The sequence below is a fragment of the Scyliorhinus torazame genome, chromosome 6, assembly GCF_047496885.1.
Source record: "Scyliorhinus torazame isolate Kashiwa2021f chromosome 6, sScyTor2.1, whole genome shotgun sequence".
Lineage (NCBI taxonomy): Eukaryota > Metazoa > Chordata > Chondrichthyes > Carcharhiniformes > Scyliorhinidae > Scyliorhinus > Scyliorhinus torazame.
Window position 1 is genome coordinate 183408166 of NC_092712.1, and position 992437 is coordinate 184400602.

The following is a 992437-nucleotide window of genomic DNA, read 5'->3' on the forward strand; positions in this document are numbered from 1 at the left end:
CACCAGCCAGCCTACCAGCCAAGTCCCGCTGTGTGGGACCATGTCCAATCCACGCCGGCGGGACTTTCCAGAAACCGACGGCTGCTCGGTCCATCGGGGCCCAGAGAATTGCTGGGGGGGGGGGGGGGGGCGCTGCCAACAGCCCCGGACCGGCGCGGCGTGATCCCCGCCCCCGCCCGAAAACCAGAGAATACGGCAGCTGCCGTCGGAGCGACGGGGCGGGATTCACGCCGCCCCTGGGTATTCTGACCCGGCGGGAGGTCAGAGAATCCCGCCCGCAGAAGAGTCCATAGATCATTTCATCACAGATTTGAAGTTAAAAGCTAAAACCTGTAATTTTGTCTGCTGTGGAACCTTACATAATTCTGGACCAGATTGTATTCGGTGTGAATGAAAATAAGCTGAGGGAATGGTTGCTGAGGGAATCGGAGCTGTCTTTGGAACAAACAGTTCAGATTTGTCAGGCTCACAAGCCAGCAGCACACATTCTAAGATGGTTCTCAGTAATTGCGGCATCTTCTTGGAGGAAAGCACTTCGGGTGCCGCTCTTTTTCCAAAAAGGTGGAAACCTTAAAAAAAAAAGGCGGGAAAGTTCCTGCAGCTCCTCGCACACCAACAAACAGGATAAAGACCAGGACAAAGTATTTCTGTGTAAAAGATGTGGTCAAATTAAGGCAGTGTCCAGCGTTTCATAGAATCATAGAATTTACAGTGCAGAAGAAGGCCATTCGGCGAATCAAATCTGCACTGGCCCTTGGAAAGAGCGCCCTACCTAAGCCCACGCCTCCACCCCATCCCCGTAACCCCACCTAAACTTTTTTGGACACTAGGGACAATTTTAGCTTCGTCAATCCACCTAACCTGCACATCTTTGGACTGTGAGAAGGAACCGGAGCACCTGGAGGAAACCCACGCAGACACGGGGAGAACGTGCAGATGCCACACAGACAGTGACCCAAGCCAGGAATCGAACCTGGAACCCTGGAGCTTTGAAGCAACTGTGCTAACCACTGTGCCATCGTGCTGCCCTGTTTGGCAAGTCTTGTTCCAGATGCAAAGGAAAATATCACTTTGCTCAGAATTGTTACTCTAAGCTCAACCCCAGATCAATCAGCACAGTGGAAGACACAGTCTCCAGTGATGAAACTTCATTGTTTGTTGGAGTAATAACAAAGAAGAAGAATTTTTTGGAGACATCGAAAAATTCTCCAGCACTTAAAAAAATGCAAACTGATGCTCCATTTAAAATAAATGCGGTTGATGAGGACAAATGGCTGCTACCACTTGAAGTGAATGGTACAGTGGTCCAATTGAAGTTAGACACTGGTGCCAAAGCCAATTCAATCAGCATGACTGGTTTTAAAAATCTAAAAATTCAGCCTGTTAGAAGAAATCACTAAATATCTCTGAGAGATTATAATGGTCAGACATTAAATGTTATGGTGCTTGTGACCTGAGTCTGGAGGTGATGAACACAGTTTATTCTGTCCCATTCTGTATTGTATCTGAGGGCTTGGATTCATTATCAGGTGATCAGTCCTGTGAAGAATTAGGTCAAGTGCAGTTGGTTTATAGCATTCGCAAAGGATTGGATCAGCATTGCAATGATTCTGAGACCATTATCAGCAAATTCAGCGATATGGTCATTGATTTTAGTGCACTACCATTCACCACATTACCAGGTAGATGCCAGTGTGTAGCTGTACTGGAATAGCTTGGCTAGAAGTGAAGCTAGTTTTGGAGTACTTCAGTACTGTTGGCAGGATCTTGTCAAACCACATTGGGTGGGATTCTCTGTCCAGCGACACCGGAAGTATGAGGCACGATCAGGCAGAGACGCTTGTCAGCTGAAAATCGAGGCTAGCGCCAGACACCCGACGGAATACCATTCTCCGGTGTCTCGACAGCAGTGGGATGCATTCTATGCCACATGTACAGTAATCACCATTGGAATATCATTCATGGGCCTGTCCCTGTATTTTCCCAGGCTCCCACAATGCACCACTTCTGCCAGTCCAAATTACTGACCGCAAATTCCAGATGGGGATATCTCTTCTGATGGGACTTCCTGACAGGGATTTATTTTCTGGGGGGCTTCCTGACAGGGGTCACTATTATGGGAGGTCTCCTTATTTAGCAAATCTCTGGGGAAGTCCCTTATTTAGGGGTTTCTGGTGGAGGTCTCTTTATTTAGGGTGTTTTTGTGCGGGTCTCTTTATTTAGGGGATCTCTGCGGCATCTCTTTATTTAGGGGTCTCTGAGGGGGGACGGTGGGGGGAGTTCTGATGGGGGGTTCGACAGGTCTTGCATTGCGGTGAGGAGAGTGGCCCTCGGATGGACTTTGGGGAGAAACTACCTTAAAATGCTCCCCTCATGGTCCACTGCGAGCTCCACCGTGTCAGGGCCACGTTTGTCAGGACCAGTAGCAATTCTTGCCCACAATTCCTGGCCCAAAGGGTTGGAGAATCACACGGGCCTGGAGAATATGGTGCCCGGATCGCTAAGTGTATGCAAACAGGTCGCAAATCTTGATCCCAATGCCAGCGGGGGTGGAGCACCAGAAATGCCAATCCCGTTTTCTTCACAACCGCTGGATTCTCCGCCTTGTCGATAACTCCACGAGCGGCGGCGTGAGGCGGATAATTTTGCTCATTGTTCATCCTCATTGAATGCGGTACGCAGAATCATCAACAAGGTAGAGAAGATGTTAGCTCTGAGGTTACTGATGGGTCAATGATTTGGGAGAATCATAGCACTATTCAGTTTCACTATTCCCTCTTTGATATTAAACGCTTATAGGATATGTTTCTGTCTTCTTTATGTTAAAATGTCCAGATACTAAAATGTGTTGCTGCTACCCTCACTTCAAATTCCAAATACTCCTTTGGATGTGATTTGATCTGTCAATAATACTGGCACCATTGGCAATTGCAAGGATGCATCATCCATCTCATAAACACCTCAGGGCCAATTTCCAACTTCACCACCACGGTGCTAACTCGGCAGGGCAGATCACCTGACCATTGCAGAATTGGTCTGTTTTAATCCCATATGGAATTTAAGTGGATGAATGTCAGGAAATTTCTACAACAGGTTGGCAATTGGCTTTGCAGATTTACTGCCCAGATAGTGAAGTTGAAAATTCCTACATTACAGATAAAGATGCATTAAGACATTAAGAATAGACATAATGGCCCAGAGTTTGCTGTGGGCAGTGGGGGGAAAAAGGCACTTACTTCAAGTCACTGACTGCTGCCCATGGTTTCTGTGGGTTTCACAATGTAGGTTTCCTCTAATCCAGCATCGTTTCCTGTACGGGACCATGTACAGAGGATACTTGATGTATGTTTGTAAGCAGGGCAAGAAACAATGAGGCTCTTCAGCAATCAGATGGGAGAATCTTCATTGCGACATCCAGATCCAAACCAGGGAGCATGAGGCAGGAAATACATTTAAATTATGTACAGAAGACTTCTGGTGACATCATGAAGGTGGCAGTGGGTGGCTCCTGCTCGCGGCTCTGTTTCTTGGAATTTAATGCCCGGTCCCAGGGGCAGTTTTTGGATGAGCTGGTGCAGGAAGACAGAAGGAATGAGGGGAATGTCAAAGAATCAGGAAAAAGCTATCGGAAAGAAGGGGTTTAGCGGAAGTTCGCTGTCGAGTGAATGGGTCAGCCCAGCTGCAGCAAAGATGGTGGAGGCTGGATTGCTGGGTGGGGCGGCACCCTTCGCAGTAGAGATTTTGACCGAGGTGATGGCTGGAAAGTTTGAAAAGCAGTTTGCCAAGCATATGGAGGTGATGATGGCTGCGATGAAGGAGCTGGTGGAGGAGGGGATGCCCCTGGTGAAGGCGGCGGTGTTGAAGACATCGGCCGAGGCATGGGAGCAGGGAGAGAAGCTGAAGGGGGCGGAGGAAGCTCTGTCGCAACACAGTGACCAGTTCACTTCGATGGGTGAGGAGCTACAGAGGGTGACGGAGGCCAACAAAGGACTGAGAGCCAAGGTGGAGAACCTGGTGAACAGATCGAGGTGGAGGACCCGAGGCCGACTGAGTACTTCGCGAGGATGTTGGCGGAGTTGCTGGGGGAGAGGGAGGAACCCTCCCAGTATGAACTGGACAGGGCTCATTGGTCACTCAGGCCCAAGCCGAAGACAAATGAACCACCAAGGGCAGTCATAGTTTGTTTTCATAAATACCACGTTAAGGAGAAGGTCCTGAGTTGGGCGAAACAAAGGCATCAGGTGAGGTAAGAAGGAGTTGATATTCATATATACCAGGACTTAACCATGGAGCTAGTAAGAAAGCGGGCCGCCTTTGGTCGGGTGAAGGCGGCGCTTCAGCAATTGTGTGAGGTTCAGCGTGGTCTATTCATTGAAGCTGAGGGTGACAAACAAGTCGAAGGACTTCTACTTGGAGATGGTGGCGGCGCGGAGGCGTTCGCAAAGGCTGAAGGACTGAAATGAGAGATGGGAGTGGGGTTTGTCTTTGGACTACAAAAAAAAAAGAACAAAGTAAAGTACAGCACAGGAACAGGCCCTTCGGCCCTCCAAGCCCGCGCCGACCATGCTGCCCGACTAAACTACAATCTTCTACACTTCCTGGGTCCGTATCTCTCTATTCCCATCCTATTCATGTATTTGTCAAGATGTCCCTTAAATGTCACTATCGTCCCTGCTTCCACCATCTCCTCCGGCAGCGAGTTCCAGGCACCCACTACCCTCTGTGTAAAAAACTTGCCTCGTACATCTACTCTAAACCTTGTCCCTCGCACCTTAAACCTATGCCCCCTAGTAATTGACCCCTCTACCCTGGGGAAAAGCCTCTGACTATCCAGTCTGTCTATGTCCCTCATAATTTTGTAGACCTCTATCAGGTCGCCCCTCAACCTCTGCCGTTCCAGTGAGAACAAACTGAGTTTATTCAACCGCTCCTCCTAGCTAATGCCCTCCAGACCAGGCAACATTCTGGTAAATCTCTTCTGCACCCTCTCTAAAGCCTCCACATCCTTCTGGTAGTGTGGCGACCAGAATTGAACACTATACTTCAAGTGTGGCCTAACTAAGGTTCTATACAGCTGCAACATGATTTGCCAATTCTTATACTCAATGTCCCGGCCAATGAAGGCAAGCATGCCATATGCCTTCTTGACTACCTTCTCCACCTGTGTTGCCCCTTTCAGTGACCTGTGGACCTGTACACCTAGATCTCTCTGACTTTCAATACTCTTGAGGGTTCTACCATTCACTGTATATTCCCTACCTGCATTAGACCTTCCAAAATGCATTACCTCACATTTGTCCGGATTAAACTCCATCTGCCATCTCTCCGGCCAAGTCTCCAAACGATCTAAATCATGCTATGTCCTCTGACAGTCCTCATCGCTATCCTCAATTCCACCAACCTTTGTGTCGTCTGCACACTGACTAATCAGACCAGTTACATTTTCCTCCAAATCATTTATATATACTACAAACAGCAAAGGTCCCAGCACTGATCCCTGACGTAAGGCTCAGACTGAGGGAAGGGGGTTGAAATGCAGTATATAGTTGCATTTCTTGCTTATTGTTTAAGGATGTTTACTTGTTTTGCATGAGGGAGGTGAACTGTTGGGAGTTTGTTTTCTGGGCTGGTTGTTGGGGAAGGGAAGTGTACATTGCAGTATGGGGTCCAGCGGGTCGGAGATTAGTGAACTTTGGGGCTATGGCGGTTTTCTGGGGCGTGACATTTTGCAATGGTTAAGATTGTTTGTCTTTTGTTTTTCGGGACTGGGCATGGGGGAGGCGATGGGGAGGAGGAGGGCCTGGGCAGGGGCCTCCACATTAGCAAGCATAAGTTGGCTAGTGAATGGGAGTGTGGTGGGGAAGGGCGCCGCGGTCATTGGAATCTGGTTGAACAGGTTTTGATGGGCCTGGGTGGTGTGAAAGGTGGATGGGATTGATACTGGGAGAATTGTTTCCAAGAGGAAGTGGATGGGGGGGACAGCGTGTGTGAGGGGAGGGGGTGGTTGACGTCAACAATCGGATGGGGCGGATCAGACCCTGTGGGTAGGGCTGGGGTCATGAAGATGGTGGATAGGAAGGGCGGGGGGGGGGGGGGGGGGTTGGTGAGAGACCCCCGGTCAGAATAGTAACATAGAAACATAGAACGTGAAGGGATTGGGGGGACCGGTGAAGAGATCGAGGGTGTTTGTGCATTTCAAGAGCCTAAAGGCCGATGTGGTGATGCTGCAGGAGACCCACCTGAGGGTGAAGGACCAGGTGAGGCTCAGGAAGGGGCTGGGTGAATCAGGTGTTCCATTCTGGGTTTGATTGTAGGGTTCAGGGGGTAGCGATGTTGATGGGCAAGACGGTGAGGTTTCAGATGGAGATGGTGGACCGGGGGGCAGGTATGTGATTGTAATGGGAGCGTTAGAGGGGAGGTTGGTGGCACTGGCGAGTGTATATGGTCCCACTGAGATGAAGAGGACGTTGAATGTCATCCTGGACTTGGACACTCATCAGTTAATAGTAGGCGGGGACTGGAATGTGATGCAAGAGCCGAGAATGGACAATTTGCAGGCATGCTCGCCGGCCCAGTCAGGGCGGGAGGGTGGGTGGCGGGGGAGGGTGTTGGCGAAGGCATTGACTGGGCTCATGAGAGAGATGGGAGGAGTGGACTCATGGAGGTTCCTTCACCCGGGGGAGTGGAGCCGTTTTTCTCCCCGGTACATAAAGTGTATTTGAGAATAGACTTTTCCGTGGTGGGGAAGGCATTATTGGCTGAGGTCAAAGGGTTGGAGTATTCAACGATAGTGATTTCGGACCACGCACCGCATTGGGTGGATGTGGTTTTGGAGAAGGAGGTGGCCCAGAGGCTGAGGTGGAGAATGGATGTAGGGTTGTTGGGGGAACAGAGTTTATGTGATAAGATTGGAAAGGTGATTAAGGAATATGTGGGTTTGAACTGCACAGGGGAAGTTTTGCAGACAGTGGTTTGGGTGGCTCTGAAGGCAGTAGTGAGGGATAGGTGATCTCGTTTAAGACTAAGGTGGACAAGGAGGAGAGGGAAGTGCACCAAAAGTTGATAGAGGAGATGTTGGAGGTGGATAGGAGGTATGCGGGGGACCTGAACCTGGCCCTCTTGAACAGGAGGAAAGAGCTTCAGGCAAAGTTTGATCAGTTGTCCACAGGGAAGGCGGTACGCCAATTGAAACAGGTGAGGGGGGCAGTCTACGAGCATGGGAAAAGGCAGGACGTATGTTGGCTGGCCAGCTCCGGAGGGAGGCGGCGGCAAGGGAGATAGTTCAGGTACGGGATAAGAAGGGGAAACAAGCAGCAGATTAATCAGGTTTTTGAGGAGTTTTATGAGAAGTTGTACAGGTCGGAACTGCTGGAAGAGGAGCGAGAGATGAGGGAGTTCCTGGACGGGTTGGAGTATCCAAGGTTGGGGGAGAAAGATAGGGCAGGCTGGAGGGCCTGGTGAGGGAACAGGAGGGAAAAGAGGCAATCAGGAGGATTCAAATGGGGATAAAGACCCGTTGGAGTGTGGGTTGTACAGACCCATATCTCTATTAAATGTGGATGCCAGGATACTGGCAAAGGTGCTGGAGGCAAGGTTGGAGGGGTGCCTCTTGAAGCTGATTGGAGAAGACCAGCCAGTGTTCGTGAAGGGAAGGCAACTGTTCTCAAATGTTCAATGGTTAAATGTGATCATGTCACCCACGGATGGGAAGGAGAAGGAGGTGGTGATGGCACTGGATGCGGAGAAGGTGTTTGATCGGGTAGAGTGGCGTTATTTGATGGCAGTCTTGGAAAGATTTGGGATCAGGCCGAGGTTTACGGCGTGGGTACGACTGCTGCACAGGGAGCAGCACTAATAGTATGAGTTTGGGATATTTTGCACTGCACCAGGGTACAAGGCAGGGGTGCCCTATTTCCTTCCTGCTGTTTGCATTGGCTATAGAGCCTCTGGCCATTGCTGTAAGGTGCTCGGGGTTGTGGAGAGGTATAATGAGGGGGGTGGTTAAAATAGGGTATCCTTGAATGCTGACGATTTACTACTGTGCATCTCAGAGTGTAGCACATCGGTGGGGAATATAATGGGCCTGCATCAAAGGTTTGGGTCATTCTTGGGTATAAATTGAATCTCAGCAAGAGTGAGTATTTTATGGTGCCCCAACTGGGAGGGGGTGGGAGGGGAGGGCTGTGATATCTTAGGGCAGCAATCCAGTTTAGGTACTTGGGGGTGCAGGTCACATGGCTGGGGTGGGCTCCAAAGGTATAATTTTACAAGTTTGGTGGGGAGGGTGAAGGCCGATTTGGCATGGTGGGACAATTAGCTCTGTTATTGGTGGGCCAGGTGCAGGCAGCTAAAATTAATGTGTTCCCGCGATTTCTGTTCCAATTTCAGTGCCTGCTGGTCTTTCTACAGGGAAAGGGTCGGCCCACTGAAGGACAGGGGAGGGAATATATGTGTGGAGCCAGAGGAAATGGGCGAGGTACTAAATGAATACTTTGCATCAGTATAAGAGAAGGAATTAGTGGATGTTGAGTCTGGCGAAGGGTGTGTAGATAGCCTTGGTCACATTGAGATCCAAAAAGACGAGATGTTGGGCTTCTTGAAAAATATTAAGGTGGATAAATCCCCAGGGCCTGATGGGATCTACTCCAGAATACTGAAGGAGGCAAGAGAGGAAATTGCTGAGACCTTGACAGAAATCTTTGGATCCTCACTGTCTTCAGGTGATGTCCCGGAGGACTGGAGAATAGCCAATGTTGTTCCTTTGTTTAAGAAGGATAGCAAGGATAATCCAGGGAACTACAGGCCGGTGAGCCTTACGTCAGTGATAGGGAAATTACTGGAGAGAATTATTCGAGACAGGATCTACTCACATTTGGAAGCAAGGGGTCGTATTAGCGAGAGGCAGCACGGTTTTGTGAAGGGGCAGTCGTGTCTCACTAACTTGATAGAGTTTTAGAGGAGGTCACAAAGATGATTGATGCAGGTAGGGCAGTGGATGTTGTCTATATGGACTTCAGTAAGGCCTTTGACAAGGTCCCTCATGGCAGACTGGTACAAGATGAAGTCACACGGGATCAGAGGTGAGCTGGCAAGATGGATAGAGAACTGGCTAGGTCATAGAAGGCAGAGAGTAGCAATGGAAGGGTGCTTTTCTGATTGGAGGGCTGTGACTAGTGGTGTTCCGCAGGGTTCAGTGCTGGGACCTTTGCTGTTCGTAGTTTATATAAATGATTTGGAGGCAAATGTAACTGGTCTGATTAGAAAGTTTGCGGACGACACAAAGGTTGGTGGAATTGCGGATAGCGATGAGGACTGTCAGAGGATGCAGCAGGATTTAGATCATTTGGAGACTTGGGCGGTGAGATGGCAGATGGAGTTTAATTCGGACAAATGTGAGGTGATGCATTTTGGAAGGTCTAATACAGGTAGGGAATATACAGTGAATGGTAGAACCCTCAAGAGTATTGACAGAGAGATCTTGGTGTACAGGTCCACAGGTCACTGAAAAGGGCAACACAGGTGAAGAAGGGAGTCAAGAAGGCATATGGCATGCTTGCCTTCATTGGCCGGGACATTGAGTATAAGAATTGGCAAATCATGTTGCAGCTGTATAGAACCTTAGTTATGCCACATTTGGAGTATAGTGTTCAATTCTGCTCGCCTCGCTACCAGAAGGATGTGGAGGCTTTAAAGAGGGTGCAGAAGAGATTTACCAGGATGTTGCCTGGTGTGGAGGGCATTAGCTATGAGGAGCGGTTGAATAAATTTGGTTTGTTCTCACTGGAACGAAGAAGTTGGAGGGGCGACCTGATAGAGGTCTACAAAATTATGATGGGCATAGACAGACTGGATAGTCAGAGGCTTTTTCCCAGGGTAGAGGGGTCCATTACTAGGGGGCTTTTGTGAGGGCCACGAAGATTCCAGCACGAGTTTTAAGGATACAAAGTAATAACATTTATTTACAATAACATATATATATAACAGCAGCAGCAACTTCCCTTGCTGCACACTCCTTCCTGCTGGTTCCAAATTGGCCAGCTTTATTTATACTTGGAGTTTACTAATGGTTTCTCCGCCCCCCTCATTGGGGAAGCTCATACTCCCACAGGATTGTGGGATTGTCATTAGTCCCCAGCCAATGGTAAGCAGGCAGGTTATAACATCCCTCCCCCCCAAAGTCCAAGGAATCCACCGAAGACCCTGGCGAAGGAGGGCGTCGGACTCGTTTTGCCACAGGCTGGACACCATTTGCACGCCGCACTGGATCAGGCGGCGTGTAACGAGACGGAGACCGGCGCTTCCGTGATGAACGGCGCAATGGTTGTACATCCACGGCCCGTGGACCCGAGGATTCCCCCTCTGATGCATCCTGTGTCTCCACCTCGGAGTCAGAGTCTGCTGCCTCCGTCATGTCAGCGTCTCTATCTCCATTCGGTCCTGTAACGACCTGCGCAGGCTTCGAGTGGCACCAGTGGAAGATTGTGAGGACTACCTTCCCTTGTCTCTGGTCTCTGCGGCTGTAGAAATGAGCTCCAGGTGTGGGGAATCTTTTGAGGGGATACTCTTCTGGACCGAACGTGGTCTACATGTTTGCGCTGGAGACGACCCTGGGCTTGCACCTGGTAAGATATAGGGCCCGTTTGGCGAAAGATTATGCCAGAAAGCCACTGGGCACCACCAGCAAAATTCCGAACGAACACTGGGTCACCGGGCGCAAACTGCCGAATCGGCCGATGCCGAGAAAATGCCTGTCCCTGCCGTTCTTGTGTGCGGGGCTCTTTTGCGCCAATGTCCGGGAAAACCATACTAAGGCGGGTGCGAAGTCTCCAGCCCATTAGGAGTTCTGCGGGAGCTACCCCAGTCACCACATGGGGGGTTGTCCTATACGTAAACAAAAAGCGAGCCAGTCTCGTGTCCATTGATCCGGAAGACTGCTTCTTTAGGCCTCTTTTGAATGTCTGCACTGCGCGCTCTGCCAACCCATTTGAAGCCGGGTGGTAAGGGGCAGTGCGGATATGGCGTATGCCGCTCATCTTCGTGAACCTCGCAAACTCCTCACTCGTGAATGGAGTGCCGTTATCTGTGACCAGCACCTCGGGGAGGCCATGCGTACTAAAAGTCAAACGCATCTTTTCAATTGTTGCGCAGGACGTTGTCCCCTGCATCTTAATCACCTCTAGCCATTTAGACTGGGTGTCAATTAATAGAAGGAACATGGATCCTTGAAAAGGGCCTGCGAAATCTGCATGCAAGCGTGCACAAGGCCGCCCTGGCCATTCCCAGTGATGTAGGGGCGCGGCCGGCGGAAGCTTCTGATGCTCCTGGCAAATGGAGCAGTTTTGGGCCACCTTCTCAATGTCAGTGTCGAGGCCTGGCCACCAGACATAACTCCGGGCCAACATTTTCATCTTGGTCACGCCCGGATGCCCATTGTGCAAGTCTGTCAGTATCAGCTCCTGGCCTTTTTCCGGGACAATCACACGCGTCCCCCACAAGAGGATGCCGTCTTCCACATTGAATTCTGACAGCTTGGAGGAAAATGCCCGCAACTCGCCTGGGAGCTGTCTATGCTGCCCACCATACATGACTATGTGCCGAACCTTTGACAGGACTAGCTCCGTCTGGGACCACTCACGGATCTGTGATGCCGTGACAGGCAAGGTGTCCATCGGTCGTGGGGGTCGACATGGGGCCGGTCGATAAAGGCAATCGGCTCAGTGCGTCGGCATTTACTATCTGCGTTCCTGGTTTGTGCTCCAGAGAATACGCGTATGCAGCAAGCAACAAAGCCCAGCGCTGGATCCGTGCGGAAGCAATGGGCGGTATTGGCTTATCCTCTCTGAAAAGTCCCAGCAGAGGCTTATGATCAGTCACGATAGTGAAATGGCGGCCATACACGTACTGATGGAAGCGTTTCACAGCAAAAACCACTGCCAGGCCCTCCTTCTCGATCTGCGCGTACTTTTTCTCCGCTGCAGTCAATGTGCGGGAGGCGAAAGCTATCGGTCGCTCGGCCCCGTTCTCCATCTTGTGGGACAGGACGGCCCCAATACTATACGGGGATGCATCACATGTGACGAGCAAAGGCTTTCCAGGATCATAGTGGGTTAGTAACCCAGATGGCGACAATTGTTGCTTTACCCGCCGGAAAACGGTTTCTTGCGGCTGACCCCAAACCCAGGTGTGATTTTTCTTTAGCAGAAAGTGCAAAGGGGCCAGCGTAGTTGCCAGATTGGGGAGGAACTTCCCGTAATAGTTTACGAGACCGAGAAAAGAACGAAGATGCGAAGTGTCAGTCGGGGCGGGGGCCTGTTGAATCGCACGCACCTTCTCTGCGACGGGGTGTAAACCTTCGCGGTCCACCCGATAACGTAGGTAGACTACTTCCTTTGCCTGAAATACGCACTTTGTGCGACGTAAACGGACTCCAGCCTCCGAAAAGCGTCTAAGGACAGCCTCCAGATTTTCCAAATGTTCCTGCTCCGACGTCCCTGTAATCAAAACGTCATCTATGTAGACAGCAACATGTGGTAAACCTCTCAAAATGCCTTCCATAACACGTTGAAAAATTGCGCAGGCAGAGGATACTCCAAAGGGCAACTGTGTATATTCATACAGGCCCCGGTGTCTATTAATCGTTACATATTGTCGGGAGGCAGGGTCCAGCTCCAACTGCAGGTAGGCGTGACTCATATCTAATTTTGTGAACGAGAGTCCACCTGCAAGCTTCCCGTAGAGATCCTCTATGTGAGGCATTGGATATCGGTCAAGTCGGGAAGCTGTATTCACTGTAAGTTTATAGTCGCCACACAAGCGAACTGTGGCATCTGGCTTCATTACAGGTACAATGGTGCTGCCCAGTCAGCAAAACGGACAGGCCTGATAATACCCAAACTCTCCAAACGTGAACTCCCCTTCTACCTTCTCGAGCAAGGTGTAAGGCACCAGACGCGCCCAGAAATAGCGCAGCGTGGCTCCTGGTTCGACTTGGATACGGGCTACGGCCCCTTTCATTTTCCCCAAACCAGGCTGGAATACATCTGGGTATCGTCCTAGCACCTCAGTCAACCCTTCAGAAACTGTTTGGAGGATGTGCTGCCATTGCAACCGCAAATGGCGCAACCAGTACCGACCCAACAGGCTGGGCCCATGGCCGTGCACCACGATAAGTAGGAAATGCCCCTCCTGGCGTCCATAAACAACAGGGGTCATTGTAGTTTCTGCAATGTCCAGTGGTTCCCCCGTGTAGGTGGCCAACCTGGCCTGTGAGTCGGTTAATGTAAGGGTCTGTATGCCCTGCTTGATGCGGTCGAATGTCCTCTGGGCGATCACGGAGACCGCTGCACCAGTGTCCAACTCCATCTCAAATGGGTGGCCGTACTGTCACCTTAATGGGGGCCACACGGGGAGCTGCCACACAATGCAGCTGCAGGCAGTCGTCCTCCGTCTCCACGTCCTCAGGAGTAGTCGCCACAGTTTCATCCACATGGAAGGTACGGCCCCTGGGCTGGTCCCAGTTACGGCCCCTGGGCTGGTCCCAGTTTCGGTCGGAACGACAGCGCCTCTGCCGCCCCCAGGACCGCCATCCGCGACGGGGTCGGCGCCTACAAGTCTGACACGGACATGGCTCCTCATCCATTGGTTCTGGAGAAGGCTCCCTTCGGGGAGGAATGTCCGACGGCCACTGGCGTCGGTCTGGGCGTTGCCTCGCCCAAGGTACCGCAGGAGTGCGAGGGGACGTTTTCGGATGGAAGGGGTTGCGCCCCAAGGCATGCACTTCCATTCCCTGTAGCTCCTGCACTCCTCGTTCTGCGCTCTCTCGGGACAATACTATTTGAATGGCCTGTTGAAAAGTCAATGTTGGCTCAGCTAACAACTTTCTCTGGGTGGCCGCATTGTTAATACCGCAAACCAGACGGTCGCATAACATTTCTGACAAGGTCTCACCATAGTCACAGCACTCCGCAATCCTGCGTAGCCTGGATAGAAAATCGGCAAGGGATTCTCCAGGGGTCCTCTCAGCGGTATTAAACCGGTAACGCTGGACTATCGTTGACGGGGTTGGGTTAAAATGTTGCCCCACTATATTCACAAGTTCATCAAACGTTTTGCTGTCCAGCACAGCTGGGTACGTAAGGCTCCTAATCACCCCAAACGTATGCGGGCCGCAGGCGGTGAGCAATATGACCACCTGGTGCTCGTTTTCGGTGATATTGTTTGCCTGGAAATAGTAACGCATCCGTTGTGTGTACTGGTTCCAGCTCTCCAGCGCAGCATCAAAAACATCCAAACGTCCATACAGAGGCATGGTATAATAGAAAACAACTTCCAACCTGTATCCAACAAAAATCCAGGGTGGTGGCTTCAGCAATGTAGACAGCTATTCACTTTAACCCTCGTTGCCAGTTTTGTGCGGGCCACGATGGATCCAGCACGAGTTTTAAGGATACAAAGTAATCACATTTATTTACAATAACATATATATATAACAGCAGTAGCAGCAACTTCCCTTGCTGCACACTCCTTCCTGCTGGTTCCCAATTGGCCAGCTTTATTTATACTTGGAGTTTACTAATGGTTTCTCCACCCCCCTCATTGGGGAAGCTCATACTCCCACAGGATTGTGGGATTGTCATTAGTCCCCAGCCAATGGTAAGCAGGCAGGTTATAACAGGGGCTTAGGTTTAAGATGCGAGGGGCAAGGTTCAGAGGAGATGTGCAAGGCAAGTTTTTAACATGGAGGGTAGTGGGTGTCTGGTACTCGCTGCTGGAGGAGGTGGTGGAAGCAGGGACGATAGTGACGTTTAAGGGGCATCTTGGCAAATACATAAATAGGATGAGAATAGAGAGATACGGACCCCGGAAGTGTAGAAGATTTTAGTTTAGACGGGCAGCATGGTCGGCGCAAGCTTGGAGGGCCGAAGGGCCTGTTCTTGTGCTGTACTTTTCTTTGTTCTTTGTTCTAAAGTGATAGCTTTCTGAGTGCAAGTAAAATGTGGACGTACCTTCACACAATCAAATCATTAGGATTAATAATCCTACTGAAGAAACATGAACTCTGTAGGTACTGCAGCATCGTTACAACTGAAGGTTAATTGTGAGTGAGATTGAACCAAGCTATTTCCTCTAAATGGAATATTTTGGAGTTGACATTCCAGTTCACATAATGAACACTGAAAAAGATGTGCCCAGTTTTTAAATTGATGAATATTGATTTTCACAGTAACTTCATTGCAGTGTTAATATAAGCCTACTTATCATAGATTATCATAGAATTTACAGTGCAGAAGGAGGCCATTCAGCCCATCGAGTCTGCACTGGCTCTTGGAAAGAGCACCCTACCCAATGTCAACACCTCCACCCTATCCCCATAACGCAGTAACCCCACCCAACACTAAGGGCAATTTTGGACACTAAGGGCAGTTTATCATGGCCAATCCACCTAACCTGCACATCTTTGGACTGTGGGAGGAAACCGGAGCACCCGGAGGAAACCCACGCACACACGGGGAGGATGTGCAGACTCCGCACAGACAGTGACCCAAGCCGGAATCGAACCTGGGACCCTGGAGCTGTGAAGCAATTGTGCTATCCACAATGCTACCGTGCTGCCCAATAAAGATTATTATTATTGTCATAGAATTTGATCATCACAATACTGATTGTTTATTTCAGCAGTTGAACAGTGTTCAGGATACTGAGTAAATTAGCCCCTCGCAGTTACAGGTATCGCACCAAGTCAACACCTAGAAGCTGGAAGTTCAGAACTCTGATACGCCTTCTTATATTTTACATAAACCAGGCTGCTGGTTAAAATGTCTTCACTCATGACAATAACAATGAAGGCTTTTTTTTGTAATGAAGGGTCTCTTCTTGAGAGTCCTTAGAGGTTTTTGACACTGCGTAAACATTAATCATTTGTGCATGTGTTTTGTTTTCTGAAAGGTGATGGGAAAATAGTGCTAAATTATATAAAACAGATGGAACATAATGCATTGTTTTTATGCTCTTCTTTGTACACTTTATTCAAAATCCAACAAAATTGAGACAGTGAAATGCAATTTATGTGGTTCTGTATCTTAACTTGTCCAAATGAAATTGATAGCAGTTGTGAAAAAGGCATATGGGACACTTGCCTTTATCAATCGAGGCGTAGATTACAAAAGCAGGGAGGTCACGTTGGAGTTGTATAGAATTTTGTGGAGGCCACAGCTGGAGTACTGTGTGAATTCTGGTCACTACATTATAGGAAAGATGTGATTGCACTGGCGGAGACGATTCACCAGGATGTTGCAAGGGATGGAGCATTTAAGTTATGAAGAGAGGTTGGATAGGCTTGGGTTGTTTTCACTGGAGCAAAGAAGATTGAAGGGCGACTTGATCGAGGTGTATAAGATTATATGGGGCATGGACAGGGTGGATAGGGAGCAGCTGCTCCCCTTTGGTGAAGGGTCAGTTACCAGGGAACACAAGTTTAACGTCAGGACTAGGAGGTTTAGGGGGATTTGTGGAAAATCCTTTTTACCCAGAGGGTGGTGGTGGTCTGGAATGCACTGCCTGGGAGGGTGGTAGAGGCAGGTTGCCTCACATCCTTTAAAAAGTACCTGGATGAGCACTTGGCACATCATGACATTCAAGGCTATGGGCCAGCTGGTATTAGATAGGCAGGTCAGGTGTTTTTAATGCGTTGGTGCAGACTCGATGGGCCGAAAGGCCTCTTCTATGCTGTTTTATTCTGTGATTCTTTTATGGGAGAAAAATCCACATTAGAATTCTTAAACTAATACATTCCCTGATGATGATTTCAATATGAATTGTTTAGGAGCACTTTCAAAGATGTTTAAAAATCATTTCATTAAACATAGAAACACATGCAAGAAATAATATTTCTTTTACAAAACATTAAGATGCTTCTATGTTGTGTATGAGTTTTGTATAAAGGTAAAAGCAGTGGAGCATCATAAATGATATGCTGTCAACCGTTTGGCTATTTCATTGTTCTACTGCACTATCAGGAAGCCATAGTTTCTTAGAGTTACTGTCAATACATTGTATTTAAGCCCACTTGAAGTTCATTAAGCAAATTGCGTAATTATTAGTCCCAGGTGGTAACTAATTGAACTGATTCACTTTTATGCCATGAGGAGTTGTCTATTACTTCAGAAACCATTTGAAATCTGCCATTAACTCTTAATTTAGGAACAGTTATACAAGCAGAGTTATCTGAGAGACCCTACAAAAAGTTTGAGTATTTTTGCGGTAAGGGGCAACATCTTTATGAAAAAGTTTTTGACAACCTTTTTTCCATTTCTTCATGAACATATTATGTCAGGATATACATTGTGTTAAAAATTGTAATTACGTCACTTGTGTCAGGAAACAGAGGTCGTTTTAAATAACCTATATTTACATTTGCGGGCATTAGAAATAATGTACAGCTTTAAGTAAGTTTAATTTTGTGTTTTTGTGCAAAAAAAGAGTTGAAAATTTAATTAGCTTCATTTTAAGAAAAGGTTTCTAAGCAAACCTTCATGTCTGTGGGTTTTGTCACATTAAATTGCGCCTGCCTTGTAATTAAAGGATTTGCAACATGAAAATAAACAGGGTTTTAAAGAAAGACTAGGCTGTTGCTTAGCAACCAGGAGCAACTCTAGGTTAGAAAGAATTTTTGAGTCTAGAGCTAAGCTGGGCCCGGGAGGAGCTGGACTGGACCAGAAAGCTGCAAAAAGCAGACTTCCCAAAAGAACCAAATCCGGAAACCAAAGAGTTGGGACAAAACGTCTGCCTCACAAAGACAGTTAAGTTAAAGGAACAAAGAACAAGAAGATGAGCAGTTGGCTGAAGTTTAAGTAAAAAGCAGAGAAAATGCTCTGAGTTAAAGAAACAATTGCAAGAACCAGATTTAAGGTAAGAAGCCGGGGCAGCACGGTAGCATTGTGGATAGCACAATTGCTTCACAGCTCCAGGGTCCCACGTTCGATTCCGGTTTAGGTCACTGTCTGTGCGGAGTCTGCACATCCTCCCCGTGTGTGCGTGGGTTTCCTCCGGGTGCTCCGGTTTCCTCCCACAGTCCAAAGATGTGCAGGTTAGGTGGATTGGCTATGATAAGTTGCCCTTAGTGTCCAAAATTGCCCTTAGTGTTGGGTGGGGTTACTGGGTTATGGGGATAGGGTGGAGGTGTTGACCTTGGGTAGGATGCTCTTTCCAAGAGCCGGTGCAGACTCGATGGGCCGAATGGCCTCCTTCTGCACTGTAAATTCTATGATAATCTATGATAATCTGATGTAAAGCAAACGTTTGGTGACATCTTAATACAACCTGTGAAGCAGTAGTGTTCTATGGGCATGTTTGGGTACCTGAGAGATAGTGTGGAAGCTTGAATGTACATGGTAATCCAAGACAGCAGAATACTGAAAGGAGAGATTGAAATCCTGGAAGTGAATCCTCGGGGAGGGCATCCAAGAGAAAATTTTGTTTGGGGGAATTGCCAAGGCATATGTTTCCAAGAGTAGAGTTTGGAAACACTCTTGTGCAAGTCAGGTTCCAGTGAGACCAGTAGTCCCATGGTATGATAAGCTTCTGGGGGGGGGGGGGGGGGGGGGGGGGGGGGATTTAATGAAAAATCCACAGCAGCGGTGTTCGGTGGCATTTGCCACTTAGTTTCAGGGTGTGGTGTGTCTGACCACAGTTGGCCTGTTGGTTTACATGGACTGTGTATTTACCACGAACATTGGCGTACAGAATAGATTTTGTAACTTGTGTTATCCTTAAAAATCTGTGTACATCTGTGAAGATGTAGGTGGGGTGAAGGAGTATTGTATTATAGTCAATCTTTTCATGTCTAATAAACCTTTTACTCTTTTTTTAAAAGGGAATTGGCAGGCCTGTAACTCTGTCCATGAAATGAAAAAATGAAATGCAAATCGCTTATTGTCACCAGTAGGCTTCAAATGAAGTTAGTGAAAAGCCTCTAGTTGCCACATTCCGGCGCCTGTTTGGGGAGGTCGGTACAGGAATTGAACCGTGCTGCTGGCCTGCCTTGGTCTGCTTTCAATGGCAACGATTTAGCCCTGTGCTAAACCAGCTCCTATATCATCTAACATCTCTGTGCTAAATCGTCCACATCTCTGAACAAAAAATAAAAGTTACAGTCTTTTGAGCCAAGGTTCCATTCTGGGACCTGACTGCTCAGTAGTAACATCAGCTGTGCTCGTAACACTTGTATATAATATCAGTGTGTCAAACTCTTTTATTTTCTGAAGCCAGTCCAATTTATTACATTCCTACAATTCTTACGCAGAAGTTTTGAACATAAAACAAAATATGTTTTTTATACCAGCGATGTTTGCACTCTTTCTCTGGTCATCTTTTATTTAAATACCACAGGCTGCTGAGGTAAAATTGTTACTCAGGATTACATATCAAGATTTATGAAAGCATATTTCCTTCACTGTCAAAAGTTCTATTTTAGATGACGAAAATGCAGTATTACTACAATGCTGAGCTCACTGTGAATCAAACCTTCTCATTGTTTAGACATGATCATTTACTCAGAACATTAAGAGTCATATTTACCAAGTAATTAATGAAACTCTAAGTTTAAAACATTATTTACAACTACTTATATGTTTTGATTGATGTGTGAAGCACATTGGCACTTATGGATACTATAATATTATATATTGTGTATGAAATTTTCCTGTAATTCATTGTAAGTTATTCACCTGTAAACCTGTGAAGGAATGCATAACCACATTAGGAACACACTCAGAATGTCAATTTGACAACTTTAAACAAAAAAAAATCATACAGTAAATATAAGAAAACATATCGGCAGGGGTGAGGTAAGAGCTGTAATCTCTGAATCAGACAGCATTTGTAAACCTTTCTGGTGTTACTTTTATGGTTTATATATAATATAGGAATGAAAACATTCAGCCACCTTGTCCACCCTGTCATGAAGCATTACATACAAAACCCACTGCCCAGTTGTAACTCAACCCTATTCTGGCACCACGCTCATATCTCTCTAATTCCTGGTAGATCAGGAATTATATCCTCAATTTGAGGTATAATCTTGTATTTCACTCCTGAGTACCCATTATTCTACATTAAATATCGTAGAGAAGATATTGATCGAAATTTGGTTGGGTTGGATGTGCACATTATTCAACTGTTTATTACATCTCAATAAAATATGTAGGATTTGCTGAATAAATCTATCATTTGTATTGAAAGTTCTTCTCAAACAGAAATACTATGCATGAGAGGGCCAAAACGAATGCTAGGATGCTGCTAGACATTCATGTTTTATGTCACCTAACCCTGACATGCATTAAACATGAGTGCATAAAATTGCATTATTAACAGTATACCTTTTAGAAATTCTCAAAAACCGCCTCAAATGTTGGGGCAATGTCAATAGGTTATTTTAATTATACTGGATGAAACTGTTTTTATCGTCACTTGGCTAAGACTGAGAACTAATTAGTTAAATTCATTATCTTGGTTGTACAATGTCAAATTTCCGATTACACTTTTGTTTTTCATTACATTTGTTTGACTGTTATTAAAGCTTGAAGTAAAAATAATTTGGCAAAAACAGAATGGAGACAGGAATTTCTATTTGCCCTTGGAATAAGAAAATGAAAACCAAAAGAACAGTTCAACTCTGCTGCACTGAATGTTTCAATGTTTGCTTAATGTTTTGCTAATAACTAGTTACATATTATTTTCATTTACTTGATAGAATTTGGTAATACTTCACCTTGGAGTTAACATTAATATTTCCAATACTCAGTTGATTGTTGATTGATATCTCTGATGTGCATCAAATCACAATTAACAGGGCAGCAAATTGAGTCTTTATTATTACTGCATGGCTTTGGTATCATTCACTCGGGTAGCAGTCTATAGAGGTTGCAAGCTTTTGTTGATCTGACTGAATATTTGTTAACTTCACCAGGTTTTAAAGTACATGACATGGCAACCCTATAAATAGCAATGCCTTTTGTGTTGCTTCTGCCTAAAAAGTTATTTTTCTATTTGAATAAGTATTGCACTGATGTTTAATAATACTGGTGAAGGTGACTGAATTTTCTAGCTGTCTCTTTCAGAGCACTATTTTAAAATTTCAATTACATTGAATTGCTACATTTCCTATTATTGGGTGAAGATTTCTTCTGGTAAGATTGAATACTTATTCTTTATAAATGTGTTTATTATTTTGCTTTGCCGACTACACAGAAGAAATCTACCCTTTTGTTCTCTCTTGAATTTCTGGTAATACTTTCTTTTGCTTTTTTGCATTAATTCCTGGTCTTATTTACAGTGGAAGTCAAGGCATAAACATGCAAACTATCCGATTGTCATATGCAAATATGGAATGTTCAAAGGCTCTGATGTTCACTCCATGTCCACAAGGAGTCATTCACACAGAGGCTGTAAGACAATGTTGTTTGCGTTTTCCTCATGCCATTTCTTTCCTGAGAATCTGTCGAGACGTTCTTTTTCTTTGTGCATCACAAGTGGCCGAGTTCAGTGCTGTGATCACTATCTTGGCTTTCATCATTTGATAGAATGTCTCCAGCATGATGAGCTCCTGACGTGGAGATGCCAGAGAGCTCAGAGGGCAGTAATGTCCCTTTCTTCACATTGACCAGTTCTTTTTCCCTTGCGACAGCTCCTTGTTGGCCTCCTTTAACACGTTTCCATTTCATCCTCCGGTTCTGGAACCAGACCTTGACCTAAAACAATTCAGAGCTGATTATCATGTGATTATCATATCAATTCTGCCTGTATATTACAATGATCACAAGTAAATATGGCATCATCTTAATGATGACCTTTTTATAGTTCTGTATTAACACAGTGACATGAATAGCATTAGGTTCCTTATTATCAGTTATCAAACTGATTAAAAAAATAACTCGTGGTCTTCTGGCTTTTGACTGTCCCCCAAACAAAAGCATCACAATTTGACAAGCATTTCCATGAAGATAGTTATCATTTTAAGATGAGCACGTCCAAGTTATTTGTTCATAAATAAATAAGGTAAATGGTGTTGTGTTCATTAATGTGCGCTCTGAAGGCAAGTCCTTTACTCTTTATCTGCTGCTGCTCCATTCTGAGCTGTTTGTCTTGGCAGTTTTGTTATCCGAGGAGGCTTACCATTCATTGCCTTTCACTCTCAGGGGCAGAGTGAAGCAACAGTCCACAAGACGACCGTGGCTGCAATTGAAATTGGGCACATGCTGTTGCTATTATTTCGAACCATATAATAATAGCTTATTGTCACAAGAGCGCTTCAATGAAGTTACTGTGAAAAGCCCCTAGTCGCCACATTCCAGCGCTTATATGGGGAGGCCAGTACAGGAATTGAACACGCACTGCTGCCTTGTTCTGCATTACAAGCCAGCTATTTAGCCCAGTGTGCTAAACCAGCCCCATACGCTAACTACCCCGCAACTGAGCTAATCAGCTTCCACTGTGTGGTGGCCCGGGTTAGAAATTGTCATTTCATCTTTTAGACCTGTGTTCATACCAAGCCTGGGTTGATAGACTGAAAGGCTCCAGCGCAAATAATCCACAGGAAGCCAGGTTGTGTAGCCTCAGCCCAGAATTTTCATGAAGTTGGGACTGAGTCACATTGTTGGGGCAGAATCATCGCATTTAGTAATACTACACCAATTTGAGAATGTTTAATACTGGGTGCCAAAAGTGGAAAATGTTCCAATACTAGTCTAAATCAACTTGATCAGAAGGATGACACATAATAATTGAAAAAAGTAACGAAAGTTACAACAAAGGTACAAAACAAAGTAGGCAGGCTATCTGAATCCTTTACAAAAGGACTAGTTAATTCACTCTGAAGAAATATCATTTTGAATTCGAAGCATTCACTCAGTCTCCTCCACAGATGGGGTTAGTATGTCCAGCACTTGCTGTTTTTATTTGTATTGGAGAAGCTAGGATTGTTCTTCTTCAAGAAGAGAAGGATGAAGGGAGTTTTCACAGAGGCGTCAAAATGATAAAAAGATTTGATAGAGTAAATAAGGAGACGTTGTTTCCACTGGCTGGTAGGTCAGTAACTCTAGGACATAAATCTAAGATAATTGACAAAAGAACCAGTGTGGAGATGACGAGAATTTATTTAATGTAGCAAATTGTTAATGCACTCGAATGCACTGCTTGAAAAGAAGGTGAAAGAAGGCTCAATTATAAGTTTCAAGATGAAACTGGATGTAAACTTAAAAAGAAAACGTTTTTAGGCTTGGTAGGAAAGAGCGAAAGAGCAATATTAACAAACAAGTTCTATCAAAGAGCCAGAACAGTATGGTGGGCTGAATGGCCTCCTTAGGTCGGGATTCGCTGTCCTCCCCCCGGCGTGTTCTCGGCAGAGGGAGGAGATCCACTGTTGGCCGGCAGCGGGATCTTTTGTTCCCGTCGCTGTCAATAGGATTTCCCATTGAATCCACCCCACACCACTGGGAAACCTGTGGCAAGGGTGTGTCGTGGGCGGGACTGGAAAATCCAGCATGAACAGCCAGAAGATCTCACTCTAGAATTCTTTGAACACTGAACAATGTAAGTAAACTTGCATTACATAGAACATACAGTGCAGAAGGAGGCCATTCGGCCCATCGAGTCTGCACCGACCCACTTAAGCCCTCACTTCCACCCTACCCCCGTAACCCAATAACCCCTCCTCATCTTTTTGGCCACTAAGGGCAATTTATCACAGCCAATCCACCTAACCTGCACATCTTTGGACTGTGGGAGGAAACCGGAGCACCCGGAGGAAACCCACGCAGACACGGGGAGAACATGCAGACTCCGCACAGACAGTGACCCAGCGGGGAATCGAACCTGGGACCCTGGCGCTGTGAAGCCACAGTGCTAGCCACTTGTCCTGCCCGTGCATTAGTGTAGTAATTACTTGCAGTTAATTTTCCCTCTCAGAGAAACATTCCACTCGTGTTGAATGCCTGTTCTCCATCATTAGTGATACCATTTTCAACAATATATTATGTGACTGTTAACAAGAGTCTGCACAAACAAAAAATAGCTCTTCAATATGTCTGCAGTGTTTGCCTTCAGAAGTAAAAGTAGGAAGGGCATCTTATAATGAAAGAATACATTAATATTAAGTTAAAAGAATATGAATTAAACTGCTTCTTATTGCAATATATTGCCTTCTTGTTTATTCTTGAACTTTATTTCTTAGATAAATATGATCCACTTAGATACTAATAGAAATGTTTTGTTAGAAAATCCTGAAAGATTACATGAGCTAACAAAATGTAGTTGTCGGGTATTCCCAGGCTGCAAGCCAAGAATTCCTGATGTAAAATAAACTGCCTGCGAGGCATTATCCAACATGGCACCGGGCTAGACATCTGCTGTGATCATCAGTTTCAGACATTTTTACTGTCGCAGAGAAAGAGATACGTCTTCACGCAACTACCAGATCACTGAGGTCAGTTAGTTCTGAAGAAGGTTTCATCTGAAGATATTGTGATCACGCTTCAAAAATACAGTAATCGTTCTGCTTATTTTCCTATTAATTTCTGGATAGGGCGATTAAACTAATATAACAAGTTGAAATAATCACTTATTTCATCAGCCTGATGGGATGGGTAGAAATGCCCCGAAGTATACTCACTGTAGGGAAGGTGCTGACATATTAACATGCACATGACCACACAGCCGGGCTGGCTGTAGTTTCAAACTTGCTCACTTAATTCTCAATCTCAGCCACAATGTACAGGGCCAAATAGCATGGAAGCCAACAAAGAGTTTACAATGGCCACAAGAATAGGATGCTTTTCTCCATATTCAACGCAATTATATTATTTTCTCTTCTAGTTTAGCTGCTCTTCCTTAACAATCAATCCTTTGCAGAGCCATCCTTCCCTGAGATCTCCTCCAATGTCACTCTTGGCCCACCAGCTAAGTATATTTTCAAAAATGGCCACAATTAATTTGTTCTTTGATGATTGTCCTTATGAGGAACTGTTGAGATTATGCAGAGCAACTACCCTTAAATTGCATAGTTAAGATTGGGAAACCTTTGTGTTAGAATGAGTATGATCAGTATTGCGAGAAGGAGTGGCATAGAACATCTTTCTGTCACAGACTGGGTTTCACAAGTTTATCTTGGTGCAAGTAGAGATAAATGGGCTCAATCAAATAGTTCTTATGCGATGTGTGTGCCTAGAGAGCAAGGTTGTGATCTAAATATTCCAGAGTATTTGACATTTTGAAAAGACAGATAAAACAAAAAAGAGGGGAGAGGATAGCCTGAGTGATAAAGGATGACCTAGGCAGTAATGAGGATGGATACTGGCTCAAAATAGCAGGAAGTGCAATAAACATGAGTGGAGATAAGAAATAAAAAGGAACAGAAAACAGTGGTGAATTTAGATTACAGGACCCTTGGCAGTAGCTATACTCTTGGACTTGATATTAATCTAGAAATGAAAAGAGTTTGTAACAAATGTAATGCAGTAATTATGGTGATGGGGTGGGATGGGGGGTGTTGTGCTCATGGTCTCTTCAATCTTCATATAGACCAGACAAATCAAAGTGGCAGAAATGATTCGGAAGACGAGTGCATGGACCGCATGTGAGAAATTTACCAAGAACAATATGTCAAGGAAGAGGTTATTTTAGATCTTGCCTTGGATAATGAGAAAAAGTTAATGAGTAATCTTATAGTAAGGGATTCTATGGGAAAGAGTGCTCATAATATAGTAATAATCACTTATTGTCACAAGTAGGCTTCAATGAAGTTACTGTGAAAAGCCTCTTGTCGCCATATTCCAGCACCTGTTCAGGGAGGGCGGTACAGGAATTGAACCCACGCTGCTGCCTTGATCTGCATTACAAGCCAGCTATTTAGCCCACTGTGCTAAACTAGCCTCTGATAGTATTTTAGGTTTAAGTGTGACATATTTAAGTCCAAAAGTAGCATATTAAACTTCAATAAAGTGAATTACATAGGTAATTCAAGACAAGTTGGCTAAGATAGATTGGGAAATCAGCTCAAGATGTAGGATGGCAGAGGAACAATGACAAACATTTGAAGAAGTGCTTCATAATTCTAATAAATAAACAATGAATATATAATGAATATATTGAGAAATAAAAAACACCATGGGAAAGGTGATTAAAATGAAAGAGGTTAAGGATGGCATTAAATTAAAAAAGGTTTATGAGGGGAAAAGTTTAGTTGTGGGGCCATGATTTACAATTAGCCCACACCCAATCCCATTGAGATGGACAGCACTTAAATATGGTGCCCACTCCTCACTTCATTAAATGTAGCATTCAGCCATCCTCAGCCCACTATCAGCAGAGAGTCCAGCAGCATGCTTGAAAGCGTCTGTTTCAGCTACCCTTCATGTCTTAAAGACAGTCTATCTCTCTTAAAGGGGAGCAGCACTTGTTATATGTAAGTTGCTGTTTACTCTGTTTGCCCTAGAAGAACCAGCCAAAATGGAGTAACAGCTGAGAGAGAGGGGGTTATCAGGTTTTCTCATCCTGCACTGAAAGTATTTTGTATGAGGTCGAAAGGAGGACAAAAGCAATGTTTCCACAGAAGCCTGGAGGCTCCCAAGGCACACCCTGAGAAGTGAGTGGGAGCAGGTGCCCAGGAACGCCAATTTCCTAGTCTTGCCCTGAGGACCTGGCTGCAGTGCTGCAGGAAGTTTCATTCTCTCAAAGAGATCTCTTACCTATTACACCACCAACCTCTCACGATGCACACGGCTCTCAAGGCATCACAACCCCATCACTCACTCATTGGCAATCACAAGCAGTCAAGTCTCAGGACTAACATTGAGCTTTTCCACCCTCACACACTTTCCAATGCTGCCAGCCTCACTTAGCACTTCTACATACCTCCAGCTATTCAACTGCGGTAGGGACATCACCAAAATATGCTCAGTGACATCCTTCATTTCCTCTTGCAGGAAGAGGCAAACAGGAGGAGGACAGGTCTACCTCCTTCACCTGTGATCTCTGGAGGAGGCAGTGTTCCTCATGTGGCCAGCAGTTGCTGAGATTCTGTATCCAGTGTTGCCAAGAACAGCCAGGTGAACAGTATGCCTCTTCTCACCACCCACCACCCAGCCATCCTGCAGTCTGGCATGATGGTGTGACCATCTTGCTTGCCATCCTTCTCACCTTCCCTCATTCCAATCCTCCCCTTCTGCATTTATGTTTCCAATTACCCAAGAACAGCTGCCTGACCAGCCATGGGAGTCTCATGAGAAAAGGCGGGAGCTAATATAGTCAGCTGAGAAAGAAACACTGTCATTCTATCTGGCAATCACAGCCACAAGCTCAGATACTAGCACGAGGTGTACCTTAACATGTCCTATAATGGTGGCATGGGGTGAGACACATTGGATACAGGTGGATTGAAGCCAGACCATGGGTACAAGACAGCACATGACCCAGCTCAATGAAGGGAAATGGGAGCATACATGAGAATGCAGATGATGATGCACAGCAAATGCTTCGTGCATTGGCTGGCCTGCTACAGAGCATATTACTGTCAAGGGACATAGAGGGGTCCAGCTCCAACATGGCAAAGGGCATCGCACAGAATTTGGAGCCCAGCCTTTCCAGCATGGAAATAATGGCCAGCTCCATGGCAATATTTGCGACACTGTTAAGGTCCAGACAGCCAGCCTCTGGTTTGTTGTGATGGCCTACCTGCTTCAGGATGAAGGATTCATGGCTGCTGTCGGGGAAAATATCTCACAGTCAGTCAGCAATAGATCATCACTCAATGCTAGCTTGCGATGTCAAGTGATAATCTGCACAATGAAGACTTGGTTCTAATTCATATCTTTCATCTCCCAGAGATCCTGCAAGCATCCCTCAGGAACTGGGATTGGAGGAGCTCAAAGACTGCTTACATTTTGTTGCATACTCTGATGAAGCAACATCACATGACTCATGCACACCCTCCTCCAGCTCAGATACACACACAATGATGGAGCTTCTAAGATAGGTAGCTGGGTTGTCAAATAATGAGACACGCAGCAAAAGTAAGCAGAAACAAACTATTGAGACAGGGACATTGGGGGAGAGTGGCACAGGAGGCGCCATACTCACCAGCTGGACGCAGATGCTAAGCTTCAGGAATCATCGACAATCATCGAGGACTATTCTGAAAAAGCAGCAGAAAATGTCTGAAGTTTTGTCAACATTTTCTGACACAGTGTACAATTTGAGAGAGACTGGAGGAGTCCATCTCCTACATGACTGCTATGGGCCGGGATTCTTCAATAATGGGGCTATGTCCCCACGTCCGCCAGAAAACGGGCGCGAATCACGGGCGTGATTCTCCGAATTTAAGGACGGCTTAGTCAAAGGGAGGTCGTGTCTGACAAATCTGTTAGAGTTCTTTGAGGAGGTAACAAGGAAGTTAGACAAAGGAGAACCAGTGGACCTGATTTATTTAGATTTCCAGAAGGCTTTTGACAAGGTGCCGCATAGGAGACTGTTAAATAAGTTAAAAGTCCATGGTGTTAAGGGTAAGATCCTGGCATGGATAGAAGATTGGCTGACTGGCAGAAGGCAGAGAATGGGGATAAAGGGGTCTTTTTCAGGAAAGCAGCCGGTGACTAGTGGTGTGCTTTAAGGGTCTATGCTGGGACCACAACTTTTCACAATATACATTAATGATCTGGAAGAAGGAACTGAAAGCACTGTTGCTAAGTTTGCTGATGATACAAAGATCTGGGGCGTCATTCTCCGACCCCCCGCCGGGTCGGAGAATGGCCGTTGGCCGCCGTGGATCCCGCCCCCGCCCCCGCCGAAGTCTCCGCTCCCGGAGATTGGGCGGGGGCGGGAATCCGGCCGCGCCGGTTGGCGGGACCCCCCGCTGGATTCTCCGGCCCGGATGGGCCGAAGTCCCGCCCAGGAATTGCCTGTCCCGCCGACGTAAATCAAACCTGGTATTTACCGGCGGGACCAGGCGGCGTGGGCGGGCTCCGGGGTCCTGGGGGGGGCGCGGGGCGATCTGACCCCGGGGGTGCCCCCACGGTGGCCTGGCCCGCGATCGGGGCCCACCGATCCGCGGGCGGGCCTGTGCCGTGGGGGCACTCTTTCCCTTCCGCCTCCGCTACGGCCTCCACCATGGCGGAGACGGAAGAGACTCTCCCCACTGCGCATGCGCGGGAAACTGACAGCGGCCGCTGACGCTCCCGCGCATGCGCTGGGAAACTGAGAGCGGCCGCTGACGCTCCCGCGCATGCGCCGCATTTTCGCGCCAGCTGGCGGGGCTACAAACGCCATTTCCGCCAGCTGGCGGGGCGGAAATCCCTCCGGCGTCGGCCTAGCCCCTCAATGTTGGGGCTAGGCCGCCAAAGATGCGGAGACTTCCGCACCTTTTTGCCAGCGCGATGCCCGTCTGATTGGCGCCGGCTTTGGCGCCAGTCGGCGGGCATCCCGCCGTTGGGGGAGAATTTCGCCCCTGAAGAGGGACAGGTAGTATTGAGGAAGCAAGGGGGTTGTAGAAGGATTTGGACAAGCTAGGAGAGTGGGCAATGAAGTGACAAGTGAAATACAATGTGGAAAAGTGTAAGATTATGGACTTTGGAAGGAGGAATTTAGGCATAGGCTATTTTCTAAATAGGGAAATGCTTAGGAAATCAGAAGCACAAAGGGACTTGGGAGTCCTTGTTCATGATTCTCTTAAGGTTAATGTGCAGGTTCAGTCGGCAGTTAAGAAGGCAAATGCAATGTTAGCATTCATGTCAAGAGGGCTAGAATACAAGACCAGGGATGTACTTCTGAGGCTGTTTAAGATTCTGGTCAGACCCCATTTTGAGTATTGTGAGCAGTTTTGGGCCCCGTATCTAAGGAAGGATGTGCTGTCCTTGGAAAGGGTCCAGAGGAGATTCACAAGAATGAGCCCTGGAATGAATAACTTGTCATATGAGGAATGGTTGAGGACTCTGGGTCAGTATTCGTTACCGTTTAGAAGGATGAGGGGGTATCTTATTGAAACTTACAGGATACTGCGCGGCCTGGATAGAGTGGACGTGGAGAGGATGTTTCCACTTGTAGGAAATCTGGAACTAGAGGACACCATCTCAGACTAAAGGGACGATCCATTAAAACTGAGATGAGGAGGAATTTCTTCAGCCAGAGGGTGTTGAATCTGTGGAACTCTTTACCGCAGAATGCTGTGGAGGCCAAATCATTGAGTGTCTTTAAGACAGAGTTAGATAGGTTCTTCATTAATAAGGGGATCAGGGCTTATGGGGAGAAGACAGGAGAATGGGGATGAGAAAACATCAGCCATGATTGAATGCGGAGCAGACTCGATGGGCCGAGTAGCCTAATTCTGCTCCTATGTCTTATGGTCTAAGGGGGCCAGCTGGGCCCCGGCGTGTGCTATGCAGCTCCTGCTGCTGATACGGGACCCTGCACTTCCGGCCGCGGGTCCGTACTTCCGCATGACATGGCGGACCCACACAGCGGGCTGGCGCGGAAGAAGGTAGGCCCCCCAGATCGCGGGCGCCTGCCGATCGGGGGCCCCTGATCGCGAGCCTGGCCGTTGTGGAGGCACCACACGGAGAATTACGCGAATGCGACTGCGGCGCGGGGGCTCGGAGAATCCTGGCCAGGATCTCTCAGATCTTTGTGCTGATGATTAGCTCCACAGAAGGAGTGTTCACCTGCATGGAGAATAAGAGATGATAGGTGACCGAGTGCATGCTGACAATGACCAATGGCCTGCACATTCTGTCTGCCGCTTTAAAGGCAATGGGAGAAAACCTCACTTTAGCCTTTTTTAGCACATCACTGACGTACATCAAAATACGCTGCAGGTCTTGACTAGGAGGGAAATGCAGGTGATCCATGAGAGGGAGATTGGAGAAAGCAGGGACTCTGCTCAAAGCCACTCCCATTCCTCCCCCCTCCACCCATCGACCGCCAATCGCAGCCCCCTGATGGTCAGTCTGCCCCTGCACAGATGCAGGTGTGTAGAGTCAACTGTCCAACTTGTGTTCATGAATGTGCCTGGGTTAAGTACAGAAGTTGATGGATCCCTGGCTGTTTCCCAACATGCTGGGATTTCTTTGATGTTTTAACCTCCCACACACACTGATATGCACTGATATGCGCACCCCCCCCCCCCCCACCCCCCCCAGCAATCCAATATTCCTCACAAAGAGCCTAAGAGCCTACCAAGTGACAGTGACAGGTTAAATGATTGGACAAGAAGGTAGTAGATAGAATATTATATGGGAAAATGTGAGGTTATTCCCTTTGGTAGGAATAATTGGAAAATAACATTTTTAAATGGTGACAAACTGTGTGCATAGGGATTTGGGTGCCCTTATACAGCATGTCAGCATGCAAGTACAGAAAGCAATTCAGAAGGTAAATTATCATAGAATCATAGAATCTATAGTGTAGAAGGAGGCCATTCGGCCCATCGAGTCTGCACTGGCCCCTGGAAAGAGCATCCTACCCAAGGTCAACACCTCCACCCTATCCCTCTAACCCAGCAACCCCACCCAACACAATTATATGTTCATAGCAGCAGATTTGCAAAACTAGAACTAGGAAGCCTTACTATAAACATATAAGGCTTTGGTGAGATCACATCTGGAGTATTGTGTATGATAAGGTAAAGTCACCATAGTCCCAGATGATGTTTCCCCTTTGAGGGGAGAGCTGACGGTGGTGATTTAACCTGAGGCAGCAGGCAACATTGAGAAGCAGGGCCTTCATGAATAACCTCAGCCTGTATGGGAATTGAACCCATGCTGCTGGTCTCGCATGATGAACCAGCTGCCTAGTCAACAGAGCTAAACTAGGTTGCTTTGGTTTCCATACTTAAGGAAGGATATACTTGCCTTAGAGGAAATGCAACCAAGGTTCATTCGATTGATTCCTGGGATGGGAGGGCTGAGCTGAGTGGAATATGTTCCCGACATTTAGAAGAATAAGAGGTGATATCAGTGAAATATATAAAATGCGTAAGGGGCTTGGCAGGGTAGACAGCAGTTGCTTCCCTGGTTGGAGAATCCAGGAGGTAAAAGGTTGACCATTTGGGACAAGAAATTCATTTTTTAAATATAATCTTTATTGTCACAAGTAAACTTACATTAACACTGCAATTAAGTTTTTGTGAAATGCCCCCAGTCGCCACATTCAGGCGCCCCTTTGGGTACACTGAGGGAGAATTCCAAATGTCCAATTCACCTAGTAGGCACGTCATTCGGGACTTGTGGGAGGAAACCGGAGCACCCGGAGGAAACCCACACAGACACGGGGAGAACGTGCAAACTCCGCACAGACAGTGACCCAAGCCGGGAATCAAACCTGCGATCCTGGCGCTGTGAAACCACAGTGCTAACCACTATGCTACCGTGCTGCTATACTCAAAAGGTTGTGAATCTATGGAATTTTCTACCCTAGGAGGTTGTGGATACTCAGTTATTGAGTATATTCAAGATTGAAGTTTATTTTTGTACTGTAAGAGAATGAAGGCGTATGGAAATCAGACAGGAAAGTGGAGTTAATGTCAAAGATCAGCCATGATGCATTTGAATTACAGAGCAGGCTTGAGGGGCCAAATGGCCTGATCCTGTTCCTATTTCTTATCTTTTTATGTCAAACAGAAAATGAACCAAATGCCAAATACACAGGCTGGGAAGTTCCTTGGCTATTCTTCCAATTGACGATTGTATCTTCAGCGAGAGATTGGTGGAAATTGCGGATACAGCATAAACAACATTTCTGTCCATCGTCTATAAAGTTATGCCAGCTAATCAGGACAATCCCCAAGGAAGTTCCCAGTGGTGGTATGTGTCAGATGTTAGAGATTACATCCAATGTGGACACAGGTTTTATTTAAGAATCTTCTGGCATTTGGCTAAAAACATAATTTTATGTTTTTTGAGTGAAATTTATTCTGAATCCAATGCACCCAAATAAAGCAAAACTGGTAGTCAGTACCTCTCAGGATATTGCAGCTCCACGGCCTGTGATCCTTTTGTCCATTAATTTTTGCTGGATAGAAAAACATGAACTGTGCATGCCTGATTTCCCTTGATGCACCTCCTGCCAGCACCTTCACTGCTGCAGATTCACTCCCAAGTTGTAAATTACAAGTGCATTTGAGACAAACATGATCACAATTTCTCTGCATGTAAAATACAGACAAAATGAATTCCAACTAGCTGAACTGAATGCAATCCTAATAAGATGATTGCCGCTTCCTAATGAGATATATGGTTTAAACCCTAACAGCAGTGGGGGGATAAGTTTCCGCTTCAGGCAGAATAAGATAGCTGAAGGTAAATGGCAATCAGTTTTACAACACCAGGTTAAAGTCCAACAGGTTTGTTTCAAACACTAGCTTTCGCAGCACTGCTCCTTCCTCAGGTGAGTGCCCCGAAGGAGCAGTGCTCCGAAAGCCAGTGTTTGAAACAAACCTGTTGGACTTTAACCTGGTGTTGTAAGACTTCTTACTGTGCTCACCCCAGTCCAACGCCGGCATCTCCATATCATGGATCCAAATCAGAGTTTGACCACTACTCATTGACTACTCTCAGCCGGATGAACATGCCAAATGAAGTAAGGATCCAAAGTCTGACATTTAGAGGGTGAATGCTGGGTGAGATACCAGCATCAACTGCTAGTAAGGTCAACCGCTAATCAATTGTTTACCATGCAGAGGATATTGGAGTCGAGTTGTCACCAGTTTGTGAATGGGTGCCCAAGAAAATTAATGCAATTTGAAAACTTTCCTCAAAAAGCAGCAAACAGTGCAATTAGCAAAAACATGCCATCCCCATTATTTCAATCTGGCCTGTTTGGTGGGAAGGATCTGCTTTTGGTAAAATTATCTTTAAAGGAGTGTTAGAGATTTCAGAAAGTCAGTTTATGCTTTATGTAGCTTACATTTACAATTTGCCATTCTTTGCGTTGGTTCAGTTAATTTCAACTGGATTGCACTGGAAGAAAAATCACAAATTACAAACTTCTACCCCAGCATCACTGCCTGGTGAACAGTCGCAGCCAGAAGGTTGGGTCTTACAAACAGTTGGTTCTGGCAGCTCACCCAGCTCCCAACTCTGGGACTTTGCCTTATTTGCATGCTAACCCTACTGAGAGTAGTAAATGAGTAATGGTTAAACTCTTGTTTAATTATAAACCTCTGAAACCAAATATAATGTAAGAACACTATTTGGATAATAAACAGAGTTCAAACAAAAGTTCTAAGAAAGATTATCTGTGATAGTTCAAACATGTTTCAAAACAGCTGGAATACATGGCTGCATGGAACAAAACGTCAAGGAAGACCAAGGAAGCACTGGATAGACAATATGAAATGACTTAAAATAGAGAAGGTTACAGCTGACTGAAGAGGCCAGGCTGGTTTGTTTGGGACCAACTACAGAGGAGTGAATTCATTCAACCCCGTCATTGCCAGAATTGCTCAACATCATTTTCTTTAAAAAAACAAAAAATTTAGGGTACCCAATTCATTTTTCCAATTATGGGGCAATTTAGCATGGCCAATCCACCTAGCCTGCACCTCTTTGGGTTGTGGGGGTGAAACCCACACAAACACAGAGAGAATGTGCAAACTCCACATGGACAGTGATGCAGAGCTGGGATTGAACCTGGGACCTTGGCGCCGTGGGGCAACAGGGCTAACCCACTGCGCCACCGTGCTGCCCCCTCAACATCATTTTCAAGCTACAATATTTAATCCTTTGGATTGATTGCTGAAATAAAATGTAAAACCAATTTACAGACAAATTCCCCATCCATAAGTTAATCAAAAAGAAAAACAATGATAACACTTCTATAACCTTTGCACAGTTTTCTTATGGTGCAATTTAATGGAGTGTTCTGGATTAGCTACTATTTCTATACCAGTATAATATGAAAGATTGATGTATTAATGCACCTGTTGCCGAATGTCAAAAGCTTCTTCTGTTTCCTTAGTCGACAAGTTTCTTCGTATTTATGTCATACAGAATGATGAATAAGCTGTTACTTTAAAAGGTCACCAAATAAATAGCCACAAGCTGAGTCTTCTGCTGTCCATGTGGGACCAGACTTTGACGACTTAATTTGTATTTTCAAATGCATATCGACAGTATGGATTATGGGTTGAGGATTAGCTCGACAATCATTTGTGTCATTCAACCATTCCAATGTAAATGTTCCGATTGCACCACATTTTGTTTCAATAACCCTGCCCAACTGTTCTATTTTTATTTCATTTCTCACAACTCTTTCTCATTTGCTGACACCATGGGTAAGTAAGATAAATTGGACAATACTTGAATGATGCAAAGCTACATTTTACGAAGCTCATATTTCACCTGAATATGGTCCCATTTAAAAGCTTTCTTCTTAAGATGGCACATTTAAAATGTATCACTGGGGCAGATTTTCCTCTTTCTTTCTTTAATGTTGTAGGTTTCATGATTTTGGGACAGTCATTTTCAAAAAAAAGATTTGACAATGAATTACATCTGCTTTGAGTTTTAAAAGAAAGTAATTTTGTACAGATTTTAAAATCGGAAAAGGAAGAGTGATTGGCTGGCATGGTGAGTAGGTGGGTGGGTGCCATTTGGGAGAGGGGTGATAAAGTTGTGGTTACTTGGGACGTGGGGAAGATCAAATTGGGATGTGGGACAATAGGAACATTGGGGCGGGTTTGAGGTGGTAACCTGGTGAACGTGGTTTTGGTGTTTTCAGGTAGTGACTCAGGAGGAAGTGATATCTGGTGGTGCCCTATAATTTTAATGTGAAATTAGAGGGAATCCTCCCACATGTCTTGGTTTCATGTTCAGTGAGGTATATTTTTAAAAGAGTTCCCTTTGCTAGCAGTCTGCATTGTTCCCTTCAAGGACTGCTGGTTAGGCAGGGAGCAGACCTTGTTTTGCTGAATGCAACCCTCCCAGTCATAGCTACATCGAGGACAACTCAGTTGTGTCCAGGGAGGCTCAAATGAGCACTAGGTTCTTCATTTCCATACACAAAAGATCAAAGCAAGTTTCATTCACGGGCCCTGGAAGCCTTTTTTGCCTTCATCCAAATGATGGACAGTGCACTCCTGGGGCGAGATTCTCCGACCCCCCCCGCCGGGTCGGAGAATCGCCGGGGGCTGACGTGAATCCCGCCCCCGCCTTTGCCGAATTCTCCGGCACCGGATATTTGGCGGGGGCGGGAATCGCTCCGCGCCGGTTGGCGGCCCCCCCCTGCGATTCTCCGGCCCGAATGGGCCGAAGTCCCGCTGCTAGAATGCGTGTCCCACCGGCGTAGATTAAACCACCGACCTTACCGGCAGGACAAGGCGGCGCGGGCGGGCTCCGGGGTCCTGGGGAGGGCGGGGGCGCAGGGCGATCTGGCACCGGGGGGTGCCCCCACGGTGGCCTGGCCCGCGATCGGGGCCCACCGATCCGCGGGCGGGCCTGTGCCGTGGGGGCACACTTTTCCTTCCGCCTTCGCCACGGTCTCCACCATGGCGGAGGCGGAAGAAACTCCCTCCACAGCGCATGCGTGGGGATGCCGTGAGCGGCCGCTGCCGCTCCCGCGCATGCGCCGCCCGGAGATGTAATTTCCCACCAGCTGGTGGGGCACCAAAGGCCTTTTCCGCCAGCTAGCGGGTCGGGAATTAGTCGGGCGCGGGACTAGCCCCTTAATGTTGGGGCTCGGCCCCCCAAGATGCGGAGGATTCCGTACTTTGGGGCGGCGCGATGCCCGACTGATTTGCGCCGTTTTGGGCGCCGGTCGGCGGACATCGCGCCGCTACCGAAGAATTTTGCCCCTGGTTTGCAATGAACACACAATTTATGCCCACCATTAGTGGAGGTACAAGAGCAGGGATGCCTTGATGTAATTATACAGGGCCTTGGTGATGGCACACCTGGAATATTGTGCAGTTTTAGTCTTCTTATCTGAGGAAGAATGTTCTTGCTATAGAGGGAGTGCAACAAAGGTTTACCAGACGTATTCCTGGGATCGCTCAACTGACATATGAGGAGAGATTGAGTCATTTAGGATTGTTTTTGATGGAGTTCAGAAGAATGAGGGGAGATCTCAAACCTATAAAACTCTAACAGAACTAGATAGGGTAGAAGCAGGAGGGATGTTTCCGATGGAAGGGGAATGCAAAATCGAGTCACAGTCGAAAGATACAGGGTAGACCATTTAGCGCTGAGATGAGGAGAGGTTTCTTCACCCAAAGAGTGGTGAGCCTGTGGAATTCACTGCCACAGAAAGCAGTTGAGGCCAAAACAGTATGTTTTCAAGAAGGAGTTAGATGTGGCTCTTGGGGCTAAAAGGATGAAAGGGTATGGGGGGAAAGGGGGAACAGGTTACTGAGTTGGATGATTAGCCATGATCATAATGAATGGCGGAGCAGGCACTGAGGACCTTCTCCTGCTCCTATTTTCTCTATTTCTATGAATGTTTACACTCAAATGCAAAAATGGAAAAATTCCCTCACTTCTACAAATCATGCTCACAAAGAAGACCAATTCCAGATTCCACCCATTGACTTTGTTCAATTAAAGTATTCCAGCTGGTATTTGGGACATTCCAGTGCCTTGGTTATAACCAGTAAAGTTGGCCAGGGCTCTCACTTCTTGACTGCTATGGACCAACCCCATTTGAAAACTTGGCTATAAGGCATTCTGTAGTCAGATGGCTTGCTAATGCTCATTTCCAAGGCTGGTACATGAATAATGGTCACTAGGTTGAGGTATCTTATTTCCTGCCAGGCATGGAGCTTTATCTTAGTAAGGGTGCTAATGCCCTTGAGACAAATAAAACAATTAAAACATTCTGCACTGTAGGGGTAATTGTGTCCCGTGTTTCATAGTGTGCTACATAACAGGTTTGTCAGCAACGTTGGTGGAATAAAAAGGACAATGGCAGCATGGGTAGGAAGTTGGCTGGATGACAGGAAACAGAAAATAGTGGTGAACAGTTGATTTTCAGATGCTACGACAACCTGGGCTAGTGTGCGGTCAATCCTAGCCCCACTTGCACGGTAGCACAAGGGGCAGCATGATAGCACAAGTGGATATTACTGTGGCTTCACAGCGCCAGGGTTGTGGTAAACTACTGTGTTCTTATATTAAGCGTTGTCTGGTAGAACCTGCACTACAGGTTCACCTGGGCCCCTGCATGCTAGCTCCGCCCAGGAGGCGGGTTATAAATATGCATGGCCTTCAGCTCGCAGCCATTTCGTCAGCTGCTGTAGGAGGCCACACATCAGATACCAATAAAGCCTCAGTTTGAATTCAACTTTGTCTCCGGTCAAATTGATCGTGCCTCAATTTATTAGTATCAGATTCAGAAGATGGATCTCCGGATTAAACCAGATCGACTGCAGCTGGATCCACACACAAGCGACGCCAGAAAGGACTTCCAGCACTGGCTAGCTTGTTTCGAAGCGTAGATCAACACGGCGCCGACCCCTGTTCCAGAAGCTCAGAATATCCAGCTATTGTACTCCAGACTCAGCTCTGAAATCTTCCCGCTGAACCAGGATGCGCTCAATTACGCTGATGCTATGACTCGACTCAAAGAAAATTATGAGCAGAAGACGAACACGCTCTTCGTCAGACACGCGCTCGCAACGCGTACTCAACTACCTGGGGAGTCAATCGGGGACCTCTGCAGGGCCCTGATCCCACTAGTTCGGGACTGTGACTGCCAGGACGTTACAGCTAAGGAGCACTCAGATCTCCTTATGAGGGACGCTTTTGTAACTGGGATTGGGTCCGATATTATCAGGCAGCAGATCCTAGAAGGGGCCACGCGCGACCTCGCAGAGACTAAAACACTAGCACTTTCCATGACGGTCGCCCTGCGCAATGTACAGTCCTATGCCCCCAACCGCGCGGCCCACTTATCCTACACTTCATGGGCCCCACAGGCAGCTGCCCCAGCGGGGGCACTACCCACCCAATACACCTGCGCTACGCGCCAGCCAGTGATCTCCAGGGGACCCCGATGCTATTTTTGCGGCCAACAAAGACACCCTCGCCAACGCTGCCCGGCCCGCGCTGCCCTTTGTAAGGCCTGCGGGAAGAAGGGCCACTACGCAGCGGTGTGCCAGGTCCGCTCAGCGGCAGCGGTCGCCCCCACACCCCCGGTCACAGACAATGGGCGCCACTATCTTTCCCTCCTCCCCAGGCCATTTGCGAGCAATGGGCGCCGCCATCTTCTCCCCCGCACAACACGTGCGTTTCATGGGTGCCGCCATCTTGCTCCACCCCAGCAACGTGCGTTCCATGGGCGCCGCCATTTTGTGACCCCCCCCCCCCCAGGACCTCCGGGCGCCACCACCTTGTCCACCCCATAGCACATGGAGACCAACGGCGTTTCAGGACCCCGACTCAACGGCTGCCTCACTACCCGACGATCAACCACGACTCACATCCTTGGTAATCGACCAGTCCCGACCACACACTCTGACCAACGCATCCACCAGCGTGAAAGTCAACGGCCACGTGACCGCCTGCCTACTGGACTCCGGGAGCACCGAGAGCTTTGTACATCCAAATACGGTAAGGCGCTGCTCCCTTACGGTACACCCTACCAATCAAAGTATCTCCCTGGCCTCCGGATCCCATCGCTTGGCGATCCGGGGGTACTGCACGGTCACGCTCACAGTCCAAGGCGTACAGTTCCACAGTTTTAGCCTCTACATCCTCCCTAACCTCTGCACTGCACTTATCCTTGGCCTGGATTTTCAGTGCAACCTCCAGAGACTGACCCTTAAATTCGGCGGACCATTACCACCCCTCATTGTGTGCGGTCTCGCGACCCTAAAGGTCGATCCTCCTTCCCTCTTTGCCAATCTAACTCCAGATTGCAAACCCATCACCACCAGGAGAAGACGGTTCAGCACCCAGGATAAGGCCTTCATCAGGTTCGAGGTCCAGCGGTTGCTTCGGGAGGGAGTCATCGAGGTCAGCAACTGCCCCTGGAGAACTCAAGTGGTAGTGGTTGAGTCTGGGGAGAAAAACCGAATGGTCGTGGACTACAGCCTGACCATCAACAGGTACACGCAGCTCGACGCGTACCCCTTCCCACGCATATCTGACATTGTTAACCAGATTGCACAGTACCGGGTCTTCTCAACGGTGGACCTGAAATCCGCTTACCACCAGCTTCCCATCTGTAAATCAGACTGGCCATACACCGCCTTCGAGGCAGACGGCCGTCTATATCACTTCCTTAGGGTCCCCATCGGCGTCACCAATGGGGTTCGGTCTTCCAAAGGGAGATGGACCGAATGGTCGACCAGTACGGTTTGCGGGCCACGTTTCCGTATCTAGACAATGTAACCATCTGCGGCCATGATCAGCAGGACCACGACGCCAACCTCGCTAAATTTCTCCGCACCGCCACTCTCCTCAACCTCACGTATAACAAGGAGAAGTGTGTGTTCCGTACAAACCGCTTAGCCATCCTCGGCTACGTGGTCCAGAACGGAGTTCTGGGGCCCGATCCCGACCGCATGCGCCCCCTCATGGAGCTTCTCCTCCCCCATTACCCCAAGGCCCTCAAACGCTGCCTGGGGTTCTTCTCGTATTACGCTCAGTGGGTCCCAAACGATGCGGACAAGGCCCGCCCACTTATACAGTCCACTCATTTCCCTCTGACGGCCGAGGCCCAGCAGGCTTTCGCCCGGATCAGAGCTGATATTGCCAAAGCTGGAATGCACGCTGTAGACAAAACATTTCCTTTCCAAGTAGAAAGCGACGCATCGGACGTCGCCCTTGCTGCCACCCTCAACCAGGCAAGCAGGCCCGTGGCATTCTTTTCCCGCACCCTCCATGCCTCCGAAATTCATCACTCATCCGTCGAAAAGGAGGCCCAAGCTATCGTTGAGGCTGTGTGACATTGGAGGCGTTACCTGGCCGGCAGGAGATTCATTCTCCTCACTGACCAACGGTCAGTTTCCTTCATGTTCAACAACACACAGTGGGGCAAGATCAAAAATGACAAAATCTTGCGGTGGAGAATCGAGCTCTCAACCTATAACTACGAGATTAAGTATCGCCCTGGCAAACGCAACGAGCCCCCAGACACCCTATCCCGAGGTACATGTGCCAGCGCACAGGTAGACCGACTCCGGGCCCTGCACAACAGTCTTTGTCACCCAGGGGTCACTCGGTTGACCCCCTTCATTAAGGCACAAAATTTGCCCTACTCCGTCGAGGAAGTAAGGACGATCACCAAGGACTGCCAGGTCTGTGCGGAGTGCAAACCGCACTTCACCGGCCAGACCGCGTGCACCTGGTGAAGGCGTCCCGCCCCTTTGAACGCCTCAGCGTGGATTTCAAAGGCCCCCTCCCTCCTCCGACCGACACATGTATTTCCTCAGTGTGATCGATGAATACTCCCGTTTTCCCTTCGCCATCCCATGCCCCGACATGACGTCTGCCACCGTCATTAAAGCCCTTAATTCTATCTTCACCCTGTTTGGCTTCCCCGCCTACATCCACAGAGACAGGGAATCCTCATTCATGAGTGATGAGCTACGTCAGTTCCTGCTCAGCAGGGGTATCACCTCCAGCAGAACGATGAGCTACAACCCCCGGGGAAACGGACTGGTCGAAAGGGAGAATGGGACGGTATGGAGGGTCGTCCAGCTGGCCCTACGGTCCAAAAATCTCCCGGCCTCCCGCTGACAAGAGGTCCTCCCTGATGCACTACATTCCATTCGCTCATTACTTTGCACTGGCACTAACAGTACACCGCACAAACGTCTTTTTGCCTTCCCCAGGAAGTCCACATCTGGGGTATCACTCCCAACTTGGCTCACAGCTCCGGGAACCGTGCTTCTCCGTAAACATGTGCGGCTCCACAAGGTGGATCCGTTGGTGGAAATGGTGTACCTGCTCCACGCAAACCCACTGTATGCCTACATGGCATTCCCCGATGGCGGCCAGGATACCGTCTCCCTCAGGTACCTGGCACCATCAGGCTCCACCCCCGCACCAACCCCGGCGCCTCCGGCGCCACCCTCCCCTCCCCCCCCGCCCCCAACCCCCACCCCCACCCCCCCCCAGGACTGTCCATCCTCCTCCTGCCCACCCCTGTTGATGAAGAGGATTTCGGCACGCTCCCGGAGTCAACTTCGAGCACGACAGCACCAACATCACCGGCTCCACTTCGTCGATCCCAGAGGACGATCAAGGCGCCGGACCTTAGAACCTCTGACCAGCCCACCGGATGACCAGAGACATTTTTTTACCGATCTGTAAATATTAAAGATTGCGAATTGTATATAGTTATCCACCACCCCGCCAGACTCAATTTTAACAGGGGGTGAATGTGGTAAATCACTGTGTTCTTATACTAAGGGTTGTACGGTGGAACCTGCACTACAGGTTCACCTGGGCCCCTGCATGCTAGCTCCGCCCAGGAGCCGGGTTATAAATATGCGTGGCCTTCAGCTCGCAGCCATTTCATCAGCTGCTGTAGGAGGCCACACATCAGATACTAATAAAGCCTCAGTTTGAATTCAACTTCGTCTCCAGCCAAATCGATCATGCCTCAAGGGTCACAGGTTCGATTCCCGCTGGGTCACTGTCTGTGCGGAGTCTGCACCTTCTCCCCGTGTCTGCGTGGGTTTCCTCTGGGTGCTCCGGTTTCCTCCCACAGTCTAAAGACGTGCAGGTTAGGTGGATTGGCCATGATAAATGCACTTAATGACCAAAATGGTTAGGAGGGATTATTGGGTTAAGGGGATAGGGTGGAAATGAGGGCTTAAGTGGGTCGGCGCAGACTCGATGGGCCGAATGGCCTCCTTCTGCACTGTATGGTCTATGTTCACTTGACCCAAAGTCATAACACAAGTGAATTAACCAATGATTCTTGGAAAAATACCCAAAATATTTGCACCTTGGCTGCCTGACAATTACAGTCACCAGGTTTGTAAGTTTAAACAAAATTACTGTTTATTTATGACAAAAAGTTTAATGAAATATGCAGAAAATACAACTGGTTAACTATTATCTAATTCATAATTCCCCACTTTAACCTGTCTCCACCTCTACACACATGCACAACAGACAAATATAGAGGGGAAGAATGGTGTAAAATAAAACGTAAGTGAAAGGAAAAATGAGTATTTGTTTCAGATGGTTTCTTCCAGCACCTTATTGCTCTTCAAACTTTGCTTTCAGTCTAAGGCTTTACTGTAGATTCATTCAGGTTTCTGTGGTTTGAGAAATACAGCACTCACAGCCTTTCTGGAGAAAGAGAGTGAGAGAGAGAGGGTCCTAGTCTCTGTTTGCAGCCTATAATGGTTTTCCTATAGATACATTTATCCACGCTCTCTGCAGTTCCAGAAATACAACACTCAGCCTTTCTGGAGAAAATCCAGAGGAGAGAGAGAGAATCCTTGTCCCTTTTCTTCCAGGAGTCAAACTGGGTTCTTTGGGACTCAGAAAATTATTCCACTGGGACAGGATCCAATCACCATTGAATACCAGACAGAGTACAGCCTTTTCAGCCAATTCATTGGAGCCCAACCAATCAATCAAATCGAGTCCCATCCCTTCTCTCTCTCTGGTGCTGAAAAGTCCGAAGCTCCGGTTCAAACTAGCAGAGACTAGCAGAGTGTTCGCTCCTGTGACTTCTAAATTCCTCATACTTTCTTCTGCTTGACTTAAAGATACATGTCCATTAATCACCCATTGATCAAAATTGATAACAGAAAGATAAAAGAAAGGGGAAATAAGGGAATAAACAGGAAGGGCAAGGAATAAACAGGAAGGGCAGTATGCTAGCATAGTGGCTAGCACAGTTGCTTCACAGCTCCAGGGTCCCAGGTTCGATTCCTGGCTTGGGTCACTGCCTGTGCGGAGTCTGCACTTTCTCCCCGTGTCTGCGTGGGTTTCCTCCGGGTGCTCCGGTTTCCTCCCACAAGTACTGAAAGACGTGCTGTTAGGTGGATTGGCTATGCTAAATTGCCCTTTGTGTCCAGAAAAGGTTAAATTGGGTTGTGGAGATAGGGTGGAGGTGTGGGCTTGGGTAGGGTGCTCTTTCTAAGGGTCGGTGCAGACTTGATGGGCCGAATGGCCTCTTTCAGCACTGTAAATTCTATGATAGGCTATGATTACACAGACTGGTGGAAGGTATATCCAGATCAGTATTGAGCCTATTGCTTTTCCTGAGTGATATTAATGACTAAGGATTGGGTGGGCTGGGCTCAATTTCAAAACTTGCTTTGGCACAAACTTAGAATTATTATGAACTGTGAGGAGGTTAGTGATAGACATGAACAAGCTGGTGGAATTGGCAGACATGTGTCAGATGAAATTTAATTGTGAAGTGATACATTTGATAGGAAGAATAAGGAAAAGCAATATAAAAATCAATTTTAAAGGGGCTTTAAACATCGAAGCATAAGGTATAAAAGCAAGGAAGCTATAATGAAGCTTTGTAAAGTATGGTTCATCCACAACTGCTATATTCTGTCTAATTCTTTGGGAAGGATGTGAAGGCTTTAGAGAGGGTGCAGAAAACACTTCAGAGATTTTTTCCGGGGATGAGAGACTTCAGTTAGGAGGGTAGATTGGAGAAGCTTGGTTTGTTCCCTTTAGAGAACAGAATGTTGAGAGGAAATTTGATAGAGATGTTCAAAATCATGAGGGATCTGGACAAAGAGAGAAACTGCTCCCTTTGGCAGCAGGGTCAAAAACCAAAGGATACTGATTTATGGTGATTGGCAAAAGAAGCAACAGCCACATGAAGACAAACTTTTCAATGCAGTGAATAGTGAGGATCTGGATTGCACTAGTTGGCTGAGAATGGAAATGGAGTCAGAATCAATCATGGCTTTGAAAACAAATTTGTATAATTAGCTGAAGAGAGAAAGAATGCAGGGCTATGGCGAAAAGGAAGGGAGTGGAATGAGCTGAGCAGCTCTTACAGAGAAGCACATGGACATGACAGGACGAAAGGCCTCCTTCTGCGCTGTGACCAAACCATGATTTTATGATTCTACCCATCTCAAATTATGGGGAGTGAGGGCCCAAATTTCGTATATCCACTCCTGTTGCGCAAAGGCCTATCATATGACAGGAAATCTATAAAATTGCACATATTGGTTTGGACCTTCCAGTCCTGCCTGCAGCGGAAACCATCGCGGGCGGGAACAGAAACTTTAGACAGGCAACCGAATGTCCACTGACTTCTGGCGCGACCAAAAAATCACAGCCAAGGGCAGTACTGGAGAATCCCCCCATTGTCCAGTGAACCATTTAGCAGGGAGGCAAGCGGGTGGTGCAGATCAAGGAGAATTGGGAAGCGGCGTTGAGAATGGAGATCAATTGGGGAGTATGGAGTGAGGCACTGCGAAGCGTAAACGGGACCTCCTCTTGTGCAAGGATGAGCCTGATACAGTTTAAGGTGGTGCACAGGGTGCATATGACTCGGACGAGAATGAGTGGGTTCTTTCAGGGGGTGGCAGATGAGTTTGAGAGGTGTGGGCGGGGGCCAGCAAATCATGCGCACATGTTTTGGGGTTGTGAAAAATTGAGAAGATTCTGGGCGGGCGTGTTCGCGGTCTTAGCCAGGGCAGTGGAGGAGGAGGTGGACCCCGGACCCTTTGGTGGTGATATTTGGGGTTTCAGAGAAGCCGGCGCTCATGGAGAGGAGGGAGGCTGATGTCTTGGCCTTCGCCTCTCTGATTGCACGGCGACAAATTTTACTGGAGTGGCGGTCGGCATCGCCATCGGGGGTAGCAGCATGGTTGGGTGACCTGTACAACTTCCTGCGGTTAGAGAAGATAAAGTATGAGTTAAGGGGCTCAGCAGGGGAGTTTGAGAAAAGGTGGCCGATGTTTGTGACCGTGTTTGAGGAGCTATTCGTCGCAGGGGGGAGGGGGGGATGATGGGGAGCGGGGGTGAAAAAGGAAGAAAATCTGTACAAGCTGTATAGTTGATTGTTGGGAAGAATGTTTCCCGGGGTGTTTATTTGCTGCAACTAATTTGATACAAGTTTGAATAAAATGCGTTTTTTTTTTTTTAAAGTCCATCGATTTGCTGGAAATTTTTGAATTTAATCCCAGCAACATTATTATTGACCTGCTGTGGTTGGAGTTAACTTTTGAATTACTGGTAACAATCCCTTGTACTCAGAAGTTACATGGTTTGAAACCTGCTCCAGACACTCCAGCGAGTGGAGGCTGGCGACTGGATCTGAATACTGGGTCGATACCCTTTGAGATGCTCAAATTCCATGGGAGACCCACGCAATCCCAACTCCCCCTTACTGTATATGTTGTGAAAATACATAAAACCTACCTGCTGTACAAAGACTAATATGTTTAGTACCATGGAAAAAAATGTTAATCTGCCAATTTGTCTGTGCATTAGGCCACTAATTCACATAATTCTTTGACTTGCATTGAAATGTTGCATTTATGTAGCATTTTGAAAGCAAAACTTCCCAATTTATCAAGCAAAATGTGACTGTCACGTAAGCAGCAATAAAGTCAGGTGACAAAAACACTTGGTCAAATAAGCTGGTTTCAAGAAGTGTCAAAAAGAAAGATGTAGAGAAGCTGAGAGGTTAAGGCCTTGGCAGGGGAAAGCATGGCTGCCATGGGTGGTACAATTAAAATCAAGGATGTGCAATAGGCGGCACAGTAGCAATGGGTGGCACGGTAGCACGTGGTTAGCACAGTTGCTTCACAGCTCCAGGGTCCCAGTTTCGATTCCCAGCTTGGATCACTGTCTGTGCGGAGACTGCACGTTCTCCCCGTGTCTGCGTGGGTTTCCTCCGGGTGCTCCGGTTTCCTCCCACAGTCCAAAGATGTGCGGGTTAGGTGGCTTGGCCATGCAAAATGCCCTCAGTGTCCACAAAAGGTTGGGTGGGGTTACTGCATTACGGGGATAGGGTGGAGGTGTGGGCTTGGATAGGGTGCTCCTTCCAAGGATCGGTGCAGACTCGTTGGGCCGAATGGCCTCCTTCTGCACTGTAAATTCTATGATTCTATGAATTGAAACACCACAGATACTTTGGAGGGTTGCAAGGTTGTAGGGGAGGTTACAGAGCTACGGAGGGATGAGGCTCAAGTGGAATTTGCAAAAAGGATACAAATTTTAAAATTGAGGTTTTGCCAGAACAATTGACAATGTAGGCCAATGAGCATGGAGGGGATGGATGAGGAGCATCGTAGCCAAGGCTGATCCTGTGTTCACTGGATGTATTTTCTCAGAGCGATCAGTGGAACGTTGATATGCATAAAAGCACTCTGGTTGATCGTTAGCCAAGTAACTGAGGCTAATCGTACCTGCCAGTCCAGCCGAGGTGAGCGAACTAACCAAGAGCAGAGACGAAGCCTGGTTACTTACCAGCACAGCATGCAAGATTCATTCTTTCTGCAGCTCTCCTTATACTCTGTTACTGATATATCTTCACTGAGCTTGGGAATTTCCAGAATGAATACAGTCATTAGACAGAAATCTACCAAAGGATTAAGACTTGGCACATGATAAGCCATAATTATTTACTAATACTGCTTCCTGTAAAAAGATTAAAGGGGCAATTCTATTTTACTGAGCAACAGCTTCAGAAAATGATACAGCAAAGGAGGAGGCCATTTGGCCCAATGTGCCCATGTCAGCTTTATGATGCAGCTATCCAATTAACCCCACTGCCTTGTTCTTTCCACTTAGATGTGCAGATTTTCTTCATGTATTTATCCAATTCCAGTTAAAAGTTACTTTTGAACATGCTTTCACCACCCTTTCAGACAGCGCATTCCAGATCCCAACATTTCGCTCTGTAAAAAAAGGTTTCCTCATGTCACCTCTGATTCTTCTGCCAGTTATCTTAAATCATTGTCCTCTGGTTATTGACCTTTCGGCCACTGGAAACTGATCCTTTTTATTTTCTCCAACAAAACCTTTGAAGATGTTGAACACGTCTATCAAATTTCCCCTTCATCTTCTCTGCCGTATGAAAGACAACCCAAGTTTTTCCAGTCTCTGCACATAAGGGGCTGATTTAGCACACTGGGCTAAATCGCTGGCTTTTAAAGCAGACCAAGGCAGGCCAGCAGCACGGTTCAATTCCCGTACCAGCCTCCCCGAACAGGCGCCGGAATGTGGCAACTAGGGGCTTTTCACAGTAACCTCATTTGAAGCCTACTTGTGACAATAAGTGATTTTCATAAGCCAAGTGGCTTCAGCACAGAATTCAAGGCTGGTGCTTCCATGCCAAACTGAGGAGTGCTGTACTGCTGGAGGTATTAAACTGAGGCGCCAGACACCTGCTTGAGAGAATGTAAAAGAACTTATGGTAATATCTTGAAGATGAACAGGGAGGTTATCCTGAGCCATACTTATCCCTCAATCCACATCACAAAAGCAATCTGGTGGTTACCACATTGATGTTGGTGGGAGCTTGTTGTACACAAATCAGCTGCCATGTTTCCTACATTACAACAATGACTCCTCTTCAAAAGCACATTATTGGATCTAAAGCACCTGAGACTTCTGGTGGTAATGAAAGGCGCTCTATAAATGCAAATCCTTTTCTATTTTTCGTGAAATCAAAGAATTGTTTGATTACCAATGGAGATTTTGAGATATTGGGCGTAATTTTCCCATAATCTGTCAGAGTGTCAAGCTTTGACTGAAAACTGCTGTGTATGTCTCCAGATGCACAGCCGAGTTTTCAGATCACATCTTGAGCTACTCTGACAAAAGAAATCAGGTGGCAAGGTTAACGTGGTCAGTTTGAAAGGACGGGACAATGCTGGTTGCCCAGAGGTCAGGGCACCAACTTTAAAGGTTGCCCTGATCAGAACTGAGGTGAAATCCTTTTCTCCAGCACCACCACTCTCCCATCACGAAGGCAGAGGTTGTCAAACCCCTCCCCTCCCACCCACGCAACAGCACAATTGTCGGGGGTACTTTCCACCCCTTCCACGCAACCACTGCAGCAGTATTGCTGCTGCTCCTACACTCAGTGCCAGGTCCTCCCCTCAGTGCCAGGTTCCCCCCTCAGTGCCAGGCCCCCTTTTTCAAAGGCCTCGGCCCTCAACCCCCTACATCACACTTAAGGGAACCCCTCCGTCTGATTGGGCTCTCCAGAGGGCTCGCCCCTGGCACTGCCCCCGGCATAGGTTAGCAGTGTCATTTTCCCTCTCTCCCAGGAGACTACAGTGACCTTGGGACCACCGGAGGGATCCCCTCGACTGTTTCCCATCTTTAAAAAGCTGTCATGAACCTCGTTAATGTTGAATATTCAGGATGGGCAGATCAGTGGACAGCATAAGCAAAGACCCCTCCCACATGGGTTATTCTCTCTTCCAACTTCTTCCATTGGGCAGGAGATGCAGAAGTTTGAGAACACACACTAGCAGTTTCAAACAGCTTCTTCTCTACTGTTCTCAGACTCCTGAATGGCCCTCTTATGGACTGAGCTAATCTCTCCACGCATCTTCTCTACTGAGTAGCACTACACTCTGTATGCTTCACCTGATGCCTGTGTCTATGTACTTGCATTGTGTATATATTGTATGTCCTATGTTTTTTCATGTATAGAACGATCTGTCTGGACTGTACGCAGAACAATACTTTTCACTGTACCTCGGTACCCAGGACAATAAATCAAATCCAATCCAATCATGAGGCGTGTAGGCCCTTTAAACTCATTGAAATGTATTTAAATTAGGTTCCAGCTATGTCACTGGTGCGAGGCAGAGAAAATCAGGAAACAAGTTCTCACCGCCAAAAATCTGGTATCCTTACTCTTGTGAGATTTTGCACCCGCATCGCCATTTACACTCGTGGCGAACACGGGTGCAAAATCGCCCCTGTTATCGATGCAAATTGATAAATCGATTAATTTTATCTCTTGTACGGCTGAAGTATTAAGGGAAACATTTGGAGGAAGTGACCGAGTTGGACCTGCACATTTCTTAACAAATGGCATCAAAACTGAACAGTTTAGCTGCTCATTCATCGAACATCTGTTTGTCCGCTCTTGCGCCATGCAAATTGCTGCTATGGTTACTTACACAACAGCAGTTACTCGGCTTAAGTAATTAATTGCATAATATTGTGACCATTCATTCAGCTGCTTCTTCCCTCTTTTTCTTCAGCACACTGGGTCAAACTTTCTCTAGTTTTCATCTGCTCAAGCCCTAAATTTGCCAGCTCATTTGGTTTCTCGCCAATGGCCCAACATACCCTTTCCGGCCTCATCTGTCCAAGACCCACCTCCTGCTTCCTTGATTCTACTGAGGAGCAAAGTTGAGACTGGGGACTCATCTAGATGGTTGGGTTGGGGGGGGGGGGGGGGGGGAGGGAGGGGTGGGGGGGGGGGAGAGAGAGTTGGGGGGGGGGGGTGCAAAGAGGGCATCGTTACAAGTGGGCAACCCGCAGGGTGACTGGGTGATAGATCACCTTGGGGGTATGCTGGGTGGGTGAGGGAGTGCATTGAGAGACTGGAATTGGCAAACTTACCCTGGCTGCATGAAGAAGGTTATTCATTTTTTTCATGGTACTGCTGACACTTACTAATGGTGCAATACCCTCGCAGGCAGGGATGGTCACCTTACTGGGCCGCTTCCTAGAGTACAGTTACAGGACATCCCACCTCTGCTGGACACCATCCAGCAGTCTGGTCAGTGCTCCCTTGGAAAATCTTGGAGCAGGCTTCCTGGCTGCTATCTCACTTCCAATTGATCTGGTACTAGTGCTGGGGAAGCGTTTATATGGAACTCCCCAGTGATTGCAGTGATTAAGTTTCCCCGGGGTGAGTGGATTAGCAGGAGGCTGCCAAGAGCGTGGCGTGATTCACAGGGAGAAAAAAACTTCTGTTTAAGAGTCTCAAAATTCTGTGAGAAATCCCATCAATGCCTTTGGTGGATTTTGCTCTGTTTTTCTTACACTGCTGTTTTCTGGTAAGATTCTGCCCATTGTCTTCAGCCCCAGCCACCACTGATCTGATCCCTTCACACATCTTCTCCACTGAGTAATACTGCACTCCGTATGCTTCACCTGATGCCTGTATCTATGTATTTACATTGTGTATTTGTGTATGTCCTTTGTTTTGACTCATGTATGGAATGATCTCTCTGGACTGTACGCAGAACAATACTGTTCACTGTACCTCGGTACATGTGACAATAAAAGAAATCCAATGCAACTATAAACCACTTCCTGTCCACTTATGTGATTGAATTTGAGCATTCTCAGTTTTGCATCCTATTTGATCCTGAGATGAGTTTATGACCCCATATTCACTTCGGCACCAAGACTACTTACTTCCATCTCCATATTGTTTCCTGATTTCACCTCTGCCTCGGTTCACCTGCTGCTGCAAATCTCATCCAAGCTTTTGTTACCTCTAGTCTCGACAACACCAATCCTCTCATGGTCAGCCTCCCAACTTCCCTGCCATTGTTTTCCCTCAGCTATCTACCACAATGCCAGAACCACCAACACTTGCAGGAACCACTAAAGCTCCATATACTTCAGTTCATCCAAAGCACTATTTTCATAGTGCACCATATGCACTATTTCCCACCTTGCACCAAGTTACATGTTTGCTAACCTACAATGGCTCCAGGTCTGGTGATGTTCATAGAATCATAGAATTTACAGTGCAGAAGGAGGCCATTCCGCCCATTGAGTCAGCACCAGCTCTTGGAAAGAGCACTCCACCTAAGCCCACACCTCTACCCTATCCCCGTAACCCAGTAACCATACCTAACCTTTTGGACACTAAGGGCCATTTATCATGGCCAATCCACCTAACCTGCACATCTTTGGACTGGGGGAGGAAACCGGAGCACCCGGAGGAAACCTACGCAGCCACAAGGAGATCAAGCAGACTCTGCACAGACAGTGACCCAGCCGGGAATCGAACTGGGGATCCTGGAGCTGTGAAACAACTATGCTAACCACTGTGCTACCGTGCTGCCCAGTTTATCTGACTGCTCATCAAAATTATAGTTTTAATCTTCTCTTTGAGACGCTTTGTGTTTGAAAAGATCAAATGTTAAAACCTCAGGAGGGGAAACTTCAGAATGTCACATGCGTGACCTGTCCAATTAATCCCATTCACGGGCGGGATTCTCCCACAATTGGCGGGATGGCCCGACTCCGGCGCCAAGAACGGCACGAACCACTCCGGCGTCGGGCCAACCGGAAGTTGCGGAATCTTCCGCACTACCGGAGGCTAGGCCGGCGCCAGAGGGGTTGGCGCCATGCCAACCGGCACCAAAGGGCCAGCGCGAGTTGCAGCATACGCAGAACCGCTGGGTGGTTCCGTGCATGCACAGACCAGCCAACGTGTTCCTGCGTATGCGCAGAGGAGTTCTTCTCCATGCCGGCCATGGCGGAGCCCTACAGAGGCCAGCGTGGAAGGAAAGAGTGCCCCCACGATGCAGGCCCACCCGCAGATTGGTGGGCCCCAATCATGGGCCAGGCCACCGTGGGGGCCCCCCTCGGGGCCGGATCCCCCCGTGCCCCCCCTGAGGACTCCACTAGACGGCCTACCAGCCACATCCCGCCGTGTGGGGCCATGTCCATTTCACGCCGGCGGGACTGGCCAGGAACTGATGGCCACTCGGCCCATCGGGGCCGGGAGAATTGCCGGGGGGGGCCGCTGCCAACGGCCCCTGACCGACGTGGCGTAAGCCCCGGCCCCACCCAAAAAGTTGCGCTGGAGAATACGGCAGCGGCATCGGAGCAACAGGGCGGTATTCACGCCACCACCCAGGGATTCTCCGACCCGGTGGGTGGGGGGCGGGGGGGGGGGGCGGGGGGGGGGTCGGTGAATCCTGCCCATAACTCTGCGAATTTACCCTCTGCAAGTGTTTATCCAATTCCCTTTGAAAGTTAATGTTAAATCTGCTTCCAGCAGATTTCTGTTCTCAACCTTCTTTTTAAATCCCCCTGAGGCCTCACACCTCTCTATCTCTGCAACGTTGTCAAGTGCGACAAACATCTGACTTCTGTGCACTCCACTAATTTTTGCCTCCTAAACATTCCCGAATTTCATCAGTGGCCATCGTTCAGCTGGTGAGGCCTCAAATCCTGGAATTCCCTCTTTAAACCACTCCTCTCTCAAAGGATGTTCCTTTAAACCAACGTTGTTTGATAAAAATCCTGTGAAGTATCTTAGGATACTTACTACATTAAAGGCACCATATAATTGCAAGTTGTTTTTGTTGAAATTGCTAGAGATGTGTGGCACAGTGGCACAGTGGTTAGCACTGCTACCTCACGGCGCCAGGGACTCACATTCGATTCCGGCCTTGGGTGATTGTGTGGCGTTTGCACATTTTCCCGTGTCGGCTTGGTGTAATGAAATGCAATAACAGTGTATATAACAAGTGTATATAGCCTCCGACCACTAGTTGTCATGCAAGAGGAACAGGACACTGAAATGGACAAAACCAGTCTTGGTCAAAGTTACAGGAGCTGTTAATAACATGGTTAGAAGCTCCACAATTTAATTAGCAATCGTTTAGTCTACCCATAGTTTATTCAACATTAAATAACTAGTCTTGAACTAGATGTTCTGTCCTACACTGATTCATTTATTATCATAGTACACAAACATAACACTTGGGTTTCCTCAAGGAGCTCCAGTTCCCTCCACACTCCAAAGATGTGCAGGTTAGGTGGATTGGGCGGGGTTATGGGGATAGGGCAGGGCAGTGGGCCTAGGTAGGGTAGTCTTTTGGAGGTTTGGTGCAGACTCGATGGGCCAAATGACCTCCTTCTACACTGTAGGGATTCTATGGATTCTATAGATGTTTCAAGGTCTATGATGTACTTTCTTTCTCTCCCTCCATTGCTTTCTCACTTTTTATCAGTCTCCAATAAATGTCCCATATTGTTTTTCAATCCAGTCCATCACAAGATTTGATCGTTCCATTTCTTACTAATGCCGCAGTCATAGCAGTGACTGATTATTCATTTGGCTGTTATTTGTGAGACCTTGGCTGTTAAATACAAATTAGCTGATATGTTTGGCCACAAAACAAAACATGAAATGCTTTAAGAGAACATGACAACACTAATAAATGCACATTCTCTTCCTCAAATAATAGTTTGCCCCTTCTCCCTTTTCGCCTTCTCTATCATTTTGGAATATTTTACAGCCAACGATTTTTAGCTTCCAGTTCTGCATGGCTGAAGTCAAGGTTCTGTTAAAGCTGTGACAGTATAGCTCTCCATACTAATTAGGTGTTTCTATTTTGCTAATACTTTTTCTGTTTTTGTACATTTTATCCTCGGAATTCAGTTAAAGTGAAATCTTGCATCATTTCAGAGCAGTGCATTGCAGAAGGGAATTTTTTCCAGTTATATTTCTTAGAAAGGAACTGAAAAAAGTTTGAGATGCTGCTTATACGTCTCATTGTAGACTTGAATGTTATGGTTAATTTGGGCTGTGTTATACAGATTCTTAAATCCTGAATCAGTAAACTCACTGAATGATATATTTAACAATGGTGAGACAACACAAAGGCTCCTTCCTTCTTGCCATACCACCTCAAGAATTCCAAACTGTGCAGTCCTGGAGGATGGCAAGATGACAGCATACTACTTTCAGAATTTAAGTCAAAGTTTCAAACTGACTAAGAATATTGCCAAAGAATCATTCCAAGTTTGGAACGTCAGTGGTTGCATTTTTAAAGCATTATCCATGAAATCGTAGTCGGTGCAATCCTTATGAACAGTTTGCAAAGAAAGATTTTGCTGGTGTCTGGATTTTTAAAAGGTGCAGATAAAATGACCAATTTCCAAGCTATTACAGTGAAACCTATGTAATCATTAAAATAAAAATATAAACAAAATAGCACAGAATGTTCAATAAATGTACATTTCCGAAAGGTTTCAATTGCTTACAGCATCGGTGGCACGGTGGCGCAGTGGTTAGCACTGCTGCCTCGCAGTACCAAGGACCCGGGTTCAATTCCGGCTCCGGGTCACTGTCCGTGTGGACATTCTCCCCATGTCCACGTGGGTCTCACCCCCACAACCCAAAGGTGTGCAGGGCAGGTGGATTGGCCATGCTAAATTGCCCCTTAATTGGAAAAAAATAATTGGATACTCTAAAAAAAAATTTTAATGCTTACCGCAGCAGCAGTCAACCGTTTGACTATCTTTAATAGGTTAAATGGCAACGGTTGAATTTTACGCTGGGGGCAGTGTCCCAATCCCCCAGTGTAAAAGTCGGGGGCAATCCTGCTTCTGATTGGTCAGCTCAGCTCACAGCCATTTAACAATCATCAGGCCATTAAGAAGCTTGAGATGAGACTTCTCCCTGCCTCCGCCAATCGGGAAAGAAGTCCCACCCCCAGAATCGAATGGCTGGCAGTTCTCTGTGCCAAGCAGCGCGACCAGGAGCAGCGGCTGCTGCTGGGACTATAGCAGGTCCCTAAGGGAAGTTAGCTGTGCCGGACCTGGATTTAATAGTCTGGGGGACATGCCAGATTCAGACTGTCAGGCTCCAGTGAGGTGGGGAGCTAGGGTGGGCTGAGCAAGGGGCAGGGGAAATATGGTCGGAAGAAAATGTGTGGGGGGGTTCTGATTGGCAGAGGGAGCCGCAAAGGAAGATACCCTATGCCTGTCCGGGCACCACGGTAGCACAGTGGTTAGCTTCACAGTGCCAGGATCCAATTTCAGGATTGTAGTCTGGGGGTTACAATCCCGCAAGGAGGTTCTGTGATGTTCTGTAACAGAAGGATAAAATGAGGAAGAGTTCAGCAACGGGGATCTGAGGAGTTTTTAAAGTGGTACCAGAACTTGAGAGAATGCATGTTCCAGCTGCCTCCTCCCATCCCTCTCCCCCTCCAGCATAGTGCTGGATACATGTGGCTGGATTTCAGAGGAAAGCTTTTAGCTATGTATAGAGCAGCCATCCCCTGATCTGACACGGTGACTTAAAGTAGGCTGGAACTTTGAACTCATGCTGGAGGAGGCACTCTGCCTGTTGCCAGGATAGTCAGCATTCACCAGCATGATGTTCTGGATTTGGTCATGCATCAGCTGCACATTCAGCAAGCAGCTTTGTGGTTTCAGTATATCTCCCTGTAGAGCCAAAGCCACATGTGTGCAGTTGAAGGTTCCTGCATGATAGGGAAGGCCACTAACCTGGCAAAGCCACATTCCTTTCCTGTTCTTTTCTCTGCTTAGAGAGAAGACAATGGAATGCCCTCTCCTGGTGAATTGGGGTTCTGGAGCCTCCTGGCTGCTGAGATGGATGGCAAAATGTGATACTTTGCTGATGTCGCCTGCTCCAGCCTGGAAAGTTCTGATGGTGTAATAATTGAGGGCCATGATTACTTTGATGGCCTTGCTCAGCTGTGCATGTTTAAGAGAGGGTGTTAACAGAATCTATGATGGCCAAAATGGCAGGTCGGGTTGGGTGCCAAACCAGCATTAGACTCTGACAGATGTTACCATTTGCCCGCTCAGCTTACTGCTGCCGGATATACATGATGCCTATACTGTCACCCTCCATAGCAAAACAATCCACATGGGCCGCATTGGAAGTGATTGGGAGCAGACCCTAACCATTTTATTCTTCCACCGGCTCACATTGTGCCACAACCAGCAGGACATGTGGGAACCACTCCAGCTTTACTCTAAACTTTCCACAAGATTTTTGCTCACCAAACATTATTATGTTTGGATTATAAATTAAAATTCCCTGGGAACAATTAGCAGAAGTTGGCTCCATTAACATTATCTTTGATGTCATCATTGATGGCTCCCAGCTTACTGCCAGTTCTAGTGCAGTTTCTGCGAACCTTGCCATTAAACAGCATGGGAAAATCAGATGAATTTCCATAAGGTAGAATGATATCATTGAGGACCTCGGAAAAAGGACATTCTCTTTGAAATTTATAGGGAATAATATAGCATTATAGAGGGAGGCTTTTTGGGTCTGCACCCAGCTGCATTGGCGAACATCAAAAGGTTAGGCAGGTCAAAGATCATGCCTGTAAATGTATCCAACCCAAGGAAAATTGAACGCTCCTCCTCACCTGCTTGACTTTCTGTTACTAGCTGCTCTCAGGTGCGGGCTTCGGACCATTTCTTCTAATAAGTTCCAAAATGGTTATGAATCTACTGAGTAGAATTTAGACAAAAAAACTAGCAGAAAGTACTAAAGAGTTGGTTTTCTTAACTTATTTCGATTGGATTGTCATTATGTTAATTTTGGTAATCAATAAATGCAGAGTAGATGAGATGGTAGAATTCACATCTGCGCAGAGGTCAATGGGTTCAAAACCCTCAGTAGTATGCATACATATGAATTACACAATTACTGAGGGGTTGTTACACTGTTGGAGGTGCTGCCTGCCCTTCAAAGGAGATTGTTAAACCAAGATCACGACTGCATGCACCAGTGGTTCAAGTGGTTGTTATAGATCTCATGATACTATTTGAAGAAGAGGCTTCTCCTCATATCATGGGCAGTATTCTGCTCTTAAGTAGTATTGATTAACAAAAAACTGGCTAGCTTGTTACTTATCCCATTGCTTCTCATGGAGCATCACTGCCTGCCGTGCAGGAGTCGAAAACTGGGTTCTAAAAACATCAGTTCACAGTGTGATGTGCTTTAAGACATTTCCATAGTGTGGATGGCTATTAAATTATTTATTTTACTTGTAAGCAAATATTTTGCTTTAAAGCTCATTTCCATTGTGGAATGTAGCAAAATAAGTTCTACAGTGGACATGGAATCGCACTCACTGCTCAAATGCTGATCTATTACTTTTGAAGTAGGTCCCAAGGAAAGAAAGTATTAAATAAACAAATTCTATTTGATAAGTCATACATATAGTACACATATTTACATATATAAATATGTATACACTGATGCTTTTGCATAAAGTATCAAAATCAATTTGATTAAAGCAGTGAAACAGTAAGTCACCTCAGGGATTTTCTCAAATATTTACCCAGAGTTGAGGCTCATGGCTTTCTGCCTCCCACTTTCACTTATAAAGTTAGTTTTATGGAATTCTGTACACCAATCATTGATCATTAATTTTTTTTTTTGAGATGTATAGTGTGAACGAGATGTGATTTGAAATCTCTAAAGGGTTACTTTGTGAAGTAGTGGTATTATTATACAACTTTATATATTCTTCCATTAACAAACAAGACGATTGAGGAAGGACTTTTTAAAAAGCCTATCTATCCAAAAAAGAAAAATGGAATCTGTGAAAAATCACAGTTGCTTACGAATACAAAACATTAGCAAATTTTGACTTTGTAGGACAAGTTTTCCAAATTAATCTTGTACACAGATCTATGCCCTCATGTGGACAAGTTATACCATATCTGAGGGGCTAAGACCTCACCCTGTACCTTTTTTTTACAAATAAATATAGAAAAATGCTCATTGCTAGTTCTAAAAATGTCAAACTGGACAAAGATCCAAAATGGCTGAATTGATCTCAACCTATGACCTTGAACAAAAGAAGCTACCATGCAGTATTGGAGAAGCTCATACGTCGTTATCCCTGAAGAGCCACTAACAAACCCCTGTGGGTTGCACAGACCAATTTCAAAGAGAGTTATACAAAGCCCATCTGCTTTTCATTACCAAGGCTGGCCAACTGGAATCTACTCATCTGCTAAGACAAAGGGTCCCGCAAATTCCCTTTCAATTCTTGATGGTTGAGATATTTAACTATCTTGGGGACGCAGACAAGGGAATCATGCCCGTTGTCAAAGACAGTGTGGAGAGGTGGATGTCATGTGACCTGAGCCTTTGGTAGTAATATTGCCTTGCTGTACTGAAAAGTCTTTGTTTATCTTTTTGCCATCTGACTAGGAGCATCACAGGCAAGGAATTCTGGCCCAAATAGGACGCCTGGCCCCATCTATACTGCTTCTGCTATACCATTGCATACAAGACTAATTAATCTCCACATGCCTATCTCATCATGTAAAGTTAACAACACATGAAAAGTTAATCATTCAACATCCGTTTTCAGCTCGCCAGCTCTGTGGGGGAATATCTCATTGGGCTTTGAATTGGACTTTGGAACACACATGAAACAATATTTCTTTCCCCTGTGGTCTCTGTACTGTAAATCTTTCATTTCTTATTCCATCTTTTACTGTACGAATGTAAAGGAGGCAACATTGTTGCCATCCTTCCATGTCTTAAGTGTGCGTAAATAAACTAACCCTTTGAATTCATCCTATCTCGGGTTTGTTGTGGGTTGGTAATAGAAAACTGGATCAAACCAAAACTGCGGGGTTGGGAAATATGGCACTGCTGATAAAGGGGGAAGCAAAACAAAAACTTTCCTATTCACAGATTGGTGGTGAGAGGGCAAATTAGTGCTGTTCAAATTAACACCCCCTCCTGTCTGTAAGATTTATTTTAAGCCAGGCGCATAATACCTGATTATTTCTGTACAATTTGAAATAGCAGAATATTAGTTGAACTCTCAAAAGCTTTATTCCAAGAACTGATTGCCCTTCAACTGCAAAGTAATGACCTCAGAGATTATCCTCATTGTGGTTTTCGGAGTATTCATCCAATTTAATTGTTGGAGACTTGTATTTATTGGAATTAACCCCGAGCGCACTGGTTGTATTTTAAGGACATTTGGAGAACTGAGAGCAGAAACTGGACAGGCATAAAGAAGAAGAAAACAGGTGACATGGTGGCGCAGTGGTTAGCACTGCTGCCTACAGCACTGAGGACCCGGGTTCGAATTCCGGCTGTGGGTCACTGCCCATGTGGAGTTTGCACATTCTCCCCGTGGCTGCGTGGAGTTCACCCCTACAACCCAAAGATGTGCAGGTTAGGTGGATTGGCCATGCTAAATTGTCCCTTAAGTGGAAAAAAATAATTGGGTACTCTAAATTTATAGAAAAAAAGGAAGAGGAAAACACTCTGTATGAATATTGAAGACTCCATCTGTACTCTAAACATGGTTATATTTTAAGGACTTTCACTGGCCGGACACATTTGATAAAAAATGTTTAAAGTTCTTTGTTAAAAATGTCCTGTTAGTTCCCATTGCTGTTTTGCCTTAGGTGAGATAAAATAATGCAGAAAATGTTGCAACTCAAAAAATGGAAGAATATGAATCACTGTTAAAAAATTGAAAATCAAGCTTCTGGTGGCGAAGTGAATAAATTGTTGAAGGCCAACGTAAATTATTTCGAGAATCGGTCCAGGAGGCAAAGCGTTTCAACTGCGGGGCTGCCAGAGGGAATGGAAGGCCCAACGCCCATGGAGTACTATGCAGATATGTTCAGTAAGATAGTGGGGGAGGGTGGATTCATGTCCACTCCTGAGCTGGACCGATCCCACCGTACATGGCAGCAGAGGCCTAGTCCTGAGGATCCACCATGTGCGGTAATAGTGAAGTTCCATAGCTTCATAGAGAAACAGCAGGTTCTGAGTTGGACAAAGGACACCGAGACTTCAAATGATGGCCACGCCATCAGGTTTTACCAAGACATGGAAGCGTAGCTGGTAAAGAAGAGGGTTGTGTTCAACAAAGCCAAGGCCACCCTGGACAAAAGTGGTGTCAGATTTGGTGTGGTACCCAGCGCAGCTCAGAGTGACTTTCAATGGAAAGGACTATTTATTTGATGTGCCGGGAGAGGCAGATTCCTTTGTTAGAAACATCGGTGGGGGGGGGGGGGGGGTGATTGAATTTTTAGCTGTTGAGAACGGGCATGTTGAATTGTTGCATTGTTGGGATTCCATGTTTATTTTTGCATTTTCCTGTTCTTGTTGGGGTTGAATGTTTACAATTGGGCTTAGGTTTGGGGTTTAGTTTCATAAGGGGTTCTTTTCTGTTTGTTATAAAAATAAATAGCTCGCTGTCGAAGCAAATTGGTTTATGGGATTTTAGTATTTTGTTGTTGGTAAACATTTTTCTTAACTAGTTGGGAGCCTCCCTGCTAACCTAAGAATTAGCTAATGAGAGTGGTGTTGAAGTGTTGGCTGCAGCTCATTATAGTAGTTTTTTAGATAATGAGCTCAGAGTTCTCATTTTGTTTAGGTTTAGGTTTGTTAGTAGATTTTAGTTGTTTGTATTCCCCTTGCTTCTATTTGTATGCATATTTGGATGTGGTAGTTTTCAAGAGTAAGGGCAAGAGGGGGTGGGATTCTGGGGGTAGTTGTTGATAGTGCATGCAGATTTTTCTTTGTTTAGTCTTGTGATTTGGCTTGGTGGCCATCTTGGGTGGACCTGGTTGCTGTACCATTTATGTGTCTGAGCCCTGCCTCTCAGAGATTATCTCGGAGGATCAGACAGGATTCATTAAGAGCCAACAATTGTCGGCCAATCTGCGTCACCTGCTAAACGTTGCCCATTCCCCCTCCTCGGTGCCCAAACCAAAGGTGGTTGTTTCCCTAGATGCTGAAAAGGCATTTGATAGAGTGGAGTGGGAATATCTGTTTGAGCTCCTTGGGAAGTTCGGATTTGGCCACAAGTTTACCTCCTGTATTCGACTACTGAATATGGCCCCCACTGCTCGTGTTCGTATGAATGCCCTGAGCTGTGGTAACTTTGCACTGAATACGGACATGAGACAGGCGTATCCACTGTCTATGCTACTGTTTGCTTTGGCAATAGAACTCCTCGCAATAGCACTGAGGTTCTCTATTAAGTGGAGGGGGATAAATTGGGTAAGGGGAGACCATCTGGTGTTCTTTAAGCGGATGACCTACTTCTCTGTATTACGGACACCGTACCCTCTATAGATGAGATAATGAAGCTGCTTAGGAGTTCTGGCTCCTTCTCTGGGTACAAGTTGGACTTGGACAGGAGTGACTGCTTCCAGATCAACCCCTCAGGGAGGAGAGCCCAACTGGGGACACTCGCATTTTGCCTTGCCAAGATTAGCTTTTGTTGTCTGGGGATCAGGGTGGCCCACAAATGGGCCTCTCTTCAGAAAATAAATTACACCAATCTGGTTGATAGTGTCAAGTCAGATTTACAGAGGTGCAATAACCTCCCCCTGTCCTTGGCGGGCAGGGTTCAGGCTATTAAAATGAACATCTTCCCGAGGTTTTTTATTATTTGTCAATGTCTCCCCATTTTTCTCCCCAAGTCCTAAGATTCCAAGGATCCGTGGGGCCCAAAGGAGATAGACAGTCAGGGGTCTTGGTTCTAGTCAATTTATTGCTTTATTTGATTTGATTTATTGTCACAAGTACCGAAGTACAGTGAAAAGTATTTTTCTGCGGCCGAGGAACGTACACAGTACGTACGTGGTAGACACAAGAATAATCAACAGGGAACATTGACAAATGGTACATCGACAAAACAGTGATTGGCTGCAGTGTGGAACAAGGGGCCAAACAAAGCAAATACAGGAGTAGGAGCAGCATAGGGCATCGTGAATAGCGAGCGCGATTCTCCGAAATGGAGACAAAGTCCCGACGCCGGAATGAAAACCGGAGTGTTTCACTCCGGCGTCAGAGCCCGCTACCAACCCCCTATTCTCCCGCCCCCTGGGGGTTAGGAGCGGCGTCGCGTATTTTACGCGTGCTGGGCCTTGGCGCCGCATAAAAAGCAGCGCCACGTCAATGACGCGGCCGGCATCACGTAAATGACGACACCCACGCATGCGCGGCTGCCGCCCTCCCCAAGGCCGCCCCGCAAGAAGATGGCGGATGGATCTTGCGGGGCGGCGGAGGAAAGGAGGTCCTCCTTTAGAGAGGTCGGCCCGCCGATCGGTGGGCACCGATCGTGGGCCAGACCCCATCGGAGCCCCCCCCCCCCCCCCCCCCCCCCGGTGCAGGAACCCCCCTCCCTCCCCAACAGGCCGCCCCCCCAGCGTTCCCGCGCAGTTAATGCCGGCAGCGACCAGGTGTGGACAGCGCCAGCGGGAACCTGTCGTGTTGGGGCAGCCGTTCGGCCCATCCGGGCTGGAAAATCGGCGCTCACCGTTTGCGGCCAAGCGTGATTCTCACGCCGCTGGTTTGGGGGGGGTGGGAGAATCGCGTGCGGGTGTCGTGGCAACGCGGCGGGACTCGCGCAGCGCCCCGGCGATTCTCCCACCCGGCATGGTGGGGGGGAATTCCGCCCAGTGTTCTTACAGGGAACAGATCAATCCAAGGGGGAGTTGTTGAGGAGTCTTGTAGCTGTGGAGAAGAAGCTGTTCCTATGTCTGGATGTGCGAGTTTTCAGACTTCTGTACCTTCTGCCTGATGGAAGGGTGTGGAAGAAGGCAATGCCTGGGAGGGGTCTCTGATAATGCTGTCTGCCTTCCTGAGGCAGCGGGAGGTGTATACAGAATCAATGTGGGGGTGGCAAGCTTGTGTGATGCATTGGGCTGACTTCACCACACTGCAGTTTCTTGTGATCTTGGACTGAGCAGTTGCCATACCAGGCTGTGATGCATTCGGATAGGATGCTCTCTATCGCACATTTGTAGAAGTTTGTGAGAGTTGATGCAGACATGCCAAATTTATTTAGCTTCCACAGGCAGTAGAGACGTTGTTGGGCTTTCTTGACTGTTGCAACAACGTGAGTAGACCAGGATGTTGGTGATGGTGACCCCCAGGAACTTAAAGCTATCGATCATCTCCACTTCGGAGCCATTGATGCAGATTGGAGTGTGTATCGTGCTGCGCTTCCTGAAGTCGATGATCAGTTCCTTGGTCTTTCCAACATTTAGTGAGAGGTTGTTTCCGGTGCACCATGCAACCAAGTGATTTATCTTCCTCCTGTAGTCTGATTCGTCATTGTTTGAGACGTTGTTTACTTTTGGGCAGCCAATATTTGAAAAATATTGTTGTGGTTCAGTGATCCTGGTTCCATATTGGGTACTGTTACTAGCCTTGGTGCAATAGTTATTGCATCGTTGCCTTTCTCTCTGGCGAGATTTTTCTTGAATCCAGTGGTGGTGTCCACCCTGAGAATTTGGAAGAAGTTCAGGCAGCATTTTAAGCTCTGTACCTGTCTTCACAAGCCCCCATTTGAAACAACCATCTTTTACTGCCATTGGGTTTGGACTTAATGTTTAAGTGTTGGGAGGGGAAGAGTTTGGAGAGGTATGAAGATCTGTTTGTGAAGGGGAGATTTGCCAATTTTAAAGATTTGGTGGAGAAATTCCAACTGCCAGGTTGCAGTCTTTTCAGGTACTTTCAGATTCATGGGGCGGAATTCTCTGATAATGGTGCTACGTCCCCACACCAGCAGGAAAACCGGCGCGTATCACTCTGGACTTTCCTGGAAAAAGACCGGCTGCCGATACGGGGCCCTGCACTTCTGGCTGCGGGTCCGCGCAACATGGCAGCCCCGCGCTGTGGGCCAGCCCCAACAATATTGGCCCTCCTGAGATCGCGCGCGCCCACCGATTGATGGCCCCTGAACACGGGCCTGGCTGTCCTGGGGGCCCCCTTCCCCCCCACCCACGGTGACGGATCCCCCCATCCCACCACCAGGGTGACCAGGGACTGAGTCCGGTCCCCGGAGAACCGCAGGAGCGACGTCGGACCCGATCGGGGAGCGCCGTTGGACCCGATCGCAGGTCTGACGCCCATTCTCCATCCCCGAGCGCGATTGCAGCGTGGAGGCTCAGAGAATCCCGGCCGTGATTTTTCATGCAAGGCTTTCCCCTCCTTGCCCTTGGCACCACCCTCTTCCCTGTTGAAGAGAATTCTGGTTTTGGCCGGGTCTGATGGGGGAACTATTTCAGGCACAGAGGGCCATCTCCTCTCAGTGAAGTCAGTTCCTTTGAGTGAGGTGAGGATGAAATGGGATGGTGAATTGGGCCCCATTTTGGATGGTGAGGTGTGGAGTGAGGCCCTTCACAGGGTCTTCATGTGCTTGGCTGAGTTTGGTTCAATTCAAGGTGGTGCATAGAGCGCATCTGACTAAAGCAAGGATGAGTGGATTTTTCTCTGGGGTGGAGGACAAGTATGGGCGCTGCTCCCAGGAGTCGGCTAACCATACTCGTATGTTCCAGTCATTTCCCGAGTTGGCAAGCTTTTGAGTGACAAAGTTAATTGATGAGGGAAGGGCTGTAGATGTCACATACATGGACTTCAGTAAGGCGTTTAATAACGTTTCCCATGGCAGGTTGATGGAAAAAGTGAAGTCGTATGGGGTTCAGGGTGTACTAGCTAGATGGATAAAGAACTGGCTGGGCAACAGGTGACAGAGAGTAGTGGTGGAAGGGAGTGTCTCAAAATGGAGTAAGGTGACTAGTGGTGTTCCACAGGGATCCGTGCTTGGACCACTGTTGTTTGTGATATACATAAATGATCTGGACAAAGGCATAGGTGGTCTGATTAGCAAGTTTGCAGATGATACTATGATTGGTGGACTTGCACATAGTGAGTAGGACTGTCAGAGAATACAGCAAAATATAGATAGATTGGAGAGTTGGGCAGAGAAATGGCAGATGGAGTTCAATCCAGGCAAATGCGAGGTAAGAGTCGGCAGGTCATGTTACAGTTGTATAGGACTTTGGTTAGGCCACATTTGGAATACTGCATGCAGTTCTGGTCGCCACATTATCAGAAGGATGTGGATGCTTTAGAGAGGGTGCAGAGGAGGTTCACCAGGATGTTGCCTGGTATGGAGGGTGCTAGCTATGAAGAAAGGTTGAGTAGATTAGGATTGTTTTTGTTGGAAAGACGGAGGTTGAGGGGGAACCTGATTGAGGTCTGCAAAATTATGAGAGGTATGGACAGTTTGGATAGCAACAAGCTTTTTCCAAGAGTGGGGGTGTCAATTACAAGGGGTCACGATTTCAAGGTGAGAGGGGGAAAGTTTCAGGGAGATGTGCGTAGAAAGTTTTTTACGCAGAGGGTGGTGGGTGCCTGGAACGCTTTGCCAGCGGAGGTGGTAGAGGCGGGCACAATAGCATCATTTAAGATGCATCTAGACAGATATCTGAATGGGCGAGGAACAGAGGGAAGGAGATCCTTGGAAAATAGGCGACAGGTTTAGATAAAGGATCTGGATCGGCGCAGGCTGAGAGGGCTGAAGGGTTGTAATTTTCTTTGTTCTTTGTTCTCTTTCTTGTCGGAGATATTCCATCTAAATTTGGATCCATGTCTGCTGGTGGCCATATTTGGGGTATCAGACTCATCGATACTCCAGTCGGGAGTGAAGGTGGATGTTCTCACCTTCGCCTTGTTAACAGCCCTAAGAAGAGGTATGCTTGGGTAGAGGTCTCCTACTCTGCCTCGTGCCTCGGCTTGGTTCAGTGACCTCATGTCTTTTCTATATTTGGAGAAGGCTGAGTACACCATTAGAGTGTCAGTGAAGGGGTGCTGTCTAAGATGGCAGCCATTCATCTCTTTTTTTAAGGGGTGAGTCACTGACAGCTGTTAGGGAGTTCAGGTTAGTTTTTGGGGTTAAAGATAATATGTGCTCTTGCTTTTTAGTCTCTTTCTTCTATTGTGTAATTTTGGTTTATTGTATAGTTTTGTTTATTATGGAAAATCTTTAATAAACATTTTTTTAAAAATGCAAAATCAGATAATCAATGTAAAAACCTGGATTAGAAATGTATGTTACAGATCGAAATATAATTATTGGACATTATCTATGGTTACAGTCTCCAAAATAAACAGCATTAACAATTACAATTATTCAAGGTGCTGTCAGCCATAAATGTGATCCCACTGAGGATTCCAACTGAAAGAGCACTGGAATATTTATCCTTTGCATATTTCCAGCAGCAGGATTTATTTACTTCTCAGTAACTTTACAAATGAAGAAAAACACAGGTTACTGTAATGTGGCTATTGAATCCAGATAAACTAGGAAACTGCAGCTTATGGTATTTCAACTATTGTTCAAAGGTGTGTAGGAAGAATGTGAGCATCAAATCAGTGTTCTTTGTGATTTTAATAACATCCTACAACTCCATTTAGTGCAATATTAAACTAACAAGATTGTAGAAATGCCTTATGTTGTTCAACATCAATATTCTGAATGCTTAATGATGTTCTATGTTATTGAGGCATCCCGTTTTCAAAAGATTATTTAATGTGACACTGGGATCACTGGCAAGTCGAGCATTTGTTGTCCATTCCTAATTACCCTTGAACTGAATGGCATACTAGGCCATTTCAGAGGACATAGATTACATAGAACATACAGTGCAGAAGGAGGCCATTCGGCCCATCGAGTCTGCACCGACCCACATTAATCCCTCACTTCCACCTTATCCCCGCAACCCAATAACCCCTCCCAACCCTTATGGACACTACGGGTAATTTATCATGGCCAATCCACCTAACCTGCACGTCTTTGGACTGTGGGAGGAAACCGGAGCACCCGGAGGAAACCCACGCGGACACGGGGAGAACGTGCAAACTCCGCACAGACAGTGACCCAGTGGGGAATCGAACCTGGGACCCTGGCGCTGTGAAGCCACAGTGCTAATCACTTGTGCTACCGTGCTGTTGACAGTTGAGGACAGTTGAGAGTCAACCATGTTGTTGATGATCTGAAGGCACATGTAGGCCAGACCAGGTAAGGATGGCAGATTTCCTTCCCTGAAGGGCCAGATAGGTTTTTACAATAATTGATGATAATTTCATGGTAACCATAACTGAGACTGACAATTCCAAATGTATTAATTGAACTGAATTTCCACTGGCTACCACAGTGGGATTTCAACCCACGTCCCCAGAGCATTAGTTGGATCTCTGGATTACTTGTCTAGTGACATTACCATGAAGTCACCGTATCCCCTGTTATGTCTTTCTGAAATAATCAACAACAAAGAACAAACAAAAGTACAGCACAGGAACAGGCCCTTCGGCCCTCCAAGCCCGACCATGCTGCCCGACTAAACTACAATCTTCTACACTTCCTGCGTCCGTATCCCTCGATTCCCATCCTATTCATGTATTTGTCAAGATGCCCCTTAAATGTCACTATCGTCCCTACTTCCACCACCTCCTCCGGTAGCGCGTTCCAGGCACCCACTACCCTCTGTGTAAAAAACTTGCCTCGTACATCTACTCTAAACCTTGCCCCTCGCACCTTAAACCTATGCCCCCTAGTAATTGACCCCTCTACCCTGGAGAAAAGCCTCTGATTATCCACTCCGCCTATGCCCCTCATAATTTTGTAGACCTCTATCAGATCGCCCCTCAACCTCCGTCGTTCCAGTGAGAACAAACCGAGTTTATTCAACCGCTCCTCATAGCTAATGCACTCCATACCAGGCAACATCCTGGTAAATCTCTTCTGCACCCTCTCTAAAGCCTCCACATCCTTCTGGTAGTGTGGCGACCAGAATTGAACACTATACTCCAAGTGTGGCCTAACTAAGGTTCTGTACAGCTGCAACATGACTTGCCAATTCTTATACTCAATGCCCCAGCCAATGAAGGTAAGCATGCCATATGCCTTCTTGACTACCTGAGAACATAGAACATAGAAAAATACAGCACAGAACAGGCCCTTCGGCCCACGATGTTGTGCCGAACCTTTGTCCTAGATTAATCATAGATTATCATTGAATTTACAGTGCAGAAGGAGGCCACCCGGCCCATCGAGTCTGCACCGGCTCTAGGAAAGAGCACCCTACACAAGGTCAACACCTTGACCCTATCCCCACAACCCAGCAACCCCACCCAACACTAAGGGCAATTTTGGACACTAAAGGCAATTTATCACGGCCAATCCACCTAACCTGCACATCTTTGGACTGTGGGAGGAAACCAGAGCACCCGGAGGAAACCCACGCACACACGGGGAGGACGTGCAGACTCCGCACAGACAGTGGCCCAAGCCGGGAATCGAACTTGGGACCCTGGAGCTGTGATGCATTTGTGCTATCCACAATGCTACCGTGCTGCCCTTAAGAACAAATTAATTTACACTATATCATTCTACAGTAATCCATGTACCTATCCAATAGCCGCTTGAAGGTCCCTAATGTTTCCGACTCAACTACTTCCACAGGCAGTGCATTCCATGCCCCCACTACTCCCTGGATAAAGAACCTACCTCTGACATCCCCCCTATATCTTCCACCATTCACCTTAAATTTATGTCCCCCTGTAATGGTTTGTTCCACCCGGGGAAAAAGTCTCTGACTGTCTACTCTATCTATTCTCCTGATCATCTTATAAACCTCTATCAAGTCGCCCCTCATCCTTCTCCGTTCTAATGAGAAAAGGCCTAGCACCCTCAACCTTTCCTCGTAAGACCTGCTCTCCATTCCAGGCAACATCCTGGTAAACCTCCTTTGCACCTTTTCCAAAGCTTCCACATCCTTCCTAAAATGAGGCGACCAGAACTGTACACAGTACTTCAGATGTGGCCTTACCAAAGTTTTGTACAGCTGCATCATCACCTCACGGCTCTTAAATTCAATCCCTCTGTTAATGAACGCTAGCACACCATAGGCCTTCTTCAGAGCTCTATCCACTTGAGTGGCAACTTTCAAAGATGTATGAACATAGACCCCAAGATCTCTCTGCTCCTCCACATTGCCAAGAACTCCACCGTTAACCCTGTATTCCGCATTCATATTTGTCCTTCCAAAATGGACAGCCTCACACTTTTCAGGGTTAAACTCCATCTGCCACTTCTCAGCCCAGCTCTGCATCCTATCTATGTCTCCTTGCAGCCGACAACAGCCCTGCTCACTATCCACAACTCCACCAATCTTCGTATCGTCTGCAAATTTACTGACCCACCCTTCTACTCCCTCATCCAAATCATTAATGAAAATCACAGACAGCAGAGGACCCAGAATTGATCCCTGCGGTACACCACTGATAACTGGGCTCCAGGCTGAATATTTGCCATCCACCACCACTCTCTGACTTCTATCGGTAGCCAGTTCGTTATCCAACTGGCCAAATTTCCCACTCTCCCATGCCTCCTTACTTTCTGCATAAGCCTACCATGGGGAACCTTATCAAATGCCTTACTAAAATCCATGTACACTACATCCACTGCTTTACCTTCATCCACATGCTTGGTCACCTCCTCAAAGAATTCAATAAGACTTGTAAGGCAAGACCTACCCCTCACAAATCCGTGCTGACTATCCCTAATCAAGCAGTGTCTTTCCTTCTCCCCCTGTGTTGCCCCTTTCAGTGACCTGTGGACTTGTACACCTAGATCATTCTGACTTTCAATACTCTTGAGGGTTCTACCATTCACTGTATATTCCCAACCTGCATTAGACCTTCCAAAATGTCACATTTGTCCAGATTAAACTCCATCTGCCATCTCTTCGCCCAAGTCTCCAAACAATCTAAATCCTGCTGTATCCTCTGACAGTCCTCATCGCTATCCGCAATTCCACTAACCTTTGTGTCGTCTGCAAACTTACTAATCAGACCAGTTACATTTTCCTCCAAATCATTTATATATACTACAAACAGCAAAGGTCACAGCACTGATCCCTGCGGAACACCACTGGTCACAGCCCTCCAATTAGAAAAGCATCCTTCCATTGCTACTCTCTGCCTTCTATAACCTAGCCAGTTCTGTATCCACCTTGCCAGCTCACCCCTGATCCCGTGTGACTTCACCTTTTGTACTAGTCTACCATGAGGGACATTGTCAAAGGCCTTACTGAAGTCCATATAGACAACATCCACTGCCCTACCTGCATCAATCATCTTTGTGACCTCCTCAAAGAACTCGATCAAGTTAGTGAGACACAACCTCCCCTTCAAAAACCATGCTGCCTCTCACTAATACGTCCATTTGCTTCCAAATGGGAGTAGATCCTGTCTCGAAGAATTCTCTCCAGTAATTTCACTACCACTGACGTAAGGCTCACCGGCCTGTAGTTCCCTTTTAACAAAGTGCAGCAATGACTAACCTAAGTGCGATTGAGATCATTGCTTTCATCTTCGATTCACCACTACAGCTTGACATTGACCCTGTGGTTTTATTTTTAAAACTACTGTTTACCTACTCTGTTCCAAATATTCTGCTTTAAGAAGCATGTGGATCATTGGCACAGAATAACAGCAAAATTTCCAAAGCAGTCCTCAATTTTATTTTATTTTCCAACACTGAATAATTGAACATCTAAGCTCATTCCAATTCTCTCGCTCACTGGGAGCAACAATTCCTATACCCATGATGCTATATTTCAGCATCAGTTGCTGTGAGGTTTAGATTCAACACACCACCCTAGGGCATTGCTTGGTTATTGATGTTATTAGATGAGGTTATCAGTATATATTTTTTAATAATCCATAAAATGCACTAAGTGCACGGATGCAATCTGTCACAGCTGCATGTATACATTAGTTATATGTTTCTGTATTTAATTTGAGATTACTTTAAATACTTTTTTTGTGCACCTCATGTATTCTAATGAGTAATTGAAGATCATCTGGATAACGTCGAATGCTACCCAACACACCTTTACATTTCTTTTTATATATTCACATTTTCACCTGCATTGCCGAACCACGGAATCAGGCATGAGGAATGGTGTGCTCTGTGTCTGTTGATCCTGTACAGGATTTCTTCAGTATGTATGTGTGTATGTGTGGGAAGGGCTGGGTGAAGGAGGAGGATTGAAGGGGCGTAGAAGGGTTATATAGAATAAATATAGAGTAAATATAAACATAGATTGTCTGTCCATCTCAGTTCTGCCCATCCAGCATTTTGATGGGGCTCTGCTGGATAAGTAGGACATGAGAAGGTATAAGCAGTCAGGTAAATAGCTCAGCATCTAGCCAAACAGAATACAAGATTCTCAGAATGCATGTCCCAATATTTAATCATTATACTTAAATATAGGTAAATGATAACAGCCACACATGCAATGTTAATCAGGCTACTTTACTGGGATTTAGTATGTATTTATAGTTCTTATTAAGAAAGCAAATTGGATTTTTCTAACAAATAAGATAAATTTACTCAGAGCAAGCCCTCATAGACTGGAGTGCTTTTTTTCAGGGTGTTAGTGCTTGTTTAGATTATTTGTGTTAATACTGGCCTTCTTTGATCAAAATTAATTTCCCTGATTGAAAGGCAAGAAATACTCTTTTTTTTAAGTACAGTGTTACTCTTCCAGTGCAAGCTGCTCAAACTCACAGCCTCGAGACACAGGCCAAACTGTAGGCTCTCTGTTCTCGCCTATAGTTTGGATTCTGTGGAGAAATATTGAGAAAGTCTGTGATTTAGAAATACTCACTTGGAAAGACCTAATACTTAAGATTTTAAATTAAGAATGTTGTAAAAAAAAATTTAATGCAACATTGAGATTTCAATTAATTAGTGCGTAGAAAGGCAGGATGTCATGCTGGAAGTTTGGGGAAATGTCACTGATAGTGTAAAAGAGGGCACTGAACATTTAATTTAAAATACAATTTACTGTTTTGTTCACACTCATATAGCTGTTAACTGAGTATACTTTTATGGTAATGGTGCATGAATCTGAGGTTGTTTTTGAACAGCATCTGAAAAACTAGAAGATATTGTACAACAATTCTTAAAATCTCCAGATTCTTGTTTGCACTGTTTATGTGGCATTTTCGTCCTCATCAGGCTTCCACACTTTACAAAACTGATTTATTTTCTCTGTTTGGTTTAGTTATACTTATTTGTCATCAAGATGTGAGGATAGAGGTACCTTTATTCAAACTTCAGAAAAAAGACAAAAAGGTAAAGAACAACGAACAGTACAGCACAGGAACAGGCCTTTTAGCCCTCCAAGCCTGTGCCGGTCATGATGCCAGTCGAAACTAAAATCTTCTGCACATCCAGGGTCCATCTCCCTCTACTCCCACCCTATTCATACATTTAACAAGACGCCACGATCGTATCTGCATCCACCACCTCCCACGGCAGCGCATTCCAGGCACTCACCACCCTCATCGCACATCACTTCTAAACTTTCCCTCTCACACTTAAACCTATGTCTCCTAGTAATTGTCTTTTCCACCCTGGGAAATAGCATCTGACTATCCATGTCACTCATAATTTTGTAAACTTTTAATAATATTTTGGTAACTTCAATTAACATTCAATGATTTTGTAGAATTAGTTGTGTTATGGTTCAATGTTTAGCACGGAGAAAAGTGAAGTCACAGAGTTGGCAAAACATTGTTTGACCACCGACTTGTTACTAGTCAAAATACTACTGAATGTTTGTAACCCTCATAAAGTACTCCACCCATAGCTACTTAGTTAAAATTCCAGATGGAATTTCCATTGAAATTGTTTTCATCGGACCCAACCCGGTTTTGAACAAAAGAGGATAATGTTGTTGGAAGCTTTCCTGAAACATTTGAAGCTATTTTCTGTGAGTTTTCTTCTGTCTTGCTGGCAGTAATTGCCAGCTGCCAAAGGAAAAATACTAACAAAAAAATGAAATGAAACCCATACATATTAACTACATATCCAAGAGAACAACTAGTATTTCGAAGTAGTTGGTGAAATTATTACCAAGAGAGAAATTGATTCTGTGGTTTATGAGAGTTTGTTGAACTATGCCTTTAAGGGAGAGCAGCAAGACATCACTAGAAGGGAAAGATGTCATGCAATCCAGTTTTAGTTTTACTGTGCTTTTGAGCAGAGCACACACATACAGCTCTGCTGGAGATTTCTTCTATGTATGAATGTTCCCATGTGCGTGGTCTTAATAAATAAACCCCCAATGTATTTGCCAATTGGTGCCATTATATCATTATAATAGCACAGCACTGTTAAGCAGGCCTGTCTCAGTCATGCAGTAAAGGCACCTTCAACCCCAAAACATTAACTATTCAGTATATTTTTGCATTTCTTCTTCCAAACTTTGTAAATTTGATTTGTTTTCATCACACATTTGTTGTGATCATTTTATAATAATTTGTGGACAGTCTCAAACCGCTGACGGTGCTGAGGACCCCGGTTCGATCCCGGCCCCGGGTAACTGTCTGTGTGGAGTTTGCACATTCTCCCCATGTCTGTGTGGGTCTCACCCACACAACCCAAAGATGTGCAGGATAGGTTGATTGGTCATGCTAAATTGGCCCTTAATTAGAAAAAAATAATTGGATACTCTAAATTATTATTTTTTTAAATTTGTGGACAGTACAAAGTAAAGGTTGCACAGTAAACGGTACACAAGCAGCAATTATGAAGACACTGCGTGGATTGCTCACAAGCAGTCTCTTTAAGATATCACACTTGCACTGCATTAAAAAAATACAACCATGTATTCAAAAAATCAGGGCATGCACAAGAAAATCTAGAAGTATCTTTGGTTGGCCAGTTGAATTATTGTGCAGACAGTAGTCATGCTTTTAAGAGCTGTAAACTGGGCAACTTTATGAAAGAACTGACTTGAAGAATTAGTTGTGAAAGCATTTGAATGATATTGGCACATTATGAGCATGTGCTACAAAGACGAGGCGTCACCCTCCAATGACCACCTTAAGCATCCATGTCCTCTACCAGTGTCCATGATTGCATTGTGTACCATTTATAAAATACACTTCAGAAAATCCCCAAGGTATCCTCAGTGGCGTCTTACAAGCCTACCGACGTGGATAAAAAAAAGGCAATCTGTGCATGGGAATGCCTATGGGTACCACTCCAAGTCACACACCACCTTGATTTGGAAATATACAATTGTTCCTACATCATTGCTGTGCCCAGATCCTGGAACTCCTCTGCCTCACGCCCTTCACACCCATAACAGTCAGTGAGCTGACACAACACACAGTCCAGCAGTTCAAGACGGCAACTCACTGCCACCTTTCAAAGGTACACAGGGTGGGCAATAAGTGACACATGATTCCTTGAGTGAATAAAAACAAACGTACAGTATCACCATCATTTTTGTTTTTTAAGGTCTGTGTCTTCTATAATTCAATTTGAACTTTTTATCACATTCTATACATTGTTATGTAAATTAAAATATTTTACCAAGGTCCTGTTGGCAAAGTAAATAGTTCACATTGATTAAAACTACACTGCTGCAGTAAAACATGTTCATCATTTGGGAAATAGTTGCTGGTTTAATTTAAACTGTGTAGTTTTGTAGCTTTTAGGAGTCACGATGGATAAAATGTTGCCCATAACCTAATTTCGAAGAGTAGAATGCTTTGATAATTCTAAACAGCAAGTAGTTAAAACTGGGTTTATAATAAATCATATAATTCAGGATGTTGTTGGGACTTTGTTTAAAGAAGTCAGATTACAAGAGAATACAATTGTGCGTACTTTAAAATAGCATTTTTTTGTAAACTGTATTAGTCTTTGAAACCCTAATCTCTTTGAAATTACCGAAATTCAATTCTCAAAGATTCGACAATAGCCAAAAGTAAACATTCGGTCAAATCTTCCGGCCTCCAGATCGTCGGGACATGGGAATTGCTGGGGAGATTTGAACCTCGGATGGGCAATCCCTCTGCTGTGCGGAATCCTCTGCCAATGTCTCAAACTCTGAGTTACCTGGATAGCTATCCGGGGAATTGTTAAATTAAAACCTAGTTTAACTCCTGGGTAACTCCAGAACTGACCGCACCCCTGCACCCCCCTCCGTCATTTACACGGACCACACACCCCCCCCCCTCCCCCCCCCAAAAAAATATACCCTCCAACAGTTCAATTACTCCCCCGACCACCCTCTGACTCGACTAGACCTAACTGGTCCCCATCACCCGCCTACCCCATCGACTAGACCTGACTCCACCCGTCAGGACGACCCCTCCCAACCCGAACCAACTACCCGACCCACCGACCCCTTCACTCGATCATCCACTATTCAAAGAGCGGACAATTAAACTTGCCAGATGGAAGCTGGTGCTGTAAAAGCGGGGGGGGGGGGGGGCTGTATTTCCCCCAGCTCTGCTCCGCTTCCACACACTTCCCCAGCTAACCCTGCACTGCTCAATACCTGTCAGGGAAGGTTTTGGAAGAAATGTGCAGAGGGATCACGTCAGGGGAATCTTTGAGCAGAAGAACAGCAGTCCAACCGTGGTTGCCGTTCCTTGGTCATAAAAATCCATAAAGTCATCACCTCTTGAAATTGCTTACATTTAATTCACTAAGATTTAATAATAAATAACAGTATTTATTTTAAAACTATTGATCAATTACAAAAATAGATTAAATTGTATTCCGTGTTACATTTAATATTGTAGCGTGACTTTTTAAAATATATATATTCCTATAAAGTTGCATGTTCATGGACTTTGTAAATTTGTGCCTTTTGCTCAAAATATGAAACTGATCGTAAACATTTTAACCAAAATGGCAGTAAGAAGCTGTTATTTTGTGTTTATTTTGTGAGAAGCATGTTTGGTTTACACAGATGCTGTATGCGCAGGAGCCTAATAGCTCCCCTGAATTGCCTCCAAACTTTTCTAAAATTGTAACAAAATCAGTGGTACAATCTCATTATTTTAAAGTCACCCATTCCTGATTTTATTTTTTTGTTGTTTTCAACGTATCTGACCATTACCCAAGTAAAGATCTGGAAATCCATTTGATACTTCGACAATATTTTTCAGTAGGTTGCAAATGGGCAGTTAAATTCATTCGAACTGTTTGTAATTTTGTGAGGTTGAAAGGCCCTCCACTGCCTTCACTGCAGTAAAATGGCCAAAAATCTGTGGAAATCATTTTTAAAAACAAAGGTCAAGGCACCTTACATTTTAAAAAGTCTTTGAGGGACTGTTGCGGGAGATTCACAGCTTTTCGCTTATCAATGTTCATCTATGCCGATAAGACTGCGTTGGTGTCACTGATGCATATTCGTATATCATATAACTCCCAGCATGCATTTTATATTTACTTCTTTATTTACTAATGGTCAATGATAACACATTGAAATAAAACTCCAAACCTGTCTTCTCCAATTTTTCACAGTTTTCATTGCTTCCCAGCACTGCATATGTCTGCTCTATCCACATATGCATTGCACTCATTATGGATTTACAGCACAATCAATTAAACAAGGCAGGTCTCAAAAGTGGGGAGTTGATTTCTAAGATTAAATTTCATAGCAAATAATGTTCGCCTCCTGCTCAAAGCCCTGTGCGCAGCTACAAATTGGAGCATTCACATCAGGTTGGTCTAAGTGTGCTGTAAATCTCCTGTGCGTTTCAATTGAAATTCAACATTTGGTTCGATCGTGAACTTCTTAACAAATAGAAACATTTGACTCAATTTTTAAAGGCTGTGTCTGTTATTTTGGTAAAGGAAAGCTGGAAAAGTCACAAGGATAAACTTACCACGTTAGATGACACTAAAGTATTGCGTTCTGACAACAGCCATTGTATCTTTTCACAGTTGAAGATGCAAAGAACATATTGGAAAGTGTGGGGAACCAAAGATCTATGGTTGGATATTTTGGACCTGGCATCAGCAGTGGGAGAAATAAACCTATTAGGAGGGATGTAATATTAGAGCATTTGGAAAATCAAAATATGATTAAGCACTGATTTATGAAAGGGAAATTGTGCTTAACATATCAATTAGTTTTCAAAGGCTGTAACTAACATTGTACATAAAAAGGAACCAGTGTATTTAGTATATTTGGATTTTCAGAAAACAATTGATAAAGTGCCAGAGAAGTTTGTTGCACAAGGTTAGTGTTCATGTGTTTAGAGATAAAAATAAGAGTTGGAATAAATGGGTAATTTTTACATGGCAGGTAGAGTGATAGAATGATCATGGTTTGGGCATCAACTCTTTAAAATCCATATCAGTGACTAAGATGAGAAGACAGAGTAACAAATCCAGAGTTGATGATGATACACAGCTAGGTGGGAAGGTGAGGTGGATGCAAAGAGAGTGTAAATGAATATAAACAGATGAACTGATTGAGCATGAGGGTGACAGATGAAATATAACGTAGATAAGTGTGAAATTGTCAATTTGTTTGGACGAATGGAAAAGCAGAATTAAAAACAAAGGTGAGAAGCTATCAAATGTTGGCATTGAAAGGGATTTAGAAGTCCTTATGCATGAATCACAAAAAGTTAACATACAAGCAATTAGATAGGCAAATTGTATGTTAGCCATTATTGCAAGTGGGTTGGGGTACATTGAAATCTAAAATAGATGGATTTGGGGGCATTGAGGAAATCATGGGTTATTGTGATAATGTAGAAAAGTGGAATTGATGTGGAAGTTCAGTCATGGGCCAAAATCTTCTGTCCTCATTCGCAGCTGGGTTTTATGGTGCCGCTGAGAGTGAATGGAGTTTTGGCTGGAACACAAAATTCTCTGTTCTCACTCGCAATGGGTCCCAACCTTGATCTTAATGAATGTCAGAACAGACTCAACAGGCTGGATTACCTGTGCTCCTATTTCTTGTGTTGTTAAGAATAACATTATCCCAACACCACCCCCCCACCCCCCAAGTATAAAATCGCACTTTTGAATGGGTAGAAAGGTTGTCTAACAATGTCATGGGAAATGTAATATCCATTTAAAGATTTCCAATTCATCCCTTTGCACATGCTCAATTGATAATTAGATTTCATATTGTTTATTAACACAGGCCTATTACAATGACACTTGGGCATACTAGCAAATAGAAATGGCTGATGGGAGCAGCAATCAATTAACCTTCATTGAAAATAGTAACCAAGTCAATGGAATCCATAAAAGCTTTAAGTAACAAGAAGAGAAACAGTAAGAAAAAAAGGCCACATGTTTTAGAAGGAGGAAATATTATGAAGGTATTTGAGAAATGGGAAAAGAAATGCAATGGTAAAAGGATCAAGAGATGGAAAAAGGCACCCAAGTAATTCAATCTGGTGTCACCCTTTTCTCTGTCACATGCATGAATCTGAAACTACTCAGTGCTCACAAATTTTAAGATGGTGTGTCTAATTCATTTTCAATACAATATCTAATCTTACATGGATGAGTAGTGATAATCAAGACCTAGGTTAACAGTTGTATCACACTTTTAAAATCTGCTCATAAATTTTCAGGAAAGATTGATTGCTGAACTCAGATTTGCCAGAATGCATTGGTATTTGTTGGCTGGACAAGTGGTCTGTGATGCAGAACGAGGCCAACAGCATGGGTTTGATTCCTGTACTGGCTGAGGTTATTCATGAAGACCTGCCTTCTCAACCTTGCCCCTCGTCTGAGGTGTGGTGATCTCAGGTTAAATCACCACCAGTCAGCTCTCCCCCTCAAAATGGAAAGCAACCTATCATCATCTGGGACTATGGCGATTTTACTTAAAACAAATACCTATGCAGCATTGTCCTCTGTCTCAGTTGAAGTCCCAGGTGACAGTTTTCTCATTGTCAAACATGATTAAAATTGGAGGTTGTGTGTGCAGTGGTAGCGTCCCCATCTCTGGGCCGGAAGCTCCAGGTTCAAGTCCCACTGCAGGACTTGGTGGGCATGCAAGGTGCTTTCATAAAGCAGCCAGAGAGGTTGGTTATCAGCCTGTAAATCCTATCAATATGCCTTATGGTAGGTGGTCAACCACACTGCAGAAGGTACTAGCAGACCATTATAGTCAAGCATAATCATGGACCAATCTAATAGAAGTCCATGACGACCAGTGCCCACTTAGGGCCTGGTACCTGAAGGAGGAGAAGGAGGATCATAGAATCATAGAATTTACAGTGCAGAAGGAGGCCATTCGGCCCATCAGGTCTGCATCATCCCGTGGGCAGCACGGTGGTGCAGTGGGTTAGCCCTGCTGCCTCACGGTGCCGAGGTCCCAGGTTCGATCCCGGCTCTGGGTCACTCTCTGTGTGGAGTTTGCACATTCTTCCCGTGTTTGCGTGGGTTTCGCCCCACAACCCAAAAGTGTGCAGGCTAGGTGGATTGGCCACTCTAAAATGCCCCTTAATTGGAAAAAATGAATTGGCTACTCTAAATTTTTTTTTTTTAAGTCTGCACCGACCCTTGGAAAGAGCACCCCACCTAAGCCCATGCCTCCACCCTATCCCCATAACCCCCCATAACCTTTATGAACACTAATAGGCAATTTACCATGGCCAATCCACCTAACCTGCACATCTTTGGACTGTGGGAGGAAACCGGAGCATCCAGAGGAAACCCACACAGACATGGGAGAACGTGCAGACTCTACACAGACAGTGACCCAAGCTGGGAATCAAACCTGGGACCCTGGAGCTGTGAAGCAACTGTGCTAACCACTGTGCTACCATGCAGGATGTAAAATCATCAGCCATGAAATTGAATAGGAACCAAATGGCAGACTCACAATGCACATTTAACCTGTGCCTGTTGTTCCTGCTGCAAGTGTCATGTGAGAGTACCTTTAAGAAATGGGTGTTTATCAGTGATGCCAGAGTGTGGGTGGAGCTGGGCTGTCTGTCAGCTTTTTACTATTGTTTTAGGCTGTTTGCTGCAGGGTGTGTTTTAGTTTCGTTTTCTGAGCTGGATAGCTGCAGTCACAGCCAGAAGGGGTATTAGTCTCTCTCTCTGTAATCTAAAGAATGTAAATCAATCCTTTGGTGATTTAAAACGAAGAACTGCTCTCAGTAGTGACTTTAACATGATGTGCTTTGGTTAAAAGTTATTTTTTAAGTCTTATGGATGTCAAAAGGACAGCTTAAGGATTACTTAGTGTTGTATTCTTTGGGGGTTGTATTTGAATTGATGGTTGCTAAGATGTTCACTGTATGTTTTAAAAAGGTTAACTTGAGTTCATAAAATAAACATTGTTTTGCTTTAAAAAATGTTTTTGATTTCTGCTGTACCACATGGTTGAGTGGGCCGTGTGCTCCCCATACCACAATCTATTAAAACTTGTGGGTCAGGTGAACTCCATGATACACTTTGGGGTTCTCTAAACCCTGGCCCATAACACAGGTAGTAGGCACATTTTCATGATTGTAGTATGTTGCGTAGCTGCATACGTGATCACAGCGTAGAAAATTGTGACACGTTAGATGCTTGCAGAGGAGATTTGGGTTGGCAAAGGTACATGGAAGACAGGCACAAAATTGATGCACAAGAGTGAATATGGCAAATTTTGTCCTATAAATATGGTTTGGAGTGTTTGTTTTGGAGTACTTTTTATTTGAGGATTATGGCCAAGCTGGTCAGTAGCAGAGGGAAGGTAAGGAGGAAGACCCTTGTTGGATGGCGATTTGGGCTTTTATTCACTTCAACTGGAATCAGATGAGTCAATCACTCAGCCAGCCTCGTCAGAAAGGGAATATATTGGTTGACTCCTCCCTTCCCCCTCCACTTCCTCTTGCTGCTTCTCTGCCCCTCATCCTCCTTATGTGGCAACATGACTTTCATTATTTAGATGCTGCTTATGTATGCATAGTTTTCATTCCAGAGGCTTGAGCCTTATTGCCGTTGTCACCTAGTAGTCACCCTTTGATTTGTCTTGGTATCTCAAATGCAGCTGGCACAGAGGACTGCCGCAGAAGGAAGCCATCATGACTCCAGCCAGGATAGCGGGCAAAGCCTGAATGATTTTCTTCCTATGGTCATATACCAGTTGGACGTTGAGGAAGTGGAATCCATTTTGGCTGAAGTACATCTCCGAATTGGCATGGGGTGCCGACAAAGCGATATAAATGCGGGCATTTAGCTGCACCATGTACCATGGAGAATCTTGCAATTCCAGTGAGCCAAGTGCTTACTCCTCCTGTTTCTCTCAAACAGAGAGAATGAATTGTCTTCACTCTCTTGGAATACAGGGTTTAGTGACCTCCCTTAGGCAACAGTGGATGGCAAAATGGGAAATGTTTCTCATAATCCTTATTCCAGCCTGGAAGTGATGATGCACATCAGTTCTCATGGCCACAATCACCTTCACAGCTACTGGCAACACTTTCCTGAGGCTTTAGTTGTAGCTGCAGCAAGTAACTGATCAGAGTGACAACCTCCTTTGTGAATTAGAGGCATCAGACACACTGTTAACTTGCTGATTTCCAGGGAGGAAAATTGCTCCCTAAACATGGGAAGGTATGGTCTCCTATTGCGAGCCCTTCACTCTCCCCTTGCTCACCCCCTTTCTCCTGTCATACCTCTTCTAGCAGTCCTGCTCTGTGTAGCTTCTGTTCATTCTTTGTAGTCACCCTTTGATTTGTCTTGGTATCTCAAATGCAGCTGGCACAGAGGGCTGCTGCAGAAGGAACAATATACTGTACTGGAGGATAATAGGGTTGCAACCCACTGTACCCAAATCTGTGTTCTGTGTGGAATCTTTGAAATCAGGACAAAGTCTTTCAATACGGACCACTCTGCTCCCTGTCAACTTCAACAATTTTAAACAACTCTGAAAAGCATCAAACCCTTCTACAATCTCAGCAAGGCCCAGAAGAACTCAATGAGAAACTAATCTAAAAGTATTTGATGATACCTTTAAAAATCACTGGTTAGGGGATCCTTTTAAGGAAAGCATCAAACTTATGGAAAAATCATACAACTGCGCAAAGATGAGTGGCAGCTCAGATAATTGGTCTGAATATAAAGAATGACAGAGGATTAAAAGGTTGATCAGGCAAAAGAAATTAGAGTATGAGAGGAAGCTAGCTAGGAATGTGAAAACAGATAGGAAGGGTCTCAACAGATATATAAACAGGAGTAGAGTAAATAAAGTTACTGTTGGTCCTCTGGACAGCGAGGATGGGGAGTTAATAGTCGATACAAGGAGAGGGAGGATTAAGTTAACAGATATTTAGTTTCTGTATTCACAAGCAAGGATACAAGAAATATTCCAGTAATGGCTGTAAATCGAGAAGTGGAGGAGAGAGAGGAAATTGGTGAAATTACATTCACTAGGGAAGCAGTACTGAACAAATTGATGGAGCTGCAGGCTGACAAGTCTTTGTGTCCTTATGGATTTCATCCAAGGATCTTAAAAAGGTGGCTAATAAGATGGTAGATGCATGGTGTTAATTCTTCAAAATGCGTTAGATTTCAGAAAGGTTCCATCAGACAGGAAAGTAAAAAATATAACCTCTCTATTCAAGGAGGGAAGAATGCAGAAAGCAGGAAACTATAAGCCAATTAACTTGACATCTGTCATGGGCAAGTTAAAATCGATCATTAAAGAGGTTATAGCTGGGCAGGCTGAAGGTATTTAGGAAGGGTCAGCATGGTTTTATTTAAGGGAAATCATGTTTAACCAATTTACTAGAGTTCCTTGAAGGAGCAACAAGTTCTGTGGATAGAGAGGAGTATATTGACATACTGTACTTGGATATCCAGAAAGCATTTGATAAGGTGCTACATCAAAGGTTATTGTAAAAACGAAATGCTCATGGTATAGGGGATAACATATTAACGTGGATAGGGCGGCATGGTAGCATAGTGGTTAGCACTGTTGCTTCACAGCTCCAGGGTTCAGGTTCAATTCCCAGCTTGGGTCACTCTCTGTGCGGAGTCTGCACATTCTCCCCGTGTCTGCGTGGGTTTCCTCTGGGTGTTCCGGTTTCCTCCCACAGTCTAAAGATGTGCAGGCTAGGTGGATTGGCCATGCTAAAATTGCTCTTAGTGTCCAAAAAGGTTGGTGGCGTTACTGGGTTATGTGGCTAGGGTGGAGGTGTGGGCTTAAGTAGGGTGCTCTTTCCAAGGGACGGTGCAGACTTGATGGAAAAATGGTCTCCTTCTGCACTGTGAATTCTATGATCTAAGATTGACTGGCTGGCAGAAACAGAAAGTATGCATAAATGGTTCTGTGTTTGGTTGGCAGGATGTGATGAGTAGAATCCCGCAGGGGTTTAAGCTGGGGCCTCAACATTTTACAATTTACATCAATGACTTAGATGAGGGGAGTGAAATTTGCAGAAGACACGAAGATAGGTAGGAAAGTATGTTGTGAAGAAGAAATACGTTTTGCAGATGGATATAGGTGGGTTGAGTGAGTGGGCAAAAATCCGGCATATAATGTGGGAAAATGTGAAGTTGTCTACTCTGGCAGGAAGAATAGAAAATTAAAGTATTACTTAAATGGAGAACAACTGCAGAATGTGAAGGTGGAGGAGGATTTAGCTGCCCTCACGAATGAGTCACAGAACAATACTGTGCAGGTGCAGCATGTAATCAAATTGTTTAATGGAATGCTATTCTTTATTACGAGTGGTATTGAACATAAAAGTAAGGATGTTATGCTTCATTTACACAGGGCATTGGTGAGACAATATCTCAAATACTCTGTGCAGTTTTGGTCTCCTTATTTAAGGAAGGATGTAAATGCATTGGAGGGGATTCAAAGGAGACTTACTAGATTGATACCTGGAATACGGATAGGTTGGAAAGACTGGGATTGTTCCCAATGTAGTTTAGAAGAGTGAAGGGTAACTTGACTGAAGTATGTAAGATCCTGAATTGTATTAACAAGGTAAACATTGAAAGGATGTTTCCTCTTCTGTGTGAGTCCAGAAATAGTGGAAATGGGATCACTGAATATTTTTAAGGCAGCACAGTGTTAGCACTGTTGCTTCACAATGCCAGGAACCCAGGTTCGAGTCCCGGCTTTGGTCACTGTCTGTGCGGAGTCTGCACGTTCCCCCTGCGTCTGCGTGGGTTTCCTCCAGGTGCTCCGGTTTCCTCCTACAAGTCCCGAAAGACACGCGGTTAGGTGAATTGGACATTCTGAATTCTCCCTCAGTGTACCCGAACAGGCGCCGTACTATGGCGACCAGTGAATTTTCACAATAACTTCATTGCAGTGTTAATGTAAGCCTACCCGTTACACTAATAAAGATTATTATTATTAGATTCTTGTTGGTCAAGGAAATCAAAGGTAATCGGGGGTAGATGGGGAATGTGGAATTCGACACAAACAGATCAGCCATGATCTTATTGAATGGCTGAGCTGTCCCAAGGGGCCAACTGGTCTACTTTTCGTCCTTTTTATATGTCTGTATGTTCCAGTCATTGAACATGTGTTCAGGTGTGTGCGGTTAAGAGAGGGCTTTAGCTGTAGTATTGAGTTCCAAAGTGGCAGTGCTGGCATCAAATTACTGTTACATACTGACTGGCACTATTTGCTTACTCTGCATACTTCCAGGACACATCATTAGTACCCTCACCAAAATGGTATCTAATGTGCGCATCCTGGATACCATTTTGGAGGATAAACAACTCCCAAAGTGCCGAAAAAGAGGCACTGTGTATTGAAGATTTTATGCCAATATATTTCATTGTATCCTACCTGTCTCTCAGTGAGATCCAGATTTACTGCTATCTCATATCTCCTCAGTCTGGTCAGGTAGTTGTGATGAGCAAATTCAGCTTCCAATTCCCGAATTTGTTCTTTGGTGAAGGCTGTTCTTTCCTTTCTGGGTTTGCTGTTCATCTCTCCCTTGTAGCTGCATTCTTGTGTCTCTATAACCAGGATCACAATAATTTCAGTTTAAATTAAACACCAAAAAAATGTACTTGTAATTTTAAGATATAACTTGCATTGATATAATACCTTTCAAAATCTCAAGACATTGTAAGTGCTTTACAACGAATGAATTATTTTGAAGTGTATTCACTGTTCCAACTTGGGAAACACAGCAGCCACTTTGCACACAGCAGTGTCCCCACAACCAGCAATGCTTTAATGATCAGATTATGTTTTATTTTATTATGTTGTTTGAGGCAGAAATATTGCCCAGGAAATGATAGAGACCTCACCTGCTCATCTCCAAAATAGTGCCCTGGGGCCTTCTACATTCATGTGAGAAGAGACCAGGGCCTCAATTTAATGTATATGTGCTGCTATACTTTTGAACAATATACACTGAACATGACAGAGTTATATTTCTGTAAGGCAACACTAAGATTTCAAATCTTGTGTTCCACCTGTATACATTTAATGAAATATGTATCGAGAACCCTTTATATTTGTAATGTCACAAGGTGTACGCATTATGTTCATACCTGATTGTAAATTATCACAATTTCCCTTTTTCAGTGAGCTTGTCAGCCAAACCATATATTGTGATTTATTGGGGGAGATATTGAAATATTAATGGCAGGGGACTCCCTTCAGTTCACTGTAATTATTGTCATTAAATCATTGACACATCCATGGATTGTTAATATTTCATGAATAATAATCAAAATGTTTTTATTTTGGGAAATGACCATATGCAGGACGAACGAGGTTGCAAATCACTGTTTGAGCTGTATTTAGACTTATTGGCAATACCAGCTTCAACATTCTTACAGACATATGGTTAAAAATAATCCTTATGAGGTAATTAAAGTTACATTATGGAAACTAACCATATACAAATCTAAAATTGTGAAGCTGAAATTGGTATTTTCTCAACAGTGTCAAAATATTTTTAAGTTAATGCGGCATTATACAAATTAATTAATGATTAATGAATATACTCCCTTAAAAACACAATTCATTCCTTATGTATGTTCTAAATGCAGATTGATTATTTCTATTATCCTCCTTTGAAGCAATTTATTTTTGTTTTCAAATATGTTAATTGCTCTCTCCATATATATATTTTTTAAAGGATCCAAAAACGATCCATATTTCATTCTTTGCTCACCATTCAACGTGACAGTTAATTAATTGACTGATTCCAAAATCTCTAAACTTCTGTTTCTAAATTGCTACAAATAACTAAGAAAAAAATTAGGATTAAGAAGATGAATTGTAACACTCATTGAAAACAGTTCTTGCTAAAAAGACAAATGATATTGAAGATAGCCTTATATAATATTAAGTTCATTATTATCTGGTTTGTATTCACTCCAGTAATATTAAGTAAATGTTATTATTGGGATAGATCGTATAAAAAGGGTTACCCATACTTAACAGATAGATTTCAGTATTAAAGAACATGTATTTACGTAAATTATAGCTTGAGGAAGAAATATTTTAGCTGAGACATTTCGAAATGGATTTTTGAAAACAGAGTTGCCTTTTGTATTTTATGTCTGTTCCACACCACATTAATCTATTATTTGCATGTTTCAGAGTTCATTAAGATTGTGATTTTATTTACTTTATATGGCGATCGCTGAGTGGTTTTCTGGAACGGGTTTTCCAGGGTGTGAGGCGGTTACGGTGACTAGAAGCAATTTCCAAGGGTAAGGAGTATTCTGTGTGACTCATTGAAGACTTGCATCTTTGTTTACATCACGAATGAATACAAATAATTCGAGGACCGAAATGGTGCTGGCAGCAGGTGTAAAAACAGTAATATGGAGTCTGACCCTTTGCAGTTTAAATGCCCAGACTTTGTAGTGTCACTGAAAAGGACTTTTATATTTCCTGCCTATGCTTTATTTTTGTAAGGTTTGGTGATGAATGTGTGAATCAGAGGAAATGCAGCCCATTAACCGACGATGGATTTATTGTTACAAAGTAAATTGTGGCATAAATCTTGGGAGAAAGATGATTGCTTTCATGGAGTTGAAACATCGTGCAGCGTCTGTTGAATCAAAGTCACAGCACGGAAAGAGGCCCTTCGGTCCATCGCGTCCGCGCCGACCATCAAGCACCTAACGATTCTAATCTCATTTTCCAGCACATGTGGTATCTGTGTTATCTCTTATCTGTCTCTTTAAATCATGTTTAAAAAACGGGTTTTCCGTTGAAGTTACAGAAGTTTGTACGAGACGTTTCAACGAGAATATAGAAAGACTTTCCATTTTAGAATTCTTGAAATTATTTGCTTCAAATAGGATAGCAATGTTGTTATTTCACCGAATTGTTATTATATCGAACTATTATTTCAGCGAATGCTTGTTTTGATTGACACAAGGTCGCCTGTTCGGTGGTATCGTTCATTAAATTAAACAATTACATTCATTCACGATTTTGAACAATCTATTGTTTTCACTACTTAGGAAAGTTAACTTCAGCAGAAACTGCACAAAACATATTTTAAGACTTCTGGAAATAGATTTTGCACAAACATTGCGGTGATCAAATTCAATATCAGGCCGGGCCATTGATAAAAACAAATGTTGGCATCTTCAATGTGAGTCATGGTTGTTTGAGAAATTATCTTTGCTGTTTCCCATGATTTCTTTCAGGTTTAAAGTTGTGTCGTTGAATTAACACACCGAAACACACACCCAGTGTGTAATTAGAACTGGATTAAAAATGGAAATATGGGGAAAGATCAGATACATTTCCAATGATTAGTTTTCTTGTTCAGCAACTGTTCAAATATTCTAGACATTCACAAAGCGTCACATGAATGGAAACAATGGTCGCAATTCTTTAAATTAAGCATTGTATTTAACTTGTTATCCCCAGTTGGTATCGTCTGGTCACTGACTGAAATTAACTCATACTGTTCTATGCGTGACCTGAGGACGTTTCAATATTTAATGTGGTGTCCGGCCATGAATCATATTAAATCATTGCTTTCTTTCAAAAAAAAGTGTTCCGGGGCGCACATCAGCTCAAAGCAGCTGGGTTAAAAAAATACAGATGCCTGATTTTTGAAGACGCATGTTAACTGGTGGGACCAACCGAATGAATGAGATCTATGTTATGCCAGTAAAGGTAAACTGATTTTAAACAATTTAATTACAACGTGCGTCTGTAGCATGGAATAAAATGTTCGCTTTAAATAGTTTGAAACAGAAATAGTTGCCGTCTCTCCACTGTGCATTCATAGCGACTGATTGAATGCGTGCCCCCAGGGCCGCCCCCAGTTGCTGGCCGCTTACCTGAGCCGTCACCTTTCCTCTTGGAGTGTCTTTTCTCTGTCTCCACAGGAGTGACCGCCAACCTCCCGTAATCTCCAGAAACACAGGACGCCACATTGGGGTTGTTGGGGGCCAAGGTCGGGTTGCTGTCCACCAGGCTTGAGGGGTTCGAGCCCAGTTCTGGGGGTCCTGATTCCGACTGGATACAGAGTGTGTGCCTGGCCAGAGGAGGGGGCGAGGAAATCTGGGGGATGTGCCAGGTAGCCTGGGCAGCCGCTTGCTGTTGTTGCTGCTGTTGTTGCTGCTGGGGATGGCCTCGGTGGTGATGATGTAGGTGATGATGATGACGCTGGGCTGTGAACATGTTTTCTTCATTAGGAAATCCAGTTATGATACAAGAAGGAGACAGGTCTGGAAAAGCCACATGGTCTGATCTTCCATGAAGAGTTAGTGGAGACTGAGAGAAGTGGTGCAGGCTCTGGGCTGGGGCATGTGAGCTACGCAGGCAGCTAAATATTGTATGATCCATGGTAGCGGGGTTTCAGATTCCAAGAGGCTGGAATTGTATCCAAAGCACCTTCGATTTCAAAGTAAACAGCTTTCAAAAAAGCAAGGCTCTTTAAAAGCGGTCTGGATCAATCGCTCCGAAACAGCCGGGGGCTCTTTGAATAAACACACACACGCACATCAGCGAACGCTGATTCTCGAATGACAAGTGAAGCCAATCGCACGTTATGCTGAAGAGCTGCTTTAAGGGGAAAATCGTGGAAGATATATAAATAGTTTGTAATGTGAGAGGGGGGCTGGATCTAAGGCAAGGTCCCAGCCACATGTGAAGCTACCTCCAAAAAAACATCAGCCCTATAAATCAAGGCAATTAATGACCGGAAATTGGCAGGCACAGTGAAAGAGAAACAGCGTTTCTCCAAGTTAAGGAGAGGCTTTATTCTATTGTATTGCTCCAGATTGTCGATTTGCTACTGTCGATCTTCCAGTTTGCAATTAACGGGCGGTGTGGAAGCAGACAAGGGGAGGGGGGGGGGGGGGGAAGCATTATTTCCCCCTTCAAATTTCTTGTACCTCCGGGGTGTCAGATGTCCATAACGTACCTCAGCGGGTGGGAGGGTGGGGGAGGGGGGGAACCTGTGGTTGTCAATCAGGGCCGCGAGAGCCAGGGGAAAGTCTGTCCGCAACTTCCTTGCAAGAAGTCTTGGAGAAAAGCAGCAAAGAATGAGAGAGAGCGAAAGCAAAGATTGACCCTGTCATCGGAGTCCTTAAAGCAAACAGAAAAGTATATCTTCAGATGACAGAGTAAATTCCGAACTGATGAAATCATGAGAATGGAAAGCAGTTGATTTTCGAATTTGGGGATTAGGCACTTTTTAAAAAAAAACTGGGAGATTTATTTCCCTGCCCCGACCCGCCTTCCTCAGTCGGTTGGCCCGTCCCCATTACTGATGTGCATTTTATTTTCCAATCGGGTGTTTTCATTTGCAAAAAAAAAAGAGGGTTTATCATGAAAAGGTTTCTGTTTAATGATCACTTTTCATTGCCGCTGATTATATTTTCGTTGATCTCTGATTAATTCCCCTTTCCGGAAGAAAACACGTCTTTAGCAGGGAGTAGTCGGAGAGGGAATAAATACAGAAAGTGTCACCCAATGGGACTGATTTGCCCAGAGCCTGATATGAGGATGACATTGAAAGCTGATAGTTCTGAATGAACCACGCAATGCGCACTGCCCCACCCAACACCACCCCGCCAAGGCAAGGGGTCCATTAAAATATTGAAACCACCATGGGAAAAGACAACTGCCTGGGATAAATTCAAAAGTTACCCGTTTCCTGCGTAAAAAATATAATCTGCCTTTGTATTTCTGTATTCCAATCTCAGAGCAGAACTGTCCACTTAATCTGGTCTTGGAATCACATCGCTTTGCCCAAGTTGTTTCCACGTGTTTTTTGAAACGTGGAACAATGTTTTCGTTCATTGACGAAAATGACGATAGTCATTATCGTGAATCTGAAAAATTAAAAGGAATCTCAATTGTAAAAATGATTTGAACCGCACTTGTATCAAATGCAAAATACAGCAATTGAAACAAAGATTAGTGGCATCTCATGCGAAATGAATGCCCGAAAATAATATCCACAGTAAGTACAGGTTGTGTATATTATATATAGTATAATAGTGATGCTGGCTGTCGGTCCAGTCTCCATTCAGGTCGCGGTTACATTGTCACCTTAATCATACATTTGTACAAGTGGAGGGGAGATTTGGAATGGATTGTGCCAGTGGAATAGTTGACCATCCACCCGGCCTGATTCAGTGCGTGGTGAGTTGCAAGGATTTATTCGCTCTGCAGATGTCTGCAGGAATTTCGCCCGAAGTTTCACTCACATCAGTCCGACTCAGGGGCTCAATTAATATGGAAAACAGAAAGTGCCAAAGGACCGTATTCCAGATGTCCATCTCCTATGAAAGGATATCCATTGATAATTAGAGCTGCGCAAATACACAGTAGATCATGAATTACTGAAGATAATATTCACAGTGACAATTATAGAATAATGACATTCATAGATATATATATATTGCAATCAACTATATCACAATATTTTTAATGCAGCCGGCATCACAGAATTCCTATCTCCTTTACCATTTCAGAATATAGTTTACATGTCGTGGAAGTGCAGTATTCAGAATCAGTTATCCTTTAAATAACGAAATTGAAACAATTTACAAGCCGCTTTCCTGATCTCCGTTTGATGACACCGACATTTACTCTGGGAATTTTATTGAACAAAATTAAGCTGTTGGAAATGCCGCCAGCCCCGCTGTGAAATTGTTCAATCGGAGCTGAGGTGCGTCGATCTGTTGAAATGTTTCTCTTTCACTTTTCTGTCAGATTATTATTATTATTAAATGGTGTCAAGCGTGCTGAGCGATGGCTTTGTTCCCAGCGGTATAATGTCCTGACAGCGGGCGCTACAAACGGGGTGAGCTTCATTTTCAGGGTGGGTTTTGGAGGTTGAATCGAAAACATTTTTACCACAGTAATTTTTCCTGAGGTAAATTCCCTCTTGTTTGGAAGTCATTCGTTGTCAAAGGGGCGAAGCTTTCCGCCCGCGGAAGGAATGTTTTGACAGCGTTTAACAACGTTCAGACAAAATCATATATGTTACCTGGAACTGGGAGGGTGATGAGTGTAAGAAAAAAACTGCCATTCAGTAACTGCCAATCTTTTCCCTTCGATGTTGTCTAATGTGGTTAACCTGTTGGAGTGGCTGACCGCGGGAAAGAAATTGAACCCAATACAAAAGTGAAGCACCGCCGATGCTGAAAATCTGAATTACAAACAGCAATGCAATGTTAATGTCAGCCTACTTATAACAATAATAAAGATTACTATTATTAAAATGCTGCAAATGCGCGGCAAGTCCGGCAGCATCCAGAGAGGGGTGAACTCCAGTTTCAATTCTGACGGAAAGCCAGCGACCTGAAACATCAACTGTTTCCCTCTCCATACCTACAGTGCTGCCTGCCCTGTTGAGTGCGCCTCTCCTGCTTTATTTTAATGAACCTGTGTGATAGGAATTGTTTCCCCCGTTCTCTCTTTAGGAGGCAAAGATCGAACAGGTACATTTTGGGAATTTCACCTCAACGATTGGAAGATCACGCGACCAGCAAACATTACCCCCCAAATTTCCAAGGTGGGATCACTTGTTTTTTTACATTTCCATTTTATGATCTAGGTGCTTGCCATTATGATTCTTCTTTTAAAATGAAACAAATCGTGACAGCAAACATATAACTAGATTTTATTTTGAAACAAAAAGCTTATTTATCTTAACTTTAGATAACAATAGAAGAAGGAAAGCCAAGCAATTTGTGCATTTAGTTTGATTGCGGGCTGATCGCTACCATCCGGCTTCGAGGATTAAACAAGGGGGCAAGTGATGGCAGACTGTTAAACACGATTATCTAGATTCTAGACGAGATCGCAATTCAAGTAACGCGAACCAGGCAACACCAGAACCCTGAACACGTCCTCACTCGCAACCGGGAGATTTCACATAGTCTTCATCTACCAGCTTGGCAGAGAAAACCGGGGGTATAGAGAGTCTGAAAGGGAGCCTGATGCTTGCATCTTGTGACGGGGGAAGCAAATAGTCAATCACCCGAGTTACTGAATTTTCACAGCTCTGATTTATAGAACTTGAAATGTTTTCAGTATGACGATTCATTAGAACACCATTAAACCTTGAAACCTCCCAATTTCTAATAGATTCCCACAACAGAACCGACTAGTGAAACGAGACATACAATGGCAATCAAAGTGCACTGGCAATTCTCAGATTAGTTCAAGCGAGCTGGCTGCAACGAAAGAGTTAATGTAAGGGGTTATCAAGAAGGGTGTGCACTGAAACATTAACTCGGTCGCTCTGTTCAAAAACGCTACCTGCTGAGTGTATCCAGCATTTACTCTGGAAGATAGAACCACAGAAAGATTACGGTGCAGAAGGGGGCCATTCAGCCCATCGAGTCTGCACTGCCAGGCGCCCCCCCCCAAAAAAAAATAGAGCCGCTCATTTTAATCCCGCTTTCCAGCATCTGGTCCAGCAGGTTACAGCATTTCAGATGCAAATCCAGCTATCTTTCAAACGAGTTCAGCGTTTTAGCCTCCACCGCCAACTCAGGCAGTGCATTCCAGACTCCCACCACCCTCTGAGTAAAAAAGGTTCCCCTCATGTCCCCTCTTATAATGTTAAGCTGTGATTGCTTAAGACGTCATATGTTCTATACTCATCTCCTGTTCTTCTTGGCATGTGGGTGTTGCTGGCAAGGGAATATTTGTTGTCCATCCGAGTTGCCCTTGAGAAGCTGGTGGCAAGCTGCCTTCTTGAATCACCGCAGCCCATGAGGTATAGATACATCCACATTGCTGTTAGGGAGAGAGTTCCAGGATATTGACCCGGTGATAGAGAAGGAATGGCAATATATTTTCGAGTCAGGATGGTGAGTAACTTGGAGAGGAGCTTGGGGGTGGCGCTGTTCCCATGTATCTGCTGAGCTTATCTTTCTAAATGATAGAGGCTGGAGGTTTGCCAAGTGCTGTTGAAGGAGCCTTGGTGAGTTGCTGCTGTGCGTTTTGTGTGTCAGTGGTGGAAGAAGTGAATGTTTAGGTGCTGGCTGGGGTGTTTATCAAGCGGGCTACTTTGTCTTTGATGGTATTGAGCTTCTTGAGTATCATTGGAGCTGTACTCATGCTGGTAAATGGAGAACATTCCATCACACTCGTGACTTGTGCTTGTAGGTGGTGGATATGATTTTTGAAGTCAGGAAGTGAGGTACACATCGCAGAATTCACAGCCTCTGATCTGCTTTTATGTCATGGAGTTAAAAAGCTATTACAGAACAGCAGGAGACTACTTGGCCCATTGAGTCCATATCAGCTCTCTGTAGAGCAATCCAATCAGTCCCAATCCCCCATTCTATCCCCATGACATTGTAAGTTTATTTCCTTCAAGTGCCCATCCAATTTTCATCACAAATCACTCATCATCTCTCCTTCTACCACTCCCATAAGGTCATTACCATTGTGGCCATCGAAAATGGCTGCCTGCAAAGGATGATGGGAATCATGGTCAGGTTGGGACACAGACAAGACACAGCTTGTGTGTATTTGCAAACAACAACCCAGACCTATACAGAAACTCACACCTGCTAGAGGCCACTCACAGGTCCGCCCAGAGCAATGGGCTTCATATTGAAACTTAACATTAGTAACAGACCCGGGGGTGCCTCTTCACCTTATTTGGAAGTGCTTACGTGCCTTGAACAATAACAACTAGGACCCACCCGGCCATCAAGGTACCCGCCCCTGATTGCCCAGAATTGATTAGGGCGATTGAAATCCTATCGATCCCTTGGACCCCTACCTGGGACCGCCCAAAAGAGCGCAAAAGATCAGAGGATAAGAAGAAATGCGTGACCAACATTCTGTCTCTTTTGGGACACAGGCTTCTGTCATCCAACTGCAGCACATCGACCAGCCAAGTTCAAGGACCCGCGATCTCCATCTGAAAGACGACACTCAGCTTAGACGTCCCAGACGACCTCCAGCCACCACACATGGGGAACCAGATAAAAGCCTTATCTAACCTGCACAGAGCCGGTCACTTGGAAGTAAAAGTAAAGGTCATTTAAACTGCTAGATATAGTCTAATGTGTAGTAGCGTGTAAGTTATTAAGTATAGAACCAACCCTATGTTTGATAATAAACTATAATTGTACTAAATACTGGTTGTGTGGTAATTTGTCCAATACACGGAACACACTCGCATATTGTGGTTATTATTAATAGATATAGAAGTCAGCAATACCATCCACTGTGTAGAAACATTTTTCCTCATAGCTTCCAACATCTATTACCCAAAACCTTAAACCTGTCTCCCCTAGTCTTTGTATCATCAACTAATGTGGACAGCATTTTTTGTTTACTCCATCTAAATCTGGGTCGTAATTTTGTATAACTCTACATTCAATCTCTTTTGCTCCAAGGAGAAGAATCCAAGCTTCTCCAACCTCACCTTGGAGCAAAAATCCCTCTTCATTAGAACCGTTCAAATAAACCTCCACATCCTCTCAAGGACTCACACATCCTAGAGTGTAGTAACTACACAATTATAGCCACAGTATTGACGTGGCTGATTCAATTAAGTTTCAGTTCCACAGAATCCATAGAATCACAACAGTGCAGAGGGAGGCCATTCGGCCTATCAAGTCTGTACCAACCCTCTGAAAGAACAGCCTACCTAGGCTCAATCCCACGTCTAACCTGGATTGTGGGGGGAAACTGGAGCACCTGAAGGAAGAAATCCACGCAGACATGGGGTGAATGTGCAAACTCCACACAGACAGCCACCCAAGGGCTGAATCAAATCCGGCTCCCTGGTGCTGTGAGGCAGCACTGTTAATCACTGCACCACCCTGCCACCCTGGGTGACTCCTGCACATGCCCCCCCCCCCCCCACCCCTCCCCTCCCGGATGTTAATAGTAATACTGTTGAATGCCAAGGAAGGTGATTTGATTTTTTTTCTTGTTGGAAATGGTCATTGCCTGGCAGTTAGGGGGAACAGATGTTACTTGGCACTTAACAGAGAAGTCTGAATGTTCTCCCGGTATCGCTATTTGTGGAGATTGCTTCATTGTCTTGGGAATTGCAAATGGAACTGAACATTACACAATCATCAGAGAATGTCCTCACCTTTTGATGGTGGAAAAGTCATTGCCAAAACAGTTGAAGTTTGTTGGGTAGGCCACTAGCCTGTGGAGAGTCCCCCCCCCACCCTCCCAATTCCCTTCAATGACTTCCCCAATGACTTCAATTTTGATTTTTTAAAATCTATAAATTAGATTGGGCTGAACTTCCATGGTCCAAAAATGCCAGACACAGAGGGGTCCTGAAAGAACTAGCATCAGCGGCACATCAATTTCAAGTCTACAACCCCTCCCATCACTAGCAAAAATCACCAGTGCAGAGGTGGGTGGGTGAGGTAAGGCACTAGTGGTGCAGTGGGACAGGAACCTCACTCTCCCTCCAAGTCAGGCCAATTAAAATAGATTAGAAGCTTATAAAGAGTTTTTCAAGGGTTGCAGTTTTGACTTTTAAAAGGCCGTCAGAAACAGACCAGCTGAAGTCAGGCAAGTATAGAGTGGAAAGCTAGTTGTGGCTGCATCATCCCGGCCCCATAAAAGGGTCATCAAGGAAAAGGAGGCTAGTCATTTGTTAAGGGGGTGCCCTGGATGCTGCATAGGTGGCAGGGAGAGTGTGAACTCAGTGCTGGTCTTTGAACGGGATCAGCATGGCATTACTTTGGCAGAAGTGCATGTGGTAAGGCTGCTAAGGACAACCAGGCAACCAGCTACTCAGAAGGAAAGCTCCAGGTGGCAATGGAGACACATCTGTTAGGTTTTGAGACCCATGATGATACATATATACATAGATACATAGCAGATAGGAGCAGAAGGAGGCCTTTTGGCTCTTCGAGCCTGCTCCGCCATTCATCACGATCATGGCTGATCATCCAACTCAATAGCCTAATCCTGCTTTCTCCCCATAGCCTTTGATCCCATTCTCCCCAAGTGCTACATCCAGCCACCTCTTGAATATATTCAAAGTTTTCCTGTGGTAATGAATTCCACAGGCTCACCACTCTTTGTGTGAAGAAATGTCTCCTTATCTCTGTCCGAAATGGTTTACCCTGAATCCTCAAGGTCTTGGACACACCCATGATTGGTAACATCTTCCCTGCATCTACCCTGTCTAATCCTGTTATAATTTTATAAGTCTCTATGAGATCTCCCCTCATTCTTCTGAACTCCAGCGAGAACAATCCCAACCTAGTCAATCTCGCCTCATACGACAGTCCTGCCATCCCTGGAATCAGTCTGGTATACCTTCGCTGCACTCCCCCGAGAGCAAGAACATCCTTCCTCAGAGAAGGAGACTAAAACTACACACAATACTCCAAGTCTGGCCTCACCAAGGCCCTGTACAATTGCAGCAACACATCCCTGCTTCTATACTTGAAACCGCTCGCAATGAAGGCCAACCTACCATTAGCCTTCTTCAACGCCTGCTGCACCTGCATGCTTACCTTCAGCGAATGGTGCACAAGGACACACAGGTCCTGCTGCACACTCCCCTCTCCCAATTTACAACCATTCAGGTTGTCATCTACCTTCCTGTTTTTGCTTCCAAATGAATAACCTTACACTTATTCAAATTATACTGCATCTGCCATTGGTTAACCCACTCACCCAACCTGTCCAGCCCCCCCCCCCCCTTTGGAAGCCACGGATTGACCTCCTTACCCCCTTTGCTTTTGTGTCAGACAGGAATGAACAGTTGCTGTAGTTCCTCCATGCTTTCCTTGAATGTCTGCCATTGTCTATCCACTGTCATCCCTTTAAGTAACTCTCCCCTTCAGAGGGAGGATAGAACCTTAGGCATGAGGAGGGGATGAAAGATGGGACAGGAAAAAAGGAAAGGAAGGTAATGAACATCAAACCTCATCACTAAATATGGAGCTACCTGTAGATGACCAAAAACCAGTGCTGCAGGGACTGTGACACTCCACGCAGATAGACACAGACATCTGTGATCCTGTTGCTGGAGACTACTGTTAAGTTGTCCCTAAGTTTAAAAATAATTTCTAACTTCCAGTTAATAGTTGAAAGAATGACATACTAAGATTTTACTTTTTTTAAACTTTTACTGTAACAAATGACTAAAAGTACCTTTAACAAAACACTATTTTCTCTTTGCAGGCAACTTATACTTTAAACTCTAGAATGAAATACTCCACTTTTATGTTCATCACACATCACACTCTTCACATAATTACAGTCGTTTCAGCAAACAGCCCGTGGTTGCTGCCAGCATGCAATGGACTCCCTATCCAGGTTTTGCCAAATAATAACATTGAGTGACCATCTCCAGGTGTTTTCCTCAGTTTTTGAAGAATTCCTTAAATCCACCATCAGCAGTTTAGCCTGTTCTGTTTATCTTTTTTTCCCCTGGCCATGCCAATATGAATCTCTGAAAATGGCTTCAGGATGTGTCTTTTTGACTGGAGACCATCTCGTTCCCACATCTGGAAGTGGTAGCTTGCAGTGTCCAACATTCTTTTTCCTCTATTAACAACACAGAACTGATTTGTAAGGAGGCCTGTCACCTGATCTTAAAAATAACTTCCCCTATCTTCTTCTCCATTGAAACAAGAAACACAGTAGACTTGCATCCTGGCAGAAATGCTAATAAGCCATCCTTGATCTCAACTTCCTTTCATCTTAGAAGTAAATAGACATATTTTAGCACAACTGTTTATAATGTGACCTTCATTGCCTATTTGGGACTTTGGCAATGCAGGGTCGACTCATTGCAAACTCCGAGATTGCTGCCAGATCCCCCAGCATATATGCCTTGCACATCACTGAGGATTGCACAATGTTTAGCACCATTCATGTCCCCTCAGATGCTGAAGCAGTCCATGTCGAAATGCAGGAAGATCTGGACAATATCCAGGTTTGGACTGACAAGTGGAAAGTCACATTTGTACCACATAATGGCCAGGCAATAACCATCTCCAATAAGAGAGGATCTAACCATCTCTTCTTGACAGTCAATGGAATTACCATTGCTGAATCCCCCACTATCAATATCCTGGGGGTTACTGCTGACCATAAACTAATGAGACTAGCCATGTTCTTAATATTAATTTATGGGATGTGGCTTTGCAGGCTACATCAGCATTTATTACCCATCCCTAATTTCTCTTGCGAAGATGGTGATGGGCTTAATACTGCAGCTGCAAGAGCATGTCAGAGGCTAGGAATCATGTGGTGAGTAACTCATCTCCTGACTCTTCAAAGCCTGTCCACTATCTATAAGACACACGTCAGCAGTTGATGCAATACTCTCCACTTGCCTGGGTGAGTGCAACGTCAACAACACTCAAGAAGCACAACACCATCCAGGTCAAAGCAGCCAGCTTGATTGGCTCTCCTTCCACTAACATTCACCCCCTCCACCACCAATGGACAGTGGCAGCAGTGTGTATCATCTACAAGGTGCACTGCAGGAACTCACCAACAGCACCTTTGTGGTAAACCACTGTTACACCTGTATTAGGTGATGTAAGGTAGGACCTGTACTACAGGTTCGCCGGTAGCCCCTGCCTACTGGCTCCGCCCAGTAGGAGAAGTATAAATATGCGTGTCCTCTATTCAGCAGCCATTTCACCAGCTGCTGTGGGAGGCCACACATCTTACTGCAATAAAGCCACAGTTATATCCAACCTGAGTCTTTGTACAATTGATTGTGCATCAATTTATTGCAGTAAGATTTTCTAGAAGATCATAGAATCATAGAATTTACAGTGCAGAAGGAGGCCGTTCGTCCCATCGAGTCTGCACCGGCTCTTTGAAAGAGCACCCTACCCAAGCCCACACCTCCACCCTATCCCCATAACCCAGTAACCCCACCCAACACTAAGGGCAATTTTGGACACTAAGGGCAATTTAGCATGGCCAATCCACCTAACCTGCACATCTTTGGACTATCTAAGATGGACCGCCGAATCAAACCAGATCATCTGCAGCTGGATCCGCAGTCTAGCGATGCCAGAAAAGACTTTAATCACTGGCTAGCCTGCTTCGAGACCTATATCAACTCAGCGACCACCCCTCTGACGGAGGCTCAGAAGATACAGATTCTGTATTCAAGGTTGAGCTCCAGCATGTTTCCGCTGATCCAGGACGCCATGAACAACGCGGACGCCATGGCGCACCTCAAAGAAAACTACGCACAGAAAGCGAACACACTCTTCGTCAGGCACGTACTCACCACTCGCTCTGAACTCCCTGGTGAGTCCATAGAAGAATTCTGGCGGGCCCTAATCCCACTCGTCCGGGACCGTGACTGTCAGGCCGTTACGCCCACCGAACATTCTAACCTGCTTATGCGCGATGCTTTTGTAACGGGGATTGGGTCGGACCTTATTCGCCAAAGGCTGCTTGAAGGGCCACACTCGACCGAGCGGGGACTAAGAAGCGAGCACTCTCCATGACAGTCGCCTAATGTAATGCTCAGGCCTACCCCTCCGGCTGCGCGACCCACCCCTCCTATCACTCGTGGACCCCACAAAAGGCAGTCCCAGCCGGGGCTTTACCCAGCCAATACGCCTGCACCACATGCCAATCCGCGGACCCCGGGGGTTCCCGATGTTACTTCTGTGGCCAGCAGAAACACCCACGCAAATGCTGCCCGGCCACGCTGCCATTTGCAAGGCTTGCAACAAAAAGGGCCATTCCGCCGCGGTGTGCCAGGCCTGCGCAGTCGCTGCTATCGCCCCCTCCCCCCTGACCCACACACAATGGGCGCTGCCATCTTCATCCCGGACCACGCGCGGCCAGTGGGCGCCGCCATCTTCACCTCGCGGGGCCACGTGCGGCCAGTGGGCGCCGCCATCTTCACCTCCCGGGGCCACGAGCGGCCAGTGGGCACCGCCATCTTCCCCCCCCCGCAGTCCACGTGTGGCACATGAGCGCCGCCATCTTGTCCAGCTCCCGCAACGTGCGGCCCATGGGCACCGCCATTTTGTCCCCTGCAGGATCTTCAGGTGCCGCCATCTTTTCGTCCCCACGGGGCATGGACGCCGACAACATTCCACGACCTGGGCCCCCCACGCTCTCCATCATCAGTCGCCAGCGACGACCAACCGCAGCTCACCTCAATGACGCTCGACCAGTCTCGTCCACACAACCTGGCCACCGCCTCAACTACGGTGAAAATCAACGGCCACGTGACCTCTTGCCTGCTGGTCTCCGGGGGCACCGAAAGCTTCATCCACCCGGATATGGTAAGGCGCTGCTCCCTCGTGGTCCACCCCGCCAATCAAAGAATCTCCCTGGCCTCCGGATCCCATTCCGTCCTGATCCGGGGGTTCTGCACGGTCAATCTCATGGTCCAGGGCCTTGAATTCAGCGGCTTCCGCCTCTACATCCTTCCTAATCTCTGCGCTGCACTACTACTAGGCTTGGACTTCCAGTGCAATCTCCAGAGCCTCACCCTCAAATTCGGCGGGCTCCTACCACGCCTCACTATGTGCGGCCTCGCGACCCTAAAGGTCGACCCATCCTCCCTCTTTGCCAATCTAACTTCGGATTGCAAACCCATTGCCACCAGGAGCAGATGGTACAGCACCCAGGATTAGACCTCCATCAGGTCCGAGGTCCAGCGGCTGCTTCGGGAGGGCATCATCGAGGCCAGCAACAGCCCCTGGAGAGCTCAAGTGGTAGTCGTTAAAACTGGGGAGATGCACAGAATGGTCGTGGACTACAGCCAGACCATCAATCGGTACACGCAGCTTGACGCGTAACCCCTCCCACGCATATCTGATATGGTCAACATGATTGCGCAGTACCGGGTCTTCTCAACGGTAAACCTAAAATCCGCCTACCACCAGCTCCCCATTTGTAAATCGGACTGTCCATACACTGCTTTCGAGGCGGACGGTCGTCTCTATCACTTCCTGAGGGTTCCCTTCGGCATCACTAACGGGGTCTCGGTCTTCCAAAGGGAGGTGGACCGATTGGTCGACTGGTACAGTTTGCTGGCCACCTTTCCGTACCTAGACGACATAGGGGCTGGTTTAGCACACTGGGCTAAATCACTGGCTTTTAAAGCAGACCAAGGCAGGCCAGCAGCACGGTTCAATTCACGTACCAGCCTCCCCGAACAGGCGCCGGAATGTGGCGACTAGGGGCATTTCACAGTAACTTCATTGAAGTCTACTTGTGAGAATAACCGATTAGGGGCTGTTTAGCACTGGGCTAAATCACTGGCTTTGAAAGCAGACCAAGGCAGGCCAGCAGCACGGTTCAATTCCCATAACAGCCTCCCCGAACAGGCGCTGGAATGTGATGACTCGGGGCTTTTCACAGTAACTTCATTTGAAGCCTACTTGTGACAATAAGCGATTTTCATTTCATTTTTTTTCACCATCTGCGGCCATGATCAGCAGGACCACAATGCCAACCTTGCTAAATTCCTCTGCACCGCCACTCTTCTCAACCTCACCGACAAGAAGGAGAAGTGCGTGTTCAGCACAACCCACCTAGCCATCCTCAGCTAAGTGGTCCAGAACGGAGTTCTGGGGCCCGATCCCAACTGCATGCGCCCTCTCATGGAGCTTCCCCTCCTCCATCGTCAGATGCAAGACCCTCAAACGCTGCCTGGGGTTCTTCTCCTACTACGCCCAGTGGGTCCCAAACTATGCGGACAAGGCCCGCCCACTCATTCAGCCCACCCACTTTCCCCTTACGGCCGAGACACAACAGGCCTTCGCCCGTATCAGAGCCGATATAGCCAAGGCCGGGATGCACGCAGTAGACGAGACACTGCCCTTCCAAGTAGAAAGCGACGCATCAGACGTCGCACTGTAGCCATCTGGGATGACCACGTCCCGATTACATAATGGACACTTGCAAAGAATGCAGGGAAAATTGGACAATATTGAGAAACAAGCAGGTGCAAGGTACATCTGTTGATTAGACCCTTAACCCTCAGACAGGACAGAAACTGCTAAGCCATCTACATACTAATGGGCCATCTCCGGGGACAAAAGGGAAACATTTAGATAAACAATGTTAAGGCAGACACCCCGGCGCCAGAGGAGACTCAAACTAGGCAGACCAACGGTCACCTAGGACATGCCCAGCAATCAGGGAATCCATCCCTCTATTGGAGGAAGATCGATAAGAATGATTGGAAAAGGCCCAATTAATTGAGGCCAAGTTCAAGGCCCACCCAAAAGCACAGTAAGTCCTTTTGTGTACAAAAGCACTCACCAAAGAGAGAATCTTTCTTCTCTGGCCTTGGCTCTCAGCGAAGAGAGAAACCAGCCGAGCAGCTACACCAGATCAAGTAAGTTCCAAGTCAACGCACGCTACGAGATAGACGCTCCTAGTTGCTATCCTGTAAACAGCTCAATCCAGCAGCCTCAGCACCGAGCAACGGCCATTGTTCCTCTGACTGAATGGGCACCCGAACTTAAGTATAGGCTTTAGCAATAGTGATAGTTTAATTTGTAGAGTTTATGCATGAGTAGATTTGACTATGTGTAAATAAATGAGCATTGCTTTTGAACTTACTAACTGGTGTATCGAGTTTTTGATCAGTATTCGGTTCTGAACCTTGTGGCGGTGTCAAAAGATACCTGCCGACTCTTGAGCAAACATAATTAAATAGAGCCAAATTAAGAGACAACACCAAAGAGAGCAACATTTACTGGTGACTCTGCCGGGACTTGATTTAGCAGTGGCGGAACCACTCCGCGAGAACCCAAAATTTGAATTGGAATCCAATTGGAAACAGAAAAACCACAAGCGTAAGAACAGTACTGATCAAGCCTCTGAGATTCGGAAGTGTATTAATGCATGCGTACGAACAGGGATATAAGGTAAACCTGAGAGATTTTGTTGCGTAAAACTGTCGGGAGTTTTATAGGCTGGAAATTAGCGTAAGCCGTACCCATGTTTACATCACCACTTTGTCACCCCCTGTTCCAAATTCAGTAGAGAATCTAGATAGAGAAAATGGCAATGAAGACAATGGAACGCCTTATGAACCCCCAGGAATTCGAGGTCGCAGCGACCAGTAGAGTAGGACAGTGTCCCATTTGGGAAGATGAGATCAGGAAATATCTCAAATGGAAAAGATGGCCCCTTTGGAGTGAATTCTGCGATAATGAGGAAACAGGTCCCGGGAGTATAGGACAGACTTGGTGGGAGAACCTGTCAGAGATCCACAAGAAGAGCTTAGGGAAAGCTCGCAAGCCAATGGCAATCGTGTCCTGTTTGGCACAATTGCGAGGCACAGAGGAGGTCATTAGGATGCTCCGTAGAGAGATAGAGGAGAGAGACAGAAGTAGTGAGGTAGATGTGAGCGAGGTAGAGAAGCAGAATCGAGATTTTAAAGAGCAGTTAGCAGCAAGGGACAGAGAGGTGGATGATGCCAAGTGGGCACATCAGTCTTGTCTCACGCATTTGAACAGTTTTCAGATGCAATATGGACTACCAGGACACGCAACGTGCGGTCTTGAAAGCAGACCTACGAGCACTCCATACTTCCACAACGGAACAAAGGCAGAGCTCCGTAGACCACGCAAAGTGCTGGAAGCAAATTGCAGAACTGCAATCTCTGCTTTCCGTTCAAAATGGATTTCAAAGTACATTCGGACCACAATTAGGTCAAGCAAACTGCCCCGACTAGCAGGAATTGAACGAGACTGCCCATAGATACGTACATGGGACATGTATGTAGGAAAAACCCCCGAAAAAGAGAGAGCCCCAACCGAACAGGCAGAACACACCCCCATGAACCCTGTAACCACACACCACAGGGCCGCAGGAGAAGGAGAAGCAGATTTCCTTTACACAACCCCGTTAACCGTGACCCAATTACGGGACGAGTGTGGAAAAATTACACCGTTCCTTCCCACTTCAGACCCCCACCAATTTTTCGCGAAATTCGAACAACATGCTACCATGTACGGCCTGGACGAAAAGGAGCAAGTGAAGTTCACAGTTCTAAGCCTCGACCCTTCAGTCGCAGCAGCCCTTCCTGACCCACAGAATGTAGGAGGAGGCACACTCCAAGAGATGCACACAGCGATCCTTGATGCAATCGGCTACAACAGAGGAGACCCCATAGAAAGCCTAAATAGTGTAGGCAAAAGAAGACAGAGCACCCCACAACGTTTGCTGGACGTTTGTGGATTCACTTCACTGCAGTTTTTGGCGAGTTAGCCCGCGCCCATTTGTCCCCAGATAATATGGCCAAATGGACCCGAATTCTAGTCTCCCATGCCACAGACGCAGAACGAAAAGCTTGCGCAAATTATGACCCCTCAGATGAGGCCCACAATGAAAAATGGGTTTTGAAGAGATTGTCCCGCGCTTGGGAGCAATCAATTGCAGGCAACACCGCATTTATAACACCCGATGAAGAGCAGGCAGAAATGAACCCAGTTAAAGCGCACCAGAACCACGCATGGGTAAATGAGGGCAGGAACAGCCCACCCCAGCCCAAAGCTCAGGAATGTTACAATTGTGGACAGCCAGGACACTTTGCACGAGAGTGCAACGCGCCCCAAAAGCAGCAGAGAAGCCAACACACAGGCACCCTAAACAGGAACAGGGCAAAGCTGATCTATAGCGTTAGCGCCCGTTCAGAGAACACATACATGAACGGCACCGACTGACGGTGTTCGGGCACCCCAACTTGGATCTGCGACACTCTTTGGGACAAGTCCGGTAGTAGCGGGCAAAGTCCGGGGACAACCCGTAGAATTTGTTTGGGACACAGGAGGGTCCCGCACCACACTCAATTCCTCCACGATGTTCCAGCGAGACACGTGGCCCGCAACAGACACCATCACACTCAGCGGTTTTACAGCCCATTCACAACAGGGACACATCACAGCCCCTGTAGCAATAGAAAAAGGGAACATCACAACTAAGCACCCCGTAGTTTTGGTTGATCTGCCCCAGACAGCAGAACATATCCTTGGGATCGATTTCATGAGCTCCCATAACCTTTTTTTTGACCCAGTCAACAAGTGTGTTTGGAAAATGGCAATGGCAGCACAAGTCCCCGCCACGCTCACAGTAGGAGAGTACATAAACAGGATTAGCTCAGTAGGAGACTTCTGGTTCGACCCTCGAGCCATTAGCGCAGACAAACAAGTTAGGGCAGTCCTGCAGGAACATAAAGCAGCATTTTCACAGTACAAGCACGACTGTGGCAATTTGGCTGGCTTTGTGAACATTACAGGTCCCGCCCCTAAACCCCAGAAGCAGTACAGAGTTTTTTTTTTGGTTTTGGACATTAGTAATGGCTTTTGGTCCATTCCATTGGCTAAAGCGTGCCAGGACAAATTCGCCTTTACATTCCAAGGGCAACAGTACATGTGGATGTGCCTTCCACAACTCCCCCTCCATTTTCGACCAACAGCTGGCTAATGGATGAGCAAAATCTTCCCGCCCCGATTGTCTGGTCCAGTACGTAGACGGCTTGTTCCTACAGACAGACACAAAGGGAGAGCACATATCGCTTCTCGCCAAACTTAGGACTCCTCAAAGAAATTGGTTGTAAAGTCAACCCCAGGAAGGCCCAGATTTTGAAAGAAAAAGTGATTTACTTGGGAACAGTGATCACTCATGGTAAACGTGAGATCGAGCAAATGAGAATTGACTCGATCGTCAAATTACCACTTCCCCACAATGTCTCAGCCCTCCGGACATTTTTACGACTGGTTGGCTACTGCCGAAACCATATTGACGGTTTCGCCACAAAGCAGCGCCCCTTTCCGAACTTCTCAAGAAGCAGGCACCTTGGGAATGGCTTCCACAGCATACAGATGCCGTGGATGCTTTAAAAAGAGCCCTCAGCACAACCCCCACACTACAGGTCCCACATCCACTTTCCCCATACGCAATCGAAGTTGCAAGCACCGACCGAACCCTTTCGGCCATGCTCCTCCAGGAACACCATGACCAAATACGCCTCACGCGTATTAGACCCCGTACAGCAAGGATTTGCTGCCTGTGAAAGGCATCTGCTCACAGTTTTTTGGGCAGTACAGTACTTCGCCTACATTACAGGACTCAACCTCATCCCCATCCTCACAGAACACACCCCAACACAGCTGTTGTTAGACGGCTGACTTAAAGATGGCACAGTCAGCCAAATCTGCGCAGCCCATTGGACCCTTCTTTTACAGGGACGGGACATCACAGTAAAATGAACCAAGACCCACACCTTCCTTGCCAATAATTTGCAGTATGCAGGCACCCCTCATGAATGTGAGATCATCACCACGAAACAGAACAAGGTCCATTTATTCCCAAAACACCCTCCAGGAAAACAGATAGTACACCCCAGAGGCCCCAGCCCACAGACACGTGCGCACCCCTGAAGATTTATGTGGATGGCTCCTCCACAGTGTTAAATGGAAAGAGAATAACCGGTAGCAGTATATATGTAGTGGACGCACAGGGACGCGCCCTAGATGAAATTTCATTAAAGTTGCCAGGACACTTAGGCTCTCAGGCAGCAGAACTGGCAGCGATTGCATACATTGTAGACCACCCCAACTCGTTCCCGATCCCAGCAGACATCTATTCGGACAGCTTGTACATGTGTAATAGTTTGACAGAGTTCCTACCACTCTGGGAAACAAGAGGATTTGTTTCCGCGGACGGTAAACCCCTACCCTCAGCCCCATTACTCCGCCATATCGACATCAGTTTCAGCCGGTGAGGGATAGAAACTGGGGACATGAGAAATACTCAAGTGGTAAAGGTAAAGGTGATCTGATGGGAGATAATAAAGAGAGTGTACCTCAGATTAAAAAAGAAATCCAGGAGGGTGGATGAGAAATGAAAAGTTTCAAATGTTTTCACTGTAATAAACTAGGCCATGTCAAGTCACAGTGTTGGTGGTTGAAGAAAAGCATTGGGAAGGCTGATGTGGTAAAACAGGATAAGAAAGTGGGGTTTGTTAGAGTGGTAAAGGAAAGCCCAAGGGAAGCGAAGGAGGTGCAAACGATTGTACAGCCCGTTCAAGAAGTAATTGTTAAGAAGGTGCCAGATGTATTTAAATAATTTACTTGTGTGGGTAAAGTTTACTCATGTGTATCAGGAGGAGCAGGTAAAGAAGTCACAATTTTAAGAGATACAGGGGCTAGTCAATCTTTAATGGTAAGAGATGAGGAATTATGTAGTTTGGGAAGAATGTTGCCAGAAAAGGTGGTGATATGTGGAATTCAGGGTGAGAGGTGCAGTGTTCCATTATATAAGCTAAGGTTGGAAAGTCCAGTGAAGAGTGGTGAAGTGGTAGTAGGAGTAATAGATAAACTATCTTGTCCAGGAATACAGTTTATCTTGGGTAATGATATAGCTGGATCGCAGGTGGGAGTGATGCCTACTGTGGTTGATAAGCCAGTGGAAAATCAGACAACTGAAGGGTTGAAGGACGCATATCCTGGGTTTTTTCCGGATTGTGTAGTAACAAGATCACAAAGTCACAGGTTAAGACAAGAGGAGAAATCAAAGAGTGAAGATGAAGTTGATGTGCAATTATCAGATACAAATTGTTGTGATCATAGAATCTACAGTGCAGCAGGATTTTTGCAGATACGATTTTTGATCAGATCGTTGAAAAAGAACAAGAACAGGTGGAGGATGAGGCGGATATTTTTAGTTCAGGAAAAGTGGCGGAGTTACAACTGAAAGATGTAGAAATAAAACGGATATATCAGAAAGCATATACGGAAGAGGAATCTGAGAGTATACCAGAGTGTTAATACCGTAAAAATGATATCTTGATGAGAAAATGGAGACCTGTACATATGCTGGCGGATGAAAAGTGGGCAGAAGTTCATCAAGTAGTATTGCCGGTAGGGTATAGAAAGGAGGTGTTGCGAGTTGCACATGAGGTACCAGTGGGAGGTCATTTGGGAATAAGGAAAACTCAAGCTAAAATCCAGAAACATTTTTATTGGCCTGGACTACATAAAGATGCTGTTAAATTTTGTCAATCATGTCACACATGTCAAGTGATAGGGAAACCTCAAGCAGTGGTAAAACCAGCACCCTTAATACCCATTCCAGCATTTGAGGAACCTTTTACGAGGGTCATAATTGATTGTGTAGGACCGCTTCCTAAAACAAAAAGTGGGAATCAATATCTTTTGACTATAATGGATGTGTCTACGAGGGTTCCAGAGGCCATTCCAGTACATAATATTATAGCTAATAGGATTGTGGAGGAGTTACTTAAATTCTTTACTAGATATGGACTACCCACAGATATTCAGTCGGATCAAGGATCAAATTTTACTTCAAAGTTATTCAAAGAAGTTATGGATAGCTTAGGAATAAAACAATTTAAATCAACTGCGTGCCATCCAACGGTTGTGTGTAGTCTATCGAAAGGTGAATGCAGTTACAAGAATGGACTCTTACCCTATCCCACGTTTGAAGGATTGCATTGAGAAAGTGGGACAATCTGCTTTTATTTTCAACTTCCAGACATGGAAAGAACATTTCAAATATCGTATGGAGTTTTTCGATCGACTTCAGGCGGCGGGTTTGGTGATGAACCTAGCCAAAAGTGAATTTGGAGAAGCCCGAATCACTTTCCTTGCGGAGTTTCCGTTATCCTCAAGACGAAGGGAAATAATGCGATCTCTTAGCATGAGTGGATTTGTTCGAACATTTGTGCAAAAGCTTTGTTGCGTGATGAATCCACTGATGGACTTGCTAATGAAACGTCAAAAATTTCAATGGACAGCGGACTTTCAACAGGCATTTGACTGCCTGAAAGCTGTGGTAACCAATGTTCCTGTATTGGAGAATTGCAAGGGACTCTGTGGTCAGGTTGAACTGAATTATCTGATTCTGAAGAGAAATGCCAAGGAGTAGAGGAATGGATGGATCGTGCAGAGACTTTGGTCAAAAAGACTGTCAATCGAGAAGGATTTCGGTTGGAGGAAGAAGAACAAAGAAAAATGGACTATATTATTATACCTGTTTGCCTGTGTTTTTTTTTAAACGAAAAGGTATATTTACTGGGTACATTTCTTAGTGGATGGTGCAAAAGTGAAAAATGAAACCATCTTGAAGCTGATGGTTTATTTTTTTTTTCTTGGGGGATGGTGTCATGTGAGAGTACCTTTAAGACATGGATGTTTAAGCAATGTACCTTTAAGAAAACAGTGATGTCAGAGAGTGGGTGGAGCTGAGCAGTTCAGCCATTTTGAAGTTTCAATTTGGAGGAAAATAGCTTTGGGAGTGTCTGTGTTTTGCAGTGAGCTGGATTTCATGTGATCTCTGCCCTGAAAGACTATCTCTGGATCATTTGGGTGATTTAAACTCATAATAGTAAAGCCTTTAACCTGATGTGATTCTGTTTAAAGGTGTTATGTCTCTTGGAAGTTTGAAGGAACATTTTGAGGAATTATTTACTGTTGTGATATTTTCAGAGTTATCTTTGAAATAAGGGGTGTTAAGAGATCCAATGTTTATTTAAGATGTTAAGTTGAGTTCATGGAATAAACATTGTTTTGTGTTTACAAACCCACGTGTCCATAATTGTAATCCCACACCTAGGGAACACGCCGTGTGCTAGGAAAAGCAACAAATACATTAAAAGGAGAGGTTGGTTGAACTCCATGATACATTTTGGGGTTCTGAAAACGCCTTGCCCATAACAGTAGCGACAGTGATAGTGATCCTGATGACGATAGCCACAGCACGCCAGGTTACGACTATCCCCCTGAACTAGGCTCCACTCCCAGATAATCCGAGCATGATTCTACTGACCCATTTGAAATTACTTATATCAAAGCCCCTGACCCAGACCCACCACCCGACGATTACGGATTGAAGCATAGTAGCTCCAACCTCGACACACGATTCTGGCACCGACACAATTCGTTCAGGCTCATCCGGAATGATGAGATGGACACCAATTCGCCCCAAGAAGCTTTAGCATAGTTACTACAGTCAAGAGTTTGGCAGCCGGGAGAAGATGATGACTTAGAGTCTGACTCCCACCAACCGAATCCCTTTGCGACCCTGTTCGCTATTGACCAGTGAGGTGTCCAGATGATGGAGAAAAAAGGAACCGATGGAGAGATACGGTGTCCTTTCTGATGGAACCTGCACCATTTTCGCTGTATGTTTGTTCGTTAGTGTTAACGTTAAATGTTGTTCGTCAACTGGAAAGTTTTCACGGCCATATGTCACCATTCCTTTGACGCCCAATGCCTGTTAGAGGAACACGTTTGTCCCCAGTCAACAGTTCAGAGGAACTAGTTTGTCATTAGAAACCAGTTTAAAGATACAAGTTTGTCACCAAACAACCGTTCAGAGGAACTAGTTTGTCGACAGAACAGGACTCATAGCTACTCTCCTGATTCGAGAGGAAGCCCTCACGACGACCACATTCTTACCCGTTCTTGCCGGTTGCTTAGGCAGTGGAGAAATGGCATTGGTCCCTGCCCTGCTTGAGGACCCCAAACTGGTCAGCTACGCTCGGGTAGAGCATATATGGCATTGATCACTGTCCTAGTGGGGATTCCACCCATTTCTTACCTGCCGCGGCCCATATGCACCCCATTTTGGCTCGTTATGTTCAAAATTATTTTGTTTGGTTTTGGCAACCCTTAGGTTGCTTCCGTATGATATTTACATCCTCAAACACTGGGATGGTAAATCACACAGGCTGCGAGACGGCTCGCAGTATGGCTGTGTTTTTCTTAGATGTCTTGGCCAAACATTCGGTTCTAAAAAAAAAAACCAGAGGGAGTCACAGATGATGACCAATTATAAAGGGAAATTGGCAATAAAGGACAGACAGACAGACATACGAGATCTTAAGCAAGATAATAACAGAAATTATGCTTGTGTTCACAGAACTCTGAAACCCAGGAACCCCAGAGGAAGAGAAAGAAGAAGACCGACAAAGATGAAGACAGCCTTCGTGTTCACATGGATCTTAGCTGGATCCCTTCAGCTGCGCACGGACGCTACCCCCCTGACCCCTACCACACAAGCAGTGAATGATTCCCACTCCTGCAATACACGGAACCCCGAGATAACTAGCCTCACGACAGCTAGCATTACCCCGACCTGGGTGTGATAAGTTTATCACCTGGTACTCACTCTCATATGTAGTCGAAGCACTCTTAGTGCTGGCGATACTTTGCAGTGTTGTGTAAACATTTAGAGTTAGGAAATGGCCAAAGAGAGCATATCCCTCTCGCACCCCAGTATATAGGTTTAGGTCCCCCATTTTTGGATTTCACCAGACCCCCCAAACCCCTTTGGGACGGATTAAAGTGCATCCATTTTTCTTTATGTAGTCTGTGGAATAAAGAGAGATACATCTCTGTGTCTGACTGCCAGGCCAGTGAAATTTGTGTGCTGCTATTTTGTACAGGTTAAGATGTATAGATTATTTTTGAACTGTTTGAATAAGGATAGTTTATTGAGAATAGTTAGAGGTTCCAGTTTTTTTATTTTTCTGCAATGCATGTATTAATGTCATTGCGCCCTGTAGACTTTTATGATAATGAATGTATTTAAAATGGTTTAGGTAAAATTGTGTTGCATAGGATAGGACAGTGTAGAGCCTAAGTATGGATGCCCCGACTGGTCAGAGGATGAAGACAATGCAGTAGTGTGATCCTTCACGCTTCGCGTTGAGGATCACAAGGTAGGAGTGTAGCCATCTGGGATGGTCACGTCCCGATTACAGAATGGACACTTGCAAAGAATGCAGGGAAAATTGGACAATACTGAGAAACAAGCAGGTGCAAGGTCTGTCTGTTGGTTAGAGCCTTAGCCCTCAGACAGGACAGAAACTGATAAGCCATCTACATACTAATGAGCCATCTCCGGGGACAAAAGGGAAACATTTAGGTAAACAATGTTAAGGCAGACATCCCGGCGCCAGAGGAGACTCAAACAAAGCAGACCAATGGCCACCTAGGACACGCCCAGCAATCAGGGAACCCACCTGTTATAACCTGCCTACTTACCATTGGCTGGGGACTAATGACAATCCCACAATCCTGTGGGAGTATGAGCTTCCCCAATGAGGGGGGCGGAGAAACCATTAGTAAACTCCAAGTATAAATAAAGCTGGCCAGTTTGGAAACAGCAGGAAGGAGTGTGCAGCAAGGGAAATTGCTGCTGCTGTTATATATATATGTTATTGTAAATAAATGTTATTACTTTGTATCCTTAAAACTCGTGCTGGATTCTTCGTGGCCCTCACAAAACCACCCCTCTATTGGAGGAAGATTGATAAGAATGATTGGGAAAGGCCCAATTAATTGAGGCCAAGTTCAAGGTCCACCCAAAAGCGCGGGAAGCCCTTCTGGGTACAAAAGCACGCACCAAAGAGAGAATCTTTCTTCTTTGGCCTTGGCTCTCAGCGAAGAGAGAGACCACCGAGCAGCTACACCAGACCAAGTAAGTGCCAAGTCAATGCACACTACGAGATAGACGCTCCTAGTTGCTATCCTGTAACCAGCTCAACCCAGCAGCCTCAGAACCGAGCAACAGCCATTGTTCCTCTGACTGAGTGGGCACCCGAAGCTAAGTATAGGCTTTAGTAATAGTGATAGTTTAATTTGTAGATTTTATGCATGAGTAGATTTGACTGTGTGTAAATAAATGAGCATTGCTTTTGAACTTACTAACTGGTGTATCGAGTCTTTGATCAGTATTCGGTTCTGAACCTGTGGCGGTGTTGAAAGATACCTGGCGACTCTTGAGCAAATGTAATTAAACAGAGCCAAATTAAGAGACAACACCAAAGAGAGCAACAGCATTTGCCACCACCCTCAACCAGGCAGGCAGACCCGTGGCATTCTTTTCCTGCACCCTTCATGCCTCAGAAATTCGGCAATCGTCCATCGAAAAAGAGGCCCAAACTATCGTTGAAGCTGTGCGGCATAGGAGGCATTACCTGGCCGGCAGGAGATTCACTCTCCTCACTGAACAACGGTCAGTAGCCTTCATGTTCAACAATACGCAGCGGGGCAAGATCAAAAACGATAAAATCTTGCGGTGGAGGATCGAGCTCTCCACCTATAATTACGAGATTCTGTATCGCCCCGGCAAACTCAATGAGCCCCCAGATGCCCTATCCCGAGGTACATGTGCCAGTGCACAAGTAGACCGACTCCGGGCCCTACACGACAGCCTTTGTCACCCGGGTTGGTCACGTGGTTGTACCATCTTGTCAAGGCTCGCAATCTGCCCTACTCCGTCGAGGAAGTACGGACAGTCACCAGGGACTGCCAGGTCTGTGCGGAGTGCAAGCCGCACTTCTACCGGCCGGACCGTGCGTGCTTGGTAAAAGCCACCCACCCCTTTGAACGCCTCAGCGTGGATTTCAAAGGGCCCCTCCCCTCGACCGACCGTAACACGTATATTCTCAGTGTGGGCGATGAGTACTCCAGGTTCCCCTTCGCCATCCCCTGCCCGATATGACGTCTACCACTGTCATCAAGGCCTTCAACACAATCGTCGCTCTGTTCGGCTTCCCCGCCTACATCCACAGTGACAGGGGATCCTCATTCATGAGTGATGAGCTGCGTCAGTTCCTGCTCAGCAGGGGTATCGCCTCCAGCAGGACGACCAGCTATAACCCCTGGGGAAACGGGCAGGTAGAGAGGGAGAACGGGACGGTTTGGACGGCCGGCCAACTGGCCCTATGGTCCAGGAACCTCCCAGCCTCTCGCTGGCAGGAGGTCCTCCCTGATGCACTATACTCCATCCGGTAACTACTGTGCACCGCTACGAATAACACACCCCATGAACGTCTTTTTGCCTTTCCCAGGAAGTCCACTTCCGGGGTGTCGCTCCCGACTTGGCTCGCTGCTCCTGACCCGTCCTGCTCCGTAGGCACGTCCGACTCCACAAGGCGGACCCATTGGTGGATTTGGCACTTGCTCCATGCCAACCCCCAGTATACCTATGTGGCGTACCCCGATGGCCGGCAAGATACTGTCTCCCTCAGGGACCTGGCAACAGTAGGTTCCACTCATTCACACTTCCCCAGCCCGGCGCCACCCTCCCCTCCCCCGGCGCCCCCAACATTAACCGACCAGGACCATCCCTCCTTCCCCTGCCCACACAAGAAGATGAAGAGGATTTTGGCATGCTCCCGGGGTAACCCGACATCAGGCCAGCACCGACGTCACCAGCATCGACATCGCCGCCACCATTATGTCGCTCCCAGCGGAACGTCAAGGCACCAGACTGGTTGAATCTGTAACTGCACCGGGCTTTCAAAAGACATTTTTTTTCTCTCTTAATAAAACACTGTACATAAATTCACCACTGTATATAGTTCTCCACCACCCCCGCCAGACTCATTTTTAACAGGGGGTGAATGTGGTAAACCACTGTTACACCTGTATTAAGTCATGTAAGGTAGGACCTGTACTATAGGTTCGCCGGTAGCCCCTGCCTGCTGGCTCCGCCCAGTAGGAGGAGTATAAAATATGCGTGTCCTCTATTCTACAGCCATTTCGCCAGCTGCTGTGGGAGGCCACACATCTTACTGCAATGAAGCCACAGTTGTATGCAACCTGAGTTTTTGTGCAATTGATCATGCATCAACCTTCCAAACTCACAATTGCTACCACCTAGAGATTCTAGAAGGACAAGAGCAGTCGACACATGGGACACCATCATCTGGAATTTTCCCTCCAAGACACTGAACATCCGGACTTGGAAATATATCGCCGTTCCTTCTCTGTCACTCGGGTGAAAATTCTGGAACACGCCCCCCTTAACATCACTGTGTATGTACCTACATCACAGGGACTGCAATGATTCAAAAAGCAGCTCACCACCACCTTCTCAAGAGCAAATAGGGATGGGCAGTAAATTGCAGCTTAGTCAGTGACACCCACGTACCATAAATGAATGAAAAAAAATCTTCTCAGTAAAACAATCTAAACCTTTCTTTGATCCCTAACAAGTAAGCCATCCAGGCTTACTGCTAGGCAGACTGGAGATCTGGTCACATGATGCCCATTTAATATGATCATGGCTGATCTGATTCCGACATTAACTCAATTTTTCTGTCTGGTCCCCCATAACTCTTGACTCCTTTGTGGACCAAAGATTTGTCAAAAAGCCTTGGATATCTTCAATGATGCATCCTCCACTGCTCCCAGGAGGATAATTCCAAAGATTAGCAAGTCTCTGAGAGAAGAAATTCCTTCTCAACTCAATTTTAAATGGGTTGAAACCGTGCCCCTTAGTTCCAGATTCTCCCAAGAAGGGAAACATCCTTACAGCTTCTACCCCATCAAGCCCCCTCAGAATCTTACATATTTTGACAAGATCACCCCTCATTCTTCTGCACTCCAACGAGTGTAGGCCCAACCTGCTCAACCTTTCATCATAAGACAACCCCTTTGTCCCAGAAATCTACCTAGTGAACCTTCTCTGAATTGCCGCCAGTGCAATTATATTTCTCCTTCAATAATATCCACCTATCTTCCTCATGATATTGACTTGTCCAGACTCAGAACATATCCAACTCTCAAATTTCAAATGCTTTCAATGAATTCACGCTCACTTCCTTTAAAAAATATATTGTGGATTCTGCTTCCAACAATTCTTTGGATGTTCCAACAACAGTAAGCGCAACATTTAGTGGTGCCCGTTCTTCTGTTGCTACAGGTGCCATTTGGTGTCACTCTATTTTGAAGTCAGTGATTTTGGAACTCTGTGCTCTCCATCTAACATCCCCTCTTAACCTGGCACAACTGAACACACACTGTGGGAAGGAACCTCCTTTATTTAAAGGAAAAATCAACTCCTGACAGGTTCGTTGCTGCTTGATTTATTCTAGTTGTTTCGGTCTTATAGGGGGTAATGTTAGATCCCCTCCCGCCAACAGAATCTTCCAGTCCTGTTGAAGTCAATGGACATTTGAAAGGGACATCGCATTTTCCACCTGTATATTTGACACTTTCTAAATTTGTTTAAATTTTCCAAAATCTATTGGTAGTGTTATGGCAGATGCTTAAAGGGTATTTTGATTATTTTTAGGGTTCTACGTAACCAATTGCTCCCAGACATGGGTTCATTGGTAACCATTGTCCTTGGATTTCAGAATCTTTTGCAGAATGAATAGGGAACAGGCAGAGTGAGACAGGCTTCTGGAGGAGGGAGGAGGAGAAGAGGAGATGGGCTCTCAGCAGCAGGCCTTATCCATCCAACATGTTCAGGAAACTAACCTTTGATCTCAATCGCTGTGAGGAAAAATGGTGGAATTTGGTTGAGGTGGCAGAAGGCCTCTTGCTTGTGATGAAAGCGGGGTGGGGGGATTTACCCAGCTGTGGCAGCAGAACCTGGGACCACAGTTTTTTCAGCAGCAAGTAATGAATTGGGTGCCTGCAGAGCTGCTGTCCCTATGAAAGACAAAGTGCCCACCTTCAAAAGCTGTCAGCCCAATCAGAGGGCCAACTGCTCAGCAGCCTCAACAGTGTCATTGGTTGAAATGTCTACTTCTGGGCTGCAGAATGAAGGTCCTTCAATGGCCATGCAACCTCAAAGGTAGGTAAATAGAGTCTGGGGTCACTGGGCCCAAGCAGGTAGGATCCGATGAGGGGGATGTGTACTGCTCAGGACAGGTGGCACCATTGCTGTCGGTGAGACCATCTGTAGGTCAAAGAGTGTCCAAAAAAGCGGGTCCACTCTTTAAGTCTTATGTAAGGCCACCACGTTTCACTGTGTGGTCTACCCACATGGCAAAGGCTACCCTGATGGAGGCAACATGACCAGAGGGATGGGAAGGGGCCCTTAATTGGCAACTAATGTGACCCAATTGGGCTCCGGGAGGATAGCTGATCTTCCACCTTTTCTGCTGCTGGCAAATGGCATGCTGGTTGGAAAGCAATGATCATGCCGCTGGATGCCTTCCCATGGTACTTTTTCAACTTTCCTGCCTCACAGCCTGAGCATGAAAATACCACTTAATATGTGCAAAGCTTCTGGGCTGGATTCTTCGCTGTCGGGATTCTCCGTTATACCGGCAGCGCACCCACGCCCGGGGATTTCCCGACAGCGTGGGGCTGCCCACAATTGGAAATCCCATTGGCAGGCTGGCGGGATGGAGAATCTCACCCTAGATTCCTGTAAGATGTAATAATAATAACCTTTTATTGTCACAAGTATGAAGTTACTGTGAAAAGCCACTAGTGGCCACATTCCGGCGCCTGTTCAGGTAAGCTGGTACGGGAATTGAACCCGCGCTGCTGGCCTTGTTCTGCATCAGAAACCAGCTGTCTAGCCCACTGAGCTAAACCAGCCTATAATAATAATCTTTTATTGTCGCAAGTATGAAGTTACTGTGAAAAGCCTCTAGTCGCCACATTCCGGCACCTGTTCGTGTAAGCCGGTACAGGAATTGAATCCATGCTGCTGGCCTTGTTCTGCATTACAAACAAGCTGTCTAGCCCACTGAGCTAAACCGGCCCCTTTATCTTTTATTGTCACAAGAATGAAGTTACTGTGAAAAGCCCCTAGTCGCCACATTCCGGCACCTGTTCGGGTAAACCGGTACAGGAATTGCACCTGCGCTGCTGGCCTTGCTCTGCATTACAAACCAGCTGTCTAGCCCACTGAGCTAAACTGGCTTATTGTTCAATGAAATCTGAAATTTCCTGCAACCCAAACTTCCATCACAGAGCAGAGCAAAGACCACGTTCAGAATTTGTGGTTTACAAGGGGCATCTTCTCAAATTCTATACAGATTTCAGCATTCTCACTATCTCTTCGAATAGCCTCGGAAATTCTTCATCAACTGCACTTGGATCTTTTAGCAGGATTCTTAACATTTGACAAGTTGGGTGACCACATTTTCCATATAACTTGTAGATCCTTCGGGCTGGATTTAATCCAGCCAGTGAAGATGGGAAACATGGAGGATAGGCCCACTTAATCGCAGGAGAGGCCCCTTGTCAGTTTCCCGACAACAGCAACACCTCTCTCGATTAAGTCGATGGGTGGAATGCACTGATGTCGAATTCTTGGCCACCACCGGCAGGATGCCAATTGGCCTCATTAATGAACCAATTTTCACCCATTACGTATGAGTTTGAAGCAATTTAGTGGTGGGTCAGGGATTAATTAGGGACTGCATGACTTTCCCACATCCGTGGATGGCTACCCAGCAAACTGTCAGGTTTGTCAGCGGCCTCTTGGGGGACGTCCCTCGATACCTAGAACTCTGAGCAAAATTGAAGCACCCAGAATTGGAAAGTGGGTTGGCCACTGAAATCCACCTCCCTACCTTAACCTCCAACTCCTGTGGACCCCCCTCCTGCAACTCTTCGATTCCCATCCCATCTGTACATACTTGTGGAGAATGATGTATCTGCTGCTCATTTTTAAGTTGCTGCCCGTGTCCCTATGGTCACTGATCTGCAAGACCCCCACACCTCCACCTCAGTGGCCCAGCCAACTTCAGAATATGTGGACCCCATGTCCTTGTGCAAGTAAACAGCAAACGTCAATAGCCGCTTAGAGGTCTCCAAATCGCTTCGAGGAAATGTCACCAAATTGCTTTCTCCCCCCACACACACAGATTTCTAAGGCACTGCTCCAGTGCAAGCCTTTCACTATGGCTGGCCTCAATTATCACTTTCCCCTTTGTAATGGGCCATAGATTATCATAGAATTTACAGTGCAGAAGGAGGCCATTCGGCCCATCGAGTCTGCACCGGCTCTTGGAAAGAGCACCCTACCCAAGGTCAACACCTCCACCCTATCCCCATAACCCAGTAACCCCACCCAACACTAAGGACAATTTTGGACACTAAGGACAATTTGTCATGACCAATCCACCTAACCAGCACATCTTTGGACTGTGGGAGGAAACCGGAGCACCCGGAGGAAACCCACGCACACACGGGGAGGATGTGCAGACTCCACACAGACAGTGACCCAAGCCGGAATCGAACCTGGGACCCTGGAGCTGTGAAGCAATTGTGCTATCCACAATGCTACCGTGCTGGCCAGGGTTTAGAGAACCCCAAAGTGTATCATGAAGTTCACCTGACCCACAACTTTCAATAGATTGTGGTATGGGTAGTGTTATGGGCCAGGGTAAAATATCCACCTCATCCTCCACCTGCTCTTGTTATTTTTCAACCATCTGATCAAAAATTGTTTCTGATAATTGCACTTAAATGTCATCGTCACTCTTTGATTTCTCCTCTTGTCTTAACCTGTGACTTTGCGACCTTGTTACAACACAATCCGGAAAAATCCCAGGATATTCATCCTTTAACACTTCAGTTGTCTGATTTTTCACTGGCTTATCAACCACAGGCGGCATCACTCCCACCTGCGATCCAGCTATATCAGATAAACTGTATTCCTGGACAAGATAGTTTCTTTATTACTCCTACTACCACTTCACCACTCTTCACTGGACTTTCCAACCTTACCTTATATAATAAACACTACTCCTCTCACCCTGAATTCCACATATTACCACCTTTTCTGGCAATATTCTTCCCAGACTACATAACTCCTCATACCCTACCATTAAAGATTGACTAGCTCCCGTATCTCTTAAAATTATGACTTCTTTACCTACTCCTCCTGATACACATGAGTTAACTTTACCCATGCAAGTACATTCTTTAAAGAGATTTGCCACCTTCTTATCAATCACCTCTTGATCAGGCTGTACAATCTTTTGCACCTCCTTCGCTTCACTTGGGCTTTCCTTTCCCACTTTAACAAACCCCACTGCATTATCCTGTTTTACCACATCAGTCTTCCCAGTGCTTTTCTTCAACCACCAACATTGTGAATTTACATGGCCTAGTTTATTACAGTGAAAACATTTGGAATTTTTCATCTCTTTTCCACCTTCCTGGATTTCATCTTTAATCTGAGGTACACTCTCCTTTTTATCTCCCATCAGATCACCTTTACCTTTACCACTTGAGTATTTCTCATGTCCCCAGTTTCTATCCCTCACAGGCTGAAACTGAAGTTGGAAGCCAAGCTTTGATTTATGATCTAATTCACAATCATCTGCCATTTCTGCTGCTAACCTCGCAGTTTTAACCCTCTGTTCTTCCACATGAGTTCTGACGACATCAGGAATTAAATTTTTAAACTCCTCCAAAAGCATAATTTCTCTGAGAGCTTCATACGTTGGGTCTATTTTCAAAGCCCTTATCCACCTATCAAAATGACTCTGTTTGAGCCTTTTAAACTCCATGTATGTTTGACTAAATTCTTTCCTTAAATGTCTAAACCTTTGTCTATAAGCTTCAGGCACTAGTTCATATGCACCTAAGATGGATTTTTTCACTCCCTCATATGACCCAGATACCTCCTCCGGTAGTGATGCAAACACTTCACTAGCTCTACATACCAGTCTTGTTTGAATCAGTAATACCCACATGTCCTGTGGCCATTTCATTTGTTTAGCTACCTTCTCAAATGAAATGAAAAAGGCTTCTACCTCCTTCTCGTCAAACCTTGGCAATGCTTGGACATATTTAAATAGATTCCCACCAAGCCTTCGACTTTGACGCTCTTTCTCACTATCCTCCTCACTATCATCCAACTGTATGTTTCCCTTTACACCTGCCAATTTTAACTGACTGTCATGTTTCATCGCTATTTTCTGAAGTTCAAACTCTCTCTCTTTATCTTTTTCCCTGATTTGTATCTCCCTTTCTCTTTCTTTTTGTTCTGCTAGGGCTATTCTTTCTGTTTTCCTTTCTTATCTCTCTTTTTCCTCTCTCTCTCTTTCTCTTTCTTTTTCCACTCTCTCTCTTTCACATTCAAGCTGCTTTAATTCTTTCTCATGTTCCATTTGTTTAATTTGTAACTGAATTTTTGCCATTTCCAATGAGTCAAACTTTATCTCAGGCAACTTTAAATGCTGAGCCACCGACATAATTACCTCATCTTTTTGCATTTTGTCACGTAATGTTAACTGCAATGCTTTTGCCAAATCTAACAGTCTGCTTTTAGTCTCTGTCCATAAGGTACTGCGTGTGACTGACTCCACCCCAAAAACTTCAGAGCTTTCTGAAAGAGCCACTGTCCAGAACACACTTCCTACTTAAACTAAAATACCACACCTGGTAAGCAACCACAATATGCTCACCCATCACTGTCTTTAAGTTCACAAAGCCAATCCAATAGATAGACTTTTATCCCGGACGAGCCCCCAATTTGTATTGGGCAGGGTTTAGAGAACCCCAAAGTGTATCATGGAGTTCACCTGACCCACAGCTTTTAATAGATTTTGGTATGGGGAGCACATGGCCCACTCTGCAGGTGTAGTACAGCAGAAATGGAAAAGTATTTTTTAAAGCAAAACCATGTTTATTCTATGAACTCAAGTTAACCTTTTTAAAACATACAGTGAACATCTTAGCAACCATCAATTCAAATATAACCCCCAAAGTATACAATACTAAGTAATCCTTAAGCTGTCCTTTTAACATCCATAAGGGTTAAGAAAAACCTTTAAACAGAAACACATCAGGATAAAGTCACTACTGACAGCAGTTATTAGTTTTAAATCACCAAAGGATTGATTTATAGTCTTTAGATTACAGAGAGAGAGACTCATACACCTTCTGGCTGTGACTGCAGCTATCAGTCTCTGAAAACAAAACTAAAACACGCCCTGCAGCAAACAGCCTAAAACAAAAGTAAAAAGCTGACAGGCAGCCCAGCTCCACCCACACTCTGACATTACTGCCAAACACCCATTTCGTAAAGGTACATTTCTTAAACACTCATTTCTTAAAAGTACTCTCACATGACACCTTTTATACTTCTAATACCATATCAATTTCAGGTCTCAATGCCCTCTTGCTGTGCACTTCCCTTCACTAAGCTGCTGAGTTGCAGACACAGCATGTTCATGATGGCAACTTGTAACTGTTGGATGGGAAGCAAGTGATGAAGATGATACAAAGAGTCTACAGGGAGACATAAACAGGTTAAGTGCATGGGAAAAAACTTGGCAGATGGAATATAATGTCGGAAAATGTGAAGTAATTCATTTCTTCAGAAAGAATAAAAGAGTTAAATATTATTTAAATGGAGCAAGTCTGTGGAAAACTGCAGCACAGAGGGATTTGGGGGTCTTTGGACATGAATCACAAAAAGCTAGCATGCAAGTTCAGCAGGTAATTTGGAAGGCAAATGGAATGTTGGCCTGTATTTCAAATGGAATGGAGTATAAAAATAGGGAAGTCTTGCTAAAATTATACAAGGCACTAGTTAGATCACACCTGAACAGTTTTGGTCCCCTTATCTGAGGAAAGATATACTGGAATGAAGGCAGCCCAGAGAAGGTTCACTAAGTTGACCCCGGGTACGGATGGATTTTCTTATGAGGATAGGTTGAATAGGTTGGGCCTGACATTCATTGGGTGCGATCCACTGGTCGCATTGTGCTCTCGTTTCAGCACAGTGCGACTGGTGAATGCCAGGAGAGCCCTCTTGTGGGATGCCTGGAAATTTTCATGCCTCCCGGAATTCACCAAGTCCAGCGAGGTGTCAGAGTCAGAATCCTGCCCACAAGGGTGGGACCAAACGGTGCACACTGAAGCCGGTTTTAAACAACTAACCCAGTATCCACCAGCATCGCGGGATCCACCGGCCTCCCCAGGAAGGCTGCAGCCGGATGCCATTAAGCACTGGTCCACAGAAAGATGACCAGGTGGAATGGCACTCCAGATGGTCTCCCATGCCATCGGAGATCCCTGGGTGGTCAGGGTCAGTGCAGGGTGGTTCCCTGGCCCTTCCGCTGGAATGTGGCACCTTGGCACTGCCACCCTGGCAGGTGCACTTCCCAAGTGCCAGGGTGGCAGTGCAAAGGTGCTGAGTGCAAGGGTGGCACTGCCAAGGTTCAGGGGCAGAGGGGGGGCTATGCTGATGAAATGAGGGTGGAGGTGGGTTTGAAGGATAGGGTGTGCAGGGCAGGTAAGTAGGGATGTCCGGGAGGTTGGGGGCTGATGGGTGGGGGTCCTGGAAGGGAGGGGGTGCTGTAAGGAGGTTTTGGGGGCCTGAAGAGGTGGGCCCCAGGGACCCCATAGTGGGGTGTCCTCACTTGGGGGGTGTGGGGTAGTGTCCGTGTGTGTAGGGGGGTGACATTGCCCATGGGTAGGGGTTGTGGGGACCCACAAGCTCACTTAGAGATCAGGGCACACTTTCAAAATGGTGGCCCGAGGTCTGAGTTCAGGTCCCCAGTGCTAAAAGAAATTATGGGCTGGATTATCCGATTCTGAGGCTAGTTCAGTGGAAGTAATAATAAGAATAATAATCTTTATTGTCACAAGTAGGCTTACATTAACACTGCAATGAAGTTGCTGTAAAAAGCTTCTCGTTGCCACATTCCGGCGCCTGTTCGGGTACACAGAGGGATAATCCAGAATATCCAATTCACCTAACAGCAAGTCATTTGGGACTTCTGGGGGGAAACCGGAGCACCCGGAGGAAACCCACGCAGACACAAACTCTGCACAGACAGTGACCCAAGCCGGGAATCGAACCTGGGACCCTGGAGCTGTGAAGCAACTGTGCTAACCACTGTGCTACCATGCTGTCTAGTTTTGCAATGAAAAAGTCGGCCCCGTCCCCGCCACCCCTGGACCACCCCCCACCAGTCCTCCCAGCCCCTGCTGAAGCCTCCCCAGCCAGTGGAACAGCTCCCCACTCTGACTGTGGCAGCACTGGACACAGTCTGCAGCCGCCACGCAAGGTTGACGAAAACTCAGAGCACACGTGTCCCAGACCATTGGGAAGTTGGCCCATCGGGGGCGGAGCTTCGGGGGTGGGCCTTCAGGTGACCTCCTGAGACCGTCCCGATGACGTGAAGCATACTCACCAATGACGCTGTATTGGAGGGGGGGGAGCATCCGAAAACAAGTGCCGCCCCTGATTTCGCCGTCAAAAGGGATTCTCCGCCCGATTTTGGCATCGTCAAGCAGAGAATCCCGCCCTATAAGTGTGGGCTAAACCAGTGAGAAACTCCCCAGGGCCCAAGAAAGTGACTGAGGACGCGATTCTCCAGAAAAATATCAAAATGCGGTAGCGAGCGGGAATTGACGCGAGATCCCAGCACTTGGCCCAGCGAGGCCGCCAACGCAATTTAACATTAATTGGTCCACTTAACAAGGCCTCAAGGGCTTCTTGCTGCAAATGAAGGCTCGCCAGCCGATTTGCTGGGACTGCACTCACCAGCCCCCCGCTAACAAGGTGGAGCAGCACTTAAGCTGCACTTGTTCAGCCAACCCCAGCCAGCTCGCAACATTGGCACCCAGAGTATCGGCCCCAAGATTCAGGGATGCGGACCTGGCGAGGCTCCTAGAAGCGATGGAGGCCATAAGGGATGTCCAGTTGCCCCGAGGTTCCCAGAGGGTGAGTCAAATGGCAGCCTGTGCTGCCTGGGACAAGGTGGCGGCAGCTGTGAGCTCGGGGAGCATGACCGGGAGGACTGACCTCCAGTGCCGAAAAAGAAGGTCAATGACCTACACCAGGCAGCACAAATGAGTAGGCACCAACACTCCCCACACCCCCAAAGGAGCATCCACTACCCCAAGGGAGCATCCACCCCCCAAATCCCCTTGCGACCCCCAATTCTCCCTCCACCCTCCTCCCCGTTCAACCCCCTCATTCCAACCCTCCCTTCACACCCCCTCCCACCATTGTGAATCACACATGTAGCTAATAGTGCCCTCTCTGTGTCTCCTCAGGAAAAGCTCTCCCATAATCGTCAGGAGAGGGCCCAGTCTGCCGGTGGGGTGCCAGACTTGAAAATCTTCGCCTCCTTCGATTAACAGGCCCTGGAGGTGATCGCGGTGACTCAGGACAGGTGTCCACCCACGAGGAGGCTGGCAGACGCTGCAGAGGTGGGGACCCACCCCACCAGATGGGGTTACTGGGTTATGGGAACAAAGGGGATAGGGTGGAGGTGTGGGGCTTAAGGGGGGTGCTCTTCCAAAGGGCTAGTGCAGACACAATGGGCCGAATGGCCTCCTTCTGCACTGTAAATTCTATGATTCTATGACTCTCAAACATGTGTTGTTATTGCCTTACTGACTGACTGGCCCATCCCTCCCACTGACCACATGACCATTCTCCCGCAGGTCCTCCAGCCGACGGCGCCGGCCCATCCCGGGCGGCCCCCTCTTCTGCCCACCATGAGACCACCTCAGAGGAGAGCTCCAAGGATGCAACTATTATAGTTGCGGCACAGCTGTCAGCCCCACCCTCCACCAATACAGATACACATACCTCGATGGGACATGTTCATGGGCAGACTTCGGGGGCAAAATCTGGTGAGCACTGTTTTGTTATGTTTCCTTTGTAACATAAGCGGCTTCCTTGTGTTGCATTTGTCAAGGAAGGTCCAGACGTGTAAATAACTTCAACTCATTTATTTACATGATGTACACTTTTATAACTTGAGTTCGACACTACTGCTAATCCTATTGTAGCTACCTAATTGACTAACCAGCTGCTGTCTTCCACGTGGTGGGTGTAATCTTGAATCAACCCTGTGCCTCTCCTCACTGACTGTCTCCACTGGCCAAAGGGGCTGATCATGTGTGTGGTGTCCTTTATGTATGGGTTGGTGTAATGCCCCCCTGTGGTCGTGTCACCTCCTTGTGTATCGTGAATGTCCATTGGTCGCCTCCCATCTAACTTATCTATTGGTTGAGTGTGTGTGTGTGATGTTTCTGGTGCTCCCTCTAGTGTCTGTCTAGCTTACATGTATTTACAGTGATGCACATCACCACATCCTCCCCTTTTTATATGTTCATATTTTCTGTACACTTTAAGAAAAACTGAACAAAGAACAGGTAGAGAAGGTAAGGTATATACAAGTCATGGGAACGGTGATTAAACAATATGTCCAAATCATTCATGTGAGTCCATAAACCATCAATCATCATGGTCAAAAGTCTCTCTTGGTTATGAACGCCATCAACAGGAACCAAGAAGTGGTTGAATCACTGCGCTGTCCGCTTTGGAGTCTTTTTCTTTTTATGTTTGTGGTGGTGCTGTCGGATGGCATCTTGTAGTTGATAGGTCGTTGACATTGAAGAGGTACCATCAACAGTATCATTCGAGGTCATGGATGTGCCAGATGTTGAAGTCCGATGAGACTGTGCATACTGGTTCTGGCCACATGCTGTGCTGGAAGGGTGATTCTGCGAGAAGCATTGAAGCAGGTCGATTTGGAGACAGAATTGCTGCTCGCATCAATGTCTGGTGATGGTGTGAAACTAGAACCTTGCATCTGATAGGAATATGCTGTCTGGCCAGGCTGTGGTGCAGCAAATCCTGGGCAGTAACTAAAGCATCCAGTCTGTAGTGCAGATTGCGCTGGCGGTAGTCCTCCTTCGGTCTTGATTCCATTAGTGGGCAATCCACAGTGCTGGCTTGTTTGAGAATATGCTGCATAGACTGCTGGCTGCTGCAGGCTTGAATACTGGGTTTGTCCAGCATGAGCTGTCATTGGCCGCACTGTGGAACAAATGTGTGGACATAGCTGTGGTGAAAATTGGTGTATTCCTCTTGGACTGTAGCTGCTGCTTGTTATTGCTGACCCAGTGTGATTGTCACGTGATCCATCTCCTGTCGTTGTGGCATCTGCTGCCACCCTGAGCGTGCCATCACTGAGGTTGCGACACTGCCTGTCTGGAGTAAAGTCTGGCTTACGTGAATCAGAGTCGGCGTTTGGTTGCTCCCCATCTGGAGTCTGGTCTGATTTTTGTTGATGCTCCCTGTCCGGAGTCTTAGCAGGTTCACTGGAGTCAGCTGAGATTTCTTGAAGCTGCACGTCTGGAGTCGGAACATGCAGGAATGCATTGACTAGTGGAGAGGTTTGAGCAATTGAGGGTGGAAGTAGTGTGGTGTCACCGGAGTCACCAGTGGTCTCACAGTGATCGTCGAGTGCCTCTGTACGCACTAGCTGAGGTCTGTCACTTTTGCATGGGAAGTGGGATGCTGTCGTCACTCATTTCACATACCGTGGGTAGATCCTCAGTAGCTGCTTGCTGTTCACTAGGGTTGGGTAAATTGTCAGAGTTTTCATCTGGTGGTGCAAACAATGTGGGTGGACTGTCACTGTCTTGCCGTTGTCCTTCATTTGGGCTTTTCTTCTTTGGAATTTTAAATCTTCCCCCCAACATTACAGAACCTTGTTCATTTCCCTCAATTTCTCCCATATGTAGGGCATCAAATGTTAGATCCAATGTTTCTTTCGTCATTGTACTAGTTTCCAAAGAACAGTCGTTTCAATTTTCTTCTCAGTTACTTCATATGCATCCTTTTCTAATGTACATGCCTTCATAGTCTCTGACTCTGATTTTGCTGGGACTGGCACAGTCACAGTCTCTCTTTTACTGTTCTCAATTTCCCACATTCTACTCCCCAGACATAAATGCTTAATCTCTGGAGTTAATGTGGTACAATGGATAATCGGGTCGACCTTATGTGCATCTTCACCATCACTGGAAAGCACAATTGGTTCACTTGAAACTGCTACGGGTTTTAAGTGCTTTATCTGTCTACTCAATAACGGTGTCCTCAGGATTCTTGCTCCAATGTTCTGCTCATTTATCAGTGGAGTGTGCAGAGGTTCAATGCGATTAATATTCCCATCAGGGGGTGAAGAGTCATTACTGACTAACTGCTGGTCTCTGTAGTTGGGACTTTGCGGTTTTGTGTTGAAGGGAGACAGTTGTCCCTGCTGTAGCTATGATTCAGGTTGTGTTATTTCCATTAAATGAGGATCAATGTCTTGTCCATTTTTTCGATCCGTACTAAAGCAATGGCAATTTTCAGTCTGCTCCTTGCAAGTTAGACATACAAGCAAATTCTTTAGCAAGTCCTCAGCATCCTTCTGTGACTGTGCAGCATTATTAATATCTCTTCGGCTAGAATGATCCTGAAGGTCAGCGCATAATCCTTTTTTCTTCGGGCTTGGAAGAGGCGATTCCTTTGGCTTGTCTTCATTTGGGCTTGAACAGTCATCAGCACTGTGCTCTTCACTGTAGCATGATAGACCGTCATGGTTGTCCTGCTGTGTAGTGGAGCATGGTAGGCTGTTATAGCCTTCTTGCTGTTTACGTGAGCATGGCAGACTTGCATCGTCTACCGCTAGTTGGTCAGAGGAGGTTGCTAGACCCTCATGGTCTTGTTCCTGCAAGGACTGAGCATCGGAGTCATGCGTTTCTGCAATTGTGGAGTCTGTCCATGAGCTTGCTGTGGAGTCTTGTGACACTAGAGTCACGTCTTGTTCCTGCAAGGACTGCGGTGTGGAGTCTTGCATGTCTTCTTTCGTAGAGTTGGGAACCCTGAGCGGGGCGTGGACCACGCTCTGTGTGGCAGCAGGCCGCTCTCTGTGGGCTAGTACCGCTTTCTGTCTCTTAATTTCAGGCTGCAGCATCATCCTGCACTGATGAGTTGGGACGTCATATCTGCTGGGTTGAAGATCCTCAAATCAGAAAAATGAATCCGCATCTGCGTCGGATTCAATGCGGGGGTCGCCAATGTGCAACACGAAAGGTTCGTCCAGGTTGTAGTCGTCTAGGACCATGGAGCTGTCATTGGGCTCGTGAGGTACAGAAAAAATGTAATGATCGGTATCGAAGTATTCGAGGTCGGAATCATCGGTTTGTGCATAGGTAACTGCTTGTTGCAGGGTTCTTCAGAGGTTAAATTTATTTCCTGGTTCAATTTGAGGCATTGTGCTGTCACTCCAGGTGAAGGAAGGTTGTTTTACAGCTTTAAAAGATTTTTTCTTTGATTTGGGACGTTTCCCGTTAAATTGGATTTGGGACGTTTCCCCTTTAAATTGGTGCGGTCTGGGGCCTCTGATGTCCTGACGCGCGTGACGTAGCACGTCGGAAGCGATTGCGCATGCGCAGATCGCTGTTCCTTTACCGATGGCCGTTTTCTTGATTGCGCATGCAAGGCGTCTCACGCATGCACAAAACAACCTTCCGGTTCTGCGCACTTCTCGCGCAACTGCGCTAGTGTAATCCCTTCAGCAAGATGGCCGCCGACCTCGACCCAACAAATCGCTCTCTGGTCCTGGATTTCGGCCTCGAGGTGAGTACTGGCGCTTCTCTTACCTGTCCTTGCCGATTGGAGTGTGTTTTCCTCACAGTATTTGCCGAATTTGTCCAGGACTGCCTGGAAGTCGTACATGTTTTGCCCCTTGGAGAACTTGAATTTTTAAAAGATTTCTTCTGCTCTTGCACTGGCGATGGCGAGGAGAAACTCTATTTTTTCATCATCGGCCAGGTCTTTAAGTTCGGCTGCCACCAGGAAGAGTTCAAACGTTTGCCGGAATCGCTGCCAGTTTTTGCGGAGATCGCCGTGGCACTGGAGCGGCTGCGGAACCAGGAGGTCATACATCTTGCCTGGGTATTGCTGGTTGTCACTGTACGCTGAGGTATGGCTATCTGGATTTAAGCAGTTCACTACTTGTACCATGTTTTGTTATGTTTCCTTTGTAACATCAGCGGCTTCCTTGTGTTGCATTTGTCAAGGAAGGTCCAGACGTGTAAATAACTCCAACTCATTTATTTACACTATGTACACTTTTATAACTTGAGTTCGACACTACTGCTAATCCTATTGTAGCTACCTAATTGACTAACCAGCTGCTGTCTTCCACGTGGTGGGTGTAATCTTGAATCAACCCTGTGCCTCTCCTCACTGACTGTCTCCATGGCCAAAGGGGCTGATCATGTGTGTGGTGTCCTTTATGTATGGGTTGGTGTAATGCCCCCCTGTGGTCGTGTCACCTCCTTGTGTATCGTGAATGTCCATTGGTCGCCTCCCATCTAACTTATCTATTGGTTGAGTGTGTGTGTGTGATGTTTCTGGTGCTCCCTCTAGTGTCTGTCTAGCTTACATGTATTTACAGTGATGCACATCACCACATGCACCACACTGCTGCTGATGTACATCGGGTTGTGGTAGGAACCCTCAGGTGAGACAGCAGTCGGAGGTCTGCTGAATCCCAGGGCCCAGCGAGGTCCCAGTCTGATGCTGAGCCAGTGGTACAGATTTACCAGGAGCTGACGGAGACGATAGGGAGCAACCTGGACATTCACAGGGTGATGTCAGTGACACTCCCTAGCAGCTTGGAGGAGTCCCAGAGGCTGCTGGTGCAGGAGACGTCACCGGCAATGCATGGCACTGAGGCCAAAACTGCTAGGGTGGCGATCGCAGTGGAAAGCCTGGTGCATGACGTCGGCATTAGTGAAGGTGTCCAAGGCATCACACAGTCGATGACAGCCTTGGCTCAGGGTCTCGGCAGAATGTCTGACTCACTGGGAGATGTGACCCAGTACCAGGCTGACCTTGATGATGTTCTGGGGGACATGTCCTGCTCTTAGATGGACATTGCCGAAGTGCTGCGGAGTTTATCCCAGTCGCAGGTGGGTATTGCTGAGTCACTGCAGAGCATGGACCATTCACTGAGGGGCATCGCCGAGGGCGTCGACACCATGGTGCAGACATAATGGAGCTGCCAGGGCTGGCAGAGCCAGATGATGCAGGGACAGCCAGGGTCCGAACCTGCTGCCCCTCTGTCCTGTCCCAAGATGAACCCCAGGGCCCTATGGGCACCGACCAGGAGGAGGGGGCACTGGATGCCAACCCCGACCCTTCCCATGGAATGGCGACAGTGGCATCCAGCTCCCCCGAGTCAACACACGGGACAGGGTGGCACGGGTGTTTATGTGCCGGCGACAAGTGCACCGCGGCGCTCCGGCCCAGAGCCCCCAGAGGATGCCCGCCAGGGGCATCGAAGGCCATGGGACAAGGTAGGCAGCTGGCAGCCTCCACCTCAAATGTGCAACCTGGAGACACACCTAGATGTAGTGGTAGAGCTAGGAGGGCAAAGCACATCGAGGATCACTGAGGGCACCGGGGAAGGGGGGAGGGGGTAGGCTGGTGGTGGGGAGGAGGGGTGGGGGTTGGGGGTGGGGGCAGCACCATCGGGAGAATGGTGAATTGTATTACACATTAAACACCCGTGTGCACAACCATTATGATGTCTCTGTCACTTCCTTCCGTAATTTGTGCTGATCGCCGATCCTTTGACCCATTTCTCCAGGCATCTCCGCCTCCCCATGGCACCCACCTACCCTCATGCCGTGGACATGTCCACCGAGCTGTGTCCCATCCCCTGGGTGTTTGGATGTTGTGAGTGTGGTGTTGCCTCCCGCAGTGTTCACGCACAGTGTCTAGACATTGCGGTTTGATTGGGCTACAAGGCAATGACTCCCACATGCTACATGGCCTGCCCACCAACAGGAATCCCTTGCGTTGTGTGGAGTTCTCACTTAACCACGATTGCCAATTCCCTATCAGCAATAGCCCTCAGCTGCACGGCCAGAGGCCTCGGCAGTCGGTGGGTGTTCTGGGTGGTCGTTGGGGCAATCGAGCAGGGACAAAGCTTGCCCCCAGAACAAGCACACATGGTCTCGGGATTGGCATGGTGGTGCCGGGTGCGGTTTCCCCCCCACCCCGTGCCTCCTCCTCACCACCCTCCTTAGGCGGACTGTCCCTGCGGAGGGTCCCCCACCTGCAGCCGAGGGTCCTCCACCCCCCGCTGAGCACAGGGGCATCAGGCCTAAGGGTCTTTGCCTCAGAAAAGATTGCTACTCACCTCCTCGGCTCCTCACAGAAGCCCTTCTGCAAGGTTCACGTTTCTATAGAGGAGAACTAATAAGCACCAGTGTGACCACCCGCTGGGGAGGCCGCTGGATAAGGAGTAGCTCTCGTTAATTGTATGGAAATGGGGCTTAAGTGGTGCTAATTGGTTTCTTGCCTCGCTACAGTGGGATCCCAATTTCGCCTGTGGGAGCGGGCCGGTTGCATCGCAAACTATTTGGTGCCTGCCGCGGTTCTCGGTTTTGGCCTCTCCCGCTATTCACCGGCCTCACTTCGCTTAAGTGAGAGCGTAACGATGCCGGAGAATCGCACCCTAAGTCTGAGATAAGCTGGTAAGAAACTCCCCAGGGCCCAAAAAGATGACTGAATGTCACTGGATAGCAGTGGGGAACTCGCCGGCTGAACCAGTGGGAAACTCCCTGAAAAACCAACCACAAGTGAACTTAGAAATGTTTCGTTGAATCGCACCCTCTGAAATCAAGTGACAGATGCCGCCCCAAATAGCTGCTATGGATCCTGTAATGCGGATGTTGAATCTTGATATTGTATTGTGAACAAAGAACATTACTTAAAAACAAAATTATTTATTACTAACACTACACGAACGAATTTCTAAAATGTCTAAGAGCAATACAGTTGGAAATAATGGTCTAGCACTAACTTACACTAAGATACTACAGAGCTACTCTAATATGGGACTGTTGCAAACTCCTTACCAACACCTTCTCCTGGAACACGTGGTGTGTCCGGGTCATGTGTCTGCATACTCCAAATTACCTGGTGGTCGGATGCCGGAGTTACAACAGTTATACATATATTATTATTTACAAACAGATGATAATACAGATGACAATCTATTTATCATCACAGATTCCTCATCAACTACCCCCAGACATTTGTCACACTGTGAGCCAACTGGTCTCACCGGGCTCTGTCTTAGACATTTGTTTTTAAATTTAGAGTATCCAATTATTTTCTTTTTCCAATTAAGGGGCAATTTAGCGTGGCCAATCCACCTAACCAGCACATCTTTGGGTTCTGGGGGTGAAACCCACGCACGCACACGGGAAGAATGTGCAAACTCCACACGGACAGTGACCCAGGGTCATGATTTGAACCCGGGTCCTCAGCGCCATAGTCCCAGTGCTAACCTCTGTGCCACTTGCCGCCCCGGCTATGTCGTAGGCATAAGGGTTTCAGATCTCCATTGTTGAGGATTATCATATCAGATCAGTATGGTTTCTGTGGTGAACGTATTGCTGCTACAATTCACCACTGTATTATATTGTATTATGTTGATGCCCTTGTGGGCTCCGCCTGTGGCTCCACCCCCTCAGGGGTGGTATATAGATCTGCAGCCTGTAGGCGGCACTCAGTACAGAGCAGTCGCAGGCAGGCACAGATCTAGCATATTAAAACCACTGTTCACTTTTACTAATCATATCGTGTGAATTGATGGTCGCATCAATTTCATCGAATGGCAGAGTAGACCTGATGGGCCCAATGACCTACTTCCGTTGCTACATCTTTTGGTCATATGGTGACCTCTGCGCTTTTGGGAAAAAGACTTTGCAAGCAAAAACAACTTTTAATTGCCTCAGTTGACTTCCTGCATCAGACCCGATGGGGATTCCAACTTTATTCCCAGTGCACTCTGAAAAAACAGAAGGAGGTGGGAAGAATTCAAGATCCCAATGGCATTTTCTGCAATTTTTCCAACCCTCCTGGTCCACCTTACCCCATCCAACCCCAGATCATGACGTCATCCCTGGCTTGGAAAAATTCCACCCCCTGTGTTCATGGTAAGCAGTTGATGAAGTCAAAATCCCGAACATATACATTTTTATTCTGAAGTCAAAATTTCACCTTAGCCCTTCAAAAGTTAGGAATATGGAAACCATCTTAGTTACAAAGACAATAAATCTAATTTTCGACGGATTCTAACATAGCTCTTCTGGGAGAAAGAGAATTCTGTTTTGGAAACAGTATATTGTGTATGTGACAGTTTGAGGGTCAAATACACTGCATACTGTTTTTAAAAATATTAAGTTGTTGAATGTCCATCTATCAGGAGCAACACCGAGCTGGAATGAGCCTCACATGTATCTTTGCCAGCTTCTCATTCACATTAGCAATTTTGTGTGAGTATATTTCGCAAAGGTATGTGTCTCATTTAATATAAAAGATGTGCATAACCCTCAGATGTATACATATTAGAATAGATGCGAAAGATTGCTTTGAAACAGTTCAGCGAAAACTAATTTAATATTTCTCTGTTATTTTACCAACTAGGAAACAAGGGGAGAATATTAGTGATCAGATGACTGGATCCTTCTGGACAGTCTTCTGCCACCCCATAAATAATGGATGTTCATTCACTCCTTCTGTTTTATATCAACATTCACTACCTATCTATCTTCAATAAATTTTCATGTTGGATTCCGTACCTAAGGTGCTTTTAAGTATATAACACTTTTTCACTGATTTCTTCATTGTTGTTAATGATCATCACTGATTTGCAGCCCAAAGTTGACGATTTTCGGTCACATGGGGCGGGATTCTCTCAGACCAGGCAGGGCCGGAGTATCGCTGGGATCGGCACGAATCACGTGACGATGCCCTGACACCGGTCCACCAATTCTCCGGAGAGCGGAGAATCGGTGCCATTGTCGCCGGCGCGGTCAGCGCGGTGCAGGTCGGGTGCCGCGTAAGCGATTCTCCGCCCGGGGTGGGCCGAGTAGCCGCGCAAAAAATTCGAGTCCCGCCAACGCCATCCACGTGTGGTCTTACCCAGCGGGACCTCGGCGTGCATGCATCCGGGGGCGGCCTGGTGGGTGTGGGGTGAGGGGGGGGTCGAACCCGGGGAGGGGGCCTCCACTGTGGCCTGGCCCGCAATCGGGGCCTACCGATTGGTGAGCCAGCCTCTTGAGCTGGGGCCTCTTTTGCTCCACACCTGCACCGGTAGCCCTACGCCATGTTGCGTCGGGGCCGGTGCGGAGAAGGGAGCCACTGTGCTTGCCCGCATTGGCGCCGGTCCCATTGCACTTGTGCGCATTGGCGCCAGTCCCACTGCGCATGCACAGACCCGCGCCGCCCATCTGACACCAGCATCAGCAGCTGGAGCGGTGTGGGTCACTCCAGTGCCGTGCTGGCCCCCTGTAGGGGTCAGAATTGCTGCTCCTGAGGGCATGTTGATGCCGTCATGAAATGCAACGGACTTTACGACAGCGTCAACACTTAGCCTCAGGATCAGAGAATCCCACCCCCGATATTTGTAAATCGTCTAAACAGCACCAATTTCCAAAAGGGTGGTGTGGTGTCTACTTCAAAGGTAGGAGGCGGCAAGGTGGCAAAGTGGTTAGCACTACTGCCTCACAGCGATAAGACCTGGATTTGATTCTGACCTCGGGTGACTGTCTGTGTGGACAGTAAGAAGTCTTACAACACCAGGTTAAAGTCCAACAGATTTGTTTCAAATCACTAGCTTTCGGAGCACTGCTCCTTCCTCAGGTGAATGAAGAGGTGGTTTCCAGAAACATATATAGACAAAGTTAATGATGCAAGACAATGCTTTGAATGTGAGCATTTGCAGGTAATTAAGTCTTTACAGATCCATACATAGGGTAACCCCAGGTTAAAAAGGTGTGAATTGTCTCAAGCCAGGACAGTTGGTAGGATTTCGCAGGCTTGATGGTGGGGGATGAATGTAATGCAACATGAATCCAAGGTCCCGGTTGAGGCCATACTCATGTATGCGGAACTTGACTATAAGTTTCTGCTCAGCGATTTTGCGTTGTTGGGCGTCCAGGAGGTTGCCTTGGAGAACGCTTACCCGGAGATCAGAGGCTGAATGCCCTTGACTGCTGAAGTGTTCCCCGACTGGAAGGGAACATTCCTGCCTGGCGATTGCCGCGCGATGTCCGTTCATCCGTTGTTGAAGCGTCTGCATGGTGACAATCGCCAGGGGCAGGGGATTGGGCCTAGGTCTATCAGAGCAGGGACCGGTGCAGATTCGATGGGCCAAATGGCCTCCTTCTGCACTGTGGGGATTCTATGATTCAACAACACATGGGGATGATATTCGGTGTGGTTCGCATTGAATCCTCAGAAGTGCTCTTCAGTTGATCATCAAATACTGTTTCTGAAATGGCAACATTCAGGTTTGGATTGATAAGTAACATTCAACCACACAAGTACCACGTAGGTTATTGAATCAACGCATCAATGCTCTTTCAACAACAACTACCAAACCTGCAACCTCTACCACCTTGAAGGACAAGGGCAGCATACGCATGGGAACACTGGCACCTGTGCATTTCCTCCAAGCCACGCACCATCCTGACTTGGAACCACATCATTACTCTTTCACTGTCCCTGGGTCAAAACCCTGGCACTCCCTTCCAGTGGATGCTCTTACACCACATGGATGGAATGGTTCATGAAGACGGATCATGACCATTTCTCAAGGGCAATTCAGGATGGGCAACAAATGCTGGCTGTATCAGTGATGCTCATATCCTGTGAAAGAATAATAAAACGCACAAAGTAAATAAAGTTAAGTTAGATTTTAATGAAGATTACATAACCAGTAAAAGCCTCTATTCAATGAAGCAGCATGGAAACTTTCTCCTGCTGTTTTTGTAGTTCTTATTTTAGTCCATAATATGGAACTCCTTTTGACCTTGATTTTTAAAAATCAATTGAAAATAAATAAAATTAAAAAAGAGGAACAAATGTATAAAATTTCCTCAGTTTTTAAGTTTGTTTTGTTCCAGCGTAAAAATATTTACTTTTGTTTGCATTTAACTGCAGTTGGCAAACATATAAGTAAATGATTTTGTTGTGCTGAGAAAATAATGCTCAGATTACTGGAACCTACAGTATTACATCCTATAGAAATCATCCAATGATTCAAGTTTTAACAATTGGAGGATATTGAGCAAAGATGTACTCATAACCTCTCTGCAAATTAATGAATAGAGGCAAGGATGCAGTTTAACAATACTGGTTTCCCTCACCTTTCCCAATCAATGCATAGAAAAGGGATAAGACACTTTAATAATCAATTAAAATTTTGCGACTTTGTTTCCAAAAGTATTGCCACAGAAACGTTTAGAGATGTGTAGATGATTTATTTTCCTCTCTCAGCAGGAGTTTGGGTGGAGGTTGGAAGGGAAGGATAGGATTTTATGCCAGGATCCTCTACGTTCCCCAGAGCTCCATTAAGGAAGGGGGAAGGGCTTCCTGCCAAGGCAGACATCTGCAGCCCTTAGTAAGCAACAGGATCTTCATACAACTCCTATCTATAGTGCTTGGATGTTAACAGTCTCTGATTTCAAAGAGATGCTATCCCTGAAATCTCTCCCCGAACTGTGCACATTATGATGGAGTGAGGTGATTATTAATTTATTAATTTTGCACTGTCTAATAACTTGGAAATGCTGCATTTGGTGTAAACAACCCCATTGTTCTCGATATAATAAAATACTTGTCCATATATGGTTCTGTACAATGTTTCTTCGTTACATTGATGATTGTAATACATGTTACCTTATTTGTGTCACATTCAAAGAGCTGATCTCACATTGTACATAATGTTAATCATGTCAGATTGCATTATTTGTACAAAGAATGGATAAGAGTCCTTAGTTATCAAATGTGACTCAACAATTCTGTAGGGAATATTGTGGCAACAAGAGCAGGTCAGAGGTTGGGAAACCTATGATGAGTAACCTGACCCCCCCAAAGCCTGTCCACCACCTACAAGGCTCAAGTCAGGAGTGTAATGGAATACTCCCCACTTGCCTGGATGAGTGCTGCTCCAACTGGGCTAGGAGCGGGGTTCACCGCCTTGGTGAGGCTCCTGTACAACGCTCCCAAAGCAAGTGTCCAAACTAACACCACCAGCTCTGAACACTACAGAGAGGAACAAGACAGGGCTGCCCCCCCGTCCCCACTCTTTTTCGCGCTAGCGATCGAACCCCTGGCAATAGCCTTGCGGGATGCGAAAAGCTGGAAGGGAATCCGGAGAGGAGCCAGAGAGCACAGAGTCTCACTCTATGCAGATGACCTGCTCCTCTATGTCTTGAAGCCACAGGAGGGACTGAAGGCAATACTGCAAATACTGAAAGAGTTTGGAACCTTCTCAGGCTACAAACTTAACCTGGGCAAAAGCGAAGCATTCCCAGTCAACCCAAACGGGGGAGGGACAAAGCTGGAGGGGCTCCTGTTCAAACGGCCCAGAACAGATTCTGTTACCTGGGGATCCAGAGAGCCAGAGACTGGACACCGATTCACAAGTGGAACCTGACAAGCCTGGTGGAGGAAGTAAGAAACGACCTTCAACGGTGAGGCTCACTCCCACTCTCCCTGGCGGGGAGAGTGCAGACGATCAAGATGAACGTACTGCCAAGGTTCCTCTTCCTTTTTAGATCCATACCAATCTTCATCCCCAAGGCCTTTTTCCAAAACATGGACAGTCTAATCATGGCGTTTGTGTGTGTGTGTGTGTGGGGGGGGGGGGGGGGGGGGGGGGTTAAGAACTCGAGAATTCCCAAACAGACACTGCACAGAAGGAAAATCAAAGAGGGGGGGGGGGGGGTAAGAACTCGAGAATTCCCAAACAGACACTGCACAGAAGGAAAATCAAAGGGGGCTAGGCCTTCCCAAATCTACAATACTACCACAGGGCAGCAACGGCAGAAAGAGTGAGGGAATGGGTACAAGAACCTGACACAGATTGAGTACAAATGGAGGCGGCATCCTGTAAAGGAATGACCTTCCGGGCCCTTGCTACAGCAGCACTCCCATCCTCCTCAGCAAGATACGCAACAAGCCCAGTGATAACGGCCACACTGAGAACGTGGACCCTGTTGAGACAGCACTTAGGGATAACTAAAATGTCCCCCATGGCCCCCATCTGCGGCAATCACAGATTCCCCTCAGCCATGCTAGATACCACCTTCAGACGGGGACTTCTACGTAGGGCGCAGACTGGCAACACTAGACGAACTGACGAGGAAGTGGAGGCTAGCAAAAGGACAGAAATTGAGACACCTCCAAATAAAACACTTCCTCCGTAAAGAGACAGTAGGGTACCCGGCGGGCCCCATAAAACACACTACTGGAGGACCTGATAGGCACAAGCAGCGAGAAGGGGGGGCTATTTGGGAAGATTTATGGACAACTATTGGACAGAGCTCGAATACGACTGGACGAGACCAGACAAAAATAGGAGGATGAACTAGGGACAGAGGTAGGGTGGGTGGGGACTCTGGAGCGAAGCACTGAGCAGGGCGAACTCCACCTCCCCTGCTCAAGGCTAAGCCTAATGCAGCTCAAAGTGGTGCACAGAGTGCACCTGACCAGAACCCGAATGAGCAGGTTCTTCCCCGAGGTGGAGGACAAATGTGAGCGGTGCCAGAGGGGCCCGGCCAACCACACCCACATGTTTTGGGCTTGTCACAAACTTGCTGGGTTCTGGACAGCCTTCTCCGAGGCAATGTCCAAGGTTGTGGGGGTGAGGGTGAAGCCATGCCCGATAGTGGCAATCTTCGGGGTATCGGAGCAGCCAGAGTTACACATGGGGAAGGGGGCCAACGCCCTTGCTTTCGCTTCCCTAATCGCACGCTGGAGAATCCTGCTTGGCTGGCGATCGGCAGCATCACCCACAGCTGCAGGCTGGTTCGCTGACCTCTCAGAGTTTCTCCACCTGGAGAAGATTAAGTACGCCACCCGAGGGTCAGAGGAAGGCTTCCTGGATACTTGGGGGCAGTTTGCCGGCCTGTTCCAAAACCTGTTTGGGGCAACGAGGAGTAAGCTAAGAATAAAAAAAAGATAGATGAGGAACTAAATGATTGCGCAATGCGGGGAGTGGGGGGGGGGGGGGGGGGGGGGGGGAGGCGTCGGAAGGAAGGTGGGGAAACCACAAGAGAAGAGGAAGGGTGCTGAGGCCAGGTTGGGGGGGAATTATAGACCGATGCAGAGGGCAACAAAATGTACATAGAGTTAGTTAAATGAAGGACGAAATAAATCTCTCTGTAAAATAAAGTAAATTACCACGGGCAAGAAAAATGTAATGTGTATACATAACAGCTGTTTATAAATGTGAGAAAAGCCAATAAAAAGATTTTCAAACAAAAAATGAGTGCTGTTCCAACAACACTCAAGAAGCTCGACACCATCCAGAATAAAGCAACCCGCTTGATTGTTATTGCATTCACAAACATTCACTTTCTCTACTACCACCAACGTACAGTAGGAGAAGTATGTACCATCTACAAGGTGCACTGTAGGAACTCACCACGGCTCCTTCGGCAGCACCTTCCAAATCCACGATCAGCACCAATAGAAGGACAAGGGTAACAGATACATGGTCATGGTAACACCACCACCTGCAGGTTCCTCTCCAAGGTGCATACTATCAGGACTTGGAAATATACCGCCATTCCATCACTATTGCTGGGTTAAAATCCTGGAATTCCCTCCCAAACAGGTATACCTTCACTACATGGACTGCAGCGGTTCAAGAAGGCAGGCATCACCACCTTTTCAAAGGGAATTTTTGATGGGCAATTTATGCTCGCCTAGCCAACTATGCCCACATCTGTTCAATTAATTAAAAAACAAGGCTGGCTCGTCACAGTTCCTGTGTTGTGAGCCCCCACCCACCATTGGGTTAATAGCAGCAATGATGGGCTGAAACCCTGAAGTAGGCATTAATTGCCCACTTAAGGATCTTAATTGGGAAGAAAGGCCATCCACAGGCCTTTCCAACATGGGTTAATAGCAGCAATGATGGGCTGAAACATTAAGCAGTATTGCCAATTAAGGGCCTTAATTGAGAGGAAAGGCCATCCACAGACCTTTCCACCATGGACTTAATCGAGATGGAAAAGGGAAACTGTCACCCTCATGTCCAATTAAATGTCTTCTTACTATCAAAACTGCCACAGGGAAGGTGATTCTCAATGGTTTCTTCTTCTTGCTTTGGGAAAAAGTGGCTCTCCATATCGGGAGCACAACAATCAAACGGATGCGAGCTTGTTTGCAGGCTCCCGGGGTGGAAGGCCTTGTTCAATGGCACTTAGTGCCTGATTCAGAGACCTGGCATCAGGAAGTAGGTGTACGTCCAATGAAAGCCCCCCCCTTTGCCGTGAACCTCCACCTCCTCATGTCATAACTCACCTGTGACCTGGGATTCAGCATCGCTACTAGACCTCGGGCTGTTGTTGTACCTGCAGCTGTCACAAAGTGTCACCCAGCAGCGTGGCCGTTCAATTGAGCTGCTAGCCTCTGACTGCTCATCAGCTTTTGGCAGGTGAGATTTCCATGCTTGGCTGATTTTATCCAAGGGAAGTCCTGAGGCTGTCCTGTCAAATGCCTTGGTAGTGCTTAATTCAACGGGCCTTCTTTACAAGAGGAAATGCGCGGCTTCAACTGGTTCTCCGGCTGCCAGGTGAAAGCCTAATCACCTCCATTAAATCCAGACCATTAACTGCTTCAACTGGTGGGGAATAGATAGAAATCTGTCTTGGGTACAGGATACAGAAAAGGTGGCTTGATGTGGAAAGAAGATTCCAACCTCGAAATGCACGGATTATTCAATCAGCTCTTACTGGTCCTCACATGATCATTCTTCCTCTGCCATTTCCACCTTCTGCCCATTTCTTTTTCTCTTGTGTCGGCAAAGATGCAGTCTTGCTTTGCAAACCTCTTGGTGAAATAAAATTCCTCTCTTCTAATGAAAAAATGGTGCCAAACTCAAGAGGTATAAATAATTTTCAAAACTTTCTCAATCCCATCCATGATTCACCTGAGGAAGGAGCAGTGCACCGAAAGCTAGTGTTTGAAACAAACCTGTTGGACTTTAACCTGGTGTTGTAAGACTTCTTACTGTGCTCACCCCAGTCCAACGCTGGCATCTCCACACCATCTGATCTGGTCAGACATCAGAAGGGTTACTTCAACATCCGAGTGGTTTGTTGAACAATAATTCAGGTGAAGACATGTGGGGTGGGATTCTCAGTTCAGTGAGTAAGTGCTGATGTTGGGACTGAATCGCAAGAGTTCTACGACCCTGAGAGGCGCCGGTCCCAGAGCCATTCAGGACATCCTAATGGGCTAGCATCGACACTATGTGGAACTCGTGCAATTCTAATGTCCGCTGGCATGTGATTAGTTGGGATCGGGTTTGCTACAGGAGAGTCTGACAAGCTGCAGCTGTATATAATCACTCCACTCCCCCCTCACTCTCATTCCAACCAAGAAGATGCTACCCCAAAGAGCGGCACTGAGGTTTACTGATGTCGAGCTGGTGACCCTGTTGGATGTCATGGTGGAGAGGCGGGTACCCTGGGGTGGGAAAGAGGCTGTCACCCATGGATGTCAGATGGGTCTGGACACAGGTGGCAGAGGCCATGTGTGCCATGGGCCCCTCCGCCAGGACCAGCCAGCAATGTAGGAAGAAGTTGCACGACCTCCTCAGGGAGGTCAGGGTGAGTCACCACACACGTGCCCCTGGCATCACACCCCTCCCACACACTCCAAGCCATCAACCCCCACCCCCCCTGCACTTGGCCCCACACCAGGTGGACCAGTAGGGTGCTGGGAGAGGGAGAACAACTCCCCAGGCCAACTAGGGCATGCCACCTCCACCACTGTGCCCCTGGCACCAATACCCATCCCACTGACCCGCAGCACCTCCTTCTCAACCTAAAGGGCGATCGAATCCCAACCGCCGGCAGTCCGTGCGCACCACACCCTGCACCACCTGCCAACACCCATGCTTCACGCCATGGCCAGGTGCCCTGCAGGGTGAACCCCTTAGCACCTCTGAATCCCGGTCCACCTGTCCGTGGTGCATCCAATGGGCAGCGGGCAGAACACGGTGACACCACGTCACCTTTGACACCTGGTGGACTATTCGGGCCCGGTCATTCCAGAGGACGTCCACCAAAGGGGGCCCAGGTGACAAGGCCGGGATCGCAGCAGGCTGCATCCACTTCGGATCTCCGCCTGGGGACTCAACTATACGTAGCGTTAGGGCACGTAAGGCTAGAAAGTTAGACACCAGTTGGTAGGGGTGAAACACATAGGTTAGCAGTAGGGCTCGGGCACAATACTGTATATATCTCAATAAACACCTGTTCACCAACGTTCCAACCTGTCCCAGTGCTCTGTAAGACGTGTGTGAGGAATGGGCTGGGCTGGACTGGGTGCAGAGGGTGTGCTAGGTCAGGGCTAGGGCCTCCAGGGCAATTGAAGGCCACCACTGGTGTCGCCCTCGGAGGCAGCAAAGAATGGGGCTAGATATGTGGGGATGCCATGTGGTAGAGCACACCCAGTGCATGACCTCTCCCCACTCTGACTCCATTCCCACTCCCGCTACCCCAAGGGTTCGATGGGACCGTGAGATAGAATGGCCAGGCATGCAGGCATCACCTGGGTAGACAGTGGAAAGTGCTAGTGAGGGCAGAAGTGAGACGTTGTCAAATGATGCAGAGCACCAGAACTCATCGCGGAGTGGGTGGTCATCATCCTCGCTCCCATGGACCTGGCCCACTGATACTGCCAACCCAGGGCCAGCACCCTGCAGCAAAGCAGGTAGGAAGCACGGAGGGAGGTGCAGGTGCGTTGGGGAGAGGTGCGGTCTCGGGGCGGGTGGATAGGGGAGGGGTTGACTGGCCGGGGTGGGTGGTGGATTGGGACATTAGACCTGCCACCGGCCAGGCCCCATAGTTAGCAAACCTGGTGGTGCTTAGATTGTCCAGCTGCACACATTGTACAGCCTCCTGTGGCTGGCCGGGACGCATTGAGGAAGCAGAGCATCACAGGAGGCCTGGAGAATGCTGGGTTGGGCCAATTAATGCCAAAGGCCTTTACTGTACAATTTGCATGCTGATGCCGGCGTGTGGCGTGGAAAGCATTCATGCCACTGTTGAGGCACCGGAGCATTGCATCCCGTTGGGCACCCGATGACGGCCTCGAATTTCGGCTGACGTGCGATTCTCCCAGCTCTACAAAATGAAAATACAGCTGCTTTAATGTACAAGATTCAGTTTTGTCAAATTAAAAGTAGCAATCAGAATGCAATTCTCAACAGTTTGGTGACCACGGTTCAAGTGATAATGTTCGTTCATGGGCAATTTGCAGGCCTCTCACAGCCTGTTTCATACAGGCGCTCAGCAAATCTATGCTGCAAAGTAATATTCAGAATGCAGAGGGGTATTAATTTACATTCATTTACATAAATTGCCATGAGAAATGAGGCCAGTAAATGCAGCATGTGGCTTTTTAAATGTCTGTCAAACACACCTCCGGAACGCATTGGCGCTGCTGTCGAGGTGACGGAGAATTCCGATTTGGTGTCAAATCGGTACCAGCTGCGATTTTGACATCGGAATGTATTCTCCGCCCAAAAATCCCGCAGTAACGGCTGGATTCTCCCAAAATGAAACGATGTCTTCACGCCGGTGTAAAAATAGTGGTTTTACTCCTGAAATTCCTATAAAAAAGTTGGACTAATTAATTGCCCTGCAGGGGGCTAGCAGGGACCCGGAGTAAATCTTGCAGCTTTAGCTGAGGATACGGGCCACCGCACTTCCGGCTCGGAGTCCGCGCATGCGCACGGTAGCGACCTCCAGCAGCCGGCCCGAGCTCCATTGTGAACCTGGACCGCGGAACCACACAGAGAAAAGAGACCCCCCGATCGGCCACACGCCCAAGCAGGAAGCCGCGCAGATCTAATCCCCGGCTGCCTATAAGGACCCCCCTGGCCTCCGATCCCCCTGCCTCCGACCAGGGTGGCCACGGACTGAGTCCGCAGTCGCCACGCCAGCATCCCGACCAGCAATAGATGGTTACTTCCATGCTGTCGGGAACTCGGCCGATCGGCAGCGGAGGATTGCTGGGCGGACCTCTGTCAATGGGCTGCAGGCCGTGTGGCGTACTCCACGGTCACGCTGATTTTCGGGCTCGGAGAATCGCCGGATTGGCTCCGGGCCCGATTACGGTGTGAAAATGGATTCTCCGTCACCGGGCTGGCCGCGATTTCGACGCTGGGCTGCGGAGAATCCAGGTCAGATCCTCAAAGAATTTCAAGAATTAAATGTTGGTCAAGTACTGGTGAAATTTTGGCAAAATATCTCAGAAAGTCTCCTGATGTGTTTCCAAAGTTCTCTTTAAACCTCTTAATCTTTCTGTCTCAGGAGATGATGTACTGCTCCCAGGATGTACGTCATTTCTGTATCGAATATCATCTGTGGCAGCCAACTCCAGAGTAGTAATTCCTTCTGCAGCTGGCATAGATGAATTGCATTGGCCTGAGATTGACTGATGCTTTTTTCCTTCCAGTGGCCTCACTTTGCTTACATCTGGCCATATCTTTTTCCCTCCGCTTACTCCATACCCTTCCTGACTTCTCGCCTCCAGGCACTCCACTCAACAGCGAGGTTTTCCCATGCATCAACTCTGATTCCCGTCAATGTAAAGACTTGTTTGCAGATATCTTTGTTTCACAGTTGTTGGTCTCATGCCAATGGCAAATTCACCATCAAGCATCTCTTTGGAGATGCAACCTTCTTTTATTCGGCTCACATGGCCCAGCAAACTGCTGACTCAAGAAGGAAAACATACTGGGAATCCCTGCACACTTGGGTACTTCCATATTTGACACTATGTCAGTCAAGAAATGCCCAATATTCCTCTGAGGCAGCAGAGGTGGAAGGTGTACAACCACTTTTCTTGACTGGCATAAGATATCCTTGCCTCATTGCTGTAAAGAAGGTTGCTGAGAATACAAGCCAGAATCAAATGGACATTTGCATTTTCAGTTAGTTTTCTATTGGTCCACACTCGCTTTCGCAACTTTGACATGACAGCTCCGGCATTGGCGATCTTGGTACTGATTACAGCATCAAGGGATAGCTTGCTTTTAATTGTTGACCCAAGTTCTGTGAAGCTGTCAACAACCTTCTGGTTAAGATTGTCAATGTGTATGAAGTGGTGACTCTATCTCCAGCAGTAAGTAAAAGATAAGTGGTGCTCGGAATCCTCTGCAATGACTTCTTCTTATCAGCTGATTTTTGTTGGGGGAGAGTTAGGCCAAGTGTCATCTTTCACCAAAATATTGTGCAAACTTATTTATGAATGTTGCATAAGTGGTAATCATCAACTTAAAAATCCTCCAGGTGGCTTCTCCCTGGATAGACTTCAAAATCCTTAACAAAGATGATTTAGTGGAAACATTTCTAAGTGTCATTTTGGGTGTGATTGTTGGGGTGTTTCTTGACGGCCGCGTTGGCGAGATCGTGGCCTGTATTTAACGACACTTAGTGCCGAAATGAGCCCCCACGTGCTTCTTGCCATTGCTGGCTGTCTCACCTCTGATTCCCCTGACTCTTGCCCCAGCATCTCGCCGCGAACAAGAGGCAGCTGTTTTTAAACAGTTCCTCACCACTCACTCCCAGTCAACACACAAGCATGGCAGCGTGCAGACCTGCTCCTCGCTTTAGTGATGCTGGCCTGACCAGGCTTCTCAATACTGTCGATGCGGGTCAGGACATCCTGTTCCCCCGAGGGGGTCAGAGGAACAGCAGCAAGGTCACCAACACCGCCTGGGAGACAGTGGTATCGGCTGTCAGTTCAGGCAGCATGACCAGGAGGACCAGCGTCCAATGTCGGAAGCAGACCAACAACCTCTAAGCTGCAAGAGGTTACCACCTCTCTCCTGGCAAGTGCTTCGCCTGCCACCCCTCAAATTCCCTGCACCATCGCCCATCCCACAAATCACTGGCTGACACAATGCACCCTCCCCACATTTGATCTTCATGCTTCCTCTTCGAACCTACTGGCACCCACCAGCACAACCCCTTCATGCCTGTATAATGTTCTGGTCAGACACCATTTAGAGTATTTTGAGCAGTTTTGGGCCCTGCATCTGAGGAAGGATGTGCTGAAAAATGTCCAGAGGAGGTTTTAGAAGAATCATCCCTGGAATGAAGAACTTGTCACATGAGGGGCGGTTGAGGACTCTGGGTCTGTACTCGTTGGAGTTTAGAAGGTTGAGGGGGGATTTTATTGAAACTTACAGAATACTGAGAAGCCTAGGTGGAGTGGACGTGGAGAGGATGTTTCCACTCGTAGGAAAAACTAAAGGCCACAGCCTCAGACTGAAGGGATGATCCTTTAAAACTGAGGTGAAGAGGAATTTCTTCAGCCAGAGGCTGATGTATCTGTGGAACTCTTTGCCACAGAAGGCTGCGGAGGCCAAATCACTGAGTGTCTTTAAGACAGAGTTAGATAGGTTCTTAATTCATAAGGGGATCAGGGGTTGTGGGGAGAAGGCAGGAAAATAGGGCCGACAAAAATATTAACCATGATTGAATGGTTGAGCAGACTCAATGGGCTGAATGGCCTAATTCTGCTACTATGTCGTATGGTCTTATGTTCAGGTGCGGTGCCCACACATGCGACCTGTTATAGACCCACCTGACCAATGATGTGGGACACACAATGGCCTCTCTTTGTTCCCGCAGGAGAAGGTAGCCCTTATTAGTGGGAAAGGGCTCAGATGGGGGGCAGAGTACCAGAGATTCAAGACCTCATCCCCAATCAGGAAGATAAATCGCAATGTTTACCGAGGAAAGACCATCACCAACAGCGAGGTTGGCCTGCCCCACAGAGTTGAGGATCAACTGCCTTTTCACCCAGATGACCTGTCTCAAGGGAGTTGCTCATGTCAGACAAAATGACCCTTTCCTATCACAGACCACATGTCTATTGTCCTGGGCAGTCGACCATGAAAGATCAAGACGAGAGAGGATCACTGAGTGGGCACAGTGGTGGTGGGGGGGTGGGCACTGTCTGTAGATATGGAAATGTCAAATGTTCACTGGTAAAGCATTTACACCCGATACACTTGAAGCCTCTGTTATGTTAATCTTCACATTGGGCCTGCCTGCACCCCCGAACACTGTTGCTCTCCACTCCCCCCACCCCAGGCCTCCCACAGTAGTCCAAGAGCAAATGCTCCGATGCAGACCCCGTTCAGAGGATGGGTGTGAGCGTGCTGCCAACAGAGAGACAGGAGTCAGACTTTGGCTTAAACTGAGGAGCACCAGAGCTTTCCTCACAGCAAGTTATCATCTCTCTCCTGCCTTGTATATTGTCCCGCTGACAATGCTGACACAGGTCCTTCACCCCCGGGTGATGTTACACAGACCTTTGGAGTGTGGAACAGTGTGGTCAGCCAGGGGTTGTGTGGGAGGGACAGTGAATTGAGGGGGGGGGAGGAAAGATTGGGGGGATTTGTGGGGGGAAGGAAGGAAATGAGTGGGAAGGAGGGGAATGGGGTGAGGAGGGTTTGGGGGAAGGAGGTATTGCGGGGAGAGGAGGTGAGCTGATGGACAAAGCCTCATACTATGAGAATCAGATGAGGGTGAGGGCCTCCCTCGTCCTCCTGGCATGCAACACTGTTGCCGCCGCCTGTCCTCCATTTTCTGGCTCCTCCTGCGGGTCCTCCCCGGTCTCATCCTCCATCCCCTCCTGTCCGCCTCCTTCTCCTCAGACAAGGCCGCATGGCCCACACTCCTCCTACTCCAGCACATCATCCTGCTGCTGTTCCAGGTTGTGGAGGGTACAGCCGACCACCACAAAGTGGGAAACCCTCTGCGGGATGTACCGCAGTGCACCACCAGGGCGATCCCAGCGTCAGAATCACATTTTGAGCAGTCCGTGCACCGCTCAGTGACAGCATCGTGGTGGTTAAATCATGCTTGATAGTAATGGTACTAAACACCAAAATGAGCCATCTCACAAAACCCCTTTCACTTTAACAGCTTCATATCTTCACATGCTCCCCCATGCTACTTCGTGAAAACTCCTTAACCGTTCATCTTAGGAACTTAAGACATTAGAATAATACACACTCCTGAATTTATCTCTCAATTTGTCAACAGAATATTGTTAGAGTCCATCAATGACGGTGAGCAACTAAATAACTATAAACGTGCATTTGTCTTAAATCAGGTACTCTGAATTCAGTAAAAAGTATGTCAGTGAATTAAAAGATTGTTGCTGGCCAGATTATCATCCTGAGATAGATATATACATTTTTGTTGGAAATTTCCTCAGGGGGTCTTTGGCCCTGCCACTGAAAATTTGGTGGAAGATGGACAGTCACCTTCTTTATACAATGTAGCCAACCTGCAAATATCTTATGGAGTGGGAACAATTAACTTCTCCATGAACCTTGCAGAATTCAAGCTCCCCAGTTAAGGGGACGGGGACCTCTACACAATGTATAGTCGTATGGTATATAAAGCCGGCCAGTTAGGCACCAGCAAGGCAAACCCAGCTGGGATCTACTGTGTGATATACAAACGTTATTGTAAATAAACTAAGTTTCTTTAAACTGCTCAGTGTGGACTCCTTCGTGGCATTATAAAACCAGAGTTTCCTCCGATCTTCCACTGATCGATTGAGAAACATCCCCAAAGGAAATTCCCAGAGGATGATGTTTGTTCCCTAATACAATAGACATTAAAGACCTTTACTGACTCATTTTGATGAAAGAAATAAGGGTACCACTATTCCTCTGGACATAAGAAAGTAAATGGGATAGCCGAACACAGTGACCTTGAAATGTAGATTCAAAAATATTAAAAAGTAGCACTGTCTGTTAGTAAGGCCATGGAAATTATACAGTGCTGCGGTTCAAAGCTAGAGGGATAGAATACAAAGCAGGGAAGTCAAAGCATACTTGGATCTGTGAGCAGTTCTTGTTTTCAAAACAAATTGAAGGAATGGAGAAGGTTCAGAAATAATTTCCAAGAATTGAACAGAGTTGAGAGAATGCAATCTGATAGCAGTCTTTAAAATTACAAAGGGGTTTGATAGAGTGGATGCAGAATTTGCAGCATCTGCAGTATTTTGCTTTTGAAATACATTCCATTCTCGCTGACTTTTTACTTAAACAAAAACTTCCAGATGTCAGTTCTAAATTTATCTTTAACTAGTTTGAACCTGTGTCATTTGGACTTATTGGGCAATGTAATTTAAAGCGAATCTCGGCTTAACCTTTTCAATTCCCTTATCTAGCTTGCACATCCTATAGAATTAACTCCTGAATCCCATCTTGCTCAGTGGAAAAGCACAAATAGTTGGATTTGACTTTAAGTGATTGTGTGAAACGGGTGATAGCAGCAGCCATTCTACACTCGAACAGCCACGTTGCGTCTGAAAAGCAACATGTCCTGCCGATAGAAGCCGGAAGACCCCGCTCCCTGGATCTATCTGGCTCGCAATGCCTCATGAGACATAATGCGATCTCGTGAGACATGTGATGTGAATCCCACCCATTGTGGGCGGGATCACTTTTGGGCAAATCGGCATATTTAAGCGAGACCACTAGTCTCACTCGAATGTGCAGATTTACGATGCACCCGAGGCGTTTGGATCTATCCCCTTCGCCTAGGAGACTTTGGATGATTGCCATTCAGTGCTGGTGTTCACAAACGGGGATTGATATGTTAGGCAGGTAGGTTCGATGTGGACTGCACTCGATGCAGGGAAGCTAGAAGCAGGCGTCTAACACTGGAGAATATCCAACACTGTTTTATTCAATGATAGAACTGATATACATATTCAGCTGTGGGTCGACACTATACTGAACTGACTGGAGACCTTGTAGTAGCCTGACCAGACTTACTAGCTACCGCATGGTGTTTGCACTTGCTAGCTCGTGGACTCTGACTGTCTCAGTGGCTGGGTCCCGAGAGAGTGGGAAACCTAGTGCCCTCAGGCTTTATAGTGGTAGTGTCCTGTCTGGTGATTGGCTGCACTGTGATGTATGCTTACTGGTCATCCTGTGTGTCAATCACTGCCTGTCTGCATCTCATTATATACATGAGTGGATATTAGGACAGGGACCAAACAGAATCTTGTGGAGATCGCCTGGGGGATTGGAGGTCCCCAGGTGCATGCTCTCTGGGCAGTGTGGCACCCTAGTGCTGCTCATGCCACCTGGGCACCCTGACACTGCCAGCCTGGCACCCTGGAAGTCCCAGTCTGGCACTCTGACAGTGTCACCTGGGTGCCAGTCTGGCACTACCAAATTGCCCAGGTGGCACTGGCAGCTGGCAGAGGCAATGCCAGGCTACCAGGTTGACACTGCCAAGATGGCATTTTTGTGTGGTGGTGATCGGGCCAGGGGTGCCCTTGCATGGGTGTTGGGAGGGTGCGGGGGGTCCGGGGACCCACTCATAGTGTGTTGGGGCTTGGGGGTGGTGGTGTCAGGGGCCGCGTTGGGAACTCCAGATAAAATGGTGTCCCGATCTCTTGCAATACTGCGGCGTTCTGCTGAATGGAGCTCCTCAGTGCAGAGAACGGGGCGATGTGCGGCCTTGGCTGCACATTCCCTGCTGAGGCCACCTGTCTAACTGAGGGTGCATTAAATAGCGGAGCTAAATGCACTCACTATGGGATTGCTTCCCATTTGGTTAAATTGCAGCCTACATTTTTCCTGGTTTTTATTTCCTTCAGCAGTGGTTGTCACAGAAAGGTGAATTTTTTAAAAATGTTGTTTAAAATAAATTGTACTTGTCATCTTGTTCAGTCTTGAGGACCAATGCCATCTCAGAATCAGACTCTCCAGCTACAACCTCCACACCCAATCTCCCCCCCGCAACCCCACCCCACTGTCGTGTTAGGTGCACTGGTCTAACATTGGCTGCAACTGGATGCAGCTTAGATCAGAAAGATACCCCAGACCTTGAAGTTAGTTCAATCAGGTTTATTGAACTAATAGCACAGTTAGCACAGTTCTCTGTGAGATCGACTCTCTGCTAACTTTAGTGTGGTTACGCTGTCTGACTGAACCAGACTAACTCTTAGCCACGTGGTGGAGGTGTGAGATTGTAACAACACCCTTGACTGACTCTCCAGATGTTCATCAGTGGAAAGAGGTGGAGTGTGAGTGCCTCGTGTCTTTTATAGTCAGATCCCACCCCTGAGTGTCCTGCCTGCTTATTGGTCATGTCCTGTTCTCTGTGTCCATTAGCTGCTTGTCTGTATATCATTATGTGTGTGTGTGTATGTGTGTGTGTCTGCATATCATGACATTTCCCCTTTTTTTTATGTTTGGATGACATATGTGAGCGTATTTACAAGAATACGCCAATATTAACATATATACATGCAGTGGATGTGAACATATGTACATGTGAAAACAGCTGTCTAATATGAGAACACAGAACATAACAAACAGAACAGATGTTCATAAGTCCAGTCTCTGTGGATTGCGTCTGATCCTGGTCGACCGCCGGAGAGGTGGTGGTGGGGACGACAGCGCCCAAATGGGCGGGATTGAAGCCTGACTGGTGGCCTCGTGAGACGAGGTATCAGGAGGTGGCAAAACAACAGAAGGAAACGGAGAAGAATATGGTTGCGGTCAGGCAACTTTGCACAGTGCCCGCCTGTTTCATCGTACAACAGAACCATCAGCCAGACGCACAACATACGAGTGGGGGGCAGCCTGTCGCAAGCAGCGCAAGGTGAATGTCAGACGCAGAATCCACAGCCTTGCAGATGAGTTGCTTCACTATGTGCACCCCTTTCTCAACTTTTCCGTTTGAGTGCGGATAGTGTGGGCTGGAAATGTTGTGTATGAACTGATAGAACTGGGCAAACAGAGACCATTCATGGCTGCTGAAGTGCGGGCCATTGTCACTCATGGCAGTGAGTGGGATACCATGCCTGGAGAATGTCTCCTTACAGGCCTTGATGACGGTCCGCAATGTGAGGTCTGAGAGCTTCACGACTTCAGGGTAATTGGAAAAATAATCAATGATTAACACGTAATCACGACCATTTGCATGAAAGAGGTCGATGCCTACCTTGGACCACGGAGAAGTTTTGATTTCATGCTGCTGAAGTGTCTCCTTACTCTGCGCTGGCTGGAAGCATTGACAGGTCGCACAGTTAAGGAGCATGTTCGCGATGTCCTGGCTGATCCCGGGCCTGCCTGGCTCTGCGTCTGCACTTTTCCACACCCAGGTGTCCCTCATGGATTTGACGGAGCACCAAGCTCTGCAGACTGTGTGGAAATACAATCGGTCCAGTTTGAGGAGGGTACCGTCAACCACCGTCAGGTCGTCCTTTACATTGAAAAATTGAGGGCACTGCCCTTTTTGCCAGCTATTGGCGAGGTGTTGCATAACACGTCGCAAGAAGGGGTCTTTGGCTGTCTCCGCACGGATACGAATCATCTCCTCATCAGATGCCCGGAGGGTGCCAGCACACAGCTGCACCTGTGACCTCACCTGTGACTCAATTTGCCGGATGACGCTCGGTGGTTCACTAGGCACGGTGATGGAGCGGGACAATGTATCAGCAATGATGAGCTCCTTGCCAGCCGTGTAGACCAGGTCAAAGTCGTACCTTCTGAGTTCGAGGAGGATGCGCAGAAACCAAGGCGTCATGTCATTAAGGTCCTTGTGGATAATGTGGACAAGGGACCTGTGATCCATCTCGACTGTGAATGTCGGCAGGCCGTAGACATAGTCATGAAACTTGAGAATGCCAGTGAGAAGGCCCAGGCATTCCTCCTCGATTTGTGCGTACCTTTGTTCGGTGGGCATCATTGATGCGTAGGAAACCGGTGCCCAGGATGAAGTGTCATCGCGTTGCAGCAGGGCCGCACCAATGCCATCCTGGCTCGCATCTGTTGAGATTTTCGTTTCCCTGTCTAGATTGAAAAATGCCAATACGGGTGCAGTGGTGAGCTTGGCTTTCAGCTCCAACCACTCTGCCTGATGGGCCGCCTGCCACTCGAAAGCAGTGGACTTCTTTACTAGGTTTCGTAGGCCCGTTGTGTGTGAGGCCATGTTTGGGATGAACTTGTCCAGAAAATTGACCATGCCCAGGAAGCGCAATACTGCCTTCTTATCCTCCGGGACCATCAGGGCTGCGATGGCCTTGACCTTGTCTGTGTCGGGGCACATGCCCCGCTGAGAGATCTGGTCTCCTAAGAACTTGAGTGTCGACATGTCAAAGCAACATTTGGCCCTGTTCAGCTTCAGGCCATTGGCGTGGACACGGCGGAATACCTGCTGGAGACGGGAAACATGCTCCTCAGGCGTCGCAGACCATATGATGACGTCGTCCACGTACACACAAACTCCTTCGATGCCCTCCATCATCTGCTCCATAATGCAATGAACTATCTCCAATGCCGAACGGCATACGGTTATAGCAGTACCTGCCAAACGGTGTTTTGAAGGTGCAGAGCCTTCTGCTGGACTCATCCAGCTGGATTTGCCAGAATCCATGTGACGCATCTAACTTCGTGAAAATTTGTGCATGTGCCATCTCACTGGTGAGTTCCTCCCGCTTCGGGATGGGGTAGTGTTCACGCATTATATTCTGGTTGAGATCCTTGGGATCAATGCAGATGCGCAGATCTCCAGAGGGTTTTTAACCACCACCATCGAGCTGACCCAGTCAGCCGGTTCGGTTACTCTGGAAATGATCCCCTGCTACTGCAGCTCCTTGAACTGTTCCTTCAGGCGCTCCTTCAGCGGAGCCAGGACCCGGTGTGGTGCACGGACCACTGGCTTGGCATCAGGTCACAGCAGGATCTTGTACTGATATGGCAAAGTGCCCATCCCGTCAAACACACCTGGATACTGAGCGAGGATGTCGTCAATGCCAGCTTGAAGATCCACGTTGGAGGATGTCGTTGAATAAACCCGCTGCACCAGGTTTAGCTTTTTGCAGGCATGCGTGCCCAGTAGGGATGCCCTGTCCGGCTTGACAATTTCAAGCCTTAGCCATGCATGGGTACTCCGGTTGGAGACGAGTAGATGGCAGGATCCCAGTGCCGTGATGGCATTATCGTTATAGTCCAGGAGCTGGCAGGCTGCCTGTGAGAGGAGGTTGGCAGAAGCACTTGTGTCCAGCTTGAACTGGATGGAGCAGCGGTTGACATGCATCACCGCACGCCATTCGTCCTCTGAATCGACAGTGAGGATGGACTGAATGCGAGATGAGTTAGGTGTGGCATGTTCACGAGTGGTAATGATGCCCACTCGGTAGGCGGACTCCAGGCACTCATCCTCTGGATCCGTTGTACTGCCAGGATCAGAATCCTGTAATTGTCATTGCACATTCTGGACGTACCGTCGTCGGAATTGGGAGCGCTGGCCTCTGACTGGTGGTGCAGACCTGGTGGTGTCCAGGCTTCCTGCAGTTTAAACATCGCCTGCTTCTTGCAGGGCAGTGCCCCTTTACGTGAGCGTTGCCACAGTTCAGGCACGTCATGATGTTGGCGTTGTGACGCAGTGTACATCGTCGCACATGCGCAGTGCGGTCAGCAGACGTCTGCACCTGCGCAGTGTGGGTGTCGGCCACTTCGTTATCCCGTTCACAAAGCGCATGCGTGGGGATCCGCGAAAAGCGCGAGAGATGGCCGCTGTCTTCAATGCTGAGGCGCTGCATCCGGGAGATGGCCTGTACACTCACTGCCTCGTGGGAAGCAAGTTTCTCATTTTCAACCGATTTGTATTAGGAATACCAACGTTTTGCATGCTCATGCGCTGTACATGTTTCAATCGCGACTGGCAGGGTCATATGATTGATTTTTAAGAGCTGCTCTCTCAGAGGATCAGAGTGAACTCCAAACACGATTTGGTCTCTGATCATGGAGTCAGCAATATCACCAAAGTTGCAGGACAGCGCTAGCAGGCGGAGGCTAGTTAAGAAGGCACTGAAAGATTCATCTTTACCTTGATGACGTTGTTTGAATATGTAGCGCTCGAAGATTTCATTGGTGTCCACTTCACAGTGACTATCGAACTTGCCCAGGACGGCTGAAACTTTGTCTTGTCCTGGCCTTTGGTGAAGTTAAACAAGTGGAAGAGTTCGATGGCTTGATCACCCGCTGTTGAGAGGAGAAGCTCGATCTTTCTTGCATCAGACGCACCCGCAGGGTCTGAGACTTCGATGTACAGCAGAAACTTTTGCTTGAATATCCGCCAGTTGGCACTGAGATTGCCGGAGGTCCTGAGCTGGTGAGGAGCCTGAATCTTCTCCATGGTGCCAGGATACATTTGTTGGTCATCACGGAACGGACTGAGGTAAGCCATCTTAAATTAGTAGTCTCCTGGTATCATGTCGTGTTAGGTGCACTGGTCTAACACAGGCTGCAACTGGATGCAGATTAGATCAGAAAGATACTCCAGACCTTGAAGTTAGTTTATTTGGTTTATAGAACTAATAGCACAGTTAGCACAGTTCTCTGTGAGTTCGACTCTCTGCTAACTTCAGTGTGGTTACTCTGTCTGACTGAACCAGACTAGCTCTTAGCCACGTGGTGGAGGTGTGAGATTGTAACAACACCCTTGACTGACTCTCTGGGTGTTCATCAGTGGAAAGAGGTGAAGTGTGAGTGCCTCGTGTCTTTTATAGTCAGATCCCACCCCTGAGTGTCCTGCCTGCTTATTGGTCATGTCCTATTCTCTGTGTCCATTAGCTGCTTGTCTGTATATCATTATGTGAGTGTGTGTGCCTGCATATCATGACACCCACCTCTTATCTTACTTATGCAATCTCTTACTTGTGAATGTCTGTCAATGAAGCAGGCAGTGTGAAGTTCATTTGGGAATGCTGTATCTGGAGCACAGCAAGTACTGGCAGCTCCACTACATTTTAAAATATTCTTTCACAGGATGTGGTATTGCTGGCTTGGCCAACATTTATTGCTCATCCCTAACAGCCCTTGAGAAGGTGTTGGTCAGCCATTCTTGAAATGCTGCAGTCCATAAGGTGTAGCTGCACCCACAGTGCTGTTAGAAAGGGAGCTTCAGGAGACTGACCCATCAACAGTGAAGGAACGGCAAAATCGTTCCAAGTCAGTGCCAAGGACAGATAATTTCAAGTACACGTATGAGTCTCAGTTTTGTCTCACTTTATGGGGTATGTGGAACATTCCCTATTCCAGTCCTACTACAGCCCCTCTCAAAACTCTTTTATCGGTACATTGACAACTGTTTTGGTGCCGCTTCATGTTCTCATCTGGACCTGGAAAACGTAATCAATTTTGTTTCCAATTTACACCCCTCTATCATCTTCACATGGTCTATCTCCAACACTTCCCTTGCCTTCCTTAACCTCTCTATCTCCATTTCCGGGAATAGACTGTCCATGTGTATCCATTACAAGCCCACTGACTCCCACAGTTACCTCAACTACAGCTCTTCACACCCCACATCCTGAAAGGACTCCATCTCGTTCTCCCAGTTCCTTCGCCTCCGTCACATATGTTCCGTTGATGCCCATTTCCAAAATAGCGCTGCCGACTTATCTTCCTTCTTTATTAATCGTGGTTTCTCACCAACTGTGGTTGACAAGGCTCTTAACCATGTCCAACCCATCTCCCATTCCTCTGCTCTTACCCCTTTCCCTGTCTCCCAGAAACAGGATCGGGTCCCCCTTGTCTTCACTTTTCACCCATCAGCCTCTGCATTCAAAGAAGCATCCTCCGCCAGTTCCGCCAACTCCAGATGATGCCACCACCAAACACATCTTCCCTTCACTCCCGCTGTCAGCATTCCGCAGAGACCGTTCCCTCCGGGATACCCTGGTCCACTCCTCCATCACCCCCAACACTTCACCCTCTTCCCACGGCACCTTCCCATGCAATCGCAGAAGGTGCAACACCAAGTCAGAATGGTGAATAGTTTGGAGGGAAATTTCAGGTGGTGGTGTTCCCAACATCTGCTGGCATTATCCTTCTAGGTGGTAGACATCATGGGTTTGGAAGGTGCTATCGAAGGAGCCTTTATGAGTTATTCTAGTGCATCTTGTAGATAGATACTACTGCCATTGTGCAATGGTGATGGAGAGAATGAATGTCTACTGAGGTGGATGGGGTGCCAATCAAGCAGGCATCTTTATCCTGGATGGTGTCAAGCTTCTTGGAGCTACTCTCATCTAGGCCAGTGGAAAATATTCCATTATTCTCCCGACTTATTCTTTGTAGATGGTGACAGGCTTTGGTAAACCAGGAGCCAAGGTACATGCCAAAGAACACCCTATCTCTGACTGCCCCTTATAGCCACAACATGTTTTTGACTGGTTCAGTTCAGTTTCTGAATGTCAAGGGGCAATGATTGGATTCTCTCTTGCTGGAGATAATCATTGCCTGGCACTTGTTTTATTCAAATGTCATAGAATTCCTACAGTGCAGAAGGAGGCCATTTGGCCCATCGAGTCTGCACTGACCTTCCGGAAGAGCACTCTACCCAAATGCACTCCCCTATCCACCCCACCCTATCCCAGTAACCCCACCTAACCTGCACATCCCTAGGCACTAAGGGACCATATTAGCATGGCCAATTCATCTAACCTGCATATCTTTGAGCTGTGGGAGGAAACATGAGCACTCGGAGGAAACCCTTGCAGAGCGTGCAAACTCCACACAATCTTCTGAGGTCAGAATCGAACCCCGGGTCCCTGGCGCTGTGAGGCAGCAGTGCTAACCACAGTGCCACCTTGCTGCCCCAAAGGACTTTTGTGAGGGCCACGAAGAATCCAGCACAAGTTTCAAGGATACAAAGAAATAACATTTATTTACAATAACATATATATACAACAGCAGCAGCAACTTCGCTTGCTGCTTACTCCTTCCTGCTGGTTCCAAACTGGCCAGCTTTATTTATACAGGGAGTCTGCTAATGATTTCGCTGCCCCCCTCATTGGGGAAGCTCATACTCCCACAGGATTGTGGGATTGTCTTTAGTCCTCAGCCAATGGTAAGCAGGCAGGTTATAACAAGGACATTAGTGAGCCAGATGCGTTTTTCTTTTACAACAATAGTCATCATTAGACTTTTAATTTCAGATTTTTTTTCTTGAATTCAAATTTCACCCTCTGCCAAAGTGGGATTAGAACCCAGGTCCCCAGAATATTACCCTGGGTTTCTGGATTACTGGTCCAGTTACATTCCCTCTATGCCATTGCGGGTCTTAATCTGATCTGATCTGTTGATTGTGGAATCGCATAGCTCTGTCTATCGCATGCTGCCTCTGCTGTTTGGCATCAAGTAGTCCTGTTTATAGCTTCACCAGGTTGACACCTCATTCTTAGGTATTCTTGATGACTTCCTGCATTCTTCATTGAACCAGTGTTGATCTCTTGCCTTGATGATAATTGTAGAGTGGTAGATATACCTGGCCATGAGATTATAGATTGTAGTTACAGATTCAGGCTGCTGATGGCGCTTCAAAATGTTCTTGTTTTCATCGCTAGATCTGATCTGAATCTTTCCCACTGAGCAAAGTGGCCACACAACATGATCGAGAATATGTTTATCTTCACAAGGACTGTGGCTTGGTCTGACACCTTCATGGACAGGTGCATTTTTGACAGATAGACTGGTGAAGACCAGGTCTAGTATTTAGATAAGGCCCACATTCCAATTCTGGATAGGTTTCACCAATCCTGCTTTGGACACACTACATGGTCTCTGTGTCCAGAGTTGGGCACCAAGGAATTCTACATCACTGAATACAAAATCCCTAAGGTACAACAAAGAACAAAGAACAAAGAAATGTACAGCACAGGAACAGGCCCTTCGGCCCTCCAAGCCCGTGCCGACCATTCTGCCCGACTAAACTACAATGTTCTACACTTCCTGGGTCCGTATCCCTCTATTCCCATCCTATTCATGTATTTGTCAAGATGCCCCTTAAATGTCACTATCGTCCCTTCTTCCACCACCTCCTCCGGTAGAGTGTTCCAATCACCCACTACCCTCTGTGTAAAAAACTTGCCTCGTACATCTACTCTAAACCTTGCCCCTCTCACCTTAAACCTATGCCCCCTAGTAATTGACCCCTCTACCCTGAGGAAAAGCCTCTGACTATTAAACCTGTTAAACCTGCACAAGGTTTGACTAAAGTTGAATAATGTGTGCCACATTATACAAAAGGTTTGAAAGTAATGGAAAGGCTTCGAACAGGTGCAGTTGGATTTTAACATTATACTGATGAAGAAAGATGTGATAATTTTGATGATTATTCCAATGGTAGTGTTTTTCCCGGCATTAATTTTTTACCCTCTCCTATAAAATGGGGCATTTGAAAGCAATCTTCATATCTTGGCAGAAATAAACATTACAACAAAGCCAATAATCTTGCTTATCTTGAGTGACTATTTTAAATGGGTAACCTTCGGGAGGCAGAGGACTAGAGAAAAGAGAAATTTGTGGGCATCCTCCTTTCCAACCCTTTGAAAGCCAGATCATTGGGATCTCTTCTTTTGCTTGCAGGGAAGGGAGAACCAAAATGAAAGGCTTGATTGGTTTTCAAATACTGATCAAATGCACAATTTATTTGAATGCACTTTTGCTTGTGGCTGCGGGTGCACTAAGTTTTGTCCCATAGAATGATGCTAAATCTGTAATCTAAAAACTCCACAGTTTCTATCCTACATTACACCATCCTAAATATTACAAAAGTCTTGCATATACTGTATACACAGTAAAGTCTGCCTGAGACATATTCCTTGCATCTGTAGTGATGATAAACATAGTTTTGTGATCAAAGCTAAAAGGGTGTTTATTTGTCTTCCTAACATATTCTTCAGAGTATCTGTGGCAAAGGAACAGATTTGTCATAAAGCCAGAAAAGTCACAGAAGTGGCATTTATTGATCAGATTAAATTCTATTGACTCTATCTAGTGTGTTTAATTCTAAGGAACAAGTAATTCATAACTATTTTAATGATTTAGTATGCAGGATTGAAGTTTATTTCATGTAGCTGCAGCAAAGGTCATAAGCAGAGAAATAAGGAAAACAGGGAACAGGGAGAGAATATTTATGAGCAGGCAAGATTTACAGGCAATTTGTTTTCAAAGTTAAGAAGTGTTGCTCTGTTTGCATGGGTCACAGAATAATGATAATGCTGCCAATACAAACACAAACATTCGGAAATGTGGCTGTGTTAATATTACATGATCTGTGCCAAATTGTCAGCCATTATGAATGTGATAATATTCAGGTTACATGCTGTTAGGAAGAAGGGATTGTATGTGTAGAGATATATACTACAAATTAAAATGTTTACACCCTTCTCTTCCCTGAATAGCCAGAACAAACATGCAGCAGTGAATCAACCAGAAATGCTAGTTTGAGGAAAGAGTGAAGTGAGGTGTATGCAAACGAATTTCGGATTCAACTGAATACAAATCAAAGAAGAACTGCCACCATTTGTCCAGGTGTTCGGTTATGATTTGGGAGCATGCCCTCTGTGATTGGTCCTGATGTGTTGCAGATTTACAGAGATAAGTTGGATTGTGATTGCTTCGGTTTAAGCACCTGGGGAATGGTCTCCAACTGACAGGATCAAATAGAACTATGCTGACAAATTTAAATTACTTCCCATTAGGATTAAACTCAATGTCACAATTTATTTTAGCTCAGGGAGGACCCTACACAACACCCATGAGGCGCACCTCCCACACCACCCATCACCCTGAGCTCCCACACTACCTCAACACTACACCCCTCCATTACACATCCACCTGCGGCACAACGGGCTGGGCTCACACGGTTGCTTGTGGAAGCGGGTGTGGTCGATGCCATGGAGGATGCTGATAACCCGCTCTGCGATGAGCTGTCTGCTCCAAATCGTTAGACAATGTCTGATTCATGGCCACATTTAGGCCCTCCATCTGGGTGGACCCTGTCTGCGTGTTGGACAATCCATTGCATGGCCCTGTCGAATCGCTGGGGCAGGGTGGCGTGGACGTCTGGGGGGATACGATGCACATTACACCCACCGGGGCTCATGTTCGTTCACCCCTCGACCACAGTGGCACTCAGTCGCCGACCTGACCCCGCAGGGATTGGACATTTCAGAGAGGCAGCTTCCATTGGTGTAACAGTGAGTTTAATTAGAAAGGTTATATACACGTGCCCTATCCCCTATAACTAAACTGTGCCCTGCACCCATGCCAACTTACGGGGTGTCTAACTTTCTGGCCTTACGGGCCCTACCACTACATCTCTGTGCTTCCCCTGATGGCACAGCAGGAGTGGTGAGACCCCTGTCCTGCGACTTGGCTCCCCGTCAGCGCTCGTTTCCCGGGGCGGCCCAGCTTGGATGGGCTAGGCTGCTCCTTGGGCTTCCTAGATGGCGTGGTGCCAGCGTGTTATGCCGCTGCCCACCAGATGCACCAGGGATGGATCGGGGGAGTCCGAGGTGCTCCGATGCTCCGGGACCTCCCCTGCAGCGTTACCGGCACAGGCCCCAGCCCCTCCTCCTCCCTCGGGTGCCCAGTGGCCCCCGGGCCTCTCTATGGGATGGGGGTGCAAGCGGGGACAAGCCCCGAGGTACCACCGACACCTGGCGCTGCCAGTCCTGGAGGCCCGCTCGGGTATTGGCTAGGGTCTGAATGTTAGCAGAGATGGAGCTCAGGGAGTGAGCCATCCCTGTCTAGGACTACACCACCTCCCTCTGGGCTTGTGCGACACCACCCAGCATCTGGGCAATGCCGCGATGATCTCAGCGATGGCCTGCTGAGACTGGGACATCATCTGGGCAAAGCCACTGATGCTCTCAGCGATGGCCTGTTGAGACTCGGCCAGACTGCGAAGCGTGGCTGCAATGTCCAGCTGGCTCTGGCACGTGGCTGCCTGTGTGAGGGCAGCCCTGTCCTGGGCCACGGATGACGCAGACACATGAAGCCCCATGCCTTGCATAAGCTGACCCATGGCCAACACTGTTGCCCTCATTGCCTCCACCGCGGACGCCACCCGTGCGGTGTCGGCCTGGGTGACAGCCATGACCAGCAGCACTCCATGCTCCTGGATGTGGATGGACTCCTCCACCTGCGTCTGCAGCTGCTGGAAGCCGGCGGTCATCCTGTTGTCTAGTCCCTGGGTGTCCAAATGCATCAGGTGTATGGGTGAGTCTGGTAAGTCCAGGAACCCGGGAACCGTCTGGGTGGCAGCTGGTTGCTGGGGCTGGGCTGCCCTCCGACCATCCGGCCCCTCAACTGCTCCGACCTCCACCTGCTTTACCGGTACGGCTTTATGGTATGCACCAGTCAGTGTCCCAGAAGCCTCATCACTAAAATGCTCAACCGAGGTGATAGTGTCTGCGATGGTGGAGGGTGTGGGTGACAGCAGTGCCAAGAAGTCAAGGTCGGCTTCGGAGCCAAAGTCCGGGGTCTCCTGCGTTGACCCCTGGCCTGAAGAGCCCCGAGTCACCCCCATCTGTGTGTCACTGTCCGGTCTGTCAGTCCTCTGTGTGTCAGTCCTCTGGGTTGACGTCATCTGTGTGTCAGTCTTCTGTGAGTCAGTGTCCTGGGTTTCAGTCCTCTGTGTGCCAGTGTGCTCCATGTCGTGTGCATCTGGGTACAGGGTGTCCGTGTCCTGGCATTCGGTGTCCTGCGTGTCCGTCCTCTGTGTCTCTGTATCCTGGGTCTCCGTGTCAGTGGACGGGCTTCCATGGCATCAGGCCTCCCCGCCGTGGCCTGCGTCCCTGGGGGCCACTGGGCCTGGCACTGGCCGTGGGCGTGCAACGCCAGACGGGCAGGGACCACCGGCGGCTGGTCCTGTAAGACACAAGACAGCATGTATCATTAGACAGGCGGACGGCGGTGAGGGGGTGCAGTGCGGCATGGGGTGAGGAGGGCGCAGAGGGGCATGCGGTGAGGGGGGTTGCAGTGGGGCATGGGGTGAGGAGGGTGCAGTGGGGCATGGGGTGAGGGGGGTGCAGTGGGGCATGGGGGATGGGGTGCATTGGGGTGATGGGGTGAGGGGTGGAGTGGAGGATGGGGGTATGGGGTGAGGGGGTGGAGTGGGAGGCTGGGGTGAGCGGGTGGAGTTAGGCGGGGGGGTCACTTGCGGGTTCGCCTCCGACTTGACAGCTGGCAACCTCCTGGTCCTCGGCTCCGCCTGCGAGGTCCAATGCCCTCTGCTCGTGGGCAGTGAGTGGGTGCAGTACAGATGGCCCCCCTTCAGTTCTCTCCCACTCCCTGTGGTTGTGCGCAGTCTTGTCCTGGGGGGGGGGGGGGAAACAAACATCAGTGTTAGGCGGTCCGACGCAGGCAGCACAGTTGTTGGGTATACGATGGCATGGCAGCATGGGGCACCCGGCCAAAGCGTCTGGCATGGGTGGGTGCAGCCCATGTGTATCAGGTAGGGGTTTGCACCGTCCACCTTGGAGTTGGGGGGGGGGCCCTTTCACATGTGTGGGTGGTATGCGGGGGCCGTGCCAGGAGCAGGTCACTGTGTACTCACCCTGCCTGCCCTTGTAAGGTCGTGCATCTTGCGGCACTGGTCGCCGGTACGTGGGGTGTGCTCCACGGCGCTGACGGCATTGCCCACCTCCCTCCACAAACGGCGGACGGTGCTGCGTGGGTGGTGGTGTGCACGTCTGGGGCACAGGACTGCCCTCCTCTCCTCCATGCAGCAGCATGTCCTTAGAGGGATCTAGGTGTCCATGTACATAGATCCCTGAAAGTTGCCACCCAGGTTGATAGGGTTGTGAAGAAGGCCTATGGAGTGTTGGCCTTTATTGGTAGAGGGATTGAGTTCCGGAGTCGGGAGGTCATGTTGCAGCTGTACAGAACTCTGGTCCGGCCGCATTTGGAGTATTGCGTACAGTTCTGGTCACCGCATTATAGGAAGGACGTGGAGGCTTTGGAGCGGGTGCAGAGGAGATTTACCAGGATGTTGCCTGGTATGGAGGGAAAATCTTATGAGGAAAGGCTGACGGACTTGAGGTTGTTTTCGTTGGAGAGAAGAAGGTTAAGAGGAGACTTAATAGAGGCATACAAAATGATCAGGGGGTTGGATAGGGTGGACAGTGAGAGCCTTCTCCCGCGGATGGATATGGCTGGCACGAGGGGACATAACTTTAAACTGAGGGGTAATAGATATAGGACAGAGGTCAGAGGTAGGTTCTTTACGCAAAGAGTAGTGAGGCCGTGGAATGCCGTACCTGCTACAGTAGTGAACTCGCCAACATTGAGGGCATTTAGAAGTTTATTGGATAAACATATGGATGATAATGGCATAGTGTAGGTTAGATGGCTTTTGTTTCGGTGCAACATCGTGGGCCGAAGGGCCTGTACTGCGCTGTATTGTTCTATGTTCTATGTCTATGTCCAGGTCGTGGTCCCTGAACCTCGGGGCGGCATGGCGGACGGCGGCCATCTTGCAGGGCTCGGGCCACAGTGCCGCTCGCGCACCCTAAACGATGCGGGCCAGCGTCACTGACGCATTGCGCCTATCCGCGCTGGTCTGGGGCCGCTCCCCCCCCTGCTTCTCGCGGCGCCCGTCCTAGCCCATTTTGCGGGCCAGAATCGCTATTGACAGCGGTCCATTCACGCCACTGGATCTGAGAATCCCGCCCAGGGTTTTTGACTTATGGATGCTGTTAGGAAAGTTATTCAGGGTTATCTATAGAATACTGTACTTGTGGGGATTATCAGTGTTGATAGTTGATAAAATGTTTACTGTGTGTTTATAAAATGTTAACTGGATTCATAGAATAAACATTGTTTTTGCTTAAACATACTGTAGTTCTCTGTTGCATCACACCTGTAAAGTGGGCTCTTGTGCTCCCCATAACCAAAATCTATTAAAAATTGTGGGTCAGGTGAACTCCATGATATACTTTGGTGTTCTCTAAACCCTGGCCCATAATAAGGTTGATACACAATTAAAGAATCAAAATTCTAACAATGGTAACATTTCAACAAAAATATAATTTAAAACCTGAACACAGGCAAGAATACATGTTTGCCACATTTCCTCATTGCCATCACTCACATTCACCACCCTGTACCTTCATCATTTATCCTTCCCCTAACCGGTAATATTCAATTTTCCTTTCCTCATTCACAATTGAGACAAGCGGCTAATGCATCAACAGCCCCTGCTCATCATCTTCATTCACTGGTACAGACCCAATTCCCTCGCCTAAATACTGGAGTTAGGCACCCGTATCCTTGTGAGAGTTCCTCCCTCCAATGCCCAAAGATAGTAGGCGATCGGATGCATAAGCATGTAAATATGAGGAGCGATGTTTTCCCAGTAAATTAGCCATTGATTGCTGATGCACTATCAATTACGAAGAGACGAGAGTAGAGAGTAATCAATGCTTTATTGCACAGAGATGTGTGGACTCCTACAGCTGCTGCCGAAATTGCTGCAGTTCGGAGAGCGCACACATTTATACTCCGCCTACTGGGCGGAGCTAGCAGGCAGGGATCTACCCCCGTACCTGTAGTACAGGGGCCTTACCGTAATACTCTCGTATGCAGTGCAGTATATACAATATAATACAACAGTGGTGACTACCACATTCACCCCCTGTTAAAAATGAGTCCAGCGGGGGTGGTGGAAAACTATTTACATACAGGTTGTCATTAAAATTTCAGAGAAGGTTACAAAGTTAGACGGTCGGCCGCCTTGATCCGTCGTTGAGAGCGCCGCATGTGCTGGTGTCGAGTCAGGCGTCGGCTCGGCCGTCGGTGACTCCGGGAGCGTGTCGACATCCTCTTCATTCCCGGGTGGGACCAAGGGGAGTGTGGTGATACACATCACTGTAAGTACACAAAGGGTTAATGTACATACACTACACCTAACTAGACACTAGAGGGAACACCAGAGACATGACACACAGACAGTCAACCAATAGGTCAGTAAGATAGAACATGACTAATGGGCATTCACGATACACATAGAGGTGACACTACCACAGGAGGGCATTACCCCAACCCCTGTAAAAGGACACATCACACATGCTCAGTCTCTTTCCATTGGAGACACTCAGTGTGTACGCAGGATTGATTTGAAACACATCACACCCACCACGTGGATTGTAGCAGACTGGTTCGTCAGTCTGAGTAGCAATAGCAGGATTAACAGCAGCGTCGAATCCAAGTAGGAGAATTGTTAATAGTTTAATAAACGTGTTAAAGCTATCTCCAAGTCTGAACCTTCCTTTGTCAGAGTGTACATCAAGGAAGCAGCTTATGCTACGTCAAGAGCATAACAAAACAGGGAGGACGGATTGTCCTGGAGCGGGGGCTGTGGTGGGGTGCGCTGGGGGAAGGGAGGGTGGTCCGGGGCAGAGGGGGGGTGGTGTGTGGGGACTCAGCTGGTGCCAGTTCCCTGAGGGAGACTGTGTCTTGGCGGCCGTCGGGGTACGCTACATAGGTGTACTGCGGGTTTGCGTGGAGGAGCTGTACCCTCTCAACCAAAGGGTCCGCCTTGTGGAACCGCACGTGCTTGCGGAGGAGAATGGGTCCTGGAGCTGCCAGCCACGTTGGGAGCGAAACCCCGCAGGTGGACTTCCTGGGGAAGGCAAAGAGACGTTCATGGGGGGTTTCGTTAGTCGCCGTGCACAGGAGCGACCAAATGGAGTGAGGTGCATCGGGGAGGACCTCCTGCCAGCGGGAGGCCGGGAGATTTCTGGACCGTAGGGCCAGCTGGACGGCCTTCCACACCGTCACATTCTCCCGCTCCACCTGCCCGCTTCCCCGGGGGTTGTAGCTGGTCGCCCTGCTCGAGACCATGCCCCTGTTGAGCAGGTACTGGCGCAGCTCATCGCTCAGAAATGAGGATCCCCGGTCGCTGTGGACGTAGGCGGGGAAACCGAACAGAGCGAAGATGGTAGGGGAGGGGCCCTTTGAAGTCCACACTGAGGTATTCAAAGGGGCAGGAGGCCTTCACCAGGCGCGTACGGTCTGGCCGGTAGAAGTGCGGTTTACACTCCGCACAGACCTGGCAGTCTCTGGTGATAGCCCTGACTTCCTCGATGGAGTAGGGCAGATTGTGGGCCTTAATGAAGTGATAAAAGCGGGTGACCCCTGGGTGACAGAGAACGTCGTGCAGGGTCCGGAGTCGGTCCACTTGTGCGCTTGCACATGTACCTCGGGACAGGGCATCGGGGGGCTCGTTGAGCTTACCGGGGCGATACAGAATCCTGTAATTAAAGGTGGAGAGCTCGATCCTCCACCGCAAGATCTTATCATTTTTGATCTTACCCCGCTGTGTGTTGTTAAACATGAAGGCAACCGACCATTGGTCTGTGAGGAGAGTGAATCTCCTGCCGGCCAGATAATGCCTCCAGTGCCGCACAGCTTCAACGATACCTTGGGCCTCCTTTTCGACGGAGGAGTACCGAATATCGGAGGCATGGAGGGTGCGGGAAACGAATGCCACGGGCCAGCCTGCCTGGTTGAGGGTGGCGGCCAGAGCGACGTCTGATGCATCGCTCTCAACTTGGAAGAGGAGCGTCTCGTCGACCGCGAGCATCGCGGCCTTGGCGATGTCGGCCTTGATACGGTTGAAGGCCTGGTGAGCCCCGGCCGTCAGTGGGAAACCGGTGGGGTGGATGAGTGGGCGGGCCTTGTCTGCATAGTTAAGGACCCACTGGGCGTAGTACGAAAAGAACCCCAGGCATCGTTTGAGGGCCTTGGGACAGGGGGGAAGGGGGAGATCCATGAGGGGGCGCATGCGATCGGGGTCGGGCCCTAGAACTCCGTTCTGAACCACATAGCCGAGGATGGCTAATCGGTTCGTGCTGAACACACACTTCTCCTTGTTGTAGGTTAGATTGAGGAGTTTGGCGGTGTGGGGGTTAGAGTCGTTGACCTGCTGGTCCTGGCCGCAGATGGTGACGTTATCCGGGTACGGGAAAGTGGCCCGCAGTCCATACCGGTCAACCATTCGGTCCATCTCCCGTTGGAAGACCGAGACCCCGTTAGTGACACTGAAGGAACCCTTAGGAAATGGTAAAGGCAGCCGTCCACTTCAAACACGGTATACGGGCGGTCCGCCTTGCGAATGGGGAGCTGGTGGTAGGCAGATCTCAGGTCCACTGTCGAGAAGACCCGGTACTGTGCAATCTGATTGACCATATCAGATATGCGTGGGAGGGGTTACGCGTCGAGCTGTGTGTACCAATTGATGGTCTGACTGTAGTCAACGATCATCCTGTTTTTCTCCCCCGTTTTCACCATTACCACTTGGGCTCTCCAGGGGCTGTTGCTGGCCTCGATGATACCTTCCCGCAGCAGCCGCTGGACCTCAGACCTGATGAAGGTCCTGTCCTGGGTGCTGTACCGTCTGCTCCTGGTGGTGACGGGTTTGCAATCCAGGGTGAGGTTTGCAAACAGAGAAGGCGGGTCGACCTTAAGGGTCGTGAGGCCGCATACAATAAGGGGTGGTAGGGGCCCGCCAAATTTCAGGGTTAGGCTTGGAGGTTGCACTGGAAGTCCAGGCCGAGTAGCAAGGCAGCGCAGAGGTTGGGGAGGACGTAGAGCCGGAAGCCGCTGAACTCTACGCCCTGGATGGTGAGGGTGGCGATGCAGTACCCCCGGATCGCCACGGAGTGGGATCCGGAGGCCAGGGAGATTCTTTGGTTAATGAGGTGTACCGCGAGGGAGCAGCGCCTTACCGTATCGGGGTGGATGAAGCTCTCAGTGCTCCTGGAGTCCAGAATGCAGGATATCTCATGCCCTTCGACCTTCACCTTTGTTGACGCGGTCGCGAGGTTGTGAGGTCGGGACTGGTCGATCGTGACGGAGGCCAGACGCGGCTGGTCGTCGGTGGTTGCAGGCGGTGAGCAGCCCGATGAGGCACCGGTCCTGAGGCGGGGAAGATGGCGGCGCCCACGGGCCGCACGTGTCCTGAGGGAGGCAAGATAGTGGCGCCCCCGGGCCGCACGTGGTCTGAGGCGAGGAAGATGGCGGCACCCACTGGCCACAGGTGGGGGGTGCAGGGACAATAGCGCCGATTGAGCGGGCTTGGCACACTGCAGCGAAATGTCCTTTCATGCCGCAGGCCTTGCAGAGCGCGCTCCGCACCGGGCAGCGCTGCCGGGGGTGTTTTGTCTGTCCGCAGAAGTAGCACTTGGGTCCCCCGGGGTTGGTTGGCTGCCACGCGGCGCAGGCGTGGGATTGGCTGGGGACGGTCTCTGATGCGGTCCACGATGGGGTGGCCGCTGGTGGGGTCCACGATGCCCAGGAGGGGTGGGCTCTCCGGTCGGGGGCATACGCCTGTACGTTGCGTGAGGCGACTGTGAGCAAGAGCGCTAGTTTCTTGGTCGCCGCAAGGTCAAGCGTAGCCCCTTCTAAGAGGCGCTGGCGGATGTAGGCCAACCCTATGCCCATAATGAACGTGTCTCTCATTAGCAGGTTAGAATGTTCAGCGGCCGAAATGGCCTGGCAATCACAGTCTCTCATCAGGGCGAGCAGGGCACGCCAGAAACCTTCCACAGACTGACCGGGAAGTTGGTGCCACGTGGACAAGAGGTACCTGGCGTAGATCTTGTTGGTCTGCTGAGCGTAGTTCTTCTTCAGTAGCGCCATGTCCTCTGTGTAGGTAGGCGCGTCCTGGATGAGGGGAAAGACATCGCAGCTCAGCTGTGTGTACAGAATCTGGAGCTTCTGTGCTTCTGAGATTGGGTTTGTCGCAGATCCGATGTACGCTTCAAAGCAAGCTAGCCAATGTGCAAAGTCCTTTTTGGCGTTGTCTGCTTGAGGATGCAGCTGCAGGCGATCCGGCTTGATGCGGAGATCCATCTTTGTAAAATCTCTGTGTAATAAATTGGTGCACTATCAATTACGACGAGACGAAAGTCGAGAGTAATCGAGGCTTTATTACACAGAGATGTGTGGCCTCCTACAACTGCTGCCGAAATGGCTGCAGTTCGGAGAGCACACACATGTATACTCCGCCTATTGGGTGGAGCCAGCAGGCAGGGATCTACCCCCGTACCTGTCGTACAGGGGCCTTACCGTAATACCCTCGTATGCAGTGCAGTATATACAATATAATACAACAGTGGTGACTACCACAATTGCCTTGGCCCTGAATCAACAATTGGCCAGGTGTGGCATCAAGAAGCCCTTGCAATGGGAATCAGAGATAGCTCTCCAATGGTTGGAGTTATGCCAGCACAGAGGGAGATGATGGTGGCTTTTGCAGGTCAATTATCAGGACATCACTGCTGAAGATGCTCAGTGTGGTGCTCAGGCACAATACCCCTCATAAATTATCTATTCACCAGGGGTCCTTCAAATGTAAACCGTGTTTCATTAGGTATGTATCTGTAAACAAGTAAATGGTTCTCAAGATCTATTAGCAGAACACTTCACCTGGAAATTAATGATTACCTCATTTTTATGATGTGGAGATGCTGGTGTTGGACTGGGGTGAGCACAGTAAGAAGTCTTACAACACCAGGTTAAAGCCCAACAGGTTTGTTACGAATCACTAGCTTTCGGAGCACTGCTCCTTCCTCAATCACAGCTCGAGCAGTCATACTGCTTGCATGCATCTAAAAGCTGGTTTTAAAAACATTACTGCAAAAAGTATAAAACATAAAACATGCCAATTTCTTACATTGACCACAGATTCATAATGGAATGTATCAAACCGCATCAGCCTGTTAATAGGAAACAGGACTTTACTGTTTAAAAGTCTGATTACCAGAACACTGTACCTAGTCCCAGCACAAAAACACTATTCAAACAATATGGCTTATTTATTCCTAAATTATCTCCTTCATTGCTAATGATACCCATATATTACAGATAGAAATAGTTTCTTGACATCAGGCCATTATAAAACTATAATGATGAACTGTTCCATAGACAAACAATTATGCCAAATTTCCTGGTGCTGCACATCTGGAGACACAACATATAATTGGCAAGTGGGTGAGTTGGCACAGAATTAGGGCATTGGCCCTGAATCAATCTCATTCTGACCTACAATTCACCATTCTACTATGTTTAGCAGGCTCAGTTGATTGCATTCATTTCCTGTGTGAGTCAATTGAAACAGGAACGCCTGGGGCGGGATTCTCCATTTCTGAGACTAAATGCTGACGCCGACGCAGGATTTGCGGACTTCCATGACAGCAAAACTGGTCCTACACCTGGACCAATTCAGCACCTGTGGAGGGACTGGTACCGGTGCCACATGGAACACAATCGATTCCAATGAGAAACGGTGCCGGATTCACCGGGTCCGTGATTGACACTCAGGAGGCTGACCAGCTGCAGCCGCATATACACATTAAAATCTACACACACTCATTGCAGCCAACAAGATGGCACTGGTTGTGCTAGAGTGTGCCCGTACTGCTGGGGCCAGAGAGCACCTGGGGGGGGGCTTGGGGGAACACCTATACGACCCATGGCCCTAAGTTCACAGTGGGCTGTCAGCAGCGTGCGCAGCTGCATGGCTGCCGTTCCAGCTGCGGCAATGGTGTTCCGTACCCATCCACCCCAGACCCCACAGCCCACCTCCTGGCCACCCTCTACTACTCCCCCCAGCCGTGCCATAAGCCCCCCTGTCCAGCAGCACAACTGACAACAAACTATGGCAATGTTCCGTACCCCCTCTCTCTCCCTCAGCAGCCACGATGGCAGTTTCACGATTTTTAAAAGCAGAAGTGAACCGTGCCGTTGGGAATTCGGCCCATCCGAGGTGGAGAATTGCAGAGGCCCCGGAGAATACCAGGTCGGGCCCTCTAATGATATGCAAACGCCGTTTACTGTACGTGTGTTCCGGGCTGCATTAACGCCGCTGTTGAGGTGACGGAGAATTTGGCATCAAATTGGCGCCTGCCACGATTTTGGCATCGGAACCTATTCTCCGCCCAATCGGGTTTCCCGATTTCAGCGTCAGCCAATGGAGAATCCCGCCCCTGGTATTTGGAAAAGTATTTTTGTGATGTTCTTGGTGGCTTTTTGGTAAATTAATTTTGTTTTGCTTTCTTTCTCTTTTTTATAATTTCTAGAAATAATTTGGCAACCACTTTTTAAAATATGTTTATAAATATATTTACACATGCCATTACGATTTGGTTAGGAACTGTTAACATTTAAAGAAAAATCTAAACACCCCATTTGAACCAATATATCAATGCCACAAGATTTCATCTTTTTTACACAAAACAAAATTTATTGTATAGAAATAACTTAAACAAAACAAATGCTATTAACTTAACAAGATGGTTACAACTTTTTACGTCATGCTGTCAGGTTTACTTATTATTTCATCCAATAATTCTCTTAAAGGCCACATCCATCTTAAAATTATTTACTGGGGACTGCACACTCCAGTTTAAAGAGAACTATACAAAGGTCATTGCTATTTGGTACCCCAGGCTTGGCACAGGAGACAGGGCATCTGCTAAGATAAAAGCCCCTCAAACATTGCTTTCAACTCATAATGGCTGGGACACTTAGCAGTCTTTGAGAACCAAGTGAAGGATGCACATCCTTTACAGAAGATCTGGTGGAGATGTGGGGCGCATGTGACCTAGGTCTCTGGCTTGTTGAACAAGTTAATATTGCCTCGGTGAGCGGAATAGCTCAATCTGCTGCTTTAACATCTGACTAGCTTGCCACATGGAAGGGGCTCTGCTCAAGTTGATCACCTGGCCCCATCCACCCTCCTTCTGTTGGAAGTTCTGCGCCATCATGTACGAGACTGATTCATCTCTGCATGTTTATCTCATCTTGTGAAGTTAACGCCACCAGAGGTGGGAATTCTACAATATTGGTTTTCAACCCACCGACCTCTGTAAAGAAATATCTCATTGGACTTAGATTTTGTAACTCTGGAACTCATGTGAACCAATCCTTATTTTCTCTGTGGTCTCTGCAAAACCTTATTTTCCCTTTGCCTCCCTTTACTATCTGAATGCAGAGGGGATATTTTGAACCTGTCTTCCTGCATTTTGACTGTGTGCAAATAAACTAACCCTTTGAGTTCATTCTATCTCATGTTTACTCAGGGGTTATTCATAGAACAAGGATCGCACAAAAGCCGAGTGGTTGGGAAACATGCCACTGCTTTGAAAGAGGGAAACAAATCAAAACGCCTTCCTGTTTATGGTTGGGTAGTGAGAGGAGAAAGTATTACTGTTTAAATTAGCCATTCCTCAGGCAGCACAATGGCACAGTGGTTAGCATTGCTGCCTCACAGAACCGAGGTCTCAGATTCGATCCCAGCTCTGGGTCACTGTCCGTGTGGAGTTTGCACATTCTCCCCGTGTTTCCATGGGTTTTGCCCCCACAACCCAAAGATGTACAGGGTAGGTGGATTGGCCACGCTAAATTTCCCCTTAATTGGAAAAAAATGAATTGGGTACACTAAATTTATAAAAATGAAAAATAATAAAACAATTAAAGAAAGAAAGAAATTAGCCAATTTCTACTGTCCATAACATGCTGCAACTGCTTGACTGGTGCTTTGAAGCAGTCATCATTCGATTTCTTTTTGTGGTTTTCTGCCAATGGGATCAAATTGTTGTTAGACTGATGTCACCACTGCTGCTCCCATGGTTGGTGATTTGGTTTCCACCTTAAATATTATTTGGATCTTTCTTTGGGTAACTTGTGGCCTCATCTGGACTGGGAAGGCTTCCTACTACTTATAAATGACTTGGGACTAACTCCAGTTGGTTTCTTCGTAAACTCCTTGATTTATACGATAGTACAATAAGATTCCCAGTAAGTACACCTCACTCTTGTACAGACTATTCCATCTTGGTCTCATGAACATGGCTGCTGATTTTGCTAGTTCATGATGGTCCCCATCACTACCTCGTGACCCAATATTCTACAATCTCTGAAGCCCAGAATATTAATTATTTTACCTTAACACTTGGACCTTTCAAGAATTTAAAATTACCTCTAAAATATAAACATGAACTTTGAACTAGTATATATTGAAATGTATTTTTCATGGTGGAGTGGAACTAGATGAGAGAAGGCATGTCAAGGAGGTTAGCAGGCTCCAAATCATTCTGCAGCCCTCCATGTACAAAGAACCCAAGATCAAGTACCTCAGCACAGAACTTCATCATCTTATAATAATAATAATATTTATTGTCACAAGTAAGTTTACATTGAGCGTCATTCTTCGACCCCCCAGCGGGTCGGAGAATGGCCGTTGGCCGCCGTGAATCCCGCCCCTGCCGGTTGCCGAAGTCTCCGGTACCGGAGATTGGGCGGGGGCGGGAATCGGGCCGCGCCGGTTGGCGGGCCCCCCCGCTGGATTCTCCGGCCCGGATGGGCCGAAGTCCCGCCGATAAATTGCCTGTCCCGCCGGCATAAATTAGAGTACCTATTTACCGGCGGGACAAGGCAGCGTGGGCGGGCTCCGGGGTCCTGGGGGGGGGGGGGGGCGCAGGGCGATCTGACCCCGGGGGGTGCCCCCACAGTGGCCTGGCCCGCGATCGGGGCCCAACAATCCGCGGGCGGGCCTGTGCCGTGTGGGTACTCTTTCACTTCCGCCTCTGCAACGGTCTCCACCATGGCGAAGGCGGAAGAGACTCGCCCCACTGCGCATGCACGGGAAACTGTCAGCGGCCGCTGACGCTCCCGCGCATGCGCCACCCCGACATGTCATTTCCGCGCCAGCTGGCGGGGCAACAAAGGCTGTTTCCGCCAGCTGGCGGGGCGGAAATCCCTCCGGCGCCGGCCTAGCCCCTCAATGTTGGGGCTTGGCCCCCAAAGATGCGGAGCACTCCGCACCTTTGGGGCGGCGCGATGCCCGTCTGATTGGCGCCGTTTTGGGCGCCAGTCGGCGGACATCGCGCCGTTTGTGGAGAATTTCGCCCATTAACACTGCAATAAAATTACTGTGAAAAGCCCCTAGTCGCCACATTCCAGCGCCTGTTCGGGTACACCAAGGGAGAATTCAGAATGTCGAAATGTTACCGTGCAGCAGGAACACCTGTAGAATGTTTACAACATAAAGATAACAGGACTTGACAACCCTAATTGTTATGCTTATGGATCATTTTCAGCAAATAAGATAATACTAGCTACTGTGCTCCACACAAACACATCAAAAAGACGGCCAGTGCATTCGAACACATGGTCAACTATTTTATCTCCATTGCCATTGAACACTATGCCACCCATGCTCAATGTCACAAATCATGCTGCTGTGAACTCCCTGAAGCATTTGAATATTGTAAGTAATAAAAACTTTTCAATTGTACATTTCATCTTCACTGTGCTCCCTACTCATGAATGGATATGTTAAGATGCAAAGGCTGAACTGTTGAAGGTCCACTAAAATTCCATCAATTAGAAATCACTGAACTGACAAGAACTTCTCTTTTTATACTGTTGCATTGCTGTTTAAAACCACGGACAAAGTTATGCCACGATCATGGGGTGTAACTAGGATGTCAACAATGTATTATGTCACAACTACTACAACAACTTCTTTGGCCCTGGAAATCTAATTTCATATTTATGTAATGTCAGATCTTTCTGATAAATGTTCCAGGTTTATGAATATATTGAGCAGGATTATCCATTTCTGAGACTAAGGGCTGGATTCTCCGATCGCCGACGTCAAAATCACATTCGGTGATCGGCTGCAGAATCCTTTTTTATGCTGGAATCGGGGGAGCCGCCGTTTTTCCAATGCTCCGCCCCCTCAAAAACAGCGTCACTTGAGACCCTACCCCATGCTTCGCCCCCGATGGGTATGGGCGCGTGTCCTTACAACTTTTAGCGACCTCACGTGGCAGCTGCGGACTGTGTCCAGCGCCACTGCAGTCAGGGGGACATCGGCGGAGCCTGGGGGGGGCTGGTGGGGGGTAGTCCGGGGGTGGCGAGGGGGGTTACAGGGGGGCAGTTTTTGGCAGGCCGGCGCCATGCTGTACGGTGCGGCCGCCGTAGGCCGCCGCCTTGCGCATGCACGGCCACGGACCCGGCCATTCTGCGGCCGTATCCACAGGTGAAGCCAGGGACTTTATACGGTGAGGCTGCTAGCCCCCAACCGGGTGGAGGATCGGTGCGGGGGCGCCGCCGACATTTTGGTCACAAGACCAGACCGATCCTGCGGACATAGCCGCAGAATCGGAGAATCCAGTCCTATGTGTTGACGCCAATGGAGGATCCGTGGACTTTCACAATAGAAAAACAGGCACCGCACCTGGACCCATTCCGCTACCGTTGAGGGGCTAGCATAGGTACCGCATGGAACACACTTGATTCCACTGAAAAACGGTGCAGGGTACCCCGGTCCGGGATCGACACTCAGGAGGATGACATGCTGCAGTCGCACATATACATCACACTCCCCACACTACCTAATCCTCAAATTAATATTTGCTGTTATGTCCCTGGAAGACTTTGGTATTATTATTGGTAGGGATATGCTGAAAAACGTCAAGAAATCCATTGATAGAAGGGGGCAGTCGGATTCAGCAGAGGTTGAGCCGCCCTTTCAGTATGGCTCTGGAGGTTTCCGACCCACACTCTCCAGGGTTCTCTCAGAAGTGGTGAAAATGATGCCTGCTAACATTATTCAATTGATTGACCAAAGGTTTTAGTGTGTTGACCCAAAATGTATGTGTTCATGAGGCCAAGTTGCAAAGCACCATTATAAGTTTTGGTGATACAGTGGAGAGAATCCTGCATATGGAACAAGATGCTTCCCCAGCGGAGGCAAGAATTCAATCCTTGGAAAATTGGTTGAATGGTACGGCGGAGATCCAGGAAAACCTGAGGAATCGAGGTCTGAGAAAGAATATCCGAATGGTCAGTCTGCCAGAAGGTGTGGAGGGTAAGATACTTGTTAAGTTCTTCAAGGACTGGTTGCCATGTTTTCTCAAGCTGGATATCAAATTAGAAAGGGGCACTGTACCCTTTGTTTGAGGCCAAGTATTGGTTTTCTGATCATTCACTTCCACAACCTTAAAGACTGCCAGAAGTTCCTGGAAATGGCACGGCGAGCTCGGACCTGGCTCCATGAGGCAATGAGGATTTCTATCTTCCAGGATTTCTCAGTGGCCACGCAGGCCAAGCATTGGAACTTTGATGAAGTTCAAAGGCAACTCATGCTGTTGGAGTGAATTATGCCATGCTTTATCCAGCGACCCTGAAGGTTGTATCTTACAACTTTGTGGTTCGATAATTGACTACTGCCTTGGCCATCATTCATTCCATGAGGGGCAAGGACATGGGTTGATGGTTTGCTGTTCAGACTAACTCAAGCTGTAACCTGGACTCTTTCCCTCCCCTGCTGTTGTTGTCTGATTTTATTATCCTATTATCTGTGCTATGATTCATTGTCTTCTGCTCCTCCTGGACTGTTTCAGGGACTCATATTATTTGTGTTACTACTATTGTGTTACCTTAGTCATGGTAGATATGCCGTATACTTATTATCCATCGTTTTTAGTCTGATAGCCAAGTGTTACAATCATAGAATCCCTACAATGTAGAAGGAGGCCATTCAGCCTGTTGAGTCTGCACCAATCCCCTGAAAGAGCACCCTACCTAGACCCACTTCCCTGCAAACCGACCTAACATTTGGACAATTTAGCTGGCCAATCCATCCAACCTGCACATCTTTGGACAGTGGGAGTAAACTGGAGCATCCGGAAGAAACCCACGCAAACATGGGGAGAATGTGCAAACTCCACGTGGACAGTCACCCAAGGTTGGAATTGAACCCGGGTCCCTGTTGCTGCGAGGCAGCAGTGCTAACCACTGTCCGCCATGCTGCGCTAAATCATGGTAGAACTGGGTGGCGCCATTGCCACCGAAGGGTGGATGGTAGTGGGTAGAGGTCTCCGTGAGTGGGTCTAAAATGTGGGAGGGCAGTGTGTCAAAGCCCTCTGCCGAACCCCTCAGCTCAAATTTGATCTTTTCCAACCGAAGAAAGTCATTCAGGTTCCCCAGCCAGGCCGCCACCCCCAGCTGTGTATCCAACCTCCAAATTCACAAGATTCTTCACCGGGCAATTAGAGAAATGAAGGCCACAACATCGACACCCTTCTTCCCCAGCAGCTCCGGCATTTCCGGCATCTCAAAGATCGCCACCATTGGGTCCGGCCTGACCTTCAACCCCACAATTTTAGATAATGTCCCAAACACGACTTCCCAGTACCTCTCCAGCCTCCTCCTCCATTTTGACCCACTCCGCCCCCTAGGCACTGCCCCCCCCCCCCAATTGCTTCACCTTCTCCACATTCACTATTAAAAAAATAATCTTTATAGTCACAAGTAGGCTTACATTAATACAGCAATGAAGTTACTGTGAAAAGCTCCTGGTCACCACACTCCTGCACCTGTTCGGGTACACAGAGGGAGAATTCAGGATGTCCAAATGACCTAACAGCAGAGCCGGGATTCTCCGACCCCGCGCCGGGTCGGAGAATCCCCGGGGGGACGCGAGAATCGTGCCCCGCCGCCATGCTCCGGGATTGCTGGCACACCGATTGGGAGCCGTTGAAAGCCCCCCCCCCCCCGGCGATTCTCCGGGCCCCGACGGTCCGTGTGGCCGTTGAGTTCGGCCGAGTCCCGCCGGCGTGGGTTACTCAGGTCCCCACACGGCGGGACCTGGAAGGTGTGTCTGCAGGGGCCGTCCTGGAGGGGGGGGTGGCTGGCCCGCAATCAGGGCCTACTGATCGGTGGGTGGCCTGTTTCCGTGGGGGCCTATGTTCCTCCGCGTCGGGCCGCTGTAGGGCCTACCATATTGCCCAAGAGCCGGCGCAGGGATGGGAACCCCCCCCCCCATGCGCAGCATCACGCCGGCCGGGGATTGAATCGGTAAGTCGATTCATTTTCAATTTATATAAGTTTAGTTATCCAGTTAAATGATTAATAAGGGTTGATAAGGAACTGCCCCAAATGCCTGAGTGGCAGTTTTCTGTCAATTTCCTGAAACCTGATTAGCAGACAAAAGGTGTTGATTACATAATTTTAAGCTTAACTGGTGTGTGAGTCATCTCAGACAGAGGAAATGGGGAGGGTACAGGCTCAACATGTTCCCTCTAGGGTAATAGGAAGGAGTAACAAGATCAGAGAACCATGGATGACCAGAGATGTTCAGGATACAATGATAAGTACAAGGTGAGCAAATCAACAGAGGTGTTAGTGGAGCACTGAAAGTGCAGGATGGAGCTTAAGAAAGCAATTAGGAGAGCAAAGAGGGGATATGAGAAATCTCTAACTGGTAAAAGTAGGGAAAATCCCAAAATATTCAACAAGTATATCAATGGGAAGAGGATAACTAGGGAAAAATTAGGGCCCATTGGGGAGTAAGGGGGGAATCTGTGGGTGGAGCCAGAGGACATTGGTAGGATGTTAAATGAATATTTCACATCTGTCTTAACCCAAGAGAATGAGGAGGCAGATATGGAACTTGGGGAGAGAGACTGTGAAGTAACTGAGCAAGTTATCATCGGGAGGGACAAGGTATTGGCGGTGTTGGCAGGCTTAAAAGTGGAGAAATCTCCAGTGCGGGCGAATTGTGTCCCAGGTTGCTGTGGGAGACGAGGAAGGAAGTTGCAGGGGCCGTGATCCAAATTTTTAATTCTCCTCTGGCCACGGGAGAGGTGCTAGAGGACTGGAGAACCGCAAATGTGGTCCCACTATTTAAGAAAGGCTGTAGGGATAAGCCAGGGAACTACAGGCCAGTGAGTCTCACGTCAGTCCCACATGGGAGACTTATAAAGAAGGCAAATGCACATGGGATACAGGGGAACTTGATAAGGTGGACTCCAAGCTGGCTGATCTGTGGGAAACAGAGGGTGATAACAGGCGGCGGCTTTAGTGACTGGAAGCTAGTGTCCAGTTGTGTACCACAGGGATCTGTGCTGGGTCCCCTATTATTTGTCATTCATATAAATAACGTGGATGACTATGTGGGGGGTAGGATCACTAACTTTGTAGATGACACAAAGAAAGGCCGGGTGGTTAATGTTGTGTTTGGTCCTTTGTACTTGACGAAGGAACTCACCAAACACTACGACTTGTCCAACCCAGAATCTTTTATTAAGTCTCATGTGGTGAGATAGCAATCTGATACAGAGCATGTTATCATGGAGTCTGCTTATTACTCCTCTGGAATCTGCACCCAGGACCCATAATTCATTTGTATGTCTTAGTACCCTTTCAATCTTCTCCTGAAGATGGCCGGATATATCTCCCTTTTAATCGGAGTTACAGCTCACATGACCTTAGTCCAGAGAACGCATAGTGCGTCTGTACCGCCACCTGCTGGTTGGAGGTCACACACCTTCCAACTGTGATATAGCCGAAAGGCATATCACCACAGTTAACAGTGAGGCTGAGAGTCTTGTGTTACAGGAAGATATAGACGGGATGGTCAAACGGGCAGAAAAGTGGCAGATGGAATTTAATCCTGAAAATTGTGAGGTGTTGCACTTTGGAAGGAGTAATTTGACAAGGAAATATTCAATGAATGGTACCACACTGGGAAGTCCTGAGGAACAAAGAGACCTTGGCGTGTTTGTAAATATATCTCTGAAGGAGAATGGTAGGTTAATAGGGTAGTGGAAAAGGCATATGGTACACTTGCCTTTATCAATCGTGGCATGGATTACAAAAGCAAGGAAGTCATGTTGGAGTTATATAGTAAGAAGTCTTACAGCACCAGGTTAAAGTCCAACAGGTTTATTTGGAATCAATAGCTTTCGGAGCACAGCTCCTTCATCAGGCTCCGATTGCTAGTGATTCCAAATAAACCTTATCATAGATTATAGATTATAATCCAACACCTGTTGGACTTTAACCTGGTGTTGTAAGACCTCTTACTGTGCCCACCCCAGTCCAATGCCGGCATCTCCACATCAGAGTTATATAGAACATTGGTGAGGCCACAGCTGGAGTAATGAGTGCAGTACTGGTCGCCACATTACAGGAAGGATGTGATTGCACTGGAGCTGGTACAGAGGCGTTTCACCAGGATGTTAGTTGGGATGGAACATTTAAGTTATGAAGAGAGGTTGGATAGGCTTGGGTTGTTTTCGATGAAGCAGAGAAGACTGAGGGACAACCTGATTGAGGTGTATAAGGTTATGAGGGGCATGGACAGACTGGATAGGGAACAGCTATTCCCCTTAGTTGAAGGATCGGTTACGAGGGGACACAAGTTCAATTTGAGGGGTGGGAGGTTCAGGGGAGATTGAGGAAAAACCTTTTTACCCAGAGGTTGGTAACGGTCTGGACCACAGTACCTGGGAGGGTGATAGAGGTAGGTTGCCTCTCATTCTTTAAAAAGTACCTGGATGCGCACTTGGCACATCTTGACATTCGAGGGTATCGGCCAAGTGCTGGCAAATGGGATTAGGATTGGCAGACGGTGCAAACTCAATGGCTGAAGGGCCTTTTCTACACTGTATTTTTCTGTATTTCTATGATTATTATTTTCATAAAGCCTGTCCATCCAAACTTGGCATGAATGAAGAAATATATATATATATTGTTATTGATGTACCTCAGAACAACCCAACCCCAAATAGTGCACAATATCACTGAGAATTAGCAGAGAGGAGAGGTGAAATAAATCAAAAAGTAAAATTAACTGATGATAAGGATGAGTTTCTGAGGTTGGACAGTATATGAAGAAGGAAAGCCTGAAGGAGGTATAGAAGTGGTACAGTTTTGTATCCCAGAATAAAAATTAGTTTGGACATGGTGCGAAAATTTCTTGCTTCAATGTACATTTGTATATCGGCCTTTTATTTTAGATTGGTGTTTCATTAAACATTAAGCTTTTGCCTTTTATGTGGTGGAATAGCCCCACAGAAATGTAAGTGCCTGTGCACAAAGTACATTGAGGATGTCGAAAAAGAAGTAGCTGCAGCTTGAAGAAGGAACAATGATATCAACAAAATCGAACGGGTATGATGGAGAGAGAAGTTTGGGGCTTGAGCTGAGTTGGTAAACCTAACAGACAAACCTTTTTTTGTACTCTAGTAATTAAAGTGGCCCAAACTAAAAATATTGATAACTGTAGAATCATAGAATCTACAGTGCAGAAGGAGGCCATTCAGCCCATCAATTCTGCACCGGCACTTGGAAAGAGCACCCTAATTAAGCCCACATCTCCACCCTATCCCCATAACCCAGCAGCCCCACCTAACCTTTCGGACACTAAGGGGAAATTTATCATGGCCAATTCACCTAACCTGTACACTTTTGGACTTTGGGAGGAAACTGGAGCACCCGGAAGAAACTCACGCAGACACGGGGAGAACGTTCAAACTCCACACAGTCGGGGCAGCATGGTGGCGCAGTGGTAGCAACTGCAGTCTCACGGCGCCGAGGTCCCAGGTTCGATCCCGGCTCTGGGTCACTGTCCGTGTGGAGTTTGCACATTCTCCCCGTGTTTGCGTGGGTTTCGCCCCCACAACCCAAAGATGTGCAAGGTAGGTGGATTGAACACGCTAAATTGCCCCTTAATTGGAAAAAAAATGAATTGAGTACTCTAAATTTATTTAAAAAACATTTTTAAAAATCTTTTTTAAAACTCCACACAGTCACCCGAGGCCGGAGTTGAACCCGGGTCCCTGGAGCTGTGAGGCAGCAATGCTAACCACTGTGCTACCGTGCCACCCAATAATCTAGAACATGTGGCAAATGTACAGTAGTAATATAATGATAAGCTGCAGTTAATTTTACAGATTTATTAAGGTGTGCTTTTATGTTGTGGATTAACATTTTAACCCATCCATTGAATTATACAGTTAAAAATCACTCATGATGCTGATGCAGCTACATTATAATCTTGAACTCACATTAACGTACCCATATCCACTGCTTACTCAGTTCACCCTACACTTTGGCATCAAATCTCTGTGATGAAAATAGAATGTGAACCTGAATGACAAATTTGTAGTTGAAGAAGAATGAGTAATGAGCAATGAAACTCATTGTATGCCGGGGAAGGCATGGGCCCAGACAACAAAACACATTTCGCGCAAAAGAAATATGTGCAAGATGGAAGATGAGACAGCAAATAGGTTTCATAAAGCACAGCTATTTGAGCATGTTACCATAAGACATAAGAGCAGAATTAGGCCAATCGGCCCATTGAGTCGCTCTCTCGTTCAATCATGTCTGATATGTTTCTCATCCCCATTCTCCTGCCTTCTCTTCGTCACCCGTGATCCACTTATTAATCAAGAACCTATCTATCTCTGTCTTAAAGACACACAGTGATTTGGCCTCCACAGACTTCTGCAGCAAAGAGTTCCACAGATTCACCACCCTCTGGTTGAAGAAATTCCTCCTAATCTCTGTTTTAAAGATCATCCCTTCAGTCTGAGGCTGTGCCCTCGAGTTCTAGTTTCTCCTATTAGTGGAACTATCCTCTCCACATCCACTCTATCTAGGCCTCTCAGCATCCTGTAAGTTTCAATGAGATCTCCCCCCCATCCTTCTAAACTCCATCGAATACAGACCCAGAGTCCTTAACTGCTCCTCATAAGACAAGTCCTTAATTCCGGGAATCATTCTTGTGAACCTCCTCTGGACCCTCTCCAAGGCCAGCACACCCTTCCTTAGATACAGGGCTCAAAACTGCTCACAATATTCCAAATGACCAGAGCCTTATACAGCCTCACAAGTCTGTCCCTGCTCTTGTGTTCTAGCCCTCTCGACATGAATGCTACCATTGCATTTGCCTTCCTAAGGGCAGCACGGTCGCACAGTGGTTAACGCAGTTGTTTCATAGCTCCAGGGTCCCAGGTTCGATTCCTGGCTTGGGTCACTGTCTGTGCGGAGACTGCACATTCTTCCCGTGTTTGAGTGGGTTTCCTCCGGGTGCTCCAGTTTCCTCCCACAGTCCAAGATGTGGAGGTTAGGTGGATTGGCTGTGCTAAATTGCCCTTGGTATCCAAAAATGGTTAGGTGGGGTTACGGGTAGGGTGGAGATGTGGGGATAGGGTGGAGGTGTGGGCTTCGGTAGGGTGCTCTTCCCAAGAGCCGGTGCAGACCCGATGGCCTCTTTCTGCACTGTAAATTCTATGATTCAAACTGCCGACTTAGTCTGCGCATTAATATTAAGAGAATCTTGAACTAGGAGTCCTAAGTCCCTTTCTGCTTCTGGTTTCTGAAGCTTTTTCCAATTTAGAAAATAGCCTGTGCCTCTATTTTTCCTACCAAAGTGCACAAAGTGTTACAGCTGTAAACCAACAGCTGTGTTTTAATGACTCGTAAACCACTTAAGGTTTACTCTTGTTTTAATTGGAAAAATAAATATTAATGGATCAAGCTGTAAGATGGTTATACATTTCAAATTATGGGCCAAACGTTGAGGGAACAGGAACAATATTAACAAGTATGAAGCAAAAGTAAGCAATAGAAGATGTTCCTTACCAAAGATAAATTTCTCTATCATATTTTGTATGATTGTGAGTAAAAGTATTACTGACTCAATTAAAACAGTCAAAGAGAGAATATTGATGCATGCATGTTCATATGATAACATCATACAATAACTTCTAGCTTGAAATCTCTTTCTCGCAGTAATGTAAAATAATTGTTAATATGGCCTAGCAGATCAACAGGGTGCTTCACTAAAGCAGAATATTGAAAAACCTATAGCACAGAGACATTTAAATTCCTGTGGGGTCATTCCACCAAATAAGAAGCAAAACCTCAACTTGTTCAATGAAACATCAAACTAAAAAAGGCATACTCGCAAATGCAAGAAAACGTGAGATCTTAAATTATGCTCAGAAAGTAATGAAGTGCAAAAAAGTAGATTTGAAAAAGAATTACCAAGGAAATTTGCTATTGCAAAGTCTCTGAAATTGCTGTGGAGTGCTAATGGAGGTGTTGTGGCGAGTTCCTGGATTTGGCAGGGAGTGATGCTGCATCCTCACAGGGAGGGCAGAGGACTAGGTGACTTGTCCTCACAAGGGTATGGTGACTGCAGTTGCATTGGGCTGGTTTAGCACAGGGCTAAAGAGCTGGCTTTTAAAGCAAACCAAGGCAGGCCAGCAGCACGGTTCAATTCCAGTATCAGCCTCCCCGAACAGGCGCCGGAATGTGGCGACTAGGGGCTTTTCACAGTAACTTCATTTGAAGCCTACTTGTGACAATAAGCGATTTTCATTTCATTTCATTGCACCTGGGTTGGCAAGGAAGCTCCAGTAGAGGCTGCAGAGAGGGGAAAATCTGCATGTTGCCCACAGCCAAGTTGGAGTTGGATTTCTCCATGTTCTTTGACAGTGACAGGAGGCTGTCAAATGCTCCCAGCATCCCAATGTGAATGTCCATCAGCTTTCTCCTGTATGCTGCCCCATAAAGTCCTTACCTGAGTCCACAGCAGAACTACACACATGCGTCCCAGCCCTCCGATGATCTGACATGTGAACCATCTATTCCTCAGGTATAACTTAGGATTGAGATGAGGAGAAGTTTCTTTACACAGAGGGTTGGAATTCTCCACCCCAAAGCGCTGTGGAAGCTCAGTCATTGAGTATTTTTAAGGTAGAGATTGATAGACTTCTGATTAACAATAATGTAAAGGGTTATGGGAATAGTGCGTGGAAAAGACATTGATGTCCTATCAGCCCTGATCATATTGAATGGTAAGACGTCTTACAACACCAGGTTAAAGTCCAACAGGTTTGTTTCAATGTCACTAGCTTTTGGAGTGCTGCTCCTTCTTCAGGTGAATGAAGAGGTCTGTTCCAGAAACACATATATCGACAAATTCAAAGATGCCAAACAATGCTAGGAATGCGAGCATTAGCAGGTGATTAAATCTTTACAGATCCAGAGATGGGGTAACTCCATTGAATGGCGGAGCAGGCTCGTTGGGCTGAATGGCCTACTCCTGTCCCTCTGCAGCTGAATTCATGCCTGATGGCACAATAACTTATCTAACTCCTAACTCTATGCCACTTGTTAAGCTGTGTGTTTGCTAACAATGAATGTAAGTGTCAGGTCAAGTGACAGGATTTCTTCATCATTGTTGAGCTATTTTTCTCTTTCTCCTCCTTTTTGGCCAAATTGGCTGTGTCTGCAGTAGTTCTTGGCTGTCTGAAAGCAGAAAATCTGAAGGGGAAGTTCGGATGAAGTCAAAGGGATGGTGTATAAAGAAAGAGGTCATTGTCACACCATTTGCAACTTGCTCATTGTACTAGATAGAAGGATAAGGGTGGGTTGAGAGTTGAACAGTAGCATTAGGCTGGAAGATCCACATCCTGAATTCTCCTAACTCCCTCATCAAAATGGTGTCCAGTGTGTCCAACACATGGGCCAATTTTGTACCAAAATAGCAGACGCGGTGTCAAAACGCTATAACGCTGAATGTTGTGGCCTATAGCTCCTTCACTGATGTTCAGAAAGTCACAATGCACTATTCAATAGTTGCTGACCTACCTTTATGTTTAGAACTGTTTCATTGATTACTTAAAATACTTGAATACAAGCTTCTATTTATCTGAATCTTCTGTATGTTCACCATTTCCTGTGCGTTCACAACTTAAAAATCTTTATCACACAATAAAGAAACGTGTCAGTGCCTGTAGAAATACCGTCATTCATGTTGGGGTCACCAAAGCAGAGTAAGAGTAACACTCAAAAGAACGATGGAATCAGCCGATAAAATATTGTAAGATAATACAGGGCTGCAAAAAAGCAAGATAGAATGAAAGGTGCACCAGGATAGCAAAAAAAGCACATTGCTTCTGCACAAGGTCACATCTGTAACATCCGATTGAAGAAGTGAATCTGGGGAGATCAATGAAACTCAGTGAAGCAATGCAATAGTTTATGGTTAGTTAATCCACAGGAAACAGCTTCTGGCCCTTTCTCTAGTGTGTATTTTTCTTTCTTTAGCAAAGGAGCATAACCATCCTTCAACAAACATTTTGTTACCATAAGTTCTGAGCATTGGTTGATGTGTTACACCATTTTGTAGATTACACTATTTATATTTGTAGAGGATGCTCATGGTTGATATTGGAGTTTTTTCATTGTTGAGAGTGATCACTTAACTCTTTAAGTCTCTTGTGTGTGTACAGTCGAGAACATATGTGAAACAAATGTTATATTGAATGGATTACAATCTAATATTCAGTTTATACCGCAACATTGATTGTAAATATATCAAAATCAATTTAATTTTAGTTTTATTTCTATTTTAATTGAAGAGTTATATTACTTTCAAATGTGAAGAGAGTTCTGCCACATTTTGACAGTATTAGAATTGTACTCACCTTTGCACAGGCATTAATTCCCAATACCTCAAGAATCCTTACATTCCCAAATCTTTAATTACTCCTACTGTGTTCAGACTTTTAAAACTCAAGCTTAGCCTCACTCAATCCCTATGGCTTTGCAATCTTTTTAACCTGTTGTGTCGCACAATATTGACCTTGTTCCTTACCTTGGTAGCGCAAAAAAGAAAATTACATTTCACCATCACATCAATTCATTTGTTGACTTGTCAAATGGAGCGGTAGCCTCCTGCTTGATCTTTTTTGCAATAGAGTTTGGGAACACAAGTTATTTTTAAGTACTATAGCTTGACTTTCATTCACTTGAGCCAATGTTTATGCTTCCACTTTACTTTCAAATATGAGAAAGGTGAAAGTTAGTTTATTATTATAGGGTGGAATTTTTCCATCCCACCCATAGTGGGATTCATGGCGGGTGAGAGCAGAGAATCTAGTGGCAGACAAAAAGCCGGATATTCGCCAGCATAAAAACAGTGCGCATTTCTCCTGATGGCGGGTTAGTGGCAGGTTGGTAATCCGGCTGAGTGGTGTGAATGCCCTTTGCATTCAATAACATCTCATGAATGCTCTTTTAAGCAGCAGCCTGCCAGATCTCGTCACGCCTTCCAATCTTGTGATACACCAGTGGGAAATTACATCAGCCTCAAACTCATTTCAAATGTGCACTCATTGGGCCTCAGTTAGCGCCTGACTTTGTGGTGAGCGAAACATACATAACCTACCTGCCATAGCCCTACGCCACTGTGTTGGAATGGATGCCACACTGCTGGAGATGGACGGGTAGTCTCCTCCCGCTCCTTGACTATGTCAACCAGAAGGACACCAGCATGATGCGGAACCGTACAAGCCTCTATATTCAGACACTGATCAGTACTGCAGCTAAGGTTGGCGAATGCAGGGCCCTCCTGCTCCCACGAGCTCACACCTTTGCACACAAGGACACCACTGGGCAGTGGTACTCAGGCAGAACTCCACTTTCATCAACAAGCATTTGAACTGGGAGTGGGATGTAAGGGGAGGGGGGAGACGATGAACACAAGGAGGAAGGAAGCTGGGGCAATGACTGGAAAGGGGGAAAGAGGAACACAAGGGGGAAATGGGAAAGAAAGGCTTTGAAAGGGCTGTGAGGAGGGAAAGGGGAACAATAGAAGGCAGAAGGAAAAGGAGGTGGAGGAGCAGAAGGAACAATGGAAGGCAAAGGGTAGACCGAGGGTTGGGAAGCTGGAAACCAACAAGGGTACATGAAACGCTGAAGAACAAGGGGGTCAAAGGGATACCACATTTTTAATTGGAAGGGGATGCACATCAACTCCGGAAAGGAAGGTTTGTTAGTGTGGCACAAGAGGGAAGGGTTTCATGGAAACCCAGAAGGTGGCAGGGTGATTTAGGAGGGGCACTGTCATCCTTAGTCTTCATGAAAATGAGGAATTCTGTGAAAGTCCAATTCCTTGCTCTGGGACTTGTAGTCAGGAGGGATGGGTTTCACGGAAACTCAGAAGGTGGCAGGGTGATTTGGGAGGGGACACCGTCATCCTTAGTCTTCGTGAAAATGAGGAATTCTGTGAAAGTCTAAGTCCTTGCTCTGGGACTTGTAGTCAGGAGTCACAGAGTAAAGTCACACCATTGGCAATGTGGAAAGGAATCACAAAGTAGAGACAGTCCAGGGACAATGTGGGCCTCATAGTCAGAAGTTGGAGATAGGAAGCAGTCCAGAGATGCAGAGATCCTGCAGCAGGAAGAATCGTCGGGAACATGGTGTAATCTAACTGCATGGAGGGGCAAGGACTGTGTGTTCCACAGGATAAAAGCACAGCGTGCTGTGCAGGGCTGTCTCCCAGTCGCTGTCTTTCTGGTTGGCTGTCTCTGTATTGGTCTGGTAACTGGAAATATCTGCACACTGTTATAAAAAGAGGGGGGCAGAGGTATGTGAAGCTCTCCTGGGGAGGGTTCACCTCAGTAGATGATCGTGCACACAGCTTCTAGTCAGGGTGGGTGGAGGTCCACATGGGGCATGGGCACATCACAGGTGATGTCACATCAGAGCATAGAGCTACTTTGGGTCACTCATCTCATTTACACATTATCATCCTACGCAGAGCTCGAGATGTCACATTTCTGGGATTTCATTTTGTCACCTCCAATGTGTGTGCTCACATCTCAAGGACAAAGGCGCATCTGCTACCATGCAAGTAGAGCAGGAAAAGCAGTAGGCCCTTACATCTACCATCGGTTTCATATTCAGAACTTCACTTTCTTAAGTCTTTAGTGATTCTTGGCTTCAATGTTTCATTTCAAAGAGAAGGCAAAAGGACAAATTGATTAAAGGCTCAATTCTGCCTTTGTATAAGTCCTAATGCAATGGAGAAAGAGGCAACATTGAGTGCAGCTCCAGCAGGAGGCCCTGCTTGAGGAACCTGGGCACGGAGAACAAGAGCATGAGCAGGAGGGTCAGGAGGAGAGACCCAGAAACAGAGGTGACTCACCAGATCTCCGGTTTATCGTAGAAGAATATTCTATTTACAAGTGAGTGAGAGGCAATGCTGGGCATGTCTGCACTTGCCCTGAAGTCTGATATATCACATTTGCCACATTTTTTGTGAAGACCTTGTGATGCCCAATTGCCTGACTATGATATCTGCCTCATACAGGGATCTCATCACTAGCAGTGAGCAGGGTGGCATTGGTCTTATCAGCACACACATGCACGATTAAGTATCGTCAGTCAACTCTTCATGGGAATGCAGATGGACTCTCCTGACTACCCTTACCAAATAGTTCATCGATAAGCAGATCCTGCGGAAAAATTTCCTTTTTGAGCAAATAGATAACACACAGGACAGGTGAAGAAGCATACTATAAGATATCCTGTCCTGTCGGATGTTATAGACGAGAGGCAGGATTCTATGCCGCCGGGATGCTCTGTTTTGCCGGCAGCCCAGGGGTTTCCCAACGGCGTGGGGCTGCCCCACAATGGGAAACCCCATTGACCGACCAGTGTAACGGAACATCCCGCCGGCGGGTTGAGGCAGAAATGTGGCGTGGAGGGGCGGAGCATCCTGCCGATAGTGCTTCGAAGCAAGACTTCAGGAGAAAACCATGAGTTAAAGCCATATTCCATCCGGCGACTTGAGTTATCCATACAGCAGGTTGGCTCCTCTAGCGAATGAGAGTCATCATTCCACCATTATTAAGGAAACGAGTATTAAATAAATTACACAAAGGCCACTGTGGTATTATAAGGATGAAGGAGATAGCCAGGAGCTATTTTTGGCAGCTGGGGCTAGATGCTGAAATAAAGGAGAAGGGGGGAATGTATTTATCTTGTGCAAAAGTGTGGAACCTGCCCAGTTGCACCCATGCGACTGGCCAGAAGAGGCCGGGCAATGGGTACATGTTGATTACGCTGGACCATTTGAAGGGTGCGTGTTTCTCATTCCAGTCGATGCTCACTCAAAATGGCCTGATGTTGCCATCGTTAAGTCAATGGCATCAGAGAAAAACATGATGTGGCGATGCCAGCGTTGGACTGGGGTGAACACAGTAAGAAGTCTTACAACACCAGGTTAAAGTCCAACAGGTTTGTTTCGAATCACTAGCTTTCGGAGAACTGCTCCTTCCTCAGGTGAATGAAGAGGTGGGTTCCATAAACACATATATAGACAAAGTCAAAGATGCAGAATGATACTTTGAATGTGAGCATTTGCAGGTAATTAAGTCTACAGGTCCAGACGGAGCAACTGGAGAGAGGGATAATCACAGGTTAAAGAGGTGTGAATTGTCTCAAGCCGGGACAGTTGGTAGGAGTTTGCAAAGCCAGGCCAGATGGTGGGAGTGAATGTAATGCAATATGAATCTAAGGTCCCGGTTGAGGCCATACTCATGTGTGCGGAACGTGGTTCCCTTGGAACTTCGCCGAGCAGAAACTTATAGCCGTAGTGGGCCTAAAACTGCTGCTGCCTAGAATATAGAGTGAGGAGTTTCAGTTGATGATCATGAGCAACATGAGATTGAATGTGACTCACATGATTATCAGGATTTGATGAAGTGATGGAGCTGTGATCTATACTAGGTTGCTGGGAGAAGAAAATCGCCCCCTTTCCACTGGAAAAATCCAGGTCCTCCCCAGCCAGCTTAGATACGACCCCCTCGAACTCAGTGAGGGCAATGATGTTGGGCATCTCTTGTGCCATCTGCGATTTTTCATGCCTATGTGCTTGGCCTATATGCAGACAAAAGAAAGACATGTGATGAGAAGGGATGGAGCAGAGGGTTGGGTAAGATGCATGTCCAATGTGTGTGGTGAGCCCTCCTCAGAAGGGCTATCAAATGGAGTGTGAGCAACATGATAGATGGTGGCAATGCAAAAGCCTCCATAAGAGAATGAGGGTTGACATGTGTCCCCTGCTAATGATTGTGTGAGATCCCTGAAGTAAGTAGCCATTTGAATGCATGATGCCATGATGAGAGTTTGATACTGGAGGGAGTTGAAGAACAACTTACACTAGCAGAGCGGATGAGAGCATTCATCCTCTTCCTGCACCCGATGCCATTTTGGGCTTTGTTCCTAGCCATGCTGACTTCCCAGGCCAGAGACTCGAGACTGGTGTGCTTCCTGGAGCCACCCTTGGGATCCAGATCATACTTGTGCACCTGCACTCGCCTGATCAAGACCTTGAGGGCCTGGTGGATAAAGTGAGGTGCTGCCTTCTTCTTGAGGCTTTCGGCCTTTTTCTTATGGGTGGCAGACATCTCTGCACGTGACCTGAAGACAGGTGGGTTGGAGAGAGTGAAAATTATGTGTTGGACTGGAATTTTAATATGGCTTCCGAACCTTCAACCCCGCCAGCTGGTGGCAGGTGAAAGAATCAGTTCCTGCCCAGACAGGTGATTCATCCAGATACTCACCTGTGCATAATTAATGAGCTTTCAAGGGCAAAATCGGGCACCAGTTCCCGCCATTCTGGCCAGTGGGGTGGGTACCGCCAATACTGCCTGTCACTGCACTTAGACTCATAAATGAAAACGTCTACCCATAGTTTCTTATACGTGCTGGAACTCACTACCGGAGGAGGTGGTGGAAGCAGGAACGATAGTGACATTTAAGGGGCATCTTGACAAATACATGAATCGGATGGGAATAGAGGGATACGGACCCAGGAAGTGTAGAAGATTGTAGTTTAGTCGGGCAGCATGGTCGGCACGGGCTTGGTGGGCCAAAGGGCCTGTTCCTGTGCTGTACATTTCTTTGTTCTTTGTTCTTTGTGCTGGATAGAGGAAATCTGCTCAACTCAGAAACCTCATCTATTGAACACTCTTTCCCTCAAGTACAGAATTTCCCATCAGATTTATTTGCGTTCCATAATTCTGGAGCTCAGAACTCAAAGTTGTCATACATTGTGCTATTTTTGGGATGTAATATTGTGCAATTGTAAAAAATGTAGCAGTGGGACTGTTAAACTAATGTGTGAATTTGACCCACTGCTAATCTTGTTGAGTCTATTTTTTAGGTATCCCAGGTGACAATCTTAAAATAGGTGTTAGGCTCCTTGCGCAAGTTAACAGTGGGCCTAATACCTGTTAATGGATCCTTCTGGATTTCCAATGAGTGGAGCAGGAGCTGAGCCTGCTTGGCTCAAGATTATTCAAAGACTGCAAACTGCTAAGAAGTGGCCATTACCAACAGGTAAGTCTTAAAAAAGGATCTTAAGCAGTTTTGTGAAGCTCGAAAGATCGGGAATGTTCTATATATATCTTTCAACACAGTTTTCAGGATAAACAAAGTTGCTATGATTATAGTGAAAGGTTAGTTACCAAAAATGGAAGCCTAACTTAGTAGCCATCATGTGGAGATGCTGGCGTTGGACTGGGGTGAACACAGTAAGAAGTCTTACAACACCAGGTTAAAGTCCAACAGGTTTGTTTCAAATCGCTAGCTTTCTGAGCACTGCTCCTTCCTCACTTAGTAATGTCAGTCTTGACTCAATGGTAACACTCCCCCCTCTAAGTCAGAATGTTATAATATTAAGACATACTGCAGATACTTTAGTACTTCTTCTAGGTTGGGATTTTTTAGTGCAGGACTGAAAGAGTGTCAATGATACTAGCCAAAATTTTCCAGGTGTTCCCACCGCAGGATCTTCCGGTCCTGGCAACCCCTGCCATGGGTTCCCCAGCAGTGGAGGGTGCAGACAACGGGAAAGCCCAATGACAGCGGCGAGACCGGAAGATCCTGCCACTGGCCAATGGCAGGCTGCCAAGTCTGCCGCAAAGCATGTCATGGGGACACACAGAAAATTCCAACCACTGTCTGTCAGATGAGATGTTAAGTCAAGGTCCCATTAATTACCTTGGGTAGACATTAAAGATCCCATGGCTAAGAAGAGAAGGGGAGTTCTTAATGCCAAATATTTATCCCTCAAACAATGTCACCGAAACAACTAACCTGGTAATTTATCTCATTGCTGTTTACAGGACCTTGCATTTGCCTATTTATAACAATGATTACATTTCAAAACTACTTAATTGGCTTGAAGTGCTTTGAGATGTGCCCATGAAATGTGAAATATCAATGCGAAGTTCTTTCTTCATCACATCATCTTGCAATAAATGATAAAAGCGCTCATAATTAATGTCAACCTTAAGAAGTTAGATGATAAAATAAATTTACAAAGATAACCCAAAATCCATTTGAAAAGGTTTTGCTCGCGAGATACATTAACCTTGTGTGATCAACAAGACAACATCAATCTCAGCCCTCTGTTGAGACAATGCAGTTTAGTTGTTTTTTTAATCCAGGATGCGATATGACATTAACTTCCCTGGCACATGTGTGTGGTGGAGGAAATCAAAATGTAATTACTGTGTTCGCAAATACCCAAGGGAAACATTCCAGTCTCACTCACAGCTTTCCTTAGCTCAGCACAAACAAAACGAGTGCAGTAAAGTCTAATGGCAGTGACCCAGCACTTGTCCACTCTTTATAATACAGTTGTCCCTTGGTTTTGAAAAAAAACCCAGATTGGTTGTAGCGTGGGTTTCCAGTTTCCACATTGTTCCTTCACCTCTGGGACCCACATTAAAAGCCAGCACAGACTGATTGGGTGAGAATCTCTTCCATCTATGCAACTTAGAATTGGGCAATCTCTATTCCGCTTGTGGAAGATGAACACCACTCAAATGGTGCAATTCAGTGGGGTATGACATTTTTAAAAATATATCTTTGTGGAGGTGGGGGATTAACCTGATCACTGCATATAAATAACATTGTAAATGTGGTCAAGAAGAACAAACCGAAACATTTGGTACAGAAGCTAACAAGGTCAATTTGGGAGTGCTGAACTGACATTGAAGTAAAAACCTATGTTTGCGGAAGAGTTCAGTGAGCTTTCCATGCATGTAACCTGTATGCAACAATGTTCAAAAATTGGAAAGTTATCATTAGTCTGCGCTTGCACCCTCTGCTTTTATTAAATACAGAAAAAATACAGTGTAACAACTTGTCCCAATATCAGCAAATTTAAAAGGATTATGCTATCTGATAAAGTTTTTGCAATTCTGCTGCGGAAGGTGTTTCTGCAAAATGTACTTGGAGATGGAAATAAATAAACAGAAATATCTCATTGTATGAATTTCCTTCGCAATAGTTATAAGCAGCAAATTTGTGGCTTTAATGCAACCAGAAACTTTGGCAACGTGCAGCATCTGTGGATAAAGTTGGTTACCACTGTCACAAAATCAGAACATTGTCACTTAAGCATTTGCTGCAGCACAAGCTAGTCTCTCGTGCTGTTTAATGCACCACACTTTCATCACTCCCCCAGCAGCAGGCCATGGCACTCAGGACTCCAACTCAGCCTTACACTTACAAATATTACCAGTCACACACTCAACGCACACTGCCTGCACATACTTCCAGCTATTCAGCTCTGGAAGGTATATCACCCAAGTAAAGTGCAACACAATCACTGACATTCTTCCCTCCCTCTTGCAGGACAACGTGGTCCACAATAGAAGGGAGCACAGCAGAACCAGGCCGAGACCAGAATGTCTGCACTTCCTGAGCTCATTAGGAGATTGTTCTCCCTAACATGAGCTAGTTGTCACAGAGACCATGGCATCTCATATTGCTCAGAACATTCAGACATCTTCCTGCAATACATCCCTTCCCTTCTCAACTCCCAGCTCACATTCATCCTGCTACCCAGTGCAATGAGCAAGCTGTAGATGGTGTGATCATGGACCTCCTGATTTCCTCTCCAATTATCTTCCCTCACCTTCACCTTATCGTTCTGATTTTCTGCAAATTGGGTGGCCTACAATTGCTGCCTTCCTGGCCACAGCACCGCAAGGAGGAAAAGGGATAGAGCAACAGCATAGCACTGATGAAGGAGCCCTGTGATTTGATTTGTCACTCACAGCACAAACTCAAATACTGGTACTGGGCATAACTTTAAGGCTAGTACATGGGATACATTGGGATCAGCACATGGTGAGCCTCTGGGCACAAATTGGTTGCAGCCAATCCAGGAATAGAGGATGATTCATTTGTCAGTTCACCAGAGGGTCATAAATGACTTCAGCCACAGTGGATGCAGATGAAGAACTCAATGGGGCAGCATACCAGAGACAGCTGATGAGCATATACTGAGGTGCCAGGTGTTTTGACTGGCCTGCTAGACTGCCTCCTGTTATTGTCAAGGAGCATGGAGGAATCTGGCTGCAGTTTGGCAGTAGGTATTACCGTCTCTGTAGTCTCTGCTCCATCTCCCTTTTGTGCTGCACAAAGAGGCACTGTAAATACTGCCCCCATATCTGTTGCAGACTTTGTGTCACCTCTTTATTTGTCCTCTCTGTGAGGAGGCACCAATGCTCCCTGTAAATCCAGAAACACACAACGACACCTCCACAGTACATTCAAAGACCTTGCAAGAGTAAAGGTTCTTCTAAATTGCTTTACCTATAAATTGGTTGCCTTGTCCTTTAAGTAATGGTATTGAAGGCCCTTCTTGTAGCACTAGATCTTTTGTGAGTGATTTGCAAATTCACTGAATGGCTCCAAATGGTCCAAATTTTGTGAATGGGTGTCACATCAGCCAGCTGAGCTGTATGATATTCTGATTGGATATATTCACTTGCTTCTGGCATTTACAGGGAATGCCCATGCAAGGGGCTGGTTTAGCACACTGGGCTAAATCGCTGGCTTTTAAAGCAGGCCAAGGCAGGCCAGCAGCACGGTTCAATTCCCGTAACAGCCTCCCCGAACAGGTGCCGGAATGTGGCGACTAGGGGCTTTTCACAGTAACTTCATTTGAAGCCTACTTGTGATAATAAGCGATTTTCATTTTCAAGTGCCCTTCTGGGTGGTGTACTATCTGGGATACATTGGAAGTCAGGGCAGTCTGGACCCTCAGGAGGATTATTGTCTTCTATATAAGATAATTTATATCTATATGCAGAGCGCTGCCTCCAACTGATTAGAATTTCACACCCTCTATCTCTCGATATAAATCAAAAATATTTTTGGTGCATTTCTACGGTGCAATTGTATAGTTATCTTTATAACTTTATAGAAAATAATTTCTACAATTTTCTATAGAATTAAAAATGGTTCTTATTTTGCAAAGTGAAAAGGGTATTTGTGTTCACATTCTGTACCAAATTATGTTAGAACTGCAGGGGCAACAAGATCAGACTTCTTTATTCCTAATCCTGTAACATAGTAAGCATCAGTTTTTTCTGAAATGTTTCATAATAAGGAATGCTTTGCTGCCCAAGATTGTAAAAGTGTCTAGTACAAATATGGAAAATACAACTGCCAAACGTATTTTAGTAGACAAGTTAAGAAGTGGGTTTTTTTTATCATTCATCTGCCAGATGTTGAAGAATTTAATGTAAATATGCCCAATCTCAGTTCCGCAGATTTCCTTGATCAATTAATTAAATAACCTAGAGCAGAGCCCATGAATGATGGATTGTTGCAGGAAGACTGGTCTCTTATTTAGACTTCAGTGAGTGATGTACCATAAAGCAAGTTGAGAGATTGACCTTTTGCACATTGCGACTCCTTCAACCTTCAAAGTATAGGGGCTGGAATTTCCTCTGTCCGCTCTAAACACGATAAAGTTGGACTTCCACCCATCCACATGACAGGCACTGCAAGAAACTGCCTCCTTCGCCTTGGGGTTGGTCCTCATTTTACATGCAGGCGTGTTTTCAGTGGTCTTTTCACTCCTGACAGGTTTACCATTGCTGGAAGGGAACAAAATAAGGGATGGTGCAGCAAATAAAAGACTGCAACATTTAAAGGATCCAAAGCACAGGAAGTCTGCTGCTACAACAGTCCCTCGATTAGTTCAAAGATAAACTGACTCCTCTGCTCCAATGGACTGGGAGCCACTGAAGAAATGTGGATGACTTTATGGACAGATAGTGAGTGCCACCTATAACACTGTGGTTGCTGTCAGATAGTAAGGGAACTTAAGGTTGGGATATGTTCAGGAAAGACTGAATAATCATGTACATCTTGGAACACTGTTGGAAGCAAATTCAGGTTAAAATGGTTTCTTTCTTATATCTGTAAGATCTGAATGGGCAGAAATATTGGCTGGGGAGCCACCCAGCCAGCTCCTCACTAACTCTCTGACGTTCTCAAAGAAGTGATATGTACAGATGAATATTATAGTAAGACACAAATAATTGGATGGAGTTCCCATCATTATCACTGTAGAAATGCTGGACATAAGGAACAGGCAGGCTTTCCAACATGTAACTTTTAAAGGACCATGACGTTAAGGACCATTATGACAAAATCCCGATTTAGTCAAAGTGACAAATTCAGAGTACAGGAACAAAAAAATGTTTCTGGAACTACAGTTCCTCCCACTATAGGGATTTCAGTATCATCATTTGGTCCAATAATTCAAATTATTCTGACCTGGAAAAATTGGTCACGCTCAGGAAGCAGCCATTTGGTTGGGTAAAACTTCTTTCCAAATGAAGGTTCCTCCACAATTGCAGCAAATTGGAAAATATGTTCAATATGTCTTGTGGAAATGGAGCAAAACTTCAAATTATAAGGGAGCAATTCTGTTAGGGCTCCTATTCAATTACCATTGCAACTGCCACGTAAAATATCATTTATACAAGCAAACCTGATTCTCTCCAACCTCCGCCAAAGAACAGGAAACACCCTAAGGAAATTCATTGTGTTATTGCATCAACCACAAAGTAAGATGGTTGTGGTTGTTGGAGGTCCATCATCTAATTCCAAGGACTTTGCTGCAGTTCCTCAGGGTGGTGTCCTAGGCGCAGTTATCTTCAAATGTTTTATCAATGTAGGTTAGATGTGGGGTGTTCACTGATGATAGCTCAATGTTCAGTATCATTCGCTACTCCTCATATCCCAAAGCAGTCTGTGTCCATATGCAGCAGGACCTGGACAACATTTCATTCTTGGGCTGATGAATGGCAAGAAACATTCATGACACACAAATATCAAAAAATGACTGTCTCTAACAGGAGAGAATCTAATCATTTCTCCTTGGAATTCAATGGCATTACCATCACTGTATCCCACATTTTCAATATTCTGGGGGTTACGAATGGTGTGAATTCTTCTGCAAACACCTCCTGAATCCCCAAAGCATGTCCACCATCTAGAAGGCGCAAGCCAGGGAGTGTGACAGAATACTTCCTGGATGAGTGTAGCTTCAACAATACCCAAGAAACTTGACATTATCTAGGATAAACTAGCCCGCTTGTTTGACACCCCATCTATCAACATCCTCGCTGTGCACCATCTACAAGACATGCTCCAGCAATTCACCTGGGCATGAACTTATAAACATCGACAATATGCTGACAGGCTTTCAAAGTGAAGTGTGAGTCATCAAGTGACAAATCCAATGATCTGTTTTCTGATCCCACCAGAGGGCGAGAATCAGAGCTGTTTGTGATCTGAATGAATCTTTCAGAAGGACACCAATCCACTGGGGACTCCATGCCTGCCACGTTCACCAATTCCTGCTGCACACACCATGACCCTGTGGGAGTTACAAGTTGTGGCAAGAAATTATCATGGTGGAGATGATCATATTTTACAGAGACTGAAGGAGTCCACTTCAAACATGAGGGGGAATAATATCATCGGACATTGAGACCGAGCGCGATTCAGCAGACGGAAGTTAAAGTCCTCTGTCGGGCGTGTTCAGCAGGGTGTTTCTTGGTGGCTGCAGCGCCGAGAACCATCCCACTATCCAATGACACTTTGCTATTTATCTTGGCCTTGGGAGTTTCTCCTCACCAAAACTGCACTTGGAGGGATTTGTTGCTGGTGAGCTTCAGCTCCCCAGCAGGAATGGCTCCCCGCAGATCGGGGTGACATTTTGTCCGGCAGCCCCAATCTTTACCCCACCACCTTCAGGCCCTGCCTGCTCTATTGACACCACCCATCCCTTTCCCAGAACCTTGGGGAGGCTCCCAGGAATCTCCCCTCACCCCATCTACTTGTCAAGGCCCCCCCCAGGCCTAACCCCCTGACAGTGCCAACCTGGCACCTGGGTGCCTGGCACTGCCAGCCTGGCACTCTGGCAGTGCCCCTGGCACTCTGGCAGTGCCAGGTTGCACACAAGCCAGGGGAGTGCCAGGGGGAATGATAGGGTGCCACCCTGCTCTATCCGCAACCACCCAGGCATCTCCAATGGCCTGGGAGACCCCCCAGTTGCCATTACTCCTGGTTTACACTTGTGTGGACCAGAACTAAATGGTGCCCTGGCAAGGTCTTGCATGTGCGGCTGTTTACTCCCGGGTGCTGGGTGCATCCAGCATCCAGGTATTTAAATGAACCGTTGGGCTCATTTAAATATTGAGATCTGGATGTCATCTGTTGCTCTCTTTGATTGGCTCTGAATATGGCGGTCAATATGATTGCCTTCCTTAATCCTAATTATGTTTGCTCTAGAGTCGGCAGGTATCTTTCGATACCGCCACAAGGTTCAAACCCGAATACTGATCAAAGAGTCGGTACACCAGTTAGTTAGTTCAAAGTCAATACTATTTATTTACACACACAGTAATATCTACTCATGCACGAAATACTACAGACTAAACTATCACTACTGCTAAAGCCTATACTTAGCTTCGGGCGCCCACTCAGTCAGAGGAACAATGGCAGTTGTTCGGACCTGAGGCTGTTGGGGTCGAAGTGGTAGAGGGGAAACAGCTAAGGTCGTCCGTCTGGTAGCGAGCGTTGACCTTGGACTTACTTGCTTCTGGTGCAGCTGGTGGACGGGTCTCTCCGCTGTGAGAGCCGAGTCCAAGAGAGCGATTCTCTCTTGGGGCCTTCTTCTTATACCTGAAAGGGGCTTTGCGCGCTTTTGGGCCGGTCTTGAACTTGGCCCCAATCAATTGGGCCGTATCTTGATCACTCGTATTGATCTTGACCAATAAAGGGGTGGGTGCCCTGATGGCTGCGTGTGTCCTAGGTGGCCGTTGGCCTGCTTTGGTTTCTGCTTTCGGTTTGGGGAACAGGTGCCGTGAGGTCTGGCGCCAGATCGGTTACTTAAGTATCTTCCTTTGTTCCCTGGAGATGGGCCATCCATATGCTAATGGGCCTACAGTTTCAGTCTTGTCTGGGAGCTGTTTCTCCAATATGCAGACAGGCTCTGTGCCTGCTTGCTTTCTTAACATTGTCCATTTTTCCCTGCAATCTTTGCAAAAGTCCATTTTGTATTCTGGAAGTGGCCATCCTAGATGGCTACACACCCAGCGAGGGTGTGATCCAGATTGTGACCAGTGGAGCAAGTCGGGTGACTCGCGATTAGCCTGGTGCCCGGCGTAGAACCCAGATTTGGGCTCACACGCAATTCACCCATTGCATCCAGATCCGCCGAGCACAACGGGGTCACCTGAATCATGCCCAAGATCTCCTTCCATGGATAGAGTGACCAGCAGGCTCTGGAAGCCAACATGGCTGCCACCTTAAAGAGGTTGATATTAGCCTTGGCCGTACAGGACTGCATTGACTTGCACCAAAATGTTCTCTGGTGGTAGTAGTAAAGTATGGCTGGTCCACTGAAGGATTGATGACAAAAGGGGTGCTGGAAGTGGTGGCTCCACTCAAAGTGCTTCCACCTTTCAGTCAGTGGCCCACATCATTGTAGCCTTATCTTGCAAATGTGAAGTGTGCACCTGCACGGATGCAGGTGAAGTGATCTTTGGTGGGGGCCCTCATGGGCTCTAATACCAGAGGATGTCGGCCAAGAGCACCTCAGCTGTCAAAGCAGGGATCTGAGCAGTGTGCCTCCACCTCTGCTGTAGATGCACAGGTTGCATCACGTATGAGGAGCAGAAAAAGGGAGCATAAAGATTTGGAGTTGCGAATTGGTATAGACGTTGATGTCTGAGTAAATGTTGTTTAGATAATGTTGTGGTCCTTATTCATATTGCCCAAATACTATTCTTTTTCACCACTTTTCTATATTGCCAGTTCTTGTGTGCTGGGTGCTAAGTGATCTTCCAAGGTTTAGATGATGCATGTGAGGATACACATTGACAAGGACTGATGTTGAAATGCTCCAGGGTGGTGGATTGAATACAGGGTTATTTTGCACAAATGGCATTGGTGGTATTGAGGGGAGCAGGAAGAATGGCATTTGCATTTCCTTGCCCATTGGTGTAGTTGAGGTGAACATTGAGGATGATGATGACATTGACCACCATTGGTAACGCATGGTTGCCAGACCCAGCAGCACAGAGGTCTTCTTCTAGAAAGTTACAAATATCTGCCATCACCTGATGTGATGTCCTGAACCATCTGAGACAATGATGTTCAGACATTTAAAGGAGATTCAACCCTTTTTGTGGGTATTTCCTCCTGTGAGCTGTACCTCTCAGCTGGCTTCCTCCCTTTGGCTTCCCTCTCTGCTGTGGAGCTACAGGTCTGTGAGCAGTAGGTTGCTAAGTGTGCTGCTGCTGGTGCTATTGTTGATCACTTAGTCCTCATGTGAGGTCCAATCTAAGGCATCATATGGGGCATCCATCCTGTTGTCTTGTCCTTGCAATGATTCATACTGAACTGCTGCTGACTTACTTAGAATGATGATTCATTTAACACGTGGAAGGATAACATGCAGAATGTTATATAAACAAGGTTACTCTGGAACTACCCAATGTGCGACTGCCCTTGTGTACGCCTTACTACCAACTGACAATAGCCGGATCTCACATAACTGATGCCTGACGCCACCTTCTGGTGGCAGGTCGCATTATAGAATCATAGAATCATAGAAGTTTACAGCATGGAAACAGGCCCTTCGGCCCAACCAGTCCATGCCGCCCAGTTTTTACCATTAAGCTAGTCCCAGTTGCCCGCACTTGGCCCATAACCCTCTATACCCATCTTACCCATGTAACTATCTAAATGCTTTTTGAAAGACACAATTGTACCCGCCTCTACTACTACCTCTGGCAGCCCATTCCAGACACTCACTACCCTCTGAGTGAAGAAATTGCCCCTCTGGGCCCTTCTGAATCTCTCCCCTCTCACCTTAAACCTATGCCCTCTAGTTTTAGACTCCCCTACCTTTGGGAAAAGATGTTGACTATTGTTGACTCAGCATTGCTGAGTGTATGCAATATTATTCACAGGCATATCACCACATCCCCCTTCCTTTGAAGGTGTTGGGCAGCATTCTCCGTTGCCCGAAATGGTAATCGGCGATCGGGCAGAGAATTGATTCCGACTCCAGAATCGGTGTCAGTGCCAGTTTGACGCTGCTTTTTGATTCCTTACCCCCTCCAAACCGGCATCATCATGACACGCGCCGCGCGCAGTCACAATGCCGTTGACACCTCATCGGCCGGCCCACTCGCGAAGCTCCGCCCCCAGTGGGCTGAGTTCCCAATGGCGTGGGGCACGTGTTGTCTGAGCCGGCGTGCCAGCTGCGGACTGTGTCCAGCGCCGCCACAGTCGACCAGGATTCATGTCGCTGGCCGGGGGGGGGGTCTGTCAGGGCTGGGGGGGCTGGCGGTGGGTGGCCGGGAGGGTGGCCAGGGGTTTGGCTGTGGGGTCACGGTCAGCGGTTTAGATTTAGCGTGCGGCCGACGCCATGTTGTACGCCACGACCGTTGCAGGTCATCAGCTGAGCGCATGCGCGGCCTTGGACCCGGCCATTCACCAGCCGTTTTTGGCGTGGGCGGCAGGTGATTCAGTCAGGGCCGGTGCTAGCACCTCACCGGTACTGGAATCGGTAAGGGGTCGGCGCCGAATTTCCTGTCGTGAAAGTCGACAAATTCTACGCTGGCGTCAGCACTTAGGCGCCAGAATGGAGAATCCAGCCCATTGATCTTTATATACAAACATGATTAATATCTTTACTTTACATATGTGGTTTATTTATAAACAGATTTAACTAATGTATCCATAGACATGATATGCCTGCGAGGAGTGTGTTCCTTGTGCACAGCTCATTGTGCCTCCCTCACGGAATCACCCCGCCGGTCGTCTGGGCTCTTGTCATCTTTTTTGAAGGCTGGTGTCTGTGCCGGTCTTTTTTGTTTTAGCCATTTTACGTGATGCGCCTTGCCACCTGTAGACCTGTATTCTTGTAGACCATCTTGGTGTCTTCAGCTCCTTCGCTCGATGCTGTTGGCTGCCGCGTTGCTGTGTGCTCTCGCGATGCTCTCTGCTGCTGTTCTGTTGTGCAGTCTCCAGCCTGTCAGTCACATTGTCGATTTCTCCTTTCTTGGCTCACAGTATGCCCCACTTTTTTGTTTTTAGTGCCAATTTGCGACTGCTCCTTTTACCTTTTTTGCGATCTATCTTTTGAGTGTTTTTCATCTTTTGTTTGGCTCACGTAGCACCCATCTTGTCGCTGGCCTGCGCCATGGAATCAGTGTATTGTGGGTTATCTGCAGAGACATCTCGTGTCGGCATGCTTCCAAGGAACTGTGCGGTGGTAGTTAAGTCAGCAGCTTCAGCGACCAGCTGCAGAGCCTCATCCTCTGGTATTTGGGATGGATTACCCTCTGGTGTCTGGATTGCCTCACATTCTGGAATCTGGATAGGATTAGTATCATCAGTCTGGGCGCTGTGCCTTCATCTTGTGCTTGAGCCCCATGTGATGGCTCCTCGTCACTCAATATCAGTATGCGCACCTTATCATTTTCAGATATCCCAGATGGGCAGTCATCCTCATTGTGTGATAGTACATACGTGTCATCCAACGCTGTGGAACTACATCCAGATTCAGTATCAACATTGTCGTGGCGCTACATACTGATGTAGGTCATGGTTCATCCCTGTCACGGATTATGATGTATGTATCACACGTCGCATACAGATGCCTTCATTTGCTCTTCAAACTTCCCCTGTGATGGAATGGCCTCATGTCTCGGGGAGTCCACTGCCAGAACTTCTTTATGGGGCATTGATGGTTCCCCGTATGCTTCTGGAGCTAGTTTCTCCAGAATTGGAACAATATTTTCTGTGTTCAGTTTGTTCGGGACTACATCAGCTTCATCTGAGGTGTCTCTGCTGCAATCTTGCTGTCCATTTCTACGTGCGCCATCTCAGAGTATTCACACTGCTCGGGGTCCTGCACAGGCTGGGCGTCCCTTGTGGTAACCTCGTCATTCCTGAAAACCACTGACGTAGCGCTGCACAAGCTCCCTCACTGAGTGTGCCATCTCTCCCGCGAAAGGGCTTTACCAGCGTTTCATATTCGTCCAGCTCCGGCTCATCATCCAGACCTCTGCTTACTTCATCGTTTGCATTGTCTTCATATGATTTATCAGTGTACTCATCTTTGGGGTCTGTGTCATCAGCAAAGACTTCTCCTGTAAAATATGACATTGCACAAGGAATTATGTGTTCACACAGGTTCGACCAATTTCAAAGTCAGCAGCATGTCTTGCTGCAGAACTTTTATTTCGCATTCCATGCTGTGGAGCATCTGGAGCAGTGAAGAAATTGAAGAATGAGTCATTCGGTTCAGTTTTCGTAACAGTTTTGCAAGTGCTCCGACCGTTCTGCTTCGGCTTTATTTCAATGGTTTACACTGTGACATTTTTTTCTTTTCTTCCAGCCGATCTGGCACCCGGTGCATCCCGTGATCTCTGGTTTGTCACAGAATGAGAATTCCCACTCGTCAGGCCGTGATTCCAGCTGGCACACTTTCGTAATGACCTCATTTGTAAAATACTCATTTGGCTCAAGCGTAAACTCCAGTGAAGTTCATCGGCTATGTACTCTCTGAACATTTAACGTTCACATCTAGTAGATGCTTTAATATGTGCTCATCATGCTCCTGTATCATGCCACTGGGTATGTACGCCTTCTTGAAGACTGTTAACCAGAAGACTGGAATTTCCTTTGGCTCTACCAGTGTCTCATTGGATTTGTTGTCTTTCGCCTGGACCTTCGCTTGCTTCCATCGAGTGAGTGTACCAGCATATCTCGTTGCAAATCGCAGTAACCGTGTGGCCACTCACTGTCTGGACCATACAGCCACTCAAGGCTATGCAGAAGGATTTATTCACTCGTTTCGGTTGGACCGCTCTGGACCTTTTCTGAAATTTGATCAAAAAAGAACTGCTCTTCCAGAGGCATCTCCTCCACTGCATTAACTGCTCTAATTTGGTCCATTGAAGGACGCAAAAAATATTGTTTCGCGAAATGATTTGTTCAACTGCACCTGGAGCATACCTTTCCATATGCTGAACATTGCCGTGGGCCATGTTGGCTGCCACATTTCTGGCACAAGATGGGCAGCTCCTGTCGTCATCTTAAAATGGCTGCCCACACTGAGACCACGTTTCTTATTGAACTGCGTCCCAGTGCTGATGGCACTGGCGTCTTCATGTTGGCGCCAAAATGTTTCGAACTGTGTGTACTGATTTGCTATGCAGCCAATTCACTCACATGGAAAATCTTAATTGCTTTTTCCAATATCAAATCTTCTTCCTGCAGTGATCTTTCATGGAGTTTGTAATTTGATATGCCACATACTATTTGGTCGCGGAGCATTGAAGATTTCAGATTACTGAAATTGCAGGACTGGGTCTTCAGCCTCAAGTCATTAACAAAACTGTTAAAAGATTCACCAGCTTTCTGGTTACATGTACTGAAAATATGGGCGCAATTCTCCCATCGGGAGACTAAGTCCTGACACCGGAGTGAAAACCGGAGTGTTTCACTCTGGCGTCGGAGGCCGCTCCCAGCCCCATATTCTCCTGCCCCTGGGGGGCTAGGAACAGCACCACGTCATTTACGCGTGCCGGGCCTTGGCACCGCGTAAAAGCGGCCGGCGCCACGTAAATGATGTCACCCGTGCATGCGCAGATGCCGTCCTCCCGGCGGCCGCCCTGCAAGAAGATGGTGGATCGATCTTGTGGGGCGGCGGAGGAAAGGAGGTCCTCCTTCAGAGAGGCCGGCCCGCCGATCGGTGGGCACCGATCGCGGGCTAGACCCCTTTTGAGGCCCCCCCCAGTGCAGGACCCCCTCCCCCCCCCCCACAGGCCGCCCCCCTCCAGCGTTCCCGTGCTGTTCGCGCCGGCAGTGACCAGGTGTGGACAGCGCCGGCGGGACCCTGTCGTGTTGGGTAGGCCGCTCGGCCCATCCGGGCCGGCGAATCGCCGCTCGCCCATTACAAACGGCGAGTGGCGATTCTCCCAGCGGCCAGCCGGGATTCTCGCCGCGCCGGTTTGGGGGGGGGGGTGGAAGAATCGCATGCGGGTGCCGGGGCGGCGTGGTGGGACTCGTGCGGCGCCCCGGCAATTCTCCCACCCGGCGTGGGGGGGAGAATTCCGCCCTATATCTTTCAAATTTCTCATTCATTTTGGCAGAGCAATGCCAATCAAAGTACTCTATCACTTGATTTTTACTCATGCTTTCCTCTTCGCTATCAAAAGCAAATGTGTTGTAGATTTCAATTGCTTGTGGACCTGCCACCATGAGCAGCAACGCAATGCGCCTCACATCAGGCTGTGTCTGCAGGCCAAGGGCTGAAACATAGAGCTTGAACAGCTGTTTGAAAACCGCCAGTTTTCGTCTACGTTACCCGATACATTGAAGCTGGTGGGGTGCCTTTAAACTCTCCATCTTGAGTTTCACCATCTTTTCTTGTGTTGAGTCATCACAGACCGTAGTTTACCAGGTCGGTTGAAGAATCTTCTTTTTTTTGTTTTGTTCTTTGGCCAGTTTTCCTTTGTCTTTTCTGCTGTTTCCTTAAATGTTCAACACACCTGGTACCATGTTGTGTTATGTTGTCTTATCCTTGCAATGATTCATGAAGAACTGCTGTTGATTTACTCAGAATGATGAATTATTAGTTAACACATAGAATGATAACATATAGAATGTTATACAGACTACGTTGCTCTAGACCTACCCGATGTTCTCACTACCAACTGACGATAGCCGGATGTCACATGACTGATATCTGATACCACCTGCTGGTGGGAGGTCGCATTGCTGAGTGTATGCAATATTATTCACAGGCATATCACCACATATCCTGAATTGATAGCTGGGCAAACCTCTAAAGTGCAGAAAATAAATTTTCAGCAAAAATACTCTGAACAAACCCTTTCCCACTTACAGGTAAGAAAGCAGCTACTGGGCGTCATGGTGGCACAGTGGTTAGCACTGCTGCCTCATGGCGCCGAGGACTGGGGTTCGATCCTGGCCCCAGATCACTGTCTATGCGGGGTTTTCACAATCTCTCCCTGTCTGCGTGGGTCTCACCCCACAACCTAAAGATGTGCAAGATAGGTGGACTGGCCATGCTAAAATTCCCCTTAATGAAGAAAAAAACATTTTGAAGAAAGCAGCTGCCAGTACTGACCATTTGCTGACATACATTCCTGAGATTGATTTAGTCCCCTTAATTACCGCTGTGTACTTGACATGCATTCAAGGGCGAGTTTCAGGAAGCCTAGGAGATCTGTGGAACTGAAGTTAAAACTGAAAAGTGTGTATAAGATCACTCCAATTGACCAATTAACATATGTTAATTAGCAACCTGCCTTTCCCGAGAGGGTTGTGGGCATTCAGCCTTACAGGCTCGAGCTACATAGTGAAACTGGCAGGTTGGAGCCAGCTACCTAACGCAATTTTTCTCAGTTTTGTGCCCTTGCTGGCACCCATGCTCTTTCAGGTTAAAGCTAAGTTGGAAGTTTAGTTACCAGTTTATCAAATAGAAGAGAATATAATGATATAATCTGAGAAGCAATACATATTTATGGCATCGAGAAGGATGTGCTTCCCCTTTAATTAGACCGAGCCTCATTTTCCACTTATACAATTAGGGCCGCAATGATTTAATTATGCTCCCATTGAGTCTGCTGCTTCAAATGTATTATGTTTCTCATAAATTTAATAACTAAGATAAAAACACAAGCACCGTGCTGTAAAAAGGCCTGCCCTGCAGCAAATATACCATCTGCTGAGAGGCAGAAAGTTTTCCCAGTCACTTCAGAAGTGCAGCATTACAGTTCTCCAAGAGATTGTATTTGGCTGGTCCAGAAGTAAATCTTTTCCATTGAAGCATTAAAGTACCTGCTTCATATCATTTCCATTGTTAGTTAACTTAAGAAAATAAATGTGGGCAACTGGTTAATTCTTTATTTTTATTATGATATTCATTGAGTTGGCCATGTTGGTGAAACACTTGACTTTCAATTAATTTATGAAATAGAATAGAGCAAATTTAATGTAATGCCAGGAAAGAGATACTTTGTTTGGCCGAGGCTCATCAGAAAATGTAGCTTGAGACATCATTCCAAATTAGCAAAGGAAAATAATTGGTCTAGATGAAAATTTATTCTTAGAACACAATGTGAGCGTAGAAAAATAATTTTCAATACAAGGAAAGGAGACTAGCTCTGAACAGAGTGTGTATGTGGATGTGTAGGAGGGGTTAGTGCGGGTGTCTTGGGGGTGCGGAGGTGTGTCTGGGGGGCTAGTATGGATGTGTGTGTGTGTTTGGGGGTGTGAGGATGTGAGTGTGTGTGGATGTGGGTGCGTTTGGGGGTGTTGCTGTGTGTGTGCATGTTGGAGTGTGTGGATGTCTGTGTGTATGTAGGTGTGAGTAAGTGTGTGTTGGATGGGGTTGTGTGAATGTACGCGTGTCTGGTGGTCTGGAAGTTGGTGTGTCTTGGGGGCTAGATTGGATGCGTGTGTTTGGGGGTTTGTGGATTTGTGGATGTGTGTGGGGGTGAGAGTGCGTTTGAGGGTGTGTGCTGAAGAAGGAGAGTCTGTGTATGTGGGGATGGTGCGGATGTGTGTCGGGGGTGCGGTATGGATGTTGGTGTGTGGGAAGTGGTCTGGATATATGTGCGTGGGGGAGTGGTGTGGATGTGTGTGGATGTGGGTATGTGTGTCTGAGTGTGGAAGTGTTTTGTGGGGTGGTTTGGATATGTGTGGGTGGGGGAGTAGTCTGAATGCAGGTACGTGAGTGTGGAAGTATTTTGGGGGTGGTTTGAATATATGTGTGCCGGGGGTGCGATGTGGATGTGGGTATGTATGTGTGAGTGCGTAAGTGTTTTGGGGGGTGGTTTGAATATGTGTGTGTCGGGGGTGCGATGTGGATGTGGGTATGTGTGTGTGAGTGCGAAAGTGTTTTGGGGGGTGGTTTGAATATGTGTGTGGCGGGGGATGCGATGTGGATGTGGGTATGTGTGTGTGAGTGCGAAAGTGTTTTGGGGGTGGTTTGAATATGTGTGTGTCGGGGGTGCGATGTGGATGTGGGTATGTGTGTGTGAGTGCGAAAGTGTTTTGGGGGTGGTTTGAATATGTGTGTGGCGGGGGGTGCGATGTGGATGTGGGTATGTGTGTGTGAGTGCGAAAGTGTTTTGGGGGGTGGGTTGAATATGTGTGTGCAAGGGGTGCGGTGTGGATGTGGGTATGTGTGTGGAGTGGGTACAGTGTGGATCTGGGTGTGTATGGGGAGGGTGTATGTGTGGGTATGTGTGAATGCAAGAGCAAGTGCATATGTTCTCCAGTACAAGGATTTTGCTGATGAATGTCAGACTCATTGGTGAGGGTTCAAGTTTCCCGGAGGTGTTGGAATGTCTATAAAAATCACCTGCACGTTGTAATTCCTTAGACTTATTTGTTCCTTTTCTTTTCACCCTCTTTCTAATTGCAGTTTGTTGGCGCAGGGGTAAATCCCAGACGTGCTGAATGAACTGGTTCAAACACATGTGGCGGCGAGCTGCACCCCTCTCATAAATGGCATATCTGGCTGCACCATCACAATCTGGTCAACTACCTTTGTACTCCTTCCAGTAAGGAAGCCAAAAAATATGTGCAGCAAGTCAGTGCCATTAATCATTTTAACAACATACACGAAGGGGCAGTGGGACCTCGTGTCAAATGTGAAAAAGCTGGAGGCAACTTGCTTATGTCAAGTTATTTTTTTCACCAAAATGCTTCATTTATTATTGCTCAATATCCAGCAGAAGTTTCTTTTAATTACTGATGTTTTCCCCCCACCCACCCACCCACCCTTTCAAACAGAAGCAAAATTACCTCATAATGGAATGAAAAGTTCTGAAAGCAAATTAATCATTTCAAACACTTCCTTCAGAAGGTAATGATGTCATCAGGTGTGTGGTATTCATACTGACACCGCACTGAACCAGAAACATAAACGTTGTTTGACTTCCCCATTAATTCTACGCCTCCGTAAGTATACAAATGGCTTTAGAAAAGCTCTTGTCCATCTTCCACTTAGGCAAGCATATTTTTGCTCAGATGAATGCACCTGATCTTCAATATGTTCTGCTCAGTGTTTATAAACACCAAGTCACTGCATGACTTAATTGCAACCAAATTACAATGGATAATTGGACCTCCTACCAGCTGTGAGGCCCAGCCCACCACGAATGTTGGCCACAAACACTGAGTTTAAAAGCTTTGGCTTGTCACGATAGCCCACTCTGCTGGCTGCCTTGGGGGAACTTGTCAAGCCTGAGTCCCTGCTGCTTCGCTTCTGAGATTATTTTATTTTTTAAAAAGCCTCACAAGTGGAATTCTAACTGTCTGGTTCCTGAAAATGTGGAAAGGATTAATGTGGAATGCCAAACAAATCACTCCTGAAATCAACTGAAAGAAAAACAGCTAATATTAAACATCACAAACAGGGTTTTTGTGAAAGAACTAAGGTTCGTTACAAAGGTTTCATTTGCCCAATTCTTAAATCCATCGGGTGTTTGGAAATGGAAATTGTCCATGGGAATGCTGAATGCTTTCAAGACTCCTCATCAGAACAGATGTTATACAAGCTAGTTCTTTCTGCAAATGAGCTTCTGCTTCTTGCTAGCAGAAGTCAAAGGTGACCCAATTGAAGTTTAATCAATCCTTTACAAAGTGTTCATTTAAATTATAAAAATACAGAGCATGAAAAATATGTTCTGAATTGCACCATTACAGAATGCTCATACATGGTATGAATTAAAGTATAGTGAACTTAACTAGCATACTGACTAAAGTGCTCGTCTCACGCTGTGATGGACCAAACAGAGGCTAATACTGAAATATACCAACAACCTGTGGACAGTTGTTCATTTTTCATGCAGGTTATTGCACATAGTAATGTATGAAAATGGAGTGCATAATCTTCTCAACAATGTTGGGACCAACAGAGGAAGCAGAGTTGAGTGATTTTAAAAAGAACTTCTTAGTGATTTCTGCTGCACTTTTCACAGCTACATTCCTCAAATATCCCAGACAATTTTCATACTAATCTCTGACTGTTTCTGAAAGAAGAGCCATGCTGCCGAAGCCTTTCATCTTGCACTCATCAGGACAGATGCAAGAATACCAAATTTCATATGGAACAACAATTTATACTGCTCAAGAAAAAGGATGCTGATTGGTTAACAAGTGGAGTCTGATTGGTCAAGGTGCTGCCATGGGGAATGCACAAGGGAACAGTTATCCCCCAAGTTTTTGTTTAAATTAAAAAAAGGCTAATAGATGTTGATCAGTCAAGACATTGCCATGGGGGATGAACCAGGGAACAAGATGCAATGCTTGGAAATATTCTTTCTATTTTCAGAGGACAGGGTCTGCATATGAATAAATGTAGCTTTTAGGAAGCATAAGTGAACCACAGTGTGAGCTCAACTAACAATGGACACTATGTACTGATTTTTACAAAAACAGACTGGTTGAAAATAGTTAGTACTCTGTTCTGAACAGCTGGAGGGATGTGCTGTTTGATATGATCCACCGGTCTTTGGAACATGACAGGCTGGATTCTCCGCTGGCGGGATCCTCCATTTCGCTGGCAGCGTACTCATGCCTGGGGATTTTCCGACGGTGCAGGGGTACCCACAATGGTAAACCCCACTGGCCTTCTGCTGGGACTGAGGATCCTGCTGCCGGTGGGGGCATGCCACACCAGAAAACGGGTGCAGCGGGATGGAGAATCCCGCCCATGGTCTACATGCCTAGCATCACACTGGTACTGAAATTCACAGGCCACTTCACCTCGTGTGATAGGCAGAATGGGATTTTTGCCTGACGGCAGAATCTTGTTAGTGGAGAATGCCACTTGTGTTGCTGTTGTATATTATCGATGTGAAATGGCTATCTTCACCTGTTGCTCAAATGTTTGAGACACTTTGTCCTCCAAGGGTAACCTGAGATAGACTAGGCACTTTTCCAGACTGAATGTGGCCTTAGGCCCATCATTCATGAGTTTGCATGATATACAGCAAACAATGATGTGATCAGGGTAGCCATTATTCCGCAGGATAGTTTTGATCCCATTTCAGCATCAAGCTTGCATGTTGAGCAAGTGGCTTGTGCCTTTACGAAGTTGTCAATAAGGCTAATCTTTAATAAGGCTATTCTTCCAGTGTGTGGAGCTGTAGGAATGTCAACACATTTACTGGGTGGTGAAGATTGCAGTGGACACTAGTAAAAACCCATTTGCAAGTTTTTCAGCGAGCACAATAAGGAAAGGGAGCTTGTTGGACTGCTCCATTTAAAAGGAGAATTTGAGCGTGCGATGGAGTCCATTAAGGTATGCAAGGACATTAAGGCATGTTCCTTTTATTTAGGTTTTCTCTATTTGCCTTGCAGCATTGTCTCTTTGTGTATATTTTGATCAGTGTGTCAATTTCATCAGAGAGCAGTCCTCTGAACTTTTTTCCTCTTCCTATTCCAGAGGTCCTGATTAAGTTTAGATTTGATTACTACCTTGTAAAGCAGAAAACATATTTTAACTTTGCATAACCAGGTGGAAAACAAGTGGAAGTGAATCAAGAGACCATTTGACAACTCACCATTCTTATCACTCAGGCAATGGAAGTTAAAATTATCTCCAAGGTGCGATTGGCCAGTATAAAGAGTGATAAATGAGAAATGTAGCAAAACCACATCACTCATATTCAATATTTCTGCAAAGTTCTATTCAAATTCACAATTTTAAATTTGCAAAATGAACAGTAGTGTGCATTTAAAACATTGATGGTTCCTGCTGGTGACTGCGGTTTACAGCTATGAAAAGTCATTGTGCTTAGCCGTGTGCTCAGCTTGAACATCCTGTTACTACGCCTATTTGTCAAATGCATGTTAAAATTCATTTGCTAACCTTTGCTGCAATAATGAAAGAAATATTTTTTTCCACAGTTAGGTCCTTCCGCACAGTTGCTCATTATCTTGTTAACAGTAGCTCGTTATCTGCTTTCAGGCTTGTAGCGGTGATGAATTATAGTAGAGATTGAATAAATGGGTAAATTCCATAATAGAGTATATTACACACTGTGTGGAGATTTGATAAGTGTACTCACCTGCTCCTGTAGAGGTCCAGGTTAGCTAACTTGTTAATTTTTTCCCCCCTTTTCCTCTGCTTACCAAAGTCTAAGTGACACAACTGGGTTTTGGAATGCACCAAATTAGGAAACATTAATGTAAATTACCTATCACCTTCTTAAACTAATGAATCACCTTATTAATGGCCTGGACTGTAAAATATTCATGAACTTTGTCTGTTTATAATGTGCAGTATTGATCATTTTATTGTAATTGTTGCTAATAGGCAGCACGGTGGCACAGTGGTTAGCACTGCTACCTCATGGCACCGGGTCCCAGGTTCGATCCCGGCTCTGGGTCACTGTCCGTGTGGAGTTTGCACATTCCACCAGTTTTTGTGTGGGTTTCACCCCCACAACCCAAAAGATGTGCAGGCTAGATGGATTGACCACGTTAAAATGCCCCTTAATTGGAAAAAATGAATTGGGTACTCTAAATTTAAAAAAAAAAGTATTGTTGCTAATTATATATATATACTAAAACCCAGTCTAAAGAATTGCTAAAGGTATGTGGCCTGATATCAATTCCTTCACCTGTTTCTCCCTCCTTGTTTGTACTGAACTTTCACTTACATTTTTCATTCTCAGTGTGTTTGTCACTTAATTTTTAAAAAATAAGCAAGCTATACATGCTAAAGAAGAATAAATATTTATCATAATCTTGACCGCATCTATCAACTCATTTATTAATCTTCAGCTCTAGTCATAAAAGGTTTTTCTTCATAATGGTGATCACACATCCTTCACATAATCATAGTAGATATATATTACACCTTTTGCATTTCTTTTATAACCTTCCTCTACACAAAAATGCATCCAACACACTAACTGCAAACAAAGACCATCCCCATGATGATACCAGGGATGGAAAAGTATAATTTATGAGCAGAAACTGGAGATATGTGGATTCTTTACCATATAAAAGAGAAGACTAAAATAAGATTTAATAAAGGTTTTCAAAATTATGAAAGGCTTTAATAAAGTGAATAAGGATTGTCTCTGGATTGGCAGTCACTGATAGAGGGTCAGGAATTGGAATAATGTTGAGTTTCCAGAGTGTTGTTGGAGTTGCATTTATTCAGGCAAGTGGAGAGTCTGCTAACCACTCCCAACTGTGCCCTGCAGATAGTGGACAGGCTTTGGGGAACCAGGAGATGAGTTATACACCACAAATTCCCAGCCTCTGAAAAGCTCTTGTAGGGAAAGTATTTATATAGCTGACCTGAAGTTACTGATCAATGGTAATGACTGGATGTTGATGGTGGAAGATTCAACAGCAATGGTAATCTTTTTGAATAACAAGACTAGATGGTTAGATTCCCTCCTATTGGAGATGGTTACTGCCTGACACTTTTGTGAACTGAATGCTATTTGCCATTAATTAACCCAATTGTCCTGGGCGGGATTCTCTGATCCAGCGGCAGAGTGTTGACGCCGTCGTAAAGGCTGACGCGTTTTCTGACGGCGTGAATGGGCCGCTGTGAGTAGCAATTCTGGCCCACAAAAGGGGCCAGCACGGGTGCCGTGAGATGCGCGGGGGGAGCGGCCCCAGACCAGCGTCGGATACGCAGGACGCGTCAATGACACGGGTGGGCGAGCGGTTCTCAGTCCCGAGACCCGCACAATGGCCACCGCCCGCCGTGCCGCCCCGAGGTTCAGGGATCACGATCTAGATACGCTGCTGTGGGGCACACCACACGCGCTGGCAATCAGTGCCGCAAAAAGATGCACAACCTAACGAGGGCAGCCAGGATGAGTGCACAGTGACGTGCCCCTGGCACCACACCCCCCATACCACCCACACTTGTGAAAGGCACCCCCCCCAGGAGGACGACACATCCCCCTAACTAACCCACATGGGCTGCACCCACCCATGCCAGCCGCTTTGGCTGGGTGCCCCGTGCTGCCATGCCATCATATACCCAACATCTGCGCGTAAGACCAGCCACAACCACAGGGAGCGTGAAAGAATCGGAGGGGGTCCACCCGTACTGCACCCCCTCACCGTCCATGGGCAGAGGGCACTGGACCTCGCAGGCAGAGCCGAGGACCGGAAGGTTGCCGGTTGCCAGGTCGGAGGCGCACCAGCAAGTGAGACTCCCCTGCCTGACTCCACCCCCTCACCCCATCCCCCCCACTGCAGCCCATAACCCCACTCCACCTCCTTACCCCATCTCCCCCATCCCCCCACTCCACCCCCAAACCCCATTCCCCCATTCCCCATCCCCCACTCCACCCCCTCACCCCATCCTCCCACTCCAACCCCTCATCCCATCCCCCCCACTCCACCCCCTCACCCTCCGTCCGCCTGTCTAACAATACATGCTGTCTTGTGTCTTCCAGGACCAGCCGCCGGTGGTCCCGGCCTGTCTGCCGTAGCACGCCCACGGCCAGTGCCAGGCCCAGTGGCCCCCAGGGATGCAGGCCACGGCGGGGAGGGCAGCCGTCACAGAAGCCCTGCCACCGACACAGAGACCCAGGACACGGACACCCAGGACACGGACAGCCAGGACACAGAAACCCAAGACACTGATGCACACGACACCCCCAGGACAGTGACTCACAGAGGACGGGCACCCAGAGGACAGCAACCCAGAGGACTGAAACCCAGAGAGCGGATAGACCGGACAGTGACACACAGACTGGGGGGGGGGGGCGACACAAGGACCACCCGGCCACGGGTCGACGCAGGAGACCCCAGACATTGGCTCCGATGACGACCTTGACTTCTCGTCACTGCTATCTCCCACACCCTTCACCATCGCACAGACTCTCACCTCGGTTGGGCACTTTAGTGATGAGGCTTCTGGGAAACTGACTGGTGCACACCACACAGCCATCCCGGTACAGCAGGTGGAGGTAGGAGCAGCCGAGGGGCCGGACGGTCGGAGGGCAGCCCAGCCCCAGCAACCAGCTGCCGCCCAGACGTTCCCGGGTTCCTGGAGTTACCAGACCCACCCCGAGACACGATGTAATTAGACACCCAGGGACTAGACAATGGGATGACGGCCGGCTTCCAGGAGCTGCAGCCACATGTGGAGGGGTCCATCTGCGTCCAGGAGCAGGGAGTGGTGCCGGTCATGGCTGCCACCCAGGCCGACACCACATGGGTGGCGTCCGCGGTGGAGGTAATGAGGCCGACACCACACGGTGTCGGCCATGGGTCAGGTCATGCAAGGCATGGGGCTTCATGTGCATGTGTCATCCGTGGCCCTGGACAGGGCTGCCCTCTCACAGAGCCAGCTGGACATTTCAGCCATGCTCCGCAGTCTGGCCGTGTCTCAGCAGGCCATCGCTGAGAGCATCGGCGGCATTGCCCAGATGATGGCCCAGTCTCAGCAGGCCATCGCCCAATCTCAACAGGCCATCGCTGAGAGCATGGGCGCCATTGCCTGGGTGCTGGATGGCGTTGCACAAGGTCAGAGGGAGGTGGCGCAGTCCCAGACAGGGATGGCCCACTCCCTGGGCTCCATCGCAGCTGACGTATGGACCCTGGTCGATACCACAGTGGGCCTCCAGGACTGGCAGCGCCAGGCGTCGGTGGTGCCTTGGGGCGCGTCTCTACTCGCACCCCGTCCCATAGAGAGGCCCGGGGGCCACCGGACACCCCGAGGGAGGAGGAGGTACTGGGGCACATTCCGGTGACTCCTGCAGGAGTCTTCCTCGGACTCCCCCCGTTCCATCCCTGGTGCATCTGGTGAGCAGCGGGCAGAACAGGGTGGCACCATGCCACCCAGGACGCCCGGAGAGCAGCCTGGTCCATCCAAGATGGGCCGCCCCAGCAAACGAGCGCCGACGGGGAGCCAAGTCGCAGGTCAGTCCGCCTCCACTCCTGCTGTACCGTCTGGGGAGGCACAGAGACGTAGTGGTAGCGCACATAAGGTCAGGAAGTTAGACACCTAGTAAGTTGGCATGGGTGCAGGCCACAGTTTAGTTATAGAGGCTAGGGCACGTGCATGTAACCTTTCTAATTAAACACATTGTTATACCAATGCAAGCTGCCTCCGTGCTATGTCCGTGCCTGAGGGGTCGGGTAGGGGACTGAGTGCCACTGTGGTTGAGGGGTGATGGAACGCTGAGCCCCGATGGGTGTAATGTATGCCTCCCCCCACCCCCCGGACGTCCATGCCACCCCGCCCCCAGCGATTCAACAGGGCCATGTGATGGAGTGTCCGGGCCGCATACAGGGACCACCCAAATGGAGGGCGTAAATGTGGCCATGAGTCAGACATTGTCTAACGATTTTGATCTTACAGCTCATCGCAGAGTGGATTGTCATCATCCTCCATGTCATGGACCAGACACGCTTCTACAAGCAACCGTGTGAGCCCAGCCCGTTGTGCCGCAGGTGGATGTGTAATGAAGGGGCGTTGTGCATGCAGTCGTGCGGGAGTTAAGGGTTGTGGGTGGTGTGGGAGGTGCGCCTCATGGGTGTTGCAGGAGGTGGGGGTGTGGGGTGGTGAGGTGGTGCCGTTCAGTGGAGTCAGTGCCCGTGCTCAGCGAGCCCCTACCCTCCTAGCTGGTGAACGTGCGGCAATCAGCGCCTCCCGTGCTCGCTGGCCCTGCTGGTGGTGTCGTGCAGCCTCCCCTCCAGAGCTGTCCAGGCACCTGAAGCGCATCTTCAGCAGCCCAAAGCACCGCTCGACCACACTCCTGGTCATTGTGGTAGCAGGTCTCCGCGTCGGTCTGTGGCCTCCGTTTAGGCGTCATTAGCCACAAGTGCAATGGGTAACCCCTGTCGCCCAGCAACCAGCCCCTCAGCCGGGGGGGGTGTCCCTCGAACATGGTGGGGATGAGCGATTGTGCCAGGATAAATGAGTCATGCACACTGCCCGGGTAACGGGCGCAGACATGCAAGATCTTCATCTGGTGGCCCTGTTATCCGCTGGTGGCCACATGGCGACGTGCACACCACCGATCGCCCCCTGTACCATGGGTATCCTGGCCACGGCAATAAAGCCCGCTGCCCGGGAATTCTGATGTGTGCGGACCACAGGAAACTGGATGTAGCGCTCCGAGATGTCGTACAGGCGTCCACCACTGCACGGATGCGCCGGTGCACCGATGCCTGGGAGATTCCAGACAGGTCCCCACTCGGCGACCCCGTGGCATAAAAGTTCAGGGTCACCGTCACCTTGGCGGCCAGCGGGAGAGCATATCCTCCCCTAGTTCCACGCGGTGCCAGGTGTGTCAGCAGGTGGCAGATATGGGCGACGGTTTCCCGGCTCATCCGTAATCTCTTCCTGCACGCCCTGTCCGAGATGTCCTGGAAGGACATGCGGCACCGGTAGACACGAGGCATCATCGGGCGCCTCCGGCGCCGTGACACCACCACTACCTCCTCCTCCTCCTCCCCCTCATCCCCTCCTCCTCATCGGTATCGTCATCCTGTGCCTCGCCCACATCGTTGTCCTCCTCCTCCTCCTGCGCCTGTCGGGTGGGCGGCCCTCCAGCCTGAGTGGCTGCCACCTGGCCCTCTGCAGCCCATCCCCCTGCTGCAGCCTCCGCCGCCTTTCTGAGCCGCCTGCGCCGACGCTGCCACAGGCCTGCATGCAGGGCAGCGACCCCCGCCACGGCGGCCAACATCGCTGGCTGGTGGCCAAACATTATGATCTGCAGGGTGTGGGGGGGGGGGGGGGGGGGTGGACAACAGGGTTAACCGTGCCGCATGACCCCCTCCACAACCAGGTGCCATGGGCTACATGGCCACCGTGGTTTGCAGCTTGCGCCCCAGCCACGCATGCCCCCCCCACCCCACCGCCCGCTCGTTGCCCCGACTCCTGTTGCCCGTCCCTCCTGCTAACGCCACCATTGGATGGCACTGCCCTCACTGGGGGCTGCCGTGGGTGGGGCCCTGGACCTACCCTCTGGTGGGTGCCGCCGGCTGGGAGGCCGCCCCGTGGGGAGTCTGGCTCCCATCCGCACGGCCGCCATCTTGCGCTCAGCCAGTGCTCGGGGTCGGTGCCCATCAGCCTGGCCGCCGTAATGGCGTCCGTGGCTTAGGCACCTCCCTGCCGTAGTGGGCCGTTTCCGGCCGGCAGTGCTGTCCTCCCCACGCACCCGCCCCCCCCCCGTAAATCTGGAGGGGCCCCCCCCCCCTCGCCGCCCCGCCCCACAGTCACGGCCGTGGTTAAGTCAAACCACGTGGGCAGGGAGCCAATTGAAGTCTGTCGTCTTCCTGACCAGGTTCCTGAGAGCCGTGGTATGAGAGGCAAGGTTAGGGATGAACTTCCCTAAAAAGTTGACCATGCCCAGAAATCGGAGGACTGCCTTCTTGTCCTCTGGCGTTTTCATGGCTGTGATAGCAGCCACCTTGTCCGCATCCGGCCGCACACCCAACTGGGAGATGTGGTCCCCGAGGAACTTGAGTTCCGTCTGACCAAAAGAGCATTTGGCCCTGTTGAGGCGGAGGCCCTGCTCCCGTATGTGTTTGAACATGTGCTGGAGGCGACTGACATACTCCTGCGGGGTGGTGGAGCAAATGATTATGTCGTCAACATAGAGACGAACACCTTCAATGCCTTCTATCATTTGTTCCATGATCCTGTGGAACACTTCGGAAGCAGATATGATCACAAACAGCATCCTGTTGTAACAATATCTGCCAAAAGGGGTATTTAATGTACACAGTTTCCTGCTGGATTTGTCGAGCTGGATTTGCCAGAATCCTTTCAAGGCATCGAGTTTGGTGAAGAGCTTGGCGCGAGCCATCTCGCATGTGATCGCTTCGCGCTTGGGAATTGGATAATGCTCCCTCATGATATTGCGATTCAGGGGCGAAATTCTCCCCCAACGGCGCGATGTCCGCCGACTGGTGCCCAAAACAGCGCCAATCAGACAGACATTGCGCCGCCCCAAAGGTGCGGAATGCTTTGTGGGCGGAGCCCCAACATTGAGGGGCTAGGCCGACGCCGGAGGGATTTCCCCCCCCGCCAGCTGGCGGAAACGGCCTTTGTTGTCCCGCCAGCTGGCGCGGAAATGACATCTCCGGGCAACGCATGCGCGGGAGTGTCAGCGGCCGCTGACAGTTTCCCGCGCATGGGCAGTGGGGAGAGTCACTTCTGCCTCCGCCATGGTGGAGGCCGTGGCGGAGGCGGAAGGGAAAGAGTGCCCCCCCGGCACAGGCCTGCCCGCGGATCGGTGGGCCCCGATCGTGGGCCAAGCCACCGTGGGGGCACCCCCCGGGGTCAGATCGCCCCGCGCCCCCCCAGGACCCCGGAGCCCACCCACGCCGCCTTGTCCTGCCGGTAAATACCTACTTTAATTTACGCCGGCGGGACAGGCAATTTCTCGGCGGGACTTCGGCCCATCCGGGCCGGAGAATTGAGCGGGGGGGCCCGCCAACCGGCGCGGCCCAGTTCCCGCCCCTGCCCAATCTCCGGTACCGGAGACTTCGGCGGGGGCGGGGGCGGGATTCATGGCGGCCAACGGCCATTCTCAGACCCGGTGGGGGGTCGGAGAATGACGCCCCAGATTCTTTGGATCAATGCAAATTCTCAGCTCGCCGCAAGGCTTTTTTTACACATACCATGGAACTGACCCAGTCGGTTGGTTCCGTAACTCTGGAGATCACTCCTTGATCCTGGAGGTCCTGCAGCTGCTTCTTGAAGCAGTCCTTAAGGGGTGTTGGGACCCTACGAAGTGCGTGCACCACAGGCGTGGCGTTCTGTTTTAGTAGGATCTTGTAGGTATATGGGAGCATGCCCATGCCTTCGAAGATGTTGTGGTGCTGGTCGATGATGGCGTTGAGTTTCGCCCAGAAGTCAACGTCCTGAAAGGCAGACGTGTCATCAGGAGAGAGAGAGTGAACTCTCTGAACTAGGTTCAACAGCTTGCATGCCTGTGCACCAAGCAGGGAGTCTTTCAAGGAGCCCAAATCTCAAAAGGAAGGATGGCTTTGCGTGACCTGTGCGTCACTTCAAGTTGGCACGAGCCGCGAGCAGGAATGACATTGCCATTATAATCCAATAGCTGGCAGGCTGATGGGAGGATGGCTGGTTTGACACGAAGGCTTAGGAAGTCAGACCACGTCATGGGATTGGTGGAGGCACCAGTGTCCAGGCGGAATCATATTTGGGACCGGTTGACCGTCAGGGTGGCACACCACTCATCGTCTGGATCGATGCTGTATACCGACAGCGGCTGGTGTCTTTGCTTCGGGGACAGCCTGTTTTTTGTCACGATACCGACTCGAAAAGGCGCCTTCGGCTCCTCGGTGTCACTGCTGTGTGGGAGGTCCGCATCGGACTCGGTGACCGTGGGTTGAATTGCCCGGACATTCCTGCGAGGCTGGCTGAAGCGATATGAATTGGCAGGCTGAGCTGCTCGGCAGAAGGCAGCATAGTGGCGAAGTCTGCCACATCGTAGGCATTGTCGAGATTTGGCAGGGCATTGCCGTTTTAAATGGGCGGAGAACGTCGCAGCGTCAGCACGTTCGCTGCGCCACCGCACATGCGCGGTGCGATCGTGCGTGGTGCGCGCCTGCGCATTGCGTTCTTCGACATCGCCGTCCCCTCGTTTGGTGCGTACAAGCGCGGGAGTCTGCGAAAAGCGCTCAAAATGGCCGCCCTCATTCGGCTGAGGCCCTGGAGGTGCTCAATCACTTTGACCCGTTCCGCCTCGTGGGCACCTTGCCGCGCCGTTTCAGCCGCTTGGATGTGGGAATGCCGACTCGTGGCGTTTTCATGTAAGGCACAGGTCTCAATGGCGGTCGCTAGGGTGAGCTGCTTTACTTTGAGGAGCTGCTGTCGTAGGGGGTCCGACTGAACGCCGAAAACGATCTAGTCGCGTATCATGGTGTCGGAGGTGGGCCCATAGCTGCAAGACTGCGCAAGGATGCGGAGGTGCGTGAGAAAGGATTGCAAAGTTTCTTCCTTACCCTGTAAACGCTGTTGGAACACGTAGCGCTCCAAACCTTCATTCACCTCTACGCTGCAGTGAGTGTCAAACTTGAGGAGGACCGTCTTGAACTTTGTTTTATCTTCATCATCCGCAAAGGTGAGGGAATTGAAAATGTGGATGGCATGATCTCTGGCCGTGGAGAGGAGAAGAGCAATCTTTCTGGTATCCGAGGCGCCCTCCCTGTCTGTGGCTTCGAGGAAGAGCTGGAAGCGCTGTTTGAAAATCTTCCAGTTGGCCCCTAGATTGCCGACAATGCGGAGCGGTGCCGGCAGGCTGATGTTGTCCATTTTGCAGGATGACGGTGCTGGTGGAAGGCAGGTCACTTGCAGGTAGGTATAAGAAGTGCTAATATCCCACCACTCCTGGTATCATGATGTGTTGGGTGTTCTGGATCCGTGGAACACATACAGGTCGCCAACACTTGAAATAGTGCAACACTATTTTATTGAATCATTAACTGTTTAACATACTCAGACTGTGGGTTTATACGATATACTAGCTTTAACTAAAGACATTTGGCTGGTCCTAACCAGTCGATGCACTCAGCACATGGTGAATGTCTGTGTTACAGGCTGTGAGCTCTGTCCTACTAGCTAGCTGCAACTCGAATGAGAAGGAACTCTGATGCCCCCTGTCGTTATAGTGCGTGTGCTCTAACTGGTGATTGGCGGCGGTGTTGTGTGTGTTGATTGGTCCCACTGTGTGTCCATCAGTGTGTGTCTGCACCATGGTATACTGGTGTATATTATGACAGGGAGGAGGGGTGGGGGAGTGGGTGGACTGGCCATGGGCGCGGTCACCACATCCCACCCCCACATGCCCCCCAACCTGCAACTTCCTCGGTGAATCATACCTCCTGCACTACAGGGTGGTGTGGGTCCTGGGTTTTCAGTAACAGCTGGTTTGGTCCATGGGATGGAGGATGATGATAGCCCGCTGTGCGATGAGTTCTGGTTCTCCACATTGTATGCCAACGTCTGATTCCTGCTCACGGTAGCACTTTCCACGTGGGTGATCCCTGCATGCGAGCTGGCCATTCCATCACATGGTGCCATCGAATCCCGCCACCCCCCCCCCCCCCACCCCCCCTCTGACCAGCCCAGACCGGCCCACCCCTGACAACCAGCTGACAGATTGTAACAGTGGTACCAGGTGTTCAATGTGGACAAATATATACAGATTTGTGTCCTAGCCCCTATAACTAAACTGTGCCCTGCATCCATGCCAAATTAACTGGTGTCTAACTTTCTGGCCTTACAGTCCCTAACGCTACGTCTAAGTGGATCCCCAGATGGGACATCAGGAGTGGAGGCAGCCTGCTGTGATTCCTGCCCTGCGTCGTGCGTCCCGGTGGCGTCCATCTCCTGGGGCGACCGGGCCTAGATGGGCCTAGTGGCATGTCCCAGGTGGCGTAGTGCCACCCTGTTCTGCCTGCTGTCCACCAGATGCGCCAGTGATAGGAATCCGAGGTGTTCCATCACTTCCCCTGCGGAAGTCACCGGCACGGGCCCCATCACCTCCTCCTCCCACAGGGTGCCCGATGGCCCCTGGGCTACTCCATGGGATGGGGATGTGAGGGGTGCTATGCCCTGAGGCTCCCCCGCTACCTGCCGCTGCCAGTCCTGGAGGCCCGCTCTGATCTCGACCAAGGTCTGCATGCTCGTAGCCATGGAGCACAGGGAGTGGACCGTCTCTAACTGGGACTGTCCGCCACATCACGCTGTGACTGTGCCATCACCTTCTGGGTTTCTGTCACATCAGCCAGTGACTGTACCATCTCCCACTGTGCCATCCCCCTCTGAGTCTGTGCCATGTCGGCCAGCACCTGGGCAATTCCGCCGATGTTCCCAGCCATAGCCTGCTGTGACTGGCTCAGGAGCATCGCTGTGATTTCCAGATGGCTCTGGTGACCTCCATCCTGGTGTCTGCCCTTTCCTCGGGCCGGCTGACAATGTCTAGGGCGCTTTGCACTGCTGCGGTGAGGGTCCGCAGGTCCACGGTCTCCCTCCAGTCTTCTCCCACTCCCAGTGTTTCTCGACGGTTTCCTCCTGGGCAGGGGGAGAACAGAAAATGCACAGTGTTAGACAATCTGGCGCACGCAGACCAGGAGATGGGTAGCTGGTGGCTTCAGTGGCCAGGGCACCTGGTCATGGTGGCCGGAATGAGCGCCAGCATGTGGCCGTCCTCAGGGTGGTTGGGGGAGTAGATGGTAGAGGGGTAGGGTTATGGGCATGTGGGATGCGTGTGGTGTCAGTGACACAGTGCTGCCTACTCACCCTGGCCGCCCTGAGAAGATTGAGCAGTTTCATTCAACCGGTCTGGACAGCGTTGCTCACGGCGCTGATGACCTCTGCCATCTGCGCCCAGGCCCGGTGAATGGCGGTGGCTGACAGCCTCCTTCCCAGCCTGGGGTACAGGCTCACCTCCCAGTCCTCCACGGCATTTACGGGGCGGTGGTGGCGCAGTGGTATAGTCACTGGACTAGTTAACCAGGGACCTAGAGTAATGCTCTGGGGACTGTCATGTAAGAGTACCTTTAAGAAATGGGTGTTTATTACTGCAGTGATGTCAGAGAGTGAGTGGAGCTGGTCTGTCTGTCAGCTTTTTACTTTCATTTTTGAGCAGGCTGCTATAGAGTGAGTTTTTTAGTTTTGTTTTCAGAGAGAAGAGCTGCAGTGAAAGCCAGCAGATGTGCATGGATCTAAGCTAAAGAGTGTGCATTTGGGTGATTTCAAAGGGATAACTGCTCTCATTAGAGAATTTAAACCTGATCTCTGTGTTAAAGGGGTCTTTTGTCTTCTGGATGTTGATTGGGAATTTATTAAGGATTACTTAGTGTTGTATTCTTTGGGGGTTTTATTTGAATTGATGGTTGCTAAGATGTTCACTGTATGTTTTAAAAAGGTTAACTTGAGTTCATAGAATAAACATTGTTTTGCTTTAAAAAATACTTTTCCATTTCTGCTGTACCACGCCTGTAGAGTGGGCCGTGTGCTCCCCATACCACAATCTATTAAAAGTTGTGGGTCAGGTGAACTCCATGATACGCTTTGGGGTTCTCTAAACCCTGGCTCATAACAGGACCAAGGTTCAAATCCCGCCACTGCAGATGGTGAAATTTGAATTCAATAAAAATCTGGAATTAAAAGTCAAATGATGCCCGTGAAACCATTTTGATTGTGGTTAAAAACCCATCTGGTTCACTGATGTCCATTGGGGAAGGAAATCTGCTGTCCTTACCTGGTCTGGCTTGCATGCGACTGCAGACCCAGAGCAATGTGATTGACTCTTAACTGCCCCCTCAAGGGCAATTAAGGATAAGCAATAAATACTGGCACAGCATATGAACAAATTTTTAAAAAGGGTCTCGAGCTTGGCGTCCGTGAAACGGGGCGCTACTCTCTTAGCTGCCACCTTGTTGTCTGGGATCGTGTATGTGGGGAGCGAAGTGTGTATATGCGGCTGCAGCTTGTCAGCCTCCTGAGTGTCAATCACGAATCCGGCGAATCCCGCACCCTTTCCCATTGGAATCGATTGTGTTCCACGTGACGCCGGTGCTAGCCTCTTAACGGTCATTGATTCTGTCTGGTGCGGCTCCAGTTTTGCTGTCATAGAATTGCACAATTCCTGCCCCGGTCAACACTTAGTCTCAGGATTGGGGAATTCCGCCTGGTATTCTTGTCTCTGTCCTGATGACTGAAGGTCAAAAAGCTTTGACACCAAACTCAAGTTCTGTATCACCAAATAATTTTGAAAATTGCAAAAGTGTTCACCTTGCAAAATGGTAGAAAATAACAAAATAATTTGTAACATTACTTAGAGAACATTCAAGACAGAGCTCATTACATTTTTAGGTCCTAAGAGAATCGAAGGATAGCGCATTAAGGTGGAGTTGAGGTTAAAGGTCAGCCATGATCTCACTGAATAACAGAGGAGGTTTGAACAGCTGATTGGTTTACTCCTTCTCCTATTACTTATCATAGAATTCCTACAGTGCAGAAGGAGGCTGTTCTGCCCATCGAGTCTGCACCAACATGGGCGACACAGTGGCGTAGTGGTTAGCACTGCTGCCTCACGGCGCTGAGGACCCTCGTTCGATCCCGGCCCCGGGTCACTCTCTGTGTGGAGTTTGCACATTACATAGATACATAGAAGATAGGAGCAGGAGGAGGCCTTTTGGCTCTTCGAGCCTGCTCCGCCATTCATCACGATCATGGCTGATCATCCAACTCAATTGCCTAATCCTGCTTTTTCCCCATAGCCTTTGACCCCATTCTCTCCAAGTGCTGTATCCAGCCGCCTCTTGAATATATTCAAAGTTTTAGCATCAACTACTTCCTGTGGTAATGAATTCCACAGGCTCACCACTATTTGTGTGAAGAAATGTCTCCTTATCTCTGTCCGAAATGGTTTACCCTGAATCCTCAGGCTGTGACCCCTGGTTCTGGACATGTTGAATCCCAGGTTTCTTTACCCGTCAGTCTGGCCTCAATAAAAGTCGAGATGGATTTGCAGGTATAACATTAGTTATTTTATTTAGCTTGCAAGCTTTATTCCTCTCACAGAAACATAGGACACATCCAGTCTCCTACATCCAGGAAAGCGAATGAACAAAAAGACAAAGGGATCTCTGCAAATCAATTCAAATGGTATCAGGTTTCACATACTCGACGCCCATAGGTCACCCTATATCCCTCCTGACCTGTTTGATCTATTCTGATTGGCTCACTTCCAATCCCTTCCTCTGGCCCTTATTATCCAGCATCACTCTCGTAGACACACCTCTTCCTGCTTTTTCCATGCGGTCTGAAATCCTTTGTCTATGAACTAACCAGAATCAAAGTGGCCTATTTCTACATTACATTAACTAATATCTCTAAAGTAACTATTTTATATCACATTCGTCATTCCCTCCTTTTATCATTCCATGATAACCGGACTATCCAATCCAGAGCTACGGTTCCTCATCTAAAAAGATCCATTTCCAATTCCTGGCTTAGCCCCCCCCTCATCTGCTTCACCCTCATGGATTTTAACAGTTAAGTTTTTAGGGGCGTTGATCTGATCCAGTGCACCCCGCATTCTGCCCATCACACATTTAAGGATGGCCAGGCCCACAAAGATGCAGCCGATAGCTACCACTAAATACATGGCCATATTTATCAACCAGTCCTTCCAACCTCCAAATCCCCAGTTACCCCAAGAGCCAGGATCCTGCATCCCGTCCAGGTGATCCCGTATGCGATCCATAAATTTAGTGATGTTAGCGGTCAAGTCTTGAACTCCCATGATACACTTGCCCTGCACTATGGCGCATACCCCACCCTCACGGGCCAGAAGATAGTCAAGAGCATACCGGTTCTGCATTGCAAACAACCGTAGCTGAGACAATTCCTTGGTTATTGCCCTGAAGGCTCCCAAGGTTTCATTTCCCAAGATGGTAAGGCCACAAATAAAATAATTCCTATCACTGACAGCCAAGGAACCCCCCACACCTCCCAGTGTCAATACGCTCAGAATCCCCCACCCGGCTGAGTGGCCCCGGTTGGGTGCAAGAACCTGAGGTTTTTTCCAGTTCTCGCAAAATTCAGCAGAGACTGCCCGGCGTGCTAACTGATTATGCAGCTTCCACGCCCAAGGGCAGGGGACTGTGGTACGGACTAGAGTCCCGATAGCAATTCGGCGGGGAAATGGGGGTGACAAAACGTTGGTCGCTGTACCATTAAATAAAAAGTAGTATCCTTGCTCCGTGTGCAGGCTAGCATCACAATCAGCATATCGGTTGCGTAAGGACCCGCCAGTAGCCCAGTTTATCCAACTTTGAAACGCCCATTCGGGCCGCCTAGCAATGCGGAAAGCCCTAGTCCCAACAGTGATATGAGAGACATTCGCCCAGCCACAAAGGAGCTGGAGGCCGGCGTTCAATGGAACGCAAGTGGTGTTGTAACAAACGCATTGGCCAGACGCCTGGGTGATATGGCACCTCCTGTCCGTACAGGTGGGGAACAGACATGTTATATTCGTGTCCACCTCTACCAGCAAACAGCCGTATCCTTCACTGCTGAAACAATTCTCGTACGACCGGGAATCCCTATTGGGAGTGAAGTGGCTAGGTATGTACGCCCTCCACCGTTGCAGCCTATCGTACTGTGAATGGGAATTATCCCGAGGAAGGGGAAGACAAATAGCCGGTGGTGCTGAACCCGGATCGTAAGGAAGAGTGACCTGCTCGGGCAGTGGCTCGGAATGCTGACAATGAACCACCGTTTGGGGAGTTCCCCAAAGCGGTGAAAGAGAAAATAACCTAGACACCGCTGCGGGGTACTCCCCAAACGATGGTTCATTGTCAGCATTCCGAGCCACTGCCCGAGCAGGTCACTCTTCCTTACGATCCGGCACCAAATGTTGAATCCCAGGTTTCTTTACCCGTCAGTCTGGCCTCAATAAAAGTCGAGATGGATTTGCAGGTATAACATTAGTTATTTTATTTAGCTTGCAAGCTTTATTCCTCTCACAGAAACATAGGACACATCCAGTCTCCTACATCCAGGAAAGCGAATGAACAAAAAGACAAAGGGATCTCTGCAAATCAATTCAAATAGTATCAGGTTTCACATACTCGACGCCCATAGGTCATCCTATATCCCTCCTGACCTGTTTGATCTATTCTGATTGGCTCACTTCCAATCCCTTCCTCTGGCCCCTATTATCCAGCATCACTCTCGTAGACACACCTCTTCCTGCTTTTTCCATGCGGTCTGAAATCCTTTGTCTATGAACTAACCAGAATCAAAGTGGCCTATTTCTACATTACATTAACTAATATCTCTAAAGTAACTATTTCATATCACATTCGTCAGACACACCCATCATTGGTAACATCTTCCCTGTATCTACCCTGTCTAGTCCTGTTAGCATTTTATAAGTCTCTATGAGATCCCCCCTCATTCTTCTGAACTCCAGCGAGAACAATCCCAACATAGTCAATCTTTCCTCATATGACAGTCCTGCCATCCCTGGAATCAGTCTGGTAAACCTTCTCTGCACTCCCTCGAGAGCAAGAACATCCTTCCTCAGGGAAGGAGACCAAAACTGCACACAATACTCCAAGTCTGGCCTCACCAAGGCCCTGTGTAATTGCAGCAACACATCCCTGCTTCTATACTCAAAACCTCTTGCAATGAATGCCCGTGTCTGTGTGGGTCTCACCCCCACAAACCAAAGATATGCAGGTTAGGTGGATCGGCCATGCTAAATTGCCCCTTAATTGGAAAAAAAACAATTGGATGCTCTAAATTTATTTTAGAGGCCATACGGCCCATCCGGTCTGCACCAACCCTCCGTAAGAGCACACTACTAGGCCCTATTCCCGCAACCACGTAACCTAACCTGAACATCTTTGGACACTAAGGGTAAATTTAGCATGGTCAATCCACCTAACCTGCACATTTTCGGACTGTGAGAGGAAACTGGAGTACCAAGAGTAAACCCATGCAGACACGGGGAGAACGTACCAACTTCGCACAGACAGTGACCCAAGGCCAGAATCGACCCTCGTCCCTGGCACTGAGAGGCAGCAGTGCTAACCACAATGCTTTGTTGAAGTCAAGACTTTTGTTATCTCTGTATGGAAATAGTATCAGGCAGCTCAGAAAAGAAAGTGTCATCAAATCTATTTAATAAGTCACCCATTCATGTTATTAAATTATGGTTTTATTTTGCTGTGAATTTTCACTTATTTTTATCATTTTTTACACTAATTCCTTTAGCCTATCTTCTGTAGTGTGGGCACACATGTAGTTGGGAAAAACATTTGACAAATTGGCCAATGAACACACTACCATTTCCAGCTCAAAGCCAGAAAATGAATTTAAGAACGAGATTGTATACCAGATTATCTCCCTCAGTTTGCTCGCACTTATTTATTAATTTATTGCTAAGCAATTGTCAATTCTAAGCCCTTCTTGGACATGCCAGTTACAATTATCCTCAATTCAGTTAGTGAAGCGTTCAAAAGCCTGGGGTTGCTGACTTAGTTTCAAATCAATAAAATTCAGACCTCAACTGAATACACCTGTATCATTCAAATGTTTGCCCACCACCACGTTCGTTAAGATTTTCCAGCAAGATCCTTTCCTTTTTGCATGAATTTAATTAGCAGTAGCAGAAATGATTGAGTGTAAATAACAAACCAAGGCCAATGTTTGGCTTTAATCATTGTACAAGGCTAGGAAAATACTTTGGTTAATATGATTGGCTTCAAAACAGCTGCATAGCTCATTCCTGAGCCAAGGAAATTGCATGCCTGCGACCAGTCACAAGCCTTTTTATGATTGCTGTGAAATATATTGTGTTGGAAGGTATCAAGTTATTTTTTAAAAATTGCTTACCAAGTAAAAAAAAAGGAATAAATGAACGTATCTACATTTTAACAACTCCAGTAGTTATCAGTATTTTAAAAGATATTTTCCACCAATTCTTGTCGCCACACTACCAGAAGGGTGTGGAGGCTTTAGAGAGGGCGCAGAAGAGATTTACCCGGATGTTGCCTGGTATGGAGGGTATTAGCTGTGAGGAGAGGTTAAATAAACTCGGTTTGGTCTCACTGGAACGACGGAGGTTGAGGGGCGACCTGATAGAGGTCTACAAAATTATGAGGGGCATAGACAAAGTGGATAGTCAGAGACATTTTCCCAGGGTAGAGGGGTAAATTACTAGGGGGCATTGGTTTAAGGTGCGAGGGGCAAGGTTTAGAGGAGATGTACGAGGCAAGTTTTTTTACACAGTGGGTAGTGGGTGCCTGGAACCTGCTGCTGGAGGAGGTGGTGGAAGCAGGGACGATAGTGACGTTTAAGGGGCATCTTGACAAATACATGAATAGGTTGGGAATAGAGGGATACAGACCCCGGAACTGTCGAAGATTTTAGTTCAGACGGGTGCCATGGTCAGCGCAGGCTTGGAGGGCCGAAGGGCCTGTTCCTGTGCTGTACCTTTCTTTGTTCTTTGTTCTTTGTTCAATTTGGCCATTACGTTCTTTGCAGGGATATTCCAGCAAAGCAGGAAAATACATTTTTCAGTGACTTTGGACGATGAATTGTCTGACACTGGCTTTCAACAGAACAGTTATGAGGAATAGAAATTCGCTCTTAGGATGTTATGTCAGTGCTTTTGGGGAAACCTTACTTCGGAGTTGAAGGAGATCTGGGTAATATATGCTCAGTTTTCAGTTTTGATGATTGGTCTTCTGCCTGATGTTTAATGTTTGATATTCCTCCTTCAGCTAACATCACCAAAACCTGGAAGTAAAATTTGTACCCTACATTGTAATCCTCTCTTGTAACATTTAAATAAAATTTCCCGGGGCTGGATTCTCCATTTCTGAGACTAAGGACGTGATTCTCCAGAAAAATTTCCAAGTGCTGTAGCGAACGGGAATTGCCTTGAGCTTCCCGGCGTTCGACCCGGCGAGGCAGGCAACACTATTCACCATTAATTGGTCCACTTAACGAGGCCTCACGGGCTTCCCACCCGGAATGCCGGTTCACCAGCTGATTCGCTGGGACCACGCTCGCCAAACCCCCCCCACCCCGCCACCGCCCCCTGCTAACAAGGTCGAGGAGCACTTAGGCTGCACTTGCTCAGTCAACCCCAACCAGCTCACAACAATGATGCTGAGGAGACCGGCCCCAAGATTCGGGACTGCTGACCTGGGGAAGCTCCTGGGCACGGTGGAGGCCAGGTGGAATGTTCTGTTCCTCCGAGAGGTGCCTGGGACGAGGTGGGGCAGCAGTCAGCTCGTGCAGTGTGACCAGGAGGACTGGCCTCCAATGTGGGAAGAAAGTCAACAATCTACGCCAGGCAGCCAGAGTGAGTGGACACCAAAGTCCCACCCCCCAAACCTCCAAGGAAGCATCCCCCCAGGCGACCCCCAACTCTCGCTCCACCCCCTCCCCATCAGCACTCCGTCCAACCACCCCTTCAACCCTCCCTTAACTCCAACCCTTCCTTCACACAACTGTGAACCATGCGTGTGGCTAACGATGCTCTCTTTGTGTCCCCTCAGGAAAAGCTCTCCCAAAATCGGCGGGAGAGGGCCCAGACTGGTGGTGGGGTGCCGGACTTGAGAATCCTCCCCTCATTCGAGAAGCGTACCCTGGAGGTGACCGGCGAGGCTGAGGACAGGGCGGCCACCCATGCGGAGTCTGGCGGACGCCGCAGATGTGAGGAACCACCGGGTCCCACCGGAGGACCTGTCAAACTTGAGCAGTGATTGCCTTACAAAATGACCCATCCCTCCCACTGACCACATGTCCATTCTTCTGCAGGTCCTCCAGCCGATGGTGCCGGCACATCCCAGGCGGCCCCCTCTCCTGACTCCGAGGAGAACACCTCGGAAGAGAGCTCCGAGGATGCAACTCCACCAGCGCAGATACACACACCTTGGTGGGAAATGTCAGTGAGCACCACACTGCTGATGATGTAGGTCAGGTGGAAGCAGGAACCCCCAGGCAAGACAGCAGTCGGAGGGCTGCTGGATCCCTGGATCCAGCTGGGTCTCAGCCTGATGCTGCGCCCCGGCACAGAGTTTCCTGGAGCTGATAGAGATGGTAGGGAGCGGCCAGGACGTTCAACGGGAGATGTCAGCGTCACTCCAGCAGATCCATAGCCAATTGGAGGAGTCCAAGTGGCTGCGGGTGCAGGACATGGCGCCGGCAAGAGTGGCACCGAGGCCAACACTGCTAGGGTGGCGACTGCCGTCGAGCGCCTGTGCAAGGCGACTGCACCATTAGTGAAGGTGTCCAAGGCGTTGCGTAGTCAGTGACGGCCATGGCAGAGGGTCTCGGCAGTATGTCTGCCTCACTGGGGGATGTCACCCAGTACCAGGCCGACCTTGATGGGGTTCTGCAGGACATTTCCTCCTCTTAGATAGGAATTGCCGAGGCGCTGCGGAGCCGGTCCCAGTCGCAGGTGGGCGTGGCTGAGGCACTGCAGAGTATGGCCCGGTCACTGGGGGATGTTTCCCAGTCACTGAGGAGCTTCGCCGAGGGCGTCGACAGGATGATGCAGACCATGGGGAACAACCAGGGTTGGCAGAGCCAGACGATGCAGGGACAGCTGGGGCTTGAACCAGCTGCCCCTCCATCCCCAGGTGAACCCCAGGGCTCTATGGGCACTGACAAGGAGGAGGGGGTGCTAACTGCCAACCCTCACCTATCCAGTGGGGTGGCAACGGTGGCCACCAGCTCCCCCGAGTTCCATCCCTTTGATGAGGCTGTGTTTCGGGGTCAGGCCACGGGACGAGGTAAACAGCTGGCTGCCCCTACCTCAGATGTGTATCCTGGGGAAACACCAAGACGTAGTGGTAGAGCTGGGAAGGCCAGGCACATTGAGCATCACTGAGGACACTGGGGCAGGGGGAGGAATTTTTAAAGGGAGTGGGGAGGGGGTGGGGTTGGGGGCCAGGAGGGTTTGCAGGGGGGGGCAGCACTATCGGAAATGGGGTATTGTCCAGCACGTCAAACAACTTTTTGCACAACCATTATGATGCCTCTGGCACTTTCTTCCACAATGCAGGATGATCCCCGGACCCTTTGCCTATCTCTCCAGGCAACCCCCTCCCCGTGGCACCCACCCACCCTTCAGCCATGGTAATGTCCCGGGTGCTGTGTCCCATCCCCTGGGTGTTTGGATGTTGGGTCCAGCATGTGTGGTGCTGACTCCCACACAGTGTCCAGGCATCAAGGTTTGATTGGAATGCTAGGCAATGACTCCTACATGCTGCATGGCCCGCCCACCCACGGGAACACATTTGGCATGTGTCAAGTGCTCACTTAACCACGATTGACAATTCCCTATTAGCGATAGTCCCTCAAGACTATGGCGGGATTCAGAATTCGCCTACGGGAGCAGGACGGTTGCATCGCACACTGTTTGGCGCCTGGCGCGGTTCCTGTTCTTGGCCTCCCCTGCTATTTACCGGCCTTGTTACGATTCAGCGCGAGTGTAATGAGGCCGGAAGATTGCGCACTAAGTGTTGACGCGGCACAGAATTAGTGGAGCCCACGACAACAAGGGGTGGAGTTCGGCCACGGGCAAGGAAGCCTTGTGTCTTACAGGACCTGCCGGAGATGGGGCGGGCCCATCTGGTGTCTCCCGCCCCCAGCCATGCCACAGTCGGAGCCCCCCCCCCCCCGCTCCCGGCTGTGAGCTGAGCAGCGACGCTGAGAGCAGCTCGGACTCCAGCCTTCCATCTGAGACACAAGGCAGCCCTGAGCTCAAGTCTGGGAATGCCATTGACTTCCTGTCACAGCTGTCTCCGACACCCTCCACCATTCCAGAGCCACTCACCTCAGTTGGCCACTTTAGTGAAGAGGCTCCTGGGACACTATCTGGGGAACACTACACAGCTGCTCCGGTACAGCAGGAGGAGGCAGGAACATCCGAGGGGGCGGGCGGTCGGAGGGCAGACCAACCCCAGTGACTAGCTGCCGTTCAGATGGGCATGAGGCTTCTGAACAGACAGTCTCATCAATTTGGAGAGCCAGGGACTACATGAGGGATTGTTGGCGAACATTCAACACTTGCAGGCGCAGATGGAGGAGTCCAACCATGTGCCGCAGCAGGAGGTAGTGCTGACCATGCGTGCCACCCAGGCCAACACTGCACACGTAGCATCCGCGGTGGAGGCATTGTGCGAGGCACTCTGCAGAACAAGGGGCCAAGGTGGGTGGTCAGTGGGGTGCACAGCAAGATGGCTGCCTTGCAGGCCACGGCAATGGTCCATGCTTCGGTACCGACCCAGTCCCGTGGGGGGTCAGTCATGCCCGAAGGCCCGTACCCCAGTCACATCCCCCCCAGAATCAGGGAGGCCCCGCAGAGTACCGGGTCAGACCTGCTAGTGACATGCAGACAGCGTTTACTGTATGTGCTGAGTAGAATGCATTGACGCCGCTAACGAGGCACTGGAGAATTGCGATTTGGCGTGAGCCCAGCGACTATCATGATTTTGGCGTCAAAACCAATTCTCCGGCCAACCGCCTTTCGCAATTTTGGCGTAGGCTGTCAGAGCATCCCACCCACCAAAGTACAAACGAATCAGCAATTTGATCTTTATGGCAGTGCCATGACCAAACAAAGTCCACTTGCCAACCAATCGGGCACTCTTTTTTCTCATGCAGTATAAATTGTTGTTCCCATTGAAATTTGGTGTTCTTGTGTTTGTCCTGATGAGTGCAAGATGCAAAGCTTCAATACTCGACCTTTTTTCAGTAATCCTCAATTTTCTCAGTGTTATCATCCGTGTTACGAGAACCCTTGCCATATTGTTATAGAATATTAATAGTCTTGAAACTAAAAAAAAACACAATTGCAGTAGAGATTATTGTTGGTTAGACGGTTGAAGGCTGCTGTTTTGGTTCAAGAGCCAGCGACCATTACTGCAGCAAGCCTAAACAGCCAGCAACAACAGTTGTCTTTCCATCATGTTTCAATGTGCAAAGCCAAGAGCAGGAAGAAGAAAAGAGAAACAACTAAACTTTAGACAGATGGTAGATGGGCAATGCTTGTTCGACAATGTCTGCATCAACTTCATATACATCAGCCACAGTATATATGTATAACCAATGCATCTCATTAGGCACAGTAAGAAATCTTACAGCACCAGGTTAAAGTCCAACACGTTTGTTTCAAATCACTAGCTTTCGGAGCACTGCTCCTTCATCAGGCGAATGAAGAGGTGGGGTCCACAAACACATATATAGACAAATTCAATGATGCAAGATGATACTTTGAATGTGAGTCTTTGCAGGTAATTAAGTCTTTGCAGGTCCAGATGATGCGACTGGTGAGAGGGATAATCACAGGTTAAAGAGGTGTGAATTGTCTCAAGCCAGGACAGTTGGTAGGATTTCGCAAGCACAGCCAGATGGTGGGCGTGACTGTGATGAGATATGAATCCAAGGTCCTGGTTGAGGCGGAACTTGACTATCAGTTTCTGCTCGGCGATTCTGTGGAGGGGCGCGTCCTGAAGGCCGCCTTGGAGAACGCTTACCCGAAGATCAGAGGCTGAATGCCCTCAACTGCTGAAGTGTTCCCTGACTGGAAGGGAACATTCCTGCCTGGCGATTATCGCGTGATGTCCTCATCCGTTGTCACAGCGTCTGCATGGTCTCGCCAATGTACCACACTTCGGGACATCCTTTCCAGCAGCATATGAGGTAGACAATGTTGACCAAGTCGCATGAGTATGTACCGCGTACCTGGTGGGTGGTGTTCTCACGTGTAATGGTGGTACCCATGTCGATGATCTGGCACGTCTTGCAGAGATTGCCATGGCAGGGTTGTGTGGTGTTGTGGTCCCTGTTCTCCTGAAGGCTGGGTAGTTTGCTGCAGACAGTGGTCTGTTTGAGGTTGCACGATTATTTGAAGGCAAGTAGTGGGGGTGTGGGGATGGCCTTGGCAAGATGTTCATCTTCATCGATGATGTGTTGAAGGTTGCAAAGAAGATGTTGTAGTTTCTCTGCTCCAGGGACGTACTGGACGACGAAGGGTACTCTGTCGTTTGTGTCCAGTGTTTGTCTTCTGAGGAGGTCGGTACGTTTTTTAGCTGTGGCACGTTGGAACTGTAGATCGATGAGTCGAGAGCCATATCCCGTTCGTACGAGGGCATCTTTCAGCGTCTGTACATCTCTGTTACATTCCTCTTCATCTGAGCAGATCCTGTGTATACGGAGGGCTTGTCCATAGGGGATGGCTTCTTTAATGTGTTTAGGGTGGAAGCTGGAGAAGTGGAGCATCGTGAGGTTATCCGTGGGCTTGCGGTAAAGCGAAGTGCTGAGGTGACCGTCCTTGATGGAGATGAGTGTGTCCAAGAATGCACCGATTCTGGAGAGTAGTCCGTGGTGAGTCTGATGATGGGATGGAACTTATTGATGTTATCGTGTAGTAATTTCAGTGATTCTTGGCCTGGGTCCAAGGAAAAAAAATATCATCCATGTATCTGGTTCAGTACCTACCTCATTAGATAGGTATTCCACAATGGCAAAATTCGACTCTCAGCAAATTCAATATTATATAGTGAAGAAGTATTGTTTTAATGATATTTAGCTGCAAAATATGGCTCCTCAGCATGCATTTTTTCGCATTTTCAAGTGAGTGCCTTTGTGACTCCAAAGTTGTGTCCATGGTGTGCACACACATATATGTTGTGCTAGCCACACAAGATAACAATTTGGTGCAAGGAAATGTCCTCTAGAAGCATCAGAGTAAGCAAATTGTAAGGTGTAAGGATGATATGGCACCAGCACTGCCATTTTGAAGCTCAACATTCCAACTAATGGCCTCTCTTAACCTTGCATAGCCAAACAGATATTCAGCTGTATTCTGGCCTGAAGGTGACAGCCAGAAGATCTAAACCAGCTGGTGGTTTCAACACTCGCATCCCGAGGAGATAGCCGACTACAGAGCCTACAACCTCAGCAATGAAGATACTCATCTCTCATTTCTATTTTAATCCCGTTATTTTGATCCTTCCCTTCCCCACTGAGTGTCCATCCTGGTGCGTGCGAGTAGAGGGTGGGACGGTGAAGGGGGAATAATTAGATTAGCAGACCGTTTTCTATTATCACTGTTTCATGTTTATCTCTTTTCTTGTTATCAATAAACAGGTTTTCATGGTTTTACTTACTAACCTTGTGCCTGGAAGCCATTGGAGCAGTCAAGGGCTGAAGATCTTTATACAAATTATTGGTTAATTCACTTATATTGATGGGGCGGCATGGTGGGGCAGTAGTTAGCACAGCTGGCTCACGCCGCCAAGGACCCGGGTTCGATCCCAACCCCAGGTCACTGTCGGTGCGGAGTTTTCACATTCTCCCCGTGTCTGCTTGGGTCTCACCCCCATGACCCAAAGATGTACGGGTCGGTGGATTGGCCATGCTAACTTGTTGCTTAATTGGAAAATAAATTAATTGGGTATTTTACATTTTTTAAAAATGAAATAAAATAATAAAACAATTCACTTACGTTGGGACCTCAGGAGCTGTGCGGCTGGAATTGACCGTGCACTTGCCCAGGATGTTGTAACTCAGTGACTGTTAGAAGAAATGATGGTAGTTTTAAGAATATGATGGAAATTGCTCTCTATCTCTTATGAAAGGAGCTTCCAAAGCAGCTAGTTAGCTACTGGCCCTGGAATAAGGCATTTCTGAGAGATTGGGGCCGTGATTCAACTGATTTAAAACAAAGTGTTACCGGCAGGAGGAAAATGGATGTGATTCCCACTGGCGCTGACAGCACTGCTGAGGTGGGATTCAACGGCACTTTGAAAGTTTTTTTGGAGGGGAGCGGGCCTTGAGAGGAGCAGGACCCTCTCTGATGGGTCTGCTCGTCAGAGCATGGCACCGTTTTTTAAGTGTGCCATGATCTTAGAATAACACTGCAGTACCACCCTCCAATTGCTGACAACGGTCCCACCACCACTGAATCGCTGGCAAGGACCCCCAAGTGAGTAACACCTCATTATGGTCTCACCAAATAAACCTCTTCAGGCCCCCCTTTAGTCCTTACTGCTTCAGCCTCCCCCCCCCCCCCCCCACCCCCACCCCCCCCCCCCCACCCCCACACCCCTCAGACCACCCTTCAGGCTCTATCCATTGTCAGAGTCAACCTGGCACCGTGGAGTCCAACGTTGGAAAACAGGGTGTGTTCCCTCTCTACACTTCCCCCTAGAATGTTGAGAAGGGTCTTTCAGGGGAGGTGGGAGTCAGGGGGGTGCTTGCGCTGGGTTCGTGGGGCTCAGGTCAGGAATGTTTCTGGTTGGAGATTGTGTGATAGGTCTTCCTTCTGTAGCTTTATGAGAACATAAGAACTAGGAGCAGGAGTAGGCCATCTGGCCCCTCGAGCCTGCTCCACCATTTAATGAGATCATGGCTGACTCAGCTCCACTTTCCCGCCCAAATACCATAACCCTTAATCCCTTTATTCTTCAAAAAACGATCTATCTTGATCTTAAAAACATTTAATGAAGGAGCCTCTACTGCTTCACTGGGCAAGGAATTCCATAGATTCACAACCCTTTGGGTGAAGAAGTTCCTCCTAAACTCCGTCCTAAATCTACTTCCCCTTATTTTGAGGCTATGCCCCCTAGTTCTGCTTTCACCCGCCAGTGGAAACAACCTGCCCGCATCTATCCTATCAATTCCCTTCATAATTTTATATGTTTCTATAAGATCCCCCCTCATCCTTCTAAATTCCAATGAGTACAGTCCCAGTCTACTCAACCTCTCCTCGTAATCCAACCCCTTCAGCTCTGGGATTAACCTAGTGAATCTCTTCTGCACACCCTCCAGTGCCAGTACATCCTTTCTCAAGTAAGGAGACCATGCTACTACTTTGAAAATCATTAAACTGTCCTTCAGCATGACTTTAGTAAAATGTCTTCCCTCAGTAGCCTTGAAACCCTTTGATGTCTCTCCCAGCATGTCAAGTTCAAAGATTTGTCAGATGAAGATGCAAGTCTCCCCTTTGATGTTTTGGAAACCTTTGAAGTGCTTTTTCTACAGTCAACGTCATTATATTTAACCTTTTCAAGCCTCTGGGCATGCTGAGAATCCTAAAAGCTTTGAACTCCATTGTTTACATTCAATTTCATGGTCCATTACCATTCAGAAGCCTCTAAATTGACAGCTCAAAGATATTTCAAAGGAGGGTTTGACTTTGTTTTTATAGCTATTCACCAGCCATTAGCTCTGAAGTGCTTCCTCTTTCCAACAGGTGTTATTTCTAACCTCAGTTTTTTCACAGAAGTGTTTTCTTTGTTCTGAAGAGCTTTCTAGAAAAAACAGGTGTGGGGTTCGGGAGAAACATCAAACAATTCCAACACTAAAGAGGGAATCCTATTAACTACAAATTGACATGCCGAAAGACAGTTTAATGATTTTCAAAGGGAAAATCTGCTGCATGACCCCCCATCCCAGGAAAGACCCCCCAACCTTAATCCCACCAGCCCAGCCCGAGGTTCCCCTCCGACCCAGAAGGGTATACACCATCTTGCCCCCCCCCCACACTTTGGGGTCCACGGTGCCCAGATTGCACTTGTCAGGGCCAGGAGAGGTTGGCGCCCACATTCCCTTCAGCTGGAGGGGGGAGGGGTGGGTAAGGGGGAAAGTGGCAGTATACCAGAAGGCCCTCATTCAGGCCTCCAGCCCACCAATCACATTCAAATGTATGGAAATCAGTTAGAATCAGGTTATTTCCCGGTCTGGCAGAAAACCTGATTTGGCCAGGCACATTGCGCTGAGAGACTCACGAGTTTGATGCCTGGTGAGAATCCCATTTTTGTCCCCATGCCTGATTTGATGGGCCATTAAAAATCCTGCCTGGGGCTAGCAGCCCCGGAGAAGCTGGTATGGACACAAAGGGAGAAGAACCTACTGCAATTCTCTACCCTGTTTTACAATTCGAAAAGTGGGAGGTGCATGCTTACACCCATCTGCAGCTTGTAAATCAGAAGAGATTGTTGAGTGAGGGGAAAATGTGAAATGAGATGGCCCTGGCTTCAGAAATCAGCATTCCAATGAAGGCAAGCACCTTTTTTTTCCTACAGCTGTGTCTGTCCCCTGCCTATTGCATGCTCCTGCCTCTTGTCTTGCAAGAAAGAGTTAAGTATATTAGTGAGTGTGGTGTGTAATGTATTTTGGTAATGTGGTTGTATTGGCTGAACAGCTCCCACTTTGTACAAGCTGTGAGAGGTGACTATTATAAGGTGTTGGATGTAGTTTGATAGGTCCTTTAAAGCATTTGTAGTCTTCATCAGATCAACAGTAAGTATGTATTAACTGCTAGAAACTATATGCATAGTTACAGTTAAGGTCCAAGCTGGAAGCTCTCTCCATGCTTGCATCAACACACAGTTCTGTCCAACACTACATTGAACCTTTTGAAGCACTGTATCTATTTCTTTGGTGCTAGACTCCTGGCATTGGCATTAACTAGCCCCACTGCCTTCACACATTTTGTCTGGAGAGCCTCCTGGCCCCATTGGATGGATCAAATCACTCCTGTCCAACTCCTGCATAAAGATTTTCATTGCAATTTTGTTAAATCTTGGAGTCTATTCCTGACCACATGGTTGTTCCTCGGGTCAAAATCATATTTAGAAAGACTTACATCACTGGCTCCAGGCACAATTCTGATTCAGTGGAAATTGAGAGTTCCCTTTAAGCAGTGAAGTTAACTCATTATTATTTTGCTTCCCAATATTTCCATAGACTTTCAGACTTTTCTGTGGTAGCTTGCATTTTTAAAGTTGTCCTTTTTGATCCTGGAGCTATATGGATGACATGGATCAAAATGGCAGTGAGTTGTTACACTGTCTGGCAGACAGAGCCTAATGTATAAAGATGCAGATCAGGATCGCCGACAAAATCTTTGCATCCAAGTGATCACAAACTCACTGAGTGTTCTGGTCAACTATTGCAGTGGAAATATTTTGACATCCTGCAGCTCCTTGGTTATGTTTCCATGGGATACAAAGTTGCACTCAAAAGGCACCTTCGATCATGCATCCTGAGAGGAAGATCCCTTCGGATGCCAAAGATATCAACTTTTCTTTGCTGCACTTCTTCTACCAACACCTCCAAAAATGCATCTGTAAATGGATGTCTGATTTTTCCTACAACCATTTCTCCATCTTAGCCTGGCAGCAATTCATGTGCCCTTTCAAATGACAGCTGCGGCCTTTAGTAGTTCCAGCTGCACACAATTTTTCCTCTATCTGTCGGTAAACTCCTGCCGACTAAATTAGTGCATATATAACTATAATGATGTACTTCCACAGACTCCATTTGTGAACACAAAAAAGAATTTATTAATAAGAAAACAGCAACCTCATGGCTGGACCTAGCTCCCTACACGTCTCTTGCCTATGAGGGGACCCCCACCACTGGGGTGATTACCCAACTTGAGTCCCAATCGGGTCCCGCAAGACAGGTGACCCTTACTCTGCTGTGTAGCCCTGAAAGGAGCAATCACCACAAATCACCAGTATAATCTTCAGAAATTCCTGGCAGCTTGTTTGAAGGTGGGCATAAATCACACCATTCTGTTACAGAACCAGTTTTGCTCTCATGATGGAACATTGGCCCCGTTGTGTATATTGATTGAAATCCATCATTGGATAATCATGGAAAGTGTTACCGTCTATGAACAATGGGGCCTATGAAAGAATCAGTCATTAATATTTATTTAAAATAATGGATGGGAAACCTTGCACAGTGTTTGACCAAATTTCCAATGTGCAGTACTGGCAACAAACCTCTTGAATGGCAGCACAATCCCGAAAATTACCCATTAGGAGTGAGCTTCCGGAGAGGATAAATTCTTGGAGCAATGTCAACGATAAGCTTGCTACTCTTGTTCAGGAAAGAAAAAAAGGCAGTCTCTTAATTAATTGCCACATACTTTTATATATATAAAAAAAGACATTTGATTGTTTAAACACAGAAAGGAAGTCATTTGTCTAATGAGTGACAGATTTAGACAAAGCCTTTGTTGTATGTTTGTTTATGCAGAGCATTTTTGGATTGCAATTTGATCCATTTGTTACAATCATCTATCACGTAAAGCATAGATTGATCAAAGAATTATTTCAGCTGTAGTGCAAGTCCCTTTAGCCAGAAATAAATAACTATGAATCGGCATCTGTTTATTAGGTTTCAAAGGTAACCATAAAATGAGTGTAATCTAAATTTATGTGCACAAAATGAAATCAATTTCCCTTTGTGTCACGATGAACCCCACATTATCCTTGAATAAAATTACAGATAATAGCAACATTTATTTCCAAATAAAAATATATATTAAGATGTGATTTTAAAAATGTCACTGTGCAAGTAGAGTGGCCTTATAAGATGAACTCCTGGATGATAATGACAATCTGACCAAGGGATTGGCTGACAGCTGAAGTTGGCATGCAGCAATCCAGCCAAAATAATTTTCCATTCTAAAGTAGTTTATGAGACTTTTCCACATATACATTTACACAGTACGTTGGAAATTAAATGGAATTAAAGAGTAAAAAAATAAGCGATTAAAGGAACGATTTATGGGGTATATTTTCCAACAGCATATTGGTTAACCTGTCTAGTTACTGCGATCCTGATTACATAAGGTATATTGTATAGTCGCTGTGGCCTGTTATAAAGGAGAATGGGTGTGAGGGTTTCATGCAGCTAATCTAAAATTCTTCTCACAAAAACAAGTTGCAATGCCTTTATTTAACACATTGCAATTAAAATCTAGACCGATTTTCCATTACTTATGAAAATATCCCACTGGGGACATTTGGTAGGGACATGTTGAGAGCACTCACACATGAGGTGACTCCCCCCCCCCCCCCCCCCAGTGTACCTTGATTTTGGCCCCTTTCGCCCAGTTTTTGGGGGTGATTTGGAGAGGAATTTCGATAGTTTGATGGGATAAGAGTCCTGCATAAAAGAAATGCCCAAAGGCAGAACTTGAGAATTGTAGGGCTGCCAGAGGACATGGAGGTTCGAACCCAACTAAATGTGTTCCAACTGTTTGGGAAGATGGTGGTGGGGTGGACTGGGGATGGCATCTTCGCCCCAGTTGGATCTGGCCCACAGGTCACTAAGGCAGAAGCCCCATTATGGAGAACCACCTCGTGCGATCATCGTGTAATTTCAGTTACCAACAAAAGGAAAGTGTCCTTCGGCAGGCAAAGGACCATCAGGACTATAAATGGGAGAGCCATGCCAATGGGCTTTACAAAGATGTGGGAGCGGAGCTGGCTAAGAGGCTTGTAGCATTTAACAAAGCCAAGGCTGCGTTTTACAGGATTAATGTTCAATTTGGTGTGGTGTACCCTTTGCGCCTCCAAGTAACTTGCGAATTGAAAGATTACTATTTTGATGCACCAGAGGATGCAGAGGCATTTGTGCAGAAGCATGGATTGGGGTCGAGCTAACAGTGAACTGTATCTGTTGTGAGCTGTCTGTTTGGGGGGTATTTGGGATTTGTTGGGGTGCCTATTGGGAATTTTATGTTTGCACTTGTATTTGTATTGTTGGTTGTGAGATGGACATTGGGCTGGATTCTCTGACTTTGAGACTGTGTCCTCAGGCCGGCGTGGGAACGGTGGTGTTTTACGGCCGAACATTCGGCCACCGATCCTCCGTTTGGCTGGGGGCTAGCAGGCAGGCAGCGTACAGCACCCGGGTCCATGGCCACACATGTGCACAGCGACGGCCTGCAGCGGCCATGCCATGCAACTTGCCGCCGGCCGCACATGGATGGACCCAGCCTGCAAAATAGTGCCGGAAGGCAAGCCCCGCACCACCCCCCAAGAGTGCCCGCAGCCCCTGACAGAGTCCCCCCTGCCCGCAGATCGGCTCTCCCCCAACTGTGGCACCGCTGGGCTGAGTCCGCAGCCGCCATGCCAAGTTCCCGAGACCATGAGAGACCCACGCCGTCGTGAACTCGGCCGGTCGGGGGCGGAGCATCGGAGGGTGGGCCTGAGACAATATCCTGAGGGTGTCGATACGGCACACACAAGTACGCCACTTTGGAGGGGGCAGAGCATTGTGAAAGCAGCAGCGCCCCAGATTTGGTCAGAAGCAGGAATTCTCCGGCCGATCGACGAACGTGATTTCGCTGTCGGTGACCGGAGAATTCCGCCCGTTGTGTTTTTTTGTTTTTCTTAACGATTAAAGTTAGATATGGGTTGGGGACTGGTTGGCGATATGGTTATTTGTTTTGTTTTTACTCTGAGTGGGGACCGTCCTGCTCGCTGTATAGTTAATGGGAGGGGAGTGGTGGAGGTAACTGCAGCTCATACTGTGGGGAGTTTTAAAGATGAGTTTAGGCTTTTAGGTTTTGATTTGTTTGGGGTTAGGGATGAAAGCGGGTAGGGGTTTTGGTTGCCTTGTTGTTGTTTGCTGGTTGATTTGGGTGTGATACTGATGGGTGGCGGGTTGAGTGGGGGTGGGGGAGAGTTAGTACTCTGATGGTGGCTATGAATTTTTCTTTGTTCTGTTTTGATGGGGGATTTGGTGGCCATCTTGGGTGGACCTTGTGTTGACTCTCTGAGTAGTTGCTGACTGCCTCACATGGTGGGAATGGTTGACTCTGGGTCGGGGAAGGGGCGGGGATGGTGGTGGTTGGCGCCCAGTTCGGCTGGTCACCTGGGAGTTGGACGGCTCAGTAAAAAGACCTTGGGTGTTTGTGCACCTTAAGAGTTTGAATGCTGATTTGCTGTTTTTGCAGGAAACCTATTTGCGGATCAAGGATCAGACAAGGTTACAAAAGGGATGGGTGGGGCAAGTATTCCATTCAGGATTTAATAGTACGCCCAGAGTGCCTGTGGTTTTGGTCAATCATAAAGTGTCTTTATCGGCGGCTAAAATTTTGGTGGATCCAAATGGAAGATATGTGATTGTTAGTGGGTCATTGGTGGGTATATTAGTGGTTCTAGTTAATTTGTATGCACCAAACTGGGATGATGCAGCCTTTGTCAACAAGTTGTTGACATCTATTCCGATCTGGACTCACACCTGTTGATTCTGAGGGGGAGCTTTAATTGTGTACTGGACACTCGACTGGAGAAATTGAGACCTAAGTCCTTGAATCCTTCAGGGATGACAAAGGCATTATTAGCCTTTAAGGAACACATGCTGGGGTGGGGGGAGAGACATGTGGCAGTTTTTACATCTAAGTGTGCTAATGATGCCCTCTCTGTGTCTCCTCAGGGAAAGATCTCCCATAATCAGCAGGAGAGGGCCGAGAACTGCTGACAGGTGCCAGACATAAGAATCCTCGCCTCCTTCGAGGAGTGGGCCTTGGAGGTGACCGGTGAGGCCGAGGGCTGATTGGTCAGCCACGCGGAGACTGGCGGACGCCATTGAGGTGAGGAACCACCAGGCTCTACCCGGAGGACCTGTCAAACATGAGTTGTTATTCCTTACTGACTGACCCATCCTCCTATTGACCACATGTGCATTCTTCTGCAGATCCTCCAGCCAAAGTAGCCAGTCCACCTCGGGTGGCACTCTCTCCTGACTCTGAGGAGATCACCACGGAGGAGAGCTCCGAGGATGCAACAGTGGTCATGGCACAGCTGTCATACCCACCCCCCACCAGAGCAGATACACGCACCTCAGTGGGAAATGTTAACGGACAGGCTTCTGGGGCACATTCTGGTGAGAACCACACTACTGATGATGCACATCAGGTGGAGGCAGGAACCCCCAGGTGAGACAGTAGTCAGAGATCTGCTGGATCCCAGGACCCAGCTGGGTCCCAGCCTGATACTGAGCCTCTGGAACAGAGTTACCTGGAGCTGATGGAGACGAGAGGGCAGTAGAGCGGAGCTGCTGATTGGCTGTTGCAGGGGAAATTTGCATACGTCCGTGTGTTCACCCTAACTTGGAGGTGGTTTGTGGAGGAGCTCTTGTCAAGTGACACTTAAACCCGAAACACTTCTTCAGTGTTTCCCTCCCTACCCCCTCCTCTAACCAAAAAATAAACAACCACAGTAAAGATCAAGAGGAAGGCTCGAGGGCAGGTAGAAGTGGAAAGTTGAACCATGAAGTCACAGCCTGCAGGTAAGGGATTGGCTGGTGACTGGTAAGTAGTTTTTATTTATTTTCCCTCAGGTGTTATCGTGGGGGGCGCAGAGGTTGCTGAGTGAGTTGCTGAGAAGGGGAGTGAATAACAGGTAAGCTCTTTCTTTCTTTTTCTAGAGGGGATGACAGGGAAGGTAGTGCAATGTTCCTCATGCAGAATGTTTGAGGTGATGGATGCTGTCAGTGTCCCTGCTGATTTCATCTGTGGGAAGTGCACCCATCTCCAGCTCCTCAGAAACCACGTTAGGGAACTGGAGCTGCAGTTGGATGAACTTTGGATCATTCGGGAGGCATAGGTGGTCATAGGTGGAAGCTTCAGGGATGTAGTTACTCCGAAGAATAAAGATAGATGGGTGATGGTGAGAGGGGCTGGGAGGAAGCAGTCAGTACATCCCCTGTGGCCGTTCCCCTTAGTAACAAGTATACCGCTTTGGATACTGTTGGGGGGGGGGGGGGACTTACCAGGGTTAAGCCATGGGGTACAGGTCTCTGGCACAGAGTCTGTCCCTGTTGCTCAGAAGGGAAGGGGGGAGAGGAGTAGAGCATTAGTCATTGGAGACTCCATAGTTAGGGGGATAGATAGGAGATTCTGTGGGAACGAGAGAGACTCACGGTTGGTGTGTTGCCTCCCAGGTGCCAGGGTGCGTGATGTCTCGGATCGTGTTTTCGGGATCTTTAAGGGGGAGGATGAGCAGCCCCAAGTCGTGGTCCACATAGGTACCAACGACATAGGTAGGAAAAGGGATGGTGATGTAAGGCAGGAATTCAGGGAGCTAGGGTGGAAACTTAGATCTAGGACAAACAGAGTCATTATCTCTGAGTTGTTACCCGTGCCACGTGATAGCGAGACGAGGAATAGGGAGAGAGAGGAGTTGAACATGTGGCTACAGGGATGGTGCAGGAGGGAGGGTTTCAGATTTCTGGATAATTGGGGCTCATTCTGGGGTCGGTGGGACCTCTACAAACGGGATGGTCTGCACCTGGACCAGAGGGGTACCAATATTCTGGGGGGGAAATTTGCTAATGCTCTTCGGAAGGATTTAAACTAGTTCAGCAGGGGCTTGGGAACCTGAATTGTAGCTCCAGGAGACAGGAGGTTGAGAGTAGTGAGGTCATGAGTAAGGTTTCAAAGTTGCAGGAGTGTACCGGCAGGCAGGAAGGTGGTTTAAAGTGTGTCTTCTTCAATGCCAGGAGCATCCGGAATAAGGTGGGTGAACTTGCGGCATGGGTTGGTACCTGGGACTTCGATGTTGTGGCCAGTTCGGAGACATGGATAGAGCAGGGACAGGAATGGTTGTTGCAGGTGCCGGGATTTAGATATTTCAGTAAGCTCAGGGAAGGTAGTAAAAGAGGGGGAGGGGTGGCATTGTTAGTCAAGGACAGTATTACAGTGGCAGAAAGGACGTTTGACGAGGACTCGTCTACTGAGGTAGTATGGGCTGAGGTTAGAAACAGGAAAGGCGAGGTCACCCTGTTAGAGGTTTTCTGTAGGCCTCCGAAATGTTCCAGAGATGTAAAGGAAAGGATTGCAAAGATGATTCTGGATAGGAGCGAAAGCAACAGGGTAGTTGTTATGGGGGACTTTAATTTTCCAAATATTGACTGGAAACTCTATAGTTCGAGTACATTAGATGGGTCCGTTTTTGTCCAATGTGTGCAGGAGGGTTTCCTGACACAGTATGTAGATAGGCCAACGAGAGGCGAGGCCATATTGAATTTGGTACTGGGTAATGAACCAGGACAGGTGTTAGATTTGGTGGTAGGTGAGCACTTTGGTGATAGTGACCACAATTCGATTACGTTTACTTTAGTGATGGAAAGGGATAGGTATATACTGCAGGGCAAGAGTTATATATGGGGGAAAAGGCAATTATGATGTGATGAGGCAAGACTTAGGATACATCGGATGGAGAGGAAAACTGCAGGGGATGGGCACAATGGAAATGTGGAGCTTGTTCAAGGAACAGCTACTGCGTGTCCTTGATAAGTATGTACCTGTCAGGCAGGGAGGAAGTGGTCGAGTGAGGGGACCGTGGTTTAGTAAAGCAGTCGAAACACTTGTCGAGAGGAAGAAGGAGACTTATGTAAAGATGAGACATGAAGGTTCAGTTAGGGCGCTCGAGAGTTACAAGTTAGCTAGGAAGGACCTAAAGAGAGAGCTAAGAAGAGCCAGGAGGGGACATGAGAAGTTTTTGGCAGGTAGGATCAAGGATAACCATAAAGCTTTTTATAGATATGTCAGGAATAAAAGAATGACTAGGGTAAGAGTAGGGCCAGTCAAGGACAGTAGTGGGAAGTTGTGCTTGGAGTCCGAGGAGATAGGAGAGGTGCTAAATGAATATTTTTCGTCAGTATTCAAACAAAGAACAAAGAACAAAGAAATGTGCAGCACAGGAACAGGCCCTTCGGCCCTCCAAGCCCGTGCCGACCATGCTGCCCGACTAAACTACAATCTTCTACACTTCCTGGGTCCGTATCCCTCTATTCCCATCCTATTCATGTATTTGTCAAGATGCCCCTTAAATGTCACTATCGTCCCTGCTTCCACCACCTCCTCCGGTAGCGAGTTCCAGGCACCCACTACCCTCTGTGTAAAAAACTTGCCTCGTACATCTACTCTAAACCTTGCCCCTCTCACCTTAAACCTATGCCCCCTAGTAATTGACCCCTCTACCCCGGGGAAAAGCCTCTGATTATCCAGTCTGTCTATGCCCCTCATAATTTTGTAGACCTCTATCAGGTCGCCCCTCAACCTCCTTTGTTCCAGTGAGAACAAACCGAGTTTATTCAACCGCTCCTCATAGCTAATGCCCTCCATACCAGGCAACATTCTGGTAAATCTCTTCTGCACCCTCTCTAAAGCCTCCACATCCTTCTGGTAGTGTGGCGACCAGAATTGAACACTATACTCCAAGTGTGGCCTAACTAAGGTTCTTTACAGCTGCAACATGACTTGCCAATTCTTATACTCAATGCCCCGGCCAATGAAGGCAAGCATGCCGTATGCCTTCTTGACTACCTTCTCCACCTGTGTTGCCCCTTTCAGTGACCTGTGGACCTGTACTCCTAGATCTCTCTGACTTTAATACTCTTGAGGGTTCTACCATTCACTGTATATTCCCTACCTGCATTAGACCTTCCAAAATGCATAACCTCACATTTGTCCGGATTAAACTCCATCTGTCATCTCTCCGCCCAAGTCTCCAAACAATCTAAATCCTGCTGTATCCTCTGACAGTCCTCATCGCTATCCGCAATTCCACCAACCTTTGTGTCGTCTTACTAATCAGACCAGTTACATTTTCCTCCAAATCATTTATATATACTACAAACAGCAAAGGTCCCAGCATTGATCCCTGGGGGACACCACTGGTCACAGCCCTCCAATTAGAAAAGCATCCTTCCATTGCTACTCTCTGCCTTCTATGACCTAGCCAGTTCTGTATCCACCCTGCCAGCTCACCCCTGATCCCGTGTGTCTTCACCTTTTGTACTAGTCTACCATGAGGGACCTTGTCAAAGGCCTTACTGAAGTCCATAGAGACAACATCCACTGCCCTACCTGCATCAATCAACTTAGTGACCTCCTTGAAAAACTCTATCAAGTTAGTGAGACACGACCTCCCCTTCACAAAACCATGCTGCCTCTCACTAATACGTCCATTTGCTTCCAAATGGGAGTAGATCCTGTCTCAAAGAATTCTCTCCAGTAATTTCCCTACCACTGAAGTGAGGCTCACCGGCCTGTAGTTCCCTGGATTATCCTTGGTACCCTTCTTAAACAGACGAACAACATTGGCTATTCTCCAGTCCGCCGGGACATCACCTGAAGACAGTGAGGATCCAAAGATTTCTGTCAAGGCCTCAGCAATTTCCTCTCCAGCCTCCTTCAGTATTCTGGGGTAGATCCCATCAGGCCCTGGGGACTTATCTACCTTAATATTTTTTAAGACACCCAACACCACGTCTTTTTGGATCTCAATGTGACCCAGGCTATCTACACACCCTTCTCCAGACTCAACATCAACCAATTCCTTCTCTTTGGTGAATACTGATGCAAAGTATTCATTTAGTACCTCGCCCATTTCCACTGGCTCCACACATAGATTCCCTTGCCTATCCTTCAGTGGGCCAACCCTTCCCCTGGCTACCCTCTTGCTTTTTATGTACGTGTAAAAAGTCTTGGGATTTTCCTTAACCCTATTTGCCAATGACTTTTCGTGACCCCTTCTAGCCCTCCTGACTCCTTGCTTAAGTTCCTTCCTACTTTCCTTATATTCCACACAGGCTTCGTCTGTTCCCAGCCTTTTAGCCCTGACAAATGCCTCCTTTTTCTATTTGACGAGGCCTATAATATCTCTCGTTATCCAAGGTTCCCGAAAATTGCCGTATTTATCCTTCTTCCTCACAGGAACATGCCGGTCCTGAATTCCTTTCAACTGACACTTGAAAGCCTCCCACATGTCAGATGTTGATTTGCCCTCAAACATCCGCCCCCAATTTATGTTCTTCAGATTCCGCCTAATATTGTTATAATTAACCTTCCCCCAATTTAGCACATTCATCCTAGGACCACTCTTATCCTTGTCCACCAGCACTTTAAAACTTACTGAATTGTGGTCACTGTTCCCGAAATGCTCCCCCACTGAAACTTCTACCACCTGGCCGGGCTCATTCCCCAATACCAGGTCCAGTACCGCCCCTTCCCTTGTTGGACTGTCTACATATTGTTTTAAGAAGCCCTCCTGGATGCTCCTTACAAACTCTGCCCCCTCTAAGCCCCTGGCACTAAGTGAGTCCCAGTCAATATTGGGGAAGTTGAAGTCTCCGATCACCACAACCCTGTTGTTTTTACTCTTTTCCAAAATCTGTCGACCTATCTGCTCCTCTATCACCTGCTGGCTGTTGGGAGGCCTGTTGCAAACCCCCAACATTGTGACTGCACCCTTCTTATTCCTGATCTCTACCCATATAGCCTCACTGCCCTCTGAGGTGTCCTCCCGTAGTACAGCTGTGATATTCTCCCTAACCAGTAGCGCAACTCCGCCACCCCTTTTACATCCCCCTCTATCCCGCCTGAAACATCTAAATCCTGGAACGTTTGGCTGCCAATCCTGCCCTTCCCTCAACCAGGTCTCTGTAATGCAACAACCTCATAGTTCCAAGTACTAATCCAAGCTCTAAGTTCATCTGCCTTACCCGTAATACTTCTTGCATTAAAACATATGCACTTCAGGCCACCAGACCCGCTGTGTCCAGCAACTTCTCCCTATCTGCTCTGCCTCAGAGCCACACTGTCCCTATTCCCTAGTTCTCCCTCAATGCTCTCACCTTCTGACCTATTGCTCCCGTGCCCAACCCCCTGCCATACTAGTTTAAACCCTCCCGTGTGACACTAGCAAACCTTGCGGCCAGGATATTTATGCCTCTCCAGTTTAGATGCAACCCCTCCTTCTTATATAGGTCACACCTGCCCCGGAAGATCTCCCAGTGGTCCAGATAACGGAAACCCTCCCTCCTACGCCAGCTGTTTAGCCACGTGTTTAGCTGCTCTATCTTCCTATTTCTAGCCTCACTGACACGTGGCACAGGGAGTAATCCCGAGATTACAACCCTAGAGGTCCTGTCTTTTAACTTTCTGCCTAGCTCCCTGAACTCCTGCTGCAGGACCTCATGCCCCTTCCTGCCTATGTCGTTAGTACCAATATGTACAACGACCTTTGCCTGTTTGCCCTCCCCCTTCAGGATGCCCTCTACCCGTTCGGAGACATCCTGGACCCTGGCACCAGGGAGGCAACATATCATCCTGGAGTCTCTTTTACATCCACAGAAGCGCCTATCTGTGCCCCTGACTATAGAGTCCCCTATTACTATTGCTCTTCTGCGCTTTGACCCTCCCTTCTGAACATCAGAGCCAGCCGTGGTGCCACTGCTCTGGCTGCTGCTGTTTTCCCCTGATAGTCTATCCCCCCCGACAGTATCCAAAGGGATATACCTGTTCGAGAGGGGGACAACCACAGGGGATTCCTGCACTGACTGCCTGCCCTTTCTGCTGGTCACCCATTTCTCTGCCTGCACCTTGGGTGTGACCACATTTATATAACTGCGATCTATGACGCTTTCCGCCACCTGCATGCTCCTAAGTGCATCCACTTGCTGCTCCAACCGAACCATGCGGTCTGTGAGGAGCTCCAGTTGGGTGCACTTTCTGCAGATGAAGCCATCCGGGACGCTGGAAGCCTCCCGGACCTGACACAGGAAAAAGACAATGTTGTCGAGGAGAATACTGAGATTCAGGCTACTAGACTAGACGGGCTTGAGGTTCATAAGGAGGAGGTGTTAGCAATTCTGGAAAGTGTGAAAATAGATAAGTCACCTGAGCCGGATGGGATTTATCCTAGGATTCTCTGGGAAGCTAGGGAGGAGATTGCTGAGCCTTTGGCCTTGATCTTTAAGTCATCTTTGTCTACAGGAATAGTGCCAGAAGACTGGAGGATAGCAAATGTTGTCCCCTTGTTCAAGAAGGGGAGTAGAGATAACACCGGTAACTATAGACCAGTGAACCTTACTTCTGTTGTGGGCAAAATCTTGGAAAGGTTTATAAGAGATAGGATGTATAATCATCTGGAAAGGAATAATTTGATTAGAAATAGTCAACACGGTTTTGTGAAGGGTAGGTCGTGCCTCACAAACCTTATAGAGTTCTTTGAGAAGGTGACCAAACAGGTGGATGAGGGTAAAGCAGTTGATGTGGTGTATATGGATTTCAGTAAAGCATTTGATATCGTTTCCCACGGTAGGCTACTGCAGAAAATACAGAAGCATGGGATTCAGGGTGATTTAGCAGTTTGGATCAGAAATTGGCTAGCTGGAAGAAGACAAAGGGTGGTGATTGATGGGAAATGTTCAGTCTGGAGTCCAGTTACTAGTGGTGTACCACAAGGATCTGTTTTGGGGCCACTGCTGTTTGTCATTTTTATAAATGACCTGGAGGAGGGCGTAGAAGGATGGGCGAGTAAATTTGCAGATGACACTAAAGTCGGTGGAGTTGTGGACAGTGCGGAAGGATGTTACAAGTTACAGAGGGACATAGATAAGCTGCAGCGCTGGGCTGAGAGGTGTCAAATGTAGTTTAATGCAGAAAAGTGTGAGGTGATTCATTTTGGAAGGAATAACAGGAAGAGAGAGTACTGGGCTAATGGTAAGATTCTTGGCAATGTGGATGAGCAGAGAGATCTCGGTGTCCATGTACATAGATCCCTGAAAGTTGCCACCCAGGTTGAGAGGGTTGTTAAGAAGGCGTACGGTGTGTTAGCTTTTATTGGTAGAGGGATTGAGTTTAGGAGCCATGAGGTCATGTTGCAGCTATACAACACTCTGGTGCGGCCGCATTTGGAGTATTGCGTGCAATTCTGGTCGCCGCATTCTAGGAAGGATGTGGAAGCATTGGAAAGGGTGCAGAGGAGATTTACCAGAATGTTGCCTGGTATGGAGGAAAGATCTTATGAGGAAAGGACTTGAGGCTATTTTCGTTAGAGAGAAGAAGGTTAAGAGGTGACTTAATTGAGGCATACAGGATGATCAGAGGATTGGATAGGGTGGACAGTGAGAGCCCTTTTCCTCGGATGGTGATGTTTAGCACGAGGGGACATACCTTTAAATTGAGGGGAGATAGATATAAGACAGATGTCAGAGGTAGGTTCTTTACTCAGAGAGTAGTAAGGGCGTGGAATGCCCTGCCTGCAACAGTAGTGGACATGCCAACACTAAGGACATTCAAATGGTCATTGGATAGACATATGGACAATAAGGGAATAGTGTAGATGGGCATTAGATTGGTTTCACAGGTCGGCGCAACATCGAGGGCCGAAGGGCCTGTACTGCGCTGTAATGTTCCATGTTCTATGTTCTAACCTGGGCATCCAGAGGGAGATGTCAAAGTCACTCCAGCAGATCCAGAGCCATTTGGGGGAGTCCCAGAGGGTAGGAGTGTAGGAGATGGCGCTGCCAATGCATGGCACCGAGGCCAATACTGCGAGGATGGCAACCACAGTGGAGAGTCTGGTGCACGGCATTGGCACCATGAATGAAGGTGTTCAAGGCATCGCGCAATTGGTGATGGCCATGGCTGAGGATCTCAGCAAAATGTCGGACTCACTGGGGATGTCACCTAGTACCAGGCCAACCTCGATGAACTTCTGCGGGACATGTCCCGCTCTCAGATGGCCATGACTGAGGCACTGCAGAGCTTGTCCCACTCGCAGGTGGGCATGGCTGAGGCGCTGCAGATTATGGCACATTAAACACCTTGGACGGGATTCTCCGCAATCGGCGCGATGTCCGCCGACCGGTGCCAAAAACGTCGTGAATCAGTCCGGCATCGTGCCGCCCCAAAGGTGTGGAATTCCCCGCAGCTTGAGGGGCTAGGCCCTCGCCGGACTGATTTCCGCCCCGCCAGCTGGCGGGAAAGGCCTTTGGTGCCCCGCCAGCTGGCGCGGAAATGACTTTGCCGTGCGGCGCATGTGCGGGAGCGTCAGAGGCCGCTCACGGCATCCCCGTGCATGCGCAGTGGAGGGGGTCTCTTCCGCCTCCGCCATAGTGGAGACCATGGCAAAGGCGGAAGGAAAAGAGTGCCCCCACGGCATAGGCCCGCCCGTGGATCGGTGGGCCCCGATCGCGGGCCAGGCCACCATGGGGGCACCCTCCAGGGCCCGATCGCCCCGCGCCCCCCCCAGGACCCCGGAGCCCGCCCGCGCCACCTTGTCCCACCGTTCAAAAGGTGGTTTAATCCACGCCGGCGGGACAGGCATTCCAGCAGCGGGACTTCGGCCTATTGCGGGCCGGAGAATCGCCGGGGGGGGGCCCGCCAACCGGTGAGGCGCGATTCCCACCCCCGCCGAATATCCGGTGCCAGAGAATTCGGCAACCGGCGGGGGCGGGATTCATGCCAGCCCCTGGCGATTCTCCGACCCGGCAGGGGGTTGGAGAATCCCGCCCCTTATCGCAAAACTATTATGATGCCTCTGTCACTTCCTTCTGCAATGTGCGATGACCCACGGATCCTTTGCCCATCTCTCCAGCGCAACCCCCCATGGCAGCCCCACTTCAATGGGGGTGGGGCCCCACCCCCATTGAAGTGGGGCAAGCCCAGCGCCCCCAGGCTTTTTGCCTTTGAGCAAAGATGGCTACTCACCTCCTCAGCTCCCCACAGAAGCTCTTCAGCCAGGTTCACGTTTTTCAAAAGGAGGACTAAACGGCACTAACGTCACCACTTGCTGGGGAGGCCGCTGTATGACGGGAGGCCATTGAATATGGGATCGTTCTCGTTAATTGTGTGGAATTTGGGCTCAAATGGTGATAATTCGTTTCTCGCCAAGCTATGGCGAGATTCCGATTTCGCCTCGGGGAGCGGGCCGGTTGCATCACAAACTGTTTGGTACCTTGGGTGGATCTCGTTTTTGGCCTCTCCTGCTATTCATCGGCTTTGTTAGGCTTGAGCAAGAGCATAACGAGCCCAGAGAATCGCGCCCTATGTGTGCAATAGACTGTGTCTCACCAGGGAGACAATGGAATACCTGTGCCACATTCTAGTGGACCTGTCACCACATGGAAGAGGAGAAGGTCACCTGCTCACGGTGGCTATGACAGTCAAGGCTGCCTTCACTGGGCCAGTCCAGGGCTTGAGCAGGGACCTGTGTGGCATCTCGTAGTCGTCAGCCCGCAGGTGCATCCAGGAGGTGATAGATGCTCTGCATGCCCGGGCATCTGACTACACCAACTTTGACCTGGACTCGGCCCACCAAGATGCCAGGGCTGCAGGATTTGGTGGGATGCTTCAGGTCTAATTCTGCACGACCACTGCCTCAGAATCATGCATGTGTGCTTCTTGGAAGTGTACATGATAGCTACACCCTGGGGCACATGGAAATCACCGGTGTCTTTGAGGACAACCCCAGTCTGGTTCATGGTGGTCAAGGGATGCCCGCTGAGTTCATGGCTGATGACGCCGGTGCAGCGGCCTGAGACCGAGGTGGAGACCAGTAACAATGAGGCCCCTGCTGCCACTTGTATTGTTATTGAACGGTGCATTGGACTGCTAAAAATGCAGTTCTGCTATCTGGACCTCTCTGGTGGTGCATTGCAGTACATCTCCCAGAGGGTATCCTGCTTTGTTGTGGTCTGTTGTGCCCTCCACAGACTGGCACAGCAGTGATGCAAGGAGGAGGAGGAACATGCAGCCTCATCTGAGGATGACCAGGATGGGACCGAGGATGAGCTCGAAGAGGGCCTGGAAAATGGAGGACAGATAGCGGCAAGGGTCTGACATGCCAGGAAGACCAAGGAGGCCCTCAAGGACTACAGATTCGTTTGAGAGAAAGCTCTGTGTCCGTCGGTTCAATAACCCCTCCATCACACCCCTTCTTCCCCAATTACCCTGTTGCCCCTCCCCTCCTCCATAGATCTACGTGACATCACACCAGGGTGATGGGCCTGCATTGGCACTGAAAGCGGTCCACCTATATTATATTTTAAATAATGACTTATCTAAAATATATATATTACTCTTGAATCCACCAGGATGATAAAATTACCAATAGTCTTCTTGTTGAAAGATGAACTATTTAATAAGTAATAAAATAATAAACTGAGTCCTTTTACTCAATACTAAACTAACAATAAAGAATTAAAGTACAATACAGATAACTATATAACTATACACTATTATAATAAACTAGTTCTAACTTCTCTCACTCTAGCTATTTTATGTCTTGCTTGTTCATTGTTCTAAATCACTTCTCATCATCATCTGAATCATCTGACTTAGAAAAGGCAGGAAATCAGTTCTTATAGTACCTGATTGTGAGCCATCTAGTGTTGAAATGACTGTACTACACTTACATACATTGATCATGTATATTGATACCTGAATATCACTACAACCTACAAGGCAGGAGAGCGATGGCTGCTCACTGTGAGGAAAGCTGAGCTGCTCCTTAGGTTCTGATTAAATCTGACTCTTGTCTTTCTGCTGACAGCACGCTGATTTCCATCCTCTTGCCTGAGTGTGCGTCGGAGGCACTTTATTTTCGACCACAGTTGGAAGGGTGGGGAGGGGAACGACGGTGTTCAGTGAGTGATGGGAATTGCATTCTAGGATGTTGTGACTATTATCATGATATTCAAACACACACATCATGATAGACAGACCAACAGACAAATTAGCACACATAACGCGACAGCCAATCACAGACAAGGACAGAGACAGTATAAGACAAGAAACACGACACCTGGTGGCCAGTCCATCTAGAGGCCAGGACAAGGACAGGACCTGATTAGCAACACACTCAGGGGGTCACCACGTGCAGAGTATCAAGACAGATCTGTAAATAGCAAGTTGGAATAAAACAGCATTGTACCAAATACAACCGTGTTGGTTCATCTGTACCTCAGAGCACCCAACACCACATGGTACCAAGTGAGTGGGTCGATACCTGCCGGAAAATCTGTCATCCTGAGCCATGGACATCACCAACAAACCGCAGCCGTTGCAAGTCGCTGCGCTGGGAACCTGGGCACCAATTGGAAGCTCTTCAAGCAGCGATTTGAACTGTACATGCGAGCCAACGAAAAACAGGGTGCCTCGGACGAAACAAAGATTGCGATGCTCCTCACTACCGCAGGTCAGCACGCCATCGATGTATACAACTCCTTGGTGTTCGCGGAAGGCGAGAACCAATCCAAATATGACACGGTCCTCCTCAAGCTCGACCAGCACTTCAACGTTGAGGTAAATGAAAGCTTTGAGAGGTATATCTTTCAGCAACGCCTGCAAGGTAAGGATGAGCTCTTTCAACCCTTTCTGACGCACCTCCGCATACTCGCGCAGTCCTGCGGTTACGGCAACACCTCAGAGTCCATGATCCGGGACCAGATTGTTTTTGGCGTTGCCTCCAGTGGCCTACGCCAGCAGCTTCTTAAAATTAAAGGCCTGACCTTAGCGTCTGCGGTGGAAGCTTGTGTCCTCCATGAAAATGTGACCAGCCGCTTTGCCCAATTTCAGGCGACCGAATCGGCACGGAGGGGGTCCCTAGCGATCGAATCGGCAAGCCAGGCCGCCCACGAGGCCGAACGCATCCAGGCAATCGAGTATCTCCCGGCCCGCGGCCCGGACGAGGGCGGCCGTTTTGCGCGCTTTTCAAGGTCTCCCGCGCTTGTGCGCGCCAAAACCAACGGCAACATTGAGGGACGCACTGCGCAGGCGCGCCCGATGCAAGACCGAACTGCGCATGCGCAGTGGCGTAACAAACGCCGTGACGTCATGACGTGCGGCAACTGTGGAGCTGCACATTTAAAAGGGCAATGTCCTGCAAAAAACCGACAATGCCTACGCTGTGGCAAGATGGGCCACTACGCTGCCTACTGTCGAGCGGTTCAACCGATGGATCCTACACATCTCCGACAACCTCGCAGACACGTGAGGACCGTCCAGCCCACACATCAGGACATCCAACCCAACGACACAGGTGACCAAGATGCCTTCCGGGTTGCGGTCATTGATGTGAACCGGGTCAACACCATCAATCCGGCCGATGAATGGAGTGCCACCCTGACGGTCAACCGATCGCAGATCACTTTCTGCCTGGGCACTGGCGCATCCGCCAACCTCATAGCATATTCAGCATTCCATGCCATGAAGGTCAAACCACCTATCCAGCCATCCCGGTGCAAGATGGTCGACTACAACGGGAACGTTATCCCGGCCATGGGATCCTGCCAGCTCCAGGTGACACACAAAACGCACGCGGCCACACTCTCGTTTGAAATAGTTGGCTCATCGAAGGATTCCTTGCTGGGCACACAGGCATGTAAGGCTCCCCATCTTGTACAGCGAATTCTGTCTCTCTCTCCAGACGACACATCTGACTTCCCGGATGCTGAGTTCAACGCAAATCTCCAATCGCTCCTCGCTCACAACCAGGAGACATTTGAAGGCATGGGAACACTGCCATACACATACAAAATTTGCCTCAAAACGGACGCCATCCCGGTCGTTCACGCACCTCGCAGGATTCCTGCGCCACTTAAAGACCGCCTCAAGCTGCAGCTGCAGGATCTTCAGGACCAAGGGGTCCTATCCAGGGTCACGGAGCCCACGCCATGGGTCAGCTCCATGGTGTGTGTCAAGAAGCCCTCTGGCGAGCTCCGCATCTGTATAGACCCTAAAGACCTAAATAATAACATTATGCGGGAACATTATCCCATACCTAAACTGGAGGGAATCACCAGTGAAATGGCCCAAGCCAAGATATTCACCAAACTGGATGCTTCTAAAGGATTTTGGCAGATCCAACTGGACCCGTCCAGCCGAAAGCTATGCACCTTTAACACCCCTTTCGGCAGATTCTGCTACAACCGGATGCCATTTGGCATCATCTCGGCATCCGAGGTCTTCCACAGAATCATGGAGCAGATGATGGAAGGCATCGAAGGGGTGCGCGTATATGTGGACGCTGTCATCATCTGGTCCACCACATCGCAGGAGCACATACATCGTCTCCAACGTGTTTTTGCCCGCATGCGGGAAAATGGCCTGCGCCTCAACCGAGCCAAGTGTGCCTTTGGCCAGACCGAATTGAAGTTCCTGGGGGACCACATCTCCCGGTCAGGGGTCCGTCCGGATGCAGACAAAGTGAGCGCCATCACAGCCATGCCGCGGCCAGCCGACAAGAAGGCTGTACTACGATTCCTGGGCATGGTCAACTTCCTCGGGAAATTCATTCCCAACCTTGCCTCCCACACAACAGCTCTGCGCCATCTCGTAAAAAAATCTTCCAGTGGCAACATACACACCAGCTGAAATGGGAGAAGCTCAAACACAAACTCACCACGGCACCAGTGTTGGCGTTCTTCGACACCTCTCGTCCCACCAAAATCTCAACTGATGCCAGCCAATCCGGCATTGGAGCAGTGCTCCTGCAGAGGCATGATACGTCGTCATGGGCCCCGGTTGCCTATGCATCACGGGCCATGACCCCCACAGAGCAGCGCTACGCGCAAATCGAAAAAGAATGCATGGGCTTGCTAACTGGTTTGGACAAGTTCCACGATTATGTATATGGTCTTCCATGATTCACGGTTGAAACTGACCACCGCCCCCGGTCAACATAATAAACAAGGACCTGAACGACATGACCCCTCGCCTCCAGCGCATCCTACTTAAACTCAGGAGGTATGATTTCCAACTGATCTACACTCCAGGAAGGACCTCATCGTGGCGGATACCCTATCCTAAGCAGTGAGTACACCACCAGATGCGGAGGGGTTCGTATGTCAAGTCGAGGCACAAGTGGCCTTGACAGCGGCAAATCTGCCGGCTAACGACTCCAGTCTGGCCCACATACGCAGAGAGACAGCGGCCGACCCCCTTTTACAGCGAGTGATGCGCCACATGACGGGAGGTTGGCTCAAAGGGCAGTGCCCGCAGTTCTATAATGTACGAGACGACCTAGCCATCATTGATGGGATCCTTCTGAAGCTGGACCGGATTGTGATTCCGCACAGTATGCGCCAGCTGGTTCTCAATCAAATACACGAAGGCCACTTTGGGGTCGAGAAGTGCAGACGGAGGGCCCGAGAGGCGGTATACTGGCCGGGCATCAGTGACGATATTGCCAACATGGTGCTCAACTGCACAACCTGCAAAAGGTTTCAGCCGGAGCAACCTCCTGAGACGCTTCTGCCCCATGAGCTGGTGACGTCCCCCTGGGCGAAGGTGGGTGTGGACCTCTTTCACGCGCTTGGCATGGACTATGTTATCATCATGGACTACATCTCCAATTACCCAGAAGTCATACGCCTACACGATCTGACGTCGTCTATGGTCATCAGGGCCTGCAAAGATACCTTTGCTCGCCACAGCATTCCGATGACTGTCATGTCGGACAATGGGCCCTGTTTTGCCAGCCATGAGTGTTCGTCCTTTGCCGCCTCATATGGCTTCACACACATAACGTCCAGCCCTCTGCATCCACAGTCAAATGGAAAGGCGGAGAAGAGCGTTCACATTGCCAAGCGACTCCTCTGCAAGGCTGCTGCTGCCGGATCAGACTTTCACCTCTCCCTGCTGGCCTATCGCTCGGCCCCGCTAGCCACGGGTCTCTCGCCAGCGCAGCTGCTGATGGGTCGCACCCTCAGAACAACAGTGCCTTCCATCCTGGCACCAACAACGGACCATGCTACGGTACTGCATAAGACACAACTGCAGCGTGATCGCCAGAAGAGTTCGTACGACACAAGGGCAACTGATCTTCCCCCCTGGCCTCTGGAGACAAAGTCCGCATTCATCTATCAGATGATGGCTGGTCAGCACCTGCCGAAGTTCTCCGACGCGTGGCTCCCCGCTCGTTCGTAGTACGCATGCTGGATGGATCCGTGCGTAGGCGCAATCGGCGAGCCCTTCGCCCCCTTCCACGCTCGCAACGGAACCGTACACAGACGCCGGGTCCTCCACTGGTTCCTGATAGTGACTTCGTGGAGCTGTCACAGACCATGCCCCTTCCATCGCCACCCGTGGCCAGGCTCGCACCTCAGCCGATGGTTCTCGACCCACCCTTGAGGCGGTCAACCCGAATTCGTCGCACACCTACTAGACTGGACTTATGAGACTGTTCACACGTCAAAGTTTAGCAACTATTGTATTGTAACATGTTACTGTTTTATCATTCCAGATCTCGTTTGACCGGACCACACTTCAAAGTTTTTTCTTGTTTTGTTATGGTACAACCTCGTTAGCATGACACACCCAACATCGCCCCATGTATATAGTTACGCCACATGTACATGCTGTAAATATCACACACACACACTTTTAGCTGCACTCAGGACACATTCATATTTATAACCACGTAGGCACATAATCTTGTAAAAAAGGAGGGATGTCATGATATTCAAACACACACATCATGATAGACAGACCAACAGACAAATTAGCACACATAACACGACAGCCAATCACAGACAAGGACAGAGACAGTATAAGACAAGAAACACGACACCTGGTGGCCAGTCCATCTAGAGACCAGACAAGGACAGGCCCTGATTAACAACACACTCAGGGAGTCACCAAGTGCAGAGTATCAAGACAAATCTGTAAATAGCAAGTTGGAATAAATCAGCGTTGTACCAATTGCAACCGTGTTGGTTCATCTGTACCTCAGAGCACCCAACACCACAACTATGGGTTTCATGGGCCCTCATTGGTGGCATCTCATGTGGGGCCTGTAGCAAGAGGCGAGTTCAAATGGGAAGAGAGATCCACCCTGTTGTAAAGCTTTAAATGACATGTAGCAGTTGCAAAATTTTTAATGGTGAACATTTCATGTGACAATTATATGTTCGCTAACTACAATTATTAGCTCACCAGTGCCCACTCAGCCCTTAATCTTCGAAGGTCTAATGCAGAGGTTCCCAACTGGTGTGCCGGACCATGGCAGCTCCATAAGTGTGTCGCAAAGTAAGATGCAAAATGATGATACATCAACGTACATAAACTAATGTAATCTTCGTTTTCAGTTCCGTGGTCGACATCTCCAAATCCCGATAAACCTTGGGCCTCCCACGTGGGCACCGGCTGGGAATGGGCCTCACGTGAACAGTTAGAACTTTTAAACATTGGTCAGGCTCATGCGCATGGGCCTAACTGATGTAAAGAAAAATCAGAACTGCGCATGCGTGGCCCTTTCCAGCCGGCCCATGCACAGTTCAGAAACCAACATCAAACATTCCGAACCGCACGTGCGCCTGCACAGGAGGTGCCAGGTTTTTGGGGAATTGACGATGAAGACAAAGGTCACATGCACCAGCGCAAAAAGCAACAACGCAAAGAGGGTCAAAGCCTGGGCGAAGCGAGGGAGACAGGGAGAGGTCGGAAAAAAAACACGTGAGACGACAGGGAGAATTAAAATATAAAACGTTTCCAGTCAGGTTAGAGGACAGAGTTAAGAAATAGCAACCAATAAAGTTAAGAAAAGAAGAAACAGGCTCCAATATTGTATCTGACATGCAAATGGCTCCAAGACTTTCATTGTAAACTTCTTAAATGATTGAAAATTGTATTAAATGGTGGCTTGACATGTTTTTGTGAGGATTTAGAGATATAAAGGGCAGGATTCTCCATTGGCCGACACCAAAATCGGAAACACGATTGGGCAGAGAACAGGTTCCAACCCCAAAATCGCAGCAGGTGCCGATTTGACGCCAAATTGCAATTCTCCGTCATCTCAACTGCGGGGTCAATGCGTACCGGAACGCACATACAGTAAACACTGCATATCATTAGCCAGTCTGGCCCTATATTCTCTGGGGCCTCCACAATTCTCCTCCTCCGCTGGGCCGAGTTCCCGAAGGCGCAGCTCGCTTGTGCTTTTAAAAATCGTGAAACCGGTGTTGTGGCTGATGAGGGAGAGACAGGAGGTAGGACACAGAGAGGAGTGACTGGGCTGCTGGGCCGGACACTGGCCAGGCTGGCCGGGGTGGGGAAGGCCCTGCCAGGGCCGGGAATGGCTGGGGTGACTGGGGAGACCCTGCACCGGACTGGGGCGGGGCCCAGGCATGGACCGTCATTACCGGGGCCTGCAAGCAACCATCTTGCTGCGCACCCACTGACCACCCACCCTGGTTCGGCAGGGTGACAACGGCCGTATGTGTGCCCCCCCCCCCCCCCGTACCCAGCCACCACACTCCAGTGACCCATCCAGGGCAATGCCCACTGTAGCCCCTAAGGGGGCACAGGACAGGGGTGCGGAGCATACCCCTGGCAAGGGCAGTGCCAGCCAATGGAACCCCTGGAATCAGGGGCAGGACCCCATGGTTCTGGCGACCGGCAGGGCCAGGGGAGCGGGAATGTGGGGGGCAACATGCTGGGGCAGAGCCCGCTGAGCTAGCCGGAGCCACCATGTAGCCTGTTGGACCCGGTTTGCCATGGGGGTACACACAATGCAAACATGTCAGCCTTTCACCCCCTGCAGGAAATGGATATTGGAATTCAACTAGCAGTGGTGGCCTTCCTGCTAGTTGCTGCAGCCCCATGGCAGCTGTACGAGCTGGCGCTGCAGGAGGAGGAAGCTGCAGCAGGAGAGCGTGCCACAGAGGGACAGGTGGCAGCTGCCTGGGATGGAGAGCCAGCCGCCCAACAGGCCAAGCAGGTGGAGATGCCAAGAAGGTTCCTCACGACACCTCGTGTGTCCAGGCACCACCCGTCATTCGAGGACCTGCTGGAGCAGGCGTGCCGTCGAAGACTCCGGTGGAGCAGAGAGACAGTGCGGCATATCTGCCAGATGATGGCACACCTGGCACCCGCTCCCGGTGGCCGTCAAGGTGACGGTTGCCCTGAACGTTTATGCCACGAGATCCTATCTGGCGGCGAGTGGAGAGCTATATGGAATCTCACAGACCTCGGTGCACAAGTGCATCTGTACCTATATGCCCAGGTGGCTCAATACATCCACTTCAATATGGAATGAGCCCACCGGGATGCCCGGGCAGCTGGATCCACCGTCATCGACGGGATGCCCTGGGACCAGGAGGTGATCGACAGAATGTATGTTGCCCTATAAGCACCTGCAGATGTCAGGCCGCTCTACGCTAACCAAAAGGAGTTCTACTCGATGAACCTGCAGCTGGTATGTGACCATCAGCTGCGCATCATTCATCTCTACGCCCGATACACGGGCAGTATGCATGATGCCAGCATAATCAAGTGGTAGTTTGGACTCCTAAAGATGCGGTTTAGGTACCTGGTCAGCTCTGGAGAGGCCCTCCAGTATGACGCTGAAAGGGCCGCCCGTATCATGGCAGACTGCAGTGTCCTCCACAACATCGCGCAGGCGAGGGGCGACGTGCTGGAGGAGGAGGATAAACACCAGTCTTCGTCCGACGGGGAGGATGCAGAGGAGGGGGAGGATGGGCAGGACACGGGACCCAGACAGGCACAGAAGGTCGTACGACATGTAAGCCAGGGCCAACGCGCACGAGAGGCTCTGATCACCTCCAGGTTCACCGATGAAGTGGGAGAACTGGCCAGGGGCACGGACACCGCATCCCACCCCCCACATCCCCCCCTCCCAGCCACCTCCCCAACTTGCCAGCAACCCCCTCTGTGACACATACCTGCCTCACTACAGAGTGTGGGCCTTGGGTCAGCAGCAACAATGGGTCTGGTCCATGGGATGGAGGATGATGACAGTCCACTCTGCAATGATCTCTGGTGCTCCAAATCATTTGACAACATCTGACTCCTGCCCACGGAAGCACTTTCCACCGTCCACCTGGGAGATCCCTGCATGCGAGCTGGCCATTCCATCCCACCGTCCCATTGGGTCTCTGGGGTGACAGTGGTGAGGACGGCCGGGAGGTACGGTGAGCAGCCCAACCCACCCACATTGTCAGCCCATTTCCACATGTACCACCCACCTCTGGCCAGCCCTGAACTGCCCACCACTCACACTCATCTGACAAAGCAACGAGGCAGTTTGTGACAGTGTTAATGTGCACAAATATTTACACATACGTGCCCTAGCCCCTATCGTTAAACTGTGCCCTGCATCTGTGCCAACATAACTGGCTCTAACTCCCTGACCCTTACAGGTCCTATGCCACGTCTAGGTGGATCCCCAGATGGTACATCAGGAGTGGAGGCGGCCTGCTGTGAATCCTGCTCTGCGACCTGCGTGCTCGTTGACGGCTATCATCTGGGGCAACCGGGCACTGCTGCTCGGGTGTCTCAGGTGGCATGGTGCCACCCTGTTCTGCTCACTTCCCAACGGACGCACCAGGGACGGGGGGGGGGGGGGGGGGGTCTGAGGTGCTGCAATGTTCAAGCACCTCCCCATCACCTCCTCTTCCCTCGGGGTGCCCGATGGCCCCTGGGATACTCCATGGGCAGGAGTGCAAGCGGAGCTACCCCTGAGGCTCCCCCGCCACCTGCCACTGCTAGTCCTGGAGACCCGCTGTGGTCTTGACCAGAGTCTGCATGCTCGCGGCCATGGAAGACAGGGCGTGGACCATCTCCATCTGGGACTGCATCACCCATTGACTGTGCCATCACCTTCTGGGTCTGTGACACATCAGCAAGTGACTGCACCAACTTCCTCTGGGACTATACCATCACACTGTGTCTGAGCCACATCGGCCAGTGACTGGCAATGCTGCCGACGTTCTCAGCCATGGCCTGCTGTGACGGGGCCACGCTCAGAAGCGCCGTTGCAATTTCCAGGTGGCTCTGGCACATGGCTGCCTGTGAGGTGACAACCCTGTTCTGGGCCGTCAGCCAGCACCTGCACAGAGTGCCCCAGACCTTGGACATGCTGATCCGTAGCCGCAACCCACGACCCCAATGCCTCCACCGAAGATGCCAGCCATGCGGTGTTGGCCTGGGTGGCACGCACTGTCGGCACTACCTACTTCTCCTGCATGCGGTTGGTCTCCTCCACCTGCACCTGCAGGTACTGGATGATCACTGACAACCCCTCATGTAGTCCCTGGTTCTGCGACTGCATCTCCACAATCGCTGGGACTGTCCGTTTTTAAGAAGCCCGAAACCCGTCTGCACGGCAGCTGGTTCTGGAGTCGACACGCCCTCTGACCGTCTGTATCCTCTGTTCCTACCTCCACCTGCTGTACTGGAGCAGCTGTGTGGTGCGCAGCAGATAGTGTCCCAGGAGCCTCTTCACTAAAGTGCCCAACCGAGGTGAGTGTCTCTGGGAGGGTGGAGGGTGTTGGAGACAGGGAAACCTGTGTCATCCTCGGACTCGAGCTCCAGGGTGTCTTGTGTCTCAGGTCCATGGCTCACGTTTGTACTGCTCTCCTCATCACTGCTCGGCACCCGGGGATCCGGCTGTGGCACTGGCTGGGGGTGGGCGACACCAGGTGGACCGACCCATCGCCAGCATGCCCTGCAAGACATATGACAACACGCATAATTAGACCGCGGGCCGGGGGGGGGGGGGGGGGGGGGGGGGGTTGAGAGTGGTGGGGGTGAAGGTGGTGTGGGGTGAGGGTGTGGTTGTGGGGTGAGAATGGGGTGAGGGTGGGGTGATGCTGACGGTGGTGTGGGGGTGAGGGTGGTGTGGGGGTGAGTGTGGTGTGGGGTGAGGGTGTGTTTGTGCGGTGAGGATGGGGTGAGGGTGGGGTGATGCTGAGGGTGGTGTGGGGGTGAGGGTGGTGTGGGGGTGAGAGTGGTGTTGGGTGAGGATGTGGTTGTGGGGTGAGGATTGGGGTGAGGGTGGGGTGATGCTGAGGGTGGGGTGGGGTGAGGGTGTGGTTGTGGGGTGAGTATTGGGGTGAGGGTGGGGTGATGCTGAGGGTGGGGTGAGGGTGGTGTGGGTGTGGTGTTGGAGGAGCGGGGTTGACACACGTGACATGGGGAACCGCAACTCAGCGGGGTCTTACTTCCTCGCCCACGGCTGATCTTCATCGCAGTGACCTCCCTTTCCTAAAGGCCGTCGACCACATCTAGGGCCCTCTGCTCTGCCATGGTGAGGGGCTGTAGATCCGACAGTTCCAGTTTTCTCCCGCTGCCGGCAGTTATGGGCAGCCTTTTCTTGCGGGGTGGCTGGGGGGGCGGGGTGGGAGGGGGGGCGACAGAAAATGACAGTGTTAGACAGTCCAACGCATGCAGCCCAGGGGGTGGGTAGCTGGTGGCCTCAGTGACCAGGGCACCCGGCCATGGCGGCCGGTATGAGTGCCGGCATGTGATGCAGGGTGGGGGTTTGGCCACCGTCTGGGTTGGGGGTGTTCTGGATGTGTGGTGTGGGAAGGGGTTGGCGCCAGGGGCACAGTGCTGCCTACTCACCCTGGCCGCCCTGAGGAGGTTGTGCAGTTTTATATGGCTGGTCCGGTCCATTGCTCACGGCGCTCACCGCCTCTGCCACCTGCGCCCAGACACGACGAATGGCAGTGGGTGGCAGCCTCCATCCTGGGTCGGGGTACCGCGTTAACCGCCTCTCCCCCACCGCGTCCAGGAGGGTCTCCAGTTAACCATCCGTGAATCTTGGGGCTGCTCCCTGCTGCCATCTTGTCGACAGAGATGGTGTGTGTGGGGAGTGCAGTGTGTGTCTGCGGCTGCAGCTTGTCAGCCTCCCGAGTGTCAATAGCCAAACCGACAAATCGGCACCATTTCTCACTGGAATCAATTGTGTTCCACGTGGTGCCGGTACTAGCCCCTAAACAGTAACAGAATCAGTCCAGGTGCGCCGCCAGTTTTGCTCTCGCTGAACTCCACGAATCCTGCCCCAGGGCCAACACTTAGTCTGAGGAACAGAGAATCCAGCCCTTTGTATTTGGTGTATCCTGAGGATCAATTCTCCCTTCAAACCAGGAAGTCAAAGCCACCTGACTGACTAAAAATGGTAGTGGCTGCTGCAATTCCTGCTAACTCTGAAATTGTGTGAAAGGAGAGGGGAAAGGTGAAACTGGTTGCTCAGAGAAAGGCAGAAATAATTGCCCAGAGAACGACAGAGTTTAATGGATTGAATATTATTTTAGAATTATTGCCGTGGGAGAATTAACAAATTGGAGCAAAATAGGAGTAGCAGAAATCAGGTGAAATGACGTGGAAGACAAAAGAAAAGCTCGAAGGAAATAAAATATACAACTTTAACAGCAAAAAAAATAAAATTGAAACTTTACATGAAAAATTATTTTGGTAAAATGGATTATATTATTCAAAATAAATGTGATGAATCTAATGTGGTTCTCCAATTAACATGATATTCTATACTAAAGAAACCCACAGATAATCAGTGGAGATAGATGCGTTTAATTGCATGGGAACAATAATGAGCAAAAGAGTTTAAAATAACTCTAAGAGTTTATAAATAACCAACCAGTTTTGATATTGACGCTTCCGGAATTGTCGTGGGTGGGATGGAAAATTTGACGGACAGCCAAAACTTCGGGTGGGAATTTCCAGTCCTGCCCGCAGCAGGACTGGCAAATCTCTTAACTTACATCAAGTCCAACACTGTCAGGTACAGTATCAAATGAGATTGCTGGCCTACATAAAAAGGATTAGGATCTGAATCCCCGGCTGATATATTTTAGCCTTGTTGAGTGCATTTAAGCCATTCTCAGACTAACCTGCCACAAGATGGGAACCTCCTCAGCCTCGGTGATATGTCCCCTTTGAATGAAAAAAGAAAATGCGATTGTGATCAATTAAAAAGGGCAAGAAGACAAAATAAGTAGCACAGAATGATGTCATGTATTAAACATGTGTACCAGATGTTTCTTGATATAAACCAGGAGAGCCCAGTAAACATTGAGATTCTCCTAGTATGGTTTAGATTCCAAGTTTAGTGAACTCTATGATGAGCTGGGAAACAGAACTGCACTATGCATCCAGACGGCCTTAGAAAAAATGAAAGTGGCATTTGCCAATAAGATATCAAATTAGTTTCTTTGCCTGATGTCTTTAAAATTTACAGTAAGGTGATACAGGGTTTATGTAGCCCACGTTAACTTTAGTTAATCCAGGATATTTATTTACATACTTGCACAGAATTGGCATATCTCTTTTAATATTGCTTATGATGAGTCTGAGGATATGTTGTGTTAGGATACATTGTGTTATAACAAATGAAGCTGTTATACCACGTTGAGCATAACACCAAGGCTACAGAATAAGCCAAGTTCTGTTTTTATCACATAGAGTACTGGAATTTTTACTGGTGCTTTAGGAATCAAATTCTTTGACTCTGTCCATTATTCTCTGAAACCAGAAACAAGCGTGTGTATGTCTGTAATATGTGTATAATTTATAAACATTTTTTTGGAAAAAACAATGTTATATACTTTACCTGTGTGTTTCATTTTTACTCATTGACATTTGAAAGAGTACCAATGGCATGTAGCTGGTGGATATTTCGCAATACTGTAAACGGAATGGGGTTCAGCATAGCAGGAGGCCATTTGGCCCATCATGATCCAATGGTCAACAAAGATCTGACTACACTAATCCCCCTTTCCAGCACTTGGCCCATAGCCCTGGAGATTACGGCAGAGCAAGTGATTATCTAAATACTTCTTAAATGTTACGTGAGTTTCTGATGAACCACCTTTTCAGGGAGTGGGTTCCAGACTACTGTGAGAAACATTTCTCCTCAACTCCTCTCTTAGCCTTCTACCATTACTTGAAGTCAATGCCTCCTGGTTACTGACCCCTCCATTAATGGAAAAAGTGCCTTCCTCGCCACCCTATCTCTGCCACTCATTACCTTATACACCTCTATCAATTCCCCTCTCAACCTTCACTGCTCCAAGCAAAACAGCCCCAGCCTATTTAATATTTCCTCATAGCTCATACCCTCCAGCCCAGGCAGCATCCTGGTGAATTTCCTCTGCACCCACCCCAGTGCAATCACATCCTTCCGAGTGTGTGGTGACCAAAACAGCACAGTACTCCAGTTGTGGCCTAACCAGCATTTTATACAGTTCCAGCATGACCTCCTATGCCTTGGCTAATAATTGCAATAATCCTACATGCCTTCTTAACCACCTTATTTACCTGCTCTGCCACCTTCAGGGGTCAGTGGATATGCACTCCAAGTTCCCTCTGATCTTCAGTACTTTCCAGGGTTCTACCATTCATAGTGTAATCCTTTGCCTTGTTTGCCTTCCCAAGTGCATTGCCTCACACTTTTCTGGGTTGAATACCATTTGCCACCTCTGTACCACCTGTCCAATCCATTGATATCCTCCTGCAGTCTACGGCTATCCTCCTCACTATTTACCAGCAATGGGAGATTAGTTGTGGATTTTTAAAAATTATACATTTTTACAAAATGTGGGCCTCGTTGACCAGGCCAACATTTATTGCCCTTGAGAAGCTGCCTTCTTGAACCGCTGCAGTGCATATTGTGTAGGTACACCCAGTGTGCTATTAGAGAGGGAGTTCGAGGTTGCTGACCAAGCAACAGTGAAGGAACGGCGATATGTTTCCAAATCAGGGTGGTAAGTGACTTGGAGGGGAACTTCCAGATGGTGGTGTTCCCAGGTATCTGCTGCTCTTGTCCTTCTAGATGGTAGTGGTCCTGGGTTTGGAAGGTGCTGCCGAGGGCCTTCAACACTTCCTTGAGGAATTCCTGTAGTGATGTACCGGGACTGAGATGACTGACCTCCAACAACCACAACCATCTTCCTTAGAATCACTACAGTGGAGAAGGAGGCCATTTGGTCCATCAAGTCTGCACCAACCCTCCGAAAGAGCACCCCACCTAAGCCCACAAGCTCACCCCATCCCTGTAACCCAGTAACCCCACCTAACATTTTGGACACTGAGGGGCAATTTAAAATGGCCAATCCACCTAACCTGCACATCGTTGGGATGGTGGGACGAAATCGGAGCACCCGGAGGAAACATACGCAGGCACGGGGAGAAAGTGCAAACTCCACACAGTCACCCAAGACTGGATTCAAACTCTGGTCCCTGGCACTGCGAAGCAGCAGTGCCAACTACTGCGCCTCTGTACCTTTGTGCTAAGTGCGACTCAAACCAGCAGTGAGTTTTCCTCCGATTCCCATTGATTCCAGTTTTGTTAGGGCTCCTTAATGCCATACTTGATCAAATGCTGCCTGTAGCCATTGGGATGGCCACTTACAACCAGGAACAGAGAAGCTCGCAAAGCCTAGCGGGTAAAATGGACAAAGCAAGATTCAGGCAGGCTCAGAGCCTGAAATGTATATTTGCAAGCAAGGGGTCCAGACGGTATCGAAACTCCGACCAATTAGCATATTGATGGGCCGATTAGCATTTGATGGCCCATCTCCACCAAGACAAAGGACTGGTACTCGAGCGACCAGCACAGTCCCAGACATTTCGGCGCCACTCCCTGTTCAAGGGAAGCGTAAACAACGGGATCAGTGACCGCTTGGGACACACCAGCCATCCAGGCCCCCGCCCATTTATTGGTTAGGAATCGAACTGAGTGATCAGGGATCACCCAATTAGCGGGGTCCAAACTGAAGGACCGCCCAAAAGAGTGTGAAAACCCCCAAACATAAGAAGAGAGTCCGCCATATGTTCATCCTCTTTTGGACCCGGCGCCCCGGCTACGTCCGTTTCCAAGTGCAGCAACATCAGAAGCAAGTCCAAGTTCAACGCTCGCTACCAAACGGATGAGCCCAGCTGAGCAGCAGTTAATTCTCCAGACTGATAGATCCAGAATTGAACAACAGCCACTGTTCCTCTGACCTAAACCGGGTGCCTGAAGTTAAGTACAGATTGTCTTAGTCGATAGGTGTAGTTAACTAGTAGTGTTTATGTTGCATGACTAATTGTGTGTAAATAAAGTACCCTTGACCTTGAACTAACTAACTGGTGTTTGGCTCTTTGATCGATAGCCGGTTGAACGTTCTGGTGGTATCATTTGATACCCGGCGACTCTGAGCACTCGAACATAGATACCCAAAAGAAATAAGGGCAAACCCACTGATTGCCATAGTTACAGCAGAGCCACACAGGAGAAAAGGCACCATGCCTTGATGTCAAGGGCAGTCAATCTCACCCCACCTCTGGGTTATCTTTCGTCCATGTTTGAACCAAGGCTGGAATGAGGTCAGGAATTGAGTGACCCTGGCGGAACCCAAACTGAACGTCAGTGAGCAGGTTATTGCTGAGTAAGTGCCACCTGATAATACTGTTAATGACCCCTTCCATCACTTAAATTATGATTGAGAGCAGACCGATAGAGTAGCAATCGGCGGGGTTGAATTTGTTCTTTTTATGTACAGGACATAACTAGGCAGTTTTCCACATTGTCGGGTATATACCAGTGCTGTAGCTATTCTGGATCAGTTTGGCTAGGGGAGCGGCAAGTGCTGGAACACAAGTCTGCAGTACTATTGCCGGAATAGCCTTTGCAGTATGGGCGGCATGGCAGCACATGGGCACAGTGGTTAGCACTATTTTAAAAAAAAAGAATTTAGAGTACCCAATTCATTTTTTCAGTTAAGGGGCAATTTTAGTGTGGTTAATCTACCTAGCCTCCACATCTTTGGGTTGTGGGGGCGAAACCCACAAAAACACGGGGAGAATGTGCAAACTCCACACGGACAGTGACCCAGAGCTGGGATCGAACATGGGACCTCGGCGCTGTGAGGCAGCAATGCTAACCACTGTGCCACAGTGCTGCCCTGTGGTTAGCACTGTTGCTTCACTGCGCCAAGGACCCTGGTTCGATTCCCGACTTGTGTCACTGTCTGGGCGGAGTCTGCACATTCTCCCTGTGTCTGCGTAGGTTTCCTCTGGGCACTCCAGTTTCCTCCCACAAATCCCAAAAGACATGCTTATTAGGTGAATTGGACATTCTAAATTCTCCCACAGTGTGCCCGAACAGGCGCCGGAGGAGATTTTCACAGTAACTTCATTGCAGCGTTAATGTAAGCCTACTTGTGACACTAATAAAGGTTATTATTATTCAGTGCCTTCATCAATTTCTTGATATCATGTGGGATGAATCGAATTGGCTGAAGACGGGGTGGCACAGTGGTTAGCACTGCTGCCTATGGCACTGAGGACCTGGGTTTGATCAAAGCCACTATCTGTGTGGAGTTTGCACATTTTGCCCATGTCTGCATGGGTTTCATCCCCACAACACGAAGATGTGCAGGTTAGGTGGATTGGACATGCTAAATTGCCCCTTAATTGGAAAAAATAATTGGGTATTTTAAATTCATTTAAAAAAAGAATTGGCTGAAGACTGGCATCTGTGATGCTGGGAACCTCTGGAGGAGACGGAGATGAATCATCCACTCGGCACTTCTGGCTGAAGATTATTGCGAATGCTTCAGCCTTGTCTTCTGTGCTGGGCTCCTTCATCATTGGGAATGGAGAATGGAATGAACAGGTGCCGGAATGTGGCGACTAGGGGTTTTTCACAGTAACTTCATTGAAGCCTATTTGTGACAATAATTACTATTATTTGTGGTGCTTCTTCCTCCAGTGAGCTGTTTAATAGTCCACCACCATTCACAACTGGATGTGGCAGGACTGCAAAGGTTAGATTTGATCTGCTGGTTGCGGAATTGCTTACCTCTGTCTATCACTTGCTGCTTTTGTGTTCGGCATGCAAATAGTCATGTGTTGTAGCTTCACCGGGTTAACACATCATTTTTCGATATGCCTGCTGCTGCTCCTGCCTTGTCCAGTTTGTTTCTGGTAACAACCCTAATGGCTGGGAAAACCAGGGCGTGGAATCTGGAATTTGGCTCACTGAAGTTTTCCTCGAGTCTGTAAATACGGAAGGGGATTTCAGAGGGAATCTGCCAGAATAATTGGAAGTTAACTTGGTACTCAGATATGTCTGGTCCGAGGGCGGCACGGTGGTGCAAGTGCTGCCTCACGTTGCTGAGGATCCGGGTTCGATCCCGGCCCCGGGTCACTGTCCGCGTGGAGTTTCCACATTCTCCCTGTGTCTGCGTGGGTCTCACCCTACAACCCAAAAATTTGTGCATGGGTAGATGAGTTGGCCACTCTAAATTGCCCCTCAATTGAAAAAAAACAATTGTATACTCGAACTTTATTTAAAAAAGATATGTCTGATCCATGTAGGAGCTGTTTAGCACAGGGCTACATCGCTGGCTTTGAAAGCAGACCAAGGCAGGCCAGCAGCACGGTTCAATTCCCGTAACAGCCTCCCCGAACAGGTGCCGGAATGTGACGACTAGGGGCTTTTCACAGTAACTTCATTTGAAGCCTACTTGTGACAATAAGCGGTTTTCATTTTTCATTTCATGTATAGCGACAAAATTCCTGAATTGGTTTTATGAGAGCAACAGCTCCATATACCTGTTATCTATATAACTGAGGTAGGGCTGAGGATTGAGGGATTGAATATTAAAGTCCTTCTGCCCTGTGCTTTCATTCTTTGGGACTTGGTTTGTGGTGGTGCACATCCACCTTGTCAGCAGATGTGGAACCCACCTAAGGTTTCCAATTGAGATCAGTTTCTATGAAGTGATATATACTAGCCTTGGAATTCCACCAATTGTTCTCCGAATCTCTAGCTATCATTCTTAGCCAGGTGATTGACAGACTGCATCATTAGAACTCAACAGAAATAAAAAATCGAAAGAGATGTAAAACAGGCGACCAATTTGATTTTTCACGATTGCACAATGTCAATATCTATCCAAAAGAATGATCAATGTGTGAATGTACCACAATGAGTAGGATGGTGGAGGTAAAACCCTTGGAATAATTTGCAACACATCTGGAAACTATGATGGGAACTGAATATTATTTCTGCATAGATCAGCAAAGAGGGGCCTTATGGTTTTCCTCAATTTTATCTATTTCATGATCTGGCTGACTGCCAGATTTCACATGTTGCCAGCTGTTTCATGGATCACTAATACAATTATCACTTTACTCGACTTACAAAGGTGTTTCCATAGTCTAGTCAAGTGTTAAAACAACCAAATGCTTCCTCGAAACCCACAAATCCAGAGAAGGTTGTTCTCTCACATTCCATTTATTTTTCTTTTAATTTGGTTTACAATCGGTCAGCTGATTATGATTAAAGTATGAAACAGCACACAGAGGTTGATCGACACGATCATGTTAGTTTATGGCTGAAGGGAATAAAGAAATTTTGCTAATACCATGAAAAGTGACTGAGAAGCTCAGGGACATCTGGCTCAGCGTTTGTGAGTTTGTTGTCCATCTTTGCATCTTCTTCTACTGCCTCACATTTACAAATTTAGATTCTACTCAAATTCAGATAGAGTGGTTGGGAGAGGGAAGTAACACTCTCTCACACGGTGTTCCTTTTTGAACATCATTATACTATAAAATCTGGTCCACGTAGTGATCTCTGTATGTGCATGTACACAAGGGGTTAATGAGTAATCAGTAGCACCACATGATCACTAGAAGGCCGGACCAATGGGGGTATAAAAGGCAGCCACATTGGGTCTTGGCGTCTCTCTCTCTCTCGGGTGCACTGTGATCAGGGCAATATCAGAATAGTTCAGATAGTTAGTGGAGTTACGTATAGTCACTATTGTTAGATCTTGTTAACCTTATCACTCGTATCAAAGTTAAAGTAAAGAACTCATGTACTTGTTGTTATAGTTACTCAATAAACCTTTGTTGTTACTGGACGAGTTTGAGTCTTCTTCATCGAGATTCAGAAGATCTCATTATCAACCTTGGATTGAGTAGCACGAGTTACCTACCACACAGGTAACAAGACATGGTACCAGGTATGTTGGCTTTAAAAGAACTAGTTAGATAGGGTTACACAACAAGAGAAGAAAAAATTTGGATAGATATTCGACCAAAGAAGTCTTTGCAGCTCTCGGACCTCTCGGGCAAGAAAAAAAACTGGTAAGATGGACTCACTTCCAGCACCACAGCAAATCAGAACCTCTGGTAATCTCCAGTATAATTGGAAAATATTCCTTAAACAATTTAATCTATTTATGGAAATTAAGGACATGACCACTGCGCCAGATTCTAAAAAGGTTGCCTACCTCTTATCTGCGGCAGGGAAACAGGCCATTGATATATATAATTCATTTACTTACACGGAAGGGGAGGACAAGGACAAACCGGACATAATTACAAAAAAATTCGACAACCACTGCAAATCTGAGGTTAATGAGACATTTGAATGCTTTAAATTCACCAGGCGGCTACAAAAACAAGGAGAATCATTCAGCAGTTTTGTCACTACTTAAAGCTGATGGCCCAATCCTGCAATTATGACAACCTCCGTGAATCCCTCATCAGAGACAAAATTGTCAGTGGCATCTCTGATGAGGGACTCAGAAAGTCTCTCCTGAAACACAGAAACCTAACACTTGAAATGGCCTTTCAAAAATGCTCTGCTCATGAAATTACTGAAGCACAGTATAAACAATTTACTCACCGGGACCAAGGCTTCCGCCATGAGGTTGGATCCATCAAAATGGTGGCCCAGGCATCTAGAAGGCATTACTCCACCGGCAATCCCGCGCGCGCGAACCTAGAAATGTCCCACACACATGCGCAGTTTGCCCGAAGATTGGAACCGGATGACAACACTACTGCGCATGCGCAAGAGTGGCAGGACAGCATGATGACGTGTCTTAACTGCAGACACGCCCATTTAAAAAGGCAATATCCGGGTTTCGGCAAACAGTGCCTGAGGTGTGGAAGATACAACCACTATGCCTCTAAATGTAGAGCTGTCCTACACATGACTTCCACAGGACAAAATCTGAGGCCCTGCGACGTTAGAAACATTGCATCAATGGAACACAAACCAACCTACGGTGATTCCTTATCAGAAAATGAAGACTTAGCCTGTGACTACTCATACGGCGTGGACACGGTTGAATCAACTGAGGAACCTTACATAACAGTCACCACGCCTCATCCAAAATGCTCGAAAGTAAACAACAAGAGTTTTAAAGTTACAAAACACAAAGATTTTTCCTCCAACGACAGAATGAAGCCTGAGCCTCCACCCACAGTTAAACATTACCGCTGCACCACCCTGGAACAAGCAGTTTGCAACACCCAAAGGGGAGAGCACAATGACAAATCCAGAGCAAAAGATTTGTTAATTGACGATGACTACTCAGGAGGTGCGTTCCTCATTGGACAAATAGAGCACCATGACACATCCTCAACAAGAAGAGATGATTTGCTCACTGATGAATGCTACTTAGCCATGGGTGAGTTCGCCGGATCTGATGATCATTGCAGCAGCAACATGGGTGCCAAGTTCAATATGAGCCTCATGGTAGAGGAATCTAGTACCATGACGACATGGCAGATCGTCGATACAATGGATGACAGCCACATGTCAAATATCCAAGAAGAAGGCGGTGCCACGCAAAGAGCACAGATCGACTCCACAGAGGAAGTGATATCAGCCTCCACACCGAGCTCATTGACAGACTCCAGAATGGACGCAATTAAAGACTCAGGAGCGACAACCGTGCACGAGGAAGACTATGAAAGTCTATCCGCCTTTTCTGAGCAACCAGCAGCAGACTATGAAAGTCTACCCAACTCATGTAACCAGCAAGAAGACATTGAATGTCTACCCACTGTATGTAAAAACTGTGACAAAGTGATCACACTAGACATACAGAGTGTGCAGGATCACAGCAAGACTGACAGATCTCAGCTTGTCTGTACAGAAGCATAGAGTAGGTCTGCTCTTGGGTCCAGTGAGACCCCGTCATTTGAAATCTTGAAGATTTTGACTCCAAAAGAGGAGCATAAAGAGATCACAGATGATTCACATATACCGGAAATGTCTCCAGAAGAGGAGCACCAAGGAAGCAGAGAAGAGCAATCAAATCCACCACAAATGACTGATGTCACCAATATCAATGCAACATCAGATCATTCTCACAATTCTCAAGAAAAAATGCTCAACGAAACATCGGCTACCAAAAAGGGGACTGGGACAAACACCTTTGAGTATGACTCGAATAATACACATGGTACAGCCAGTGAGCAAAACTGTAACAACAACAACAACAAGACCAACAACGGTATCAACAAAGACGGAAGCCACAAAAACAACAATGAAACAACGACCTGTACATCATATCACAACTCCACACATAAAGGACAATGTACTACCAATGTTCAAAACGGTGGTAAGACTACAAACATTCCATTACATGACAACAAATCTCTCAATTTCATATCTGCACCACAGCCAGCAACTAACCCAGCTTTCAAGAACGAGGACATAGGGAATCAATGCCGCAAGCACAAAAAAAAGAGTCCGGGGCTGACAACAAGCTGCTTCGACCATTCGAACACCTCATGATGACTTGCTGGTCACTTACACACATGAAGACTGACTATGTTCACAACAAAATGACGTCATCAACATTGCCACCTCGACGACAGAAGAAGAAAGCAACCCAACTGATCAAATTTTCTTGTTAAGATTGGACTCTTTAAACATTGATTGGCTTTGTACAGTCATCACTACCATCACAGATTGTACGCAGCTTTATTTGTCTTACCTGTCTCCAGTTAACTGCATTCATTATGTTTGTTCAATTTTCTTTACAACATACAGAAAATATGTAACACATGAAAGAGGGGGGGATGTAGTGATCGCTGTATGTGCATGTACACAAGGGGTTAATGAGTAATCAGTAGCACCACATGGTCACTAGAGGGCCGGACCAACGGGGGTATAAAAGGCAGCCACATTGGGTCTTGGCGTCTCTCTCTCTCTCTCGGGTGCACTGTGATCGGGGAAATATCAGAATAGTTCAGATAGTAAGTGGAGTTACATATAGTCACTATTGTTAGATCTTGTTAACCTTATCACTAGCATCAAAGTTAAAGTAAAGAACTCGTTGTTATAGTTATTCAACAAACCTTTGTTGTTGCTGGACAAGTTCGAGTCTTCTTCATCGAGATTCAGAGACCTCACCATCAACCAAGGATTGAGTAGCACGATTTACCTACCACACAGGTACCAAGACAGTCCAAAAACAGTAAATCCTGGGAAATACTCAGCAGGTCAGGCAGCAGCTATGCTCCATCATCCCCTCCTCCTCGTCGGAAGATGCCTGGCGTTGTTCGTCCCCCTCCTCCAGCATCTCCTCCTCCGCTGTGCGATTTGGGATGCAGCAGGCCACCACGATGTGCGATACCGTCCAGGGGCTACAATGGAGAGCCCTACCAGAGCGGTCCAAGCAACTGAACCTCACCTTGAGGTCCCCGATGCACCACTCAGTTACACTCCTGTTTGCGGCATGGGCATCGTTATAGAGGTTCTCCGGTTCAGTCTGGGGCCTCTTGACAGGCGTCATTAAGAAAGGCGTCCGTGGATAATCCTTGTCGCCCTAGTGCGAACCCCTCACCTAAGGCAGTGCCTCGAAGGTGCTGGGAACTGTCAAGTGCATCAGGATGTACGCGCTGTGCGCACTACACGTGTATACAGCTCAGATGTGCATGATGTACAGGTCGTAGTCACACACTAACTGCACGTTCAGGGAGAGGAAGCTCTTCCTGTTGATGTAGGGCACCCCTTCATGGGCGATGCCCTCAAGGGGATATGTGCCCCATCTATCACCCCCAGGACCTGTGGCATGCCAGCGATGGCGTCGAAACACATTGGCCAGGCATCCTGGTGGGCTTGATGTCGATTGAGGTTTGTGTAGTCCGCTGCCTGGGCATATAGAGCATCAGTAATGGCACGGATGCATCTGTGTGCCTATGTCTGAGATATCCCAGAAAGGTCGCCGCTCGGCGCCAGTAAAGACCACGAGGCAAAAATGTTCAGGGCGACCGTCACCTTGTCCTCTGTCACATCCCCACAGTTCCAGGTGCGGCATCATCTAGCCAGGATCTCCCTGGTGAGCCGAAGTCTGCAGCGGCAGGCTCGGTCCGGTCACGCTATAATGTGGCCTGATGTGGCGCCTCCTTTGTGTCCAGAAAGACGGCGCCGCCTCCGCACCGATACTCTGCCTGGTGGAGGGCGAGAAGCCGCACAACATAAAGCCCCTGGTTTTACCTGCGAATACGGCAGCAGAATGGCCGAGTCCGTGTCCACGCCTGCGCACGGTGACGGCCTGCGGCGGCTGCACCGTGCAACTTGGCGCCGGCCAGGTGCAGACCTGGCATGCCAAAAGCTGCCCCCCTGGAACCCCACTGCCACCCCCGACCTCCCCCCACTAGTGCCCCCAGCTCCCGCCGAAGCCCCCCAGGGCAGCGGAACGGCTCCCCCCCCCCACCCCCCGACTGCGGTGGTGCTGGACACAGTCAGCAGCTGCCACGCAAGGTCCCCGAAAACTGTGAGCACATGCGCCCCATGCCGTCAGAGATTGGTCCATCGGGGCCGGAGCATCGGGGGGGGGGGGCCTCAGGTGACTTCCTGAGGCCGTTCATACGACATGCGGCATATTCCCCGAGTATGCCGTTTTTGCGGGGGCGGAGCATCGGAAAAACGGCGCCTCCCCGATTCCAGCGTAAAAGTGGATTTGCCGGCTGATCGCCGAACGCGATTTCGGGGTCGGCGATCGGAGATTCCCGCTCCATAGATTAGTTTGTATCTTCAGGAGAGGAGAGGGAAAAATGGTGTGAAAACACTAACATGAGCAATTTGTGAATGTACCTCTGGGAAGGCTTGGCGGAGGTAACATTCCTGGAATAATTTACAACACATCTGGAAACTACGATGGGAACTGAATGTTATTTCTGTATAGATCAGCAAAGAGGAGCCTTATGGCTTTCATCAACTTTATCTATTTCATGATCTGGCTTACTGCCAGATTTCACACGTAGCCAGCTATTTCATGGATCACTAATACAATTGTCTCTTCACTAGAGTTCTTTTTTCCAACTAGGAGCTGCTTCCACAATCTAATCAAATGTTACAACAACCAAGGGCAGGATTCTCTGTTTCTGAGACTAAGTGCTGACGCCGGAGCGGAAACAGTGGTGTTTTACGACAGAAAAAACAGCGCAACAGTTGAACCGATTCAGCTACTTTAAATGGGCTAGCACCGGTGCCACGTGGAACATAACCAATTCCATGTCAAAACGGTGCCGGATTCGCCGGGTCCGTGATTGGCGCACATGGGGCTCACACGCCACAGCCGCACTTAAACGATCCTCCCCCCCCACACACACTGTCCTAGCCAACAAGATGGCTGCAAGGACAGCAGTGCAACGGTTCAGGGACGCTGAGCTGCAGACCCTCATGGACGCAGTGGAGGAGAGAAGGATGACCCTGTATCCCTGCCCGGGAGGAACTCCGGGAGGCGCCGCCGTTCACCGTGCCTGGGCGCAGGTGGCAGAGGCGGTCAGCGCTGTGGGCAATGTCACCCGGGCTGGCATGCCATGCAGGAATAAACTCCACAACCTCCTCAGGGTGGCCAAGGTGAGTAGGCAGTGCCGTGCCCCAGCACTAAATCCACCCCCACCCCCACACACACCCGCAACCCGGTTTCCCCTCCCCCTCCATGGACGGCTGAATGCCCATCCTGCCCCACATGCCAGCACCCAAGCCAACCGCCATGGCTGGGTGTCCTGGCCACTGAGGCCACCATCTACCCAACCCCTGGGCTGCTTGCGTCGGAACATCTAACGGTTGTGCTGTTTATGTTCCCCCACCCCCAGGAGAAGTCCGCGCACATACGCTGGGAGCAGGAGAAGACCGGAGGGGGACCACCAGAACTGCGGCCCTTCACCATGTCCGAGCCGAGGGCACTGAAGAAAGGGAGGACAGAGCTGCCCTCTCACAGGCAGCCATGTGCCAGAGCCACCTGGACATTGCAGTGGCGCTCCTCAGCATGGCCCAGTCACAGTAGACCATGGCTGGGGACATCGGCAGCATTGCCCAGGTGCTGGCTAGCTTGGTGCAGACATTGGGTGGGGTGGCCCAGTCCCAGAGGAAGGTGGCCCAGTCCCAGAGGGTGGTAGCCCAGTCACTGGCTGATGTGGCACAAACCCATAGGGCTCCGTGGCCGCAAGCGTGCAGACCCTGGTCGAGACCAGAGTGGGCCTCCAGCACTGGCAGCGCCAGGTGGCCGGCAGGCCTCAGTGGATGGCTCTGCTCACACCATTGTCCCATGGAGTAGACCGGGAGTCATCTGGCACCCCGAGGGAGGAGGAGGTGATGGGGCCTGTGCCAGTAACTCCCGCAGGCGAAGTGCCGGAAGAGCGCAGCACCTTGGACTCCCCACCAGCCCTCCTCCTGGTGCATCTGGTGGGCAGTGGGCAGAACAGGGCAGCACCACGCCATCCAGGATACCCGAGCAGCGGCCGGGCCCATCTAGGCCAGGTCGCCCCAGGAGTCGCAGGGCAGGAGTCACAGCAGGTGGGGAACCACCTAGACATAGTGTTAGGGCCCGTAAGGGCTTTCCATTAGTGCTGCAAGAAGCACAATGAACTTCACCGGCCCACACTGGTGAGTTGGCATCGGCCCCCTGGCACCGGTCCTGGCTGCTACCCCAATGACCATGCGCCTGCACCACCCACCCCCACCCCAATACCACCACGTGCCCCAGCACATCTTGGCATCCACCAGCATACTCACCCATGTCCAGCGTCGGTGCCCAGGCCTGGCCACCACCATGCCCCACCTCCGTCTACAATGCATGAAATGTCTAGCTTACAATGCCCTCTCTCTGTTTCTGCAGGAGAAGTTAGCCCCAAAAAGATGGGAGAGGACCCAGATGGGTGGTGCCAAGGTGCCCACGTTCCATGGGGAGGGCAGGGGATCCATCCTGCAATATCCCTGACTAACAAGGGACCTTAAATGGCCCGGAGACCTGCAAGGTGCCGTTCTGCCTGGTTCACATTTGCGTGGACCAGTATTGAATGGTACCCGGCTGGGGTCTCAGATCAAAGGTGAACTCACCTAATAGGTGTAAAACCTACTTGGATGGATTTGTTTATTGTCACGTGTAGCGAGTGAAAAGTATTGTTCTGGGTACAGTTCAGACAGATCATTCCATACATGGAAAAAATATATATAATAGGGCAAACATAAATTCACAATGTAAATACATAGACATAGGCACCGGGTGAAGCATACAGGAGGGTAGTAATACTCAGTAGACAAGGTGTGTGAAGAGGTCAGATCAGTCCATAAGTGGGTTGTTTAGGAGTCTGGTAACAGTGGGTAAGAAGCTGTTTTTGAATCTATTAGTGCATGTTCTCAGACTTTTGTATCTCCAGCCCGATGGAAGAAGTTGGAAGAGTGAGTTAGCCGGGTGGGAGGCGTCTTTGATTGTGCTGCCCGCTTTCCCAAGGCAGCGGGAGGTGTAGACAGAGTCAATGGATGGGAGGCGGGTTTGCGGGATGGACTGGGCTGTGATCACGACTCTCTGTAGGTTCTTATGGCCTTGGGCCATGCAGTTGCCATACATGTGATGCAGCCAGATAGGATGCTTTCTATGGTGCATCTGTAAAGGTTGGTAAGAGTCAATGTGGACATGCCGAATTTCCTTAGTTTCCTGAGCAAGTATAGGCGCTGTTGTGCTTTCTTGGTGGTAGCGTCGACGTGGGTGGACCAGGACACCCCTACGAATTTGAAGCTATCAATTAGCTGTACCTCGGCCCCATTGATGCAGTCAGGGGTGTGTACGATACTTTATTTCCTGAAGTCAATGACCAGCTCTTTAGTTTTGCTGACGTTGAGAGAGATTGTTGTCGTTACACACCACTAGGTTCTATATCTCCCTCCTGTATTCTGATTTATCATTGTTCGAGGTCCGACCCACTACAGTCATATCATCAGCAAACTTGTAAAGGAGTTGTAGCCAAATTTTGCCACACAGTCGTGTGTGTATAGGGAGTATAGTAGAGGGCTAAGAATGCAGCCTTGCAGGGCCTGATTATTGAGGACTATCTTGGAGGAGGTGTTGTTGTTTATCCTTACTGATTATGGTCTATGGGTCAGGAAGTCGAGGATCCAGTTGCAGAGGACGGAGCCAAGTCCTAGGTTTTGGAGTTTTGATATGAGCTTGGCTGGATTATGGTGTTGAAGGCAGAGCTGTAGTCAATGAATAGGAGCCTGGCGTAAGAATCCTTGTTGTCGAGATGCTCCAGGGATGAGTGTAGGGTCAGGGAGATGGCGCCTGCTGTGGACCGGTTGTGGTGGTATGCAAATTGCAGTGGATCTAGGCGTTCTGGGAGTGTGGAGTTGATGTGCCTCATGACCAACCTCTCGAAGCACTTCATTATGATCGATATCAAGGCCACCAGACGATAGTTGTTGAGGCACATTGCCTGGTATTTCTTTGGCACCGGTACGCTGGTGGTCTTCTTGAAGTATGTGGGGATCTCAGAACAGAGTAGGAAGAGGTTGAAGATGTCTGTGAACACATCTGCCAGCTGGTTCATGCATGATGAGTGCACGTCCAGGGCTCCTGTCATGACCCATCGCTTTCCAAAGGTTCACTTTGAAGAAGGCCGATCTGACTTCGGAAGTTGTGATGGTGTGTATGGGTGTCCGAAACTGCTGGGGCAGTTGACAGTGGTTTGATGGTTTCCGGCTCGAACCTTTCATAATATCCACTCATGTATATAATGCGATGCAGACAGGCAGTGATTGACACACAGGATAACCAATGAACACACACAACACATAAGAACCAATCACCAAACAGGACACCATCACTATAAAGCACACAGGGCATTAAGACTCTCCCTCTCTCTACAGGACACAGCTACTGAGATAGTAAGAGTACACAAGCCAGTGAGCACTATCACCATGAGGTAGAGAGTTAGTCTGGTCAAGCCAGTCGGAGGTTATCAGTTGGATTGATAGAGTGTCAACTCACAGCAGATTATGTACAGCAATCAGGAAGTTCAATAAAACAGTGTAGGGCCATCTCCTGTGTCAGAAGCCTGTTTCTAGTTTCACTGCATCCAGTGCAGTCAACGTTGAACCAACTTACTTAACACATCATGGTACCAGAGTGCTATTAATCTTAACGAACCCATCTTGAGAGCATCTGCAATGACCAGCAAGCAGCCATCCAGCGGCATGGAAAGGATCCAGCCTCCTTCGCAACTCCGGATCTGCGGCAACCTCGGCCCCAACTGGAAAGTCTTCAAACAAAAGTTCCTCCTGTACATCGAGGCCTCCGACCTCGAGGCAGCATCGGATGCCAGAAAGATCGCACTGTTCCTTTCGACTGCGGGGGATCACACCATCCACATCTATAACTTGCGTTTGCCGATGGCGAAGACAGGACAAAGTTCAGGACGGTTCTGCTGAAGTTCGACAGCCACTACGACATTGAGGTGAATGAGAGCTTTGAATGGTGCATCTTCCAACAGAGGCTTCAGGGTAAGGATGAACCTTTTCAGTCCTCTTGACCCATCTCCGCATCCTAGCGCAGTCATGTAATTATGACTCAACGGCTGATTCCATGATGAGGGATCAGATCGTTTTCGGGGTCCAGTCGGACTCCCTGCAGGAGCAGCTCCTCAAAATCAAACAGTTGACCCCCTCCGTCACCATCGAAACATTTGTTGTCCATGCGCATGCCAGAAATCGCTACTCCCGCATCAGGGCGGCAGAAACTGCAAAACTGGCCTCCCACGAGGCAGAAAGGGTGCAGGCCATAGCGAAAATGCAAGGCCTGAGCATCGAGGAGAGTGGCTGTTTTGCGCACTTTTCTCGGGTCCCCACGCATGTGCGCCACGACCGGGTGGACGACGAGGCCGAAGACCCTGAGGCGCATGTGCGAACGTCGGCCGACCGCACTGCGCATGCGCGATGGCGCACAGAATGTGCTGACGTCAGCGTCATGACATGTCCGAATTGTGGCTCCTCCCATTTAAAGCAGCAATGTCCAACCAAAGGCAGGCGATGTCTACAGTGTGGAAAGCCTGGCCACTACGCGACCTTCTGCAGGTCCGCTCCACTGAACAACAGCCAGCGATCCCAGCTGCAGCGCAGATGTGTCCGCTGCGTACAACAGGGCATGCAGGATTCTGATCGAGACAGCCCAACGGACCCCGATGCTGACTGCCTCGATCTCCATATCGGGTGGGCATTATCATCACACGCGAGTTGGTCTCTACCGTGTCTGCCAACCGCCTTTCGATCCTCAGTGTGGATCCTGACGATGAATGGTGTGCCGTCATCACGGTCAACCAGTCTCGCATCCGATTTAAATTGAACACTGGCGCGTCTGCGAACCTCATATCACAGTCGGACTTCGACAGCATCCGACACCAACCTAGCATTCTTCCACCAGCCTGCCAGCTCCTTGACTACAATGGTAATGCCATAGCTGCCAGTGGGTCGTGGCAGCTAGGTGTCTCTCACAAGGCAATCAAGGTGACATTGAGATTCAAGATCGTCCGGCCTGACAAGGCATCCCTGCTCGGTGCTCGTGCATGCAAACTCCTAAATCTGGTCCAGCGAGTTCATGTCCTGTTCTCGACACCGGCGACGGCCTCGCCCAATGCGAATCTCCAGGCTGAGATAGACAACGTTCTCACACAATACCACAGTGTGTATGATGGGATGGACACACTCCCATATTGCTACAAGATATTGCTCAAGCCGAATGCCACCCCAGTCATCCATGCACCTCGCCGGATGCCGGCTTCTCTCAAGGGTAGTCTGAAAACGCAGCTACGAGAGCTCCAACAGGGCATCATCTCAAAGGTCACGGTACCTACAGGTTGGGTCAGCTCCATGGTCTGCGTCAAGAAACCCTCTGGCGAACTCCGCATTTGCATTGATCCCAAAGACCTGAATCGCAACATCATGCGAGAGCATTACCCGATCCCGAAGCATGAAGAATTGACCTGAGACGGCTCACGGCAAATTCTTTACCAAGCTGGACGCCTCCCGTGGCTTCTGGCAAATTCAGCTGGACGAGTCCAGTCGGAAGCTGTGCACTTTAAATACTCCGTTCGGCAGGTTCTGCTACAACCGCATGCCTTTTGGTATCATATCAGCTTCCGAAGTATTTCATCGCATAATGGAGCAAATGATGGAGGGCATCGAGGGGGTGCGAGTCTATGTGGACGACGTGATCATTTGGTCCACGCGCCCGAGGACCACATTGCTCACCTTAAACAGGTTTTCCAGAGGATTCATGAAAATGGCCTCCAGCTCAACAGGGCCAAATGCTCGTTTGGGCGGTCCGCTATCAAGTTTTTAGGTGACCACATTTCACAGCAAGGTGTGCAACCTGACGCCGACAAGGTGCTGGCAATCAATGCCATGAAGACACCAGAGGACAAAAAGGCGGTCCTCCGCTTCCTCAGGATGGTAAATTTCTCGGAAAACTCATTCCAAACATGGCATCCCACACCACGGCCCTCCGGCATCTCGTTAAAAAGTCAACAGTGTTCCAGTGGCTTCCCACGCATCTTGAGCTGAAGGTGAAGCTCACCACAGCCCCAGTACTGGCGTTCTTTGACCCAACCAAGGATACCAAGATATCCACAGACGCAAGCCAGGATGGCATTGGGGCGGTGCTCCTCCAGCGAGACGACTCCTCGTCCTGGGCTCCAGTGGCATATGCCTCCAGGGCCATGACTCCGACCAAACAACGGTATGCCCAGATCGAAAAGGAGTGTCTGGGTCTCCTGACAGGAATAGTCAAGTTTCATGACTACGTATACGGTCTGCCGAAGTTCCCGGTGGAAACAGATCACAGGCCTTTAGTCCACATAATCCAGAAGGATTTAAATGACATGACACCTCGGCTGCAGCGAATTCTTCTTCGTCTCTGCCGATATGACTTTGAACTCATCTATACACCGGGCAAGGAGCTGATCGTCGCGGATGCCCTATCCCGATCCATCACCATGTCGTGTGAACCGGGTGACTTCATTCGCCATATCGAGGCACAGGTGCAGTTGTGTGCCAGCAACCTCCCAGCCACTGATGAACGAGTTGTCCAGATAGGCGAAGAAACTGCCAAAGATCCTCTACTGCAGCGCGTGATGCAACACTTTGCCCATGGCTGGCAAAAGGGGCAGTGCCCCCAGTTCTTCAACGTTAAGGACGAGTTAACGGTTGTCGAGGGGATCCTTCTTAAACTAGATAGAATCGTCATTCCCCAAAGCATGCAAGCCATGGTGCTCAGACAGATCCATGAGGGTCACCTTCGGGTCGAAAAATGTCAACGCAGAGCTCGACAGGCAGTCTACTGGCCTGGTATCAGCCAGGACATTGCCAACACGGTCCTCAACTGCACAACATGCCAGAAGTTTCAACCAGCTCAGCCCAAGGAAACACTGCAACAGCAAGAGATCGTGACTTCTCCGTGGTCCAAGGTGGGGATAGCCCTCTCACGCAAATGGGCGTGATTACGTGCTCTTGGTCAACTACTTCTCCAGCTACCCGGAAGTGGTGAAACTGTCGGACCTCACGTCCAAATCAGTGATAAAAGCCTGCAAAGAGTTATTTGCTAGGCAGGGCATACCACTCACAGTAATGAGTGACAACGGCCCATGTTTCTACAGCCAAGAGTGGTTCGCCTTTGCACGATCCTATCACTTCAGTCACATCACATCCAGTCCCCATTACTCGCAATCAAACGGCAAGGCCGAAAAAAGGGTCCATATTGTCAAGCGGTTGCTGTGCAAGGCTGCAGTCTCAGCCTCGGACTTCAACCTGGCGCTGTTGGCATACAGAGCAACACCTCTGTCGACTGGTTTGTCTCCGGCGCAGCTGCTCATGAACCGCAACCTGAGGACGACTGTTCTCGCCAACCATGTTCCAGATCTTGACCGCCTCACGGTGCTGCAGAAAGTGCAGCAATCCAGGGGCCAGCAGAACATCACGGATGATGCTCATGCCAAGGATCTACCTGCGCTGGCTCCAGAAGATGTTGTTCGCGTCCAGTTGCCTGAGGGAGGTTGGTCACCCCCAGCTATTGTCGTCAGGCAGGCTGCCCCCAGGTCCTTTGTTGTCCAAATGGCTGATGGCTCCATTCTACGGCGCAACAGGAGGGCACTACGAAACATTCCCTGCCCACCGCCTGGCCGCACTTCTCCGCATGTCATCATGCCTCCTCCGGACATCTCACACCACGAGGCCACCGACCTGGCAGCGATCCCGCCTCTCCATGAGGCCACCGACATGGCAGCAATCCCACCTGTCCAAGTACCGGCGTCCCCCCCTCCACCTCTGAGGCGATCAACAAGAATTCATCGCCCGCCACAAAGACTGAATCTATAGACTTAAATCTTGTAAATTTTGTTCAGTTTGCTCTGTGAAAATGAAATTAAATGAAAATCGCTTATTGTCACAAGTAGACTTCAAATTAAGTTACTGTGGACTTCTGGGTGCGGCGATGACCAGCTGAGTCGCACGTTTCGGCAGCTCCCGGTGGAACGGACTTTTGGGCTCTTGATAGGAGCCCCAACGGCAATTTTAACGGCTAAAAACACCGTGCGGTAAACCAGAAGGGGGTTCCCCCTGGACACGGATGGAAAAAGGAGAGGAAAGTGGCCGGATTGCAGCGGATCCTTTGGAACAACGGCAAGGAAGGCAAGCAGAAACCAAGATGGCGTCGGAAGGTGGCAGTTTCATATGGGGCCCTGAACAACAAGAGTTCTTGAAACGCTGCGTGGAGGAGATAAAAAAGGAAATGAAGAAAGAGTTGTTGGCCCCGATATTACAGGCGATTGAAGGGCTGAAAGAGGAACAAAAGACCCAGGAGCAGGAGCTTCGGGTCGTGAAGGCGAAAGCAGCAGAGAATGAGAACGATATACAGGGCCTGGTGGTGAAGTCGGAGATACAGGAGGCACACCAGAAACGATCTGTGGAGAGGTTGGAGGCACTGGAAAACAACGCAAGGAGGAACAACTTGAGGATTCTTGGCCTTCCTGAAGGTGTGGAGGGGGCGGACGTCGGGGCATATGTGAGCACGATGCTGCACTCGTTAATGGGAGCGGAGGCCCCGACGGGTCCGTTGGAGGTGGAGGGAGCATACCGAGTTATGGTGCGAGGATCGAGAGCAGGAGAAACTCCCAGAGCCATAGTGGTGAGATTCCTCCGTTTTAAGGATAGAGAAATGGTCCTTAGATGGGCGAAGAAAACTCGGTGTAGTAAATGGGAGAACGCGGTGATCCGCGTTTATCAAGATTGGAGTACGGAGGTGGCGAGAAGGAGGGCGAGCTTTAATCGGGCCTAAGCGGTACTTCACAAAAAGAAGATAAAATTTGGAATGCTGCAACCGGCAAGACTGTGGGTCACATATCAAGGGAGGCACCACTACTTTGAAACGGCGGATGAAGCGTGGACTTTTATTGTAGAAGAAAAATTGGAATGATTGGATTATGAAAATGAACGTTTGGACAAAGTGGTGGGGCGAATGGGGGGGGCGAAGAGGGGTTTTATGTTTTAATCCTGCGGTATGGTAACTTTTCTTTCTCCCACAGGTGGTGATGGGGGGAGGTGGGGAGGGAGAGGAGATGGGGCGTTGGCCATGGGAGGCGGGGCCGAGGGAGAGGCGCGGGCTTGGTTCCCGCGCTATGATAATTATGGCGGGAATAGAGAAGCAGGAAGGAGGGGGCGTCGCACGGTGCGAGCCGTGATCACGGGGGGAAGCCGAGGTCAGCCAGAGTTTGCTGACTTCTGGGAGCAACATGGGGGGAGTAATTACGCTAGCGGGGGGTCTAGCAGGGGGGGGGGAGGGGGGAATTACTGGGTTGCTGCTGCTGGGGAAAGGGGGGAGTGGGTACGGGAAAAGGATGGGCGGGGGGGCACCGTCTGGGAGAGATACAGCTGCGTGGGAACTGGGTGAGAAGCTGGAAAAAGATGATGGCTAACCGGCAAGGGGGGGGGGGGTGGGAAGCCCCCCAACTCGGCTGATCACGTGGAACGTGAGGGGGCTTAACGGGCCGATAAAGAGGGCACGAGTACTCGCACACCTTAAGAAACTTAAAGCAGATGTGGTTATGCTACAGGAAACGCACCTGAAACTGATAGATCAGGTTAGGTTGGGTGGGGCAGGTGTTCCATTCGGGGCTGGATGCGAAAAACAGGGGGGTGGCTATATTAGTGGGGAAGCGGGTAATGTTCGAGGCGAAGACTATAGTGGCGGATAACGGGGGCAGATACGTGATGGTGAGTGGCAAATTACAGGGAGAGATGGTGGTTTTGGTAAACGTGTATGCCCCGAACTGGGACGATGCCAACTTTATGAGGCGAATGCTAGGACGCATCCCAGACCTAGAGACCGGAAAGCTGATAATGGGGGGAGACTTTAACACGGTGTTGGAACCAAGGCTCGATAGGTCGAAGTCCAGGACTGGTAGGAGGCCGGCAGCAGCCAAGGTGCTTAAGGATTTTATGGAGCAGATGGGAGGGGTGGACCCGTGGAGATTCAGTAGACCTAGGAGGAAGGAGTTCTCGTTTTTCTCCTATGTCCATAAAGTCTATTCACGCATAGACTTTTTTGTGTTGGGTAGGGCATTGATCCCGAGGGTGAGGGGAACGGAATATACGGCTATAGCCATTTCGGATCATGCCCCACACTGGGTAGACTTGGAGATAGGGGAGGAAACAAGAGGGCGCCCACCCTGGAGAATGGACATGGGACTAATGGCGGATGAGGGGGTGTGCCTAAGGGTGAGGGGATGCATTGAAAAGTACTTGGAACTCAATGACAATGGGGAGGTTCAGGTGGGAGTGGTCTGGGAGGCGTTGAAGGCGGTGGTTAGGGGGGAGCTGATATCAATAAGGACACATAAAGGGAAGCAGGAGAGTAAGGAACGGGAGCGGTTGCTGCAAGAACTTTTGAGGGTGGATAGACAATATGCGGAAGCACCGGAGGAGGGACTGTACAGGGAAAGGCAAAGGCTGCATGTGGAATTTGACTTGCTGACTACAGGCACTGCAGAGGCACAATGGAGGAAGGCGCAGGGTGTACAGTATGAATATGGAGAGAAGGCGAGCAGATTGCTGGCACACCAATTGAGGAAAAGGGGAGCAGCGAGGGAAATAGGGGGGGTGAGGGACGGGGAAGGAGAGACGGAGCGGGGAGCGGAGAGAGTGAACGAAGTGTTCAAGACATTTTATAAAAAATTGTATGAAGCTCAACCCCCGGATGGGAGGGAGAGAATGTTGGATTTTTTGGATCGGCTGGAAATTCCCAAGGTGGAAGAGCAGGAAAGGGTAGGACTGGGAGCACAGATCACGGTAGAAGAAGTGGTGAAAGGAATTAGGAACATGCAGACGGGAAAGGCCCCGGGACCGGACGGATTCCCAGTTGAATTTTACAGAAAATATTTGGACTTGCTCGCCCCGCTACTGACGAGGACCTTTAACGAGGCAAAGGAAAGGGGACAACTGCCCCCGACTATGTCAGAAGCAACGATATCGCTTCTCTTAAAGAAGGAAAAGGATCCGCTACAATGCGGGTCCTACAGACCAATTTCCCTCCTCAATGTGGATGCCAAGGTCCTGGCCAAGGTAATGGCAATGAGAATAGAGGAATGTGTCCCGGGGGTGGTTCATGAGGACCAAACTGGGTTTGTGAAGGGGAGACAGATGAACACGAATATACGGAGGCTGTTAGGGGTAATGATGATGGCCCCACCAGAGGGTGAAACGGAGATAGTAGTGGCGATGGATGCCGAGAAAGCATTTGATAGAGTTGAATGGGATTATCTGTGGGAGGTGTTGAGGAGATTTGGGTTTGGAGAGGGGTATGTTAGATGGGTGCAGCTGTTGTATAGGGCCCCAGTGGCGAGTGTAGTCACGAATGGACGGGGATCGGCATATTTTCGGCTCCATAGAGGGACAAGGCAGGGATGTCCTCTGTCCCCATTACTGTTTGCACTGGCGATTGAGCCCCTGCCGATAGCGCTGAGAGGTTCCAAGAGATGGAGGGGAATACTTAGGGGAGGAGAAGAACACCGGGTATCTTTATATGCGGATGATCTGCTACTATATGTTGCGGATCCAGCGGAGGGGATGCCAGAAATAATGCGGATACTTGGGGAGTTTGGGGATTTTTCAGGGTATAAATTGAACATGGGGAAGAGTGAGCTGTTTGTGGTGCATCCAGGGGAGCAGAGTAGAGAAATAGAAGACCTACCGTTGAGGAAGGTAACAAGAGACTTTCGTTACCTGGGGATCCAGATAGCTAAGAATTGGGGCACATTGCACAGGCTAAATTTGACGCGGTTGGTGGAACAGATGGAGGAAGATTTCAAGAGATGGGATATGGTAGCATTGTCAATGGCAGGGAGGGTGCAGGCGGTTAAGATGGTGGTCCTCCCGAGATTCCTCTTTGTGTTTCAGTGCCTCCCGGTGGTGATCACGAAGGCTTTTTTCAAAAGGATAGAAAAGAGTATCATGGGTTTTGTTTGGGCCGGGAAGACTCCGAGAGTGAGGAAGGGATTCTTACAGCGTAGTAGGGATAGGGGGGGGCTGGCACTACCGAGCCTAAGTGAGTATTATTGGGCCGCTAATATTTCAATGGTGAGTAAGTGGATGGGAGAGGAGGAAGGAGCGGCGTGGAAGAGATTAGAGAGGGCGTCCTGTAGGGGGACCAGCCTGCAGGCTATGGTGACAGCCCCATTGCCGTTCTCACCAAGGAACTATACCACGAGTCCGGTGGTGGTAGCTGCACTGAAGATTTGGGGACAGTGGAGACGACATAGGGGAAAGACCGGAGCATTGGGGGGGTCCCCGATAAGAAACAACCATAGGTTTGCCCCGGGGGGAATGGATGGGGGATATGGAATGTGGCAAAGAGCAGGTATAACGCAATTGAAAGATCTATTTGTGGATGGGAAGTTTGCGAGTCTGGGAGCGCTGACTGAGAAATATGGGTTGCCCCAAGGGAATGCATTCAGGTACATGCAATTGAGGGCTTTTGCGAGGCAACAGGTGAGGGAATTCCCGCAGCTCCCGACACAAGAGGTGCAGGACAGAGTCATCTCGAAGAAATGGGTGGGGGACGGTAAGGTGTCGGATATATATAGGGAAATGAGGGATGAAGGGGAGACTATGGTGGACGAACTAAAAGGGAAATGGGAAGAAGAGCTAGGGGAGGAGATCGAGGAGGGGCTGTGGGCAGATGCCCTAAACAGGGTAAACTCGTCGTCCTCGTGCGCCAGGCTAAGCCTGATTCAGTTTAAGGTATTACACAGGGCACATATGACTGGAACACGGCTCAGTAAATTTTTTGGGGTGGAGGATAGGTGTGCGAGGTGCTCGAGAAGCCCAGCGAATCATACCCATATGTTTTGGTCATGCCCGGCACTACAGGGGTTTTGGATGGGGGTGACAAAGGTGCTTTCGAAAGTAGTAGGAGTCCGGGTCGAACCAAGCTGGGGGTTGGCTATATTTGGGGTTGCACAAGAGCCGGGAGTGCAGGAGGCGAGAGAGGCCGATGTTTTGGCCTTTGCGTCCCTAGTAGCCCGGCGCAGGATATTGCTAATGTGGAAAGAAGCCAAGCCCCCGGGGGTGGAGACCTGGATAAATGATATGGCGGGGTTCATAAAGTTAGAGCGGATTAAGTTCGTCCTAAGGGGGTCGGCTCAAGGGTTTACCAGGCGGTGGCAACCGTTCGTCGAATATCTTGCGGAAAGATAGATGGGGGAAAAAAGAAGGCAGCAGCAGCAGCCCAGGACTTGGGGGGGGGGGGGGGGGGGGTGTGGCCTGAGACAAGGCAGTTGCCAATTAGGGCTAGTTTTTATTTTTGTTATTTAATATTTATTTATTTGTTGTTGTTTTCTTTTGTTCTTGTTTAAATAAAAAAGGTCATTATTATCTGTATTGTTATAATGTTGTGTAAAGGATGCACAATGTACTGTGTTGGTTGACCAAAAATTTTCAATAAAATATTATTTTTTAAAAAAAAATTAAGTTACTGTGAAAAGCCCCTAGTCACCACATTCCAGCACCTGTTCGGGGAGGCTGTTACGGGAATTGAACCATGCTGCTGGCCTGCCTTAGTCTGCTTTCAAAGCCAGCGATTTAGCCCTGTGCTAAACAGCTGTATCTGCACAACAGACACCTTCCCATGTACAAATGTTCATTCACTCACCACTTGTATATAATCATGCATATATATCTATATCGCCACGTTCCAAAATTTACTTAACAAAGGGGGGCTGTCATAATATCCACTCATGTATATAATGAGATGCAGACAGGCAGTGATTGACGCACAGGATAACCAATGAACACACACGACACATAAGAGCCAATCACCAGACAGGACACCATCACTATAAAGCACACAGGGCACTGAGACTCTTCCTCTCTCTACAGGACACAGCTACTGAGATAGTGAGAGTGCACAAGCCAGTGAGCACTATCACCATGAGGTAGAGAGTTAGTCTGGTCAAGCCAGTAGGAGGTTATCAGTTGGATTGATAGAGTGTCAACTCACAGCAGACTATGTACAGCAATCAGGAAGTTGAATTTTTGTGAGGGCCACGAAGAATCCAGCATGAGTTTCAAGGATAAAGAAATAACATTTATTTACAATAACATATATATACACAACAGCAGCAACCTCACTTGCTGCTTACTCCTTCCTGCTGCTTCCAAACTGGCCAGCTTTATTTATACAGGGAGTCTGCTAATGATTTCTCCGCCCCCCTCATTGGGGAAGCTCATACTCCCACAGGATTGTGAGATTGTCATTAGTTCCCAGCCAATGGTAAGCAGGCAGGTTATAACATCCCTCCCCCCCAAAGTCCAAGGAATCCACCGAAGACCCCGGCGAAGGAGGGCGTTGGACTCGTTTTGCCGCAGGCCGGACACAATTTGCACGAGGCGCTGGATCGGTCAGCGTGTAACGAGACGGAGACCGGCGCTTCCGTGATGAACGGCGTAACGGTTGTACATCCACGGCCCGTGGGCCCGAGGATTCCCTCTCTGATGCGTCCTGTGTCTCCATCTCGGAGTCAGAGTCTGCTGCCTCTGTCATCTCGGCGTCTCTATCTCCGCGCGGTTCTGTAACGACCTCCGCAGGCTTTGAGTGAGGCACCAGAGGAAGATTGTGAGGACTACTTTCCATTGTCTCTGGTCTCTGCGGCTGTAGAAATGAGCTCCGGGGGCGATGAATCTTTGGAAGGGATAGTCTTCTGGACCGAATGTGGTCTACATGTTTGCGCTGGAGACGACCCTGGCCTTGCACCTGGGAAGATATAGGGCCCATTTGGCGAAAGATTACGCCAGGGACCCACTGGGCACCACCAGCAAACTTGCGAACGAACACTGGGTCACCGGGCGCAAACTGCCGAATCGGCCAATGCCGAGAAAAACCCTGTCCCTGCCGTTCTTGCATGCGGCAAACTTTTGCACCAATGTCCGGGAAACCATACAAAGGCGGGTGTGAAGTCTCCAGCCCATTAGGAGTTCTGCGGGAGCTACCCCAGTCACCGCATGGGGGGTGGTCCTATACGTAAACAAAAAGCGAGCCAGTCTCGTGTCCATTGACCCGGAAGACTGCTTCTTTAGGCCTCGTTTGAATGTCTGCACTCTGCACTCCGCCAACCCATTTGAAGCCGGGTGGTAAGGGGCAGTGCAGATTTGGCATATGCCGTTCATCTTCATGAACCTCGCGAACTCATCACTGGTGAATGGAGTGCCGTTATCCGTGACCAGCACCTAGGGGAGGCCATGTGTACTAAAAGACAAACGCATCTTCTCAATTGTTGCGCAGGACGTTGTGCCTAGCATCTTATGCACCTCTAGCCATTTAGACTGAGCGTCGATTAATAAAAGGAACATAGATCCTTGAAAAGGGCCGGCGAAATCCGCATGCAAGCGCGCCCTAGGCCGCCCTGGCCATTCCCAGTGATGTAGGGGCGCAGCTGGCAGAAGCTTCTGATGCTCCTGACAAATGGAGCAGTTTTGGGCCACCTTCCCAATGTCGGCGTCGAGGCCTGACCACCAAACATAACTCCGGGCCAACATTTTCATTTTGGTCACACCTGGATGCCCATTGTGCAAGTCCCTTAGTATCAGCACCTGTCCTTTTTCGGGATAAACACACCCGTCCCCCCAAGAGGATGCCGTCTTCCACGCTGAATTCTGACAGCTTGGAGGAAAATGCCCGCAACTCGCCTGGGAGCTGTCTATGCTGCCCACCATACAGGACTATGTGTCGAACCTTTGACAGGACTGGCTCCGTTTGGGTCCACTTATGGATCTGTGATGCCGTGACAGGCAAGGTGTCCATAAAATTTAGGGTTGCAACAACCTCACCGGTCGTGGGGGTCGACATGGGGCCGGTCGATAAAGGCAATCGACTCAGTGCGTCAGCATTCGCTATCTGCGTACCTGGTTTGTGCTCCAGAGAATACTCGTATGCAGCGAGCAACAAAGCCCAGCGCTGGATCCATGAGGAAGCAATGGGCGGTATTGGCTTATCCTCTCTGAAAAGTCCCAGCAGGGGCTTATGATCAGCCACGATAGTGAAGTGGTGCCATACACGTACTGGTGGAAACGTTTCACCGCAAAGACCACTGCCAGGCCCTCCTTCTCGGTCTGCGCGTACTTTTTTTCTGCTGCAGTCAATGTGCGGGAGGCGAAAGCTATCGGCCGCTCGGCCCCGTTCTCCATCTTGTGGGACAGGACAGCCCCAATACCATACGGGGATGCATCACATGTGACGAGCAAAGGCTTTCCAGGATCATAGTGGGTTAGTAACCCAGACGATGACAATTGTTGTTTTACCCACTGGAAAGCGGTTTCTTGCGGCTGATCCCAAACCCAGGTGTGATTTTTCTTTAGCAGAAGATGCAACGGGGCCAAAGTAGTTGCCAGATTGGGGAGGAACTTCCCGTAATAGTTTACGAGGCCGAGAAAAGAACAAAGATGCGAAGTGTCAGTCGGGGCGGGGGCTTGTTGAATCGCGCGCACCTTCTCTGCGGCGGGGTGCAAACCTTCGCGGTCCACCCGATAACCCAGGTAGACTACTTCCTTCGCCTGAAAGACGCATTTTGTGTGACGTAAACGGACTCCAGCCTCCGAAAAGAGTCTAAGGACAGCCTCCAGATTTTCCAAATGTTCCTGCTCCGACGTCCCTGTGATCAAAACGTCATCTAAGTAGACAGCGACACGCAGTAAACCTCTCAAAATGCCCTCCATAACGCGTTGAAAAATAGCGCATGCAGAGGATACTCCAAAGGGGAAACGTGTATATTCATACAGGCCCCGGGGTGTATTAATCGTTACATATGGTCGGGTGGCAAGGTCCAGCTCCAACTGCAGGTAGGTGTGACGCATATCTAATTTTGTGATCGAGAGTCCACCTGCAAGCTTTGCGTAGAGATCCTCTATGCGAGGCATTGGATATCGGTCGAGTCGGGAAGCCGTATTCACTGTAGGTTTATAGTCGCCGCACAAGCGAACTGTGGCATCTGGTTCATTACAGGTACAATTGATGCTCCCCAGTCAGCGAAACGGACGGGCCTGATAATACCCAAAGTTTCCAAATGAGTGAGCTCCCCTTCTACCTTCTCGAGCAAGGCGTAAGGCACCGGGCGTGCCCGGAAATAGCGCGGCGTGGCTCCTGGTTCGACTTGGATACGGGCTACGGCCCCTTTTATTTTCCCCAAACCGGCCTGGAATACACCTGGGTATCATCCTAAAACCTCAGTCAACCCTCCAGAAACTGTTTGGAGGATGTGCTGCCACTGCAACCCCAAATGGCGCATCAGTCCCGACCCAACAGGCTAGGCCCACGCCACGATAAGTGGGAAACGCCCCTCCTGGCGTCCGTAAACAACAGGGGTCATCATAGTTCCTGCAATGTCCAATGGTTCCCCCGTGTAGGTGGCCAACCTGGCCTGTGTGTCGGTTAATGTAAGGGTCTGTATACCCTGCTTGATGCGGTCGAATGTCCTCTGAGCGATCACGAAGACTGCTGCGCCAGTGTCCAACTCCATCTCAAGCGGGTGACCATTGACCCGTACTGTCACCTTAATGGGGGCCACACGGGGAGCTGCCACACAATGCAGCTGCAGGCAGTTGTCCTCCGTCTCCACGTCCTCAGGAGTAGTCGCCGCAGGTTCATCCACATGGAAGGTACGGCCCCTGGGCTGGTCCCAGTTTCGGTCGGAACGACGCGCCTCTGGCACCCCCAGGACCGGCGTCCGCGACGGGGTCGGTGCCTACAAGTTTGACACGGACATGGCTCTTCATCCATTGGTTCTGGAGAAGGCTCCCTTTGGGGAGGGATGTCCGACAACCACTGGCGTTGATCCGGATGTCGTCTCGCCCAAGGTACCGCAGGAGTGCGGGGGGAAGTTTTCGGATGGAAGGGGTTGCGCCCCAAGGCATGCACTTCCATTCCCTGTATCTCCTGCACTCCTCGTTCTGCGCTCTCTCGGGACAATACTATTTGAATGGCCTGTTTAAAAGTCAATGTTGGCTGAGCTAACAACTTTCTCTGGGTGGCCGCATTGCAAATACCGCAAACCAAACGGTCGCGTAACATTTCTTACAAGGTCTCACCATAGTCACAGTACTCCGCAATCCTGCGTAGCCTGGAGAGAAAGTCGGCAAGGGATTCTCCTGTGGTCTTCTCAGCGGCATTAAACCGGTAACGTTGGAGTATCGTGGACAGGGTTGGGTTAAAATGCTGCCCCACTAAATTCACAAGTTCATCAAACGTTTTGGTGTCTGGCGCAGCTGGGTACGTAAGGCTTCTAATCACCCCAAACGTATGTGGGCCGCAGGCGGTGAGCAATATGACCACCTGGCGCTCGTTTTCGGTGATATTGTTGCCCGGAAATAGTAACGCATCCGTTGTGCATACTGGTTCCAGCTTTCCAGCGCAGCATCAAAAACATCCAAACGTCCATACAGAGGCATGGTGTAATAGAAAACAACTTCCAACCTGTATCCAACAAAAATCCAGGGAGGTGGCTTCAGCAGTGTAGACAGCTATTCACTTTAACCCTCGTCGCCAATTTTGTGAGGGCTATGAAGAATCCAGCACGGGTTTCAAGGATACAAAGAAATAACATTTATTTACAATAACATATATATACACAACAGCAGCAACCTCACTTGCTGCTTACTCCTTCCTGCTGCTTCCAAACTGGCAAGCTTTATTTATACAGGGAGTCTGCTAATGATTTCTCTGCCCCCCCCCCCCCTCATTGGGGAAGCTCATACTCCCACAGGATTGTGGGATTGTCATTAGTCCCCAGCCAATGGTAAGCAGGCAGTTTATAACATCAATAAAACAGTGTTGGACCATCTCCTGTGTCAGAAGCCTGTTTCTAGTTTCACTGCATCCAGTTGCAGTCAACTGTCATGCAAGAGTGCCTTTAAGAAATGGATGTGTAAGCAATGTACCTTTAAGAAAACAGTGATGTCAGAGAGTGGGTGGAGCTCAGCTCAGTTCAGCCATTTTGAAGTTTCAGTTTTAAAAAGTGCCTGGCTGGTTTTGCTGAGAGCAGCTAAAAAGTACCTGGCTGGTTTTGCTGAGAGCAGTTTAAAAGTAGAAAGCCAGTTTGAGACAGCAGCTTGAGAAGTTCTGGTTAGCTGTGATCTGCTTGAAGGGAGAAAGCCAGGTTTGAGAAAGCAGCGTGGGTGTGCCTGTGGGTTTCCAGAGAGCTGCATGAAGAAAGCAAGGTGCTGGAGCTGAAGTCGCCCAAGCTAATATATCTCTGCCATTCTACAGAAAATATATATATCCTTTAACCTGATATGACACTGTTTAAAGGTGTTAAGTCCCTTGGAAGTTTGAAGGAACATTTTAAGGAATTATTTACTGTTGCAATTTTCTGAGTTATCTTTGAAGTGAGGGGTGTTGAGAGATCCAATGTTTATTTAAGATGTTAAGTTGAGTTCATTGAATAAACAGTATTTTGTGTTTAAAAACCCACATGTCCATTATTGTAATCCCACACCGTGGGAAAAAGCCGCGTGCTCGGAAAAGCAACAAATCCATTAAAGGGTGAGGTTGGTTGAACTCCATGATACATTTTGGGGTTCTGAAAACGCCTCGCCCATAACAATTGGGGGCTCGAAGGGGATCAAAGTCTATCTATTGGATTGGCTTTTGTGAACTTAAAGGCAGTGAAGGATTGTTGCTTTTCCGGTGTGGTATTTTAGTTTAAGTGGGGAGAGTGTTGTGGACAATGGCTATTTCAGAGGCTCAGAAGTTTTTGGGGGTGGAGAATGTCACACATAGTACTTTACGGACAGAAACAAAACGCAGACTGTGAGATTTGGCAAGAACATTGCAGTTAACATTACCTGACAAAATGCGAAAAGGTGAGGTAATTATGGCGGTGGTTAAGCATTTAAGGTTGCCTGAGATAGAGTTTGGCTCATTGGAAATGGCAAAAATTCAGTTGCAAATTAAACAAATGGAACATGAGAAAGAATTAAAGCGGCTGGCATGTGAGTGTGAGAGAGAGGAAAAAGAAAGAGAAAGAGAGAGAGAGGAAAAAGAAAAGGAGAGAGAAGAAAGGAGAAAAGAAAGAATAGCCCTAGCAAAACAAAAAGAAAAAGAAAGGGAGATACAGATCAGGGAAAAAGATAAAGAGAAGGAGTTTGAACTTTAAAAAATGGCCATGAAACATGACAATCAGTTAAAATTGGCAGACGTAAAGGGAAACGTACAGTTGGAGGAGCTGGATGAGGATAATGAGACAGAGCGTCATAGTTGAAGACGTGGTGAGGATCTATTTAAATATGTCCAAGCATTGCCAAGGTTTGACGAGAAGGAAGTGGAAGCCTTTTTCATTTCATTTGAGAAGGTAGCTCAACAAATGAAATGGCCACAGGACATGTGGGTGTTACTGATTCAAACAAAGCTGGTAGGTAGAGCTAGTGAAGTGTTGGCATCACTACCAGAGGAGGTATCTGGAACGTATGAGGAGGTGAAGAAATCCATCTTAAGTGCATATGAGCTAGTGCCTGAGGCTTACAGACAAAGGTTTAGAAATTTAAGGAAAGAATTTGGTCAAACATAGATGGAATTTGAAAGTAATTTTGATAGGTGGATAAGGACTTTGAAAATAGACCAAATGTATGAAGCTCTCAGAGAAATTATACTTTTGGAGGAGTTTAAAAATCAATTCCTGATGTAGTGAGAACTCATGTGGAAGAACAGAGGGTTAAAACTGCGAGATTAGCAGCGGAAATGGCAGATGATTATGAATTAGTTCATAAATCAAAGATTGGTTTCCGACATCAGTTTCAGCCAGTGAGGGATAGAAACTGGGGACATGAGAAATACTCAAGTGGTAAAGATAAAGGTGATCTGATGGGAGACAATAAAGAGAGTGTACCTCAGTTTAAAAAAGAAATCCAGGAGGGTGGAAAAGAAATGAAAAGTTTCAAATGTTTTCACTGTAATAAACTAGGCCATGTAAAGTCACAGTGTTGGTGGTTGAAGAAAAGCACTGGAAAGGCTGATGTGGTAAAACAGGATAAGACAGTGGGGTTTGTTAGAGTGGTAAAGGAAAGCCCAAGGGAAACGGAGGAGGTGCAAACGATTGTACAGCCTGTTCAAGAAGTAATTGTTAAGAAGGTGCCAGATGTATTTAAAGAATTTACTTGTGTGGGTAAAGTTTACTCATGTGTATCAGGAGGAGCAGGTAAAGAAGTCACAATTTTAAGAGATACAGGGGCTAGTCAATCTTTCATGGTAAGAGATGAGGAATTATGTAGTTTGGGAAGAATGTTGCCAGAAAAGGTGGTGATATGTGGAATTCAGGGTGAGAGGAGTAGCGTTCCATTATATAAGGAAAGGTTAGAAAGTCCAGTGAAGAGTGGTGAAGTGGTAGTAGGAGTAATAGATAAACTATCTTGTCCAGGAATACAGTTTATCTTGGGTAATGATATAGCTGGATCACAGGTGGGAGTGATGCCTACTGTGGTTGATAAGCCAGTGGAAAATCAGTCAACTGAAGTGTTGAAGGACAAATATCCTGGGATTTTTCCGGATTGTGTAGTAACAAGGTTGCAAAGTCACCTTAAGACAAGAGGAGAAATCAAAGAGTGAAGATGAAGTTGAAGTGCAATTATCAGAAACAATTTTTGATCAGATGGTTGGAAAAGAACAAGAACAGGTGGAGGATGTGGCAGATATTTTTAGTTCAGTAAAATTGGCAGAGTTACAACAGAAAGATGTAGAAATAAAATGGATATATCAGAAAGCAAATACGGAAGAGGAATCTGAGAGTATGCCAGAGTGTTATTACCGTAAAAATGATGTCTTGATGAGAAAATGGAGACCTGTACATATGCAGGCAGATGAAAAGTGGGCAGAAGTTCATCAAGTAGTATTGCCGGTAGGGTATAGAAAGGAGATGTTGCGAGTTGCACATGAGGTACCAGTGGGAGGTCATTTATGAATAAGGAAAACTCAAGCTAAAATCCAGAAACATTTTTATTGGCCTGGACTACATAAAGATGTAGTTAAATTTTGTCAATCATGTCACACATGTCAAATGATAGGGAAACCTCAAGCAATGATAAAACCTGTGCCCTTAATACCTATTCCAGCATTTGAGGAACCTTTTACAAGGGTCCTAATCGATTGTGTAGGACCGCTTCCTAAAACAAAAAGTGGGAATCAATATGTTTTGACTATAGTGGATGTGTCTACAAGGTTTCCAGAGGCCATTCCAGTACGTAATATTACAGCTAAAAAGATTGTGGAGGAGTTACTTAAATTCTTTACTCGATATGGACTACCCACAGAAATTCAATCGGATCAACGAACGAATTTTACTTCAAAGTTATTCAAAGAAGTTATGGATAGCTTAGGAATAAAACAATTTAAATCAACTGCATACCATCCAGAATCGCAGGGAGCATTAGAAAGGTGGCATCAGACATTAAAGACAATGTTGAGGGCGTATTGTCAAGATTATCCACAGGATTGGGATAAAGGAATCCCATTCGTATTGTTTGCAATTAGGGATGCACCGAATGAGTCTACCAAATTTAATCCTTTTGAACTAATTTTTGGTCATGAGGTAAGAGGACCACTTAAATTGATTAAGGAAAAATTGGTGGGTGAGAAATCGGAAATTACACTATTGGATTACGTGTCAAATTTTAGGGAACGATTAAATAGAGCAGGTGAATTGGCTGGACAACATTTGAAAGTTGCACATAATGTGATGAAACGGGTAGCGGACAAAAATCCAAAGTTCGTAGTTTTGCCAGTGGAGATAAAGTTTTACTGTTGTTACCAGTGGAAGGGGAGCCTTTAAAACCTCGGTTTTGTGGACCATATAAGACTGAAAGGGAATTAAATGAGGTGAATTATGTGGTAAAAACACCAGATAGAAGGAGGATTCACCGAGTGTGTCATGTGAATATGCTTAAAAGGTACTTTGAAAGGGAAGGAGAGAAAAAGGAGGTTTTAATGATTCTAGCTCAAAGTGACAAACCAAATCCAGATGACTATGAATTTGACATACCTCAAATTAAATTGGAAAATGAGGATCTTCTTAAAAATTGGGATGAATTGTTAAGTTACCTTCCAGAGGAAAAATGAACTGACCTGAAAGAGTTATTGATATCACATGGGCAAGTTTGTGGAGATAAATTGGGAAGTACTAAAATGGCTATATCTGATGTAGATGTGGGAAATGCTGTTCCTATCAAACAACATCGATATAGACTTGATCCTTTAAAATTGGCACAGGTTAACAAAGAGATTGAGAGTATGCTTAAAAATGACATAATTAAAGTGGGTTGCAGCCAATGGAGCTCACCCATGGTGATGGTACCCAACTGTTGTGTGTGGACTATAGAAAGGTGAATGCAGTGACAAGAACGGACTCTTATACTGTCCCACCATTGAAGGATTGCATGGAGAAAGTGGGACAATCTGCTCTTACTTCCAACTTCCAGACATGGAAAGAGCATTTCAAACATCGTATGGAGTTCTTTGATCGACTTCAGGAGGCGGGTTTGGTGATGAACCTAGCCGAAAGTGAATTTGGAGAAGCCCGAATCACTTTCCTTGCGGAGTTTCCGATACCCTCAAGGTGAAGGGAAATAATGTGATTTCTTAGCATGAGTGTATTTGATCGAACCTTTGTGCAAAAGATTTGTGGCGAGATTACTCCACTGTTGGACTTGCTAAAGAAACCTAAAAAAAATCAATGGACAGCGGACTTTCAACAGGCATTTGACTGCCTGAAAGCTGTGGTAATCAATGTTCCTGTATTGGAGAATTGCAAGGGACTCTGTGGTCAGATTGAACTGAATTATCTGATTCTGAAGAGAAATGCCGAGGAGTAGAGGAATGGATGGATCGTGCAGAGACTTTGTTCAAAGAAACTGTCAATCGAGAAGGATTTCGGTTGGAGGAAGAAGAACAAAGAAAAATGGTCTATATATTTTTATACCTGTTTGCATGTGTTGTTTTTTTTTAAAACGAAAAGGTATATTTACTGTGTACATTTCTTAGTGGATGGTGCAAAAGTGAAAAATGAAACCATCTTGAAGTTGATGTTTTTTTTCCTTTGGTGGAGGTGTCATGCAAGAGTGCCTTTAAGAAATGGATGTGTAAACAATGTACCTTTAAGAAAACAGTGATGTCAGAGAGTGGGTGGAGCTCAGCTCAGTTCAGCCATTTTGAAGTTTCAGTTTTAAAAAGTGCCTGGCTGGTTTTGCTGAGAGCAGTTTAAGATGTTAAGTTGAGTTCATGGAATAAACAGTGTTTTGTGTTTAAAAACCCACGTGTCCATAATTGTAATCCCACACCTAGGGGAAAAGCCGTGTGCTAGGAAAAGCAACAAATCCATTAAAGGGAGAGGTTGGTTGAACTCCATGATACACCTCGCCCATAACACAACGTTGAACCAACTTACTTAACACATCAGAACCGAGCATAGAATGCATTGAGTTCATCGGGAGGGGTGCGTTGCTGCCAGAGATTCTACTCGGCTTCGCTTTCTACACCATTATGTTGTTTAAGTCTTGCCATAACAGACGAGAGTCTGTAATGTTAGTCTGTGTCTCTAGCTTGATCTGATATTGTCTCTTGGCATCCCTGATGACTTTGCGGAAGTCATACCTGGATTTCTTGTATAGGTCAGGGTCGCCTGACTTGAATGCCTCAGCCCTGGCCTTCAATAGGGAGTCAATCCGGTTGGGGACTGTACATATTACTTTCTTTGGCATGCAGCGAGCGCGGTTTGGTCACGCCCATCTGGTAAGATCTCGCGAGGTGTACTGGCTATCCAGAAGCCCGTGGGAGGCTTCACCCTGCATTAACTGGTGCACCACACTTTTGGTCGAGCGCGACGGGACCAGTAGATCACCCCTATAAGTAGAACCATACTATTCAGGTATGCCAACTGTGGGGAGGAGTCGAGTAGTACTAGTCTCAAAGGAATGCCCACTTAACCCATTTATCACCTTGAGTGTTTTGGCAAAATGTTTGGATAGTGGATCTCTTGCTCAAATGATGAAAGAGGGAACGGTTGGACCATTGGGTGGCAGGACGTGGGATGGCAGGGGAAGCCCCACATTGGGTGGCAGGACGTGGGATGACAGGAGAAGCCCCACATTGGGTGGAAGGACGTGGGATGGTAGGGGAAGCCCCACAAAAGGGTGGAACAATACCAGAGTTTCAGTGGGCATGTGTTTCGGATCTGAAGTGAAATTTGTACCTACTTGTCTCATTCTAATGAGGTGATCACCTACTGACCTGAAAACTCCAGCAGGGGTGATGGTGGAGGGTACAGTCAGGTTCAATTTCAGTTTAATGGTCAGGATCATGATCCAAGAAATTTTGAGGTGAACACATTCAATTGGAACTTCTAATGCTAAATTATGGCCTGGATACCCCACTGCCTGACGCCGGTAGCAGAGTTCCTGATGCGATGGAGAATCTGATGTAAAAACAGGATTGGCACCCATTTGCGATGCCCCAGCCCCCCATTGGCAGCGGGATCGGGGTTTGCACACATGCGTCAGCGGGACGATGCAAATAGTTCTAAATGGGTCCTAATGACCCATTTGCACTCACTTAGTGGGCCAGGCATCAGATTCTCTGGACCCTCATGGGTCTCTGGTTCTCTGGGAATCAAATGGGTGAGGATCACTACTGGTATTTACCAGCGTGGTCCTGACATGTTAGGCCTTGTCGTGGGCCAAGAGGGTAACCCCTGAAGGGAGTTGCCACCAATATCCACCTGAGGGCCACCCATCCCTTCCACAATGCAAGATCAGCTCACCCTACCCTCACCTGACGCCGCCCCAGAGACCCCCCTAAATAAAGTGACCTCCACAGAGACCCTCTCAATAGGTAGACCGCCTCAGAGACTCCCTAAATAGGGGATCCCCACAGAGACCCCCTGAATAAAGTGGCTCCCTACAGAGACCTCCAAAATAGGTGACCCAGCACAGGGACCCCCTAATTAAGGAGAACTCCCAAAGACCCCATAACTAAAGGGACCCCGCGACCCCCTAAATAAACCACTTCAAAGCGAGTTTGTGCTGTCAATTTCCAGCTTAGCACTTCAAAATCTCTCAAGTGTGATGGGGGGCTGTTTGGAATGCACCTAACTCTCTTGAAGTGGTTGATGTTTGTAAACATTGTGGTTACAGCACTTCAGAGTTACTGAACCATGAAGAATATGAATGAAGCAAGGCTCACAACTGGGTTTGTGGAAGTTGTTAATCACAGCTCACAAAGGGAAATGAATGAATGGCTTTCGTCTTAAGGATGCGAGGGGTTTAAACACAGGTCACTGGTTTACTCTTGAAGGAAAAAGCATACAAAGTAACAAAGATTAGTGGGAGACGAGAGGACTGGGAAATCTTTAGGGGGCAACAGAAAGCTACTAAAAAAGCTATAAAGAAGAGTACGATAGATAATGAGAGTAAACTTGCTCAGAATATAAAAACAGATAGTAAAAGTTTCTACAAATATATAAAACAAAAAAGAGTGGCTAAGGTAAATATTGGTCCTTTCGAGGATGAGAAGGGAGATTTAATAATGGGAGATGAGGAAATGGCTGAGGAACTGAACAGGTTTTTTGGGTCGGTCTTCACAGTGGAAGACACAAATAACATGCCAGTGACTGATGGAAATGAGGCTATGACAGGTGAGGACCTTGAGAGGATTGTCATCACCAAGGAGGTAGTGATGGGCAAGCTAATGGGGCTAAAGGTAGACAAGTCTCCTGGCCCTGATGGAATGCATCCCAGAGTGCTAAAAGAGATGGCTAGGGAAATTGTAAATGCACTAGTGATAATTTACCAAAGTTCACTAGACTCTGGGGTGGTCCTGGCGGATTGGAAATTAGCAAACGTGACACCACTGTTTAAAAAAGGAGGTAGGCAGAAAGCGGGTAATTATAGGCCAGTGAGCTTAACTTCGGTAGTAGGGGAGATGCTGGAATCTATCAAGGAAGAAATAGCGAGGCATCTGGATGGAAATTGTCCCATTGGGCAGACACAGCATGGGTTCATAAAGGGCAGGTCGTGCCTAACTAATTTAGTGGAATCTTTTGAGGACATTAACAGTGCGGTAGATAACTGGGAGCCAATGGATGTGGTTTCTCTGGATTTCCAGAAAGCTTTTGACAAGGTGCCACACAAAAGGTTGTTGCATAAGATAAAGATGCATGGCATTAAGGGGAAAGTAGTAGCATGGATAGAGGATTGGTTAATTAATAGAAAGCAAAGAGTTGGGATTAATGGGTGTTTCTCTGGTTGGCAATCAGTAGCTAGTGGTGTCCCTCAGGGATCAGTGTTGGGCCCACAACTGTTCACAATTTACAGAGATGATTTGGAGTTGGGGACCAAGGGCAATGTATCCAAGTTTGCAGACAGCACTAAGATAAGTGGTAAAGCAAAAAGTGCAGAGGATACTGGAAGCCTGCAGAGGGATTTGAATAGGCTAAGTGAATGGGCTAGGGTCTGACAGATGGAATACAATGGTGACAAATGTGAGGTTATCCATTTTGGTAGGAATAACAGCAAAAGGGATTATTATTTAAATGATAAAATATTAAAACATGCTGCTGTGCAGAGAGACCTGGGTGTGCTAGTGCATGAGTCGCAAAAAGTTGGTTTACAGGTGCAACAGGTGATTAAGGAGGCAAATGGAATTTTGTCCTTCATTGCTAGAGGGATGGAGTGTAAGACGAGGGAGGTTATGCTGCAATTGTATAAGGCGTTAGTGAGGCCACACCTGGAGTATTGTGTTCAGTTTTGGTCTCCTTACTTGAGAAAGGACGTACTGGCACTGGAGGGTGTGCAGAGGAGGTTCACTAGGTTAATCCCAGAGCTGAAGGGGTTGGATTACGAGGCGAGGTTGAGTAGACTGGGACTGTACTCATTGGAATTTAGAAGGACGAGGGGGGATCTTATAGAAACATATAAAATTCTGAAGGGAATAAATAGGATAGATGTGGGCAGGTTGTTTCCACTGGCGGGTGAAAGCAGAACTAGGGGGCATAGCCTCAAAATAAGGGGAAGTAGATTTAGGACTGTGTTTAGGAGGAACGTCTTCACCCAAAGGGTTGTGAATCTATGGAATTCCTTGCCCAGTGAAGCAGTAGAGGCTCCTTCATTAAATGTTTTTAAGATAAAGATAGATAGTTTTTTGAAGAATAAAGGGATTAAGGGTTATGGTGTTCGGGCCGGAAAGTGGAGCTGAGTACACAAAAGATCAGCCATGATCTCATTGAATGGTGGAGCAGGCTCGAGGGGCCAGATGACCTACTCCTCTTCTAGTTCTTATGTTCTTTCCGGGAGTTGACAAGTGGTGCTTCCTCTGGCTGATCCAGCAGGTGTATGCCCAGGTGAGCGTTACAACCTACCCGTGTCTGGACTGCTCTGTAGCTTCCAAGCAGAAGTCTCTTTACTGAGGGATCTGTGGCGGGATTCCTTTATTTTGGGGGTCTCTGGGGGGACCGTTTAGTTCTGGGGTCTCTGTGGGGTTTCCACCTATATTGGGGATCTCTGGGGGAAGTGTCCCCCTATTCAGTGGGTCTCTAGGGGTCCCCATAATCAGGGGGTCTCTAGAGGCAGGTATTCCTATTCAGGGGGTCTCTGGGGGGGGTCCCTTTATTCAGGGTGTCTCTGGAGAGAGGGGTGGCCTGGTCACTCCCGTAATGGGGAAGGGACCCAGACAATCGTGGGGTGGGGGCTGATTTGCGATGCGATTTGGGTGGGTGGGGTGGGGGAGGGGGGTCAGCGTTGTGATGAGGGGATGTGGGCTGCTTTGCGATTTGTGTGGCATAGCCAGCTGCAAGACCTTGCTCTGGCAGCCCGGTATTCCTCACCAGGCATAAATTTACATGCCGAGTGAGGGATACCGAATTGCTTTCTGATTTGGGAGCAGTTCCAATTCGCCTCCGGCGGGGGAACATAGGCCGGAATTCTCCAGTCGTTGCGATTCAATTTTCCCACCGGCAACGCTGTCCCGCCAGCGGGATTCACGACGACATGGGGTGGGCACAATGGGAAATCCCATTGACATTCGGCGGGAAGTTAGAATTTCACCGCTGGTGAATGGTGCGTGGCCGAGAAACACGCGACTGGCGGACTGGAGAATCCTGCCCATCGTCTTCCAAAGGGAGAATCCTGGCCTATGTCGTGTAGATATTGGGGTGAAATCTCTGCCACCCCAGTCACAGGTTTCTCGGCAGCGTGATTCTCCGTTCCAGTGGCCGGCCAATGGGATTTCCTCCTCCCTCCTCACCTCGCTCTTCATCAGGTAACAAATGACATTTATAAGACCAAGTGCCATGTTAAATAGATGATATATGCTTCTCTATTGCAGGGTAATTTTTCCATCAATTCTCCCCTTGCTACCAGATTATAGAACAATTCAGTAAAATACATTTTCCCTTCAGTCATGCATTATCCACATACGTATTCAATTATTAAATCAAACCAGATGATGAGCAGCAATTTGAACCGTTTTCCCTCTGGTTGGTATTCTTACTCCCCCTGCTGGACAAAGACAGTATAAACACATTGAAACCTTTTGGACGGAATTTCCATAAAGGTAGTTTGGCTGGAATCATAATCATAATCTTTATTATTGTCACAAATAGGCTTATATTAACACTTCAATGAAGTTACTGAGAAAATCCACTCGTCACCACACTCTGACGCCTGTTTGGGTACACTGAGGGAGAATTCAGAAAGTCCAATTCACCGAACAAGCACGTCTTTTGGGACTTGTGGGAGGAAACCGGAGCACCCGAAGGAAACCCACAGAGACACGGGGAGTTCATGACGACTCTGCTCAGACAGTGATCCAAGCAGGAATCGCACCTGGGATCCTGGCACTGAAGCAACAGTGCTAACCACTGTGCTACCGGCCTATTCCCGTCCCTAGCTCTTCCTCCCATTTTTCCCGAATTTAGTCCAGCGGGGAACGAGACCATTCTAAAAGTCATCCATACAAGTCCCCGTAGTTTCCCCTCCTCGGACTGCCCATGTCCAGTAGCTCCTTTAAAATTGGGCGGGATTCCCTGGCCGCGCCCACCCATGGACCGGAGATTCCTGCCCGAGGTTAATGAACTTTTCCATTGTCCGCGGCTCGCCAGTGGCCTTCTTGCAGCGGGCGGAGCGGAGGAATCCAGCCCACTGTATTTCTCGGGGTCAGTGGGTATGCTGTCGTCTCCTTGCGGAAAAGTTCTTAACCTGTAGGTGTCGAGTTCATTTCCGTTAGGTAGCTCCAGTCTCTCCTTCATTTCCTCTAGGGTCGCAGGTATGTCTCCTGTGTAAAAGTCTTTAACCGCCAGTGCCCCCCTGTCCTCTCACCACCTCTTAAAAGTGGCGTCAAGCATGACTGGTGCAAACCTATGGCTGCCGCAGGTGGCCACCATGGTGGACATTTCGGTCAAACCGAAGTGCTGCCTCATCTGGATCCAGGTTCTGAGGGTGGCTACTCCCACTGGGTTTTGTTGGCGGGGAAGGAAGTGCTGCCATGGAGAGGGCCCAGAGGGTAATTCCTGTACAGAAGGTCTCTTCCATCCTCACCTATCCCGTGTCTGGTTTTTTCACTCATCCTCTCACTCTTTCCGCCGTGGTTGCCCAGTGGTAGTGCTGTAGGTTTAGGAGGACCAGTACCCATGTTTCTTCTTCTTTGCAGGACTTTTTTGGGGCATTGTTAGTGGCAGCCATTCGGTGGCAATGATGGAGCATTGGGAATGATTGGAGGGTGAAGGAGATGTCAGGGCTGAGGGCCTTGTCATAATATACACCAGTATATCATGGTGCAGATACACACACACTGATGGACACACAGCAAGACCAATCAACACACACAACACCGCAGCCAATCACCAGTTAGAGCACACACACTATAAAGACAGGGGGCATCAGAGTTCCCGCTCATTCGGGATGCAGCCTCCTACAAGGACAGAGCTTACAGCACAGATCCTCACCATGTGCTGAGCGCATAGACTGGTTCGGACAAGCATAGGTCTTTAGTTTAATCTAACATCATGTTAACCCACAGTGAAAGTATGTTCAACAGTTTCTAACTTAATAAAATAGTGTTGCACTATTTTAAGTGTTGGTGGCCTGTATGTGTTCCACGGATCCAGAACACCTAACACATCAGGCCTCTTATGTTTTCCACTATGACGAAGTCCCCAGGCACTGATGTGGTTCTTTAAACAGCCTTCCTCAGTCCCTAGCAGCCCTTGGCTGCCTCTGCACCTCTTCCCAGGTCAGCTGGGAATTCCCCACACGTAGTTAGGAACATTATCGCCACACATTATTTATTGCCACACACATACATTCTTTTATAAAAGGGGGGATGTCATAATATACACCAGTATATCATGGTACAGATAGACACACACTGATGGACACACAGCAAGACCAATCAACACACACAACACCGCAGCCAATCACCAGTTAGAGCACACTCACTATGAAGATAGGGGGCATCAGAGTTCCCGCTCATTCAGGATACAGCCTCCTACAAGGACAGAGCTTACAGCTTACAGCGCAGATCCTCACCATGTGCTGAGTGCATAGACTGGTTCGGACAAGCATAGATCTTTAGTTTAATCTAACATCGCGTTAACCCACAGTGAAAGTATGTTCAACAGTTTCTAACGTAATAAAATAGTGTTGCACTATTTTAAGTGTTGGTGGCCTGTATGTGTTCCACGGATCCAGAGCACCCAACACATCAGGCCTCTTATGTTTTCCACTATGACGAAGTCCCCAGGCAACAGCCTGCCTCAGCCCCCAGCAGCCCTTGGCTGCCTCTGCACTTCTTCCCAGGTCAGCTGGGAATTCCGTGGGAGGAGATTGTTTGACTATCATTGCGGGGGGTGGGGGGGGGGGGGGGGGGGGGGGTGGAGGGGAAATCCCGTGGGGGGAGGAATCCCATAGTTGGGGCCGGGGGTAGGGTGGGGGAAGAGTTCCACGGGTGGGTAGGAGTTCCCTGAGGGCGAGTAATCACATGGGGGGGGGGGGATTCCCAGGTGGGGCGTGTCATTGTGGGAAGGAGATTCTTTGTGAGACTGTGCCGAGGGATGCTGATGTGGGTCTGTCCAATAGTTACCCAGAAATCAGAAGCAGTTTTAATTCTTCTAATCTGTTCTGAGGAACGATTGGTGTATCCCAGTCAGAAACATTTGAAGTTTGAAATTCGAATGCATTTTCAGATGGCTCCGAGTGCTGGGCAATTGCGCTTCCCTTCAAATTGTTGTGCACACCTCAACTGTAAACTTTTGGGGAGGTGGGAGGGGGTGGTGGTGAGGTTCTCCTGTGCAACTTTGGGGTATTCCCCAGTTTCACTGCCATTGAGCTCAGATGTTCCAGCCCCATTTCTTAATGGGTTTTAAAGTGTAGATATTGAGAGTCTGTTTCCCCTGACTGGCAAGTCTCGAACTTCAGGATAAGGGAAAAGGGAAATGAAGAGAAGTTCCTCAATTCAGAGAATTGTGAATGTTTTTACTTTGCTACTGCAGTGGGCTGGATTGACTAATATATTCAAAGTTGAGATTGATAGAATTTTGGATATTGAGGAAATGAAAGGATATGGCGATAGAGTGAGAATGTGGAGTTGAGGTAGAAACTCGGCCTTGTTTGGATCAGCCATATTGCCTACTCCTGCTTTGATTTTTATATGTCCTTATGAATGGAGGCAGAACTAAAGGTATATTTTTGATTACTCTTGCACACCTTTTAGTGACTTGCCTGAGAAAGTTATGGGTAAAGGATTGGTGATTAGATAAGAAATGATGTGTGAATCTGGGATGTGAGCTTCAGTAGGAGGGTGATATCATAGGCAGACAAACAGGAATTCTCCAATCAGTGGGATTATATGCGAGCCTCAAGAAATTACACCAAAAATCTCTGACCAGAAAATGCCCCTTCTGATATTGGTCCCACCCAACATCCACAGCTCCTTTGTCCTGGTTGGAATTCATAGGCAATCACTTCCATCAGGAAATCTGATTGACACTGGCAGCTAAACAAATCGATCAATTGTAGTGTCACACCACTGCCCTCGTTGAGAGCAGCTCCTCAAGCACAGACTCTCAAATCTGGAGCTTTCCTGCTCCATACAGCTCAGCCTCACACTGTTAACTGGGATGCAACAGAGACCTGTTAAATCAAACAAACCCTTTGGCAGGTTTTAAAGCTCATTTATTGAGAAAAACAGTAATTTCAGTTCAATGACTGTAGATATTGCCTGGGTTGGGAAAAGTCACATTTGAATAGCTTTGATGCCAAGGTCAATTCCAGGCATTTGCTTTCTAAATTATAGCTCAGTCCAGTTTTATTCAAAAACAGAAAATACTGGACAATCTCAGGAGGTCTGACAGCATCTGTGGAGCGAAAAGCTTTGACATCAATAATGACAATCTTTATTATTGTCACAAGTAGGCTAACATTAACACTGCAATGAAGTTACTGTGAAAAGCCCCTAGTCGCCATATTCAGGCACCTGTTCAGGTACCTGGAGGGAGAATTCAGAATGTCCAATTCACCCCTCACAAGCACATCTTTTGGGACTTGGGGGTCGGGGGGGGGGGGGGGGGGGGGACCGGAGGATCCGGAGGAAACCCACGCAGGCACGGGGAGAATGTGCAGACTCCATACAGACAGTGACCCAAGTCGGGAATTGTCCCTGTGTCCCTGGCACTGTGAAGCAACAGGGCTAATGACTATGTCATCCAGACTTGAAACGTTAGCTCCCTTTTCTCTCCACAGATGCTGTCAGACCTGCTGAGATTGTTCAGTATTTTCTGTTTTTGTTTCAAATTCCAGTATCCGCAGTAAGTTGCTGTTATCCCAGTTTTGTTTATCTCCTTTGAATCCAAAACTGTCATTTGTTTGACTCTTTGGCTATAGGACCTGTGTGTGAATACATTCCCCCTTGGGGATCAAGGAGAGAAAACCTCCCTGTGAGGAATTGATGGGATACGTCACAAAGACTTCCCACTCTACAATTTTGTGAAATGGGCCTGATTTTGGCCCTCGGCTTGTGTTTGAGCCACATAACTAAATCCAGTAGGTGGCACTACAGTCCAGGAATCAGAGCCTGTTCCAATTGTTTTGAGTCTGAGGGCTCAATTGTCTCACAAAATATCTTGCCACTGGGAGTAAACGTGGGAGCCAGCCCTACCCTGGCGGGTGGCAAGGCTCTGGGTGGACTTTGCCAGCAATGTCCAATTGAGGACAGTGACTCACGTCATAGGACTGCCAGTCCAATCAGCAGTGACCACTGGTGAAACTACAGGGTCATGAAGAGGATGGGTCCACGCCCTTGAAGTTAAGGTGCATTTCTTTCAGTGAGCCTGGGCCAGCTGGGCAGGTATTAGCGATTGGGATGGGGAGTTGTATTCATGCTGTGGGGCTTTAGCTGTGGGGGCACCTATTTGCAGACCACTCCGTGGACTATGGACTGACTATTAAAGAGGATACACCATTTTCACCCCCCCACCATTTTCCAACCTCTCCCCCACCCCACCCCCATCCCCACTCCCAGAAGCTGCTTACTCGAGGGAGGCTGCCAGAGTTTACCTTACTGTCTCCCCACAAGACTCCCTCCCGACACCTTCCCCCATCATATTACCAGCCCTCCCACCTCCTCTCCTGTCCCCAGAGTGCTGATAAAATTTGACCAGCAGAGTACCTAACACACGTGGAAACCTGAAATTTAGTGTTTTCAAACCCTGCACCTGATAAGATCACGAAGGTGGAGGTTACGCAATAGATAGTGCACAAACTGTCTCCGCACTTTCCCCATTTTGGTGTACACTTGTATGGCTTGAAAAAATGGTACATGTTGGCAGGAGCAAGACTTGTGTAGAATGCTTGTGAACGACTCCTGCTATCATTTAAGCAACGAGTAATACAGCCAGAACTTACCTATTTTGGGTGGAAACAGAAAGGAAAAATAGTAAATCTTGGAAAGCGAAAATGAAAACAGGAAATGTAGGAAATATACAGCTCCTCACTTAGTCGCTAGAAAGAGAAAAGACAGGAGGCTGGATTCTCCGGTCGCTGAAGCCGAAATCGTGTTCGGTAATCGGCCGGAGAATCAAACTTCCCGACCAAATCGGGGGGCGGCGCTGCGTTCACGATGCTCCGCCCCCTCCAAAGCAGCGTACTTGGAGAGTACACCACGCAACATACTGCCGACCTCCGGGCATTGCCTGAGGTCCGCCTCCCAATGCTCCGCCCCTGACTGGCCAATTTCCCAACAGCATCGGTCGCTTGTGGTCCCAGCCGTCGGAAACTCGGCGTGGCGGCTGCAGACTTAATCCAGCGCCGCCACAGCTGGGGGGGGTGTCAATCCGTGGGGCAGGGGGGACTTTATCACGGGCTGGGGGCAATGTATGGGGGTGGTCCGGGGCGTGTGAGCTGGCCAAAGGGGGGGGGCACTATTTTGCGGGCTGGGTCCGCGAGCGGCCTCCGCCATGCAGCATGACATGGCCGCTGCAGGCGGACCCGGCAATTCTCCGGGCCGTATAGACAGCTAGAGCCGGGTGCTCTACGCTGCCGGCATGCTAGCCCCCAGCCAAACGGTCGCCGGTTTACACCAGTTTTTCTGTTGTAAAACCCCCCGTTCCCACGCTGGTGGGGACATAGCCTCAGAATCGGAGAATCCAGCCCAGGGTTTGATGCTTGGACATCAATCCTCATTCCCCTTGTGATTCCCCTTGCAGCATGATTTAGATGAGAGTACTAAATGTAATACCTCCAAATTGCAGATGACACAAAGTTGGGTGAGAGGGTGAGATAAAAAGAGAATGCAAAGATCCTTTCGTGTGATTTGGACAAGTTGAGTGAGTGGGCAAATGAATGGAAGTGCAGTATAATTTGGCTAAATGTGATGTTAATAATAATCGTTATTAGTGTCACAAGTAGGCTTACAGTAACACTGCAATGAAGTTACTGTGAAAATCCCCCAGTTGCCACACTCCGGCCCCCTGTTCGAGTACACTGAGGGAGAATTCAGAGTGTCCAATTCACCTAACAAGCATGTCTTTCGGGACTATCCACTTCGGTAGCAAAAACAAGAAGGCAGATTATTATCTAAATGGCCATAAATTAGGAGAGGAAAATGTGCAACAAGACTTGGGTAGCCTCATAAGCCAGTCACTGAAGGTAAGCATGCAGGTCAGCAGGAGGTAAAGAAGACAAATGGTATGTTGGCCTTCATAGTGAGAGGATTCAAGTACAGACATCTGAAAACCAAAGAGAAAATGGTGGAAAACCTCAGCAGGTCTGTCTGCATCTGTAGGGAGAGAACAGAGCTACCGTTTCGTGTCCAGGTGACCCTTTGTCAAAGCTAGCAGACAGAGAAAGTGGGAAATATTTATATTGTGGGGTGAGAGAATGAAAGATGAGTCATACCCACAGAAACCAAGGGAACATGGTGCTAATGGCAGTCCCCAGAGAGGACAATAGGTGTGAAAGGTCAAACAGCAGAGAAACCAATATCAGAGGGTTAACTATGACAGATGCAGATGTCACATGGAATGTCACATAGGAGCAGGGATGTTTTGCTGTAATTATACAGGGCCCTGGTGAGGCCACACCTGGAATATTGTGTGCAGTTTTTGTCTCCTTATCTGAGGAAATATGGGCGGAATTCTCCGACCCCCCGCCGGGTTGGAGAATCGGTGCAGCGCTGCGCAAATCGCGCCACGCCGCCCTGACGCTGGGACGCAATTCTCCACCGTGCAGAGAATCGATGCTATCACCGCCGGTGTGGTTGGCACGGCGCCGGTCGGGGTATGCGCCGACTCTCCGGCCCGGGCCAGCGCGCCGATTCCAGCGCCGTGCTAGCCCCCTGTGGGCCGGAGAATGGGGTCCCGGAACAGGCGCCGACGCCGGAGTAAAACACTCCCGTTTTTATGCCGGCATTGACTCTTAGCCACCCGATGGGAGAATCACGCCCTATATTCTTGCTCAAGTCGGAGTGCAGAGGTTCACCAGGCTCATTCCTGGGATGGCAGGACTTACGTATGAGCAGAGATTGAATCGGTTAGGATTGTATTCCCTGGAGTTCAGAAGAATGAGGGAAAATATCATAGAAACCTACAAAATTCTAACAGGACTGGACTACAAGAAGGATGTTCCCGATGGTGCACAGAACCAGGGGTCACAGTCTGAGGATACAGGGGAGACTAAAACAGAGATGACAGGAAAAAAATGTCACCCAGACTGTGTTGAGCCAGTAGAATTTGCTACCGTAGAAAGTACTTGAGGCCAAAACATTGTGGACGGGGTTCTCCATTGGCCGCCGCCAGAATCGGGAAACATGATTGGGTAGAGAATCGTGCGTCAGCCAAATATTGTGGCCGGCGCCGGGTGCCAAACGGAATGCCATGCTCTGGCCCTCACCAGCAGCGTGAATGAGTTCTACGCCGCATTTTGGCAAGGTCACGCTAATTGTACGGTAAACACGGTTATCACTAATGGGGCTGCCCGATATTTTCCGTTCTGGAATCCTGCCTCTGCCAGGAGGAATTACTGACGGTGAGATTCACTTGTGGTAAATAAAATCCGGAAGCAGGCATCATGGCTGCTGAGGAAGTGGGAGGTTGGACATGTTCCCAAATGCGTAACTGTGGGCTGCCGTAGCTACCACTGGCTGGGGGGTGTATTATTCCTTGTGTCTGAATAAAGCTCGTAGTTTTACAGATGAAGTAGAAGCTTTATTTCTATGAGTTCATTCTCTCTCCAGTGCTTATACTGGGTTACATCTGAGCTGCCTGTCTGTGTCCTGCTCACCAGCTGCCGTTCCTGTGAAGAGTCCTGACTTCCTGTTTGTCTATGTATATATACATCTCTGGTGCTCCCTCTAGTGCTTATTTAGCTGTAGTGTATTTACATTAACCCCTTGTGTATAGAGTGATGCATATCACTACATCCCCCTTTTTTTCTTTTTACATATTTTTTGTACTCTGTTAAAGAAAATTGTACAAAACAGGTAGATAAATGATGATATGTACAAGTTGTGATGATATTGATGATTATACAATGCCAATTAATATTTATGAGTCCATTCTTAATTTTTAAAAAATTTATGAGTCCAAACTTTCTGAATTTGTTCGGTTGAGTTGCTTTCTTCTTCTGTTGTTGAAGTGGTGATGTTCATGTTGCCATTTCCTTGTGAACGTCGTCAGTGTTCTTGTGTTTAAGTAACCAAGAAGTCATCATGAGGTGTTTGAATGGTCGAATCATTGTGTTGTCTGATTTAGACTTTTTTTTCTATGCTTGTGGTAGCGATTCTGTATGTCACATTTGTTGTCTGATCTGGATTTTTCCTGTACTTGCGATATCGATTCTGGATATCATCTTTGTTGGCCGATCTGGAATTTTCCCTATGCTTGCGGTATAGATTCTGTATGTCATCTTTGTTGTCTGACCTGGACTTTTTTCTATGTTTGCGGTATTGATTATGTATGTCATCTGCCTTGAAAGCTGGTTTGCTTGTTTGTAGTTGAGCAAATGTGAATGTGAGATTCGTTGTCATGCTATGGTATGTTTGTTCTCTTGCCATTGTTTTGAGCTGTGTTATTACATTGTCCTTCATGTGCAGAGTTGTATCATGTCATACAAGTTGTTGTTTCATTGTTGTTGCTTTTGTCGTTTCTATCTTTGTTGTTTCCGTTGTTGTTTTTGACGTGCTTTTTACATAGATTTACATAGAATTTGTTGCTGTTGTTGCCTTTGTTATGCTTCTTGTTGTTGTTTTTGTTGTCGTGCTTGTAGTTTTTGGTGTGCTTGTAGTTTTTGTTGTTGTTCTTGTTGTGCTTCTTGTTGTTTTAGTTGATGCTGTTGTTGTTCTTGTTTCTGTGTTTCTGTTGTGCTTCTTGTAGTTTTTGTTGTTCTTGTTGCGCTCAATGACTGTTCCGTGTGGATAATTTGAGTCATTCTCAAAGTTATTTGTGTCAGTGCCCTTTGTCGTATCTGATGTTTCATTGAGCGTTTCTTCTTGAGGATTGTGAGAATGATCTGATGTTACATTGATCTTGGTGACATCACTCCTTTGTGGTTGATGTGATTCCTCTTTGATTGCTTGGTGCTCCTCATCTGGAGTCATTTCTGGTTGACTTGAATTGTCATTGATTTATTGGTGCTCCTCTTTTGGAGTCATTTCAGTTTCATTTGAATCATCATTAGTTTCTTGGTGCTCCTCTTTTGGAGTCATTTCAGGTTCACTTGAATTGTCATTGATTTATTGGTGCTCCTCTTTTGAAGTCATTTCAGTTTAATTTGAATCATCATTAGTTTCTTGGTGCTCCTCTTCTGGAGTCAAAATCTTCAAGATTTATTTTTCTTGTGGGTAGTTAAGAGTAGATGAGGTTTTAATTGACGTGGTCTCACTGGACTCTAGAGTAGTTTCACTTTGATTGTTGAGTGCTTCTGTACATACGAGCTGAGATCTGTCAGTCTAGCTGTGATCTTGCACATCTTGTATGTCGATCGCGATCACATTGTCACTATTCTCACATACAGTGGGTAGACATTCAGTGTCTTCTTGTTGGTTAAATGAGCTGGGTAGACTTTCATAGTCTTCTTCTGGGGGCTCAAATAAGTTGGGTAGATTTTCATAGTCTTTTTGTTGTTCACGTGAGCTTGGTAGTCTTTCATAGTCTGCTGCTGGTTGCTCAGATAAGGTTGATAGACCTTCATGGTCTTGTTCATGCATGGAGTTCGCTCTGGAGTCTTTAGTTGCTTCCATTTTGGAGTCAGTCAACGAGCTCTCTGTGGAGGCTTTTGTCGTTCTATCTGTGGAGTCTTTCATCGATCTCTGTGTGGAGTCGCGCAGTGTTTTCTCTGTGGAGTCGATCTGTGCTATCTCAATGGAGTTGTTCAGTACTCGCTGTGTGGCATCGTTTTCTTCTTGGGTACTTGACAGGTTGCTGTCATCCAATGTATCGACGATCTGCCATTGCATCATGGCATTGGATTCATCTACCATGAGTAGAGTCGTGTTGAGCTTTTCAACCGTGTTGCAGATGCTTTTATGATCATCATATCCGAATAACTCAGCCATGTCTGAGTAGTATTCTTCAATATACAAATCATCTTGTTGTGTTTTGGATTTGTTATTGTCCTCTTCATGTTCAATGAACAAATCATCTTCTTTGGTTTCGGATTTGTCATTGTGCTCTTCACTTTGGGTGGTGCAAATTGCTAAATTGCTTGTTCCAGGGTGCCGCGAAAGTTATGTTCAATTGTTGGTAGAAGTTCAGGCATTGTTGTGCCTTTTGAGGTTAAATTTGTTGCTTTTGTGCTTTTAAGAGTCTTGTTTGTGATTTTCGGGCATTTCCCCTTTAAGTGGGTGTGGTCTGAGTTGTCCGCTGTCATGACGCTCGTGACTTAAAACGTAGGAATGCATGCGCAGATCCCTCTTCGAGCTGTGCGCTCTTTTTGTTCAACTGCGTATGTGCGGCTTGCACATGCGCAGAACGATCTGCGCCCAAAGCTTCTGATTTCAATTGCGCATGCGCGGCTGCAGTTTCCTGCACATGCGCAGATCCAGATTTGCGTCTTTTGTTCTCCGGGCAGTTTAAAATGTGCTCAGGCAGCATTTTAACTTCTTCAGACCCGTGGAAAAGAAATTTTTCGCCGTTTTTTTCTTGTTAAAAACGTAAAGTTATTTTTTTCTTGCGATCTGCACTTGTCAATCGCATTTTCCAGCATTAAACCTTTCTGTTCTGGTGATTGTTTGAGTTTCGCAACATTCATTCCCTGTACAATTTGGTCTCTGAGCATTGAATGTCTTAAAGCAGCATTGTTACTGGTGTTACAGTAATCTTCAAATGTTTTAGGTATTACTTCTAATTTGGTATTGTCTTCACCTTTCCAGTAATTAAAGCAGTTATAGATTTCTCTAGCTTCATGTCCTGCTAGTAGAAGTGCTATTTTCATTTCTTCTGAGGCCGCGCTCAACTCATTAGCTACGATATACAGTTCGAATGTTTGTTTAAAGATTTTCTATCTATGACTTAAATTACCGGTTGTTTTCAGCTGCGGTGGAGTTCCAATGAGTTTTATCGACTCAGCAAGTCTCCCCACGAATGAGTTTTCTTCTGTTTTTGATCTTGCTTTGTCTGCATCTTGTGTAATCTTCTAGTAAGCATTCTCAAGTCACCTGGTACCATGTATTATTCCTTGTGTCTGAATAAAGCTCGTACTCTTACAGTTGAAGTAGAAGCTTTATTTCTATGAGTTTGTTCTCTCTCCAGCGCTTACACTATGTTACATCTGAGCTGCCTGTCTGTGTCCTGCTCACCAGCTGCCGTACCTGAGAAGAGTCCTGACTTCCTGTTTGTCTATGTCTATATACATCTCTGGTGCTCGCTCTAGTGGTTACTTAGTTGTAGTGTATTTACATTAACCCCTTGTATATACACAGTGATGCATATCACTACAGAGGAGGGGGGGGGGGCATCTGCCAGGGCCGTGGGGTCGGGGTGACCCCCGGGACCGGAGTGTCCAGGCACAGGCCGACATTGCCGCAGCCTGCAAGTCAGTCATCTTGACCTGCTCCAGTGGCCCGTGGTTGCACAAAACGACACTAACCCTATGGGTGACCCCCAACCCCCACCCTCTCCCCCCAGCCCCACCCACTCCCGACCCCATCCTGCTGGCGGGGCATCACACGGCCCACCCAAGGAGGATGCCCGCAGTAGATCACACAGAAGGGCACCGGAGAGGGGCCGCAGAGTGAACGGATAGCATGTGCAGGGCCACCCACTGGAACCCCTGCCGGCAGGGTCAGATGCCAGGGCCAGAGGTCCAGCAGTGCCAGGCACCGACAGGTCCACAGGTGCCATGCGGAGGGCAGAGTGCCGAGGGACTGGCAGGCATGGGTGTGAGGATGGGATAGGAGGGGAAGGTGGGAGGGGGACATGAGGGAGCAGGGGCTGCAAGCAGGCCAGGGCATTATCGGGCACGGGGGTACCAACCATGCATGGATGCCATTATCCTAGCTGCAGCCCTAGTGGACTCACTGAGGCTGTACGTGCAGGAGCTGTTCGGGGAGTACCGTGTCCCAGATGAACAGGGGCCAGCTGGTGAAGTGAAGTGAGTTGGTAACCCAACAGGCCGAGGAGGAGGTGGGAAAGAGGCGCCCGCATCACACCTCGTGTATACTGGCAGCGCCTGTCATTCGAGGACGTGACGGACCGAGTGTGTTGCCGAAGACTCCGGCTGAGCGGGGGAACCGTGCGATATTACTGTCAGGTCATGGCGCATCTGGCACATCGGGAATATGGGGTGGACACCTGCTCCTGGTGGTCATCAAGGTGATGGTCGCCCTGAACCTTTACACCTTCCAGGCGCCAAGTGGGGATATGTCTGGGATTTTGCAGACTTCGATGCAGCGGTGCATCCATGTTGTAACGGAGGCCCGAATGTACAGTCGACACAATACATTACCTGCAACATGGACCGAACCCACGAGGTTGCCGGGTAGCGGGATTCGCCGCCATCACCGTGATGCCCCAGGTTCAGGGGGTGATCAGTGGGCCGCATATCCCCCTATGAGCACTGGTGCATGAGGAGGTGGTCTTCACGAACAGAAAGGGGTTCCATTTCTTGAACGTGCAGCTGATGTGTGACCATGAGATGCACATTGTGCACGTCTGCACCCGGTAACCGGGCAGTGTGCACGACTCCTTCATCCTGGCACACACAACAGTTCCCGCCACCTTTGAGGCGCACCCCCGGTTAAGGGATTGGTTCCTCGGTGACAGGGATTATCCACTATGGTCATGGCTGACGACGCTTATCTGGAGGCTACGGACTAATGCAGAGATTTGCTACAATGACGCCCATACAGCGAGTAGGGCCATGGTCGAGTGTGCATCAGCGTGCTTAAGATGCGTTTGAGGTGCCTTGACTGCTCTGAAGGGGCCTTCCAGGGCCCTGGCCACTGGCAGCCCTATCATTCCCCCTCCCCCACCCCACCACCTCCAAACACCTCTCCCCTGTCCACCCTTCTGCACCCCCCTGCCCCATCACTGCCGCAGCTTTCTACACTCCCTGCACACTCCACGCCTAAGCCCCTCCCCTCTGTGCTCCATACCTGTCTCACTACATGGTGCTGGCCCTGGTTTGGCAGAATCAGCGGGTTTGGTCCATGGGATGGAGGATGATGATAACCTTCTCCGCAACGGGCTCTGGTGCTTCACATCATTGGATGGAGTCTGACTCCTTCCCTGGGTAGCACATTCAACCATTCATCTGGGTGACCCTGCATGCGAGCTGGCCATTCCGCCACACGGTCCCATTGAACCCTTGGGATGGTGGAGGAGGGGACGGGCTCCGGGGGTGCAGTTGGAGGGTGGGGAGTTGGACGGGGTGGGGCTGGGACCAGGACGGTGTCCGGTGGCTGCCCTGGAGGTCCTGGCCCATGCCCATCTCTGACGCCCGTGTCCCCAGTCGCCCTCCCACACCCCCCACCTGCCACACCCTCTGCTCCCAGCTCAGCCCACCCCTCACATCTTGCAGACAGAGCACCAAGGCAGGTCGGAACATTAGTGTACAGAGGTGTATTATAAAAATGTGCCCTAGTCCCTAACACTATCCTATCTGCTGCACCTGTGCCAACTTAAATGGTATCTATCTTTCTGGCCTTGCGGGCCCTAATGTTTGGTCGAGGTGGTTCCCCAGGCTGTACATCTGGAGTGGAGGTGGCCTTCTGTGAATCCCACCGTGACCTGGGTCCCCCTTGGCGCCCGTCCTCTGGAGCGACTGGGCATGGACAGGACCTGCAGTCATTCGTGTGTCCCAGGTGGCCGCCTGCTGCCCATCAGATGCACTAGGGACAGGAGTGGGGTCGGATGAGATTCAGAGGCGCTGTGGTATTCTGACATCTCCCCTGTGGGAGTCACCAGCACGGGCCCAAGAACCTACTCCTCCCTGTGGGTGCTCGATGGCCCCTGGGATACTCATGGGGACATGGATGTGGCCTGAGCGAGCTCCGGGGCTCCCCTGCCATCTGGCGCTCCCAGTCCTGGAGGCCTGCTCACGTTTCGATCAGAGTCAAAATGCTCGTGGCCCTGGAGAACAGAGACCGTGCCAGTCCCTCTGGGGCTGGGCAACATCCCTCTAGGGCTGTGCCACGTCACAGTGATCGTGCCAGGTCCCTTTGTGACTGTCTCAGGTCATTCCAGCAGCAGGCCAATGCTGTTGACTCCCGCAGCCATGGCCCAATATGATAGGCCAAGCCCTGGAGCGCCGCAGCAATGCTCATGTGGCCCTGTACATGGCTGCCTGAGGTAAGAGATGGGAGGTGTAGTGGGGTGTGGGGTTGATGGTGGGGGAGAGGGGTTGCCACACATGCCATGTGGACATCGCAATCTATCGGGGCTTAGTTGCTTCCCCAATGCGGGGTTGAAGAGTCGCAGGTCATAGTTTAAACCAATAGTGAGATTAGCTGTAGATGAGCGTAGTTTAAATGTTATTAATCTACTGTGTATTCTTTAGGAGTACGCATCGAATCTAAGTTAGTAGTGTTAATAAATTTATAGCTTTGTTTAAGTTCAAGCTATTTTGTGGTCTTTGTGATCACTATGCCAACCATCCTGAAACAAGCAACATAAAGAACACCACAAGGGGAAGGCAGCATCAGAGGACTGAGTTGGATGATCAACCATGATCATTATGAGTGGTGGAACAGGCTTGAATAACTGACTGGCCTCCTCCTCCTGCTGTTATTTGCTATGTTTCTATAATGCAAAGTTAATTGGGAAGAAGCCCAGCTTCCCCATGATAAATCTTTAACGTCTCTCACTTGTGCCTTGACAGTTAGTAAAAACTGTCACACCACCACCTTGTCTCCTGCTACCATCTGTTCTAACAAGTTTGCATATTTACAGCTATGTAACACATTGATTAAATCACTGGCTCCGAGAAGAAGTTTGAGGTGTGAACAGAGTGGGGTGTGGGGGAGGATACAGGAATGGGAAAAACAGGAAAGTGTTGGTTTGGCAAGGCCCATTGTAAATATTTTCATAGGTTTCCTACCCAAAAGCTTGAAATGCTGATTCCTTATTAGGCAGGGAGCAGACTGAGGTATTTGGGCCTAGGATTGGGAGCATTAAGCTGTGACCACAGGGCGGGATTCTTCACTCCCACGCCGAAGTGGCCGCGCCGTCGTGAATGCCGTCAAGGTTCACGACGGCGCGAAACGGCCCCGATCCCGACCGATTCAGGTCCTGACAATGGGCCAGGATCGGGGCCGCGTCATCTACACGCGCCAGGCCTTGTCGCCCGCCTAAAGGCGGCGCATGCGTGGTTGCCGCCCTCTCTAAGTCCGCCCCGCAAGAAGATGTCAGACGGATCTTGCGGGGCCGCGGAAGGAAGGAGGTCCTCCTTCAGAGAGGACGGCCCGAGGATCGGTGGACCATGCCACATTTGAGGTACCCCCCGGTGCAGGATTCCCCTCCCCCCCTGCAGGCCGCCCCCCCAGCATTCTCGCGCCGTTCACGACGGCAGCAACCAGGTGTGGACGGCGCCGGGGGGAACCCGCCATTTTGGCCTGGCCGCTCGGCCCATCCGGGCCTGAGAATAGCGGGGGGTGCCGGAGAATCACCATTTTGGGTGTCTCCACCGATTCTCCGGCCTGCGGCCCGCAGAACTCGACGGGGCCGTTCCCGCCGCTTGGGAAAATCGCGGGAGGGCGTCGGACCGGCGTCGCGGGAAATTTTGGCGGCCCAGGCGATTCTCCCAACCGGTGCGGGAGTGGAGAATCTCGCCCCTTATTTCATTGCTGAAGAATATCAGAAATGAAGGTGACCTATGTCATAGTGAACAATCCACCTCCTCAGAATGGGTTGGTTACCCCCACCTTTCCTCCCTTCACCTCCCTTAAAATCAGAAGTGGGCTGATTGGAGGAGTGCTGGGATCGAAATTTCCATTTTAAAATTTTAAACTCACTGAGGAATCTGCAACTTCGCTTTCCCGCTGCACTCTCAGATGAATTCCTCCTCATCATAATACCCATACTTAAGATTGTTTGTGGTCTGTTGGCCTTTTGTTGTGAGCAGGTGGGGGAGGGCCAGACATGGCGGTGTTTCCACAAGTGTCATAAAGTGTTGTCAGTTTTCTAGCTTGGCAAGGATCAAAGGTATTAGAAAAGAATGTTGATAATATATAGGTTTTTAAATCTATTGGATGTTGCGTAAAAGTGAAAGCTTGGAGATGAAATAAGGAAGGAAATGGATAGGGGTTATGTTGCTTAGAGTGCCCTGTGATTATTGTTATTGGATTTCTCTTCGCTGATACCATCTTTACTATAATGCTGTAATTCTGTAAAATATCATAAGTGATTGAATTCTGGTATTTTCTTTGATCGACCTGTATCAAATAAGACAGTAAATCAAAGAAATAAATTGCATCCAAACACTTAAATGTTTACAATCCAGATGAAGCGATAAAATTGCAGCAGAAATGATAATTACATTAATTTCAGATCTTTACCTTCTTGTTGGATCACTTCAAAACTCTTTTTTGCCTTTGCTCTTCCCATCTTCTTGGGACATTTCTCATGCTTTCCCATTGCCAGTGCTGCCTCATTGCATCTCTTCTTACCTATTTTGTCTGGACCTTTCGTTGATTTTCTTTCATTAGTTTTGTCCAATTTCTGTATTTCTTGCTAAATTCTCCTCTTGCTTTCTGGATCTCCTATTTTTTCAGTTTATACCCCCTTTTCTTTTTATCTCTTTCTGACCCTCTACCCAGTCCTTCTTTTACTTTCCATATCTCTTGGTTGCTATTTGGCTACTCACTCTTGTCCGTTTTGTTATTGGCATGCAAAAAAAGACAAATTACATTTTTTAAAATCGAGCCGGCCTTTGCGTATATATATCGTGTGCGAATGATTTCAGCAGTGGCGCAAAGGGCAGTATCATAGCATCCCTACAGTGGAAAATGAGGTCTTGAGGCCGATAAAGTGTGCTCCAACCCTCTGAAAGAGCACCTTAACTAGGCCTTGCCCTCACCCTATCCCTGAAACCCCACCCAACCTTTGGGACACTAATGGGCAATTTAGCACGGTCAATCCACCTAACCTGCATATCGTTGGACTGTGGGAGCATCTGGAGGAAACCCACACACACAGGGTGAGAATGTGCAAACTCCACACAGGGCAGTCACCCGTGGCTGAGAACTGAACCCTGCTCCCTGGCGCTATGAGGCAGCAATGCTAACCAGTGTGCCACAGTGCCACCCAGTAGTGTAGTGAAAAAGTTCAGGGAGGACAGCATTTTGGGTAAGTGAGCGATAATTACTTTGTGTTCTGGAGCAGCTTCCCAGGAATACAAACAGGGGAGTTGCACAATCTAAAAGGCACCAATTTTATTGCAGTCACCAAAAGACAGTTTAAATGCTTGCTCTAAATGTGACACTTGAGACTAATCTTCACCATTAAATTGAGAGGTACTGAAATGTAAATATTGTTAATGTGGTAGGAATCGGTACCGAGAAACCTTGAATTTGTAACTTACTGTAATTTTATTTTCCCACGGGCAGCACGGTGGCGCAGTGGATAGCACTGCAGTCTCACGGCATCGAGGCCCCAGGTTCGACCCCAGCTCTGGGTCACTGTCCCATGTGGAGTTTGCACATTCTCCCCGTGTTGGCGTGGATTTTGCCCCACGACCCAAAGATGTGCAGGGATTGGTCACTCTAAATTGCCCCTTAATTGGAAAAAAATAATTGGGTACTCTAAATTTATTTTTAACATTTTTTATTTTCCCACTGCTTTTAATTCTGATTAGAACAGCAATTTTATTTAAAAAATCCAGCTCCTGGTAAGTATCTTTAAAACATTGTACTGTAATCTTGTGGAAATGTGGTTACAAGACATTTATTTAAAAACAAACTCGACATTTAAATCACAATGACAGCTCGCCTGCATGAGCGTCTCCTCAGGTTTTTGTACCTCCATTAATATATTGTATTGTCTGGCTGTATTCCAAGTAATTTTATATCGCTGGTGGGAAGAGGCCTCTTTTTTGAAGTTATGGAGTGGCATTTCTTTTGTAAGTATTGCTCTCATAAAGATGGGTTAATCTAATCAGGGTCAGGAGAATCACAACTGATTCTCACATGGGCCATCAATGAACAGAGCCTGCAGAGATCTGAGTAACTCCGGATCCTAAATTTCGAGAGCACCGTGTCGCTCTAAACTAGATTTCTAGTCCTGTTTATAGCTTCCTGAGACAAAGTTGACAATGGATGCTTGCAGTTTTTCACAGCCACCATCAGAGGGCAGTATGTTCCTTCACCCAGTATTCAGACATCACAACATCTGCGATTGAAGAAATCCAGTTAGTGACTGCAGTCAAACCACAAGGAGCTGTCCAATTAGAGCCAGGCTTCGCTGCTTTGTTAATGAATCGATGATTGAAGCTCCTTGTTTCGCAGATTCTTGAACTTTGTCCATGTCCTGTACAAAAATGAAAGATTGTAACAAATCATCGGCTTTACCAAGTTAAGCAGATGTAGAGAATTCCAATTTTGATCTAAACTATTCCTTTCTTTTGGTGACTGCCCTAATGTGGAACACCAAAATCTACCACAATTTATATATTTTTTCTAAATCCATCTGACACTTTATACTTTCACAAGAACAAAAGCAGTCAAAATATGCAACAAGTCTACCAACATTTTATTAATGCCAACCAGAACACTGAGATAATCTCACTGCTAATATTTAATTTCAAAACCACAGTTGCACAGAATTGTGATTAGCGGTAACATTTTTCTGCCTCTTTACAATTGTCTTTTTTCCTTGCTTTTTTTGGTATCTCACCATCTATTCAATTAGCTATATCTGCTCCAGATCCCCCAGTACCAGTGGAAAGCAGCTTATGGCAGTATGTGTGAAATGCCTTTTCTTCATGTTTTTCTGCATTGCATTTCCATTTGGTACTTTATTACGTGATAAGATTCTCCGAGCTCAGTAAATGAGGGACTGACAGCCCAAAGATGCATCCCAAACCATTTAGCTGCTTCAGCAAAATGCATCGTCACAATGATCTTTATTTCTGATGATTCCAGTGCCAATAACATTGCTGATATCAAACAGGCAGAATGGTGAAATATTGCCGCAGCACTGGCTACATTACCGAAATGCCAGCTGATCTCACTAAGCCATCCAAGTGAATTCTTCTGAATGTGTTATATTTTCCACTGAACATATCTTTGGAAAACATCAGTCAAAACACACGGAACAAAAATACATAAAAGTTAATCAGATACTTTGTGTGGTTTGATTCTTATGGAGTGCTAATTGGGAAAAGGTTCTCCCTTGAATGAATAAATTCAATTTAACAGAAAGTTCAATCCATACAGAGGTTTTCATTCCTGTCTGCTGTTGTTACACTTGTATTTACTAGTTGTTTGGTAGTACAAAACTTGAGTATTGCTGGCAAAAGTGCCATGCTGTCGAGGCGTTTCAATTTTGCACTCATCAGAGCAGATGCAAAAATACCAAATTTCATTGGGAACAACAATTTATACTGTACGAGAAAAGGGTGCTGATTGGTTGGTAAGTGAACTCTGGTTGGTAGAGATGTTGCCATGGAGAATACACCAGGGAACAGTTAATCCCCCAAGCTTTTGTTTAAATTCAAACCGGACAAGTCAACTCTAATTGGCCAAAGCATTGCACAGGGGATGTCCCCCAAGCTTCTGTTTAGTTGAAAAATGTGCAATGCCTGGATATATGTCAGGGGTCAGATTGGCTACATTAATTCCTGAGGTTTCAGCACCCACAGAATGGAATAGAAGAACCTTGCGGCGGCTACCTTACCCCACCTATGTCTCAGACCCTTATCTAGAGGCTTCCCAATAGGATCTGAGGAACTGAAACAAGGTGAGGTTTTCCTAGGATAGGAGGAAGAAGCCAGCCTCAAAATCCAAGCAGACATGCATGGAAATGGCTGGGGGGCAGCAGGAGTATGGCCCTTCCAAACTGGAGACAGTACACTCAGACGATCAATATCCTCAGGAGGGTGGAAAAATGATTGGCTTAACACTTTCAGCTGCCAAGCACCCAGACTCTTGCCCCCACTTGTCCAGCATTCTCCAGCACAGCATTCCTCACACTTTGCAGTTCTACTTATTTCTCTCTCTTCTGCCATCGCCTCACATCCATATCTGAACGGCAGCACATTCTTCTTTCTGCTCTCTCACACCCACCGTCCACAAATGTTGCCCGTCCTTCCTGCAGGAGAGAAAGCACAGAACTCCAGAGAGAGGCAATGAACCCAGACAGGATTGGGCGGCCTCTAATTAGAGGTCAAGCCTTCACCTTGGTGGTCACTGGCAATATGTGCCCATTGGGAAGAAGGTGCCTTTGAGGAGACTGCAGGTGTCAGCTATAATGTGCTGTGAAAGCTTGAGCCTCCTGAGGCACTGGTGCTCAGACATGTTGAGAGCAGACCTGCCTGCCGACCCTGTGATGGGGGAATTCCTTTGAACTGGATTGCTGCACGCACGCTTTCTATCCTGTGGAATGACATGTGGCTGAGATAAAGGCAGCTGGTGTTGCTGCTGGTGCACCTCTTGTTCCTCATCAGAGGTGCAATATAGAGCTGCATAAACTGCTCCCATACTGTCATGAAGGGGGGAAGTGCATATTAAGGTGAATGAAGTCTAAGACAAGGTGAACTGACTTTCTAGAGGTTACAACCACCTATCAAGCGGTGAGAGTACTCTCTCGGAGGAAGTGCGGTGAGTCTTTCACCTCGGCAGGGCCGGGGCTGGTCAGTTTCACTATTTGAAGACTTCCCAACCTGCCAGTTTCACTGCAGCCTTCCCGGCCTGTCAGTTTAACTGCCGTAGCACACGTTATGCTCTCGGCTCATTGTCCATGGCTACATACCTCCGGAAACCCATGCTCTGGCTGTTAAAGCCAGAATGCTATATTAAATTCAGTTCATTGTCTCTTTGTGTATTTGAATTACTTACCCAGTAGACACAGGGGTTCCCCCTCTCACCAGCAAACACACTCAGGTTAAACTTGGAATTGGACGGGGTTGTAAAAGGTTCCTGACCTGATACCATTTTTTAGCTTTTAAACCTCCCGCCTGCACGCAAACCTGCCCCCCTTTAAGCAGTTACAATTGTGCCTTATAGAACAGTTTTACAAAGTAGTGCATCTGGTGGGGGCCTCAACTGCTGGGATTGAGACTTCATAAAATTAGCTTATATATTTGATGCTGAACGACTTGCTGATCTAACAGTGGAAAGTATTTGTTAATGACAGGTGAGGATAGCTAAACTGAAAACTCCCATTCCCTTCCCTTCTCTCCATAATCAGTGTGGCACTTTCTTTGAAAAGGTAGATGTGTGTATTTCCAAGCCCCTGTTAGCAAGTGGTCAATTTAAAATAACAGCAGCAGACTTTTGTGGGTTTTAAATAAAGAGGATTATCTCTTCACACACTCAACCAGAAAAATCTAAATGCTATGGGACTCACACCACATATTCCAGAAAGATACAGTTAAAGAAGATAGTGCACTTCTACAAATACTAAACCAAAGACATCATTAACAATTCACATGTCGAGCTCAGAATAGTCTTTTTGGATTCTATGATAAAAGGAGATCCTTTCTGCTCCTAAATTGTAGTTTTGCGGAGTTCAAATAGTTGGAGTCGGTTATTCGAATTATTGAAACATTATTTCAAAGAGACAAATGTTCAGAGGCTCATGAAGTTAGAGACTCATAGCTTTCTTATCAGGAGGCCAAATTTCTTTATGGGTGGACTTCTAGGAACTAGACTGGGAAACTTTGAAGATGGAGTCGCCAGTTTTAAGGCAGATATATAATTGCCTTTCTCTGCAGCTGGTATCCTGCAACAGGTGTTCTTCTGTAGAATGCCTCCGATCTGTTATGAACATATGAATTAGGAATAGGATTAGGCCACTCAGCCCTTTGAGCCTGCTCCCCCATTCAATTAAATCATGGCTGATCTGAATGTACCCTGATCAACCCCGAAAAAACCGTGTAAGAAACAATCTACCCTGGCCTTGAAAACATTCAAAGACTCTGGGCGGGACGGGGTCGGGGAATCGCCGGGGATCGGCGTGAATCCCGCCCCGCCGCTCCGACGCCGGCTGCCGAATTCTCCGCCGCCGGTGATGCACGATCAATGACCACTAAAGCAAGGTTGTAGTCCAACTGAAGGCTTTAATAAGCTAGATGTTTCCCCCAGCAGCTCAGGTACAGAAAGAAGGCTGCTGGGACGGCATGGGCTCTTATACCCCGCCTTGCAGGGTGGAGCTACCATACAGCTTGACCAATAGGAAACATACAATATCTACCAATGGCGTTCCAGCATTACCAGGTACCGTAATACCTCTACACAGACTACCACATTCACCCCCTGTTAAAAAGAGTCTGGCACGACTTCCGGGTGCGGCGATGACCAGCTGAGTCGCACGTTTCGGCAGCTCCCTGTGAAACGGACTTTTGGGCTCTTGATAGGAGCCCCAACGGCAATTTTGACGGCTAAAAACACTGTGCGGTAAACCAGAAGGGAATCCCCCCTGGATACGGATGGAAAAAGGAGGAGAGAGTGGCCAGATTGCAGTGGATCCTTTAGAACAGCGGCAAGGAAGGCAAGCAAAAACCAAGATGGCGTCGGAAGGTGGCAGTTTAACATGGGGCCCTGAACAACAAGGGTTCTTGAAATGCTGCGTGGAAGAGATCAAAAAGGAAATGAAGAAAGAGCTGTTGGCCCCGATACTACAGGCGATCGAAGGGCTAAAGGAGGAACAAAAGACCCAGGAGCGGGAGCTTCGGGTCATGAAGGCAAAGGCAGCCGAGAATGAGGACGATATACAGGGCCTGGTGGTGAAGACGGAGACGCAGGAGGCACATCAGAAACGATGTGTGGAAAGGTTGGAGGCACTGGAAAACAACGCAAGGAGGAACAACCTGAGGATTCTTGGTCTTCCTGAAGGTGTGGAGGGAGTGGACGTCGGGGCATATGTGAGCACGATTCTGCACTCGTTAATGGGAGCGGAGGCCCTGGCGGGTCCGTTGGAGGTGGAGGGAGCATACCGAGTGATGGCGCGAGGACCAAGAGCAGGAGAAATTCCCAGAGCCATAGTGGTGAGATTCCTCCGTTTTAAGGATAGAGAAATGGTCCTTAGATGGGCGAAGAAAACTCGGAGCAGTAAATGGGAGAACGCGGTGATCCGCGTTTATCAAGACTGGAGTGCGGAGGTGGCGAGAAGGAGGGCGAGCTTTAATCGGGCCAAGGCGGTGCTTCATAAAAAGAAGATAAAATTTGGAATGCTGCAACCGGCAAGACTGTGGGTCACATATCGAGGGAGGCACCACTACTTTGAGACGGCGGATGAAGCATGGACTTTTATTGTGGAAGAAACACTGGAATGAGCGGGTTATTAAAAAGAATGTTCGAACAAAGTGGTGGGGCGAATGTGGGGGGCAAAGAGGGGTTTTATGTACTAATCCTGCGATGTGGTAACTTTTCTCTCTCCCACAGGTGGTGATGGGGGGAGGAGGGGAGGTGGAGGAGATGGGGCGTTGGCCATTGGGGGCGGGGCCAAGGGAGAAGCGCGGGCTTGGTTCCCGCGCTATGATAATCATGGCGGGAATAGAGAAGCAGGAAGGAGGGGGCGTCGCACGGTGCGAGCCGAGGTCACGGGGGGAAGCCGAGGTCAGCCAGAGTTTGCTGACTTCTGGGAGCAACATGGGGGGAGTAATTACGCTAGCGGGGGATCTAGCGGGGGGGGGGGGGGGAGGGGGGAATTACTGGGTTGCTGCTGCTGGGGAGAGGGGGGAGCTGGTATGGGAGAGGATGGGCGGGGGGGCACCGCCTGGGGGAGATACAGCTGCGTGGGAACCGGGTGAGGAGCTGGAAAAAGGTGATGGCTAATCGACAAGGGGGGGGGTAGGAAGCCCCCCAACTCGGCTGATCACGTGGAACGTGAGAGGGCTGAACGGGCCGATAAAGAGGGCACGGGTACTCGCACACCTTAAGAAAGTTAAGGCAGATGTGGTTATGTTACAGGAAACGCACCTGAAACTGATAGACCAGGTTAGGCTACGCAAAGGATGGGTGGGGCAGGTGTTCCATTCGGGGCTAGATGCGAAAAACAGGGGGGTGGCTATATTAGTGGGGAAGCGAGTAATGTTCGAGGCAAAGACTATAGTGGCGGATAACGGGGGCAGATACGTGATGGTGAGTGGCAAACTACAGGGGGAGACGGTGGTTTTGGTAAACGTATATGCCCCGAACTGGGATGATGCCAATTTTATGAGGCGGATGCTAGGACGCATTCCGGACCTAGAGATGGGAAAGCTGATAATGGGGGGAGATTTTAATACGGTGTTGGAACCAGGGCTGGATAGGTCGAAGTCCAGGACTGGAAGGAGGCCGGCAGCAGCCAAGGTACTTAAAGATTTTATGGAGCAGATGGGAGGTGTAGACCCGTGGAGATTTAGCAGACCTAGGAGTAAGGAGTTCTCGTTTTTCTCCTATGTCCATAAAGTCTACTCGCGAATAGACTTTTTTGTGCTGGGTAGGGCATTGATCCCGAAGGTGAGGGGAACGGAGTATACGGCTATAGCCATTTCGGATCACGCTCCACACTGGGTGGACTTGGAGATAGGGGAGGAAACAGGAGGGCGCCCACCCTGGAGAATGGACATGGGACTAATGGCAGATGAGGGGGTGTGTCTAAGGGTGAGGGGGTGCATTGAAAAGTACTTGGAACTCAATGATAATGGGGAGGTCCAGGTGGGAGTGGTCTGGGAGACGTTGAAGGCGGTGGTTAGAGGGGAGCTGATATCAATAAGGGCACATAAAGGGAAGCAGGAGAGTAAGGAACGGGAGCGGTTGCTGCAAGAACTTTTGAGGGTGGACAGACAATATGCGGAAGCACCGGAGGAGGGACTGTACAGGGAAAGGCAAAGGCTACATGTAGAATTTGACTTGCTGACTACAGGCACTGCAGAGGCACAATGGAGGAAGGCACAGGGTGTACAGTACGAATATGGGGAGAAGGCGAGCAGGTTGCTGGCACACCAATTGAGGAAAAGGGGAGCAGCGAGGGAAATAGGGGGAGTGAGGGATGAGGAAGGAGAGATGGAGCGGGGAGCGGAGAGAGTGAATGGAGTGTTCAAGACATTTTATAAAAAATTATATGAAGCTCAACCCCCGGATGGGAGGGAGAGAATGATGGGCTTCTTGGATCGGCTGGAATTTCCCAAGGTGGAAGAGCAGGAAAGGGTGGGACTGGGAGCACAGATCGAGGTAGAAGAAGTGGTGAAAGGAATTAGGAGCATGCAGGCGGGAAAGGCCCCGGGACCGGATGGATTCCCAGTCGAATTCTATAGAAAATATGTGGACTTGCTCGCCCCGGTACTGACGAGGACCTTTAATGAGGCAAAGGAAAGGGGACAACTGCCCCCGACTATGTCTGAAGCAACGATATCGCTTCTCTTAAAGAAGGAAAAGGACCCGCTACAATGCGGGTCCTATAGACCTATTTCCCTCCTAAATGTAGATGCCAAGGTCCTGGCCAAGGTAATAGCAATGAGAATAGAGGAATGTGTCCCGGGGGTGGTCCACGAGGACCAAACTGGGTTTGTGAAGGGGAGACAGCTGAACACGAATATACGGAGGTTGTTAGGGGTAATGATGATGGCCCCACCAGAGGGAGAAACGGAGATAGTAGTGGCGATGGATGCCGAGAAAGCATTTGATAGAGTGGAGTGGGATTATTTGTGGGAGGTGTTGAGGAGATTTGGTTTTGGAGAGGGGTATGTTAGATGGGTGCAGCTGTTGTATAGGGCCCCAGTGGCGAGCGTGGTCACGAATGGACGGGGATCTGCATGTTTTCGGCTCCATAGAGGGACAAGGCAGGGATGCCCTCTGTCCCCATTATTGTTTGCACTGGCGATTGAGCCCCTGGCGATAGCGTTGAGGGGTTCCAAGAAGTGGAGGGGAGTACTTAGGGGAGGAGAAGAGCACCGGGTATCTTTGTATGCGGACGATTTGCTACTATACGTGGCGGACCCGGCGGAGGGGATGCCAGAAATAATGCGGATACTTGGGGAGTTTGGGGATTTTTCAGGGTATAAATTGAACATGGGGAAAAGTGAGTTGTTTGTGGTGCATCCAGGGGAGCAGAGTAGAGAAATAGAGGACCTACCGTTGAGGAAGGTAACAAGGGACTTTCGTTACCTGGGGATCCAGATAGCTAAGAATTGGGGCACATTGCATAGGTTAAATTTAACACGGTTGGTGGAACAGATGGAGGAGGATTTCAAGAGATGGGATATGGTATCCCTGTCAATGGCAGGGAGGGTGCAGGCGGTTAAGATGGTGGTCCTCCCGAGATTCCTCTTTGTGTTTCAGTGCCTCCCGGTGGTGATCACGAAGGCTTTTTTTAAAAGGATTGAAAAGAGCATCATGGGTTTTGTGTGGGCCGGGAAGACCCCGAGAGTGAGGAAGGGATTCTTACAGCGTAGCAGGGATAGGGGGGGGCTGGCACTACCGAGCCTAAGTGAGTATTATTGGGCCGCTAATATTTCAATGGTGAGTAAGTGGATGGGAGAGGAGGAGGGAGCGGCGTGGAAGAGATTAGAGAGGGCGTCCTGTAGGGGGACTAGCCTACAGGCTATGGTGACAGCCCCATTGCCGTTCTCACCGAGGAACTACACCACAAGCCCGGTGGTGGTGGCTACACTGAAGATTTGGGGACAGTGGAGACGGCATAGGGGAAAGACTGGAGCCTTGGGGGGGTCCCCGATAAGAAACAACCATAGGTTTGCCCCGGGGGGAATGGATGGGGGATATGGAATGTGGCAAAGAGCAGGAATAACGCAACTGAAAGATCTGTTTGTGGATGGGAAGTTCGTGAGTCTGGGAGCGCTGACCGAGAAATATGGGTTGCCCCAAGGGAATGTATTCAGGTATATGCAACTGAGGGCTTTTGCGAGGCAACAGGTGAGGGAATTCCCGCAGCTCCCGACACAAGAGGTGCAGGACAGAGTGATCTCAAAGACATGGGTGGGGGATGGTAAGGTGTCAGATATATATAGGGAAATGAGGGACGAAGGGGAGACTATGGTAGATGAACTAAAAGGGAAATGGGAAGAAGAGCTGGGGGAGGAGATCGAGGAGGGGCTGTGGGCAGATGCCCTAAGCAGGGTAAACTCGTCGTCCTCGTGTGCCAGGCTAAGCCTGATTCAGTTTAAGGTATTACACAGGGCACATATGACTGGAGCACGGCTCAGTAAATTTTTTGGGGTGGAGGATAGGTGTGTGAGGTGCTCGAGAAGCCCAGCGAATCATACCCATATGTTTTGGTCATGCCCGGCACTACAGGGGTTTTGGATGGGGGTGACAAAGGTGCTTTCAAAAGTAGTAGGAGTCCGGGTCGAACCAAGCTGGGGGTTGGCTATATTTGGGGTTGCACAAGAGCCGGGAGTGCAGGAGGCGAGAGAGGCCGATGTTTTGGCCTTTGCGCCCCTAGTAGCCCGGCGCAGGATATTGCTAATGTGGAAAGAAGCCAAGCCCCCGGGGGTGGAGACCTGGATAAATGACATGGCGGGGTTTATAAAGCTAGAGCGGATTAAGTTCGTCCTAAGGGGGTCGGCTCAAGGGTTCACCAGGCGGTGGCAACCGTTCGTCGAATACCTCGCAGAAAGATAGACGGAATGGGAAAAAGAAGGCAGCAGCAGCAGCCCAGGATCGGGGGGGGGGGGGGGGGGGGGGGGGGGGAGGAACCAGAAGGACTCTCAGGGTTGTTAATATATACTGTATAGTATGTATAGGTCGTTGCTACAGATAATTATATATTGGACTGTTAAATTATATTTTTGGAGAGTGTTACTTGTGACAAGGCAGTTGCCAATTAGGGCTAGTTTTCATTTTTGTTATTTATTATTTATTCATTTTTTGTTTATAAAATAGGTCATTGTTATTTGTGTTGTTATAATATTGTGTAAAGGATGCACAATGTACTGTGTTGGTTGACCAAAAATTTTCAATAAAATATTTAATAAAAAAATTTAAAAAGAGTCTGGCGGGGGTGATGGCTTGATATTACAACATGGTAACGTGGTAGAAAGTATAGTTATGGAGGTACCGTAATACCTCCATACAGCGTTTTGTAACTATTTACAGATTCATAATTAACTATACACTTTAAAATGAAGCAACCAGTCGATCGGGGGCCCTGGTCGTCCTCTGTGATCGCCGAAGCTTCGGTGGTGACTCCGGTGGAGGCTCGGGCGTCTGTGACTCCGGGTCGTGGCCTCGATCTCTGTGGCAGCTTCAACACTAGACGGCGCTGGTGGGGAAAACGGTTGACCGGGGAAGGGAGCATCTGCGGGGTGCGTCGGTGGGTGGGGGGGCCTAGACAGGGCCGGCGGAAGGACCGATCCTCCTGTAAGGTGCACTGGTGGGAGGGAGGGTGGGACTGGTGGCTGGGGTGTGCGTGGGGATCCGGCGGGCGGCAGGTCTCGTAGGGAGACCGTATCTTGTCGGCTGTCGGGGTACGCCACGTATGCGTACTGGGGGTTAGCGTGGAGAAGATGGACCCTCTCGACCAACGGGTCTGACTTGTGCGCCCGCACGTGTTTTCGGAGCAGGATGGGTCCGGGAGCTACCAGCCAGGTCGGGAGCGAGGTCCCAGAGGAGGACTTCCTGGGGAAGACAAGGAGACGTTCGTGAGGTGTTTGGTTGGTTGTGGTACAAAGCAGTGACCGGATGGAGTGGAGGGCATCCGGGAGGACTTCCTGCCAGTGGGAGACTGGGAGATTCCTGGACCGTAGGGCCAGTAGGACGGTCTTCCAGACAGTTCCGTTCTCCCTCTCTACCTGTCCGTTACCCCGGGGGTTGTAATTGGTCATCCTGCTCGAGGCGATGCCCTTGCTGAGCAGGAATTGACGCAGTTCGTCGCTCATAAAGGAGGACCCCCTATCACTATCTATATAAGCGGGGAACCCGAACAGTGCAAAAATGCTATGGAGGGCCTTGATGACGGTGGTGGCGGTCACGTCGGGGGCAGGGGATGGCGAATGGGAACCGGGAGTACTCGTCAATCACGTTAAGGAAGTACGTGCTGCGGTCGGTGGAGGGGAGGGGGCCTTTGAAGTCCATGCTGAGGCGTTCAAAGGGACGGGAAGCCTTTATCAGGTGCGCCCTCTCTGGCCGGTAGAAGTGCGGTTGGCACTCCGCGTAGATTTGGCAGTCCCTTGTGGCTGTCCTGACCTCCTCGATGGAGTAGGGCAGGTTGCGGGTCTTGATAAAGTGGAAAAGCGAGTGACCCCCGGGTGGCAGAGGTCATCGTGGAGGGCTCGTAGGCGGTCCACTTGTGCGTTGTCACATGTGCCGCGGGACAGGGCATCAGGAGGCTCATTTAGCTTCCCGGGACGATACAAGATCTCGTAGTTGTAGGTGGAGGGTTCGATCCTCCACCGCAAGATCTTAGCGTTTTTTATCGTGCCCCGTTGTGCATTATCGAACATGAAAGCAACCGACCGTAGGTCAGTGAGGAGAGTGAATCTCCTGCCAGCCAGGTAATGCCTCCAATGTCGCACAGCTTCTACTATGGCCTGGGCCTCCATTTCGACTGAGGAGTGGTGGATTTCGGAAGCATGGAGTGTACGTGAGAAGAAGGCCACGGGTCTGCCCGCTTGGTTGAGGGTGGCCGCCAGAGCTACGTCAGATGTGTCGCTCTCGACCTAGAAGGGGAGGGACTCGTCGATGGCGCGTATCGTGGCCTTTGCAATGTGTGCTTTGATGCGGCTGAAGGCCTGGCGGGCCTCTATCGACAGGGGAAAAGCTGTGGATTGGATCAGGGGACGGGCCTTGTCCGCATAGTTGGGGACCCACTGGCATAGTAAGAGAAAAACCCTAAGCAGCGCTTCAGGGCCTTGGAGCAGTGAGGGAGGGGGAACTCCATAAGGGGGCGCATGCGTTCTAGGTCGGGACCTATAACTCCATTTCGCACTACGTAGCCGAGGATGGCTAGGCGGTCGGTGCTAAACACGCATTTATCCTTGTTATATGTAAGGTTAAGGGTCTTTGCAGTCTGGAGGAATGTTTGGAGGTTGGTGTCGTGGTCCTGCTGGTCGTGGCTGCAGATGGTGACATTATCGAGAGACGGGAATGTTGCCCGTAAACCGTACAGGTCACCCATTCGGTCCATCTCGCGCTGGAAGACCGAGACCCCGTTGGTGACACCGAAGGGAACCCTTAAGAAGTGATAGAGCCGCCCGTCTGCTTCGAAGGCAGTGTATTTGCGGTCACTAGTGCGGATGGGGAGCTGGTGGTAGGTGGACTTAAGATCCACCGTGGAGAAGACCTTGCGATGCGCAATCCTGTTTCCCAGGTCAGATATGCGAGGGAGAGGGTACGCGTCCAGCTGCGTAAACCTGTTGATGGTCTGACTAGTCAATGACCATCCTATGCTTCTCATCGGTTTTTACCACCGCTACTTGAGCTCTCCAGGGACTGTTGCTAGCTTCAATGACTCCTTCCCTCAGTAGCCTTTGGACCTCTGACCTAATAAAGATCCGATCCTGGGCACTGAACCGTCTGCTCATGGTGGCGAAGGGTTTGCAATCCAGGGTGAGGTTCGCAAACAGGGAAGGTGGATCGACCTTGAGGGTCGCGAGGCCGCAGACAGTGAGGGGGGGTATAGGGCCGCCGAATTTGAAAGTTAGACTTTGCAGATTACACTGGAAGTCTAAACTAGGAGTGTGGCCGCGCACAGGTGGGGAAGGACGTAGAGCCGGTAATTTTAAAACTCCCTTCCCTGGACTGTGAGGTATGCTACACAAAACCCCTTTATCGCCACTGAGTGGGAACCAGAGGCCAGGGAGACTTTTTGATTAACGGGGTGGACGAGGAGAGAACAGTGCCTTACCGTGTCAGTGTGTATGAAGCTCACCGTGCTCCCAGACTCGATTAAGCAGGACGTCTCGTGCCCGTTGATTAGTACTGTTGTTGTAGCAGTTGAGAGTGTTCGAGGTCGGGACTGGTCCAGGGGGTGGTGTGCGGTCAGCCGAGCTGGTGTCCTGGGAGTCCATCCAAGATGGCGGCTCCCATTGGTTGCACATGGCTGGGGGTTCACTAAATGGCGGCGCCCATCCATCGAACGTGGCGTCCGCGGGACAAGATGGCGGCGCCCAGGGGCCACATGTGGCCCTGGAGGAGGAAGATGGCAGCGCCCACTGGCCGCACGGGGACCGTGGAGAGGTTTGTGGTGGCGGTCAGCATTCGCCGCCAGAGACCGCGGCGACCGCACGGGCCTGGCATACCACCACGAAGTGGCCCTTTTTACCGCATCCTTGCAGGTGGATGCGCAGGCCGGGCAGCGCTGCCGGGGTTGCTTGGCCAGCACGCAAAAGTAGCAGCGCGGCCCCCCGGGGTTGCCAGGCCGCCTTGCAGCACAAGCTTGTGGGGGGATGGGGGATGTCTCGAGGTCGGCTACGGAGGGGTTCCACACTGCCCAGGGGGCTGCCGCGCGGTCGGGAATGTAAGCGCGGGCGTTTCTGGAGGCCACATCCAGGGAGCCTGCAAGGGCCCGTGCCTCCCTGAGACCCAGAGTGCCTTTTTCCAGCAATCGCTGGCGGATTTGGGAGGACAGCATACCTGCCATGAAAGCGTCCCGGATCAAGTGTTCTGTGTGGTCGCTCGCCGAAACTTGCGGGCAGCTGCAGTTTCTCCCCAACATCAGGAGCGCACGGTAGAATTCTTCCAGCTATTCCCCAGGGATTTGTTGCCTCGTTGCTCGCAGATGTCGGGCATATACCTGGTTTACCGGACGAATATAATGTCCTTTTAGCAGCTCCATTGCTGCATCAAAGTCGTCCGTGTCCTCGATGAGGGTGTAAATTTCCGGGCTCACCCTCGAGTGCAGGACTTGCAATTTCTGTTCTCTCGTGGGTGTCTTTTCGGCCGTTCCGAGATGTCCTTTAAAACACGCCAGCCAGTGCTTGAAGGTTGCCGCTGAGTTCGCCGCGTGGGGGCTGAGTTGCAGACACTCCGGTTTGATTCGCAGCTCCATCCTTTTAAATCTAGTTTATTAAATTGATGCACGATCAATGACCACTAAAGCGAGGTTGTAGTCCAACTGGAGGATTTAATAAGCTAGATGTTTCCCCCAGCAGCTCAGGTACAGAAAGAAGGCTGCTGGGACGGCACAGGCTCTTATACCCCCGCCTTTCAGGGAGGAGCTACCATACAGCTTGACCAATAGGAAACATACAATATCTACCAATGGTGTTCCAGCATTACCAGGTACCGTAATACCTCTACACAGACTACCACAGACGATTTTCGGGAAGGTGCGGGGATCACACCGTGCCGGTGGGAGCCTTTCTAAGCGTCACCCAACATTAAAATTGAGGTCCCAATCTATGTCATCCTGCAGCCTACGTCTTGGGATAACAAAACATTTAGTCTCAAAAGCCAGTTACCAGTCATGTGGTGAATGGCCAATGTCCACACAAAAGCTAAAAGGCCACTGCTATAAAATAGGAGATAAATCGTCTTTTACACTTCAATTGTGGATAACTGGTCTCATCGGCTTTCCTTTGTTACATTACAAACCTGGAGATAGAGGTCCATTGATTCTGTATTTGGGGTAAACATCAAAAAACGGCAGCTGTGAATTCCACAACCAGGTTCCATCTGAACGTGTCATTCAAGTGGACATTCTCCCACCCATGGTTATTAAACTCAGAACTTTCCGGAAGCTTGATAGACTCTTTTGAAGTTGCAAAGGTCACTTGACCCCCTTGGCAGCCATTTTAAATAAATAAAAGTCAGTTCCAGAGGTTTCCATACGAGCACAGTCCATGCTTAAAGTTATGAATAGGACACGTCTTTGACAGCATTCCTAATTCCAATGTTAACATCCTCACCTTGAGAAATAGCATTCATGAATAAAATTTATTCATTAAACTACTGGAAAATATTTGAGAATTCACTTTTTTTGCAGGGTTTTCTTAAATTTACAACAAAAAGGTATAGCGGGTTTGTTGTGCCCATAACTTTCCTGAGTAGCTTGTAATGGGGATGTACAGAAGATCCAACTTCAGCTCACTTAGCCACCTTTTATAAAGCCGACCGCTCCACGGAATAGAAAGGGGCAGAGAACCAAAGGGAGGTTGCAGCACAGAAAGAGGTAATTCAGCCCATGTGTCTGTGCCGACCGAGCTGCCCATTCTAATCCCACCATCCAGTACCCGGTCTGTAGCCTTGCAGGTTACAGTATTTATAGTTGTTGATCCAGTTGCCTTTTAAATGAGTTGAGGGTTTTTGCCTCCGCCACCAAAGCAGGCTGCAAACTCTAAACTCCCACTGCTTTCGGGGTGAAGACGCTTTTCCTCGTGTCTCCTCTAATCTTTCCACCTTTCACCTTAAATATGTATCCCCTGGTAATTGGCCTCTATGCTGGGGGAAATAGGGCATTCCTGTCTACTCTATTTAAGCCTCTTTTAATCTTGTGCAACTCAATCAGATCAACCCTTAGCCTCCCCAGTTCCAAGAAAAACAACCTTAGCCTATTCAATCTCTCCTCATAACTGCAATTTTCAAGCCCGGGCATCATTCTTGTAAATCTCCTCTGTACTTTCTTTAGAGCAATTATGTCCTTCCTATAACATGGTGAGCAGAACTGTGCACAAAACTCCAGCTGTGGCCTAACCAACACTTTATGCAGTTCCAGCATTACATCCCTACAGGGTATTCTATGTCCAATAAAGGAAATCATTCCATATGCTTTCTTTACCACCTTATCCACCTTCAAGGACCAGGAGATATGCACTCCAAGATCTTTCACTTCCTCTACTCCTCCCAATTCCCTCCCATGTATTGACAATTCCCTCGCTTTGTTTGCTCTCCCCAAATGCATTAATTCACACTTTTCTGGATTCAATTCCATCTGCTTCTTGCCCGCCAACTCAACCAAACCATCGATACTGACATCTCCTGTCATAACAGGATATAATGTATATAATGAGATGCAGACAGGCAGTGATTGACACACAGGATAACCAATGAACACACATGACACATAACAACCAATCACCAGACAGGACACCATCACTATAAAGCACACAGGGCATTAAGACTCTCCCTCGCTCTACAGCACACAGCTACTGAGATAGTAAGAGTGCACAAGCCAGTGAGCACTATCACCATGAGGTAGAGAGTTAGTCTGGTCAAGCCAGTAGGAGGTTATCAGTTAGATTAATAGAGTGTCAACTCACAGCAGACTATATTCAGCAATCAGGAAGTTCAATAAAACAGTGTTGGACCATCTCCTGTGTCAGAAGCCTGTTTCTAGTTTCACTGCATCCAGTTACAGTCAACGTCGAACCAACTTACTTGACACAGCATCTCCTACTCATTCTCTTGGAATCCCATATGCTTTTACAAATTAAAGATGCTCTTTGGGGCAGTTCACCCACATGGAGCTCCTCCTTATTTACTTTTCTTTCTTATGCCACTCCAAGTCAATTCCAAGGCCCACAATCCACATCGCCAAAAGGGGTGCTATTCATCTTTTACTTTTGTCTGGTCACCCAGCGATTGTTGGAGAGACTCACAAAACTGTGTTTGTGATACAACTGAGTTTCTCAAGGTCAGGTCAAGTATTAATAGTAATAAGTCTTACAACACCAGGTTAAAGTCCATCAGTTTGTTTCGAATCACTAGCTTTCGGAGCACAGCTCCTTCATCCGATGAATGAAGAGGTATGTTCCACAAACACATATATAGACAAAGTCAATGATGCAAAATGATACTTTGAATGCAAGTCTTTGTAGGTAATTAAGTCATTACAGGTCCAGACGGAGCGACTGGAGAGAGGGATAATCACAGGATAAAGAGGTGTGAATTGTTTCAAGCCAGGACAGTTGGTAGGATTTCGCACGCCCAGGCCAGATGGTGGGGTGGTGATTAAGTATGAATAAGAGGCGTATTCAATTAAGAGTATTGTGTCTGCTGCGAATGGCACTCCAGATAGATTTTTATGTGTAGCTGCTAAAAACAACATAAAAATAGCAAAGATAAAGGCCGGGATTCTCTGCTCTGCCGCGCCACATTTCTGCCCCAACTGGCCTGCGGGATTCTCCATTATGCCAGCCGGTCAATGGGGTTTCCCGTTGTGGGGCAGCCCTACGCCGTCGGGAAACCCCCCGGGCGCTGGCATAACGGAGAATCATCCCAGCGGAGAATCCCGGCCAAAATATCTCTTGTTAAAATACGAGTGGACGTACTTTGTGGTTCAGTGCAGGCTGCTCTTCTTAATTACAAGTACCCAAACACTGGCACTATTAATTGGAAATAACTTGCAGTTATAATTGTAAAGAGTATAAAGTGATTTTCATTACAAATTTGATGATTTGGAAATGAACATTAAAGAGAGGCATTCTTGCATATAGTCTCGTATTTGCCTTGCACTGGCATTATAATCACTTTTTCTGCTGTTCAAACTCAGGTCTTTTAGTTTTCCACTCATTTTATCACATAATTTATTGCCAAAAATGAGATCAGACACATTGCTTGGAAAAATCTGATAAGATGGGCAGCATGCAGAGAGTCAATCCTGAGAAGTTGTTATTATGGCCCATTACAGTAGAAATTGCTTGATTAACTCCGTGTTAAAGAAAGGACTTGTATTTATATTGTCCCTTGTCACATCCTCTGGGCAACCCAAAGCACTTTGCAACTAACAAATTACTTGGCGAGAATGCCCTGCTCTTTTTCAAAACAAAGTGACATGGGATTTTTTAAATATCAACAGGGGCAGGCAGATTGGCTCTCTGTTTAACATTTCATTGGAAAGCCGAGAACTCTGATAATGCAGCACTCCCAAAGTAATGTGCCTTTGTGTCAGCCTAATTTATGTGCTCAAGTCCATAGTGGGCTTGAAAGCCAATCTTCTGGCAAAGCAGCATGAGTAAACCAAGCTCACACTTAGCCACTGTTTACTGGAACGTGTGAACATCGAAGTTCCCCATTAAGGGATTTTGTAAAACATGCTGTGAATAAATGTTAAAAATTTAAATGTGGATTGGCCACGCCAAAAAATAATAATTGCTTATTGTCACAAGTAGGCTTCAATGAAGTTACTGTGAAAAGCCCCTAGTCGCCACATTCTGGCGCCTGTTTGGGAAGGCCGGTACGGGAATTGAACCCATGCTGCTGGTCTTGTTCTGTATTACAAACCAGCTGTTTAACCCACTGTGCTAAACCAGCCACTTTAGGTTACTGGTTTACGGGGATAGGGTGGAGGTGTGGGCTTAAGTGGGGTGCTCTTTCCAAGAGCTGGTGCAGACTCGATGGGCTGAATGGCCTCCTTCTGCACTGTAAATTCTATGATTCTACTAAACTGTGTGTTATAATTATGAAGTTTATGGGATTATTATATTTTTGGACTGTAGATTTAAATTAAGGGGTGATGAAAGATCTCATGGAACTGTTCTGCAGTCGGCCTGACATTATGCCTGCGTGGTTTGATTGTTCAAGGTTAAAAAAAGGCTTAGATTGTTCTACTGAGAAGAAGGTGCAAAAGGTTTACCCTTGGAGACAATTGGTAGCAACCTCTTGAGTTTCCTTTTTATATTCGTTCATGGGGTATGGGTGTCGCCACATTTATTGCCTATCCCTAACTGTCCTTGTGAAAGTCGTGGCTACCTTCTTGAACTGCTACAGTCCATGTGGACATGTACACATACTGTGCCGTTAGGAAGGGAGTTCCAGGGTATTGACCCAGCTCAAGTGAAGGATCAGCAATATAGTTTCAAGTCATGATGGTGTGTAGCTTGGAGGGGAATTGCAGCTAGTGGAGTTGCTATGCCTCTTGTGCCTTGTCCTTTTGGTGGTAGAGGCTCTGGGTTTGGAACGTGTTGCCAAATTGGGGAGTTGCTGCAATGTATCTTGTAGATGGTACACATTGATGTTACTGTGCATTGATGATGGAGGGAGTGAATGTTTAAGGTGGTGGATGGGGTGCCAATCACGCGGGCTGCATTGTCCTGGATTGTGTTGAGCTTCTGGGCTGTTATTCCAGCTGCACTCATCCAGGCAAATGGAGAGTATTCCATCACCCCCCTGTCTTGTGTCTTGTAGATGGGGGGCAGGCTTTGGGAAATCAGGAGGTGTGTTTCTCATTGCAGAATTGCCAGTTTTTGACCTGCTCTTGTAGCCACAGTATTTATATGGCTAGTCCAGTTCAGTTTCTGGCCAATGGTAACACCCAGGATGTCAATAGTGGGGGCATTCAGTGATGATAATGCAACTGAATGTCAAGGGGAGGAGGTTAGATCCTCTCTTGATGTAGATGGTCATTAACTGCCACTTGTGTGGCATGAATGTTACTTATCACTTAGCAGACCAAGCCTGAATGTTGTCCAGGTCTTGTCGTATATAGACATGGACTGTATCAGTCTCTCAGGAGTCGCAACTGGTGCTGAACATTGTGCAATTATCAGCAAACATCTCCACTTCTGACCTTATGATAGAACGTCATTGCGACTAAGATGAGTGACTTCCAACAACCAGAAGCATCTTCTTTTGATGTAGCTGTGACTCCAACCAGTGAAGAGTACCCCCTGGTTTCTATTGACCCCAGTTTTGTTAGGGCTCCTTGATGCCACACTCAGTCAAACACTACTCTGATGTCAGCGGCTGTCACTCTTATCTCATCTTTTGAGTTCAGCTCCTTTGTCCATGTTTTAATCAAGGCTGTAATGACCTCAGGAGCTGAGTGGTCCTAGTGGAACCTAAAATGAGCGTCAGTGAGCAGGTTATTGCCGAGTAAGTGTCGCTTGATTACACTGTCGACAACACCTTCCATCACTTTACTGATGATTGAGAGTAGACTGGTAGAGCGGTAATTGGCCGGGTTGGATTTTTCCTGCTCTTTGTGGACAGGACACACCTGATCAACCTTGTATATTGCTGGGTAGATGTCAATGATGCAGCTGAAATGGAACAGCTTGGTTAGGGCCACAGCACTTTCTGGTGCACAAATCTTCAGTATTATTACCGGATTGTTGACAGGGCCCATAGTCTTTCCAGTCTCCAGTGCCTTCAGCTATTTCTTGATATCACATGGTGTGAGTTGCATCAGCTGAAGACTGGCATCTGTGATACTGAGGACCTTAGGAGGAGGCTGAGATCGATCATCCATTGGCACTTCTGGTTGAAAGTGGTTGCAAATGCCTCAGTCTTGTCTTTTACACGGATGTGCTGGACTACCCCACCATTGAGGATGGGGATATTTGCAAAGACTCTTCCTCCAGTCAGCTGCTTGATTGTCCACTATTATTCACGACTGGATGATGCAGGACTTCAGGGCTTAAGTTTGATCCATTGGTTGTGGAATTGCTTAGCTGTATCAATCGAGTGCTGCTTCCACTGTTTGGTATGCAAATAGTCCTGTGTTGCAGATTCACCAGGTTAACACCTCATTCTTATGTATACCTTGTTCTGCTTCTGGCATGATCTCCTGCACTCTTTGTTGCACCAATGTTGATCCCTTAGCTTGGTGGTAATGGTAGAGTAGGGGTTATGCCGAGCCATGAGGTTACAAATTGTTGCTGAGTACAATTCTGCTGCTGCTGATGGCCCACAGCGCCTCATGGATGCCCAGTTTTGAGTTGCTTGATCTGTTTGAAATCTATCCCATTTAGCATGATGGTAGTGCCACACAACAAGATAGAGGGTATCCTCCATGTGAAGACGGGACATTGTCTCCTCAAGGATTGTGCAGTGGGCACTCCTACTGATACTGTCATGGTCAGATGCGTCTATGACAGGTAGATTGCTGAGGATGAGGATAAGGACATTAATGACCCTCACCCTGAGTATATTCTGTGCCCCTGCCACCCCAGGAGCTGATGGTGGAGTAATACAAATTGAGGATGTGCAAGGGGCTAGACATCGTTCAGCACAGAGATCTCAGACGGCTGTGGTGCTCGAGGAAGGTGCAAATCCATGGAGTTTTGAAAACAAGAATGAGAATTTTAAAATTGAGTTATCGCTGCACCGGTAGTTAATGTAAGTTACGGAGCTCGTCTGACCCTACATACGCATTGGGACCCGCGAAGGTACATAGAATCCCTACAGTGCAGAAGGAGGCCATTCGGCCCATTGCATCTGCATCGACCCTTCGAAAAAGCACTCTAGCTAGGCTCACTCCCCGCCCAATCCCCTTAATCCCGCGCATTGATCACGACCAATCCACCTAACCTGCACACGTTTGGACTGTGCAGGAAACCAGAGCACCCGAAGGAAACTCACGCAGACAAGGGGGTAATGTGCAAACTCCACACAGACACTCAAGGCGGAAATCGAACTTAGGCCCCTGGCACTGTGAGACAGCACTGCTAACCACTGTGCCACTGTGCTGTCTGTCCTGATGCACTGGATTGCCTGGGAAATGTGGACTTCCGATGAGCAATTTCCCTAGCCCCTGGTACCTCCGAGAAAGTCTCCAACTGTGAGTTAAAGTAGGAAAATTCAAACTATTTGAATAGTTACTCAGGAAATGTTGGGCTGAAAATTCCCAGCCCAACTCCTGGGTAGCTATACAACTGACCCTCCCCCCCCTCCAATCACTCACACTAACAACACCCCCCCCCCCCCCCGACCTGCCCTGATCGCCCCAAACCGACTATCCCCTCAACCTGACCGAACTAAACCCCACCAACCAGAACACTGGCCCCTCCCTGACAACCATTCCTGACTCGACCCAACTACCCCCTGACACTCCTACACACACCAACCTACCCATCTGTCAACCAACCCACTTACCTAACCCATCCTACCCACTTATTCATTCACTAGCATTCATTTTTAAAAATAAATGTAGAGTACCCAATTATTTTTTTCCAATTAAGGGGCAATTTAGCACAGCTAATCCACCTAGCCTGCACATCTTTGGGTTGTGGGGGTGGAACCACGCAGACACGGGGAGAATGTGCAAACTCCACACTGAGTGTGGAGTGCCACCCTCACATTGATTCCGTCTACACCTTTCGCAGCCTCAGGAAGGCAAACAGCATTATCAGAGACGCATCCCACCCAGTCTTTGCCTTCTTCCAGACCCTTCCATCAGGCAGAAGATACAGAAGTCTGAAGACCCGCATATCTAGACATAGGAACAGCTTCTTCATAGAATCATATCATAGAATTTACAATGCAGAAGGAGGCAATTCGGCCCATCGAGTCTGCACCGGCCCTTGGAAAGAGCACCCCACTTAAGTCCACACCTCCATCTGATCCTCGTAACCCTGTAACCCAGTATTCCCCCCTAACATTTTTTTGGACACTAAGGGCAATTTAGCATGGCCAATCCACCTAAGCTGCATGTCTTTGGACTATGGGAGGAAACCAGAGCACTTGGAGGAAACCCATGCAGACATGGGGAGAATGTGCAGACTCCGCACAGACAGTGACCCAAGCCAGAATCGAACCTGGGACCCTGGAGCTGTGAAGCAACTGTGCTAACCACTGTGCTACCATGCTGCCCATCCCGATGAACTGAATTGCCGTTTCTTTCCCACAGCTACTAGACTCCTCAACAACTCTTCCTCGGACTGATCTGTTCCCTGTAAGAACACTATTCATGTTGCCCTTTGCTGCTCTTGCTCATGTATTTGCTTTGTTTGGCCCCTTGTTCCGCATTGTAACCAATCACTGTTTGTCGAAGTACCATTTGTCAATGTACTCTGTCGGTTATTCTTTTTTTGTCTACTATGTACGTACTGTGTACATAGAACATAGAACATTACAGCGCAGTACAGGCCCTTCAGCCCTCGATGTTGCGCCGACCTGTGAAACCACTCTAAAGCTCATCTACACTATTCCCTTATCGTCCATATGTCTATCCAATGACCATTTGAATACTCTTAGTGTTGGCGAGTCCACTTCTGTTGCAGGCAGGGCATTCCACACCCTTACTACTCTCTGAGTAAAGAACCTACCTCTGACATCTGTCTTATATCTATCTCCCCTCAATTTAAAGCTATGTACCCTCATGCTAGACATCACTATCCGAGGAAAAAGGCTCTCACTGTCCACCCTATCCAATCCTCTAATCATCTTGTATGCCTCAATTAAGTCACCTCTTAACCTTCTTCTCTCTAACGAAAACAGCCTCAAGTCCCTCAGCCTTCCCTCATAAGATCTTCCCTCCATACCAGGCAACATTCTGGTAACTCTCCTCTGCACCCTTTCCAATGCTTCCACATCCTTCCTATAATGCGGTGACCAGAATTGCACGCAATACTCCAAATGCGGCCGCACCAGAGTTTTGTACAGCTGCAACATGACCTCATGGCTCCGAAACTCAATCCCTCTACCAATAAAAGCTAACACACCGTACGCCTTCTTAACAACCCTCTCAACCTGAGTGGCAACTTTCAGGGATCTATGTACATGGACACCGAGATCTCTCTGCTCATCCACACTGCCAAGAATCTTACCATTAGCCCAGTACTCTGTCTTCCTGTTATTCCTTCCAAAATGAATCACCTCACACTTTTCTGTATTAAACTCCATTTGCCACCTCTCAGCCCAGCGCTGCAGCTTATCTATGTCCCTCTGTAACTTGTAACATCCTTCCGCACTGTCCACAACTCCACCGACTTTAGTGTCATCTGCAAATTTACTCACCCATCCTTCTGCGCCCTCCTCCAGGTCATTTATAAAAATTACAAACAGCAGTGGCCCCAAAACAGATCCCTGTGGTACACCACGAGTAACTGGACTCCAGTCTGAACACTTCCCATCAACCACCACCCTTTGTCTTCTTCCAGCTAGCCAATTTCTGATCCAAACTGCTAAATCTCCCTGAATCCCATGCTTCTGTATTTTCTGCAGTACGTTCCCTTGGCCGCAGAAAAATACTTTTCACTGTACTTCGTTACGTGACAATAAATCAAATCAAATCAAGATAGTGACCCGACATTCACTAACATTCATACTGAACACTTAAGCTCACTTTATGGTAGCTAGTGCTGTAAAACGTGAGCGTGTCTTCTGCACCGATTCTCTTCACAGCTCTCTATGAAGGTTCCCGCACTGAGGGAGTTTTTCTTCATTGTCGTTGGGAAGTCTGGCCTTTTCGACATATCCTGGTATGTCGGTAGTTTGGCATTTGGAGGACATCGGACTCAGCAGCTCTGGAGCGGATCGGAAAATCTGCGCCCTAATTTCACTCAAACTGATAAGTGCATTCTCCTGCTGGCCTCAGTGCCCTTGCTTTAGGGAGAGAAAGAGTCACATTCCTGGCTGACCAGTGACCTCTGCTCGATTAAGGATGGGATTGGATAATTATTTGGCTAAGATATAGAAGTTCAGCCTGTGCCTGCCAGCAGGACGTGGTGCTATCATCCTGTGCTTAAAGTAAAATGATGACCAGCTTTAAATATTTTTGTGTGACTTTGATTTGCAGCAATATCAATAAAATTAGCAATAATGGTGGTTTACAGTATCTCATATGGTAAATCATCTGAATGATATCTGATACAGCAGCCATTTTCTGGAAAATGTAATCGCCAACGACCCCTATGAAAAGCAAATATTCACGTTTATTTAACAATAAAATCTGTCTACTTATTGGATACATTTTTTGCAAATTCAATACTTTGATCTAATTTCCTCCAGCAATCCAGAGTGGATAAATTCAATATATGATTGGAAACACGTTCTTCACATTTGTTAATACAAACCTTGTGGTGCTTAAGTCTTTTTTTAATTTCACAGTGGCATTATATTACTCAGAACTAATATGAGAAGGTGCCGTGTTTAGAGTCATAAAAAGTTATATATACCATCCAATCCTCAGTAAATGCTTTGGTCTTTGGTCACTTTCAGTGGAATTAGGATCAAGTATCTTTCTTATGAGAAACATCTAAAGGCTGATTCAAGCAAATATGATCATTATGTTGACCTACAATTGCTGAATTCAATCTGTTATTTGAACAAGTGAACTAAAAGATCTAAATGAGGTGATATGACGTTAGTTTTGGTTCTCTTCCTTAGATCCATAATATTTAAATATAGCCATGCTTGGAATTAACACACAAGATTTAAAATTAGAATTCAACAATAAACTCGAGATGCACACAAGTTGTTTAAAGCCTATTTAGTTATTTATTAACTTGTTACATGTACAAAACGGTCCTCTTAATCTTTCTTTCAACTCTAAAGAAGGTCTCAGGACTTCCACCACCCTCATCTTATTATTAAACTAGCCAGCTTTGTTGCTTTCTCTCAGTCGTGATTCTTAAACACAATGGCTTGGATGTTTCTAGACAAAGGCATATACATATCTATGATCAGGCACAAGCTCATTCTCTATCTGAAAGTACAGCTAAGCCTCAGGTGAGTTACATTCTTAACTACAGCACATCCGAGTCTCCTCGATCCATTATGGTTGACCAACAAGCCTTTTGTCCGACCAAATCTCTGCCTACGAGACAAGAAAGCCTATGACTCTCAAATGTAAGTATTATTTGGTTATTCTTCAATGGGGGGGGGGGGGGGGGGGCAAGAGGGAGGAGCAGTGATTAGGAGAGTGGGAGGGGGAGTGGAACCACTCAACATTGAGGCTAGATTTCAGGGTCCAGCAAGAGGAAAATAGTTTTGCGGCTTTTCTATTGAATGTATATCACTGCGCCCCGCTGCTTATTTTCTCTTTCTTTGACTAGGCTTTCATGGCAATGTATCTTCTTATTCTTATTCTAAGCCAAGTTCATCCATGATAAAGTATATGTCCCATTAAAAATTGAAAAGCTTCCCAAATTGCAGGTTCTTAAACATTAGCTAAGGTTAGTTTGCCTCCATGATGTTTAAATAGGCGGAATGAAACTCTATTTTTAAAATGCAGGGGTTCAGATATAATATGGATCAGTGTTTTTTGAGCCCCAGTCGTTTAAGCTGAATAATGCTCGATTACAGGTCGGGCATGTTCAAATAGATTGGAATATGTGGATGTAACTTCCCATCAGCAAATGAATATGGCTTTGGTTGAAATTTTGAATGAAACCTCTGGGCTGTGTTCTGGAAGGAAAATTCAGACCACTTTGCTCAAGGAACCTTCCTTCTCTTAATTAATGTAATTAGCTTCATTTGAGATTCATGTGATATCCTTGAAGGACAGCTCAATAGATGAAACCCCAAACTCAAACTTGACCTGGTACCCTGAATGAAGTATTTACGAAGTAGCCAGTGTTATAGAATGAGGTTTTGTGAGCTTTTCTATTTTGATCTTACTTTCAAGCAATTTCCACTGATCAAGATTCATTCATGTGCAATGCTGGGCTGTGGATAGTAAGATATTCCTTCTCACCAGTCTATAGAAACAATCGCAGACACCATGACAGTGAATGATACTTAAACCATTTTCAGTTGGCTAAAGTCTATCATTAGCCATGACGAAAAGGGTTAATTACAGTGGGGCAAATCCAGAGTTCTCCAACACACCATACTTGGGATCTGGGCACAGCTTAATACAGACCAAACAGGTCAAAGTAAGGATCCACTTGTTTGGAAAAGCTGATGCAGAAAAAATTAACTTAATGAACTAGTTTGCTGGGAATTGAGCTTCACATTGTATTACTTAGCTAGTGTTAGCAGGCATAACAACTCTATGGTTACAATTGTTAAAACCATTGTGTATCCCTGCACGTTTGGAAAATCCCAACCGTTGGCTCTCGTTAACCTGCATCCTGCAATTAAGTGAGTGTATTCATGCTATGTGTACTTCATTTAGGGTAAACAGAAGTCTACTGGTGTGGATTTCTCAGTAGTTTGCTTTGGAAAACTCACAAGCATGCTGAGGGATTTCTGTATCTGTCAGATCAAAGCTATTGTAAATGTACTCTAGTGGCACTGTGGATAGCACTGCTGCCTCACAGCGCCAGGGACCCGGGTTCGATTCTGGCCTTGGGTGACTGTGAGGAGTCTGGACATTCACCCCGTGTCTGCATGGGTTTCCTCCGGGTGCTCTGGTTTCCTCCCACAGTCCAAAGACGTGCAGGTTAGGTGGATTTGCCATGATAAATTGCCCTTATTAACCAAAAAAGTTAGGAGGGGTTATTGGGTTACGGGGATAGGGTGGAAGTGAGGGCTTAAGTGGGTCGGTGCAGACTCGATGGGCCGAATGGCCTCCTTCTGCCCTGTATGTTCTATTGAGGGCTTAAGTGGGTCGGTGCAGACTCGATGGGCCGAATGGCCTCCTTCTGCCCTGTATGTTCTATGTTCTAAATTGCCTCTCAGTGTCCAAAGATGTGCAGGTTAGGTGGAGTTATGGGGGAGGGGCGGGGGAGTGGGCCTAGGTAGGGTGCTCTTTCAGAGGGTCGGTGCAGACTCGATGGTCCGAATGGCCTCCTTCTGCACTGCAGGAATTCTATGGATTCTACACACAGTTTCAACAAACGCAACCTTCCAAAGGGCCCAAAGGAGTATTCACAGTTACAATATTTAAAGCTGTTCCCTTTGAGTAAAGTATTGTACACTCCTTCAATAATTTCAAAATAAATATTCAAAACATTCAAATGGAAAACACTGCAGCAACAGTCTGATTTAACCAATGAAGTATGAAGTGAGGCACACTTCCTTAACACAATAGACAGTACATGCAAAAATGATTAATATTCACGTCATTTAGGTCTGATTCAATTCCTCAATCCACAACATCATGCTCTACACCAATAACTGAGAGGATTGATATATGATCTGCTCCTTATCACAAGATATGGGGTCGGCAAAAGGCGACCATCGAGTCATCAGGTGATGAGAATGCTGGCACCGTATTTCAATTGCTGCCAGACCCAAATGTACTGTTGTCACTGCCTGAATCAGAGTGCAGGGTGTGTCTGGACTCTGAGAAAAGGTGCCCCCAACACCCAGGAGAGGGCGAAGAGTGGAGGTGGAATCCTGGTACTCACAGAATCATAGAATTTTGGGCAGCACGGTGGCGCAATGAGTTAGCACTGCGGCCTCACGGCGCCGAGGTCCGAGGTTTGATCCCGGCTCTGGGTCACTGTCCGTGTGGAGTTTGCACATTCTCCCCGTGTTTGCGTAGGTTTCGCACTCACAACCTGAAAGATGTGCAGGGAAGGTGGATTGGCCACGCTAAATTGCTCCTTATTTGGAAAAAAAAAATGAATTGGGTACTGTAAATTTAGAAAAAAAAATAGAATCATAGAATTTACACTGCAGAAGGAGGCCATTCGGCCCATCTAGTCTGCACTAGCCCCTGGAAAGTGCACCCTACTTAAACTCACACCTCCACCCTATCGCCATAGCCCCACCAAACCTTTTTGGACACTAGGCAATTTAGCATGGCCAATTCACCTAACAAGCACATCTTTGGACTGTGGGAGGAAACCGGAGCACTCGGAGGAAACCCGCGCAGACACAGGAAAAATGTACGGACTCCGCACAGACAGTGACCTAAGCCGGGAATCGAACCTGGGACCCTGGAGCTGTGAGGCAACTGTGCTAACAACTGTGCTACCGTGCCGCCCCATGCGAACTTCAAGGTTGGTGCTGCAGAGATTTTGTCAACATTTGCTGCTTTCACCATGAAACCTTGAGCATTTCTTCTCAAGCTACTTGCATAGACGTAAAGGTATGAAGGCACTGCTGAGAGATGAACCCGGAGAAGGCCCTTGAACTATCGGGCCCCCAGGCCGCTGTTCCATAGCAGACAGAGAGACTAAAGTGCCACCAAGAGATTACTTTCACCTTTGTTTGTATGTGCTCGAGCTTAGATTCTGGGTCACAAACTGGTAAGAGCACTTCACACTTGTCCGAGAGCCAGACAAAGGCTATGAAAGGTAAGGCCATAGACAGTCGGAGGAGTGTGAGACGCTGTGAAAGGTAAGGCCATAGACAGTCGGAGGAGTGTGAGAGGCTGTGAAAGGTAAGGCCATAGAGGGTCGGAGGAGTGTGGGAGGCTGTGAAAGGTAAGGCCATAGAGGGTCGAAGTGAGGCCACAGACAGTCGGAGGAGTGTGGGAGGCTGTGAAAGGTAAGGCCACAGAGAGTCGGAGGAGTGTGAGAGGCTGTGAAAGGTAAGGCTATAGAGGGTCGGAGGAGTGTGAGAGGCTGTGAAAGGTAAGGCCATAGAGGGTCGGAGGAGTGTGGGAGGCTGGGAAAGGTAAGGCCATAGACAGTCGGAGGAGTGTGGGAGGCTGTGAAAGGTAAGGCCATAGACAGTCGGAGGAGTGTGGGAAGCTGTGCTATGCTAAGCCCAGGTTGATGATGAACCAATCGGCAACACAGGAAATGCTGGAGTTAAAGGAAACACGAGGGAGCATTTTTCAGACTTACTGTGGACAGAGAACAGTCATGAGTGGACGATGCAGGAGTCCACCCAGGCCATAAATGCTGTCATAGAATTTACAGTGCAGAAGGAGGCCATTCGGTCCATCGAGTCTACACCTGCCCCTGAAAGAGCACCCTACCTAAGCCCACACCTCCACCCTATCCCTGTAACCCAGTAACCCTACCTAATGTTTGGACATTACGGGGCAACTTAGAGTGATCAATCCACCTAACCTGCACATCTTTGGACTGTGGGAGGAAACCGGAGCACCTGGAGGAAACCCACGCAGACATGGGGAGAACATGCAGACTCCACACAGACAGTTACCCAAGCCGGGAGTTAAACCTGTTGTCATGTCTCAGGAATGTGAACTTTTTTTTTAATAAGGGGCAATTTAGTGTGGTCAATCCACCTAACCTGCACATCTTTGGGTTGTGGGGGCGAAACCTACGCAAACATGGGGAGAATGTGCAAACTCCACATGGACAGTGACCCAGAGCCAGGATTGAACCTGGGACCCCGGCGCCGTGAGGCTGCAATGCTAACCACTGCGCCACCGTGCTGCCCCCAGGAATGTGAACTTAAAGCTTCCTCCACTGAGAGGTCGGTGACCTTCACATACAGTCAAATTCGCAGATGTGAGCAGAGCTGCATACCTTTGCCTTGTCCATTAGTTCAATACAGTAGCAGCAGCAAGGTGAGAGAGGTACAAGACATCTGGACTCTCCACCAGGTCCCCATCCTTCGCTGGTCAGCAGGGAAATTCAAGTGAGCCTGAGGACCATAAGACATAGGAGCTGAATTAGGCCATTCAGCCCATTGATTCTGCTCCACCATTCAATCACGGCTGATATGTTTCTCATACCCATTCTCCCCATAACCCCTGATCCCCTTATCAATCAAGAACCTATCTATCTCTGTCTTAAAGACACTCAGTGATTTGACCTCCACAGCCTTCTGCTGCAAAGAGTTCCACTGATTGACCACCCTCTGGCTGAAGAAATTCCTCCTCATATTATTGGTTGTTGCGAGACTTTAAATAAAACAAGGTCACATTCATTGTAGAAAATCTCTCATGTTTCCCTTAGTGTCTTGGCAGAAGCTACCCTCACCTTCAATGGGCTGCCAGTGTAGGGTTTGCCAACATTGGCTTACCCTCTCAGCTTTTTGAGGTGTGCATGTGGTGACCTCAGCGCTTGGTGTTGGATTGTGACAGGAAGGCGACAGGCACTATACAATGAGGTGAATCTTTACTGAGTTCATTAGGAAAGGACATAACGGAGGCAGGAACTGGGTATATATTAGATTATTTTGTGTCCCCTTGTGCATCGCTCAGTGTCCGTCATCGACAGATCAAGGGCTTCCTCACCCTGAGCTGCCTGCTCAGCATCCACCCATGTTCTCCTCATTGGATGAAGACTGGCAATCAGCCATGTCTTCGTGATGCAAGGCCTCCATTCTCTGCATTGCTAAATTGTAGAGAGCACAGCAGATTAGCACACTGCACATGAGCCTGTCTGAGGAACAATACAGAGCTTTACCAGATCAATGGAGGTATCAGAGTTTCAATTTCAGCAGCCGAATGACCAGCACGATGGTCGCTTGAAATGTCCCATGACAGATATTGTACCTCTCCCCTGCTGCATTACCCACAGTTGTGAGTGGCCATGTCTTCAATGGGTAGCCATTGTTACCAAGAGCACATCTCTGAAGACGTCCAAGGTGGGGCTGTGGAAAGACTGTGGGGCATGGTACTGCCTGAGTATACAGGTGTCAAGGCTACTTCCTGGGAACCATGCACTAATCTGCAGGATGGAGTTTTGGTGGTTGCAGACCAGTTGGATATTGATGGAATGCAAGCCCTTCCTGTTGATGAAGGCTGCTGGCTGGACCTAGAGGACCTTGATGGCCACACGTATGCAGCCATCAGCTTTGAAGCCATGGACACCTTGCACCTGTAGAAATCCAGCAATGGCTCCAAAGCTGTATTCACCAGCTCTCTTGAACAAGGTATCAGTCAACTCCATGGTGCAGTGATTTAGATTTAGATTTACTGTCATGTGTACTGAGGTACAGTGAAAAGTATTGTTCTGCGTACAGTCTAAGCAGATTGTTCCATTCATGAAAAAACGGGCGACACGGTAGTATAGTGGTTAGCACTATTGCTTCACAGCGCTAGGGTCCCAAGTTCGATTCTGGCTTGGGTCACTGTCTGTGCGGAGTCTGCATGTTCTCCCCGTGTCTGTGTGGGTTTCTTCCGGGTGCTCCGGTTTCCTCCCACAAGTCCCGAAAGACATACTGTTAGGTGAATTGGACATTCTAAATTCTCCCTCTGTGTTCCCGATCAGGCGCCGGAATGTGGCGACTAGGGGCTTTACACAGTAAGTTCATTGCAGTGGTAATGTTAGCCTACTTGTGACAATAAAGATTATTATTATTAAATACACAATATAAATACATAGACCTAAACAGCGGGTGAAGCATACAGAGTGTAGTGCTACACAGTAGAGAAGATGCATGGAGAGATCATAAGAGGATCATTCAGGAGTCTGGTAACAGTAGAGAAGAAGTTGTTTTTAATCTGTTAGTGCATGTTCCCAGACTTTTGTATCATCTGCCTAATGGAAGAGGTTGGAAGAGAGAATAGCCCAGGTGGGCGGGGTCTTTGATTATGCTGCCCGCTTTCCAAAGGCAGCGGGAGTTGTAGACAGAGTCAATGGATGGGAGGCGGATTCGCATGATGGACTGGGCTATGTTCAGGCTCTCTGTGGTTTCTTACAGTCTTGGGCCGAGCAGTTGCTATACCAGGCTGTGATGCAGCCAGATAGAATGTTTCTATTGTGCATCTGTGAAAATTGGAAAGATCAAGGTGGACATGCCGAATTTCCTTTGAAATGTTGCCTGTGAGGTTTTACACATGTCCCCCGTGGATCCTTATGAAGATCCAGATGCATAAAAGTTGAATGCCACAGTGGTCTTCAGGGCCACAGGTATTGAGTATCCATTGAATCCTTGGTCTCAGCTCATTCTGCAATATAGCTAGGTGGAGTTACGGAGACAAGGCAGAGAATGGGCCTGGGTGGGGTGCTCTTTCGGAGGGTCGGTGCAGACTCAATGAGCCGAATGACCTCTTCTGCACTATAGGGATTCTGTGGCAGCTACCTGAAAGAGCCACCGTCTTCACTGGCACTGGCAATTGGACATTTGTAGGCAGATGTTGCAAATCTGATATACTGTATGCAACTGATAAGCCCTTCTTAGTATGGCCAGCTGTCACTCCACTAGTGGAGCACTGCCTGTCCAGGCGACACCTGACCATTATGCGGAGGTAGTGGCGTAGTGATATTGTCATTGGGCTAGTAATGAAGAAACGCAAGAAGACTCTTAGGGTCTGGGTTCGAATCCCACCACGGCAGACGGTGACATTTGAATGCAATACAAAATCTAGAATTAAAAGTCTAATGATGACCATGAAGCCATTGTCGATTGTTTAAAAACCCATCTGGTTCACTAATGCCTTTCAGGGAAAATCTGCCATCCATATCTGGTCTGGCCTACATGTGACTCTAGATTCACAGCAATGTGATTGACTCTTAAAAATGTGCCCGCACAAGGGCAATTAGGGATGGGCAATAAATGCTGGTCCAGTCAGTGAAGCCCACATGCCATGAAAGAATTTTAAAAAATATTTCTGTGGCTCTGCTGCACAGCACAGGTGTCTATGAAGATCAGGGGTGGGATTCTCCTTTCTGGGGACTAAGTCCCCATGCCAGCAGGAAAACCGGCGGCAACGACTCTGGCGCCAACGGGCCCCCAAGGTGAGGAATTCTTACTTGCCTTGGGGGCTAGTTGGACGCTGAAGGGGTTGGCGCCGCCCCAGCTGGCGCCGAAGGGACTGCGTGAGTTCGCGCATGCGCAGAACCGCTGCCGTGGTTTGCTGCATGCGCGGGGGGGTTCTCCTCTCCGCGCCGGCCATGGTGGAGCCCTACAGGGGCCGGCGCAGAAGGAAGCAGTGCCCCCATGGCACAGGTCTGCCTGCAAATCGGTGGGCGGCGATTGCGGGCTATGCCACCATGGGGGCCCCCCCGGGGTCGGATCCCCCACCCCCCGCGGACCGCCCCAGCCGACTTACCTGCCAGGTTCCGCCATGTGGGACCATGCGTAACCCGCACTGGCGGGAATGGCCAAAAACGATGGCCGCTTGGCCCATCGAGGCCCGGAGAATTGCCAGGGGGGCCGCTGCCAACGGCCCCCGACCGGCGTGGCATGAACCCCACCCCCACCCGAAAAACACGCCGGAGAATACAGCAGCCGGCGTCGGGTCGGGATTCGCGCCGTCCCCCGGGGATTCTCCGACCCAGCGGGGGGGTCGGAGAATCCCGCCTCAGATATGTGAGATCCATGCCCACTGGTTCCACCTCCCCACATATGATGCTGGAAAGAGGAACCTGCCTTTGATACCTTGCCACTCCGATCCTCTGAACATGTCCCCTCTTCCCCCAGCCTTTCCGTGAATACGGCAGCCCGTCTGCTCCGTCTATGCTGTATTGCTGTTGGCTGAGGTCGGTCCGGCTCCCTGTTCCCCTACCTGCTTTCGCTCAGCACCACCAATGACTGCATTTCTGAAGCGGCACAGGGGGTTTGCTTAGGTACCATTACCTTTAAGTGGGCGCGAATCAGAAGGATGTGATCCCAATGCGCTGCTCATTAAATTCAAAAGCCCTCATAAAGTTGAAGAGATCTTCATGCAAATGTATGTTCAGTGCCTGCTCAGTAATTTAACTTGCAGTCCGGCTGCATCATGGCGGTAGTTTTCACGCCATTGCGAAAATCCCGAACCGGCGTCACAACGTCAATTTCTGGGCGAGTTCCTCCCATCCCAGTTTTTCAAATCCCCGAAGCCTCCTCACCCATCCCTTCAAACCACACAGAATTCATCCCACATGTGTGAATCCCATGCCCCTTTTCATTGCAATGTTTTTACAAACTCACTCTGCCAAAGCACCACCTGCTCGATAGTTTTTGCAAAAGTGAGCTACATTTTTAGATGAAAGAAAATCATACAAGCACCACTATGATTGATAAGACCCAGTCAGTGCCATTATTTTCTGAGCTTTGTATGACAAAACAAAAATGTGGTGGGTGATTTTATGATTATGCGCTCTCAGACAGAAAATCCCACAGTGTGTTGCCCTCTGCAGCCAAGTTCTCTTTGGTCTCTGAACTTAAGCTGGTAGTAAGGGCAACTGTGCATTCCCGAGGGGTGAAACACCACCTGAGGAACATGAGAACGTAGGAGCACGAATTCACAAAATTGCCCAAGTTTATTTTATCATTTCTGCGCCATCAATCACTGTTTAAAAACTTGAGCAAAGTTATGTTTTAAACAAGCAGAGATTGTTTCTTTTAATTCCATTTTTAAAATAAAGTCTCAGGAGACTAATAATGCGGGTCTTGTAATCTAATAGCTGCTCCATCTGTCCATCACCTCTCGAGGCATGGCAGCAACAACTGATTTACTTACTGCAGGAAACATGCATCACTTCTAAGTTTTCACATAAATATTTGACCCATGTAAGTCTTTCTCATAATAAAAAAGATTCTAAGGGCATTTAAAGAAGGCAGAATATCAATAGCTGCAGTTCAACTACGACTTAAGACTGCTTCCTGCTGAACATTTTGTCAAAAAGGCTGGCAGCTGTAGAACACAAAGCATTACTTTGTAGATTTGAGTGCCACTGTTAAAACTGTATTTGCATCATTGACGTAAGTGCACTTTTATTCCAAAGAACCCAGATGTTTCTTTTTTAAGAAGCGGCCCTGTCCCAGACTACCAGTAGACCTCTGCATGGTTTGGACTGTGAGAAGTTAATGTCAGTCCAGTTATTTGCCGCATGATATTATGTCCCCATTTGTTAAGGTAGAGGATTGAAGTTGAGTTCTGAATTTACCAGAAGTCGCATTAGATGATACTTTGAAATTATGTCATTTGATTAAAAATGTAACACTCAATTGCAACACAATGGTGGTCGTTTGGTGTCTGAACTTACGTTGACACCAGGAGCTGGATTTTGTTCTCACTACCCTGCCTGAAAATGGAAACAAAATTGGCACAGAGGCCTACCAATGTCTCCGAAACTCAACCCTACCTCACCCCTGCTAGGACCATTGCTGCCGCCACCCTGTCTGCCCAGTGCATGCAAATACAGATGGTTGGGTGGGGGGGCACAGGTTAGATTGGGGGTTGGTGGGGGTGTGGTACATGACCCTGATTTTCATCCCTGTTCCTGCTACAAGTGGCATATAATGCCTAATGGTCGTTTCGAGCCTGGCAGCGAGGAGGCTGGAAAGAGTTTTGTAGCAGTGCCGTCTCTCTCCATTTCATCTCCAGCACCTGCCTTAATCAAGGTCATCAACGGTATATGTGCTGATGATTTTGGGTCCTCTCTTCCCTGTTCATAGCTACCGTCTCTTATGATGGCTTTTCCCATAGAATAACAGGGGAGGTCACCATTGACACAAATCCTGTTGGATGCTACCATGGATGCTTAATAATCTGGGTCATGGAATGGTGTAAGATGTGTAAGATCTGCCCAAACCCTGTAGAGACAAGACTAGGAAAATCCATACATAATAGTTCTATCTTTGCACTACCCTGAGTTCTACTGAGAGGATAGATAATTTCTTCTTTGGTCTTTACCAACCTTAGGCAGTTGCTAGGAGGTTGGAAGCAAATTTCATTAAGCATTTTCCCTCCAACTTTGTCTCTTATGGACAGGCCACTGGTTTCATATTAGTTCTATGCACTGTAATGCACCTCATATTGAACACTCATCAGCATGAGACAGGAAAGCTGTACCACGGACTGCGGAAGCAACACACCAGAGAATGCCAACTAATATCTTTATTTTAGTAATTATACACAGACGAAAGAAATCATTGTTGATTTCAGTTAAATTCAAATGGCTTAATTTCATGTTTTAGAGATATTTGCTTGAAGTTGTAATATAGATTAAATAATTTCTTTATTTATCTCTTTCTTTCTTGTCCAGTTTGGGTCAATCATTGTTGCCTCCCATTTCTACACTTCTATCCTTCGTCAGGATGTCAAGACTTTTCTCTATCAATGCAATTCATGATATCTGATTTTGTGGAACGTGGCTGTCCGATCAGGTTTTAATTCTGCTCAAATGATCATAAAACTGGAAAACCTGTCAGCAATCACATGTGGATGGCAATGAGCTTGAGATACAACCTTGTGGAGACTAATGCACTCAACTAATACAACTATGAATTAAAACCTTCACATATGGAACAGGGCTCACATTTGAATACTTTTTGTGTAACATGCTTAGTTCTGGAATATAGTCGATCTTGGAGTAAATCCTTCTATCAAAGGTTTGCTTTGACCACAATTTGTAAATATGGACCCTTTCATTTACTACATATTTTTAGACAATAGAGAATGCCAATCGATTACTCTGGCATTAAACACGGCAGTTCTGTGACATACAGAATGAATAACACCCGCGATCAGTATTTAAACAATGTTCCTGTCAGTGATTAGAAATCTGGCACAATGGAGTGAATTTTCATCTTCACTGACTGGGCATTAATCTAGTGGAGTTGGTTGCCAGTCTGATTCAGAATCCACCTGATTTCCATTCTATCGAATGAAAATCAAGAAGTTTCTATCATGAGCAGGTAATTGCTCCACTGGTCTGCCACCCTGCCAGCAAGTCGGACCAACCAGAAATACCCTAATCTCCCTGTTGCAGCATCCAATTAACTCATTGGTGATGATTCATCATCATCAATGATGAAGAGATTTGGCTTCCACTCGAATATCAGGGAGTACGTTCTATGTATTGATCACACTTCATCAACAAGAATTTCCTGATACTAGTTCTCTTTTACCATTGTCTGCTCTTGCAATATAAATTAGTTTCCTGGATTTCCCTTTTACATACAATTTACTACTTTACATGCCCCGATAAGATCATTATTCAGACACCTACTTTCAAGGCTGTAAAGCCCACATTCTTTCAGTAAATCAGAACTCACTCCAACACTAGGGACCAGCTTTGTCTTTTTTTGCTACACTACCTCAAACTGTTGAATGTATCCCTTATGTCTTGGTAACCAGGATCATATACTATATCACGGGTGTAGTCTGAACAGAGCATTCAACAGTTCAGTCACAACATCCTCTGGCTTCCTTTTGCTAATTTGACTGTGAGGTTTAACATTCTATAGGCAGCATTAATTGCTGCTCTCCATTGGTTAGACAAACTGAGCATCAAGTCGACTCCACAATCTCTTTCAACTTAATCATTTGTTCTATCTCTCTTTCTTTAAATAATGGGCTGGATTCTCCGTCCCACCGTGCCACATTTCTGTTTCAGCACGCCAGTGGGATGCTCCGTTTCGCCGGCTGGTCAATGGGGTTTTCCATTATGGAGCTGCCCCACGCCGTCGGGAAACCCCCAGGCTGCCGTCAAAGTGGGGCATTCTGCCGGCGGAGAATATGTTTCCCAAAGAAAACAGCAGTGCTAGCTATCCAAAATTACAAAACAAAATGTGTGTTATTAATCCCAGAAAACACCCCATCAAGTTGAAGTCAACATAGAGGTAGCTGTAGAATGTGTCTATGATGTTCGCTTTGTTGTATTGGATTCGCTTAACAGGGTCTCAGCCTAAACAATTGAAAGTAATTCAGACTATTAGAAACCTTTAGATCAAATGAGCAACTGAAAGAGAGTAAACCTGGACTAAAATAAACCTTTTGGATTTCAAAGACACAGTTTTCTCTTAATTGAAGTCGTGTAATTCAAACTAATGATTCAAACTCTTTTTATAGCTTTTTCTTTGTAGTTAGTTCTGTTATTTCTATTGTTTAATCAGAATTGTGGAATAATTCAACGTTTTAAGTAGTAAGATCACTTCAAATTCTCTGGGGTAGATTGTCTATATTTAAGATACTTTTACAATTTAATTTTTTGGTGAATATTTGTGTGATCAAGGGTGGAATATGGTTCTTTTCATTTGACAGTTAGATTGAGGTTATTCTTTTTGGGGTTAGGTTCCAAAGGAGCGATACCTCTGCCAGCCTTTTCAACTCTCCACAACCTTGACCAACTTCTCTGGCTTGGGCCACAACATCCATGTACGGTAGGTTCATGGTGGTCTTCCTGCTTCCAAGAGGGAACTGACCCTGTAATAAATGAAGGAACGTTGACCAGGCCAGCTGTTCAACTGAACCTGTCCTTTACAGTAATGTTGGAATTGATAATCACGATCCACAATGTTCCTTATCCACCAGCAATCTCTTGCCATAAAACAAGGTATTACAGGGGGAAAAAAAGCGGAGGCCAAGTATGGAAAACGATTCCTGTGGAAATTCCTTTCCAATTGCCCCCAGAGGTGATCAAAGTGTGGGAAATCTGAACAGTGCTGCAGCGGGATCTGGAAAAGCCGGAATGACGTAAGGGGCAAGAACTAAGAGAGTGACCAAAGTAATTTCATCTAGGGCTAACAACCAGCAAAGGCAGGAAACTTCCAACCCCACTACTTTCAGCTGGTTTCATAACTCAGGGGAATCTGAGAGTGAAAGCCGGTGCACTAATCCGTATGCCATTTATTTCCTGTTTTACTTTTCAATTGAAAGCACTGGCTGAACGCACTCCCTAATCCATTGAACCTTATGTCATTTCTCAACACCAGACCTCGAAAAAAGTCCCACAGAAATCCAGTATAAATGGTTGCTTACACTATATGAGAGGAATGTTACAATCTATGGAGATCTATCTGCAGAACTCCTTAAACAACTATAACTAATTCAAAACAGCTGTGGGAAATAGAGAGATTTGATACAAACTGCTACAACTTGCTCATTTTTAAAGGCATAATTCCACTCTTTACGATGTGACAGTGAATATTCTTAGACAAACGTCGCGCATTGTTTCAAAATTCTCCAAATCACCCTGCCAATTCTTATTGCTCTCAGCTTAGGTAGTTTCAAAGAAAATGGAGATCTACATGTACATTTATTCTACTCAGTGCTAAGTGAAGGAAATATATTATAGTAGGTATGGAGAACAAAAGACTGTAAATACGAAAGAAATCCACACTACAGTTTTAGTTTTGCTGCATTAAAGTTTTTTTCTGTTGCAAATTTTATATTATTTTATGATCCAGCACTTACAAATTTAGATCTGCTTTGAGTGGAAACAGAGGCACATCTTGGAAAAACAGGCTGCTATTGTGGGGAGCATTGAACCTGATGTACAACGTACCATTTATGTTGCTTTTGTAATTTTCATGTTTAGCTATTACAACGCTAATCTAGATGTTTTGGTTAAACCTGCAACCAGAAAGAGCAAGCGTTAACCAATTGTACATAAGGTGTGGAAAAATTAGAGTAAAATATCTATTTGTGTAGTTATTTTATTGGTGGGTAACAGAGGCAATTTTAAGTCATCTATAGTTGCATTTGCGGGTATTAGAAACAAGGTATAGCTTTAGGTAAGTTTAATTTTGTGTTTCTCTGTAAAAAACGGTTGAAGCTTTAATCAGAGGCTCACGGACATGAAGGGCTGCTAAGGCCTGCAAGCGACCCCACCCCGAGGTGCCAATACTGAACCCTCCCCCAGCCCCGAGTTACACATATCTGGGTCCGGTGCATCCACCCGCTGCCCCCTCTGCGACTGGCACCCTGGATGGTAATGGCAATCCGAGTCCGTTGTCCCGTTCAGAGGTAAGCACTCATTCTTGTTTTCATACAGCTGTTGTAGATTGCGCCGGTTGGACTGATGAATATTGCGCCGGTTGGACTGATGAAGTTCCAGCAGGAGGGCTCGTTAATGATATAATAATGTTTCAAAATGAGGTTCCCAACTTTCTGTGGTGTTGTTCTCATTATGTCCCTTGAGACAAACCTAGAAAATCAGAAATCACAATCTCGCCAGTGAGAATTGCCTTTACTGATTCTCGCCGAATTTTCCGCCCGCATCATTGTTCTCGATGCTGATTTAACACGGGCTTAAAATCACCCCCTATGCTGTCGCTTAGCAACCAGAGGCCCACATTAAAAAGCATTGGCACTTGTGGTTCAGTTGGAACCAGGTACCTGAGAAGAAAGCAGCTCTCGCAGAAACTGAAGTAAGGAGCTGAAAGCAAGTCTTAGAAACTAAAGAAAAGATTGTTCTCAAAACCACGGAATGAAAAGAGGAGTATCAGGAAGAATTAAGTCAAAGGGGCAAAGATTTGGAATCTGAACAAGGTATTGTTCACTGAATTTAAAAGGGCAGAGGAAGGGTCCCGGTTAAAAATAAAACTGAAAGGTGCAGACCTGGTGACTTTGGCTAGCCAGAAGCTAGATATTTGAAGTAATCCTAAGGTTGGTAATACCTTGGTACAGGCTATCAAGCAGTAATGTTTTGTTGGTGTGGCTAGGTACCTGAGAGATTGCGTGGAGTTTGGAGTTTGAGATGCCTTTGGAGGAAGGCAACCCGAGTGGGGCGGGAGTAAAAGATTGGGTGGGAGCTTCCGATGTGCCCAATGGGCCCTTCAAAGAAGAAACCCACAATCCTTGGTCTCCCAACCAGAAAACCTTCTGGCTGACCACTTGGTGTGAGCCTGTCCTGGTGGTGGCATAATAAGATCCTTAAGTGGGCACGTCACATGACGCCACTCCCATCGCCGGTGTAATTGTGGTGGGGGAGGAATGGACTGGCAGGTGGCAGACAAGCCGCCCACTGGACTTAATGAACTCCTCCTGCCTTGAAACCCATAGGCAGTAATGGGGGTGTGGGGGAGAGCATTCAATCAGCCTGTGTGCTGACCCTCCACAAGAGCAACTCACCAAGACCCACTCCACCACCCATTTTCTGTAGCCTTTCAAGTTTATTCTTTTCAGGTGCTTATTCAATTCTCTTTAGGAAACCTCAACTGGATCTTCCTTCACCACACCCCCAGGTAGTAGATTCCTGATCCTAGCCCTTCACTGAGTAAAGAGGTTTTTCCTCATGTCACCGTTGGTTGGGCGGCACGGTGGTGCAGTGGTTAGCATTGCTGACTCACGGCGCTGAGGACCCGTTTGATCCCAGCCCTGCATCATTGTCCATATGGAGTTTGCACATTCTCACTGTGCCTACGTGGGTCTCACCCCCACAACCCAAAGATGTGCATGGTAGGTGTATTGGCCACGTTAAATTTCCCCTTAATTGGAATTTTTTAATAAATGTCACCGTTGGTTCTTTTTCTAAACACCTTAAATCAGTTATGTTTGGTTCTCAATTCTTCCACCAATGTGAACAGTTGCCCTCTATCAATTGTGCCTAGACATCTCATGATTTTAAATAATTCTATCAAATCTCCTCTCAACATGCTGTTCTCTATCCCAGTTTCTCCAATCTATCCATGTAACTGAAGTCCTACATCACTGAACCATTCCAGTAAATCTTTTCTGCACCCTCTCCAAAGCCTTCACACCCTTCTTGAAGCCCCAAACTCCAGTACTCTAGCTGAGGTCAAACCAGAGTAGTTATGGGATGTGATTTTCCCACTGTGTTGTGCCCAGCTACAATCCGGGTGCACAGGGTGAATCGCGGGAGGGGCCCAAATCGAGTTTCACATCGGTCGCAAACCATTTTGGAATTCAAAAGGCCCACTCCCATGGCAATTGCCAGATCTCTTCAAAAGTGGTGAGAGTGCATTAAGACTAATTTGTATTCATTTTAATTTCACTAGCGACTCCCCAGCAAGAATCCACATGGGCGTTGTTTAGTATTCCACTACAAAATCGGGAATCTGGCGCAATGGCTACCGAGGGGAAGTAAGGAGGTGAGTCCTTTCCATTTATCAGCATCGGGGTAGGGGTGCTGGGGGTCCTTCAGGGAGATTGGGGTTGATCAGGGGGCACCCCTGGGTCAGGGCAGTGAGGGGCTTTGCTTCTGTGAGACCTTCAAGTCATTTTTATATATTGTGGAATCCCAAAACAGGGGAAACCACAGGTGCAGGCTGTCTCCAAACACCTCCAGACAGAGCCCTGCTGTGGCTTCTCTCATGAAAGTCAACTTCACCCCCTTTGACTGTGAGCAGTCTCTAACTTCACTGCTGAAGGCGATTTCAAAGGAGGGATTAGCCTTGTTAGTTGTGAAAGCACTTCACGCTCCTGAACTCTCAAGTGCCTCCTCAAAGGAACAGGAGAGGATGATTAGTGGACTGGATGTCCTGCAACTTTTAATGCCTGAACAGTGTACCTGTACTCTGAGTACATTAGTACCATAGAGAGTGCTCCTAATAATCAAACACTAAAGAGCAGGGCTTCACCAATGAGGACCTTCTCGCAACCAAAGGGCAAGTGTCTGGATGAGTGGAGGACAGCTAAACACAACCTCCCTAATGTTGCTGGTAGAGGTCTGGAGCTAGGGATTCCTGATCTGGCCGGGGGTGAGTGTGCAGAGCGAGGGCTGCCAGCGCAACTGGCTTGCTGGACGACATGCTTTTTGGACTACTGTTGGAGAAGTGGTGGGGGAGGGGAAGTGGGGAGGGAAATGTCGGTGTCCAGTGAGTGGTGGAGATTGCATTCCAGGATACCCGTCACTATGGGTTTCATGGGTTCTCACTCGTGGTGTCTCTTGGGGGGCTATCAGCACCCATTCAGTGCTCCTCATTCTTCTTGATCTTCCGTGGTCTATTGTAACATCCAGGCTTGCTTCATTCTGTGCCCTGTGGCCTTTGATGCCCTTGGCGAACGTCCTCTGGAGGGCCCGAGGCTGGGGGGCCCCAGTCAACTTACTGGTGTCATAGGCGTTGCCGTACCACCCTGTTATGCCCACTGCCCTTGAGATGCGCCAGTGTCAGGAGGTGGGGGGGGGGGGGCTCAGAAGAACTGGAGACTGCCCTCGTCTCCTCGGAGGCAAGTCCCGGGATGGGCTCCAGCACTTCCACCTCCCTGAATTTGCCGATAGGACCCTGGGTGAGTCCATGGGACGGAGGGGCAGCTGGAGTGAGCACCAGAAGCCAATGAGTCATCTGGCACTGCCAGTCCTGGAGGATCCCCATTGTCAGCACCATGGTGTCAACGCCCTCAGCGATGGTCCTCAGTGACGGGCCACGCTCTGGAGTGCCTCCACAATATCCACCTGCATCTGGGAGATGTCCCTCATTGACTGGGACATGATGTTGAGGCCCACAGCCATGTTCGTCACAGGCTGAGCCATGCCTTGGACACCAGCACTCAAGGCGCTGACGTTGTGCTCCAGGTTTTCCACTGCAGTCGCTACCTTAGCAGTGTTGGCCTGGGTGCCACGTAATGCCAACACAATCTCCTGCACTTTGGGACATTTCCAATCAGCCTTGCAGTTGCTGGAATGTCACTGACACCTCCTCCTGAATGTCACGGCTATGCCCTATCATGTACATCAGCTCTGGGAGAACCTTGTCCAAGGCTCGACATCTGGCTGGGAAGCAGCTGAGTCCTGGGATCCAGCTGACCTCTGACTGCCCTGCCGCTCATCCACTACGTCGAGAAGCCTGGCCAGGTCAGCATCCCCAAAGCAAGGAGCAGACCTCTGCAATGGCATCCTCGTGTCTTGACTGGGAGTGAATGCGGAGGGAGAATTTAAAAGCAGCTCCCCCTTGTTAGTGGCGAGCAGCTGAGACCCCTGTCAGGCGAATAAGACGGCGAGGGAGGTAGGCATAGCCAGATTCACGTGGGGTCTCATTTTTTTGCACTAAATGTGGGTGAATATAGGCTGCAATCTTGCTTTGCAGCTGATGTGAAACATTCCACCAAACGTGCCCAAAATGGCACTTAGTCAATTTTTGGGTGGCTACGGATTAAGTGTGGTTCTGGGAAACCAATTGAGAAGATCAAAAATCTTTCCCTAAGAAAGGTTTATACTTTTGTAATATCTAAAGCCTAGCTAGTAATTAATTTCAGGTCTAAATTGTCCATATTCTTTTTTTAAAAAATATAACAAAGGACATAAATCGAGTCTTTAATTCCTGATTTTAACTCAGGAGAGGGTTCAGCAAAGTTCTGGTGGGACAAAAGTACAGGTTGAATCAACCTGTTGACCTGAGGCTCAGACCATTTTATCATCAAGTCTTATCATCACATTAGCCTCAGTGTGTGTACTGTGAGGCTGGTAGGAGATCAGGGTCTGCCTGGCAGAAGGCTGTGACAGAAACAGCACACTTACGTTTGTGTGTTGATTCATGAATTGATGGTGATGGTGGCATGGATGCACAGACATGATCATCTTTGAAAGGGACTAACCTCCGAGGCAGGAGAGCCCAAGGATTTGCCTGTAGGGCTTGGAGGGACCCTCCTGTTCATTTCAGCCCACAAAGACACCTTAAAAATGTAATAGAATTTACTTTTATGAATTCCTTCTGGGTATGCTCCTGCCCTGGGCGAGAGACTCTGAGCTGGCCCAGATATTCAAACAGGGATGCAAGTGTAGTGTGGGCAAGGTATAAAATATTTTAATTCCCCCCTATCTGCCCTGAAGAGCCACTTCCATAAAATTATTTCCTACTGATGGGACCGCCAAATCTTTGTACTTCCAACATAGATGTTTGACTCCTCAACTGGCAGGATCTTTTGAGGCAAACATTTTTCTCCCTTAAGTTTGTACCACAATCTTTACATTCGGACAGGCACAGATGTGATAATATGTCCTGGTAAGGCTAGTAGGAACCTCAAATGTGGGAATAGACCTGCATCTCTCACCTCAATGCACACAGGTTATCTTATAGGTTGCCTGAGGCACTGATGTTTGGGTTACCTGGGCTCCTTTGTGTTTCCTTCTGGAAAGGAGTCTTTTTCCCTTATCTTTCTGCAGGCCAGACAAAGATTGAGAGCACAGATCATATTTATTTACAAGTGAATTGCTTGGGGATACAGACACATTTTTCTCTTTCATTTTCCTGGCTAATCCGTTCATTAGAATTTTGAAAGAACACTAAAGGTATGAAACTGCCTATGTTGGCGAAGGAGACTTAAGCCTCTTTCACTATGTGTTCGAGCAGCGTTGAGTGACATGACTGCAGATTCTACCATCTCTCCTGGTTTCTGCTTACTGACATTTTACTGAAAATTAAGTATCAAGAACACGTGAACTCTTCACCATTCTTGAAGACTACAGGATGATCGTTTTCATTTTAATAACAGTATTTAGATTTTTTTTGGCTGTATTTTCAAAATAGGGTTGGGAACTCAATTTCTGACCCCGTAAAATGCTGTTTTGAAATGCAAATGCCCTAATTGGCCTGAAGCCAAGCTTAGGCCATAAGACCTAGGAGCAGAAATAGGGCACTCGGCTCATCGAGACTGATTACAAATCTGTCTATTTCAGCCTTGAACTTATTTAATGACCCAGCCTCTACAGCGCTCTGCGGTAAAGAGTTTGACATATTCTCTACCTTCTGAGAGAAGAAACTCGTCCTCACCTTTGTCTTAATTGGACGACCCTTTACTCTGGCCCTACAGTCTCCCATAAGGGGATCAACCTCTCAGCATCTACCCTGCCAAGCACCTGAGAATACTATATGTCTCAATAAGGTCATCTCTCATTCTTCTAAACTCCAATGAGTACAGGCCCAATCTATTTAACTCCTCTTCATAACTAAATCCCAAGTTGGTGGCTTCAGATTTCTCCAGGAGAATAGAGGTGCCTGCAGAGTGTGAAAAGCAAAGCAGGCAACAGCCATGATGGATCCTGCTACTACCTTGCTAAAGGTAGAAGGCAGCTCCTCAGAACGATCGCAGCCTAAATGCTCAGAACAGTAGCTATATGACCAAATAAGAGGTATTATGCTTGAACCAACGCAAGATCGCCCACATTCATATACTTCTCAATGCATCAAAATGGACTTCTCGCCATTTTGAACCCAACAGCTACACACTGACGTGAACATTCTTGCTCTCCCTAACCCATTATTAAGCTCCTCATGGAGTTTAATGGGCCATTAATTGGAGGCAAGTGGGTTCTCTATTCACCACTCCCACCCACCTTTGAAATTAAAGCACCTCCCAGAGTCATCAGCAGCCTGATATGCCTTCTGGGAACATTAGGAACAATTCTCCTGATTGAAGACTCAGTTCTCTCGCCGGTGGAAAAACCGGAGTGATTCCCACCGGTGCTAGGAGCGAACCTGACATGCCATTCAATGGCACATTGGAGTTCTTGCTAAACCTGAGAGAGGTGGGACTGGATGTCTCAGACAGGTCACGCTCCTCAGAGATCGGAGCACAATTTATTAAGGGCAACATCATCTCGAAGAGTGTTGCTGTATCCCACCCCCGCAATCCCCCCCCCACCCCTCCAGTCACCCATCAGACTCCTCGCTCTCCCACCAAATGCCCCCCAATCCCATCAGCCCCCACACTCCTCCTTGACCTTCCCAGACCTCCCTCATTCCCCCCTCACATCCCGTCCCCCTATCAGTCTCCCCTCATTCTCCCCCATCGACCACCCCTCACTCCCCCCTCACCCCTCCCAGGCCCCAACTTGAGCTCCCCCAATTCCCCCTTTCACCTGGCGGCTTGCACTCTGAGGGGCAGCAAGGGTTGAAGCTCTTTCCTGGGAAAGGGGCAGTTTTGCTACCCTCCCCAATTGCGACCTTTAAACCCTTTGAAGTCTGTCAACATCTCAAAATTAAAGTTCTCTGAGAATAAAGTGAAAGTCTCCCCATCTGCAACCTTAAACGCTTTAAACAGTCTATGAGCACAATCAAAAACCAATTCAAAGGTTTCCATCACATTAAAGGGAATACTTTTACCTTCATCTGCAGGGCTGCAGAGTAAGCTCAAGATGGCACTAGAGCATGGCAACTCTTTGCGAGTTCCTTCCCGCAGATCCTTTTCCTACATCTCTTATAACCGTACTAACCTTTTAAAACCTAATTCTAACACTAACATTATCTCTAACGTTTCTCTTTTAAGATCCTCCGACGTCTGGGCGCTGGCCCACATGATCCAAGCAGACTCCCCTCGACCCTGACCTTGATCTGGAAGTGGATGAGGTCCGACTTCGTGTAGGACTCGACCCGGATCTCAGGGTGCGTGGCCCAGCCTGGGAAGCGACCCTGGCCCTCGGAGCGCCTGATCCAGCTACTGGAATGTCCGACATGGCCCCCGGCCACAAGACCCGGCCCGATCTGACTCAGAGAGGCTCGCCCAGCGATCCGACCCGGAGATACCTGCCCAGCGACCTGACTTATTGGCAGATGGATGAAAGGAGGAGAATCCACGTGAAGGCCCGATCACGTCTACGCCAAGGCCCGATTCCAGGAGCGCCCATCCAGACCAGAATAGCTGGAACTGAACACGGGATCCGGCCCAACCTGACCCAGGAAGACCCTGCCTGCGAACCAAACCAGGACTAAAGACCCCCAAAATGGCAGAGAACCCACGCGAGGTCCCGAACACACTGAAAGGTAGAACCATCCTTGCGGAACCCCATGGTCTGACCACATCACGAACGTGCCCCCCATCCCCGCGAACCCGAAATCGCAACCAGCACCCGGGATCACGGCAGACGCAACCACTTGCCTTCCACAAGGTCAGACTTCTCCCATCGGATTCCGGGACCATTCACAAGCAGCTGCCAACCGAGGAAGTGAAGGAAACACGGCGGTCTGCAGGTGAGACTAAAACAACGATGTTTCAAGTCTCTTCTCCCCAGCATACTCCTGGCAAACATCCAAGCAATTGAAAATAAGCTGGATAAGCTTAACGCTAGACTTACCTCTCAGAGGGAAGTAAGAGACTGCTGTATGCTCTGTTTTACGGAACATGACTCACCCCTGGCTCATCGGATAGTGCCATACAACCTGACGGCTTCTCAATATACCAGATGGACCGCAAGGCGTCACCGGGCAAAGCGAAGGGTTTGCCTTCTTATCAACTCCTCTTAGTGCTGAGGCGTGATGACCCTGGTGAACTACTGCTCCCCGGACCTGCAATACCTGACTGTGAAGTGCTGCCCAAACTACCTTCCACGGAAGTTCAGTTTTGCCATCATCACGCCGGTGTACATCCCACCCCACGGAAGGCACTTGACAAATTGTACACCGCTGTGAATGACAATGGAACAGAATATGCAGAGGCCTTGTTGATTGTGGCCAGGGACTTCAACCAGGCCAACCTCAAGAGTTTACTGCCAAAATTCCATCAACACATCTCCTGTCCCACCAGAGGTGCCAACATCCTTGACCACTACTACACAAACGTCAGGGGCGCCTACGGATCCATCCCCCAACCGCATTTCAGAAAATCGGACCATCAGACGGTGCTCCTTCTCCCAGCATACAAGCAAAAATTTAAGCGGGAGAATCCAGTTAAGGAGGTCATGAAGTGCTGGTCCGAGGCAACAGAAGAGCTCCTACGTAACTGCTTGGAGACAGTGGACTGGTCCATATTCAATAACTCAGTGGCCAAGCTAAACGTGTAACCCACCACCGACACAGACTTCATCAGCAGTGTGTAGAAGATTGCATACCAAAGAAGGTAGCACGTACGTTCCCCAACTGGAAACCATGATTCACTCCCTACTGAAGGCCAGGTCTGAAGCGTTCAAGACAGACGACCCTGACCGATACAAGAAATCGAGGTACGACCTCCGGAAAGCCATCAGGGCTGCCAAGAGACAATACTAGACTAAGCTAGAGTTACAGGCTAACAACACGGAATCTCATCGGTTGTGGCAAGGCAATGGGCAATGGTAAACAACACAATGGGCTACAAAGCAAAGCCGAGTAGAATCTCCGGCCACAGCGCATCCCTCCCCGATGAACTCAATGCATTCTATGCTCGTTTTGAGCAGAGAATCATCAAACCCTTGTCAACTGTCTCAGCAGTTTTGGACACACCCATATCTACCATCACAGCATCCAAAGTCATATCGGCCTTCTTGAAAGTGAACTTTCGGAAAGCAACGGAGTCAATGCTCGTGCACCCAGATTCTGTGCGGACTAGCTGGTGATGTGTTCGTGGACATCTTCAACCTCTCCCTACACTGTTCCGAGATTCCCACTTGCTTCAATAAGACCCCCATCATTACCAAAGAAGAACCAGGCAACATGCCTCAACCACTATCGTACGGTGGCCTTGACATTTATCATTATGAAGTGCTTCGAGAGGTTGGTCATGAGACACATCGACTCCAGAGTGCCTTGATTCATTGTAAGTTGCATACCGCCACAACCTGTCCACGGCAGACACCATATCCCTGGCCCTACACACATCCCTGGAGCATCTCAACAACAAGGACTCCTACGTCACTCTCCTATTCATTGACTACAGCTCTGGCTTCAACACTATAATCCCAGCCAAGCTCATATCCAAACTTCAAAACCTAGGACTTGACACCTCCCTCTGCAACTGGATCCTCAAGTTCCTGACCAATAGACCACGATCAGTAAGGATAAACAATGGCACCTCCTCCACGATAGTCCTCAATACTGGACCCCCTCAAGGTTGCGTACTTAGCCCCCTACTATACTCCCTATACACACATAATTTTGTGGCAAAATGCGGTTCCAACTCCATCTACATGTTTGCTGATGACACAACCGTGGTGGGTCGGATCTCGAACAACCATGAGTCAGAGTAAAGAGGAAGATAGAGAACCTAGTGGCATGGTGTAACAACAACAATCTCTCCCTCAATGTCAGCAAAACGAAGGAGCTGGTTATTGATTTCAGAAAGCAAAGTATCGTACACAGCCCAGTCTGCATCAATGGTGCTGAGGTGGAGATGGTTGACAGCTTCAAATTCTTAGGTATGCACATCACCAACAATCTGTCCTGGTCCACCCGTCTCAATGTTATGACCTAAAAAGCACAACAGCGCCTATACTTTCTCAGGAAACTAAGGCAATTCAGCATGTCCACATTGACTCTTTTTACAGATGCATCATAGAAAGCATCCTATATGGCTGCGTCACAGCCTGGTATGGCAACTGCAGGGCCCAAGACCGTAAGAAACTACTGAGAGTCATGAACACAGCCCAGTCCATCACGTGAAGCCACCTCCCATTCATTGACTCTGTCTACACCTCCCGCTGCCTTGGGAAAGTGGGCAACATAATCAAAGACTTCTCCCACCTGGGTTATTCCCTCTTCCAACCTCTTCAATCGGGCAGGAGATACAACTCTGAGAACACGCACTACAGGTTCAAAAACAGCTTCTTCCCCGCTGTTACCAGATTCCTGAATGGGACCCTCTTATGGACTGAACTGATCTCCCCACACATCTTCTCTACGGAGTAGTACTACACTCCATATGCTTCACCCGATGCCTGCGTCTATATATTTACATTGTGTATTATGTATGTCTTATGTTTTTTTCATGTATGGAATGGTCTGTGTGGACTGTACGCAGAACAATATTTTGTACCTCGGTACACGTGACAATAAATCAAATCCAAATCTCACAGGTCTTTGAACTTAGCACTCTGACAGACTGTTTAAAGGGTCTAGGGGGACAGATGGGAACACTTTCACTTTACTGTCTCAAGACCAGTATTTTTAAGATTCTGACAGACAGGGCTATGAGGCTGCAAAGGGAAGAGCATCCAAATGAACCCCATCCCAAGAAAGACCCCGACTTGAGTCCCTCCAGCCCAGCCCAGCACAAAGCCCCCCCTCATGCCAACCTCCCATGAAGGACCCCCTTCAGTACTCTGGAGGCATTTGTAGAGAGGGTAATCACGCCTTTGTCATCCCTCGGACTGCAATCCGCCAGGTCCCCGTTTCTCAAGACCTGCACAATCCATGCCGGTGGGGGCTGGAGAATCCCTGGAGGCAGAATTAGGCATCCTGCCCGAAAATTACATTCAAAACAGTTCTCATATGCTGTATGCATGTTCCCGCCAGGTCTGGGCGGGAACCTCGTTGGGGACGTCGAGAAGCTGGTTGGGGCACGCTAGGAGACTTGCAACGGGTTTTTGGCCCAACGCCTGATTCACTGGACCATCAGGATTTCCTCCACTGACGGGCGGTCCTGAAGAATCCCGGCCACTATTTTGAAGTTGTACGGGCCCCCATTCCCAACTCTATAAAAGTATGATAAATTTTCATCAGTATTCATTGTTCCCCAAAATGCACGACTGTTCTTGTACATTTCTCTTCGTAAACTGCAATAATTTTGGAGAACCCCTGTGTGAGGTGCAGACATTTGCAAACTCAACACTTGCAATCCATTGGAAATTATTTCAAACTTCTTTGGCTATCTGATCAATTACATGGAAAAGGATATTGCAGGCTGGGAGGAAAAACTGTCGTACATAGAAGAAATCACATTCATTGCTTTTAGCTAAAATCTGTCCAGTATCCAAAAAGCAAACATTTGTTTGGTCTTTGGGTCATGCTGTTACAATGTTATTTCATCTGTTGGATACTGACACACACATTTTGGGAAATAAAAAACAGCCAATAATGACTATCAAAGAGCATTGTATGGAGTCCAATAAAGATTTGCGATATTAGGGATTGCATAAGTATATTGGAGATATGAATCAGTTATATATTTGGCTCTGTGTCAAAGATTCAGTGCTCTTTTTTAAATCAAAAATTTACACGTTCATTTTTGAAACACTTCGAACAAATAATTGGCAGCGATGGATTTCAATTTTTTTGAGTTATGTCTGTGAAGAAATTCAAAGCAAATTTTTGACGTCCCAGTGTTTAAACTTTTGCCACTCATTATGTTCCAATTCACTTTTAAGTCTTACATTTAATAACCTTAATAGAGGATTTGAAATTAATAAATAATGATAGGAAACATATCAGTTGATGCTCATGAAGAAATAGGTTGCCTTCATAAATTGAAGGAAGGGTTGCGGCGATGCTCAGCTAAGCCGCACTTTTCGGCGGCTCCAGCTCTGATGGACTTTCGGGCTCTTTTTGAGAGCCCCAACGGGAAATTTTCACGACAAAACCCGGTGTGGGGTGAAGCAACAAGGAGCCCCCCCCCCAGTGTGCAAGAAAAAGATCTGCGGCGGTGGCCAGATCACGGAGGATCCTCGAGGGCAGCGGCAGAGGAAAGAAAGAAACAAGATGGCGTCGGAGGGAGCCCAGGCAACATGGGGACCGGACCAGGATGAATTTCTCAGACGGTGTGTGGAGGAGTTAAAAAAGGAGGTGCTGGCCCAAATGTTACTGGCAATCGAGGGGCTCAAAGAGACACAAAAGGCCCAGGCGAAAGAGCTCCGTGTGGTGGAGCAGAAGGTAACTGAAAACGAGGACGAGATCCTGGGCCTAGCGGTCAAAATGGAGACGCACGAGGCGCTACATAAGAAGTGCATCGAAAGAATTGAAGTCCTGGAAAATAGATCAAGGAGAAAGAACCTCCGGACCCTGGGTCTCCCCGAGGGAGTGGAGGAACTGACGGCGGGGCTTCTGCGAGCACGATGCTACATTCGCTAATGGGAGCTGAGGCCCCCTCGGGCCCCTTGGAAGTGGAAGGGGCTCACTGGGTCCCTGCGAGGAGACCAAAGGCTGGAGAACTACCAAGGGCGATGGTCGTGAGATTTCACCGCTTCAACGACAGAGAGGCTGTTTTGAGCTGGGCCAAGAAGGTACGAAGTAGCAGATGGGAGAATGCGGTGATACGAGTGTATCAGGACTGGAGCGCGGAGGTGGCGAGAAGGAGGGCGAGTTTCAATCGAGCCAAGGAGGTGCTGCATAAGAAGAAAGTAAAGTTCGGGATGTTGCAGCCGGCGCGATTATGGGTCACGTACCATGATAGACATTACTATTTTGAAACGTCGGAAGCAGTATGGACCTTCATCCAAAAAGAGAAACTGGACCAGAACTGAGGGGCTGATGTTGGAGGGGAAACGACAATGTTGATGTATAGAAATGTAAATTGGGGAAAGGGAGGTTCACTGTATAGGGACGGTCTTTGACGGGGGGGGGCACTGAGAAATGTGGGCGCCGGTGGGGGGGAAAAAGAGACATAGGCGGGGGATGGGGAATGGGAAAGGGGCTGTAGGGGGAGCTGCGCCATAGGGGGCGGGACGGTTCTAGGAAAGCGCGGGTCTTTTCCCGCGCTAGAGAGGTGATGGCGGGAAGATAGGCGCAAGGAGGATGGGAGTTCCACACACGTTGGGGGGGGTCAAGGAAAGAGCGGGAGAAGCCGGGGTCAGTTGAAGTCAGCTGACTTTCGGAAGCAATATGTGGGGAGTAACCATGCTAGATGGGGATCTAGCGGGGGGGGGGGGTGGGGGAGGGGGGGATAACTGGGTTGCTGCTGCTGGGATCGAAAGGGAGCTGGTAAGAGAAGAGGTGGTCGGGGCGGGAATGCGCCACCTGGGGGACTGGTGGGTGCGCGGGACCTGGACGTGGGACTGGCCCAGAGTGGGTGATGGCTAGTCGACAGGGGAGGGGGGCGAGCAGCCCCCCAGTCCGGCTGATCACGTGGAGCGTGAGAGGCCTAAATGGGCCGATTAAGAGGGCCCGAGTGTTCGCGCACTTAAAAGGACTGAAGGCAGACGTGGCAATGCTTCAAGAGACGCATCTGAAGGTGGCGGACCAGGTTAGGTTAAGGACAGGTTAGGGTGGGACAGGTGTTCCACTCAGGGCTGGACGCAAAGAATAGAGGGGTGGCCATATTGGTGGGGAAACGGGTGTCGTTCGAGGCTAGGAACATTGTAGCGGACAACGGTAGCAGATATGTGATGGTGAGTGGCAGACTGCAGGGAATGGAGGTTGTGCTGGTAAATGTATATGCCCCGAACTGGGATGATGCGGGATTTATGAAGCGGATGCTGGGACATATCCCGGACCTGGAGGTAGGAAACCTGGTAATGGGGGGGGGACTTCAATACCATCCTAGACCCAGGGTTAGATAGATCTAGATCCAGGACCGGAAGAAGGCCGGCAGTGGCCAAGGTGCTTAGGGGGTTTATGGACCAAATGGGGGGAGTGGATCCGTGGAGATTTGCTAGGCCGCTGGCCAAAGAGTTCTCCTTTTTCTCCCATGTCCATAAGGTATACTCCCGGATAGATTTCTTCGTTTTGGGAAGGTCACTGATTTTGAGGGTGGAAGGAACGGAGTACTCGGCCATAGCTGGTTCAGACCATGCCCCGCATTGGGTGGATCTGGAACTAGGAGAGGAGAGGGAACAGCGCCCACTCTGGCGACTGGATGTGGGATTATTGGCGGATGAGGGAGTCTGCGGAAGGGTGCGGGGATGTATCTGAAGGTACCTGGAGACCAATGATGATGGGGAGGTCCGAATGGGGGTAGTATGGGAAGCGCTGAAGGTGGTGGTCAGGGGAGAGTTGATCTCCAACAGGGCTCACAAGGGGAAAACAGAGGCCAAAGAGAGGGAGAGATTACTGGGGGAGATTTTGAGTGTGGATAAAAGATATGCGGAGGCCCCGGACGAAGGACTATATAGGGAGAGGCGAAGACTCCAGACGGAGTTTGACCTGCTGACCACAGGGAAGGCAGAGGCACAGTGGAGGAAGGCACAGGGGATGAGATATGAATATGGGGAAAAGGTGAGTCGCCTGTTGGCCCACCAGCTTCGTAAGAGGACAGCAGCGAGGGAAATAGGGGGAGTTAGGGATGAAACGGGAACTACGGTGCGGAGAGCAGGGAAGGTAAATGAGGTGTTTAAGACCTTTTATGAGAGGTTATATAGGTTCCAACCCCCGGAGGGAAAAGAGGGGATGCAGCAGTTTCTGGACCAACTAAGGTTCCCGAGGGTGGAGGAGCAGGAAGTGGCAGGCCTGGGGGCGCCAATTGGGGTGGACGAGGTGACCAAAGGGCTGGGGAACATGCAGGCAGGGAAGGCCCCGGGACCAGACGGGTTCCCGGTGGAATTTTAGAGGAAATACGTGGACTTGCTGGCCCCGCTGCTGGTAAGAACCTTTAACCAGGCCAGAGAAGGGGGGTCTCTACCCCCGACAATGTCGGAGGCGACGATATCACTAATCCTGAAGCGAGATAAAGACCCGCTGCAATGTGGGTCTTATAGGCCTATCTCGCTCCTGAATGTGGACGCCAAGTTGTTGGCAAAAGTGCTGACAATGAGGATAGAGGATTGTGTCCCGGGGGTGGTGCACGAAGATCAGACAGGGTTTGTAAAGGGGAGACAATTGAATGTCAACGTGCGACGGCTATTGGGGGTGATAATGATGCCCCCAGCAGAGGGGGAGGCAGAGATAGTGGCGGCAATGGATGCAGAGAAGGCATTTGATAGGGTAGAGTGGGAGTATTTATGGGAGGTGCTGAGGAGGTTTGGGTTCGGGGAGGAGTTTGTCAGCTGGGTTAAACTCCTCTATAGGGCCCCAATGGCAAGTGTAGTCACAAATCGTCAAAGATCGGAGTATTTTTGGTTACATAGGGGAACAAGGCAGGGGTACCCTCTGTCCCCATTACTGTTCGTGCTGGCAATTGAACCACTGGCCATAGCGCTGAGAGACTCCAGGAAATGGAGAGGGGTGGTTAGAGGGGGAGAGGAACACCGAGTGTCACTCTACGCAGATGACCTACTGCTGTATGTGGCGGATCCAGTGGGGGGGATGACAGTGGTTATGCAGATATTGAGGGAGTTTGGAGGTTTCTCGGGATATAGGCTTAACATGGGAAAGAGTGAGCTTTTCGTAATACACCCTGGGGACCAGAGTAGAGGGATAGATGGCCTGCCGCTAAGGAGAGTGGAAAGAAACTTCCGCTATCTGGGGATTCAGATAGCCAGGAGCTGGGGAACCTTACACAAACTCAATCTGACTCGGCTGGTGGAGCAAATGGAAGAGGATTTCAAAAGGTGGGATATGCTGCTGCTGTCACTGGCGGGCAGAGTGCAGGCGATTAAGATGATGGTCCTCCCGAGGTTTCTATTTGTGTTTCAATGTCTCCCCATCTTGATCACTCAGGCCTTTTTCAAGAAAATAGATAGGAGCATCATGAGCTTGGTGTGGGCAGGGAAGGCCCCGAGGGTAAGGAGGGGGTTCCTGCAACGTAGCAGGGACAGAGGGGGACTGGCGTTGCCGAACTTGGGCGGCGATTACTGGGCCGCCAATGCGGCGATGATCCGCAAGTGGATGATAGAGGGAGATGGGGCGGCGTGGAAAAGGCTGGAGACGGCGTCCTGTAAAGGAACAAGCTTAAAAGCGCTGGTGACGGCGCCGCTACCGCTCTCCCCGAAAAGGTTTACCACAAACCCAGTGGTGGTGGCAACATTAAGTATCTGGGGGCAATGGAGGCGACAGAAGGGTGTATTGGGAGCCTCGGTGTGGTCCCCGATCAGGAACAACCATAGGTTTGCCCCGGGAAGGTTGGACGGAGGGTTCCAGAGCTGGCACCGGGCAGGAATTAGGAGAGTGGGAGACTTATTTATAGATGGGACGTTTGCAAGCTTGGGAGCGCTAGAGGAAAAGTATGAGCTGCCTCCGGGGAATATCTTTAGATATATGCAGGTGAGGGCATTCACGACACAACAGGTGAGGGAATTTCTGCTGCTCCCGACATAGGGGATCCAGGATAGAGTGCTTTCGGGGGTGTGGGTCGGGGAGGGCAAAGTGTCCGAAATATACCGGGAGATGAGAGAAGAGGGGGAGGAGCTGGTAGAAGCGCTGAAAGGAAAATGGGAAGAAGAGCTCGGGGAGGAGATTGAGGAGGGTTTGTGGGCTGATGCCCTAAGTAGGGTAAATTCCTCTTCCTCGTGTGCCAGGCTTAGCCTGATCCAATTTAAGGTGCTACATAGAGCACGCATAACGGGAGCTAGGTTGAGCAGGTTCTTTGGAGTGGAGGACAGGTGCGGGAGGTGCGGGGGAAGCCCGGCGAACCACACACGTATGTTTTGTTTGTGTCCAGCATTGGAGGAGTACTGGAGGGGAGTGGCAAGAGTGATCGCGAAGGTGCTGAAGGTCCGGGTCACGCCAAGCTGGGGGTTAGCTATATTTGGGGTAGCGGATGAGCCGGGAGTGCAGGAGGCGAAAGAGGCCGATATTGTGGCCTTTGCGTCCCTGATAGCCCGGCGAAGGGTTTTACTCATGTGGAAGGAAGCGAAACCCCCCGGCGTGGAGGCCTGGATAAACGATATGGCAGGGTTCATAAAACTGGAACGGATGAAGTTTGCGCTGAGAGGATCGGCTCAGGGGTTCTCCAGGCGGTGGCAACCGTTCCTCGACTATCTAGCGGACCGTTAGGGGGAAAATAGATCGTCAGCAGCAGCAGCCCAGAAAGAGGGAGTGGGGGGGGGGGGGGGAGAGTGAGGGAAGAAGGCGGGGGGGTAAATTGTTTTTGTTCTAGATGGGGTGGAGGGGCGGGGGGGGAGCACTATTTTGTGTTACTTTGTTAGTTCACTACTTTATTTAAACAATGTTATTTATTAGTTATCGTGTTACCGTTTTTGTTGATTTGTAAGGAGGAAAAATTGTGTTTGAAAACTTTAATAAAATATATTTTTTTAAAAAATAAATAAATTGAAGGAACACCACATGAACACAATTTTCCTCGATAAATTTTTTTGATATTTTCTCAGGTGCACATCCAAAGCAGCGCTTATCAGGAAAAAGAGAGCAGGCTATTACCAGATTCTCCCTGAGCTGGTCTCGCCTACACATGGGACACCACAAAGTATCCTGAATATCTGATTAAACTAAATTAATTTAGGCAAACCCTTCTGAATCACAAGAAGCCAAGTCTGGTTGTTGAAATTAAGTCCTTCAGTTATTTTATTCCAAGTTACTGGACTGGTTCACGCCAGACTTTCCTTAAAAAAATGAAGACCTCTTCACCTACCTGCAGGGGGCTGGCAGGACCCCAGAGTGCTTCTCACAGCGGGCGAAATTCTCCATTATCGACGGAAAGTCCGCCGATCGGCGCAAAAAACGGCGCAAATCCCACTTGCGTCACGTCATAAAAATGGGCCGATAGTCTGCGGCCCGAAATGGGCTAGCAGCGACGTAACGGGATCCGCGCTTGCGCAGTGGTTCACGCCGTGCAGCGTCATACGCGCTGCACGGTGTGACGGCTCATAAGGCCGCGCAGCTCCCCCCCACCCGACCGGAACAGCCGACCGCAACACCCGACTTGATGGCTGGCCGTCGCTCAGCCCCGAGGTTCAAGTCACGCGATGTGGAGGCGCTCCTGGACGCGGTGGAGCAGAGGAGGGACGCCATGTATCCCGGGCACGGCCGCAGAGTTGCCCCACGCCACAGCCGGCGTCTGTGGAGGGAAGTGGCAGAGGCCGTCACCGCTGTGGCCCTGACACCACGGACAGGCACCCAGTGCCACAAGAAGGTGAACAACCTCGTCAGAGCAGGCAGGGTGAGCCTCCCCCATATCCCCCCTCCCCCATATCCCCCCCCTCCCCCATATCCCCCCTCCCCCATATCCCCCCTCCCCCATATCCCCCCTCCCCCATATCCCCCCCATATCCCCCCTCCCCCATATCCCCCCCTCCCCCATATCCCCAAGTGAATCCAGCCCTAACCTTAACCTCTGCAATGCACGCGCAACCGATGGCGTGCATTCATATACCTGCCTAACACTGTTGCCTTTTACCCCTGCCACCACCGCCCCCCCCCCCCCACAGGAGAAGCGCGCACACAACAATAGGGAGCATGTGAGGACTGGAGGAGGGCCCGCTGATGAGAGGCCACTGACCGTACACGAGGAAAGGGCCCTGGAACTGGCTGGCGGACCTGAGGACCGGGAGGTTGCTGATGCAGAGGTCGGGGGCCCACGAGCAAGTGAGCCATCAACAGCCCGTCCCCATATCCCCCCTCCCCTATATCCCCCTCCCCCGTATCACCTGATCACTGCCTGATGTCTAACCATGCATGCTTCATTGTGTATCGCAGGACCAAACGTCCAGGCACCCATCCCCGCAGATGCACACCGCCCGCAGGATGCCCCTCGGAGACCACAGGAGACGGAGAGACCCGCACCCTCTAGCATGCGACGCCCGCAGGATGCCCCTCGCACACCACGGGAGACGGAGAGACCCGGACCCTCCAGCATGCGACGCCCGCAGGATGCCCCTCGCACACCATGGGAGACGGAGAGACCCGGACCCTCTAGCATGCGACGCCCGCAGGATGCCCCTCGGAGACCACAGGAGACGGAGAGACCCGCACCCTCCAGCATGCGACGCCCGCAGGATGCCCCTCGCACACCACGGGAGACGGAGAGACCCGGACCCTCCAGCATGCGACGCCCGCAGGATGCCCCTCGGAGACCACAGGAGACGGAGAGACCCGCACCCTCCAGCATGCGACGCCCGCAGGATGCCCCTCGCACACCGCGGGAGACGGAGAGACCTGGAGCAACAGGGAGACGACACCCCCGTCACGTGCGGGAGAGACCACCCAGCGATGACGGGGGCAGCCACAGGCCCCCGTCACATCCGAGCCAGGACACCACTACCCAGGACACCACTATCCAGGACACCCCTACCCGGGACACCACTACCCAGGACACCCCTACCCGGGACACCACTACCCAGGACACCCCTACCCAGGACAGCACTACCCAGGACACCCCTACCCGGGAAGACGAAATACCGGACAGTGACTCAGAGTGGATGGGTGGAGACGAACCCCCACCCCAAAGTGCCATGGAGTCAGAGTGGGACGAAGAGCACGACACAACGCCACTGCTGTCACCAACACCCTCCACCATCGCAGAAACACTCACCACGGTTGGGCACTTTAGTGATGAGGCGTCTGGTACACTCACTGGTGCGCACAACACAGCCGTCCCGGTACAGCAGGTGGAGGTAGGAGCAGCAGAGGGACCGGGTGGTCGGAGGGCAGCCCAGGCCAAGCGAACATCTGCCGCCCAGATGGATCCCGGGTTCCTGCAGTTACCACACCCACACATAGATCCGATGCAACCACCGACACGGAGACGAGCGAATAGGGTGACGGGTGGCTTGCGGCGGCTGCGGTCGCAGGTGGAGGAGTCCACCCGCGTCCAGGAGCTGGGAGTGGTCCCGGTCATGCGTGCCACCCAGGCTGACACCGCACGGGTGGCGTCCGCGGTGGAGGCAATGGGTGCGACGGTGTCAGACATGGGGAACGGTTTGCGAGGCCTGGGGCCTTCCGTGCAGGCGGCGTCTGTGGCCCAGGAAATGGCTGCCCTCTCACAGGAGGCCATGAGCCAGTGCCAGCGCCAGATGGCAGAGGCGCTCAATGCCATAGCCCAGTCTCAGCAGGCCATGGCCCAGTCTCAGCAGGCCATAGCCCAGTCTCTGCAGGCCATGGCCCAGTCTCTGCAGGCCATGGCCCAGTCTCTGCAGGCCATGGCCCAGTCTCTGCAGGCCATGGCCCAGTCTCAGCAGGCCATGGCCCAGTCTCAGCAGGCCATCGCTGAGGGCATCGGCGCCAGTGGCCATGTGCGAGCCGGCGTCGCACTGTCACAGACAGGGTTTGACAACCCCCTGGGCTCCATGGCTGCAAACCTGCAGACCCCTGTCGATACCAGCACGGGCCTCCAGGACTGGCAGCGCCAGATGTCAGGGGCGCGTCGGATGGCCAGTCCGTTCGCATCCCCCACCCATGTAGAGGCCTGGGGGCCATCGGGCACCCCGAGGGAGGAGGAGGTGGTGTGGTCCGTCCCGGCTCCCTCTGTAGGGGAGGTCCCGGTACACCGCGACACCTCGGACTCCCCCCCTTCCGTCCCAGGTGCATCGGGTGGGCAACGGGCAGGACAGGCTGGCAGCTCGCCATCCCAGTCGCCCGGGCCGCAGCCTTGCCCATCTAGGCCAGGACGCCCCAGGAAACGGCCGCCAAAGGGATCCAGTGTCAGAGGGCAGGAATCACAGGAGTCCACCTCCAGTTCTGCTGTACCGTCTGGGGAACCACGTAGACGTAGTCAAAGGGCCCGTAAGGCCAAACAATTAGACACTGAGTAAGTTGGCATGGGTGCAGGGCACAGATGAGTTTTAGGGGCTAGGGCACGTGCATGAACTCCTTTGGTTATTAAAGTCAATGTTACACCTACCGAAGCTGCCTTTGTGCTCTGTCCAAAGTGTGCGGGCGTGTCATGTACGTTGAGCGCAAGTGTGTGTGTGACGGGTGGTCTTACCTCAGCCCCAGGTGAGTCTGCCCCCTTCCCCCTGGGCCGCCATCAACATCCCCCGGGCAGAGGACGGGACCGTGCGCTGCAGTGTCACAGCCGCATGCAGGGATGGTCCGGGTGGATGGTGGTACTGTGGCCATGGGTCAGACATAGTCCAACGATGTAGAGCCAGGAGCTCATCGGAGGCGGGTTGTCATCATCCTCCATGGCCTGCGATAGACACGCGTCCACCCGCAACTGGGTGAGCCCGGCCCGTTGTGCCGCCGGTGGATCGGCAATTGGAGGGGGGGGGGGGGGGGTGTGCATGCTGGTGGGGTGTGTGGGGTTGGGGAGGGGGGTGAGGGTGCTGGGTGGGTGGATGGATGGGGGGTGTGGGTGGTCGGCTGTTGCCATGGTGTGCGGTCTGTGGCCATACTACCCGATTCCCACGCCCATCTAGTCAGTGAAGCGGGCGTCTATCAGTCTGTCCCGTGCCCGCTGGGCCAGCCGGAAATGGTGGACAGCCACCCGCCTGTGTCTACCCCGTCTGCCCTGACCATTGCCCCCATCCCCCTCATCTGGGGAGGACTGCGCCTCTTCCTGCTGCTCCTCCACTCCGCCCTCCTCTGCCTGCGGCACATCGCCCCTCTGCTGGGCTATGTTGTGCAGGACGCAGCACACCACAATGATGCGGCCGACCCTATCTGACCGATACTGGAGGGCGCCCCCAGAGAGGTCCAGGCACCTGAAACGCATCTTCAGCACGCCAAAGCACCTCTCGATCACTCCCCTTGTCGCTACATGGGCATCATTGTAGCGGTTCTCCGCCTCATTGCGTGGCCTCCGTATAGGCGTCATCAGCCACGATCGCAATGGGTAGCCCCTGTCGCCCAGCAACCAGCCCCTCAGCCGGGGATGGCGTCCCTCGTACATGCCGGGGATGGATGACCGCGACAACACGAATGAGTCGTGTACACTGCCTGGGTGACGGGCGCAGACGTGCAGGATCATCATGCGGTGGTCGCAGACCACCTGTACGTTTATCGAATAGGTCCCCTTCCTATTAGTGAACACGGCCCTGTTCTCTGCAGGTGGCCGCACCGCGATGTGCATCCCATCGATCGCGCCCTGGACCATGGGGAACCCGGCAACGGCAGAGAAGCCCACGGCCCGGGCATCTTGGCTGGCCCGGTCCACGGGGAAGCGGATGTAGCGGTGCGCCATGGCATAAAGGGCATCTGTCACTGCCCGGATGCACCGATGTCTGCGATATGCCGGACAGGTCCCCACTCGGTGCCTGGAATGACCCCGTTGCATAAAAGTTCAGGGCCACCGTAACCTTGACGGACACGGGGAGAGGGTGTCCCCTGCCAGTGCCACGCGGTGACAGGTGTGCCAGCAGGTGGCAGATGTGTGCCACGGTTTCCCGGCTCATCCGGAGTCTCCTCCTGCATTCCCGGTCCGTGAGGTCCTGGTATGACTGCCGGGGCCGGTACACACGGGGCGCCCTCGGGTGCCTCCGTTGCCGTGGGGCCGCGACGTCCTCCTCCCCCTCCTCGTCCTGTCGGTCAGGTGTCCCTCCAGCCTGGGCGGCTGCCGCCTGCCCCTCTGCGGCAGCCTGCGCCGCCTCTCTGGCACGCTCCTCCTCCGCATCCAGGGCAACATAGACATGAGCGGCTGCCACCACGGCGGCCAACATCGCTGGATGGTCTGAAAACATGACGGCCTGGTGGGGGGGGGAGGGGAACGACGACATGTCATGATTGCCCATATCCCCTCCTCCCCCCAGCCAGGTGGCATGGACCGCATGGGTCCAACTGTTGGAGGCTGGCACCTGGCCAGGTGGACCAACTCATTTGCCCTCCCATCACCCACCCCGGCACGGACCCCCCCCCCCAACCTCCACCCCGGCACGGACCCCCCCCCAACCTCCACCCCAGCACGGACACCCCCCCCCAACCTCCACCCCGGCACGGACCCCACCCCCAACCTCCACCCCAGCACGGACCCCCCCCCCAACCTCCACCCCAGCACGGACCCCCCCCCCAATCTCCACCCCGGCACGGACCCCCCCCCAACCCCCAACCTCCACCCCAGCACGGACCCCCCCCCCAACCTCCACCCCAGCACAGACCCCCCCCAACCCCCAACCTCCACCCCAGCACGGACCCCCCCCCCAACCTCCACCCCAGCACGGACCCCCCCCCCAACCTCCACCCCAGCACGGACCCCCCCCAACCTCCACCCCAGCACGGACCCCCCCCCAACCTCCACCCCGGCACGGACCCCCTCCCTAACCCCCAACCTCCACCCCAGCACGGACCCCCTCCCCAACCCCCAACCTCCACCCCAGCACGGTCCCCCCCCCAACCTCCACCCCAGCACGGACCCCCCCCCCAACCTCCACCCCGGCACGGACCCCCTTCCCAACCCCCAACCTCCACCCCAGCACGGACCCCCCCCAACCCCCAACCTCCACCCCAGCACGGACCCCCCCCCCAACCTCCACCCCAGCACGGACCCCCCCGCAACCTCCACCCCGGCACGGACCCCACCCCCAACCTCCACCCCAGCACGGACCCCCCCCCCAACCTCCACCCCAGCACGGACCCCCCCCCCCCAACCTCCACCCCAGCACGGACCCCCTCCCGGCACTCCCCCGGAGCCCAGCCTACTCTAACCACCCCCCCCCCCCCCCCCCGCCGCACACACACACACACAAGCCGAGACACACCTCTCCTCACGCAATCAGTCTGCGGCAACGCCATTTCCTGCCCAGAGCCAACCCCCCAGGCCGTCACTCACCTCCTCGCTGGTCGGCGTGAGCCTGGAGCACCGGGTCACGCCGATGAAAAGGAGGTTTGATTCACGTCGACGTGAACGGTCATCACGTCGACGGGACTTCGGCCCATCCGGGAGGGAGAATATCGGCAGGCCGAAAATCGGCTGCCTTGCGCAGACCCGTGACATTCTCCGCGGCAGCGGCGCCATTAACGCCCCGCCGACTTTTCTCCCTTCGGAGACTTCGGCGGGGGCGAGGGCGGGATTCACGGCGGCCAACGGCCATTCTCCGACCCGGCGGGGGGTCGGAGAATGACGCCCAGCGTTCGTTGCGCAAACGGGCCCCTGCATGTCCGGTTCTGAGTCTGTGCATTGCCCACGGCGGCGGCCTCCAGCGGCCGCACCGAACGTGATGGCGGACTCAGCCGCCGGACCTGGATCAACAAAGAAGGTCCCAACGATCTGCCCACACTGCCCATAAGGCTGCCTCCCAGGTACTTGATCCCCCCGCCCCCATGCTAGGGCGGCCGCGGACTGAGTCCGCAGCCGCCGCGCGAGAGTCCCGACCAGCCAGACATGGTTAGAACCACGCCGTCGGGAATTTGGCCAGTCGGGACCGGAGCATTGCTGGGGAGGGCCTCTGGCAATGGCCCCCCAGCCGGACTGCATAAATCACGTGCGAACGATTCTCCGGGGATTGGAGAATCGTGGGAGCAGCGCCGGGCCCGATTCGGTCGTAAAAGTGGATTCTCCGCCTCTCATGCCAAACGTGACTTTGGCACAGGGCTGCAGAGAATCCAGCCCCATATCTGTCACATTATGCCTTAGAAAGACAGATTTGAATACAATTTGACTCTGGAGGCAGCTTTGCTTCGTAGTTGTGTCTCGAAGGAGCCTGAATGAAGAGATCAATGGGTTTTGCTGAATAATTCATCCATGGAGTATAAATTCACCAAATCTATCTTTTACTGCTTGGTCTTTAGATTAACATGTGAAACGTTGCTATTACTATGCCTGACACATTGAAAGTATCTGAGTAAATCACTCGATAGTTATAGTAACTGGAGTTCTATTTGAGCTGCAAATGTCAACACTGCTCAGGCACATTGCCAGCTAAGTGCCAAGAATTGTATGGCCACCTTGAAATTAGTAAGTGGGATTTTACAGGATACAGTCGAATCTTGCCCTATCAAAATAAACCACAAAGGGGCCTTTTCACTGGACCAGGAATTTAGTATTGTTGGAGTACTGGCATTTATTTTATTTACTTATTGCTTTTTTAAAGTTTCAGAGAGCCTTTTCTTATACATTTCTAAATATTATATGCATTAATTATACTTAACAAAGGGCGGAATCGTACCAGAATTTGGCAAAGTGTCAGGCTCACAGAATACTGGCGTGGAACTCGGACTAGTTTTCTCACGGAATTTTGAGCCTCTTTGCCAAAATTAAGTGAGTGAGGGTGGTTTACAACATCACACTGGTGGGGCGCGGCCTCCTAGAGCTGGGAAGTGGCTCCAAACAGATTGGGGCACCATCTTTAACGGGCTGCCCAACCAGCGCTGCAGTCTAATGGCCCCCAGCCATACCACAGAGGTCCCGCGGGCTCTCCCCCATCACTCCCAACCCCCGATATTCATCCCAGACAAAAAGCAACATTCATTGTCGGCATCCCCCCCTATCAGTGTCAGCTCTCTCCAGCCCACCACACCCTCCCTCCCAATGGGGCTTGCACTAGGGTCCGCCCCTGCCAACCTGGCATTGCCAACCTGGTAGTGTGAACCTGGCCATGCCAACAGGGCTGTGCCAGCCTGTCCCAGGGAGGAGTACCAGAACATTTCGTCCCCTCCCCCCGGGGCGATATACTTACCTCTGCATCCCCAGAGGGATCCCCTCAACTGCCTCACGTCTGGCCCAAATTGTTGTCAGCGAGGTATGAATATTTAGTAAGAGGGGTCATTTGGCAGGGGGGAGGGGGGAGGGCATTAAAATTAGGTCCACGGCCTTTGTGGTTGTGAATCTTATGATATCACTGGTGAGGGGTAGAAACAAAATCGATAAATGCAATCCCTCCGGTGAGAACCGCGCTTCCCGATTCTCACGCGACTTTCCGCTCTGGCCGCCGATCGAGCAGGCGGCGAGAATGGCCTCGAGAGTCCACTCAAAGTCTACAAATTCACAGGAATTTAGTGACAGTAAACTTGCTGCAGGTACGTGTTGCATACAGCCAAGGGAAGCATGGGGGTGTATGACAACATCTGTGTGAACAAAGCAAGATCCCATCAACGGTTAAGCTGGACTTTCAGTTTGCGTAAAATAAGATTTTTTGAATGGTAATAAAATGGCAATATGGTAAATCAGATTAGAAATAAGTGAAGGAGGCACTCAGTGGAGCAAATACCTCCAAAATGCTTTGTTAACACAACATTATTACAATTACACAGCCCATCCTGAGGCTTTTCCGAGCCTGGCTATAAACTATAAACCTGAAAAAATAAATATTTTTATTGAGAGCTTTCACCTCACAAAGGAGGCTTCAGTCCAATCCATGTCTAACAACCTGCTGTGAAAACTCTGCTTGCATATTGGCAGTTGAGGCAAATTTCAACACAGCAGCTGAGACAATCCGTAACATTCTAAAGCAATCAACAATGTACTAAATCAAACAACCCACACCATTCTAAAAAAAAGCCGATTCACCCTATCTCCCAATATTAATGGATGGATCCTTCAAAAAATTCCAGGATCTGAATTGACATCTTCGGCAAAAAACTAATCAGTTCTTTTTTGGGCCATATAGTATCTGTGTACCAAGTTTCATTGACAGCTGTCCATTAGTTTTGGAGATATCAGGCGAACAGACTAATGGGCAGACACATTACCTCTACACACCATCAGTGGTGGAGATTATAGGCTGTACAATGGTAGTAACTAAATGAGCTACAGAGTCATTTCCATAATTTCAGAGAAAAATAGCAATGCTCTTACAACTGCCTTCCCTGAATTTGGGGAGGGCCAGTTAATTATAATAATTTGAATGAGTTTCCTATTCTCATGCACAGGGAAAGTTCTTGGAGCTGTTGGACAGGGAATAAGAAATGCAGCAACTCTTCATGCAACAACATGTATAATTGCAACTGGAGTTTGATTACTTTGTCTCAGAAGCTGTCATCAAAAGACGTGAGAGCCCAGAGATGCTGTTGCAGGAAGTGCAGTCAACAAAAGTGGCCATTTAATGTTGAGGAGAATCCGCCAGGTTGCCAATGTTCAGTGGGCAATCCAGGAAGGATATTGAGTTTACCTCTCTAGGTGATGATGATTTGTCCCATCCAGTTGGCCCCATGAGAGAGCAATGGAAGAAGCAGGTGGAATGGTGTGGCTCACCTGCACAGTAACTAAAGTCCTTGCTGTTGTCGTAGGACTTTCTCATGACTCAGCAGAAAGTGAGGAATTGGCACATGCACTGAAGAGCAGTAACTTGTCACCAAACCTGCTCCTTCCATCTGAGATGACATTTAGAAGCAACATGAGACTAGGAGCTAGACAAATACATCCCATACTCTCTCCAGGGGAAAACATCGAAAACAACTGAAGTAAGCACTCAGCAGAGTGCATATCTCTGCCATGCTATGAACTCAACATTATCATAATTATGCAGCTTTTCCTTGAGGCTTTTTCCTGTCCAGTGGATGCTCTGTAACGAGAAAGCTGAAACAAGAAATCTTTTTATTAAGAGCTTCCATCTCACTGAGGAGGCTTCAGGTCAATTTGCATCCAACTACATGTTCAGAAAACTCTGCTCATATTTTGAGAGCGGTGACAAATTCTGCTATTGCCGCTGAAACAATCCACAACATTCCAAAACAATCACCAACATTCTGAACAACGCAACCCCGAAAACGTTCTAAAATAAATCAATTCACCCTATCACCAAATGTTAAAGGATCCTTTAAAACTTCCAATATCCAGATCCACAACCTGGCCAAAACAGAATAAGTTCTTCCTTGGGAAGTTCTTCCCTAGCTGTGTAACAAGTTTCACTGAAACATTTTTGAGATATATGCATAGAATCCCTACAGTGCATAAGGAGGCCATTTGGCCCATTGAGTCTGCATCGACCCTCTGAAAAAGCACTCTATCTAGGCCCACTCCTCCATCCTATCCCCATAACCCCACCTAATCTGTACATTTCTGGACACTAAGGGGCAATTTTAGCATGTCCAATCCACCTAACCTGCACATTTTTGGTTTGTGAAAGGAAACCGGAGCACCCAGGGGAACCCACACAGATTGCATACAGACAAACAAACCGGCAAAAACTCCGTTCACCTTCAGTGATGGAAGTAAAAAAATAGAATATATGGCACATAAACAGACCATTCAGCCCTGATTGTTCATGCTGGTGCTTATACTCCTGATGAGATTTCACCGACTTCATTTGCGTCATCTCAGGTGCTGACCGTGTCTTTCTATTTCCTTCTCTCTCATGTATGCATCACGTTTTCTTTAGAAAGCATTTAAGCTATCTGTCCCAATCACTTTGTGGGGTAAAGAGTTTCATATTCTAACCACTCTCCGAGTAAATTTGTTTATCCTGATTTCTCTATTGGATTCAGTAGTAACTACTAGGCTGTATTTATGGCCCTTAGTTTTGAATTCTTGCACAGTTTCTCTCCATTCGAATTCCCAATCAATTTGTAATTTTAAAGTGCACTTCAGGTCTCTTCTAAGATTCTTTCCTAAACAAAATACACAAACTGTTCAATCTTTTCTAATAGCCATAATCTCTCAATTCTGGTACCATCCTTGTAAATCTATTTTTTTATTTTATCCAGTGCTTCTCTGTCATTTTCAAAATGTGGAGACTGGAACTGTGCACAGAACTCTTATGTGCATCCTGACCAGGAACCTATAAAAGTTTAGCATCACTTTTCAATTCTATGCTCTATGAGTAATTGAGTGTATTGTTAGCATTTCAACTGCTTTGTTGACCTGTGATGTTGCTTTAAATGATTTTTGTACCTGTATTCTTAGATACCTTTGCTTTTCCACCCCCATTCAGTTTCTTATTTTTTCAACTTTTCCCACACATTTGCCTCACATTTTTTAATGTTAAAGTTAACTTGTCGCCTAACTGTTCAATTTCGAAACTTCCGGTTGCGGCTATGCGGAGCTAAGTCGCAGGTTCGGGAGCTCCCGCTAAAAACGGACTTTTGGGATCCTTTTAGGGCCCATAACGGCGCTTATTCGACGTTTCCCAGTGTGGGAAGGGGACAGCAACATTCCCCCGATAGTGTATGGATTGGACCAGGAGTGGGGCGATTAAAAAAGTGGCATTGAAGCAAAGAAAGGTGCGAGGGAGGAGGACCAAGATGGCGGCGGGCGGAGACCAGGCAGCGTGGTGTCAGTGGGCGCAAGAGCAGCAGAAGCATCTCCAGCACTGTTTTAAGGAACTGAAAGAAGAGCTGCTGGAGCCGCTGAAGGCTTCAATGGATAATCTGCTGGAGACTCAGACGGCCCAAGGGGCGGCGATCCGGGAGGTCCGGCAGAAGGTCTCGGAGAACGAGGACGAGATCCTGGGCCTAGGCGCTCCACAAGAAATGGCAGGCGAGGTTCGAGGAGTAGGAGAACTGGTCGAGGCGGAAGAACCTGCGGATCCTGTGTCTCCCAGACGGGCTGGAGGGATCGGACGTGGGGGCCTACGTGGTCACCATGCTGAATTCGCTGATGGGAGCGGGGGCCTTTCAGGGGCACTTGGAGCTGGAGGGGGCCCACCGAGTGCTGGCGAGGAGGCCCAAGCCCAGCGAGCCGCCGCGGGCGGTGCTGATGCGGTTCCACTGTTTGCTGATCGAGAGTGGGTGTTAAGGTGGGCCAAGAAGGAGAGGAGCAGCAGGTGGGAGAACACGGAGGTCCGGATCTACCAGGATTGGAGCGCGGAGGTGGCGAAGAAGAGGGCCGGTTACAACCGGGCAAAGGCAGTGCTGCACAGGAAGGGGGTGAAGTTCGGTATGCTGCAGCCGGCGTGTCTGTGGGTCACCTATAAGGACCAACACCTTTATTTCGAGTCCCCGGAGGAGGCGTGGGCCTTTGTTCAGGCCGAAAAACTGGACTCGACTATGGGTCGGGGATGAGGGGTCGCGGTGGAGGGATGGTTGGGGATTGTTGTGTTGTGTTTCGAGGGGTGGTTCTTTGTTTTTCGGCGGTTGATTGGGCATTGTTTTGATTAGGTCCGCTGGGTGGGCTCGTGGGGCGGAGGGTAGGTAAACTGCTTGGGGGGTTGATGGTCGGTAAGGGAGATGGGGCCCCGCGAGGGGCGGAAAGAGGCCTGAGTTGGGGCTAGTGGGATCGGGCCTGGAAAGGGAGCTACCCCAGGGGAGGCGGGGCCGGACGAGTGGAAAGCGTGGGCTTTTTCCTGTGCTTAGGGTTGAAGGGGCGGGACCGGAGCTGGGAAGCGCGGGCTTTTTCTCCCGTGCTGGGAGTGGAATGGATGAGATCCTGCTGGTGGACAAGGGGGGGGGGGGGGGGGGGGGGGAGGGGAAGTTCCACACTGGGGGGGGGGGTCGATGGAGTGGCGGGAGTGGCCGGGGTCAGCAGGAGTCAGCTGACTTACGGGAGTGGGGGGAGCAATGCAGCAAGGGGAGGACCTAGCTGTGGGGGATGGGGGGGGGGACCGGGTTGCTGCTGGAATGACCAAGGGGTAGCTGGGGCTGGAGGAGGAGATCGGGAGGGGGGGAGTCTGCCGCTGTGGGGAATGGGTCGTGCGGGGGGCGTGGGCATGTGGCTGGCCTAGGAAGGGTTATGGCTAGTCGGCGGGGGAGGGGGGTGAGTAGCCCCCTGATCCGGCTGATAACCTGGAATGTAAGGGGACTGAATGGGCCGGTCAAGCGTGCCCGGGTGTTCGCGCACCTGAAGGGGCTGAAGGCGGATGTGGCCATGCTTCAGGAGATGCACCTGAGGGTGGCTGATCATGTAAGGTTGAGAAAGGGGTGGGTAGGGCAGGTGTTTCATTTGGGTTTGGATGCAAAAAATCGGGGGGGGGGGGGGGGGGGGTGGCGATCTTGGTGGGGAAGAGAATGTAGTTCGAGGCGTCGAGCATTGTGGCAGACAATGGCGGTAGGTATGTGATGGTAAGTGGCATGCTGCAGGGGGAGCGGGTGGTGTTGGTCAATGTATATGCCCCGAATTGGAACAATGCGGGGTTCATGCGGCGTATGCTGGGCTGGATTCCGGACCTCGAGACAGGGGGCCTGATAATGGGGGGGGATTTCAACATGGTGCTGGACCCGGCACTGGATCGCTCTAGGTCTAGGACGGGCAGGAGGCCCACGGCGGCCAAGGTGCTGAGGGGGTTCATGGACCAGATGGGAGGGGTGGACCCATGGAGGTTTGCGAGGCTGGGGGCCAGAGAATTTTCATTCTTCTCCCATGTTCACAAGGCCGACTCCCGGATTGACTTATTTGTCATGAGCAGGGCGCTGATTCCGAGGGTGGAGGATACGGAGTACTCGGCGATAGCCATTCCTGATCATGCTCCGCACTGGGTAGACCTCGAGTTGGGGGAGGAGAGGGACCAGCGCCCGCTGTAGCGCCTAGAGGTGGGGTTGCTGTCGGACGAGGAGGTGAGCGGGCAGGTCCGGGGGTGTATAGAGAGGTACCTGGAGGCTAATGACAATGGGGAGGTGCAAGTAGGGGTGGTCTGGGAGGCGCTGAAGTCAGCGGTCAGAGGAGAGCTGATCTCCATTAGGGCACACAGGAAGAGGGGGGAGAGGAGAGGTTGGTGGGGGAGATGGTGAGGGTGGACAGGACGTATGCGGAGGCCCCGGAGGAGGGATTGCTTAGGGAGCTGCGTAGCCTCCAGGCTGAGTTTGATTTGTTGACCACCAGGAAGGCGGAGGCGGAGTGGAGGAAGGCGCAGGGGGCGGTATATGAATACGGAGATAAGGCGAGCCGGATGCTGGCGCACCAGCTTCGGAAGCGAGAGGCAGCTAGGGCGATCGGGGGAGTTAGGGATGGAGGAGGGAGCACAGTGCGAAGTGCGGTGGGTTTCAATGGGGTCTTCAGGGACTTCTACAAGGATCTGTACTGGTCTGAGCCCCCACTGGAGAAGGGAGGGATGGGTCGCTTCCTGGACCGGCTGAGGTTTCCGAAGGTGGAGGAGGGGCAGGTGGCGGGGTTGGGGGCGCCAGTTGGGTTGGAGGAGTTGGTCAAAGGGATAGGGAATACGCAGGTGGGGAAGGCACCGGGGCCGGATGGGTTCCCGGTTGAGTTTTACAAGAAGTATTTGGACCTGCTGGGCCCGCTGTTTGTAAGGACCTTCAACGAGGCAAGGGAAGGGGCGGCTCTGCCCCCGACGATGTCTAGAGCGCTGATTTCCCTGATCTTGAAGCGGGACAAGGATCCCCTGCAGTGGGTCATATAGGCCGATCTCACTCTTAAATGTAGATGCAAAGTTGCTGGCAAAGATTTTGGCCATGAGGATAGAGGACTGTGTGCCGCAGGTCATACACGAGGATCAGACGGGGTTCGTGAAAGGGAGGCAGTTGAATACTAATGTACGGAGGCTCTTGAATGTTATAATGATGCCGGCGATGGAAGGGGAGGCGGAGGTTGTGGCGGCGATGGATGCGGAGAAGGCCTTTGATAGGGTGGAATGGGGGTACCTGTGGGAGGTGTTGAAAAGGTTCGGGTTCGGGGAGAGGTTCGTCAGGTGGGTGAGGCTGCGATATGAGGCCCCGGTGGCACGAACAGAAGGAGGTCAGAGTATTTCCAGCTACACCGGGGGACGAGGCAGGGGTGTCCCCTGTCCCCCCTGCTCTTTGCGCTGGCGATTGAACCCCTGGCCATGGCATTGAGGGAGTTGAGGAACTGGAGGGGGCTGGTGCGGGGTGGGGAGGAGCATCGGGTGACGCTCTATGCGGATGATTTGCTGCTCTTTGTGGCAGACCCGGTGGGGGGAATGCCGGAGGTGATGAGGATCCTGAGGGAGTTTGGAGATTTCTCCGGGTACAAGCTTAATATGGGGAAGAGCGAGTTGTTCGTAGTGCTTCCAGGGGACCAGGAGAGGGGGATTGGTGAGCTCCCGCTAAAAAGGGCGGAGAGGAGTTTCAGGTACCTGGGGGTCCAGGTGGCTAGGAGCTGGGGGGCCCTACATAAGCTTAACTTCACGAGGCTGGTGAAGCAGATGGAGGAGGAGTTTAAGAGGTGGGACGTGCTGCCACTCTCCCTGGCTGGTAGGGTGCAGTCAGTTAAAATGACGGTGCTCCCGAGAATTCTGTTCCTGTTCCAATGCCTCCCTATCCTGTTCCCTAGGGCCTTCTTCAGGCTGGTTAACAGGAGCGTTATGGGGTTTGTGTGGGCGCAGAAGACCCCGGGGGTGAGAAGGGTGTTCCTGGAGCGGTGCAGGGATGGGAAGGGGGGTTGGCACTGCCTAACCTCTGTCGGTATTATTGGGCCGCCAACGTGGCGATGGTGCGTAAGTAGGTGATGGAGAGGGATGAGGCGGCATGGAGGAGGCCGAAGATGGCGTCCTGCGTGGGCACGAGCCTGGAGGCGCTGGTGACGGCGCCGCTGCCGCTTCCTCCAACGAGGTATACCACGAGCCCGGTGGTGGCAGCTACCCTCAGAATTTGGGGGCAATGGAGACGTCACAGGGGGGAGGTGGCGGCCTTAGTGTGGTCCCCGATTCGGGGGAACCACCGGTTTGTCCCGGGAAGGATGGACGGAGGGTTCCTGAGCTGGCACAGGGTAGGTATTAGAAGGATGGGGGACCTGTTTGTGGACGGGAAGTTCGCTAGCCTGGGTGAGCTGGAGAAGAAGTTTGGGCTCCCCCCGGGGAACACCTTCAGATATATGCAGGTAAGGGTATTTGTTCGGCGGCAGGTGGTGGAGTTCCCACTGTTGCCGCCATGCAGGGTCCTGGACAGGGTGCTGTCGGGGGTGTGGGTTGGAGAGGGGAGGATCTTGGCAACGTACCAGGTGATGCAGGAGGAGGAGGAGGCCTTGGTGGAGGAGCTAAAGGGTAAGTGGGAGGAGGAGTTGGGTGAGGAGATTGACGAGGGGACGTGGGCGGATGCCCTGGGGAGGGTGAACTCTTCCTCCTCTTGCGCGGGGCTCAACCTCATACAATTTAAGGTGCTGCATAAGGCTCACATGACCGTGGCAAGGATAAGCCGGTTCTTTGGGTGCGCGGACAGGTGTGTTAGGTGCTCTGGGAGTCCAGCAAACCACACCCACAAGTTCTGGCATGCCCAGCGCTGGAGGACTTTTGGAAGGGTGTAGCGAGAACGGTGTCAAGGGTGGTAGGTTCCAGGGTCAAGCCGGGCTGGGGGCTCGCAATATTTAGGGTGGCAGAGGAGCCAGTAGTGCAGGAGGCGAAAGAGGCCGGAATTCTGGCCTTTGCGTCCCTGGTAGCCCGGCGAAGGATTCTTCTTCAGTGGAAGGATGCGAGGCCCCCAAGCGTGGAATCCTGGATCAACGATATGGCGGGGTTTATTAAATTGGAGAGAGTGAAATTTGCCTTAAGGGGATCGGTGCAAGGGTTCTTCAGGCGGTGGCAACCGTTCCTAGACTTCCTGGCAGAACGTTAGAAGATGGTCAGCAGCAGCAACCTGGGCGGGGGGGGTTTGTTTGTTTTTCTTGAGTGGGAGTGTATATTTGCCTGTGTTGATGGAGGTTGTTAATTTATTATTTATGTATATGGGGGGGGGGGTTCTTTTCTTTCTATATTTTGTTGTTGATATTTTGTGAAAATTTGAATAAAAAACAAAAACTGTTTAATTTCAAGTTTTCTAATGTCTTCTTGCACAATGATGCATACCTCCTCAGTGGTAGCCTACCCTCCAGTTTGATTTCATCTGCAAATTTTGACACCGAGTCACTTGCTTCTAAACCCACATCACTAAAATCATGAATAACTTTGGGCACCGTTTTCTACCTTTGATCAATATGAATAACTAGCCTATACCTCTACTCTCAACAATGATTTAGCTAATTTGCTCTTCATTTAATTATTTGTCAAAACCTAGTGTACTTTATTGCATGCCTTTTTAAAATCCAACTATATAACATCTACAACCCCCTTGTCTATTCTTTCCATTACCTCTTTAGAAAACGCCAGCAACCTTGTTAAGTACGTCTTAGCCTTTTGGAATCCACTCTATTTTTTACTGGATATTCTGTTTCAAGATGCTCATCTACCATGTCTTTTATTAAAGATTACAACATCCTTTCTATCTAGGAACTAAACCCTAAAGTAAATATGCAGCATTGCATTTGGAAAATAAACTGCCTGCGCCTTCGTATGGATGTATCTGGAGATTTACTCTCAGAACGAACATATGGGTACTGCTGGGAGGAATGGCAGTCATGGTAGGTGAGGCGTTATAACCAGCAGGTGAATACTGGAGCTAATATTGAGTGGAGAGAATTCTAAAATTATTAATGCAGAGCAACAAGTGGAGCTTCTTTTTCAGTTAATAACCCCGGCAATCAACAATTGACTCGTCAGTCTTTCTGGCTGAACATCAGCCTTGGTTATTCATCCTCCTCCTCTTTCATCAAGTTATATGTTGACCTGTCCAGTCCGCTGGCTGAATGGGTCAGTTAGACTGTTATGCCCCACACATCCTTGCACGATCCCACTTATTCAACAAATTCACTTCCATGGCATAAACAGATGACCATAGCAATATCTTTCGCACTCCTGAACACTTTTAAAAAAAATTTGGATTGCGAACAGGTAACGGATAGTCTGAAAATAATTTGCAGTTTAATGCAAGTAATAAGAACCAGAGTTGATTTGGCCTTGTCTTAGTATTTGGTTATTTTAATGAACACATAAATGTTTTTGTGTCACTTCTTAGAAATGATGTGAGCAGAACCTCTGCAAAACAGATGTGCAACGGAGCAGCCAAGTCGTGATAATACTGTGATATTCATTAATTTGTTCTTAAAACAGAAACATCAAACAAATAAATAAGGAGTAGGACCTGCAAACATGTCGCTCTCAGGAAATGCTGATCCATAAGGGACTACAAATTGTTGTCTAGCAACGTATGTTGATGAAGGAAAACAGTGATTTTAATAGCTTCAGCTGGCATGCTCGGACACAATTATTTGCAGGTTTCTGTTTTCTCCAAACAAAATGGTTTGAATGTTGAAGCTATGTGATCTGTGTCTGCAGATTCTCAGTCAGGTGTGGCCTGTGAAATGGAAAGCCAACATTCAATCAGTATGATACTGTAACTCGCTGAAAGGGTGTGGAGGAAATACAAGTGAGTTTGGGATAGATGGATCAGCACGGTAGCATTGTGGATTTGGGCAGCACGGTAGCATTGTGGATAGCACAATTGCTTCACAGCTCCAGGGTCCCAGGTTCGATTCCGGCTTGGGTCACTGTCTGTGCGGAGTCTGCACATCCTCCCCGTGTGTGCGTGGGTTTCTTCCGGGTGCTCCGGTTTCCTCCTACAGTCCAAAGACGTGCAGGTTAGGTGGATTGGCCATGATAAATTGCCCATAGTGTCCAAAATTGCCCTTAGTGTTGGGTGGGGTTACTGGGTTATGGGGATAGGGTGGAGGTGTTGACCTTGGGTAGGGTGCTCTTTCGAAGAGCCGGTGCAGACTCGATGGGCCGAATGGCCTCCTTCTGCACTGTAAATTCTATGTATAACAAAAATCATGCCTGAAAAAATAATGACTGTGCAGAAAATGGTCATTTTTTCCACACAAATGGTATAAAAAACAAATGGAATTTTAGTTTACTATGAAAGAATTTTCCAACAAAAACGGATCTATCAAGATGTGTGCATTAAGGCAAAAGAATACAACTATCTGATTTGAACAAGATTTTGGGTCTGTAGATGGGAGTTCAGCTCAGGATTGTTGGGCACTTTATGTGTCAAATCAGGTTTTGTGTGACCAATGGATTTGGAAGTTTTAAGAATAACAATTTAAAAAAATCTAACCAAATAAGGATTCAGTTGCGACCTATGCCCTATAGTTACATAGAACCGTTAAGGTAATAAAGCAGGCCATGGCACTTTGCAGAGGCAGGAAAAAACCCAAATTATAACACAAGAGCTACATGAATAGATATTAAGTCAGATGGCCAAAAGCTTGGTCAATGAGGTAGGTTTTAAGGAGGGATTTAAAGGAGAAATAGAAGATGGAAGGGTAAAAGGTTTAGGAAGGAAATTCTAGAGCTGAGACCCTAGGCAGCTAAAGGCAGGGCCACCAATGATGGAGCAATTACAATCGGCTACACTCAACATTAGAGGAGCACAGATATTTTGGATGTTTGTGGAGCTGGAACAGATTACAGAAATAGAGAGAGGGAAACCCATGGAGCAATCTGCAAGCAAGGATGAAAATTTTACAATTAAGACGTTGCTTAACTGGGAGCCAGTGTAGTTGAGCGAGCACAGGGATAATGGGTGAACAAAATTCGGTGCGAGTTAGGACACGGGATGCAGAATTCTGGATTACCACCGGTGGGGAATCGTGATAAATGCATGCTACTGCTATGCACGCAGTTCATGTCATGCAAATGGGCCAGCACACAGCCAATGAGCAGCCTGCCCGAGTCCAGACACGCAGGCGTTTGATTCGCTGGGGTCGGGATTCGCGTGCAGAGCCTGGCAAACTGGAGCAGCTTTTAAGCTCAGTACAGACTGTCATTCCACCCAAGAAGATGCTAAAAGATCAGCACTAAGATTCCTGGATGCTGGTATTGACCGAATGCTGGACGCCTTTGAGGAGAGGAGAGGTGAGGCGGAGACTCAAGCCCGTTATATTGAATGAGGCCTTGGGATGAGCTGGCAGAGGTTGTGAGGGCTGGCAGCCTCACCAAGAGGATCGGCATGCAATGCAGTAAGAAGATGAATCACCTCCTTCAAACAGCTCGGGTGAGTAACCATGTCTGGGCCCTTGGCATCACTCCCATCCCTCTGGGGCAGGAGAGGGTGCTGACAATGCGTGGTGCAAGGCCTGCAGCGGGACGTCAGGGCCATCTGTCAGGACGTCAATGTTGGGGGCACACTGTGCTCTCCATGGCTGAGGTGCAGGACAGGAGAGCCCAGTCACAGACAGACATGCCCTGGGCATAGATGGACATTATTTCAGCACTCCAGAGCTTAACCCATTCACAAGGGTCATGGCTGAGAGCATCGAGAGCATTGACTGGGCAATGACTGACCTTAGCCCATCAAAGAAGGACATGATCGAAGCTATGAGGATATTGCTCACTCGGTGATGGACATGGATGAGGGAATCAGCACCATGATTCAGTTGACAGCGAGCCTCCAGGCCTGGCAATGCCAGGGGATGGTTGGGCCTCTGGAGTTCACTTTGGCTTCCCCTCTGTCCCATGGAGTAGCCCGGGGGCCAGTGAGCACCCCAAGTGAGGAAGTGATGGGATCCATCCTGTAGCAGGCCCTTCAGAAGACAAACGTCAAGGGCATCACAGGGCAGAGGGTGAGACAAGCAGCAGGCCGCCTCCACTCCTGGCGTGTTGTCTGGGGAAACACGTAAAAGAAGCGGTAGGCCACAAAAGATAAGAAAGATAGATGACACCTTGAGGTGGCACAGGTGTAATAGAGAGTAGACAGTCAGGGGGAAGGACACACATGTTGTAAACAGTCACCATAAAACATTTTTGCACTACCGGTCCAACCTCCCTTTAACCTATGTCTCATGGGTATGAAGGATTAGCTGGGGCTGGGTGTTGTGCGGTGGCCAGGGGTGGGATGGTAGGGGGGAGGCAGCCATGACACATGAACGTTCCACATGGTTACACCCTCACCAAGAAGTGTCAGGGCATGGGGCAACAGTGTAAGCCTGTCTTATACGTCAACATCCCTCGCAAATTCAGGGCGGCACGGTGGCACAGTGGTTACACTGCTGCCTCACAGCTCCAGGGTCCTGGGTTCAATTCCGGCCTTGGGTGACTGTGTGTGTGGAGTTTGCACTTTCTCCCCGTGTCTGTGTGGGTTTCCTCCGGGTGCTCCGGTTTCCTGCCACAGTCCAAAGATGTGCAGGTTAGGTGGATTGGCCATGCTAAATTGCCCCTTTGTGTCCAGAACGTTAGGTGGGGTTATGGGGATAGGGTGGAGACGTGGGCTTAAGTAGGGTGCTTTTTCCAAGAGCAGTCCAGACTTAATGGCCAAATGGCCTCCTTCTGCACTGTAAATTCTATGATTCTATGCTGAGAGCTGGTGTTCGGGCAGGTCTTACAGCTGGGGGTGAGTGAGGGATTTGTGCATTTGTTGGGCCCTTAGCTGCAATGTAATGTGGAGCCTGGGTTTTACACACAAGTTGTGACATGGAGCTGTTCACGTTTCCTGGCTGGGTTGGATAGGATCGGGGTGTGGTGGACAGGCAGAGCTTGGACTCAGCTGGTGATCCTCAGGGGTGGGCTAGCTGATAATGCCACTGGTGGAGATTTTACTCGGAGAGGGGTTGTGTGCCAGGGAAGGTTCCGACGGCTATGGTGAATGTGTCCTTTCTTTGGGATGAGCTCTACTATTCCCCTGCTTCCTCTGCTGTGGGGTTGTGCTTCTAAGGAGTGCACTGAGGAGTGCCAACACCTGGTGGGCCAGCGATTGAGCATTGCCATGCCCATCCCCTTAATGATACTGCGGGAGTATGAGGGGTTCCAGAAGGGCGGGATGGGAGGGGATCCACATGACCAGAGGCCCGCAGAGCATTTGCAGGATACTGTTCGAAGCAGGTAATTTTCTGTCTAGGGGGTGGATTTAAAATAATTTATTGCAACAATGGGGTTCTCAGCCAGAGCACCATGATCCCGAGGGGGCCTATTGAGTCCATGCACTTGACACCAAACCGTTTCCCGCTACTCCCTGTGGTCCAGGCCCACATCCGCCCCCTGCTGTCGCCGCCTGCAAGGGATCGGAGCATCACAATGGGCTAGGAGCCTGGCACCAATCCCATTTTTCTCGGGTGCTCCATTCTCCACCCAATCAGGAACCTAAGCGTTGGATTGGATTGGATTTGTTTATTGTCACGTGTACCGAGGTACAGTGAAAAGTATTGTTCTGCGAGCAGCTCAACAGATCATTAAGTACATGAGAAGAAAAGGGAATAAAAGAAAATACATAATAGGGCAACACAACAGATACAATGTAACTACATAAGCACTGGCATCGGATGAAGCATACAGGGTGTAGTGTTAATGAGGTCAGTCCATAAGAGGGTCATTTAGGAGTCTGGTAACAGTGAGGAAGAAGCTGTTTTTGAGTCTGTTCGTGCGTGTTCTCAGGCTTCTGTATCTCCTGCCCGATGGAAGAAGTTGGAAGAGTGAGTAAGCCGGGTGGGAGGGATCTTTGATTATGCTGCCCGCTTTCCCCAGGCAGCGGGAGGTGTAGATGGAGTCAATGGATGGGAGGCAGGTTCGTGTGATGGACTTGGCGGTGTTCACGACTCTGAAGTTTCTTGCGGTCCTGGGCCGAGCAGTTGCCATACCAGGCTGTGATGCAGCCCGATAGGATGCTTTCTATGGTGCATCTGTAAAAGTTGGTACGGGTTAATGTGGACATGCCAAATTTCCTTAGTTTCCTGAGGAAGTATAGGCGCTGTTGTGCTTTCTTGGTGGTGGCGTCGACGTGGGTGGACCAGGACAGATTTTTGGAGATGTGCACCCCTAGGAATTTGAAACTGCTAACCATCTCCACCTCGGCCCCGTTGATGCTGACAGGGGTGTGTACAGTACTTTGCTTCCTGAAGTCAATTACCAGTTCTTTAGTTTTGCTGGCATTGAGGGAGAGATTGCTGTCGCTACACCACTCCACTAGATTCTCTATCTCCCTCCTGTATTCGGATTCGTCGTTATTCGAGATCCAGCCCACTATGGTCATATCGTCAGCAAACTTGTAGATGGAGTTGGAACCAAGTTTTGCCACGCAGTCGTGTGTGTACAGGGAGTAGAGTAGGGGGCTAAGTACGCAGCCTTGCGGGGCGCCGGTGTTGAGGACTATTGTGGAGGAGGTGTTGTTGTTCATTCTTACTGATTGTGGTCTGTTGGTCAGAAAATCGGGGATCCAGTTGCAGAGTGGGGAGCCAAGTCCTAGGTTTTGGAGCTTTGATATGAGCTTGGCTGGGATTATGGTGTTGAAGGCGGAGCTGTAGTCAATAAATAGGAGTCTGATGTAGGAGTCCTTGTTTTCGAGATGCTCTAGGGATGAGTGTAGGGCCAGGGAAATGGTATCTGATGTGGACCGGTTGCAGTGGTATGCGAATTGCAGTGGATCAAGGTGTTCTGGGAGTATGGAGGTGATGCGCTTCATGATCAACCTCTCGAAGCACTTCATTATGACTGGAGTCAGGGCCACTGGTCGGTAGTCATTGAGGCACGTTGCCTGGTTCTTCTTTGGTACCGGTATGATGGTGGTCTTCTTGAAGCAGGTGGGGACCTCGGAGTGGAGTAGGGACAGGTTAAAGATGTCCGTGAATACCTCTGCCAGATGGTCCGCGCAGGCTCTGAGTGCACGACCAGGGATCCCGTCTGGGCCCGTCGCCTTCCGTGGGTTCACTTTCAGGAAGGCCAATCTGACTTCGGAAGCTGTGATGGTGGGTATGGGTGAATTATGGGCTGCTGGGGCACTCGACAGCGGATTGTTGGTTACCTGCTCGAACCGAGCATAGAATACATTGAGTTCATCGGGGAGGGGTGCGCTGCTGCCAGAGATACTGTTCGGCTTCGCTTTGTAGCCCGTTATGTTGTTTAGTCCTTGCCACAACCGCCGAGAGTCTGTCTGTGACTCTAGCTTGGTTTGATATTCTCTCTTGGCATCTCGGATGGCTTTGCGGAGGTCGTACCTGGATTTCTTGTATAGGTCAGGGTCGTCTGCCTTGAACGCCTCAGATCTGTCCTTCAGTAGGGAGTCAATCTCGCGATTGAGCCATGGTTTCCGGTTGGGGAACGCACGTACTGCTTTCCTTGGCACGCAGTCGTCCACACATTTGCTGATGAAGTCTGTGACGGTGGTGGCATACTCATTTAAGTTGGTCGCTGAGTTCTTAAATATGGACCAGTCCACTGTCTCTTAGCAGTCACAGAAGAGCTCTTCTGTCTCCTCGGACCAGCTCTGCACAACCTTCTTAGCTGGATTCTCCCGCTTGAGTTTCTGCTTGTATGCCGGGAGAAGGAGCACCGTCTTATGGTCTGATTTCCCAAAGTGCGGTCGGGGGATGGAACGGTAGGCGCCCTTGATTTTTGAGTAGCAGTGGTCAAGAGTGTTGTCGCCCCTGGTGGGACAGGAGATGTGCTGGTGGAATTTTGGCAGTACACTCTTGAGGTTGGCCTTGTTGAAGTCTCCGGCCATGATGAACAAGGCCTCCGGGTGTTCTGTTTCGTAGTTGTTTATTACTGTGTATAGTTCGTCCAGCACCTTCCTCACTTCTGCCAGGGGTGGGATGTAGACCGTGATGTCGGGCAAAGGAGAATCCGCCCCATATGTTTACAGAGGGTAGAAATGGGAAGCTGGCCAGGACTGGGTTAAAATTGTCAAATCTAGAGGTAAGTAATCTCCATGCAGGAGTAATTACAGTGGAAGACTTAAAAATAAATAGTTGCAGCATATGGTTACTTTGTGAAAATATGATGCAGAACAACATCATTGCAGTCGTGTGTATAATACCATAAGATTTAGAATATGTGCTGGCAATGAGTATGTTTATTGGTGTTCAGACTCAAATGTATGACTGAGGGGATTGACTTGAAGTTATTCATCCAACGGAAATCCCTTCCCCGCTCAAGCCATCCGTATCCCACCAACTGGGACCTTTTTACATAAGCATCTAAAGATGGGGTTAAGCTACACATCTGTAAGTATTTAAATATGCAAATTGAGGACCAATTATGTAGGTACCCCCAAAACATAGTTTTAACTCGGGGCTGAGTGGGGACGCTCCAGTGACCTTCTCACCAGGCCGAAGAGAATCGCTGCTTACCCAACAAATATAGAGGCCCAATTTTGTTGTCTTCCTTTGTGAGGCCAAGTGTAGATGCTTTGTCAGAGGTAGAAACTGTTCCCTGGCTGTTCTCTGTCTGTACTAGACAGGAAGTGGTACAGCAGCATGTTAATGAAGTCCAAGAATTTAAATAGGCCTCTTTTCTGCAGCAGCCACCCATTGGCTAAACCCCATACAAAGTTAACATGGGGGCCATGAAATGTTTTGGGTGTTAGAAAGTTAAGAATGCTAATTGCTTTCTCAAATAGACATCACTTGAAGAAAAGTTAGTATTTTCTTTATAATCAATGTCAATCTGACCCATTCGGTGGAATATTTTGATCCTGAGGCCTATTTTGTTTGATTACTATCTCAATGAACACCAAAATTGTTCATTAAATGTGGTTGTTGAGAAGCTGAGTCTTCCTTCAAATCTCTCCGGACAACAGACATGGGGTGGGATTCTCTGGTCGCCGATGGCGAAATCGAATTCGGTGATCGGCTGGGGAATCCCTGTTTGCGGCGAAATCGGGGGCGACGCTGCTTTTGCGATGCTCTGCCCCCTCGAAAACGGCATACGTTGAGAATGCCGCACGGAGTTGGGGTCACCTCAGGACGTCACCTGAGGCCCTTCCCCGGTGCTCCGCCCCGATGGGCTGAGTTCCCGACAGCGTGGAACACTTTTTTCAAGAACCCAGCATGGCGGCTGCGGACTGAGTCCAGCGCCGCCACAGTCGGGAGGGGGGGCGGGAGCCGTTCTAATGGGTCTAAAGGTAGACAAGTCTCCTGGCCCTGATGGAATGCATCCCAGAGTTCTAAAAGAGATGGCTAGGGAAATTGCAAATGCACTAGTGATAATTTACCAAAATTCACTAGACTCTGGGGTGGTCCCGGCAGATTGGAAATTAGCAAACGTGGCACCACTGTTTAAAAAAGGAGGTAGGCAGAAAGCGGGTAATTATAGGCCAGTTAGCTTGACTTCGGTAGTAGGGAAGATGCTGGAATCTATCATCGAGGAAGAAATAGCGAGGCATCTAGATGGAAATTGTCCCATTGGGCAGACGCAGCATGGGTTCATAAAGGGCAGGTCGTGCCTAACTAATTTAGTGGAATTTTTTGAGGACATTACCAGTGCGGGAGATAACGGGGAGCCAAAGGATGTGGTATATCTGGATTTCCAGAAAGCTTTTGACAAGGTGCCATACAAAAGATTGCTACATAAGATAAAGATGCATGGCATTAAGGGTAAAGTAGTAGCATGGATAGAGGATTGGTTAATTAATAGAAAGCAAAGAGTGGGGATTAATGGGTGTTTCTCTGGTTGGCAATCAGTAGCTAGTGGTGTCCCTCAGGGTTCAGTGTTGGGCCCACAATTGTTCAGAATTTACATAGGTGATTTGGAGTTGGGGACCAAGTGCAATGTATCCAAGTTTGCAGACGACACTAAGATGAGTGGTAAAGCAAAAAGTGCAGAGGATACCGGAAGTCTGCAGAGGATAGGTTAAGTGAATGGGCTAGGGTCTGGCAGATGGAATACAATGTTGACAAATGTGAGGTTATCCATTTTGGTAGGAATAATAGCAAAAGGGATTATTATTTAATTGTTAAAATATTAAAACATGCCGCTGTGCAGAGACCTGGGTGTGCTCGTGCATGAGTCACAAAAAGTTGGTTTACAGGTGCAACAGGTGATTAAGAAGACAAATGGAATTTTGTCTTTCATTGCTAGAGGGATGGAGTTTAAGACTAGGGAGGTTATGCTGCAATTGTATAAGGTGTTAGTGAGGCCACACCTGGGGCGGGATTCTCCGACCCCCCACCGGGTCGGAGAATCGCCGGGGGCGGCGTGAATCCCACCCCCGCTGGCTGCCGAATTCTCCGGCACCGAAAATCCGGCGGGGGCGGGAATCGCGCCGCGCCGGTCCGCGGCCCCCCCCGGCTATTCTCCAGCCCGCGATGGGCCGAAGTCCCGCTGCTGTCATGCCAGTCCCGCCGGCGTGAATGAAACCACCTACCTTACCGGCGGGACTGACAGCGCGGGTGGGCTCCGGGGTCCTGGGGGGGGGGGGGGCGTTCTGGCCCCGGGGGGTGCCCCCATGGTGGCCTGGCCCGCGATTGGGGCCCACCGATCCGCGGGCGGGCCTGTGCCGTGGGGGGCACTCTTTTCCTTCCACCTCGGCCATAGCCTCCGCGATGGCCGATGCGGAAGTGACCCCCCCGCGCATGCGCGGGGATGACATCAGCAGCCGATGACGCTCCCGCACATGCGCGGACTTCCCCCGACGGAGTCCCTTCGGCCCCAGCTGGCGTGGCGCCAAAGGCCTTTCCCGCCGGCCGGCGGCGCGCTAACCACTCCGGTACGGGCCTAGCCCCTCAAGGTGAGGACTTAGCCCCAAAAGCTGCGGAGAAATCCGCACCTTTGGGGCGGCCCGACGCCGGAATACTCGTTGGAATTTAGAAGGATGCCGGGGGATCTTATAGAAACGCATAAAATTATGAAGGGAATAGATAGGTTAGATGTGGGCAGGTTGTTTCCACTGGCGGGTGAAAGCAGAACTAGGGGGCATAGCCTCAAAATAAGGGGAAGTAGATTTAGGACTGAGTTTAGGAGGAACGTCTTCACCCAAAGGGTTGTGAATCTATGGAATTCCTTGCCCAGTGAAGTAGTTGAGGCTCCTTCATTGAATGTTTTTAAAATAAAGATCGATAGTTTATTGAAGAATAAAGGGATTAAGGGTTATGGTGTTCGGGCCGGAAAGTGGAGCTGAGTCCACAAAAGATCAGACATTATCTCATTGAATGGTGGAGCAGGTTCGAGGGGCTTGAAGGCCTACTCCTGCTCCTAGTTCTTATGTTCTGCGGGCAGGGGGGGCTTTGGCGGGGGCACTAGTGAGGGAGTGGTCCGGGGGTGGCGAGGGGCATTACTGGGGGAAAGTATGTGATAGGCCGGGTCCGCGCACGGCCGGCGCCACGTTGTACAGCGCGGTCGCTGCAGGACACCACTGTGCTCATGCACGGCCATGAACCCGTCAATTCGCCGGCCGTATCCACTCTGCGTGGCTGCTAGCCCCCCACCAGACGGTGGATAGGTGCAGCTTTTGCGCCATTTTAACTTTTTCTTAAAATCTTTTTATTGCCATTTTCAAAAATTAGAAACAATCATGTACATCGCTGGCCATGTTCATTTACTGTACAATACAGAAAGATTTGTCTTCTCCTTCCCTTAAATTCTCCTCTATACATTCTGCTGCCCTCTGGCTCGGCGTGTGGTCCCTCCCGTCCCCAGCGCTGTGTTTTATGGCAACTGTTCCCACGCCGGAGTCAGCACTTAGTCTGCAAATCGGAGAATCCAGCCCATGACCTGTCAAGAAGTATATTTCTCAAACTGTGGGTTACTCAAACAACAGTATGGAACTTTCACAATGTCCATGGTACTGCAGATGTACATAGTAATAAGATATAGAATGACCAACTGGAATGTAATCCATTACAAAAGCCAGTCATCACATTCTGGGAAGCACAATCTAGGCATGAGTTACATTGCAATGTTACTTTAAAATCAAATTTAATTCATCAGAGTTTACAAATTGCACCTGCAGCATGAAGCAGGGGGAGAAGTATATATGAAAACAAGACGGAATATGGCCGGTTTTCTCACCAAATAATGGCAGGCTGTTACAAAATCTTCCCTGTGGACCATCCTAGCTTGTTTCAAGGTGACTAGGAGATTTTCAGAGTAACTTTATTGCAGTGTTAATGTAAGCCTACTTGTGACACAAATAATAATAATTATTATTACAGAAGCAGACCTTTTGGCCCATCGAGTCTACTCTGCCATTCAATAAGATCATGATTGAAATGGTATAATAATCCTCAACTCCACTTTCCCGGCTTATCCCATAACTCTTGATTCACTGACTGATTAAAAATCTGTTTATTATTATAACAATGATGAGTGCTTCAATTGTAGATATTTCTGGTCTTTCTTGGTGTTGGGCACTTTGTCCTCCCATTTGATGTCCATAATGTTCCAAATGCATCTCATGATGAACCTGTCCAACTGCCTAATATATCTCGGGTTGGTAGTCCATGTCTCACAGACATACAGGACCACATTTTTATCACAATGGAGAGTTGCTCTGTCATCGCGAAAGTCTCTGAAATGGCCAAAATTTCTAAATCTCGGCCCCAACACGCCATGTTCCATTTTCACAGGGCAGGAGTGGCATGAGGCTGTGGTTCTCACATGAGTAGAGATAATGGAGCTAGCCATTTAAACCACAAGCTGCCTTCACAGAAATGGGATTGTGGTAGGCCAGAAGAGTGAAACTCAGAATGCGCAGATTAGATCAGGTAAGAGGAGATCTGAGCTTGATGGATTCACTTGAATAGCCGGGGTAACCCTTTGGAAAGTAAAAGGTACTCCTTTGGAACTGGTTCTGGGACACCTTTGGGAGAGGTACGGCAGCCATTTGGGGAGCTGAGACACTCATTAGTGAGGTAAGACAACCTTTGGAACTGTTAAATGTAAACATTATTCAGTGTAAAAATCTGGGTCATTGGAGGATAGGTACTAGCACAGCTTTGTACTAGCAGGTTTTGCTGCAAGTTTGATAGCTCGTTTCCTCAGCAGTCTCTTTCATGAACAAGCAAATGGTGAGTCTTTTTTTGACAATCCTAATTGCCACCTCGTTGTCAACATAAACATTCCTGGAGATTGTACTTCTGAGATAGGTGAAGCCATCTGTAGCCTTCAGTGTTGTGCCATAGTTAGCTATAGAAAGTGGGGTACAGACAGAATTTGGTGGTGGTTAGTGGAGCATCTCTGTCTTCCTTAAACTGATGGTTATCCCACAGTCGTTAGCCACTTTTGAAAAACAGTCCATGATCCTTTGAAGTGTGCCACATGGGTACCATCACTGGAAAACAGTAATTCCCATATCTTCATCGCAATGAGCACAGTGGTTAGCACCGTGGCTTCACAGCACCACGGTCCCAGGTTTGATTCCCGGCTTGGGTCACTGTCTGTGGGCCATGTGCCTGTGTGGGTTTCCTCCGGGTGCTCCGGTTTCCTCCCACTATTCCCGAAAGACGTGCTGTTAGGTAATTTGGACATTCTAAAAATTCTCCCAAATAGGTGCCAAAATGTGGCGACAATGGGCTTTTTACAGTAACTTCATTGCAATGTAAGCCTACTTGTGACAATGAAAATTATTGTTAAAAAATTAGTTGAGGATTTCAGTCGTCTCAGGTTGAAGAGATTGCCACCTGTTCTGAATTGGATTCATGTTCCATCGACATTTCCATCAAACGCTCCAGAAAGCATGGTAGCAAAGAATATACTGAAGATCACAGGGGCCATGACACACCCTTGCTTCACGCCACTTATTACGCCAAAGGGGTCTGCATATTCTCCGCAGTCAGTGACTCTGGCAGTCATTCCATTGTGAAACTCCAGTATCAGATTTATAGCTTTATCAGGACACACAAATTTGGTTAAAAGACTTTCCATAAGGTCTCCCTATTTATGTGTCAAAGGATTTCATCAGGTTACAGAGGCACAGTAGAGTCCCATCTATTTTTTGGAGCATTTTTCTTGTATTGCAAATGTCCCTGACTTTCCGGAACCCACTTTTACTTTCTGATTGTACATGTTCCCGTATCTGGTTCACCAGTCTGTTGAGTACAACATTTGCAGGAATCTTACCAGCTATCATGAGTAGCAAGATTCCTCTGTGATTGCCATATACACATTTTTATCCTTGAGTTGCTTTATTCTAATGAATATGGACAGTAACATTAATGGCAAATTCCACAGTAAATAATAGGGACAGTGTAGTGTGGCTTACTAATTTTTTTTAATATGACAAGGGAAAATATTAATTTAAAGTGTTAGTCAGTCTGTTGCATAGACGTTTGTGGAAGCACACTAGGACATGAGTGAGTTTATAATAAACAATTCATACAATATGTCTCTTGCTATTTATCCTCTGAGTCACATTAACTAAATATTAGTTGATGAAAATAAATTCAGAAGCGAAAGAGACTTGGGAGCATTTTTGAAAAAAAATGTATTTTATTACAAACCTGTATCAAAGCCGGTTACAGCCAATAAACGCCCTGGGAAACATACTTCCCAACAATCAACTATACAGTCTGTACAGATTTTTCCCCTTTATCGCCCTCCTTCCCCCCTCCCCCCACGACAAACAGCTCCACAAACACGGTCACAAACATCCCCCACCTTTTCTCAAACACCCCTGCTGAGCCCCTTAACTCATACTTTATCTTCTCCAACCACAGGAAGTCGTACAGGTCACCCAACCTTGCCGCTATCTCCGGTGGCGATGCTGACCGCCACTCCAGCAAAATTCGCCGCTGTACAATCAGAGAGGCGAAGGCCAAGACATCGGCCTTCCTCTTCTCCATGAGCTCCGACTTCTCTGAAACCCCAAATATCGCCACCAAAGGGTCCGGGTCCACCTCTTCCTCTACTACCCTGGCTAAGATCACGAACACTCCCGCCCATCTTCCCAGTTTTTCGTAACCCCAAACATATGCGCGTGATTCGCTGGCCCCCGCCCACACCTCTCACACTCATCTGCTACCCCCTGAAAGAAACCACTCATTCTCGTCTGAGTCATATGCACCCTGTGCACCACCTTAAACTGTATCAGGCTCATCCTTGCACAAGAGCAGGTCCCGTTTACCCTTCGCAGTGCCTCACTCCATACTCCCCAATTGATCTCTCCTCCCAACTCTGCTTCCCATTTTAACATAGAACATACAGTGCCCTATCGAGTCTGCACCTACCTCACTTCCACCCTATTCCCGTAACCCAATAACCCCTCCTAATTTCTCCTATACCCCTCCCTGCTCTCCCAGCCACTTGTATATTTCCCCAATTCTTCCCTCCCCTTCCACATCCGGAAACAGCAGTCGCTCCAGCAGGGTGTATCCCGGCAACCTAGGGAACCCCCTTTCGCGCAAAGTCCCTAACTTGTAGATACCTGAACTCACTACCCCGAGGAAGCTCTACCTCTCCCTTAGCTTTTCCAGACTGGCGAACCCTTCCTCCAAATACAAATCCCTCACTTTGACCAGCCCCACTTCCCTCCATCTCCTGTATACACTATCCATCCCCCCCGGCTCAAACCGATGATTCTCGCACAGCGGCGTTAGCACCGATTTCCCTTCCATCATAAAATGCCTCCTCAGCCAATTCCATATCTTCACCATGGACTGCACCACCGGGCTCCCTGAATACCTACTCGGAGCCATTGGCAACGCTGCTGTCACCATCGCCCTCAAACTAGACCCCTTACATGATTCCTCCTCCATCCTAATCCACTCTACCGCTTCTCCTTCCCACCATCGCTGCACCTTGCCCACATTCGCCGCCCCGTTATAATGAAGTAAATTCGGCAACGCCAGCCCCCCCTGCTAACTTGGGAGCATTTAGGAAAGAGATCAGAGGAATTAGGACAGGACATTTGTTCCTGGGTCCGAAGGAAGTGTGGGCTGGGAACCCATTTGCCAACGGTGGGATTCAGAGTACGATTTTGGATGAGGCGGCCAGTTAAGTTGCCCCCTCCAGGAGACCCATCCAATTAAAGATAGCGAACAGGCTCCTGAGACTGGAGAGCTAATAGGAGCCTGTCCAGCAGTAACATATCAGTAGCCCCATCATAAAGGTAGGCACTGCTGAAGCATACAGGGGGTTGTTAATGGAGACTCCATTCTGGCCACTGGCCACAAAAGGGTTAAATAAGAGGGCTGAAAGAATTAGAGTTTGGATATGAGGGGATAAGCACCCCACCACCCCCCACCCCCTCCCCCATCAACAGTAACGGGCATCGTCTGGATGTGGCTGATCTTTAGAGCAGCATATTCCATATTGAAAGGAGCCTCCCGTTCTGATGTCTACCCAGTCTGACACTGCAATGCTGCCTACGTAGAGAGGATTGAATCCCTGGGTGTTTCCCATGCCTCCTCTCCAAAGCGTCAAACTGCCTTTCAATTTGCTTGTCCGCATGCTGCATTACAAAGCACCAGTTTATCGATAATTTGCCTGTACTGGCTAACTGAACATAGATCGGACAATTTTCATGTTTAAAAGGGGTACCCTTTGGCCCATTTGCGAATTTGCGTGATACACAGTAACAATTATTTTACCAGGATAGCTTTGATGCGCTCTCTTTCTGTATCAAACTTGCATGATGAACAATTAGCTTTTGACTTATTTGCAAGATTGCTGACAAGGCCAAACTTATAGCACATGGAACAAAATGAATCCCGTGTATATTGACCAGGAGAAGGTAGACTTGTGGTATACGGTAGTGGAAAACCCATTAGTGGATTTCTCAACTGGAAAGGGGTGCATTAGACTGTCCTGTCTCAAAAGTGAATTGTAGTGTGGGATGGAGGGTACTAAAGCGTGTAAGAAAATCTTCACACGTGGCTGCAGATTCAAAGAATATTTTGGATATGTATCGGAATGATAGGAGGTTAGGGCTCATTCCTTCAAAAACACGTTTCCCATGGAAACCGATGAAATTTTAGTGGGCCCTGGAACGAGAGGACACCACATGGCTCCACTATCTATTTTGCACACATAGTGTGATTTAAACTGATTTTTATGAGATCTTCCTTTTGACTGCACAAATGACCACAAATCAATGGCGCGATTCTCCGACCCCCCACCGGGTCGGAGAATCGGTGGGGACTGGCGTGAATCCTGCCCCCGCCGGTTGCCGAATTCTCCAGCACCGGATATTCGGCGGGGGCGGGAATCGGGCCGCGCCGGTTGGCGGGCCCCCCCGCGCGATTCTCCGGCCCGGATGGGCCGAAGTCCCGCTGCCAGAATGCCTGTCCCGCCGGCGTGGATTAAACCACCTTTTGAACGGCGGGACAAGGCGGCGCGGGCGGGCTCCGGGGTCCTGTGGGGGGCGCGGGGCGATCTGGCCCCGGTGGGGGCCCCCACGGTGGCTTGGCCCGCGATCGGGGCCCACCGATCCGCGGGTTGGCCTGTGCCGTGGGGGCACTCTTTTCCTTCCGCCTTCTCCACGGTCTCCACCATGGCGGAGGCGGAAGAGTCTCCCTCCACTGCGCATGCACGGGGTGCCGTGAGCGGCCGCTGACGCTCCCGCGCATGCGCCGCCCGGCAATGTCATTTCCGCGCCAGCTGGCGGGGCGGAAATCAGTCCGGCGCGGGGGATAGCCCCTCAACGTTCAGGCTCAGCCCCCCAAGATGCAGAGGATTCCGCACCTTTGGGGCAGCGCGATGCCCGACTGATTTGCGCCGTTTTTGGCGCCGGTCGGCGGACATCGCGCCGATACCGGAGAATATCGCCCCTGATCAGTTCGCGCTGTCTTCAAATGGATAACAAAATTGACTAAATTAACTATTCTACATAAAGGAACACCACTCAAACATTTCACTCTTGCTTGTGGCGAATGATAAAGATTCATCTCTTTCAAAATCAACAATAAGATTTTAAAACTGGTAAATTCTACTTTTCTATATCTGGCATAATTCATTTTAAAAATTGCTATTTCTTTTGCCAAAATCAGAATCTGTCATGAAAATAAACATCAATAAATTACAGCCTTGTCATAATATCTACTCATGTATATACTGAAGTGCAGACAGGCAGTGATTGACATACAGGACGACCAATAAGCACACAACACAGTGAAGCCAATTACCAGACAGGACACTACCAGGTGCTTTTCACAGTAACTTCATTGAAGCATAAGCGATTATTATTATTATTACCACTATAAAGCCAGAGGGCACTAAGTTTCCCGCTCTCTCTGGACCCAGCCACTGAGACAGTCATAGAGTCCACGAGCTAGCCAGTGCAAACACCATACGGTAGCTAGTAAGTCTGGTCAGGCTAATACAAGGTCTCTAGTCAGTTCAGTATAGTGTCGACCCACACCTGAACATGTATATCAGTTCTATCATTGAATAAAACAGTGTTGGATTTTCTCCAGTGTTAGACGTCTGCTTCTAGCTTCCCTGCATCAAGTGCAGTCCACATCGAACCAGTCAGCCTAACACATCATGGTACAGGAGTGATACTGATATTGACGGACCTTCCTCGAGTGAATCAGCATTGACCAGCAAGCAGCCATCCGGTGAAATGGAAAACATCCAGTCTCCTCCGCAGCTCTGCATCTCCGGCGACCTCGACGCCAATTGGAAGATCTTCAAGCCTCCGACCTCGAAGCCGCATTGGATGCCAGAAAGATTGCGCTATTCCTCTCAACAGTGGGGGACCACACCATCCGCATCTACAACTCCCTTACGTTCGCTGAAGGCGAAGACAAAACGAAATTCAAAATAGTCCTGTTGAAGTTCGACAGCCACTGCGACATTGAGGCAAATGAGAGCTTTGAACGGTACGTTTTCCAGCAGAGACTTCAGGGTAAGGATGAACCTTTTCAGCCCTTCTTGACCCATCTCCGCATCCTAGTGCAGTCATGTAACTATGACTCGACGGCTGATTCCATGATCCGGGATCAGATCATTTACAGGGTCCACTCCGACTCCCTTCGGCAGCAGCTCCTGAAAGTCAAACTGTTGACCCTCCCTGTCGCTATCGAGACGTGCGTTGTCCATGACTATGCTAAGAATCATTACTCCCACATCAGGGCGGCAGAAACTGCGAAGCTGGCCTCCCATGAGGCAGAACGGGTGCAGATCATTGCACAGATGCAGGGCCTGAGCATCGAGGAGAGTGGCTGTTTTGCGCGCTTTCCCAGGGTCCCTGCGCAGGACCGAGTGGACGACGAGGCCGACAATCCGACTGCGCAGGTGCGTATGTCGACCAACTGCACTGCGCATGCGCGATGGCGCATGGAACGCGCTGACGTCGGCATCATGACGTGTCCGAATTGTGGCTCCGCCCATTTAAGGTGGCAATGTCCGACAAAAGGACGCCGGTGTCTACAGTGTGGCAAGCTTGGCCACTACGTAACCCTTTGCAGATCTGCTCCACTGCTCAGCAGCCAGCTATCCCAGCTGCGGCGCAGAAGTGTCTGCTCAATACAACAAGGCCAGATTCCGATCACGACAGCCCAACAGACCCTGATGCTGAATGCCTCAAGTCCCCGCTCCGGGTGGGCATCATAACTACACATGCGCTGCCTTCCACCACAATGGCGCAATGCCTATCCTCCTCAGTGTGGATCCTGATGACGAGTGGTGTGCTGTCCTCACAGTTAATGAGGCTCGCATCCGGTTCAAACTCGACACCAGCGCATTGGCGAACCTTATCTCAAAATCCGACCTCGACACCATCCGCGCCAGACCAAGCATTCTTCCACCGGCCTGCCAGCTCCTTGACTACAATGGCAATGCCATAGCTGCCAGTGGCTCGTGTCAACAAGGCGATCAAGGCAACGCTGCGGTTTGAAATCGTCGGGCCAGACAGAGCATCCCTGCTCGGTGCTCGTGTCTGCAAGCTCCTGAACCTGGTTCAGCGCGTCCACACCATGTCATCATCACCGGCGACAGCCTCACCTGATGGTAACTTGCAAGCTGACATAGATGACATTATCACAGCGTATTCGATGGGATGGGCACGCTCCCATACCGATATAAAATCCTGTCAATGTTAAAGTCACTCAGACTAATGTTCAATCATTCAAAGAAGTAGCTATTTTTCTTAAGTCAAGTGGAGGCATGCTGAATACCATTTGCCTACCAGAAATTACTCAACCTCGTTGGGCAAGTTCAAGATTTGTAATGTGATTTGTAGCTGTTGGTAAACTCATAACATGTTGAGCTAAGCTCTCATAATTAAAGAAACGGAAACTTACCACAAATGACAGGAAGCTGAGAAACAAAGAATGATTTTTTGGGGTTTGAGTTACAGTGATCTCGCTATAGATATCAGACTTGCCAGTAGAATTGACTGTCTAATTGGTTTAAAGCTTGTAATGACTAGTTTCACAATAAATGCAATATGAGTGTAGCTCAAAAACAGATCTTTTCAGCTTATTCAGAACGGTTATAGTTGCTTAGAATTATACTAATCTGACACAAATAGGCAGGATTTTCCAGACCCCCGTGGGTTTTTTCTGGCGGCAAAGGCGGCTTGTCATTGGCCTGTGGCTGGGTCTTCCAGCCGTGCCAAGTCTGTGGGGTTTTGTGTGGCTCGCCAACCCCGACACCAGAGAACCCACTGCGGGGGGGGGGGGGGGGGGGGGGGGGCGGTCACATACAAAATCCCATAGTTTTCCTGCACCCCCTCAAACAACCGACTCATCCTGGACTTCATCAGGTGCGCCCTATGCACCACCTTTAATTGTATTAATCCAAGTCTCGCACACGAGGTTTGAGGTATTCACCCTCCGCAACATCTCACACCACAATCCCTCCTCCAGTGCCACTCCTCCTCCCACTTGACCTTAACATCCACCAACCACACTGAGTCCTCCTCTAGACTCCTCCCGTAAATCACCGAGATGAACATCCCTTCAACCCCATCACCGACAACACCCCCTCCAACAACCAGGAGGGCAGTGTCACCGGAAACGTCGGGAAAACCTTCCATGCAAAATCTCGCACCTGCATATACCGAAAGGCTTCCCTCCGTTGAATCCCAAACGTCTCCGCCATTTCTCCAAGCTTGCGAACCACCCTTCCAGAAGTAAGTCCTTTAATTCCACCCCCTCTTGCTCCTCCCAGCCCTTAAACGTGGCATCCAACCCCCGGTTCAAACAAATGATTCTCTCCGATTAGATTCAACTTCGACCTCGCCCCTAACTTAAAATGCTGCCGATATTGTCTCCATATCTTCAGTGTGGCCACCACCACCAGACTACTGAAATATTTCCCTGGGGCAAACGGGAGTGGTGCCATTGCCAGCACCCGCAACCCTGACCCCCCTACAGAGCCTGCCACCATCCTCACCCACATTGCCTCCTGCTCCCTACACCAACCTTGCACCTTTGTGGCAGTCGGCGCCCAATAATATTACATCAGATTCGGCAGAGCTAAACCCCCTGACTGTTGCCCTCACTGAAGCACCAATTTCCAAACTCTCACTACCTTATCTGCCCAGACAAACAAAATAATCAACCATTCCACCCCCACAAAAAATGCTTTTGGCATGAAGATGGGTAAACACTGGAATAAAAATAAAACCGCAGCAAGACATTTATCTTTACCGACCGTATCCGGCCCGCCACTGTCAGGGGGAGGGTGTCCCACCTCAACAGATCCGCCTTGTCCCTGCCCACCAGGCTTGTAAAATTCAATTTATAGAACCGGGCCCAATCTCGTGCCACCTGCATCCCCAGATACCTGAAGTGAGTAGTAGCCACATGAAACGGCATTCCCACAAAGCCCGCTCCCTTCCCGGTGGGGAAACCAAAAAGCATTCGCTCTTCTCCAAATTTCATTTGTATTGAATCCCCAAAAAGCCCCAAATCTCTTGAGCAGCCCCATTATAACCCCACCGTAGGAACTGGGTTGGAAATATACAACAAAAGTTTGTCGACATACAGGGACACCTTATCCACTTATCCAAGCTCCTCAGAGAAATGGCCAAGAGCTCTGTCGTCAGCCCAAACAAAAGGGGGGGGGCATTGGACACCCCTGTCCCATTCCCCTATGCAGCTGGAAATATCCAGACTTCACTTCATTCAGATGAACACTCACCTTCGGATCATGAGATAACAATTTGATCCACGCCACCAACTTAGGCCCAATCCCAAACTGTTACACAACCACAAACAAATAACTCCACTCTACCCGATCAAACGCCTTTTCTGCATCTAATGTCACCATCATCTATGCAACCCCCTTCTAATGGAGAGTGCACCATGTTTACCAACACCACACATTCGAGAATAACTATCCCTTCCCAAACCCCGTCTGATCCTCCCCAACCACCTGCAGGAGGCACTCCTTCAGCCTAAGTGACAACAGCAAGAAACTGGACATCCACATTTAACAGAGATATTGGGATATTGGCTGATAAGATTCACACTCCACTGGGTCCTTATCTTTTTTTAACGAAAGCAAAATAGATATCAGTCCCATCATCTCCAGAAGCGCCCCCCCTAGCTACCACATCCTCAAACTTCTCCACCAACAACGGTGCTAGCCTGCCCGAAAACTTATAAAATTCCACCAGGATCACATCCGGCCCTGGTGCTTTACCTGTTTGCATTTTCCCTATCGCCGTCAACCTCCTCAATCCCCACTGGCTTATCCAGCCCTGCCCTATCCTCCTCATCCACTGTGCCCCCTTCAAAACTCCCTAATATCCGACTCAACCCCCAGGGGATCCGATGCAACTCCTCAAATACCCTATTCACCTGCTCTTGCGCCATCACCAGCCCGTTCACCATCCCGGACCTGAACAATCTTCAGAACGACCGGCTGCCGGTGGAGCTGTTCCACCAGCAAGGGACTGGCCTTCTCCCCATACGTACACCGCACCCTTTGCCCACCTCAACTAGCATACCCAGTGGACAAAAGGTCAAACTGTGTCTGCAGTTCCTTTCTACTGGCCAAAAGTTCCAGAGTGAGATCTTCCGCATACTTCCTATCAACTTCCAAAATTTTGTGTTGCCTCCCTATCCACCTGTGCCTTATACGAGATGATTACTACCCCCTTCAATTCATCCCATACCACCAACGGCGAGACCTCCCCATTTTTATTAAACCTCACATAATCGTCAATCACCTTTGCCACGCTCACACAAAACCCCCATCTGCAAGAAGCACCACATGCATCCTCCAAGCCGGCCTCCATGCTGGCCTCCAAGCCGGCCTCCATGCTGGCCTCTTCTCCAAGGTGACATCCGCCAGGTGAGGAGCACGATCTGAAGTGACAATCGCCGAGTATTCCGCTTTCCTCACCCCCGACAACAACGGCCTCCGTATAATAAAGAAATCAATCCCCGAGTTTACATTATGCACTGGTGAAAAAAAAAACACTCTCTACCCCCTGGATGCAAATATGGCCACAGGTCTGTTCTCCTTCCATCTCCTCCATGAACGCTGCCAACACTCTCGCCGTGTCCCCCACCCCCACCCCTCCCCCCAAAGGGGTCAACGAGCCATCTTTGGATGCAACACTGTGTTTAAATCCCCACCGAACATTAACTGATGCGCGTCCAAGCCCAGGATGGCCCCCAACATCTTCATAAACCCTACATCATCCCTATTCAGGGCATACACGCCAACAAACTCCACCAACCCCCCTCCAAAGTGCCCGAAATTATAAAGTATTTGCCCTCCTGTGGTGCCACCACATTCTCCATCTGAAACCGACCTTTCTTATCCACCACTATCGCTACCCACCGGGCCCCGCTATCAAAGCCCGAGTGAAACTCCTGGCTCACCTAACCTTTCCGAAGCCTAACCTGGTCTTTCACCCTCAGATGGGTCTCCTGCAGCAGCATCACATCGGCTCTCAAGCTCTTCAAATGCGAAAAGGCTCTCACCTGCTTTACGGGTCCACATAACTCCCGCATGTTCCAGGTTACCATTCGGACTAGGGGTCTCTCACCTCCCCCACTCCTATCAGCCATGACCGCCCCGCGGGGCATACCCGCCCCCCCGCCAACTTCTTCGGCCCACCGTCCATCTAAAATGGCCCCTGGCCTCCCCCACCAATGGCACCAAACTCTGCCCCTAGTCACCATCAACCAACTACCCCTCCCTCCCAGAAACCCCCCAACCACTTCCTTTCGAAATCGCTCCTCTCTGCCTGCATGGTCCCCATTCCCTCCAAAATTCACACCTCTGAGGCCAGTCGAAACCTGTCCATGCTACTCCTCCCCCATCTCTCTCCCGTTCACTAGCCAACTTAAGTTTGCTGGTGAAGAGACCTCTGCCAGCGCTTCCTCCCCCCACATACCTTACACAAAAGACAACAGAACCCTCCCCACCAACAACCAGCCCTTTTAAACATCCAAGCACGTTGAACACAAAACCCAACACATTCCAAACTCAGTTCAGTCCCAATCTTCCAGCCCTCATGAATTTCTCCGCCTTTGCAAAGTAATCGTCCTTGGAGTTATACGTATCCCTCAGCTTCACTGGGTAGACCACCCCGAATCACACATCACTCACGTAAAGCACTGCATTAACCTTGTTAAAGCTAGCCGGCTTCTTGCCAGCACCACCGTGATAATAATAACAATCTTTATTGTCACAAGTAGGCTTAGATTAACACTGTAATGAAGTTACTGTGAAAAGCCCTAGTCGCCACACTCCGTCACCTGTTCAGGTACACAGAGGGAGAATTCAGAATGTCCAAATTACCTAACAGCACGTCGTTCGGGACTTGTGGGAGGAAACCGGAGCACCCGGAGGAAACCCACGCAAACATAGGGAGAACGTGCAGACTCCGCACAGACAGTGACCCAAGCTGGGAATCGAACCTGGGACCCTGGAGCTGTGAAGCAACAGTGCTACCCAAGATGCGGTCTCACCAATGTCCTGTATAATTGACACATAACATCCTTACTTTTATGTTCAATTCCTCTAATAATAATGGGTATCAGTCCATTAGATCTCTTAATTATTTGCGGGAGCTGCGTACTAACTTTACCTCGTCTTAAAATTCTCATCTAGTCCTGGTGACTTACCAACTTTAAGTACAGCCAGCCTCGATAATACCTCCTCCTGATCAATTTGAAACTCATTAAGTATCTCCAATGGGATCTTGCGAGATGTCGCGATCTGGATTCCGTCCATTGTGGGTTGAGACACTTTGGAATTCTCCTCCTCAAAAGGTGGTTGAGGCAAAATCTTTGAATATCTTCAAAGCAGAAGTAGATTTATTTTGGATAAGCAGGGAAGTGAAAGATTATTCAGTGTAGGCAGGAATGAGGACTTGAGGTTAAAATTAGATCAGACATTGTCTTATTAAATGGCAGTGCAGGCTCCAGGGCCCGAGAGGCCTACTGCTCCTCATCTGTACGTTCGCATGTATGTTATAAAACAAGAAGAGAGTGGAGAATGTAACCATTTCCAATTGGACATAATTAATAGAAGTGCTGAAGCACATTTCCTTACAGTGAGATTCCGTACCTGTGCAACCAACGTGGACTGACAGGATATGATTATTTCCATAAAAGCAGCTAAGGATAAAAGTATCTTGTATGTGTTGATGCATAATCACAGAAATTCTGGAGATTCTCTTACTGGTTTACCTTTGCCACTGACAGTGGATGGAGCAAGGCTTTTGCCCCTGCCCGTTAGTCTGTAAACAATATATCTCAAAAACTAATGGACAGATTTCAGTAATTAATGGAACACTGATAGAACAACTAATGTGTCTTTGGTAAAGTTGCACTTCTAGATCTTGGATATTTTAAAAAGCGTTCCTCAATATTGTGAAATTGGATAAATTGACATGCATTCAGAATGTTATTGATTGTTTTAGAATGTTGTGGATTGTTTCAGCTGCTGTAGTGGAATTTGTCACAACTGTCAAAATGTGAGCAGAGTTTTCAGAGCAGGTAATTGGATGTGGATTGGACTGAAGTCTCTCAGTGAGCTGGAGGTTCTTAAAAAAAAAAGATAATTTTTTTCAGCTTTATAAGTACAAAGCATCAACCAGGCAGAGAAAGACCTCAAGGAGGAGATATGTAATTGAATAACATTGAATTAACACATAATTGTGGACGTATAGCTCCACTGAGTGTCCTCTTCAATTGTTCAACTCAATGACCACAAATGATTTTGAGACCAAGGAGGGGATTTTCCACGCCTCCCGAGGCATCTTTCTTGGTGGTGGGAGGTGGCCTGCCCTTGGCAGGCAGCAGAATCTTCTGGTCCCACCATTAATTCACCCCTCGCCACTGGTGAGCTGTTGGCGGAGCTGGATGTTACTGCCTGGAACATCGGTGGGAAAACTGCACCCTATTAGTGTAGTTTACGTGTAATTGGAGAAAATCCCAGCTCAGAAACCTGCCGGAAAATCAAATGACTGGTAGTTCTCTTGTCCCAGCAGTGGTGGCCAGCACTGGAACTGCTCCAGAAGGGGACATGCAATGATGGAGCAGGATGGTCAGGGAAGGGGAAGCTCAGGGCAGCGAGGAACTGTGTGGTGAGGGGTGCACTCTGAAGACCACAGAGGACCCAAAAAGGAAAGTATCCTCCCTTATGCTGATTTCATTTGGTAGGCTGGATTCTTGGCTCCGGTCTCCCTTGGCGCAATTAAAATCCCAGCGACAATAAGAAGACTCTCTCAAGCGACCATTTATTGGGCACTTCTGGGCCTCAATCTGCCCATAGGCAAGCGGGCCTTCCCCAGCACCAGAAATCACAGCACGGATTCGGCTTCTGGTGGGGGAAGAGAGCAGTCGCGGTTAGAAGAGCTCCTGAGGGGGGAACACAGTTGCATCCTATTCCCCGAGGAGAACTCACACCTAAGCGCGCAAACTTGCTCGACTGGGCCCCAGCACAGCAAGAGAGTGCGGAAGAAGAGGAGCGGCGACCCGGACTGCAAAGTCGGAGACCTGAGCACTGGTGAGTGGAGCGAGCCACAAAGAGAGAGGACCCCACCCGCTCTCCGTCAGCGACCACGAGGTGAGTGGCGACACAACGAGGGACTCCCATCCCGACTAGAAACTTCTCTCTCGCCCTCCTGACCCGGTGAGAGGAAAGGGGGAAGAGAAGACGAAAAGAAAGGAAGGGAACCAACCAGAAACCAAAACACAACCGGACAAACAAAGAAAGCCAAACCTGAAACCTGAGGCAGACCAGACCCAGCGAGAGCAGAGGAGCGGGGGAAGGGAGAGCAACCTCAGGGTAAGGGACAGCAGTGTGGAGGGAGAGGGAGAGAGAGAGACAGATGGCTGGAGGAAAGAAAAATACCAAAGTGAAGGGATGGCGAGACGCAAGAAGCAGCAGCAGCGAGGGAAAAGCGCAGGAGCAGTGGACGCGCAGGCAGATGGCCCCACGAGACGAGACGGAGGTTCGGGCGAGTCTGGAAGGGAAAAGGACGGCGGACCAAACAGCGGAGTGGGAGCAGGAGGCAGTGACCAGCATCCCTCCCGCACAGGGGGAAGAGTGGAGAAATGTGCTAACAAAGGAGTTAAACACTACAAAGGAGGTGCTCAGGACGGAGCTCCACACGATGATGAAGGAGGTGCTGGCGGAGACAACGCACAAAATGCAACAGACCATCAAAGGCCTGGGAAGGAAAGTGGAGGTGCAGGAGAAAGCGATCCTAGAGTTGGAGAGGGCCACCTCGGACCAGAGCGGCAGAGTGATAGCTCTGGAAGCCAAGGTGATAAGGTTGGTAATGTCCCAGGGGAGCCTAAGGGGGAAAGTGAAGGACAAGGAAAATAGGTCCAGACGGCAGAACATTAGAATAGTGGGCCTGCCAGAGAGGATAGAGGGCAGAGACCCAACAGGCTACATCATCCAAATGTTGGGCAAGCTAGTGGGAAGGGAGGGATTCCCAAACCCCCAGAACAGACAGGGCACACAGGTCTCTCCGACCCAAGCCCAAAGCAGGGGAGAAACCCAGAGCGATTATCGCAAAGCTACACCGATTCCAAGACCGTGAGAAAATCCTAAAGTGGGTCCGGCAGATGAGATCAAGTACATGGGAAGAGAAGAACATAAGGATGTATCAGGACATTGGGGCGGACCTGGTCAAAAAAAGGGCTGAGATCAACAGGGCAAAATGGGCACTCTACAAAAGCAAGGTGAAATTTGGCATGTTATTCCTGGCCAGACTCTGGGTAACATTTAAGGGGAAAGAGCTGGATTTTAACGCCCCAGAAGCGGCTGATACGTTCGTTAGATCGAACAAACTGGGATAGGAAGAGCCGCAACCGCAATGAAAGCCACGGGGATGGAAAAGGAAGGGAAAATCAGAACAAAGAGCGGAGGACAGCTGTACGGCCAAGGTTCCTCTTCCTGTTTAGATCCATTCTGATCTTCATCCCCAAGGCCTTTTTCCAAAACTTAGACAGTCTTATCATGGCGTTTGTGTGGGGGGTAACAAGAACAGAGAAAAGTACAGTACAGGAACAGGCCCTTTGGCCCTCCAAGCCTTCGCCGACCATGCTGCCCGTCTAAACTAAAATCTTCTACACTTCCTGGGTCCGTATCCCTCTATTCCCATCCTATTCATGTATTTGTCAAGATGCCCCTTAAATGTCACTATCGTCCCTACTTCCACCACCTCCTCCGGCAGCGAGTTCCAGGCACCCACTACCCTCTGTGTAAAAGAATTTGCCTCGTACATCTACTCTAAACCTTGCCCCTCTCACCTTAAACCTATGCCCCCTAGTAATTGACCCCTCTACCCTGGGAAAAAGTCTCTGACTATCCACTCTGTCTATGTCCCTCATAATTTTGTAGACCTCTATCAGGTCGCCTCTCAACCTCCGTCGTTCCAGTGAGAACAAACCAAGTTTATTCAACATCTCCTCATAGCTAATACCCTCCATACCAGGCAACATCCTGCTAAATCTCTTCTGCACCCTCTCTAAAGCCTCCACATCCTTCTGGTAGTGTGGCGACCAGAATTGAACACTATACTCCAAGTGTGGCCTAACTAAGGTTCTATACAGCTGCAACATGACTTACCAATTTTTATACTCAATGCCCCGGCCAATGAAGGCAAGCATGCCGTATGCCTTCTTGACTACCTTCTCCACCCGTGTTGCCCCTTTCAGTGACCTGTGGACCTGTACAGCTAGATCTCTCTGATTGTCAATACTCTTGAGGGTAAGAACCCGAGAATTCCCAAACCGGCACTGCAAAGAAGGAAAATCAAAGAGGGCTTGGCCTTACCAAACATACAATACTACCACTGGGCAGCAACGGCAGAAAGAGTGAAGGGATGAGTATAAGAACCCGACACAGATTGGGTATAAATGGAGGAGGCATCCTGTAAAGGAATGACCCTCCGGGCCCTTGCTACAGCAGCACTCCCATCCTCTTCAACGAGATGCACAACAAGCCCAGTGGTAGCGGCCATGCTGAGAATGTGGACCCAGTTGAGACAACATTACGGGATAACTAAAATGTCCCCCACGGCCCCCATCTGCGGCAATCACAGATTCCCCCCAGCCATGCGAGATACCACCTTCATAAGATGAAGGCGGGATGGGGCACACTGACGGTTGGGGACTTCTTTTTAAAAAATAAATTTAGAGTACCCAATTAATTTTTTCCAATTAATGGACAATTTTAGTGTGTTCAATTCACCTACCTTGCACATCTTTGGGTTGTGGGGGCGAAACCCACGCAAACACGGGGAGAATGTGCAAACGCCACATGGACAGTGACCCAGAGCCGGGATCGAATCTGGGACCTCGGTGCCGTGAGACTGCAGTGCTACAACTGCGCCACCGTGCTGCCCTTCAGTTGGGAACTTCTACGTAGGGCGTAGACTAGTGACACTGGACGAACTGACAAGGAAGTGGAAACTAGCAAATTGAAACACCTCCAAATAAAACACTTCCTCCGCAAAGAGACAGTAGGGTCCCCCGGGTCCCCAGAAAGCACACTACCAGAGGACCTGATAGGCACAAGCAGCGAGAAGGGGGGGACTATGTGGGAAAATATACAGATAACTACTGGTCAGAGCTCGAACACGACTGGACGAGACCAGACAAAATGGGAGGACGAACTGGGGACAGAGGTAGAGTGGGGACTCTGGAGCGAAGCACTGAGCAGGGCTAACTCCACCTCCTCCTGCGCAAGGCTAAGTTTAATGCAGCTAAAAGTGGTGCACAGAGCGTACCAGACCAGAACCTAAATGAGCAGTTACTTCTCGGAGGTGGAGGATAAATGTGAACGGTGCTAGAGGTTCCCGGCCAACCACACCTACATGTTTTGGACTTGCCCCAAACTTGCGGGGTTCTGGACAGCCTTCTCCGAGGCAATGTCCAAGGTTGTGGGGGTGAGGGTGAAGCCATGCCCAATAGTGGCAATCTTCGGGGAATCGGAGCAGCCAGAGCTACACATGGGGAAGGGGGCTGATGCCCTTGCTTTCGCTTCCGTAATCGCACGCCGGAAAATCCTGCTCGGCTGGCGATCAGCAGCACCACCCACAGCTGCAGACTGGCTGGCAGATCTTTTGGAATTTCTCCACCTGGAGAATCCACCTGCCATCCGAGGGTCGGAGGAAGGCTTCCAGGATACTTGGGGGCAGTTTGTCAGCCTGTTCCAAAACCTGCTCGAGGCCAGCAACGAGGAGTAAGTTAAGAATGAAAAAAACAAGACAGGAGAGGAACCAAAGGACTGCACTTCGGAGGGTTGGAGGGTGGGGGGGGGGGAAGGAAGGTGGGGAAACCACAAGTGAAGAGGAGGGGTGCTGAAACCAAAGGGGGGGGGGAACTATAGACCGATCCAGAGGGCAACGAAATGTATATAGAGTCAGTTAAATGAAGGACAAGATAAACCTATCTGTGCAATAAAGTAAATTAGTATGGGCAAGAAAAATATAAGGTATAACATAACAACTGTTTAGAGATATGAGAAATGCTAATAAAAAGATTTCCAAAAAAAAAAAAAATCACAGCACGGTGGGCAGGGCAGATAATTGGTGGACACGGCACCACTCCCATGGCACCCAGTTTTACAGAAGCCACTCCAGCAACTACCACCTCACCCCCAGGTACCATAAAATTACGGCCATCATATTTGGAGTTTCACTTGACCCTATTTTAACTCCATGTATGTGAATGGGATTGAATTAGTTAAAATTGGGTCCGCGGTACTCCATAAAACATTATTGCAAAATAAATGAAAGTGAAAAAGCAGCTAATTTAAGTTCAGTGAAGTTTGACAATCAGAACATTTTGCAATGAATCATAAACTAAAAACCAGATGTAAAGCTGACAATTACATTAAAAAGCTTGCAATCCTGAAAATGTTCTTTCCTACAGCTAAGTGAAGCTAACATTTTTCAAAGTGTAATTACGAGTTTCAGTGTAAGAACTATAGTTCAATTCCTTCCAACTTGGAGACACTGGTTTTCTTTGATCTTTGAACCACATTCCACTGTTTCGTCTGCCTGAATCAAATAAAGATTAACATTCAGATTTTACTACAAGCAGGTAGTAATTAGTGGAATACTTCCACTATAAGTTATAATTTAAAAGCAGATACTTTTAAAGATGCATATTAGCCAGGGGCTGCAGAGTAAGGGGCAATAATCAATCTCAAACTAATTTGACTCTGGTGGCTGGCATGAACACAAAATATTTGTAGAAATTGGAGTATACAAAAGTTAGATTACAACTTGCCACAATCCAATGGGTGCTGCAAAAACCCTGCCTCAGCTAACCTGTGTCTCAGTCTAAGAACCAGCCAGCAAGGGAGAAAGCCCACAAGGTTCCCCATTTGTTTTTGATTCCAGGTACCATCCCAACTCCATCATTAGCTCCAGTTTGCATCTTCCCATGTATCAGAGCCACACCTCTGAAACGTACAACTGCTGCAAGAGATTTGAACCTAAAAATTCCACAGACCTTGGGGTAGAGAGGAAGTACAGTGGGGCAAGACTCCTGTCTGCTGTTTTGCAGTGCTGCCTATACCATCCCAAATCCTGGGAATGGGTTCATTGCAATATTCTGGGTGGATGTCCACATCTGGAGTAGACAGGAGTCAGAGCTGCATCCTTCAAAGAGGAACCTGAAGCATGATACAAGCCCCAAAAATACAGTGGTTCATTTTCTGCAAGGAATCAAAGAGTAACTTTATAATAATCTACACCCACATTTATGGCTTACATTTCAGGCATGAGAATCTGTGCGCCAGCAGTGTGAATTAAACCTATTCTAGAGTGCTAAGCAATTGATGTGAAGCCCTGCCAGAAGACAAAAGATCTTCAAGATACAAGCTCATATGATTCATGGTCCAACAATTTAAAAGACATATGATCTTGTAAATTCTTTGTTTCCCAAGTACAAATGCAGTGCCTTGTGTGAGACTGAGCCACATTTACCAACAAGTTCTCACATTCAATCTGGGGTCAGTGAAGAGTTAGCTGACTCTGCCAGGCAGCAGAAAAAATGAAACAAAACCAGAATATACAAGATACATGAAACAGTCTGTTTTGTTCCCTGTGTGGTAGGTAACTTGTGCTACTCAATCCTTGGTTAGTGATGAGGTATTCTGAATCTCGATGAAGAAGATTCGAACTCTTCCAGTAGTAACAAAAGGTTTATTGAGTAACTACAACAATATTTACATGAGTTCTTTACTTTAACTTTAATACTAGTGATACGGTTAACAAGATCTAACTATGGTAACTGTACGTAACTCCACTGGCCACCTAAACTAGTCTGCTGTTGCTATGATCACAGTGCACCCAAGAGAGAGAGAGAGACCCAATGTGGCTGCCCTTTATACCCCTGTTGGTCCGGCCCTCTAGTGATCATGTGATGCTACTGATTACACAGTAACCCCTTGTGCACATGCACATATAGGGATCACCACATCCCCTTTTTTCCGTGTTACATATTTTCTGTATGTTGTAAAGAAAATTGAACAAACATAATGGATGCAGTTTGCAAAGGCATTACATAAAATCAATGAGTTAGTCCGTCAAATGTTAATACGTCTAGTATCTTAAGGTTTTTTTTTGCTTGCGTGAAATAGGTAGACAAATGATGTTATGTACAAGTTGTGATGATCTTGACGAGTATACAAAGCCAATTAATATTTATGAGTCCAATCTTAATCAAAAAAAAAATGTTTTGTGAGTCCATACTTTATGAGTTTGTTCGGTCGAGTTGCTTTCTTCTTCTGTTGTTGAAGTGGTGATGTGGATGTTGTTAATTCTTTGTGAACGTCATCAGTGTTCCTGTGTTTAAGTAACCAAGAAGTCAGGAATTTGAATGGTCGAATCACTTTGTTGCCTGATTTATGCTTTTTCTTTCTATGCTTGTGGTAGCGATTCTGTGTTACATTTTTGTTGTCTGACCTGGACTTTTTCCTGTGTTTGTGGTGATGATTCTGTATGTCATCTTTGTTGTCTACCTGGACTTTTTCTTGTGTTTGTGGTATTGATTCTGCATGTCATCTTTCTTGACAGCTGGTTTGCTTGTTTGTTGTGGAGCAAATGTGAATTTGTGAGATTTGTTGCCATGCCAGCGATTTGCAGTGTGCTGTGGCATTGTCCTTCATGTGCAGAGTTGTACCATGTTGTACAGGTCATTGTTTCATTGTTGTTGTTTCTGTCTTGGTCGTTTTAGTTGTCGTTCTTGCTGTTGTCGTTCTTGTTGTTGTTTTTGTCATGCTTGTTGTTTCTGTTTTTGTTGTTTTCGCTGTTGTTCTTGTTGTTTTTCTCATCGTGCTCGTTGTTTCTGTTTTTGTTATGCTTCTTGTTGTGTTTGTTGTTGTTTTTGTTGTTGTGCTTGTAGTTTTACTTTGCTGTCATTGTTCTTGTTTCTACAGCGCTTCGTGTTGTTGTTGTTGCTCTTGTTGCACTGCATGTTGTTTACGTTGTTGCTGTTGCACTCAATGGGTGTTCCGTTTGGATGATGTGAGTCATTGTCACAGTTATTGGTGTCAGTGTCCTTTGTGGTATCTGTTACATTGAGCGTTTCATCTTGCGAATTGTGAGAATGATCTGATGTTGCATTGATGTTGGTGACATCAGTCATTTGTGGTGGATTTGATTCCTCTGCTTTGCTTCCTTGGAACTTCTCTTCTAGATTCATTTCTGATTCACTTGAATCATCTGTAATCTCTTTGTGCTCCTCTTCTGGAGTTATTTTGGTTCATTTGAATCACCTTTGGTTTCTTGGTGCTCCTCTTTTGGAGTCAATATCTTCGCGATTTCTATTAACGTGGTCTCTCCGGACTCTTGGTGCTTCTCTTCTCAGAGTCAAAATCTGCAGTATTTCTATTGAGGTGGTCTCTCTGGACTCATGAGTAGCTGTCCTCTGATTATTGAGTGTTTCTGTGCAGACGAGCTGAGATATGTCAGTCTCGCTGTGATCCTGCACATCCTATATGGGAATTGTGATTTATTTGTCACTTGTCTCCCATATAGTGGGTAGACATTCAGTGTCTTCTTGTTGGTTAAATGAGTTGGGTCGACTTTCATAGTCTTCTTCTGGTGGCTCAAATAAGCTTGATAGATCTTCATGGTCTTGTTCATGCATGGCGTTCGCTATGCAATGTTTGCTTGCTTCCATTTTTGAGTCTGTCACCGAGCTGTCTGTGGATGCTTGCGTCACTCTCTTTGTGGAGGCTTGCGTCGTTCTCTTTGTGGAAGCTTGCATTGCTCTCCCTGTGGAGTCTTTCATCGCTCTCTCTGTGGAGTTTTTCAACGCTCTCTCTGTGGAGTCCTTCATCGCTCTCTCTGTGGAGTCTGCCATCGCTCTCTCTGTGGAGTCTGTCATCGCTCGCTTATTGGAGTCGTGCAGTGTTCTCGCTGTAGAGTCGATCTGTGCTCTATCAATGGAGTCGTTCTGTGCTCTCTGTGTGGCGTCGTCTTCTTCTTGGGTATTGCTGTCATCCAATGTATCGCTGATCTACCATGGCACCATGGTATTGGATTCATCTACCATGAGAAGAGTAGTGTTGAGCTTTTCAACCTTGTTGCTGATGCTGTGATCAGCATATCCGAATAACTCAGCCATGTCTGAGCAGTATTGTGTGTTGTGCGAGAGACAAATCATCCCTTTTTGTTTCGGAGTTGTTATTGTTCTCTTCATGTTCAATGAACAAATCATCTTCTTTGGTTTTGGATTTTTTATTGTGCTCTTCACTTTGGGTGGTGCAGACTGCTTGTTCCAGGGTGTTGTGAAAGTTATTTTCAACTGCTGGTGTAAGTTCGAGCATTGTTCTGTGTAAGAAAATTGGGTTTTGCAGCTTTAAATTTCTTTTTGCTCATTTTCGTGCATTTCCCTTTTAAGTGGGCGTGGTCCTGGTCCTCTAACATCATGCCGCTCGTGACGTCATCCGTGGGACTCGATTGCGCATGCGCAATTTGAGTTTCCTTTACTGTGTGCTCTTGGCACAACTGTGCATGTGCGCCTCCTTTCTCAAGATGGCTGCCGCTCAGAACTTCCGTCTTTTTCTGTTTCAACCCTGCCTCTGCCTCGTGGTAAGTTTTGGCACTGCTTTTACTGATTTTGATTTATAGACACTGATTCTGTGCTTGTAAAGACTCACAGTATTGATTTTGTTTTTGTTCATAAGCAAGGCATTTTTGTATAGTAGTTTCTAGAGTCAGATGCTTATTTTGTGATAGTTCTTCCCTCAAATGTTTATCAGATAGTCCAGAAATTAATTGATTCATTATCACAGTGTCTCTGAAAGCAGCATAATCCCAGCCTTGTGGTATTAACTTGAGATTTGTAATATAATCAGTGATGGGCCCTCCGTTTCTCTGGCATTTTTGACAATTGTTAAATCTTTCCAGCATCTCATCAGACGGATTCTTACAGTGTTCATCAAATTTCTTGAGTATTACTTCTATTTTGCTGTCGTCTTCACCTTCGAAGTAATTAAAGCAATTATAGATTTCTCTAGCTTTGTGCCCTCTTATTGAGAGTAGTAGTGCTATTTTCAGTGCGTTAGAGACCGTGCTTAAACCATTAGCTACATTAAATATTTGGAATATCTGTTCAAATCTTTTCCAGTCATAACTTAAATTACCGGTTGTTTCCAGCTGCCCCAGAGATCCAATGAGTCCCATTGTTAGTCGTCGAGGATCCATTTGCTGTGAAGTCTTCCACAGTCGAATGCCCACTAGTTCTGTTAAAGCCACTCGACTGGTACCATGTTTTGTTCCCTGTGTGGTAGGTAACTTGTGCTACTCAATCCTTGGTTAGTGATGAGGTATTCTGAATCCCGATGAAGAAGATTCGAACTCTTCCAGTAGTAACAAAAGATTTATTGAGTAACTACAACAATATTTACATGAGTTCTTTACTTTAACTTTAATACTAGTGATAAGGTTAACAAGATCTAACTATGGTAACTGTACGTAACTCCACTGGCCACCTAAACTAGTCTGCTGTTGCTATGATCACAGTGCACCCAAGAGAGCAAGAGACCCAATGTGGCTGCCTTTTATACCCCTGTTGGTCCGGCCCTCTAGTGATCATGTGGTGCTACTGATTACACATTAACCCCTTGTGTACATGCACACATAGAGATCACTACACAGTCAGTGACTTTGTCTGGAATAAATGCCAATGTTACAGTTCCTCAATAGATCTGATAAAATGGAGGACGAACAAGTTAATAGAATGGGAAGAAAGAGGATGAAGGACCTACAGCGGAAACATGAACACATCTTTTCTGTGCACAAATGTTGCCGGACCTGCTGATTATTCACTGCATTTTATGGTTTTGTTTCAGATTTCCAGCATCTAGACGTTTTTGTTTGCAAATGGCAGAGATGGTACCGCATCAATCAAAGAGTCACTAAATATAATTAAAGACACATTTCATCAACAAGTTTGCGAATGGCTATAAGTAGACACAGGAGAGAGTAAGAAGATTAATTGAAAATCTGTAAATTAAGCCTAAAATTGAATGGGGAAAATTAGGATACAGTCCCTCAAATTCACGAAGAGAAGAACATGCCAATTCTGGGGTAAAGTCCCAGCCTGTCTCTGGAATGGGGAGGGAAGAGCTTTGGAAGAGTTGGCCTCAGATTGCTTGGGCCTGGCACCATCTTATGGTGTCTAGTGTTAAACTGGTTTGAAAAGGGACTCTCTTACCACTTTACAAACCCAGAGTTGTTCCCCATGTGCTGAGGATGGACTAATACTCTTCAACTTTATCAAGTGTCTCTCTCTCTCTCTCTCTCTAGCAGTCCCTTGAAGTGAGGAGGATGCTAGCCATGAAGCACATGGCAATACCTTGCACATGGAGTCCTTGAATTTGGGGGGCTGTTGTGCTGCAGCAGCTGTAGCCATCTAAGGTGGCCACCTGCAAAGGACCGTGGGAAATATGGCCAACCCAGGACTCAAGACAGATGCACAGTCTATGTGTATCTAAAACACAGGTAACCAGACCTGACCGAAACCCACGCTCATTTACATTTTAATGGCCCATTTTCCCAGGACAATAGGACTCCAATCAAGCAACCGGTACAGCCACAGACTGATCGGCACCACTCCCCTTACTCAGAAAGCACAACTGCCAAGGTCAATGACCGCTAAGGACCCGCCCAGCTACAAAGGCACCCGCCCCTTTATTGGCCAAAATCGAAGAGAGTGATCAGAGCCCTGTCGAACTATTGGGTCCAACGTTAAGAACCGCCCCAAAGAGCGCGAAATCCCAGAGGGATGAAAGAGAGCACAGCCATGTGTTCTGTCTCTCTTGGATCTGGCCTGTGCCTAACCCAATTGCAGCAGGAACAGCCAGCTAAGTTCAAGACCAACGATCGCTACTTGACAGTTGAGCCCAGCAGAGACAGAGCCACTTTCTTCGAACCAGCCAAGTGAAATCCAGATAAAGGCCTTTATCCATTTGCACAGTGCCGGTCGCCCTGAAGGTAACTATAGGTTATTGTAGCTGATAGGTGTAGTTTATCTCATAGTAGATATTGAGTTTGCATGTTGAGATAACTCTTGTGTATGTAAATAAACCATCTTCTGAACTAACTCACTGCTTATGTGGTCATTTGATCGATATAAGGGAAAGGCTTGTAGTTCACCGAGATAAATAAATAGAGCAACACAGCCACACGGTTCTGGATGGCCAGGAAACTCTCCCATTCTTACCTCCTCCCATAGGTGGATTTGAGGATTTGCAAGTTTACAATCAACCTGTTTAGCCACGCCATAAACACACCTTCTGTGTCCATTAAATCCTGAGACGGGTCTTAAATCTGCATCGTTCGGCTCAGAGGTAGGGATGCATCATGAGGTCGCACTTTCAAACGCAAATGCTTGGGAATGAACAACTGCAGGCATGAGAAAATAAATCCCCAGACGTCAGAAACCTGTTGTAATTTTAAGTGTCCCAATGGTAGGATTGGAGTATGCAAGACTTCTGCTTATAGGCAGGATGGCTGGCCATTTGCAATCACGAGTCAGCCAGCCAATTAGATATTCATGAAAAGGTGCCCAGTCAATCATGCACTGGAGGTGAGCAAAACGTCGGCAACCCTGGCGATATCTCACGGGGTAAAAAACCCAAGTGCCATATTTAAAGGGCATCCAAATTAGGCATTCATTCCCGGAAATCAAGAAGCACCAGTCTAGCTGCGCAAGTTTATGGCTTGAGACTACAGCAGCTGCTAGAATTTCTGATATTTATCCCTGTCGAATATTCCTGGCAGCGTCAAGTGGTTATAAAGGCTCTAATTTAGTGGCCCCTCTGATCACTGGCACAAATCCTGTAATGGCTGCTAAATCTTGAGAGCGGCCAAAAACAAGATGTGCGCCGGCGAGATCTCAGTTTGAGATCGTCCCTGCCCCCCGCTAGTTATGTGATCAGTATTATGGGCCAGGGTTTAGAGAACCCCAAAGTGTATCATGACGTTCACCTGACCCACAACTTTTAATAGATTGTGGTATGGGGCGCACACGGCCCACTCTACAGGTGTGGTACAGCAGAAATGGAAAAGTATTTTTTAAAGCAAAACAATGTTTATTCTATGAACTCAAGTTAACCTTTTTAAAACATACAGTGAACATCTTAGCAACCATTAATTCAAATAAAACCCCCAAAGAATACAACACTAAGTAATCCTTTAAACTTTCCTTTTAACATCCATTAGACTGAAAACACCTTTTACCAGAAGGAGATCAGGTTAAAGTCACTACTGTTATTAGTTTTAAATCACCAGGATCGATTTGCAGTCTTCAGATTACAGAGAGAGATTCATACACCTTCTGGCTGTGACTGCAGCTATCCAGCTCTGAAAACGAAACTAAAACACACCCTGCAGCAAACAGCCTAAGATGAAAGTAAAAAGCTGACAGGACAGCCCAGCTCCACCCACACTCTCACATCACTGCAGTAATACAATCAGCCAAACATTTCTTAAAGCGACATTCTCATGACACCTCCCCCCAAGAAAAAAAAAACCCATCAACTTCAAAATGGTTTCATTTTTCACCTTTCACTATCCTTTAAGACATGCACACAGTAAATATACTTTTCGTTTCAAAAAACAACACATTCAAACAGGCATAATAATATAGTCCATTTTCTTTTATTCTTCCTCCAACTGAAAAACTTATCGATTGACAGTCTCTTTGAACAAGAAGGTCTCTGCACAATCCGTCCATTTCTCTATGCTGCAGCATTTCTCTTTAAAGTCAGATACTTTAGGTCAATGTGATCACAGAGTCCCTTGTAATTCTCCAACACAGGAGCATTGGTTATCACAGCTTTCAGACTGTCAAATGCCTGTTGAAAGTCCGCAATCCACTGACATTTTCGACGTTTCTTCAGCGAGTCCATCAGTGGAGCAATCACGCTACAAATCTTTTGCACAAATGTTCGATCAAATCCACTCATGCCAAGAAATCGCATTATTTCTCTTCGTCTTGAGGGTATTGAAAACTCCTCAAGAACTGTTGGTTTCACATCCTTTGCGACCATTCGACCCTGACCAATAGTATGACCAAGGAAAGTGACATGGGCTTTTCCAAATTCACTTTTGGCTAGGTTTGCCATCAAATCCGCCTCCTGAAGTCGATCGAATAACTCCATCAGATGTTTCAAATGTTCTGTCCATGTCTGGCTGAAAATTACCAGATCGTCGATGTATACCGCACAATTGGAGAATCCTGAAACATCTTTGTTAGTTAACCGTTGAAATATGGCTGGGGTGTTTTTTATGCCAAATGGCATAACTTTGAATTGGTATATACCATCTGGAGTCACAAAAGCTGAAATCTCCTTCGCCCTTTCGGGTAAAGGTACCTGCCAGGAACCTTTAAGTAAATCCAGTTTGGAAATAAAAGCTGATTGTCCCACTTTCTCAATGCAATCCTCTGAACGTGGGATAGTGTCAGAGTCCGTTCTTGTAACTGCATTAACCTTTCTATAGTCCACACACAACCGTTGGGTACCGTCTGGTTTAGGTACCATCACTATGGGTGAGCTCCATTAGCTGCAACCCACTTCACTTATGCCATTTTTAAGCACACTCTCAAACTCTTTGTTAACCTGTACCAATTTTAAAGTGTTAAGTCGATATGGATGTGGATTGATTAGAACAGCCTTTCCCACATCTACATCATGTACAGCCATTTTAGTACTTCCCAATTTATCTCCGCAAACTAGCCCTTGTGACATCAATAATTCTTTCAGGTCAGTTCGTTTTTCCTCTGGAAGGTGACTCAACAATTTATTCCAATTTTTAAGAACATCATTTAATTGGAGGTATGTCAAATTCATAGTCATCTGGATTTGGTTCGTCACTTTGAGTTAGAATCATTAAAACTTCCTTTTTCTCTTCTTCCCTTTCAAAGTGCCTTTTAAGCATATTCACATGACACACTCGGTGAGTCTTCCTTCTATCTGGTGTTCTTATCACATAATTCACCTCACTTAATTTCCGTTCAATCTGATAAGGTCCACAAAACCTAGCTTTTAAAGGTTCACCTACCACTGGTAACAATATTAAAACTTTATCTCCACTGGCAAAACTACGAACTTTGGATTTCTTGTCCGCTACCCGTTTCATCACATTTTGTGCAACTTTTAAATGTTGTCCAGCCAATTCACCTGCTCTATTTAATCGCTCCCTAAAATTTGACACGTAATCCAATAATGTAAGTTCAGATTTATCACTCACCAATTTTTCCTTAATCAATTTAAGTGGTCCTCTTACCTCATGACCAGAAATTAGTTCAAAAGGACTAAATTTGGTTGACTCATTTGGTGCATTCCTAATTGCAAACAGTACAAATGGAATTCCTTTATCCGAATCCTCTGGATAATCTTGACAATAAGCCCTCAACATTGTCTTTAATGTCTGATGCCACCTTTCTAATGCTCCCTGCGATTCTGGATGGTACGCAGTGATATAAATTGTTTTATTCCTAAACTATCCATAATTTCTTTGAGTAACCTGGAGGTAAAATTTGATCCTTGATCCGATTGTATTTCTATGGGTAGTCCATATCTAGTAAAGAATTTAAGTAATTCCTCCACAATCTTTTTAGCTGTAATATTACGCACTGGAATGGCCTCTGGAAACCTTGCAGACACATCCATTATCGTCAAAAGATATTGATTCCCACTTCTTGTTTCAGGAAGCAGTCTTAAGCAATCAATTAGGACCCTTGTAAAAGGTTCTTCAAATGCTGGAATGGGGTATTAAGGGCGCTGGTTTTATCACTGCTTGAGGTTTCCCTATCACTTGACACGTGTGACATGATTGACAAAATGTATCTACATATTTATGTAGTCCAGGCCAATAAAAATGTTTTTATATTTTAGCTTGAGTTTTCCTTATTCCCAAATGACCTCCCACTGGTACCTCATGTGCAACTCCCAACACCTCCTTTCCATACCCTACCGGCAATACTACTTGATGAACTTCTGCCCAGTTTTCATCCACCTGCATATGTAAAGGTCTCCATTTTCTCATCAAGACATTACTTTTACGGTAATAACACTCTGGTATACACGCAGATTCCTCTTCCGTGTATGCTTTCTGATACATCCATTTTATTTCCACATCTTTCTGTTGTAACTCCGCCAATTTTCCTGAACTAAAAATAACCGCCTCATCCTCCACCTGGTCTTGTTCTTTTTCAATCATCTGATCAAAAATCGTTTCTGATAATTGCACTTCAACTTCATCTTCACTCTTTGATTTCTCCTCTTGTCTTAACCTTTGACTTTGCGACCTTGTTACTACACAATCCGGAAAAATCCCAGGATATTCATCCTTCAACACTTCAGTTGTCTGATTTTCCACTGGCTGATCAATCACAGTAGGCATCACTCCCACCTGTGATCCAGCTATATCATTACCCAAGATAAACTGTATTCCTGGACAAGATCGTTTCTCTATTACTCCTACTACCACTTCACCACTCTTCACTGGATTTTCCAACCTTACCTTATATTATTGAACACTACTCCTCTCAGCCTGAATTCCATATATTACCACCTTTTCTGGCAACATTCTTCCCAAACTACATAACACCTCATCTCTTACCATTAAAGATTGACTAGCTCCCGTATCTCGGAAAATTGTGCCTTCATTACCTGCTCCTCCTGATACACATGAGTAAACTTTACCCACACAAGTAAATTCTTTGAAGAGATCTGGCACCTTCTTATCAATCACCTCTTGATCACGCTGTACAATCTTTTGCACCTCCTTTGCTTCACTTGGGCTTTCCTTTACCCCTTTAACAAACCCTACTATCTTATCCTGTTTTACAACATCAGCCTTCCCAGTGCTTTTCTTCAACCACCAACAGTGTGACTTTACATGGCCTAGTTTATTTCAGTGAAAACATTTGAAACTTTTCATTTCTATTCCACCATCCTGGATTTCTTTTTTAATCTGAGGTACACTCTCCTTTTATCTCCCATCAGATCACCTTTACCTTGACCACTTAAGTATTTCTCATGTCCCCAGTTTCTATCCCTCATAGGCTGAAACTGATGTTGGAAACCAAGCTTTGGTTTATGAACTAATGCATAATTAATGCAATTTCTGCTGCTAACCTCGCAGTTTTAACCCTCTGCTCTTCCACATGAGTTCTCACTACATCAGGAATTGAATTTTTAAACTCCTCCAAAAGTATAATTTCTCTGAGAGCTTCATACGTTTGGTCTATTTTCAAAGCCCTTATCCACCTATCAAAATTACTCTGTTTGATCCTTTCAAACTCCATGTACGTTTGACCAAATTCTTTCCTTAAATTTCTAAACTTTTGTCTGTATGCTTCAAGCACTAGTTCATATGCACCTAAGTTGGATTTTTTCACTTCCTCATACTTCCCAGATACCTCCTCCAGTAGTGATGCAAACACTTCACTAGCTCTACCTACCAGCTTTGTTTGAATCAGTAATACACACATGTCCTGTGGCCATTTCATTTGTTTAGCCACCTTCTCAAATGAAATGAAAAAGGCTTCTCCCTTTTTCTCGTCAAACCGTGGCAATGCTTGGACATATTTAAATAGATTCCCACCAAGGCTTTGACTATGACGCTCTTTCTCACTATCCTCATCACCATCCTCCAACTGTAAATTTCCCTTTCTGTCTGCCAATTTTAACCGACTGTTATGTTTCATAACCATTTTCTGAAGGTCAAACTCTCTCTCTTTTTCCCTTTCGTCTCTATTTCCTTTTGTTCTGCTTGGGCCATTCTTTCTTTGTTTCTTTCTTCTCTCTCCTTTTCTTTTTCCCTGATCTGTATCTCCCTTTCTCTTTCTTTTTCCCTCATTGCATATTCAAGCTGTTTTAATTCTTTTTCATGTTCAATTTGCTTCATCTGCAACTGTATCTTTGCCATTTCTAATGAGTCAGACTGTATCTCAGGCAATTTTAACTGCTTAGCCACCGCCAAAATTACCTCATCTTTTCACATTTTGTCAGGTAATGTTAACTGCAATGCTTTTGCCAAATCTAACAGTCTACTTTTAGTCTCTGTCTGTAAGGTACTGTGTGTGATCGTCTCCACCCCCAAAAACTTCTGAGCCTCTGAAAGAGCCATTGTCCACAACACCCCCCCCCACTTAAACTAAAATATCACGCCTGAAAAGCAACCACAATATGCTCACCGCTCACTGTCTTTAAGTTCACTAAGCCAATCCAACAGATATATTTTTCTCCCCCTCGAGCCCCCAATTTGTTACGGGCCAGGGTTTAGAGAACCCCAAAGTGTATCATGGAGTTCACCTGACCCACATCTTTTAATAGATTGTGTTATGGGGAGCACACGGCCCACTCTACAGGCGTGGTAGAGCAGAAATGGAAAAGTACTTTTTAATGCAAAACAATGTTTATTCTATGAACTCAAGTTAACCTTTTTAGAACATACAGTGAACATCTTAGCAACCATTAATTCAAATACAACCCCCAAAGAATACAACACTAAGTAATCCTTTAAGCTTTCTTTTTAACATCCATTAGACATAAAACACCTTTTACCAGAAGCACATCAGGTTAAAGTCACTGGGCGGGATTCTCCCAACAGGAGACTAAGTGCTGACGCCGGAGTAAAAACCGGAGTGTTTTACTCTGGCGTCGGTGCCCTTTCCAAGTCCCCCATTCTGGGGACTCCGTGGGGCTGGCAGGTGTGTGGCATGATTTGCGGGGACGGGGCCTCGACGCGGCGTCGGAGACCCGGCGCCACGTAAAAGATGCGGCGCCTTGGGTTCCATGCATGCGCTGTTGGGCAGGCGCCAATTAACGCATGCGCAGTGGCCGTCCTCCCCCAGGCCGCCCCGCACATCAATGGCGCAGGGCTATAACATTGCCGGCAGGGGAAAGGAGGCCCGCCAACAGAGAGGCTGGCCCGCCGATCGGTGGGCACCAATCGCGGGCCAGACACCATCGGAGTCCTCCCCGTTGAGGGAGCCCCCCCCCCCCCACAGGCCCCCGAGCATTCCCGCAGAGTTCCCGCCGGCAGCGACCAGGGGTGAACGGCACCGGCGGGACTCTGTCATGTCAGAGCGGCCGCTCGGCCCATCCGGGCCGGAGAATCGGCGGCCCCGCCGATTCCATCAGCCCGCGGTCGGCGCTGCACCATACCCGCCGGCGCAAATGGCGCCGATTCTCCACACCTCTCAGAATTGCGCACCAGCGTCGGGGCGTTGTGGCGCGGTTGCTCCGATTCTCCGGCCCGGCCCGGGGCTCGGAGAACCGCCCCCACTACTGTTGTTAGTTTTAAATCACCAGGATCGATTTACAGTCTTTAGATTACAGAGAGAGATTCATACACCTTCTGGGTGTGACTGCAGCTATCCTGCTCTGAAAACAAAACTAAAACACACCCTGCAGCAAACAGCCTAAAACGAAAGTAAAAAGCTGACAGGACAGCCCAGCTCCACCCACACTCTGACATCACTGCAGTAATACGAGCAGCCAAACATTTCTTAAAGCGACATTCTCATATCATCAGGTTCACGCACAGAAATGATGCCCCGAGTAGGTGTTGTGGTGGAGAAGTGCCCCGATGTTGGTGTTGTGGTGGAGGAGTGCCCCGATGTTGGTGTTGTGGTGGAGGAGTGCCCCGATGTTGGTGTTGTGGTGGAGGAGTGCCTCAATGTTGATGTTGTGGTGGAGGAGTGCCTCAATGTTGACGTTGTGTGTGTGTGGGTGCCCGGATACTTTGGAGGGGGTCCTGATGTCAGTGGGGAAAGGAACTTTTATTTAGGTGCGAGAAAGGGCACCGCAATCTCGGGATTGCTGGCCTTGCTGCCATCTTTAATGAAATGAAAAAAAATGAAAATTGCTTATTGTCACAAGTAGGCTTCAAATGAAGTTACTGTGAAAAACCCCTAGTCGCCACATTCCACCGCCTGTTCAGGAGGCTGGTACGGGAGTTGAACCGTGCTGCTGGCCTGCCTTGGTCTGCTTTCAAAGCCAGCGATTTAGCCCTGTGCTAAACAGCCCCCTCCAGCCCTGTCCCTCCAGCTGACAGTGCAAATCTCACTTCCCCTTTTAAATTGCACATTGTTTGATACTGAGTAAAGGCGGCCTTAAAGCCCGAGAGCTTCATATCATTTTTCTCGCCTGAACTAACGCTTGTGCATTTTTGGGAAGATTCCGTTCATAGTCTTTGCTGTGGGGCTATTAAGATAATTGTGTTTTTTTATACATAAGTAATTACCAGGTATCTTTCTCGATGGTAGAGGCTGTGGGTTTGGAAAGTGCTGCCTAAGGAACTTTGGTGAGCTCTGTATTGCAGCTTGTTGATGTTACACAGGGCTGCCACTGTTCGTCGGTGGTGGGGGGTTTGAATGTTTGTGGAAGGAGGAGCAATCAAGCGGACTGCTTTTTCCTGGTGTGTGTCGAGCTTTTTGAGTGTTGTTGGAGCTGCACTTATCCAGGCAAGTGGGGAATATTCCATTACACTCTTGACTTGGGCATTGTAGATGGTGGCCAGGCTTTGGGGGGTCAGGAGGCAAGTTATTCTCTGCAGGATTCCCAGCCTTTGACCTGCTTTGGTAGCCACAGTATGAATGTGGCTCGTTCAGTTCAGCTTCTGATCAATGGTAACTCCCAGGATGTTGATTGTGGGGGATTCAGCAATAGTAATGCCATTGAATGTCAAGGGGCGATAGTTGGAACCACTCTTGTAGGATATGGTCATTGCCTGGCACTTGTGTGGCGTGAATCTAACTTGCCACTTGTCAGCCCAAGCCTGGAGATTGTCCAGGTATTGCTGCATTTGGACACTGTCGACTTTATTATCTGAGGAGTCGCGAATGGTGTTGAACATTGTGCAGTCATCCGTAAACATCCTAACTTCTGACCTTATGATGGAAGGCAGGTCATTGATGAAGCAGGTGAAGATGATTGGGCCTAGGACACTACCCTGAGGATATCCTGCAGTGATGTCCTGGATCTGGGATGATTGACCTCCAACCATGACAACCATCTTCCTTTGTGCCAGTTATGACTCAAACCAGAGGAGAGTTTTCCCCCTGATTCCCATTGTCTCTAGTTTTGCTAGGGCTCCTTGATACCACACTCGCTCAAATGTTGCCCTGATGTCAGGGACACTCACTCTCACGTCACCTCTGGCATTCAGCTCTTTTGTCCATGTTTGAGCTAAGGCTGCAATGAGGTCAGGAGCTGAGTGACCCTGGCGGAACCCAAACTGAGCGTCCCTGAGTACGTTATTGCTGAGTAAGTGCCGGTGGATAATATTGTTGATGACTCCTTGTGGAGCCTCCTCCTCCAGTAACTTGTTTAATTATCCACCACCATTTGCGGCTGGATATGGCAGGACTACAGAGCTTAGATCTGATCTGTTGGTTGTGGAATCGCTTAGGTTTGTCTATTACTTGCTGCTTATGCTGTTTGGCGCTCAAGTAGTCCTGTGTTGTAGCTTCACTACATTGACACCTCATTTTTCGGTGTGCCTGGTGTTGCTCCTGGCATACCCTTCTGCACTCTTCATTGAAGCATGGTTGATCCCCCGGCTTGGTGGTAATAGTAGAGGGGGTAATTGGGGATTTGCCGGGCCATGTGGTTGCAGATTGTGGTTGAATACAATTCTGATGGCCCACAGCACCTCATGGATGACCAGTCTTGAGTTGCTAAAGCTGTTCAATATCTATCCCATTTAGCATGGTGGTAGTGCCACACAGCATGATAAATGTATTGAATGGGTTTTTATGAGAGTATTTTTTAAAATAAAGTCTACAATAGACACATCTTTATTTAATCTCAGCATTGTTACTGAGTTCTGTCCATGATGGATACTGGGTGAGTTGGCATCAATGGCATATGGTAAAGGGTGGTGGGTGGGGAGCATGTGTTGTGGAACTTGCTGCCCCATTGTGCGGTGGAGTCTGAATCATTAAATGGTTTCAAGAAGGAGATAGATTTTTTTCTGATTTTAAAACGGATCAATGGGATATGGAGAACAGGCAGGGAGGTGGATTTGAAACCAGTAAGAGATCAGCCATGATCTGATTGAATGGCAAAGCTGGCTCGAAAGGCTGAATTGGCTACTTTTCCTAATTCCTATGTTGGCATGACTGGACAGGGGGATATGGGGATGGGTAGAGGGGCATCGCTTGGAATGAGGGTATTAGATGCCATGGGTGGGTCGAAGGGTTAGGGGTATGAATAGCTGTAGGGATGGACGGAGGGGTATCAGAAGCCATGGGGGTTGGGTAGATGGGCAGAGGTTGCCATGAGGGATGTGGGTTATGGGGGTGGGTGGAGTGGCATTTGTTGGCATTGGGGATATGAGGTGCTGTGGTGGTGGGTGAGTGTCAGGAATTGGCATAGGCGGTATGAGAGGCTATGGGATGAGCACAGGGCATAGGTTGGTAAAGGAGGTATGAGGGAAATTGAGGGGATGAAGTGCATAGGTTGGTATGGGGAATGAGGACTATGGAGGTGGGTAAAGGCGCATGATGCTATACAGTGGGTGAAGGGGATGAGATGGCATGAGTTGGCATGCTTGGAGCATAGGGTGTCTGTAGAGGGTGATAGGGCATGAGAGGTGAGGGCCAAAAGGTTGTTTTTTGTTTTATTCTTTTTCTTCTAAGTCCCGGAGAACAAAGGGCATTTTGCACAACCCACTTTCACACACAGCAGTCCCTGTGGTTGTCTTCAAACTCTTTCTGTGGGCGACAGGCCCAACTCCTATTAACACACTCCCATCACCCAGAATGACAATTATAACATTACTCCTGAATCAGGTTTGCGGTGTCATAAATTCACCCGACTTTGCGCTTCCTACCCAAGAGCGAAACTTCGGCCCCAGTGATTGAACAAAGAACAAAGAAATGTACAGCACAGGAACAGGCCCTTCGGCCCTCCAAGCCCGTGCCGACCATGCTGCCAGACTAACCTACAATCTTCTACACTTCCTGGGTCCGTATCCCTCTATTCCCATCCTATTCATGTATTTGTCAAGATGCCCCTTAAATGTCACGATCGTCCCTGCTTCCACCACCTCCTCCGGTAGCGAGTTCCAGGCACCCACTACCCTCTGTGTAAAAAACTTGCCTTGTACATCTACTCTAAACCTTGCCCCTCTCACCTTAAACCTATGCCCCCTAGTAATTGACCCCTCTACCCTGGGGAAAAGCCTCTGACTATCCACTCTGTCTATGCCCCTCATAATTTTGTAGACCTCTATCAGGTCGCCCCTCAACCTCCGTCGTTCCAGAGAGAACAAACCAAGTTTATTCAACCACTTCTCATAGCTAATGCCCTCCATACCAGGCAACATTCTGGTAAATCTCTTCTGCACCCTCTCTAAAGCCTCCACATCCTTCTGGTAGTGTGGCGACCAGAATTGAACACTATACTCCAAGTGTGACCTAACTAAGGTTCTATACAGCTGCAACATGATTTGCCAATTCTTATACTCAATGCCCCGACCAATGAAGGCAAGCATGCCGTATGCCTTCTTGACTACCTTCTCCACCTGTGTTGCCCCTTTCAGTGACCTGTGGACCTGTACTCCTAGATCTCTTTGACTTTCAATACTCTTGAGGGTTCTACCATTCACTGTATATTCCCTACCTGCATTAGACCTTCCAAAATGCATTACCTTACATTTGTCCGGATTAAACTCCATCTGCCATCTCTCCGCCCAAGTCTCCAAACAATCTAAATCCTGCTGTATCCTCTGACAGTTCTCATCGCTATCCGCAATTCCATCAACCTTTGTGTCGTCCGCAAACTTACTAATCAGACCAGTTACATTTTCCTCCAAATCATTTATATATACTACAAACAGCAAAGGTCCCAGCACTGATCCCTGCGGAACACCACTGGTCACAGCCCTCCAATTAGAAAAGCATCCTTCCATTGCTACTCTCTGCCTTCGATGACCTAGCCAGTTCTGTATCCACCTTGCCAGCTCACCCCTGATCCTGTGTGACTTCACCCTTTTGTACTAGTCTACCATGAGGGACCGTGTCAAAGGCCTTACTGAAGTCCATGTAGACAACATCCACTGCCCTACCTGCATCAATCATCTTTGTGACCTCCTCGAAAAACTCTATCAAGTTAGTGAGACATGACCTCCCCTTCACAAAACCATGCTACCTCTCACTAATACGTCCATTTGCTTCCAAATGGGAGTAGATCCTGTCTCCAGTAATCCTCTGCAGTAATTTCCCTACCACTGACACAAGGCTCACCGGCCTGTAGTTCCCTGGATTATCCTTGCTACCCTTCTTAAACAGAGGAACAACATTGGCTATTCTCCAGTCCTCTGGGACATCACCTGAAGACAGTGAGGATCCAAAGATTTCTGTCAAGGCCTCAGCAATTTCCTCTCCAGCCTCCTTCAGTATTCTGGGGTAGATCCCATCAGGCCCTGGGGACTTATCTACCTTAATATTTTTTAAGGTGCCCAACACCTCGTCTTTTTGGATCTCAATGTGACCCAGGCTATCTACACACCCTTCTCCAGACTCAACATCTACCAATTCCTTCTCTTTGGTGAATACTGATGCAAGGTATTCATTTAGTACCTCGCCCATTGCCTCTGGCTCCACACATAGATTCCCTTGCCTATCCTTCAGTGGGCCAACCCTTTCCCTGGCTACCCTCTTGCTTTTTATGTACATGTAAAAAGCCTTGGGATTTTCCTTAACCCTATTTGCCAATTACTTTTCGTGACCCCTTCTAGCCCTCCTGACTCCTTGCTTAAGTTCCTTCCTACTTTCCTTATATTCCACACAGGCTTTGTCTGTTCTCAGCCTTTTAGCCCTGACAAATGCCTCCTTTTTCTTTTTGACGAGGCCTACAATATCTCTCGTTATCCAAGGCTCCCGAAAATTGCCGTATTTATCCTTCTTCCTCACAAGAACAGGCCGGTCCTGAATTCCTTTCAACTGACACTTGAAAGCCTCCCACATGTCAGTTGTTGATTTGCCCTCAGACATCCGCCCCCAATCTAGGTTCTTCAGTTCCCACCTAATATTGTTATAATTAGCCTTCCTCCAATTTAGCACATTCATCCTAGGACCACTCTTATCCTTGTCCACCAGCACTTCAAAACTTACTGAATTGTGGTCACTGTTCCCGAAATGCTCCCCTACTGAAATTTCTACCACCTGGCCGGGCTCATTCCCCAATACCACGTCCAGTACCGCCCCTTCCCTAGTTGGACTGTCTACATATTGTTTTAAGAAGCCCTCCTGGATGCTCCTTACAAACTCTGCCCCCTCTAAGCCCCTGGCACTAAGTGAGTCCCAGTCAATATTGGGGAAGTTGAAGTCTCCCATCATCACAACCCTGTTGTTTTTACTCTTTTCCAAAATCTGTCTACCTATCTGCTCCTCTATCTCCCGCTGGCAGTTGGGAGGCCTGTAGTAAACCCCAACATTGTGACTGCACCCTTCTTATTCCTGATCTCTACCCATATAGCCTCACTGCCCTCTGAGGTGTCCTCCCGTAGTACAGCTGTGATATTGTCCCTAACCAGTAGCGCAACTCCGCCACCCCTTTTACATCCCCCTCTATCCCGCATGAAACATCTAAATCCTGGAACGTTTAGCTGCCAATCCTGCCCTTCCCTCAACCAGGTCTCTGTAATGATTCTTCAGTTTTGCTCCCCAAATAGAATTGTTCATCTTTACTGAACTGTTACCTGGCATTAGTTATGATTATGATAACTGTATCACTATTCTCTGTAACTGGACTTCCAGTGGCGCCCTCGAGGAAGCAGGTAGCAGATCGGATCGCTCCCGCCCGCAATGGGCAAATGGACCTGTTTCCCAGGATTTTTTCGGGACCTGATGACCTGAATCGGTGGAGGAGATGAAGGGAAGAGGTTTTCCCCCCGGGGTATGGACAGTTGGACCAGAAGTGGTCGACTGGTGCGGCAAAGATCGACGCAGGAGCAGCGGGGACCCCAGACCGGGCGGCGAAGCATGGCGGACGGCAGGGACCAGGGAGCGGAGGCTCACTTGCCAAGGGAACAACAGATGGAGTTTTTTAGGAGCTGCTTCACCGAACTGAGGAGGGACCCGATAAGGGTGGTGATGGACCGAATGGTCGAGGCGCAGGCGGTCCAAGAGAAGGCGCTAAGGGAGGTCGAGGTGAAGCTCTCCAGCCAGGCGGACACGGTAACGGAGCTGGAGCACGAGGTGGAGGGGCTGAACTCCCGCCAGAGGAGGATGCAGGAGCAGCTTGAAGAGCTGGGGAATAGAGCCAGGAGGCAGAACATGAGGATCGTTGGCCTCCCCGAGGGCTGTGAGGGATCGGATGCGGGTGTATACGTGATGGGTATGCTCGGGGCGCTGATAGGACCGGAGGCCTTCCCTCGACCCCTGGAGTTGGATGGGATGCATAGAGCCCCCGCAAGGAATCCCAGGACGGGCGACCGACCTAGGGCCTTGGTGGTTCGCTTTCACCGGCTTGCTGACAGGGATCGTGTGCTGTGATAGGCCAAGGCCGGGAAAGGAGCAGCAGATGAATGAAATGAATGAAAATCGCTTGTCACAAGTAGGCTTCAAATGAAGTTACTGTGAAAAGCCCCTAGTCGCCACATTCCGGCGCCTGTTCGGGGAGGCTGTTACGGGAAGATGGGAGAACTGCGAGGTGTGCATCTACCAGGACTTGGGAACGGAGCTGGCCAAGAGGCGTGCAGGATTCATCAAGGTAAAGGCAGCCCTCTACAAAAAGCAGGTGAGGTTTGGAATGCTGTATCCTGCAAAGCTTTGGGTTACGTTTGAGGAACGTCATCACTAGTTCGAGACACCAGAACAGGTTTGGGCCTTCATTAAAGAGAAGAAGCTGGACTTGAACTAACAGGAACTTAGTTTTTTCAGTGCTCTACAGTGGCAGCGGTCTGTTAACCTAACTTGCTTTGACTAGGAATGGACTTTTATTGAAAGAAGAAGCTGGACTTGAACTAAAGGACTCTGGGCTCACAGAGCTTTTGTGTGGCGGCGGTCTGTTAAATTATTATCCTGTACTGTAATGTTTTATCTAAGATTGTTTTCAGCCTGGACAGAGAGCGGGGGCTGGAGGGCGCACTGCTTAGGGTGTTTTGGGAGATTGCAACGGGGGTGGGGTGGGGAGAGGGACCCTGCAAGGGGGGCCCTGCACTTGGTATCTTTTGGCGGGAGATCAGGGCCTCTGATGGGGGGATGGGCTAGGGGCTGGTTAAGGGACTTGAAAGGGCACGGGGAGATACAATCAGGTTAATGGGTCCTTGGTGTGTGGGGGGAGGGCCCGAGCACTTGGGCGGGAGACTGTCAGGCACCAAGGGCAGGGGTCAGCGGAGCTAGCGTAGGTCAGGGGCACCAGGGAGAGTAGGAGAAGGGGCGGGCTAGGGCCAAGCGCAGGGCGGACCTGGCAGGTCAAGCCTCGGGGTCGGGGGGGAGGACAGCCGGGAAGGAGAGCAGAGAAGACTTAAGTGGGGGGGTGATCAGGGATCCCCCGGGGAGAAAGTCGCTTGCCGGGCACAGCGTAGGAAACCGACAGCAGCAGCACCGGGGGGGGGGGGGGGGGGGGGGGGGGGCTGTTTAAAGCCACATTAGTTTAGTTGAACACGTGGGGCATGGACAAACAGAGCTGATAGGGTAAGTGCCTTATTAATATGTTTATTCTTTCCCACTGTTCGTTTTCAATATGTCAAGGCTTTTGTATATGGCCTTTTTCTCTGTAAATGTTACAAATCTGTTTTAAATAAAACATTTCAAGAAAAAAAAACTATTCTCTGTAACCCAATGTAGTTACTCAGACACAAATCCTCAATTATGTGCTCAATATCGTAAATTATGAGATATTCAGTAAATTGAGCAAATCCTTCAGACCAAATAGATTTGGGGACTTTAGGAAGAGAAAGAGATTTTATTTTCGTAGCATTTTGCACAAAACATTATTTTTACTGTAGTGCTCAAAACGTACGTCCAACTTGTACTCTATTTAAAAATATGAACATGCATCATTGAACATATAAATTTTCTATTACATTGGTACAAAAGTTATTAGCCTAACCAGTGGTGGTATAAGACACTCAGAAACTATAATATAATGTATACATACAGTTAGCATCTTAAAGATAAAGATAGCTTGATATTTGAGTGGGTTTATTTATCAATGGCTCAGGACAGAATCTTATACCATCCTTTTTGGTGAGTTTGGTGGCAGAAAGATATTTAATCCGATGGGAAGGTGGGAACCTCATCACGTTCCTTCTCCGCCCCAATTTAGTATAGGATGAGAAGGTCGATGGATGGCCTTCCCACCATGCCACCAATTGAGGCCCTGAAATGGGCATGTTTGCTTGCGAGCATCAGCGAGTAAAGGGGTGGGGTGCCTTGTTCAAAGGGTATGATCAAGTGTCCCGGCAGTGGGAAAGAGGCACCATTAAGAGCCCCCCCACCCCCGCCAGGGTGGCATGTGGCACAGTGGTTAGCACTGCTGCCTGCGGCGCTCAGGACCCTGGTTCGAATCCCGGCCCTGGGTCACTGAATGTGTGGAGTTTGCACATTTTCCCTGTGCCTGCGTTGGTTTCACCCCCACAACCCAAAGATGTGCAGGTTAGGAGCATTGGCCATGCTAAATTGCCCCTTAATTGGAAAAAAATTAATTGGCCACTCTAAATTTTAAAAAAATAATAAGAAATAATTTTTTAAAGAGTCCCCCCCCTGTTTTTGCTGCTGACCCCCCTTCCCGCGACCCCCAGCCTGTGACCCCCCCATACTGCATCACTCATCTGTGCCTGGACCCTTCCTAGGTCCGAGGCCTCAGATAGGTGTAATACTGAAGGAGTCATCCTCCCCCCCCCGTGCACCTGCTGAATACATAATGGTTGCCTGCCTCTAATTGGCTGCCCACATTTGGTGGTGGGATAGGCACCCCTGGGGTCCTTGATCTTGCGGAAAGCCAGCTGATGGCCTGTCAAGTGCTGAGTGGCACAAGCTGTGGTAGCCTTTCCTGCAAAGAGGTATCACGGAATTCTCGCTGGCTCTTGAGCCAGCTGCCAAGGCCCCCGTTGCCTCCACAGGAATTTGCTCTAGGATTTCATCCAAAACATTATTTCCTGATCTTTCCAATCCAATTAATCTATTGTTTTTATTTTGAATTATTAGCTTGGAACACGTAACACTTCACAGCTGCACATAATCTAGGCCAACACGCACAATAGTGAGGAAGTGATGCACTGCCGGAGGCACCATGTTTTAGGTGAGATGTTAACCTAGGTATGGGACTCCCTCTAAGTTGAATGTAAAAGATCCCATGTAGTCTCCAAAGAGCAGCAGGGAAGTTCCTCAGGCATCCTCTCCAATATTTATCTTTCAACCAGCATCACTAACAACAGATTACCCGATCATTATGACACTGCTGTTTGTGGAACTTAGTTCTACAGAAATTGGATCCCTGTTTTCTTAAATAATAATAATAATCTTTAGTGTCACAAGTAGGCTTACATTAACACTGTACTGAAATTACTGTGAAAATCCCCTAGTCGCCACATTCCGGCACCTGTTTGGGTACACACAGAGAGAATTCAGAATGTCCAATTCACCTAACAGCACGTCTTTCGGGACTTGTGGGAGGAAACTGGAGCACCCGGAGGAAACCCACGCAGACACGGGGAGAACGTGCAGACTCCTCGCAGACAGTGACCCATGCCGGGAATCGAACCTGGGACCCTAGAGCTGTGAAGCAACTGTGCTAACCACTGTGCTACCGTGCTGCTCCACGTAACAAGTGACTACAGTACAAAAGCACTTAATTGGCTGTAAAACGCTATGGGGTTCCCATGCTAGAGAAAGGCACTATATAAATGCAAGTTCTTTAAATTTCAAAGAGGTTGATATCCGTTGTTCCACAGCAGACTATAACTTGTGCAATAGGTCATTGACATGTTGTTCCATTTAGGGCTGGAATATGAATGTGGAATACATAAGATTTGAACTGATTTGAACAGATATCTTTGCAACATAATTAAGTAGTCACTTTTTGACATGAACACCCTAAATGCTGTGTTTTAGTAGTGTAGTCACCTTTTATAGTTTTCAATATAACTGGACAGTAACACAGCATTGTGCTACCACTTTCTCAAATCATTTTTTCCTGCCCCAGAATTCCAAATGGAATTCTGCAATCGAATGATTATTTTTTAAAACACCATCCAATGATCTTGTAAGGGTCTTTTTGCCAGACACACATCCATTCTAATTTTAGATGTTTTAAGGGAAAGGATGATAGGTTAATTATAAGTAAGCGCAAAAGCAGTAGCTGGGAATTAAATGATGCTGGACAAATTTAGTCAGTAAATTTAGATGGTTGGGTATGATGATCTTTTGAATTACACATAAAGCAACCTGGAAAATTATTACAGCAGAATCCTGACAAATGCAGAACTAATTCACGTTGAAATGTTATAGTTGGACAGGGCTTGTGCATAATAGAAGCAAACAAGAATGGTAAGTTAAATTTCATGCATGGATTTGGTACGGATTTTTCCACTCCATGCTCTATTATCACCACTGCCACGAAGGCCACTTGAGATTGTGAGTTTCCATCTGAATTGGATAATTCTCGTGGCGTCAATGCTAAAATGAATATATTTTAATATTTTCCACTTTGCCTTGCCAAATGTAAAACCAGACGGAAATTTAATTTAACAAGGACTTCCTCGAATCCTTGAACTCGCTCATGCCTGGAACACTGCATACCATTCAGATTCATACCAAACCCAAATCAATGAAATTAGGGATATCATGCATGCTCTAAATGAATGTCTGTTGACAATTTATGTTGTGCACCAGGAACTTATCATAATAAGTGAAAGATTGGGTCTAAATTCAGGTTCAAGAACTTTTCCATCCCAGAAAATTATATATCCTTATTTCTGCAGACTTTTTCTGAGGGTAATTACTTTGGAATTACAAACCCAAACTAATTTGACGTTCAGATTTTTTCAAGATGTTCTACAATGCCACAAGGAGATTCTACATGATCAAAAATCATGGAATACTTGCCTCTGCTTTTTCATTGACCCACTCTTACAGATAGCAAGGAAAAAGGGCCACAGATTTCTTCTGTGTCATGCTTCACTTGTAATGGCAATCATCATAAAGCATCCACATTAGCATGCTTCTTGGACTTGTGATCCTGGATATCGTAAGTGTGTGCCAACAATATTAATGACCATCTTTGCAATCTACTAGCTGCCAAAGAAGGTATAGCTTTAGACAGCCCAAGGATTGCAGTCAAGGACCAATGATCTATCAAAAGTGTAAAATGACACCCATAAAGGTGAGGGTGGAACCTTCTTTCACTGAAAAGTATGCTCAAAGCTTCTTTTTCTAGCTCAGTGTAATTCATTTTTGCTCTCGAGTGCGTGAAGCAAATGCTCTTAAGAGTTGAATCTCTTATATAAACAGCTTCCTCTGAATTGCTTCACAGCATAACCCACAAGCCAGCCTGGCTCGAAAGTATCATCAAGTGTTTTACTAAATCCACAATATTTAGTTAATCTTCTCAAAGACCCTACAAACTGTAAAATGGTTTCACCTTCTTACGGGCTACAGCAATGGAATTGAAATGTTTCTGAAATCAATAACGGTTTTGGAGAGAATTGTCAATCTAAAATTTTCATTAATTAATTGAAGGACTTGTCTCCCAGTTTTGCTGGGTGAACAAGATTCTGTAGCAGCATAAACGTTTTACGGCCAACTGGGCTGAGAAATGTTGCGACCTATATTTAGGTCCTCCGGAGCCTGATTAGCTATTAAAAGCAATTGGAATCTTTCTTCATATAAATTTCATGTTTCATAATCCTCATTAAATGTGTCCATAGTACCCATTTTTCCTGCCATTTTTTAAAATCCCGGCTCTTGGGTTCTACATTTCGTCCCTTCTGACTGTATTGGAAAGTGTGGCACAAGCAATCCCTTGAACAAGGAACTAGGAATTTGTTCCTTTTATGCCTGGGTATTTCGACTTTTATGCCGAGTAGTGGCCTGTGCAGAGTTATCAGACTTTGAAATCCCCATTCCCCACAGCCCGTGTAGCTTCGCCATGTGCGCAATCACTGCAGCTCAGACCCCACTCACTTCAACGTAAGCAAGTCTTCCTCGACTGTCGGTGCTCTTACTCATAGTTTCTGCCAAAAACATTTGTTAAACCTTCACATGGGTGGAAGTGCTTTGCCCGACACCTGCGTGTGTACTAGTCTGGTCCCAAGAATCTTTCCTTGTTTGCGATGCTGTCCCGCAATTAGTCAACAAAAATCTTCTTTCCAGCGATTTCTCTGCCTCAAACCTCGTCGCCAGTTTTCTCTCCTGTCACATCTCTTTTTTGCTGCAAAGAGAAAAGGTATGGAGGTGCACACACTCTGGATTCTTGTAAAACACGGTGAGAGGTTTATTAAGGGTGCTCATACAATCAAGATGGTGATCTGCTCAAAGTCCTTGTAAGCACTCTTCCGACTTCACTGCACATCACATGATTTTGGCCCGGGTAGACTGGGCAGGATGGCTAAAATGTAGGACAGCTGATGAGCATTGGCAGTTGTTTAAGGAGATACTCAATTCCTCACAACTAAACTATATTCCGGAGAGGAAGAAAGATGATAAGGGGGTAAAAATCATCCATGGCTAAACAAGGATGCCAAGGACAATAGAAAGACAAAAACTAAGGGAAACCATGTTGCAAAAGCCAGTGGCAGGTTGCAAAATTGGGAAACTTTAAAATATAAACAAAGGGTTACCTAAAAAGTAATAAAAAGAGCTAAGGCAAATTAGGAAAGAAAGCTAGTGCAAACTGTCAATAAGGAAAGCAAAAGCTCGCCCACTTATAATTATAGAGTTTCAGAGCGTAAAATTGGATGTGAGTTCCCGCCATGCTCTGCAGCGAGAAACGTGCCACAAATCCTGCCAATCACTGCATTTAGTCTGCACAATAGAAAATGCCCCCATATCAGGAGGGTCTGCATTGAAAAGAAAGCACAACCCTTTAGTATAATTTTTTCCCCACAAAGTCCTTTTGTGTTAAAATATTAAGAAATGTTACATGCTGTCCTAACTCCAGAAAGAGCACAGTAGAGATTCCCAATGTGCACCTAAGCTGCGAGGTGCCCCTTTGTCAATTTTTGAGGCAACCTAACATACGATTTGCTGTGCTGCCTGAGGTCTTTTGTATTTCATCTACCATGAGTCCTTTGTCCCTCTCCAGCTCTGTAACCAGGCATGATGTATACATGCCTGAAATTATCCGACACAAATGAATCACACATTTGTTATCCGACACAAATGAATGGTGAAGTATATGGCCATTCCCACAATGTGTGTATTTTGACCAGCATCCTATGTATTTCATCTGCATTTGTAACTCTGGCAACTCTGGCATGCATTTTTCTCATCAATAAAGTTGTAATTTATTTGTTTCATTCCTTCATCCAAATCATTGATGTAGACCACAGAAATTGCCTGTTACCATGGATCCCTATGGGTCTCTGCTGATGATTAAACTCCAGTAGAGTTTTTTTCCCCATTTACTACCTGCTGACAGCAAGAATGTAAGCAACCTGTTATCCAGCTTTTGACATCAGCTTGTCAATCTCACATGGGACCTTACTTAATAGCGTCTGTGTACCACGTTAACAAAGGTTTTCAGGAAATCAAGTTATACAATATCTACTTGGTCACTGTCATTCGGCAATCTAACCACTCTTCAATTCTACCAGGAGAATAAAATTATGGTGGCATAATTCACTAGAAGTTCAGCACTGGAAAATTTCCACCCAATCCTTTGATTCCATTGTGGACTTGCCTCAAATCTCATTTGGTCAGAGTCAGATATATTCCTGGATGTGGAGCAGTGATGCAATAGAGTACTGCACCAGTGGGCAGTGTGAGTGGATAAAAGTTCAGTTCCCCACCTAGCTGAACTCTCAATTTCAACTAGTCAACTTTGGTGAGTTGCTAAGCAGAAACCAGGCATGTTTCCACAGCAATAGTGAAAGATGGAGCTGCCTTTGGGTTTTTACTGAAAACACAATGAAGGCTGATTCAGAGTGGTAATAGATGAAACCCAGAAACAGGTTGTCCAAAAAAGTTCCCTCCTGGCCACGAAAGGGAAAACAAACAGGAGCTTTGATGTGCTTGCTAGGTGAATTGGATATTCTGAATTCTCCCTCTGTGTACCCGAACAGGCGCCAGAATGTGGCGACGAGGGGCTTTTCACAGTAACTTCATTGCAGTGTTAATATAAGCCTGCTTGTGACAATAAAGATTATTATTATGTAGCAGTCACCAAAGAAATCCATCTGCAATATGGGCAGCAAAAATGAGGTATCGGTTGTGAATCTCTTCTGAAAATTAATGAATTCTCTCACAAAAGCGAATGACGCTGGCCCTCCTTGATGGTTGAGAATTATGGAATGGCATGATGTATTAATTATCCCCCTGATAAGATTGTTCTGTCACCCAATAATCTTTAATATATTGAGGGGAATGATTATCCTCCCCACCCTCCCACCTCCCTCCCCCCACCCCGCCCATCCCAAATATATTTCTTTCTCGATATTTGATTATGCAACTTTTGTCAAGAAAATGGCTAAATCTTTGAAAAATTACTTTCTTTCAACTCTCAACTGACTGGAAATTTGATACCATAAAAATTAAACAGAAAACTGCTTTAAAATGCAAGGCTATCTTCCAAGGTAAAGGTGCAAAAAGCGATCAAGAACCTCCTCCGAAAGGAATTGTGGTGAGAGATATTTCAACGGAAACCTTCAGACATTAAAATCCACTCTAACGAAGGAAGAGATTAAAAATGCTGCATTTTAATCATATGAAAAGGCAATAGGAACTGCTAACCAGCCAGATACTCCCAACAGGCACCGAAACACAACCCCCCAGCCCCCTGCAAGCCCCAACCTCCCCCCTGGATCACAGAATTGAAAGGAAAGAAATTGTTGCCAGCCAAGTGCAGGTACCTGGATTTCAATTCAGAATTCTAACTGGAACCAGCTAACTTCAAACAGCTGCAACGTTATATCAAAGAAAGGACTTTACTATATATTCTTTTAACTTTTATTTGGACTCTGACTGTTTCTTAAAAATTAATTTACGGGATGTGGGCGTCACTGGTTAGGCCAGCATTTATTGCCCATCTGTCGTTGCCCTTCAGAAGGTGGTGGTGAGCTGCCTTCTTGAACCGCTGCAGTCCTTGAGGTGTAGGTACACCCACTGTGCTGTTAGGGAGTTCCAGGATTTTGTCCCAGCGACAGCGAAGGAATGGCGATATATTTTCAAGTCAGGATGGTGAGTGGCTTGGAGGTGTGTGTGTGTGATATTGTGTCTTCTTTAACTTAAGAAAACCTGGTTTGATTGACCTGTATTAAAAAGGAAAAACTTTGGAATTGGAAAAGGAATCTTTGGGAAAAGACATTTTCAAACTTTGCTACCACCAACGAGGTCACCCAATCGTAACAATTTTAAACATTTCCACTGTGCTAGGCGAGGAATTGTACTTGGAGTTATCTGATTAATGAAGGTCTCAAATTGGATGTTCAATGACACAATTAATCAAAAATATATACCAACGGAATTGCTGAAGAATAAACAAGAACTCTTGTGGATGATTCAGTTCAATGAAGGACCTTTGTTTATTCGTCCAACAGAATGCTGGAACAAACATTAATCAAACAGAGATATAAAGAACAACCTTTTCTTTCCATTTTAAAAAATAAATTTAGAGTACCCAATTCTTTTTTTTTCCCAATTAAGGGGCAATTTAGCCTGGCCAATCCATCTACCCTGCACATATTTGGGTTGTGGGAGTGAGACCCACGCAGACACGGGGAGAATGTGCAAACTCCACACAGGCAGTGATCCGTGGCCAGGATCAAACCCGGGTTATCAGCGGCGTGAGGCAGCACTGCAAACCACTGCGCCATTGTGCCGCCCGATGAGGAATAACCTGATCAGCAATTTCAATAGCCTTAAGGCAAAGCACTGATGAGAATGATTAGATTAAACTGTGTTTCCGCAGTTCATGAACAAACATGTATGGCAATTTCAAAAACTAGAAAATGTCAACAACCGCTTCAAAAAAACTGACACAGCCCCTAAAAGGTTGTCAAATCAAGACCGGACCTGATTGTAAGCCTAATACTCTTCCTCCTCATTCCTTTGCACATTATATTGGGACTCCTCTTCCTTCCCCACCCATAGTTGCCAGCCCTCACCCTTTAATGCCTCCCTTCCCTCTTCCGTCAGCATTGCTTCTACCTGAGTCCTGTTGTTAATGGAAGGGAATGTGATCAATTTCGCACAGTAAATGCAACTTCTTTTCTATATGCTGAGGAAAGTTATGTTCTACCTATTACTTCATTTGTAAAACATAATCTCTCTGTTCACTTAGCTATTTGCTTATCCAACCGTCCGGCAGTTTATAACCGAGCGACTGTCTATGAAATGCTTCTTCTATCATCTTTCAAAAGTTGGAGGAGATAGAGAGAACTGGTGATACATCTCAACTGGTGATATGACTAAAAACGTAGTCAAAGAGGTGATTTTTAAGAAGCATATTAAAGGTGAAAAAAGAAGTGGAGAGGTTTAGGGAGGGAATTCCAGAGACAGCCAATAATGGTGGAGTGATTATAGTTGGGGATGTGCAAGAGGCTAGAGTTGGAGTAACACAAATATGATCGAGATGCTGCTGAACTAAGAGCCAAGGTGGATCAGTAAGGACAAGAGTGATAGGCGAAAGGGGACATGGTGGGAATTAGGGCATGGACAACAGAATTTTGAATAACCCCGGGTTCATGGAATGTGGGACACGGGAGGCCAGGAATGCGTTGGAACAGTCAACTATGGAGAGGTATCAAAGGCATGGATTAGAGTTACAGCACTAGATGAACTGAGCCGAGGGCAGAGTCAGACGTTGTTATCCCAACCACTTCGCTCAGCTTCTTCAACCCCACCCAACAGCTACACCATGGGCGGGGCGAAAAACAGAGAGAGAAATCCTCAGGCTAATCTTTTTTTAAATTCTGAGAAATTCTGCTTCAACTCGTGATGATTAGCAAATATGTTTTTGGAAACATCAGTTACTAATCCAACCCTACGTTCTATCTGAGGTTATGTTACTGTGTCAGCTCCCATTTGGATACTTGTAGCAAATCTGCACTTTTGCGGGTGCCAGTAACGTATTCCAGAGGTTGATGACTTTCAGCAATTGAAGTATTAACTCACATCCAACCAATTTCTATGCTAACGTAACTTCCACTCATCTGCCCATGTCCTCACAAACCTGTCTAACTTCAATAGCATATCCACTTGGACAGCAGAAAATCCTTTCATTATTTTAAGGATCTCAATCAAACATCCTTGAAGTCTATTATATTTGAGGGTAAAAAGCCATAGCTTTGTAAGCCTAGCATGGCAACTAACGACTATTAATGAAGCTATTAAGGTGGCGGCCCTTCTCCATAACTTTACCAGGGTTTCAATATTCATTATGTGAGTGGACCAAAATTGGAGACACAATTCTACCTCAGACAGGATCAAGCTGCTGTATGAAATAGAATAATGTTTTTTGATTTGTATTTAATAATTCTGACAATGTGTCCCACCACTTGATTTGCCTTTGTGATCGTCTCATGGCACGGGTCATGGGCGTTCAATATTTGATGAACTAATACACTTTGGTCCTTTTCCTGCTCAGCAGCTTTGAGTTTGCAACCCTGCAGAATGTGTACATATATGTCTTTGTCCCTACCCAAGTGTACTTCACATTCACCCATTGCACCCAGATCTAACTGTGATTTGTTTTTCGATCCAAAGATCTTAACATCGGACAAATTTTGTAACATCTGAAAACTGTGGAAGAGTTCTCCCAATCCTTCACCCGGATTGCTGGTAAAGAAGGTCCTAGAGACAGCCCCTGCAGAACTCCACTAATTACTAGTCCTTGCATCAAACTACTCTTGTAAATCGCTACCTTTTGTCTATGACAATGGAAGCAGCTCCTTATCCAACCCTTATCTCAGAAGGTTCAACCCTTGTTAGTAGCCTTTTATGCAACTTCGCAAAAACTTTTTTGAAAATCAAGATAAAATACAAGATCCATAACATCAGTTCAAAAGATAAGATGTTACAGGTGATTCTGCAATTTCACAATACCAATGGGGAAGCTGTGCTTGTGCAGAATACAGATTGGAGATGGTGCTACACAATAATCCCCTCGATTCTCCATCCTGCAACCCGAAGAGCCCAAGAATGTGGCATCACTGCAATGATGTTGATAGGACTCTTACAGACGTCAAGCATCAACAGACGAAATGCATGCTGTGGTACTGGATGTAGAATGGCCTAAAGGTCATTAATGGCAATTCTAAACACAGGGGCCGGGATTCTCCGATCCCGCGGCCAAGTTCTGAAGCCAGCGTCAAAAGCTGCGTGAGCCACTCCGGCGTCAAGGGCCGCCAGGCTCAGGTATTCACCCCTTCCTAGGGGGCTAGTACGGCGCTGGAGTGTGTCCGCTGCTCTGGCGCTTGAAAGCCGGCGCGCCACGGCCGGCGCGGGTTTGCGCATGTGCGTGGGTTCCTGTCTCCGCGCCAGCCCCCGGGCAATATGGATGAGCCCTACAGGGGCCCGGCGCAGAGGAACATAGGCCCCCCCACGGAATTAGCCCGCCCGCCGATCGGTAGGCCCCGATCGTGGGCCAGGCCACCGTGGCGGCCCCCCCGGAGTCGGATCCCCCCGCCCCCCCACCAGGACGGCCCCCGCAGACAGAACTCCGAAGTTCCGCCGTGTGGGACCATACGTAACCCACGCCGGAGGGACTCGGCCGAATTTGGCGGGCACGCGGCCCGTCGAGGCACAGAGAATCGCCGGGGGACCACTTTCAATGGCCCCTGACCGGCGCAGCGGCGACCTCACGGGCACCGGGGAATCGGCAGCCCGGCGTCAGAGCGGCATGACGCGATTCTCGCTCCCCCTCCCGGCGATTCTCCAACCCACCGCGGGATCGGAGAATCCCGGCCAGCAAGAACACATACTCTGCCAGATGATAACAGGTAGATCACTACAATGTAAATCTTTCTACGACCTACAGCAAAGGCTTTAAAAATAATTTACAATGCAAATATTCATGCACCTAGTGAGCTAATGGTCTGATATTTTCACCTAAAAATATGAAAAGAATGCAAGTGCTGACAAAGTAAAATAAAAACAGAAAATGCTAATGTCCACAGAAAAAGCCCTAAAGCAGATTGGGAAACAGCATACTGTTTACAGTCACTAATTTATCAAATGAAAGCTGTTCCGGGATTTGTGGTCAGCTGATATTTAAACTGAGGAAAACAATTGTGCAAATTGATACAAGAACTAGGTTGTTCTTTGAGCAGCTGTTTGCCAAGAGTTACTGGTTTAAGACTGAAACCTGCTTGCAGTTCTGTGGGGTCAGAAAACTCCATTCCCCCACGAGCTTATGGGCTGGATTCTCCCAAAATGAGCTACGTGTTGACGCCATCGTGAAAACCGTGGAGTTTCACGATGGCGTCATTGGGTCCACAGGTGGAGCAATTCAACCGCTCCCAAGCAGCTAGCACAGGCGGAACGTGAAACGGCCAACGGACCGGGCCCCAATTCTGTGATCGACGCGTCGCCGTGGATGCACTTAATGATTCTCCGCCCTTACACACACAGGACATGCGGCTCCGGTACACGCGGGGCCTCATCCGGCGCCTCCTTTTCACCTGCTCCTCCTCCTCCTATTCGTCCTGTTCCTCCTCCTCCTCCTTCTCGGCCTGTCGCGTGGGCGGCCCTCCAGCCTGAGCAGCTGCCACCTGCCCCTCCACAGCCCACTCCTCTGCTGCCACTGATGCTGCCGCAGGGCTGCATGCAGGGCAGTGGCCCCCGCCATGGCGGCCAACATCGCTGGTTGGTGACCAAACATGATAATCTGCAGGGGGCGAGGGGGGAACATGTTATCAAGGTGCATACACCCGTGCACAACCAGGTGCCATGGGCTACATGGTCGTCCCGGTTGGCACTGCGTGCCCCAGCCACGCATGTCCCCCACCCCCGCCCCATCCCTGCTGCCAGAGCCACTGTTTGAAGGCACTGCCCTCACTGGGGGCTGCCGTCGGTGTGGTCCTGGGTGTTCCCCCGGTGGGTGTTGCCGGTTGAGTGGGGTGGCCGGGAAGAGGGACGGCACCCACCCATACGACCGTTAACCCTGCGTTCACTCAGGGGCGGGGTGGGTGGCCAACAAGATGGCCGCCGTAATGGGGCTCGGTGCATGGGCATTGCACTGTCATGTCGGGGGCTCCCCGACTGCTCAGCATGTCCCTCCCCCTTCCCCTCCCCTCCATGGCCCTGGCTGGGCCCCCCCCACCCTGCAGAAAGTACGGCCGGGATCTGTTACAGGAGCCGCAGTCCCCCCATGTCAACTCCTACTTCCTTTCACAGCCGCCTCAGCCAACACAGCGGTATCACGTTTTTTAATAGATGGATAGAACCACGCCGTCAGGAACTCGGCCCATCCGGCCCGCAGAATCACTGAGGCCCAGGTGAATCGGTCGCCGGGGCACATAATGAGATGCTCCAGGCTGCAATTTCATCCGGTTGGGGGGTCCGGAGATTCCAAAATCGGCACGAAGCCGCCATCAAACCCGATTTTGGCGTCGGAGCCGATTCTCCGGACGATTGCGTTTCACGATTTAGTCACGATGTCTCAGAGTATCCAGCCCGATGATCATTCCTTGGCCAGGAAGAACTGAATTCTGTGATGTGATCTCTACTGGCTGGTATTTGAATGCAGGTTTAATTTGAACATAACAGAAAGCCAATGGAACACCCTGCTAATATCAAAAGGAAGTTTAAAAAGCTTACTTCTCACCAGTTGTTGCGTAGCCTGTGTGACACTAAAGGGGCATGAGATATCATCTCGAGGTAATCTCAACCACTTGTGTGAATTTGACTTCACACCCACAGTATATGAAGCCACTGAGGCAAACTGCATAGTATAATTCACCTATTAGAATAAAGTTGGCAATAATTCCACTCTGATCTATTTATTATATGTTTTGGGTTTCAAGATGAATGAAGTTACATTATTTACATAAAAATTTCCCAAACTAATTTGAATTGTAGTGAAGCAGAGCTTTGTATTTTTAAAAGAAAACAATTAGAGAAATCAAATTTTCAGGAGTGCATTTTCCATTAAATGTGCTGATTGAAAAAACAGATTTTGGTAGAAGGAAACTAGCTGGTTGATATAACATTACCAGTTAAGAGAAAAGATAGCTAAGGTCATTAAAATAAAATATTGGCATGGCTGTAGGAAAACAGTTGGGAGAGTGGGGCTGAGTTCAAACTCACTCAGGTGAAACCCAAAAGTGGATGGGACAATGTCACGTTCCCAGCTCAGCATCACTGTTAAGGAATTTAACACTGCACACTCAAACTTGCTTACACCTGCCTGTAACAACTCTTCCCATACCTTCCATATATATGGCTCAAAAGCTTAACTGAATTGTAACCATTTCTACAAATACACTGGGCAGCACGGTGGTGCAGTGGTTAGCACTGCTGTCTCACGGCGCCGAGGACCCGGGTTCGTTCCTGGCCCTGGATCGTGTGGTGTTTACACAGTCTCCCCGTGTCTGCATGGATTTCACCCCAACACAAAAATGTGCAGGGTAGGTGGATTGGCCACATTCAATTGCCCCTTAATTGGGGGGCAGCACAGTGGCGCAGTGGATAGCACTGCTGCCTCACGGCGCCGAGGTCCCAGGTTCGATCCCGGCTCTGGGACACTGTCCGTGTGGATTTGGCACATTCTCCCCGTGTCTGCATGGGTTTCACCCCCACACCCCAAAGATGTACAGGCTAGGCGGATTGGCCACGCTAAATTGCCCCTTAATTGGAAAAAATTAATTGGGTAATCTAAATTTAAAAAAATACAATAACACTCTACATTCATTAGCATTAACAGAATCAATATTATTTAGCTTTCATGGAGAAATAGACACACTTGTGGAATATATTTCCAAAGAATCAGCAAAAATCAGAGAACCTGTTGTGAGAAAAATGGAATGTTACTGAATTATTCACTGCAAACCAGTGCATTGATTTGAGTTTTATGTAGTTAAATTAACAAACCCAAAAACATCTTAAACGATAACATGACATTAACGTAGTAATAAATAGAAGATCCAATAAATCATGATTTTGCATTTTAAAATATTTTCATCTGTAAATGTCTGAATACATATTTTGCTTTTGTTCTCTTATTGACGACATGATACTTGCTGCATTGAAAGCAGTATGTAGATGTCAACTGTGAGCCACGTGCCACAAGGATGTAAGAACTTCTAGGAAACAGAATAGGTCATTTAGCCAAATAAAAATATTCCTTTTTGATTGATCTAAACCTAGCCTACCCACCTTTTCACCATTTTCTCAGTCCCTTCTCTCCAGAAATGTATCTGGGTGGTACGGTAGCACAGTGGTTAGCACTGTTTTTACAGCATCAGGGTCCCAGGTTCGATTCTCAGCTTGGGTCACTGTCTGTGCGGAGTCTGCACCTTCTCCCTACATCTGCTGGGCTTCCTAAAGGTGCTCCGGTTTCCTCCCACAAGTCCCGAAAGACGTTCTGTTAGGTAATTTGAACATTCGGAATACTCCCTCTGTTAGGTGAATTGGATTCTGAATTCTCAGTGTACCCGAACAAGCGACGGAATGTGGCGACAAGGGACTTTTCATAGTAACTTCATTGCAGTGTTAATGTAAGCCTACTTGTGACAATAAAGGTTCTGATTATTATCTCATATAAACTTACATTGTCCACTTCAATGGCTGCCTCGAGTAAATCAAATTGTACCTACTTCTTGACAAATCAGAAATGTATGTTAAAGCAGTCTAACATGCAAAATAATTAATCATTTGCTTCCCCACACTGTTGTTTTCTAATGATGTGAACTGCTAAGATGTTTGACTATAATTGCTGTTTCTTCTATATTTGTGGAATGGCAGCACAGTATCACATTATTCAAACTCCGAAGGAAACATTCCACAGCCTCAGAAAAAGTACTTACTGTTTAACACTTTAAATATTCAGCTATCGGTAAAGGAACTGAATTAATAGCAAAGGAAAATGCATATAGGACAATAGAACTGTAAAATAGTAATCCAAGAGAATGGATCTAATAACCTCATAAATGGCAATTACAAGGCTGCAGTGCTTCATGCCCATGGGCAGAATTCAGAGAATGAATTACTGCCTTAGACTCAATCCTAAATGACTATTATGCTCCATATTACTTGTCGCTGCTCTTTTTTAAGTTAACAAAAGCTTTTCTTCACCAGAAGCACACTGAAGACTGAGAATGAGTGGCCCTGAAATTCCACAGAGGTTCTACTCGTCTCCCCATGGAGGGGAGGCAATTCCGCCAGTCTCCAGGTGGGAGTTATGGCATGAGACTGATAGAACCCTCTTAGAATTTCAGGGCCATCGAGTGTCACAAGTGAAAGCATAAAACGACAATGATAAATTTGAAGGTCTATCGTACCGTGAGACTGATAATGCCTCTTTCCTTCCCTGAGCAAATTACAAAAAATTAGATCTACAAACATATGCATGAAATGTATTTGACTTGTCACACTGATTGCATAATATATGATAGCCATTACCTTGGTGAAGGCAAGTACATCACAATGCACCCTGACTCTACACAACAGTTGAAATATTAAGCACAATGTTAGACTTGCCACGAACTACGCTGATGTTATCTGCGAGGGTATCCTAATTTGGAACACTGGTTTGTGGGGGAGTATATGTTTGTTTTTGGAATGATGTGACGAGTCAAGTAAAACTCCAGTGAGAATAAATAGCCCAGTGGTTAATAATTATTAAAGACTATTTACTAAATTGAAGAAAAGACAAATACACACGAACATGACTAGACTAGCTAAGACAATTAAGTATATGAATTACTAAATGCACAGACAGTTTATGAAGGATGTATGTACACCTTGTTCCAAAATATATCAATGATCCCTGAATTCCTTCGGATTTCTACTTGTTGCTGGACAGATTGCCTCTTATTATGTCTTGTTAAATTTGTGTCACTGTTATTAGGTAAATCCATGACAGAGTGTTCACTCAGTTTTGATTTCCTAAGATGTTCAGAGAAATTAAGTGATTTTGCTAATTGATATAAAGTAACACAGCGTTCAGATTTTTGACTTTCACCAAGTCACTGAAATTGGTAAGAAAGCATTGATTTTCTGAGTTAGGCAGATGGATTATGTTAGCCCAGAGCACAGACACACCCGCACTGGCAATTTAGGAGGTGTACCAGTGCTGGTTAATTTGTATTGGAAGTAATGTTCCCTTGAAAATGTAGTTGTTGTGCACATCCCATCCTTTTCAGTCTGCAATCTTAGGGCACGATTTAACTAAACAGGAACAAAACCACACAGTGAGCGTGTTTAGCCGTATGTTTCTCTGCGCTCACAGCGCTGAAAAACACAAATGAGTCTCGCGTAAGGGGCTTCAACGGAGAACCCGTGGCCGAGGCACATAGCTGGCACTGCCAGGGTGCCCAGCTGGCAATCCAGGGTGCCACCATGACCAAAGGGCATGCACCTGGAGGCTTCTGATCCCCTGGGAGAACCCCACGAGTGCCGTCACATCTGGTCCCCATTTCTGGAGACCAGTACTAAAAAATGCTGGCCCAAGGTCTCTGAGACGAGGTGGATCGATCCCATCCCTTGGGTAACTCAGGGATCTACACATTAAAGTGAGACTAGTTGTTTCACTTTAATATGCAGATTTGCTAAAATGCGATCCCACCCACAATTCACATCACAATGTCTTGCGAGATCACGTTAGATCTTGCGAGGCGTTGCAAGCCAGGTAGATCCCGGGTCTCCGGCTTTTCTCGGCCACGCTGCACCACGCCGAGCTGCTTTTCTGACGTAGCATGGCCATTAAATCGCGCGCTTAATTTTATTTATTTTGCCAGACATACATCAAGAAAGAAGCTCCTTCCCCTGAGGAAGGAGCTGTGCTCCAAAAGCTAGTGATTCGAAACAAACCTGTTGGACTTTAACCTGGTGTTGTAAGACTTCTTACTGTGCTCACCCCAGTCCAACGCCGGCATCTCCACATCATGGCTGAACTGTTATAGCACGGGTCCTTCTTTTAGACTCCATCCCTCTTGCAATAAAGGCCAACATTCTGTTTGCCTTCCTAATTAATGGCTTTACCCGCATGCTGATATTTTCTGATTCATGTACAAGGACATCCAGACCCCTCGGCATTCTGCAGTCTCTCTCCATTTAAGTCATATTAGGTCTTTCTGATCTTCACTGCAAAGTGGAAAACCTCACATTTTCACACATTATACCCAATCATCCAATTTCGCCCCACTCATTTATCCTCTCTATATCCCTTTTCAGACTTTCTATCCTCCTGACAACAATAGATTGTAAATAGTTGAAGCCCCATCACTGATCCTTGTGGCACTCCACAAGTTATATTCTGCCACGCTCAAAATTACCCATTTATCCCGACTTTCTGTTTCCTGTTCTCCATCCATGTTAATACATCACCTCCAATACCATAAGCTTTTATCTTGTGTAGTAGAAGACGTAGATGATGTGTAGAAGATGGTGCCGGAGCGAGGTGACTCTCTGCGAGCTCTCCCCAACACATCCACTTTTTACTTAACTTATATTCGTTCTAACATTTTAAAATTTAATTCTAAAACTAACATTATTACTAACCTCTCTCTTTTATTTTTTCTTGCAGGCTTGAACATCCTCCGAGGCCCGTGGAGACCTTTTGACTGGACCCGACCTGACCTCCACGACCTGGAAGTGGATCGGGCCCAAACCGGAAGTGAAGTCCCGACCTCGATTTGGAGCCGACCCAGACCTCGGAGCTCCCAACCCGGCCTAACAACCGACGCCAGCCCCCGGATCGCCCGGCCCAGTCCCCGGAGCTCCCGACCCTCGACGACGAGACCTGGCCCAACTCGACCCCGAGAGACCCGCCCAGCGACCCGACCCAGAGTGGCCCTCCCAGCAACCCGACCAACCTGGAGATGGAAGAAAGAAAAATCCACATGGAGGCCCGACTGGGCCTCCTTCAAGACCCGACCCCAGGAGCGCCCAGGGAGGGAACAGACCATGGGATTCAGCCCAACCTGCCCCAGGAAGCCCCTGCCCACGACCCAGGACCCTCGAAATGGCAGAGACCCCACGCGAGGACCCGAATGCGCTGCAAGGTATTCCCGTGCCCGCAGAACGCTGGGACCCATCCGGATCACAAACATGCCCCCCTAGCAACCCCTCTACCTCAACCAGTGCCCAGGACCCTGCCAGACGCGACCCCGGAAACGTAACCAGCGCCCTGGTCCCCACCAGCGCCCTGGACCCCACCAGACGCAACCACCTACCTTCCACAAGGTCAGACTTCTCCCATCGGATCCCAGGATCATCCAGCCGCAGCCTCCGACTAAGGAAGCGAGGGAGATGCGGCGGCCTGCAGGTTAGACTGAAGCAATGCGATTTCAAGACCCCTCTCCCCAGCATACACCTGGTAAACGTCCAAGCGATCGAAAACGAGCTGGATGAACTTAACGCCAGACTTAACTCTCAGAGGGAAGTAAGAGACTGCAGTGTGCTCTTTTTCACAGAGACATGGCTCACTCCCGCCTCACCGGACTGTGCCATACAACCTGAAGGCTTCACAATTCACCGGCGGACCGCATTGCGTCATCAGGCAAAGCAAAAGGTGGAGGGTGTGCCTCCTCATCAACTCCTCCTGGTGCTTGGATGTGGCGACCCTGGCGACCTACTGCTCCCCGGACCTGGAATACCTGACAGTGAAGTGCCGCCCATACTATCTTCCAAGTGAGTTCACTTCAGCCATTATCACAGCGGTCTACATCCCACCCCAGGCAGAAGTGAGGAAGGCGCTGACGAACGGTGATAAACAACTATGAAACAGAACACCTGGAGGCCTTGTTCATTGTGGCCGGAGACTTCAACATCGCCAACCTCAAGTGTGTACTGCCAAAATTCCACCAGCACATCTCCTGTCCCACCAGGGATACAACACTCTTGACCACTGCTACTCAAAAATCAAGGGAGCCTACCATTCCATCCCCCGACTGCACTTTGGGAAATCTGACCATAAGACGGTGCTCCTTCTCCCGGCATACAAGCAGAAACTCAAGCGGGAGAATCCAGCTAAGAAGGTCGTGCAGTGCTGGTCCGAGGAAACAGAAGAGCTCTTCTGTGACTGCTTAGAGACAGTGGACTGGTCCATATTTAAGAATTCAACAACCATGCCACCACCGTCACAGACTTCATCAGCAAATGTGTGGACGACTGCGTGCCAAAGAAAGCAGTACGTACGTTCCCCAACCGGAAACCATGGCTGAATCGCAAGATTGATTCCCTACTGAAGGACAGATCTGAGGTGTTCAAGTCAGACAACCCTGACCTACACAAGAAATCCAGGTACGAGCTCCGCAAAGCCATCCGAGATGCCAAGAGAGAATATCAAACCAAGCTAGAGTCACAGACAGACTCACGGCGGTTGTGGCAAGGACTAAACAACATAATGGGCTACAAAGCGAAGCTGAGCAGTATCTCCGGCAGCAGCGCACCCCTCCCCGATGAACTCAGTGCATTCTATGCTCGGTTCGAGCAGGTAACCAACAATCCGCTGTCGAGTGCCCCAGCAGCCTGTAACGCACCCATACCCCCCAACACAGCTTCCGAAGTCAGATCGGCCTTCCTGAAAGTGAACCCTCGGAAGGCGACGGGTCCGGACGGGATCCCTGGTCGTGCACTCAGAGCCTGCGCAAACCAGCTGGCAGAGGTGTTCACGGACATCTTTAACCTGTCCCTACTCCACTCACCGCCCAGTCCATCACACGAACCTGCCTCCCATCCATTGACTCCATCTATACCTCCCGCTGCCTGGGGAAAGCGGGCAGCATAATCAAGGACCCCTCCCACCCGGCTTACTCACCCTTCCAACTTCTTCCATCGGGCAGGAGATTTAGAAGTCTGAGAACACGCACGAACAGACTCAAAAACAGCTTCTTCCCCACTGTTACCAGACTCATAAATGACCCTCTTATGGACTGACCTCATTCACACTACATCCTGTATGCTTCATCCGATGCCAGTGCTTATGTAGTTACATTGTATACCTTGTGTTGCCCTATTATGTATTTTCTTTTCTTCACTTTTCTTCCCATGTTTTTAATGATCTGTTGAGCTGCTCGCACAAAAATCTTTTTCACTGTACCTTGGTACACGTGACAATAAACAAATCCAATCCAATCCAATCCAAGATATAAGGTCCCAAAGCCATTCTTCCTTGTGCCCAATTTCTCAAATTATTTCTGTCTGAGGGATAGGAATAAAACTGTTGACATTCCAACTCAAAGCAAAAAATTGCATTTCTCTTTAAGCTATCTGACATGAGCAAAGCCCATTACCAGACATAAAAGTTTTCCTAATCAAAATACTAAGCAATCCGCATAAGGGAGAGTATCAAATTGAAGGAAAAAGCATACAAAGTGGCAAAGTTTAGTGGGAGACTAGAGGACTGGGAAATCTTTAGGGGGCAACAGAAAACTACTAAAAAAGCTATAAAGAAGAATAAGATAGATTATGAGAGTAAACTTGCTCAGAATATAAAAACAGATAGTAAAAGTTCCTACAAATATATAAAACAAAAAGAGTGGCTAAGGTAAATATTGGTCCTTTAGAGGATGAGAAGGGGAAGTAGATTTAGGACTGAGCATAGGAGGAGCTTCTTCACCCAAAGGGCTGTGAATCTATGGAATTCTTTGCCCAGTGAAGCAGTTGAGGCTCCTTCATTAAATGTTTTTAAGATAAAGATAGATAGTTTTATTGAAGAATAAAGGGATTAAGGGTTGTGGTGTTCGGGCCGGAAAGTGGAGCTGAGTCCAAAAAAGATCAGACATGATCTCATTGAATGGCAGAGCAGACTTGAGGGGCCAGATGGCCTACTCCTGCTCCTAGTTCTTATATTCTTAGATAAATGTTTTACATTTGGCTGACAAGCAGTTCAATATTATCTGCCAACAGCATACACTTCATTTACAAAGACCGGTAAAAGTTGGTGAAGGTTGGGTCATTGAGTCTTAGGGGTAAACTTTCCTGGTCCCGCCCACCGTGGGAATCGTTACAGGTGGGATGAAATATTTGATGGATCATTGAAGGTCCATTGTCCACGGTGGGAGTTTATGGTCTCCAAGAGGGCGGGGATGGAAAATCACCCCAAAATCATAACGATTCTGCTAGAAACACAGAAAGTAGGAGCAGGAGGAGGCCATTCTTCCCTTCAAGCCTGCTCCACCATTCAATATGATCATGGCTGATCCTCGATCTCAATGCCATATTCCCGCTTTCTCCCCTTCCCGCTTGATGCCATTAAATTCTTTTAAAAATCTCTTCCTTGAATACATTCAGTGACTTGGCATCCACAGCCTTCTGTGATAGAGAATCCACAGGTTTATTACTTCACCTTGAGTGAAGAAGTGTTTCCTCATCTCAGCTCTAAATGGTCTACCCATATTCTGAGGCTGTATCTCCTGGTTCTAGATTCCCCAACCAGGGATAACATCCTCCCTGCATCCAGTCTGTCAGCCCTGTTAGAATTTTATACGTTTCAATCAGATCTCCTCTCATTCTTCTCAACTTTAATGAATACAGACCTAGTCGAACCAAGGGACAGTCTTCCCAACCCTGGTATCAGCCTAGTGAACCTCCGCTGCACTCCCTCTATGGCAAGTATGCTATTTCTTAGGCAGGGAGACCAAAACTGCATGCAATACTCCAGGTGTGGTATGATTGCTGCAAGACGTCTCTACTTCTGAACTCAAATCCACTTGTAACGAAGGCCAACGTACCATTTACCTTCCTAATTGCTTGCTGTACCTGCATCTCCATTTGTATGGACTGGTGTACACGGATACCCAGATATGTTTGTATATCCACACTTCCCTTTCTGTTTTTCACATCAAAGTGCATAACTTCACATTTAGCCGCATTGTACAGCACCTGCCATGTTCTTGCCCAATCACTCAGCTTTTCTAAATCACCTTGAAGCCTCCTTGCATCCACCTCAAAACTCACAATTCCGCCCAGTTCGTGTCATCAGCAAACTTGATAAGGTTACATTTGGTTCCCTCATCCAGGTCATTTATATATATTGTGAACAGCTGGGGCCCAAGCACTGATCCCTGTGGTACCACATTAGTCACTGTCTGCCACTCAGGAAACGATCCATTCATTCCCACTCTCTGTTTCCTGTCTGTCAACCAATTCTTGATCCATGCCAATATTACCCCTATCCCACGTGCTAAAACTTTGCCCACTCGCCTCTCATGAGGGCCTTATCAAACGTCTTCTGAATGTCCACATTCACCACATCCACTGGTCCTCCCTTAGCTATTCTACTAGTTACATCCTCAAAAAACTCCGGTAGATTTGTTAAGCATGGTTTGTCTTTCATAAACCTATGCTGGTTTTATCCAATTCAGTTAATGGTTTCAAAATGTTCTGTTATCACGGGCGGGTATTTCCAACCCCCCGCTGGGTCGGCGAATCCCTGGGGGGGCGGTGTGAATCCTGCCCCGCCGCTCCGATGCTGGCTGCCGTATTCTCCGTTGCCGGTTTTCGGGCGGGCGCGGGGATCATACCGCGTCAATCGGGGGCCGTTGGCAGCAGCCCCTTCGGCAATTCTCCGGGCCCCGATGGGCCTAGCAGCCACTGGTTTCTGGCCAGTCCCGCCGGTGTGGATTGGACATGGTCCCACACGGCGGGACCTGGCTGGTAGGCCGGCAGGTGTGGTGCTCGGAGGAGGGGGGGGGGGGGGGGATCCAGCAGCCCCGGGGGGGGGGCCGCCACGGTGGCCTGGCCCGCGATTGGGGCCCACCGATCTGCGGGCGGGCCTGTGTCATGGGGGCACTCCTGCCTTCCGCGCCAGACACTGTAGGGCTCTGCCATGGCTGGTGCCGAGAATACACCCCCTGCGCATGCGCTAGAATATGCTGGCCAGTCTGCGCATGCGCTGGAATACGGCGGCGGTTCTGTGCATGCGCTAACTCGTGTCGGCTCTTCGGCGCCAACCCCGCCGGTGCCTGACTAGCCCCTGGAAGTGAGGAGGATTCCGCAACTTCCGGTCGTCCCGACGCCAGAGTGGTTCGCGCCGCTTTTTCCGGCGGTGACGGGCCATCGCAGGGAGAATCCCGCTTCACGTCTTTTATAATAGACCCGAGCATATTCCCCACTACTGGGGTGAAATTCTCCTACCCGCCCCGCCACATTTCTGCCCCGACCGGCCAGCGGGAGTCTCCGTAACACCGGCCGGTCAATGGGGTTTCCCATTGTGGGGCAGCCCCACGCCGTCGGGAAACCCCCGGGCGCCGACAAAACGGAGACTCCCGCTGGCGGAGAATGACGCCCCTGATGTCAGTTAACTGGTCTGTAATTCTCCCTTTTTCTCTCCCTCCCTTTTTAAATAGTGGGGTTTCATTTGCCACCTTGCAATCTGTAGGAACTACCCCAGAGTCTATAGAATTTTGGAAGATGACCACCAGTACCCAATCTTTCCAAGGAATCATGCACCTTACTAGCACAAAAGGTTGGTAAGTTTCTCACTGTTTATATAGTCAGGGTAACTCTACCCATTATGGCACAAGCTTGCAAGATAATCTGGAAGAATTACAGCCACAGTATTAGATGTATTCCCCCAGGTCTCATAAATCAGGCTGGCTTGCTGTCACATATCACAGCATCCTGGAGTACTGCAAACCTGCCTGTTTGAGCTATCACATTACGTAATCTACCACAGAGGACTGATTCAATTCCAAACTCCCATCCTCAAGGGTAACATTTTGGAATCATCACAACCACAATGAGTTATTGCAAGAGCAATTAAATGCTGCACATCAATCATGTACTTTGCCTCAAAAAAAACAATATTAATCAAATGCATAGGTTTCATGGAGACCTATGACTACTGAGTCTATTTTTGCTCCTGTTTATTTGAGTGTCAGTCTGGGAGGGAAATCTACTTGGCAAGCCTGTGAGCTCTGTAACTGGTAGGAATTAGGTTAAAATGATGTTTGGCGATGGCCATGATGGCCTCTTGCTGTAGTTCCAATCAAGCTGTGCTCCACGATCTTCACGCCCAACAAAGTAGAACACAACTGGAACTGGAATTACCCATTATAACCCTACATCGTATTAAGGTGCACAGTGACACCATCAACATTGTTGAACCACCAGCGCTGAGGACCCTGGTTCGAATCCCGGCCTTGAGTCACTGTCCGTGTGGAGTTTGCACAGTCTCCCCGTGTCTGTGTGGGTTTCACCCCCACAACCCAAAGATGTGCAGGGTAGGTGGATTGGCCATGCTAAACTGCCCCTTAATTGGAAAAAAAATAATTGGGTACTCTAAATTTACAAAAAAAACACCTTGTTCAACCATTTTCAGTCTGCACGTTGAATGTTTTGCAATTGACATTGCATTGAGAAGAGTTGACTTCCTGCTCGTAAAACGCATCTGGCAAATATTCAAATCACTGGGTGCGATTTAACCACCGTGTTGCTCCCTGCACAGATCAAGGCATACCGGTTAAATAGCATGAGAAGCCAAAATTGGAATTTGCAGCGGGTCAAATTGATTCGCTACCTAATTGGCCCGCTCCTGGTGGCGGTTTCTAAATCACACCCAAAAATGGTGAGAAGATCATTGACACCAATTGAGACCAATGCCCATCTCATTAGCGAGGTGAAAGTACAATCTAACAGCCCCACAGGAACTAACTGTCTGCCTAGCAAGAGATCACATGTGTCATTTCGTACTCATTTTTTTAAAAATGAAGCTGGTGCAATGGCTGCTGAGGGCATCTGAAGAGGTGAGTAACCATTTCCATTCCCTGGCATGCAGCTCAGGGGCACTGGAGCTGCTGCCCCAGTGATCCTGGGCGGGGGGGGATGTGTCTGTTTGGGGGGGCTGGGTATCATAGGTCGGGGGCTGGCCCTGCTCGTGAGTACACATACCATGGGTTGGATTCTCCATTAGTGAGACTATGTCTCCACTCCGTCGTCAAAACTGTGGAGTTTTACTCCTGAAATTCCTGCTTTAATAGCCCTGCAGGGACTGATGTGTTGGGTGCTCTGGATCCGTGGAACACATACAGGCCACCAACACTTAAAATAGTACAACACTATTTTATTAAGTCAGAAACTGTTGAACATACTTTCACAGTGGGTTAACACGATGTTAGAATGAGCGGGAAAACTGATGCCCTCTGTCTTTTTGGTGAGTGTGCTCTAACTGGTGATTGGCTGCGGTGTTGTGTGTCTTGATTGGTCCCACTGTGTGTCCATCAGTGTGTATCTGCACCATGATATACTGGTGTATATTATGATATCCCCCCTTTTATAAAAAAATGTATGTTTGTGGCAATAAATAATGTGTGGTGAGAATGTTCCTAACTACGTGTGGGGTGCAAAGACATATTTACAGGACTATGTACATGAGAACTAAGCTATTTACATGGGAAGGTGCCTGGTGCAGAGAAGCAGTATGCAACAAGAGTAACGAGATCAACACTATACACAAACCAGGGAAATGATCAAACAAAGCAACAAAATAATTCAGAGAGACCATAAATTCGAAAAGTTCATAAATTTACTCTCGGAGGTGGGAGACGAATTCTGGTTGACCGCCTCAACGGTGGGTCGAGAGCCGCCGGTTCAGGAGCGGGCTGGACTGCGTCAAAGTCAGGGGGAGGCAGAGTGACAGGGAGCTCTGCATAGTCCGTGGCAGGGTCAGCTGGAGGGCGAGGTGACACTGGAGGATCACGTGGCGAGTGTGGAACGAGACGAAGGGCGCGTCGATTGCGGCGCAGAATAGAGCCATCCGGTAGACGAACCAGAAACGAGCGGGGGGCCACCTGCCGAAGGACAACAGCGGTTGCAGACCAGCCACCATCCGGAAGATGGACGGGGATGTTGTCACCTGGAGCCAGAGCAGGGAGATCAGCTGCACGGGAGTCATGAGCCGCCTTGTGCTATGAACGAGACAGCTGCATCCGGCGAAGGACCGGAACGTGGTCGAGGTCTGGGACATGGATGGACGGCACCGTCGTCCTCAGGGTGTGATTCATGAGTAATTGGGCTGGCGACAGGCCAGTGGACAGTGGGGCGGAGCGATAGACCAGCAAGGCAAGGTAGAAATCAGACCCAGCATCGGCAGCCTTGCATAGGAGCTGTTTGACAATATGTACTCCCTTCTCTGCTTTGCCGTTGGATTGGGAGTACAGGGGACTGGACATCACATGGGCAAAATTGTACCCCCTGGCAAAGTTGGACCATTCTTGGCTGGCGAAGCAGGGGCCATTGCCCGACATAACCGTGAGCGGGATGCCGTGTCGAGCAAAAGTTTCTTTACATGCACGAATGAATGCAGCCGAGGTGAGGTCGTGCAACCGTATCACCTCTGGGTAATTCGAAAAGTCATCCACGATCAGGACATAGTCTCTACCCAGCGCGTGGAACAGGTCGATGCCCACATTGGTCCATGGTGACGTGACCAACTCATGGGGCTGCAGGGTCTCAAGTGGTTGGGCCGGCTGGAAGCGCTGACAAGTGGGGCAGTTGGGCACTGTGTTGGCTATGTCCTCATTAATGCCGGGCCAGTACACTGCCTCTCGGGCCTGTCGGCGGCACTTTTCCACGCCAAGGTGGCGCTCGTATAAATGTTCCAGGACAAGCTGGCGCATGCTATGCGGGATGACAATGCGGTCCAGTTTTAGAAGAACCTCGTCTACTACTGCCAGATCATCTCTTACATTATAGAATTGAGGGCAGGTCGTTCAAGTCTTTCTGTATTATATTGACCAGCGGGCGATGGTCAGTCTCGACGGTGAATTGAGGAAGTCCGTAGACATAATCGTGAAATTTAACAACACAGGTCAGAAGGCCCAGGCACTCCTTTTCTATCTGCGTGTAGCGCTGCTCCGTGGGGGTCATCGCACGTGATGCATATGCAATGGGGGCCCATGATGAGGCCTCATCACGTTGAAGGAGCACTGCCTCAATGCCGGATTGACTGGCATCGGTCGAAATTTTGGTCTCCTTTGCTGGATCAAAGAAAGCTAAGACCGGGGCCGTGGTCAGTTTTGCCTTGAGTTCTCGCCATTCGCGCTCGTGGGCAGGGAGCCATTGGAAGTCAATCGTCTTCCTGACCAGGTTCCTGAGAGCCGTGGTATGAGAGGCGAGGTTAGGGATGAAATTCCCTAAAAAACTGACCATGCCCAGAAATCGGAGGACCGCCTTCTTGTCCTCTGGTGTTTTCATAGCTGTGATGGCAGCTACCTTGTCCGCATCCGGCTGCACACCCAATTGGGAGATGTGGTCCCCGAGGAACTTAATTTCTGTCTGCCCATATCTCTTAAAATTGTGACTTCTTTAGCTGCTCCTCCTGATACACATAAGTAAACTTTACCCACACAAGTAAATTCTTTAAAGAGATCTGACACTTTCTTATCAACCACCTCTTGATCAGGCTGTACAATTTTTGCATCTCCTTCGCTTCACTTGGGCTTTCCTTTACCACTTTAACAAACCCCACTGCCTTATCCTGTTTTACCATATCAGCCTTCCCAGTGCTTTTCTTCAACCACCAACACTGTGACTTTACATGGCCTAGTTTATTACAGTGAAAACATTTGAAACATTTCATGTCTCTTCCACCCTCCTGGATTTCTTTTTTAGTCTGAAGTACACTCTCCTTATGATCTCCCATTAGATCAGCTTTACCACTTGAGTATTTATCATGTCCCCAGTTTCTATTCCTCACAGGCTGAAACTGATGTTGGAACCAAGCTTTGGTTTATGAACTAATTTATAATCATCTGCCATTTCTGCTGCTATCCTCGCAGTTTTAACCCTCTGCTCTTCCACATGAGTTCTCACTACATCAGGAATTGAATTTTTAAACTCCTCCAAAAGTATAATTTCTCTGAGAGCTTCATACGTTTGGTCTATTTTCAAAGCCCTTATCCACCTATCAAAATTACTCTGTTTGATCCTTTCAAACCCCATGTATGTTTGACCAAATTCTTTCCTTAAATTTCTAAACCTTTGTCTGTAGGCTTCAGGCACTAGTTCATATGCACCTAAGATGGATTTTTTCACCTCCTCATATGTCCCAGATACCTCCTCCGGTAGTGATGCAAACTTCACTAGCCCTACCTACCAGCTTTGTTTGAATCAGTAATACCCACATGTCCTGTGGCCATTTCATTTGTTTAGCTACCTTCTCAAATGAAATAAAAAAGGCTTCTACCTCCTTCTCGTCAAACCTTGGCAATGCTTGGACATATTTAAATAGATTCCCACCAAGCCTTCGACTATGACGCTCTTTCTCACTATCCTCATCACTGTCATCCAACTATACGTTTCCCTTTACGTCTGCCAATTTTAACTGACTGTCATGTTTCATGGCCATTTTCTGAAGTTCAAACTCTCTCTCTTCATCTTTTTCACTGATCTGCATCTCCTTTTCTCTTTCTCTTTGTTCTGCTAGGGCTATTCTTTCTTTTCTCCTTTCTTCTCTCTCCTTTTCTTTTTCTTCTCTCTCTCTATCTTTTTCCGCTCTCTCTTTCTTTTTCCTCTCTTTCGTATTCAAGCTGCTTTAATTCTTTCTCATGTTCCATTTGTTCAATTTGTAACTGCATTTTTGCCATTTCCAATGAGTCAAACTGTATCTCAGGCAACTTTAAATGCTTAGCCACCGCCATAATTACCTCATCTGTTTGCATTTTTTAAGGTAATGTTAACTGCAATGTTTTTGCCAAATCTAACAGTCTGCTTTTAGTCTCTGTCCGTAAGGTGCTGCGTGTGACCGTCTCCACACAAAATACTTCTGAGCCTCTGAAAGAGCCATTGTCCACAACACACTCCCTACTTAAACTGAAATACCGCACCTGAAAAGCAACCACAATATGCTCACCCTTCACTGTCTTTAAGTTCACTGAGCCAATCCAGTAGATAGACTTTGATCCCGGACGAGCCCCCAATTTGTTATGGGCCAGGGCTTAGAGAACCCCAAAGTGTATCATGGAGTTCACCTGACCCACAACTTTTAATAGATTGTGGTATGGGGAGCACACTGCCCACTCTCCAGGTGTGGTACAGCAGAAATGGAAAAGTATTTTTTTAAAGCAAAACAATGTTTATTCTATGAACTCATGTTCACCTTTTAAAACATAGTGAACATCTTAGCAACCATTAATTCAAATACAACCCCCAAAGAATACAACACTAAGTAATCCTTAATAACTTCCCAAACAACATCCAGAAGATAAAAGAAATACCTTTTAACAGAAGCACATTAGGTTTATATTCACTACTGAGAACATTTATAATTCTGAATTCACCAAATTATCAAGAGATAGTCTTTTCATGGCAGAGAGATCAACAGTGCACCTGCTCTGTCTGGCTTCAGCTCCAACACTGAAAACGAAACCAAAAACATACCCTGCAGCAAACAGCCTAAAATGAAAGTAAAAAGCTGACAGACAGCCCAGCTCCACCCACACTCTGATATCACTGATAAACACCCATTTCTTAAAGGTACATTTCTTGAACACCCATTTCTTAAAGGTACTCTCACATGACACAGCTACATGCTGGGACCGATCCACCAGCACCACAAGGGCTACCACTGTGGCGTCTAACATGCCATCCATCGTGCTATCTGTAAGGAATCGGAGCCAGTTGTACAGGAGAGACTCATTCTGTACGCTCACCTGTGGCCAGAGTAGGAGCCCCGAGATCCCAGACTCTAAGATCTCTGGTGCCGTTGAGAGGTGCTCCAGGATGACGAGTTGGCTCTTGGGGGATAAGGGGTACCTGCTGATGTCCTGGCTGACAGCACCTGTGCAGAGGCCTGAGATTGAGGCGGTGACCCGATATCATGTGGCCCATTTTGCCACCCATGCTGTCATCGAGCAGTGCATTGGACTGCTCAAAATGCAGTTACGATGTCTGGACTGCTCTGGTGGTGCACTGCAGTATATCCCCCAGAGGGTCTCCTGCTCTGTGATGGTCTACTGTGCTATCCACAAGCTGGTGCAGCAGTGGCGCGACATGCAGGAGGAGGAAGGACATGCGGTCCCATCTGAGAAGGGACCGGACTAGGAGGGGCTGGAGGACAAGTCCGGGGAGAACCCGAGGAGGAGCCTAAGGATGGAGGTCAGGCAGCAGTGAGGGTCCAGCATGCCCAGAGGGCCAGGGAGGTCCTCATACTCGCCCACTTCCTGTTGGACGAGACTTTGTCCATCAGCTCACCCTTTTCCCCAACCCCCCCCCCCCCTCCCCGACATGCTCCTCCCCCCATTGACAGCCCCAACATCCCCTGTTACCGTGTTCCACCCTCCCAGGGTCTTTGTAACATCACCCCAGGGTGATGGGCCCGTGTCGGCACTGTCAGCGGGTCAATATACAAGGCAGGAGAGTGATGATAACCCGCTGTCAGGGAAGCTCTTCTGCTCCTCAGTTTATGCCAAAGTCTGCCTCCTGCCCTTATGCTGACAGTGCGCTCACATCCATAACCTGAACGGGGTCTGCATCAGGGGCTCTTGATCTTCCATATGAAACCTCCATTGTCCTTAGCTACAGATAGCGTGTACCTCCCCGCCCACCGCCCCCCCCCCCCCCAAGTGCCCACTCAGTGATCCTCAATCTTTTTGATCCTCCGTGCTCTGCCACTGCCTCTAGGTGTGTCCCCAGGATACACATCAGAAGCGGAGTCAGCCTGCAGCTTCTCATGCCCTGTGGCCTTTGATGCCCTTGGCAGACGTCCTCCAGAGAGCCTGATGCTGGAGGATTCTGGCTGACTTACCGGGGCGACTGGCATCACTGTGCCACCTTGCTCTGCTCGCACCAGAGTCAGAGGCGAGGAATTTGGGTAATGTGGAGACTGCCATTATCTCCCTGGTGGGAGGCACCAGTAGGCCCTCGGCGCTCCCTCTTCCCTGATGGTGCCCGTAGAGTCCTAGCTGTCTCCGTGCGATGGTGGGGCATGTGGAGTGAGCTCCAGAGGCTTCTGTGTCATCTGGCTCTGCCAGTCCCCATTGTTTGCATCATGGTGCCAACGCCCTCAGCATTGCTGCGCTGTGACTGGGACATGCTGTGGAGTGTCTCAGCATTGTGCACCTACATCTGGGACATGCCCCCATCGACTGGGATATGATGTTGAAGCTCTCATCCGTGGCCGTCATTGACTGAGCCACCTCTTGAACACCACTACTCAAGGCGGTGTCGTCATGCTGCAGGCTTTCCACTGCGGTCGCCACCCGAGCAGTGTTCGCCTCGGTGCCATGCATTGCCAGCGCATTCTTCTGAAATCGGGAATGCACTCTGCATTCATCAGAGTCTCGCTGACATCCCCTCCTGAATCATGCGGCTGTACTCTAGTGTCTGCATTAGCTCTAGTATAACCTTACCCAGAGGCTCAGCATCTGAATGGGACTCAGCTGAGTCCTCCGACTACTGTCACCTTGGATGTTCCTGCCTCCACCTTACGTGCATCAGCAACTTTGTAGCCCTCACCATATTGTGCCCCAGAAGCCTGTCCACTAATGCCGCCCACCGAGGTGTGTGTCACTGCACCGCTGGGGATGACAGCTGTGATGGCCCGATGGTGGTCTCCTAGGAGATCTTCTCTGAGGTCGGGAGTGGGGGGCGACTCGCTAGGGGGGGGGGGGGGGGGGGGGGGGGGGGGGGGACGACCCCGGATGGCGAGTCCATCGGGTGTCAATCTTCCGAGTGAAGGGACATATGCTCAGTGAGAGGGAAGGATCATTTTGTCTGCCATGAAAACTCACTTGAGGCAGGTCATCTGGGTGAAGGGGCAGTGGATCCTCACCTCTGCAGTGCAGGGCAACCTCACTGTCGGTGACTGCTCTCTTATCGGCCAACCTCACAATCTCCAGGGCTTGTCCCTCAGAGGGGTTGAGGACTCTGATATCTGAAACTCCGCCGCCCGTCTGAGCCCTTTCATGATGATTATGGGCTAACTACTCCTGCGGGAACAGAGAGGGAGCACTGTGAGCCGTGCACCTGGTGCATCGAGAGTGGGGGCGGCTATGGCAGGTGGCATGTGTGGCCAATGCACCTGGACGCGGAGGGCTTGTGCTGGTGGATGCCAGAGTATATTGGGGCACAGGGGCAGTGATCGGAAGTGGGTAAGGTGCAAGGTGCCAGTTGCTGGCCAGTTTGGGGGGTGCACAGGGCAGGGTGGTGGCAGGCGGAACTGATACCATGGGACTGGTGTTAACATACCCTTGTGGCCTGGCGGAGGTCGTTGGTCTTCTTTCTGCACTGCATGGCGGTCCTCCTGGTCACGCGGCCTGAGCTGAAAACCGCTGTCACTGCCTCCTGGCACCATTGGCGGTCCTGCAGCTGGTCCTCCATCCTCCTCAGGGGATCAGGATGCCATCACGCCTCCACAGCGTCCAGAAGCCTGGCCAGGTCACCATCCCCAAAGAGTTAAGCAGGTCTACATGGTGCCTGCCCATGTGCTGACTGGGAGTGAGTTGCGAAGGAGCGTTTAAAAGCAGTTCCTCCTTGTTCCCGTTCCAGCCTCCCCGAACAGGCGCCGGAATGTCGCGACTAGGGGCTTTTCACAGTAACTTCATTGAAGCCTACTTGTGACAATAAGCGATTATTATTATTATTAGCGAGGAGCTGCTGTGCACGAACCTAGCGAGTTAGCTGCCGGGACAACCAGTACCGGCATGAAACTCATGGGGGCTCATTTCCGACACAAAGTGCCGTTAAATACAGTACTTGATCTCGCTGGCACGGCCACCAGAAAACACCCCAGACGTCGAGCCCGAAATGGCACTTAGAACTTTCCCCATTAAATCGCGCACTTTATTTCCAATATCTTAAGAATATAATTATCTTAAAAGTTATAATTGTCATGAGAATGTCACTTTAAGAAATGTTTGGCTGCTCATGTTACTGCAGTGATGTCAGAGTGTGGGTGGAGCTGAGCTATGGCTCTGTTTTTTAGTTTCACTTTGAGAAATGCTTGGCTGTGTCTGTGTCTTTTTGGTTTCGTTTTGTGTTGGAGCTGAAGCCAGACAAAGCAGGTTCTCTCTGCCATGAAAAGACTATCTATTGATCATTTGGTGAATTCAGAATTATAAATGTTTTCAGTCGTGAATGTAAACCTGATGAGCTTCTGTTAAAAGGTGTTTCTTGTGTCTTCTGGATGTTGTTTGGGAAGTTATTAAGGATTACTTAGTGTTGTATTCTTTGGGGGTTGTATTTGAATTGATGGTTGTTAAGATGTTCACTGTATGTTTTAAAAAGATTAACTTGAGTTCATAAAATAAGCATTGTTTTGCTTTAAAAATTACTTTTCCATTTCTTCTGTACCACACCTGTAGAGTGGGCCTAGTGCACAATCTATCAAACGTTGTGGGTCAGGTGAACTCCAGGATACATTTTGGAGTTCTCTAAGCCCTGGCCCATAACACAATTTAATTTTAATAGAGATTTTTGGTGTATCATATTCTGTGGGCGGGATTCTCTAATCCCGTGGCAGAGTGTCCACGCTGTCGTAAACGCCGTCGCGTTTTACGACGCTGTTAACCGGCCCACGTGACGACTAACTCTGGCCCCTACAGGGGGCCAGCACAGAACTGGAGCGGTTCACGCCGCTCCAGCTGCTGATCCCGATGTGAACTGGGCGCCGTGGGATCCGCACATGCGCAGATGCGTCAACGCCCACATGTGCAGTGGCGCCGGCGTCAACGCGCGCATGCACAGTGGCTTCCTTCAACGCACCGGCCCCGACACAACATGGTGCAGGACTACAGGAGCTGGTGCGTAGGAATGGAGGCCCCCAGCCAGAGAGGCCGGCTCGCCGATCTGCGGGCCCCGATCGCGGGCCAGGCCACATCGGAGGCCCCTCTCGGGGTCGGACACCCCCCTCCACCCCCACAGGCCACCACCCCCCCCCCCCCCCCCGTCCCTTACACACCGAGTTCCCACCACTGAGAGCAGGTATGAATGGCGCCGGCGGGACTCGGCGTTTTCACGACGGCCGTTTGGCCCATCCCAGGCCGAGAATTGGCGGGCCGGCCGCGTAGAGTGGCCCCCGACCAGCGCCGCACCAACCACGCCGCCGCCAATGGTGCCAATTCGCCACCCTGCTGAGAATCGCATGCCAGCATCGGGGCTGCGTGGGCAATTTGCGCTGGTCGTGGCGATTCTCCGGCCCGGCCCCGGGCTGAGAGAATCCCCCCCTGTATTCCTGAAGACATCGGGTTCAATTCTGCAGTAGCTAATTTCGTGCTAATTGTGTTAAGTACTTCACAATTAACCTCAGCTGCCCTGCTCCAAATCACTTTTGGTGAGCCCTGCTGGAAGGGGTGTGTGCATTTTCAGGGCTTGCTAATTTTCCCCTTGCAGCCAAATACCTTTTAACTGTTGATGTATAGGTTCGTAAATTAATTATTGGGCACCAAATTACCAGACTATATGCCAGCAAAGATTTGGGGAAACAAGATGAGAGGAAATTGTAAACAAATTAGTAAACAGAAAAGCACAATTCTCTGAAGAAGGCAATCATTATCATTAATTATTTACGAACATGCCACGACAGTAGTTGTAATAACAGTATGAGTTACAGCAGCCTAGCAATGGGCCAAGAGGAGACCAATGCGGAATCAATCATTTGTATCCTCTGTTCATCGCCAAAGTTAATTTACCCAAAAGATTTTGCTCTGTCCCTGGCTACAGCACACACTCATCATGACAATACCACCTAGAAATCACACCATTTATTATCAGTGAATCTATTCCACAATGCTTTTAAAATATTAAGTACATTTTACAAAAATCTTCTATTTAAAGGAATACCAAGTAATCAGTTTTCTTTTTTTCCCAGAAAGGTATTTAACAAAGCAAAGCATTGATGTCAAACCACAATACTGTGGAGATTTCATTCTTACGAAATGTTTAATAACACCTAGTTATATTTAAATGTTCATTCAAATTTACATCACTATGTCATCATGCCATCTTGTCACTAAAAATAGAAAGGAAAATTATCTACATGGAAAGCAAATTCAAGATGCGCCTGGGCAGAGGGATCTGGGTGTCTTTGTTCATGAATCACAGAAAGTCAGTATGCAGGTACAGCATGTAATTAGAAAGGCAAGTGGAATGTTACCATGTTTTTGCAAAAGGACTGGAGTATAAAAGTAGAGAATTGATGTTGCAAATTCTATAAGGTGTTGGTGAGACCAGGGCCGGGATTCTCCGACCCCCTGCCGGATTGGAGAATCCCTGGGGGGAGGCACGAGTCCCGCTCCATCACCCCGACGCCAGCTGCCCTATTCTACGGCACAATTTTTCGGGCGATGGCAGGATTCCCGCCACACCGGTTCTGAGCACACACCAGCAATTCCTGCCGCTATCTGTCCTCTACACTATTACTTTCCAAGTCTATATTAGGATTATTAAAGTCCCTCATTGTAGCTACTCTATAATTAGAAATATACAAAATAGGAACAGGAGAAAGCCATTTAGCCTTTAGAGTCCAGAAATCTACTTCCTTCTTAAATATATGCAGTGACTTGGCCTCCACAGCTTTCTGTGGTAAAGAATTCCACAGGTTCACCAGCCTCTGAGTCAAGAAATGTCTCCTCGTCTCAGTCCTACTGATCTATGCCATATTCTGAGACTGTGACCACTTATTCTAGAAACCCCAACCAGACAAACAACATTCCTGCATCCTGGTTCTTGAGCCCTGTCCGAATTTCATCCGTTTCAATCAGATTCCCTCTCATTCTCCTAAATTTCAGTGAATACAAGCCCAGTCGACCCAATCTCTTCTCATACGACAATCCTGCCTTGCCAGGAATCATTCTGGTGAACCTTTGCTGCAATCCCTCTATGGCAAGTGTATCTTTTCTTAGATAGGCAGATCAAAACTGCACAAAATACTCCGGATGTGGTCTCACCATTGCCCTGTACAGCTGCAGTAAAATATCCTTGCTCTTGTACTCGAGTCCTATTCTAATTAAGGCCAACGTACCATTTGCTGTACCTGCATGCTTGCTCTCAGCGACTGGTGTACTGGACACCCAGGTCTCTTTCTGCGTCGATATTTCCAAATCTTATCACCATTTTTAAACAATATTCTGCCAGTTCTATTTCTCCGTCCAAAGTGGAAGACCTCACATTTATCCACGTCATACTGCATCTGCCATGTAATTTTCCACTCACTCAACTTGTCTCGAATGATACTCTAGATCGTCTTGAAGCCTCTTAACATCCTCCTCACCATTCACATTCCCACCAAGTTTCATCTCATCAGCAAACTTGGAAATATTACATTTGGTTCTCTCATCCAAATCATTGATGCATATTGTGAATAGCTGGGGCCCAAGCACTGATCCCTTCAGGGATCTTGCACTTCTCTGTAATTTCCTCCCAAGTTTGTTCTTCTACAATTTTCCCACCAGTTGGTGATCAATGAATTATACCAAACAATGTAACGGTACCTTGATGGTTTCTTAGCTCTAGCCAAATAGATTCTGTTCTTGATCCCTCTGGGATATCCCTGTCTCGAGGCCTGCAATGTTCTTCTTAATCAATAGTGCACCCCACCTCCTTTGGAGGAGGCTCTTCTTGTCATCTTAGACCAGTTGAAAATTGATGAAGTGGAGGTCCTTTCTGCTGATGAATTTGACTGTGCAGTCACTGGGTGCCTTTTATCATAGAATTTACAGTGCTGGAGGAGGCCATTTGGCCCATCGAGTCTGCACCGGCTCTTGGAAAGAGCTCCCGACCCAAGGTCAAAACTTCCACCCTATAACACTTCCACCCTATCCCCATAACCCAGTAACCCCACCCACCACTAAGGGCAATTTTGGACACTAAGGGCAATTTTTATCATGGCCAATCCACCTAACCTGCACATCTTTGGACTGTGGGAGGAAACCGGAGCACCCGGCGGAAACCCACGCACACACGGGGAGGATGTGCAGACTCCGCACAGACTGTGACCCAAGCCGGAATCGAACCTGGGACCCTGGAGCTGTGAAGCAATTGTGCTATCCACAATGCTACCGTGCTGCCCGTTGATGACCACATGAGTGCAATCGAAGGTGCCTTGTACCTCGGGGAATCCAACAACAGCTGCAAAACCCAATGATCTCCCTGGGCGGCCGCAAGTGTTGTTAAATGATTGCACTATCCATCACTGAAAAAGTGGACATCAGTGACCAGCGAGTTGCCACGGCATGCAGCCATTACAAAGATTTTACTAAGGTCTGCAGCTGATCCTTGAAAGGAGAAGCAAAGAGGTTCAAAGCCGCAGTGACTTTGATGGCCACTGACAGGGTATGGTGACCAGTGTTGCAATGTGCAAGGTCTTTGGCAACAAGGTCACATGTCTCTGTGGCCATTTGCCTAGAGAATCACAGTCTCTTAAGGCACTGCAGGTTTCCAGCCATCTCCAGGTAGCTCCACCTTCAGGGGTAGATTCTATGTTGAAGTTTTGGCATCCATTGCTTTCCTCTCCTGTGTCCCCCTGCTGCATAGAATTCCCCCTTGCGGAACAATGGAGCGTGTTGCCCCTCATCTCCACTAAGTCCAATATCTTTTCTTTTAATATAAATTTAGAGTACCCTATTCATTTTTTCCAATTAAGGGACAATTTAGCATGGCCAATCCACCTACCCTGCACATCTTTGGGTTGTGGGGGCGAAACCCACGCAACACAGGGAGAATGTGCAAACTGCACACGGACAATGACCCAGAGCCGGGATCGAACCTGGGACCTCGACGCTGTGAGGCAGCAATGCTAACCACTGCACCACCGTGCTGCCCTCACCGGGCCCATTATCTGACAATCGAGCTGAAACTTTCCCTTTGGGCTGGCGGCTTTCCAATTGTCTTTGGTAGTATTGGCTCCTGCTGCTCTGCCCTTTGATGCCAGAGGGTTGAGGAGCCATTCAATGCCTGGGTACTAAGTGTCCAATCTCCCTCCCACCTGTGCAGTGCCCAGGATACTTACTTACTAAATTTCAAGTCCTCCTTTGCCTTGCTGATCCTCTTACAGGGCTGGGTTGATGCCCTCAAACTACCATGACTGGCTCCCCATTATTTATCCGTCTCCCTTCAGCTGATCAGGAACTGGCAGCTTCTAATCCCTGTGCCCCTTTATATATTCCACCCTGCCCCACCAACAAACTGCTGAACTAAGTTAATGGGCATCAGTAAGGAGGAGAGTGGGATTTCTGTTTTGTCCTCCTTGACAAATGGGATGAGATATGGTAATTTGCTCGTAAATTGAGAAATCAACTACATTAATTGATGGTCAGATTCTATGAAGAAAACAACTGTGCCCTTACATTAAATGTCATATGATGACAGAAGTAATTTACTGTGGCAGTACTGTGGCAGCACAAGTCCACAGTGCAATTATGGATGAAGAAGACCATTCAGTACTGTAATCCATCCAGCAATACATCAATTCTCCTCCATTAAAATATCCAACTGTATTTTCTTCTTAGTTTTTGCTCCCTCGCTATTATTTGGGAATCATTCCACATACTGATCACTCGTTGTGTGAAGTACATCCTGATATTCATCCTAAATTTTCCTTTTACTGGTTTGAATCTGCATACCCTGTCTTACTCTCACAAACTAGTCATCCATTTGATTCATTTTTCTGATTTAATTACCTATCTCATACCTCGATAATGTTAGCTCTAAGATGCCTCCTTTGAAGACTGAAAAGCATTCATTTCTCCAATCTTCAGAAATAAATCTCTCTTGTGGTCACACCCATTCCTTTTTTAAAAATATATTTTTATTCGGGTATTTGCAAGTTTTTATAATAATAATAACAATGATATAAACATGGTACAATAAACGTTTCCACCCCCATACAATCTTCACACACCCCAACCATAAAACAACAATCCGGCCCTCTCCCTCCACCACCCCCCCCTTTAGAATTCTACATCTGCTGACATTTTAATTTTCCCCCAGAAAGTTGACGAACGGCTGCCACCTCCGGATGAACCCTACCATTGACCCTCTGAAGGCAAACTTTATTTTCTCGTGACTGAGAACACAGCCTTGTCACTAACCCAGGTCTCTACACTCGGGGGCTTTGAATCCCTCCACATTAATAAGATCCGTTTCCGGGCTACCAGGGAGGCAAAGGCCAAGACGCCAGCCTCTTTCGCCCCTGCACTCCCAGCTCTTCCGACACTCCAAAGATCGCTACCTCCGGACTCGGCACCACCGTGTTTTGAGTACCGTGGACATTGCCTTAGCGAAACCCTACCAAAACCATCTAAGCTTCGGGCATGCCCAAAACACATGGACATGATTTGCTGGGCTTCCCGCGCACCTCGCACACCTGTCCTCTACCCTAAAACACTTGCTCATCCAGGCCACCGTCATGTGTGCCCGTTGGACTACCTTGAATTGTATCAGGCTAAGCCTGGCACATGATGAGGATGTATTAACCCTGTTTAAGGCATCCGCCCACAGACCCGCCTCTATCTCTCCTCCTAGCTCGTCCTCCCACTTGCCCTGAAGCTCCTCCACCGGAGTTTCCTCCGCATCCAAAAGTCCCTGGTAAATATCTGATACCTTCCCCTCTCCCACCCAGGTACTGGAGACTACTCTGTCCTGTATCCCCCGTGGCGGCAGCAGCGGGAAGGCTGGAACCTGCCTTCTCAAGAAGTCTCGCCCCTGCAAATACCTAAACCCATTCCCTGCTGGCAATTCAAATTTATCCTCCAAGACATTCAAGCTGGGGAAGCTTCCGTCTATAAATAGATCCCCCATCCTTCTAATTCCTGCCCTTTGCCATCTCCGGAACCCACCATCCAGCCTACCCGGTACAAACTGGTGATTATTGTAAATCGGGGTCCAAACCGATGCTCCCTCCACTCTCTTATACCTCCTCCATTGCCCCCAGATTCTCAGAGCCACCACCACCACCAGACTTGTGGAGTATCAGGCCGGCGAGAACGGAAGAGGTGCCGATATCAGTGCTCCCAAACTTGTGTTTTGGCATGATGCCGCCTCCATCCGCTCCCACACCGACCCCTCCCCGACAACCCACTTCCTAATCATGGCTATATTAGCCGCCCAGTAGTAATTGCAAAAGTTCGGCAGCGCCAACCCACCCTCCCCCAGCTACGCTCCAGCAACACTTTCTTCACTCGCGGGGTTTTACCCGCCCCCACAAAGCCCGCAATAACCTTATTCACCCGCTTGAAAAAGGCCCTCGGGATGAAGATGGGGAGGCACTGAAAGACAAACAGAAATCTGGGGAGGACCGTCATTTTTACAGCGTGTGCCCTCCCCGCCAGTGATAGCGGGAGCATGTCCCATCTCTTAAAGTCCCCTTACATTTGTTCTACGAGCCGGGATAGGTTTAACTTGTGCAGTGCCTCCCATTCCCGGGCCACCTGGATTCCCAGATACCGAAAGCTCCTTCCTACCATTCTAAACGGCAGCTCTCCCAGTCTGTTCTTCTGCTCTCTTGCCTGAATCGCGAACATCTTACTTTTCCCCATGTTCAGTTTATACCCCGAAAAATTACCGAATTCCCTGAAGATCCGCATAACTTCCCCCATCCCCTTCAACGGGTCTGAAATATACAAGAGCAGGTCATCTGCGTAAAGCGAGACCCGGTACTTCACCCCCCACCGAACCAGCCCTTTCCAGTTCCTAGAGGCTCTTAACGCCATGGCCAATGGCTCGATGGCCAGAGCAAACAGTAACGGGGAGAGGGGGCAACCTTGCCTCGTCATAGTTTAAAATACCCCGACCTCAGCCGGTTCGTACGCACACTCGCTACTGGTGCCTGATAGAGCAACCGCATCCACTCATTGAAGCCCTCACCAGACCCAAACCGTCCCAGCGTCTCCCACAGGTAATCCCACTCCACCCGATCAAAAGCCTTCTCTGCATCCATCGCTACCACCACCTCCGTCTCCCCTCCTTCTGAGGGCATCATAATAACATTTAAATGCCTTCGAACATTGGCCTTGAGTTGCCTGCCCTTTACAAATCTCGTCTGATCTTCCCCTATCACCCCCGGGACACAATCCTCTATCCATGTGGCCAGTATCTTAGCCAGCAGTTTGGCGTCCACATTCAGTAGAGCAATTGGCCTGTATGACCCGCATTGCTCTGGATCCTTCTCCCGTTTCAGAATCAATGAAATCGAGGCCTGCGACATTGTTGGGGGGAGGATTCCCTTCTCTCTTGCTTCATTAAATGTCCTCACCAGCAGTGGGCTCAATATCTCTGAAAACTTCTTATCGAATTCCATCAGGTAGCCGTCTGGCCCCAGGGCCTTGCCTGACTGCATGCCCCTCAATTATTTCCTCAATTTCAATTGGGGCTCATAGCTCTTCCAACAGATCCTCATGCACCCTCGGGAACCTCAACTGACCCAAAAACTGCCTCATTCCCTCCACCCCTGCCGGGGGTTCCGACTCATGTAATTTGCTGTAAAAGTCCTTAAACACCTCATTCACCCCCAGTGGGTCCAGGACTATATTCCCATTTTTACTCTTTACTTTCCCTATCTCCCTGGCTGCCTCCCTTTTTCTGAGCTGATGCACTAACATTCTGCTTGCCTTTTCCTCATATCTCCTCAACTAACCTATCCCTCTCAGCCCGTTCCACCTTTTCTCTGTGGGCCCGTATCGAGATTGATTCCCCTCTGACCACTGCCTTCAAAGCTTCCCAAACCGTTGCTGCAGAGACCTCCCCGTATAGTTTATTTCCAGGTAGTTCTGGATGGACTTGTTCACCTGTCCACAGAGCGCTTTGTCCGCTAACAACCCCACATCCAGCCTCCATTGCGGGAGTTAGCCTCCATAGCGAGTGCTGTCCTCTCTCCAAACTAACCCATAGATCCACCCAATGTGGGGCATGATCCGACACTGCGATTGCTGAGTACTCAGTATCCACCACCCCCAGTATTAGAGCCCTGCTCAGAACAAAAATGTCGATGCGAGAGTATACCTTGTGGACATGGGAGAAAAAAGAAAACTCCTTTGCCCTTGGCCATGCAAACCTCCATGGGTCTACTCCCCCCATCTGTTCCATAAACCCCTTCAATTCCTTTGCCACGGCTGGCATCTTCCCTGTCCTGGATTTTGACCGGTCCAATTCCGGATTAATGACTGTGTTAAAATCTCCCCCCATGATCAAGTTATGTGATTCTAAGTCTGGGATCTTACCTAACACACGCCTCATAAATTCCACATCATCCCAATTCGGAGCATATACGTTCACGAGTACCACCCGCACCCCCTCCAGCTTCCCACTCACCATTATGTACCTACCCCCCATGTCAGACACAATTCTCCCTGCCTCGAATGCCACTCGTTTATTGATCAAGATCGCTACCCCCATGGTCTTTGAATTCAGCCCTGAGTGGAATGCTTGGCCAACCCACCCCTTTCTCAATCTAGTCTGGTCTATAACCTTTAGGTGTGTCCCTTGTAACATTGGCACGTCCGTCTTCAGCCCCCTCAAATGCGTAATCACGCGAGCCCTCTTGACCAGCCCATTCAACCCTGTAGTGTTCCATGTAATCAGCCTGGGGGGCTTCTTCTACCCCACCCCACCCCCACCCCGCCAACGTGCCTGTAGCGCACAAAGACTCCGTGAGACGAATAGAGTGAAGTCGATGAGGCTTTATTAAGCGTGTCTGTTCCCCCGCAGCTCGATAGTAAACTGGCCCGCGGGGGAAGACTCCGGCTTCTTATACTCCGCCTTCAGGGCGGAGCTAGAGGTCAACGGCCAACCAGGACCCGGGATCTGTCAGCCAATGACATTAGGGCTTCCAGTCCCACATGACCCCCAATACATACTACCACATTCACCCCTTGTCAAAATGAACCCGGCGGGGTGACGCTTCATATGGTGGTAAGGGTTTACAGGGCTGGTCCAGGGAGGAAAAAAAATATTCACAAGGCAATACAGTATTGTACAATTTTGTCCTGTTGCAACTATTTACAGAGGGTATGGGAAGAAAAGCAAAATGTTCTTGTGAAAAGTCCATATTTAGTTTTAGATCGACGCCACGAGTCGGTCGGGTGGTCTGGTCGTCCGTGTCGATCGCCTCGGCCCCGGTGGTGGTGGTGCTTGTACCGGTGTTGTCGCCTCCAGGAGCCTTACGGTTTCAGCTTGGGCTTTATTCTTGGTCGGTGCTGAGGGGAGGGGAACCGATCCTCCTGGGAAGGGGGCGGTCGCGGGGTGCGGTGGTGGCAGGAAGGGGGGGGGTTGGGTTGATGGTGTCGGGGGGGTGTGCGTGTTGCCGGCGGGCGCCAGATCCCGCAGGGAGACCGTGTCCTGTCGGCCGTCGGGGTACTCCACATAGGCGTACTGGGGGTTCGCGTGGAGGAGGTGAACCCTTTCGACCAATGGGTCCGCCTTATGTGCCCGCACATGCTTTCGGAGCAGGATGGGTCCTGGGGCCGCCAGCCAGGTCGGCAGCGACGTTCCAGAGGAGGACCTCCTAGGGAAAACAAGGAGACGCTCATGAGGCGTTTGATTAGTGCTCGTACATAATAACGACCGGATGGAGTGGAGAGCGTCCGGGAGGACCTCCTGCCACCGTGAAACTGGGAGGTCCCTGGACCGTAGGGCCAGTGGGACGGCCTTCCAGACCATGCCGTTCTCCCTCTCTACTTGCCCGTTCCCCCGGGGGTTGTAGCTGGTCGTCCTGCTTGAGGCTATGCCCTTGCTGAGCAGGAACTGGCGCAGCTCGTCACTCATGAAAGAGGACCCCCTGTCGCTGTGGACGTAAGCGGGGTAACCGAACAGTGTGAAGATGCTGTTCAGGGCTTTAATGACTGTGGCCGCGGTCATGTCAGAACAGGGAATGGCAAAAGGGAAGCGGGAGTATTCGTCCACCACATTAAGAAAATATGCGTTGCGGTCGGTGGAGGGGAGGGGCCCTTTGAAATCGAGACTGAGGCGTTCAAAGGGGCGGGAAGCCTTAATCAGGTGCGCTCCATCTGGCCTGAAAAAATGCGGCTTGCATTCCGCGCAGATGTGGCAGTCCCTTGTGACTGTACGGACCTCCTCTAAAGAGTATGGGAGATTGCGGGACTTGATGAAATGGAAAAACCGAGTGACCCCCGGGTGGCAGAGGTCCTCGTGGAGGGTTTGGAGGCGGTTAATTTGTGCGTTGGCACATGTGCCGCGGGATAGGGCATCGGACGGCTCGTTCAGCTTTCCGGGACGATACAAAATCTCATAGTTGAAGGTGGAGAGCTCGATCCTCCACCTTAAGATCTTGTCGTTTTTGATTTTGCCCCGCTGTGCATTATCGAACATGAAGGCTACCGACCGTTGGTCCGTGAGGAGAGTGAATCTCCTGCCGGCCAGGTAATGCCTCCAATGTCGCACAGCTTCCACTATGGCTTGGGCTTCCTTTTCTACTGAAGAGTGGCGGATTTCTGAGGCGTGGAGGGACCGGGAGAAAAAGGCCACGGGTCTGCCCGCTTGGTTAAGGGTGGCCGCTAGAGCTACGTCGGAGGCGTCGCTCTCGACCTGAAAGTGGAGGGACTCGTCGATGGCGTGCATCGTGGCCTTTGCGATATCCGCTTTGATGCGGCTGAAGGCCTGGCAAGCCTCTGTCGACAGAGGGAAGGTCGTGGTCTGTATTAGGGGGAGGGCCTTGTCTGCGTACTGGGGGACCCACTGGGCGTAGTATGAAAAGAACCCCAAGCAGCGTTTCAGGGCTTTTGGGCAGTGCGGGAGGGGAAATTCCATGAGTGCGCGCATACGTTCGGGGTCGGGGCCTATTATCCCATTGCGCACTACGTAGCCCAGAATGGCTAGCCGATCGGTGCTAAAAACGCACTTGTCCTCGTTGTAGGTGAGGTTCAAGGCTTTGGCGGTCTGGAGGAATTTTTGGAGGATGGCGTCGTGGTCCTGCTGATCGTGGCCGCAGATGGTTACATTGTCGAGATACGGGAACGTGGCCCGCAACCCATGTTGATCAACCATTCGGTCCATCTCTCGTTGGAAGACCGAGACCCCGTTTGTGACGCCAAAAGGGACCCGTAGAAAATGGTATAATCGCCTGTCTGCCTCGAAGGCTGTGTACTTGCGGTCACTTGGGCGGATGGGGAGCTGATGGTAGGCAGACTTGAGGTCCACGGTGGAGAAGACTTTATATTGGGCAATCCGGTTGACCATGTCGGATATGCGGGGGAGAGGGTACGCGTCTAGTTGTGTGTACCTGTTGATGGTCTGGCTATAGTCAATGACCATCCTTTGTTTCTCCCCTGTCTTCACTACTACCACCTGCGCTCTCCAGGGACTATTGCTGGCCTGGATTATGCCCTCCTTTAGTAGCCGCTGGACTTCGGACCGAATGAAGGTCCGGTCCTGGGCGCTGTACCATCTGCTCCTAGTGGCGACGGGTTTGCAATCCGGGGTGAGGTTCGCAAACAAGGACGGGGGTTGCACCTTGAGGGTTGCGAGGCCGCAGATAGTGAGTGGGGGTATTGGGCCGCCGAATTTGAACGTAAGGCTCTGTAGATTGCATTGGAAATCTAATCCCAGCAAGGTGGGGGCACAGAGTTGGGGAAGGACGTTTAGTTTGTAGTTTTTGAACTCCCTCCCCTGCACCGTTAGGGTAACTATGCAGAATCCCTGGATCTGTACGGAGTGGGATCCTGCAGCTAGGGAAATCTTTTGTGCGCTGGGATAGGTGGTCAAGGAACAGCGTCTTACCGTGTCGGGGTGTATAAAGCTCTCCGTGCTCCCGGAGTCGACTAGGCATGGCGTCTCGTGGCCGTTTATTAGCACCGTTGTCGTCGTCGTCTGGAGTGTCCGGGGCCGAGCTTGATCGAGCGTAATTGAAGCGAGACGTGGTTGTAGTAGTGGAGTGGGGTCTGTTGTTGCCATCCAAGATGGCGTCGGGGATGGACAAAATGGCCACCCCCATACATCGCACGTGGCTGGGGGGTCACAAGATGGCGGCGGGGGTGGACAAAATGGCCGCCTCCACGCGTCGTACAGGTCTGGGGCGGTCCAAGATGGCGGCGCCCCTCCTCCCCTCGTGGTGGCCGGGACCCAAAATGGCGGCGTCTGCGGGTCGCACATCGGCGCCCCTCCTCCCCTCGTGGTGGCCGGGACCCAAAATGGCGGCGTCTGCGGGTTGCACATGGTGTGCTGGGGGGCTGGGGAGCGCTAGGACCGCGAGCGCTAGGACCGCGAGCGCTAGGACCGCGCGGAGCTCCCTCACCGGGGACAGCGGTGGTCGGGGCCCAAGTAGGTGGCGCCGGCGGGTCAGGCGTGGGGCGCGGGGTGGGGGTTAGGGTGGCGTTAGGGACGCGCAAAACTCCCTCCTCTCCGTGGAGAGTGTTGGCCGGGACCCAAAGCGGTAGCGCCGGCGGCGGGTCATACATGGGCTGCGGGGAGGGGGGTTGGGGAGCGTAAGCGGCGTGCAGAGCTCCCAGTTCTCCCGGGACCGCGGTGGTCGGGACCCAGAGCGGCTGCGCCTGCGGGTCGTACATGGCGTGCTGGGGGGGTTGGGGCGCGTAAACTGCTTGCAGGGCTCCCTGTGCTCCAGGGACAGCGGCGACCTCGCGGGACCGGCACACAACCGCATAATGGCCCTTTTTCCCGCAGCTTTTGCAGATAGCTGCGCGGGCCGGGCAGCGCTGTCGGGGGTGTGTTTCGCCTGGTCGCAGAAATAACAGCGGGCGCCCCCGGTGCGACTCGGCATTTGGATCGCGCAAGCCTGTGGGGTGTCCGGGGGGGGGGGGGGGGGTAGGGGGTTTGCCGCGACGGGTACGTACGGGGCCCAATGGGTTGCCGCGCGGTCGGGGCCGTAGGCGCGGGTATTACGCGCAGCCACGTCTAGGGAGGCTGCTAGGGCCCGTGCCTCTGAGAGTCCTCGCGACTCTTTTTCTAGAAGTCTTTGGCGGATTTGGGAGGATTGCATACCTGCCACAAAAGCATCGCGCATTAACATGTCCGTGAGTTCGTTTACGTTCACCGACGGGCAGCTGCAGGCTCGTCCCAAGATCAGCAGCGCGGCGTAGAATTCGTCCATCGATTCTCCGGGAGCTTGCCGTCTCGTCGCGAGCTGGTAGCGAGCGTAGATTTGGTTAACTGGGCGGACATAGAGACTTTTCAGTGCTGCGAACGCCGTCTGGAAATCCTCCGAGTCTTCGATGAGGGAGAAAATCTCCGTGCTCACCCTCGAGTGCAGGACCTGCAGTTTTTGGTCTTCTGTGACCCGGCCGGTGGTCGTTCTGAGGTAGGCCTCGAAGCAAGTCTGCCAGTGCTTGAAGGCTGCTGCCGCGTTCACTGCGTGGGGGCTGATCCTCAGGCATTCCGGAATGATCCTGAGCTCCATAGTCCTTTTTAGGCACGCTTAATAAATTGTAGCGCACAAAGACTCCGTGAGATGAATAGAGTGAAGTCGATGAGGCTTTATTAAGCGTGTCTGTTCCCCCGCAGCTCGATAGTAAACTGGCCCGCGGGGGAAGACTCCGGCTTCTTATACTCCGCCTTCAGGGCGGAGATAGAGGTCAACGGCCAACCAGGACCCGGGATCTGTCAGCCAATGACATTAGGACTTCCAGTCCCACATGACCCCCAATACATACTACCACAGTGCCATCACCCTTTTTCGGCCTCCAGCTCGCGCCCCTGGCCTCCCCGAGCCCCCCCCCTCAGGCATTCGCCGTCGCCGACCTCCCGTTTGTTCCGTAGTAACAGTTCCTCCCCTGTCAGCAAAACAGCTCTCCCCCCACCCCCCCCCCACCCCCCTCGGTAACAGCACTAGAAACCCAACCCTCCAAATCAAGCTCCAGCTTAACACCTGCTCGCCCCCCCACTGTGCTTCCGTGAGTCAGCTGACCCAAGCTGACTTGATAGCTCCCACCCATGGCATCAAACAGTCTGACTCCCCATTGTTCTCTCCCCTCTCCCCCCACTTGGACAAACATGTTCAAAGCATCACATTCCCCAGTAAACAAACATCAGAAAAAACAGTGGAAAAACAGCCACAGAAAAAAACAACCACAGAAACCATCCCCACTCCAACCAGCTCCCAGTAAGACAAAGTTAACTTTAGCCATCAAAACAGCCCCTTATTGCACATAAAACTACTAGTCAAAGCAGCACAAAAGTGATTTTCAACAAATTGCCGCTACAGTACTCTCCAGGGATTCAGTGTCTTTTAGTTCACCTCCAGTCTTTTTTGCTTGATGAAAGTCCATACATCGTCTGGCGTTTTGAAGTAAAAATCCCGTTCCTCATGTGTGACCCACAGACGGGCTGGGTACAACATCCCGAACCTCATCCCCTTCTTCAAGGGGGCCGTTTTTGCCCAATTGAACCCAGCTCGCCTCTTGGTCAAATCCGCGTCCAGGTCCTGATAAATACGCAGCTCACAATTCTCCCACTTGCTGCCCCCTTCTTTCTTGGCCCCCCGCAGAACGTGTTCCTTGTCCAGGAATCGGTGTAAACGTACCGCCATCACCCTCGGTGGCTCGTTCACTCGGGGCTTCTTCGCGAGGGCTCTGTGCGCTCTATCCACTTCCAGAGGCCGAGGGAACACCTCAGCCCCCATCAACCTCTCCAGCATGTTCGTCACATAGGCCCTCGTATCCGATCCCTCACTGCCTTCTGGGGGACCGACGATACTCAGATTCTGCCTCCTGGACCTGTTCTCCAGGTCCTCCAGCTTCTCCTGCATTCTTTTCTGGTGGTCATTCACCATCTCCACCTTGGTCTCCAGCAGGGTTATGTATTCCTCGTGCTCGGACACCTTTTTCTCCACCTCCTGGATACACGTCCGTGGGTTTCTTGATTCTGCACCACCTAATCAATCGAAGCCTTGATCAGGTCCAGCGTGTCCTTCTTAAGCTTGGCGCAGCAATCTTCAAAAAACTTCACCAGCTGCTCCGTCGACCACTGTGGCGTCTCCCCGCGGCGCTGCCTCTCCGCCATACATTCCCACGTTGCCAACTCTGCTCGCGTTTTCCTTGTAGGGCTTTGTCTTCTCACACGGCCACTTCTGGCCCAATTCTCCATACACTGGAGGGGGATTTCTCCTCACTGTCTCACTCTTCACCGATTTATCCAATAAAATCCAGAAAAAAACGGGAGGAAAAGGTCCAAAAGTCTGTCACAGGCGGGAGCTATCAAATGTGCGACCTACTCCTCCATAGCCGCCACCGGAAGCTTGACACACCCAATCAAATCCCTCCCTGCATCACAAATGACCTCTGACCCAGATAAATTCGAGCCAAAATGTTTTGTCAAGATTGGGTCTCATGGAAGGTTTTTTAACCTCTCAAGTCCCTTTAACTAAGGTTATTACTGTGCCACTTTCGCAAAAATAAAGCTCACTCTCTTATTTATCCCTTTTACTGCTTTGCACCCTCTCCCCTCTTTCACTAGTCTCACCGTCCTTCATTTCTTGATCTTTCTCACTATCCTTCAATGTTTTACTTTCTCCTGTTCCACATTAGTTTTTCTTTCTCCCTCACATTTACTTCCCTCTCCTCCCTCCCATTTCTTCTTTCTCTTCTTATTTTTAACTGTCCCATTTCTGCCCTTTGCTTCTTCAATCAGAGTCTAATTGCTTCCTTCCTACAACATTTGACTTGCCAGATGAGGAGCAGCGTGGGTAAGATGAGTAAAGCAGACATGTCTCTCCATCAATCAGACAGCATGACTCCATGAAGAACAGGGCTTCGAAGCAGGGAGTAAAGCTTTGCTTAAAGTAAAGTACAGGAGCAGGAACTTGAAAGTGTGGATGCAGCAGGGAATCAAGATGGCCCCTGGGAAATGTTGACCAGGACTGCTTCCACCGTCCCACACAGTGGTGCTTTATTTAAATTAGTAACAGAAATTAACTTGTATTAGCAGATACAGTTTTAGAATTAGATATAACTTAAAGGATGAGAATAGGCTGATTATCACAACAAATCCATCCCAAGCAACAGACACATATGCCCATTCTATTCCCCTACCCACTTATTGTCTTTTATGCCAAACTGCTGTCTAACCTATTCCTAAATGCTGACACAGGTGTTGTTATGGTTGTTATTCCCACAAGGATCCATCCTTGGTTCCTTCCTATTTTTCATTTAGCTCCTGCCCCCTCAGCGACCTCACCAAGAATGCACCAGGTTCCACATGTAAGATGACAACATTCGTTTCAATTTCATCACCACTTCGCTAGACCTTTGACTGTCTCTAAATCATCAGACTGTTTCCTCAAACTCATTATTGGAAAGACCAAAGCCATGAGGTGGGATTCTCTGCCCAGCGACGCCAGAATCATGAATTGCGATCGGAGGGAGAAAATTGAGGTTGGCGCCCGGGGCCCAACAAACGGCATGCTCCGGTGGCTCGATAGTGGTGGATAATTCCCATGATAATTGCACAGCAACGGACATTAGCATATCATTAACGGGCCCGACCTGGTAGTCTCCGGCTTCCCACAATGCTCCACCTCTGCCAGGCAGAAGTGACAACGGTGTGGTTCACTTGTGGTATTTAAAATCGGGAAACGGGCGCTGTGGCCATTGAGGGAGAGAGAGCCCAAGTTACCAAAGGCACAATGGTGGGCTGCCAGCCAGTTGTGCAGCTGCCGGGTGGGGGGGGGGGGGGGGGGGGGGGGGGGGGCGGGGGGTCAGCCAGGGCCGAGGGGAGTGGTAGGGGCGACCACGAGATTTACCATGGGGCCGAGGTGTCCAGGCGCAGACCCCCATTGTTGTGGCCTGCAAGGCAGCCATCTGGCTGCGCCCTCCACTGACTGCCCACGGTGTCCCGTAAATGTGAACTGGCCGTGGAACCCCCCACCCCCCAGACTACCCCTCTCCCAGGAGCACACAGACCCCAGCCGACCCATCAACGGGCACTTTGCCCGTCACAGGGCAGACGTCCCGCCAGTGGCACTCTTAGCTAGCCCACCCCGCAGGACCACCGGTTGTCACCAAGCCCTGTGCTCCTGTCCCCGGAGAAGTAGACACGAGAGGTGCGCTGCACAACGGGCCCACGGCTACAGTTCCAACAGGTGTTCACCCCCCTGGAAAAGCCCAACCTATGGTCGCTGCCCGCATGCAGGCCACCAAGCATGGCGCTGGTCGGTGGCGAACTGTGCACACCCCCCGCTGCTGGCGGGATAACACACAGCCCACCCAGATTGGACACCCACAAGAGGGTGCAGGAGAAGGGCCGAGAACATTCCACTGGCATGGTATGGGTAATTATCATGGATAATTCCCATGATACTCCTGCTGGCAGGTATGGGTGACGGTGCCAGAGGTGCAATGCAGGAGGGCAAAATGTCATGGAGAACGGCCAGGGGTGGATTTGCAAATGAGGGTAGGGGTACAGTGGCGGACAAGCGGGGATAGGGGCTGCAGTGCAGGTCAGGGCCACCATGTAGCCCCTCGGACCTCTTTGGGCACGGGAGTACTCACCATCCTAACATATCTGCCCTTCACCCATTGCAGAAAATGTACTTTGGTATCGAACGAGGAGTGGTTGGCATCTGCCTAGCCGAGCAGCCCAAGCAGATACTCTGAGGTTGCATGAGCTGCTCGGGGGGGGGCCTGTAGAACAGGAGCCTTCCCCAGAAGAGCAGCAGTCAGCCAGGTGAGGATGGTGAGCCGGCCGCCCAACAAGCCGAGGAGGCGGTGGGACAGAGCTGTCGCATCAGGCATTGTTTATATCGACGCCTGTCGTACCAAGACTTGCCAGACCGAGTGCGCGTCGACAATTGCGGCCGAGAAGGGAGACTGGGAGATCTGTGCCAGATCCTGGTGCATCTGGTATCGCGGGAGTATGGGGAGCGCAACCGCTCCCGGTGACCGTCAAGGTGACTGTCGCCCTGAACGTCTTTGCTACAGAGCCCTTCCGGTTGCCGAGTGGGGACCTGTCTAGGATCTCCCAGACCTTCGTGCACAGGTGCATCTATGCCGTTATCGAGGCCCTCTATTCCCGGGCAGCATAAGATATCCACCTAGATATGGACAAGCCCACCAGCTAGCCTGGGCAGCGGGATTCACCACCATCACTGGCTTGCCTAAGGTCCAGTGGGTGATGGATGGGACACATGTGTCCCTACAAGCACCACCACATGAGGGGGTGCACTTCATTAACCAAAACGGATTCCACTCGCTGAACATGTAGTTGGTGTGTGACCACCGGCTGCACATCATGCACTTCTGCGTCCAATATCCAGGCATTGTGCACAATGACTTCATCCTAGCCCACTCGATGGTGCCAGACACCCTGAGTGACGGGTGGGCTCCTGGGCGACAGGGGTTATCTGTTGCGGTCGTGGCTGATGACGCCTGTCTGGAGGCCCCGAACCAACGCAGAGACCCGCTACAATCACACCCGCGACCAGAAGCGTGATCGAGCAGTGTTTCGACATCCTGAAGATAAGGTTCAGGTGCCTGGACCACTCTGGGGGACTCTGCAGTATAGCCCTAGGAGGGTCCCCCACATCGTGGTAGCCTGCTGCATCCTCCATAACATCACGCAGCAAGAGGGGCAACATGTTGGAGGAGGAGGGAGAACGCTAGTCCTTGTCTGATGGGAGGATACGGTGGAGGGCCAGGATGGGCAGGACATGGGACCCGGGAAGGCACAGGAGGCCGCACAACGTGTGCCCCAAGGCCGCCGCACATGGGACAATCTGATCGCCACCAGGTTTGCCGAGTAGTGGGCCTGTCCACTGGTGGCTCGAAAGTCACATCCCACCCCCTCACAACCTCCCTCCCACCCACCCGCACCCCCCTTTGTGCTTCCCACCTTCTTCACTACAGGGTGCTGGCCCTAGGTTGGCAGTATCAGCGGGTCTGGTCCATGGGATTGAGGATGATGATGACCCGCTCTGTGATGAGCCCTGGTGCTCTGCATCGTTTTACGAGGTCTGACTCCTGCCCTCGGCAGCACATTCCAGTCTGCCTGGGTGATCCCAGCATTCATGTTGGCCATTCCATCTCACGGTCCTTTCGAACCCTGGGGTTGTGGGGCGTGGACAGGGATGGGGTCCGGGAGGAGGGTGTGAGCAGTGGTGGGTCACTCATCAGGTAGGCCCTACCACATGCTGCCCCCACATATCTGGCCCCGTCCCCTGCCACCTCCGAGGACGACCTAAGGGGATGGCCTCTGAATGCCCGGGGGACCCTGGCCCATGTCCACCTCCGCCCCACACCATTGGTCTCCCTGCAAGTGTATGGTAAGAGGGTTGGTGCCAGGGACACGGTGGTGGTGGTGTCTCACCCTGGCCCCGCGAAGGAGGTGGTGCAGCTTCTTCCTGCACTGCTGCCCGGTCCTGGCCGTTGGGCCCACGGTGCTCATGGCCTCTGCCACCTACGCCCAGGCTCGGTTGATATCTGTGGGTGGCAGCCGCCTTCCCGCCCATGGGAACAGGGTGATCCGCCTCTCCTCCACAGCATCCTGCAGTGTCTTTCATTCTGCATCAGCGAATCTTGGGGCCACTCTCTGGGGTTGCATTTTCTTGGCTGGAATGAGAGTGTGTGGAGAGTAGAGTGCTTATATGTAGCTCCAGCTTGTCAGGTTCTCAAGTGGTAATCCCGACTGCAGCGAAACTGATGTCGGCGTCAGTTGGAATAGCACTTGTTCTGAGTGGCATCAGTGCTGGCCCATTAGCATGTCCTGAATTGCTCTCGGACCGGCACCGCTATCAGAGCTATAGAACATCAATTCAGTCCCAGCGACAGCACTTAGTCTCTCAAACACAGAATCAGGCCCATTATCTTCGATTTCCGCCACATACTCCATTCTCTCGCTCTTCCCTCCCCTTGGCAACTGTCTTGAGGCTTAACCAAAATATACATAATCTTAGTGCCATATTGACCCTTTAGAAATTAGCTTGTGACTACATAGCTGTGGCATCACTGAAACTGCCTACTTCACCTCCAAAACATCTCTGTCACTACCTCAACCCGTTTGCTGCTGAAACCTTCATGTATGCCTTCGTTACCTCTAGGCTTGATTTTTCCAAAGTATTCCTGATTGGACTCCCAATTTCCATCCTCCATAAACTCACCCAAAACGCTGCTGGCCGAATTCTAACACATGCCCCCAAGTCCTGTTCTTCTATCACCTCTCCGCTCGCTAACTTGCAATGCATTGATTTTAAGATTCCGTTCTTTGATTTTAATTCCTCCTTCGTCTTGTCCCTCCATATCTTTAACCCTGCAAACCTCTGAGATTTCTGCGCTCACTCAATTCTGATGCCTTTCACATTCCTAATTTTAATTGCATCACTACCAGCGACCATGTTACTGTCGAGGACCTATGTCTGGAATTTCCTCCCTAAAACCCTGCCAGTTTACCTCTTTTTCTTTCTTTAAGGCACCCCTAAAAATCAATACCTCTTTGATCAAGCCTTTGCTCATCTGCCCTAATATCTCCTGTTGTGGCTTGTCTCAATTTTTGATTGATAATAATCCCGCTATGTGCCTTGAAATGTTTTACTACTTCTGCTGACCCCGGTTTCCCCCGCCTTCCCGTTGATCTCCCCGTGTGGGAGTCTCTCCTCCTCCTTACCTTCCTCCATCCCCCCCACTTTTTTTTTGGCGCGGGAAAAAAGCCCGCGCTTTCCTGAATCAGCCCCACCCTCTGTGGCGCAGCTCCTGTTGCGGCCATCATTCCAGTTCCCTCATCCCCGAGTCTCACCTCCCTCCAGGACCGACGCCCACATTCCCCATCATCATCATTTTGTCTACAGAATGGAAAAAAGGAAATTTTAGGAATTTTAACCAGAACTCTACCCACATCCCCATCCATCATCCCATGCACAAAATATTCTTTACCCATATTTACAACCCCATATACAACCACATCCCCTCAGTTCGACTCCAGTTTTTCCATCTGTATAAAGGTCCAAGCCTCTTCTGGCGTTTCAAAATAATGGTGTCTGTCCTGGTAAGTGACCCACAGTGGCGCAGGCTGCAGCATGCCGAACCTGACTCTTTTTCTATGCAGCACTGCCTTGGCCCGGTTGAATCCAGCTCTCCTCTTTGCCACCTCCGTGCTCCAATCCTGGTATACTCGGATCACCGCGTTCTCCCATCTGCTGCTCCGCACCTTCTTGGCCCATCTCAGCACACTTTCTTTATCCACGAAGCGATGGAACCTTGCCACTATCGCCCTTTGCGGCTCATCTGCCTTGGGTCTCTTCGCCAGGACCTGGTGAGCCCCTTCCAGCTCCAGGGGGGTCGGAGAGGCCTCCGCACCCATCAGCGAATGGAGCATCGTGCTCACGTACGCCCCAGCATCAGCTCCCTCCACTCCTTCGGGGTGACTCAGAATCCGGAGGGTCTTCCTCCTCGACCTGTTCTCCAGGACCTCAATTCTCTCGGCCCACCTCCTGTGCACCGCCTCGTGCGCCTCCATTTTTACCGCCAGGCCCTGGATATCGTCCTCGTTGGTGTTCACCTTATCATTCACCTCACGAAGCTCCACCGCCTGGGTCGTCTCGGTCTCCTTCAGCCCCTCGATCGCTAACAGCATCGGCGCCAGCACCTCCTTTTTCAGCACCTCCACACATCTCATGAAGAACTCCTGCTGGTCTGGCCCCCACGCTGCTTGCACTCTGCCCTCCGCCATCTTGCCTTCTTCCCCTCGTTTTGTTCTCTGCTCCATGGCCTCTTCCCTCGTTGCTCCACTGCTGCTCCCTGCCAAATATTGTGGGGGGGGTCCTCACTGCTCCTTCCCACACGGGATCAACCAAAAAAAAGCTCTGTTGGGGCTCATCTGTAGAGCCCGAAAGTCCGTTTTCGCGGGAGCTGCCGAAACGCACGGCTTAGCTCCGCATCGCCGCAACCGGAAGTGAATGTTTTACTACTTAAAGGCACCATAGCAATGTAAGTTATTGTCGTTACTAGCCTTGCTCTGTGATAATGAGACCCCAGTGCAAGAATCATGGCAAATTCAGATTTGTTGCTTTACCCTTCAAATACTTTCACGTTACTACTTTTATTAAAGATCGGCTACTCTGGACAGACCCCCAAGGGGTTAAAAACAAACTATGCTTCAGTCTATATCATGCTGTGTCAAGCTTAAGGATTCCCCAAGGATTATGGTGCCGAGTTGTCTGATTTTCTGATTACTCTTTTACAACTATTCAGTCAAAATGTATTAGAAGATGACAGCATTGTTTTGTATTTTTGTTAAGGTAAACTATTTGCTTTTGAGCTGACAGCCATTGTAAGCTTGTGTTCAACTCCATTCTTTCTGACAGCATTGGCAGCTATCTATTGACATTGTACAGTTTTGTGGTTTCAAGTACAAAGCAGCATTCCTTCAATCACTGAATACATAGACTGCATTTTTAGAATACAGGCACATTTCCATTTAGCTGTGAGGGATAGGTGTAAGTGGAGTGGTCAAAGTTCATGAATCAAGTTTATGGTACCTATTTATTTGTGAATAATGCCCTTTTATGGACAGTTCACATTTCAAAACTGTTCCTGACCAGCCCAAGGTTTGTAACTATACAAACAGAGGGAACAATAAGCTTCCACAGGCAAAAATATTTGATTATACAATTAACTTTAAAACACAAATATAAGCTCTATTCAAGCCTTGAACCTGAAAACTCGACAATCACTTTTCATATTCTAACTTAGCTTTACCTAAAGCCACTGGAACAAGAACAGTACGACCATCCATCAAAAGAAACTGTCAGAAAATTGTGCATCTTATGGATAGAATGTCTGCTGCAAAGATTAAAATTCTAAAAGTATTCCTCACAGAATATTTTTAAAAATCTACTGTTGTGTTGGTTATTTAACGACCACGGTAAGTCAACAACAAATCCTTGTATTCTATATGGCTGATAACACAGCCCTAGCAGGATAATGCCAAAAGACATTCCTACTTAACTGTGAGTACTTGCTGTACTGACAACTGACCTCATGGCACCAGGATAGGTCACTTCATGAACATCATGGTGCTCCTGAATTAAGCCATTTGATGGTAAGGAGATTTGAGAGTTCAGAAGATTCTATTTGTCACAGAGTAATCAACCTTGGTCATTCCCTTGTAATAATGGTGCTGATATGGTTGCTACAGTTCAGCTTTGGCTCAATGTTGATCCGAGGGATATCGATGGATTGGGTATCACTGAAATCAGGAGGAGGAGGTTGGATGTTTTCTTGTTGGAAATAGTCCATCCTGGCACTTGAATATGGCTGGGTCGAGCATGCTACGCTGAGGAATTCCTGCAGTGACATCCTGGAACTCTGACATCTGTATTTGTGCTGGGTATGACTCCAACCAAAGGAAGGTTTTCCATTTGACTTCCACTGACCTCAAACGTGCTTTAGTGCAACAACATATTGAAGTAAGCAAAATTGAGCTTTTAATTTCAGTATTCTGGCATTCACAACTTTTAATTTTGATCTTATTTTAAGAAATTGTGAGCGGGTAAGTGCAGTGGTGGGCATGGGCGTGGGGGGAAATTCCTGCAGGGGGCAGGATGATTGACCACGTGTGATCCTGAGCTAGTCAGCAAATCAAGTATGCATCTGGGAGGAGCTCACCGAATCTTGTGGTGAAGTAGGCAGGACGTTCTCGTCCCTGCCTATATCTCATGGGAATGAATGTCCGGACGCTATATTTAAAGGGCACACAGCCAGCCTGCACACTACCTCCCACATTTGTTGGGTCACTGCTCCCACCCTTCCCTGCTAACCCTCCCTCCCTTCCTTGGCCATCCTACCCGCAACTTGCATTGCTGCATAGGAGGCACTTTCCAAAGAGGACAATGCAGCGGCACTCACTGATAATCATAGAAGAAGTCAACTTTGCCAGTTGCACGCCACCTATGCGCAGCCGTGAATGTAATTTCTTGCTGGCAGGGAGCTTCTTTTGATGAGGGAACCTCATTCCGGTGAGATAGCCATTGAATGAGCATGCATGACACTAAAGGGCTTCCTGACATTGTTCTTAGGAAAGCTCAACCCCCCTTTAATCCACCTTTAAAATCCTGAGAACAGAATTCCAAAAGTTCATCCTGATGTTGAAAAACTGATTGTTGGCTGAACGCCAAATTAAGTTTTCCTGACCGTCTGCCACGTTTCCCACTGCTGTTGGGACTGAAAGATTCCGCTGTGTGTTTCTCTCTCCTTCCACATCACTAGGATCCTTTTTGCCCTTCATTTCTTTTCTCCATACTTAACAATTTCCCTTCCCCCCCCCTTCCTTCTTTGTGCTCTTTTGTCTTTACATCCCTCTCCCATTTATTGACTCAACCCTCTTTCTGTTCGTCTAGCGCTGACTGGCAGCTTTAGGAGGCTGGGGACCAAACTAAAGTTGCTGACGAACATCAGAGACCAGGAAAGACCATGTCAGGGTTGTTCACATACTGCGGAGAAGGGCAAGGGATGGATTAGGCCAGCTGATGAACAGGACAAAATAGAAGAAAGCAGGCCACAGCTGTTTATGAACTATCAGGAATGGAAGAGGGCAGTCTGGGGCAGCAATACACAACACAATGAATGAGACAAGCAAGCTGGGGTCTCGGGAACACAGAAACTATTACGTTAAGAAGGAAACATACATCTTTTTGTGAAAGCAGAAAAGAATCAATCAATAGCCAATCCAAAAGGAGAAAGTGCAGAGATGGAATTAACAATCATGACAGAAACATCAAACCCAAGAAATGTTATTGATATTTATATTACATGGGGCTGTTCCATTTCAAGTCAGCTTCTGTATTAGCGGCATGCTCCCGAACAATAATGCACAAAAATATTGCGGTATCATCGCAGCAAGTGTACTTGGAAATAATCTGGAATTGATTACTTGGAAATTTTACATCCAGGATAATGGATTCATCAGACATTTCATATCAGCAGGATTTTTACATTTTTTAATAAAGTGGTATTTCCTTACCAAAAGCTTTATCAAGGGCAAAGAGTAAACCAATTAACTAAGAATATTTATTTCTGCAACAGAACATAATGTTCAAAACACGAATCCACTCGTGTTGTTAAGATCTTGGGAAGTCATGTGTTTTTGAACAAATGTAATTGATTCAGAGACTTGCTTTCAGCGGCCAAACCAAAATAACATTGTGCTTGGAATGTTGTTTTGAAATAATGTGTAATTACCTTTGAGTGGGTAGGTTTAACAATTTGCAGAAGTATCAATATGGTTTTCCATGGTGCCACATAATCAATTGAAGCTGCATAAATAATTCAAACACGGCTATAACTGATGGTTATAGCCAGAAGGGGCATGTCCATGAGTCTCCAGTGCAAACAAAACATCTGGGGCGGGATTTACCGGCTGCTTAAACCGGTGGGAAATTCCAGTCCCACACCGACCCGTGGATTTCCTGGCAACGAGGGGTGCAGGCAACGGGAAATCCCATTGACAACAGTCCCACTGACAGGCCGCCTCTGCTGCCCAAAAACACGTGGCAGGGTGGTTGGCAAATCCTGCCCCTTATTTCCTCGTATCAAACCGTCAAGTTGAACAGATGCGATTTTGATTCGCGTCATAGAATCCATAGGACCCCTACAGTGCAGAAGGAGGCTCTTCAGCTCATCGGGTCTGCACGGACCTGCTGAAAGAGCACCCTACCTAGGTCCAACTCCTTTGCCCTATCCCGTAACTCTGTAACCTCACCTAAGGGGAAATTTTAGCATTGCCAATTTACCTAACTTGCACATCTTTGGGCTGTGGGAGAAAACCGGAGCACCCTGAGAAAACCCACAGAGACACGGGGAGAACATGCAAACTCCACACAGCCACCCAAGGCCAGAATTGAACCTGGCGCTGTGAGGCAGCAATGCTAACCGCTGTCACGTACTATTGCAATCTGAAGAAAACAGTATGATCAACATTTTAGATTGCTAGCTAGATTCTTGATTAACAAGGTTATCGGGGATAGGCAGGAATGTGGGACTGAAGTTACAATCAGATCAGCCTTGATCTTATTTAATGGCAGGGCAGGCTCGCAAGGCCGAGGAGCCTACTCCTGTTCTTAATTCACATGTTTGCTTGTTGATTAATAAAACTGCCTTTCATGACATCTGGCTATCACAGTCAATCTATTTGTCGCTGATGCATTCGTCCCTGACAACATTGGTTGGAGTGACCGCCCTAGAGCCCTTGGAGAACCAAAGTCCAATGTTCACAGAGAGGGTACATCCACTGAGTGCAAAATGGGGTAGATTCAGAACAGATCCAACAGCTCAAGTTGGATATATATGACACTGAGTGTCATGAGCAGTAGCAGAACTGTATACCACCGCAATCTGTAGCCTTAAGGCTTGGGAGAAGAAAGAGTACATTAATAAACTTGCCGAATGAGCCTGCAATTCACAAATGAATTTCAATATAGACAAATGAGTTTGTGCACTTAATAGGAATGTAGGAACAGGAATAGGCCATTTTGCCCCTGCCATTCAATGAAATCATGGATGATCTGCGACCTCACTCCATTTGTAGACCTTTTGCCTATATCTCTTGATACCGTTGCCAAACAAAATACCAAACAAAAATCTAGCAACCACAGCTTTAAAATTAGCAATGAATCAGCGAGGATCAATTACAGTTTGCAGAAGAGAGTTCCAAACTCCTACCACATGTTTCATGTACAAGTGTTTCCTAATTTCACTCCTGAAAGACCTGCCTCTAATTTTTAGGTTGTGCCCCCTAGTCCTGACCTGCCCAGGTACCAGAAATAGACTCTGCCAATCAAACTTATCTGCTCGCCTTAATGCATCTTCCAAGCTGCGGCAATGGTAGTCAGATTGCTGCTGCACTTCAAACCCACCCAAGACAATGCTACTGCGCATTGGTTTTCACAAAGATCTACAGCACAGCTTCACTTTGGGAACCCCACCAGAGTGGAGTCAGGGGAAGACTGGACTTGCTCATTTTTTACAGCATTAACTGCTGAATGGTAAGGATAAATGTCTAATCTGAATGTTAGTGAATGGGTGAGTGGGTGAATGCGTAGGTAGGGGCAGCACAGTAGCATTGTGGATAGCACAATTGCTTCACAGCTCCAGGGTCCCAGGTTCGATTCCGGCTTGGGTCACTGTCTGTGCGGAGTCTGCACATCCTCCCCGTGTGTGCGTGGGTTTCCTCCGGGTGCTCCGGTTTCCTCCCACAGTCCAAAGATGTGCAGGTTAGGTGGATTGGCCATGATAAATTGCCCTTAGTGTCCAAAATTGGCCTTAGTGTTGGGTGGGGTTACTGGGTTATGGGGATAGGGCGGAGGTGTTGACCTTGGGTAGGCTGCTCTTTCCAAGAGCCGGTGCAGACTCGATGGGCTGAATGGTCTCCTTCTGCACTGTAAATTCTATGATAATCTATGGTAGGTGAGGTGGCAGATAGGTGAGGTGGGTAAGTGGGTCAGCGGGTAGCGTGGGTAGCTGGGTATGTGAGTGAGGTCAGTAGGTGGGTGAGTTCGCTGAGTGAGTAATCATGTTGGGGTTGGTCAGATTGGGTTGACGATTAGTTGGGTGATTGGTGGGTAGTCAGATCAAGTTAGGAAGGTAGCCAGATGGCTGAGGGGGTGTCGGTTTGGATCTGGAATTAGTTGGGATAGTAGTCAGGTTGTGGGGTGGGGGGAAAATCAGGTAAAGTTGGGGGGGTAGTCAGGTGGTTAGTCAATTGGTGGGATCAGTTATGAAGTAACCCAGGTTTTACTATAACTAACATTCCCTGAGTAACTATCCAGGTAAGTACCACAGTACGGTGGCACAGTGGTTAGCACTGCTGCCTCACACCAGTGACCCGGGTTCAATTCCGGCCTTGGGTGACTGTCTGTGTGGAGTTTGCATTTTCTCCCCGTGTCTGCGTGGGTTTCCTCCGGGTGCTCTGGATTCTTCTCACAGTCTAAAGATTTGCAGGTTAGGTGGATTGACCCTGCTAAATTGCCCCTTTGTGTCCACTTAAAAGCCTCAATTTGGACACTGGCGGGCCAACCTCGGCCTTACCAACCTCTAGGTAAAATTGTGGAGAGGTCAGAGTGGGCAGGAGGCCAATGAGAAGATCATCTGAGGAATTATACCCATCAAACCATCGCTGTAAATAAATGTAAAATTCTTTCGCTAATGTTTTTACAGCTGTTTTAAGGGTCATATTCCATGATTTTCCAGGGTCTAAGATGTGGGAAGAACACAGTGGTATTTCATAATTGTGGATCGAATAAAAATGGACATCAATAAAATGTTATACAGAGTGAGGTAGAGGGAGTTGAAGCAGTGGGTGAGAATCCATCAGCAATGGGGAGAGGTGTTACATTCTTAGGATACACAGGAATGGGGTTCTGGGTGCATCTGGAAGAAATACAAAGTTCTTTCATTACTCGGGCTGGAATGCCTTGGGATTAGATTGGGAATTGGAGCTACCAGGTTGTGAGAACAGTGTGGTACCATAATCTAAGAACATTGAGAGAGAGAGTGAAGAGAAGATCCAGGGTTTAGAAGCATTTGAGAAAGGATGCTGGGGCCAACGAATCACAGTATCTGGAAACCCTAAATTGTAGTTGTAGCAGCTAGATGAAGCTCTGAATTATTTTATAAGGAAATGTCCTGGGGTGTTCAGAAACCAGAATAATGACCTAAGAACCATACTGGATCTATGGAGGGAGGCCTCTGAAGGTGGTAGTGGAAGGAAGATCTGAAAAAGTTAACCACATTCTTGGAGCAATGCATGGAACTTCTATTTTGGAGAACATGGGAAAGTGTGGGGAGCTGGCAGGGATTGTTTGGGGGGGGGGGGGGGGGGGGCGCAGGGTAAGTTCCCTATGACTTTCTACAAGAATAATGGCAACCACAGCGCTTGCAACAAATATCGAGGCATCTCCCTGCTGAGCACTGTGGGAAAAGTATTTGCCTGTATTGCCATTGTCAGACTACCGATCTTGGCTGAATGCATCACAGTGTGGTTTCAGATCTGAAAAATTTACAATTGTCATAATCTTCTCAGCTTGGCAGCTGTAAGAGAAATGCTCCGAACAAAGTAGATCACTATATAGAAACATGGAAAATAGGAGCAGGAGTAGGTTTTTCAACCCTGCGAGCCTGCTCCGCCATTTAATATGATTATGACTGATCCTCTGCTACAACGCTATACCCCTGCTCACTCTCCATTCCCTTTGACGCCTTTCAAGTTCAGAAATATATTTCCTTCTTAAATATATTCAGTGACTTTGCCTCCACAGTCTTCTGTTGTAGAGAATTCCACAGGTTCACCACCATTCTTCGATCCCAGCAAGCCATTTGGCTATTTCAACAGAGGCGGTCTATTTAAGCTGCTCACTGGGATCTCGTTCCATGACAACATGATGGGTATGGTCAGCTGTGACAGGACAATATAGTGGGACAATTTTCGATCTGCAGTGTGGTCAAATAGGGCTGTGTTCTAGCATCGACATTTTGACATACTCTTCCCTTTCCTGATGTCATGTGTCAACAGGTCATCTTCAGGGACTTTAATACCAGACCTAACGAAAAGCTGTTCAACCTTGCTCATCTAAGATCCAAGACATTCCATTCCGAGAACCACCCATAGCAGCAAATGGACAGTCTCTCTCACACCTGTAATGAGTTTGGTTTGATCAACAGTATCAGGAAGACAAATGTCATGGCCCAGGATGTTGCCACACTGCCATCCATCAGCATAGACAATGTGATGCTGGAGGTTGTTGATAGCTTTCCGTAACCAGTCTCCACAATCACCTGCAATCTGTCACTTGATGCTGATATCAACACATGCATCGCAAAAGCTGCAGCTGTTATGTCCAAGCTGAATAAGAGAGTGTGGAGCAACAGCAACCTGGCTGAGAACACGAAGCTTCAAATTTACCAAGCCTGCATCTTCAGAGCACTCCTCTAAAGTACTAAGGCCTGGGCAATATATGCTGAACAGGAGAAAAGACTGAACAGTTTCCACCGTTGCTTTTCCAGATATATTCTTGGCATCTCCTGGCAGGACATGGTCACCAACTCAGAGGTCCTGAAACATGCATATTCTATCAGCATACATTAATTGCTGAGTTGATTACGTTTGTGCTGGCTCGGCCACACTCATCAGATGAATGGTGGCTGTATAGCCAAAGACCGTCTGTGCAGTGAATCGACCACTGGGCCACGACCTCCTGTGCATCCATACCTCTGCTACAAGGACACCTGCACATGAAAATGGCGGATATTGACAGTGACAATTGGGAGACAGTCACCGGTGGCCGTGACCTCTGGAGACTGACTGGGAGGGCACTGGAAGAGAGGGGCAGAAATGAAGAACTCAGTTGGCCGAGGAAAAGGCCCGGAGAAAACAAAAGTCAGCGTATTTTGCACCTTCCCAGCCTAATGTCTCCGACTACAACAAATGCGGCAGAGACTGCCATGCCAGAGTGGTTTCTAAGCCACACCAGGTGATGTGCTTAACACAGAGTAGACCACCACGGTGAAAACTGTTGTCTTATAGGATGGAAGGTTGCCACAATCTGATATTTTTGCCCGTACTCTCCCGATCCCAATCTCTCCTCCCAGAAGCAGAGAAATAAAGGCATTCAGCGATTGACAATGCTATATTAGTCCAAGATTTGTAACACTGAAACTGAATGCCTGAAAGTCATTCGCGCTATTAACATCTCTCACTTTGATGAGTATAAAAGTTCAGAGAAAAAATAGGGAAGAACAATAGATTTAACCAGCATCGAATGCCGCGAGTATATGTGAAAGCAAAACACTACATAGTTGTCCTTCCAACACTATGCAGCAATCTAAAAAAATACAAACCTTTAGAACTCATTTTAGTTTTTGAAACTATGTCCAAAAATTCAAAGATAACTGGAAACTGCAGAATATAATTCCAAAAACTGCATACACCACCAATTTACAATGATAACTGAATATTAGATGTGGGGGTGCCATGTTCCATTACATTAAATCAATTAAAATTAAATTAAAACACAGAACTTTCTCAATATTTTGGTTTCTGAGTTTTTCATTAGGCGAGGTTTTCTGAAGGTCAAGTATAACATGGAACTTTTTTGAAACAGCTGGATTTTCTTTTAGATAAATATTATTAGGGTCCTAGCACAGGATCAAACCAATGTAGGCAATGGAATAAGCATAACACTCAATTAATTAAGAAAAATATTACCTTGCATTTAACTTTCTTTCTACTTCCTGCATAACAGGGAGGAAATGAGCTAAAAGTAAACATCAGGGTTCTGTGAATAAAGGAACAAAGGCCCACATATGTCACCCTGGCAGCTCTTAAAACTATTGACAAGGTTGAAAGGTGATGCATCAAACTCATAACTGGGAACCTATCATAAACAGCAATATCACATGAGTAAACGACACAACCGTAAGCTTTTAAAAGCATCAGGAAAATAAATATTTCCAAATCGCATTTCTGTTCACAGCAGCAGTAGATCTGTTGACACACAAGACCTCAAATCAAAATGCTTCAATCTTTTTTTATTATAAATTTAGCGTACCCAATTATTTTTTTCCAATTAAGGGGCAATTTAGCGTGGCCAATTCACCTACCCTGCACATCTTTGGGTATGGGGGTGAGAGCCACGCAAACACGGGGAGAATGTGCAAACTCCACACGGACAGTGACCCAGGGCCGGGATCGAACCTGGGTCCTCAACATCATGAGGCAGCAGTGTTAACCCACTGCGCCAATGTGCTGCCCAAAATGCTTCCACTCAAAGTCATTAAGTGCAAAATACGATGCAATATCAGAAAATGATGCAAGCTTTCTCATCAAGGAGGGTATGACAATATCGTCACACGTAAGTCAGCCATTCCCTAACTTACTGGTACAATGGCAGTAAGTTACAAAGGACATTTGTGTAAAGGGGAAACCGGCTCGCAGTTTTTTGCTCGAACGAGTCCGTGTCAACTCTTTCTTGGAGGCAGATGAACCAACCGTCCCAGAAGTGTCCCGTATTTGAGGTGCGCTGCTTGCATCCCGTACGCTGCTTGCCCCATATTCCGATCATCGAATTCTGTGCACATGCACCACGCTCTTTTCCTGGCAGCTCGCTCCCATTGCTAACACAGACTTGCCATCCCCCTCTGTCCACCCCCATTCACAGGCACAGCAGCTGCAAACCCCCCCCCCCACCCCCTCCCTCAGGCCCGTGCACCCTGCCATCCCCCTGCTTGGATGCCAAAGTGTCCCTTAATTTATAATATAGAGTTGGTCACCCTGATCGGAGCTATCCATTCTGTCCCACTCCCTGCACTTAATTTTCCCGTAGCTCTGCAATATTTTTCCTTCAAGTATCTATCCAACCTGTGGGCGGCACGGCGGCGCAGTGCTGCCTCACAGCGCCGAGGACCCGGGTTTGATCCCAGCCCCTGGTCATTGTCCGTGTGGAATTTGCACATTCTCCTGGTGTCTGTGTGGGTCTCACCCCCACAACCCAAAAGCTGTGCAGGGTAGGTGAATTTGTGACGCTAAATTGCCATTCAATTGGGGGGAAAAAAATTGAGTATTCAAAATTTTTTTAAAAAGTATTTATCCAATTCCCTTTTAAAAGTTAGCATTGAACTCCCACCACCCTTTCAGCCAATGTAGTCCAGATCATAACAATTCACTGAGTAAAGTACCTTCTTCTCAGCTCACCCCTTCCCTCCTTGCCAATTACCTTTCATCTGTGTCCCCTGGTGACCAATCCTTCTGCCATTGGATACTGTTTCTCCTTATTTACTGTACCAAACCCCTCAAGATTCTGAACACCTCAATCACATCTCTCTTTAACTCTGCTCACAGGGGAACAATCCCAGTTTCTCGAGTCTCGGCACTTAATCCCGCAATGGAGCTCATGACAGCAAGTTCCTTTTTACGCGTCCTGGCCAGGAATGTTGAAGTGTTCCATGCTTCCCAATTTGCATTTTGGATTCCCACATGAATCAAATATGAAGACACCGAGTACTTTAGATTGTTAAAAATGAACGGTAATGAGAATCATCTCTGATACGCTCTTATTAAACATCAATCGAGCTGCAAGCAAAGAGCAAACATCATATTGACTGCAGAAGGAGAGTCAAACAGATTCAGAACATTAACTCTGGGCAGGATTCTCCATTTGGGAGACTAAGCATTGACGCAGAGACTGAATTGCGTGTGGTTCGTGTTCCCAATGGGGACATGAAAATAGGCCAGCGCGAAATCAGAGCAATTCCCGGCCATGCGGGCATTCTAACCGCGAGGGTCAGAGTTAGCTGGAGCTGTTATTAAGCACTCCACTTACCACACTCACAACAGTCACCAGGATGGCTTACAGAAGACATGCCGCCCAAGTTCGGGAGCCTGAGGTGGACCCACAGCTCCATGCCAGTGGAGTGGAGAGACACCCTCTTCCCAGGGTGGGCCGCACACTCGAATCAGCCCTCCTGAACAGCGCTGCCAGCATCACCAGGAGTGGACAACTAGTGATCCCGACTGGTGGGGGTCACCAGTGAGGCCTCTGCTGTGAGAGGGGCAGAGAACCAGGGAAAGTTCCAAAGGCCACAGTCCCGGTGTCCTCTGGTTAGGGTGAGCTCTGCTGATCCCCTTTTTCCTCTGCAGTGGGACAGCACTTCTGAGGAGTGCCAACACTTGGTGGACCCCTGATTTAGCTTGGCCATGCCCATGCCCTTGATGATACGGCTGGGGTATGAGGTTGTCCAGAGGGGTGGCCTGGGTGGGCTCCTAGATGACCAGAGGCCTTCTGAGCATTCAAAGGATACAGGCAACACTCAGCAGCGTGAGCAGCCAGGAACCTGTGAGTTGCACCAAAGGGGTGCGTTTAAAAGACAGACTGCAGCAATGGCGGTCTGAGCCAGGCCACCCGATCCCAAGGGGGACACCCCGAATCCGTGGACTCGGCACCAAGTCACTCCCGCTATTGCACCCAGCCATGGTGCCCAGTTCCTGTTTGTAAATACTTGCAGTCATTCATGCCCACGAGACTTCTGCCTGAGAGGGGTGCAGCATTAAGAAAGGGAAGAGCAAACTGTGTTCAAGACGCTAAACACTTATTAAACGCCCCAATTTGCATGCCCCTGCTGCCAGGGAGGGACTGAGCATAACGCATGAATCGGCACCGGACGAGAACTTCAATTTTCGCCGGACACCCAATTCTCCGCCTGACCGTTATTCGTGTTTCCGGCATCGCAAAGCAGAGAATCAGAATCTAGCCCTCAGAATCTCTCTCCACAGATGCTGCGCGACCTGCTGAGTTTTTCCAGAATTTTCTGTTTTTATTTCACATTTCCAACATCCGCAATATTTTGCTTTCAAGAAATGCATAATACATTGGACAGGATTTCATTTTCCTTGGGAGAGATGAAACTGAAGAGAATCAGAACAAAGGTGGGTATCTTAGGAATTGGACCTGGCTGACTGTTGACAGGACAGAATAGCTTGAAGAAATCATAATGGGTCAACTATTCTCAAGTCACAGATTACTTCTAGTCGATTAATGGATTTAAATTTCAGTATGCAAAGGACAGTTTCAGGCAACATGTTCATGTGTACACTTGCCGTCTTTGGGCATGAAATTTGGATCCATAGCCCTGCTGGAGACAGTGTGAAGCTGAACACACATCTGGGGGTGCATACTGCGCTCGCGGACGCATCTGGTGCAGTTCTCAGTCAGGTTGAGAAGGGTGATCATATGGGAATCCCCTGCATGCACTAGAAATAGCTGAAATAGTTACCTCATGATGCCACACAGCCCAACTGGCAGATATGATGCCATTTTCTGAATTTAGGCCATGCAGGTCTAATCGATGAATTCACTTGTCACTCACTGAAGATGAAATATTCAGCTGCATGAGTAGCCCGGCACTTGTATAATTTAAAGGGCCAGGCACGAAGATTGCGGTTATCTATATACATAAAGGCAAAATATCTGGCTGCCTCCTTATTTGTCGGCAAACTCCGCCGAGGACCTTCGGCCAATCTGAAACTAACTTGTGTGGTAAGGTAGCTTGGACCAAGGGGCATGCCGTGGGGGAGTTGACAGCTAATCACACCCACTGGGGAGACTTTGGTCTCCTCGCAGGGGATACCACAGCCCTGGCTACACTATGTTCCCACTGACATCGTAACTCAGACATGCTTTAACCAACCTTAACTAACCTGAACATCCCGCCAGTGAGATCTTCCAGTCCCGCAGAAGGTTCCCCCCCCCCACCTCCTCCACCTGGCAATGGGGCAGGCGAGCCAACCAAAATAAGATCCCACCCCGGGGGGGGGGGGGGGGGGGGGGGGCGGAATCCCGACCACATTCGCCTTCAGGAAGCTTTCATGTATGATCCTTCTCATAATTATGAGTCAGATCCGGAATATGATGCTGGCAGTAGATCTGAGGTATGTGAATAATGTGCTCCAACAAAGTTGGAAATGTGTTGTTGAGATGGTAAAGTACAATTGCCATCCTTAATTGAGCCACCTGCCCACTGAATGTTCTTATTACGGAAATAACAGCTAAATCAAAACAAAGCCACCAGAAAATATAACTGCTGAGTAGGGTCACCAAGAAATCTCTTTATTTTCGCTCAAGAAGGAAGAACTTCCAATGTGGTCTATCATGAAATATTGTTTGAAGAAACACTGAAAATGCAGACAGTGACACTGAAAATGTAGAGAGCACAAATGTTGTCTTTGCCACTGATGATGAAGTACTTCGAGTATTACCAAAGATTGAGGAAATAAGTGTAAATGGAGATTTTGATCCTGAGGATTTTCAGAGCGACATTGCGGATGTAGGGTATGCCCAGCAGAACTCAGAGATTAAAGTTGTAAATCCAATTAAACTAGAGTCAAGCCAGGTAAATTAAAGCAAATGAAAATAAATTCACTGTGAATGTAATTTTTTTTGTCAAATAATGTTTTCGAGTATAATCATTTTGTGTGAATTTAGGTAGGGGTTTCATATTTGTGGGATTTAAACTTGTTAATTAAAATGATTGCGCGTAATAAGGTAATCAGGTGAATTGTTGAGTGAAATATGTTAAATATAAGAAAGTATTCAAACAAATTACTTCATTGAAACATTTTTGTGGTCGGATTTCCAGCTTTAATACATATCTCATCCAGTCCAAACGCCCACAGACCAAATGTCTCAGCTTATTATTTCATTAAAAATTTATTTTATCTTATGGGCGGGGATCTTCGTTCCCCACCGCGAAGATCGGGAATCCCAATGAGGCAGAAAATCGCGCATCGGGTCTAACACGGGATCGGCGCCGGGCAATACACCCAACCCCAGTCTCCCCTCCCGCCCCACCGGCCATAGCGGGCTTCCTGCCCTGTGCCATCGGGGACAAGCAATCAGCTGATTTGCATTGATTTGAATGCAATTAATGGTGTGGAAATGGGAACTCCATCTGTCGGGCTTTGGTGTAAGTATTGCCAGGTGGAGTCCTCGCACGTGGATCCTGAGGGGAGCCATAGGGTCAGCCCATTTCTCACGTGACCTCTTTCGCTGCCAGGCTGCAGAGGGAGGTTCCCCAAGGGTCCTGGCGGTTGGGTAGGCTAGGGCTGTGAGTAAGGGGCTGACTCCAGGACTCTCCCCTGGGGTGGAGATCCGGGCCGAGATTCTCCAGTCACCGACGCCGAAATCGTGTTCGGTGATCAGCCAGAGAATACCCGTTTCTGACGAAATCGGGGCTGCGCAGCATCCGTGTGGCTCTGCCCACTCCAAAGCGGCGTATTCTAGAAGTACGCAGCGCGCCGTATTGAAGGCCTCAGGAGGTTGCCCATAACCGGCCGAGTTCCCGACAGCGGATGTGTGGTCTCATCCGTCGGGAACTCGGCGTGGCGGCTGCGGACTCAGTCCAGCGCCGCCAGTCGGGGAAGGGCCGATCCGCGGCGGAGGGGACTTTGGCAGGGGCTGGGGTCACTGTTGGAGGGCGGTCCGGGGCTTGCGAGCCACCCAAAAGGGAGGCACTATTTTGCAGGCCAGGTCCGCGCGCGGCCGGTGCAATGTTGCACGGTGCGGCTGCTGCTGGCCGCTGCCATGCGCGGCCATCGACCCGGCAATTCTCCGGGCTGTATCAGCAGCTAGAGCTGGGTGCTCTACGCTGTTCAGCTGCTAGCCCCTGGCCAAACGGAGGGTCGGTGGCCGTTTTGCGTCAAATGTTCGGTCGTAAAACTCCACCGTTCCCACGTCGGCATCAGGACGTAGCCTCAAAATCGAAGAATCCAGCCCCCCCGCCCCCCCGCCCCCCCCCCGGTGACTGGCCTACCGCTTCTAGCCCGAGGCAACCTGAAGATCAGTCTTGCCATGGTGATCTCAGGCAGCCCTCTGTTGGCCGACCTGGTTAAACTCTGAAGTGGCCTATTCACTCTGAGCTGCTCTGCCTGACAGCTGATGAGTAAACCAGGCAGTTCAGTGAAAAATCAAACCAGGAACACTTTCCCTTTCCTCACGTCTGTTCCCTCTGCTCTATACCTTTGAAACTGCTGATTTTGACGTGTCAAAGCGTTTCTGGAAAGTCCACAACATTTGAAACTGCTTGAAATTAGGGGCTGGTTTAGCGCACATGGGCTAAATCGCTGGCTTTGAAAGCAGACCAAGGCAGGCCAGCAGCATGGTTCAATTCCCGTACCAGCCTCCCCGAACAGGCACCGGAATGTGGTGACTAGGGGCTTTTCACAGTAACTTAATTTGAAGCCTACTTGTGACGATAAGCGGTTTTCATTTTCATTTCATTTCAAATCCCCTGGGATCCTTTGAAATGCGAAGCATATTTATAAACATTCTTGTTATGATTGACAGTTGTTGACCACTTCAAAGCAGTTAAAGGGTTTCACTTCCTTATTTCTAATCACAGAAAGCACTTTCCATTGGGACTCTGGGAGGAGCTATTTGACCATAGGGAGAAGGCGATTAAGGATTGTGGCCGACAGCAGGAAATTTTTTCTGTAGTTACTGCAGGTGGACTTGTCACCTTTGTTGAAGATGGTCATGATTGGGCATCACTGAGATCTTCTGGCATGTTGTTCTCCTTCCAGATAAGGGAAATGAGGTCATGTATTTGCCAATAGCGCTTATCCGCCAGGTTTTAGTGCCTCGGTTGGTGTTCCATCTGCTCCAAATGCCTTGTTTTTCTTCAGCTGTCAGGTGGCCTTTTCTTCCTCATGCCAGGTTGGGGTTGTGCTGACATGGTGGTGGGTGGGGTGGAGTTGAGGATACTCTCATTGGAGAGAGAGAGTGCCTGTTCAGGAGGTCTACGAAGTGCCCCTTCCAGTGGCCACTGACTGCCTCTCTGTTTTTGCTGAACACCTCTCTGATCTTGGCCAGCAATGGTGTGGGCCTTTGGCGTTCTTGGCTGTACTTAGGAAACCACCCGCATCACAGTTGTCGGCTAACTGCTGGATTTCCTGCTCTTTCGCCACCGAACATTTGTTCTTTAGGTCGCGAATTTTTTGCTGGACTTCACCTGTCTCTCGAGCTGCTTTCTTGCTCTCGGTTTGGGTTGCTGTTTCAGGTTCAGAGAAGCAGTGTGCTTGTTGAGAGAGTCTTAGTGTTCCCTGGCCCAGTGACCAAATGTCTCTTCTCAGGTGCTGATTATGGAGACCTTGAGAGTAGACCAGACACTGTGAACACTCTGCATCTCTGGGTCGCTGGGAGTTGTCAGGTTGGCAGTGAGGCACTGACTGAATAGGGCTCTCTTATCAGAGTGAGTGCCTCAGCGTTGATTTTCCTGTGGCATTGTTTATGTTGCTGCCATAGCCTTTGGGCTATGTTGATTACAGAGTAGATTAGGTGGTGATATGTCCAGCAGTTGTCAGCTTCTGTCATGGCACAGGTGATACGCACATCCTTGCCATCCTTCGCTTGGCAATGATGTAGTTAAGCAGGTGCCAATGCTTGGTGCGAGGGTGTTGCCATGAGGCCTTGTACTTGTCCCTCTGACAAAACAAGGTGTTGGTTATGATAAGGCTATGTTTAGGCAATTTTACAGGAGCAGAATATAATTGGTGTTGGAGTTACCTGCCCCCTCGCCGCCGGTTACACCTCCACAGAGGTCTGTGTCCGTTCCAATTTTGGCGTTGAAGTCATCAAGGAGGATCAGCTTCCAAAAAGAAAATGCTGGAAAATCTCAGCAGGCCTGGCATCATCTGTAGGGAGAGAAAAGAGCAAACGTTTCAAGTCCAGGTGACCCCTTGTCAAAGCTTTGACAAAGGGTAATCTGGACAAAGCTTTGACAAAGGGTCACCTGGACTCGAAACGTTAGCTCTTTTTTCTCCCTACAGATGCTGCCAGACCTGCTGAGATTTTCCAGCATTTTCCTTTCGGTTTCAGATTCCAGCATTTGCAATAATTTTATTACGGAGGATCAGCTTGTCACCTGTTCGGACTCGGCCAAGGATCGTTTGAGGCTGAAAGTCCTCATATTCCTTATGAGTCCTTATATTCTGCTCCTGTAAAGTCAAATTCGTCTGCAACTTCCAGGTTGGGGAATACGTAATGAGGACTTGTAACACTGGTTCTAGGCTAGGGTGAGCCAAAGGATTATGAAGCGTCTATTTATCCCATAAGAGGAGTCTCTGTGTGTTTATAATAGCAAAGCCCACCCCATAGACCCGGCAATCTTCTTCCATTTTACCTTTCCAGAAGGAGTAACCAGCACCCTTTTTCCATGAGCTGGCATTCCCTGGCCCGTCAGGTCAGGCAGCAATGTCAGTTAAAACACCAGAGCTCCTGGGTAATGATAGCAGCATGCGATTCCGGGGTGCCATTATTGTTGGGGTTGCCCATGGGGTCCTTAAGTTCCCCTAAAGGCAATAAATAGCAAACCAGATGAGTACATACAACACTGGACAATGACTTCATGGTCATTATGAGACTGTAATTCCAGATTTTTATTTAATTCAAGTTTCATCATATGCCATGGTGGGATTCGAACCTAGGACCCCAGAGCAATACCATGGATCGCTAGATTACTAGTCCAGGGTCAACACCACTTTGCCATGAACTCTCACTTGACAGATCAAGGCCTTCGTCCAGTGACAAGGGAGTACAAATCGTCAGGAAACCAGGTTCTGCTGTATAGGTCTAGGAAATACAAGCATACATACTCCTACTGTCGTCTTTTCTCCATCCCACATGACCTGTCCCCCTGGGATTCAGAAATTGCAGTGGCATCCTCATGAGGTAATGATGGTGGCACCGGCCTTTGGTTGTGAATGGATGCATTGCACCTTTAGTGCTGCGAATGACCCCACTGCTCCTCTCTCACTGTGAATGACCCGCTGCTCCTCTCTCACTGTGAATGACCCGCTGCTCCTCTCTCACTGTGAATGACCCGCTGCTCCTCTCTCACTGTGAATGACCCGCTGCTCCTCTCACTGTGAATGACCCGCTGCTCCTCTCTCACTGTGAATGACCCGCTGCTCCTCTCACTGTGAATGACCCGCTGCTCCTCTCACTGTGAATGACCCGCTGCACCTCTCTCACTGTGAATGGCCACGCTGCTCCTCTCTCACTGTGAATGACCCGCTGCTCCTCTCTCACTGTGAATGACCCGCTGCTCCTCTCTCGCTGTGAATGACCCGCTGCTCCTCTCACTGTGAATGACCCGCTGCTCCTCTCTCACTGTGAATGACCCACTGCTCCTCTCTCGCTGTGAATGACCCGCTGCTCCTCTCACTGTGAATGACCCGCTGCTCCTCTCTCACTGTGAATGACCCGCTGCTCCTCTCTCTCTGTGAATGACCCGCTGCTCCTCTCTCACTGTGAATGACCCGCTGCTCCTCTCTCACTGTGAATGGCCCCGCTGCTCCTCTCTCACTGTGAATGACCCGCTGCTCCTCTCACTGTGAATGACCCGCTGCCCCTCTCACTGTGAATGACCCGCTGCTCCTCTCTCACTGTGAATGACCCGCTGCTCCTCTCTCACTGTGAATGACCCGCTGCCCCTCTCACTGTGAATGACCCGCTGCTCCTCTCACTGTGAATGACCCGCTGCCCCTCTCACTGTGAATGACCCGCTGCTCCTCTCACTGTGAATGACCCGCTGCTCCTCTCTCACTGTGAATGACCCGCTGCTCCTCTCTCACTGTGAATGACCCGCTGCTCCTCTCACTGTGAATGGCCCCGCTGCTCCTCTCTCACTGTGAATGACCCGCTGCTCCTCTCTCACTGTGAATGACCCGCTGCTCCTCTCACTGTGAATGACCCGCTGCTCCTCTCTTACTGTGAATGACCCGCTGCTCCTCTCTCGCTGTGAATGACCCGCTGCTCCTCTCACTGTGAATGACCCGCTGCTCCTCTCTCACTGTGAATGACCCGCTGCTCCTCTCTCGCTGTGAATGACCCGCTGCTCCTCTCACTGTGAATGACCCGCTGCCCATCTCTCACTGTGAATGACCCGCTGCTCCTCTCTCACTGTGAATGACCCGCTGCTCCTCTCTCTCTGTGAATGACCCGCTGCTCCTCTCTTACTGTGAATGACCCGCTGCTCCTCTCACTGTGAATGACCCGCTGCCCCTCTCACTGAGAATAACCCGCTGCTCCTCTCACTGTGAATGACCCGCTGCTCCTCTCTCACTGTGAATGACCCGCTGCTCCTCTCACTGTGAATGACCCGCTGCCCCTCTCACTGTGAATGACCCGCTGCTCCTCTCTTACTGTGAATGACCCGCTGCTCCTCTCACTGTGAATGACCCGCTGCCCCTCTCACTGTGAATGACCCGCTGCTCCTCTCTCACTGTGAATGACCCGCTGCTCCTCTCTCACTGTGAATGACGCGCTGCCCCTCTCACTGTGAATGACCCGCTGCCCCTCTCACTGTGAATGACCCGCTGCTCCTCTCTCACTGTGAATGACCCGCTGCTCCTCTCTCACTGTGAATGACCCGCTGCTCCTCTCACTGCGAATGACCCGCTGCTCCTCTCTCACTGTGAATGACCCGCTGCTCCTCTCACTGTGAATGAGCCGCTGCTCCTCTCACTGTGAATGACCCGCTGCTCCTCTCTCACTGTGAATGACCCGCTGCCCCTCTCACTGTGAATGACCCGCTGCTCCTCTCTCACTGTGAATGACCCGCTGCTCCTCTCACTGTGAATGACCCGCTGCTCCTCTCACTGTGAATGACCCGCTGCTCCTCTCTCACTGTGAATGACCCGCTGCTCCTCTCTCACTGTGAATGACCCGCTGCTCCTCTCATTGTGAATGACCCGCTGCCCCTCTCACTGTGAATGACCCGCTGCTCCTCTCTCACTGTGAATGACCCGCTGCTCCTCTCTCACTGTGAATGACCCGCTGCTCCTCTCACTGTGAATGACCCGCTGCTCCTCTCACTGTGAATGACCCGCTGCTCCTCTCTCACTGTGAATGACCCGCTGCCCCTCTCACTGTGAATGACCCGCTGCTCCTCTCTCACTGTGAATGACCCGCTGCTCCTCTCTCACTGTGAATGACCCGCTGCTCCTCTCTCACTGTGAATGTTCCGCTGTCCCAATCTCACTGTGAATGACCCGCTGCTCCTCTCACTGTGAATGACCCGCTGCTCCTCTCTCACTGTGAATGACCCGCTGCTCCTCTCTCACTGTGAATGACCCGCTGCTCCTCTCACTGTGAATGACCCGCTGCTCCTCTCACTGTGAATGACCCGCTGCTCCTCTCTCACTGTGAATGTTCCGCTGCTCCTCTCTCACTGTGAATGGCCCGCTGCTCCTCTCACTGTGAATGACCCGCTGCTCCTCTCACTGTGAATGACCCGCTGCTCCTCTCACTGTGAATGACCCGCTGCTCCTCTCTCACTGTGAATGACCCGCTGCTCCTCTCTCGCTGTGAATGACCCGCTGCTCCTCTCACTGTGAATGACCCGCTGCTCCTCTCACTGTGAATGACCCGCTGCTCCTCTCTCACTGTGAATGGCCCGCTGCTCCTCTCTCACTGTGAATGACCCGCTGCTCCTCTCTCACTGTGAATGACCCGCTGCTCCTCTCACTGTGAATGACCCGCTGCTCCTCTCTCACTGTGAATGACCCGCTGCTCCTCTCACTGTGAATGACCCGCTGCCCCTCTCTCACTGTGAATGACCCGCTGCTCCTCTCTCACTGTGAATGACCCGCTGCTCCTCTCACTGTGAATGACCCGCTGCTCCTCTCACTGTGAATGACCCGCTGCTCCTCTCTCGCTGTGAATGACCCGCTGCTCCTCTCACTGTGAATGACCCGCTGCTCCTCTCACTGTGAATGACCCGCTGCTCCTCTCACTGTGAATGACCCGCTGCTCCTCTCACTGTGAATGACCCGCTGCTCCTCTCTCACTGTGAATGACCCGCTGCTCCTCTCTCACTGTGAATGACCCGCTGCTCCTCTCTCACTGTGAATGTTCCGCTGCTCCTCTCTCGCTGTGAATGACCCGCTGCTCCTCTCACTGTGAATGACCCGCTGCTCCTCTCACTGTGAATGACCCGCTGCTCCTCTCTCACTGTGAATGACCCACTGCTCCTCTCACTGTGAATGACCCGCTGCTCCTCTCACTGTGAATGACCCGCTGCTCCTCTCACTGTGAATGACCCGCTGCTCCTCTCTCACTGTGAATGACCCGCTGCTCCTCTCTCACTGTGAATGACCCGCTGCTCCTCTCTCACTGTGAATGACCCGCTGCTCCTCTCACTGTGAATGACCCGCTGCTCCTCTCTCACTGTGAATGACCCGCTGCTCCTCTCACTGTGAATGACCCGCTGCTCCTCTCACTGTGAATGACCCGCTGCTCCTCTCTCACTGTGAATGGCCACGCTGCTCCTCTCTCACTGTGAATGACCCGCTGCTCCTCTCTCACTGTGAATGACCCGCTGCTCCTCTCTCGCTGTGAATGACCCGCTGCTCCTCTCACTGTGAATGACCCGCTGCTCCTCTCTCACTGTGAATGACCCACTGCTCCTCTCTCGCTGTGAATGACCCGCTGCTCCTCTCACTGTGAATGACCCGCTGCTCCTCTCTCACTGTGAATGACCCGCTGCTCCTCTCACTGTGAATGACCCGCTGCTCCTCTCTCACTGTGAATGGCCACGCTGCTCCTCTCTCACTGTGAATGACCCGCTGCTCCTCTCTCACTGTGAATGACCCGCTGCTCCTCTCTCACTGTGAATGACCCGCTGCCCCTCTCTCACTGTGAATGACCCGCTGCTCCTCTCTCACTGTGAATGACCCGCTGCTCCTCTCACTGTGAATGACCCGCTGCTCCTCTCACTGTGAATGACCCGCTGCTCCTCTCTCGCTGTGAATGACCCGCTGCTCCTCTCACTGTGAATGACCCGCTGCTCCTCTCACTGTGAATGACCCGCTGCTCCTCTCACTGTGAATGACCCGCTGCTCCTCTCACTGTGAATGACCCGCTGCTCCTCTCTCACTGTGAATGACCCGCTGCTCCTCTCTCACTGTGAATGACCCGCTGCTCCTCTCACTGTGAATGACCCGCTGTTCCTCTCTCACTGTGAATGACCCGCTGCTCCTCTCACTGTGAATGACCCGCTGCTCCTCTCACTGTGAATGACCCGCTGCTCCTCTCTCACTGTGAATGGCCACGCTGCTCCCCTCTCACTGTGAATGACCCGCTGCTCCTCTCTCACTGTGAATGACCCGCTGCTCCTCTCTCGCTGTGAATGACCCGCTGCTCCTCTCACTGTGAATGACCCGCTGCTCCTCTCTCACTGTGAATGACCCACTGCTCCTCTCTCGCTGTGAATGACCCGCTGCTCCTCTCACTGTGAATGACCCGCTGCTCCTCTCTCACTGTGAATGACCCGCTGCTCCTCTCTCTCTGTGAATGACCCGCTGCTCCTCTCTCACTGTGAATGACCCGCTGCTCCTCTCTCACTGTGAATGGTCCCGCTGCTCCTCTCTCACTGTGAATGACCCGCTGCTCCTCTCACTGTGAATGACCCGCTGCCCCTCTCACTGTGAATGACCCGCTGCTCCTCTCTCACTGTGAATGACCCGCTGCTCCTCTCTCACTGTGAATGACCCGCTGCCCCTCTCACTGTGAATGACCCGCTGCTCCTCTCACTGTGAATGACCCGCTGCCCCTCTCACTGTGAATGACCCGCTGCTCCTCTCACTGTGAATGACCCGCTGCTCCTCTCTCACTGTGAATGACCCGCTGCTCCTCTCTCACTGTGAATGACCCGCTGCTCCTCTCACTGTGAATGGCCCCGCTGCTCCTCTCTCACTGTGAATGACCCGCTGCTCCTCTCTCACTGTGAATGACCCGCTGCTCCTCTCACTGTGAATGACCCGCTGCTCCTCTCTTACTGTGAATGACCCGCTGCTCCTCTCTCGCTGTGAATGACCCGCTGCTCCTCTCACTGTGAATGACCCGCTGCTCCTCTCTCACTGTGAATGACCCGCTGCTCCTCTCTCGCTGTGAATGACCCGCTGCTCCTCTCACTGTGAATGACCCGCTGCTCCTCTCTCACTGTGAATGACCCGCTGCTCCTCTCACTGTGAATGACCCGCTGCTCCTCTCTCACTGTGAATGACCCGCTGCTCCTCTCACTGTGAATGACCCGCTGCCCATCTCTCACTGTGAATGACCCGCTGCTCCTCTCTCACTGTGAATGACCCGCTGCTCCTCTCTCTCTGTGAATGACCCGCTGCTCCTCTCTTACTGTGAATGACCCGCTGCTCCTCTCACTGTGAATGACCCGCTGCCCCTCTCACTGTGAATGACCCGCTGCTCCTCTCACTGTGAATGACCCGCTGCTCCTCTCACTGTGAATGACCCGCTGCTCCTCTCACTGTGAATGACCCGCTGCTCCTCTCTCACTGTGAATGACCCGCTGCCCCTCTCACTGTGAATGACCCGCTGCTCCTCTCTCACTGTGAATGACCCGCTGCTCCTCTCACTGTGAATGACCCGCTGCTCCTCTCACTGTGAATGACCCGCTGCTCCTCTCTCACTGTGAATGACCCGCTGCTCCTCTCTCACTGTGAATGACCCGCTGCTCCTCTCACTGTGAATGACCCGCTGCCCCTCTCACTGTGAATGACCCGCTGCTCCTCTCTCACTGTGAATGACCCGCTGCTCCTCTCTCACTGTGAATGACCCGCTGCTCCTCTCACTGTGAATGACCCGCTGCTCCTCTCACTGTGAATGACCCGCTGCTCCTCTCTCACTGTGAATGACCCGCTGCCCCTCTCACTGTGAATGACCCGCTGCTCCTCTCTCACTGTGAATGACCCGCTGCTCCTCTCTCACTGTGAATGACCCGCTGCTCCTCTCTCACTGTGAATGTTCCGCTGTCCCAATCTCACTGTGAATGACCCGCTGCTCCTCTCACTGTGAATGACCCGCTGCTCCTCTCTCACTGTGAATGACCCGCTGCTCCTCTCTCACTGTGAATGACCCGCTGCTCCTCTCACTGTGAATGACCCGCTGCTCCTCTCACTGTGAATGACCCGCTGCTCCTCTCTCACTGTGAATGTTCCGCTGCTCCTCTCTCACTGTGAATGGCCCGCTGCTCCTCTCACTGTGAATGACCCGCTGCTCCTCTCACTGTGAATGACCCGCTGCTCCTCTCTCACTGTGAATGACCCGCTGCTCCTCTCACTGTGAATGACCCGCTGCCCCTCTCTCACTGTGAATGACCCGCTGCTCCTCTCTCACTGTGAATGACCCGCTGCTCCTCTCACTGTGAATGACCCGCTGCTCCTCTCACTGTGAATGACCCGCTGCTCCTCTCTCGCTGTGAATGACCCGCTGCTCCTCTCACTGTGAATGACCCGCTGCTCCTCTCACTGTGAATGACCCGCTGCTCCTCTCACTGTGAATGACCCGCTGCTCCTCTCACTGTGAATGACCCGCTGCTCCTCTCTCACTGTGAATGACCCGCTGCTCCTCTCTCACTGTGAATGACCCGCTGCTCCTCTCTCACTGTGAATGTTCCGCTGCTCCTCTCTCGCTGTGAATGACCCGCTGCTCCTCTCACTGTGAATGACCCGCTGCTCCTCTCACTGTGAATGACCCGCTGCTCCTCTCTCACTGTGAATGACCCACTGCTCCTCTCACTGTGAATGACCCGCTGCTCCTCTCACTGTGAATGACCCGCTGCTCCTCTCACTGTGAATGACCCGCTGCTCCTCTCTCACTGTGAATGACCCGCTGCTCCTCTCTCACTGTGAATGACCCGCTGCTCCTCTCTCACTGTGAATGACCCGCTGCTCCTCTCACTGTGAATGACCCGCTGCTCCTCTCTCACTGTGAATGACCCGCTGCTCCTCTCACTGTGAATGACCCGCTGCTCCTCTCACTGTGAATGACCCGCTGCTCCTCTCTCACTGTGAATGGCCACGCTGCTCCTCTCTCACTGTGAATGACCCGCTGCTCCTCTCTCACTGTGAATGACCCGCTGCTCCTCTCTCGCTGTGAATGACCCGCTGCTCCTCTCACTGTGAATGACCCGCTGCTCCTCTCTCACTGTGAATGACCCACTGCTCCTCTCTCGCTGTGAATGACCCGCTGCTCCTCTCACTGTGAATGACCCGCTGCTCCTCTCTCACTGTGAATGACCCGCTGCTCCTCTCACTGTGAATGACCCGCTGCTCCTCTCTCACTGTGAATGGCCACGCTGCTCCTCTCTCACTGTGAATGACCCGCTGCTCCTCTCTCACTGTGAATGACCCGCTGCTCCTCTCTCACTGTGAATGACCCGCTGCCCCTCTCTCACTGTGAATGACCCGCTGCTCCTCTCTCACTGTGAATGACCCGCTGCTCCTCTCACTGTGAATGACCCGCTGCTCCTCTCACTGTGAATGACCCGCTGCTCCTCTCTCGCTGTGAATGACCCGCTGCTCCTCTCACTGTGAATGACCCGCTGCTCCTCTCACTGTGAATGACCCGCTGCTCCTCTCACTGTGAATGACCCGCTGCTCCTCTCACTGTGAATGACCCGCTGCTCCTCTCTCACTGTGAATGACCCGCTGCTCCTCTCTCACTGTGAATGACCAGCTGCTCCTCTCACTGTGAATGACCCGCTGTTCCTCTCTCACTGTGAATGACCCGCTGCTCCTCTCACTGTGAATGACCCGCTGCTCCTCTCACTGTGAATGACCCGCTGCTCCTCTCTCACTGTGAATGGCCACGCTGCTCCCCTCTCACTGTGAATGACCCGCTGCTCCTCTCTCACTGTGAATGACCCGCTGCTCCTCTCTCGCTGTGAATGACCCGCTGCTCCTCTCACTGTGAATGACCCGCTGCTCCTCTCTCACTGTGAATGACCCACTGCTCCTCTCTCGCTGTGAATGACCCGCTGCTCCTCTCACTGTGAATGACCCGCTGCTCCTCTCTCACTGTGAATGACCCGCTGCTCCTCTCTCTCTGTGAATGACCCGCTGCTCCTCTCTCACTGTGAATGACCCGCTGCTCCTCTCTCACTGTGAATGGTCCCGCTGCTCCTCTCTCACTGTGAATGACCCGCTGCTCCTCTCACTGTGAATGACCCGCTGCCCCTCTCACTGTGAATGACCCGCTGCTCCTCTCTCACTGTGAATGACCCGCTGCTCCTCTCTCACTGTGAATGACCCGCTGCCCCTCTCACTGTGAATGACCCGCTGCTCCTCTCACTGTGAATGACCCGCTGCCCCTCTCACTGTGAATGACCCGCTGCTCCTCTCACTGTGAATGACCCGCTGCTCCTCTCTCACTGTGAATGACCCGCTGCTCCTCTCTCACTGTGAATGACCCGCTGCTCCTCTCACTGTGAATGGCCCCGCTGCTCCTCTCTCACTGTGAATGACCCGCTGCTCCTCTCTCACTGTGAATGACCCGCTGCTCCTCTCACTGTGAATGACCCGCTGCTCCTCTCTTACTGTGAATGACCCGCTGCTCCTCTCTCGCTGTGAATGACCCGCTGCTCCTCTCACTGTGAATGACCCGCTGCTCCTCTCTCACTGTGAATGACCCGCTGCTCCTCTCTCGCTGTGAATGACCCGCTGCTCCTCTCACTGTGAATGACCCGCTGCTCCTCTCTCACTGTGAATGACCCGCTGCTCCTCTCACTGTGAATGACCCGCTGCTCCTCTCTCACTGTGAATGACCCGCTGCTCCTCTCACTGTGAATGACCCGCTGCCCATCTCTCACTGTGAATGACCCGCTGCTCCTCTCTCACTGTGAATGACCCGCTGCTCCTCTCTCTCTGTGAATGACCCGCTGCTCCTCTCTTACTGTGAATGACCCGCTGCTCCTCTCACTGTGAATGACCCGCTGCCCCTCTCACTGTGAATGACCCGCTGCTCCTCTCACTGTGAATGACCCGCTGCTCCTCTCACTGTGAATGACCCGCTGCTCCTCTCACTGTGAATGACCCGCTGCTCCTCTCTCACTGTGAATGACCCGCTGCCCCTCTCACTGTGAATGACCCGCTGCTCCTCTCTCACTGTGAATGACCCGCTGCTCCTCTCACTGTGAATGACCCGCTGCTCCTCTCACTGTGAATGACCCGCTGCTCCTCTCTCACTGTGAATGACCCGCTGCTCCTCTCTCACTGTGAATGACCCGCTGCTCCTCTCACTGTGAATGACCCGCTGCCCCTCTCACTGTGAATGACCCGCTGCTCCTCTCTCACTGTGAATGACCCGCTGCTCCTCTCTCACTGTGAATGACCCGCTGCTCCTCTCACTGTGAATGACCCGCTGCTCCTCTCACTGTGAATGACCCGCTGCTCCTCTCTCACTGTGAATGACCCGCTGCCCCTCTCACTGTGAATGACCCGCTGCTCCTCTCTCACTGTGAATGACCCGCTGCTCCTCTCTCACTGTGAATGACCCACTGCTCCTCTCTCACTGTGAATGTTCCGCTGTCCCAATCTCACTGTGAATGACCCGCTGCTCCTCTCACTGTGAATGACCCGCTGCTCCTCTCTCACTGTGAATGACCCGCTGCTCCTCTCTCACTGTGAATGACCCGCTGCTCCTCTCACTGTGAATGACCCGCTGCTCCTCTCACTGTGAATGACCCGCTGCTCCTCTCTCACTGTGAATGTTCCGCTGCTCCTCTCTCACTGTGAATGGCCCGCTGCTCCTCTCACTGTGAATGACCCGCTGCTCCTCTCACTGTGAATGACCCGCTCCTCCTCTCACTGTGAATGACCCGCTGCTCCTCTCTCACTGTGAATGACCCGCTGCTCCTCTCTCGCTGTGAATGACCCGCTGCTCCTCTCACTGTGAATGACCCGCTGCTCCTCTCACTGTGAATGACCCGCTGCTCCTCTCTCACTGTGAATGGCCCGCTGCTCCTCTCTCACTGTGAATGACCCGCTGCTCCTCTCTCACTGTGAATGACCCGCTGCTCCTCTCACTGTGAATGACCCGCTGCTCCTCTCTCACTGTGAATGACCCGCTGCTCCTCTCACTGTGAATGACCCGCTGCCCCTCTCTCACTGTGAATGACCCGCTGCTCCTCTCTCACTGTGAATGACCCGCTGCTCCTCTCACTGTGAATGACCCGCTGCTCCTCTCACTGTGAATGACCCGCTGCTCCTCTCTCGCTGTGAATGACCCGCTGCTCCTCTCACTGTGAATGACCCGCTGCTCCTCTCTCACTGTGAATGACCCGCTGCTCCTCTCACTGTGAATGACCCGCTGCCCCTCTCACTGTGAATGACCCGCTGCTCCTCTCTCACTGTGAATGACCCGCTGCTCCTCTCTCACTGTGAATGACCCGCTGCTCCTCTCACTGTGAATGACCCGCTGCTCCTCTCACTGTGAATGACCCGCTGCTCCTCTCTCACTGTGAATGACCCGCTGCCCCTCTCACTGTGAATGACCCGCTGCTCCTCTCTCACTGTGAATGACCCGCTGCTCCTCTCTCACTGTGAATGACCCGCTGCTCCTCTCTCACTGTGAATGTTCCGCTGTCCCAATCTCACTGTGAATGACCCGCTGCTCCTCTCACTGTGAATGACCCGCTGCTCCTCTCTCACTGTGAATGACCCGCTGCTCCTCTCTCACTGTGAATGACCCGCTGCTCCTCTCACTGTGAATGACCCGCTGCTCCTCTCACTGTGAATGACCCGCTGCTCCTCTCTCACTGTGAATGTTCCGCTGCTCCTCTCTCACTGTGAATGGCCCGCTGCTCCTCTCACTGTGAATGACCCGCTGCTCCTCTCACTGTGAATGACCCGCTGCTCCTCTCTCACTGTGAATGACCCGCTGCTCCTCTCACTGTGAATGACCCGCTGCCCCTCTCTCACTGTGAATGACCCGCTGCTCCTCTCTCACTGTGAATGACCCGCTGCTCCTCTCACTGTGAATGACCCGCTGCTCCTCTCACTGTGAATGACCCGCTGCTCCTCTCTCGCTGTGAATGACCCGCTGCTCCTCTCACTGTGAATGACCCGCTGCTCCTCTCACTGTGAATGACCCGCTGCTCCTCTCACTGTGAATGACCCGCTGCTCCTCTCACTGTGAATGACCCGCTGCTCCTCTCTCACTGTGAATGACCCGCTGCTCCTCTCTCACTGTGAATGACCCGCTGCTCCTCTCTCACTGTGAATGTTCCGCTGCTCCTCTCTCGCTGTGAATGACCCGCTGCTCCTCTCACTGTGAATGACCCGCTGCTCCTCTCACTGTGAATGACCCGCTGCTCCTCTCTCACTGTGAATGACCCACTGCTCCTCTCACTGTGAATGACCCGCTGCTCCTCTCACTGTGAATGACCCGCTGCTCCTCTCACTGTGAATGACCCGCTGCTCCTCTCTCACTGTGAATGACCCGCTGCTCCTCTCTCACTGTGAATGACCCGCTGCTCCTCTCTCACTGTGAATGACCCGCTGCTCCTCTCACTGTGAATGACCCGCTGCTCCTCTCTCACTGTGAATGACCCGCTGCTCCTCTCACTGTGAATGACCCGCTGCTCCTCTCACTGTGAATGACCCGCTGCTCCTCTCTCACTGTGAATGGCCACGCTGCTCCTCTCTCACTGTGAATGACCCGCTGCTCCTCTCTCACTGTGAATGACCCGCTGCTCCTCTCTCGCTGTGAATGACCCGCTGCTCCTCTCACTGTGAATGACCCGCTGCTCCTCTCTCACTGTGAATGACCCACTGCTCCTCTCTCGCTGTGAATGACCCGCTGCTCCTCTCACTGTGAATGACCCGCTGCTCCTCTCTCACTGTGAATGACCCGCTGCTCCTCTCACTGTGAATGACCCGCTGCTCCTCTCTCACTGTGAATGGCCACGCTGCTCCTCTCTCACTGTGAATGACCCGCTGCTCCTCTCTCACTGTGAATGACCCGCTGCTCCTCTCTCACTGTGAATGACCCGCTGCCCCTCTCTCACTGTGAATGACCCGCTGCTCCTCTCTCACTGTGAATGACCCGCTGCTCCTCTCACTGTGAATGACCCGCTGCTCCTCTCACTGTGAATGACCCGCTGCTCCTCTCTCGCTGTGAATGACCCGCTGCTCCTCTCACTGTGAATGACCCGCTGCTCCTCTCACTGTGAATGACCCGCTGCTCCTCTCACTGTGAATGACCCGCTGCTCCTCTCACTGTGAATGACCCGCTGCTCCTCTCTCACTGTGAATGACCCGCTGCTCCTCTCTCACTGTGAATGACCAGCTGCTCCTCTCACTGTGAATGACCCGCTGTTCCTCTCTCACTGTGAATGACCCGCTGCTCCTCTCACTGTGAATGACCCGCTGCTCCTCTCACTGTGAATGACCCGCTGCTCCTCTCTCACTGTGAATGGCCACGCTGCTCCCCTCTCACTGTGAATGACCCGCTGCTCCTCTCTCACTGTGAATGACCCGCTGCTCCTCTCTCGCTGTGAATGACCCGCTGCTCCTCTCACTGTGAATGACCCGCTGCTCCTCTCTCACTGTGAATGACCCACTGCTCCTCTCTCGCTGTGAATGACCCGCTGCTCCTCTCACTGTGAATGACCCGCTGCTCCTCTCTCACTGTGAATGACCCGCTGCTCCTCTCTCTCTGTGAATGACCCGCTGCTCCTCTCTCACTGTGAATGACCCGCTGCTCCTCTCTCACTGTGAATGGTCCCGCTGCTCCTCTCTCACTGTGAATGACCCGCTGCTCCTCTCACTGTGAATGACCCGCTGCCCCTCTCACTGTGAATGACCCGCTGCTCCTCTCTCACTGTGAATGACCCGCTGCTCCTCTCTCACTGTGAATGACCCGCTGCCCCTCTCACTGTGAATGACCCGCTGCTCCTCTCACTGTGAATGACCCGCTGCCCCTCTCACTGTGAATGACCCGCTGCTCCTCTCACTGTGAATGACCCGCTGCTCCTCTCTCACTGTGAATGACCCGCTGCTCCTCTCTCACTGTGAATGACCCGCTGCTCCTCTCACTGTGAATGGCCCCGCTGCTCCTCTCTCACTGTGAATGACCCGCTGCTCCTCTCTCACTGTGAATGACCCGCTGCTCCTCTCACTGTGAATGACCCGCTGCTCCTCTCTTACTGTGAATGACCCGCTGCTCCTCTCTCGCTGTGAATGACCCGCTGCTCCTCTCACTGTGAATGACCCGCTGCTCCTCTCTCACTGTGAATGACCCGCTGCTCCTCTCTCGCTGTGAATGACCCGCTGCTCCTCTCACTGTGAATGACCCGCTGCTCCTCTCTCACTGTGAATGACCCGCTGCTCCTCTCACTGTGAATGACCCGCTGCTCCTCTCTCACTGTGAATGACCCGCTGCTCCTCTCACTGTGAATGACCCGCTGCCCATCTCTCACTGTGAATGACCCGCTGCTCCTCTCTCACTGTGAATGACCCGCTGCTCCTCTCTCTCTGTGAATGACCCGCTGCTCCTCTCTTACTGTGAATGACCCGCTGCTCCTCTCACTGTGAATGACCCGCTGCCCCTCTCACTGTGAATGACCCGCTGCTCCTCTCACTGTGAATGACCCGCTGCTCCTCTCACTGTGAATGACCCGCTGCTCCTCTCACTGTGAATGACCCGCTGCTCCTCTCTCACTGTGAATGACCCGCTGCCCCTCTCACTGTGAATGACCCGCTGCTCCTCTCTCACTGTGAATGACCCGCTGCTCCTCTCACTGTGAATGACCCGCTGCTCCTCTCACTGTGAATGACCCGCTGCTCCTCTCTCACTGTGAATGACCCGCTGCTCCTCTCTCACTGTGAATGACCCGCTGCTCCTCTCACTGTGAATGACCCGCTGCCCCTCTCACTGTGAATGACCCGCTGCTCCTCTCTCACTGTGAATGACCCGCTGCTCCTCTCTCACTGTGAATGACCCGCTGCTCCTCTCACTGTGAATGACCCGCTGCTCCTCTCACTGTGAATGACCCGCTGCTCCTCTCTCACTGTGAATGACCCGCTGCCCCTCTCACTGTGAATGACCCGCTGCTCCTCTCTCACTGTGAATGACCCGCTGCTCCTCTCTCACTGTGAATGACCCACTGCTCCTCTCTCACTGTGAATGTTCCGCTGTCCCAATCTCACTGTGAATGACCCGCTGCTCCTCTCACTGTGAATGACCCGCTGCTCCTCTCTCACTGTGAATGACCCGCTGCTCCTCTCTCACTGTGAATGACCCGCTGCTCCTCTCACTGTGAATGACCCGCTGCTCCTCTCACTGTGAATGACCCGCTGCTCCTCTCTCACTGTGAATGTTCCGCTGCTCCTCTCTCACTGTGAATGGCCCGCTGCTCCTCTCACTGTGAATGACCCGCTGCTCCTCTCACTGTGAATGACCCGCTCCTCCTCTCACTGTGAATGACCCGCTGCTCCTCTCTCACTGTGAATGACCCGCTGCTCCTCTCTCGCTGTGAATGACCCGCTGCTCCTCTCACTGTGAATGACCCGCTGCTCCTCTCACTGTGAATGACCCGCTGCTCCTCTCTCACTGTGAATGGCCCGCTGCTCCTCTCTCACTGTGAATGACCCGCTGCTCCTCTCTCACTGTGAATGACCCGCTGCTCCTCTCACTGTGAATGACCCGCTGCTCCTCTCTCACTGTGAATGACCCGCTGCTCCTCTCACTGTGAATGACCCGCTGCCCCTCTCTCACTGTGAATGACCCGCTGCTCCTCTCTCACTGTGAATGACCCGCTGCTCCTCTCACTGTGAATGACCCGCTGCTCCTCTCACTGTGAATGACCCGCTGCTCCTCTCTCGCTGTGAATGACCCGCTGCTCCTCTCACTGTGAATGACCCGCTGCTCCTCTCACTGTGAATGACCCGCTGCTCCTCTCACTGTGAATGACCCGCTGCTCCTCTCACTGTGAATGACCCGCTGCTCCTCTCTCACTGTGAATGACCCGCTGCTCCTCTCTCACTGTGAATGTTCCGCTGCTCCTCTCTCGCTGTGAATGACCCGCTGCTCCTCTCACTGTGAATGACCCGCTGCTCCTCTCACTGTGAATGACCCGCTGCTCCTCTCACTGTGAATGACCCGCTGCTCCTCTCACTGTGAATGACCCGCTGCTCCTCTCTCACTGTGAATGACCCGCTGCTCCTCTCTCACTGTGAATGACCCGCTGCCCCTCTCTCACTGTGAATGACCCGCTGCTCCTCTCACTGTGAATGACCCGCTGCCCCTCTCTCACTGTGAATGACCCGCTGCTCCTCTCACTGTGAATGACCCGCTGCTCCTCTCTCGCTGTGAATGACCCGCTGCTCCTCTCTCACTGTGAATGACCCGCTGCTCCTCTCTCAGTGTGAATGACCCGCTGCTCCTCTCACTGTGAATGACCCGCTGCTCCTCTCACTGTGAATGACCCGCTGCTCCTCTCTCACTGTGAATGACCCGCTGCTCCTCTCTCTGTGAATGACCCGCTGCTCCTCTCACTGTGAATGACCCGCTGCTCCTCTCTCACTGTGAATGACCCGCTGCTCCTCTCACTGTGAATGACCCGCTGCTCCTCTCTCACTGTGAATGACCCGCTGCTCCTCTCTCACTGTGAATGACCCGCTGCTCCTCTCTCACTGTGAATGACCCGCTGCTCCTCTCTCACTGTGAATGACCCGCTGCTCCTCTCGCTGTGAATGACCCGCTGCCCCTCTCACTGTGAATGACCCGCTGCTCCTCTCTCACTGTGAATGACCCGCTGCTCCTCTCTCACTGTGAATGACCCGCTGCTCCTCTCTCACTGTGAATGACCCGCTGCTCCTCTCTCACTGTGAATGACCCGCTGCCCCTCTCTCATTGTGAATGACCCGCTGCTCCTCTCACTGTGAATGACCCGCTGCTCCTCTCACTGTGAATGACCCGCTGCTCCTCTCTCACTGTGAATGACCCGCTGCTCCTCTCTCACTGTGAATGACCCGCTGCTCCTCTCTCTCTGTGAATGGCCCGCTGCTCCTCTCTCACTGTGAATGACCCGCTGCTCCTCTCTCACTGTGAATGACCCGCTGCTCCTCTCTCTCTGTGAATGACCCGCTGCTCCTCTCTCACTGTGAATGACCCACTGCCCCTCTCTCACTGTGAATGACCCGCTGCTCCTCTCACTGTGAATGACCCGCTGCTCCTCTCTCACTGTGAATGACCCACTGCTCCTCTCTCACTGTGAATGACCCGCTGCTCCTCTCTCACTGTGAATGACCCGCTGCTCCTCTCTCTCTGTGAATGGCCCGCTGCTCCTCTCTCACTGTGAATGACCCGCTGCTCCTCTCACTGTGAATGACCCGCTGCTCCTCTCACTGTGAATGACCCGCTGCTCCTCTCACTGTGAATGACCCGCTGCTCCTCTCTCACTGTGAATGACCCGCTGCTCCTCTCTCACTGTGAATGACCCGCTGCTCCTCTCTCTCTGTGAATGACCCGCTGCTCCTCTCTCACTTTGAATGACCCACTGCCCCTCTCTCACTGTGAATGACCCGCTGCTCCTCTCACTGTGAATGACCCGCTGCTCCTCTCACTGTGAATGACCCGCTGCTCCTCTCTCACTGTGAATGACCCGCTGCTCCTCTCTCACTGTGAATGACCCGCTGCTCCTCTCACTGTGAATGACCCGCTGCTCCTCTCTCGCTGTGAATGACCCGCTGCTCCTCTCACTGTGAATGACCCGCTGCTCCTCTCACTGTGAATGACCCGCTGCTCCTCTCACTGTGAATGAGCCGCTGCTCCTCTCTCACTGTGCATGACCCACTGCTCCTCTCTCACTGTGAATGACCCGCTGCCCCTCTCACTGTGAATGACCCGCTGCTCCTTTCTCACTGTGATTGACCCGCTGCTCCTCTCTTACTGTGAATGACCCGCTGCTCCTCTCTCACTGTGAATGACCCACTGCTCCTCTCTTACTGTGAATGACCCGCTGCTCCTCTCTCACTGTGAATGACCCGCTGCTCCTCTCACTGTGAATGACCCGCTGCTCCTTTCTCACTGTGAATGACCCGCTGCTCCTCTCACTGTGAATGACCCGCTGCTCCTCTCACTGTGAATGACCCGCTGCTCCTCTCACTGTGAATGACCCGCTGCTCCTCTCACTGTGAATGACCCGCTGCTCCTCTCTCGCTGTGAATGACCCGCTGCTCCTCTCTCACTGTGCATGACCCGCTGCTCCTCTCTCGCTGTGAATGACCCGCTGCTCCTCTCTCACTGTGCATGACCCGCTGCTCCGCTCACTGTGAATGACCCGCTGCTCCTCTCTCACTGTGAATGACCCGCTGCTCCTCTCTCACTGTGAATGACCCGCTGACCCTCTCTCACTGTGAATGACCCGCTGCTCCTCTCACTGTGAATGACCCGCTGCCCCTCTCTCACTGTGAATGACCCGCTGCTCCTCTCACTGTGAATGACCCGCTGCTCCTCTCTCGCTGTGAATGACCCGCTGCTCCTCTCTCACTGTGAATGACCCGCTGCTCCTCTCTCACTTTGAATGACCCGCTGCTCCTCTCACTGTGAATGACCCGCTGCTCCTCTCACTGTGAATGACCCGCTGCTCCTCTCTCACTGTGAATGACCCGCTGCTCCTCTCTCACTGTGAATGACCCGCTGCTCCTCTGACTGTGAATGACCCGCTGCTCCTCTCTCACTGTGAATGACCCGCTGCTCCTCTCTCACTGTGAATGACCCGCTGCTCCTCTCTCACTGTGAATGACCCGCTGCTCCTCTCTCACTGTGAATGACCCGCTGCTCCTCTCGCTGTGAATGACCCGCTGCCCCTCTCACTGTGAATGACCCGCTGCTCCTCTCTCACTGTGAATGACCCGCTGCTCCTCTCTCACTGTGAATGACCCGCTGCTCCTCTCTCACTGTGAATGACCCGCTGCTCCTCTCTCACTGTGAATGACCCGCTGCCCCTCTCTCATTGTGAATGACCCGCTGCTCCTCTCACTGTGAATGACCCGCTGCTCCTCTCACTGTGAATGACCCGCTGCTCCTCTCTCACTGTGAATGACCCGCTGCTCCTCTCTCACTGTGAATGACCCGCTGCTCCTCTCTCTCTGTGAATGGCCCGCTGCTCCTCTCTCACTGTGAATGACCCGCTGCTCCTCTCTCACTGTGAATGACCCGCTGCTCCTCTCTCTCTGTGAATGACCCGCTGCTCCTCTCTCACTGTGAATGACCCACTGCCCCTCTCTCACTGTGAATGACCCGCTGCTCCTCTCACTGTGAATGACCCGCTGCTCCTCTCTCACTGTGAATGACCCACTGCTCCTCTCTCACTGTGAATGACCCGCTGCTCCTCTCTCACTGTGAATGACCCGCTGCTCCTCTCTCTCTGTGAATGGCCCGCTGCTCCTCTCTCACTGTGAATGACCCGCTGCTCCTCTCACTGTGAATGACCCGCTGCTCCTCTCACTGTGAATGACCCGCTGCTCCTCTCACTGTGAATGACCCGCTGCTCCTCTCTCACTGTGAATGACCCGCTGCTCCTCTCTCACTGTGAATGACCCGCTGCTCCTCTCTCTCTGTGAATGACCCGCTGCTCCTCTCTCACTTTGAATGACCCACTGCCCCTCTCTCACTGTGAATGACCCGCTGCTCCTCTCACTGTGAATGACCCGCTGCTCCTCTCACTGTGAATGACCCGCTGCTCCTCTCTCACTGTGAATGACCCGCTGCTCCTCTCTCACTGTGAATGACCCGCTGCTCCTCTCACTGTGAATGACCCGCTGCTCCTCTCTCGCTGTGAATGACCCGCTGCTCCTCTCACTGTGAATGACCCGCTGCTCCTCTCACTGTGAATGACCCGCTGCTCCTCTCACTGTGAATGAGCCGCTGCTCCTCTCTCACTGTGCATGACCCACTGCTCCTCTCTCACTGTGAATGACCCGCTGCCCCTCTCACTGTGAATGACCCGCTGCTCCTTTCTCACTGTGATTGACCCGCTGCTCCTCTCTTACTGTGAATGACCCGCTGCTCCTCTCTCACTGTGAATGACCCACTGCTCCTCTCTTACTGTGAATGACCCGCTGCTCCTCTCTCACTGTGAATGACCCGCTGCTCCTCTCACTGTGAATGACCCGCTGCTCCTTTCTCACTGTGAATGACCCGCTGCTCCTCTCACTGTGAATGACCCGCTGCTCCTCTCACTGTGAATGACCCGCTGCTCCTCTCACTGTGAATGACCCGCTGCTCCTCTCACTGTGAATGACCCGCTGCTCCTCTCTCGCTGTGAATGACCCGCTGCTCCTCTCTCACTGTGCATGACCCGCTGCTCCTCTCTCGCTGTGAATGACCCGCTGCTCCTCTCTCACTGTGCATGACCCGCTGCTCCGCTCACTGTGAATGACCCGCTGCTCCTCTCTCACTGTGAATGACCCGCTGCTCCTCTCTCACTGTGAATGACCCGCTGACCCTCTCTCACTGTGAATGACCCGCTGCTCCTCTCACTGTGAATGACCCGCTGCCCCTCTCTCACTGTGAATGACCCGCTGCTCCTCTCACTGTGAATGACCCGCTGCTCCTCTCTCGCTGTGAATGACCCGCTGCTCCTCTCTCACTGTGAATGACCCGCTGCTCCTCTCTCACTTTGAATGACCCGCTGCTCCTCTCACTGTGAATGACCCGCTGCTCCTCTCACTGTGAATGACCCGCTGCTCCTCTCTCACTGTGAATGACCCGCTGCTCCTCTCTCACTGTGAATGACCCGCTGCTCCTCTGACTGTGAATGACCCGCTGCTCCTCTCTCACTGTGAATGACCCGCTGCTCCTCTCTCACTGTGAATGACCCGCTGCTCCTCTCTCACTGTGAATGACCCGCTGCTCCTCTCTCACTGTGAATGACCCGCTGCTCCTCTCGCTGTGAATGACCCGCTGCCCCTCTCACTGTGAATGACCCGCTGCTCCTCTCTCACTGTGAATGACCCGCTGCTCCTCTCTCACTGTGAATGACCCGCTGCTCCTCTCTCACTGTGAATGACCCGCTGCTCCTCTCTCACTGTGAATGACCCGCTGCCCCTCTCTCACTGTGAATGACCCGCTGCTCCTCTCACTGTGAATGACCCGCTGCTCCTCTCACTGTGAATGACCCGCTGCTCCTCTCTCACTGTGAATGACCCGCTGCTCCTCTCTCACTGTGAATGACCCGCTGCTCCTCTCTCTCTGTGAATGGCCCGCTGCTCCTCTCTCACTGTGAATGACCCGCTGCTCCTCTCTCACTGTGAATGACCCGCTGCTCCTCTCTCTCTGTGAATGACCCGCTGCTCCTCTCTCACTGTGAATGACCCACTGCCCCTCTCTCACTGTGAATGACCCGCTGCTCCTCTCACTGTGAATGACCCGCTGCTCCTCTCTCACTGTGAATGACCCGCTGCTCCTCTCTCACTGTGAATGACCCGCTGCTCCTCTCTCACTGTGAATGACCCGCTGCTCCTCTCTCTCTGTGAATGGCCCGCTGCTCCTCTCTCACTGTGAATGACCCGCTGCTCCTCTCACTGTGAATGACCCGCTGCTCCTCTCACTGTGAATGACCCGCTGCTCCTCTCACTGTGAATGACCCGCTGCTCCTCTCTCACTGTGAATGACCCGCTGCTCCTCTCTCACTGTGAATGACCCGCTGCTCCTCTCTCTCTGTGAATGACCCGCTGCTCCTCTCTCACTGTGAATGACCCACTGCCCCTCTCTCACTGTGAATGACCCGCTGCTCCTCTCACTGTGAATGACCCGCTGCTCCTCTCACTGTGAATGACCCGCTGCTCCTCTCTCACTGTGAATGACCCGCTGCTCCTCTCTCACTGTGAATGACCCGCTGCTCCTCTCACTGTGAATGACCCGCTGCTCCTCTCTCGCTGTGAATGACCCGCTGCTCCTCTCACTGTGAATGACCCGCTGCTCCTCTCACTGTGAATGACCCGCTGCTCCTCTCACTGTGAATGAGCCGCTGCTCCTCTCTCACTGTGCATGACCCACTGCTCCTCTCTCACTGTGAATGACTCGCTGCCCCTCTCACTGTGAATGACCCGCTGCTCCTTTCTCACTGTGAATGACCCGCTGCTCCTCTCTTACTGTGAATGACCCGCTGCTCCTCTCTCACTGTGAATGACCCACTGCTCCTCTCTTACTGTGAATGACCCGCTGCTCCTCTCTCACTGTGAATGACCCGCTGCTCCTCTCACTGTGAATGACCCGCTGCTCCTTTCTCACTGTGAATGACCCGCTGCTCCGCTCTCACTGTGAATGACCCGCTGCTCCTCTCACTGTGAATGACCCGCTGCTCATCTCTCACTGTGAATGACCCGCTGCTCCTCTCTTACTGTGAATGACCCGCTGCTCCTTTCTCACTGTGAATGACCCGCTGCTCCGCTCACTGTGAATGACCCGCTGCTCCTCTCACTGTGAATGACCCGCTGCTCCTCTCACTGTGAATGACCCGCTGCTCCTCTCTCACTGTGAATGACCCGCTGCACCTCTCTCACTGTGAATGACCCGCTGCTCCTCTCACTGTGAATGACCCGCTGCTCCTCTCTCACTGTGAATGACCCGCTGCTCCTCTCTCTGTGAATGACCCGCTGCTCCTCTCACTGTGAATGACCCGCTGCTCCTCTCACTGTGACTGACCCGCTGCTCCTCTCTCGCTGTGAATGACCCACTGCTCCTCTCTCACTGTGAATGACCCGCTGCTCCTCTCACTGTGAATGACCCGCTGCTCCTCTCACTGTGAATGACCCGCTGCTCCTCTCTCACTGTGAATGACCCGCTGCTCCTCTCTCACTGTGAATGACCCGCTGCTCCTCTCACTGTGAATGACCCGCTGCTCCTCTCTCGCTGTGAATGACCCGCTGCCCCTCTCACTGTGAATGACCCGCTGCCCCTCTCACTGTGAATGACCCGCTGCTCCTCTCTCACTGTGAATGACCCGCTGCTCCTCTCACTGTGAATGACCCGCTGCTCCTCTCTCACTGTGAATGACCCGCTGCTCCTCTCACTGTGAATGACCCGCTGCTCCTCTCTCACTGTGAATGACCCGCTGCTCCTCTCTTACTGTGAATGACCCGCTGCTCCTCTCTCACTGTGAATGACCCGCTGCTCCGCTCACTGTGAATGACCCGCTGCTCCTCTCTCACTGTGAATGACCCGCTGCTCCTCTCTCACTGTGAATGACCCACTGCTCCTCTCTTACTGTGAATGACCCGCTGCTCCTCTCTCACTGTGAATGACCCGCTGCTCCTCTCACTGTGAATGACCCGCTGCTCCTCTCTTACTGTGAATGACCCGCTGCTCCTCTCTCACTGTGAATGACCCGCTGCTCCTCTCTCACTGTGAATGACCCGCTGCTCCTCTCTCACTGTGAATGACCCGCTGCCCCTCTCACTGTGAATGACCCGCTGCTCCTCTCTCACTGTGAATGACCCGCTGCTCCTCTCACTGTGAATGACCCGCTGCTCCTCTCACTGTGAATGACCCGCTGCCCCTCTCACTGTGAATGACCCGCTGCTCCTCTCTCACTGTGAATGACCCGCTGCTCCTCTCACTGTGAATGACTCGCTGCCCCTCTCACTGTGAATGACCCGCTGCCCCTCTCACTGTGAATGACCCGCTGCTCCTCTCACTGTGAATGACCCGCTGCTCCTCTCTCACTGTGAATGACCCGCTGCTCCTCTCTCTCTGTGAATGGCTCGCTGCTCCTCTCTCACTGTGAATGACCCGCTGCTCCTCTCACTGTGAATGACCCGCTGCTCCTCTCACTGTGAATGACCCGCTGCCCCTCTCACTGTGAATGACCCGCTGCTCCTCTCTCACTGTGAATGACCCGCTGCTCCTCTCTCACTGTGAATGACCCGCTGCTCCTCTCTCTCTGTGAATGACCCGCTGCTCCTCTCTCACTTTGAATGACCCACTGCCCCTCTCTCACTGTGAATGACCCGCTGCTCCTCTCACTGTGAATGACCCGCTGCTCCTCTCACTGTGAATGACCCGCTGCTCCTCTCTCACTGTGAATGACCCGCTGCTCCTCTCTCACTGTGAATGACCCGCTGCTCCTCTCAATGTGAATGACCCGCTGCTCCTCTCTCGCTGTGAATGACCCGCTGCTCCTCTCACTGTGAATGACCCGCTGCTCCTCTCACTGTGAATGACCCGCTGCTCCTCTCACTGTGAATGAGCCGCTGCTCCTCTCTCACTGTGCATGACCCACTGCTCCTCTCTCACTGTGAATGACCCGCTGCCCCTCTCACTGTGAATGACCCGCTGCTCCTTTCTCACTGTGAATGACCCGCTGCTCCTCTCTTACTGTGAATGACCCGCTGCTCCTCTCTCACTGTGAATGACCCACTGCTCCTCTCTTACTGTGAATGACCCGCTGCTCCTCTCTCACTGTGAATGACCCGCTGCTCCTCTCACTGTGAATGACCCGCTGCTCCTTTCTCACTGTGAATGACCCGCTGCTCCTCTCACTGTGAATGACCCGCTGCTCCTCTCACTGTGAATGACCCGCTGCTCCTCTCACTGTGAATGACCCGCTGCTCCTCTCACTGTGAATGACCCGCTGCTCCTCTCTCGCTGTGAATGACCCGCTGCTCCTCTCTCACTGTGCATGACCCGCTGCTCCTCTCTCGCTGTGAATGACCCGCTGCTCCTCTCTCACTGTGCATGACCCGCTGCTCCGCTCACTGTGAATGACCCGCTGCTCCTCTCTCACTGTGAATGACCCGCTGCTCCTCTCTCACTGTGAATGACCCGCTGCCCCTCTCTCACTGTGAATGACCCGCTGCTCCTCTCACTGTGAATGACCCGCTGCCCCTCTCTCACTGTGAATGACCCGCTGCTCCTCTCACTGTGAATGACCCGCTGCTCCTCTCTCGCTGTGAATGACCCGCTGCTACTCTCTCACTGTGAATGACCCGCTGCTCCTCTCTCACTGTGAATGACCCGCTGCTCCTCTCACTGTGAATGACCCGCTGCTCCTCTCACTGTGAATGACCCGCTGCTCCTCTCTCACTGTGAATGACCCGCTGCTCCTCTCTCTGTGAATGACCCGCTGCTCCTCTCACTGTGAATGACCCGCTGCTCCTCTCTCACTGTGAATGACCCGCTGCTCCTCTCACTGTGAATGACCCGCTGCTCCTCTCTCACTGTGAATGACCCGCTGCTCCTCTCTCACTGTGAATGACCCGCTGCTCCTCTCTCACTGTGAATCACCCGCTGCTCCTCTCTCACTGTGAATGACCCGCTGCTCCTCTCGCTGTGAATGACCCGCTGCCCCTCTCACTGTGAATGACCCGCTGCTCCTCTCTCACTGTGAATGACCCGCTGCTCCTCTCTCACTGTGAATGACCCGCTGCTCCTCTCTCACTGTGAATGACCCGCTGCTCCTCTCTCACTGTGAATGACCCGCTGCTCCTCTCTCACTGTGAATGACCCGCTGCTCCTCTCACTGTGAATGACCCGCTGCTCCTCTCACTGTGAATGACCCGCTGCTCCTCTCTCACTGTGAATGACCCGCTGCTCCTCTCTCACTGTGAATGACCCGCTGCTCCTCTCTCTCTGTGAATGGCCCGCTGCTCCTCTCTCACTGTGAATGACCCGCTGCTCCTCTCTCACTGTGAATGACCCGCTGCTCCTCTCTCACTGTGAATGACCCGCTGCTCCTCTCTCACTGTGAATGACCCGCTGCTCCTCTCTCACTGTGAATGACCCGCTGCTCCTCTCGCTGTGAATGACCCGCTGCCCCTCTCACTGTGAATGACCCGCTGCTCCTCTCTCACTGTGAATGACCCGCTGCTCCTCTCTCACTGTGCATGACCCGCTGCTCCGCTCACTGTGAATGACCCGCTGCTCCTCTCTCACTGTGAATGACCCGCTGCTCCTCTCTCACTGTGAATGACCCGCTGCCCCTCTCTCACTGTGAATGACCCGCTGCTCCTCTCACTGTGAATGACCCGCTGCCCCTCTCTCACTGTGAATGACCCGCTGCTCCTCTCACTGTGAATGACCCGCTGCTCCTCTCTCGCTGTGAATGACCCGCTGCTCCTCTCTCACTGTGAATGACCCGCTGCTCCTCTCTCACTGTGAATGACCCGCTGCTCCTCTCACTGTGAATGACCCGCTGCTCCTCTCACTGTGAATGACCCGCTGCTCCTCTCTCACTGTGAATGACCCGCTGCTCCTCTCTCACTGTGAATGACCCGCTGCTCCTCTCTCACTGTGAATGACCCGCTGCTCCTCTCTCTCTGTGAATGGCCCGCTGCTCCTCTCTCACTGTGAATGACCCGCTGCTCCTCTCACTGTGAATGACCCGCTGCTCCTCTCACTGTGAATGACCCGCTGCTCCTCTCACTGTGAATGACCCGCTGCTCCTCTCTCACTGTGAATGACCCGCTTCTCCTCTCTCACTGTGAATGACCCGCTGCTCCTCTCTCTCTGTGAATGACCCGCTGCTCCTCTCTCACTGTGAATGACCCGCTGCTCCTCTCACTGTGAATGACCCGCTGCTCCTCTCACTGTGAATGACCCGCTGCTCCTCTCTCACTGTGAATGACCCGCTGCTCCTCTCTCACTGTGAATGACCCGCTGCTCCTCTCTCTCTGTGAATGGCCCGCTGCTCCTCTCTCACTGTGAATGACCCGCTGCTCCTCTCTCACTGTGAATGACCCGCTGCTCCTCTCTCTCTGTGAATGACCCGCTGCTCCTCTCTCACTGTGAATGACCCACTGCCCCTCTCTCACTGTGAATGACCCGCTGCTCCTCTCACTGTGAATGACCCGCTGCTCCTCTCTCACTGTGAATGACCCGCTGCTCCTCTCTCACTGTGAATGACCCGCTGCTCCTCTCTCACTGTGAATGACCCGCTGCTCCTCTCTCTCTGTGAATGGCCCGCTGCTCCTCTCTCACTGTGAATGACCCGCTGCTCCTCTCACTGTGAATGACCCGCTGCTCCTCTCACTGTGAATGACCCGCTGCTCCTCTCACTGTGAATGACCCGCTGCTCCTCTCTCACTGTGAATGACCCGCTGCTCCTCTCTCACTGTGAATGACCCGCTGCTCCTCTCTCTCTGTGAATGACCCGCTGCTCCTCTCTCACTGTGAATGACCCACTGCCCCTCTCTCACTGTGAATGACCCGCTGCTCCTCTCACTGTGAATGACCCGCTGCTCCTCTCACTGTGAATGACCCGCTGCTCCTCTCTCACTGTGAATGACCCGCTGCTCCTCTCTCACTGTGAATGACCCGCTGCTCCTCTCACTGTGAATGTCCCGCTGCTCCTCTCTCGCTGTGAATGACCCGCTGCTCCTCTCACTGTGAATGACCCGCTGCTCCTCTCACTGTGAATGACCCGCTGCTCCTCTCACTGTGAATGAGCCGCTGCTCCTCTCTCACTGTGCATGACCCACTGCTCCTCTCTCACTGTGAATGACCCGCTGCCCCTCTCACTGTGAATGACCCGCTGCTCCTTTCTCACTGTGAATGACCCGCTGCTCCTCTCTTACTGTGAATGACCCGCTGCTCCTCTCTCACTGTGAATGACCCACTGCTCCTCTCTTACTGTGAATGACCCGCTGCTCCTCTCTCACTGTGAATGACCCGCTGCTCCTCTCACTGTGAATGACCCGCTGCTCCTTTCTCACTGTGAATGACCCGCTGCTCCGCTCTCACTGTGAATGACCCGCTGCTCCTCTCACTGTGAATGACCCGCTGCTCCTCTCTCACTGTGAATGACCCGCTGCTCCTCTCTTACTGTGAATGACCCGCTGCTCCTTTCTCACTGTGAATGACCCGCTGCTCCGCTCACTGTGAATGACCCGCTGCTCCTCTCACTGTGAATGACCCGCTGCTCCTCTCACTGTGAATGACCCGCTGCTCCTCTCTCACTGTGAATGACCCGCTGCTCCTCTCTCACTGTGAATGACCCGCTGCTCCTCTCACTGTGAATGACCCGCTGCTCCTCTCTCACTGTGAATGACCCGCTGCTCCTCTCTCTGTGAATGACCCGCTGCTCCTCTCACTGTGAATGACCCGCTGCTCCTCTCACTGTGACTGACCCGCTGCTCCTCTCTCGCTGTGAATGACCCACTGCTCCTCTCTCACTGTGAATGACCCGCTGCTCCTCTCACTGTGAATGACCCGCTGCTCCTCTCACTGTGAATGACCCGCTGCTCCTCTCTCACTGTGAATGACCCGCTGCTCCTCTCTCACTGTGAATGACCCGCTGCTCCTCTCACTGTGAATGACCCGCTGCTCCTCTCTCGCTGTGAATGACCCGCTGCCCCTCTCACTGTGAATGACCCGCTGCCCCTCTCACTGTGAATGACCCGCTGCTCCTCTCTCACTGTGAATGACCCGCTGCTCCTCTCACTGTGAATGACCCGCTGCTCCTCTCTCACTGTGAATGACCCGCTGCTCCTCTCACTGTGAATGACCCGCTGCTCCTCTCTCACTGTGAATGACCCGCTGCTCCTCTCTTACTGTGAATGACCCGCTGCTCCTCTCTCACTGTGAATGACCCGCTGCTCCGCTCACTGTGAATGACCCGCTGCTCCTCTCTCACTGTGAATGACCCGCTGCTCCTCTCTCACTGTGAATGACCCACTGCTCCTCTCTTACTGTGAATGACCCGCTGCTCCTCTCTCACTGTGAATGACCCGCTGCTCCTCTCACTGTGAATGACCCGCTGCTCCTCTCTTACTGTGAATGACCCGCTGCTCCTCTCTCACTGTGAATGACCCGCTGCTCCTCTCTCACTGTGAATGACCCGCTGCTCCTCTCTCACTGTGAATGACCCGCTGCCCCTCTCACTGTGAATGACCCGCTGCTCCTCTCTCACTGTGAATGACCCGCTGCTCCTCTCACTGTGAATGACCCGCTGCTCCTCTCACTGTGAATGACCCGCTGCCCCTCTCACTGTGAATGACTCGCTGCCCCTCTCACTGTGAATGACCCGCTGCCCCTCTCACTGTGAATGACCCGCTGCTCCTCTCACTGTGAATGACCCGCTGCTCCTCTCTCACTGTGAATGACCCGCTGCTCCTCTCTCTCTGTGAATGGCCCGCTGCTCCTCTCTCACTGTGAATGACCCGCTGCTCCTCTCACTGTGAATGACCCGCTGCTCCTCTCACTGTGAATGACCCGCTGCTCCTCTCACTGTGAATGACCCGCTGCTCCTCTCTCACTGTGAATGACCCGCTGCTCCTCTCTCACTGTGAATGACCCGCTGCTCCTCTCTCTCTGTGAATGACCCGCTGCTCCTCTCTCACTTTGAATGACCCACTGCCCCTCTCTCACTGTGAATGACCCGCTGCTCCTCTCACTGTGAATGACCCGCTGCTCCTCTCACTGTGAATGACCCGCTGCTCCTCTCTCACTGTGAATGACCCGCTGCTCCTCTCTCACTGTGAATGACCCGCTGCTCCTCTCACTGTGAATGACCCGCTGCTCCTCTCTCGCTGTGAATGACCCGCTGCTCCTCTCACTGTGAATGACCCGCTGCTCCTCTCACTGTGAATGACCCGCTGCTCCTCTCACTGTGAATGAGCCGCTGCTCCTCTCTCACTGTGCATGACCCACTGCTCCTCTCTCACTGTGAATGACCCGCTGCCCCTCTCACTGTGAATGACCCGCTGCTCCTTTCTCACTGTGAATGACCCGCTGCTCCTCTCTTACTGTGAATGACCCGCTGCTCCTCTCTCACTGTGAATGACCCACTGCTCCTCTCTTACTGTGAATGACCCGCTGCTCCTCTCTCACTGTGAATGACCCGCTGCTCCTCTCACTGTGAATGACCCGCTGCTCCTTTCTCACTGTGAATGACCCGCTGCTCCTCTCACTGTGAATGACCCGCTGCTCCTCTCACTGTGAATGACCCGCTGCTCCTCTCACTGTGAATGACCCGCTGCTCCTCTCACTGTGAATGACCCGCTGCTCCTCTCTCGCTGTGAATGACCCGCTGCTCCTCTCTCACTGTGCATGACCCGCTGCTCCTCTCTCGCTGTGAATGACCCGCTGCTCCTCTCTCACTGTGCATGACCCGCTGCTCCGCTCACTGTGAATGACCCGCTGCTCCTCTCTCACTGTGAATGACCCGCTGCTCCTCTCTCACTGTGAATGACCCGCTGCCCCTCTCTCACTGTGAATGACCCGCTGCTCCTCTCACTGTGAATGACCCGCTGCCCCTCTCTCACTGTGAATGACCCGCTGCTCCTCTCACTGTGAATGACCCGCTGCTCCTCTCTCGCTGTGAATGACCCGCTGCTACTCTCTCACTGTGAATGACCCGCTGCTCCTCTCTCACTGTGAATGACCCGCTGCTCCTCTCACTGTGAATGACCCGCTGCTCCTCTCACTGTGAATGACCCGCTGCTCCTCTCTCACTGTGAATGACCCGCTGCTCCTCTCTCTGTGAATGACCCGCTGCTCCTCTCACTGTGAATGACCCGCTGCTCCTCTCTCACTGTGAATGACCCGCTGCTCCTCTCACTGTGAATGACCCGCTGCTCCTCTCTCACTGTGAATGACCCGCTGCTCCTCTCTCACTGTGAATGACCCGCTGCTCCTCTCTCACTGTGAATGACCCGCTGCTCCTCTCTCACTGTGAATGACCCGCTGCTCCTCTCGCTGTGAATGACCCGCTGCCCCTCTCACTGTGAATGACCCGCTGCTCCTCTCTCACTGTGAATGACCCGCTGCTCCTCTCTCACTGTGAATGACCCGCTGCTCCTCTCTCACTGTGAATGACCCGCTGCTCCTCTCTCACTGTGAATGACCCGCTGCCCCTCTCTCACTGTGAATGACCCGCTGCTCCTCTCACTGTGAATGACCCGCTGCTCCTCTCACTGTGAATGACCCGCTGCTCCTCTCTCACTGTGAATGACCCGCTGCTCCTCTCTCACTGTGAATGACCCGCTGCTCCTCTCTCTCTGTGAATGGCCCGCTGCTCCTCTCTCACTGTGAATGACCCGCTGCTCCTCTCTCACTGTGAATGACCCGCTGCTCCTCTCTCTCTGTGAATGACCCGCTGCTCCTCTCTCACTGTGAATGACCCACTGCCCCTCTCTCACTGTGAATGACCCGCTGCTCCTCTCACTGTGAATGACCCGCTGCTCCTCTCTCACTGTGAATGACCCGCTGCTCCTCTCTCACTGTGAATGACCCGCTGCTCCTCTCTCACTGTGAATGACCCGCTGCTCCTCTCTCTCTGTGAATGGCCCGCTGCTCCTCTCTCACTGTGAATGACCCGCTGCTCCTCTCACTGTGAATGACCCGCTGCTCCTCTCACTGTGAATGACCCGCTGCTCCTCTCACTGTGAATGACCCGCTGCTCCTCTCTCACTGTGAATGACCCGCTGCTCCTCTCTCACTGTGAATGACCCGCTGCTCCTCTATCTCTGTGAATGACCCGCTGCTCCTCTCTCACTGTGAATGACCCACTGCCCCTCTCTCACTGTGAATGACCCGCTGCTCCTCTCACTGTGAATGACCCGCTGCTCCTCTCACTGTGAATGACCCGCTGCTCCTCTCTCACTGTGAATGACCCGCTGCTCCTCTCTCACTGTGAATGACCCGCTGCTCCTCTCACTGTGAATGACCCGCTGCTCCTCTCTCGCTGTGAATGACCCGCTGCTCCTCTCACTGTGAATGACCCGCTGCTCCTCTCACTGTGAATGACCCGCTGCTCCTCTCACTGTGAATGAGCCGCTGCTCCTCTCTCACTGTGCATGACCCACTGCTCCTCTCTCACTGTGAATGACCCGCTGCCCCTCTCACTATGAATGACCCGCTGCTCCTTTCTCACTGTGAATGACCCGCTGCTCCTCTCTTACTGTGAATGACCCGCTGCTCCTCTCTCACTGTGAATGACCCACTGCTCCTCTCTTACTGTGAATGACCCGCTGCTCCTCTCTCACTGTGAATGACCCGCTGCTCCTCTCACTGTGAATGACCCGCTGCTCCTTTCTCACTGTGAATGACCCGCTGCTCCGCTCTCACTGTGAATGACCCGCTGCTCCTCTCACTGTGAATGACCCGCTGCTCCTCTCTCACTGTGAATGACCCGCTGCTCCTCTCTTACTGTGAATGACCCGCTGCTCCTTTCTCACTGTGAATGACCCGCTGCTCCGCTCACTGTGAATGACCCGCTGCTCCTCTCACTGTGAATGACCCGCTGCTCCTCTCACTGTGAATGACCCGCTGCTCCTCTCTCACTGTGAATGACCCGCTGCTCCTCTCTCACTGTGAATGACCCGCTGCTCCTCTCACTGTGAATGACCCGCTGCTCCTCTCTCACTGTGAATGACCCGCTGCTCCTCTCTCTGTGAATGACCCGCTGCTCCTCTCACTGTGAATGACCCGCTGCTCCTCTCACCGTGACTGACCCGCTGCTCCTCTCTCGCTGTGAATGACCCACTGCTCCTCTCTCACTGTGAATGACCCGCTGCTCCTCTCACTGTGAATGACCCGCTGCTCCTCTCACTGTGAATGACCCGCTGCTCCTCTCTCACTGTGAATGACCCGCTGCTCCTCTCTCACTGTGAATGACCCGCTGCTCCTCTCACTGTGAGTGACCCGCTGCTCCTCTCTCGCTGTGAATGACCCGCTGCCCCTCTCACTGTGAATGACCCGCTGCCCCTCTCACTGTGAATGACCCGCTGCTCCTCTCTCACTGTGAATGACCCGCTGCTCCTCTCACTGTGAATGACCCGCTGCTCCTCTCTCACTGTGAATGACCCGCTGCTCCTCTCACTGTGAATGACCCGCTGCTCCTCTCTCACTGTGAATGACCCGCTGCTCCTCTCTTACTGTGAATGACCCGCTGCTCCTCTCTCACTGTGAATGACCCGCTGCTCCGCTCACTGTGAATGACCCGCTGCTCCTCTCTCACTGTGAATGACCCGCTGCTCCTCTCTCACTGTGAATGACCCACTGCTCCTCTCTTACTGTGAATGACCCGCTGCTCCTCTCTCACTGTGAATGACCCGCTGCTCCTCTCACTGTGAATGACCCGCTGCTCCTCTCTTACTGTGAATGACCCGCTGCTCCTCTCTCACTGCGAATGACCCGCTGCTCCTCTCTCACTGTGAATGACCCGCTGCTCCTCTCTCACTGTGAATGACCCGCTGCTCCTCTCACTGTGAATGACCCGCTGCTCCTCTCACTGTGAATGACCCGCTGCCCCTCTCACTGTGAATGACCCGCTGCTCCTCTCTCACTGTGAATGACCCGCTGCTCCTCTCACTGTGAATGACCCGCTGCCCCTTTCACTGTGAATGACCCGCTGCCCCTCTCACTGTGAATGACCCGCTGCTCCTCTCACTGTGAATGACCCGCTGCTCCTCTCACTGTGAATGACCCGCTGCTCCTCTCTCACTGTGAATGACCCGCTGCTCCTCTCACTGTGAATGACCCGCTGCTCCTCTCTCACTGTGAATGACCCGCTGCTCCTCTCACTGTGAATGACCCGCTGCTCCTCTCTCACTGTGAATGACCCGCTGCTCCTCTCACTGTGAATGACCCGCTGCTCCTCTCTCACTGTGAATGACCAGCTGCTCCTCTCTCACTGTGAATGACCCGCTGCTCCTCTCTTACTGTGAATGACCCGCTGCTCCTCTCTCACTGTGAATGACCCGCTGCTCCTCTCACTGTGAATGACCCGCTGCTCCTCTCTCACTGTGAATGACCCGCTGCTCCTCTCGCTGTGAATGACCCGCTGCTCCTCTCTCACTGTGAATGACCCGCTGCTCCTCTCTCACTGTGAATGACCCGCTACTCCTCTCTCTCTGTGAATGACCCGCTGCTCCTCTCTCACTGTGAATGACCCGCTGCTCCTCTCACTGTGAATGACCCACTGCTCCTCTCTCACTGTGAATGACCCGCTGCTCCTCTCACTGTGAATGACCCGCTGCTCCTCTCTCACTGTGAATGACCCGCTGCTCCTCTCTCACTGTGAATGACCCGCTGCCCCTCTCACTGTGAATGACCCGCTGCCCCTCTCACTGTGAATGACCCGCTGCTCCTCTCTCACTGTGAATGACCCGCTGCTCCTCTCACTGTGAATGACCCGCTGCTCCTCTCACTGTGAATGACCCGCTGCTCCTCTCACTGTGAATGACCCGCTGCTCCTCTCACTGTGAATGACCCGCTGCCCCTCTCACTGTGAATGACCCGCTGCTCCTCTCACTGTGAATGACCCGCTGCTCCTCTCTCACTGTGAATGACCCGCTGCTCCTCTCACTGTGAATGACCCGCTGCTCCTCTCTCGCTGTGAATGACCCGCTGCCCCTCTCACTGTGAATGACCCGCTGCTCCTCTCTCACTGTGAATGACCCGCTGCTCCTCTCTCACTGTGAATTACCCGCTGCTCCTCTCTCACTGTGAATGACCCGCTGCTCCTCTCTCACTGTGAATGTTCCGCTGTCCCAATCTCACTGTGAATGACCCGCTGCTCCTCTCACTGTGAATGGCCCGCTGCTCCTCTCACTGTGAATGACCCGCTGCTCCTCTCTCACTGTGAATGGCCCGCTGCTCCTCTCTCACTGTGAATGGCCCACTGCTCCACTCTCACTGTGAATGACCCGCTGCTCCTCTCACTGTGAATGACCCGCTGCTCCTCTCACGGTGAATGGCCCGCTGCTCCTCTCTCACTGTGAATGACCCGCTGCTCCTCTCACTGTGAATGACCCGCTGCTCCTCTCACTGTGAATGGCCCGCTGCTCCTCTCTCACTGCGAATGACCCGCTGCTCCCCTCTCACTGTGAATGACCCGCTGCTCCTCTCTCACTGTGAATGACCCGCTGCTCCTCTCACTGTGAATGACCCGCTGCTCCTCTCACTGTGAATGAGCCGCTGCTCCTCTCTCACTGTGAATGGCCCGCTGCTCCTCTCTCACTGTGAATGACCCGCTGCTCCTCTCACTGTGAATGAGCCGCTGCTCCTCTCTCACTGTGAATGACCCGCTGCTCCTCTCACTGTGAATGACCCGCTGCTCCTCTCACTGTGAATGACCCGCTGCTCCTCTCACTGTGAATGACCCGCTGCTCCTCTCTCACTGTGAATGACCCGCTGCCCCTCTCACTGTGAATGACCCGCTGCTCCTCTCACTGTGAATGACCCGCTGCTCCTCTCACTGTGAATGACCCGCTGCTCCTCTCTCACTGTGAATGACCCGCTGCTCCTCTCTCACTGTGAATGACCCGCTGCTCCTCTCTCACTGTGAATGACCCGCTGCCCCTCTCACTGTGAATGACCCGCTGCTCCTCTCTCACTGTGAATGACCCGCTGCTCCTCTCACTGTGAATGACCCGCTGCTCCTCTCTCACTGTGAATGACCCGCTGCTCCTCTCTCACTGTGAATGACCCGCTGCTCCTCTCTCGCTGTGAATGACCCGCTGCTCCTCTCACTGTGAATGACCCGCTGCTCCTCTCACTGTGAATGACCCGCTGCTCCTCTCACTGTGAATGACCCGCTGCTCCTCTCTCACTGTGAATGACCCGCTGCTCCTCTCTCACTGTGAATGACCCGCTGCTCCTCTCACTGTGAATGACCCGCTGCTCCTCTCTCACTGTGAATGTTCCGCTGCTCCTCTCTCACTGTGAATGACCCGCTGCTCCTCTCACTGTGAATGACCCGCTGCTCCTCTCTCGCTGTGAATGACCCGCTGCTCCTCTCACTGTGAATGACGCGCTGCCCCTCTCTCACTGTGAATGACCCGCTGCTCCTCTCACTGTGAATGACCCGCTGCTCCTCTCACTGTGAATGACCCGCTGCTCCTCTCTCACTGTGAATGACCCGCTGCTCCTCTCTCACTGTGAATGACCCGCTGCTCCTCTCTCACTGTGAATGGCCCGCTGCTCCTCTCTCACTGTGAATGACCCGCTGCTCCTCTCACTGTGAATGACCCGCTGCTCCTCTCACTGTGAATGACCCGCTGCTCCTCTCTCACTGTGAATGACCCGCTGCTCCTCTCACTGTGAATGACCCGCTGCTCCTCTCACTGTGAATGACCCGCTGCTCCTCTCACTGTGAATGACCCGCTGCTCCTCTCACTGTGAATGACCCGCTGCCCCTCTCACTGTGAATGACCCGCTGCTCCTCTCACTGTGAATGACCCGCTGCTCCTCTCTCACTGTGAATGACCCGCTGCTCCTCTCACTGTGAATGACCCGCTGCTCCTCTCTCGCTGTGAATGACCCGCTGCCCCTCTCACTGTGAATGACCCGCTGCTCCTCTCTCACTGTGAATGACCCGCTGCTCCTCTCTCACTGTGAATTACCCGCTGCTCCTCTCTCACTGTGAATGACCCGCTGCTCCTCTCTCACTGTGAATGTTCCGCTGTCCCAATCTCACTGTGAATGACCCGCTGCTCCTCTCACTGTGAATGGCCCGCTGCTCCTCTCACTGTGAATGACCCGCTGCTCCTCTCTCACTGTGAATGGCCCGCTGCTCCTCTCTCACTGTGAATGGCCCACTGCTCCACTCTCACTGTGAATGACCCGCTGCTCCTCTCACTGTGAATGACCCGCTGCTCCTCTCACGGTGAATGGCCCGCTGCTCCTCTCTCACTGTGAATGACCCGCTGCTCCTCTCACTGTGAATGACCCGCTGCTCCTCTCACTGTGAATGGCCCGCTGCTCCTCTCTCACTGCGAATGACCCGCTGCTCCCCTCTCACTGTGAATGACCCGCTGCTCCTCTCTCACTGTGAATGACCCGCTGCTCCTCTCACTGTGAATGACCCGCTGCTCCTCTCACTGTGAATGAGCCGCTGCTCCTCTCTCACTGTGAATGGCCCGCTGCTCCTCTCTCACTGTGAATGACCCGCTGCTCCTCTCACTGTGAATGAGCCGCTGCTCCTCTCTCACTGTGAATGACCCGCTGCTCCTCTCACTGTGAATGACCCGCTGCTCCTCTCACTGTGAATGACCCGCTGCTCCTCTCACTGTGAATGACCCGCTGCTCCTCTCTCACTGTGAATGACCCGCTGCCCCTCTCACTGTGAATGACCCGCTGCTCCTCTCACTGTGAATGACCCGCTGCTCCTCTCACTGTGAATGACCCGCTGCTCCTCTCTCACTGTGAATGACCCGCTGCTCCTCTCTCACTGTGAATGACCCGCTGCTCCTCTCTCACTGTGAATGACCCGCTGCCCCTCTCACTGTGAATGACCCGCTGCTCCTCTCTCACTGTGAATGACCCGCTGCTCCTCTCACTGTGAATGACCCGCTGCTCCTCTCTCACTGTGAATGACCCGCTGCTACTCTCTCACTGTGAATGACCCGCTGCTCCTCTCTCGCTGTGAATGACCCGCTGCTCCTCTCACTGTGAATGACCCGCTGCTCCTCTCACTGTGAATGACCCGCTGCTCCTCTCACTGTGAATGACCCGCTGCTCCTCTCTCACTGTGAATGACCCGCTGCTCCTCTCTCACTGTGAATGACCCGCTGCTCCTCTCACTGTGAATGACCCGCTGCTCCTCTCTCACTGTGAATGTTCCGCTGCTCCTCTCTCACTGTGAATGACCCGCTGCTCCTCTCACTGTGAATGACCCGCTGCTCCTCTCTCGCTGTGAATGACCCGCTGCTCCTCTCACTGTGAATGACGCGCTGCCCCTCTCTCACTGTGAATGACCCGCTGCTCCTCTCACTGTGAATGACCCGCTGCTCCTCTCACTGTGAATGACCCGCTGCTCCTCTCTCACTGTGAATGACCCGCTGCTCCTCTCTCACTGTGAATGACCCGCTGCTCCTCTCTCACTGTGAATGGCCCGCTGCTCCTCTCTCACTGTGAATGACCCGCTGCTCCTCTCACTGTGAATGACCCGCTGCTCCTCTCTCACTGTGAATGACCCGCTGCTCCTCTCTCACTGTGAATGACCCGCTGCTCCTCTCACTGTGAATGACCCGCTGCTCCTCTCTCACTGCGAATGTTCCGCTGTCCCTCTCACTGTGAATGACCCGCTGCTCCTCTCTCACTGTGAATGACCCGCTGCTCCTCTCACTGTGAATGACCCGCTGCTCCTCTCTCACTGTGAATGACCCGCTGCTCCTCTCTCACTGTGAATGACCCGCTGCTCCTCTCTCACTGTGAATGACCCGCTGCTCCTCTCTCGCTGTGAATGACCCGCTGCTCCTCTCACTGTGAATGACCCGCTGCTCCTCTCACTGTGAATGACCCGCTGCTCCTCTCTCACTGTGAATGACCCGCTGCTCCTCTCTCACTGTGAATGACCCGCTGCTCCTCTCTCACTGTGAATGACCCGTTGCTCCTCTCTCACTGTGAATGACCCGCTGCTCCTCTCACTGTGAATGACCCGCTGCTCCTCTCTCACTGTGAATGTTCCGCTGCTCCTCTCTCACTGTGAATGACCCGCTGCCCCTCTCACTGTGAATGACCCGCTGCTCCTCTCTCACTGTGAATGTTCCGCTGCTCCTCTCTCACTGTGAATGTTCCGCTGTCCCAATCTCACTGTGAATGACCCGCTGCTCCTCTCACTGTGAATGGCCCGCTGCTCCTCTCACTGTGAATGACCCGCTGCTCCTCTCTCACTGTGAATGGCCCGCTGCTCCTCTCTCACTGTGAATGGCCCACTGCTCCACTCTCACTGTGAATGACCCGCTGCTCCTCTCACTGTGAATGACCCGCTGCTCCTCTCACGGTGAATGGCCCGCTGCTCCTCTCTCACTGTGAATGACCCGCTGCTCCTCTCACTGTGAATGACCCGCTGCTCCTCTCACTGTGAATGGCCCGCTGCTCCTCTCTCACTGCGAATGACCCGCTGCTCCCCTCTCACTGTGAATGACCCGCTGCTCCTCTCTCACTGTGAATGACCCGCTGCTCCTCTCACTGTGAATGACCCGCTGCTCCTCTCACTGTGAATGAGCCGCTGCTCCTCTCTCACTGTGAATGGCCCGCTGCTCCTCTCTCACTGTGAATGACCCGCTGCTCCTCTCACTGTGAATGAGCCGCTGCTCCTCTCTCACTGTGAATGACCCGCTGCTCCTCTCACTGTGAATGACCCGCTGCTCCTCTCACTGTGAATGACCCGCTGCTCCTCTCACTGTGAATGACCCGCTGCTCCTCTCTCACTGTGAATGACCCGCTGCCCCTCTCACTGTGAATGACCCGCTGCTCCTCTCACTGTGAATGACCCGCTGCTCCTCTCACTGTGAATGACCCGCTGCTCCTCTCTCACTGTGAATGACCCGCTGCTCCTCTCTCACTGTGAATGACCCGCTGCTCCTCTCTCACTGTGAATGACCCGCTGCCCCTCTCACTGTGAATGACCCGCTGCTCCTCTCTCACTGTGAATGACCCGCTGCTCCTCTCACTGTGAATGACCCGCTGCTCCTCTCTCACTGTGAATGACCCGCTGCTCCTCTCTCACTGTGAATGACCCGCTGCTCCTCTCTCGCTGTGAATGACCCGCTGCTCCTCTCACTGTGAATGACCCGCTGCTCCTCTCACTGTGAATGACCCGCTGCTCCTCTCACTGTGAATGACCCGCTGCTCCTCTCTCACTGTGAATGACCCGCTGCTCCTCTCTCACTGTGAATGACCCGCTGCTCCTCTCACTGTGAATGACCCGCTGCTCCTCTCTCACTGTGAATGTTCCGCTGCTCCTCTCTCACTGTGAATGACCCGCTGCTCCTCTCACTGTGAATGACCCGCTGCTCCTCTCTCGCTGTGAATGACCCGCTGCTCCTCTCACTGTGAATGACGCGCTGCCCCTCTCTCACTGTGAATGACCCGCTGCTCCTCTCACTGTGAATGACCCGCTGCTCCTCTCACTGTGAATGACCCGCTGCTCCTCTCTCACTGTGAATGACCCGCTGCTCCTCTCTCACTGTGAATGACCCGCTGCTCCTCTCTCACTGTGAATGGCCCGCTGCTCCTCTCTCACTGTGAATGACCCGCTGCTCCTCTCACTGTGAATGACCCGCTGCTCCTCTCACTGTGAATGACCCGCTGCTCCTCTCTCACTGTGAATGACCCGCTGCTCCTCTCACTGTGAATGACCCGCTGCTCCTCTCACTGTGAATGACCCGCTGCTCCTCTCACTGTGAATGACCCGCTGCTCCTCTCACTGTGAATGACCCGCTGCCCCTCTCACTGTGAATGACCCGCTGCTCCTCTCACTGTGAATGACCCGCTGCTCCTCTCTCACTGTGAATGACCCGCTGCTCCTCTCACTGTGAATGACCCGCTGCTCCTCTCTCGCTGTGAATGACCCGCTGCCCCTCTCACTGTGAATGACCCGCTGCTCCTCTCTCACTGTGAATGACCCGCTGCTCCTCTCTCACTGTGAATTACCCGCTGCTCCTCTCTCACTGTGAATGACCCGCTGCTCCTCTCTCACTGTGAATGTTCCGCTGTCCCAATCTCACTGTGAATGACCCGCTGCTCCTCTCACTGTGAATGGCCCGCTGCTCCTCTCACTGTGAATGACCCGCTGCTCCTCTCTCACTGTGAATGGCCCGCTGCTCCTCTCTCACTGTGAATGGCCCACTGCTCCACTCTCACTGTGAATGACCCGCTGCTCCTCTCACTGTGAATGACCCGCTGCTCCTCTCACGGTGAATGGCCCGCTGCTCCTCTCTCACTGTGAATGACCCGCTGCTCCTCTCACTGTGAATGACCCGCTGCTCCTCTCACTGTGAATGGCCCGCTGCTCCTCTCTCACTGCGAATGACCCGCTGCTCCCCTCTCACTGTGAATGACCCGCTGCTCCTCTCTCACTGTGAATGACCCGCTGCTCCTCTCACTGTGAATGACCCGCTGCTCCTCTCACTGTGAATGAGCCGCTGCTCCTCTCTCACTGTGAATGGCCCGCTGCTCCTCTCTCACTGTGAATGACCCGCTGCTCCTCTCACTGTGAATGAGCCGCTGCTCCTCTCTCACTGTGAATGACCCGCTGCTCCTCTCACTGTGAATGACCCGCTGCTCCTCTCACTGTGAATGACCCGCTGCTCCTCTCACTGTGAATGACCCGCTGCCCCTCTCACTGTGAATGACCCGCTGCTCCTCTCACTGTGAATGACCCGCTGCTCCTCTCACTGTGAATGACCCGCTGCTCCTCTCTCACTGTGAATGACCCGCTGCTCCTCTCTCACTGTGAATGACCCGCTGCTCCTCTCTCACTGTGAATGACCCGCTGCCCCTCTCACTGTGAATGACCCGCTGCTCCTCTCTCACTGTGAATGACCCGCTGCTCCTCTCACTGTGAATGACCCGCTGCTCCTCTCTCACTGTGAATGACCCGCTGCTCCTCTCTCACTGTGAATGACCCGCTGCTCCTCTCTCGCTGTGAATGACCCGCTGCTCCTCTCACTGTGAATGACCCGCTGCTCCTCTCACTGTGAATGACCCGCTGCTCCTCTCACTGTGAATGACCCGCTGCTCCTCTCTCACTGTGAATGACCCGCTGCTCCTCTCTCACTGTGAATGACCCGCTGCTCCTCTCACTGTGAATGACCCGCTGCTCCTCTCTCACTGTGAATGTTCCGCTGCTCCTCTCTCACTGTGAATGACCCGCTGCTCCTCTCACTGTGAATGACCCGCTGCTCCTCTCTCGCTGTGAATGACCCGCTGCTCCTCTCACTGTGAATGACGCGCTGCCCCTCTCTCACTGTGAATGACCCGCTGCTCCTCTCACTGTGAATGACCCGCTGCTCCTCTCACTGTGAATGACCCGCTGCTCCTCTCTCACTGTGAATGACCCGCTGCTCCTCTCTCACTGTGAATGACCCGCTGCTCCTCTCTCACTGTGAATGGCCCGCTGCTCCTCTCTCACTGTGAATGACCCGCTGCTCCTCTCACTGTGAATGACCCGCTGCTCCTCTCTCACTGTGAATGACCCGCTGCTCCTCTCTCACTGTGAATGACCCGCTGCTCCTCTCACTGTGAATGACCCGCTGCTCCTCTCTCACTGCGAATGTTCCGCTGTCCCTCTCACTGTGAATGACCCGCTGCTCCTCTCTCACTGTGAATGACCCGCTGCTCCTCTCACTGTGAATGACCCGCTGCTCCTCTCTCACTGTGAATGACCCGCTGCTCCTCTCTCACTGTGAATGACCCGCTGCTCCTCTCTCACTGTGAATGACCCGCTGCTCCTCTCTCGCTGTGAATGACCCGCTGCTCCTCTCACTGTGAATGACCCGCTGCTCCTCTCACTGTGAATGACCCGCTGCTCCTCTCTCACTGTGAATGACCCGCTGCTCCTCTCTCACTGTGAATGACCCGCTGCTCCTCTCTCACTGTGAATGACCCGTTGCTCCTCTCTCACTGTGAATGACCCGCTGCTCCTCTCACTGTGAATGACCCGCTGCTCCTCTCTCACTGTGAATGTTCCGCTGCTCCTCTCTCACTGTGAATGACCCGCTGCCCCTCTCACTGTGAATGACCCGCTGCTCCTCTCTCACTGTGAATGTTCCGCTGCTCCTCTCTCACTGTGAATGACCCGCTGCTCCTCTCACTGTGAATGACCCGCTGCTCCTCTCTCGCTGTGAATGACCCGCTGCTCCTCTCTCACTGTGAATGTTCCGCTGCTCCTCTCTCACTGTGAATGACCCGCTGCCCCTCTCACTGTGAATGACCCGCTGCTCCTCTCTCACTGTGAATGTTCCGCTGCTCCTCTCTCACTGTGAATGACCCACTGCTCCTCTCACTGTGAATGACCCGCTGCTCCTCTCACTGTGAATGACCCGCTGCTCCTCTCTCACTGTGAATGACCCGCTGCCCCTCTCACTGTGAATGACCCGCTGCTCCTCTCTCACTGTGAATATTCCGCTGCTCCTCTCTCACTGTGAATGACCCGCTGCTCCTCTCACTGTGAATGACCCGCTGCTCCTCTCTCACTGTGAATGACCCGCTGCTCCTCTATCACTGTGAATGTTCCGCTGCTCCTCTCTCACTGTGAATGACCCGCTGCTCCTCTCACTGTGAATGACCCGCTGCTCCTCTCTCGCTGTGAATGACCCGCTGCTCCTCTCACTGTGAATGACCCGCTGCCCCTCTCTCACTGTGAATGACCCGCTGCTCCTCTCACTGTGAATGACCCGCTGCTCCTCTCACTGTGAATGACCCGCTGCTCCTCTCTCACTGTGAATGACCCGCTGCTCCTCTCTCACTGTGAATGACCCGCCCCTCCTCTCTCACTGTGAATGACCCGCTGCTCCTCTCTCACTGTGAATGACCCGCTGCTCCTCTCACTGTGAATGACCCGCTGCTCCTCTCTCGCTGTGAATGACCCGCTGCTCCTCTCACTGTGAATGACCCGCTGCCCCTCTCTCACTGTGAATGACCCGCTGCTCCTCTCACTGTGAATGACCCGCTGCCCCTCTCTCACTGTGAATGACCCGCTGCTCCTCTCTCTCTGTGAATGACCCGCTGCTCCTCTCACTGTGAATGACCCGCTGCTCCTCTCTCTCTGTGAATGACCCGCTGCTCCTCTCTCACTGTGAATGACCCGCTGCTCCTCTCACTGTGAATGACCCGCTGCCCCTCTCACTGTGAATGACCCGCTGCTCCTCTCTCACTGTGAATGACCCGCTGCTCCTCTCACTGTGAATGACCCGCTGCTCCTCTCACTGTGAATGACCCGCTGCTCCTCTCTCACTGTGAATGACCCGCTGCTCCTCTCTCACTGTGAATGACCCGCTGCTCCTCTCTCACTGTGAATGACCCGCTGCTCCTCTCTCACTGTGAATGACCCGCTGCTCCTCTCTCACTGTGAATGACCCGCTGCTCCTCTCACTGTGAATGACCCGCTGCTCCTCTCTCACTGTGAATGGCCCGCTGCTCCTCTCTCACTGTGAATGACCCTGCTGCCCCTCTCTCACTGTGAATGACCCGCTGCTCCTCTCACTGTGAATGACCCGCTGCTCCTCTCACTGTGAATGACCCGCTGCTCCTCTCTCACTGTGAATGACCCGCTGCTCCTCTCACTGTGAATGACCCGCTGCTCCTCTCACTGTGAATGACCCGCTGCTCCTCTCTCACTGTGAATGACCCGCTGCTCCTCTCACTGTGAATGACCCGCTGCTCCTCTCTCACTGTGAATGACCCGCTGCTCCTCTCTCACTGTGAATGGCCCGCTGCTCCTCTCTCACTGTGAATGACCCGCTGCTCCTCTCACTGTGAATGACCCGCTGCTCCTCTCTCACTGTGAATGACCCGCTGCTCCTCTCTCACTGTGAATGACCCGCTGCTCCTCTCTCACTGTGAATGACCCGCTGCTCCTCTCTTACTGTGAATGACCCGCTGCTCCTCTCACTGTGAATGACCCGCTGCTCCTCTCTCACTGTGAATGACCCGCTGCTCCTCTCTCACTGTGAATGACCCGCTGCTCCTCTCTCACTGTGAATGGCCCGCTGCTCCTCTCTCACTGTGAATGACCCGCTGCTCCTCTCACTGTGAATGACCCGCTGCTCCTCTCTCACTGTGAATGATCCGCTGCTCCTCTCACTGTGAATGACCCGCTGCTCCTCTCTCGCTGTGAATGACCCGCTGCTCCTCTCTCACTGTGAATGACCCGCTGCTCCTCTCTCACTGTGAATGACCCGCTGCTCCTCTCTCACTGTGAATGACCCGCTGCTCCTCTCTTACTGTGAATGACCCGCTGCTCCTCTCTCGCTGTGAATGACCCGCTGCTCCTCTCACTGTGAATGACCCGCTGCTCCTCTCTTACTGTGAATGACCCGCTGCTCCTCTCTCGCTGTGAATGACCCGCTGCTCCTCTCACTGTGAATGACCCGCTGCTCCTCTCTTACTGTGAATGACCCGCTGCTCCTCTCTCACTGTGAATGACCCGCTGCTCCTCTCACTGTGAATGACCCGCTGCTCCTCTCACTGTGAATGACCCCGCTGCTCCTCTCACTGTGAATGACCCGCTGCTCCTCTCTCGCTGCGAATGACCCGCTGCCCCTCTCACTGTGAATGACCCGCTGCCCCTCTCACTGTGAATGACCCGCTGCTCCTCTCTCACTGTGAATGACCCGCTGCTCCTCTCTCACTGTGCATGACCCGCTGCTCCTCTCTCACTGTGAATGACCCGCTGCTCCTCTCACTGTGACTGACCCGCTGCTCCTCTCTCACTGTGAATGACCCGCTGCTCCTCTCACTGTGAATGACCCACTGCTCCTCTCTCACTGTGAATGACCCGCTGCTCCTCTCACTGTGAATGACCCGCTGCTCCTCTCTCACTGTGAATGACCCGCTGCTCCTCTCTCACTGTGCATGACCCGCTGCTCCTCTCTTACTGTGAATGACCCGCTGCTCCTCTCTCACTGTGAATGACCCGCTGCTCCTCTCTCACTGTGAATGACCCGCTGCTCCTCTCACTGTGAATGACCCGCTGCTCCTCTCTCACTGTGAATGACCCGCTGCTCCTCTCACTGTGAATGACCCGCTGCTCCTCTCACTGTGAATGGCCCCGCTGCTCCTCTCTCACTGTGAATGGCCCCGCTGCTCCACTCTCACTGTGAATGACCCGCTGCTCCTCTCACTGTGAATGACCCGCTGCTCCTCTCTCACTGTGAATGGCCACGCTGCTCCTCTCACTGTGAATGGCCCCGCTGCTCCTCTCTCACTGTGAATGGCCCCGCTGCTCCTCTCTCACTGTGAATGGCCACGCTGCTCCTCTCTCGCTTGCAGGACATATTTTGTATGCCGGGTACTCGAGCGGCCAGCGACATGTTGCATGGCACATCTGCTGCAGGCCGCCGCCGTGTGCATGCGTCCCACGGACCTGGCAATTCTCCGGACCGTATCGGCCGCTAGAGCCGGGTGCTCTACGCTGCTGGCATGGTAGACCCCAGCCAAATGGAGGATCAGTGGCCGTTTTGCGCTGAATCTTCGGTCGTAAAACGCCACTGTTCCCCCGCCGGCGTGAGGACATAGAATCGGAGAATCCAGACCAAAGTTTCAGCGAGATTGGTTGTATCATGGTTTGAGAAACACTTTGTGGATTGAGAAATTGGGGGGAATCTGCTTCAGTTGTATGTTATTTATTTTTGAGGGTGGTGGGAATTCACGTGTAGCGCATACTTACCCTGAATGTTAGAGTATAAAATAGATATAGTAAATTGTTTTATCTTTACAAATGTGTATGTGTCTATAAAGATATAGCTGGGATGTAGGAATAATGATATTCAAATAATTTTCTTGTTTCTTATTTCGATCTATCCAACCTTTTTTGTCTGGTCTGATTTAGTTCATTTTTTGTTTCAAAGGTGTTTTATTGTTTGCGTTCAAAGTTTGTTAGCAGACTCCTGTGAATTTGTTCAGCAACTGACTTCCATGGTTTCTATCAATCCAGGTTTCACTCTGGGATCTTTCTTGCCCAGTATTAACATCAGTGGGATCATAACAGTTTGAAAAGCACTTTTTTTTTTCAAATTTAGATTACCCAATTATTTTTTTCCAATTAAGGGGCAATTTAGCATGGCTAATCCACCTAACCGCCACATCTTTGGATTGTGGGGGTGAAACCCCCGCAGACATGGGGAGAATGTGCAAACTCCACACGGATAGTGACCCAGGGCCAGGATTCGAACCCAGGTCCTCAGCACCCTAGTCCCAGTGCGATCCACTGCACCACATGTCGTCCCTGAAAATCACTTTTAAGAGTTTGTGTCATTATAAAGGGGTCGATTATAATTTTTGGATAATAAGAGGTATTGGTCCATGTGACATGGTGATTCTTGACCTGGAAACAGAGGAAAAGCTGGAGAGTGGTGGCAGTCAGCCAGCCAAGTCAGAGATCAGGATTTCTGAGCAGGCCTGTTGCTGCTGTTTCTTTCACTTCCTTGTGATTGAATGCCCAGAATTGGCAATACGATATAAGGGTAAAGGCAGTTCTGATGATGAAAGCTACCACAATCGGTGAGAACTGAGAAGGTTCCAAAAGAAGTGCACCGTTGTTTAGAAGATTACATGGGTCCAAACCTGTTTGTGCGGAATCTGCAGCATGAGGAGAATCGGCTAAGTCTTTGAAGAACAGGGACTGGAATGCTGCCCAATGAAAATCCGAGCTTGGGAGATCTGTGTGGCTGAAATTGATGTCTGTGGAACCTGCCTATGTTGCATCTGCTATTCCATCTGTAATTTATAGTTTGTACCGACTGTGATTTGCCTGTTGATTTCTGCTTAAGTTATATTAATCTGACTTGTATTAAAGTAAAAGTCACAAAAGTGAAACCTTGGACGGGATTCTCAAACCCCCCTCCGGCCGCCGAATTCTCTGGCACTGGAAATTTGGCGTGGGCGGGAATCGCGCCGCGCCGATCGGCGGGACCCTCCGGCAATTCTCCAGCCCGCTGCTGTCATGCCAGTCCCGCCGGCGTGAATTAAACCACCTACCTGACCGACGGGACTGGCGGCGCGGGCGGGCTCCGGGGTCCTGGGGGGGGGCGCGGGGCGATCTGGCCCCGGGGGGGTGCCCCAACGGTGGCATGCCCCGCGATCGGGGCCCACCGTCCGCGGGCGGGCCTGTGCCGTGGGGGCACTCTTTTCCTTCCGCCTCGGCCATAGTCTCCGCGATGGCCGATGCAGAAGTGACCCCCTCCTGCGCATGCGTGGGAATGACATCAGCAGCCGCTGACGCTCCCGCACATGGGCAGACTTCCGCTGACCGGCGTAGTCCCTTCGGCCCCGGCTGGCATGGCGCCAAAGTCCTTTCCCACCGGCCGGCGGCGCGCCAACCACTCCGGCGTGGGCCTAGCCACTCAAGGTGAGGGCTTGGCCCCTAAAGGTGCGGATTTCTGCACCTTTGGGGCGGCCCGACGCCAGAGAGGTTCCCGCCACTCCATCCCACCTGGACCCCCCACCCCGCCGGGTAGAGGAGAATCCCGGCCCTTATTCGGTAACTGCTTTATTTGTGGGGTGTCCAGTAAATTGGGTCCATTTGATTTACAGGTCCCCACAGGGAATGGACAAAAAATATTGACAGATAAGGTTATATTTCTCAGTAACTAATATTGTGTTTCAGGAATTGCTCAAACTTAACACTAATGGATCAAAATTTGTTGAAAATTAATGTCTGAATGACACACCATGTTATCAATGTGCGAATCGGTAGCACCTTATGATGAGCTTGAGGAAGATACACCAGATAAATTGCAAATTGCCACAAATCTGCTGTTAACTTTGTGTTAACGTCATCGTACCCTTAACGCCCCCACGAGTTTCATTAAGTTGCTGCATTTTCACATTCATCATTCATTCAACCTGCCACAGAAATTTAAGTTTAGTAAATAATACCATTAGTACCCTTTTACAATGACAATTGTTATTGCTTATAATTAACCTCTCTGGCCCAGAAAGTGAACACGTAAAATTGTGGAATCGCATTCCTTCTGGAGAAAACTTTTGAAGATTTTTTTAAATGCCCATTTTATCTACATTTTCTTTCTTTTACACTCTCCAATCATCCACAGTCCCTCTTAATCCAATCTTCCTTTCACTTTCTGTGTCTGATTTAATATTAAATTAAGAGTTGGTGAATCCATTCTCCTTTGCGATTCTTTCTGCTAATTTTTCAATCTTTAAATGTTGTTCCCATTGTTCACCAAAATCCCAGATCACCAGTTGCCTTCACCATAGTAATCAGCTGCAATTCAAGCAAATTACAAGTCAAAAACCTTCTGAGCTCAACGGTGCAGGAAGCAGTCTCACCAAGATCACCATGAGGTGCCCTCTTCCAGCAAATTAAGGCCCATTATTATTTTGTACAGTCTGCTCAATAGATTATTCAGCTAAATTCAATAGCTAGGATATATTATGAGGATATGAAAAGTAAATTGGCATCACTGATATCAACAGTGCAAATTTGTAACTGATATCATTTCCCCTCAGCCATCAAGGTTTCTACCTTTGGTTGGAATCTTGTTAATTTGTTACATATACTGAAGTTTCAGCTGATGAATGCAGTTCCTACAATACGATGCTTGTTCTTTCATGGCTTTCTCCATATGGTTTGTATTTTTCCATGCTGATAACTTGTCTGAGAAGCCTAAAGTCATATTTTATAAGGATAGACTGATTGGCATGATAAAGACTAAACAGTGCTTATTTTTGTGCTTTTGGCATGAAGCAGTTCTAAATAATTAAAGACTGGTGAAAACGGTGTATAATTTTTTATGGAATAGCCTGTTATTCACAGCTCGAGCTTCAGGTTTGGATTGCCATGGAGCCATCAGCAGTGATGGAGCAAAAACTGGATTTTGGTGAAATTTAAAAGATGTTTCTTATAAAATGCGGGGCAGGGTTTTGCCTTTTCTGTTGTGACTCCAATATCAGAGCCAAAAAGGGGCCACAACTCCGCACTGTTTGGAAAATCAGCACCCGGCAGTGATTCTCTCCAAATTGGCCAATTAGTGGCTAAAGGGTGGGCACACCACAGAATTAAGGTTAGATAAGTGATTTCTCAAAGCTGGGGGGCCGACAGTTGGAAGAAAATGAAGTCTGCAGTTAAGGTAAGTGAGAGAGAAGGTGCCTCCATTTTGAGGCACCCTCTCTCCAACTTTTAAACTTTTCAATTTAAAAATGCCTTCAGCAGCCAGGCCCCATTGTGGAGGGGAAGGCCTCAAAAGCCTGCCTGGAGAACGTGCCCGGCAGTCTGCCACTAGGAAGCTAGCCCAGCCCCTGTGGGCGCAGGCCAGATGGAAAATTCCAAGAAAAGAGCCCAGGGGTAGAATGGTGCTGGCAAAGCAGCATGCCAGTTGATGGCATGAATTTCCATGGTTGCCTCCTATGTGCCAACCTTCATTTAGGGCTAAAACCCCTGACCTCGTGCACAAAATCTCAGTGCTGCATTGGTGACACTCCAGTGCAGTACTGAGTTCTGAAATGTTGGTGGTGCTGGGCAGGATTTTCCGGCTCCTCCCACCGGTGGGCTCCTCCTGTTCCTCCAAAGTCAATGGTGATTTGAATGGATTACAGTAGCAGGGCTGGAAATCCTCTGTGTCTGTGTCATGAAAGGTGAAGCTGAGGCTCCATCTGCCTTATGAGGTGGGTTGTAAAAGATCTCCAATGGCAATATTCAAAGACGAGACGGGGGAGAATTCTTCCCAGTGTCCTGGACAATATTTATCCCTGAACAAACATGAGTAAAACAAATGGTCTGCTCATACCAAAGTTCTGTTTGTAGAATGCTGTGCATAAATTGGTTGCCAGGTTTTCTACAGTATAGCAGTAATAAGATTTCAAAACCTCCTTGAGAGCTCCTGGAACGACTATATCAATGCTTTTTTTTTCATTTCTTTTAAATATAAGTGACAGAACAGAGATAAGTTAAATTTACATCCTTTAGGAAAGGTGTGACGTGCTCTCAACCTATCAGCAACCTTTTCTAAAAGGGACAGAGGTTAGGAATTGACTGCCAAAATTAGCAACAGGAAAGGAAGTCCAAAATGTCAAACGAGACTACAAGCAAGTAACAAAGCAGCCCAGCGCTGAAGCTTTTGTGGCTTGATGCGGTTGCACAGCAGCTGACCCTGTCGACCCCTTCAAGGTATCATTCCCATAGGTCAGCATTGAAGAGGAAACAGAGACGTCCCTTGCTGACAATCAATTGTTTTTCAAGATTTACAAAGCTGCCAGTATCCTTGGCGAAGCTTTGGATCTTACACACTACTAACCTGGAAATGTTGCATAAAGTTCACCACAGTCATTGCCAGGTAAGTACAAGTGCAACAATGCCATCAAATAGGGCTAGTGTCATCAGTTCAGAAATCAAATTATTGTTGCTGTTGATTACCCTGACTGATCTTCTTTTAGTCTATAGCACTGAAAGCATGACATTCGATGATCATAGTGTTCCACAATAATGATTCAGCTAAATTGTTAGTCAGGATTCACATATATCTGTGCCATCTGCTGGCATATCTTACTTTCAGAGTTGGAGCCTCTTCATGCTTTAGTCCTTTGCCAGAGTGAGGCACATGCACCATTCTATGTTTTTGTTGGATCGAGAGTGGTGGCATGCACTGCTGGTACAGTCTGATGTATTCTTGCACTATCGTGTGGGGAATCTTCAACAAGAGACACGATACCACCACTACCCGTGAGCTAATTTCTGTCACAGACTGGATGTCAGGGCAGTCATCCCACAATACGACTGCGGATGGCAAATGCCTTATTTGTGAGTGGGCAATCTACAAGTGGAGAAAGGTAGTGAATGTCAGTCTACTGGCAGAGAGCAGGGAGGCAATGATGACTGGGTGAACAAGATGGAAAGGAAGTTGTTGAAATTAGTCCTCGATAATGCAGTGTGCTAGGTTCAGCGAGAGAACGATTCAACATTCTGCTAATAAGGAGTCAGAAACAGGGTATTTTTAAAAATAAATTTAGATTACCCAATTAATTTTTTCCAATTAAGGGGCAATTTAGCGTGGCCAATTCACCCAGCGTGCACATCTTTTGGGATGTCGGGGCAAAACCGACGCAAACACGGGGATAATGTGCAAACTCCACACGGACAGTGACCCAGAGCCGGATTGAACCTGGGATCTCGGTGCTGTGAGACAGCAGAGCTAACCACTGTGCCACCGTGAAACAGGGTATTTAATGAGCCCTGTAGAGAATGCTGAGAGAACCAAAAAGCTTCCCAATTGATTCACAGATGTCACTCATTCTTCAGGTTATCTCTGTCATCATTTGCTGTTGTGGGCTGGATCAGTTCTTGAAGTTTCTCATAGACTCCCAATAGTACAGAAGGAGGCCATTCAGCCCATCGAGTCTGCACCGATCCTCTAAAAGAGCACCCTAGCTAGGCCCATTCCCCTGCGCTATCCCCGTTACCCCATCACCTAACCTGCACATCCCTAGACACTAAGGGGTAATTTAGCATGGCCAATCCACCAATCTGCACATCTTTGGACTATGGGAGGAAACCGGAGCACCCAGAGGAAATCCACGCAGAAAGGGGGAGAACGTGCAAATTCCACACAGTCACCCAAGGCCAGAATTGATCCCAGGTCCCTGGTGCTGTGAGACAGCAGTGCTAACCACTGTGCCACAATGCCGCCCAAGCTGCACAATTCGGTAGAATCTAGGAGATGAAATATCAGCAAAATCCAAGCTCTGAGGAAACCACAGTCAAATACAAAACAAGTAGGGTGGAGAAATGTGCAATTTGCTCTGTAAGCTTCAGAGTTGTTTCAATTCGAAGATTGAGCAAGAATGCATCTCGATTAGGGTAAGGGCATTTTACACTGTGGAGGAGAGGAAACAGGCAAGGGAAAATGGCAAGGATGCCAATGTGTGGCCACGGACAAAGTTGGAAAGGTGAGGCGTTCATGAGGCTCTTCCACAGTCATTTTCAGAAGGAGAACTGGGAGAACACGTTTTTGAGGAAAAGGGGAGGGAAAATTGGGGAAAAGAAAACTGGCAAGATATTACAGGTCCACACTCGCCACACCTGGTATGGCTCTCATCTCAATGAGTTCTGTGTCCAAAGGCAGGTCTGATTCACAGCACCATGACCTCCACCACGATCCTGAATCCACCCCAGCCAGTATGGAGATCGGATCCTGCGCTGTTGGTCTGATCTATGCCAGACGTCCAGCCAACTGAGCCAACCGGCCCCACAAGGAGTCCCAAGTTGCAGTGGCAACATACACTTCTCCTTACATGTCGTTACCTGAAGCTATAGACTGTGATGGTAGTGGTTCCAATTTCTTTCCATCAAATGGCTGACCAGGAATCTCTCCCACTCATAACACCTGCCATTTAGGGGATAGACAATTCGAATGCAAAGGGATGACCTGGGAGAAAGTCTTGACACAAAAACAATGCGGACCCAACAATAGGAAGCCAAGATTTGTTGTTCAGGGGCCTGGAACATCCTACGTAACAGCACTGAGAGAAAACCTTTCCATGAAATCCATGAGTATCAATGGCAACCGCAGAAGTATATGGAATGGAGTGACATCTTTTTCCTGTTCTGGTAAATGTCTGCTCACCAAAGGGGCAGAATGCTGCAAATATGCAGTATACAACTCCCAAGATGCTCAGAAACCAAGCAGGTCATAAAGTCTGGACTTGGCTTGAAACCTCTGCAGCTGCAACATAAGAAAGTCAATGTGGTAACGTCTCTAACACAAATAGCATCAGCAAAATAATACACAATTTTGAAAACAACATGCTCGAGTTCACAGTAGAGCAAACAACAAGGAATCAGACAACCAAATTCAAAGAAAGGGATCTTTTATAAAATTAGGTTAGTAGATGGCAAGTACAGTTCAATGCCTTCTATTCTTGACTTCCTATGAAGAGTTTGCAAACTCTTTTGGCTCAGCACTGTTTGTGTCAAGAGTTTTCTATCTAGGTGAAATCCAGTTGCTGGGCAAAAGCATACCGAGCTCCAGGCCCACAAGATAGAAGAGTGTATGGAGATAGCAGGATAAATGAAGAAGTAAAGATTAGATAATGACACGCGTGACCTTGGAAGGGGTGGAATACAGATTTTTTAAAATTATAATTGATGAGGTTAGGTCGCGTAAACTTGATTTTATTCTCTGGAGTGATGCAGGATCATCTGATCAAGGTGTTTAAAAGTTCGGTTCAATGGAATAGATGAGGATTGCAGAGCAAGGTGACAGACTTAAAATCTGAGCCAAGCTGTTCAGGAGTTAAACGAGGAAGCAGTTCTTCACACAATGGGTGGGGGAAATCCATAACGCTCTCTTGAATTGAAGCTTTCAATATCAGAATTGATAGGCTTTGGTTAGGTAAGTGCATGGAAGAATATGGCGCAAAAATAAATCAATTGGGTTGACTTATAAATCAATCAAGTTTCCAACTGAATAATGAGGCAGGCTGAATGTCCTGTTTATAGACGACTGTGATATTTTTGCCTGCCAGTGTGTTTATTGGTCCTGATAAGGATAAGGGCACGAGGTGCATGAAAATACCATCTCTTCCTGGATCCCTCTTACTCACTCTCTCATGATTTGGAAATATATTTCCACCCCTTCAGGTCATTGAATCAAAATTCTGAAATGTCCTACCTTCCTGCACAGTGAAACAACCTTTACATGGATTGCAGAGGTTCAAGAAAAAGGCCCACTACCACCTTCTCAGGAGTAAATATGGGTGGATATTAAATGCTGCTCATACCAGCAATGCCTTGTGGTGAACCACTGTACACCTGTATTAGGGGATGTAAGGTAGGACCTGTACTACAGGTTCGCCGGTAGCCCCTGCCTGCTGGCTCCGCCCAGGAGGAGGAGTATTAATATGCGTGTCCTCCATTCAGCTGCCATTTCGCCAGCTGCTGTAGGAGGCCACGCATCTTACTGCAATAAAGTCACAGTTGTACCCATCCTGAGTCTTTGTACAATTGATCATGCATCAATTTATTGCAGTAAGATTTTCTACAAGATGGACATCCGAATCAAACCAGATCGCCTGCAGCTGGATCCGCAATCGACCGACGCCAGAAAAGACTTTAATCACTGGCTAGCTTGTTTCGAGGCTTACATAGACTCAGCGAACACACCACCGACGGAGGCACAGAAGGTCCTGTATTCCAGGTTGAGCTCAAGCGTGTTCCCTCTGATCCAGGACGCCCCGACCTACGCGGAAGCCATGGCGCTCCTCAAAGAGAACTACGCGCAGAAAGCGAACACACTCTTCGCCAGGCACGTACTCGCCACTCGCTCTGAACTCCCTGGTGAGTCCATTGAAGACTTCTGGCGGCCCCTAATCCCACTCGTCTGGGACTGGGACTGTCAGGCCGCTACGGTCACCGAATATTCTAATCTCCTCATGCGCGATGCTTTTGTAATGGGGATTGGGTCGGATCTCATCCGACAAAGACTGCTTGACCTAGCAGAGACAAAAAAACTAACGCTCTCCATGATGGTCACCTCACATAATGTTCAGGCCTACCCCTCCAGCCACACGGCCCACCCCTCCTATCCATCCTGGACCCCGCAAATGGCCGCCCCAGTCGGGGCCATACGCAGCCAATACGCCTGCGCCACACACCAATTTGACACACCAATCTGCGCACCCTGGGGTCCCCGATGTTACTTCTGCGGCCAGCAGAAGCACCCTCGCCAACGCTGCCCGGCTCGTACTGCAGCAAAAAGGGCCACTTCGCCGCAGTGTGACAGGCCCGCGCAGTCGCCGCTATCGCCCCCTCCCCCCTGACACACGCACAATGGGCGGCGCCATCTTCACCCCCCCGGACCACACGCAGCCAGTGGGCGCCGCCATCTCCCCCCCCCCCTCAGTCCACGTGCGGCCCATGGGCGCCGCCATCTTGTTCAGCTCCAGCAACGTGCGGCCCATGGGCGCTGCCATTTTGTCCCGCCCCTGCAACGTGCGGCCAATGTGCGTCGCCATTTTGTCCCCCGCAGGATCTTCAGTCGCCGCCATCTTGTCTTCCCCACGGGGTATGGACGCCGACGATATTCCACGACCTGGGCCCCCCACGCTCTCCGTCCTCTGCCACCAGTGACGATCAACCGCAGCTCGCCTCGATGACGCGAGACCAGTCTCGTCCACACAACCTGGCAACCGCTTCGACTACGGTGAAATTCAACAGCCAAGCGACCTCTTGCCTGCTGGACTCTGGGAGCACCGAAAGCTTCATCCACGCGGATACAGTAAGGTGCTGCTCCCTCGCTGTCCACCCCGCCAATCAAAGGATCTCCCTGGCCTCCGGATCCCATTCCATCCCGATCCGAGGCTTCTGCACGGTCACTCTCACGGTCCAGGGCCTTGAATTCAGCGGCTTCCGCCTCTACGTCCTTCCTAATCTCTGCGCTGCACTATTACTAGGCCTGGATTTCCAGTGCAATCTCCAGAGCCTGACCCTCAGATTCGGCAGGCCCCTACCACCCCTCACTGTGTGCGGCCTCGCGACCCTAAAGGTCGACCCCGCCTCCCTCTTTGCCAATCTAACTTCGGATTGCAAACCCATTGCCACCAGGAGCAGATGGTACAGCACCCAGGACTAGACCTTCATCAGGTCCGAAGTCCAGCGGCTGCTTCGGGAGGGTAGCATCGAGGCCAGCAACAGCCCCTGGAGAGCTCAAGTGGTAGTTGTTAAAACTGGGGAGAAGCACAGAATGGTCGTGGAGTACAGCCAGACCATCAATCGGTACACGCAGCTCGACGCGTACCCCCTCCCACGCATATCTGATATGGTCAATCAGATTGCGCAATACCGGGTCTTCTCAACGATTGACCTAAAATCCGCCTACCACCAGCTCCCCATCCGTAAATCGGACCGTCCATACACTGCCTTCGAGGCGGACGGTCGTCTCTATCACTTTCTTCGGGTTCCCTTTGGCGTCACAAACGGGGTCTCGGTCTTCCAAAGGGAGATGGACCGAATGGTCAACTGGTACGGTTTGCGGGCCATGTTTCCGTACCTAGACAATGTCACCATCTGCGGCCATGATCAGCAGGACCACGATGCCAACCTTGCTAAATCCCTCCACACCGCCACTCTCCTCAACCTTACTTATAATATGAAGTGTGTGTTCAGCACGACCCGCTTAGCCATCCTCGGCTATGTGGTCCAGAACAGAGTTCTGGGGCTCGATCCCGACCGCATGCGCCCCCACATGGTGCTTCCCCTCCCCCACTGCCCCAAGGCCCTCAAACGCTGCCTGGGGTTCTTTTCATACTACGCTCAGTGGGTCCGAAACTACGCGGACAAGGCTCGCCCACTCATACAGTCCACCCAGTTTCCCCTTACGGCCGAGGCACAACAGGCCTTCGCCCGTATCAGAGCAGACATAGCCAAGGCCAGGATGCATGCAGTAAATGAGATACTGCCCTTCCAAGTAGAAAGCGACGCATCAGACGTCGCCCTTGCCGCCACCCTCAATCAGGCAGGCAGACCCGTGGCATTCTTTCCCCGCACCCTTCATGCCTCAGAAATTCGGCACTCGTCCGTCGAAAAAGAGGCCCCAGCTATCGGTGAAGCTGTGCGGCATTGGAGGCATTACCTGGCCGGCAGGAGATTCACTCTCCTCACTGACCAACGGTCGGTAGCCTTCATGTTCAACAACACGCAGCGGGGCAAGATCAAAAATGATAAAATCTTGCGGTGGAGAATCGAGCTCTCCACCTACAATTACGAGATCTTGTATCGCCCCGGCAAACCCAACGGGCCCCCAGACACCCTATCCCGAGGTACATGTGCCAGCGCACAAGTAGACCAACTCCGGGCCCTACACGACAGCCTTTGTCACCCAAGGGTCACACGATTGTACCATCTTGTCAAGGCTCGCAATCTGCCCTACTCCGTCGAGGAAGTACGGACAATCACCAGGGACTGCCAGGTCTGCACGGAGTGCAAGCCGCACTTTTACCGGTCGGACCATGCACGCCTGGTGAAGGCCTCCCGCCCCTTTGAACGCCTCAGCATGGATTTCAAAGGGCCCTTTCCCTCCACCGACCGAAACACGTATATCCTCAGTGTGGTGGATGAGTACTCCAGGTTCCCCTTCGCCATCCCATGCCCCGATATGACGTCTGCCACTGTCATCAAGGCCCTCAACACAATCTTCTCTCTGTTCAGTTTCCCCGCCTACATCCACAGCGACAGGAGATCCTCATTCATGAGTGATGAGCTGTGTCAGTTCCTGCTTAGTAGGGATATAGCCTCCAGAACGACCAGCTACAACCCCCGAGAACGGGACGGTTTGGAGGGCCGTCCCAGCTGACCCTACGGTCCAGGAGCCTCCCAGCCTCTCACTGGCAGTAGGTCCTCCCTGATGCACTACACTCCATCTGGTCACTACTGTGCACCGCTACGAATAACACACCCCATGAACGTCTCTTTACCTTCCCCAGGAAGTCCACATCCGGGGTGATGCTCCCGACTTGGCTCGCAGCTCCAGGACCGGTCCTGCTCCATAGGCACGTCCGACTCTACAAGGCGGACCCATTGGTTGATAGGGTACACTTGCTCCATGCCAACCCCCAGTATGCCAATGTGGCGTACCCCGATGGCCACCAAGATACTGTCTCCCTCAGGGACTTAGCACCAGCAGGTTCCACCCATACACACTTCCCCGTCCTGGCGCCATCCTCCCTTCCCCCGGCACTTCCAACATTAACCCCACCAGGTCCATCCCTCCTTCCCCTGCCCACGCAAGAGGATGAAGAGGATTTTGGCATGCTCCCGGAGTCATCTAACATCAGGCCGGCATCGACGTCGCCAGCATCGGCATCGCCGCCACCGTTAAGTCGCTCCCAGCGGAATGTCAAGGCACCAGACCGGTTGAACCTCTAATTGGCACCGGACTTTCAAGAGGACATTTTTTTTTCTCACTACTTTTTAATAAAACGCTGTACATAATTTTCAATACTGTATATAGTTCTACACCACCCCGCCGGACTCATTTTTAACAGGGGGTGAATGTGGTGAACCACTGTACACCTGTATTAGGGGATGTAAGGTAGGACCTGCATTATAGGTTCGCCGGTAGCCCCTGCCTGCTGGCTCCGCCCAGGAGGAGGAGTATAAATATGCGTGTCCTCCATTCAGCTGCCATTTCACCAGCTGCTGTAGGAGGCCACGCATCTTACTGCAATAAAATCACAGTTGTACCCAACCTGAGTCTTTGTACAATTGATCGTGCATCATGCCTGGATTAGCAGTATGCATTAATAAGCTTTAGAATATTGCCAAAAGGCAAGTACAGAAGGGAGCTGAGACCTGTTAATAAGGACAAAAATGTATTTTTTTCTTTAGAATATATCTTCCATTTAACCATTTAAATGCTTCTTTGTTCACCTATCATCCTTGTACTTCCTGATCCTCATTGCCTCCTGGTCAAGCAACATTTTGATTGTTAAATTCGAACCCTGCTTTTCAAATCCATCCATGGCACTGCCTCCTATTTCTGTAATCTGCTCCAGTCCCACAACCCTGCAAGATATCTCGCCTCTTCCAATTCTGGTCTCTTGTGCCTCACTGATTTTAATCGCTATACCATTGAAGACCTTGCATGGGCCCTAAACTCTTTTATCTCTCCCTTAATCCCATCTGTCCTTCCCAACCTTTATTTAACATCCTGTACATTACTTAACCTATCTAAACTTGCTGATTTATATTTTTTAGATTAAATGTGAGTTTCGGTGAAGATTCTTCAGTTTGATTGGTTGAAAACCCTCACTGTTTCTTGTACTGTTCACAGACCTCACACATCCCCTGTGAAGGGCAATGCGCTGTAGAACTTGGATTGGCAAAGTCTCTGCTGAGAGACCTGCAAAGACCTTGTGGGTGGCTGTCATGGAGGTAAACGGTGAGCACCATTCCACCAACACTAACCACAATACCCAGGCCATTAATTACAGTGGTTCCAAGCACCAAAGAATCCTTCTGCAAATTTCAGAGAATGTCCCTTCAGTTCACAGAACTATGCAATGTTGTTTGATTCTATGGTCCAACGCCTTGGTTTGTTGACTTTGAATGCACAAAACCCAGTCTAGTTTTCTTTGTGGAGTGGAATAATACAATGGTGTCATACATACGTTGCATTTTGAAGCACGCAACTTAGAATTAAATATATTCATTGTCCTATTGCTGGCCAGTTTAGTAAGTGGTTTGTTGCATGCTGTGTAGTTGATTTAATTCATTCATCCTGATCCATATTGTGCAGCACAATACTGCATTAAAAGTCCTAACTACTGGGACTTCCAGTGGTGGCGATGTGCTGAGCAGACGCACATCAGGTGACTCTCCTCCCAAACGAACCCAACAGAGGCAATTTAATCGGTAATTTTGGCTTAAAAAGCCCACCAAAATCCACCCAAAGATGAAAGACGCAAGAGAGAAACATGCCTGGCAATAACAAACCGAGGGGACAGCGAGATATTAGGAGCAGCAGCGAAGGAAAGGGGCTGAAACAGCGGGCGCGCAGACAGGCGGCCACACGAGGCGAGGCGGTGTTTAGGCGAGGGGGAAAAGCTGGCGAACTGAACAGTGGAGCAGGACGCGGCGACCACCTCGCCCCCCCCCCCCCCCCCCCCGCTCCGCACAGGGGGACGAATGGAGAAGCATGCTGAATAAGGAGTTGAACGCCATGAAAGAGGCGATCAGCATGGAGCCCCACTTGATGATGAAGGAGGTGATGCTGGAGGTGACAAACACATTGCAGCGCACCGTAGAAGGCCTGGGAAGGAAGGTGGAGGCACAGATAAAAACAATCCTGGAGTTGGAGAAAGCTGTTTCGGACCAGAGCGACAGGATTGTAGCTCTGGAAACCGAAGTGAGACGGTTGGTGACGGCCCAGGGGAGCCGAAGAGGGAAAGTGGAGGACCAGGAAAATAGGTCCAGATGGCAGAACCTCAGATTTGTGGGTCTGCCAGAGGGGATAGAGGATAGAGGCCCAATGGGCTACATCGCCCAAATGCTGGACAAGCTAATGGGGAGGGAGGACTTTCTAAACCCCCAGCACAGGTCCCTTCGGCCCACGCCCAAAGTCCCAGGAGCAGCCCAGGGCAATTATCGCAAAACTGCAATGGTTCCGGGACTGAGAAAAAATCTTAAAGTGGACCGGCCAGACAAAACCATGCTCGTGGGAAGGGCATAGAATAAGGGTGCACCAAGACATTGGGGCGCTCGAGCAGGACAGAAAAGAAGCAAACGGAAGGTTGCGGACGAGAAACTGAATGGACGCAGACCTCAGCAGGCATGGAGCAGGTCGAGGAGCCAGGCTGCAAGTAGCCACTCGGGAGGGCCTCAGGGTGAAGACAGAGCCCGGAGGGCAGGGACGCATCCACGTGGCGTACACATAGTTGGCGGCCATGTTGGGTGCCCCATGGACAAAGGGAAACCCCGGAGTGCTGGGGCCCGACCACATGGTGAGAGTGGCGACTGTCATAATATGCACCCATGCACATCATGAGGTAAAAGCAGGCAGTGACAGACACCCAGGTGAGCCAATCAACCTACAGAACAAAACACGGCCAATCACCAGACAGAACACCAGAGGGGAGGCTTCCAATTATAAAACACACGAGGCATCAGCACTCTGCCTCTTTCCACTGATGACAACTGTAGTGACAGTCAGGGTGTACAAATCATTCAATGCCTTCTACACGTGGATCAGAGCCAGCCTGGTCTAGATAGTTAATGTTAGTTTACTTAGAGTAGTAGAGAGTCAACCCACAGGCAGCTGTGTGCTTCGTAACTGTAGTTCAATAAATCTTATTGAACTAATGCCTACGTTTGGTGTATGCTTGATCATTTAACTGCATCGTGTTGCAGTTTGTGTTACCCCAGGGTGAATAACACATGATACCAGGTGTGGCTACTGCTTCTAAGTAATTTACCTTCGAAAATTCACTGACGACCAGCAACTGACTTCCAGCGGCATGGAAAAGATCCTGGCACCTCCACAGCTCCGGATCTCCGGGAACATTAGCGCCAACTGGTGGGTCTTCAAGCAGAAATTCAGTCTATACCTTGAGGCCTCGAGCCTCGAAAGTGCGTCCGATGCCCGAAAAGCTGCGCTGCTACTGTCTACTGCGTGGGACCAGACCATCTAAATCTTCAATTCGCTCACTTTTGCCAATGGTGAGGACAAGACCAAGTTCCAGACCGTCTTAGCCAAATTCGACAGTCACTGTGAGGTCAAGACGAACGAAAGCTTCGAGCGTTATGTCTTCCAGCAGCACCTTCAGGGTAAGGATGAGCTTTTCCATTTTTTGCTCACTCATCTGTCCATTCTAGCGCATTGCTGCAACTACGGTGGCACCGCTGACTCCCTCATCAGGGATCAGATCGTGTTTAGCGCCCACTCCGACGCCCTGCGGGAGCAGCTCCTAAAAATAAAAAATATGACCCTGCCAGTGGCCATCGAGACGTGCAAAGTCCACGAACAGGCGAAAAGTCACTATTCCCGCCTTAAATCGTCAGAGCAGGACCAACGTGCCTCCCATGAGGCTGAGCGTGTACAGGCCATCGCCTGACTGCTGTGCCTGAGCATCGATGAAGGCAGCCATTTCGTGCACTTTTGCAGGGGTCCCACACATGCGCACCACAGTCGGGAAAACGAAGCGGCCGAAAACTGATCCGGCCATTCATGTACCTGACCTGGATCACCTTCCAGTGCTGCAAAAGATGCAGCAGATCAGACCCGGCAAAAGCTGACATATGATGCTCATGCTACTGATCTGCCCGTGATCTCTCCGAAGGACGCTGTTCGCGTCAACTTGCCTGGTGGAGGCTGGTCAGCTCCAGCTGTTGTTGTTCGACAGGCTGCTCCGAGGTTGTTTGTGGTTCGCATGGCTGATGGATCCATTGTCAGGCTCAACAGAAGGGCACTATGCAAACTTGCCTGCCCACCACCGGATCTCACGTTCCGAGATGTCGTTCTGCCTTATCCGAACACCTCGCTCCACGAGGCCACCAATCTGGCTTCATGCCAACCTGTCAAGACACCATCATCCCCGCCTCCACCTCTCAGGCGGTCCACAAGAATTCGACGACAGCCCCAACGACTGGACTTATAATGCACGATCAATGACCACTAAAGCGAGGTTGTAGTCCAACTGAAGGCTTTAATAAGCTAGATGTTTCCCCCAGCAGCTCAGGTACAGAATGAGGGCTGCTGGGGCGAGGTTTACAGAAACCAAGACAGTTACGGACCCAGGGGAACGGTACGTCATGGTCAGCGATCTCCTGGAAGAGGCACCGGTGGTGCTGGTAAATGTGTATGCTTCCAACTGGGACCACACAGAATTCATAAAGAAGACCATAGCATAAATCCCCAACATTGACACACATCGACTGATTATGTGGGGTGACTTTAACTGCGTGCTGGACCCACTGACCGACAGATCAAACCCCAGAACAGGGAAAAAGACTGGCATGGCTAGGGAACTGGGAGCATTTATGGACCAGATGGGGGCGGTGGATCCATGGAGGTTCCTGCACCCGGGAGAGAAGGAATTTTCATACTTTTCACAAGTGCACAAGGTATACACCCGTATCGACTTCTTTGCAGAGGGGAAATCGGTACTTCCAGGCATCACGGAAGTGGAATACTCCACGATCGTTATCTCCAACCACACTCCACATTAAATGGATGTGAGGTTGGAGACGGGCCATTCCCAGCGCCCCTTATGGAGGCTGGACACGGACCTCCTGGCCGACAAGGCCTTCTGCCAAAAAACATCGCGGGCCATAGGCGATTACGTTAGCAACAACTAAAACGGGGAGGTCACACCCCTCCACGTTTTGGGATGCACTGAATGCCATGATTAGAGGAGAGATCATAGCCTCCAAGGCATGCAGAGAAAGGGAAGAGAGGGTGGCCAGGCATCAACTAGTGGACTCCATTCTGGAAGTTGACTGAAAGTACTCCAAGGCCCTGACCGTAGAGCTGCTGGCAGAGAGGAAAAAGCTGCAAATGGCCTTTAACCTGCTATCCACTAGGAAAGCAGTGTGCCAACTCCGCCAAGCACGGGGGACCTTCTCCGAACACAGAGACAAGGCTTGCCGCCTATTGACTCACAGTTGAGAAAGCAGGCAGCCACGAGGGAAATAGCGCAGGTAAAGAATTGCAGAGGCAGACTGGTAACAGAACCAAAGGAGGTCAATCGGGCATTGTAGACCTTCTCCGGGGATTGTAGACCTCCGAGCCCCCCGACGGGGATGAAACAGTTCCTCGACGGATTGGAATTACCAGTTGTGGGGAAGACAGAAGGGGGGGAGCTGGAAGCACCAACAGATCTGGGAGAAATCACGGAGAGCATCTGCTTCATGCAAGCGGGGAAGGCACCGGGACCCAATGGGTTCCCGGCGGACTTCTACAAAAGATTTGCGCCTGTCCTGGCCCCACACCTAAGGGACATGTTCGCGGACTCGCTGGCAAGGGAAACTTTGCCCCCACGCTAGCGCAGGCCACAATATCACTGATACCCAAAAAAGACAAAGACCCGACGGAATGAGGATCATACAGACCCATTTCACTGCTGAATGTGGACACGAAAATACTCGCAAAGCTCCTGGCCAAAAGGCTGGAGGGCTGCGTACCAGAGGTGGTCGCAGAGGACCAAACCGGCTTTGTCAAGGGTAGGTAGCTCACAGCGAACATCAGGCGGTTGCTGAACATAATAATGACCACCCCCCCCACCTGGGTAAGACTCATGTACAAGGCGCCCAAGGCAAGCATCCAAACTAACACCACCATCTCTGAATACTTCCAGCTACAGGGAAGAACAAGACAGGACTGCCGCCTGTCCCCACTCTTGTTCGCGCTAGCGATCGAACCCCTGACGATAGCCTTGAGGGATGCGAAAAGCTGGAAGGGCATCCGGAGAGGAGACAGAGAACACAGAGTTTCACTCTATGCAGATGACCTGCTCCTCTATGTCTTGAAGCCACAGAAGGGACTGAAGGCAATGCTGCAAATATTTAAAGAGTTTGGAACCTTTTCGGGCTACAAATCTCACCTGGGCAAAAGTTTGGCATTTGCAGTGAACCCAAATGGGGGAGGGGCAGAGCTGGAGGGGCTCCAGTTTAGACGGCCCAGAACAAATTCCGTTACCTGGGGATCCAGATACCCAGAGACTGGACACAGATCCACAAGTGGAACCTGACCAGCCTGGTGGAGGAAGTAAAAAAGGACCTACAGAGATGGGGCTCACTTCCACTGTCCCTGGCAGGGAGAGTGCAGATGACCAAGATGAACGTACTGCCGAGGTTCCTCTTCCTGTTTAGATCCATACCGATCTTCATCCCCAAGGCATTCTTCCAAAATGTAGACAGTCTAATCATGGCGTTGGTGAGGGAGAGGGGGGGGTAAGAACCCGAGAATTCCCAAATCGGCATTGCAAAGAAGGAAAATCAAAGGGGGGCTTGGCTTTACCGAATTACAACACTACCACTGGGCAGCAATGGCAGAAAGAATGAGGGGATGGGTACATGAATCCGGCACAGAGTGGGTACAGATGGAGGAGACTTCCTGTAAAGGAACGACCCTCTGGGCCCTGGCCACAGCAGCACTCCCATCCCTCTCAACAAGATACACAACGAGCCATGTGGTAGTGGCCACACTGAGACCGTGGGCCCAGCTGAGACAACACTTCAGGCTAATTAAGATGTCCCCCATGGCCCCCATCTGCGGCAATCACAAATTCCCCCCAGCCATGCTAGACACCACATTCAAAAGATGGAGGCGGGACAGGGGCACACTGACTGTCAGGGACTTCTACATAGGGCACAGACTGGCGACACTGGACGAACGGACGAGGAATTGGAAACTAACAAAAGGACAGGAAATGAGACATTCACAAATAAAACACCTCCTACGCAAGGAGACAGTAGAATAACCCGAGGCCCCCAAACCACACTACTAGAGGACCTGATAGGCACAAGAAGCAAGAAGGGGGGGACTATGTGGGAAAATATATGGACAGCTACTGGACAGAGCTTGGACACCACTGGACGAGACCGGACAAAATGGGAGGACGAGCTGAGTTCAGAGGTAGAGTGGGGACTCTGGAGCAAAGCACTGAGCAGGGCTAACTCCACCTCCGCCTGCGCAAGGCTCAGCCTAATGCAGCTCAAAGTGGTGCACAGAGCACACCTGACCAGAACCCGAATGAGCAGGTTCTTCCCGGAGGTGGAGGACAAATGTGAGCGGTGCCAGGGGGGCCCGGCCAACCACACCCACATGTTCTGGGCTTGTCACAAACTTGCTGGGTTCTGGACAATGTCCTGAGGCAATGTCCAAGGTTGTGGGGGGTGAGGGTGAAGCCATGCCCAATTGTGGCAATCTTCAGGGTAATGGAGCAGCCAGAGTTACACATGGGGAAGGGGAGGCAAAGCCCTTGCTTTCACTTCCGTAATTGCACGCCGGAGAATCCTGCTCGGCTGGCGGTCAGCAGCACCACCCACAGCTGCAGACTGGCTGGCAGATCTTTTGGAATTTCTCCACCTGGAGAAGATTAAGTATGCCATCCGAGGGTCGGAGGAATGCTTCCTAGATACATGGGGGCAGTTTGTCAGCCTGTTCCAAAACCTGTTCGAGGAGAGCAACGAGGATGTGGTAAATGTATAATTACTGATAATTCACCAGTGCACTGTGTTATGTTATTAACCCTGTGGGCTTTACCTATGGGCCATTGTGTGGCTTCACCCACAGGGGATATGTTGGGGCACGTACGGAAGTATAAGAGCTGCTGACCTGCGGGGCCACCTTCAGTATTGTACCGGTCACAGGCAGGCTCAGTTCTAAGCTGATTAAAACCACGGTTTACTTCTCCACGTGTCTTCGAGTGAATTGATGGTCGCATCAATTTAATCAGCTTAAAATACTACTATGGAATCAGCCCTCAAACCTGACAGACTGGAACTCGATCCACAGGCCGCGGAGGCAAAATACATTTTTTCACATTGGATTCGATGCTTCAAGGCCTATCTCGCCGCGTCGTCTACGCCATCCGTCACTGACGAACAGAAGCTGAGCCTCCTCCACGCACGGGTGAGCCATCGCATTTCTGTCCAGCTCGACGAAGCCGCTTCCTACACAGAGGCCCTCGCACTACTCGAACGCCTCTATGTGCGGCCTGTGAACGAGGTATACGCGCGACACGTCTTCACCACTCGCCGCCAGCGCCCCGGGGAGTCGCTAGATGATTACCTACGCGACCACAAAGCCCTCGCGCGCAACTGTAACTACCAGGCCGTTACAGCCATTCAGCACATGGAGCTCGCCGTCCGAGACGTTTATGTGGCGGGGGTCCGATCGAACTATGTGAGACAGCGCCTGCTCGAAAAAGGGACCCAGGACCTGGACGACACGGTAAAACTGGCTACCTCTCTGGAGGCCGCTTTTCAGAACCTTACTGCGTTCCCGGCCGATCATGCGACCCCCTCGTGGGCCCCGACCCGAGACTATCCCAGGCCTGTACCACGCGGCCGCCCGCCCATCATGGGGGGCTACCCTGCTACTTTTGTGGCCAGTACCAACACCCCCGACTACACTGCCTGACCCGCAACACGAACTGCAGCAGCTGCGGGCGAAAAGGACATTTCGCCAAGGTCTGCCTGGCCAGGTCTAAGAACTCGAACTCACAGACCCGATCCACAGACTCACAGGCCCACAGACCCCGCAAGGTGGCAGCGTGTCTGCCGACTCCGCATAACATGTGCGACTCACAGGGGCCGCCATCCTGGCCATCCTCCCCCACGCGGCCAGCCACGTGCGATCCATGGGGGCCGCCATCTTGGACGCCATCTTCCTCACTGCCCGCCACGCTCGACCAACGGGGTCGCCATCTTGGCCACCATCTGCTACGCCGCTCAACGCGTATGACCTACACGGACAGCCATCGCGGGGCCGCCCCAGCACCTCCGATCATGCCGCCGGCTACCCACACCTCAGTGCGGTCACCCAGGACCAGTCGTGACCTAAGCACCTCCGGAGCTCCATGATGGCCATCCGGGTTAACGGGTACGAGACACCTTGCCTTTTTGACTCCGGGAGCACAGAGAGTTTCATTGACCCGGACACGGTAAGACGGTGCTCGCTCCCAATATTCCCGACGCAACAAACCATATCCCTCGCCTCTGGGTCGCATTCGGTGCAAATCCAAGGGTGCACTACTGCAACCCTAGCGATACAGGGCGCTGAGTACACTAATTTCCAACTATATGTGCTCCCAGACCTCTGCGCTCCTCTCCTTTTGGGACTCGACTTCCAGTGCAACCTCAGGACCCTAACTCTTAAGTTCGGTGGGCCCCTGCCCCCGCTCACCATATGCAGCCTCGCGACCCTAAAAATCATCCCCCCCACCTTCCTTCGCAAACCTCACCGCCGATTGCAAGCCAGTAGCCACCAGAAGCAGGTGGTACAGCATGCAGGACAGGACGTTCATTAGGTCCGAGGTCCAGCGTCTCTTGCGGGAGGGGGTCATAGAGGCCAGCAATAGCCCCTGGAGAGCTCAGGTGGTGGTCGTCAAGACGGTGGAAAAGTTCCGGATGGTGGTTGATTACAGCCAGACCATTAACCGGTTTACGCAACTCGATGCATACCCCCTTCTCCGGATTGCAGACATGGTAAATCAGTTCGCGCACTACCGCGTGTTCTCCATGATGGATCTGAAGTCTGCAATCTGCCCGTAGGTCCGCCACTACACGGCGTTTGAGGCAGACGGCCGCCTTTTCCATTTCCTCCGGGTCCCCTTTGGCGTCACGAATGGGGTTTCGGTGTTCCAACGAGCGATGGACCGAATGGTGGACCAGTACAGGCTGCGGGCCACGTTTTCGTACTTGGACAATGTCACCATCTGCGGCCATGATCAGCAGGACCACGACGCCAACCTCCACCGATTTCTCCAAACCGCCCAAAAACTCAACCTCACCTACAACACGGAGAAATGCGTTTTCCGCACAACCAGGCTAGCCATCCTCGGCTACGTCATGGAAAACGGGGTCCTAGGGCCTGACCCTGACCGTATACGCCCCCTCCTGCAACTCCCTCTCCCTCACTGTCCCAAGGCCCTGGAGAGGTGCCTTGGATGTTTCTCCTGTTACGCCCAGTGGGTCCCCCAGTATGCGGACAAAGCCCGCCCACTATTTAAGGCCACCCTCTTTCCACTCGCCAGGCCTTCAACTGCATCAAGGCGGACATCGCCAAAGCTGCGATGCGCGCGGTGGACGAGTCCGTCCCCTTCCAGGTGGAGAGCGACGCCTCAGACGCCGCCACCCTCAACCAAGCAGGCAGACCGGTAGCGTTTTTTTCACGCACCCTCACCACATCCGAAATTCGACGCTCCTTGGTCAAAAAAGAAGCCCAAGCCATCGTGGAAGCCGTGCGGCACTGGAGGCATTACCTCGCTGGTAGGAGGTTTACCCTCATCACCGACCAACGATCGGTTGCCTTCATGTTAAACAATACGCAGCGGGGCAAGATCAAGAATGATAAGATTTTGAGGTGGAGAATCGAACTCTCCACCTATAACTACGATATAGTATATCGTCCTGGGAAGCTCAACGAGCCCCCAGATGCCCTGTCCCGCGGCACATGCGCCAGCGCGCAAGATGACCAACTACGGGCTATCCACGATGACCTCTGCCACCCGGGGGTCACCCGGCTCGCCCGTTACATCAAGGCCCGCAACCTGCCCTACTTCACCGAGGAGGTCAGAGCTATAACCGGAGACTGCCAAATTTGTGCAGAGTGTAAACTGCACTTCTATCGACCAGATAAGGCCCACCGGCCCTTTGAACGCCTCAGTATCGATTTCAAAGGGCCCCTCCCCTCCAATAACCGCAACACGTACTTCCTTAACATCATAGATGAGTTCTCCCGCTTCCCGTTTGCCATCCCCTGCCCTGATATGACCAACCCCACTGTCATTAAAGCCCTGCATAGTGTCTTCACCCTGTTTGGTTTCCCCAGTTATGTCCACAGCGACAGGAGCTCGTCGTTCATGAGCGACGAACTGCGTCAGTACCTGCTCAGTAAGGGCATCACCTCGAGCAGGACTACCAGTTATAACCCCAGGGGAAACGGGCAGGTGGAGAGGGAGAACGCGACGGTCTGGAAGACCGTCCTACTGACCCTGCGGTCAAGGAATCTCCCAGTTTTTCACTGGCAGGAGGTCCTCCCCGATGCGCTCCACTCTATTAGGTCCCTCGTTTGCACGGCCACAAACCTGGGGCGTCATTCTCCGACCCCCCGCCGGGTCGGAGAATGGCCGTTGGCCGCCGTGAATCCCGCCCCACCCCCGCCGAAGTCTCCGGTACCGGAGATTGGGCGGGGACGGGAATCGGGCCGCGCCGGTTGGCGGGACCCCTCGCTCAATTCTCCGGCCCGGATGGGCCGAAGTCCCGCCCAGAGATTGCCTGTCCCGCCGGCGTAAATCAAAGCTGGTATTTACCGGCGGGACCAGGCGGCGTGGGCGGGCTCCGGGGTCCTGGGGGGGGCGTGGGGCGATCTGACCCCGGGGGGTGCCCCCACGGTGGCCTGGCCCACGAACAGGGCCCACCGATCCGCGGGTGGGCCTGTGCCGTGGGGGCACTCTTTCCCTTCCGCCTTCGCCACGGTCTCCACCATGGCGGAGGAGGAAGCGACTCTCCCCACTGCGCATGCGCGGGAAACTGTCGGCGGCCGCTGACGCTCCCGCGCATGCGCCGCATTTCCGCGCCAGCTGGCGGGGCAACAAACGCCATTTCCGCCAGCTGGCGGGGCAACAAATGCCATTTCCGCTAGCTGGCAGGGCGGAAATCCCTCCGGAGCCGGCCTAGCACCTCAATGTTGGGGCTCGGCCCCCAAAGATGCGGAGCATTCCGCACCTTTGGGCCGGCGCGATGCCCGTCTGATTGGCGCCGTTTTGGGCGCCAGTTGGCGGACATCGCGCCGTTGGGGGAGAATTTCGCCCCAGACTCTTCATGACCGTTTGTTTGTTTTCCCTAGGGGAGCTACCGCAGGGGCCTCTCTTCCGCCCTGGCTGATGACACCGGGTCCAATCCTCCTCCGAAAACATGTTCGGACTCATAAGACCGACCCCCTGGTAGAGAGGGTCCAGTTCCTGCACTCCAACCCACACTATGCGTACGTCGAACAAACCGATGGCTGGCAAGATACCGTCTCCCTCCAGGACCTGCCGCCCACAGGCTCCATCACCACTCCCACTACTGCATCCCCCACACAATGTCCCGTCCAACCTCCCATGTTCAGCGCCCCCACCCCTTTATGGTTCCCGCGCTCCCTCCCACCCGCCGCACCGGTCCACAGGAATGAAGCTCCGGAAGAGCCGCTCCTGGAGTCCACGCCTGTGCCTGCTCCGGACCCACTTCCACAGCCACCCGAAGCAGCTGCAACACCAGTGCTTCGGGGGTCGCAACGTACGATCCGGACACCAGACCGACTAAATCTATGAGCCCGTCACCCCCGCCGGACTTCATTTTTAAACAGGGGGTGAATGTGGTGAATGTATAATTACTGATAATTCACCAGTGCACTATGTTATGTTATTAACCCTGTGGGCTCTACCTATGGACCATTGTGTGGCTTCACCCACAGGGGATATGTTGGGGCATCTTCGGGCTCCGCCAATGGCTCCACCCCATTTACAGGAAGTATAAGAGCTGCTGACCTGCGGGGCCGCCTTCAGTGTTGTACCGGTCACAGGCAGGCTCAGTTCTAAGCTGATTAAAACCACGGTTTACTTCTCCATGTGTCTTCGAGTGAATTGATGGTCGCATCAGAGGAGTAAGTGAAGAATACGGGAAAGAGAGGAAGAAAAAGAGGGAAGAGAGGGGTAAAAACCCAAGATAGATGAGGAACCAAAGGACTGCACAATCCAGGGGGTAGGAGGGAGGGGGGGGGAGGGCAAGGAGAAGACGGAACAAAGATAGGAAAGCCACAAAAAAGGAAAAGAGGAGGGGTGTAAACCTTCCCCCCCCCCCACCCCGTCCCTGCCACTACCCCGGGGGTACACTCGTCCATCCTCCCCACCAACAACTTAGCCAATACTTTCATATCCGTGTTCAATAGTGATATGGTCCTATATAACCAACATTCCATCGGCTCCTTCCCCTTTTTCGGGATTAGTGTGATTACTGCCTCTGTCATTGCATCCAGCAACTCCCCCTTCTCCAGTGCTTCATTAATTGACCCCAACAGATGTGGTGCCTTGGCCTTTTCAGCGACATCAAGAGTTAGTATTCCCAAACCATCAGCATGACGTCCAAAGGACATGGCATATTCTTTCTGATATAATGTAAATTAGGCTTGCTGACATCCATGCCCAATTGTACAGTCGACATTCCCCACGAGCAAAGCCCAGGGGCGCAATTTTCCCATCGGGAGACTAAGGCCCGACGCCGGACTGAAAACCGGAGTGTTTCACTCCGGCGTCGGGGGCCGTTTCCAGCCCCCTATTCTCCCGCCCCCGGGGGGATAGGAGCGGCGCCGCGCCATTTACACGCACCGGGCCTTGGCGCCGCTTTTGTAAATGACGCGACCGGCGTCGTGTAAATGACGTCCTCCCCGCGGCCGACCCGCAAGAAGATAGCGGATCGATCTTGCGGGGCAGCGGAGGAAAGGAGGTCCTCCTTCAGAGAGGCCCCTTTTAAGTCCCCCCCCGGTGCAGGAACCCCCCTTCCCACAGCCCCCCCCCCCCCCCCCGGCGTTCCCGTGTTCTTCCCGCCGGCAGCGACCAGGTGTGGATGGCGCCGGCGGGAACCTGTCGTGTTGGGCAGGCCGCTCGGCCCATGCGGGCCGGAGAATCGGCGCTCACCCATTACCAACGCTAAGCGGCGAATCTCCCAGCGGCCAGCCGTGATTCTCGCCGCGCCGGTTTGGGGGGGTGGAGAGAATCGCGTGCAGGAGTCGGGACGGTGTAGCGGGACCCGCGCGGCGCCCGGGCATTCTCCCACCCGGCATGGGGGGGGGAGAATTCCGCCCCAGTTCTTTGAGGATAACGAAAAGATAAATTGAACATTTTGACAGTGTTACCAGACACCGCAGACAATATTACTGTGTGGCAAAATGGCAGACTGAATGTGGGATAAGGAAGACAGTTCCATGATTGTGCAAAATATAGAGGGTGGAATTCTCCCCCCCCACGCTGGGTGGGAGAATCGCCCGGGCGCCACACGAGTCCGTCCACGCCGTCCCGACGCGATTCTCCCACCCCTCTCAAACCACGTGGCGCGAATCACGGCTGGCCGCTGGAAGAATCGCCGCTTGCCATTTGTAACGGGCGAGCGGCGATTCTCCGGCCCGGATGGGCCGAGCGGCCTGCCCAACACGACAGGTTCCCGCCAGCACCATCCACACCTGGTCGCTGCCGACGGGACCAGCGCGTGAACGCTGGGGGGGGGCAGACTGTGGGCGGGCGAGTGGGGTTCCTGCACCAGGTGGGGCCTCAAAAAGGGTCTGGCCCACAATCGGTGCCCACCGATCGGCGGGCCAGCTTCTCTGAAGGAGGACCTCCTTTCCTCCGCTGCCCCGCAAGATCGATCCGCCATCTTCTTGCGGGGCGGCCGCGGGCCAATCCGCGCGTGTGCGGGTGACGTCATTTACGCGGCGCCAAGGCCCGGCCCGCGTAAATGTCGTGGCGCCGCTCCTAGCCCCCCGGGGGCGGGAGAATAGGGGGCTGGGAACGGCCTCCGACGCCGCAGTGAAACACTCCGGTTTTCACTCCGGCGTCGGGACTTAGTCTCCCGATGGGAGAATTGCGCCCAGAGTCTGCACACTCTTCAGCCTGAACAAGCAGACATGACATCATCCTGGAATATAACAGACCTGAAAGACAGATGAGAAAATAGAGGGAAACAAAAAATAGTGAGGGGAATTAAAGAAACAAACCTTACAGTTTTTCTGGGGTTTTGCACTTCTGCCCGATGTCAAAGATTTATTGAGCAGCTTCACAGACCTGCAGAATAAGTTACACAGACAGGAAAACGATTGCTAGCAAACTACAGCATAAGGCACCATTGTAATCCGTTAAAAAAAAAGCAAGGACTTACTGCAGAATCCTGCATATCTAGTGTATCCCATTTTATTGAGGTAATTCCAAATCCCATTTTATTGAGGCAATTCCAAAGTATTTGTCACACATTAATCTTTTTACTGTGGCCTGCTGGTGTTAAATTACTCCATGTGAACACACCAGACCCCACTTGCACACCACTGCGCAAATGCGTCCTTTCCTATGGCATAACCGAAGCAAATTACACTTGAAAAAACCTGCATTCATTACACAGTGGCAAAAATCACTGTGTAAGTTAATCCCCAGTGTCACAACAGTGCAGGGGAAACTGCTAGGATGATGTGGGACTTCAGTTAAGTGGAGAGGCTGGAGAAGCTGAAATTGTTTTCCTTTAAAGTTGCGAAATTTAAGAGGGTATTTGATAAAGGTGTTCAAAATTTTGAAAGAATTTGATAGAATAAATGAGGAATAACGGTTTGCATTGGCAGGAAGGTTGGAGTCACAGCTTTCAGATAATTGGCAAAAAAAGATCAGGAATGATGGGAAGACTTTTTTCAGGTTGCGAGTTCTTGTAATCGAGAATACATTAATAGTAATAATAATAATCTTTATTGTCACAAGTAGGCTTACATTAACACTGCAATGAAGTTATTGTGAAAAGCCCCTAGTCGCCACATTCCGGTGCCTGTTCGGGTACACCGAGGGAGAATTCAGAATGTCCAAATTACCTAACAGCACGTCTTTTGGGACTTGTGGGAGGAAACCGGAGCACCCGGAGGAAACCCACGCAGACACGGGGAGAATGTGCAGACTCCGCACTGTCAGTGACCCAAGCCGGGAATCGAACCTGGGACCCTGGCGCTGTGAACCAACAGTGCTAATCACTGTGCTACCGTGCCGCCCACAGAGTGATGGAAGCAGATTTAATAATAACTTTCAAAAGGAGAACTGGAACAGGAAAAAATTTACAGAGTTCTGGGGGAAGAGCAGGGGAACGGGATTGGCCGAATAGCTTCTTTAAGGAGGTGGCACAGGCATGATGGGCTCCTTCTCTGCTTAGGTGAGGGTGGGAGGGGATGGTTGGAATTCGTTAATTGCACCATCACTGTCAGTATCTTAATTAAAACACTGTCAATCACACAGCTCAATTTGCATCAAGTTAAAATACATTTATTTTTCTCCCCACACCCCTGCCTCTCTTGCATGCCCTGACAATATTGCAACAGGCATAACTGAATCGGATCCTTTTTTAAAATAATCTTTATTGTCACAAGTAGGCTTAAATTAACACTGCAATGAAGTTACTGTGAAAATCCCCTTGTCGCCACATTCTGGTGCTTGTTCGGGTATATTGAGAGAGAATTTGTGGTGTGGTTGTTAGCTTCTGGGATGTGTGGTCTATCTAATCTAGAGGAAATGTAGGGTTAGGGTACTTGAATCAAACTGGTTTACTGACACTATGGCCGAGATCCCTGCCCCCACCCTCAGCCTCCCCGCCGCCGGTTTTCCGGTGGCACATACATTGATCGCCGGTGAGATTTTCTGGCTCCACCAATGTCAACGGCCATTTGCTTTGCTCACTGATCGTGCCACAGTGGATCGCCTTTGGCGGGATCAGAAGATCCTGCTGGCAGGAAAGACCTGAAGATTCAGCCCGATGTATAAGATAGATTACAGAGTAGGTCTGTCTCTCATGAGTATGGACTGTTTCATTGCCTCTCCTGAGCATCTAGAACATGACTGCTGATGTCACTGATACATCATGGTCTACATGATGCATTATCATACCTATTCTATGAATTCATAACATTACAGTTCTCACCTAATGAACATCACGCAAACACTTGATAGGCGGGTTCATTGTGTGGGAGCCATGGCTGATTCACACCTTCCCCAGGCCCAACGTTGAGAATATCTGTAATAATCTTACTGCAATACTCACCCAGACAGGGTAACCTAACGTAGATTGGGGATCAAATCGGAGACTTTCCTGATTGAAATGTCTTAAATTTGTCATTTGTAAAATATCAAGCAGAACCTCCATTATCTACTATGTGAGGGGATTAAATGAAGAGGGGTGGAAGGAGGCCTGTGAGGCCTGAATTGGACCAAATAGTCTCTTTTTATATTGTAGGTGTTATGTATTATAATTCTAAGTGATGTACTAAAATTGAAGTAATTCTGCACCCCATCCCAGGTGGTCATGCAAACAGGTGGATAATTGATTTTAAATTAAGGTTTGATTGCGGCAGCAATAACCTAGAAATAAAATTGAGGATAAGAAATATTCTGTACCAGGATGATGGGCAACTGCACTGTAAACAATTTAGAGACCACTGTAATTACTCCAGGGAACAGGGGCGAAATTCTCCCCCAACGGCGTGATGTCCGCCGACTGGCGCCAAAAACGACGCCAGTCAGACAGGCATTGCACCGGCCCAAAGGTGCGGAATGCTCCGCATCTTTGGGGGCCGAGCCCCAACATTGAGGGGCTAGGCCGGCGCCGGAGGGATTTCCGCCCCGCCAGCTGGCAGAAATGGCGTTTGTAGCCCCGCCAGCTGGCGGAAATGGCGTTTGTTGCCCCGCCAGCTGGCACGGAAATGCGGCGCATGCGCGGGAGCGTCAGCGGCCGCCGACAGTTTCCCGCGCATGCGCAGTGGGGAGAGTCACTTCCTCCTCCGCCATGGCGGAGACCGTGGCGGAGGCGGAAGGGAAAGAGAGCCCCCACGGCACAGGCCCGCCCGCGGATCGGTGGGCCCCGATCGCGGGCCAGGCCACCGTGGGGGCACCCCCGGGGTCAGATCGCCCCGCGCCCCCCCCTCAGGACCCCGGAGCCCGCCCACGCCGCCTGGTCCCGCCGGTAAATACCAGCTTTGATTTACGCCGGCGGGACAGGCAATTTCTGGGCGGGACTTCGGTCCATCCGGGCCGGAGAATTGAGCGGGGGGTCCCGCCAACCAGCACGGCCCGATTCCCGCCCCCGCCCAATCTCCGGTACCGGAGACTTTGGCGGGGGCGGGGGCGGGATTCACGGCGACCAACGGCCATTCTCCGACCCGGCGGGGGGCGTCGGAGAATGACGTCCCAGGTTTTTAAATGAGTTTCCCCAAAGCCTTGAGGATCTGTGACATCAAAATACACGTTGGCCATGACCTTCACTGGCTTCGTCCATGGACACCTAAAAGTGCATTTTAACAACAGCCTATTCACATCCAGTGAGGCCAATGAATGAAAAAGAAGGAAATTTAAAAAAAATCAGCCCCACGTGGAATTTCGAAATGCAGAGGGAGATGCAGGTGTAAGCTTGGTTCTGTATTGAATTAGTGGATCTCATGGTAGGAGAGTGTAGCAAATTGAATTTTGCCTGCAGTCTAAGTTGATCTTTATTGTAACATTTTTTAATGACAGCTTCAGCATTTTTTCTGAACTATAAACCAGCAGCTTGAAAATTCATTGAGACTAACAATGGAGATTTTGAAGTATTAATTAGCATTCATAGGTGGGCTCATTCTGTACAATTTAAACTATTCCATGTGATTATGAGACAATCATTCCTTGCAACACCTTAGAGTCCAGGTGTTATTCATTCTATATGCACAGCAGAGAACTTAGCTAATGCAGACACATGGGGGCTTCTTGATCGCAAATCAGAAGGCATATGTTCACTTCAGCGTAGTAAATGTGACTGACAGCTCAATGAACTGAGCTCCCATTTCAGTCATTTAAAGGGGGCAGCTCCGAGAGCTTTTTTTTCCGCTCTCTCAGAAACAAAGAATCATTGCAGCCTGTTTTGTTTTAAAGCCTGAATGGTTTTGCTTTGCAAATGAGTTTGAGACGTGAACCCATGTTTAGCAAAATAGGAAGTTACATTTTTATTATTTTTCATAACTAAGGAGCATTGGGAAATTGATTCTGTGCTGTTTCTTCTGTATTTTATGTGTAAAGCAGTGCACAATCTAACCTGCGCCTGTTTTGATAGAGCACATTTCAATTCACTTTACATAAAGTGACGACAATTCAAGTGTCAGCAAGTGATACATTGGTCTATGGTTTAAGGGTTCTTCTGTTATGATTTCTGGGTCTTTCGATTGTTTAACAAGATATTGTGCAGGAAAAAGGTCACACACTCTAAATCATACGCAAGCTTACTGAACACACTAAAGTGTGAGGAAGGGTTTCCTGATATAAATCCTAAAATGACCCGGCTGCCTTCCCCGCTGCAAAACACATCAGCTGGAGAGTGGGGGGCGGCGGGGGAGAGTGCTGGGGGAGGGAGATAGAAAATCGCACTCTCTGTATTTAATAATGAATGAAATGAATGAAAATCGCTTATTGTCACAAGTAGGCTTCAATGAAGTTACTGTGAAAAGCCCCTAGTCGCCACATTCCGGCGCCTGTTCGGGGAGGCTGTTATAGCTCTATTAGATAATCGCTCTGACACTTTCATTCTAGGCTCTAAATCCTTGTCGAACTACATTATTCAGACCCCAATACTGTGGATCAGGCTTATGGTTCCTCTCTGCATTACCTCAGTTTCTTGGCGACTAAACCTAAGTGCAGTATTCAAGGTGCAGTCTGACAAGAGCACTGTATGGTGTGATCATTCCCTACTCTGACTTAGATTCCATTATTTTAGCTATATACTTAAAAATCCTGTCCGCTTTGTTGGTTGCAGCTCTGTATTGGAGGAACACATTGATTGTATTCACTAAGATTGCTAGGTGTCTTTCAAATTTCTCCTTCGCTACTTTAACACTAGAGTATGCATCTCATCTATTTTCCTTACTGCAGCTTCTTTACATTTATGTGTTTCACCTCTTCTCTGACCACTCCTTTATTGTTAAAGTGCTAAATTTATTTTCTGATACGCTTAGCATTATTTTCTATACATGGGGCGAAATTCTCCCCAAACGGCGCGATGTCTGCCGCCTGGAGCCCAAAACGGCGCCAATCAGACGGGCATCGGGCCGCCCCAAAGGTGCGGAATGCTCCGCATCTTTGGGGGCCGAGCCCCAACATTGAGGGGCTAGGCCGACGCCGGAGGGATTTCCACCCCGCCAGTTGGCGGAAACGGCCTTTGTTGCCCCGCCAGCTGGCGCGGAAATGACATGTCGGGGCGGCGCATGCGCAGGAGCGTCAGCGGCCGCTGACAGTTTCCCGCGCATGCGCAGTGGGGAGAGTCTCTTCCGCCTCCGCCATGGTGGAGACCGTGGCGGAGGCGGAAGGGAAAGTGTGCCCCCATGGCACAGGCCCGCCCGCGGATCGGTGGGCCCCGATCGCGGGCCAGGCCACAGTGGGGGCACCCCCCGGGGCCAGATCGCCCCGCGCCCCCCCCCCAGGACCCCGGAGCCCGCCCACGCCGCCTTGTCCCGCCGGTAAATAGGTACTCTAATTTACGCCGGCGGGATAGGCAATTTCTCGGCGGGACTTCGGCCCATCTGGGCCGGAAACTCGAGCGGGGGGGCCTGCCAACCGGCGCGGCCCGATTCCCGCCCCCGCCGAATATCTGGTACCGGAGACTTCGGCAACCGGCGGGGGCGGGATTCACGGCAGCCAACGGCCATTCTCCGACCCGCTGGGGGGTCGGAGAATGACGCCCCTCATTCTTCATCTCATGTTTTTCTCTATTTTTTAAATTAATCCCAGTGAGCTCCTTTCCCTTTCTACCTGCAGAATTTGTACAGATCATTCATCCCCTTTATTTCATTATCAATTTGCTTGCTGAGCCATTTACGATCACATTGCTTGATGGAGCTGGTTGGTTTTGGGAATGTATTTGTCCAGCCTGCTCCGCATTACATTTTTTCATTGAAAGTTTCTTTTGAACTGGACAAAATTGACTTGTTGCCAGCACAACGTTCAGAGAAACAATTTGTTTTTCAAAGGCTCCAATTGCAGTAAATTAGATTTTGTTTCTCCTCATAGATTGCAGAGTGCACTCACAGGCAATAGGCACAAGCTTCATTAATAAATTGCTTGGAATAGAAAAGAACACATACTCCCAATCCACCGTTTCATTCGGTTTTAAGTTAAGCTTTTCTAAAATGGCCTTCCATTAGGAGGGGGAAATAATTAGCGGGATAGAAAATGTGAGGTGGAAAAAGTTACAACAGGTTGGAACAGAGGATGGAAAGTACATTAAAGGTAGGCTGCAATAAGATTAATTATGGGATCGAATGGGCACAACCGTGGTATACGACGCAGGAAACAGGATTACACAAATACTTCCTCAAATTTAGGTGTGCTGGAACGCTAATTTTCAGCAAAACAAGAAACGGAAAACCTTTTCTCCCAGCATGTTTGCATTATAGCTTATAAACTATCTGCCTTTATCACAGGCTGAATGGAACCTTTTTTTCCCCCTGCAAAACTTAGAAAATACAGATCGGTTTTATTTTTCTTAAACCATAATTCATTAACATTCTAAGTGAATGTTTGCAGGTCTTTCTATTAAAAACATCTGTTTCTTGAGGAACTAATCTCTCAGGAATGCAATGGTAATATTTAGCATGTAATTATAATTTTACAGTCTACCAGAGGAAATTAAAAGACGTGCTTACAGAATCTATGGGACCAATGCCAAGTCTGGAAGATTTACCGATCCTTCACTTTACAGATTAATTATGATAATGCACAAACTGCTTAAATCTTTAGAGCATTTTATACATTAGTAAACATTGTCATAAAGGCAGTGGAGTAGATACACACCAAACCCAAGTATTATTGTTTGGATGGGAGATTTTTGGTAGGGAATTTAATTGCAACAATCAAAACAAATATGCAGTATACAACATTTATGTTCCAACCCATGCCAGTCAGACATTGCTCCGCACTCTTTATTCACCTTCCACTTCAGATACTCCCTTTGTCCCAGTATGTAAAACCAACTGAAAGACATGAGTTTTACAGAACCACAGAAATTACATGGAAGAAGGAGACTATCATCTCCAGTTTTATTTCTTAAACTGCAGATATCTATTCTAATCCCAATTTTTTGTTGTTTCCCTATAACCTTTTTATTACTCCTTTTCAAATAACTATCAAATTCCTTTTTGAAAGTGTTACAGCCTCTGCCTTCATAGCCACTGATGTTAAAATAGTCCATGTTGCAATAATCCTCTGTGAAAATAATCTTTTCAACAGGGGAGACAGTGGTAGTGTCACTGAACTGGTAATCATCAAATTTACAGTGCAGAAGGAGGCCATTTGGCCCATCGAGTCTGCACCGGCTCTTGGAAAGAGCACCCTACCCAAGTCCACATCTCCACCCTATCCCCATAACCCAGTAACCCCACCCTACACTAAGGGCAATTTTGGATACTAAGGGCAATTTATCATGTCCAATCCACCTAACCTGCACATCTTTTGGACTGTGGGAGGAAACCGGAGCACCCGGAAAAAACCCACGCACACACGGGGAGGATGTGCAGACTCCGCACAGACAGTGACCCAAGCCGGAATTGAACCTGGGACCCCGGAGCTGTGAAGCAATTGTGCTCTCCACAATGCTACCGTGCTGCCCCAAATATTGCAGAGGCCCAGGCTAATGCTCCGGGCACATGGCTTTGAATCCCATCACGGCAGCTGGTGGAATTTGAATTCAATTCATAAATTGGGAATATAAAGCCAATCTCAGCGATGATAACCATGACAACTATCATTGTTGTAAAACGCCAGCTGGTTCACGAATGCCCTACAGGGAAGGAAATCTGCCATCCTTGCCTGGCCAGACCATATTCAGTTCCTGCCCTCCAGCAATATGGCTGACTCTTCCCTCTGAAATGACCTAGCCAGCCACTCAGTTCAAAAGCAATTAGGGATGGACACCAAATGTTGGCCTTGCCAGTGTGTCAAAATAAAGAACATCCCCTTTCTAGCAGCAGACTTCTTCTTTTTGCCCTTTTCCCCAATCACTTTTTTCTTTATCACACCTCTCTTGAAAGTGTTAACTTGCGGCTTGGTCCCTGACTGCCTTCCAGATTCCTCACTGAAATAGTCATTCTTCATGAGACTTTAAAAAAAATAAATTTAGAGTACCCAATTCATTTTTTCCAATTAAGAGGCAATTTAGCGTGGCTAATCCACCTCGCCTGTACATTTTTGGGTTGTGGGGGCGAAACCCACATGGGGAGAATGTGAAAACTCCACACACAGATAGTGACCCGGGGGTCGGAATCGAATCCGGGTCCTCGATGCCGTGAGGAACTGCAATCACATTTGTAACATGAGAACAACAGTTGCTACTCTTAATAGCTTGGAACAGGAATCTTGACTGATTTTGCCAATTCCTTCAAAGGTTCACGTTTCGTAGTGCCTGCATTACATTTTCAACTGCGACCAGCACACACCTGGGTTTTTCTGGGTTGTGTGACTCAACCACGTGTCCCTGAATTTTCACTATGACAGAGTGCCTTTCTATTGTAGCAAAAACGGCAGACACACCTGGAACTTAGAAGTCCGGCCCTCAAACACAGCACCTATTATTTTCACGGGAGTGGGAGTTGGCCCGGGTCACGTTTTGCACATGCTTGTTTCACGGTGGCAGCTAGCCAGCCATACATGTCAGCAGCTGCCTTCAGTCAAGTCGGATTTTGGTCTCACCGGTGTCCAAAATGTCAGATGTGCAGAGTAGAACTGGGAGGAGCAGGTCTGAACTTTGAACATTTCTTTGGATAGGCAGGTTACCCATTTGCAGGGGTGCATCTACCTCTGTGGTATTAGCCTTAAACTTGTCTTAACTATCACAGGACTCACAAAAATTCAATTCAGATTGTCATGTTTTAAGCCAAGGGTGTTGGAGGGTTGATCTCCTGGACTTGCAGGGCTGCTTTTTTGTTCCGACTAACTTGTGCACCCAGGTGCTCGAAAAAACATTGTGCTTGAGAAGGGTGCATAGCGATATGTGCAAACAAAGAAAGATGATGGACAAAGCACCCTCATACATAAACACCATAGAATCAGTGTGAGCATCGGGAGGGTAGAAGATCAGGAGGAAGAGGCAGCACTACTTGCACCAGGAAGGAGAAGAAGGACGAGAGTCAAGACACACAGTTACTGCCCAGTGGGAAGAGTGTACAGAGGGTAGTGGGTGCCTGGAACTCGCTACCGGAGGAGGTAGTGGAAGCAGGGACGATAGGGACATTTAAGGGGCATCTTGACAAATATATGAATAGGATGGGAATAGAAGGATACGGACCCAGGAAGTGTAGAAGATTGTAGTTTAGTCGGGCAGTGTGGTCGGCGCGGGCTTGGAGGGCCGAAGGGCCTGTTCCTGTGCTGTACATTTCTTTGTTCTTTGTTCTTTGTTCTAACCTGCACATCTTTGGACTTTGGGAGGAAATCGGAGCACCCGGAGGAAACCCACGCAGACAAGGAGAGAAAGTGTAAGCTCCACACAGACAGCCACCCGAGACCGGAATTGAACCCTGGTCCCTTGAGCTGTGAGGCAGCAGTGCTAACCACTGTGCCATCTGACATCATACTTCAATGTGATGGAGAGCCATTGATGAAGACGACAGAGATTAAGCTGTGAGGTGGTGAGACATACATCACATAGTCCAGCAACAACTTGAGCCACTCTCTATTGACCCCGACATTGGATTGGATTGGATTTGTTTATTGTCACGTGTACCAAGGTACAGTGAAAAGTATTTTTCTGTGAGCAGCTCAACAGATCATTAAGGACATGAGAAGAAAAGGGAATAAAAGAAAATACATAATAGGGCAACACAACATATACAATGTAACTACATAAGCACCGGCATCAGATGAAGCATACAGGGTGTAGTGTTAATGAGGTCAGTCCATAAGAGGGTCATTTAGGAGTCTGGTGACAGTGGGGAAGAAGCTGTTTTTGAGTCTGTTCGTGCGTGTTCTCAGACTTTTTCTCAATTTTAAGGCTTCAAATTCTATCCAGGGTCATCAGGAGACCTGTCTGGTATAGCCCAGTCGGCAGCACACAGTGCATTCAGGCTGTAGCTAATGCCCTGTTTGCTTGTGTGAGGGATCACATTAATTTCCGTGTTGATGTGGTGTCTCAGACACAAAGAGTCACTGCCTTTGCCCAATTAGTAGGCTTCACCTGCAGGGTGTTATTGATTGCACCCACATTGCCATAATGTCTCCAACTCATAATTCGGGCAATTTTGACACCCAAAATTCCTTCCACTCACTCAATGTCCAGATGGATTTTAACCACAACAAGGTCTTCCTTCATATGTGTGAGATTCCCAGGTAGCTGCCAAGATCCCTAAAGGTTCCCAACTCCCTCAACATTTTCAGTCATGGTCACATATCTGTGGTTAGCTGACCCTCTTTAGAATCCCTCAAGTTGAAGCAGAGTGCAACCTATAACAGCAACCATGCAAGCATGAGGAATACAATTGAGCAGGCCGTTGACATTTTAAACATGTGCTTCAGATGCTACGAATGGTCAGATGGGGCCAAGCAGCCCCAGCAAGGCTATCAAGAATAGTAGTGGTGTGCTGCATGCTGCACAACATTGCACAGTGGAGGGACCTAGAGATTGATGACAATTATATGGGCGGCACGGTGGCACAATGGGTGGCACAGTGGTTAGCACTGCTGCCTCACAGCTCAAGGGACCAGGGTTCAATTCCGGTCTCGGGTGGCTGTCTGTGTGGAGCTTACACTTTCTCTCCTTGTCTGCGTGGGTTTCCTCCGGGTGCTCCGATTTCCTCCCAAAGTCCAAAGATGTGCAGGTTAGAACAAAGAACAAAGAACAAAGAAATGTACAGCACAGGAACAGGCCCTTCGGCCCTCCAAGCCCGCGCCGACCATACTGCCCGACTAAACTACAATCTTCTACACTTCCTGGGTCCGTATCCTTCTATTCCCATCCTATTCATATATTTGTCAAGATGCCCCTTAAATGTCTCTATCGTCCCTGCTTCCACTACCTCCTCCGGTAGCGAGTTCCAGGTACCCACTACCCTCTGCGTAAAAAACTTGCCTCGTACATCTACTCTAAACCTTGCCCCTCTCACCTTAAACCTATGCCCCCTAGTAATTGACCCCTCTACCCTGGGGAAAAGCCTCTGACTATCCACTCTGTCTATGCCCCTCATAATTTTGTATACCTCTATCAGGTCTCCCCTCAACCTCCTTCGTTCCAGTGAGAACAAACCGAGTTTATTCAATCGCTCTTCATAGCTTATGCCCTCCATACCAGGCAACATTCTGGTAAATCTCTTCTGCACCCTCTCTAAAGCCTCCACATCCTTCTGGTAGTGTGGCGACCAGAATTGAACACTATACTCCAAGTGTGGCCTAACTAAGGTTCTATACAGCTGCAACATGACTTGCCAATTCTTATACTCAATGCCCCGGCCAATGAAGGCAAGCATGCCGTATGCCTTCTTGACTACCTTCTCCACCTGTGTTGCCCCTTTCAATGACCTGTGGACCTGTACTCCTAGATCTCTTTGACTTTCAATACTCTTGAGGGTTCTACCATTCACTGTATATTCCCTACCTGCATTAGACCTTCCAAAATGCATTACCTCACATTTGTCCGGATTAAACTCCATCTGCCATCTCTCCGCCCAAGTCTCCAGACAATCTAAATCCTGCTGTATCCTCCGACAGTCCTCATCGCTATCCGCAATTCCACCAACCTTTGTGTCGTCTGCAAACTTACTAATCAGACCAGTTACATTTTCCTCCAAATCATTTATATATACTACAAAGAGCAAAGGTCCCAGCAATGATCCCTGTGGAACACCACTGGTCACAGACCTCCAATTAGAAAAGCATCCCTCCATTGCTACCCTCTGCCTTCTATGGCCTAGCCAGTTCTGTATCCACCTTGCCAGTTCACCCCTGATCCCGTGTGACTTCACCTTTTGTACTAGTCTACCATGAGGGACCTTGTCAAAGGCCTTACTGAAGTCCATATAGACAACATCTACTGCCCTACCTGCATCAATCATCTTAGTGACCTCCTCGAAAAACTCTATCAAGTTAGTGAGACACGACCTCCCCTTCACAAAACCGTGCTGCCTCTCACTAATACGTCCATTTGCTTCCAAATGGGAGTAGATCCTGTCTCGAAGAATTCTCTCCAGTAATTTCCCTACCACTGAAGTAAGGCTCACCGGCCTGTAGTTCCCGGGATTATCCTTGCTACCCTTCTTAAACAGAGGAACAACATTGGCTATTCTCCAGTCCTCCGGGACATCCCCTGAAGACAGCAAGGATCCAAAGATTTCTGTCAAGGCCTCAGAAAAGGTTAGGTGGATTGGCCCTGATAAATTGTCCCTTAGTATCTTAAAATGGTTAGATGGGGTTAATGGGATAGGGTGGAGGCATGGGCTTAAGTAGGGTGCGCTTTCCAAGGGCTGGTGCAGACCCGATGGTACGAATGGCCTCCTTCTGTACTGTAAATTCTATGATTCTGTGCCATGGGAAGAGCTTCAACTGCCAAGGAGGAAGATGACAATTCCCATGGCTGATCTTTTGTGGACTCAGCTCCACCCACTTTCCCGCCCGAACACCATAACCCTTTATAAATTAATAATTGTCCTCGAACGGGGCAGTTAAGAGTCAATTACATAGCTCTGAGTCTGTAGTCACACGTAGGCCAGACCAGGTAAGGATAGCAGATTTTCTTCCCTAAAGGACATTAGTGAACCAGATGTGTTCACAACAATCGACAATTAGACCTTTTAATTCCAGATATTTTATTGATTTCAAATTTTATAACCGCCGTGGTGGGATTCAAACCCGGGTCCCCATATCATTATCCTTGATCTCTGGATTACTAGTCCAGTGACAATACCATTATGCCACTGCCTCCTTAGATGAGTCCTTGTGCAAAATCGATTCACATAAGATCATCCTATTTCGCAGCTGCCATCAGCCAATCGCTGGTGTGCAACTTCAAAGAACCTCAACATGTTACAAACATACGTGGTTAAAATTCCTTCACAACCTGGCACCCTTACATAAATGCCAGTGCCTGTAAATGAGGTGTGCAGACTACCACCTTGTCCATAATCAAACCATGCCCACAATGCTGCAAGTGACATGACTTTACACCCTCTGCATGATGATAGGACTGTATGTGCCAGCAGACATGCAGATAAACTAGGGGCTGGTTTAGCACAGGGCTAAAGAGCTGGCTTTTAAAGCAGACCAAGGCAGGCCAGCAGCACGGTTCAATTCCCGTACCAGCCTCCCCAAACACGCGCCGGAATGTGGCAACTAGGGGCTTTTCACAGTAACTTCATTTGAAGCCTTCTTGTGACAATAAGCGATTTTCATTTCAGATAAAGAATATTGCGCAGGATGAGCCCACAACTGTGCAACGACAGCTTTTTGAAAAACGTGTGCACCATTCATTTGGGCCAATGGTCTAGTTTCTGAGGGGTGCCGTGTTCAACATTCCAGCTTCCAGAAACCTCCAATTTCTCACAAAATACATCCTCTTCCACCTGGAATGGAATTGCTGCAAAGGTCCTGCAGCAGGCGAACAATATTCCTTGGAGCATACATGACCTGTCGAGCTGCAATTCTTGAAGCTAGACCATTGTGTAACGCTGCCATGTGGATGCATGCCTTGCACTCAGCTCGCATGCTTGAGACATACCTGCTGCCCAGAATCTGTTGATGGAGTTTGATCATTGAGACCCCTGAAGGGGTTAAAAGAAATCTGAACAGCAAGCAGGACAGAGGAGTGGGCGGCACTAACCATAGGTCGTCACATGCTACAAGGTATACGTGCCTTGGTAATGATTGGACAATGTAGTATTAACAGTGATTGGATGATATAATCACATGTACTCACTTGGAATATAATAAAGCAATCTAGTCTTGTAGATATAATTGGGCTGAGATAGCAGAGCAGCACTGTGTAACTTACTGATTGGTGAAAATGAAAAATATCACTGTTGAATCTGTGATAAGCAGAACGCATAGACAATAGTAGAAATTTACAAACAAGGTTTATTACAATACAATTCCACAACTCCTCCACTCCCATAAGGGTCTCCCTCCCCAACCTGCACCCAGGCCAGGATTTTTATAAGGTTTTGATTAGCCCTGTCCTCCTGGGGAATTTCATATTTCAGGGAGGATCTGGGAATGCGTATAGTTCTGATCCCGGGACCTCCATTAGGGTTTTAACAATCACTGTCTGTATATTAGTATAAAACTGGTAGTTTTGTAGTTTTCAGGGAACTCGTACTCCATCTTGGATAGATATAAGTTTCCTTGAATATACCTGTATGAATAAACCAGTTTGAACAAAGAGACTCTAAGTATTGTTTGGTCTTTGCAGAGTCGGGGTAGATCTTTATCTCCTTAGCACTCCGTTAGAGTCAAATTTGGATGGACAATGAAAGGAGCCAGGAGTATCTCAGTGCTCGAGGCTTTGAACGCTGGATTCCTATGGGGGAGACCAGCGAAGGAAGACACCCTCCAATGCCTCACAACTCAGGCAACAACATTGCTCCTGATGACTTGAGATGGGTCTCAACATGCTGCCTTCATTATCATTGGAAAGAACATTCTTCATAATGTTAACATTCTTTTGAAGTTCTGTAGTGCACAAGCACCGAGTCATCTACGAGTGTATATAAATATATACGCTCATACACACACAAACCTAAAAAATGCCCCCCAGTGTTGCCTCAAAGGAGGTGAAGGAAGGCTGCTCACTTCTCACTCTGTATGGCAATGAGGGGTGTAAAGGCCCCTTGGGGACCTCCTTCAAACTGTGGTCTCTGCATGGGCAGCTGTGGTCACTGACACATGTGGAGTAGGTGACGGTTCTGGCAGAGGGGCTGGAGGAAGATGAGGATGCTGAGGAGGTCTTGGTGCTTTTACCTTCTTCAGTGACTTGTACAGCCCCGGGTTGGCCTAGAGGTGAGGTGGCTAGGGGTAGCCGGTAGTGCGCAGCAGTCATCCGTTCCAGTAACCGCTCTGCCAATAGTATGACCATCCTTTTACACTTCATTGAATCCCTACACTTCAGAAGGAGGCCATTCGGTCCATTCGTTCTGTACTCGTCCTTCAAAAGAGCACTCCCCATAAAACCCGCGCATTGATCATGGCCAATCCACCTAACCTGCACGTCTTTGGACTATGGGAGGAAACCAGAGAATCCGGAGGAAACCCACACACACCCGGGGAGAATGTGCAGACTCCACACAGATACCCAAGGCCAGAATCCTGTGAGCCCACCCACAAAAGGCTGTTATTGGAATTGATGGAGTGTGGGCTAGCAATATTTCTCTTCACTATGTGCATCCACAGTGCTCTTCGTATGTGGCTGTGCACACCTACATCAGCAGCTTATACACACACACACACACACACACACACACAAGTCTCAATGCTGAAGCAGATGTATGTGCCAGGTCTCACACCTCAACTGCAGCATGCAGATGTGACTCTTCCCTTGGACCTCTGTGTGGATTAGCCAAGCTATTCACCTTTCTGGAATGCAGCAGGTCATTGAAACTTTTCCTGCACTGAATCCATGATCCCTGATGGTCTCCCGCTGAGCTCACCACAGCTGCAATTTGAATCCAGGCCTTCCTGGTTGTTGCAGGTGCATTGTGTTGGCCAGCAGGATCTGGGACTGCTCTCCGCTTCTGGACCGCTTCCACCAAGATCAAAAACATTTGGAGCAGCTGGACCCATCACTTTCCGTGCAGCTCCTCAACAATTGATAATAGTGTAAGGCAGAAAGGGCAGCGAGCCATTCGGGTTACAATGTTTTCATTCATTTTTGAGTGCTAACATGCACTAACTATTTTCACAATATCAGTCAGTGAGATTACTTTTACAGTGTTGTGGAGAAAATGGCTCTGCGCAAATGCCTGGCACCATGTATATTGCAGCTGTCCTTCATAGGTAGCATGCTGTGCTACCCAAGCAATGACAGCCCAACTAATTTACTCTCTTTTATCATACTATTATGCACTGACAGTCTGCAAATGTGAGGGACCTGGTCAAGGTTCAAATGTGTGAGCATATCCTGATAGAGGGATGACATGAGGACAAATGGATGGGATAATAACCATAACATTGTTCCTCATTCGTTCTCTGAGTCTTTACAGATAACTACATGATTTCAGAATATCTGAACCAGGTAGTGGCTGGGTCTTGTGAATATACCCTCTGCTTCAGTGCTTCATAGTGTAGGTTGTGAATAGGCAACAACAATTACATTTTTTCCCTGGGAAAAGTCCACAATGGACCATCCATTCCAGGGTCAGCTACCAGTTGGACAACATTTACAGAGTTCCTACCCACTTGACAAGTCAATGGTGCCTTCTCCTAAGGCACAGGGACTACACCATTGACCAACCTCTGAGATGGACCTTTCTGAGGGCCCACTGTCTATCTATGCCGGAGTTGCCCAACCCACACCAGACCCGTCTGCTCTACTACGCCTCCTCAATGCTTCCAGGGTCACTCACCCTAACTCCTAATATAGCCCGTGCCCCAGAACAAAATTCTGGGGCTGGATTCTCCGTTAATGAGACTATGTCCTCACGCCAGCATCAAAACTGTGGAGTTTCACACCAGAAAAACTGGCATAAAGGGCCACATATTCCTAGCCCTGTAGGGGACGAGCAGCTTTTGCTGCAGATATAGGCCCCAGCACTTCCGGGTCAGAGGCCGCGCATGAGCATAGCGGCGACCTCCAGTGGCTGTGCCATACTCCATGGCGGACTCGGACCGCGGAGCTGGGCCCTAAAAATAAACCCCCCCTATCGGCTGCGTGCCCGACCCTCGATGCCTGCAAAAACATTTCCCGGCTGCCTGCAAGGCCCTCCCTGCCCTCCGATTAGCCCACCCCTGACCAGTACGCCTGTGGACTGAGTCCGCAGCCGGCAGACGAGCATCCCAACCGGCAGGACCACATTAGGTCCACGCCGTTGGAACTTCAGCCGGTCAGGGGTGGAGAATGGCGGAGCGGGTCTCCAGCAATGGCCCCAGGTAGATCCTAGCCAGCACGCTTTTCGGGGCCGCAGAATCGGGGAACCGGCGCCGTTCCCAATTCCGTGCGGGAGAATGGATCTCCCCCCCCCCCCCCCCGCCCCGCGCCGGCCGCGATTTCAGCTTCGGGGTGCAGAGAATCCAGCCCCTGATATTTGGTCAGACATTTTAGAAGTCAGATTCGCAGAGCTGGAAATTCTCCCAGTTCTGTAGAAGAGTCATATGAACTCGAAACGTTTACTGTATTTCTCTCTCCTGGGGCGAAATTCTCCGACCCCCCGCCGGGTCGGAGAATCGCCGGGGGCTGGCATGAATCCCGCCCCCGCCGGTTGCCGAAGTCTCCGGCACCGGAGATTTGGCGGGGGCGGGAATCGCGCCGCGCCGGTTGGCGGGCCCCCCCGCTAGATTCTCCGGCCCGGATGGGCCGAAGTCCCTCCGATAAATTGCCTGTCCCGCCGGCGTAAATTGAACCACCTACCTTACCGGCGGGACAAGGCGGCGTGGGCGGGCTCCGGGGTCCTGGGGGGGGGCGCGGGGCGATCTGGCCCCAGGGGGTGCCCCCACGGTGGCGTGGCCCGCGATCGGAGCCCACCGATCCACGAGCGGGCCTGTGCCATGGGGGCACTCTTTCCCTTCCGCCTCCGCCACGGTCTCTACCATGGCGGAGGCGGAAGAGACTCCCTCCACTGCGCATGTGTGGGAAACTGTCAGCGGCCGCTGACGCTCCCGCGCATGCGCCGCCCGGAGATGTCATTTCCGCGCCAGCTGGCGGGGCAACAAAGGCCTGTTCCGCCAGCTGGCGGGGTGGAAATTCCTCCGGCGTCGGCCTAGCCCCTCAATGTTGGGGCTCGGCCCTCAAAAATGCGGAGTATTCCGCACCTTTGGGGCGGCGCGATGCCCGTCTGATTGGCGCTGTTTTGGGCGCCAGTCGGCGGACATCGCGCCGTTTCCGGAGAATTTCGCCCCACAGATGCTTTCAGACGTGCTGAGATTATCCTGCATATTCTGTTTTTATTTCGGATTTCCAGCATCTACAGTATTTTGCTTTTATATAGGAATTCTCCCGATTCTGTGCACACATCAAGCAGATACAAATCTAGGTCTTGATGGCTTGATGAGCCAAACTATCAGAGGAGTTCCAATAAAAGCTCATAAGTGAAATATGAATAGGCAGCCTCCACTTCAAAGTGGACATCAAACTACAAGTCACTTGTGACTCTTTTAGATCAGTAAAAGATAGGCTTTAATATTTCCACTTTATGAAACTAAATTAAATTATTTTTTATTAAAATAAGCATAACATTTAGATAACATTATGCCATTTATGGTTGACATTGGAGGATAGGATGTAGGCACCATTAGTTCCAATGTTATCTGAACTGTTAAATTTGGAACTATCATATTACAAGTCCATGATTCCACACATTGCAAGATTCAGATAATATTGATAAAGTACTGTTACAAAGCCTAACTAAAAACGGATTTGCTCAACCAATTTTCAAGATGACATTAAACAGTTTAGGCAGATGGTGGAGATTACGTATCAGGTCAATGATTTAAACTTGCAAACTGCATTTCAGTCTGCCCAACTTATAGCTCAAATTGCCATGCCAAGCTAATACTAAGGTCAAGGTCAGGAGTGCAAAAAAGTAAACCTGGGTCAAAGTTCTGACCTCGACTCCTGTTCTCTATGTCGGACACCAAGAGGTATGAATAAACTCAGATACATATAAACCTTTCAGACGCTTGAATACTTGTTTTTCATTTATTTTATCGAGCCTCCTGAGCCATACAAGAATGCACAAGGGGTCGGATTTACTATAGGTGATGCGTGTTCAGCCCACGGGTGGGAAAACTGGTGGGAAATCCATATCACCTCTCCGATGGGTGCTCACCACGATTTAAATGCAGCCATGTCACACCCACATAATTAAGTCCCCAGTTGGGCAGAAGTCCCAACCAGGGATCTGCTGGCCAGAGACTGTCAGCTTCACATTACAGGCAGCACCATTGGGAAGTGAGGTCTTCAATAAAGATCATTGCTTGATCCTTGGAGACAGGTGAGGGTTGAGGGCTGAGGGTCACAGGGGAGGAGGCTGCCAGCGAGGGTGAGAGGGGTCAGATGCAAGGGTGGGTGGTGTTATATTACTATTTTGTACTATATATATTACTTTTTTTGTCTAGCATTGTTGAAATATAGACGTAGTCTTCCAGGAGATGACAAAATAATGTAATGAGTAATATGAAATAAACTAGTGAGTTCTTTTTACTTCAATACTGAACTAGTAAACAAACAAATAACTATAGATTAAGCTATCAAATAAGATCATGCTATATACTAAGACCTGTTAACTTCCTTTCTCTAGCTACTTCCTTCTGTACTCTCCACACACCTAACACACTCTCCCCGAGGAAAAAGGGGTGAAATCTTATTATAGGACTTGGTAGTGTGGCCATCTGGTGATCATTTGCCTGTACTTGCTTAACATTACTTGATCATGTATTATTAAAACAGAGATCACTACATCCCCCTTTTTAAAAACGTTTTCTTGCATACACAAAAGAAAATTGTACATTAGAAATGCAGTGCTTTATACATAGTACAGCGAATACTTGAATCATTTTAAGCTCATAGATTGAGTCAAAGAACAAAGAAAAGTATAGCACAGGAACAGGCCCTTCGGCCCTCCAAGCCCGTGCCGATCATGCTGCCCGACTAAACTACAATCTTCTACACTTCCTGGGTCCGTATCCCTCTATTTCCATCCGATTCATGTATTTATCAAGATGCCCCTTAAATGTCACTATCGTCCCTGCTTCCACCACCTCCTCCGGCAGCGAGTTCCAGGCACCCACTACCCTCTGTGTAAAAAACTTGCCTCGTACATCTACTCTAAACCTTGCCCCTCGCACCTTAAACCTATGCCCCCTAGTAATTGACCCCTCTACCCTGGGGAAAAGCCTCTGACTATCCACTCTGTCTATGCCCCTCATAATTATATAGACCTCTATCAGGTCGTCCTCAACCTCGGTCGTTCCAGTGAGAACAAACCGAGTTTATTCAACCGCTCCTCAGAGCTAATGCCCTCCATACCAGGCAACATCCTGGTAAATCTCTTCTGCACCCTCTCTAAAGCCTCCACATCCTTCTGGTAGTGTGGCGACCAGAATTGAACACTATACTACAAGTGTGGCCTAACTAAGGTTCTATACAGCTGCAACATGACTTGCCAATTCTTATACTCAATGCCCCGGCGTATGAAGGCAAGCATGCCGTATGCCTTCTTGACTACCTTCTCCACCTGTGTTGCCCCTTTCAGTGACCTGTGGACCTGTACACCTGGATCTCTCTGACTTTCAATACTCTTGAGGGTTCTACCATTCACTGTATATTCCCTAACTGCAATAGTCCTTCCAAAATGCATTACTTCACATTTGTCCGGATTAAACTCCATCTGCCATTTCTCCGCCCAAGTCTCCAAATGATCTAAATCCTGCTGTATCCTCTGACAGTCCTCATCGCTGTCCGCTATTCCACCAACCTTTGTGTCATCTGCAAACTTACTAATCAGACCAGTTACATTTTCCTCCAAATCATTTAGCAAAGGTCCCAGCACTAATCCCTGCGGAGCACCACTAGTCACAGCCCTCCAATTAGAAAAGCACCCTTCCATTGCTACTCTCTGCCTTCTATGACCTAGCCAGTTCTGTATCCACCTTGCCAGCTCACCCCTGATCCCGTGTGACTTCACCTTTTGTACCAGTCGACTATGAGGGACCTTGTCAAAGGCCTTACTGAAGTCCATATAGACAACATCCACTGCCCTACCTGCAACAATCATCTCTGTGACCTCTTCGAAAAACTCGATCAAGTTAGTGAGACATGACCTCCCCTTCACAAAACAATGCTGCCTCTCACTAATACATCCATTTGCTTCCAAATGGGAGTAGATCCTGTCTCGAAGAATTCTCTCCAGTAATTTCCCTACCACTGACGCAAGGCTCACTGGCCTGTAGTTCCCTGGATTATCCTTGCTACCCTTCTTAAACAAAGGAACAACATTGGCTATTCTCCTGTCCTCCGGGACATCACCTGAAGACAGTGAGGATCCAAAGATTTCTGTCAAGGCCTCAGCAATTTCCTCTCCAGCCTCCTTCAGTATTCTGGGGTAGATCCCATCAGGCCCTGGGGACTTATCTGCCTTAATATTTTTCAAGACGCCCAACACCTCGTCTTTTTGGATCTCAATGTGACCCAGGCTATCTACACACCCTTCTCCAGTCTCAACATCCACCAATTCCTTCTCTTTGGTGAATAATGATGCAAAGTATTCATTTAGTACCTCGTCCATTTCCTCTGGCTCCACACACAGATTCCCTTGCCTATCCTTCAGTGGGCCAACCCTTTCCCTGGCTACCCTCTTGCTTTTTATGTACGTATAAAAAGCCTTGGGATTTTCCTTAACCCTATTTGCCAATGACTTTTCGTGACCCCTTCTAGCCCTCCTGACTCCTTCCTTAAGCTCCTTCCTACTTTCCTTACATTTCACACAGGCTTCGTCTGTTCCCAGCCTTCTAGCCCTGACAAATTCCTCCTTCATCTTTTTGACGATGCCTACAATATCTCTCGTTATCCAAGGTTCCCGAAATTTGCCGTATTTATCCTTCTTCCTCACAGGAACATGCCGGTCCTGAATTCCTTTCAACTGACACTCAAAAGCCTCCCACATGTCAGATGTGGATTTACCCTCAAACATCCGCCCACAATCTAGGTTCTTCAGTTCCCGCCTAATATTGTTATAATTAGCCTTCCCCCAATTTAGCACATTCACCCTTGGACCACTCTTATCCTTGTACACCAGCACTTTAAAACTTACTGAATTGTGGTCACTGTTCCCGAAATGCTCCCCTGAAACTTCTGCCACCTGGCCAGGCTCATTCCCAAATGCCAGGTCCAGTACAGCCCTTTCCCTAGTTGTACTGTCTACATATTGTTTTAAGAAGCCCTCCTGGATGCTCCTTACAAACTCTGCCCCGTCTAAACCCCTGGCACTAAGCGAGTCCCAGTCAATATTGGGGAAGTTGAAGTCTCCCATCACAACAACCCTGTTGTTTTTACTCTTTTCCCAAATCTGTCTACCTATCTGCTCCTCTATCTCCCGCTGTCTGTTGGGAGGCCTGTAGTAAACCCCCAACATTGTGACTGCATCCTTCTTATTCCTGATCTCTACCCATATAGCCTCACTGCCCTCTAAGGTGTCCTCCCGTAGTACAGCTGTGATATTCTCCCTAACCAGTAGCGCAACTCTGCCACCCCTTTTGCATCCCCCAGATAACGGAAACCCTTCCTCCTACAACAGCTGTTTAGCCACATGTTTAGCTGCTCTATCTTCCTATTTCTAGCCTCACTGGCACATGGCACAGGGTGTAATCCCGAGATTACAACCCTAGAGGTCATGTCTTTTAACTTTCTGCCTAGCTCCCTGAATTCCTGCTGCAGGACCTCATGCCCCTTCCTGCCTATGCCGTTAGTACCAATATGTAAAACAACCTCTGCCTCTTAACCCTCCCCCTTCAGGATGCCCGCTACCCGTTCGGAGACATCCTGGACGCTAGCACCAGGGAGGCAACATACCATCCTGGAGTCTCTTTCACGTCCACAGAAGCGCCTATCAGTGCCCCTGACTATAGAGTCCCCTCTGACTATTGCTCTTATGCGCTTTGACCCTCCCTTCTGAACATCAGAGCCAGCCGTGGTGCCACTGCTCTGGCTGCTGCTGTTTTCACCTGATAGTCTATCCCCCGTGACAGTATCCAAAGGGGTATACCTGTTCAATAGGGGGACAACCACAGGGGATTCCTGCGCTGACTGCCTGCCCTTTCTGGTGGTCACCCATTTCTCTGCCTGCACCTTGGGTGTGACCACATTTATATAACAGCTATCTATGACGCTTTCCGCCACCTGCATGCGCTTAAGTGCATCCAACTGCTGCTCCAACCGAACCATGCGGTCTGTGAGGAGCTCCAGTTGGGTGCACTTTCTGCAGATGAAGCAATCCAGGGCGCTGGAAGCTTCCTGGACCTGCCAAATCTCACAGTCAGAGCACTGCATCCCTCTAATTGACATTGCGGCAATTAAGTAGTAAATTTAATTTAAAAGTTTTTTCAAAAGTTACTGTTAATTATATGTTTCCTAGCACTAGATTTCTACTATAAATGTGAAAGCTAAATATAGTACTCTCCGATCTTTGGCTTAGATACCCCTCTAAATTATAATTAAGTAATAAGTAATTATGTTTAATTAGTTTAACAATGCTTAATTTTTTTAATTTAGTGTAGATTTCCAACCAGCCAATCTATTTGGTTTTCGTGGGCTTCATCGTATCGAAAAAGTGTTCAAGCTTGGAGCCTGAATTAGTTGCTGTTTAAGTACCAACAAGTCATCAGGAGGTGTTTAAATGTTCAAATCACTTTTGTTGTCTGACGTTGACTTTTTCTTGTGCTTGTGGTATTGGTGCTTTATATCATTTCCATTGAAAACTGGTTTGCTTCTTTGTCTTGGAGCAAAAATTAATTCATGAAATCCGTTGGCTTGACATTTGGTTTGGCTGAACAATGTTCATGTTATGTTTCTACTCCTGCCATTGTTTTGGACTGTGCTGTAACATTGTCCTTTATGAGCAGAGTTGTACCATGTTATGCAAGTTGTTGTTTCATGGTTTCTGTTGTTGTTGTTGTCTTTGCTGTTGTTGTTGTGCTCAATAACTGTTTCCTGTGGATAATTTGAGTCATTCTCAAAGTTATTGCTGTCAGTGTCCTTTGTGCTATCTGATGAGTCATTGAGCTTTTTGATTTGAGGTTTGTGTGAATGATTTGATGTTGCATTGATCTTGGTGCTTCAGTTATTTCTGGTTGATTTGATTCCTCTTTGGTCCCTTGGTGCTTCTCTTCTGGATTCAACGTCTCCAGGATTTCCTTTTCTTGTAGGTTGTTTAGAGTAGACGGGGCAGCACGGTAGCATGGTGGTTAGCACAATTGTTTCACAGCTCCAGGGTCCCAGGTTCGATTCCGGCTTGGGTCACTGTCTGTGCGGAGTCTGCACATCCTCCCCGTGTGTGCGTGGGTTTCCTCCGGGTGCTCCGGTTTCCTCCCAGTCCAAAGATGTGCAGGTTAGGTGGATTGGCCATGATAAATTGCCCTTAGTGTCCAAAATTGCCCTTAGTGTTGGGTGGGGTTACTGGGTTATTGGGATAGGGTGGAGGTGTTGACCTTGGGTAGGGTGCTCTTTCCAAGAGCCGGTGCAGACTCGATGGGCCGAATGGCCTCCTTCTGCACTGTAAATTCTATGATATTCTATGAGGTTTCAATTGATGTGGTCTCACTGGATGTGGTCTCACTTATAGTCTTACTTTGATAGCTATGTTCTTTTTTTTTAAAAATATATTTTATTCAAAATTTTTGGCCAACCATAACAGTACATTGTGTATCTTTTACACAGTAATATAACAATATAAATAACAATGGCCAGTTTTTTTAAACAAGAAATAAATAATATATAAACAACATCAAAATTAAAAAACAAAACTAAATGGCAACTGCCTTGTCCCAAATAAATACTCTCCAAAAATACAATTCAGCAGTCCAGTATACAATTACCTATAACACAATCTATACATATTATACTTATACACTAGCATCCCTGAGAGTCCTTCTGGTTCCTCCTCCGCCACCCCCCCCCCCCCCCCCCCCCCCCCCCCCTGGGTTGCTGCTGCTGTCTTTTCTTTTCCATTCCCTCTATCTTTCTGTGAGGTATTCGACGAACGGTTGCCACCGCCTGGTGAACCCTTGAGCCGATCCCCTTAGGACGAACTTAATCCGTTCCAGCTTTATAAACCCTGCCATGTCATTTATCCAGGTCTCCACACCCGGGGGCTTGGCTTCCTTCCACATCAACAGTATCCTGCGCCGGGCTACTAGGGACGCAAAGGCCAAAACATCAGCCTCTTTCGCCTCCTGCACTCCCGGCTCTTCTGCAACCCCGAATATAGCCAACCCCCAGCTTGGTTCGACCTGGACCCCCACCACCTTCGAAAGCACCTTTGTCACCCCCACCCAAAACCCCTGTAGTGCCGGACATGACCAGAACATGTGGGTGTGATTCGCTGGGCTTCTCGAGCATCTCGCACACCTATCCTCTACTCCAAAAAATTTACTGAGGCGTGCTCGTCATATGCGCCCTGTGTAACACCTTAAATTGTATCAGGCTTAGCCTGGCACACGAGGACGATGAGTTTACCCTACTTAGGGCATCAGCCCACAGCCCCTCCTCAATCTCCTCCCCCAGCTCTTCTTCCCATTTCCCTTTCAGCTCATCTACCATAATCTCCCCCTCGTCCCTCATTTCCCTATATATGTCTGATACCTTACCGTCCCCCACCCATGTCTTTGAGATCACTCTGTCCTGCACCTCCTGCGTCGGGAGCTGCGGGAATTCCCTCACCTGTTGCCTCGCAAAAGCCCTCAGTTGCATATACCGGAATGCATTCCCTTGGGGCAACCCATATTTTTCGGTCAGCGCTCCCAGACTTGCAAACGTCCCATCTACAAACAGATCTCTCAATTGTGTTACTCCTGCTCTTTGCCATGTTCCAAATCCCCCATCCATTCTCCCCGGAGCAAACCTATGCTTATTTCTTATCGGGGACCACACCGAGGCTCCCGTCTTTCCCCTATGCCGTCTCCACTGCCCCCAAATTTTCAGAGTAGCCACCACCACCGGGCTTGTGGTGTATTTCTTCGGTGAGAACGGTAACGGCGCCGTCACCATAGCTTGTAGGCTAGTCCCCCTGCAGGACGCCCTCTCCAATCTCTTCCACGCCGCTCCCTCCTCTTCTCCCATCCACTTACATACCATTGAGATATTGGCGGCCCAGTAGTACTCACTTAGGCTCGGTAGTGCCAGCCCCCCCTATCCGTACTACGCTGCAAAATTCCCTTCCTCACTCTCGGGGTCTTCCCGGCCCACACAAAACTCATGATACTCTTCTCAATCCTTTTGAAAAAAGCCTTCGTGATCACCACCGGGAGGCACTGAAACACAAAGAGGAATCTCGGGAGGACCACCATTTTAACCGCCTGCACCCTCCCTGCCAGTGACAGGGATACCATGTCCCATCTCTTGAAGTCCTCCTCCATCTGTTCCACCAACCGCGTTAAATTTAACCTATGCAATGTACCCCAATTCTTGGCTATCTGGATCCCCAAGTAGTGAAAGTCCCTTGTTACCTTCCTCAGCGGTAAGTCCTCTATTTCTCTGCTCTGCTCCCCTGGATGCACCACAAACAACTCACTTTTCCCCATGTTCAGTTTATATCCTGAAAATTCTCCAAACTCCCCAAGTATCCGCATTATCTCTGGCATCCCCTCCGCCGGGTCCGCCACATACAACAACAAATCGTCCGCATACAGAGATACCCGGTGTTCTTCTCCTCCCCTGAGTACTCCCCTCCACTTCCTGGAACCCCTCAATGCTATTGCCAGGGACTCAATCGCCAGTGCAAACAATAATGGGGACAGAGGACATCCCTGCCTCGTCCCTCTATGGAGCCGAAAATACGCAGACCCCCGTCCATTCGTGACCACGCTCGCCATCGGGGCCCTAACAGCAGCTGTACCCATCTAATATACTCATCTCCAAAGCCAAATCTCCTCAACAACTCCCACAAATAATCCCACTCCACTCTATCAAATGCTTTCTCGGCATCCATCGCCACCACTATCTCCGCTTCCCCCTCTGGTGGGGGCATCATCATTACCCCTAGCAGCCTCCGTATATTCGTATTCAGCTGTCTCCCCTTCACAAACCCAGTTTGGTCCTCATGGACCACCCCCGGGACACAATCCTCTATCCTCATTGCCATTACCTTGGCCAGAATCTTAGCGTCTACGTTCAGGAGGGAAATAGGCCGATAGGACCCGCATTGCAGCGGGTCTTTTTCCTTCTTTAGGAGAAGCGATATCGTTGCCTCTGACATAGTCGGGGGCAGCTGTCCCCTTTCCCTCGCCTCATTAAAGGTTCTCATCAGTAGCGGGGCGAGCAAGTCCACATATTTCCTGTAAAATTCAACTGGGAATCCATCCGGTCCCGGGGCCTTCCCCGCCTGCATGCTCCTAATTCCTTTCACTACTTCCTCCATTTCGATCTGTGCTCCCAATCCCACCCGCTCCTGCTCCTCCACCTTCGGAAATTCCAGCTGGTCCAGAAAACACATCATTCTCTCCTTCCCATCCGGGGGCTGAGCTTCATATAATCTTTCATAGAATGCCTTGAACACTCCATTCACTCTCTCCGCTCCCCGCTCCATCTCTCCCTCCTCATCCCTCACTCCCCCTATTTCCCTCGCTGCTCCCCTTTTCCTCAATTGGTGGGCCAGCAACCTGCTCGCCTTCTCCCCATATTCGTACTGTACACCCTGTGCCTTCCTCCACTGTGCCTCTGCAGTACCCGTTGTCAGCAAATCAAATTCTACGTGTAGCCTTTGCCTTTCCCTGTACAGTCCCTCCTCCGGTGCCTCCGCATATTGCCTGTCCACCCTCAGAAGTTCTTGCAGCAACCGCTCCCGTTCCCTACTCTCCTGCTTTCCTTTATGTGCCCTGATTGATATCAGTTCCCCTCTAACCACTGCCTTCAGCGCCTCCCAGACCACTCCCACCTGGACCTCCCCATTATCATTGAGTTCCAAGTACTTTTCAATACACCCCCTCACCCTTAGACACACCCCCTCATCCGCCATTAGTCCCATGTCCATTCTCCAGGGTGGACGCCGTTCTTTTTCCTCCCCTATCTCCAAGTCCACCCAGTGTGGAGCGTGATCCAAAATAGCTATAGCCGTATACTCCGTCCCCCTCACCTTCGGGATCAACGCCCTTCCCAAAATAAAAAAGTCTATTCGCGAATAAACTTTGTGGACATAGGAGAAAAACGAAAACTCCTTACTCCTAGGTCTGCTAAATCTCCATGGGTCTACTCCTCCCATCTGCTCCATAAAGTCTTTAAGCACCTTGGCTGCTGCCGGCCTCCTTCCAGTCCTGGACCTCGATCTGTCCAGCCCTGGTTCCAGCACCGTGTTAAAATCTCCACCCATTACAAAATTCCCCACCTCTAGGTCCGGGATACGTCCTAACATGCGCCTCATAAAGTTGGCATCATCCCAGTTCGGGGCATATACGTTCACTAAGACCACCGCCTCCCCCTGTAATTTGCCACTCACCATCACGTATCTGCCCCCACTATCTGCCACTATGGTCTTTGCCTCAAACATTACCCGCTTCCCCACTAGTATAGCCACCCCCCCCTGTTTTTCGCATCTAGCCCCGAATGAAACACCTGCCCCACCCATCCTTTGCGTAGTCTAACCTGGTCTATCAGTTTCAAATGCGTCTCCTGTAACATAACCACATCTGCCTTAAGTTTCTTTAGGTGTGCGAGTACCCGTGCCCTCTTTATCGGCCCGTTCAGCCCTCTCACATTCCACGTGATCAGCCGGGTAGGGGGGCTCTTTACCCCCCCCACTTGTCGATTAGCCATCCCCTTTTATCCAGCTCCTCACCCGGTTCCCACGCAGCTGTGTCCCCCCCAGGCGGTGCCCTCCCGCCCCGCCCACCCCCACGCCATACCAGCTCCCCCTTCTCCCCAGCAGCAGCAACCCAGTAAATCCCCCCCCCCACCCCCCCCCCCCCCGGCTAGATCACCCACTAGCATAGTTACACCCCCCATGTTGCTCCCAGAAGTCAGCAAACTCTGGCCGGCCTCGGCTTCCCCCGTGACCTCGGCTCACACCGTGCGACGCCCCCTCCTTCCTGCTTCCCTATTCCCGCCATAATTATCATAGCGCGGGGACAAAGCCCGCGCTTCCCTTTTGGCCCCGCCCCCAATGGCCAACGCCCCCAGCTCCTCCACCTCCCTTCCTCCCTCCCCACAACCTGTGGAAGAGAGAAAAGTTACCGGGTCGCAGGATTAACAACATAAAAATCATCTCCCCCCCCTTTTTCCCCCCCTCTTCGCCCCCCATATTCGCCCCACCACTTTGTCTCAAACGTTCTTTTTTAATAACCCGCTTATTCCAATTTCTCTTCAACAATAAATGTCCACGCCTCATCCGCCGTTTCAAAGTAGTGGTGCTTCCCTTGATATGTGACCCACAGTCTTGCCGGCTGCAGCATTCCAAATTTAATCTTCTTTTTATGAAGCACTGCCTTGGCCCGATTAAAGCTCGCCCTCCTTCTCGCCACCTCCGCACTCCAGTCTTGATATACGCGGATCACCGCGTTCTCCCACCTACTGCTCCGAGTTTTCTTTGCCCATCTGAGGACCATCTCTCTGTCCTTAAAACGGAGGAATCTCACCACTATGGCTCTGGGAATTTCTCCTGCTCTCGGTCCTCGCACCATCACTCGGTATGCTCCCTCCACCTCCAACGGACCCGTCGGGGCCTCCGCTCCCATTAACGAGTGCAGCATCGTGCTCACATATGCCCCGACGTCCACCCCTTCTGCACCTTCAGGAAGACCAAGAATCCTTAAATTCTTCCTCCTCGCATTATTCTCCAGCACCTCCAGCCTTTCCACACATCGTTTATGGTGTGCCTCGTGCATCTCCGTCTTCACCACCAGGCCCTGTATATCGTCCTCGTTTTCGGCAGCCTTTGCCTTCACGACCCGAAGCTCCCGCTCCTGGGTCTTTTGCTCATCTTTTAGCCCTTCAATCACCTGTAATATCGGGGCCAACAGCTCCTTCTTCATCTCCTTTTTAAGCTCTTCCACGCAGCGTTTCAAAAACTCGTGTTGTTCAGGGCCCCATATTAAACTGCCACCTTCCGACGCCATCTTGGTTTTTGCTTGCCTTCCTTGCCGCTGCTCTAAAGGATCCACCGCAATCTGGCCACTTTCCTCTCCTTTTTCCATCCGTATCCAGGGGGGATTCCCTTCTGGTTTACCGCACAGTGCTTTTAGCCGTTAAAATTGCCGTTGGGGCTCTTATTAAGAGCCCAAAAGTCCGTTCCACCGGGAGCTGCCGAAACGTGCGACTTAGCTGGTCATCGCCGCATCCGGAAGTCGATAGCTATGTTCTTTTGTACTGTCGAGCTGAGATCTGCCAGTCTCACTGTGGTGTTGCACATCTTGTATGCTGATTGTGATTGCACTGTCACTATTTTCACATAGTGATTAGACATTCATTGTCTTCTTGTTGTGCAAATAAGGTGGATAGACCTTCATTAGTCTTCTTTTTGTTGATTAAATGATCTGGGTAGACTTCCATAGTCTTCTTCTAGTTGCTCAAATAATTTGGATAGACCTTCATAGTCTTCTTCATGCATGGTTGTCACTCTGGAGTCTTGCATTGCTTCCATCCTGGAGTCTGTCAACGGGCTCTCTGTGGAGTCTTTCATCGTTCTCTCTGTGGGGTCGTACAGTGTTCTCTCTGTGGAGTCGATCTGTGCTCTCTCAACGGAGTCGGTCAGTACTCTCTGTGACATTGTTTTCTTCTTGGCTATCTGACAGGTTTCTGTCATCCAATGTATCAACGATCTGCCATTCCATCATGGTATTGGATTCACCTACCATGAGTCGAGTATTATTGAGCTTTTCAACCGTGTTGCTGATGCTATGATTATCAAATAACTCGGCCATGTCTGGGTAGTATTGTTCAATAAACAAATTATCTTCTTCAGTTTTGGATTTGTTATTGTGCTCTTCACTTTTCATTAACAAATCACCTTCTTTAGTTTTGGATTTGTTAATGTGCTTTTCACTTTTTAAGCTGCAAATTGCTTGTTCCATGGTGCTGCAAAAGTTATTTTCAACTGTTTGTTGAAGTTCAGGCATTGTTCTGCCTTTCGAGGTAATAATTCTGGGTTTTGTACCTTTAAAACTGTTTTTTACAATTTTCAGGCAGTTTCCCTCTAAGTGGGCATGTTCTGAGTCTCCTGACATTATGACGCTCATGACGTCATGCGTAATCATTTGATTGCGCATGCGCAAATCGATCTTCCTCCAGAGTGCGCTCTTTTTTCAACTGCGCATGCGCAGCTTCTCGCTCATGAGCAGAACGGTATTTTACCGGTTTGCGTCTTTTCTGGATGTGCACATGTTGTGCGTACTGCTCTCGCTCAAGATGGATGCGATTCAAAATGTGCTTCTTCATCGAGTGCGATACTGTCTCTACCTCGTGCCATTTCACGCCATTTTCACAAATTTATACTCTAGGTATTCATTATATTGATTCTTTCAATGTTCATGATATAAACATTTTTCCATTGCTATTTTTAGTGTTAAATCGTTTTGCCTTAAGAGTTCTTACCTTAACCTTTCATCTCTTATTTCAAATACTATCTGATCACGAATCTTAGAATCATGCAGCATTAAAAAATTGCAGGAGTGTGCTAGTGGCTTAAGATCAGTTATGAAGGTAGGAATAGATTCTCCATTCATTTGTATTCGCTTATGAAATCTAAATCGCTCTAATATTTTGTTTGTCTGCATTCTGCAATGACCATCGAATTTAGCAATTATCAGTTCAAATTTAGTTTTATCTTCGTCTGCAGCAAAAATAAATGAGTTGGAGATTTCAAATGCTTGCTGTCCTGCTAGGGACAGAAGCAAAGCAATTCATCTAGCTTCTGAAGCAGTGTTTAAATCGTTAGCTTCAAGATAAAGCTGGAATGGGGCAGCACAGTGGCACAGTGGGTTAGTCCTGTTGCCTCACGGCGCCGAGGTCCCAGATTGGATCCCTGCTCTGGGTCACTGATAGTGTGGAGTTTGCACATTCTCCCCGTGTTTGTGTGGGTTTCGCCCCCACCACCCAAAGATGTGCAGGCTAGGTACATTGGCCACGCTAAATTGCCCCTCAATTGGAAAAAATGAATTGGGTACTCTAAATTTAGTTTTAAAAAGATAAAGCTGGAATTGTTGTCGAAACAGTTTCCAATTTAGATTAAGGATACCAGTTGTCTTCAGATGTCTGGGAGCCTGCACTTGGTCCATCAAAATCGATTTGTTGTCGATGATTCTTTCGCTGAGATGATTTCACCAATCGAATAGTTGGTATTGGAACTTTATCTTCTTTGTTTGAATTTACTTACGAGCGTTCTTAAAGCTTCTTCTGACCTGGTACCATGTTATATTATCCTTACACTCCTGGTAGCATGTTATATTACTATTTTGTAATATATATATTACTCTTTTTGTCTAGCCGAGTTGTTGAAATATAGACGTACTCTTCCAGGAGATGACAAAATAATTTAATGAGTAATATTAAATAAACTAGTGAGTTCTTTTTATTTCAATACTGAACTAGTAAACAAACAAATAAGTATAGATTAAACTATTAAATAAGATAATGCTATATACTAAGATCTGTTAACTTCCTCTCTGTAGCTATTTCCTTCTGTACTCTCCACACTGCTAACACACTCTCCGCGAAGATAGACTGGGGAAACCTTTTTATAGGTCTTGGTAGTGTGGCCATCTAGTGATCATTTGCCTGTACTTGCTTAACATTACTTGATCATGAATTACTACATACAGAGATCACTACAGGTGGGTAGTTCTTAGAGGGCAACCCCCAAACTGATGTCAGGTCCCTCAAGTGCGTTTCAAAAAGGGATTTCTTTGACACTGTTGTTTGGGAGAACGTCAGGACACACTGTAGACTCACATGGGTTTAGGAGAATCCCTGTGCCATCATCATCTTCCTGTGAGCTCAGGGTAAATTGCCTTTAAGTGTCTGTACCAGGCTCATTACAATGGAAACTGTGAAGAAATTTGTCAGAATTCAGAATACATTCAGCCCTTTATCCTTTTTAATAATAATAATAATCATCATTTATGGTCACAAATGGGCTTCAATGAAGTTACTGTGAAAAGCCCCTAGTCGCCATATTCCGGCGCCTGTTCGGAGAGGCCGGTACGGGAATTGAATCCGCGCTGCTGCCTTGTTCTGCATTACAAACCAGCTGTTTAGCCCACTGTGCTAAACCAGCCCCACGAGATCATGGTTGATCTGCATCCTAAAACCAACCAACCCGCCAGTCTACCACAAAATTATTGCCTTCCCTCACCAACCTCTTTCCTCCCAGCTCCATAACCCTTAATACCCTTGGTTTGCAAAAATCTATTGATCTCGGATTGATTTCACATCAAGGAGCCCAAGCAAAACTGAAGTCATGGGAAACGGGGGGAAACTCTCCACTGGTTGGAGTCATACCTATCACAACGGAAGATAGTTGTGGCTGTTGGACGTCAATCATCTCAGTCCCAGGGCATCACTGCAGGAGTTCATCAGGGTAGTGTCCTAGGCCCAACCAACTTCAGCTGCTTCATCAATGATCTTCTCTCCATCATAAGGTCAGGGTTGGGGATGTTCTCTGATGATAGCACAATGCTCTGCACCATTTGTGATGTCTCAGATACTGAAGTAGTCCATGTCTACTTGCTTTTTAAAAATAAATTCAGAGTACCCAATTATATTTTTTCAATTAAGGAGAAATTTAGTGTGGCCAATCCACCTAACCTGCACATTTTTGAGTTGTGGGGGGTGAAACCCACGCAGACATGGGAGAATGTGCAAACTCCACACAGACAGTGACATGGGGCCAGGATCAAACCAGGGTCCTCAGCGTTGTAAGCAGCAGTGTTAACCAATGTACATCCGTGCCGCCCGTCCATGTCCATTTGCAACAAAACTATTCAGGCTTGGGCTGATAAGTGGAAATAACATTCATGCCATACAAGTGCCAGGCAATGACTGTCTCCCACAAGAAAGAATCTAACCATTTCCCCATGACATTCACTGGCATTATAATCACCAGATTCCCCATTATCAACATCCTGGGGGGGGTTACCATTGAAAAGAACTTGAACTGCACTAGCCAGATAGATACTGTGGCTTCAAAAGCAGGTCAGAAGTTGGGAATCCTGCGGACACTCCTTAAAGGTGGTCCACAATCTACAAGGCACAATTCAGGAGTGTAACGGAATACTTTCAATTTGCCTGGATGAATGCAGCTGCAACAACACTCAAGAAGTTCAACACCAGCCAGAATCACGCAGCCTGCTAGATGTGCATCCCATCCACCTTCAACATTCACTCCCACCACCACTGACAGACAGTGGCAGCAATTTCTACCAACTACAAAATGCACTGCAGCAACTCACCAAGGCTCCTTCGACAACTGCTTCCAAACCTGCGACCTCTATCACCTAAAAAGACGAAGGCAGCAGCTGCGTGGGAACGGCATCAGCTGCAGGTTCCCCTCCGACTAGGGCGGCACGGTGGCGCAGTGGTCAGCACTGCTGCCTACGGCGCTGAGGACCCGGGTTCGATCCCGGCCCCGGGTCACTGAACATGTGGAGTTTGCACATTCTCTCCGTGACTGCGCGCGTTGCACGACCACAACCCAAAAATGTGCAGGTTTGGTGAATTGGCCTCGCTAAAACTGACGCTTAATTGGAAAAAAAATAATTGGGTACTGTAAATAAATAAAAAGTTCCCCTCCAAGTCACACACCATCCTAGCTTGGAAATATATCACCATTCCTTCACTGTTGCTGTGTCAAAATTCTGGAACTCCCTTCCTAACAGCACGGAGGGTAGCTACACCACATGGATTGCAGCGATTCAAGTAAACAGCTCACCATTATCTTCTCAAAGGCAATTAGGGATGGGCAATAAATGCTGGCCTAGCCCCAGTGACGTCTATATCCCATGAATAAATAAATAAAAAATAATTCAAAATTACTAATCAAACATCTGAGGCTGGATTCTCTGTTCCTGCGTCTAAATGCTGACGCCAACAGACGATCCGTGGAGTTCCACGACGGAAAAATGTGCGACACACCTGCACCAATTCCATTGGTAAGGGGCTAGCACTAGCGGAACACACACGGAACACGGGAAAATCGGTAGGAGAATCGGTGGGTCCGTGCTGGACATGCGCAGGAATGACAAGCTGCAGCCGTGCGTACTTACACACCCCACACAAACACCGATCACGCCGGAAAAGATGGCGCCTATTGTGCTGGACCACGTTCCCATCCACCCCGACCCCACAGCCCACCTCTCGGCCACCCCCCACTACTCCCCCCCAGCCCTGGCAGAAGCTCACCGGCCATCAACACGGCTGTCAGCAAGGTATGGCGGTGCTGGACACTGCGTACGCCCTCTCTCGCCCTCCACAGCCACCATGCCAGGTTCACGACTATTGAGACCATAGGTGCACCGTGCCATCGGGAACTCGGCACATCGGAGGCAGAGCATCGCGGGTGGGCTCGATAATGAGATGCAAACGTGGTTGCAACTACACGCGTCGTAATGACACCGATTTGGAGTGGGCGGACCATCGCGATTCAACGCGATTTGTGTGAAGAAGTGTTTCCTAGCTTCTCTAATGTATTTTAAGATTATGCACCTTTGTCCCAGACTCTCTCATCAGCCAAAAAGGTTTCTCCATATCTACAGCATCAATACCATTCAAAATACTAAAAGCCTGAATCAAATCAGCATTTCTATATTCCAAGAAAGTCTGTTTTTTATAATCTTGCCTCTTAATCTTACACCTGAGGCGGGATTCTCCGACCCCCCGCTGTGTCGGAGAATCGCCGGGGGCTGGCGTGAATCCCGCCCCCGCCGGTTGCCGAATTCTCCAGCACCGGAGATTCGCCGGGGGCGGGAATCGCGCCGCGCCGGTTGGCGGGTCCCCCCCCCGACGATTCTCTGGCCCGGATGGGCCGAAGTCCCGCTGCTGGAATGCCTGTCCCGCTGGCGTGGATTAAACCACCTCTCTTACCGCGGGACAAGGCGGCGCGGACAGGCTCCGGGGTCCTGGGGGGGGCGCGGGGCGATCTGGCCCCGGGGGGTGCCCCCACAGTGGCCTGGCCCGCGATCGGGGCCCACCGATCCGCGGGCGGGCCGGTGCCGTGGGGGCACTCTTTTCCTTGGTCTCCACCATGGCGGAGGGGGAAGAGACTCCCTGCACTGCGCATGCCCGGGGATGCCATGAGCGGCTGCTGACGCTCCCGCGCATGCGCCGCCCGGCAATGTCATTTCCGTGCCAGCTGGCGTGCACCAAAGGCCTTTCCCGCCAGCTGGCGGTGCGGAAATCAGTCCGGTGCGTGCTTAGTCCCTCAAGGTTAGGGGGCGGGATTCTCCACTCCCGCGCTGAAGTGCCCACACCGTCGTGAACGCCGTTGAGGTTCACGATGGCGCAAAACGGCCCCGATCCCGACCGATTCAGGCCCAGAAAATGGGCTAGGATCGGGGCCGCGTCATCTACATGCGCCAGGCCTTGTCGCCGCGTAAAGGCAGCACCGCATAGATGGCTGCCGTCACCCGCTTATGCGAGGTTGCCATCCTCTCCAAGTCCGCCCCGCAAGAAGATGGCGGACAGGTCTTGCGGGGCAGCGGAAGGAAGGATGACCTCCTTCAGAGAGGACGGCCCGACGATCGGTGGGCACCGATCGCGGGCCATCCCACATTTGAGGGATCCCCCCCCACCCCCCCCCCCCCGCAGGCCACCCCCCCAGCGTTCCCACGCTGTTCCCGACGGCAGCGACCAGGTGTGGACGGCGCCGGGGGGAACCCGCCGTTTTGGCCTGGCTGCTCGGCCCATCCAGGCCTGAGAATAGCGGGGGTAGCTGGATAATCGCCATTTTGGGTGTCTCCGGCGATTCTCCGGCCTGCAGTCCGCGGAACTCGCTGGGGCCGTTCCCGCCGCTTGGGAGAATCGCGGGAGGGTGTCGGACCGGCGTCCCGGGAAATTTTGGCGGCCCAGGCGATTCTCCCAACCGGCGCGGGAGTGGAGAATCTCACCCAGGGCTCGGCCACTCAAGATGCGGAGGATTCCGCACCTTTGGGGCGGCGCGATGCCGGACTGATTTGAGCCGTTTTTGCCGCCGGTCGGCAGACATCGCGCCGATTACGGAGAATTTCGCCCCTGGTACCCTGTTAACATTCTGGTGAATATTCACTATGATAACCAATATACCCTTCCGGAAGTGTCCAGAACTGTACAAAGCACTCTGAGTGGGGTCTAATCAGGGCTTTGTGTAGCTTGTAATAAAAAATGGAAAAATGTGGCATTTGAGCCGTGGCTGTTCTCCTGGGAGGGCTTCGGAATTTTGTTTGAGGAACCAATGTTGGGCGAAGGGAGCGGTTGACCAACTTGTGCTGGTGTCTTTAGAGGAACGGGACGTCACCAGTCAGTGCCTTGAAGATCATCTGCCTGCCATTCAATTAAAAATCATGTCAAATCTTTGACCATGTTGCGGGGAAGAAAGAAAAGATGGTTGGCCACTATTTTATCTGCGGGCGTGTGTAGAATCGACCCCAGTGGGAGTTTTTGTTGTTTATGAAAAAAAAAAATTATTGTTGGAAAGGGGCGCGTGCTGGGACTCACGGGAGCCATTGCTATTTTTTAAAAGTCAGCAGTTGGCAGCGCATGCAGGAGGCACGCGCTGGAGCTCGCGGCAGCCGTTATTTTTAAAACTAACGGCAGTTAAGAGCAGTTGGGGCTGTTGACAGCAGTCAGTTGAACAAAGGCAGCCGGAGAAGAAGGCAGCCGATCACCGGAGCAGAAGAAAAAAGCCAACGGCATGCGGAGGCTGGGCGAACGGCTTCGCAAAGCGAATAAAGTGCCAGCGGCTATAAAGAACAAGGTCATAAAGAAATAAACAGCAGGAGGAAGAAAGAGGAAAGAAAAACCAAACAACCCAGACAATATATCGGAAGATCCAAGACTAAAAGAATTATGATTGAGAAGAAGACCTGAAGGTCTTACTACTGGCCCAATACATCGAAAGAAAAAGATCTGTTATATCCTTTTTAAAAAAAATAGTTTTAATCTTTTAATTTTGAAAATAAACTTTATTTAAGTTAATATCCTTAAAGAATTGCTATTAATTCCAATTGTAAAGTTTACTTATTCTACTTAAAAAGCCTGACCCGTGTGTAGTGCTATTAAGTGATAAGTAAATGTAATCTTCTCGGAAGATATGGGTTATACCGGTGATTAACTTGAAAAATTAGTTTAATCTGAATAGCACCCACCTAAGTCTGTCTGAGAGTCAGGGACAAGGGAGTCCCTGTGCACCACATAGAATTTCTCGACCCTTTTTGGTGTAGGGGGAGATTTGTTCGTGATTTCTCGACCCTTTGTGGTTTAGGGGAGATTTCTTCAGGATTTCTCAATCCTTTGAGGTTTAGGGGGAGAATTCTTGGTGCTAATAACTTCAGGCTATAGCAAAATCTCCTTTCCTTTGCATTCGTGTAGGGGCCGGCTGGCTCAATTGGCTGAGGTAGAGTTGGAACCTGCCCCCTTGCCCGCCCCATTCTTGATGCAGAATGCTGCCCGTCAAGCTACATAACAAATTCTCTCTAATGGAGAGAGATGCCTGCAGTCCCTCATACATTTTGGCTCACCATCTCCGTGCATTATAAGCCACTGGATCTAAAGGCTAACATCCATTAACATTTCTGATTAGTTTTTGCATCTGACTATGACATTTAACGAATATCGTACATGGACTTCCAAAGCTCTTGGGTTTCCAATCTTCCTAGTTTTTCAGAACTATTCACATCTACCCTTCATTCGTCTGAAATGGATGGCCTCACACTAAACTGCGTTGAAATCCATCTGCCACAGTTTTGTCCATCACCTAAACGATCTGAGCAAGTACTGTAGATAGAAGCATAAAATTACAATGTCAACAATCCTCGTGTCATCAGCAAATGTGAATATATAGCTCTCTATTGTGCTATCTAAATCATTCATAAATTGAGGCCCCACACAGATCCATGTGGGACATCACACGAGTCACTTCCTTCCAATCTCTTGTCACGTATATCAGAAAAGTAGCAGCTAACGATGACATGTCACATCCTGCACTGAGTAGCTGAGCTCCATGTTTGTTTTGCTGATTCCCACTGGCTATGAAGCTCTTCAGCAATATAGCAAAACCACAAGTTAAAAGCATTTTTCGAGGAAAAACAATGCTCCTTTTATTCAAGTACCGAGAGGGTCTGATTTTCAAAATGTAATTTTCAGAATCAACTTACAGATAAATTGGAAAATAAAGGAAACACCGGAAATTCAGCAATTTGTTCGGAAACATGCTGTAACTACGTGTGAATCTGCTTTTTCAAAAGAGCTCCAGTTGAATAAATAAAACAACTAGAACGCTGATTGATTTTCCCCACTCGAGCGTCATTTCTTGAATGAAAAGGCAGAAGAGGTCTTTAACCAAGAGAATGAACACATATCAAGATATAGATAACAGCAGGAACTCATCTGTCAAGAAATTAACTGACACCGTTAAACTCATGCTAAGTGCATAGGTTACCTTCCAAGTCATTGAGAAGCTGCTCTCAAATGTACTGTCAAATATGAATTTGCCATGTACAATCCCTGCTTTTTTTGTATATTAAAATTAATGAATAGAAACTCACAACCAAACTGACCATCTCTGAGTGCAACCCCTGCCAGCAGCAAGGAGCCAAATGGCCTGGATTTTCATGTGCCGAAAAGGTCAGCACGAAGGCAAGTAACTAAAACCAAACGGCAGTGATGCCCTGCGAGTTAGTCTATCCCCTCTGTTCCCACCCACCCTGCTGTCTTTCTTGAGGGTGGGAGGAGGGCAAGAAAGTGAAGTCGCCTGCATCATTTTTGTATGAAGGAGCTCATTAAGAGCTGGTATTCTGAAGGCCTGAGAATTTCACAGGGGTGGGAAGCCATTGAGAGCTGTGTAAAGCTGAACAACTCCAGCCTGTCACGAACAGAGTCAGCAGCATTGAAAATGTTCAAAGTGATTTAAAAAGTGCAAGTTTCGAATGAAAATCTATTGCACAGCAAAATAATTTTAATAACGCTAACATTGCCACTAATAGATACCAGCTCTCCCATCATCCCAGGTCAGTTGAAACATTTGGATTATTTCCTATTTTTAAATCTTTCACAGATGGTAGCCAGAGCAATGGCAGCTGAGCCAGGCCAGACAGTGGCCCATTTCCCTGCGTCCCACCTCTATTCTGGCACTGGCCCACTGCCACTACTAATCGGACAGCAGACGTGTCCCCTATCTGATCATTGCTTCAATGCTGACCAGCTCCTAGTTCAGGACCTGCAAATGAGCTCTCCCCCCGAGTCCACTTCCTACCCAAAAATCCACACCATAGGATCTTTAGAGCAGGGAAAGAGGTGATTCTGTCCATTGCGTCCTCGCCAGCTCTCGGTACAGCACTCCAGTCAGTTCCATTCCCCAGCCCAACTATCCCGATAGGCATTTATTTTTTAAAACCTTTTCGATGTTAGTTATAAAAAGGATGATATCAACAATCACCTAATCAAGTCTGTTCACTTTCCAATTGGCCATGGGACAGCAGTGTGTGGCAAGGATGGATAACCAGTGGCAGAAGGTCCCCATGAGGATGGATCAGCATAGTGGTCATTGGTGTGGGGTGAGGATGGGATGCCACAGGGGGGGGGGGGGGGGGAGGGGGCATTGGGTGACCAGTGGTTTGGATGTGCATGTGGGGGAATTGAAGAGAGGAGGTCCTGAAATCTCCAAGAACACCACTGCCCAGAATTGGCAACCCTAACTACCCCAGTCACGGTATGGGAGCTTCCCAGGGAGTTCACTGCATTGGAGCCCTCTGTTTACAGGATTCGTCCCTCCGAAAATGCTCCATCTGAGGCAAACCTGTGAATAACAGGCCTTTGAAGTACTGTGAGCTCTCGTCCAATTGCTTCATAGTCAGGGAGAGAAACCATCATCCAATATCTGGCTTCTCAGAAGTTGTATTTCACTAAGTCACCAAACGCTTCAATCCCTGGTCCAAAGACATTTATTCTACCCTGTTATCATCACTCTGATTTAACTTTTCTTTCAGTTGAATACAACAGTTCAAGTGAGTGACCCTTAAACTGAAAAAAACTGTCCATCTGTACAGTTACAGAGAATGACCTTCATCCCAAAAAGCTTATCTGCACAATCACACTGTGAGTGATCCTTATACGAAGTTAACATCGACTGGAGGATTGCAAATGCTCCACCCTTGTTCAAAAAGAAAGTGTAACAGTAAGCCCAGCAACGAACGGCCAGTCAGTTTAACCTAAATGGTGGGGATGCATCTGGGAATGATATTTTGGGCCAAATAAATAATTATTTGCACAAATGCAGGTTAACCAAATAAACTAGTTTGGATTTGTTAGGGCAAATTATATTAAACTAAATTGCTTGATATTGATTTTTTTTAAGGAGGTAACAGAGAGGGGAGATGAGGGTAATGTTGTTGATGTGGTGTACATAGGCTGCCAAAGAATCACAGGATCCCTACAGTGCAGAAGGAGGCCATTCAGCCTATCGAATCTGTACCAGCCCTTGGAAAAGCACCATACGTAAGCCCACGTCTCTACCCTATCCCTGTAACCAAGTAACCCTACCTAATCGGTTGGACACTAAGGGGCAACTTAGCATGGCCAAACCATTTAACCTGCACATCTTTGGACTGCGGGAAGCAACCGGAGCACCCGGAGGAAACACACGCAGACACTGGGAGAAAGAGCAAACTCCACACAGACAGTGACCCGAGGCTGGAGTTGAACCCGGGTTACTGGAGCTGTCAGGCAACAGTGCTAACCACTGCGACACCATGCCACCCCATGTGATAAAGGTCATGTGATAAAGTGCTGCACAACAGACTTGTAAACAAAGTTAGAGCTCACAGAATATAAGGGAAAGTGAGAACATGGATATGAAATTGCCCGTCAGACAGGAAACAGAGTAATGGCAAACGGTTGCTTTTTCGATTGGAGGAGGGTTTACAGAGGAGATCCCCTGCCTTTGCTGGAGTTCAGAAGTATGAGGGGGGATCCTCATAGAAACCTATAAAATTCGAACAGGCCTAGACAGAGTAGATGCAAGAAGGATATTCCCGATGGTGGGATGTACAGAACCAGGGGTCACAGTCTGAGGATAATAGGTAGACCGTTGAAGTCAGAGATGAGGAGAAATTTCTTCACCCAGTGAATGGTCGGCCTGTGGAATTCGATACCACAGAAATAGTTGAGGCCAAACATTCTGGACTGGATTCTCCGTTTCAGCGGCTAAGTGCCGGCTCGATCGGAGACTTTGCGGACGTTTTACGACAAAAAAAATCGTCTCCGACCCCTCACTGATTCCGAGACCGGTGAGGGGCTAGCAGCGGTGCCGGGTGAAACTCCTGGCCCCTGCGCCTAAAACAGCCGGAGAATGGCCGGGTCCCTGGCCGCGCATGTGCACAGCGGCAACTGCAGCAGTAACACCATACAACATGGCGCCAGCTGTGCGCGGAACCGACTCGCAGGTCCCAGGTTCGGTTCCTGGCTGGGTCACTGAGTGTGTGGAGTCTGCACGTTCACCCCGTGTCTGTGTCGGTTTCCTACGGGTGCTCCAGTTTCATCCCACAGTCCAAAGACGTGCAGGTTAGGTGGATTGGCCATGCTAAATTGCCCTTAGTGTCCAAAAAGGTTAGATGGGGTTATTGGGTTACGGGGATAGGGTGGAAGTGAGGGCTTAAGTGGGTCGGTGCAGACTCGATGGGCCGAATGGCCTCCTTCTGCACTGCATGTTCTATGTATCTATGTATGTAGGTTACCCCCTGGCCACCCCCCACTAGTTCCCCCAGCCCTCGTGGAAGCATGGCAAGTCATTTATCCTGAAACGGTCAGGAGGTACGAGCCGAGCAAGGTGTGTCTGTTAGCCCAGTCCCTGCCGAAAAGTGGGAGGAGAGTTCCCAATTGAGTTTGAAGATTGGCTGCCATGCTTTAGTAATCTTGATTTGGAGGCTGGGTGCATCAAGTTTGGCGGCTTCGAACATAAGGTCAGTTGCACCCGCCCCAACCACTATTCTATCCTCGATGCTCATCGCGAGGAGCTGGAAGTGGCCGAGCGGCTCAATTCATCTCCCCCGGCTGGGACGAGAGAGCGAGAGTCATCTATTATCCTGTTCCAGCAAAAATCATATTAAGTTAATTATGTGAAATGTGGCCTGTACAGTTTTACTCCTTTTTGTCATTATGTGTTATAATCCTTATGATTATAGGAGGGGAGTACCTTTTTGACGCCCCTTATCACTTTTATAATTAAGGCGAGTGGAACGAGAATTGGGTGATGGATGATTGGTGGTGGTGGAGTTGGATGTTAGGGTCAGTTAAGTCCTCACTGAGATTGGAGGTAACCCTCTAGTTAGAGCTAACCATCTCAGGTTTTTTTAAATTATTTTGAATTTAAGGATCCGTGTCTTTCTCATTCAATGGCCTCAGCAGATTATATAACCTGGGGAGGACCGAGTTCCTTCTGACTCTTCCTTGAGATTGGAATGTTTACTCTAGGTCTTTTTTCCCCCAAAGCTATGAAGATGGGAGGATATGAATGGTGGCACACACTGAGGTGGGTTTGGTCTGTTAGAGAGATAGTTTGTTCTTAGTATCCTTCCTGCCATGGCGGACAGTGCTGGGTGATAAGGGGATATCTTCAGATCAGTTTGGGTGTTCTTCCTGAGGAGGAATGGGTCTTTCTCCATCTGGTGTGATGTTACTCATCCTGGTTTGGTTTGGTGGTTTAGGGAAGGTTTCCCTGGTTGTACAGAGGAGGAGGGAATTGGCCTCCCACTCCCGGGTTGCCCAATTGTTAGAAGTTTTGATGATTCTTCTTCTCTTCCAGGATGGGATCTCCCCGGTTGAGGCTGTCATAATCATCCTTTTTTTTCAGTATAAATGGGGGAGATGCAATGCCCTGGAAGCAGTTGGAGAATTGCACATCCAGCTGGGGTGTGGATGCTGGGGTGTACTGGAGGTTCTGGGGGCAATGATTCCTGTGTCTCAGGTGCTATTGGGCTTGTAGAGGTACGGTGCAGTGGCTTGTATTATCCTGTTCCTCCCTGGAGCGTGGGATGTCCCTTCTTGAAATGCTCATTAGGGATGGCCTGAGAGGCTGGGTATTTCTTCTTCGCTGTGCAAGGTCCTGGAGTTGAGCTGAGTCGTGTGTAATAATAAGAAAAGTAATAATCGCTTATTGTCACAAGTTGGCTTCAATGAAGTTGCTGTGAAAAGCCCCTAGTCGCCACATTCCGGCACCTGTTCCGGGAGGCCGGTACGGGAACTGAACTCGTGCTGCTGGCCTTGTTCTGCAATACAAGCCCGCTGTTTAGCCCACTGTGCTAAACCAGCCCGGGGCTGTTTTGCACAGGGCTAAATCGCTGGCTTTGAAAGCAGACCAAGGCAGGCCAGCAGCACGGTTCAATTCCCGTAACAGCCTCCCCGAACAGGCGCCGGAATATGGCGACTAGGGGCTTTTCACAGTAACTTCATTTGAAGCCTACTTGTGACAATAGGCGATTTTCATTTCATTTCATTTCATTTCATTATGGTTGATATCCTGTTACCCCCTTGGGTGGGTGAGACACTTTCTTAATTGAATTCGGAGCTTATTCTCTTCCTCAAGAATGGATGATTGGCGTGCGCTAGTGCGGTAGGGAAATATGGAACCATATCCTGAACTTGTGGTTTGCTCCTGGTAGCTCTCACTCTTTTTCCTCTGTTTGTCTTGGGAGGCCCTGAAGGCTTGATCACAATCAGAACATGGTGCTGCCGGTCCTCTCTGTACAAATGTATGGAATTATATCTGTATTGGGCCTAGGACTGCAATTAAGTAGCTTTTTGTGGTCTCCTTGTAACTCCCTTTTAGAACTGGAGTTTTTATGCATTTTCTTTGTTTTCCTTCTTTTGTGAAGGTGGGTATAAAGAATCCGTGATTGGTTCCTGCATGGGTGCAGAAGGGTTTGGTATCCGAGGAGAGGAGGCTGTAGTGTGTCAATGGTGCCTTCGGTGCTGCTCGAGGTGTGGGAGATATATATTGGTGCGTGCCCAAACTAGGCGCAGCAAAGTTATCCTGAACTCGTGTGGTAATTGTGAGCAGATGCTCGGGGGAAGGTGTGCACTCTTTTACCATCTTTTCATACCTTCATCCGGTTTCTTCCTCGGTCTCTGTTGGGGCTTTGAGAGGCATCTAGCTATGTCTAATTATTGTATCTAGCCAGTTATAATGTTCTCTTGCTCCCCTCCATATTCACGTATGTTGAGCCGTTTTTTCCTTACTTTCTGCAATGTATTTATTTTGTAATTTTGTTGCATTGTTTGCAGGAGGTCAATGCGTTTCTTGCTGCGGAGCGTTGGAACTGTCGATCGATGAGTCGAGGGTCATAATCCGTTCATACAAGGGCAACTTTCAGCGTCTGTAGATGTCTGTTACGCTCTCCTCGTCTGAGCAGATCCTGCGTATACGGAGGGCTTGTCCATAGGGGATGGCTTCTTTAATGTGTTTAGAGTGGAAGCTGGAGAAGCGGAGCATCGTGAGGTTATCCGTGGGCTTGCGGTAAAGCGAAGTGCTGTGGTAATAATAATAGTAGCTTATTGTCACAATGAAGTTACTGTGAAAAGGTGACCATCCTTGATGGAGATGAGTGTGTCCAAGAATGCAAACGGTTTTGGAGAGAAGTCCATGGTGAGTCTGATGGTGGGATGGAACTTATTGATGTCATCGTGTAGTCGTTTCAGTGATTCTTCGCCTTGGGTCCAATGGAAAAAAATGTCATCGATGTATCTGGTGTTTAACATCGGTTGAAGGTCATGTGCGGTGAGGGGGTCTTGTTCAAACTTGTGCATGAAGATGTTGGCATATTGAGGTGTGAATTTAGTCCCCATGGCTGTTCCATGTGTCTGGATGAAGAACTTGTTGTCGAAGGTGAAGACGTTGTGATGCAGAATGAAGCGGATGAGTTGCAGAATTACGTCTGGGGATTGGCAGCTGTAGATGTTGAGTACTGAGGCTGTTGCAACAATGCCGTCGTCATGGGGGATGCTGGTGTAGAGTTCCGAAACGTCCATTGTGACGAGGAATGTTCCTGGTTCAACTGGTCCATGGGTGCTGAGTTTCTGCAAGAAGTCTGTCATATCGCGACAGAAGCTGGGCGTTCCTTGCACGATGGGTTTCAACCGGGACCTTGGATTCATGTCGCATTACATTCACCCCCCACCATCCGGCCTGGGCTTTCGGAATCCCTCCCAACTGTCCGGGCTTGAGACAATTCACACCTCTTTAACCTGTGATTATCCCACGCTCCAGATGCTCCACCTGGACATGTAAATATTTAATTACCTGCAAAGACTCGCATTCAAAGTATCATCTTGCATCTTTGACTTTGTCTATATATGTGTTTCTGGAACCCACCTCTTCACTCACCTGAGGAAGGAGCTGTGCTCCGAAAGCTAGTGATTCGAAACAAACCTGTTGGACTTTAACCTGGTGTTGTAAGACTTCTTATTGTGCTCACCCCAGTCCAATGCCGGCATCTCCACATCATGAATAAACGGTGACTCTGTAATTACAGTGAGTGACTCTTGGCCGGTTTAACTCAGTTGGCTGGACAGCTGGTTTGTGAGGCAGAGCAAGACAATTCCCATACCAGCTGAGGTTCTTCATGAAGGCCCTGCCTTCTCAACCTTGCCCCCTGCGTGAGGTGTGGTGATCATCAGGTTAAATCCCCACCTGTCAGCTCTCCCCGTCAAAGGGGAAAGCAGCCTATGGTCATCTGGCACGATGGCGACTTTACTTTCTGTTTTACTTACCACAGTGAATGACTCTCACCTCAAATAAACAGTGATTCTGTAATTATGTGAGTGACCCTTACCCTGAATGAACAGTGAATCTGTAGTTACAGTCAGTGAGTCTTACCCTGAATAAACAGTGACTGTATAGCTACACAGTAAGTGACCCTTATCCTGAATGCACAGTGACTCCTCAACCACAGCAGTCAATTTTTTATATTTGCTTCATTTAGTGAAACAGATGGTTTGACAAAGATAAATGACTTACAGGCAGTCAATAAGTATTTGGAAAGGAGCCATGCTCGAGTGGCTGACTCATTAAGATTTCCTACTGTTAGGAAAAATACCAACAAACTTATCTTACTTTTGTAAAGCTAAGGTTGGCTTCACTCAAGACAGATGCCTCGGATTTTGAACAGGAAGAAGAGACAAGAACATTCAAATCCAAACAAGAGACATTCTTAGGTGATCAGCCATGTAACAAATCAAACCAGACCTTAAAGGAAGCATAGTGAAATCAGCACTAATCCAGTTGAAATAAATCAAGCATTCATATCTCCGAATAGCTGAGCAGCTTCAGGATTCAAAAAAAAGCCTATTTTTGACAGTTGATCAGTCTGCAAACACTGGTATATTTTTTCTGAACCCACTCCAACATGAAAATACCAACTCTTATCAACTGTGATTCACTCTTCCCAGTCAATATTCAAATTTTCCCATGCTAACAAACTTTCAGTACCTTCTCCTCAAGACTTACCCAAAGATTAAGAATTGCAAACTTTGTGATGTAGCCTCACATTGCATCAATGAACTGTGCCACCAACTGCCCAATGAGTGAAGAAATCAAAGAAATAATTAGGAATGTATATACTTGTCCTCGAAAGCTAAGGAAGTACAGAGTAGAAAAATAATGGAATATGAAGTACAGGAACTAACCAGATATTGCAGCAATGCACTTTATCCTCCATTTAAACATGGTCTGTTGGATATCCAAATATAATGGGTGCGGTTCTCTGGCCGCGTTGCGCTCGAGTGAGAGCACAACGTGGCCAGAGAATGCCGGGAAAGCCCTCTCACAGGCTTCTCGGCAGCCTCTGCACCTCACGGCATTCACCCAAGGTGTTGGATTCGGAACAACGCCCCAAATGGGCGTGACTAAACGCGCTCCCAGAAGTAGGTCTTAAACCTACTTAAGACCTACTCACCCAGGATACGCAGGCCTCCCTTGACTTGCCGGCCTCCCCAGGGAGTCTGCAGCTGGGCATCGATCAGTGCTGGTCCGCAAGAATGTGAACCAGGCGGAACAGCACCCGGAAAGTCTCAGGTACCTTGGAAATCTGCACATTAGAGTAAGGCTTACAGCCTCACTCTAATATACAGTGTTGTTAAAAAGTGATCCCACCCATTGTGGGCGGGATTCCCCCTGCAATATCTCACGAGATTGCAATGTCTCCCAGCTTTCACCAGCCACGCTGCACCCGCGGCGAGCTACATTTCCGGCGCAGCGTGGCTGGAGGATTGCGTCCAAAGTGTGGGCTTAACCGGAGAGAAACTCCCCAGGGTCCAAAAAAGTGACTAAGTGTCATTGAATAGCGATGGAGAACTCTCCAGCAGATCCGGCGGGAAACTCCCTGAAAAACCCACCACAAATTAACGTAGAAGGTTTTTGGGAGAATCACGTCCAATATTAAAATGCATCGTATTTTTAGATAATGGGAAAACAGTGCAAGACACAATAATTCATCCAACTTTAATGTGCTGCTTGTGCTAGTAGTTTAATAGCATTGGAATCATTTAGCTGATCCATCATCTGAAAGTTCCCAATCTGTGAGGTCTCAACTCTAGCCACAAGTCCCATCATATAGGTGAATCAGTCAAAAATGCTCCAGCCCAAGTCACTAAATGTAATCAAGAAGGAGATGGATAATTTTTTAGATGTTAATGGCATCCAAGGGTTATAAGGAGAAAGCAGGAATATGGCATTAAAATAGCCACAATCGTATTGAATGCAAAGCAGGCTCGAAGGGCCAAATGGCCTACTCCTGCTCCTCGTTTCTGTGGCGGAATTGTGCGGCCATTTCCACTGGCAGGGTCTTCCTGACCCGCCAATGGTGAGCCCCAACTGCGGGTTTTCCGGCAGTGGCGAGGGGGTGCACAAAATGGGAAACCCGCTGACAGCAGTGGGACCTAGCTGGGCGCCTCTGCTACCGCAAACCATGAAGCGGGAGGTGCAGAAAATGCCACCCTCTGCTTCTATGTTTGATGCCAAGCACTGTCTATGAGCTCCAGAAGGGAGCACGAACTCATCTGCACTGGTCTCAGTAGCGCTGTTGATTTGAAGAGTCAAAACCGAGCCTGCTTATTTAAATAGTCTTTGATTCTAATCTGATGCGTGGGAAATGTAATGCAGCCAGTACAGGAAACAGTAGTTCGCTTTACATTCAATGTGTATTCTGCTCACTGGTACAGACAAATCTGCTTTGATTTTAAAGTCAACAGCTTTGCAGTGCTAATCTAAAGAAAGGCTGTTGATGTCGCAAATTGAGATCATGGAATTTACAGTGCAAAAGGAGGCCATTCGGCCCATCGCGTCTGCGCCAGCTCTTGGAAAGAGCACCCTACCCAAGGTCAACACCTCCACCCTGTCCCTATCCCCCAGTAGCCCCACCCAACATTAAGGGCAATTTTGGACACTAAGGGCAATCTATCATGGCCAATCCACCTAACCTGCACATCTTTGGACTGTGGGAGGAAACCGGAGGAAACCCACGCAGACACGGGGAGGATGTGCAGACTCTTCCCAGACAGTGACCCAAGCCGGAATCGAACCTGGGACCCTGGAGCTGTGAAGCAATTGTGCTATCCACAATGCTACCATGCTGCCCACGGTATGCCCACGGGATGATCATATGCTGCCTTACACACTCAGAGAAATCACTGTAATGAAGCATTTTTGGTCAGCCTCTTAAGTCCTGTAGTGGGCCTAGAAGGTGAAGGAAAATTTATGGGCCCGCACAATATCTGATAGAAGAGTGGATCCAGCATCATCTGACCTTGCTGGCCGGAAACAAACAGCAAAGAGAAGGCTACTGTGATAATCCCCAATTGGACCATGGGGAATTAATACTAGATCACCCCGTGGGGTTCATGGTGTTCGAGTTTCCCTGGTAATGAGCAGAGATGCACCCAACTTGGACCTGTTAACTCAGCCCTCTAAATGCTGGCCTGAACCTGGACTGGTGGTTCCATTGTTGTATGCCTCAGTAGTGGCTTTACTTGTGAGTTATAAATAAATGTGACCTTCCAGGCCATGTGTCCTGCATTACTACAGCCACTACAGGGAACTGAAGAGGGTAGTTGAGGAGAAGTCATACAGTCAGAATTCTGCACAACAATTAATGCTGACTGGGGGCTTTTTATTATTTGCCAGTTTCTAACATCACTGAGGAAAGGACACACTCCAATCTAGTATGGAGTGTATAACTAAATATTACTTTACTTGTCCTAGCATATAATAATTTCAAGGATAATATTTGTATTGTCTACTGATGACAAAGAGACACCACCACTTTAATCAAATATAGAATACTGCCCAGTAATCTTACGATGATAAGACAAAGGATTGAATTTTCATTTTGGAAGGGGAGGAAGGGACGTGGGACTTATCTCGCCATTGCGATTCTGCCACTATCGCTAGACTGCCAGGAAATGGGATCTGGCCTTAATTAGCCCACAAAGGGGTCTGTTGACTGGGACAGGAATGGAATGATGCCAGAGCAACAGATTAAAAGACTCACCTCCATTCATCAGTTCCTCCAATAGAATCAGCTATATTGGGAAGGTCTCACAAACTCTAGAAATTTAAACCTACTGATCAATTTAATGCCTCTCCCCATCCATCCATTATCCACCTTATGAACATAACTCGAAAGTTTTATTTTCCAGCTGGAAGCCATTGAATAGCACATAAAACCATCTAAGCAAATGAACAGATCCTTTAAGCCAGCTGTGTAAAGAGTCAAGCATTTGTAAAATGATAAGGCTTTTATGATAAGGTTTGCAGCCAAGAGCCCAGAAAACTCCCAGAGTAAAAACTCACCTTAAAATTTCTATCTCAGAAGATGTCTGAGGTGAAAAGTAATGGGAAAAGATTAACATTTACACATAATGATCACCTTAGGCTACCCCTGCAATAGTGTGAGATGCACTTTACCGTTATATCCATTAGCTGAATTATCTTTGAACTCATCAGAAGACTTTTCCATATTTACAATGTTGATCTTTCACCTGATAGTTTGCCAGATGGCAAAAGTGGCAATCTGGCAAACACTTTGTTTATTGTGTACTTGAAAGCCCCGCCTTCTCAACCTTACTCCTCGCCTGAGGTATGGTGATCCTCAGGTTAAATCACCACCAGTGAACTCTTCTCCTCAAAGGGAAAAGCAGTCTATGGTCACTGGAACTATGGCGACTTGACTTTTTACATCACAGCATTGACATGGCTGACCTTAACAAACACAGATATCACTTGCTGCATTTCATAATGAATTGTAAAGGAGGCAAAAACAATTTTAAAACACTTCCTGCCTCCTGTCCATGCTTTATGCCTGCATGCAGCTGGTGTAAAACCCGACAGCTGCTAAAATCTGGCCGCCTCCTTCAAACCTATCAGACTTGTCAGAGATAGACTCTCAATAGGCCTGGAACGATTGTCTCCTCAGTGAGAGTGGGTAGGCTCCAGGGCCTGTTACCTAACCTACCCTCAACAAAATAGCTGAGAGTGCTCTGCTCGGTGGCCAGTTTTTTCCAGTCCTGCTTCAATTTGCTCCAGATTGGGATCATGAAATTGTGACGTCGGGTTTACAATCACAAAAAATGAAAATGGCAAAGTGATAATTATGTCAAACTTGTATATCTTACCGAATGACAAACTGAAACACAATTTAAAACGGACATTCATTCAATATCAGGGTCATCACTTATATCAAAAGGTAAAGACGGATCAGTAACATTTTATGCTATGCAATGCAAAAGCAGCACAATCTAGTGATACAATGTTCTCGATGCTTACAGAGAATCATAGAATCCCTACAGTGCAGAAGGAGGCCATTCAGCCCATTGAGTCTGCACCGTCCCTCTGAAAGATCACCCTACCTAGACCCACTCCCCTGCCCTATCCCCACAACTCTATAACTGCACCTAACCTGCACATCTCTGGACACTAAGGGGCAATTTAGCATGGTGAATCCACCTAACCTGCACTTCTTTGGACTGGTGGGTGGAAACCGGAGAAAAATGATTTATTTAAATTTTACAATCCATGAAAAGAAACAAATGCATTTTGACTGCACTTAATTTGAGATAGATCACTGTATACTTTCTAACACAATAAGTAAAACACAACCAAACAATCCTTACCTGGGTGTAATTAATTAGTAGCCTGTAAAGCAAAACATTTTTTTGATGTGCTTCCTTTGCCAGTTCTTTGATGTTGGTAAAATCTTCCATTCGAATGCAGGAAGATGCAGTTTCCAAGTTGTTCAAGTGCACCTGTCGCAAAAAAAAAATCTGTTCATATGTATGTAATAAAATGCCTTTGTCCTTAGGTTGAAAGTAAAGACACAAGATGAGATAAATGGCCAACAATATTGAATTATCAGTGTAGCTAAAGTCAGAGATGTTTATCATTTCCAAGACGGAAACTAATGGCCTGGATTTGGCCATTTTCATGACAACAAAATTGTCCATGTTCGCCGTCAGTACTGTTGTCGGCCTGGGTTTAGAAAACTCCAAAGTATTTTATGGAGTTCACCTGACCTATAACTGTTTATTGAATTTGGCTAGGATGAGCGCAGGAGCCTGTCTTTCAGGTATTATTCAAAAGAGATCCTAGGTGCTTTTAATCAAAAAACAAGCTTTATTCTATGAATTTAGTCAACATTTGTTTACACACACACAGTAAGAATATTTATCAACTACAAACATAAGGACCCCACACAGCGACATTAATCTATGTATAACCCGTAATGAATTCCCCCTTAACTGTTCCAATTCAATAACAAAATCCAAGTAAAAACAGAAACCCCTTTTCAAAGGAGTGGCCCATCTCACTGGTATAAGGCTGGTTACTGGTACTCTGATCCCCTTTCCAAACAGTAGGTTTGAATTCCTAAAATCTCTTTTAAGTTATCAAGCAGTCTGAAAACAGCTTTAAAATGAAGATAGAGAGACACTTCTTTCAAACTGTGCAGTTCAAAACCAGTCCAAACTCAAAGCAAAAGTAAAACCCACAGCCACAGGCCAGCTCCACTCACACAATGAAGCCATGTGATAAGACAAAAACATTTCTTAAAGGGACACTCCCATGACAGAACCTTTCTGAAACTGAGAGCTATACATGCGCAATTAAAAGCAGAATTTCTGAAGCTACTGTCCGTGATTTCTTGTTCCTCCCCTGAGTATGCTTCAGAATTCCTGCAGACGGTAATCTTATAAATCACTTGAAACCACTTCCAATTTCATGCTATATGCAACAAAGTGCCATTAGATAGGGGGGTCATTTCCGGTGCTACAAGTGCCAGGAACGATCCCACTAATCCCGCCAAGAACGGACTCTGATTTTTATTTAATAAATCGCGCCCCATATATTTGCAGAATTTCTTTTTCGAATTTCATCATTTGAAGTTTACTTTCTTTTTAGAGATACCACAGAGTGTTTATTATTTCTGTCTATAATCTTCAAATATATTCCTAATCATATTAAATCCCATTCTTTCTAGTCTCTCATCTTGTTTGAGGCTTGTTCATTTCAAACTGAAAGATCCAGTCCAATAATCTTTTACCATCAACATCACCTTCGGCTTAGCATTTTACAGATCTGGATCACAATCATGCTCAGTCTTCTTTTCTCCAGAGAAAATAAGTTCAACTCCACATATTTCTGATAATAACTTTCCCCCTCTCCCCTTGAACCTGTGCCCCTTTGTAATTGAAACTTCCACCCTTGGAAAAAGCCTCTGACTATCCACCCTATCTATGCCTTGCATAATTTTGTAGACCTCTATCAGGTTTCCCTTCAGCCTCCATCTTCCCAGTGAAAACAATCCTAGTTTATTCAACCTCTCCTCATAGCCAACACCCTCAAGACCAAGCAACATCCTGGTGAACCTTCTTTGCACTCTCTCCAAAGCTTCCACATCCTCCTGATAATGTGGTGACCAGAAATACAAATGCGGCCTAACTAAGATTTTATATAGCTGCAATATGATTCCTCAACTCTTATACTCAATGTCCTGGCTGATGAATTCAAGCATGCCATACCTTCTTAATCACCTTGGTCACCACTTTTAAGGAACTGTGGACCTGCATGCCCAGATCCCTCTGTATGTTAATGTTCCTAAGTGTTCTGTCATTTACAGTATAATTCATACCTAGATCTGATCCTCCAAAATGCATCACCTCGCATTTGTCCGGATCAAATGCCATCTGCCATTTCTGTGCCATGTCTCCTTTGCATTTATATCCTGTTGTATCCTCCGACATTCCTTGGCACTATCAGCAACTCTGTCAATCTTCGTGTCATCCGCAAACTTACTAATCCGACCACCCGCATTTTCCTCCAGATCATTTATATATACTACAAACAACAGAGGTCCCAGCACTGATCCCTGCGGAACCCCACGAGCTACAGATCTCCATTCGGAAAAAACACCTACTGCGACTCTCTGTCTTCTATAACTAAGTCAGTTCTGTATTCATCTAGCCAGCCCACCCCGAATCCCATGAGACTTTTGTTTTTGTAACAGTCTGCCATGTGAGACCTTGTCAAGTGTCTTACTAAACTCCACATAAACTACATTCACAGCCTTTTCCTTGTCAATTTTCTTTGTCACCTCTTCAAAAATCTCAATTTGTTGAGAAATGACCTTTCCCGTACAAAGCCATGCTGCCTGTCACTAACCATCAATTTTCCTCCAAATGTGCATATATCCTAACCCTCAGTATCTTTTCCAAAAGCTCCCCCACCACTGATGTCAGGCTCACCGGCCTATAATTTTCTGAATTATCCCTGCTTCCTTTCTTAAACAAGGCTAATAACATTGGCTATTCTCCAGTCCTCTGGAACCTCGCCTGTGGTCAAAGAGGATGTGAAAATATCTGTTAAGGCCCCAGCTATTTCTCCCCTTACCTCCCACAGTAATCTGGGATAAATCTCATCTGGCCCCGGAGATTTGCCTACATTAATGCAATTTAGGATACTCACCACTTCCTCCTTTGATATATTGACATTCACAAGAGGGTTCACACACCTATCCCTGACCTCAACATCCATCATGTCCTTCTCCCTGATGAATAATGATGCAAAGTACTCATTAAGGATTTCACCCACTTCCTGTAATTCCACACATAATTTCCCTCCATTGTCCTTGAGTGGGCCTACTCATTCTCGTGCTACCCTCTTGCTCCTAATATATGCATAAAAAACCTTGGGATTCTCCTTGACCATGATTGCTAAAGACTCTTTCAGCCTGCCTAATTCCATGTTTAAGTTCACTGTACTCCTCCAGGGCTTTGTCAGTTTTTCGATGCCTAGACCTAACGTACGTTTCCTTTTTCCTTTTCATTAAGCTTACAATTTCCCCTCGTCATCCATGGTTCACCAATCCTGCCATTTCTATCCTTTCATTATTAGGCAATGGTATCACCAGGTGATCTACACTAGTTAAAATAATTTGGTTAAATCTCCAGGTCAAATCTAAACATGTAATTGAAATAAATAACATACGAGTGTCTATGGTAGAAGCTGAACATCAATTCTAACTACAAAATTTGAGTAAACTCGATTGCCTACCAATTTTCAAATGAGTAGAATTTATGAAAAAAAGAGATTGGCACAGGAAACAACATGAAAAGTGTCTGGTAGAGAACATGGTAGAGAGCTTACACACTTCACTAACTGTGGGAATAAGTTAATTTTGCAACAAAGGTGCTGGACATTAGGAGCTTCTGATCCTTTAGCATCACATTGGGATTCCACAATCAAGAAGGCAGATACTTTTCCAGAAACAGGAGTAGAGATAAAGAGAGCATGGAAATTGGAGAGATATGTTACTTGAGGCTACCTGCTTGTACACTAACCAAAAGAAAATGCTGGAAATTTTCAGCAGGTCTGGCAGCATCTGTAGGGAGAGAAAAGAGCTAACGTTTCGAGTCCAATGACTCTTTGGCAAGTCATGTGAGAGTAGCTTTAAGAAATGGGTGTTTAGAAATGGTGTGTATATAAGTATCTGTAGTGAGAGTACCTTTAAGAAATGGGTGTTTATTACTGCAGTGATGTCAGAGAGTGGGTGGAGTTGGGCTGTCTGTCAGATTTTTACTTTCGTTTTAGGCTGTTTGCTGCAGGGTGTGTTTTAGTTTCGTTTTCAGAGCTGGATAGTTGCAGTCACACCCAGAAGGTGTATGAATCTCTCTCTGTAATCTAAAGACAGTAAATCGATCCTGGTGATTTAAAACTAATAACAGTAGTGACTTTAACCTGATGTGCTTCTGGTAAAAGGTGTTGAAACTCGTATGGGTGTTAAAAGGAAAGCTTAAAGGATTACTTAGTGTTGTAGTCTTTGAGGGTTGCATGTGAATTAATGGTTGCTAAGATGTTCACTGTATGTTTTAAAAGGTTAACTTGAGTTCATAGAATAAACATTGTTTTGCTTTTAAAAAAATACTTTTCCATTTCTGCTGTACGACACCTGTAGAGTGGGCCCTGTGCTCCCCATACCACAATCTATTAAAAGTTGTGGATCAGGTGAACTCCATGCTACACTTTGAGGTTCTCTAAACCCTGGCCCATAACAGTCAAAGCTCTCTTTTTTTAAATAAATTTGGAGTAACCAATCATACTTTTTTCCAATTAAGGGGCAATTTAGCGTGGCCAATCCATCTAACCTGCACATCTTTGGGTTGTGGGGTTGAAACCCATGCAGACACGGGGAGAATGTGCAAACTCCACATGGAGAGTGACCCAGGGCCGGGATTTGAACCCGGGTCCTCAGCGCTGTAGTCCCAGTGCTAACCACTGCACCACATGCCACCCCTTGTCCACTATCTCAGATGGAACTACTGCATGTTCCAGAAAGAAAGAAAATATAGCTAACTAAAATAGTTTTAAAAGAAATGAAATTTCTCCACTTTCTCCTGGACGCGGTGGAGGCCAGGAGGGATGTCCTGTTCCCCCGAGAGTCCCAGAGGGTGAGTCACAAGGCAGTCTGTGCTGACTGGGATGAGGTGGCGGCAGCAGTCAGCTCGGGCAGTGTGACCAGGAAGACTGGCCTCCAGTGTCAGAAGACCTGCACCGGGCAGCACGAGCGAGTGGACATCAACGTCCCGGCCCCAACCCCCAAAGGAGCATCCCCCCCAGGCGACCCCAAACCCTCCGTCCATGCCCCTCGCTGACTCACTCCACGCATCCCTCCAACCCTCGCCCACCCCAACCCTCCTTCACACATCCATACAACTGTGAACCATGCGTGTGGCTAACGATGCCCTTTCTATGTCCCCGCAGGAAAAGTTCTCCCATAATCGGTGGGTGGGGACCCAGACTGGCGGTGGGGTGCCGGACTTGAGAGTCCTCACCTCCTTCGAGGAGCGGGCCATGGAGGTGTCTGGTGTGGCCAAGGACAGAACGGTCAGCTACGCAGAGGCTGGCGGATGCGGCAGAGGTGAGGATTCAGCAGGCTCCACCCGGAGGACCTGTCATATGTGAGCATTGATTTCCTTCCTGATTTACCCATCCCTCCCACTGATCACATGTTCATTCTCCCGCAGGTCCGCCAGCCGGCGGTGCCTGCCCAACCCGGACGGCCCCCTCTCCTGACTCCGAGGACAACACCTCGGAGGAGGGCTCCGAGGATGCCACCGTGTTCGCGGCATAGCTGTCATGCCAATCCTCCACCAGCGCAGATACACACATCTCGGTGGGAAATGTTAGTGGACAGGCTTCTGGGGCATGATCTGGTGAGCATCACACAGCTGCTGGTGTACATCAGGTAGAGGCAGGAACCCCCAGACACGACAGCAGTCGGAGGGCTGCTGAACCCCTGGGCCCAGCTGGGTCCCAGCCTGATGCTGCGCTCCGGCACAGAGTTTCCTGGAGCTGGTGGAGACAGTAGGGAGTGGCCGGGACGTTCAGACGGAGATGTCAGCGTCACTCCAGTAGATCCATGGCCAATTGGAGAAGTCCCACCAGCCACGGGCACAGGAAATGGCACCAGCAATGAGTGGCACTGAGGCCAACACTGCCAGGTGAGGGCAGCATGGTGGCGCAGTGGTAGCACTGCTGCCTCACGGCACCGATCACAGTTCTGGGTCACTGTCTGTGTGAAGTTTGCACATTCTCCCGGTGTCCACGTGGGTTTTGTCCCCACAACCCAAAGATGTGCAGTGTAAGTGGATTGGCCACACTAAATTGCCCTTTAATTGGACAAATGAATTGGGTACTCTAAATTTATTTTTAACAAACACTGCCAGGGTGGCGACCGCAGTGAAGTGCCTGGTGGACGACGTCGGCATCATGAGTGAAGGTGTCCAAGGCGTCGCTCAGTAAGTGACGGCCATGGCTGAGGGTCTTGACAGTATGTCTGCCGCACTGGGGGCTGTCACCCAGTACCAGGCCAACCTTGATGGGGTTCATGTTCCGCTCTCAGATGCGAATGGCCGAGGCGTGGAAGAGTTTGTCCTCATCGCAGGTGGGCATGGCGGAAGCACTGCAGAGCACGGCCCGGTCACTGGGGGATGTTTCCTAGTCATTGAGCAGCATCGCCGACGGCATCGACACGGCGAAGGCAGATGATGCAGGGGCAGCCGAGCCTCAAACCAGCTGTCCCTCCATCCCAAGGTGAACCTCAGCCTCGCCTGGCTTAGGCTCATTTCCTGCACTAATGAGCTCAGCTCGCCAATGCAGGAAGAGATCAGAGCTCCATTTCCAAATGGTACCCCGATCACTGGACCCCCGGCCATGGCATTGGGGTTCCAGTGTACCATCGTGCCCAGAGTTCCAACACCCAGGGACCCCGAACGCTTGGGAACTCACCCCACCCTGTCAGTACTCCTGGTCCACCATTGTGGAAACCAGTGCTAAACGGCACCCGCTCAGGGTCCCTGAGGCGAGGTGGTTAGATCCCGTGCCTTGGGCAACTCCAGCGTGAATATACTTAACTGCACACTCAAATATGCAAATCTTGATTCCACCCATTGCATGCCATTGACATTGTGTGTCATTATCTGCTAACACATTTATTGCAGTCCAACAGTTTCAAAACTATTTTTATAACCATTTCACTCATTCTAATGGGCTGAAGCGGGCGACACGGTGACACAGTGGTTAGCACTGCTGCCTACAGCGCTGAGGACCCGGATTCGATCCAGGCCCCAGGTCACTGTGTGGAGTTTGCACATTCTCCTCGTGTCTGTGTGGGTTTCATCCACACAACCCAAAAAGATATGCCGGGTAGGTGAATTGGCCATGCTAAATTGCCCCATATTTGGAGAAAAAAAAGAATTGGATACTCTAAATTCATTTATTTTTTAATTCTAATGGGCTGAGAAGTATTGCTCGGCTGACAACATTGTGCCACCGTTTCAATCTTAAAAACATATCTGAAGTTCAAAAACTGAGAAACACAGACTCTGCTACTGTTGCAGCAGCTGTTCAGAGTTTTAAATGTAAGATCTGGGACAGCTGTGTGTGCACACTAACATATATTTAACACTAAAGTATAATGGAGGTTGCATATTCCACTAAGACTTAATCAATGGAGGGGATCCATTGGTGGGGCCGGAAGATCCCACTGGCAAGAACGGCCCCAAGACCTGCCAACTGTCAGTAGTAAGGTTTCTTACTGAAACTGTTCCAATTTCTTTACTGAATGAGCAGAATTTATAACATTGTCCTGTGAGGGTCGATGGTAGTTTAAAGGATTATACCTCAGTGAAACAATAATCGTCAATTACAATAATAATGGGGCGGCACGGTGGCGGAGCAGTGGGTTAGCCCTGTTGCCTCACAGCGTGGAGGTCCCAGGTTCGATCCCGGCTCTAGGTCAATGTCCGCGTGGAGTTTGCATATTCTCCCCGTGTTTGCATGGGTTTCACCTCCACACCCAAAGATGTGCAGGGTAGGTGGATTGGCCACCCTAAATTGCCCCTTAATTGGAAAGAAAAATATTAATTGGATGCACTAAATTTTAAAAAAAGGAAAAATTATAATAATAATTATCTTTTTTATCACAAGTAGGCTTACATTAACACTGCAATGAAGTTACTGTGAAAAGCCCCTAGTCGCCACATTCTGGCGCCTGTTCTGGTACATGGAGGGAGAACTCAGAATGTCCAAGTGCCTAACAGCACGTTTTTTCAGGACTTGTGGGAGGAAACCGGAGCACCCGGAGGAAACCCACACAGACACGGGGAGAACGGCACAGACAATGACCCAAGCCGGGAATCGAGCCTGGGACCCTGGCGCTGTGGGTGGGCTGCAGATTGGCCCTCCTTATTTTCAGTGGTCCCCAAAATTACCCGGTATTCCAAATTCAAGTCATTTCTATATATAGAAAACGCAGTGGTTTGAGCATTGACTCTGGGGGAACACCACGGTGCAATATCCTCCAGTCTAAAGAATAACCATTCACGCTGATTCGCTGTTTCTGTCCTTAAACCAATTTTTTTATTTCACAAGCCACGATTTTGTTAACCAGCCTTTTATGTGGTTCATAATGTGTATTATCAACCTTCTCAGTTACTGTAGCTGACTTATCAGCTCTTTTCACCAAGATTTAATGCAGTTGTTTATTGACATTGTGTTTAATAATTTATGGGTGATTTTTAAATATGGTGGGCGGGATTCTCCCAACGAGAGTCTAAGTGCCGACGCCGGATTAAAAGCCAGAGTGTTTTACTCCGGCGTTGGCACCCGTTCACAGAACCCTATTCACCCCCCCTCCGTGGGGCTAGCAGGGGCGTTGCGCGATTTACAGGGGCGGGGCCTCGGCGCAGCGTCAGAGAATCTGCACCTCGTAAAAGATGCGGCGCCTTGGATCCTGCGCATGCGCAGTTGGGCCGGCGCCAACTAGCGCATGCGCGGTAGCCGTCCTCCCCTAGGCCGCCCCGCACAAACATGGCGGATGGATCCAGGCTCGCCGGCGGAATAAAGGAGGCCCGCCGACAGAGAGGTCGGCCCGCCGATCGGTTGGTCCCGATCGCGTATCAGGCCACTCCGGAGGCCCCCCCCCCCCCCCCCCCAGGAACGGAGCTCCCCTCCTCCCCCACAGGCCGCCCCCCAAGCCTTCGCGACGAGTACCCGCCAGCAGCGACCAGGTGTGGACGGCGCCGGCGGGACTAGGCCGTTTACGCACGGCCGCTTGGCCCATCTGGGCCGGAAAATCAGCACTCGCCGTTTGCGCCGATTCTCCGAGCGGCCCGCCGCGATTTGTGCGGCGCTGGTTTCAGGGGGTGGGAGAATCGCGTACGGGGGTCGGGGCGGCGTGGCGCCATTCGTGCGGCGCCCTGGCGATTATCCCACACGGCAGGGGGGGGAGGGGAATACCGCCCGGTAGATTGGCGGGTTCCTTTAAGTATTTTTGGATAGCACACCAGTTTGCGGAACTAATGGCTCTCCTGCACCTATGTGCTGCATTGAGCCTAACACAAATGATGCTACATTGAACAATTAAAATGGAAATGGATTCAGGTAGCAATCGAAGGAACTGTGCTCCAGTACAGTGCCCTCCCTCGGAATCAGTAATTGCTTGTTCAGTGAAATGGAGTCATTATTCTTCCTCTTCCAGTTGCATATACTAATAGCTATGATTTCGCTTTTTAATCTTAAGAAGGAATTATTTGTTTATATATTATAAAAGCAAGACTCTTTGGGCGAAATTCTCCGTTATCGGCGGAAACTCCGCCGATCGGCGGAAAAAACGGCGCAAATCCCACTTGCGTCACGTCATAAAAATGGGCCGATAGTCTGCGGCCCGAAATGGGCTAGCAGCGACGTAACGGGATCCGCGCTTGCGCAGTGGTTCACGCCGTGCAGCGTCATACGCGCTGCACGGCGTGACGGCTCATAAGGCCGCGCAGCTCCCCCCCACCCGACCGGAACACCCGACCGCAACACCCGACTTGATGGCTGGCCGTCGCTCAGCCCCGAGGTTCGAGTCACACGATGTGGAGGCGCTCCTGGACGCGGTGGAGCAGAGGAGGGACGCCCTGTATCCCGGGCACGGCCGCAGAGTTGCCCCACGCCACAGCCGGCGTCTGTGGAGGGAGGTGGCAGAGGCCGTCACCGCTGTGGCCCTAACACCACGGACAGGCACCCAGTGCCACAAGAAGGTGAACGACCTCGTCAGAGCAGGCAGGGTGAGCCTCCCCATATCCCCCCCTCCCCATATCCCCCATATCCCCCCTCCCCCATATCCCCCCTCCCCCATATCCCCCCTCCCCCATATCCCCCCTCCCCCATATCCCCCATCCCCATCCCCCCCTCCCCAATATCCCCCATATCCCCCCTCCCCCATATTCCCCCCTCCCCCATATCCCCCATATCCCCCCTCCCCCATATCCCCCCTCCCCCATATCCCCCCTCCACCATATCCCCCATATCCCCCTCCCCCATATCCCCCCTCCCCCATATCCCCCCTCCCCCATACCCCCCCTCCCCCATATCCCCCCCTCCCCCATATCCCCCCTCCCCCATATCCCCCATATCCCCCCTCCCCCATATCCCCCATACCCCCCTCCCCATATCCCCCATCCCCCATATCCCCCATATCCCCCCTCCCCCATATCCCCCCCTCCCCCATATCCCCCCTCCCCCATATCCCCCCTCCCCCATATCCCCCCTCCCCCATATCCCCCCTCCCCCATATCCCCCCTCCCCCATATCCCCCCTCCCCATATCCCCCCTCCCCCATATCCCCCCCTCCCCCATATCCCCCATATCCCCCCTCCCCCATATCCCCCCTCCCCATATCCCCCCTCCCCCATATCCACCCTCCCCCATATCCACCCTCCCCCATATCCCCCCTCCCCCATATTCCCCCCTCCCCATATCCCCCTCCCCCATATCCCCCCTCCCCCATATCCCCCCTCCCCATATCCCCCCTCCCCCATATCCCCCCTCCCCCATATCCCCCCTCCCCCATATCCCCCATATCCCCAAGTGAATCCAGCCCTAACCTTAACCTCTGCAATGCAAGCGCAACCGATGGCGTGCATTCATATACCTGCCTAACACTGTTGCCTTTTACCCCTGCCACCCCCCCCCCCCCCACAGGAGAAGCGCGCACACAACAATAGGGAGCATGTGAGGACTGGAGGAGGGCCCGCTGATGAGAGGCCACTGACCGTACACGAGGAAAGGGCCCTGGAACTGGCTGGCGGACCTGAGGACCGGGAGGTTGCTGATGCAGAGGTCGGGGCCCCACGAGCAAGTGAGCCACCAACAGCCCGTCCCCATATCCCCCCTCCCCTATATCCCCCTCCCCCGTATCACTTGATCACTGCCTGATGTCTAACCATGCATGCTTCATTGTGTATCGCAGGACCAAACGTCCAGGCACCCATCCCCGCAGATGCACACCGCCCGCAGGATGCCCCTCGCTGACCACAGGAGACGGAGAGACACGCACCCTCCAGCATGCGACGCCCGCAGGATGCCCCTCGGAGACCACGGGAGACGGAGAGACCCGCACCCTCCAGCATGCGACGCCCGCAGGATGCCCCTCGGAGACCACAGGAGACGGAGATACCCGCACCCTCCAGCATGCGACGCCCGCAGGATGCCCCTCGGAGATCACGGGAGACGGAGAGACCCGCACCCTCCAGCATGCGACGCCCGCAGGATGCCCCTCGCACACCACGGGAGACGGAGAGACCTGGAGCAACAGGGAGACGACACCCCCGTCACGTGCGGGAGCGACCACCCAGCGATGAGGGGGGCAGCCACAGGCCCCCGTCACATCCGAGCCAGGACACCACTACCCAGGACACCACTATCCAGGACACCCCTACCCGGGACACCACTACCCAGGACACCCCTACCCGGGACAGCACTACCCGGGACAGCACTACCCGGGACAGCACTACCCAGGACACCCCTACCCGGGAAGACGAAATACCGGACAGTGACTCAGAGTGGATGGGTGGAGACGAACCCCCACCCCAAAGTGCCATGGACTCAGAGTGGGACGAAGAGCACGACACAACTCCACTGCTGTCACCAACACCCTCCACCATCGCAGAAACACTCACCACGGTTGGGCACTTTAGTGATGAGGCGTCTGGTACACTCACTGGTGCGCACAACACAGCCGTCCCGGTACAGCAGGTGGAGGTAGGAGCAGCAGAGGGACCGGGCGGTCGGAGGGCAGCCCAGGCCAAGCGAACATCTGCCGCCCAGATGGATCCCGGGTTCCTGCAGTTACCACACCCACACATAGATCCGATGCAACCACCGACACGGAGACGAGCGAATAGGGTGACGGGTGGCTTGCGGCGGCTGCGGTCGCAGGTGGAGGAGTCCACCCGCGTCCAGGAGCTGGGAGTGGTCCCGGTCATGCGTGCCACCCAGGCTGACACCGCACGGGTGGCGTCCGCGGTGGAGGCAATGGGTGCGACGGTGTCAGACATGGGGAACGGTTTGCGAGGTCTGGGGCCTTCCGTGCAGGCGGCGTCTGTGGCCCAGGAAATGGCTGCCCTCTCACAGGAGGCCATGAGCCAGTGCCAGCGCCAGATGGCAGAGGCGCTCAACGCCATAGCCCAGTCTCAGCAGGCCATGGCCCAGTCTCAGCAGGCCATGGCCCAGTCTCAGCAGGCCATGGCCCAGTCTCTGCAGGCCATGGCCCAGTCTCTGCAGGCCATGGCCCAGTCTCAGCAGGCCATCGCTGAGGGCATCGGCGCCAGTGGCCATGTGCGAGCTGGCGTCGCACTGTCGCAGACAGGGTTCGACAACCCCCTGGGCTCCATGGCTGCAAACCTGCAGACCCCTGTCGATACCAGCACGGGCCTCCAGGACTGGCAGCGCCAGATGTCGGGGGCGCGTCGGATGGCCAGTCCGTTCGCATCCCCCACCCATGTAGAGGCCTGGGGGCCATCGGGCACCCCGAGGGAAGAGGAGGTGGTGTGGTCCGTCCCGGCTCCCTCTGTAGGGGAGGTCCCGGTACACCGCGACACCTCGGACTCCCCCCCTTCCGTCCCAGGTGCATCGGGTGGGCAACGGGCAGGACAGGCTGGCAGCTCGCCATCCCAGTCGCCCGGGCCGCAGCCTGGCCCATCTAGGCCAGGACGCCTCAGGAAACGGCCGCCAATAGGATCCGGTGTCAGAGGGCAGGAATCACAGGAGTCCACCTCCAGTTCTGCTGTACCGTCTGGGGAACCACGTAGACGTAGTCAAAGGGCCCGTAAGGCCAAACAATTAGACACTGAGTAAGTTGGCACGGGTGCAGGGCACAGATGAGTTTTAGGGGCTAGGGCACGTGCATGAACTCCTTTGGTTATTAAAGTCAATGTTACACCTACCGAAGCTGCCTTTGTGCTCTGTCAAAAGTGTGCGGGCGTGTCATGTACGTTGAGCGCAAGTGTGTGTGTGACGGGTGGTCTTACCTCAGCCCCAGGTGAGTCTGCCCCCTTCCCCCTGGGCCGCCATCAACATCCCCCGGGCAGAGGACGGGACCGTGCGCTGCAGTGTCACAGCCGCATGCAGGGATGGTCCGGGTGGATGGTGGTACTGTGGCCATGGGTCAGACATAGTCCAACGATGTAGAGCCAGGAGCTCATCGGAGGCGGGTTGTCATCATCCTCCATGGCCTGCGATAGACACGCGTCCACCCGCAACTGGGTGAGCCCGGCCCGTTGTGCCGCCGGTGGATCGGCAATTGGGGGTGGGGGGGTGGTGTGCATGCGGGTGGGGTGTGTGGGGTTGGGGAGGGGGGTGAGGGTGCTGGGTGGGTGGATGGGTGGGGGGTGTGGGTGGTCGGCTGTTGTCATGGTGTGCGGTCTGTGGCCATACTACCCGATTCGCACGCCCATCTAGTCAGTGAAGCGGGCGTCTATCAGTCTGTCCCGTGCCCGCTGGGCCAGCCGGTAACGGTGGACAGCCACCCGCCTGTGTCTACCCCGTCTGCCCTGACCATTGCCCCCATCCCCCTCATCTGGGGAGGACTGGGCCTCTTCCTGCTGCTCCTCCACTCCGCCCTCCTCTGCCTGCGGCACATCGCCCCTCTGCTGGGCTATGTTGTGCAGGACGCAGCACACCACAATGATGCGGCCGACCCTATCTGACCGATACTGGAGGGCGCCCCCAGAGAGGTCCAGGCACCTGAAACGCATCTTCAGCACGCCAAAGCACCTCTCGATCACTCCCCTTGTCGCTACATGGGCATCATTGTAGCGGTTCTCTGCCTCATTACGTGGCCTCCGTATAGGCGTCATCAGCCACGATCGCAATGGGTAGCCCCTGTCGCCCAGCAACCAGCCCCTCAGCCGGGGATGGCGTCCCTCGTACATGCCGGGGATGGATGACCGCGACAACACGAATGAGTCGTGTACACTGCCTGGGTGACGGGCGCAGACGTGCAGGATCATCATGCGGTGGTCGCAGACCACCTGTACGTTCATTGAATAGGTCCCCTTCCTATTAGTGAACACGGCCCTGTTCTCTGCAGGTGGCCGCACGGCGACGTGCATCCCATCGATCGCGCCCTGGACCATGGGGAACCCGGCAACGGCAGAGAAGCCCACGGCCCGGGCATCTTGGCTGGCCCGGTCCACGGGGAAGCGGATGTAGCGGTGCGCCATGGCATAAAGGGCATCTGTCACTGCCCGGATGCACCGATGCACCGATGTCTGCGATATGCCGGACAGGTCCCCACTCGGTGCCTGGAATGACCCCGTTGCATAAAAGTTCAGGGCCACCGTAACCTTGACGGACACGGGGAGAGGGTGTCCCCCGCCAGTGCCACGCGGTGACAGGTGTGCCAGCAGGTGGCAGATGTGTGCCACGGTTTCCCGGCTCATCCGGAGTCTCCTCCTGCATTCCCGGTCCGTGAGGTCCTGGTATGACTGCCGGGGCCGGTACACACGGGGCGCCCTCGGGTGCCTCCGTTGCCGTGGGGCCACGACGTCCTCCTCCCCCTCCTCGTCCTGTCGGTCAGGTGTCCCTCCAGCCTGGGCGGCTGCCGCCTGCCCCTCTGCGGCAGCCTGCGCCGCCTCTCTGGCACGCTCCTCCTCCTCCTCCTCCTCATCCAGGGCAACATAGACATGAGCGGCTGCCACCACGGCGGCCAACATCGCTGGATGGTCTGAAAACATGACGGCCTGGTGGGGGGGAGGGGAACGACGACATGTCATCATTGCCCATATCCCCTCCTCCCCCCAGCCAGGTGGCATGGACCGCATGGGTCCAACTGTTGGAGGCTGGCACCTGGCCAGGTGGACCAACTCATTTGCCCTCCCATCACCCACCCCGGCACGGACCCCCTCCCCAACCCCCAACCTCCACCCCAGCACGGACCCCCCCCCCAACCTCCACCCCGGCACGGACCCCCTCCCCAACCCCCAACCTCCACCCCAGCACGGACCCCCCCCCCAACCTCCACCCCGGCACGGACCCCCTCCCCAACCTCCACCCCAGCACGGACCCCCCCCCCAACCTCCACCCCGGCACGGACCCCCTCCCCAACCTCCACCCCAGCACGGACCCCCCCCCAACCTCCACCCCGGCACGGACCCCCTCCCCAACCTCCACCCCAGCACGGACCCCCCCCCCCCAACCTCCACCCCGGCACGGACCCCCTCCCCAACCCCCAACCTCCACCCCGGCACGGACCCCCTCCCCAACCTCCACCCCAGCACGGACCCCCCCCCCCAACCTCCACCCCGGCACGGACCCCCTCCCCAACCTCCACCCCAGCACGGACCCCCCCCCAACCTCCACCCCGACACGGACCCCCTCCCCAACCTCCACCCCGGCACGGACCCCCTCCCCAACCCCCAACCTCCACCCCAGCACGGACCCCCCCCCAACCTCCACCCCGGCACGGACCCCCTCCCGGCACTCCCCCGGAGCCCAGCCTACTCTAACCACCCCCCCCCCCCCCCCCCCGCCACACACACACACAAGCCGAGACACACCTCTCCTCACGCAATCAGTCTGCGGCCACGCCATTTCCTGCCCAGAGCCAACCCCCCAGGCCGTCACTCACCTCCTCGCTGGTCGGCGTGAGCCTGGAGCACTGGGTCACGCCGATGAAAAGGAGGTTTGATTGAAGTCGACGTGAACGGTCATCACGTCGACGTGACTTCGGCCCATCCGGAAGGGAGAATATCGGCAGGCCGAAAATCGGCTGCCTTGCGCAGACCCGTGACATTCTCCGCGGCAGCGGCGCCATTAACGCCCCGCCGACTTTTCTCCCTTCGGAGACTTCGGCGGGGGCGGGATTCACGGCGGCCAACGGCCATTCTCCGACCCGGCGGGGGGTCGGAGAATGACGCCCTTTGTGTTTGAAATAGCTTCAATAGGATTATGAACTTTAAACATATAAATAGGAATGCGAACAAACATATGTGGGTCATCCCCTCAGATACAGCTTTTGATGAATCCAGTTTGATAGCTTAGTCAGTATGCTCAGCTCCCTCAGTTTGTTTCATATGATTCTTCAGTTTTCTTGGAAGAGGAACATTTTTGTAGCATTCTTCCCATTTATTCCTGCTATTAATTTAACACTGTGATAGATTTTGGGAAAACCCCACCCCGAGTGTCAGACTGAAAAGCGACATGTATCTCTCCAGTTGCACAGCCGAGTTGTCACTCCTGATTCTCTGGCACTCAATGTGTGGTTTGTGCCGTCACTCTGGCATGGCAGGGCCTGATAGAGCTGGAAAGGCCAGTTTGGCAAAATCGGGGTGCCATCTTTAAAGGATGCACCGATCTGCGCTGATATTTAACTCTCCCCCACCCCCACGGAGGATCTCCTGTCTCAAAAGCATCAGAGCAACCCCTTCCCCTCACCACACAAGCATCGGGGCATCCCCATACTCCCAACCATGCAAGCATCGGGGCACTTCCGCCACTGCCCAGGCATTGGGCAGCCCCTCACAGATATCGCCCCACCCCCATCTTATGGCATTGGCCCCACCCCTCACAGGTAGCAGAGTACACCCCCCCACACCACACAAACATCAGGGTTAGCTCCCACACAGGTATCGCCCCTCACAGGCATCATTCACCCTCCCCCCACCTTACAGGCAATGCTACTCCCCCACACAGGTATCGCCCGCCCGCCCCTCACAACATCCCTCCCGCCGCAAACCCCACAGACTTTCCCGCCCCTTCCCTTCATAGACATCACCCACCCCCAACCCACTTTCCCCTCTCTGTGCCGAGGACTATCCCACATTTAGTGTTCTCTTGCTCTATGGGAAGCATTGTAATCTCTGACCATGCTCCCGTCCTCCTGGAATTTTTGCTTGGGGGGTCTCTCACCCCTCCCTCTCCCCCCCAGGTCTCGGTCATGGTGGTTTGACACCTCCCTTCTTAGGGCTAAATACTTTAGCACATATTTTAAGTAGTTTGAGTTTATTCACTCAGTCAATTCCCCATCTGATGTCACTCCTATCACTCTGTGGGAGATCAGCAAGCCTAATCGAGGGGTTGGCTATTTCTTACACAACTAACAAAAGGCGGAGGAAGAATGTGTTGGAGGTTTGCTTGACCGAGGTAGAAGAGAAGTAGGAGGACTCCTAACAAGCAATTGCTAAAGGAGGTTAGGGCGGCACGGTGCAGTGATTAGCACTGCTGCCTGCTGCGCTGAGGACCCGGGTTCAATCACAGCCCTGGGTTACTGTCTGTGTGGAGTTTGCACATTCTCCCAGTGTTTGCGTGGGATTCACACCCACAACCCAAAGATGTGCAGGGTAGGTGGATTGGCCATGCTAAATTGCCCCTTAATTGGGAAAAAAAAATTGGGTACTCTAAATTTAAAATAAAAGAAGTACTGGAGCCGTTTGGGCTAGGGACGGGGTTAACTTCTGTGCAATGCCCCATGGTAAGCGTTCGGACCAACAACACCAGCTCGGAACACTTTAAGTTGCACAGGGGAACCAGGCAGGGATGCCCGCTGTCCCCTCTCCTGTTTGGCCTTTTACAGATGCACCATAGAAAGCATCCTATCGGGCTGCATCACAGCCTGGTATGGCAACTGCTCGGCCCAGGACCGCAAGAAACTTCAGAGAGTCGTGAACACTGGCCAGTCCAGCACACGAACCTGCCTCCCATCCATTGACTCCATCTACACCTCCCGCTGCCTGGGGAAAGCGGGCAGTATAATCAAAGATCCCTCCCACCCGGCTTACTCACTCTTCCAACTTCTTACATCGGGCAGGAGATACAGAAGTCTTGAGAACACGCACGAACAGACTCAAAAACAGCTTCTTCCCCACTGTTACCAGATTCCTAAATGACCCTCTTATGGACTGACTTCATTAACACTACACCCTGTATGCTTCATCCGATGCCAGTGCTTAAGTAGTTACATTGTATATGTTGTGTTGCCCTATTATGTATTTTCTTTTATTCCCTTTCCTTCTCATGTACTTAATGATCAGTTGAGCTGCTCGCAGAAAAATACTTTTCACTGTACCTCGGTAAACAATAAACAATAAACAAATCCAATCCAATCCAACTGAACCCTTGGCGATCGCTCTGCGAGACACAAAAGGCTGGAAGGGCATCCAAAGAGGAGGCAGAGAGCAGAGACTCACTCTATGCGAATGTGATGAACGGTTACTGTAACACTGTACCCTTGTCATCATGTAAGGTGATGTCCCCTTTAAGACCGGGCTTGGGACCCTGGGGAACTCCGCATCCGGCTCCGCTCATCTGGGAGCCGTATAGAAGGAGCCGTCTTGTGGGCAGTGCAGCAGTTAGCACACATCTCGGCTCTAGTCTAGTTCGTAGTTTATTAAAGCCTTCTTTACTGTTTACACTCTAAGCGTCGTTATTGAGGTTACCACAATTTACTAAACTAAACTACATCAGGATGGACGCAGGCCTAAAACCCGAGAAGCTCAACCTTGAAGCACGGACACCGGAGGCAAAGGACACTTTTAAATACTGTCTCCGATGCTTCGAGGCTTACCTGGACTCCTCAGAGACTCCCATCCTGTGGCCACGCAAGCTGTGCCTACTCCACGCCCGGGTGAGTCACAGAATCTCCGCCACGCTCGAGAAGGTGATGACCTTAGAAGAGGCGGTCGAGCTACTCCGCAAGCTGTTCGTCAAGCCTATCTACGAGGTGCATGCCAGGCATCTGCTCTCTACCTGCCGGCAGCGTTCGGGGGAATCGCTGGATGAATTCGTCGAGAAACTCACCGCGCTTGGCAGGGACTGTGACCACCTGGATGTGACGGGAGGTCCATATGAACCTGCACATCAGAGACGCTTTTGTGTCCGGCATCCACTCGACCTATATCCGGCAGCGGCTGCTCGAAAACGGGGCAAAAGACCTCCAGGACACGCTAACGCTCGCCTCCTTGCTGGAGGTGGCCCGACATAACTTGGGTACGTACCCCGCGGACTCTGCGAGTCCCCCCCCCCCAGACTGAGCCATATTACAGGCCTGCGCCATGCGGCGACCCGCTCATCATGGGGGCACACTGTGCTACTTCTGCGGGCAGGGCCAGCACCCACGCCCACGCTGCCCAGCCCGCTCCGCGATCTGCAGCGACTGCGGGAAGAAGGGGCATTTTGCGAGGGTCTGCCTGGCCAGACCCAGGGGCCAGAAGAACAAAGAACAGCCGGCCCGAAAATCAGGCTCTCAGGCCCGCAGGCCTCGCAATGCGGTTGCACACCGACCCAACACGCCCCCTTCTGACGCGTCATCAGTCTTGTGCGAATCATGGGAGCGGCCATCTTGACGGTGGCCATCTTCTCGACCCGACACGCGCAGCCGGCGGTGGCCATTTTACGAGTCCAACTCGGCTGAGGACTCCGACTACCCGCGAGTGGGAGCGATCACCCTCGACCAAACTCGGCCAAAACACCTGCAGAACTCTATGACGCAGGTCCAGGTCAACGGGCACGACACTGCATGCCTCGACTCCGGGAGCACGGAGAGCTTTATCCATCCTGAAACGGTAAGACGCTGCTCCCTGTGCACCCATCCCGCATTCCAAACCATAGCCCTCGCATCCGGGGCCCACTCGGTACAAATCAAGGGGTACTGTATTGCGGATCTCTCGATCCAGGGCGCCAAGTACACTCGTTTCAAATTTTATATCCTTCCCCACCTCTGCGCCCCCTGCTGCTCGGACTGGATTTCCAGTGCAGCCACCGAAGCCTGAAGTTCGGCGGACCCTTGCCCTCCCTCACGGTATACTGCCTTGCGACACTGAAAGTCGCACCCTCCTCGCTATTCGCGAACCTCACCCCCGACTGTAAGCCAGTCGCCACCAGGAGCCGGCGCTACAGTGCCCAAGATATGACTTTTATCAAGTCAGAGGTCCAGCGTTTACTGGGAGAAGGGGTCATCGCGGCTAGCAACAGCCCTTGGAGAGCACAAGTGGTGGTAGTCCGGTCCGGGTATAAGAAACCGATGGTCGTGGATTATAGCCAGACCATAAACCGATTCACGCAGCTTGATGCGTACCCCCTTCCCCGCATCGCGGAAATGGTAAATCGGATCGCCCAATACCGAGTATTTTCCACGGTCGACCTCAAATCCGCCTACCAACAGCTCCCCATCCGACCAAAAGACCGCCCCTATACTGCCTTCGAAGCAGCCGGCCAGCTCTTCCACTTCCTCAGGGTCCCCTTCGGCGTCACAAATAGGGTCTCCGTCTTTCAAAGGGCGATGGATCAAATGGTGGACCAGTACGGTTTGCGGGCTACATACCCGTACTTGGACAATGTCACCATCTGCGGCCATGACCAGCAGGACCATGACGCAAACCTCGAAAAGTTCCTCCAGACCGCCCGAGCCCTTAACCTGACCTATAATGAGGAAAAATCGGTTTTCAACACAACCCAGCTAGCCATCCTCGGCTATGGCGTGGAAGACGGGGTCCTAGGTCCCGACCGCGACCGCATATGCCCCCTTAAGGAACTCCCCTTCCCCCGCAGCCTCAAGGCCCTCAAACGGTGCTTGGGGCTCTTCTCCCACTACGCCCAGTGGGTCCCCAAATATGCAGACAAAACCTGCCCACTCATAAAGACCACCACTTTTCCCCTCTCGGCTGAGGCTCAATTGGCCTTCAACCACTTCAAGGCCGATATCGTCAAGGCCGCTATGCGGGCGGTGGACAAAACTATCCCCTTCCAGGTAGAGAGCGATGCATCAGACATCGCCCTGGCTGCTACCCTCAATCAGGCAGGCAGACCAGTAGCATTCTTCTCCCGGACCCTCACCGCCTCCGAGGTTCAACACTTTGCAGTCGAGCAGGAGGCAAAAGCCATTGTGAAGGCTGTGCGGCGCTGGAGGCACTACCTAGCCGGTAGGAGGTTCACCCTCGTCACCGACCAACGGTCAGTCGCCTATATGTTTGATAACGCGCAACGGGGCAAAATAAAAAATGATAAAATTTTGAGGTGGAGGATCGAACTCTCCACCTACACATACGATATCAAGTATCATCCAGGGGAGCTCATTGAGCCCCCAGATGCCCTGTCCCACGGCACATGTGCCAACGCGCAGGACGACCGCCTGCAAGCCATCCACAATGACCTCTGCGACCCATGAGTTACCCGGCTCGTCCATTTTATCAAGTCGCGCAACATTCCTTACTCAACCAAGGAGGTCAAGGCCATGATCAGGTCCTGCCAGATCTGTGTGGAGTGCAAACCGCACTTCTACCGGCCAGACAAGATTCGGCTCGTGAAGGCCTCGGGGCCCTTTGAGCGACTGAGCATGGATTTCAAGGGGCCCCTCCCGTCCACCAATTGTAATGCCTATTTCCTCACCGTGATCAATGAGTTCTCCCGTTTCCCATTCGCCATTCCCTGCCCCGACATGACCTCAGCCAACGTGATTAAGGCACTGCACAGCATCTTCACCCTGTTCGGTTTCCCCGCTTATATCCACAGCGACCGGGGTACATCGTTCATGAGCGATGAACTGCGTCAGTATCTGCTCAGCAAAGGGATCGCCTCGAGTAGAATGACCAGTTATAACCCGCGGGGAAACGGGCAAGTGGAGAAGGAGAACGCGACAGTGTGGAAGGCTGTCCTTCTGGCCCTACGGTCGAGAAGTCTCCCAACTACCCGCTGGCAGGAGGTCCTGCCCGATGCCCTACACTCCATTAGTTCGCTCCTCTGCACGGCCACAAATGAGACCCCCTCACAACTGATTGCTTGTCTTCCCCAGGATGTCTACCTCCAGGGTCTCGCTTCCACGTTGGCTGACGGCTCCGGGACCTGTTCTTCTCCGGAGGCACACGAGGAGCCATAAAACGGACCCCCTGGTCGAAAAGGTCCGATTGCTCCATGCCAACCCCAGTTACGCCTACGTTGAGTACCCTGACGGCAGGCAAGATTCGGTTTCCCTCCGGGATCTGGCACTCACTGGATCCCCCACGACAGACGCCCCTTCCCGCGCCACTCCCCTGCAGGACCCGGCACCCACTACAACACACCACCTCCCGGCCCCACCCCCCGTTGGTGAGTACCTACCGCGCGCTCCCCTTTACACACCTCGACGGTGCCGGCACCGCTACCCCCGGCCCCGCCTATTCTCCCTGCGCCCTGTTCCCCTGCCCCGACCCGGACCGAAGCTCCGACCGCTGCGCTCCCGGACTTACCCTCAACCAGGACGTCCATGTCCGCCACACCACCGGACGCCGCACCACCGTCTGGACTGAGGAGGTTGATGAGGCCGATCCGGCCACCGAGACGGATGGACCTATGATGGCACTTCACCCCCGCCGGACTTTTTTTAAACAAGGGGTGAATGTGATGAACGGTTACTGTAACACTGTACCCTTGTCATTATGTAAGGTGATGTCCCCTTTAAGACCGGGCTTGGAACCCTGGGGAACTCCGCCTCTGGCTCAGCCCATCTGGGAGCCGTATATAAGGAGCTGCCTTGTGGGCAGTGCAGCAGTTAGCACACGTCTCGGCTCTAGTCTAGTTCTTAGTTTATTAAAGCCTTCTTTACTGTTTACACTCTAAACATCGTTATTGAGGGTACCACAGCGCATTATCTGTTCCTCTACATATCGGTCCAGCGGAACTGCTTGAAGGAAACCATGAAGCTCCTGGAAGAGTTTGGAGTCTTCTTGGGCTACAAACTCAACCTGAGCAAGAGCGAGATATTCCTGGGGAACCTGAATGGGGGAGGGACAGAGCTAGAGGGTGTACCATCAAACTAGCCCAAAACAAATTCCGCTACCTTGGGATCCAGATAGCCCATGACTGGACACGGATCCACAAGTGGAATCTGACCAGTCTGGCGGAGGAAGTCAAAAAGGACCTACAGAGGTGGAATGCACTCCCGCTCTCCCTAACGGGGAGGGTGCAGACGATCAAAATGAATGTACTGCCAAGGCTCCTCTTCCTGTTTAGATCCATCCCGATCTTCATCCCCAAGACCGTTTTCTAAGGAGTAGATAAAATTCTTCCCGTGTTTGCGTGGGACCTCCACAACCCAAATATGTGCAGAGTAGGTGGATTGGCTACACTAAATTTCGGCTTAATTGGAAAAATAAGAAATGGGTACTCTAAATTTATTTTTTAAATCTTGGAACCAAATGAGACAGCACTCCGGCTTAACCGAGGTGTCCACCTGGCCCCCATCTGTGGTCACCACAAATTTCCGCCAGCCATGCTGGACTCCACTCTTAAGAAGTGGGGACAGGACGGGGAACATTAGCAATTAGGGGCTTTTACATGGCTGAGAAGAGTCGCAACCCTGGATGAGCTGATGGAAAGACTGGAGCGACCGAACGAACAGGAGCTCCGACATTTACAAATCAAAACCTTTCTCCGCAAGGAGACGCCGAGGTAGCCCAGGGTCCCAAGAGAAACAGTGCAGAGGAACTTGTGGACCCGGACAGTATGGAGAAGGGGAACTGGGGGAGCATTTACGGGCAACTGTTAGAATGGGCGAGGACACCACTGGATGGATGTAGGGTGGGGCATCTGCAGTGAAGCACTGAGCAGGGCCAACTTCACCTCCTCCTGCACAAGTCTAAGCCTCATGTGGTTTAATGTGGTGCACAGAGCCCACCTAACAAGAACCTGAATGCACAGATTCTTCCCGGAGGTGGAGCACAAGTGTGAACGGTGCCAGGGAGGCCCGGCCAACCCTGTCCACATGTTCTGGTCTTGCCCCAGACTCGTCGGGTTCTGGACAGCCTTCTTCGAGGCAATGTTCAAGGTCATGGTGTCAGGGCGGAGCAGTGCACGAAAGTGGCAGTCTTTGGGGTATCGGACCAGCCAGAACTACATATGGGGAAGAGGGCCGATGCCCTTGCTTTTGCTTCAATAATTGCACGCCGGAAATCCTGCTCGACTGGCGATCAGCAGCACTACCCACAGCTGCAGACTGGTTGGCAGACCTGGCGGCATTTCTCCATCTGGAGAAGATCAAATACACCATCCGAGGGTCGGACACAGGCTTCCACATAGCGTGGAGGCTATTTGCAGCCTGTTCCAAGACCTGTTCGAGGCAAATAACAAAGGGAGGAGGGCAATGAGTGCAGACAGGGCCACACAGAGCAGATAGGAACAAAGGGGGGGGGGGCGCCGCAAGGAAGAAACCCAGGAGAACATCAGGAGGGGACACAGGAAAAGACCGAGGAGGGGGCCAGAGGACTAACAAATCCACAGGGGCAACAGCAACAAATACAAAATGAAAGAGAGCCAACAGCAACTACGACGGAAGGGCCCAAGATGGAGCCCGAACAACAAAAAGGGAGGGGGGGGGGGGGAAAGACCAATAAAAGGGGAACATGTAAATTGTATATCCAAACCATCTTGCTCACCTATTGCATAGTGTACAGATGTAAAAATTCAATAAAAATATTTTTAAAAAGAAATACGGTTTCCTGTTGGCAGAGTCTCACTGTCAGCAGACCGGATGATCCCGCTGGCAGGGACAGCTGGAAAATCTCATCCAGGATCTTTTGAGTTGCTGACCACATGTTCAACTGTGCGAGGTGTAGCAAGGGCATTGCCTGGATTGTTGCGTCCAAAATGACGCCACTGGCATTAAATCAGCATTACATAACTGATACCATGATCATCTTACTCTGCATACTTCCAGCACATGCACCGCATGGCCATGCTAATGCTTTCAGCAAATGGCATCCAGTGTGGGCTGTACCACATGTGTGCTTGTGCAGCACAGATGCCACTTTCAAGCTGAAACTTCATTAATGGGCAGTGTGAAGTGGAACTTCGCGGTTCATGTTTTTGAGCTGCCAACCATATCATTAAGTGCTATACAGTTTATTTTACCAACACTGCCACCATCCCAGCCCACTTCTTCTGTCCTCTCTTATTTTTGCTGCATACCTTGTTGCAAGCAACATTTAGTCCCAATCCTCCCATGTCTGCGTGAGTCTCTCATCCCAACAACCCAAAATTTTGTGCAGCGTAGGATAATTGTCCATGCTAAATTGTCCCTTAATTGGAAAAAAAAGAATTGGGTACTCTAAATATTTTTTAAAGTCCCAATCCTCACCCTCTTTGGGCCAAGTTTCTGTAATGGTTAATATATCCCATGCAATGGCATGTACCTGCTGCTCATCAATGTTATTTACCACACTGTGCATTTACACACAGGCACTTCAAACCCACCAGACTGCCTCACATTTGTCTTCTAAGTTCCACCTATTCTTTACTAATTGTTTCTCCCAGTCCCCTGTGCAATTTGTTTCCCCTCTCTAATGTTTCATCCTGGTATCCAGTCCCTTGCAAATTACTTTAAATCCTCTCCCCAGCAATAGTTCAACTTCTCTGTGGACAATAGTACCAGGTCTGTTGATGTGCGACCCATTCACCTTGAACAGATCCCTCTTGCCCCAAAACTAGTCCTAATACCACAGAAATCTGAAGTCATCCATCCTGCTCCATTTCGCCAGCAACGTGGAAAACTTTTCCAAATATTCCTATATGTTCTGGATTGGATTGGATTTGTTTATTGTCACGTGTACCAAGGTACAGTGAAAAGTATTTTTCTGCGAGCAGCTCAACAGATCATTCAGTACATGGGAAGAAAAGGGAATAAAAGGAAATACATAATAGGGCATCACATGTACAATGTAACTACATAAGCACCGGCATCGGATGAAGCATACAGGGTGCAGTGTTAATGAGGTCAGTCCATAAGACGGTCATTTAGGAGTCTGGTAACAACGGGGAAGAAGCTGTATATGAGTCTGTTTTTGCGTGTTCTCAGACTTCTGTATCTCCTGCCCGATATAAGAAGTTGGAAGAGTGAGTAAGCCGGGTGGGAGGGGTCTTTGATTATGCTGCCCACTTTCCCCAGGCAGCGGGAGGTGTAGATGGAGTCAATGGATGGGAGGCAGGTTTGTGTGATGGACTGGGCGGTGTTCACGACTTTCTGAAGTTTCTTGCGGTCCTGGGCCGAGCAGTTGCCATACCAGGCTGTGATGCAGCCCGATAGGATGCTTTCCATAGTGCATCTGTAAAAGTTGGTACAATGTGGACATGCCAAATTTCCTTAGTTTCCTGAGGAAGTATAGGCGCTGTTGTGCTTTCTTGGTGGTAGCGTCGACGTGGGTGGACCAGGACAGATTTTTGGAGATGTGCACCCCTAGGAATTTGAAACTGCTAACCATCTCCACCTCGGACCCGTTGATGCTGACAGGGGTGTGTACAGACTTTGCTTCCTGAAGTTAATTACCAGTTCTTTCGTTTGCTGGCATTGAGGGAGAGATTGTTGTCGCTGCACCACTCCACTAGGTTCTCTTTCTCCCTCCTGTATTCTGACTCGTCGTTATTCGAGATCCAGCCCACTATGGACGTATCGTCAGCAAACTTGTAGATGGAGTTGTATAAATACAACGTACTGTGATAATCCAGAGATTACAACCTTTGGCTTTTTAGCTTGTTCCCTAGCTCCTGAAACTCTAACTGCAGGAATTAAACATTTTTCCTTCCCATATCATTAGTTCCTACATGGACCTCGGTGTCCACCTGTTCCCTATTCCTCCCTCCAAATGTCTTATTCTTTCTCAATGATGTTCTTGAACCATGCAGGATTCATATCAGTGATTGCAGAATTGTCTGTCTATTCCCCTGACCATTGAATGCCCTATAACCAATTAATTTCTACACTTTACTGTGCCCTTCCCTGTGAAGTTATTTGTTCTACAATGTCATGGATGTGCTCTGGATTACACTCTCCCAAGGCTGTCAACCTCAACGGGTATTCAGCATTGCAAGCCAATTGACAAGTGCCACACTCCGAGAAGATTCCTGCACTGCTAGATGATCACCCATTTACAATCCCCCTGCCCATCCCCTGCAGCAAGTGTTCCTAACTTGGTGAACCTATTGTTTAATAGCAAACATTAGTCTCAGAAGCGAGTGCTGAACGTTAAACTTTTAATATATAACGAGCAATGTGGGATTGCATGTTTCAGAGGACGAAAGTTATTTTTAAATGTATCACTAAGATTAATCCCCTAATCCAGGTTTCCACTGGAAAGTGTCACTCATGGAGTGCAGATCAGGAAATTGAGGTCACAAATTGTAATTAGAGCAAACAGTTGGGATATTACAAGGTGACTCAAAACCTTCCCTGGATACACTTCCAGTAAGTGAAACTACCCATTGGAATTGCCAGATCACAGAATTAATCTGAGAGTGAAATTGGGGGGGGGGTCACAATTAATGATCTGCTCATGTTGGTTCTGGTACAGGTGGTCAGCCCACAAATTTGGTGCTGCCATCTTACTTTCATGTAAGCCCAATGTGTGCTTCACTGCAGGTCACCTCTGTGCTCAGGAGGCAGCCATGCAACGTTAATTTATCTCTTGTGGTGTAACCAACTTTCTGTTCTTAAAGTCTGTCCCTCCTAAAGTTAAGTTGTTGTCACCACAGGATGCTGCTGCTGAGTACAATTGTTGCAATTCTGTGCAAGGAAAAGGAAAGCAGGGTACAAGAGGGACTCACATACGACATCCACCTCACCCTCACATGCCTACCAATACTGCCAGACTTACACTTACCTCTTGTTGTCTCTATATATCTCCAGTTATTCAGTAATCACATGAATATCACTCAAACACAGTGCAACACAATCACTCACATTCTTCCCTCCTCTTGAAGGACAAAGTGTCTCACAATAGATGGGAGCAGAAATCAGGATGTTTGCATTTCCTGAGTCCTATGCAGGAGACAGTTCTTCACATCACAGGGGGGGAGCTGCAACAGAGCATGAGCATGTGGCATCACCAAGAATATGGAAGACGACAATATGTTCCTGTTTTATGCCCCTTCACAACGCCCACCTCACCCACAGCCTTTGCTCTGTTATAATGAGCAGGCTTTCCATCCCACTTCCCTTTCCCCAACCTTCCCCTTCTGATTTTCTGCTATCAAGTGCCCAAAAACTTCTGCCTGGGAAACCACAGCAGGCTTCGGAAGAGGACAGGGATCAACATTATTCAACTGATGAAGAGCCCCATCACTTCATAGAATCATAAAATCCCTACAGTTCAGAAGGAGGCCATTCGGCCCATCGAGTCTGCACTGACCCCTGAAAGAGCACCCTATCTTGGCCCACGCCCCCATCCTAACCCTGTAATCCAGTAACCTCAGCTAACCTTTTTTGCACACTTAAGGGACACTTTGGCATGGCCAATCCAGCTAACCGTTACATCTTTGGATGTTGGGAGAAAACCAGAGCATGCAGAGGAAACCCACACAGACCCGGGAAGAACGTACAAACTTCACACAGACAGATACCCGAAGCTGGAATTGAACCCGGATCCCTGGTGCTGTGAGGCAGCAGTGCTAACATCTGTGCCACCGTGCCGCCTATTGATCCGATACTTGCAGCAGCCACCAGCTCAGATACTGGCACTGCACTTAAAGCTTAATACAGAGTTAGGTCGGCACGAGGTGAGTCACCGGTCATGAGTGTGCTGGAGCCACATAGAGGTAATGAATGGTTTGTGGACAAGCTGAATGCAAGGGGGCAGCGGCAGATGTTCTGCTGCAGGGAACTCAGATAAGGACCTCCATGGGGTAGCGTACAGGAGAACACCGATTATGTATGCACACTGAATTGCTGGACTGCCAGATAACCTCCTGCTCCTCAAGGAGCACAAACAAATCCAGTAACAACTTGGCAGGGGCATCATGTAGAGTTTCTCTTCTTTGCAGCCTCTACTCCATTGCCCCCTCCTACTTATAGTGAACATACTGTGGACAGGGCACCAAATCCTCTGCCTTCCCTGTGAGGCTGTAGCAGCACTTCCTGTCAAATGTGTCCAGATATCATAAACGGGTGTTTAACTTCCTTAACCTACTACACTGTTGTGTAAAATTTCTTCAGTAAATTCAACAGTTTAAAGGTAAATAAATCAGGCAGGTTTCTACAGGGAGTACAGCAAGTGTAAATTTATGTACCTACCACAGTCACAACCACAGGATACAAAGCTGACAGTTTTGCATTTTCAATTAATTCCATCAGTTGCACAATTTCCAGAGGTAAATCAAAATTGTTGATCTGTTCAAGACAAGAAACAATGCACTGAAGAGAAGGTAAACGTGTCAATAGCAATACTCTAAACAGGAGATAAAATATAACATTTAGGGGGATCGAGCAGCATTACATGGACTTACATCGATTACATGGGGGAGGTAGCTCACAAATTGCTACCGTTGTGGCCTGTGGGATGTTCTACAATATCAATGGAAAACAGCATGTGCCACCCTAGCGAATCAACATGAATCTACATTGCACCACTGGTAGCAGCTTTACTCAAACAAATGTCTCCCCATTTCATTTTGATAATACACATAAAAACATTAAAATCTTCCTCTAGATTAACTGAAAACAGCAGAAGTGACGTTGTCATTTGCATTAATTTCATGCATAATTGCAGTCTAGACATTTGGGGTGCAATCTACCGGTCGCGTCCTGCCGGAACTGGGGCTAGACATGCCGATAGATCCAGTGATAGGCCACCCAGGAATCCCGACGGCTGTTACACTGTTGTGAGATCTAACCAGGTCTGGATTCCGCCCATAATGGGCAGGACCCAGTCTCTCACTGCTAAGTGAGTTTAAGAACCCACTTAGCAGTGCTCATACCGGATTTAACGGGTGCCCGGCAACTATCGGCCTCACTGAGCAAACCCCAGCCAGGCGCCGTTCAGTACTGGTCCACACAAACAGGGACCAGGCAGAATGGTATCTGCGGGGGGTTTCCCAGGCAGAGGCCCCAGGTGGTTGGTCTCCAGGCAAGGTGGCACCTTGGCACTGTTGGTGCCAGCAGGGCACTGCCAGCCTGAGACTCTGACAGTGCCATCTGGACATCCTGGCACTGCCACCTGGGCACCCTGGTTCTGCCACCTGGCAGGGGCACTTGTCAAGGTACTAGGCTGGCATTTTGCCCGTGTGGCAGATCGGGCCCAGGCATGCCTTGCCCATGTGAGGTGGGGTGCGGGTGTGCCCCCCCCCCCCCAGGGCCCCCAAGAGGTGAGTTGGGATGGTCTGGGTGTTGCGTTCGAGGGTCAAGAGTTCGGGGCGTCATTTTTAAATCATGCACTGAGGAACTCCACTCATCGGAGCTCCTCAGTGCAGGAAATGACGCTGAGTGCGCTGTCCGGGGTTGGGGTGCTGTTCCCCACCGGGGCACTAAAAGAGTGCCGATAGGTAGAGGGGGTCATTCCCAGCACTACAAGTGCTGGGAACGACCCCGCTAATCCTGCCCAGAATGGATGTTTTATTTTTAGTTCGATCGCACCCTTGATCTCATTCTCCACCTAACGGTGGCATTGTAGTGACCTGTGTGAACAATTGTAGGGAGGCCTCTTCAGCCGGGTACAAGTTTTGCCCATGCCTAATTCCACCTCAGTTCCCACTTGCAAGAGGTCTGCAACACTTTAAATTCTAGCAAGCTAAATTTTCACCAGGGTCGACAGCAATAACTTGTATTGTTAAAGTACCTTTAATGTAATATAAAATCCCAATGCATTGTGAAGCAAACATCTTACACTGAGCCGCATACAACAGTTTTAGGGCTGCTGCCAAAGGATTGGTCCAAGAGGCATGTTTTAAGGAATGCCTTAAACAAGGAAAGAAAGGTAGAGAGCAGAGTGGTTTAGGGAGGGAGTACCAACGCTTATCTGGGCAGCACCGTAGCACAGTGATTAGCACTGTTGCTTCACAGCACCAAGGTCCCAGGTTCGATTCCCGGCTTGGGTCACTGTCTGTGTAGAGTCTGCACGTTCTCCCCGTGTCTGCGTGGGTTTCCTCCAGGAAAGACGTGCTTGTTAGATGAATTGGACATTCTGAATTCTCCTTCCGTGTAGCTGAACAGGCACCGGAGTGTGGCAACGAGAGGATTTTCACAGTAACTTCATTGCAGTGTTAATGTAAACCTACTTGTGACACTAACATAGATTACGATTATTGTTCCTGCTTAAACCGTTAAATCTAACAATATCGCCGTAAATAAAAATGGTAGACCCCATGGCAACGCCTCAGCCAATCAGAGTCGACTTGCCACCCAATCAGCACCCTTGTCTCCTGCAGTATAAGTTGTGATGGTTTGAAATTTGGCATCCTGGTCTTTGTCCTGAAGAGTGTAAGATGAAAAGCTTCTCTTTTCAGCAATATAAAGGACATTCCAGAGTACAAGATCTCAATAAATGGAAGCAAGTTAGAACATGTCAATCAAGTCTGCTATCTAAAAACCACAGTAACATCCAATATCAAAAGCAATGCTGAAATCCAAAAATGGATTAGACGAGCCAAAAGAATTTTTACATTGCCAACATCCTAAGAAATGTCAGGTTGAGTCTTGAAACGAGAATCCATGTACTAAAATGTTTGCCTGGTCAGTAATGAGTTATGGATGCGAAGCTTGGAGCTCTCGGAGTGAGGGAGAAAAGAAAATCAACAGCTTTGAAATGTGGTGCTTAAGAAGGATCCTCAGAGGGCAGCACGGTGGCACAGTGGGTTAGCCCTGTTACCTCACGGTGCCGAGGTCCCAGGTTCGATCCCGGCTCTGGGTCACTGTCCATGTGGAGTTTGCACATTCTCCCCGTGTTTGCGTGGGTTTCGCTCCCACAACCCAAAGATGTGCAAGGTAGGTGGATTGAACGTGCTAAATTGCCCTTTAATTGGAAAAATATGAATTGGGAATCTAAATTTATTTTTAAAAAAGAAGGATCCTCAGGGTAAGCTGGGTGGAGAAAAGGACTAATGAAGAAGTATTGAACGAGACCGAAAGAACAAGAGAACTCTTAAAGAATAACAAAAGGCAGGTTATGCTTGCAGAAAGGTTGAAATGCCAAATCACCACCGTAAGGATTAACAGAAGAAAAGCAAGAGGCCAATCGTGAAGGAAACAGCTAGACAACATTAAAGACTGGCTTCCAGAACTATTTTTTTCATAAATTTAGAGTACCCAATTCATTTTTTCCAATTAAGGGGCAATTTAGCGTGGCCAATCCACCTAGCCTGCACATCTTTGGTTGTGGGGGCGAAACCCACGCAAACAGGGGGAGAATGTGCAAACTCCACACGGACAGTGACCCAGAGCCGGGATCGAACCTGGGACCTCGGCGCCGTGAAGCAACAGTGCTACCACTGTGCCACCGTGCTGCCTTTGGCTTCCAGAACTCTTTAACAACAAAGTCATCCACTGTCGCTATGATCAGAAAGTTTGGAAGACCATGCTCATTGATGCTACTTTGCATTACACTTCGATGATGGTTATAACAACTGCTGAAGGCATGGCCTCCAATAGTGATGTGATTAAAATCAGGGATGCTTAAAAGTCCAAAAGGAACATACATATTATGGAGGATTGTGGGGTTGGAGGAAATCGCAATGATAGTTATGAGGGGATTTGAAAACAAGGATCAGAATTTTAAAATAGAGGCATTGCTTAGCTGGGAACCTATGTAGGTCAGTGAGCATAGAGATGATGGGTGAATGCGACTTTTTGCAAGTTAAAACATGGAGAGCCAAAGGTTTGGATGCACTCATGTTTACAGATGGACGAATACAGGAGGTTGGTCAGAAGTGCATTGTATATTAAGTCTAGAGCTAACAAAGACATGAATGAGCGTTTCAGATGCAAAAGAGCTGAATTGGGAGAGGGTTGCATAAAGTTACAAAGGTGGAAATAGGCTGTATTAGGTGATGGCTCGGATATGTGGTCAGAAGCTCACATCATGGTCAAATATGGCTCTGAGGTCGCAATCAAGCTGGCTCACCCTCAGAAACATCCATGGGAGTAGAATGCACCTCCCATCACCTGTGCCTTCACTGTCCTATATTAGCTCCCTCTCCTCATCTCAAATTTACAATTGTCATCCATCTGCCCACATTCCTATTTGGCTGGTCTTCGCCCCATTTCTATAGCTTTCTCCAGCTTTTGCCCGCTGTATTGGTCCGCCCCTTGCTTTTTAGGCCATCCTTTCCACACTCTCTCTCTGCCCTGCCGTTTTCAACCATGTCTCCACAACAAAGGTCCCACAGTCTGGAATTTCTTCCCTAAACTCCTCTACCTCTTCACTTCCCTCTCTTCCTTTGAAAACCCCTTTAAACCCTACATTGTTGGCCAAGCTTTAGTCACCATTCATAATCTCTGCCTCTTTGGTTTAACATCCGTTTTCCCGAAAACTCAATGAAACACCTTGGGACATTGTAAAGTAAACAGAAGTTTGATTATATGTTATAAACAAAGAGTAACAGAAGGCTAAAATATGTTGCAAGGCAGTAAAACAAGATGGTTTAAACCACATTGCTAAGCACTAGTTTGAAATCATGCTGTGTGGTAATGATAACAAATATCTAAATGCAATGGTATAACATTTCTTTGCTCACAATTTAATAAAGTCGTTACTTATTTTGAATGATGTAGCACCTTCATTACAATAGTTGACATAACAATTTCATATAAACCCATTCATGATTTTACTCTAATACACAATACAAATTCAAGGAAGAAGTAATTTACTGGTGACATTTGAATCCCAAGCTGTTACCTCCAAAATTACTCCTACATGTGTTCTTGGTTGGAGTGTACTAGTTAATCTTCTGTGGCATTGCTCAAGGGCAGAACAGGAGAATGGCCTAAAAAGACAATTCCTTGAGGTTAACTAAAAGTCAATTAATGTTACTGCTGAAATTTCTCAATTTTACCAGCTGCCAGGTCAAGAACACAAGCAGGAACTGACTGGACATTTTTGCATACTTTTATTAAGACTGATCAGCTAGGATCAGTTGGTGTTGACGCAAAATATAATGACCACAATTTTTCGGGCCTGTTTGCAGTTGGCGCAAATCTTGAGAGGGCTGCTAACTTTCCCACGAGGTCAGAAATGGGGGGCTGGATTCTCAAAAAATGGGGCTATGGCCCCACACGGGTGTAATACCGCTGGCGTTTCACTACAGACTTTCCTAACACAAATAAAGGCCAATTCACCTACCTGCAGGGGGCTGGCAGAGACCCGGAGAGCTTCACGCAGCTTTGGCTGCAGATACGGACCCCGCACTTCCGGTTCCGAGTCCACACATGCGCACGGCGGCGGCCTCCAGCGGCCGCACCGAACGCGATGGCGGACCTGGACCAACAAACAAGGTCCACCGATCTGCCCCGCGCCGCTCCATATGACCCGCCCGATCGCCGCTCCAGCTGCCCATAAGGCCCCCCCCCGGTGCTTGATCCCCCACCCCCCCACCAGGGCAGCCGCGGACTGAATCCGCAGCCGCCGCGCGAGAGTCCCGATTAGCCAGATGTGGTTAGAACCACGCCGTCGGGAATTCGGCCGGTCGGGACTGGAGTATCGCTGGAAGGGCGCTGGCAATGAGCCCTCAGCCATGCCGCATATTTTGCACGCGAGCGATTCTCCGGGGACCAGAGAATCGCGGGAGCGGCACTGGGCCGATTCTCACGTAAACATTGATTCTACGCCCCTGAGCCTAACGCAATTTTGGCGCGGTGCTGCGGAGAATCCAGCCCGGGATTTGCACCAGCGAGAACACTGAATGCAATGTTTCTAGGTCCTCCTGGATGATGTAATCTGGTTCATGCCCAGCTAGGGCATGGACCTAATTACCATACATTTAAATATGCTTAAACAACTTAACACCTTTGCTTCCGTGGTCAGATGTTCTTCCCCCATAAAAACGGAAACCAGTCATGATGACCACGCTGGTGGCTTGGAGGCCATTGAGTGGGGTATTCCCAATATGTGGGGATGCCAGCGATGGTGAGTGGAGTGGCACTGAAGGTCTGATGCCGGCAATGGGAGGGGCGACATTACTTTCACTTTGAGATTGGGACACCCTTTCCGACCTCTGCAGAACAAGGCTTGTCTGCTCTATGAGGCTCCGCCTTACCCGCGTGCAAAACACTCCCTGACCCCACTGCTTTTTTTTGACGAAGTATCAGATGATCTGGAGTGAAAACCTGCCTCTGTTTCCGAGGAGAAACATGCCGGTTTTCAGTCAGAAACGGAAACTGCTATTTTGGGGGAAAATTCCGTCCAATGTCTGAGATGTTGAGAGATGTGTCTCAAAACATTTACATGATGTCTTCTTATACCTCACATCTGCAGGTACTTTCCATCTACACCATTAGCCTTCCTGTTGCAAGATTTGTCACACTTTGGTGGTGCAGTGGTTAGCACTGCTGCCTACGGCATTGAGGACCCGGGCTTGCTGCCGCCTCCAGGTCATTGTTTGTGCAGAGTTTGCACATTCTCCCCATGTCTGCGTGGGTTTCACCCCCACAACCCAAAGATGTGCTGGGTAGGTAGATTGGCCATGCTAAATTGCCCCTTAATTGGAAAAAAAGATTGGGTACTCTAAATTTATAAAAATAAAAAACAGATTTTGAATTAACCTATTCCTGCTACAAATTCCTCCAAAGTGTAGAAAAGCAAGGATGAACCTCTATAAAACACTGGTTCAGCTTCATTTGGAGTACTGTGCCAATTTTGAGTATCACACTTTAGCAAGATGATAAATGCTTTGAAGAGGAGCAGAAAAGATTTGAAAGAATGAGTTTGGGGATGAGGGACTTCAATTATGAGGATAAATTGGAGAGGATGGGATTGTTGTCATAGAAGCAGAGAAGGTGAAGAGGAGATTTTAATAATAATAATCATTTATTGTCACAAGTAGGCTTAGATTGACACTGTAATGAAGTTACTGTTAAAAGCCCCTAGTCGTCACACCCCGGAGCCTGTTCGGGTACACAGAGGGAGAATTCAGAATGTCCAAATTAGCTAACAGCACGTCTTTCAGGAACTGTGGGAGAAAACCGGAGTACCCGGAGGAAACCCACGCAGACACGGGGAGAACGTGCAGACTCCCTCCGCACAGAGAGTGAACCAAGCCCCGAATCGAACCTGGGACTCTGGTGCTGTGAAGCAACAGTGCTAACCACTGTGCCACTGTGATGCCCACGGCACCTTTGATAGAGGTGTTCAAAATCATGGGGTCTAGGCAAACCAGAAAGGGAAAATCTATTCCCATTGTTTGTAGGTCAAGACCAGATTTAAACTGATTAGCATAAGAGCCAGAGGAAACATGCATTTATATGCAGCAGGTCTTTATGATCTGGAATGCATTTCCTCAGAGAAGGAAAGAGGAAGATCCAATCATGGCTTTCAATAGGGAATTGGATAATTATCTGAAGTTAATAACTTTGTAGGATTATGGGCAAGGGAGTGGAACTGTTGAGTTGCTCTCGCAGAAAACCACCATGGACCCGATGGCTCGAATGGCCTCCATCTGTGTTGTAACCATTCTATGATCTGCATTTATTTTGTATGAAGTTACTTGTAACTATGGCCTCCTTTTGTGGTGGTAGTGCTTCTTCTTCACTCAGCTCTGTCACAATTTGTCGAGATGCAAGACCTGGTGTCAGCATTGGATTTTTTTCACCCTCCTTCCTCTTCAAATTTTTGGTTATTATTTTAAGCTTTTATTTGACAAGCAAACATAATATTTTTAAACTTTAATTTTATTGGTCTTCAGGCCACCGTATTCACTTTCCTTTTATCCGTCATCAATTGTGGGTCTTTTCTGATACCTGATCAAACTATCATTGCCCCTGTGGTACCTCCTCCTTGGTCACATATATTGACCAATATTGGTTTTTCTGCCTCAATTGTAAACCATCCATGTTTTCAAATTTCTGCATCCCCTCACCCCTCCTCATCACTATAATCTCTTCCAGCCACACAACCTTTCTTTCATTTTGGCCTCTTGACCTAAACCGATTTTAATCAATCCAGTATTGGTGGATATACCTCCAGCTGACTGGACTCTAAGCTCAAGAATTCCCTCCTGATATTTCTAGCTCTCTTTCCTCCTTGAAGACATGAAATGAAATGAAATGAAAATCCCTTATTGTCACAAGTAGGCTTCAAATTCCGGCGCCTGTTCGGGGAGGCTGTTATGGGAACATTGTTTAAAACATACCTCTTTTGGTCATCTAAAGATATTCATGTCCCAAGCTAATGTTGAAACAACCTAGCTGGAAATTTCTAAAATAAACATTGCAGATCAATCTGTTCTTCCCAATAGCAAACTGCACATGCTGAGCAATGAATCAAATCAAATTTTCCTGAGAGGGATCTGTCAGGAAGCCAATAAGTAATATAACCAGAGGCAGGCTTCTCCTTGAAACTAGCAGTTTCAAACTGGACAGGATCTATGTATTTGCTTCATGCTCCTCAGAAAGGTCCCAACTCGAGTTTTTAAAAATTCATTCATGGGATGTGAGTATCGCTGGATAAGCCAACCTTTATTGTCCATTCCTAATTGCGCTTGAGGGAAATTAGGCAAAAAGAGGCAAATTGGAAGTTGGACATATTCTTGGAGGTTGGATCATGTAATATCCAATGAATGGTCACATGATATTCAATCATGTGAACAATTGGTCACATGACAACCTACAGAACTACCCTGTTGAAAGGTTTCATTAAATCTCCACAAACTAAAAGCAGAGGCAATCAACATCAATGGACAAACTGAGCCAAATAAGGACAGTCAAAAGTCATTGTCCTGTGCTAAGTTAATGCACCTGAGCAGAATGGCAGTAGGGCCAAACAACTGGCCTCAGAGGGTTTTTTCTGATGACCAGTTATGTCTTGAAAACCTGAGGCCTAGATGACAATTTTTTGTTAATATTTGGCAAGGGTAATACCGTTTCTCTCCTCCAGCCAGTGCACATGTGAACTGGGAGGCCCAAAGCTGGCTGAAATTAGGCTTTTAGCCTTATCAAGCTAATGTGTCACACCACCACAGGCAGCTCACTCATTTCAAACACTTTTCCGTCACTTGCTAGCAGTACATCACTGTTAAGTGCCAAGAAGGATGTGAGGTGGAGGAGAAATGGGGAAGAGCCATCATTTTTGCAGAGCCAGGAGGAACAATTAAACAAAATTAAACATAACAGTTTTGCTGGTGTGGCTTGCTAGGCCACATTCCAACTGAAAAAAACGAAAGGGAGAATTTCTCAAAGGAATCCAAAATAGGCCTTAGGTTCCTCACTAGCATGTGAAGTAACTCATTGGAGATTTTGGCAACCTCCTGCATGCCCATAAGTTATTCAAGGCCAACCTGGCATTAGTTTTATTTCCTACATTCTTGAGGTGCAGGGCACAGCTCTGAAAAATGGGTAATTTTCAAGGCAGAAAATGGGCACAACAATGATAAGTTTCTGTCTATTTATATTCCTTAATCTCCTTCATTCTACCAATGAGAAAGAGCCCCTATCCTTCTACAAAATGCTTTGTGCATTGATGATGCTATTATGCTGTATGAATGCAAGTTATTGTGCACTGGTAAATGTGCAAGCCCATCCCCGAGCAATGCCCACAATTCCCCTTTCTGTCGTTTCAATATCTGGCTTGAACCCCACAAGTGCCTGCGAGGCAAATTAATGAAATTGGTGTAGAGACTCTTTCAACTCCTTCGCTCAAAAGAAACAAGGGCTGGGATTCTCCGAGCCCGCACCGCCATTGGCGCCGGAAATTCCCGCCACGCCGCTCCGGCGCAGGCCGGGAGCCGTTGAAAGAGGTCCCCGCGGCAATTCTCCGTGATCGACCAGCGGAGATCCCGCCGAGTTCCGCTACCGTGGTTCAGATATAGTACCACCGGGTGGCTGTCCTGGTGGGACGGGGCGGGGGGGGATCAGATTCCGGGGGGGCCTCCACAACGGTCAGGCGCGCCGGCGGAACCCCAGCGGGCGCGCGCGATCTGGGTGGTGCCTACCTTCTCCCGCACGGGCCCGCTGTGTCGCTACGCCATGTTGCGTGGCACCGGCGGGGAAACGGCCACCACACGCATGCAGGGCAGTGTATCGGTGCTGGAGTTGCGTGGGGAACTCCAGCGCCATGCTGGCCCCCTGTGGGCCACTGAATCGCTGGACCAAGAGGCCCGTTGACGCCGGTGTGAAACACTCCGGTGTTTACGCCGGCGTCAACACTTAGCCAGGATTTTGAAGAATCCCGGCCAAGGTTTTAGGCATATGTTGTATGATTGCTGCTGGTCATGGAAGTTCTTTGGGGGTTACACCTGTATTGTTTATGTAGCACAGTGGTTTGCACAGTTGCTTCACAACTCCAGGGTCCCAGATTCAATTCCCGGCTTGAGTCACTGTCTGTGCGGAGTCCGCACGTTCTCCCCGTGTATGTGTGGGTTTCCTCCGGGTGCTCCAGTTTCCTCCCACAGTCCAAAGATGGGCAGGATAGGTGGATTGGCCATGCTAAATTCCCCATAGTGTCCAAAAAGATTGGGTGGGATTACTGGTATACGGTAGAAGTGTGGGCTTAGGTAGGGTGCTCTTTCCAAGGGCCGGTACAGACTCAATGGGCCGAATGGCACTGTAAATTCTATGATTCTATGAACTCTTAATGTTCATGATTTTTTTTCCCTGAACTGGAAGCTTTGAATAAAGCAAAATATTCACAGAACATAGGATGATTATAACACAGGTTGCCCACTGTGTCCATTGTGGATCACTGCAAGAGGAACTGAGCTAGTCCCACTGCCTTGATCCTTTCCTATAGTTGTTTCTTTTTCTCTTCAGGTGCTTTAACCAAATCTGTTTTGAAACCCATGATTAAATTTGCCTCCACCACACTCTCAGGTGATGCATTTCAGATCCTAACCACTCGACCGTTGCATAAACATGCTTTTCCTCATGTCACTGTTGGTTCTTTTGCCAATTCATCTGAAATTGTTGCCCCTTGTCACATGACCCTTCTCTCAGCGGGAACAGTTTCTCTCGATCTGTTCTGTTGAGCCCACTCAGGATTTCAAACATCTACATCAGGTGTCCTCTCAAACTTTTTGTTCCTAAGGAAAAGAACCGCAGCTTCTTCAATCTATTCATGTAACTGAAGTCCCTCAGCCTCAATATTCCACTTTTAGCCATACCAGTGATTGACTATAAAGATTCATCGTAATCTCCTTGCGTTTGTGCTCTATGCCCCTATTGATAAAGATCAAACTCATCAAAGCATCTCTAGCTGAGTGCATTGCATTCTAAATAATTCAAAGCCTGCAAGATTTCAACAAAGTCTATATATTTATTACAACTACAATATTTATCATTGTATCATTAAAAATACAGAGAGGATGCATCACAGACAGCTGCCACAGGATATAAATTGCTCCACCTGAATCAAAAAAGTCAGGATGAAATAATGTAATCAGTTTTTAAAACTCAATGAGTGAAATAGTACAGTGTTAAAGTCTGAAACTGCGGCAGACCACTTCCCGAGTTAACTGCCAGAGGTAAAACGTAAGTAAAGTCGCCATAGTCCCAGATGACCATAGGCTGTTTTTCCCATTGAGGGGGGCGAGCTGACTGGTGCTGATTTAACCTGAGGAGGTTAAGTACCTGCCAGATGTATACAAGCAATAAATGTTATAGAAGGATGGGATCCCAGTGAATCACTTGTTGGAAAACTGTGAAGACACAGCATCGAGGTGATTTTTGGCAACTGGAGGAATATTGAATAACTATTGGTGAAGTTAGGGTTTACCAACCAATTACAGAGTACTCAGCATTTCTGAAGACACAAACAACCATACCAAGTACATTTTTTCCTGGGCTACTAATAATAATTATTATCTTTATTGTCACAAGCAGGCTTACATTAACACTGCAATGAAGTTACTGTGAAAAGCCCCCAGTCGCCACATTCTGGCACCTGTTCAGGTACACAAAGGGAGACTTCAGAATGTCCAAATTACTTAACAGCACGTCTTTTGGGACTTGTGGGAGGAAACCGGAGCACCGGGAGGAAACCCACGCAGACACAGGGAGAACGTGCAGATTCCACACAGACAGTGACCGAAGCCAGGAATCGAACCTGGGACCATGGAGATGTGAAGCAACAGTGCTACCCACTGTGCTACCGTGCGACTACCAGCAGTGTCTGGGAAATCAATCCTCATTCCCAAGAGATTCCAGGCCAATGTAGGAGGATTGGAATCCTGGTTCACGCACACACACACGCATCACACAAATAACTCCAAGAAAGCAAAGGTCAGAAACCAGTATAAATCGGGTAATGAAACAATATCCCGGTCAGTGCTACTTAACAAAAGCAGAAACTTTAGTTTCCATTTTAGGAATGCCAGCATCTTAACTTTACCACAAGTCAAATAAGAAATACAGTGTAGAAATCTTGAAAAGTGTGAATCTCTGCTTCTGTCAGAGTTGCTCACCAGCACTTTGATTTGAAAAGTGTCTTTAATTTTGACATTCATACTCACATTAATGTAAATAAAATTATAATACAGGCCTGAGGAGATGGCCTGAATACACTGGCTCTCTTTATTCAGTGACCATGTCAGCACATCCACCTGCTGGTAGAGAAACATGAAGGGATCAGAGAACTGCAAGACACTAATGAAAACCCGATCAGAAGCATACACGGACAGCTCATGATACTGCTTACACATAAAATAGTTATGAAGAACTTACTTTAAAGACAGTAGATTTGACACAAAATAGATATGGTGCACTGTGTTAAAGTTCCAGAACAATCTTAACAAAAACTTTACGAAAATACAACTTTACATATTTTGGGAACTATCACATGTAAATTTGACATAAAAGTTTCCTTTGAAAAATTAATCACAAATGCCTGGCTTGATCAAAATCTCAGTCATTGTACATTTTTCCAGAAGCAAGGAGGCTGGGAACATTAAGTCTTTTAGACTAATCCCACCCTCCCAGAAAATGTTGTTAATTAGTGTATTGAATGGAGCATCTCTAAATTACTGCGACACATTCAGCCATTACATTTTTTAAAATATTTAAATCATAGTATAATGCATAATTTCTAATTACTCATTCATTTTTTTTTAAATTTAGAGTACCCAATTCATTTTTTCCAATTAAGGGGCAATTTAGCGTGACCAATCCACCTAGCCTGCACATCTTTGGGTTGTGGGGGTGAAACCCACGCAAACACGGGGAGAATGTGCAAACTCCACACGGACAGTGACCCAGAGCCGGGATCGAACCTGGGACCTCGGCACCGTGAGATATCAGGGCTAACCCACTGCACCACCGTGCTGCCCCTAATTACTCATTCATAACATTCATCTTCTAAATTCTGATCACTGAATATTATGAAGTAAATCTAACTGCTACTGAGGAAGCTATTATTTAAGTTGTAAAAGAGCAACTACTGCAGCACACATTATAAACAGTAAAACACTTCACTGACAGAGAATTATAGAATCACCGAATTTACAGTGCAGAAGGAGGCCATTTGGCCCATCGAGCCTGCCACAGCCCTTGGAAAGAGCACTCCACTTTAGCCCACGCATCCACCTTATCCCCTTAACCCAGTAACCCCACCTAACCTTTTTGGACACTACGGGGCAATTCAGCATCGCCAATTCACCTAACCTGCAGATCTTTCGACTGTGGGGGGAAACCGGAGCACCCGGAGGAAACCCACGCAGACACGGGTAGAAAGTGCAAACTCCACGTAGTCACCCGAAGCCAGAATTGAACCTGGGACCCTGGAGCTGTGAGGCAGCAGTGCTAACAACTGTGCCACTGTGCCACCCCAACATGGTTCACAACATCACTGCGCCTTCAGTGCGTAATTGTTGTTCCAGAAATATACTTTGTTCATAAACTTTCTGAAGACACATTACATAACAGTTCAAATTTAACATTACGTCAAGTGCAAACAAGATCAGTATGGGGCTGGATTTTGCAGGGCAACCTGGTCCCCAGACACCACCACCACCCTTCCCTTAACCCCCATTACAAGGTCCAAGGGGAGCCCACCCACGATCCCAATACATATCCTGTTGTAGTTTAATTGCTTTAAGGCAAGACTTCCGTCCCAATCTCGGGAAAGCTACAAGCCAGCCAGATGGCCGGCAGCTATTTTGAACCCACAGCACCAGTGGTAGTCACTGCTGGAGCTACAATCAGTCGCACTACACCATGGTGTCCAGGTAAGTCCGAGGTCAGGACAGCTCTCAGTGAGGGAACGAGGTTTAGTGTGGAAGCCAGATTCAAGATGCCGAGGAGAAGAATAAAGCGAGGGGACAACCTTGGGCATTGTTTCCGATGGGCTCAGTAGGTCTGCAAAGTAGATTCTCCCCACTTGCCTGACATCAGCCCACACAGCTAAAGCTGCCAGACATTCCACACCGTCCCTGTAATCCTGAGTAAAATACCAGCAACATGGGGCCATTTAGTAGCCATTAATTAGCTGTTTAAAAGCCTAAATGGGCACAAGGGTGGGCCTGAAGCCTCACCAGTAAAGTTTCAGCTGCGTCAGGGTGAGTGGGTAGTTTGCAGGAAAACCATCCATTGAATTTTACCTGCCCCCTAGGGGTCTTCAAATCCGCTGGCAGAGTGCATAAAATTCAGCCTGTACAATGGGACACTTTCAGATGCCCCTGTACATTTGTACTTACAAATTATAAATATTCATTTCAGGGGCAGCACGGTGGCGTGTGGGTTTTGCCCCCACAACCCAAAAATGTGCAGGGAGTGGCCACACTAAATTGCCCCTTAATTGGAAAGAATGAATTGGGCACTCTAAATTTATTTAAAAAAAAGATTTACAGGCTGATAATTTTTTTAAAAATCCATTACTTTATCAGAGTTACAAAGCTAGAGCTCAGAGTGTGGACAGGGGTGAACCCCGAATCAAGCCCCTTGCCTGCTCCAAAAACCAATTCAAATTGAATCCAATTCATGGTCTCCACAAGAGAGATATACCAGATCCAGGCATTACGCCTGATCCCATGCCCATCTTCGCCAAAATGCTAAGAAGCAATAGATTACATGCTGATAATTTACCTTCTTGGCCACGTTGTGAACACATCTTCAGTAGCCATCAAGCCTGGAAGTAGCTCTTGAACCCAGAACTTCTGGCCCAGAGGACACTACGACTACACCACAAGACCTCCATGGGCTTTTTATTAAGTTTCCTTCCAATTATTTGTGATTAGGGAATTAGGGGAGCAGAAAGAAGGCAGCAGCAATCTCTCTCATGTATTCAGTATGGGGTACATTTTCCGATGACTTCCACTGCGGGGATCATGCAGGCAGGACAGGCAATTTAATGACTATTAAATGGTCCGTTGACCTCAGGTGGGAATTTCCATTCCCCAGATGGATGTGACAGGAAAGTCGCACCCAATGACTCAGCACATAGTTTAAAGTGGCAATTCAAGTAAATCTAAGTGTCCATACTCAAAGTTGACTTTTATCCTCTTTTTTACAACATAAAAAGCAATCAAGTTTTATTCTTTGACATATATACACTCTTTTGAATAAATTAAGTGAATTGGATATTTTGAATTCTCCCTCTGTGTACCCGATCAGGCGCCAGAATGTGGCGACTAGGGGCTTTACACAGTAACTTCATTGCAGTGTTAATGTTAGCCTACTTGTGATAATAAAGATTATTATTATTAAAATGCATTGTCACATTAGCATTTTATGGTCCAATTTTACGGCACATTCGGCAGCAGCTTGACACAATCTTTTGCACCTTAGGTCAAATGGCTGAAAGAATGCAAGGATATCCATTATGAGCAGACTTACACCTACCTGCATTTATGTAATTCCTTTAGCATAATAAAATGTCACAGTACATTGGTAAGTACATTTTTAAAATGTTTTTTTCGAGTATCCAATTATTTTTCTCCAATTAAGGGGCAATTTAGCGTGGCCAATCCACCTATCCTGCACATCTTTGGGTTGTGGGGGTGAAACCCATGCAGACACGGGGAGAATGTGCAAACTCCACACCGACAGTGACCCGGGGCCGGGATCGAACCCAGGTCCTAAGCGCCGCGAGGCAGCGGTGATAGCCACTGTGCCAACCTGCCGCCCGCGGTCAGTACATTTTAAACAGAGCCACGAAAGGAGTTATTCGGACATTTGACCAGTAGCTTGATCAAAAAGCAAGGTTTTAAGGAGTGTCTTAAAGGAGGAAAGGGAGGTTGGAGCAGTGTTGGGAGTGAAGTCCAGAGTTTCGGGCCAAGGCAACGGAAAGCACGGCCACTGCTGGTGGGGCAATGCTGATTGCTTGGAAAAGGTGATATCAATCTCTTAATGTTGCGTATTACTTCACTCCTGACTTGTTATGAAGTTTACAAAGAGCCCAGGCTGCATATTACTTACAGCTGTAAAAAGTAACAGCTGCTTCCTCTCATTCCAAATGCATCCGGTCACTGGCCTGTGAGCGAGTTCCACAGTTTGCAGATGGAGCGCTTGTTTTCCCAATGCAACAGCAATGCAAGTGGAAGGATAGCCAGTTTGCCCCTTCACATTGTTTTTTTTAAATTAACCTGATAACATACTGTTTAGTGAAACTGGAGCACTGAAAATGCTTAATCTTTTATTTAGCTTGCCCAATTGACCTGGAAAGACAAATAGTTTTCTTTGTTTCCTGAAGTAGCTTTAAAATGGCTCGGAGGGATGAATTAATTGCTTCTGTTGTTGAAACATTAGCAATCGGCCTCAAGGAGTCTGATCATTCAACACAATCTCATTTGCACATGCCATCAGCACAACAGGAAAACCAAATCAAGTTGCTTCTCATTATATCATGGAAATCATGTCCCGATTTGAAAACAGATGATTTAAAACACGTTGAATAGATTGGTTTACAGTAATTAGAGCTGTTTCAGAACAGCGTTTAATATGGACTCACGGTAGATTTTATAGTAATCATTTTCTGTTTAGTTTTACAAATCAAATCTTAACCAGCCAATAAAAATAATAATAATCGCTTATTGTCACAAGTAGGCTTCAATGAAGTTACTGTGAAAAGCCCCTAGTCGCCACATTCCGGTGCCTGTTCGGGGAGGCCAGTACGGGAATTGAACCCGCGCTGCTGGCATTGTTCTGCATTGCAAGCCAGCTATTTAGCCCATTGTGCTAAACCAACCCTAATCTTAGTGCCCTCAGAACAATTTAGATACAAGTTAGGTTATTATTTTAAATAAAGCCTGCAGAACCACAAAGGTGTTGAGTTAATGCTCATGGCTATAGATTGGTTGAGAAAGATGGCGAGCAGTGGAAGAGTGGCCTGTTTGAGGGAAAAGTAACAGCTAGGGTTTTCTGATATCTCCTGGTAGCTGTAAAGCCTCGCCTGTGTTTTCGCACTCATCATGTATGGTTGAATACATCAGCCCTCACTGTCAGTGGCTGCTCAGGTGAGGCATCAGAAATCACTGATGAAGTGATTTTTAAGTGACCAAAAACTATGGGCTGGATTCTTTGGTTGCGCCCGAAACAAGATCGGTACACATGGGACGGGGCCATGTAAAGGTCCGTTGACCTTCTGTGAAAATTTCCTGTTGCCGGGCGGGCACCGCCGAAGAATCCCGCCCCTATGGATCGATCTGTTTTCTGACCAACAAGGATCAACATACATAATTTCTTTAGATATATCCTAGTCAACAGGTAACAATCACATTTTGTTATAAGTTAAACATGCTTGCTAAATTATGTCTTGCAGCTGGATTTTAAGACCCCTCCACTGGTACATTTGAAGGAGTGCTCAGAAAATAAAGCGAGTGGCCTTCCCACTGTGTCCCAGTCCATCCCCGAATTGTCTTGCATATTATGGTGGGTAGCCAAGCATCAGGCAGCCCGTCGGTCCAGAGGTCTATTGAGGTCTTTAAGTCATCAATTAATGGCCAACCAAGGGTCGCATTCCACCCCCACTGCGTTTTACGCGCAGCAAGGAAGGCAGAGATAAGGGGGGTATCCGGGCAGCTTTCACCGTCAAGCAGGAAGGAGTGTACCACCTTTGAGGGTTCTCTATATTGGAGACATCCCAGGATCATAGTCCCTCCCCCACCGGCTTTAACCCCGTTTTCCCCTTGCCTCTCAGAGCAGGCCCCCTACCCATCTCTTCCACTCTCACTGGGGTTTGTCAGCCCGGCCAGACCAAAATCCCAGACTTAACTTTAAATCTGGTCTCCCTCACTTGGTCTTGGGGACCACTTGCAATCGCTACAGAAGCCTCCGTTGGATCCTGGTGTCACTGGAACTGCAGAGCTGCTTGTCAATCAGATTGGTCGCTATCTCTCAAGGGCAGGACTTTCTCCCAGAGCGGAGCCAAAGATTCACTCTGAAAAAATTCAAGGCAGCTGGGTTTCAGGTGAGCAGGTTGACAAACAGGGACATGCAACCTGTAAAGTCCATACGGTGAGTCAGCAAGGTGAGTAATATCAGCACTGGAGATCAAACAGATTTTTGCTCTCAAATCAACATGAAATACTTTTAGATCAGATCCAACATGGCTCACAGGAAGAATGAAGCTGTGTACCAATGGCATACTTTACTTCCTACCTCAGAATCACAGCTGAGTCAGCAACAAGGTGATTTGAATGAAAAATGAAAATGAAATGAAAATCACTTATTGTCACAAGTAGGCTTCAAATGAAGTTACTGTGAAACGCCCCCTAATCGCCACATTCCGGCGCCTGTTCGGGGAGGCTGTTACGGGAATTGAACCGTGCTGCTGGCCTGCCTTGGTCTGCTTTCAAAGCCAGCGATTTAGCCCTGTGCTAAACAGCCCCTTTTTACTTATTACCACTCCAGCCCATATAATTGAATCACAGAATCATAGGATTCCTACAGTGCAGAAGGCTATTAGGCCCATCAAGTCTGCACCGACCCTCTGAAAGTGCGCACTACCTTGGCTGACTACCCCACCCTATCCCAGTCTAACCTGCACATCCCTGGACACTGAGATGCAATTTATCATGGCCAATCCACCAAACCTGCATACCTTTGGATTGTGGGAGGATGCCAGGGCACCTAGAAGAAACCCACGCAGACATGGGGAGAATGTACAAATTCCACACAGTCACCCAAGGCCAGAATTTAACCCAAGCCCCTGACGCTGTGAAGCAGCAGTGCTAACTGCTGTGCCACCATGCCACCCCATTTTGAATGAGGGTGCCAAATTTTGCTTAGTTTTGTGCCCACCTAGGAATGACTGCAAATTTTCCTTCTTTGATCTGAGGGACTTTATTTCATCAGTCTGGCTAGATGTGGGCAATAGTTCCAGAGATGTAGCTCCTCCCACCTTATTTCCTCACAATCTATTCCTTTCCCACTGTGTACTCATCTAACTTCCACTTCAATGTATCTATACTATTCGCCTCAACCATTCTAGGTCAGGGTTTTTCAAAGTATGGGTCGCGACCCGAGGATGGACTGCGGATGGTGTCGGGAGGGTCACAGAGCGATCAATCACGGTTTTCCCGCGGTGGTCCCAATCACGGGGTAAGCGGCCAAAGGCAGCTATCTGTTTTTAAATTGAGAATGGTGGCTGGCGCTACCGAATTTTTAATGCGAACAATGCAGTTTTCTGACCAATTTAGTGTGGCCAATCCACCTAACCGGCACATCTTTGGGTTGTGGGGGTGAAACCCATGAAGACACGGGGAGAATGTGCAAACTCAACACGGACAGTGACCCAGGGCTGGGATTCGAACCCAGGTCCTCAGCGATGAAGGCCCAGTGCTTACCACTGTGCCACATGCCACCCTCTGCATGTACACTTGACATCAAGTGCCCTGTAAGTATATGCTTTTGCTGCAAAATCATGGCGAAGAGTTTCTTCCATTTACTAGCTGCTGGTAAGCAAGGCCAAGAGGACGGTTGAAGAAGGGTAATTTCATTACAAGAAAGAGATGACCAGAGACACAAATAAGCAGTGTACCTCCTGGCCAGGACCTCACAACGGAATATGCTGGAGAGAGCTGCGCAGGAGAGTCCACAGCAGGACAAAGCAGTGCTAGTGTTTGCTCTGCACAGAGCTCCACTGGGACATAAACAGCCAACAAAGAAAACATTTAAATCGGGAAGAAAGCAGTATAAATATGATATCTTGATGCATGTCTTTGTAAACTGTGCCGATGCAAATCAGGTTGCAAAGCCCATGGCCGGAATTCTCTAAAATCGCGGCTAAATGTCGACGCCAGCCTAAACACCGGAGTGTTTCATGCCGGCGTCAATGGGCCTCCTGGCCCAGTCATTCCATGGCCCACAGGGGGCCAGCACGGCCCTGGAGTACTGCACGCAGCACCGGCACCATACACAGCCCTGCACTGCCGGCCGTGGGACCGTGCACGCGTGCAGCAGCCGGCCGCGGGTCCGTGCATGTGCGCGGCGGCCGCTTCTGTGCCAGGCCCGCGCAACGTGGTGGAATCACACAGCGGGCTGGCACTGAAGAAGGTGGGCCCCCCTGGATCTCGCGCACCTGCCAATCGGTGGCCCCCGATCGCGGGCCTGACCATCATGGAGGCCCCCCGGAGTCTGATATCCCCCCTCCCCAGGACGGCCACCGCGGCCACGTGTCCAAGCTCCTGCCGGGTGGAACCATGTTGGAACCACACCAGCGGGAACTCAGCCGGTCGACCGTGGAGAATCGCCGCAGGGGCCTCTTTCCTCAGCACCCGACCGCGCACGACTGGCGCCGATTCTCCGGTCGCGGAGAATCGTGTCCCGGCGTTGGACCGACGGCGCTGGCCATCTCAGCGTCATCTCCGATTCTCCGAGCCGACACGGGCTCGGAGAATCCCGGCCCTTGTGTCTTATATGCAGGGAAGAACTGGTGAATCAGAGTTTTAAACTCTCAAAACTTCAAAGGCGAATTTGAGGACAAATCCTCAGCTGAAGTCCTTAGAAATGTAACATTGAATGACATGGCACAATTAGCCTCTTACATGGCAGCTTACCGTGCAGCTAACGAGAAAATGCCCCACACTATAGCAGAGAGATTAATTCTCCCTGCAGCATTAGATATGGCTAGTACGGTCCGAGATGAGAGGTTAGCTGAAAAACTGAAATGCATCCCGCTTAGTGATACACAGTGGCTCATCAAATTTGTGATGCTGGTGAGAATTTTGAAGTCAAGCTTATTTCTTGTTTAAGGTCAGCACAGAAGTTCTCAATACAACTGGAGGAATGTACAAACGTTTCAGATTGTGCAACCTTGCTAGTTCTGTTCGGCATGTTTGGCACAATGAATTTGTTGAGGATTTTCTGTGCTGCCTGACATTACCAACCAGTATAACCGGCATACAGATTTTTGAAGCGTTGAGTAGTTACATGGTTGGAAAGTACAGGCTCAACTGGATTCATTGCAGAGGAATCGCATGCGATGGGGCAGCCAACATAACTGGGGAAAACAGCAGAGTTACAATAAGGATTATGGAGGCAGTTGGTCAGGACATTGTTTGGAAACATTGCTTTATTCACCATGAGGCATTAAAAGGTACTCCATACGATCTTGAAGTGGTGTTGAAAGGAATTGTGAAGGTTGTGAATTTCATTGAACACCGTGCACTCAATACTAGGCTTTTTGAGGCTCTATGTTTTGAGATGGGGGCTGTGCACACATTTATTGTTCCTATTATAGGCCAGAGTTTAGAGAATCCCAAAGTGTATCATGGAGTTCACCTGACACACAACTTTTAATAGATTGTGGTATGGGGAGCACACAGCTTACTCTACAGGTATGGTACAGCAGAAAATGGACCAGTGGTTTTTAAAACAAAACAATGTTTATTCTATGAACTCAAGTTAACCTTTCTAAAACAAACAGTGAACATCTTAGCAATCAGTAAATTAAATACACCCCCCAAAGAATACAACTCTAAGTCATCTGTATGCTGTTCTTTTAACATCCAAAAACTTAACAAACCTCTAAACAGAAGCACATTAGGGTTTACATTCAATACTGAAATCATTTATGATTCTGAATTCACCAAATGATTAAGATAGTCTTTGGATGGCAGACTTCAGATGCAGCTCCCTGAAAAACACAGATACACCCAAGCTCTTCTCAAACTGAAACTAAAAAGCAGAAGTGGAGCTCAGCTCCACCCACACTCTGACATCACTCCAGTAACATGAGCAGCTCCATTTCTTAAAGGTACATTTCTTAAACACCCATTTCTTAAAGGGTACTCTCACATGACATTCCACACAGAGGGACATGGACTGTCAAGAGATTGGATGCTTGGCAGATCTTGCAAACTGGGGTATGAAATCCATGCTTTCCTCCTTGAGAAATCATTCCCTCTGGCTGGTGAAACTTGGATGCTAAATATGTCTTACCTTGCAGATATAGCTTCAATTCTAAACAAACTGATCCTCAAGGGTAGGATGATGATTGCTTTCGCCACTGTGAAAAAATAGATGCTTTCCAAAAGTAATTGAAAGTTTGGCAAGTGCGAGAAAAAGGCAAAACTACTACATGTTCCCCACACTGCTACAACACATTGAGGAAAACTATTAACTTCCAAATAAGGAGACTGAACTTCTGCGCCTGTGACAACACATTAAAAACACGCCACACGTACGTCCGTGAGGTTGTCAACATTCGGGAGTAATGTCTCTGAGGAGTATTCTGTGCTGAGAAAAGCAACCATTTTGTTGCTATTGCCTTTCACAACGACCTACTAGTGTGAGGTTGGATTTTCCATCCCCACAGAGTTAAAGATGCACAAAGGTTGAACTCTGCACCTGATATGCGCATTGTCCTCTTACTCTGTGAACCTGATTGGCATGAGACCGTGAGGACCAAGTAGGCTCACCTATCGCATTAAAGGTAAGTAAATATGGTGTGTGTCGCGACTATCGGCCGGCATGGGTCGCGAAGGTCAGCCGGCGTGGGTCGCATAGGTCGGCCGGTTGGTAAAAGTGGGTCCTGGGGAAAAAAGTTAGACAAACACCGCTCTAGGTTGTAGTAGGTTCCACATTCACAATACCATGAATCAAGAAACATCCCCTAAATTCCTCATTTGGATTTATTATTGACTACATTATATTTGTAGTTCCCAGTTTTGGATTCCCAAGTGGAAGCGTATACATAAGACCAGAAAACCATACGACATGGGCAGCACGGTAATACAGTAGTTAGCACTGTTGCTTCACAGCACCAGGGACCTGTGTTCGATTCCCAGCTTGGGTCACTGTCTATGCGGCGTCTGCACGTTCTGCCTGTGTCTGCATGGGCTTCCTCCGGGTGCTCCCGTTTCCTCCCACATGTCCCAAAAGGTGTGCTTGTTAGGTAAATTGGACATTCAGAATTCTCCCTCAGTGTACCCAAACAGGTGCCGGAATATGGGGACTAGGGGATTTTCACAGTAACTTCATTGTGGTGTTAATGTAAGACTACTCGTGACACTAATAAAGATTATTATTATAGGAGCAGAAGCAGGCCATTTGGCCCATCGAGCCTACTCTGCCATTCAGTAAGATCATGATTTAACTGATATAATAATCCTCAACTCTACTTTCCCGGCTTATCCCATAACTCTTGATTTGCTTACTGATTAAAAATCTGTCTATCGGAACCTTGGACATACTTAACAACCCAGTCCTTACTATCCTCCATGGTAAACAATTCCACAGATTCAATACCCTATCATCTGTCACATCAAACATCGCCATTACTTTAAAGATGTCGATTAGATGCCTTCCCATCATCTAGTTTCTAAAGAATCCCCAGCCTGTTCCGTCTTTCCCTGTAGTTTCGGACTTGTATCATTCTTTCAAATCTTCCTCCAGTACTTTTATACCTTTTTGTCAATGGAGACAAGGAACTCTGCACAGTACTCCAAGTCAGGGCCCAAGAGAGGGAGGTGCAGGCATTGCCAAATACCAGGGACCAGAGCTAGGAGGGCACAGGCTCATTGCTCTAAACTGAGTCTAAACTTATACTTATGTCCCCCAACCTGATAACCAGAGTCAGAGCTGCAGACCTAAAAGATTGACTTTAAAAAAATCAGAACCTTCAGGCTGAGTTCCGACTTTTTTTAAAGCCAGTCTGTCAGGTCAATCTCACTGAGTTGCTGCTGCTTCCGACCTTTGGCCAGCTTTGTGGTTCTGATTTTTTTTTAAAATCTGGCAGAAAACCACATAGCTGCTCAAAGATAAGCAGTAGCAGTACAGTCATATCTCTACCTTAGAGCCAACTGGATGCTGCGTGTGGGGGGATGTTGGGGGGGGGGGGGTGTTGGGGGGGGGGGGATGGAGAGTGGTGGAGAAGGCTGAGGGATGTTGCAGGAGTGGGGGGTGTGGGGGGAGTTGTTGGAGGGGTGGGGAAAATGAGGGTGTTGGAGAGGTATGGGGTGTTGGAGGGGTGGGGGGGGATGAGCAGTTTTGGAGGATTTGGAGGGGAGGGTGGGAGGTGTTGGAGGAGTGGGTGGTATTGGCAGATTGGGGGGGGGGGGAGGTTTGGAGGATTTGGCTGGATGGGGTGGGAGGAGTTTGGGGGTTGGGAGCAATCTGGGGAGGTGGGTTTGCAGGACCGGTGTTGTGGGAGGTGGGGTGTCACTATTTTTACTGTTGGAATTTCCTATTTAGTGGCCGAATGACCTGCTCCTGATATGGATGATTTGTAAATCCGTACTCCAGATCTACTTGGATCCCTCCATTGACTCTTATTTTCCAACGAGTATGTGCCAGTCCATGCACCATCTTCTATGTTGCCACACCTTGCTTAAGACAATTTTCACACACACCCCCACAACCCAATCTGCCTGTCGCAGGCAGACAAATAAAGCTATCAATGATGATAAACACAAAAACTTTGAAAACCTGATCTAAACCAACCACAGCACAACCCTGAGGAGCAGTGCTGCAGGTATGGAGCCATCAAAAGGAAATTCCTGCTCGGATTATTCAAGTTCAGTACAGACCAGGAATTTCATTGGTGGCAGGGAGTCAGATAATTATCCCCCACCCCCACTTGCCCACACAGAAAGCAGTCGCTTCCATTAACTCTTTGCCCTGGGTTTCAAGAAAATTAAACTGATTTATGTGCCTCCTACAAAATCCTTGCAAATTATAGTGTTCGTGGCAAAAATATCGGATGTTAGTTAATGGCACATGATGTAACTCAATTTTTCCAGGGTTGTCAATTCAGAGGAGGGTGGCTTCATCACAGCCTAATCTTGCATTAAAGCCAGTAGATTGTGGTTTTATGAATGGTTGAGGCTTATACTCATTCATATGCAACAAGCTCTGCGTGTCTTTAGACTTCTTCCATGAAGGAAGGTAGCTTTTTGTGATCAGGTCATTAGCCTGGCTCATAACCCCCTTGGGGTTGAAGCCAGTATTGCATTTAGGTTTCCGGACCTGTCCGTCCTGTGTGGCTAAACCGGAGTTATTTCCCCAACAGCACAGCTATCAGGGTCAAAGCAGCACACACAACGTCTCATCATGTCAACCTGTATTCACAGGAGTTGGAATAATATTTGCGGAGGCCTTATTTGGTGAATTCAGAGGTCCAGAGGTACAATGCACAGACGTTCAGCTACTTCCAAGTACCGCAGAATTCTTCCTGAAGTTCCTAAGTAAGAATTGTCAGCCTATTCCACTTGGGAGTCATCACATTTGTGTCCACCCTAAATCTGCCTAATATGTTCACACACATGCCTTCCATCATCAGCCACATGACAGCAACCAGGAACAAAAGCCTAGCTGTTTTTCCCCCTATCTAAGTCAAGCGTATATAGACCCTTACCTACCATAAAGAAGTTCTAAACACGGAACTGGTACATGCACTGTGTGATATTAAGATAAAAAGTACAATATAATTATAGCAAAATGAAGGTTAAAATCCATATCTAAAATTCAAGGTGAAACAGAAACAACTCTAAGACCTTCTGTGGAAACCACCCTTAATGGGCCTCTTCAAAGCTATTCTTACTATTTTTGCCTACAAGTGTTTTGCCATATTAAAACTTAATAGTACAGTATTACTCCATATAAAATGTTACCACCGCAAATGCAAACTATGTAGCTTACAGGATGTTGAATAATGAATGCTCAGGGGTGAATTTGTCAGACATGCCTGCAGTCCCAGACTGATTTGAGGACAAATATGTGCATGAGCGATGCAATCAGTCAAGCACACACCATCCCTCGAACCAACTAGGGAACCTCCCTAAAAACCCGTAATTCACTTCCTGACCATCCATTGTTTTTTACTCTTGTTTTGGGCAATGTTATTTTGATCTGTGCACAAGTGAGCAAGATTTCAGTCAGGGCTGGACTTTCTCATGATGCAAAAATGGGACCGAAATGCAGTCCGAAACACTCAATAGTTGTGTCAAATTGTCAAAGCTGATCAGCAGAGAATATGAAGGGTGTTTTCCATTTTACTTCCACTTAGATTCATCTGTTTCCATACGTTGACAGTTTTGACAGGATTTCAAGATGATTTAGTGGAAGAATGCAAGTGTGAATTGGGGATTCGGTGGTTAGTTGGAATTTAAAAACAAGTCAGGAGAAAGCCTTCAATTCTACCTCCACCAAAAGCTGTCACATTGGTTTCAATCTCAAGCACAGCTTTTTTCCCTGGGTATTCAATTTGCCTCCCGTCAAAATCTTCCATCAATTCGTCTATTTCTACCTTTTGGAATACTTTCAAATAAAATGATTATATATTGAAATAAAAAAATATGTGAAGGATACTATTTATTGTCTATTTGAAATATTGGGCAGAATATTATGGGGGAGGGAGGGGGCCAGCTTACTCCAAACCCCTGGAAGCAAAGTTGGCATTGAGCCAATGTGCTCCACACTAGCCCTCTCCATAGCAGGGTAATCAGGGACACGGTGGTTTTCCAACCCTCATGAGCAATCAGACTGGCCAGCAACTTCTAGGGGCTGGTTTAGCACAGGGCTAAATAGATGGCTTTGAAAGCAGACTAAGTCAGGCCAGCAGCACGGTTCAATTCCCGTACCAGCTGCCCCGAACAGGCGCTGGAATGTGGCAACTAGGGGTGTGGTAGTATGTATTGGGGGTCATGTGGGACTGGAAGCCCTAATGTCATTGGCTGACAGATCCCGGGTCCTGGTTGGCCGTTGACCTCATACTCCGCCCTGAAGGCGAAGTATAAGAAGCCGGTGCCTTCCCCCGCAGGCCAGTTTACTATCGGGCTGCTGGGGAACAAACACGCTTAATAAATTGTGGCGCACAAAGACTCCGTGAGACAAATAGAGTGAAGTCGATGAGGCTTTATTAAGCGTGTCTGTTCCCCAGCAGCCCGATAGTAAACTGGCCTGCGGGGGAAGGCACCGGCTTCTTATACTTCGCCTTCAGGGCGGAGTATGAGGTGAATGCGGCAGCAGCCTTCAAACACTGGCAGACTTGCTTTGAGGCCTACATCACATCGACCGCAGGCCGAGTCTCAGATGAACAAAAACTGCAGGTCCTGCACTCGAGGGTGAGCACGGAGATTTTCACCCTCAATGAAGACACCCGCGATTTCCAGACGGCCTTCACAGCACTGAGAAGTCTCTACGTTCGCCCAGTTAACCAAATCTACGCTCGCTACCAGCTCGCGACGAGACGGCAAGCTCCCGGAGAATCGATGGACGAGTTCTACGCCGCACTGCTGATTTTGGGACGAGCCTGCAGCTGCCCGTCGGTGAACGCAAACGAACACACGGACATGTTAATGCGCGATGCTTTTGTTGCAGGTATGCAATCCTCCCAAATCCGCCAAAGACTTCTAGAAAAAGAGTCACTAGGACTCTCAGAGGCACGGGCCCTGGCAGCCTCGCTGGACGTAGCCGCGCGTAATACCCGCGCCTACGGCCCCGACCGCGCGGCAGGCCATTGGGCCCCGTACGTACCCGCCGCGGCAAACCCCCTACCCCCCCCCCCCCCCCCCCGGACACCCCACAGGCTTGCGCAGTCCAAACGCCGAGTCGCACCGGGGGCGCCCGCTGTTATTTCTGCGGCCAGGCGAAGCACCCCCGACAACGCTGTCCGGCCCGCGCAGCCATCTGCAAAAGCTGCGGGAAAAAGGGCCACTATGCGGTGGTGTGCCGGTCCCGCGTGGTCGCCGCCGTCCCGGGAGAACAGGGAGCCCTACAGGCAGTCTATGCCTCCCAACCCCCCCAGCACGCCATGTGCGACCCGCAGGCGCCGCCATTTTGGGTCCCGACCACCGCGGCCCCGGGAGAACTGGGAGCCCTGCACGCCGCCTACGCTCCCCAACTCCCCTCCCCGCAGCCCATGTACGACCCGCCGCCGGCGCTCCCGATTTGGGTGCCGGCCAACGCTCTCCACGGAGAGGAGGGGGTTTTTCGCATCCCGAACGCCACCCTCACCCCCGTCCCGCGCCCCACGCCTGACCCGCCGGCGCCACCTACCTTGACCCCGACCACCGCTGTCCCCGGCGAGGGAGCTGCGCGCGGTGCCAGCGCTCGCGGCCCCACGACTGACCCGCCAGAGCCGCCGACCTGGGCCCTCACCCCCGTCCCGCGCCCCATGCCTGACCCGCCAGCGCCGCCGACCTGGGCCCTCACCTCCGTCCCGCGCCCCACGCCTGACCCGACAGCGCCGCCGACCTGGGCCCTCGCCCCCGTCCCACGCCCCACGCCTGACCCGCCAGCGCCGCCGACCTGGGCCCTCACCCCCGTCCCGCGCCCCACGCCTGACCCGCCAGCGCCGCCGACCTGGGCCCTCACCCCCGTCCCGCGCCCCACGCCTGACCCGCCGGCAATACAACTTACCTGGACCCCGATCTCCGTCCCCGGCGAGGGACCTCCTCACGTTCCCAGCGCTCGCAGTACTGACCTGCCGGCCTTGGCCCCGACCACCGCTGTCCCCGGCGAGGGAGCTCCGCGCGGTCCTAGCGCCCGCGGCCCTGGCGCTCGCAGCCAAGGAACTCCGCGCGGTCCTAGCGCCCGCGGCCCGGGCGCTCGCAATGCAGGAACTCCGCGCGGTCCTAGCGCCCCCCCAGACCCCCCAGCACTCAATGTGCGACCCGCAGACGCCGCCATTTTGGGTCCCGACCACCACGAGGGGAGGAGGGGCCCCGCCATCTTGGACCGCCCCCGACCTGTACGACGCATGGGGGCGGCCATTTTGTCCACCCCCGACGCCATCTTGTGACCCCTCAGCTACGGGCGAGGTATGGGGGTGGCCATTTTGTCCATCCCCGACGCCATCTTGGACGGCAACAACGGACCCCACCCCACTACTACAACCACGGCTCGCTTCGGTTACACTCGATCAGGCTCGGCCCCGGACTCTCCAGACGACGACGACAACGGTCCTAATTAACGGCCACGAGACGCCATGCCTAGTCGACTCCGGGAGCACGGAAAGTTTTATACATCCCGACATGGTAAGACGCTGTTCCTTAACTACCTTCCCCAGCGCACAAAAGATTTGCCTAGCTGCAGGATCCCACTCCGTACAGATCCAGGGATTCTGCATAGTTACCCTAACGGTACAGGGGAGGGAATTCAAAAACTACAAACTTAACGTCCTTCCCCAACTCTGTGCCCCCACCTTGCTGGGCTTAGATTTTCAATGTAACCTACAGAGCCTTACGTTTAAATTCGGCGGCCCATACCCCCACTCACTATCTGCGGCCTCGCCACCCTCAAGGTGCAACCCCCGTCCTTGTTTGCGAACCTCACCCCGGATTGCAAACCCGTCGCCACTAGGAGCAGACGGTACAGCGCCCAGGACCGGACCTTCATTCGCTCCGAAGTCCAGCGGCTACTAAAGGAGGGCATAATCCAGGCCAGCAATAGTCCCTGGAGAGCGCAGGTGGTAGTAGTGAAGACAGGGGAGAAACAAAGGATGGTCATTGACTATAGCCAGACCATCAACAGGTACACACAACTAGACGCGTACCCTCTCCCCCGCATATCCGACATGGTCAATCGGATTGCCCAGTATAAAGTCTTCTCCACCGTGGACCTCAAGTCCGCCTACCATCAGCTCCCCATCCGCCCAAGTGACCGCAAGTACACAGCCTTCGAGGCAGACGGGCGATTATACCACTTCCTAAGGGTCCCTTTTGGCGTCACAAACGGCGTCTCGGTCTTCCAACGGGAAATGGACCGAATGGTTGATCAACATGGGTTACGGGCCACGTTCCCGTACCTCGACAATGTAACCATCTGCGGCCACGATCAGCAGGACCACGACGCCAACCTCCAAAAATTCCTCCAGACTGCCAAAGCCTTGAACCTCACGTACAACGAGGACAAGTGCGTTTTTAGCACCGATCGGCTAGCCATTCTGGGCTACATAGTGCGCAATGGGATAATAGGCCCCGACCCCGAACGTATGCGCGCACTCATGGAATTTCCCCTCCCGCACTGCCCAAAAGCCCTGAAACGCTGCCTGGGGTTCTTTTCATACTACGCCCAGTGGGTCCCCCAGTACGCAGACAAGGCCCGCCCCCTAATACAGACCACGACTTTCCCGCTGTCGACAGAGGCTTGCCAGGCTTTCAGCCGCATCAAAGCAGACATCGCAAAGGCCACGATGCGCGCCATCGACGAGTCCCTCCCCTTCCAGGTCGAGAGCGACGCCTCTGACGTAGCTCTCGCGGCTACCCTTAACCAAGCGGGCAGACCCGTGGCCTTCTTCTCCCGAACCCTCCACGCCTCAGAAATCCGCCACTCCTCAGTGGAAAAGGAAGCCCAAGCCATAGTGGAAGCTGTGCGACATTGGAGGCATTACCTGGCCGGCAGGAGATTCACTCTCCTCACTGACCAACGGTCGGTAGCCTTCATGTTCGATAATGCACAGCGGGGCAAGATCAAGAACGACAAGATCTTGCGGTGGAGGATCGAACTCTCCACCTTCAACTATGAGATCTTGTACCGGCCCGGAAAGCTGAACGAGCCGTCTGATGTCCTATCCCGCGGGACATGTGCCAACGCACAAATTGACCGCCTCCAAGCCCTCCACGAGGACCTCTGCCACCCGGGGGTCACTCGGTTTTACCACTTCATCAAGTCCCGCAATCTCCCATACTCCTTAGAGGAGGTCCGTACAGTCACAAGAAACTGCCACATCTGCGCAGAATGCAAACCGCATTTTTTCAGGCCAGATGGAGCGCACCTGATTAAGGCTTCCCGTCCCTTTGAACGCCTCAGTCTCGATTTCAAAGGGCCCCTCCCCTCCACCGACCGCAACGCGTATTTCCTTAATGTAGTGGACGAATACTCCCGCTTCCCTTTTGCCATTCCCTGCTCCGACATGACCGCGGCCACAGTCATTAAAGCCCTGAACAGCATATTCACACTGTTCGGTTACCCCGCATACGTCCACAGCGACAGGGGGTCCTCTTTCATGAGTGACGAGCTGCGCCAGTTCCTGCTCAGCAAGGGTATAGCTTCAAGCAGGACGACCAGCTACAACCCCCGGGGGAACGGGCAAGTAGAAAGGGAGAACGGCACGGTCTGGAAGGCCGTCCTACTGGCCCTACGGTCCAGGGATCTCCCAGTTTCACGGTGGCAGGAGGTCCTCCCGGACGCTCTCCATTCCATCCGGTCGTTATTATGTACGAGCACTAATCAAACGCCTCACGAGCGGCTCCTTGTCTTCCCTAGGAGGTCCTCCTCTGGAACGTCGCTGCCGACCTGGCTGGCGGCCCCAGGACCCATCCTGCTCCGAAAGCACGTGCGGGCACATAAGGCGGACCCGTTGGTCGAAAGGGTTCACCTCCTCCACGCAAACCCCCAGTACGCCTACGTGGAGTACCCCGACGGCCGACAGGACACGGTCTCCCTGCGGGATCTGGCGCCCGCCGGCACCACGCACACCCCCCCGGCACCATCAACCCAACCGCCCCCCTTCCTGCCACCGCCGCACCCCGCGACCGCCCCCTTCCCAGGAGGATCAGTCCCCCTCCCCTTTGCACCGACAGCTGAAACCGTGCGGCTCCCGGAGGCGACAACGCTGGTACAAGCACCACCACCACCGCCGGGGCCGAGGCGATCGACACGGACGACCAGGCCGCCCGACCGACTCGTGGCGTCGATGTAAAACAAAGATGGACTGTCCAATGAACATTTTGTTTTTCCTATATCCTCTGTAAATAGTTGTAACAGGACGATACTGACCAATACGGTACTACCATGTAACTGTTCTATCCTCCCAGGACCAGTACTGTAAACCCTTACCACCATACGAAGCATCACCCCGCCGGGTTCATTTTTGACAAGGGGTGAATGTGGTAGTATGTATTGGGGGTCATGTGGGACTGGAAGCCCTAATGTCATTGGCTGACAGATCCCGGGTCCTGGTTGGCCGTTGACCTCATACTCCGCCCTGAAGGAGAAGTATAAGAAGCCGGTGCCTTCCCCCGCAGGCCAGTTTACTATCGGGCTGCTGGGGAACAGACACGCTTAATAAAGCCTCATCGACTTCACTCTATTTGTCTCACGGAGTCTTTGTGCGCCACAAGGGGCTTTTCACAGTAACTTCATTTGAAGCCTACCTGTGACAATAAGCGGTTTTCATTTCAACTCTTTTTTTTTAATTTAGAGTACCCAATTATTTTTTTTCCAATTAAAGGGCAATTTAGTGTGGCCAATTCTCCTACCCTGCACATCTTTTTCGGTTGTGGACCCACGCAGACATGGGGAGAATGTACAAACTCCACATGGTCAGTGACCTCCACACGGACAGTGACCTGGGGTCAGAATCGAACCCGGGTCCTCGGCAACGTGAGGCAGCAGTGCTAACCACTGTGCCACCATGCCACCAACTCTTATCAGTCCTGGCAGCGCTCAGAGTTTATCAGTGCCTGCTACCGGGACTGCAACAAGGTAGCAGAAGAGGGCACAATGGAACCCCAGAAATCGGTAAGTCCAGGGTATTGGGCAGGAAAGTGCGGGGCAGGTTAGTGAGGCGGAATCTGGGGGGTTGCTGGTGGGTTTAAGGCTGCAAGTGGGTAGCAAAAAAGGAGAGGTTCTTTTTTAGGGGGTTGCCCCATTCGGGCAGCCCCTGAAGATAAAGCCCCCCACTTTCCCACTATTTGAATAATTATTTTATATAATCAGGCTGGCCACTTCTGCCCGACTGTCCATGCCAATTGTTTTATGCCATCGGCAGTATTATTAGGGGTCAATTGGCTTGGTAACAAGCCTAACTGGCCCTTGATTACCTAATTTAAATATGGCAGATCAGTTGAGCTTAGGGATGGGCAGGTAGGTGGTGCGGTGGGCATCAACATATTTCAGGTACATCCCTCCCGAAAACATGTCCGGGGGCGAAGAGGGCTCATAAAATGCAGCCCATTTTACTGGCAGGTGCTCTATCATGTTGCTCACTTTCCTTCACTAACCAATCACCAAATCTTTCCTTCAAAAGGAAGACACCAGTGATTAAGTCAAATGCTTTTTGCAGAGTTCACTCAATTGTAGTGTGTGTAAGCTAGCCCTAAACTCAGCTTTTACCTGAAGTGGACAGGCTATTTTACTGTTCAAAGCTTGCAAAAGGATTACAATGAAATAGCTACAGCCATCTAAACGGTCCTATTCAGTCGTAAACTCACTCATAGAAGCTGGAATCTACTGCATCAATGTGCTGAACACATGCGGCATTGCAAGTTCCTGATAGCCATTGTTAAAACTACAATGTCCTTCTTGGCGGAAGGTCAGCTGAACCTCTACAGAAACAGCTTACAGCACTGGGACTTCGAGCAGGATGTCAGGGAATCCTCTTGCAAACTCTATTCTTTCATCTTTGAAATCTTACTCTCAGAAGGATAGACCTTGAAGTTTGATCACAAATGTGTTTAAATGCATCGAGCTATAGCAGTGTCAATTAAAGAGCTGGATGATTTTGAGTTCCTTCAAAGTGACAGTCGCTAGCCACAATATTCATAGTCTTTTTACAGACCGATCGCCCTGTTGTGCATTTCCTATGGTTTATATGGAATTGTATCATTTTAGAAGAGGGATGTACCAAACCAGAATGAGTTTAATATACCTCGATTTTTGTTTGCGCCTGAATTCAATGAAAATAAAATATTGGGAGAGGTATAAACCGAGCTGCTGTCATGTGAGAGTACCTTTAAGAAATGGGTGTTTAATACTGCAGTGATGTCAGAGTGTGGGTGGAGCTGGGCTGTCTGTCAGCTTTTTACTTTCATTTTAGGCTGTTTGCTGCAGGGTGTGTTTTAGTTTTGTTTTCAGTGTGAGAGCTGAAGCCAGACAGAGCAGGTTTACTGTTGATCTCTCTGCCATCAAAAGACTATCTCTTGATCATTTGGTGAATTCAGAATTATAAATGTTTTCAGTGGTGACTTTAACCTGATGTGCTTCTGATAAAGGTTTTGTTTTTAAGTCGTATGGATGTTAAAAAGGAAAGCTTAAAGGATTACTTAGTGTTATAGTCTGTGGGGTTGGTATTTGAATTGATCGTTGCTAAGATGTTCACTGTATGTTTCAAAAAGGTTAACTTGAGTTCATAGAATAAACATTGTTTTGCTTTAAAAAATACTTTTCCATTTCTGCTGCACCACACCTGTAGAGAGGGCCGTGTGCTCCCCATACCACAATCTATTAAAAGTTGTGGGTCAGGTGAACTCCATGATACACTTTGGGGTTCTCTAAACCCTGGCCCAAAACACTGCTGACTCATTTTCACCATTCCACAAAGTCCTGATCCAACCCCGTTTAATACAATAAATATCAGACAGGATGGGCGTTAAAAAATATTCAGATTCAATTCAGCAGATAAATGCTGCACCACTTAAAGGGGAGGTGCAGTAAGAAGTCTCACAACACCAGGTTAAAGTCCAACAGGTTATTTGAAATCACAAGCTTTCGGAGCACTGCTCCTTCATCAGGTGAAGTGGAGGCAGGTTCACAAACACAGCATATATAGGCAGAAACACAAATGCAAGATAATAACATAATATGGAGATGCTGGCATTGAACTGGGGTGAGCACAGTCAGAAGTCTTACAACACCAGGTTAAAGTCCAACAGGTTTGTTTCAAATCACTAGTTTTCGGAGTGCAGCTCCTTCTTCAGGTGAATGAAGAAGTGGGTTCCAGAAACACATATATAGACAAAGTCAATGATGCAATACAATAATTTGAATGCGAGTCTTTGCAGGTAATTTAGTCTTTACAGGTCCAGACGAAGTGACTGGAGAGAGAGATAATCACAGGTTAAAGAGGTGAGAATTGTCTCAAGCCAGGGCAATTGGTAGGATTTTGCAAGCCCAGGCCAGATGGTAGGGGGTGAATGTAATGGGACATAAATCCAAGGTCCCGGTTGAGGCCGCACTCATGTGACAGAACTTGGCTATAAATTTCTGCTCGGCGATTCTGCGTTGTCGCGCGTCCTGAAGGCCGCCTTGGAGAATGCTTACCCGAAGATCAGAAGCTGAATGCCCTTGACTGCTGAAGTATTCCCCGACTGGACGGGAACAGTCCTGCCTGGCGATTGTCAACCATGTCCGTTCATCTGTTGTCGCAGCGTCTGCATGGTCTCGCCAATGTATCGTGCCTCGGGAAATACTTTCATGCAGCGTATGAGGTAGACAACTTTGGCCAAGTCGCATGAGCATGTACCGCATACCTGGTGGGTGGTGTTCTCATGTGTAATGGTGGTACCCATGTGGATGATCTGGCACATCTTGCAGAGGTTGCCATGGCAGGGTTGTGTTGTGTTGTGATTGCTGTTCTCCTGAAGGCTGGGTAGTTTACTGCAAACAATGGTCTGTTTGAGGTTGCGCGGTTGTTTGAAGGTAAGTAGTGGGGGTGTGGGGATGGCCTTGGCAAGATGTTCGTCTTCATCGATGACGTGTTGAAGGCTTCAAAGAAGATGTTGTAGTTTTCCCGCTCCAGGGAAGTACTGGACGACGAAGGATACTCTGTCGGTTGTGTCCCGTGTCAGTCTTCTGAGGAGGTCGGTGCTGTTTTTTGCTGTGGCGTGTTGGCACTGTCGATCGATGAATCGAGCACCATATCCCGTTCGTACGAGGGCATCTTTCAGAGTCAGTAAATGTCTGTTACGTTCCTCCTCGTCTGATCAGATCCTGTGTGTACGGAAGGCTTGTCCATAGGGGATGGCTTCTTTAATCAGTTTAGGGTGGAAGCTGGAGAAGTGGAGCATCATGAGGTTATCTGTGGGCTTGCGGTAAAGCGAAGTGCTGAGGTGACCGTCCTTGATGGAGACGAGTGTGTCCAAGAATGCACCGATTCTGGAGAGTAGTCCATGGTGAGTCTGATAGTGGATGGAACTTATTGATGTCATCGTGTAGTAATTTCAGTGATTCTTCGCCTTGGTTCCAAAGTTTTTCGGTTGAAGGTTGCAGGTAGTTGTGGAGGTCAATGCCAGGAATCAAACCATGTGGGTGCAGTGCCGCAAGAAGTTCAATTCCCTCACACGAGTGGTTCAGGTCAGTAAATGCACCTTCAAAGTTCATATCATCTCAGCTGCACCACTCGTTGGGGCGGCACATGGAGCAGTGGTTAGCACTGGGTCTGCAGCGCTGAGGACCCGGGTTCGTATCTCGGCCCTGGGTCACTGTCCGTGTGGAGTTTGCACATTCTTCCCGTGTCCGCGTGGGTTTCACCCCCACAAACCAAAGCTGTGCAGGTTAGGTGGATTGGTCGTGCTAAATTGCCTCTTAATTGGAAAAAAAATAATTGGGTATTCTAAATTTATTTTTTAAAACTGCACCACTCGCCTCAGATACGGCTCAATTTACCGCATCTCCATCGCTCACCTGACATAAATCTCTGTCATTCACAACTCTGATATTTATGTGCTCCACCTCACCCTCACACACACTTAGTATGGCTGCAAGACTCACACCCAAATCTCACAGTTTGCACATTGCCAGCTATTCAACCATGATAGCCACATCTTCCAAATCCATTGCACAACACTCACTGACACAATTCCCAATACTTTTCAAACGAAGAAGAGGACAATAGGAGGCATCAGAAGCTAACAAGAAAGGGATGCTAGTTAGGCCTTATCTGAGGCACTGCATCCAGTTCTGGATGCCACACTTAAAGGATGTGAAGGCATTGGAGAGAGTACAGAGGAGATTCACAACAATGATTCCAGGGATAAACAATTGTGGCTATGAGGATAGATTGGAGAGGTTGGGTCTGATTTCCTTGGAGAAAATAAGGCTGAGAGGAGGCATGATAGAAGTATTCAAGATCCTGAAATATGGACAGGATGAATAGTGAGAAACTATTCCCTCACAAGAGAGCAAGAACTAGAGGGCACAGACTCAAACCAATGGGTAAAACGGACTAGAAGTGATGTGAGGAAAGTTTTTTTTTCACGGAGTCTGGAACAATCCTCCTGAGAGGGTGGTTCATTCGAGACATTCAAAAGGAAATTCGATTACTATCTAAAAATAAAGAATATACAAGGTTATGGGGATAAGGCATGGGAATCGGGTTAGGTAGAAAGCTTTCAGCGATCCAGTGCACACCTGATGGGCCGAATGCCCTCCATCTGCACTGTACAGATTCTGTTAAGATAATCCCGACAGGCCTAGTTTTAAGGCCGATTAAATTTGATATCCTAAATTAAAGAATTGGGCATTTTTAAATCACACTGCAGTCAAACCTCAGGCAGACTGTTGGAATTCAGATTTGACCAAAGTCAAATACACAACCAACAGGCAAGCTGCCCGAACATGTCTGGACCTGCCCCGTCAATCACCCATCAGGAGACCATCGCACCTATTGATATGAACAGGTCTACTGTCAGTAGCTCGGGTCGGGCCAGACTTTCTGTCACCCAGAATTCCTGCCGTTACCTTATATGGCAACAGGTTACATGCAAGCAAACACCACGGAGATGGACATGTGGGGGGAAGGGTGGGGCGTACCCTGTCAAGCGGGCATCAAGAACCCCACTGGGTGTTGCGACCACCTCTCAAGACCTAATTTGCCAGAAGCCAGAGTAGTCTCTGGAAAAGGCGGGGAGGGGATAAAATTAGATGTCCAAGATACACAAGCAATGAAGCCTCCATTCAGAGGCAATCAAGGTGACTGACCAGGGAAGGAAGAAAGAGACAGCATGTGAGACTCACCTTCACACGATGGACCAGAGAGACTCAGATAATCGGGCCTGCAGTTCAAACCAAGCCACCTTTGCAGGTAGCATAACCGAATCTTGGATGTCTCTTGCATTTTATGTGGGTTAATTTAAGGGTGAATAATGTTGTTGTTCAATAAAGTTTGTTAAATTTATACTTGTATTTTGTCCTTTGTTCATCACGCAACTAAGGGCACCTGGATAAAACTTTGATTAATATATTGGTCGGAATATCTGAGAATTGAGCAGATACAACACTGATTCTGTGACAAGTGTGCATTCATGTCCTAATTCCGATGGAGGGGATGGTGCTGGCATTATTGGGATGTCCATTACTGAGGCTGTGGCCAGTAGTGAAGCTGAGGCTACTGAAGTTGGCGATGTCCTCATAATATTCAGAGAATCCGTACAGTGCGGAGTGAGGCCATTTGGCCCATGAAGTCTGCACTGACCCTCTGTGGTAGCACCAGGTATTGCGGTACCTGAGAGCTGGATGACCATTGGTTAGACCCAGGAGTCTACCATTGGCTGATGTACATAGCTCCACCCTGAGAGGCGGAGTATAAGAACCGGTGCCGTCCCAGCAGCCTTCACTTTCTGTATCGAAAGAAGAGTTCTAGCAGATTAAAGCCTTCAGTTATGAATCACTTCGTCTTGAGAGTAATTGATTGCGCATCAATTTAATCTGCTACAACTTCAGTTGAAAGGATGGATCTCCGTATCAAACCGGAGTGCCTTCAGCTCAGCCCCCACGCGGGCAATTCTGCTGCTATTTTCAAACATTGGCTGGCGTGCTTTAAGGGCTACCTCGACACGGCTGCCGACACTCCCACGGGAGGACAAAAGATGCATCTCCTACGCTCACGGGTCAGCCCTGGGATCTACCCTCTTATCGAGGAGGCGGCGAATTATGCTTCCGCGATCAAGCTGTTAGAAGGACATTATATCTGCCCTGTGGACCAGGTCTACGCTCGTCACCTGCTGGCGACTAGGAGGCAAAGCCCCGAGGAAACGTTGGAAGACTTCTACCGGGCGCTGCTGGTGCTGGGCCGAAACTGTGGGTGCCCACCAGTTTCGGGGAACGAGCACACGGAACCTTTGATCAGGGATGCTTTCGTGGCAGGTATGACCTCCCCCGATATCCGCCGAATGCTCCTAGAAATGGACACTCTGGGACTTGCAGAGGCACGGGCCCTGGCAGGGTTCATGGACGTTGCCAATAAAAACGGGCTGTCCTTTGCTGCCGATCGCACGGCAGCCCCCTGGACTGCGTGACACCTTGTAGTGGCAGCCCCTCAGATCTTCCCCCTGAACCTGCAAGCCTGCGCGGCGAAATGGCCCACTAACGCCGCCGGACAGCGCTGTTTCTTCTGCGGGCAGGCGAATCATCCCCGCCCGCGCTGCCCGGCTCGCACCGCCACCTGCAAAGGGTGCAGCAAGAAGGGCCACTATGTGGGGGTCTGCCAGGCCCGCGCCATGGCCGCGGTTTCTAGCGACTATTGGCAACCCCCCTTTCAGGCCCCGACCGCCCAGCGCTCACCGACACCCCACTATCCTAAGGCCACGTGCGACCCACGGGCGTGGCCATTTTGCCCCCCAGACACCATGCTGGACGGGTGGGCGCCGCCATTTTGTCCCTCGCCGCCGCCATCTTCTTCATCCGACCCATGGGTGACGCCATCTTGGATGGGGCCCCAGGCCCCTGCACAGCCGACTACATGCTGCCCGACCAGAACTCTCCATTACTTCAGCTGGCTTCGGTGACTCTGGACCAGGGTCGGCCCCGGACGCTTGCGAAAGCTACAACGACGATCTCCATCAACGGCCACGAGACGTCGTGCCTGGTTGACTCTGGGAGCACGGAAAGCTTTGTTCACCCTGACACGGTAAGGCGCTGTTCTCTTGTCGCCCATCCCGTAAATCAAAGGATCTCCCTGGCCTCCGGGTCCCACTTGGTGGAGATAAAGGGGTTCTGCCAAGCGAACCTCACTTTCCAAGGCAGGGAATTCCACAATTTCCGCCTGTACATCCTGCCGCACCTCTGCGCAGCCACCCTCCTTGGGCTGGATTTCCAGTGCCATCTGCAAAGCCTGACTTTTAAATTTGGCGGCCCTATACCCCCCCTTACTGTCTGAGGCCTCGCGACCCTAAAGGTCAACCCGCCTGCCCTGTTTGCGAACCTCACCCCGGATTGCAAACCCGTCGCCACCAGGAGCAGATGGTACAGTGCCCAGGACCGGACCTTTATCAGGTCAGAGGTCCAGAGGCTGCTGAGGGAAGGGGTCATCGAAGCGAGCAACAGTCCCTGGAGAGCTCAAGTAGTGGTGGTAAAGACCGGGCAGAAACATAGGACGGTCATTGACTACAGTCAGACCATCAACAGGTTTACGCAGCTGGATGCGTACCCTCTCCCCCGTATAGCCGACCTGGTGAACAGGATCGCGCAATCCAAGGTTTTTTCCACGGTGGATCTCAAGTCTGCCTACCACCAGCTACCCCTCCGTAATGGTGACCGCCAGTACACTGCCTTCGAAGCAGAAGGACGGCTCTATCACTTTGTAAGGGTTCCCTTCAGTGTCACGAACGGGGTCTGGGTCTTCCAGCGAGAGATGGACCGAATGGTTGACCGGTACGGCTTACGCGCAACGTTCCCGTATCTGGATAACGTCACCATCTGCGGCCATGACCAGCAGGACCACGACACCAACCTCCGCAAATTTCTCCAGACCGCGAAAATCCTTAACCTGACATACAATAAGGATAAATGCGTGTTTAGCACCGACCGTCTAGCCATTCTAGGCTACGTTGTGCGAAATGGAGTTATAGGCCCCGACCCTGAGCGCATGCGCCCCCTTATGGAGTTCCCCCTCCCTCACTGCCCCAAGGCCCTGAAGCGCTGCCTCGGGTTCTTCAGCTATTATGCACAGTGGGTCCCCAATTACGCAGACAAAGCCCGACCCCTGATCCAGTGCACAACCTTCCCCCTGTCGACGGAGGCCCGCCAGGCCTTAAGCCGCATCAAAGCAGACATTGCAAAGGCCACGATGCGCGCCATCGACGAGTCCCTCCCCTTCCAGGTCGAGAGCGATGCGTCCGACGTAGCTCTGGCGGCCACCCTCAACCAAGCGGGCAGGCCCGTGGCTTTCTTCTCCTGCACTCTCCATGCTTCCGAAATTCGCCACTCCTTGGTCGAAAAGGAGGCCCAGGCCATAGTGGAAGCTGTGCGACACTGGAGGCATTACCTGGCCGGCAGGAGATTCACTCTCCTCACGGACCAACGGTCGGTTGCCTTCATGATCGATAATGCACAGCGGGGCAAGATTAAGAACGACAAGATGTTGCGGTGGAGGATAGAACTCTCCACCTACAATTACGAGATCTTGTACCGTCTGGGGAAGCTGAACGAGCCTCCTGATGCCCTGTCCCGCGGCACTTGTGCCACCGCACAAGTGTTCATAGAGTGCGGCCCCCTCCCCTCCACCGACCGCAACACGTACTTCCTTAACGGGATTGACGAGTAATCCCGGTTCCCATTCGCCATCCCCTGCCCAGACATGACCACAACCACCGCCATCAAGGCCCTCCAGGGTATTTTTACACTGTTTGGTTTCCCCGCATACATTCACAGTGATAGGGGGTCCTCCTTCATAAGCGACAAACTGCATCAATTATTGCTCAGCAAGGGCATCGCCTCGAGCAGGATGACAAGTTACAACCCCGGAAACGGGCAGGTAGAGAGGGAGAACGGAACGGTCTGGAAGACCGTCCTGCTGGCCCTACGGTCCAGGAATCTCCCAGTCTCCCGCTGGCAGGAAGTCCTCCCGGTGGCTCTCCACTCCATCCGGTCACTGCTCTGTACAAGCACGAATCAGACACCTCACGAACGTCTCCTTGTTTTCCCCAGGAAGTCCTCCTTCGGGACCTCGCTCACAACCTGGCTAGCGACACCCGGACCCATCCTGCTTCGGAAACATGTGAGGGCGCACACGTCGGACCTGTTGGTCGAGAGGGTCCACCTGCTGCACGCCAACCCCCAGTACGCCTACATAGCATTCCCTGACCTCCGCCAAGACACGGTCTCCCTTCAGAACCTGGCGCCCGCCGGAATCCCACGCGCACCCGCACCATTGCCCCCACCCCCACCCTCCCCACAGCACCTAACTGGAGGGTCAGTACTCCCGCCGCTCCTGCCTAGGCCCGAACACACACCAACGCCCCCTACAGGCGCTTTCCCCCCCTATCCACCTTTTGCCCCAACAGCGCCGCCTAGGTGTGATGAAGCTGCCTGGGAGGACGACATCACGCTCCCGGAGTCGCAACCGCCGGGACCCCCATCAGAATCACCGCCGAAGCCCAGACGCTCCAGAAGGATGACCAGGCCGCCCGATCGACTGATTGCTGCACTATGAACACTTTGTTATTACCCTCGACATCACGGTACCTCCATACCTGGTCATACCATGCGAAAGGCGACTATTAACGCTGGGCATCACCCCGCCGGGCTCTTTTTTAACAGGGGGTGAATGTGGTAGTAAGACCCAGGAGTCTACCATTGGCTGATGTACATAGCTCCGCCCTGAGAGGCGGAGTATAAGAACCGGTGCCGTTCCAGCAGCCTTCACTTTCTGTATCGAAAGAAGAGTTCTAGCAGATTAAAGCCTTCAGTTATGAATCACTTCGTCTTGAGAGTAATTGATTGCGCATCACCCTCTGAAAGAACACTCTAACTAGGCCCACGCCCCCAGCTTACCCCCATAACCCAGTAACCTCACCTAACCTTTTGGACACTAAGGGGCAATTTAGCATGGCCAATCCACTTAATCTGCACATCTTTGGACTGTGGGGGGAAACCGGAGCACCCAGAGGAAACCCACACACACACGGGGAGGATGTACAAACTCCACACAGCCAGTGACCCAAGGCCAGAATTGAACCCGGGTCCCTGGTGCAGTGAGGCAGCAGTGCTAACCACTGTGCCGCCCCTTGGGGCAACCTATCTTCCCCTCAACCCACAATCTCTCCTGTTTTACAAACTGCAGATGAAGTAAGCATGCATCTCTGACTTTCTCCCCTCCCTCCACCATAACAATACCCATTTAATTTTCTGTTTTCAGAGACCCAAGAAATCCAACTTGCTGACCAGAAGGAACAGAAAGCAGACCGTGAGTTCACGCTCACAGCCACCAGCTCAGATTCTGACACTGCGCAGGATTTACAGACTAGAATAGAGATGGGAAACGCACATGGTGAGACACCGGGGGCGAAATTCTCCCCCAATGGCGCGATGTCCGCCGACAGGTGCGAAAAATGGCACCAATCAGACGGGCATCGCGCCGGCCCAAAGGTGCGGAATGCTCCCCATCTTTGGCAGCCTAGCCCCAACATTGAGGCCGACGCCGGAGGGATTTCCGCCCCGCAAGCTGGCGGAAATGGCGTTTGTTGCCCCTGCCAGCTGGCGCGGAAACGCGGCGCATGCGCGGGAGCGTCAGCGGCCGCTGACAGTTTCCCGGCGCATGCGCGGGAGCGTCAGCGGCCGCTGTCAGTTTCCCAGCGCATGCGCGGGAGCGTCAGCGGCCGCTGTCAGTTTCCCGCGCATGCGCAGTGGGGACAGTCACTTCCTCCTCCGCCATGGTGGAGGCCGTAGCGGAGGCGGAAGGGAAAGAGTGCCCCCACGGCAGAGGCCCGCCCGCGGATCGGTGGGCCCCGATCGCGGGCCAGGCCACCGTGGGGGCACCCCCCGGGGTCAGATCGCCCCGCGCCCCCCCCAGGACCCCGGAGCCTGCCCACGCCGCCTGGTCCCGCCGGTAAATACCAGGTTTGATTTACGCCGGCGGGACAGGCAATTTCTGGGCGGGACTTCGGCCCATCCGGGCCGGAGAATTGAACGGGGGGGTCCCGCCAACCGGCGGGGCCCGATTCCCGCCCCCGGGGGTAGGGGGGCACGGTGGGCTGGCCCGCGATCAGGGCCCACTGATCTGCGGGCAGGCCTATGCCGTGCAGGCACCTGTTCCCTCCGCGCCAGCCCGTGTAACGGTCTGCCATGGCCGGCGCGGAGAAGAACCCACCCTGCGCATGCGCTGGGATGACGCGCTCCCGCGCATGCGCCAACTTGTGTCGGCCAGAGGAGGCCCTACGGTGCCGGTTGGCGCAGTGCCAAGCCCTTTGGTGCCGGCTGGCGTGGCGCCAACCCCGCCGGCGCCGGCCTAGCCCCTGAAGGTGCGTAGGATACCGCACCTTCCAGGTGGCCCGATGCCGGAGTGGTTCACGCCACTCCTCGGCGCCGGTACAGCCCGCCCCGCCGGGTAGAGGAGAATCCCGCACCATAACTCCATTAGTTGCAAGATTGTTATGGAAAACGACAACAATGGGCTTGGGATTAAAGTTCTAAACTGGGCGAAGGTCGATTTTGATAAGATCAGATATAATTCGGCCAGAGTGCACTTTTAGGTAAATCTGTGACAGAACAGCGGGTCGCATGCAAGAAGGAAATTGGGGGCAGGATTCTCTCAGCCCGGGGCCGGGCTGGAGAATCCGTGCAACCGGCACGAATCTCGCCACACCGCCCCAACGCCATTGGCGCCAGTGTGGTTTGCCCGGTGCCGGTTGCGGGCCGCTCTACGCGGCCAGCCCGCCGATTCTCGGCCCGGGATGGGCCGAGCGGCCGTCGTGAAGATGCCGTCCCGCCGTCGCCGTCCACACCTGCCCTCAGCCTGCAGGACCTCGGCGTGGAAGGGTCGGGGGGCGGCCTGTGGGGGACCCAACCCTGGGGGGGGGCCTTCGATGTGGCCTGGCCCGCGATCGGGGCCCACCGATCGGCGGGCCGGCCTCTCTGGCTGGGGGCCTCCTTTCCTACGCGCCGGCCCCTGTAGTCCTGTGCCATGTTGCATTGGGGCAGTGCTGGCCCCCTGTAGGGGCCAGAATTAGTCGTGGGGTCGGCCCGCGACAGCGTTTACGACGGCGTGGAAACTCTGCCACGGGATTAGAGAATCCCGCACGGGGAGTGTGCAGTGCCAACATGGTCCAATCAAGAAAAAGGGTGGACCAACAACTCCTGTGAACCCTGGATATCGAGTAACATACAGAATTGGATCAGGAGTTAGACGTAGGCTTATGGTAGATATCGAGGGCTCAAAACAGCAGGAGAGCTAGGGACATATAGAATGTGCAAGAGGGAATTTAAAAACGAAATTAGGAGAGCGAAAAAGGAACATGTAAGGATATTGGCAGGTGAACTAAATTAAATCTTCAGTTATTTTACAAGTATATTAAGGGTAAAAGGATAACTAGTGAAAGAGCAGGGCCCATTAAGGACCACAGTGGTAATTTGTGTGTGGAGTTGGAAAATGTAGGTAGGGTTCTAAATTAATACTTTGTGTCAGTGTTCATTCGTGAGAGGGACTGTGTGGGTATAGAAATCAGGGAGAAGGACTGTAATAAAATTAAAGAGATCAGCATAGACAGAGAAGAGGTTCTGAGTCATCTGGCAGGCCTAAAGATAAACACATTTCCAGGGCCAGATGAAATGTATCCCAGGCTGCTAAGTGAGGCAAGGGAGGAAATAGCAGGGTGATGCACGATCAATGACCACTAAAGCGAGGTTGTAGTCCAACTGAAGGCTTTAATAAGCTAGATGTTTCCCCCAGCAGCTCAGGTACAGAATGAGGGCTGCTGGGGCAGCACGGGTTCTTATACCCCGCCTATCAGGGTGGAGTTATTATACACTCTAGCCAATAGAAAGCATACAGTTTCCACCAATAGTGCTTTAGCCTGTCAGGTACCGTAATACCTATAATACTACATTCACTCCCTGTTAAAAAAAAAAAATCCGGCGGGGATGGTGGCGAGAAACTACAAAACATAACAACATGGTATAATTAGTTATGGAGGTACCGTAATACCTCCGTACAGTGTTTAGTAACTATTTACAAGTCTGGTAGCTATGTACATTTGATGGTTTATATTTACAGATTACAGTTAAAATGAAGCAATCAGTAGATCGGGGGCCCTTGTCGTCCTCTGTGATCGTCGGAGCCTCGGTGGTGACTCCGGTGGAGGCTCGGGCGCCTGTGACTCCGGGAGCGTGGCTTCGATCTCCATGGCAGCTTCGTCACCCCTTGACGGCGCTGGTGGGGAAAACAGCTGACCTGGGACGGGGGCGCGTGCGGGGGGCGTCGGTGGGTGGGGGGGCCTAGACAGGGCGGGTGGGAGGGCCGATCCTCCTGTAAGGTGCTGCGGTGGAGGGGAGGGTGGGACTGGTGGCTGGAATGTGCGTGGAGTTCCGGCGGGCGCCAGGTCCCGGAGGGAGACCGTATCTTGTCGGCCGTCGGGGAACGCCAGATTTGGCAGTCCCTGGTGGCCGTCCTGACCTCCTCAATGGAGTAGGGCAGGTGGTGGGTCTTGACAAAATGGAAAAAGCAAGTGATTCCCAGGTGGCAGAGGTTCTCATGGAGGGCTCGGAGGCGGTCCACTTGTGCGGTGGCACTTGTGCCGCGGGGCAGGGCATCAGGAGGCACGTTTAGCTTCCCGGGACGATACAAGATCTCGTAGTTGTAGGTGGAGAGTTTGATTCTCCACCACAAGCTCTTATCGTTTTTTATCTTGCCCTGCTGTGCATTATCGAACATGAAGGCAACCGACTATGATCAGTGAGGAGAGTGAATCGCCTGCCGGCCAGGTAATGCCTCCAATGTCGCACAGCTTCTACTATGGCCTGGGCCTCCGTTTCGACTGAGGAGTGGCGGATTTCGGAAGCATGGAGAGTGCGGGAGAAGAAGGCCACGGGTCTGGCCGCTTGGTTGAGGGTGGCCGCCAGAGCTACGTCGGACGCATCGCTCTCGACCTGGAAAGGGAGGGACTCGTCGATGGCATGCATCATGGCCTTTGCAATGTCTGCTTTGATGCAGCTGAAGGCCTGGCGGGCCTCTATCGACAGGGGAAAAGCTGTGGATTGGATCAGGGGACGGGCCTTGTCCGCGTAGTTGGGGACCCACTGAGCGTAGTGGCTAAAAAACTCTAGGCAGCGTTTCAGGGCCTTGGAGCAGTGTGGGAGGGGGTACTCCATAATGGGGCACATGTGCTCAGGATCGGGGCCTATAACTCCATTTCGCACTACGTAGCCGAGAATGGCGAGACGGCCGGTGCTAAACGTGCATTTATCCTTATTGTATGTTAGGTAAAGGATTTTAGCGGTCTGGAGAAATTTTCAGAGGTCGGTGTCGTGGTCCTGCTGGTCGTGGCCGCAGATGGTGACATTATCGAGATACGGGAATGTTGCCCGTAAACCGTACCGGTCAACCATTCGGTCCATCTCGCGCTGGAAGACCGAGACCCCGTTGGTGATACCAAAGGGAACCCTTAAGGAGTGATAGAGCCGCCCGTCTGCCTCGAAGGCAATATATTTGCGGTCACTAGTGCGGATGGGGAGCTGGTGGTAGACGGACTTGAGATCCACCGTGGAGAAGACCTTATAATGCGCGATCCTGGTTACCAGGTCGGATATGCGGGGGAGAGGGTACGCGTCCAGCTGCGTAAAGCTTTTGATGGTCAGACTGTAGTCGATGACCATCCTATGCTTCTCCCCGGTCTTTACCACCACTACTTGAGCTCTCCAAGGGCTGTTACTGGCTTCAATGACCCCTTCCCTCAGTAGCCTTTGGATTTCTGACCTAATAAAGATCCGGTCCTGGGCACTGTCGTATCTGCTCCTGGTGACGATGGGTTTGCAATCCGGGGTGAGGTTCGCAAACAGGGAAAGCGGGTCGACCTTAAGGGTCGCGAGGCCGCAGACAGTAAGAGGGGGTATAGGGCCGCCGAATTGGAAGGTCAGACTTTGAAGGTTACACTAGAAGTCTAAACCCAGGAGTGTAGCCGCACAGAGGTGGAGAAGGACAAAGAGACGGAAATTTTTGAACTCCCTTCCCTTGTCTGTGAGGTTTGCTACACAAAACCCCTTTATCTCCACTGAGTGGGAACCGGAGGCCAGTGAGATTTTTTGATTAACGGGGTGGATGAAGAGGGAAGAGCGCCTTACCGCGTCGGGGTGTATGAAGCTCTCCGTGCTCCCAGAGTCGATTAGGCAGGACGTCTCGAGCCCGTTGATGAAAACGGTCGTCGTAGCGGTTGAGAGTGTTCGAGGCCGAGACTGATCCAGGGTCACCGAGGCCAATCGCAATAGTTGAGAGTTCTGTTTGGGCAGTGTGTGGTCGGCCGAGCTGGGGTCCTGTGAGTTCATCCAAGATGGCGTCTCCCATTGGTCGCACCTGGCCGGGGGTGCACAAAATTGCGGCGCCCGGGGTCCACACGTGGCCCTGGGATATGGGGGCGGCGGCCACCGCTGGCCGCACGGGGCCCATGGAGAAATTTGTGGTTGCGGTCCGCATTCGCCGCTGGAGACCGCGGCCACCGCCCAGGCCTGACATACCCCCACGAAATGTCCCTTTTTGCCGCATCCCTTGCAGGTGGATGCGCGGGCCGGGCAGCGCTGGCGGGGGTGCTTGGCCTGCCCGCAAAAGTAGCAGCGGGGCCCCTCGGGATTGCCAGGCCGCCTTGCAGCGCAGGCCTGTGGGGGAATGGGGGAAGTCTCGGGGTCGGCCACGGCGGGGTTCCACGCTGCCCAGGGGGCTGCCGTGCGGTCGGGATCGTAGACGCGGGCGTTCCTGGAGGCCACGTCCAGGGAGCCTGCAAGGGCCCGTGCCTCCCTGAAACCCAGGGTGTCCTTCTCTAACAGGCGCTGGCGAATTTGTGACAATAGCATACCTGCCACGAAAGCGTCCCGAACTAAGAGTTCCGTGTGTTCGCTCGCCAAAACTTGCAGGCAGCCGCAGCTTCTTCCCAGCACCAGGGGTGCGCAATAGAATTCCTCCAGCGGTTCCCCAGGGGTTTGTCGCCTTGTTGCAAGCAGGTGCCGGGCGTAGACCTGGTTTACCGGGAGAATATAGTGTCCTTTTAGCAGCTCTATTGCTGCATCGAAGTCTTGTGCTTCCTCGATGAGGGTGTAAATCTCCGGGCTCACCATTGAGTGCAGGACGTGCAGTTTCTGCTCTCCAGTGGGTGCGTTTTCGGCCGTCTCAAGATACCCTTTAAAGCACGCCAGCCAGTGCTTAAAGATTGCCGCTGAGTTCGCCGCGTGTGGGCCAAGTTGCAGACACACCGGCTTGATTCGGAGCTCCAATCCTTTCTTCTTAAAATTCTAACTTATTTAATTGATGCACGATCAATGACCACTAAAGCGAGGTTGTAGTCCGACTGAAGGCTTTAATAAGCTAAATGTTTCCCCCGGCAGCTCAGGTACAAAATGAGGGCTGCTGGGGCGGCACGGGTTCTTATACCCCACCTATCAGGGCGGAGCTATTATACACTCTAGCCAATAGAAAGCATACAGTTTCTACCAATAGTGCTTTAGCCTGTCAGGTACCGTAATACCTATAATACCACACAGGGCAATTCCTCTGTGGCCACAGGAGAGGTACCAGAGGAATGGAGGATAGCCGGTGTGGTACCATTATTCAATAATAATGAAGGATAAACCAAGAAACTACAGGCCAGTCTGTCTAACCTCAGTGGTGGGGAAACTATTGGAAGCAATTCTGACAGACAGAATTAATCTGCATTTGAAGAGGTAGGGATTAATCAAGAACAGTCAGCATGGTTTTGTTCAGGGGAGGTCAGGTCTGACCAACTTGATTGAATTTTCCAAAGAGGCGACCATGTGTGTAGATGAGGGAAATGCAAATGAGGGAACTTCAGCAAGGCTTTTGATAAAGTCCCACATGGGAGACTGATAGCGATGGTAAGAGCCCATGGGATCCAAAGAAATTTGGCAAATTAGATCCCAAATTGGCTGAGTGACAGGAAGCAGAGGGTGATGATCGAGGGGTATTTTTCTGGCTGGAAGCATGTGTCAAGTGGGATCCCACAGGGATCAGGGTTGGGGCCGTTTCTCTTTGTGGTTTATATAAATGATTTAGATATGAATGCAGCTGGAATGATCAGTAAGTTTGCGGATGATACGAAAATTGGTGGGGTGGTAAATCGTGAGTCGGATAACCTTTGATTGCAGGAGGATATAGACGCGCTGATCAGTGGCAAATGGAATTCAATCTGATAAGTCTGAGGTGATGCATTTGGGCAGCACAAACGAGGTAAGGTAATACGTGATAAACGGCAGGACCCTCGGAAGCACCGAGGATCACAAGCATCTTGGTGTGCATGTACACCCACCCCTTAAGGTAGCAAGACAGGTGGATACAGTGGTTAAGAAGGCATATGGTATACTTGCCTTTATTAGCAAAGGCATCGGGCGGGATTCTCCGTTTCTGGCACTAAGCGTTGACACTGACTTTGACGACAGCAAAACTGGCGCCGAATCTGGATCGATTCAGCGACTGTGGAGGGACTAGCACACCGGCACCATGTGGAACCCAATCGATTCGAATAAAAAAACATGTGGGATTCACCAGGTCAGTGAACACTCGGGAGGTTCACAAGCTGCAGCCGCACATACACATTGCAATCCCCACTCACACTAATCCCAGCCAACAAGGTGGTACTGGTTGTGCTGGAGCTCGCCCATACAGCTGATGGGTTGGCTGGGGTCAAGAGGGCACTTAGGAGGGGTGGCCTGGGGGGGACACCCATATGATCTGTAGCCCCAAGTTCACGATGCGCTGTTAGCGGTGTCTGCAGCTGCATAGCTGCCTTGTCGGCTGCGGTAATGGTGTCCCGTGCCCTGACACCACAGCCTGGACACTCCCCACTACTCTCCCCCCGACCCTGGCAGAAGACATCCGGCCAGCGGCACAACTGTCATCAAACTATGTTGGACACTTTCCGTACCTCCTCCCTTTCCCTCAGCAGCCATGGCGCCGGTTACATGATTTTTAAAAGCATAAGTGAACTGCACCATCAGAAACTCAACCCATCGGAGGCGGAGAATCGTGGAGACCCCGGGGAATACTGGGTCAGGCCCACTAATGATATCCAAACTGTGTTTACTGTACGTGCGTTCTGGACCGCATTGACGCCACTGTCGAGGTGGCGGAAAGTTGCGATTTGGCGGCAAATCGGCACCCACCACGGTTTTGGCATCAGAACCGATTCTCCGCCCAATCGCGGTTCCCGATTTTGGCCTCAGCCAACGGAGAATCCCGTCCATCGAGTTTACTAGCAGGGAGGATATGCTGGAACAGTATAAAACGTTGGTTCGGCCACAGCCAGACTATTGTGTGCAGTTCTGGAATCCATAGGAGGGATGTTATAGCATTGGAAAGGTTGCAGATGGGATTTATCAGGATTTTGCCTGGGTTGGAGAGTTCTAATTATGAAGTAAGATTGAATACACTTGGATTGTTTTCCTTGGAGCAGAAGAGACTGAGGGGGGACATGATTGAAATGTGTACAATGATGAAGGGCATAGATAGAGTAGGCAGGAACAAATCTTCCCACTTGGTGGAGGGATCAATAACCAGGGGGCACAGATTTAAGGTAAGGGGCAGGAGGTTTAGAGGGGATGTGAGGAAAATCCTTTTCACCCAGAGGGTGGTGGGAATTTGGAATTTGTTGCCAGAAAAGGTGGTGGAGGCAGAGACCCTCATAACATTTAAGAAGTATTTAGATGTGCATTTGGGAACCCAGGGCATACAAGGCTATTGGCGAAGTGCTGGAAAATGGGGTTACAATGATTAGGTGGTTGCGTTTGTCCAGCACAATGGCCTTTTCTGTGCTGTATGATTCTATGACTCTATGTCAACTCACCTGACAGTAAGGTTGCATGTGAGATCTGCTACATTGAGGACATTGATGCAGCAGTTGTGCAGAAGATGTCTAATGGATTCATATAATGAAATGCTTGCTGAGTTCGGAAGCCTGCCAGAAAATTCCAAATTTCATGTCAAGGAGCACAGAGAGGTTCAGCAGCAACTTGACACAGGGTTTTGTGAGCAGCTTGGAATGCATTCCTTCCTGCTTAGAATTGAGAGCCAACTCCATTATTTGCACACTGTGGACTTGTGCCTCCTCTGATGGTTAAAGTCTCAGCTTCCACTGCTGAACAACAGCAGCTATCGAACATCTGAATGCTGCAGTGAAAGTGCAAACTGCCGCCATCATGATTCTTGATTGCAGTATGCAAATTGGCTTGCAACCATCCACACATCTGCTCTCCAATGGATTACGGGGATTGTTGAGAAGCTGGGAAGTAGCAGTGACTCCACCTGCTGTTCTTTCTCTCTCTCCCTCTCTTTTGTTTTCCCCTCTAGTGGCCATCAGCCAACCAACCAAGAATGCAGTCTCGCATTCCAAAACGGTGTAGTCTGCAGTCCTTGTAGGCCTTGAGCTCCTTGAAGGCATCTTCCAAGGCCTTCCGCAGTGAAAGTCAGCAGGCTTCCACCAGCGAAGCTGTCAAGCACTGAAGTAGCATCTGGTAGGAGCATTGAGGCATCAAATATACATGGAAGGCAGGAACTGACGGAATGCAGAAGGATGATTAGTTGGCTTTTGTGTTCAATATGGCATGATTTTCTTTGTAAATTTGGTTTGGAATAATTGTTTTGTGTTTGATTTTATGGGAAGCGACGGAGGACATTTTTCCCACTTTTGCATCTTCAGCCTGACTGACCTGTGCTCCCACTCTCTGAGTCATGACACGGTGACTTTTTAAGATTTTTTATGTGAGGCATTTGTATGGGTGCACCTGTAACACCACAACAGACATCGGTACCAATGCTTAACATGGTAATTGCTCTGTCCCAGGATTTAGGATACGGTCACATAAGGGATAAAGCCCCAGGACCCTCAGCACATCAAATATTTTTATCTTAAGATCTGCAGCAATGTGACACCAAATGCATAACTTTTAACAAGTGACCAGTCAACACAAACAGCAAAATCATCAGAGTTACAACGATGAACAATCAAGGTAAATGTATCTTAATCAAGTAATCTGCTGTTGCATTTGTACACGAGGCTTGCATTTATTATTATTTGGCAGTGTCTGACTGAGAAGAAGCTTTCTTTTATGTCATAATATATTTCCACAACGGTGGAACAATACATGACTGCACATACAGCTGGCCCACTCGTGGTCAATATTGAGATTCAGTAGCTCAGTGTGACTGTGATATTTTCAGTGCATCATTGGAACGCTTTCATGCTGTAAGGCTTAGTGGTGTTCTACAGTGTGACAAGCAGTTCACTATGAATATATAATTTGTCACACGTTTCACAAACACTAGGCTTGACTGACCTCCATCATCAGTTGTAAGGCCTCTTGTAGCAAACAGCCCAATTGAACTGCTTCTTTCTGCATTCCAGTGAAGATACAGACACTCTTCGAAAGACTTTCTATGGGGAGAAAGACAAATTAATGTAAGATTTTTGTTACTACTTTCTCAGCGAAGATTGTTTGATGGTCCTTCCTTAAAGGAACATTTACCCTTCATTTTCTCCTCGACATTCTCCCGGTGCCAAAGCTTACTCCAAACCCATGTGATTTTGTTTTCTTTCATCTCCCTTCATTTCTTGAAGGCGGCATCCTCCGGTACCTCACCTTAGTGGCCATGTATGAAAGAATTACCAGGAATTACCAGGCTCCACTCCCTATACAGAGTCTTGATTGATCTGAGTGCAAATTGGCGAATCCAATAGGGCTGTCAAGATTTACTACACCCGCTGAGGTTGAACCTGGTGTTATTAAAATGATTAAACTTGACTTTTGCCGACAGTACATGTATTCAAACTTGGAACTCAAGAAAGAAGCTTGAGCATAAGATGTATTAATAAATTATGATGTGTCAAACAGCCTTTTCCCAACTGTACACTGGAATTGGTTCATATTAGTAGTTCAGGAATGCTTCCATACTTGGTTATATTTTCATTATTTCCAGGACAAAATAGGAATAGGTTTACAGATGTCAAGAAAGAATGTTGTCAAACTTGTAAACAACTTTCCATATGATAAGCATAATTTCATTCCAGTGAAAATAAATGCAGAAAATGTTAAAAAGACAACAGGCCAATCAGCATCTGTAAAAACTCCTTACTATTTCAGCAAGACCCTTTATCAAACAAGTGCAATTTACTGAGATTCCTTTTAAATGTTTCAGTAAGTTGCGGTAAATATTTTTCACTCCGAACAAGCACCTCTCAGTGGGTTTCTCCCTCATGCACAGCATGGAGCTGAAGGCTAACTTGTCATCCATTTTAAGACAGAATCTGACTTGTACAAATCTGGCAGCAAGACCACTCCCACAATTAACTGTAAAACTACAATCCTGTGTTGAAATAAGTAAAAAGCTTTTCTGCATATACTGTTTCCCACAATTTTACCTGAGCCAATCAGAACAAAAATCATGACTTAACAGTATTAGTCAGTATTAACAGGCTTGAAAGAAAAAAAAAGAATTGCATTTATATTGTGCCTTTCACAACCACAAGATATCCCAAAGTCTGCCAGTAAAGCATTTGTGAAGTGCAATTGCTGTTGTAATGTAGAAAACACACGTTTGCACAAATAGTAACGTGATAATGATCAGATAGTTTTCTATTTTCGAGATGTTGATCGAGGGATAAATATTTGCTAGTATATCAAGGATAATTGTAAATTAATGTGAATGCTGGAATCTGAACAAAAAACAGAAAATGCTGGACAATCTCAGCAGATCAGACAGCATCAGTAGAGAGAGAACAGAGCTATCGTTTCGAGTCTGGATGTCACAGCCCATGAAAAGAGCACAGTTAGCAGCTTAAGGTTATGTATATAATAGAATTTCTACAGAGCAGGAGATCATTTGGTCCATCAAGTCTGAGCCTAGCACATGTTGCAGTTGAATTTACCCTGCTCAGGGCTTCCGCCCATACCCCCTCCTCCATCTCCTCGCCGAGTTCCTCCTCCCACTTGAGCTTCAGATCCTCTGTCTGGGACTCCTCCCCTTGCATAAGTTCACGGTAAATATCCGAGACTTTCCCTCGACCAAACGGTCGCGTAACATTTCTGACAAGGTCTCACCATAGTCACAGTACTCCGCAATCCTGCGTAGCCTGGATAGAAAATCGGCAAGGGATTCTCCAGGGGTCCTCTCAGCGGTATTAAACCGGTAACGCTGGACTATCGTGGACGGGGTTGGGTTAAAATGTTGCCCCACTATATTCACAAGTTCATCAATCGTTTTGGTGTCCGGCGCAGCTGGGTACGTAAGGCTCCTAATCACCCCAAATGTATGCGTGCCGCAGGCGGTGAGCAATATGACCATCTGGCGCTCGTTTTCGGTGATACTGTTTGCCTGGAAATAGTAACGCATTCGTTGTGCGTACTGGTTCCAGCTTTCCAGCGCAGCATCAAAAACAGCCAAACGTCCGTACAGAGGCATGGTATAATAGAAAACAACTTCCAACCTGTATCCAACAAAAATCCAGGGAGGTGGCTTCAGCAGTGTAGACAGCTATTCACTTTTACCCTCGTCGCCAGTTTTGTGAGGCCATGAAGAATCCAGCATGAGTTTTAAGGATACAAAGTAATAACATTTATTTACAATAACATATATATATATTATATATATATAACAGCAGCAGCAACTTCCCTTGCTGCACACTCCTTCCTGCTGGTTCCAAACAGGCCAGCTTTATTTATACTTGGAGTTTACTAATGGTTTCTCTGCCCCCCTCATTGGGGAAGCTCATACTCCCACAGGATTGTGGGATTGTCATTAGTCCCCAGCCAATGGTAAGCAGGCAGGTTATAACATCCTTCAACCCATCTATCTCTATTGCAGTGATTGTTTGTGTGTCCGCCTGTTCCTCCACCGCTTGCTCCAGCTCCTTGACCTTTTTGTCCTGGGCCTCTAGCCTTTGGTTCACTTGCTCCACCGCTTTCTGCAGCGGTTCTAAGTTATCCCGCTTCATGTCTTCAAAACTTCCTTTTATGACCTGCAGCATATTGTACAGCGCTGCTTGGATCGTCTGGTCCGCAGTCCGGTCAGCCATCTTTGGTCCCGGGTCAGCTCCCACACCACTTTGTCTCTGCCCCTTCTTTTCCTGCTTTCGTTGCTTTCTGCTCTTCTTTGTTTCCATACAGCTCCGCACACTTCAATCAGCAACTTAGTGGCTGTCTTTTCTAGCGCTCAAAAGTTCCAAAAAGTCGGGAAACCAGGTCCAAAAAGCCATCCGGAGTGAGAGCCACCGAATGTGCGACTCACTCCCTCATAGCCACCACCGGAAGTCCAATCTCTCCTATCTTTTAACCTATCACAGGCCTTCCTCTGTCCTGATCCCATCCACCTCCTTGCTCAAATTCTATTTAATTTCTAACTTTCCCAGTTCTGATGAAAGATAATCAAGCTGAACCATTAATTCTGTTTCTCTGGCGTGTTGGCCAACAGTTCTCCCTCAACAATCAGCACAATAAAGTCCATTCACAGCCACGGTTGCTGTCTGACCTGCTAAGTATTGCCAGCATTTTCTGTTCTTATTTCAGATTTCCAGCATCTGCATTATTCTGCTTTACAATCTATAATTTTATCTTGTTTTAACTTCCTTATATTACTTATTTCTGCTAAATCTTAAATCTCAATAATCTTGACTTTGAATAATGTTCCAATGGTTTGGAACATTTCCCCAAGTTGTACTTAGCCCGTTACCCAGTCATTTGTTGGTCGACAATTTCTTTTGTTAAATCTTTATTGTCAGGCAGGTGTGGAAGTTTCAGCTTACTGGCCTTTTGCCACATGTGAAGTACCAGATCTTGTCTTGTTTGTCTACATGTAATTTAAACTGTACGTTAGGTGGTGAATTCCCTAAAGCTATAGGGATTGCAGCAGCAGACTGAGATTGAAGAGCTGGTGCTCTTTCATCATAAGAGGTGAGACCATCCTTTTCTTGACAACAGATGAACATACCTATTATTCTCAGATACAACTACACTGCTGTTTCTTGGGGAAAGGTGTAATCTCTCTCTCTCCTTCTTACAAGGTATAGGTGATGCCGTTTTGTTAAATGATAGATTTCTTTTTTTTTCATAAATATTTTTATTCTCCTTTTTCACATTTTCTCCCAAATTTACACCCACCAACAATAAACAATAATCAGTAACGAATGCAATATCAATCCCCATGTTAACAATAACAATCCCATCCTTCCACCAAACCCCCAAACATTAGCCCGCATGTTCACATAAACAAATAACAAAAAGGAATCAGGAATCACCCGTAGTCACCATTAAAACATACAGTCCCCCTCCCCCCAACCCTCCCAACCCCCCTCTTAATGTTCGATGTGATCCAATTCTTGAAAGTGCATAATGAATAACCCCCATGAATTGTAGAACCCCTCCATCCTTCCCCTTAGTTCAAATTTGACCTTCTCAAGAGTCAAGAATGCCAGCAGGTCCCCCCGCCCTCCCCCCGCCACCACCATGCCGGGGCACAGGGTGGAGAGGCTGCTCTCCATCCCAACAGGATCCGCATTCAGGCAATCAACGAGGTGTAGGCTACAACATCTGCCTCGGCACCCGTTTCCAACCCCCGGCTAGTCCGACACCCCAAATATGACCTCCTGAGGGCCCGGGTCCAGTTTCACGCGCACCACTTTAGAGATTACCCTAAAAACCTCCGTCCAGTAATTCTCCAGCTTTGGACAGGACCAAAACATATGAATGTGATTCATGGGGCTGCCCCCACATCGTTCACACACATCTTCTACCCCCTCAAAGAGCAGGCTTATCCTCACCCCTATGAGGTGCACTCTACATACCACGTTCAGCTGTATCAGCCCCAACCTCGCGCACGATGAGGAGGCGTTCACCCTCCAGAGTACCTCACACCAATCCTTCCTCCATATCCTCTCCCAACTCTTCCTCTCACTTTACCTTGATCGCATCCAGCAGTGCCTCTTCCAAAATAGCCTCGTAAACTGCCAACACTACACCCTTCTCCAGTCCCCCTGTCATCAGCACCTCCTCCAGCAATGTGGAGGCCGGCTCTACGGGGAAGCTCTGTATCTCCTTTCTGGCAAAGTCTCGAACCTGCATGTATCTAAATATTTCCCCCTGCTCCAGCTCCTTCAATCCTGCAAAACTACCCCCAAGAAATAAATCTTTTTGTGTCCTAATTCCTTTCTTCTCCCATCTCCAAAAATTTCCATCCCACTTCCTTGGCTCAAATTTATGGTTCCCCCTAATCGGCATTTCCCTTGACCCTGCCCCCAACCCAAAGTGCAGGCGAAACTGCCTCCAAATTCTCAACGAAGCTATTACTACCGGACTCCCTGAGTATCTCCCCGGGGCCATCGGGAGCGGCGCTGTTGCTAGCGCCTTCAATCCCGACCCCCTACATAAACTCTCCTCCATTCTGACCCACTGGGAATCGACCCCTCTGACCCAGCTCCACACAAAAAACATAGAACAAAGAACAAAGAAATGTACAGCACAGGAACAGGCCCTTCGGCCCTCCAAGCCTGTGCCGACCATGCTGCCCGACTAAACTACAATCTGCTACACTTCCTGGGTCCGTATCCCTCTATTCCCATCCTATTTGTGTATTTGTCAAGATGCCCCTTAAATGTCACTATCGTCCCTGCTTCCACCACCTCCTCCGGTAGCGAGTTCCAGGCACCCACTACCCTCTGTGTAAAAAACTTGCCTCGTACATCTACTCTAAACCATGCCCCTCTCACCTTAAACCTATGCCCCCAGTAATTGACCCCTCTACCCCGGGGAAAAGCCTCTGACTATCCACTCTGTCTATGCCCCTCATAATTTTGTAGACCTCTATCAGGTCGCCCCTCAACCTCCTTCGTTCCAGTGAGAACAAACCAAGTTTATTCAACCGCTCCTCATAACTAATGCCCTCCATACCAGGCAACATTCTGGTAAATCTCTTCTGCACCCTCTCTAAAGCCTCCACATCCTTCTGGTAGTGTGGCGACCAGAATTGAGCACGATACTCCAAGTGTGGCCTAACTAAGGTTCTAAACAGCTGCAACATGACTTGCCAATTCTTATACTCAATGCCCCAGCCAATGAAGGCAAGCATGCCGTATGCCTTCTTGACTACCTTCTCCACCTGTGTTGCCCCTTTCAGTGACCTGTGGATCTGTACTCCTAGATCTCTTTGACTTTCAATACTCTTGAGGGTTCTACCATTCACTGTATATTCCCTACCTGCATTAGACCTTCCAAAATGCATTACCTCACATTTGTCCGGATTAAACTCCATCTGCCATCTCTCCGCCCAAGTCTCCAAACAATCTAAATCCTGCTGTATCCTCTGACAGTCCTCATCGCTATCCGCAATTCCACCAACCTTTGTGTCGTCTGCAAACTTACTAATCAGACCAGTTACATTTTCCTCCAAATCATTTATATATACTACAAACAGCAAAGGTCCCAGCACTGATCCCTGTGGAACACCACTGGTCACAGCCCTCCAATTAGAAAAGCATCCTTCCATTGCTACTCTCTGCCTTCTATGACCTAGCCAGTTCCGAATCCACCTTGCCAGCTCACCCCTGATCCCGTGTGACTTCACCTTTTGTACTAGTCTACCATGAGGGACCTTGTCAAAGGCCTTACTAAAGTCCATATAGACAACATCCACTGCCCTACCTGCATCAATCATCTTAGTGACCTCCTCGAAAAACTCTATCAAGTTAGTGAGACACGACCTCCCCTTCACAAAACCATGCTGCCTCTCACTAATACGTCCATTTGCTTCCAAATGGGAGTAGATCCTGTCTCGAAGAATTCTCTCCAGTAATTTCCCTACCACTGCAGTAAGGCTCACCGGCCTGTAGTTCCCTGGATTATCCTTGCTACCCTTCTTAAACAGAGGAACCTGGGGCAAAATTATCCATCCCGCCGCGCCACATTTCTGCCCCGACCCGCCGGCGGGATGCTCCGTAACACCGGCCGGTCAATGGGGTTTCCCATTGTGGGGCAGCCCCACGCCGTCGGGAAACCCCCGGGCGCCGGCAAAACGGAGACTCCCGCCGGCAGAGAATGACGCCCAACATTGGCTATTCTCCAGTCCTCCGGGATTCTCCACATTCACCGCCCAGTAATAATACATCAGGTTCAGAAGACCCAAACCCCCTGCCTGCCTTCCTCTCCGTAGTAGCACCTTTCTAATTCTGAATTATGATAGATTTCTACTGTATAATCATGGCTTTCTTAAAAGAAAAATACTGGTTCTAATAGCTCAATTGGGGAATGAACTAACAAGTGTATAATTTAACCATACAACTGCATGAAGGTCCCTAGTTTAATCCCAGGTCTATTAGGAACTAGCTGGTTTCACACAGAGGAACAGTAAGAGTGCCACAACTGACCTCTGATCTGGGAAAGGAAAAATAAATAACCAAGGTCCCTAATCCTGATTACCATACAGTTGCTCCAGAATCATGGGTGAGATTCTCCACTCCCCCGCCGGTTGGGAGAATCACCTGGGCCGCCAAAATTTCCCGGGACGCCGGTCCGACGCCCTCCCGCGATTCTCCCAAGCGGCGGGAACGGCCCCGTCGAGTTCCGCGGGCCGCAGGCCGGAGAATCACCGGAGACACCCAAAATGGCGATTCTCCGGCACCCCCGCTATTCTCAGGCCCCGGATGGGCCGAGCGGCCAGGCCAAAACAGCGGGTTCCACACCTGGTCGCTGCCGTCGAGAACAGCGCGGGAACGCTGGGGGGGGCGGCCTGCAGGGGGGGGAGGGGGGATCCTGCACCGGGGGGTACCTCAAATGTGGCATGGCCCGCGATTGGTGCCCACCGATCGTCGGGCCGTCCTCTCTGAAGGAGGACCTCCTTCCTTCTGCGGCCCCGCAAGATCCGTCCACCATCTTCCTGCGGGGCGGACTCAGAGAGGACGGCAACCACGCATGTGCGGGTGACGGCAGTTATGCGGCGCCGGGCGCGTCATCTATGCGGCGCCGCCTTTACGCGGCGACAAGGCCTGGCGCGTGTAGATGACGCGGCCCCGATCCTAGCCCATTGTCGGGGCCTGAATCGGTCGGGATCGGGTCGTTTCGCGCCGTCGTGAACCTCGACGGCGTTCACGACGGCGTGGGCACTTCGGCGCGGGAGTGGAGAATCCCGCCCCATGTGTGGCCATCAAGTGGAGATGGCTACCCCACTCCTGATGAATAGTCTGATGAAACCTACTGGAGGAATTAGCCGAAGGATGGGAACCGGCGGTTTGTCAAGCAAAGTCAATACTCAAGGAATGAAACGCGTGTTCCTGCTGCAGTGTGCAGCTCTGCAAGGTGACTCTGCCTGATTGCAGGTTCTTTCATTGAAGGAAACTCAATGTGTTCTATGTGTGTAATACAACTGATGTATCTGAGAGATATGCAGAGTGATCCACCTCTTTCATTCATCACTGCTTGTGAAATTTGGCATATATCCCCCAGTTGTACACAGAGATTCAAGGCAATTTCCACATAAACCATTGCTATCAGAGCTGTGATTTATTCTTGAACTTGTCTGTAGGCCTGGCTCCAGAAGATGCATACTGCTGTTCACAGTAAATCAGAGGTGAAAGGTAGCTACTTTTTCCTGGGAAGATAGTCGGGAAGTGATCTGCTTGGGTTGGTTACATTTTATTCTCCTTCAGCGTTTATCAGGTGCCAGAAATCTGTTAATGACCGGCTATCAAAGCCATTTTCCATTAAATTCAGTGAAAAAGAAAATCATGCAGGTCAATTCACTACCACCCATCTTGCGCTGCTGCCAAAGCCAATTTTACCCTTGGTATGCTTCAAAGAGCTCCAATGTAATTCTTTCCAAGGCAGGAAGAAACAGAAGTACAATATACTTTAAACAAGAAACTGCCTTTTCCACCTCTGGGAATGTAAGCTATTAGAAATATCTATGATTTGATTTGATTTGATTTATTGTCACATGTACCGAAGTACAGTGAAAAGTATTTTTTCTGCGGCCGAGGGAACGTACACAGTACGTACATAGTAGACAAAAGAATAATCGACAGAGAACATTGCCAAATGGTACATCGACAAACAGTGATTGGTTACAGTGCGGAACAGGGGGCCAAACATAGTAAAAACATAAGCAAGAGCAGCATAGGGCGTCGTGAATAGTGTTCTTACAGGGAACAGATCAGTTGGAGGGGGAGTCGTTGAGGAGTCTTGTAGCTGTGGGGAAGAAGCTGTTCCTCTGTCTGGATGTGCGGGTTTTCAGACTTCTGTACCTTCTGCCTGATAGAAGGGTCTGGAAGAAGGCAATGCCTGGGTGGGAGGGGTCTCTGATAATGCTGTCTGCATTCCTGAGGCAGCAGGAGGTGTATACAGAATCATGTGGGGTGGCAAGCTTGTGTGATGCGTTGGGCTGAGTTCACAACACTCTGCATTTCTTGTGATCATGGGCCAAGCAGTTGCCATACCAGGCTGTAATGCAGCCGGATAGGATGCTCTCTATCGCACATCTGTAGAGGTTTGTGAGCGTCGATGCAGACATGCCAAATTTCTTTAGCTTCCATAGGAAGTAGAGATGTTGTTGGGCTTTCTTGACTGTTGCATCAGCGTGAGTGGACCAGGACAGACTGTTGGTGATGGTGACCTTCAGGAACTTAAAGCTATCGACCATCTCCACTTCGGAGCCATTAATGCAGACGGGAGTGTGTGTCATGCTCCGCTCCCTGAAGTCGATGATCAGTTCCTTGGTCTTTCCAACACTTAGAGAGAGGTTGTTTTCGGTACACCATGCAACCAAGTGATTTATCTCTCTCCTGTAGTGTGATTCATCGTTGTTGAGATACGGCCCACCACAGTCGTATCATCCGCAAACTTATGGATTGAGTTGGAGTTAAATCCTGCCACACAGTCATGTGTGGCATAGGGAGTACAGTAGAGGACTGAGCACACAGCTTTGCGGTGCCCCGGTGTTGAGGACTATTGTGGAGGAGGTGATGTTGCCCATCCTGACAGATTGCGGTCTGTTAGTGAGGAAGTCGAGGATCCAGCTGCACAGGGAGGGGTCAAGTCCAAGATTGCGGAGTTTGGTTATTACTCTTGTCGGGATAATGGTGTTGAAGGCAGAGCTGTAGTCGATGAACAGAAGTCTTACATAAGTGTCCTTGTTGTCAAGGTGTTTGAGTGTTGATTGTAGAGCCAGTGAGATAGTGTTTGCTGTGGACCGGTTGTGGTGATAGGCAAACTGCAGTGGATCGAGACCGTCTGGGAGGCTGGCAGTGATCCATCTCATGACTAGCCGCTCGAAGCATTTCATGATAACAGACATCAAAGCCACCGGTCGGCAGTCATTGAGGCAAGCCACCTTGTTCTTCTTTGGTCCTGGTATTGTGGTGGTCTTCTTGAAGGAGATGGGGACCTTAGAGCGGAGGAGTGAGGTGGTGAAGGTATCTGCGAATACACTCGCCAGCTGGTCTGCGCAGGCTCTGAGTCCTCACCCAGGGATTCTGTCGGGGCCCGTCGCTTTCCACAGATTCACTTTCAAGAAGGCAGCTCTTACTTCTGAGGCTGTTTTAAAGTAGGTATGGGTGTGTTCAGGGCTGTTGGGGCGGGTGGCACTGATACATTGGCTGACTGCTCAAAGCGGGCATATAACTTGTTCAGATCATCGGGTAGGGATGCTCTAGCCCCAGATATTCCCCCTGGCCTTGCTTTATAGCCTGTGATCTTGTGTAGGCCCTGCCATAATTGTTGTGGGTTAGTGTCGTTGGCCTGGGACTCTAGTTTGAGGCGGTATTGTCTTTTTGCATCCCTGATGGCTTTTCGTGTAGTATAAAATATATTTAATCCAACAGTGATCAAATAACTAGAAAGCACTTCCTGTATATTTCAATAAGGGAAATTTAGTCACAGGTTTTAGTAAAATGACTGGACCAGACCGTCTCATCTTTAAAATTATATGTGCTCAATATCATGTAAAAGATACGAAGGGGATTTTCTTGCATCGAGAGCAAGGAAAAGTTTAACCTGTATCAAGAGTGGCTGTGAGGCATGGATGGGTACAAGAGGGCAATCAGCTGAGGCTGAGTATCAGTATTGGCTGTTCAGATGGGGATGTGAGGAGATGCCTGAAGAGACAGGAATGTGTGGAGTTGCATGATGGGTTCTGAGGAGTGCTGTGCAGGAGAATACTGGATAAGGCAGAGTGTAGAGCTTTGAATCTGAAAGTGTTATGCTACTCACTGCTCACCCTGCAGAGGTCCTAAAACCTCTTGATGCTCGAGCTCCAGTTTGAAGTGGCCTGCAGCTGACTGCCACGGCCACTTCCATGCATGTCTATTTGGTTTGAGGGACTGGTCTCTTCCTCCCGTCCATGGGAAATATCACTTGCTGCAGCCCCTCTAATCTCTCAGCAGGGCCCCCAGATAAGAGTGAGAGAACAGGGGAGCAGCCTTCCCACTGCTCCTCTCCAAACCTGTGGTTACTGCAGCCTGAGAAATCAGTGCGCAGGCAAGCCTTTCTAACACACATCACAATCCCTTAAAGTAGAAACCCTTCCTTTGACCAATCCAAAGCACCTTCTCGTCTGTCCTCCCTAATTGGTTGGGAAATTCAGAGATGAGTATGAATACCCTGGCTCAATTAAAGATCCTCAGCAAAGTGAGGAGTTCAGTGGGTTGCCACCGCTAGTGATGCTGCCTTTTTGGCAGGGAGCATCAGTTCAAAATTCCACTCAATATTAAATATGATAAAGGAAAGAGATGAGGAAATTTTAGGTAGCGATATAGTTGCCTATTAGTTCTGGGACAGGTTGAGCCACCCAGATGTCTTGAGTTCAAAATTGTAACACAATAATTTGTGAAACTGAATTCAATAAATCTGTTATTGGCAAACCATATTTTCAAGAGCTGTATTTTTCCTTGGAAGGATATTACATTATTTGGACATTTTTTTTTAAAGGCTATAAGTACAGTTTTGGAATGGGAGCAAGTATGCCTTTTGAAGAAATCACCTGACAGCATGGTACTTGAGGAGGAGAGCTCTTTGCTTATATGAACATTAATTATTTTAACGGCAGGGAGAGGACAAAAATGTTTTGAAGGCAATGGCCCTGGTGCTCTGCTGGAAATCACCTGATGAAAAGGAACTTTAAGATTTGAACTTATTCTTTTTTAAACTCAGTTGGGAATGAACTGAGAAAGGGAAAAGTTGCCCTTCACCCCACTCTCTTTGAATATCCTGTGGCAATCAGAATCCAGCTCGGAATCCTCATCTCAGTGAACTTTGAAGCCTGAGAGACTGAGGCAAGAAGGATGGACCCGGCTCTATTCTCCTCCATGCTAAATCTGTTGGTGAAAACTTGAAGGCATCTACTGAGATTCGTGGTCCGCCCTCACATGAGGAAGCACCAGATCAACAATGCCAAAACCCTACAGACTTTATCCTTTTTATAAACATCTTGGGCGAAATTCTCCGTTATCGGCGGAAAGTCCGCCGATCGGCGCAAAAAACGGCGCAAATCCCACTTGCGTCACGTCATAAAAATGGGACGATAGTCTCCGGCCCGAAATGGGCTAGCAGCGACGTAACGGGATCCGCGCTTGCGCAGTGGTTCACGCCGTGCAGCGTCATACGCGCTGCACGGCGTGACGGCTCATAAGGCCGCGGAGCTCCCCCCCACCCGACCAGAACACCCGACCGCAGCACCCGACTGGATGGCTGGCCGTCGCTCAGCCCCGAGGTTCGAGTCACGCGATGTGGAGGTGCTCCTGGACGCGGTGGAGCAGAGGAGGGACGCCCTGTATCCCGGGCACGGCCGCAGAGTTGCCCCACGCCACAGCCGGCGTCTGTGGAGGGAAGTGGCAGAGGCCGTCACCGCTGTGGACCTGACACCACGGACAGGCACCCAGTGCCACAAGAAGGTGAACGACCTCGTCAGAGCAGGCTGGGTGAGCCTCCCCCATATCCCCCCTCCCCCAAATCCCCCCCTCCCCCATATCCCCCCTCCCCCATATCCCCCCCCATATCCCCCCTCCCCATATCCCCCCTCCCCCATATCCCCCCCTCCCCCATATCCCCCCTCCCCCATATCCCCCCTCCCCCATATCCCCCCTCCCCCATATCCCCCCTCCCCCATATCCCCCCTCCCCCATATCCCCCATATCCCCAAGTGAATCCAGCCCTAACCTTAACCTCTGCAATGCACGCGCAACCGATGGCGTGCATTCATATACCTGCCTAACACTGTTGCCTTTTACCCCTGCCACCACCCCCCCCCCCCCCCACAGGAGAAGCGCGCACACAACAATAGGGAGCATGTGAGGACTGGAGGAGGGCCCGCTGATGAGAGGCCACTGACCGTACTCGAGGAAAGGGCCCTGGAACTGGCTGGCGGACCTGAGGACCGGGAGGTTGCTGATGCAGAGGTCGGGGGCCCACCAGCAAGTGAGCCACCAACAGCCCGTCCCCATATCCCCCCTCCCCTATATCCCCCTCCCCCGTATCACCTGATCACTGCCTGATGTCTAACCATGCATTCTTCATTGTGTGTCGCAGGACCAAACGTCCAGGCACCCATCCCCGCAGATGCACACCGCCCGCAGGATGCCCCTCGGAGACCACAGGAGACGGAGAGATCCGCACCCTCCAGCATGCGAGGCCCGCAGGATGCCCCTCGGAGACCACGGGAGACGGAGAGACCCGGACCCTCCAGCATGCGACGCCCGCAGGATGCCCCTCGGAGACCACAGGAGACGGAGAGACCCGCACCCTCCAGCATGCGACGCCCGCAGGATGCCCCTCGCACACCACGGGAGATGGAGAGACCTGGAGCAACAGGGAGACGACACCCCCGTCACGTGCGGGTGCGACCACCCAGCGATGAGGGGGGCAGCCACAGGCCCCCGTCACATCCGAGCCAGGACACCACTACCCAGGACACCACTATCCAGGACACCCCTACCCGGGACACCACTACCCGGGACAGCACTACCCGGGACAGCACTACCCAGGACACCCCTACCCGGGACAGCACTACCCAGGACACCCCTACCCGGGAAGACAAAATACCGGACAGTGACTCAGAGTGGATGGGTGGAGATGAACCCCCACCCCAAAGTGCCATGGAGTCAGAGTGGGACGGAGAGCACGACACAACGCCACTGCTGTCACCAACACCCTCCACCATCGCAGAAACACTCACCACGGTTGGGCACTTTAGTGATGAGGCGTCTGGTACACTCACTGGTGCGCACAACACAGCCGTCCCGGTACAGCAGGTGGAGGTAGGAGCAGCAGAGGGACCGGGCGGTCGAAGGGCAGCCCAGGCCAAGCGAACATCTGCCGCCCAGATGGATCCCGGGTTCCTGCAGTTACCACACCCACACATAGATCCGATGCAACCACCGACACGGAGACGAGCGAATAGGGTGACGGGTGGCTTGCGGCGGCTGCGGTCGCAAGTGGAGGAGTCCACCCGCGTCCAGGAGCTGGGAGTGGTCCCGGTCATGCGTGCCACCCAGGCTGACACCGCACGGGTGGCATCCGCGGTGGAGGCAATGGGTGCGACGGTGTCAGACATGGGGAACGGTTTGCGAGGCCTGGGGCCTTCCGTGCAGGCAGCGTCTGTGGCCCAGGAAATGGCTGCCCTCTCACAGGAGGCCATGAGCCAGTGCCAGCGCCAGATGGCAGAGGCGCTCAACGCCATAGCCCAGTCTCAGCAGGCCATGGCCCAGTCTCAGCAGGCCATAGCCCAGTCTCTGCAGGCCATGGCCCAGTCTCTGCAGGCCATGGCGCAGTCTCTGCAGGCCATGGCCCAGTCTCAGCAGGCCATCGCTGAGGGCATCGGCGCCAGTGGCCATGTGCGAGCCGGCGTCGCACTGTCACAGACAGGGTTTGACAACCCCCTGGGCTCCATGGCTGCAAACCTGCAGACCCCAGTCGATACCAGCACGGGCCTCCAGGACTGGCAGCGCCAGATGTCGAGGGCGTGTCGGATGGCCAGTCCGTTCGCATCCCCCACCGATGTAGAGGCCTGGGGGCCATCGGGCACCCCGAGGGAGGAGGAGGTGGTGTGGTCCGTCCCGGCTCCCTCTGTAGGGGAGGTCCCGGTACACCGCGACACCTCGGACTCCCCCCCTTCCGTCCCAGGTGCATCGGGTGGGCAACGGGCAGGACAGGCTGGCAGCTCGCCATCCCAGTCGCCCGGGCCGCAGCCTGGCCCATCTAGGCCAGGACGCCCCAGGAAACGGCCGCCAAAGGGATCCAGTGTCAGAGGGGCAGGAATCACAGGAGTCCACCTCCAGTTCTGCTGTACCGTCTGGGGAACCACGTAGACGTAGTCAAAGGGCCCGTAAGGCCAAACAATTAGACACTGAGTAAGTTGGCACGGGTGCAGGGCACAGATGAGTTTTCGGGGCTAGGGCACATGCATGAACTCCTTTGGTTATTAAAGTCAATGTTACACCTACCGAAGCTGCCTTTGTGCTCTGTCCAAAGTGTGCGGGCGTGTCATGTACGTTGAGCGCAAGTGTGTGTGTGAGGGGTGGTCTTACCTCAGCCCCAGGTGAGTCTGCCCCCTTCCCCCTGGGCCGCCATCAACACCCCCCGGGCAGAGGACGGGACCGTGCGCTGCAGTGTCACAGCCGCATGCAGGGATGGTCCGGGTGGATGGTGGTACTGTGGCCATTGGTCAGACATAGTCCAACGATGTAGAGCCAGGAGCTCATCGCAGGGCGGGTTGTCATCATCCTCCATGGCCTGCGATAGACACGCGTCCACCCGCAACTGGGTGAGCCCGGCCCGTTGTGCCGCCGGTGGATCGGCAATTGGGGGGGGGGGGGGGGGGGGGGGGGGGGGGGGTGGTGTGCATGCGGGTGGGGTGTGTGGGGTTGGGGAGGGGGGTGAGGGTGCTGGGTGGGTGGATGGGTGGGGGGTGTGGGTGGTCGGCTGTTGCCATGGTGTGCGGTCTGTGGCCATACGACCCGATTCCCACGCCCATCTAGTCAGTGAAGCGGGCGGCTATCAGTCTGTCCCGTGCCCGCTGGGCCAGCTGGTAACGGTGGACAGCCACCCGCCTGTGTCTACCCCGTCTGCCCTGACCATTGCCCCCATCCCCTCATCTGGGAGGACTGCGCCTCTTCCTGCTGCTCCTCCACTCCGCCCTCCTCTGCCTGCGGCACATCGCCCCTCTGCTGGGCTATGTTGTGCAGGACGCAGCACACCACAATGATGCGGCCGACCCTATCTGACCGATACTGGAGGGCGCCCCCAGAGAGGTCCAGGCACCTGAAACGCATCTTCAGCACGCCAAAGCACCTCTCGATCACTCCCCTTGTCGCTACATGGGCATCATTGTAGCGGTTCTCCGCCTCATTGCGTGGCCTCCGTATAGGCGTCATCAGCCACGATCGCAATGGGTAGCCCCTGTCGCCCAGCAACCAGCCCCTCAGCCGGGGATGGCGTCCCTCGTACATGCCGGGGATGGATGACCGCGACAACACGAATGAGTCGTGTACACTGCCTGGGTGACGGGCGCAGACGTGCAGGATCATCATGCGGTGGTCGCAGACCACCTGTACGTTCATCGAATAGGTCCCCTTCCTATTAGTGAACACGGCCCTGTTATCTGCAGGTGGCCGCACGGCGACGTGCATCCCATCGATCGCGCCCTGGACCATGGGGAACCCGGCAACGGCAGAGAAGCCCACGGCCCGGGCATCTTGGCTGGCCCGGTCCACGGGGAAGTGAATGTAGTGGTGCGCCATGGCATAAAGGGCATCTGTCACTGCCCGGATGCACCGATGCACCGATGTCTGCGATATGCCGGACAGGTCCCCACTCGGTGCCTGGAATGACCCCGTTGCATAAATGTTCAGGGCCACCGTAACCTTGACGGACACGGGGAGAGGGTGTCCCCCGCCAGTGCCACGCGGTGACAGGTGTGCCAGCAGGTGGCAGATGTGTGCCACGGTTTCCCGGCTCATCCGGAGACTCCGGGGGGCCGCGACGTCCTCCTCCCCCTCCTCGTCCTGTCGGTCAGGTGCCCCTCCAGCCTGGGCGGCTGCCGCCTGCCCCTCTGCGGCAGCCTGCGCCGCCTCTCTGGCACGCTCCTCCTCCTCCTCCTCCTCATCCAGGGCAACATAGACATGAGCGGCTGCCACCACGGCGGCCAACATCGCTGGATGGTCTGAAAACATGACGGCCTGGTGGGGGGGAGGGGAACGACGACATGTCATCATTGCCCATATCCCCTCCTCCCCCCAGCCAGGTGGCATGGACCGCATGGGTCCAACTGTTGGAGGCTGGCACCTGGCCAGGTGGACCAACTCATTTGCCCTCCCATCACCCTCCTCGGCACGGACCCCCTCCCCAACTCCCAACCTCCACCCCGGCACGGACCCCCCCCCCCCAACCTCCACCCCGGCACGGACCCCCTCCCCAACCTCCACCCCAGCACGGACCCCCCCAACCACCAACCCCACCCCAGCACGGACCCCCCCCAACCTCCACCCCGGCACGGACCCGCTCCCCAACCTCCACCCCAGCACGGACCCCCCCCAACCCCCAACCTCCACCCCGGCACGGACCCCCCCCCCAACCTCCACCCCAGCACGGACACCCTCCCCAACCTCCACCCCGGCACGGACCCCCTCCCCAACCCCCAACCTCCACCCCGGCACGGACCCCCCCAACCCCCAACCTCCACCCCGGCACGGACCCCCCCAACCCCCAACCTCCACCCCGGCACGGACCCCCCCCCAACCTCCACCCCGGCACGGACCCCCCCCCAACCTCCACCCCAGCACGGACCCCCCCCAACCTCCACCCCAGCACGGACCCCCTCCCCAACCTCCACCCCGGCACGGACCCCCTCCCCAACCCCCAACCTCCACCCCGGCACGGACCCCCCCCCCAACCCCCAACCTCCACCCCAGCACGGACACCCCCCAACCCCCAACCTCCACCCCGGCACGGACCCCCCCCCCAACCTCCACCCCAGCACGGACCCCCTCCCCAACCTCCACCCCAGCACGGACCCCCCCCAACCCCCAACCTCCACCCCGGCACGGACCCCCCCCCCAACCTCCACTCCAGCACGGACCCCCTCCCCAACCTCCACCCCAGCACGGTCCCCCCCCCCAACCCCCAACCTCCACCCTGGCACGGACCCCCCCCCCAACCTCCACCCCAGCACGGACCCCCTCCCCAACCTCCACCCCAGCACGGACCCCCCCCCAACCCCCAACCTCCACCCCGGCACGGACCCCCCCCAACCTCCACCCCGGCACGGACCCCCCCAACCCCCAACCTCCACCCCAGCACGGACCCCCTCCCGGCACTCCCCCGGAGCCCAGCCTACTCTAACCACCCCCCCCCCCCCCCCCCCCCGCCGCACACACACACACACAAGCCGAGACACACCTCTCCTCACGCAATCAGTCTGCGGCCACGCCATTTCCTGCCCAGAGCCAACCCCTTCAGGCCGTCACTCACCTCCTCGCTGGTCGGCGTGAGCCTGGAGCACCGGCTCACGCCGATGAAAAGGAGGTTTGATTCACGTCGACGTGAACGGTCATCACGTCGACGGGACTTCGGCCCATCCGGAAGGGAGAATATCGACAGGCCGAAAATCGGCTGCCTTGCGCAGACCCGTGACATTCTCCGCGGCAGCGGCGCCATTAACGCCCCGCCGACTTTTCTCCCTTCGTAGACTTCGGCGGGGGCGGGGGCGGGATTCACGGCGGCCAACGGCCATTCTCCGACCCGGCGGGGGATCGGAGAATGACGCCCATGATTCTGCCAATCTCTGCAAAGGTCCTTTGTTTTGTTTTTTTTATGTGTGGGATATATATGTGTGCTGGGTATTTTACAACGGGTAGATAGTTACATTTCCAGATTACAAATTGTGTGTTAAATAGTTCTTGCAACTTGTTTTGAAAATAAAACAAGTTGCAAGGATTAATTTATAATAAATCAATGATTCTGAGTTTATTGAAAGAAGCCTGGTTAAGGTCTCTTTTATTCTGGGTCTAAAAGTAGCAAAAATAAATAATTGACCAGTAGTAGGGGTAGACCAATTGCACACTTCTCCCATCCCAATGGTAACACTGTTGCTGTGTAAGTTCTATTAGGACAAGATAAGCCAGAACGCTGCCTAATTATCAACCCAAACTGGTAGGTTCACAGGGAATGGAGCATTTCGATCTATATTCTGGCCTGCTTGTGACTCTTATTGTGTTTTGTGGTTGATTTTAACTGCCCTGAGGGCAACTAGGGATGGGCACCAAATGCTACCTTTCCAGTTCTGCCTAGGTCCCAAGGACAAATTGTGAAAAACTATTTGTGCTCGAGGAACAATGCTCAAATAAAGACATGCGTCGCTTTCTCCATTTTCGACTGTAAACTTCTACACCTCTTCCAGCAGGCTGGCGGCGAGAGGCAAATTCATCAAAGGAAACCTGTTTGTACACATAAAACCATATCAACACCACAACATACTACTACAAATTAAAGGAAAACCATTGATTCCACATCCAGCCTTTTCACTATTTGTATAAGACGATTAAAATTCAGTCTTCTCGCCCAATGTCCTGTTAAAATTCAATATTGCTTCCTTTTAAAATGGTTTTTGTCAAATTAAGTAAAGTTAGTAAGACTAGGAACGAAATAAACTTTTAAAAATGCATATGCTTCTGTTTACCGGGATGTTAAAATTCCTAGTTTGACTAATTGCTCCAAAGACACCAATGGTGTCTGCGGACTATTCATGACATTGCCTGCTGCCTGCTTGATATTTAATAATGTTAAGAATACATCACGGTACTATTTGCCACCACAGTCTGAGCATGTCCAACATTGACTGGCATTAAGAAGAGTTAAGATATCTAGTTCAGTAAAGCAGTTCAAACAACCCAATTTGGCATATACATGAAGACTTACCCTTGATAAGCGATTCAGCTGCATAGAGGTCTCGCTTGTAAGTTACCTAAGGGGCCGAGAAATGTCATGATGTTTATCATAGAAAGAAAATCAACTGCTAATGTCATCATAGCCTAAAGCTGTTTCTTTACATCTTCAAATCAAAAAAAAATCACAATGTAATCTGGATGTCTGATTGTGATGCTAAGCATAAACATCAAAGATAAAGTATGTTATATTCTGTTTACTTTTAAAATACTTTAGTGTTTCCTCAGTTAGTATTTCTTTGCTATATGTCAATATTTCACGTCTGCCATTTTAACTGCCCTGAGGGCAACTAGGGATGGGACCAAATGCTACCTTTCCAGTTCTGCCTAGGTCCCAAGGACAAATTGTGAAAAACTATTTGTGCTCGAGGAACAATGCTCAAATAAAGACATGCGTCGCTTTTTCCATTTTAGACTGTAAACTTCCACGCCTCTTCCAGCAGGCTGGCGGCGAGAGGCAAATTCATCAAAGGAAACCTGTTTGTACACATAAAACCATACCAACACCACCAGTCTTCCTTATTTTTTCCTTTTACTTTCTTCTAAAATGACAACAGTGACGACACGTCAAAGAGTACTTCATTAGCTGTAAAAGACTTGACACATCTAGTGATCATGAAAAGTGATATATAAATGCAAGTCTTTCGTTCTTTTATTTCTAAAAGCATCAGGTATCACCAGAATGTGACCAGGGTCAGAAGCCCAAGGTGATTTTTCCCTTCAGTGCCTCGAGACAGTGAGACCAATATTGGCAATGTTTACTTCCTGGGCTGGTTAACTACTTCAACACAGATCAGAGATTGAAAACCTGCACCTGACCGTTGAAGCTTCACGGGTTATAGGGACCCTGTGACAATTAGAATACCTCGATTGTACATCTGTCAAGAGAGAGCCTCCTACTTGATTGATAGAGCTTCAACAAGTGTTTCCATCATTTGTCTGATGCATCGCTGGATATACTACACTGCAGGCTGTCAAGGCCAATCGTGAGATTCTGTTCCCTGTGGACAGGAGGGCGCATTTTACCAACTACTGTGGTGAGATTCGAGCCGGGAACCCAAGGGCATTGCTCTCGGTTTGTGATTTATCAGTTCAGTGAAAGACGACTGGATCACACACCAGAGTAGGAAGTGGCAGAGGAAATGAGCTGCTCCAGTACGTTGCCTCAGTCCTGGATACAGTGGGCAGGATCTTCCAATCCCGCCAGCTGCACAAAGCTTTGGACTGAGGCCAAAAATCAGCTTCTCGACAGAGGGATGAAGTGTTAGAATTCTGTTTTCAGAACTTTAAAGGTGGTTCAAAAGTGGGTCGAGCTTGCATATGAACAATGTCAGGAAGACCTTTTGCATGCACGTGCATGTCATGCATGCTCATTATAAGGCCATCCAGCTGGAAAAAAGTTCCCCCTCCAAATTAAGTTCCTTGCCAATGAGAAAGTGGAAATTTCAAGAAATTCAAGACAGGGTGATCTTGGGTGTAAGGGTCGGGGAGGGCAAGGTTTCGGCAATACACCAAGAGATGAAAGAAGAGGGGGAAGCCCTAGCAGAAGAGTTGAAGGGTAAATGGGAGGAGGAGCTGGGGGAGGAGATCGAGGAAGGTTTGTGGGCTGATGCCCTGGGTAGGGTTAATTCCTCCTCCTCATGTGCCAGGCTCAGCCTGATACAATTTAAGGTGGTTTACAGAGCGCACTTGACGGGGGCAAGGTTGAGTAGGTTCTTTGGGGTAGAGGACAGATGTGGAAGGTGTTCAGGGAGTCCGGCGAACCATGTCCACATGTTTTGGTCATGCCCGGCACTGGAGGGGTTCTGGAGAGGAGTGGCGGGAGCAAGATCTCAGGTGGTGAAAGTCCGGGCCAAGCCAAGCTGGGGGCTAGCAATATTCAGAGTAGTGGATAAGCCGGGAGTGCAGGAGGCGAAAGAGGCCGGAATTCTGGCCTTTGCGTCCCTAGTAGCCCGGCGAAGGATCTTGCTATTGTGGAAGGAGGCGAAGCCCCCTAGCCTGGGGGCCTGGATAAACGTCATGGCTGGGTTCATAAAGCTGGAGAGGATTAAGTTTGCCTTGAGTGGGTCTGCGCAGGGGTTCTACAGGCGGTGGCAACCGTTCCTAGACTACCTCGCAGAACGTTAGAGGAAGGTCGTTCAGCAGCAGCAGCAACCCTGGGGGGGGGGGGATGAGAGATTGTTTGAGGGGATGGATGAGCAGGAGATAACATGGAGGGTGGGGGAAACTGGCACGTGCGGGCGAGAGCCAGTGTAGAAAGCTATGTAAATATACCATTTTGCATAGTATATATCTTGCTCAGTGCGATTTTGTGTTATTTTGTTACGGGGCTGGGGGGGTGGTGATTGTTTGTAAGGGGAAAAAATTGTGTTGTTAAAAAACTTTAATAAATATATTTAAATTTAAAAAAAATACTCTGACTCTTTCCTCCGGGTGCTTCGGTTTTCTCCCACAAGACCCAAAAGACGTGCTGTTAGGTAATTTGGACATTCTGAAATCGCCCTCTGTGTACCCAAAAAGGCATTGGAATATGGCGACTATTATTATTATTATTCAAGAAATGCAACATATACATCAAATTCTTGGGAGGACCTTGGTCAGAACAGAATCACCTGAAGGAACCACCTGATTGAATGGTTTAAGGGTCCTTCCTGTTTGTTCCTATTTATCCCCTGTTTATTCCCTTATTGCCCCTTTCTTTTAGTTCTGCTGTTACATTTTTGATCCATGGATGTTTAATGGACCTGTGACTTTAAGGCAAAGCAGCCTGCAAGAAGCAGCCTTTAGTTCAAACAAGCAGATTCCATAAGGCTGTGCTATTTTAGACTGGTGATTAGAGATTGGCTGGGTGTGAGTTTGATTAATTTGGCTGATGGCAATGGATGGGCCTGAAGGACTGTGCTCTGCCCAGTAACAGATGGTGATTAGATCTTATCCCTCTGGGATGTTTCTCAGAGCCACAAGGTTCCATTTTAGTTTCACTTGTGGTTCTGCAGTCTGGGAGGAGGATTCCAACTATTTCTTTCCCAAAGGATCCAGCGAAATACTCTCCATAAGACCACTGTGAAGGCACACTCACTCCAGTAGGTCTGGGTGCCATTCTCTTGGAAGTGCAAAGGCTTGAAGTCAAACCACGAGCTGAAGGCAAGGTTCAATATGAAAGGAGGTGTCTCAAGAAAGAAAGAGGCCTGGGAATAAACCACAAACTAAAAGCAGGGTCTGATGTGAAGCCAAGGGCCTCTCCTGGAAAAGCTGTGAGCAAGATATTGCTAACTGCAAGGAACATCATTACAGGCTGTAGGCTAGAGACTGTAAACCCCAGTCGCGCTGTGAAGAAAGTGTACTGAAGAACTCATCATCTGAAGCAAGGAGTCTTATATTTTGACCTTAATCCTTATTATTTTTACCCATTTTCACCCCTCTGTGTTTGTCTGTCTTGTGTGTGGGAGTAGAGGGTGGGACAGTTAAAGGGGGAGTCAGTTGTTAGCTTGACGGTAATCAGCCGTATCCACTGCATATTTCATATTTGTTCTAGTTACAAATAAACAGTAATTGTGTTCCAACGTACAAACCTTGTGACTGCAATTATTGGACAGCCAAAGGCCAAAGATTTCAGATATTTTTATGTGAATTGTTGGTTAATTCACTTGTATTTTGACTCCGAGGCTTCTGGGGTGGCAATTGACCGTGCACTAGGCCACAAATTATTAACAACACCCAACAGCAAGACGAGGCTCGGAAAAGGAACCTTGGAAAGGAATACCAGTGATCTAGAGTCCAAGGACCGATCCCACCATCCGGAAAAACCTACCAAGTGCGCAGTCGAAGGTTTAGCTCCGCGATCGGGCTCATCAGCCACACAAGAACCCACAGAACCGGTGACTGGTAAGACAGAGCTTCTTAGGTGGACAATTATACTCATTAGCGAGTGATCACCGATGTTCGCTGTGGGGTTATTAATAGAAAATTGGTTTGCACCAAAACCAAGGAATTGTAAAATACAGCACTGCTTTTAAAGAGGAAAATAAATCAAAAATCCCTTTCTGTTTATGGACTGGGAGGAAGAAGAGAAAAATGAGCCATTTAAATTAACCTCATCCTGTCTGTAACACTATCAACAGTTTCTAACAATAATTTTGAGAACCTTGATTAAATCTCCTCTTGGATGGGCAGCACGGTGGCGCAGTGGGTTAGCCCTGCTGCCTCATGGCGCCGAGGTCCCAGGTTTGATCCCGGCTCTGGGTCACTGTCCGTGTGGAGTTTGCACATTCTCCCTGTGCTTGAGTGGGTTTCGCCCCCACAACCCAAAGATGTGCAGGCTAGGTGGATTGGCCATTTTAAATTGCCCCTTAATTGGAAAAAATGAATTGGGTACTCTAAATTTATATTTTAAAAATATTTTAAATCTCCTCTTGGCTTTCTTCAGTCCAATGGAAATATTTCCTTCCCTCAGGTTTCTCCTCTAAGCTATAGTTTCCCATCCCTGATAGTATACTTGTGAATCCAGGTTGGATGCTCTCGGCCTTTCTATAATGGAGTGGCCAAACCTTATTGGATCACAACAATGGTTTAATCGCATTACCTCTTCGCTCTTGTACTTTAAACAATAATTTATAAAAATGAATAATATCTTTCTGAACTGTCTCTTCAAACTCTTTTCCATTATTTGATGGTGTAGCTATCTGGGATGGCCACTTCCCGATTACAAAATGGACACTTTGCAAAGATTGCAGGGAAAATGGACAATACTGAGAAAACAAACAGGTTCAGGGTTTGTCTGCATATTGGAGCCGCAGCTCCCAGACAAGACCAAAACTGCAAACCCATTAGCATACTAATGGCCCATCTCCGGTGACAAAAGAGTAACATTTGAGTAACTGATACTAAAGCAGACATCCCGGCGCCAGAGGAGACCAGAACAAAGCAGGCCAGCGGCCACCTAAGACACGCCCAGTCATCAGGGCACCCACCCCTTTATTGGAGGAAATCAATAGGAACGATCGAGAAACAACCCAATTAATTGGGGCCAAGTGCAAGGCCCACCCAAAAGCGCGCAAAGCCCCTTTTGGGTATAAGAAGGATCCCCCAAGAGAGAATCGTTCTCTTGGCTCCGGCTCTCACCGAGGAGAGACCTGCCCAACAGCTGCACCAGAACAAGTAAGTCCAAGGTCAACGCACGCTACCAGACAGACGACCTCAGCTGTTCCCCTTCACCACTTCGACCCAAGCAGCCTCAGAACTGAACAACGGCCATTGTTTCTCTGACTGAGTGGGTGCCTGAAGCTAAGTATAGGCTTTAGCAGTAGTGATAGTTTAGTCTGTAGTATTTGTGCATGAGTATATTTAACTGCGTGTGTAAATAAATAAGCATAACTAACTGGTGTATCGAGTCTTTGATCAGTATTCGGTTTGATCCTTGTGGCGGTATCGAAAGATACCTGGCGGCTCTAGATAAAAACGTAATTAGAATTAAGGAAGGCGACCATATTGACCGCCATATTAAGAGCCGAATAAAGAGAACACACATTAGCAACATTGTCTGGCGACTCCGCCGAGACTCGACCTAGAAGTGGCCTAGTCACTCCGAGACAACCCAAATTTGAATTGGAATCCAATTGGAAATAAGAAAATAAGAACGATACTGATCAAACCTCCGAGATTCGGAAGTGTGTTAATGCATGCGTACTAACAGGGATATAAGGTAAACCTGAGAGATTTTGTTGCGTTAAACTGTCGGGAGTTTTGTAGGCCGGAAAATAGCGTGAGACGCACCCGTGTTTACATCACCACTTTATCACCCCCTGTTCTCAGTAGAGAACCCAGAGAGAGAAAATGGCAATGAAGGCAATGGAACGACTTTGGAACCCCCAGGAATTTGAGGTCGCAGCGACCAGTAGAGTAGGACGGTGTCCCGTATGGGAAGAGGAAATCAGAAAGTACCTCAAAGGGAAAGATGGCCCCTTTGGAGCGAATTCTGCGCGAATGATGAAACAGGTCCCGGGAGTATAGGACATACTTGGTGGGAGATCCTGTCAGAGATCCACAAGAAGGGCTGAGGGAAAGCTCGCAAGTCGATGGCAATCGTGTCCTGCTTGGCACAATTGTGAGGCACAGAGGAGGTCATTAGGACGCTCCGTAGAGAGATTGAGGAGACAGAAATAGTGAGGGAGATGCGAGCAAGTTTGAGAAGGAGAATAAGGATTTGAGAGAACAGTTAGCAGTGAGGGACAGAGAGGTGGATGATGCCAAGTGGGCACATATGTCTTGTCTCGCCCATTTGAGTAGTTTTCAGACCCAGTATGATAAGGCCTACCAGAACACGCAACGTGCCATCTTGGTAAGACAAGAAACCGAGCAACAGGTAGAGCAATTGCAGAAACAGTGAAATGATTTAAAAGCAGCCCTACGAGCGCCCCACACTTCCATGATGGATAAAGGCAGAGCTCAGTAGATCAGGCAAAGTGCCGGAAGCAAATTGCAGAATTGCAATCTCTGCTTTCTGTCCAGAATGGGTTTCAAAGTATGTTTGGACCCCAATTAGACCAGGAAAACGTCCCCGATTGGCAGGAGTTAAATGAAACTGCCCATAGATATGTACATGGGACATGTACGCAAGAAAAAACACAGAAAAGGATAGCGCCATAACCCCCAATTGAACAGGCAGAACACACCCCCATGAACCCTGTAACCACACCGCAGGGCCGCAGCAGAAGGAAACGCAGGTTTCCTTTACACAACCCCATTAACCGTGACCCAATTACGGGACGTGTGCGGAAAAATTACACAGTTCCTTCCCACATCAGACCCCCACCAGTTTTTTGCTAGAGTTGAACAGCAGGCTACCATGTACGGCCTGGACGAAAAAGAGCAAGTGAAGCTCACAGTTTTAAGCCTCGACACTTCAATCATGGCAGCTCTTCCCGACCCACAGAATGTAGGAGGAGGCACACTCCAAGAGATGCACAGAGCGATCCTAGATGCGATCGGCTATAACAGAGGAGACCCGGTAGAAGGCCTAAACAAGTGTAGACAAAAGAAAACAGAGCACCCCACAGCGTTTGCTGGACGCTTGTGGATACATTTCACAGCAGTTTTCGGAGAATGAGCCCGCGCCCATTTGTCCACGGATAATATGGCCAAATGGACTTGAATCCTAGTCTCTCATGCGACAGAGGCAGGACAGAGAGCTTGCACAAATTACAACCCCTCAGACGAGGCAAACTACGAGAAATGGGTTTTGAAGAGATTGTCCCCAAGAGATTGTCCCCAAGAGATTGGGAACAATCCGTCCAAGGCAAAACCGCATTTACAAAACCAGAGGAAGAGCAGGCAAACATGAATCCAGTTAAACCGCATGGGTAAATGAGGGCAGGAACAGCCCACAGCAGCCTAAATCCCAAGAATCTGACAACTGTGGACAAAAAGGACAACTGGTGGGGGTCTGATGATCCAGCAGAGGGCAGTAGAGTGGAGCTGCTGATTGGCTGTTGCGGGGAAAATTTGCATACATCCGGTGCGGTCACTCTAACTTAAAGGTGGTCTGTGGAGGAGCTGTTGTCAAGTGACACTTAAACCCGAAACACTTCTTCAGTGTTTCCCTCTCTACCACCTCCTCTAGCCAAAAAAAACCAACCGCTGTAAAGATCAAGAAGAAGACTCGAGGGCAGGTAGAAGTAGAAACAAGTTGAACCGTGACATCACAGCCTGCACGTAAGGGACTGGCTGGTGACTGGTAAGTAGTTTTTCTTTTATTTTCCCTCAGGTGTTATCGTGCGGGGCGCAGAGGTTGCTGAGTGAGTGCTTGCTGAGAAGGGGAGTGAATAACAGGAAAGCTCTTTCTTTCTTTTTCTTTTTTATCTATAGGTGCTGGCAGGGAAGGTAGTGCAATGTTCCTCCTGCAGAATGTCTGAGGTGAGGGACGCCGTCAGTGTCCCTGCTGATTTCATCTGTGGGAAGTGCACCCATCTCCAGCTCCTCAGAAACCACGTTCGGGAACTGGAGCTGGATGAACTTCAGATCATTCGGGAGGCAGAGGTGGTCATAGATAGAAGCTTCAGGGGTGTAGTTACTCCGAAGAATCAAGATAAATGGGTGACGGTGAGAGGGGCTGAGAGGAAGCAGTCAGTACAGGGACCCCCTGTGGTCGTTCCCCTTAGTAACAAGTATACCACGTTGGATACTGTTGGGGGGGGGAATTACCAGGGGTAAGCCATGGGGTACAGGTCTCTGGCACAGAATCTTTCCCTGTTGCTCAGAAGGGCAGGGGGGAGAGGAGCAGAGCATTAGTCATTGGAGACTCCATAGTTAGGGGGATAGATAGGAGATTCTGTGGCAACGAGAGAGACTCGTGGTTGGTGTGTTGCCTCCCAGATACCAGGGCCCGTGATGTCTCGGATCGTGTTTTCGGGATCCTTAAGGGGGAGGGGGAGCAGCCCCAAGTCGTGGTCCACATAGGTACCAACGACACAGGTAGGAAAAGGGATAGGGATGTAAGGCAGGAATTCAGGGAGCTAGGGTGGAAACTTAGATCTAGGACAAACAGAGTTATTATCTCTGGGTTGCTACCCGTGCCACGTGCTAGCGAGATGAAGAATAGGGAGAGAGAGGAGTTGAACACGTGGCTACAGGGATGGTGCAGGAGGGAGGGTTTCAGATTTCTGGATAATTGGGGCTCATTCTGGGGTCGGTGGGACCTCTACAAACGGGATGGTCTACACCTGGACCAGGGGGTTACCAATATCCTGGTGGGGAAATTTGCTAATGCTCTTCGGGAGGGTTTAAACTAGTTCAGCAGGGGCTTGGGAATCTGAATTGTAGCTCCAGTATACAGGAGGTTGAGAGTAGTGAGGTCATGAGTAAGGTTTCAAAGTTGCAGGAGTGTACCGGCAGGCAGGAAGGTGGTTTCAAGTGTATCTTCTTCAATGCCAGGAGCATCCGGAATGAGGTGGGTGAACTTGGGTTGGTACATGGGACTTCGATGTTGTGGCCATTTCGGAGACATGGATAGAGCAGGGACAGGAATGGTTGTTGCAGGTGCCGGGGTTTAGATATTTCAGTAAGCTCAGGGAAGGTGGTAAACGAGGGGGAGGGGTGGCATTGTTAGTCAAGGACAGTATTACGGTGGTAGAAAGGACGTTTGATGAAGACTCGTTTACTGAGGTAGTATGGGCTGAGGTTAGAAACAGGAAAGGAGAGGTCACCCTGTTAGGGGTTTTCTATAGGCCTCCGAAAAGTTCCAGAGATGTAGAGGAACGGATTGGACAGATGATTCTGGATAGGAGCGAAAGCAACAGGGTAGTTGTTATGGGGGACTTTAACTTTCTAAATATTGACTGGAAACGCTATAGTTCGAGTACTTCAGATGGGTCCGTTTTTGTCCAATGTGTGCAGGAGAGTTTCCTGACACAGTATGTAGATTGGCCAATGAGAGGTGAGGCCATTTTGGATTTGGTACTGGGTAATGAACCAGGACAGGTGTTAGATTTGGAGGTAGGTGAGCACTTTGGCGATAATGACCACAATTCGATTACGTATACTTTAGTGATGGAAAGGGATAGGTATATACCGCAGGGCAAGAGTTATATGTGGGGGAAAGGCAATTATGATGCAATGAGGCAAGACTTAGGATGCATCGGATGGAGAGGAAAACTGCAGGGGATGGGCACAATGGAAATGTGGAGCTTGTTCAAGGAACAGCTACTGCGTGTCCTTGATAAGCATGTGCCTGTCAGGCAGGGAGGAAGTGCTCGAGTAAGAGAACCGTGGTTTACTAAAGCAGTCGAAACACTTGTCAAGAGGAAGAAGGAGGCTTATGTAAAGATGAGACATGATGGTTCAGTTAGGGCGCTCGAGAGTTACAAGTTAGCTAGGAAGGACCTAAAGAGAGAGCTAAGAAGAGCCAGGAGGGGACATGAGAAGTCTTTGGCAGGTAGGATCAAGGATAACCCTAAAGCTTTCTATGGATATGTCAGGAATAAAAGAATGACTAGGGTAAGAGTAGGGCCAGTCAAGGACAGTAGCGGGGCGTTGTGCGTGGAGTCCGAGGAGATAGGAGAGGTGCTAAATGAATATTTTTTGTCAGTATTCACACAGGAAAAAGATAATGTTGTCGAGGAGAATACTGAAATTCAGGCTACTAGACTAGAAGGGATTGAGGTTCATAAGGAGGAGGTGTTAGCAATTCTGGAAAGTGTGAAAATAGATAAGTCCCCTGGGCCGGATGGGATTTATCCTAGGATTCTCTGGGAAGCTGGGGAGGAGATTGCTGAGCCTTTGGCTTTGATCTTTAAGTCATCTTTGTCTGCAGGAATAGTGCCAGAAGACTGGAGGATAGCAAATGTTGTCCCCTTGTTCAAGAAGGGAGTTAGAGACAATCGCGGTAACTATAGACCAGTGAGCCTTACTTCTGTTGTGGGCAAAATCTTGGAAAGGTTTATTAGAGATAGGATGTATAATCATCTGGAAAGGAATAATTTGATTAGAGATAGTCAACACGGTTTTGTGAAGGGTAGGTCGTGCCTCACAAACCTTATTGAGTTCTTTGAGAAGGTGACCAAACAGGTGGATGAGGGTAAAGCAGTTGATGTGGTGTATGTGGATTTCAGTAAAGCGTTTGATAAGGTTCCCCACGGTAGGCTACTGCAGAAACTCCGGAGGCATGGGATTCAGGGTGATTTAGCAGTTTGGATCAGAAATTGGCTAGCTGGAAGAAGACAAAGGGTGGTGGTTGATGGGAAATGTTCAGACTGGAGTCCAGTTACTAGTTGTGTACCACAAGGATCTGTTTTGGGGCTACTGCTGTTTGTAATTTTTATAAATGACCTGGAGGAGGACGTAGAAGGATGGGTGAGTAAATTTGCAGATGACACTAAAGTCGGTGGAGTTGTGGACAGTGCGGAAGGATGTTACAAGTTACAGAAGGACATAGATAAGCTGAAGTGCTGGACTGAGAGGTGGCAAATGGAGTTTAATGCAGAAAAGTGTGAGGTGATTCATTTTGGAAGGAATAACAGGAAGACAGAGTACTGGGCTAATGATAAGATTCTTGGCAGTGTGGATGAGCAGAGAGATCTCGGTGTCCATGTACATAGATCCCTGAAAGTTGCCACCCAGGTTGAGAGGGTTATTAAGAAGGCGTACGGTGTGTTAGCTTTTATTGGCAGAGGGATTGAGTTTCAGAGCCTTGAGGTCATGTTGCAGCTGTACAAAACTCTGGTGCGGCCGCATTTGGAGTATTGCGTGCAATTCTGGTCGCCGCGTTATAGGAAAGATGTGGAAGCATTGGAAAGGGTGCAGAGGAGATTTACCAGAATGTTGCCTGGTATGGAGGGAAGATCTTATGAGGAATGTCTGAGGGACTTGAGGCTGTTTTCGTTAGAGAGAAGAAGGTTAAGAGGTGACTTAATTGAGGTATACAAGATGATCAGAGGATTGGATAGGGTGGACATTGAGAGCCTTTTCCCTCGGATGGAGATGTCTAGCACGAGGGGCATAGCTTTAAATTGAGGGGAGATAGATATAGGACAGATGTCAGAGGTCGGTTCTTTACTCAGAGAGTAGTAAGGGCTTGGAATGCCCTGCCTGCAACAGTAGTGTACTCGCCAACACTAAGGGCATTCAAATGGTCATTGGATAGACATATGGATGATAAGGGAATCGTGTAGATGGGCTTTAGAGTGGTTTCACAGGTCGGCGCAACATCGAAGGCCGAAGAGCCTGTATTGCGCTGTAATGCTCTATGTTCTATCTATGTTTGCATGAGAGTGCAACGTGCCCCAAAAGCAGCAGAGAAACCAGCAGACAGGCACCCTAAATAAGAATAGGGCAAAGCCAATCCATAGCGTTAGCGCCCGTTCAGAGAACATAGACATGAACGGCACCGATTGACGGTGTTCAGGCTCCCCAACTTGGGTCTGCGACACCCTTTGGGCCAAGTTTGGTAGACCGGTCGTAGCAGGCAAGGTCCGGGGACATCCCGTAGAATTTCCTTGGGACACAGGAGGGACCCGCACCACGCTCAATTCCTCCATGATGTTTCAACGAGACACGTGGCCCACAACAGACACCATCACACTCAGTGGCTTTACAGGTCATTTACAACAAGGACACTTCACAGCCCCTGTAGCGATACAAATAGGGAACATTGCAACTAAACACCCCGTAGTTTTGGTCAATCTACCCCAGACAGCTGAACACATCCTCGGAATCGATTTCATGAGCTACCACAACCTCTCTTTTGATCCGGTTAATAAATGTGTATGGAGAATGGCAAAGGCAGCATGAGCCCCCACCACACTCACAGTTGGAGACTATGAAAACAAAATTAGATCAGTAGGAGACTTCTGGTTCAACCCTCGAGCCATTAATCAGGACAAACAGGTTAGGGACGTCCTGCAGCAACACAAAACAGCATTTGTACAGCACAAGCATGACTGTGGCAAGATAGCTGGCTTAGTGAACATTCCTGACCCCAGACACCAAAAGCAGTACGGTTTTCCCCAAGAGGCAGAGGGAGAAATCTCAAAGGTAATACAGAGTTTGCTTGATCAAGGCGTACTCCGATCAGTAGCCTCCATGAACAATGCACCAATTGGCCCGTCAGGAAACCCAATGGATCGTGGCGACTGACCACTGATTACCGGGAACTGAACAAAGTAACCCCAGTAGCAGACCCCACCGTAGCCACGAGTCCCGAGACCATGCTCAAACAGGCACTCCAGTCAACATTTTTTTAGGTTTTGGACATTAACAACAGCTTTTGGTCCATTCCATTGGATAAAGCGTGCCAGTACAAATTCGCCTTTACATTCCAGGGACAACAATATACGTGGACATGCCTTCCACATGGCTTCCACAACTCCCCCTCCATTTTCCACCAACAGCTGGAAAATGGACTAGCAAAATTTTCCCAACCCGATTGTCTGGTCCAGTATGTAGGTGACTTGCTACTACAGACAGACACAAAGGGAGAGCACATTTCGCTTCTCGCCGAACTCCTAGGAGTCCTAAAAGAGATTGGATGTAAAGTCAACCCGAAGAAGGCCCAGATTTTGCAGGAAAAGGGTGATTTACTTGGGTACAGTAATCACTCATGATAAACGCGAGATCAAGCAAAAGAGAATTGACACAATCGTCAAATTGCCCCTTCCCCATAATGTCTCAGCCCTCTGGTCATTTCTAGGACTGGTTGGCTACTGTAGAAACCACATTGACGGTTTTGCCACAAAAGCAGCACCCCTATCCGATCTTCTCAAGAAGCAGGCACCTTGGGAATGGCTTCCACAGCACACGGATGCCGTGGACGCTTTAAAGAGAGCCCTCAGCACAGCCACCGCATTACAGGTCCCACATCCACTTTCCCCGTACGCAATCGAAGTAGCAAGCACCGACCGAACCCTTTCGGGCGTACTCCTCCAGGAACGCCATGACCAATTACGCCCGTGGCATACGCCTCACATGTGTTAGATCTTGTCGAGCAAGGATTTTCTGCCTGCGAAAGGCACCTGCTCGCAGTTTTTTGGTCAGTACAGTATTTCGCCTACATTACAGGACTCAACCCCATCACCATTCTCACTGAACACACCCCAACACAGCTATTATTAGACGGTCGACTTAAAGATGGCACAGTCAGCCACATCCGCGCATCCGTTGGACCCCTCTTCTATAGGGACGGGACATGAAATGAAATGAAAATCGCTTATTGTCACAGGTAGGCTTCAAATGAAGTTACTGTGAAAAGCCCCTAGTCGCCACATTCCGGCGCCTGTTCGGGGAGGCTGTTACGGGACATTACAGTTCAAAGAACCAAGACCCACACTTTCCTAGCCGACAATTTGCAATATGCAGGTACCCCACATGAGTGTGAGATCATCACCACAAAACACAACACAGGCCCATTTATGCCGAAGTCAGCTCCCAGGAAAGCAGGTAATACACCTCAGAGACCCCAGCCTACAAACACGTGCGTACCCCTGAAAACTTATGTGGATGGCTCCTCCAAAGTTTTGAATGGAAAGGGAATCACCGGTTGCGGCATTTATGTAGAGGACGCACAGGGACGCGCCCTAGATGAGATTTCACTAAAGTTGCTAGGATATCTAGGCTCGCAGGCAGCAGAACTGGCAGCCATAGCTTACATTGTAGACCACCCTGACTCGTTTCCGACCCCAGCAGACATATATTCGGGCAGTTTATATGTCTGTAATAGCTTAACGGAATTCCTACCCCTGTGGAAAACTAGAGGATTTGTTTCCGCAGACGGAAAGCCCCTACACTCAGCCCCATTACTCCGACATATCCTCGAGACAGCTAAAGATAGGAAATACGTCATAATTAAGGTTCGCAGTCATCACCGTTCTTCCCCCCCTCGTAACGTTAAAGCAGACGCCCTAGCGAAGGCAGGTTCCAGGCATGGTTACTTTTGGAACCCCCCCCCCGAGAGCACCCCAGTACACGCGATTCAGGTCTCACAGACCAACATTCAGGACCTAGCGAAAGCCCAGAAGGAAGATGAAAAACTCTGAGAAGTTTTAAAAGGAATCTTCCCAGCCCCGTATGACAAGTTTAAGAACGCAATTACCACGCATGAGGGTGTGATTTTGAAAGAAGGCATTTATGTAGTTCCCAGCCAGGACAGGAACCAGATTATTTGTCAGTTCCATGACAATCATGGACACCAAGGCATTGAACCCACCCTAACCCACCTCAGACCTCTCGGCTGGTGGCCTGATGTAAAAGCCAATGTAACTCACTACATTGAAAATTGCTTGATCTGTGCCCAGAATAATCCGGACAGATATGCAAGAAAGGCTCAGGTTAGTCACACCCGCCCCGTTAATGGTCCCTGGACGAATTTGCAGGTAGATTACGTAGGACCCCTACCCCCCTGCAGAAATGGTTATAAGTATGTGTTGGTGGTCATCGACACCTTCACAAAATGGGTGGAAGCTTTTCCATCAAGAACGAATACGGCCAAAACAACAGCTAAAATACTAACACAGCACATCTTTACAAGATGGGGCCTCCCACGCAGTATAGAGTCCGATCAAGGCTCCCATTTGACAGGACAAGTAATGAAGAACGTCCTCACAATTTTCGGAATTAGGCAAAAGTTTCACATGGCATACCACCCCCAGTCAAGCGGCATTGTAGAGAGGATGAACAGAACTCTAAAAACCACCCTCAGGAAAATGGTGCGACAGACCAACAGCACCTGGGATTCAGTTCTCCCATTTGCTTTAACGTTCTTAAGAAACACAGTATCCACGTCCACAGGATACACTCCCCACACCCTCATGACCGGACGCCCCATGAAAGGGACAGAGTATTTATTAGGACTGGATTTGGCCAGCCCCGCAGTCACAGCCCTCACGCATGAAAATGCTGCACAGCAGCTAATTGAGAATATAAAGGCAGCCCAACTCGCAGCAGCTGTGAGACTTTGGACCAGGAGGAAACAAAGCAAAGCTTGTTTCGACAAAAAGGTACACACCACCGAGTTTGTAGTAGGGCAGCAAGTGATGCTTTCCCTATACAACCCCAGTTCATTCCTTTGCCCCAAATTTTCCGGACCATACTCCATTTCAGACAAAGTCAGCCAAATCTGTATTCAAGATCACATATCCCAGTGGCAAGTCTGCGTGGTTCCACATAAACCAGCTTAAGGCTTATAGCTCGCAGAACAACCATGCACACCACATCTCGCTTGCAGCAGCAGACGAGCACGCCCCGCCCACAGATAACATATTCCTTCCCTCCCCCAGCCAGTCCAGCCCGTCCTCAGACACATCTTCCACTCCACCCCCAGAGGCACGACTCCGCCTCTCCGTTCCTTCAACCAGCAGCGACAGTGATAGCGATAGCAATGACGACAGCCACAGCACACCACGTTATGATTATGCCCCTGCACCAGGCCCCACTCCCAGCGAATCCAAGCATGATTCCAGTGACCCCCTTCGAAATCTTATACATCAAAGCCCCTGACCCAGACCCACCGCCCAACGATTACGGATTACAACCTAGTAGCTGCAACCTTGACACACGATTCTGGCACCGAGACAATTCATTCAGGCTCATCCGGAATGATGAGATGGCCCCAAATTCACCCCAAACAGCTTTAGCCAAACTACTCCAGTCAAGAGTATGGCAGCCGGGAGAAGATGATGACATAGAGTCTGACTCCCACCAAACAAATTCCTTTGCGACCCTGTTCGCTACTGAGCAATGAGGTGTCCAGATGATGGAAAAAAGGAACCGATGGAGAGATACGGTGTCCTTTCTGATGGAACCTGCACCATGTTTGTTGTATGTCTGTTCGTTTAATGCACATGTTGTTGTTTGGAAATTTGGAAGTTTTTCATGGCCCCACGCCACCACCCTTTTGACACCCAATGCCTGTTAATGGAACAAGTTTGTCCCCAGACAACCGTTCAGAGGAACTAGTTTATCGACAGACACTACTCATAGCTACTCTCCTGATTCGATCATGAGAGGCAGCCCCCACGACAACCACATTCTTACCCGTTTTTGCCGGTCGCTCAGGCAGTGGAGAAAGGGCACTGGTCCCCGCCCTGCCTGAGGACCCCCCTCTGGTCAGCTACGCTCGGGTAGAGCACAAACGGCACTGATTACCATCCTACCCGGGGATTCTACCCATTTCTTACCCGCCACAGCCCATACGTACCCCGTTTTGGCACTTTCAGTTTGAAATTCTTTTAGACCATAAGACCATAAGACATAGGAGCGGAAGTAAGGCCATTCGGCCCATCGAGTCCACTCCGCCATTCAATCATGGCTGATTTCAACTCCATTTACCCGCTCTCTCTCCATAGCCCTTAATTCCTCGAGAAATCAAGAATTTATCAACTTCTGTCTTAAAGACACTCAACGTCCCGGCCTCCACCGCCCTCTGTGGCAATGAATTCCACAGACCCACCACTCTCTGGCTGAAGAAATTTCTCCTCATCTCTGTTCTAAAGTGACTCCCTTTCATTCTAAGGCTGTGCCCCCGGGTCCTAGTCTCCCCTGCTAATGGAAACAACTTCCCTACATCCACCCTATCTAAGCCATTCATTATCTTGTAAGTTTCTATTAGATCTCCCCTCAACCTCCTAAACTCCAATGAATATAATCCCAGGATCCTCAGACGTTCATCGTATGTTAGGCCTACCATTCCTGGGATCATCCGTGTGAATCTCCGCTGGACCCGCTCCAGTGCCAGTATGTCCTTCCTGAGGTGTGGGGCCCAAAATTGCTCACAGTATTCTAAATGGGGCCTAACTAATGCTTTATAAAGCTTCAGAAGTACATCCCTGCTTTTATATTCCAAGCCTCTTGAGATGAATGACAACATTGCATTTGCTTTCTTAATTACGGACTCAACCTGCAAGTTTACCTTTACAGAATCCTGGACTAGGACTCCCAAGTCCCTTTGCACTTCAGCATTATGAATTTTGTCACCGTTTAGAAAATAGTCCATGCCTCTATTCTTTTTTCCAAAGTGCAAGACCTCGCACTTGCCCACGTTGAATTTCATCAGCCATTTCTTGGATCACTCTCCTAAACTGTCTAAATCTTTCTGCAGCCTCCCCACCTCCTCCATACTACTTGCCCCTCCACCTATCTTTGTATCATCGGCAAACTTAGCCAGAATGCCCCCAGTCCCGTCATCTAGATCGTTAATATATAAAGAGAACAGCTGTGGCCCCAACACTGAACCCTGCGGGACACCATTCGTCACCGTTCCGAAAAAGAACCTTTTATCCCAACTCTCTGCCTTCTGCCTGACAGCCAATCGTCAATCCATGTTAGTACCTTGCCTCGTTTGTTTTGTTTGTTTTTGGCGACCCTTAGGTTGCTTCCGTATGCTATTTACATCCTAAAACACTAGGATGGTAGATCACACAGGCTGCGAGACTGCCCGCACTATGTCAGTATTTTTGTCGGATGTCTTGTCCCAAATATTTGGTTTAAAATTTAAAAATGAGGGCGTCACAGATGGTGACCAATTATAATGGGTAATTGGCAACAAAGGACAGACAGACAGACATACGAGATCTTAAGCAAGATAATAACAGATATTATGCTTGTGTCCACAGAACTCCAGAACCTCAGGAACCCCAGAGGAAGAAAAAGAAGAAGACAGAAAGACGGAAAGATGAAGACAACCTTCATGTTCACCTGGTTCTTAGCGGGATCCCTTCAGTTGCGCGTGGACGCTACCCCCCTGACTCCTACCACACAGGCCGTGAATGATTCCCACCCCTTCCATACACTGAACCCCGAGATAGTTAACCCCGAGATAGTTAACCCCGAGACAGTTACCGACACCCCGACCTGGTGTGACAAGTTGATAACCTGGTATTCACTATCGTACATAGTAGAATCACTCTTAGTACTGGCGATACTCTGCAGTGTTGTGCAGACACTTAGACTCAGAAAATGGCGAAGGAGAGTCTACCGCTCTCGCACCCCGGTATACACGTTTAGGTCCCCTATTTTCGGACTTCACCAAACCCCCCAACCCCTTGAGTGAATTAAAGTGCATCCGTTTTTCTTTGTGTGTGTTTTGTTCAATAAAGAAATGGGAACCTCTGTGCTTGACTGCCAAGCCAGAGAAACTTGTGTTGCTGCTATTTGTATAGTTTAAAGTGTTGTAGATTATTTTTGATTGTTTGAGTGAGGATAGTTTATTGAGGATAGTTAGAGGCTCCAGTTTTTAAATTTTATATGCATGCCTGAATGTCATAGCGCCCCGTAGAGTTTTATAATGATATATGTATGTAAAATGATTTTAGGTACAAAAATTGTGATTCATAGGATCGGGCAGTGTAAAGCCCGTGAAGTGCTTATGGGTGCCCCGCTTGGTCAGAGAACGAAGATGACGCGGTAATGTGATCCTTCACACTTCGCGTTGAGGATCACAAGGAGGGTGTGTAGCCATCTGGGATGGCCACTTCCCGGTTACAAAATGGACACTTTGCAAAGATTGCAGGGAAAATGGACAATACTGAGAAAACAAGCAGGTTCAGGGTTTGTCTGCATATTGGAGCCGCGGCTCCCAGACAAGACCAAAACTGCAAGCCCATTAGCCTACTAATGGCCCATCTCCGGGGACAAAAGAGTAACATTTGAGTAACCGATACAAAAGCAGACACCCCGGCGCCAGAGGAGACCAGAACAAAGCAGGCCAACGGCCACCTAGGATACGCCCAGCCATCAGGGCACCCACCCCTTTATTGGAGGAAATTGATAGGGACGAGCGAGAAACGGCCCAATTAATTAGGGCCAAGTTCAAGGCCCGCCCAAAAGCGCGCGAAGCCCCTTTTGGGTATAAGAAGGATCCCCCAAGAAAGAATCGTCCTCTTGGCTCTGGCTCTCACCGAGGAGAGACCTGCCCAACAGCTGCACCAGAACAAGTAAGTCCAAGGTCAACGCTACCAGACAGTCGACCTTAGCTGTTCCCCTTCACCACTTCGACCCAAGCAGCCTCAGAACTGAGCAACGGCCATTGTTCCTCTGACTGAGTGGGCGCCCAAAGCTAAGTATAGGCTTTAGAATTAGTGATAGTTTAGTCTGTAGTATTTGTGCATGAGTATATTTAACTGTGTGTGTAAATAATTAAGCAATTGACTTTGAACTAACTAACTGGTGTATCAAGTCTTTGATCAGTATTCGGTTTGTACCTTGTGGCGGTATCGAGATATACCTGGTGGCTCTAGGGCAAAACGTAATTAGAATTAAGGAAGGCGACCATATTGACCGCCATATTCAGAGCCAAATAAAGAGAACACAAATTAGCAACAATGGCCTATAATTTAATTTCCCTTTCTAACCCTTAACTATCCTAATGGATTTTCTTCCAATATAACCCCTGAGAAAGTACTCACATTCTGACGCCATACTCAAATATGTAATTAATATTGCCAATGAGCTCTCCTTTTTACCCTGCCAAGTTCTCGTGCAGAGATTAAGAAATATTAAGTCAGCACTGCTGCCTCACAGCGCCAAGGACCCGGGTTTGATCTTCGCCCCCGAGTCACTGTCCGTGAGAAATTTGCATGTTCTCCACGTGTCTGCGTGAATCTCACCCCCAAAACCCAAAAAGATGTGCAGGGTAGGTAAATTGGCCACGCTAAATTGCCCCTTACTTGGGAAAACAGAATTGGGTATTCTAAATTCATCAAAAGAAATATTAAGTTTCCAGAGTTAACATTTGAAATCAACTCTGATGAAAGATCACAACCTGAAATGTTTGCTCCATTTCTCTTTTGACACATGGTGCCAGACCTGCAGAGTATTTCTAGCATTTGATAAGTTTCTAGTCCTCACCAAGTCTGCACCATGGTCACAATCCTATTTTCCTGACCATAATGCTTCCAACAAAGCATATATATAAACTTGAAGTTCCCTCTTACCTTCCACAGATCAGGTGGCCCATCAATGAGCTTGGCAGAAGTGCCACAATACTTCAGAGTTAAATGAAGACACTCTGTCCCATATTCAAAATCATAATCAGTGCACTGTAATATAAAATATAGACATGAATTACACCTTACAGATCTTCAAGGGATTTTTTAAAAAATCATTCATCGCAGATGAAAATAAGCAGCCAAGAGGAACTGCGATGGTACATTTCTGAAATTTCAACTTACAAAGTTCTACCTTCCACATGATTAAAATAAATATTTATAATCTCCTGGCTATTTCAGAAACAGGGACAGAAATCATAGATTGGATTTCAAGGGAAGATACAAGTTCCAGAGTAGGTAACCTGGAAGGACATGGGCAGCAGATGCATAGGAACGCCACCAACTGCAAGACTCCCTCCAAGCTGCACACTATCCTGACTCGGAACCTTTTCTTCATTGTCACTGGGTGAAAATCCTGGAGCATCTTTCCTTACAGCACTATGGATGTACCTACACCACACGAACTGCAGTCATTCAAGGAGGTGGCGGTGCAATTAGAGGTGGACAATAAATGCTGGCCTTGCAACGATGCCTACACCCTGTGAACGAACCAATAAAAAAAAATTCTGCTTAGATTTAAGTTATTCTAAGTCAACATTGTTCTTTACGGTAAAGAAATGAAAATGGGTATAGGATTAATGATTAATTATGTGTTCGTAAGAGCTGGATTTCTATTTGAAATTAGATCTATAAATTACACACTCTCTCGAGTCAAAAGGCAGCTCTGTTTCCAATGCTCTTTTTGTTTTCTTTCCATACCCACAGACTTTTCTGTAAGTCACTTCGACACATCACAGCCATCATTCAAGAAAATGACAGTTACATTTTATGGTCTCTTAAGGTTTCAATTACTTGAAATAATAGAGCTGCTACCTTTGTAATCAAATGCATATTATTTAATCTAATCTCACAATCTGATCTGTCCCCTTTTGGCTTGCCAAACAAAAGTGTCCTCCTCTTCTTAAAAATTCACAGGTAGGTAGAAAATGAAAGCACTTGTTCTCACCTTTTTCTATAGCTGCATTTGGCCTCACAAGAGCACACACATGATAGGCCTGATTCACAATTCTCTTCCATTCATAAATGCTATGTCAGGCTGCAGCAGGATGACCATAACTACTGAATATACACTACTCTATGTAACAGATCTTCAATGAATCTGTAGTTAAATTGCCTGGAGGATTAACAGACAGCAATGTGTTACTTAGATATTAAAACCAGTGCTTTATAAGTTCCCAGCTGCTGTCATTTTCAGAATTTACAGCCTTGTAATTTTAGAAGATTAAACAAACCTAATATTTTAAAAGAAAATTAATTTTCACATAAAAATATGCATTTTAATAAACCGGTAATTTTCATCTTCAGATATTCTAGTCTGTCTTTCAAATTGTTCTATTTTTGCATTGAAAGCTTGAGGTGATAAAAATCTTTTGACATCATAATAGTGTAATTTAGAATTTAACTGCGGTTGACTAATTTGCCATTGTTTAACTTTAAGGTTTAAATAATTTCAATGAAGACGAGTGGTAAAATTGCTCCCTCTCTTTGTATAAGGCTTGTGTGAGTTTTGGCAGTGTAAAGGTAGCTACAAATGCATGTGCAGCAAGACAACCAAACTGCCCCAAATGGCTGGCATTCTCAGTCAGGAAAAATGGCTAGCATAGGGAATAGAAATATTCACGCTGATTTAGTGAGTGTTCTTCTGAGGCCGAGGTTACATTTAAGGCAGAGGATGTGTGAGGTTGCGAAAGGTGCTATAAAAATCCCAAGTTCTTTATTTCATGCACAAAAAATGTATTTCCCTGTTGCACAAAAAGAAAAGTCCACTGATTGGAGAGTTCACAAAATTCAAAGGTTCACACTCACCCACAAACAAAGCTGATAATCTAGGCCAACACTCCATGGTAATACTGAAGAAACATTGCATTGCAAAAGCTCTGTCTTTCAGATAAAACTGTCTTGATGAATCTTCATCTTCCTGCTTAGGTGGATGTCGAAGATCCAATGACATTATTCAAAGTAAATCAAGGAAGTTCTATAGGCTTAGGAACAGATTCTCTCGGAACTTTCAAAAGGCAACTGGACTTGTTCTTGAACAGCTTTAATTTGCACTGTTATGGGGAAAGAGCTGGGGTGTGACATGAAAGTGGACAGCTCTTTCTTAGAGCCAACACAGGTAGGATGGGCCATTGTAGGATTATATGATTGTATGAGGATTCTGGTTAACATTCTGTCCTCAGCATGGACTTTGACAGTTAAAGAATAAAGCCGACTAGCTTCTCAGTTCAACATGAGGTGGACAATGATTCTTAGTCTGCCAAGAAGTTGTTAATGAATTTTTAAAAAGCACATCAGAAGCATGGTTAATTGGTTATTTATCTCATTTACATTTTACGGACCTTTACTGTGTGTACATTCACTGCAAGATTTGCCACAATAACTTGAATGATGGCTCTTCGAATGTAATGTATTGGTTGTAAGGCACTTTAGGTTGCAGTTCCTAAGGGGATGATTTTGCACCCATGTTCGTTGTCAACAGAACAAGGACCCAGGCACAAAATGCCACGAGAGTTGGGAAATGAAAATCTCGGCAGCAAGATGTCATTCCCGATTTTCCCACCCCTCGTGGGTGCCGTAACGTTCTGGATGGGAACCTTATTTTAAAAAATTTCACTCAATTTAAATATGATTAAACGGCTTCCACGTCATAGGTTCCTCGCTCACTAAATATTCATACCTCGTCGAAGTGATGTCGCGTTGGCAGGGTTCACAACAGCTATTTAAGAATGTGAAGTAGTCGAAGGGAACCCGCCAGGGGTGCTAAGGTAAGTATAGTCCCCAGGAGTAGAGAGGCCATGGCTGGGCCAGCCTGGCAGTGTCAACCTAGTAGTGCCAGTCTGAGCCAAGGGGAAATTCCAGGGGAGAGCCTTCCAGGGAGCCCCATGGGGGAGGGGTCTCATTATGTGTGGAGGGGCAGGGGGGAGAGCGCCCAGGCCTTTGAAGCAGAAAGACTCCCGTGTCAGGAGGAGCGAGCAGTGAGGAGAGGACCTTGCATTGAGAAGGGTCCTGGCAATGAGGCGGGAGCGTCGACGATACTGCCGTGATGGCTGTGTGGATGAAGGTGAGAGCCCCCGATTATTGTGCACCTGAGAGCACCTGATAATTTTGTTGTGGGGTGGCGGAGCTGGGAGGAATTTAACCTTAGTGCTGAACGGAGATCCCTTTAAAGATGATGCCTCAAGAGCTCTATCAGGCCCTGTCTCGGCAGACTGATGGCATAAACCATGCCCCAATTTTCTTCTGGTCAGAGTGGCTCGAGATCTGGGCAAAAAGTGGTCTGTGCATCTGGAGAGATTCACGCCGGTTTTCAGTCAGAGCATGATGTTCTGATAAATTATTCAAAAATTCCACCGTACAGATGTGAAATACATTGGAGAAGTCCATGTCCTTGCTTTTTTTAACTTTTAGAACAATTCAATTTCCATATGAAATATTCTGCAAATATTAATCAAAATGTGGATAAGCTTGTTTTTCCCTTTTTCCTCTTTGATTTTATCACTTTTAAATTGTTTTGGATTAATTATTACTAGGCGGCGAATATATTGATGGTTAGGAATTAGCAAGTGGGGGAGGGGTCGGTGTGGGAGCGAGTGGAGGCAGCGTCCTGTAAGGGTATGAGTTTGGAGGCTTTGTTAGCGGTGCCTCTGCCGTTCTCGCCGGCTCGGTACTGTACAAGCCCAGTGGTGGTGGCAGCCTGAGGGTGTGGGGGCAATGGAGGCAGCACATGAGACTGGTGTGGTCACCGATCTGTGATAACCACCGTTTAATTTCGGGAGGGCTGGACGGGGACTTTAGGAGGTGGCAGCGGGCATGGATTGAGAGATTTGGTGATCTCTTCATTGAAGAGGGTTTTCTGAGCCTGGAGAGATTAGCGGAGGATTTTGAGTTACCATGTGGGAATGGATTTCGGTACCTACAGGTACGGGACTTTGTCCGGAGCCAGGTTCCAAGCTTCCCTCACCTCCCTTTAAAGGGACTGCAGGATAAGGTGATGTCAAAAACAGGGGTTGGGGAGGGGAGAGTCTCGGAAATATGTAAGGAATTAATGGAGGGGAAGGGGTCCCAATCGGGGAGGTGAAGAGGAAGTGGGAGGAAGAGTTCGGAGGGGAGTTGGAACTCGGACTATGGGAAAAGGCCTTGAGGAGAGTCAATTCATCCTCATCGTGTGCCAAGCTTAGCCTGATCCAGTTCAAGGTGGTCCACAGGGCTCATATGACTGTGACCCGGATGAGTAGGTTTTTTGAGGAGGTGGAGGACAGTTGTGGGAGGTGCGGGGGAAGTCCGGCGAATCATGTACACATGTTTTGCACGTGTCCAAAGCTGAGGGGATTCTGGAAGGGATTTGCGGACGTCATGTCAGAGGTCCAGGAAAGGAGGGTTACTCCGAGTCCAGAGATGGCAATATTTGAGGTGTCAGAAGATCCGGAGGCCCAGGAGGGGAGAGAGGGCGACGTTTTGGCCTTTGCCTCCCTGGTGGCCCGGAGATCGATTTTGCTGGGATGGAGGGACTCGGAACCTCCAAAGGCAGGGGTGTGGGACAGTGACATGGCAGGGTTTCTCAGGCTGGAGAAGATTAAGTTCGCCTTAAGAGATTCAATTCAGGGGTTCACTCGGAGGTGGCAGCCATTCATCGACTTCTTTAAGGACAACTGACCGTCAGCAGGAGGGGTGGGGGGTGGAGAAAGGGATGCATGGCATTGTGGAATAAGGATAGGGAATCCAATATACGGGCAGTCAGGAGGTAGGACGGGGGGGGAGGTTAGGTATGTTATTGTGATGTTGTTGCGTGTGTCGGATCGCTCTGTTGTTTAGAATGTTAAAATTATAAATGCTTTGGGGGCGGCATGTGGCGCAGTGGATAGCACTGGGACTGCAGTGCTGAGGCCCCGGGTTCGAATCCCGGCCCTGGGTCACTGTCCGTGTGGAGTTTGCATACTCTTCCCATGTCTTCGTGGGTTTCACCCACACAATCCAAAGATGTTTGACCAGGTTGGTAAAGGCAGCCTTGAGGAGGAGTTTATACAATGTGTCCGGGATAATTTCCTGGAACAGTATGTAACAGAACCTGCAAGGGAACAAGCGGTCCTAGAGCTGGTCCTGTGTAATGAGGCAGGATTGATTAATGATCTCATTCCCCACTACTCCGAGGTCCAAGCATACACCCCCAGCAAACCAGAAAAGTTGGAAAAGTTTTCTTACCTCCTTGCCCCTTCAATGGCATGGAGCCTGGGTCCCTCTTGTAAATGCTTGTTATGTGCTGCCTATGTCCTATGAATACTCAAGAGAGTCTCTGGTCATCTAGGGGCCCACCCAGGCCACCCCTCTGGACATCCTCATACCGCAGCTACATCATCAGTGGGATGGGACATGGCCAAGCTCCATCAGCTGCCCAGAAGGTGTTGGCCATGTCCCATCCCACTGATGATGTAGCTGCGGTATGAGGATTACTGAAGAGGAAGCAAGGAATCAGCAGATCTCCCTCCAACCAGAGGACATCTGCACTGTGGCCTTTGGAGCCCTCCCTGGTTCTCCGCCCCTAACAGGGCAGATGTCTCACCAGAAACCCCCCACTCCTCCTGATCACTAGCTGTCTCCTCCTAGTGAGGCTGGCAGCACTGACTGCCTCTGCAAACACCTCCTAGGTAGTGTTCAGGAGGGCGGGCTTGAGTCTGCAGCCCACCCGGGGGAAGAGGGATTCCCTCCCCTCCTCACTGGCATGAAACTGTGGGTCCTTTTCGGACTCCAGACCTCAGGGGGCAGGTCTTCTGTGAGCCACCTTGGTGACTACAGTGAGTGTGTGATAAGAGAAACACTAAAAAACAACTCCCACTGCCAGGCTCTTTAGCGCTAACTCCACCCCCAGCGGGGAGAATGCCCGCTGGTCCGGGAATTCTTTGAAATTCGCACCAGCAGAGTGCTGGCTCATTTGCATGTCCTGACTCTTTTACTGAATAGCGCATCCAACAGAAAGGCGAACCCCACATAATTCAGACCTGGCATCAACGCTTAGTCTCCCAAACGATGAATGCTGTCCATTGTACACACATGAACAAAACAAATATACACACGATAAACTCATAAAACACAATCATGCACTCTATGGTTATTCTCACAAAATACTGGAGGACAAGATAAACTGCAAGAATTTTACCTGCTGGTAAGCTCTGTAAATGATATCAAATGTGAAGGCTTGGGGCATCTCACTTGCTCTGTATTTGGCCCGTTCCAATGAATGATCAAGATAACCTTCTGCGTTTGTTGCAACAACAGTGGAAACAAGCGGTCTGATAGCCCCTGCTGCCTGAAAACAAAGAGACAAAACTTTATAATGCATTTTCTTAATGGCTGAAAGGAATAGAGATCCAGGGAATGAACCTCATAGAGTGCCACCAATCACTCAATTTTATAGATTGAAATAAAACATGCATCAAACAATTATCTACTTTAATACATTGCACACATTAGTTATAGAAAATATGAATTTAAATGGAACATCAGGCACTGGTTGTACTTGTATACATTTTACAACTGGAAAAATTCAAATCGCTTATTGTCACAAGTAGGCTTCAAATGAAGTTCCAGTGAAAAGCCCCTAGACGCCACATTCCAGCGCCTGTTCGCGGTTGCTTGAGTAGTTGGACAAAATAATTGTTTTGTTTGGTATAGCCTTTTCTATTCATAATATACTGCTGCTGTAACTATATCTGACATCATAAGAGTACTAAAGAATGAAGAGAGAACAGTGGAAATGAAAATGGAATACACATCAAATAACTGGTTGAGAGTACGCACAAAACTGTCATGCACACTCCTGCTCTACTTCAATAGTGTCTTGTGTGGTAACAATAAGGAAGATAGTAACAGACTTCAGGAGGACATTTAGTAATTTAATAAAGATGTATGGCAAATGAAATTTCATGCAAGGTAGACGTGCAAAGTGATGCATTTTGGTAGGAAGACTGAGGCAAATGTATACACAAAATGATCCAAGAACAGAGACACCCAGGGGTATATGCACACTAGTCTTTAAAAGACATGTTGGAATTTTGGCCTTAGAAATAGAGGGTTGGCGGTGCCCAATCTTTTGTAATATTATTGAGCTGCTAATATAGAAAAGATTTGGCAATGGTGGAAAAAGGAAGAAGCGGAATGGGTAAAGGTAGAGGAAGTATTGTGTAAGTCGGCTAGCTTCAAAACTTTAGCTGTTGCCCCACTCCCATTTACCCCAGGGACGTTTATAAAAAGTCCGGTGCTGTCACCTTCCTTACAAATTGGAGCCAATCGAGACGGTATTATGGATTGGGAAACATGTCGGCGCAAACCCCTATTTATGAAAACCATCGATCGATCAACCATGGCAAGATCGAGTATGTCATGTGAGAGTACCTTTAAGAAATAGATCTTTAAGCAATGTACCTTTAAGAAATGGAGCTGATCGTCTTGTTGAAGTTGTACAAGACATTGGTACGGCCACACTTGGAATACTGTGTGCAGTTCTGGTCACCCTATTATAGAAAGGATATTATTAAACTGGAAAGAGTGCAGAAAAGATTTACTAGGATGTTGCCGGGACTTGAGTTATAAGGAGAGGCTGGATAGACTGGGACTTTTTTCCTTGGAGCGTAGGAGGCTTAGGTGTGATCTTATAGAGGTCTATAAAATAATGAGGGGCATAGATAAGGTAGATAGTCAACATCTTTTCCCAAAGGTAGGGGAGTCTAAAACTAGAGGGCATAGGTTTAAGGTGAGAGGGGAGAGATTCAGAAGGGCCCAGAGGGGCAATTTCTTCACTCAGAGGGTAGTGAGTGTCTGGAATGGGCTGCCAGAGGTAGTAGTAGAGGCGGGTACAATTGTGTCTTTTAAAAAACATTTAGATAGTTACATGGGTAAGATGGGTATAGAGGGTTATGGGCCAAGTGCGGGCAACTGGGACTAGCTTAATGGTAAAAACTGGGCGGCATGGACTGGTTGGGCCGAAGGGCCTGTTTCCATGCTGTAAACTTCTATGATTCTATGATTCTATGATCATATTACTGAAGTGATGTCAGAGGGTGGGGGGGAACTGAGCTCACTTCTGCTTTTTGAGTTTCAGTTTGAGCACGCAGCTGGGAGTGTCTGTGTGTTTTGCTATGAGCTGCATGAAGAAACACAGAGCTAGTCTGTTGATTTCTGCAATCCAAAGACTATAAATATATTGAATGTAACCTAATGTGCTCCTATTTTTGAAGGTTTGAAGTCTTTTGGATGTTTAAAGGAACAGTTTGAAGGATTATTTAGTGGTGTAGTCTTTTGGGGTTATCTTTGAAGCAATGGGTGTTAAGATATTCAATGTTTGTTTTAAAAGGGTTAACTTGAGTTCATAGAATAAACATTGTTTTGTTTTAAAAAACACTTGTCCATTTCTGCTGTATCATGCCTGGAGAGTACGCTGTGTGCTTCCCACACCACAATCTATTACAAGTTGTGGGTCGGTTGAACTCCATGAAACACTTTGGGGTTCTGTACACCTGGACCCATAACAAATACAACATTTAAACAGTGGCATAAAGGGGGATTGAGACAGGTAAAATACTTATGCTTAGAAGATGGATTTGTGAACTTTGAAGAATTGAGGGGAAAAACGCGAAATGCAGGAGAGGTTTAAATATCTTCAATTAGGAAATTTGGCGAAAAAGGAATTGTCCTCTTTCCCTCGACCACCAGATAACAATCTCCTTGATAAATTGCTCTTGCCAGATGAGTTGGGAGATGGGAAAATTACTAGCATTGAGAGATGGCTGATGGACACAAAGAAAACAACGATTGAAGGAATAAAACAAAAGTGGGAGGAAGAATTGGATATGGAATTGGAATGGGCACTAAGGAGTGAAATTATGCACAGGGTTAATGCTACATATTCATGCGCTAGGATAAACAATACAATTCAAGATTGTATATAGAGGGAGATAGAGAACCTAGTGCGTGGTGTAATGACAACAATATCACCCTCAACGTCAGCAAAACTAAAGAACTGGTCATTGACTTCAGGAAGCAAGGCATCATACACACCCCTGTCTGCATAAATGGTGCCGAGGTGGAGATAGTTGACAGCTTCAAATTCCTAGGTGTGTACATCACCAACAATCTGTCCTGGTCCACCCACATCGACGCTGTGGCCAAGAAAGCACAACAGTGCCAATACTTCCTCAGGAACCTAAGGAAATTTGGCATGTTCACATTGACTTAACAATTTTTACAAATGCACAATAGAAATCATCCTATCTGGCTATATCACAGCCTGGTATGGCAACTGCCCGGCCCAAGACCGTAAGAAACTATGGAGAGCCGTGAACACCGCCCAGTCCATCAGATGAACCAGATCCCATCCATTGACTCTGTCTACACCTCCCGCTGCCTTGGGAAAATGGGCAGCAGAATCAAAGAACCCTCCCACTTGGGGTATTCCCTCTCCCAACCTCTTCCATCGGGCAGAAGATACAATAGTCTGAGAACACGCACTAACAGGTTCAAAAACAGCTTATTCCCCGCTGTTACCAGACTCCTGAATGTTCCTCTTATAAACCAAACTGATCTCTTCACACAACTCCTCTACTGAGTAGTACTACACTCCATATGCTTCACACCATGTCTGTGTCTATGTATTTACATTGTTTATTTATGTATGTCCTATGCTTTTCATGTATGGAACAATCTGTCTGGACTGTACACAGAACAATACTTTTCACTGTATCTCGGTACACATGACAATAAATCAAATCCAAACATACAGCCTAATGACACAGGAAAGAATGAGCAGATCCTTCATAGAGGTAGAAGATAAATGTGAGAGGTGTAAAGGAGGGCCAGCTAACCATTTCCACATGTTCTGATTTTGTCCCCAATTAGTGGGGTTTTGAACCTCGGTATTTAAAAACATTATCAAAGACTTCCGGATGCGGCGATGACCAGCTGAGTCGCACGTTTCGGCACCTCCCGTTTTAACGGACTTTTGGGCTCTTATCGGGAGCCCCAACGGAGATTTTTCACTGCCAAACTCAGTGTGAGGCGATAAAGGAATAAGTCCCCCCGGGTGTGGATGGAAAGAAGCGATAGTAGTGGCCAGATTGCGGAGGATCCTCTGGAGCAGCGGCAGAGAAGAGAAGGGAGTAGCAAGATGGCGGCTGAGGGAGCCCACATGGTATGAGGCCCGGAACAGCAGGAGTTCCTCCGGCGATGTGTGGAGGAGCTCAAGAAGGAGGTGCTGGCGCCGATGTTGCTGGCGATTGAGGGATTGAAGGAGACGCAAAAGACCCAGGAGATGGAGCTCCGTGGAGTGAAGGCAAAGGCAGCCGAGAATGAAGACGAGATACAGGGCTTGGTGGTGAAGATGGAGACGCACGAGGCACTACATAAGAGGTGCATAGAAAGGCTGGAAGCCCTGGAAAATAGCTCGAGGAGGAAGAATTTAAGGATTTTGGGTCTTCCCGAAGTGTCAGAGGGAGCGGATGTTGGGGCTTATGTGAGTACGATGCTCCATACTTTAATGGGAGCTGAGGCCCCGACGGGCCCCCTGGAAGTGGAGGGAGCATACCGGGTCCGCGTGAGAAGACCGAAGGCAGGGGAAATACCGCGAGCAATAGTGGTGATGGTCCACCGCTACAAAGACAGAGAGATGGTCCTGAAATGGGCTAAGAAGACACGGAGTAGCAGGTGGGAGAACGCGGAGATCCGCGTGTATCAAGATTGGAGTGCGGAGGTGGCGAGGAGGGCGAGTTTCAATCGGGCCAAGGCGGTGTTCCACAAGAAAAAAGTAAAATTTGGAATGCTGCAGCCGGCAAGACTGTGGGTTACACACCAGGGCAAACACCACTACTTTGAGACGGCGGAGGAGGCGTGGACATTTATTCAAGAAGAGAAGTTGGACTAGATTTGAGGAATGGATGTTTGGAAAGAAGTAGCGAGGTGGTGGCAAGGAATTGTAAAGAGGGGAGAGGGGGAGGGCTTATCTGTAAAAATGTTGGACGGGAGAATTTTTTCTCCCCCACCCCCCCCACCCCCATAGGGGGGGGACACGAAGAAATGTGGGCGCCGGTAGGGAAGGGGACAGGGAAGGGGAGAGGGAACTGCGCCATTAGGGGCGGGGCCGAGAGGGAAGCGCGGGCTTTTCTCCCGCGCTACAGAAATTGTGGCGGGAAAAGTGGGCGCAGGAAGGAAGGGGGCCCCACACGCAGGGAGGCCAAGGGTAAACGGGAGAAGCCGAGGTCAGCCAGAATTTGCTGACTCCCGGAAGCAATATGGGGGGAGCAATCAAGCTAGTAGGGAATCTAGCGGGGGGGGGGGGCCGGATTAACTGGGTTGCTGCTGCTGAGGGTAAGGGGGAGCTGATATGGGATGGTCGGGACGGGAGGGCGCCGTCTGGGGGACAAACGGGTGCGTGGGACCCGGGTGAGGAGCTGGTTTAAAAAAGGGGATGGCTAGTCGACGATGGCGGGAGGTAAAGGGCCCCCCAACCCAGTTGATCACGTGGAACGTGAGAGGGTTGAACGGGCCGATTAAGAGGGCAAGGGTATTTGCGCACCTAAAGAGGCTGAAGGCGGATGTGGTTATGCTTCAAGAGACGCACCTGAAAGTGGCGGATCAGGCCAGATTAAGGAAAGGATGGGTGGGACAGGTTTTCCACTCAGGATTAGATGCAAAAAATAGAGGGGTGGCAATACTGGTGGGGAAACGTGTACTGTTTGAGGCTAAGACCATAGTGGCGGACAGTGGGGGCAGTTACGTGATGGTGAGTGGCAGATTGCAAGGTGAGGCGGTGGTGCTGGTGAACGTCTATGCCCCGAACTGGGATGACGCGGGTTTTATGAAGCATATGTTGGGGCGCATCCCGGACTTAGAGGTGGGAAATTTGGTATTGGGGGGGACTTCAACACGGTGCTGGACCCAGGGCTGGACCGGTCCAGATCTAGGTCCGGGAGGAGGTCGGCAGCGGCCAAGGTGCTTAAGGGGTTTATGGAGCAGATGGGAGGAGTAGATCCCTGGAGATTTGCTAGACCGAGGAGTAAGGAGTTTTCCTTCTTCTCCCACGTCCATAAAGTATACTCCCGGATAGACTTTTTTGTCCTGGGAAGGGCGCTGATCCCGAAAGTGGCAGGAACGGAATATTCGGCTATAGCCGTTTCAGATCACGCCCCACACTGGGTGGATCTGGATCTAGGAGAGGAGAAGGAGCAGCGCCCACTTTGGAGATTAGACATGGGACTGTTGGCAGATGAGGGGGTATGTGGAAGGGTGACGGGATGTATTGAAAGGTACCTAGAGGTCAACGATGATGGAGAGGTCCAGGTGGGAGTAGTATGGGAGGCGCTGAAAGCGGTGGTTAGGGGGGAGCTGATTTCCATAAGAGCCCACAAGGGGAAAGAAGAGGGTAAAGAAAGGGAGAGACTGATTGGGGAGATTCTGAGGGTGGATAAGCAATATGCGGAGGCCCCGGATGAAGGGTTATACAGGGAAAGACGGAGACTACAGACGGAGTTTGACCTGCTGACCACGGGTAAGGCAGAGACGCAGTGGAGGAAGGCACAGGGAATACAATACGAGTATGGGGAAAAGGCGAGCCGACTGCTGGCCCAACAACTTAGGAAGAGGGGGGCGGCGAGAGAGATCGGAGGAATTAGGGACGGGGAGGGAAGGATGGAACAGAGGGCGGAGAGGGTGAACGGGGTGTTTAAGTCATTCTATGAGAGGCTGTATAAGTCCCAACTCCCGGAGGGGAAAGAGGGAATGATACACTTCCTGGACCAGCTGGAGTTCCCGAGGGTTGAGGAGCAGGAGGTGACATGTCTGGGAGCGCAGATTGAGGTGGAGGAGGTGGTAAAAGGAATCGGGAACATGCAGGCAGGAAAGGCCCCGGGACCAGATGGGTTCCCGGTGGAATTTTACAGGAAATATGTGGACCTACTGGCCCCACTCCTGGCGAGAACCTTCAATGAGGCTAAGGAAAGGGGGACACTAACCCGACGATGTCGGAGGCGACGATATAGTTGATCCTGAAGCGAGACAAAGACCCGCTGCAGTGCGGGTCATACAGGCCCATCTCCTTCCTAAATGTAGACGCCAAGTTACTGGCCAAGGTGATGGCGACTAGGATGGAGGACTGTGTCCCAGGGGTGTGCATGATGACCAGACAGGGTTTGTTAAAGGGAGGCAATTGAATGCCAACATACAAAGGTTGCTGGGGGTAATGATGATGCCCCCACCGGAGGGGGAGGCGGAGATAGTGGTGGCGATGGATGCAGAGAAGACAGTCGATAGAGTGGAGTGGGACTACCTGTGGGAGGTACTGAGGGGATTTGGATTTGGAAAGGGGTTCATCAGATGGGTTCAGCTCCTGTACGGGGCCCCGGTGGCAAGCGTGGTTACAAACAGGCAACGATCCGACTATTTCCGATTACATAGAGGCACAAGACAGGGGTGTCACTTGTCCCCGTTACTGTTCGCGTTGGCAATCGAACCATTGGCCATAGCGCTGAGGAGCTCTAGGAAGTGGAGAGGGGTGCTTAGAGGAGGAGAGGAACATCGGGTGTCATTATATGCGGATGATCTGCTGCTATATGTGGCGGACCTAGTGGAGGGGATGCCTGAGATAATGCAGACACTCAGGGAGTTTGGAGAGTTCTCGGGATACAAATTGAACATGGGAAAGAGTGAACTATTTGTGATGCACCCTGAGGAACAGGGCAGGGGAATAGACGATCTGCCGCTGAGGAGAGTAGCAAGGGATTTTCGATATCTAGGGATCCAGGTGGCTAGGAACTGGGGAACCTTGCATAAACTTAACTTGACACGACAGGTAGAGCAGATGGAGGAGGACTTTAAAAGATGGGACATGGTGCCCCTGTCATTGGCGGGTAGGGTACAGGCGGTCAAAATGGTGGTCCTCCCGAGGTTTCTTTTCGTGTTTCAGTGCCTCCCCATACTGATTACAAAGGCCTTCTTCAAGAAAGTGGATAGGAGTACTATGAGCTTTGTGTGGGCAGGAAAGACCCCAAGGGTAAAGAGGGGGTTCCTGCAGCGTAGGAGGGACAGAGGGGGACTGGCACTGCCGAGCCTGAGTGATTACTATTGGGCCGCCAATGTGTCTATGATATGTAAGTGGATGAGGGAAGAAGAAGGAGCGGCGTGGAAAAGGCTGGAGATGGCGTCCTGTAGGGGAACAAGTTTAAAATCACTGGCGACGGCGCCGTTACCGTTTTCCCCGAAAAAATACACCACACACCCAGTGGTGGTGGCGACTTTGAAGATTTGGGGGCAGTGGAGACGACATAGGGGGTGACGGGTGCCTCGGTGTGGTCCCCGATAAGGAACAACCTCAGGTTCGTCCCGGGAAGGATAGATGGGGGATTCCAATATTGGCAACGAGCAGGAATTGTGAAATTGAAGGACTTGTTCCTGGACGGGACGTTCGCGAGTCTGGGAGCACTGGTAGAAAAATGCGAGTTGCCACCTGGGAATGCCTTTCGATATATGCAAGTGAGGGCATTTGCAAGGCAACAGGTGAGGGAATTTCCGCAGCTCCCGGCGCAGGGGATCCAGGACAGAGTGATCATGGGGGCATGGGTCGGTGATGGTAAAGTGTCCGATATATATACAGGGAAATGAGAGATGAGGGGGAGACGATGGTAGAGGAGCTAAAGGGTAAATGGGAGGAGGAGCTGGGGGAAGAGATTGAGGAGGGGCTGTGGGCAGATGCCCTAAGTAGGGTAAATTCCTCATCCTCATGTGCCAGGCTCAGCCTGATCCAATTCAAGGTTTTACACAGGGCGCTTATGACGGGAGCAAGGCTGAGTAGATTTTTTGGAGTGGAGGATAGGTGCGGGAGGTGCGCGGGAAGCCCGGCGAACCACACCCACATGTTTTGGTCATGTCCGGTATTGCATGGGTTCTGGGTGGGTGTGGCAAGAGTGATCTCAAAGGTGGTGGGGGTCCGGGTTGAACCAAGCTGGGGTTGGCTATATTTGGGGTTGCAGAAGAGCCGGGAGTGCAGGAGGCGAGAGAGGCCGATGTTTTGGCCTTTGCGTCCCTAGTAGCCCGGCGAAGGATTCTACTAATGTGGAAAGAAGCTAAACCCCCGGGCGTGGAGGCCTGGATAAACGACATGGCAGGGTTTATAAAATTGGAGCGAATAAAGTACGCACTAAGAGGTTCGGCTCAGGGGTTCACCAGGCGGTGGCAACCGTTCCTTGACTATCTCGCAGAGCGATAAGGGAAAACAGGAAAGACAGCAGCAGCAACCCAGGGGGGAGGAGGGGGGGGGAGGGGAGGGTACATGTGGGTCCTTGGGGATTTTTTGTTCTTTTCCATGCTAGTTGTTTATAATTATATTTATTTTTTCAATGTTACTATTTCTTTTTTTGTACTTGTTGTTAGTTAATATATTGTTTAAATAACGATCAATGTACATTTTGTTACAAAGTTGTAAAAATGGAAAATTCTTTTTGATCGAAAAACTTTAATAAAATATATATTTTTTTAAAAAACATTATCAAAATTGTGGAGGTGGAAATATTACCTGGACCGTTTGATGCAATGTTTGGAGTGTCGGAAATACCAGGACTAATAGAAGGGAAAAGTTGCATTTGTCAATTGATTGCTCAGAGACAAATTTTATTAGAATGGAAATCTAAAGGTCCACCAAAAATATCGACATGGTTGGTGGATTTTGTGGAATTTCTTAAACTTGAGAAAATTAAGTTTGCCCTTCGTGGCTCAGATGGGGAACACTGGACGACAATAAGCCGTTTTTGTCTCTATTTACAGATCCATTTGTTGCCAGCAGATAAAGGAAGGGGGGATAGGGGAAGATGGGATAAGGGGGGAGGGAAAAAGGGAAAGGTTTCATGGAAATAAGAGGAAAACATCTCATATAAGGAAGTTGTATTCTGTTTATTTTATTATTGATTGATCGTATTTTGTTACATATATCCTTATTTGAATAAAAATATTTAATGAAAAATAAAGGTACACTGTACCAAATCAAAGAAAACATGTTGAAGCTTTTTTTTTAATTGGTGACTGTATTGTGTTCGATTCTGGGCACCTCACTTCAGCAAGGATGCAAAGGCCTTAACAAGGGTATGCGGAGGAGAATTACGAGAATGGTTCCATGGGTGAACAATATCAGCTGCATGGGGAAACTGGTGAAGCTGGGAAATTACTCCCGAATGCAGAAAAGGTTAAGGGGAGACTAGATAGTGTCATGTGGGAGTACCTTTAAGAAATGGGTGTTTATAAATGGGCATGTATATAAATACCTGTAGTGAGAGTACTTTTAAGAAATGGGTGTTTACTACTGCAGTGATGTCAGAGAGTGGGTGGAGCTGGGCTGTCTGTCAGCTTTTTACTTTTGTTTTAGGCTGTTTGCTGCAGGGTGTGATTTTGTTTTGTTTTCAGTGTGGAAGCCGAAGCCAGACAGAGCAGCTGTGCTGTTGATCTCTCTGCCATGAAAAGACTATCTCTTGATCATTTGGTGAATTCAGATTTATAAATGTTCTCAGTAGTGAATGTAAACCTAATGTGCTTCTGTTGAAAGGAGTTTCTTCTGGATGTTGTTTGGGAAGTTATTAAAGATTACTTAGTGTTGTATTCTTTGGGGTTGTATTTGAATTAGTGGTTGCTAAGATGTTCACTGTGTGTTTCAAAAAGGTTAACTTGAGTTCATAGAATAAACATTGTTTTGCTTTAAAAATTACTTTTCCATTTCTGCTGTACCACACCTGTAGAGTGGGCCTTGTGCTCCCCATACCACAATCTATTAAAAGTTGTGGGTCAGGTGAACTCCATAATACACTTTGGGGTTCTCTAAACCCTGGCCCATAACAATAGAAACATTCAAAATCGTGAAGAGTAAATAAAGAACAACTGTGTCCAGCAGCAAAATGGTCAATTACCATATGGACACAGATTAAAGGTGATTGGAAAAAGAACCAGAAACAATATGAGGAAAGTAAGTGATTATACTCTGGAATGCACTGCCCAAAAGGGAAGCAGATTCAATAATAACTTTCGAAAAGGAATTGGATAAATACAGCAACTTGGACATGTGGTGTTTTTAACATCCCAAGGCACTCCACAGGGACATTATAAGATAAAGTTGGACACAGAGTCACATAAAAAGGTGTCAGAGCAGATGAGCAAAATGTTGGGCAAAGTGGTAAGTTTTTAAGAGTGCCTTAAAGAAGGAAAGAGACAAAGAGCTGGAGAGGTTATGGAGGGAATGCCAGAGCTCAGGGCCTCAGCAGCTAGGGGCACGGCTGCCCGCTAGGCCAATTAAAATCACATTTGAAAGAAATAAATCAAGAATGAACAAAAGAAAGAGTACAAGACTTCAATTTATGTGCTGCTTTTTGCAACCACCGGACATCTCAGTGTTTTACAGCCAATGGAGTACTTTTTGAAATGTAGGAAATTCAGAAGCCAAATAAACAAACTCCCACAAACAGTAAAGTAAGAATATTCAGATAATCTGTTTGTCTAATTGTTGGCTCAGCGGTAAATATTGATTAGGACATTGGGGATAACTTCCCTGTTCTTTGAAATAGTGCACTCAAGCTTTCAAGTGGGATTTGAAAATAGAACCATGTGGTTTTGAGAAGCGAGTGCTGCCAATTGAGTCATGACAAAGTGGATATGATGAGGAGATCACGAGATAGGGAGGGGAGAGTGCATGGGGATTTGAAAACAAGGATAAAAATGTGGTGTTTCTTAACCAGGAGCATTTGTCAATGAGAGAGCACAGGAACAATTGGTGAATGGGATTTGCGCAAGTTAGGATATGCACAATAGAGTTTTGACAGCCTTAAATTTATGGAGGATAGAATGTGGGAGACAGTTAAGAATGTGTTGGAATCGTCATGTCTAGAAGTAACAACGGCATGGATAAAGGTTTCAAAGGCAGCAGATAAGCTAACCCATGGTCAGAATCAGGTGATGTTACTGAGGTGGAAATAGGTGACCCTAGTAATTGCATGGAAGCTCATCTCAGGGTCAAAGGTTGTAAAATCTATTTCAGCCTCAGATAGTTGCCAAACAGACTGATAGCATCAGGAGCTAGGAAGTAGAGTTTATGCAGGGAACTAAAGACAGTTGCTTCAGTCTTCCAAATATTTAGTTGGAAGAAAGTTTTCTAATCTAGTACTGAATGTTCAACAAGTAGTCCAACAATATTAGGACAGTGGAAGGGTTGAGAGGCATAGTAATGAGCTAGAGCTAGGTGGTACCATGGTACACGTGGAAACTGACGCTGTGTTATCAAATAGTGTTATCAAGGAGCAAAATGTAGATGAGAAATAGGAGGGGGCCAAGAATAGATCTTTGGGGGTTACTAGAAATAACAGTGCAGGAGCGAGAAGGGATGCTGTTGCAGGTGATTCGCTGGCCAGGATTGGATAGTGAAGTGTTGGGGCTGGATGGCGTGGTCAATCATGTTAAAGGTTGAGAAGGGACAGCTGAGCTCTATACAAGAGAGAGGCATAAGTGCACTCTCAGTAAGCTTTGCGCATGAGAAGTGGGAGTCAGCCTGAGTGAGGCGGCCAGAGTGGGATTGAAACTTGGTTGTTTGGAGCAGTGTCGTAATTCGGTACAGAGTCGGAGGAGGTGGTTTTTCCCTTTTTATTTTGTTTTCTTTCTTCTTGCTTTGTCACTGTTAATCTACAAGGAGAGATCCAGAGAGCATCTTAGGAAAGTAAGTGGTCTTAAGACCTACCTCCGGTATCTGCAGCGATAAGTGAAGGTAAGAGTTTAATAAATTTTCTTCAATAATTTAATTGGTGATAGAAATGTCGGTCAGCGACTTCCGTTGTTGGTCATGAAGTGAGTGGTCACACACAAGGCAGTTCCTGCTTAAAAGCACAAAAAAAAGAGCTCTTTTTCCCCAATACCTGGTGGAATTTTGATGAAAAGGCGTAGGTGAATATTGGAGGAGTAGTTTCCCCCGAGTGTGGTATGTCTGCTGGTTATCAGACCCGGCAGAAAACAGTGAGAGATTTGGCTGAAAAGTTGGAACATAGATTATCATAGAATTTACAGTGCAGAAGGAGGCCATTTGGCCCATCGAGTCTGCACCGGCTCTTGGAAAGAGCACCCTATCCAAGGTCAACACCTCCACCCTATCCCCATAACCCAGTAACCCCACCTAACACTAAGGGCAATTTTGGACACTAAGGGCAATTTATCATGGCCGATCCACCTAACCTGCACATCTTTGGACTGTGAGAGGAAACCGGAGCACCCGGAGGAAACCCACGCGCACACGAAGAGGATGTGCAGACTCCGCACAGGCAGTGACCCAAGCCGGAATCGAACCTGGGACCCTGGAGCTGTGAAGCAATTGTGCTATCCACAATGCTACCGTGCTGCAGCAGCCACTTTAAACATGCAGGCGGGGGAAGGGCTGATACAAACTGGAAGGCTTCAACTTGAATTGATGGCCTTTATTGGAGCTGAATTCCAGCAGCAGAGGAAAGAAATGTGAGAGGATCGCGCAAAGGCTATCGAAGGAGCTGTGGCACCCCTGAAGTGTTCTTTGAAACGGGTGGAGAAGTGTCTGGAGGTACAGGGGTCGCAGATTCGGGAGATTGAAAGAGTGATCTCTGACCACAGCGATCATGTGGTGACTTTGGAGGTGGAGGTGGGGCCCTTGGAGACCTCTGTAAAGTGTTGAAGGCAAAGGTGGAGGAGAAGGAGAATACCTTGAGAAGGCAGAATCTGCGATTAGTGGGCCTTCCTGAAGGAGTGGAAGGTGTGAGTGCCACAAGGTACGTCTCGAGGATGCTGGCGGGGCTGGTGGCAGAAGGGGTACTAGAAAAGGCGCCTGAAGTGGACCGAGCGCATAGGTCCCTGAGGCAGAAGCCTAGAGCTGGGGAGCCGTCGAGGGCGGTGTTCATGAGACTCCACAAATTTGTGGGGAAAGAGAAGGTTTTGCGATGGGCGAGGAAGAAGCGACTGGGAGGGGAATAACATCCAAATCTATCAGGACATCAGAGCCAAGTTGGCAAAGCGACGGGCAAGCATCAACAAGCCCAAAGCGGTGCTGTGCCAGCGGCAGATCAGGTTTGGTGTGCTCTTCCCGGCAAAGTTATGGGTGATGTTCGGAGGCCAGGAGTATTATTTTGAGACCCCAGAAGCGACCAAAGACTTCATTAAGGGGCATAAACTGGGGGAGAACTGAGCGGACAATGCTTGGGAACCGGGGTGCTGGCATTATGTAATGGTTGGGAGTATGTTTGAAGTGGGGGTAGGGATTGGTGAAATTTTGTCTTTTGGGGGGGGGGGGTTGTTGTTTACTGTTGGGATTGTAAGGGGTTGAATGGGGAATTGTTTATGTGGGGATGGATGGTCCAGCCCCCCCTTCCTGTTTTATGAGAGTCTTTGTGTTTAACATTTATCTGTTTGCTTTTGGAGAAGGTTGCCTGGAGTTCAGCGGAAGTATTTGTTTAGGTGAGGGAGGGTAAGGTCAACAGTGAACCTTCCTCCGTGAGCTGAGGAGTGGGGGTATAGAAGGGAAGGCTATTGGGAGGTATCTTTGGGCAGGGGCTGTCACATTAGCAGGTGATGTTGGTGAACGGAAGTGAGGTGGTGGGGGAGAAGGCTGAGAGGGGTGGCCAGGGTTGGGGGGGAGGGAAAAGGAGGGGGAAGGGGATGGAGGATGTTGCGACGTGGCAGGTGAGAGATGACATGGTCAGGGGCGGAGAAATGGGCCATCTGGGATGGGCTAGGTAAAGAGTGGAATTAAGGGGCTGGGAGTTAAGGGGGGAAGATGACGGACGGTGGAGGGGATTGGAGACATAAGCTTCCGGTAACGCCGGTAACGTGGAATGTTTGGGGACTGAATGGGAGGGGGTTCTTCCTGCAGGACACGCACCTCAGTGTGAAGGATCAAGTTAGTTTAAGGAAGGGGTGGGTCGGGCAGGTTTTTCACTCAGGGTTTGATTCAAAATCAAGGGGAGTGGCGATTTTAATGAGTGCAAAAATGGGATTTGTGAATGCGAAGGAGGTGAGGGATCTGGGTGGGAGATATGTCATTGTGAGTGGGGTATTGGAAAGGGCACCGATAGTGTTGGTAAATGTGTTGTGTATGCCCCAATGAGGGGGTTACGGGCAGCGATCCCAGATTTGGCCATGCACCAGTTGATCATGGGTGGAGATTTTAACTGTGTCCTAGAGCCAAGGGTGGATAGGTCGAACCTCAGGTCGATGGGTAGGGTACGAATGGCAAGGGAGCTGGGAGGGTTTATGGAGAGGATGGATATGGTGGACCCATGGCACTTTCAGAACCCAGGGGGAAGGGAGTATCTCTTCTTTTCACATGTCTATAAGGTGTATTTGAGGATTGATTACTTTGTAGTCATTCGGGAGATTTTGGTTGGGGTGGAGGGGGCAGAGTATGTGGGGATAGTTATCTCGGACCATGCGCCTCACTGGCTGGAGATTTGGTTTAGATCGGGACGAGAGCAGAGGCCGGGGTGGATGTTTGGCTCGGGTTGTTGGCGGATGGAGGTTTTTGTGATAAGGTGCGGTCGGCGATTGAGGATTATGTGGAGTTGAATCAGAATGGGGAAGTGTCGGCGGCCACTTTTTGGGAAGCAGTGAAGGCAGTGGTCCGGGGGGAAATTATTCTGTTTAAGGCTCGTGCAGATAGGGAAAGGAGGGAAGAACATGACCGTCTCGTGAGCGAGACAGTAGAGGTGGAGAGGGAATATTCGAGGGTGCCCACCGTGGCGGGATTGGTGAGGAGAAAAAGTTGCAGGGGCAGTTTGACAGGCGGACAACAGGGCAAATGCATAGGGCAAGAGGGGTGCAATACGAGTATGGGGAGAAGGCGAGCCGCACGCTGGTGCACCAGCTGCGGAGGCAGGCTGCGTCCAGGGAAATATTGAAGATCTTGGGCGGGATTCTCCCCTACGCGGCGGGGCGGGGGGTTCCGGCGTAATGGAGTGGCGGGAACCACTCCGGCGTCGGGCTGCCCCAAAGGTGCGGAAGTCTCCGCTCCTTTAGGGGCCAAGCCCTCACCTTGAGGGACTAGGCCCGCGCCGGAGTGGCTTGCGCTCCGCCGGCTGGCAGGAAAGGCCTTTGGCGCCACGCCAGCCGGGGCCGAGAGGTCTTCGCCGGGCGACGCATGCGCGGGAGCATCAGCGGCTGCTGTCGTCATCCCCGCGCATGCGCAGGGGAGGGGGTCTCTTCCGCCTCTGCCATCGTGAAGACCATGGCGAAGGCGGAAGAAAGAGAGTGCCCCCACGGCACAGGCCCGCCCGCGGATCGGTGGGCCCCGATCGCGGGCCAGGCCACCGTGGGGGCACCCCCCGGGGCCACATCACCCCGTGCCCCCCCCCAGGACCCCGGAGCCTGCCCGCGCCGCCTTGTCCCGCCGTTCAAAAGGTGGCTTAATCCACACTGGCGGGACAGGCATTCCAGCAGCGGGACTTCGGCCCATCGTGGGCCGGAGAATCGGCCGGGGTGGGCCCACCGCGATTCCCACCCCCGCCGACCGCCACGGCGCGATTCCCGCCCCTGCCGAATCTCTGGTGGCGGAGACTTCGGGACACGGCGGGGGCGGGATTCACGCCAGCCTCCGGCGATTCTCCGACCCGGCATGGGGTCGGAGAATCCCGCCCATGGATTGGGGCTGGGGATGTGGAGTTGGAGCCAGGGAAGATAAATGGGGTGATTAGAGAGCACTACCAGTGACTTTATGAGGCTGACCAGGGGGCGAGGACGGGGACATGGGCGGTTTCTGGGTGACCTGGAATTTCCCCAGGTGGAGGAAGCAAAGAGGCAGGCGTTGGAAGAGCCGCTGGGGCTGAGGGAGGTGCTGTAGAGTACCGGGGGTATAAAGTCGGGGTAGGCCCCGGGGCTGGATGGTTACTCGGCGGAATTTTATAAGGAGTTTGCGACAGACCTGACACCACATCTGTTGGGGACGTTTAATGAAGCACTGGAGAAAGTGGAGTTGCCGGAGACGATAACGCAGGCAGTAATCACACTAATCCCGCAAAAGGGGAAGGACCCGGTGGAATGTGGGTCGTATAGGCCCATATCACTGTTGAAAATGGATGCAAAAGTATTGGCCAAGTTGTTGGCAGGGAGGATGGAGGGCTGCGTCCCGGGGGTGGTTGCAGAAGATCAAACAGGCTTCATGAAGGGCAGGGAGCTCGCGAGTAAAATAAGACGGCTGTTGAATGTGGTGATGAATCGGATGTGGAAGGAGAGGAAAGAATTGGGGATCTTTACAAATAGCTGGGGGAGGAGGGAGGCGAGCTGGTGGTGAAGATCAAGGAGAAATGGGAAGCGGATTTGGGAGGGGAGATCAATTGGGGAGTATGGAGTGAGGCACTGCGTAGGGTAACCGGGACCTCCTCTTGTGCAAGGATGAGCCGGATACAGTTTAAGGTGGTGCACAGGGTGCATATGACTTTCGAGAATGAGTGGGTTTTTCAGGGGTAGCAGATGGGTGTGGACGGGGGCCAGCGGATCACGCGCACAAGTTTTGGGGTTGCGAAAAATTGGGAAGATTTTGCACAGGAGTCTTAGCCAGGATAGTGAAGGAGGAGGTGGACCCAAACCCTTTGGTGGTGATATTTGGGGTTTCAGAGAAGCTGGAGCTCATGTAAAAGAGGAAGGCCGATGTCGTGGCCGTCGCCTCTCTGATTGCACGGTGGGGAATTTTACTGGAATGGCGGTCGGCATCGCCACCGGGGGTAGCGGTTGGTTGGGTGACCTGTACGACTTCTTGCGGTTAAAGACGATCAAGTATGAGTTAAGGGGCTCCACAGAGGGTTTGAGAAAAGGTGGGGGATGTTTATGACCGTGTTTGAGGAGCTGTTCATCGCGGGGGGAGAGGGTGAAAATGGGGATAAATCTGTACAGACTGTCTAGTTGATTCTTGGGAAGTATGTCTCAAAGAACAAACAAAGAACAAAGAAATGTACAGCACAGGAACAGGCCCTTCGGCCCTCCAAGCCCGTGCCGACGATGCTGCCCGACTAAACTACAATCCTCTACACTTCCTGGGTCCGTATCCCTCTATTCCCATCCTATTCATGTATTTGTCAAGATGCCCCTTAAATGTCACTATCCTCGCTGCTTCCACCACCTCCTCCGGTAGCGAGTTCCAGGCACCCACTACCCTCTGCGTAAAAAACTTGCCTCGTACATCTACTCTAAACCTTGCCCCTCTCACCTTAAACCTATGCCCCCTAGTAATTGACCCCTCTACCCCGGGGAAAAGCCTCTGAATATCCACTCTGTCTATGCCCCTCATAATTTTGTAGACCTCTATCAGGTCGCCCCTCAACCTCCTTCGTTCCAGTGAGAACAAACCGAGTTTATTCAACCACTCCTCATAGCTGATGCCCTCCATACCAGGCAACATTCTGGTAAATCTCTTCTGCATCCTCTCTAAAGCCTCCACATCCTTCTGGTAGTGTGGCGACCAGAATTGAACACTATACTCCAAGTGTGGCCTAACTAAGGTTCTATACAGCTGCAACATGACTTGCCAATTCTTATACTCAATGCCCCAGCCAATGAAGGCAAGCATGCCGTATGCCTTCTTGACTACCTTCTCCACCTGTGTTGCCCCTTTCAGTGACCTGTGGACCTGTGCACCTCGATCTCTTTGACTTTCAATACAGTTGAGGGTTCTACCATTCACTGTATATTCCCTACCTGCATTAGACCTTCCAAAATGCATTACCTCACATTTGTCCGGATTAAATTCCATCTGCCATCTCTACGCCCAAGTCTCCAAACAATCTAAATCCTGCTGTATCCTCTGACAGTCCTCATCGCTATCCGCAATTCCACCAACCTCCCGGGGTGTTTATTTGCTGTAACATGTTTTGATACATGTTTGTAATAAAATACATTTTTTTTTTAAAGAAATGTCGGACAGATGAGTTAGGTGCTGCACTTGTGAGATGTGGGAGATACATGACGCTTCCAGCGTCTCAAATGACCACATCTGCAGGAAGTGCACCCTATTGCAGCTCCTCACAGACTGCATGGATAGATTGGAGTAGCAGTTGGATGTACTTAGGAGCATGAAGGTGGCAGAAACCTTCATAGACAGGAGTTTTAATGATGTGCTGACACCTGAGGTGCAGGAAGATTGATGGGTGACTGCTAGAAGAGGCAGGCAGTCAGTGCAAGAATCCTCTGTGGTCATCCCCCTTTCTAACAAGTATTCTATTTTGGATACTGTTGGGGGGGGGGGATAGCCTATCAAGGGATAACAGCAGCAGCCAGAGCATGGCATAACGGCTGGCTCTGTTGTTAAGCAGGGAGGGACAAAGAGCACTTGAGGAATAGTTTGCAGTGTTAATGTCAAACCTACTTGTGACCACTAATAAAGATTAATATTATTAGTTATAGGGGACTCTATAGTTTGGGGTGCAGATAGGCGCATCTGTGGATGTGAGAGACTCCAGGATGGTATGTTGCTTCTCTGGTACCAGGGTCCAGGATGTCTCTGAGCGTGCAGAAAGCATTCTCAAGGGAGAGGGTGAACAGCCAGAGGTTGTAGTACATATTGGTACTAACAACATAGGTAGGAAGACTGACGAGGTCCTGCAGCAGCAGTTTAGGGAGTTAGGTAGAAAGTTAAAAAACAGGACCTCAAGGGTTAAAATCTCAGGATTACTCCCTGTGCCACGTGCCTGTGAGGCTAGAAATAGGAAGATAGTATAAGAACATAAGAACTAGGAACAGGAGTAGGCCATCTGGCCCCTCGAGCCTGCTCCGCCATTTAATGAGATCATGGCTGATCTTTGTGGACTCAGCTCCACTCTCCGGCCCGTACACCATATCCCCGAATCCCTTTATTCTTTAGAAAGGCATCTATCTTTTTCTTAAAACGTTTAAAGAAGGAGCCTCAACTGCTTCACTGGGCAAGGAACTCCAGAGATTCACAACCCTTTGGGTGAAGGAGTTCCTCCTACACTCCGTCCTAAATCTACCTCCCCTTATTTTGAGGCTATGCCCCCTAGTTCTGCTTTCCCCGACCAGTGGAAACAACCTGCCCGCATCTATCCTATCTATTCCCTTCATAATTTTATATGTCTCAATAAGATCCCCCCGCATCCTTCTAAACTCCAATGAGTACAGTCCCAGTCTACTCAACCTCTCATCATAATCTAATCCCCTCAACTCTGGGATCAACATAGTGAATCTCCTCTGCACACCCTCCAGTGCCAATATGTCCTTTCTCAGGTAAGGAGACCAAAACTGAACACAATACTCCAGATGCGGCCTCACCAACGCCCTATACAATTGCAGCATAACCTCACTAGTTTTGAACTCCATCCCTCTAGCAATGAAAGACAAAACTCGATTAGCCTTCTTAATCACCTGTTGCACCTGCACACCAACTTTTTGCGACTCGTGCACCAGCACACCCAGGTCTCTCTGCACAGCAGCATGTTTTAACATCTTACCGTTTAAATAATAATCCATTCTGCTGTTATTCCTCCCAAAATGGATAGCCTCACACTTGGCAACATTGAATTCCATCTGCCAGATCCTAGCCCATTCACCTAACCTATCCAAATCCTTCTGCAGACTTCCGGTATCCTCTGCACTTTTTGCTTTACCACTCACCTTAGTGTCGTCTGCAAACTTTGACACATTGCACTTGGTCCCCAACTCCAAATCGTCTATGTAAATTGTGAACAACTGCGGGCCCAACACTAATCCTTGAGGGACCCCACTAGTCACAGGTTGCCAACCAGAGAAACACCCATTTATCTCCACTCTCTGCTTTCTGTTAGTTAACCAATCCTGTACCGATGCTACCACTTTACCCTCAATGCCATGCATCTTTACGAAGTCTTACAACACCAGGTTAAGTCCAACAGGTTTGTTTCGATGTCACTAGTTTTCGGAGCGCTGCTCCTTCCTCAGGTGAATGAATCTTTAGATTCATGAATCTGCAAAGAATCTGCAAATCATGCAAAGAATGCATCTTTAGTTTATGCAGCAACCTTTTGTGTGGCACCTTGTCAAAAGCTTTCTGGAAATCCAGATATACCACATCCATTGGCTCCCCGTTATCTACTGCACTGGTAACGTCCTCAGAAAATTCTACCAAATTAGTCAGACACGACCTACCCTTTGTGAACCCATGCTGCGTCTGCCCAATGGGGCAATTTCCCTCCAGGTGCCCCGCTATTTCCTCCTTAATGATAGATTCCAGCATTTTCCCTACACCGAAGTTAAGCTTACCGGCCTATAATTACCCGCTTTCTGCCGACCTCCTTTTTTAAACAGGTGTCACGTTTGCTACTTTCCAATCCTCTGGGACCACCCCAGAGTCTAGTGAATTTTGATAAATTATCACTAGTGCGTTTACAATTTCCCTAGCCATCTCTTTTAACACTCTGGGATGCATCCCATCAGGGCCAGGAGACTTGTCTACCTTTAGCCCCATTAGCTTGCCCAATACTGCCTCCTTAGTGATTACAATCATCTCAAGGTCCTCACCTATCATATCCTTATTTCCATCAGTCACTGGCATGTTATTTGTGTCCTCCACTGTGAAGACTGACCCAAAAAACCTGTTCAGCTCCTCAGCCATTTCCCTGTCTCCTATTATTAAATCTCCCTTCTCATCTTCCAAAGGACCAATATTTACCTTAGCCACTCTTTTTTGTCTTATATATTTGTAGAAGCTTTTACTATCTGCTTTTATGTTCTGAGCCAGTTTACTTTCATAGTCTACCTTACTCTTCTTTATAGCTTTTTTAGTAGCTTTCTGTTGTCCCCTAAAGACTTCCCAGTCCTCTAGTCTCCCACTAATTTTTGCCACTTTGTATGTTTTTTCCTTCAATTTGATACTCTCCCTCACCTCCTTAGATATCCACGGTCGATTTTTCCCCTTTCTACCGTCTTTCATTTTTGTCGGTATGAACCTTTTCTGAACACTGTGAAAGATCACTCGGAAGGTTCTCCACTGTTCCTCAACTGCTTCACCAAGAGGTCTTTGCTCCCAGTCTACCGTAGCTAGTTCTTCTCTCATCCCATTGTAATCGCCTTTGTTTAAGCACAAAACACTAGTGTTTGATTTTACCTTGTCATCCTCCAACTGTATTTTAAATTCCACCATATTGTGGTCGCTCCTTCCAAGAGGATCCCGAACTATGAGATCATTCATCAATCCTGCCTCATTACACAGGACCAGATCTAGGACCGCTTGTTCCCTTGTAGGTTCCATTACATAGTGTTCCAGGAAATTATCCCGGGCACATTCTATCAACTCCTCTTCAAGGCTGCCTTTACCAACCTGGTTAAACCAATCGACATGCAGATTAAAATCTCCCATGATAACCGCTGTACCATTTCTACATGCATCCGTTATTTCTTTGCTTATTGGAAGCAAATAGGAAGATAGTATAGCTCAACATGTGGCTAAACAGCTGGTGTAGGAGGGAGGGTTTCAGATACCTGGACCATGGGGATCTCTTCCGGGACAGGTGGAACCTGTACAAGAAGGACTGGTTGTATCTAAACTGGAGGGGCATAAATATTCTGGCCGGGAGGTTTGACAGTGTCACACGGGAGGAATTAAACTAGTGTGGCGGGGGGTTGGAACCAGAGCAAAGGTGAATTAACTGAAGAGGAACTATAGACTAGGGCCTGTAAGACTTAGAGGAAAATCAGGCAGGATAGGTTGCTGATCAAAGAGGGTCGGGTGGACTGAAGGGCATTTGTTTCAATGCGAGAAGTGTAACGGGTAAAGCAAATGAATTTAGAGCTTGGATTAGTACTTGGAACTATGATATTATTGCCATTACTTGGTTAAGGGAAGGACAGGATCGGCAGCTTAACGTTCTAGGATACAGATGTTTTAGGCGGGACAGAGGGGGATGTAAAAGGGGTGGGAGAGTTGCCCTACTGGAGAATATCACAGTTAAACTGTGGGGAGGACACCTCGGGAAGCCTGTACAGTGAGGCAATATGGGTACAACTTAGGAATAGTGTAGGTTGATAGGAATTCAGGACCGTCACGTTCCTGTAAGGGTTAAGGATAAGTATGGCAAGTTTAGGTAACAATGGATAACAAGAAATATTGTGAGCCTAATCAGAAAGAAAAGGGAAGCATTTGTCAAAGCTGGGAGGCTGGGAACACACGGAGCAAGTGTGGAATACAAGGAAAGTAAAAAGAAACTTAAGCAAAGAGTTAGGGAGGCCAGAAGGGGTCACAAAAAGTCATTGGCCAGCAGGATAATGGAAAATCCGAAGGCTTTTTATGCATATATAAAGAAAACAAGGGTAGCCAGGGAGAGGGTTGGCCCACTGAAGGATGGGGAGGGAATCTATGGGTGGAGCCAGAGGAAATGGGAGAGGTATTGAATGAGTATTTTGCGTCAATATTCACTGAAGAGAAGGAATTGGTGGATGATGAGTCTGGTGAAGGGTGTATAGATAGTCTGGGTCATGTTGAGATCAAAAAGGAGGAGGTATCGGGGATCTTCAAAAACATTAAGATAGACAAGTCCCCAGGGCCTGATGGGATATATCCCAGAATACTGAAAAAGGCAAGGGTGGAAATTGCTCGGGCTTTGAGAGAAATCTTTGTATCCTCACTGGCTACAGGGAAGGTCTCAGAGGATTGGAGAATATGTTGTCCCTTTGTTTAACAAGGGTAGCAAGGATAACCCAGGTAATTGCAGGCTGATGAGCCTTAAGTCAGTGGTAGGGAAATTATTGGAGAGGATTCTTCGAGACAGGATTTAAAACACTTGGAAATAAGTGGACATATTAGCGAGAGGCAACATGGTTTTGTGAAGGGGAGGTCGTGTCTCACTAACTTGATTGAGTTTTTCGAGGCAGTGAGAAAGATGATTGATGAGAGTAGGGCAGTGGATGTTGTCTACATCGACTTCAGTAAGGCCTTTGACAAGGTCCCTCATGGCAGACTGGTACAGAAGGTGAAGTCGCACGGGATCAGAGGTGAGCTGGCAAGGTGGATACGGAACTGGCTCGGTCATAGAAGATAGAGGGTAGCAGTGGAAGAGTGCGTTTCTGAATGGAAGACTATGATTACTGGCGCTCCTCAGGGATCAGTGTTGGGACCTTTGCCGTTTGTGTATCTATAAATGATTTGGAGGAAAATGTAACTGATTTGATTCGTAAGTTTGTGAGCGTATTAAGGTTGGTGGGATTGCGGATAGCGATGAGGACCATCAGAGAATACAGCAAGGATATAGATTGGTTGCTGACTTGGGCAGAGAGATGGCAGGTGGAGTTTAATCCAGACAAATGTGAGATAATGCATTTTGGAAAGTCTAATACAGATGGGAAATATACAGTAAATGGCAGAATCCTTAAGAGTATTGATAGGCAGAGGGATCTGGGTGTACAGGTACACAGGTCACTGAAAGTGGCAACGCAGGTGGAGAAGGTAGTCAAGAAGGCACAGGGCAAGGTTGCCTTCATCGGCTGGGGCATTGAGTTTAAAAATTGGCACATCATGTTGCAGCTTTATAGAACCTTAGTTAGGCTGCACTTGGAATACAATGTTAAATTCTGGTCTCCACACTACCAGAAGGATGTGGAGGCTTTGGAGAGGGTACAGAAAAGATTTACCAGGATGTTGCCTGGTATGAAGTTGGAGAAACTTGGTTCGTTCTCACTGGAATGACGGAGGTTGAGGGGCGACCTGATAGAAGTCTACAAGGTTCTGAGGAGCAAGGACAGTGTGGATAGTCATAAGCTTTTTTCCAGGGTGGAAGAGTCAATTACTAGGGGGCATAGGTTTAAGGTGCGAGGGGCAAGGTTTAAGGGAGATGTGCAAGGCAAGTTTTTTACACAGGGGGTGATGGGAGCCTGGAACTTGCTGTCGGGGGAGATAGTGGAAGCATGTATGATAGTAACTTTTAAGGGGCTTCTTGACAAATACATGAATAGGATGGGAATAGAGGGATATGGTTCCCGGAAGGGTAGGGGATTTTAGTTTAGATGGGCAGTATGATTGGTGCAGGCTTGAGGGCCGAAGGGCCTGTTCCTATGCTGTAATTGTCTTTGACCTCATTAGAAAGGGGAAGAGGTTCCAGCCCTAACAAGACCAAACAGAGACTGACAGAGAGTACTGTTTTTACAATGCCAAGAGTGTGCTAGAATATCTGCAAAAGTCGAGCCCCACTGTTCATAATAGCATGGTTTGTAAAGAGAACTTGAACTTAGTACAAGTAATGGACCACATTATAGCAAATACTTGTCAGTTACCGGCTACAGCATGAACAGTCCAGGATACTATTTGTTAAATTACAACCGTAATATCTCATATATCCATTGTAAAGTTATTGGATCCAATGGCGGATTCTTGAGTTCACATTCGCCACCCTTGGGATCGGCAGCGAGGGTGGAAAATCTCGCAAAATTTGAGAAACGTGATTGTCGCTGAAGAGATTGATTTCTAAATTTTCCCTGCCCTTTGCTGGCGACGTCATAAGATTCACACCCACAAAGGATGTGAACTACATTTTAGTACATTTCCATAGCTTTAGGTATAGCGCCGGCCCCCCAACAAATTATCCCTTCTCATTAAACATTCTCATCTCGCTAATGTCACATCACGTCGGCAAGGTTTACCACAGGTTTGGCCAGGCCTAAGGCAGTCAAGGGGATCGCTGGGGCACAGAGGTAACTTTAGCCATCGGGAAGGGAGAGGGACATGCTATGGCATTTTAACATTCAGGATTAACAACGTAAATATGACTGAACAGGCAAACTATGATCGAACACACCATGTTGCACCACAAATAGTAGATGCTACCAAGGCAGATCCCGTGGATTTCACAGTAACCCACCCAGATATCAGTGACAACTGTGACTCACAAAATTTTGTTAACATTCTGCCTCCTTCACGAGGGATTTTAACTCCTCACCTTCAAAGATCTAGGGCTGGATTCTCCGCACCCCGATGCCAAACTTGCGGCCAGCGCAGGGGCGGAGAATCCATATTCCTGCAAGGAATCGGGACAGGCGCTGTTCCCCCGATTCTGCGGGCCCCGAAAAGCGGCGTGCTAGGACCCGCTCTGCCATTCTCCACCCCCTTATTGGCGGCCGGGAAATGTTTGTGCGGGCATTGAGGGTCAAGCGTGCGGCCGATCAGGTAGGGGGGGGGTTCTTTTTTGGCTCCAGCTCCGCGGTCCGAGTCCGCCATGGAGCACGGCGTGGCCGTTGGAGACCACCGCCTTGCACATACACGGCCACCAACCCAGAAGTGCGGGGGCCCGTATCTGCAGCAAAAGCTGCTAGATTTACGCCGGGTCCCTGCTAGCCCCCTGCAGGGCTAGTAATTTGTGGCCCTTTCATGCCAGTTCTTCTTCTGAAACTACATTCCACAGGATTCACAAACCTTTACTCCTGCTTCTAATTACCAGCTCATTCCCAACTCTTTTGCAGGCTGCTAGGTTCACTCTGCTGGCACTGCACCAGGGTTTCTCTGTTCTCCATGTTCCACCTGGGCCGAGATAGAAATGGGCTTCTCTGTTTCCTGACAGCCTGGCATGGAACTAGTGACCCTCCTCCGCATTCTCAGCTCCGCAGGACTTCTCTAAGTCCTACCTTCCTGGAGCCTGCTAAAATCTCCCAGGGCTTCTCTGTGAACTGCAAACCACGCAAGATCCAAAACGCAAGCAGCACCCCTCTCCCAGCACAGATAAATTGAAACCCGAGAACCTTTGTACGCTCCATCCAACTCCATGATGATGTAGTCAGCTCTGAGCTATCCTCAAACTGACCTCCAAGCCAATTATCCCTCTTTTACAATTTATCCGGCTAAGTAGACACACCACCGTTTTATGCTCCATCTCTTTTATTTTGACACTATTAAGCAAACTTGATTTACTTTCTAAACCACAATTTCCTTTTAGGTGCTCTGGCAATCTTTAAAGCACAGCATTTTAGTTGCCTTAGTGTTATGGTGGCCATGAAGGACACTGGGGATCGTCAATAGATCTCAAGGTGGGCTTTGTGGAGTATGAAATTCCCTATTAAGCGGGCAGGAGCTCGCCCAATAGGAAATGAGCAGCAGAAATTTAAAACCCACTGCTTCAACCCAGGCCGGTATCCTGTAGGTCGCCGGGCTTAGACTTGCGCTGTCAGGCGTGGCTGAGGCCTTTTCCATTATGTAATTAAAAGGGTATGGTGTTGGAAGACTGAGGTGGCGAGATGATCACACTTTCTCGAACTAAACATTACCTCTGAAATATTAACATGAACTACGAACTAAATATTCCTCTCATAGCACACAACTGTTTCTAGATGTCAGATTGCTGACAACTTCAGCCTTTCGCTGCATTACAAATTAATAAAGCCCTCCAGCAGAGTTAATTAAAATGCATTTTAATTATATATAATGCATGCTAATTTTATTATCTCAGAATTAAGTTTGATTGACATGAACATTATAAACCGGTCCAAATATACAAAAAGCACGATGGTGCAGTGGTTAGCACTGGGACTGCGGCGCTGAGGACCCGGGTTCAAATCCCGGCCCTGGGTCACTGTCCGTGTTAAGTTTGCACATTCTCCCCGTGTCTGCGTGGATTTCACCCCCACAACCCAAAGATGTGCAGGGTAGGTGGATTGGACACGCTGAATTGCCCCTTAATTGGAAAAATAATAATTGGATATTCTAAAAAAAAAAATTTTTTAAAGAATAGACAAAAAGATATTGTTTGCCAGTGAGATGAAAGTAAAGGTTAGAAGTGCAAGTAATCCATCTTGGTGTTGGGCGGTTAAGGGCAGAGAACCCAGTAAGAGTAGTACCAGGGAGGTGGGCCAAGAGGAGATGTGGCAGAAGGTAATAGTGAAGTCAACTGTGTCATATAGAACATAGAACGATACAGCGCAGTACAGGCCCTTCGGCCCACGATGTTGCACCGAAACAAAAGCCATCTAACCTACACATTCCCAGGTCAAGGAGAGATAGCAGGACATCGCCAAATCATACAGAACGTCTCTGGTAAATTTAATCAGCATGGTCAAGGAGGAAACTAGACTGAAGGTGTTTGAACAGGAATGAGTCGGAAGGTGACTGTAGTGCTGAGTGGCAATGATTAATTCAAGAACATTAGCAAAGAAAGGGAAGTTAGTCTTGGCGAGGCAGTTGCAGAGAAGAGTAGGGGCAAGGGTGGGTTTTCGGTGAGAAGGATGATGAGCATACTCTTTCAAGAAAAGTGAGCAGTGCCTGAGAAATCATATAATCATAGAATTTACAGTGCAGAAGGAGGCTATTCAGCCCATTGAGTCCGCACCGGCTCTTGGAAAGAGCACCCCACTTAAGCCCACACCTCCACCCTATCCTCGTAACCCAGTAACCCCACCTAACCATTTTGGACACTAAGGGGCAATTTTATCATGGCCAATCCACCTAACCTGCACATCTTTGTACTGTGGGAGGAAACTGGAACGCCCGGAGGAAACCCACGCAGACATGGGGAGAATGTGCAGGCTCCGCACAGACAATGACCCAAGCCGGGAATCGAACCTGGGACCCTGGAGCTGTGAAGCAACTGTGCTAACTACTGTGCTACCGTGCAGCCCACTTGTCTGAATGGGGAATGTGTGGCTGAGGCCGCACATAGCCCTATTTTATACAGTGGGGAGCTCAGCTCGCCGGAACTCCCCAGTGTAGCGAGAAATTGGGACGCTTATTTTAAGTGACGTCCCAATCTCCGAGGCCCCCAAAACAATCCCTGACCTACCCCACCAGTCCGAACGCAGTATCGGAGGATCCCCGTCCTCCGCCCCCCACCAACACCCCACTCCCCGCCAACACCCACACAGGACACACACGGCCCGATCACATGCATGCAAAAATGCCAGCTTGGCACCTAGGCAATGCGAACCTGGCACCCTGGCAGTGCCCCTGCCAGCTGGCAGTGCCATCCCGGCACCTTGGCCGTGCCAGGCTGGCGCCAGGCTGGCACTGTCAGGGTACCCAGGTGGCACTAGCAATGCCAAGGGCACCACCCTGCCCCAAAGGCATGCAGCTGGGGGCCTCCGATCCCCTGGGAGACCCCCACGAGTGCCGGTCCGTCTGGTCCCCGTTTGTGGAGACCAGTGCTGAATGGTGTTCACCTGAGGTCCCTGAGGCTAGCTGTTATGATAATCAGTGAGCAACGGAGCAAAGCAACGACACTTACATGGTCAAGATTTAAGTTTCATGGTGTGAATGGGAATCTGAGTGGACTTGCAAAAAAAAGATTGTGCTGGGTAATGACTAGGATAAGCATTGACCTGATATTTTCTTACCATTCTTTTCATATGGGATGCGATTTTCCAGCCGCCTGGCGCAAATCCTGCTTTGTCAGGAAAATTCACGATGTTCCCAGACCCTCCCAGCAGACATAATAAGGTTTACGCCCAATAAGGGAGTGAACCTGATTATCATTCATTAAATATAAAAATGTTGTTTATCACCAAATCTTCTGGGAACGTGCAATGTTCCCACCCGCTTGCGTGACGTGACGCCGTAGAAATCACGACTGATCTCCATAAAAGGAAATAAACAAGATTACGGCGCAGGAACAGGCCCTTCGGCCCACCAAGCCTGTGCCAATCCAGATTCCTTATTTAGACCTACTACGTATTGCCCAAACGATCTGTATCCCTCCATTCCCTGCCCGTTCTTCTATCAAGATACATCTTAACCGTTGTTATCATGCCTGCTTCCACCACCTCCACTGGCAATGCATTGCAGGCACCCACCACCCTCTATATGAAAAACTCTCCCCGCACATCTCCCCAAAACTTTCCCCCTCTCACCTTTAACCTGTGCCTCCTCGTAACTGAATCTTCCGCCCTGGGAATTCACCTGACTATTCACCCTGTCTATACCTCTCATAACTTTGTAGACTTCAATCAGGTCTCCCCTCAGCCTCCATCTTTCCAATGAAAACAATCCAAGTTTATTCAACTTCTCTTCGGAGCTAACACCCTCCAGACCAGTCAAAATCATGGTAAACCTTCTTTGCACTCTCTCCAAAGCATCCATGACCTTCTGGTAGTGTCGCGACCAGAACGGCATGCAATATTCCACATATGGCCTAACTAAAGTTTTATATAACTATAGCATGACCTGTCAACTCAATGCACCAGCCGATGAAGGCAACATGCCGTATGCATGCCTTCTTGAACACCAGAACCACCTGCATTGCCACTATAGACCTGAATGCCCAGATCCCTCTGTACATCAATGTTCCTAAGGGTTCTGTCATTTACTGTATAATTCATACCTGAATTTGATCTTCCAAAATGCACCACCTCGCATTTGCCTGGATTGAACTCCATCTGCCATTTCGCTGCCCAACTCTTCAACCTATCTATTCTGTTGTATTCTCTGACAGTCCCCTTCACTATCTGCAACTCCACCTATCTTAGTGTCATCTGCAAACTTGCTAATCAGACCATCTACATTTTCCTCCAGATCATTTAAAACATTACAATCAACAGTGGTCCGAGCACTGATTTCTGTGGAACACCACTAGTTACAGATCTCTATTCTGAAAAACTCCCTTCCACTGCCACTCTCTTGTCTCCTGTTGTCAAGCTAGTTCTTTATCCATCTAGCTAGCACACCCCAAATCCCATGCAACTTTTTCTTTTGCACCAGTCTGCCATGAGGGGCCTTGACAAATGTCTTATTAAAGTCCATGTAGACAACATCCATAGCCTTTTCCTTATCAATTAATGTTGTCAGCTCCTCAAAAAACTCTATCAAGTTGGTAAGACATTACCTTCCTTGCACAAAACCATGTTACCTATCAAGTCCATTCGCTTGCAAATGTGAATAAATCCTGTCCCTCAGTATCTTCTCTAACAGCTTCCCCATCACTAATGTCAAGCTTACTGGCCTATAATTACCTGGATTATGGCTGCTTCCCTTCTAAACCAAAGGGACAACATTGGCTTTCCTCCAGTCCTCTGGAACCTCGCCTGTGATCAAAGATGATGCAAAGATATCTGTTAAGGCACCAGCTGTTTCCTCTCTTGCCTCCCACAGTAAACAAGGTTATATTCCATCCAGCCTAAAGGACTTGTCTACCTTAATGCATTGTAAGATGTCCAACACTTCCTCCTTCATTATGCTGACAGGTCCTAGAGTATTCACACACCCATCTCTAACCTTAACATCTCCATGTCCCTCTCCTTGGTGATTACCGATACAAAGTACTCATTAAGGATCTCATCCACTTCCTCTGACTCCACGCATAACTTCCCTCCTTTGTTCTTGAGTGGGCCTACCCTATCCTTAGCTACCCACTTTTCCTCATATATGTACAAAAGGCCTTGGGATTTTCCTTGAACCTTCCTGCCAATGACATTTCATGGCCCCTTTTAGACTGATAGAACTAAGTTTTGATGCTCGAAGGATTTGTTGAAAGCCTACAATCAAGAATCATGTTTTTGAGAAGTGTGTGTATTGAATCAGATTTGATCCTACAAAGGTATTCACCCGATACTGGAATGCCATTCGTAGTCATAGAAACAGCCAGAGAGGGAAGTCCTGTTACACAGAGATTAGTCAAGTTTCAATCTCCTCAGTCAAAACCATGAAAGAGATCAAGTTCCAATACCTTAAAAGATGCACACACAGAGGTCCAAATTTGAATTAAAATTAGGTCATACTGCAGTAAATTCCATCCAATCTATACTGATAACCTTATCAGATAATTGACGGGCATCTGGCTCGGCAAACCAAAGACAGAGGCCTCCGGGCAAAGAGCCAATTAGAGACAAAGCAAGGGTTAACCCAAAGATAAGCATCTCTCTGAACGTGAGGTGCCCAGAAAGTTAGCCTTTGTTCTAACCACTTCTAATAATCTCTCTCTCTCTCTCTCTCTAAGCCTGTCCTTGATTTCTGCTCCTTTACTCTGCCATGTGCTCTCTTTAAATCACCTCTAAGTATCTTCTACGTTTATTACGTTTTGGACAGTTGGCCGAATTGTTTTATCGAAGTATAAGAAATTGTGTATCGGCAGCCGCATTGCCTAACATTAAAGTCAAACGTGAACTTTTACAATCGCACGGAATCGGTCCTTTTATTGAGAGAAAGCACAAGGATTCATCAATATCAGGATTCCATCAGCCCTCCTAACTTCCCGTTTGAGTTTATTCCTACTTTACTTATATTCTTCAAAAGCTTTGTCTGTTTTAGTTGCCTAGATCTTATGTATGCTTCCGTTTTCTTTTTGACCAATCTCACAATTTCCCCTGTCATCCATGGTTCCCTAATCCTGCCATTTTTGTCCTTCATTTTTACAGAGACATGCCTGTCCTGCAGTCTGATCAACTGGTCTTTAAAACAAGACATGGTGACCACGCCAGGGGGCTCGGAGGCCATTGTAACCTCCGGATGATCAGGGACATAGCAGGGTGTGGTAAACTACTGTGTTCTTATATTAAGGGTGTACGGTAGAACCTGCACTACAGGTTCACCTGGGCCCCTGCATGCTAGCTCCGCCCAGGAGCCGGGTTATAAATATGCGTGGCCTTCAGCTCGCAGCCATTTCGTCAGCTGCTGTGGGAGGCAACACATCAGATCCTAATAAAGCCTCAGTTTGAATTCAACTTCGTCTCCAGCCAAATTGATCGTGCCTCAATTTATTAGTATCTGATTCAGAAGATGGACCTCCGGATTAAACCAGATCGACTGCAGCTGAATCCACACGCAAGCGCCGCCAGAAAGGACTTTCAGCACTGGCTAGCTTGTTTTGAAGCGTATATCAACACGCGCCGACCCCTGTTCCAGAGGCACAGAAGATTCAAATCTTGTACTCCAGACTCAGCTCTAAAATCTTCCCGCTGATCCAGGTTGCGCCCAATTACGCTGACGCTATGACACGACTCAAAGAAAATTATGAGCAGAAGACGAACACGCTCTTCGCCAGACACGCGCTCGCAATGCGTACTCAACTATCCGGTGAGTCAATCGAGGACTTCTGGAGGGCCCTGATCTCACTAGTTCGGGACTGTGACTGCCAGGGCGTTACAGCTTATGAGGGACGCTTTTGTAACTGAGATTGGGTCCGATGGTTTCAGGCAGCGGCTCCTAGAAGGGGCCACGCGCGACCACGCAGAGACTAAAACACTAGCACTTTCCATGACGGTCGTTCTGCGCAATGTACAGTCCTACGCCCCCAACAGCGCGGCCCACTCCTCCTATGCTTCATGGGCCCCACAGGCAGCCGCCCCAGCGGGGGCGCTATCCACCCAATACGCCTGCACTACGCGCCAGCCAGTGATCACCAGGGGGGCCAATGCTATTTTTGCGGCCAACAAAGACACCCCCACCAACGCTGCCCGGCCCGCGCTGCCCTTTGTAAGGCCTGCGGGAAGAAGGGCCACTAAGCAGCGGTGTGCCAGGCCCGCTCAGCGGCAGTGGTCGCCCCCACCCCACCTCGGTCACGGACAAGGGGCGCCGCTATCCTCCCCTCCTCCCCAGGCCATGTGCGAGCAATGGGCGCCGCCATCTTCTCCCCCGCACAACACGTGGCGCCAAGATGGGCGCCGCCATCTTGCTCCACCCCCGCAACATGCGTTCCATGGACGCCGCCATTTTGTGACCCCCAGGACCTCCAGGCGTCGCCATCTTGTCCAACCCGCAGCACATGGAGACCAACGGCGTTTCAGGACCCCGACTCAGCGGCCGCCTCACTACCCGACGATCAACCACGACTCGCATCCATGGCAATCGACCAGTCCCGACGACACACTCTGACCAACGCATCCACCAGCGTGAAAGTCAACGGCCACGTGACCTCCTGCCTACTGGACTCCGGGAGCACCAAGAGCTTTGTACATCCAAATACGGTAAGGCACTGCTCCCTTGCGGTACACCCTACCAATCAAAGTATCTCCCTGCCCTCCGGATCCCATCGGGTAACGATCCGGGGGTACTGCACGGTCACGCTCACAGTCCAAGGTGTAGAGTTCCACGGTTTTCGCCTCTACGTCCTCCTTAACCTCTGCGCTGCACATATCCTTAGCCTGGATTTTCAGTGCAACCTCCAGAACCTGACCCTTAAATTCAGCGGACCCTTACCACCCCTCACTGTGTGCGGCCTCGCGACCCTAAAGGTCGATCCTCCTTCCCTCTTTGCCAATCTCACTCCAGATTGCAAACCCGTCGCCAGCAGGAGCAGATGGTACAGCACCCAGGATAAGGCCTTCATCAGGTCCGAGGTCCAGCGGTTGCTTCGGGAGTGAGTCATCGAGGCCAGCAACAGCCCCTGGAGAGCTCAAGTGGTAGTGGTTAAGTCTGGGGAGAAAAACAAAATGGTCATGGACTACAGCCAGACCATCAACAGGTACACGCAGCTCGACGCGTACCCCCTCCCACGCATATCTGACATGGTTAACCAGATTGCACAGTACCGGGTCTTCTCAACGGTGGACCTGAAAGCCGCTTACCACCAGCTCCCCATCCATAAATCGGACCGGCCATACACCACCTTCGAGGCAGACGGCCGGCTATATCATTTCCTTGGGTCCCCTTCGGCGTCACCAATGGGGTTTCGGTCTTCCAAAGGGAGATGGACCGAATGGTCGACCGGTACGGCTTGCGGGCCACGTTTCCGTACCTAGACAATGTAACCATCTGCGGCCATGATCAGCAGGACCACAACACCAACCTCACTAAATTTCTCCGCACCGCCACTCTCCTCAACCTCACGTATAACAAGGAGAAGTGTGTGTTCCGTACAAACCGCTTAGCCATCCTCGGCTACGCGGTCCAGAACGGAGTTCTGGGGCCCAATCCCGACCGCATGCTTCCCATCCCCCACTGCCCCAAGGCCCTCAAACGCTGCCTGGGGTTCTTCTCTTATTACGCTCCGTGGGTCCCAAACTATGCGGACAAGGCCCGCCCACTCATACAGTCCACTCATTTCCCCCTGACGGCCGAGGCCCAACAGGCTGTCGCCCGCATCAGAGCTGGAATGCACGCTGTAGATGAAACACTTCCTTTCCAAGTAGAAAGCGACGCATCGGACGTCGCCCTTGCCGCCACCCTCAACCAGGCAGGCAGGCCCGTGGCATTCTTTTCCCGCACCCTCCATGCCTCCGAAATTCGGCACTCATCTGTCAAAAAGGAGGCCCAGGCTATCGTTGAGGCTGTGCGACATTGGAGGCATTACCTGGCCGGCAGGAGATTCACTCTCCTCACTGACCAACGGTCGGTTGCCTTCATGTTCAACACATAGCGGGGCAAGATCAAAAATGACAAAATCTTGCGGTGGAGAATCGAGCTCTCCACCTATAACTACGAGATTAAGTATCGCCCTGGCAAACTCAACAAGCCCCCAGACGCCCTATCCCGAGGTACCTGTGCCAGCGCACAGGTAGACCGACTCCGGGCCTGCACGACAGCTTTTGTCACCAGGGGTCACGCGGTTGTACCACTTCATTAAGGCACAAAATTTGCCCTACTCCGTCGAGGAAGCAAGGACGATCACCAAGGACTGCCAGGTCTGTGCGGAGTGCAAACCGCACTTCTACCAGCTGGACCGCGCGAACTGGTGAAGGCCTCCCGCCCCTTTGAACGCCTCAGTGTGGATTTCAAAGGCCCCCTCCCCTCCTCCGACCGATACACGTATTTCCTCAGTGTGATCGATGAATACTCCCGTTTTCCCTTCGCCATCCCATGCCCCGACATGACGTCTGCCACCGTCATTAAAGCCCTTAATTCTATCTTCACTCTGTTTGTCTTCCCCGCCTACATTCACAGTGACAGGGGATCCTCATTCATGAGTGATGAGCTATGTCAGTTCAACAGGGGTATCGCCTCCAGCAGAACAACGAGCTACAACCACCGGGGAAACGGACAGGTAGAAAGGGAGAATGGGAAGGTATGGAGGGCCGTCCAGCTGGCCCTACAGTCCAGACATCTCCCAGCCTCCCGCTGGCAAGAGGTCCTCCCTGATGCACTACATTCAATTCGCTCATTACTTTGTACTGCTAGTAATAGTACACCGTATGAATGTCCTTTCGCCTTCCCCAGGAAGTCCACATCCGGGGTATCACTCCAAACTTGGCTCACAGCTCCGGGAAACGTGCTTCTCCGTGAACATGTGCGGCTCCACAAGGCGGATCCTTTGGTGGAAAGGGTGCACCTGCTCCACGCAAACCCACAGAACGCCTACGTGGCGTTCCCTGACAGCCGACAGGATACCGTCTCCCTCAGAGACCTGGCACCAGCAGGTTCCACCCCCGCACCACCCCCGTCGCCCCTGGCGCCACCCTCCCTATCCCCGCCACCCCCATCACCCCCCCCAGGACTGTCCGTCCTCCCCCTGCCCACCCCCGTTGATGAAGAGGATTTTGGCACGCTCCCGGAGTCAACTTCGACCACGACAGCACCAACATCGCCGGCTCCACGTCGTTGATCCCAGAGGACGATCAAGGCGCCGGACCGGCTGAACCTCTGACCGGCCCACCGGATGACCAGAGACATTTTTTTACCGTTCTGTAAATATTAAAGATTGCGAATTGTATATAGTTATCCACCACCCCCGCCGGACTCAATTTTAACAGGGGGTGAATGTGGTAAACCATTGTGTTCTAATATTAAGGGTTGTACGGTAGAACCTGCACGACAGGTTCACCTGGGCACCTGCATGCCCGTCCAGGAGCCGGGTTATAAATATGCATGGCCTTCAGCTCGCAGCCATTTCATCAGCTGCTGTAGGAGGCCACACATCAGATACTAATAAAGCCTCAGTTTGAATTCAACTTCGTCTCCAGCCAAATTGATTGTGCCTCACAGGGCACAGGGGCATTGCCAAGGAGCAGGTGCCAGAAGGTGGTGGGCAGTCAGGGCAATCCATTGAGAGCCTCCCGACGCTCCATGGCCACTGATTTATGTTTGGCAGGGAGAGGGAAGATTAGGCCGGCGATCTATGTTCGGGGGGGGGGGGATCATTCCATTAATGGGGGACAGGGGGAGGGTTTTTCATTTCACTTTGAATTCGGGGCACTGTTTTTCTGAGAAGCCGGGGTTGCTGGCATGAATAGGACCCGCCCCTCGCAAAGATGCCGCAAAACACGGCCCCTTAAAAAAAACTGCAAAGTGTGGGAAGATCTCATTGGGAAACCTGCCTGGGAGACACACACCGGTTTTCTGATGCAAACTGACTCTTTGCCAATTTTTGGGGGAAATTCTGCCCATAATCATGAATGTAAGTATGGACGCGATTGGTCAGTTGGGATCTAGCTTGTCCTACCATAGACACTAGTGATGTCTCCCGCATCCTAACCACCCCCCCACCCCCCCCCCCCCCCCCCCCCCACCCCCACCATCCCGTCCCCACCCCCGACTTTCCCAACAGCCCAAAATGTTTGGATAGCAATCTTTTACAAGTTGTACCTTTTGGTTATATCTGGGCACTTCTAAATCACACTGCTAAAGTAGCAAATGGGAAAACAAATAGTACAGGTCAGTTATAACTGTCCTGGTTTAAAATGTTTCTGTGACTAATATTAATGGACATGGCATCACTGAATCAGAATTCATGAAAAGATAAACTCTATTTGTCATTGTCATTTTGGGCTTATGCTCAAATCAATTTTGGGCTATGAGCCACACAAAAGCTCACAATTAAGATAATTAAATTTGGAGGAGGTTAATAATTCAAAATTGCTTCCAAATGTCAATATCGTAAAAATAAGTTTATACAAGTTCAGGTTGTTAAGTGTTGAAGTTTCAGACAGTTTATTGTTAATAGCTTTCCCAAGGAAACCGCATTACCTCTGGTCCCAACAGAGTCTTGTATTTCTACAGGTAAAAACGTGTATCATAGTTTCAGACGTCTGCACCAAAGTTGATTTTAAAACTTATGTCATGCAAGGAATGCAGAAACCACATAAAGGCAGGATTTGCCAAAGCGGACATTCCAATTATACTTTTTCTAAAGTCTGTGTGCATACATGTATCTAGAGTTGATTTAAATTATGTTTAGAAATCTCAAGGCATAATAATTTAAAGAGGCTGCTTACAGACATATCCTTAAAATAAGCCTAGGTGTTTGCCCAATGACACATTATGCAATGCTGCACTGTGGACATGGCCGGATGTGTTCCTTTTATTTCCCGTGAATGTTTATGCTGTGTCAGTTATTCTACCGTTAATAAATCATTTGTCTCACAATATTACCTGATTGCAAAAGCCCAACTTTCAAGCGATTTGCTGCAGCACTTAATCTAAAGAACTGATTATAAAGTTTATACGGTCAACAGTCTTGCTTTATTCCTGCTCCTGATCAGCACTGAATGACTCTTGATGATAAACACATGTATATGTTGAGTGAGGTAAGGATTGAGTTTGACTGTAATACCCTCCAGAGTCAAATAGCTGCTGACACACACTACATTATATTTAGAAATGAAAACTGGTGATTTAGGTAAGGTATTGTCACTAGCAACATCAGATTCATCATAGGGAGATAATTTAGGATTATACTTCTTTCAGTAAACAGTGCAACAGCATGTGTTCAAAAACTAGTGTGTGTAATGCAGTATAAATGTGGCTCTCAACATGCACACAAAATTTAAGAGTTCACAATTTATTTTGCAGCACTAAAAGTCTAATTGATATTTATAATAATATCTAACTAATCTAATCTAATTAATGTTTTTGTGCCATATTGTCAAAGCATTTTCTGAATTGAAATCTTTATCTTGGAATTAAAAGGGACAACAATGTGTTAACCATTAGTTAGTATCCATACCACAGAGGGATAGAATGTGAATTAGTGTAAATATTCCAGATCTCGACCTGAAGCCCTGAAGAGACACCAAACAGACAATGTATTTATCCAGTAATGGTGAAGTCACATGGAAACCCATTACTTTTTTAAACCGCAGCAAAGTGATTTAAGAACCAAAATTGGGAGCGAGCTCAGGAATCTGGTCCCAGATTATATTTTGGCACAGGTTTGAGATCACCTCCTGTACAGTGTAATATGTAGAGCATAAAACAATATGTTAAGAATTTCTAATGATTTTAACATTTGCAAAGGACATACTCGATGAAAACTCTAAAAAGATCCATTTTCAGGCAGAGGATCAGAATGCGCAATTACGCTGTGCCTGATCCCACTGGGGCAAGCAAACCTTGTGCTGCCTGCTCATCAACATGATTGTGGCGTGCAGCCCAACATGGAATAAGCTGCTGAAGGATTGCACGCTCAGGTGGGAGCCCAATGCGTACGTGGCGAGCAAGGCAAACAGCTTGCCTGATGTTATAATCCCCCCATGGGACCCACAAGGGCGACCAGATTATTCTCCCCAAGAGCCTCGTGGAATATGAGCTCCCCTGCTGAGAGGGCGGGCGCCCTTCAGCGTGATAATTAACTCTGGACATTAAAAGCCGGCCCAGGTAGGAGCTGAGCTACAAGGTAGTCCCAGATGGAATTGGATTGTTAAATGTGTATACTTTACCTTGGCAATAAACCATGGCCGCGATTCTCCGCTCCGGCGACAGAGTGTGGGCACCGGCGGGAAAACGGGCGTGTTTTACCTCGCTGCCGGCGCCCGTTCGAGACGGCATTCTCCGGCGTACAAAGGGGCTAACAGGGGCGTGGCGGGAAGTGCGGGGGCGTGGCTTTGGAGCGGCGTCAGAGACCCGACGCCACGTAAATGGCGCGGCGCCGCGGCGCACAACAGGTAACGCGAGCGCACAGGCCGCCAACGGGAGACCATGGCGCCACACCGAGTAGGGCCCAGGTTCACACACCATGACCTGGAGACGCTGCTGGACACCCTCGAGGAGAGGAGGGGTACCCCAGACACGGCCGGAGGGGGCCAGCCAACGTGGCCCGGCGTCTGTGGAGGGAGGTGGGCGCGGCCGTGAGTACCACCGCAGTGACACCCAGGACTGGCGAGCAGTGCCGCAAAAAGCTCCACGACCTACTGAGGGCAGCCAGGGTGAGTACCCAGCAGTGTGCCCATGGCACCAACCCCCCTACCCCCACATGTGTGACACTCACCCCCTCCCCAGGGGGTTGGTACAACCACAGTCGTGAGGCACATGGCTGCAGCCACCCATACAAGCCGCGATGGCCCTGTGCCCTCTGCACCCATGCCAGCATAGACCCAACTGCATGCAGTGGATCGCCTAACGATGCTGTTATTCCTCCCCACCCCCCCACCCAGGAAAAGAGTGGCCATAACCAACGGGAGCGAGCCCAAACCGGAGGGGGTGAACCTTGTGGTGATGTGCATCAATGTAAATGCATGTAGGCTAACTAGACACTACAGGGAGCACCAGAAACATCACACACACACACACTCAACCAATAGATAAAGTAGACAGGACATGACCAATAGACATTCACGATACACAAGGAGATGACACGACCACAGGGGGGCTTTACACCAACCCATATATAAAGGACGCCACACACATGATCTACCTCTTTCCAGTGGAGACAGTCAGTGACAACAGACACAGGGTTGATTCAATATTACACCCACCACGTGGATTGCAGCAGCTGGTTAGTCAGTCTGGGTAGCTATAGTAGGATTAGCAGTCGTGTCGAACCCGAGTAATAGAAATGTAAATAGTTTAATAAACGTGTTGAAGTTATCTCTACGTCTGAACCTTCCTTTGTCAACTGCACCACAAGGAAGCCGCTTATGTTACACCTACAACATAACAAATCATGGTACCAAAAGTGAACTGTTTCAATCCACATAGCCATACCTCAGCGTACAGTGACAACCAGCAACGATACCCAGGCAAGATGTTCGAGATCCGGGTTCCGCGGCAGCTCCAGTGCCACGGCGATCTCCGCAAAAACTGGCGGGCATTCTGGCAAAAGTTTGAAATCTTCCTGGCGGCAGGCGAACTAGAAGAAGTGGCCGATCCTGAAAAAACAGCTTTTCCTCACCATCGCTGGTGAATTTAAAAATTCAAGTTCTCCAAGGGGCAAAACAGGAGCGACTTCCAGGCAATCCTGGACAAATTTGGCAAATACTGTGAGGAAAACACACTCCAACCAGCAAGAAAAGGTAAGAGAAGCGCCAGTACTCACCTCAAGGCCGAAATCCCGGAGCAGAGAACAATTTTGGTCGGCGGCCATCTTTCTAAAGGGACTGCACTTGCGCAGTTACGCAAGAAGCATGCAGAACGGGAAGGTCCGTTTGGGCATGCGCAATCACAAAAACGTCCATCGGTAAAGGAACAGCGATCTGCGCATGCGCAATCGCTTCCTACGCGCTGCGTCATGACGTCAGAGGCCCCAGACCACGGCCATTTAAAGGGGAAACATCCCAAATCAAAGAAAAAATCTTTTAAAGCCGTAAAACAACCTTTCTTCCCCTGGAATGACAGCACAATGCCTCAAATTGAACCAGGAAATTAAATTAACCTCCGAAGAACCCTGCAACAAGTAGTTACCTACGCCCAAACAGATGATTCCGACCTTGAATACTTTGATACCGACCTTTACATTTTCTCTGGACCTCGCGAGCCCAATGCCAGCTCCGACGCAAACAGTGATGAGATGGTCCTAGAAGACTACGACTCGGACGAACCTTTCACCTTGGGAGGCTACCCCAGTACCAAATCCAAACTGCAACTATACGTGTAGCACATTGGGGACCCCCGTATCGAATCCGACACAGACGCGGATTCGTTCTTCGGATTTGAGGATCGGATCTTCAGCCCAGCAGATATGACATCCCAACTCATGAGTGCAGGATGATGCTGCAGCCTGAAATTAAGAGACAGAGAGCGGACACGCCCACAGATGGCGGCCTGCTGCCACACAGAGCGTGGTCCACGCACCGCTCAGGATTCCCGACTCTACGAAAGAAGACACGCAAGACTCCACACCCCAGTCCTTGCATGAACAAGAAGTGACTCCAGTGTCACAAGCCTCCACAGCAAGCTCGTGGACAGACTCCACAATTGCAGAAATGCAAGACTCCAGAGCGCAGTCCTTGCACACACAAGACGTGACTCCAGTGTCACAAGCCTCCGCAGCGAGCTCGTGGACAGCGTCCACGATAGAAGCAATGCAAGACTCCGACACGCAGTCCTTGCAGGAACAAGACCATGAGGGTCTAGCAACCTCCTCTGACCAACTAGCAGCAGACGATGCAAGTCTGCCATGCTCAAGTAAACAGCAAGAAGACTATGACAGTCTACCATGCTCCAGTGCACAGCAGGACGACCATGGCGGTCTATCATGCTACAGTGAAGAACAAAACGATGACAGTCCAAGCCCAAATGAAGGACAACAGCAAGACAATGACAGTCCACCCACATTGTTTGCGCCACCAGCCGAAGACTCTGACAATTTACCCAACCCAAGTGAACAACAAGAAGCTACTGAGGTTCTACCCACGGCATGTGCGACGAGTGTCGACAGCATCCCACTTCCCATGCAAGATGTGCAAAGTGACATACCTCAGCTAGTGTGTACAGAGGCACTCGACGATCACTGTGAGACCACTGGTGACTCCGGTGACACCATGATACTTCCACCCTCATTCGCTCGAACCTCTGCAACAGTCAATGCATTCCTGCATGTTCCGACTCCAGTACGGTAGCACAAGTGGCTAGCACTGTGGCATCACAGCGCCAGGGTCCCATGTTCGATTCCCCGCTGGGACACTGTCTGTGTGGAGTCTGCACGTTCTCCCCGTGTCTGCGTGGGTTTCCTCCGGATGCTCCGGTTTCCTCCCACAGTCCAAAGACGTGCAGGTTAGGTGGATTGGCCATTCTAAATTGCCCATAGTGTCCAAAAAGGTTAGCAGGGGTTATTGGGTTACGGGGATAGGGTACAAGTGAGGGCTTAAGTGGGTCGGTGCAGACTCGATGGGCCGAATGGCCTCCTTCTGCACTGTATGTTCTATGAAACTATCTATGTGCAGCTTCAAGAAATCTCAGCTGACTCCAGTGAACCTGCTAAGACTCCGGACGGGGAGCATCAACAAACCAACACTGACTCAGTTAAAACAGACCAGACTCCAGATGGGGAGCAACCAAACGCCGACTCTGATTCACGTAAGCCGGACTTTACTCCAGACAGGGAGTGCCACAACCTCAGTGATGGCATGCTCAGGGTGACAGCAGATGCCACAACGACAGGAGATGGATAACTTAACAATTACACTGGGTCAGTAATAACAAGCAGCGGCTACAGTCGAAGAGGAATACACCAATATTCACCACAGCTATATCCACACATTTGTTCCACACCAGCAGTGCAGCCAATGACAGCTCATGCTGGACAAACCCAGTATTCAGGCCTGCAGCAGCCAGCAGTCTATGCAGCATATTCTCAAACAGGCCAGCACTACGGATTGCCCACTAATGGAATCAAGACCGAAGGAGGACTAGCGCAAGCGCAATCTGCACCCCAGCCTGGCCAGACAGCATATTCCTATCAGATGCAAGGTTCTAGTTTCACACCATCACCAGGTATTTATGCGAGCAGCAATTCTGTTTCCAATTCGACAAGCTTCAACGGTTCTCAGCAGAATCACCCTTCCAGCACAGCACGTGGCCAGAACCAGTATGTAGTCTTATCCAACTTCAACATATGGCACATCCATGACCTCGAATGATACTGTTGATGGTACCTCTTCAACATCAATAACTTATCAGCTACAAGTTGCCATCCGACGGCACCACCACAAACATCGGAAAAAGAAAGGGACTCCAAATCAGACAGTGAAGTGATTTGACCACTTCGTGGTTCCTGTGGCACAGGGACATTGATGGCATCTATAACCAAGAGAGACATTTGACCATGATGATTGATGGTTTTTGGACTCACACAAATGATTTGGACTTATTGTTTGATCACTGTTCCCATGACTTGTATATACCTTCCCTTATCTACCTGTTGTTTGTTCAATTTTTTAAAAGTGTACAGAAAATATGAACATATAAAAAAGGGGGGATGTGGTGATGTGCATCAATGTAAATGCATGTAGGCTAACTAGACACTAGAGGGAGCACCAGAAACATCACACACACACACTCAACCAATAGATACAGTAGATAGGACACGACCAATAGACATTCACGATACACAAGGGGGTGACACGACCACAGGGGGGCATTACACCAACCCAGATATAAAGGACACCACACACATGATCTGTCTCTTTCCAGTGGAGACAGTCAGTGAGAACAGACACAGGGTTGATTCAATATTACACCCACCACGTGGATTGCAGCAGCTGGTTAGTCAGTCTGGGTGGCTATAGTAGGATTAGCAGTAGTGTCGAACCCGAGTAATAGAAGTGTAAATAGTTTAATAAACGTGTTGAAGTTATCTCCACGTCTGAATCTTCCTTTGTCAAGTGCACTAAAAGGAAGCCGCTTATGTTACACCTACATCATAACAAATCAAACCTGACCTGCGCCAGCTCACTGCGCACGGGCAGAGGGCACTGGACAAAGCCGGTGTACCCGAGGACCGAGAGATTGCCCATACCGAGGACGCGCCACCAAGTGAGATCCCCCCCCTGCCTGGCCCCCTTTCCCTTCAGCCCTTTCCCCTCAGCCCTTTCCCCTCAGCCCTCTCCCCTCAGCCCTCTCCCCTCAGCCCTCTCCCCTCAGCCCTCTCCCCTCAGCCCTCTCCCCTCAGCCCTTTCCCCTCAGCCCTTTCCCCTCAGCCCTCTCCCCTCAGCCCTTTCCCCTCAGCCCTCTCCCCTCAGCCCTCTCCCCTCAGCCCCTTCCCCTCAGCCCCTTCCCCTCAGCCCTTTCCGTTCAGCCCTTTCCCCTCAGCCCTCTCCCCTCAGCCCTTTCCCCTCAGCCCTTTCCCTTCAGCCCTTTCCCCTCAGCCCTTTCCCCTCAGCCCTCTCCCCTCAGCCCTCTCCCCTCAGCCCTCTCCCCTCAGCCCTTTCCCCTCAGCCCTCTCCCCTCAGCCCTCTCCCCTCAGCCCTTTCCCCTCAGCCCTCTCCCCTCAGCCCTCTCCCCTCAGCCCCTTCCCCTCAGCCCCTTCCCCTCAGCCCTTTCCCCTCAGCCCTTTCCCCTCAGCCCTCTCCCCTCAGCCCTCTCCCCTCAGCCCTCTCCCCTCAGCCCCTTCCCCTCAGCCCCTTCCCCTCAGCCCTCTCCCCTCAGCCCTCTCCCCTCAGCCCTTTCCCCTCAGCCCTTTTCCCTCAGCCCTCTCCAGTCAGCCCTCTCCCCTCAGCCCTCTCCCCTCAGCCCTCTCCCCTCAGCCCTTTCCCCTCAGCCCTTTCCCTTCAGCCCTCTCCCCTCAGCCCTCTCCCCTCAGCCCTCTCCCCTCAGCCCTTTCCCCTCAGCCCTTTCCCTTCAGCCCTTTCCCCTCAGCCCTTTCCCCTCAGCCCCTTCCCCTCAGCCCTCTCCCCTCAGCCCTCTCCCCTCAGCCCTTTCCCCTCAGCCCTCTCCCCTCAGCCCTCTCCCCTCAGACCTTTCTCCTCAGCCCTTTCCCCTCAGCCCTTTTCCCTCAGCACCCTCCACTCACCTAACCATACCCCCCTCCACCCGCCTAACCATGATGGTGTACTGTGTGTTGCAGGGCCACGTGGTGACCGTCCTGGAACACCCGGCGGACACCGCCCGCATCCAGCGCCTGGGCGGCCAGCCCACAGGGACTCTAGCAGCGACGGGGAGGGCAGCTCCAACAACAGCCCCCCGGCCCAGTCCAGTGACGACACGACCACACAGGACACCAGCACACAGGGGACAGACAGATATGAAAGGACACAACACAACACCAACATGGAGGGGACGGACAGACAGTACATGGCATCCCAGGGGACCCCCGACCACAGGTCCGATGAAGACACTGAGGTTGCGTCACAGCTATCTCCACACACACCCCCCCCCCCCCCGCCATCGCAGAGACACTCACCTCGGTTGGCCATGTTAGTGGTGAGGCTTCTGGGACACTAACTGGTGCACACCACACAGCCGATCCGGTACAGCAGGTGGAGGTAGGAGCAGCCAAGGGGCCGGACGGTGGGAGGGCAGCCCAGCTCCGCCAAACGCCTGTCGCCCGGATGGGTCACGGGTCCCTGGAGTTCCCCCGCCCACCAATAGACCTGATACAGTTGGGGACCCAGGGGCGAGAGAAGGTGACGGCCGGTTTCCAGCACCTGCAGACGCAAGTGGAGGAGTGCATCCGCGTCCAGGAGCAGGGAATGGTGCGGGTCATGAGTGTCACACAGGCCAACACCGCACGGGTGGCGTCCGCGGTGGAGACAATGGTGGCGACGGTGTCGAGCATGGGTCTGAGCCTACAAGGCCTGGGGCTATCCGGGCACGGGGCCTCCGCGGTCCGGGACAGGGCTGCTGTCGCACAGGAAGCCATGGGCCAGAGCCAGCTGAACATCGCAGAGGCACTCAACAACCTGGCCTAGTCCCAGCAGGCCACGGCCCTGTCTCTGCAGGCCATCGCTGACAGCATCAGCGCCATTGGCCGGGTGATGGACGGCGTTGTACAGAGCCAGACATGGATGGCGCACTCCCTGAGCTTCATGGCCGTGAACGCCCAGACCCTGGTCGATATCAGCGCGGGCCTCCAGGACTGGCAGTACCAGGTGATGCCAGTGCCCCAGGTGCTGAATCAGCCCATACCCCCAGCCCATGAAGAGCCCCGGGGGCCACCGGGTACCCCGGTGGGGGGGGGGGGGAGGAGCTGCTGGGGCCCCTACCGGGTCCCTCTGCAGCCGGGGTCCCGGAACCCCACGCCACTTCTGCCACCCCCCCCCTCCACCGCCCCAGTGCACCTGGTGGGCAGCGGGCAGAACAGGGTGGCACCACGCCATTCCAATTGCCCGAGGTACAGCCTGGCCCATCCAGGCCGGGCTGTCCCTGGAAGCGGCCGCCGACGGGGACCCTAGTCACAGGGCAGGAATCACAGGAGTCCACCTCCAGTTCTGCTGTACCGTGTGGGGGAACACCTAGACGTAGTCATAGGGGCCGTAAGGCCAGAAAGGTAGACACGGATGAGTGAGTTGACACGGGTGCAGGGCACAGATTAGTTAGATGGGCTCGGGCACATGTACAGGACGTCTGTTATTAAACACATTCCACACCTTTGCGAACTGCCTCTGTACTCTGTCCGTTGCGTGCGGGGGTGGGGCGGGGACTGTGTGCCAGTGTGTGTGAGGGGTGCTGCGATAGAGGTTGGGCTCCGGTGCATGTGACCTACAACCCCCCACCCCCCACAACAGTTCCCTCACGCCAGCCCGCCCCCGGCCATACGACGGGGCCACGAGATGCAGTGTCTGGGTTGCGTGCAGAGTCCAGCCAGTTGGAGGTCGTGATGTGCCCATGAGTCAGACATTGTCGAATGATGTGTGGCTCGGAGCCCATCGTAGAGTAGGCTGTCATCATCCTCCATGCCTTGTAGCAGACCCGCGTACACCATCGACCATGCCCCCATCCCGTTGTGCCGCAGGCGGATGTATCATGGAGGGGTGGTGTGCATGCAGGTGTTGTGGTGGTGGGGGTGTTGGGGGTGAGGGAGGTGACGGTGTTGTGGTAGGGGTGGGGGTGGGGGAGGTGAGGGTGGTCGTCCGTTGGGGAGGTGCTGAACCCGCTGCCTGTGCCCATACCCATCACTACTGCCACCCACCGTGGTCGCCGAAACGGGCAGCTATCAGCACCTCCTGTGCCTCCTGGCCCAGCCGGCAGTGATGGGCAGCCTCGTGTTCCCATCCAACCCAAGTCGCATGCATCGGCTCCCCCCTCGCCATCCCCCTCATCTGGGGAGGAGTTCCCCTCACCCTGACCGTCCTCCTCCTCCTCTAGCACATCACCTCTCTACTGGGCTGTGATGAGCAGGATGCAGCAGACCACGATGATGCCGCCGACCCTTTCCGACGGGTACTGCAGGGCCTCTCCAGAGCGGTCCAGGCATCTGAAGGGCATCTTGAGCAGCCCAAAGCACCTCTCGACCACACCCCTGGTTGCTGCATGGGCATCGTTGTAGCGTTGCTCCGCATCGGTCTGTGGTCTCCGTATAGACGTCATCAACCACAACCGCAATGGGTAACCCCTGTCGTCCAGCAACCAGCCCTGCAGCCGGGAGGGGGGTCCCTCGAACATGGCAGGATGAATAATTGGGCCAGTGTGAAGGAGTCATGCACACTGCCAGGGTACCTGGCACAGGTGTGCAGGATCGTCATCCTGTGGTCACAGACCGCCTGCACATTCATTGAATGTGTACCCTTCCTGTTTAGGCACATGGTCCTTTGCTCCAAGGTGGGCCCCATTGATCGCCCCTTGCACCATGGGCATCTGGGCAACAGCGGCGAACCCCGCTGCACGGGCATCCTGGTGGGTGCGGTCCGCAGGGAACTGTATGTCCCGGTCCGCGATGCCGTACAGGGCGTCGGTGACGGCCCGGATACACCTGTGTACCGATGGCTGGGAGGTGCCAGACAGGTCCCCACTTGGCGACTGAAACGACCACATGTGTGACACTCAATCAGTTGAGGGCGACCGTCACCTTGATGGCCACCAGGATGGCATCCACAGTCTCCTCCAGCACGCCCTGTCCAGGAGGTCCTCGAAGGACATGCGGGGCCGGTACACACGGTGTCGCATCGGACGCCTCCGTGGCCGTGGCACACGCTCCTCCTCCTCCTCCTCCCCTCCTCCTCCTCCTCCCCCTCGGCATCCCCGTGCTGTGGCTTCCGCACGGCGTGGTGCCCCTCCTGCGCCTCTCGGGCATGCGGCACTGCGGCCTGGGCGGCTTGTACATGCCCCACTGCAGCCCGCTGCTCTACAACAGGCTCCACCACCTCCATCTCACGCCCGTGCTCCAGCTCCCACTGGGACTCATGCAAGGCAGCAGCCCCCGCCACGGCGGCCAACAACGCTGAAAGATGGCTGAACATTGTACGATCGGTAGGGGGTGGGAGTAGATAGGGTTTCATCATTGGTATACCCCCCTCCACGACCAGGTGCCATGGGCAACATGGCAGCCCGGTTGCCAGCACGTGCCCCACCCCCGCCCCCTCGATGCCCTGGCACCTGTCGGGGCCACCGTCTGCTGGCACTGCCCTCATGGGGGGGCTGCCGTGTGTGCTGCACTGGAGCCATCCGCCGTGGGTGCCACCGGTCTGGTGGGGGGGGGGGGGTCTGGCACACGTCAGGACGGCCGGGCCTCGTGGGCCGCGACGGCGGACGGGCTGGGTGGACGACCGCATGTCCGCCGTCATGGCGGGCCGTGGCCCCCCGCAGCCTTCCGCGCCCCCACTGCCCCCACCGCCACTCCCAACTCCCCCACACCGCCCACAAACACGGCCGTCCCGCTCCCCATCCGGGGGTCCACACCCTCAATGCCGTCACGTACCTCCCGCCCGCCCCCGGGGGGGCCTCCCCATGGCCTCACCCACCTCCTCCCGCAGCGTCAGCTAGCACAACTGGCTGACGCTGTTTTATAGCATGTTGGAACGACGCCGGCATGACATCCGGTCGCACTGGCGGGATGTCGGCCCATCCGGCCCAGAGAATCGCTGGCCCACCGGAGAATCGCCGCTACGTCCGTTTGCGGTGATTCTCCGTGCGGCCCAGTGCCATTCGCACACGGCCGTTTTCACAGGAGTGGGAGAATCGCGTCCCAGCGTGGGGGCAGCATGGCGCGATTCGTGCGGCGCCGCAGCAATTCTCCCACCCGGCGGGGGTCGGAGAATCCCGCCTCATTTGTTTTAACTCTCCTGCCTAGACTCCTCTGTGATTACTAAACCTGGGCTTTGTGAAGGCAGCCTGTCCCTCTTAAAGAGGAGTCGCACTCGTATAATAGGAACTGTTGCAGCAGTTTCAGGAACGTTTGGCTGGAAGGCAAAGGGGACTAACAGAGTGACAGGCAAGAGAGAGATTGCCAGGTTTTGGATGTGGTGTTGAATGCTTTCGCGATGGGGGATGGGAAGGAAGAGCAATGTTCCCAGAGGGGACCAGTCGTTAGGACACACCTCATGAAGGAAAAGGAAGAAGGTGGCCAAAACCCCTGGGTTTGGCACAAGAAACTTGGGTGCAATGCTGGAAAAAGTTCAATGATCTCACACAATGACCAAAGTCAGTGAATATCTTGAAAATACATCATTTGTGTTCCATTACCAAGCCAGCTGCAACGCAAGAGGTACAGCAACTCTTGTGGTGTTTTTTGTGTTGCTTATTTCAGGATGATTGGCATTGTGTTCACAAAGACCACAAAATAGCTTTGGCCTTAAACAAAGCTACTAATTTATTGACACTATTAACTTGGATTCGACAGGTACTCCTTAAGAATACACAGTTGACGGGGCAGCACGGTGGCGCAGTGGTTAGCACTGCAGCCTCACGGCGCCGAGGTCCCAGGTTCGATCTCAGTTCTGGGTCACTGTCCGTGTGGAGTTTGCACATTCCCCCATGTTTACGTGGGTTTCACCCCCACAACCCAAAGATGTGCAGGGTAGGCGGATTGACCATGCTAAATTGCCCTTTAATTGGAAAAAATGAATTGGGTACTCTAAATTTAAAAAAAAAATACACAGTTGACTAATAACATCAATACCATACTCATCTACAGCTAATCTCACTACTAGTTTGAACTATTAACGACTCACTTGCACTATCTGCTCTTCTGACCTTCACTAGCTAACCTCCTGCATATACTCCTCCCCTAAGATCCAGCATCACTGCCTTATATAGTTGTAACTGTAGCTCCCTCTCATGGCTACTGTCAACACTACATTAACCCTCAGCAATGCTGATAGTTATGATAACAACTCTTGACCCCATTACTACAGCAGGTTGCCTCCTGACAGGCCTTCCAACTCCCCTGACCTACTTATCAAGATCCAGCACCACTCCCTTGCGAATCAACAATGTTTCCAAAATTCCTCTAATAATACTCAGCGCAATTACTTTTGGAATTTTCCTTGTTTCTCTGCCCACAGATGCTGCCGGGCCAGCTGAGTTTATCCAGCATTTTCTGTTTTTATTTCAGATTTCCAGTATCTGCAGTATTTTGCTTTTATTTTTCTGAATTGAGTTTGTTTACGTAGGATGACCCAAGAGACAAATTAGGCATCACAAATGTGAATAAAATGATAGCTTCGACACTCCCAGCAGATCGCCATGCTTGAGCCATCAATGGGTTTGCTTTACAGACTTCCTGCATGGTGACTGCCCCACCTGCTGCTGGTTAATTGGCCACTCAAGGGCCACAATTAATGATGGGGTAGGATGACCATCCACAAATCTTCCTGCCACAGGCTGAAACAGGCCAGAATTGGGAAGACGGCAGGTTCCCTATCCCGCACCATCTTGTCTGGTTAAATGCCCTCCATCTCCAGCTCACCTCGAGGGAGGGCAATTAAATTCCATTCATTGAGTCCAATTCTGGACACTACATTTTACGAAGGATGCGATAAAGCTAGAGAGAGTGCAAAGAAGATTTGCCGAAATGGTATCGGGGATACGGAACTTGAGAGACTTGGAGAAACTGAAGAATCTGGAGTTATTCTCCTTGGAGCAGAGAAGGTTAAGGGAAAATTTAATCGAGGCGTTCAAAATCAGGAAGTGAATTGAGGAAGTGAAGTGAAACTGTGCCCAGTAGCAGAAGGTCAGTAGCCAGTGGATATCTGAAAGAGTGATGGAAGCTGATTTAACAAGAACTTTCAAAAAGGAATTAGATCAATTTGTTAAAGGAAAAATAAATTCTGGACTTTGGGGACAGAGCAGAGGGCAATAGTCAGCACAGGACAGACACCATGGATATTTGGCATCCATTTGTACAATATGATTCTGTGATTCTATGGTGGAACATTGTTTGCAGATGCTAACACCATCATGCAGCACGGTAGCATTGTGGATAGCACAATTGCTTCACAGCTCCAGGGTCCCAGGTTCGATTCCGGCTTGGGTCACTGTCTGTGCGGAGTCTGCACATCCTCCCTGTGTGAGCGTGGGTTTCCTTCGGGTGCTCCGGTTTTCTCCCACAGTCCAAAGATGTGCAGGTTAGGTGGATTGGCCATGATAAATTGCCCTGAGTGTCCAAAATTGCCCTTAGTGTTGGGTGGGGTTGCTGGATTATGGGGATAGGGTGGAAGTGTTGACCTTGGGTAGGGTGCTCTTTCCAAGAGCTGGTGCAGACTCGATGGGCCGAATGGCCTCCTTCGGCACTGTAAATTCTATGATAATCTATGATGCAAGGGAAAAAAGGGAGTAGGTGGAATGTGCAGTTCAGGACACAATCAGATCAGCCAAGATCTTATGGAACGGCGGAGCAGGCTCTAACGGCCAAATTACCCATTTCAATTGCTCATTTGTACATCCATATGTAGAGAAGATCGACGCAACTATGGTGCTCATAAAAATTTAGGTTATATAAGATCCAGAAAGATTGTTAACTATTAACAAATACACTTTAATCTATCGAATGGGCTGGCTATTTAATCTTGTTAATCTGTCAGGTAGGTTACAGGGAAAATGTGGGAGAATGGCACGAAGAGAATTGTTCATTTGGAGAGCCATTGCAGTCACGATGGGCCAAATGGCCTCTTTTCGCACTGCAACAGTTCTGAGATTCTGGTCATCTAAGATGTTCAATCTCAGGTTTATCTCACCAATTTATATCAGTTTCAGAAACTGATCTCAAGTTTAATTTGATAATCAGCGATCCAGTTAATGCTGTATTACGGTGACAGCCCTGATTTGTCTTTTCAACCTATGATATTCTTTTCAAGTAATTCTGCCGACTAATAATTTGTTATTCAGATTGGTAGATATACTTCTCTAACTACTTACAACTATTCAGTTTGCAGACTCATATCCTTTAATTTAACTAGTGATTCTTCCGATCAAATAGTTGATAAATAGTTGTCAGCACAGGACTTGTTGCCAGACTTTTTATTTTGTTGATTTGGCAGGAATCATTCAGACGGTCGCTTGTGGGTATCCTAATTGAGAGATAATGAGGTAATTTCATATTCAATCCAAATTGCGTAATGCAAGACAGTTTGGCTAGCCAAATTTAGGCATAATTTAGTCCTACATTAAGATGGGTGATTAAACCCAAGGCAATTCTTTTATGAGGACGTACATGAGGGGTTTAAGACTTCCTCTGGTTCTTTACCAATTATATGCATGGCTGATTATCACGATAAACCCAGAGTTCTTCTGGATATCCAACATACTTACTCATTTTGAAAGTTGGAACCATATCATTAGATCAGGCTTGTCCAACCAATGGCCTACAGACCAGATTGTGGCCCCCAAAACTATTCTATGTGGGCCCCGGATAAACTATTCAATATGCCAATAAGACCATAGAACCATAGAATTCCTACAGTATAGAAGGAGGCCATTCAGCCCATCAAGTATGCACCGATCCTCTGAAAGAGCACCCTACCTAGGCCCACTCCCTCACCCTATCCCGTAATCCCACATCTTTGGACACTAAGGGGCAATTTAGCATGATTAATCCACCTAACCTGCACATCTTTGGACTGTGGGAGGAAACTGGAGCACCCGGAGGAAACCCACGCAGACATGGGGAGAAAGTGCAAACTCCACACAGACAGTCACCCAAGTCCAGAATTGAACCCTAGTGCTGTGAGGCAGCAGTGCTAACCACCGTGCCACCGTGCTGCTCCATGATGCCAGTCAAGGGAAGTTGAAGATTCTACCAGAGGCTACTCCTCCAAACATCAACCATTACTTTCCCAAGTTTGCGGGTGATAGGCTCACTAGTAAGCCTATTAGCAGCAATGTGGGAGAGAACCAGTCTCTGATTGGACGAGCAGCGATCATTAGCAGAGGTAAGTAAACTGGGGAGAACGAGAGAGAATTTCAGTGGCGGGTGGGCGGCAAGGAAGAGAGAGATGGTGCTGTCATGTGAGAGTACCTTTAAGAAATGGGTGTTTAAGAAATGTACCTTTAAGAAATGGGTGTTTATCAGTGATGTCAGAGTGTAGGTGGAGTGGGCTGTCTGTCAGCTTTTTACTTTCGTTTTAGGCTGTTTGCTGCAGGGTGTGTTCTAGTGTAGGAGCTGAAGCCAGACCAAGCAGGTGTACTGCTGTTCTCTCTGCCATGGAAAGACTATCTCTTGATCATTTGGTGAATTCAGAATTATAAATGTTCTCAGTAGTGAATGTAAACCTAATGTGCTTCTGTTGAAAGGAGTTTCTTCTGTCTTCTGGATGTTATTTGGGAAGTTATTAAGGATTACTTAGTGTTGTTTTCTTTGGGGTTGTATTTAATTTGATGGTTGCTAAGATGTTCACTGTATGTTTCAAAAAGGTTAACTTGAGTTCATAGAATAAACATTGTTTTGCTTTAAAAATTACTTTTCCATTTCTGCTGTACCACACCTGTAGAGTGGGCCGTGTGCTCCCCATACCAAAATGTATTCAAAGTTGTGGGTCAGATGAACTCCATGATACACTTTGGGGTTCTCTAAACCCTGGCCCATAACAGTGCCGTGAGGCTCAGGAAGAGAAAAAGAGAGATACTGCAAGGCCCGAGATGAGCAGAAGCTGAGGAGCCCAGTGGTAGAAGGTGCTGAAGGGCTTGGGGAAAGAAGACACCGTGGGGCTCAAGGAGTGAAGCTGTCACAAGGTCCAGGGATTGAGACAGGTTGCCTGACAGGTGGGAAGGAGGGGTGAAGAGCCCTGGTGCTGAGATGTGTGTTTGAGAGAGGGAAAGAGTGTGATTGTGAGATAGAGAGAGAGAAATAGAGTGAGAGAGTGAATATGTGTGAGGGGGGGAGAGAGTGAGTGTGTGCGTGAGAGGAAGAGAGAGAATGCATGTGAGAGTGATTGTGTTTGTGTGAGAGGGGGAGAGAGTGAGTGTGTGTGAGAGAGACAGAGAATGTGAGTGTGAGAAGAAGAGTGCATGCGTGTGAGAGAGGGAGTGAGTGATTGTGTTTGCATGTGAGAGAGGGAGTCAGTGGCCTGAACTTACCCGACCGTTCACACCAGCTGGATCTTCTGTTCCCGCCGCCGGCGTACCCTGCCCTGGGTTTCCCAGTGGCGAGGGGTGCATTCAATACAAAATCTCATCCGCCATGTTTGCATGAGAGAGGGAGATAGGGAGCTGGATATTCTGCTACCCGACACCAGTAGCGGAGTTCCCAATGTGCGGAGAATCCAGTGTTGGTGAAAAAACAGGATCAACACCGTTCCTTTTGTGATGCTCTGGTCCCTTTCCGGCAGTGACATTGAGGCTCATGTCACGTGCCAGAAAAATGACCTGCATCCTATGAACAAGCTGGACACTGAATTCTCCATCCCTTCCTAATTGTCTGGCCCTCTGGGCCAGGATTCACGCAGGCATGGATTGGTAAAAGTGGCCCTCATGTTGTGGACCTCATAGTGGGCTAAGGAGGTCGGTATTTAAGGTAGTTGCCCCTAAAATCCATCAGAGAGCTCCCCTATAATGCAAATCCTGCCAACACCATCCCCCAGAACCCTACCAAACCCTGCCCCCCCCCACCAGACCTCTCACCAGAGACCCCATCGGAAACCCCAATCAGAGACCCCCACCAGATCCCTCCCATCAGACACCCCCACCAGGGACCCCCCCAATCAGAGACCCGCGCCAGAGTAGTCCCCCATAACAGGCAATACCCCTATAGCAAGCAACCCCCCCCCCCATAGCAGAGAAACCTCCCGTAACAGAGAACCCGCATAACAGGAAACACCCCATACCAGGGACATCTGTCTAAGGCAGCAGGTGTAAGGCACAGGTGAGTAAAAAAGCAGTGATTTTTCCAGTGTTTACATAGAATTTACAGTACAGGAGGCCATTCGGCCCATCAAGTCTGCACCGGTCCTTGGAAAGAGCACCCCAGCTACGCCCACACCTCAACCCTATCCCCGTAACCCCGTAACTCAGTGACCCCACCTAACCTTTTTGGGCACTAAGGGTAATTTAGCATGGCCAATCCACCTAACCTGCACATTTCTGGACTGTGGGAGGAAACCGAAACCCACACAGACACAGGAAGAAAGTGCAAACTCCACACAGTCAGTGACCCAAACCGGGAATCGAACCTGGGACCCTGGAACTGTGAGGTCTCTGGTGGGAGAGTCTGATGAGGGTCTCTGGTAGGGGGGGTCTGATGGGGCTTTGTGGTGAGCAAATTTGATGTGGGTCTCTGGAGGGGGATTGTGGGGGGGGGTGGGGGGGGCGGGCAGATCAGCTAATGCGTGCGTTCTGCAGGGGGAAGGCGATGCTGCAATTGCCATGGTGGTGCGGTGGGGGATGCGCCTATTTGTCGGGGGGTCAGGATTTGCGTTGTTGTGGGGGGGAGGGGGGAGCTATCGGGCCACCCGCACAAAATGGCAGCCCGATAGTCAGATTCACAACAAATCCCTTGCGATCCCCACAATACACAGACTTGCATGGCGAGGGACATTGAATCGCTTCTATGCGCCGTTATCAGCTCCAGAGTGAAAAGGGAAAGATTCCATTCCGGCGGGAGAGCATAGCCTCCGGAGTGGAGAATCTAGCCCAGTGTGTGTATGTGTGGAAGAGGGAGACAGTGAGTGTGTGTAGGAGAGAGAGAGAGAGAGTGAGTTAGTGCATCTGTGAAAGAGTGAAGGAGAGAATGAGTGCATGCATGTCTGAGAGAAAGGGAGGGAGTATGAGAGAGAGAGAGAGTGTGTGTCCGGCTCACTCCCAGTCACAGGTTTCTCAGTCACCCTCAATCCAACACTCACATACTCTCACGCACTCACAGCGGGTGAGGGTAAGTGAATAAACATTGAGATTGGGAGTGAGCCAGACATACACACACTCACCTTCTTACACTCTAATGGCCATTTTTATTAGTTACTCTTTTTAAAAAATATTAAGCAATTGCTTTGACATTGCTTTCTTTGTTTTCTCAGTGAGATGTTTCTTTTCTTCGTACTCAATTTTTTTTCAAATTCAGGTAGCGTTCTGAAATCTGCTTATCTTGCCCTTGATGGAGAAAGAAATGAAAATGTGCCCCCCACCCGCACACCTGTTTTACATCAAGACATGAAACCTGAAGTTTTGTTTTTAAATTGAGAGTCCCCAATTATTATTTTTCCAATTAAGGGGCAATTTAGCGTGGCCAATCCACCGACCCTGCACATCTTTGGGTTATGGGTGGAAACCCACGCAAACACGGGGAGAATGTGCAAACTCCACACGGACAGTGACCCAGGGCCGGGATTCGAATCCAGGTCCTCAGCGCCGTAGGCAGCAGTGCTAACCACGTGCCGCCTAAAGCTGAAGTTTGTTAAATGTGGAAGCAGGAAGGTGGTCAGTGAGGAAATAATTTAGGAGCAGAAAACTGCCTCATGCTTAGTACTGCTGAATTGGGGAGTGGCAGGAAATAAAACCCACATTGGAATCTACTTTGTACCTAATGTGTAATTCTACCAAGCTGCTGGCAACTAATTAACTAAATTGCTTACAGAGTGAACAACTCAGACAGTGTTAGGGAGGTTACCAACACTGGAATGCAAAGATAACAGGAATTAACATGTACAGTTGTGGCCTTTCAGGTTAGAGAGTAAATTTCCAGCAAATATGGAGATCAACATACTTTTTTTTTTTTAAATAATATTTTATTGAAAATTTTTGGTCAACCAACACAGTACATTGTGCATCCTTTACACAACATTATAACAATACAGATAATAATGACCTTTTTTATTTAAACAAGAACAAAAGAAAACAACAACAAATAAATAAATATTAAATAACAAAAATAAAAACTAGCCCTAATTGGCAACTGCCTTGTCTCAGGCCACACCCCCCCACCCCCCACCCCCCAAGTTCTGGGCTGCTGCTGCTGCCTTCTTTGTTCTCCCCTATCTATCTTTCCGCAAGATATTCGACGAACGGTTGCCACCGCCTTGTAAACCCTTGAGCCGACCCCCTTAGGACGAACTTAATCCGCTCTAACTTTATGAACCCCGCCATATCATTTATCCAGGTCTCCACCCCCGGGGGCTTGGCTTCTTTCCACATTAGCAATATTCTGCGCCGGGCTACTAGGGACGCAAAGGCCAAAACATCGGCCTCTTTCGCCTCCTGCACTCCCGGCTCTTGTGCAACCCCAAATATAGCCAACCCCCAGCTTGGTTCGACCCGGACTCCTACTACTTTCGAAAGCACCTTTGTCACCCCCATCCAAAACCCCTGTAGTGCCGGGCATGACCAAAACATATGGGTATGATTCGCTGGGCTTCTCGAGCACCTCGCACACCTATCCTCCACCCCAAAAAATTTACTGAGCCGTGTTCCAGTCATATGTGCCCTGTGTAATACCTTAAACTGAATCAGGCTTAGCCTGGCGCACGAGGACGACGAGTTTACCCTGTTTAGGGCATCTGCCCACATCCCCTCCTCAATCTCCTCCCCTAGCTCTTCTTCCCATTTCCCTTTTAGTTCGTCCATCATAGTCTCCCCTTCGTCTCTCATTTCCCTATATATATCCGACACCTTACCGTCCCCCACCCATTTCTTTGAGATGACTCTGTCCTGCACCTCTTGTGTCGGGAGCTGCGGGAATTCCCTCACCTGCTGCCTCGCAAAAGCCCTCAATTGCATGTACCTGAATGCATTCCCTTGGGGCAACCCATATTTCTCGGTCAGCGCTCCCAGACTCGCAAACTTCCCATCCACAAATAGATCTTTCAATTGCGTTATACCTGCTCTTTGCCACATTCCATATCCCCCATCCATTCCCCCCGGGGCAAACCTATGGTTGTTTCTTATCGGGGACCCCCCCAGTGCTCCGGTCTTTCCCCTATGTCGTCTCCACTGTCCCCAAATCTTCAGTGTAGCTACCACCACCGGACTCGTGGTATAGTTCCTTGGTGAGAACGGCAATGGGGCTGTCACCATAGCCTGCAGGCTGGTCCCCCTACAGGACGCCCTCTCTAATCTCTTCCACGCCGCTCCTTCCTCCTCTCCCATCCACTTACTCACCATTGAAATATTAGCGGCCCAATAATACTCACTTAGGCTCGGTAGTGCCAGCCCCCCCCTATCCCTACTACGCTGTAAGAATCCCTTCCTCACTCTCGGAGTCTTCCCGGCCCAAACAAAACCCATAATACTCTTTTCTATCCTTTTGAAAAAAGCCTTCGTGATCACCACCGGGAGACACTGAAACACAAAAAGGAATCTCGGGAGGACCACCATCTTAACTGCCTGCACCCTCCCTGCCATTGACAATGCTACCATGTCCCATCTCTTGAAATCTTCCTCCATCTGTTCCACCAACCGCGTCAAATTTAGCCTGTGCAATGTGCCCCAATTCTTAGCTATCTGGATCCCCAGGTAACGAAAGTCTCTTGTTACCTTCCTCAACGGTAGGTCTTCTATTTCTCTACTCTGCTCCCCTGGATGCACCACAAACAGCTCACTCTTTCCCATGTTCAATTTATACCCTGAAAAATCCCCAAACTCCCCAAGTATCCGCATTATTTCTGGCATCCCCTCCGCTGGATCCGCCACATATAGTAGCAGATCATCCACATATAAAGATACCCGGTGTTCTTCTCCTCCCCTAAGTATTCCCCTCCATCCCTTGGAACCTCTCAGCGCTATCGCCAGGGGCTCAATCGCCAGTGCAAACAGTAATGGGGACAGAGGACATCCCTGCCTTGTCCCTCTGTGGAGCCGAAAATATGCCGATCCCCGTCCATTCGTGACCACACTCGCCACTGGGGCCCTATACAACAGCTGCACCCATCTAACATACCCCTCTCCGAACCCAAATCTCCTCAACACCTCCCACAGATAATCCCACTCCACTCTATCAAATGCTTTCTCGGCATCCATCGCCACTACTATCTCCGTTTCACCCTCTGGTGGGGCCATCATCATTACGCCTAACAACCTCCGTATGTTCGTGTTCAGCTGTCTTCCCTTCACAAACCCAGTTTGGTCCTCATGAACCACCCCCGGGACACATTCCTCTATTCTCATTGCCATTACCTTGGCCAAGACCTTGGCATCTACATTGAGGAGGGAGATTGGTCTGTAGGACCCGCATTGTAGCGGATCCTTTTCCTTCTTTAAAAGAAGCGATATCGTTGCTTCTGACATAGTCGGGGGCAGTTGTCCCCTTTCCTTTGCCTCGTTGAAGGTCCTCGTCAGTAGCGGGGCGAGCAAGTCCAAATATTTTCTGTAAAATTCAACTGGGAATCCGTCCGGTCCCGGGGCCTTTCCCGTCTGCATGTTCCTAATTCCTTTCACCACTTCTTCTACCGTGATCTGTGCTCCCAATCCCATCCTTTCCTGCTCTTCCACCTTGGGAATTTCCAGCCGATCCAAAAACTCCATCATTCTCTCCCTCCCATCCGGGGGTTGAGCTTCATACAATTTTTTATAAAATGTCTTGAACACTTCATTCACTCTCTCCGCTCCCCGCTCCGTCTCTCCATCTTCGTCTCTCACCCCCCCTATTTCCCTCGCTGCTCCCCTTTTCCTCAATTGGTGTGCCAGCAATCTGCTCGCCTTCTCTCCATATTCATACTGTACACCCTGCGCCTTCCTCCATTGTGCCTCTGCAGTGCCTGTGGTCAGCAAGTCAAATTCCACATGCAGCCTTTGCCTTTCCCTATACAGTCCCTCCTCCGGTGCTTCCGCATACTGTCTGTCCACCCTCAAAAGTTCTTGCAACAACCGCTCCCGTTCCTTACTCTCCTGCTTCCCTTTATGTGTCCTTATTGATATCAGCTCCCCCCTAACCACCGCCTTCAACGCCTCCCAGACCACTCCCACCTGAACCTCCCCATTGTCATTGAGTTCCAAGTACTTTTCAATGCATCCCCTCACCCTTAAGCACACCCCCTCATCCGCCATTAGTCCCATATCCATTCTCCAGGGTGGACGCCCTCTTGTTTCCTCCCCTATCTCCAAGTCTACCCAGTGTGGGGCATGATCCGAAATGGCTATAGCCGTATATTCCGTTCCCCTCACCCTCGGGATCAATGCCCTACCCAACACAAAAAAGTCTATGCGTGAATAGACTTTATGGACATAGGAGAAAAACGAGAACTCCTTACTCCTAGGTCTACTGAATCTCCACGGGTCCACCCCTCCCATCTGCTCCATAAAATCCTTAAGCACCTTGGCTGCTGCCGGCCTCCTACCAGTCCTGGACTTCGACCTATCCAGCCTTGGTTCCAACACCGTGTTAAAGTCTCCCCCCATTATCAGCTTTCCGGTCTCTAGGTCTGGGATGCGTCCTAGCATTCGCCTCATAAAATTGGCATCGTCCCAATTCGGGGCATACACGTTTACCAACACCACCATCTCTCCCTGTAATTTGCCACTCACCATCACGTATCTGCCCCCGTTATCCGCCACTATAGTCTTTGCCTCGAACATTACCCGCTTCCCCACTAATATAGCCACCCCCCTGTTTTTCGCATCCAGCCCCGAATGGAACACCTGCCCTACCCATCCTTTGCGCAACCTAACCTGATCTATCAGTTTCAGGTGCGTTTCCTGTAACATGACCACATCTGCTTTAAGTTTCTTAAGGTGTGCGAGTACTCGTGCCCTCTTTATCGGCCCGTTAAGCCCCCTCACGTTCCACGTGATCAGCCGAGTTGGGGGGCTTCCCACCCCCCCCCCTTGCCGGTTAGCCATCATCTTTTTCCAGCTTCTCGCCCAGTTCCCACGCGGCTGTATTTCTCCCAGACGGTGCCCCCCCGCCCATCCTTTCCCGCACCCACTCCCCCCTTTCCCCAGCAGCAGCAACCCAGTAATTCCCCCCTCCCCCCCCCCCCGCTAGACCCCCCGCTAGCGTAATTACTCCCCCCATGTTGCTCCCAGAAGTCAGCAAACTCTGGCTGACCTCGGCTTCCCCCCGTGATCACGGCTCGCCCCGTGCGGTGCCCCCTCCTTCCTGCTTCTCTATTCCCGCCATAATTATCATAGCGCGGGAACCAAGCCCGCGCCTCTCCCTCGGCCCCGCCTCCCATGGCCAACGCCCCATCTCCTCTCCCTCCCCACCTCCCCCCATCACCACCTGTGGGAGAAAGAAAAGTTACCATACCGCAGGATTAATCATACAATCCCTCTTCGCCCCCCCCCACTCGTCCCACCACTTTGTCCAAACGTTCATTTTCGTAGTCCAATCATTCCAATTTTTCTTCTACAATAAAAGTCCACGCTTCATCCGCCGTCTCAAAGTAGTGGTGCCTCCCTTGATATGTGACCCACAGTCTTGCCGGTTGCAGCATTCCAAACTTTATCTTTTTTTTGTGAAGTACCGCTTTGGCCCGATTAAAGCTCGCCCTCCTTCTCGCCACCTCCGCACTCCAATCTTGATAGACGCGGATCACCGCGTTCTCCCATTTACTACACCGAGTTTTCTTCGCCCATCTAAGGACCATTTCTCTATCCTTAAAACGGAGAAATCTCACCACTATGGCTCTGGGAGCTTCTCCTGCTCTCGGTCCTCGCACCATAACTCGGTATGCTCCCTCCACCTCCAACGGACCCGTCGGGGCCTCCACTCCCATTAACGAGTGCAGCATCGTGCTCACATATGCCCCGACGTCCGCCCCCTCCACACCTTCAGGAAGGCCAAGAATCCTCAAGTTGTTCCTCCTTGCGTTATTTTCCAGTGCCTCCAACCTCTCCACAGATCGTTTCTGGTGTGCCTCCTGTATCTCCGACTTCACCACCAGGCCCTGTATGTCGTTTTCATTCTCTGCTGCTTTCGCCTTCACGACCCGAAGCTCCTGCTCCTGGGTCTTTTGTTCCTCTTTCAGCCCTTCAATCGCCTGTAATATCGGGGCCAACAACTCTTTCTTCATTTCCTTTTTTATCTCCTCCACGCAGCGTTTCAAAAACTCTTGTTGTTCAGGGCCCCATATGAAACTGCCACCTTCCGACGCCATCTTGGTTTCTGCTTGCCTTCCTTGCCGTTGTTCCAAAGGATCCGCTGCAATCCGGCCACTTTCCTCTCCTTTTTCCATCCGTGTCCAGGGGGAACACCCTTCTGGTTTACCGCACGGTGTTTTCAGCCGTTAAAATTGCCGTTGGGGCTCCTATCAAGAGCCCAAAAGTCCGTTTCACAGGGAGCTGCCGAAACGTGCGACTCAGCTGGTCATCGCCGCACCCGGAAGTCGGAGATCAACATACTTGATGACACCTTGTGCTTTATTAAAAATATACTTACAAGATCTGGGACAATGCGGGACTTCCGGTGGCGGCCATGGAGTGAGTGGTCGCACATTTGGCAGTTCTCACTCAAGGCTGCTTTTTTGGATCTTTTTCCCCCTTACTGGGCGGATGTTTGGGTGAAAAAAGGTGTCGAGGTGACTGGAGAAAGTTACACTCCAGTGGTGCTGCTGGTGGATGGATCCACGGACCAGATTTCGGCCGAAGAAGAAGGGAGCAGTTGGAGCAAGAGAATCTTTGTGCGCCACAGGTGAAGATGGCGGAGGGTAAAGGGACAGCCCTGCGGCCCAGTGCTCAACGGAGCAACCGGTGGACGTCTTAAACGAGAAGTTCAGCCGGCAGAGGAGGGAAGCCCTGGAAGACCTAGCCAAGCTGGTGGAACCACTAAAAGCGGGAATTGATCGTGTGGAACAGAGGCTGGAGTTCCAGGGCCACGCAATTCTGAAAATGGAGGAGACCGTGAGGGAGCACTTGGAGCAGCTTCCCTCGTTAGCAGCCGACATTGGAATGATGCGGGATTCCAAGAAGTGGTTAAAGGAGAAGGTGGCGAACCTGGAGAATCGCTCCCAGAGTCAAAACCTAAGAATCGTGGGGATGTCAAGAGACATCGAGGTAGCGGACACTGGGGGCGGGATTCTCCACTCCCGCGCCGAAGTGCCCACGCCGTCGTGAACGCCGTTGAGGTTGACGACGGCGCGAAACAGCTCCGATCCCGACCGATTCAGGCCCCGGCAATGGGCTAGGATCGGGGCCGCGTCATCTACACGCGCCAGACCTTGTCGCCGCGTAAAGGTGGCGCCGCATAGATGACGCGGCCGGCGCCACATAACTGGCGTCACCCGCGCATGCGTGGCTGCCGTCCTCTCTGAGTCCACCCCGCAAGAAGATGGCGGATGGATCTTGCGGGGCCGCGGAAGGAAGAAGGTCATCCAAAAAGGACGGCCCGACGATCGGTGGGCACCGATCGCGGGCCATGCCACATTTGAGGTACCCCCCAGTGCGGGATCCCCCCTCCCCCCCCCCGCAGGCCGTCCCCCCGCCCCCAGCGTTCCCGCGCTGTTCCCGACGGCAGCAACCAGATGTGGACGGCGTCGAGGGGAACCCGCCATTTTGGGCTGGCCGCTCGGCCCATCCGGGCCTGAGAATAGCGGGGGTGCCGGAGAATCGCCATTTTGCGTGTCTCCGGCGATTCTCCGGCCTGCGGAACTAGACGGGGCTGTTCCCGGCGTGGGCACTTCGGCGCGGGAGTGGAGAATCCCGCCCCCAGTGTCCGCTACCTCGATGTCTCTTGACATCCCCACGATTCTTAGGTTTTGACTCTGGGAGCGATTCTCCAGGTTCGCCACCTTCTCCTTTAACCACTTCTTGGGATAATCGCGGGAGGGCCTCAGACCGGTGTCCCAGGAGATTTTGGCGGCCCAGGCGATTCTCCCAACCGGCGCGTGAGTGGAGAATCTCGCCCTGGCTTTTCTGTTGGCAAGATGCTGGAGAAGCTGATGGGGGAAGGGGCTTCGACCAGCCCCTGGAGGTTGGCCTGGCTCACAGGGCGCTGACAAGGAAGCCGCAGGAAAATGAGCCCGCCAAGGACAATGGTGGTGCAGCTCCACCGATTCCTCGGTAAACAGAAGATAGGCAAGGCAGACCAGGAAGAGCACTAAATGTAGACGCCAAGTTCCTGCAAAGATCCTGGCCTCACGAATTGAGGACTGAGTGCCGGGGGTGAAAGGGGAAGATCAGACGTGGTTTGTAAAGTGGTGGCAACTGTCGGCAAATGTTTGGAGATGATAAAACGTGATAATGCTGCCCCTGGAGGACAGGATGTAGAGGTGGCAGTGGCATTTGCCACGAGAAGGCCTTTGATTGGGTGGAATGGGAGTACTTGTGGGAAGTGTTAGGACAGTTCAGGTTTGGGCAGGGGTTTGTGGACTGGCTCCGACTGTTGCACAGGGTGCCGGTCGCAAGCGTGCGGATGAATCGGGTGAGCTTGGGGTGCTTCGGGCTGCACCGTGGGACAAGGCAGGTGTGCCCACTTTCCCCGTTGCTTTTTGCGTTGGCAATAGAGACATTGGCAATGGCGTTTAGAGCGTCAAGGAGCTGAAAAGGGATTGTCCGGGGGCATGTCGAGCACAAGATTTCGCTATATGCGGACGACCTTTATATGTCGGGCCCACTGGGAGGCAACAGTGGAATTATGAGTATTTTAGAGGCGTTTGGCCGGTTTTCTGGATATAAACTAAACATGGGGAACAGTGAGTACTGTTGGAACGGGGGTGAGTGGAGGGGCAGGTTAGCCTTGCCAAACATAATTAATTATTATTGGGCAGCAAAACATTGCTATGGTGAGGTAGTGGGTAGTGGGGAAGGGGTTGGCGTGGGGGCAGATGGAGGCGGCCTCTTGCGGGGGTACGAGTTTCGGGGCATTGTTAAACTGAAAGGTAACAGTAAGAACTGTTACAACATCAGGTTGAAGCCCAACAGGTTTGTTTTGAATCACTAGCTTTCGGAGCGCAGCTCCTTCAGCTAAGGAAGAAGCTGCTCTCCGAAAGCTAGTGATTCGAAACAAACCTGTTGGATTTTAACCTGGTGTTATAAGACATCTTACTGTGCCCACCCAGTCAAACTGAAAGGTAGGAGAGAAAATGAAGAGGGGAAACCACAAGACAGTAGCAATGTGATGCCAAACTTGGCATTTACAAGTATGGAGGTTTTGAGCAATTCCAAATTTTGCCTGATGTGTCAAGGATGAGGGATGTATTGTGGAAGTTCATGGCCACAATTCTACGCTCCCCTACCAGCAGCTTTTTAGATGGGGGTTGGGGAGTGTGAAACTGAAGGGACGGGATTCCCTCTGGGTGCCCACTCATCCTGATCACACAGTGATTTTACACTGGGTGGGCAAGGCCTCTGTCGCAAAGTCCACCCTTGCATCAATTGAGACCCTTAAGTGGTCTTAATTGGTCACATTTCCTGTCCATCCTCAATTTTCAGGTTGGCGGGAAGGTTCTGTAGGTTAAGGCCTCAAAGTTCCGTCTCGGGCAAGAAAGTGGACGAGGGGGATGGATGGGCGGGTCTCCATCAGTAGCCCCCTTCTGAAGTCAGGCACTCCCACTCCACTAAATGTCTCCCTCCCTATCCCTATCCCTGGAAGGTTTGTGCCTCTATCTTTCCTGTCCTGGTTTCTGAACTTAGCCTCAGGGGTCCACCTGCATTTCTTCTTCTGTCCACTGCAGCACCGTCGCTGCAGGAATTGGAGAGCTTTCAGAAAATCAGATTGGCTGACAGCTTTCTAAGGCAGGACTTCTTCCCGAGTGCGGAGCACAATTCCCGCGTCCAGCCACTCGATGCTCATTCATTTGTAAATTGGCTGCAGGGCACTCAGGCGGAGAGGTGTTCCCCATCGACTCTGGTTGGCGGGAAGCAAGAACCCGCCATTTGAAAGATTCAGGCCCATGTATTAGTATTCAAACCCACTGTGTCTTGGACATTTTATGCAAAATGCAGAAGTTGAGTAGAAAAATCTATTACATGAAGTAAAAGTAGAAATTTGTGGAAAATCTCACTGCACCAAATCACTTGCCTTGTTTCACCCAATTTCTTCCTGAATGAAAATGATACTTGATGTTTTTCTTTTGCCTAGACCATACATTTTTAAAAATCGCCCGTGTGTGTGTTTGGGGCTACACAAGTCAGCCTATTTCGCTATATAAGTTTCCAAACACATAGTGCTAAAACATGACATGAATAGAATAATGTTTCCTCCTCCCCCTTCCCCCAAATCCCCTGGTTTTGTCTTTAATGGATCAATGGTTTCCATTCTCATGTCATCTGTCAGCAGTCACAATTCATTGACAAATTCAGCACAGAAGAAAAGGTAATTCTGTATGTGAGAAGCAAAACTGTTGCTAAATTCCTCATAATAACCCATTCAGGTGGACCATAGGTTGTTCAAGCTTGCTAGCCCAACCCAAGCTAATGAGAGATTTCTAAAGGATGTATTATAGTACCATCTCCAATGATAATTAAGCCAAGTCTGAAGACTGCCACATACAAAAGTAATCCGTCATGTCTTCCCATGGCTGTACAAAGGAAAAGAAGATGAATATTTTTATGAGATTAGTCACCGTTGTGAATAACTCTCAATCAAAGCCAAACTTGCACCTATAGGCAGTGCAACAGTGTAACACAGTTACTGACACAAGAGCTGCATCTGAATTGTTTTATTTCATAAAAAATTAAAAAGGGATAAAATCACCATTCCACAAGAAATCCTGATGGAAATATGTGAACATGAAGTCAAGGCAGCATGAGATTCAGCTGAATGGTCCCTGCTTACATTTTCTACCTTTACTCAAAAAGCACAGGTCAGTCTCTAAAAGTAGGCATGAAGATAACTCTGGGAATGGCAAACTGCTGAGCCTGTTACCTGAACAGGTAAGACAAGATTCCAGGAAAAATGAAGTCGCTAGAGAAATTGAAAAGAAGGAAAAGGAATCAGGGAGTAAGGTCATGCATGATAAATTAACTGGAGTTCTTTGAAGAAACAGATATGTGGTGGATATGCAAGGCTTGTATTTTTATATTTTTTAATTTAGAAAATGCTTCAAGTAGAATGTCACACAGGAAATTGACACAAAAGTTTTAAAAGGATAAAATGGTAGAGAATTTGTGAAGTGTATCGGAAATTTAGCGTTATGTATGGGACTGTGTCAGAATGGAAGCTACTGACTAGCGTAGTGTCCTGGAGATGAGTGTTTTAGCCATTATCATTTGCAACATGCATAAATAGTATCGAAACTTTCTAAATTTGCAGGTGAAACCAAATTTCAGGAAAGGGAGATTTCTAAGAACAGGCAGAAGGGAGAAGACCCTACAGGTACTCATAAACAGTACATCAAAACTACCAGCGCTGCTTCCAACAACAGCAAAGAAATTAGGATCTTAGGTTATGTAGCCAGAGGGACAGAATGCAAGTACCAGGAAGTCATAAGAAACTTGCATTAAGCACTGCTCTGGAGCACTGTGTAATTCTGGTTACTCATCATCGCCTGGGAGAACGTACAGCAAAAGGCAACAAGAGAAGCAAGAGCCTTGGACAAGTGGGATTATAATGAGAAGTAGATCTAAGAATAATGCTAGAGATTTAGGATAGAGAGCAAGAAATATTTTAAAAGATTAATAGCTTGGAATTTGCAGTATGGAATTATGCAGGTGGAGAAATTGTCAGCATTTGTTGAACTGACAGTGACTTCTGGAGTCTGCAGATGTGCAGTTAAATGCAGATTTGCAGAGGTTGCTGTCAGTGGCCTTGTTGAATAAAGTATAATTCGGATTTTAACAGGCTAAGCTCATAATTACTGCTAAACAGCTTCACTTACCCAGTAAAACTCATTTCACATTTGTGGAATGACAAATTTCTCCAATAAACTAAAATATTCCCCTTTATTTCTAATTTTAAAAAAGTTTGTTCATGAAATTTAACTTTTACCATAATCCCATAGCTATGTCCCAATCATTTATTTTGCCCACTGAGATGAAGAATTTGAGTCATGTTCACTTCCTCATTTGCTGCCTGTGAAATACTTCAATGTGAATGGCTGCTTACACTGCTTGATGGCATCACTATTGCTGGACACCTGCGGATCCTCTTGACTTGGAGCTCGAGTAAAACTGACTTCAGGAAACGGGAAAAGTTTCTTTGAAGTCAGTGGCAGGCGCCACCACTTTGTCACTTACCATGAACACTGGGCCACACAAGACTGGACTTAATGATTGAAGCAGAAACTATGGTCAGGTTCTGCCGGCCCCCGCGGGGAGTTTTCCTGCTGTGGACGTGGCTCACCATTGGCTCCCAGCGGGATCTTCTGGTCCTGCCAAATTCAATGGCCATTTGTATTGCTCGCTGGCCGCATTCCGGGGTACTTACCCATGGGGGGATCGCATTCTGCGCTCTGGAAGGTCCCACAAACGGGAAGGGCCAGAAAATCCCACCCTATATCAATATTTAAGAACAGGTTAAGATAACTGGTTAAAATAAGGCAAGACAAAAAGACATTGGAATGGAGAGGGCACATGGGATTACGATTATTGGTTGTGTGGAGGATGAACCATATTGAGTGGTGGGTTGAACTATCCCATTTCAGTGTCGCAAATTCAGAAGGTTCACTCCACGAACCCTCAACATTCAGAACTATTTTACATAGTGATTATATTGAACAGGCTGCTTGAACAATAAATAGAGTGCAAAAAACTGCTATCCTACGAGCAATTTCAAGAGTGAAGCGATTTATATTTGGTAATGAAAGAGATTGAGGGCTATGAAAGTAGAGGAGAACATAGTATTCTTTGAACTTTGGAACTAACCGGATGGACCACAACAATCTCCCAGGGTCCTGAACATTCCGATGTTATGAGAAAAGAACATCCATCCAAGAGAATTCCCAGATGCTAGCTGGCACCTGTGTAGCTGCAAGCACATCAGCATCTTCAGATTATGCAAGAAAAGCAACCCAAATGTGATTTTATCCCCATGTTACCATATTTCACCATGCTATGACAGGATTCACTCTTCCTTAAACTTCACATGTGTGTTTTGAACAACACAACACTGAAGTAGCTGTATCTAGTGTGACAGTAAGTGCCAGAGATAGAAAGAATGATATGCTGAAACAATGCTTGCCAAGAATAAGCATGCCTGAACAGAGTGATTAATATGATCTGTGGAAAAAAAACAAATCAAATAATTATATGTTCCACTTTCCTAATTAAAGCAACTGGCAGCAACACAATGTTCCTTGTTATTCAAAAGCTGATTAACTATTATTCCAATCATAATAAATAGTCATGTTAAAAAGCTGCAAACGGAGTTTGACCTACTGTCTACTACTGATAGGTGCCTGAGAGGGGTTACCTGTGAATCCCCAGGGCCTAATAATCTACATCCCAGAGTACTTAAGGAAGTGGCTCTAGAAATGGTGGATGCATTGGTGGTCATCTTCTAAAATTCTATAGAGTCTGGAACAGTTCCTGCAAAATGGAGGGTAATTAAAAAGGGAGGTAAACAGGGAATTATAGACAAGTAAGCCTGCCGTCAGTAGTGGGGAAAATTCTAGCACCCATTATCAAAGATTTTGTAGCAGAGCACGAAGAAAATAACGGCAGGATTGGACTGAATCAGCATGGAATAATGAAGGGGAGATCATGTCTGACAAATCTACTGGAATTTTTCGAGGATGTAACTCGTAGGGTTGACGAGGGGGAACCAGTGGATGTGGTATATTTGGACTTTCAGAAGGCTTTTGACAAAGTCCCGCATAAGAGATTAGTGTGTAAAATTAAAGTACATGGGGTTAGAGGTAGTGTATTGAGAAGGATAGAAAACTGGATAAAAGCAAATTACAGCGGATGCTGGAATATGAACCAAAGAGAAAATGCTGGAAAATCTCAGCAGGTCTGGAAGCATCTGTCGGGAGAGAAAAGAGCTAACGTTTCGAGTCCAGATGACCCTTTGACAAAGCTGGATAGAAAACTGGTTGGCAGACAGGAAACAAAGAGTAGCAATTAACGGGACTTTTTCAAATTGGCAGTCAGTGATGAGGCAGGCATCCATTTCCCTTCTCCTGAAAAAGGACAACGATCCTGTGGAATGCAGGTCATACCGTCCTATTTCACTGCTGAACGGGAAGACTGTGGCATAGTGATATTGTCACTGGATTCGTAAACCAGAGACCCAGAGTAATGCTCCGGGGACCCAGGTTCAAATCCCACCACTGCAGATGGTGAAATTTGAATTCGTTAAAAATCTGGAATTAAAAGTCTAATGATGACCATGAAATCATTGTTGATTGTCTGGTTCACTAATGTCCTTTAGGGAAGGAGAACTGCCATCCTTACCTGGTCTGGCCTACATCTGACTCCAGGTACACAGAAATGTGTTTGACTATTAACTGCCCCCTCAATTAGGAATGAAGACTAAATGCTGGCTTAGCTGGCGTCACCCATGCCCCATGAACAAATTTTAAGAACGTAGACGCTAAGCTGTTAGCTAGGGTTCTAGCATTGAGGTTGGAATTCTGGAGCTAGTTGGGGAGGATCAGTCGGGGTTTGTAAAGGACCGAAGACTGTCATCCAATGCGCGGCGACTGCTGAATGTAGTTCTTACCCCAGCGGCCGGGCCGGAGCCGCAGATAATTTTGTCATTAGGTGTAGAAAAGACATTTTATAGGGTGGAATTGAGTTACCTCTTTGTGGTTTTGGAGAAGTATGCGTTGGGCAGGTTTGTGTCGTGGGTGCATCTGCTGTACAAGGCTCCTTTGCCCAGCGTTCATACAAATACCATGGGCGGGATTCTCTGATCCTGGGGCTATGTGTTGAGGCCATTGTAAACATCGGAGCATTTTACAACGGCGTCATCTGGCCCCTAGGATCAGCGATCCTGCGCCGCACAGGGAGCCTGCACGGCACTGGAGAGCCTCACGCTGCTCCAGCTGCCGATCCGGACGTCAGCATGCGCGCCACCGCTAGTTCGCACATGCGCGTGAGTTGTCTTCTCCGCGCCGGCCCCGACGCAACATAGCAGAGACCTACAGGGGCCCGGCGCGGAGGAACATAGGCCCCCATCGGGATAAGCACGCCCGCCGAGTGGTAGGCCACGGTCACGGGACAGACCACCGTGGAGACCCCCCGGGGTCGGATTCACCCTCCCCCACCAGGGCACGGGGGGCAGCACGAACGCGGAGGTCCCGCCGGTACAACCACACGAGGACGACGCCGGCGGGACGCGGCCTAACCCGGTGGGCACTCGGCCCATCGCGCGGCGAGAATTGCCGGGGGGGGCACTCCAGCGTCACTCTAACCGTGCCGGCGCCAATGGCATCCATTCTCCGGGTGCCGGAGCGGCGTCACATGATTCGTGCCCCCCCCCCCCCCCCCCCGCCGATTCTCCGATCCGGCAAAGGGTCGGAGAATCCCACCCACTGTGAGGAAACACACTCCAACCAGCAAGAAAAGGTAAGAGAAGCGCCAGTATTCACCACGAGGCCGAGATCCCGGAGCAGAGAACAATTTTGATCAGCGGCCAACTTTTTAAAGGGACTGCACTTGCGCAGTTGCACGAGAAGCGCACAGAACGAAAACGGCTATCGGTACAGGAACAGCGAATGCTTCCTACGTATGATGTCACATGCGTCATGACGTCAGAGGCCCTGGACCACGCCCATTTAAAGGGGAAACGTCCCAAATCAAAGAAAAAATCTTTTAAAGCCGTAAAACAACCTTCCTTCACCTGGAATGACAGCACAATGCCTCAAATTGAACCAGGAAATGAAATTAACCTCCGAAGAACCCTGCAACAAGCAGTTACCTACGCTCAAACCGATGATTCCGACCTTGAATACTTCTAAACCGACCTTTACACTTTCTCTGGACCTCGCAAGCCCAATGCCAGCTCCGACGCAAACAGTGATGATATGGCCCTAGAAGACAATGACTCAGGCGAACCTTTCACATTGGGAGGCTACCCCAGTACCAAATCCGAACCGCAACTCGACGTGTTGCACATTGACGACCCCGACGACGAATTCTTCGGATTTGAGGATCTTCAGCCCAGCAGATACGATATCCCGACTCATGAGTGCAGGATTATGCTGCAGCCTGACACCAAGAGACAGAAATGAAATGAAAATTGCTTATTGTCACAAGTAGGCTTCAATGAAGTTACTGTGAAAAGCCCCTAGTCGCCACATTCCGGCGCCTGTTCGGGTAGGCTGGTACGGGAATTGAACCGTGCTGCTGGCCTGCTTGGTCTGCTTTAAAAGCCAGCGATTTAGTCCAGTGTGCTAAACCAGAGAGCGGTACAAGCCCAAAGAGAGCGGCCTGCTGCCACACAAAGCATGGTCCACGCACCACTCAGGGTTCCTGACTCTACGAAAGAAGACACGCAAGACTCCACACCACAGTCCTTGCATGTACAAGAAGTGACTCCAGTGTCACAAGCCTCCACAGCAAGCTCGTGGACAGACTCCACAATTGCAGAAATGCAAGACTCCAGAGCGCAGTCCTTGCACACACAAGACGTGACTCCAGTGTCACAAGCCTCCGCAGCGAGCTCGTGGACAGCGTCCACGATAGAAGCAACGCAAGACTCCGACACGCAGTCCTTGCAGGAACAAGACCATGAGGGTCTAGCAACCTCCTCTGACCAACTAGCAGCAGACGATGCAAGTCTGCCACGCTCCAGTGCACAGCAGGATGACCATGACGGTCTATCATGCTACAGTGAAGAACAAAGCGATGATGACAGTCCAAGCCCAAATGACGACAGCAAGACAATGACAGTCCACCCACATTGGTTACGCCACCAGATGAATACTCTGACAATTTACCCAACCCAAGTGAACAACAAGCAGCTACTGAGGCTCTACCCACGGTATGTGAGACGAGTGACGACAGCATCCCACTTCCCATGGAAGATGTGCTAAATGACAGACCTCAGCTAGTGTGTACAGAGGCACTCGACGATCACTGTGAGACCACTGGTGACTCCGGTGACACCACGATACTTCCACCCTCATTCGCTCGAACCTCTCCACTAGTCAATGCATTCCTGCATGTTCCAACTCCAGACGTGCAGCTTCAAGAAATCTCAGCTGACTCCAGTGAACAGCTGTTGGGGACTTCTTCCCGCGTTTGGGAACGCCCCAACCGATCGTTCTGCGACCTTCCTGACACCCGCCCGCGACCCACCGCGGGTCGCGAAACTCTGGATCACACCACTGCTTTCCAAATGCTGTGCTATGAAATCTTTGATAATGAACTCTAGCAACTTCCCTATTACCGACGTTAGGCTCATTGGTCTACACTTCCCTGTTTTCTCTCTACCTCCCTTTTTAAATATGAAACATTTTTTTCTAACAATGTCCATTTAGTGGAATGCATGAGTGACGTTGGCGGCCTGTGGGCCCCCCCACAGGCCGCCAACGGCGAGCGGCGATTCTCCGGTCCGGATGGGCCGGGCGGCTGCTACGACACGACAGGTTCCCACCTGCGCCATCCACCCCTGGTCGCTGCCGGCGGGAACTCTGTGGGAACGATGGGGGTGGCGGCCAGTGGGGGGGGGGGGGGAGAGGGGGCTGCTTCACCGGGGGGGGGGGGGGGGGCACCTCCGATGGGGTCTGGCCCGCGATCGGGGCCCACCGATCGGCGGGCAGGCTCTCCCTCCCCCGGGCCTACCTCCTTCCGCCCGTGGCCCCAGAAAACCAGCGCCATGTTGGTGAGGGGCCGGCGGGCATAAGAAGTTCCCCGCGCATGCGCAGGATGGCGCGGCCTAACTGCATGTGCAGGATTGGGCTGCCCAAACTGCGCATGCGCGGGTTGGTGCGGCGCCCATTTGGCGCCGCGTCAGGACGCTGGAGTGGCGTGAACCGCTCCAGCGCCGTGTGGGCCCCCATTGGGGGCCAGAATAGGCTGTGCCTGGGCCCTGTTCGCGCCGTCATGGACGGCGTTCACGACGGCGCGGGCACTTGGTCCGCGCCATGGAGAATCGCCCCCTAAGTTCTGTCTAATTCTAACTTCCCTGATTATTCTTTTTAAAATTTAGAATACCCAATTCATTTTTTCCAGTTAAAGGGCAATTTAGTGTGGCCAATCCACCTACCCTGCACATCTTTGGGTTGTGGGGAGAAACCCACGCAAACATGTTGAGAATGTGCAAACTCCACACGGACGGTGAGCCAGAGCCAGGATCGAACCTGGGACCACGGCGTCGTGAGACAGCAGGGCTAACCCACTGCGTCACCGTGCTGCCCTAACTTCCTGAATATTGACTGGTCTCGTAGGTAAATCTTTTGCCCCAGCGAGCAATTTGCCGAGATCAACTTTGTCAATCAGTCATAAGAACATTGAAACCCATCCTTTTACTGTTTATATGCCTATAGAAGACTATAGATTCCCTTTTATATTAGCTGTCAGTCTCTTTTCAGACTCCGGGCGAGATTTTCCATTTGGCTAGTCGCGTGTTTCTCGGCTTCGTGCTGTTCGCTGGCGGTGGGATTCTATCTTCCTGCCGATCATCAATGAGATTTCCCATTGTAACTATCGCACGTCGCTGCGAAACCTGCATACGGGGCTGCGCTACCAGCGAGAAATTTGAATCACAACGATCGGAGAATTCCAACCTCCATCTTTGTTTCTCTTATTTACTTTTTCACTTCCCCTCTGAACCTTCTATATTCAGCCTGAGTCTCCATCGTATTGTCCTCCTGACATCTGTGATCAGCATACTTTATCTTCCTCATCTTAATCTCTGTTGCTTTTTGTACCCAGGAATCTCTGGATTTATTTACCTTACCTTTCCCTTTTAGAGAGAATGTACCTTGACTGGGCCCAAACTAAGTCTTATTTCTAAGTAGTCCATTGTTCAGCTACTGCTTTCCCGTCAACCTCTAATTCCAATTTATTTGGCCCAGATCCAATCTTCTCCCATCGATGTTGGCTTCCCCACAGTTGGCTTTCCCCCAGTTAATTATTCTTACGATAGATTGTTCTTTGTCCATTTCCATAGCCAAATTGAGCCTTTATCATACAATGATAACTGTCCCCCAAAATGTTCTTCTCCTGATATCTGATCTAATTGGTTCATCACAATTCCAAGAGCCAGGTCCAGAAATGCCTCCTTTCTCAAAAGGCTGGAAATATACTGCTGTAGGAAAGAAAAACAGTTTGAGATCTTTGGACAAAATAAGGTGCTGTATTGATGCAAATATTGGGCAGGATTTTCTTGCCTCGATACACTCTCGCTCAAGCGAAACGAGGCTGGTGAATAGTAGGAGATGCAAAAGTGAGGACTACACCAAACAGTTTGCGATGCAACCGGCCCGCTCCTGTAGACAAAATCGGGATCTCGCCGTAGCATGGCGAGAAACCAATTATCACCACTTAAGCTCCATTTCCATACAATTAACGAGAGCCACCCCATATCAATGACCTCCCGTCATTCAGCTGCCTCCCCAGCAAGTGGTCACGCTGCCACCAATTAGTACTCCTTTTGAAGGGCTTCTGTGAGGAGCCGCAGAGGGGAGTAGCCATCTTTGCTTACAGGCATTGGGGGTCAACCGGGGGGGCAACCGCTTGCGGCACCACCGTGCCTACCCCTAAATTGAGTGTACCCGTTCCTGGGACAACCCTTGTCCCTGCCTGTCCGCCCCACTGGCTCACCCACAATCCCCAACAACTGCCGAGACCTCTGGCCACGTGGCTGAAGGCTATTGCTAATAGAGAATTGGCAATCGTGGTTAAGTGAGCACTTCACACAACCCAAGTGGATTCCATTGGGTGGCAAGGCCATGTAGCATGTGGGAGTCATTGCCTCGCATCCCAATCACATTTTGATGCCTGGACACTGTGCTTGAACATTGCAGAAGGCAACACCACACACGCAAAAGACAACATCTGAACACCCAGTGGATGGGACACAGCTCCGGGGACATGGCCACGGCCGGAGGGGGTGGGTGCCACGGGGAGGGGGAGATGCCTGGAGAGATGGGCCAAGGGTTCGGAGATCAACCTGCATTGCGGAAGAAGTTGACAGAGGCATCATACTGGTTGCGCACAAATGTGTATATTGTGTCTGACAATTCCCCACCCTCCCGATGGTGCTGTGCCCTTCCCCACATCCCCCCTCCCCTAGTGCCCTCAGTGATCCTCAAATGTGCTTTGCCCTCCTAGCTCTATCACTATGTCTAGGTGTGTCCCCAGCATGCACATCTGAGGTGGAGGCAGCCAGCTGATTACCTCGTCCCGTGACCTTCGAAAGAATCGTTTAAAAAAAAAAATTTTAGAGTACCCAATTCATTTTTTCCAATTAAGGGGCAATTTAGCATGGCCAATCCACCTAATCTGCACATCTTTGGTTTGTGGGGGTGAAACCCACGCAGACACGAGGAGAATGTGCAAACTCCACACGGACAGTGACCCAGCGCCGGGATTCGAACCCGGGTTCTCAGTGCCGTGCGACTGTGTCACGTGCCGCCCACTTCCCAAACAAAGCTAATGGGCCATCATGCAACCCCCCCCCCCCCCCGCAACGCTCATCAAACCTCTTTCTGTTATGTAAATAAATGCTATAAAATTAACAGCATAAATCAGAGAGCCAGAGCTGTCAATCAATTGTTTTCACTGGGGCTCAGCTGCTTCTGCGCTTTCAGCTATGAGTATATAATGGCTTGGCTGAAAGCATACACACGTTAATCCAGGATTTATCTAATTCAATTCAGCCTTAAAAATATTCAATGACCCTGCCTCTGCCACTTGTTAGGGAAAAGAGTTCCACAGATTCACTACCTTTTGGGAGAAAAACATTCTCATCTTTGTCTTAAATGAGAAACCCCTTTTTTTCCAACTGTGTCTCCTAGTTCCTGTCACTCCAACAGAGGAGAATATCCTCTCAGAATCCACCCTGTCAAGTCCCTTCAGGATCTGATATGTTTCAATAAGATCAGAGTCGGAATTCTCGGCTGTTGGGATTCTCTTTTCCCTCCGGCAGTGCAGCCCCGCCCCCTGGCTTCCCGTGGCATTAGGTGGCTTCAAAGGGAAATCCCATTGACAAGCAGCGGGAGTAGAGAATCCCACCGCCAGCGAGCAGCGTGCCGCTGAGGAACACGCAGCTGGGGGTCAGAGAATCCAGCCTCATATCTCATTCTTCTAAATTCCAATGGATACAGGCCCAACATGTCTGACCGTCTCTCATGGGATAATCCTCTCATTCTAGAAATTCCAGTTCATTCTCTGAATTGCTGATAGTGCAATTATGTCCTTTCTGAACTAAGGGGGCCAAAACTATACACAGTACTCCAGATGTGGTTTCACTGATAACCTATGCCGCTGTAGCAAAATATTCCTACTTTTATATTCCATTCCCCTTGCAGTGAACAACAACGTTCCATTTGTCTTCCCATTTTTATTTGCCTTCTCATTTTTATTTATTCACCTTTACGAGATGTGGACTTCACTGGCTGGGCCAGCATTTGTTGCCCATCCCCAATTGCCTTTGAGAAGTGAGCTGCCTTCTTGAACCGCTGCAGTCCCTGAGGTGTGGGTACACCCATAGTGCTGTTAGGGAGGGAGTTCCAGGATTTCGCCGCATCGACAGTAAAAGAATGGTGATATATTTCCAAGTCAGGGTGGTGAGTGACTTGGCGGGGAACTTCCAGTGGTGTTCCTCCCAGATCTCTGCTGCCCTTGTCTTTCTGGATGATAGTGGCTGTGGGTTAACAATTCTTTCGGGGGCAGCACGGTGGCGCAGTGGGTTAGCCCTGCTGCCTCATGGTGCGAGTTCCCAGGTTCGATCCCGGCTCTGGGTCACTGTCTGTGTGGAGTTTGCACATTCTCCCCGTGTTTGCGTGGGTTTTTAATCCATTTTGAAATGGTCTTTTCAGACAGGAAAGAACACTCTGCAACGTGGTTCGGGTACGAGACAGGATTTTACTCCGAGTTGGAAGGATTTGATAAGTACAGTTGTCTTCTGCAGTGGGGATATAATGTGCAATGCCACAAGCTGGAACCACACTGGTTGGACAGTTCATTTTAATCACAGAGTGTCAGAATTTTACAGCACAGATGAAAGCTATTTGGCACATCGTGATTGCACCATGAGTACAAACGCAATCCAAAATTAATTTGTGTTGCTGCCTCCCCACAGTACTGATCTTCCTGTTTCAAATGTTTATCTTAAAAGCTGTAACTTCTCTGTCTCCCGGTGGCAAAGCACACCATGAGCTACGAACTCTGCATAAAAATATTACCAGTGTCAATCCCTCTCTACTTTGTCCGACAGACAGTTTCAAATTGGTGGCCTCAACCACCAACTGACTCCTCAACCAGTGGAAATAGTATTTTCCTATTCACTGTATAGATCCATCATGCTTTTTAAAGCTTCTATTAAATATCCTCTTTACCTTCCCTATTGTAGTCAAAAACCTACCAGTATCTCCGGTCTATTCTCTGAGGATGGCACGGTAGCATAGTGGTTAGCACTGTTACTTGACAGCGCCAATGACACAGGTTCGATTCCCTGCTGGGTCACTATCTGTGCGGAGTCTGCACGTTCTCCCCGTGTCTGCGTGAGTTTCCTCCGGGTGCTCCAGTTTCCTCCCACAAGTCCCAAAAGACGTGCTTGTTAGGTGAATTGGACATTCTGAATTCTCCCTCTGTTTACACCTTTGGGACTGCAACAGTTCAAGATGGCAGCTCACCACCACCTTCTAAAGGGCAACTAGGGATGGGCAATAAATTCTGGCCTCGCCATCAATGCCCATATCCCTCATATGAGTTTTTAAAAAGCCTTTTTATACAGTCTACCAGAGATTTACCAGGGGTAAAAAATTACAGTTCAATAATAATCTTTATTATTGTCACAAGTAGGCTTACATGAACACTGCAATTAAGTTACTCTGAAAAGCCCCTAGTTGCCACATTCCGGCACCTGTTCGGGTACACAGAGGGAGAATTTAGAATGTCCAAATTACCTAACAGTATGTCTTTCGGGACTTGTGGGTGGAAACCGGAGCACCCGGAAGAAACCCACGCAGACACGAGGAGCACAAACAGTGACCTAAGCCGGGAATTGAACCTGGGACCCAGGCGCTGTGAAGCAACAATGCTAACAAACTGTGCTACCGTATATGTGGCTCCCATTGCTGCTTATGCTGCTGTAACTGAAAATCTATAATGACTGCGTTACTCTTGCACTTTAAGCCCCGACCTAAAGAACTCCAAAGTACTACTAGTTATTGTTGCCTTTTTTACCTACTGTAAATATGGCAATCAATGAGGTTGCCCTTCTTTCCTTGGATATCAATATTATATTGCTCAGAGTCGGCAGGTATCAAATGATACCACCACAAGTTCAACCGGCTATCGATCAAAAAGCCAAACATCAATTAGTTAGTTCAAGATCAAGGGTACTTTATTTACACACAATTAATCATGCAACATAAACACTACTAGTTAACTACACCTATCAACTATGACAACCTGTACTTAACTTCAGGCACCAGGCTTAGGTCAGAGGAACAGTGGCCGTTGTTCGGATCTGTATCTATCGGGTCTGTAGAAGTAACTGCTGCTCAGCTGGGCTCATCCGCCTGGTAGCGGGCGCTGAACTTGAACTTGCTTCTGGTGGTGCTGCAATTGGAAGTAGACGTTGCCGGAGCGCCAGGTCCAAGAGAGGCCGAACACATGGTGGTCTGTCTCTTTTGATCCTTGGGGGTTTTTGCGCTCTTTTGGGCGGTCCTTCAGTTTGGACCCCACTAATTGGGTAAGTCCTGATCACTGTGTTCGATTCGAACCAATAAAGGGGCGGGTGCCTTGATGGCTGGGCGTGTCCCAAGTGGTCACTGACCCTGTTGTTTACACTTTCTGAGTACAGGGAGTGGCGCCGAAATGTCTGGGATCGTATCGGTCGCTCAAGTATCAGTGCTTTGTCTGGCGGAGATGGGCCATCAAATGCTAATCGGTTGGGGGTTTCGATACCATCTGGATTCCTCACTCGCAAATATACATTCAGGCTCTGAACTTGCCTGAATCTCGCTTTGTCCATTTTTCCCGCTATGCTTTGCGACCTTCCCTGTTCCTGGTTGTAAGTGGCCATCCCAGATGGCTACATTATTGTACTGTCTTTATCACCCTACATTTGCACTTATAGGCAAATATATATGGGCCGGGACTCTCAGGGCCTGCGCCGGGTCAGAGAATTGGCATTGACGCCGAAAATTCCTGCCATGACGCTCCGACGCCTGGACGCGATTCTCCGGCGACCGGAGAATTGGCGGCAGTCACGCGCGCGCGTTCGACGTGTCGCCGGTCGGGTCCATTGAAAGAGGCCCCTGCGGCGAATCTCCGCGGTCGACAGGCCAAGTTCCCGCAGAGTTCACATATGGTACCACACGACGGGAGCTCGGAGCCTCGGCTGCAGTGGTCGTCCTAGTGGGGGGTCGCGGGGGGCCTCCACAACGGCTAGGCCTGCGCTGGGGGATACCGATTGGCGGGCGCGTGCGATCTGGGGGGGGGGCCCTACCTTCTTCTGCGCGGGCCCGCTGTGTCGCTATGCCATGTTGCGCGGCGCCGGCGCGGAAACGGCCACAATGCGCATGCGCCAGTGCAGAAATGGCCATCACGTCCATGCGCTGGCGCGTGGAGCACTCTGGTGTCGTGCAGCCCCCTGTGGGCCACAGAATCGCTGGGCCAAAAGGCCCGTTGATGCCGGCGTAAAACACTCCGGTGTTTACGTCGGCGTCAACACTGAGCCGGGATTTTGGAGAATCCCGGCCATGATTCTTGAAGTCTCTATGGGCTGCATTATTTAAGGGGGGGACGCAGCAGAGCCAGCCCAGGGGAAGAACAGTCATTTAATAACCAATTGATTGGAGGCGGGATTTCCAGCCTTTGGAGATAGGGGGCGGGATTCTCCGAGCCTCCGCGCCAAAATCGCGATTGCGCAGGGGCGGAAAATGGGCGTCACACCTGAAATCCGATCCGACACCACTCCCGCGATTCTCCGGTCCCTGGAGAATCGCGCGCGCCGGTCTATGCAGCGCCAGTGGGGGACCATTGACAGAGGCCACCGCGACGATTCTCCGGCGTAAACTGGCCAAGTTCCCGATGGCGTGGCTCTAGCCACGTTTTGCCTGTTGGGAACGGCCAGTGGCGCATGCGGAGTCAGATCCTTCACCAGGGGGGGCCTACAGATGTCCAGGCTATCGATCGGGGGCCACTGATCCCGTGGGCACGCGCAATCACGGGGGGAGGGGGGGGCTATCTTTTTGGTGCCGGTCTGCGGTGTGGGTCCGCCATATCACACGGGGCAGCTGCTGCAGGCCGCCGCCGTGCGCATACGCGGGCACCCGACCAAAAGTGCAGGGCCCCGTATCAGCAGCCGGAGCCGCGAGGATAACTCCGGGGCCCTGCCAGCCCCCTTCAGGTAGGAGAATCACTTTGGCATTTCTTCAGGAAAGTCCAGAGTGATTCATCAGCGGTTTGACACTGGCATGGGGACATAGCCCCACTATTGGAGAATCCCGCCCAGGAGGTCCTACCTCAGAGAGCTGCTGGCTAATCAGAGGCTGATGGCACTATGTGCTGGTCTTGCTAACAGGAGTGGTGGCCATTGCTGGTATTCCACCTGGATGACGAGGAGGCGAGCTTCAGTGGGTTGTAACTTTGTAGCTGTTTGGGGATTGGCGAGGATTTTGGCAAGGTGGTTGGAGGCTGGGGTTTGGGAGGCCATATTACGAGGGCAACCTATGAGAGTGGGGTTACACCTTGAGAGGGGCCCTCCTTTGTGCCCAGGGGGCCAGTTAAGGAGGGACACCTCTGCCCACCATCAGACCATTCCGAGAAACCTGCCTGGCTGGCCACTTGGTAGTTAGTTAAATTCTGGTGGCGGTGATATGTAACCATTAAGTGAACATTTATTTGCCACTTTAGGGCCCCAGTTGCCCCCTGGCACCACCCCCACTGCTGGCAGAATTGAGGTGGGTCGGCAACAGCCAGGCCATCCACTGTATTTAACAAGCCCGCTCACCCTCAAACCTGTCGGCAGGGGAGTATTCAATCCAGCCCTCCATTCCTCCATTCGATGCGTCATTTTTCCATTGAATGTAAACCTGTTTGTCCATTCCATTAATCTAATTGTGCTCTCTAAAGTATTTCACGGACACCATTATTGTTTTCCAAGTGCTCAGTTTTTGTTACATTGATATTGTGCACCCTAAGTCCAAATCAGACATATATTAGAAACAAAAGTGGAAAGAACAGAGCTCCTGTAAGGTGTACAAATCCCCAAACTTTTTGAATCTCAGCAGTCTGCAATATCCCTTTGTTTTCTGTCTGTCAACCAACTTCCTGTCCATGCTGCATCATTTCCTTCTAAACTATGTACGTGATCTTTTTAGAAACTCTATTTCAATTGTCAAACATAACGGGTGGGATTCTCCCAGCCCGGGGCCGGGCCACGCCACCCCGACGCTGGCACGCTATTCTCCGCAGATCGGAGAATTGGAGACGGCGTGTTTGGTCCGGCGCCGGTCGTGGGCGGCTGTATGCGGCCGGGCCGCCGATTCCCCGGTTTGGATGGGCCGAGTGGCCAGTCTGTAAAGGCAGAGTCCCCCGGCGCCGTCCACGCCTAGTCGCAGCCGGTGGGAACTCTGCGCGCAGGGTCCGGGGGGCTGCCTGTAGGGTGGGTGGTGGCGGGCTCCGACCCCGGGGGGGGCCTCCGATGGGGCCTGGCCCATGATCAGGGCCCACCGATCGGCGGGCCGGCCTCTCGCTCCCCGGGCCTATTTTTTTCCGGGCTGGCCCCTGAACTCCTGCGCCATGTTGCATCGGGGCCAGCGCGTTGAGGGAGGCCACCGCGTATGCGCGGGTTGTCATCGGCGCCACTGCGCATGCGCAGATCCCGCGACGTACAGTTCGTGCCGGGATGGGAGGCTGGAGCGGTGTGAACCACTCCAGCGCCATGCTGGTCCCCTGTTGGGGCCAGAATCGATACTCCCAGCGGCCCGTTCACGCCGTCATGGTTATACATGGATCTGTAAATGCCCACAAATGATTTCAAATTGTGGGTCTCATTCTAAGATGGCTTGGTCAGGAAATCTGGATGTAGTCTCCTCAGTGGGTATTATCACAATAATCTGGGCTGATGTCCATAAAACAGCAATTGATTATGATATGGCAACATGCCACCCACCCATTTGTTTTCCTCAGAAGGGCCTATGTAAGAATATGGAGGCGATATCTGAAGATGCATGCCCATCATTGACAATAAAGACCATCATTGTTTGATCAATTACAGCCAGCCTAATAATATACAATTTACATTGTAGGTTCCGTTAATTTGAAACTTTTGTGCTGCCGGAGGGTAATGTGTTTGTTAATGGTTCAGAAATTATTTGAATGCAGAATTATTCATAAAAGGGACTGTTCTCAGAGGTATCAAAATTAGTAGCATTTAAATGGTTGTAGTACTAAATAGTTTGAGTTCCAGTACCGGAATCTCTTTGCCATGTACTGGAACAGGGAGTCCTCATGCTTGTAGAGCATGCACTTTTCTATTTGTACATCAAAATCATTTGCAGAGGGGCCGCATGGTGCCTCGCGGTGCCAAGGACTCGAGTTCGATCACGGCCCTGGGTCACTGTCAGTGTGGAGTTTGCACATTCTCCCCGTGTCTGTGTGGGTTTCACCCCCACAACCCAAAGATGTGCAGGGTAGGTGCATTGGCCCCTTATTTGAAAAAAACAAATTGGATACTCTAAATTGAAAGAAAAAGAAACCATTGTCACAATAGAACAGCCTCATTGCACCCGACTCCGTGACATGACGAGGCTGTTAAATCTCATGGCCTCTTGCGACGTCAGAACGCCTTATGAGATCTGGATCTTGCTATCTCTGGGCGAGATCCAGATTAACATATTTAAGTGAGCCATTAGACTCATTTAAAAATGTCGCAACCCGATTCTCCTGAGGCCGGAAACTAAGGCTTGCACCTGGAAGGCCTTGCCATGGTGCCATTTAGCGCTTGCCCACATAAAGGAGGTAAGTGTGGCCTCGGCAGAGTCTTCCTGATAGAGGCCAGAAAAAACAGCAGTGTTCCATTTGCTAGCGAAGTGGTTCTTTGCCCTGCAGGCACCGAGAAAGACCAAGCAGGACTCTTTTTTTGTGCGTTAAATTGTGCACCCATTTTCACTGTCTGATTAATTGGAATTGTCTAGGGAGCATTATTGATTTCTTGATTTTTTTTTGGGTGGGGAATTATCTGATGAACGGGTACAGTAACACGGTACCCTTGACATCATGTAAGGTGATGTCCCCTTTAAGACCAGGCTTGGAACCCTGGGGAACTCCGCCTCTGGCTCCGCCCATCTGGGAGCCGTATATAAGGGGCCGCCTTGTGGGCGGCGTAGCTGTTAGCACACGTTTCGGCACCAGTCTAGTTCTTAGTTTATTAAAGCCTTCTTTACCGTTTACACTCTAAGCGTCGTTATTGAGGGTACCACAAGTTAATCAACTAAACTACATCAGGATGGACGCAGGCCTAAAACCAGAGAAGCTCAACCTGGAAGCACGGACACCGGAGGCAAAGGAAATTTTTAAATACTGGCTCCGATGCTTCGAGACTTACCTGGACTCCTCAGAGACTCCCATCCTGGAGCCACGCAAGCTGCGTCTCCTCCACGCCCGGGTGAGTCACAGAATCTCCGCCACGCTCGAAAAGGCGACGACTTATGAAGAGGCGGTCGAGCTACTCCACAAGCGGTTCGTCAAGCCTATCAACGAGGTGCACGCCAGGCATCTGCTCTCTACCTGCCGGCAGCGCTCGGGGGAATCGCTAGACGAATTCGTCGAAAAACTCACCGCGCTTGCCAGGGGATGTGACCACCAGGATGTGACAGGGGAAGTCCTATGACCCTGCACATCAGAGACGCTTTCGTGTCCGGCATCCGCTCAACCTACATTCGGCAGCGGCTGCTCGAAAACGGGGCAAAAGACCTCCAAGACACGCTAACGCTCGCCTCCTTGCTGGAGGTGGCCCGACATTTTTCTCATAGAATTTACAGTGCAGAAGGAGGCCATTTGGCCCATCGAGTCTGCACCGGCTCTTTGAAAGAGCACTCTACCCAAGCCCACACCTCCACCCTATCCCCATAACCCAGTAACCCCACCCAACACTAAGGGCAATTTTAGACACTAAGGGCAATTTAGCATGGCCAATCCACCTAACCAGCACATCTTTGGACTGTGGGAGGAAACCGGAGCACCCAGAGGAAACCCACGCACACACGGGGAGAACGTGCAGACTCCGCACAGACAGTTACCCACGCCGGGAATCGAACCTGGGACCCTGGAGCTGTGAAGCAATTGTGCTAACTACCATGCTACCGTGCATAACTTGGGTACGTACCCCGCGGTCTCTGCAAGCCCCTCCGGACTTCCTCAGACTCAGCCATATTACAGGCTAGCGCCACGCGGCGGCCCGCTCATCATGGGGGCACACTGTGCTACTTCTGTGGGCAGGGCCAGCACCCACGCTCACGCTGCCCAGCCTGCTCCGTGATCTGCAGCGACTGCGGGAAGAAGGAGCATTTTGCGAGGGTCTGCCTGGCCAGACCCAGGGGCCAGAAGAACAAAGAACAGCCGGCCCGAAAATCAGGCTCTCAGGCCTCGCAATGCGGCTGCGCACCGACCCAACACGCCCCCTTCTGACGTGTCATCAGCCTCGTGTGAATCATGGGAGCGGCCATCTTGTCGGTGGCCATCTTCTCGACCCGACACGCGCAGCCGACGGCGGCGGCCATGAGGACTCCGACTACCCGATTGTTTGTCTTTCCCAGGAAGTCCAACTCCGGGGTCTCGCTTCCACCTTGGCTGATGGCTCCGGGATCTGTTCTTCTCCGGAGGCATACGAGGAGCCATAAAACGGATCCCCTGGTCGAAAAGGTCCGATTACTCCATGCCAACCCCAGTTACGCCTACGTCGAGAACCCCGATGGCAGGCAAGATATGGTTTCCCTCCAGGATCTGGCACCCGCTGGATCCCCCACGACAGACGCCCCTTCCCGCGCCGCTCCCCTGCAGGACCAGGCACCTCCTACAACACACACCCTCCCGGCCCCACTCCCCATTGGTGAGCACCTACCACGCGCGCCCCCTAGCGCCCCCCCCCTTTACACACCCCTGCCCCGACCCGGACCGAAGCTCCGACCGCCTTGCTCTCGGACGTACCCTCAACCAAGACGTCCGTGTCCGCCGCACCACTGCCCAAACTGAGGAGGTCGATGAGGACGATCTGGCCACCGAGACGGGGGGACTTATGATGGCACTTCACCCCCGCCGGACTCCTTTTTAAACGGGGTGAATGTGATGAACGGTTACTGTAACACTATACCCTTGTCATCATGTAAGGTGATGTCCCCTTTAAGACCGGGCTTGGAACCCTGGGGATCTCCGCCTCCGGCTCCACCCATCTGGGAGCCGTATATAAGGGGCCGCCTTGTGGGCGGCGTAGCTGTTAGCACACGTCTCGGCACTAGTCTAGTTCTTAGTTTATTAAAGCCTTCTTTATGGTTTACACTCTAAGCGTCATTATTGAGGGTACCACAAGTTAATCATTTATACATCTGGCAACCAATCTTAGTTTTCTTCTGTTACAAGTTAGATTTTTAAAATTGCAACTAAGTATAATCAAGTAATCATGTACCGAAAGGTTTAGAGACACAGGCACAGGAAAAGACGATTCAGTCCTTGTCGCATTTACTCCCCACATGAGTACATAGTGGAAATCTCATTGCCCAAAAATTTACATCTGCCTTCATCCTGTTTTCCTTCATCCACCTACCTACCTAATCTTGATTATTGACACCATGGCGATCTCAATCACTGTCTTGCTGTAGTCCCCATCTCCCCTCCAATTTCAGACACTTTAGCCCTGATTTTAACTTGTTTGGAGCAGGAATTTGTGCCAAGGGCAAGGCAGGCTGCTGAAAGGTCTGACCTCGACAGAATAAGGCCTGGAACATTTTATCTCTGGTCGGCTTTCTGCCCAAAGCCACAAAATGTAATGGCTGGTCAGCAGCAGGAACCTTGGCGGGATTCGATTCTCCGTTATAGTGGCAGGGTGTTGACACCGTCGTAAACGGCAGAGCGTTTTAAAGCAGCGTCATCGGGCCGCAAGAAGCAGCAATCCTGCGGCGCACAAGGGGCCAACACGGGCAGCACGAGAAGCGCGGGTGGAGCGGTCCCAGACCGGCGTCGGATACGCGGGCTCCGTCATTGACGCAGCGCCGCATCGCATCAGTTGCACGAGCGGCGCTCACTGCTGACGCTCGCAAGCTGGCCGCCGCCCGCCGCGAAGCCCCGAGGTTTAGGGACCACGACCTCGACACGCTTCTGGACGCGGTGGAGCAGAGGAGGGCGGTCCTGTACCCCGCACCGGGCCACCACAGCCCCTGCAGCACCGTCCGGCATATGTGGAGGGAGGTGGGCCAGGCCGTCAGCGCTGTGGGGCACACCCCACGGACCGGGGAACAGTGCCGCAAAAATCTGCACAACCTAACGAGGGCAGCCAGGGTGCCCCTTGCACCACCACCCCCTACCCCCCCACACATGTGAACGCACCCCCCCACCCCAGGAGGACGGCACAACCCCCTCCCTGATTCACATGAGCTGCATCCACCCATGCCAGCCACATTGGCTGGGTGCCCCGTGCTCTTATGCCATCATATACCCAACAGCTGCGCTGCATGCGCCAGACCGCCTAACACTGATGTTTGTTCCTCCCCCCTCCCCCTCAGGATAAGAGCGGCCACAACTACAGGGAGCAATAAAAAACCCGGAGGGGGTCCACCCGTACTGCACCCCCTCACCGTCCATGAGCAGAGAGCACTGGAGCCGAGGACAGAGGCATACCACCAAGTGAGACTCCCCTGCCTGACTCCACCCCCTCACCCCAGACCCCCACTCCACCCCCTCACCCTCCGTCTGCCTGTCTAACGATACATGCTGTCTTGTGTCTTACAGGACCAGCCGCCAGTCGTCCCGGGCCGTCTGGCGTACCACGCCCACGGCCAGTGCCACGTCCAGTGGCCCCCAGGGACGCAGGCCACGGCGGGGAGGGCAGCCGTCACAGAAGCCCTGCCACCGACACAGAGCCCAGGACACGGACACCCAGGACACGGACACCCAGGACACGGACACCCAGGACACTGACACACAGAGGACGGACACACAGAGGACGGACAGACCCGACACTGACACACAGAGGGCGGACACACAGAGGATGGACAGACCTCACTGACACACAGAGGACGGACACACAGAGGATGGACAGACCTCACTGACACACAGAGGACGGATACACAGAGGACGGACAGACCCGACACTGACACACAGAGGGCGGACACACAGAGGACGGACAGACCCGACACTGACACACAGAGGGCGGACACACAGAGGATGGACAGACCTCACTGACACACAGAGGACGGACACACAGAGGATGGACAGACCTCACTGACACACAGAGGACGGACACACAGAGGGTGGACAGACCCGACACTGACACGCAGAGGACGGACACACTGAGGATGGACAGACCCGACACTGACACACAGAGGACGGACAGACCTCACTGACACACAGAGGACGGACACGCAGAGGACGGACACACAGAGGATGGACAGACCGGACACTGACACACAGAGGACGACAGACCTCACTGACACACAGAGGACGGACACACAGAGGACGGACACGCAGAGGACGGACAGACAGAGGACGGACAGACCCGACACTGACACGGAGACGATGGACACACAGAGGACGGACAGACCCGACACTGACACACAGAGGACGGACAGACCCGACACTGACACACAGAGGACGGACACACAGAGGATGGACAGACCCGACACTGACACACAGAGGACGGACACGCAGAGGAAGGACAGACTCGACACTGACACACAGAGGACGGACACACAGAGGACGGACAGACCCGACACTGACACACAGAAGACGGACACGCAGAGGAAGGACAGACCCGACACTGACACACAGACGGGGGCAACACAGGGACCATCGGGCCATGGGTTGACGCAGGAGACCCCGGACTTTGGCTCCGATGACGACATGGACTTTTCTTCACTGCTGTCTCCCACACCCTCCACCGTCGCAGTGACTCTCACCTTGGTTGGGCAATTCTGGGACACTCATTGGTGCGCACCACACAGCTGTACTGGTACAGCAGGGGGAGGTGGGATCAGCCAAGGGGCTGGACGGTCGGAGGGCAGACTGGCCCAGCAGCCAGCTGCTGCCCAGACGGGTCCCGGGTCCCGGGAGGAGTCCATTTGCGTCCAGGAGCAGGGAGTGCTGCCGGTCATGGCTGCCACCCAGGCTGATACCGCACGGGTGGCGTCTGCGGTGGAGTCAATGGGGGCAACAGTGTCGGTAATGGGTCAGGTTATGCAAGGCATGGGGCTTCATGTGTATGCGTCATCCGTGGCCCAGGACAGGGCTGCCCTCTCACAGGCAGCGACGTGCCAGAGCCAGCTGGAGATTTCAGCGGCGCTCCGCAGTGTGGCCGAGTCTCAGAAGGCCACCGCTGAGAGCATTGGCGACATTGCCCAGATGCTGGATGGCGTCGCACAGGCCCTGAGGGAGATGGCGCAGTCCCAGACAGGGCTGGGCCACTCCCTGAGCTCCATCGCTGCTAACATTCAGACCCTGGGCGATACCATAGTGGGCATCCAGGACTGGCAGCGCCAGGTGTCGGTCGTGCCTCGGGGCTTGTCTTTGCTCGCACCCCCGTCCCATGGAGAGGCCCGGGGGCCATCGGGCACCCCGAGGGAGGAGGAGGTGCTGGGGCTGTGCCGGTGAATGCTGCAGGGGAGGTACCGGAACACCGCGGCAACCCGGATTCCCCCGCTCCGTCCCTGGCGCATCTGGTGGACAGCGGGCATAGCAGGGTGGCACCACGCCATCTAGGACGCCCGAGGAGCAGCCTGGCCCATCCAGGTCGGGCCGCCCCAGGAAACCAGCGCCAACGAGGACCCAGATCGCAGGGAAGGAGTCTCAGCAGTCCGCCTCCACTGCTGCTGTACCACCTGGGGAGGCACAGAGACGTAGTCATAGGGCCCGTAAGGCCAGGAAGTTAGACACCTAGTAAGTTGGCACGGGTGCAGGGCACAGTTTAGTTATAGGGGCTAGGGCACGTGTATGTAACCTTTCTAATTAAACTCACTCTTACACCAATGGAAGCTGCCTCTGTGCTATGTCCAATGCTTGCGGGGTCGGGGAGGGGACTGAGTGCCACTGTGGTCGAGGGGTGAACAAACTTGAGCCCTGGTGGGTGGTACGTGGTGTAGTACAGTGGTGTCAGTGCCCGTGCTTAGCGAATCCCCACCCCCCCAGACATCATGCCAACCGCCCCCAGCGATTCGACAGGGCCATGCAATGGAGTGTCCAGCACGCAGACAGGGACCACCCAGGTGGAGGATGTAACTGTGGCCATGAGTCAGACATTGTCTAACGATTTGGAGCAGACAGCTCATCGCAGAGCGGGTTGTCATCATCCTCCATGGCATCGACCACACCCGCTTCCACAAGCAACTGTGTGAGCCCAGCCCGTTGTGCCGCAGGTGGATGTGTAATGGAGGGTGCATGCAGTGGTGTGGGAGCTGAGGGTGATGGGTGGTGTGTGAGGTGCGCCTCATGGTTGTTGTGGGAGGGTGGTGGGTGGCAGGTGGTGTAGTACAGTGGTGTCAGTGCCCGTGCTTAGCGAACCCCCACCCCCCTAGTTGGTGAAACGTACGGTGATCAGCGCCTCCCGTGCTCGCTGGCCCTGGCGGTGGCGTCATGCAGCCTCCTGTCCATGTACCTCCCCACATGTCCCTCCAATTGCCCCCCCTCTCCCCATCCTCCTCATGTGAAGAGGCGTGTCCTTTCTCGTGCTCCTCCTGCCCCTCTGCCCCTCCCCCCCCTCTGCCTGCAGCACATCGCCCCTCTGCTGGGCTATGTTGCGCAGGACGCAGCAGACCACACCGATGCGGTCGACCCTCTCCGACGGGCACTGGAGGGCCCCTCCAGAGCGGTCCAGGCACCTGAAGCACATCTTCAGCAGCCCAAAGCACCCCTCGACCACACCCCTGGTCTCACAATGGGCATTGTGGTAGTGGGTCTCTGCGTCGGTCTGTGGCCTCCGTATAGGCGTCATCAGCCACGGCCGCAATGGGTAACCCCTGTCGCCCAGCAACCAGCCCCTCAACCGGGGGGGGGTGTCCCTCGAACATGCCGGGGATGAACGATTGCGCCAGGATAAATGAGTCATGCACACTGGCCGGGTAATGGGTGCAGACATGCAAGATCTTTGTTTGTTGGTCACAGGCCACCTGCACGGAGTAGGACCCCTTCCTGTTTATGAACACCGCCCTGTTATCCGCTGGTGGCCGCATGGTGATGTGCACCCCATCAATCACCCGCGATGTCATACAGGGCGTCCGTCACTGCACGGATGCACCTGTGCACCGATACCTGGGAGATGCCTGACAGGCCCCACTCGGCGACTGGAACAGCCCCGTCGCATAGAGGTTCAGGGCCACCGTCACCTTGACGGCCACGGGGAGAGGGTGTCCTCCCCCAGTCCCACATGGTGCCAGGTGTGCCATCAGGTGGCAGATATGGGCGATGGTTTCCCGGCTCATCCGGAGTCTCCTCCTGCATGCCCTGTCCAGGAGGTCATTGAAGGACATGCGGCGCTGGTACACACAAGGTCTCATCGGGTACCAATAGCGCTGTGGCACCACCTCTTCATCCCACCTCTCCCCCTCCTACTCATCCTCATCGGTATCCTCATCCTGTGTCTCGTCTCATCGTGATCCTCCTCCTCCTCCTGCGTCTGTCGGGCGGGCGGCCCTCCAGCCTGAGTGGCTGCCACCTGGCCCTCTGCAGCCCATCCCCCTGCTGCAGCCTCCGCCGCCTTTCTGAGCCGCCTGCGCCGACGCTGCCACAGGCCTGCATGCAGGGCAGCGGCCCCCGCCACGGCGGCCAACATCACTGGCGTGTGGCCAAACATTATGATCTGCAGATCGGGGGTGGGGGGGGTGGACAACAGGGTTAACCGTGCCGCATGACCCCCTCCACAACCAGGTGCCATGGGCTACATGGCCGCCCTGGTTGGCAGCTTGCGCCCAAGCCACGCATGCCCCCCACCCCCGCCCGTCCGCTCGGTGCCCCGACTCCTGTTGCCTGTCCCTCCTGCTAGCGCCTGGGCTGGATACTCCGATTCTGGAGTAAAACGGCCACCGATTCCCCGTTTTGCTGGGGGCTAGCAGGACGGCAGCGTTGAGTATCCGGCTCTAGCTGACGATATGCCCCGGAGAATTGGTGGGTCCGTTTGCCGCACGGTGGGTGGCTTGCAGTGGCCGCGCCCTGCTTCATGGCGGACGCGCCCCGGACCACCCCCCCTCACAGTGCCCCCAGCCCCCAATAATGACCCCCCTGCTTGCAGATCGGCCCTCCCCCAACTGTGGCGGCCCTGGACTGAGTCCGCAGCCGCCACACTGAGTTCCCGACGGATGAGACAACACATGACCCACGCCGTCGGAAACTCGGCCAGCCGGGAGCGGAGCATTGTGGGGCGGGCCTCAGGCAATGTCCTAAGGTCGTCAGTACGCTGCTTTGGAGGGGACGGAGCATCTCGAAAGTGGCGCCGCCCCCGATTTGGTCGGTAACCTGGATTCTCCGGCTGTTCGCCGAACGCGATTTTGGCGTCGGCGACCGGAGAATCCAGCCCAGTATTTGCCGAATTTATCCAGGACAGTCTGGAAGTTGCTCCTGTTTTGCCCTTTGGAGAACTTGAATGTTTTTTTTTAAAATATGTTTTTATTAAGAATTTTTCAACAATATTTTCCACCTTACAAACAACCTCCCCCCCCCCCCCCGTAAAAAAGAAAAGAAAGAGAACTCACGTGGCAAGACATGAACATGGCAAGTCAATACGATACAGAACTTGGTACATTGGATTCTTCCCGTACATGTCAGTTTCCGAATCATTCATGTGTTTTCTTGCTCAAATGCCCCCCAGAGAAACCGCCCCCCCCCCCCCCCACGAACGATGTCGCCCCCCCACAAACGATGTCCCCCCCCCGGGTTGCTGTTGCTGCTGTCCGACCTTCATCTAACGCTCCGCGAGATGATCTAGGAACGGTTACCACCGCCTGTAGAACCCCTGCGCAGACTCTCTCAAGGCAAACTTTATCCTTTCCAACTTAATAAACCCAGCCATATCATTTATCCAGGCCTCCACGCTGGGGGGCTTCGCCTCCTTCCACATTAGCAAGATCCTTCGCCGGGCTACTAGGGACGCAAAGGCCAGAATGCCGGCCTCTTTCGCCTCCTGCCCTTCCGGCTCGTCCACTACTCCAAATAGTGCTAGCCCCCAGCTTGGCTTGACCCGGACTTTCACCACCTTAGATATTGTTCCCACCACTCCCCTCCAGAACCCCTCCAGTGCCGGGCATGACCAAAATATATGGACATGGTTTGCCAGACTTCCTGAGCACCTCCCACATCTGTCCTCCACCCCAAAGAACCTACTCAGCCTCGCCCCCGTCATATGCGCTTCATGAACCACCTTAAATTGTATCGGCTAAGCCTGGCACACGAGGAAGAGGAATTAACCCTACTTAGGGCATCAGCCCATTACCCCTCCTCAATCTCCTCCTTCCATTTACCCTTCAGCTCCTCTACCAAAGCCTCCCCCTCTTCTTTCATCTCCTGGTATATCGCCGACACCTTGCCCTCTCCGACCCATACACCCAAAATCACCCTATCTTGAATCCCCTGTGCCGGGAGTAACGGAAATACCCTCACCTGCCGCCTCACAAACGCCCTCCCTTGCATGTACCTGAAAGCGTTTCCCGGGGGTAGCCCAAACTTCTCCACCAGCGCCCCTAAGCTCGCAAACGTCCCGTCAATGAACAGGTCCACCATTCTTCTAATCCCTGCCCGATGCCAGCTCTGAAACCCCCCGTCCATCCTTCCTGGGACAAACCGATGATTGTCTCTGATTGGGGACCACACCGAGGCTCCCATCGCACCCCTGTGCCGTCTCCACTGCCCCCAGATCTTTAGCGTTGCCGCCACCACCGGGCTTGTGGTGTACCTTGTCGGCGAGAGCGGCAGCAGTGCCGTCACCAGCGGCCCCAGACTCGTTCCCTTGCAGGACGCCATCTCCAACCTCTTCCACGCCACCCCCTCTCCCTCCATCACCCACTTACGGATCATTGCCACGTTGGCTGCCCAATAGTAATCAGCCAAATTTGGCAACGCCAACCCTCCTCTATCTCTGTTACGCTCCAGCAACCCCCTCCTTACCCGCGGGATCTTGCTCGCCCACACAAATCCCATAATGCTCCTGCTTACCCTCTTAAAGAAGGCCTTAGTAATCGTAATTGGGAGGCATTGGAATACAAAAAGAAATATCAGGAGGACCACCATTTTAACCGACTGTACCCTACCCGCCAATGAGAGTGGCAACATGTCCCACCTTTTAAAATCCTCCTCCATCTGTTCCACCAACCGCGTCAAATTAAGTTTGTGCAGTGCCCCCCAGCTCCTAGCTACCTGAATCCCCAAGTATCGAAAGCTCCTTTCCACCCTCCTCAACGGTAGGTCGTCTATCCCTCTTCCCTGGTCCCCCGGATGGATCACAAAGAGCTCGCTCTTTCCCACATTGAGCTTATAGCCCGAAAAATCTCCAAACTCCTGTAGGATTTGCATTACCACCATCCCCTCCACTGGGTCTGTCACATACAGCAACAGGTCGTCTGCGTACAGCGACACTCGATGTTCCTCTCCCCCTCGAACCACCCCCTTCCATTTCCCCGACTCCCTTAACGCCATGGCCAAAGGTTCAATTGCTAATGCAAACAGTAGAGGGGACAGGGGATACCCCTGCCTCATCCCTCGACACAGCCGTAAATACTCCGACCTCCGCCGGTTCGTGACCACACTCGCCACCGGGGCTCTATACAGGAGCTTAACCCAACTAATAAACCCTCCCCTGAACCCAAACCTCCTCAACACTTCCCAGAGATACTCCCACTCTACCCGATCAAAGGCCTTCTCCGCGTCCATGGCAGTCACTATCTCCGCTTCTCCCTCCCCCGATGGCATCATTATCACATTTAGGAGCCTTCGCACATTAGTATTTAACTGCCTACACTTTACGAATCCCGTCTGGTCCTCGTGAATCACCCCCGGGACAGTCCTCAATCCTCGTGGCCAACATTTTTGCCAGCAACTTGGCATCTACATTAAGGAACGAGATCGGTCGATACGACCCACATTGCAGTGGGTCCTTATCCCGCTTCAAGATCAAAGAGATCGTCGCCTCCGACATTGCTTCATTGAAGGTCCTTACCAGCACCGACGCTAACAGGTCTACATACTTCCTATAAAACTCCACCGGGAACCCATCCGGCCCCGGGGCCTTCCCTGCCTGCATGCTCCCCAGTCCTTTAACCAGCTCCTCCACCCCAATTGACGCCCCCAAACCAGCCACCTCCTGCTCCTCCACCCTTGGGAACCTCAATTGGTCCAAGAATTGCCGCATCCCCTCTTTTCCCCCTGGGGGTTGGGACCTATACAATTCCTCGTAAAAGGCCTTAAAAGCCTCATTTACTTTCCCCGCACTCCGCACCGTAGTTCCCCTGCCATCTTTGACTCCGCCTATTTCCCTCACTGCCATCCTCTTACAGAGCTGATGTGCCAGCATCCGGCTCGCCTTCTCCCCATATTCATATATCGCCCCCTGTGCCTTCCTCCACTGTGCCTCTGCCTTCCCTGTGGTCAACAGGTCGAACTCCGTCTGGAGACTTCGTCTCTCCCTGAGTAGTCCCTCATCAGGAGCCTCTGCATAGCTCCTGTCCACCCTTAAAATCTTCCCCACTAACCTCTCCCTTTCCCTGCCCTCTCTCTTCACCCTATGAGCCCTGATGGAGATTAACTCTCCCCTGACCACCGCCTTCAGTGGCTCCCATACTACTCCCACCTGCACCTCCCCGTTGTCGTTGGCCTCCAGATACCTTTCAATACACCCCCGCACCCTCCCTCGTTTGCCAGCAGTCCCACATCCAACCTCCACAGCGGGCGTTGGTCCCTCTCCTCCCCCAGCTCTGACTCCACCCAATGTGGGGCATGATCTGAAATGGCTATGGCCGAATACTCCGTTCCCTCCACCTTCGGGATCAATGCCCTGCCCAGAACAAAAAAATCTATCCGGGAGTAGGCCTTATGTACGTTGGAGAAAAAAGAAAATTCTCTGGCCAAAGGCCTGGCAAATCTCCACGGATCTACTCCCCCCATCTGGTCCATAAACCCCCTGAGCACCTTGGCCGCAGCCGGCCTCTTCCCCGTCCTGGATCTGGAGCAATCTAATGCTGGGTCCAGCACCGTGTTAAAATCCACACCCATTATCAAGCTCCCTACCTCCAGGTCTGGAATACGCCCCAACATCCGTTTCATGACTCCAGCATCGTCCCAGTTCGGGGCATATACATTCACCAGTACCACCTCCGTCCCCTGAAACCTAGCACTCACCATCGCGTATTGGCCTCCCTTATCCGCTATGTTCGTGGCCTCAAACGACACCCACTTTCCCACCAGTATTGCCACCCCTCTATTCTTTGCATTCAGCCCCGAATGGAACACCTATCCCACCCATCCCTTCCTTAACCTTACCTAGTCTGCCACCTTCAGATGTGTCTCCTGAAGCATGGCCACGTCTGCCTTCAGTCCCTTAAGGTGCGCGAACATTCGGGGCCTCTTAACCGGCCCATTTAGGCCTCTCACATTCCACGTGATCAGCCGGATTGGGGGGTTACACCCCCCCCCCCCTGCCGACTAGCCATCTCCTATCTTAGGCCAGTCCCGTGCTCGCGCCTCCCGCACCCTCCAGTCCCCCAGGCGGGGAACCCCCGTCCCGACCACCTCTTCCATTTTCAGTTCCCACTCGGACAGTGCAGCAGCAACCCTAGAATCCCCCCCCCCACCCCCCCCCTCCCGCTAGATCCACATCTAGCTCTTTTGCTCCCCCCATATTACTTCCGAGAGTCAGCTGGCATCTGCTGACCCCGGCTTCCCCCGCCTTCCCGTTGATCTCCCCCGGATGGGAGTCTCTCCTCCTCCTTGCCTTCCTCCATCCCCCCCGCCCCCCCCCCCCCCCCACTCCGTTGGCGCCGGAAAAAACCCGCGCTTTCCTGAACCAGCCCCGCCCCCTGTGGCGCAGCTACTGTTGCAGCCATTATCCCAGCTCCCTCATCCCCGAATCTCACCTCCCTCCAGCACCAACACCCACATTCCCCATCATCATCATCTCGTCTACAGAAAAGAAAAAAAGGGAAATTTTATGAATTTGAACCAGAACTCTACCCACATCCCCATCCATCATCCCACCCGTGAATTATTCTTTACCCATATTTACAACCCCATATACAACCAACATCTCCCCCCAAAACCACATCCCCTCAGTTCGAGTCCAGTTTTTCCGTCTGAATAAAGGTCCAAGCCTCTTCTGGCGTTTCAAAATAATGGTGTCGGTCCTGGTAAGTGACCCACAGTCGCGCAGGCTGCAGCATGCCGAACCTGACTCTTTTTTTATGCAGCACCGCCTTGGCCCGATTGAAGCCAGCTCTCCTCCTTGCCACCTCCGCGCTCCAATCCTGGTAAACTCGGATCACCGCGTTCTCCCATCTACTGCTCCGCACCTTCTTGGCCCATCTCAGCACACTTTCTTTGTCCGCGAAGCGATGGAACCTTGCCACTATCGCCCTTGGCGGCTCATCAGCCTTGGGTCTCCTCGCCAGGACCCGGTGAGCCCCTTCCAGCTCCAGGGGGGTCGGAGAGGCCTCCGCTCCCATCAGCGCATGGAGCATCGTACTCACATACGCCCCGGCATCAGCTCCCTCCACTCCTTCGGGAAGACCCAGAATCCGGAAGTTCTTCCTCCTCGACCTGTTCTCCAGGACCTCAATTCTCTCAGCCCACCGCCTCGTGCGCCTCCATTTTTACTGCCAGGCCCAGGATCTCGTCCTCGTTGTCATTCATTTTATCTTTCACCTCACGACGCTCCACCACCTGGGTCTTCTGGGTCTCCTTCAGCCCCTCGATTGCCAACAGCATTGGCGCCAGCATCTCCTTTTTCAGCTCCTCCACACAGCGCTTTCGGAACTCCTGCTGGTCCGGCCCCCATGCTGCTCGCTCTCCGCCCTCCGCCATCTTGCTTTTTCCCCCTCGATTTTGCCGCTGCTCCAGAGCCTCTTTTTTCGCCGCTCCACCGCTGATCTCGGCCATACATCGTACGGGGGGACATTACTGCACCTTCCCATACGGGATCAATTCAAAAAATTTCCGTTGGGACTCCTCTGGAGAGCCCGAATGTCCGTTGTCGCGGGAGCTGCCGAAACGTGCGGCTTAGCTCCGCATCGCCGCGACCGAAAGTCCAGAACTTGAATTTTTTAAAGATTTCTTCTGCTCTGGCACAGGCGATGGTGAGGAGAAGCTCTGTCTTTTCAACATCGATCACGTCTTGTTGGTCGGCTGCTACCAGGAAGATTTCAAACACTTGCCGGAATACCCGCCAGTTTTCGCGGAGATCGCCGTGGCACTGGAGCTGCTGCGGAACTCGGATCTCGAACATCTTGCCTGGGTATCGTTGCTGGTTATCACTGTACGTTGAGGTATAGCTATATGGATTGAAACAGTTCCCTGCTGGTACCATGATTTGTTACGTTCTAAGTGTAACATAAGCGGCTTCCTTGTGGTGCACTTGACAAAAGAAGGTTCAGACGTGGAGATAACCTCAACACGTTTATTAAACTATTTACACTTCTATTACTCGGGTTTGACACTACTGCTAATCCTACTATAACTACCCAGACTGACTAACCAGTTGCTGCAATCCACATGGTGGGAGTGATATTGAATCAACCCTGTGTCTCTACTCACTGACTGTCTCCACTGAAAAAGCATCAACACGGCCTCAGGTCAGCAATTCGGATTCGACGCTACTGTTAATCCTGCTACAGCTACTCAGACTGACGAACCAGTCTGCTACAATCCACATGGTGGGTGTGATGTTCAATCAACCCTGTGTCTGTACTCACTGAGTGTCTCCACTGGAAAGAGACTGAGCATGTGTGATGCGTCTTTTTATATGGGTTGGTGTAATGCCCTCCTGTGGTAGTGTCACCTCTATGTGTATCGTGAATGCCCATTGGTTGTGTCCTATCTTACTGACCTATTAGTTGAATGTCTGTGTCATGTCTCTGGTGCTCCCTCTAGTGTCTAGCTAGGTGTAGTGTATGTACATTAACCCTTTGTGTACTTAGTGATGTATATCACCACATCCCCCCTTTTTTCGTGTTACATATTTTCTGTAGAGTGTGAAAGAAAATTGAACAAACTAGGTAGATGAGTGATGCTATGTACAAGTTTTGATGATTGTGATGACTGTACAATAGTATACAAGACCAAATAATAGTTGCGATGACTTTGAGGATAAAACAACACAAATTAAAAGTTATGAGTCCAATAGTTCATGAATTTATATGGTCTGGTATAGAAGTGTGAATGGTGACGTTGTCATTCCCTTGTGAACGTCGTCAATGTCCTGATGTTTGGTCATCAGGAGGTGTTCAAGTGTTCAAATCACTTCATTGACTGATTTGGAGTCTGTTTCATTTTTTTTCCGATGCTTATGGTAGCAATTCTTGATGGCATCTGTCCTGAAAGCCATGTTGTCTGTTGGTAGTGTAGCAAACATGAATTGGTAAGATGCATCGTCCTGCCATGGTATGTCATTGTACTCAGCTGAGCAATAACAGTGTCCCTCATTTGCAGAGTTGCACCATGTCATACCAGTCGTAGTTCCATTGATGATTTTGTCACACTTGTTGTCGACGTTGTTGCCATTGGTATGCTTCTTGTTATTGTCTTTGGTGGTGTTGTTGTGTTGGTTGGTTTTGTTGCCATGTTTGCTGTGCTCAAGGGCCACACTCTGTGGATAATACGAGTCCTTCACACAATTACTCGTGTCAGTGTCCTTTGTGGCATCTGCTGTTTTCTTGAGCGTGCCGTCACTGAGTTTGCGGCGCTCCCCGTCTGGAGTCATGTCCGGCTTACTTGAATCAGCTTTGGATTGTCGATGCTCCTCGTCTGGAGTCTGGTCAGGTTCACCTGAGTCAGTTTTGGATTGTCGATGCTCCCCATCTGGAGTCAAAACGTTCAGGAATTAATTTGCTTGTGGAGAGGCTCGAGCGAATGAGGTTTGAAGTAACGTGGTGTCACCGGAGTCACTAGTAGTCTCACTGTGATTGTCTTCTTTAACCTGTTTTAGAAGCCACTCCCTCTCCTCCTGTGGCGATCCCATCCTCTTATCCTGTGCAACCACCTGACTGCGGTAAGGTTCCAGCTCATGCAGCTTTTCATACAGCACCACAGCTTCTTGCTTCACCTGGGAATGTGCTATCTCAGCCCCCAGGGCTTCCTTCTTCGTGTTTAATATATCCAGCTCTTGCTGTCGAGCATCCAACTCCTGCAACACCCGTTCATTAATTGCTTCCATTTTCATATACCTGGCTTGTTTGTCTTCTGCCATGTTTTTGATGATGGTATCTGCCGCTTGCTTTTCTCGTTCACTTGAGCTGGGTCGACTGTCAGAGTCTTCTTCTGGTGGCTCAAATAATGTGGGTGGACTGTCATGGTCGCTTTGTTGTTCATGTGAGTGTGGTAGACTGTCATAGTCTTCTTACTGTTTACTGGAGCATGGTAGACTGTCATAGTCTTCTTGCTGTGCACGTGAGCGTGGTAGACTGTCATAGTCTTTCTGTTGTTCACTTGAGCGTGGCAGACTTGCATCGTCTGCTGCTGGTTACTCAGAGGAGGTTGCTGGACCCTCATGGTCTTGTTCATGCAAGGACTGCGCTTTGGACTCTTGCGTTGCTTCTATCATGGAGGCTGTCCACGAGCTTGCTGTGGAGGCTTGTGTCACTCATGTCACATCTTGTTCATGCAAGGACTGCGCTGTGGAGTCTTGCGTTGCTTCTTGTGTGGAGACGTGCAGTTGTCTCGCTGTGGAGTCTTTCATCGCTTTCTGTGTAGAGGCTGGGGCCCTTTGTGGTGCGTTGACCACTCTCTGTTTGGAGTCGGGGACCCTTTGCGGTGCGTGGACCACTCTCTGTGTGGCAGCAGGCCGCTCTCTGTGGGCTTGTACTGCTCTCTGTCTCATGGTATCAGGCCGCAGCATCATGCGGTTCGGATTTGGTACTTTGGTAGCCACCTCCCAAGGTGAAATCTTCGTCTGAGTCGTTGACTTCCAAGACCATATCATCACGTTTTGTGTCGGAGCTGGCATTGTGCTTGCGATGTCCAAAGAAGAATTCAAAGTCTGAGTCATATTCTTCAAGGACTGTATCATCTCTTTGGGCGGTGCTAACTGCTTGTTGCAGGGTTCTGCGGAGGTTACTTTCAGCTACTGGTCAAATTTCAGGCATTGTGCTGTCATTCCAGGTGAAAGATTCGGGTTTTATGGCTTTAAATTTTTTTTCTAGTGTTTTGGGACATTTCCCCTTTAAGTGGGTGCGGTCCAGGGCCTCTGACGTCACGATGCGTGTGACGTAGTGCCTAAGAAGCGATTGCGCATGCGTAGGTCGCTGTTCCTTTACTGGGGGCCTTTTTCTCAATTGCGCATGTGCGGCTTCTCGCACATGCGCAAACGGACCTTCCTGTTCTGTGCGCTCTTCTCGCAACTGTGCATGTGCAGCACCTTTTCCAAGATGGCTGCAATTCAAAACTGCCGTTCGTTGCTGCAAGTCTACCTCGTGGTGGGTTTTGGCACCTCTTTTACCTTTTCTTCTTGTATGTTCCTCGCAGAATTCTTGGAATTTGTCCAGGACTGCCTGGAAGTCGCTCTTGTTTTGCCCCTTTGAGTATTTGAAGGTCTGGAAGATTTCAGCATCTTTCTGGACCCGCGATGGTAAGTAGAAGCTTTATTTTTTCTGCATCCGCCACGCCATCTAGGTCGGACACTAGCAGGTAGATCTTGAATCTCTGCCTGAACCAATGCCAGTTTTCACTGAGATTGCCTTGGTACCTTAGCTGCTGTGGAACCGGAATCCCGAACATCATCTTGCCTGGCTGCAGTTGCTGGTTGTCACTGTTTTGGTGAGTTGAGCTATATGGATTTAACAGTCACTCCTGGATACCATGTTTTGTTTTGCTCTTGACGCATAAGCTGCTTCCTTGATGTGCACTCTGACAATGGAAGGTTCAGACTTGGAGATAGCTTTAACACATTTATTACTGTTAACGATTCTCCTACTTGGATTCGACTCTCCTGTTAATCCTGTTATAGCTACTCAGACTAACTAACCAGTCTGCTACAATCCACGTGCTGGGTGTGATGTTCAATCAACCGTGTGTCTGTACTCACTGAATGTCTCCACTGGAAAGAGACTGAGCATGTGTGATGTGCCCTTTTATATGGGTTGGTGTAATGCCCTCCTGTGGTAGTGTCACCTCTCTGTGTATCGTGAATGCCCATTGGTCGTATCCTATCTCACTGACCTATTGGTTGAATGTCTGTGTGTCATGTCTCTGGTGCTCCCTCTAGTGTCTAGCTAGATGTAGTGTATGTACATTAACCCTTTGTGTACTTACAATTATGTTTCTCACCACAGAGATTTTGGATGTTTGGATAGTGAAATGCAGTGGAACCAGTAAGAAATATTGTGCCATTGTGTGTGTTTGACAAGTTATTTCATCTCGTCTAAAGTCATAGTTTGTAAAGTAAAAACAAGATTGTACTTTTTTCTATACTTGTTTAAATTTCTAAAGAAATGGGAATATATTTAAAACAAAATTTCTGTGAAAATGTAAGGATGCGCATGTTCAATTGAAATTGTTTCAATTTTCAGTAGTACAAATTAATAAACTTGGAAAAATCAGGCATTGGAAATAAAGTTAAAAAAAGGCCGGCGCTTTAAATATGAACGCTGGCGTCATTCTGCCAGCGGCAGAGAGAAAGTCACGTGCCCAGCATGTACACTGGCTCCACACGGCCTGTGCTTCCATGCTTTGGGCACAAAATCATGGAGGAGAGGTTCCTCCATTTTGTAGCTGCAAGCAAGCAAGCAACAGGACTGTGTGAAGAACTGAAGATGGATTATTTTGTAATAAGGATGAGAGGGCCAGAGACACAAACAGGCCAGGATCTCACAACTGAATCTGCTGGAGAGAGCTCCACAGGAGAGTCCACGGCAGGACAAAGCAGTGCTGGGTGTGAGCTGTATGCAGAACTCCAGGGCCTCTGCTAAACAACTCATTAAGAAGAAACTGAAATCGGGAACAAAGCAGTGGAAAGTTGATTTCTTGAGATATGTCTTTAATTGTGCTGATGCAAATCAGGATGCAAAGCCCATGTGTGTTATATGCAGGGAAGTACTGGCAAATGAAAGTTTAAAACCCTCAAATCTTCAAAGGCATTTGAAGACTATGCATGACGAGGTTGAGGACAAACCTCTTGATTTTTTTCAAGAGATGCGGGCAGAGAACTTAAATCATCAGCTGAAGTCCTTCGCAGAAAGGTAACATTCAATGACGAAGCAAGTGTGATCGTGAGGAACAAGCAGGCTCATCGACCGCATTAAAGGTAAGCAATAATGCTGTGTCGCGAAGGTCTGCCGGCATGGGTCGCTAAGGTCGGCCAGCATGGATCGAGAACGGTGGCCAGCGTGGGTCCTGAAGATCCGGCAGTTTGTAAAAATGGGTCCCAGGAAAAAAAGTTTGAAAAACACTGGTGTAATCAGACAAATTCAGCATGGATTTATGAAAGGGAAATCATGCTTGACAAATCTACTAGAATTCTTTGAAGATGTAACTAGTAGAGTTTATTTAAAATTCAGAATACCCAATCATTATTTTTTTCCTAATTAAGGGGCAATTTAGCATGGCCAATCCACCTAGCCTGCACATCTTTTCCACCTAGCCTGCACATCTTTGGGTTGTGGGGGTGAAACCCACGCAAGCACAGGGAGAATGTGCAAACTCCACAGTGACCCAGAGCCGGGATCGAACTTGGGACCTCGACGCCGTGAGGCAACAGGGCTAACCCACTGCGCCACCGTGCTGCCCGTAACTAGTAGAGTTGACCATGGAGAACCGGAGGATATGGTTTATTTAGACTTTCAGAAGGCTTTCGACAAGATCTCACACAGCAGATCACTATGTAAAGTTATCGTGGAATTCACTATCACAGAAAGTAGTTGAGGCCAGAACATTGTGTAATTTCAAGAAGGAATTAGATATAACTCTTGGGGCTAAAGGAATCAAGGATTGTGGGGGGAAGGTGGGATTAGGGTATAGAACTTGATGATCAGCCATGAACATAATGAATGGCAGAACAGGCTCAAAGGGTTGAATGGCCTCCTACTGCTTCTATTTTCTATGTATGTTTCAATGTGTTAAATAGTCCAAAATAGCTAACTCGGGAATGATGGGTAAGAGAAGTTTAGCTGAGTCCGCAAATCAGCCAGTCACATAGCACAATTGAGTTTTCCAACATAAAGCCACAGGAAAATATGTTTTTGACCAAAACAGGAGGATAAGATTAAGAAAGTAGAAGCAGAAACAGATGTGTTAGTTAACCACAATGCAAACTGAATTTAGAATTAAAAGGGGCATGATTAGATTAATAATGCATAGGTAACAATAAACAAATATAATTTAGGTAATAGAAAATATTGTGCAAAGAGAGAAATTAGTTCAATCTGAAGGGATAAGAACAACCTTGGATGAGCATAGATTAAAATATAGAAGCTACAGCGCTGCACTGTATAAGTCATGCAAAGGAAGTCCAATAGATGACATGTGCCACAATGAACTGCAGAAGACAAAACACAATCTTACATGGGGGAACAAAATGGCCATATAAGGGAGAAAATAAGATGAATTTCTATCAACTGAAGAGAACAGGACCCAACATCTGACTTTTGCAAGGAATGCTGATTGTGGGTATATAATTATTTATAGCTCAGAATAAAATAGATGAATTTAAGATCTATCCATAAGCATAATCCTTAGCTACATCGGGTGGACTTTGAACTAATAAAGTTGCACATTAAACTAAAGTGTGCTTCTCAAATCAGTTGATATTTCATATGGATCACTCAACAAATACAGTAGTCTATGGGCAATGGCATGGACAAGCAATGCCCAGCAATGTCAGGGATTGGAAGTTAATATAGACATCACTGACAAGGTCGGCATTTGTTGCCATTAAACTATGTGCCTCGCCAAGCCATTTCAGAGGACAGTTAAGAATCGGCCACATTCCATAGAATCCCTACAGCACAGAAGGTCTGCACCGTTCCTCTGAAAGAGTACCCTACCTAGGCCCACTTCTGCGCCCTATCCCAGTAATTCCATAATCCCACCTAACCTGCACATTTTATGTCTGTGGGAGGAAACTGGAGCACCCGGAGGAAACCCACACAGACACGGGAATGTGCAAACTTCACACAGACAGTCACCCAAGGCTGGAATTGAACCCAGGTCTCTTACGCTGTGACGCAGCTGTGCCACTGTGGGTCTGGAGTCAAATGTAGGCCAGGCTTGGAAGGGCTGGTAGATGTCCTTCCCTATAGGAAATTAGTATTTTACAACAATTATTGATATTTGTTAGCTTTGAATTTCAATGTTACCAGCTGCTGTGGTGGAATTTGAACATTTGCCCCAGGGCATTAGCCTGGACCTCTGCATAACTGGTGACACTGTCTCCCCCTGAACCCCACCACAGCAATTTGTGAAACTAAATTCAATTTGTGGCCTAACACAAGAAAAGTAAGCTCTAAAATGTAAATGATTCACTAATGTCTTTCAGGGGAGGCAGCCTGGCACCACCATCTCGTTCCACTAAGTCACAGCACTTTATTTTTTGAAAAATATATATTTTTAAACCTTCAGCTGTAATTCCATTATTGGAAATGAGACAGCATAAACTGCTTTAAAATGTGAGGCTACCTTCCAAAGTGAAGGAGAGATAAGTAAACACCAACCCCCCCCCCCCTCCCTCCCCAGCCACCCACCGAGAAAGTTGATGACAAAGAGACACATTCTGGGTAATCTCCAAACCTAAAAACCCAACACTAAGGAAGATATTAAAAATGCAAACTGCTTGACTGTAATCAACAGTCAGTCTGGCAAGACAATGGGAAACAGCCAGGATATTTGGATCCAACAGATACTCAAACTCTCTGTGGAGGATGAAAGAACCCCAACTCCTGTTGGTTTCTACTGTCCATTAAAAAATCCATAAAATCCCTACAGTGCTGAAGGAGACCATTTGGCCCATCGAGTCTAAAGATGCAGCACAAGAGAACATGAATATCCATCGAAAGAACCAGGAGAAAATCACTGATTTCTGGAAGACAGATTACGGATTTAAAAAAAGGAAATTATCGCCAGCAAATGCAGATACATGGACTTCAATTCAACTCCAGGATTTTAAAGGAGCTAACTTAAAATGGTTGCAACATGCATTAACTTTTTATGGTGCATGTGACCAGCTGAGGAGGCTAAATGGAGGGGAACTAGTTCACTCCTCCCCATCTGATCATACCACTAGTAAGGACTAGGCATGACTCCAGCCCCACACCACATGGTTGATTGTCAACACAATCCAAAGTTGGCCGATAACGTTGCCCAGTTTTAAACAATCACAACAAAGTTTACATTAAAAGAACATTGACTGGACTTATGAGCAACAATGCAGGACTGGTGTCAGGATGAGACTATAAAGCTTTCAGTCCACATGGAATGTATGGGCACTGAACGGGCCGGTGAAGAGGTCTTGGGTCTTCGTGCACTTGAGGAGCTTGAAGAGAGGCGGTCTTTCTGCAGGAGGCGCATCTCCGGGTGAAGGATCAGGTCAGGTTGAGAAGGAGATGGGTGGGTCAGGTATTCCACTCGGGGTTTGATTCAACGTCGTGGGGGTGGGCATCTTGCTGAGCAAAAGGACGGGGTTTGTAGGGGCCAAGGAACTGCGGGATCGGGTGGGAGGTATGTGATAGTGAGTGGGGTGCTGGAGGAGACGTCGGTATTGTTAATGAATGTTTATGCACTGAATTGGGACGACGTGAGGTTTGTGAAGGAGTGGCTGGGAATGATGCAGGACCCGGACAAGCATCAGGTGATATTGGGGGGTGATTTTAATTGCATACTGGAGCAGAGGGTGGATAGGTGAGCCCTAATCCAAGGGAAGGTTGAGGATGGTGAAGGAGTTGGGAGGGTTGTTGGGAGGGTTTATGGAAAGGATGGGAATGGTGGATCCGTGGAGGTTTAGGAACCCGGGGGAAAGGGAGTACTTCTTCTCGCATGTGTACAAAGTATACTCTAAAACGTCCTTATTCATAGTGAGCCGGAATGTGTTGGTGGAGTGGTGCGGGCGGAATACGTAGGAATTGTGATCTCAGACCATGCACTGCACGGGCTGGAAGTTAGACTTAGCTCAAGGCAGGAGCGGAGACCAGGATGGAGGCTGGATTCAGGGCTTTTGGCGGACAAGGGGTTCTATGAGAAGGTGCGGCCAGTGATTAGAGACTATGGGCGGGATTCTCCCTTTTGGGGACTAAGTCCCCACACCCGCCGGAATAGCAGGGCCCTGGCATGCATCCCGCAGCTCTGGCTGCCGGCGGGGCCCTGTTGTCCAGACCGCGTGGCCGCACATGCGCACGGCGGCCGCAAGCGGGTCCGCGCATGCGCGTGGTGGCCCACTTCAACGCGGGTGCCGCCGACATGGCGGACCCACACAGCGGGCCCTCGCGGAGGAAGGTAGGTCCCCCCCCCAAATCGCGATGGCCCGCCGATCGGTGGCCACCAATCGCAGGCCTGGCCACCGCTGAGGCCCCCCCCCCCCCCCGAGTCAGTTTCCCCTCCCGCCCCCCACTAGGACCGCCACCGCGGCCGCAGGTCCGAGCTCCCGCCGGGTGGTCCCAGATGTAAAGCACGCTGGTAGGAACTCGGCCGGTCAACCGCAAGGAATCGCCACGGGGACCTCTTCAAACGGCCCCTGACAGGCGCTGTGTTGACCGCGGAGAATCGCAGAAGCGCCGTCGCGCCATATTTCGGGTGTGAACGGTTATTCTCCACCCCCGCGCTGGGCGCGATTCCGGCACGGAGGGTCGGAGAATCCCGCCCCATGTATTATTTTAAATAAATTTAGAGAATCCAATTATATTTCTGATCAGAGATTATGCAGAGTTGAATCAGAATGGGGAGGTATCGGTGGCCACATTTTGGGAGGCATTGAAGCGGGTGGTTTGGGGGGAAGTTCAGGGCGCACAGGAACAGGAGTATGGACGGTTGTTGGATGAGATAGTCAAGGTGGACAGGAAGTATTTGAGTGCCCCCACCCAAGGAAGGGTTGGTGGAGAGAAAGAGGTTACAGAGGCAGTTTGACACGTTGACGGCTGGGAAGGCAGTGGGTTAGCTACGGAGGGCGAGGGAAGTGCAGTATGACTATGGAGAGAAGGTGAGCCGTATACTAGTCCATCAGCTATGGAGACAGGCTGCGTCCAGGGAAATTTTGAGGGTGCGGACTGGGAAGGGGGAGGTAGTGTCAGAGCAGGGGAAAATTAACGAGGCATTTAGGGAGTAAAAGGAGAAGCTATATCGGGCTGAACCGGGTGGGGAGGAAGGGGGGATGGGGCGTTTTTTAGATGAGCTGGAATTTCCATAGCTGGATGAGGAGAGGAGACAGGTGTTGGAAGAACCACTAGGGCTGAGAGAGGGGATTGATTACATAAACGGGATGAAGTCAGGGAAGGCCCCGGGGCCAGACTGCTACCCGCCGAAATTCTATAAAGAGTTTGCGAAGGAATTGGCATTTTCTCGAGATGTTTCACAAAGCTTTGGAGAAGGGGGAGCTCCGGAGACATTGACCCAGACATCGATCACACTAATCCCGAATGAGGGGAAGGACGTGTTGAAGTGTGGGTCCTATCGGCCCATTTCAATGCTAAACACAGATGTGAAAGTGTTGGCCAGGTTAGTGGCGGGGAGGATGGAAGGATGCATTCCACGGGTGATCGCAGAGGACCAAACGGGCTTCATAAAGCAGGCAGGCAGCTTTCCAGTAACATTAAGTGGCTTCTCAATATGATCATGACCCTGAAGGGGCAGGCACCAGAGGTGGTGGTCTCTATGGACAAGTGGAGTGGTTTGGGATTCTGGGAAGGTTCAGGTTTGGCCCGAAGTTTGTAGCGTGTGTGCGTCTGTTGTATGATACCGCGGTGGCGAGTGCACGGACAAATGAGATGAGTTCACAGTATTTCTGGTTGCCTTGGCGATGGAGAGTGTGAACAATGAGAAACCACATTGACAGCGGTGGGAGTGGATAATCCCGCCGTTGGCCAATGGTGGGCTGCCCATCCCACCACAAAAATGCCGTGGGGAGACGGAAAATCCCACCATTAATCCTTTATCACAACTAACATTTGTATTCATAGTCCGACATCAAAATTGTTATCAGAAATGTCAATCAGACTGTGAACAGACAGGCATCCTATTGTGATAATGATAGGTTACAAAATCAGTACTATAGCACAAATCCTATGACAGTCCTCAGGCAGGATTCTCCCCTACCCGGCGGGGCGGGGGGTCCCGGCGCCGAGGAGTGGCGTGAACCACTCCGGCGTCGGGCCACCCCGGCTATGCCGGCCCCAGAGTGGTTTGCGCCGCGCCGGCCAGCGGGGAAGGGGCTTGGCGCCACGCCAACCGGCGCCGAAGGGCCTCCGCCAGCCGGCGCGAGTTGGCGCATGCGCGGGAGCACCAGCGTGTGCTGGCGTCATCCCATCGCATGCACAGGGGGTGGTTCATCTCCGCATCGGCCATTGCGGAGGACACAGCGGCCGACGCGGAACAATAGAGTGCCCCCACGGCACAGGCCCACCCGCGGATCGGTAGGCCCCGATCACAGGCCTGGCCACCGTGGGGGCACCCCCCGGGACCAGATCCTCCCCGCGCCCCCCCCCGAGGACCCCGGAGGCCGCCCGCGCAGCCAGACCCTGGTGTAATATGCGCCGGCGGGACTGGCTGAAAACGGGTGGCCACTCGGCCCATCGCAGGCTGGAGTATCGCCGGGTTGCCGCTGCAAGCAGCGGCCGACCGGCGCGGCGCGATTCCCGCCCCCGCCAAATCCCCGGCGCCGGAGAATGCGGCAGCTGGCGGGGGTGGGATTCACGCCGCCCCCCAGCGATTCTCCGACCCGGCGGGGGGTCGGGGAATCCTGCCCCCCAAGCTTATGTCAACAAACAAAGTGATATAGCTGGCATAGATTTTTTTTCACCTTAATATTTTCTTTTAAATTAAAGGCCAAGAGATTTAAATCCTTTGAAAGCTTGACAGTTCTAATGAGCTTGACAATTTTCTGGACAGCTTGACAGTTTCCTTGGCAGCTCCCTTGACAGCTCCATATTTTACGCACATTCGTGTCTACTTTTTCATCCCAAAGAGCAAATTACATCTCCCGAAAGTGGACATGGACCAATCCAAAAGTGTACTCTGCCCCTCCAAAGAATTCCACTCGCTTTAAACTTTTACCTGTTGCTCATGTTTCAGACAGGCCACTAATGAAAATTGGATCTGACTGAAAGCAGCTGCACTTTAACATGTGCAGCTGCCTCTGGGGGCCACAGATGTGCAAAGTTCGACCTGTCTCAAATTAAAACTAACTTATCAAATGAGTATGTGAACGGCTAAGTGCTGTTTAAGTGTCACGTCTTGAGTCATATTATAAAATGCATCCTGGATTAAAAGAATTATACAACACGGAAGGAGGCTGTTTTTCCCATTGGATTTCGGCTGGCTCTATGAAAACTATCCAATTAATCCCGCTCCCTGGCCACTCTTTGGCACTATCTTTTTTCCATCCAGTGTTTATCCAGTTTGCTTTGGAAAGTTATTTGTGAATCTGCTTCCACCACGCTATCAGGCACTGTTTCCGCAAGTCATCACTGTTTCATCTCGCCGATTCTCTTAAAATTCTGTCCTTTAGGTCCTGACGCTTCTACCACTTGGAACAGTTTTTCCTCATTTACTCCATCAAAACCCCTCTATTAAATCTCCTGTGAACCATCCTTGCTCCAATGCAAAAAAATCCCAACTTCTCCAATCTCTCCACATATATTTCTCTAAACTGCTTCATTTGCTACACTTCCTCCAAATTTCCCATTACCCTTTCACTTCTGAAGCTAGACTATATTCTACATGAAGTGTTAACCCACCAGAGCCAGTGACAGCCAACTCGAAACTTGTCCTGGCCTCATATCCAAAAGGTCACTGGATAGTAAGTAAGATTCATCGCAAAACAGAAGAAAACCATGTCAACTCTTTGAAAGAGCGGTCCAATTTCTCCCACTCCCATGTTCTTTCCCTCATGTATTTTTTTAACCTTTTCATCGATATATCAAATTTCTTTCGGGAAATTACGATTGAATTACGCCACCAGAGTTTGAGGCAACTCAAAAAATGCCTCTTTACTTGTCCGATTCTTTTGCCAACTACTTGAAATCTGTGTTCTCAGATTATCAACTATCCTGCCAGTAGAAACAGTTTGTCCTTGTTTATATACCAAAAGCTCATATAATTTTAATATATCCTATTAAATTTCTCCTTAAAATAAAAGATATACTTGCATTTAGAGAATGCTTTAACAACCTCATTATTTCCCAAAATATTTCAGAGGCAACAAAGTACTTTTGAAGTAGACTCATACTTCAATGACCTGTTGTAGAGTCGGAAACAGGACAGCAAATTTAAGCACAATACCCACAAACAGCAAATAGTCAGGTTTCATGGTGCTGGTTGACCTTAATCTCTTCTGTACAGTGCAGACCAATTCAATTTTGTTAACAAAAACAAAAAAAACTGATCAATCTCGGTAGGTCTGGCAGCATCTGTGAGAGAAAGAAGGAAGCTAACTTTTATTAATCTTTCTACATACCTCAAGGGTGGGATTCTCCGATAATGAGGCCGAGTGTCCCCGCCGTTGCCGCGGGCACGATCGATTCAGGCCTCGAAAAGGAGCCAGCAGCGGGGCGGCGAAAAACACGGTGGGCGTGGCGCCAGAGCGGCATCGTCATCGCGCGACACCCGGCTAACGCCGCGTCATTTAAAGTGCGCGATCCGCGCACAGGACCCGAACGATTGAGCCCCGCCATGCCGCTCCCAGGTTGCGGGACAGTAATATGGACATGCTGCTGGACGCCATAGAAGAGCACAGGGCCATCTTGTGCCCAAGACGTGGGCACCGGCAACCAGCTAGCACTGTGAGGCGCGGTTGGCGTGAGGTGGGCACCGCGGTTAGTGCTGTGGGGCACACCCCCCGGTCTGGAGACCAGTGCCGCAAGAAGCTCCACGACCTCACGAGGGCTGCCAGGGTAAGTACCCAGAGGGTTCCCCCGGGCCACACCCCACCCCTCTCTCCCCCCCCCTCCCACCACCACGTCTCGCTGTCCCCCCGCCTCTGTTCACGCTGGGGAGAGTGGGGGGGGGGTTGGGAACACCACATTGTACCTGACCCACATGGGCAACATAACCCCCTGAGAGCTGCCAAGGCATGGTGCCCAGGGTCCCCCAACCCAGTCATAATGTGGACAACATCTGCGCATCTTGATGCTGACCGCCTAACTCTGATGCTTCCCCCCCCCCCCCCTCCGCAGGACAAGACTGCTCACAACCTTCGTGAGCGTTCAAGAACCGGAGGGGGATCACCTGTGCTGCACCCCCTCACCGTCCATGAGCAGAGGGCTCTGAACCTTGCTGGGGGAGCCGCCACCTGGGAAGTAGCGCCATGCCAGGTCGAAGACGCAGGAATATGTGAGACTCCCCTGCCTGGCTACACCCCCTCAGCCCATCACATCCCCAGCCCCCATCACACTGCACCCTATACCACTGCCCCCAAGCCCCCCCCCCTTGTCAATCCACCTCGTGACAATACCCCCCCACCCCCTAACCCCCCCGACACTCCACCCCCTCACAATTCCCCCTCCACCCCCTCCCCCCCCCCGACACTCCACCCCCTCACAATTCCCCCTCCACCCCCTCACACCCGACTCCACGTGTCTAACGATACATGCCTCATTGTCCTCCCCAGGGCCAGGAGCCGATTGACCAGGGACGTCGCGGAGAAGCCCCCCCCCCCCCATCCAGCTGCAAGCACATCCTGTGGCACTGGAGGGGGACGCACAGAGGACAGACAGACATGACAGGGACGAAGACAGAACAGACATTGAGGACACTGATGGCCGTGACTCGGACGAGGAGAGGGCTGCGAGCCAGGACAGTGACGGAGAGAGGACGGGGACTCTGGACAGTGACGCACAGAGGACGGCCAGACAGTCGACGAACACACTGGACATGGCACCTAACGTGGGCCGCGGACAAGTAGCGTCGGTCCAAGGATCGACCCAGGAGACCCCGGACCTGGGGACAGATGAGGAGCTGGTGTTTGCGGCACTGCTGTCACCCACAACATCCACCATCGCAGATACACTCACCGCGGTTGGGCACATAAGTGATGAGGCTTTGGGGTCACTAACTGATGCGCACCACACAGCCGAGCCGGTACAGCAGGTGGAGATAGGAACAGCCGAGGGGCTGGACAGTCGGAGGGCAGCCCAGACCCAGCACTCAGCTGCCACCCAGACAGTTCTCGGGTTCCTGGACTTACTAGACCCACCCAAAGACCCAATGCATTTGGAAACCCAGGGAGTGGACAACGGGATGAGGGCCATCTTCCGGCATCTGCAGACGCAGTTGGAGGAGTCCATCCGCGTCCAGGAGCTGGGAGTGGTGCCGGTCATGGCTGCCACCCAGGCCGACACCACACGGGTGGCGTCCATGGTGGAGGCAATGGGGACAATGGTTTCGACCATGGGTCAGGTTCTGCAAGGCGTGGGGCTTGATGTGCACGCGTCATCCGTGGCCCAGGACAGGGCTGCCCTCTCACAGGCAGCCATGCACCAGAGCCAACTGGACATTGCCGCCGCGCTCCGGGGTCTGGTCCAGTCTCAGCAGGCCATGGCCCTGTCCCAGCAGGCCATCGCTGAGAGCACCGGCGGCCTTGCCCAAGTGCTGGATGACGTCGCAGAATCCCAGCGGGAGGTTGCGCAGTCCCTGAGCCCCATCGCTCGGAACGTTCAGACCCTGGTCGATTCCACTGCGGGCCCCCAGGACTGGCAGCACTAGGTGTCGGTGGTGGCACAGCGCATGTCTCCATAGGCACCACCGTCCCATAGTGAGGCCCGGGGGCCAACGGGCTCACCGACGGAGGAGGAGATTCTGGTGCCCATCCCGGTTACTCCAGCAAGGGAGGTCCCGGAACACTCGGACTCCCCCCGTTCCGTTCCTGGTGCATCTGGTGGGCAGTGGGCAGAGCAGGGTGGCACCACGCCATCAAGCACGCCCGCCGAGCAGCCTGGCCCATCCAAGCCAGGTCGCCCCAGGAAATGCGCGCCGAAGGGGACCAACGTCGCAGGGCAGGAGTCTCAGCAGTTCGCCTCCACTCCTGCTGTACCGTCTGGGGATACACCAAGATGTAGTGGTAGGGCCCGTAAGCCAAGAAGTTAGACACGTAGTAAGTTGGCACGGGTGCAGGGCAAAGCTCAATTGTAGGGGCTAGGGCACTTGTATGTGAATATCACGATTAAATTCACTGTTACACCAAACCTAGATGCCTCTGTGCTATGTTCCGTGCCTGAGGGCTGTGAGGGGGACCAAGTGGCGCTGGGGTTGAAGTTCTGTACAACGGTGAGGCCGTGTGAGCGCATCTTCCCCCCCCCCAATCACCCCGTCGCCCTCAGCAACCCAACGCCAGCTGCCCCACCTGGCCACGTGGTGGGTTGTCCGTGACGCATACAGGGACCACCGACCATGGAGGGTTTAGCTATGGCCATGAGTCAGACATTGTCTAGCGATCCGGAGCTCACAGTTCATCGCAGAGCAGGTTGTCATCATTCAACATGGCACTGATCACACCCGCTGACATAAGTAACTGTGTTAAAACATTCACGATGCGCCGCAGATGTAAGGTGGTGTAAAGGTGGTGGTGTGGGCAGTAGGGTTGTGCGATGGTGCGGGAAGTGGGGGTGCTGGGTGGTGCGGTTGTGCGCGATCCGATGTGCAAGTGCCTTGCTCAGCGATGCCCTCCCCCTAGTTAATGAAACGTGCGGCGATCAACGTCTCGCGTGCTCGCTCTCCTAGCCGGTGTCGTTGTGCGGCCTCCCGGTCATATCCCGCCCCCAGGTCATGTCTATGTCGTCCCCCCTCCCCATCCTCCTCCTCATGTGCAGAGACGTCGCCCTCATCAGGCTCACACCGTGTATCCTCCAGGACCTCGTCCCTCTGTTGGGCAATGTTGTGCAACACACAGCAGACCACAACCATGTGCCCGACCCTGTCGGGGTGGTACTGCAGGACCCCTCCAGAACAGTCCAGGCAGCGTAATCTCATCTTCAGGTGGCCAAAGCACCTCTCCACAACACCCCTGGTCACTGCATGGACCTCATTATAGCGGGTCTCCACATTGGTCTGTGGCCTCCGCATAGGCGTCATCAGCCACGACCACAACGGGTAACCCCTGTCGTCCAGCAACCAGCCCCCCAGCCAGGGGGGGGGGGGGGGTCCCTCGAAAATAGCGGTGATGAAAGAATGAGACAGTGTGAAAGCATCTTGCACGCTGCCAGGGTACTGGGCGCACACGTGCATTATCTTCATGCGATGGTCGCAGATCACCTGAATGTTCATCGAGTAGTTCCCCTTCCTGTTCAGGAAAACGTCCCTGTTATCCGAGAGTGGACGCATGCCGACGTGCACCCCATCAATCACCCTCTGGACCATCGGCATCCCGGCCACGGAGGCAAATCCCGCTGCCCGATAAGCCTGGTGTGCGCGGTCCTCCGGAAAATGTATGTATCTGTCGACGATGTCATACAGGGCGTCGGTGACGGCCCGGATGCACCGGTTCACCGATGCCTGCGAGATTCCAGACACGTCCCCGCTGGACCCGGTGGCGAAAAACTTGAGGGCAACCGTGACCTTGACGGCCACCGGGATAGCATGTCCTCCCCCCCCGTTCCACGTGGTGCCAGGTGCGCCACGAGGTGGCATATATGTGCCACGGTCTCCCGACTCAATCAGAGTCTTCTGCTGCATGCCGTATCCGGAAGCTCCTGGAACGACATGCGGTCCCGGTACACTTGAGGCCGCATGGGGCGCCTCCGGCGCCTTGGCACCACCACCTGCTCCTGCTCCTCCCCCTGTGCCCCATCAGGATCCGAATTCTCGTCCTCCGCATGCCTGACGATGTGGTGGTCATTGTCACCCTCCGCCTCCTCATGCACCTGTCAGGCGGGAGGACCTGCAGCATGAGAAGCTGGCACGGGGCTCTGTAGCCAGTCCCTCAGCTGCAGCCGCCGCTCCAGCAGCTGCTCTGAGCCGCCGAATGGCTACCTGCAGGCAGCCGCTTCCTCCACAGCGGCAAACATAGCTGGATGGTGTGCAAACATGACGACCTAAACGAATGTGGGGGGGGGTTTGGGAAGGAGGGACAACAACATGTTTAACGATGGCACTTTGACACCTCGACAGCCAGGGCCCAAGGGATACATGGGTGCCCCGGCTGCCTTGTACCGCTGCAGACACACATGCAACCTTCGCCCTGCCCACAGAATCCGTCCACCGCCTACTTAACCGTCCCTCCTCATTGCAGCGCCACTTGCCTCGGCCCATCAGCATAACCTGCACTTGGAAGCATGTCTTTGCCACCGTCTTGCCCTGGCAGACCGGCTGGCATGTCACTCCCGCGGGTAACCTTGCCCGCCCTCACCCCTCCCGCCCCAACAGCACGGCGGCATCATTTCCCCCACCCCCTCCTCCTTCCTCCACCCCCAGCAGAATCAAAGACCCCTCCCACCTGGGTTATTCTCTCTTCCAACCTCTTCCATAGGGCAGAAGATACAAAAGTCTGAGAACACGCACCAACAGGTTCAAAAGCAGCTTCTTCCCCGCTGTTACCAGACTCCTGAATAGCCCTAATATGGACTGAACTGATCTCTCTACGCATCTTCTCTACTGTTGTAGCACTATACTCTGTATGCTTCAGCCGATATATATGTACTTACATTGTGTATTTATCGTATGTCCTATGTTTTATGTTCATGCATGGAACAATCTGCCTGGACTGTCCACAGAACAATACATTTCACTGTACCTCGGTGCACGTGACAATAATATAAATCTAAATAAATCTGAATCCGAATCTAATTTTCATTGAAAGCAACGTCCCTCGATGTTGTGCACTTTGTTTTTTGTGATAATCATTTCAATTCATCATCTCCCAATAGATACACCATGATCAGTACCAATGACGTATCTGCGAGCATCGGCACTTCATGTTAATGCTGTACAATTCACAATGAACTTGACTCCAAAATGATCTCTTTCATCAAAGATTACTAGCTAGAATACTGGAGTGGGATTCCTGCTCATGTATTGTCCTCCCTAACTTGGTGCACTGAAGCCAATTGCAAAGATTGTACCACCTAATTTCTGGCTGAGATCTCTTAGATTAGCCCTGAGAAAACCAGGGGTCTCCAGGTCTGTATGACTCAGCTACTTGTTTGGATAAGAACTGCTGGGTCATGAGGACAACTTTATAAAAAATATTAAAATTCACAGACCCCCAAAGGTTTATGAATTAATCTATGTCAAAGAAATTGGCAGGCATATGGCGGTCAATAATATCAAGTCAAATAAATATTTCAGTGGGCATTATAGCCAGAGTTTCATCCACTAAAACATTGATAGAATCCTCCGGAATTAGATAAATGGGCATTTTCACACTATTTTTCCAAGGATTCTACAGATCTCCCACCAAAGTTACAGCAGGAGGTCGAGACAACTCTTGCAGCAATTTAGGGCCATTACATTTAAAGCAATTTTTATATATTGTCATGATTCTGAAGGAAAATCCATGAATTACATCCAGACATACTGAACTTTTAAATCAGACCTGTGGTTTTAGAAATGGACATACAAGCCAAAGATGGCTGAAGCTGTGTAAACTTCGTCACTGGCTAAATTGCTAGTGGGTGATAATGAGATGGACACAAAGGAATCATACCCTGTTTCCAGTCAAGGACACATGAAAAGCACGAAAGCCATACAGAAACTAACTGCCACCTCCTGTGAAGATAATGGGAGCTGATTATCATCTCAGCGGGAATTATATCCTGTGAACGATGTACCAGACAGGTTTGTGGATTTGTTGCCTTCCAGGAATACACAAAGAAAGCCAGCTGTAAAACTTGGTTAATGTCAGCTAGTCCTGGGAGTGTCAGCATGTGACAGAGGAGGAACACAGCCGTGGACCCCTGCAAGTTTTGCAGGTAACTCTCGCTCTCTGATTGCGGAGGCAAGACAAGTCAGCAAAGCTTTTTTTCAATATACATTTTGAGTACCCAATTCTTTTTTTCCCAATTAAGGGGCAATGTAACGAGGCCAATTCACCTACCTTGCACATCGTTTTGAGTTGTGGGGGTGAGACCCAGGCAGACATGGGGAGAATGTGCAAACTCCGTGCGGACAGTGACCCCAAGTCAGCAAAGCTACAGCTGTAAAGGAAACCGGGCAACTTCTCAGCCAAACTGAGGAACACTGGTATCTTAAAACCGACTATTCACCTGCTGAAGTCAGCTCTATTGGAATCGTGATTGCAATAGCCACAACGTTCCACCATCTACTCTTCACGGACAAATCAAACTTGGGCAATTTTTCCTGGGGACCGGTCGTAACAATATTATAAGCCTTTTTTTTAGATTAGTCTCATGCTTACTTTGATCTTCTGGCCAGGAACTACAAAATCTGTGTTTCTTGGTGTCAAAAGAGGACACTAACTCTGCAAACTCGCTGATGAACAAATATCAGCAACACGGTAGCATAGTGGTTAGCACTGTGGGCAACACGGTAGCATAGTGGTTAGCGCTGTGGCTTCACAGCGCCAGGGTCCCAGGTTCGATTCCCTGCTGGATCGTCTGTGCGGAGTCTGCACGTTCTCCCCGTGTCTGCATGGGTTTCCTCCCGGTGCTCCGGTTTCCTCCCACAGTCCAAAGACGTGCAGGTTAGGTGGATTGGCCATACTAAATTGCTCTTAGTGTCCAAAACGATTAGGAGGGGTTATTGGGTTAAGGGGATAGAGTTGAAGTGAAGGCTTAAGTGGGTTGGTGCAGACTCGAAGGGTCAAATGGCCTCCTTCTGCCCTGTATGTTCTGTGTTCTGTGTTCTTATCATGGTGCTCTACCAAGTCAGGAAGGCCTGAGACTCAAACCCTGGCCTGTAATAAGTTAGTTGATCCGATCCCAGGCTTGCTACATGAGTGCTGAGATTGGCTCCATTGTCCATATTTCAGAGGGGGGATGGAGATATTCATGGTTTGGCTCAAATTGCTTCAGACCATGATTGAAATTGCAAAGTGTGAATGAAGATGGAATCCAGTTTTGTTGGAGCAACTCACGCAGTCAAATAATATATTAATATTCAAGGTCTATGTTTACATGCGAGGAATGATTAGTTGGGTGAACTCATGGAGGGAGTACCTGGAATTGCACCTCAGCACAAGTCACTGCCTTTAAGAGAAAAAAGAGAGAAATCAGCAGGGAATGGGTAAGTACCAATGTAGCTCGCATAACAGATCTATCCATTCGTACAGATCTTTGCAAAGGAGTGATAAGGTAGATAGGGAGTACCTATTTTCTCTGGTAGAGGAGTTCAGAACAAGAGAGCAGAACCATAAAGTTAGAACTAAGCCATCAGGGGTTGATATCAGAAGGCACTTTTTCACACAAATAACAGTAGAAAATTAGAACTTTCTTAACCTCAAAAGCTGCTGAGTCTCGGGCAATTGATCATGTTAAATCTGAGAGTGATAATATAGGAAATAGGCACAGGAGTCAGCCATTTGGACCCTCGACCCTACTGTGCCATTCAACTGGATCAAGGCTGATCTTCTATCTCAACGCCAGTTTTGCTCCATATTCCTCGATGTCTTTAATATCTAGAAATCAATTAATCTCTGTCTTCGATGCATTCAATAACTGAGCACCCGCAGCCCTCTGAGGTAGAGAGTTCCAATGATTCACTAACCTCTGAGTGAAGAACATTTCTCCTCATCACAATCCTAAATGGCCTACCGTTCAATTTGGAGACTGTGCTCCCCAATTCTAGAACCACCATCCAGGAAAAACATCCTTCAAAATATCTTCAACTCACAAAAATCTAAGCATTACAGAACCAAAGATGCAAGTACAATTCTGATGCAGATCCATTGAGATCTAATTGACTGGCTGAATGGCCTCCTGTTCCTATGTTCCATCAATGGCATCACAATATGTTTACATACCCCATATTCCTTCGCTGCAGTGGCCACTCTAAATAAGATGTCTTCTTCTACAAAAGGTCTCACTGCATCGTGGATGATCACCACTTCAGGTTTCTCCAGCCAAGAGCTAGGAGATTGATTTACCACAAATGCTTTGAGCCCATTGAAAATGGACTGGTGACGAGTGAGTGCACCTTCGACAACGATTGCTCTTGAGTGACCATAATGTTCTATAATCGAACTCATCAACTCAAAGTTCTGTTTTGACACCACCACCACAATTTCCTTTATCCAATGAACTCTGCAAAAGAAAAATCAGATTTAGCAAAGAAAAAAATGTCACAAAATCACAAAGCAAACTAATACTACCACTGACATAAATACATCATGCAAGCCAATTACTGTGGTTCATAACTTCTAATCTCCGGCAAGGGGGGGGGGGGGATTTGGATCGTACCTGGGAAGTACGTGGGAAGATGCGCTGACGGCCACACACCCCGCCCCTGGAGATCTCCACACAAGGACTGCACAGGAATGCATGGGAGGTTCTAAACCATTTAGGACAGAGATGAAGAGAAAATTATTCACCCAGAGAGTGGTGAGCCTGTGGAATTCATTACCACAGGAATTGTTGAGGCCAAAACATTGTATGTTTTCAAGAAGCAGTTAGGTATAGCACTTAGGGCGAAGGGGATCAAAGGATATGGGCGGAAAGCGAATTAGGCTATTGAGTTCGATGATCAGCCATGATCATAATGAATGGCGGAGCAGGCTCAAAGGGCCGAACAGCCTCCTCCTGCTCCAATTTTCGATGGTCAACGTTGAACGATAACGTTGACTCTTCTCCCCACCCTAACCATCGATGGGACTATCCCACAACCTCCAGCCTCCCTGACTACCCTCATTCAATCTTATCAACCGCCCCTCCTAACTCATCCTATCCCCCATCCCCACTGACCACCTGCCACCTGAACCACCAAATCTCTACCCACTGCACACAAGGCCCTCCCAGCCCACTCTTTCCTCCCCCATTGACCACCTGAACCACCCCACAACACCCCACCCACTGACCATCCAACACACCCTCCCCATTCTATCCACTTCCCTTATATACTTACCTTCTCCCTAGCTTCTTAAAGTGGCTGGGAACTTTAAACTTGTCTGCTTTACGTCCGCTAGTGATGTAAAAAAAGAGGATGTGACTTCCTTTCCTCCACTCCTGCTGCGCTCAAATGAAGGCCTTGGGAATTCCCTGCTGAAAATTTTCTCACTCGGCCCAAGTCAGAAGTCTGGACGAGAAAGCTGCAGCTGGACTCCAGGGTAAGTAGAAAGGAGCGGAAGGGCAAAGGGCAATCTGACTGTGATTGCCATTCCTCAGAAATGTTGGCCCAATATTAACATTAATTAATATTAGTATTGAAGCGGCATGGTAGCACAGTGGTTAGCACTGTTGCTTCGCAGCTCCAGGGTCCCAGGTTCGATTCCCAGCTTGGGTCACGGTCTGTGCAGAGTCTGCACGTTCTCCCTGTGTCTGCGTGGGTTTCCTCAGGGTCCTCCGGTTTCCTCCCACAAGTCCCGAAAGACGTGCTTGTTAGGTGAATTGAACATTCTGAACTCCCTCTGTGTATCCGAACAGGCGCCGGAGTGTGGTGACTAAGGCATTTTCACAGTAACTTCATTGCAGTGTTAACGTAAGCCTACTTGTGACAATAATAAAGTATATTATTATTATTAGATCAATTATGTGTAAGCATTGAAGAGTCCTTTTCTACAATTCTTGCCTTTGAAAAATCCAATTCTGACAATAGTTACCGTTTCTGAGATTGCTAACTTACTGATATCATGGGCTGGATTTTCAAGATATTAAGGAATCTCAGTGGAGGAGTAAAAATTGTGACCGGGACCCAATTCCAGACATCCCGACCCTGTAGCCATCTGGGATGGCCACGTCACTATTGAAGTGTTGGGTACTCTGACACACAAATGAACCAACACGGTTGCGAATGGTACAACGCAGTTTTATTTCATTGAACTACAAACATAGTAAACTCTGGTATTCAGCGCATGGTGAACCTCTGAGTGGCTGGCAATGAGGTCTGTGCCCTGAGCTCTCTCCTGCTCGAGTGCCCAGGAAGTGTCGTGTTCCCTGCTTTGTACTGTGTATGCTCTTGTCCGTGATTGGCTGTCGTGTTGTGTGTGTTGATTGGTCCATTGATCTGTCCATCATTATGTGTGTAAGTATGTGCTGTGATGTTCACCTGAATATCATGACATCCCCCTTTTTTACAGGATTATGTGCCGACGTGGTTATAAATAGAGATGTGTACTGAGTGTAGCTAAACGTGTGTGTATGCAATATTTACAGCATGTACCATGGGGATTAACTATATACAAGGAGCGATGTCGGGTGTGACATAACAACGAGGGTGTACCATGAACAAAGAACGGGGAAACGTTGAACGATAAAGCGAATTCCTGCAACGATAAGAACATAAACATATTAACAAAGTGGTTGCATGAGTTCAATGTATAAACAGGCTCATAAGTCCAGTCTAGTAGGTGGGCGACGAATTCGGGTTGACCGCCTCAAGGGTAGGTCTGGAACCACCGGCTGAGGAACGGGCCTGGCCACGGGCGACGACGGAAGGGGCATGCTAGCAGGCAGCTCCACGAAGTCGAAATCAGGAACAACAGGAGGGCACGGTGTCGGTGTAAGGTCTCGGAGCGAGCGTGGAAGCAGGCGAAGAGCCCGGCGATTGCGCCGCCGAACGGATCCATCAGGCATGCGAACCAGGAACGAGCGGGAAGCCACGCGTCGGAGAACTTCGGCAGGTGCTGACCAGCCACCTTCTGGTAGGTGGATGCGGACTTCGTCTCCAGGGGCCAGGGCGGGAAGATCAGTTGCCCGTGTGTCATATGACCTCTTCTGGCGACCGCGCTGCAGTTTCATCCTGTGCAGTACCGGAGCATGGTCGATCGTGGGCGCCAGAATGGAAGGTACAGTAGTCCTGAGGGCGGGACCCATCAGCAGCTGGGCTGGTGAGAGACCAGTGGCTAGTGGGGCCGAGCGATAGGCCAGCAGGGCGAGGCAGAAATCCGATCCGGCAGCAGCAGCCTTACAGAGGAGCCGCTTGACAATGTGAACGCTCTTCTCCGCCTTTCCTTTGGACTGGGGGTGCAGAGGGCTGGACGTCACGTGTGTGAAGCCATACGAGGCAGCAAGCGATGACCATTCCTGGCTGGCGCAACAGGGCCCATTGTCCGACATGACAGTAATCGGAATGCCGTGGCGAGCGAAGGTGTCTTTGCAGGCCCTGATGACAGCGGACGACGTCAAATCGTGCAGGCGAATGACCTCTGGGTAGTTGGAGAAGTAGTCAACGACGATGACATAGTCCCTGCCGAGCGCGTGAAAGAGGTCCACACCCACCTTCGCCCATGGGGACGTCACCAGCTCATGGGGCAGAAGCATTTCAGGAGGTTGCGCTGGCTGAAACCTTTGGCAGGTTGGGCAGTTGAGCACCATATTGGCAATATCGTCACAGATGCCCGGCCAGTATACCGCCTCTCGGGCCCTCCTTCTGCACTTCTCGACCCCCAGGTGGCCTTCGTGTAGTTGGTCGAAAACCAGCTTGTGCATGCTGTGCGGAATCACAATCCGGTCCAGCTTCAGAAGGACACCATCAATGATGGCCAAATCGTCATGGACATTGTAGAACTGCGGGCACTGCCCTTTGAGCCACCCTCCCGTCATGTGGCGCATCACACGTTGTAGAAGGGGGTCGGCCGCAGTCTCTCTGCAAATGCGGGCCAGACGAGAGTCGTCAGCTGGCAGAGTTGCCGATGTGAAGGCCACCTGCGCCTCGACCTGACATACGAACCCCTCCGTATCTGGCGGCGTGCTCACTGCTCTCGATAGGGCATCGGCAATGATAACGTCCTTCCCTGGGGTGTAGACCAGTTGGAAGTCATACCTCCTGAGTTGAAGGAGGATGCGCAGGAGGCGAGGGGTCATCTCGTTCAGGTCCTTGTTTATTATGCTGACCAGGGGGCGGTGGGCAGTTTCAACAGTGAACCGGAGAAGACCATACACATAACCATGGAACTTGTCTAAACCGGTTAGCAAGCCCAGGCACTCCTTTTCGATCTGCACGTAGCGCTGCTCTGTGGGGGTCATGGTTCGCGAGGCATAGGCGACCGGGGCCCATGACGCAGTGTCATCCCGCTGCAGGAGCACTGCCCCAATGCCGGACTGGCTGGCATCAGTCGAGATTTTAGTGGCACGAGACGTGTCGATAAAGGTCAATACTGGTGCAGTGGTGAGCTTGAGTTTGAGCTCCTCCCATTCCTGCCGGTGTGTGTGCTGCCACTGGAACTCCGTGGACTTCCTGACGAGGTGGCGCAGAGATGTCGTGTGGGAGGCAAGGTTGGGAATGAACTTCCCCAGGAAGTTGACCATGCCGAGGAAGTGTAGTACCGCTTTCTTGTCTGCCGGCTGTGGCATGGCTGTGATGGCACTGACCTTGTCCGCATCCGGACGGACCCCTGACCGGGAAATGTGGTCCCCCAGGAACTTCAGCTCGGTTTGGCCGAAAGAACACTTGGCTCGGTTGAGGCGCAGGCCGTTTTCCCGTATGCGTGCAAAGACACGTTGGAGACGATAGATGTGCTCCTGTGGTGTGGTGGACCAGATGATGACGTCGTCCACGTAGACGCGCACGCCTTCAATGCCTTCCATCATCTGCTCCATGATCCTATGAAAGACCTCGGATGCAGAGATGATGCCAAATGGCATTCGGTTGTAGCAGAACCTGCCGAAAGGGGTGTTGAAAGTGCACAGCTTTCGGCTGGACGGATCTAGTTGGATCTGCCAAAAGCCTTTAGAGGCATCCAGTTTGGTAAATATTTTTGCCTTGGCCATTTCATTCGTGATCTCTTCCCGTTTGGGTATGGGGTAATGTTCCCTCATAATATTGTTATTGAGGTCTTTTGGGTCAATACCGATCCGGAGTTCGCCGGAGGGCTTCTTGACACACCATGGAGCTGACCCACGGCGTGGGCTCCGTGACCCTGGATAGGACCCCTTGGTCCTGGAGATCCTGCAGCTGCTGCTTGAGGCGGTCTTTGAGTGGCGCAGGGACCCTGCGAGGTGCGTGAATGACCGGGGTGACGTCTGGTTTGAGCCAAATTCTAAAGGTGTATGGCAGTGTTCCCATGCCCTCGAATGCCTCCTGGTTGTGGGCGAGGAGCAATTGGAGCTGTGCGTTCAACTCTGCATCCAGGAAGTCAGACGTTCCGTCTGGAGAGAGAGGGTGGACTCGTTGCACGAGGTGGAGAGCCTTGCATGCCTGTGTACCGAGCAGGGAATCCTTCGATGAGCCGACTATCTCGAATGAGAGTGTGGACGTGTGTGTGTTGTGTGTCACCTGGAGCTGGCAGGATCCCATAGCCGGGATAACGTTCCCGTTGTCGTCGACCATCCTGCACCGGGACGGCCGAATTGGTGGTCTGACCTTCATGGCGTAGAAGGCTGACCATGCTATGAGGTTGGCGGAGGTGCCAGTGTCCAGGCGGAAAGTTATCGGCATCGGTTGACCGTCAGGGTGGCACACCATTCATCACCCGGATTGATCGTGTTAACTCGGTTCCCATCAATGACCGCAACACGGAAGGCGTCTCGGTCATCTGTGTCACCGGTCTGGATGTCGTCTGGGCAAGATTCGTAATGGGGAGGCTGAATGGTCCGCAAGTCCCTGCGAGGTTGTCGGAGTTGTGGAAGATTGAGAGGTTGAGCTGCTCGACAGTAGGCAGCGTAGTGGCCCACCTTGCCACAGCGTAGGTATTGTCGGGTTCTTGCGGGACATTGGCGCTTTAAATGTGCAGCTCCACAGTTGCCGCACGTTGTGACGTCATGACGTTCGTTGCGCCACTGCGCATGCGCAGTTCGGTCTTGCATCGGGCGCGCCTGCGCATCACGTCCCTCAGTGTTGCCGTAGGTTTTGGCGCACACAAGCGCGGGAGGCCTCGAAAAGCGCGCGAAATGGCCGACGTCGTCCGGGCCGCGGGCCGGGAGGAACTTGATCGCCTGGACCCATTCGGCCTCGTAGGGCACCTGGCTCACCGATCCAGCCGCGTAGGACCCCCGCCGCGCCGATTCGGTCGCCTGGAATTGTGCATAGCGGCTAGTCGCGTTTTCGTGCAGGACACAGGCTTCGATTGCGGAGGCTAAGGTGAGGTCTTGTATTTTTAAAAGCTGCTGGCGTCGGGTGCCCGAGGTGATCCCAAAAACGATCTGGTCCCGAATCATGGAGTCCGAGGTGGTGTCGTAACCGCAGGACTGCGCGAGGATGCGGAGATGGGTAAGGAATGACTGAAAGAGCTCATCCTTACCTTGCAGGCGCTGCTGGAAGACATATCTCTCGAAGCTCTCGTTGACCTCGACGTTGAAATGTTGGTCGAGCTTGAGAAGGACAGTCTCGTATTTGGATTTGCCCTCACCTTCCGCGAACACCAGGGAGTTGTAGATATGGATGGCGTGCTGCCCTGCGGTGGTGAGGAGGATGGCGATCTTTCTGGTGTCCGAGGCGCTCCCTCTTTCGTTGGCTTCCAGAAAGAGCTGGAAGCGCTGCTTGAATAGCTTCCAATTTACGCCGAGGTTCCCAGCGACTTGCAGTGGCTGCGGTGTGTTGACAGTGTCCATGGCGCAGGATGGCAGATTTGTGGATAGGTGTCAATTCACTCCTGGTATCATGAAGTGTTGGGTACTCTGACACACAGACAAACCAACACGGTTGCGTATGGTACAACGCAGTTTTATTTCATTGAACTATAAACAAGTATTCAGCGCATGGTGAACCTCTGAGTGGCTGGCAATGAGGTCTGTGCCCTGAGCTCTCTCCTGCTCGAGTGCCCAGGAAGTGTTGTGTTCCCTGCTTTGTACTGTGTATGCTCTTGTCCGTGATTGGCTGTCGTGTTGTGTGTGTTGATTGGTCCGTTGATCTGTCCATCATTATGTGTGTATGTATGTGCTGTGATGTTCACCTGAATATCATGACACCGATTACAAAATGGACACTTGCAAAGAATGCAGGGAAATTGGACAATACTAAGAAACGAGCAGGAGCAAGGTCTGTCTATTGATTAGACCCTTAAGCTCTCAGACAGGACAGAAACTGCTAAGCAATCTACATACTAATGAGCCTTCTCCGGGGACAAAAGGGAAACATTTAGATACACAATGTTAAGGCAGACACCCCGGCGCCAGAAGAGACTAAAACAAAGCAGACCAACGGTCACTAGGACACGCCCAGCGATCAGAGAACCACCCCTCTATTGGAGGAAGATCGATACGACTGATTGGGAAAGACCCAATTAATTGAGGCCATGTTCAAGGCCCGCCCAAAAGGACGCAAAGCCCTTTTTAGTAGAAAAGATATTCCCCAAGGCAGAATTTTTCTACTTTGGCTTTGGCTCTCAGTGAAGAGAGAGACCAGCCTAGCAGCTGCACCAGACCAAGTAAGTTCCAAGTCAATGCACGCTATGAGATAGACGCTCCTAGTTGCTACCCTGTAAACAGCTCAACCCAGCAGCCTCAGAATCGAGCAACGGCCATTGTTCCTCTGACTGAGTGGGCACCCGAAGCTAAGTATAGGCTTTAGTAATAGTGGTAGTTTAGTTTGTAGAGTTTATGCCTGAGTAGATTTGACTGTGTGTAAATAAACGAGCATTGCTTTTGAACTTACTAACTGGTGTATCGAGTCATTGATCAGTATTCGGTTCTGAACCTTGTGGCGGTTTCGAAAGATACCTGGCGACTCTTGAGCAAATGTAATTAAACAGAGCCAAATTAAGAAACACAGCCAAAGTTAGCAACAACCCCATTCCCAGGGTTTCTGAATTTCAGTAGAGCTTTTAAGGGTGTAGGCTTGTTCAGTTCACAAGCCCGCACCCTGAACTGATATGGTCGGCTGCATTGTGGGCATAGGCACATTCTACCACTCTGCAATTTTTATGGAGTCAGGCTAGTATTTCAGAGATGGAGTTCACAGGACCTCAGAGGTGTCATGGACCATAGTCTGCATATGGAAATCTTTAGAAATGTAATTTCAAAAGGTCTTCCTCGTGACCCTCTGCTAAGTTATGCCACCCCCCACCCATGGTCTCTCATGCCCACAATGTTAGGGAATGCTCCCTATCTACCCCCTATGACCCCTCATGCCCCTGATGCTAAGGTATGGTACTTCCATGTCCACAAATTCATTATATGGAACCAATGAACCGTATCGGTGCAGAATGTAATCTGGGTGGGGGAATTCAATGTCCATCACCAAGAGTTGTTCGGTAGTACCACCACAGACTGAGATGGCCGAGTTCTAAAGGACACAGCTGCTAATCTGGGACTGCAACAGGTGGTGAGGGAACCAACAAGAGAAAAACATACTTGACCTCATCCTCGCCAGCCTGCCACAGATGCATCTGTCCATTACTCAGTAAGAGTGCCCAGCACACAGTCCTTCTGGAGACAAAGTCTCATCTTTAAAATAAGGATTCCCTCCATCATGTTGTGTGGCACTACCAATGTGCTAAAGGGGATTAGACTTCAAGCAGACCTAGCAACTCAAGACTGGGCATCCATGAAGTACTCTGGCCCATCAACAGCAGAAGAATTGTATTCAACCATAATCTGTCACCTTATTTCCTGGCCTATCCCCCTCTGCCATTACCACCAAGCCACGGGTTCAGCCCTGGTTCACTGAAGAGTGCAGGGGGGCTTGCCCCGATCAACATCAGGCATACCTAAAAATGAGTTGTCAACCTGGTGACGTCTGCACCGACCCTCTGAAAGAGCACCCTACCTAGACCCACTCCCCGGCCTGATCCCCGTAACCCCATCTAACCTGCATATCTTTGGACACTAAGGGGCAATTTATCATGGTCAGTCAAACTAACATGCACTTCTTTAGACTGTGGGAGGAAATCGGAGTACCCGGAGGAAACCCACGCAGACATGGGGAGAAAGTGCAAACTCTCCACACAGACAGTCATCTGAGGCCAAATTTTATCCTGTGACCCTGGCAGCATTGCTAACCATTGTGCCATCGTGCCACCCTTAATGACAGGACTACTTGCATGTCAAACAACATAAGCAGCATGTAATAGACAGAGCTAAGCGATCCCACAATCACAGATCAGATCTAAGCTCTGCAGTCCTGTCACATCCAGTCGTGAATGGTGGACCATTAAACAGCTCACTGGTGGAGGAGGCTCCACAAGTATTCTCATTCTCAATGATGGAAGAGCCCAGCACATCAGTGCAAAAAATAAGGTTGAAGCATTTGCAAAAACTTTCAGCCAGAAGTGCCGAGTGGATGATCCATCTCGGCCTCCTCCATAGATCCTCAGCAAAACAGTCTTTAGCCAATTCGATTGACTCCACCGCTATCAAGAAGAGAGGCCGAGATGGATGATACTGGATGATTTAACGTTTACACTCCACCTGAAGCATATACATGATACTGTGTTTTAGGAACGAGATTTTAAATATTGAAAAAGGCGTGCAATCCAGTGTTTTGAGTATTTCAGTTAACCTCCAAACCCATCATACAGAATGTCCCATGAACCACAAGATTAAAAACTCTAAAATTTCTGTATTTCATAGAAGAAAAGCATTCATAACTTTTTTTGTAATACATTGTGATTGTCTTGTTTGAAGTGATTTATAAGTGGCAGTATTTTTTATTATTAATGTTGGTTAGTAGCAGTGCTGGAAAGGAAATTGAAATCAGACAAGTTAAATCCTAATTGATATGGTATGGAATTTACTAGTTGAAGAATGTGTGTAATCTGCAATAATGCTCTGTGATGTAAAAGGAAAGAATGTTACCAAGTTTTAGACATTTGGTGCCTGTTATCCATTCAAACTGGAACATTATGGTGGGTGGTTTGTGTTACTTTATTGATTATATAATTTTTTTATTGCCATATACACCTTGAACAACAAGAGAAGCAGTTGTCAGTAGGTTTACTTCAGCATTATAACTTTTTAGTTGATTCATGGAACGTGAGAAGTTGCTGTCATGGCCAGCATTTATTACGATTCCCTAATTGGCCTTGAGAAGGTGGTGGTGAACTATCTTCTTGAACCTCTGTCGTCCATGTGCTGTAGATACTTGCACAATGCTATTAGAGAGGCAATTCCAAAATTTGGATCCAGTGACAGTGAAGGAATGGCGACATGCTTCCAAGTGAGCATTGTTGGTGACTTTGAGGGAAACACAGGTGATGGTATTCCCATGCACGTGATGTCCTTGTTCTTTTGGATGGTAGGGGTCATGGGTTCAGAAGTGCTATTGTATATGGATTTCAGTAAAGCGTTTGATAAGGTTCCCCACGGTAGGCTACTACAGAAAATACGGAGGCATGGGATTCAGGGTGATTTAGCAGTTTGGATCAGAAATTGGCTAGCTGGAAGAAGACAAAGGGTGGTGGTTGATGGGAAATGTTCAGACTGGAGTCCAGTTACTAGTGGTGTACCACAAGGATCTGTTTTGGAGCCACTGCTGTTTGTCATTTTTATAAATGACCTGGAGGAGGGCGTAGAAGGATGGGTGAGTAAATTTGCAGATGACACCAAAGTCGGTGGAGTTGTGGACAGTGCAGAAGGATGTGACAAGTTACAGAGGGACATAGATAAGCTGCAGTGCTCCGCTGAGTGGTGGCAAATGGAGTTTAATGCAGAAAAGTGTGAGGTGATTCATTTTGGAAGGAATAACAGGAAGACAGAGTACTGGGCTAATGGTAAGATTCTTGGCAGTGTGGATGAGCAGAGAGATCTCGGTGTCCATGTACATAGATCCCTGAAAGTTGCCACCCAGGTTGAGAGGGTTGTTAAGAAGGCGTACGGTGTGTTAGCTTTTATTGGTAGAGGGATTGAGTTTCGGAGCCATGAGTTCATGTTGCAGCTGTACAAAACTCTGGTGCGGCCGCATTTGGAGTATTGCATGCAATTCTGGTCGCCGCATTGTAGGAAGGATGTGGAAGCATTGGAAAGGCTGCAGAGGAGATTTACCAGAATGTTGCCTGGTATGGAGGGAAGATCTTATGAGGAAAGGCTGAGGGACTTGAGGCTGTTTTCGTTAGAGAGAAGAAGGTTAAGAGGTGACTTAATTGAGGCATACAAGAAGATCAGAGGATTGGATAGGGTGGACAGTGAGAGCCTTTTTCCTTGGATGGTGATGTCTAGCACGAGGGGACATAGCTTTAAATTGAGGGGAGATAGATATAGGACAGATGTCAGAGGTAGGTTCTTTACTCAGAGAGTAGTTAGGGCGTGGAATGCCCTGCCTGCAACAGTAGTGGACTCGCCAACACTAGGGGCATTCAAATGGTCATTGGATAGACATATGGACGATAAGGGAATAGTGTAGATGGGCTTTAGAGTGGTTTCACAGGTTGGCGCAACATCGAGGGCCGAAGGGCCTGTACTGCGCTGTAATGTTCTATGTCACTGGACTAGTAATCCAGAGAGCCAGGATAATGATCTGGGGATCCGACCACGGTTTCGAGATGGAATTTAAACTCAATAAAAATATCTGGAATTAAAAGTCTAATGATGACCATGAAACCATTGTCGATTATTGTAAAACCCCATCTGGTTCACTAATGTCTTTTGGGAAGGAAATCTACCATCCTTACCTGGTTTGGCCTACAAGTGATGCCCTCGGAAACGACAACGGCAAACCCAGCCCTGCCAACCCTGCAAAGTCCTCCTCACTAATATCTGGGGCTTGTGCCAAAGTTGGGAGAGCTGTCTCACAGACTAGTCAAGCAACAGCTTGACAGAGTCATACTCACAGTCTCACCGGCAGCACAGACCCAGCAGAGGTGGTGGCACAGTGGTATACAGTCTGGAGGGAATTTCCCTGGAAGTCCTCAACATTAGTGGGCGGCACAGTAGCACAGTGGTTAGCACTGTTGCTTCACAGTTCCAGGGTCCCAGGTTCGATTCCTGGCTTGGGTCACTGTCTGTGTGGAGTCTGCCTATGTCTGCATGGGTTTACTCCAGGTACTCCAGTTTCCTCCCACAGTCCAAAGATATGCAGGTTAGGTGGGTTGGTCATGCTAAATTGCCCTTAATGTCCAAAAAGCTCATGTGGGGTTACTGAGTTATGCGGATGGGGTGGAGGTAGGGTGCTCTTTCCATGGGCCGATGCAGACGCGATGGGCCGAATGGCCTCCTTCTGCACTGTAAATTCTATTCTATTCTATTCCATTGACTCAGGACCCCATGGAGGCTTCAGGTTAAACATGGGCAAGGAAACCTCCTACTGATTACGTACCGGCCACCATCAGCTGATGAATCAGTACTCCTGCATATTGAACACCACTTGGAGGAAGCGCTACGGGTGGCAAGGGCGCAGAATATGCTCTGGGTGGGGACTTCAATGTCCATCACCAAGACTGGCTTGGTAGTACCACCACAGACCAAACTGGCCGGGTCCTAAAGGACATAGCTGCTAGACTGGGACTGCAGTAGGTGTTGAGAGAACCAACAATACTTGACTTTGTCTTCACCAATCTGCCTGCTGCAGACACATCTGTCCATGACAGTATGGGTAGTCCTATCACACAGTCCTTGTGCAGACAAAATCTCGTCGTCACATTGACGGTCTCGTCCATTGTGTTGTGTGGCATTACCACTGTGCTAAATGGGACAGACTTCGAACAGATCTAGCAACTCCAGACTGGGCATCCATTCGACACTGCGGGCCATCAGCAGCAGCAGGATTGTATTCAACCACTATCTGCAACCTCATGACTCGGCATATGCCCCACTCGCTAAACTGGAGCCAATGGGAATTAGAGGAAAAACTCTCTGCTGGTTGGAGTCATATCTGGCACAAAGGAAGATGGTTGTGGTATTTGGAGGTCAATAATCTCAGCTCCAGGACATCACTGCAAGAGTTCCTCAGAGGAGTGTCCTCGGCCCAACCATCTTCATTTGCTTCATTAATGATCTTCCTTCCATCATAAGGTCAGAAGTGGAGATGTTTGCAGATGACTGCACAATGTTCAGCAACATTTTGGCAATGACTATCTCCAACAAGAAATGATCTAACCATCACCCCTTGACATTCAATGGCATTACCATCACTGAATCCCCCACCATCAATATCCTGGGGTTACCATTGACCAGAAGCTGAAATGGAGTAGCAATATAAATACTGTGCCAAGAGAGAAGGTCAAAGGATGAGTAACTAACATACTGACTCCTCAAAGCCTGTTCACCATCTAGAAGGCACAAGTCAGGAGTGTGATGGAATGCTATCCACCTGCCTGGTTGAATACAGCTCCAATAACACTCAAGAACCTCTACACCACCCAGGACAAAGCAGCCCACTTGACTGCTATCCCTTCCGCAAATATTCACTGACGAACAATGACAGCCACGTGTACCATCTACAAGATGCATTGCAGAATCGCACCAAGGTTCCTTAAGTAGCACCTTACAAACACACGACCACTACCATCTAGACGGGCAAGAGCAGCAGATATCTGGGAACAACACCACTTGGAAGTTCTCCTCCAAGCTACTCACCATCCTGATTTTGAAATATATTGCCTTTCCTTCACTGTCGCTGGATTAAAATCCTGGATCTCCCTCCCTAACAGGGCTGTGGGTGTACCTATACCTCAGGATCTCAACGGTTCAAGAAGGCAGCTCACCACCAACTTCTCAAGAGCAGATAGGGATGGATAATAACGGTGCTGATTTAGCCGGCGATACCCTCATCCCGTGAAATGAATTTTTAAAAATGACTATAGGATGTCCATAAAAGCTTTTTAAAAAGTAATTCATTGATAACTTTCCACTTTCTTAACAAAACTAATTTTTACTACAATTGTCAAGGTATTAGCAGCAGAAACTGCAAGCACCTGAATCCCCTATCTTGAGTAAAGAAATGTAGGTCCAAGAGCCAGAGCTGTCCATCAAGCAATGTTTGCCCTCGGGCTCAGTTGGTTCAATAGTCTAATGAATTGCAGGGTTCGCAGCCATGCCTCACATTGTGAATTCTTGGCTTAGAGGTCAAAACCTGGGGCTGGTTTAGCACAGTGGGCTAAATAGCTGGCTTGTAATGCAGAACAAGGCCAGCAGCGCGGGTTCAATTCCCATACTGGCCTCTCCGTACAGACGGCAGAATGTGGCGACTAGGGGCTTTTCACAGTAATTTCATTGAAACATACTTGTGACAATAAGCATTTATTATTATTATAACCCCATTGGAGCCCCAGAGACAACATTACCTGATTGACGGCTCAGGCTCTCTGATCTCTTCCTCAATTGTACAATGCTTCTTACACAAGAGGTGTCAAGTGCTTGCAGTTTCTGATATTGATACTTCGCTAATTTGTTTGGTCAGCTGACTTACTATCTCGCTACAATATTTGCTGTAGATTAAGTGTGAACCAGTTCCATTTCTCGTTACAGGTGACCTTGTGCCAACTCTTTTGATCACTTGTAACGTTACAGGATTTTTAGTTCAGTCTATTCAAAAAGACCATAAAGTTATTCCATTGCAGCATACAATTGCTTCTTCGTTGATCTTAATGCTTTTGCATCAATGACACTAACCTGCATTTCATTAAATATATTGATCACTCTCACTCTTGGCATGTAAAAGGAATCCGTTATCCATCCTAAATTTACTGTTCGCTGATTTGGCACTGTGACCCCTTGTAGTATTTTCATAATTACATATGAAGTAATTTTACGGATTTACTTTCCCCATCTGCAAAAATCTCAAAGGTTTTTGAGATTTGCTCAGTCGTTGGGAGTTTTACTTTTGAGTCAGAAAGCAAGTTTCAAGCAGAAACTCCACAGATGTGGATGCATAATCTGTGCTGACATTCCAGTGTAGCAATGTGATGTTAATCCATGGCCCTGTCTGTCCTCACAGGCACAACAAGCCTGGACTCCAATACTTAAGTCTGACTCCAATACTTAAGTCTGACAAAATGCTCCCTGAGTAAGTCTCAACAGTAAATTAACAAGCCCAGGCTGATTCAATAATTCCAGGCAGATACAAAAATATAGGTCAGGGCCCAGTTGAATGAAAACTGCTGAATGAATGTACGTTGAAATTAATGCCAAAATAGGTAAATGAAAAGGAGCCTTAAAAAGGTGTATAGACACGCATTTATATCCTGAAGACAAATAAAAAACCACCAAGGAAGCAAAAAAGGTATGTGCTGAGTTTCAGTAAATAACAGATAAAAGTTGACAAAAATTCAAGGAGGATAGGCATCTATCAATAAAATGCGCAAAGCATTGGGCCACAACAATTGGAGTGTGCTACACAGTTAAGTGTGTTAAATATACATTGGGATAAACTGAAATTACTTTGAACATTTTTTTGTTGCAAATTAGATGCTGGGAATATAACTTTATTGGTAATAACTGGTGAAGAATTCCCAACAGTTTCATTAGAACCTGTTTTTTGGCAATTTGTGCAATTGTGGACAATGTCCCATTGCATTATTTAGTAATAGCTGCATGGGTTCAAGAACATTGTCAGTACCAGCTGCAGTAATCACAGAATCGAGAATAAGAAATATTAAGATAACCAAAAACAGATCACATAGAGAATTTGGTGACTTTCTTTTCAATAAAAAATGGGAATAATGAAATGAAATGAAAATCACTTATTGTCACAAGTAGGCTTCAAATGAAGTTACTGTGAAAAGCCCCTAGTCGCCACATTCCGGCGCCTGTTCGGGGAGGCTGGTACGGGTGAAAGTCGGGAGGTGTGGAGTAGTTGATATAAATTACACTGGCATATCTACGGTGAAGTTTGATAAGGGAGAAGGGCAAACAGCTATGGGGATGGGGCTGGGAAGTAATTTACATTGGAAGGGCTTAATAAGGACACGGGAGTCCAAACCGAGTAAAAGTAAGAACAAAGCTTTATTCACAAACAGTGCAGTTACACTTCCCGGTAGACCCCTGTCAGGTACTTCTCTGGTCGGTGTCTTATTGGCCGACCTTATATGCTCTAGGTCAAGGTTTTTCAAACTCAGGGTAGTGATCCACAGGTGGGTCACGGGTGGGTGTCAGGAGGGTCAAGGAGCGATGGGTTGCAGCGTTCCCAATCGCATGTGAAGCTCCCAACAGCCGTTACCAGCTTTTAGGTTGAGAATGCCGGCTCCCTCACACATGCCTACGCCCTCAGATGGATCCGGCAGTGCGCAGGCCCAAAGCCCAGACGTCATCACGCTGTCCCAGGACCAAAGTTATTTTTTAACACGGTATTCTTCCCTCCAGAAGCGGTGGCAGAGAGCAGGTCACACGCTCGACTGATGTCACAGGATCCATGCTTTGAGCATGAAATCAGGGAGGAGCAATTTCTCAATTTTGTAGCTGCCAGCAAGCAAGCAACAGGACTGTGTGAAGAACTAAAGATGGATCATTTTATCATAAGGAAGAGAGGACCAGGGATGCAAACAGGCCAGGGTCTCACAACTGAATCTGTTGGAGAGAGCTTTTCAGGAGAGCCAACAGCAGTGCTGGTATGAGCTCCAGGGCCCCTGAAGAACAACCCATTAAGAAGCTGAAATCAGGAACAAAACCGTATAAAGATGATTTCTTGAGGTATGGCTTTAATAATTGTGCCAATGCAAAGCCCATGTGTGCTATGTACAGGGAAGTACTGGCAAACGAGAGTTTAAAACCCTCAAAACTTCAAAACATTTGAAGATTAAGCATGGTGCGTTCGAGGACAAACCTCTTGATTTTTTTTCAAAGGACGTAGCGAGAACTTAAATCATCAGCTGAAGTCCTTAGCAAAAATGTAACATTGAATGACAAAAGCAAGTGAGATTGTGAGGACCAAGCATGCTCATCTGTTGCATTAAAGGTAAGCAAAAATGGTGTGCTACGAGGTTCTGTGGAATGGGTCACGAAGGTCAGCCGGCGTGGGTCGCAAAGGTCGGTGGGCATGGGTCACGAAGGTCGGTTGGTTGGTAAATGTGGGTCCCAGGAAAAAAAGTTTGAAAAACACTGCTCTCGGTAATTGAGATACCCCACCCCTAGCGGGAGATCACATACTCCACAAGGAGTATGGGGAAGACAAGCATTCCTACCCTGTGGGCCCCGTGCGGGGTATTCCAAGGATACTCATGTGAAGTATGAACACTGTTAAGACACCAGCTGAGCCAAATACCTGTCTCTGTGCTGTAAGTTTTATTCAATACATTGTGGTCTGGATTTTACGTCCCCTGCTTGGGTGTGTTTTTGGAGGGGTCGCACGTAAAATATATCAACTGCCAAGGAGGTGGATTGAAGTCCTTAATTGCTAGTTAATTGGACAGTTAAAGACCGCAATAGGTCTAAGGGTGGGAGGCCTATTTGGCAACTTACCCACAACCTCCGTATTTTGGGGAACTGGAGGGAGTGAATGTTTGTGGATGAGATCCCAATCAAGCTTTGTCCTGGATTGTGTGAAGCTTCTTGAGTGCTGTTGGACCTGCACTCTCCAGGCAAGTGTGCCTTATAGATTGTAACTTCCAGGATGTTGATAATAGAATAATGCCATTGAATGTCATGGGGCGATGGTGAAATTCTCTCTTGTTGGACAAGGGCAGCAAACACCACAACCTGGAGGTTCCCTCCAAGCCATTCATCATCCTGTCTTGGAAATATATTGTCATTCCTTCACTGTTGCCGGGTTAAAATCCTGGAACTATCTCCAGGTCTTACTGCATTATAACAGTATAACAATATGGGCTGCTTCAGTATCTGAAGAGTCGTGAATGAGGCTGAACATAGTGAACATTCGCACTTCAGATCTTTTGATGGAAGGATGGTCATTGATGAAGTTGGGTCCTTCCATCAACTTTCATTTCATTTAAATCTTTCATTTAATCTTAGCTTGCATGCCATATGTATCAAAGGTTGAATTCAGCCATTATTTCACTAGTCCATAAGATTATCCTACATTATAAGAAGGACCACACGTCAAAAATACCTCTTTAGCTGTAAAGTACTTTGAGAAGGCCGGATGTCATAAAACGCACTATATTAAATACTTCCTTTTCTTTCTATACAAATCAAACATTCTTCTTTCAAAATCATAATTACCGTGAGACATTTATCCATGTAGACCAATAAATTATGATATTTATTTTGTTTGGACTTGCATTTTCTACTCCTATTTCTCATCTACATGCTGCCTCTCAGTGGCATCATCTGAAGGCGCAGCATTGATTTTCATATGTATGCTAACAACACCCAGCCCTGTCTACATAAGACCATAAGACATAGGAGCAGAATTAGGCCACTCGGCCCATCGAGTCTGCTCCGCCATTCAATCATGGCTGATATTTTCTCACCCCCATTCTCCTGCCTTCTCCCCATAACCCCTAATCCCCTTATGAATCAAGAACCTATCTATCTATCTCTAAAGACACTCAGTGATTTGGCCTCCACAGCCTTCTGCAGTAAAGAGTTCCACAGATTTACCACGCTCTGGCTGAAGAAATTCCTCCTCATCTCTGTTTTAAAGGATCATCCCTTTAGTCTGAGATTGTGCACTCTGGTTCTAGTTTTTCCTACAAGTGGAAACATCCTCTCCACGTCCACTCTATCCAGGCCTCGCAATATCCTGTAAGTTTCAATAAGATCCCCCTTCATCCTTCCAAACTCCAACGAATACAGACCCAGAGACGTCAATCGTTCCTCAAACGACAAGCCCTTCATTCCATTCTTGTGAACCTTCATCTGTCTTGCCTCATCCACTGTTCCTAAATTATCAGGCTGTTAATCCAACATCCAGTACTGGATGAGCAGAAATTTCCTCCAATTAAATATTAGAAAGACTGAATTAAGCCGTTGTTTTCGATTCTTGCTCCAAACTCTGTTCTCCAGCCACTGATTTCATCTCTCCCTAGCAACAATCTGAGATTAAGACAGTCTTTTTGCAACTTTAATATCATATCTGATCCCATGATAAGTTTCCAATCTCATATTTGTTCCATTACTAAGACTCCATAGTATCACCCAACATTGCCCTGTCCCAGCTCACCTGCTGCTGAAATTCTTGTTTATGCTCTCATTACCCCCGAACCCGATGACTCTGATACACTCCTGACTGACCTCCCACATTCTATCCCCCCCGTAAACTCGAGGTCATCAAAACCTCTGCTACCCATGACTTAACTCGCTGCAAGATCTGTTCCCCTATCAGTCTGTGCTGGCTGACATATTTAGTCTGCCTGTGTCTGCGTGGGTTTCCTCCGGGAGCTCCGGTTTCCTCCCACAGTCCAAAGACGTGCAGGTTGGTTGGATTCGCCATGCTAAATTGCCCTTAGTGTCCAAAAAAGATTAGGCGGGGTTATTGGGTTACGAGGATAGAGTGGAAGTGAGGTCTTAAGTGGGTCAGTACAGACTTGATGGGCCGAATGGCATCCTTCTGCACTGTATGTTCTATTTTCTGTGTTCTAAGAGGGCCGTTAAAAAACACAGGAGGAATGGGATATACAAGTCAAATAGTTTCCTCCTGTGCTGTAATTTCTTTATTCTAAGCAATATCTCCTTTCTTCAGACTGAGTCCTGGGAGTGGTTTAGAATTTTTGGTGCTGGACTAAGTTTAGGGCGATATCCCTGTGAGAGGTGACTCAAAAGAGCAAGAGATACAGAAATCTGAGAACATGCACGAACAGACTCAAAAACAGCTTCTTCCCCGCTGTTACCAGACCCTTTTATGGGCTGACCTCATGAACACTACACCCCTGTATGCTTCATCCGATGCCAGTGCTTATGCAGTTACATTGTATACCTTGTGTTGCCCTATTATGTATTTTCTTTTATTCCCTTTTCTTTCTATGTACTTAATGATCTGTTGAGCTGCTCGCAAAAAAAACTTTCCACTGTACCTCGGTACACGTGACAATAAACAAATACAAATCCAAAAAGAGTCTACAGTCCTTTGTGTAATTTCTTGGTTATATCAGGTTGGCCCCTAATGGCCAGTTGAAATACACAGAATCTCAATTACAGTTCAGCTCCAAGTGAGTTTCCAGTTCAGAGTTGCCATCTTCACACACAATCTGAATACAAGAAGAGTTTACGGTGATAGGCCTATTGAAAGTGAATTAACTGGCAGGCCTGCAGTGCAGTTTATGAAACTTCTGGCTATGGTTCCATGGTGAAGTTTAGCTGCTTGTAGGCTTATTTTGAGTTACAGGTCACATTTCAGGGCATTACACCTTATTAATGCCAGTTACATATCATCTATCAGTGAGTTAATGTTGGTCAGAATGGGATTCTGAGTGTTACCAGTAAACTATTAGCAGTGCAATTTCAGTGAGTTACCATTAGTTACTGATTGAGTTGAAGTTTCTCCTAACCGGAGTTTCCCTCTACATCTTGCTTCTCCACCTTTGGTTTCCTTCTCTCTCTCCCTCCACCTCCCGCCCCCCACCCCCAATCCCCATCTTAGATTTCCCTTTCCCTTACTCTCAGTGGCTGCCTGGTTTTTGGAACTGCTCACACAACGGCTACAAAACCATCAACAAAGATATTCAACTACTGGGAACCCAACCTTTACAAGGTAAATGCAATAGTATTTGTAGAAGTCATGGCAACAGTTCTCATGCCGCCATCAGTCATCACGTGTTCTCTTGGGGTGAAAATGCCACATGATCATTGATGCATTTAAGGGGAAGCTGGATAAATACATGAGGGAGAAAGCCACAGAAGGATATCTGAATAGGGTGAAAAGAAGTTCATGTGGAACGTAAATATCCACATTAGCTTGTTAGGGCTGAATAGCTGTAAGTATTATACAATACAATCTAACATAGAACTGCCATTCCTGGATCACTAAGAACTAACAATTCAGGCGTCGGAATGAGGAGACTAGGGGCTTTTCACAGTAACTTCATACTTGTGACAATAAAAAGGTTATTATTATTATTAATTTCCAGGTCACTGCTGTGAGTATCCCTGGGAATAAATCATCAAGCGTTATAAATTATGTTTTGATTTTCTTTTAACAGTTTTGTTATAAAAATGTTAGACATGTGGTCAAGAATCATCTAATCAGATAATGGGGCGCCTGCTTGGTTTCTGATTGCCTTTCAGGCTAATGGCAAGAACCTAGAGGTGGATGACACAAGTAATGTGGTGACACCTCCAGAAATATGTCCAACCAGAGCTGGCAATGCCCGAGCAACTGAAACTCCGATAGATTCAGTATGAGTCGAGCTGTACGGCAGCTGCAACTGTGCTGCAAAATTCTTTGAATATCTGTGTAATGTTTTGGGACGCCGGGAAAGGGGGGAGGGGGGGAGGTGAAAGGTGCTATAGAAATGTAAATTGTTTCCATTCACAGGTTTCCATTCACAGATGGCCGGAGGTATTGTGACGTCAGCAGCGAGTGGAACGTCGTGTGATCTCCGGGCAGCGTTCTAACTCGCTCACCTCTCGAATCTCTCCAGAGTAATGCTGATGAGCGGCCTCTGCAGGAGTTGGCAGAATTGCTTCGGAGTCGCCGATCCCATTCTCTCCCCGCTCCCGCCCGCCGGCAGCACCGCTGCCACCGAGAAATCGAGCGTCCGGTTCCCAGCGGCCTGCTTGCAAAGCAAAGGCCGATTCGGCTGCAAATTATCCCTCGCTGCCTCCGCCATCAAAATGAAAGCAATTTTTTTTTTAAACACACAAAAAACGCCCTGTAAAATGGTACAGTGGCCTTGTTACCAGAACCCACAGCAAAGCTTTGCAACCTGTCTTGTGGCAGCCTTCAAAACTGGTTTGGCGCCTCTTCGAGGGTGGACTCAAACTGGAGGCGGAGGGGGGGGGGGGGGGGGTGGTGTTGATAGACGCGCACAGGTTAGGGATTTGGAGCTGATTCCATCGGGATACAAGGCAACAGCGATCTATACGTTAGCTCCCTTCTCCACAGATGCTGTCAGACCTGCTGAGATTGTCCAGTATTTCCTGTTTTTTCAGATTCCAGCAGTAATTTGTTTTTATCCACTTCTGGAGACCTTCCAGCTGAACCTCATTCAGGACCATGCAACTTCTGATTTTTAATACGCACGTGTATATGAATTGCTTTCTTTGCATTGCTGAAAAGAACTTATGGGGCGAAATTCTCCGTTATCGGCGCAAAGTCCGCCGATTGGCGCAAAAAACGGCGCAAATCCGACTTGCGTCACGTCGGAAAAATGGGTCAAAAGTCTCCGGCCCGAAATGGGCTAGCAGCGACGTGACGGGATCCGCGCTTGCGCACGTGGTTCACGCCGTGCAGCGTCATACACGGCGTGACGGCTCATAAGGCCGCGCTGCTCCCCCCCCACCCGACCAGAACACCCGACTGGATGGCTGGCCGCCGCTCAGCCCCGAGGTTCGAGTCACGGGATGTGGAGGCGCTCCTGGACGCAGTGGAGCAGAGGAGGGACGCCCTGTATCCCGGGCACGGCCGCAGAGTTGCCCCACGCCACAGCCGGCATCTGTGGAGGGAGGTGGCAGAGGTCGTCACCGCTGCGGCCCTGACACCACGGACAGGCACCCAGTGCCACAAGAAGGTGACCTCGTCAGAGCAGGCAGGGTGAGCCTCCCCATATCCCCCCTCCCCCATAACCCCCCCCCCATATCCCCCTCCCCCATATCCCCAAGTGAATCCAGCCCTAACCTTAACCTCTACAATGCACGCGCAACCGATGGCGTGCATTCATACACCTGCCTAACACTGTTGCCTTTTACCCCTGCCACCACCCCCACCGCCCCCACCCCCGCCACAGGAGAAGCGCGCACACAACAATAGGGAGCATGTGAGGACTGGAGGAGGCCCCGCTGATGAGAGGCCACTGACCGTACACGAGGAAAGGGCCCTGGAACTGGCTGGCGGACCTGAGGACCGGGAGGTTGCTGATGCAGAGGTCGGGGCCCCACGAGCAAGTGAGCCATCAACAGCCCGTCCCCATATCCCCCCTCCCCTATATCCCCCTCCCCCGTATCACCTGATCACTGCCTGATGTCTAACCATGCATGCTTCATTGTGTATCGCAGGACCAAACGTCCAGGCACCCATCCCCGCAGATGCAGACCGCCCGCAGGATGGCCCTCGGAGACCACAGGAGACGGAGAGACCCGCACCCTCCAGCATGCGACGCCCGCAGGATGCCCCTCGGAGGCCACGGGAGACGGAGAGACCCGGACCCTCCGGCATGCGACACCCGCAGGATGCCCCTCGGAGGCCACGGGAGACGGAGAGACCATGACCCTACAGCATGCGATGCCCGCAGGATGCCCCTCGTAGGCCACGGGAGACGGAGAGACCCGGATCCTCCGGCATGCGATACCCGCAGGATGCCCCTCGCACACCACGGGAGACGGAGAGACCTGGAGCAACAGGGAGACGACACCCCCGTCACGTGCGGGAGCGACGAGGCAGGCGTGTGCCACCCAGCGACTAGGGGGGCAGCCACAGGCCCCCGTCACATCCGAGCCAGGACACCACTACCCAGGACAGCACTGCCCAGGACAGCACTGCCCAGGACAGCACTACCTGGGACAGCACTACCCAGGAAGACGAAATACCGGACAGTGACTCAGAGTGGATGGGTGGAGACGAATCCCCACCCCCAAGTGCCATGGACTCAGAGTGGGACGAAGAGCACGACACAACGCCACTGCTGTCACCAACACCCTCCACCATCGCAGAAACACTCACTTCGGTTGGGCACTTTAGTGATGAGGCGTCTGGTACACTCACTGGTGCGCACAACACAGTCGTCCCGGTACAGCAGGTGGAGGTAGGAGCAGCAGAGGGGCCGGGCGGTCGGAGGGCAGCCCAGCCCAAGCGAACATCTGCCGCCCAGATGGATCCCGGGTTCCTGGAGTTACCACACCCACCCATAGATCCGATGCAACCACCGACCCGGAGACGAGCGAAGAGGGTGACGGCCGGCTTGCGGCGGCTGCAGTCGCAGGTGGAGGAGTCCACCCGCGTCCAGGAGCTGGAAGTGGTGCCGGTCATGCATGCCACCCAGGCCGACACCACACGGGTGGCGTCCGCGGTGGAGGCAATGGGTGCGACGGTCTCTGACATGGGGAACGGTTTGCGAGGCCTGGGGCTTTCCGTGCAGGCGGCGTCTGTGGCCCAGGACATGGCTGCCCTCTCACAGGAGGCCATGAGCCAGCGCCAGATGGCAGAGGCGCTCAACGCCATGGCCCAGTCTCAGCAGTCCATAGCCCAGTCTCTGCAGGCCATGGCCCAGTCTCTGCAGGCCATCGCTGAGGGCATCGGCGCCAGTGGCCATGTGCGAGCCGGCGTCGCACTGTCACAGATAGGGTTTGCCAACCCCCTGGGCTCCATGGCTGCAAACCTGCAGACCCCTGTCGATACCAGCACGGGCCTCCAGGACTGGCAGCGCCAGATGTCGGGGGGGCGTCGGATGGCCAGTCCGTTCGCATCCCCCACCCATGTAGAGGCCTGGGGGCCATCGGGCACCCCGAGGGAGGAGGAGGTGGTGTGGTCCGTCCCGGCTCCCCCTGTAGGGGAGGTCCCGGAATACCGCGACACCTCGGACCCCCCACCCCCCCTTCCGTCCCAGGTGCATCAGGCGGGCAACGGGCAGGACAAGCTGGCAGCTCGCCATCCCAGTCGCCCGGGCCGCAGCCTGGTCCATCTAGGCCAGGACGCCCCAGGAAACGGCCGCCAAAGGGATCCAGTGTCAGAGGGCAGGAGTCCACCTCCAGTTCTGCTGTACCGTCTGGGGAACCACGTAGACGTAGTCAAAGGACCCGTAAGGCCAAACAATTAGACACTGAGTAAGTTGGCACGGGTGCAGGGCACAGATGAGTTTTAGGGGCTAGGGCACGTGCATGAACTCGTTTGGTTATTAAAGTCAATGTTACACCTACAGAAGCTGCCTTTGTGCTCTGTCCAAAGCGTGCGGGGGTGTCATGTACATTGAGCGCAAGTGTGTGTGTGAGGGGTGGTCTTACCTCAGCCCCAGGTGAGTCTGCCCCCTTCCCCCTGGGCCGCCATCAACACCCCCCGGGCAGAGGACGGGACCGTGCGCTGCAGTGTCACAGCCGCATGCAGGGATGGTCCGGGTGGATGGTGGTACTGTGGCCATGGGTCAGACATAGTCCAACGATGTGGAGCCAGGAGCTCACCGCAGGGCGGGTTGTCATCATCCTCCATGGCCTGCAATAGACACGCGTCCACCCGCAACTGTGTGAGCCCAGCCGTTGTGCCGCAGGTGGATCGGCAATGGGGGGGGGGGTGGTGTGCATGCGGGTGGGGTGGGTGGGGTTGGGGAGGGGGGTGAGGGTGCTGGATGGGTGGGGGGTGTGGGTGGTCTGTGGCCATACTACCCGATTCCCACGCCCATCTAGTCAGTGAAGCGGGCGGCTATCAGTCTGTCCCGTGCCCGCTGGGCCAGCCGGTAACGGTGGACAGCCACCCGCCTGTGTCTAGCCCGTCTGCCCTGACCATTGCCCCCATCCCCCTCATCTGGGGAGGACTGCGCCTCTTCCTGCTCCTCCTCGACTCCGCCCTCCTCTGCCTGCGGCACATCGCCCCTCTGCTGGGCTATGTTGTGCAGGACGCAGCACACCACAATGATGCGGCCGACCCTATCTGACCGATACTGGAGGGCGCCCCCAGAGAGGTCCAGGCACCTGAAACGCATCTTCAGTACGCCAAAGCACCTCTCTATCACTCCCCTTGTCGCTACATGGGCATCACTGTAGCGGTTCTCCGCCTCATTGAGTGGCCTCCGTACAGGCGTCATCAGCCACGATCGCAATGGGTAGCCCCTGTCGCCCAGCAACCAGCCCCTCAGCCGGGGATGGCGTCCCTCGTACATGCCGGGGATGGATGACCGCGACAACACGTATGAGTCGTGTACACTGCCTGGGAAACGGGCGCAGACGTGCAGGATCATCATGCGGTGGTCGCAGACCACCTGTATGTTCATCGAATAGGTCCCCTTCCTATTGGTGAACACGGCCCTGTTATCTGCAGGTGGCCGCACGGCGATGTGCATCCCATCGATCGCGCCCTGGACCATGGGGAATCTGGCCACGGCAGAGAAACCCACGGCCCGGGCATCTTGGCTGGCCCGGTCCACAGGGAAGCGGATGTAGCGGTGCGCCATGGCATAAAGGGCATCTGTCACTGCCCGGATGCACCAATGTCTGCGATATGCCGGACAGGTCCCCACTCGGTGCCTGGAATGACCCCGTTGCATAAAAGTTCAGGGCCACCGTAACCTTGACGGACACGGGGAGAGGGTGTCCCCCGCCAGAGCCACGCGGTGACAGGTGTGCCAGCAGGTGGCAGATGTGTGCCACGGTTTCCCGCCTCATCCGGAGTCTCCTCCTGCATTCCCGGTCCGTGAGGTCCTGGTATGACTGCTGGGGCCGGTACACACTGGGCGCCCTCGGGTGCCTCTGTTGCCGTGGGGCCGCGACGTCCTCCTCCCCCTCCTCGTCCTGTCGGTCAGGTGTCCCTCCAGCCTGGGCGGCTGCCGCCTGTCCCTCTGCGGCAGGCTGCGCCGTCTCTCTGGCACGCTCCTCCTCCTCCTCATCCAGCCCCATGGACATTAGCGGCTGCCGCCACGGCGGCCAACATCGCTGGATGATCGAAAACATGACGGCCTGGTGGGGGGGGGAACGACGACATGTCATCATTGCCCATATCCCCTCCTTCCCCCCCAGCCAGGTGGCATGGACCGCATGGGTCCAACTGTTGGAGGCTGGCACCTGGCCAGGTGGACCAACTCACTTGCCCCCCAACCTCCTCCCCGGCACGGACCCCAACCTCCCATCCTCCTCCCCGGCACAGACCCCCCCATCCCCCTCCCCGGCACGGACCCCCCCATCCCCTTCCCCAGCACGGACCCCAACCTCCTCCCCGGCACGGACCCCAACCTCCTCCCCGGCACGGAACCCCCCCATCCCTGGCACGGACCCCCCATCCCCCTCCCCGGCACGGACCCCCCATTCTCCTCCCTGGCACGGACCCCCCATCCCCCTCCCAGGCACGGATCCCCCCATCCTCCTCCCCGGCACGGACCTCCCATCCCCCTCCCCGGCACGGACCCCAACCTCCTCCCCGGCACAGACCCCCCATCCCCCTCCCCGGCACGGACCCCCCTCCATCCCCCTCCCCGGCACGGACCCCCCATCCCCCTCCCCGGCACGGACCCCAACCTCCCATCCTCCTCCCCGGCACAGACCCCCCCATCCCCCTCCCCGGCACGAACCCCCCCATCCCCTTCCCCAGCACGGACCCCAACCTCCCCCCCGGCACGGACCCCAACCTCCTCCCCGGCACGGAACCCCCCCATCCCTGGCACGGACCCCCCATCCCCCTCCCCGGCACGGACCCCCCATTCTCCTCCCCGGCACGGACCCCCCATCCCCCTCCCCGGCACGGATCCCCCCATCCTCCTCCCCGGCACGGACCCCCCATCCCCCTCCCCGGCACGGACCCCAACCTCCTCCCCGGCACAGACCCCCCATCCCCCTCCCCGGCACGGACCCCCCTCCATCCCCCTCCCCGGCACGGACCCCAACCTCCCATCCTCCTCCCCGGCACAGACCCCCCATCCCCCTCCCCGGCACGGACCCCAACCTCCTCCCCGGCCCGGACCCCAACCTCCTCCCCGGCACGGACCCCCCTCCCGGCACTCCTCCGGAGCCCAGCCCACTCTAACCACCCCCTCCCCCCCGCCGCACACACACACACAACCCGTGACACACCTCTCCCCACACATTCAGACTGCGGCCACGCCATCGCCTGCCAAGCGGCCAACCCCCCAGGCCGTCACTCACCTCCACGCTGGTCGGCGTGAACCTGGAGCACATGTTCACGCCGATGAAAAGGAGGTTTGATTTATGTCGACGTGAACGGTCATCACGTCGACGGGACTTCGGCCCATCCGGAAGGGAGAATATCGGCAGGCCGAAAATCGGCTGCCTTGCGCAGACCCGTGCCATTCTCCGACGTCAGCGGCGCCATTAACGCCCCGCCGACTTTTCTCCCTTCGGAGACTTCGGCAACCGGCGGGGGCGGGATTCACGGCGGCCAACGGCCATTCTCCGACCCGCTGGGGGGTCGGAGAATGACGCCCATGATATAAAATGGTAAAAAAGCAAAATACTGCAGATAACGTAATCTTGGACGAAAAAAAGAGAAAGCGGGAGAAACTCAGCAGCTTGGCAGTATCTGTAGGGAAAGAAAAGAGTTAAGGTTCTGAGTCCAGGTGATTTTTTTCAGAAGAAAATGTCATTATATAAGAGTAAGAAGTCTTACAACACCAGGTTCAAGTCCAACAGGTTTGTTTTGAATCACTAGCTTTCAGAGCACTGCTCCTTCCTCAGGTGAATCAACCCAGTCCAACACCGGCATCTCCACATCGTTATATAAGAGGGGGTGGAATTGTGATTATTGGGAGCAAGGAGAGATTACAACAAAGATGCAGCAAAAGATAAGAAAAACATAAATGGCCTGCTGGGGGAGAAAGGATTTTGCAAAGTAAAATTGGGATATATTAAACAAAAGGAAAAAATGGAGGCAAAAGATCACAGTCGACGTTGCTGAACTCCATGTTCAGTCCTGAGGGCTGTAATGTGCTTATTCGGAAGGTGAGGTGCCGCTCCTCCAGTTTGCATTGGGTTTCACTGGCGCATTGCAACAGGCCAAGGGTGGACATGAGAGAAAGATACTGAGTTGAAATGGAAAGCAACAGGAAGGTTGGGGTCATGCTTGCGGGCTAAGTGAATGTGATTAGTCTTGCCAATGTCGAGGCTGCATTGAGAGTAGTGAATATAGGCACTGCCAGGGTGGCACTAGCAGTGCTAAGATGCCTGGGTGGCCCAGATACCAGCTTCCGATCGCCTGGGCGACCCACCGAGTGCAGTTTCATATGGTCCCTGGTTTTGTCCCCGGTTCCGCCTGGGGTCTGGCATCTACAGAGTTAAGTGAACTTCTCATCTCACTTAACTCTGCAGGTCTGATGGGCGGGACCCTGATCGTATTGTCTCATGAGATCCCATTCAATCTCGCGAGGTATAATGACTGTCGGGAATCCTGGGAATCGTTCTCTCCCGGGATCTACCGGCCACGTTCCATCCCGATTCTGGCAGAATGCGGCTGGTAAATTGCGCCCATAATCTATATTTTCTCTCCGTAGGGATGCTGCCAGACCTGCTGCGATTTTCTTGCTGTCTATGATCTTTTTTTTTAGAAAATATTTTATTGAAGCATTTGTAATTTTCAAATTTAATATATTGACATTTCTAAAACAATCGCGCGGGTCGACGCACAAAATACCCCCTAAAATAACAACAAACAATAGACCACGTACACCACTTCTCCCGCCCTATCCTCAATTACCCGTATTACCTGTCCTTATTTAACATTACCATGCCTCCTATTTTCCTCCCCCCCCCCCCACTTTTTCCCTTTCCCCCCTTACTGCTGACGTCCAGTTTTTGTTCAAGAAATCGATGAACGGCCGCCAACTCCAGGCGAATCCCAGTATTGATCCTCTTGAAGCAAACTTGATTTTCTCCAGACTGAGAAACTCTACCATATCGCTGACCCACACTCCTGATTCCGGGACTCCGAGTCCCTCCATCTCAGCAAGATGCGTCTCCGGGTCACCAGGGAGGAGAAGGCCAGAATATCGGCCTCCCTCCGCCCCTTTGCCCCCGGATCTTCCGACACCCCAAATATGGCTAATTCTGGAGTCAGAGTTACCCTATCTTCCAGGACTTCTGACATAACATCTGCAAATGCCCACCAGAATTCCCTCAGTTTCGGACATGCCCAAAACGTATGAACATGGTTGGCTGGGCTACCCCCACACTGCCCAGATCTGTCCTCCATCTCCTCGAAGAATCTACTCATCGGAGCTACCGTCATGTGGGTCCTGTGGACTACCTTGAACTGAATCAAACTAAGTCTAGCACAGGACGAGGATGCATTTACCCTTTTCAAGGCTTTTTCCCACAGTGCAGTTTCCAGCTCCACTCCTAGCTCCTCTTCCCACTTCCTCTTCATCTCTCTGATCGGGGCCCCTTCCCACTCTAACAATTCCCTGTATATGTCCGAAACCTTCCCACCTCCAACCCCTGTTTTTGACAGCACTTTATCCTGTAGTCCCCTCAGGAGGAGGCGAGGAAAGTTGGAACCTGTCTCCGTACAAAGTCCCGCATTTGAAGGTATCGAAACCCGTTCCCACCCAGCAAATCAAACTCCTCTAATGTCTCCAAGGTTGGGAAGCCCTCCTGGATGAATAGATCCCCAAACCTCTCAATCCCTGCCCGCTGCCATACCTTAAAGCCCCCATCCAGCCCCCCCGGGACAAACCGGTGATTGTCACCATTACCCCCACACCCTTAGGGCTGCCACCCTTGTGGAGGTCTTGTGAAGTACCGAGCCAGCGTGAACAGCAGGGGCGCCGCAGCAAAGCCTCCAGACTCGTACCTTTGCAGGATGCTGCCTCCATCTGCTCCCAGACCGACCCCTCCCCCACTACCCACTTCCTGACCATTGATATGTTGGCAGCCCAGTAATAGTTAATAAAGCTTGGGAGAGCCAATCCCCCTTCCCCGCAGGCCTGTTCCAGGAGTGTCCTCTTTACTCTCAGGGTTTTACCCGCCCAAAGAAATCTTGATATCGCCACATTCATACTTCCAAAAAAAGCCTTTGGGACAAAAATCGGGAGACACTGAAAATAGAAAAGCAGTCTCGGAAGGGCAGTCATCTTCACCGTCTGAACCCTCGCCGCCAGCGTCAGTGGGAGCATGTCCCATCTACAAAAATCCCTTCTCATTTGATCCACTGCTTTGGTCTCTATGATCTTGAAGGTATTGCCTGAAAAATTGGTGGAAGCAGTTTTCATTGTAATTTTTTAAAGAATGGATTGTGTATATATTTGAATGGGAGAAATTTGAAACACTGGAGAAGAGCAGAGATCTGGGACTAATTGGCTGCCTCTTTCAAAGAACTGGCACAAGAGGGCTAACTGGCCGACTGCGAGATAATTGTGTGAAGTATTAAACATAATTGCGAACGTATATGAGTTTTGTCTCCTGCTTTATCTTCCACTCTTGCTATGTTTCTCTCTTTCATGGTTACGTAGCTTCATTATTGGTCTTGAAGCATTTTCCAAAAGATGCCTCGCAACCCTACATGTTCCTCTAGCATACATTAGGCCATACTGATAATGGTTAGATTATAGAATAAAATGATAGAGATACTCCAGATGAAGGAACTGCTTAAATAAATAAAGTAGTTAGAACAAGTATGTCAGAACTGTTGACATAGAGGAAGACCACGTCAGGGCAGAAGACCCACTTAAGTTCTCTTGCTCACGTTTGAGTTTTATGTAGTACTGCACAAAGAATAACATATTGAATGAATTAAAGGCTGAAATGCAATTTAGAGGGTATGACATTGTTTAAGCAGCATACAGAATCCTGGACTTTATAAATAAGAACATGCAGTACAAAAACAAAGTTATGATGAATCTTTGTTAAACATTGTTTTGGCCTCAATGAGAGCATTGTGTATAATTCTGGGCACCACATGTTAGAAGGGACATTAAAGCTTCTGAGACGATGAAGAAAAGATTTCTGAAAATGGTTCTCAAGATGAGGGACTTTGGTTATGTGAATAGGTGGGGGAAGTTGGGTTGTTTTCCTTGGAGGAGAGGAAGTTGAGCGAAGATTTGATAGTGATATTCAAACTCATGAGGAGTCCAGACTGAGTGGATACAATTTCCATTCGCAGACAAGTAGAAAACCAGAAGACACGATGTAAGATGATTGGCAAAAGAACCTATGGCGACAGGAGGAAAAGCATTTTCACAAAGCAGTTACAATTGGAAATGTGAGGCAAATACACTTGTGGATTTCAGAAGGCAAATGAATTAGCACCTGAAGAAAGAATTTGTAGGGCTTCAGGGAAAGAGCGAGGGAGTGGGACTGAGTTACTCTTGCAGAGAGTTAGCATGGACACGACTACTGGCTGAATAACCTTCTGTGCTGTAATTATTCTCCGATTACTAAAACATGGCTGCAAAATGGTCATGTTTGGGAGTTAAATATTCCAGGTTGTAAGTCCTCCACCACCTTAAAAGCACAAGTCCGGACTGTGATGAAATTCTGTCCATTTGGTTGGACGCATGCAACTTCAGTAACACTCAAGAAACTTGATGTCATCCAAATTAAAACTTGACCAGCAGCCCACAATTCACTTTAAATGTTCACTCTGTGATGATGGAGGTCTTTTTAAAAATATTTTGGGGAAATTGAGATATTCTGTAGAGAAGGCTGTGTAAATGTCCATTATTAACTAAACTGGGGGAGGTTAATGGAGACAACTCTGTGAGAGCTGATAGATAAAAGGGTAAAGGTGTAATGTTCATGCATTTGTAATGAGAGGCTACAGTGAGGTTGGATTCACCAATAAATAGGTTGGGTTAAAAATTTGCATTATGAGATACGTAGGGGATTGACTTTACAGCTGTTGAATTCCAACGGCAAAGTTCTGAAGTGACGAGTAATTTTTACACCTTACAAAGGTACATTACATTTTATTGACTCAAAAGTGGAGGCAAAATAGGAAAGCATGACAGATTCTTATCATCATAGAATTTACAGTGCAGAAGGAGGCCATTCTGCCCATCGAGTCTGCACCGGCTCTTGGAAAGAGCACCCTACCCAAGGGCAACACCTCCCCCCTATCCCCATAACCCAGTAACCCCACCCAACACTAAGTGCAATTTTGGACACTAAGGGCAATTTATCATGGCCAATCCACCTAACCTGCACATCTTTGGACTGTGGGAGGAAACCGGAGCACCCGGAGGAAACCCACGCACACACGGGGAGGATGTGCAGACTCCGCACAGACAGTGACCCAAGCCGGAATCGAACCTGGGACCCTGGAGCTGTGAAGCAATTGTGCTATCCACAATGCTACCTATTTGGAATGGTTGATTTTGAAGAAGTATTCAAGGACGATGGAATATGAGATTAAAGGGAAAAATATTTTTGAGGGAAGAGGTTTAGCCGTGTGAGGCACTTGTTTTGAACCAAATCTGTGCTGGCAGAATGTGTGAAAGTTGTGAATTTGAAGCAGCCATCCAGTCAAGCCAGAAAAGTCATTGTTTTCAAAAAGCAGTCTGTTTCTGAACCTTTCATTTGAATTTCCATATCAGAAGTCGTTGAGGAATCATGTGGTCTACCTTTATTAAAGTGACAGCAGTTCTTTGCCTTAGGTAACTAAACACCTATGGGGGAGTTGTTGCCAAGAAGGCCACTTGTGTATTCTGACCATGTGGGTTTTTTGAGAATTGTTCTTGAACGGTATAATTTTGCTCCACCCATTGAGGTACAGCACTCTGATTTTCAAAGATTTTATCGCATACAAGTTATCATTTCCAGTTACTATTTCAGGGCTATCCTACAACAATGTCACTCAGAATAAACAAGTTAAGGGTGAGGCATATTTGCACTGGGATCTCACTCAAGGTAATTTGCTGTAGCAGGGCACTTAACAGCATATGTTGTTAGTTGGACTACCACGTAGAGGCTTTTAAAATTCTTGCATGGCAAGTTGCTCAAAGTGCAACTGATAATGTTGCAGTGAGGGAAACCAGGCATCTGGGACCTGAGTGAACAGGACAAGAATCTGTATTTGCCATGAACCGAACTGATAAAAAAATGGGAAATTAACAGCACAAATACTGAGAAATTAACAGCACAAAACTGAAAAGGAACTTAAATTCAGTAAATGAGATGTTGAATCAGATACAAGAAAATAAATAGGAAAGGAAGATAGAATTAGGAAAGAAGAAAAGACAAACTAAATATAATTTCCATTAATAATATCTGAAGGAGTAATACCTAATTTTTAATGCCATGGAAGTTGATTGGCACTAATTAACACAACATTGTAAAAAGGGTACTTGGACTGGAATGAACCAGCTTTAACTTTCTGAGATTAGTTAATATCTGATGCCCTTTTGTGAAAAGGGTGTAACATGTATAATTCTATAATGTTGTTGAAAAGAGAAACATGTTTTTGAAAATTTTTGTCTTGCATCCGTCAGGACAAACGCATGAACCCCAAATTTCAAATTTAGACGACAGGAGAAGATGTTGAAAAGTTGATTATGATAACCATGGAGAAAGCAACAGGGAATTGAGAGTTCCCAAGTTCCCTGATAATTCAAAAAAGGCACAAAACCTGAACATATTCCATTTTGCAAAGAACAATCCTGTGTATTAATGTCCCTGTGTATTAATGTCCCTGTGTATGAATGTCCCTGTGTATGAATGTCCCTGTGTATGAATGTCCCTGTGTATGAATGCCCCTGTGTATGAATGTTCCTGTGTATGAATGACCCTGTGTATGAATGGCCCTGTGTATGAATGTCCCTGTGTATTAATGTCCCTGTGTATGAATGTCCCTGTGTATGAATGTCCCTGTGTATGAATGTACCTGTGTATGAATGTCCCTGTGTATGAATGTCCCTGTGTATGAATGGCCCTGTGTATGAATGTCCCTGTGTATGAATGTTCCTGTGTATGAATGTCCCTGTGTATGAATGGCCCTGTGTATGAATGTTCCTGTGTATGAATGTCCCTGTGTATGAATGGCCCTGTGTATGAATGTTCCTGTGTATGAATGTTCCTGTGTATGAATGTCCCTGTGTATGAATGTTCCTGTGTATGAATGGCCCTGTGTATGAATGGCCCTGTGTATGAATGTTCCTGTGTATGAATGTCCCTGTGTATGAATGGCCCTGTGTATGAATGTTCCTGTGTATGAATGGCCCTGTGTATGAATGGCCCTGTGTATGTATGGCCCTCTGTATGAATGTCCCTGTGTATGAATGTTCCTGTGTATGAATGGCCCTGTGTATGAATGGCCCTGTGTATGTATGGCCCTCTGTATGAATGTCCCTGTGTATGAATGTTCCTGTGTATGAATGGCCCTGTGTATGAATGTTCCTGTGTATGAATGTTCCTGTGTATGAATGTCCCTGTGTATGAATGTTCCTGTGTATGAATGGCCCTGTGTATGAATGGCCCTGTGTATGAATGTTCCTGTGTATGAATGTCCCTGTGTATGAATGGCCCTGTGTATGAATGTTCCTGTGTATGAATGTCCCTGTGTATGAATGGCCCTGTGTATGAATGTTCCTGTGTATGAATGGCCCTGTGTATGAATGGCCCTGTGTATGTATGGCCCTCTGTATGAATGTCCCTGTGTATGAATGTTCCTGTGTATGAATGGCCCTGTGTATGAATGGCCCTGTGTATGTATGGCCCTCTGTATGAATGTCCCTGTGTATGAATGTTCCTGTGTATGAATGTCCCTGTGTATGAATGTCCCTGTGTATGAATGTTCCTGTGTATGAATGTCCCTGTGTATGAATGTCCCTGTGTATGAATGTCCCTCTGTATGAATGTTCCTGTGTATGAATGGCCCTGTGTATGAATGGCCCTGTGTATGTATGGCCCTGTGTATGAATGTCCCTCTGTATGAATGTCCCTGTGTATGAATGTCCCTGTGTATGTATGGCCCTGTGTATGAATGTCCCTGTGTATGAATGTCCCTCTGTATGAATGTTCCTGTGTATGAATGGCCCTGTGTATGAATGGCCCTGTGTATGTATGGCCCTGTGTATGAATGTCCCTCTGTATGAATGTCCCTGTGTATGAATGTCCCTGTGTATGAATGTCCCTGTGTATGAATGTTCCTGTGTATGAATGTCCCTGTGTATGAATGTCCCTGTGTATGAATGTGTCTCACTTTAAGCATAAATGAGTCACTTTGCCAGCTTGATTGATTATCTTACATTGGTTATTAGTGTAGTTATTACCACACTCAGGAATGTCAAGCAGGGCAGCACAGTGGCACAGTGATTAGCACTGCTGCTCATGGCGCCGAGGTCCCAGGTTCTATCCCAACCCTGGGTCACTGTCCGTGTGACGTTTGCACATTCTCCCCATGTCTGCGTGGGTCTCACCCCCCACAATCCAAAAGATGTGCAGGGTCGGCAGAATGTCTCTTTGAACAGCCAGCAGCATCGGGCTAATGGAAAATACCACTCACTTAGCCACGATGTGGCAGCAGCATTAAGTGGCTCGCTGAACCTATTGTTCAAATTTTTGAAATCCAGGGTAATTTGAGGTAGACCAGGCACTTTTCAAGTCTGACATCAGGTCATCAGGATAGCCATTGTGTTGCAAGATACCTTTGATGTCCTCTTTTTCTGTGCCAAGCTTGCAAAGTGATCAAATGGCTAGGGTCCTATTTACAAGATGGCAAGTAAAGCTAATCTTATAGCACATGCAGCTGTATGGATCCCACTGACTGTTGGAGGTAGGTTTGCGGTACACAGTAGTGGAGAAACCATCAGTGAATTTCTCAACTAGAACATCAAGGAAAATGATCTTGTTAGACTGCTCCATCTTGAAATTGAATTTGAACAAGGAGCGTATTAAAGTGCGTAGAAATTCACAATTCTCCAGTCCTCTAGAACTACCCAATTATCAAGGAAAAACTAGAAGATCATGGCCAGTGCCTCCAAATTTTCTGACCCTACTTCTCTCAAGGATATAAGGGGCGCGATTCTCCGCTCCCGCGACTAAGTGCCCACGCAGTCGTGAACGCCGTCGAGTTTCACGACGGCGCGAAACGGCCCCGATCGCAAAATGGTATAGGAGCGGGGCCGCGAGGAAGTCGGGGGAGGGGGCGTGGTGCGAAAGCAGCATCGTAAGCGCGCAATACCTGAATGACGCGGTGCTGCGCCATAAATGGAGCGATCCGCGCACGGAAGGACCCCGGAGGTGGAGAAGGAAGAGAGATGGCTGAGCCCCGACGAGCTGCACCGAGGTTCCGGGACACGGACCTGGACACCCTCCTCGATGAGGTAGAAAACCGAAGGGCCACCCTCTGCCAAGACGTGGGCATCACCAACCATCCAGCACGGTGAGGTGTGGTTGGCGTGAGGTAGGCACCGCTGTGAGTGCTGTGGAGCACCCCCCCCCCCCCCTCAGTCCGGGGAGCAGTGTCGGAAGAAGCTGCACAACCTCACTCGGTCTGCCAGGGTAAGTGCCATGACGGTGCCCCCGGGTCACAACCAACAGCCCCCCCCCCCCCGCCCCCGGGCACGAGGGGAGGAAGTGGGGTGGGTGGGGGGTTCAGGGTGCACAACGTTGTACTTGACCCACATGAGCACCGGGAACCCCCAGGAGAGATGCCATGGCGTGGCTCCAACTGTCTCCTCACCCAGCATTAATGTAGCCTATATCCCTATATCTGCATGCCCTGATGATACCCACCTAATTGTGATGCTTTATCCACCCCACCTCACCACCCCCACCCCCCAGGACTAGACAGCGCACAACCATCGTGAGCGTATGAGAACCGGAGGGGGATCTCCTGTGCTGCACCCCCGAAACGTTCACGAGCAGAGGGCCCTGGACCTCGCTGGGGGATCCGCTACCGGGGAGGTCGCGACATGCCAGGTCGGAGGCGCAGAAGCAAGTGAGACAACCTTGCATGTCCTCACCCCCCGCCAACCCGTAGTCGCCCCCCTCACACTCTGGCCCCTGCACCCTCGATCCCCTCCCCCCATACGCTCTGGCCACTGCACCCTCGATCCCCTCCCCCCTCACACTCTGGCCACTGCACCCTCGATCCCCTCCCCCCTCACACTCTGGCCACAGCACCCTCGATCCCCTCCCCCCTCACACTCTGGCCACTGCACCCCCGATCCCCTCCCCCCCTCACACACTGCCCCCACCACCACCATACACTCGGCCCAGCGTGTCTAACGAACCCCGTATCGTTGTGTTCCCCAGGGCCAGCCGCCGAACGTCCAGGGCCGTCTCGGCCAAGACAAAGCCGACCATCTCCAACCTCAAGCGCACCCAGGGACGCACGCCAGCGGGTGGCAGTCGGTCGGACAGGAGGGCCATCCTCTAAGTCTGGGACGCTGAACGGAGACGCACAGAGGACAGACAGAGACAATACTGAGGGGCACAGGACGGACAGTGACGAAAGTGATGGCCGTGCATTGCCCGAAGGTAGGGCCTTGAGCCACGACAGTGACGGGGACAGGACGGGGACAGTGGACGGTGACGCACAGAGGACAGCCACACAGTCCACGGATTTACCTGGAGGGCGACATGACATGGGGCCGCATGCACCTTGCGCCGGGCCATGAGGGGGACCAGTACACACCATACTTCCTAACGGACGATGACCTCGAGCTAGCGGCACTGCTGTCTCCCACACCATCCACCATCGCAGAGACACTCACCTCGGTTGGACAGATAAGTGATGAGGCACCCGGGTCACGGTCTGGTGCGCACCACACAGCCGAGCAGGTGCAGCAGGTGGAGTTTGGAGCAGCCGAGGAGCTGGACGGTTGGAGGGCAACCCAGGCCCAGCAAACAGCTGCCGCCCAGATGGCTCCCGGGTTTCTGGATGTACTTGACCTACCCGGACAACCGATGCATGTGGCCACCCAGGGACTGAATAACGGGATGGGGGCCATCTTCCAGTACCTGCACACGCAGTTGGAGGAGTCCATTCGTGTCCAGGAGCAGGGAGTGGTGCCGCTCATCGCAGCCACCCAGGCCGACACCGCACGGGTAGCGTCCGCGGTGGAGGCAATGGGTGAAACGGTATCGGCAATTGGTCATGTTCTGCAAGGCATTGGGCTTCCTGTGCATGCGTCATCCATGGCCCAGGAGAGGGTTGCCCTCTCACAGACAGCCATCTCACAGAGCCAACAGGACATTGCCGCCACTCTCCATGCCCTGGCCAAGTCTCACCATGCCATGGCCCCGTCCCAGCAGACGATGGCACCATCCCAGCAGTCAGTCGCGGAGAGCATAGACCGCCTGGCGCACGTGATGGATGGCGTAGCGCACTCACAGGTAGAGATTGCACAGTCCCTGGCAGGAATGTCGCACTCCCTGGACTCCGTCTCTGCGAACATTCGGGCCGTGGTCGATACCGCTGCAGGCCTCCAGGACTGGCAGCGCCAGGTGTCGGTGGTGCGACGGGGCATGTCTCAGATCGCACCTCCGTCCCACAGTGAGGCCCGAGGGCCACCGGGCTCCCCGAGGGAGGAGGATGTTCTGGGGCCTGTCCCATTACCTCGAGCAAGGGACGACACGGTAACACTCTGCCTCCCCCCCGTTCCGTCCCTGGCGCATCTGGTGGGCAGCGGGCAGGACGGAGTGGCACCACGCCATCCAGCACGTCCGCCGAGCAGCCTGGCCCATCGAGGTCGGGCCGCCACAGGAAACGCGTGCCGACGGGGAGCCATGTCGCAGGGCGTGATTCTCAGCACTCCGCCTCCACTCCTGCTGTACCATCTGGGGAGACATCTAGACGTAGTGGTAGGGCCCATAAAGCAAATAAGTTAGCCACACAATAAGTTGGCACGGGTGCAGGGCACAGTTTAGTTGTAGGGGGTAGGGCATTGATGCATGATCAATTACGATTAACGACGAGGTAGTAACATAACTGAAGTCTTTAATAGACTAGAACTGTTCCCCAGCAGCTTCGGTACAGAATGAGGGCTGCTGGGACGGCACCGGTTCTTATACCCCGCCTGTCAGGGCGGAGCTACATATCAAACAGCCAATGGTAAACTCCTAGGTTTAACCAATGGTCTTCAGCCTCTTGCAATACCTGATAATACTACATTCACCCCCTGTTAAAAAAGAGTCCGGCGGGGGTGGTGGCCAGTGGTTACAATTGCATCTAACATGGTATGACCAGTTATGGAGGTACCGTGATACCTCCTTACAGAGTTGTCGAGAATATTTACAAGCGTGGAAGATATATACATTCATTTACAGTTACAGTTACAGTGAAGCAATCAGTCGGTCGGGTGGTCTGGACGTCCTCCTGGATTGTCTGGGCTTCGGTGGTGATTTTGGTGGGGGTCCGGGCGTCTGCGACTCCGGGAGCGTGGCTTCGGCCTCCATGGCAGCTTCGTCACCCCTAGACGGCGCTGGTGGGGCAAACGGTTGACACGAGAGGGGGGCGCCTGTAGGGGGCGTCGGTGGGTGGGAGGGCCTAGGCAGGAGCGGCGGGAGGACTGACCCTCCTGTGAGGTGCTGTGGAGGGGGGGGGGGATAATGGTTCGGGTGCGCGTGGGGTTCCAGCGGGCGGCAGATCCCGCACGGAGACTGTATCTTGCCGGCCGTCAGGGAACACCACGTAGGCGTACTGGGGGTTAGCGTGCAGCTGGTGGACCCTCTCGACCAACGGGTTCGACTTGTGCGCCCGCACGTGCTTCCGAAGCAGGATGGGTCCGGGTGTTGCTAGCCAGGTTGGGAGCGAGGTACCGGAGGAGGACTTCCTGGGGAAGACAAGGAGACGTTCATGAGGTGTCTGGTCGGTAGTTGTACAGAGCAGAGACCGGATGGCGTGGAGGGCCTCCAGGAGGACTTCTTGCCAGCGGGAGACTGGGATGTTCCTGGACCGTAGGGCCAGTAGAACGGTGTTCCAGACCGTTCCGTTCTCCCTCTCTACCTGCCCATTTCCCCGGGGGTTGTAACTTGTCGTCCTGCTCGAGGCGATGCCCCTGTTGAGGAGGAATTGACGCAGTTCATCGCTCATAAAGGAGGACCCCCTATCATTATGTATGTACGCGGGGAAACCGAACAGTGTAAAGATACCCTGGAGGGCCTTGATGACGGTGGTTGCGGGTCATGTCTGGGCAGGGGATGGCGAATGGGAACCGGGAGTACTCGTCAATCACGTTCAGGGAGTACGTGTTGCGGTCGGTGGAAGGGAGGGGGCCTTTGAAGTCCATGCTGAGGCGTTCAAAAGGACGGGAATCCTTTATCAGGTGCGCCCTCTCTAGCCGGTAGAAGTGCAGTTTGCACTCCGCGCAGATTTGGCAGTCCGTGGTGACTGTCCTGACCTCCTCGATGGAGTAGGGCAGGTTGCGGGTCGTGATAAAATGAAAAAAACGAGTGACCCCCGGGTGGCAGAGGTCCTCGTGGAGGGCTCGGAGGCGGTCCACTTGTGCAGTGGCACATGTGCCGCGGGACAGGGCATCAGGAGACTCATTTAGCTTCCCAGGATGGTACAAGAACTCGTAGTTGTAGGTGGAGAGTTCTATCCTCCACCAAAAGATCTTGTCGTTTTTTATCTTGCCCCGCTGTGCATTATCGAACATGAAAGCAACTGACCGTTGGTCCATGAGGAGAGTGAATCTCCTGCTGGCCAGGTAATGCCTCCAATGTCGCACAGCTTCTACTATGGGCTTGTGCCTCTTTTTCGACCAAGGAGTGGCGGACTCCGGAAGCATGGAGAAGAAAGCCACGGGCCTGCCCGCTTGGTTGAGGGTGGCGGCCAGAGCTACATCGGACGTATCGCTCTCAACCTGGAAGGGGAGGGATTCGTCGATGGCACGCATCGTGGCCTTTGCAATGTCTGCTTTGACGCGGTTGAAGGCCTGGCGGGCCTCCGTCGACAGGGGGAAGGTTGTGGAGTGGATATGGGGTCGGGCTTTGTCTGCGTAGTTATGGACCCACTGGGCATAACAACTGAAAAACCAGAGGCAGCGCTTCAGGGCCTTGGGGCAGTGAGGGAGGGGGAATTCCATAAGGGGGCGCATGCGTTCAGGGTCGGGGCCTATAACTCCATTTCGCACTACGTAGCCGAGGATGGCTAGGCGGTGGGTGCGAAATACGCATTTATCCTTATTATAAGTTAAGTTAAGGATTTTCGCGGTCTGGAGAAATTTCCGGAGGTTGGTGACGTGGTCCTGCTGGTCATGGCCGCAGATGGTGACCCCTTCCCTCAGTAGCCTTTGGACCTCTGACGTGATGAAGGTTCGGTCCTGGGCACTGTACCGTCTGCTCCTGGTGGCGACGGGTTTGCAATCCGGGATGAGGTTCGCAAACAGGGAAGGTGGGTCGACCTTAAGGGTCACGAGGCCGCAGACAGTAAGGGGGGGTATAGGGCCGCCAAATTTGAAGGTCAGGCTTTGCAAGTTACATTGGAAGTCCAACCCCAGGAGTGTAGCCGCGCAGAGGTGCGGCAGGACATAAAGGCGGAACTTGTTGAATTTCCTGCCTTGGACAGTGAGGTTTGCTAGGCAGAACCCCTTTATCTCCACCGAGTGTGACCCGGAGGCCAGGGAGATTCTTTGGTTTACAGGGTGCGTAACAAGTGAACAGCGCCTTACTGTGTCGGGGTGTATAAAGTTTTCCGTGCTCCCAGAGTGGATCAGGCAAGACGTCTCATGGCCGTTGATGAAGACCGTCGTCGTTGCTGTTGCGGGTGTCCGAGGTCAATTTTGGTTCAGGGTCACCGAGGCCAGATGGAGTAGTTGCGGGTTTTGATCGGGCAGCGTGTAGTCGGCCGTGCTGGGGGCCTGGGGCCCCATCCAAGATGGCGTCTCCCATGGGTCGCATATGGTGGTCGGGGATGGACAAAATGGCGGCGGGGATGGACAAAATGGCGGCGCCCATCCGTCCAGCGTGGTGTCCGAGGGGCAAGATGGCCGTGCCCGTGGGATACGGGGGTGGCCGTGAGTGCTGGCCGCCTGGGGCCCGAAGGGAAGGCTGCCGCGCCGGTCCGGAGTCGCTGGATACCGCGGCCACGGCTCGTGCCTGGCAGACCCCCACAAAATGGCCCTTCTTGCCGCACCCTTTGGAGGTGGAGGTGCGGGCCAGGCAGCGCTGGCAGGGGTGCTTCGCCTGCCCGCAGAAGAAACAGCGGGGCCCGACGGAGTTAGCGGGCCGTCGGACAGCGCAGGCCTGTGGGAAGGTCTGTGGGGCTGCCGCTGCGGGATGCTACGCGACCCAGGGGGCCGCCATGCGGTCAGGCGCATAGGACTGCGCGTTTCTGGAGACAACATCCATGGACCCTGCCAGGGCCCGTGCATCTCTAAGTCCCAGCGTGTCTTTTTCTGAGAGTCTTTGGCGGATCTCTGAGGAGCTCATACCTGCTACGAAGACATCCCGGATTAGGAGTTCCGAGTGCTCGCTCCCCGAAACTTGCGGGCAGCCACAGTTTCTGCCCAGCACCAGTAGCGCATGGTAGAACTCCTCCAACGATTCCCCGGGGCTTTGCCGTCTAGTTGCAAGTAGGTGACGATCGTCGACCTGGTTTACAGGCGGATATAATGTCCTTTTAACAGTTCAATCGCAGCATCAAAGTCCTCCGCCTCCACGATGAGGGTGTAGATCCCAGGGCTTACCCTTAAGTGCAGGAGATGCAGTTTCTGTTCTCCTGAGGGGGTGCCTCCGGCCGTCTCGAGGTGACCTTTAAAGCACGCCAGCCTGTGGCGACTCTGGCGACATACTGCTCCCAGACCTGGAATACCTGACCGTGAAGTGCCGCCCATATTATCTTCCACGTGAGTTCACTTCCGCCATTATCACAGCGGTCTACATCCCACCCCAGGCAGAAGTGAGGAAGGCGATGGACGAACTATACACAGTAATAAACAACTACGAAACAGAACACCCGGAGGCCTTGTTCATCGTTGCCGGAGACTTCAACAAGGCCAACCTCAAGAGTGTACTGCCAAAATTCCACCAGCACATCTCCTGTCCCACCAGGGGCGACAACACTCTTGACCACTGCTACTTAAAAATCAAGGGCGTCTATCGTTCCATCCCCCGACCGCACTTTGGGAAATCAGACCATAAGACGGTGCTCCTTCTCCCGGCATACAAGCAGGAACTCAAGCGGGAGAATCCAGCTAAGAAGGTTGTGCAGTGCTGGTCCGAGGAGACAGAAGAGCTCTTACGTGACTGCTTAGAGACAGTGGACTGGTCCACATTTAAGAACTCAGCGACCAACTTAAATGAGTATGCCACCACCGTCACAGACTTCATCAGCAAATGTGTGGACGACTGCGTGCCAAAGAAAGCAGTACGTACGTTCCCCAACCGGAAACCATGGCTCAATCGCGAGATTGACTCCCTACTGAAGGACAGATCTGAGGCGTTCAAGGCAGACGACCCTGACCTATACAAGAAATCCAGGTACGACGTCCGGAAAGCCATCAGAGATGCCAAGAGAGAATATCAAACCAAACTAGAGTCACAGACAGACTCTCGGCGGTTGTGGCAAGGACTAAACTACATAACGGGCTACAAAGCGAAGTCGAATAGTATCCCTGGCAACAGCGCACCCCTCCCCGATGAACTCAATGCATTCTATGCTCGGTTCGAGCAGGTAACCAACAATCCGCTGTCGAGTGCCCCAGCAGCCTATAATTCGCCCATACCCATCATCACAGCTTCCGAAGTCAGATTGGCCTTCCTGAAAGTGAACCCTCGGAAGACGACGGGCCCGGACGGGATCCCTGGTCATGCACTCAGAGCCTGCGCGGACCAGCTGGCAGGGGTATTCGCGGACATCTTTAACCTGTCCCTACACCACTCCCAGGTCCCCACCTGCTTCAAGAAGACCACCAACATACCGGTACCAAAGAAGAACCAGGTAACGTGCCTCAATGACTACCGTCTAGTGGTGCTGACTTCAGTCATAATGAAGTGCTTCGAGAGGTTGATCATGAAGCGCATCACTCCATACTCCCAGAACGCCTTGATCCACTGCAATTCGCATACCACTGCAACCGGTCGACATCAGACACCATTTCCCTGGCCCTCCACTCATCCCTAGCGCATCTCGAAAAGAATGACAAAATGAGGGTAGGTCCAATCAAGGACAGTAACGGGAGATTGTGTATTGAGTCTGAAGAGATGGAGAGGTCTTGAACGAGTACTTTTCTTCAGTATTTACGAATGAGAGGGGCCACATTGTTCGAGAGGACAGTGTGAAACAGATTGGTAAGCTCGAGGAGATACTTGTTAGGAAGGAAGATCTGTTGGGCATTTTGAAAAACTTGAGGATAGACGAGTACCCCGGGCCTGACGGGATATAGCCAAGGATTCTATGGGAAGCAAGAGATGAAATTGCAGAGCCGTTGGTAATGATCTTTTCGTCCTCACTGTCAACAGGGGTTGTACCAGGGATTGGAGAGTGGCGAGTGACGTGCCCCTGTTCAAAAAAGGGAATAGGGATAACCCTGGGAATTACAGGCCAGTTAGTCTTACTTCGGTGGTAGGCAAAGTAATGGAAGGGTACTGAGGGATAGGATTTCTGAGCATCTGGAAAGGCACTGCTTGATTAGGGATAGTCAGCACGGATTTGTGAGGGGTAGGTCTTGCCTCACAAGTATTATTGAATTCTTTGAGGAGGTGACCAAGCACGTGGACGAAGGTAAAGCAGTGGATGTAGTGTACATGGATTTTAGTAAGGCATTTGACAAGGTTCCCCATGGTAGGCTTATGCAGAAAGTAAGGAGGCATGGGATAGTGGGAAATTTGGCCAGTTGGATAACGAACTGGCTAACCGATAGAAGTCAGAGAGTGGTGGTGGATGGCAAATATTCAGCCTGGAGCCCAGTGGCATACCGCAGGGATCAGTTATGGGTCCTCTGCTGTTTGTGATTTTCATTAATGACTTGGATGAGGGAGTTGAAGGGTGGATCAGTAAATTTGCAGACGATACGAAGATTGGTGGAGTTGTGGAGAGTGAGGAGGGCTGTTGTCGGCTGCAAAGAGACATAGATATGATGCAAAGCTGGGCTGAGAAGTGGCAGATGGAGTTTAACCCTGAAAAGTGTGAGGTTGTCCATTTTGGAAGGACAAATATGAATGCGGAATACAGGGTTAACGGTAGGGTTCTTGGCAATGTGGAGGAGCAGGGAGATCTTGGGGTCTACGTTCATAGATCTTTGAAAGTTGCCTCTCAAGTGGATAGAGATGTGAAGAAGGCCTATGGTGTGCTAGCGTTCATTAGCAGAGGGATTGAACTTAAGAGCCGTGAGGTGATGATGCAGCTGTACAAAATCTTGGTAAGGCCACATTTGGAGTACTGTATGCAGTACTGGTCACCTCATTTTAGGAAGGATGTGGAAGCTTTGGAAAAGGTGTAAAGGAGATTTACCAGGATGTTGCCTGGAATGGAGAGTAGGTCTTATGAGGAAAGGTTGAGGGTGCTAGGCCTTTTCTCATTAGAACAGAAAAGGATGAGGGGAGACTTGATAGAGATTTATAAGATGATCAGGGAAATAGATAGAGTAGACAGTCAGAGACTTTTTCCCAGGGTAGAACAAACCATTACAAGGGGACATAAATATAAGGTGAATGGTAGAAGGTATAGGGGGGGATATCAGAGGTAGGTTCTTTACCCAGAGAGTAGTGGGGGCATGGAATGCACTGCCTATGGAAGTAGTTGAGTCGGAAACATTAGGGACCTTCAAGCGGCTATTGGATAGGTACATGGATTACGGTAGAATGATGTGGTGTAGATTAATTTGTTCTTAATCTAGGACAAAAGTTCCGCACAACAACGTGGGCCGAAGGGCCTGTTCTGCGCTGTATTTTTCTATGTCCTACATTAGATTCCTATTTATTGACTACAGCTCCACCTTCAACACCATAATCCCAGCCAAGCTCATATCAAAGCTCCAAAACCTAGGACTTAGCTCCCCACTCTGCAACTGGATCCTCGATTTTCTGACTAACAGACCACAATCAGTAAGAATAAACAACAACACCTCCTCCACAATAGTCCTCAACACTGGCGCCCTGCAAGGCTGCGTACTTAGCCCCCTACTCTACTCCCTGTACACACACGACTGCGTGGCAAAACTTGGTTCCAACTCCATCTACAAGTTTGCTGACGATACGACCATAGTGGGCCAGATCTCGAATAACGACGAGTCCGAATACAGGAGGGAGATAGAGAATCTAGTGGAGTGGTGTAGCGACAACAATCTCTCCCTCAATGCCAACAAAACTAAAGAGCTGGTCATTGACTTCAGGAAGCAAAGTACTGTACACACCCCTGTCAGCATCAACGGGGCCGAGGTGGAGATGGTTAGCAGTTTCAAATTCCTAGGGGTGCACATCTCCAAAAATCTGTCCTGGTCCACCCACATCGACGCTACCACCAAGAAAGCATAACAGCGCCGATACTTCCTCAGGAAACTAAGAAGATTCGGCATGTCCACATTAACCCTTACCAACTTTTACAGATGCACCATAGAAAGCATCCTATCGGACTGCATCACAGCCTGGTATGGCAACTGTTCGGCCCATGACTGCAAGAAACGTCAGACAGTTGTGAACACCGCCCAGTCCATCACACAAACCTGTCTCCCATCCATTGACTCCATCTACACCTCCCGCTGCCTGGGGAAAGCGGGCAGCATAATCAAAGATCCCTCCCACCCGGCTTACTCACTCTTCCAACTTCTTCCATCGGGCAGGAGATACAGAAGTCTGAGAACACGCACGAACAGACTCAAAAACAGCTCCTTCCCCACTGTCACCAGACTCCTAAATGACCCTCTTATGGACTGACCTCATTAACATGACACCCTGTATGCTTCATCCGATGCCAGTGCTTATGTAGTTACGTTGTATATGTTGTGTTGCCCTATTATGTATTTTCTTTATTCCCTTTTCTTCTCATGTACTTAATGATCTGTTGAGCTGCTCACAGAAAAATACTTTTCACTGTACCTCGGTACACGTGACAATAAACAAATCCAATCCAATCCAATCCAGTGCTTAAATATCGCCGCTGAGTTCTCCGCGTGGGGGCTGAGTTGTAGAAACTCCGGCTTGATTCGGAGATCCATCCTTTCAGCTTTAGTGTAGTCTATTAAATTGATGCACGATCAATTATGATTAAAGACGAGGTAGTAACATAACTGAAGGCGTTAATAGATAGAACTGTTCCCCAGCAGCTTCGGTACAGAATGAGGGCTGCTGGGATGGCACCGGTTCTTATACCCCGCCTGTCAGGGCGGAACTACATATCAAATAGCCAATGGTAAACTCCTAGGTTTAACCAATGGTCTTCAGCCTCTCGAGTACTGCAATACTTGATAATACCACAGGCATCTGTATGTGAATGTCACAAATAAACTCACTGTTGTACTTAACTTGTAAGACTCTGTGCTATGTCCGGTGCCAGGGGGCTCTTGAGGGTGACCTAGTGGCGCTGTGGTTAACAAGTGGTTCAAAGGATGGGCTGTGGGCAGATGTCCTAAGCAGGGTAAACTCGTCGTCCTCGTGTGCCAGGCTAAGCCTGATTCAGTTTAAGGTATTACACAGGGCGCATATGACTGGAGCACGGCTCAGTAAATTTTTTGGGGTGGAGGAGAGGTGTGCGAGGTGCTCGAGAAGCCCAGCGAATCATACCCATATGTTTTGGTCATGCCCGGCACTACAGGGGTTTTGGATGGGGGTGACAAAGGTGCTTTCAAAAGTAGTAGGAGTCCGGGTCGAACCAAGCTGGGGGTTGGCTATATTTGGGGTTGCACAAGAGCCGGGAGTGCAGGAGGCGAGAGAGGCCGATGTTTTGGCCTTTGCGTCCCTAGTAGCCCGGCACAGGATATTGTTAATGTGGAAAGAAGCCAAGCCCCCGGGGGTGGAGACCTGGATAAATGACATGGCAGGGTTTATAAAGCTAGAGCGGATTATGTTCGTTCTAAGGGGGTCGGCTCAAGGGTTCACCAGGCGGTGGCAACCGTTCGTCGAATACCTCGCAGAAAGATAGATGGAATGGAAAAAAGAAGGCAGCAGCAGCAGCCCAGGATCGGGGGGGGGGGGGGGGGGGGGGGGGCGGGGGGAGGGCGGGGGGAGGGCGGGGGAGGAGGAACCAGAAGGACTCTCAGGGTTGTTAATATATACTGTATAATATGTATAGGTCGTTGCTACAGATAATTATATATTGGGCTGTTAAATTATATGTTTGGAGAGTGTTACTTGTGATAAGGCAGTTGCCAATTAGGGTTAGTTTTCATTTTTGTTATTTATTATTTATTCATTTTTTTTGTTTGTTTATAAAATAGGTCATTGTTATTTGTGTTGTTATAATATTGTGTAAAGGATGCACAATGTACTGTGTTGGTTGACCAAAAATTTTCAATAAAATATTTATTAAAAAAAAAACAAGTGGTTCAACGTCGGTGCCGGATGTGCTGTCCCTTTCCCCCCTGCCTCCCAAAATCGGACACCGTAGTCCTCGGCACTCGGACGCCAGCTACCCCACATGGGCACATGATGAAATGTCTGTTACGAAGGCTGTGACCACCGGAGTGCATGGTTCAGCTATAGCCATGAGTCAGACCTTGGCTGGCGAATCTGAGCTCACAGCTCATTGCAGAGCGGGCTGTCATCATTCAACATGGCACTGATCACAACCGCTTACCCAATCATCAATGTTGTGCAATCCCGTAATGCCGCAGACGTAAGGTGATGTGGAATTGGTGCCGTGAACGCGGTGCAGGGGTGCAGGGGGGGCGGGGGGGGGGGGGGTGGTGGTGGGTGCAGTGTGGTGCCCGTGTGCAGGATTGGTGGTGCAAGTGGCAGTGTTCAGCAAATCCCTCCCCCACGGTGCGTGAACCGTGCGACCACCAACGCGTCGCGTGCCCGCTGTCCTAGACGGTGCCGTTGTGCAGCCTCCTGGACGTAACTAGCACCCGGGCAGTGTCAGTGTCCTGCGCCCCTCCCCCCACCCTGATGCAATCCAACCTCCTCCTCCTCTTTCTCCTCCCCTTCGTTTGCATTAGCTCCGGTGCCGTCGGGTCCTCCCTCCGACTCCTCCACCAGTGCATCTCCCCTCTGCATGGCAATGTTGTGCAGCGCACAGCAGACCACAACTATGCGACCGACCCTGTCGGGCCGGTACTGCAGGGCCCCTCCGGAGCGGTCCAGGCATCTGAATCGCATCTTCAGCAGGCAGAAGCACCGCTCCACCACACCCCTGGTTGCTGCATGGGCCTCGTTGTATAGGCTCTCCGCGTTGGTCTGAGGCCTCTGTATTGGCGTCATCAGTCATGACCTCAACGGATAGCCCCTGTCGCCCAGCAACCAGCCCCTCAGCCGGAGGGGGGCATCCATCGAACATTGCGGGGATGAACGACTGTGCCAGAATGTAGGCGTCATGCACATTCCCGGGGAACCTTGCACACACGTGCAGATCTTCATGTGGGGGTCACACACCACCTGGATGTTCATGGAGTATGCGCCCTTCCTGTTCATGAACACTTCCCGGTTGTCTGCAGGTGGGCGCATGGGGACGTGCACACCACCTTGGACCATTGGTATCCCGGCCACCTTGGCGAATCCACCCGTGCTTCCTGCTGTGCTCGGTCCTCGGAGAATTTAATGTACCTGTCCGCGATGGCGTACTCGGCGTCGGTCACGGCCCTGATGCACCTGTGGACCGATGCCTGTGAGATCCCGGATAGGTCCCCACTCGGCGCCTGGAAGGAACCGGTAGCGTAAAAGTTTAGGGCCACCGTCACCTTGACGGAGACTGGTATAGCGTGTCCTCCACCCATTCCAAGTGATGCGAGGTGCACCACAAGGTGGCATATATGTGTGACCGTCTCCCTGCTGAACCGTAGTCTCCTCCCGCATGTGATGTCTGGTAGGGCCTCGAACAACATTCTGTCATGGTACACCCTGGGCCTTGCTGGACGCCTGTGGCACCCTGGCACCACCATCAGTGGCTCCTCCTCCCCCCCAAGCACTTTGATATCAGTGCCCGCTTCCTGTGCATTCCTCGCCGTTGAGGGGTCAATGTTCCCCTTGGCATCCCCCTGGACGTTCCAGCCCTGAGCGCCTGCGGCCTGCACGGCGACGATGGGCCACTCCACGGCCATTCCCGCTGCATCTGCAGCCACTGTGGGCCGTCTGAGTCTACGCTGCCGGATGGCCACCTGCAGAGCTGCAGCTCCAACCACGGCAGTGAACATCGCTGTCTGGTTGGCATACATGGTGACCTGCAGGAGGGTGGTGGGGGGGCAGAGAAACGACATGTTACACGGAGGTTCTTCCACACCTCACCAGCCGGGCTGCATGGGATACCTGTGTGCCCCAGTGGCCTGGTCGCGCTGCAGATACGCAGCCAGCCTAACACCTGGTCACTGTCTGTGTCCAACGGTCAGTTCACACCGTCCTCACCAGTGTGCCAGTCGCCTGTGCCCATCAGCCACGCGACATCCTGCGGCCGTGTCCTCGTCACCGTCCTGCAATATCAGGGCGGTTGACATGTGGCATCCGCGGATGGACGACACCCTCCACACTATCCCTCACCCCTCCCACCTCCACTCCCTCCCTCACCCCCTCCCACCTCCATTCCCTCCCCCCCCACCTCCACTCCCTTCCTCACCCCCTCCCACCTCCACTCCCTCCCTCCCACCTCCTCACCCCCTCCACTCCCTCCCTCAACCCTCCCACCTCCACTCCCTCCCTCACCCCCTCCCACCTCCACACCCTCCCTCCCCCCCTCCCACCTCCACACCCTCCCCCCCCCCCCCCTCCCACCCTCCCGTTGGCCGCAGCGTTCTCAGGGAAGCCGACCCGGGCTGCAGGAGCTCCGGGAAAAAACGCTCACCTCCTCACTGCTCAGCGTCAGCCAGCACGACTGGCTGACGCCTTTATTTACCAGGTGTGAATGGCGACGGCATGAACTGGGGTCACGCCGTCGGGACTTCGGCCCATCCGGGCCAGAGAATAGCGGGGATAGTGAAGAATCGCCATTTTGGGTGTCTCAACCGATTCTCTGGCCTGCGCCGCGCAGAACACGACGGGGCCGTTCTAGCCACTTGGGTGAATCACGGGAGCGCGTCGGACCGGCGTCGCATGGAAAAATGGGGCGCCAGGCGATTCTCCCAACCGGCGAGGGAGTGGAGAATCGTGCCCATGATGCTCAGCAAAGATAGGCAAGGAGAGAAAGGAGATAGGGTGATAGTATTGATTAAGGAGAATATTGTAGGTTGGGAGAGGATATCCTTGATTGGGCAAGGGTTAATCTATTTGGTTAATGTTAAGAGATAATAGAGGTGCCATTGCACATAGGATTATTCTAGAGGCCATCAACCAGTGGGAAAGATAGGAGCAAATTTGCACGGAAATTACAGAGCGGGAAAAGAACAAGAGGGTGCGATTCTCCCCAAAATTTCTCCGTTTATTTGTGGCGGGGGGTTCCGGGAGTTTTCTGCCTGCGGGTTCCCCACTGCTATTCAATGACATTGAGTGACGTTTTGGGGGCCCTGGGGTGTTTCTCATCGGTTTAGCCCACACTTCTAATTTCTTTTCGCACTGGGGAGCTGAACTCAGAAATCGGGCTGCCATTTTGAAAGGATGCCCGATCTCTAATTGAGCTTGTGGGTACCCTCACAGCCCCCATCCATGGGCAATGTCACCCCCTCCCCTCACATACATGGGCATTACCCCACCTCCTCCACTAGTAAGGATAATCCGTTGTGGGGTTCCCCCTCTTCAGACCCCTCCCATGCCCACTTACAGGCCCTTCCCCTTCCAGGACTTCCAGCCACAACCCCCAACCTCCCACTTATCTGCCCTGCACACTCCCACCCTCTTTTCATGGGCATGGCATTCCTCGGGCCTGGACCCTTGGCAGTGGCATCTGGATACCCTTGCACTGGCACCCAGGCAGTGCTCCTGTCAGCTTGGCAGTGCCACCTGGGCAACTTGTCAGTGCCAGGCTGGCAGTGTCAAGGTGCCTGTGTTCTAGGGGGAGGGCCAGGGAGCCACCTTGCACTATCCCAGACCACTCAGAGGTCTCCAATGGCCTGGGAGGTACCACACACCCCGGGTGCTGTTTCGCGTGGTCCATGTTTTATGGACCAGCACTGAGAGGCGCCCAGCTGCCACCTCGCTGGGGAAGCCAGCGAATCCCGGGTAAGTTCGCCAACGTCAATTTAAAACCGACTTCAGCATGTGCCATTTGGTCACGCTCCTCTGCGTATGTTTCTGACGGGCTTCTGTAGAATCATTTTGAAAATTGTTTTTTTTTAAGTAGTTGATAGATTGAACCACGGAACTGTAGAAGTCATGCAGCACAGAGCCTATACTGTTGTGCCTGTTCCAGGTCTTCAAATCGTTTGATCAGCTCTATTCAGAGTTTGAAAAGTCAATTAACCACCATTTGTTAATAAGCTTGGGATCCTTAAATCCAGTATCACTGATTTCTTCTATCTACATCACTTGCTAAACCTAATTGAAGATGTTTGCTTTCAGCTTATACCCAAAGTGGTTCAATTGTGGACTGCTTGACAAAGGCAAGACAACTAGATATATTTGTCTGCTTGTTTTTGATCTGTTGCTTAAACAAAATTACTCCTTACTTCACAATTAAAATGATGATCAATATGATATCCTCCTTCTGGCAAAGAAAATACTGCAACACAGATAGTCCTATGGTAGAGAATGTAATACTTTATAACTTTGAATGAGTAGAGTATTAGAATTCACCTTACAGTGGATTAAATATCTGCTTTAACTAAAATGTGGAGTGCAATTGTACACTGACTCGCCAAAGTATAATTTGATCTCAGGACATTATCTTGAAACCTTAAGTGGCATCACATCTTTAAAATGGTGTCAGCAACTTTCCTTGCCAGGACTAAAACCTCTGTCTCTTTTTCTTGACAGTCGGACAAAACCTTTTTATTCTGTGGATGTCACTTCGATAGATGTATCTACAAATTTCAACACAGGCCTTGAAAGCAGAATTGATACTGATACTACTGGTCAATAGTACCGGAAATATCTCCAAGCCCTACACACCTTTCTGTAAAGAACAACAGCTCAAGGCTAGTATTTTGTACAAATTACCGTGAAATAGTAAACCTCTTTGAAAATTATAAAAGGGATCCAACAATGGATTTTTTCTAATTTTTGAAACCATTTGAGTGTATCACAGACATTGTACTTTTTTGGTCAGGTGGACATATAGGATGTGCAAAAAATGATCACCATGTTTAATGCAAGACCATAAGACATAAGGGCAGAATTAGGCCACTCGGCCCATCGAGTCTCATCCCCATTCTCCTGCCTTCTCCCCATAACCCCTGAACCGCTTATTAATCAAGAACCTATCTATCTCTGTCTTAAAGACACTCAGTGAATTGGCCTCCGCAGCCTTCTGCGGCAAAGAGTTCCACAGATTCACCACCCTCTAGCTGAAGAAATTCCTCCTCATCTCTGTTTTAAAGGATCGTCCCTTCAGTCTGCGGGTGTGCCCTCTGGTTCTAGTTTTTCCTACAAGTGGAAACATCTTCTCCACTTCCACTTTATCCAGACCTCACATTATCCTGTAAGTTTCAATAAGATCCCCCCTCATTTTTCTAAACTCCCAACGAGTACAGAGCCAGACGCCTCAACCACTCATATGACAAGCTCTTCATTCCAGGGATCATTCTTATGAATGTCCTCTGGACCCTTTCCAAGGCCAGCACATCCTTCTTTGGATACGGGGCCCAAAACTGCTCACAATACTCCAAATGGGGTCTGACCAGAGCCTTATAAAGCCTCAGAAGTACATCCCTGCTCTTGTATTCTAGCACTCTTGACACGAATGCTGACAATGCATTTGTCTTCCCAACTGCCGACTGAACCTGCACATTAACCTTTAGAGAATCTTGAATTAGGACTCCTAAATTCCTTTCTGCCTCTGATTTCCTGAGCATTTCCCCATTTAGAAAATAGTCTATGCTTCCATTCTTCCAACCAAAGTGCATAACCTCACACTTTTCCACATTGCATTTCATCTGCCACTTCATTGCCCACTCTCCTAGCCTGTCCAAGTCTGTCTGCAGCTACCCTGCTTCCTCAATATTACCTGTCCCTCTGCATATCTTTGTATCATCTGCAAACTTAGCAACAGTGCCTTTAGTTCCTTCTTACAGATCGTTAATGTATATTATGAAAAGTTGCGGTCCCAACATTGACCCCTGAGGCACACCAATAGTCACCAGCTGCCATATTGAAAAAGACCCCTTTATCCCCACTCGCTACCTTCTGCCTGTCAGCCAATCCTCTATCCATCTCATGATGTGGAGATGCCGGCGTTGGACTGGGGTGAGCACAGTACGAAGTCTTACAACACCAGGTTAAAGTCCAACAGGTTTGTTTCGTCCGAAAGCTAGTGACATCGAAACAAACCTGTTGGACTTTAACCTGGTGTTGTAAGACTTCATACTATCGAAACTTCCGGGTGCGGCGATGACCAGCTGAGTCGCACGTTTCGGCAGCTCCCTGTGAAACGGACTTTTGGGCTCTTGATAGGAGCCCCAACGGCAATTTTAACGGCTGAAAACACCGTGCGATAAACCAGAAGGGTGTTCCCCCTGGACACTGATGGAAAAAGGAGAGGAAAGTGGCCGGATTGCAGCGGATCCTTTGGAACAACGGCAAGGAAGGCAAGCAGAAACCAAGATGGCGTCGGAAGGTGGCAGTTTCATATGGGGCCCTGAACAACAAGAGTTTTTGAAACGCTGCGTGGAGGAGATAAAAAAGGAAATGAAGAAAGAGTTGTTGGCCCCGATACTACAGGCGATTGAAGGGCTGAAAGAGGAACAAAAGACCCAGGAGCAGGAGCTTCGGGTCGTGAAGGCGAAAGCAGCAGAGAATGAAAACGACATACAGGGCCTGGTGGTGAAGTCGGAGATACAGGAGGCACACCAGAAACGATCTGTGGAGAGGTTGGAGGCACTGGAAAATAACGCAAGGAGGAACAACTTGAGGATTCTTGGCCTTCCTGAAGGTGTGGAGGGGGCGGACGTCGGGGCATATGTGAGCACGATGCTGCACTCGTTAATGGGAGTGGAGGCCCCGACGGGTCCGTTGGAGGTGGAGGGAGCATACCGAGTTATGGTGCGAGGACCGAGAGCAGGAGAAGCTCCCAGAGCCATAGTGGTGAGATTTCTCCGTTTTAAGGATAGAGAAATGGTCCTTAGATGGGCGAAGAAAACTCGGTGTAGTAAATGGGAGAACGCGGTGATCCGCGTCTATCAAGATTGGAGTGCGGAGGTGGCGAGAAGGAGGGCGAGCTTTAATCGGGCCAAAGCGGTACTTCACAAAAAAAAGATAAAGTTTGGAATGCTGCAACCGGCAAGACTGTGGGTCACATATCAAGGGAGGCACCACTACTTTGAGACGGCGGATGAAGCGTGGACTTTTATTGTAGAAGAAAAATTGGAATGATTGGACTACGAAAATGAACGTTTGGACAAAGTGGTGGGACGAGTGGGGGGGGGGGCGAAGAGGGATTGTATGATTAATCCTGCGGTATGGTAACTTTTCTTTCTCCCACAGGTGGTGAGGGGGGGAGGTGGGGAGGGAGAGGAGATGGGGCGTTGGCCATGGGAGGCGGGGCCGAGGGAGAGGCGCGGGCTTGGTTCCCGCGCTATGATAATTATGGCGGGAATAGAGAAGCAGGAAGGAGGGGGCGCCGCACGGGGCGAGCCGTGATCACGGGGGGAAGCCGAGGTCAGCCAGAGTTTGCTGACTTCTGGGAGCAACATGGGGGGAGTAATTACGCTAGCGGGGGGTCTAGCGGGGGGGGGGGGGAGGGGGGAATTACTGGGTTGCTGCTGCTGGGGAAAGGGGGGAGTGGGTGCGGGAAAGGATGGGCGGGGGGGCACCGTCTGGGAGAAATACAGCCGCGTGGGAACTGGGCGAGAAGCTGGAAAAAGATGATGGCTAACCGGCAAGGGGGGGGGGTGGGAAGCCCCCCAACTCGGCTGATCACGTGGAACGTGAGGGGGCTTAACGGGCCGATAAAGAGGGCACGAGTACTCGCACACCTTAAGAAACTTAAAGCAGATGTGGTCATGTTACAGGAAACGCACCTGAAACTGATAGATCAGGTTAGGTTGCGCAAAGGATGGGTAGGGCAGGTGTTCCATTCGGGGCTGGATGCGAAAAACAGGGGGGTGGCTATATTAGTGGGGAAGCGGGTAATGTTCGAGGCAAAGACTATAGTGGCGGATAACGGGGGCAGATACGTGATGGTGAGTGGCAAATTACAGGGAGAGATGGTGGTGTTGGTAAACGTGTATGCCCCGAATTGGGACGATGCCAATTTTATGAGGCGAATGCTAGGACGCATCCCAGACCTAGAGACCGGAAAGCTGATAATGGGGGGAGACTTTAACACGGTGTTGGAACCAAGGCTGGATAGGTCGAAGTCCAGGACTGGTAGGAGGCCGGCAGCAGCCAAGGTGCTTAAGGATTTTATGGAGCAGATGGGAGGGGTGGACCCGTGGAGATTCAGTAGACCTAGGAGTAAGGAGTTCTCGTTTTTCTCCTATGTCCATAAAGTCTATTCACGCATAGACTTTTTTGTGTTGGGTAGGGCATTGATCCCGAGGGTGAGGGGAACGGAATATACGGCTATAGCCATTTCGGATCATGCCCCACACTGGGTAGACTTGGAGATAGGGGAGGAAACAAGAGGGCGTCCACCCTGGAGAATGGATATGGGACTAATGGCGGATGAGGGGGTGTGCTTAAGGGTGAGGGGATGCATTGAAAAGTACTTGGAACTCAATGACAATGGGGAGGTTCAGGTGGGAGTGGTCTGGGAGGCGTTGAAGGCGGTGGTTAGGGGGGAGCTGATATCAATAAGGACACATAAAGGGAAGCAGGAGAGTAAGGAACGGGAGCGGTTGTTGCAAGAACTTTTGAGGGTGGACAGACAGTATGCGGAAGCACCGGAGGAGGGACTGTATAGGGAAAGGCAAAGGCTGCATGTGGAATTTGACTTGCTGACCACAGGCACTGCAGAGGCACAATGGAGGAAGGCGCAGGGTGTACAGTATGAATATGGAGAGAAGGCGAGCAGATTGCTGGCACACCAATTGAGGAAAAGGGGAGCAGCGAGGGAAATAGGGGGGGTGAGAGACGAAGATGGAGAGACGGAGCGGGGAGCGGAGAGAGTGAATGAAGTGTTTAAGACATTTTATAAAAAATTGTATGAAGCTCAACCCCCGGATGGGAGGGAGAGAATGATGGAGTTTTTGGATCGGCTGGAAATTCCCAAGGTGGAAGAGCAGGAAAGGATGGGATTGGGAGCACAGATCACGGTAGAAGAAGTGGTGAAAGGAATTAGGAACATGCAGACGGGAAAGGCCCCGGGACCGGACGGATTCCCAGTTGAATTTTACAGAAAATATTTGGACTTGCTCGCCCCGCTACTGACGAGGACCTTCAACGAGGCAAAGGAAAGGGGACAACTGCCCCCGACTATGTCAGAAGCAACGATATCGCTTCTTTTAAAGAAGGAAAAGGATCCGCTACAATGCGGGTCCTACAGACCAATCTCCCTCCTCAATGTAGATGCCAAGGTCTTGGCCAAGGTAGTGGCAATGAGAATAGAGGAATGTGTCCCGGGGGTGGTTCATGAGGACCAAACTGGGTTTGTGAAGGGGAGACAGCTGAACACGAACATACGGAGGTTGTTAGGGGTAATGATGATGGCCCCACCAGAGGGTGAAACGGAGATAGTAGTGGCGATGGATGCCGAGAAAGCATTTGATAGAGTGGAGTGGGACTATCTGTGGGAGGTGTTGAGGAGATTTGGGTTCGGAGAGGGGTATGTTAGATGGGTGCAGCTGTTGTATAGGGCCCCAGTGGCGAGTGTGGTCACGAATGGATGGGGATCGGCATATTTTCGGCTCCATAGAGGGACAAGGCAGGGATGTCCTCTGTCCCCATTACTGTTTGCACTGGCGATTGAGCCCCTGGCGATAGCGCTGAGAGGTTCCAAGGGATGGAGGGGAATACTTAGGGGAGGAGAAGAACACCGGGTATCTTTATATGCGGATGATCTGCTACTATATGTGGCGGATCCAGCGGAGGGGATGCCAGAAATAATGCGGATACTTGGGGAGTTTGGGGATTTTTCAGGGTATAAATTGAATATGGGAAAGAGTGAGCTGTTTGTGGTGCATCCAGGGGAGCAGAGTAGAGAAATAGAAGACCTACCGTTGAGGAAGGTAACAAGAGACTTTCGTTACCTGGGGATCCAGATAGCTAAGAATTGGGGCACATTGCACAGGCTAAATTTGACGCGGTTGGTGGAACAGATGGAGGAAGATTTCAAGAGATGGGACATGGTAGCATTGTCAATGGCAGGGAGGGTGCAGGCAGTTAAGATGGTGGTCCTCCCGAGATTCCTTTTTGTGTTTCAGTGTCTCCCGGTGGTGATCACGAAGGCTTTTTTCAAAAGGATAGAAAAGAGTATTATGGGTTTTGTTTGGGCCGGGAAGACTCCGAGAGTGAGGAAGGGATTCTTACAGCGTAGTAGGGATAGGGGGGGGCTGGCACTACCGAGCCTAAGTGAGTATTATTGGGCCGCTAATATTTCAATGGTGAGTAAGTGGATGGGAGAGGAGGAAGGAGCGGCGTGGAAGAGATTAGAGAGGGCGTCCTGTAGGGGGACCAGCCTGCAGGCTATGGTGACAGCCCCATTGCCGTTCTCACCAAGGAACTATACCACGAGTCCGGTGGTGGTAGCTACACTGAAGATTTGGGGACAGTGGAGACGACATAGGGGAAAGACCGGAGCACTGGGGGGGTCCCCGATAAGAAACAACCATAGGTTTGCCCCGGGGGGAATGGATGGGGGATATGGAATGTGGCAAAGAGCAGGTATAACGCAATTGAAAGATCTATTTGTGGATGGGAAGTTTGCGAGTCTGGGAGCGCTGACCGAGAAATATGGGTTGCCCCAAGGGAATGCATTCAGGTACATGCAATTGAGGGCTTTTGCGAGGCAGCAGGTGAGGGAATTCCCGCAGCTCCCGACACAAGAGGTGCAGGACAGAGTCATCTCAAAGAAATGGGTGGGGGACGGTAAGGTGTCGGATATATATAGGGAAATGAGAGACGAAGGGGAGACTATGATGGACGAACTAAAAGGGAAATGGGAAGAAGAGCTAGGGGAGGAGATTGAGGAGGGGATGTGGGCAGATGCCCTAAACAGGGTAAACTCGTCGTCCTCGTGCGCCAGGCTAAGCCTGATTCAGTTTAAGGTATTACACAGGGCACATATGACTGGAACACGGCTCAGTAAATTTTTTGGGGTGGAGGATAGGTGTGCGAGGTGCTCGAGAAGCCCAGCGAATCATACCCATATGTTTTGGTCATGCCCGGCACTACAGGGGTTTTGGATGGGGGTGACAAAGGTGCTTTCAAAAGTAGTAGGAGTCCGGGTCGAACCAAGCTGGGGGTTGGCTATATTTGGGGTTGCACAAGAGCCGGGAGTGCAGGAGGCGAAAGAGGCCGATGTTTTGGCCTTTGCGTCCCTAGTAGCCCGGCGCAGAATATTGCTAATGTGGAAAGAAGCCAAGCCCCCGGGGGTGGAGACCTGGATAAATGATATGGCGGGGTTCATAAAGTTAGAGCGGATTAAGTTCGTCCTAAGGGGGTCGGCTCAAGGGTTTACTAGGCGGTGGCAACCGTTCGTCGAATATCTTGCGGAAAGATAGATAGGGGAGAACAAAGAAGGCAGCAGCAGCGGCCCAGGACTTGGGGGGGGGGGGGGGGATGGGGGGGGGTGGCCTGAGACAAGGCAGTTGCCAATTAGGGCTAGTTTTTTTTTTTTTTTTTTTTTTTTTTTTTTTTTGTTATTTAATATTTATTTATTTGTTGTTGTTTTTGTTTAAATTTAAAAAAGGTCATTATTATCTGTATTGTTACAATGTTGTGTAAAGGATGCACAATGTACTGTGTTGGTTGACCAAAAATTTTCAATAAAATATTGTTTAAAAAAAAAAAGACTTCATACTATCCATGTCAGTATCTTACCTTTACCACCATGGGCTCTGTAGCCACGTAAAATGGCTGTGTTCCGATTAATCTGGCCAAAACCCAGTTTGAAATGGCTAACCCGAAAGACTGCTGGGAAAAGCAGCTAACAAGACACAAGCAGGCAGCTGCAGACAGTATTGCATATTCGGCTCTGGGGAAGTTAGCCCAGATCGATAGTCAGGGCTATCAACAGGCCATCAACCCAGGTATTTGCAGTTACATTCAGGACTGTTTGCAGCCCATCTATTCAGACATTTGCAGTTAAATCGGCTCTCCCCGGGAACTATTGCAACATATTAGCAATTGAATACCGGGCCAGACCTGTCGGCGCCTGCAGTGGCCGAAACAAAGACAGGTGAACGACCACCCCCCCGATCAAGGAATCGCATCACCATTGGACACATCGACCCCAGGGATTGGGAACAAATCCAATCACTTGGGACTCAGGGTCAAGGGCCGCCCCGGGAGGCGGGAAGCCCCTGGGCCCTATAAAAGTGAGGGTCCAAGTTCACATCTCTCTCTCTCTCCTCCTCGCCTGCTCGAGACCTTCGCAAGACCAGCAACCGGCAACTGTAAGTTTGAATCCAGCGATCGCTATCCGTTAGAGACACCTAGCCACCGACCTGTAGCAGCCTTTTGAATCCCGCGGGCCAGATCTGATTGGACAAGCCATTCGTTTCCCTGACCTGGTGGGCTCTTCCTAAGTTAAGTATTGGCCAGTAGTGATAGGTTTATTATATAGATAGTAGTATTAGTGTATTAATATTGCTTGTTGTATATAATAAATGACCGTTGCTTTAATCCTTACTAAGCGGTGTGCTGTATTATTAATCATAACCTGAACTTGAACCACGTTGCAGTATCATAAAGATAACTGGCGACTCGTGAGCAAAGGTGACGTAATCAGAGCCAATAGACTAAGGCTAAAAAGAGCAACAGCTCTTAACATATTTAACAGCCTCCTATATGGCAGCTTGTCAAATGCCTTCTGGAAATCTAAATAGATCATATTCAAAGGTTCTCCTTTGTCTAACTTTCTTTTTACCTCCTCAAAGAATTCTAACAGACTTGTCAGACATGACCTCCCCTTGACGATGGCATGCTGACTCAGTCCTTTTTTATCATGCAATTCCAAGTACTCCACAATCTCATCTTTAATAACAGGTTCTAAAATCTTAGCAATGACTGAACTCAGGCTTACCGACCTATAATTTCCCTTCTTAAACAGGGGTGTTACATTAGCCATTTTCCAGACCTCTGGGACCCTCACTGCCTCTGTGATTCCTGAAAGATCCCCACCAATGCCTCTACAATTTCCTCAGCTATCTCCTTTAGATCCCTGGGGAGTAGTCCATCTGGTCCAGGTGACTTATCCACCTTCAGACCTTTCGGTTTCCCCAGAACCTTCTCCTTAGTAATGGCCACTACACTCACCTCTGCCCCCAGATTCTCCTGGAGCTCTGGCATCCCACTGGTGTCTTCCACCGTGAAGACTGATACAAAATAACTATTTAGTTCCTCTGCCATTTCTTTGATTCCTATTACTATTTCTCCAGCCTCATTTTCCAGTGGTCTAATGTCTATTTTTGTCTCTGTCTTACCTTTTATATATTGAAAACAACTCTATCTTCTTTTGTATTACTGGCTAGCTTACACCTCATATTTCATCTTTTCCCCCTTATTGCTTTTTTAGTTGTCCTCTGCTCACTTTTAAAGGCTTCCCAATCCTCTGGCTTCCCACTAATCCTCGCCACTCTGTATGCTTTTTCTTTTGCCTTTATGCTGTCCTTGACTTCCTCATCAGCCATGGATGCCTTATCCTCCCTTTAGCATGTTTCCTCCTCCTTGGGATACATTTCTGCTGTGCCTCCCGAACAACCTCCAAAACTCCTGCCATTGCTGTTCCACTGTCTTCCCTGCTAGGCTCCTCTTCCAATCAACTCTGGCCAACTTCTCCATCACGACTTTGTAGTTACCTTTATTTAATTGTAATACTGTTACATCTGATTCCAGCTTCTTTCTCTCAAACTGCAGTGTAAATTCTATCATATTTTGGTCCCTAAGGGGTCCTTCACCTTAAGTTCCCTAATCAAGTCTCTCTCATTACACATCACCAAATCCAGAATTGCCTGTTCCCCAGTGAGCTCGACCACAAGCTGCTCCAAAAAACTATCTGTTAGACATTTCACAAATTCCTTTTTTTGGGATTCACTACCAACCTGATTTTCCCAGTCCACCTGCATATTGAAGTCCCCATGTTTATTGTAATATCGCCTTTCTTATATGCCTTTTCTATCTCCTGATTTATTTTCTGCCCACATCCTGACTACTGCTCGGGGGTCTGTACATAACTTTTTATATATTTTTTATATAATCTTTGTTGTCACAAGTAGGCTTACATTAACACTGCATTGAAGTTACTGTGATAAGCCCCTAGTTGCCACATTCCCGCGCCTGTTTGGGTATACAGAGGGAGAATTCAGAATGTCCAAATTACCTAACAGCACATCTTTCGAGACTTGTGGGAGGAAACTGGAGCACCCGGAGGAAACCCATGCAGACACCGGGAGAACGTGCAAACTCGGCACAGACAGTGACCCAAGCAGGAATCAAACCTGGGACCCTGGAGCTGTGAAGCAACAGAGCTACCCACTGTGCTACCGTGCCGCCCTCATCAGGGTCTTCTTACCTTTGCGATTCCTCAATTCTACCCACACTGAATCTGTGCCTTCTGATCCTATATCGCAACTTGCTAATGATTTAAGTTCATTCCTTAATAACAATCCAACCCCGCCCCCTCTGCCCTTCTGCCTGTCCTTTTGATAGGACACGTATCCTTGGATATTTAGATCCCAGCTCTGATCCCCTTGCAGCCACGTCTCTGTGATGCCCACAATATCGTACCGGCCAATTTCAATGTGCGCAACAAGCTCATTTACCTTGTTCCGTATACTGCGTGCATTTAGGTATAACACCCTCAGTCCTGCTTTGACCACCTCCCTTCTCATATTTGTCACCTTTTTTGCTCTGCTTGAAGTTAGATCTTGCCACCTTCTATATTCTCTGTTCTATTACGTGTTCTGGAAGCTTTACTAACCTCTCCTGAGCCCTCGGCTTCTTTAACTAGTTTAAAGTCCTCGTCATGAACCTGCACCTCTCCCTTCTCCTTTAACTTTGATTTTCTAATTCTCCATACAACTGAACCCCCAACTATTTAGTTTAAAGCCCTATCTACAGCCCTAGTTATGCGATTCGCCAGGACTCTGTTCCCAGCATGATTCAGATGAAGGTCGTCCCATTCGGAACAGGTCCCCTCTTCCCCAGTACTGGTGCTAATGTCCCATGAATTCAAACCCATTTCTCCCACACCAATCTTTGAGCCATGCATTAACCTCCTTAAGCTTGTTGATCCTATGCCAATTAGCTCGTGGCTCAGGTAATAATGCAGAGATTATTGTCTTTTTCGGTCTGCTTTTTAATTTAGCTCCTAGCTGTTCATACTCCCTTTGCAGAACCTATGTCATTGGTACCCACGTGGACCACAACAACTGGATCTTTACTCTCCCGCTCCAAGTTCCTCTGCAGCCCAGGTGAGATATCCCGAACCCGAGCACCAGGTAGGTGTCATGATATTCAGATAAACATCATGGTGCAAACACACATACACACTGATGGACAGATCAACAGACCAATCAACACACACGCAACATCACAGCCAATCACAAGCAAGAGCACACGCACTATAAAACGGGGAACACCACATTTCCCGCTCATTCCAGCAGGAGACAGCTCAGGGCACCGAGCTCACAGCATGCCACTCAGACATACACCATGTGCTGAGTGCCTCTCTAAGATAGTGTTAGGGCTGGGTCCACAGGTTAAAGGGTAAAGAACGAACGACAGTCTTAAGTTTACAGATGTTGTTATTGATAGTAATAAAACAGAGTTGTACCATCTGCAACTGTGTTGGTTCGTCTGTATAGCGGACCACCCAACATGACATTGTACCAGGGTTGGAAGCCAGCAACTGTGAGACCTACCTACACATCTTCAGGAATCCGCCATCCTGCGCCATGGACACCATCAGCCCGCCGCAGCCGCTCCAACCATGGAGAACAGTGTCAATACCCCTATCTATAGTAGCCTCAATTATGACTACATTTCGTTTTTCTCCCCCCAATTGAACGGCTCCCTGTACCACAGTGCCATGGTCAGTTTGCTCATCCTCCCTGCAGTCCCTATTCCCGTCCACTCAGGGAGCAAGAATCTTAAACCTGTTGGACAAATTCAAGGGCTGTGATGCTCCTGCATCCCTACCTCCTGGATCCCTCGACCTGCCTCACTCACAGCCACACCCTCCTATCCCTGACCACTGGCCGAATTCAAAGTATTTAATCTAAGGGGTGTGACTGCCTCCTGAAACAGTGTCCAGATACCTCTCCCTCTCCCTGATGTGTCGCAGCGTCCAAAGCTCAGAATCCAGCTCATCAACTCTGAGCCGGAGTTCCTCAAGCAACCAATACTTACTCCAGATGTGGTCACTGGGAACCACAATGGGGTCCACCAGCTCCCACATCATGCAGGAACAACACATCAGCTGACCCTCCATCTCAATTTTATTTAATTAGTTTCTAATTTGTTTTTTAATACAATGTTTTATATTTTTCCTTAATACCTCAGTCTGAAAGCAACTTATCACCAGTAATTTAAATGGATTTTCAAATTTAGCACAGTTTCCCTGTTAGCCAATCAAATCACAGCCCTCCTGTGATGCTGGTTTAGCTCAGTGAGCTAGACAGCTGGTTGTACTGGAGAACAAGGCCAGCAGCGCGGGTTCAATTCCCGCACTGGCTTACCCGAACAGGTGCCGGAATTTGGCGACTAGGGGCTTTTCAAAATAACTTAATACTTGTGACAATAAAAGATTATTATTATGTCACTTTTCAGTTTTCTTTCCCCCAGTCGGAACTTGATGGCAGTTTCAGAGAATCACTTACCTTCCCAGACTGCACTCTGAAGTCCCGAGGTAAGTTTTTATATCACTTACCTTCCCAGTCTGCACTCTAAATCCCCATGGTAAGTTTTTATGTATCACATATGTTCCAAAGCTGCATTCTGAATTTCTCCCGCTCACAGCTCCTGAAATGAAGGCCACATAATCCCCATGGTACGTTTTTTATATCACTTACCTTCCCAGACTGCACTCTGAATTTCTCCAGCTCACAGCTCCCGAAGTGAAGGCTTCGCAATCCCCGAGGTAAGTTTTCTGTATCGCTTACCTTCCCAGATTGCAAGCTATTGAGAAATCTGCACAGGTAGAGTTTGGATTTGCCTAGTCTGTTTGTGGACTTATCCCATGGGAACATACCCACTTGGCAAACTCCAAAAATCTTACAGGCCGGTTGACATAGCCAGTAGGAGCACCCAGATGCATGCTGAAGTTAACCAGCTAAAATTGCATAGTACAGCACACCAACAGACTTGATCCATTTTGTTGTTAGATCTATGCTATCCACTGGCTTTCAGATATCTGGGTTAAGTGTGAAGAATCTCAGGGCAGCACAGTGGTCAGCCCTGCTGCCCCATGATGCCGAGGACTCGGGTTCGATCCCAGCCCTGGGTCACTGCCTGCGTGGCGTTTGCACATACTCCCTGTGTCTGCATGGGTCTCACCCCACAACCGTGCTACCGTTGGGGCAGCACGGTAGCACAAGTGATTAGCACTGTGGCTTCACAGCGCCAGGGCCCCTGGTTCGATTCCCCGCTGGGTCACTGTCTGTGCGGAGTTTGCACGTTCTCCCCGTGTGTGCGTGGGTTTTCTCCGGGTGCTCCGGTTTCCTCCCACAGTCCAAAGACGTGCAGGTTAGGTGGATTGGCCATGCTAAATTACCCGTAGTGTCCATAAGGGTTGGGAGGGGTTATTGGGTTGCGGGGAAAAGGTGGAAGTGAGGGATTAATGTGGGTCGGTGCAGACTCGATGGGCCGAATGGCCTCCTTCTGCACTGTATGTTCTATGTAATCTATGTAACCCAAAAGATGTGCAGGGTAGGTGGATTGGCCATGCTAAATTGCCCCTTAATTGGGAAAAAAGAAGAATTGGATACTGTAAATTTTTTAAAAATTAATTCAGGAGAACTATGTGACTCGAATATCCTGTACAGTATTATGTTCACATTCACCTCCATGCACCAAGTTCCAAACTGATTTCTACATTATTGTCTAATATGACACATTATCATGAATTATCCTTCATTTGTTAGCATAGTTCTTTAGAAAATGTCAGCTATAGACTGGAATAAGAAAAATAAGTGAATAAAAGGGCCTTTACTGAATCCTCAAAGCCAAAATACTACTGAAACATGCAGCTGGCATTGACCATTAAGACCAGCAATGCCTTACCACACTCTGTTTTGTCCTTGCAGGAGAAACCAGCTCATATTGCATGGGAGAGGGCCCAGACAGGAGAAGTTCCACCCAGTGGCATGTCCAAGATAAGGAAAACCACCACATGCATCGCATCACAGGCAGAGACAGGTGGAGTAGTTTACTTCCACCTCCTCCAAGGCCACAAGGGAAGCAACGCATAGCATTGGCCAAGCACGGTATGGGCAGCACGGGAGCACAAGTGGTTAGTACTGTGGCTTCACAGCGCCAGGGTCCCAGATTCGATTCCCCGCTGGGTCACTGTCTGTGCGGAGTCTGCACGTTCTCTCCGTGTTCGCGTGGGTTTCCTCTGGGTGCTCCGGTTTCCTCCCACAGTCCAAAGAAATGCAGGTTAGTTGGATTGGCCATGATAAATTGCCCACATTGACCAAAAAAGTTAGGAGGGGTTATTGGGTTACGGGGATAGGGTGGAAGTGAAGGCTTAAATGGGTCGGTGCTGATTCGATGGGCCAAATGGTCTCCTTCTGCACTGTATGTTCTATGTTCTATAAGTGCAGAAACCATCATGTTTGACAGGGCACTGAGTGTGTCACAAGTGTGTTCTTGCTATAACTGCACTGTTTTTCTTTAAAAGAACCATTTAAATATTGACACATGAGCCTCAGTGAGGGCATCCATGTGTTTTGATAAGGTGGCACTGAGTGATGAGCATGTGCATCCTTTTATTTAGAGTGAAAAAAGGTATGAAATAATGAAGACAACCAAGGTTCTGTCTATGTCTGGACAGATGTATGTCCTTCATTAACAATGAGAGATGTGCTGACTCAGGCTACATCTTTTTTAAAAAAATTAAGATCCCCAATTCTTTTTCTTTCCAATTAAGAGCCAATTTAGCATGGCCTTCCACCTACCCTGCACATCTTTGGGTTGTGGAGGTGATACCCATGCAGACACGGGGAGAATGTGCAAACTCCACATGGACAGTGACCTAGGGCCAGGGTGGAATCAGGGTCCTGAGGCAGAAGTGCTAACCACTGCACCACCGTGCCGCCCCTCAGGCAGGCTACATCTTCAATGGAGGTATTGCCACAGGTAGCTCAGAGTAAGTTCCATGAGAGAGAATCGGTGGAAACAAACGTCAATCATATAATAACAAAAATGGAACATGTTGAAAATTTTCATCAAGTCGGGTAGCATCTAAAGAGAGAAACAAGAGTTAATGTTTCAGGTTGATGATGACACAAGGATATTGAGTATTTCCAGCATTTTCTATTTTTCTTTCAGATTTCCAGCATCTGCAGTATTTTTATCTTGACTGAATCAGATGCTCCTGCACTTTAATAGCATGCTGATCAGATCCTCAAGCTCTGTGCTAGATCTGACCACCTCCCTGTGCAGTAAGAGCAACTCTGTGTTCTGCATCTTCCTCCCTTCTTCTCTCCTCTATTTGCTGCTTCCCTTCTATGACCTGTTCCAGCTCTTCTTCCTCCTATGAGTTGTCATTTTGCAGGCCCCATTCTCCCAAGATTCACTCCCCTCTGCCGGGCCATGTTGTGGAGAGTGCAGTAAACTGCAACAATGAATATGACCCTTTCAGGAGTGTATTGCAGGGGACAGACTGACCGTCTCACATTTTCAGAAACATGATGGCCTGCTCAATGGTTGTCCAAGTGATGCCTTTGGTTATATCAGCTCTGTCGCCAGCTCTTGCAGAGTGATGCTTGCTCATATTTTCTAGGATTATCTATTATCTCCTAGAATATATGCAGAGTGAAGAGCTGCAGCAGCCTGGACTGCTGGAGGGTGAAAGAGTCATTGCAGCTGTCTGGGAAATTAGTGCACACATGAAGGACGTTCTTGTAATTGCAGACCAAACTGAATGTTGAGAGAGTGGAAACTCTTCCCGTTGAAGAATCTAACAGGTTGGTCACTGGGGGCCTTAATGGCCACATCAATGCAAGCAATGATGCCCTGTACCCGGTGAAATTGTGAAACCCACTGTTGTGTTTGCCTGCGAAGATATCACTGTCTGGAATTTAATTTACTGTCCAAACTCGCGCAAAAAGGGCATCAAATGGGGGAGATGGTGGTTGTGGTAATGTCTCTGGACTTATCCTGAGGCCCATGTCTGGGGACATGGGTTCAAACCCCACCGTGGCAGTTGATGGAATTTAAAATTCAATTAATACATCTGGAATATAAAGCTCATCTAAGTAATAATGATCATGAAACTATCATCAAATGTCGTAAAAACCTATCTGATTCACTGATGTCTTTCAGGGAAGAGAATTTTGCGATCCTACACTGAGGCCTCCGTGTTCTTCCTACTCCTTATCTTGCACTAACCAATGGCAACTGCTTGCCATTGGCTGGGTTTCCTCTTCACATCCCTTTTTCATGGGAACCATCTTGATCCCTTGGATGGGTAGACTGTGTGTCCACCTCCATTCACCTGGTCTGCTCGAGACAATGCGTGCAGTCTGTCTGCCCCCGTCAAAATCAGAACATGCCCCTTAATGAATTCTCAATGAGCCCTATGACAATCGTAATTGGTATTGTTAGTGGATCAGGTAGAATCTTGTGCCTGCTCTCCACCAGCCTTAGTAAAACTCCAGTGGTGGAAAAGACATCAAGAAACCAGCAAGATAGTTTTTTCATCCCGCCCCTGCCTGCTTCTGTTCTTGCCCACAGCAGGACATGAAAATCCAGCCCGAGGGCTTGAAATTCCTTCTCATATTGTTCACAAGGGTCCACACCTCTGAGAAATCATAATGGAATTGATATGACCTCGAGAATGTACAATTGTAGCAGATGAATGTATAATTGAAATAGACAGAGAAGCTGTGACTTTATTGATTTGTTTCCTATAATTTTATTCTTGGGTGGAAGTACATTACATCAGTGGAAGACATTAAAACACAAAAAAATGTTAAACCAGAGTGGTGGATTTCTAAAGAAGATAAAACTCTTTTGTATTTCATTTATTGAGTAAGTAAAACTAATTTTAGAGTTTAAAATAAAGCTGAAAATTTTGAAAAGCCAGAACGCTTTTAGCTGTTCAAAGTGTATAATACATTATCTACATTTATTTTCTGATCTCCGACTGCAAAACATGAAAATATTTTTAGATGCATGATTAAAAACTATAAAAACCTAAGCTGAATAACTCTCTAGTGCCAAAGGTAACTGCTTATTAAATACCTACATTGAAAAAATAAATACATAACAAATGCTCTTTTAACTGCTGAAATATATGTCTTCTCATCAGATTTAATAAGAGATTTGGCTAATATAGGTCTCATCCATGAAATAAACATTTGGGTTTTGTTGCCTTAAAAGTTGAGGGCATAATAGTTTTGGTATTAATGAACCTTATTTCCATGTGGAGAACAGAAATGGATACAACTTTCTACTGGGAGAGTGTAGGTTGAATAAGTTGAACTATCGACATTGACCAGATGTATTTACTTCAAACCCTTGCACAACCTTTTGTTCTGCATTAAAGATGAATCCAGTAATGTACACTTATAAATGCACAACAAATTTGAGAATAATATATTCACGGTAATATCACACATGGGGTCCGAGGCAGATGAGAATTTTGCCCAAATATATCTATACACATAAACTGTTACCAATTAATTTGATGAACCTGAATAATTGGAACAAAATGATTCCAAGCATGACTTATCCAATCAGTGGGAACTGTAATCTGAATTATTTTAATAATTGTTGAATAACTTAATTATTCTCCATCCATTTAATAAATGTTTGTTCTATTAATCATCCAAAAGTGGTGCCACTGTCTTTTTCGAAGCCTTTTCTAAGTGAAGGAATGCTATTGAAAACATCAATATATCCAGGGTCCTGAGCATACATATTTTCATATAGCAGTCCTGATGGATAATACTTATCTGCTGGACCATAGCACTAATCCTTCTTTAATTAATCATACTGAACTCATGTGGAATAAGCTTGTTTTAATAAATGCAGAACACCAACAAAGGGAGTCCACTTTTGCACAGTACAGTTCATATGGTAACAAAGAAAATCACTGTTTATCTTCCGATTCATGCCAATTAACTTTATGCTTGGTCTGCTCTCGATGCATCTTACGAGATCTTTTTTTGCCTCTGGATCTTCTCTTGTTTGCTGGCAATGCCTCTTCAACATTGGTTTTGCTCGATTCATTATGCTGTCGTGTGTATCTCTTGCACTTGCATGAAGTAACTACGGTGATTTTGTAGGTTCGTGTCCCACCGTTTTGGCATTGCAGCTGAATCCTCTCAGTGCGTGTCTTGTCAGTCACACAGCGCCACTCCGGTGTGTTCCTCCTGCTCCAATATTTCCTGCCATAACCTCCAATCCAGTTGGGAAGTACTGGCACAGGTAAGCACTCCCCAGCGCACACCAGTTCCTTCACTGGATTGATACTTGTACACAGACCATCAGAAATATATTTGGTTGATCTCAGCTCACGACAGCCAACTTGAGATTGATCTAAATTTCAAAGAAAACAGATTCAATTTTACATATAATTCACTTACAAGTTAAACCTTAAAACAAAATTCAATTGTAAGAGCCACTATAAATCTTAAGCATAAAGTTCTCGATTGTTGAAGTTTCATCATGTTTCCTGAATGGTAAATCTTTCAGGGAATGGTGCTGCTTTCATGATCAAATCTAGAGCAAACATTTAATTTTTGTGCATCTATGAATCGGGAAATGCTTTAAAAATCTGTTCTGCTATATATCTGAGTCCTTTTAGAAGTACAAAGACATATTTTTCATATATCGTTTCTAAAACCCAAGACTGGCTTGTAACCAAATAGCCGTGAAGCTTTTAACTGATTTTTGGAATGCGGGGTGAATGTCAAGCATTGGTTTGACTTGCTATTTATTTTGCTTGTTATTTTCCAAGCTCTTTGCACTTTGAATGTCTTTAAAGGCACAAAAGAAAATACTTTAACAACAAGTACATTCATTCATATTCTTGATTCTGCTTTTCTATTATTCAGTGTGTTTTGCATGGGCTTAGCAAATTGTCTTTAAGTAATGATTTAGTTTGAACGTGGCCTGCCCTAATAATACACTTCAGTGAAAAATTAATCAAATTTAGAAAGCTATGATAAATCACAACAATTGCTCCTTTTGAATTGGCTTATACTGACTGACACATTAATCTGAACTTGAATGCCACATTCTATTTGGAATAAATTCACTGAAATTCTGCCGACATCTGTGGCAGAAGCAGTCCCATATATATGCTGTCGGTTCCTTTGAAGGCAATGCGAAGATAGGTTTATTTCAAGTTTAGCAGACATGATAGCACATGTAATCCTAGTAACTGTAACTAAAAACTAGCTGAACGTTGAAATGCTTCTTGAAATCTTAGTACATTGATCGGAATGTACGTTTGCTTCTTAGAACCCTACCCAAAAGGTGGTTTATGTTTGGAAAAACCTCAAGAAACATAGCTATAACAAGTATGTATTTTAGAGTTTTAGAAAGATTTGAACATTGTTATCTCAGTTAAATTTCCTGGAAACTGTACTTTGTACAAACTGTGATTACATTTTCATACATAACATTGGTGCCTCTATTCTTAGTTCTAATTCAAATTTTTTTTAAGCTCTTCCTTTTTACATGCATAATTAAATAAATCATAAATATTTGCTTTATTAAATGAGTTTCAATGTATGAATATGTTTATTCATACTATATGTTTATATCAATAAACTACATGATACAAGCATGCAACGTTGTACTTTTGAGTGTCAAGATAAACTCCCAATTTATGGAAAAATAAAGTCTGTAACTTAATGAGTCTAACAATATCATTCCATTAGTTTGACATGGCTACAACCGAAAAATAACTTTGAAAGCGAAGAGAATATTCTTTAAAGCATATAAAACATACCATTAAGATTCAAATCTGAAGGGTTAGGTTGCCGTCCTCCGTTCCTTGCCTGATTTAATGTTAAATTACTTGGATTATCGTGTTGTAGTACCTTGTGATTGTAGAATATTTCTGTAGCATCATTTTTAGTTTGTTCAGCACCCTTGGCAAAAGCAAAGCAGCATTCGAAAAAGATGCATGCTATCACAAAGAAAGTGCAATCAAACAACTGTGAGATCATGGCTCCAGAACTCTCAGAATGAAGACCAGGTTGTAACACTGCAGACTTTAGCAAGGATTTTCTGTGCTTCCCTTTTTATAAAGCTCCTTGGCATTCATTCAACTGGAAACAGTGGAGCTTGAGAATGGAAACATACACACATATTCTAGTAACCAATAGCAGGCCAGATCACACACGTAGAAGTGTGGTATATGCAAATTATGTCAGTTTCAAATTTCACACTTCTCGTGTTTCACATGGTGAAATATTTCCTTTGTAACGCCCCTTAAAGAGACAGAACCCTTCAGTCGTATATGACACTTGGTGAATTTCCAAAGTTATACATTAGCTGTACGACTTATTTTATAAATCCTTCTACATAATGCATTACTATTAATTTTAACAAGCAATTATGCTTTTGATTATAACCCATTTCTCTTTATTTACATCTGTGGTATTGGCTCTAATATCAATCCAATATAAATTAGAAATTGTACCACATAGTTAAAACAGTTTCATAATACTCCCATGAGAATCTTACCTCAATCCAATAAAAGCAGTTTAGAACAGTTCTAAAATTACAACAAAGATCTATTGAAATTTGTTTTATTTCACTGTTTCATGTCTTGCATATTTTTCACATATATGCGGATAACATCCAGCTCCGCCACCTCTCTTGACACTTCCATTCTCGCTAAATTATCAGACTGCTTTCCTGACATCCAGTACCGGATGAGCAGAAATTTCCTCCAATTAAATATTGGGAAGGCTGAAGCATTTAGCTTCTGTTCCTCATCCAAACTCTGTACCTGAGCTACCAACAAGTCGCCTCCCTGTCAGCAGTCTGAGATTGAGCCCATTTGTTCGCAATCTTGGTGTTTGATTCTAAGGAGAGTTTCATATTCGTGCCATCACTAAGAATGTCTATTTCCACCTCTGCAACATCGCCCGATTTCATCCCTATCTCAGCTCTTCAGCCGCTAAATGCCTGCACTACTTCTCGACTTGACAATTCCAATGCACTCCTGGCTGGTCTTCCACATCCTGCGTTGTAAACTTGAAGTCATTCAAACTTCTGCTGCCCATGTCTTAACTTACAGTAAGTCTTGTTGTTCCACTATCACCCTATGCTTGCTGACCTACACTGGCTCCAAGTCAAACAAAAATGCCCTCTTTTTCAAACTCTCATCGTTCTTTTCAAATCCTTCCTTTGCCTCACCCCTCCCTAATCTCTTCAAGACCAACAACCATCTGAAAAGTCTTTTTAAAATAAATTTAGAGTACCCCATTCATTTTTTCCAAACAAGGGGCAATTTAGCGTGTTCAATCCACCTACCTTGCACATCTTTGTGTTGTAGGGGCGAAACCCACGCAAACACGGGGAGAATGTGCAAACTCCACACAGACAGTGACCCAGAGCCGGGATCAAATCTGGGACCTCGGCGCCGTGAGACCGCAGTGCTAATCACTGAGCCACCGTGCTGCCCTAAGTCTACGCTCTTTTAATTCTGGCCTCTTGTACTTCCCCAATTTTAATTGCTCTGCCATTGGTGGCCATGCCTTCAGCTACGTAGACGCTAAGCTCCGAAATACTCTCTTTATACCTATCTACCACCCTACCTTGCTTTCCTCTTTTAAGACATTTCTTAAAAAACTACCACTTGGACTAAGCTTTTGTCATTTGACATAAATTCTCTTTATGTGGTTTGGTGTCATGCTCCTTTGAAGTGTCTTGAGACATTTCATTATGCTAAAGTCGCTATAATATTTGTTGTTGTACTGAATACCAATTCAACATGGATTTGTTGGTCTCTCAGATAAATACATTTTACTATCATACTATAGTTTAAATAATACTGATACAAATTTTTACTTAAACTCACTAATGCATTCTCTTTCTTTAAACATCAATTAAAGACATTTGACTTTTCAATGTAAATAATATAATTGTAATACTTTAGAGTACTTGAAGAATGCAATGCCATCTCCAAAAAGAAATAATCTAACCATTGCCCCTTGACATTCAATGGCATTACTATTGCTAAATCCCTCACTGTCAACCATTCACCAGAAATTGAACTGGACTCGCCATATAAATACTGTGGCTACAAGAGGAGATCAGATGCTAGGAATCCTGTGACAAGTGTCTCGCCTCGTAACTCCCTAAAACCTGTCCACAATCTACAAGGCACAAGTCAGGAGTGTGATGGAATACGCGCCTGTTAGCTGAATGAATCCAGCTTCAACAACACTCAAGAAGCTTAACCCCATCCATGCAAAGCAACCAACTTTACTGGCATCGCATCCACAAACACTGATTCCCTCCATCACTAATGTATAGTGACTGCAATGTGTACCATCAACAAGATGCACTAAAGGAACTCCCTAGACAGCGCCTTCCAATCCCACGATCACTATCATCTAGAAGGACAAAGGTAGCAGATCCATGGGAACATCACACACTTGGAAATTTCCCTCCAGGAATTCACCATGCTGACTTAGAAATATATAGCTGTTCCAGGAATGCCCTTCCTAACAGCACTGTGGGTGTACCAGTGCTACACGGACTGCAGTGATTCAAGAAGGAAACTCACCGGCACATTCTCAAGGGAAAATAGGGATGGCTAGTTAGCAAAGATCACACCCCTTAAATGAATAAAAGAAAAATGTAGATTTACTCAATGTATAAATGCATCATGGAGCCTAATTGGACTCAGTGCCACAACTCTGAGAATGAGAAAGTCAGTGATAGTTCCCACTGGCGGTTGTGTACTTATTGATATCAGATGTGGTTATGATTGAGTTTTGGTGTAATGAAGATTGGTTAAATTACTTGCTAATACATTCAAAATTCATGCATGAAGAACTGCCAGTTTCCTTGGAACTGGAACATGAATGAAGCCCTTCAGAAAAGGAAGGGAGGGAAATGAGCCATAGAAGGGGAGAAAATGTGTGGATCTCTCAGTAACTGAATTATTAATCCTGATAAGTGGTCTCCTCTGACTGTCAGTCTTATATTTGTCTTTGAAGTGGGGACAAGTTCTGCTTTTAAAAAAAAGCAAAAATGTTTCACCTCTGGGTGAAATTACTCTACTAAGTCTTTGTGTTTAACACACTCACTTCCCTTAGATTACACAACTATCTCCACATGTGTATGCAGAGACATTCATAAAATAAAGATTTGATGCTGAAAATTTGATTTCCACTTTGTCACTGAATAAGTTTGGATCTTGCAAAAAATATAATATCCCCACAAGACAACGTTCTTTTATTGTCCTGAATATGCTCCGTAAAATATAAGTTCCTTTCAATTAGGCTAAAAAAATTATCCTTGTAATAAAAAATATTGAACTGCATTTCTCATTCCACCGAAGCAACTGACAGTAGCAGGATTATGTAAGTAACCTCAATTTTGAAATGACTGCCTCTATTTAAAACAAGGCGCCTTCAGTTTCCAAGTGATATTGCAAGTAAACATTTAATTCATCATTAAAATTACGGATCAATCATCAAGAAGATACAGGGAAATCAATAAGTTAGTCTGAAGTGCACGCAGGCAGGCAAAATGAGTCACATTGAAGAGCTGGCACACAATTTACTAAATGAATATGTAAGCAGGCAAAACAAAACCTTGAGGGTGATTTCAGCTCGCATGGGTTTGTGGAGCATGGCACTATGACATTGTTGATGAGCTGTATCTGTAAACAAAGTGATTTTTAATACAAGTGCACGATTACAATGGTGACTTATCACTACTAGTGCCAAGGTTCACCCGTGACCACTATGTGCCGATCATTTCTTACTCTCCCTCCCCTCCCACTACGCCTAGGTGTATCCCCAGGATCCACAGCTGAGGTTGAGGCAGCCTGCTGATTTCAATGCCTTGTTGCCAGCCGGAGGTGACCTTGGCGGGTGTCCTCATGGGGTTGGACCTTGAGGGTCCAGGCTTACCTTCGGGCTGCATGGGTGTTGCCGTTTTGCCCTCTTCAGTGTATAGGGCTGGAAGTGTATCGCTTAAATGCAGGTGGGTGTCATATGGGCTGGATATCCCCAGGGTCTCCTGGCTGGATGGCCCCGGACTGCAAATTTGCCTACCCACTTCCCTTTGTGGGCCCTTGAACTCCTCCATGGGGCAAAGGGACAGGTGGTGTGAGACCCACTGTCCCTGGCACTGAGACTTGTGGATTGCCACTCGTGCCTGCAGCACGGAATACAGCGCAACACATCGAGTTAATTAATGAGATTGTGCCTGGAAGATATGGCGTGGTTTCCAAGGCCTCTGCAGCGTGAAATATGCCATGTTCCTGCCCTGCCACGTGATTTAGTCCCAGAAAGGAGAATCCCTTGTGAAGAAGAACATTGTGAAAAAAGTCCTAAAGTTATCACTTACCAATCTGAGCCTGTGTCCTCTTGCTTCTTACCCATAATATAATTTAAGTAATATTCTAAGGCACCATTTATATTGTTCTTGTACATCTCTAAAAAATCCCCTCTTTTTCTCATGTTCTATATCCCTGACACAGGGATCAGCCTTGTGACTCTTTTCAGCACTAAATCCAAGCACTTGAATATCCCTTGTTTGTCAGTGACCAGAACTGGGCACAATACTGTCTGCTCAGAGCACCATACTGTGACTTACGTTCAACTGTTTTGGCTATGCAGTTTAACTTTTCAGTTGTTTTGTTGATTGCTGCTTTGCATTGGTTATACATGTAGAGACTGAAATCTACTAAGTCTCCTAGGACTCTTTCCACTTCATCATGAGAAGACCTTAAGACCATTCGTGGAGACCATTCGCCTTGCTTACTTCTTAGTTCTATGCCCAGCACTTTGCAGTTGTCAGCATTAAGTGCTATCTACCATTTATTTGCCCACATATTTGTTACCACCAAGAATCACAACTCAAATATCAGCACTCTTCTAGGCATCTATTCAGGTCTGAAGATCCATAAAATGAAAAAGCTTTAATGTAGAGATACATTGATTGTTAAAATCACTTTCCAATGAAGGCTTATGCAAAATGTCTCATTAAATTCCATTTTAAAATTAGAAATGCAGAATAGTCAATAAACTTAAACATACTCTTCAGCAGAAGTAGGCAAAAAGTATTGAGAATAAGCACTAGATTTCTTACTGTTAACAAAATAAAGCCGGGCAGAATTATAACCTAAAATAAATATGCAAAATAGCTTGAGTTGAACCACTGATGAATGACAAAGAACGGCTCACTAGCTCTGGTGTATCTGTACCAAAATTATGGGATTTGCCTACCCTCTCATCCTGTTGAAATGCAAAATAGCATTTATTGCTGTCCTCTGGTGGCTATTTCTTTTACTGCAGTCTTTATTTGCTCATACAATGTTGTTGCTTCCATGAGCTTTTTTCAATGTTGAATCAGCAATACAATAGGATTGGCAATACTTATTTTGTCATTAGTGCCGGATTCCTGGGACGTTCCACCTGCAGTGGATCTTCAACTGTGAGATGCTCACCATTAAATGACACAGAAGCCTGCTTGCTAGTTAATCCCACCAAGGGGTGAGTATCTGTGCAGTTGCAGGATGCGGATGACAACTGCGAGACTTCCTTGATTCTTGTGTCTGAGATGTCTCCATCAGAGCTTCTCAGGTCTGTGGTGTGAGGATGGCTGGTCGACTGATTGACCTGCAAGGGAAGCGAGATGGCATTAGTGCAGGACAGGCAGACTGATGGAGGAAAGTTAACTAACGTGATGCCTACACCAAGGCTGCAGTTATTGAGGATTCTCATTTTTGTCTGCTGTCCCTTCCTCACCCTCTGCACAGGAGTGCTCAGCTACTCACTGGCTACCTCAAAGGCTATCTCCTCAAAGGGCACTAAGGGTTATCAACTCCGGCATGACTCTGGCAGATTGTACCCCCTCACCCCAGTTGTGCTTGAGTTTGTCCTGCAATTTGACAGCTGGGAGATTTGCCAGGTCAGATGGCGATGAAAGCCGGCATACATGGGAGCTGAGTGGGCACAGGGCTATAAGGAGCAGATTATTCACTGGGGGGGGGGGGGAGCATGTGGAGTTGAGGTTGGGAGGAGGGTGCCATGACAAGTGTTGGGACCCCATGTGAAAGGGTGTTTGTGAGACATGAAGAGACAGACTTACCCTGGTTGCACAAAGGTCATTTGTCTTCTTTTGGTTCTGTAGCTGTGGTAGTCACCACTGTTGTATATATCACACACAAGATGTAATACGGTAAGGCTCCTGTACTACAGATACGGGGTAGATCCCTGCCTGCTGGCTCCGCCCAGTAGGCGGAGTATAAATGTGTGTGCTCACCGAGCTGCAGCCATTTCGGCAGCAGCTGCAGGAGGCTACACATCTCTGCTTAATAAAGCCTCGATTACACTCTACTCTCGTCTCATCGTAATTGATAGTGCATCAATTTATTAAGCAGAGATTTTACAGCGATGGACCTCCGCATCAAGCCGGATCGCCTGCAGCTGCATCCTCAAGCAGACAACGCCAAGTCGGCCTTCGCACATTGGCGAGTTTGCTTTGAAGCCTACATCGGATCTGCGACAGAACCACCCTCAGAGGCACAGAAGCTCCAGAGCCTGTATACATGGCTGAGCTCCGATATCTTTCCCCTCATCCGGAACGCGCCTACCTACGCTGAGGACATGGCACTACTGAAAGAAAACTATACTCAGACCAACAAGCTCTACGCCAGGCACCTCTGTCCACACGGCATCAACTCCCCGGTGAGTCTGTGGAAGATTTCTGGCCCTGCATAGCCCGGCGAGGGCTTACGATTGCCAGGCCGTTTCGTCCGTTGAACATTCCGAACACCTAATTAGGACGCTTTTGTTACGGGCATAGTGTCGCCGTACATCCACCAGCGCCTCTTAGAAGGGGCTACCCTCGACCTCGCGGCGACCAAGAAACTCGCGATCTTACTAACGGTCGCCTCCCGTAACGTACAAGCGTATGCCCCCGACCACACGGCACCCCCCTCCTGGACATCGTGGACCCCACCAGCGAACACCCCATCGTGGATCCCACCAGCGACCGCCCCCAGCCAACCCCAAGCCTGCGCTGCGCGGCAGCCAGCCAGCCCCGGGGGACACATGTGCTACTTCTGTGGACATACAAAGCACCCCCGGCAGCGCTGCCGGGCGCGGAGCGCACTCTGCAAGGCCTGTGGGAAGAAAGGACATTTCGCTGCTGTGTGCCAGGCCCGCTCGATCGCCACTGTAACCAGGCCCATTGTTCCTGCACCCCCCACGTGTGACCCTTGGGCACCGCCATTTTCGCCCCTGCAGCCCACGTGCGGCCTGTGGGCAGCGCCATCTTCCTCGCCTCAGACCACGTGCGGCCCGTGGACGCCGCCATCTTGCTTGCCTCAGGACATGTGCGGCCCGTGGGCGCCGCCATCTTCCCCTCATCCGGCCTCGTGCGGCCCGTGGGCGCCGCCATCTTTAACGCCACCTGCCACGTGCCCCCCGTGGGCGCTGCCGTCTTCCCCGCCTCAGGACCCCTGCTCGTTGGGCACCTCATCGGGCCGCTCATCGCCTGCCGACCCGCCAGGGGCCTTCCAACACCAACTACAGCTCGCCGCCATCACGGTCGACCAGTCCAGGCCGCACAACCTCGCAACCGCGTCGACGACGGTAAAGGTCGATGGGCACAAGACATCATGCCTTCTTGACTCCGGGAGCACAGAGAGCTTCATCCACCCCAATACGGTAAGGCACTGTTCCCTCGCGGTACACCCCATTAACCAGAGAATCTCCCTGGCCTCCGTGGAGATCCGGGGGTACTGCACCGCCACCCTCACCATCCAGGACATAGAGGTCAGCGACTTCCGGCTCTACGTCCTCCCCAACCTCTGCGCTGCCTTGCTACCCGGTCTGGACTTCCAGTGCAACCTCCAAAGTCTAACCCTGAAATTTGGCGGGCCCCTACCACCCCTTACTGTTTGCGGTCTCACGACCCTTAAGGTCGACCCGCCTTCTCTGTTTGCAAACTTCACCCCGGATTGCAAACCCGTCGCCACCAGGAGCAGACGGTATAGTGCCCAGGACAGGACCTTCATCAGGACCGAGGTCCAGCGGCTGCTGCGGGAAGGCATTATCGAGGCCAGCAACAGTCCCTGGAGAGCCCAAGTGGTAATTGTGAAAACTGGGGTGAAAAACAGGATGGCCATTGACTACAGTCAGACCATCAATCGATACACGCAGCTCAACACGTACCCCCTCCCACGCATATCTGATATGGTCAATCAGATTGCACAGTACCGGGTCTTCTCGTCAGTGGACCTGAAATCTGCCTACCACCAGCTCCCCATTCGCAAGGCAGACAGCCCGTACACCGCATTTGAAGCGGACGGCCGCCTTTACCACTTTCTTAGGGTTCCCTTCAGCGTCACTAATGGGGTCTCGGTCTTCCAACGGGAGATGGACCGAATGATTGACCGGTACGGACTGTGGGCCACCTTCCCCTACATGGATAACGTCACCATCTGCGGCCACGACCAGCAGGACCACAATGCTAACCTTTCCAAATTCCTCCACACCGCTAAACTCCTCAACCTAACGTACAACAAGGAGAAGTACATGTTTAGCACCAACCGCTTAGCCATCCTCGGCTATGTGGTGCAAAATGGAGGTCTAGGGCCCAACCCCAATCGCATGTGCCCCTCATGGTACTCCCCCTCCCCCACTGCCCCAAGGCCCTCAAACGATGCCTGGGGTTCTTCTCATACTACGCCCAGTGGGTCCCTAACTATGTGAACAAGGCCCGCCCACTCATTCACTCCACCGTTTTCCCCCTGACGGCCGAGGCTCACCAGGCCTTCAACCGACATCGCCAAGGCCGCGATGTACACGGTCGACGAGACGCTCCCCTTCCAAGTCGAGAGCGATGCATCAGACGTCGCTCTGGCCGCCACCCTCAACCAGGCGGGCAGGCCCGTGGCATTCTTTTCACGCACCCTCCATGCCTCCG

The 992437-nt window shown here is 49.4% G+C and overlaps 3 protein-coding genes and 2 long non-coding RNA genes across 10 annotated transcripts; 2 read left to right on the forward strand and 3 right to left on the reverse strand.

The window, feature by feature from the left end:
- Positions 1 to 19115: 19115 nt before the first annotated feature.
- Positions 19116 to 89493, reverse strand: meox2a (mesenchyme homeobox 2a). The gene is made up of 3 exons (XM_072509155.1): positions 88574 to 89493; positions 85089 to 85261; positions 19116 to 21746 (listed from the first exon to the last, which is right to left on the reverse strand). The coding sequence occupies exons 1-3, from the start codon at positions 89079 to 89081 to the stop codon at positions 21522 to 21524; spliced, it is 906 nt and encodes a 301-aa protein (XP_072365256.1). The 5' UTR covers positions 89082 to 89493; the 3' UTR covers positions 19116 to 21521.
- LOC140425171 (uncharacterized) lies at positions 88321 to 94789 on the forward strand. The gene is made up of 4 exons (XR_011947776.1): positions 88321 to 88406; positions 91220 to 91416; positions 92174 to 92265; positions 94576 to 94789. It is a non-coding gene; the product is annotated as an uncharacterized lncRNA (long non-coding RNA).
- Positions 94790 to 332449: 237660 nt separating this feature from the next.
- On the reverse strand, positions 332450 to 932053 carry crppa (CDP-L-ribitol pyrophosphorylase A). Of its 6 annotated transcripts, none has more exons than XM_072509159.1 (12): positions 931682 to 932053; positions 910225 to 910504; positions 909422 to 909451; positions 789171 to 789320; positions 782906 to 783010; positions 762466 to 762511; positions 742861 to 742958; positions 702015 to 702107; positions 689662 to 689757; positions 660431 to 660562; positions 362776 to 362893; positions 332450 to 333209 (listed from the first exon to the last, which is right to left on the reverse strand). In XM_072509159.1, the coding sequence occupies exons 1-11, from the start codon at positions 931885 to 931887 to the stop codon at positions 362795 to 362797; spliced, it is 1335 nt and encodes a 444-aa protein (XP_072365260.1). In that variant the 5' UTR covers positions 931888 to 932053; the 3' UTR covers positions 332450 to 333209; positions 362776 to 362794. The 6 variants fall into 6 exon arrangements, with proteins under 6 accessions (XP_072365260.1, XP_072365262.1, XP_072365259.1 ...); XM_072509161.1 differs by lacking the exon at positions 362776 to 362893 and adding an exon at positions 608228 to 608289 and having other exon boundaries at positions 332451 to 333209; XM_072509162.1 differs by lacking the exon at positions 362776 to 362893 and adding an exon at positions 608223 to 608289 and having other exon boundaries at positions 333096 to 333209.
- Positions 770124 to 782294, forward strand: LOC140425174 (uncharacterized). Its single transcript, XR_011947777.1, has 2 exons — positions 770124 to 770223; positions 780587 to 782294. It is a non-coding gene; the product is annotated as an uncharacterized lncRNA (long non-coding RNA).
- A 48133-nt stretch (positions 932054 to 980186) lies between the features above and the next one.
- sostdc1a (sclerostin domain containing 1a) lies at positions 980187 to 983541 on the reverse strand. Its single transcript, XM_072509163.1, has 2 exons — positions 983259 to 983541; positions 980187 to 981838 (listed from the first exon to the last, which is right to left on the reverse strand). The coding sequence occupies exons 1-2, from the start codon at positions 983476 to 983478 to the stop codon at positions 981390 to 981392; spliced, it is 669 nt and encodes a 222-aa protein (XP_072365264.1). The 5' UTR covers positions 983479 to 983541; the 3' UTR covers positions 980187 to 981389.
- Between the last annotated feature and the right edge of the window lie 8896 nt (positions 983542 to 992437).

Bases quoted from the DNA above. Each gene is read 5' to 3' on its own strand.
- crppa (XM_072509157.1), bottom strand. From the start codon at position 931,887: ATGGCGGAGGCAGCGAGGGATAATTTGCAGCCGAATCGGCCTTTGCTT. The intron at 909,452-910,224 runs GTATGTAAACAT...TTTCTCTTAAAG, and splicing joins CTGCAGCGAAGGAATATGGG to GCAGTGACTTGTGCTGAGGT. The intron at 702,108-742,860 runs GTCAGTCAAGCC...TTTCTCTACCAG, and splicing joins CCTTACAACTGATGATGGAG to CAGGTGGATGTGCTGACATG.
- sostdc1a (XM_072509163.1), bottom strand. From the start codon at position 983,478: ATGATCTCACAGTTGTTTGATTGCACTTTCTTTGTGATAGCATGCATC. The intron at 981,839-983,258 runs GTATGTTTTATA...TTTGAAATTTAG, and splicing joins TTCAGATTTGAATCTTAATG to ATCAATCTCAAGTTGGCTGT.
- meox2a (XM_072509155.1), bottom strand. From the start codon at position 89,081: ATGGATCATACAATATTTAGCTGCCTGCGTAGCTCACATGCCCCAGCC. The intron at 85,262-88,573 runs GTAAGCGGCCAG...TCCTGGTTATAG, and splicing joins GAGGAAAGGTGACGGCTCAG to AGACACAAGAATGCAGCTAC. The intron at 21,747-85,088 runs GTAGGATACAAT...GAATTGTTTTAG, and splicing joins TGGATCTCACTGAGAGACAG to GTCAAGGTCTGGTTCCAGAA.